At 33.0% G+C, this 957,697-nt stretch overlaps 3 protein-coding genes, 1 non-coding gene and 1 pseudogene across 8 annotated transcripts; 3 read left to right on the forward strand and 2 right to left on the reverse strand.

Annotated features, from left to right (window-relative positions):
* The first annotated feature begins 6,466 nt into the window (after nt 1-6,466).
* Nucleotides 6,467-30,669, forward strand: RNF149 (ring finger protein 149). Of its 5 annotated transcripts, none has more exons than XM_051984351.1 (10): nt 6,467-7,559; nt 13,892-14,142; nt 14,603-14,671; nt 16,373-16,455; nt 19,319-19,415; nt 21,089-21,278; nt 24,293-24,409; nt 26,422-26,484; nt 26,851-26,926; nt 28,051-30,669. In XM_051984351.1, coding segments are annotated over exons 1-8 (1,284 nt in total). In that variant the 5' UTR covers nt 6,467-7,084; the 3' UTR covers nt 26,424-26,484; nt 26,851-26,926; nt 28,051-30,669. The 5 variants fall into 5 exon arrangements, with proteins under 5 accessions (XP_051840311.1, XP_051840310.1, XP_051840309.1 ...); XM_051984354.1 differs by having other exon boundaries at nt 6,831-7,559; nt 24,289-24,409; XM_051984350.1 differs by lacking the exon at nt 26,422-26,484.
* Nucleotides 27,334-27,449, forward strand: LOC127558529 (small nucleolar RNA SNORD89). The gene has a single exon (XR_007952907.1). It is a non-coding gene; the product is annotated as a small nucleolar RNA SNORD89 (small nucleolar RNA).
* A 9,550-nt stretch (nt 30,670-40,219) lies between the features above and the next one.
* CNOT11 (CCR4-NOT transcription complex subunit 11) lies at nt 40,220-77,029 on the reverse strand. Its single transcript, XM_051984348.1, has 7 exons — nt 76,016-77,029; nt 71,512-71,676; nt 63,908-64,060; nt 57,823-58,025; nt 57,195-57,397; nt 41,975-42,071; nt 40,220-41,878 (listed from the first exon to the last, which is right to left on the reverse strand). The coding sequence occupies exons 1-7, from the start codon at nt 76,530-76,532 to the stop codon at nt 41,681-41,683; spliced, it is 1,536 nt and encodes a 511-aa protein (XP_051840308.1). The 5' UTR covers nt 76,533-77,029; the 3' UTR covers nt 40,220-41,680.
* Nucleotides 77,030-315,159: 238,130 nt separating this feature from the next.
* Nucleotides 315,160-951,809, forward strand: ROBO2 (roundabout guidance receptor 2). Its single transcript, XM_051990556.1, has 27 exons — nt 315,160-316,135; nt 394,534-394,860; nt 655,408-655,565; nt 657,414-657,534; nt 687,010-687,148; nt 753,890-754,017; nt 758,613-758,624; nt 804,075-804,199; nt 822,258-822,429; nt 826,776-826,981; nt 845,084-845,165; nt 848,151-848,313; nt 850,061-850,227; nt 853,740-853,861; nt 881,958-882,189; nt 889,472-889,596; nt 891,680-891,851; nt 904,415-904,597; nt 905,961-905,987; nt 908,044-908,103; nt 912,441-912,483; nt 913,922-914,049; nt 918,324-918,605; nt 941,092-941,248; nt 945,903-946,163; nt 950,633-950,865; nt 951,715-951,809. Exons 1-27 carry the CDS (start codon nt 316,075-316,077, stop codon nt 951,807-951,809), a joined length of 3,981 nt encoding a protein of 1,326 aa, XP_051846516.1. The 5' UTR covers nt 315,160-316,074.
* On the reverse strand, nt 495,672-501,944 carry LOC127553359 (60S ribosomal protein L4-like; annotated as a pseudogene).
* Nucleotides 951,810-957,697: the final 5,888 nt, after the last annotated feature.

Below are 957,697 nucleotides of genomic sequence, written 5' to 3' on the forward strand. Positions count from 1 at the left end.
TGGTATGGTTTTTAGATTTCTTTGGAAAAGTTTGACTGAAGGTAGAGAGGAGGATACCTCATTGTACTTTTTCCTGTCTATCAAAATTACTGAAACCAAATCCAAACAAGGAGCATATAGGAAATACAAATGACATCTGTCATATTTCATGTCCTGGAGTAGTCTGGCTATATCCCAAACTTGAAGTTTAGGATTTAAGGCAGTCAGAAAGATAGCTCAGAACCCTGAACTTGCCAAAAGCTTAGAGAATAGTACTGTGACCAAGTGCTCAAAGCCATCATCCTGGGAAGGAACGAGAGTGTAGAAGCAGCTTAGAAAGTGATTCTATAAAGGGTATAGCCACTGCTACTGAAATCCCCAAATAGAAAGTTCTTAACACCAAACTCCTCAGCACTGTCAAATGTCTCAATGTCAGAAACTGATATGATTTTATCTGTGGAAATGACCTTAAAGAAGAGGGATTATCATCTATTTGCTTTTTCTTTGTTTCTGCATTATAAGGACCATGGGATTTTTCCACTTAATTTGCAGCTAAAACTTCCATGTGATCAAACCTAAACATTAGAAAGATTACTTCCAAAGCATTCAAAAGAGCATTAGAAAGTTCTCTAGGCTAACAGTTAGGAAGATTAATCTTAGAATGTGAGGTTTTTTTAGAGCTCACATTTGTATTTTCAAAGCTTACTTTGCACATAGTAAGTACTTAATAAAAGCTTCATTCATTTATTAACAACCTAACATCTACTTTTCCATCTCTCCCTGTTTCTCTCTCTGTCTCTTGTCTGTCTGTCTGTCTCTTTCTCTCTCTTGTTCACCAGCCATAAGATATCAGGTCAAGAAACAGTACCAGCAATAACTTAAGGAACTAAAACTAAATTTACTGAGATTTCTTTTCATCTAATCCTTTACATTTTAAAGGTGACTTATTTATTCTTAAGGTGGTTATTATTATTTTTAAATCTGTTCTTGGTGGAAGGAGTATCTCTGATTTCATGGTACATACACGAGGACATCAATTATAGTTCCTTGCAAAGGGGCTATATTTATGAAATCTTGTGAATAGATTTCAAACACAGATTGCAAAGTTAGGGGGAGGAGAAGATCACATTGTTGCCAAACAATCCACATCACAATTACATTCCTTCCTTCTTTTACTTTAGTTGTTCTTTCCTTTTCACACAACTACCTCAGTGGATTCTTGAGACATTACTTAAAAACGTGTTTTAAAAATTCTTACTTTCTAGAAGTTTCACATTATTAATAAACAAATGTATTCCAGGTAACAAGTAAAAGGAAAGAGAGAAATTATTCACAATAATGCAGTATTACACTACTAAAGAAGTTCTATAAATACAAGCTATAATGATTGGGTGGTGTATACTGTCAAGATTGTGCTTAAAAGCTGATAAATAAATAAATAAAACTTATACCCATAGAATTTCAACTCACACATATTGTGCTAATAGTCTTTTTTTTTAGTATCCTTTTACAACTGTGTTTTATTAAATTGTGTACATTCCCAGATTATTCTACACAAATTGCTTAAATACCTTATTTAGTAATATGGTAAATAATGAAGCACATACAATTATTTGGTCATAGAATAAATAGCATTTTTCATCCAAAAGCTAAATTATTTGTGGATAGGATAGTAGTCAGATAAGGCTTTCAACTGATTCTATTCAGAGAAACTAGTCAATAGAAATCTTATTTAGCATCTTCAAAGTAATGAAACTTTTGATCAACAAAAATCCTGAGACTTCAGAATTGTGGCATATAAGAAATAAATTTATTCCCACTGAACGAGATAAAATGAGATCTTTCAAGACAGTTGTAAAAATCGAGTAAGGCTTCATCTATTTCAAAGTTTGAGTAGGCCTGAAGGACTTTAAGAAGTCAAGGGCATACTTAAAGTGTCTCCTCCCTGCTATTTTCCTAAGGGTATACTTAAAGTCTCCTCCTTGCTATCTTAAGGACATATTTAAAGTCTTCTCCCTCCTCTCCCCTCCCTGTTATCCCCCTAAGGGCATACTTAAGTCCCCTTCTTGTTATCCTCCCTATTTCAGCCAAATATGGGCACCTATGTACTTATTGGTCAAGTTCAATTTCTTGAATAGTTCCCGTTTAGAATGTAAGATCCTCCAATAAGGATGAGGGTCAGTGGTGGGAGGGGAATTTGTGTTAGGGATTAAAAGCGGCGACCCTGCCCCTTACGGTACTTCCTCCCTTCGATTTTCTGCTCAATGGGTGGGGCGCTGTTCTCGAGAAACGTATAATAAACTTTGCTTTGCTTCTAGAGATCTATCCAGTTGTTTTATTAATGGTTTCTGACCCACACACCACCTTGGGAATTTTAGAAAAGAGATCTTTTAAAACTATATGATATGTGAATATATTATCTCAGCCAACAAAAAAACAGCCTTTTTATTGACAATAACAATTGTTTCAGAAATACCCATTTGTCCTTGGCTCTTTTAATCACAGATGTTTTTTAATCAAAACATGTAACACATCCAATGAACCTGAGAGACTAGGAAAACAGAAAGGCAGGAACCACCTGGTAGTCTCTAAATTCTTGGCAATTACTAATTCTCTAATCTACTTGGTCAAAACGGGAGGCATTTAAATGGCTTATACAGCAATTGCTTATGGTTATTTCTGAAGTTATATGTTTCCTCCTCTCCTACCAGCACCATTCCTTGATGAGATCCAGAAGATGGACAATTTCCCCTTGGGAAATCAAGGGATCTTGTGTGTCTATTTTCTCTACCATCTCTTCCAAACTCTTTTCTTTATAAAGTCCAAATTAAAGGTTGATTCCCTCCTTTCAGCCATAGGTTAGCCACTACTCAATCAATCACACTCAAGGATAGAGAAGTATCATTAGAGGACAGTTTCTTCTTTATAACCTCTTCATAAAAGTCCCAAGCATGGCGTGGTAGAGTATTTATATATATATATATATATATAGATATTTATATAGATATAGATATTTATATAGATATAGATATTTATATCTATATCAAAACATCATCAACAGAAGTCTAATGGTTCCTGTTAACTTTGACCAGACTTTTTTTGATCACAACATATGTGTGTTTGTGTGTGTAAGATATATATCTCACAACATATATGTCAATATATGAAAAATATACCATAAAATAACATAACAATAACTATATGTATAGGTATATGTACATACATACATACACACACACATACACATACATCTATATATTGATATAAATTTCAAAAACAAGTCCTGAATGCTTATATTATTCAGAACTTTGGCTAGTTTGAAGACAAAAAGTCAGGACCAATGGTATAAAGTATCTTTAATGGTGGATGAAGTGGCAGTACTTTATCTTTTGGGTATTTCCTGTTTCCCTTTCTCTACTTAATATAATCAGCTATCCTATCTCTAGGAAGCAGTGAACTGACATATAAATGCAAATCCAGACTCAGACTAGCTTCAAGATTCTGGAGAAATTGCTTAATCTTGTCCTTCAGATTCTTTAACTGTGAAATGGAGATAATAATAGCATCTACCTAACCTGGTGAGGATTAAATAAGTTAATATTTTACAATCACTTAGCACAGCGCCTAGTACATAATAAGCACTAAATCAAGGCTTATTTCCTGCCTATCTTTCTTCCTTTTTGCCTGAACCATAGCTCTTAATTGATATAAATCTGAACATTAGACTTTAGGGCTTCTGCCTAATCCAATCCTTCCTATAATATTACATAATATAATGTAACACACACACACACACACACACACAAGTTCAAGTACATTCCCCCCACCCCAATACTTCCAGTGTTTATGCTATTAATAGGCAATCACAACATCACAAGCCTTATAAAAAGACCAGGCTTATGACAAGAGAAATAAAATGTGGAACCTAAAGAATTTACAATCCTTATAAAAGTTTGCATATTTATAAGAGTACAACAAAAGGAGGAGGAGAAAACAGGAAGGGACAGGAAGGGGGAGGGAAGACAAAACCACTTTCAAAGGGGAAGAGCAAGGTGATGTCAAAAGCTATATTTTCATCCCCTTATATGCAAAAGACTCTAGCTCCACAAGCAGCTTTCCAGTCTGGCAAATACTGGTTGATGCCTGACATCTCCCAAGGACACATTGGAAATCAATCCTGGGGGTGCAATCAACAAATTATGTCATCTGGGAGGAGGGCTTTGTCTTTTTATAGCAACTCAAAAAAGACAAGTTTAGGGAATACCTTAATATTGCATGTAGCAGATCAATATATTCTTGCTAGATTGGATTGAATGAAAGAATAGAATTTATCAGCTACCTCTGATGATGCTATGAAAGCGTCTATTTGGGCTTTATACAGAAGGGTGTCATATATTCTAAATCCTTAAAAGACAAGAATGAGAATGGCTTAACTTACACCAAATTTGAATATATGTGAATTCCAAAAAAAAGTTATAAATATTGTGTGAGATGGAAAAATGAAGAATTTACAAGATAAGTATTCTATGGATTCCCCCCCACCCCTTTTTGTTATTTCCCTGTGTCCTGCATATACAGTGCACATATTTACTTAACATTAGTCAATAACATTTACCAGTATTTGGCATTTATCGATATTTAGTTTATTAGCTTGACCACTGTTGGCTCAATTATCTAAAGCCTGAAGGCCTAAACCAGAAACCTTCCATTCCAATCTCTCCAGTTGGCAACAATCAATTAGGTGCCTCTTCCCCCCATGCTCTCTTACTTGTGATGTAATCTCTTGTAACAAAATCTATAAAAGCTGTGTATATTCACTGATTCTTCGGCTTTCCTGCTGTGAGTACTTTCATTTCCCTGTAGCTCTCATACCCGGACTGCCCGCCTTTCATGAGATGCTATAATAAACAAGTTTTCTACTTTCTACTTAAGAGTGTTCTCTGAGTAGTTACTTTGGGTAAGGGCCTTTTGCAGCCGGAACAATATGTATATGTAGTATTCTCTTCTTTTTTATAATATATAATGGTTCTCTCTGGGAGCAGGTTTCTTGGGGAAGTCTCTGGAGGCAGACTTAGTTTCAGTTCAGAGTAATATCCCCTCAAATGAAGACAGCTAATAAAATCCAAATGTTTATTTTCTCCTTCCAAATCTTGTCTCTTTCCTTGGGCCCAGTTAGCTTTTTTAGAGGTCTCTCTCCCTCCTCAGTTCTAAAAGCTCTTGCAGCTTGTCTTTTGTCACCTCCAGCTCCTTCTGAATCTTGGTTCTCCTCTTCACCACTGACTCCAGGAGCTCCTTATATATGATCTCTTAAAGGTGTGAACCCAAATGTTGACTCCTCCTCTTAGAGAGTGGGATTGTGGGTTTCTGACTTGTGAATCTTCTGAGCTTGTGAACTCTAATGTGTGAATTCTTAAAAGTGTACAATCAAGCATTGTTTCTATCAACTCTAATGACTTAACACTTTGTAAGGATTCTAACATATGTAAATGTGACCTCTCTCTCTCTCCCTCTCTTTGGTACTCTACGCCTATTGCTTAAAAGATACTTTCAGGAACCATCATGCTAGAATCACACTGGTCTTAAGTTGAGAGCATGGGAAATTCAACTGATTTTAAATTGCTTCTGTCAATTTATGTCATTATATAATCTAATCATCATTCAGACATTCACTAAACAATTTTTCTTTACTTCTATGATCCTTTATTTATGAAAATTGCCCATGCATATGCACAAAGCTGGGGATGATTCAGGGAGGAGGAGAAGGAGGCAGCAAGCAATACTACAAGGAGTAAGAATCAAATCAGAGCTGGTGTAGTATAGTAGAAAGAAATTGGATGCTTATTTCCTATATGACCTTGAGCGAGTTACTACTCTCTCTTGGTTGCAGTTTATTGTAAAAGAAGGGGTTAGACTAGATGGCTTCTAAGGTTTTCTCAACTTTTGATCAATGATAATTTGATGCAAATAAACTTGGGAAAAGTTGATACCTCTAGATTGAGAAATAATATGAGATGTTGATAAAGAAGATGTTCAGGATAAGTTTGATTGAGAGATGTTTTATTGAGTGAGTTTGGCTTCCTTTTAATTGTCACTATCACTTACTTTTTCACATGAAGTTCCTCTCAAAGTCATAACATATAAGCTCAATTTTTTTTTTTTTGTTCTTAAAATCTATTGATGTCTTTTGTTTTTACATGATCTAAATTTCTTCTTACATTTCATATTACAAAACATTTTTATAAGAAAAAGGGGAAGAAAAAGACCAGTTAAACTGAACAATACATAGAAAAAAAATGAAAATATACCCTCCTTGAACAAGGAAGTGATGAAGGCCAATTCCAAAAGACTTGTGATGAAGATCCATCTGCAAACAGAAAGAGGACTTATGAGGATTGAAAAGGAATCACAACATAGTATTTTCACCTTTTCTTGTTGTTTGCTTGCTTTCTTTTCTCCCCTCCCCCCCTTTTTGATCTGACTGTTGTTGTGCAGCATGATAAATGTGAAAATATGTATAGAATTGCACGTTTAACATATATTGGGTTACTTGTTATCTATGCGAGAGGAATGGGGGGAAGGGAGGGAGAAAAATTTGGAACAAAGTTTTTGCAAGGGTGAATATTTAAAACTATCTTTGCATGTATTTTGAAAAAAAAAGAACGACAAGTCTTGAATGAGAGACGAAAGAGAGAGAAGCAGGAGGAGAAAGGAAGAGAGGGAGGTAAGCAAAGAAAGCGAGAGGAGGTAGAAAAGCCGGAGGAAGGGAGAGGGAGATTTGAAACACACTTGCTCAAGCCCCGCCTATCCCCACGACTAGGAATCCCATCGGCCCCAAGCTCTGGGGGTTTGGCTCCACCCCCTGTCCCTTCGCCCTTTCCCTGCTTTTCCCACTCTGCTTAAGAGACCGTAGCCAGAGCCTTGGATGTATTGACGTTTCACCGCCCTCTCCTCCTCCCCCTTCCGCCTCTTTTGTGCGTGCGCTCTTCCTCCCGGATCTTGTATTCCAGGCGCTCTCCGTGGGGGTCATCTCCGTCCCCATTCTGTTCGCTTCCCTGCCGCCGCCGCCGCCGCGGCTCCTCCTTCCTCACTTCAGCGCAGCGCGGCCATGGGGCGGCGGCGGCGGCGGCGACGTCGCGATGGCGGCTATGTTAGGGGCACCATAGTTCTCCTGGTCTTAGCCTTGTGCGAGCTGCCGGGGGCCCGGGGCCGGGTGCTCGAATGGTACTCAGCCCTGGTGAGCACAGTGTACGTGGATCCGCTGACTAACGAGACGGTGCAAGGCGCCACCGGAAGCGGTCGCTACGGCGACAACTCGCCTAAGGAGAGTTTGCAGGGCCTGGTGGGCATACCTCGCGCTCCCGGCCGCGACCCGAAGGGCTGCGCTCCCAACACCCGCTACTATGTGCCCCCACTGGGGGGACGGGCGTCCGGAAGGCACGAGCCCTGGATTGCTCTGGTGGCCCGTGGGGACTGCACCTTCAAGGACAAGGTGCTCAATGCCGCCCGCAGAAACGCCTCGGCAGTGGTCATCTACAATGAGGAGCACTACGGCAACAGCACCAACTCCATGTCCCACCTGGGTGAGGGGAGCCTGGTCACGGTGGGGAAAGGAAATGGGGAGGGGGAGCGGTAGCACCATTTGCTTTGTAAGTGGGTGCTTCCCAAAACATGTCTCCGGGAAGTTGGCCCTTCTACCTCCCCCCTCTCCCCTTCCCCCGCCCAAAGCCTTGTATTACATTTGCCTGTTAAGGACCGTGGAAAGTTTCTGCCAATACATAAATATTTGTTACGCGCCTTTTTTTTTTGGTAGATTGTGGGGATACCTACATCGACACTTTACCTATTCTTTAAGAATTTTTTCTTCCTCATCTTCACTTTTCTTCTCTCACTTCTCCCCTTCCTTTACTCCCCTCTTCTTCACTTCCCCTCTGACTCCTTCCCTCTGTCCCATCCTCTCCCCCCCCCCACTCCTTTTCCTTTCCACTCCCTTCCCCTTCACTCCTCTCTCTTTTTTGTTTTCCTTCTCGTCTTCCTTCCCACTCTTCTGAGCACCCTTTTGTCTTTTTTTTTTTTTAATTTCATTTTAATTCCTGCACCAGGTGTTTAACACTTAGTAGAAATTTACCAAATGCTTGTTAATTTATCTGTGACAAGTGTATTCGAGAATAGGCCTTTGACACCAAACTTGTTGAATAATATAGGACTGATAATTCAAAATCTCTGTGTCCCTGCAACTCTTTTTAGATCTGAAGCAGTTTAAAGCAGTGCAGTAGATAGGACTGTATTGTAAAAGTCCAGAATCTTTTGGGACTCTGTGACAAATCCCACATGGTCCTCTTAACAACTGTGAGGTAGGTACTATTATCATTTTTCAAATGAGGAAACTGCTCCTTTTTTGTATCCTCAGTTTAGAGCTTGCCACAGAATTTGTACTTAACTAAATATTGATTGGGACAAATCACAATTTCTCTCAGCCTAGATTAGTCAATATTCAAAACAAATGTTCAGTCCTTTTAAAGTACATAGTACATTTAACATAGTAATAAAATCACTCTGCTTATGTGTCCCCTTCCAGATTTTTTGCTCTTAGGTATATTTTTTAATGTTTTGTTGATTTATTTTAAGAAGCTCTCTTTTGTATTGATAAAAGATCCTTTTCTCATTGAATTGTAATTCTTACAGGAGCTGGTTTTTGAACCTAGAATGACAAATTAAGTTTAGGTTCTATGTGCTTTGGTGTGTGAACTGGAAGCTGGTCTATACATGAAGTAGTAATAGTATTTATCTAAGGTAATGGAGATAGAAATTGAATGGGAAAGGGAAAAAAAGAATGAACAGGAATTAGTGTCATTTGAATGTATTTGTTAGATTAATATAGAACCTTATTTTTGAGACTGGATGAGTTGGAGAATGAAAAGTAGGAGAATCAGGAGGAAGAAATGGTTTGGGGAGAGGGATGGGACAAGAAGGTGATAATTACAGATATGTTGAATGATGCAGTGGTAAAAGAAGTGGAAATTGCCTTGTTGGAAATAAGGGAGTAGAATTTGGGGGGAGGGGAAAGAGAGAAGGGGAGACACACACACACACACACACACACACACACACACACACACACACACACGAGAGATTCCCAGTGATCCTATAGCTGCCTACCAAATTCTATTCAATTTTGTGGCCTTGTAGGAGAATTTAGATTTATTCTTTTAAATGCTTTTGATCAACTAGTGTGTGTGTGTGTGTGTGTGTGTGTGTATGCCATAATTCTAACTCTAGCAGGTGTTTTGTATCTCTATGCTTGGGCAAATCATATGACCTTTCTGAACATTTTTTTTTTTTTCCATCTGTAAAATATGGGGTTTGATTGGTTGATTTTCTAGGCCTCTTTCAGCTTTAAAGTTATGGTATGGGGGCAGCTAGATGATTCAGTGGATAGAGAACCAGCCCTGAAATCAAAAATTTTGATTTGAATTAGTTCAAATCTGTATGGTATAGTAACATAAAATTTCTGAAGCTTGCTTTTAAGAATTAAATTCCAAACTTCCATGTAAGGAGAGGGCTCAGCATAGTCATTTCCTGCTTTCCCACTTGGGTGTTCTTCTTGGGACTTCTCCAATGTGCCCTCTCTTTTTATGCTCCTCTCTCCCCCCCATTTTTATCTTCCTTTTGGGTGCTGTCTTCCCTATTAAATTAGAAGCTCCTTGAAGGCTAATTTTTTTTTTTTTTTTTGTATATGTAGCCACAGTGCAAAACATTGGGTCCTTAATGGTTATTGACTAGCAGAATTTGCAGACTGAAATATTCACATTGTTTTGAGTAGAAGGTGAATATAATTTTCTTTTTCTTTCTTTTCTTTTCTTTTTTTTTTTTTCTGAAGCATTTGGGGTTAAGTGACTTGCCCAAAATCACACAACTAGGAAGTGTTAAGTGTCTGAGACCAGATTTGAACTCTGGTCTTCCTGACCTCAGGGCTGGTGCTCTATCTACTGCGCCGTCTAGCCACTCTGAAAATAATTTTCCAATGTCTAGGCAGAAAGTTTTCCACACACCCCCAATTAAAAAGCACTTATTTTTTCTCTTTCATTTGTCCTCCCCCTCCCCGCCAAGGAAAAAATACTTCTAATATACATAAGCAAAATAAGTCCCCACATTGTCTCTATCCAAAAATATACTTTGTTCTTCATTTTAAATCCATTACCTTCTTTCTCAGAAAATGAGTACCATTTTTGAGTACCAAATGGTTACATACTCTGAGACAAGATTTCCTCCTTTAGTTCTTTACTGGGGTCCATGAATCTTAAAAAATATTTTGATAATTCTTCAGTCTAATATCCTTTATAATCTTACGTGTTTTATATTATGCATTTTCAAACATTATTCTAACAGTTTCCCATGACTGCTAAAAGGTTACACACACACACAAATGTTAATCCTTGGATTAGAACAATTTCCTGAGGGGCCATTTACCACTAATCTGTTATTCTATGAAGTCTGTATGTGGTGCTTTTCATACTCCTTTCCCTTCAATAGAGGTTATTGTTTTATGGCCATGGAGTCTGATATTTTAATTCTATTAAAATTCCTAATTTTCCAAGTTAAAACTCTTTCTGCCTCTTGTTTTACAAATGAAAAATGCTATACAATTTTCCATTTAGACAATATTAAAAAATATCCTAGTTTAATAGGATGGTTACTATTTATGTTTTTTTTATTATTATTATTATTTTACAGACCTCTTTTTTTCTTTTTTAAACATTTTGTTGATGTGCTTTAAAAAAAAAAAATCACTATCTAAAAAGTGATTCCCAGTCTACCAATAGAACAAGTAAAAATGTTTCTCTCTCTCCACACACACACACACATATATCTGAATGTATATGTTATTCCTGACTTGTTTAGAAGGTCTGTTTAGAAGGGAAATCTTACATTCTTTTCTTTACTTTAGGAGTTTATTAGCTTCTAGAAACAAGATGCAATATCTTAACTCTCTTTCTCACTGAACACTTAGTTTGGTTCTCAAACCCTAACTAAAACTGGCAGCCTTTCTGGTACAAATTTATGGTCTAGTTACTCATAGTCTTAATTATATCCATGAAATGCAGAAATAGGTCTTCAGTGAAGTAATGTCATTTTCAAGTCTGAAATGTTCAATAGCTACAATGATAACAGCTATCATTTATAGTATTTACTGTATGCCAGCCATTGTGTTAAGCACTTTACAAAGCTTGTCTTATTTGCTATTCACAGCAATCTTGGGAAGTAGGTACTGCTATTATCTGTACCTGGATATGTCTCTTGATGTCTTAAATTCAACATAACCAAAACAGGGTTTTCCAGTTTTTCCTCCAAATTCCATTCCTACCATTTCTGTCAGTGGTATTCATTCCATCTCTTGTTCATGACTTGAGTATTAACTTTGAATTTTCCTATCATCATATTCCCACATCTCATCTCAGTTATATAACTGGTGGATTCTGTTGCCACCATATCTCTTGCATTGCCTCATAAGCTCTGTTTTTATTGTCACTATACTAGTACAATACTTCACTACTGCTTTCCTGGTTTGTGGTCTTAGTCAAATTGAGACCTGTTGAAGACTTTAGCTTAAAAATGCCAAGGTCTCCCACTGTTCTTTACTTCTTTTAGCAGAAGGAGAAAATGAGATGAAAAAAAGAAAATTTTGAATTTAACCATTTTGAGAATTTCTGTTCTCCTTGGAGCTATTTTGAATTAGTTCTTAATAAATTGACTATGTTTTAGGTGTTCTGAGAACTACAACAATAGGAATATATCCAGAACCAATAAAACACCTGAAATTGGCAATAATAAGGCTTTTTTTTTTTTTTTTTTTTTTTTTTTACAACTTGATGTACTTTGCTTCTCCATCTGTATTAGTAGTACACCCAAATCCCAGATACACTTAACTACTTTTCTTGAATCTTTCTAGATTGTTTGAGATTCCTTTTAAGAATTGACCTTTAATTATAATTAATCTTAAAACCAACATGACCTTTTTTTCCCTTAAAGTTTATAATTTAAACTGGTTCCTAAAATTTCAATTTGGCTTCTAGATCCAAATTTAATCTGGCAAGATTTGGTCTAAGTGATAAATGCAATCATAAAATTTTAGAGACATTTGAGGTTATTTCTTTCAGTGGAGAATGGTCTTTTCTTTTTTAAGCATAAGAAAATTTTAGATATCCAAGAAATTTTGACCTCAAAACAAATCTATTAGTTTTAGATACTAAAACAATTTGGTACACGAGGGGATATAGTGTTGAACTTGGAGTCAAAAGACATGATATCTTTGTACTGTTACTAGGGGTGGGACTGTGGGCAAATCATAAAATTTTAATTTCTCACAGCCTCAGTTTTCTTATGTCATAGGATTTTTCAGCCAGCTAAGTGAGATTATATGTGTAAATCACTTTGCAAACCCTTATCTTCAGGTACCTCATTTAAAGTGACCCAAAGGAATAAAAGTATTATAAAATAAAATATGAATATGTCAATAGTAGATCAGATTTGTAAAATTTCCAGAATTTTTTTGGAATTGATGATGTACATATTTCCATCTTCCCCAAAATAACTACTATACTTTATTAGTTCTTTAAGGGCAAACATTTATGTTTAAATTAGTTTCTTATAAAATTATGTCTAATGTATTTAGAGGTTCAACAGCTGAGAAATGTGGAAAATATTGCAGAGAAAAATTCGGGGATTTTTTTTCCCCATGCCAGATATGTGGAAGAGTTACAGCTTTTATTTTAGGGGAGTGAACAGTATTTTCCTTCCATCTGACAGTTAGAGACAGAGTAGTATAATGTGGTTTAAACAAGCCTGCTTCTCTGGTAGTATATGAAATAGAACATAATGGTGGAAAAGAGATAAGATAAAAAAAAAAAAAAAAGATGAGGCAGAGATATGAGAATTGAATAGCTTGTACTTTTATGTTAAATCTTTTGAAAAACCAAGCCATCCGGCTGCTTTCTATGTTCTTTATATGTAACCATGTGTTATTGTAGTCTGCTTTATCAGAAAAAAAAAGATCACAGAATAGGCAGAGAATGGAAATGATTCAAAATCCTATATCGAGGGTGGAATATCATTCAGTTCCCCATTAGCACTTTCTATTCCTTGTTGTCAGTAGCATTTTCAGTATAACATTCATATCTCTATCAGATATTTTCATTGACTTCTAAATAGCATGTTGTTCAACCAAACTGGACTTGTTGCCTCTGTATCCTTCAATCTTTTCTTCCTTTCTACCTTAATGCATTCTGTTTTCATTTCTGGTATTCTCCCAACTAAACCATTCTGTTTTTTACATATATATTCTTCCCCCTTCTCCCCTGCAAATGTGATAGCATTTTGGGCTTTTCCTAGGTCCCTTATCACATTCTCCATTTTATATAATATTTTTCATAATTCTTATGCTCATATATTTGATTGTAAGCTCTTTGAGGTCAGGAATTGTCTTAGTCATCTTTGTAGTTCTCAAGATAGACCTATCCAATGACTGTGTTGAATTTTGAATAATTGTTATACATATAGAATTATTTTTCTATGCATATAGTAGATCTGTTTTGGGGTGCCATTATATGGGATGTCTGTAGATGGAATATTTTATACTTTTATATTTCTATTAAAGCATTTTAAATACATTTTTGTTTACTTTGACACCACTCTTATCATATAAGTTCCCATCTTTTATAGTGGTGAAGTGACTTATCCAAGGTCATCTGGGTAGTAAATGATGGAGAGCTAGAACAAAGGTTGTAACATCCTTTGTAGCATTGTTCATAGTCACTTAAATCCTTAAATCTTTGTTGAATTGAATTTAAGCCTAACTTATTCCATGTTTAATATTGATCCATGGTCTTTTGATTTTGTTTTTTTTTTTCCCCAACAGGAACAGGAAATACAGTGGTAATTATGGTTAGCTATCCAAAAGGAATAGAAATTTTGGGGCCAGTGCAAAGAGGAATTCCAGTTAAAATGACCATAGAAGTTGGTACACGTCAAGTGCAAGAGTTCATCAGTGGTCAATCTGTTGTGTTTGTAGCCATTGCTTTCATCACTATGATGATCATATCATTAGCTTGGTTAATATTTTACTACATACAGCGTTTCCTATATGCTGGTTCACAGTTTGGAAATCAGGTAATTATGAGGAATAAATTTTTTAAAAATTTAGTAAACAATATTTGGAAGTCTGAAAATCAAAATTATAATAATTTATCTTTTGGAAAAATATTTTTGAGTTGTTAATTTGGGTGTATTTAAGCTCAGCAAAGAGAAAAATTTCTGTTGTAATTACTCTTTAGTGGAAAATGAAATTATTTTTAGGTGTGGATCATAATTTCATCCTATTTTGATCATTTAATTTAGTTTGTACCTTGATGGTACATAACTGATCTTCAGTGCATTCTTTCTGTTCTGATCATTTCAAGGCATAAGACTAACATTAGAAATTACAGAAAGCTCTTTGATTTGTATTTATGGAAGAATTTTTATCACCCATAAATTTTATCACATTTAAATTCTTTAAAAATGTTTTAATAATGGTTTCTCTAAAGTTAATTTTAAGATGAAGTAATTATAAATATGTTCTTTTCTGAAGAATCATAGAAAAGAAACAAAGAAAGCTATTGGGCAACTTCAGCTTCATACTATAAAGCGTGAAGACAAGGTAATAATTAATACTTTAGGTTTATTTACATTTGTGTGTAAAAAATACATTTGAGGGTTTCAGCTCATTTTAATATCTCACTTTTAAAAAGGAGATGTGTGTGAAAGAAGTTAGGACAGACAAATAATTGCAAAAAGAAAAATGTAAGCATATAAAAACAAGTTTTAAGATTCTAGCAGCCTTCAAATACATCATACATACACACATTCACACTTACAAACACATACAAATACACACATTCCCCTTCCTTCCTTAATTTTGGGAAAGAAGTATTTGCATATGTATTCTTGGTGTTCTGTTTTGACATTTGAAATTTGAAAACACATTTTCATGAGCAGTCTAAATTCAAAGTGTGATAGGAGTTTTAACAATCTTTGAAACATGACATTCTGTGACCTCTCTTCTCTCTATTTCAGATTACTGGGGGATAATTTCTTTTAAAAGGTTAAAGGATTCCTGTGCACATTAAAAAAAAAAAGCCATGGCAGTATTTTTTGGTTTTGATACCTTCGTGTTATGTAAAAATCTCATTATATTCTATAGATTTATACAACACTAAATTTATTGTTGCAATGACTTTCTAGTTTTTTGTCTTGCAATAAGTTATTAAATATTGCTTTCCCTGCATCTCTTCCTATCTTTCCCTATATCAGAATAATTGAATCAGAGTAAGATTGCCTTAAAGAAGCATGCTTAGTAATTAATGGATCCTCTGCTGATCTGTTTAAAGGATTAAAGAATAATAGGAACTCAATAGGTAATGGTTGAGTGATGTGCTGAATTTATTTTTTCCAAATACATGTAAAGAATTTTCAACATGCAATCTGGTAGAGGTTAAATATGTGCAATTCTAAAATAAAAATGTTATAAAACAATTTTTAGTATTATTACTATTGATGGTTACTGCATAACTTTTTATAATAAAAATACATAATACTTACAATTTTCTCCGTTGTACTATTTGTAAGCAAATCTAAAAAAAAATCCAATTGATCAAGACATTTTTAGATGGCATGTAGTTCCCTTTTAGAAAACATTTTGTTGATATATTTATTTTTCTAAAAAAAAAATTTTTTTTTAAAGAATGACCATGTAAGTGTTCTTCCTGGCCTTAAGCTGACAGTATTTGTTTCTCAGTATTAAGTGGTCAAGGAAGACAGTTTAAGTTGTGTCTTAATATTCTAAAAATAATCTTAAATTGTTTGGGGGGTGTGGGTAGGAATTGATTAAAATAAAACTGTAATTTTGTGATATTTTTATCTTGTTTGGTTAAACAAGTAGATATAAAATTTTAAAGTAGATATAAAAATGTTAGCAGGTTAAACTTTGTCTTTAGAACATGAAAGTTGGTTAAATTCATAAAACTGGTGAATCTAATCAGAATTTTTACTTTTTACCTATTTATTTTTGCTGAGTCAGTTGAGGTTAAGTGACTTGCCCTCACACAAGTCACTTGTGTCACACAAGGCAAGTAGTAAGTGTCTGAGGCTGGATTTGAACTCAGATCCTCCTGATTTCAGGGCTGGCACTCTATCCACTTCGCCATCTAGCTGCCCCCTCATTTATTTTTTTGAAGGATAACTTTGTGATTAAAAAAAAGTGGCAAGTCTTTCATCTTTATTATTTTAGTTAATGTGTCATAAATTTGTGATTCATTGTTTTATAACAAATATATATATGTAATCACACTTCCTCCTATAGGGAATTGATATTGATGCCGAAAACTGTGCAGTGTGCATTGAAAATTATAAACCAAAGGATATTGTTAGAATTCTGCCATGCAAGTATGTTTCTTATTTTATTATCAGTTTTTTCTTCTAAGAATTACTACTTGACAAGTTTGTTTGCTAATAATTTTAATAAACTTAATTGCTTTATTAGAGAATTAATTTTTCTCACGTACTACTTTAGCTTATTTTAATCTTTAACTTGCAATATATTACTTTAAAAGTTTTTTGCTTAGCATGAAAATTAGTTATTAATATTTAAGTTCAGAATACAGTATAATATATAAATATTGTTATGATGTCCATTGGAACCTATTTAGAATTGTGTCAGTGATCAAATTTAGTCCATATACAGGTAATCATATATGTATGTATGTAATGTGTTTGAACTATTTCCAGTTCTCTCCTTTGATCTAAAGAAATATATCATCTAGAAATGTAGACATGTTGGGGACCATGACTATGGATCCTATTATCCTCAAAACCATACTGAACCTAATACTTTTAACACTACTGGTATAATAGACACCTTAATAAAAAGGGTGCCAAAAGAAATACAACAACAAGAATGAAGGTTATGAGAAACACAAAAAGCATGGATATAAGGAAAAGACAAGTTGTAGTGGTGCAGAACACTGCAAAATAATGAACCAAAAAGCCTGCTAATAATGAAACTTTGGGATCATTATGCTAGATTCTATATAGAGAATGAGTAAAATAAACAAAATTATTATTTTCCCCCTTATTATAAAATTCCTCGGTGGTTATACTTATAACAACTCACTGCTGGAAAGTCATGATGATTTGGAAAAAGAAGTGAATTATGCTCTTTTTAAAAAGAACTTTTTGTTCAGTGAAAGGTTTTTTTGGGGAAAGAAATTATAACTTCAAGTCTTCCTATTTAATTATACTTAATAGGCACATAGCAGGTTATTGCATAATTATATTTTACTTTGCATTCTCAAAGTGCTTCATTGTCATTTAATGAAATAAAGATTAAGCATCTTTGAGATGAAAGCAAGAATTATTAAAACCAAACTGAAGTATAGTTATTTGAATACAACTGAGATTAAATCTATGGTTTTTGATTTTATGTAGTAGTAGTTTTTGAATTAAATAAGTTTTTAGAGAGTAATAATCTGGAGGGCTACATGGATTGGGTTTTGTTTTGTTTTGTTTTGACAGGGGGAGCAAATAGAGTGGAAAAGGGGATACTGGGTCTTTAACTTTTTTGTCCAGTTTGGAAATACAGTATTTACTTAACAGGTCTCATCCTTGAATAGTGGAAGTTTTCATCTACTCTGTTTTTCTAGCCTGAGCTTGGGCATATTGATCACCCTTTCCTCTCAGAGGCTCACTGTATGAATGCTAGATCTATTTCTGATGCAATTTAGGATTTCCAGACTTGAGTGATCCACCAGCTTCAGTCTCCTTTGCGGCAAGTGACTACAAAAATGTATTGCCATTACCTACTAAAATTTTTCTTTGCATAAGATGGATTAAAGTGGTCCTTTTAGAAGGGAATGGGGAAAATCAAAATGATGTCTTAAAATTATTTTAAATCTATTTTCCAACTATAAAATATGAAATCAATTAAATATTTAGAAATAAGAGCAAGTTCTTGATTAGGGATTTGAATTAATTCCTAAAGTAGGCCTGTACTCAGTCTTTAAGTCATAACTTGTTTATAATACACATTCTTCTCTATTAAATTAATATGCCAGGTTATTTTTTTTCCTTAAACTTTCCTACTTTATCTTACTTAAGTCTTTTACAAAGTAATGAAATACATTAGAAAAATAAAATTGTTTTCTTATACTTAAATAATTTAATTATAAGGCACTTTAGTTTATTGCATTAAATTTTTTCATAGTTCATACAGAATTACATTTTCTGGAATTTTCCATTTAATACCATATACCTGAAATGAAGATAATATATTTATAGTAGAATTAATGGTATTTCTGACATGATATATAAATTGAATAGTAATATTAAATGACTTAACCTGTGTTCTTTTACAGATTATTTAATCCCATTATTTTCCATTATTAAATATTCCTTTTAATGTGTTTTGGGAATGGGAAAGATATCAAGAGCTAAACATGTTATAATTAAGTATATGTTGAATTGCTAGATCTTCTGAAATGACTTTTGAGAATTTTTTTTAAAATACAGATTTTATTAAATAAGGAAATTATTACAAAGAAAGGAATTAATTTAACCAATAACGGTAGGGAGGTGGAACTTTTTTTTTTTTCCTTTTTTTTTATTATCCCAAGTGGTAAGGTGGCATTAAGGTTTTTTTTCACTTTTAGTTTAATAGTTTATTTTTCCCCAGTTAAATATAGAGCAATATTTTACGTTTGTTTGTAAAACTTTTGAATTCTAGATTCTTTTTCTCCTTTCCCACCCCAGCCCCCATTGAAAAGGCATATATGAAGTTATGCATAACATTTCAATAAAAGTCACATTGCAAAAGAAAACAGATCTCTCCCCACCAAAAAAAAATTATCAAGAAAAATAAAAATTTTTTTAAAAGGTTGTTTTGATTTGTATCAGACTCAATCAGTTCTTTCTCGGGTTAACATTTTTCATTAATAAGTCCTTCAGAATAGTCTTGGAAGGTCATTCATAGCTGATCATCCCACAACATTGTTATTGTTTTGTATACTGTGTATATTTCACATTGCATCTGATTAAGTTTTTTGAACAAAATATCTTGTAATATGAAGGAGAACTTCCTTTTATTCCATATATCATACTTTTCTAACAGGTAACCTAGAAGATTTAGAATGGTTTAATAGGTTAACAATTGAATAAACAATAAGTAACTTTGATGATAAGCAAATAGCATAGCTTGCATTTACTTAAAAATGTTTTTCTTTTGAAATGTTAACACACACTTAATATTTTTTAGGCATATTTTTCATAGAACATGCATAGACCCCTGGCTTTTGGACCATCGAACTTGTCCAATGTGTAAACTTGATGTCATCAAAGCTCTAGGATACTGGGTTAGTTAAATTTTTATTTAAGCTTAATTTTTCTCCAATTATTACCTACTTTTGAAATCACTATGATTCTCATGAAAAAAGAGTATTTACATTCAAAATGTAAAGAAATTATTTTGGACAAGGGTAAGGGGTAACACTCAACTAGTATTATTTATAATCATCAAACAGTTCCCCAAGGATTTTTAGCTTTTCTGACTTAACAAGTATTTTACAATTCAGCAAGCATTCACTAAAGCATCCTGTGCAAAACATTGTCTAGGTAATAGGAATTCACTATGAATTACTTGTTTTCAAAAAGTTTAGCAGGCTTAAAAAAAGGGTAAGGCATACACACCTAGGTATGTTACAAAATATATAGTAACAAAGGTGATTAGGTAGGTAATTTAGTAAATGCTTACTAATTAATGTGCAAGGAACTGTCCTGGACCCTAGGGATACATTAAATTAATGGTTTATTTGCTTTTCTCAAAGAGTTACATTCAAACAAGGAAGACATCACAGTCATCTATAAGTATGTAGAGAATAAAAAAAAAATACAAAATCTGTCTTCAAGATTGCTATTTATTATATATATATATGTGAATATATACACACATATGTATCTATAAGAAAATTGGGCAAAAGGTGTTGGATGAGGGAAGATTTCATGTAAAACTTGATACTTGAACAGAATTTTGAAGAAGACCTGGGTTGCTCATGTGAGGAGGGAATGAATTCCGCTTGTGATTGATAGCCAGTGCAGAGACACAAAGATGAGATGAAATGTTTTACATGAGGAATATGAAGAAAGCTAGTTGGAGTAGATAGTGAAAAGGGGTCATTTATAGGATGTCCCAAAGTTTTAGTGCTCTTGTGAATTCAAGATTTAAAGCTACACTGGGAACTTTGCATATTTAACCTTGAAAAGTAAATTGGGAACAAGGTGAGAACTTTAAATGCCTAAGGAATTTCTAAACATAAATACCTAGAATTAATAGGGAGCCCCTACAGTTTAAGTTTAGAGAGTGATGTAGTCATATTTTATTTTACAAACTTGTTTATTATATAATTCCTTATAAATACTTATTTTTGGTTTATTAGCTAAAGTCATTGATTCTGCCACTGTCAGTAGTTTTCGGCAGAATTCATCTCAAGTGTCTCTTTTCATATAACCTTTTTTGATTTGCCCACTTTCTCCTCGTTTTTGAAGGCTACTCTTCCCCAAATGGTTTTATTTACATAATCATTTTCTATGTAGTTATACATATGTTCTCTCTTCAGTAAAATAAAAGCTTCATCCTTGAAAACTATCATCAGAATTCCTAAGTTTTAGTGTGTTCTATTTTTCATCTTGAGCAGTTATTTATTTCTATGATTTATTCATTGACCATTTATTACCTACTTTTTTCTATTGGTTCTTGTACTTCCATTTCCCATTTTTCTTCATTATTAGTAGTTTTTTTTTTTTAAGTTGCATTTACTAGCCTTTTATATTTATTATTCTTTTATATATGTCTTCTAGTAATGATGAATTTTTGAAAACTTACAGTGAGGTATTGAAAAATAAGTATTCTTTAATTTTTACAATTAGAAGTTGCATAATAAAAATAAAATTATGACACGCTTAATTACTTGTATTATGGGAGTTTTGTTTTTATGTTATTACTTAGGAAATTCATTTTATTTTAACTAAGGGAAATCTTGAGGATTTACAGGACATACCAGCTCCAGAATCCATACCTGGTAGTGTTTCAATTGTGAATTTGAATGTCACTTTGCAAGATGAAGATAGAAATGAAGTAAGCCATTTGCCATCATCTTCTACAAATGGATCTGGGTATAATAACTTTAAAGATGATACAGAGGAAAATACAGCATTACTAGGTAAGTAGTTATACTTTGTAAGATGCTACTGTATCATTGTGCGCCTTGAAAATATTAGAAATTCTTGTGGGGAAAGGGAACATGTTATTATGAAGAAAGAACATACAAAATTATACTAAGAAATATAAATAGGAATATGTATTTTATGATCTGTCATATAGAATTTCTAGTAAATTACATAAGAACTTACATGAGGAAAATACATAAATAAAAATATGCCAAATATTTAAGCCATTGTTGTGATAAAGAAAAATTACTATCTAATAAGTCTCAGAAGAGAAAAAGGAAGAAAATTTAAAAGATTATTTAGTTCAGCCTCTCCAGTCTCTACTTGAACAATTTCTGAGAGTTTTTAATGATTACTTTAGAGGTTTTTCCTTTATGATGAAAAAATGCAATCTGAAAATACAAGAATTAGAAGAGTTCATTTTAATTTATATTTAATTTTTTCTCAATTACATGTAAACAATAATTAACATTTTAAAAAAAAAATTGAGTTCATATCCCCTTTCTATTTCTTCTCCTTGAAAAGGCTAACAATTTGGTTTAGATATACACATGTGTAGTCATGCAAGACATTTCCATATTAGTCATCACATGACTGTAGTGTTCTTGTTGATTTTCTGGAGGTCTTGGAGCAGCCTTCCTTTCAGTAGAGTAATCACCACGAGAATAGCCAGGTGTTAAAAGTCCAAATTCTTTATTGTCTCCTTCACAGTCTAGTTTCCTTGCCTGGGGCCCGGACTAGCTTGCTTGCTTTCTTTTTTTTTAAATTGTTATAATAATGTTTTATTGACAGAACCCATGCCAGGGTAATTTTTTACAACATTATCCCTTGCACTCACTTCTGTTTTGATTTTTCCCTTCTTTTCCTCCACCCCCTCCCCCAGATGGCAAGCAGTCCCATATATGTTAAATATGTCGCAGTATATCCTAGATGTAATATATGTGTGCAGAACCGAACAGTTCTCTTGTTGTATAGGGAGAATTAGATTCAGAAGGTAGAAATGACCCAGGAAGAAAAACAAAAATGCAGACAGTTTATATTCATTTCCCAGTGTTCTTTCTTTGGGTGTAGCTGCTTCTGTCCATCATTTATCAGTTGAAACTGAGTTAGGTCTCTGTCAAAGAAATCCACTTCCATCAGAATACATCCTCATACAGTATCGTCATTAAAGTATATGATGATCTCCTGGTTCTGCTCATTTCACTTAGCATCAGTTCATGTAAGTCTCTCCAGGCCTCTCTGAAATCATCCTGCTGGTCATTTCTTACAGAACAATAATATTCCATAACATTCGTATATCACAATTTACCCAATCATTCTCCAATTGATGGGCATCCATTCATTTTCCAGTTTCTTAGCCACCACAAACAGGGCTGCCACAAACATTTTGGCACATACAGGTCCCTTTCCCTTCTTTAGTATCTCTTTGGGGTATAAGCCCAGTAGTAACACTGCTGGATCAAAAGGTATGCAGTTTGATAATATTGGGGGCATAATTCCAGATTGCTCTCCAGAATGGTTGGATTTGTTCACAACTCCACCAACAGTGCATCAGTGTCCCAGTTTTCCCAAATCCCCTCCACATTCATCATTTTTTCCTGCCGGACTAGCTTTCTTAACAGTCTTAGTTTCAGTGGAGAAGCTAAGTAGGACAGACCTACCTCCACAGTGGTGTGAGATGGAGTGAATGAATCTCTATAAGTCCGAAGGCTTACGCTTCAGCCTCCAACCCCCACAAAGGTGGACTATGGAATGAATCTGGCTCTGAATCTCCCTAGCTGAGTTTGTCCCAGCTTATATACTCTACACTAAGTATAAACCAATCATTTATGTCACTAGGAAACCATTATTTCTTGTAAGATTAAATCAATCATACTGAACTTAGAGAACTATTAATCACCATGCTAAACCACTATCTCATCAATTCCGCTGAGTTAGCACCTTGTAAGAATCCTTGTTTCAAGTTCAGAGTTGTGGCCCATAACAAATGACTTATTAACATGTACCCTTTGTGTTGTGTAGGTTTGTATATATGTAACAATTTGAAATACTTGTTACTTGTTAATTTATAAAATTTTCTATTTAAATGCTAAGGGTGAGATTTTATGGTTTTTTTTTTTTATGTATATACACACACACACATTTATTTATCTGTAATAGCTATAGATTTGAGGATACATATAGGATGATATAAGTAAAATAAGTCATTTTAAGAACTGTTAAGTAGATGACTCATCATTTAGTCTGACTTTATTTTGTAGAGAATTGAAGCCCAGAGAGGTTAAGTGACTTGATCTAGGGTTACATGTAGGTAGTAAGTAATAAAATTGAGATGTACATCAAAGTCTTCAACTTCCATATTTGTAATCCAGAATAAATCTCCTTTCACTTTTGAGGCCTCTGTTCTTTCAGCTTTACTACATTCAGTTGAATTTTTGATGTATGGTTATTTCCATGTCCATTGTTGGAATTCTTGTGTCTGTTGTTTTCTTGGTTCTATTCATTCTGCTTTCTTAATCAATTTTCCCTTATGTTTCCGGGATTCACTGTATGTGATAGCTTTTTTTTTTTTTTAATTTTATTTTATTTAATAATAACTTTGTATTGACAGAATCCATGCCAGGATAATTTTTACACGACATTATCCCTTGCAATCACTTATGTTTCGTTTTTTCCCCTCCCTCCCTCCTCCCCCCCCCCCCCCAAGATGGCAAGCAGTCCTATATATGTTAAATATGTTGCAGTATATATGTGATAGCTTTTAAAGGGTTAGATAATAGTATTTTGTGAGAATAAAATTTATTTTTAATGGAGTATATTTTTCTGATCTAATTTTTATAAACTTCCAAGAGTTGATATAGAAAATCTAACTTTGCTAATTTATTAATAAGTAGTCACCAAGTTCTTGAGACCAGTTAAGTCTGCTGGTGCTCATTTTTTAGGAAGTAGGGACTGATGTAATATTATGGACTGATCTGGTATTTTTTTTAAACTTTGTTTTAGAAAGAGATGGCAACGATACTCCACAGGAAGAGCCTATCTCCTAATGGACATTATCATTCAGTAGCTCCACAGCAGCTTTTTGAACTGCATCAGCACACACTTTATACATTGGAAAAATTATGTATGTTTGTTTATTTCTCAGACTTTTGTAGTTCTTAATATAAAAGAGCTAAGATATTTTGTTCAAAAAGGTTTTTGATAAAGGCTTCATATTTACTTGCTAAAAATACATTTGTTATTTGGAAGAATTTGTCATATCAGACTTACAGAAATTATAGCTTAAGAAAGAATCTGTAAAGTAAAATATTGGTGTCATTGTTTCTAAAAAATACCACAATAACTAAAGTATAAGAAATATTATTTTTCTGAAAGTTGATTTAAGAATAAGCACAATTTATTTTGATATATATCTTGATGGTGGCATTGTGTAATTAAATGTTTTCCCTGGAGGAAATATTTTAGAGGTTTAGGGAAACTTGTTCAAAGATAAGAATTTTATAACACTGTTGACTATGTGTCTTTATGTAAATAATTCAGAACTTAACTAGAAATATGTTCTTTGACTATTTGAAATTGTTAAAAAAAAAATGTATGTGTGGGTATATATGTATGTATGTATGTATGTTTTTTTCCTGTTCCTTGTGGCATCTTGCAGTGGGAAAAGAATATTGATAAATTTTTCTATAAATAAAAAGAAATCACTTTAGATTCTCTTCTACCTCACTACTGAGTTTTTCTGTGCTTCATTAAAGAAATTAAGCAAAACTATCATGTTGTTGCTTTTTGAAATTGGATTACTCATAAGGCACAGAAGCGTTAATCTATTATGGTTTTCTGATGTTAGCTGCTTCCTTTCCTCCTGCATCCATATTGGTCAGACTTGGTCTAATACTTAATAAGCTTTAGCCATCCTATAACTTAGAATTCCTGAACTCAAGAAATCTATTAGCCTTATCTTTCTAGCCACAGCAATTATCAGTGCTTGCCATCCTGTCCTTCCCATAAGTCTTATTGTAATCAAGATCTTCATAATTCTTGTACTATAGTTTACCTACATTTAAAACCAAGATGAACATGAGGACAAAGGGTTACCCTATTTGATATAATGGGAGCAGATTGAGGTAAAAGATGTCTGTGTGTATGTGAGTGAAAGAGAGAGATTTTTGAGGGGATGAGAGTGACAAAATATTACATAATTATCCTAGTTTTTTTTTAGTTATTAAATATCTTAATCTGTTTTTCTTAGTATAAAAGACAATTCTAGGTTAGAACTAGGCTTGTATTAATCTTCAAAGAACTCCTTTTGAATTCTTACTCGGAAGACAAGAGAGAATACAACAGATTTTATGTATCTACTTTGTTCCTACTTCCAGGTACTAGCATGTAAGGGTGCATGTGAAGAAGCATGCTAGTATTTTTTTTTTTTTTTTTTTGCTGAGACAATTGGGGTTTAGTGACTTGCCCAGGGTCACACAGCTAGGAAGTATTAAGTGTCTGAGGCCAGATTTGAACTTAGGTTATCCTGACTTCAGGGCTTGTGCTCTATCCACTGCACTATCTAGCTGCCCTGCATGCTAGTATTCTTTAGATAAAGAACACCTTCTAAATTGTTCCTTTATCACCTTATATGTCCTAAAGTATATAGTCCAAATTTGTGGAGATTGGCCAAGAAAAAACATTTTAAAACTAAAAATAAATTCCTATTTTCCTACAACAGCCAAGTTGTAGGGTTTTAAACAACCTAATTTAATAGTTAAGGAAATCTTCTGTGTGAAATAGATTTTGCTTCTTAATCTTGTGAATATAAAGAAAATTTGTGACTCTTGGTAAACATTAATACCTCACTTGGATTGATATAGCAATTCAGAATGCTGAGAGATGAGTGACGTTTTAATGGTTTAGTTTGCTTTAAATATTAACTAATGATCCTTTTTTAATGGAAAAATGTCATTCATTGGTTTTTTCTTTCTGTCATGATTATGACTTCTCAAAGAATTTTGTTAGGAAAATCTGAAGCAATACAGAAGAAAAAAAATTAATTTCTGGCAGCATTTGCCACCTATTTGACTCAAAAGTTTAAATGTGAAGCTTACAAATAAAAGGAGTATAGAATGATTGCAGGCCCTTTTCCAGAAACCCAAAGGTCTATGACAGCCATGAAGATTCAATAGAAGGCTGAGAAATGTGTCACATTTGGTAAGTGATGCTTTATAAAGTCATTGCAAATACTTAAGGAAAAAAGATATATCTTTTTCCTTTGTAGTATATGCTTTCATACAAAGAAGTAATCTGATAATAGACAAAATGCTACCAGTAAATTCTTACCATTACTTGAAATTTAAAAATTATTAGGAAAAGAAAGCAGATAATGAGCATTGTATTAAAAATTAAAATAAATAGGAGTATTGCCTGTAATAACTCACAATTTTTGTAGGGTTTTTGCCAGTTATCACCATGAAAGTCAAAAATAGCATAGACATTTATATACATAATCTCGTGTCCATGTGGCTTTTTATCTTAGGTTTAATAATCTAAATTGTTTTCCTTTGTTCCCATGTCTAGAATATATGGCTTTCCCACACCCAGAAAATGAGAAGAAATAATTGAAAAGACATAAGCTACATCACTTTATAGCAAGGTAACCATTTTTATCTAAGTTCTGTAATTTGGGAGATTGTGAACATTAGAAGAATTTGCTCATTTTTAATGCTAATATTTTTTATTATAAATGTAAAGAAATAGGTAACTCAGTTTATTGCTATTATTTAGCTACATTAATATTGCACTTCAGAATGCTTGACAGAAATTTTAATAATTTGGTTCTCTTTGGGTGAATCACAAATATTTTCAGGCTGAGATATCTTAAAATCTTTTTTATTGGTCTACTAGCCAATTTCTGCAAAATGAACATTTAAAAACAAAACAATTTATATGAAACCAATCCCAGTTTTCTTTGATAGTAGCCAACATATGAAACAGAATAACAAATTAGTAGAAAACTTTTAAATCGTAAAAAAATTTTTATCTAAAAAATGAGTTTCTGTAACTGAGGAATGATGACAGTAAAAGGCCGAATTGCAGTGCCATCCATAAGCAGTTTGCTCTCAGTATGGTGCACAATGACAAAGTCTCCAGAAGCGAACTACTAATCTGACCTCAGTTAGTAACCAATTGCAGGATGGTTATGTAAATGAATGTTTTCCTAAACTACAATATAAATAGATTTGCTAATTTTTAAAGTTTTTTTTTTTTAAAGTGAATTGTACAGTGATTTTGCTCATGCTTTACAATAAAATGTAGTATTGATAGGCAGGCTTACTTTGTAAATAGAGTAATAGACGTAATATCCTAAAGCAATTATATTGATTGATAGCAAGTAAAAGTGGATCCCATGTTTAGCAATGACAGGAACTAATTGACAGGGATTATTTAAAACTCAATAATTCCCTCCCATTTTCTAACCCTTCTCCCCCCCTTCCCCTCAGCCTCATTGAATATGAATTTAAAGCCCAAGGTCATAGTAAAATTAGGTCTCAAAATTTTCCATTACTTCACCAAGAAGTAGAAAAATAAGCTAACCTAGGAAAATGAATAGTACCAGGCAATAATTTACATCATTATTAGAACAATATAAAGAAAAGTAGTTTTTAAAGACTTGACTCTGATTAATGTAGCGATTAGAATTCATCTGTAAAAGGAGAGAGTTGAATTAAAAAACTTTGGATGTATTCATTTTGGATAACTATATGTTTTTCTTACTAGGACCTGCTTCTATGTGTCAGTTATGAATAGTAAGAAGAAAGGGCATCAGTTTTTTAAAACAGAATAAAGATTATTGCTGTCTTTTACTAAATTAAAGACATTCTGAATTTGTTATTCAAAGTTACTATTTTCTTCCTCCTATTCCCTTCCCAGCAATAAAATGATTATTGGTGAAATTATGTAAGAAATTTTCATAGCTACATTACAGAAACAAGAAAAATAAAGGAAGTGGGAAAAGTATACTTCACTTTGCACTCAAGAGTTCATCAAGTGAATGAACTGGAAGTGGATAGCACTTTTTTTTTTTATGAGTACTTTAGAATTGTATTGGATCAGTGAAGTGATAAGTGTGCCAAGTTGATTATCATAATATTGCTGTTACTCTGGATAATGATATAAGTTCTGCTCATTTTACTTTGTCTCAGCTCACATAAGTCTTGCAAACTTTTCTGAAATTAACCCCTTCATCATTTCTACTATCTCACACTAATAAGCCACAATTTGTTCAGTTATTCCTCAATTGATGAACATTTTTTCAATTTCCCAATCTTTATCACCACAAAAAGAGCTTGCTATAAATATTTTTATATATATAAGTCCTTTTTTTCTTTGATCTCTTTGGGTTTACAGGCTTAGTAGTGGTATTGCTGGATCAAAGGGTATGCACAATTTTAGAGCCCTTTGGCCATATTTACAAATTGTTTCCCAGAATGATTGGACCAGTTTATAACTCTTATCAACAGTTTCATTCAGTGTTCCTATTTTTCCCTCATGCCCTCCAGCATTTATATCATTTCTAAATTGTTTTAATTTGCATTTTTCTGATAGTGATTTAGAGCAGTTTTTTATATGACCACAGATAGCATTGATTTCTTCTGAAAACTACCCATTCATATCCTTTAACTATCAATTGGGGAATGGCTCTTATTTTTATGAATTTGACTCAATTCTCTACCTAGTATATATTTGAGAAATGAGATGTCTTAATCAGAGAAACTTTCTGCCAAAAAGAAAAAATCGATATTCATTGTCTATGGTATTTATTAGGTCTATTTTTGTTTTTGCCTTGAAATCATAATTGTTGCATTTTCCATTTTTTACTTAAGCTGATGCATATCTGATTCTGCTCCAGCCTTTAGATTCTGGTTTTTTAATTGATTATGCTGTCTGCTTCTGTATTATGGATGAGCTCATCCCAGTCACATTCAGTCAAGATTACATAGACCTTCTGTCTAATTATCTTGTTTCAACCCAAAGACCCCAGCTTTTGGGATAAGAATTCACTATTGGACAAAAACTGCTGGGAAAATTGGAAAATAGTATGGCAGAAACTAGGCATTGACCTACACATAATACTGATTACCAAGATAAGGTCAAAGTAGGTTCATGATCTAGGCATAAAGAATATTATAAATCAATTAGAAGAACATAGGATAGTTTGCCTCTCAGACCTGTAGAAGAGGAAGGAATTTGTGACCAAAGAAGAACTAAAGATTATTATTTATCACAAAATAGATAATTTTGAGTATATTAAGTTAAAAAGGTTTTGTACAAACAAAACTAATGCAGACAAAATTAGAAGGAAAACAATAAACTGGTAAGGCCTCATTTCTAAAATATATAGAGAATTGACTCATTTATAATAATAGTTCAAGCCATTCTCCATTTGATAAATGGTCAAAAAGTATGAACAGTTTTCAGATGAAGAAATGAAAACTATTTCAAGTCACATGAAAAGGTGCTCCAAATCACTATTGATCAGAGAAATGCAAATTAAGACAACTTTGAGATACCACTACATATCTTTCAGATTGGTTAGAATGAAGGGGAAAAATAATGATGAATATTGGAGGGGATGTGGGAAAACTGGGACACTGATACATTGTTGGTGGAACTGTGAACGAATCCAACTGTTCTGAAGAGCAATTTGGAACTGTGCTTAAAAGTTACCAAACTGTACATACCCTTTGACCCAGCAGTGACCCTTGTATTCCAAAGAGATCTTAAAGGAGGGAAAAGGACCCACATGTACAAAAATGTTTGTGGCAGCTAGAACTGTTTTGTAGTGGCTAGAACAGTTAACTGAATTGGATTCCCATTAATTAGAGAATGACTAAATAAATTATGTTATATGAATGTTATGGAATATTATTGTTCTGTAAGAAATAAGAAATGTAAGAAAAGAAGAAAAGAAAAAGATGATTTCAGAGAGGCCTGGAGAGACGTACATGAACTGATGCTAAGTGAAAGGAGGAGAACCATTATACATGGCAACAAGAAGACTATACGATGATCAATTCTGATGAAAGTGGTTCACTTCAACAATGAATTGATTCATATCAATTCCAATTGTTCAGTAATGAAAAGAGCCATCTACACCCAGGGAGAGGACTGTGGGAATTGGAGTGTCCACCACAACATAGCATTTTTACTCTTTCTGTTGTTTACTTGCATTTTTGTTTTCCTTCTCAGTTTTTTTTTTTTTTTTCCTTTTTCTTTCCAGATCTAGAGGAGGGGGTGTGGGAAGGAGGGGAAAATTTGGAACAGAAGGTTTTGCAAGAGTCATTGTTGAAAAATTATCCATGCATATGCTTTCTAAATAAAGAGCTATAATAATTATCTTGTTTCTTCCTTTGTCTCTTTTAAACTTACCTTCCTCAAAAGTCCTTACCTCTAACCACTGCCTCCTTTAATTTGCCCTCCCCTTTATTAATCCCTTTTGTCCTTTTCCCCTCCTATTGGGTATTGGGTAAATTAACATTTCTATACACAACTGGGTGTAACTATATATTACATATATATATATATTTACACACGCACACCAGTTCACATGAGTTTTAAACATTGCCTACCACCCCCTCTGCCCATTTTCCCCACCATTATAAAAACTTCTTTGTATGAGAAAATTTCTCCCCATTTTCCTCCTCATGCATTTCTCTTTTCCCTTTTTATTTTTCTTTGGGGGAGATCACCCCAATTTTATTGACTTACATCTTTGTCTTCTATGTAAACTCTTTAACTTTCTCAATAATGATAAAGTTCTTAGGAGTTAAGTTTTTCACATAGGAATGTTAAGTAGTTTAACTTATGATTACTTTTCTGTACCTTATGATTATTCTTTCATGTTTACATTTTTATGCTTCTTAGACCTTCTGGTCTTTTCACATGGAACACTTCTAAGTTCTCTATTTCATTACGTGTCGAATTTTTTTTCTTAAAGATTACACTTAGTTTTTCTAGATAGGTTCTTGGTTGCAGTCCAAGTTGCATAAGTTCTTTGCCTTTCAGTATATTACTCTCTGTTTCTTCAGTGTGGAAGCCACTAAGTACCAGTTTTTTCTCTATTCTTATCCTTTAACTTTTATTGGGAATTCTTGTTGTGCTTATGGTAGCATTTTTTTTTTTTCTTTTTGAGGCTTTGATCGTAGCTGTTTTCACATTATTGTTTCTGAGTTTATGACTTGGACTTATGTGACCATAGTAGCTTTTTTGTGGTCAGATTTTGTTTTATTGTTTGCTCATTTTCCAGTCACTTTTTTGTCTTTGAACTTTGTGTTGGGCTCTATTTGTTAGGTTTTGTACTTTGGGCTTTTTTGTGCTGTTTTCAATTAGTTCTGGGAGACTACAAGTTGTTAGTGCTTCTGTGTTGTCCTGGGAATGATAGGGTCATGGCTTTCTTTATCTGCACTCTGGTCTTAGTAGTGATTCTCTTTGCTTGGGCACTGTGACTGGGTTTCCTGTTTCTTTATAACTTCTTATAACTAAGCTCTTAGTGATCCTTTCCACCCAGGAAACTTACCCTGGACTCAGTGCCAACTGTACCTACTCCCAACAGAGGGTCCCCTGTAATCTCTCTTTGACTAGTTGTCCCATCTCCTCATTTTCCCTGGACTTAGAGCTTCCAAAGCTGCCACTTTATCACCACTGCAATTTGTGAACTTCAGACAGATCTTTATTATCTCTTAAGTTTTCCTAAGCTGGAAAAATATCTCATTCTGACATTTGATTAGCTCAGCCACTCCAAAATTTGATTTGAAGTGTTAAAAGTTGTGTGGAGGGCAATATTAGGAGAATTGAGTTAAGTGGCTGCCCCTAATCCACCATCTTCAAGATTTTATGAATTTTTGCTAAAAAAAAAAAAAGTTTTAATTTCTTATATTAAAATGTTTGAGGATTAAATTAATAAGAAAAAAAACCCTTTAAAACAGCTAAGCAATCATTAGGTTATTACCTCAGATTTAATTGGATCTGTGATTTTACTTATGTGGGCTTTCCATCTAAAGTATATTTTGCAGCCTATCTGCTCTCTGTTAGGAGTATGTTTCTTTCAATGAAAAATAATCTGAATGTGCAGTAGACTATTGAAAATCCAGGCAGGTCTTTTTGAATTTTGATTTTCAGGACTGGTCTTCTAAGAACCTACATACCTCCAAAAGTGTCTAATTTAATATTGGATAGGTTATCTTTATAACCTTTTAAACATCTGTCAGCAAAATGTACATGTCAGTAAACTGTTAAATGCTTTAAGATAAATAGCAAATAATAAAATAGTAAGTAAACTTTGTGTCATTAACTTACCACATAATAAGCTTTTAAAAATTTATGTATATTGTATTTTATAAAATATCACTGTGTGGTGATCTTTTTCTTCTCAAAACGCAGCCAGGTTATAAAAGTTCAGATCTTTTATTATCTCCAATATAGCCCGGTTAGCTTAGAGGCCTATCTCTCTGCTTGGTTCCAAGAGCTCTTGCCACTTTGTCCTTTGCTTCTGCCTCTGCTTTCTTCAGCCTCCAGAGCCAGCACCGCTCTTCATGTCATTCCGGTGAAATCTCGACTTGTAGCTTCTTCCTCTGAAGAACTTCTTTGACTGGCCCATTGAAGCTCTATTTATGCTAGTGCTCTCTGGCCCAAAGAGCTTCAAGGGAGGTGTGAACTCATTGAACTCCAATGAGTAAAGGTGTGAACACAAGCCTTGTATTAATTAGTTCTACTTAGTACCTTGTTTCAGGTTCTGCCCAAAACATCTTCTTGTAAGATTAGATCAACTCTAATTAGTTAGCAGTTAGTAAGGATTCCAACATCTCCCCCTTTCTTTTGTTAGATGAAAACTCCAAAGGAAATAGGAAATCAGATTAGTGGGTTTCTGAAGGGGTACACATAAATCCATCAATATGATATACATGGTATACATAAATCCATCAATATGGGAGGCATTATACATAATTTACATAAGCACATAGCAATATAACACAGGCTAGTAGTAATGTAACAACATGAATCAACCTGAAAATTTACACATGTCCATAAGTCCTAGAAATAGTCCATAAGCAATCCATTGTCCATTAGTTCATGTGCCAGGAATCTAATAATTCTTGTAAGCTCTGAAGTACTGCAAAAAGTCTCATCAACAATTTTTCATCTCAGGGAACCCAATGATTCTTGCTGGTTTTTCAGGAACTGAAATAGTTTCATCTTGTGTTAGGAAATCCAATGATTTCTGAAGATTTTAAGAGTCCTTTTGACAGTCTCATTGTCAGCCATCTGATTCTTTCTTCATCTGTGGAAATATAAGCAGATCCTCTTCCCCAAGCAGTTAACCTAATTCCCTTCTATTTACCAAATTTGGGATTTCTCCTCATCATCTGGTAATTACATTGGAGCTGTTTGCACTGGATACTGCCTTGTTGTCTTAAAAGGCCTGTATTCTTCCCAACTGTAATCCTGATTGCTTTTCTGTTGGTTGATGACATCAGAATCCTGAATTTCTAAAGTCTCTCTGGGTGTAACCTCAGCTGCTATCATGCCCCACCTGTCCTTTGATTGATACTTTGGAGCTGGATCCTGCCTCATTTCTCTGGGTCATCCTACATTCAGAGGCCCAGTGAAAGCCTCGGTTACATTTTGGACATGGGGTTTTGGGTTTTCTCTCACCCCGTCTTCTCACGCTATCTCTATATCTACAATGAGCTCTCAAATGTCCAACTTTTCCACATTGAAAACATCAACGAGTTTATAATTCCTTTGCCAAGAAGGACCTTGTCTTTCCATGTTCATCATAGTTTGGGCATAATAAGCATTTGTGCCCACTGTGGCACAGTGTCTTATGATCTCCTCCAAAGGAGCATCTTTGTCTAGCCCCCATATAATTCTTTTGCAAACCTCATTGGCATTTTCCTTAGCCAAATGTCTGGTCATTATTTCTGTTGCTGCATTATCTCCAATGGTTCTTATTACAGCTGTTTGTAAACGTCCCACAAAATCTGCAAAAGGTTCATTGGGACCTTGCTCTATTTTTGTGAAAGCATTATTTCCATCTTTCTGTCCAGGGAGAGAATTCCAAGCTTTTATTGCAGCCTTAGAAATTTGCTCATACACTGTTATGGGATAATAAATCTGTTCTGAGCTCTCTGCATACTGACCTTGACCAGCTAGTTGGTCAAAAGTGATTTGTCCTGTTTGCCTATTATGTTGGGCTTGAATCCTACATAATTCATGAAACTCTGAAAGACACAATAAATTTTGTCCCGGTTCTAGACATGTTTTAGCGATGGATTTCCAGTCATTCGGGGTTAAGATTTCATAAGACAAATTATCCAGTAACATCTTCACATAAGATGATGTAGCCCCATAAAGAGTGCAACCCTTTTTCAAATCTTTAATTTTTCCCAAATTAAAAGGAGTGTATTTTCTCTCTCTTTGACCTGAGGAGTTGAGCTCTTCAATCACAGGATATGCATTTATAAAATCAGATATATCTTCTCCTTCATTTTTTGCTTTAATTAATGCTTTTTCTAATCTTGTCAAATTCTGCTTTACAGGAGAAGCTGACTGTGTTTCTGTCTCTCTCCCTCCCCCTTGTTCCACCCATGAAGGGTTCATTGTGGGGGGAGGGTCATGAGATGTGGAATCACCTAATTCCTCCTGCTGTGAAGTATCATACTCAGAATTGTAATTAACTCCATTCTCATCTGATTAGTCCTCCTTTTCACCTAGTAAAGTTGGTACTTCTTTCTCCTGTACTTTCCTTTTCATCATTCTATCACTTAAATAACTTCTTATAGCCAATTGTATTACATTATATGTATTAATTATTGAGTTAGGCCCATTTTTATCATAGAATTGACAAAGATCCTCTCCAACCAATTTCCATTCATTTAGATCTAATTCCTTTTCAAGAGAGAAACAAGGACATATGTCCTTTACAGTTTGTAAAAATTCAGTGATTTGCTGTAAACTTATAATTAAACCTTGGCTTTCCATAATTTTGACAATGCTCTCTAAACATTTTCCTTGAACAGAAACAGGCTGTTTTCTAAATATCTGTCCCATCTTAGCTGAAATTCTACTTTAACTCTTCTAACAAAATTTCTTTGTTGCACTCACCCTAATTTCTGGGTTGAAGAGTCTTTTCCACTGCATCAGGATCAGAGGCTTTTCCACTTGAATCAGGATCGGAGCTTTTCCACTGAAATCCACTGAGGGGGTCTGCTAGCCCCACATTCAGGGAGCCAAAATGTTGTGATCTAGTTCAAGGATCTGAATCGGTCCCTGTTCGGGTGCCAAAATGTGATCTTTTTCTTCTCAAAACGCAGCCAGGTGATAAAAGTTCAGATCTTTTATTATCTCCAATATAGCCCGGTTAGCTTAGAGGCCTATCTCTCTGCTTGGTTCCAAGAGCTCTTGCCGCTTTGTCCTTTGCTTCTGCCTCTGCTTTCTTCAGCCTCCAGAGCCAGTACCAAGTTGAATCTGTCTTGCCTTGAAGAGAGGGCTTCTGGCGTAATTCTGCTGAAATCCCGACTTGTAGCTCCTTCACTCTGAAGAACTTCTTTGACTGGCCCATTGAAGCTCTATTTATGCTAGTGCTCTCTGGTCCAAAGAGCTTCAAGGGAGGTGTGAACTCATTGAACTCCAATGAGTAAAGGTGTGAACACAAGTCTTGTATTAATTAGTTCTACTTAGTACCTTGTTTCAGGTTCTGCCCAAAACATCTTCTTGTAAGATTAGATCAACTCTAATTAGTTAGCAGTTAGTAAGGATTCCAACATCACTGAAAGGATATTTTGTGTCCCTTAGCTCTTTTTTTTTGGATTGTGAACATTCTTTAGACTGGTATACTTATGTTTTTCACAGATGCACTGAAGAGCTGCATTGGGACTTTAAAAGACGTTGAAACTGTACAAATCTTTGCAAAGGTGATGAGCTATTAAATCACCACTGATTATAGAAATACAAATTAAAACAACTCTGAGGTACCACCTTATACCTATCAATCACATTAGCTAAGATGATAGGGAAATATAAGGGCAAATTTTGTAGGAGATGTGGAAAAACTGGGACACTATTATTAATGGGATAACAATTTGAAACTGCCCAAATGACTATAAACCTGTGCATATCCTTTGATACAGTGGTGCCACTATTGAGTCTATACCCCAAAGAGATCATAAAAGAAAGAGAAGAATCATATGTTTGTAGCAGCTCTTTTTATAGTGTAAGGACTTTGAAAATTGAGTGGATGCCTTTCAATTGGAGAGTGGCTAAGTTACAGCATGTGAAAGTAATGGAATATTACTCTTCTATAAGAAATGGTGAGCAGGCTTGATATTAGGAAAATCTGAAAAGACTTACATGAAAATCAGATGAGTGAAGTGAGCAGAATCAAGACAGCATCGAACACAGAAACATCAAGATTAAATCAGTTATGTCAGAAACACAAAGGGTTCAAGTGCCCATCAGTTGTAGAATGACTAAACAAATGTTTTGTATTATGTGTATATAATACATATGCTATTACTATGTCAAAATAAATACAAAGAATTGAAGCATAAGACAGTTTCGTTAGACCAAGAAAATAATACAGTGGCAACTATGTAAACAGAACAAAAAGCAACATGGTATAATTACCGAGGTGGACCTTAAGATTTGACAAAATATTACTTATTTATATTGGTAAAGTTGAGGGAAGAACTATGGATATACATGTGTTCATTAGTCTTACCTTAAAGCATTAAATGTAATAGGCTAAAAAAAAATAAGCAAACAGAAGAGATTCTGACCAAAAGTGACAAAAGTCACAATGCATACTTAGAAGATAGTTATATTTAGAGCTTCCAAGGAAAAATATTATGTATTATGTGAAAGAAGTGTTGTTAGAGAGATGGAGGAAAAATTCGGAAGAGAAATGAGTGATATAAGAAAATCATGAAAAATAAGTCAATAGGAGAAAAGGGAGAAAAATATTAAAGAAAATAGCACCTTAAAAAAAAAAAACCTTTAAAAAATGGCAAAGGAAACCAATGAGGGGAAGAATGCTTTAAAAAGTAGAAATGGTAGAGAATCTCGAAGAGATGGAATGAAACACTTCCATCTCAAGATTGCAAGAACTTGAAGGTCAGTCTTAGTGAACAGCTGTCTAGGAAAGCCAGTTGGGAGTTTTATAAAGTTGATTAGCAACTGGGACCTTCCCTTAGTCCTGACTTAATAATAACAGAGCAAAACAGACCAGGAGGGCAGCATAGAAAACCTGGCAACAAAGGTGGAACCACGTCGGGCCACCCCTTGTGTTGTGAGCAAGATACCAGAGACGAGGCCCTGTGCTCTAGACACTGCCAAGACTTAAAACTGCACAAGAAGACTGGGACAGCACCTCCTGTGCCCCAGGAGCAGAGCTCAACTTTAAAAGTCAAAATAGCAGGGGGCAGGAGGGGAGAGGGAAGAAAAAAAAAAAACTAGAAAATTTGTATGGTGATGGGAAAGATTAAGACAACAATTCAAAAGGACAAAATGATTACATCTGAAACCTCAAAGAGGGAACATGAATTAGTCTCAAGCCCAAAGAGCTTTCTTTGGAGAACTCGGAACAGCTTGGAAAAGGAACAATTGCTTAAGAAAATACAATTGATCAAATGCCAATAAAAAAAATTAAAAATGCACTGAAGAAATCAATTTCTTAAAGAATAAAGCTGGTCAGATGCAAAATAAAATACTGAAGAAAATGCCACCTTTAAAAGCAGAATTAATCAAATGGAAAAGAAAATGCAAAAGCTAACTAAAGAAAATCATATATTAAAAACTAGAACTGAGCAAATGGAAGCTGATGACTGTATCAAGAGAGGAAACTATGGAGACTGAGTGTGCATCAATATATAGTGACTTTTTTCTTACCCCTTTTTGATTTTTCTTTCCCATCATGACTCATATGGGAATATGTAAATAATGAATGCATATACCTAATCTCAAATAAAGAAGTGCAAAATCTCATTTAAGAGAATAATTTCTTTAAAAATGGAATTGAACAAATGCAAGCTAATGACATTAAAACCCAGAAAAATAAAGCAATACCAAAAGAATGAAAAAATAGAAGACAATCTAGAAAATAGATCCAGGAGATGTAATATAAAATTTACTGGACTACCTGAAAGCTATGATCAAAAAAGTCTAGGTACCATGTTTAAAGAAATTGTCACAGAAAACTGCCCCAACCTGATCCTCCTGAAAGAGATCCCAAATTGAAAACTTCTAGGAATAACCTTCTGGATCAAAGAGATAATATTGCAGGCAACCAGAAAAACAATTCAAGTACCTTGGAGGCATAGTCAGACAAGATTTAGCAGTTTCTACATTAAAAAGGATTGGAAGGTTCGAAATGATACTCTGGAGGACAAAGGAATTAAAATTATTAACAAGAATTACCTACCCAGCAAAAAATGGATAATTCAATAAAATGATTTTTTTCAAGTATTCTTGATGAAAAGAGAAATAGGAAATTTGGCTTTAAAATGAGATTCTAGAAAAGCATTAAAAAAATAGGAAAGGGAAATAAGGAACTTAAGATCAAATTTTTACATGGGAAGAATGACATCTGTAATTCATAAGAACTTTTTCATTATTAGGGCATATGTAGGCCGAAGGCAACGGTTGTTAGTTGAATGTGAAGGAATGATATCTAAAAAAATAAAGGTGTGAGGGGAATGTACTGAAAGGGAAAGGTAGGGGTGAAATATAGGTAAATTACATGTAAAAGAGGCAAGGAAGAACTTTTACAGGAAGAGAGGAAAGGTAACAAATTCTCATCAGAATTTGCTCAAAAAGGGGATTTACTATTGGGTGTAGAAATCTCTTACCATATAGGATATAAAAGGGAAAAAGAATGGGAGGGAGGGAGAATGACAGGAGGACAGATGAGGGAGGGGGTAGTCAGAAGCAAGAAGAAGAGAATTCTGAAGTACTACTACATGTCTGTTGGATTGGCCAGTGAGACAGAAAAGGAAAATGACAAAGTTGGGGAGGATGTGGGGAAAAAGAGATTGATGCACTGGACTTGTAAACTGGTTCAACCATTCTATAGTGCAATTTGGAATTATGTCCAAATAAAACTGTGCAAAAAACTCTTTGATCTAGCATGAACACTACTAGATCGGTAATCCTCCCAAAAGGGGTTTAATAAGAAAAGGAAAGAAAGCTATATGTGCAAAAAACATTTAAAACAACTCTTTTATGTGCAAAAAATTGGAAATTGAGGCAATGCCCAATGGGGAATGGTTGAATAAATTGTGACATATCATACTATTGTTACATAGTATAGTTGGAAAGATCTCCATGAGCAAAGTACATGAATCATACAAAGTAATATCAAAAAATGATTAGCTGTGAATGACATCTAACTATTCTCAGTAATACAATGATCTGAGAAAACTCTGAAGGACTTATGAATCCATATCCAGAGAAATAATTGATGTTGGAATGCAGATTGAAGAAAATTTTTTTTTCTTGGGTGTTTTCTTTCACAGATTATGCATGACTACATATAACCTATATTATATGTAATATTGCATTGTGTATATATGTATATATAAAACCTATACTGAGTTGCTTGCTTTCTCAATGAGGGAGGTGGGGAGGAAAGAAAGGAAAGAAGCTGGAACTCAAAAGTTTTAGAAATAAATGTTAATGTTAAAAATTGTTTTTACATATAATTGGGGAGAAATAAAATACTAGATAAAAATGAATTAAAAAATAATAAAGGAAAGCATAAAAGTATAAAGGAAAAAAGTTTTTAAAAAGAATGAAGCAGAATTCAATTTCATTGAACTGAAATTTTGCTGTTGAAGCAATACTAATATATAATATAGAAATAAATATAATAAAGTTGAGTCACACAAGCAAGTCTTAGTGATAATTTTATTAATTTGAGTTCTTCTCTATCCAGGGAAGAAAAGGAGCTGGGCTTCTGAGTTAAAAGGACAGGAACTCTATTTGAAAATATTAAGGAATCTACTAACATTTTCTCTTCCTCACCAAATTTTAATTTCCTTAATTTCAAATTTTCTCTTCACCCCCCTCTTCCCCTCCCTCACAAAAAAAGGGAAACCAAAATAGAAAGATGGAAGTAATTATTAGCCACGGTTAACACAAAAACCACAAGTCTTTATACCTGGATGTTATTAGTCTACAGGTTAAACCACAGGTTTAACACAGGTTAAAAAGATACTTAAAATCTTATTTCTTCCTCCAAGCAAAAATATTGTTAAGAAACTCATGAAGCTCCCATCTCATAAGAATAGGCAGTTTATTCAAGAAACCATATTCATATTCAACAAACCCTCCCCCCAATTAAGTTAATAGGAATGGAACAACATAGCTGCCTTGAGTTTGCTTTGATTTCCTTCTGATAAAGAAAAGGCAGGCAAGGTAGGATTTTCTAATAAAAGCACTATGTACTCTGCTGAAAAGAGATATACAAATCAAATTATATATGTAAAAATGATTTTTTTGAGGTAAGGCACTGTTGCCCAAAAGGTAAGAGATTATGCTTCCATTCTTTTCAAAGAGGAAAACTTGCTTTTCTCCAAAATTCTTAATAAAAATATGACATTAATGCAAGTTGAATAACCCTAAACACTTAGGAATTCTTTTTCTTAGGATATATTGTTCTTTCAAACCTAGTAATGGAAGTAGCCTTTGAGAGATAAAACATGAACAAAAAAATAGTTAAGTAAAATAGTCTAGAAAATGGGAACATTTTTATGAATATATCCACATTGGAAAGTCAGAATGGATAGTTACAAGAGCAGGTTAAAAGTCCAAGCAGCTTAAAGGATAAAAGATAAAAGTTTTTCTTTAACAAGTTCATAGTGTGCTTAATAAAGTTATAATTTTCCTTCAATTTGTGACTCTAGGAATGATTAAATCACAAATGCTGCTCCACTTAGAGAATGTGACTTAACAAGTTATTAATTCAGTTCATAAATTCTGTAGTCTTTTCCCATTTAAATAATTCCTTAAAAGTTTGCCTAAAATTTGGGAAGCCTGAATCATGATTTATCACAAGTAATTAGCTATTCTTATAAACAAAAGAGGAAGCTTGCTCTCTAGTGCTTGAGAGCTAGACTACTTGTGTAGTTCAGAATAGTAGCTTTTCCCATAGATCATTATCACCAAGGCAGCCAAAGATGAAACCCTCTATTTAATCCAGAAGATTCATTTAAAGGAAAATCGGTAGCAAAAAAAGGCAAAAGCAAAATTTTGCTTCAAATGGGAAAAAATTTTAAACTATTAGTCTAAGGCATCCATCCATTCAGAATTCTAACAGTTTTAAAAATTAAAACACTATAGAACTGATCAGGCCTTATTTTGAAGTCTTTGCCTCAGAAGGATTTTCCCCTGTATCCAGTGTCTTTAGTAATCGGAAAAGGCCTGCTGCTTCTCGTATCCGACTGAATTCAATACAGAATGCTTGTACTTCTATGAATAAGTCCTGTACATTGATTATTTTGTTGCGGATCAGAGACTGGAGAAAGACACATACAAGCCGCACCAAACGATTCTGAAACAGAAACAGAAAGTTTAGTGTTTTTTTTTTTTTTTTTTAAAGCAAGCACATCCTATTTGCCAGAAGTTTTTATAAATTTTGATTATGCACCTGCATATATTTGTCCTTAATCTGCTCACATGTAGAGATACAATTTGATATATAAAGGTGAATAAACTCAGGAGGTAAATCAACAGCAGTTGTAAGTCTGTCAGGAAAAAAAAATGTAAAGCAGGATTAAAGACAATTAGAATTTCTAACATACGATTAATTCATTTTAATTGAAAATTCAATTGGACTTGACATGTTTACCTAACATCTATTTGACTATTTAACTCTCTTGCATACTAGATCATTCATTTGTTTGTTCATTCATTCCAAAACTGTTCCTTTACTATTTTAAAACATTATACCTTTCTTTTAAACTTTTCAATAGCATTTTATCTTTCCAATTACATGTAGATAGTTTCCACCATTTCTGTAAGATTTTGAGCCCCCCCAATTTTTTTTCTCCCTCCTATACTTTCCCCTTCCCAAGGCAGCAAACAATTTGATCAGGTTGTGAGAGAGAAAACAAAAAAAAGTATGTTTTGATCTCCATTCAGTCGCCATAATTCTTTCTGTGGAGGCAGATGGCATTTTTTATTCCAAGTCTATTGAAATTGTCTTGGATCATTGTTGATCATCATATATTTCTGTGTATAATGTCATTAAGCATCAGATCATGTCTTTTCTGACATCAGTTGCTCATCATTTCTTATAGAACAGTAATATTCCATTACATTTATAACATATTTATGTAACAAATATATTATAACATATATTATAATAAATATAACACTACTACTTATTGCATTCCCCAACTGCTAGGCATCCATTCTGTTTCCAATTTATTGCCACTACAAAAAGAACTGCAACAAACATTTTTTGTACATGTGGGTGCATTTCCTTTTATGATTTCTTTGGTACAGGTTCCATCATAACATTGCTGGGGATAAAAGGAAATACACAACTTTATAGCCCTTTGGGCTCTCCAAAATAGTTGGATCAATTCACAGCTCCACCATTGTCCCAATTTTCCCACATCTGTAGAACTGACCAGGCCTTATTTTGACCAGTTTCATTTCCTTTGTTTGCTCTTAGCCTGTTATCTTAGCCAATCTGAACAATTCCGAGTTGTTTTTAATTTTCATAGAACATTTTTTTCCTATGACTGTAGATGAATATCTTCTTTATAGATAGTTTCTTCTAAAAACTGTTCATATTCATTTGACCATCTATCAATTGGGGAATGACTTGTATTCTTATAAATTTGAATCAATTCTCTATATATTTCAGAAACTCTGGCTATAAAAATTGTTCCCCACCTTTGTTTTCCTTTTAATCTTAGCTGCATGTTTGCACAAAACCTTTTAAATTTAATGTTATCAAATTTATCCATTTTGCATTTATTTGTTTGGTCATAAATTTTTCCCTTCTCCAAATAACTGACGGGTAAACTCTCCCTCACTCTCCCACCCTTTCTGTGTAAATAATGAACTCATTCTGACCTATCTTGGTATAGAGTGTGAGACCAACAAATATTAGCCATCTAGCATGTTAAATACAATACTGTAAGTGTCCTCATTCTAATAAAAAGATTTTATCTGAAAGAATTAGAAACATTTTGAATGGGGAAGGAATGAAGATGGAAATCATGGAAAGCAGCATGGCAAAGGTTATGTCTGAACTGGTTCATGAAGATTTCAATAAAGTTAGGTGAAAAGGGCAAACTCCAGGTTGAACAATGGCTAAGAACAGTGTCATTAGCAGAACTGTTATAACTCATCAATCTAAGATAAGGAAGAATCCTCTTCCTGGCTATGCTTTGTTCCAACAATGACCCATTTTTTATCATCCAACAAATATTTATTAAGGGGGAGAGAGGAGAAATAATCCTCCTATATAATTCTTATGGTAGGACCCGGCATTCCAACTTGTCTCTATTTCTTTGCATTGACCATTCTTTCATTGCTTCATTCAAGATGCAGCTCAAGCTGTACATTCTAACATGAAGACTTTTCTGATTCCTTCAGTTGCTTAATGCTTTCTCCTAGAATGCCTTGTGGCATTTTGCTTGTTTTCCCATCATTTTAGAACTTCCTGCTACCACAGTAATAAAGAGAAGAGAGGGAAAGGGAGAAAGAGATAGGCACATAGTTGTTTTCATGTTGTCTCACCCCATTAGAACCTGTAAGAATAGGGACTCCTTTTGTCTGTTTGTGTTCAGCACTTTAACACAATCCCTAGAACATAATACTTGTTGATCATTATGACTTTATTTTTATTCTGTTTATACATGTCTCCCAATAGCGTGTAAGCTACACAAAAATAGGGATTGTTTTGTTTCTTGCTTTTCCTAACAGAGCCTGACAAATAGTAGATGCTGAAAATAAATGCTTGCTGATTTACTGAGGGAATATATATACATAACCATCAAAAGCAAAAAGAGAGATCCAAAAAAAAAAATGAGTAATTTTAAGAAAAATTGGGAGAGAGGTGTAGTGAGGAGTGGTAGATTAAACTAGGTTCATTGGCAAGGAAATAATAATCTCTTAAAGGTCCCAAAGCATTCTGGAAGAACACTGATACTTATTCAAATTATAAGGGCAGATTTTGGGGAAAAGATACCCCCCCCCCAAAAAAAAAATGGTTTTAGTCATGGTTGCAGAATGAAGAGCAAACAAAGGAAATTAAACTGATCAAATATATAAATAGAACAAATAGTACAATGTCATAGAAGTCAAGAGACAAGAAATATAGTATTCAGTTTCAATTTATCCATATTTACTGGTTTCATCTACCTACCACCTCAGTCCTTCTCCTTCTCTGCAAACCCTTCTTTTGAAATACTATCTATACCTAATGTCTCAAATTCTCTCACAACTAATCTTTAAAACTAGGATTCTGTACCCACTTTTTAGGAGCTGCCTTTCAAAGTTATGGTAATTAGCAATTAAATTAATTGCTATTAATGTTATCAAATTTATCCATTTTGCATTTATTTGCAATTTTATCTTTCTCATTTTCCTCATTTCCTCATTTCCTGATAGATGCAGTCAATCCTTTTTACTCTTTCCTCCTTTGTTTTGTGAAATACTAAGCTTTTGTAACACCCCTTCAGCATGGTATAATGGATAGAGTGCTAAACATACCTCCATTCAAAACTTTGTTGGGTCACTTTTTTGTTGTGTTCCTGTGGACAAGTTATTTTAACCTTTAAAAAAAAGTTTCCTTACATAAAATAGCATCTTCACTTTATAGGGTTGTTTCAAAGATCTAATAAGCATCTAATCTTTGTAACCTTCAAGCCAGCTATTTTAATTTTTCAAACACCTACAGTTTAGTTTTCCTACAAGGTTCTATTTTTGGCCCTATCCTAACACTATCCTTGTACTTTGCAGTATCTCTGGCATTCCTTTGGCTTTCAGCCTCTGCAGAAACAAGTTCCAAATCTCTTTCTCTATACCTACATCCCTGACTGACTACATAAAAATCTTCATTTATATGTCTCAAGGTCTCAAACTCAACTTTATAACCTAAACCAAATATTGTTTCATCTAAAACTGTTCCTCTTTTTGACTTAACTATACAGTGGTATTACATTTTTACTTCGTCTCCTCATAGCCAAAAGCTTGGTCTTATTTTTTCACTCACTTATTTTTCAAAGTCAAAGGAGATTTTGCCCTATAGCTTAATTATTTACCAATATTGATAGTACTTCTAAAGCACCAAACATCTATCTTATTCCTATATATAATAGGAGTTGTCTCCATAAATTCAGAGTAGCAATTAGCAGAAGAACCAGATAAAATGGGATGTAACTGGTTCTGTACTGCTCAAGATTAGAAGAGAATTAAATAGGGTAAAAGTTAAGCTTTGGTTGGAGTGCTCATGTGTAATAAGCTCATAAATATTAACTTCTCTGGAGGAGCAAAGACTCAATTTAATGGTCATGCAATGTATGTGGTGAGAGGACGAACATACCTAGGGGTAAATGTGTACCCAGGAAGTTCTACATCCTGTTATCCCTATCCTATCCTATTGGGCAAATAGGGAAGAGACTTTGCTTGCTCTTGCTTTTGTAAGTGTATGCCTATTCAAAAGGACACTAGCTTTTGCAACTGTGACAAATGGAGCTTTTAACTTCACCCCTTCTGAGTACAAGAGGATTATTTCTCACAATTTCAGGGGCTCTTCTGGGTTCAAAGCATTGAGATAGGGAGGCAGTTATCACCAAAGGGCAAGGTGGCACACCCTGTAGATTTCAGAGGTCTCAAGGTTTGAAGGTGAGTCCTCCCACCGTCTATGGAGACCAGAGACTGAGAGAAAGAAAGGTGAATGGAAAGGTGTAAAATGGTCACAGAAATCACGGCCATTACTCACACAAGGGGCAAAGTAAGAAAATTGGACTTTAAGTATTGCTTTGTCAGTGGTAAAGAACATCCTACAAATTCTATGGTTGACTAAATGTCAGGGTGATCTGGGACCGCAGGAGTATGGAAGATATCCACATGGGAGGGCAGAAAGGATCTGTACAAGAACAAATAGGTATTAAATAGGATATTTAGAAGAAACTCTAGGGAGGAATATTAGAAAAATAAGGTGCCAGAAAAAGGAGAAGGGAGGTTCTCTAGAAACATTCTTCCAAACAGTCCTTAAAAAGGAGAATATGGGAATAGGTTTGTTGGGAATACTGGGAAGGTACACCCTGTTCTAGACAGAAAGATAAAGAATTTAAAATGTGAGCTTTTTCTTCTTGATATCTTTGTTGCATGTGTGTCCCTGTCTTTATGTTGCTCTGAACTTCTCTCCCTGTCAGCTAAATTACAAATGACAAGAAAGTTTAAGCATGTAGGAATGAAAGGGACATAAAAGTTGGGAAACTTGTAAAGTGACAGCATATTGGCCACTTTAAAAACTCCAGCAGCAAGCAGCCTATATTTGCAAGAGTCAAGAGTCAAGTTTGTGAGACAGTGCAGGTGAAAATTTAAAGGTGAAGGCCTGCATACTGAAGTAAAAACTGGCACCTAATCCTTTCCTGGCTCACCAAAAAAAAAAAAAAAAAAAAAAAAGACAGAGAAAGAAAAAATTAGTGTGAATTGGGAAACAGCCAAAAACAACCTGGCTATTACTTATGAATGTCTTAAGATTGTTAATAATAAAGCCTAAAACTGGTAATTAAAAGGTGTTAAGGCCCTGAAAAGGTGAGGTGGTATGAGTAAGATAATATCTTATTCCTATGGAAGATCACACTATCATGAGAAAGATTCCCTACCAGGGTAAATGGTTTAGTATTGTAAATTTAAGGATGCCTTTTGGGCCTGCCCCTAGAAAAGAGATTTGTTTTTTGGATGGAAAAATCTTTTACAGGAAGAAAAATCAATTTAGATGGACTGGAATTATGGAATCCCAAATTTATTTAAACAAATTTTAGAGTAATGTTAGAGAAATTCCCAGTTCCAAAAGAGATAACTTTACTACTAACTTTAAATGTACATAATCTATTGATATCAGGAGAAAAGAAAAATAAAGTAACAGAAGCAATAAATGCTCTCTTAAATTTTCTGGGGAATGGTCTTAAGAGTATGCAAAAGAAAATATGGTATGTGGGGAGCAAAATCAGGTAATTAAAGATCTCTCATTTCAGAAGGAAAGGAATTAACTGGTAAAACAGGTGCTGGCTAATTTTTTGTGGCCAAATGAAATTGTCATAGTATGTGAAGGGACACCAAAGAGGAGGTATCTGAGGTGGAAGGGAACAAATTAGCAGATTAAGAAGACTAAGAAGATAGTCTTATTCAGGGAACCTACAAGAATGCATATGTTAATTTCCCAAGTCCCTCATACAAGAGTGACCCCTGTGTTCATGGAAGTTAAAAAAAGAAAATTTGACTAAATGTGGAGCAACTGAAATTGAGCAAGATTATTACCAGATGATAGGGAAATTTTGTCAATTTTGTATCAGGGGAGTCATTGCAGAGTACAAACAATGGGTGACCTAGCTATAAGAAAACAGGGATGGATGGATACACACACACACACACACACACACACACACACACACACACACACAGTTGCTAAACAAATATGTGAAAGGTTTCCTTTATGAAGGAAAATAAAAGTTTTCAGAAAGCAAACTCAAGGAGGGAGAGAATCTAGCTTTCACCATTCCAAAATATAAAAATAGATTTCATAAAAAGGCTAAAAGTAGGGAGACTCAAGTATTTGTTATAGTTTTAATGGCTCATTTAACTGATGATTTTGCTTATCCTTTGCCATATATGGAGGCAGGAGTGTTTAGGATAAATCTAGAACATTTAATTCCATGGTATAGCTTAGTAGAAAATACACATTTGAACAATGGTAGCCATTTCACATCCTGAATTTTAGGTAATGGATTATTTGGAAATAAAATGGGAATCATATATTTCTTAGCACCCAGCACATCTGGGAGAGTGGTAATTATTGTTGTTTGATCTTCATTCTTGAAGAGGACCGTGACACCAGGGAAGTAATGTCATGACATGCAAGAGAATTGGATTTAAGTGAGGGACAGCTGTGCAAGGTCATCTGCCTCACTTTCCCCTTTAAAGCCATCTGTGTCCATTAGCAAGACAGAGATGGTCCTGGGAGAGTGGAAAGAATGGATAAAATTTTAAAGAAGCATATTTCCAAATTGATGTCAGAAACTAAATTTCCATAGACCAAGTGCTAGCCAATAGCTTTAATAAGGATTAGGACTTCACCTCAAAAAGATCATAGTATACCACTTGATGAGATGTTGTTTGGGTTATCTTATTCTGGGGGAATGAAAGAAACCTTCACTTTGAAATCAAAGAGATTTTTTTTTGGGGGGGGGGGTTGGGAAGGAGGAGGAACTATGTACTGGCAATATCTAATATCATTTCATATTTAAGGGAAATAGGACTTTTGGCCCATATCCCATCACTGGAATTCACAGTGTCTAAGTATAAACCAGAGAACTGGGTGCTGATTAAATCCTGGAAAGAACCCAAACTTCAGGCTGATGGAAGGACCCTACCAAGTGTTGCTGAAATTCAATCGGAATAGCAGTCCAGATAGCCAAGAAAGAATAGGCACATTACACCAGTCAAAGGACCAGTGGATGAACCCCATGAATGGACTATTAAAAGTGCTTTTAATCCCTTAAAAGTTACTTTGCATCGGGAAGGAAAGGAATGTCAGAAAATCTCAGATTGACTTTTATTTGTAAGTCACTGAAAAAACTATTCATTCATTATAAAAGTTAGGTATGGATGATAAGAGTAGGGCTCTTATATGCAGCATTAGGAATTGTAAGTTCAATAATACCAACAGTTATATTCCCTGAAAGAAGAATAGATCAAGGAAGAGTTAAGTCATTAGCCATGTTAGGAATTCCACTTTTGTAACCATTTTAATTGTATTGGGAATATTTGATGTAGGGTATACCACTTGGTGCTATGGGACACCTAAAGGAACCCAATTAACTAGGATAAGAAACATTAGAACATCCTGTGGAGAGGGGGACTGTTATTAGTGATGAACCTAGAACATAGCTATGGTAGTCTCCCTCTCTCCATTATAAAAGTGTGTGAGACTAAGGGGAAGGGCCATGCCCAGTTAATCATATGGATAAACATGACTGAAGAAGCTACTCCATCAAAAACTCAATTTGATGCCTCGCCAAATTATAGGATTTGGAGACTTGACTAGTCAAAGGCCATTAAATAGTTATGACAAATATTTACATTCGAGGGAGAGAGAATCTATAGGGGCCCCATGTCCAGATTGGAATGTTTATTTACTACAGCCTCCAGGGGGTGGACATCACAAGATATCAGAACTGATGTAAGGTTAAGTATGCTTAAAGGAAAGAACAAGCCTAATTGTCAAGAGCTGAAATGCACGTCTATAATTCTGATTATTCAAAATGGAAATTAAAGGGTAAATCGAATGTATGGCTTGGGAATAGATGTAACAAGTATAAATCCCTTAGAGAGATTTGGAATCAAGTTTTTGTAGTGAATAAGTGGGAGTCCTCAGATGGTTGTAAAAGTTAGCAACCTTAAGTATCTTAGACAGATGATGAAGACAGAAACAAGATACTCCAATGTGTGAGTAAAATGGGTAAAGTATACTATAAAAAGTTTGAATAAAAGTAATTGCTATGTTTGTACCACTGGCTACCCACTGCCCAAATGGTACTGGGCATGGAAAACCTTATGGCATGGAAAAATATGAGAATTAATTCAAGTACATGGTCCTCCTACTGTTCCAGAGTAATGTCTCTGAAAAGAGCTGCAGTGCTTTGTCCTTCCTATTCCCTTCTGTGAAAAAGATGACTAAGCTATACCAGCCTTCTCATTCAGGTTCAGGAAATCATTTGGTTTGTCCCTCATGGCAGGGTGAAGGATTCCAAGACCTGGAAACCTTATCTTCTTGTATTCAAAGTGGGAGTGTAAATAGCTCTGGAAATTTCTCAGAGATGAACATACCTCAAGCAGACCTTTGGTGGTATTAGGAGGAAACTTTCTAACCTGCTAGGCAAGCACCTGTACGCTGGTCCAATTGGCTAATCCTTTTACCCTGGTATTTGAGAAAGGGAGGTCAATTTGAGGGTCAAAAAATCAATTTCAGAAGGAATAAGAGAAGTCTGCCCTATGGATCATTTGACTAAAGAATCTATTTAGATAATAGAGAAGTTTCAAAGGGAGTACCAAATGAATAGCAAGAAATCAGACTGCTGCTAGGTTTGCATCATTCCTATTCTGATGGGACAATTATTAACAAAAATGTGGATTGGTCTAATTATATCTATTATAATTAACAAAGGATTATAAGTTATATTAAGGTTATAGTAAAGGGAATAGCAGAGCAGTTAGATGCTACTAGCAGAATGCTGTGGAAAAATAGAATGACTTTGGACATGATGTTAGCAGAGAAAAGGAGTGTGTCATGATTGGAAGCAATATACCTTCATTCCTAATAATACTGTTGCAGATGGAACAATAATCAAAGCCTTAGAGCAACTGACAGCTCTACCAGAAGAGCTAGCAGGGCATTTAGAGATTAATACCCTAGTAACTAGATGGTTAATGTCAAGGTGTGGAAAATAGAAAGGAATGGTTACTTTTACCTTAACATCCCTAATAGTAGTTGCCAACGTGTTCATGGATATTGGGTGTTGTACAAAGATTAGTTCACTTATTAAGCAGATGCCAGTACAATATAAACGGAAAAACTTGTATTTAGCAAAAGATAAAGGGAACCTTGTTCTAGCTATTGAAGAAGAGGAGTGTGTAGAGTTTCTCTGTAAATTCAAGGAAATAGTTAGGAAGGGAAATGAAAAATTACGGAAACAAAACCTATGTTAAACGAAAAAGGAGAAATTGAGACATAATGCAAATATCTGTCTTCATAAATTCAGAGTAGCAGTTGGTAGAAAAACCAGATAAAATGGGATGTAACTGGTTCTGTCTTGCTCAAGGTTAGGAAATAGTTTAGTAGGATAAAGACTAAGCATTGCTTGGAATGCTCATGCACAATCCTAACTTTTCCTCCTCTGAAGGAGCAAAGGCTTATTTTAAGTCATGCAATATATGTGGCAAGAGGGGGAACCTTTAGGGGTAAATATGTAATAGGTATACCAGGAAATTGTACACCCCACAGTCCCCAGCAAATGAGGAAACAGGAGAGGGACTTTGTGGTGGGGAATAGGGTTATAATGCTTGCTCTCACTTCTGTAAGTGTGTGTCTATTCAATAGGCTATTCAATTGTCTTAGCCTTGTCTTCAGTTACAGAAAACAAAAGATCTTTCACATTTGAACGGACTGAGTATTCTTTGTTTTCTTTATAAATACATCTAATTTCCTTCTCAAAGAGACCTCATGTTAGCGATGCATTTTGTTATTTTAACAAGTAAACTCAATTCATATGAAAAAACTTAGAGAGTAGCTGGAAAGGATAGTGTGAGACAAATATAGATAAGGCTATGCCCCCTCCCTCCAAAAAAACCCAAAACTATTGGAATAATGAACTACAATAGCAGATGTAGACGCGGGTTTTCTAATTCTAAATTATGTTTTCTCTAGAACAAGAATTCTATGCTTATATACTCTGTCCTGACCAGACCACTTTTAAAAATTGAGTTTATTTTGAATACACTTTAAAAAGTTGTTAAAGTGTCCAATAACACTAAGATCATAAAGTAGGGCTAAAAAAATGACATCATATAAGTTGGTTTATGGAATTGGGGGTGTTCAACCTGGAGAAGGGAAGACAAAAGGGAATGAAATAATTGATTTGAAGGGTTGTCACATAATGTCTTAAGCATACTCTGTTGGAGTCAGTCATTGAGATTTATAAATGAAGATGTTCAAGCAAAAGCTAGATTTCAGTGATTCTATAAAATGATAAAATTAAAAAAAATCATTTAAGATCCCTTCTAATTTTAATACAGTTCAATGAATATTAAGAACCAGTGTGCTAAAATATCCTATTTAGGCACTTTGGATCATCAAGACAATAATGAAAAACAGTTCCCGTCTAAATGGAGCCTGCATTCTTCTGGGGATATACAAGCTTAAAAGGCAGAGCTAAAATATGAACTTAAGCTTAGTCTTTCTAAAAATAAATTTATCTTTGCATGTATTTTGAAAATAAATAACTATTAATTACTTTTTAAAAATCAATGTTGAAATCATCTTTATATGTAATTGGGAGTTCAGAGTGCAAAACCAAGATGATGAAGTGAAACCAGAAAGCTTCTTAAGTTTTTCTAGTTTCCCTCGAAAACCACATGAAACCAAGCCTTTGAACATAGGCTGGAATGACAGAGCCTATGATTAGATGGAATGAAATTATTCTCCAATTTTAGCTAGACTCTAAGTATATTCAAGTCATTCTAACTAGATTGAAAGGGGCACTTAGCCCAGCTCAGAAGGTTTTCAGGAAAGCCAGTGAGGTCTTAATCACAACAGATCAGCAACCAAGACTCTCAGGCATAGCTCAGTAGCATAGCAGGCCAGTGCGACAACCTCCAGTCCTAGCACAAAAGGAAAATTGTCAATCTCAAGAAACTAAGCAATAAGAGGCGGGACTAGACATTAAACAGAAAGGGCCCCTGTGGTCAAAGCTCCACAAAAAATTTAGGACAGAGCCCTCTGTTACCCAAGAGCAGAGTATGACCTTTATGGAAGGGAAGGTGAGAGAGAGGGCATAAGGAAGGAAGAAAAGAAAGGAAGGATTTGACAGCTTCTACAATAAAGGATCAGAAAGCCTGAAATGTCATACTTTGGAAGGCAATATACCTGGAATTACAACCAAGAATCATCTACGTGATGAAACTTGAGCATCATTTTTCAGGGGAGGAGATCCATTTTCAATTAAGTAGAGAATTCTCAATCATTTATATAGAAAAGAACAGAACTAAATAGAAAATCTGATCTATAAACAAAAGATTCAAGAGAATCGCAGAAAAATAACCAAAAATATTAAAGGTAAAACAGGAGAGATAGAACCAAGATGATGGAGAACAGACATGTGAAGTCTTCAGATCAAGATCATATCAAGCCTCTGAACTGGTTTTAGAGTGACAGAACCCACAAATATTTGGAGTCTTAAGAAATTACCAGCAAAAGTTTTTTTTGGAAGAACTTCAGAAAAGGGCTGTTTCAATTGTGTGGGAGGGAGGAGGAGGAAGAGACAAAATGAAGGGAGCTGAGTAATCTACCAGGATACTCTTAGCCAAAATAAAGCAGCATTGGCTACTCTGTCCTGGTTCAGAAGACAGTGAATCAGCAGATTAGCTGTGAGACATCCAAAGTAAATACAAAAGGCAAATGGTGAGCCTCTGATCCCCAGAATAGTATGGGACCGGGACCATGACCATGACCACCCAGTCATCAGCATCAGCCCAGGGTACCATAAAGCTGTTGTCTGTAGAGGAATCTTGGGACAACCTCCCCTTTGAGCTAATAGCAGACTTCAGCCTTTAAAAATGAGCAAAAAAACTGATCATAGATAATTTTTATCGAGACAGAAAACAGACCTCAAACCCTGAGGATACTAAAGGCAAATTGTCTCCAGATGAAGGCCCAGTGGATAATATGAGTTGGTCCCCATATCATTAAGATTTTATGGAAGAGTTCAAAAAAGAATTCAAAAAAGATCTTAAAAGAAAGAAGAAAAATGGGAAAAGGAAATAAGAACTTTGTAAGAGGGCTTGGAAAAAGAAACAGAAATTATCTGAAGAAAATTCCTTGAAAAATAGATTTAGTGAAATGGAAAAATCACATAACTCCTTACAAAATAGATTTGAAAAAGAAACCAATGCATTGAAAAACAGATTTGTGAAATGGGAAAAAAAACCAATGAACAAAATACCTCATTTAAAAGTTTAATTGGTCAAATGCAAGAGGAGATAAAAAAACTAACTAAAGAAAATAATTCACTAAAAATTAGAATTGAATAAATGGAAGTGAATGACTTAATGAGACTTAAAGAATCCGTCAAACAAAACCAACAACAACAAAAAAAAGGAAAAAAAGAAAAAATAGAAGAAATATTCATTGGAAAAACTGATCGGGAAAATAAATCCATGAGAGACAATCTAAGAATTATTAGACTCCCTGAAAACCATGATGACAAAAAGAGGCTAGATATCACCTTTCAGAAAATCATTAAGGAAAACTGCTCTGATGTCCTAGAAACAGAGGGTAAAATAGCCATTGAAAGAATTCAATGATCACTTCCTGAAAGAGACCTCAAAATGAAAACTCCAAGAAATATTACAGTTAAATTTCAGAATTATCAGATCAAGGAGAAAATATTACAAGCAACTAGAAAGAAATAATTCAAATATCGAGGAGCCACAATCAAGATTATCAGTATTATTTTAAAGAATCAAAGGTCTTGGAATATGATATACTGAAAGGCAAAGAAAAGAACTTGGACTGCAGCCAAAAGTCAACTATCCAGTGAAATTAAGCATTATCTTTCAGGGAAAAAGATGGTCAGGTTCATTTATTTCTGATGAAAAGATGAGAGCTGAACAGAAAATCTGATCTTCAAATACAGAATTCAAGAGAAGCATAAAAAGATAACAAGGAAAGGAAAAAAAAACTTTTAAAAGTTAAAAAGTTTATATCCCTATATGGGAAGATGGTATGTTTAACTCTTGACAACTGTATCTCTGTTATGGTTATACTTAGAGGATGTAGGTATAACTTGATTTTATTGTGATAATATAAAAAAGAAACTAGAGGTGGAAAGGGGATTATATGGAAGAAGAAAATGGAGGTAAAATGGGGTAAATTATATCTCATGAAGAGGCAAAAAAAAGAGCTATTACAATTGAGGGAAAGAAGAGGGGAATGAGCATTGTGTGAACCTTACTCTCGCCTGATTTGGCTCGAAGAGAATATCAGACACATTTAGCTTCACAGAGAAACTTGTCTCACTCTACAGGGAAGTAGGAAGAGAAAGAGGATAGGGAAAGGTTAAAGGAAGGGAGAACAGAAGTAGAAGGAAAAAGGTATAAGAAAGGGGGAGGGGCTATAAAAGGGGAAGGCTATGTGAGATAGGTAGTAGTCAGAAGTAAACTACAGGGGATTAGGAAAAAGGTGAAAGGAAAGAGAAAATAAGATGGCAGGAAATAAAGAGTTAGTAATTTTAATTGTGAATGTGAATGGAATGAACTCTCCCATAAAAGAGAAGCAAATAGCAGACTGGATTAAAAGCCAGAATCCTACAATATGTTGTCCACAAGAAAACACATTAAAAGCAGAGTGATACAGATAGAATAAAAGGTTGGAGAAGAATTTGCTTCAGCTGAAGTAAAAAAAAAAAAAAAAAGAGGAGGTAGCGATCCTGATCTCAGATCAAGCAAAAGCAAAAAATAGATCTAATTAAAAGAGATAAGGAAGAAAACTACATCTTGTTAAAGAGTACCAAAAATAATGAAATAATATCAATACTAAAATGAATGCACCAAATAGTATAGCATCCAAATTCCTAGAGAATTTAAGAGAGCTGCAAGAAGGGTTATATAGCAAAACTATATTAGTGGGAGATCTCAACTTTGGTCTCTTAGAACTAGACAAATCAAACCACAAAATAAATAAGAAAGCAGTTAAAGAGGTAAACAAAATGTTAGAAAAGTTAGGCATGATAGGTCTTTGGAGAAAATTAAATGTAAACAGAAAGGAGCCTATATAAAAATTAACCATGTAATAAAAAATATCAATCAAATGCAGAAAGGCTTCTGAAACAGTGAATGCATCTTTTTCAGATCATGATGTAATAAAAATTACATGTAATAAGGGACTAGGGAAAAATAAACCAAAAATTAATTGGAAATTAAACAATCTGATCCTAAGGAATGAGTGGAATAATGAGACAACATAGAAAAATTTACGGGATGCAGCCAAAGCAGTTCTTAGGGGAAGTTTTATATCTCTAAATACTTGTATAAAACAGATTAAGAGAAGATCAATGAATTAATTGAGCATACAACTTAAAAAATTACTGAATTAATAAACAAAACTAAGGGTTTTACTAAAAAACCAACAAAACAGATAAACCTTTAGTTAATTTAAGTAGAAAAAGGAAAGAAGAAAATCACATTGTTAGTATCAAAAATGAAAAGATTGACTTTGTTTTTACTTTTTTGATTTTTTCTCTCAAAATGATTTATATGAAAATATGTAAAAATGAATATAAATGTAAAACCAAGGGGGGAAAAATGTTTTACATGTAACTGGGGAAAATAAAAAATGAATATTAAACACACACACACATATACACATATGTTTTAGTATGGAGGATATTGTCCTCACTGTAATTTCTTTTGAAATATGGAGCTTGACTGAAAAGAACTTTTTACTCTTATTTTCATTAACCAGAATATTTCATGCTTTGACCATGCTGAACATGAGTGTATTATATGTAGGTAAGGAAAGCCTATTAGCATATTCTTCAGCTAGAATACTATTTAACTTACTGTCAACTATTAATAAAACCGTTTTTTTTTTTTTTTAAAGAAATGATAAGGATAATTTCACACAAAACTTACAAATAGAATTTCCCCTTTAAATCTAAATATACATATTTATATTTGTAAACATAAATATGGAAATTTTAATTCTCCTATAAATTAACTATTTTCTTCAAAATTGTACTAGTTTTCCCATTCTAGATATAAAGGAAGTAGCTGCTGAAAAATATGAGTCACATACATATACACAGAAAATTTAAGCTCCAATTTAGTAACAAAGAAACACTTACCGATTTACAACTTCCATTGAATGTAAAGACATGTCCATGTTGACCAGGACTGAAAAATACTCTGTTATCTGGCTTGACTGCATTAATTTCAATAGCATTTCTATAGCAACTAGAGGATTATTTTCTACAAGGTCAGGCAGTTTGGCAGGAGAGAGGCCAATATGATAAACGAGCTTGGGATCTTTTTCCAACTCCCCAAGGAGCTACAACAGCCAAATATAAAAGAAAAGTCATACTTTAACCAATCTTCAAAATATCATTTTTACATACATAATCTAGACTTCTGTTACACTTCCCATAAAAGTTGGTTATTAACCAATCTAATTATGTCCTAATTCTTTTATTATTATTATATAACGTTATAGAGACCTCCCAGTGAGGAAACAATGTAGATGAAGTTAGTTTTTGAGAATTGCCATGTGGCTCTGAGAAATTACATGACTTGACAAGAGTTACATGAATAATATGTAAAAAAAAAAAAGACTTGAACCCAATTTTTCTTCCTAATGAGGCTAGCTCATTGACTTTTTTTTGCCACTAACTGATCCACCTCAGCTAAATCATTAGAACATGTATTTGAATCTTCAATATACTCAAATCCGAATTATCAAATCTGAAACACACTTACCTGTGTTTGTTGTGGAGAAGACAAGGGACTTTTAAAAGCTTTAGCCATTATACGTTTGATCTCAACACCAGTGCTATTTTTAATACACATGGATTTGTCCCACTGAATTGAATGATCAGGCTCTGTTGGGTTTAACCAAGCAAGTTCATCTTCACAAATATGTAGCGGAGGTGGTGGACGTATAAATTCTGGTCGAAAGTGACCTGTAACATGAAGACTTTTTTTTTTTTTAACTTCTGAATAAAGTATTAAGTTGGGCTCCTAAAAAAAAGTGCATTTATTCTAGCATTATATTTACACATGCAATTTAACACAGTAAAACCTTTTGTAATGAAGATATATTCCACTGACAGATTTATCAGAAACGTTATAATCAGAGATAGAAAAAGGAATTCACATTTTCCTCTAATAAATTTCTACTAGTCTGAGGACCACTAGTTCTTTTCGGCAGACATCTTTTTGAATCCTAATTAGGATCTATCCCAGTTCTAAATATTCTACAAATTTGGTAAATATGCCTCGTATCTCTATTCAATTAGTAAAATTACTGAATGGGCAACAGTTAAGAAAAGATGTCTGTGGCATGTCAGAGATTTTTCTTCAGGTTAATAGACATCAACCACATTCAGCATTCTTGGGGTCCAATCATTCAGCTAAAAAGTGACCTAATTATACTAATCTCAGTTATGTTCACAAGAATATTAAGAGAAAGTGCTGCCTGCCTTGCTAAAATCTAGGTATTACTATATCTATGCTATCTTCCTGAAACTTCCTGAAGTTAATTCAATATTATTTCTTACTGAAACTCATCCTGACTCTTAACAAAGAGTCCAAGTATTCACAAACTTTTTACTGAGCTGTTCAAGAATTTCCCTTTAGACTGATACCAAGTTGAGATTTCTGGGAATGTCTCTCCCCCTTCACAATACTTTTCAAAAAGAGAAATATATTACCTCTAGTAAATATACCTATTTACCTATTTAATACAATTCCTCAAAGATCACTAATAAGTCTTCTGCAATCAGATCTGCATGTGGGATGTAAGTCATCTGGATCTAGAGACTTTAACTCATTTTTATTTCTTTTTAAAATCATATTTCTTATATGCCTTTTCCACTTTGACAGAAAAATGAGATGCAATAGAGTAACTGATGAGAAAAGTTTTCTTATGTGAGACATTAATACATTGTTGGTGGAGTTGTGAACCTATCCAACCATTCTGAAGAGCAATTTGGAACTATTCCCAAAGGGCTATTAAACTGTGTATACCCTTTGATCCAACAATGTCTCTACTGGGTCTGTATCCCAAAGAGATTATAAAAAAGGGAAAAAGACACATGTTCAAAAATGTTTATAGCAGCAATTTTTGTAGAGACAAGGAAAAGGAAACTGAGTGGATGCCCAGTAACTGGAAAATGGCTAAATAAGTTATAGTATATGAATGTTATGGAATATTATTGTTCTAAGAAATGATCAGCATGATGATTTCAGAAAAGCCTGGAGTGACTTGCATGAATGAAATGAGTAGAACCAAAAGAATATTGTACATAACAACAACAAGATTACGTGATGATCAAGTCTGATGGATATGACTTTTTTCAACAGTGAGGTAATTCTGGCCAGTTGCAATAGACTTATGATGAAAAGAGCCATCTATGTCTATAAAGAGAACTGTGGTGACTGAATGTGGATCACTACACACATACGCACACACACACTATATTTTTTGTTGTTTGCTTGTTTTTTGTTTTCTTTCTCATTTCTTCCCCTTTTGATCTGGTTTTTATTGTATATCATTATAATAATGAAAAAATGTATAGAAGAATTATACATATTTAACATATATTGGATTGCTTGCTATTTAGGGGAGGGAGGTGGGAGAAAGGAGAGAGAAAAATTTGGTACATAGGGTTTTGCAGGGGTGAATGTTAAAATCTATTTTTGCAAGTGTTTTTTAAAATAAAAAGCTATTATTTAAAAAGAAAAAAGAAAAAATTCATTATAGATGCAAAAAAAAAAGTTTTCTTGTAGACAGTTAACATCTGTAGCCAGTGCTCTTATTCATGGTCTGAACACAACTTTAAAACAATAACCAGTCTTTACTGTCTTTAACTTTGTTCTATTGGACTACGCATTCTGGATTTTACCTTTCCTAACACTATTCATATTAACCTAGGCTACTCTTCTGGATTCAAGTAATCAATAATCCTCTGTGATATGCTCTTTGTTCCTTAAACAAATTTTTTTTTAATGGAGTTAACTGGACAGCAAATTGAAATTGCAACAGTACTTTAAGATGCCTCCTATCCTTTTTTGACTCGAGATTATAAATTACATAATTAGAATTTCACTTTTTAAAAAGGCTCTAAATCTTTTTTTTCTTTTAGAATTCTGGTCATGAAATCAGAAAGATCATGATATCTTTTTTCAGGATCTCCTGAAATGTACCTTCTTAAAGTCTAAGGCATATATCTGACAATCATGAGAGTTTGCCCAGGGAAGGAAGTGCCCCGTTAAAAAACAAAAGATGGGAACACTATAGGTTTCCTAATGTCATTCTCCCATTGAAAATGTGTTAAAACTTGACTATGACTATTGTTGTTTAGTGTTTAATTAAGTATAAGGAAATTAAATTCATTTACCTTAACAGACATTTTAATCACCTCTATATATGACAAAAACATTACCTGTGAATGATTCACTATTCAAGAAATTTGTTAATACATTCACTATTATCATATCATGTGAGAAAAATATTTACCCTCTTCCATGGCTATGATTATACCTTTAACCCCAATCAGAAAATGGATGTTGATGGTCACAAATGGGAAGGAATATGATTTGTGAACTAATCACCACAAATGTATATCACAACTAAAAAGATTACCCAAACTACCATACTTTTTTTTCTAACAGTACTAAGCACCTTCAAAACAAACCTCAGCATTTTAAGAGTCTCTTTCTACCAAAGAATAAAAACAAAACAAAACAAAATTTATGATTTCCCACCTTTTTTAAGTTAAAAAAAATTGATTTAACTATATAGTTTAACTGAAAGAAATTGTTGATTTTAGCCTATGCTAAAACTAATGTCTCTCTGTGTGTATGTATATATAAACAGAACCAATACTATTTGTTGAAAAACATATGCAACAGATGTTTTCACACATCCTTGTGTATTTAGTGATCAACATTTTTATCAGATGGTTTTGATAAATTTTTTGGTGTGACATCTGATACCAGGCACTTGTATATCACTCCTAGGGGGAAGGGCAAAAACTAGGTACATTTAATTGAAAGAAGTAACAGTTATTAGTGGTTTGGGAGAAGTATACAAAAAGGTTCCTAAAGCAAGGAACTCACATTAAAGGATTTTTATCAGCAATGCTGTCCTTTTGTAACATTATCTGTATTTAAAGAGAAACGTAAAAACTACTATGTTAAATATTTTAAATAAAACATTAAGCTTTTCAAAATGGACTGCTGGTGATAGTGATTAATAAAGTTATTTAGCAAACAAGGCTGGCAAAACAAAGGTTTAGAAGCTTAACTTCAAAATCCCATTTGGTCATAGTTTGCCCTTCTTGGAACATGTCAACAAACGAGACTTTTCTGCTACCTCTCTCTTAGAACAGCCAAGGCCCATATTAATTATGTATCTGTACAGTACTCTCAAATCTTCAATTTTCAGTTTTTTTGGTGGTAATATTTTTAATAGCTTTTTATTTACAAGTTATATGCATAATTTTACAGCATTGACAATTGCCAAACCTTTTGTTCCAATTTTTCCCCTCCTCCCCCCCCATCCCCTCTCCCCAATGGCAGATTGATCAATACATGTTAAGAATGTTAAATTATAAATTAAATACAATATAAGCATATATGTCCTAACAATTATTTTGCTGTACAAAAAGAATCAGAGTTTGAAATAGTGTACAATAAGCCTGTGAAGGAAATCAAAAATGCAGGTGGACAAAAATAGAGGGATTGGGAATTCTATGTAATGGTTCATAGTCATCTCCCAGAGTTCTTTTGCTGGGTGTGTAGCTGGTTCAATTCCTTACTGCTCTATTGGAGCTGATTTGGTTCATCTCATTGATGAAGAGGGCCATGTCCATCAGAATTGATCATCATATTGTTGTTGAAGCATATAATGATCTCCTGATCCTGCTCATTTCACTCAGCATAATTTTCAATTTTTTAGGATATTTTGGCCTAAACTGTACCATCTGAACACCCTAAAAATTCTATATTTTCTGGTGAATATGGGACTTTCCCTGCATTTTAAAATTTTGTTTTAATGTTTTCTCAAACAGTGTTTTAATGATTTTCTTCAAACATTTAAAACCACCAATGAATTTTTTCAGTCCTCATTCTCCTTTTATCTATTTGACAACATTAAGTATTTTCCTCTCTCATGAAAGTTAGTCATTTCCCTTGGATTCCCGGCTAATGTTTTATATATTCAGCCATTCACCAAACCTTTCTGCTCTCTTAATCTATTTTAATTATCACCTTTAAATAAGTAATTATATTTTTAGAATGTATTTTTCAACTGCCTAATAGGATCTCTCCATCTTAATGTCCTGCCATTCTCCTAGTTAGGATAACTCAAAATTTCAATCATCTTTTATTTCTCCTTTCCAATATAATTGTCAATTCTACTTCTGAAATGTTTTTTGCATCTGCCTCATTCTAGAATACAATATAGCACTGGCTCTCTTAAATCTGTTCTAAAGTACCTAACAGCATCCTTAGTGATATCCTGCTTCAAGTCTATTCTAATTACATTGCCACCAGAGTAAACTAGTGCCCTCTGGGAAAAACCCTGACACAGCAGAATTCCAGAATTGTTTCACACCAACACCAGGTAGTGTTTGAGCTCAGACAAATGATTGCAGTACCCAAGTTCTGGTCATGAAGTTCTCCTATGAATAGGACTTGTCTTATTGTGGCTCTTGTAAGAGTCACAGCTCACTATTTAGCCATTAATATAATGTTCTGAGATTTACCCACACTAAAGTAGGTCTCAGACTAGAGGTGGCCCTATGTCTAGTTTCCCTCCTCCAATCTCTATAAAGATTTTTGCTTTATGACTATTACTGTTAGCTTCTTGGTTTTATTTAAATTTTTCAGAATTAACTGTAGTTTTAAAAACCTGTGAGCTCTTTGGTATTCTTAGAATTAACAGTAGTTGTAAAATTTCTGTGTGTGGTCATTTGTTTTCAGGCTTGATGATACCTCTTTTCTTTAGGTAGTTACTAACAGTCACTATTCATTAGATCTTGTCATTCAACCAATTCTGAATGCATTTAATCTTATCATCTAACTCATTATCTAGCTAGTCAACAAGAATAATGAAAATATTGTCAAATGTCTAGCTGAAATTAATTTCTGATTCACTGATCATGCATGTATAGAAATCCTCTCAAAATAAAAATGAAGTTCGTTTGGAACAACCCGTTATTGAAAAATCTGTACTGGTTCATAGGAAGCTAAGTTCATGAATTTTCTGCTATGTTCCAGAATTTTGCAAAGAATTTAATATGTCTTCAACATACTTATAAAATGCATTGTGGGGAAAAAAAAATATCAAGATGAGAAGAAAATGCAATGTATCAAAAAGTGTAAAAAGAACTGACTATAATGCCAACATGAAACTCAAACCAAGATTGACTATAAGACTCGTGTAATACTATTTTATCAATGAAACAGCAATGGTATTAGATAAATACTGAAATTATGAATAAACATTTAAGAAACACCATATTTTAGTCTTGGCTATTATTAAAGCTGTGACTACTTATTAAGAGTTTATATACATCTTGTATAACAATTACAAGTATATGATAAATTGTATAAAATCCTTGTAGGCGAATATTTAATAATAATGGTACATCTGGGTTTATAAAACACTTATATAGTTGATCATATCTTATTTTTTTTTTTTTAACAAGATTGCTATAACAGCAGAGCAACTATATTCTCAAATTACAGTCATTAAAACATCTAAAGAAACATTGACATTTATATAACAGCATTATAAAATCTAACAAAATGAATATAATTTAATTTATATACATACTTTCAATAGGTGGTTTTGGTCCACTGACTAAAGCTTCTGTGATCTGTGAGGCAACAGAACTATCAAAACCAGAATTTGAAGAATCTGGATCTGGATCACTGAGAATGCTAGGGAAGCTAGCCTTGCTTTGTGTTGGTAATTCAGACTGCCGTTCTGGGGGGAAAAAAATGAGGCCTTTAAAATAACATAAAGTTAACAGTTTGTAATTATTGACAGGGTTGTCAGAGCACAGTCTAAGTTTGAGCAGGCAGAAATGAAACATTTATAGCCTTCCAAGGAAATGATGTTCCTCCTAGGGTACTGGCAAACAGGACAATGCTGTCCTAAAACAATTCTTAGTGACAAAATAAGAGGAAAGAAAAAACAAGTTAGCAAATCATGGACTAATTAAGTAGATAACAGGTATTTGACATAATTTCTAACAAAATCCAACCCATAAAATGAATATGGTTAGTGTCATGAGGAAAAAGATTTATCCTTCTGGGAGTACTACAACTTTTTATTTCTTCCAGTTTTTATGGAAAGAATTAAGAACACATGCATTGCACGATTCAAAAATAAAAGTAAATTGTATGTCAAATTTTTTGCCTACCAGCCTGGAAAATGTTGCTTGAAGCTAATCAATCCCACTGCAATACATCTGAATTTTAGAACTCCAGAGAGATGTTTTGTGTAGCTAGTTCCAAAGCAGACAGCTGCACTTTTTTGCACTTGTGAAAAAGAATGGATTGGGAAATCTTCAGTCTAGGTAAAGGAAGACTACAAGCTCAGTTACAGTACCTTGTCAAATTTCTCAATCTTTATTTAATTTCTAAATCATAAGATAATAGAAACTGTTTGGGATTTAATTTAATTTCCAGTCTACTGAACCTAATCATGAGAGACATTTATGAAGTGTAAGTGCCATGAGATAATTCACATTGTGATGTATTAATGCTCTTTTACTAGCTTTATTAAAGTAATATCAAAAAAATAAAAACAAAAAAAAAACCACATATATTTCCCTTTCCACAAAGTCTGTGTATATGTCAATATGCTGCTATGTGAATACACTAACTCACTCAGTCTCAAACTGTTCATAGAATCACTCTCCTATAACGATTAAAGGTATGCCTTCAGACGACATTTAATCTAGCATCCAAAATCAAAATAAAGTCGAAAAAATTAGAGAAAAGATTTCATTGAAGTGCTGATTCCTAAACCTTACTTATCAAAACAAATGAACAAAAATATAAAGAGCAACAATTTATTTAAAGATTATCAAAACTGTTTTACTGCAATATTGTATTAGTTTATTGGTAATATGTCCTGTTGGGGTTGTTCAGTTGTTTCTAATTCTTCATGACTTCATATGGAGTCATATGGAGCAAAGATAATGGAATAGTTTGTCATTTTCTTCTTCAACTCATTTCACAGATGAGGAAAATGAGGCAAACAGGGTTAAGGGACTTGCCCAGAATCACAAAACTACTAAGTGTTGGAGGCCATATTTGAACTCAGATCTTCCTGATTCCAGGCCTGACGCTCTTTTTCACTGTGGAACTAGCTGTCTGGTAATATCCTACAATCTATTATTCCTATATAATAAGGTCAACTTATATAAATATATAAAGGAAAGAATAAAAGTCTGAATCATCTGCCAAAAACAATTCCTTAAAGATATGGAACAATTTTATATCATTAAATAGGATTTTTCACTTAAATAATAAAAAACATATGTCCTGACCACAAAAAACAGACCTGCGAAGAGAAAAATACCAATTTTAAACAAAGTACTCCAGTTAATCTAAAAAATCATTCAGTAAACAAATACTGTGGAAAATGATACTATGGATTCTTTTTCTCACTCATAGGTCACTAAAGAAGTTGATGAACATACTAGTGAATGGCATAATCACCACTTATCTTTTGGTGTATCTAAAAAATAATAGTTTGTAATATATAGACAGGATAAATACAAGGACTTCTTTTGGTCACAGACACTCCTTTTTCTCCAAGGAAAACAGAAAATTTGGACAAATAAAGAAAAAAGCCAATATAGGTCATGAAAGGAATTTGAAAGATCATACAAAAAGCTAGCTGTCAGCTGAATATCTCACAATTCAATTATGGCCATGCTTTGCCAGATCACATATATATGGTTTTGGCTGTGGAAGAAGGGATGAAAGAATGTAAATGACCTGATATATTTTCTGTTAAATCTAACTGACAGCTGGTATTGGGCCTGTACTATATGCAGTCACCACTTTGTGCTCTGATCTGAATAAAGGTATCCAGAAGCATGTTACATTTAGGAGCCTATCCAGTATTATTTTAATTTTGAAGAGATTTAGTCAATAGCTTTTAGGCAGAAAGAATCGAAAAGGGGGAAAAAAAAGGACCACAAACATTTCAGGACCTTTCTTATATTTTCACAGTGTTATAGTTTTGATTATAAAAGGTTTCCTAGCTCCACAGGAAATATGAAAGTTGGGGTCAGAGATAACTTCTATTCTAAATGACTCTAGATTCTTAGACTGATTTTTGTTATTTTCTGCTGTGTTATGAATATATTTGCCTCTAGCTGTGTCTGACAGTGATATCAATGAAAATGTAGCTGATCAAGGTCACCAATGTATCATTAAAGTTAAATTAATTCAGTCAAGAAATATAATATGCCAAAACGTTTACAATAAAAAAAAAATTAAAAAATACTAAGTTTAAGTGCTAAAAATCTTCAGTTAGTTGGTGGGAAATTTCACTTAGAGAAACATCTTGTTTCCCAGTAATGGCAGATAAATTGATTTGAGGGAAGAGGGCTTTCACTAATAGAAGTAGTCAATTATATCAAAACACTGGCAAAATTGAAGCTGAAAAAGATGACATCTAGAACACTTTAAGATGAAGGTGGAAATGCCTAAATACTTTGGATAAAGAGAAGATAAAGAGGAGGAAAGAAAAACATTCTTATCTTGTGCTGCTGCTAATACACCAAAAAGGGTGATACTGGGGAAGGGGAGGGAACACAATCAGTTCTCTCTTGAACATGCTTTCTCTATCTTAAGCTATTCCTTATGATCAAATGCCCTGCTCTAATCATAACTCATCTATCAGCAGAGTCCTTCTTATTTGTTTGAATTTATTAGTTTCTGACATTTACTTTTCTAAAATTTTGATTTTTTTTTCTTCCTCTCACCCCTCATCTCTCTCCAAGACAGCAATCAATCTGATACAGGCAACTCACATACAATCAAATCAAATCAAATCAAATATTTTTCCACATTAGTAAACAAAAGGGAAAAACAAAAGGAAAAAAACTAAACAAAAAAGTGAAAATGGTATGATTCTAATTGCATTCAGACTCCAGTTCTTTCTCTGGATGTGGATAGCATTTTCCATCATAAGTTTTTTGGAACTGTCTTAGATCATTGTATTGCTGAGAAGAGCAAAGTCTATTAAAGCTGGTCATCTGCACAATGGTACTGTTACTGTTTATAATTTTCTCCTGATTCTGCTCCCTTCACTCAGCATGTGAGTTTTTCCCAGATTTATGTGAAATTCACTTGCTCATTATTTTGTATAGAACAACAGTATTCCATTACATTCATATGCCATAATTTGTTCAGCCATTCCCCAAACGATGGCGAGTTCCTATAAATATTTATATACATGTGGGTCCTTTTCCTTTTTTAATGTTCTCTTTAGGACATAGACTTAGGACTGATATTGCTGAATCAATGCCTTTTTGGCATAGTTCCAAATTGCTTTGCAGAATAGTTGGATCAGTTAACAACTGCACCAACAATAGTGTTCTAATGTTCCATATCCTCTTCAATATTTATCATTTTTCTTTCCTATCATCTTAAGCAATCTGATAGGTATGAGGTGGTATCTCAAAATTGTCTTAATTTTAAATTCTGTAATCAGTGGTGATTTAGAGCACTTTTTCATATGCTTATAGATGGTTTTAATTTCTTCATCTGAAAACTGCCTATTCATATCCTTTGTCCATTTATCAGTTGGGGAATGACTTGTATTCCTATAAATTCAATTTTCTATGTATTTTAGAAGTGAGGCCTTTATCAGAAATATTGGCTATAAAAATTGTTTCCCAGCTTTCTGCTTCTGTTCCAATCTTGGTTGCATTGGCTTTATTTGCGCAAAAACTTTTAAAAAATTTAATATAATTAAATGTATTAATCATATTGCATTTTATAATGTTTTCTACATTTTGTTTGGTCATAAATTCTCCCCTTCTCCATAGATCTGACAAGTAAGTTATTCCTTGCTCACCTGATTTACTTATGGTATCAACTTTTATGTCTCAGATTATGTACCCATCATGACCTTATCTTGGAATAAGGACTGAGATGTGGTTCTATGCCTACTTTCTGTCATACTATTTTCCAGTTTTCCAAGTAAGTTCTTATCCCAGACTCTGATCTTTGGATTTAACAAACAGAAGATTACTATAGTCATTAACTATTGTATCTTCTGTACCTAACTGATTCCACTGATCCATTATTCAATTTCTTAGCCAGTATCAACTAGTTGTGATATTTGCCACTTTATAATATAGTTTTGGATTTAGTATGGGTAGGCCCCCTTCCTTTGCATATTTTTTTTCATTGTATTCCTTGATGTTCTTGATCTTTTGTTTTTCCAGTTGAACTACTTTTTCTAGTTCTAAAAAGCATTATTTTGACAGTTTGATTGGTATAGCATGGAACAAGTCTAATTTAGATAGAATTGCCATTTTTATTATATTAGCTCAGCTTATCCAAGAGCAATTGGTATTTTTCCAATTGTTTAGATCTGACTTTTTTGGTGTGAAAAGTGTTATCTAACTGTATTCATGTAATTTCTGGGTTTGTCTTAGCAGGTAGACAACTCAAATATTTTGTCTATAGTCATTTTAAATGGAATTTCTCTATCTATTGGTGCTGGGCTTTGTTAGTAACATGCAGAAATGCCGATGATGTGTATGTGTGGGGTTATTTTATATCTGCAATTTTGCTAAAGTTGTTAACGGTTTCAAATAGATTTTTGGTTGATTCTCTAGGACTCTCTCAAAATACCATCATGTCAAGTGCAAAGAGTGATAGCTTTATTTCTTCATTGCCTAATTCTTATTCCTACAATTTCTTTTTTCTTCTCTTACTGCTAAAGCTAACATTTCTAGTACAATATTGAATAATAGTGATTATAATGGGCACCTTTGCTTCACCCCTGATCTTATTGAGAAGGCTTCTAGTTCCATTACATATAATATTTGATGGTTTTAGAAAGATACTTCTTATCATTTTAAGGAAAATTATAGTGCTTATCCCTATGCACTCTTGTATTTTTAATAGGAATGGGTGCTTTATTTTGTCAAAGGCTTTTTCTGCATCTATTGATTTATTAGTTTTGTTACTGATATGGTCAGTGATGCCAATAACTTTCCTAAATACTGAACCAGCCCTGCATTCCTACTATAAATCCCACTTGGTCATAGTATATTATTCTGTAATAAATTGCTCTAGTCTCTTTTCTAATATTAATTTAAAATTTTTGCAACAACATTTATTAGAGAGATTGGTCTATAATTTTATTTTCTCTATTTTAGCCCTCCCAAGTTTAGGTATCAACACTATATTGTAGGATTAGTTCTTCATCTATTTTTCCAAATTAATTATTCTTTAAAGTTTTGGCAGAATTCACATGTAAATCCAGCTGGCACTGGAGATTTTTTCCTAGGGAGTTCACTAATGGTTTCTTCAATTTCTTTTTCTAAAATGGGGTTATTTAAATATTTTATTTCCTTTTCTGTTAATCTGGGCAATTTATAATTTTGTAAATATTCATTCTTTGACTGAAATAGTCCTTCCTATTTTTTAAATAGTGAGGTTGTCAATAAAATATCTATCAGTTCCCTAAACCTCTAAATTAAAAGGAAGACATGAAGTAAGGGAAAGAGATCTGCTAAAATTCCACAGAGTGATGGTAATTATAAAAAAAAAAGTTTTTAAGAAAGTCTATCTTTGGTCAATATTTCTTTTGTGATAGGTTTATGTTATTTCACTTAATTATTTGCTTTCTGTATAGGAAAAAGTGAGAAGATAAATATGTCCCTTTACTGAGTTATTAACAACTCATTTATTTTCTTTATGAACATCTCATACTGTGATTCTTATTTTTTTCTCTCAGGAATAAAATCCCTTTAAACAGTACTGATCATTTTTAATCATATTCCAGGAAGAGTAATCGATTTAACTTAGTGAAAACTTTAGCAGAGAAGAGGTGGCAGAGTCCAAGGCAAGAGATCAAAATTGATCAAAGATCAATTCCTGGACCAGCTCTTTTCAGTACAATTTCATTATTTAGTTTGAGACAAATTTCCATATCAAACACAGCCATATTTAAAATTACATCTTACTGGCAGAATGATCCTGAACAGCTGCCTTGTCTTAATAAAAAAAAAAAAAAAAAAGGACCAATACTGTATTGTAATGTTCATAATTATCTGCAAAAAGCCCTACAAGAAATTAATCAGTTTTTGAAAAGAGAACAACATGACAGAGAAATCTACAAACTCCCCTGTTCCAATCAGCTGCCAAAATTATCTTCCCCCAAACAGTTATGACTATGGCATCTCCTGATGAAGTATTTTCAGTGACCTAACTTACGCTAGAGTAAACAAAGATTTCTTAGCTTGGCAATTATGTATCTTCTGTTGGTCCATGCCTTACTTTCTTGACATGTCAAACATGCTGAAATGTAAAGTGTGAAGGGAAGCAAACCTGAAATTGGCATTTATTCTCCAGTATACCATGCCTGGATAGATTTCTCTTATCCCTCCTTCTTAAATCCCTTACTTTCTTTCAGATGCCACTTTCTTGATGATGCCTTCTCTTATTACTATTTTCTCCTTATCACTCTAATTCCCTTCTTCTCAAATGATCTCATCTTAATTAACAGTGCCAATGTTTTAACATATGCCTTTCAATAGGTACTTTTCTTAATTCTATGGATGTATTGTCAACACCTAGCATAGTCCCCTCAGAAACAGTAAGTGCTTAATAAATATTTGTTGAGTTGAAGTAACCACCATTTATAGTGTATTTCACATAACTGGCTAGTGATTAGATTTTCATATTACAAACTCTGCTTAACAATTTAAGATTTTTAAGGCACTTTCTTGTATGTCACCTAAAGAAATATTATTTCTATGACAAACTATTACTGATTTCATTAAAGATATCAATTAATCTGTTTTAAAGAGAAAATAATTTTCTGCATTAGGAAACAAAGGTGAGATTTAAGTGTATATGTTTAATGCAAAATAACATGTTATGAGAATAAGAAGTTATTACCTTATAATTGAAGAATGTTCCTATTAGCAAAGAAAGCCTTTAAATTACATCCAGTATTCCTCTGAGGCAATTAAGAAAACAAATGATTTAGTCAAATTGTAAGATGGATTCATTCAATATATTGTTAAGATGGGAAAAACTTGAAAAAAATAAAGATTATAGGTATTGTGCTCCAAGTACACATTTACCTTGATCTTTGCTTTAAGGACAATATATAAATTCATCTTTTTAAGTTTCAAAGAAGTAATTATATACTGTTTATTTTCTTACCAGCTAATGCTAGCTGAAGCCCACTGATATCCACTGACTGGGCCATGTTTCCTACATCCATTAAGGCAATCTGTCGAGGTGTCTTTTTGAAGAGTTCTCTTGGTGGGGCCAGCATTAGCTGGGAAAGAAAAAACTTTTCTGGTGGAGTTATAGGAGGCAAAAATCCTGGGGGGGGAAAAAAAAGGCTTCAATAAAATTGCTAGGAAAAAACTCAAGTCTTTCAAAATTACCGATATACTCAAACATTTGGCAAAATGCTTAACATGTGTGAGATAAGTCTAATTAACAGGAATATAAATATAAATGAAAAACAGACTACTCTTGAAGAGTTTACAATCCAATGAGATGACATGTACATAAATATCCGAAATGGATAAAATACAAAGGGAAAGTCCAGGTAAAGTGCTATGAAAAATTTAAGGAGAAAGAAGTCATTTTCAGTTGGAGTATGGGAAATGGGACTTTGAGGAAGGCTTGAAAGGAAGTTGCCCTTAAACCTTTAAGAATAGCAGAATATTTGATAGGTGGAGATAGAGATAGGAAAAAAGCAGAAAAAGAATGGGGAAAAGTAAGTAGATAAGGCTAGAAAAGCAGCATAGAGCCAAACTGTGGAGAGCTCTGAATAAAGGTTGTAATATACTTTATCTGGCTAATCATAGAAGGTCATTGAGGTTTTTAAGCAGAAAAAGGTGATATAGTCAGGGAAGAGGGGTGGGAAGGGGAGGTGTATTAGGAAAATTACATAGGGAACACTATAAAGGATAGATTGGAGAAGGAATATCGTTAAGGTCAGACATCAAGGAAACCCACCACCTTCAAAGTTTGTTCCCAATTCAAAATTTAAAAAATGAATTCATGTTCTCATCTGTCCTTGCACATCCTGAATGAACTCAAAGTCTTGTCTTTCTTTAAAAATCTTAATGTTGAATTTAGGAACACAAATATTACTTCAGTGTCAACTGCAGGGTTTATATTTCTATTAAACTAGTGAAATAATTGTATAGTTGATTCAAAGCCCTTTATATAGATGTTTAATTCCCACAACAAAACTGATGTCACAGGTATATCACTCCCATTTTTACAAATTTAGAACCTCTTTAAGTTTAGTAAGATTAACTGACTTAGATATATAGTTCATAAGTGTCAGAGAAAGAATGTGAATCTAAACCCTACTGACTTCAGTCCACTAAACTATAATGCCTCTGATAATTCACATAGACTGGAGGGAAAAGGTACCACTCCTACCATCTCTCCTACAAGAGGATATTCTATTGGATCTATGGGCTTTTAATCCCATAAAAGTAATCTGTGAACTATAATTAGATCAATAAACCTCATAGATATCAAAGTCCTCCAAATCTTAAACAAGAGGCTCAAGTTTTAAACTTCTTTTCTAAAAGAACAAAACTGAACCTAGCTCCAGGTCATCAATCCCTACCTTTGCTGCATAGCTTTTCATTTTATATGTGGCATGTAGTAATCTATGTTAGAAAAAAATACATGGTTGTAACCTTGAGTATGATCCCTACTTTCTTATAATGTTTAAAATGAATGAAGATTTAAGACTACATATAATGAAGATGATTTCAAAATTTTATGTCAAATCATAAAACTTAACTCTTATAAAGAACTTGAGGTCTTAATATTTAGGGTTGGAAAGTATCTTGGAGGTCTCTTAGTTCAAATCATTTTGAAAAGTATTTGAAAATTGAGGTCCAAAATAATGAAGCAAGTTGCTCAAAGGTGCCAATATAGTTGATAAATAACAAATTTAATAACAAATTTAGATTAGAATACCAATCTCCTAATTCCTGATCAAGGACTACTTCCACTAGGACATACAACTAGAAGAGTACACTTTTAAACAAATTTTCCTAAAACTCTCTAATAATCTCTGCTTATCCACTCATCTTTGGGAATTAAGTTAGGGTAGAGCCAATTTGTTTCATGCTAACCCAAATAAAATTTACTCTTCATTCTAATCTTAACAATAAATTAGCTATGTTATAACCAAAAAAGTGAAATTTCTAAAATACAAGCCCGACGTCACTCCTTGGCTCAAAAAGCTCTAGTAGCCATTAGTTTTATAGTACCCTACTGTTTCTAACCTTCCGCAGCTAGCTTTGCAGATATTGTACATTACTCCCTTTTATGCATTAATTTTCCAGTCATACTGATCTCCTTACCTTTACTGGCCTTTGTACCCAGATCATCTGTCAATAGGTTTGGAATCCACCCTCCTCATTTCAATTCTTCTGTTAGAATCTCTAGTTTCTAAGTTCAGTTAAAGTGCCACTTCCCATAAGAAGACTTTCTTGATCTTTCTGATACTAGTATTTATTTTTTCAGAAATTAATTTATGTAACCTTTGAATTTAATTATATTTACACTTGTTAATTTTCTAAGCAGAATACAAGAACCCAGAAAGAGTAGTATTTAGTTTTTATCTTTGGATTCTCAGTGCCAAGCATAGTAAATGATAGTTAATCAATTCTTATTTATAGATAATTAACAAACAATATGTTTATAATAAATTCTTATTGACAAATCCTAAAATTATAAAGCAGTGTTTTCTTAGGCACGAATTTTCCTTGAAGATGAATCTTCAGTTAGAACATTCAGGTGAACCAATAAATTCACTTCAACAAGCAGGTATCAAGTGGTCACCACTGGGCAAAACACAGAATCAGGAGACTAGGATTGGATATAGAAATGTGAACGTGTCTGAGGCAGCTAGCTGGCAAAGTGCACCAGCCCTGAAGTCAGGAGGACTTGAGTTCAAATCCGGCCTCAGACCTTAACACTTCCTAGCTGTATAACCCTGGGCAAGTCACTTAATCCCAACTGCCTCAGCAAAACAAATAAATAAATAAATAATAGATAAAAGGGAAAGTCATCTGAATAGAGATAATGTTTAAGCTGGATAGGAACTCCTAAGATCACAAAGAGTAGAGATAGAAGAAAAGAGCCTCCAAGGCAGAGCCTTTGAAGAAAATAACAGAAAAAACCCCCATGGATGACAACTCAGCAAAAGACTGAAAAATTAATCCAAAACATCATACTGGAGGAAAATGCTTTAAAGTATTTACTTTTTCTATCTTTGCAGCTACGTTAACATTTCATCCCTTCATGTTTTACATGATTGCACATGTATAAATAATCTCTATAAGACTGCTCAGTGTCTTAGGGAAGGAGGGAGAAAAAGATAGAATTTGGAACTCAAAAAACTTAAAAATTTCACTCCTTCCCTAGCCCCATTCAACCCACCAAAAAAAAAATTAACTTTAAAAAATACTAAATGGATTGATGAAATATAAACAAAGACCTTATTTTTATTCCCCTCAAAAGTCTTATATCTATTCCAGTTTCCAGAAAGGAAAACTAGCTTTGAGTTCATGTTTTTCATAGTTTCTAATGAGTACTGTTCTCAAATTAAGTTTCAATTCCCATTTTAAGTACAACTCAAGATTTGGGAACATAGTAAAATTCACATTCCAAGGCAACTGGAACAGAAGAATCAATTTCCAGGAATAAGAGGGACTCAAATATTTGAGTCTGGAACAAGAACCCACTTTTGCCTTCATGTTAAGATATGGGAGGAAAAATAAAAGGCTTCCCAATGTCTTTGAAAAGACTGTTGAAAGATTTTAGTGTCTTATTTTTTCAAACTATATTCCCACTCCAGTTTTACTTCATGTTCTTGATATATAGAAGATGTGGGAAAATGCCAGATAATGATAATGCTTATCATGTTTTATTAAACTGAAATTCAATCCTCCAGGCATAAACCCACCTTCAAGATTAATTTGAGACATCTCTGCAAAGAATAGGTAATTTCTAAGTTGATTTTTATGGAAGTGGGGAGAAAGGGGAAGAAACTCCTCTAAAAGAAGTATGTCATCAGAGTCTTGATGCAAGATCATAAAAAAGAAGAGAAACAGAAGTAGGGCAGACCCCTACCAAACTTTTGCTAGTGAAAACATGTGGCCTCTAAATCATGTCTTCCCTCACAAATAGAAAAGTAGCGCCCCATCTACATGATAATAAAAAAAGGGCATTTTTTTATGGACTAAAGAGCTGTATTTGAGACTCTGAACTACTTTGTGGTCACAAAGCTAGAGATTCTTAAACTGGAATCTGAACTTTTAGTAATTGTATTTCAACATAATTGATTTCTTTTGTAATCTTAGATATTTTAATCTGTACATTTAAAGGCATCCTTCTTGATAAGAGGTTCATAAACTTCACGAGTCTGGCTAAAGATTTATGTCATACAAAAAAGGTTGAAAGCTTGTGATGTAGGACAACCTCCTCATTTGTGCAGATGAGGAAAGAGACCCAGTGGAGATAAAATGACAGATTCAAAGTCATTCATGGAGTAGAACCAAGATTATAATCAAAGAGATTAGAAATCCAGATCAGTCTCCCGCAAGACATACTTTCTCTCTTTGGGAGTGCTTCAGACCGGTGGGGGAGAAGGTGGGAAGCTGGTAGAGCTCCGTACCTGAGAGCGGGGGCCGATCCGGCTCCTGGCCCCCTCGGCCAGGGGACGCTGGGTTGAGCAGATGGGCGAAGCTGGCTGCAAAGGGGTTAGCTGCCAGGGGCTCAGTGCGGTACATCTCCCAGAGCAGATAGAGCGCGGTGAGGCGCTGCGCTGCGCTGGGCAGCAGGTCTGGCTGTTGGAGCAGCATCACCAGCACCGAGCCTAGGCGAAAATGGTCCGCCTTGCTGAAGTAGTGATGAAAGGCACTCGACAGGCCCTCGAAAGTACTGCCGCCCCCGGCCTCCTCTGAGATGATCCCCAGCAGGCTGGAGAGCTCTTTCGGAGAAAGACTCATCCTGCCCCCAGGGCCGCCGCTGTTGCTGTTACCGGCGCCGCCGGGACCGAGGCCCCCGACCCCGCCACAGGAGCTCCCGGGGCCGCCGGACCCGGGACCCGCCGCCGCTGCCTCCTCGCCCCCCCGCGACTCCGAGGCGGCCAGGAGACTGCAGGGCGCCGGGCTCCCCCCGCCACCGGGCATCAACCCCCCCGCCGCCTCCTCCTGCCCCGCGTCCTGGTCCCGGTCTCGGTCCCGGCCCCGGCCCCGGCCTGGCCTAATTGCCCGGATCCGTCGCCTCCGCCGCTTCCGCCCGGCGCCGCCACCGCCACTGACGCCCAAACTCCCGCTCCAGCTATCACGGCCACAGCCGTCCTGCCGGTTCTAGCTGTCGTAAAGACCCGCCGTTAGACGACAGTATCGTAAAGCACAACTCGTAGAGTTGGGAAGAGGAAGGAGACAGATCCTAGAATCAAGGATACTAAGTGGCGGAGCTGGGAGGAGAAGCCAGAAAAAAATTACATAATGAAAGGGGCGTGGTCAGAGGGAAGGAATGGAACCGAGAGGTTAATTGGGAAGAGAAAAAGTAGAGAATGGGGCGGGGCCTGAAAGAAAAAGCGGAGGATCTAGGAAGAGAGTGAAGAAGTGAGACTGAGGAAAAAAAAGGAAAGAGGATCTGATCCTGGGGGAGGAGTCTGGGGAAGAGGCGGGGCAAATAGAGACAGGTGGTACGACTACTTCTCCATTCTCGGGGGAACCCTTGGGTGAGAGCAGCTGCGCAATAACAGTAGCAGTAGAGTAGCGGTTGAGTATCTCTGTTGGCTGGAAGAATGATTTGTCACTTTTCCGTCTTTAGTCCATTCAATCGTGCCCTACTCTTCCCTAGCTCATTTTATAGATGAGGAAACTGAGGCCAATAAGGATTAAATTGCCCAGGTTTATACGATTAGTAAGTGTCAGAATCCAGATTGAACTCTAGAAGGTGAATCTTTCTGACTGGAGATCGGACGCTATCTACTATGCCACCTAGCTACTAGAGCTTAAACCTGCACTGATTTTCTTCTGTAATAAAAACTTCATATTTATTAGATAAGAGCATAGATTGTTTCCCTAGGAGTGAATAAAGTTTGGGCATCTCCTTTGTCTTAGGATCCTTTCTAGTTATCGGTACTCTCCTTTTAGCACTCTTTCTTTATCATGGTTTAATATATCACCTTTTGCATCCTCCCTGGTAACACAGTTTTCCCTTAAGCCAGTTTCATATCTGGCTTATTGTTGGCATCTTCTGGATTCTCACTTTCACTGCCTTTCTTTTCTGAATGTGATCCCAACTTAGGCTACAAGAGAAAAACTTGTTTTAGAATGGCATCCAGCTCCTTTTTACAGATGGGCAAAATGAAGACCACAGGAGGAAGGGAAATGATTTCCCAAAGTCATCCTATGATTCAATGCCAAATAAGTTTTCACTCCCAGGTCAGAGTTCTAACAGACTTCTCTCTTGGACAGCTTCTGCCTCAATTCATTTGTTTTTTAAAAATGAAGTGAATGGAGATTTAAATCAGTTTGGGAAAATTTTGGAGTAGAAACTCCTTTCAGTGCAAATCAATAATTTCCATCTTTGGAGTTGCTTTGGAGTTTCTTGGAAGCACTGAGAGACTGTGATTTGTTATCAGTTACTCAACTAATACAAGTTGGGCAAAATTTGAATCCAGTTGTTACTGGCTTCAAGGTCAGGTCTTTATACTCACTCTATGCCAAATTTTTCTTTCCTGAGATTTAATCACACCCCCTCAAGTTAATGTTAAGAGCTTTGGCCAAATGACATTACTGTCATTATTAATTTTAATCTTGGATGTGCTAATAGTTATAGTAAAAATGGGAAGTCACTTCCTCTTTCCTGAGCCAGATGACGTCTAAAGTTACTTCTAGCCCTAAAGATGTGGAAACATGGAAAAGTATAAAGAAAACTGCCTTCAATATGGAAATATATTTTAAAGGATTTAACCTATATTGGATTGCTTGCTGTTTTGGGGAAGCAGGAAAGGGAGAGAAAGGGAGGAATTTGGAACACAAAAGTTTTCCAGAAATAAGAGTTAAAGGCTATCTTTGTCTGTATTTGGAAAAATACTTTAAAAAAAGAAAATACTAGATGCTATGAGGAAAGAGATTCAAGGCTATTAAAGAAGCACAGAAGAAAAAAAAAATCATGCTTAAGAGAAATTTCATGAGTTTCCCTACAAAGGAGAGAAAAGGACAATCAACAATCAGAAGCTGCGAATTACCCTTTTACTATGTGTTCTCCAAACTTGAATTCTTTTCCCACCAGACTCTAAATTCCATAAAGTCCTAGAATGACAGCAGATATTTTGTATTTATTCTAGCTTTCCGTGCAATTATGTTCACTTGTAAGGAAACATTCTCTGCTTGTAAAGCTTTTGCCTCTCTTTAGAGGAAGGTGAGATCCACAACTCCCACTGATTTACATTGAGGCTGAGGAATCATTGGGCCCTATGAGTATGATACTAGATATCCAAAGACAGGCTTTCAAAACAGTTTGGGAAAGCGTTTAGAAAGATTCCTATATGATGTACTGAAACAAAAGAATGTCTTCATCACGTTCAAACATTCATTCATAAAGCAATTTGTGCTATAATCCCCGTACTTAAATACTGATTGCTTAGGATTCAGTTCTCTTACATTGACTGTGGTCATTCTAAAAAAAAGCTAAGATATTCAAATTTGATGATTCAAAATTCTTTCCATAAGAGGACAGAAACAAATAGAAAGACTAAGGATTCTTTCCAAGAGTATTTTCCAGACAGAATAAGGTAAAAATCATTGAATTTAAGATAGCATTTACAATGGACTGAGAAAAACATCCTGATGTTTCAGAATAGTGTTAGGTGCAAGAATGGTAGGAGACCTGTATCCTATATCAACTGGTGATAGTGAAACAAGAAATACCTATCTTCATTGCTACAAGAAGAACTCTTGGGAAAGATTATATTTCATCAGGACTTGTTTTATTTCATTGGATTCAATATAGACTATAGAATGTCTAGTCTTTGGGTTCTGTGAAAATTTTCCCCCTCAATTGGTTGGAAGGATTTTTTTTGAAAAACAGTTAATGAAAAAGTTTTTGAACCAAAAAAAAAAAAAAATCAGTTCTGGCTTTAAAGATTTGATTCAAAGAGAATTATGGTAAGCATTTAGGAAGTCAATGACTTTCCTGAATGACAACAGATGTTCTAGTTTTCTGTGTAGTTGTTACAATTCTAAATAAAAAAATTCTCCCATTCCAAAGCTTTTACCTAGCTTTACAACTAGGCAAAATCCTCAATTCCCATCAATTTATATAACTTCCCTGAATGAGAACAGATCCTTTCTGCTTCAAATGTGTTTCTTATAAATAATATAGTGTAGAATTCCAGCTTTTAATCTACTCTGCTATCCAGTTCTATTTTATAGGAGAGTTCATCCCATTCACATTGACAGTTAAAATGACTAATTTAAACATTCAAAATTCTTTCCCCAAGAGGACTGGAATAAATAGAAAAATGTTAAGAAAAAACATATTCTTTAAACAAATAAGCATGTTCCAGAGACAATAAGGCAAAAGGCATTGAATTTTATGTAGCTTTTGCAGTGGACTGAGGAACAACTTGATATTTCAGAAGTCATAGTAGTAAGAATGGTAGATAGTGTCCAATTTTTGTTCTATTTTTCATGGCCCTTTATTACATGTAATTTTTATTTCATCATGATCTGAAAAGGATGCACTTACTATTTCTGCTTTTCTGCATTTGATTGTGAGGATTTTATGCCCTAATAAGATAGTCCATTTTTGTGTATGTTCCATCTACCACTGAGAAAAAAGTATATTCTTTTCTATACCCATTCAGTTTTATACAAAGATCTATCACAACTAACTTTTCTGAAATTCTATTCACCTACTGTTTATTTTGTGGTTAAAATTATCTAGTTCTGATAGAGGGAGGTTCTTCCCCGACTAGTATAGTTTTTCTGTCTATTTCTTCCTGCAACTTACTTAGCTTCTCAAGGAATCTGAATGCTTTACCACTTAGTGCATATATGTTTAGTATTGATATTACTTCATTATCTATGGTACTCTTTAATAAAATGTAATTTCCTTCCTTATCTCTTAAAGAGATCTGTTAAAATTGAATTAGATTAAATTAAATTTATTGTTATTAAATTAGATCTATTTTTGGTTTTGCTTGATTTGAGATTAGGATTTCTATTCCTGTTTTTTTTTTTTTTTTTTTTTTTTTTTGTTTTGTTTTGTTTTTGTTTTTATTTTTTATTTTTTACTTCAGCTGAAGCTCCAGTCTTTTATTTTTTCTGTGTATGTGTCTTTCTGCTTCAAATGACTAACTCTGAATTTCTTGCCATCCTATGTTCCCTAAGTTATACTTTTCTTTCTCCTTTCACCCCTTTCTTCCTTTCCAGTGTTTGCTTCTGATCACCCCTTCCACAAATCTGCCCTCTCTTTGGTTAATTCCCTCCCCCTTTCTTATGTCTTTCCCCTTCCACTTCTGCCCTCCCTTCTATTTGACTCTTCCTTCTTTTTCCCCTTTTCCCTCCTACTTCCCTATAGGGTAAGACAAGTTTTTCTATGAAGCTAAATATGTCCAATATTCTCTTTTTGAGCTGAAGCTGATGAGAGTAAGATTCACACAATGTTCATACCCCTCCTTTCTTTGCCTCAATTGGAATAGACCTTTTGTACCTTTTCATGTGATGTAATTTACCCATTTTACCTCCTCTTTTCTCTTCTCCCAATACATTTCCTTTTCCATTCCTACTTTCTTTTTTATATCATTATATTAAAGGTAGCTTATATAACAAATACCCCTATGTATATCCCTTTTCAAAGATACAGTTCTCAAGAGTACATGTAGCATCTTCCCATGGAGGGATATAAGTATATTAACTTTTAAAAAGCAATATTTTTCCTTCTCTTTTTACCTTCTTATACTTCTCTTAAATCTTGTATTCGAAGATCAGATTTTCTGTTCATCTCTAGTCTATTCATGAAAAATGAATGAAAATCCCCTATTTCATTAAATGTCCATTTTCCCCCTGAAAGATAATACTTAGTTTTCCTGGGGAGTTGATTCTTGGTTGTAGTCCAAGCTCCTTTGCCTTTCAGAATATCATATTCCAGGCCCCTCAATCCTTTAAAGTGGTGACTACTAGGCCTAATTGTGGCTCCTTGGTATTTTAATTGTTTCTTTTCAGCTCCTTTCAGTATTTTTTTCCTTAGTTTGTTGATTCTAGAATTTAGCTGCAATATTTCTTGGAGTTTTCACTATTTCACTCTCTGATTCTAGGATATCAGGGCAGTTTTCCTTGATGATTTCTTGAAAGATGATGGCCAAGCTCTCCTTTTTCATCATAGCTTTCAGGTAATCTAATAATTATTAGATGGTCTCTTCTGGAGCTATTTCCATATCAATCATTTTTCCAGTGAGATATTTTACATTTTCCTCTATTTTTTCTTTTTTGGTTTTGTTTGACTGATGTTTCATTGAGGCATTCACTTCCATTTGTCCAATTCTAATTTTTAGTGAATTATTTTCTTCAGTTAGCTTTTTTTAAACCTTCTTTTTGCATTTGGTCAATCATACTTTTAAAGGAGTTGTTTTGTTCATTGTTTTTTTTCCTCCAAATTTCCAATTCTATTTTTCAAGGTATGTTCAGTAAATAATTGTGGTCATTTCTAAAGACTTTCTCCCATTGCAAAGCTTTTGTCTAGCTTTAGACAAAAAAGATTTCCCATTCATCTACATTGAGTTGGGGGTAACATTGGACTTTCTGAGCTCAATTAGATATCCAAAGACAGGCTTTCAAAACAGTTCTGGAAAACTTTCAAGAAGACCCCTATATGATGTACTGAGATAGTGTCTTCATTGACTTAAAATGTTCTTTCATAAAGGGATTGCTGTTCTCATCCTCATGATTCAAAATTAAGTGCTGAGAATTCAGCTCTCTTCCTTTGAATGTGGTCATTACAGAGAAAGACAAAAGATCTAAACTTGAACATTCAAAGTTTTCCCCAAAAGGAGAGAACTAAATAGAAAAACCTTTAAGAAAAAACAGACTATGGAAAAGAGAAGCCAAGTAATTACCTTTGTTCTCCCCAATTTCCCTCTGAAAGACTGTTAAATCGAGCCTTTAAAAGTATTCTGGAATCCACAAAAAGAGAGTGTAAAACATTTTTCCAGTCCAAGATAACTCAGAAAGACTCCAGTGAAGGTCTGTGTGATGACTGTGTATTTAAAATCAGCCAGAGTCAGGAATTCAGGTTAAGGGAAAAATATTCAATCTTTATTCTCAGTAGAAGTGAAGAAGGATTGTGATTGCAATATGGGCAGCTGTGTCAAGACACCAGCCAGCAGTCTCTCCTTCCACTTCCCTTTCTACTCCCTTGCCTCCACCCACCAAAAACGTCATTTCCTATACTACACATCAGGACTTGCACAAAGAGTGGATGGGGGCCATTCTTTCTCCAAGCATATAAATAGAGTATGGTCCAATTACTATTTAGCCTCACGTGCTTGGAACATCAGTGCATCAACTCAAACCTCAGCCCATTACATCTCCCACTTTCTTTTGTTTTAGATCACAGGTGGTCATGCCATCCCTGACTTCTCAGGGAGGTCAGAGCCCCCAAGGAGAGGTGATCACACCCTCCCTGACTTCTCAGGAAAGGAGGTGAAAGTACCGAAAAGGAGGTGATCACAACCCCCCTGACTTCTCAGGAAGGGAGGTGAAAGTACTAAAAAGGAGATAATCACGCTCTCCCTGACATCTCAGGAAGGGAGATGAAAAGCACCAAAGGGAAGTGGGGGTTGCTAGTGGGTTTCTGGGCTGAAGGGTCTTATTAGAAACAGGTATGCACAAACCTATCAGCATGGGAGATATTACACAAGCACACAGCAATAACACAGAGGCTATTAGTGATGACTCTCCCCACAGTCAGTGCAGGCTTGATGTGGTATAACAAACATGAATTGTACACGCAAGTAATGGTATAACAAACAATATAAATCAACATGGTATTGTAAAAGATTGCCAGAAGTCCTAGAAGGAGAGTATGTAAACAGCAGTCAGGGAATCCAATGATCCCCCCCAAGTTTTTGAAGTCCTGCAAAAGTCTTTTTTTGTGTGTTAGGGAATCCAATGATTCCATGAGATTTTGAAGTCCTGTAACAGTCTTATCATTTCTCAAAAAATCCAATGATTCCTGAGGGTTTTCAAGTCCTACAATAATCTTGTCTCAGAGAATCCAATGATTCCTGAGGGTTTTCAAGTCCTACAATAATCTTATCATGTCTCAGAGAATCCAATGATTCCTGAGGGTTTTCAAGTCCAACAATTTTCTATGTCCATGAGTCATACGCCATAATTGCCACGTTCTTTCAATGGTAAGCACAATCAACAACAGAACCACCCAATATTTCTTAGGTCTTCTCCGTTTCAAGAGTCTGCTCTGTCTCTCTGCGATTGATAAGGTGACTATGGCTCGTTGGCACCCCTCTGATTCCTTCTCCTTCTATAAAAATATAAGCAAACCCTCTTCCTCAAGTAGTTAACCTATCTAATTCCCTTCTATTTACCACTTTCTGGATCTCTCCACATCATCTGGTGATTATCTAAAGATAATGGAGCTGTTTGCACTGGACACTGCCCTGTTGTGTTAAAAGGCCTATAACTTCCCCAACTGTAACCCTGATTGCTTTTCTGTTGGTTGATGACATTAGAGTCCTGAATTTCTAAAGACTCTCTGGGTGTAACCTCAGTTGCTATCATATCCCACCTATCTTTTGATTGATACTTTGGAGCTGGGCCCTGCCTCTCATTTCTCTGGTTAATCTACATTCAGAGGCCCAGTGAAAGCCTGGGTTACATTTTGGACATGGGGTTTTGGGTTTTATTCTCTCATCCTGTCTTCTCATTCTATTTCCATATCTACAATGAGCTCTCAACTGTCCAACTTTTCCACACTGAAAGCATCGATGAGTCTCTCTGGAAGTCCCTTGCCAAAAAGGACCCTGTCTCCCTATGTTTGGATTTTGGGAAGTCTGCATCATAGCCTGGCTATAAAAGGCATTTGTGCCCACTGTGGCACAGCGTCTTATGAGTTCCTCTAAAAGAGCATCCTTGTACCATCCTAGTATAATTCTTCTGCAAACCTCATTAGCATTTTCCTTAGCAAGTTGCCTTATCAAAATGTCTGTTTTTTCCCCATTTGTTCTTGTGATAGCTATCTGCAAACATCCCATAAAGTCAGCAAAGGGTTCATTTGGCCCTCGTGTTATTTTTGTGAAGGCCCCACCCTTGTCAACTTTATTGTGGAGAGAAGTCCACGCTTTGATAGCTTTAGTAGCAATTTGCTCATATGCTGCTATAGAATAATTAATCTGTACTGTGACATCTGCATAGGAATCTACACTTGTTAGTAGATCATAGGTGATTGCAGCATGAACTCCACTTTGACTATTTTGTTGGGCTTGGATGCTGGGGGGGAGGTGCTGGTGCTGTCACTGCCCTCCATCCCCAGAGGGTGGAGTTGATGGAGGGGAGTCAATTACCTGCTCCTTAGGTGGGGCTGAACCTGCCTCAGATTCTCCTGACCCTTGAGCCTCACTTAAGTCTCCATGCCTTGTGGGAATATGGTCATTAATCTGTTCATTATCTTCCTCCTTTATCTCAGGCTTCCCCATTTGGCTATTCCTAGAGTATTTTCCTTTTCTTCTAGAACTTATACAGTTTCTTAAGGCCAACTGTATTATATTGTATAAATAGAATGTCTTGATGGAAATTGTATGAGGACCGTTTTTGTTGTAATATGCGGAGAGCTGTTGACCAATCAATGCCCAATTATCTGGAGAGATTTGCTCTTCCTCTAAAACCAAGGGGAGGTGCGTTTTAATGTACCAAGAAGTCTAGCTGTCTGTTCACAAGTTATAAGTAGCCCTTGATCTTCTATCAGCTTAAGCAGGCTTTCTATAGCCACTCCTGGGTGGGGTTGGGGGTAGGGAGGTTGGGGTGAGGGATGGAGAATCTTTAGCTAGCATCTGTCCCATTTCAGCCAAAAAAGGTTACTAGTTTAGTCTATTATACTCACCTAAGTTCCTGATCACTGGAGACTTCTTCAGTGAAAGTAGGGTCCTTGGTTCCCACACTTGGGCGCCAAATGTGATGACTGCATATTTAAAATCAGCCAGAATCAGGAATTCAGGTTAAGAGAAAAATCTTCAATCTTTATTCTCAGTAGAGAGAATTCTCAGTAGAGGTGAAGAAGGACTGCGATAGCAATATGGGCAGCTGTGTCAAGATGCCAGCCAGCAGTCTCTCCTTCCGCTTCCCTTTCCACTCCCTTGCCTCCACCCACCAAAAAAGTCATTTCCTATACAACACATCAAGACTTGCACAAAGATTGGGTGGGGACCATTTTTTCTCCAAGCATATATATTAATAGAATATGGTCCAATTACTATTTAGCCTCATGTGCTTGGGACCTCAGTGCATCAACTCAAGCTTCAGCCCATTACAGGTTTGGTTCATCTGAGCAAAAGCAGAGCCCAATACAAGTGGTGTCTAAACAAGCCAGGAGGAGACACTTAGGCACAGCCCAGATTAGCACCTGAGGCCCTGTAATCCTGGCTCAGCAGGCAAGAGGCTCAGCATCTAGTTGTGAAGCTCCAGCACCAGCATAGGCTCAATCACATAAGTCACTATAGTACAATGGGTAAGCTGCCAGTCTCCTAAAGTAGAAAGCTAATGACCAGGTCCCTCAATCTCAATGAAAGAAACTTCGCACAGTGTTCCCTGAACTCCAGGAGCAGAGGTCAACTTTTCAAAATGAGTAAAAAACAAAAAAGAGGGTTGAACACAAAAAGTTCATGTGGCAACAGGGAAGATTCAAATACAAACTCAGAAGAGGACAGCTATTTCCAAATGCCTACATGCTAAGCCTCAAAGGGGAATATTGACTTGGTCTCAAGCACAAAAAGTCCTCTTAGATATCAAATATCTAATAAAAGAGGTAAAAGGAAAAAACGGGAGAGTATGGAATAGAGAGAGATAAGGTGAAGAACTTACAGGAATGTATGAATTCCTTTTCTGTATTTTATTTTCATTATTTCTGTGTTTCCCCTATGACTTGTATAGTATGTGCAGGCTCATATTTACTTGAGCCTTGGGCAGTTAGAAACATATTTACTTAACATGAGCTGATGATATTTATTGGTATTTGACATTTATCAATATTTAGTCTATTAGCTGGACCACCGTCTGCTTGATTAAGTCTGAAGGCCTGACTTTCTGTTTCCTAGAAATCAGGAGATTTCGGGGAAACAGAAACCTTCCATTCCAGTCTCTCCAAATAGCAACAATCAATTAGATGCCTCCCCCTCCCCTTCTCAATGCTCTCTTACTCATGATGTAATTTCTTGTATAAAAGCTATGTATATTTACTACTTCTTTAGCTTTCCTACCCACGAGCTTTCTCTTTCTTATCTCCCGAGGTTTTCAATAAACAAATTTTCTGCCTTCTATTGAGTGATCTCTGAGTAGTCATTTTGGGTAAGGGTCTTCCTCATCCCTCAGAGGGGGAAATAAAGAGTTTTGCAAGAGCATTAGGAAAAGAGTCAACATCTTACCAAAAAAAAGACAAAAATTTAATCAAGATAACAAACCTTTATTGACCAAAGTTGTTGTTGTTGTTTTTTTTTTTTTTAAACCCATTAAAGAAAATAACTCCTTTAAAAGTAGAATTGGCTAAATGGAAAAGGAGGTACAAATAATTCCTTGAGCAATTTGGCAATTACTCTATGAGACATCAGGAATCAGTTCAACAAAATCAAGAGAACAAAAAAATAGGAGAAAATGTAAACTACCTCATTGAAAAACAACTGGCCTGCAAAATAGAAAAAAAAAGATAACTGAAGCATTATTGGAGTATCTGAAAGCCATGAGCAAAACATGATCTTGTACAGCATTTTTTAAGCAATTAATAAGGGAGATTTCTGGAAAGATGGCAGAGTAGATTGATAAATTTCAAACTCTCCTGATTTCCCCCACAAATAGAAAAAATTTACTCCTCAGAGCAGAAATAGAATGGGGAAAATCAAGAAGACTTGAAGTAGAATAGGGGTCTTCTTGATACAACCTGAGATCTGGAGAAAGACTGGAGAAGATCTGAAGAAAGATCCAGGATCAGGATTAACCTGTATGAAGTGCAAATACCTCCACGCTAGCTTTCCAGAAACAGCAAGTGGGGAGCCCTGGGGCTAGCTGGATGTGTCTGGAGCCTCAGCAGGAACCACAGAAACTTTCACCTCCCAAACTGTTTGTGAAATCTGGATCTAAGTCAGGGAAGACTAAGGGAACCTTGGCTGATTAGGAATTCCTGGCCTAACTGTGCTGTAGGATATGGTTAGGGAAGAAAGAACCAGCATATTCATGAGTGCAGAGACAGTGGGGCAGAAACAGTACTAGTTGAGGGCATTTGCTTGAGGGTGCAGTGCTTGGTTTGGAGTTTCTGGTCAGAGTAAAGGACTAAAGTGAAGCCAGAGACATCATACCCCCCAGCCCAGGATAGAAATACTTATACTAATACCTTTCTTTTTAATGGAGTTACTTTATTACAAACAATAATGAGAAATATTTAGTACTTTTTTCCTAATTTATTTTTATGTTATTATATATATATGCAGAAATATATGTTAAGTCCAATATATGCATATATATTTATACAATTATTGTGTCACACAAGAAAAATCAGATTAAACCAGTAAAAAGAAGAAGAAGAAGAAGAAGAAGAAGAAGAAGAAGAAGAAGAAGAAGAAGAAGAAGAAGAAGAAGAAGAAGAAGAAGAAGAAGAAGAAGAAGATAATGCAAGCAAGCAACAATGAAAAGACTGAAAATGCTATGTTGTGAACCACATTCAGTTCCCACAGTCTTCTCTCTGGGTATAGATGGCTCTCTTCATCACTGAACAACTGGAACTGGTTTGAATCATCTAATTGTTGAAGAGAGCCAAGTCTATCAGAATTTATCATCACATAATCTTGTTGTTGCCATGTATAATGATCTCCTAGTTCTGCTCATTTCACTTAGCAACAGGTTTTTTTTTTTTTTTAAGTCTCTCTAGGCCTCTCTGAAATCATCTTGCTGGCAACAAACATTTTTGCACATGTAGGTCCTTTTCCCTCCTTTAACATCTCTTTGGGAATATAAACTCAGTAGAAATATTGCTAGGTCAAAGGGTATGCACAGTTTGATAACTTTTTGAGCATAGTTCCAATTGCTCTCCAGAATGGTTGGATCTGTTCACAATTCTACCAACAATCTATCAGTGTCCCAGTTTTCCCACATCCCTCCAACATTTGTCATTATCATCTTAGCCAATCTGAGAGTTGTGTAGTGGTATCTCAGAGTTGTCTTAATTTGCACTTCTCTGATCAATAGTGATTTGGAACATCTTTTCATGTGACTAGAAATTACACTACTACCTCTTTAAAAAATGAATCGAGATTAAGATTACTATCCCTGCTTTTTTCACTTCAATTGAAACATAATATATTCTGCTCTGGCCTTTAATATTATAGTGTGTGTCTCTCTGCTTCAATGTGTGTCTTGTAAACAACATAGTTTAGCATTCTGCTTTTTAATCCATATTGCTGTCTGTTTCTATTTTATGGGAGAGTTCATCCCATTCAGATTCACAATGATGATTCCTAAAAATGTATTTTTTTCTATCCTATTCTTCTCTCACCAGTTTTTTGCTTCTGACCATTGCCTCCTTCAATGTGAGCTCACTTCTATCACCTCCCTCATTTTCTTTTCTCCTTGCCCTTTTACTTCCCTAGAGGGTAAAATAGATTTTTTTACCAAACTGATTGTGTATGTTATTTCTACTTTGAGCCAAAACAGAAAGTAAGATTCAAATAATGTTCAACCTCTCACTTCACTGTAATGGATAGTTCTTTCATGCCTCTTCATGTGATATAATTTATCCCATCCTGCCTTCCCCTTTACTCTTCTCCCAATAGTCTTTTTAAAAAAATCGCTTAATAATTTTTTTATCATCACTTCAAAATCAATTTATACCCATTCTCTCTGTCTAAGTATATGCCTTCTAACTGTTCTAATAGATACACAGTTCTTAAGAGTTACAAGTTTCATTTCTCATGTTGGAGATGTAAACAGTTTTTCCTTATTGGATACTATGTTTTTTTTCTTTTCTTTCCTATTTACTTTTTTATGCTTCTCTTGAGTTTTGTATTTGAAGATCAAATTTTCTGTTCAGTTTGGTCTATCAGGAATAATTGAAAGTCTTTTATTTCATCGAATAGTTATCTTGTACACTGGAAGATTATATTAAATTCTATTGGGTAGTTGAATCTTGGATGTAATCCAAACTTCTTTGCCTTCCACAATATAATATCACAAGTGCTTCAGTGCTTTAATGTAGAAACTGCTAAGTCCTCTATAATCTTGACTGTAGCTCCTTAACTCATGTATTGTTTCTTTCTGGCTGCTCATAGTATTTTCTCCTTGACATGGTTGTTCTGAAATGTGACTACATTATTCCTTGGAGTTTTCATTTTGGGATTTCTTTTAGGAGGTGATTAGTATATTTTTAATGACTATTTTACCCTGTAGTTTTATAATATCAGGATATTTTTCCTTAATAATTTCTTTTTTAATATTTTTTTCCCAAATTTATTTTATTTAAAGAAACAGAATAAGAAAAAGAAAAATAGAAAAGGAACATAAAACAAAATGAAACAGAATAAAAGAGAACATGTGCCAAGGAGAACAATAGGGAGGATTCAAAATATATATATAACAAATACCAGTACAAGAAAGTGTATGTATATGTGTGTGATGTGTGTGTATATATATATATATATATATATATATATATATATGTGTGTGTGTGTGTGTGTGTGTGTGTGTGTGTATGCACATATATATATATAAAAGAAATTATATTCATGAGTTTACTTTGCATCCTTGTAAATTGTTCTTTTGTTCTTTGTTGTGCATCTTTTTTACTTTATTACTTCCCTTCCCCTTTCATTTCCCCTCCCCCACTATCCCTAAGCAGGCTATAGTTAAGAAAGGATATATTTATATATATATATATATAGATATATACATACATATATACACACACACACATACCCCCGACATAGACACACACATATCGTTCCTATTTCTGCTAACACTTTGCTTTAATTCTGCTCCTAATTTGCTTATTACTTAACCTTCCCTCACCCATGGGTCCCTTCTTTGTTTTCTTCCCTTACCCTTTGCTTCCTTGTCTGCCCATCCCTTCTCATTTGTTTCTTTATAGATATTGGAGGGTGCTATACCCTTCATAATATATATGTAATGTTGTCTATTTAACCCATTCCTGATGTGAGTGGGTTTTCAGAACTATGAACCCTCCTTCCTCTCTACTGCCTCTTTGTCTAGTCTTCATTTGAATGACATAATTACTATTTTTACCTTAATTCTGCCCCAATATTTCCTTTGAGCTGTCATATTGTTGATGTCAATCTTAAACATATGCTAGAAATTTCCCATGTAAAAACAAAACAAAACAAAAAACAAACAAAAAAACCCATGAACAATTTATCCATGTTTAGTTCCTTGAAGTTGATCTTTGATAGTGGCTGTTATGTGTTAAATTTTCTATTAAGTTCGGGTTTGGTCAATAGAAAATCCTGAACATCTACAAATTCATTGAATATCCTTTTTTTCATTTGTTGTTATTGAAAATTTTGCTGGATATGACATTTTTGGTTGCAGGCCTAATTCTTTTTGTCAGTAGATATGATTCCAGGATCTGCAGTTTTTTATTGTGGCAGCTGATAAATCCTATACAATTCTAATTGTAGCTGAAATGTATTTGGATTTTTTTTCTTTTTTCTTTCAGAATGTTCTCTTTGATCTGGGAGTTTCAAAATTTGGCAATAATGCTCCAGAATGTGTTTTATTTCTACTTTCCCTTCATGTTCTATCACTCCAGGACAATTTTCTTTGATTATTTCTTGCATTATTATGTCAAGTTCCTTTTTTTTGGTCACAACTTTTAGGCAGTCCAACTATTCTTATATTTTTTCTTCTTGAGCAGTTTTCCAAATCTTTCATTTTTTTTATCTTTCACATTCTGTTCTATTTTTTTCATTCTTTAGAATTTGTTTTGTTATTTCTTGGTCTTTCATAGCTTCACCTTCCCCTTGTCCAATTCTAATTTTCAAAGAGTTATTTTCATCTTTGAGATTCTGTATTTCTTTTTCTAGTTGGTTAACTTTTTTTTCATAATTTTGTTTTTCTTGGATGGCTTTTATTTTATTTTTTACTATTTCCTCAATGTATGTCATTTGATTTTTAAATTATTTTTTGAGTTCTTCTACAAATTCTCTTTGGGTAAGGAGTCATTTCACATTACTCTTTGGGGTAGAATTTTTTTTTATTTCATTTGTACATACATTTATTTATTATTCCTCTGGAAATAAACCCTGGTCTTCCCTGTTCCCATAGTATGTTTCTATGGTGGGGTTCTTCTTTGTCAGTTCATTTTTTTAAAGAGGTAGTAGTGTAATTTCTAGTCATATGAAAAGGTGCTCCAAATCACTATTGATCAGAGAAATGCAAATTAAGGACATCCATATGGACATTCTATGAACTTTCCAAAACCAAATGTAATCTGTATGGTAAAAGACAGTTTTTAAATACAGAATGACATTAGATCCCTATTAATACTTGTTTTGTATCTTGCTTTTTTGTTTTCACTTAGAACAGAGATCATCAATTACAATATGTTTACTGGGGGATTCAATACAGCTATAATGGAAACCCCAAATGCATTGTCATTCTACTCTAAATTTCACATTCTTCTTTTTCAATGGAAAGTATCTAAACATAAATGATATAAACTGACTTTAAATAGTCCATATGCATTGTCATGTTTCACAGAATCCATGTACCTCAGGTACTGCATTCTGCTGATTGCAGGTAAAACCACTTGGTTCAACTTCATCTCATCACACAACAAAATCTACCTTCTCTCCTTATTGGAATGCTATGTTTCCAAGAATCCTATCCAATTCCATCAAATTCCAAAAAATTCTGATCCCTTCCTTGACTGTTTTTTTTTGGTGTAACAAAGCACTTTATATCAATTGGTGAAATAATGGGAACTTAGTGAATAGCAGGATGAGAGCTGGAAAGGAAACTGCATACAATATGGAAAAACTGTTGCACATCTCATTTTTCAATCAGGTTATGGACGTTCTGACAGTGGATGCTGTAATCAATTCCTATCCATCAAGTATATATGGCCAATTGCAGCTTTCTACTAACAATTGTAAAACATATGATAAAAGGCACTTTTTCCTATGGGGAATGACAAAGGTTCACTTTTTCCTATGGGGAATGACAAAGGTTCCCAATTAATATTTGTTCTTCTGTACTTTGTTTTTCTATGAAGGTAGGACAGAGATCTCCATGGAGTACATGTTTCCATAGCAATGCATCAGCAAAAAAATCCGCAACCCATTGAATTTCTACTCTATATTTCTTGGTCTTCTTTTCATCTTGTAATTCCCTTAGTTGGAATCATATAAACTAAGTTTCAATAGACCATTTGTGTTTTAAAGTTTAATTCTTTCGCAGAATTCATGTACCTCAGATTCCACATTCTGCTGATGCCAGAAAAGAGCAGTTGGTTTTGCTTCATCACTCTGTACAACAAAATTTATGTAATCTTGTTACTGGAAGTCTTTATTTCCACCAAATATATCCAATTCCCACAAAACTCCAATATCTTCTTAGATCCTTTTTTGGTTTAACAAAATACTTTATTAGAATTTGTGAAATAATGGCTATTTATTGAATAGCATGAAGAGAGAGGGGAAGGAAGCTGCACAGAATATGGATAGACTGCTGCACATATTATTTTTCAATCTGATTACACTGAGGCTTTTCAACCTTCCATTCCTTCCTTTGAATCTAATGAAAATGCTTGTGTCGAAGGCAAAAGTTCTGAATTGAGTGTGAACTCTGGAGCTTGTAGCTAATGGATTTTTGTGACAGAGTATTCCAAATGGATGCTACAATCAATTCTTATCCTTAGAGTAAATAGTCCATTCTGTGCAGTTTTTTACAAAGAAATGTTATCTCTATGTTTTTGTAAAAGGTGCTATTTCCTATACATAATAACAAAGGTTCCCTATTAATATATGTTCTTCTGTATCTTGCTATTCTATGAAGGCAGAACAGAGATCTTCAAGGAGAAGACATTTCCTGAGGATTTAATCCATCTGCAAAGAAATCCACAACCCATAGTCTTTCTACACTAAATTTTTCAGTCTTCTTTTAGTCTCAAAATTACCTTACTTGGAACCAAATTACCCAGGTTCCTTTTTTATTTTTTAAATGAAAGCCTTTTATTTTTCAAATATATGCATAGATAATTCTGCAACATTAGCCCTTGCAAAGTCTTGTGTTCCAGTTTTCCCCTCTTCTTGCACTCCCCTCCTCAAGATGGCAAGGAGTCCAATATGTTAAACATGGTAGAAATATATGTTAAATCCAATATATACATATATATTTATACAATTATCTTGCTGTCATTGTTGAAGAGAGTCATATACATCAGAATTGATCATCGTATAATGCTGTTGCCATGTACAATGATTTCCTGGTCCTGCTCATTTAACTTAGCATCAGTTCATGCAAGTCTCTCCATGTTTCATTGAAATAATCCTGCTTAACATTTCTGATAGAACAATAATATTCCATAGCATTCATATATCATAACTTATTCAACCATTCTCCAACTGATGGGCATTTGTTCAGTTTCCAGTTTCTTGCCACTACAAAGAGGGCCACCACAAACATTTTTGCACATGTGGGTTCCTTTCCCTCTTTTAAGATCAATTTGGGATATAAACCCAGTAGAAACACTGATGGGTCAAAGGGTATATGCAGTTTGATAACTCTTTGGGCAAAGTTCTGAATTGCTCTCCAGAATGGTTGGATCTGTTTACAATTCCACCAATAATGTATCAGTGTCCCAGTTTTCCCACATCCCTTCCAACATTTTTCAGCATTGACTCTTGTAAAACTTCTGTTCCAACTTTTCCCCTCCTTCCCCCACCTCCTCCTCTAGATGGCAGGTAGATCAATACATGTTAAATATGTTAAAGTATATGTTAAACACAATATATGTATACAGATCCATACAGTTATTTGACTGCACAAGAAAAATCAGACTTAGAAATAAGGTAAAAATAACCTGAGAAGGAAATCAAAAATGCAAGCAGACAAAAATAGAGGGAGTGGAAATGCTATGTTGTGGTTCATATTCATTTCCCAGAGTTCTTTTGCTGGGTGTTTGCTGGGTATTGAACAAATGGAACTTATTTGGTTCATCTCATTGTTGAAGAGAGCCATGATCAGAATTGATCATCATATAGTATTGTTGTTGAAGTATATAATGATCTCCTGGTCCTGCTCATTTCACTCAGCATCAGTTCATGTAAATCTCTCCAGACCTTTCTGAAATCATTCTGCTGGTCATTTCTTACAAAACAATAATATTCCATAACATTCATATACCACAATTTACTCAACCATTCTCCAATTTATAAGAATCCATTAAATTTTCAGTTTCTAGCCATTACAAAAGGGGCTGCTACAAACATTTTTGTACATACAGGTCCCTTTCCCTTCTTTAAGATCTCTTAGGGATACAAGTCCAGTTGTAACACTCCTGGATCAAAGGGTACACACAGTTTGATAACTTTTTGAGCATAGTTGCAAACCACTGGATGCATTTACAATTCCACTAACAATGTAGGAGTGTCCCTGTTTTCCACATCCCCTCCAACATTCAGCATTATCTTTTCCTGTCATCCTAGACAATCTGAGAGGTGTATAGTGGTATCTCAGAGTAGTCTTAATTTGCATTTCTCTGATTAATAATGATTTGCAGCATCTTTTCATATGGCCAGAAATAGTTCCATCTCTTCATCTGAAAATTGTCTGTTCATATCCTTTGACCACTTATCAATTGGAGAATGGCTACTAATTATATTTAGAAAAATACTTGTAGACACTATTTCAGGTTTGAAAGTCCTCACAAAATTGTTTGACTTGCAAATTAGCCTCATCATAATAAATGGTATTTGTTAAATATTTACATGTTCTTGATGCTATATGCCAATTTAGTTTAAAAAGTGATTTTGTCAGAGAAATATCTCTTGCTTAGTTGATTATTATAAACCAACTACATAAATAGAAAGAGAAAAATGGATGGAGCCCAGGAAAATGATAAACTGATTTATTTTTCACTTTTAATAGTGTACTTCCATCCCACGGCTTTTTTTTTGTATTCCTTTACATCTTAGATACCCACATCCTCTATAATACAATCTGTTCAGTAGATCAGAGTAATAATTTGCATTAATGAGTTATGTTTATTCTAGTTAGCTAATTAGGAAAATTCCTGAGGTAATATAATATCTTAATCTTCGTCAGTTGCATGTAGCACCAAAAGATCTCTAAAGAGTCAATATGCTGGTTTTTTTTTTTTTCCTTTGCTTTTTTTTTAAATTATAGCTTTTCATTTACAAGATATATGCATAGGTAATTTTTCAGCATTGACAGATGCAAGTCTTTTTGTTCCAACTTTTTCCCTCTTTCCCCCCACCCCTTCCCCCAGATGGCAGGTTGACCAATACATGTTAAAGATGTTAAAGTATAAGTTAAATACAATATATGTATACATGTCCAAACGATTATTTTCCTGTATAAAAAGAGTCAGACTTTTAAATAGTGTACAATTAACCTGTGAAGGAAATCAAAAATGCAGGCGGACAAAAATAGAGGGATTGGGAATTCTATGTAGTGGTTCATAGTCATCTCCCCGAGTTCTTTTCCTGGGTGTAGCTGATTCAGTTCATTACTGCTCTATTGGAACTGATTTGGTTCATCTCATTGTTGAAGAGAGCCATGATCAGAATTGATCATCATACAGTATTGCTGTTGAAGTATATAATGATCTGGTCCTGCTCATTTCACTCAGCATCAGTTCATGTAAGTCTCTCCAGGCCTTTCTGAAATCATCCTGCTGGTCATTTCTTACCGAACAATAATATTCCATAATATTCATATATCACAATTTATTCAGCCATTCTCCAACTGATGGACATCCACTCAGTTTGCAGTTTCTGGACACTACAAAGAGGGCTGGCACAAACATTCTTGCACATACAGTTCCCTTTCCCTTTTTTAAAGATCTCTTTGGGGTATAAGCCCAGGAGTAGCACTGCTGGGTCAAAGGGTATGCACAGTTTGATAGCTTTTTGAGCATAGTTCCAAATTGTTCTCCAGAATGGCTAGATGTATTCACAATTCCACCAACAATGTATTAGTGTCCCTGTTTTCCCACATCCCCTCCAACATTCCATATTATCTTTCCTTGTTATTCTAGCCAATCTGAGAGGTGCGTAGTGGTATCTCAGAGTTGTCTTAATTTGCATTTCTCTGATTAATAATGACTTGGAGCATTTTTTCATATGGCTAGAAATAGTTGCAATTTCTTCGTCTGAGAATTGTCTGTTCATATCCCTTGACCATTTATCAATTGGAGAATGGCTTGATTTCTTATAAATTAGAGTCAATTCTCTCTATATTTTGGAAATGAGGCCTTTATCAGAACCTTTGACTGTAAACATGTTTTCCCAGTTTAAGAGTCAATATACTGTTAAGAATTTCAGACCTGGGAGATCACTTAATCCCAAAATATTTAATCCAAAAAGGAACTACAAGATCTTTATGCTCAAACTTGATATTTTGTGCATGATTTAATAGGCCCAGAAAAATTAAAAGTTGCCTTATATCATACAGAAAAGATGGTGAGAAAAGATACTTAAGGAGACCATAATTTAAATACTTTTTTTTGGTACTAGTATCATTGGTATAATTTTATAAACTCTTGTTCAATCAATCTATTAATTAATCTATTAATCTGTATGGAGTCAGGGTAATAGAGTATAGTGATTCTATCTGCTTTTATAGTAATCTATACAGACACAATATACAGCCTATAATTCAGCCCTGATCTCTTTTCCTATGCCATCAACTAATTAATGGTTCATTTTGACATCATTTTGATACCGCGCCTATTGTTGTTAAGTTCAAATAAGAACATTGTAAAGCAATTTGTGAACTTTAAAAGGCTATATAACTGTTAGGTTGTATTGTTTATAATACTGACAAAATAATTTCCTTATCTAACCTAAAATATACATACTTCTTTAACTTATAGCTATAATGAGCATTGGAGAGGAGGTAACAAATTTTGATAAGTGATAGATCCTATTTCTCTAATGTTCATGAAGTTTCTTTCTTTTTTGTTGTTTCAATTTGAAGAAATTCATTCATTTGGTCAATTACCATTTGCCACTCTGATAAACCCTAAGGATATAAAGAAAAGAAAAAAGCAATCTATTCTTTTGAAAAACTTGTGAGCTAATCTAATGGGGCAGAAAACATGCAAATAACTTCAATAACCAAATTAACAAAAATCATATATCTCAATAGATGCAGAGAAAGCATTTGATAAAATCCAGAACCCATTCCTATTAAAAACACTAGAGAATATAGGAATAAATGGAGTTTTCCTTACAATGATCAGTAGCATCAATTTAAAACCATCAGCAAGCATCATATGTAATGGAGACAAACTAGAACCCTTCCCCATAAGATCAGGAGTGAAACAAGGTTGCCCTCTATCACCATTACTGTTTAATATTATATTAAAAATGTTAGCTTTGGCAAAAAGAGAAGAAAAAGAGAATCAGAGTAGGTAATGAGGAAGCCAAATTATCACTCTTTATAGATGATATGATGGTATACTTAGAGAACCCCAGAGAATCAACTAAAAAGCTGTTAGAAATAATCTACAACTTTAGCAAAATTGCAGCATACAAAATAAATCCACATAAATCATCAGCATTTTTATATATCACTAATAAAATCCAACAGCAAAGGAGACAAAGAGAAATTCTATTTAAAATAACTGTTGAAGGAAAAGATAATAATGAATATTGGAGGGGATGTCGGAAAACTGGGACACTAATGCATTGTTGGTGGAGTTGTATATGGATCCAACCATTCTGGAGAACAATTTGGAACTATACTCAAAAAGTTATCAAATTGCTCATGCCCTTTAACCTAGCAGTGTCACTACTGGGCTTATATCCCAAAGAGATCTTAAAGAAGGGATAGGAACCTGTATGTGCCAAAATGTTTGTGGTAGCCCTTTTTGTAGTAGCTAGAAACTGAAAATTGAATGGATGCCCATCAATTGGAGAATGGTTAGATAAATTGTGGTATATGGATGTTATGGAATATTATTGTACTGTAAGAAGTGACCAGTAGGAGTCTTGGAGAAACATTAACTGATGCTAAGTGAAATGAGCAGAACCAGGACATCACTATACACTTAAACAACAATACTACATGAGGATATATTCTTATGGAAGTGGATATCTTTGACAATGAGAAGATCCAATTCAGTTCCAATTGATTAATGATGGACAGAACCAGCTGCACCCAGAGAAAGAACACTGGGAAATGAATGTGGACTACTTGCATTTTTGTTTTTCTTCCCAAGTTATTTTTCTGAATCCAATTTTTCTTGTGCAACAAGAGAACAAGAGAACAAGAGAATGGATGCTTTAACATGCTTAACGTGTATGAGACTGCCTGCCATCTAGGGGAGGGAGCGGAGGGAGGGAAGGGTAAAGTTGGAACAGAAGTGATTGCAAGGGGCAATGTTGAAAAAATTACCCATGCATATGTTCTGTCAATAAAAAGTTATAATAAAAAAAATAAAATAACTGTTAATACTATAAAATATTTGGGAATCTATCTGCCAAGGGAAAGTCAGAAACTATATGAGCAAAACTACAAAACACTTTCCACACAAATAAAGTCAGATCTAAACAACTGGAAAAATATCAAGTGCTCTTGGAGAGGTTGAACAAATATAATAAAGATGGCAATACTACCTAAACCATATCTATTTATTTAGTGCTATACCAATCAAACTCCCAAGAAGTTATTTTACTGACCTAGAAAAAAAATAGCAAAATTTACGTGGAAGAACAAAAGGTCAAGAATTTCAAGGGGATTAATGAAAAAAAAAATCAAATGAAGGTGGCCTAGCTGTAGCAGATCTAAAATTATATTATAAAGCAGCAGCCATCAAAACTATTTGGTACTGGCTAAGAAAAAGAGTAGTTGATCAATGGAATAGCTTAGGTTCACAGTACAAAATAGTCAATAACTATAACAATCTAGTATTTGACAAACACAAAGACCCCAGCTTTTGGGATAAGAATTCACTGTTGGATAAAAACTGCTGGGAAAATGAAACTAGTATGGCAGAAACTATATGACCCACACTTAACATCATATACCAAGATAAGGTCAAAATGGGTTTATGACCTAAACATAAAGAATGATATAGAATGATATTATAAATAAATTAGAAAAACATAGGATAGTTTACCTCTCAGATCTGTGAAGAGGAAGGAATTTGTGACCAAAGAAGAACTAGAGATCATCATTGATAACAAAATAGATAATTTTGATTATATTAAGTTAAAAAGGTTTTCTACAAACAAAACGAATGCACACAAGATTAGAAGGGAAGCAATAAACTAGGAAAACATTTTTACATTCAATGGTTCTGATAAAGACCTTATTTCCAAAATATATAGAGAATTGACTCAAATTTATAAGAAATCAAGCCATTCTCTAATTGATAAATGGTCAAAGGATATGATCAGACAATTTTCAAATGAAGAAATTGAAATTATTTCTAATCATATGAAAAGGTGCTCCAAATTATTATTGATCAGAGAAATGCAAATTAAGACAACTCTGAAATACCACTATACACCTCTCATGTTGGCTATGATGACAGGAAAAGATAATGCTGAATGTTGGAGGGGATATGGGAAAACTGGGACACTGATACATTGTTGGTGGAACTGTGAATGAATCCAACCATTCTGGAGAGCAATTTGGAACTATGCTCAAAAAGTTATCAAGTTGTGCATGTCCTTTGACCCAGCAGTGTTACTAACTGGGGTTATATATCCCAAAGCAATCTTAAAGAAAGAAAAGAGTCCCACATGTGCAAAAATATTTGTGGCAGCCCTTTTTGTAGTGGCTAGAAACTGGAAATCGAATGGGTGCCCATCAATTGGAGAATTGTTGAATAAATTGTGGTATATGAATGTTTTGGAATATTATTGTTCTGTAAGAAATGACCAACAGGATGTTTTCAGAAAGGCCTTGGAGAGACTTACATGAACTGATGCTAAGTGAAATGAGCAGAACCAGGAGATCATTATACACACAACAACAAAATTATACAATGATCAACTGTGATAGTTGTGTCTCTCTTCAGCAACGAGATGAAACCAGTTCCAATTGTTCAGTAATGAAGAGAGTCATCTACACCCAAAGAGTGTATTATTATGGGAAATATAAAATTGGGAATTTATGGGAAATGGGTGTGGACCACCACATAGCATTTTCACTCTTTTTGTTATTGTTTGCTTGCTTTTCTGTTTTCCTTCTCAGGTTTTTTTCCTTTCTAGAGCTGATTTTTCTTATGCAGCAAGGTAACTGTATAAATATGTATACACATATTGGATTTAACATATATTTTAACATATTTCACATGAATTGGATTACTTGACATTTAGGGCTGGTGGGGGAAGGAAAGAAAGACTTGGCATGGAAGATTTTGAAAGAATGTTGAAAAATTACCCATGAATATGTTTTGTAAATAAAAAGCTATAATAATAACAAAAAAAAGAAAAAAAATGCAGTTAAAAAAAAAGAATTATACCATCACAAACTAGGATACATATTACTTTGAGGATGAATTTAATGTATAAGATATGGGTGTAGAGCAAGATTGCTAAATTCAGAGATGCATATGAAATTCAAAGTTAAATATTCAGGATTAATTTAGAAGGAATTTCAATTTCAATGCCCTAAAACATAAAAATCTATAAGTTGAATATTTTATTGCAAAAGGGATTTGGAAAAAAAAAAAGAATAGCATCATTAGTCCACTTGGTGGCACATGCGGTGTTCTTTTTTTCTTCTTTAAAATAATAATAATAATGATTCTCTCTGGGGGAGAGCAGGTTTCTCGGGGAGGTTTTCTGGAGGCAGCTTTAGTTTCAGTTCAGATCAATAATTACCCCAAATTCAGCCAGCTGGTAAAAATACAAATGTTTATTTCTCCTTTCATGTCTTGTCTCTTTCCTTGGGCCCGGATAGCTAAATTCTTAGAGGCTTATCTCTCTGCTTGGTTCCAAGAGCTCCCTCAGAATGTCTCCAAATCCAAAGGTCTTGTCCTTCAGCCTCTGCTTCTGCTTTCTTCAGTCTCCAGCCAGCACAAAGATGGAATGAATCTCTTGTCTCCTTCACTTGGGGCTCGGCTAGCTTTCTGGAGAGTCTTTCAGACCAGCTTGGTCTCAGTGGGGGAAGTGCAGGAGCCCAGCCACCACAGTGGTGTGAGATGAAGATGAATCTGGTTGTGCCTCTGAGAGAGCCTTCTCAATCTTCTGCTGAACTCTCGACTCATAGCTTCTTCCTCTGAAAACTCCTCTTCTGAAAACTTTTCTGACTGGCCCCTTTGAAGCTCTGTTTATTCGAGAGAGAGGAATTGTGGGATGCGAGAGAGAGGGATTATGGGTTTCTCCCATAGTGCTCTCTCGACCTAAGAGCTTCAAGGGAGGTGTGAATTCACAAAGTTACAAAGTTTACTTTGTGAAACTCCCATACTTGTGAACTCCAATGAGTAAAGGTGTGAACACAAGCATTGTATTAATTAGTTCTACTTAGTATCTTGTTTCAGGTTATGGCCCAAAACATCTTCTTGTCAAGATCAGATCAATAATCTATCAACTCTAATGAGTTAGCAGTTTGTAAAGATTCCAACAGCATGGAAGACATTCTACATTCTTCCAGTGGAAGATTTTTAAAAAAATTTTTATAAATTATAATAATTATTATTTCATGTTATAATTATATTATATATATAATTATATTATATTTTATATATATATAATTATATTATAATTTTAATTGTGTGGTAAAATATAAATCACCATGTTATTTCTTTCTAATTTGTATAACATAACATTATCAATTCCACATATGTAAAATACATTAATTAGTTTCTTAAGAGTACTCAACCTATATGCTAATCTAGGTCCTTTGGCTTATTAAGGTTTTAAATTAAAAAAAAATTATTTTAGTATTTTCAAAACCATTCAGAATAAGGATAATGAATTTTGCTGTGTTTTCAATGTCAGCAAACCCATCAACATAACTGTAAAATAGTAACAGTGCTTAATTTCTCCCCCAAAATTATTTATGACAAAGTATTTTATTGAAAAATGTGATTAGCAATATGCAATTGATGAAGCATTTTAGCTTGCTGTTAGCACGTAAATCTTAAAAATCTTTAGATTATCTAAGCTGCTTAACATCGAAGATTTTATACTAAATATTTGACGAGTCAGAAATATTAAAGTATTCATCTTTTCTACATTATTTATGAGCTTTTTTTCTTGTCATTGAAGTCTGCTAATGGGAAATGCAATCTGAATTTTTAAGAAGCATTGATATAGGTTATTTCAATCTAGAACAGACAATGACATTTAAGTGAGAAACCTCAAATATATTTCCTTAAATTCTCCATTTGGGTTTTCCCCCCCTACTTTGAATATTTGTATTCCATAAATTGAATAAAAAAGATGAATTCCTCCATCTATCCAACAAAATTTTATTAAGGCTTATTTGGTACAAAGCAATATATTGAATTCTGAGGGAGAAGGAAAAGGTTTAAGAAGTTTATAATTTAGTAGGAGAAAGAGATGATATATAAATAACCATAAATAACATACTTTAAAATAATAAAAAGTAGATGTTGGAAAAGGAAAAATACACTACAAAGTCTTAGGAGAGAAGAATAATTTCTAGCTTCAATGATCAGAAAAAGTATTTGAAATTAATATAAGGAATTCCATTACTTCTGGACTTTTAAATATCAATAAGTACCTTCCATGCCAAATATAAAAAAGAAAAGAATCTCTTCTTCTTCTTTCCCTCCCTTCTTTCCTCCCTCCCTCCCTCCTTCTCTTCCTCTCTCTGTCTCTGTTTCTTTCTCTGTCTCTGTCTCTGTCTCTCTCTGTCTCTCTCTCTCTGTCACACACACACACACACACACACACACACACACACACACACACACTCACTTTTCATAGAATGGCAACGAGAATTGAAGAATGAGTTGAAGGAGAAAAAAATCTAAAGGCTTTTATGAAAGAATAGGGGGAGCAAAAAAAAAAGGTGAACAATTGTAACATTAGCAATATTAAATTGACACTATTCCAAAAGAAGGAAAAATAGGATGACTTGAGGAAATGGTTTTGAATTGTATTTTGAATATGGAAAGAATTTTCAAATTACATCCTCTAAGGATAAAGGAATTAAAACTTTGTGTGTTTCTGGAAATAAAAATATCCAACTTATAATTATTTTGAAAGAAAACAAATTTAATTCTAACATAATATAAGAAATGAGTCTAAGTGATACAAAATACAAATGTGGGCATTTTCTGTCTTTAAAGAGTTTATATAACTGTGTGACTCTGGACAAATCATTTAATCCCAATTACTTCATCAAAAATAAGTTACACTCCACTAAGAAAATATATTATGTACACAAATATATAAGTATATGTAAGTTAAAACAAAATTTGAAGGATCAAACCTATGAGAAAGGAAGGTGCACAATATAGTCAGTAAGTGGGTAATGAATCCTTATACTACCGTCCTCATATTAAAAAAATTTTTTTTTAAATTAAGGGATAATTTCCACATTTGGGGGCAGAAGGATTCAAGAATTTCTAATAATTTTTGTCTGCTATTCAATGAAAATAATTTTTTATGGATCATTTGATAAACAGTAATGAAAACAAGGTCTTTCTAATAAAATTAAACCTTATGATAAATATTAGAAATCTGGACCTTAAGAGGTGGATTTTGTTTTGGTTTTCTTCCCCTTTAAATGTAAATTAAATTTAGACATATATATATATATATTTTTTTTTTTTTGGTTTACAGTGGTAAGAATATTATATTTGTAGTTGGAGAAAATGGGTTCAAATTTCAGCTCTCAATGTTGTTCTCACTGCATGAGTGATATTCAGCAAGTGACAAATAAAAGCCAACAAGAAATATTAACAAAGTCAAAGTGAAAATATTGAAAAGATAAAATAAAATGTAATTTACAATAGCAAAACAAGTAATCTGAAAAATTGATGGGGGAAAAAAGATTCATAAGACTACCTGAAAAGCATAACCATAACATGATATTTCAAGAAATCATACAGAGACTTCTGGGATGATGGTGGAGTAGGTCAGAAAATTCAAACAAAAAAAATAACATTTAAGGGAAAACGTGGAGTGGCAAAAACAAAGAAGAGTTGGGGCAGAACAGTAGTCTTTTTGGAAAAGAATAATATCTTTTTTTTTTTTTTTTTTTTTTAAGAGTGAAAGGCCTTGGATTCAAATTCTGCCTTTGGTACTACTTTTTTTTTTTTTTTTTAAATAACTTTTTATTGATAGAACGCATTCCAGGGTAATTTTTTACAGCATTATCCCTTGCATTCACTTCTGTTCCGATTTTTCCCCTCCCTCCCTCCACCCCTTCCCCCAGATGGCAAGCAGTCCTTTACATGTTGAATGGGTTGCAGTATATCCTAGATACAATATATGTGTGCAGAACCGAACGGTTTTCTTGTTGCACAGGGAGAATTGAATTCAGAAGGTATAAATGAAAAGAATAATATCTTAAGAAAGATACTAAGACTGAGCTCAGTTTGACCTCCACTTTAACTGCAAATAGTGATCCCTAGGGCTAGGTGTCTAGAGAGGTAAGCCCAGAAGGTCACAGGAAACAGGAATTTTCACCTTTTGGAAAAGCTTGGAAAGTCTAATACATAATGTAGAAAGTCTGGCACCTAAGTGAGGGGAGATTGGGAATAAGCTAAGGAGAAAACAATACATAAACATTTAGAAAAGTATAAAAGTCTTCCAAATTCAGAAAAAAAAAATAGAGGCTAAGGGGATGGAAAGAAGGGAGAGATTAAGGGAGGGATTTTTAGAGGCAACCCTACTTTTATACACACACACACACACACACACACACACACACATACATAATACACATCTAGACATTATATATATACACATAAAATCTTAAACATTTATATTCATGTGTATGTATCTAAACTTAATGACAGGCATGAAGGGGAAAGGGAGAAGAAAGAATGAAGTAAAAAGTGCACAGCAGAGAACAGCAGAAAATCTACAAGGAAGTAAAGAAAAGATGGGCAGCATTGAACAGAATATAAAATAAACAGTATTTATTATATAAGCATTTTGAAATGGAAATTTATTGCTTTATATTTTGAATTCGTTCATATTGCTGTGTACGTAGCAATGTTTTTTTTTTTTTCCTTTTTTTATTTTGTATTTAAGTTTGAAATGAATTAATTAAAAATAAAATGAGGTTATTTAAGTATTTTCTTTTCTGTTAATCTGAATTGTGTGTATGTGTATACATATATACATACATATTTAAAAATTTATTAAAGTTTTTTGTTTTCAAAACATATGCATGGATAATTTTTCAACAGTAACCCTTGCAATACCTTGTGTTTCATTTTTTTTCCCTCCTTCCCCTCATCCCCTCCCTAGATAGCAAGTAATCCAATATATGTTAAGCATGATAACAATATATTTTAAATTCAATATATGCATATGTATTCATATAATTATCTTGCTACATGAGAAAATCAAATCAAAAAGGAAAAAGAAATGAGAAAAAATTAAATGCAAGCAAACAACAACAAAAACAGTGAAAATACTATGTTGTGATCCATACTTAGTTCCCACAGTCCTCTCTCTGGGTATAGATGGCTCTCTTCATCATCAGATCATTGGAATTAGCCTGGATTATCTCATTGTTGAAAAGATCCACGTCCATCAGAATTGATCATTGTATAATCTTGTTGTTGTCATGTATAATGATTTCCTGGTTCTCTGTAAGTTTCTCCAGGCCTCTCTGTATTCATCCTGCTGGTCATTTCTTACAGAACAATAATATTCCATAACATTCATATACCATAACTTATTCAGCCATCCTCCAACTGATGGGCATCCACAGAATTTCCAATTTCTTGCTACTACAAAAAGGGCTACCAACATTTTTGCACATATGAGTCCCTTTCTCTCCCTTATGATCTCTTTGGGATATAAGACCAGTAGAAACATTGCTGGATCAAAGGGTATGTGTTATTTGATAGCCCTTTAGGCAGCTTTCCAAATTGCTCTCCAGAATGGTTAAATCAGTTCACAGTTCTACCAATAATGCATTAGTGTCCCAATTTTCCCATATTCCCTCCAACATTTGCATTTTTTTCCTGTTGTCTCAGTCAATCTGAGCGGTATGTAGTGGTACCTCAGAATTGTCTTATTTTGCATTTCTCTGGTCAATAATGATTTAGAGTACCTTTTCATATGACTAGAAATGGTTTCAATTTCTTCATCTGAAAATTGTCCATTTATCTTTTGATCATTTATCAATTGGAGAATGGCTTGAATTCTTATAAATTTGGATCAATTCTCTATATATTTTAGAAATGAAGCCTTTATGGGGCAGCAAGATGGCACAATGGATAGAGCACCAGCCCTGAAGTCAGGAGGACCAGAGTTCAAATCTAATTTCAGATACTTTATATGTCCCAGCTGTGTAATCCTGGGCAAGTCACTTAACCACAAGGGCCTCAACAAAAGAAAAAAAAAGAAAGGGAAAAAAAATGATACCTTTATGTAAAATTTTCCCCAGTTTATTGCTTCTGTTCTAATGTTGTTTGCATTAGTTTTGTTTGTACAAAATTTTTTTAACTTAATATAATCAAAATTATCTATTTTGCATTCAATAATGAATTCCAGATCTTTTTTGGCCATAAATTCCTTCCTTCTCCAGAGATCTGAGAGGTAAATTATCATTTGTTCTTCTAATTTGCTTGTAATATCACTCTTTATGTCTAAATCATAAAACCATTTTGACCTTATCTTGGTATAGGGTGTTAGGTGTAAGTCAATGCTTAGTTTCTGCCATACTAGTTTCTAATTTTCCTAGCAATTTTTGTTAAATAGTGAGTTTTTATCCCCAAATCTGGGGTTTTCGGATTTGTCAAACACTAGATTACTGTAGTCATTAACTCTTTTGTCTTGTGAACTTAACCTGTTCCATTGATTGACTACTCTATTTCTTAGCCCGTACCAAATGGTTTTGATGACTGCTGTTTTGTAATATAGTTTTAGGTCTGGCACAGCTAGGCCACCTTCATTTGCATTTTGTTTCATTTATTCCCTTGAAATTCTTGAACTTTTTTTCTTCCAGATGAACTTTGTTATTATTTTTTCTATATTTGTTAAATAATTTCTTGGGAATTTGATTTGTATGGCATTAAATAAGGAGATTAATTTAAGTTGTATTGTTATTTTTATTATATTTGCTCGACCTAAACAAGAGCACTTGATATTTTTCCAATTGTTTAGATCTGACTTTATTTCTGTGTAAAGTGTTTTGTAGTTGTGTTCATATAGTTCCTAAATTTGTCTTGGCAGGTAAACTCCCAAATAATTTTTATTATTAACAGTTATTTTAAATGGAATTTCTCTTTGCTGCTGAACTTTGTTGATAATATATAAAAATGCTGATGATTTATGTGAATTTATTTTGTATCCTGAAACTTTGCTAAAGTTATTAATTGTTTCTATTAGTTTTTTAATTGATTCTCTAAGACTCTTTATATATACCATCATATCATCTGCAAAGTGTGATAATATGATTTCCTCTTTATGAACTCTAATTCCTTTAATCTCTTTTTCTTCTCTTATTGCCAAAGGTACCATTTTAATACTGAATAGTAAGGGTGATAGTGGATATTTCACCTATGATCTTACTGTGAATGGTTCTTGTTTGTCCCCATTACATATGATGCTTGCTGATGTTTTTAAATAGATGTTAATGATCATTTTAAGGAAAACTTCCTTTATTTCCTATACTCTCTAGTGTTGTTTTTAATAGGAATGGGTGTTGGATTGTATGAAATGCTTTTTGTGCATCTATTGAAATAATCATATGATTTTTGTTAGTTTGATTAATGATAAAGTTAATTATATATAATACATGTTTATATATATAATATGTAAACATCCATTTCACTTAGATTTCCAAATGTACATACATACAATTGGACAAAATAGCTTTTATTTATTGCTTTAATATCTTTTTCATCGATGATGAATTCACCATTTTCATTTTGTTACTCGTAATTTGGTTTCTTCTTTTTCCAAATCAAATTAACAAAAGTTTATCTTTTTAAATAAAATCAAGTCTTTATTTATTTGGTCAATGTTTTGTTAATTTCAATTTTATTAATCTCTCCACTGCTTTCAATATTTCTGATTTTGTGTTTAAACACACACATATGTGTAATGACACTTAATTTTAGCCTTCTAAGTGATGGTGAGATGTAGGAAAGAGGGAAAAAGGAATGAAGTAAAAAGTGAATAGTTGAGGATTAAAAAAAAGCTACAAGGAAACAAAGAAAAGATGGACAATTCTGAACACAATGTATAGTATTTATTATATTCTTGAAAGGGAAAGTTCAATTATATTCTGAATTTTCCCTTACATTCTGCTGTGCAAATGGCAATGCTTTTAATTTTTTTCTATTTTGTTTTTAAGTTCCAAATAAATAAACAATTTTTTAAAGCTCATAAAAGAAAACTTCCCAGAATTATTAAAGATAATAGGCTAAGTAGAAGTAGAAAGACACTTTTTGCCCATCTACTGAGAGTTTTCAAATGAAAACATTATTTGAAAAATTTAGAGCTTCCAGGTCAAAGGGGAGAAAAAAGAGTTGCAAGAAACCAGACATCAAGAATTTATTTCCTGAGGAACTACAGTCATGGTCACATACTTAACATATTTAACAGTCACCACTTCCTATAGTGTACAGCTCAGAATAGTATATTCCAGGAAACAGAAGATAAAGATTTAACTAAACAATAACATTTATAACAAAGCAGAATATAATCCTGGGGTAGGAGAGGAGGGAGTAATGTTACTTTCAGGAAATTGAAGGTTTCTAAGAATTCGTGCTGAGATGACTTGAGCTATGAATATTTATTTTGTTTTTTAGTATAAACATCCTAGTTAAGAGAAACTTTATTTTTTTTATTTTTATTTTTATTTTTTATTTTTTTAATTTAAATTTTATTTTATTTAATAATAACTTTGTATTGACAGAATCCATGCCAGGGTAATTTTTTACAACATTATCCCTAGCACTCGCTTATGTTTCGTTTTTTCCCCTCCCTCTTTCCACCCCCTCTCCTCCTCCCCCAAGATGGCAAGCAATCCTATATATGTTAAATATGTTGCAGTATATCCTAGATACAATACATATTTGCAGAACCGAACAGTTCTCCTGTTGCACAGGGAGAATTGGATTCAGAAAGTAAAAATAACTCGGGAAGAAAATCAAAAATGCAAATAGTTCACATTCGTTTCCCAGTGTTCCTTCTTTGGGTGTAGCTGTTTCTGTCCATCATTTATCCATTGAAACTCAGTTAGGTCTCTTTGTCATAGAAATCCACTTCCATCAGAATACATCCTCATATAATATCATTGTCGAAGTGTATAATGATCTCCTGGTTCTGCTCATCTCACTTAGCATCAGTCCATGCAGGTCTTTCCAAGCCTCTCTGTATTCATCCTGCTGGTCATTCCTTACAGAGCAATAATATTCCATAACATTCATATACCACAATTTACCCAGCCATTCTCCAATTGATGGGCATCCATTCATTTTCCAGTTTCTAGCTACTACAAACATTTTGGCACATACAGGTCCTTTTCCCTTTTTTTAGTATCTCTTTTGGGTATAAGCCCAATAGAAACACTGCTGGATCAAAGGGTATGCACAGTTTGATAACTTTTTGGGCATAATTCCAGATTGCTCTCCAGAATGGTTGGATTCGTTCTCAACTCCACCAACAATGCATCAGTGTCCCCGTTTTCCCGCATACCCTCCAACATTCATCATTATTTTTTCCTGTCATCTTAGCCAATCTGACAGGTGTGTAGTGATATCTCAGAGTTGTCTTAATTTGCATTTCTCTGATCAATAGTGATTTGGAACACTCTTTCATGTGAGTGGTAATAGTTTCAATTTCATCATCTGAAAATTGTCTGTTCATATCCTTTGACCATTTATCAATTGGAGAATGGCTTGATTTTTTATAAATTTGAGTCAGTTCTCTATATATTTTGGAAATGAGGCCTTTATCAGAACCTTTAATTGTAAAGATGTTTTCCCAGTTTGTTGCTTCCCTACTAATCTTGTTTGCATTCGTTCTGTTTGTACAAAGGCTTTTTAATTTGATATAATCGAAATTTTCTATTTTGTGATCAGTAATGGTCTCTAGTTCATCTTTGGTCACAAATTTCTTTCTCCTCCACAAGTCTGAGAGATAAACTATCCTATGTTCCTCTAATTTATTTATAATCTTGTTCTTTATGCCTAGGTCATGGACCCATTTTGATCTTATCTTGGTATATGGGGTTAAGTGTGGGTCCTTGCCTAATTTCTGCCATACTAATTTCCAGTTATCCCAGCAGTTTTTATCAAATAATGAAATCTTATCCCAAAAGTTAGAATCTTTGGGTTTGTCAAACACTAGATTGCTATAGTTGACTATTCTGTCTTGTGAACCTAACCTTTTCCACTGATCAACTAATCTATTTCTTAGCCAATACCAAATGGTTTTGGTGACTGCTGCTTTATAATATAATTTTAGATCAGGTACAGCTAGACCACCTTCATTTGATTTTTTTTTTTATTAATTCCCTTGATATTCTCGACTTTTTATTGTTCCATATGAATTTTGTTGTTATTTTTTCTAAATCATTAAAATATTTTCTTGGAAGTCTGATTGGTATAGCACTAAATAAATAGATTAGTTTAGGGAGTATTGTCATCTTTATTATATTCGCTCGGCCTATCCAAGAGCACTTAATTTTTTCCAATTATTTAAGTCTGACTTTATTTATGTGGAAACTTTTTTGTAATTTTGCTCAAATAATTTCTGACTTTCCTTTGGTAGGTAGATTCCCAAATATTTTATGCTATCAACAGTTATTTTGAATGGAATTTCTCTTTGTATCTCTTGCTCTTGGATTTTGTTGGTGGTGTATAAAAATGCTGAGGATTTATGGGGATTTGTTTTGTATCCTGCTACTTTGCTAAAATTATGAATTATTTCTAATAGCTTTTTAGTAGAATCTCTGGGGTTCTCTAGGTATACCATCATATCATCTGCAAAGAGTGATAGTTTGGTTTCCTCATTGCCTACTCTAATTCCTTTAATCTCTTTCTCGACTCTTATTGCAGAGGCTAGTGTTTCTAATACAATATTGAATAATAATGGTGATAGTGGGCAACCTTGCTTCACTCCAGATATTACTGAGAAAGATTCCAGTTTTTCCCCATTGCATGTGATGCTTACTGAAGGTTTTAAATATATGCTCCTGACTATTTTAAGGAAAAGTCCTTTTATTCCTATGCTCTCAAGTGTTTTTATTAGGAATGGCTGTTGGATTTTATCAAATGCTTTTTCTGCATCTATTGAGATGATCATATGGTTTTTGTTTGGTTGGTTATTGATATAGTCAATTATGTTAATAGTTTTCCTAATATTGAACCAGCCCTGCATTCCTGGTATAAATCCTACTTGGTCATAGTGTATTATCCTGGGGATGATTTTCTGTAGTCTTTTTGCTAATATTTTATTTAAGATTTTAGCATCAATATTTATTAGGGAGATTGGTCTATAATTTTCTTTCTCTGTTTTCAGCCTACCTGGTTTAGGTATCAGTACCATGTCTGTGTCATAAAAGGAGTTTGGTAGGACTCCTTCAATCCCTACTTTTTCAAATAGTTTATTTAGCATTGGAGTTAATTGATCTTTAAATGTTTGATAGAATTCAGATGTAAATCCATCTGGTCCTGGGGATTTTTTCTTAGGGAGTTGATTGATAGTTTGTTCTATTTCTTTTTCTGAGATGGGAGTGTTTAGGATATTTACTTCTTCCTCTGTTAGTTTAGGCAAGCTATATTTTTGGAGGTATTCTTCTATTTCATTTAAGTTGTCGAATTTATTGGTGTAAAGTTGGGCAAAGTAGCTCCTAATTATTGCTCTAATTTCCTCTTCGTTAGTGGTGAGTTCTCCCTTTTCATTTTTAAGACTAACAATTTGATTTTCCTCTTTCCTTATTTTAATCAAATTTACTAAGGGTTTGTCTATTTTGTTGGTTTTTTCATAGAACCAACTCTTAGTTTAAGAGAAACTTTAAAAGGCAAACTCAAACAAGCATTGATAAAGGACTAAACAAGTATTAACAGTGTACCTTCCAATATGGGAAGAAAATAACATGTTCCTTTGAGTCCTGTATTTATCAAGGTCATATTGGGAATATTGTTAAACAGAGAGCTTGAGAGTGGTTTTGTTATATCTTGATTATTTTAAGAGAAGAATGGAAAGAGAGGGATAGAGATGTACAATGGAATGGTGTAATGGGCCAACACACACACACATGCACTCACACACACAGACTGTATATTCCCTCCTAATTTCTCTCTCTGATATTCAGTCTTGCATCTCTCACTTCCTTCCCATTGATTATCTTTTTTTTTAATGATTAAAAGTACAAAATAAACTAACAACAAAGTTATCAAGTCACCTATAATTTAATTTTCATAATTTGCATATCAAATCAGTGACCTGACTCCTCAGAATTCAGATTCAAAGAATGAATTACAGATATGGTTTTTATAACATAAATAAATAAAATTGGAAAAATTACAAAAACTTGTTTTGAAGATAATTCTGTTGGACAAAGCAGATCACTTTATTAGTTACCACCTTTCCAGTATTTTTACATTTCATTACCTACAACATACTTGTAATGTACTTTATTTTGTTTAAGTCCTACTACTTTGCACAGCACTAGCTTTCTGGAGGGCCTTTGGACCAGCCTTGGTCTCAGCAGAATAATCACCATGAGAATAATCAGGGATAAAGTCCAAAGTCTTTATTGTCTCCTTCAGTCTCCCAATCTGTGTCAGCAGTCTGTCAGTCAGCCAGTCAGTAGTCTGCACATCCAAATGTAATGTCCTGCTTTCTAGAGCCTCCATGTTGGGGTGACAAAACATACCGTTGCCTTCTAGAGTTCCCACACTGGGGTGGATTAAAATATAGTGTCCAGATTAGGTTTCTGGAGGATCTCGGGACCAGCCTGAGCCCTTGGTCTTAGTGGAGAAGTGATGAAGGCAGGAGAGCCAGCAGAGGCTGGTCAAGTCTTCTCTTCTGTGGCTAAGTTTGTCCCCAATTTATATACTCTATTACAATTAAATCAATTCATCATATTGAGTATAAGCCAATCATTATATCACTAGGGAACCATTATTTGTTGTAAGATTAAATCAATCATACTGAACTAGAGAACTATTAATCATCATGCTAAACTAGATAACCATTATCTTATCAATTCCACTGAGTTAACACCTTGTTGTAAGAATCCTTGTCTCAAGTATATTTCTCCAGAGTTCTGGCCCACTACATATACTCTATTATTTCAATGACATTTCCTTTTTGATTATTCCCTCATATGACATTTCATCTCCCAATTTGGAGCCTTTTCTTCAACTGTCTCCAGTTCCTACAATACTCCCTCTCTTCATTTTAACTCATGGTTTCATGGATCCCTTCAAACTCGGCTAAAATTTTACTTTCAGCAAGAAAAGTATATCCTGTCTATTCTATCCCATACTAATACCTTACTTCTAAGATCACCTACCTTTTGTCCTACATATGTTTTATATATACTTACTTATATTTTGTGTTCCCCATTAGAATTAAATTTCTTCTGGGCTTACTGAGGCATACTGTTAATCCAAGTTCTGAGGATGTTGAGGCTTTTTGGAATTTTTGAGCTTGGGCTTTCTAAGTATCAGTCAGCTAAATCCGGTCAGCCTCCCAAAATTGCCTTCCATAATTGAAGTGAAACCTGGGTGATTAAGGGACAAACTGATCCAAAATGGAAATGGAGAAGAATAGAAATGGAAAAGCTCCCATTGCTATAATGTGAATCTTATGAGGAAGATTAGTTTTTATAAAACAAAGCACAACACTAAAATAGAATATAAGTTTCTTAAGATCAAGGGTTCTTTTTGCCTTTATTTTGTTTAAGTCCCTACTTTGCACAGCACCTATAATATAGTAATCACATAATAAATGTTTGTTTACTGACAAATAAATTCAGGATATCAATTTAAAAAAATTTATTATTGGTGTTTTGTGCCCAGTGTTTTTTCTGGACTTTTATAAAAATTAGTCTGAGGCTAATATCCATTTTTAATAAACTCAACATAAGGGGTAACTAGGATTCCTCAAAGTTCTGACTAATTAATCCCCTTCCAATTGATGAGATTTGTGTGATTATCCTGAAATCTTTTTAATAGTAATATATATTGCCACAACCTCTGTAGTATTTTAATATAATTAAAATCCTAAAATTTTATCCTTTATACACCAATTAAATTCTTCAGGTTACTTTGAAGTACACTTACATCATCTTACACTAAAAAGCATTGTAAACAAGAAAAAATAGGTATTATTGAAAATCTAAATTTTACAAATTTCTATTGAAAAAACCCTTTTTTTATTGTAGGCACTAAAACATCTAATAGTGATCATCACAGAAAATGAGGTGACTTCAAGGGACATTTATAAGTGAAAATTAAAAATAACGTTTATGCTGAAACAGTTCCTTTATAACAGAAGATTAGGACACAGGGACCTTTCTTTATGTTTACTGACTGATGGTAATCCTTAAATTATTAGCAAGCCTCATTTGATCATTGTCTGGGTCCTGTTTTTTTTTTTTTGGGGGGGGGGTAGGTGAAAGAAGGGATTCTTTGTCTCAATTGCTATCTAATCTTAATCCCTGAATGGGTGTGACCTCAATCAAATTGAAAAGTGTTGGAAAATTTGGTTTAAAAAGACCAAGGTCTTTTGTTTCATCCAAGACCATCTACAAAATCAGGACCATCTTGATTTATATTTTGCCATTGGACCCAGATGCTTTGGAGAGGAAAGTGAGACAGGTGACCTTGCACAGCCCTCCCTCCCTTAAATCCAGTTCATGTGCATGTCATGTTATCACCTTCTTTGAGAAAGAAGCAAACAACAACAGCACTAATAGGAAATATCAAGTCAAATTTCTGTTGTAATATGCTAGCAAGTCATTTTTGATCAGGACATACCACTGCTTTACATGAGTAACAAATTCTTTAGAACATAGTTCAGGTATAGAGAATGACCTAAATTTAGATATTTATCTCCTTCATTTTTTTTACTTTGACTTTAGCTATTTATGAACATATTATATAATCTTATGCATATTTCAGTTAAAAACAAGAACAACAACAGTGGATTTTTTTCCAGAGTCTTTAAAAGCTGATAAAAAATGAAATCCTAATTATACCCAAACAAATATAAATGTGTGCATACTTGTTGATCCAGAAGTCTCACTACTGAATTTGTAGCCCAAAGAGATCATAAAAGGAGGAAAAGGACCCACATGTGCAAAGATGTTTGTAGCAGCCCTTTTTATAGTGCCAACAAAGTGGAAATTGTCCATCACAACTGAATGACTGAATGAAGGTAATGGAATATTATTGTTCTATAAGAGCAGGTTGATCTCAGAAAGCCCTGGAAAGACTTGCATGAACTGATGCTAAATGAAGTAAGACCAAGATAATATTGGACACAGTAAAAAACAGATTATGTAAAGATCAAGTATGATTAAGTTAGCTCTTTTCAACAATTTCATAGTTCAAGCCAATTCTAAAAGACTTGGAATGGAAAATGCCAATTGCTTCTAGAGAGAACTATGGAGACTTAATATGAATGAATCAAAGCATAATATTTTCACTTTTTTGATTTATTTTTCCCCTCATTTTTTTCCCCTTTTGGGCTGATTTTTCTTGCACAACATGACATATATAGAAATAAGTTGAAAAGAATTATACATATTTAACCTGTATCAGATTACTTGTTGTCTTGGTGAGGAGAGAGATAAGAGGATGAAAAAAATTTGGAACACAAAGTCTTGCAAAAATGATTGTTGAAAACTATTTTCACATGTATTTAGAAAGATAAAATATTGTTGAAAATTAAAAAAAAAAGAAAGTACTTTGTGAAAAAAGATATCCTAATGACTTTATTTTCTGAGCTAGAATAAAGAAAATTGTTTTTTAATAGCCTAGGATTCCATTATATAATGTACCAGGTTTCATAGGCAGCAGCAAATTGAACTTCCAGTTCTTTACAATGTTAATGACTAGTGATTACATACTCTATAGGACGTAATTAGCAGAAGATATAGTGATGTATTTGCTCACAGTATATTGTTGACACAGGAGCATGCTTCCTGTCTTTTCTAACCTTATGCTTATTCCTTCCCACTCACTGGTTGCTGTGCTGCAGATATGTTAATTAATGTGAAGTGTATTTGGAGAAAAAGATTAGAAGTAAACTCATTTTCTGTTTTCAAAAAAGCTACCCAATTTCACAAGCCCAGTAAGTGGCTCACTAAAATCAATGGGAGTTTATAAGCAAAAAAAGGACCAAAGAGCACAACAGAAAATGAAACTAAAATTTCCAAACTATTGAGAAAACAGCAAATTGATTTTAAAAATAGAATGTCAAGGCAAAAGAATGTCATTTATTAAGTAATGAAGTCACTAAAACCTTCAAGAACATGAGGAAATTTGTCATTCTTTTGTAGCGGATTCTTTTGTATAATACTTCCCTTTTAGATATTCTATTTGAGTTTATAAAGGAAAGTATTAAATAAACTTCCCAGGAAAACACATTTTTTTTTGAATTTCATATTCTTGAAATGGAAGTTTAAAGATGCTTATAAAATGCAAGTTATTTCTTCACAACTGGTTGAAAAGAAAAAAGTTATGAATTTTTAAATGAATAAGCATTTCTGTTCAATTTAAATGATAATAATAATAATTGATTCCACCAAAATTTACTCCTAGATAAAAATCACTTCAAAATTCTTCTGTTTTCTTCCTTCCTTCCTTCCTTCCTCTCTCTCTCTCTCTCTCTCTCTCTCTCTCTCTCTCTCTCTCTTTTTCTCCTCAATCTCTCTTCCAGATAAGTTGTTTTTCTAATGAGATATTTCATATTTTATTTTATTTTATTTCCTTGTGTCTTATAATCTCATTAGCTTCTCCTTGCCAAATTCTAGTTTTAAGAAGTTATTTTCTTAAGATTTTGGTTGGTCTTTTCATAATAGTCTTGATTTTTTTTTTTGATAACTTATTTTTTCTAATTTTTCCTTTATCTCTCTTATGAAATTTTAAAATTCCTTTAAATTTCTACAGATCTATGTTCATTGACATTGAAGAATTCTTCTGTCTTTTTCAGAAGGAACTTTGGAAATGCCAAAGTTTTCTGACTTATTCTGCCATCTTCCCAGAATCTTTTCAACTCTTCACTGCTTAGCCACCCTTTAATATCCCTACCTTCATAACTGATGTTTCATCCCCAGGGGATTATGATAATTTACCTAAATTCACTCCTCAATAATGTGCATTTTCTATTTCTGGTGGAGCTGTGAACTGAGCCAACCATTTTGGAATGGTTGAACATGTTGTGGTATGTGAATGTAATGAAAAATTATTGCTCCATAAGAAATGATGAGTAAATAGATTTTAAAAGGACCTGGAAAGACTTATATGAAATGATGTAGAGTGCAGTTAATATAACCAGAACAACTTTGCACAGAATAACAACAGCACCGGGCAATGATCAGTTATGATAGACTCAACTTTTCTCACAATGCTATGATCCAAGATAATTCTAAGGGACTCATGATGGAAAATACTGATCATATCCAGAGAGAGAACTGTGAAATTTGAATACAGATCAAAGCATATTATTTTCACTTTTTAATTGTGGCTGTTTTTCTTTCTTCTGCTTTTTTTACCTTTTGTTCTGAGTCATCTTTCACAACACGATTAATGTGGAAATATGTTTAGCATGATTGTACTTGCATAACCTATATAAGATTGTTTGTTGTCTCATGGAAGAGAAGAGAAGGAACAAGAAAAATTTGGAGCTCAAATTTTACAAAGATTAATATTGAAAATTATATTTACATGTAATTGGGGAAAATGCTATTTAGTTTTTTTTAAATGAGTATACTGTCTCTATCTCAATGATACTAATCACAAGTAGTCACTGTACATTGCCCATTCATTTATACTGACTTTCTTCAGCTCAACCATGACAAAATCTATTCAGATCCTCCCGTGTGTTCTCTAGAATGCCCAACCAAATTATTAACAACTTGTTTTCTTTGTTCACTCCTTTCATTTTCTTAGGCTCATTGAAACCTTTGAAATAAGATGGTATCTTTATACAACCTTTCCAGCACTGGTTGTAATTTCATTATGAACTTCAGACAGAAAGTACTTCCTTTATAATTAGGATTCAGAAAGGGAAACAGAAGGGCAGGGGAACAGAATCAAACTGAATTGAACCTGGTGCTGAGCATACTTGTTGCTCACTATCCTTTTCTTTGTTTTGCCTATGACTTCAATCTATCTTTTTTTTTTTATTTTTTCTTTTTTTTTTTTTTTTTTTTATTTTTTATTTAATGATTACTTTATAATGACTTCAATCTATCTTTCCTCTTGCTCTTCCCCTTTCCTTCCCTTTCCCCCAAATTCAGTGAAGTATATTTCTTATAAAATGTATGTATGTTTATTTGTATATATTTTATTCCTTTGACCAATTCATATGACCAATTTCATATGAAAATTTAAAAAACATAATCAACTGTTCCCTAATTTGCTCACTCCTTCCTCCTTGTTTATCTTTCATCTACTTGCTCATTCTAATTATGTGAGATAATTTCTCTTATCCCTTAAATAATTTTTTCTCTCCCTTTCTATTTTTAAAGGATCTTCAAAATATAATAAAATCACTCTGCCCTTTTTTTCTTTTTCTTTTCTTTTCTTTTCTTTTCTTTTTTTTTTTTTTTTCTTTTCTTTTCTTTTTTTTTTTTTTTTTTTGCTGAGGCAATTGTGGTTAAATGACTTGCCCAACTATTAAGTGTTAAGTGTCTGAGATCACATTTGAATTCAGGTCCTTCTGACTTCAGGGCTGGTGCTCTTTCCACTACACCACCTAGCTGCCCCATGTCCTTTTTTTCTTTATGACAAAATCACTCTTAGACCTTTTATTTTATTTGGATCTCTCTAAGACCTGGATTACATCAGGGTTCTGAGTGGACACTTATATCATCTCACAATAGAATGTAAACACTTCAATTTGCAAATGTTTTATTTTCTATATATTGCTTTACGACTGTGCTTGTATTTCAAAATTTCTACTTAATTCTGGTCTTTTCATCATGAATTTTTGGAAATTCTGCATTTCTTTAAAGGTTCATTTTCTCTAGTGACAGGGTACTAGAAACTAAGTGGATGCTCATCATTTGGAGAATGGCTGAATAAGGTATGTGAATGTTATGGAATATTATTGTTTTAAAAGCAGATCAGCCTCTTAGATTGATGGTAGCCCAATTTCAGCAAGGCCTGGAGAGACTTACATGAACTGATGCTAAGTGAAGTGAGTAGAACCAAGAGGACATTGTACACAGCAACAGGATTATACAATGATTAATTCTGATGGATGCAGCTCTTTTCAACAGTGAGGTGATTCAGGCCAGTTTCAATGGTCTTGTGATGAAGACAGCCATCTTCATTCAGAGAGAGGATTGTGGAGATTGAGTGTGGATCACTACATAGTATTTTCACTTTTTTGTTATTGTTTGCTTGCATTTTGTTTTCTTTCTCCTTTTTTAAAAATCTGATTTTTCTTGTGCAGCATGATAATTGTGGAAATATGTATGGAAAAATTTCACATGTTTAATTTATTATGTGCCATCAAGAGGTGGGGAAGGGAAGGATAAAAAAATTAGAACACAAGGTTTTGCAAGGGTGAATGTTGAAAATTATGCATATATTTTGAAAATAAAAAGCTTTAAATAAAAAAGGTTTATTTTCTTCCCATACGATTTATAGTCTGTTTTGTTGCTTAAATTGTTATTGTTCATTTGTCTATATCTTTTGCTTTTTGAAATATTGTATTCCAAGCTTTCCATCACTTTATATCAATGTTTATTAAATCTTCTGTGGATCTGACTGTGGGTATGAATTCTTTTTCTTTTCTTTTTTGGCTGTACACATAGTATTATTTTTTGGTTGAAGAGCTGATTTTAAGCTAAGATGTCTCTTTGGAGTATTCATTTTGGGGTTGTTTTCAGGAGATGACTTGCAGATCCTTTCTATTTTAATTTTTTGCTTTGATTCTGGGAAATCCAGGCAATCTTTTTGTGATTTCTTAGGTAAACACATACACAATTACATATATGTATATATGTGTATATATACATATATGTATATATATATAATTACATATATACATATCCACATATGTGTATATATGTTATGTGTGTATATTTTCTTGGTCATGGATTTAAAAAATCGAATATTTCTTAAATTATCTCTCCTTTCCAGGAAATTTAATATATGAGATATTTTATATATTATTTTATTTTTTTCAATCTTTTAGCCTTTTTTAAAAAAAATATTTCTCACTGTCTCATAGAATCTTTAATTCCTGTTTGGACCATTCTTCAAGTACTCTGTTGCCTGTGTAAGGTTTTGTATTGTCTATTAACTCTCTCTGTAAAGCTTTATTCTGGAGTTGCAATTTTTCTTTTTCATTTCTTAAAATTGCATTCACATCTCTTTTTAATTTATTTTTTGTTTCATTTTTCTAGAAATTGTAATTGAACTTGAATTAGATGATTTTTCTCTTTTTTAAATTAAAAAAAACTTTTAATGAAAAGATTGAAGATATTTTAGAGCCATCTTCTTATGGGATTCTGCTTTGGGCATTTGTTTTAGATCAGACCTTAAGGAAATTAGTCTATTACTGGGCTCTAGATAATAGAATTGATTACGCTTGACCACTAATTGACTTTCCTATGTACCAAGAAGTTCCAGGGTATCATATCTGAGCCTAGATTTGAATTCAAGTCTTCCTGACTTCAGGCCCAGAGTTCTATTCATTCCATCACCAAAGAATCACAAAATGACAATACATTAGAACTCACCGAAACCTAATGGATTTACTAGTAAGTACAACTTCATTTTCCAGATAGAACAAGTTAGTCAAAAAGAAGTAATACAGTAATAATACAGTAATAAAAAGTTGTCATGCTATAATAAAATGTAATATAATTATGGAACAATACAAACCTACTTCAAAATGGATATGCACTACCCTGTAATTTATGGATAATCTATTATAGCATCAATATAGTTGAAATTACTATTTTTATAAACAAACTAATTTGTGATACGTTTCATTTGTCATTTTAAAAGTTATAAATAGGAATTTAAAAATTTCATTTCATAATGAAGCTTTTAATTATTTTTAAGATTTGAAAAAAGAGGTAACTGTGAATATTCATACTTCTCTTGTTGGTCAAGCTTAAATTAGGAGTAATACATTAGAGTTCTGTACAAATATTATTTATTAAAAGGTTGCTTTTTTTTCTTCCTTGGAAAGCTAAAGCTAAAATCTTTAAGTCAAGCGAAAATTGCTACATTTCTACTTTTACTTTTCCTTGCATCATAAGATACTGCTACAAATTAATTATCATATTGCACTATTTTCAGTTCCAACTGTTGTTTGTCCTTGAAATTAACCTACACGAATATCTGAAGAGAAAAAAAATGAAAATTTCCACACTTTTGGTTCATTGAAATACCATTATGTATAAGATTCCTTATAGTCATATCCATTGCTAAGAACATTTATTAATGAGTGTTATTAACTACCTATTTTGAAGGCTTTTTAAGTAATTAAAATTTTTATAGCATCAAACTATTTCTTTAACTCATGAATGTACTGATTTATAAGAGAGGATTATTAAAGTATTTTCTAAGATATATTAAACACCTTTACACAGAAAAATGTTAATCCCGAATTTACATATATTTCCATTAAAAAAGGTTGGGAATTGTACAATAGGAAGGTTTAATTAAAATAGTAACAATATCACCATTTATCAATTATCAACATTCTTCAAATCTCTCTATTAAACCATAACCTATCATTCTATAATTTTGTATTTCTTTCCTTTTTTGATTTTGTTTTTGTTCTTAATGAAACTTTTCTCTCCACTTCTCAGTCACCTCAAAAGGGTATTTCTTATACCTATTCATCTATTTATACTCTAGTTTTAAGATGATTGTTAAATGTTCCAGAATTGAACAAAACAATCCAAATGGGCCCTATAGAACTATTTATTGCCAATAATCCAGTCTCTCTATACCTGTTGCTTATGACTAAAATTTTTTGCTTCCACAAAATCTTACTTCCATATTTAAAATGAAAACAATCTACTCAATTCACTGTATTCTTAACCAGGAATAATTAAGATCAAATCCAGAGTTAGACACTTCTTAGTAGTATGACCCTGGACAAATCACTAAACCTGTATTTCCTCAACTATAAAAGTGTAGTCATAATATCAATTTTCCAGAGTTGTTGCAAAGATCACATGAGATATTTGTTTTTTTTTTTTCCCCTAATAGCATTTTATTTTTCCAAATGCATGTAAAGGATAGCTTTCAACATTCCTTTTTGTAAGACCTCATTTTCCAAAAATTTTTCCTTCCCTTCCTTACCTTCTCCTTTCCTAAGACAGCAAGTAATCTGATATAGGTTAAATATGTGCAATTCTTTTAAACATATTTTCATATTTGTCATATTGTACAAGAAAAATCAGAGCCAAAGGGGAAAAATCATGAGCAAGAAAAAAACAAACAAGCAAAAAAAGTGAAATTAATAGCTTTGATCTACATTTAGTCACCATAGTTTTCTCTTTGGATGCAATTGTAGTATTTTCTATCCCAATTCTTTTGGAATTGCTTTGAATCATTTCAATGTTGAGAAAAGCCAAGTCCATCTCAACTGATCATTACATAATTATGCTGTAATTGTATACTATGTTTTCCTGGTAATCCTCACTTAACTCAACAGCAGTTCATGTAAGTCTTTCCAAGCTTTTCTGAAAACAATCTGCTCATCATTTTTTATAGAACAATAATATTCCATTATCTTCCAATATAGCGTAACTTATTCACCAATTCCCCAACTTAAGGGTATCCAATCAATTTCCAGTTCCTTGGCACTACTAAAAAGCTACTACAAACATTTTTTGCACATATTGGTTTTTGCCCCTTTTTATTATCTCTTTGGGATAAAGATGCAGTAGCAAAAGTGTTAGATCACAGGATATGCACAATTTTATAGCTCTTTGCATAGTAATCCAAATTGCTCTCTAGAACAGTTGAATCATTTCATAACTCTATCCACAATGCATGATTGTCCTAATTTTTCCACATCCCCTCCAACATTTATGATTAGCTTTTCCTGTAATCTTAGCCAATCTGAGAAGTGTGAGGTAATACCTCAGAGCTGTCTTGATTTGTACTTCTCTAATCAATAGTGATTTGGAGTATTAGAAATTGCTTTAATATCATCTGAAAATTATCTGTTTATATGCCTTAACCATTTATCAACTGAGGAATTTAACTTGTATTATTACAAGTTGGACTCACTTATCTATATATTTTGGAAATGAAGCCTTTATCACTGACTGTGAAAAAAAATTTCCCCAGCTTTGTGTTTTCTTTCTAATCTTGACTACATTGGACTTGTTTCTGTAAAAACTTTTAATTTAATGTAATCAAACTTATCCACTTTGCTTTTCATAATGTTCTCTAGTTCTTCTTTGGCCACAAATTCTTACTTTCTCCACAAATCTGACAGTTAGCCTAATAAGACATGTTTCACTTTGCAAACATTAAAATGACATTATTGTTTTTATTTATTATTACTTTAAAAGTCTATGGTAGTATGTTCTATCAGATTTTTCCAAATTGTGAAGCCTTTCTGTATGGTTGCAGAGACATATTAAGTCTGCTTTCCAGAAGATTTATTACCAATAAGCTGGCTATAAGATGATAATTTCTTCAGAATGATAATAAAATAAAGGAAAATGTAAAATGGGCAGAAATTTGTAGCCCCTTTATGTTCCTGCAGAGTGATGAAAAGGTGTTAAGAAGTTAGAAGATACTAACAACCCCAGTTTTTAGAACATATATAAACATTAATTTAACTGTACTTTAAAAATGAAATCCTTGTCAATTGTAAAAAAGAATTTATTCATTAATGATTCAACTACTTGAGGGACCAAAATGTCAAAATTGATATTTTCATGAAAGAAACTAATGTCATAAGGAAGCTCCAGCAAAATTAAAGGATGACTACTAAATTCTTAAAGAAACAAAAAAAAAGATAGAAAATTTATGTCATTTATACACTGGTAATGTTTGAGTTCATTTTATAGGATGGTTCACTACTTTAATCTTCAATATATATGATAAACATAAGTAAAAAGTTACCTTAAAGAATAACACTAACTTATGAGCCATTATCTATTGAAGAGGATTAAGTGATAGGTAAATTCTATAGATTATTTTAAAAGTTTCCACAGATAAAGTCAAAATATATATTGGTATTAGTTGATTACAATGTAAAAAGGGTATCAGGAGAGAAACAGGAAAAAAAAAAGTGTAAAATATGGCACAGGAATAATAAATTAAATTGTGCATAGACTACTCTGAATCTTTATAATTAAATGAATATTTCTTCATTAAGAAAATTCAAAGTAAGGTTCTAGATATGGTAAATAATAAACAGATAAAATAAAATTGAATGTAACAGAGAAGAGAAGTTTATTTACTGATATCATTTATAAATAAGTTGCCTATATATTGTTAGACCATTGATAAGTTAGAGCAATGAGAAAAATCAGTGCCAAATTAGAATAAATATCAGAGGAAGATACTGCATGCTTTGAATTAGTCAATTGAAATGAGTTACTAAAAATGAAAATGAAAATTGAATGTTGTAAAAGCATTGCTCCTGATAATCACTGTTTTTGCTAGAAGTTTAACTACCATGAAAGCAATTTTCATTAAGGGAAGCTCAATGAAAGAACCCAGAAACCAAACATAATCTCCTTGCCAAATTAAGAGACATGGAAAACAAGGACAAGAGGGCTTAAACATAAATTAACTTGCAAAACATTAAGAAGATAATAGAAGATTACAAAATAGCATTGCCTTGCAAATCTGTGAAAAGAAATGGAAGCAAAAATGAGTCAGCCAAAAGGAAGTCAAGCTCAAACACTCCAATCCAAACCAACCAAGATATAGTTAATACATTCTATGTACAAGGAACTGTGCTTAGTGCCTAAGAAAAATGAAAGCCAGTCACTACCTTTAAGAAACTCACATTCTCTTGGAAAAACTACAAAAGAAGTTGGATATAGGAGGAAGAAGTTCTACAAAAGTTGAATGCAGGGGGAAAAAAACATTTTTCAAAGAATTATTTTCTAAGAATAGTGTAATGAAAATAGGATCACTGCATTTGGACTCAGAACCAAAGGTTATTGGGAATGGCATGTGGGAGAAAAATAGGAAGAAAATCTGGACCAGGCTTAGGAATCCCAGAAAAAAATTTAAGCTAGAAACTGCTATAAATTATTTGTGAAGCTGTAGTCTCAATAGAGGAAGACATGGCTAGAGAAGCTCTCCTCCAAAAAGGTATCTCCAGTATACATACATTAAGACTATACAATTTTCTTTGATAGATTCAAAGATAGATACGACTTTGTTCAATGATGCTCTGATTATTTATATCAAATGAAAGATAAAAAAAGGATATTATATCTTCATTAAAGATATCCACACCTGTCATAGAGAATAATCTTCTCAGAATAAAAATGTTATCATATGAAATATTAAGATTCAGGAAGACATTCTACATATTGGATAGATCTAGTATCTAAGAGTGAAGGACAAAGAATATCTATTGACAACTTGTTATATGTAAGAGACTTTACTAGGTCATGGGAATGCAAACACAGATCAAGAAGCTAATCTATCAACAAATATTTCTTATGCATCTATTGCATGTCAGGCATTGTGCTAGGCATAGAGGAGAAAAAGTCAAAAAATAATTCAAACAATACCTATTCTTAAGAAGCTTATATTGCATTACAGAATACAATAAGTACCAATGTAAGTATATACAGAATGAATTTTAAAATATAGATTTAGAATTAGAAGGAACCCTCAGAATCATTAATTTCCAACTCTTCATTTTACAGATGACAGATATGGGCCCAAGAAAGATAAGTAATTGCCCAACTGTCACATAGTACTGTCACAAACCAGTAAATATACTAAGTGAAATTTGAACACTTCCCCCTTCCTGACTTCAATCCAAGTGCTATAACAATTATATCATGTAACATATGGTATTTAGGTAGGAAGTGAACAGAAAAGATTTCATGTAGAAGATAATATTTATCTTGAATGAAGTTAAGGACTTGTATGGGATGAAGGTGTGGGTAAGATTCTAGATATGAAGGACAGTCAATACTAAGTCACAGAGATGAGAAATGGAATATAACATGACAGAGAATGCTACTTTGACTGTGACTATGAGGAAAGGAGTATGGCATAATAAGACTGGAAAGTAAAATGGGGTTTTGCAGACTTTTAAAAATTAAAATTTTTATTTAAAAATTAAATAAAATAAAGAAAAACAGGAAAGTTTTCATTTCATCCTAGAGGCAATAAGCAGCCATTGAATTTTTTGAGTACAAGAGTGACATGGTCATATCAGTGTTAGATAAGACATAGATCCTGAAATTTTGAAATTTATTTAGGAAGAATTAATTTCTATCTTTAAACTATTTGAATTCATTTTTATGAAAGGTGGATAATTTGTTTATTAATAAGATACAAGTTACTTCCTTAATGTACTTTTAAAATCAATGATCTATCAGTTAATCAGTGTTAATCAGTGGTTCATTATTAAATAGAGATTCCATGATAAACTGAACAAGCTCATAGTTTTGAATAATTTACTCAGCAGACATCAGGATTTTGTTGTTGGTGGTGGTGTTTTTCAGAAAAGTTCCAATACATAAAATGTACAGTATTTTAAATTCAAGAAGGAGCTGTCATGATGCTATTAAAATACTTATGGAAAGATATTCAAATGTATATTTAGATTTAGTTAATTTGTAATGTCAGTGGTAAACATATACTACTTTTCTAAGCTACAGTGTATGGTTAGGCATTTTTTATATCCAAGAGAGATACTGGGCTAGGATTTTATCCACATAGTATCCACATAATATAATATTAAGTAAAATTTGAACACTACCTTTTCCTGATTCCTATTCTGTTCTCTAACCATTTTATTACATATTTTATATGGTAATTAGGTACAAAGGAATAAGAAAAGGCTTCATATACAAGATGACATTTTAAGATTTTAAGATAAAAAATAATGTGATTCAAAATTCAAAGTAATTCTGGCTTTAACTGGGAATGTAATATTTAGCTTACTTTTGGCCAATTTAGCTTCCTTACACCAAATACTTATTGCACAAAAGAAAAAGTGTGAAGACTGAGTTAGCACTCTGGATACTTTAGAATCAGCCAGAGTCAGGATAAGCAGAAGTCCTTGGTCTTTATTCTTGGTTTTTAGGGGTAGAAATGAATTGGATGGACGCAGGATCTCCACAACTCCTTTTTCTTTGTCTACTGCCAAAGTTACTCTAGCTTGTCTTACTCCATCCCCTAATCCTTCTCTGTATACACCAAAAGATTGAACCAGCACAGAATAATGGGAAGGCCATTTTCCAAGCATATGCTAATAGAGTCGTAATTAGCCTTAAGTGCTCGGTTGTCCTACCTCAGTACATCAACTCAGATTTTCAGTCCTTTACAAAAAAGTATAAATAACAAGGAAGTATAGTCATCAAAGGAATTAGCAAAACTAAAATCAAGTGGAAATTGTGCAGACTAATGTAGATGATAAAATAGACAAATTAAATGAGCTCTTCTATCTAAGAGAATGTACTATGCCACAAGCATGTGAAGACTTTCCCTGGCATAATGGGTAGAAAATAATATCTTCCACTGGCAATGAAGGCAGCTGTTACAGGCATTGTGGAGTACTTAGAAGCTAGTTAGACATTGAAGATAACAAAGTCATTCACTGCATCTTGTGCTACCACCAGTTGTCTTGATTTTTGTCTTTTCATTGGCCTTCAATGATTGGAAGAGAGAGTAAAGTTGACAACTTTGTATTATTCTGCTTCACTTAAATTCAATTTAATTGACAACATCTATACAGTTTAACAATTTTATCCTACTTTAAATCCTGTGGTCAGAAATAAGTAAAGAAGAAGCAGGTGTTCATACACTGGAAGCTGTATTCACAATGTGCACACTGGAGGTGTAGACCATGGACTAAAGCAGTAAGGGGATTCAGCAGCTCCTGGATATCTTAGTAGCCTTTTTCAAAGATCATACTGCTTAACTCCTGATAGAGAAAGAGCCCAAAAAGGTGTCCTAAAATTGCCTTCTTTATCCAACTCTGGTCTGCTTACCATGACAGGTATGGATCCTATCCTACAGTTAAAACATACATGAAATGTACAGAAATTTTCACAAAGATTATTCCATTTATCATTGGTACTTATAGAAAAGATGCAATCTAAAGGCCAAAAACATAAACAGCTCTTATTGCAAGAGAAGTCAGCAATTAACATATCCAAATAGCATACATGAGGGAAACAAGGCTGGCAATTGAAGGCCAGCTTACTGAAGTCAAAACTGGATATGTGTTTTTAGTTTTTCTGAAATGACTGCAATGAAGGGGAATGCCATGAAAGGGTGTAGATTTTACAAAGAAAAATAAGGTATCCTTTCTAAAGGAGCTGTATACCTGTTTAAAGGGGTGAATGATAGACATGATTAGGTAATGTTTTTGCCATTTGCAGAATACGAACATCATCAGTCTGTATACTCCCATTTTGACAGACCCTGATGAGGTAAAAAATGTTATCAAGACCTGATGACATTCACCATCTCCAAGGATAAGCTGATAATTCTTGTTTACTTTCATGAAAAGCAGGCACAGACTACCAGATGTGGCAGAGAGTTCTTGGGAGGAAGTGAATCTTATTGAAGACTTGTGCATCTCACAAACTTCTTATCAGCAACACTGTCTTCCATTTACCTAAAGGAATTAAAACTTCATGAATATACCCTAGAAGCAAACATTGAAATTTAATATACTTTGGCATTGTAAGAATAGCTGACAGGTTATGAGAGTGGACAAGGTGATGTGTGGTGTGGAATGTTGGATTGATCACAGATTTAAATCTTTTCTAAGCAAAATGTTCTACTTTAACAAAATCAGTAACCCCAAGGCAAGACAAAAAGTAGAATTCAATGTCAACAGAATAGAAAGTTTCTCCCAGATATAACAGTTGTTGCTAACCTGGAAGAAAAGCCAAAACACAAACACATTGGCAACAATGGAGCAGAAAAGGAGTGGGCAGCTTTCAGATATTTGGTGTACTACACAGTATCTGTGCCAGAGTAGTCACAGGCATTGAGATTGGTTTGACAAAAATGATGAGAAAATGTAAAAGCTGCTACACAAGCAAACAAACAAAAAATAACTCCACAGGGTCTATCAGTAGGATTCTTCTCTAAGAAGGCAGCATTTAACTCTATCAAATATAAAGTACAAATAAATCTTAGAAGAATACAGGCTACAGGATTCTTGGTTCAGTAAGAAGGCAGATGAAATTCAGTTTTGTGCTGACAATTCAGTTTAAGGCAATAACAACCCAAATCACCTTTTTTCAGGAGAAGGCTATTTACAGACCAAAGACCTGTGATACATCTTAATGATTCAGGACTATCACATTGATTAATGATAAAGACATGATCCTGGAGAGATGGAAGACACTTCCATAGTGTTTTCAATGATTGTCAACAATCAGTGCTGAAGCCACTGACCAAAAACTTTAATCTGAAGTCAATTCCTCTCTAGTTAAACTTCCAACTGAAGAAGACGTTTTGGATACCATCAGGCTCCACTCATCTGGCAAAGCTCCTACTCCTGATTCTATCATTGTTCATACAAAAGCTAACAAAAATCTTCCAGGTTATATAGCAGGAGGAGATTATTCCCAGAAGTTCACAGATGCTTCCATTTTTCATCTCTATAAAGATAAAGAAAATAGTGTGCCTTCAAAAAGGTTGGAGAAAAAGTTAATATGTTAGTGCTGCTTAACAGAGTTTGTTTGTCTTTCTTTCCCAAAGATGACCATGACATCAGGGAGGTAATGCCATGACATGCAAGTGAATTGGATTTGAGTGAAGCAGGAGAGTCACCTGTTTCACTTTCCCCTCCAGAGCCATCTGAGTCCAGTGCCTCACTTTCTCCTCCAGATCCATCTGAGTCCAATGGCAGATATAGATCAAAACAGGTGCAGATGGCCCTGGATGAAATGGGAGACATTGGTCTTTTTAACCTGAGGTCTTCAACAGGGCTAAGTTTGACTGGGGCCATCTCATTCAATGATTAAGGTTAGGTAGCAATTGAGGCAAAGAATCTCCTCTTTTACCTAGTCAAAAAAATTTAAATGAATAAATGAATGCATGTGAGAGGGGAAGATCTTCAGGGTTTCTGGATAAAGAAAAAATGATTGCTATGTAAATTAAATCTGAGTCAATCAGGACCCAAACTATTCCCAAATAGACCTTGGTTTAGGGCCTATTGCTGGCCAATGAAAATCAGAATGCATTGTCTTTAAGAAAGAAATCTAGCCAATAAACCCAAAGATATCTTGGGAGGATTCAGCAGTGCAAAATGAGAAAAAATGTTTTTAAGAGCATCTGTAGGTAAATGTATGGTATTCTATATTGAACAAAAAGGAAAGGAGGGGAGGTAGGAGGAAGAGAAAAAGAAAGAAAGGAAGGAAGGGAAGGAAGGAAGAAAAAAGGAAAGGAGCAAGGAAAGAAGGAAGGAAAGAAGAAAGGAAGGGGACTTCCAACTTTGTGAGCCAGCTTTATTCACAGTTGTCTTATAAGTTATTGCAGCAGAACACAAATTACTTTTTTTTCAGCTAATGAGCATTTATTTTCTCTTTGTCCTATCTCCACCTTCCCGTTGGAATGAGAAAGGAAAGAAATTCAAAATCCTTGTCATAAATGCAAGCACACCAAATTCTCAAGTTGCCCATGTCTAAAATATATTTCTCAATCTTTTTTTTTTTTGTTTCTATTACTTTTTTGACTTAAAAGTGTGCTTCATCAGTGATCCTCTGAAGATATATATGGTCTTTGAATAGATCAGAAGTCATAAGTGTTTTAAAATTGTTTATATTTACAATTATGCTATTATTGTGTACATTATAATTCATGATCCATATACTTCACTTCTTCCCAGTTCTGTCTGAAACTATCTTATGTTACAGTACTATATTAATACAATATATCATGATTTGTTCAACCTTTCCCTAATTGATAGTCACTTGTTCTCTTTCCATTACACAATACATCCTTGAGTAGATATTATTAAATGACCCTTTTGAAGAATAAAAGATATATTTTCACCAAATGAGAATGATAGAATGAAAGGCCAGTATCTAAATCCAAGATAAGTGACAAAATCTGTGGACAAGTGATTGATTTCACTAAATGTTTCAGCAAATTAAAGTATAAGTAAAGATGTTTAGGGTAAAATATTTTATAGAATAGAATTAAATGGTGAAGAATAATTTCAATGTTTACAAATTGAATGGAAATGAAAGAAGAGAAAGAATTGTAGATACAAGTTAGAGAAATATAAAAAAAAAGGTTAAATGAGTGGTTACCTCATTTAGAGAGAAAGTCTAATTCAATTTGACTGACATTTATTAAATACATATAGTATAATTGGAGATCACTGCATTATTGGCCTGGGGAAAATACAAAGTTTAGTTAAGATGCCCTCACAATCTAAAAACTGCATATGATACATAATTTGAATACAGGAAAAGATGAAATAAGGATGTAAGAAAAGAAAAATTGTGTCAAAGTGAATTCTTAAATTTGGTGAAAATAAAATCATGCAATTTATATAAAATTACCTAGACTGACAGAATCATTTAATCTAATAGTAATCTAATAGAGTTAAAGTTTTTACCAAATTGTAAATGAAAAAAAATCTTATTAAAAAATCAGAAGTGTCTGACTCTTCACTTTCTATTGATTGTTCCAAATAGGGTTTGTTTAGTGGGAAATTTAGTGGTTAATATTCATTTTCAGATGAGATAATACAAATAATAACTTTTGCCTCAGTGGGAAATTAAAATTTTGAAAACATCACTAAAATATCATTATTTAATAAATTATGTGTCAGAGAATTTGAACTAGTCAAATTGTGCACATACCTAAATGTACAACAAAAAGGCACCCAAGTAAATTGTTATTAAAGTATATGCATCACAAAGAAAAGAATTCAAATCAACTAGAGAGGTTTGCAATCTCCATTTAAAAGGTGCTAAAGGAGGATTCTGGGAAGATGGCAGAATAATTCAATAAATTTCAAGCTCTCCCAGTTTCTCTCATAAACAGAATAAATTTGCATGTCAGGGAAAACATAGACTGGTGAAACACAAAGAAGATTTGGAGCAGAACAAGAGTCCTCCTGGAACAACCTAAGAAGACCAGAAAAAAGAACCCAGCCTAGGGAATTAACCAGCATGAAGTTCAAATACCCTCAAGGCTAGCTCCACAGAAAGAGCAAATGGGGATACCTGGGGCAGCTGAGTTTGGCTGGAGCTTCAGGAGGAACCACAGAAATTTTCACCTTCAGAACTTAGAACCATGTCATGGTTCTAAATCTGGAAAGACTTTGGGAATCTCCTTTGATTAGGACTATCAGGCCCAGCTCTGCTGCAGAGACATAGCTCTAGACAAGAAGGAATTAGAACATACTGGTGAGTATGGAAGCAATGGGGCAGGGTCACTCTGACTGATGATATCTGTAGGAGGATGGAGCTTTTGCTTTGGGGTTATAGATCACAGGGGAGAGCTGAAATGAAGCTAGAGGCACCATTCCTTCACCTCATGAGTAAAATTGCTTACACTAATACTAAAAAAAAGAAAAAAAAGAATTAGCTAAGAAGAAAGAACCCAACCATAGAAACTTACTATGGGAGTAGAGAAGACTGGGGTTCATCTCCAGAGGAGGACAATGAAGTAAAAAAAAAAAAAAGCTTCTTCTACCCCAAAGAGTAACATTAAATGTCTCCCTGCCCAGAGAGAATTTATAGGAGAACTCAAAAAAGACTTTAAAAATCAAATGAGAGAGATTAAGGAAAAACTAAAAAAATAAATAAAAACCATCCAAGAAAAATAAGATTATGAAAAAAGCTATCCATCTAGAAACAGATAGAATCTTAAAGAAGAAAATCTTTAAAAATTAGAATTGGGCAAGGAGTAGCCAGTGAAGCTAAAAGACACCAAAAATAATAAAACAAAGTATAAAAAATGAAAAAAATAGAACAGAATGTGAAACATTTTATAAGAAAAACAGCAGATCTAGAGAAGAGATCAAGAAGAGAAAGCACAAGGATAATTGTACTACTTGAAAGCTGTGACCCAAAAAGAATCTTGACATAATAATGCAAGAAATAATCCAAGAAAATTGTCCTGGAGTGATAGAACATGAGGGAAAATTAGAAATAGAAAAAACACCACCTCAAAGAGATCCTTTGTGGAAAAATACATTGCCAGATATTGAAGCCCCCAGATCAAAGAGAAAATTTTGCAGGAAACAAGAAAAAGACAATTCAAATATGATAGAGCTATAGTTAGTATTGTATAGGACATATCAGCAGCCACAATAAAAGATTGTAGGTCCTGTAATCATCTATAGTGGCAATCAAAAAAAATAACATATCCAGCAAAATTGTCTATAATAGTGGATGAAAAATGCACATTCAATGAACTTACAAGTTTTCAGAACATTCAACTAAATTTGAATTTAATAGAAAAGAATCAATATCAAATATTAATTTTAAGGAACTTAACAAATTGTGATTTTTATAGGAAAATATATAGATTGATATCAGTAATTGGGTAGCTCAAAAGAAAGACTGGGGCAGAGTTGAGTATGATTTGACTCTAAAAAACAAAACCGCCTAGGAAAAAGTAAAAATAATAATGAAATACAGAGGAAGAATAGAAACAGAAGAAAAGACACAGTGGGAGGAGGGCTCATCATTCTGAAAACCTACATATCTGGAATGGTTTAAAGAGGCAACACTATATACATACAATGAAGCACCCTCCAAAAATTAAAATTAAAATCTAATAAAAAGTAATGGGGGAAGGATGAGAGAAAGGGGAAGGGCTGGGGGGAGGTGGCATGGAGAAGATTAGGGGAGAGATCCATAGGTAGGGGGAGGTTGAGTAATAGCAAGGCAAGTTAAAGAGCATAATTAAAACAGGAAAAGTTAACAGGGATAAGAAAGAAGAGATATTCACAAACCCTACAACAAAGATCAGTAGAATTTATTAGAAATAAAAGTAGGGCTAATAATCATTGATCTTAGAGTTAAAGATTCAACCAAGAGAGAAATCTACTTTATATGTTAGCAATACTTATATTGTTTTAGATGATGTTTATATGTGGGTACATGTGTATGTGTGTGTGTGTGTGTGTGTGTGTGTGTGTGTTTATTTATGTGTTTGAGTATATTGCAAGTATATATGCATGTAGCTCTGTGTATCCGTGTATATAGACATATGTATATATGTATGGGTCTGTGCATTGATGTATGTTTATATATGTGTATGTCTGTGTTATGTTTATATTTATAGAAACATATATCAATATATCTGTACTTAACTGTAGCTTGCTTGGAAGAAGTAAGGATGATAAAAGGAGAAAAAATAAAAAAAATAAAAAAAAGTGCACAACAGGAAACAAAAGGACAACCTACAAAGAAACAAAGAAAAAAATGGAGAATCATCAATATAATTTCTTCTATTATTATATGTTTTCTTGAAATTGAAATTTATTGTCACATATTTTGAATCCTCCCTGATGTCCTTCTGAGTACTTTTCAATATTCTGTTTTGCTTTGTTTTGTTTATATTTTTTTTTCTGTCTTCTATTTTTTCCTTATTTTGTATTTAGTGCAATAAAGAAATTTAAATTAAAAAAATGTGCTGGAGATGATTCCTGAAATAAGTGATTAAATGTCGGGACTATTTCACTTTGATTTCAGCTATTTTCCTGTTACAAAAAAGATTAGCAATTTTCACTATTTGTTATGTCTTTTTGATTTTCTTATTTTAAATAAACTTTCTTCTTAAGACTAAACAAAATAATCGATTTTCTCTGTAGTCAAATGTAAAACATTTCAGAGATGAAAGAAAAACTAATGAGGATGTCACATTAAAACATTAAACAAATAAATACCATTTTTTCTCTTCTTCATGATTCTGAAATCCTTTGATAATTAGTATTATGATCTATTTAGGCTTGACCCTATTGTTACCATTCTACAGTTACTTTTCAGCTATTTTCTATTCAAGTCTATACTTGAGGAAACTAAATTTTAATGTCTTTTCATATTTAAATTAAACGCATACACTTTTGGAGAAGAAATTAAATAGCCCCACTTTATTTCTTTGATGAAAGAAGGAAGAAAAGAAAGAAGCAAGGAAAGGAAAGAGGAAAGGGAAAGGCAAGAAGGGAGGAAAAGCATACTCACTGAGGGCAGACCATTGGTTGAAGCACTGGAGATACAAATAGAAAGACAAGATAGTTCCTATGCTCATGGAACACATGCTCTGAAAGGGCAAGACAAAATATATAGGCCCTTTCAGCTACAAATCAGACAGAAAGTCCTTAGAATGAAGTGACAAAAACACATGGTAATACATCTTTTTTGAATTTATTTCCATTAATAAAATTACATTAGTTTCTGACACTGCAACATTTTTAAGTACCAAGGACTTTGATGATAAGAACATTGTTTTCTAGGTCTTCAGTAACTTTGGATGCTGAGGAAGCAAGGAGTAAACTATTCACAGAGGATGTTGCCAGGTTCCATCCCCACAAGGTTTCCTTCCTTGGATTATTAGCTATTGAGAGTCATATTTCACAAAATATCAATGGGTTTTTCTAGAACCCTGGATAGTTAGTTTTAAATCTTGTTTTGCCTGTTTATTTAGCTCCATTTCTTTGCTTTTCCTCCTTATTTTGTGTTTATCTCATGGAAATGAAACAGGTTTTTTATGCAGTTGAACAATATTTCTCTAAAATAATTGGGCCTTAATGTTTACAGATCCAGAATTTTATTGTCAGTGGTACTCTATACATAAATGCTTCATGATGCCATATATTTACAAAAGAGACAAAAGGCCTTTCCAATTCTGGTTAATGTTTCAACGGAGTCTATAATCACTGTTAAGAAACTTTACTTAAATAACTATGATGAAGTAAGCCAAAGTATGTGAGTCTTCTTGTAATATTGGCCATAGATGTCAGGCGAAAGTCATGATATTAATCACATTTTGACATGATTTACATTCCTCTAAAACACATATTTTTCTATATTGCTAAACATTAATCTGTTTATAAACATTTGGAACAATTGCCACTATTCTAATTTATCTGTTCACAGTAAAGACAAGCATTCTGGACAAAGAATTTTTGCAGCTCCCCTTTTTTTAGTTAGGTGGCTAAGGTTAATTAAAATGACTTTGTTCTACAAAGCACATACTGTGATGAACTTGTCTAATTTTTGTGTTTTTTAGAGCAACAGTAGGAAAGTATGTTTTCTATTGTATATCAAATCAAGAGTCATGATCATTGAAACAAGACAATTACCAAAAACTCAAACTTTTGCTTTTAGGGTCATTCCCTCTTCCTACATATTTTATCACTATGGAAAATATATGTTCTCTGTTAATGAATCCATTTGCTAGCTATCATATTTCATTGAGTTAGTATATTTCCTTCATATATTTAGAACAAACACTCCAGATGACAGTAAGTTAGGCCAAGAGGAAGAAGAAAAAGAACAGGATTGATTATATTTGGGAAATTTCCCAGTTTTGTAATTTGTTGTAATTATTCTAATCTTCTCCCTGGTACAAAGATCCTTCTGAAAAACAATTGTTCTACCATGGTTTTTTTATGGTAGTGAATCTTGGAACACTATAATCACTAAGGAATAAAATCTGTGGATGACTCAAAAAACAATGAAGAGACAATGATAGGCACAAATAGATTGTTATATATTTGTAGTTATGACTGATGAAATAATGAGGTTAAATAAATAAATTATGACTAAAAAAGGTTAGGTGAACTAAATTTTTTGCTGAGACATAAGCCCATATTTCCTTCATGCTGCCTCCTGATCAGGCCATGCTCAAGTGCTTCTCTCCTTCCAATTTCCCTTTTGTTTATCTTCCCTGATTAGAATGTAAACTTTTTAAATTAAAGGGACTATTTTCTTTGTGAGGCAATTGCGGTTAAGTGACTTTCCTAGAGTTACAGAGTTAGTCAATGTTAAGTATCTGAGGTCATATTTGAATTTAAGTCTTCCTGACTTCAGGGCTGCTGCTGTATCTACTATACCATCTAGCTGCTCCAAGACAAGGACTCTTGCTTTTTTTGTGCATCTTCATTGATCAACACAGTTAGTATAGTGTTTGAGATCTAGAAAATTTTTAAAAAATGCTTTATGTGTCATCTATATCTATATTTCTTCTTTTCCTCCTTTCTTTCTCTTTTTGTACCTTTCCTCTTCCCTCTTTTTTTTCACTTATCTTCCTTTCTATCATATGTCTTTCAGCAGCTATTTCAAATATTGTTTTCTTTCTTCTGACTTCTCATAGCAACTCTACCCTGCCCTGCTTTCAGCCAACAACCTCACCTCCTGCTTTACTAACAAAAGAGAAATCATCTGTCAAGATTTCTTTGAGTATCAGGGGAAATTATTATTTACCTGTAAAAAAAAAAAAACTTACCATTTTTGGAAAGAATTCTTAATTACACAAGGGACATTGGAGATGACAAAAGGAAGACAGAAAATTTGGATTTTATAGATGTGACTGCAGAGATATTCAGTCAGGAAAACGCTAGATCCCTAGGCTCACAAGCACATGAATTCATATTGAGTTGGGCCTGTGCCCAAAATGCTTTCACCCCATTCCTTATGTGTTGCATAAAGTTCTTATTTGAAGCAGCTTCTCAACTATTAATTTCTATAAATTCTGAACCTAGGTCTTTGAACTCAAAGAAAGCAATGGGTATCTTGCTTAAGCTACTGTGCTTAATTTATTAATCTTAGAAATAATTAATTGCTTTTATTTTCTCACTTCTCATGCACTTACAATTCAGCCTCTGAATCTATTACTGTAACGAACTACTTTCTCCAAAGTTATTGACAATGTCATAAAATAAAAATTTGATGATGTTTTGTCAATTTTCATTGTATTTGACCTGTGGAACTTTTTTAATTATAAAAATTATGAACTCTACAAGCATAAACTAAAAAGTAATATTTTTATATACATGGTAGAGTAGAAAATGGAGAATTGTGCATGAAACTAAATACTATGTAGAAGTTGTTTATTGAACATATGATAAATTCAAAAATGTTATTTTCAAAGTTATACTCCTCATCCATGACTCTTGGCTTTCCTTCTCTCCTGCACATTAAATTTTTTAAAGCACTCTCATTTATCCCTCTTTTAAAAAATAATCTTATCCTTAGTTCCCCCTCCATGATTATTATCCACCTATTTAATTGACAATTAAAAAGAAAAACAAAATACTGGTACCAACTATGTCCTAGAATTAGAAGGTAAAATATCCATTGAAAGAATTCATTGATCACCTCTTGAAAGAGACCCCCAAATTAAATCCCCAAGGAGAATCATGGCTAAATTTCAGAATTATCTCACCAAGGAAAAGATATTGCAAACAATCAGAAAGAAACAATTTAAATACTGAGGAGCTATAATTAGGAAAGTCTTTCTTGTAAACAAAATATTGTAGGATTTTGGCTTTTAATCCAGTCTGCTATCCACTTCCATTTTATAGGAGAGTTCATCACATTCACATTCATAGCTAAAAAAACTAATTCTGTATTTCTTGCCATCTTATTCACCCTAAGTAATGTTTTTCTCTTTCCTTTCTCTCTTCCCTTCTCCCCAATATTTTGCTTTTGATGATTACCTCCCCAAACAACCCTCCCCTTTTAGAGCTCTTCCCTCTTTTTTACACCTTTCCCCTAGTACTTCTGCTCTCCCTTCTATGAGTCTTTTCCTTTCTTTCCCCCTTTTCCCTCCCACTTCTCTATAAAGTGAGACAAGTTTCTCTGTGAAACCAAATATGTGGGATATTCTCTCTTTTGAGCCAAATCTGATGAGAGTAAGATTCACACAACATGAATCCTCCTCCCTTCTTTCCCTCAATTATAATAGGTCTTTTTTGCCTCTTTATGAGATGTAATTTCTCTTATTTTACCTCTTTTCCCCCCTTTTTCCAGTATAATCCCCCTTTCACCCTTAATTTCTTTTTCATATTATCATAAGAAAATCAAATTATACCCGCATTCTTTAAATATACCCATAACAGAAATATAGTTCTCAAGAGTTCTTTCCTTTTTACCCTTTTATGTTTCTCTTGAGTTCTGTATTTGGAGACCAATTTTTTTGTTCAGTTCTGGCCTTTTCATTAGAAATAGGTGAAATTCACTTATATTATTGAATGTCCATCTTTTCCCCTGAAAGATAATGTTCATTTATTCTTGGCTGTAATCCAAATTCCTTTGCCTTTTGAATATTAAATTCTGGGCCCTTCAGTCCTTTAAGGTGGAAGCTGCTAAGTCCGTTTATTCCAAATTCTCTCAGCCTTATACACCCTAATACCCTTACATAACTATAGCACACTGTGCATGCACTAACTATATACTGCATATGCAGGACCACATAAACAACTTGCTATTACTATTGCTATAGGTGACTCTTTGCCACTTGGTATCACTCTGTTTTAATTACAACATAGGTTGTCACCTCCCCCTGACTTCTAAGGAAGGCCAAGAGCCCTTAGAGGAGATGGGAACCCCAAGCAATCATTTTCAATGTATGGTTCCCTCTGAGCTGAAGGGTCTTATATCTCACCCAGAGTTCCCCGACTATGTCATTCTCTATATCCTTTGACTATTTATCAATTGGTGAATGACTTTTTTTGTTTTGTTTGTTTTTTTCTTTAAGTGAAGCATGATATATTTTGCTCCAGCCCTTTATCTTTACTCTTTATCCCTGTTTCAAGTGTGTTTCTTGTAAACAACAAATTGTAGGATTCTGTTTTTAATTCACTTTGCTATCTTCTTCTGTTTTAAAGGATAGTTTATCCCATTCACAGTCACAGTCATAGTTATTACTGATATCTGTGTTTCCCTCCATGACATCCATCCAAGTTATACTTTTCTCTCTTCTTGCATCCTGTCCCTTCTCACCAGTGTTCTTCCTTCAACCTCTTCCTTCAATCCCCTTTATCAGCATCTCTTATTTTTCTTTCTTCTTTTCAGTACAATCCCTTACTGGTTTCATTTTTATATTATCATAACAAAGTCAAATTATATCTATACCATCTAAGTATACCTCTAACAAAGATATAGGTGTAAAGAGTTATATGTATTATCACCCCATGTAGGAATGTAAACATTTTAATTTTTGAAAAGCATAATATTTTCTTCCCTTTTTATGCATCTCTTGAGTTTTGTATTTGAAGATCAAATTTTCTGTCAAGTACTAGTCTTTTCATCAAAAATAATTGAAAATTCTCTATTTCATTGAGTGTTCATCTTTTTTTTTTTCCTTGAAAGATAATGCTTAGTTTTGTTGGTTAATTGATTCTTGGCTGCAGTCCAAGCTACTTTGCCCTACAGAATATCATATTCCAAGTCCTTTGATCAATTAAAGTGGAAACTGCTAGGTCTTGATTGTGGCTCCTTGATATCTGAATTGTTTCTTTCTCATTACTTGCAGTACTTTCTCCTTGATCTGATAATTCTGGAATTTAACTGCAATATTCCTTGAAGTTTTCATTTTGAAGTCTCTTTTAGTAGGTGATCAATGGATTCTTTCAATGGTTATTTTACCTTATGATTCTAGATATCAAGGCAATTTTCCTTCATGCTTTCTTGAAAGATGTTGTCCAGGCTCTTTTTTTGTCTTAAAGGGAAAATAATATAAATATCCACTATGGGTTTAGAATTCTATCTTGAATGTTAGAATGAATGTTACAGAAGATTGGGACACTAATCTTGGTCATAACAGAGTTTCTATAAGAAAATGCTTTCTAAGTTCCAAAGTAATTTTAAAATTAATTTTTAAAAATTAGGTTGGTGACTGACTTTGAACAGATCTAAAGAGTTTCCTTTTACATGTACACATATGCATACATATATTATTGGTCACTTAATAAGAATGTATTTAGTACTTCAATATGTTGTAAATATATAATATATAGTGAAGTCTAAAGATCTGTAACAAGGAAATAGAAAGTTCTCATTTTAGTTTTAGAGAAATAATTGGATCAGAACATAGGTGTGCTTAGAAATAAGATGGAGGCTTTACAAGCTTCATTGATATGATAAAATAATGAATTCTGATATGTTTTCTTTTGTTCAGCTCTAGAGCATTTTTTTAAAGCAAACAATTTAACTTTATTCTGTCTTTTCATGTCTTTAATGGAAAGTGAGAACTGTTCTTTTTTATTCCCTGTTTAAAAAAAAAACATTTTATTTAAAAGCTTTTATTGTCAAACTTTAAAATTTGTTTCTTCTAAATAGAAAATACCACCAATTTAATTATTTACCTGAATTGGATGAAATTATCTGTAACCTGAAATAAGATATAGATTTTATGTAAATTTTTAAAAAAATTCGAAAAGCAGTGATTGCTATTATTCTTCAGGAAAATTCTCTAATCTCTTCTACGATTATAAAAACAGACAATACTTTGAAATTTGAAGATGATAAATTTATTCTTTGAGAAGAGAGAGCATAAACCTGGTGATTTCTCTAATTTCCTTTCAGGAAGACATATGACTATGTACACCTTACCTACAGCTTTACATATACTTTTACTTTTTACATATATTTTTTAATTTTTTTTTCATTTTTTGGGGGAGACAATTGTGATTATTTGATGTGCCTAGCATCATACATTTAAAAAGTTCTTGATGAGGTTTTTGAACTCAGGTCCTTTTGATGTCAAGATTTATGTTCTCTCCAGATACTCTATACATACCCTGAACCACATAGCTGCCCCATACTTGAAATTTTAAAAGAGAGAGATAGGGAAGCAAAATTTTAACTTTGTTTCCATAACACTTTGTGTATTAATTGATAAATACCTGTTGGACTGGACTGGAGTAGACTTTCATTCAAGAAGACTTAGAAAGGGAAGCAGAACAAATATGATATTTGTTTTTTAGTTTCCTAAGATTTTGTTCTAAGTGCGAGGTGTTTCAGACAGGCTTATAATTATCCTTACTTTGAATTTTTACTTACTTGTCTTTGTTAGTGACTATTAATTCTATAATAAAAACGAATAAAATTAGCAGAAAAGGGGAAACTCAATTTCATATTAATTATTCTAATTCATCCTCTAGATTGTAAAAAATGATATTCATTTATATGTTTTAGCAAAAATGGTTTTAGGCATCTTAACGATTATAGAAGTGCAGAAATAATTGTCCTCTGAGTACAAATAGTCTTAAATTTCTTCAGATGGAAGTCTGGAATGAATTCAAACACAGCTTGTTTAAATGTACTCAAACTAAATGTTTGTATGGTGGGATCTTTCAAGAGGGCAGCACTAAAAAATGCTACCAGTTAAATTACAGCATTTCAAAACATGGAGGAGACTGCCTTTTTGTTTGTTTGCTCCTGTTCCTTTGTGATATTTCAACCACTTCAGTGTCAGAAAATCACAGAAGATTTAATTTAGGGTTAAGTTTTGCTTCATCTTTGAATCAGATGCATGGCTTTAGATTAGTTAATCTAGCTGAATTATTTAGTGAATTCTGAAACTTTCCCTTTGAAAGAACAATAGAGTTCAGCCAGGCTGTGCTATCTAACTAAAAATCATATGTCTTCCTGAAAGGAAATTAGAGAAATCACCAGGTTTATACTCTCTCTTCTCAAAGAATAAATTTATCATCTTCAAATTTCAAAGTATTGTCTGTTTTTATAATCGTAGAAGAGATTAGAGAATTTTCCTGAAGAATAATAGCAATCACTGCTTTTTGAATTTTTAAAAAAAATTTACATAAAATCTATATCTTATTTCAGGTTACAGATAATTTCATCCAATTCAGGTAAATAATTAAATTGGTGGTATTTTCTATTTAGAAGAAACAAATTTTAAAGTTTGACAATAAAAGCTTTTAAATAAAACGTATTTTTTTTTAAACAGGGAATAAAAAAGAACGGTTCTCACTTTCCATTAAAGACATGAAAAGACAGAATAAAGTTAAATTGTTTGTTTTAAAAAATGCTCTAGAGCTGAACAAAAGAAAACATATCAGAATTCATTATTTTATCATATCAATGAAGCTTGTAAAGCCTCCATCTTATTTCTAAGCACACCTATGTTCTGATCCAATTATTTCTCTAAAACTAAAATGAGAACTTTCTATTTCCTTATTACAGATCCTTAGAATTCACTATATATTATATATTTACAACATATTGAAGTACTAAATACATTCTTATTAAGTGACCAATAATATATATATGCATGTGTGTCGGTGTAAAAGGAAACTCTTTAGATCTGTTCAAAGTCAGTCACCAACCTAATTTTTAAAAATTAATTTTAAAATTACTTTGGAACTTAGAAAGCATTTTCTTATAGAAACTCTGTTATGATCAAGATTAGTTTCCCAATCTTCTGTAACATTCATTCTAACATTCAAGATTTAAAAGAAACAAGATGTGATGGAGGACAGAGTGTTGGACTTGAAGACAGGAAGACCATTTCCAATTCTGCATCTTGATATTTGTTAACCAGGACATCATAGAGAAATCAGTTCTTTTGAGACTGACACTTTTTGTTTGTTTGCTCCTATTAGATTCTTTAATGCTTTGAAATAATGGACCCCTTAGATAGTCTTAGTAAAGCCTATGGATTTCTTCTAAACAAAAAAAATGCATTAAATCATATGAAAAGAACATAAGGGAAACCCTATATATTGAAATGAAGATTTGCTTTGTTTTTTATTTTGAGTTTTTTCCCTATCAAAAGGGAGGAGGGGCAATATTATTGTCTTCCCTCTGAAATTACCTTCCACTGATTTTGTTTATTTCTTGTATGTACCTAATGATTTATATATTATCTCCTTGTAAGGAAGCAGGGAGCATTTTTGCCCTTCTTTGTGGAACCATCAATTAGCTTGGCACATCACATAGTAATATTTAATAACTGCTTCCTGAGTAACTGATATATCAAAATGAAGAAATAAGGATTTTATCCTCTAGTTAACAATTTAGGAGAGAACAAGGTGGCACAGTGTACTAGTTTTGGAGTCAGAAGTATCTAAATTCAAATCTAGCATGAAATACTTGCTACATGATCCTAAGCACATTACCCTATTTACCTCATGAGCTGGAGAAGGAAAAGTCAAATCACACTTTGTCAATACAATCCCAAATAGGGTCACAAATAGAAGGGCAAAACTAAATAACAACAAATACCATCTTTTTAATGGGTAGTTTATTCCCTCCATACTTAATGGAAGTTAAATTTATGTTTCACATGGAGAATACTGGAAGAAAAATAAAGACATACTCAAACACCTCTATAGAGCTTTTAGGAAGCCTTACTTGAGAAAAATTTCAAGATCATTCTTCTCACACCCGCTATATTCTTTATATGTGTCTCACAAATGCTAATGTTCCTTTGCTTTGTGTCTCCTCCAGTCAAGAGTCCATCTTCTTTACCCATTATTAATTTAATATGAGTGTACATCTGAGCCTATAGCTGCTGCAATCCTAGAAAAGACTCCTGTTCTCTAAATGTGATTAATAAAGAACAATACATTCATTAAGTTTCATCCTCTTCGACTATTGTGTTTAAAGATCCTAAGAATAGAACTAGATATAGTGATAGTAGAAAACATCTTGTTCTTCTCCATTCACCATCCTGAAACCCTCCTCCCCCAAATCTCACTAAAACAAGTCAAAACTTGAACTCCTACACAAAAAGAAAAACTTGGGAAGTTGTCTTTTCAATTGCCACTTGATGCCATTCTGAGGAATTGTCCTACAACTGCCCCCAATTTGGAAGACGAACTTGAAAGATGAAAGTATCTTATTCCTATTTCTAGATGAATGCTAATAATAGTAATAACTTTTAATAACTATCCTTTAGATATATGTTTAGTACATGAATTTTTATGATGACTCATTTAAAGTGATATTTGCTAATAAATAAAGAAATTAGAATAAGTAAGAAAAGTGATCATATTCATCTATTTTTCAAATTCCTTTAATGAAAGGAATCCTCCTTTTGAATTTCCTTAGTGAGAAGTCCTGATTGAGTCACACATTCTCTTTTTGCCTAAATCTAAGACTTATTTTTAATGACATACTGTAAATATTCATGTTTTCTTTAACCAACCAAGTATTATGTTTAGCTAAGTTAGGAACTTATTTCACACTAGTGTAAAAATGACTTCCTTTAATGAAGAAATCTGGATTAAAAAATTCTTGATTCCATTCCATCCCTCAAAGTTTTTAAATATTCGCAGTTGTTGAATGGGCATTTAAATAATGCAGTGGATAGAACATTGGGCTTGGATCTGGCCCCAGATACTTATGAGTTATATGAACCATGGCGATTTACTTAGCCTTGTTTGCCTTGTTTCCTATAAAATCTGTAAAATGAGCTAGAGAAGGAAAAGGCAAACCATTCCAATATTCTTACCAAGCAAACCCCAAAAGTGGTCAGGAGAAGTTGAACAGGACAAAAAATGATTAAATAATTAATAACTGTATTTAATATTTTATTCAAAATATCTATGTCTATTCTTTTAAAATATCCTGTAATTATTATGAATACTTTTTAACATCTGCAAGTAGAATTTCATTAATTCTCTATTTTCACAGTTTTATAGAAGGAAAACTTAGCGTATCTTGTAAACCAATAGTGTTAAATGCAAATAGAAATGGAGACCACTAGCTATATAAAAGAATACTTGAAGGTTGCATTTTGACAGTTTAAAAATTTTAATCTATGTACTTTTATTGCACATACATCTAAATATGTATTTTATTATTTTATTTTAATCCAGTTTGGGCTACATTCAGATATATTGCAGATCACATGCGCCATATGAGTTATATGATTGATATTTTTGAGTAATCAAATAATTCTAAGAATAAAATGAATGCAAATTAATTTATTTCAATATAATAAGGATATATTAAATGTCTGCAGTTACCTGAGTGCTGTGCTTTAGCAACTTTTAAGTTGGAAGTACAAAGAGTGCAGATGACACATTTCTTGGTTTTGAAAATTTTAGAAAGTAAACCAAGATGTGTACCTAAAAAAATTCTCATATCAGTAAAATGGGATGAGGGCAAAGAAGATATCTAGACAAAATATTGTGCATGTTTATTAAAAAAAACTTTTTCTTATAGATACACAATAAGTAGACTGCTTGTTTTTAGGTGCAAATATTTTATACTATATAAAATGCGATTATATGTTGCATATTTATATACATTAATAAAAGGGATATTTTTCTTTCAATGGAAAATGAAAAACTCATAGCAGTAATTTTCTAAAAGCAGAGAAGAAAATAAATCAGGATTGTACAATGAAGATTAGTCAATCAATTCTCTTCAGTACTTCAAGAATCTATATAGTCTCATATATGTTATATTATATATTTTTCTCTGAAACTATTTTGCTAGATAGTTGATTTCGGCTGCAATCCAAGTCCTTTGCCTTTTGGAATAGCAGATTCCATGTTCTTCGAGCCTTTAAAGTGGAAGCTGCTACATCCTGAGTAATCCTAACTGTGGCTATATATATTATCCATATAGTACTGTCAACTTCCTTATGATTCATTATAGTCATTCTTTCAAGTGTCTCTTGCCAGAAAAAAATTAATCACTTGTTGCCCTCAGAAAACAAATATATAGAGAGGTGGAGCCAAGATGGCAGAGTAAACACATCTTTACTGAACTCCTCCTAGTGTCCCTTATATAAACACCAGATCATGCCTTTGAACTGGTTTTGGAGTGACAGAACCCACAAATATTTGCAGTGTAAAAAATTTCAAGGAGAAGATACTTTAAAAGAACTTCAGAAAAGGTCTGTTTCAATTGGACAGAGGTGAGGGGAAAAGTAGCCAAGAACAGACTTGGCGAGAAAGGAGACAGGGTCTTGCAGCATGGTCTCAAAGGGCAATCTACTGGAGGGCTCTTACACTACTCTGTCCTAGTTAGGAGCTAGGAGTTAAGCAGATTATCTGTGAGACATATAAAACAAATACAAAAGACAATTAGTGAGCCTCTGAACCTGGCTATGCCTATTAAGAATCAGAAGATAATCAGCAGGACCGACCCGAGGGCAGCTTGAAGCAGGTGTCACCCATTGCTCTAAGAGCAGATCTCAATCTATTAAAAAAATGGACAAAAAAGCAAAAAGAACTGAGACCATAGATAGTTTAATGGAGAAAGAAAAGAACACATCTGAACCCTGAGGATCCTAAAGGCAAATCATCTTTAGATGAAGCCCCAAAAGGTGATTTGTGGTGGTCCACATTTCACAAGGCTCTTTTGGAACAATTCAAAAAGGATCTTGTGATGACCGCATATTTAAAATCATCCAGAGTCAGGAATTCAGGTTAAGGGAAAAGTCTTCAATCTTTATTCTCAGTAGAGGTGAGGGGGGATTGCAAAAACACTATGGGCAAGAAGGATTGCGATAGCAATATGGGCAGCTGCGACAGGAAGCCAGCTAGCAGAGGGGGATTGGAGATGAAAGGCCATCGCAATAGCAATGCGAGCAGCTGTATCAAGAACCAGCTAGCAGTCTCTCCTTCCACTTCCCTTCTCACTCCCTTGCCTCCACCCACCAAAAACATCATTTCCTATACAACACACCAGGACTTGCACAAAGAGTGGGCGGGGGCCATTCTTTCTCCAAGCATATATATATTAATAGAGTATGGTCCAATTACTATTTAACCTCACGTGTTTGGGACCTCAGTGCATCAACTCACGCCTCAGCCCATTACAGGATCTTAAAAGAGAATAAGAAAGAAAATAATCTACTAAAAATTAAAATTGGATAAATGAAAGAATCAGTCAAACAAAACCAAAATAAAAATAAAAGTAAATGTAAAAAAACCTCATTGAAAAAACAACTGACAAACTAAGAATTATTGGACTTCCTGAAAACTATAGATAAAAAAGAACCTAGACATTTTCTTTCAAGAAATGATTAAGAAAAACAGCCCTGATATTCTAGAACCAGAGGGTAAATTAGCCAGTGAAAGAATTCACCAATCACCTCCTGAAAGAGACCTCAAAATGAAAACTCTTAAGGAACAGCATAGCTAAATTATGTAATTTTCAGATCAAGGGGAAAATATTACAAGCAGCCAGAAAGAAACAATTCAAATATTGATGAGTCAAATGAATTTCATTTGTTTCTAATGAAAAGACAAGGATTGAATAGAAAATTTGATCTTCAAATATAGAACTCAAAAGAAGCATAAAAATATAAAAAGGAAAAAAATAACTTTCTTTTAAAAGTTAAAAAGCTTATATTGCTATATGGGAAGATAATATATTTAACTCTTGAGATCTGTATCTCTGTTATGGGTATACTTAGAGGTGCAGATATAATGTGATTATATTGTGATGATATAAAAAAAGAAACAAGAGGAGGAAAGGAAATTCTATGGGAAGAAAATGAAAATGGAGTTAAAATGGGGTTAATTACATCTCATGAAAAGGCAAAAAAGACCTATTACAATTTAGGGGAAAAAAGGATGGGGATGAGCATTTTGTGAATCTTATCAGATTTGGCTCAAAGAGAGAACATCAAACACATTTAGCTTCACAGAGAAGTTTGCTTCACACATAGGAAAGTAGGAAGGGAAGGGGGAAAGGAAAAGGGGAATTTAATAGAAGGGAGAATAGAAGTAGAAGGGGAAAGGGATAAAAAAGAGGGAAAAGTTGTAAAAGGGGAGGCTTTTAAGAGAGAGGGAGATCAGAAGCAAAGTACTAGGAAGGAGTGAAAGGGGGAGAGGAAAAAGAAAAGTATAACTGGAGGAAAACAAGATGGCAGGAAACACATTTAAATTATAATGTTAATGGGATGAACTCTCCCATAAAATTGAAATGAATAGCAGACTGGATTAAATTTGTTGTTTACAAGAAATACATTTAAAGCAGAGTGATACATTCAGAGTAAAGGTAAAACTCTGGAGTAGAATCTATTAGGCTTCAGTGAAAATAAAAAAATGCAGGGCCAGCAATCCTGATGTCACATTAAGCAAAAACAAAAATAGATTTAATTAAAAGAGATAAGGAAGAAAACTACATTCTGCTAAAAGTTACCATAGATAATGAAGTAATGTCAACACTAAACAGACATACTCCAAGCAATATAGCATCCAAATTCCTAGAGGAGAAGTTGAGAGCTGCAAGAAAAAGGAGACAGCAAACCTATAATAGTGGGGGATCTCGACCTTGCTCTTCCAGAACTAGATAAATTGAAAGACAATATAAATATAAGAAAAAAGTTAAGGAAGCATATAGAATTCTAGAAAAGTTAGGTATGATAGACCTTTGGAGAAAATTGAATGGAGACAGAAAAGGAATACATTTTTTGCTTGGCACTATATGGAATGTATACAAAAATTGACCATGAATTAGGACACAAAACCCTCAAAATCAAATACACAAAAGTATAAATTATAAATAATTTTTTTACAGATCATAATGGGTTGCAGCTATCTTTAAGAGCTCAAAGCTTATGAGCTCTTTGAACTTAGAGGCAAGATGAATGAGGTGGGAGATTCCTAGAGTATGAAAAGACCTTCAGTTTATTATGCCAATCAGCCTTGTCGATATATATTTTTGTAAGCATGATCAGTGCTTGAATAGTAGACAATCTCAAATCAACATTCAGAGAAACAGCTCATGGGCTTTGTGTATTCATGGTATCTTCCAAAGGGAGGAGAGTCAATCCAGCAATTCAGTAACTCATTCAAAGGTGACAGACCCTGTTCAAACAATCCTGCTTACATAGCCATTGGCTGTGACTCTCCAGCTTGCACTCATTCCCATGATTACAAATCATTGTTCCTTGCTCAACAAGGGCATTTTTGCAATGTGGCAGAAAACTTATTGTGCACCAAAGATAGAGGTGGCCTCTGTACTCCCTCTCAGTAGAATCGCATAACATAGCAATTCCTCCTTTTTATCTTTTTCTTGAGCTGCAATCTTTGAAAGGATGATGAGAAAGATCTATAAAAGCATCCTAATATTACAGGGCAACAACAAAGCAGTAACAACATGACAACACACAGGGTAATCTATGATTCTAATTTTAGCTACCATGAAGAGATATCATCAAACCAATGTTTGATTTTTTTCAGCAGTTTTATCTGGATTCAAATCTTCATGAGAAACTTTCTCTATATCAGATGCTAATTTATACAAACTTTCTATTTCACCTTCAATTGTTTTATTGAGAAATAAACCATTCAAATGCCTCTTGATATTGTTCCAATCATAATCTTGACCTGTATGGTTATACGGCAAAAGGATTACACAAGTAACCCTTGTATATCTGTAATCACATTGTAATTGAGCCTGGAGTTTCAATAACTCTACTTCTGCTCCTATTTCCAATGATATTCCCTTAAATCTTTTATCATCTGAATCAATTGTTCATCTATCTTAGCCTGTCAAGTATAACCCACTGAGACATTCCTAGCTAGTTCCTCTATATATGTAGCTTGTACTATACTATTTTGTACATTAGATATGGACATTGCAAGAAAGACCGATGAAACTATAAATGAAACCAACAGAGTGATACCTAGCATGACATAACTGATACATCTCTTTTTTTTCTAATGACATCTGTTTCCTTCTTTTCTATTATGTTATTGAACATATGATCAGTCTTAGTACAATACCATTTCTTATCTTTGACAGGAAACATTGATACATGAGCTCTAGTGATCACAAATATAGTCTGATTTTAAATTCAGTATACAATTCCCAAAAGTAACATTGTAAAAAAATCTAATATTTCTTTGATAACAGTTACAAAGTCTCCGCACATTAATGCATATTTCCCTCCCAGACAGACTTTAGTATAGAATTGGTATTCAATTCTCATGCCATTTGTCCTAGAACCAGGGCCTAAAATGTTTTTCCATGTGCCAAACTGCAGGCCCAATTCTTGAGTGACAAGAATATGTCCCATGGAGGCTTGTGAGGGGCCAACCTGATGATCCATTATGTAGACACACTGATGCAACCCTCCCACACGGATGAGGATGTATCTATGACAGGATGTCCCTTGCATACCCAGCATGTATCACATGATACCCTCTCTTCCCATGATACAATCCTAGGCCATGGTGGATCCATAGCCCAGATTTTGGCCTTTGTGGCCAGTCCTGATTGTGTGTAACACTAACCCATATATATATGTGGAAAGCATCTTGTTAGTGGTTTTGGGGGCACATCTTCTCCTTTTAGATAGCCTTCTCTTCTTCCTTCTTTTCCTCTTCAGTTCTACGGACAACTCTGAGATATCTGGTGGGAATCCACTGCTGATGGTTTTCTTCTGTAGAGACACAAGCATATCCTGGCCCTCACATTAGAAGTTATAGGATTTCTCCCATCCTTAGGAAGCCTTCTTAATGAAGATGGGGTGTTATCTTTGAGTGGTTCTCTGTCTATGTTCACCAAAGAATATTTCATAGCTGAACTTAAATCATTTGAATCAAATTTTAAGTAATTTATTGAGTACACTGCTTTATCTATATCTTTCTGAGTGACCCTATCTCCATCTTCCTCTTTTTGTTTTTTGATAAATTTCATGAGGGTCTGATTAGTCCATTCTACAATGGCCTGTCCTCTAGGGTTGTAAGGGGTCCCAAAAATATGATGTATAGAAAATTCCTGTGAGAATTGTTTTAATATAGTTAAGGTATAGGAGGGTCTATTATCAGTCTTAATGGTGTATGGGACACCCACAGAGGCAAAACAGTGAAATAGGTGATTTATTACACATGAAGCAGCTTCCCTTTGTTGAGAGAATGCAGATACAAAGCCTGAATAAGTGTCAACTGTAACATGAATGGATGTTATAGATATCCATTTGCCACATATCATTTGGCCTATCACCTCTGGGATTAGTCCACAGCCCTACAAATCTTTGAAAATATGGTACACAAACTACACATCTTTTTACTATGCTGGCTGCTTTTTGCTGGGACATCCCATACAATCTCTGGAGAGATGTGGCAGATAGATGCAGATATTCATGAACTTTTATTACTTGTTCTAGAGGACAGAGAAGAATATGTTGTGTAAATAGTCACAGTCCATCCATATGAGAGTGGATGTGCATTATATAAAAAGGATGGACTCTTATTAAAATCACCTCTTATACATCCTGAAACTATGAGAAGATAGGTTCTGTTTGAGCCTTTATATATGCTGTCTCTATTTTCTGGATCACCTCAACTGCAGAGTGACTATCTAAAATGATATTGATGCATTTGTCTATTTTCAATGATTATATAATGACATACAACTCATTTTGCTGTGTTGAGGTATAAGGTGTAGTAAATACATTAGAGATGCCCAATTGTGGGGAATATATGGCCACTTTATTTTGCTTGGTGGCATCAGTGAACACATTAGGGTCTTTAAGTGGATGTGTTTTTGTTTTTGTGGGAAATATCTCATTGCCACTGTTCATAGAATGGCAACTAGTTCAGAATTTTTCTTGCTCTTACTTCTCCTCACTCTAATAAAATAGTCTAGGTTTCCTAAGTAGATATTAAGTAATCCAACCTATCCTTGTCTATGTTAATCCATGTAATTCCTGTTTCTCCTGTTAATTGGATAATTCTGAGCAATGTTTTCCTTGCTATTTCAGCTGTCATGTCTTTTCTTTAAAACAAAAACAGGGGGCAGAGATTCCAAACATGGCTACCATGTGAGGATCCTCTGTCCACTGGACCCTCTGTCCAGTGCCCTCCTTATCTCTACCTTCGCCTATACTTTAGCTTTGCTTACCCAATAATAAGCCTCTTTTATCAATCTAAAAAAAACAAAAAAAACAAACAAAAAAAACAAATACAGGGGAGTTCCATGAGCTATTTGTTTCCTCAATGTGTTTTAATTCTAATTATTCTTGCACTAACTGATGAAAAGAAGCTATTTTTTTTCTTTGATCAGGGGTCATTGTTCCACACTATATTGGTGTGTTGATAATCCAAATCATTTTTGGAGTGGTGGAAGCTGCAGTAGCAATGACCCCTCCTAAAAATAGGTGGTGATTTTCATCCCCAATTGATGTAATATATCCCTACCCCATAAGTTAATATATAAGCCATCTATTATTAAAGGGAAAATGGTTCCTGTCTTTCCATCTTTTTGCCAATTTATCAGTTCAGCCAACATCAAAGCCTCCTTACTGCCTCCTATCCCAACCACTCTATTGTTAACTGACCACCAAGGGGGGCCACTGAGAAGCAGCCATCACAGTCCTGTCAGCTCCAGCATTTATTAATCTGTCAAACTGTTGGTTATTCAAAGTAAGAGTAAGTATAGGCTGAGTGAATATGATAGTCTTTGTAAAATATATTTGTACAACGGCCTCTGAATTTGGAGCCATCTGTGGGTCTAATTCACAATTATTATCTTCTGTTTTAATTGTAAGTTCAAATTATACATAAATATTAGTTATAATGTTTTTTATAGCCCTAGTTTCTACTTATAGTGAAATACTATACCAATTTTAAAGACTATTTTCCTACCTACAACTTTTAAATCTATTAAAATATTTTGACCTAATGCAAAGTAGCAAAATGACTTATTGAAGAATTATTTATAGATTGTTATTGTGGTTTTGAATGTTATGAATGTGTACATATACATACAAATACATATACACACACTCTTTTATACATATATACATGAACATATATGAAAAATAGAAGGAAATTTTAAATATTCCTAAATCCTCAAAGCAAGAAGGTCATTGAAAAAAGATTACAGGAAGAAATTTACTATCAACTTATGTCTGGCAGCTAGGTAAATCAGAAGCCAAGTTGTCTATTTACTGTAGCTGATGCCAATTAGAATCCAAGACACAGTTTGTAACAGCTGAAATCTGTCAACTTTGAGAACAGCATAAGGACAATATGATAGTCAAAACAGAATGAAACTAGAGTCTAAACAAAATGACACATGCATTTGTGCAATTAGCAGCATCAGCAAAAGGAAAGTAGTTTGAAATATTCTGTCAGTTGTCCAAAAATAGGAGAAAGCTTATTTTGTCATAGCAATTAAATCAGAATCTGGCTAAATGGAATTAAAGATATAGGATGGTGTGGGGAAGAACATTGGTAATATGAAAGGAATGGTAAGATTTCATTAATATCTATCTTATCATACATATCACATTCCCCAAATGTGAGTGTAATCATTTCATAAGCATCTAACTATTTATATAACCATCACAGAAATATAGAAATACATTTTTCTTTAGAATATTCATCAATAAATAAATGAAATTTAAGCTTGTTGATTAAATTACTTGGAGTATTACAGCTGCAGAACCTAAGGTGAGAAAACACGTATTTAGGAGAGCTTTACATGACCTTAGTTCCTTGGCCATCTGGCTTCTGAATCTGCCATCATCAATGCTCAAAATTGATCTCGTGATTCCCAAGTATGATGGTTGTTTATTAGTCTTCAACCCTCCTGATCTCTGTTGTATTTTATCTTATACACTTATTTCCCCTGGATATTCTCTTTTTTATGAGTTTTAGAGATACTTCTCTTTTCTGGTTTTCCTTCTATAAATCTGATCATGCCTTAATTTCTTTTACTAATTTGTCATCTATATCACATTCCTTAAATGTGGATGTTTCCAAGGCCCGATCGTTGATCATTTTCTCTTCTCTTTCTGCAATTTATGGTGTAACTACCTGTTCCCTTGCATTTACTTATAATCTTCATATTAATGACTCAGAAAAATATATCTATCCCCAAATCCCCCAAATCTCTCCCTTGAACTTCACATCTTTAAATCCCTGTTACACATTTCAAATTGGATATACAGGAGATATCTCAAATGCCTGAAACATAACTGAATATCTTTCCCCAGTCTACTTTCTTCCAAACATCTATATTTCTGTTAAAGGCACTATGATTTTTCCAGTTTCTAGGGATTTTAACCTTAATATTATTTTCAACTCATCACTTTCCCTTACTCCATGTACACAATCAGTTGCCAAATCTTGTCATTTCTATTTCCATAGCATTTATCTCATCAAACTTCTTGTCTTTACTCACATATCTACTACTTTAAGTCAGGCCCTGATTACCTCCTATTTAGACTACAAGTATCCACCTAAATGATCTCTTTATCTTAAGGTTTTCCCCATGACAGTCTTATTTTTATACATTTTCCCAAGTGATTTTTCTTTAAACAAAGATCTGTTATTTCCATACTAATTGTTCACTGATACCTTGTCTAATTTATAAAGCTTGTCAACACATCATCCTGATTTTTGTTTCCATTCTCATATATTATTTTCCTACCCATACTCTAAAATGTAGATTAACTAGTTTCTCTATTCCTCTGTTATGGATAACTCCAGTTCTCATTACTTTGAATAGCATCTCCCTCTAATTTCTCTAATGCCCTCTCTCTTCACCGTTACCTCATCTATGTTCTTTATTCATTGAAAAATTTACACATGCACCACCTTCTATATGAAGCTTTTTAAAATCCTTTAATGGCTAGTGCCCTCTACCAGTACTTTATAATTAATTACCTTGTATATATTTGCATTTTTTTTACATTTATTCTGCACAAATGAAAAAGATGACAGAAAAAAAGGAAGAAAAAAAGAAAGGAAGGAAGAAAAAAGAAAGAAAAATTTCTTTGAAATAATGTAAGCTCCCTTAGAATAGGACATTTCATTCTTTGTAGTTGTAGGTCAACCATCTGGCATAGAGTAGATGCTCTAAAAATCTTATTAATTGGTTGATGGATGGATTGATCTTACATGGATTGCTTATTCATAGGAAATATTGTCGTTCACATGACTACCACAGTTAAATAAAATTTACATTTTCATAGTCATATGTTTTTATTTTCATGATTAGGTATAATTAATCAAATGTCACTTGAAGAACCAATGAAATATAACATGCTTTTCAGATAAGTTCATTATAGATATGTACATTAAAGACACTCTAAAAACCCAAAACTATTTAATAATATTTAAAAGCATTTAGAGAATAAAGTCTAGTTTTAAGAAATTCTGATTGCTTTCTATAACAAAATCTATGAGTTATGGGTTGGAGAGAAGAATATGAGATGGACATCAATAGGGACAACTGGCACAATAAGCACAATTGACTCTGATACATTTCATTCTAAGAGTTCTAATTTTTCTTTTCAAGCAGCATTTCTAGAAATGAGATGCCTTTCCAACATTACAGGCTATCCCTAATGGTTCACCAACTCTTTCTCTCTGACGTCATGTAGAAGGGAAAAAAATGTCCTTAACAAATTGGATATTTGGTTTTTTAAAATAACTTTTACAATGCAGGATTATAGGAAGATGGTGTAGGTTGATCAATTTTAAGCTCTCCAGATTTCCCTCACAAACAGAACAAATTTTTGCCACAGGGCAACCATAGATTGGTGAAAAACCAAGAAGATTTAGAGCAGAACAGGGATCCTCCTGATATAACCCTAGAAGACCTGAAGAGAAACTGGGATTAGAGACTGGGATTAACCTTTGTCAAGTGCAAACAAATCAGGGTTAGTGCCACAGAAACACTCAGTAGGGAGTCCTGGGGCTAGCTGGGTGTAGCTAGAGCCTCAGCAAGAACTACAGAGACTTTCATCCTCAGACTGCTTGTGCAATCCTGGCCTGAGTCTGGAAAGACTGAGAGAATCTCGACTGATTAAGAATGCCAGGCCCAGCTGTGCTATGGTTTGTAGCCCTGGGCAAGAAGGAACCAGCACACCCATGAGAGTAGAGATTATGGAGCAGAGACACTGCAAATTGTGGGACCCTGCTGGGGGGTGGAACTCTTGGTTTGGGGTTGTGGTAAGAGTGGACAATTAAAGTGAATCGAGAGATACCATCCCCCCAACCCAGGATTAAGGTACTTACACTAATACCTTTTATTAAAAAAAAAAAAGAACTGGCAAAGAACAAAGAGCCCATTATAGAAACATACTAAGGAAACAGGGAAGACTGGGGTTAGCTTTAGAGAAGGACACTGAAGTAAAAAACAAAATAAAACAAAACAAAAAATTTCTACCCAAAGAGCAGCATGACATGGGCTCCTTGACCAGAGAGAATTCATAACAAGAACTTTAAAAGAATTTAAAAATCAAATTAGAACATTGAGAAAAATAAAATAAAAATAAAAGCCATGCAAGACAAAAAAATTTTATGAAAAAATTTAAACAACTAGGAGCAGCTAGGTGGCACAGTGAATAGAGCACCAGCCCTGAATTCAGGAGGACTCCTGAGTTCAAATTTAACCTCAGACACAACACTTCCTAGATGTGTGACCCTGGGCAAGTTACTTAACCCCAATTGACACAGAAAAGCAAAAAAAAAAAAGTTAAACAATTAGAAAAATAAATGCAGAATCTCAAAGATGAATATAACTCTCTGAAAATTAGAATTGGGCAAGGGGAAGCCAGTGAAGCTATGAAAGACTGAGAAATAACAAAAACAGTTCATAAAGAATGAAAAAAAACAGAATGTGAAACATTTTTAAAATGACATATTTGTTTTTTTTATCATCACAGATTCTTATTTATTTTTTATTTTTAATTAAAGTGTTTTATTTATAAAACATATGCATGGGTAGTTTTTCAACATTGACCCTTGCAAAACCTTCTGTTCCAAATTTTCCCTTCCCCCCCACTCCTTCCCCTAGGTGGCAGGTAGTCCAATACGTTAAATGTATTAAAATATATGTTATCTTGCTGTACAAGAAAAATCAGATCAAGAAGAAAGAAAAAAATGTGAAAGAATACAAAATGTAAGCAAACAACAACAGAAAGAGTGAGAATGCTATGATGTGGTCCACACTCAGTTTCCACCATCCTCTCTTTCTTGGTGTAAATGGCTCTCTTCATCACTGTGCAAGTGGAACTGGTTTGAATCATCTCATTGTTGAAGAAAGCCACATCTATTAGAATTGATCATCATATTGTCTTGTTGCTGTGTGTAGTGATTGCTTGGTTTTGCTCAATTCACTTAGCATCAGTTTATGTAAGTCTCTAAAGGCCTTTCTGAAATCATCCTGCTGGTCCTTTCTTACAGAACAATAATATTCCATAACATTCATATACCATATTTTATTCAGCCAAAAATTACATATTTGAAAAACAGATCAAGAAGAGAATAATTGGACTGACTGAAAGTTGTGACCAAAAAAAGGATCTTGACACAATAATGCAAGAGGATAATCCAAGAAAATTGTCCTGGAGTCATAGAACATAAGGGGAAAGTATAAATAGAAAAAATCCACCAATCACCACTTCAGTGAGATATTTTGTAGAAAACATATAAGAACAGTATTGCCAAATTTGAAATTCCAAATCAAAGATTATATTTTGCAAGAAACAAGAAAAAAAATTTAAATACACTGGAGCTACAATTAGAATTGGACAGGATTATCAACAGCCACAATAAAAGTCTACAGGTTCTAGAATCAAAAGAATTAGGCCTATAACCAAAAATATCATATCCAGCAAAATTATCTATAATATTGAATAAGAAAAAAGAGACATTCAGTGAACTTACAGATTTTCAGGACTTTCTATAAAGCAAACCCAAATTTAATAGAAAATGTAACATGTTTCTACTGGGCTTATATCTCTCAATGCCTATTTTACCTTCTGGTTCTATTACTTCTGGGCAGTTCTCTTTGATGATTTCCTCTAAAATAGTATCTAGACTCTTTTTTTCATCATAATTTTCGGGTAGTCCAATGATCCTCAGGTTATCTCTCCTAGATCTATTTTCCAGGTCTGTTGTTTTTCCAAGTAAATATTTGACATTTTTTTCCCAATCTTTCATTTTTTGGTTTTGCTTGACTGATTCTTGATGTCTCAATGAATCAGTCATTTCTATTTGTTCAGTTCTGATTTTTAATGAGTTATTTTCTTCATTAGCTTTTTTTACTTATTTTTGTATATGTCCAATTGAGTTTTTAAATGAGTTGTTTTGCTCTGTGGAATTTTTTTCCATTTCACAATTTTTTTTTTAAGTGAGTTATTTTCTTTTTCCAATTCACAAATTCTGTTTCCCTGCACTTCTTGGGAGTTTTTTACCTTTTCCAATTCACATTTCAGGAAGTTGTTGCTCTCTTGCATAGCTTCTCTTTCCTTTCCCCATTTTTCTTCTAGTTCTCTTTCAAGGTTTTTAATAGTTTCTTCTAGGAGAGCCTTTTGTATTGGGGACCAACAATTGTCTGGAGACTGTCTGCTATTAGTTTCTTCAGGGTTGAAAACCTGCTCTTTTTTTGTATAGAAACTATCAATCAGCCTTTTGATTTTTTTACTCATTTTGTTAAAGCCTGTAGAGTCTGTCTTCAGAGCCAGGAGGTTACCAACTTCCTCTCCAGAGCAGTGATAGGTGTATGGACGGATTGCTGTCCTGCCAGGCAGCTACAAAAAGCAGCAAGGTACTGCAGTGCTCTGGGAAAGAGTTCCCCACCTGGAAGTAACTCAGGCCTGCAGGGCAGAGCTGGGAAAGTGCCCCCAGCTGTGTGGGATAATGACTGCCCTGGGGCTAGATGCTGAGCATTTAGAGTTTCACTACCCCAAGCCAAAGCCTACCCTGGGGCTGTGGGTATTAGTGGCTGAGCAGTGAATGGCCCTGCAGGGACTGAAAGTGTCTCTGCCCCTGGAAGCACAGTCTGCTGGGGAAGTTCTATTGCCCTAGGCCGGGCCCCCCACTGTGTCGATTAGAGGCTGCCCAAGCTGTGCCCCCTTGCCATGCAGATTTGTAACTGCCCCCGCAAAAGCCCCAAACTGCTAGGCTGCAGGGCTGCATTAAAGTCTGCCTGAGTCACTTCCGGTTTTGAATGGTTGCAGCCAGATCTCATTAGGTTCTGGCGTTTTTTAGAGTTCCCTCTGTTTTAGGCTTTAATTTCTCTGCCAGTTTACTGCTTTGTAGTCAAGGCAGAGCAGTTAGCTTATAGCAGAGTTGCCTCTATAATTTCTCTAGCCACAGAGATCACCCCCGCCCCTGTTCTGCTCTGGATGCTAGCCTCTTGCTGCCTGGGCTAGTCTGTTCCTGGCTCCTCAGGACAAACCTTTCCTGACGAGCTTCCAGATTGACTTTGGCTGGTAAATTGTAGTGCTTCCAATCTTCATGAATTTAAGCAGTGAAGAACTATTTTTGAGGCTGAATTAAATAGTAGGTTATGAGGGGAATGAGAGGAGCTTAGAAAGTCGTGTGCCTTCTCTACCATCTTGGCTCCGCCTCCAGAAGCCCCTAGTCCCTACTACAATTCTCTGTATACACCAATTATTGAGTCAGCACAGGATAGTGGGAAGGGCCATTCCCCAAGCACATGCCCATAGAGTATTGTCCAATCGGTAGTTAGCCTCAAGTGTTTGAACCCACCTCAGTGCAACAGGACTCAGAGTTTCAGTCCTCTATAGCAGGTGACTATTTAATGTTACTCCTTAGGAAAGGAGAGCCTTTTTTTTGCTTCAGTATCCTCCTCTTAAGATGAATTTTAGAATTTTCTGATCTACTCTGTCATCTTCCCAGAAACCTCTCCCCTTTCATCCTAATTTTAAATCCAAATTCAGGGGTTCTGATATTAGAGCTGTGCCTCCCACAAAACTATTTTGGCTCTCCAGGAACAGGGCCATGGGCCACCATGAGGTCAGTGACCACGTCTTTCAAAAAGATGTAAGATGCTTGGTGATCACACTCTGCTCAACTGTTTTGGTGGACAGACTAAACCAGATTGAGAGGAACCAAGAGCTTTCAAATCCTTTAGTGAGTTGGGGGGCTACTCCAAGCATGTTAAGACTTCCTCTGGAAGAGAACAATTTGTTCTCATGGCCATGAAGGCAGAAAAAGCAGTTGTTGTGAAGTGCTTAGAGCTTGGTTAGAGCCTCAAATAACCAAGGTCATCCACTACATTTTGAGTCACCAGTTGTCTTGACTCTGTCTTTTCACTGAAAAGTGATGGCTCTAAAAGAGAGAATGGAGCCAATGATTTTATGCAACTCTGCCTTAAACCTAATTTACACATAAATCAAAAGACATCATCATATCATTTTACTATTTTTACCCTCAAACTCCTGTGGTAATGGGTGAGGAAGCAGAGTTTCAAAAACACAGGGACCTACAGTCACAACCCTATATACAAGGAGCCCAGGGTATAGGGTCATCTTTTCACTGGAAGTTGTAGGGGGATTCAGCAGCTGAGTAACCTTCAAGGATGGCACTTTTCACCTCCACATGTGAGGAAGGGGCTAGAAAACATGCCCTAAAATTGCTTACCCAATCCTGGTCCTATTACCGCAAGAGATGGGGAATCTCACCCTGTGATCAAAACGCTAAAAAACATACAAAATTTCTGAAAAGTTGATTCTGCTCACCATTGATACATGGACTGTGCACACACTATGAGAGAACTCAGCAGGTGTTGAATCCAAATACCAATGCTGAGTGAAACAAGACAGGAAAAAAAAGACCAGCTTACTGAATTTGGATCCTGAATGCTACTTTTTCTGAAATGGCCAGAGTGGAGAAGAGTGCTAATGAAGCTGATGTAGGTATTACAATTAAAATTAATCTAGTCAAGAAGCTTGTATGCCCAGCAAAAGGAATGAATAAAAGACTAATAATTACCACTTACAGGAAAAGTCCATGATATGCTCATCAGTGCTGATGCTCCTACAAAGATGAATCCTGATTAAATGAAAGAAAAAAATTATAAAGATCTGGAGACTCTTATCATCAATGTACTTATAGGGGCAAGATTATAATTCTAGGTGAGCTTAATGCTAGAGTAAACTCAGATTACCAGATATGACAGGAAAGCCTTCAAAGAAGTAGAATAAAAGCAATGGCTACTTACTACTGAAAACTTGTGTATATTATGACCTCATCACCAACTCTATATTCTATTTGCTTAAATGCAATAAAACTTCATAAATGCATCCTTGCAGCAAACATTTGCATTCAATAGACTATGTGATTGATTGTAAGGAGAAAAGATAGGCTGTGAGAATGACAAAGGCAATGTGTGATGCAGAGTGCTAGACTGATCATAGACTTACCCTCACCAAGCCGAATACATTGAATAAGAGTGATGACCCCAAGACAAAAAGACAACTAGAAAAATTAATGTCAAGAGAATAGAATACTTCTCTGAGAAGAAACATTTTGTTGCCAATTTGGAGGGTAAATTGAGCCAACATACAATTGACAATAATAAAGCAGAAAAGGAGTGATCAGCTTTCAGAGATTTGTTATATAGCACTGTGTTTGCTCATCTGAGTCAGAATGCTTGCAAACATCAAGACTAATTTGATATTCATGATGGGGAAGAAATACCTAAATGACAAATGAGAACATCACAAGGTGTACCATGAGGATGATTCATCTATCTCTCAGAAGGTAGCATTCAATTCCATCAAAAGTAAAGTACAATCAAAACTTAGAGAGATGAAGGATTCTTGTAAGTAGGTAAGGCAGATAAAATTCAGCTGATGGTAACAATGCAAAGAATTTTTATGATGCAATGAAGGCTATTTATAAGCCAAAGACCTATCTCAATTACTTAGTACTGATGGTACCATACTGATTAACAATAAGGACATCACCCTAGAGAGATGGCCTGTATACTTCTATAGTGTTCTCAGTATTGTCATCAATCAATGCTGACCATCAAGTTGAAATCAATCTCTCCCTTACTGAAATTTCAACAAAAAAAAGAGGTCTTAGATGTTATTAGGCTACTTTTATGTAGTAAATCACCAGGTGCTGATTTTATTCCTCCTGAGATTTACAAGGTGGGAGGTCCATTGCTCATACAAAAGCTGACTGAAACTTTCCAGACTATATAGCAAGAGGAGGTTATGCCCCAGGAGTTCAAAGATTCTTCCATTGTCTATCTTTATAAAGGTAAAGGGAATAGATTTTCCTGTGACAATCACAGGGAGTCTATCTCTGAGTCATTACTGGCAAGGCTCTTGCCAGAGTTCTCCTTAATAGGCTGACCCTACACATGAAAAAAAGTCAGCAAGTGTAGTTTCAGAAGGGTCTGAGAAACGGTCGATAATGATGTTTACTGCCCAACAACTCCAAGAGAAGTGGCAGGAACCAAACAGATCTGTTATGATGTTTGTCAGTCATCTTATCAAACTCCTTCAATGAGGACAAACATGGAATCAAAATCAATTACTGCACTGATGTTGAATTCTTTAATTGGAAAATGCTACATACCAAAACTAAAGTGGAGGAAGTGTTAGGGCATTATTTTTTTGTGTGCGGATGATTGTATATTCAATGCACTCTCCAAAGCTGAGATGCAATGTATGGATCAGTTTTCTGCTTCTTGTGCCTAACAATTAACACCAAGAAAACACAGGTGATTTATCAATCAGCATCATACCATCCATATGTGGAACCATTAGTTACAGCAATGGTGATGTTTTGAATGTTGTGAATTAGTTCACTTACATTGGCAGTATACTTTCTGAGTATGTCCACATTGATTATGAGATTGATACACACATTGACAGAGCTGGCTCAGTGGTTGAGAGGCTGTAAAGGTAAGTGTAGGAGAGAAGAGATATTAGACCAACTACCAAACTAAAGGTCTACAGAGCCATTGTGCTGACATCCTTATTATATGCCTGAGAACCTGGACAGAATTCCAATGCCATTCTAGGAAATTGAATCATTTCTATTTGAATTATCTTAAGAAGATTCTGAAGATCACTTGGCAGGATAAGATACCAGAAACTAAGATACTTTCTCAAACTAAACTGCCAAGCATTCCAATTCTTACTGTAGAGAGCATAACTCCATTGGACTGACCACATTGTTGAAAGATAAAATATTTAAGCAGATAAATAAATATAATTCTAAAAATAAAAAAGCATTAACAACTAAAGGAATCATTGGAGAATTGAGAATTCAGATAGGAATTTATTCTTAAAGATAAGTGTTCTTTTTTCTTTTAAATAGCACTTCATTTTTTCCAATTACATGTAAAGACAATTTTTAGTATTCATTTAAAAAAATTGAGTTCCAAATTTTTCCCTCTTCTTTCTTCCCAAGGAAGAATTTTCTCTCTCTCCTCCCTAAAATTCCTAATCAAATGTTTTCTCCTGCTTGAGTTTCAAAGCAAGTATTATAAACTTCTTTTCCTCAGATGACTTCAATCAGATAAAGTTTTTATTGACCTTAACTCCTCTCTAGAAGGCTTTGAAAATCTGTCTGCTAGTTTTAAAATAACCAAGCTTTTTTTTTCTTTTTTTGTTCCTTTTACTTACAAATTAGTACAACAGGTTAAAAAGACACAGACAGTTACAACATTAAATAAAACATTTAACATTCCCATTTCAATAGACACACTTAAACCCAAAGAGACAATAGACAAAAAAGTCTGGAACACAAAAGATAGACAATCCAGATGGAAAAACCAGGGCACTCCAATGGCATCCTGTAGAGACCAGTAAGGGGTACTGATACTTCATCCAGTGTAGCCAACCACTATCCCTGAATACTCACCCGAAATTGAACAGGTTCCCAGAATGCTTGAAGCCAATTGAGACAAATTAAATCTCACTTTCCTGGTCTGCAGAAGGAGGTTACAGAAGTCTGGGGCTGAGGAATGTCTTCTAGGTGGCCATCTCCTAGAGATGGTAACCCCCTTTGCCCACCAGAGAAAGGGACTAGCTGTCAGACAGAGCCAAAGGCTCTGCTTTTTCCCTCCTCTCCAACTAGAAAAGGATTCTACTGAAATACCAGGGCAAGAAAAAATACAGGACAGACAAAATATTGTAAATTTAAGAGTGTTTATTCCTGGCCAGTGACTGAGTCCCACCAGAACAAACCTAGGGGAGTCAGCCCTGAGCAGTTTCAGGGACACATATTTATAGGAGAAAACCACAAAAATGTTCTGAAACATTTATCACACTAAAATTCCATTCTCAGACAGGCAGCAAAGGGAAACAATATTTCTTTAAGTTTTATGCTTGTCAGGTTGTCAAGATCTTTAGTTATTGATAAGGTTAAGGTGGCACATCTGGGGGCCTGTGGTAGGAAATACCACCTGCATGAAGGAGTGAAGAGCTGGTGACATAGTTCTGACTGCAGACAGAGTTCAAACAGAGGTAATATTCTCATGGTCTCAGGAGTGCAGGACAGGGGACAGCGTCCGTCCATTTCAACACCACCTTGGAAGTACTGAAAACTTTCCAATCCCAAGAATTAGCTCTGAAGACAACATTGTGAGAAAGCCCAAAACCTGAAAGGTTGGTTTTCCTACACAATATTGGAAACAAAACCCAATGTTAACCAAAGGTTAAAGATCAAGAAATAGGGTGGAAAAATAAACAACCAACCAACAACAAAGAACCTGACCAAAAGGAAAAAATTACTGTGATAAACAGGAAATATCAAGTCACAAACTCAGAAGATGACAATAATGTCAAAAACAACTATAATCAAAGCCACAAAAAATGGATAAAAGTGAAAAAGAATTCCTGAAAAAGTTAAAATTTTATTTTCAAAATCATGTGAGAATAGGACAGAAAACTATAGATAAATGAAATCAAAGAAAGAAAATTATAAAAAAGAAAAGCTTAGTAAAAGAGTTTAAATATATTACATATATACATATGGATATTTATATATATATATATACATATATATATATATATATATATATATATATATATATATATATACTTACACACACATGTGTGTCTATATTACCCTTTAATGCAATTTAGATGTGAAGTTCAAACATTGCTCCCTCTCCTCCAATTTTCCCTCCACTTGAAAAATTCTTCCTTGTATACACAGTCTCCACCATTTTTCCTCTCTCAATCTTTCAGGGCATTCCTGTTTTATTGTCTGTTCACTTTTGACTCACTCTCAGACCATCTTTTAGAATTCTTCTAATTGCCCTAATAATGATTAAGTTCTTAGAATATACATTATCATCTTAGAAAAGGAGACAAGAAAAGATAAAATCTTGGTAAAATTTATATAGATGATGTTTATATATATATATATATATATATACTAATATACTAATACTATATACTATTACTAATACATATATACACACATACAGACATACTATATATTAGGGAATAAAAACCTCACAAACAAATGCAGAAAAACAGAAGTATTAGATGTACCCTTTTCAGATGATGTTATTAAAGGACCATAGAAGCACAGAATAAAAATACATTTGAAATTGATAAAAGAGATATAAAAATACTCCCCCCCCAAATTCTTTCACAGAATTGGCCAAATAGAAAAGAATGAAAGAAAAGTCACTATATAAAATAACTCCTTTAAAATTTGAATTGGTCAACTAGAAGTTAATGCCTTCATGAGAAAAGAAAAGAAAAAAAATCTAAAGTCAAAAGAATGGAGGGAAAAATTTAACATGAATTTCTTCATCACAAAAAACAAATAGCCTGGAAAATAAAAGAATTATTGGACTACATAAGAGACATAATCAAAGAAAGAGCCTAGACATCATATTGCAAGAAATTATCATGTAAATTTTCTTGGTGTTCTAAAACCAGAAAGTAAAATAAAAATTCAAAGAATCCCACAAAATATATTATGGGCAAATTTCAGAGATCGTAGTTCAAGAAACCAAAATGAAGTCAAAGTCAGCATTATACAAGATATAACAGTTTCTTTTTTTTTTAATAACTTTTTTTTTATTTTTTTAAATTTTTTTTATTTTTTATTTAATGATTACTTTATATTGACAACATTAACCCTTGCACTCGTTTCTTTTCCGATTTTTTTTCCCCTCCCTCCCTCCACCCCCTCCCCTAGATGGCAAGCAGTCCTTTATATGTTGGATATGTGGCAGTATATCCTAGATACAATATATGTTTGCAGAACCAAACAGTTCTCTTGTTGCACAGGGAGAATTGGATTCAGAAGGTATAAATAACCCGGGAAGAAAAACAAAAATGCAGATAGTTCACACTCGTTTCCCAGTGTTTGTTCTTTGGGTGTAGCTGCTTTTGTCCGTCATTTATCAATTGAAACTTAGTTAGGTCTCTTTGTCAAAGAAATCCACTTCCATCAAAATATGTCCTCATACAATATCGTTGTCGAAGTGTATAATGATCTCTTGGTTCTGCTCATTTCACTTAGCATCAGTTCATGTAAGTCTCGCCAGTCCTCTCTGTATTCATCCTGCTGGTCATTTCTTACAGAAAATAACTTTTTATTGATAGAACCCATGCCAGGGTAATTTTTTACAGCATTATCCCTTGCACTCACTTCTGTTCTGATTTTCCCTCTCCCTCCTTCCACCCCCTCCCCCAGATGGCAAGCAGTCCTTTACATATTGAATAGATTACAGTATATCCTAGATATAATATATGTGTGCAGAACGAACAGTTTTCTTGTTGCACAGGGAGAATTGGATTCAGAAAGTATAAATAACCTGGGAAGAAAAACAAAAATGCAAGCAGTTTATATTCATTTCCCAGTGTTCTTTCTTTGGGTGTAGCTGCTTCTGTCCAAGATATAACAGTTTCAATGTTAAGGGACCAAAGGGCTTAGAATTTACTCTATTTCATTAAATATTCATTTCCATTGAAGGATAGTATTCAGTTTTTCTGGGTAGTTTATTGTGTTTATAATCCCAAATCTTTCTCCTTCTGGAATATCAATAATGTGAAAAAAAATTAATAAGCAAGAAATAGAAGTATCCTGAGATATTGGGAAAGGCAGAGGAAAAAATATTTGTGCAAGGAAGTTTTTATGATGGAGGAAAAATTGGGAAGGTTTCAATGTTTTAACTTCACATTTAAATTGAATCAAAGAGGAATATAGATACATACTTGTGTTTATATGCACATATATATGTGAGAAAGCCTACGTGCTTGCACACACATGTGGTTTGTATGTATACACATATACATACATAAAACATACATACACACACGCGTATATACAATACATTAGGGGAGAAAATCCTCACAGACAAATGCAAAAAACCAGCAATATAAAATATACCCTTTTCAAATGATGATACAATAAAAAATAATAAAGAGTTATTAAAGCATAGATTAAAAAGAAATTAGAAAAATAGAAAGTAATCTAATATTATGCCATCTAATTTTTAGGTTACTTCTTATAATTTCCTTTTTACTTTTAGGTTATATATGTACATTAATTTTTTTCACATTTTCATATTATTCATGTTGGGAGAGAAAAATCAGAACATAAAGGAGAAAAAGAGAAAAAAAAGATGAAAATAGTATGTGCTGATCCATATCCAGTCTCCATAGTCATATCTCTGGATGCAGATGGAGATTTCCATTCAAAGTTTATTGAGATTGCCTGAGATCACTTAATTGGTAAAAAAAAGCAAGTCTGTCATAGTTAATTATCACATAGTCTTGTTGTTTCTATTTACAATGTTTTCCTGTTAGTGCTTGTTTCACTCAGCATCAGTTCATGTAAACCTTTACAGGCTTTTCTAAAATCAGCTTGTTCATTATTTTTTATGAAAGGATAATATTCCATTACTTTGATATACAATAACTTATATAGCCATTTCCCAAATGATGGGCATCTACTCATTTCCCACAACAAAAGTAGGTGCTACAAACATTTTTCCACAAATGGGTCCTTTTCCCACTTTTATGATATCTGGGTGCCAGTAATGGCACTTCTGAATCAAAGGTTATGGTCTGTTTGAAAGTCCTTTGAGCATAGTTTCAAATTACTGTCCAAAATGCTTGGTTCAGTTCACAACTTCATCAGCAATACATTCATGTTTTAGTTTTCCCATATCCCCTTCAATAGTTATCATTATTATTTTTTGGTCAATTTAGCCAATCTGATAGGTACAAAGTACCTCAGAGTTGTTTTAATTTACATTTCTCTAATCAATAATGATTTAAAACATTTTGCTCATATTACTACAGATGGCTTTAATTTCTTTATCTGAAAACTGCTCACATTTTTGATCATTTGTAAATTGCAGAAAGACTTGTATTTTTATAAATTTGACTCAGTATTCTATGTGTTCTAGAAATTAGGCCTTTATAAAAAATACTGGCTATAAAACCTGTTTTATATAACCTTTCTGCTTTTTCTGCTTTCTTCTAATCTTGGCTGCATTGGTTTTGTTTGTGAAAAAACTTTTTATTTTAATGTAATAAAAGTTCTCAAATTTGCATTTCATAATGCTCTCTATTTTTTACTTGGTTATAAATTCTTCCCTTCTGCAATGATTTAATAGGTAAACTACCATTTGCTTATAGTATCATCTCATGTGTAACTCATATATCCATTTAGATCTTATTTTGGTATGGAGTGTGAGATGTAAGTCTGTGCTGACTTTCTGACAAGCTATTTTTCAGTGTTGCCAACAATTTTTGACAAATACTGAGTTCTTATTCCAGATTCTGGAGTCTTTGGATTTATCACAGTAGGTTATTATAGTCATTGACAATTGTGTCTTGCATATCTAAACTATTCCATGTATATATTACTCTATTTCTTTGCCATTACAGGAAATTTTTCATGACTGCTGCTTTAAAATAGACATTGGATCTGGTTCTGCTAGGCCATTATCCTTTGAATTTTTAAAAAACTCCCTTCATAATTTTGATCTTTTTTTTTCCAGATGAATTTTGTTAGTATTTTTTCTAATTCTATAAAATAATGTTTGTCAGTTTGATTGGCGTGGCACTATTAAACTAATTTAGGTAGAAGTGCCATTTTTACTATATTAGCTCAGCTTACCAAGGAGCAATTGATATTTTCTAGTTGTCTGAATTTGCCTTTGTGTAAAAAGTGTTTGTAATTGTGCTCATATATTTCATGAATTTGTCTTGGCAGATAGACGCATAAACACTTTATTTTGTCTATAGAGGTTTTAACTGGAATTTCTATCTCTTGCTACTGGACTTTGTTAGTAACAAATAGATACGATGATAATTTATGTGGGTTTATGAAATATCCTGCAACTCTGCTAAAGTTAATTGGTTCAAGCAGTTTTTTTTTTTAGTACATTCTCTTTTTTTGCACATTTTTTTTTATTAAAGACTTTTAATTTTCAAAAGTTATGCATGGATAATTTTTCAACATTCACCCTTGCCAAACCATATGTTCCAATTTTTTTCCCCTTCTGCCCATAACCTCTCCCCCTCCCCCCCGCCTCGATGGCAAGTAATCTAATATATATTAAACATGATAAAAATATAGTTTAAATCCAATATATACACATATATTTATATAATTATCTTGCTAAACAAAAAAAATCAAATAAAAAATGAGAAAAAAATAAAATGCAAGCAAACAACAACAGAAAGAGTGAGAATGCTATGTTGTGATACACATTCAGTTCTCATAGTCCTCTCTCTGAATGTAGATGACTCTCAGCATCACAAGACCATTGGAACTGGTCTGAATCATCTCATTGTTGAGAATGTCACATCCATCAGAACTGATCATCATATAATATTGCTGTTGCCATGTTCATGTATCTCCGAGTGCTGCTCATGTTACTTAACATCAGTTCATTTAAGTCTCTCAAGCTTCTGAGAAATCATCCTGCTGATTGTTTCTTATAGAACAATAATATTCCACAACATTCATATATTATAAATTATTCAGCCATTCTCCAGCTGATGTGTAGACACTCAGCTGCCAGTTTCTTCTCACAACAAAAAGGGCCACCACAAACATTGTTACATATGTGGATCTAAGAGATAAACTATATTTTGTTTTTCTAATTTGCTCATAATATCACTCTTTATGTCTAGTGTGGGTCAATGCCTAATTGCTGCCATATTAGTTTCCAATATTCCTAGGAGTATTTGTCAAATAGTGAGTTTTTGATCTCAAAAAGTGGGGCTTGGAACTTGTCAAACACTAGATTCCTATTGTCATTGACTTTTTGTCTTGTAAACCTAATTTATTCCACTGATCAATTATTTTATTTCTTAGCCAGTACAAAATGATTTTGATGATTGTTACTTTGTAATACAGTTTTAGATCTGGCACCGCTAGGCCACCTTCATTTGCATTTTTTCCTGAATTCCAGATGAACTTTGTTATTATTTTTTCAAGATCTGTAAAATAATTTCTTGGGAGTTTGATTGGTATGGCACTAAATAAGTAGATTAATTTAGATAGCATTGTTATTCTTATTATATTTGCTCTGCCTACTCATGGGCACTTGATACTTTTTCAGTTGATGAGATCTGACTTTATTTGTGTGAAAAGTGTTTTATAGTTGTGTTCATAAAATTTCTGACTTTACCTTGGTAGGTACACTCCCAAATCTTTTATGTTATCCTCAGTTATTTTCAATGGAATTTCTCTTTGTATTTCTTCCTGTAGGGCTTTGTTGGTATTATGTAAAAATGTTGATGATTTATGTGGATTTATTTTGTATCCTGCAACTTTGCTAAAGTTGTGAATTCTTTCTAGTAATTTTTCAGTTGATTTTCTAGGGTTCTCTAAATATACCATCATATCATTTTCAAAGAGTGATATATTGGTTTCTTCATTACTTACTCTAATTCTTTTAATCTCATTTTCTTCTCTTATTGCCAAAGCTAATATAATATAATTGTTCTATAAAAAATGTTCAGCAGGATGATTTCAGAGAGACATGGAGAGACTTCCATGAAATGATGCTGAGTAAAGTGAGACGTGGTACACAGCAATAGCAAAATTATAAATGACCAATCTGATGGACTTGGCTCTTTTCAACACTGTGGTGATTCTGGCTTCTTCCAATGGCCTTGTGATGAAGATAGCCATCTGCACCCAAAGAAAGGATGATGGGGACTTATTGTGGATCACGATTCCATATTTTCACTTTTTTGCTGCTGTTTGCTTACATTTTGTTTTCCTTCTCATTTTTTTTTTTTGGTTATGATTTTTCTTGTGCAGCAGAATAATTGTGGGAAATATGTACAGATGAATTACACATGTTTAACATATATTTGATTATTCACCATCTAGGAAAGGATGTGAACAGGGAGGAAGGAAGAAAATAATTTGGAACACAAGGTTTTGCAAGGGTGAATGTTGAAAATTATCTATGCATATGTTTTGAAAATAAAAAGCTTTAATTAAAAATAAATTTTCAGTGATAGCACTTTTATCTTAAAAACAAATAAACAAAAAACCCCCAAATTAACATGAGATCAAATCAATTGTAAAGAGGAGTTAATTTGCCCAATTATGTGCCAATAAAGTTAACAATTTATGTGAAATTGAAAAATATGTACAAAAATATAAATTCCTAAATTAATAGTAGATGAAATAAAATATCTAAATAAAGGCGTTTTAGGAAAAAAGAAATGTAACTGGTCAAAAGGAACTTCCTAAGAGGAAAGAACCACACTAGATCAATTTACAAATGAATTCTACAGATGAACTAAAACATTAAATAAATTTATTGAAATCACAGGCAAAGGGCATCATACTGAATTTCCTTTATGAGACAAATACGATAATGATACCTAAACCAGGAATAGTAGAAATAGAGAAGAAATATATAGGCCAATCTATTGATAGATATGAATGTAAAAATTTAAATAAATCCTAGCTAAAATATTGTAACATCATACTATAAAGATTATATTTTATGACTAAATGGAGTTTATACCAGGAGTGCAGGGTTGATTATCATAAAAAACACTATTGAACTAATTTTTTCTATCAATCATAAAATTAGATACAGAAACAGCTTTTGATATGGCATGATACCTGTTTTCATTAAAAACTCTTGATATTGATATAAATGGTTTTTCCATAAGCACTTACCAAAACCCATCAACAAATAGTATTTGTAATGAGGCTAGAAGCCTTCCCAGTGAGATCATGTGTGAAATAAGGATATGCACTGCAATAAATCTTATTCAATATTGTACTGGGAATCCTAGCAATTGCAAATGGAGAGGAAAAAAGAAATAGAAGTTATCAGAAAAGGGAATGAGGTATTGCAACTTTCTCTTTTTGCTCATGATATGCTATTATACTTAGAAAATCTTAAATGCTTGACTAAAACTTTAATTGAAACAATAATTTTAGCAAAGTAGCAAGACATAAAGTTAATTCACATAAATCAGAGTAATCTTATATGCCACAAAGCCTTATAAGATGAGACAGTAAAAAAAAAATACTCCATTTAAAATAATTCTTGACAGAATAAAAACTCTGTGAACATACCTGCCAAAACATGCCAAGGCATCATTTGAACAAATTTTTTCAAATAAATGCAATTATCATATAAATGAAATCATATTTAAATCATTGGAGAGATTCTAATTGTCCATGAGTAGGCAGAATCAACATAATAGAAATGACAATTTTGTCTAAACTAACATATATATTCAATGTTATTTCAATTAAGTTACCAAAAATTATTTTACTGAGTTAGAAAAAAATAATAACAAAATTCTTGTGGAAGAACAAAAAGTCAAGAATATCAAAGAAACTAATGAAAAAAAATGTAAAAAAAGACAGATTAGTAATACTAGATCTTAAACCATATTATAAGGCATCAATCATTTTTCAAAAATACTTGTATGGCTAAGAAAGAAATAAATCAGTGAAGCAGAATAGATCTACAATTTACACAGCAAATTACTATAGTAACCTTATATGTGATAGGTGTAAAAACTTAAGCTTTGGGGATAAGAATTCATTAACCGGGGAAAATTGCTGGGAAAGCTAGAAAGCAGTCTGGCCCAAATTGGGCATAGACTAATTAATATCTTGCATGATTTGCCATGATGAAGTCAAAATGGATGCATCATTTAGATAAAAAGAGATATAAGAAAAATGTGAAGAATATGAAGCATATTACCTATGGAGCTTTGGACAGCCAAATAATTTGTAAATGAACAAGAGATAGAGAACAAATCTAGGTATAAGATGTATCATTACTATTACATTAAATTAAAAAGTTTGTACAATAATTTAAACATGGTTTGTATAAATAAAACAAATTCCATCAAGATTAAAAGGAAAGCAGAAGTTGAGGGGATTTTTATAGGCAGATAAAGGATTCGCATATCAAAGATATAAGGGACTTTTTCAAATCTATAAGAATATGTCATTCCTCTATTGATAGTTGACATGAACAACCAGTTTGTCAATTAATAAATCAAGATAGTTTTTAGTCATATTAAAAACTCTCTAAATTATTATTGATAAGAGAAATTCAAATTAAAACTATCACACTGGCTAAAATAGAAAGGAAAAGTACAAACATTGGAAGTGATGTTTAAAAATTGATACTAATTCACTTTTGGTGGAACTTTCAAGTAATCCGGTAATTTTGGAATTAGGTCCCAAGAGCTTTTTAATTGACTATGCCCTTTGAACAAGCAATACCACCATTATTTGTTTTTTAAAGATGATCAAAGGAAAAGGAAAAGAATTTATATTTTTAAAAATACTTATAGCAGCTCTCTTTATGGCAACAAATAATTGGAAATTGTGAAGATGCCTGTAAATTTGGTAATGGCTGTGTATATTATGCATATATTATTATATAATGATTTGTATATATTATTACAATGTAATACTACTATACATATGACAAAAGGTATTACCTGCATCTAGAAAAAGAACAGATAAATAGAATTATGCATAAGATGATTTTACATACATATGAATATATATATATATATGTGTGTGTGTATATAATATATATCTATATCTATCTATCCATATATTGTATGTAATGTAAGCCATATTGAGGGCAGGTGAAAGGTGGGAAGAACATGAAGAAAAAAAAAGAGTGTTAACTTTAATGTATATTTGAAAAAATAGCAAGTTGTATATAATGGATTTTCAGCAAAGAATGGAAAATTGAGAGCATGTCTATCAATTGGGGAGTGGCTAAACAAGTTGGGACATGTGATTATGATGTAAAACAACTATGCAATAAGAAATGGTTGGCAGGATGCTCTTAAAACAACTTGGAAAGACTTATATGAACTCATGTAAATTGAGGTGAGCAGAACCAAAAGTACATTTCACATAGTAACAACTATATTGTAAGGATTATCAAATGAAAAAGACTTAGATCTTCTGAATGCAGATCTAAGTCCATATATTTTTACTTTATATTTTTGTTTTATTTTTTCTTTGTGTTTTCTCTTGCCACAAAGCTACCATGGAAATATTTTTTGCATGACCTCAATATACAGACAATATTAAATTGATTGCCTTCACAAAAAGGGGAAAGGGATAAGAGAGAGAGAACTTGGAACTCAGAATTCTAAAAAGAATTGTAAAAAAAATTTACATGTTATTAGAAAACATTTAATGAAATAGTAAAAATATATTTAGTAAAAGAAATGAGAACTATACTCCATTCAGTTCACCACCTGATATGGTATCAAACTTGCAAAAAACACATTAGGTAAATGCAATGTTTCTTTTCATTTATCTTTTCTGTCAGGTTACCTGTGACTGAGGTTTTTTCAAAACCTGAGCACTTTTACTATTTTTAATACATGTGCTTATAATTAAAACAGAGGTTGTTATTGTAATTGTTTATCCTTCATTCTTGAAAAGGGCCATGACACCAGGGAGGTAATACTGTAATATACAAGTGAATTGGATTTAAGTGAGGGAGGGCTGTGCAAGGTCACTTGCCTCATTTTACCCACCAGGGTCATCTGGGTCCTGTGGCAAGACATAGATCAAGACAACTGGAGTTGGCCCTGGATGAAATTGGAGACTTTGGTCTTTCTAAGCTAGGGTCTTCAGAGTTCAGTTTGAGGCCAAACCCATTCAGTGACTAAAGGTAGGTAGCAATAATTAAAACACACATGCACACAAAAGAGTTTGCATCAAATGAAAAAATCAGTCAGTGAAATAAAGGTTAAACTCTCAATTCCATTTACATTTAAAAGCATAAGTAATTTTCTTAGGTTATTTCTGATTTCTCATTTGAAAAGTATATAAAAAGAGGAGTAAGAGAAGTCATTGTCTCTGCCCTTCTAAAGATTGCACTCTAAGTTCAGGAGGTTTCTAGTTTGGGTAAAGCAATGATGATACCATTAATATAAAATAACCAGGTAATAGTTGATTCTGTTGCTCGCAACAATAGTTGGGAGGAAGATATTAGTTTAGTTTTAAATATCTTTATTTTGAGATAAGTATAGGATATCTATAAAGAAATCTCCATTAGGTATTTGGATATGTTAGATTTGGAAGACAAAGGTGATAATTAAAGTTTTCAGTCTATAATGGCATATATTACAGATGTAAGAATGAGAATTATTTTATTTTCAGTGAACCAATCACCACTTACCAATTTAAGCAATTAACCTGATATTAAGTCAAGATGTTTGTCTCAGATGAGGACATGTCTATTCAATCAATCAAAGACATTAAATTTAGTATGCATAATGTAGTCAATCAAGTTAAGAAGATTTAGAATACTTACAGCTGCAGTATGAAATTAATGAAATAACAGTACACTAGATATGTATAATATTATCTAATAAGGCTGAGTCAAAATTGTATAGGTTTTGTATGAAATAGCAAGACAGTTTATAACTAGAGCATTCAAGTGACATAAAGTGTGACATATAGTGAGAAGATAGTCCAGCAAAGGCTCTATTATAGCTCTTTTAGTCTCAGAAAATGTAAAATCAAAAATGAAACAGTCCTATACTTATAGGTTTTGTATTTAATTAGAGGAGACAATATGCATATAAATATATACAAAATAAATGTAAGGTAATTTGGAGAAAAATAAATGACTAGCAGATGGCTTATGAAAATTGTTATGTAGGAAGTAGTAATTGAATTGAACTTAGAAACTTGGAATTCTAAGTAACAAAAATAAAGAGCTTTCCATGTAGGGGAAACAGGTAGGTAAAGCAGTGCTACAGAGTCCAGAGATGTACTGTAGTGTGTAAAGAACAGAAAGGTCAGCTATAGAACATAGATTAAATGAAGAGAATTAATGTACAAAGCTAGAAAATTAGATTGAAGCCAAACGTAAAAGATTTCAAATGCCAAAGAAACGAGTTTTTTATTACAATCCTTGAGGAAGCAAATTGAGATTGCTGGGTAGACTAGGGGAGTGATATGGTCAGATTTTAGTTTTAGAAAAAAATCATTTTAGTAATTCTGTGAAAGATGGTTTGGGAAGGGGAAAATTTTTTGTAGTAGAGAGAGAAATTAGGAGGCTCTTTCAACAGTCTCAACAAGAAGTGTCTGATCTACAGTAATAAAGTGAGTAAAATGATGTAATCATATAAAAGATCCTGGAAGAAGTATCTATAATATTTGGGCATTGATTTACACATAGGTTGAAGGACATTAGAGAGTTAAATTTGCCATAAATTTATAAATCTGAATGATTATTACATTGATACCTTTGATAGGAAAAGTTCATAAGTAGGATGAGCTTTGGGGAAATGATTTCAACATAGACATGTTGAATTTTAAATTCCTGAAGGAAATACATTTTTTGAATATCCAATAAACAATTGGTAAAATATATGACAAGAGTTCAAGAGAAAGTCTAAGGTTGAACACAAACAACTAGGAATCATCATCACAAAAGGAAATTAAAGTCATAAAAGCTATTAAGGGCACTAATATAATGTAGAAAGAAAAGATTCTAGGACAATTCTTTGGATATCAGGGAGTGAAACATGAATGATAATCCAACTAAGAAAAATGAGGTGTTGCTCCAGTGAGTAAAAAAACAAAAACAGGTAAGTGTTATAAAAATTCAAAACAAAAAATTTCCAGAGGGAGAGGATGATCAATTGTGACAAATGATGTACAGGGGTCAAGAAGTGTGAGTATTAAGAAAAGATTATTATTTTTATTTTATTGAGTCATAAGTTTTTGTTGAGCAATAAGATTGGTTGCCAGATTTCAAATAATTGAGAAATAAGTGAGAATAGAAAAAATGGAATCAGAGTAGATTCTATAGTTTTTCTTAGGAGTTTTCCTATGAAAACTAGGAATGATATAGGATGAAAATATGAAAAGATAATAGGGTTAAATATATATATATGTGCATATAAATATATATTCCTATTTGTACTAAAATTATTCTTTATTCTCACTAAGAACTCTTATCCTCTCACATCCTCATTATTTCCCCAGATCATCATCCTTGCTTTACCTCTACATTCATTTATAGACTATGTAAATATTCTATATATATATATATATATATAGAATAGATATAGATATACATATGCATATACATATACATATATATTTGATAATGATCTTCTGGTTCTGCTCATTTTACTTAGCATTCGTACATGTAAGTCTCTCCAGGCCTTTCTGAAATCATCCTGTCGGTCATTTCTTACAGGACAATAATATTCCATAACATTCATATACAATAATTTATTCAGCCATTCTTCAACTGATGGGCATCCACTCAGTTTTCAGTTTCTTGTCACTACAAAAAAGGCTGCTACAAACATTTTTGCACATGTGGGTCTCTTTCCCTTCTTTAAGATCTCTTTGGGATATAAGCCCAGTAGAAACTGCTGAATCATAGGGTATGCACAATTTGATAACTTTTTGATCACAGTTCCAAATTGCTCTCCAGAATGGCTGGATCCATTCACAAGTCCACCAACAATGTATTAGTGTCTCAGTTTTCCCACATTCCTCCAACATTCATTATTATCTTTTCCTGTTATATTAGCTAATCTGAGAGGTGTGTAGTAGTACCACAGAACTGTCTTAAATTTGCATTTCTTTGATCAATAGTGATTTGGAGCACATTTTAATATGACTAGAAATAGTTTCAATTTCTTCACTTGAAAATTGTCTGTTCATAGCCTTTGACCATTTATCATTTAGAAAATGGCTTGAATTCTTATATTGAGTCAATTTTCTATATATTTTAGAAATGAAGCCTTTATCAAAACCTTTAAATATCGAAAATGTTTTCCCAGTTTATTGCTTCCCTTCTAATCTTGTCAGCATTAGTTTTGTTTGTACAAAAACTTTTCAAAAATATAATCAAAATTATTTACTTTCTGATCAATGATGATCTCTACTTCTTCTTTGGTCACAAATTCCTTCCTCCACCACAGGTCTGAGAGGTAAACTATCCTATGTTCTTCTACTTTGTTTATAATATCATTCTTTATGTCTAGATCATGAATCCAACTTTTTCTTTAGGAATTTCCATGCTATAGCACTTGGTGCATATATGTTTAGTATTAATATTGCTTCATTATCTATGGTACCCTTTAACAAGATACAGTTTCCTTCTTTATCTCTTTTAATCAGATCAATTTTTGCTTTTGGTTGGTCTGAGATCAGAATGATTACACCTGCTTTTTTTTTTTTTTTTACTTTACCTGAAACATAATAGATTCTGCTTCAGCCCTTTACCTTTACTCTGTATGTATTGTTTTGCTTTAAATGTGTTTCTTGTAAACACTATATTGTAGGATTATGGCTTTTAATCCAGTCTGCTTTCTGCTTCTGCTTTATGAGGGAGTTCATCCCATTTACATTTACAGTTAAAACTACTAATTCTGTATTTCCTGCCATCTTATTAACCTCAAATTATACTTTTCTTTTTCCCTTTCCCATTTCCCTCCTCCCTAGTATTTTACTTATGAGCACCACTTACCTCAAGCAGGCCTCCCCCTTTAGAGTCCCTCATCCTTTCTTATACCTTTCCTCTACTATTTCTGTTTTGCTTTCTATTTAGCTTACCCCTTCCCTTTTTGCCTTTCCCCTCCCATCTTCCTATAAGGTGAGAGAAGTTTGTCTGTGAAACCAAATATGTCTAATATTTTCTCTTTGAACCAAATCTGAGGAAAAATTCACAAAATTTGTATCCCCCCTCCCTTCTTTCTCTCAATTATAATAGTTTTTCTTTGCCTCTTCTTGAGATGTAATTTTCCTCATTTTCTTTCCACTTTCCCCTTTTTCTGGTACCATCCCTTTTCCACCTCTAGTTTCTTTTTTATATTATAACAGTAAAATCAAATTATACATGCACTTTTTATGTATACCCATAACAAATACAGTTCTTAAAAAGTTCTTTTCTTTTTACCTTTTCATGGTTCTCTTGAGTTCTATATCTGGAGGTCTTTTTTTTTTTTTGTTTTGTTTTGTTTTTGTTTTGTTTAACTCTGGTCTTTTCATCATTAAAAGTTCATCTTCTTCCCTGAAAGAAAATTCTCAGTTTAGTGGGACAGTTTATTCTAGGCTGCATTCCAAGTTCCTTTGAAACATCATTTAAAAGATTGCAAAGATTTGAGGTTATGAGCAATTTTAACAGGAAATGTTATGGTGGATCGTAGAAATAATAGGGAATCATTGAAATTTATTGAATAGAGAGAGGTAACAAAATCAAGCCAATACTTTAGAACAATCATTTTGGCTACCATAATAGTACAGGCAAGATCTCATGTGTACTTGATCTAAGGTGGTAATTGTGAATATAAAAATAAAAGGATGCTCTCCTTTCTCATCTTCACCTCTTAGAAGTCCTGGCTTCCTTCAAGACTACACTCACACTGGCTTCTGAAAGAATTTGCTTCCATAGAACCATTAGATTCTAATGTATTAATTCTCTTATGGTATCTTCCATTTATTCTTTACATATGTCATATCTATCCATTTATGTTATGTTTTCTCCTTCATTAGCACATCAATTCCTTTTGGGAAAGAGCTGTTTGTGCTTTTTATTTGTATTTCCAGTGCTCATCACAATGTTTGGTACATAGGAATTCTTTAATAGGTATTTTTTACTTTATTGTTCAATTGATGAGAGCAACCAGTAGGCAACAAGGAATGAAAAAGTAGAAATCAAAAGATTAATGTCTCTGTCCTTTCTCTCCCACCCCAGACCTTAACATAACCTCTTGTTCATATAAGTACTTAATACACATATGTTAAAGGATAATTATCATAAACATAGCTCTGTACTCATCAGCCAGAGATATTCACCAAGATTTTAAATTTACCTTTATTATTATTTGATTTTTAAAAATATTTACTGGAATGTGGGGAGGGGCAGGGGAAAATAACTGGAATAATTAAACAAAATGAGGCCAACAGATGACTTTAGATTTCTTAACTATAGATCCTTTGTACTTTGTACATTAATTCTTAAAGTAGGAACCTTTTGCAATATGTTCTCATCATCCATTATTGCATTCTGACCTCTCTGATGAAACTAGGAATTTAGCCACTCTCTTCATTCCCCAATGATATATATTGAATTCTCCTTTCCCTCCTATCTTCTGAAGTATATCACTGTGCTGTGTCTATCAAAATAGGAGGAAAAGTTAATGACTGTTAAATAAAGTGTGGTTCTGAGATCAAATATTTAAGTTCTACTCTTAATTCTCTAGTAGCTGAACCTGTACTAAACCAATTTTCTGGGGAAAATCTTCTCAGAAAAAAAAATTGTGATTTTCTTAAAATAATGTCACTTCAAGAGTAATGAGTAATTGAGTGATTAAATAGCTATTTATTAAAAAAAAGATCAAAAAAAAGTAATACATTTCATGTTGTACACAAGTATTCTAAAGGAAAGTAGATGAGAATCTAAAATGATACTTACAAGAATTTGCCACATAATTGAATAGAAAATATTACATTAGAAGTTGAGGGACTTAGTTTCTAAATTCATCTCTGCTACTTATAATCTATATTATAAATAAATACAATAAATATAAATATAATAAATATTACAAATCTATGTTTTAAACTTACAAGTTCAAAAGCGAATTATATTTCCTTTGAGGCCTTCACCACTTCCAAACTTCCCTATCACTGTAGAGGTTAATCACCATCCTCTCAGTCTCCCAGGCTGAAAACCTAGATGTCATTCTCAATTACTTGCTCTTTCACTTCACAAACCCAGTCTGCTGCCAAGAACTATCCATGTCATTTTTGTAATATCTTTCAAATATACCTCCTTTTCTCTTCTTCTATTCCCACCACTCTGGTGCAGGCATGATCTACTCATATCTGGATTACTACAATACTAGCTTATAGGTCTTTCTGACACAATTCTCTACCCTCTTTGATCTATCTTCTACTAATTTTGCTAAAGCACAGGTCCAATAATGTCACTTATCAACTTAATAAACTCCATTGGCTCATTATTACCTTCAAAATTAAATGCAAAGTCCTCTTTTTAAAATCTATTCATAACTCATATTATGCCATCTTCTCGGTCTTTTTACATCTTGCTCTCTACTCTTTGATACAGTGAGACTAATTTCCTTCTACTTCAAAACTAGACATTCCACCTGCTGATTCCAGTTATTTTTCACTGGCTTCATGTCTAATGATGTTCTCCCTTCTCATCTCAGTCTCTGAGCTTCCTTAGTTTCCTTCAAGTCCCCACTGAAATCCCACTTTCTATATAAAACTTTTCTCAAACTCTCTTATTTTAGTGCTCTGTTGACTGCTTCCCATTTATCCTGCATATAGTTATTTTTCCCTGTATATAGTTGTTTGCTTATTGTTTCTTCTATTAGATAGTGATCTCTTTAAAGGCAAAGTTTGTCTTTTTTGCTATTCTTTGTATACCCAGTATTTATTTCAAAGCCTGGCACACAGTATGTACTTAATAAATATAACTGAAACAAATTGAAATTAATACTGTTTTACCAAATGAAATATACAAAAATAGCCAAGAAACACTCTAATATTGAGGGAAAGTCAAAATGAGACTAAAATTTTTATTGCAAAAAATCTAAAATGGATTTCAATTCAACAAACATCTTTTTGCTTTGCATATTGTAGTTTCAGAGTAAAAAATGCGATAGTCTCTACTTTTAAAGAGTTTCTAGTTTACAGGGACTATGTGCATTAGTATTTGTATTGCTAGCAGTTAACTCAATGCCAGGCATATAGAAGATCATTAATAAATTTTTGTTTATTGATTAATACTCAGAGCAATGAGTACAAGCAACCTATATCATTGAAAGATCATCAACAACTAAGGGGATAAGCCTTCAATAAAGATGCAACAAATAATCTGAACTTTAATAAGCATATAAGAATTCTGAGAGGTAAAGTTAAAAAGAGAGTTCAGTTGAAGTACAGGGATTCCCTTGTCAAAATAAACAGAAAAAAAAGGATATGAAGTCAAATTAACCGAAACAAATAGTACAATTTGGTGAAAATATAGAGTTTGTGAAATAAGAATATTTTATGTGAAAAATTGGAAAGTTATTTTAAGCCAGTATCATAATTATAGTGAACCTTAAATGCCAGTGTATAGGTTTATTTTTTAAATTCTAGAATACTAGGGAGCTACTGAGAATTTTCAAGCAGGGAAGTAACAGGACCTTGTGAAGACAATTTTTAGACCTGCATGTGAAGTGAAATAGAGGAAAAATTAGATGCAGGAAGAAAAAATGAAAACACTGACAATAGTCCAGGCAATACAGAGAAGGAATCAGATAAAATATGATATATGTTACCTAGTTAGAATCAAAAGCAAAGTATACAAGATGATATAGTGTAATAAATATAAAAATAGATATTGTATATGTACATAATATACATTTATATATTTATATATACATGTATGTGAATATGTATCAAAAGAGTAACTGTATAATAATTCCAACTGCTTTTGACTGTGTCTCTCTTCCTCCCTTTGTAGAAAGGAACTTAGGTTAACTAGTATGTTTTAGAAAATTAAAAGATATTCAAGAAATGATGGTACTCTGAAAATCATCATATATCTTTTTAATTGCTATTTAAACATATGTTATAATTTTATCACAGTTATTAGCACAGTTTTTCTGCATATATGGCCATGATTGGTATATTCTCATTATATGGAGATGGACTGTGGTTAATTATTTCAGTGAAAAATGCAATCAAAGTGTAGCTGCTCATCAGTCAGGGGATTGACTAAATAAATTGTGGTATAAACATTCTATACATAGTCTTCTCTCAAGACCATTAAATAGTTCTAAGAAAATATGGTGTTTGGCAAAAAAGTGTGTGAGGTGGTTGGGTAGGAGAGTTAATGACATAAGAAATATCAAATATGATATAAAGCAATGTAAGAATCAGGAAAACAGTTTAATCATTGACCATAGCAATATAAAACAAAATGACATACATACATAAATACATAAGGACCAAATTTGATCCTGGAGGAAGAGTCAAAAAAAAAATGTACCTTCACTACCATCTGTCTCACATATAGAGAACTGTAGGTGTACAATACTGAACATATTATCAAAGACAAAACATATGTTGATTAGCTTTCCTAGAGTTGTTTTCCCTCTTTCAATTTTAATTTTTATTACAACATATAGCTTATTGCTCAGGGTATGTGTGTATTTGACTAAATTTGTGTAATGTATACTTGGAAAGAAAGGTGATTTAAAAAACCAGTAAAAACCACTTTTAAAAGGAAAGGTAAAGTCAAAATACATCTACAGATATTCTTTCCAAGTGTATTAATTCATCTTTTGTATATAATCATTTGTTGTATGTATTATTTAATGTTTGTTATTTAGAATACGATTATTATAAGCATTATTGTTTGCTGTTTACTATATAATACAAAACATAGCAAAATAGTTTGAATAAATAATCTAATACTATAGTTTGGTCAAAGCAGCACAATTCAGTTTCTCTAGTAATATCATCTGATGGAAAAATGAGGCTGCGGTTTTCCTCAAGTGTTATAGTTGCAAAAGCTCCTAATACATTCAAAATCTTTTCTGAGCCAGTGATTTTATTTCTACATTATTCAATCAGTTATTATAGATATGTTCTCCAGAATTATTAGATTATGAATTAAAGGAAATTAAGAAAGCTAAATATGCCTACAATCCTTCATAAAAATCATTTTATTCTCTGATTTGAATTAAATTTTCTATGTTTGAAATTATTCAATGTGTGGGTCCTGTATTGTTTCTCTTTTTTGTTACTGCATCTTTAAATAAAACTGAAATGCTCCAGGAAACATTGTGTTTATGACATTTCAGTCTTGGTATAAGAAGAAAATATTGAATGCTTAAGGTAACTGAATTTTAATACTTAGTTAAAACTTACTTAAAATAAATAACTTAAAGCATTTGGACAAACATTTCACAGACATCCTTCCTTCAATATCATGAAATAGTTACAAGAAAAAATGTTGAGGATGGGGGAAGGCTATGAGGGAAGCTAGTGCTATAAAAACAATATTACAAATGGGAAACGGAGCCAGATTTCATGAGTTTATAGTGGAGTTAAGTTGTTTCATTTTATATATGATTTCAAAATTGATTGAGCCAATTTTATGTTACGAGTGTCTACATGTTATTTCCCACTCCTTAACCATCAAAGATAATGTGTTGCTGTAGGCTCTACATTTACTTTAAATTATATTATAATATTTCAATATCATATATGTTTTTCTCTCAGAGAAGAAAAATCATCATCTAGATAAAGAGTATTAAAAAAAAGAATTGCATAGGCATTTCACACAGATATCACACAGATGCCGTTAAAGCTAATTCTCTTCTGTGTTTCCAGTACAAGATAAAATCCTATATCATACAGTAAGGCCCAATAAAAGAAAATACTACTTGGATTTATTAAGTTAAAATATGAGATCTTTGTAATCTACATATAGAAAATAAATGTTTTCGCAATATAAAAAGTAAAACAGTTCTCTTCTGATAAAATTGAATTATTCCAAGCCCATCCATTCTTTGGTTGTTCTAATAGCTTTATTTTGCAACTTAATGTTTTCCGTTTTTTGTCTAACAGCAGGTGAAAGATTCATAAATCTGCCATGAACAGTTGCCAATGAATATTCATATAAGGAATGTCTGATTGCAATTATTTGGCATTTTTTATTTGATTTCCATCAAGAGTGGGAAAGCTTTGTTTCTCAATTCATAATATATTCCATTTGGTGTCTGCATTATATTACTTGTTAAATTATTGTAATTGACTGTATCAAACAAGTAATTTCAAAGATATGAATATTAGGAATACTTCAGAAAAATATTGTCTAATAATTAATAAACAACCCCATCAAATTTTGATAGAGCAGGATAATTTTAAGTTCTAATGGCAAAAGAATGCAAAAACAAAAGGAGCACAGACTGAACATCCTATGTTCTTATCTAGATATGTGACAAGAGTGATTTGATGAATGTTGTTGTCTCCCCACAAAAGCTATTTATCAAATCGTTCTAAACATAGCATCTGGGGGAAGAGAAGATTTAGTGGTATATATCTTAGTGTTAATTCTGATTCAAGCAAGAATATTTAAAATTCCATCCCAGACAGCATGGGCTTAAAATAATTTTCATGTTAGCTTCTATGTGTATATGTAATAAAATGCTAATCTTAGTAGCATCTATTAATGTAAATGGTAATTTTTATACTTCAAATTAATCTTCCAATGTAGTATATACAATTTCTCTGTAGAAATGAAATTGTACCAAATAACAATATAAATAAGTTTCTGTCTTAATTCAAGTGGTATTGAAACAATATTTCATTAATCAGAAAACCATGTTTATGGAGAACCATATAACCATATACTTTGCTACAAAAAGTGATTAAATCTATGAACTATGAATTTTGTTCCATGTATATCCTAAGGTTTGAGAAGAGAGCTTTCTCTAGAAGTTTCTTTAATTTCTCCATGTGCATATACATGAGTGTGTGTGTGTAAACAAACTATTAAATAAAAAGTAAAAAAAGCAACATGTCCTTAAGTTTGAAGAAAAGAGGGTGGAATTATATTATCATAATTACAAATAAGGGGACACTATTTCTAATAATATATTTATTTTTGAAAAAAGAAAAAACTTCCATCACTAAGAACCAACTTTTTTGTTGATAGACTTTATAAAGTTCTGCCATTGTTAACAATAATCACAAGAAGAATATGTTTCAAACATTTATCACTGTGGATATAATTAGGAGGAATTAGTTATACTGGAACCAAAAAAAATCCCAAACAAACAAATCAGTAAGTATACATAAAACATAAAAGTAAAAAAAATATAGAATAATATATGACTATATATAATTTTCTGTATAATTACATGGAGCCAACAATAAATGCATATGGGGGTTTTGGAATAAAGATATTATTTATGGAATACTATTATCTGTTTTTATTTGTTATTTTCATTTAAAAACAAGGGACCAGGGGCAGCTAGGTGATACAGTAGATAGAGCACCAGTCCTGAAGTCAGAAAGACCTGAGTTCAAATCTGGTCTCAGACATTTAACACTTCCTAGGGAAGTCACTTAATCCCAATTGCCTTAGCAATATATATAATAACAATAAAGGACCAGATCAGACAGGTTAAGTGACATACTGTAAATCACACAACAAGTAAATGCAATAGTCAAGATAAAAATCAAAGGACTTTAACTCCAAGTTTATTTTAGTTTTCACTATATCACATTGCTTTTCCCTCTTTATGGATAAATATGTCTCAACAGTTCAGCCTTAGAAAAAGGAGAAGAAAGAACAAAATTTTCTAGGTGACTTGAAAACAAAAAGAACAAGATCAGGAAGCAGGAATGGGTTATCAAACCTTGTATGATATATGTTAGAAGACTAGACAAACTGAACTGAAGGAGTTTGAACTAAATTATTTGTAAAGATCCTCCCAAGGAGTAGAGCCAAGATGGCAGAGAGTAGACAGAACAATATCTGATGTCTCCCTAGCTTCCCTCAGAATCAACACTAGATCAAATCTTTGAATGGATTTTGGAGTGATAGAACCCCCAAGTATTCGATGTGTAACTACTTTCCAACTTAATATGTCTTAGAAGGACTTCAGAAAAGCTCTGTCAAATTGGTCAGGAAGAATGTAGCCCAGCACAGATGTGGTATGGAGAGACCCCATGTGGGAAGACTCTGTGTGTAAAGGCTGGGAGGATTTTATCTAAAATACAGTAGCCTGGGTTACTCTGTCCTAGTTCAGAAGGTCAGTGTATCCATAGGCCTGGTGGAAGGCCTCCAGTGGAACTACAGAAGGCAATTTGTGAACCTCAATACTCCAGCATAACAGGTGGAACTTGGTCAGACCCACCCAGCACAGTGGGAAAATCTGCCACACCATCCATCCCAGCCCAGTCAGTAAGAATCCCCCGTCTCCCTGCAAAGGGGTGTGAGACAACATCCTCTGTGCTCCAGGAGCAGACCTCAACCTCTAAAAATGAGCAAAAAAGCAAAAAGAGCTCTTACCATAAATAGCTACTCTGAAGAATGGAAAGATCAGACACAAACACAGAAAGAATATCAAAGACACAATATCTTCAGATGAAGTCTCAGAGTGGAATATGAACTGGTCTTCAGATCAAAAGGCTATCTTAGAAGAGTTCAAAAAGGATCTTAAAAGATAGATACAAGAAAAATGGGGAAAAGAAGTAAGAACTATGCCAGAGAATTGTGAAAGTTTTTTTTTTTTTCTTTTTGGCGGCGGGGGGGGGGGGGGGGGGGAGGGGAGGGGAGGGAAGCCAACAGCATGGAAAAGGAAGCATGGAAATTGCCTTTAAAATAAACTTGGCAAAATGGAAATAGTGAAAAAAATTCTTAAAATAAATTTGGTGAGATTGAAAAAGAAAGCAACTCTTTGAAAAATAGAATTGGAGAAATGGAAAAAACAACTACTCAGAAAATAGAATTTGGGAAATGGTGGAGGTGGTATACACCAAACAAAACAACTTCTTTAAAAGTACAATTAGCCAAATGTGAAAAGAGACTTTTTTTCTTTTGCTTTTCTTTTTTATATGATGTGTGTAATTTCTTTTTTTTTTAAATTTTTTTTCAATTTTATTTAATAATAACTTTATATTGACAGAATCCATGCCAGGGTAATTTTTTACAACATTATCCCTTGCACTCACTTCTGTTCCGATTTTTCCCCTCCCTCCCTCCACCCCCACCCCCAGATGGCAAGCAGTCCTTTACATGTTGAATAGGTTACAGTATATCCTAGATATGTAGAGAGAGATTTTTTAAAAAGCTAACTGAAAAAAATAATTCACTAAAAATTGCAATCAGACAAATGAAAATGAATAACTCAAGGATTCATCAGAAATCAGTCCAATAAAAATTTTTAAAAAATGAGAAAAAAGAAGAAAATGTAAAATAACTAATTGGAAAAACAACTAACCTGGAAAACAGACCCAGGAGAGATAATCTAAAAATTTATTGGACTGCCTGAAACTGTGATGAAAAATAAACTTGTACAATATTCTTCAAAAATCATCAAAGAAAATTATGTTGATATCCTTGAACCAGAGGGTAAAATAGTCACTGAAAAATCCAATGATCACCTCCTGAAAGAGACTTCAAAATAAAAACTCCAAGGAATACAGTAGTTAAATTCCAGAATTATCAGATCAAGGAGAATAAGTAAGTGGGCAGAAAGAAATAATTCAAATATCAAGGAGCCACAATCAGGATTACCCAGAACCTAATAGTTTCCACATTTTGAAGGGACTGGACTATGATATTCTGGAAAGTAAAGGAGCTTAGACTATGACCAAAATCAATTACCTGGCAAAATTAAGCATTACCTTTTAGGGGAAAAGATGCATATTCAAGAAAATAGGTAATTTTCATCAACTAAGCTAGCAGCAAGAGAGAAAAAGAGAAATTCCATTTAAAATAACTATAGATAATATAAAATATGAAAATTAACTGCTAAGAAAAAGTCAGGAATTCTATGAACACAATTACAAAACACTTTCCACAAAAATAAAATTAGATCTGTTAATTTGAAAAAATATCAAGTGCTCATGGATGGGCTGAGCTAATATAATAAAAAATGACAATTCTACCTAAACTACTCTACTTATTCAGTGCCATATCAATCAAGTTTCCAAAAAATAACTTTATGGAGTAGAAAAAGTAATTTAAAAAATCCATCAGAAAGAACAAAAGGTCAAGAATTTCAAGAACAACAATAAAAGAATGGAAAGGAAGATGTACCAGACCTAAAACTATATTATAAAGCAGTGGTCATCAAAACCATTTAGTACTGGCTAAGAAATAAAGTAATGAATCAATGAAATAAGTAAGACTCACAAGACCCAATAATCAGTGACTATTTTAATCTAATGTTTGAGAAACCAAAGATTCCAGGTTTTGGGATAAGAAATCACTATTTGACAAAAGTTGCTGGGATAGCTGGAAAATAGTATGGCAAAAACCAGATATTGACCAATATCTAGGTTGAAAATAAGGTTGAACTGGATTCATAATTTAAACAAAAAGGCAATAAATACTTTAACCAAATTAGGAGAATAAGAGATAGTCTCAGATATGTAAAGAAGGGAAGAATTTATGGGTAAAGAAGAACTAGAAAATATTATGAAATGCAAAATCAACAATTTTAATTATATTAAATTAAAAAGGTTTGGGACAAACAAAACCAATGCAGTCCTGATTAAAAGGAAAGTAGAAAGATGGGGAAAAATTATAGCTAGTGTTTCTGATAAAGACTTCATTTAAAAAATATATAGAGAATTGATTGAAATTTATAAGAATATAAGCCCTTCCCCACTGACAAATGATTAAAGGATATGAACACAAAATTTTCAGATGAAGAAATTAAAATCATCTATGGTCATATGAAAACAATGCTTTAAATCACTATTGATTAGATAAATACAAATTTAAAACACTCTGAGTTATCACTTCACATCTCTCAGATTGACAAAGATGAGAGGAAGAGATAGTGAAAAAAGGTTGGAGGGTTTGTGAGCAAACTGAAACATCAAAAATGCATATTGGAGGGGTGGAGCCAAGATGGCAAAGAGCAGACATGACTTCCTGGGACCTCTCTGATCTTCTCTCAAATCAGCAGTAGATTAAACCACTAAACTGGTTTTAGACTGACAAATATCTGGAGTACAACTTATTCCCAGAAGAATATACCTTGGAAGAACGTCAGAACAAGTCTGTCTCAAATGGGCAGGGGGACAGTCTGCTGAGCCCAGATTGTGTAGCACAAGGAGCTCCGGGGCAAAGAGTAGGAGCTGGGAACCAGCATGTTGCAGCCATCATGAGGAAATCATCTGTAAGGCTCTTAGGCAACTCTGCCCTGGTTGTAAGAAGGCTTTAGCAGATTTACGGTAAAACACTCAAAAGTGAACACAAAAGGCAAATTGTAAGCTGCTGAGCCCCAAAGAACTCTGCATCTGGCCTGATTTCCCAGGCCCAGAAGTCAGTCAGAAACACCAGCTCAAGGGCAAACTAAAGCACCTGCCCTCCTTTGTCTTAAGAGCATAACTCAACACTTAAAAAAATGAACAAAAAAACAAAAAACAAAAAACAAAACCCTCTGACTGTAGAGGGCCAGAACTCTGGAAAAGTATACTTGAAGCAAAGATACTTACAACAGAGTATTAACTCAGTGTGATTAATGACATGATGGTGTTCTAGTTTACATATATTTAGTACTTAGTATGGTGATGTAATGGTTCTCTAGCTCACACATACTTAGTGTGCTGTAATGATGGAATTATACTGAAATATTTAAGGGCTGAGAGGACTGGAAATGAGACATTTCATCTTTGACCATTCTCCTACTTGGCTCTCCTGCCTCCTGCACTCCTCAACTAAGATCAAGGCTGGTCCCGAGATTTTCCAAAGAGATCCTTGAGAAAGCTAGCCCAGACATTACATTTTGGGTCTGAATGTGGGGTACGGAAAGAAGCCCACTATATTTTGAGACTCTGGAGGTAAGGATCTACACTCAGCATTCAACTGATGTGATCATAAACTCAGTGGAGAAGTCCCTATGCCCCAGAAATAGGATGAGTATAAAAATAGACAAATAGGAAACTTTGGTAAGGACTAAACTAGTCACTTTCATTTTTTTTTTTTTACTGAAATGGGGCAAATACAAAGAAAAGAGTCTTCCCCACCACAAGGGAAGTGTGTAGCATGCATAGTTAAGGTAATAAAGAAGCAAGGTTGTTGGTAACTTGGAAGGAGATCATTAAACTCTTAAATATATTACAGTGCACATCTCCTTGGCTCTCTAAGGAAGAAAAAATAGAGTCAGATATGTGGAAACAGGTGAGAGAGCAACAAATTGAATATTACAAAGCTAAGAATCTTGATTCAGTTCCTGAGGAAGCATATATAATTGGTTTTAAAATAAGGAAAAATTTTAATGTGGACAGCCAGACAAGGAAGTGTGAGGAGAAAGAGCAGGAGGGGGATGGTACTGACAAAGCAGCTGAAAAGCATGAAGAATTGGAAAAGAAAGGAGTTAAGTACAGTACTGATGAAATTAAAGAGTGTGGTGTTTTTCAGCAGGAGTCTTTGGGGCATTCCCCATCTCATGATCCTCCCCCCTCAATTTCACCTTCATGGGTGGAGGGAAGAGGAAGAATGGGAGGGGCTGTGACACCATCAGCACCACACATACAGCAGCTTTGTCCACACCCTATGACACGATTACAAAAGGCATTAATTAAAGCTAAAGATGAAGGACAGGATACGTGATTTAAGAATAGAAGCATACCTTGTGATTGAAGAGTTTGATTCTTCAGGTCAAGAAAGAAGAAGATACATTCCTTTTAATCTGGAAATTATCAAGGATATTAAAAAGGCTTGCACTCTTTATAGGTCCACATCATCTAAGGTGAAGAAGATATTAGAGAATTTGGCTTTTGAAATTTTAATCCCTAGTGATTGGAAATCTATAGCAAAGACATATTTAGAACCAGGACAAAACTTGTTGTGACTTTTTGAGTACAGTAGAATACAAGCCCAACAAAATAGGCAACCTGGAGTTAATACAGCAGTCACCTTTGAACAACTAGCAGGTTTAGGTCCTTATGGAGACACTTTAGAGCAGATTAATTACCCTATAGTAGCAGATGAGCAAATTAATGCTTTTGCTGCTATCAAAGCATGGAGCACTACACCAGAAAAACAAGATAGAGGGGAAACCTTCATGAAAATAGCGTGAGACCCAAATGAACACTTTGCTGATTTTGTGGGACGTCTGCAGACAGCTGTCATACTATGGTGAAAATGCAGCAACAGAAATCATGAAAAGAAAACTTGCTAGAGAAAATGCTAATGAGGTTTGTAGAAAAATTATACAAGGATACTCCTTTAGAGGAGATCACAAGACACTGTGCCACAGTGGGCACAAATACCTTTTATACCCAGGCTGTGATGCAGACTTTTCAAGATCTGAATATGGGAAGACAGGGTCTCTTTTGTCAAAGGACTTCCAGAGAGACTTGTCAATGTTTTCAATGTGGTAAAGTAGGGCATCTGAAAGCTCAATATTGGCATTGAAGACAGGTGGAAGAACAAGACACCAAACAGAGGCTTCCATTGAGCATCAAAATGTAGAGATTAACTCAGAGAAACGAAAGGTGGGGCTCAGCTCCAGGATCCCAGGCAAACAACACCTGGGGATTTTACATTCAGATGTGTATAGGTGATGTTACACCCAGAGAGTCTTTAGAAATTCAGTACTCAGACATGATCAATCAGCCAAGAAGCAACCTAATGGCAGAAAGGGATTACACTTGGGGAGAATAGAGTTGTATGCAGCTGGGACTACTGAGATATTCCCTGGAGAGGTAAAATCTGTCTCTCTCTCCATCCTATGGATCCCTTGCTTCCAGGCACAGTAGGCTTGACCATTTCATCTCTTGAGAGTGCTTACAAAACAGTGTCTATTCATACACTGATTTGGGAAACTGGGGAATGTGTTGCTAATATCCCAGGCACTAATATAGATAGATAATGTGTAACTTATCCATCAGGAGAAGTAGTAGCATCAGGTTTACTGATATACACTCCTGATAGGTAATCTGGTGATATTTATCCAGATTTTGATTCCCAACAACAGAATCCAGGAATATTCTGGACTGTAGCTGATACAGTTGACTATCCTATGCTCACTATCTATGTAAATGGAATACCATTGAAAGGGTTGGTAAATATACAAGTGCAGATTGTAGTCATTAGAGGTGCTAGTTGGATCAGTTATTGGCCAAAGATTAAGACAGACATCTATATGTCTGGCATAGGAAGATTAATAGCAGCTGAAGTTAGTGCTACCCCTTTGAGATGGATATTTGAAGATGAAACAGGAGGTTTTACTCCTTTTATAGTTGAAAAAATCCCCATCAATCTGTGGGGAAGAGACATCTTCCAACAGTTAGGATTATAATTGAGTACTTCAGCTTTTTAGGCAGGGCTGCTGTTGAAGGCCTGCCTGCACTCTCACCTGTTCCCATTCAATGGAAAACTGATACACCAGTGTGCGTAGAACAGTGGCCCTTAGCAAGTGATAAAATTCAGGCTTTATTAGATATAGTACAGGAGCAACTTGACAAAGGACATTTACACCTTTCTCTAAGTCTTTGGAATTCCCCCTGTATTTGTTGTAAGAAAAAAATCTGGAAAATGGAGGAAAATGATTTAAGAAAGGTAAATGAACAGATGGAAACTACGGGAACTCTTCAGCCTGGACTTCCATCTCCTACTCAATTGCCTAGAGAATGGCCTCTTTGGATTATAGACATTAAGAATTGTTTCTATTATATCCTTCTAGATAAGGAGGATACAAAAAGATTTGCCTTTTCAGTGGCCAGCATTAACTTAGCTGAGCCTTATAAAAGATATGAATGAACAGTTTTGCCACAGGGAATGAAAAACAGCCCTACTATGTGCTCAAACTATGTTGCTGCTGCTCTTTAATAAGAAAAACATTTCCAAATGTTATTACATTACATGGATGATATATTGGGATGTGCACCTGAAGAACAAATGTTAGAAGCATGTCTACAAAAGACCATAGAAACACTAAGGAACTACAAATTGCACATAGCTCCAGAAAAAATTCAAAGACATGCTCCTTTTTAATATTTAGGATATAAAGTATATCCTAAGGTGCTTACAGTACAAAAACTGTCCTTAAGAACAGAGAAGCTAAACACCTTAAATGACTTTCAGAAATTGATAGGAGATATCCAATGGATGTGACCAGTGTTAGGCTTGACTACCTATTAATCACAATCATTATAAAATATTTTAAAAGGAGACACTACACTAGCTTACAAAAGAAGCTCAACAAGCTTTGAGAGATGTTGAAATGGCTTTATCCATTGTGGTTGAAAGAGTCACTCAAAAACCCTTTGAAATATTGGTTTTTGCTACACAAGAGACACCCATAGCAGTCCTTCATCAAGGAGACAGTGTGATAGAGTGGGTGAACCTCCCAGCACAACCAGAACAAAGCCTTACTCCTTACCCAGTGCTTGTGGATAGAATTTTATTAAAGGCCATTAAGCAAACAGTACAATCTGGGATAAGATCTGACAAGATATACATCTTTTATACTAATACACAAATTAATGTGTGCTGTGAAACCATCCCAGAGTGGCAATTTTATTAGCCTTGGCTCCAAATTGTACACACAGGTCTCCATTAAAAATAACCAGACTATTACATAATTGGCGATGAATTCTTGAAGAAAAGGTTTCTAAAGTTCCTCTTAAAGGACCAACTATCTTTTCAGATGCATCCAAACATAATATTTGTGCTGTGTACTCTTCGTGATTTAACTATAAAGAGAATAGCCAGAACTCCTTTTCAGTCCACTCAGCAGAATGAATTGTATGCAATGATTCTAGCTCTTACTTATTATTCAGGAGATATAAATGTAATATCTGATTTGGCCTATTCACTAGGTATGGTACAAAGATTTGCCACAGCCCAAATAAAATTTGTAGCCTCTAATATATATCAGCTCTTTAAGGAACTTCAAGAGCAAGTGAGAAAGCAACCAGGTAAGATTTATATCTTGCAGGTCCTCTCTCATAGTGAACTTCCAGGTCCCATTTTTATAGTAATTCAAAGGCAGATAGCCTTCTAACTATGTTAGCCAATACTCCTTTATTTCAAGAAGCCCAGGAATCTCATTCTAAATATCATCAGGCTGCTCGAGCTTTATGTTTACAATTTGGAATAACAAGCTAGGAGCATAGTAAAAGCCTGTATAACTTGTCTTCCTTTCCATGCTCCTATACTGCCTCCAGGAAAGAACCCTCGTGGTTTGAGACCCAGTGAAATTTGTCAAATGGATATGACCCATTATAAATTTTTTGGTCATCTGTCTTTTATCCATACCTTTTAAAGATTAACTTTTACAATACCAGCAGCAAAAGAGACAGCTTGAGTGGTTACTGAATTCCTTATACGAACATTTGCAATTATGTGTGTTCCACAAGCAATAAAAACAGATAATGGATCTGCATATACTTCTAAATATTTTGCACACTTTTGTGCACGGTATAAGATTTTACACACCACTGGCATACCTTTTAATCCTCAAGGACAGGCAATAGTAGAGAGGAGAAACAGAGACATTAAGACACTCCTCCAAAAACAAAAGAAAGGAGGAGTCACAAGTAACCCTAGAGAACTTCTAAATCTAGCCCTTGATACTATTAACTTCTTGTGTTTTGACAAAGATGTCCTGGTTCTAGCAGACAGGTTTTATACCCATCAGAAGGGCAGTATCTGGTGTGAGCAGCTCCACTATCTTTGGATAATCGCCAGGTGATGTGGAGAGACCCAGGAAGTGGTGAATGGAAGGGACCAGATAGGCTAACTGCTTGAGGGAGAGGGTATATTTGTATCTCTACAGGTGGAGAAGGAATCAGATGGGTGCCAATGAGCCGTATTTGCCTTGTCCATTGAAGAGAGACTGTGCAGACCCTTGAAATGAAGGAGAAGACCCAAGAAACATTGGGTGGTTCCGTTGCTGACTATGCCCACCACTGAAAGAGCATGGCAGTTAAGGCATTTGAATCATGGACATCAAAAATTGTAGGACTTGAAAACCCTTGGGAATCATTGGATTCTCTGAGACATGATAAGAATGGTGTAGGACTTGAAAGCCCTCAGGAATCATTGGATTCCCTAACATATAAAAAGACTGTTGCGGGACTTCAAAAACTTGCAGGGATCATTGGATTCTCTGGCACATGAAGAAATGGACAATAGATTGGTTTTGGACTACCTCTTGGCTGCTGAAGAAGGCATATGTGTGACTGTTCTTTACATACCCTCCTTCTAGGACTTTTGGAAATTTCTTATAATACCATATTGATTTATATTGTTTGCTATACCACTACTTGCATGTACAATTCATGTTGTTACACCACATTGAGCCTGCACTAACTGTGGGGAGAGAAATCACTAGTAGCCTGTGCGTTATTGTTATGTGCTTGTATGCTGATGGGTTTGTGCATACCTGTTTCTAATAAGACCCTTCAGTCCAGAAACCCACTAGCAATCCCCACTTCCCTTTTGTGCTTTTCATCTCCCTTCCTGAGATGTCAGGGAGGGCATGATCATCTCCTTTTTAGTGCTTTTACCTCCCTTCCTGAGAAGTTGGGGGGGCATGTTCACATCCTTTTTGGTGTTTTCACCTCCTTTTCTGAGAAGTCAGGGAGGGGGTGATCACCTCCCCTTGAGGGCTCTCACCTCTCTGAGAGGTCAGGGATGGAGTGACCACCTGTGTTCTAAAACAAAAGAAAGCAGGACATGTAATGGGCTGAAACGGAGCAGATATACTGAGGTTTGGACAAGCAAGCACTTAAAACTAATTACCAATTGGACAATATTCTATTAGCATTTCTTTGGAAAATGGCCCACTCCACCATTCTGTGGGGGCTCAATCTGTTGATGTATAAAGAGATTGGGAGGAGGGATAAAAGGGGGAGTAAGAAAGCCAGAGTGACTCCTGACTGGATTTGTGTCACCATTCCTGTCATGCCCACAAAGTATAAAGATCAAGGACTTTTGCTTATCCTGACCGGCTAATTCTAAAGTATCCTGGGTGCTAATGTGGTCATCACAGATAAAGCCAGTTCAACTTCTCTCAAAGTCTCTTGAACTTCTTTTGTAAGCTGGCGTGGTGAATTTAAAGCACTGTCTCCCCTTAAAATGTTATATAATGGTTGCAATTGATAGATAGTCAAGCCTAACACTGGGCGCATCCATTGGATATTTCCTATTAATTTCTGAAATCATTTAAGATGTTTAGCTTCTCTGTGCTTAAGAAAAAAATTTGTACTATAAACACCTTAGGGTAGACTTCATATCCTAAATATTGAATTGAATGTCTTTGAATTTTTTCTGGAGCTATATGCAATTTGCAGTTCTTTAGTGTTTCTATGGTCTTTTGTAGAGATGCTTCTAATATTTGTTCCTCAGGTGCACATCCCACTATATCATCCATGTAATGTAAAAACATTACTTTTGGAAATGCTTTTCTTACTGGAGTAAGAACAGCAGCAATATACATTTGACACATAGTAGGGTTGTTTTTCATTCCCTGTAGTGAAATTGTCCATTCATATCTTTTATAAGGCTCAGTTAACACTGGGATTGAAAAGACAAATTTTTTCATATCCTCCTTATCTAGAGGGATAGAATAAAAACAGTCCTTAATGTCTATAATCCAAAGAGCCATTCTCTAGGCAATTGAGTAGGAGATGGAAGTCCAGGCTGGAGAATACCATAGTTTCCATCTGTTCATTTATTTTTCTTCAGTCAACATCTTCCATTTTCCAGATTTCTTTCTTACAACAAATACTGTGGAATTCCAAGGACTTAGAGAAGATTGTAAGTGTCTTTTGTCAAGTTGCTCCTGTACTATATCTAATAAGGCCTGAATTTTATCACTTGCTAAGGGCTACTGTTCTACCTACACTGGTGTATCAGTTTTCCATTGAATGGGAACAGGTGAGAGTGCAGGCAGGCCTTCAACAGCAGCCCTGCCTAAAAAGCCGAAGTACTCATTTGTAATCCTAATTGTTGTAAAATGTCTCTTCCCCACAGATTGATGGAGATTTTTTTTAGCTATAAAAGGAGTAAAAAACTCCTGTTTTGCCTTCAAAAGTCCATCTCAAAGGGACAGTACTAATTTCAACTGCTATGGATCCTCCTATGCCAGACATGTAAGTGTTTGCCTTAATCTTTGGCCAGTTACTGGGCCAGTTGGTACCTCTAATGACTGTACAATCTGCACCCGTGTTTACCAATCCTTCAAATGGTATACCATTTACATAGATAGTGAGCATAGGATGGTCAACTGTAACTGCTGGATTCTGTTGCTTGGAGTCAACTGGGCAACTATCACCAGATTGCTTATTAGGAGTCTGTGTCAGTAAAGCTGATGCTACTACTTCTCCTGGTTGATAACTCACACATTGCTTACCTATATTAGTGACTGTGATATTATCTACACATTCCCCAGTTTCCCACATCAGTGTATGGATGAACACTGTTTTGTAAGTACTCTCAGAAGGTAAAATGGTCAATCCTACTCTACCTGGAAGCAAGTGATCTATAGGTTGGAGATGTGGTGTTTTTCTTCTTTAAAATAATAATGGTTCTCTCTGGGAGCAGGTTTTTTGGGGAGGTTTTCTGGAGGCAGCCTTAGTTTCAGTTAAAATCAATAATCACCCAAAATTCAGCCAGCTGATAAAATCAAATGTTTATTTTCTCCTTCCAAAATAACCCGGTTAGTTTTCTTAGAGACCTCTCTCTCTCCTTACTTCTAAGAGCTCTTGCAGCTTTGTCCTTTGCTTCTGCTTCTGCTTTCTTCAGCCTCCTGCCAGCACCAAGGTAAAAGTTGTAATGAATCTTTCTTGCCTCCAAGACAGAGCTTGTGGGCTTCCTCCCAGAGTGCTCCTCTCCGACCCCTGGGAATGTTCTGAAGTAACTCCTTTGACTGGCTCCCTGAAGCTCTATTTATGCTCCTTTTCCAAGAGTGGGATTGTGGGATATGAGAGAGTGGGATTATGGGTTTCCCCCCAAAGTGCTCTCTGGCCCTAAGAGCTTCTTGCTTATATGAGTTCTCTAAAGGTGTGAACACAAGCATTATTGTCTATCAGTTCTATTTAGTACCTTGTTTCTTCTGGCCCATAACATCTCCTTGTAGGATCAATCATACTGAACCATGCTAAATTAGATAATTATTGTCTCTATCAACTCTAAACTTAACAGTTTGTAAAGATTTCAACATGGAGAAGAAAAGATTTCACTTCTCTAGGGGGCATCTCAATCAGCTGTATACAACTCTATTCTTGTCAATTGTAATCCCTTTCTCCCATCAGATTGCTTCTTGGCTGATTGGTCATGTCTGAGTTCTGAACTTCTATCTGGGTGTAACATCAGTTGCCATCATGCCCCAAATGTTTTTGGGGCCTGGGGCTGGGCCCCCCATCCCATTTCCCGGAATCATTTTACATTCTGATGCCCAATGGAAGCCTCTGTTGCATTTTGGACATAAGGTTTTGGGTCTTGTTCTCCCATCCTGTTTTCTCAGTCTGTCTTTATGCCAACATTGAGCTTTCAGATGCCCTACTTTACCACATTGAAAGCATTGACAAGTCTCTCTGGAAGTCCCTTGCCAAAAGGGACTCTGTCTTCCCATATTGAGATCTTGGGAAGTCTGCATTATAGCCTGGATATAACAGGTATTTGTGCCCACTGTAGCACAACATCTTATGATCTCCTTGTGTAGTCCTAGTATAATTCTTTTACAAACTTCATCAGCATTTTTTAGCAAGTTGCCTTATCATAATTTCTGTTGCTGCATTTTCACCAATAGTTTGTATGACAGCTGTCTGCAGACATCCCACAAAATCAGAAAAGGATTTATTTGGCCCTTGTCTTATTTTCGTGAAGGCCTCTTTTCTGTCCTGTTTACCTGGGATAAAACCCCATGCTTTGATAGCAACAGAAGCAATTTGCTCATATGCTACTATGAGGTAGTTCATTTGTGCTGAGGTGTCTGCATAAGAACCTACACATGTTAGTTGGTCACAGGTGATTGGAGTATTAACTACAATTTGCTTATTTCGTTGGGCTTGTATCCTACAGAGTTCACTATATTTAGAGAGCCACAACAAGTTTTGTTCAGGTTATAAGCATGTCCTTGCTATAGATTTCCAGTCACTAGGGGTTAAGACTTTATAAGCCAAATTCTGTAATAACATTTTAACATAAGATGACGTAGCCCCATAAAGAGTGCAATCCTTTTTTAGGTATTTGATGATTTCTAGATCAAAAGGAGTGTATCTTCTGCTTTCTTGACCTGAAGACTCAAGTGATAGAACAGCATACATTTCTATTCTCAAATCAGTTGTATTTTGCCCTTTCTCTTTGGCTTTAAGTAGTGCCTTTTGTAATCCAGTCATAGTAAGGGGTGATTGCTGGGGGGGGGGGGAAGTGCTGGTGATATCACTGCTTCTCCCACTCCTCTTCCTCCCTCCATCCAGGAAAGTGAAGTTGATGGGGGAGGGTCAAGCATCTGCTCAGGTGTAGGTGGAGTTGAAGCTGGACTGTGAGAGTGAGAATCAGTATGCCCTTCAAGTTCATTTAATTCCCCATGGCGATATTTCCATTAATCTCTCCTTTCTCTTCTTCTTTCTCCTCACATTTCCTCATCTGGCTGTTCTTAAAACTTTTCTATTTTCTATAACTTGCGGGATTCTTTAAGGACAATTGTATCAAGTTGTACATATAGAATTGTGGTCTTCTTTTCTAAAATATGATCGTTCTCTGGGAGCAGGTTTCTTGGAGGCTTCTGGAGGCAGCCTTAGGTTCAGTTCGATACAGCTGATTGAGATGCCCCCTAGAGAAGTGAAATCTTTTCTTCTCCATGTTGAAATCTTTACAAACTGTTAAGTTTAGAGTTGATAGAGACAAAAATGCAGCCAGCTGTTGAAATCCAAATTTTTATTTTCTCCTTCCAAGTCTTGTCTCTTTCCTTGGGCCCGGTTAGCTTTCTTAGAGGCCTATCTCTCCTTGGCTCCAAGAGCTCTTGTAGCTTGTCCTTTGTCTCTGCCAGCTTCAGCCTCCAGCTCTCTCTGAATCTTCAGTTCTTCTCGACTGAATCCTGTTTTTTCAATCTCACCCTCTCACTCCTTGCTGAGGCTCTTCCTTTTATATGCTCTTTTAGAGGTGTAAATTCAAAGGTTGAGAGAGGTGATCCCTCCTTTGATAGAGTGGGATTGTGGGTGCCTGACTTGTGAATCTCCCAGACTTGTGAACTCTAATGTGTGAGCTAATGTGTGAACTCTCAAAGATGTAAACCTAAGTACATAAGCATTGTTTCTATCAATTCTAGTGAGTTAACACTTTGTAAGGATTCTAACATAGAATGTTTCCTTAGAAATTGAATCAGGACCTTTATCATTATAGTATTCACATAGTTGATCTCCTACTAGTTCCCAATTATCTGCCTCTATTTCTTCTTCCTTGAAGGACCAAGGGGACATGCATTCTAATGTATTCCATGAGTCCATCAATCTGCTCCCAAGTTACAATCAAACCTTGCCTCTTAATTAATCTAAGTATTCATCCTGTAGATGGGTGAGGTTGTGGGTAGGGATAGGCTGGGGGTGGGGGAAAATCTTTTTCTAATATCTCCCCATTTCAGCTAGAAAATGAGTTACTAGTTTAACTCTTAACAAAGTCCCTGTTTATCTATTAAAATACTAACCCTATTTCTTGATCACCAGGACTTCTTCAGTGAAATTAGGGTCCTTGGTTCACACACTGGGTGCCAAAATGTTAAGTCTGGGCTAGGTCCCTGGAAGCCTCAGAATAAGTAAAAGTCCTTGGTATTTAGGGGGAGAATCAGATAAATTTTCCAGGTGTTTTGCAAAAGATCTTGTCTCAATTCTGGAGTCCAGAATCTCCACCTTTCTCCTCCTTGTCTCTTGCCTCTGTCACTCTACCTAATCCTTGCCTATGATTATCTTAACACCAAACATTGAGCCAGCACCAAACAGTGAAAAGGGCCATTTTCCCAAACCTATGCTAATAGAGTAATTGTTTTATATTGAATAGGTAATTAGCCTTAAGTGCTTGGTTTTCTGATTCAAGTACATCTTTTCATAGTTTCTGCCCTTTACAATGAATGGTATACTATCCTTTCATTATTACTTTCCTATGTAGCATCTTTCTTGAATTACAATAAGAAATAGGAGCCTACCTAATAAATTATGAGAAAAGCTGAGTATAGCTGTTTTTTTAATCCTATGTCAACCAAATGGACTCAGATCTATATTGATCAAATCATTACATAATTGCTTTGTTACTGTAAAGCTAACATTTTTATTACCCCTTGTCTGAAAATTCTGCTTGTAATAAAACATTTTGATTTTATTCATATCATTAACCTTAAAATAAACCAAACATCCATCTTAATAAAGTAAAATGAATGTTTTTTGTTTGTTGTTCAAAGTGTTTTTTTCTAAATAAAGATAAAATGGGAATCAATTTCACCTACTGTAACATTTGTTATTGCAAATGAAGCAAAATCTTTCCAAGTCAATGAATTATTCCCTGAGAATTATTTAGTTCATTGGTGGAGTAATACACTAAATGATACTTTTAATGAACAAATCAATTTATAATGCCCTTTTCTGAGATCAATTGTTTTACTTCCTAGAATCTGGTTTAAAATTTGATAAAACTTAACAAATTTAGCTTACAAGGAAACATGATTTCTTGTATTAACTATTTTTGGCTTGTTTTCTGCAGTCCATTCATCAGTAGTTTCTTTCAGTTTTAAATCTGCTTGTAAGTTGTTTTCATAATTCTAAACTATATTTTCTTGGTTTTATTATTCCAGTGAAATATTCAGCTTTGAATGAAATAAATTAGAATTGTATAATGTTCATCTTAAATTTCCTTGAATCCAGAATCACTGGTATTTTAATCAAAATTCTTTTATTTTGATCAATCATTGTATTATTCCAAAGGGAGGAAAAGCTTATGAAAACATCTCAGTCACTACCTTGCATAATTGTTCTTGAATTTTCATAGAATAGAAATTCTAAAAGCCATTTAAGATGTTATCTATTTCAAGTCCTCATTGAAAAATAAATCTCATCTGAATCATTTCCTATTCAATCTCTTCTTAAGTATCTCCATTGAGAGACAGTGCACAACTTCCAAGGTAATCTATTTCATTTAGCAATAGCTCTAAATATTCTGTTTTATTTTAAGATTTATTTACTTATATTGAGCTAAATGTATTACCCTAAAAATTTCAGTCATTTTTCCTTATTCCTTCCTCTACCCCAATTTAAGAAGATTTTTATGTTCTCTTCCACATGTCTTCCACATGACAACCTTAAAAAACATTTAAAGACATATGTTGTACTAGCATTAAAAAATCCCCAATATTTCTTATTATAGAATGATGACACACAAGTGTGAGTCCTCAAAGAATGCTGATGTAGAAATTTTCTGATCATCTGTGTATTTACATGGAATATAACACAATAAAACCACAGATTGCATCAAATTATGGGTTAAATAAGAAACAGAAAAAATACATTCTCAACATAAGAAATAACAAAAGTTATCCTAAGAGGTGATTGAAATTCTAGCTCCTCTGCAAAACTGTAAAGTTGTGTATTCAGACCATCACACTGGTGCAGATTTATGCCTGATATCATATTACTTAAAATAATGTATCACCTACCTATAGCCAAAAGTTGAGAACACATTACTCTTTCCAAATTAAATCCATTATTTTTTTATGCATGTATGCAAAGTATTTACAGATGGCATAATGAAATAAATAAATGTGTGTATGTATTTGTGTGCTCATATACACACTTAATAGAAAACATTGAGCTAGCTAAAGAAAAGAATGTCCCTAAATGTTAATGAGTTGGGAGGAGAAGATAAACAGCAATGTACTGAGAATATAATTCAGCAATTATTTAAGAAGTTTCCTGAAGCACATTAGAATTTAGACTGCCCTTGTTGATAAATCCTTAATCATGTCCTAGGATGCTACCCAAGTCAATTATTATTGCCACCTGTAATTCATTCCATTTTTCCTTCAAAAATTTAGATGCTGTAGCATCTGGTCCATGTAGGTTTAATGTTGCTATTGTTTCATTTTCCATACCTTTTATCACAATGCGGTTTCCCGGTTTATTACTTTTAATTAAATCTATTTTAGTTTCAACTTTGTCTGAGATCATTATTACCACTCTTTTTTGCCTTTAGTTGAAGTATAATTTCTACTCTAGCTCTTTATTTTTACTCTGTGTATCTCTGATTTTTAAATGTGTTTCTTAACATATAGGCAGATTCTTATTTTTAATCAATTATGCTGTTAATTTCTATTTCATGAACAATTTCATTTTGTCACATTCATATTAAAATTTTTAGTTGTTTATTTTCCTTCATCCTATTTTTCCTTACTTTGATCCTTTTCAACCTCTCTTTTTATTCTATCTCTCCTCACATATCCATTTTGCCTCTACTACTACATCCCTAATCATCACCATTTTAAAGAATTCTTCCCTTATCTTCTTCATCTATACTTCTACTTTTTGATCTATACACTTCTCTAAAAGTTTCTCCTTTTTCCTGTCTCCTCATGCACAAATTTATTTTTTACAATCATCCCATCACACTCAACCCAACTTCAAGCCTTCTATGTATGCTCTTTGAAACTACCTTCTATTTCCCAATATAAGAAGAAAATAGTTTGACTCTTATAATTGATTTTTAATGTTTCTCTTATGTTTCTCCTAGATCTTAAATATGAAAATTACCATTAAGTTGTGGTCTTTTTGTCAGAAATATTTGAAAATCTTTCAGTCCATTAAATTTTGTTTGTTTGTTTTTCCCATTCAAGATTATACTTGCTAAATAAACTCTTCTTCGTTGCAAACACAGATCCTCTTCTCTTCAAAATATAATATGCCAACTCTTTTCTTTTAAGGTAGCAGCTGCTAGAACTTGTTTTGTCCTGCCATGACAATGCTATAATATTTAAATTATTTTGTTGTTGTTGCTGCTGCTGCTTGTAGAATTTTCTCCTTAATTTGGGAATTTTGAATATTGGTTATGATTTTTCTGTGAATTTTTATCTTGGAATCTCTTTCAGGTAATGATCAATAGATTTTTTTTATTTCTACTTTGCCTTCTCATTCTAGAACATCAGGGAAATTTTCCTTAATAATTTCTTGTAATAGCATATCTATTTTCTTTTTAAAACCATAACTTTCAGTAGACTGGTGATCCTTATATTGTGTCTCTTCAATCTAGTCTCTAAATCAGTTGGTTTTTCCTAATGAAATGTTTCACATTCTCTTCTGTTTTTTCATTCTTTTCATTTTGTTTTATTACTTCTTAGTGTCTTATAATGTCTTTAGCTTCTAGTTGCCCGATTCTAGTTTGTAAAAAGTTATTTTCTTTCTTAAGTTTTTTTTTTCCTTAAGCTTTCTTTGGATCTCTTTTTCCAATTGGTTAGATTTTCCCCTAATTTTTTTCATTGGGGAGGGGTTGCAATTTTTCTCAATATCTCTTATTTATTTAAATATATATGCATGTGTATATATATATAATTTTTAGGTTATACACATACATTCATTTTTACATATTTTCATAAGAGTCATATTGGGGAAGAAAGTCTGAACAAAAGGAAAATAAAATACTAGAAAGGGAAAAAAATGAAAACAGTATTCCTCAATTCACATTCAGTCTCCATAGTTTTCTCCCTAGTTGTGGATGGAATTTCCATTCAAAGTTTATTGGAATTGCTTAGAATCATTGAATTGCTGAGAACTAAGTGTATCATAGTGCATCATCACACAGTCTTGCTGATGCTGTATACAATGTTTTCCTAGTTCTGGGTCACTTTACACAACATAAATTCATGTAAGTCTTACCAGGCTTTTCTGAAATCAGCTTGTTTATCATTTTTACATAATAATAATATTTCATTACTTTTATATACCATAGCTTATTTAGCCACTCCCCAATTGATGACCATCCATTCATTTTTCATTTATTTTCCACCACAAAAAGAGCTGCTATACACATTTTTGCACATATGCATCCTTTTCTTTCTTTTTTTTATGATCTCTTTGGAATATCGACCCAGTAGAGACACTGCTGAATGAAAGGGTATGCATAGTTTCTTGATGCAGTAGTAACTGTCTGGAGGTGTTTGTACTCCACTTGAGTCAAATGTTTGTCCATTTTAGGTTGAGTCTTTTCTAAGCCTCTCTCAAGTTATCTTAGGAATACAACTGTTTTACATCAATTTTGAATTGTTTATCCACTCAGTTAATTTTAAGACAAAATTTTGTCTTTGTGAGTAATTCATAATCTTTTTGATAAGTGTCGATTTGGCATTCAAACAATGTGGCCAGCTTAATGGAGTTTCCCTTTACAATGCTGCTTTCCACCTTTGGTGTTCATCTGATTCATCTAACTCTCACTTGGTGACTCCAAGAAGTTGTAGCATGCACAATGGCCACATTCTGGAAAATCATATTGGTGGATGGAGAATGACAGTTCTCAAAACCTATGGTGAGTTAATAGGGAATCTACTCTAAGCAAATAAAGATATGTCTTTGTGGAATGGGCAGATGAGAACAATTTGTTTCAATCGTCATGATGGCAGGTGAAGCAGGTATTGTGGGCCACTTAGAGCTTGCTTACTCATCAAAGACACCAAGGTCATCCACAACATTTCTAGTCGTCAACAGTCACCTTGACTCTGTCCTGCCACTGAATAGTGGTAGATCCAGAAGAGAATATGAGGTTGATGACTTCATGCAATTCTGCCTCACTTAAATCCAATTAATTCAGTGTTGGGAGGCTCTGAAGGAAAGTATGGGACAGGAAAGGTATTGTGTCAAAGGGTATTGACAATTTAATAACTCTTTGAGCATAATTCCAGATTGTTCTCCAAAAAGGTTGGGTCAGTTCACAATTCCACCAGAAATGACTTTCCCATTTTTCCCACATTCTCTCTAGTATTTGTCAGTATCACCTTCAATCAGTTTAGCAATTATAATAGGTATAAAATGATCTCAAAGTTGTTTTAATTTGTATTTATCTAATGAATGATGATTTAGAGCATTTTTTCTTATAACTATATTTTTTCATTAGAAAATTGCCTTTTATATCCTTTACCATTTATCAATTGATGCATGACTTCTATTATAAATTTCACAATGTTTTCTTTACATATTTGATATATGAGACCTTTATGTGAGAAACTGTCCTTAAAATTTCCCCTCAATTTTCTGCTTTATTTCTGATCTTGGAGACATTTGTTTTATTTGTATAGTAATTTTATAACTTAATGTAATTGAAATTATCCATTTTATACATAACTTGTTATCTCTTGTTTATTCATAAATTTTTCACCTGTCCATAAGTCTGATAATAATATGTTTCAAGGTAAACACTTCTGATATCTTTCTTTAAAGCTGTCATGTATGTATCCATGTTGACTTTATCTTAATAATGGTGTAAAATATCAGTCTATGTTCGGTTTCTGACATACTGCTTTCCAAAAATTTTAACCAAATAATGAATTTTTAATCCCAAAATCTTAATTATTTATACCTCTGTGTAAAAGTATATTGGCTGCTGCAAGCACATCTTGAGCGCTGAATCCACCTGACCACAATCATTCTGTGACAAGTAAGAATTGAAAGTTTACATTCAAATTAAAAATAAATTTATCTTTCCTCTTCATAAAGGGATATCAAAGTTGTTCATAATTGAGACTGCCGCATGCTAGTTCTTTCCTAAAACTCTCGCTTTTCCTCATTATAACCAAACTAGAATTCAGGGTCTTAAGTCAATTAAATATTATTTATTTGTATGATACCATTATGATACTTATTTAAAGTACTTTCATAGTTTGGATTTTTGTCCAGACATTTTGAAGTATTTACAACCTGGACCTACACAGCATAAGTCCCTCCCAATGAAGCTTAGGATTATAACATTTAGAGTTTGAACAGGATAAGACCCCCTTATTTTACAATAAGAAAAAAAAAACACAACAGCCTGGTACCCAAAGAGATTGAGTGATTTGCCCAAGATCACTCAAACAGTAAATGGCAAATCCAGGATTCAACCCAGATCCTTTAACTCCATAGGTCTTTCCATTCTACTATGTTGCCTTTCTTCAGGATTTAGAAAGAAAAACAATGAACTACTCCCCAAACCTACCCATATATGCAAGGATTTATGGTGGAATTAGCTTATGCCTTCTTTTATGATAATTCTGGCTCAGTTCCCCCCTGGAAACAGCCATAATTATATAGATATAGGACAAAGGTACCTAAAATCTGCATCTAGTAACACACCATCCAAAGGAAACTTAAACAGTACTGATTGCTACTGGACCACAAACTGCTGATGCAGCCTCAGAAAGGGGTTATATTAACAGATGTTTGGCTTAGTTAAATACTTCCAGAAATCAGTTGAGGATTTAAACTTAACAGCATTTGGAGGAGATATGACAAGTTTTATATGCAAATCATTGCAATCAAATGATTGAAGTTAGCAAAATCCTGCTTTTTCTTTTCTTTTTTTTTTTTTTTTTAGAGATTCTATAAACTAAAAACTAGAAAACTAACAACAGTAATATTTTAAGAATTTTACCCATGATGAATGACAGTGATTAATGACTATAATTATAAGAAATACTTTAATTTTAATGGAATCAAAATTATTAAAATTTTAATTACATTCTTCTATTAAGTTTATTGAAATTGAATATGTCAAGAAACCTCAACCCAAAAATTGTGTGAAATGATTTATATTCTCAACATCAAAGCAACAAACTGAATGTTAATGTACAAAAAGAAAAAAAAAGAGTCTTGCCTATTAGACTGGAAATAAAAATAAATTAATTTTGCATTCTATAATTAAGAAAATACAGAAATTCTGCAAGATCCAAACAGACAAATCGAGAAAGTACATAAAACTAAATGTTCTGTCGTTGTACTAGATTAGTAATAATTAATTAACTTATTATAGACTGTATTGCATAAAGATATCTTGGCACTCTTTCTTAAGGCAGGTTTTGTTATGCCTATTTATTTCCCTTAATAATACTCTACTGTTTAAGTGTAAATGAATTTTTTACATATTTTGTGCCTTTGTTCATGCCTTATTTACAATGTTCCTTCTTCCCTTTAAATCTAACTGCAAATTTTGCCTATCTTTAAAGTACTATACCATTCATAAATTCCTTCCTCTTAATTATTTTGTATTAATCATAATCTTCCTTACAGAATTATATAATTGTAAAATTTACAGCCAGAAGTGTCAGAAGTGTCACCAACATTTGAGTGACACTACTCCCACTCTGAAAAAAAATCAAAATATAAAAAAAGGTTAAATGATTCAGTAGAATGTGACAGAGTGAGAATTTGAATTCAGGTCCTCAAATTGCAAATGTAGTTCTTTCTCTTGCACCACATTGAATATTTACAGTCAAACATTATTTTTTAAAGTTTTTTTTGTGTTTTTATGTTAGCTTTACAATGAAATTGTAAGCTACTGTCTTAAAGGTCATTGTGTATTCAACAGTATTACACATGGAGTAGGTATTCAAAAATATTTATACTAATAATTATTCACTAAATGCATTTCATATTTCTTCATTTTGGAGACCTAAAAAGAGAAGAAAGAGTTGCAAAAAAGAGAAATTGGCCATAGAAACTCACCCTAAATTCATCACCCCTAAGTCAACCCAGTTATATACCTCTTTAAACTTAATTTGGGCCCTGGACAACAAATATATTATCAGTCACTGGGTTCACACTAAATATTTTTACTGTAGGCAGCATTTAGGCCTGATCTTGGAGTCAAGTAGAAGTAGGTGCCTCTGACATACTGGCTATGTGGCCAACTCACTTAATCTTTTAGTACTCTAGGTATCTAAGATGCTGCCATAAAGAAGGTAACAATCTGCAATCAGTAAACTGAGTTTTCTGATACCAATAAGTGTTAAGAGAGGGCTTGATGCCAAAACCATGTTAATTTTAGCATAATATTGGAACTTCATAAAAAAGGCAATCATAATCATTGTATGGCTAACAAAAGGTTTATTTTACTCTTGTATTTCGTGGTCAAGGTATAAAACAAGGATGGTGACACTTGGTCTACACAGAAGCAGTACCTTTCCTCTCCATATTGGAAAATGGTCTTAGCTTGGTATGCTGATTCATGTAGTCTTCAAATATTCCTACTTGAAAGATCCTTGATTCTATATCCATAGTGATTTTTATATCATTTTTCATATCTGGAAGTTTCATCAAGGGAAACAAGAGACAATCAGATCTCAGAAACAGATTTGTTGCTTTTAAGGGAAAAAAAAAAACACTTTCTTTTTTTGCATAACCAGGAATTCTGATTCTATTCTTAACAGATAGAGACTTTATGTCAGATTACTTGTTGCTTTGGGATAGGGGGAGGTAAGAGAGGAAGGAAGAAAAAAAATTGGAATGCAATGTCGTGCAAAAATGAATGTTGAAAACTATTTTATTATTTTGTTTTTGGAAAAATAAATAAAATACTATTGAGAGGGAAAAAAGCTACCTCCCTAGGTTGTTATAGTAAAGATTCTATACTATAGAATATGGGGTAAAATGAGAGAGAGAGATGGGGGAGGGAGGGAAAATTTATCAACTTTTCCTCTCATGTAATAACTAATGAGAAAAATATAGCTCCCTTTATAAAAAATTATCTTTTGATTTCTTGCTGGTATACCAAAGGCTTGGGGGAAAAGATTTCCTAAAATTGAGGTCTTTAATTAGGGCAAATGAGTTGCACCTCAAAGTGACATAAAGAAAGTGCTAGAGTCCCAAGGAAGGGATGGAGAATAAGGTATATATATAGGTTACTAAAATAGATGAAGGGTAATGGCCAAGTTGCAGGTGATAGAGGTATAAGGGTATCTCACACTTTCATACAGTAAGTTATTTTTCCATAACAAGCAAAAGTCCATAGAGAAAATTTGGGAATTTGTGGATTTGAGAGTTTGGAGCATTTATAAAGTTAGTGAGAGTCTGGGAGTCTGGTCAGACTTGGTAATTCATTGATTGGAAATTTTAGTCAAGTGACTTTGATACTGCTAAAGTTATTTATTTAAAATGAAAACTTCCAACTACATTTTTTTTTTTTTTTTGGTCTACTGAACACTAGAACTCTTACCAACTCTCCTTGCTTTTTATTTGGAAGGAAGACGGGATGGGAATATTTTGGCTTGCCTACTAATTCTTCTCCACATAGCCTGCAACAGTGGTAAATCCTGATATAGAAATAAAAAGAAAGTCAAATTTTAATGCCATAAAATCAATCTATTCCAAATTTTGACAACAATTTTTTTCTAATAACTGTAAACTACAAAATCTCAATTTGATTTTATTGCTTAAACTCATTTTAGTGATCCCCTTCATTCATTACCCACAGTTTGGGAGCTTACAGAGTTATTAAGAGAATTATGGTTTTGGAGAAAATTTGAGGGAGTAAGATTATACTTTTCAGGAAAAAGAGAAGGCTGAGTGCTAATAAACGTCAGTGATACACCAATAGAAGCACTCTGGGTAACCATTAAATATAAACAAAAAGGCCAATCTAGTAAAGGTGTAGACTAGATATGAATCTATAAGTACCTTTTTTTTTCTATTCTGTTTTAGATGCTATTTTGAATCTAAAATGATTTCCTATTTTGTGCAAACTAGGGTTAAATTGAGAGTTGGGATGGGAGGGGAGTGAGCAATTGAGAAGAACTTGAACTATCTTCCTCTAAGAAATAATTAAAATACCTATCTTTTTGAGAGTGAAATACATCTGAAAAAAGCCTATAAGATTATTCAAATTTAGTGAAAAGATTCTGTCATCAAAGATCTTAATCTATAATTTTGTAGACAAAAGATGACTACATTTATTACAAAACCTTCAAAGAATTATATTATGTTTTGGATTCCTGAATTAATCTGCAAACTACTGTGAAAAATTCCTGTTCTTTTTCTTAAAAATAATATTATAAAATTAAATTAATTTTAACCAATATTATTAAAAATAGCCACTGATCAGCACATTGTTAATGAACTATTTTTGAACAACTAAAGCTCAAACATAGAAATTATGATGTAGTATCTATTAAAAAAATTTTTTTTTGTTAAATCCTATGCAGAATACTTAGATTTCTATATTATTTTTAACCCAATAAGCAGCAAAATAAAACAGTGTTATAAGTGTCTATAGTAAATAGATGAATCTTGATGCTGGAATTAGAAGCTTAATTCTCATTTTTATGGGGCAAAACTTTTGATATGCTATTTTTCCACTCTTTCCCTTTGGGAGTTCTGGGCTTCTTAAAGGACCAGTTTCAGCTTTCTCTAGGGAGGAAAGAAATGCTTCTCTTTGTTGTTGTTCAGTAGTTTCAGTTTTATCTCACTCTATATGACCCATGTTGAGGTTTTCTTGGAACATCTACTGAAAGGGTTTGCCACTTTCAACTTCATCTCATTTTACAGATGAGGAAATTGAAGCAAAGAGGATTAAATGACTTGCCTAGGATAACACAACAAAGTGTCCAATGCCAGATTTAAACTCATCAAGATGAGTCTTCCTAATTCTGTACTCAGCAACCAAAACTGATCCACCTAGTTGACCAAAATTGCCTTAAACAGGGAATGAAGTGAAGGAAAAAAGGAACATGCATTTTTGTTGAGAAAGAGGATTTCTTCTCCAATACTTTAATAATATTGGTTACATTCTTTTTAATTTTTTAGATTATACATGCATATATATTTTTTACATATTTCCAAATAAGTCATGTTAGGAGAAAAAAACCAGAAAAAAAGGGGAAAATCATGAGAAAAAAAATTATGCTAACCTGCATTCATTCTCCATAGTTCTTTCTCTGGATGAAAATGACATTTTTCATCCAAATTTACGGGAATTGTCTTGGATCACTGAAATGATGAGAAGAGCTAAATCTATCATAGTGATCATCACACAATCTTGCTGCTGCTGCTGTGTATAATATTTTCCTAATTTTGTTTGCTTCACTCAGCATCAGTTCATGAAAATCTTTCTGGACTTTACTAAAATTAGCTTCATGTCTTATAGAATAATAATATTGCATTATTTTCATATACTATGACTTATTCATCTATTTCCCAATTGATGGGTATCCAACTCATTTTCCAATTCTTTGCCACCATGAAAAGAACTTCTACAAATATTTCTGAACATGTGGGTCCTTTTCCCTGTTTTATGATTTCTTTGGGATACAGACCCAAATCCAGCTTTGCTGGGTCAAAGAGTATGCACAATTTTATAGCATTTTGGGCATAGAGTAACAAAAATTTTTAAGTATCTACTATGTGCCAGGCATTGTGAACTTAACATGTATTTCATTTGATCCTTCATTTTCCACTTGAGGAAACTTATCCAGATGCTGGGCTATGGGATTGTGCCGAGAGGGAGTACCAAGGCCACCTTGACCTTTGGTGGACAATAAGTTTTCTGCCACATTGCAGAAACGCCTTTGTTGAGCAAGGAGTAATGATTTGTCATCACGGGAACAAGTAAGCCAGAGGTCACATCCAGTGGCTAGGTAAGCAGGGATGCCTGAATAGGGCTTTTCTCCTGTGAATTGCTGGATCTGTTCTCCTCCTATTGGCAGATACCATGCATATGCAAAGCCCATGAGCTGCTTCTCTGAATGGTGATTGAGAATTGCCTACTGTTCACGCATTGATCATGCTTGCAAAAAGGCATAAACAACAAGGCCATATGGCATAATAAACTGGAGCTCTTTTCACACCCTATGAGTTTCCTGCCTTATTCATATCACCTCCGAACTCAAAGGGCTCATATGCTTTGAGCTATTAAAGATGGCTACAACAACTGGCCCTGGAACAGGGACAGGAACTTTGAATGGTGCCAGAGTCACTTCACAATCAAGTACTGCTACGTGGTCAAGACAACCTCTACGAGCACTTTACTCTCTTAAGACAGGGAAGCATATGTCAGGACTATATATAAATGGATAAAAAAGCAGGGGTGCATAGTTTAATTAGGAAGCATTAGGAAATTCTTGGACATTGCTTTCAAAATTTCTCTATGGCTAACTGAGGAAGGCTGTTATAATTGTGAGAGATAGATTGTTTTTGGTAAACAGCTCACTGCTTATGATATGCAATGCCCAGGAGAAATAAAAAAAAAGTCATTTTACTATATATAATCTCATTAAATAAAGTCTGAAATCAGAACCAGAAACAGAGGTCAGGAAATTTACAGTTGGAGCACAGACAGGCTCATCTCTTAGCAGTAGATGCCCCTCTTCTGATCCTGAGCAGGATGATAACGAGTGGCTTCCCCCCCTCCACCACCTTCAGCCCTACCTTATTTTTGTGTCTATCCAGACCTACAGGCTTTCAAAGGCTCTCCTAATGCAAAGCCCAAAAATGAAATAAGAATTGAGGAAAAGCAGGATCAGAAATATCAAACAAAAACTGCAGAGACACTTAGTGGACAAAAAGCAAAAGGTAATCAATCAATTATATTCTTTATCTTCACTTCAAAAAGTTTTGTAACAGGCTTGAGATCAAGAAGACACGACGGGGTGAGGAGAATTATATCCTGTTATAGAGGAGGATGACCCTTTTAACCCAGGGCATAGAAGATGCAGACATGAACTGCTTCCCTTTAAAGTTCTAACCCAGCTTAAGGACTCAGTTCATAAATATGGGCCCATAGCACCTTTTGTTATATTACAAGTGGAAACAGTGTCATGGGCAATTTTTGCTTCAGAGATTGGAAGGCACTTGCATGGGCAGTGTTGGCTCAAGCCAAGTAGTGTTCTGGAGACAAACTTTTTAGAACAGACTCGATTGATGCCACTCAGGTTGCTCCAGGAGCAAGTGTGAAGTTACTTTGAGCAACTTAGTAGCACTGGAGCTCATGCAAACACCGGAGACCAAATTCATTTTACAAAAGAGACATATCTCTGGATAGCTCAATGTGCTAGAACAGCATGGAATAGGATTCCCATAGAAAAGGGTGAAAAGGAAAGCTTTACCCAAATAAGACAAAAAAACTGGGGAGCTGTTAACTAATTTTGTTGCTTAATTGGTAGCTGAACTGGTAAATTGGCAAAAAGATGGAAAGACAGGAACCATTTTTCCTTTAATAATAGATGACTTACATATTAACTTATAGAGTAGGGATATATTACATCCATTAGGGATGAAAATCACCACCTATTTTTAGAAGGGGTCATTGCTGCTGCAGCTTCCACCTCTCCAAAAGTGACTTGTATTATTAACACACTAATATGGGTGGAGCAATGGTCCCTGACCAAAGAAAAAAATAGCTGCTTTACATCAATTAATATAAGAACAATTAGAATTAGGACACGTGAGGAAACAAATAGCCCATGGAACTCCCCTGTATTTGTTATAAAGAAAAGACAGCTGAAATAGCAAGGAAAACATTGCTCACAATTATCTAATTTACTGGAGAAATAGGAATTATATGGATTAACATAGACAAGGATAAGTTAGATTGCTTAATATCTACTCAGGAAATCTGGACTATTTTGTTAGGGTGAGGAGAAGTAAGAGCAGGAAAAATCCTGACCCAGTTAACATTCTATGAATAGTGGCAATGGATATTTCCCATAAAAACAAAAATACATTCACTTAAAGGCCCTAATGTGTTCACTGATGCCACCAAGAAAAATGAAGTGACCATGTATCCCCCACAATTGGGCATCTCTAATGTATTTACTACACCTTACATCTTAACACAACAAGATGAGTTGTGTGCCATTATAGAAGCACTGAAATAGACAAACCCATTAATATCATTTTAGATAGTCACTATGCTGCTGGGGAGATCCAGAAAATAGAGACAGCATATATAAAAGCTCAAACAGGACTTATCTTCTCATTGTTTCAGGAGATATAAGAGGTAATTTTAATGAGAGTGCACTCTTTTTAATATAGTGCACATGTACACTCATACGGATGGGCTGGATCTTATATTTCAAGGGAACAAAGTAGTGGATGGTCTGCTTATACAATGTATTCTTTTCTGCCCTTAGAACAAGCAATAAAAGTTCATGAGCATCTGTGTCTGTCTGTCAGATCCCTCCAGAAATTGTATGGGTTGTCCTGGAAAGAAGCAGCAAACATAGCAAAAAAAATGTATAACTTGTATACCATATTTTCAAAGACTTGTAAGGCTGGAGACTAATTTCAGAGATGACAGGCCACATGATATATGGCAAATGGATGTTACACATATGGGAAAAACATGCATTCATATTACAGTTGACACTTATTTAGGCTTTGTACCTGCATCCTCTCAACAAAGGGAAGCTGCTTCATTTGTAATAAATCACTTATTTCACAGTTTTGCCTCTATGGGTATCCTACACATCATTGAGACTGATAATGGGCCCTCATATGCCTCAAAAAAATTTAAAACAATTTTAACAGGAATTCTCCATACACCTTATTTTTGGGATTCCTCACAACCCTACAGGACAGGCCATTATAGATAGGATTAATTACACCTCAACAGATTTGTCAAAAAACAAAAACAGCGAGATGGAGTTAGGGTCACTCAGATAAAGCAGTGTACTCAATAAATTACTTAAAATTTGATTCAAATGATTTAAGTTCAGCTATGAAATATTCTTTGGTGAACATAGACAGAGAATCACTTGAAGATAATACTCCATCTTCATTAAGAAGGCCCTCTAATAAAAATGAGACCATGGTAATGAAAACGGGTCCTGAAGGATGGAAGGGACCCTATAGGGTTCTAATGTGGAGGCCAGGATATGCTTGTATCTCCACAGGAAAAAACCTTCAGCAGCGAATTCCCACCAGACATCTCAGATTCGTCCATAGAACTGAAGAGGAAAAGAAGGAAGAAGAAATGGCTATCCAAAAGGAGAAGATGTGCCCCCAAACCACTAACAAGATGCTTTCTATATATATGAGTTTGTGTTACACATAATCAGGACTGGCCACAAAGGCCAAAAGATGGGCTATGGACCCATCATGGCCTAAGATCATCTCATGGGGAGACAGGGCATCATGTGATACATGCTGGGCATGCAAGGGATGCCCTATCATAGCTACAACCTCATCTTCATGGGAAGTTTGCATCAGTGTGTCTACATAATGGATCATAAGGTTGGCCCCTCACAAGCTTCCGTGAGACCCATTCTAGTCACTCAAGAATTGGGCCTGCAGTTTGGCACATAGAAAAACATCTTGGGTCCTGGCTCTTGGACAAATAGCATGAGCATTGAATACCAGTTCTATACTATAGCCTGGCTGGGAGGGAAAAATGCATTCATGGGAGACTCTGTAACTGTCACCAAAGAAACATTATATTTTTATAATGTTACTTGTTGGAATTGTACGGTCAGTGATTGTTTAGAGAATGAAATTGTAAATCAGACAATATTTGTGATCACTAGAGCTCATGAATCAATACTTCCTGTCAAAAGTGAGAAATGTTATCATAGTAAGACTGATCATAGCAGAAATAGAGTTATTGAAACTCCAGGCTCAATTACAATGTAATTATAGATATACAAAGGTTTGTGTAACCCTTTTGCTGTATAATCATACAGGTCAAGATTAAGATTGGGACAATATCAAGAAGCATGTGAATGGTTTATTTCTCAATAACACAATTGAAGGTGAAATAGAAAGTTTGTATAAATTAACGTCTGATATAGAGAAAGCTTCTCATGAAGATTTGAATCCACATTAAACTGCTGAAAAAAATTATACACTGGTTTAATAATACCTCTTTCATGGTGGTTAAAAATTAGACTCATGGGCTGTCCTGTGTGTTGTTATGTTATTAGTGCTTTAATTGTTGCCCTGTAATAATTTTAGGATGCTTTTATAGATCTTTCTCCACCCTTTCAGAAGATGCAGCTCAAGAAAGGACTTTTTTTTATCTAAAAGATGAAAAGGGAGAATTGGTGGGCTTGGGATTCTTCTGAAGGAGTACCAAGGCTATCTCAACCTTTGATGCACAATAAGTATTCTTCCATGTTGCAGAAATGCCCTTGTTGAGCAAGGAGCAAAGATTTATGATCATGGGAATGAGTAAGCTGGAGGGTCACAGCCAGTGGCTATGTAAGTAGGGATGCTTGAAACGGGCCTCTCGCTTGAGAATTAGTTGTTGAATTGCTGGATTGGCTCTCCTCCCATTGGCAGATACCATGCCTATGCAAAGCCCATGAACTGCTTCTCTGAATGGTGATTGGGGATTGCCTACTGTTCATGCGCAGATCACACTTGCAAAAATGTATATCAACAAGACTGTATAGCATAATAAACTGGAGCTCTTTTTATACTCTATGGGTCTCCTACCTCATTCATCTCTCCTCTGAGATCAAAGGGCTCATATGCTTTGAGTTGTTAAGACTGCCAAAATACACAGATAGAGGTTAAGTTACATACTTTGGATCACATAGCTACTAAGTGTCTGAAGCTAGATTTGAAGCCAGATCTTTCTGATTCCAGTCCCAGCAACTTCAACTTTCCTCATAGGAACCACTGGGTGAAATACTATTTTAGGAAAGGAGAAGTTTTTTTTATTTCCCAGTTCAAACTTCTTGGGTCCTTGAGGCTATTGCCTGACAAAGAGGATAGGTTGTTCTGTTATCTTGAGATGTTGTTCCCTTTCACCACTGAAAGAATGCAGACCTAAAAAATGTAGGTAGATTAAAAAAAAAAAAAGCATACTTTACTCAGAAAGCTCTGTCTCCCCATTTCCATGTCAGAATCTGGGGTAAACCTCTGACTATCCTACTGTAGCTTCACCTCTGTCTAGGCTTGGGGAAAACTCTCAAGTGCTTTTTCTATACATACTGTATTTGTTTTGATTCAGCATGTAAACAGATAGGTGGTTGGGAGGGTTATGTCAGACACAAATCTTATCTTATAGTTGGATCTGTTAAGACAATCTAAATTTGAATCTAAAATTCCCCACCCTTCCAAAAAGTTCATATACCATGTAATGTTTATTTTTTTAATGTTGCATGCAATGGATGTTCATCAAAGATACCATTGGCAACACTGATTAATGTGAGCATAAATTCCCTTACTTTCACTTTTGATATTCTTTTTCAACACCCAGTGACTGGGTGTGTTGAATCCCTTACAGGACAGTAACAGGCCTGTCCAACCTGAGGATACCAAACTGCTTTTGCATTAAGAAACTAGGAAACTATAATAACATTTGGTTTCTTGAACTGTCTCAAGAACAGATGCGATGTTTTTTTTTTTTAAGGAAAAAAAACTAGATTATGTCACAAGACATTCCAGTTCTACAATCATGAGTACCATCTGGTTTAATAGGATGTAATTTTCTTAGCACGTTAAAGTTTTAGTGATTTGAATATTTTTGCCTATTATTATGAAGCAATTTAGCATATGAATATATGCGTCCCTCACATAAGTAGAAAACAAGGAAAGTACTATATATATTTTGTTTGTGGATTCAAATCCCCTTGTAAAAGACATCAGCACTTGCAATTTCTATACCTAAAAATAACATTAGCGATTTTAGCACTTTATTTTTTAGCATCTATTACTTTACTGCATCATCATACTTGAGAAAAAATGTCGACACACACAAAAATAAAAACAGAAAAATACATAAGCTTCTGTTATAAATAAAATTGCTCTGTTATATATTCACATACAAGAAAATTCTATCATGAGTAAGTTCTAAAATTGTATCAAAATGCATAGACATGAAAAAGGGTTAAAAATGAGGAAACACATATTTTAAGAGAGGCAAATTTATTGAGTCCTTTCTGGTATGGGCCATAACTCTGAAACAAGGATTCTTATAAGGGGTTAAGTCAGTGGAATTGATGAGAACAATGGTTATCTAGTTTAGCATGTGATTAATAGTTCTCTAAGTTCAGTATGACTGATTTAATCTTACAACAAATAATGGTTTCCTAGTGATACAATGATTGGTTTATACTCAGTGTAGAGCATATAAGCTGGGACTCAGAACCAGAGAGAAACTCAGAGAGCTTGGAGATAGAGCCAGGGAAGACAAGCAGATTGGAGGTGGGAGTTCAAGCTCTTGGAGCCAAGGAGAGGCATTCATTCCATCCTTCACCTTTGTGGTGGCTGGAGGCTAAAGCTAAGCCCTCAGACTCACAGCCAGATTCATTTGTACCATCTCACAGCACCGTGGCAAGCCTGTCCTCCTTAGCTTCTCTATTGTAACCATGACTCCAGAAGGCCTCTAAGAAAGCTATCCCAGGCCCCAGGAAAGGAGACAAGATTGTGAAAGAGATAATAAAGGATTTGGACTTTAACACCTGGCTACTCTTGTGGTAATTACTCTACTGAAATGAAGCCTGATACAAAGACCTTCAGAAAACCCACAGAGAACATTACACCTTTCTATGTGCAATAAACCATCTAAGAGCTGGGTATGCAAAGAAAATCACTGTCTCCTAGGAGTTGGACTAATGTTACCTGTCTTTTCATATTTAATCTAAATATTTTAATAAAATTCATTCTTATCATAACTATATCTTTTCTGTTAAACCTTTTTATTTAAAAAATTCTGCATTTTTAATTTTCAATATTCACTTTTGCAAAACCTTGAGTTCCCAATTTTTTCCTCCCTTCCCCTCACCCTCTCCTCTAGAAGGTAAGTCACGCAATATATATTAAATATGTACAATTCTTCTATGCATATTTCCACGAGAAAATTCAGATCAAAGAGGAAAAAAATGAGAAAGAAAACAAAATGTGAACAAACAACAACAAAAAGAGTGAAAATACTATGTTATCCATTCTTAGTTCCCACAGTCCTTTCTCTGAGTGCAGATGACTGTCTTCATCACAACACTGTTGGAACTGGCCTGAATTATCTCATTGTTGAAAAGAACCATGTCCATAGAATTGATCTACTCACTTCATTTAACATCAGTTCACATAAGTCTCTCCAGGCCTCTCTGAAATCATCCTGTTGATGATTTCTTATAGCAAAATAATATTTTAAAGCATTCATATACCATAGCTTATTCAGTCATTCTCCACCTGATGGGCATACACTCAGTCTCCAGTTTCTTGCCACTACAAAAAGGGCTTCCATTTGTAATTATTTCTTATAGGATTGTTTGGTTTTCCCCAGCAAAGTTTCTAGTGAAGTGTTAAAAGTGCTTGAGATTTAGAGATATTGAATTATATGGACTCAGTAGGTGAATCAGCATACCTTTGATATGATCTCTGCGGACAATTTTAGAAGCAAACAGCAAAATCCTGTCAACAATCCTAGATTTATGGTAAAACTTAAGGCTGTGGAAACTTGCAGGAAGGTAACCCAGTAGAAAATGAGAAAGACACGCCAAGCACTTTTGTAATACATTGCAGTGTAACCTAATTTAGTGTTGTTTCATTGCCCCCTAAATATTTTTTTTAATTTTTATTTAATAATTACTTTATATTGACAGAATCCATGCCAGGGTAATTTTTTTTACAACATTTCTTGCACTCGTTTCTGTTCCGATTTTTCCCCTCCCTCCTTCTACCCCCTCCCCTAGATGGCAAGCAGTCCTATATATGTTAGATATGTTGCAGTATATCCTAGATACAATATATGTTTGCAGAACTGAACAGTTCTCTTGTTGCACAGGGAGAATTGGATTCAGAAGGTATAAATAACCCAGGAAGAAAAACAAAAATGCAGATAGTTCACATTCGTTTCCCAGTGTTCTTTCTTTGAGTGTAGCTGCTTCTGTGCGTCATTTATCAATTGAAACTCAGTTAGGTCTCTTTGTCAAAGAAATCCACTTCCATCAAAATATGTCCTCATACAATATCGTCGTCGAAGTGTATAATGATCTCCTGGTTCTGCTCATTTCACTTAGCATCAGTTCATGTAAGTCTCGCCAGTCCTCTCTGTATTCATCCTGCTGGTCATTTCTTATAGAACAATAATATTCCATAACATTCATATACCACAATTTACCCAGCCATTCTCCAATTGATGGGCATCCATTCATTTTCCAGTTTCTAGCCACTACAAACATTGCCCCCTAAATATTTTCACAGCATTGAGGGTTGTATGATTTCTATAATTATAAAAAAATTCAATTACCAATATGAACAAAGCTATCAATAAAATGTGGAAATACTTAGCTGATTAAATTTATCCTTATGTCACCTTATGTTGTGGAAGTAATTGTAGTCTCTTTGAGTTTAATCATTTGGAGAAGCTTTGTCTGCACCTTCCTTTTTCAGGTAACTATGTGGTTATGTGTGATAATATGGTTAGCTACATTCAATCTGGGAAAATGTCTTCTTTTTCCTATACAATATTATTTGTTGAACATGGCCCCTGTACATTTTTACTGCTTGTAAGTCCAAAGCATTTGTGGTCATGGCATCTATTATTCATTAACAACAAGACAAAGAAATGTTAAACCTATGTATTTACAAAAGGCTAAAGAGTCACTGATAAATTGAATTGCATATTCTGTTACTATTACCAAAGAACAGATTCACATTTTCCTTTAGATACTAAAAAACAATCCAACTTTATCTTTTATGCCTTTGACTTGGTCTTCATTAAAGAGATGCCATATCTGTAATCATGACTTTGAATTATATGGACTCAGTAGGTGAATCAGCATACCTTTGATATGATCTCTGCGGACAATTTTAGAAGCAAACAGCAAAATCCTGTCAACAATCCTAGATTTATGGTAAAACTTAAGGCTGTGGAAACTTGCAGGAAGGTAACCCAGTAGAAAATGAGAAAGACACGCCAAGCACTTTTGTAATACATTGCAGTGTAACCTAATTTAGTGTTGTTTCATTGCCCCCTAAATATTTTCACAGCATTGAGGGTTGTATGATTTCTATAATTATAAAAAAATTCAATTACCAATATGAACAAAGCTATCAATAAAATGTGGAAATACTTAGCTGATTAAAATTTATCCTTATGTCACCTTATGTTGTGGAAGTAATTGTAGTCTCTTTGAGTTTAATCATTTGGAGAAGCTTTGTCTGCACCTTCCTTTTTCAGGTAACTATGTGGTTATGTGTGATAATATGGTTAGCTACATTCAATCTGGGAAAATGTCTTCTTTTTCCTATACAATATTATTTGTTGAACATGGCCCCTGTACATTTTTACTGCTTGTAAGTCCAAAGCATTTGTGGTCATGGCATCTATTATTCATTAACAACAAGACAAAGAAATGTTAAACCTATGTATTTACAAAAGGCTAAAGAGTCACTGATAAATTGAATTGCATATTCTGTTACTATTACCAAAGAACAGATTCACATTTTCCTTTAGATACTAAAAAACAATCCAACTTTATCTTTTATGCCTTTGACTTGGTCTTCATTAAAGAGATGCCATATCTGTAATCATGACTTTGAAATATATAAACTTATGTCATTTATTAGATTTTGATATATTTTTGGTAGGAAAATGAATGTCTAATCATTAAAATGTAGCTATTGTCTATAAATTGTTGTCAAATGAGGCAATACATATTTAATGAATGAACTTTATTGTTATTTTTCTTATATTTTCCTATGTATTGTTGTAATGAGAAGGAGATAATTTAAGAAAATAACATATTTTCATCAGATGCTTACACAGCCACAGTAATTTGCTACTGTTATTTCTGGATTAATTATTTCTTGAACAATGAAAGAAGACTCTTAGAATAGTGAATGGAAGACTTTCTGTATGTTTTTTCTTTTTTTTTAATATTTTATTTTATTTTATTTAATAATGACTTTATATTGACAGAATCCATGCCAGGGTAATTTTTTTTTTTACAACATTATCCCTTGCACTCGTTTCTGTTCCGATTTTTCCCTTCCCTCCCTCCACCCCCTCCCCTAGATGGCAAGCAGTCCTATATATGTTAGATATGTTGCAGTATATCCTAGATACAATATATGTTTGCAGAACTGAGCAGTTCTCTTGTTGCACAGGGAGAATTGGATTCAGAAAATAACCCGGGAAAAGAAAAACAAAAATGCAGATAGTTCACATTCGTTTCCCAGTGTTCTTTCTTTGGGTATAGCTGCTTCTATGTTTTTTCTTTTATATTGACAGGCTTGAATTTTTTTTTATTCTATTTGAGTCCCAAAAGAGAGCAGGCATATATGGATGTAATTTTTTCCATTAAAAAGCAAACTTTGTATCTGAAAGTCTGCTAAACACCATAGCAAACAATGAGAATGAAAAGACAATATAAAACCATCTCTTTAACCAAGGAATTTATATTCTTGTTGAAGAAAAACATTTATATATAAATGTGTACAAAATAAATACAAAGTATTTTTATGGAGGATGAAGAAAGACTTATGTAGGAATTGATGCTTATGTTGAGATAAGAAAATTATATAGCATTTAGATAAAGAAAAGGAAGTACTATATTCCAAGTGATTAGTGTGTACAGAGACAGACACAGAATATGGAGGAAAATGTGAGAACAACAAAAAGATCAGTGTGAGCAAAGATACAGTTCATAAAGGATAATATAAAATGTTTTAATATAAAATAAGAGTAGAAAGGCAGACTGACTACAGATTGTAAAGAGCATTAAATGTCAGAGGAGAATTTATATTTCATCCTAAAAGTAACATAAAGCGATTAAAATTTATTAAGGAAATCAATTGGGGGCTAACCAAAGATGGTGGAAAGTAGACAAAGCTATATTTGACCTTCTCTGACCTTTTCTCAAACAGAGAGCAGATTAAGCCTCTAAACTGGTTTTAAAATGACAGAACCTACAAATATTTGGAGAACAACACATTTCCAGAAAAAGATACTGCGAAAGAATTTCAGAACAGGTCTATTTCAATCGGAGAGGCGGGGGAGGCTGACAAAGCCTAGATTGCAGCATAGGGAGCCTGGGGCAAGGAATTGGGCTGGGGAACCAGAATACTACAGAATCCTCACATTGTGGAATATTGTGTAAGGCTCTTAGGCTACTCTGTTCTGTTGCAGGTGAATGATTTGGCAGATTTGCTATACAATACCCAAAAGCAATTATAAAAGGCAAATTATAATCTCCTGGGCCCATGAAGGAAGCAGGACCCAGCACTAAAAGTCAGTCAACCGAACTACCTCAGGGCACACTAAAGCTACTCCTTCACATTAAGAGCAGACCTCAACCTTTAAAAAATGACCAAAAAACCCAAAACAAAACCCAAAGAGAACTCTGAGCATAGACAGCTCTTATGGAGACAGAACAGACCCCAAATCCTGAGTTTCCTAAAGGCAAATCAATTCTAGATGAAGCCCAAAGGGAGATATGAGCTGTTCCCCATTTTTACAAGGCTTTCTTGGAAGATTTCAAAAAGGATCTCCAAAGATTGTTAGAAGAAAAATGGGGAAAAGAAAAAAGATCTTTGCAAGAGGGTATGGAAAAGGAAAAACAGAATTTATCTGAAAAAAACTCTTAAAAATAGATATGATGAAAAGGGAAAAGCATATAACTCCTTACAAAATAGATATAAAAAAGGAACAATGCATTGAAACCAGTATTTCTGAAATTGGAAAAAAAAATGCAGTGATCAAAATACTCATTTAAAAATTCAACTGGCCAAATGCAAAAGGAGCTAAAAACGATAACTGGAGAAAATAATTCACTAAAAATCAAAATTGAATTATGAATGACTCAGTAAAACTTCAAAAATAAGTCAAACAAAACCAAATAATGAAAAAAATAAGAAAATGTAAATTAGAAAAACAACTGACCTGGAAAATACATCTAGGAGAGATAATCTAAATGGACTCCCTGAAAGCCATAATAAAAAAAAAAGTGTTTAGACATCATCCTTCAGGAAATAATCAAGGAAAACTGGCTAAATTTCAGAACTATAAGATCAAGGAAAAGATATTGCAGGCAGCCAAAAAGAAGAAATTCAAATATCAAGGAGCCATGATCCAGATTACCCACAACCTAGCAGCTTGTACCTTGAAGGATCAAGGGCCTGGAATCTGATATTCTAAAAGGCAATGGAATTTGGATTGCAGCCAAGAATAAACTACCTCACTAAAATGAATATTATCTTTCAGGGAAAAAGATGGACATTCAATGATACAGGTGAATTTCATTTATTTATGATGGAAAGACTGGAGCTGAACAAAAAAAAGTGATCTCCAAATACAGAACTCAAGGGAAGCATAAAAAGATAAAAAAGCAAAGGACTCTTGAGAACTGTATCTCTATAATGGGTATACTTAGAGAGTACGGATATAGTTTGATTTTATTGTAATAATATGAAAAAGAAACTAGAGGTAGAAAAGGGATTGTACTGGAAAAAGTAGAAAATACAATAAAATGAGGGAAATTACATCTCCTGAAGAGGCCAAGAAAATCCATTATAATTGAGAGAAAGAACGGAGGGACATGAACATTGTTTGTATCTTATTCTCATCAGACTTGGCTCAAAGAGAGAACATTTGGTTTCTCAGAAATATTTGGTTTCCCAGAGAAACTTGTCTTACCTTATAGGGAAGTGGGAGGTGAAAGGAGAAAGGAAAGGAGAAAGTGAAAACAGAAGTAGTAGGGAAAGTATAAGAAAGGAGAAGGAGCTGGAAAGGGGAGGGAGTTTTGAGGGAAGTGGTGATCAGAAGCAAAATACTGGGGAGGAGGAAAAGGGAAAAGGACAAAGAAAATCATAACTTGGAGTAAATAAGATGGCAGGAAAAATAAAATTAGTTGTTTTAACTGTGAATGTGAATGTGATGAACTCTCCCATAAAATGGAAGTGGATAGCAGAAGTGGATTTAAAGTCAGAATACTAAAATATGTTGTTTCCAAGAAACACATTTAAATCAGAGTGATACATCAGAGTGAAAGCAAAGGGCTGGCACAGAATCTATCATGTTTCAGGTGAAGTTAAAAAAAAAAGCAGAGATAGCCAAATTGATCTCAGATAAAGCAAAAGAGAAAATAGGCCTAATTAAAAGAGATAAGGAAGAAAACCATATCTTGCTAATAGGTACCATAGAAAATGAACCAATTTCAATACTAAACATATGTGCACCAAGTGAAATAGCACCTAAATTCCTAGAGAAAAAAATTAAGAGATCAACGATAGAAATAGAAAGCAAATCTATATTAGGGGAAGATCTCAACCTTGGTCTCTCAGAACTAGATAAATCAAATCACAAAACATATATATAAGAAAGAAGTTCAAGAAGGTAAATAGAATTTTAGAAAAGTTAGATATGATAGATCTTTAGAGCAAATTGAATGGAGACAGAAAGACGTTTAATTATTTTCTTTGGTAGTTCATGGGACGTATACAAAAATTGATCATGTATTAGGGCATAAAAATCTTAAAATCAAATTCAGAAAAGCAAAAATAGTAAATGCATCTTTAGATCATGACCTAATAAAATCACATGCAATAAAAAGCTAAGGGAAAATAGACCAAAAATTAATTGGAAAATAAATAACCTAATCCTAAAGAATGAGTGAGTGAAACAACAAATCATAGCCACAATCAATGACTTCATCCAAAAGAATGACAATGATGAGGCAACATATCAAAATTTGTGGAATGCTGCCAAAGCAGTAAGTAATAAGGGGAAATTTTATATCTCTAGATACTTATGTGCATAAAACAGAGAAAGAGAAGATCAGTAAATTGGGCTTACAACTAAAAAAGCTAGAAAAAGAACAAATTAAAAACCCTCAATTAAATACCAAATTTGAAATTCTGCAAAAAAGGGAAGATTAATAAAAATTAAAAAAATTAGAAAATTATTGAATTAATAAATAAAACTAAGAGTTGGTTTTATGAAAAAAAAAAAACAAAATAGATAAACCTCTAGTTAATTTGATTAGAAAAAGAAAAGAAGAAAATCAAATTGCTAGTCTCAAAAATGAAAAGGGAAAACTTTCCACCAATGAAGAGGAAATTAAAGCAATAATTAGGAGTTATTTATTTTATCTAACCATATATCAAAAATTTGATAATATAAGTGAAATTAAGGAATACCTACAAAATATAGATTGGCCAGGTTAACAGAAGAATTATCACACTTTAAACTTTGAACTTTAAATTATCTAAATAGTCACATTTTAGAAAAAGAAATAGAACAAGCTATTAATCAACTCCTTAAGAAAAAATCTCCAGGGCCAGATGGATTTACATGTAAATTCTACCCAGCATTTAAAGAACTATTAATTCCAACACTATATGAAATATTTGAAAAATAGAGAAAGAAGGAGTCCTACAAAATTCCCTTTATGACATGGATATGTACTGATACCTAAACCGGGAAGGATGAAAACAGAGAAAGAAAATCAACCAATTTCCCTAATAAATATTAATGCAGAAATCTTAAATAAAATTTTAGCAAAGAGATTACAGAAAGTCACTCCCAGGATAATTCACAATGACCAAGTACGATTTATACGAGGGATGCAGGGCTAGTTCAATATTAGGAAAACTATTAGCATAATTGGCTATATCAATACCCAAACTAAAGAAAAAAATCATATGATTATCTAAATAGATGTAGAAAAACCATTTGACAAAATCTAAAACCCATTCCTATTAAAAACACTAGAGAGTATAGGAATAAATGGTCTTTTCCTTAAAATGATCAGTATCATCTATTTAAAACCATCAGAAAACATCATATTTAATGGGGACAAATTAGAACCATTACCAGTAAGACCAGGAATGAAACAAAGTTGCCCACTATCACTATTACTATTTAATATTGTATTAGAAATGTTAGCTTTGGTAATAAGAGGAGAAAAAGAGATTAAAAAAATTAGAGTAGGCAATGAGGAAACCAAACTATCACTCTTTGTAGATGATATGATGATATACTTAGGGAACCCTCGAGAATGAACTAAAAAACTACTAGAAACAATTCACAACTTTAGCAAAGTTGCAGGACATAAAGTAAATCCACATAAATAATTTGCATTTTATATATTACCAACAAAATCCAGCAACAAGAGATACAAAGAGAAATTCCATTTAAAATAACTGTCAATAATATATAATATTTGTGGGTCTAATTGCCAAGACAAAGTCAGGAGCTATATGAGCACAACTACAAAATACTTTCCATACAAATAAAGTCAGATCTAATCAGTTGGAAAAAATCAAGTGCTCATAGGTAGGACAAGTGAAAAAATAAAAAGGATAAAACTACCTAAATTAACCTACTTATTTAGTGCCATACCAATCAAATTTCCAATAAAAAATAATTTTACAGATCTAGAAAAAATAATAAAAAGTTTATCTGGAAAGACAAAAGGCCAATAATTTCAAGTGAATTAATGGGGGAAAATACCAATGAAGACAGCCTAGCTGTGCCAGACCTAAAACTATATTATAAAGGAAAGGACATCAAAACCATTTGGTGCTAGCTAAGAAATAGAGTAGTCGATAAATGGAATATGTTATGAACAAAGGACAAAATAGTCAATAACTATAGCAATCTAGTGTTTGACAGACAAACCCAAAGACCTCAGATTTTGTGATAAGAACTCACTATTTGACAAACTGTTGGGAAAGTTAGAAACTAGTATGGCAGAAACTAGACACTGACCCACACCTAACACCATATACTAATACCACCATTAATGGGTTCATGATTTAGATATAAAAAGTGTTATTATAAGCAAATTAGAAGAACATGGAATAGTCTACTTCTTAGATATGTGGAGAGGGAAGGAATTTGTAAACAAAGAAAAACTGGAACTCATTATTGAACACCAAATTGTTAATTTTGATTATATTAAGTTAAAAAGTTTTTGTACAAACAAAACAAATGTAGACAAGATTAGAAGGGAAGCATTAAGTTGAGAAAACTTTTTTTTTACATTTAAGGATTCTTATTAAAGACTTCATTTCAAAAATATGTAGAGAATTAACTCAAATTTATAAGAAATTAAGCCATTCTCCATTTGAAAAATGGTCAAAGGATATGAACAGAAAATTTTCAGATGAAGAAATTTAAACCATTTCTAATCATATGAAAAGGTGCTCCAAATCACTATTGATCAGAGAAATGCAAATTAAGATAATTCTGAAATATCACTATACACCTGTCAGATTGGCTAAGTTGACAGAAAAAGATAATGATAAATGTTCGATGGGCTGTGGGAAAACTAGCACACTATTACATTATTGGTGGACTTGTGAACAGATCCAACCATTCTGGAGAGCAATTTGAAACTATGCCCAGAGAGTTTTCAAACTGTGCATACCCTTTGACTCCGCAGTGTTTCTATTGGGTTTATATCCCAAAGAGATCTTAAGAGAGGGAAAGGGACTCACATGTGCAAAAATGTTTGTGACAGTCCTTTTTGTAGTGGCAAAAAACTGGAAACTGAGAGCATACCTATCAATTCGAGAATGGCTGAATAAGTTATGGTATATGAATGTTATGGAATATTGTTCTGTAAGAAATGATAAGCAGGATGATTTCAGAGAGGTCTCTGAAGTCTCTGAAGTCTTTTTGGAAAGACTTACATGAACTGATGCTAAGTGAAATGAGCTGAACCAGGAGATCATTGTACACAACAACAAGACTATATCATGATCAATTCTGATGGACCTGGCTGTCTTCAATAGTGAGATGATTCAGATCATTTCCAATGGTCTTGTGACAAAGAGAGACAACTGCACCCAAAGAGAGGAATGTAGGAACTGAGTGTGTTTACAATATAGAATTTTTACTCTTTGTTGTTGTGTGTTTGCATTTTATTTTCTTTCTCATTTGTTTCCTGTTTGATCTGATTTTTCTTGTGCAGCAAGATAACTGCATAAATATGTGTGCATGTACTGAATGTAGCATATATTTCTTTTTATTATAAAGCTTTTTATTTTCAAACATATTCATGAATGATTTGACATTGACCCTTGCATAGCTTTATGTTCGAATTTTCTCCTTCTTCCCCCCATCCCCTTCCCTAGATAGCAAGCAATCCAATACATGTTAAATATGTTAAAATATATTAGCATGTATTTGTATCATATTTAACATATATTGGATTACTTGCCATCTAGGGAAAGGGGTTGGGAAAGGGTTTACGAAAGGGGAGGGAAAACTGGAAAGCAAGGTTTTGAAGGGGTCAATGTTGAAAAATTATTCATGCATATGTTTTGAAAATAGAAAGCTTTAATAAAAAATAATCATTATAAAAAACAAATAAATTAACCTGAATGAATTATACTGTAAGTTCTTTTAGGGCAAGTATTATTTTATTTTTTATTTTTTTGCATTCACATGGCCACTTTTTTTCACAGTGCCTAAAACATAGTAAACTTAAGAAATGCTTTTAAAAATTATTGAGAAGAAGAATATGATCAGTTCTATGCTTCAGGAATATCTCTTTGCCAGCTATATGGAAGATTCACTTGAAAAGGAAAGGATTTCTTATATATTAATTAGAAGAAGTTTTTAATAGTCAGAAGAAAGGTGATAAGCCTCTAAACTTGTGTGGTGATTATGAACAGAGAGCTTTTGCATAGATAAAATTACAGATTTATCTTGGGAAAAAAAAAAACCTATTAACCATTTCAATCAAAAAAAAAAGATAGCCATGTAGTTTGCATATATGATGATTATATTCTTCAAATAAATATAATTTTCATCACTTTGAATTTATTTTCTATTTTTTTCTATTTGGAAAAATATCAGTCACTTATTGAAGGAGGTTGTTGGTCACTGCCCTAAATTTCTATATTGATATCTATATAATTTCTATTTCTATATGTTAATGACTTGCTGGTGCTAATCAAGGCTACAAAAAAGTTTATCCAGCTTGCAAGTATACATTTATCTGGGATAGACTAAGGTTGTATGCTGTCTATCCTATTGAGTTCCTGCCCTTTTCACATCTATTCCTTATTAAAACTAACATCCAAACAATGGCTGGTAAGGAGCAATGTGAAGGGTAATAAACCCTACAAATATAAGGAACCAACAGGCCCCCTGGTCCCACAATGGATACTTATATTATTTACCTTCGGGGCTGCTCAGGACCCTTTTTCTAGTACAAATCATTGTTATTCCTAACATAAAGAAACCATTGTGCCTTAGCTACCTATATGTCAGGATGTGCATATAGTAATATCTCCAAATAAACACGTTTTGAATTTCTAGCTACATATGTAATACTCTATGAATGTCACTTTGAAATTTTGTCTACTCCCCAGAGAATGCTGCTTCCTTTCTAACATGCATAGGCTTAGTCAAAGCAAACCACATTTCACTCATTGATTGTATCATGGCAAATTTGTGATCCTTATCATCTATGATAATGTAGAAAACAGCCCTCTGCTATAAGATGCAAACAACATTCTGATTAATTCCAAAAATATCTGGTAAGATATTTTACTACAAATTGTTACAAATATTTCTGCTGCTACAATTAGGCCTGAAGACGTCATTAAAACAGGGATCCAAATTAATAGTCTTGTTATATAAATCTATAGATTTCCAACCTTTCTTTTATAATTTTTTTATTTTATTAAAGTTTTTTATTTACAAAACATATTCAGAGGTAATTTTTCAACATTGATCCTTGCAAAATCTAGTGTTTGAAATTTTCCCCTACTTCCCCCACCCTCTCCCCTAGATGACAGGTAGTTAAATACATGTTAAATATATTAAAGTACATATTAAATTCAATATATGTATACATATTTATACAATTATCTTGCTGCACAAGAAAAATCAGATCTAGAAAGAAAGAAAAAAATCTGAGAAGGAAAACAAAAAATGCAATAAACAGTAATAGAAAGAGTGGAAATGCTATGTTGTGGTCCACACTCATTTCCCATAGTTCTCTCTCTGGATATAGATTACTTTCTTCATTAGTGAACATTTGGAATTGGTTTGAATCATCTCATTGTTGAAGAGAGTCATGCCTATCAGAATTGATCTTCATATAGACTTCTTGTTGCTGTGTATAATGATGTCCTGATCCTGCTCGTTTCACTTAGCATCAATTAATGTAAGTCTCTCCAGGCCTCTCTGAAATCATTATGTTGATTATTTCTTACAGAACAATAATACTCCATAACATTCATATACCATAATTTATTCAGCCATTCTCCAACTGATGAAGAATTCAGTTTCCAGTTTCTTGCCACTACAAAAAGGGCTGCCACCAATATTTCTGTACATGTGGGTCCTTTTCCCTTCTTTGAGATCTCTTTGGAATATAAGACCAATAGTAATACTGCTGGATCAAAAGGTATGCACAGTTGGACAACTTTTTGAGTATACTTTCAAATTGCTCTCCAGGATGTTTGGATACATTCACAACTCCACCAACAATGTATTAGTGTCCCAGTTTTCCTGCATCTCCTGCAACATTCACCATTATTTTTTCCTGTCATCTTAGCCAATCTGACAGGTGTGTAGTGGTATATCAGAGTTGTCTTAATGTGTATTTCTCTGATCAATAACGATTTGGAACACCTTTTCATATGGGTAGAAATAGTTTCAATTTGTCTGTTCATATCCTTTGACCATTTATCAATTGGAGAATGGCTTGATTTCTTATAAATTTGAATCAATTCTCTATATATTTTGGAAATGAGGCCTTATCAGAACCTTTGACTGTAAAAAATATTTTCCCAATTTATTGCTTTCCTTCTAATCTTGACTGCAATAGTTTTGTTTGTACAAAAGTTTTTAAACTTGGTATAATCAAAATTTTCTATTTAGTGATCAATAATAATCTCTAGTTCTTTGGTCACAAATTCTTTCCTCCTCCACAGGTCTGAGAGGTAAACTATCCTATGTTCTTCTAATTTATTTATGATCTCATTCTTTATGTCAAGATCATGAACCTATTTTGATATTATCTTGGTGTACAGTGTTAAGTGTGGATCAATGCCTAGTTTTTGCCATCCTAATTTTGAATTTTCCCAGCAGTTTTTGTCAAATAGTGCTTTCTTATCCAAAAAGTTGGGGTCTTTGGGTTTGTCAAACACTAGATTGCTATAGTTATTGATTATTTTGTCCTGTGAACATAACCTATTCCACTGATCAACTAGTCTATTTCTTAGCCAATACCAAATGGTTTTGGTGACTGCTGCTTTATAATGTAGTTTTAGATCAGGTACAGCTAGGCCATCTTCATTTGATTTTATTTTTCATTAGTTCCCTTTAAATTCTTGATCTTTTGTTCTTCCAGATGAATTGTGTTATTATTTTTTTCTAGGTCAGTAAAATAGTTTCTTGGGAGTTTGATTGGCATAACACTAAATAAATAGATTAGGTAGTATTGTCATCTTTATTATATTCACCCTACTTATCCAAGAGCACTTGATATTTTCCCAATTGTTTAGATCTAATTGTATTTATTTGAAAATTGTTTTGTAGTTTAACTCATATAGTTTCTGACTTTCCCTTGGAAGATGGAGTCCCAAATATTTTATTCTATCAACAGTTATTTTACATGGAATTTCTCTTTGTATCTCTTGCAGCTAGATTTTGTTAAGTGATGTATAAAAATGCTCATGATTTATGTGGATATGTTTTGTATCCTGCAACTTTGCTAAAGTTGTGGATTGCTTCTAATAGTTTTTTAATTGATTCTCTAGGGTTCTCTAAGTATACTTTATCTGCAAGGAATGATAATTTGGTTTCCTCATTACTTACTCTAATTACTTTAATTTTTTTTTTATCTCTTATTGCCAAAGCTAGCATTTTTAATACCATATTGAATAGTAATGATGATAGTGGGCATCCTTATTTCACTCCTGATCTTATTGGGAATGGTTCCAATTTATCCCCATTACATATGATGCTTACTGATGGTTTTAAATAGATGCTACTGACTATTTTAAGGAAGAGTCCATTTATTCTAATATTCTCTAGTGTTTTTAATAAGAATGGGGGTTGAACTTTATAAAATGTTTTTTCTGCATTTAATGAGATGATCATATGGTTTTTGTTAATTTGGTTATTGATATAATCAATTATGTTAATAGTTTTCCTAATATTGAACCAGCCCTGTATTCCTGATATAAATCCTACTTGGTTATGGTGTATTATCCTGGGGATGATTTTCTGTAATCTATTTGCTAATGTTTTATTTAAGATTTTTGCATCAATATTCATTAGGGAGATTTATCTATAATTTTCTTTCTCTGTTTTCATCCTACCTGGTTTAGGTATCAGTACCATATCTCTCTCATAAAAGGAATTTGGTAGGAGTCCTTCATTCCCTATTCTTTCAAATAGTTTATATAGTATTGGAGTTAATTGTTCTTTAAATGTTTGATAGAATTCACATGTAAATCCATCTGGTCCTGGAATTTTTTCTTATATTCTTATGAGCTAAGAATAATAGCTTATTCTATTTCTTTTTCTAAAATGGCACTATTTAAGCAATTTACTTCCTCCTCTGTTAATCTGGGCAATCTATATTTTTGTAGGTATTTCTCCATTTCACTTAGATTATCAAATTTATTGGCATAAAGTTAGGCAAAGTAACTCCTAATTATTGCTCTAATCTCCTCTTCATTAGTGGAAAGTGCTCCCTTTTCATTTTTAGGACTAACAATTTGATTTTCCTCTTTCTTTTTTTCTAATCAAATTTACCAAAGATTTATCTATTTTGTTGGTTTTTTCATGTACCATAATTTATTCAGCCATTCTCCAATTGATGAAGAATTCAGTTTTCAGTTTCTTGCCACTACAAAAAGAGCTGCCACAAACATTTTTGCACATGTGGGTCCATTTCCCTTCTTTAAGATCTCTATGGGATATAAGCCCAGTAGTAATACTGCTGAATCAAAGAGTATGCACAGTTGGACAACTTTTTGAGTATAGTTTCAAATTGCTCTCCAAGATGTTTGGATACATTCACAACTCCATCAACAATGCATCAGTGTCCCAGTTTTCCTGCAACCCTGCAACATTCATCATTATTTGTTCCTGTCTTCTTAGCCAATCTGACAGGTATGTAGTGGTATATCAGAGTTTACTTTCAATTTTATTAATCTCTCCTTTTATTTTTAGAATTTCAAGTTTAATATTTGATTGGGGTTTTTCAATTAGCTCTTTTTTTTAGCATTTTAAATTGCAGTCCAATTCATTGATTTTCTCTTTCTCAGTTTTATTCAAGTAAGTCTCTAGAGATATACAATTTCCCCTTATTACCACTTTGGCTGCATGCCACAAATTTTGATATGTTGACTCATTATTGTCATTCTCTTGGATGAAATTATTAATTGTGTCTATGATTTGCTGTTTCACCCATTCATTCTTTAGGATGAGATTATTTAGTTTCCAATTACTTTTTGGTCTATTTCCCCCTAGCTTTTTATTGAATGTAAATTTTTTATTGCATTGTGATCTGAAAAAAATGCATTTACTATTTCTGCCTTCCCACATTTGATTTTGAGTTCTTTATGTCCAAATATATGGTACATTTTTGTATAGGTTCCATGCACTGCTGAGAAAAAAGCGTCTTTCTGTCCTTTCTGTCTCCATTCAATTTTCTCCAAAGATCTATCATACCTAACTTTTTTAGTATTCTATTTACTCTTTAACTTATTTCTTATTTATTTTGTGGTTTGATTTATCTAGTTCTGAGAGCTCAAGGTAAAGATCTTCCACTGTTATAGTTTTGCTGTCTATTTCTTTTTAACTTCTCATTTAGGAATTTCCATGCTACTATACTACTTGGGGTGTGTGTGTGTGTGTGTGTGTGTGTGTGTGTGTATTTAGTATTGATATTGCTTCATTATCTATGGTATCCTTCAGCAAGATATAGCTTCCTTATCTCTTTTAATTAAATCAATTTTTGCTTTTTCTTGATCTGAGATCAGGATGGCTACTACTGTTTTATTTATTTCACCTGAAGCACAATAGATTCTGCTCCAGTCTTATCATTCTGTTTTAAATGTGTTTTTTGTAAACAACATATTGTAGGATTCTGGCTTTTAATCCAGTCTGCTATCTGCTTCCATTTTATGGGAGAGTTCACCTAATTCACATTTAGGGTTAAAACTACTAATTCTGTATTTCCTGTCCTTTTATTATCCCCAGATTATACTTTTCTGTTTCTTTTTCCCCTTCCCCCCTTCCCAGTATTTAACTTATGGGCACCACTTGCCTCAAGCAGCCCTCCTCTATTAGAATCTCTCCACCTTTAGAGTCCCTCCCCCTTTCTTATATCTTTCCTTTACTGTAATGTCCAGGCTAGCTCTCTGGAGTCTGGAGGATCTCTCTGGAGTCTGGAGTCTGAGATCAAGCTCGAGCATACTCTCACTCGAGTCTCTCTAAAATCTGTTTATTTCAAGTCCTCCCAGCCCTCATATACCTTAGTACAATTACATCATTACAGCATACTGAGCATGTGCCAACTGTAGAATTATTACATTACCATAATAAGTACTAAATATATGTGAACTAGAAAACCATCACCTCATTAATCACACTGAGTTAACACCCTTCTCTAAGTATCTTTGCTTCAAGTATGCTTTTCTCAGAGATCCCCAATATCTTTGGTCCTCTACACCTCCTGCTCTCTTTTGTTTTAAAATACAGGTGGTCACCCTCCCTGACTTCTTAGAAGGGAGGTGAGAACACCAAAAATAGGTGATCACACCATCTCTCACTTCTCAGGAAGGGAGGTGGGCACCAAAGGGAAATGGAAAGTCAAACCAGATATTGTTAGCAAGTTTCCTCTGTGCTGAAGGGTAATTGAAACAGATATACATAAATCCATCAGCATGGGAGGTATTACACAAGCATATAGCAATATAACACAGGCTAGGAGTGATGTAACAAACAACATGAATCAACATGAGGAATTATACATTTCCATAAGTGTGATGACCACGTATTTAAAATCAGCTGGAGTCAGGAATTCAGGTGAAGGGGAAAATCTTCAATCTTTATTCTCAGTAGAGGTGAAGAAGGATTGTGATAGCAATATGGGCAGTGAAGAAGGATTGCGATAGCAATATGGGCAGCTGGATAGGAAACCAGCTAGCAGAGGGGGATCGGAAGTGAAGGGCAGTCGTGATAGCAATGCAAGCAGCTGTGACCAGACGCCAGCCAGCAATCTCTCTTTCTGCTTCCCTTTCCACTCCCCTGCCTCCACCCACGAAAATTGTCATTTCCTATACAAAACATCAGGACTTGCACAAAGAGTGGGTGGGGGCCATTCTTTCTCCAAGCATATATATTAATAGAGTATGGTCCAATTACTATTTTGCCTCACGTGCTTGGGACCTCAGTGCATCAACTCAAGCCTCAGCCCATTACATCTCCCGCTTTCTTTTGTTTTAGAACACAGGTGGTCATGCCATCCCTGACTCCTCAAGGGAGGTCAGACATAAGTCTTAGGAGGAGGGTATATAAATAGCATTCACACATAAACCTCATCCAGGAGCCAAGAGATAGTCCAAAACCAATCTATTGTTCACTTCTTTATGTGTCTGGGAATTCAATGATTCCTGGAGGTTTTAAAGTCCTGAAATCAGTCTCATCATGTATTCAGAGAATCCAATGATTCCTGCAGATTTTGAAGTACTGCAGCAGTCTCTTTGACATTTTTTTTTTTTTTTTGTAAGTGTGTGTTTGTTCACGAGTCAATTGCCATACACATTGAGTTAACAGACATGCTTTTTCAGTGGCACATATATTCAGAGATGGAACCATCTGGTGTTTCTTGGTTTTGTTTCCTTTCTTTCAAGGGTCTTCTCTTTTTCTGTCTCTCTTTGATGGACAAGGAGAATATGGTTTGTTGGCACCCATCTAATTCTGTCTTCATTTGTAGAGATAAAAGCAAACCCTCTCCCCCAAGCAGTTAACCTATCTGGTCCCTTCCATTCATCACTTTCTGGATCTTTCCATATCAGTTGGTGATTATCTAAAGATAGTGGAGCTGCTTGCACTGGACACTGCCTTTCTGGAGGGTTATAAAACCTGTCTGCTGCAACCAATGCATCTTTATCAAAATTAAAAAAAAAAAATTAGTTGATCCTTTAAGAGGAACATTAGAAACGTTTTCTTCAAGAATCTGTTGTCAATTATATAATAGCTGGGTTAGCTTTAATGGAGACCCATGTGTAAAGTTTGGAGATGTGGCCAATGAAAATTGCCACTCTGAGATGGTTTCATGGCATACATTAATTTGTGCATTGGAATAAATGGTGTACATCTTGTTAGGTCTTATCTCAGATTATTTAACTACTTGCTTAATGGCCTTTAATAAGATTTAGCCACAAGCAGTGGGTAAGGAGTAAGCCTTTGTTCTGATTGTGCTGGGAGGTTCACCCACTCTCTCAAACTGTCTCTTTGATGATTGCTTTGGGTGCCTATTTTGCAGCAAAAACGGATATTTCTAAAGGTTTTTGAGTGACTCTTACAACCACATTGGGTAAAGCCATTTCAACTTCTCTCAAAGCTTGTTGAGCTTCTTTTGTAAGCTGGTGTAGTGTCTCCCTTTAAAATATTTTATAATGATTGTGATTAATAGGTAGTTAAGCCTAACATTGACTACACCCATTGGATATCTCCTATCAATTTCTGAAAGTGATTTAAGATGTTCAACTTCTCTGTTCTTAAAGAAACTTTTTGTATTGTGAGCACCTTAGGACATACTTTATAACCTAAATATTGAAAAGGAGAATGCCTTTGAATTTTTTTTGGTGCTATATGCAATTTGTTCTTTTTATTTTTCTTTTTACTGTTTCCATGGTCTTTTGTAGACATGCTTCTAACATTTGCTCCTCAAGTGCACACCCCAAGATATCATCTGAAATGTAGCAACATAACTTTTGGAAATGCTTTTATTATTGGAGTAAGAGCAGCGCAATATCCATTTGACACATAGTAGGGCTATTTTTCATTCCCAGTGGCAAAAAAATGTCCATTCATATCTTTTATAAGGCTCAGCTAAATTAACACTGAGTACTGAACAGGCAAATCTTTTCATATCATCTTTATCCAGAGGGATAGAATAGAAACAATTCTTAATGTATATAAATAGCATTCACACATAAACCTCATCCAGGAGCCAAGAGATAGTCCAAAACCAATCTATTGTTCACTTCTTTATGTGTCTGGGAATTCAATGATTCCTGGAGGTTTTAAAGTCCTGAAATCAGTCTCATCATGTATTCAGAGAATCCAATGATTCCTGCAGATTTTGAAGTACTGCAGCAGTCTCTTTGACATTTTTTTTTTTTTTTTGTAAGTGTGTGTTTGTTCACGAGTCAATTGCCATACACATTGAGTTAACAGACATGCTTTTTCAGTGGCACATATATTCAGAGATGGAACCATCTGGTGTTTCTTGGTTTTGTTTCCTTTCTTTCAAGGGTCTTCTCTTTTTCTGTCTCTCTTTGATGGACAAGGAGAATATGGTTTGTTGGCACCCATCTAATTCTGTCTTCATTTGTAGAGATAAAAGCAAACCCTCTCCCCCAAGCAGTTAACCTATCTGGTCCCTTCCATTCATCACTTTCTGGATCTTTCCATATCAGTTGGTGATTATCTAAAGATAGTGGAGCTGCTTGCACTGGACACTGCCTTTCTGGAGGGTTATAAAACCTGTCTGCTGCAACCAATGCATCTTTATCAAAATTAAAAAAAAAAAATTAGTTGATCCTTTAAGAGGAACATTAGAAACGTTTTCTTCAAGAATCTGTTGTCAATTATATAATAGCTGGGTTAGCTTTAATGGAGACCCATGTGTAAAGTTTGGAGATGTGGCCAATGAAAATTGCCACTCTGAGATGGTTTCATGGCATACATTAATTTGTGCATTGGAATAAATGGTGTACATCTTGTTAGGTCTTATCTCAGATTATTTAACTACTTGCTTAATGGCCTTTAATAAGATTTAGCCACAAGCAGTGGGTAAGGAGTAAGCCTTTGTTCTGATTGTGCTGGGAGGTTCACCCACTCTCTCAAACTGTCTCTTTGATGATTGCTTTGGGTGCCTATTTTGCAGCAAAAACGGATATTTCTAAAGGTTTTTGAGTGACTCTTACAACCACATTGGGTAAAGCCATTTCAACTTCTCTCAAAGCTTGTTGAGCTTCTTTTGTAAGCTGGTGTAGTGTCTCCCTTTAAAATATTTTATAATGATTGTGATTAATAGGTAGTTAAGCCTAACATTGACTACACCCATTGGATATCTCCTATCAATTTCTGAAAGTGATTTAAGATGTTCAACTTCTCTGTTCTTAAAGAAACTTTTTGTATTGTGAGCACCTTAGGACATACTTTATAACCTAAATATTGAAAAGGAGAATGCCTTTGAATTTTTTTTGGTGCTATATGCAATTTGTTCTTTTTATTTTTCTTTTTACTGTTTCCATGGTCTTTTGTAGACATGCTTCTAACATTTGCTCCTCAAGTGCACACCCCAAGATATCATCTGAAATGTAGCAACATAACTTTTGGAAATGCTTTTATTATTGGAGTAAGAGCAGCAGCAATATCCATTTGACACATAGTAGGGCTATTTTTCATTCCCAGTGGCAAAAAAATGTCCATTCATATCTTTTATAAGGCTCAGCTAAATTAACACTGAGTACTGAACAGGCAAATCTTTTCATATCATCTTTATCCAGAGGGATAGAATAGAAACAATTCTTAATGTCTATAACCCAAAGAAGCCATTCTCTAAGCAACTGAGGAGATGGAAGTCCAGGCTGAAGAGTTCCCATAGTTTCCATCTGTTCTTTTACTTTTCTTAAATCAGTCAACACCCCCCATTTCCATTTTTTTTTTAAACAACAAATACAGGGGAATTCCAGGGACTTAGAGAAGTTTGTAAATATTCTTGGTCAAGTTGCTTCTTTACTATAACTAATAAGGCCTGAATTTTATCACTTGCTAAGGGCCACTGTTCTACCCACCCTGATATATCAGTTTTCCATTGAATGGGAACAGGTGAGAGTGCAGGCAGGCCTTCAATAGCAGCTCTGCCTAAAAAGCTGAAGTACTCAATTGTAATCCTAACTTGTAAGATGTTTCTTCCCCATAGATTGATGGGGATTTTTCTACTACAAAAGGAGTAAAAATGCCTGTTTCACCTTTAAATATCCATATCAAAAGAGTAGCACTAATTTCAGCTGCTATTGATCTTCCTATGCCAGACATATAAGTATCTGCCTTAATCTTTGGCCAATGACTGGGCCAACTAGCACCTCTAATGACTGTATAATCTGCACCTGTGTTTTCCAACCCTTTCAATGGTATGCCATTTACATGGATAGTGAACATAGTACAGTCAGCTGTAACAACTGCAATCTAGAATATGCCTGGATTCTGTTGTTGGGAGTCAAAATCTGGGCAAATATCATCAAATTGCCTATCAGAAATGTGTATCAGTAAACCTGATGCTACTACTTCTCCTGAGTGATAGATCACACATTGTCTACCTGTATTAGTGACTGGGATATTAGCTATACATTCCCCAGTTTCCCAAATTTGTTTTGTAAGCACTCTCAGGAGTTGAATTGGTCAAGCCTACTGTGTCTGGAGGCAAGGGATCTATTGCCCAGATAGGGACAGATTTCACCTCTCCAAGGGATATGTCAATAGTCACAGCTGCATACAACTCTATTCTCCCCAATTATAATCTCTTTCCCTCATCAGGTTGCTTCTCGGCTGATTGATCATGTCAGAGTACTGAACTTCTAAAGACTCTCTGGGTAAAATCAGCTGCCCTCATGTCTCAAGTGTTTTTTGGCTAGGGTCCTGGAGCTGAGCCCTGTCTCTCATTTCCCTGAGTTAACCTATATTCTGATACCCAATGGAAACCTCTGTTGCATTTTGGACATAGGGTTTTGTGTCTTGTTCTCCCACCCTGTCTTCTATGCCAACACTGAGCTTTCATATGCCCTACTTTGCCGTATTGAAAGCATTGACAAGTCTCTCTGGAAGTCCCTTGCCAAAAGGGACCCTGTTTTCCCATGATCAGATCTTGAGAAGTCTGCATCATAGACTAGGTATAAAAGGTATTTGTGCCCACTGTGACACAGCTTCTTATAATCTCTAAAGGAGCATCCTTGTGTAGTCCTAATATAATTCTTCTACAAACCTCATTAGCATTTTCTCTAGCAAGTCATCTTATCATAATTTCTGTTGCTGCATTTTCACCAATAGTTAGTATGATAGCTGTCTGCAGATGTCCCACGAAATCAGCAAAGGGTTCATTTGGACTTTGCGCTATTTTTGTGAAAGCTTCCCCTCTATCTTGTCTTCTTGAGATGGTGCCCCATGCTTTGATAGCAGTAGGAGCAATTTGCTTATATGCTGCTATAGGGTAATTAATCTTCTCTAAAGTGTCTGCATAAGGACCTAAACCTGCTAGTTGTTTAAAGGTGACTGCTGCATTAACTCCAGGTTGCCCATTTTGTTGGGCTTGTATTCTAGAGCTTACTATACTCAGAAAGCCACAACAAGTTTTGTCCAGGTTCTAAACCTGTCTTTGCTATAGATTTCCAATCACTAGGAGATAAAATTTCATAAGCCAAATTCTCTAATACCATCTTAACATAAGATTATGTAGATCTATAAAGAGTGCGAGCCTTTTTCAGATCTTTGATAATTTCCAGATTAAAAGGAGTGTAATTAATTATTAATTAATTGAGTTATAGGGGGTGGATAAAACTGCTTCATGGGTGGTGCTGATGATGTCACTGTCCCTTCTACTCTCTCTTCTCTATTGGGGGTCATAGTCCCAACTCCCAAGAGGAGCAGGCCTTATGTGACCAGCACTGCCTATTCATTTGAATGGTGAAGACTGTGAGTAATTAGGGGCAAGAGCCAAGGTGGGTAGGAGACTCCGTTTATTACAAAGACTGCAAGTACTTTTATCATTTTGGTATCTGCTTCTACTTCTTACAGAATATGTAAGCACATTCTAACCTATAGTAGATACATGATTCTCTATAAGAAGCTACACGTAGATATGATGTGTACATTTCTTTCCTAATTAGGATATTGAAAATATTCCCCTTCCAAGGTCTGGCATGCCTCTCCTGGGAATTGCCACATTGCTTCTTCAAGTGGAACCCCTTACTCCCATTGCCATCTTGTTTACCCTTACAAGGCTACCCTCAGATTACCTGAGCCATGCCTCATGTGATGTCCAAGGCTGGCAGGGGGTTGGCAAGTCTGCTTACAATTCCCCCTTTTTGTTTTTATGTAACAATTCTGCTACCTTGAATTTTTGAACACCAATAGCATATTGAATAGAGGTTAATATAGATCTAAAAATCATTGGTGATAAGCATAGGGTTAGTACAACTACTAATATAATTGCTCCTATAGTCATTCCAAGTTGTTTCCAGTGACCCCATGGATCAGCTTGCTGAAAGAATGAGATGATTTTGCCTGCAACATCACTGGGTCAATTTCTTTGATCTGCAACTTGATCAATATTATCTGCAATTTGAGCACAAGTCACATTTTCCAAACTTAATCCATGTAATTGAGCCCTAATTATTGAACCCATTGTATTTGGGTTTCATTATAAACTGCATCAGTTAGACAATATTGGTTGTATCTATAATCACATTGTAATTCTTGGTGTAATTCTAAATATTATACCTCTTCTCCTAAAAACTGAACTGCTTTTTGTAATCTGTGTATAGCTTTATAAAATTCCTCATCAACCTTTAGTTGTCTTTTAAATCCAGCTGACACGTTTCTCATTAAATCTTGTAAGTCCTGGGCTTCTGTTATATGATTTTGAGTGTTGGAAATACATAAAGCCAAAGCTGGGGAGGTTACAATAGCCTTAATCAATAAGGTTATACCTAATATGACACATGATATACATCTTTTTAGTGTGAGCACTTAATTCATACATTTTTTTCCTTATAAGGCCTCAAAAATATTATCACTACAGGTACGGTACTAAGAGTCTGCTTTTACAACAGTAAAAGCATAATAGGGATGAGTGACTATGAAATTTGGTCCAAGGCATGTTTCTACCTGACACTTAATACGTGTTACATTGAAGATTCCTTCTCTATATGTAGTGATTGCAGACATGTTGTCTTGGTCTACAAGAATTGAATATCCTTTACCCAGATAAACTCTGGCAGTCAGAGTGACATTGCTTATAACATTATTCCTAGGGCCAATTTGCACTAGTTTTAACTTCTCTTGTATTGTTTCTCCTCCTATAGCAGCTACTGCTTTCTCTAAACCTTTCATTTCTAACCCTGAATTATGAATGCATTTCAGTCTTGGATATTCTACTGCTCTGCCATCTTGTATGTACAAGGTGGTGTTATGACAAGAGACTAAAGATTCAGTATAATTGTCCTGCCTTAAGGTGGTCTATACACACTGATGTGTGACACACTCCTTAAAATGCTGTCTCTTATGGAGGGATGAGACCTGCCACATAAGAACCATCTGTAATAATGTTAGAAGGCTCATCAGTTTCTAAAGCCTTGATAACTGCCCACAATTCATTCTGTTGGGTGGTGAAGCAGGTTTGAATTTGTATAATAGTAACCTGCTGGGAATATTTGTGGCCCTATTATCTTTAATGGCATTAGTAAAGATGTTTATCCTTGTGATTGACACAGATACATATTTAGTGGCCCAAATCCAGGGCCATTTGGTCCATTGTCACTCAAACCTCAAAATATTCCTCTATTGTATGTTCAAATTTGCAATAATTTGCCATTCAATTGATGTTTGTATACATTCCTGAACTTGATCATAAATACATGGAAGGCAAATATGACCTCAGGATCCTATCATGTTAATTGAATTGTCCTTTTCCATAATTTTCTTATGGTTATGGCTATTAAAGTATGATAACTAGTGCATGACCTATTTTTAATTTTAGCTAGATGGACCCATTCTAAAATTCCTTCCTCTTGGTGAATAATTCCTGTGGCTTGATTCTCTGATTTTGGTTTTTAATTTGAGCATAAGCTTCTGCCTTCTTACTAGCCATGGATACTGTAGTCCTACGTCCTCACATCTTTGCATCATTTCACCTAATCCTGTATTTTTTCTAAGCCCTATCAGGGCTCTCTTACACTCACCATTGCAACTATTTCTGAGTATGTCTCTCATGACTATATGTTGACTGTAACTATGTGTTCCTTCCACATCTCCCATGATACGGGATATAGCTTCCTACACTCTAGCACAAAAGTCCACAAATGGTTTATCGTTTCTCTGTTTTAATGTGGTTAAAGAAACCTTTCCAGTTCCCTTTATTGGGCTCTTTCCATAAGTTGCTTCTACACAGATAGCTAATCTTTCATAAGTTTCTATTGGAAAATGTATTTGCTGTCCATCTATGGCAAAATCCCCTGATCCAAATAATTGGTCATAATATTGGATTGCATTCTGGGCATTGTTAGGGTTGTGCTTAATTGCCATCTTCCTACATTCTTCAGATAACAGGCTTAGAAAGACAACGCACTCTCCAGGTTTCAGGATAGCTTCAAAAACTAACTTCCAGTCATTTGCAGTGAGTACAAAGATTGCCAGATCTTTTAGGCATAGTTTAACATAGGGTGAATTAAGGCCATATTCTGTAATTGCCTTTTTTCAATTTTTTAATAGCATTAGGTGATACTGAAGTATGACTACACTGTGGAGGTCCCCCATTGACAGCAGTTTCTAAAACTGGGAAATAATCTAATCCAATTTCTGCCAGTGTATCATGATCTCCATGGCTTTCTAGTTCCCTTATCATTCTTTGTAGTGGGAACAACATTTCATCGCTAGGTGTCGCTGTTTACTGTTTCTAGAGTCCCGGTTTATTCTACTTTTTTGAACAATCCCTTGTTCCTCATCTCCAGAGCTTACATCACCGCTAAGGGGCGATCTCTCCTCACTTTTCGAGTCTTAAATTACGACCCTTTTGTTCCTGACTTGGCAGGCAATCCAGGTCCTGTCTCTTAGCAACCTTATCTATTCCCCTATCTTCTCCAGGCTTATCTAATGGTGGAATTCCTTCTCCCCCAATTTCCTTATTAATGTCCTTGAGTTTTCGCACTGCTGCTTTTCTCTCCTTAAACTCCTCACATCTTTTTTTCTGCCAGCCTAGTGCTAATTTTCTTTTGATCTTAACTATCTCTATTTAATCTCTATTTGTTTTACTTTGGCTCGCCATTTCTCTAATTCCTTTTCTAAATTAGGGTAAAGTGTGTCTGTCTCTGACTCATCTGTATTTTCCTCAAAATCCTTTGTAATTTGTGTATCTTCTGGCTACTTTCTAAGCTGATTTACTGCCTTCTCTTCTTCAGACTGGAATGCACTCTTAATGATGTTGTACAGAAAAAAAGTGTTGTCTCCCAATATTTCCGGATTAGTTGATTGATATTCAGTTAATTGTTCCCTCACTAAAATCCAGGATTGTAGTGAGACTGGAGGTCTCTCTATGGTCCATGGGCACACTTTCTGAATTATGTCAAACTCCTTAATATTCTTAATATGCATTATTATTCCTAGATCCTTTCCTTTTGTATAGATATTCTGGTGTAATCCTTTTGTTCTAACTTTTCTGAAAAAATTTTTTGCCCCATGATAGAAAGTTTCCTATCTCTCTTACAGCACATAAATTTTCTTCTGTCTCCCAGAGGCTGAGCACTTGTCCTCTGGTCCAATTCAGCAAGGAGTTCTCTAAGGAACTGTGGGAACATCTCTCACTTCCACAGCAAGCTTTATGTGGGCTTCCCAAATTGACCTTCCCACGGGATGATTGTAGTGGTTCCCTTTTAGGCATAAATTTCTGGGGTTCTAGCCACGTTTGGGTGCCAGACTGTTGGGGATTATGGCCTTAATTCCCGAGTGGAGCAGGCCTTATGTGACTAGCACTAGCTGTTCACTTGAACGGCTAAGACTGTGAGTAAGGAGGGGAGAGAGCCAAGTTGGTGTGAGACTCCGTTTATTACAAAGACTGCAAGTCCTTTTATCATCTTGGTACCTGCTTCTACTTCCTACATCATATGTAAGCACATTCTAATCTATAGTAGATACATGATTTTCTACAAGAAGCTACATGTAGATATGATATGTGCATTCCTTTCCTAATAGGGATATTCAAGGTACTCCCCTTCCAAGGTGCCTCTCCTGGGAATTTTCTCGTTGCTTCTTTGTGGTGGGACCCCTTCCTCCCATCGCCATCTTGTTCACCCTTACAAGGCAACTGTCAGATTACCTGAGCCTTGCCTGTGTGATGTCCAAGGCTGGCGGGGGTTGGCAAGTCCTCTTACACTTCTCCCTTTACCCATGAAGGCAAAATTGAGGGGGGAGGGTCAGGAGATGGGAAATGCCTTAAGGACTACTGCTGAGAAGCACCACATTCCTTAATTTCATCAACAATGCACTTAACTCCTTTCTTGTCCAATTCTTCATGCTTTTCAGCTGCTTTGTCAGTATCCTCCCCCTCCTGCTTTTTCTCCTCACATTTCCTTTTCTGGCTGTCCACATTAAATTTTTTCCTTATTTTAAAACTTATGGGATTCCTTAAAGCCAATTGTATTATATTGTATATATAGAATGTTTTCTCAGGAATTGAATCAGAAGCCTTAACTTTGTAATATTCAATTAGTTGCTCTCTCACTTGTTTTCACATATCTAGCTCTATTTTTTTCTTCCAAGGAGATGTGCTTAGAAAGCAAGGAGATTTAGAGTTCAATGATCTGCTTCCAAGTTACCAACCAAGTTACCAACAAAGTTGCTTCTTTATTAACCTAACTATGCATGCTACACACTTCCCTTGTGGTGGGGAAGGCTCTTTTCTTTGTTTTTGCCCCATTTCGGCTGAAAAAAAAATGAAAGTGACTAGTTTAGCCCTTACCAAATGTTCCTGCTTGTCTATTTTTGTACTCAGCTTATTTCTGGATCACAGGTTTTTCTCCACTGAGTTTATGATCATGTCAGTTGAACTGGGTTTCACTGAGTGTAGGTCCTTACATATAGAACCTCAAAATGTAGTGTGTTTCTTTCAGTGCCCCACATTGGGCACCAAAATATAATGTCTGGGCTTTTTGTCAAGGATCTCTTAGGAATCTGGAATCTGAGATCAAGCTCGAGCATACTCTCATTTGAGTCTCTCTTGAGTCTGCTTAGTTCAAGTCCTCCTAGCCTTTCTATACCTTAGTACAATTACATCACTACAGCATACTGAGCATGTGCCAATTCTAGAACTATTATATCACCATACTAAGTATTAAGTATATGTGAACTAAAAAACCATCATCCCATCAATCACACTGAGTTAATACCTTGGTGTAAGTATCTTTGCTTCAAGTACACTTTTCTCAGAGTTGCACAACATCTGTGGTTCTCTATACTCTACTATTTCTCTATTCCCTTCTATTTAGCCTACTCCTTCTCTTTTTACCTTTCCCCTCCTACTTTTAAATAAGGTAAGAGAAGTTTCTCTGTGAACCAAATATGTTTAATATTTTCCCTTTGAACCAAATTTGATGAGAGTAAGATTCATACAATGTTTATCCCCCTCCCTTCTTTACCTTAAATATAATAGATTTCCTTTGTCTCTTCATGAGATGTAATTTCCCTCTTTTTACCTCCACTTTTCCCTTTTACTGATATATTACCTTTTCCACTTCTAGCTCCTTTTTTATATTATAATAGTAAAATACAATTATATATGCACTCTCTATGTATATCTATAACAGGAATACAGTTCTCAAGAGTTCTTTTTACCTTTTTATACTTTTCTTGAGTCCTATATTTGGAGATCGAATTTTTTGTTTAGCTCTGTTCTTTTCATTAGAAATAAATGGAATTTACCTGTTTCACTGAATGCCCATCTTCTTCCCTGGAAGAAAATGCTCAGTTTAGGAGGGTAGTTTATTCTTGGCTGCATTCCAAGTTCCTTTGCCTTTTGGAATATCAGATTCCAGGCCCTTCAATCCTTTAATGTGGAAGCTGCTTGATCCTCAGTAATCCTTATTGTGGCTTCTCAGTGTGTGACTTTTTTTTTCTGTCTGTTTATAATATTTTTCCTTGGTCCAATAATTCTGAAATTTAGCCCCAATATTCCTTGGAGTTTTAATTTTGGGGTCTCTTTCAGGAGGTGTTTGGTGAATTCTCTCAATGGTTATTTTACCTTCTGATTCTATGATATCTGTGCAGTTCTCTCTGATGTTTTCCTAAAAAATAGTGTCTAGGCTCTTTGTTTCATTATGGTTTTCATATGGGAAATAGATCTAGAAGAGATAATCCAATAATCCTTAGATTATCTCTTCTAGATCTATTTTCCAGGTCAGTTGTTTTTCCAAATAGGTATTTTACATTTTTTTTCTATTTTTTCAATTTTTTGGTTTTGCTTGACTGATTACTCAATGAGACATAAAAATGTCTCATTGAGTCCTTTATATCCATTTGTTTACTTCTGATTTTGAGGGGAATTATTTCTTTCATTTACTTTTTTAAAACTTTTTTTTATATTTGTCTAATTGAATTTTAAATGAGTTGTTTTATTCTATGGGATTTTTTTCCATTTCACAAATTTTTTTAAGGAGTTATTTCCTTTTTCCATTTCACAAATTCTGTTTTACTGGGAGTTATTTACCTTTTTCATTTCACAAATTCTCTTTTCCTGGGAGTTCTTTACCTTTTCCATTTCACATATTCTGTTTCCAGGGAGTTGTTTTCTTTTTCCACTTTATCTAACCTCTTTTAATGAGTTATATGCCTTTTCCAAACCCTCTTGCAAAGTCTACCTTTCCTTTCCCCATTTTCTTCTAAGCTCTCTTTAAGATTCTTTTATTTCTTCTAGGAGAGCCTTGTGTGTGGGAACCAAGTTATATCCCACTTTGGGGCTTCATCTGGAAACAATCTGCTTTTAGTTTCCTCAGGGTTTGAAATCTGTTGTTCTCTTTCACCATAGAAGTGATCTATAGTTAAGCGTTTCCTTTGCTTTTTTACTCATTTAAAAAAAATGCAGGTTCTGCTTTTAGGAAAAGAAATGCTTTCCAAGCTTTCTCGACAGGCATTAGGAAGAGGCAGTGGAGTAGAAGCAAAGCAGCAGGGCTGTGCTGGGATTGCGCCGAGTCATTCCCGGTGCTGGGTAGGTGTGGCCATGTTCTGTGAGACTCCAGCACTTTGGGATTCACTCTTTATCTTTTATCTTTGTGTTGATTGTTTTATAAGTTCTCTGCTGATCTACTGGTTTGTAATCAAGGCAGAGTAGCCAACACTGTGGTAGAGACCCTTCTGTAGGTTCTCCATAGCATGGAGTCTGCACCACCCTGTGGAGACTGCACCCCACCCTCGGTCTTCACAGCATGCACTGGCCTCTATTCTCTGCCATCCTGCCTGCACTTGGCCACCTTCAGCACCATAACAGACCTTTTCTGGAAATCTTCAAAATTATCTTCTGTTGGTAATTTGCTACATTCCCAATATTCATGGATTCTGCCAGTCTAGCACTATTTCAGAGGCTGAATTTCATATTTAGTGTGTGGGTAGTAGATCTCAGAAAGAAACATGTGTCCTCTCTGCTATTGTGACTCCATTCTCCCATCTGATTTTTCTTGTGCAATCTGAAAAATGTGGAAATATGTGTAAAGGAATTGCATGTGTTTAACATATATTGGATTACTTTCTCTCTAGGAGAAGGAAGAAAAATTTGTAACACAAAGATTTGCATCTTTGAATACATTCTGAAAATAAAAGCTATTATAAAAAAATTGAGTATAATCTTTCAGGGGAAAAGATGGTCATTCAATGATATAGAGGATTTTCCAGCATTTGTGATGAAAAGACCAGCACTGAATAGGAAAATCTGATTTTCAAATACAGGACTCAGAAAAATAAAAGGGCATGACTGAGAAAGTGATATCATAAGTGACTTAATTTGCTTCATCTGCATACATTCCTACATGGAAAGATGATAATCATAACTTATTAGAACTTTCTCATTATTATGGCCCTTTGAAAGAATATATATACATATATATTCCTTCTAAATGCATTAACATATATCACTTGTAATATATATATATATGTATATACATATATATATATATATATATATAGAGAGAGAGAGAGAGAGAGAGAGAGAGAGAGAGAGAGAGAGAGAGAAAGAGAGAGAAATAGAGACAGAGAAAGAGAGAGACACACAGAGAGAAAGCACAGATTGACTTGAATATGAAAGGAAAATATGTAAAAACAATGATGAAATTAAAGGGAGAATAAAGAATGTACTGAAAGAAAGGGAATGGGAGAAATGGAATGGTGTAAATTATCTACCATAAAAAAGAGGGAACAAAAACTTTTGCAATGAAGTAGAGAATGGGGAGGAAAAGGTGAATGAGTAAACCTTACTCTCATCAGAACTGGTTCAAAGAGGAAATAAATACACACTCAATATGGGCATAGAAATCTATATTACCCTGCAGGAAAATAGGATGGGAATGGGATACGGAAAGAAAGAAGGAGGATAAAATAAAGGGCATATTGGGAGGAGTGGTCAGTTAAAAAACACTTTTAAGAATGGGCAGGGTGAAAGGAGAGAGATAATAGAATAAATGAGGGAAAATACAGTTAGCAATAGTAAATAAGAGTTATGCCCCAAATGATAAATGATCAAATGTGTGAGCTATGCCCAAAGGGCATATCCTTTGACCTAACAATACCATTATTAGGCATGAATTTCAAAAGAGATTTAAAAGGGGGTGGCAGAAAGCAAAAAGATCTATAACTACAAAAATATTTGCTTGTAGCATTCTGTGTCAGAGCAAAGAATTGGAAATTGAACAATGCCCTTTAGTTGGGGAATGGCTGAATAAGTCGTTGTATGTGATTTGTCATTGAATATCATTATTCTATAGGAAGTGATAAGCAGGATGTTCTTGGAACAAAATATGGAAAATCCTCCATGAACTTTAGCAAAGTATAACACACTATATATAATGTAATAGTGATTTTCTGAGATGATTGATTATAAATGACTGTTATTCTCAACAGTACAATGATCCACAACTACTCTGAAAAACTTATGATGTAAAATCCTAACGATACCCAGAAAAGAAACTGATTGTGTCTGAATACAAATTGAATCATATTCTATTTTTTTAAACTTAATTTTTCTTGAAGAGTTTTTTATTGAAGTGGAAGATCTATGTTTTCTTTCATAACACTTTTATGGAAATATTTTGCATAATTTTACATGTAGTTTCTTAATGGGGGTTGGGGGTGGGGACAAGGAAGAGAATCTGGAACACAAAAGTTTAAAAGAATATAAAGAATTGTTTGAAGTGTAACTGCAGAAAACATTAAGTAAATAAAGGAGGGAAAAAATCAGATCATACTCAACTCTGCCTCAATCTTTCAATCTTTCTTTTGAGCTACCCAATTACTGATGTCAATCTTAAAGATATGATTTTTTTTCTATGTATAAAACAATATAAAGGTAATATATTATAAAACTATAGATATGTGTGTGTGTATGTGTGTGTGTGTGTGTGTGTGTGTGTGTGTGTGTGTGTATCTTTGAGGTGGTGGGTGGTTGGTGGATGTTTTTCTATTTCTACTTTAACCTTGTATTTTATCCAGTACAGGACAGTTTTCTTGGATTATTTCTTGTATCAAGAAATTATTGTGTCAAGGCTCTTTTTTTGTTCACAGTTTTCAGGTATTCCAATTATTCTTATATTTTTTCTTCTTGATATATTTTCCAGACTGGTGTCCTTATACAATGTTTCATATTCTGTTTTTTTTTCATTTTTTTAGATTTTGTTTTGTTATTTCTTAGTCTTGTATAGCTTCACTGGCTTCCCCTTGCCCATTTCTAATTTTCAGAGAATTATTTTTTAAGACTCTCAATCTCTAGAAGGGAAGCAACAAACTGGGAAAACATCTTCACAGTTAAAGGTTCTGATAAAGGCCTCATTTCTAAAATATATAGAGAACTGACTCAAATTTATAAGAAATCAAGCCATTCTCCAATTGATAAATGGTCAAAGGATATGAACAGACAATTTTCAGAGGATGAAATTGAAACTATTACCACTCATATGAAAGAGTATTCCAAATCATTATTGATCAGAGAAATGCAAATTAAGACAACTTTGAGATACCACTACACACCTGTCAGATTGGCTAAGATGACAGGAAAAAATAATGATGAATGTTGGAGGGGATGCGGGAAAACTGGGACATTGATGCATTGTTGGTGGAGTTGTGAATGAATCCAACCATTCTGGAGAGCAATCTGGAATTATGCCCAAAAAGTTATCAAACTGTGCATACCCTTTGATCCAGCAGTGTTTCTATTGGGCTTATATCCCAAAGAAATACTAAAGAAGGGAAAGGGACCTGTATGTGCCAAAATGTTTGTAGCAGCCCTATTTGTAGTGGCTAGAAACTGGAAAATGAATGGATGCCCATCAATTGGAGAATGGCTGGGTAAATTGTGGTATATGAATGTTATGGAATATTATTGTTCTGTAAGAAATGACCAGCAGGATGAATACAGAGAGGACTGGCGAGAGTTACATGAACTGATGCTAAGTGAAATGAGCAGAACCAAGAGATCATTATACACTTCGACAACGATATTGTATGAGGACATATTTTGATGGAAGTGGATTTCTTTCACAAAGAGACCTAACTAAGTTTCAATTGATAAATGACGGATAAAAGCAGCTACACCCAAAGAACGAACACTAGGAAACGAATGTGAACTATCTGCATTTTTGTTTTTCTTACCGGGTTATTTATACCTTCTGAATCCAATTCTCCCTATGCAACAAGAGAACTGTTCGGTTTTGCAAACATATATTGTATCTAGGATATACTGCAACATATCCAACATATAAAGGACTGCTTGCCATCTAGGGGAGGGGGTGGAGGGAGGGAGGGAAAAAAAATCGGAAAAGAAACGAGTGCAAGGGATAATGTTGTCAATATAAAGTAATCATTAAATAAAAATTAAAAAAAAAGACTCTCAATCTCCTTTTTTAATTGTTACTTTTTATAATCTCATTTTTGAGGATGATTCTTAATTAGCCTTTTTTATATTTGTGGGGGAAAACTGGAGAATTTGAAATTTTCTGACCCATTCAGCCATCTTCCCAGAATCCTCCTCTCAATATTCCCTTTTTTAACTTTGGAAGAAAGAAAAATTATTGCAAACTGCACTAATCAAATTTTATTCAAATCTTTCCAAGTGTCATGTCAAAACATTAGACTAGTTTGGTAGAATTCATAGTTGAAGAACTCATTAACTCATAGGAATTATATCACTATTATCCCTAGAATATTAATTATGTTCTATTAGGATAGGTTCTTATCCTAATGATAGTTTTTCTATGAATATGAAAAATTGAAAGAAATGAATGCCACTTCCTTCCATAAAATGTATAAAACATAAAAATGTAGTTATATTTAAAGAATTATAAATAGGAATTACACATAAATGTACCATACATCTGCTGCGGGCCTCTTCTAAGTAATGAATGGAGATTATTTTGAATAAATTACAATCACCTGTTTAAATATTTATGCATCATGTAACTGATTAATTGCCTATATTGTGTATGTGTGTGTTTGTAAATATAATGACTATAGTGATTACTAGCAAGGGTGGTGGATATATAGACTTTTTTATGAACATGAAAGTCAAATGATACAAAATTATCTGATTTGTTTGGTAATATGGAAAATTTCTTGGTTATATGTGACTTACATATTTTTAAAAAATACATGGAATATTAAAATTAATATTTTCTACAGAGACTCTCACGTTAGTTCTTTGGTACATAAAAAGAGATCTCTCATAGAATCACTGTGGTTTGCTTAGATGATGATCAATGAGATTGGCATACAGAGCACAGAATTTTTTTTTCTGTATCATTGGGAAAATTATCATTTTCATTTATTTATTTATTATAGCTTTTTTATATACAAAGCATATGCAATGGGTAATTTTTCAACATTGACCTTAGCAAAAACGAGTACAGAATTCTAAAAGAACATCATACTGTTCTCAAAATAAAAAATCGTGACAGTTTATTGTGATTAGAATACAATGTGAAAGGTGATCTGAGCTTACCAAAGCACTTTTGAAAAAAATCTAAAGTCAGATGTAAATAATTAAGAGATATCTGTTGCTCATATTGGTCCATTTCACCATCATAAAAATGAGAATGATCTCTATTTTAATTTATGACTTCAGTGCCAAACCAATCAAATCACCAAAAATGTCCTTTATAGAACAAAAAGCAATTTCTTTGCAGCAACAAAGAATGATGGATCTCAAGAGAAATGAAAAGAGAATGGGGCTAAAGGGACCCAATAGTACTGTATTACAAATCAATAATCATAAATTTTATTTTTTTACTTATTTTTTAAAATTGTGAAAGTCAAATAAGATTAAATATTAAGGGCCCAGAAATAAATAGACATGGTAGCATCCCATTTAATAAAACCAAGAATTCCACTTTACTAGGTTAAGGATCTGCTATTTAACCAAAATTTCTTGGAAAATTGCAAAACAATCTGGCACAAATGAGTATTTGAGCAACATTTCAAACCATATGTTATATCAAGTTTTAAATGGCTTTATAACCTCAATATAAAAAGGAGACATCTTTTTTTAATATTTTATTTTATTTTATTTAATAATAACTTTATATTGACAGAATCCATGCCAGGGTAATTTTTTTTACAACATTATCCCTTGCACTCATTTCTGTTCTGATTTTTCCCCTCTCTCCCTCCACCTCCTCCCCTAGATGGCAAGCAGTCCTATATATGTTAGATATGTTGCAATATATCCTAGATACAATATATGTTTGCAGAACTGAACTGTTCTCTTGTTGCACAGGGAGAATTGGATTCAGAAGGTAAAAATAACCCGGGAAGAAAAACAAAAATGCAGATAGTTCACATTCATTTCCCAGTGTTCTTTCTTTGGGTGTAGCTGCTTCTGTCCATCATTTATCAATTGAACCTCAGTTAGGTCTCTTTGTCAAAGAAATCTACTTCCATCAGAATACATCCTCATACAATATCGTTGTCGAAGTGTATAATGATCTCCTGGTTCTGCTCATTTCACTTAGCATCAGTTCATGTAAGTCAAGGAGACATCTTTTACTATTGTAGAAAAAATTTGAAATTCTCTCTCTTAGGCATACCTTGCAAAATTTTGGTATGCCTAAGAGAGAGAATTTAGAATTTTTTATAATTTTAATTAATAAAGAAATTTTATTAATTAAAATTACAAAAATGCAGAGGGAGATGAAGGTGCTACTTTATTCTGAAAAGTCTTTCATTCACTTATTCTATTTTAGAATTGCAATTTATAAAAATCCCAGAAAATAAACAAAATACTATAGTCAAATTTGGGCAAGAGTGCCGAGAGTAAGTAAAAGTTTACTTCAGTAAACAGAACAATAGTTTCTTACCTTTTCACTCAGTCTTGGAAAATAAAAAAATACACATTCGTTATCAAAATTTTCTTTTCTAGCTGGCTAAAAGTAAATTCAAGAGATATACTTCAAGTAATTAGAATTATTCCTCTTTGTTCATTGCCTTAATCAGGTCAAGACATGGAGACTGATAATGATCTTAATTAGATAGATGCCAAATCCACTTCCCACCCATAATCTATTTTCCTGGGCCTTAGTTATCTTTCTTAATTTTTATATAGTTTCCTAAAGTAAAGTATTGTATTGTTGTATAACTGGACAGAGAATGAAGTGAGCAGAACTAGAGGAACAATTTATACAGGAATAATATTATTGTAAAGAGAAACGATTTTGAAAGACTTAGGAACTCTAATATAATCCAATAATTTTTAGCGGAACAAGCTACAGACAAAATAAGAGACGAAATGGGCACCAGGAGTGGCAAATATGAAATAGAATTAGGAGAACAAAAGGGTTACCAAAGAAAGGAATTTGGAAGAATTCATTAAATGAATATTCCATGGGACCTATACAAGTCTTTGATTGGCAGGTTATATTCATAAAGGAGTTTAACAGACTAACCAGAGTTAGTTAAAATAAGGAGAAAGAAGCCATTAAGTGGAAGGCATTATGAGGTGATGAGAAAGAGTGCCTCATAATGGGCTTACTCTTGAAAGAACTTAGCAAAGATCATCATGAGCAGATCTTTTATAGGAAAAATACAACCTTGATGTTTCTCATGGAATTCAGGGAAGTAAAGGCGGGAACTCAGAGGGAAGGATCAAGGAGTCAGATGGGATGCATATGGCAGACCAGATCCCAAACCTATCTAAAGTGATGTTAATTAGTATCTTAAAGGTTGCCTTAAAGACCTTGAGGCAAACATGGAAATGTTAGAACTATTTCTGGTTTATTTATGCATGTTGTTAGGAAGTCTTTTTACTTGTTTGTTTAAACATGTATAAATGTTGGGGGATAGACAATGTAGATTAGAAAAAGAGTTCCATCCTCACAATCTCTCTAAACCAACAGGACTGGTTGGGTTTCTTTCTGACAAGGGAAGAGAATAAATTCACATCACTTTGAGGACTAAAAGTACAAATATTTCCTGCTAACACCTTGAAGATACACTGTCCTCTGTTTCTGGATACAATGGAAACTCTTAGCACAATAACTATGTAGCCCTGGTCTCACAAAGTTCATGTACAAATGTGAAACAGCTACCTCATGAAGCTTCTTCTCAGACTTGAAATAACTCCATTGGAGTTGAGAGGGTGAAGTTAAAAATCTTCAGTTATACAACTGCAAAAATGAATATCCTAGAGAATAACAACACTTAGAATCAATAGACATATCTTTTTTTATACCAAAATTGCAAGTCCCTCCCCTGATTCCCTATTGACTGAGTACCACAGCCTATCCCACAAATTTAATTCCCCCAAAAGTGTGTGTGCATCTCCACCCTGATTAGTTTTTTCTTAGCATTCATCTTATTTGGACATAATTTAGTTCTTCCCCTGATTTCCTATTGACTAAGTACTTAAATGATTTCAACCAATGGAAAAATCTAATTCTCCCTACACTTGATAATGTCAGCTGCAAAACCTGGAATTCCAAGAGATTTATTCTCCTGATCTTTTGAAGTCATAAAGTCTAAATCTAATCTCTCATACATTGCTTGGCAAAAACTTAGGTCCCTTTTTATGAGGTCACAAGTCTCAGAGGGAAGAAGGAGAGTTATAAAGGGGAAATGGACCAGTCTCAGCTAATTGATATATAGTAGTTAAATATTATTGGGAATTAATGACTAATAGTGGGGGCTATGATAATACACTAACTATTGCTTACACATGTTACTTCATCTCTCATCATTGTCCCTTTGCACTGGCTGTCTTCTGGGCTTTTAATGTTCTAGAAATCATTTCTACTTAGTTTCCCTGTTTTTGTTTGTTTCTTAAAATTCAGCTCATATTTCAGCTTCTGCAAGAGGATTTAATGTCCCTCAAGCTGCTAATCCTCCCCAATTATTTTGTGCATATATTTTAAGTGCCTATTTATTTACTTGTTGTCTCTTTTACAAAGATTAAAAATATTTAGGAAAAAGTATTGGTTTTGGTTTTCTTTTTATCCCCAATGTTTATCACATTATTTATATATTAAATGCTTAATAAATTCTTATTGGTTGATGCTCAGTTCTTCCTCTTTTCATTATTCCTTTTAGTCAGCTTTTGCTTATAGTTTTTATCTAAATATTAATTAGGAAGCAGTACAATATTATGAAAAAAGGACATAGCCTAATTATGTAATCTGGAGGCCTTGATTCACATTTTAGCTCTATCACTTGTTACCTGCATAATCCTAATGTTTTAAATACTTTGAACTTTATTTGCATCATCTGCAAAAACTTTAAAATTCCCAGATTCTTCAGAGGAAAGAGTTTTCTTTATAAATATGAGTTTTTAATTATGTAAATTTATTTACAGGAAAGGTGAGAAATTTTCTAAGATGAGAAAGCCAAAAAAATCTCTCAGCTTTTATGTCAAATCATTTGCATAACACTAGGAGGTAGTTGTGCAAAGAAAAAAAATAAATCTCTCTTTTGAGAAAGAACTTATGACACACCTGACTCCCAATTTGTTTGTACAGAGCCTTTCATTTTGTAAATACCACTAAAATAGCTGATTTCTTTTTGTAGATTAATCCATTTTATAGTCTTAAGCATTAAGCATCTGCATAGTCTACATAGTGTTTTATGTAATTTCTCACTGAGGAAACTCACTAAAGAATAATGCACAAGGACTTATGCTAGTGTTCTTAAAAAATGAAGCTGAAATCTGCTCTTATTCAACATAGGGATATTTTGAAAGCTAAACTGAATTGAAAGGAGATGCATTTTTCAAAGGAGATATATTCTAAATTCTATTGTTTTTTGCACTATTAGTAAGTTATTCAATCAATAATCCTATTTTTTAAACCTAGGAATTTAGGGAGATTTATATATCTAGAAAGATGAGTGAAAGCTTATCCAAAAAAGTAGATTCTCTATTTTACTTCACAAATAAAAAATTTTAAAACTGGATAGGGAGGACAGAGATAATGAACTAATAAAAGTGTAATATATTTTAATTTTTATAAATAATGAGGAAATATAAGAATGAACCCAACTATTTATTTACTTACAATATGGGAAGAGAATTAATAAGCCTAAGACAAACTTAGATACTGGATAAAACAATAGGCTTGGACTCAAAAAAGACCTGAGGTCAAGAGTAGTGTTACTTATTCACTGTGTTAGTAGTAACTTCAATTTACCTCCATTTCCTTAATTCTGAAATGGGGCACAGTGATGAAGTCAGAATAGCAATTCATAAACATGTGACAAATTCACAATGGCCATTCTTTTTGTCAAAAGAAAGCTTTATTTAGGAGAAGAGATTACAAACAAAATGAAGAGGTAAAAAGGGAATCAGGAATGGAAAATATGAAATAGAATCTGGAGAATAATAGGGTTACTAAGGAAAAGAATTTGGAAAAATCTATTAAAGGAATATGCCATAAGGCCTGAGTATGCCATTGACTGGCAGGTTAGATCCATAGAGGAGTTTAGCAGACTAACCAGAGTTCAATGATAGTAAGCAGAAACATGCAAACTATAAGGAGAAGAGAGAATACCACAGAGTAGGCTTTGTTCTGGAAAGGGCTTAGCAAAGATCTTCATCATGGACACATTTTTTATTTTATTTTATTTTATTTAATAATAACTTTATATTGACAGAATCCATGCCAGGGTAATTTTTTTACAACATTATCCCTTGCACTCATTTCTGTTCCGATTTTCCCCCTCCCTTCCTCCATCCCCTCCCCTAGATGGCAAGCAGTCCTATATATGTTAGATATGTTGCAGTATATCCTAGATACAATATATGTTTGCAGAACTGAACAGTTCTCTTGTTGCACAGGGAGAATTGGATTCAGAAGGTAAAAATAACCCAGGAAGAAAAACAAAAATGCAGATAGTTCACATTCGTTTCCCAGTGTTCTTTCTTTGGGTGTAGCTGCTTCTGTCCATCATTTATCAATTGAGACTCAGGTCTCTTTGTCAAAGAAATCCACTTCCATCAGAATATATCCTCATACAATATCGTTGTTGAAGTATATAATGATCTTCTGGTTCTGCTCATTTCACTTAGCATCAGTTCATGTAAGTCTCGCCAAGCCTCTCTGTATTCATCCTGCTGGTCATTTCTTACAGAACAATAATATTCCATAACATTCATATACCACAATTTACCCAGCCATTCTCCAATTGATAGGCATCCATTCATTTTCCAGTTTCTAGCCACTACAAACAGGGCTGCCACAAACATTTTGGCACATGCAGGTCCTTTTCCCTTCTTTAGTATTTCTTTGGGATATAAGCCCAATAGAAACACTGCTGGATCAAAGGATATGCACAATTTGATAACTTTTTGGGCATAATTCCAGATTGCTCTCCAGAATGGTTGGATTCATTCACAACTCCACCAACAATGCATCAGTGTCCCATTTTTCCCGCATCTCCTCCAACATTCATCATTATTTTTTCCTGTCATCTTAGCCAATCTGACAGGTGTGTAGTGGTATTTCAGAGTTGTCTTAATTTGCATTTCTCTGATCAATAATGATTCAGAACACTCTTTCATATAAGTGGTAATAGTTTCAATTTCATCATCTGAAAATTGTCTGTTCATATCCTTTGACCATTTATCAATTGGAGAATGGCTTGATTTCTTATAAATTTGAGTCAGTTCTCTATATATTTTAGAAATGAGGCCTTTATCAGAACCTTTAACTGTGAAGATGTTTTCCCAGTTTGTTGCTTCCCTTCTAATCTTGTTTGCATTAGTTTTGTTTGTACAAAGGCTTTTTAATTTGATGCAATCAAAATTTTCTATTTTGTGATCAGTAATGGTCTCTAGTTCATCTTTGGGTGGACACATTTTTTTATAATCTTGTGGGTTTCTCAGGGGAGGACCAGGGAAGAATTTGGTAACTCAGAAGGAGGGATTAAAGAGGAGCCAGATAGAATACTCTTGGCAGACTAAATCCCACATCTGTCTAAAAATACGCTAACACATATCTCAAAGGTTGTTTAAAGATGCCTAGAAGTTTGATGAATAGACCATGGAGGTTGATAAAGGGTTTCATCTCATAATCACTCTATACAAACAGGATAGTCTAGGATTTAGTTATGCCTGATAATAGCTAGTTGGGCTTCTTCCTGACAAGAGAAAAGTATAAACTCAAAGTCTGCACACATCAATAACACTTACTACTTAGAGTTGTTATAAGGATAAAATGAGATAATATATCTAATGTGCTTAACACAGTACCAAACACAGGATAAGCACTATGTAAATACTAAATATGTAATCTTGATTTTTATTTGCAGGATTTATTTACATGGAATGTCAGGAAATTATGAAACCCCATTGCTATCCCAACAATAGTATCCTTTTGCCTCCTATTATATTTGAATAATCTTTTCAAGATGCAGTCAAGGCAGAAAAAATGTGACAAAGTGAAGTCAAGAACTGACCTGAACTCTCCTCATATTCCTTAAGAAATAACATTAAATCAGGTCACTCAACAGATTCTGTAGCAATAGAACTTTCAAAGAGATGGAGTGCAACAATTTTCCAGTTTAAGATGGCTTAGAAGGGCTTCAGAAAAGATCATTCTAATTTGGGTAGAAGTGGAGTGCAGCCTATCCCAGATTGTGTCCAGACAAGCCAGCAGGATGCTCTTAAGCAGAGCACAGATCATCTACCAAGACCCTTTCATTCTGAAAAAATAGGCCAGTGGCACAGAAGGCCAATGAGTGGACCCTCCAGTCACAAGACAAATTGCCAGCTCTAGTAACCAGGAGACAATTAGGCATAATTAAACCTGACTATCCCAGCACAAAAAATGAGTCACCAAAAACCCGGGGCCCCAATACTCAAAGCCCAGTAACCTTGCTTTTGACTTCAATACAAAAAGCTTATGTCCCATATAACTCAGGAGCAGAGGTCAACTTTAAAAGCCATGAGAAGATGTAGATGGGAGGGGGGAGGGAGAGCAAGATACAAAAATTAATATTGACCACAGAAAATCACTATGGTGACAGAGAATATTACAACATTAACTCAGAAAAAAACAAAATGCCTACATGTGAAACCCCAAAGGGGGATAAAAATTGGTTGCAAGACCAAAAATCTTCTTAGAAAAGCTCAAAATGTTTTTATAAGTCAAATAAGAGAAGAAAAATTGTGAAAAGAAATGCAAGAGAGGGTCAGCACCTGGGAAAAGAAAGGACAAGAATTAGCTAAAGAAAACAATTCCTTAAAAAATACATTGGTAGTCCAACTGATCTAAAAACCATGAGCCAATGAGATAAGTAGAAATTGATGGAAAGCAGGAGGAAGGAATTAGTATAGAAAGCAAATAAAATTCAAAATAAAAATTACAACAAAGCCTGATGTTTGAGCTGAAAAAAAGCAAAGGTTAAGAGCTAAACAAAAATTTCTTGTACTAAGTCTCAAAGGATCATATAAATTTTAAGTCAAAGGGCTGTAAGGCAAGGCTCTACCCTCTAACCCTAATCAAATTCCCTTGAGTTGAAAAACCCTTATCACTACCCTGCCTATATTAATAGGAATTTTGCAGAAAATTCCAACTATGGATAATCATGAGATATCTTCCAATTCTCAGATTCTGGGATTCTGCATATTATCTAAAAATGATGTCATTAATGTTAAAATTCTCAAACATAAGCAGTGAATGAGACTTCAAATTTATATGGCAACTATTTTCATATTTTAACTTTTTATCCAATTTCTAAAATCCTCTATGTGGTAACATGATAGTCACTGTTTTCATTATTGTTTAAAATTATGCATTGATTATATTAAAATAACTAAAAATCTGTTTTTGCTAGGCTTTCATGTTACCATTTTGTTTCCCAAAAGAAAGCACATATAAAATCTAATGGACAGAAAGTAGATAATCAGGGATGTACAAAAGCTTACAGTAGCTTACGGAGCTAATTATAAAAATTTCAGTTGACATCATTTACACTTCAGGTATCAACAAATACATAAATCAGGGCTTTATTTGTTGTTTTGCTGATTTCTAGACTGAAGAAAGTGATTCAGAAAGTGTTAATAAATGCTAATTAAACTTAAAAAAATACATTTGGTCAAATGCAAAAAAAAAAAAAAACTCCATTGAAGAAAACAACTGCCTTAAAATTCAAAAATCCCAAATGGAAAAGGAGGTACAAAAGTTAATTGAAGAAAACCATTATTTAAAATTAGAATTGGGCAAATTGAAGCAATTTGTCTATGAGACAAGAATCAATCAAACAAAATAACAAAGAATGAAAAAATAATAGGAAAGATAAAATACATCATTGGAAAAAGAAATGAAATGGAAAACAGACCCAGGAAAGAGAATTTAAGAATTATTGGCTTACCTGAAATCCATGATCTTTCATGGACAGCATCTTTCAAGAAATTATCAAATAAAACTTCCTGATATCCTAGAACCTGAATGTAAAATAGTCATTGATAGAAACTACCAATTACTTCCTGAAATTTCAAAATAGAAACTCCAAGGAATATTGCAACGAAATATCATAATTATCAGATCAACAATGAAAACACTGTAAGCAGTCAGAAAGAAACAATTCAAATATCATGAAGTTTCAATCAAGATTGCCAAGTACTTAGCAGAAGGTCTGGAATATGATTTTCTGAAAGGCAAAAGAGTATGGTCTACAACCAAAAATGAACTATCCAGCAAAATCAATATTTAGTGAAATAGAGGACTTTCAATCATTTTTGATAAAAAATGATTATACCTAATAAGAAAATCTTGTCTTTAAATGGAACATTAAAGAAAAGCATAAAAAGATAAATGGGAAAGGAAAAATACTAATCAAAAGTTAAACTTATAGAGGGAGATGATACATGTAATTCTTGAGAACTATATCTTTATTAGGTCTGTTAGAAGGGTTGTGGGTATGAGTTAACTCTGATGTGATGATATAAAAAAGAAGTTAAGGGATGGAACAAAGGATTGTACTGGGAGAAGAGGCAAAGGGAGAGTAAATGGGAGTAAATTACATTGCATGAGGAGCCACAAAAGACCTTTTATGATAGAGGGGGGAAAGGGAAGAGAAAAGAGAATTGTTTCAATTTTAATCTCATTGTATCTCATTCTATTTGGCTCAAAAAGGGAATAACATATGCATTTATTTTGGGATAGAAATTTATCTTAGCCTATAAAGAAGTAGAAGGAAAAAGGGAAAGAAAAGAACATGGTGTATTGAAGAAGACAGAAATTATAAAGTAAAGGGGAAAGAGGAAAGGAAAGGAAGGGTAAGCAGAGAGAGGGAGGGGATGATCAAAAGCAAAACACAAGTAAGGAAGGACAGGGTAAAAAGGGAAAAAAAGTAAAAATGGGGAAAATAAGATGGAGCGAAATAATTTATAGGTAATCATGACTGTAAATAGGAATGGGATGAATTCTCCCACAAAATAGAAACAGATAGTAGAATACATTAAAAATAAAAATCTTAAATTGTATTGTTTACAAGAAACACATTTGAAACAGAGAGATATACACAGAGTAAAAATAAAAGGCTGAAACAAAATATGTTCTGCTTCAGCAGAAGTTAAAAAACATAAAAATTGGGGTAACAAAGCTAATCTCAGACAAAGCAAAAGCAAGAATAAATCTAGTCAAAAGAGATAAGGGAGGAAACTACATCTTGTTAACAGGGACCATAAAAAGTGAATTAATAGCAATAGTAAACATATATGCAGTATGTGGTATAGTATCCATATTTTTAAAGGATTAAATGAGTTACATAAAGAGAGAGCAAAAATATACTAGTTGTTATCTCCCCTCTCTGAAGTAAATAAATCTTTTTTACAAAATGCACAAGAAAGGTAGTGAACACAATTTTAAGAAAGTTAGGTAGTCTAGGCCTCTTTAGAAAACTGAATGGGGATTAAAAAGGAATATACCTATCACTCAGGAATAAATGGCATCTAGACAAAAATTGACAAAAATCAGGACTAAAAACTTGAAGCCCAAATAACCCTTGAGGCCTCACCATTTATTGGTCCTCTTTCTACATAGGAAAATTTAGAAGTTATGAATTTTGAGAAATTTTGAAAATTTTGAGAATTTTGAAAAATAATGTAATTAAATGTGTAATGCAAATCAATAACCATATATGTTTATTCTGTCATACAAAATTCAAATAGAATGAGGTAAGTTTCTTAAGTTTCTACATTGCTGTGTTACAATTATTAGGTAATTGTTGAAGGAGAGTGTGAGAGTCCCAGGAAGGGAGATAGATTTAATTAATGGCACCTAAAATTAATGCTGCTTTGCATGTCTATGTAGTAATTAGGCTATAACTATTCTGGAGGGCTTAGAAATTGGGAAGGAGTGTTGAGAACTTAAACAACAAAGGGAGGGAACAGGAAAGGGAGTGTGACAAGATGAGAATAGGTTGTATTGGAAAAAAGACTCATGGTTGGCTATCTATGGCAAAAGGATAGAATGGGACTTCCCTTTCCACAATTTGATTAACTGACAACACATCTTAGGGACAGGCTATTCAAACCTCACTTTAAAAACTAGAGGACAATCAATATATAGATAACTGGTTAAAACTCTCAAACAAGATTATAGAGGAATTTTAAATGAGACTAGAATATGAATGTTGGGCTATGAGAAAAAAGAAATATAGAATTACTAGAAACCACAGCAAGAATAAATAACAACTTCAGGAAGACAATTAAAAGGATAAATGCCTGAAGTATAAGAATAGGAGATTGAAGTTAAAAAGAAAAATTTCAAAATTCTACCATAGTGGTGAATACTTGTGAGTTTATAGAGATAGTTAGATGGGACCTTAGAAGTCATTTCATCTTAAGACTCCAGTTGACAGAAGCAACAAGCAAGGCTCAGAGAAATTGTGGTTTGCCCTATCATACAAATATTAATGGCAAAAGAAGGTATCAAATCCATCTGACTTTGGATTAAGCACTTTCTCCACTGAACACATAGCCTTGGGAGTATGGCTAATTATATCATATGAATAATGTAGTCAAAAGAGCTCTACACTGTAAATCTGGAAATCAAATTCTAACATCACCTAGGACATTGTACTCATCATGTAGCTATGGACAAGTTATTTACCTTCTTTGGGCTCAGTATCTTCTATCTGTAAAAAAAAAAAAAATAAGACCTGAATTGTGGCCCTCTAAAGTATGTCCAAGGTCTAATATATATGATTTTTAGTGATTCTATAACATTTAGCTAGGAAATTTATACTTGAAGTCATTTTACTGCAATTATTTATTTTGAAGGCTGAACCATGCTGATATGATAATGAATCAGTCTTTTTAAAAAAATCTAAATTCAGAGTCAATCAGTTCCTTCTCTGGATATGGATAGTATTATTCATCATAAGTCTTTCAGAGTAATCATGGATGATTGTACTACTGAGAATAGCAAATTCATCCCAGAACATTGCCATTACTTTTTTATACAGTACATTTCAATTTGCTTGAGTTCATAGAGGACGTTTCAGATTTTTCTGAGAGCATCATGCTCATTATTTCCTATAGAAATGATTACATTTTTATCATGTTATATTATATTACATTATAATATTACATTACATTATAATCACATGCCATAATTTTATTTGAAAAGTCTTCAAGAAATTTATACAAATGTGAGAGAAGATAATCCCTTTAATTTCCATAACTTCATATCACCCATCTGCTATGCAACTAGTGATTCCATATTGATAAATCTTTTGAGAATGTGCTATGCACATCTTGGTGCCAAAAAAAAGTTCTACTTTGAACCAGAAGTCCTGAGTCCTGTCATAAGCTGATTATTTAACCTGTTAACCTGTTTGGGCATTATCAAACCTTTCTGGGCTTCAGTTTCCTTAGTAAGAGATTCAACTAGAAAGTTCTTAAAATCATTTTAAATTTTAATTCTATGTTTATGCTTCTCATCTAAAAATTCAGTCTTCTATAATAAGCCAAATTCAGATTTTTCAGTGAATAGAAATTGAGAAAAAAATAAGTCCTATTCTGTAGTGATATTTTGGTTGGGTTTTCTTGGGGTCTTTGGAAGCAGCCTTCATTTCAATTCAGTATAATCACCACAAGAACAGCCAGAGGTTAAAGTCCAAATCATTTATTATCTCCTTCCTGGGGCTGGGCAACTTTCTGGAGAGCCTTTCAGAACGACCTAGGTCTCAGTGGAGAAATGCAGAAGGAGAGCCTGCCACCAAGGTGGTGTGAGATAGGATGAATGAATCTAAGTCCAAGGGCTTGTGCTCCAGCCTCCTCCAGCCTTCTGTCTGCTTGTCTTCTCTGGCTCTCTAAATCTCTGAATCAACCTAAATGAGATTCCCAACTTATATGTTCCTCACTGAGTATAAACGAATCTTTATATCACTAGGAAACCATTATTTGTTGTAAGATCAAATCAATCATATTGAACCATACTAAACTAGATAACCATTTTCTCCCCAATTCCACTTAGTATCTTGTTTCAAGTTCTGACCCATAACACTATTCAAAATTTAAGTTGTGATTTTTATCTACTATTTCTTACTTCTTTTCCTTAATCTAGACAGGCACCAGATTGAATGTGAAAATACATAATTCAAATCCTGAGACAAATGATGTGATTTTGACAAAGTTTGGAATTACTTTGGAATGCTATGTAATTTTTTAGCCCTAAATCTTCTATTTGCAGCTATACTTCTATTATGCAATTTGAACTGTTAAAAGCTTTTTAGAGAGGCTTATTTAATACAACTTTTCAGGGTTGACCTCAATCTAGTCTTTACAGTTAACAAAGGCCAAAGTAAGACTTGCATTTTGGGGATGGTTTTAAAATTATAGTAAATAATCTATTGCTAGTTTTTATTCTAGGTAAATGAACAGATTTTTTTTCTAGTTGGCTGACTCTTGGGCATAAAAACAATATTAATACAATATGCAAGAATTATTAATAATATATGCAAGCAAATTCTATGAAATTAGCTTTGGAAAGCGTTCTTGTTTCTCTTGCCTCTTTGTTGCCGTTTTATTTACTGGCTTAGTTGATATTCTACCTTCCTAATTTAGTACATTTTATTGTCACCTCTCCTTCTAGATCAGAATTTTACCATGATCTCCATAGCAACATCCTTGCTATAATAGGAAGATATATCTTCTGAATGACTAGAAGTATAGTTTAACTGTTGGAATAAAGATTTTTTCATATTGTAAACATCTGGAATTTGCAAGTAGCAAAGCAGTCTAAATGTCTGCGCCTCTTTAATAACCACTCAAGGCTGAGCTTGCTTTATTAGAATTCATTTACAAACATCTTATTAACCAGCTAAGGAGCATATAAAACTAAGCTTTATTTTAACATCAAAAAAGTTCCATTTGTAAGTGAAGTTGCTTAGAAAGATTTAAATTACCCTTTGTGAAAAAAGATTTATGGTGGAGTTGGGTCAGAATACCAATATATTATTCAGTGCTTTAGTAATGCTATTTACTGGCTGATTATATCTTCTGACAAAATTCTTAACTATCCACTACTCTGGCACCAACTAATAAGTTTTCAAAATTAGTTATTGATTTTGGACCATTGTGGAAGCCCAATTTGTTGTCTAATTCATATATTAGCATAGTGAAAGGTAATAAAGTATTCAAAGGCAAATATTCAAATATGCCTTCTTGTTGTTGAGAGCTTACAAGTACAAGTGGTCTAAGACATATGAAAAGGCAATGTTTAAAATAGTACTCAATACCACATCCTACACCCACCTTCTGCCAGTTCCTCAGAGACTCAGATAATTCTGTAGCAGCAGTAAGACAACACTCTGAACCATGGGTACCCAGCCAGACAACAGAAGAACAAAGGAATTAGAATGGGCATTCCATCAATTTTGAGGGAAAGTACTCAGTACTAAACTAAGGTTAGTTCTGTCCACCCAAAAAAATCACTTGTGACAGAAAGAAAGACTAGTGAACTTTGACTTGTCCAATATGAGAAGAGGCTGAAGATCTTTGAAATTCAACTCCTAAAGAATTTATCATCAGAGGTGATTCACTCAGAAAGTGAATAAAAGAGGAAAATAAGAGGGAAAAAGATGAAATTATCAAGCATCTCAGAAAGGAGAAAATTCAAACACTTTTGAATATAAGCACATAAATCACAAGGAAAATAATTAAAAAGCAGAAAAAACCATGGCCTCTGATCAAATAAATTAATTCAGGCTCTATGAATAAATTATCTCAAATAAAGGAATCCAACACTTGAATGAGACAGAAAACACTGTGAAAGTTGAGCATGGAATTACAACACTGTTCCTTTTGGTCTACATACAAAAATAATGAATGATGCAGAAAAACTAGAATCTTCATTGATAAACCTCACAAAAGAAACAAGAGAGAACAATAAGCTTGAAATACAAATACACAGGAGTGAAAGACAATCTAGCAAAATAAAATTAATTTTAAAAAATAGGTATGCTCACTAGGCAAGCCAAACATAGGGTTCTTGAAAATGAGATGTGAAAATGAGAAATAACCTAATGATCCTAGATCTCTCAGAAGAAGACAAGACAAAAAATGTAAAAACATAAACCAGAAAATCAAAAAAAAATTGATGAGAATAGCCTAGAACATATGAATCTAAAAATGAAATATTAATGGAAAAAATTCACTGATAAACTCTGGGAAAATGTCTATTAAAAAGTTCTTCCTTGTAGATGCATAGGAATTAGGAGCTGAACAAAAAGGAGCACATAATTCAACCTTTTCTCTTTATAAATTAGATCATTTGGACCCATAGAGAGAATATGAAATTGAGGAAGAAATTCGGGATTGGGATCAATTTCTGATTCCATCAGTTATGTAGGGAAAATTAAGGACCAGCTGTGATTTCTTTGGCAGAAGAGAACTTTCAAGTGAGGAAACTTCTTATGCTAATGCAAGTCTGTAATTTCTTTACATTTTACATCAGAAATTCTCCTAAAGCATCAAGAGATTAAATGTAACCCAGGAAGAACTACATACAACATTCTCCTATAGCTAGGTGAACTTAGTCAAATCACTAAATTAATATCTGTGAAATGAGAATGTAATAACTTAAGTATCAATAACCTGACCGGGCAGATTAGATTAAAATAATGTAAATGAAATGTTGTGTAACTCTAAAATGCTATATCATTATGAATGACCATTGGCAATAATTTTAATAGTCTGTTTTAATAATTTATTCATCTGAAGTCATAAAATCTGAAATGAGAACTCAGGTCTGATGAGGACTAGTTCTTTTGCTATTTTATCCTCTTGCCTTCTTTATTTTTCAAGTTTAGAGTTGGAGCTTAAAATTATAATTATGTAAGTAAAGATGAAACTAGTCTTTATATAAAATTATATGATTTTTAAGGTGAAATAAATTACTAATGATCATAAGTTAAATGCATCCTGCTTTACATTTCTTCCTAAATTTCCTATCTTTTTTTGGTATATTAACTGGTTTATATGCTATTATTCACAATTTTCTTTTTTGTCTCTATGATTTTTCATAAGATTTTTGAATTTTTTTGATTCTTCCATTACAATAGTATCTATTGTGAGATTACATTGCAACTTGAGAGTGTACATGAAAGGGGGGGGGCAGGGATGTGATAGATTCAAATACAGGGCTAGGAATGAGAGAAAGATGACCTTTATCATCCCAAGAAGAGAAGAATCAATAGGAGAGTGCTCCATTCCCACTCCCAGAGGGATATCCCGTATGATAGATTTGCATTTCTCTTATTATTAATGACTTGGAACATTTTTATAGGTTTATGAATACTTTGCTGCTCTTTGGAGAACTGTTTGTTCATATCCTTTGATCATTAATATATTTGAGAATGTCTATCTATCTTAAACATATTTATTAATTGTGTATTTTGGATGTCAATCCCTTATCAGAGAAATTTGATAAAAATATTTCCCCCATTCAACTATTTTCTTATCCTAAATGCATTAATGTTGTCTGCACACAAGTTTTTCAACTTCAGGTAATCAAAGTTTCATTTTTTTTTTGCTTTGGAATTTCATTTTATAATTGTAACATCCTGCCTTTTTCAATTTTTCCTTTCTCCTCCCCACCACTCTCCATATGCTCTTTTCTTTTGAGACCACAGTCACCTTCCTCTCATTGCTAGCCAGTGATTTCATCAGGGTGCATCATATACTTCTCTCTAACCTCTGCTGTTCTTCATCTTCTTTCTACATCCTTCATTCCACAGTTCTTGGTGGCGAGTTATTTTTTAGTTGTATCCAACCCTTAGTGACCCCATTTAGAGTTTTCTTGGCAAAGATAATGGAGTAGTTTTCAGTTTTCTTCTCAAGCTACAGAAGAGAAATTGAAGCAAACAGGGGTAAATGATTTGCCTAGAGTTACATAGCTAGTAAGTATTTGAAATAAGATTTGAACTCACGAAGTTAAGTCTTCCTAATTTCAAGTCCAATGCTCTATCCACTTCGCTATTTGGCTATCCTCATAATTCTACAAAAGAAGCATTGATTCATTTGAACATAAAGTGTTGACAAATTCTGTCCATGTCCTCCTCTACACTGCTACAGTTTACCAGATTTTTTCTTTCCTCTTTCTCTCCTTGTGTACATTTAGAAAGAATCTCTTGCTATTGTATCCTTTACTGCTGCATTTATTATTTCCTACATTTCTATTGTTTTCCTTATTTAATTTTCTGACTCCCTCCCCTCTGATGGTATCTAAATATCCTTTCACATGAGGCATCAGACTGTCTCTGATTCAACTGACTTTTGATGGTCAAAACTGATACTAGCGGAATGCTGTCATCTTGCCTTAGAACTGGATAGACCCTGTTGTGTAGTGTTATGTCCTGGTGACCTAATTCCTTACATTTGTTTCTTTGTTGTTGGCCTGTCACTGGCAGTTCAAAATCTATTTTCTTTCACACAGATAGTTCAGAGCTTTAATAGCAATTGTGCTTCTAGTTTTTAGTTTCTGTCATGCATTTACTGCTGAAGAGCTATTGCCAAACTAGTTGTCATAGCCTAAGCAAAATTCTACAGTCAGGAGTCTGTTTCTATGGTACTGGAAAATGGGAGGGGTGAGGTTTGATATATGATCTCGAGAATTCTAGGGTTGTCTTTCTACCAATAACGAGATGTTGGGGAGGACTGTTGAGTGAATTCAGGGTAAAAGTGTGTGATAATTCCTATTTGTTGTTGTTGTTGTTTCAATCTTCTTTCAAGGGCAGAGCCTGGATGGCAGAGAGGATACAAATTTCTTTCTGACCTTCTCTTTCTACCCTCACACTAATCACTAAATTCAGGCTCTGAATTAGCTCTGGACTGGCAGAATCCATGAATATCGGGAGTGTAACAAATTAGTAGCAGAAGACAATTTTGAAGATCATCAAAAAAGATCTGTTTCAATTGGGCATGGAGGGAGTCAGGTCAAACGCAAGCAGGCTGAGCCCAGACCCTGAGCCCCGGTAACACAGAGTTTCAGGGTGGTGTGAGCTCTGTGCAGTGGACAATCTACAGAGAGGAATCTGCAGCAGTGTTGGCTACTCTAGCCTGGTTGTAAGCAGAAAAGTTACAAAACACCCAACACAACCACAAAAGGCAAATAGAGATTTCACAGGACCTGGCCATGTTCACCCAACGCCTGAAGTCAGTCAGCATAGACTCAGCACAACCACTGTCACTTGTAGAGGAAACTTGGACAACCTTCCTTGCCCTAAAAACAGATATCAACTTAAAAAAAAAAAACAATGAACAAAAAATTAAAAAGAACTCTGACAATAATAAATTTTATGGTGAAAGAGAACATATTTCAAATCCTGAGGAGACTAAAAGCATATTGTCTCCAAAATATTGCCTCCAGCCCCAAAATGTAATATAAATTGGTTCCTATCTCAAAAAGCTCTCTTACAAGAAAATATAAAAGATCTTTAAAACGATGGAAGAAAAATGGGGAAAGGAAATGAGAACTTTACAAGAGGTATTGGAAAAGGCAACACAGAAAATATCTGAAGAAAATTCACTAAAAATACTGAAATGGAAAAATTTGACAAAATGGAAAAAGAAAAAACTCCCCCCCCAAAAAAATTGTGAAATGGAAAAAAAATCATAGAACAAAACAACTCATTTAAAAATTCAATTGGACAAATACAAAAAGAAGCTAAAAAAGTAAATGAAGAAAACAATTCAATAAAAATCAGAACTGAACAAATGGAAACGAATGACTCAATGAAACAAAGAATCAATCAAGAAAAATCCCCCCAAAATGAAAAAAATAGAAAAAAATATAAAATACTTATTTGGGAAAATAACTGACCTGGAAAATAGACGTAGGAGAGAGAATCTAAGAATTATTGGACTCCCTGAAAACCATGTTGAAAATAAGAACCTACACACTATTTTCCAGGAAATCATCAAAGAAAACTGCCCTAATATCTTAGTATCAGGAGGTGCAATAGCCATTGAAAGAATTCACCAAACAGTTCCTGAAATAAAATTCCAAGGAACATCAAGGCTAAATTTCAGAACTATCAAACCAAGAAAAAAATATTCAAATACTGAGAAGCCAAAATAAGGATTACCCAGGATTTAGCAGCATCTAACTTAAAGGATCATAGGGCCTGGAATCTGATATTCCAAAAGGAAAAAGAACTTGAAAAGCAGCCAAGAATAAACTACCCCACTAAATTGAGCATTTTCTTTCAAGGAATAAGATGGACATTCAATGAAACAGATGAATTCCATTCATTTCTGAAGAAAAAGCCAGAGCTAAACAAAAATTTGATCTCCAAATATAGAATTCAAGAGAAACATAAAAACGTAAAAAGAAAAGAACTCTTGAGAACTGTATGTCTGTTATGGATATACACGGAGAGCACATGTGTAATTTGATTTTACTGTTATAATATAAAAAAGAAATTAGAGGTGAAAAGGCGATTATACCAGAAAAAGGGGAAAGTGGAGGTAAAATGAGGGGAATTACATCTCAAAAAGAGGCAAAGAAAACCTATTATAATTGAGGGAAAGAAAGGAGGGGGATAAACATTGTGTGAATCTTCTTATCAGATTTGGCTCAAAGAGGAAAATATTAGACATATTTGATTTCACAGAGAAACTTCACTCACCTTATAGAAAAGTGGGAGGGGAAAGGCAAAAAGGAAAGGGGTAGACTAAATAGAAAGGAAAACAGAAATAGAAAGGGAAAAATATAAGAAAAGGGGAGGGACAAGAAAGGGGGAAGCCTGCTTGAGGCAAGTGGTGCTCATAAGTAAAATACTGGGAAGGAAGGAAAGAGGAAAAAAGAAAGAGAAAATTATAATTTGGGGCTAATAAGATGTCAGGAAATACAAAATTAGTACTTTTAACTGTAAATGTGAATGAGATGAACTCCCCCATAAAGTGGAAGTAGACTAAATCAAAAGCCAAAATCTACAATATATTGTGTACAAGAAACACTTTTAAAGCAGAGAGATATATACAGAGTAAAGGTAAAAGGATGGATCAGAATCTATTATGCTTCAGGTGAAGTAAAAAAAAGCAGGAGTAACCATCCTGATCTCAGGTCAAGCAAAAGCAACAATTGATCTAATTAAAAGAGATAAGGAAGGGAACTATATATTGCTAAAGGGTACCACAAATAACAAAACAACATCAACACTAAATATATATGCACCAAGTGGTATAGAATTTTCATGCTATGTTAAGGATCATGCCTAAGTGAAGGGGTAGATCAATTCTCCTAGAGCCTCCACAGCTGTGCATCATAACACTTGAAAAAGGTACAAAGCCGCCTTTACTAGCGTGTGGATTGTGAATGAAATAAATTGGAGGGAAGAGGGAAGAGGGGAGAGATCAGACAATGAAACTGCCTCTCAGTCTCCTTGTATCAACATTATCTCTCACATGAAGAGATCCATTCTACAGGTCTGAGTTAGACCTCCAGCAGCCACTGGCAGGTGGTTCCCATATCACAACAAATTCCTAAAGAAGTTAAGAAAACTGCAAGAAGAAATAAACAGCAAAACTATAATAGTAAAAGGTCTCAACCTTGCTTTCTCAGGACTAGATAAATCAAACCACAAAATAACTAAGAAAGAAGTTAAAGAGGTAAATAGAACACAAGAAAAGTTAGGCATGATAGATCTTTGGAGAAAACTGAATGGAGATAGGAGTACATTTTCTTCTTGACAGTTCATGAAACCTATACAAAAATTGACCATATATTAGGACATAAAGACCTCAAAATCAAATGCAGAAAGGCAGAAATAGTAAATTTTTTTCAGACCACAATGCAATAAAAATTACATTCAATAAAAAACCAGGCGAAAAGAGACCAAAAAGTAATTGGAAACAAAATAATCTCATCCTAAAGAATGAATGGGTGAAATAGCAAATCATAGACACAATTAATAATTTCATCCAAAAGAATGACAATAATGAATGGCATACCAAAATTTGGTGGGATGCAGCCAAAGCAGTAATAAGGGGAAATTTTATATCTCTAGATACTTACTTGCATAAAATAGAGAAAGAGAAGATCAATGAATCAATGAATTGGGCTTGCAACTATAAAGCTAGAAAAAGTGCAAACTAAAAACCCCCAATCAAATACACACTTGAAATTCTAAAAGTAAAAGGAGAGATTAATAAAATTGAAAGTAAAAATTATTGAATTAATAAATAAAAGTAAGAGTTGGTTCCATGAAAAAACCAACAAAATGAATAAAGCTTTAGTTAATTTGATTAGAAAAAGGAAAGAGGAAAATCAAATTGTTAGTCTCAAAAATGAAAAAGGAGAAGTTTCCACCAATGAAAAGGAAATTAGAGCAATAATTAGGAGTTACTTTGCCCAACTTTCTGCCAATAAATTTGATAACCTAAGTGAAATGGAGAAATGCCTACAAAAAATATACATTGCCCAGATTAACAGAAGAGAAAGTAAACTGCTTAAATAGTATCATTTTAGAAAAATAAATAGAACAAATTAATAATCAGCTCCTAAGAAAAAATCCCCAGAACCAGATGGATTTAAATGTGAATTCTACCAAACATTTAAAGAACAATTAATTCCAATATTATACAAACTATTTGAAAAAAACAGGAAATGAAGGACTCTGACCAAATTCCTTTTATGATATAGACATGATACTAATACCTAAACCGGATAGGACACAAACAGAGAAAGAAAATTATAGACCAATCTCCCTAATGAATATTGATACAAAATCTTAAATAAAATATTAGCAAAGAGATTACAGAAAATCATCCCTTGGATAGGACCAAGTAGGATTTATGCCAGGACTGCAGGGCTAGTTCAATATTAGGAAAACTATTAGCTTAATTGACTATATCAATAGCCAAATTAACAAAAACTGTATGATTATCTCAATGGATGCAGAAAAAGCATTTGATAAAACCCAACACCCATTCCTTTTAAAAACACTAAAGAGTATAGGAATAAATGGAGTTTTCCTTAAAATGATCAGTGCATCTATTTAAAACCGTCAGTAAGCATCATATGTAATGAGGACAAATGGAACCACTCCCAATAAGATCAGGGGAGAAACAAGGTTGCTCATTGTCACTATTACTATTCAATATTGTTTTAGAAATGCTAGCTTTGGCAATAAAAGAAGAAAAAATGACTAAAGGAATTAGAGTAGGTAATGAGGAAACTAAATTATCACTCTTTGAAGATGATAAGATGGTATCCTTAAAGAACCTAAAGAATTAACTAAAATGATTAGAAGTAATCCACAACTTTAGCAAAGTTGCAGGATACAAAATAAATGCACATAAATGATCAGTATTCTTATACATCATTAACAAAATCCAACAGCAAGATATACAAAGAGAAATTTCATTAAAAATATCTGTCAATAGTAAAAACTATTTGGGTATCTATCTGCCAGAGAAAAATCAGGAACTGTATAAGTAAAACTACAAAACACAAATAAAGTCAGATCTAACAATTGGAAATATATGAAATGCTTTTGGATAGATCGAGCGAATATAATAAAGATGATAATACTACCTAAACTAATCTATTTATTCAGTGCTATACCAACCAAACTCCCAAGAAACTGTTTTACTGACCTAGAAAAAATAACGAACACAATTCATCCCAAAGAACAAAAGGTCAAGAATTTCAAGGCAATTAATGAAAAATAAAGCAAATGAAGGTGACCTCACTGTACCAGATTTAAAACTATATCATATAGCAGCTGTCATCAAAACCATTTGGTATTGGCTAAAAAATAGAGAAGTTGATCAGTGGAATAGGATAGGTTTACAGAATAAAATAGTTAATGTCTATAGCAATCTAGTATTTAACAAATCCAAATGCCCTAGCTTCCGGGTTAAGAGATCACTATCTGACAAAAACTGCTGGGAAAATTGGAAACTAGTATGGCAGAAAGTAGGTATCAACCCAAACCTAATACCGTATACCAATATCAGGTCGAAATGACATAATGAATGATATTATAAAATAATTAGAAGAACATAGGATAGTTTACCTCTCACATTTATGGAGGAGGCAGGAATTTGTGACCAAAAAGAATTAGAGATCATTATTGATCACAAAATAGACAATTTTGATTATATTAAGTTAAAAAGTTTTTGTAGAAACAAAACTAATGCAGACAAGATTAAAAGGGAAGCAATAAACTGGGAAAACACTTTTACAGTTAAAGGTTCTAATAAAAACCTCATTTTTAAAATACATAGAGAATTGACTCTAATTTATAAGAAATCAAGCCATTCTTCAATTGATAAATGGTCAAAGGATATGAATAGACAATTTTCAGATAAAGAAATTGAAACCATTTGTAGTCACATGAATAGGTGCTCCAAATCACTATTGATCAGAGGAATGCAAATTAAGACAACTCTGAGGTACTATTACATACCTGTGAGATTGGCTAAGATGACAGGAAATGATAATGACTGATATTGGAGGGGATGTGGGAAAACTAATACATTGTTGATGGAACTGTGAACAGATCCAAGTATTCTGGAGGGCAGTTTGGAACTATGGTCAAAAAGTTATCAAACTGTGCTTACCTTTTGATCCAGCAGTGTTTCTACTGGGATGATATCCTTTAGGAGGGAAAGAGACCTGAATGTGCAAAAATGTCTGTGGTCACTCTTTTTGTAGTGGTAAGAAACTGGAAACTGAATAGATGCCCATCAATTAGAGAATGGCTAAATAAATTATGATATATGAATGCTATGGAATATTATTGTTCTATAAAAAATGACCTGCAGTATAATTTCAGAGAGGCTTGGAGAGATCTACATGAATTGATGTTAAGTGAAATGAGTAGAGTCAGAAGATCACTATACGTGGCAACAACAATACCATTACAATGATCAGTTCTGATGGATGTGGCTCTCTTCAACAATGAGTTGATTCAAACCAGTCTCACTTGTTCAGTGATGAAGAGAGCCTCTATACCCAGAGAGAGAACCATGGGAACAGAATGTGGAACACAACATAGCATTCTCACTCTTTCTGTTGTCATTTGCTTGCATTTTGCTTTGTTTCTCAGTTTTTCTCTTTCTTCCTTCTTGATCTGATTGTACTTGTGCAGTGAGGTAACTGTATAAAAGTATATATACATATATTAAATTTAACATGTATTTTAATATATTTAACATGTATTGGACTACCTGCCATTTAGGGAGGGGGTACAGGGAAGGAGGAGAAAATTTGGACTAAAAGGTTTTGCAAGGGTCAATGTTGAAAAAATTACCTAAATGCATATGTTTTGAACATAAAAACTTTAATAACAAAAATAAATTTAAAAAATTAAAATTAAATAAAAAAATTAAAATTGGGAAAGTGGAAGTGCATGACAACAATCTCAACATTGCCATTTAGCTAATAAGGTTATTTTGAAATTTCTTACGTCCAATCATATTACAATTCTATATCAGAACAACTTCTCTGCCCCTCCTTCTTCACTTCAAATACACACAATCAATAAATTCCCATAAGATTAAATTCAAAGTGCTCTGTGGTATCAAGTCTTTGATAACATAGCTTCTTCTTATACCAATTTTCTTATACCTTACTTTCCCAAACTATCTCTTCAATATAATAATACTGCCTTCCTGTGAATAAGTCATTACATTTCTGGCTCTTTCTCCCCAGCTTTGACTACTGATTTTGGCTTTCTTTAAGTGCCTGTTAAAATCCCATATTGTACAGGAAGTTTTCTCAAAGGCCTCTTATTCCCTGTGCCTTCCACTGTTAAGTATGTCCTTTTTATCATCCATGTAGATTGTTATGTATATATTTTTGGTATATAGTTTCTCTCCATTAAACCGTGAATTCCTTGAGAGAGGAACTGTCTTTTGCCATTTTTATACCCCTAGTGCTAAAATCAGGGCCTGGTACATAGTAGGCACTTAATAAATGTGTACTGAAGTAATACCAAGATGGTATTTTACATATTTATCTTCAAGATGGTGATAAAAAGACAGGGACTCTCAGGAGCTCTCTCCCAAACCTTTCCAAATACCATTTGTTTAAAAATTTTTACTATTTTATTATATATTTTTCAAATAATAGCTTTTTATTTTCAAAATATATGCAAAGATAGTTATCAACATTCATTCTTGTAAAACTTTGTGTTCCAAATAAACATTTCCTCTTTTCCTCCCACTCCCTCCTGTAGAGGGCCAGAACTTAGGAGGAGTATACTTGAAATAAGAATACTTAACAATAAAGTGCTATCTCAGTGGAATTGATGAGATGATGGTTCTTTAGTATACATATACTTAGTACTTAGCATAGTTGTGTAATGGTTCTCTAGTTTACACATACATAGTATGCTGTATGATTACATCATTAAAAGGTATTTAAGGGCTGAGAAGGATTGGAAATGAGACTTTCCATTTTTGATCATTCTCCTGATGGTTCTCCTGCCTCCTGCACTCCTCCTTTAAGATCAAGACTGGATCAGTGACCAAGGCCCATCTGAAGGACTTCCAAAAAGCTAGCCCAAACATTACACCCTCCCTCAGACAGCAAGCATATGTCAAACATGTGCAATTATTCTATACATATTTCCACATTTTTCATGCTGCATAAGAAAATTATCAGATAAAAAACTCCAAATACCTTTAAACAACAATTCTAAACAAATCTAGAACAGCAGAACCCATGAAAAAGACAGACAGTTTTCTAGTCCAAGACAACTTAGAAGGTCAGCAGGAAAGTCTGTTGCACCAGGGGAGTGGGAGTACAACCAGTGCAGACCATATCAGTCCAGAGCAAGCCCCAGTAAATCAGGAGTAGATAGCGGAACAATTGAATCAGTATCAGCAGTAGCAATTTCCAGACCACTCAGCCCAGAAGACGCTAAAGACAAGTTAGAAGATCAGCAGGAAAAGTCTATCTTGTCTAGTTTAGAATTGTGCACAATTCAGCACAGGTCAAACCAATCCCACCGCAGCCCCAATAAACTAGCATCAGATCCCTTGAGAGTGAGCAGTGATAGTTGCTATTTTCCATAAGGGGGTTAAATAACTAGTCCGAGGGACAATACAAGGGTCTTTTTGCTAGCATTGATGCAGGATTCTGTAGGTTTGTCATACCTACATATGGCCATAGGGATATGGCCCTGGATTGCAGTACTAGGGAGAGGGGCATTGGCACACCAATGCCACAATGGACCAGGGACCTTCCTCACAGCTCCAGGGAAGAAAAGAGTTTGTAGTCAGTCATAGAACAGAGTACAGAGCAAAAGAGAAGTCAACAGACCTCTCTTTAGATGATATTCCCTTGGAAGAAATAAAAACTTACAGGTCCTTAGAAGTATCTCTGAAATTAGCTGTATACAATTCCTGAAATCTGGAACGATGCACTTTTTACCCTGGAAACAGTTCTATTTCAACAAAGAAATAAATAAAAAAATGAGTAAATAACAGAAAAAATTCTCACCATAGAAAGTAAATAGTGACAAGGAAGATAAAAACATACATTTAGAAGAAAACAACAAAATCAGAGTTCCTACATCCAAAGCCTTCAAGAAATTGATTCTCAAGTGAATTGATCTCAGTCCATGGAAGAACTCAAAAAGGATTTTGAAAATCAATAAAACAGGTAGAAGGAAAATCGTGAAGAGAAGTGTGAATGATGTAAGAAAAGCTTCCAAAAAAATGTCAACAACTTGGCAAAAGAAGCACCAAAAATATAAAAAGAAGACACAAAAAAATAAAAAAAAATCTTAAAAACATCATAAGGTCAAATGGTAAAAGAGGTACAAAGAACACAATTTGGCCAAAGGGAAAGGGAAGCAGAAAAATTCACTGAAGAAAATAATTCTTTAAAAAATTGAATTGATCAAATAGAAAAGGATGGGGGGAAATCTTCCTGAAGAAAGTAATACTTTTAAAATTAGAATTGAGCAAATGGAAGCTAATAATTATATGAGAAATGTAATAATAATACAAAAATTTTAAAAATAGAAGATAATGTGAAATATCTTGTTGGAAAAAAATAGCATTGCAAATAGTTTCAGGAGAGATGATTTAAAAATTATTGGATTACTTAAAATTCATGATTCTAAAAAAGAGCCTAGACATCATTTTTCAAGAAATTATCAACGAAAACTGCCCTGATATGCTAGAACCAAAGTGTAAAATAAAATAAAAACTGAAAGAAACCAATAATCACTTTCTGAAAGAAATTCCAAAATGAAAACTCCCAGAAATATTATAGACTAATTCCAGAGGTCCCAAGTAAAGAGAAAATATTTCAACTAGACAGAAAAAAAGAATTCAAGTATTTTGGAGCCACAGTCAGGATAATAAAAGAATTAGCAGCTTCTACATTAAAATATTGGAGACAAAAGAGTTAGGATTATAACTACATAGGAATACTAAAATGGATATTGAATGAATTAGATGATTTTACAGCATTTTTGATGAAAAGAGCAGAGTTGAATAGAAAGTTTGACTTTAAAATACAAGATTCAAACATAAAAAGGTAAAGAGGAAAGAGGAATAATAAGGGATTCAGTAAGATAAAACTGGGTACATTGTTATATGGAAAGATGATACTTATAACATTAGAATTTCTCATTATTTGAGCAGTTAGTAGACATCTATACATACAGGAGGCATAGTTGTGAGTTGGATATGAAGAAATAATATATAAAAAAGGGATGTACTGGGAGAAAGTGAAACGCATCTAATAGAATAAATAAATTATCTCACAAAAAAAGAGACAAGAAAAAGCTTTTACAATGAAGGGTAAAAGGGGGAAGCCAAGAAGGAGTGAGTGAACCTAATTCTCATCAGAATTTATCAATAAATCAAAGAGGGAATAATGTACACACTCAATTTAGTATAGAAATTTTTTCTTGTCCCAAAGGAAGATAGGAAGGGCAAGAGATAAAAGGGGGGGAGTGTTAAAAGAGATGGTCAATTCGGGGGAGAAGTCAGAAGCAAAACACTTTTTGTATCTTTTTTTTTAGTTTTTTATTTTATTTTGTTTTCAAAATTTACTTAAAAAAAAACAAATACTGTCATGTGCCCAGCAGAACATCAGAGAGAATTCAAAATATGTAACAATAAATTTCTATTTCAAGAAATATATAAGAAATTATATTCATGAGTGTTCATCTTTTCTTTGCTTCCTTGTAGGTTGTTCTTTTTTTCTTCTGTGCACTTAAAAATTTTACATCTTTTTCCTCTTTCAACATATACTTTTATAAGATAATGATTAACATTTTTTCCTATCTCTTTCCCTTCCTTTCCACCTCCCCAAGATTGCTAGCATTGTGATATAGTTTATACATGTAAAATCATAATATATGTATTTCCACATTAACGATGTTGTGAAAGAAGAATCACAACAAAAATGAAAAGCAGTGAGAAAGAAAAAAAAACAAAAAAGTGAAAATAGCATTCAGAGTCCATAGTTCTTTCACTAAAAATAGATGGCATTTTCCATCATGAGTCTTTTGGAATTGCTTTATATCATCATGTTGTCGAGGATAGCTAAATCAATTAAAGTTGATCACCACACAATATTCCTGTTGCTATGTACACATTTCTCTTGGTTCTGCTCAATTCACTCAGCATCATTTCATCTAAGTCTTTCCAGGTTTTGCTTAAATACAGTGGCTCATAATTTGTTATAGCACAATATATTACAGCATATTGCATTTATATGCCACAATCTGTTTAACCATTACCCAATCAATGGACGGCCACACAATTTCCAATTTTTTGCCACTACTAAAATAGTTGCTATAAATATTTTTGCATATATGGGTTCTTTCTTTTTTTTATGATCTTTTTTATGCTACAGATCTTGTAGTGGTATTGGTGAATGAAAGGGCATGTCCAGTTTTGTAGCTCTTTGAGCATAGTTTCAAATTGCTCTGCAGGATGAATAGATTAGTTCACAACTCCAGCAACCCATGCATTAGTGTTCGTGTTTTTCCACACCCTCTCCGACATCTATCATTTTCCTTTTCTATCATATTACACAATCTTATAGCTGTGACATGATACTTCAGAATTCTTTTATTTAGCATTTCTACAATCAATAATTATCTAATCAATTTAAAATATGATTAAAATAGTTTTAAATTTCTTCATCTGAAAACTGCTTGTTCATATCTATTGACTATTATTTGGGGAAAAACTTGTAGTCTTATGAGTTTGACCTAATTCTCTACATATTTTAAAAATATAGTCTTTATTAGACACACTGATTATAAAAATCATTTTCCAGCTTTCTATTTCTCTTCTAATCTTGGTTCCATTGCCTCTGTTTGTACATTAAAAAAAATTAATATAATCAAAATTATCCATTTTCCATTCCCTAATGTTCTCTACTTGTTGTTTGGTGATACATTCTTCCATTTTCCATAGATCTGAAAGGTAAACTATTCCTTGCTCTCCTAAATTGCTTATGGTATCATCCTTCATGGCTAAATTATGTACCCATTTCGATCTTCTCTTGGTGTAGGGTATGAGATGTTGGTCAAAGCTTAGTTTCTGCTATACTATTTTCCAGTGTTTCCAGAAGTTTTTGTCAAATAGTGAGTTCTTAATAAAAAATCTTGAGTTTAGGGGTTTACTAAACAGTACATTACTGTAGTCATTAACTATTGTGTCATATGTGCCTAATCTATTGCACTGATCCATAACTTTATTTCTCATCTGTTTTTGATAAATGCTGCTTTATCATACAGTTTTAGATTTGGTATGGCTTGGCCTATTTCCTTTAAATTATTTTTCACTAATTCCCTTTATATTTTTAACCTTCTGTTTTTCCAGATTAAAAAATATTATTTTGGGGGCAGCTAGGTGGCACAGCGGATAGAGCACCAGCTCTGAAGTTAGGATGACCTGAGTTCAAATCTGGTCTCAGACACTTAACACTTCCTAGCTGGGTGACCCTGGGCAAATCACATAATCCCAAATGCCTCAGCAAAAAAAAAAATTCTAGAGCTATAAAATAATTTGGGTATATATTTGTATGGGATTTAATAAGTAATTTAACTTAGAGTTGTCTTATTATATTAGCTTGACCTACCTATAAGCAATTAATGGGTTTTTAATTATTTAGATCTGACTTTATTTTGTGAAAAGTGTTTTGCAATTGTGATTATATATTTTTAAAATTTGTTTTGGCAGGTAGACTACCAAATATTTTATATTGACTATAATTATTTTAAATGTAATTTCTCTTTCTATCTCTTGCTTTCTTAGTAATATACAGAAATGTCAATGATTTATATGGCTTTCTTTTATATCCTACCACTTTGATGAAGTAGTTAATTATTTCCAACTAGTATTTTTAATTGATTCTCCATCAAATTATCTGGAAACAGTGATAGTTTTATTTCATTATTGTCTATTCTAATTCTTCAATTGCTTTTTATTCTTTTATTGCTAAAGTTAGTATTTGCAGTACTATGTTGAATGATACTGGTGATTGGGCATTCTTGCTTCATCTCTGATTTTATTGTGAAAGCTTCTAGGTTATTGTGGTGAGCTTTTTCTTCTCAAAGACGCCAGCTCCAGTCTTCATGTCATTCCGGTGAAATCTCGACTTGTAGCGTCTTCCTCTCTAGAACTCTCCGACTGGCCCATTGGCCTATTTATGCTCCTTCCAGAGAGAGGGATTATGGGTAGTTCTACTTAGTACCTTGTTTCAGGTTCTGGCCAAAACAACTTCTTGTAAGATTAGATCAACTCTAATTACTTAGCAGTTAGTAAGGATTCCAACATCTCCCCCTTTCTTTTGTTTTAAAACATAGGGGGTTTCTGAGGGGGTACACATAAATCCATCAATATGGGCCAGAACTTTGTAACAGATATACATGGTATACATAAACCCATCAATATGGGAGGCATTATACATAATTTACAAAAGCACACAGCAATATAACACAGGCTAGTGGTAATGTAACAAATAACATGAATCAACATGAAAATTTAACTACTGCAAAAGTCTCATCAACAATCTTTCATCTCAAGAAATCCAATGATTCTTGCAATTGCTTAAAATACATAAGCACATAGTAATATAACACAGGCTAGTAGTAATGTAACAACATAAATCGACCTGAAAATTTACAAATGTTCATAAGTCCTAGAAATAGTCCATAAGGAATCCATTGTTCATTAGTTCATGCACCAGGAATCTAATAATTCCTGTAAGCTCTGAAGTACTGCAAAAAGTCTCATCAACAATTTTTCATCTCAGGGAATCCAGTGATTCTTGCTGGTTTTTCAGGAACTGAAAGCTGAAGATTTTAAAGTTCTTTTGACAGTCTCATTGTTAGCCTTTTCCACCTGTGAAAATATAAGCAGATCCTCTTCCCCAAGCAATTAACCTATTTAATTCTCTTCTATTTACCAAGTTTGGGATTTCTCCTCATCATCTGGTAATTACATTGGAGTTGTTTGCATTGGATATTGTCTTGTTGTCTTAAAAAGCCTGTATTCTTCCCAACTGTAATCCTGATTGCTTTTCTGTTGGTTGATGACATCAGAGTCCTGAATTTCTAAAGTCTCTCTGGGTGTAACCTCAGCTGCTATCATGCCCCACCTGTCCTTTGATTGATACTTTGGAGCTGGGCCTTGCCTCTCATTCCTCTGGGTCAATATACATTTAGAGGCCCAATGAAAGCCTCGGTTACATTTTGTACATGGGGTTTGGGGTTTTCTCTCACCCTGTCTTCTCACTCTATCTCCATATCTACAATGAGCTCTCAAATGTCCAACTTTTCCGCAGTGAAAACATCGACGAGTTTCTCTAGAATTCCTCTGCCAAGAAGGACCTTGTCTTTCCATGTTCATCATAGTCTGGGCATAATAAGCATTTGTGCCTACTGTGGCACAGCGTCTAATGATTTCTTCTAAAGGAGCATTTTTGTCTAGCCCCCATATAATTCTCTTGCAAATCTCATTGGCATTTTCCTTAGCCAAATGTCTAGTCATTATTTCTGTTGCTGCATTGTCTCCAATGGTTCTTATTACAGCTGTTTGTAAACGTCCCACAAAATCTGCAAAAGGTTCATTGGGACCTTGCTCTATTTTGGTGAAAACATTATTTCCATCTTTCTGTCCAGGGAGAGAATTCCAAGCTTTTATTGCAGCCTTAGAAATTTGCTCATACATTGTTATGGGATAATAAATCTGTTCTGAACTCTCTGCATACTGACCTTCACCAGCTAGTTGGTCAAAAGTGATTTGTACAACAGCTCCTGTTTGCCTATTGCGTCCCAAATTAAAAGGAGTGTATTTTCTCTCTTTTTGACCTGAGGAGTTGAGCTCTTCAATCACAGGATATGCATTTATAAAATCAGATATATCTTCTCCTTCATTTTTTGCTTTAATTAATGCTTTTTCTAATCTTGTCAAATTCTGCTTTACAGGAGAAGTTGACTGTGTTTCTGTCTCCCTCCCTCCCCCTTGTTCCACCCATGAATGGTTAATTGCGGGGGGAGGGTCATGAGATGTGGAATCACTTAATTCCTCCTGCTGTGAAGTATCATACTCAGAATTGTAATTAACTCCATTCTCATCTGATTCGTCCTCCTTTTCACCTAGTAAAGTTGGCAATTCTTCCTCCTGTACTTTCCTTTTCATCATTCTATCACTTAAATAACTTCTTATAGCCAATTGTATTACATTATATGTATTAATTATTGAGTTAGGCCCATTTTTGTCATAGAATTGACAAAGATCCTCTCCAACCAATTTCCATTCATTTAGATCTAATTCCTTATCAAGAGAGAAACAAGGACATATGTCCTTTACAGTTTGTAAAAGTTCAGTGATTTGCTGTAAACTTATAATTAAACCTTGGCTTTCCATAACTTTGACAATGCTCTCTAAACATTTTCCTTGAACAGAAACAGGCTGTTTTCTAAATATCTGTCCCATCTTAGCTGAAATTCTACTTTAACTCTTTTAACAAAATTTCTTTGTTGTACTCACTCTAATTTCTGGGTTGAAGAGTCTTTTCCACTGGATCAGGATCAGAGGCTTTTCCACTTGAATCAGGATCGGAGCTTTTCCACTGAAATCCACTGAGGGGTCTGTTTGTCCCTGTTCGGGCACCAAAATGTGGTGAGCTTTTTCTTCTCAAAGACGCCAGCTCCAGTCTTCATGTCATTCCGGTGAAATCTCGACTTGTAGCGTCTTCCTCTCTAGAACTCTCCGACTGGCCCATTGGCCTATTTATGCTCCTTCCAGAGAGAGGGATTATGGGTAGTTCTACTTAGTACCTTGTTTCAGGTTCTGGCCAAAACAACTTCTTGTAAGATTAGATCAACTCTAATTACTTAGCAGTTAGTAAGGATTCCAACAGGTTATTATCATTACATATAAAGTTTCTAATGGCTTTAGATAGCTACTACTTAGCATTTTAAGGAAAACTCCATTTATGCACTCTAGTTTTCTTTAATAGGAATGGGTTCTGTATTTCGTCAAATGTTTTTTTTTTTTTTGCATTTATTAAAATAACCTTATGATTTCTATTAGTTTTGTTATTGATAAGGTCAACTACCCTGATAACATTTCTTAGTATTTTAGCAGCCCTGCATTCCTGGTATAAATCTCACCACGTCATATTATTCTGACAATAATTGTCTATAATCTCTGTTGATATTTTATTTAAAATTTTTGCTTCAATATTCATTAGGGATATTGGTTTATAATTTCATTTCTCTGTTTTGACTCTTTCTGATTTAAGTAGAAAGATTTGAAAGATTTGGTAGGACTCCTTCTTACCTATTTTTTTCAAAAATTTCAAAATTCTATGTAAACATAGAATTGGAATACATTTTTCTTTAAATGTTTGGAAGATTTCTCTGGTCAAATCTGATCCTGGAGATTTTTTCTCATGGAGTACATTGATATTTTTTTCAATTTATTTTCCTAAAATGGATTCAGATAAGTATTTTGTTCCCTTTTCCATTAATATAGACAATTTATATTTTAGTATATATTTATCCATTTCATTTAAATGGTCATATTTGTTGGCATACAGTTGGACAAAATAGCTCCTAATTATTTTTTTAATTTCTTTTTCTTTAGTTGTGAATTCATTCTTTTCATTTTTGATACTGGTAATTTAATTTGCTTCTTTCCTTATTCAAATTAACCAAAGGTTTAACTATTTTTTCATAAAACCAGCTTTTAGTTTTATTTATTACTTCAATGGCTTTCTTACTTTCAATTTGATTACTCTCTCTTTTGACTTTCACAATTTCTAATTCTGTTGTAAATTAGGGATCTTCAAGGAAAAGTCCAGTTATTCCTATATTTTCTAGTGTTTTTAATAGGATTGAATTTTGGATTTTATCAAATGCAGTTTCTGCATCTGTTGAGATAATCATATAATTTTTGTTAGTTTGGTTATTGAGATAGTCAATTATGCTAATAGTTTTTCTAATATCGAACCAGTCCTGCATTCCTGATATAAATTTTACTTGGTCATAGTGTATTATCCTGAGGATGACTTTCTGTAATCTCTTGCTAATATTTTATTTAAGATTTTTGCATAAATATTCATTAGGGAGATTGGTCTATAATTTTCTTTCTCTGTTTTCACCCTACCTGGTTAGGTATCAGTACCATATCTGTGTGATAAAAGGAATTTGGTAGGAGTCCTTCTTTCCCTATTTTTTCAAATAGTTTATATAGCACTGGAATTAATTGTTCTTTAAATGTTTGCTGGAATTCACATGAAAATCTAACAGGTACTGGAATTCTTTCCTTAGAGAGTTGATTAATAGCTTGTTTTATTTCTTTTTTTCTAAAATGGGAATATTTAAATAACATATCCTTTTCTGTTAACCTGGGCAATCTATATTTTTGTAGATATTCTTCAATTAGATTCAATTAGATTATCAAATTTATTGATATACAATTGGGTGAAATAACTCCTAATTATTGCTCTAATTTCTTTCTAATTAGTGGAAAGTTCTCCCTTTTCACTTTTGAGACTAACAATTTGATTTTGTTCTTTCCTTTTTCTAAGCAAATTAACTTAAAGGTTTATCTATTTTGCTGGGGTTTTTATAAGACCGACTCTTAGTTTTATTTATTATTTCAAGTTTTCTTTCAATTTTATAATCTCTCCTTTTATTTTCATAATTTCAAATTTGGTATTTAATTGAGGCTTTTTAATTAGTTCTTTTTCTAGCTTTTTTTAGTTGTAAACCCAAATCATTGATTTTCTCTCCCTATTTCATGCAAGTAAACATCTAGAGATATAAAATTTCCCCTGATAAGAGCTTTGGCTGCATCCCATAGATTCTGGTTTGTTGTTTCATTATTGCCATTCTCTTGGATGAAGTTATTGATTGTGTCTATGATTTGTGGTTTCACCCATTTATTCTTTGGGATGAGATTATTTAGTTTCCAATTAATTTTTGGTCTATTTTCTATTGGCTTTTTATTGCATGTGATTTTTATTGCAACATGATCTGAAAAAAATGCATTTATTAATTCTGCTCTCTGCATTTGAGTTTGAGGTTTTTATGTCATAATATGTGATCATTTTTTTGTATAGGTTCTATGAACTGCCGAGAAAAAAAGTATACTCTTTTTTGTCTCCATTCAATTTTCTCCAAAGATCTATCATACCTAGCTTTTCTAAAATTCTGCTTACCTCCTTAACTTCTTTCATATTTATTGTATAGTTTGATTTGTAGCTCTGAAAGAGCAAGGTTGAAATCCCTCACTAGTATAGTTTTGCTGTCTATTTCTTCTTGCAGCTCTTTTAACTTCTCCTCTAGGAATTTGGATGCTATACCACTTGGTGCATATATATTTAGTACTGATATTGCTTCATTATCTATAGTACCTTTAGCAAAATACAGTTTCCTTCCTTATCGCTTTTAATTAGATCTATTTTTGCTTTTGCTTATTCTGAAATCAGGATTACTGCTTTTTTACTTCACCTGAAACATAATAAATTCTGCTCCATCCTTTTACCTTTACTCTGTATGTATCACTTTGCTTTAAATGTATTTAAGCAGCATATTGTGGAATTTTGGTTTTTAATCCAGTCTGCTATCTGCTTTTGTCATATGGAAAAGTTCATCTCATTCATATTCACAGTTAAAATGACTAATTCTGTATTTCTTGCCATCTTATTTACCCCATATTAGGTTTTTCTCTTTCCCATCCCCCTTCTCTTCTTCCCAATATTTTGATTCTGACCATCACCTCCCTCAAACAATCCTCCCCTTTTAGAGTGTCTCCCCCTTTCTTATACCTTTCCCCTACCACTTCTATTTCCCTTCTATTAGCCTCTTTTTTCCCCCTTTCCTCTCCCACTTCCATATGAAGTAAGACAAGTTTCTCTGTGAAACTAAATGAATCTAATATTTTCTCTTTGAGCCAAATCTGATGAAAGTAAGATTCACACAGTGCTTACCTCTGTCCCTTTATTCCATCAATTATAATAAATCTTCTTTGCTTCTTCATGAGATGCAAGTTCCCTCCATTTTCCTCTTTTTCCAGGGTAAATTCCCTTTCTACCTTTTTATGCTTCTCTTGAGTTCTGTATTTGGAGAACAAATTTTTTTTTGTCCAGATCAGGTCTTTTCATCAGAAATAGATGGAATTCACCTATTTCATTGAATGTCCATCTTCTATTAAAAGATAATGCTGTTTAATTGGATACTTTCTTCTTAGCTGCATTCCAAGTTCCTTTGTCTTTTGGAACATCAGATTGCAAGTCACTCATTCCTTTAAGGTGGAAGCTGTTTGCAATATCTGTCCCTTGGTCCAATAGTTCTGAAATTTAGCTACAATATTCCTTGGGGTTTTCATTTTGGGATCTCTTTCAAGAGTTGATTTGTGAATTCTTTTAATGGATATTTTACCTTGTTATTCTATGACATCAGGGCAATTTTCTCTGATGATCTCCTGAAAAATAATGTGTAGGCTCTTTTTTTCATTGTGGCTTACAGGAAGTCCAATAATTGTTATGTTTCTCCTAGATCTATTTTCCAGGTCACTTGTTTTTCCAAGTAAATATTTTATATTTTCTTCAATTTTTACCTTTTTGTTTTCATTTTGATTGATTGATTCTTGATGTCTTATTTTATCATTCATTTATATTTGTTCGGTTCTGATTTTTAGTGAATTATTTTCTTCAGTTATTTTTTAAAGTTCTTTTTTTTTTTAGCCAATTGAATTTTTAAATGATTTGTTTTATTCTACAGATTTTTTTTCCCATTTCACAAATTCTGTTTTGCAAGGAATTGTTTTTTTTTTTCCATTTTGTCAAATCTACTTATAAAAGGAGTCATATAGTTTTTCCATTTCACTAAATCTATTTTCTAAGGAGTTTTCTTCAGATAATTTCTTTGTTTCCTTTTCCAAACCCTTTTGCAGAGTTCTCATTTCCTTTCCCCATTTTTCTGCTAGCTCTCTTTTAAGATCCTTTTTAAATTATTTCCAAGAAAGTGTTGTGAGATGGGGACCATTTTATATCACCCTTTGGGGCTCCATCTAGAGACTGTGTGTTTTTAGTGACCTCAGGGTTTGAAAGCTGTTCTTCTCTTTCACCATACAAGTGACAGTGGCTGAACTCAGTGCTGACTGACTTCCAATATTGGGTGTACATGGTCAGGTCCTGAAAAATTCTGGAATTTGGGGTTTCACTATTTGCTTTTTGTATTTGTGTTGAGTGTCATAACTAGTCGACTAATCTACTGGCTTACAACCAGGGCAGATTATCCAAAACTGCAGTAGATTCCTCTTAGTGCATCCTCTGATGGATGGAACCCACACCATCCTGGGACTTTGTGCTGTCTGCACTGGGTGTCTGTACCCACCTGCACATGGCCCACCACCCTTCATGCCCAATTGAAGCAGATCTTTTCTGGAGATCTTCCAAATTATCTTCTACTGGTACTTTGTTACATTCCTAATATTCATTAGTTCTGTCAATTCAAAACCAGTTCACAGACTAGATTTTCTGTTAGTGTGAGGGTCATAGGGAGAGTTCAGAAAAAGTCATGTCTCCTTTTGGCCATGTTAGCTCCACTCTCTCCTTTCCCTTAATTATAATAGCTCTTCTAAATTTCCCTTATTTTACCTCTATTTTCCTCTTTTTCCAGTACAATCACCTTTCCACATCTAGTGTCTTTTTCATATTATCATAATAAAATCAAATTATACCCACATTCTATAAGCATATTCATAACAGAAATATACTTCTCAAGAGTCCCTTCCTTTTTTTTTCCTTTTTATGTTTCTCTTGAGTTTTGTATTTGGAGATCACATTTTTTGTTCAGCTCTGGTCTTTTCATCAGAAATAAATTAAATTCACCTGTATCATTGAATGTCCATCTTCTTCCCTGAAAGATAATGATCAATTTAGCTGTTTAGTTTATTCGTGGCTGTAATCAAAGTTCCTCTCCCTTTTGGAATATCAGATTCCAGACTTTTAAAGTGGAATCCTGATTGTGGTTCATCAGTATTTGAATTGTTTCTGGCTTCTTGCAGTATTTTTTCCTTAGTTCAATAGTTCTGAAAATTATCCATGATGTTACTTGGAGTTTTCATTTTGGGATCTCCTTCAGGAGGTGATCAGTGAATTTTTTCAATGGCTATTTTACCTTCTGATTGTAGGACATCAAGACAGTTTTCCTTTATGATTTCCTGAAAGATAATGTCTAGGCTCTTTTTTTCATCATGGCTTTGAGGAAGTCCAATAATCCTTACATTGTCTCTCCTAGATCTATTTTCCAGGTCAGTTGTTTTCCTAGGAATATTTTCATTTCCTAGTTCATATTTTCTTCTATTTTTCCATATTTTTTATGGCATTTTTTGACAGATTTTTGAAGTTTTATTGAGTCAGTCACTTCCATTTGTTAAATTCTAATCTTAGTATATTATTTTCTTCAGTTACTTTTTTAGCTCCTTTTGTATTTAGTCAAGGGAATTTTTTTATTCATTGCATCTTTTTTCCCATTTCATAATTTCTGTTTTTTAACAAATTGGTAACTTTTTTTTTCATATCTACATGGTTGGGAATTATATGCTTTTCCCATTTCATCAAATCTATTTTTTAAGGAGTTTTCTTCAGATAATTTCTGTTTTTCCTTTTCCATACCATCCTGCAGAGATCTCATTTCCTTTCTACATTTTTCTTCTAACTCTCTTTTAAGATTCCTTTAAAAGTCTTCCAAGAAAGCCTTGTGAAATGGGGACCAGATTATATCTCCCTTTGGGGCTTGATGTGGAGTTGTTTTGCCTTTGGGAACCTCAGTATTTGAGGTCTGTTCTCTCTCTCCATAAAAGTTGTCTAGAGTCAGACTTCTTTTCTGCTTTTTTACTTATTTTAAAAAAAAAATATTGAGAGCTACTCTTAAAGCAAAAGGGTGACAGCTGTGTTAGTTTTTCCTGGGGCTGGTGTTTCTGATTGACTTCTAGTGCTGGGTAATCATAGTCAGGTCCCGAGTTCTTCCCAGGGCTCTGTGGCTTACAGTTTGCCTTTTGCTTTTGCTTTTGGGTGATGTTACAGCAAATCTGCTAAACCACCCACTTATACCTAGGACAGAGTAGTCTAAGAGCCATACATAAGATTCTCCAATGTGAGGAGGTCACAACATTCTGATTCCCCACCCCAGGTCCTTGCCCCAGGCTCCCTATTCTGTGATCTGGACTTGGTAGACTGTCCCTCTGCCCAGTTGAAACAGACCCATTTTGAAGTTCTTCCAAAGTATCTTCTTCTGGAAATGAGTTGTACTCAAAATATTTGTGGGTTCTGTTACTCCAAAACCAGTTCACAGGCTTAATTTGCTGTTGGTTTGAGAGAAGGTCAGAGGAAGTCACAGAAAACCTTGTCTGCTTTATGCCATCTTCGCTCTGCCCTCTGCAGGCTAAATCCCAATAGGTATTTAGTATCCTAAAAGAGTTAGCACAAGAAAAGATACCATAAGACTATTTAGCATTGGGGAAGTGAGACAGAGTGTCCTGGCTGACTGACCCAAAGGAGGTTCAGCAAAGATGGCATATGCCATAAGCAGATTTATAAGGAAAATTTAATCTCAGGGACATAACTGGGATTTGTGACAGGACATAGCAAGGTGACGCTGCCCATCACTCCCACATAGGGTGGGACCAATGGGCTTGATATAACTAAGATTTCTGACTATGCTCCATCCATGGAAGGAGGGAACATGGAGTTAAATTGATCTCTATCAGAGTCTTTCCCATTCCTGCCCCAGAGAACAATTCTATCAATGCTGCAGTTTCTCTCTGTCAACTACACCCAACCATTCAGGACCTTATCATAGGAATGATAACTTTGGGAATTTTTGGAATTTGAGGAGTTATTAAATAGAGAAAGAGAATTTTTTTTAAAGAGAGAGAGAGAGAGAGAGAGAGAGAGAGAGAGAGAGAGAGAGAGAGAGAGAGAGAAAGAGAGAGAGAGAGAGAGAAAAGAATAGGTTTTAGGAGAAATTTGAGGTACAGTAAGGGAGAGGTGAAAAATGACCTAGCAGAGGAAACTCAAAAAGAGAAGCCATATAGTAGAGGTTTAAGATTTATTATATTAATATTAATTTTATTTTTTATTCATCTACTTATTCAAAATTTGGATTATTAAAAGTCTTCAAAGTATTCAGAAATGATTTTCTAAACTATTACAGAAATGGATTTTCTTACTATTTATAAAATTTAAAAAAGCAAGCTTAAGAGTTTTCATTTTTTAAAAGTATAATGAACTTTTAATTAACTTCAAAAGTAGAATTTTAAGCTTAACATAACATTTTTTCTCTGAATATAAAAATTCAGGCTTGATAAATGTTGACTTGAAACCTGAATTAATTTAATGTATGTTAAAGAATTTAAAAAGCCAAATGTACTGAATATAAAGAAACAAGATAGTATCCTTTCAAATTCTGAAACACAATGTGAAATATTTTCTAAATATTCCAGAAAGGCTTGGAGTCTTTTAGAACATTAAGTCTATGTATTAACTTATAAGTTGAATTTCAGCATAAAAAAAAAGAAAGGACTATTTTATCTAGTTAAAATTGTTCCTGAATTCTTCAAATAATTGATTTTAATGGAATACATGTTACTATATTTATAATAATATGCTAAAATAATTATGTTTATATATACTATAGATTTAATTATATATATTAATATATATAAACATAATTATTTTAATTGTGATCTTCCCCACCTGCCATGATTCCCCAAACCCTTAAATTAATGTTTAATTGTAATTGACTTGTCAAATATAAATAAATGTAAATGAAAATTTGAATAGCAAACTTTTTAAATGAAACCTAGTGTCTTTTTATTATTTATATTTGGGGTGTCAAATATAATTTCATAGGATTGCATTGTACAAATGTTGAAAAGTATACTTCTTGTAGTCATTGCCAAATTTATGATATCTTGGCCACTTGTTGTTATTAGCTTTTTAAAATTAATTGTTTTTTCTAGTTATGCATTAATATTGACTTTTTAAATATACATTTAATCTTGTTTGTGTTTGCTTGTGCAAAACCTTTTTAATTTGATGTAATCAAAGTTATCCATTTTGCATTTCATAATCCTCTCTAATTATTCTTTGTTTACAAACTCCTCTTTTCTTCAAAAATGTGATAGGTAAATTATCCCTTGCTCTCCTATTTTGCTTATAGTATTACCCTTTTTGCCTAAATCATTTACTCATTTTGACCTTATTTTGGCATGGTGTAAAGGTCTGAAACTATTAAAAAGATGTACTTAAATCAGATAACTGAACACTTAAGGCTAATTACCTATTCAATGTGAGACAATGGCTCTATTAAGATATGTTTTGGATAAATGGCTCTTCTCACTGTTTGGTGCTTACTCAATGTTTGATGTTAAGATAATCATAGGCAAGGATTAGAGGGTGGGATGAGACAGCCAGAGTCACTTTGAGGCAGGACAAGGAGCAGAGAAGTTGGTGACTTTGGACCTGGATGAATCCAGGATACATCATTGACAAGACTTGTGGCAATTTGTATGTCTCCTTCAATTCTCCCCTTAAAGACCAAGGCTTTTCTTTATCCTGACTCTGGCTGTTCCTGAGGCCTCTAGGGAGCTAGCCTAGACTTCAATAGCATAGTGTGTGAGATGTAGGTCTATGCCAAATTTCTGACATTATTTTCCAGTTTTGCCAGCAATTTTTGTGAAATAGTAAATTCTGATCCCAGAAGCTGAAGTTTGGGGAGTTATCAAATACTGGGTCACTAAGTCACTGATTATTGTGTCATGTGTATCTAATCAATTTCACTGATCCACCAATCTATTTCTTAGCCAGTTATGATGATTGCTGCTTTAATAATAGATTTTAGGTTTGGGCCTAAAACTAGGCCACTAGTCTTTGTATTTCTTTTTTCATTAATTCCCTTGATATTCTTGCCCTTTTGTTTTTTCAGATGAATACTGTTATTTTTTTCCTAGGTCTTCAAAATAATTTTTTGGTAGTTTGATTAGTGTGCCATTGGACAAGTACACTAATTTAGGTAAAATTTACATTTTTATTATATTAACTCTACTCATGAGCAATTGATATTTTTTTAATTGTCTAAATCTGACTTTATTTATGTGAGAAATGTTTTGTAAATGTGTTCATACAGTTTGTGGGTTTGTCTTGACAAAGACACCCAAATATTTTGTTTACAATTATTTTCAATGGAATTTTTCTTCCTATCTCTTGCTGCTTGGCTTTGTTAGTAATATATAAAAATGCTAATGATTTGTGAGGGTTTATTTTATATCCTTGTTAAAGCTGTTAGTTGTTTCAAGTAGATTTTTGGATGATTTCCTAGCATTTCTAAGTATATCATCATATCTTCAAAGAGTGATACCTATATCCTCATTGCTTATTCTAATTCCTTTAACTTCTTTTTCTTTTCTTAGTACTAAAACCAACATTTCTTGTACAATATTGAATAATATGGTGATAATGGACACTCTTGTTTCAGCTCTGATTTTATGTGGAATGCATACAGTTTCTCTAGGCTACAAATAAGGATTACTGTTAGTTTTAAATAGATGATGCTTATTATTTTAAGGAAAACTTTTTATTCCTTTGCTTTCTAGTATTTTAATAGGAATGGGTGCTGTATTATGTCAAAAGCTTTTTCGTATCTATTAAGATTATCTTATGATTTCTGCTGGCTTTATTATTTATATGGTTGATTATGGCAATAGTTTTCCTGAACTTGAATGAGCACTGAATTCCTGGTATAAGATCTCATTTGATCATAGTGTAGTATCCTGCTGAGAAGTTGTATTCTCTTTGCTAATATTTTATTTTAAAATTTTACATCAATATTCCTTAGGGAAATTGGTCTGTAATTTTTTGTTATCTGTTATGAGTCTTCTTGTTTTAGGTATCAATACCATATTTTTGTCATAGAAGGAATTTGGCAGGACTCCTTCTTCTCCATTTTTCCAGTAGTTTACATAGTATTGGAATTAATTGTTTTTTAAATGTTTGGTACAATTCACTTATAAATAAATCCATTTGGTTCTAGTGATTTTTTTCTTAGGGAGTTCCTTGATGACTTGTTCATTTTCTTTTTCTAAAATGGAACTATTTAAGTAATTTATTTTCCCTTCTGTTAATCTGGGAAATTTATATTTTTGTAAATATTCATCCATTTTGATTAGATTTTCAGACTTGCTGGTATACAGTTGGGCAAAATAGCTCCTAATTATTGCTTTAATTTTTTTTTTATTGGTGGTGAATTCACCTTTTTCATTTGTGGTGCTGGTAATTTGTTTCTTTTTTCTTTCCTTTTTCTTATCAAATTAACCAAAAGTTAATTTGTTGTTTTTTCCCCATAAACCAGCTCTTAGTTTCATTCAATAGTTCAATCATTTTCTTAGTTTCAATTTTATTAATTTCTCCTTTGAGTTTCACAATTAATAATTTGGCACTTTATAGGGGGGGTTTAATTTGTTATTTTTCTAGCTTTTTTTAGTTGCATGCCCAATTCATTGCTCTTTTTCTCTATTTTATTCATGTAGTTATTTCAAAATATAAAATTTCTCCTAAAAACTGCTTTGGTTGTAAACCAATTGTTTTGGCATGTTGTCTCATTATTGTCATTCTCTTGGTTGAAATTATGAATTGTTTCTGTCATTTGTTGTTTGACCTACTCATTATTTAAAACTGGATTATTTAATTTATTATTGTTTTTTTGTCTATCTTTCCCTTGCCCTTTATTGAATATAATTTTTATTGTGTAGTAGTCTGAAAAGGAAGCATTTACTATTTCTCCCTTTCTGCATTTGATTGTCAGGGTTTAATGCCTTAATACATGGTCAAGTTCTGTCCCCATTCAATTTTCTTCAGAGATCCATCATATCTAATTTTTCTAGGATTCTTTTAGTCTCCCTAATTTCTTTTTTATGTCTTTTGTGGTTAGATTTGTCTAATTCTGAGAGGGGAAAGTTGAGGTTCCCACTAATATACATTTGCTACCTATTTATTTTCCCCCTGTTTAACTTTGTATGCTTTTCTTGAATCCTGTGTTTGAAGATCAAATTTTCCATTTAGTTATGGTTTTTCCAATAGAAGTGATTGAAAGCTTCTTACTTCTTTGAAGATCCATCTCCTCTCCTGAAAGATGATGCTCAGTCTCGTTGAGTAGTTAATTCTTGGTTGTAACCCCAGATCCATTGTCTTCCAGAATATGACATTCCAGACCCTCTGATCCTTTATTATAGATGCCATCATATCCTAGGCAATCCTGACTGTTGCTCCTTGATACTTGAATTGTTTTTTTTTTTTTCCTGGCTGCTTACAATATTTTTTCCTTCAGATTATAGTTTTGGAGTTTTGTAACAATGCTTCTTGTAATTTTCCTTGTGGGATCTTTTTCTGGAGGTGAATAATGGATTCTTTCAATAACTATTTCCCCTTTGGTTCTAGTATATCATGGCAATCTTCCTTGGTGATTTCTTGAAAAATGCTATCCATGCTTTTTTTTTTTTTTTTTTTTTGGTTATGACCTTCAGGTAGACTAATAATTTTTAAATTGTCTCTTCTGGATCTATTTTCTAGGTTGCCTGTTTTTCCAGTGACATATTATGTATTTTCTTCCATTTTTTCATTCTTTTCCATTTATTTGGTTGATTCTTGCTGCCTCATAGAGTTATTAGCTTCCATTTATTCTGTTCTGGTTTTTAATGTGTGATTTTCTTCAGCTAGCTTTTGTATTTCTTTTTCCATTTGATTAATCCTACTTTTCAAGGTGATGTTTTCCATACATACTGGATTTTTTTTTTTTTTTTTACATTTGGTCTATTGTATTTTTTATGGTATTGATTTTTTCAGTGAATTTATTTATTTTTATTTTTTGCGTTTGGGCTCTTGTATTTTTTTTAAGGAATTCCCTTCCTTTTCTAAGCTTTTGACTCTCTCTTGCATACTAGTTTCTTTTCTCATTTTTTTCTTCTATCTTTCTTGTTTGACTTTTAAAATCTTTTACAAGCACTTCCAAGAATGTTCTTTGGATTTAAGATCAATTCATATCACTCTTTGGGATTTTCTTTGTGGACATTTTGTCCTCATTTGAATTGGTATTTTGGTCTTCCCTGTCACCATAATAGTTTTCCATGGTCAAGGTTTTTTTCTGTTTCTAGCTCATTTTCTTTCTTTTTCTTTTTGTATATTCTCTATTGTGATTTTTATGGTTGATCTCTGCTTCTGGGGTAAGAATGGCACCATCCCAAATTTCCTTTGTAGCTCTGAGCCTTGGCTTTGAGCACAGGGGCCCATTGTATTTGGTATCTTGCTCACAGTAAGGGATAACTTTACCTACTCTTTCCAGAAAATAATCTGGTTTCCAGAGTTTGTCTTCTGAGCTGGGACTGGGAGTTGTCCCACTGGCCTGCTCTACTTTTGAGCCAAGACTAAGGGTCTCAGTTGCTAATCTGCTATATTTAAGACCATCTAAATGGCTTTTCCAGACTTCCTCTGAACTGGGCTGAACAAATGACCTTTTTTGAAGTCCTCCCAATCTATCTTGAGTTGGAGAATGGTTGCTTTTTTATTTTTTATTAAAGCTTTTTATTTTCAAAACATATGCATGGATAATTTTCAACACTCATCCTGGCAAAACCTTGTGTTTTAATGTTTTTTCTTCCTTTCTCCACCCCCTTCCCCTATATGACAAGTAACAAAATTAATGTTAAGCTTGCAATTCTTTTTTTTTTTTTTGCTTTTTATTTTTGCTTTTTAAAATTTATTTTTATTTTTTGATTAAAACTTTTTATTTATAATACATAAGCCTGAGTAATTTTTCAACATTGAACCTTGCAAAGCCTTCTGTTCCAAATTATTCCCTCCTTTCCCCACCCCCTCCCTTAGATGGCATGTGTTAAATATGTGTTAAATCCAATAAATGTATACATATTTATACAGTTATCTTGCTGTACAAAAAAAATTGAATCAAGAAGAAAAAAACTGGGAAAGAGAACAAAATGCAAGCAAATAACAACATAAAGATTGAGAATGGTATGTTATGCTCCACACTCAGCTCACATGGTCCTCTCTTTGGATGCAGATGGCTCTCTTCATCACTGAACAATTGCAATTGGTTTGAATCATCTCATTGTTGAAGAGAGCACATCCATCAGAATTGATCATCATATTGTCTTGTTGCAATGTATACATGATTTTCTGGTTCTGCTCATTTTACCTAGCATCAGTGCATATATGTCTCTTCAGGCCTTTCTGAAATCATTCTGCTGATCATTTCTTACAGAACAATAATATTCCATAACATTCATAAAACATAATTTATTCAGCCATTCTCCAATTGATGGACATTCATTCAGTTTCCAGTTTCTTGGCACTACAAAAAGGGCTGCCACAACATTTTTGCACATGTGGGTTTATTTCCCCCTTTAAGATCTCTTTGGGATATAGGCCCAGTAGAAACACTTCTCGGTCAAAGGTTAATATGCAATTCTTCTAAACATATTTTTACAATAATCATGCTACATAAGAAAATTCAGATCAAAAAGGAAAAAAATGAGAAAGAAAACAAAATTCAAGCAAACAACAACAAAAAGAGTGAGACTATTATGTTGGGATCCACACTTAGTTCCCACTATCCTCTCTCTGCATGTATATATCTCTCTTCGTCAAAGACCATTAGATCTGGCCTGATACATTCTTGCACAAAACCATGTTCATTAGAATTGATCATTGCATAATCTTGTTATTGCTATGTACAATGATCTCTTGGTTCTACTCACTTCACTTAGCATCAGCCAATGTAAGTCTCTTCAGGGCTCTCTGAAGTCATCCTATTGATCATTTCTTATAGAACAATTGTATTCCATAACATTCATATAATGCAAGTTATTCAGCTGTTCTCCAGTTTCCAGTTTCTTGCCGCTACAAAAAGGGCTGCCACAAACATTTTTGCACATGTGGGTCCCATTCCTTCCTTTATGAGCTCTTTGGGATACAAGCCCAGTAGAAACACTGCTGGATCAAAGGACATACACAAATTGATAGCCCTTTGGGCATAGTTCCAAATTGCTTGAAATGTGGTTTCGTTTCATCAGACTCTGTTCAGAGGCTTGGTTTCATGTGGTTTTTGAGGAAAACTGGGAGAGTTCCAGCAGCTTCCTGACTTCACTTCACCATTTTGGCTCTGTTCCCATCTATTAACTTTGAAAGTTTTATCCATAATTAGCGAGGTAGAGAGTCAATCTTGAAGCATGGAAAGCCCACCATTAACTTTAATCATTTTCATATTTTCATGAGATATTATTAAAATTAATTACACACATATTTTTATCTGTTTTCATTTATTTTTATCAACTTGTGAACTATTTAATAGATCATATTTCCTATGAATCCCTCTTAGACTTCTTTTTACATTGGGCCTTTTGTTTCAGTATTTGATGTTCAAGGATATATGTACACAATTAGCATCTCATATTTTGGTTTCTGTTATTTTCAAAGATGACTTCTCCATCTTTTCTAAAAGCCAAAAACCAAGATTAGACTGGCCTAAGCTGTTCTCTATAAAGTCATTCTAGCTTTCAATGATCACTGATTTTCTTACTATGTGTTTACATTATAGATCTTATCATGAAGCAAAGTGAAGTTCATTGGTTTGTAATTTCCAGACTCCTCTCACTATTCTTTTCTGAAAACTGGGATGTTTGATTTTGCCTTCTCTTGTGACATTATCTACAGTATAAAGAAAGGTTACTGACAACTACTCAGCAAGCATATCAAACACTTCTTTTAACACCACGGCGTGGGATAGTACATCTATTCTTAGTAATTGAATTAATAAAGTAAACTGGTGCTTTTATACCACCTATTTCACATGCTTACTCCTTATTAACTATTTTTTATTTCTCAGGCCAAGATTATTTTCTTTGGTATAGTAAATAGAATTGTTTTGCTATCTCACCAGTTGGTGAGTGAAAGGATGGTGATATCCTAAACCAGGGGTAGGAAACATTATTTTCTGCCAAGGGCTATTTGGATATTTATAAGATCATTTGTGGGCCATACAAAATTATCAACTTAAAAACTCAAGCAGTGGGAGGTTTTATATCTGGTTTTCAGTGCATCATTGCCTGTGGTTGCCTTGACAGGCCCAGACAAAATCATTTTTTGGGCCTTATATAGCTTATGGGTTGGATATTCTCCATTCTGTTTTAAACAAATATAGGAAAGTTTGGAGCAGGAATAAGGTGAGAAATGGAGGACAGATTATGAGTTCTATTTAGATATATTAAGTATGAGATGCTGAAGCAGATCAAAGTATGAAATCTACATGAAGATATTTTGTCATGTAAGATTAGAACTCTCTCCTACTTCTTCTCTACCTATTGCACTGCTTCTTCTCCATCTCCTTTGCTAGAACTTTATCCGGGTCACATATCCATGAGTGTCCCAGAGGACTGTTTTGATTCTACTTCTTTTTCCATTATATTTTATTCAATTATCACATTAGCCATAGATTCAGATATCATTTCAACATTGACAATTCTCAGATTTACTTAGCAGTAATCCCTCTGCTTCTCTCTAGTGTTATATCTCTAACTACTTATTTTATATTTCAAAGGTGTCTTATAGACATCTTTAACTCAACATATCTACATCTGACCTCATCATCTTTCCCCACCTCTTTGCTCCCCTTTTCTTTTTCTTCTATTCCTGTTCAAGATACTGCCTAGTTACCCAAGCTTATAATGTAGGTATTATTTTTCTTATATCCCATATCCAATCTATTGTCAAGATAGGTTAATGTATTTTATTCTGGTTCTCCAGACAACTCCCCTTGCTTTTTAGTAAGTATATTTAGTTTATAAGTAGCCAGTATAAAGTAATAATAGCAGGAAGTAAAGTTGCAAAGGGGTACCTAAAAGTCATGTATAGACTGCCCCAAAGATCAAAGGAGTATAATTTGCAAAATGCATTATATATTAATAAAAATCACATCTTGAGACTGTGTTTAAACAAGGGAAATCTATTTAGGCCTTGCTGTGATGAGGACCTTGGCCCTGTGATATGTAAACCTCAGATAAACTCCATAAACATCCATAGTTAGATAAGAAGAACACCAAATGGTGCCAATAACTTCAAGATGAAGTGGATTTTTCAACTTTGAATGTTTTTCTGACAACTTTGATAGGAAGTGGATGTACTAATGAACTATCCACAGGTCACATGGATAAGAGTTAGTCTATTCTCAATGTCTCTATTTTTTTCCCTGAGGCAACTGGGGTTAAGTGACTTGCCCAGGTTCACACAGCTATGGAGTGTTAAGTATCTAAGTCCAAATTTGAACTCGGGTCCTCCTGACTTCAGAGTTGGTGCTCTATCCACTGCACCACCTAGCTGCCCTGAGTTAGTCTATTCTCCACCAAAACTCTGTGAAAATGAGACCCCTAAACTCTTGACTCCCCAATATTGTAGTGTTCTGGTTTAGCTTTTTGGAGGTCTTAGGACCAGCCTTCATTTTAGCAGAGTAATCACCACTAGAATAGTCAGGGATAAAGTCCAAAATTTTTATTATCTCTTTCATAGTCTGTCTCCTTTGCCTGGGGCCCAGCTAGCTTTCTAGAGGCCTTCAGACAGGCCTTGGTCTCAGTGGAGAAATTAAGGTGGACAGGCCAGCCACCAAGATGGTTGGAAATGGAATGTCTCTCTCCTAGTCCTTTTTGGCTATGGAATGTCTCTCTCTTAGTCCTCTTTGGCTCTTATATATTCTATTCTAAGTACATCATCATAGATGTCAATCTTGTAGAACTATATTAAGTACTAAATACAAGTAATCTAGAGAATCATTATCTTAATTGCACTGAGTTAACACCTTGTTGTAAGATTAAATTAAGCATACTGAACTAGAGAACTATTAACCACCACGCTAAACTAGATAACCATTGTCTTATCAATTATACTTTCTTTCAAGTATACTTCAGAGTTCTGCCCTTTATACAATATCAATTTCATTTTCATTTGATTCCATGCCAAGGACTCTCAACTCAATCCTCACTTCTCAATGCTATTATGGTTTTCCTAGTATCCAAAGAACCAGGTGTGCCATAAATTAATTAGTAATTTAGAAGGTTTGTCACTTTTCCTTCATTACTTCTTTAAAATTCTTATCTTTGACACTGCCACCATACTAATACAGGCATTTATCACCTTCTGCCTGAACAATTATAGGAATAAGGATTGGTCTATCTGCCACATATCTTCCTACTCTAGGCCATCATTGTATTACCTATCAAAGTAAATCTTCCTAAAGTGCAGGTCTGATCACATCAGCCTGCCTGTCTTTGAGAAAGTGAGTCAGGAAGTATTTGCTATAATTATATATAAATTATTTTATTTTGCAGAATACTGGATTGTATTTGAAACCATATATGCTATGTTTTCAAGTACCTTACTACCTAAAACACTCATACAACTTCCAGAGAGCACTAATTTGTAATTATAGACTTTTAGTTACTAGAAAAATCTATGATCTTTTGCTTATAGGCATTGTAGCAAAATCCACATGGGATATGACATCAAAGTACCTGAATCTCAGCTCTTCTATTTCTTAGCTATGTGACTTGGATAAGTCACTGTGTTGAGGTTCCCCTTTCTCCACTATAGGATAAAACAGCTGGATAACATGGCATCAAATACCTTTTTTTTTTTTTTTTATGGTAACATTGTTACATGATTATCTGTTCTTAAATAATCTGATTTTTTGTATCTTATTTTAATGCTACTATTTTTTGAATGGATCATGATGAATTTCTCTCAGTTTATCTATATATAAGAAAAATTTTCTTAAGTTTCACCTAAAACAAATAATAAATTGAATAGACTGATACTTTACTTTTATGTGGAGTTTTTAATTATAGAATACAGAGTGTTAGGGATCAGGAATTTGGGATCTCTTTTATAAGGCTTTGGTTGGGGAATAGACAATCTTTTTTTTGTTACCTGGGGCCAGGTTATTAACACATTAGAACTTTACAAAATTACAAAAAAATGCAAAAAACAGTGTGTGGGATGCAAAGGACCCTTATCCAAAATGACTACTCAGAGATCACTCAAAGTAGAAAGCAGAAAATTGTTCATTATATAATCTCATGAGAAGGGGGCAGTCCAGCCGTGAGTGAAAAAGGGAAGTGAAAGTACTCACAGCAGGAGAGCCTACAAATCAGTGAATACACACAGTTTTTAAAGATTTTGTTACAAGAGATTACATCACAAGTCAGAGAGCATTGAGAGGCATGGGGCCATTTAATTGGTTGTTGATATTGAAAAGATTGGAATGGAAGGTTCCAGTTTCCCCCAAATCAGCTGATTTCTAGGAAACCAAAACTTAGGCCTTCAGGCTTTAGATAATCGAGAGGACAGTGGTCAAGCTAATAGCCTAAATATTGATAAATGTCAAATACCGATAAATGTCACTGACTAATGTTAGGAAGTATGTCTGCATATTTTGTACTTATGCAGGACAGAGGGAGATAAGAAAAACAAAGAGGGGAATTCATATAATACTTATCTTGTAAGTTCTTCATCCTTCCATCTCACACAACAGTATTCTAACTAAATAAATTCTTTGGTTCTTTAAAATATGATCCAATTTTAAAAAAATTAGATTTCTTTAATTCCTACTTTATTGACAGAGACATGCATTAAATTGTATAAAGAGATATTTATGAAAGAATACAATTAAAGTTACAAGGTAAAACAATGGTAAAATACTCCCCCCAAAATATCCCCAAATAAATTATAAGATAAAGTAAAACCTAAAACCTTAATCTTCATAAACAAGTTAACAACATACAAAAGAATTTTTTTAAATTAAAAAAATAATAGTATTTTATTTTTCTAATTACATATATAGTTTGTAATATTTATTTTTATGAGATTTTGATTTCCAAATTTCCTCTCTCTCTTTTTCTTCCTCCTTCTCCAAGAGAGCAAGATATCTGATATAGGTTACACATGTATTAAAAAAAAAAAAGGTGAAAGTGAAATTTTCTTGGATCACTGCTTTGCTGAACAGAGATAAATCAATCATAATTGATCATCACATAATTTTGCTATTACCATGTACAAAGTTAAAATTTTCTCCTTGTTTTGCCCATTTCACTTAGCATCACTTTATTAGACTATAGATGTTTTTAATTTCTTCATCCGAAAATTGTCTGTGTCCTTTGATCATTTATCAATGACTCAGTTCTCTATAAATTTTGGAAATGAGTCCTTTATCAAAAACACTGGTTGTAAAAATTATTTCCAGAGGCAGCTAGGTCATGCAGTGGATAGAGCACCAGCCTTGAAGTCAGGAGGATGTGAGTTCAAATCTGGATTCAGACACTTAACAGTTCCTAGCTGTGTGATCCTGAGCAAGTCACTTAACCCCAATTGCTTCAGTCCCCCCAAAAATATTTCCCAGCTTTCTGCTTCCCTTCTAATATTGCCTGCATTGGTTTTGTTTCTGAATCCCTTTTTAATTTAATGTAAAAAAAATGACTCATTTTGCATTTTATGATCTTCTTTTTCATGTTTCATTAAGAATCCCTCCTTTCTTCAAATCTTTGAAGATAACTAAACTATCTAAACTATATGCTTCTCCTGATTTGCTTATAGTATCAACCTTTATGTCTAAATCATGACTACATTTTGACCTTATCTTGGTACAGGGTGTGAGATGTTGATCTATGTCTAGTTTCTGCCATGCAGTTTTCCATTTTTCCTAACAATTATTTATCATAATAAAGTCTTTTCCTTGAAGCTGGAGTCTTTGGATTTATCAAAGTAATTTACGGATTACTATAATCATTGACTACTGGGTGTGGTGTACCAAAAAAAGGTCTTGTAAAAAATGATTATACATACAACTGTGATCTATTCCCTGACTGATGAAAAGACACAAAAACCATATAGGTTAACTTCAATCAGATAGTTTTACTGAGTCAAAGAAGTGTGAGTCAAAAATATATATATATATACGTTTGTAATTTTCAGGTACTTCCAAATGACTTTCCAACATGATCAAACAATTCACAGTTCCATCAACAGAGCATTCCATTGCCTGTTTTCTTATAACTCTTAAAATTGCTATTTTTCTTTTATCTTTTTTATTTTGAAAGGTAGGAAGCAGGGAATAGATAAGAGATATCTGAAAGTCAGGGAAACTGAGGTTCAAGTCCTTCAGATCCATACTTGATATGCAATACTACTTAAATCACTTATGTGACCACCCAGGATAAACCTCTAAGATAATAAGCTTCAGAGAAGACATTTATCTACAAATTTCCTTACCACAAGCTCCTTACCTTGATGAAATCAAAGTTCTAGGTTTGTTTTAGGTTAATGAGCATTTTTTTTTTGCATTCTGTATCAATTCATAAAAGTTTTGTTGTATTTTTTTTGCATTCTTTATAGTCATTATTGGCATTCAAGGTGTCACAGTATATTGTTAAGGCTGAAGTCAGAAAAACTCATCTAACTTCAGAAATTTACTAGATGTGTGATCTTGGACAAGTTGCTTAACTCTGCCTCAGTTTCTCATTTGTAAAATGAGCTGGGGAATGAAATGTCAAGCCACTCCAGTATCTTTGCTAAGAAAACTTTAAATGTAGTCACAAAGAGTTGGATATGACAAGAGAACAATATTTATCATTGCTCATATATGACAATTCCACAATTTTTGGTGATACGATCACTCGTGACCAGAATTATTAACACAATTTCAGTCTTCTCTACCACATCTTCATATTATATGACACAATTAAAAGTATTCCAGTTTCAAAATCATTATATGTGAATTGCATAAAAAGTTAACATTTCTTTTTATTTTTTTAAATAACGTTTTATTGATAGAACTCATGCCAGGGTAATTTTTTTACAACATTATCCCTTGCATTCACTTGTGTTCCGATTTTTCCCCTCTCTCCCTCTATCCCCTCTCCGAGATGGCAAGCAATCCTTTGCATGTTGAATAGGTTACAGTATATCCTGGATACAATATACTTGTGCAGAACCGAACAGTTTTCTTGTTGCACAGGGAGAATTGGATTCAGAAGGTATAAATAACCCGGGAAGAAAAACAAAAATGCAAGCAGTTTATATTCATCTCCCAGTGTTCTTTCTTTGGGTGTAGCTGCTTCTGCCCATCTTTGATCAATTGAAACTGAATTAGCTCTCTTTATTGAAGAGATCCACTTCCATCAGAATACATCCTCAAACAGTATCGTTGTTGAGGTATATAATGATCTCCTGGTTCTGCTCATTTCACTTAGCATCAGTTCATGTAAGTCTCGCCAGTCCTCTCTGTATTCATCCTGCTGGTCATTCCTTACAGAACAATAATATTCCATAATGTTCATATACCACAATTTACTCAACCATTCTCCAATTGATGGGCATCCATTCATTTTCCAGCTTCTAGCCACTACAAACAGGGCTGCCACAAACATTTTGGCACATACAGGTCCCTTTTCCTTCTTTAGTATCTCTTTGGGGTATAAGCCCAGTAGAAACACTGCTGGATCAAAGGGTATGCACAGTTTGATAACTTTTTAAGCATAGTTCCAAATTGCTCTCCAGAATGGCTGGATGTGTTCACAATTCCACCAACACTTAACATTTCTTTTTAGAGAGCTGTGGATCACAGTATTCATTATTTTTTAAATATTTTATGACAAAAAGAATTTGTCAGTCTTAAATTGCCTAGCTATTGTCCTTACTTCTGGCTGGTAATGCAGATGAATTTTGTAAATAAGGTGATGTGGAACTTAAAAATTAAGTTCAAATGGCAACACAAATACTGAAAGAAGAGATTTCCTTACATATAAAATATTTTTCTTACTTTACTCCAGCAGGGGGAAGTAAAGATACACTGTCTAATATTATACTTGGCTCAAAGACCTGTGTGTGTGTTCTTGTAAGCTACTGTCTAAACGTCAGCACAAGCATCAAACAGCTACCAGCTAGCCAGTGATCACACGTGTTCTCATACACATTATTTACACTAAAGACCCTGAGTATGCATGGATTTCTTTGATCTAAATCTGCTTTCTCTTGATCTTCAGTAGATCTACTGTTTGTTTTTTTTAAACTCCTTTTAATTACAGCTTCCATATCTCCCTCCCACCCCATTTTTGGTTTTCATTTGTTGTAACACTTAATGATTCAACGTGATTTTTAGTTTAACTTCATAGATTTTAGACTTTTTACAAATTTAATTTTGAGGTTTATATCTCAAGATAAAGAATATTTAGGTATCTTTCAACTTCTATATTTTTTCTTTTCTGGGATCTTTTTTTTTTCCCCTTAAAAAAAGCCTTTGGTTTACAGAGGTGAGCTCGCTTTAAACTAATTTTTTAAGTCATGAGGCAAATTCCAAACACAAAAGGGCCTATAAGCTTTTCATTTCCCGCCTACGTAAGAGGAGCAATGGATCTTATACTTGAATGTTTGCAGATTATTTTCTTAATGGGGGAAGGGAGAGATACTCTTTTACCAATCTCTGGAAAATAACACTTCCTTCTGAAGGGTTTTTGTTTTATCCTTTCGTATATTCATTTCTTTTAAAGATGAAGGGGGCGTCCCGCGCGCGCGTATTAGGCAGGTAGAAAGAATATAAATAATTAGGCAGTGCTTCCATGAAACCACTCACCAAGAAAATTACCTGCTCATTAAATGGGAAGCAGAGAGGAGCAGTCACGTAAATTCTACCTTTCTGAAACAGGAGAGGGGCGAGGTTTGGTGAAGAGAGGAAGGAATTTAGTATCTGCACCGCCAGTTTTCACCCTAGCATAGCTTTCCCTTTTCTTTATCCACTTACATCCCTTCCCTTCCCTTCTCTTCCCTCCCCCTTCCCAGCCAAGATCCCAGGGAGTGGGCATGTGGTAGAGTCTGGAAGTGGAAGGAGCTTAGTCCACGCCCTCATTTTCTCTTTTCCCCAGGCCCACTGACTAAGAGCTGTTTCTTCGCCTCTCCTCCCTCATTTCCTTCCTCCAGTCGGTCTAGCAGCAGCAGCAGGAGCAGCAGCAGCAGCAGCAGCAGCAGTTCCGAAGGGAGAAGGACGCCAAGTTCTGGGGCCTCCAGGCTGATCTGCAGCAAAAAGGGCGGCGGCAGCGACAGAGGCAGAGGCAGCAGAGACAGACGCAGCTGCATCGGCATCGGCATCGGCATCGGCATCGGCATCGGCAGCAACAACAACATCAACTACAGCAATAGCAACAGCAACAACAGCAAAAGCAGATACTGGATTGTGCTGCCCTGGGCTCTCTCCATCTTTTTACAAGGCGCACGCCCGCTCGAACACACAGACACATACACACATACACACACACACACACACACACACACACACACACACTCACACACACCCCATCCAGTTTAAGCTCCTTCAGTGAGCACTTACCATTCACAGTTTCATAGCAGCAGGAGCAGCGTCGGTGGCCGCTGCCGCGGGCAGCACCAGAAGCAACGGCGGCAGGGCACAGCCAGCCGTAGCCCTATCCTTGCCGTTCACTTTTTCTTTCCTTCCCTTTAACATCGCTATATTGAGAGTAACGATCTTAGTTTCTTTTTGAAATTTTTCTTCTGAATCTTCTTCTCATTCTTTTGGAAAAGGACAAAACAGTGAGGAAAAGGTTGCAGCAAGGAAAAAATAAAACACCACAAAACCAACTCCAAGTCAAACCCTCCTGCAAAAATTTTGGTTGCATTGTCACATTCTTATTATGGAAGTTAAGTGAAAAACAAGACAAAAACAAAAACAAATAAACAAAACAAAACCACAACAGCAAAACTGGACCTGGAACTAATGTGGATGAGAAAGAGAGAGGGTGGGAAGAAAAGAAGCGATCAAGCTCATGCCTTTTCGTCAGAATGATGGGTAATTTTTGGAACAATTTCTAGGAATTAGGTTCTTTTCTTCCTATTTCTTCTTGGCTTCTGAAGAAAGAACTTGGCTTTGGATTGAATGGAATCTAAAAACTGCGTTTTAGACTTGAATAATTCTTCTACCTGAGGTGGATTGGTGCGGATTTAGTAAGCAGAGTGTGGAAATCTAGCAGCCTTTGGAACTCCCTCTATTAATCTGGATGTATCTAAATGTGCCCTATTCGAGATCTTTTCAACATCTTTTGATCTTGAGATTTGCCCTTTAATTAGCTTCTAGGGAAATCTAAATTAAGACCTACATCTTTTTTTTTTTTTTTTTAAAGACACCCATCTTGTTTTCTGGGATTGGTATTTTAAGCAATCTGGATCATTTTTAGTATGTCAGAATGTGTCTACTAATGTTTACACAACTCCTCCTCTGTGGATTTGCGTATTTTCAGGTTAATGGTAAGTTTAAAACCTTAAGCCAAAATTCTTTTTTGTAGATTGGTTCTTCTTTGAGTCTAATTACAGACATATGTAAAATAACAAGAACATCTTAAATAGATTTGTTTTAATTAAAGCATGTTGTATGGTACAAGAGCTTTTGTGGGGGGCTGTTTAGGGGGAGCTTGTTTTTTCTTTTGTTTTTAAAAATGTTTAAAGTATCTTTGCAACAAGATTTTTTCCTATTTCAAAAAATGATAAAAAAAATGAATAGCAATTTATCAGTGTGATTAGGAAAAGGAAATGTCAAAGTGAATCTTTCATATATGACTATATGCCATTTTGATTTAATTTTCTGTGATTTAGTGGCTGAATTTTCGTTTAAAGTAGCAACTTATCAAATATAGTAATTGTCATTTTGGAAGATGATTCAATGAGTAGATTATCTTTTTTGACCTATGTTTTGGAGAATGCATTTATTCTATGAAATTAGCATGAAGAATTTAGAGTTTATGGACAAAACTGTCAAAAGTAGAGGGAGATCTTCTGTGGCTATGAAACAGGAAAGCAGTGATCTAACAGGAAAATATGCTTGCTAATAGGGAATGTTTAGCTGGGAGTGTTCAAAGACAATGGGGATTCTGAACAGGTGTAGGTGTCTCTAGATTGAGTCAGTCTGTCAAGGAGCTAATATTGCTTAGGTTTTTATGTCTTTTGTTCATATTTGGTTTTCTGAGCATTTTCCATAGGTTATGAGTTTCTTTTGGGTGAGGTGGAATTTAAAAATATTTGAAATGAAGAAACTAAAAGATAAGTTGATATTGATACAATTATTAGCAAAAAAGGATAAAGAAAAGAAAGGGTTAGGGATTGTTATGCTAAAAACTTGAATTCTATGTACTATAATTACCAGTGTTGCATAATATGAATTGTAATGTTTTACATCATTTAACATTCATGAAGAATAGCTGTGTCTAGGATTCATTGTAGTTTTAAACTCCTTATATTAATTCTCCTTTTTTGGTTTCAATTTAAACTTTGCATTAGTTTTTGTATTCTGACTTAATTCATTATCTGGGACACTTGTCATTTTTGCATTTCTTTAGGAGCAAACTTTGCTCCTAGAAGCTTCTATTTGAGGGAACCTTATGTGTCAGAAAAGGAGGCTTCCTTATAAACTGGAAGTGATACTGATAAGTTTACTTAATATAGACTGTATGTTTGCAGTAATGGGCAACTTATCTTTTGCTCTTATGACAAGAGATAATGCATACCTCTTATTGTTTCTGTTTTTTTGTTTTTCTTTTTCTAGGTGGAAACATTTTGGAACTCACTTTTTAAGGTTACATTATGGAAACTTTAATGTATTCCACATAGATCATGCTTTAATAAGTTTGGGTTCTTGAAATGGAGAAATATAGATTCTTCCTGTAGGCTATTTTAAAAAATTTATTGCTATACTTAGAAGGATTTAATATAGCCTTTAGGATAATTGATTTATTTTTCATATAAATTATGAGCTTATGATTAACAAAATCAGAAACATACATGTAAAATTTGTACAGTCTACAAAATTATCATCATGTTAAAAACAAACAAAAAAAGCCCCACCAAAAAAAAAAATGGTGTGTAACTAGAAGGAATACAATTAAAGTGTTCAGTGGAAGTGACAGTGAATCAGAAGAGCTTGGTATTACAGAATGTAATTAATATACCACGCTGTTTGGATATATATGAAACAAATGTAATTAACTAGCTTGCTAGAATTACAGTAGCAAGCCGTAATTTATTGTTTTCTTTTCTCCATGAGGACTATAACTAGAATTTTTGTTCTGATTTAGTATTTATAGGACAAGGTAGGAGGTCAAATGAATCAGATGACTAATACATTGCCTGCCTACTACTGTGTAGCAGATTCAAAATGAAATAAAGTAAAAATCTGCTGTGATTTATGGAGCAGAAATTGCAAGGTTTAAAAATGTCTTGTCAAAATGCTTTTTATAACCCTAGTATTATATAGTGTGGAAGCAAAGAAGTATATTTTAAAAGTTTTTATGGTCATGTTATGCAAATTACAAGTTTGATGTTAGCTCTGTATACATGTCACTGTGGGGTAATATGATGCTATTGGTTGAATTAGGAAAATGAGATTATAACTAAAACTAAGGGTAAGTGACTCAAAAACTATGGATTTTGGTAAAATGAACAGTTTGCTTTTTGCTCAACAAAGAATTATATAATTGGCTTGGCATTAAAGGAAATTCAACTAGGGAAATTGATGTTTTGATTGTTCATCTTTTTGGCCCTCGGTTTCCTCATTAAGCTTGATCTAATTTCTCTTCTAGCCCAAAGAGTCTATGATTCCTACTTCTTTATTATCCCAATGTGAAGAATAATCTTTTACATATTTTTTCTATGAATTTTGAGAAATGTCCACCATTTAAAAGTGTTGGTTTTATGTATTAAGATTAATCTTATTCAGTGATAAATTATATACATATATTTATATAGAAATTTTATAGCAGTTCTTTATATTGCATCTTGATTGTGTGACAATGGTAGAGTTTTACCAAATTGTAGATCATAAAACCTTTTAAAAAATTCAAAATCCCTTCATCATCCATCAAGAATAAGCAAGCAAGCATGATTTCCCCCCAGAAAACTGAAGTAAACAAACAAAACAAACAAACAAACAAACAAACTTTGCCTTCAACTTTTGGTGCTGCTCTGGAGGGAAAATAGAACATGGACCCTTCACAAAACAAGACCTAAATAGTATTTTAGAATTTTATAAGAATCTTTTTCTTTTTAGATTATCCTTTTACTTGCTATTTTTTTAAACTCAGGCATAGAACTTTTTAGCCTTTTTTTTTAAAAACAGAATTTATATATACAGTTTGTTATTTTTGTTATATTGCAGTGTTCCATATGCTGACATCTGTAATATGTAATCAGAAAAATCAGAATATTTATTAAATGAGGTTATATTTTTCTTATTTTGCATCCAATAATAAGAATAAAAACACATTTCATCTGTATACTTAGTTACTCTTAAATTACTATAGAATTATATCATGCCTATTCCCACCCTCCTCCTCCCCCATTTTTGTTGTTGTTGTTAGTTCCAGACTTCTTATTTCATTGGTGTAGGGAAATATAGGTTGAGGTATTTCCCTCAATCAGTGCAGATCAGATACTGGAAAATTTTGCAATTTAACATCTTAGAATGTTGCCCAAGACACTGAAAAATTAAGTACTTTGTCCAGGGTCAAACAGCCAGAATTAGTTAGAGTAGAATTTGAATGTTGAGCTTTTGGACTCTTAATAGGCTCCCTATGTAGCTTGCCTTGCTGACCTGCCAATCAAGGTGCTTGAATTTAGTGACTGACTGTGAAAAAAAACACTTTTTACTCATTATAAAACTCATAAAACTGAAATTTATTCTTAGAAGATGAAATGATTTCTCATTTGGATATGCTGAATATGATTAATCTTTAATGTACATGGAATATGAAAAAGTTGTCCAAATTTGCAAAATGGAGAAAGATCCCATAATCTAGAAGAATTTCTTAGCTACTAGAGATTTTTTTAATTAAGAAAAAATGAATTTATAAATATGGGAATGCTGCTTACTCTAATTCTGGAGCAATTCATTATATAATATATTAAAATCTCAAATATGAATATCTGAGGTAATAGTGTGTATAGTATATTATAAATCTTATCCTAAATATATTGTAATTTAAAATGGCACCTTGTTTAAACATATACTTATGCACATATTAGTTATTTTGTCAATCTTCAAGGTAGGACACATATAAAGGACAATCATATATAAATTATATCCTTATTGTTTTATCCTTAGAAGCACTTTAAAGGAGAAGAAATTTGGGAGAAATAATTGGGAAAAAAAAAAACCTGATACATTCTTGATATTTTTTTTTTGGTTCTTGATATATTTTTAAAAGCACCCTTTTTTTAGGAGTGTGTTCTCTAGCCTTGGTAAAAACCAAATTAGACTTTGCATTCATCTATTTCAGCAACATTTTATCTCCCTAGAAGCCTTTTGTTGCCTTTTGCTATACTTACTAGTATAGGCACAGAGAATTCTGGTGTGTTTGTAAAAATTAAACAAATTTATGGAATAACATTTTTGGAAGGAGTAAAGACTCGAATTTAGGGATGTTTGTTTAGGGATGTTTGTTTGAATAATAGGGATGTACATATACATTAGCCCCTTCCTTCTGAAAGAGACAAGAGACCAAGACAGAGAGAAAGAGAGAGAGAGACAGATTAATAGTAGATTTGTTTTCCAAAATATACAAATTAGTAAAATAATAGGCAATTATTGTAAGATGATTTGTATTTATGCTTATCTGGAGACATTCAGATGTACTAGCCCAGCATCCCCCCTCTAACTTCACCTTTTAAACTCTTTACTTTACTTCAAAGCTCAGCTCAGTTGACATCTCCTGTTTGAGGTTCTTTCTCATCTTTCTCATCTGCATTCAACACAGATTCTATAAATCTAGATCTAGAGAGATCTATATCTACATACACATATGTGTATATATGAGTGTGCATTGCACATATGTTTGTATATACATATGTGTGTAAATATATGTATATATCAAGATATGTGTAAATTCATATGAACATCACATATATATGTGCATTTATGCTTGTTGTTTATAATACACACAAAGCTAGAATGTGATATGACATGACATATGATATGATTTTATGCATGCCTAGTATATATAAATCATAATATGATTTTCAATTTTTGGTCTTTTTAGTGAGCCAAATATTTCTATAGACCTTCTATATCACATCTCCAGTTAATTGATGTGCTCACTGAAAATAACAGCACATTTTTCATGAGACAGTAGATATCCTATATAAGTCTATGAGTAAATGAATCTGTCCTAGATTTTCAAAATAAAAATATTTTCATATTGTAAACATGAATACTGTTAAAGTTCAGTCCCCAGATTACATGGCAGACATTGCAACCACTCATTAACAGCAGACTACTCTTTATGAACTGTTTGACTTTCTGCATTCCCATTGTAGACTGAAAGGTCCTAGACATTTCTGTCCCCATTTTTGGTTAAAAGGTATAGTATACTTTTCCAAAATAAGGTTCTAGCGCAGATATTAATATTTGAAAAACATAGGTTCTGAAATATTAGCTTCTAATAAAACTTGACATAGTCCTTTATGAGTTTTCTGGTTATTCTAAAATTATTTATGTTTAGTGAATTTATATCATCCTAACTTTCAAAAACATAAATTATTTTTTCTTATTCTTCCTCATTCTATAATCTCTGTGTCATCATGAAGCTTAGGAAGTCCTCAAGATCCCTTTCTTCCTCCTCATAAAGAAGACCAAAAAATTTTTTTTTAAAAAGATGCTTCATTTTTGAAGTACTTTGTTGTAGCTGACAAAGACATTGAGTATTGCTTAATTTTTCTGTTGTTTCTTGGAGGTGTTAGATACTTGTTGATTTAAATCTCGTTTGAACTGTCCTTTCCTTGAGGAAACTTCTTGAGGACAAGGATAATGATAGTGTCTTTCTTTATATTCCTAGCACTTAACATGCTTTTTGGTTGATTGCCAAAATGTGATGATAACCATTTTGTCATCTTGTGGAGACTTAAAACTATTTTCAACAGATTTTTTAGTTTGGATTCCAGGTCACAAGACCCTTGAGAGAATAGATTGGTACAGTAGTACTCCAAATAGTTGTAACCTGAAGAGTTGTCTAGCCTTTCCTGGCCTAATTCTTTTTTAAATATTCTGGACCTTACCATCAGTTAAGGTAGAGGGTAGAAGAAACTTTTAATTTCAGTTGGTGTTAGGTGGGAGTTATATGTAGAAAACTTACAAGAAGGCTACCAGAATAGCAGTCTAATAGGAAGGCAAGAGCAGAGTAGCAACACAAAGAATGAGCATGAATAAAATGATATCATTGGAAGAACTTCTTTCAATAAAGAACTCACAAAATATATATATATCAAAGTGCCAAAACAAATGGAACAAAAGAGACAAGTCTTTAATTTGTGGTATCAATTTGTAGTGTCCCCCTCCCCCCAGTGGTGCTAGACTTCCTTTATTGCCTCACCATGATCAAAGGAATAGACCCTTTCTATCTAATGAGTCACCCTCATAAAGTAAAGAATGTGTATATATATATATATATGTATATATATATATATATATATATATATATGACATTAATATTTTTATTGCAGACAATCATTTTTCCCCTCCTACAGAAAGGTGATAACTTGTGTTCCATCATTGGGAAATCATTACAAATGTTCCTTCTTCCCTAACAATTACATTTATCTAAACATCTACCACTTGGTTGCAAATATGAATCTTTTGACATGTGTCTCTGTTTTGGCTTTCAAAATTCAGTTTTCCACCAACCATTAGATATCTTATTGACTTTGAAATGTCACTTTTCTATCTGTTTACATCAGTTTCTAGAAAAGGGGGGAAGAGTCTTATTTTTCAAAAAAGAGAAAAAGTAAAGTTTTCAAATGAAAAGGCAATGAGCTTAGTTTTGCTTTAATTCCTTGGGATATTCTAAAACAAATTAGCTCAGAGGTGGATAATAAAAACATATGAAAAAATAGAAACAATGATTAGAAAGCCAGAATAGATTCATTAAGATGGATCCTATGAGATTAACCTTAATTTTTTTTTTTGACAGTGTTATCAAACTAGAATATCTAGGAGATGTTGTAGTTGTAGTTTGCCTAGGTATTTGTCAAGTATTTGACAAAATATTTAGTATTTTTGGTGGGAAATATGGACATATATTATTAGAAAATAATATAATTTTATGAATTTGAGACTTGTTGAAATCCTTAAAGAATAGTTATTAAACCATTGTTTAATCTCAACTTGGCAGGAGGTCTTTAATAGAGTGTCTAAAAATATGTTTCAGATTTGCTACTTAAAATTTTTATCAATGATTTGGATAAAGGGATGAGATATATAATCATAATATTTCCACTGCACACAAAACTGGGAAGGATGACAGCACAATGAATGAACAGAGACAGGGCCAAAAGTATCTCAAAAAACTAGGAGATTATGTTGATAAAAGAAGAAGAAATCTAATAGGAATACATGTAAAATTTTATTTTAAAAAAATTAACTTTTTATGAGATGGGGAAGTGTAGTGTCCAGATTAGCTCTCTGGAGGATCTTGGTACCAGCCCAAGTCCTTGATCTTAGGAGAGCGTTGAAGGGGTTGGACCCAAGTGTATGGTCAAACATGGAGTCCATTTATCTCAAGTTCTCTCAGCCTTAAATACCCTAATTCAATTACATCACTATAGCACACTGCTCATGTGCTTATTATACTAGGCATGCACCAAATATAGAATGCTGCTCATGTGGGGCCACATAACCATCTTGCTACTATTACATAGATGCATCCTTGCTATAAGTATCTCTACTTCAAATAGGACACATGTTGTCATGGCCCTTGCCTTCTCAGGAAGGCTGAGGTGTCCCCAAATGGAGATGAGAGCCAACATACCTCACCCAGAGTTCCCCCACTATCTGTGGCCCTCTACAGGGAAGGTAAGATCAGATAGTATTTTGTCTGAAAACAATTAGGGTTATTAGTAATTCTTTAGTTAAATATAATATAATATAAAGCCAGAAAACTTACAGTGTTTGGGGACTCTTTTGAGAAGCATACATTCAAGGAATAAAGAAATATTCATAATCAAACTGTATTCTTTCCCAGTAAGACAATATCTAGAGTTTTGTGTTCTGATTTTGGAATTACAGCTTAAGAACGATGTTGAAAGAAAGTTGAAAAGTACATACTTTGAATGAAGAAAGGCCTTAAGAGTTAACGTCACATAAGTGAGCTGAAGGAAATGCATATATTTAGTATGAAGAAAATCTCTGGGAATCTGATACTTTGGCCAGTAAAGCACAAATACACATGATGATAAAGAAAAGCTTCCTATGTCATTTAAGCAATTTTGAAAGAAAGCAGTATTTCTTTCTTTCTTTTTTTTTTTAATAACTTTTTATTGATAGGACCCATGCCAGGGGTAATTTTTTACAGCATTATCCCTTGCATTCACTTCTGTTCCGATTTTTCCCTCCCCCCCCCCCAGATGGCAAGCAGTCCTTTACATGTTGAATAGGTTACAGTATATCCTAGATACAATATATATGTGCAGAACTGAACAGTTTTCTTGTTGCACAGAGAGAATTGAATTCAGAAGGTATAAATAACCCGGGAAGAAAAAAAAATGCAAGCAGTTTATATTCATTTCCCAGTGTTCTTTCTTTGGGTGTATCTACTTCTGCTCATCTTTGATCAATTAAAGCTCTCTTTATCGAAGAGATCCACTTCCATCAGAATACATCCTCAAACAGTATCGTTGTTGAGGTATATAATGATCTCCTGGTTCTGCTCGTTTCACTTAGCATCAGTTCGTGTAAGTCTCGCCAGTACTCTCTGTATTCATCCTGCTGGTCATTACAGAAAGCAGGATTTTCAAAGCAAGGCAGAAGCTGGTGAAAAGTGTAAAAGATAAGACTCAAAAGGTTGAGGCAATTGAGGTACTAAATGTCAAATCAGAGAGGTTGTATTTTCTTCTATGATATTCTTCATTCTATGCAGAAATTTCCATTTGGCATACTAAATATAATGAATTTGCATTCAATTATTGCAATGCAATAATGTTATTGCATTAAAATTTCTGTTGATTCTTGAAGGGACACATTTGCTACTATACCTTTGAAACTATGATAATCATATTATGACATATATGACCTATTAATCAGTTACTGAATACAGAATAAATATGGTTCCCAAAATACTAATATCATGATAGAAAGGACTACATGTGAGACATATTACAAATAATATAGTATTAGCCATTGAAGCATGATCAGATACACTTGATTTTTGCATCAATTTTACATTTAAAAAACAGTTCCTATTGGCATATTATAGTACTCTATATTACATATAGTACTATATGAACATATTTTTTCTTTTATTATGAAGTCTACTAGGACTAAAAACCTGCAGTGAAGGGAAACTATCACTTTTTGAGGCAGCTCATTCCACTTTTAAACAACTTATATTTAGGAAAATTTTCTTAATATTAAGCCAAAATTTGTCTCTTTGAAACCTCTACATTTTTTTTCCCCCTTTGAAGCCAAACAGAACAAGTCTAATTCCTTTTCTAGATGACACCCCTTTATATGCTTGGAGACAGGTATCACATTAGCATTGTGTGTGTGTGTGTGTGTGTGTGTGTGTGTGTGTGTGTAGATATATACACACACACACACATATAAAATATAGTACTATATACCATATTATACTTTGGTAGTACAGTATAGTACTATACTATAGTTGCGCAGCACATATATATAAAATATATACTATTATATGTTCTATATATATACACATGTGCATAGATAGCACTATATGCATATATGCAATATGCATAACATATGCATGTAGTATGCATATGCATGTAGCATGTATATCCATATACATTTATGTAATATGTATATAGTACTATATGTAGTATATAAGTGTACACATAAGTATATGTTTATATACTTATGTGTACACATATATACTATATAGTACATATACATATGTATATTGTATACATATATACATGTGTATCTATATCTATATCTATATATGGTACATGCATTTAATAGCACAGACTATAATGATACATATAGTATTTTAGTATATATAGTACTATATTGTATATGTATTTAGTATTATGGGTCATTAGTAGACTTTACATGTTATAAAGGAGAAAGCCATTTTCATTAACCTTTAGTCATTGTTGATCTAATAAATATTTTTTATTTTGATTCAACCTTTCTGTATTATATATCTGATCTATTTATATTTTAATAGTTTTGTCTACCTTGATATTTAATTGTGATGGATTTTTTTTTTTAAAGAAAGGGAACAAATAATCTTTGATTTTTTTTTATTTTACTAGAACATAAAAGATTTCAAGTCATTGTGGTACTTTGGGATGTGAGAACTACAAGAGACTAGTTTCCTAAAACAAATAGGTCAGTTTAAATCTCTCGCTTTGCCATACCTTTTTTCCCCCCGTAAAATGTAGGGGAGAAAAGTATTGGTGTTAGAGAAATTTAGAACAATAAATATAATTCAGAACCAATTAAAATCATTGGTAATCTCCATATCCTGAACCCATGGTGTGGGCTGCATTAATATTGACCTAAGCCCATTTTCATTAATTAATAATCAACTGTGCTTTTGTTTTCTTTATAGGATAAATGGAATGTTTTAAAATTTAATGTTGAAAAAACAACAGGCCTGGGTGGAATTGCTCAGCTGGGTTACGGCCTGGAATGACGGTTTTATTACTATTGTAACTAGAACCTTATGCAAACTAAAAGTTTTGGTTCATGAAGGTTTAGAAAACAATTTAAAAAAAAATTCCACTGGTTCTGGTAACTTGGGACATCGGTACACAGCTTTTATGTTCAGGGTTTTGGAAGTAAGCTTGACAATTCAGCTTGAGAGTAGGATTCAGATTGTTTAATTATCTTATTTTCAAGTTGAAATCAGAATACCCACTTAAAATCAGGTTCTTTTTTGTGATTTGTTTAAAACTTTTACCTTGTTTGTAATAATTTAAAACACATAAAAGTAGAAAGGACTTTTGCTTATTTTAGAAAAAATATGTTACGTTAAGGAGATATGTCAAATATAAGCTTTTCATACAGTTATAATTTTAAATGTCTATTACCAAATAATAACCAGTTCCCAAAATAGAATTAATTATCCCAGATACATAGGTTTCCCCCCTTCCTCTCTCTACTTTTTAATCTCATTTATGATTTAACCATTCGAGGGAATTCTCTGTGAGGAACTTAGTGAACCAGTACATATTGGTAACATCTAGCATTCAGAAATTGGCTAAGGGATTATATGATTAATATTTTTGAGAAGTGAGACTTGAATCCATATTTTTCTGACCTAGAGGTCTGATCTCAATTTCCTAGTCTCAGTTATAATAGACGCAGAATAAAAATGTCAAAATAATGCTAAATGCAAGTCAACTCAGATTGAATTTAGTAATGTATAGTATATTCCATAAATAGTTGTGATATCAGAAATCATGTTGTACCATCCTTTTAAAATGTAACAGATTAACTACCCTGAAGAATGGCTGTTCAATTCTGACTGGGCTTACTAAACGCTACAATTCCTTAGGGAGACAGATAGGAGCTCAAATTTCTGAGTCCTTTTTCACTCTGGATTTATGTACAGTTTATATATTTGAATTTGAATATATTCACAATAATAACTCAAGTTCAGTTTTCCAATAATGTTATGAATCAGAACTTAATGCAAATTTAAAAGAAAAAAATGCAGCAAAAATTTTAAATGTTAGCAACAGGTTGTTAAATACAGAAATTTCTAAAGTTTCATTCTGTTAATCATGGACCATTGATAGGAAAAATAGCTATTATATCCATCAGCATTTTTCTCATGCAAACTGGCCATAAGCCCTTTATTTAAGAGTCTTAGAACTTTTAAAAAATGTTATGAAAAATAAAGAATTAGAACTAGGTATAAAAAGCACTTTCATAGTATTTTTCCAACAACTTCAGTTTTTTAGTTAGAATTGTACTATATCTTCAGGAAAGACATGGAAAACTTTGATGTGCATTTACACTGAACAATATATGTGGATGATTTTATGGTTAAATATGTTTTTATGTGTTTCAGTTTAGCCTTCATTTTAGGATATAAGATAATCTTTAATTCTGAAAGAAAAAATGTACAATACATATAGACAGTATTGTAACATATTTGCATATACATGACTTTAGAAGAGAAATGAATTTCTGAATAGACTTTTCAATTACAATTACTAACTTCTCTTTTTATAAAATATAATTTTTACAAAATGCATATAATTATTCTTTGTCATCATATTGCTTTCAAAACTTTAATCCCTGCAGTATTTATAGGATAGATTTTTAAGAAACAATCAACAAAAACTTTTTAGCCAGCCAATAGATGTATCTGTGTGAAAGTCTGAATAAAAAAATTGTTTAGCTTTTCCTTCTGTGAGCTTATTTTGATCTTCTTAACCAGTTAAACCTGGCATACATCTATGATGATATAAGCAATTTCTTTTTCAGTGTAAGTTCCAAAAAGATAAAATTCCTAGACTTTTAAATATGACTCATGAAAGGATAGCATATAGAATATAGAATCTATATTTATACTTGGAATTGATAATGGAATGAGGTTTGTGTAAGGATAATGGAATCTTTGATCTAGAGTTGCAAGTTATCTATTCCAAACATGTTATTTTACAGGTGAGGAAACTGAGGCATAAAGAGTTTGAGAGAGCTTCAGGAAAATAAGAAACTGAAAAACTTTGGCAAAAAATACTATTAGTGTTTGAATGGGGATTGAAATAGTTGTGAAAACCAAAATATCAGACTTTACGAACCAATACTTAGGGATGATAGACTGTTAACATTTATATAGAGCAGACTTGTTTAATTCTGAGGCTTTTTTTGGTGACAAATTATCAATTTGGAATCAGATGAAAAATTTTTATTTTAATCAATGATGTTTCCTTCCAACCATCCTTGATAGTTTTGGGAGGAGTGATGTTGAAGGGAGGTTGTCTATCAACTCTGAGAAGCAATAAAGTTTGAGTGTTATTCATATCTTAGTGAGAATGAATAACAAGTGAAAACGCATCAATCAGTTTCCTTTGAAATCTGATGATTAAGAGTTTTTGTTTTTGATGGAGAAGGGGAAAAGGTAGACAAAAAACCCCTTCTGGTTAGTTTGACTAGTTTCCAATCAGAGCTTTATGTGCCAGTGCTTCTTAAAGAATTGCTAATTTGATAATTTTCTATAGCACGTCTTATATTTTAATTATTGCATTTCCAGGTAAAAATGGAATGGAACAAAGGTATAAAATTTGCTATCATCTCAGTATTTCGCATAATTTGGCTAGATTTGAGACATCCATAAATCAGATTAATGAATTTATAGATCACATTCAGGATGGTGTCTAGGAAATATATTCGACAAAATTCATTCAGCATTTTTGTTTGTTTGATAAAGAAACTAATTACAACACTTGAGATTTCAGTGAAGCCTCTAAGGAGAAAGTTTTAAAAGGTGGCAGGTGTGAGTTTCCCCATGAGCATTTTAAAATAAGAAATATTTATGATTTACAAAGAAATTGCTGTTTTGTATATATGTACATGTGTCTAGATAGTGAAAGCTAAATTTAAGAGTGATTACATGTTGCAGATATTGATATGGTTCAAATCATAATATCTTTTGATTAGCTTTCTATAATTATAAATCAGCAGCAAAATTATTTTGCTTTAATTTATGTCAGTTATCTAAAATGCTAATTACACATACATATTACATATATGTTTTAAATGTGTATATATTTAGTGATACTTTGTTTTCTTGTAGATAAAATAACTATAACATATGTAATTATATGTAAGCTTTTAAATACAGTGCTGAATTACTATAAAGCACTGACATTTATTAAACATAAATAAAATATGATCTTTCAAGTTTTCTTTATCTGGATATAGTTATATTTGTATATGTATATATTCTATATTATATTCTATCTTCTATATTAATAATTGTAGCATATCTATGATGTCATAGGTGAGCTTTCCTTATTTATTTGTTTTTACATGCATTACAAACTCCTAATATTTATCCTGGAAAGAAGAGAACATGGAACATTTAAAAGAGAATTTGAGGTTTGCTGGGTTCTATTTTCACACTGTTGAAGTGAAATATCTTGTTAAGAAGTTGTAACACCCATGGGCAATCATAGATAGAAATGTAATGATTTTGTGAGATACCTAGAGAACACTTTAAGTATACTATGATTTAACATCTTTGTTAATGAGAAACAGAGGAATAAAGAAATGATGTAATGTAAATATAGAAAATGTCATAAATACCAAAAGGTTTGAAAATAATAACAATCAAAATAAGCAAAAAAAAAAAATACGTAGAACGAGAACTACTAGTTTATTTGAACTATCTATACAGATGAATTCTGTAGGGAAGTAATCAGAAATATTTAAGTAGGAGAAACCTCAAAAGCAATAATAATACAAAAAGGACCTTGGGGACAAGTAAGAAGAATAGAAGGTAATGAAGAAGAAAAACAAGTAATGATGAGTAGACAGCAAAATGGGATTCAGATTTCCAGTATTGTGTCACAGTATAAGGCTCAGTGTTATAATATATTTAGTAAGTAATTAATGATTGAAAAGGGAAACTATTTCTCAATGAATATTCTTTAGGTATAACTTAAATAAAACATTAAGTTTGAACTTGATTGCTGGACAAGAGAGAGAATCTGGAGAGATAGTTGAAGGAATAAAACCAAGAGAACAATTTATTGGAATGTGTCTGTTTATTTCTTTATGGGTAATGATATACAGGCAAGCCATATGTGGATTGTTGCCTACTTAAATGTGCAAACAATTACTAAGAACTTTAAAATATTTAAGAAAGCTAAACTTAATATTGAAAAAATCTGTTACAGAAGTGCTAGGCTCAGTCCAAACAGACTCCAATAGGCAAATATCTTAGAATAAGAGAAGAAATTGACATCACAACTATCAGCATTACCCTCTCCTTTTTGTTTCTCTAAAGGAGATAAAAGAACTGAATTTTTGGTTTAGAGTATGAGAATTATTTAAACCAAAGACATAGTTTCCTTAATTCCATCTTTTTCTTGATAGAAGGTTATTGGAAAAATGTTGCAACTACATGACATTTCTCATTTAGATTTCCTTATAAATAAATGCCCATATGTCTGAATATCTTGGCTACAGTGAGATGCATTTAATTATAAAATAATCTTTCCAGAAAGACTGCAAGAATAAATTATTTGAATAAATTTAACATTAAACTGTATTTCAGATGTGCATACTTCAAGCGTGCTCAAAGTATCAGAAAATATAGTTGTTAAAAGACAAGTCTTATTAGATGCATATTTGAGAAGAATCCAAAATATGATCATTTTCTTACCTTCACTATTAATGAAGACCTTATTAAATATGCATGTTCTCTCTGGGGCTTTGAGATTTTTTGTAAAATGTGAACAAAACTAAAAACAAAATTATAAGGTTGGAAACAATACTGTATTGGAAATATCCGATCTCAAATTCTGAATGAATTACTGGTTAAGTGGTAGATCCAAATCTTGTGATTCTCTCTTTAAAAAAAATTATCAAGCAGCAAAAATTTGCTCTTAACCCTTCACTGATAACTAAAGAAAAACAAAATTGATTGCAAAATGTAGAAAATGTAGTCAAACCAAACCTGTGACCATGTGGCCTTGTCCATTAAAAAAAAAAAAGACAAAATAACCCCCAACATTTGTCCCTTCTGAGTCCTTGATCTCTCTATCAGAAAATGGGTAGAATGTTTTATCGTCAGTTTTCTAGAATTATGACTGGTCATTCTATTGATAACTGTTTCTAATTCTTCCATAGTTGTTTGTTTTTTTACCATATTTTTGTCACTGTATAAATTTTTCTCCTGATTCAGTTCATTTCACTTTCCATCACTTCATATAAGTATTCTCAGACTTCTCTGAGCCATCTCCACCATTTCTTACTACTTAATAGTATTCCATCACATTATAGATCATAATTTGTTCATCTGTTCTCCAATTTATAAGCACTCCTCAGATTTCTATTTTTGTTACTTCAAAAAGAGTTATAAATATTTTTCTTTATTTTTAGAATTTGTTTTGCTTAAGACTAATGCTTCCCTTGATCTCTTCACTAATACCCCTACCTTCCTTCTTTTCTCCTTTCCTTTCTATCTTCTTACTGTGGATGTGTGTGTGCACACACATTCTTATTTTAAATAGTTCAGATGAAAATGAGGTTGTAGCATCAGCCTCTCCTTCCCCTTTCTCTCTTTATCCTCTTCTTTGTATAAATGTATCCTTTTGCACCTCATTATGTGAGATAATTTCCTCTAAGTTTCCTTTCCTTTTTCTTCTTTTCTCACCAGTGTTTTTCTCTTTTCCTCTCTTGCTATTTTTCTCTTATGATCATTATTGTAATGTTCTCTCTAAAATTTAATGTTCTCTGTTGGGGTTTTCTTGAGGTCTCTGGAGGCAGCCTTCGTTTCAGTTCAGTAATCACCACACGATTAGCCAGGGGTTAAAGTCCAAATCCTTTATTGTCTCCTTCAAAGTCTTGTTTCCTTCACTTGGGGCTTGGCTAGTTTTCTGGAGGCCTTCCAGATCTTGGTTTCAGTGGAGAAGCAAAGGAGGAGAGCCTGCCACCACTTCTCTGTCTTCCCTAGTTCTGGTTCTGGCTGAGTCTGTCTGAGATTATATGCTCTCTTATCATAGGTGTGAATCTTGTGGAACTATATTAAATACTAAGTACAGTTACTGAACTAGAGAACTGTTAAGCACCATGCTAAATAACCATTGTCTCTATCAATTCCACTGAATTAGCATCTTGTAAGAATCCTTGTTTCAAATTCAGAGTTCTGGCCCATAACACATTATGATATCACTCCTAGGCCTTGTCTGAATAGATTTCTTCTTTGATCCTTAATGATAGAGTTTGTAAGATACACATGTCCCCATATTTGAATGAAAGAAGTTTATCTTTTTTGTTTATTCTTCCAGTCTACTTTCTGGTTTCAGACTTAATGTTTGATCTGGGTTGCTTCTTATGTTGCTTTCTTAGGGTATTGGGTGTAGTCTTAGTCCAATTTGTGAATGTTCAATACCCCAAAATTCTTTGCCTGAGCCAAGGCAAAATCTGTTAAATCTGGTCACTAACTCCTCTACTCCATCCCTCCATCTCTGGAAATTCCTGACCTTGATTTCAGTTTTAGTAATTGTAACAGGCTGAAGCTTGAATTGATGCACTGAGGTCCCAAGCACATGAGGCTAAATAGCAATTGGACGATACTCTATTAATATATGCTTGGAGAAAGAATGGCCCTGCCCACTCTCTGTGCAAGTTTTGATGTGTTGTATAGGAAATGACATAGAGACGATTTTGGTGGGTGGAGAGAGAGAGGCAGAGAGAGGGTTGGTGAGTTCATGTGGCGACTGCTCTCACTTCCTATCGCCATCCCCCTTCACCTCTGCAAAGAATAGATCGAGGATTTTCCCTTAACTTGAATTCCTGACTCCAGCTGATTTTAAAATACGCTTTCATCACAATTAATAATAAAATGCTGCTGGATTCAGCTCCTATTAATTTGCTGGAAAGGTTTTTTGGTTCATTTAGATAACTGTAGGCTCCTCTTTTGGTCTGGTATTTCTGCCCTTACTATTCCTTTGTAGGTTAGGCTAGATTTTGGAACTGAGAATCTTCTCTGCTGGCATTTGAGCCCCAGGACTTTTGAATTTCCTGCTGGTACACTGTTGCAAGTCTCCCTAATGAGTAAAGACTCATTCTTCTACCAATTAATTGTCTGTACTAGTAATAGTGACCTGCTACAGTTATGGGAGTTGGGTTCCCGAAATCTAGAACCTCCTCTTGCCCTGGTGAACTGCCTTGGCTTGGACTCTGAAGTGCTTCTTGTGGCCTGCTCTGGGCTCAACCTTTCCCCCAATATCTATATAGATGTTGCTATGTGTGAATATGTTGACTTGTGCAGGATACTGACCTTTTTTTTTTTTTTTTTTTTTCTGTATTTCCCCATCAGGATTCAGACTGGTGCATTTGATAGTTCCGTTTGGAGTTTTAGGTCTAATATTACCTATTATTGGTTCTACCACTTTCTGTTACTATCCAGGTTCAAGTAAAATAACAATTCTTAAAATAGTCTAGATATCATATATATGTGTGTGTATATGTGTGTATATAGACTTAAAAATACTTAGTGTGTTTTAATATTCTCTTATTCAAGAGTTATTGGATATATATATATATATATATATATATATATATATATGTAAATGAGTACATAGGATTGTGCACAGGTAACTACTATTAATTATACCTATTTAGGTGGTCTAGTAAGATTGTAAAAGAATATTTTTACCTTTTCTAGTGTGAGTTATTTACTTTTAAGAGTTTAATTTAATGGAGGAGAAAGAAAGGGAAAGGGGAAATGTTATATTTTCCTATCTCCAGATTGTGTAGTTGTTTACTTTTTAACTCTGTGATCTCTTTAAAAAGTTACTTAAACTTCTTCATCCTAATTTTCCTCAACTGTAAAATGATGGAATTCATCTAGATGACCTTTAAACTCTCTGTAATGATGATGAATGTACATCAGAAAATTGAAACCTAGCGGTTAAATAATTTGAATAACATCAGGTGAATAGTGAGAGAGTTCTTCCTAAATTTCATAGAAACACACTTTTGATATAAATACACAATGTTTATACACACTGCTTTACCCATTTATCATATTATCAAATTCCCTTCTTTTAATGACTTCTGCCTTTTAACCATTAAAAGGATCTGGTCACAAATAAGACTAGCTTGCTATGAGGGACCTACCTGGGATCCATGTTTTAAATCTGTAATTGAAAATTATATATTAAATGGTCATTTAGGGAATTATAATATTATGCAAGTAAATAGGACACTGAATATATATGAAAATGATACAAATTACATATTTTCCCAATTTAGTATTGTATTTTGCCTAGTTACATGTAACAAAATTAACATTCATTTTTAAAACTTTGAGTTCCTCTCTTAACCCTCTCCCACTGAAAAGGCAAGCAATTCAATATAGGCTAAACATGTGTAGTTACACAAACATTTCCAGAATAGTCATATTGTAAAACAACATAGAACCCACAAAATCTCAAGAAAAATGAAGTTTAAAAACATATAATCAGACTATTAGTACTTTCTCTGTGTATTGATAACCATCCTACTCAATATTTCTTATAGTATAATAGTATTCCATCATATTTACACACCAGAATTTGTTCAATTATTTTCCGATCAATAGGCATCCCTTCAATTTCCAAAGATTCCCCCCCCCCCCCAGAAAAAAGTTGATAAAAATATTTTTGAATCTTTTGGTCCTTTTCCTTTTTGTTTTTTATCTGTTTTGGGATAGAGACCTAGTAGTGGGACTGCTAGGTCAAAGTGTATGCTTTATGCAAAACTGTATGCAAAGTTTATGCCCTTTGGGCATAGTTCCAAGTTGAGCTATAGAATGGCTGAATAAATTCAAAACTCTACCAATAGTTCATTAATGTCTCATTTTACCTACATCTCCTCCACTATTTGTTATTTTCCTTTTTTGTCCTATTTACCAATATAATAGGTATGAGATAGTATCAGATACTTGTTTTAATTTGCATTTCTCCAATTAATAGTGATTTAGAGCATATTTTCACATGGATATAGATAGTTTTGATTACTTCATTTTTTGATCATTTATCAATTTGGAAAAGGCTCATTTTAAAAATAAATTCGATACAATTCTTTATGTTTGTGAAATGAGGCCTTTGTCAGAGAAACTTGCTTCAAAATTTTTTTTTCACAGTTACTATTTTTAACTGTATTATCCTCTCTCCTATTTTTTGTTCTCTCTCCTTTCACTCTTTCCCTTTTCAAAAGTGTTTTCTTTCTGACTACCCCTTCCAAACCACCATCCCCTTCTTTTATTCCCTTCTTCTCCTATTTTTCTGTAGGGTAAGATAAATTTCTATACTCAATTGAATGTGTATGTTATTCCTTCTGTGAGTTAATTCTGATTAGAGTAAGATTCAATTACTCTTTCTTATTTTCCCCTTTTCTTCCTCCGTTGTAAAAGTTTTTCATTGTCTCTTTTATGTGAGTTAATTTACCCCTTTCTACTTGTTCCTTTCCCTTTCTCCCAGTACATTCCTCTCTTACTCCTTAGTTTCATTTTTTAAAAGATATTATCCCTTCATACTCAACTCACACCTATGTCTTCTGTTTATATATGCATTAATAATGAGAAAGTTCTTATGAGTTATAAGTACTATCTTCCTAAAGATAGATTCCTTAAGTCAAATTTTCTATTCAGCTCTGCTCTTTTCATTAAGAATGCTTGATTTCCTTTATTTCATTTAATAGCCATTTCTCCCCCCCCCCCCCCCCCCCCCCCCCGCAAAGGATTATATTCAGTTTTTTCTGAGTAGGCTTTCTTAATTGTAATTCTGTTTTTTCTGTTTTCTGGAAATAGCCTATTCCAAGCCCTTTGATTATTTAATGTGGAATTGCCTGACTGTAGCTTTGTGATGCTATATTCTCTCCTTTACCTGGGAACTCTGGAATATGGCTATAATACTTTAAGATAGTTATTATTGAATTCATTCAAATTCTGGTTTATAAATATCTTATTTGATCTTCACAATAGTACTGCGAGATAGGTGTTATATATATATATATATATATATATATGTGTATATATATATATATATATATATATATATATATATTACAGTTGAAGAAACTGAAACAGGCAGTGGTTAAATTAAAAGTGGTTCAATGATTAGTATCACATAGCCAGTTAGTATCTGAGACCTAGTTTAAATTCAGATCTTTATCATTCCAGGCCCAATTTTCTATCCATTGTTCTATCAGTTGTTTCTATTCTTCATTTATCAGTCCTCATAAATATATGGATGATTTATGGATGATACACAATGCTGTGAAGTGAATGTTATAGATTCCCAAAGGCATGATTTTGTGGAAAAAGGAAAAAAAATTTGTTCTCAAATGAAATCTAATTCAAAAGACATAAATTCTTTCCTATTCTATTCATTGACTTTAGAATATCACTTCATGAGTCATATAACTTAAAATTTCAATTAGTACATAAGACCCTTGTCCATAGCCCTAACATAGTGTATTAAATTTGGTAGACACTCAATAATGAACTGAATTCAATTTGCTAGAAAGAAGATTGGAAAGAAATATATCTGAAGAATTAATTTAAATGTACCTTGCACAAATTGATCTTAATTGGTATGAACCATCATTTGAGCAATTTTTCATCTTAAAATTCAAATCAGAATGCACATTGTAACTTTGTTACCCCTGATTTCTAAGGGATCTACTACTGTTTTACTATGGTAACAGTAAACAGTAAAACAGTAGTCTATTTATTGCTGTTTCTTCTTTTTTTAAACTTTTTTCCATTTAAGTGTAAGAGTTGTTAGTATTATCAGAAAATGTTGAAATGATTGCCTCTAACTCTCTTTCCCTTCATCAAACAAACAAATAACAAAGAAAAATTAAAAATTGAATAAATCATTAAACCTGTTTTTTAATCTTTAAAATGAGTGGGTTGAAATAAATAAGGTTAATTATAGCCCTGGAGTATAATCCATGTAATATTTGCTGTATATTTTATCTAATTTACCTACCTGTTATGATAAATAATTCACATTTATATAGTACTTCAAGTTATTATAAAACTGTATGGATTAGTGGCTAGAGTTGTGTTCATGGAGAAGGGAGAACTTGGAATCAGATTTTATTTCCATTCATAAAATGGTTGTTCTTGTGCAAATCACAAGGACTTAATAGATACATCATAAATTGGATTCTAGCATTTTTGGTGGAGAAAGTTTCCAAACTCTGATTTCCATATTATTAATATAATTTTTTAGAATTGCCTTATCCAAGTTAACAAATAAGCAGTGTCACAAAATCCAAAATATAAGGTATACAAATTGTTGCCAATTTCTAAGGCTCAAAAATTTGGAAAATCAGGAATAGATATTTTTCTTAAAAGAGAATTCTGTAGGTAATTCTTCTTGGTTGAGAGACTTTAGTTTACAGCTAATAGTCTGCATTTTGTGATTTTATTCATTAAAATCTACTCTCCTTATAAAAATTAAATTACTGGGGTTTAATTTGGTATTTGTTTTACAAAATGTTTCTAGATTTCTCCTTACTCCCCACCCCATATTTACTCTTACATTAAAAGGAATACTGCTCTCAATTCCTAATAGCTCATTTACAGAGAAAAATAATTATTTTTCTAGGAAATGAGATTTTTACTGTAAGATTTTTCAAAGACTTTTTACTAATTTCTCAAATTATACCTGGACATTGAATAAGAAATGAGTAAATATATTTGGGCTTAGATACTTTTAAGTTGATAGTAAACTGGCTTTATTCAATTACCTGGAAATAAATTTTTAAAAAATATATTAATATATAACCTGGAAAAATATATATATATATTCCAGGTAATTGAATAAAACCGTGTATATATATATATATATGTGTGTGTGTATACACACACACACACACACACACACACACACACACACACACACACAGATATATAGATAAATAGATGTTGACTTAGAAAGTAGGACCTTTGTGGGTTTCAAAGTTTTTTTTTTTAAGACCAGGGTTTTTAATTATTCATAAAGTAGGTCAGTGTGCCACATGTAATGTTTTGTTTAACTCTTTCTAAAGATCTGTAAACATGAAAAAAAATTAACTCTAGTAATAAAGAACCTCTTTAGTGATGTAAAATTATTGAGACTGAAAGAGTACTGAAAAGAGTACTACTGAAAGAGTAGGGCGAATAGTTCTTTTTGAACAAATCATTAATCCTTGCAAGTTTTTTGAATTATTAGTTAAATGGTTAAAAATCACATGATATTATTTCCTTCTAAAGCATTTTGTTTTGCATACGTGATGAAAATTACTCCCACAACTAGTAAATTTAGAGAAGAATTAATGGGGATTTTTGTTTCTTCAATTGATTTAAATTAGGGTAGTGGAGAACACTAAGACTGGGAAACAAGGAGACCTGTGTTCTGATTCTAGCTTTGTAACAAGCCAGTTGGGTGCCCTTATACAAATCATTTGACCTTTGTTTTTGCATTTGCAAGATGAGGCAATTGTTCATGTGGAACCACAGAAAGAACACTGGCTTTATAGTCAGAATACCTATATTTGTATTCTTCAAATCACTTTCATGGATCTAACTTTACTCAAACGTACAATGAGGGCAATTGGCCTAGAAAACCTCTGATATACCCTGTAGTTTTAAATCTGTGATCCCATGAACAGATAACCTATAGAGTTTCTTCTTTTTTGGAAAACTTGCTGATTCAATGAAATGATCTTTGGCTAAATGGTAAAAGAAAAAAAATTCTTTAATATAAAAAAGTTTAGAAATTAAATTATTTTCATTATATTATTTATTATTATATTATTTATTTTATTATAATATGCTCATTTTAAATTTTATTATAATTTTTATTTTATTTTATTATAATATGCTAATAAGCCCCATAAAACAGTTGCAGTAAAATAATGATTTGTTGTCCTGGAATGAATATTCAACCTTTTTTCTCTTTTTCTCTACCTTTATCTTTTGGTCTTTTATCTTTTCTTTTTGCCTTCACCTTTGCTTGCCTGTCTTGCCAAATAACATGTGGTCTTAAATATTTCTTGTGAACTCTGATATTATACTATTTGTAGCCACTTGTTCTCTTCTCAGCATCTCATTTTAAGTGTATAGAGGTGGAGTGATCACTCAGAGTCGATATAGAAACAATTTTTTCTGCTGCTTTTATTTAAACTTCTTTGAGTTTCACTTTTCTTTCATCACATTTTCTCTCTCTGTCTCTCTGGTTTATTCATACTTTTGAATCATTAAAAAACAAAACAAAACAAAACAAAAAAGCCTTTTCTTCCAAGCCTGCCTCCTCCATTCTCTTCTCTTTTATGTTTATTAGCCTGTTATACTTCTTGTTTTGTTTTTTTTTTGTATTCCACATGACCAGATGAGATTTTATCTCTACACTTCTGTCACCTTTGTCTCTTGCTCCATTCACACTTCCATTAACTTATGCTTTTTTTTTTTTTTTTTTAACATTCTGGACTTGTTTTTGATCTTTGTTTTCTATACCTTAAACTTTAGTGCTTGTTGAAATACACCTTACCTTCTCTCCCATGTTTTCTTACTTCCTTTCATCTTCTCGTATTCTATGACTCTATCCTTTCTTTACCACTTAATCTGTATCATCAGTTTTTTTGTTCTTTAAACTCTTAACTTTAAATACCATTTCTCACATGGCTTGACCCACGAGTTACAATTGATTTCATATCTTTTCTGTTGCCTCTTATCCTGTTTTTCCCTTTTCACTATCTATATTCCTGTGCTGTCCAATTATCTCTTATATGTTTGTTCCCATATTCTCTGAGTTTTGTCTTTTTACTTTATTTGGCCAGATTTCCCCCTCTTCATTTTGGACTCTGCTGGTTGCAGAATATTTCTTAGACTGGTATAACAAAAATAATTTGTATTTATGTAACATTTTTAAGGTTTTCAAAATGTTTTGCTTATCTTATCTAATATGATTCTCATAAAAATACATCTATATAGGTGCTGTTATCAGCTTCTTTTTATAAATTAGAAAACGAAGACTGAGGAAAATAAATTAATGGATCAATTTTATAAAACTATTAGGCATCTTAAGCAGGATTTGAAATCAATCTTCATGACTATCCAGTATTCAACCTACTTCATGTCTAATACCTTTATTTTATTGATAAAGTAAATATAATATATATATTTATTTTATATATAAGAGAGTTTCTCTCTCTCTCATAAACATATATAGATATCTATATTTCTGTATATATTGTAACATATGTTTGTATATGTAAATATAGAATATGCACACATACAGACAGACATACCAACATAGATAATGGTTAAGTTGTGTATTGCTATTTACATATTTTCAAAGATTAAGAATACATACTTTTTCTCAATGATTTTGGCATTTAACATCTAATAATATTAATCTGAAAAAAGAATATTCACATACTTTCTATTTAAATTCAGCTTAATTCTGGAGAAAAGATTTTTTGCATACATTGTTTTATGTTATCATTGCACTTTTTATTTTAAGATCATTCTGATAATAGAAGAAGGTGTAAAAGTGTGTCCATTATTTTTCTTTTCTGAGAAAAAACTTTTCATGTCCCAAGGTTAACACCTTTGGTAGTTAAATTATAAGAAATGAATGTTCAAGCAATATGAAGGATTAAATCAAACTGCATTATTCTATTTTTTCATTTATATATTTTACTTTAATACATTTTGAATGCATATTTCTGAAAAAATGTTTCTTAAAATCAGTAATAAAAATAGGCTCGGCACACTGAATGGAATGATGAACTTAGAGTCAGGAAGACTAAGTTGAAATTCTGCCTAGGCAAGTCTGTGTGTTCACCTCTCAGTGATTTAGTTTTCTTAACTACAAAAATTGCTATAATAATAGCAACTACCTGCAGGATAGTTATATTTATAAGATCAAATGAAAGCATACATAAAGCACATTGCAAAACTCAGTGCTTTATAAATAACACAAAAACGAATAAAACTATGCAATAATGGCAATAGAAATTGTTACTTATTTAATAGTTTTCTGAGTAAAAAAATTAGGAAAAGGAAAGATGGGTTAAATACTAAGGAAATTGTATATGTTATTTCATGTTTATACTTATTGCACAGAAACTGAATGAACATCATAGCAATTTGGAGGCAATAATTTCAGATCTTACTGTTGTTTCTGTTCAATAGAAAAAAAATTAGGCATTTTAAAAGTGACTGAAATTGGATTATTTGTAGTTTTCAGGGCAGTAGTTTAATTTCTTCAGTGCTTTAAGGTGAAGATGGGTTTTGTGTGTGAAATCCATTAAGAAATTATGTCACATTAAAGATCACACATGCACACACATATATATGTGTGTGTGTGTAAACTTTAGTATATATATTATATATGTGTGTGTATCTTAAAATATTTTATATTACTTTTTCACTGGAATCAAAGTATGTGTCAGTGTATAGTAATGCTTACACTCTTCCTGGAAGAACATATTTTAAAGTATTCATAATCTTTGAGATATATTTAAAAAATGATTAATTATTCATAGATTAACAAAATGGGGAAATAAATTCACTGTTATTCTATGCAAAATGAATTGCAATACATTTTTCAACAATTAATTATTAATGAATACAGAGTTTCAGCCCTCTACAGGCTGCCTTAAGTATGCTGATAGCTACCCAACAATGAGCTCCCTGGCTGAAAGGCTGAGAAGGAATTAACTCCTGGCAGCAGCCATAGAATACTAAGGAGTTACTGCTGGCAGAGGCCATAGAATGACAATCAAAAAAATAGGAAAGAAAATATTAGGAGCAAAAGTTCTCATCCTTGGAGTAAGAAAAAGTTAGGTAGAAGAGTGACAGTGATAGAAAGAAGGACGCAGATAATTTCACTCTTCTTTCTCCAGTGTGTTCATAGGAGTACTCTGAAATACCTGAGAAGTAAAAGCTGGACTATTTGTCTCTCTCCAAGGAGCTAGGTAGGTTACAAATATCTTGATGCCTCCAGAGCCTTCTCACTCCTGTAGGGAAAAACTTAGTGAAGGTGTTAACAAAACTGAAAGCTTTTTGAAACCCCCTGCTAGGAGGCATTTGTGAGAAGTTTGTGAGAAGTAACCTACAGGTCTGGGATCACCCAAGGTATGGCCCTGCCTTTCAGGACTGCAGATCAAGATAAGACTGCAGTTAAGGGCTCCAAATCTCTTAACTCTCTAACTAAAAATTTATACTTCACAAATTTCTCAATCCTGGAGAGATTTAGAAGCAGTATGAAAAGACCATCTGTAGATCTGAGAAGAGAAAATTGAGTCCCCAGTTTCACCATTAAATCATGCCCCAATAAGGGAGCAGGATAGGAGGGAATGATAACAAATGGGTGTTTAAATGACAGGTCACCAAGCTTGCAAGGCAGAAGAGAAGTCTCAAGGCAGTTTTTAAATTCCCCTGCAATCCCCACTCTATGGGGGGAAGGGTAAGAGAAACCAGGGTGCCAGAGCAAGAGTGAAGGGGAAGCCCCTCCCACAGCAAAAAGAAATTCAGTTGTTTTACAGGTCACCAGGTGTTGGGCAACAAGAAAAGACTTTACTTCATCCAGATTCTTGGGAGTTTCCCAGGAAGGATACCAAAATGATGAGGTACAAATGATGAAGCTAGTGGTGTGAGAATTGGGATGGGAATCTTCTCTGGTTGGCACAGGTCCAATACAAAGCATTTGCAAACCTGAAAAGTCTGTGGAAAAAGGAATTTTTATTGGCACTGAGAAGCCAGCTTTGTTAGGAAGACAGACTTATTAGTAGCAAAAGGTCCTGTCAGGGAAATAACAAAGGTTAACATTGAGAAGAGAATATCTTCACAGTGGGCAAGAGTCCTGGCAGAACAACTTTGCCAAGAAGAGAGCTTCCTTAGCAAGCATAATCCTGTTTCAGACTTATGCAAAGATTCGGAGTTCAGAGTTGTTTTTTACTTATTATCAGTCTGAGGCTTGGGCTTCAATGTCCCAGGTCTAGATTTCCAGTTGAAAAGAGAGTACTTATTTTGGAGTTTGGAGCCACTCAATAGGATTATCAAGCTGAGATCTCCAAATGAATGAGACCACTTAACTTGGGGAGGGTATTGTCTGGGAAAGGTATGCTTTTCCTAAGGGAGAGCCTGAGACCCCAAATCTCCCTTCTTTTACAGATTAAAGGGAACACAGTTTCAGGGGACATCATACACAGTTCTCCTTACATAGCATGGATAATTAATCCCTGAATTATTTCCTAATTCTTCTGAAAAGGCTGTACTATGACTGAAACTATCTCTAATTGTAACAGGTTTCCTCCTTTTTTGCCAATAACATTTCTAAGAGTCATTCTATTTCCCCATGTCATTCTGCTAATGGCATCTAAGTAGTCTGTATTACCTTCAGTGCCTCTCTAGTGTAACTTATTCAGTAATATTTACTCACTAGTGTAATAATGACCCAAATCCAGAACCAGATTCCTAGCCTTGAATTAAAAAATTACTATCCTTGACTTAATTCTTCCTGATTCAGTCTTACTTTCTTCATCAAATGTCAGGGTAAAAGTAACAGCCAAATTGGATCAATGCACAAGTGCCTCTCAGTTCCCATGCAAAGCAGTACTGCCTCCTTAATACTACCCAAGGTTTGCTTGGGTTATGCTCATCTCTGATAAATTTCCAGAGATATCCTCAGTTCCAGGTACATTCCACTACCATTTCCTGGATTTTGGAATCTTTCACCCTTCCACAAGAGACAAGCTAATTGATCTCCAGAGCTAAGTGGCTAGTACAAAGTCTTGGAATTCTTCCCAGAAATGTTATTTTGGGAACAGGAGGAATTCACTTTCATTTTTTTTCTATACCCACAGGAAATAGTATTTTCTGGGCATGGGGCAACCTGTAGCACAGGGCAACCTGCGCTAGGTTGTGTCCTAGCACAAACATAGAAATTGCTTTTTGTTCAGACTCTTTTACAGAGTTGTTTAGCAATTCTGCTCAGATATTGATGTATTGCTTGCCTTAAGTCCTTGATTCTAGATCTTCTTAAGAGCTCTATCTAAAGGTCATTATTCCAAATTAGTCAGGCAGTTCCATAAAATCCTTTCTCTAGCGGGACACAAATACCTATTGTAACTACTTGTCTATGCTTAGTCAAATATCTACATTCTATAATTTGATAGTATCAAACTGAATTGTTTATGAGGTATCCTTTTTCAGTAGTATTAACCCGAATATTATTCTGATATTCTCATCCTAAGTCCCAAATACTATTGCAACAGAAAAGTAACATTAGGCCTATATAAACTCCCCCTTCACGGAATTGATGGACTCCTAATTTTGGTCCATTTACTAACCAATTCCAATTCCTTTCCCCCAAAATGGGACCCAAAGTCTTTGGAAGCACAGGGTAGTGATGTCATCTTCTGAAACTACTTTCTTCTGTTGAGAATGAGTGTTGAGTTGGGTCATCCTACAGGGTATTATTAGGAGGGACTTAAGCTGATTGAAGATTCAGTGAATTGAGTCAGATCCCTTAAGCTGGTTAGTACATGGTCATTTGAAGGTAAATTGCTCAAATGCTAAAGGAAAACAAATATTGAAGAAAGAAGATGAGAGAACACTAACAGCAGAACTCTCATTCTTGGGAGGTGTACTTATACCTTCCCTGAAGATTCTGGAAATACCTAGTTAGGGATCATCTCTTTTAATAAAGACTACTTGTCTAGGAAAAAAAAACTAGCAGAAAGACTTTACATATGTCTCATGCAGAAGTCTGGGTTAATCTATCTTGATATCCTGTTTTTTGACTGTTAAGGAAGGATTTTGTCAATACCTCTGTTATTCTAATGGGATTCCTCCTTTTTTGAAAATTGCAATTGGGTTATAATGTAGTTTCTTTTGCCTCACTCAAATCCTCTTTTGCCATGATCTGTTGTAGGAACAGAAGGAACTTTCCCTTTCCATCATTATTTATCAAAACTCCCATCTATGCTCTTCCACTTTATTTCATATTTATCATTCCTAATATCTATCGTATCCCTCCATTTTGTATGTAATCTCTTCCTTAAATAAATCTATCTTTCGCCAAAGAGAATGGCCACTGTGAATTCTTTACAGGACTGAATTAGTGCCTATAATTATTTGGTGTCTATATAACTCATGTATTTTTTGGGTGCTTGAACCACTTCATTTGGTGCCAGCCCAATATTCTGCTTCTCTCTGTGTCTATGGCCAACATCCTGTTCTTTTTCTGCCAAACATCCCATTCTTCTCTGTGTGCCCAATATCTCATTTCTCCCTATGTGCCCAACATCCTAATCCACATCAATAGTACTCATCAATTTAGGTTTCAGTATTACACCACTAATCCCAAATAATGTAATTAGCAATCTCACAATTTCCAAAGGTGATAGACAAATAGACATAATATAGTCAATAGGAATTGCCTGTAATTTACAGTTAAATTTCCAATTTTAATATACACACCAATTGACAAAAGATATTTTAAAAATTAATATGATAACTTGTGAGATTCTAACTGGATATTCCATTCAAACTATCAATTGCTTTTGCAATTGCTTTTTTGTCCCTTGTTTTTAAAAGTACCTTTTTAAAAACTTTAACATTCACAATATAGATAATATCTAAATCATTTTGGATCAAATTTCATAAAACTTATACTTACGTACAGCAGAGCTGACAAAATTTTAAAGCATATCTCATTGCCCAATGTACAATTTAGAAAGCATTTCATCTAATGAGGAGATACAAACATGTGACCTCTTTAGGTAATTTACCAGAGAAGTTTGTTTTAATAACCATTTCTAACTTAAAATCAAATCAAATAAGATTTAAACTTCTGGTAGCAATATTTCAATATTAATACATCTCTAAAATCTTATTTCCAAATGCATCAATTAAAAGTAATTCTATCATATGAAATTTAAATTTAAAATCACAGTAATTTAAGTCACTTTTTGGGAGAAAACTCTTCTTCCACCTCAAAAACTCCATTTTTGTAGAATGCAAAATCTTTGAAATGGCAATAAACTATATGACATCTGAGATGGAGAAACAAGCCTTTGGGACCAAAATGACAATGGCTCTTATCTACCTCCTATATTTTGTGTACTCTTCCCTAAGTGGATCTCTGTATTGGGAAGGGAAAATTTAAATGTAATGTAATGTAAAATGTAAAATGGATTCCCCTAGATTTTCCCTACAAAGATATAGAATATCCTTTTACAAAATCCAGAGTCCCCTGAGAAGAGTTTTGGGGTTATGAGAGTTGGAGAACATAGGGACACTTCCAGACACTCTAAGGCTGACTCTAGGGTATGAAGTTTTGGGGGAGCCTACCATTATTTGGAGACGCTGGACTGGACACAACTCCACACTCAGTGGACCTGGTCATTTCCAGTCCCCTGTACGGAGAGAAACTTGAAAGCTAAAGAAAATTTCAGATTAGTATAGATTAAGATGCCTTACAGGGTGCTTAATTTATAAAGCTTTTTATTTTCAAACTATCTATGTGGAAAGTCTTCAATAATATTATTGGATTATTGGATGTAATATATATTAAACATGTGCAATTCTTCTGTACATACTTCCACAAATATGCTGCACAAGAAAAATAAGATCAAAAAAGAAAAAAAAATTAGAAAAAACACAAAATGAAAGTAAAAAACAGCAAAAAGAGTGAAAATACAATGTTGTGATCCATCCTTTGTTCCTGTAGTCCTCTCTCTGGGTGCAAATGGCTTTCTTCTTCACAAGACCTGAATCATCTTATTGTTTAAAAGAGCCACATCCATCAGAATTGATCATTGTATAATTTTGATGTTAGCATGTACAATGATCTCTTGTTTCTGATAACTTCACTTAGCATCACTTCATGTAAATCTCTCCATGACTCTCTGAAATCATACTGCTGACCATTTCTTCAAGAATAATAATATTACATAATATTTATATGATACAACTTATTCAGCCATTCTCCAATTAGGCATTTACCCAGCTTCTGGTTTCCATCACATAAATATTCTTGCACATAAGGGTCTCTTTCCCTCCTTTATGACCTCTTTGAGATACAAGCCCAGTAGAAACACTGCTGGATCAAAAGATATGCACAGTTTGATAACCTTTGGGGCATGATTCCAAATTGCTCTCCAGAATGGTTGAATCAGTTTACAACTCTACCAATAATGTATTAATGTTCCAGTTTTCCCACATCCATTCCATTATTCATCATTACCTTTCCCAGTCATCTTAACCAATTTGCTAGGTGTGTAGTGTGTAGTACCTCAGAGTTGTCTTAATGTGAATTTCTTTGATCAATAGTTCTTTAGAACACCTTTTCATACTACTAGAAATGGTTTTAAATTCTTCATCTGAAAATTGTCTGTTCATATCCTTTAACAATTTATAAATTGGAGAATGGCATGAATTTTTATAAATTTGCGTCAATTCATCAGAAACCTCACATGCAAATTTTTCCCCCAGTTTATTCCTTTCCTTTTAATCTTGTCTACATTGGTTTTGTTTGTACAAAACTTTTTAATTTACTAAAATCAAAATTATCCATTTTGTCTTCAGTTATGTACTCCAGTTCTTCTTTAGCCACAAATTCCTTTTGTCTCCTAAGATCTGAAAGGTAAAGTATCCTTTGTTCTTCTAATTTGCTTATAATAGCACTCTTTATGTCTAAATTATAAACCTGCTTAGTTTCTGCCATATTAATTTCCAATTTTCCCAGCAGTTTTTGTCAAATAGTGAATTCTTATCCCAAAAGCTGGAGTCTTTGGATTTGTCAAACACTAGATTACTATAGTCATTGACTATTTTGTCCTGTGAATCCCAGTGATTCTCAAAGTATGGTCCAGAGAATCCTGGGGGTCTCTGAGACCCTTTCAAAGAATCTACAAATTCAAAATTAGTTTTTATTCCTAATATGGTAAATATCTATAAATATAAACCACATAAACAAAAACTCTTTGGACAGATCCTCAATAATTTTTAATAGTATAAAGATACTGAGAACAAAAGTTTGAGAACCGCTGATCTAAGCTATTTCACTGATTGACTACTCTTTTTCTTGGCCAGTACCAATGGTTTTGAAAACAACTTCTTTATAATATAGTTTTAGGTCTGGTACAGGTAGGTCATTTGCATTTGCATTTTTTTCATTAATTCCCTTGAAATTCTTGATCTTTTGTTCCTCCAGATAAATTGTTATGTAAAGTAATTTCTTGGGAATTTGATTGGTATGGCACTGAAATAAGTAGATTAATTTAGGTAATATTGTTATTTTTATTATATTGGCTTTGTCTACCTATGAGCACTTGATATTTTTCCAATTGATTAGATCTGATTTTATTTGTGTGGAAAGTGTTTTGTAGTTCTGTTCATATAGTTCCTGACTTTCCCTTGGCAGATAGATTCCCAAATATTTTATATTATCAACAATTACTTTAAATGGAATTTCTCTTTGTATCTCTTGCTGCTAGACTTTGTTGGTAATATACATACATATATACATATATATGTGTGTGTGTGTAAATGCTGATGGTTTCTTTGGATTTATTTATATGCTGCAACTTTGCTAAAATTGTGAATTGTTTCTAGTAGTTTTGTTGTTTAATTCTTCTTGCAGCTGCTCTCTTAACTTCTCCTCTAGGAATCTGAATGCTATACCACTTGGTGATTACATATTTAGTATTGATATTGCTTCATTATCTATGGTATCCTTTAGCAAGATACAACTTCCTTCCTTATCTCTTTTAATTAGATCTATTTCTGCTTTTGGTTGATTTGAGATCAGGATTGCTACCTTTTCTACTTCAGCTGAAGCATAATAGATTCTGCTGTAGCCTTTTACCTTTACTCTGAATATATCATTAGTTGTGTTTCTTGTAACAGCAAATTTTAGTATTCTGGTTTTTAATTTAGTGTGCTAACTGCTTCCTTTTTTATGGGAGAGTCACATTCACAGTTAAAATTACTAACTTTGCATTTTCTGTCATGTTGTTTTCCCCAAGTTATAGTTTTCTTTTTCTTTTCTCCTTTTCCCTCCTCCCTAATATTTTGCTTCTGATTACTACCTCCTTCAAACAAGTTTCTCCTTTTACAGCCCTTACCTCTTCCTTATACCTTTACTCTACTTCTGTTGTCCTTTTTATTAGCCTCCCTCTTTCTCCTCCTATTTTTTTATATGGTGAGAAGAGTTTCTTTGTGAAGCTATATATGTCTGATATTCTCTCTGTGAACCAAATCTGATGAGAGTACGATTCACACAATCTTTCCTCCTCATGTCTTTCCCTCAATTGTAATAGGTATTTTTTTGACTCTTCATGACATGTAATTTACCCCATTTCCCCAATTTAACAACATTTTCCTCTTCTTCCAGTAGGATCCTCTTTCTTCCTCTAGTTTCTTTTTTATATCATCACAATAAAATCAAATTATATCTGCACCATCTAAGTATCCCAATAACAGAGACACAGATCTCAAGAGTTAAACATATTATCTTTCCATATAGGGATATACGCTTTTTAACTTTTAAAAGAAAGTTATTTTTTCCTTTTTACCTTTTTATGCTTTTCTTGAGTTCTGTATTTGAATATCAAATTTTCTCTTCAGTTCTGCTTTTTTTTTTCAGAAATGAGTGAAATTCTTGTGTTTCATTGAATGTTTATCTTTTCCCCTGAAAAATAATGCTTAATTTTGCTGGGTTGTTGATTCTTGGCTGCAATCTAAGTTCCTTTGCATTTGGGAATATCACATTATAGTCCCTTTGATCCTTTAAAGTGGAAGCTACTGGGTCCTGGGTAATCCTGATTGTGTCTCCTCAATATTTGAATTGTTTCTTTCTTGATGCTTGTAATATTTCCTCCTTGATCTGATAATTCTGAAATTTAGTCACAATGTTCCTTAGAGTTTTCATTTTGGGGTCTTTTTCAGGAGATAATAGGTGAATTCTTTCTATGGCTATTTTATCCTCTGGTTCTAAGACATCATAGTAGATTTCCTCAGTGATTTCCTGAAAAATGATATCTAGGCTCATTTTTTTTTCATTATGGTTATTAGGAAGTTCAAATTCTTAGATTATCTCTTCTAGATTTATTTTCCAGGTCAATTGTTACTCTAACATGGTATTTTACATTTTCTTCTATTTTTTCATGTTTTTGGTTTTGACTTGATTCTTGAAGTCTCATTGAGTGATTCACTTCCATTTGTCCAATTCTAATTTTTAGTGAATTATTTTCTTCAGTTAACTGTATTATCTTCTTTTGCATTTGGCCAATTGAACTTTCAAATGAAATGTTTTATTCATTGGATTTTTTCCCCCATTTTATAAATTCTGTTTTTCAAGGAGTTGTTTTCTTTTCCCAATTTGTTAAATCTCTTTTGTAAGGAGTTATATGCTTTTTCCATATCATCAAATCTATTTTTAAGGAGTTATATGCTTTCCCCCTTTTAATTACATCTATTTTAAGTAGTTTTGTTCAGATAATTTCTGTTTGCTTTTCAACGTCTTTTGCAAAGTTCTTGTTTTTTTTCTTATTTTTCTTCTATCATTCTTTTAAGATACTCTTTGAATTCTTTATAGAGGGCCTTGTGAGATGGGGCTCAACTCATATCATCTTTGGGGGCTTCATCTCAGATGATTTGCTTTAGATTCCCTGGCGTTTGAGGTCTGTTCCTCTCTTTCTCCAAAGCTATATTTGGTCAGAATTCTTTTTGCTTTTTTTGCTCATTTTTTTTAAAAGACTGAGTCTGCTTTTAAGGCAAAAGGGAGATTGTCCCAAGATTCCTCTACAGGCAGTGGCTGCCTGGGTCAGTGCTGCTGAATTCATTCCTGTGCTCGCTAGGTGTGGCTAGGTCCCATGTTATTCCGGGGTTCATAGGCTCATTATTTGCCTTCTGTATTTGTGTTGGATGTCTCATAACTAATCTGTTGCTCCACTAACTTGTATCCTTGACAGAGTTGCCACTGCTGCTGTATTTTAGCTAAAAGCCTCTGTGTAGATTCTCTCAGTGCATGGATGCCACACCACTCTGGGTCCCTGCATTGCACCAATGCTCAGCCACTGATTGAAACAGAACTTTTTTGAAGTTCTTTCAAAATATCTTTTGCTAGAAATTTGTTACTTTCCAAATATTTTGGGGTCCTATCATTCCAAAACCAGTTCAGTGGCTTGATCTAGTATTGAACTGAGGGACACCATGAGGAGTCCTAATAAATAGCTGCCTACTCTCTGTCACCTTGGCTCCACCCCTCTTATAAGTGCTTTGAAATTCCAAAATGGGTCATATTTTTTTTTCTTTGTCATTTAGTTGATTGAGAGAAACATAGAAGACAAAATATACTATTACACAAACAAATAGAAACCGCTTTTAAATACATTTTGTTAAGAATTTTCTTAAATTCCCTACTTCCTGGAAAAGAACCTGTTCTCTTCTGGAGCCCCAATTCTTTACTTCTCCCCTAGGGAATTACATCTTGTAAATACATCTCTTGTGCAGAACTTTCCTGCATCTCAGTGTGGAGATATCTATACTCCACTCATCCCAGTTCACTAATTTTTACTCAAGTCTAGATTTCCTGACATCTCCTCAATGGGATGTCTCCTTTGTGCTTCTACAAGGCCCCGCCCTGAACTCATAATGTTTGTGTCCCAGACAAGTCTCCATTTGTAAGAAACAAAATATCTTACTAAGAATTCTACTGAATCACAGATGAATGGAGGAAAAATTTATTTTACATTCTTGCAAGATAGGTGCCTAGGTGAATTGACACATCTTTGAAATGCCAAATGCAGCATTTTATTTTCTGTCCCAAAGCGTAAGTCCCTTCCCTGATTCCCCATTAATTGAATGTTACAGAAGTTACCTGCCAAAATTTCCACCCCTCATTACAAAGTCAGTCCCTACTCCCAAGCAGTTTACATTCTAAAAGGGGGTAGGTGATAGAGAAAGGCTAAGGGCAAAGAACAAACGATTCTTTTCAAATCTCAGGCTATCATCCCTGATTACAAAAATCAGTCCCTACCCCCAAGAAGCTTTATATTCTTTTGGAAAAAGATAACCTCCACATTTGATTATTTTTATGTCCTTGTTTTTTTTAGTTTTATAATTTGTTTCGTTTCTTCAATTTAATTTTCATAACTGAAAATATATATCTATTTTTCACAATAAGGAAGACAGCACCCATAGGATGACCCATAAGTAGATATCATAGGGAATGTTCAACCTCAGGTACCTGACTGAGATCTCTAATAGAGAATGACAAGGTGAGAATGACCAAGAACCCAGGCATTTGATACAATTTGGATTTCAGACTACCCAACCTCCCCAGGGGATGGGACCCGGAGCCAAACTGATCTCCATCAGAGCCCCTTCTCTGCCTCCCTCACAGACCAGTTCCTCCACCCACTACATCTAATCTTGAAGACTTCATCAGAACAATGTGACAAATATTAAATAAAAATAAATAAGTTATTTTATTATTTAATGCCAATGTTTTAGTATTTCTTATGAACCAACTAGTATAATAGCAACTGCTATTAACATATAACATAGAAACTCAGTTGAATCATCACAACCATATGTGATTAATTTATTTTATATTTTCAATCATGAATTTTAAGTGACATTTTATTTAGGACAAAATCAGCTTACTTTATTCTATTTTCTTGGGAATATAACCACACAGCCTTCATATTTGGTGGTAAGGAAAGGCAATGATAGGACAATCTCATAGTAGCCTATGAGATATTTTTAAATTCTTTAACATTAGTTGCCATTATATATAGTATGGGAGAACACTAAGCACCATTACTTTCCTCTCCTTTCCTACTTTTAGAAATTCTGAGAAGACATTTTTCTTAAAGTCCTAATGCTTATATTAAAATATTTGGACTAATTTAAAGAAGAAAACTTTAGTTGTGAAATTGCCCTGAATCTCAGATTTTTTTCATCCTCACCAAAGGTCTAATCACTTTCATAGAGGAAACTTGGGAGAAAAAAAAGTTCTAATAGGAATTTTATTCACTGTGGTAAGATGGAAGTGGTTTTTGCATAAAGAGTAAAGGATCCATGATTGATGTACCTAGGAGCTGTACTCTCCTTCCCATAACTGAATCAGATTAGGGTAACAATAAGATTGTATAAAAGTTTTAAACCTGGAGTCTCTGACCTTAAAATTGTGAGGGTTTTATTAATGACATTCCATTACATTTGGTTTTATTTTATTCATTTAAAAACATTATTCTGAGAAGTCTGTTGTTTTTACCAGCTTGCCAAAGGTCAGTTATTGTCACTCAACAAATTTTTAAAAATAATTAAACATCTATTTTTTATTAGTCACTTTGCTAAATTATGGAGTTGCAGAAAGAAGCAAAAAACAATATCTGCCTCAAAGAACTCAAGAGACTAATTGAAGAGACAAGCAAGTAACTGTGTATTAAAAACTATATTTACAAGATAAATGAGAAAAAATAAGGGAGAGATAAATTAAAATAACGGACACTAGAATATTGTTGTTTTGTCCTTCATTTTTGAAGAAGGCCGTAACATCAAGGAGGTGGTGCTCTGACATACAGTGAATTGGATTTAAATGAGAAAGGGCATTGCAAGGTCATCTGCTTCACTTTCTTCTCCAGAGCCATCTAGGTCCACTGGCAAGATATAGACCAAAATGGCTGGAGATTGCCCTTGATGAAATAGGAGACCTATGCCTTTTAAAGTTAAAAGTCTTCAACAGATCTCAATTTGACTGAAACAGCACCCATTCAGTGATTAAAGGTAGGTAGCAATCTCCTCTTTTACTAGTCCAAAAATATAACATAAACAAATGAATAAATGAATTAATCTGGGAAGGAATGACTCTCAGAGCTTCTTGCCAAAGCAGAAATAATTGCTATTTACATTCAGTCTGAGTCAATCAGGAGCCAAATAATGATGAAATGGGACTTAGTCTAGGACCTATGAGTATCCAATGATAATCAAATCGGTTTTGGTTTAAGGCATGGTCCTTATGAAATATATCTAGCCAGTAAGCCATAAGCAATCTTGGGAAGGTTCAGAAGGGCAAAAGGGAAAAAATGTTTTTAAGAGTATCTTTGTTAAGGGTATAATATTCTATGTGGAAAGAGGGAGGAGAGGAGAAAAGAAGAGAGAAAGGAAAGGAGGAAAGGATGAAAAGAGGGAGGGAGAGAGGGAAGGAAAAAAAGAAGAAAGGAAGGAGGAAAGAAGAAAGGAAGAAAGGAAAGACGGAAGGGAAAGAGAGAACTAAAGAACATAGCAAGGAAGAAGAGAGGGAAAGAGGGAAGAAGGAAGGAAGGAGTCTTCTAATTAGTCAGTTCCAGTTTGTGGACTAGCTTTAGTTTGTTCTTAATTTTCAATGCAGACCAAGAGGGGTTGTGAAAGAATTCTAATAGAAAATGGGATTTTAAGTTAGGACTTTGAAGGAAACTAAGACGGCAGTAGATAGAGATGAGAAAGGCGAGCTGTCTAGGCATGGGGGAAAGCCAGAGGAAGTGCCCAGAGCCAAGAGATAGAATATCTTTTTGAAATAGCCAGGAGGCTGGTGTCATTGGATGGAAGAGTATGTTTAAGAAATTAACTTGTGAGGAAATTGGGAGGTTATAAAGAGCTTTAAATGCCAAATAAAGGATTTTGTATTTGATCTTAGTAGTGGAGCCACTGGGATTTACTGAGTAGTGTAGTGATGACATGGTTGGATCTCTGCTTGAGGAAAATCACTTTGGTGGGTGAATGAAGGATCTTTTGAAGTGGGAAGAGATCCGAGTTAAAAATATTCTGTACTCTTCAGTTAGGCATAAAGCTTCTAGAGACAAAGATTCCTTAATTGACATTAAACTCATTCTAAACATTTTGTTTAGAGACAGAGGACCAAATATGGTAAAAATTGTCCCATCTCCAATGCAATCTCTTTTGGGGCTATAATTTAAATTAAACATGAATAAAGAAAAGTTCACAATACAATCCAGCCTTATGCCTAACTGAAAAATACAGAATATATTTTTTTCTACGTTAAAAACATAGCTTTGTGCTGGCACAAAGTGAAATACATATAAAAATTAGGAAGTTATTCATTTGAAATAAATATCATATTTCAAATTAATTGTAGAATATAGAAAGATTTTTTCTTCTACTTAAATTTAGCTATTATAGAGATATTGGATTACATGCATAACTACCTTTTTGAACTGTGTAGTGAACTTTATAATCTCAAAAATTTTGAAGGCTATATCACAATGGTTGTAGTATATCATGAATGTATATAGTGCTCTGCTGTTTCCCTAAGGTTGGATTTAATGTAATTTATTCATTACCTATTCTTTATGATTGTATGTGTATATACACATGTACACTTGCATGTGTGTGTGTATGCACATGCACATGCTCATGCATTTGGCTTAGAGTTAGGAAGATTCCACTTCATGAGTTCAAATCTGTGGAGTTTTTGTTTCTTAAAATAATAATATAAAAATGGTTCTCTCTGGGAGCGAGCAGGTTTCTTGGGGAGGTTTTCCTGGAGGCAGCCTTAGTTGCACTTGAAAGTAATAATCACCCAAAATGCAGCCAGCTGATACAATGCAAAGGTTTATTTTCTCCTTCCAGTATAGCCCAGTTACTTTTTCTAAGAGGCCTATCTCTCTGCTTGGTTGCAAGAGCTCCCTCTGAATGTCTCCAAATCCAAAGGATTGTCCTTCAGCCCAGCCAGCCAAGTGGAAAATGGAATGAATCTCTCTTGCCTCAGAGAGAGGGCTTCTAGCTCTCAATCTCCCAGAGTGCTCTGCGTCTGTCCCAGTGTTCATCTAATTCAGCTGAACTCCTGCAGCTTTGTCCTTTGCTTCTGCCTCTGCTTTCTTCAGCCTCCAATTCAGCTGAATTCTCTTGACTGGGCTTATATATGACTCTTCTGAGAGAATGGGATTATGGGTTTTCTCCCAGAGTGCTCTCTGGCCCTAAGAGCTTCAAGGGAGGTGTGAATTTGGATATCTCATACTAAACCCTGAAATCTTCCAAAGGTGTGAGCTCCAATGAATAAAGGTGTGAACACAAGCATTGTATCAATTACATTGAGTTAACATTAGGATTCTAATATCTCCCTTGAGTTATCACCTTGTTTCAAGTTGAATTAACACTAGGATTCCAACAAAATCTGACTTCATTATCAGGGTGACCCTGTTTGCCTCATTTTTCTCATCTGTAAAATGAAATAGAGAAGAAAAAAGCAAATCATTATAGTATCTTTATCAAGAAAACGTCAAATAAGGTTATGGAAATTCAGACATGACTGAAAAGCAACAAATGATAGAATGATTTTTAAACAGAGTTTTGAATTAATTTTTACATTTAGTAAATTTGACACATGCTCAAAGTCATAAAACTGAAATAAATTTATGTTTTTGTTTATATTGCTTAAGCACACAAGTTTGAAATATGTTTCCTTTGCTCTAAACTTATCTTTTGCATTTTTACACCAATTCATGATTGTTAGAATCTTTACACAGAAAATATAACTAAGGCTCTGACATTTCCTTGTTCTACTAGTCTACTTATTGTTTATTTTATTTATTTATTTTTTTTAAAGCATCCTGTCTCAGAAAACATACTTTGGTCATGTCTAATGTTAGTAAATAATCCGAAGGAGCTCAGATATGATTTATAAACTGGATTTAAAGTACTCCAAGTAGTCTTCCCTTGCTGCCTTCCAAAGAACTTAGAGCTACTCTCCAAAGTCAACTGACATTTATGTTTCCTTGATTACATAAACAAGATAGATGGCAGCAGAATAAAATAAAATAATTATTTTTTAGGGAACTTATCTTTTTAAAAAATTGATCTCTTTGGAAGCCAATAGCTGCCTACCAGCAATAGTCTTTCAGTGCTTATTTTTATTTCTAAATTATAATGCATATTACCACCTTGAATAATTTGTACAAATAATGAACACAAAAATATAGAGAAGAAATTCTATATTTTATCAACATATCATAATTATGAAAGGCTAGATTGAAAAGGTAAAACTATTGTAGATTTTACTGTGAAAATCTTAGGTTTTCCATTTTTAAATGTAAAATATTATTAGCTACTATCTTTTGTTTCTTCTATTCTTGAGAAAATTATAAAAATTTTACTCTCTTAGACTTTTCCATTTTTTAAAATTTGGTCTAACAAATTTAAATTTTCTTTCCTGTTATAAACTTAGATATTAATAAACACCAGCATTTCAATATACAGTGAAGATCAGAACAAGAGAATTATTTAGAAACTATGAATCTTTAAAGTTTTAAAGGTATTTATTAAACTTTACTCAAAAATGACACAATTTCCCTGCTAGCTCCTTTTCAGTGTTAAGTATTTTTTTCTATTCTGTTTTGCTGCATTATTATCACTATCTTTCCCTAAAAACAAAAGCTTTCCCTTATAACAAATAATACAATCAAGAAGACAAATATATACATAGGACACTTCTGAACATGGATTCTTCATCTGTAGTTCATTACCACTCCACCAAAATGTGAGAAGCATCCTTCTCTTCATCAGTCTTTTGAATTCTTGTTTGTTCATTTCACTTAATAAAAGTTCTTAAATCTTAAAGGTTCTTTTTTTCTTTAGAATGAGGTAACCATTATATACATTGTTATTTCTGGTTCTTCTAATTTCAATTTTTTATCACAAAACTTCATTTCTTAGAATAAAATAATGTTCTATTAGCTTGATATATCTTAATTTGTCCAGCTATTCTTCATCTGATGGGAATCCAGTTAATTTATGTTTTTTGCTCCAAATATACATACATACATATATATATATATATATATATATATATATGTAGTGTATGTGTGTGTGTGTGTGTGTGTGTGTGTGTGTGTGTGTGTGTGTACTAGATATAATTAGCATATGTATCTTTTTCATCTGCTATTGACCTGTTTAAGACTGCATGCCTAGTAGCCTAGTAAGTAGTGATATCTTTTGGTCCAAAGTAATCAGGGCATAGTTTCAAATTATATTCTAGAATGGTTGGGCCAGCTGACAGCTTTTGACAGATTTTGACAATAATTTATTAGTATGCATATCATCCCACAGTTTGGAAATAATTATTTGCTTATTTATTTTTAGATATAATGTTACATATATGCATATATAATACATATATACATATAGATATCTATATCTATATATAGTTTTATATATCTGTATCAATATCTTACCATTTTAACCTCTGTCTGCCACAATTTCCTCAGATGTAAATATGGGGATAAAATGTTTCTTACTTCATAAGTTTGTTTTTAGTACAGCATAATGCGTGCTACATTAGTAAATGCGTATTCCCTTCCCTTATTCTTATTTTGTACTCAGAAACATAATCTGGAAACACATCCATTTATGCTAGGTGGTACAGTAGATAAAATGCTGAGCCTGTAGTTAAGAGTTATCTTCCTGAGTTCAAATCTAGCTTCAGATATTTATTAGTTCTGTTATCCTGAGCAAGTCATTTGACTCTGTTTACTTCAGTTTCTTCATCTGTAAAATTAGCTGGAGAAAGAAATAGTAAAACACTCCAATATCTTTGCGAAGCAAGCCCCAAATGGAATGACTGAAAACAACTGAACAATTATTTTATAACAGATATTTTCCACTTTTGAAGTGTTAGTAATATTATGTTTAGGTCCATTTTCCTTAAATTAACTCATTTAATTGTTATAATGCTATGTTATAGTAAACTAATGGATTTGAAATAAGGAGTCTTTCAGTTGAATCCTAGTTTTTATATCCGTTAGGATATAAAAGGATATAGGATATAGGATATATCCCCATCTATAAAATGAGTTGATAATAAGTGACTGAATTTTCAGAACTAATATGAGGATATTCCTTAAGATGCTTAAAAATATACGTTATTTATTTTTTCTTAATACCTTATGTCAACCTGAGGAAAAATTTCTTATTTATAGTTTTAAAAATCAGTAACTTTGTGAATTTAATATTAATTTATAAATAATCATATATTGTGTAGGTGAATATGAATAATGAGATTGGCTCAAATCATATGAAAGCTAATTCTGAAATGACATTTATTCCACAGGTGGTGTTGCCTAGTTTGCTCATCAGGAAATTATTTAATTTGTGACATTATTTATGGCTTGTAATAGAATTTTCACAGTAATAAAAATAAGTGCTAGCCAGGTGCTATTTTATTACTATTAGCATATTACTGTGCTATATTGAATAAATCACTATGTAGGTATATTTATAAATTTGTTCCAAAAAACTGCAAGTGGAAACTAAAGTTATATCTCAACGTGAATTTGTGTTGATAAGCCAACAATTCTTCCAATTCTGTAGAATGCAAGAATTATTTTTTTAGACCTTGCTATATTTATTTATAGTCTAGTTACCCTTAACATTTATATTCATTGTCCTTAACAACTATTTTAGAACAAGACTTCTTAAAATTTTTTCCTCTTGCAACCCATTTTTGTCTAAGAAACTTCCTGTTTATATTTACGCTGTTTATATAGGTATATAAAATAGATATACAAATCAAACATTTAATAATAATACATAATTTCGAGACCCTTATAATCAGTTGCAATGTGGACCCACAGTTTAAGAAGTTTTGCTTTAGGGTATAAAAAGTACTTGACAAAAGATTACTTTTTCTGTCTTCCTGGTGGATTTCCTCTTTTTGTTTTTGTTTCTGATGTTTCCTCCCTACTAGTGTTATGCAAATTAACCAATTAATGACAGATAAAATGGTCTTCCTGCTTCAACATATTGGTAACTAGAAGGGCAACACTGTAAGTCACATCCCTATTCAGTGCATTCTATAGGCCACAGTTAGGGCTTGATTAGCTTGACTGTGAAAGACAATTGCAGAGGCATCTGCTCCGTTAATTTTTAGAGAAAATTTACCAGATGGAGGTTGAAGATTTAAGTGATTAGAAGGTGGTAGATTGGAATACAAATTGGATTAAAAGAAATTAGATTGATATAAATTGAACTGAGTCACAACAGTTTGTGTTGTTTGTACCAAAGGGCAGTGGATTATGGGAGAAGCAGATGCTCCAATGAGATAGGAATTAATGTGGCTTTGACAGTCCATCTGGGAAGCTCTGAATATCGAGTACATCCCTAATCTCTCTCTCCATTTATCAATGCCATAATGTTAATTAGTACTTCATTCATTAAGTTATTTACAGAAAAAAAAATCTTACCTCAAATGTCTCAGCTTGAGAAATTGTTATTCTGCCAAGAAATTGAAATCCCTCATTAGCTGAGCTAGCTATAGTTAACTTTTTTGGTAGATCTCTGTCATTTTTCTTAAGCAAGCTATTTTTGCCAAAGTAAAATGTTTTTCTTCCATTCTTTAAAATAAATTCTAAATCTAGTTGCAAGGTAATTTGAAATCTCTTCTTGATCCTTAGGTGAAAACATTCCATATGTGTGTGTAATTTTGTTATATTACCTGTATGATTAATAAATGAAAAATATTTATTAAACATTTACTATAAGTCTTAGCTGTATTCTAAGTGCTGATAATACAAATCCAAAGTTTAGACAGTTTCTATCTTTCAGGGACTTATATTGTAATATGAGAGTTGGCATATATAGGAGAGTGGGTGCCAGGAAAGGGATTTTTGGCTTGTGAAGGATAAGAATGGGAATAATTGAACAGTTTACTTTATGATCAAGATGGAACTGTGTTATTAATGATGAGTAGCAGAGTCTTCCTTGGAAGAGAAAAAATAAAGATAATTATATTTATGGTATCATTTTGTATACATTAGACATAGGGAAAACTACAAATTGCTGGCTTTATCAGTTTTTGGCTTCTGTATTTGATCATTTGTATTATTAAGATAATTGTATAGAAAAAAATACACATTAACCAATTAGCTCATTTTGAGAATTGTTATTCATGACAAAAATACAATTCTGTGTTTTGGTTTATCAGGTACAATCCAAAGGAATAAAATTGTTTCAGGACCAAAAGTACCTATTACAAAGTCATTTCACATATGAGGTAGTCTAACATCTAAGTCTTCAAGGATAGTGCTATAGACGAATTTTGACACATTAATGATTATTTAGACAAATGTAACCACTGAAGATTAGATGAGCAAATACAAGTAACATGCAAAAATCTGACTATTAAATCATAAAGCACTTGACAAACAAGGACTTAATGCCAACATACATGGAGAATAATTTCTTTTATGATAAAGATTTTTATGATAAGTGAACGTTTTGTCTATTATGCTGAAGAACATTATAAAATTGTCTCTGAATTAAAAACATTTGATTTAAATGTTGACCCATATCAGCTGTGAAAATTTTTGAAAAATATAGTTTTCTCAAGTGAAAGAAGAGGCTGAAGCAAAGTTAAGAATTCTGGAGCTATATGTAGCAGTGAAGAAACATACTGAAGGCTGTTTGCAAACAAAATGTCCCGAGTTAGAGGACTTCATATAATTATGAGTAATAGTGTTTTGTCTCCCTTGTTGATCCATTTAAGGAGTAATTTCCTTGCATAAGAAATAATGTTTGCCTGAATGAAGCTACTTGGGTTGCTGGGTCCTGGTGAATTTATCTATTTTTTATTTCCTTTTTCTTAGCTATGAAGAATCTGAGAGATCTTCCTCCTATTTTGGCAGAGCTTTTAAAAAAGGCAACTTGCTTTATTTATTTATTTATTTGTTTGTGATCTCCCTAGCTGAGGTTCTTTTAAAAAAAATGTGTTTGTTCCCCTTGACTTCTAGCACATTGGTACTTTAAATCAGAGTGTGTGAAAAGAAATTTTGCATTATACAGACCATAAACTATTTTTTATAGCTTTTTATTTACAAAACATAGGCATGGATAGTTTTTCAACATTGATCCTTACAAAACCTTCTGTTCCAACTTTTCCCCACTTCCCTCCACCCCTTTCCCTAGCAGGTAGTCCAATATATGTTAAATATGTTAAAGTATATATTAAATACAGTATATGTATATACATTTATACAGTTACCTTGCTGCTCAAGAAAGATGGGATCTAGAAAAAAGGTAAAAAAAACCTGAGAAGGAAAACAAAAATGCAAGCAAACAATAACAGAAAGAGTGAAAATGCTATGCTGTGGTCTACACTCATTTCTCATAGTTCTCTCTCTGGGTGTAGCTGATTCTCTTCCTTACTGAACAATTGGAACTGGTTTGGATCATCTCACTGTTAAAGAGAACCAAGTCCATCAGAATTGATCATTATAGACTATTGTTGAAGTATATAATGATTTCCTGGTTTTGCTCATTTTACTTAGCATCAGTTCATGTAAGTCTCTCCAGGCCTTTCTAAAATCATCCTACTGGTCATTTCTTATAGAATAATAATATTCCATAATATTCATTTACTATAATTTATTCAACCATTCTCCAATTGATGGGCATCCATTCAATTTCCGGTTTCTAGCCACTACAAAAAGGACTGCCATGAACAAACAAATGGGTTCCATTCTGTTTTTTAAGATCTCTTTGGGATATAAGACCAGTAGTAACTGCTGGATTAAAGAGTATACACAGTTTGATAACTTTTAACCATAAAGTATTTATTCCAGGACCACTATTCTAAGGGAAATTTCTTATATTGTTCCCAAATTAAAACAAAAATACTCAAAGCAAACCAAACCAAAAGAAATTTGGCTTAAGAATCACTGGTACATGTGATAGTCACTATTATTTCTCCACCATAACATTTCTGCTTGTCTCTTCTAAATGAATTCTGGAATTAGCCATATTAGGACTGCTACATAATAAAGTATCAAACTAAGGTTTGAACTGCCTCTTTCTCGTTGGGGAGTCATAGCATGAGAGGCACTTTCTCCTTCTATGCTCTAACTTGCTCTATTTGACCTTTCTCCCTATACCAGATATGATGGGAATCTTGCTACAACACCCCTAGACTTGCCTCTTTCATCATTTCTACCACCCATTTTAGTTTTTAACCACCTTTAGCTGCCAAAATACAAGCATTCCTTAAACTTCATTGTTTTCCATCTGAAGAATAGAGTAAGACCAAAATAAGACTATGTAAATAAACATAAGACTAATTATTGTGTTTTAAATGCCTCTAATATGAGGATAGTTAAAAATCAATTATCAATTTGTACATATGCTGAGACTAAGTAGTTAATTTGCACATTATTGAAGGGTATTAGTTGATGGACTTAAATTTTAGTATATATTGTACATAGATTTGTATATAGGATTCTTGGAGATGTTATCTGTGACAGGTTTTTACATAAATTACTAGCAATTTCTTAAAATTATAAAAAACAATCTTTTTTCCAAAGATAGGAAGCCTTTTTGTACCTCATTTTGGAAATTAAAACATCTTTGAGATAAACTTAAAAAGTTATACTTGGTATTTTCATAAAAAACATAGGAGGTACAGAAAGATTGCTTTCAGGCTTAAATATTTTACATGACATTCTACCTTGTTTACTAACAGCTTTTCTTCAAAATATCCTTGGCAAAATCAATAAATACTGGCTTATACATGTGCCAAAACGTTTTATGGTTAATCATAGAAGTGATGATTCATTACTAGGCTCATTACTAGGGGTAAGCTGCTTAATCCTGGCTATATCAGCTTCCAATTTGTAATTTAGCTGACCAATTAAACAGATTTATACTAGGTAAGTAGTGAGAATTGAGGATTCTTAATGAAATGTTGACGATTTCCTGTTGTAGGATAGTTTAAAAAAAATCAAATATTTGATTACTGTTTTGCTAACCACATTTTTACACGAGTGATCTCATTATATATGAATAGAATGAAAATAATAGTGTATATAATTTTTCTTTTCACAGATTATTGGAATATATAGTGAACTTATATTAGTATGCACTAAAACACCATTATATTTTAGATATGATGTTAGAATGAAATGAGACTCTGATAGATCGCTCAGTAATTAACAAAAGGAACTCAGCTACACCATTGAAAAGATATTCAACAATGATATAACAATTAGCATTGGTAGATGCCAAAGCATAATAATATTGATTCCCCATTGGAAGGTCTTTTAATACTATTGCATGATCAAGAAGCTATGTTGCAAAGCCCTAAGACCCATAACTTAGCCCCTGAGACCAATCAAGTTTTGGGGACAACTTTTTTACCTATCAGGACAAAGAACTAGCCTTATATGCATGACCAACCATGGAGGAGAGAGGGCTGGTCTACAAAATGTTTTTAATGTTAAAGAGAAACTTGGATAGCAGACACATTTCTTATTAATTGATCTAAGTTGGCTTAACTATCCTAGAATCACAGAACCATGTAGATTATCTAGTCCATTCTCTCCACACAAGATAGAAATTTCCTGTAAAATATAATAATTAGAGTGAGCATTTTTATAGTGCTTAAACTTTGCAAAGTGCTTCTCATTGTTGTTACTTACCCCGGGTCACACAACAGCTAAGATGCTGAGGCAGGATTTAAAATCAGGTCTTTCTGACTTCGAAGTTCATTATTCTTCCTACTGTGTCACCTAGTTTTTGGCAATAGCTGTGATGTAGTTTTCATTCAAAGTAAAATGCCTAGGTTTTCTCAATGCTATTAACTTAGCTTCGAGACTTAATCAAAAGACATTATTTTTATTTATATTAAATTAAAAACATTAATTTTGATATTTTATTTAGCATCTAGTGAAGTGAGATCTTTTTGAATGCTAATTTATTTTTCAACATGGTAACCCTATCACCAAGCTCTGAATATCTTAGATATCTGATTTGCATATCTTTTATATCTTCACATAATCATTATAAAAATATTCAAAAGACAGGGGCTAAGTGTAAACCCTGTGGAATACCAATAGAGACCTCCTTAAAAGTTTAAGAGAAAAAAATCTGTGGAATTGGCTGTTCATCTTCCCCAAATTCTCCATACGCAACCATTCAATCATTAATTAACAATTTTTTTTACTACTTGCCAAATATTGAGGAGATAAGAAATGCAAAAACATTTGAAGAGCTGTTGTCATTGAAGAGACAACATGCAGACAACTGTGTATAAACAAAATATATACAAATATATGTGTGTGTGTGTGTGTGTGTGTGTGTGTGTGTGTGTGTGTGTGTTGGGGAGGATTAGAAAAAGTCTCTTACAGAGGGTGGAACTAGTGCTGAGTCTTACAAGAAGTCATAGAAGCTAGAATGAGCATTCCAAGAGTGTGGCATAGGCAATTAAAAGACATGAAGTTGATAAGTGAAGTAACCCCACTGCTACAGGAGATTTCCAGTTGATCATAAAAAAGCTGCTGTAAACCAACACTGAGTCCATATAGTTCACTGGAAAGGATCTTTGCCTTCTCATTGTTGACATAGTGTTCTTCTAGGCAGAAGTTGATAGATAGACATATTTGTATACAAAATATTTGTAACAGTTTATTTACAAATTATTACCATGGATAACTATAATGTTCTTGATATTTCTGTCAATACATTTTATCAGAGAATAGATTTGGGCATAGTTCCCCTGAGATATAGTGAGAGATCTTGTCTTATCCTTACTGAAATCTATGATGTTTTGCTGATGTAAGTCTAATAGCTCCATTAAAATGGAAATGTGGTTAATTTGTCATGACTTATTTTTAATGAATTCATATTGACTCTTAGTGATTACATACATTTTTATTTTATGCTTTTTAAAAAATTATTCTGTTAAGGCAGTTATCATCTCTTAGAAGTTTAATGTTTGTTCATGTCTAGGCTATGTAACCTCTTACATACTCTATTATTCCTTAAAGATGATCAATACTGCATCCTTTATCCATCTGCAAAATCTTTCTATATTCCAAGATCAATTTGTCTGCTTCTAATGATCTCTACTCATTCAAAGAAAAGGAAGAAGAGGAGGGGAAGAGAATGTGTATTTTTATTAAGTACCTACATATTGTAAATATTATCTCACTGATTCTCACAGAAATTTTGGGAGATAGGTGCTATTATTATTCCCATTTTACAATTGAAGAAACTGAGGAATAAAGATTAAGTAACTTGATCAGGTTTGCACAACTAGAGAATGTTTGAGGCCAAATTTAGAATCATGCCTTTCTGTTCCCATATATTTTCACTGCACTGCCTAACTTATTACCTTTTAAATTGCCTTGCCCTTAATTTTTCTCAGCTATATTTTTTCCTTCATTTTCCAATTCTAAGACCATTTATTGAGTTCAGTTTTCCTTGTACTGATACTTTGGTTTCTTAAGATGAAAATGTGTTCTTTCTTAGCAATATTATTTGTAATTTTTTTTATTTTATATTTTGAGGCTTCAGTTTTGTTTCTGTTTAGAGCTTTTGTTAATTTTTAGCATTATACTAATTTCTATAAAACACTTTTTTTTTTCAGGGAATCTGTATTGCTAAAGTCTAGGTATATGTCTGTGACCAAGATATGAACTTTAAGGCAATACATTTAATTTCTCCCAAAGTTCAATATTTCCATTTCAAAAACCAGTTCTTTTTTGTTAGTCAGAAAGTCTTCTCATTGTTCTCATGTAGTGCTTTATCAATTGGTAAACAATTGATAAAGCATTCCTTTATTAAGGTTCCAGGAGCTGCTAATTGCTAGGGATACAAAAAGAAGCAAAAGGCATTCTCTGCCCTCAGTGAACTTACAATCTAATGGGAAAGACAACATCCTAAAATTATACAAAACAAGCGATCTACAGGATAAATAGAAGTTAATTAACAGAGAAAATGTACTGGCTTTGAAGAAGACTTCCTGTGAAAGTTGGGATTTTAGTTGTGACATAAAAGGAAGTCAAGGAAGTAAATAATCAGAACAGATGAGGGGATACATCAGGTATGGGGAATGAACAGAAAATTTCTGAAGCCCAGAGACATAGTGTCTATTTCTTGAAATAGTGGGATAGTGGGAGAGGAATAAGAAAAAAATATTGGAAAATTAGTTGGAGCTAGGTTATGATGACATTAAATACTAAATGGATCATTTGCTCCTGGAGGTAATAGAAAATCACTGGAATTTATTGAGTGAAGTGGAAGTTGACATAATTAGACATACACTTTTCCATTAGGAAAATCCCTTTACTGGTTGAATTGTGTGATAGTATGCAAGGGCTGAACCTCCAAAATATATGAGGGATTCTGGCCAGTGTTGTGAAGTTTAGAATTTGTAGATTTAGACGATATCCAAATCAAGAAGCAAAGATTTTATTATGCTGTTGGCAGCAGGCCAAGTTCTTAATGAACCAGAAGTTAACAAGGGGTGGGGGGGAGGAGGGCAGAGCCTTATATAGAAAAGAAGTAACTTCAGGGGTGGATAGCTATAGCTTGTCCTCCTGATTAGATATAGAACTTGTGAGATCAAGATTATCTTGTCTTCATCCCTCTGGTGATTATAGTATCAGAGAATATATGAGAAATATTACAAATGTGAAATTGATGGATTAGCATTGGCAAGAGATTCCTTATTGAGGTTGAAAGATAGTGAGGGATTTGGAATGTCTCCTAAATTATGAATCTGAGTGACTGATATGATGGTGTAGCTTTCTACAGTAATACGGAAGATAGGAGATGTAGAGGATTTATGGTAAAATTGTGAGTTTTGTTTTGAACATATTGAGGTTAAAATATCTACCAGAAACCCAGTTCAAGATGTTTGAAAGGGTCTAAGAGTGAGAGATTGAAGGTCAGAAGAGAAATTGGGGCACAATAGATAGATTTGAGAATCATTAACATAGAGATGATGATTAAGTCCATGGATCTGATGAGATTCCCTAGTGAGGTAGTATAGAGGGGGAAAAAAGAAGAGTTCATTCAGGACAGAACCCTGAAGGATATCTGTATTTAGAGGGCATGATATGGATAAGGATTCAGCAAAGGAAACAAAGGAGTGCTTCTCCTTAAGTAGAAAGGCTAGCTTGGAAAAGGATAAGAATAGTTCATTACATGAGACAAAGATGAAGGAAAAGAAAGTGGTAGAAAGCATAAGAGTAATAAGAAAGAGGGGGGAAGGAGTTCATAGCACATGGCTTGCATTTATTTCTGTAAAAAATATAAATAAGCAAACCATGGGGAAATCCAAAAAAGGTTGAAAAGATTTGGAAATGCTACATGGAGAATGAGGTGAATTGGTAAAGGAAATATAGAAGGATTTCCTCATAGCAGTGAGAGCCCATTTGAAGTTAACATAATAAATTTTTAGTGCACCCAGTTAGAATGGTTGCTTAATTTACGTCAACTTTATTTAGCAGCATATGTGTAGGAACAAAGAAGAAATGGTAGTAGTGCTCTAAGGCTGACACTTGGTTATTATATAATTATATATGTTATATCATACATAATTGTTGATATGATATTGGGACTAGAGATTTAAGGCAGGAGGACAGTATATTGTTGAATTGTTTCACCAAGGAGTCAACATGAGAAGTAAGAATGTTTAGTTATAGGGGAGATAGTCTCTGAAAGAATTAAGAGGTCAAGGAGTTGGGGATCATGGTGTACAGAAAGAGTAGCATTTTATAAAAGAAGGCAAAGAAAGAAGTTAAAAAAACATAACCCTTCCAATATGTTATGGTTGAGTTAAATGATTTCAAAATTCTTTAACATAAGAGGTGACATTTTGAGGGTGATGATAAGATTAAGCCTAATACTATCTTTGTGTATGTCTGAGGTTGAGTAGAGGAACAATTTGTGGGAAGTGATTAGATTGAGGAATTGAGTGGTTAGGATATTTGAGGGATAATCAATATGTAAGTTGAAATTCCCTAGTATGAGGAGAGGAGTTGGGGAGAAAAGAAAAATTGTGAACGAAGTATTCATTGAGGTAGAGAAGGAGTGGTGACCTGGCAGTCTGCAAATGAAAATTGCCAGCATTTTGATTGGGTGATAGATATGAATGTCATAGACTTCAAAGGAAGAGAGTTTGCTGAATGATGGAGAAATGGGAAGAAATTAGAAGAAGCAAATCAGTGAACTAAAGGCAATGAATGGTGTAGCCAGTATTGGAAAAGGTGCTCTCAGAAGCCATGTCATCAGAGAGAATCCTTATTTCAGTAAGAGCTAGTAGATTGAAGGAAAAGGCAAGCATGGAAGGGAGAGGCAAAGATTTAAGATGAAAGGAAATTTATTGTCTATAGAAAATGCATTCCAGAAAGCACAGTGAAAGGGCTGGATGGAGTTAGGTTAAAACTCTAGGGTGGGAGGGTTTTAAGGGATGGAAATGAGTAATTGAGTAGCAATGGGTTTGGAATGGGATTTGGATGATGATCTGTAGGAATTCAAATTCAGTGCAATGTGAAAAGTATAACCAAATGTGAGAATGGTACTATTCCTCTATTCTCAAAGGACAAATATAGCAGGAGATGGGAGGCCAGATGTCAAAGAAAGGATTCCTTTTTGCTTAGGAGATTCTTCATATCAGAGATGGAATATTGAAACTGATAGCAGGATATGGATATTGCATTATGATGATACAGATGGAAGTGTTTGTTTTAAGGGAGTTGAAGATGCCTGGCTGTTGTTTAGCAGTCTTTTCTCATGGGACACACTGTATCAATCAGGAGTCTCAAGGCACTAGATTGTGCCAGGTCTGAGGTCTTCTTACCTGAGGATGCTGACTGTCAAGTTATAGCAAGAAATAGTAAACTCTCTGTATAAATAGAAAATAACCAGCTCTGGCTGTTAGTAGCTTTTCCTCAGGGAACTTGCTGTGTCTAGCAAGAGATGGAAAGTTCAAAGATGCTAGTGGACAGCATAGTCAATTTTGTCTTTAGTATCTAATAAATAGTATCTGTTCTCCACATATTGGTATGTGGATTAATGTAGCAATGAAGAGATTATTTTTTGAATCCATCTTCCTTCCTATGCTCTTCAGCAAATTAATAGGAATCACCTCTTAATGCTTTTTCTATGACAAGATGATATTCTATTTTAAATTCTTTTGTCTTCTCTACTTTCTCTCAGAAAGAATGTTAATAAACCATATCAAATAATTTATGTCTAAAATTATTTTCTAAATGACTATTACTTGTTAATTTTTAAATTGTAAAACTACATGGCATTTTAGTTCATTTTACATGATTTTCATTCTCATTGTTTCCTTTAAAAAATCGAATTTCAATACCACATGAATTAATTGCTAAACTTTTAAAAATATTTTTGTTATTTAATAAGGATAAACAAAATTCTGAAGTTAATAAAACATCTTATATTAATTATATATATGTACATATATATAATACACATATATGTGTGTATAGAAGTAAGTTTTTTCCAATTCTAATTTCTTTCAGTTCTTTTTCCTTCAACATAACATACATTTCTATTTAATTTCAAATAGATATGTGAAAGTTAACCTGATGTCAGCAGTGTATTAATCCATGCAAATTTAAAGATTATTGTTTTCATTTGTTCCCCAAAGCTTTACAGTAAAAACAGTGAGAGCATTTTAAAATCACTAAGTTTTCTACATTTCACACATTTTTAAGACAAAAGGGTTTGATAACTATGTCACGTTTCTTCATTTGAAGCACTTATTTAAAGTGCTTCAAATGAAGAAATGTGACACTCTCTGGTCAGCAGAGAAAATAAAAACTACTTCCTTTGAAACTTTTAATTTAATTTAATTTAAATTTTATGTAATTTAATTTAAATTTTAACTATTTTTAGTTTAACATTTTTATTGCAGTGCATTTATCAGTTGTTACTTTATTCAGAAACAGAAATCACCTTTTAAGAGCAAATTTAAAATTTCATTAGACCATGATCTCATGAGAGTAGTTTTATTAGCTAGTGTATACGTGAGTAGACCAAAGCTAAATGGAAGCAATATTTTCCACTGAGATCAGTTTTTTTGTTACAAACACATGAAGTCTTTCAGTTAACCAAATATGTCTATTTAAAAAAAATTCCCATTCAAGATAATACTTAATTTTGCTCAGTAAATTACTCCTACATGCAACCCCAGTTATTTTCCTCTTCAAAATATCATGTTGCAAGTCTTAGAGTTTTTTTTTAGTGTAGAAGCTCAAATTCTGATGGTATATCTGTAATATTTAATTTGTTTTCTTGTTGCTTTCAATATTTTCTTCTTAACCTAGAAGTTTTGAAAGATTTTTGTCTTTTTTTGTGTGTGTGTGCATTGGGATAACTTTCAGGTAGTGAATGGTAGATTTTTTCCCTATTTTTATTTCTCTTTGTTGTTTTAGAACTTTAGGTGAATTTTTCTTAATAATTTCTTGTAATATTGTATCCATATTTTTAATCATACCTTTTAAGTTGCCTAATAATTCTTACTATTGGTTTATTCTCCAGATTAGTTATTTTTCTATCAGATATTTCACATTTTCTTCTAGTTTTATCATAGTTTTATTATTTCTTGGTGTCTTATAACATTATTTGATTGCTGTTATCCAGTTCTGGTTTTCAAGAAGTTATTTTCTTCCTCAAGATTTTGCATCTCTTTTTCTAATTGGTTAAATTTTTCATAATTTTTTTGGAATGCTTTTTTCTCCTTGATCTCTTTCATATTTGAGTTTTGAATTCCTTTTTAAGTTCTCTTAAGAACTCTTCTTAGTCAAACCTTATTATTTTCCTCTGAATGGGAACCCAAATCTTCTTTTACAGTAATGTAGCTATCTCTGGTCTTTTTCCTTTGATTACTCATTTTTATTTATTTTATTTTAGTGCTTTATCATTAGAATCATGTTTTAATAGCAAGTAGTGGTTAATATTGCCTCAGATTCTCCTTACTTTTATTTTCTGAATTCTTTCTAAGGAAAGTAACCACAGTGACTCCTCTTTCCACTCCTAAGTCAAAGTTTGGGCTTCTAGCCAAGGTATTCTAAAAATGTTTTGTTCCAAGTACTGCCACACTCACTAGACAAGTATGTGCCAGCTCCTCCTTAACCCACAGCCACAGCCTGAAGTCATGCCTTGTCAGCACTGCTAGGCTTGGCATCTGGAAATATCAAGATCTTTCAATCCCCTACTATTCAGCCTTCTGCTATGCCTTAGATAAAAGTTTGTGAGATAAACATTTATAAGGTGAAAGTTCCTGAGGTGAAATTTTTTGAGATTGAGATTGTGGTGAAATTTTCCAATGGAGCTGCCCTCAGGGGCTGCTGTTTGTTTAATTACATGAAGTCAGCCTAAGTGTCTACAATTCACTTGGGCCAAACATCAATTCCCAGAAGTCCTGGTTTTTCTGAGGTTCTCTCAAGTTTGTCTTAGGAGAACGATTGCTTTCTCCCTTTATTTTTGCAGCTCTACATTCATTTGTTAGCTATTTTCTGTCCTTATTTGTAGAGAAAATTTGGAGAGTCTGGAAATTTTTGATATACTCTGCCATCTTCCCATAATGTCCAGAATAGCACATAACTTTTTTCTTTTTAATCCATAATATAGTACATTAAAAATATGATTGTTCATGAGAATACAAATCTATTTTGCAAAACTTGCTATTACTTTCAAATAACAACAAAATTATCTTGTGACATTTTTTCTTTTCTTTTTTTTAAATAAAACTATTCATTTCAAAAATAGTTTATAACATTCACTTCTGAAAAATTTCCAAATTTTTTCTTACTCCCTCCCTTCCCCCACCCTTTCTCCTAGATGGCAAGTAATTCAATATATGTGTTAAACATGTGCAATTCTTCTATTCATATATCTACAATTATCATGTTTCACAAGAAAAATCAGATGAAAAAGGGAAAAATGAGACAGAAAACAAAATTCAAACAAACAAAAAAGTGAAAATATGTTGAGATTTATACTCAGTCCACAGTCCTCTCTGTGGGTATAGCTGGCTCTCTCCATCACAAGACCACTGGTACTAGCCTGGATCACCTCACTGTTGAAAAGAAACACATCCCTCAGAACTGATCATCATGCAATCTTGTTACTGTGTACAATGTTCTCTTAGTTCTACTGACTTCACTTAGAATGAGTTCATGTAAGGCTCTCCAGGTCTTTCTGAAATCATCCTGCTGATCATTTCTTATAGAAAAATAATATTCCATAACATTCATATACCATAACTTATTCAGCAATTCTTCAACTGATGAATATCCATTCAGTTTACAGTTCCTTGCCATTACATAAATGGCTGCTACTAAGATTTTTGCATATGTGGATACTTTTCCATTTTTAATGATCTCTTTGAAATATAGTTCTAGTAAAGACACTGCTAGATCAAAGGGTTTTTACAGTTTGGTAGCCCTTTGGTCATATTTCCATATTGTTCTACAGAATGTTTGGATCAGTTCACAACTCCACCACCAATGTCTCATCATTATCATTTCCTTCCTATCATTCATCATTATTTTTTCCTGATATCTTAGTCAGTTTGAGAAGTATGTAGTAGTACCTCTGAGTTATTTTAATTTACATTTCTCTGATCAATAGTGACAGAGCATTTTTTCAAATAACTAGAAATGGTTTTAATTTCTTCATCTGAAAATTGTCTGTTCGTATCCTTGGACTATTTATCAATTGGAGAATGGCTTGTAACATATTTTTTTTCCACCATGGTGTTCTCACCATATACCTCAAAACAATTATACTAAACCTTGGCTATGAAATTTTATCAGAAGAATTCAGGCTGCATGTTCTGAAATCATCTTAAGAAGATATGCTGGCAATACCTGTTGAGATGAGACCTTATGATTCTTTAAAATATATAATTTTTTGAACATAATTTGCTTTACAACTTTTTTTTTAACAAACAGAATAAAAGTAATGCTGGTAAAATTTGACATTCATCTGGTTATTTATGTCATTGTCATGCAATCTATTGAATGTCCTTAAAAATAAAAGGAAACATTATATTTCTTCTAGCCACTATAATAATTTCATGTCCAAGATATTAACCAATTAAACTTTGGTAGATATAAAAAGAGAATAAAATCTTTGTTTGTTATTAACTATGAAGAAGGAGGGGAGGAAGTATTTGTAAGTGAAAGATGCAGGGAACCTTACCTCATTTCAATGAAAATTTTATTTTGACATAACCTTTAATTATATAATATGATTTTCTAAAAAGTTAAGCAATGATGATTTAAATCTTCATGATATGTAGAGGTATACTATCTAATAAAACTGCATGGCTTGATGCTTCTGGAGTTGATATATCCTATAATTGAAATTTCCTATTAATTTGAGCCAGAACCAATATGTCCAGACTAAATCTCTACTTTACATTAGTGTCCAATTAATTTAAAGGATAATGAAAGCTAAAAATTTCTTCAACATTTATTAGATATTTAGAAAAAAGATGTTTTCCATAATATTTCTATTATATGTTTTTTCTTTCCTTCCTTCCTTCCTTCTTTCCTTCCTTTCTTCCTTCCTTTTTTCCTTCCTTCCTTCCTTCCTTCCTTCCTTCCTTCCTCCCTCCCTTCCTTCCTTTCTTCCTTCTTTCTTTCCTCCTCTTCCTTCTTTTTCTCCTCCTTCTTTTATCCTTTTCTTTAGGAATAGTTAATATCACAACAATATTTTGCATTCTTTTAGACAATTGTAGATATGGGTATGATTGGAATTATTTCTTAAGGATGCTTACCTTTAAATTTAAATTATATTAAATTTACATTTAATTTAAATTCATTTCTTTAATTCATTTTAAGGTTAAGTGAATCCATTTGAGAAAGTTTAAGAGAGTTTTATCAAAGATTAAATATCATTCTTTGCTTCCTTGTAGGTTTTCTTTTAGTGTGACTTTGTACATTGTTTTTTTTTTTTTTCTTTTCCCTCTCTCCCACTACCCAAGAAGGCTATGAATTAAGCATATATTATATATTTATATATATGTATACATAAATATCTATTAAGATACACATATGTATACATGTATTTTCATCACATATTTAAGACTGTACTATACTTATTTACCTGTTTCTCTGAAAATGGATCTTTCATCTTCTTTAATAAGTCCAAATCTTTCCATGTTTTTTAAAATCAACCAGCCCATCATTTTCTATACCAGAGCAATATGATATCGAATCATATTCTATTTGAGAAATTGACTGTGAAGACCCTCCCCCCACCTCCATTTTCTGCACTCCTCTTGGCTGCAGTTTTATTTTTGCAAGAAAAATTCATTTAAAATAATCAAAATTATCCATTTTATATTCCAACAATTCCAACCTTATAATATAGTTTAATGTCTAGTACTACTAAATCTGCTTTCTTCTCCGCCCCCCCACCCCGTTTCTTTAAAGTTCCTGAACTTTTGTTTTTCTAGTTGAACTTTGTTACTATTTTTTCTAACTCAATAAGATAATTTCCTGGTAATTGAATTAGATTAATCATGTAAAATTATTATTTTGTTATTATATTGGCTTTGCCTACCCATTAGCAATAAATATATTTTTCCCTTAAGGTTTTGATTCTCTATTTCAAATTGGTTAACTTTTTTTTTTTTTATAATTTTCTTGATTTTCTTGTTTTTTCCCCCCATCTATGATCTTATTCCTGTGGTCCCTCTGGTGGCTTTAGGCTATAGGTATCCTTTCTTCCCTGGAACTGAAACCAGGCACTCTCCTCTTTTGCAAGGCTCCACAGTCAGCTACTTCCCTGCAGCCTCATTTTCTACTGCATTTTTTCTCCCTAACAGTAGCAGTCCAGCCTAAGATATATCTGGTCAGCAAAACTGTGCTTGGTGTTCCTAGACAATGAAAGGTCCTACAGTCTTCTGCTCAATCTTCCAACTCTTACACTGCACTGAGATGACAATTTTTAAGATTAAGGATACCTCCAAACCCCAGCTGGCAGAGGTGGTTGTTGTGCTTGTTGATTCCACAGAATTGATCTTGGGGTATTTAAATTCACTCAAGTCTAACTTCTGTCTCTGGAGGTTAGTTATTTTATAGGGTCTTTTTAGGTTGTACTTCTCTTTTCTGATTTTTGTTTTTTTCTGCTACTCTACATTCCGTCTGAGACAATATTCTCTCTTTTTTTTTTTCTGTGGAGGATATTTGGAGAGTTGAAAGTTTTCTTATCTACACCATCTTCCCAGAATTCTTTCTGGCTAATTGCTTTCTCAATGCTAAACTATTCTTGTATCCATGCTATGAATCTCTATTAGTGGTAGCGCATATATATACATATTCCCCCCTCCAGGCTATCTTAAAAAATTAAGTTTTATTATAAATAACATTAAACTTAAATTCAAACAATTATAATTTATTTTATATATTAATTCATCTTAACATATGAATTGTTATGATAGTATTTCATTCCTTAAAGATTCTTCCTTCTCAGTTATTTTTGCTCATATGTCTATAATTAAGGTGTGTTGCTTCCTCCTCTCCTCTTCCATGATTTGATTGTTTTGTTTTAGTATTTTATAAAAGTGTTTCTAGATTTATATCAATTTTTATTCTTCTTAATTCTAGTGTAATATTCCACTACAATAATGTGTTTTTGGTTACTTCTAGATATGTGTGATTGCATTTATTATGGATATGAAAATTATATTTTTAAGAATGAAATTGAATCGAGTATGGTTATTTCTTAAAAGTTTTATAAGTTTTCAATTTCACTTTAATCCAATCTCTTTGCTAAGAATTGATTTAAAAATGCATCAGTCAATATTCAATAATGAAAATGACGGCACCAGCTCTGAAGTCAGGAGGACCTGAATTCAAATTTGGCTTCAGACATCCTGGGCGAGTCATTTAATCCCAATTGCTTCAGCAAAAAAGAAAGGAAGAAAGAGAAGAAGAAAGAAAAAAAAGAAAGAAAAGAAAAAATAAAGAAAGAAAGGAAGGAAGGAAGGAAGCAAGGAAAGAAGAAAAAGAAGGGAAATGATAATGATTTTTTATGTTTTATTTCTCTCTTGTTTCAGAACCAGAATTATATTTATCTTTTTTTAAAAGAGAACTTTGATAAAATAACTTTTTTTTTTGTCAATTAATCAGAATAATTTAATGGATAAATATTAATTCTTTGTATCCATTTGGTCAAATTTACTTGCAAATCTTCCTGGATCAAAATCTTTTCTCCTCACCCCTATTAGTAGTTGATTTATAGTTTACTTAATATTTTTCTTAAAATTTGGTTAAGAGTTATATTTTTTGTTTTCCTGATTTAAGAATTTATGCTTTTACATGTAAGCATCCATTGCCTTTAAATTCTTTATTCTGCTTTCATGTAATTATGTGTATTTGTGTATCACATATATTATGCATATATATGCATATATTTCTGTTAATTACCTTTATTTCATCCATTATAATTTTATGTGATGAATTTTATGAGATTTTAAAGGTAGTTAACTTATTTATATGCAAATTCTATTTTAAAAATGTTGGTTCAACATTTATATATTCAATTCTTTATTCTTTTACTTTCAATATTTTTCTAAAACCATTGCATCTCCAACAATCTGACATCTATAATACAAATAAGTGAGACAAAGCCAAATTTCAACAGATTAGTTGAAATAATTGAAACTAACAATATAAATATAAATATAAAACCTCCTCAGTTATTAATATAAGAATTTCAGATTGAAAAAGCTCCGAGGACTTGCCTTACATCCAACAAATTGGCAATAATGACAAAAATATTTAATAGTTAATATTGGAGGGGTTGTGGGAAGGCAGACACATTGATATTGCTAGAGCTATTAATCTGTCTTATCTTTTTGAAAGCAATTTGCAAGTATACAAGAATTAATTCTCTTACCCTATGATCACATTCTTCGGCATATATCTTCAATACACACACACATACATAAGCAAATACAAACACACACACACACACACACACCCCAAAAGTGCAAAACAGCAATTTTTGGTAGCAAAAGACTGGTTTCTAAGTATGAATGCACTGGTTATGTAAAGGCTAAACAGATTATGGCTTATTAATTAATGGAATATTACTGTTTTATAAGAAACAACAACTATGAAAAATCTGATAAAAACATGAGAAGCTTATGTGAAATGATACCTATTCATGAAAGAAAAGTTGGAGAACAAATTTACACACTAACTACAATAATGTAAAGAAAACAGCACTAAATGACAGCTAATAAACATATTACAATCTTGGTCTTAGAAGTCAGCTGATAAACCACTACCTTTTCATTGCAAGAGATGCTTAGGGCAATAAGTGCAAAATGTTATGAAACCTGTCTTAGGAGGTCACTAATTTTTTTAGTTTCATTTAGCAACTTTATCTTGTTTTTCAGTGAAATTCTAGGAGGAGAAAATTATAGAAAAAAATGAATATTGTAAAAAATAACGAATTTGTTTAAAATTTAGCAAAGTCACAGTCACATAATTTGAAAGTTTTAAGGCACCTCAGTGGGAATATAGTCCATCTTATAGATGAAGAACTTCCTAGTATAACATATGTAATAAATTGTCATATGGTTTATACTTGAAGTCTTCCAAAAGAACCCAAACTCCTTTGTGAAGCAAAGCAGTCATTTTTAGATTGTTAAAAAGTTGGGTTTATTTTATTTTATTTTTTTGTTTCATCATGCTAAAATTGTTCTGTGCTATTTCCACTCACTGCTACTGGTTCTGTTTTCTGGCAACAAACAGAATTGTTCTTTGTTCTTTTTAAAATAATAATAATAATAATGATAATAATAATAATAGCTTTTTATTTTTCAAAATACATGCAAACATATTTTCAACATTCATCTTTGCAAAACTTTGTGTTCCAAATTCTTCACCCTCCCTCTCCAACTCCCCCCTTTCCTAGATAGCAAGTAAGCCTATATAGGTTAAACGTATGCAAATCCTCTAAATAAATTTCCTCATTTATCATGGTATTCAAGAAAAATCAAATCAAATCAAAAGGAGGAAAATGAGAAATAATAAACAAACAACAGCAGAAAGGTGAAAATACTATACTTTGATCTACCTGCATCCTCTACAATCTTATTTGGGTCTTTCCATTGCAAGTCTATTGGAATTAATTTGAATCACCTCGTTGTTGAAAACAGTGAAGTGATGGACTTCATAATGTAATCTTGTTGCTGTGGTTCTACTCATTTCACTTAGCATCCGTTCATATAACTCTTTCCAGACTTTTCTGAAACCAGTCTGCTTATCATTACTTATAGAGCAGTAACATCCCATTATATTCATAAACCATAACTTACTCACTAATTCCTCAACTAATGGGTATTTAGCCAATTTCCACTTCCTTGCTACTACAAGAAAGGGCTGCTACAAACATTTTTACACATGTGGGTTCTTTTCTTTTTTTAATAATAATTTTTTATTTTTAAAATATATCCAAAGATAGTTTTCAACATTCACACTTGCAAATTCTTGTGTTCCAGATTTTTCTCCCTCCTTTCCCTCTGCCCCCTTCCCTAAATAACAAGCAATCCAAAAAATGTTAAACATGTCCAATTCTTCTATACACATTTCCACATTAATTGTGCAACACAAGAAAAATGAGATCAAAAAGGGAAAAAATGAGAAAGAAAACAAAAAGCAAGCAAACAACAACATAAAAAGGTGACAATACTATGTTGTGATCCACATTTAGATCCCATATTCCTCTTTCAGGATGCAGATGGCTCTTTTCAACACAAGTCTATTAGAGTTGGCCTGAATAAAGTCATTGTTGAAAAGCCCATCAGAGTTGATCATTGCATAATCTTGTTGCTGTGTACAATGTTCTCTTGGTTCTACTCACTTCACTTAGCATGAGTTCATGTAAGTCTCTCCAGGTCTTTCTGAAATCGTACTGCTGATTGTTTCTTATAGAACAATAATATTCTATAACATTCATATACCACAACTTATCCTGATTATAAATTGCTGTAATCTCTTTGCTAATATTTTATTTAAGATCTTTGTGTTAATTTTTATTGGGACATTGGTCTAAACTTTCTCTTTTTTTGGTCCTTCTTGGTTTAGGTATTAGTAACATATCTGTGTCATAAAAATAATTTGGTACTCCTTCCCCTGTTTTCCCAAATAATTTTTATAATGTAATTAATTCACTTGTAAATCCATCTGACCCTGGAGATTTTTTTTAAGGAGCTTATTAATAGGTTGTTTATTTTCTGTTTCTAAAATGGGACTATTTAAGTAATTTATTTCCTCTTCTGTTAAGCTGGGTATATATTTTTTCGTGAGTATTCACCATTTCAATTAGATTATTAGATATATTGTCAAACAATTGGACAAATAGCTTCTTATAATTCCTTTAATTTCCTCTTCATTGGTGGTAACTTCACCCTTTTCATTTTATTGCTTATTTGTTTTTCTTCTTTCCTTTTTAAAATCAAATTAACCAAAGGTCTACCTATTTTGTTGCTATTTTCATTAAGCCAACTCTTAGTTTTCTTTATTAGTTAAATAGTTTTCTTCCAATTTTATTAACATCTCCTTTGATTTTCAGAATTTCAAATTTCGCTATATAGAGTTGTTTAATATGTTCTTTTTATAGCTTTTTTAGTTGCATACCTAATTCATTGATGTTGCTTTCTCAAACTATGGTTTGTAGTTTCAGTCATTCATTCTTTAGGATTAGATTATTTAGTTTCAAATTAATTTTAGGTCTATTTTCCTACATCCTTTTATTACATATAATTTTTATTGTATCATGATCTAAAAAGAATGCATTCACTATTTCTGCTTTCTGCATTTGCTTCTGAGGGTTTTATGTCCTAACGCATTGTCATTTTTGGGGTACATACCATATACTATTGAGAAAAAAAACATATTCTTTTCTGTCCTCATTCAGTTATCTCCAAAGCACTATCATACTTAACTTTTCTAAAATTCTATTCACCCTTTTAAATTCTTTCTTGTTTACTTTATGATTAGATTTATCTAGTTCCCATAGAAGGAGATTGAGATCCCCCACTAATATAGTTTTGCTGTCTATTTCTTCCTTTTTTCCTCTTTTTAAAATTATTTTTTCTAGTTATATATGTATATTAACTTTTTAAGACATGTTTCTTTATGAGTCATGTTGGTTAAGAAATATCAGAACAAAAGGAAAAAACCACGAGAGAAAAATAATCAGAAAAAAAGTGAAAAAGTATATTTTTTTCTGTCCCTATTCACTTTTCTCCAGAAACGATCATATCTAATTTTTCTAGGGTTTTATTAATTTTATTAATTTCTTTCTTGTTTATTTTGGGGTTAAATTTGTCTAAGTCTGAGAGGGAAAGGTTGAGATCCTCCATCAATTTAGTATTGCTCTCTATTTCTTCCTGTAACTGGCTTAATAACTTCTTAAGAAATTGGATATCATATCACTTCGTGCATATGAATTTAGTATTGTTGCTTCTTCATTGTTTATGGTACCTTTTAATAAGATTCAATTTCCTTCTTTATCTCTTTTAATTAAATTCATTTTTACTTTTGCTTTTCTGAGATCAGAATTGCTACCCCTGTTTTTTTTTTTTTTTTTGCTTCAGCAGAAGCATAAAAATTTTTACTCCAGCCTTTTACCTTCTGTATGTATCTCTCTGTTTCAAATATGTTTCTTGTAAATAACATATTCTAGGATTTTGTTTTTTAATCTACTCTGCTATTCATTTGCATTTTATGGGAGAGTATTCACAGTTATGATTACCAACTCTGTATTTCCTTAAATCCTATTTTTCCTCTCTATATACTTTTGTTCTCTTTCCACCCAGTCCCTCCTTAGTAGTCCTCTACCTTCCCTAACTTCTATCATCCCTCCTCTTTTGTCCTAGTGTTTCTGTCCTCCCTTATATTCAGCCCCTCCCTTTTCTTTCCCCTTTCTCCTCCTACTTTTTTATAGGATAAGATAAATTTCTACACTCAACTGAATGTTTAAATTATTCCATATTCTTTGATCTAAAATTTATGAGATGAAGCTTCAGATAATGTTCATCCCCCTTCCTTCTTTTCCTCAACTGAAATAGGTCTTTTGTGCTTCTTTCAATGATATATTTTATTCCATTTTAACTCCCCTTTTCTTTACTCTAAGTACAATCTTCTGTCCACCCCTAATTTCTTGTTTATATCATCATATTAAAGTCAACTTTTACCTACACTCTCTAAGTATACCATTGACAAAGATACAATTCTGAAGCATTAGAAATATAATTTTCTCCTATAGGGATGTACACATTTAAATCTTTAATAAACAGTTTTCTTCTCTTTTTATCTTCTTATTCTTCCTTTGAGTTTTTTACCTGAAGATCAAATTTTCTATCCAGCGTTGTTCTTTTCATCAGAAATGATTGAAAATCCCTATTTCCTTGAATGCTCAGCTTTCCCCTGAAAAAAAAAATGCTCAGTTTTGCTGGGTAGTTGATTTTTGTTATAATCCAAGCTCCTTTGATTTCCATAATATCATATTCCAGGCCCTTCAATTCTTTAATATGTAAACTGCTAGATTGTGGGTCATCACTGCTCATAGCTCTTTAATATTTAATTTGTTTCTTTCTAGCTGCTTGCAATATTTTCTTCTTGATATGATAATTCTGGAATTTAGCTATAATATTGCATGGAGTTTTCATTTTGGGGTCTCTTTCAGGAGATGATTGATGTGATTCTTTCAATGACTATTTTACCTTCTGTTTCTAGGATATCAGGGCAATTTTCCTTGATGATTTCTTGAAAGAGCTTGTCCAGGTTTTTATTTCCCCAATCGAGGTGTTCTGGTAGTGCAATGATTCTTTGATTGTTTCTCCTGGATCAATTTTTCAGATCAGTTGTTTTTCCAATGAGGTATTTTACATTTTCTTTTCTTTTTTTCATTTTTTTTTGGGGGGGGTGTTGTTTGATTCTTGATGTCAATGAGGCATTCACTTCCATTTGTCTAATTCTATTTTTAGTAAATTATTTTCTTCAATTAGCTTTTTAAAAATCTCCTTTGACATTTGAGCAATTGTACTTTTAATGGAGTTGTTTTGTTCATTGGATTTTTTTTTTTTTCATTTCATCATTTGGTATTTTCTGTGGAGTTTTTAAATTCTACTTTTCATGGAGGTTTTTTTTTTCTGTATAGGTTTTTTTTCATTTCACTAAATGCATTTTAAGGACTTATTTTCTTTAGTCAATTTTTATGTTTCTTTTCCCAAACTCTTCTGCAAAGCTCATTTCTTTTTTTCCTCATATTTGTTCTGTCTGTTAAGATTCTTTTTAAACTCTTCCAAGATAGTCTTTTGAGCATGAGACTCTCTTATATCACATTTGAGGTTTTATATGGAGGCATTTGTTTTTGTAATTCTATTCTGGGCTTGTGTTCTGATCTTCCCTGTCTCCATCATAACTCTCTTTGGTCAGAGCTTCTTTTGACTTTTTTGCTCATTTTTAAAGTTGTGGTCTGTTCCTAGGGCACAGAGGAGATTGTCCCTAGCTTGCTCTACAGAGTTACAGGGACTTATCATTGCCTGTACTGGGTCTGGTGATGGTGTGGGCTTGCCCACTGCCTTGGGTGGGCTTGGCCAAGTCTTACCGATTATGCTGGAGTTCAGGGAAAAACTATTTTCCTTCTGTAGTTTCATTGGAGATCTCATAACTAGTCTGCTTATTCACTGGCTTTCTGAACCAGAATAGAGAAGCCAGTGTTACTGTGTTTTGGCTAAGAACCTCCCACTATATTCCCTGCATGGGGCCTCTTTACCATGGGCCTGTGAGTGCTGGATCTGTACTGGGTCACTCTGCACCCAGTTGAGATGGACCTTTTCTGAAGTCCTTTCAAGGTATCTAATGCCAGAAATTTATTACACTCCAAATATTTGTGGGTTCTTTCACTCCAAAATCTGTTCAGAGACTTGATAAGTATTGATTCTCAGGGAAGCCAGGAAGAATTCAGTCAAAGTTCTGTCTACTTTTTGCCATATTAGCTCTGTCCCACAAACAGAATTTTTCTAATTCTTTCTCTACAGGATAGTCCTTTTAGATATGGAACAAAAGTATCATAGCCCTTCAGAGTGTACTTTTCTCCATGGTAAAACCCATGAATCTGAAAACTGGATACAATACCCTAATTGAGATCTTCCAAAGAAAGATCATCATCCTGTTTTTGGAAGCGATGTCCCAAGATTGCTTTGGATTTTGAGCTTCCATGTTTCAATGTGGACTCATATTAAGCTTTAAATCCATTAATACTCACATATTGGTTTTTAGAACAAATGCTTTTTATCCATGCCTCCTACATCTCAAATTTGTGAAACAGAGCTTTTTTTGTCTCTAGATATCATCAATAACATCTTCTCTCCCCCCCCCAAGAATATGTTTAATTTGGGCCATAGTCCAATTACTCAAAGTCAGTGAAGTGTTCTCTTTCCTCTTTATTTATCTTGAGTGTCAGCTTGTTAATCATTTTCATTTTCATTTTATCATTTTCTGTATAAAGCTCATTCTCCTTTGTAGAGAAAACAAGCAAATTAAGAATTGAACCCTGCCTTCTCTCTTTTGCAATTTTATTTTCTTTGATACTATTCTTTTAAAATCCCAATATAAATTTAAAAAGATATTATTATTGTCCTTAATATCCTTTATCAACCTCATCTCACTTTGAGCTTGAGAAATTCTGAAAATATTGTTACTTGGCCATGCCATCTTCTGCTTTTATTCAACATCTCTTCCATTTTTTTCTTCATTTCTCTTTTAAATTTAAATAGGTTGCTGAATTCTCTGTAAATCCAAATTCATCTCTTTAGACAAAACAATTTATACTCCTTATTGAGATTATGTCTCTCAGCTTCATTATAATTTCATTCTTGATAACTTTACTTGTTGGTTCATCTACCTTTTGAAGGATTGAATTATCCCTTAGGCAAATCAAGAATTTATTTGGTTTTCTGATTTTGGCAGAGAGAGAATACCTCAGTAGATGTCTGGATAATTGCAATAATACAATATTCTGCCTTTGTATCATTCTTCCAAGTTGGTTTCCCCAATCCTCAATTATTTCTTCTTTTATTGGCCAGATAGTATGTTCCAACTTATAATAATCAGTTCTATTTCTCTCTCCTTAATGCCTTTATCCAAAGCTCTCCATTATGTTTTCCCATTTCCTAAATTTCCACACATACACACATCTCTCTACTTGCATATATAGATACATAACATTCATATATATATATGAATAACAGCCCCTAAAGTAATTTCATTTAAGTCATTTTAGAAGGACCTTACATCTATTTCCTGGCCAAACGTTATGTCTTGAATCCAAGAAGTCTGATACAGGTAGCAAATAAACGATGAAAAGAAAAAAAAATCATAGAACAAAAATGGCAGAAAGAAAATAGAACAATAAGACTCCCCACAATATCCTCATCCCACCAAAAATGACTGAATATGGGAAAATAAAAATCCGGCTTAACCTTCTCCTCTTTCCCAATCCTTTGAAAGGACCAAGTCCTGAGTCTAAATGATCATCTGATTCTATACCCTGTAGTGGGTTATGCTAAACCTTTGCAGTTCAACGTGAATCTTGATATAAAGTACGTATAAAGAGGAGAAACAGAAATCCTGGGCCATAGCAGAGATGATGTTATTTCCAGTCATCTATCCTCTAATACCTTGGTATCACCACTCTGGTCCACAAGCCAGAACCTCTTCTTACCTCCTTTGGAATTCCATAAGAGTTAGAAATAACAAAATATTTACATCATTAGAGGGCTCAGAGGGACTGCCCCCACTTTTGTGGGACTAGTTAAACAATCTTATTTTCCCCTTCTTACCAGAAAGTAAACCACTTCCTAGATACAATACATACTTTATATACATCATTCATACTTTATTCCTCCTAGCCCTCCCTGGGGAGTAATTGTACAATAGCCACCATGTGCTTTACTGGAAGCAATTAGTTGAATAGAAATTAGAAGTGGCCAATTAGTTCTGTATTACATTAAGCACTAGTCTACTTTGGGCCTATCTTTTGCCTCTGCCTATACTACTGTCTATTCTGTTGCCCCTGGGATGCTATTCCCACCAGAAACTGTCTCTGTATGACAGCTATCGCTACTCTTGTTGATCACATCTCTCCCTTTGAGCTGCTCCTCACATACACACATACCAAAAAAAGCCTTGCTGCCCACTCTGCTAAGGTTACCTACTACCATCAGAGATGGGATGCTTTCATGACTTGGACATGAGCTCTGATACAGTATTTTGGGACAGAATATTTTATAGGCCTACGTGCAATTTCTTGTTCATTGCTTTGGCTTGATTGTCTTTCTTGGCTGGTGTGATATCCAGCACATTTACATTGGTCTTTTTTTACTGAATGGTCGTATTCTTGCTGAATGAATTCTTACTGAATTTTCATGATTCTGGTATAACTCTTTAATCTTCGAGAATGAGAGTGTGTGATATTTTTTAGAAAACAACTGTCATCTCTTAAGGAGATAACCAAATGTACTACCAGAATCATGAAGGTCATTCCTGATTCATCTTCCTCAGCACTACCTGTTCTCTACTTCAAGATCATTCTGTTTGAATTTGGCAGGTTGAATCCAAATAAGATAAGTTGTAAGATAAAAGTTGGATGGGAACTTTGGGCATGGTTATAATTCTGCCTACAAACATAACCAAATGTATTTCCAGGATAGGCCTGAAAAGCTGAAGACCATGCTGCAAAGCTAGAAACTTTTCTTCTTTTTTTTGAAGTGAGGCTTCCTGTTTACTTTAAATCAGAAATAACTTTCCTTCTCATTGGTTCTCTATTAAAAAAATTGGAAACATGCTAGGTTTTTTTTGCTTTTATTTTATTTTGGAAAACTAATCTTAATTCATTTGAAGAGAAAATAAATTACCATGTGGAGTTGTTGAAACTGTTTTTAAGCATTTTTTCCTGTGTTTCTGATTTTAATGTATTTTCAGTAGAAAGGAGAAAACTGGCAATGCTTTGTATTAAGGTATAATGACTGTCTTGTAAATTTCTTTAGGCTGTTTTAAAATAGCAGTGGATATTGCCTTAGAATGCTTTAGTAGTATTCATTAAGCTAAAGTTGATTTGAGATGAAATAAATGCTTTATATTCCAAATGTTGATGTTCTTGCCTTATCCTAAATTACATCCCAAAACTTCAAATGAGTTTAGATAGAAACAATTTTCTTTTCATCTCTTTTCTTCTTCCCAAAGTAGGGGAAGTGTATTGAAACTCAGTCATTACAAAAAAATTGAGAATTGAAAAGATATGTACAAAACTTCATTTGTTTCATCCTAAATTAAGCATAGTTCCATTGATCAAAATGGACATAGTCCTTGTGGTCATACTGAATGAACTACATTCATTTAAGCTTAGAATACTTTGAGGCAACTACAATCTACCAGAATAACAAATAGAACTATTTTTGGAGCCTTTGAAATGTAATATAAATGCATATTAGTCTGACAAAACTTAATTTATCTTCGTAATCTTAGTATCTTAGTAAGACAGATGTAAGAATGACCCATGTAAAGTAAGGAAAAATAGTGCTATTTGAGCATTATTAAAGAATAGTTGTAGGTTTTTAAAATTAAAGTCACTGTTTTACGCAAAGCATTATATTCTACTACATAATATATATTTTTTCATATCACATAAGGCTTGACTTTTTGGACTTTGGGAATGAAAACTGTAGCTTATTTCATAAGTGTAAGAGAAATCAAAAACAACTTTGTAAAGAGAGGTTGGTGTTAAGCAGACATTGCCTTCTTTATTTGGTCAAACAGGCTGCCCTGTAAAACCATACATACTTCCTTCTCTGCCTTTTAGAATCTATAGTTTCCTTCAAAACCCAGCTCTGAAACTCCTTCAACATAAAGTCTTTCCTAATCTCCTCTCCAATCCCAACCCTCATTTGCTACTGCTTCTCTGCCCAAAATTAAATTGTGTTTATTTTGTAACACTCATATGTATACATGTTTCCCTTGATAGACTATAAACTTCTTAGAAGGAGAAGCCGTTTAATTTTTGACTTTGTATGCTTGGGATCTGAAAAAATGCCTAGGACCTCTGGATGATTTATTACATGTATTCCCATCTCTAGCAAGTCCCTCTTTTCCTCAGGACTCAATTACACAGTCATTAGGGAAACATAGCCTCTAATGAGAACATGGCTTGGCTTCCTTTGATTATAACTTCACCCTGACATTCTGAAGATGTTTTACTTTTAGGTTAAGTTTGGACTCAAATCTAGAATTCTCAAAAAAGGGAGGGAGTACTCAGCATTCAAAAGGAATTGATTGTAGCAGGACTTCTTAAACTTAACTTAAACTAAGTTCACTTAAGCTTAAACTAAACTTAAACTTAAAAAAAAACCAACAACAACTACTTTTTGCCTGAGAAATTTTTATGTTACCCAGGGCATATGGATATATAAAAAGGTAGGCAAATCAAACACTTTCTGATAAGAAATCATAATTTCATGACCCTCACATTCACTTACAAGACCTCATATGGGTCACAACTCACAGTTTAAGAAGCTGGTAGCTAAGGTGACTTATTTCCTGTCCATAAAAGAAATGTTAGAATATAAAAAAAGTCCATCACATATTTATTGATAGCAGCAATGCTAAACTTATATTTGTCTGAAGGTTACTACTTAAAACCATTTAAAAACAAAACTCATTTTGTGATAATTCTTATTATTTTACATTTTATGCTATTCTATACTATCTGAGATCCTAGTAAATTTCTTCTGGTAAAAAAGACCACACTTGGTTCAACTCTCTAGGTGGTTATCTTTCTAAGAGTATAACGCAGGGTACGCCTCCTTTTCCTGTTGAATAGCAGTTCTGAATAAAAGGAATCTAGCCATTCAGGACTTTGGGACTTCCTAAATTCATGGGATCTTCTCTAAATCTGAAATAAAGACATTTGTTTACTTAAGATTAGGAAGGAACAAACACAAATGCATAAAATGTGTCCATGGAACCAAATGCTAGTTGCTTCATTAAGTCTCTCTGGGCAAGGTTGCCATAATTTTTGGGGTTTGGGGAATGACTATCCCTAATCTTTTTTATCTCAACAATAGATGATGCTGCCTGACAAGTCCAAGAAAAATAGATCCAGCCAGAAGCTCTCTATCCTTTAAAATGACCATTATCCCAGTTCTCACTGCTACTGTCAAAGGATGAAGAAGAAACAAAACAGTATCGAAACAAAGTGCTAAATCCTTTCAGCTCTAGGTCACTATATAACTAGAAACAGTAAGGAAATTGGTTGTCTCCAGAAGGTCCAAGAACTGAATACCATGTTTTGAAATCTCCAGAAGTTTTTAGGGGAACTCTGGGCACATGTTCCCTGAAATGACCACTACATGCCAATTTAGTTTTTGTTAGAGATACTTAATATATATTTTTTTGAAAAATTGACTTAATCTTAAATAATTCAAGTACAAAGGACAAAATATATAAATCTATATATATATAGCTACTTCTTTATAAACCCATAAAATCCTATTTTGAAATGATTTAATTTTAGGATAATTAGTAAAGCATAGTTAAAAATGACTGTCAGAATATCTTAGTTCTACTCTTGGCTATGTGACTGGGAACTTAATTCACTTGGTTTATCTATAGAACTCATTATGTTAAGTCACATTATTTCTAATATCTTTTGTGGATATAAAATGTTAATCTATAGTTAACAATGGAAGAGTTTTAAAGAACAAAAGTTTTAATTGCTCTTAGTCATTACAATATTAAAATTGTAATTCTCAATATAAATATGATATAATAGAAAAAACATGAACTTTGTCACATATTCTGAGTTTAAATCTTGACTCCATCACTTACAAACTAACTGATTTTGGACAAATGACTTAACCTCTTTCAACCTCAGTCTCTGAAACACTGAAGAGTAAAGTCCAATGGCATGGTAACTTTTATATTTGTTTGGTCTTGAATTCCTTTTCTCCTCAAATATGAGCAGATAATTACATTTTTCTTAAAGTAAAAGCAATTTCATCATTTAAAGTGCTAAAAGCTTTCTCATTTTACAATGAAATTTGAATTAAACATTCTTGTTTATAATGCCTTTTTAAAAATCTGGTATTTTAGGTAGATTGTTTTTCTAAAACACTTCTAAACAATATCCTTCTCCATAATTTGAATTATTAATTTCAGATAGTTCTAACATATAATTTAGATTTATGTCATAAGAATAAATCACAGAATTATTTTGGTACACTGTTATATATACATGTTGCTTTCCATCATTAGAATATAAGCAGGCATAAACTGATTACTGTCTTATGCTTGATGAATTAAATTTGAAGTTACATTTGCACTTATAGGAATCAATTTTGTATTTCAAAATCTAAGCATTAATGTTAACATTTTAAAAATATACATTATAGGGCAACTAGGTAGCACAGTGGATAGAGCACAGCCCTGAAATCAGGAGGACCTAGTTCAAATCTGGCCTCAGACACTTAATACTTCCTTGCCGTGTGACTCTGGACAAGTCACTTAACCCAATTGCCTCAGCAAAAAGCAAAAATAAAAGATAAAAATAAATAAACATTATATTATTTGGAACTATTAGGAACATATTTCTTGATAAAAAGATAGTTGGTATGATTTATTTACTCTATTAATTACACATATATACATATTCATGTATACATACATATATACATATAAGATAATTGGAATTAAATTCCTTTCCCAGGGCCAGTCAACTACTAAGTAGTTAATTTGAACTCCTAATTTGAGCCTTCTGACTCCAGAGGTAGTGCTCTATCCATTGTATCACTTAGCTGCCCCATTTATTTTCTTAATTTGCAACTATTAATTACATATTCTGTGATAGACATATAATAATTCATTGATGTTTTTGTAAATAACCCTACTTGGTTATTAGATGATATTATTTATGGTGATTTTAAAAGAACTCCACAAATACAAACACTGCTCATGTTTTGTGCATAACTTTTTTTAAGGAGGAAAAGTGATATTGATCCATGATGACAGCATTTCTATGTTAGTTGATAAATTAATTCAGCATGGACTTTTTATTCTTTAATTTTAGCTTTAGAATAGAAAAAGGTGAAGAGGAGTTACTAAACACAGTTATAGAATCACCATATCTCTATTTATCTAGTAGCACTAACAAACTCAGATAGAAATGGATCCCTTGGCATATTGATTTGGAAAACCAAAAATTAACATTAATCATGTTGTACTTTATTTTTATTTATTTTGTTAATTTCCCTAAAATATTTTAATCTGCTTAGGAACACACTAAATTTTGTAGGCTTCTAGAGATCTGAGAATTTGATATCTCTGATACAGAATTTTGTCAAACCACATTCATATTTCTGTAGGTTTTTAAAAAGTATTTCCTCTTCTTTCCATATTCCTGAAGTTAGTATAGTTCACTGCTAAATATAAACTATTGGAGATTTAGAATCTTCCCATTTAGGATGTAAATCATTAAGTTAATTGTTTCACTCTTGCATATGCATTTGTAGTATTTAGCATAATATCTAATGCACAGAAAATGCTTGTTCATTGATCCAGATTTTTAAAAAGATCATACTGCTTATTGTGACATATACAGAGAATTATATATTGAACTGTTTACATTCTTATATAGGAAAACATTTAATGTTTTACTTCTGCAACCACCGCCAATCAATCTTCTTGTAAACCTGAGTCCTTCTTCCATCATCTTTCTCTCCCACTTTTCTATAGGGTAAGATAGATTTTTCTATACAAATGTATGTATGCTATTCCCTCTGTGCCAATTCCTATGAAAATAAGGTTCAAGTGCTACTCCCTATCTTACCTTATCTTTCCTTCCAGTGTAAAAGCTCCTTCACTTCTCTTTTATATGAGATAATTTATCCCATTTAATTTATTTCTTTCCTCTTCTCCCAGTGCATTCCTCTTTCATACCCATCAAATAATTAATTAATCATTTTAAACATCATCCCATCATATTCAACTTATACCATTTTATATGTCTATGCACTTCCTATTTGTCTTAATAATGATAAGGTTCTAAGGAATTATAAATATCATCTTCCTGTGTAAGAATGTAAGCAGTTTAATCTTATTAAATCCATTATTATATCTCTTTCCTATTTATCTTTTTATGCTTCTTTTCTTGAATTTACAAATCAAGTTTTCTATCCAACTCTGATCTTTTCATCAGGAATGCTTGAAAGTACTCTGTTTCATTGAATATTACATTCTGGGATATCCTATTTCAAGGGCTCTGATCCTTTTATGTAGAAGCTGCTAAATCTTATATTATTGACTGTGACCCTATGATATTTGAATTGTTTCTTTTTTAAATAACCTGGGAGCTCTGGATTTCGGCTTTAATATTCCTGGGAATTGTCATTTTGGGATTTTTTTCAGGAGAGAAAATTAGTATATCACTTTTTGGATCTAAGATTACAGGGCTATTTTTCTGAATAATTTCTTGGAATATAATGCCTAGGCTTCTTTTTTTTCATCACAGCTTCCAGATTTTTAAAACGTCTCCTCAATCTATTTTACAGGTCAGTTGTTTTTCTACTACCTGGGCCATAAGTGCAATAGATGGAGACAAAGAGAAATAGGACAGAGACAGAGACACAAATATAGAAAGAGAGAGGAAAAAGAAAGAGGAGGAAGAGGAAGTGGAGAGGAGAGGGAAGCAGGCATATTGGCTTAATGGTACATTGAGTAGTGTGCTAGAAGAGAGGAAGATGTGCGTGTTCAAAATTTGGCCTCTGACACATACTGCCTTTGAATTCATATGATAATTTAACCTTGGGCATCTTCTCTTAAGGATATAGATAATTAATCGGATATAGATGATTTGGCCTTTCTTTAATGGAAGAAGTCCAGGACTAAGGAAGAATCAGCATTTTAGATCTATTATGGGAAATAGAAGAATAAAATGAATTGCTCCAGGCTATTTATGTTAGTTATCATGATATACATGACATCAGTAGCCTGAGTCCCATATCTCTAAGATTGCTTAATTTAAATTGGTTAAACCTAGTACAGTAATCTCCATTTTTGATTATACAGAACACATTCAAAAATCTCATTTCAACCGATATTCTTTAAGTATAATATGTATATTAAAAGCTGTAAGAGATGCAAAAATAAGAGAATTCATTGTTTGTAATTTCATGCATCATCATATGTATGCCTAAATAACTTATATAAAATAAAACATAATAAGTACATAACAACAACAATAACTAACTAAATTCTGAAAAGCAGGAAAAGTTATTATCCTAATTGGGGGGATCAAGGAAATCTTTATGTGAGTTAGGCAATTAAGCTAGGCTATAAATTATACAGGAAATTTAAAGGTGTGAAAACTAGGGTGAACAGAGGTAGGAAAATATTAGGATTTATGTAAAGTAAATGAATAAGAATGAATGGGAAATAGAGTTGAAAATAATAAGGTGAGAGTTTGTAAAGAATCTTCTGTGGCAAGTCTATTTGGTAAATAATGAGTATACACTTAAGTGTTTTAAGCAGACCAGTGACATGAATCTTTCTCTACTTGAGGAAGATTAACATGGCTTGGGTTGAGTTGTGAATTTATTAATTTACAAGTACCAAAAATGTGTATAAGAAGAATTAGGCCCTATGTATCTTATATTATCTAAGTGGACAATAGATACTACAGAAATAGAGAGGAGAGGCTTTATGCCTCCTATGCAGACAAGATACCCTACCTGAAAGTTCTTTGAGGCAGTTCCCAGGTAAGAAATATCAAGGAGATGAAAAATAGATGTATATCTGGAACATTTATATGTAGCTTTATCAATAACAATAGGCAATTACATTGAAGAAGTAAAGTAAGTTTTGAATTAGATCAGTTATTTGAGATGTATGTCCTTTCATCTATTTTTCTGTAAGCCAAATTTTATATCCATATTAAGTGAGTTTATTGAGAGAATTAATAAATGAACAAAAGGATTAGATTCAATACATTATAATTATGGAAGAGAAACAGAACAATGACAAAAATAAAAAGGTAAAAATGTAAGATTTTTTTCTCACTATTTTGTATTTTTAGGATCACGTCTTCGACAGGAAGATTTTTCTCCCAGGATTGTTGAGCATCCTTCAGATGTTATTGTTTCTAAAGGAGAACCAACAACTTTGAACTGCAAAGCTGAGGGCAGGCCGACTCCTACTATAGAGTGGTATAAAGATGGTGAGAGGGTGGAAACTGACAAAGATGATCCCCGATCCCACCGCATGCTGCTGCCTAGCGGATCTTTATTTTTTTTGCGTATTGTCCATGGACGTAGAAGCAAGCCTGATGAAGGAAGCTATGTCTGTGTGGCAAGGAACTATCTTGGTGAGGCAATGAGTCACAATGCATCTCTGGAAGTGGCATGTAAGTAAAAGCAATTTCATGTGTTTATTTCTTTAGTAAACTTTTACTCAGCCATTTAAAAAATCACTACATCATATGATTTTAATTTTTAATTACCCTTACCTTTTTCACAGAAATCTTTTCAAAACAATCACTAGTGTTATAAAAATATATACCTGTGTTAAAGAGTAAATTGTACTAATGACAGTAACATTCAAAATATAATTTATTCTAAAGGAAAATATATGGTTGAGGATATTCCAAATGGGATGTGTGAAAATGCAAAGCTTTTAACGCTGTTCAAAATACTATTGTGTTAACTATACATACTTAAGTGGTGAACTGGAGTTTTTTTTTTTCCCCTCTAGTACTTATCTGAATAAAGATCTTAATATAGACTTTACTCTCTGGAACAGAATCTCCCTTTCAAACTTAGGCTGAAAATTAAAATGAATCCTTGAACATTAGCAAAAGCTAAAACTGTTCTTACACAAGGATCTCCCAAAATTGACTTGAATATATAATTTAGACAAATCTTTTAACTTTGGTTTTATTTATATAAAATCTGAGGTAGATTGCAACCTCTACCTGCATTCTTATACTTTAAAATTTTAAAAATCTATTTCTTTCTAAAAATGCTCCAAAAATAATTTATGACACTGAGGCTTATCTCTGGTTGTTTTCATATTTGAGGGATACTTGTATGTGAATAGGCTGTGCAGGATTTATTCCTTACTATATGACTTGGCTAAATAATACTGATGCTTTTCGTACTTTAGTTCTTATATGCAAGTGATGTTGGCAATATCCAAGAATGTACCTTTTTATCACCCATGGATAATCTCTAATTTTTAATCTTTAGTATTCAAAATGTTCTGTAATCTGCAATCATACTATATTATTGAAATAATATCAATGTTAATGATAATTTTGGTAATAGTGAACCTTTTGAAATCAATAAAAAGTATTTTGAGGACTTGAAATCATATTCTAATTTTTCTCTTATCCTATTTTTAGTCATTTGAACTATAAAAACAATTGATGCTCTTTTGATAAAATAGACCCCTTCCAACATATATCAAGACAAACCCTTTTGCAATATACAGCTTTTCTGAAAACAGTTAAGCAAACTTCCTTAAATCTAAAGGAATAACTATATTCTGCAAAAGTGGAATAGTTTTCTCATTTCTTAATAAGTAAAATTATAATTTTATTTAATAGAAACACATATTCAGTTATCTACTAGAGAGCTTTTGTGATATTATTCACTGTCACTGTTTTATTTACATTTTTTAATCACTAATACTAGTGCCAAATCTTTAAGTATATATATTATAGCAATACAATAATAATAATAATATAATTTTAAGACTTGAAAGAATATCAAATAACATATTACTATATTATGTATTTCAGGGAAATAATTTGTATTGATAGAAGAATATTCCTCTTTAGTGAGTTCCCTCTACCAAGGAAATCACGTGTTTAGTCTTTTCCATTTTTCTTTTGGAAGCATTTGTACAATTATCATTGTATTGCTAGAATAGCAGTCATTCACTGTACAATATTGTTGTTTCTGTGTACAATATTCTTAGATTCTGTTCACTTCATTTTGCATCAATTCATATAAATTTTCTAGCTTTTTCTGAAATCATACTGAAAAGTTTATATTCTTAAGAATATGCATTTCTTGGAAAATGATATTTTTCATTGACTTCTTAGTATAAATAATCTAATGGCATAAATTTTTGTGTTTTTATTTTAAAGAAGGCATTGGAAGCTGTCCTCTAAATCTTTAAAGTGTTTGTAGATACAATTGAATTGTTTGTATTATTATTCTCTTGATCCTTTAATTTTATATCAAGATGAGCCCAGCTCATTTTCTAATCATACATCTTTTATAGGATATTATTTAATCTATTTCTCATAAACCAGTCATCACTGGTAGTAATCTGTTAGGTTTATCATTTTCCTTTGGGTTTCCTATACTTGCGTAGATCCCTTTTGTTATTTTTTTAAGATACTTTAAACAAGAATAGAAAGGGATAAGAAAGATGGAGTCATTACTTACATCAATGAGAATATATATCCACTGATTTCTATTTAGTGATATGGAAAATGATAAAAGATGGAAGATAATTAGTCCTATATCAAGAGGATTGGGACCTAAGATAATTATGTTTTCTATGTCTTTTTTTCTTTTTTATTAAAAAAATAATAATAGCTTTTTATTTTAAAAATACAAAGTTAGTTTTCAACATTCACCCTTGCAAAACCTTGTTTTCCAAATTTTTTCTCCCTCTCTTCCCTTACCCCTTTCTTTAGAAAACAAGTTATCCAATATATGTTAAACATAGTCAGTTCTTCTATACACAATTCCACATTTATCATACTGCACAAGAAAAATCAGATCAAAAAGGAAAAAAATTTAAAAAAAAAACAAGCAAATAACAAAAAAGGTGAAAATACTATGTTGTGATCCACATTTAGTCCTCTCAGTCCTCACAATCCTTTTTCTGGATGCAGATGACTCTCTCCATCACAAGTCTATTGGGATTGACCTGAATCACCTGATTGTTGAAGAGCCACGTCCATCGTAGTTGATCATCACATTATCTTGTTATTGCTGTATACAATGTTTTCACTTCACTTAGCATCAGCTCATGTTAAGTCTTTCCAGACTTTTCAGAAAGGTCTTTCTGAAATCATGTTGCTGATTATTTCTTACAGAACAATAATATTCCATAACATTCATATACCATAAATTATTCAGCTATTCTCCAACTGATGGGCGTCTATTTAGTTTACAATTTCTTGCCACAACAAAAAAGGCTGCTAAAAACATTTTTGCGCATGTGTATCCCTTTCTCTTTTAAATTATGTCTTTGGGATACAGACTGAGTACAGACATTGTTGGATCTTCAGAACAGTTGGATCAGTTCACACCTTCATTAATAATATCTCAGTGTCCCAATTTTCCCACGTTTTCTTCAACATTTATCATTACCTTTTTTTTTTGTCATTTTAGCCAATCTGAGAGGTGTGTAATGGTACCTCAGAGATGTCTTAATTTGCATTTCTCTAGTCAATAATGATTTAGAGCTTTTTAAAAGATAATTATCTAACTCTCATCTTCTCTTTGATTTCTAATGCCTTTTAGAAATATTTAGCTGGATGTATGATAGCCATTTGAAACTCACCCTGTTCCAGATAAAGCTCATTATCTTTTCCTCTAATCTTACCTCTTTTCCTAACTAACTGGCTTTTGTCAAGGGTAACCAAAATTCACAAAGTCATTTACATTCATAACCTCAGAATCATTCTTGTCTTTTCACTCAATTAATTGGCACATCCCCAACACCTCTCATAACTATCTCTTCCTTTTTACTCATTCTATAATCACTCTATTACATGCACTCATTGCCTCTTTCATAGACTATTGTAGTACTGTCTTGATTGTCCTCTTAAATCTGTCCTTTCTCTAGTTCTTTGTACCAAATTGATATTTCTGAAGTGTACAATGGTACTATGGTGCTTACTTTCTCAAAAATTTCAGTAGTTTCTAAAAGACTTAAAGATAAAATAGGAATTTTTGTGAGCATTAAAAACCCTTCATCATTTGGTTCCAGCCTTGTTATAGACTTCAAATATCTGGAATACTTTTCTTCTCATTTTACCTATGAAGTGAAATAAAAAAGTACTTTTTTTAAATGCTTAATAACAAGCGGGGAAACAACTTATTTCTTTAATTGTTAATGACCATCTTCCCTTCCCTCTAAAAATTTTGTGTATTTTTATATACATTTTGCATTTATATATTATTATGTCTACAATATTTTCTCAGTAGAATGTAATCTATTTGGGAAGAAGGACTCTTGATTTCACTCTATTTTTCTGTCTGTCAGTCTTTCTTTCTCTCATTTTATTTTTTTATTTTTGAATATTCAGTATCTAACAAAATACCTAGAATTTGGTAATGTTTAATAAATGCTTTCTGATTCATATTTGTTAACTGATGTAATTTTTCATTCTAACTCATATTTTTACTTAAAATTAGCCCATATATTTCCTGATATGCACAATTCAAAAAAATAAGTTCATAGTTAAAATTTTAGAACCAAAGTTAACTTTAAATATTTCTTAGTTTTTCTCCTTCATTGACTGGGTCTGTGATCATGCGCTAGTTACTTGACTTCCTGAAGCTTATCTGTTAAATGAAAATAAAAGTATTTATACTAGTTGTTTGATGGTATTAGGTGAGATTGCAGTGTGTTAAAATATGTACGTACGCCATGTATGTAAAATTTTTTCCAAACTTTAAAATAATTTTTACTAATTAAGCTAATTAGTAAAATTTAATCAAATTTCACTAGTAAAGATTAAACTGATTTACTAAATTAAACTAATAATTTACTAATTAAGTAAAAACTACTGATTTTTACTAATTAAGAAATGGGTATTTATAGAGATTAAGTAACATGTCTGAATTAATATTGTCAGTTAATGGCAGAGCTTGATCTAAACATTCAATTATTAATTCTAATTCAAGAACTGTTTCCATTATTGCTTTTTAGAAGCATATGATAGAAATTTTTGAGAAATTTATAATTTGTTGTAATGCTCACATTTTTATATACCTTGATTATTTGATCGGTGAAGTAGCAATGTTATATAGGAAAAAATCATATAATACAATCTTTGAAGTACACAAAGTGCAGGGTCATGTGGTTAAAATGAGTTTGCTACAGGGCATTACAAATTAGGACTTAATTCTACTTGAGAAATGGTATAAACCAGAGATATTAAAACATGTGAGGGCTGCCAGAAAAAGATTTAAAATGTTACTGGGAAATATTTAAGAAAATAAATGAAAATGCAATAAACCATAGATAATGTTATTGTGTGATTTTCTATTTGCAAAACATTTTACATTGAATTATCTTATTTAATCCTTCCAACAATTTTGTGAGGTAATATTCTATTCTTCCTTATTTTGAGGAATAATCATATTGAGGAGGTAAACAAGAGAAGGCAATTCACAGGGTCTCTCATTCTACAGATGGTTCATTTTTAGAATCTTTCAAAATGTTTGCCTCTTCTATAGTTAGGACAGTTTTCTGGACAAAAGTCTATTTCTTTAAGTCAGTGTTTTGTCAGAGCTAACAATACTCTCTTTCCTATCTCCTTCCTCACAGTTTCAATAAATAATTTAGATTATAAATAGTTTAGATTATGAAAACTGTACTGTGGAGAAAAAATACTAAGAACCAAATGTCTAAATTGAAATTAAAATCACCGGTGTTCTTTTGAGCCTGATTAATTAGCTAAAATTTTCCTCAAGTATAACCATTACTTTTGCTAAAGAATATTTGACATTGCAGAATTCACTGGATGCTTTTTCCAATGGGACTATAAAAAGAAAGAGCTGCAGTCACTAATACGGATAGAATTTCAGTTTTTAGCACCAGGGTGCCACATGTAAAGAACAGAAAACGGAGGGGGATCCTCACATAGACTGAGGATGACTCTGATTAGGCTGAATCAGTGAGCCCCCAGAGATAGCAGCCATAGCCCCAGGTGTTAAATATATGACAGCAGCTTGATCTATCGACCACTCTAAGAGAGGGTTATGGAATAAATGAAAATTCATGAAAAATTGATGAAGTCCCCAGATTATTTTTTCCCCTCTTCCTTTTCTCAGCACTGTGCCAATGCAGTAAAGAGAGATTAAATGAGGTGTTGAATGCTTTAGTGGCAAGAAGACTGTGGTTCATAGGTCAAGGGGACATCCAGAAATGGATCTTTTCCCCCCTACTTTTCTTACTTCTAAAGCAAAGCACAGGGGCTTTTCAGATTATCTGGGATTTGCCATGGCTTTGATATCAAAATAGAAAGCATAAATGTTAAAAGTAGATTTTTGGGGCTACTGCAAAAGAATGAACAGCTTTTGGGTTATTATTCAGTTGGAGTACTAAGAATAGATTGAATTCCATGACTGTGGGATAATTTTTTTTCTCACCTCCATATTTCAGGGCTTATGGTTGAACTAAAGTCACTTAGAGAAAGAAAGTATCTTGCATTATTTATAGGTAGCAGATTGCTGGAACAGCAACACTTTGGAACACTCAGTAAACATAATGATCCTGTTTACTTTAAATCCCAAACTAAATTAATGTTTTTTTCTTTACCAGTAAAAGAGGTTACAGTGGAAGGTTGAATTTATTAGGGAACAGGTATTATTCAAATTGAGCCAAGGATAAAATATTTTATCCATATTATAAGTTAACAATTTGCATTTTCTGTAAATTTAAAATGCATAAATTGTCCTAAGTAGTTATCAATAATACTGAATGAACACAATGCCTCAAAGCACCTCTTTTCCACTGTGCCGTGTGTGTGTGTGTGTGTGTGTGTGTGTGTGTGTGTGTGTGTGTGTACGAGAGAGAGAGAGAGAGAGAGAGAGAGAGAGAGAGAGAGAGTGATTGTTGTGTCTTTTCTTCTAAAACTACTCTGGAATTTTAGAGCTTATTCCCTCTTAAAGGGACCAAGTAGGCCATCCAAAATTTTTCCTGAAAGATTTTTAAAGTATTAGTGGATAATGGATGGAATAGATAATGGATAGTGATTAGGGCTCAGAATCAAGAAGATCTCTAGCTAGATTCAAGATATACATTTGGTATTTATCAGGTACATGACTTTGGAACAGATCACTTAATTCCTTTTGCCCTATCAAGCTCTCTTAGATTAAAAAAAAAACCTCTTAGATTATAAAAGAGTTTCTGATATAAATCAGGATGAAATGCAGCTCTGTATCAAAAATGATGAAGAAATAGGCAAGATGTGTGTAGGGAAATCTTTTCTGGCTTAATAAATGGTTGATGATTATCTCTCATGTTTTTATTCTCTGCCTAACCCAATTTCTTTCTTTTTAATAAAAATTTAGATAATTTAAAAAATGTATCCTTGAACTTTTCCTGAAATTCTATGTACATAATTTTTTCAACTCATATTTTATTCAAATGTAATCATAAATTATCATAATTTTATAAAACAATTGTCTAAGTATATGATAAAATGACAAATATAGATATTTGCTTACAAAATGATTTGTAATTTTTGAATTTAAAAGTTATAAGATAACATGTATGATAACAAATTTAATTTAATGGATTTGGAGCTGGACATAAAAAGACATCTAAGCTAACTCCTTTATTTTGTAAATGAGGATATTTAAGGTCAAGATGCTAGCAAATAATTCTGTTCTTTAGCTATCTGTATAATTTTTTAAATGAACCTCTGGTAAATCACAGAGACCTTAGTGATTTCTGCATTTCTGAATTTTTAATGAATTACCTTAAAATCTTCACATGGTAGTAATTTTTTTTCTTTTTTGTCCAAAACAATACACATTTTTCTACACCTATGCATATTAGTAGGAAAGTGGTCCCATAATTCCAATTGCTTAAAATGAAATTATTTCATTTTTTGGGGAAAAATTCTCATTTTTCTTTATTAAAAACAATAAAAAGAGTGAAAAATGCTATATTGTGGTCTGTGGATTCCACCACTCAGTTCCCACAGTCCTCTCTCTAGGTATAGATGGCTCTCTTCATCACAAGATCATTGGAATTGGCTTCAATTATCTCATTGTTGTAGAGAGCCAGATCCATCAGAATTGATCATCATATAATCTTGTTGCCATATACAATGAACTCCTGGTTCTGCTTATTTCACTTAGCATCAGTCCATGTAAGTCTCTCCAGGCCTCTCTAAAATCATCCTGCAGATCATTTCTTATAGAACAATAATATTCCATAACATTCATATGCCATAATTTATTCCCATTCTCCAGCTGATGGGCATTCACTCAGTTTTCAATTTCTTGCCACTACAAAAAGGGTTGCCACAAACATTTTTGCGTATGTGGGTGCCTTCCCTCCTTTAAAATCTCTTTGGGATATAAGCCCAGTAGAAACACTGCTGGATCAAAGGGTATGCACAGTTTGATAACTTTTTGAGCATAGTTTCAAATTGCTCTCCAGAATGGTAATCTGTTCATAACTCCACCAACAATATATTAGTGCCCCAGTTTCCCGTATCCCCTCCAATATTCATCATTATTTTTTCCTGTCATTTTAAACAATGTGAGAGGTGTTGTAGTAGCATCATCTCAAATTTTCATTTCTCTGATCAATAGTGATTTAAAACACTTTTTCATATGACTAGAAATGATTTTAATTTCTTCATTTGAAAATTTTCTGTTCACATCTTTTGAACATTTATCAATGGGAGAATGTCTTGAATTCTTATAAATTTGAGCCAATTCTCTATATATTTTACAAATGAGGACTTTATTAGAATCCTGAAATGTAAAACAGCTTTTCCCAATTTATTGCTTTTCTTTAATCTTTTCTGGATTAGTTTTGTATGTACAATTTTTTTTTACTTAATATAACCAAAATTATCTATTTGGTGTTCAATGATGAGTTCTAGTTCTTCTTTGGTCACAAATTCCTTCCTTCTCCATAGATCTGTGAAGTAAACTATCTTATTTCTTTTAATTTGCTTATAATACCACTCCTTATGTGAAAATCATGAGGACATTTTTCCTTATCTTGGTATGTGGGTCAATGCCTCCTTTCTGCCATATTAGTTCCTAATTTTTCCAGCAGTTTTTGTCAAATAGTAAGTTTTTATCCCAAAAGCTGGGGTCTTTGGTTTTGTCAACCACTAGATTGCTATAGTTATTGATTATTTTGTCCTGTGAACCTGACCTATTCCACTGATCAGCTACTCCATTTCTTAGCCAGTACCAAATGGTTTTGAAGATCACTGTTTTAAAATATAGTTTTAGACCTGGCACAGCTAGGCGACCCACATTGGCATTATTTTTCATTAATTCTCTTAAAATTCTTGACTTTTTGTTCTTCCAGATAAACTTGTTTTTTTTTTTTGATCTATAAAACAATTTCTTGGGAGTTTGATTGTATGGCACTAAATAAGTAGATTAATTTAGATAGTATTTTCATTTTTATTATATTTACTCGGGCTATCCATGATATTTTTTCAAGTGATTAGATCTGACTTTATTTGGTGAAAAGTGTTTTGTAGTTGTGTTCATATAGTTCCTAATTTTCCCTTGGCAGATAGATTCCCAAATATTTTATATTATTGACAGTTATTTTGAATGGAACTTTTCTTTGTACCTTTTGCTGCTGGATTTTGTTGATAATATAAAACTGCTGATGATTTATGTAACTTTATTGTGTGTCCTACAACTTTGCTAAAGTTAAATTGTTCCTAATAGTTTTTAGTTGATTCTTTAGGGTTTTCTAAGAAAACCATCATATCATCTACAAAAACGGACAATTTGGTTTCCTCATTACCTACTCTAATTCCTTTCATCTCCTTTTCTACTCTTGCCAAAGCTAACATTTCTAATGCAATATTTTTTCTTTTTTTATTATAATTTTTTATTGATAGTACATATGCATGGGTAATTTTTTACAACATTATCCCTTGTACTCACTTCTGTTCTGATTTTTCCCTTCCCTCCCTCCATCCCCTTCCCTAAATGGCAGGCAGTCTTATACATACTAAATATGTTATAGTATATCCTAGATACAATATATGTGTGCAGAACCGAACAGTTCTCTTATTGCACAGGAAGAATTGGATTCAGAAGGTAAAAATAACCTGGAAAGAAAAACAAAAATGCAAACAGTTTACATTCATTTCCCAGTATTCCTTCACTGGGTGTAGCTGATTCTGTCCATCATTGCTCAATTGGAACTCATTGTCGAAGATATCCACTTCCATCAGAATACATCCTCATACAGTATAGTTGTTGAAGTGTATAATGATTTCCTGGTTCTGGTCATTTCATTCAGCTTCAGTTCACGTAAGTCTTTCCAAGCCTCTTTGTATTTATCCCACTGGTCATTTCTTACAGAACAATAATATTCCATAACATTCATATGCCACAATTTACCCAGCCTTTCTCCAATTGTTGGGCATTCATTCAATTTCCAGTTTCTAGCCACTACAAAAAGGGCTGCCACAAACATCCTTGCACATACAGGTAGGTCCCTTTCCCTTCTTTAGTATCTCTTTGGCATATAAGCTTAGTAGTGACACTGCTGGATCAAAGGGTATGCACAGTTTGATAACTTTTTAGGCATAATTCCAAATTGCTCTCCAAAATGGTTGGATTTGTTCACAACTCCACCAACAATGCATTAGTGTCCCAGTTTTCCTGCATCCGCTTTAACATTCATTATTATTTTTTCCTGTAATCTTAGCCTATCTGACAGGTGTGTGGTATCTCAGAGTTGTCTTAATTTGCATTTCTCTGATCAATAGTGCTTTGGAACACTTTCATATGAGTGGAGATACTTTCAATTTCATCATCTGAAAATTGTTTGTTCATAGTCTTTGATCATTTATCAAGTGGAGAATGGCTTGATTTCTTATAAATTAGAGTCAATTCTCTATATATTTTGGAAATGAGACTTTTATCAGAACCTTTAACTGTGAAAATGTTTTCCCAGTTTGTTCCTTTCCTTCTAATCTTGTTTGGATTAGTTTTGTTTGTACAAAGGCTTTTAATTTGATGGAATCAAAATTTTCTCTTTTGTGATCAATAATGATTTCTAGTTTTTCTTTGGTCACAAATTCCTTCTTCCTCCTCAAGTCTGAGAGATAAACTATCCTATATTCCTCTAATTTATTTATGATCTCATTCTTTATGCCTAAATCATGGACCCATTTTGATCTTATCTTGGTATATGGTGTTAAGTGTGGATCTATGTTTACTTTCTGCTATACTAATTTACAGTTTTCCCAGCAGTTTTTGTCAAATAATGTATTCTTTTCCCAAAAGTTGAGATCTTTGGGTTTGTCAAACACTAGATTGCTATAGTTATTGACTGTTTTGTTCTGTGAACCTAACCTATTCCACTTATCAACTAATCTATTTCTTAGCTAATAACAAATGGTTTTGGTGACTGCTGCTTTATAATATAGTTTTAGATCAGGTACAGCTAGGTCACCCTCATTTGATTTTTTTTCATTAATTCCCTTGAAATTCTCTACCTTTTGTTCTTCCATATGAATTTTGTTGTTATTTTTTCTACGTCATTAAAATGATTTCTTGAGAGTCTGACTGGTATAGCACTAAATAAATAGATTAGTTTAGAGAGTATTGTCATCTTTATTATATTCTCTTGGCCTATCCAAGAGCACTTAATATTTTTCCAATTATTTAAATCTGACTTTATTTATGTGGAAAATGTTTTGTAATTTTGCTCATACAATTATCTATGGCCTTTGTAACCATTTAACTTTTCAGTATGCTGTATATACAGACACATGTGGTTATGTGTGTGGGCACACACAACACACATGTGTAACATAAATATACATACATGTAAATATATGCATACAGGAACACATCTATATACATGAATATGGTATATTCATACTATCATACATGTAAGAAGACCATTATTTCGTTAGCATAGGTCTTCCATTAACCGATATAGATAGAATAGTTCCCTTCATTGTAGGACTTCATGATTTTGTATGGAAACAAAAAAATCCTGTCATCTTAAGATGGCCAACCTCGAGGTGATGAAACCTCTATCAACTTTGTTTACATCATTCTTGAATGATGAATATGGTCAGTTCATCGTAGGACCACATCTGAAGCTTTTTCAACTCACTGAGACCCAGCAAAATTTATACTTTGCATTTATGGAGTTTCAGTGCTGAGGTTCAGCTTTTATATTATAATGAAAGATTTTTGCAATATGATAAAAGTATAATTGTCATAATGTGATTACTGCTAATCTTTGTTCTTTTCGTCTCTAATGAAATCATCATGCAATATTGGCATTGTGTTTGTGTCCATCCCCATTTTATAAACTTGGTACTTCTCCTAATGTCTATCATGGTGCATAGTACCCATCAAACATTTCATAAATATTGTTAAATCTGTCAAACTGGAAATCTACAAACATTTTTCTAACAACCGTGTGGGAAAGATGGTGCAAATATTATTTCTATTTTATAGATGCAGAACAGTTGTCTTAGAGGTCAATTAATGTTAATATAAGTTCGGTTTTCTAAATTTTCTGCTCTTGGATTATGCCACTTAATTTCCCAGGAAAAAATTTAACTATATCCATATAATTTTTTTATTGCCTATTCATCAAATATTTTAAATCTGAACTGGCTTATTGGCTTGTAGTCATACAATATTTTTCTAAATGTTTTCTTCTGTTTTTTTTAGATATGCATTAATAAAAATGAATTAATCTTGTTAGTGAACTAAGCAAAACTTTTATAGGGAGGTAAATTTGAAAGTCTTAGGTTCATATGACAGATTTCAAAGACAAAGATAAATGCTTCTTGAATTATTTGCCTGTTTTGTTTATCCCTGCCCTTCATTATTTCCATTTAGCTATATTTTTATGTAGATAAATAAATGATGACTGAAATAATGCCTATCAGTACTCCATTGATTTTCAGTGTTTTAATAAAGATCTATTGAGAGTTTTCCAAAGATAGTAGCCAACTTTGACGAAATTCACATTTACAAATCTCAGGTCTAGACTTATTACATCTATCTTACAATGATGATAGAATAAAAAAATGAACATAATGACTGTCTCACCCAAAGATATTCTTCTAGATCTATTCCACATGTGGCATTATAGTAATATTGCAAGCACTGAACTATTAAATCAGTTTTGCCATATGTTCTTTTATTCTGACAGTTCAATGACATAATATTAACAAAGTGTATCTGATGAATTTTAGTTTATAGTGAATATCCTTACGCGAAAAAGGAGATTTTACACTTTGCATTCTATACAACTTTCCCAAGCAACTCTATACCCACCTCTGTTGGTATGTTATGGACTGAAATGATGGACTTTTTCGAAGAATAATATGATTTTATTATTAAAAATGATTGTAGAGGAATAAATAATAGAAAATCAAGTATTATCTTAAGATTCTAACATTCAGCAGTTTGGTATAGGGAATAATAAGTCTATTTGCATATAATAGAATAGTTTCAGAAGAATTTTAACTGATGTTTATAAGTGTCCATATTGTTTTTGGGGAAAAAAAACGGGGAAATTCAAAATGTAATAAATGTTGATTTTATCTTGGTTATATGGTTCTGTTGAAGAAAATAAATAATGAATAGAACAGGAACTTTTACGTAACACTCAAAAGTATTTTGCTGTTATGTTTTTATGCAACATCAAAAAATTTGGTTGATCTCTGGCTACCTAATTAATTTATGACATTTTTCTGTTAGATGACAATTATTGTTTTTGCAGAGACAATTTTAGACAGGCACACTAAAGTGATTCAATGAATCAATACCATTGCTTAATTCACTCCAAATTTACTATTGTTTTCTCCTTGAATCTTTATCTCTCTTTTGATGCTTAGATGAGGAATGACTATTTCTGCTCCCCCTTATTGGTAATGATTTCTCCCTTCTCAAAGAATCCTATATTTGCTTCTCTGTTTATACATTGAACATCCTAGAATTAAGCTCTTTAATTATTTTATTTATATATTTGTATGCCCAGGCTTAACACAGTGCTTTATACAGTATCTTTAATAAATGTTTGATGAATTGACTCAAATTAAATTTTATATATCATTTTAAAATAGTAAGAGAACATATATAAGAGATATGAGTTCTTGGGCTCATAATTTTGTGAGAAAAGAGAAAAAATGCTTATATAAGTTAACAGACAAGGAAGAATATGAAAACTGATATTAATTAATACTCCTATAGAAATTCAGGAGAAAGGATCACTCAAGATTGGAAAAGTTGGAAAAATTTCATGGAAGGTGAGATGAACTAAGGACTAAAGGACTGTTATGATTTAGATAGATAGAGGATAAGGTAATGATGGAAAAGCATAAACAAAGGCTTCAAATAAAGACTAAGCATGAATTTTTTTGTTGGGAGAGAAGGAGGGGAAAGGGAATGAACATTTATTAACTGTTATGTCAGACATTGTGCTAAGCACTTTATAAATATTATCTCATTTGATCCTCAAAAATCTTGTGAGACAGAGAGATGTCCCCATTTTACAGTTGAGGAAATTCAGACAGACAAGAGGTTAAATGATTTTGCTCAGATTATACAAACTTGTAAGAGTCTGAAACATGATTTGAACTCTGGTGTTTTTGACTCCAGTCCTCATGTTCTATTCATTGCATTACCTTTCTGTAAGATGAACCTTACAGTGGAGCAGTGGAGCAGAGAGCTTGTATTTGAGATGATAACAAAAGCTAGCAGTTACATAAAACTTCACAATTTGCAAAACATTTTACATATGTTATCTCTTTTGATAACAACAGTGACATAAAGTATTTATTGTTATCACCATTTTTGAAGAAACTAAGGCAAAGAGTTTGAGTGACTTTCTCAGACTTAGGTAGCTAAGCATCATAGACATGATCTGAAGTCAAATCTCTCTGCCTCCAATTTCATTATTGTACCAACTAGGCCATGTAACTGCCTCATGATGTGAGAGAGAAATGAGGTTGCAAAGATAAGGTATGGATGAAAGAAGTAAGAAATGTTGATTAAGGTGTTGGGATTTTATTCTATAGGTAGTAAACCACCCAATAGATGATTTAATTTTGTTTGTTTGTGATAGAGAAATTACATGATGATAGCTATCATCTTTCATTTGGACAGATTAACTCGGTACTAGTATAGGAGTTGGGCAAATAGAACACACACACACACACACACACACACACACACACACAAAATACAAAACATAGAAAAAGTAAAATGTATGAGACTACATTATTGAGTGATTGTAAATGTTACTTAAAAATAGAATATGATTTGAATGTAATTGCATCATTGACAATAACATTTGTGCATATAAATCTATTTAAGGCAATTAATATTATTTCTGAAAATATTGATAATTGACACTTTAAATTTCAATAGATATCCATTATTTATGGGTTTTAAGGAGGGAGGTTGTCTCACAGAAGATAAATTGTTACTCTGATCCTCAAACAATTAGTTGAAAAAGGAAATATCTATTCACCATTTAACAATCAGTTTTTTAAAATCTATCTATAACAATACTTTTTTTTCATGCAGTAGGTTTTCAAAAATGTGTGAATTAAATTATTTTTGTTTGAATGATGCTAAGCAAATGATGATGATAGGAATGATTGACAATGGGGTCTTAAACTTTGCAAAATATTTTGTTTTCATGTACAAGACATTCATCTGTTTTCTCTGGATATTTTCTGTCTGTTCTTCATGTCTAGAATGCTCTCTCTTTTCGTCTCCATTTATTGGCTTCCCTGTTCATTTTTTAAGTCCCAATTAAAATCCTATTTTCTTCAGGATGCTTTTCCCAACTCTTCTTAATTCCAGTGCCTTCCTTTTCTTAATTATGTCCTAGTTATCCTGAATATAGCTTGTTTATACATATTTGTTTCCTGTTATTAAATTGTGAGCTTCTTGAGGGCAGGGACTGATTGTTGACTCTTTTTTGTGTTTCTATCATTTTAACCCAATGCTTAACACTTAACACTTAATGAATAGTTTATTGATTGGTTGATTGATTGATTAATTTTAAGTTTTATTTAAAGGTTGAAGGCAATAACCAAAATATTAGCTATTTAAAAACATTTAGAAAAAGAAACATTTTAGTAGTAGCTGATTATATGTGCTCTGCCACTGATATATATATGTATTATATGTAGAATCACTGTCATAGTTGCTAATATCTCCAAATAATTAGTTTCAAGTGAGAATTATGATCTTAGAAGTTTTCATGTAGTTTCTGTACTATTATATTAATTCTTAGACATATTTAATAAAATAATTTAAACACATACATGTTTGACATATATTTCTACCTACTATTTTTATAGCATAGTTATACTATAATTTTAAATTTTATTTTGGTATGCACAGTATTTGATATGACATGTCTCTTCTGTGCAAACTCATAGGATGTGGATTTGTCCACTTGGTTCATGTCTCAAGAGTCAGCCCTTATTTTCTTTTTCCATAAATTGTTTCTGGGTTATTTGTGCCATTTATCACATGCTTCTGTATCTGGAGATTCTGTCATTACTACTTTCATCACTATCATACATCATGTCATATCAGAAAAAAAGTATTTGAATAAACAGTTTAAGTAATTGATAAGGAAAAAAATTGGTGACATGATATTAGAAAAGGCTATGTTTTCTTAATTAACATGGTTTCTTAATTAACAAAGAATTACAAGTTCTTTGATGATTTAATTTTAGTTTTCAAACCTAGGAAAATGAAAAATTAAATTTGCATTTAGTTTATTTCTTTTTATGTTCTTAATGTTACGTTTCTTAGATGATGATGATGATGATGATGATGATGATGGTAATGATGGTACTGGTGGTAGATACAGCTCCTATTGCACACATTTGATCTCAAGTGAAAAAGTAAATCAATTAAAAATATTGTGATAAGAAAATTATACTTTCTAATTGAAAGATTTGTGGCAATCAATTTGGTTGTTACCAAGATATTTGTGACAGACATAAAAAATAACCTCTTGGTAGTGTTATGATTTGTAGCTAATGAAAGAAATAAAAATTTAAGCAATTTTTAGTTCATTTCCAAAATGCATTCAGAAGATGATTTACAACAAAATATATGACCAGTACACATAAGTTGTAATTGGTTTTCTAGCAGCTTTATTATAGAAGCAATAAAGTTATAATATTTTTGGTTCCTAATTAATCTTTTTAAAAATTGTCAGATTCATATTCATATGTAAAACAAATGGGGAAACAAAATTTGTAGAAGTCCACACTCCTCTCCATTGATGTATCTGCTCTTATGATTATAATGGGACTTCAGTTTATATTTCAGTGTTCATAAAATTTTATCACTAAAAAGAGATCTTAGAGATCATCTAGTTTTATCTATTAATTTTAGAGTGAGGAAATTGAGGCCCAGAAAAATGATTTATTTTAGATAATGTATTTAAATGAAGCATAACCCACATTTCCCAACTTCCATTCTAAGTACTCTTTCTGCCATAAATAAATGTTCTGTTGGGGAAATGGAATTTGATGAAAGGAATGAAAATGAAACTTAAATGCTAGTACAATATGCTATTCTTTGAAAAGATATTTTGCTATTTGAAATAGATACTATTGCAAATTATATTTTCTAATTTTATTAATAAGTAATTGGATATGAATACCATTTTGGATAAATATAATATATCCTGTTCCATGATTATTAGATATGAAGGAAAATATGCACATTAGTAAATTGATTAGATTTTCTTTTCATCAAAAATGAACTTTTAAATTCAATAATAAAATTTCCATTTCTCTGGAATGAGATTTTATAAACACACACACACACACACACACATATATATATACATAAATATATTGCTGTTGATTATTCCCAAAATAAATAATTCATTTTAAACTGTGATATTATTTTTGTTGATTTGCAATAATTGTATTTATTGGAGAGAAATAATTTTTAGATGCCCTAGGACTGAATGATGATTAATAATGCTATAAATACAGCATAAAAATGTATTATAGTTTTAATTTATTTGAGCCAAGAGATAAAATATTTCAAAGCATTTTGGTGATTATTGACTGATAAACAATAAAATTGATTGAACGTAGGGCTCATTGGTAAACATTGTTCTTATACCACTTGATTAATATGGGTTCTTTTGGTGTACTGTGTCAGTTGTTGTCAGATTCAAATTTATCATCAACCTAGCTGTTGCAGATAAAGCTGTCACAAAAGAGCATTTTGGCTGAGCCATTATTGTGTTGAGAAGGCTTTTAGCACTAGAATAAACTTAGTGAAATTTAATCCTTTCTTGCTGATTGTTTAATCAAAGATATTTTGTAGATTGCAGAAGAAAATAATTCTTAAGCAAATCTTATACAGAATATATAGAGCACATATAGAGAAATTATAGAATTACATAGAAAATATAGAAATTTTGCTGTTTCCATTAGGAAAATGATAGGTTTTCCCCTCCCACTATTTCTGTTTTTATAATCATAACTTCAGAATAATCCCAATTTGCTTTGGATGCTGATGCCACAATAGATAATGGATGAAAGGTCAACTTGAAGAAAGGATAACTAAGTAATTATTTGGAGTTGGGAGGGGGGAAATATACATGCAGAGGAGTTTTGTTGGTTTATTTTTGTTTAAATGTACATATACAAGTTTGCACATTTCTATTGATTCATTTTTTTTTAAATAACAAAGTCCACTTCAGTATTGTTACTCTTTCAGGGTAGCATAGTGAGTATAGAAGATGAAAAGGGGGCTCAGATCTATGTTTTAGTAACTCCTTAGTTACTTGTTGCTTATTTGTGGGCAAGTCACTTGACTTTTCTGACCCTCAATTTCTCCTGTAAAATTGTAATAGTAGTAATATTTGTAGTATTAATCTCAAGATTTTTATAAAACTCAAATGATATATCTGTAAGAATCTTTGTAATTTTAAAACTTTATACAAATATCATTTTAAAAAGCTGTCATAAAATCTCAGTGAAATTTTTAAACTTTATAACCAAATATCAATTTTTGATTTTTAAAAAAATCTCCTTATTTATTCTTGCAGACTTCAGTAGGAGCATTCTTTCAAAAATAGCCCCCATTCTTCAACAACTTTCCATCCTTTCAAAATTTTTTTAAAAATGCAAAATTTGGCTATGAAGCCAAATTACAATGTAGAACAATTAAAATCTTTGCATACCTTTTCTGTAAGCCTACAAATGCTAAACCCAAGTTCTAGAAAAGAATTGCCAGGCAAAAGTTAGTTATTTTAAGAAGCTTTAGGCATTGGCAGTATATTGTGTTATTTCTTGGCACTTCTAAATTTAACTAAAGACTCTGTATTGGGAATATTGTGAATGTTCATATCGCAACTGTCAACCCTACCAAAAAGCCTTTTCATCACAGTGTATCTCAGAGTTCTTTCTGATCAAAGTATGACCTACTTACTAAGATAATAATTGAATAACAAATCCAGAAGTAGAAGATAAAGGAAAGGAAGCACAGGAAGCTGCAGCTAATTTCTCTCCTAACACAATCAAATAAATACAGCTATTCAGACAGGTCTCATAATCCTTAATAAATCACTCTACTATATTAAGAAGAATTGATTTTTCTCTACTTTGGATCATAATGATTATGATAACTATGGTATCTAGTGCTAACTGCTCCCACCTACCATTTCTGCCAGGATCCCTTTATTTGCAGGAATGGCAGGTAAACGAGCTAGAGAGACGACACAGCATCATTAACTGCAGTCAATATCAGCACTTTGACAGCTGTGGAATTTAATAGTTCCATACATTACCACAGAAGCCAATGACAGGGGTCTCACACAGCATTCACACTTTTCTGACAAGTGTAGTGACAGCCTTAAAGATGTGAAAGTGTAAGTTGCAATCTCAGCTACTAGGTGAGTGGACAAGAATTTGTAAAAAAAAAATCTAAATATAGATTAAACACATTTTAAAAGGAGAAAAATTAAAAGTAATACTCAAATAGCAGTGTTTCACGAGCAAAAGCCATCAATTGGGTGGGATCCTCTATAAAATCGGAATCTTAAGATGAGCACACTTAATTTAATGTAATTGTTTTGAATTGTCTAGAACTGATATTTGCAAGGTCTTAAAATAACAATTCTTTATAACAGAACTTTTTTGATTCCTCTTTGATCTTGTACTCAACAACATCAACAATAAGGAAGAAGCAATGTAACTTGACATCAGGTGACAAAGAATTGAATCTTGAGTCTCACATTACAAACTTTGTTGTTATGGGCATATCTTTTAACATTTCTTATTTCTGGGATTTTTTTTATTTACTCTCATATTTTAATCTAAAGGCAGAATGCTAAAATGTTAACATTGAAAATTATTAAGGTTTCTATTGAAGGCAAAAGTACATCAAATTAGTTGGTTCCAATATAATGTTGTGTTCCCTCTTCTGTGCAACTTGATTAACTGTATTAAAGTCAAAAAGCAAATTGTGAGTGGCATGGAAATGAGCATATCAACACTGAATAAAGGAACCAATACAACAATAATTTTTCAAAAATGCTTTTGTCATATATGATCTAGTTTGATAGAAGTTATTAGATCCAAAGTCACGAGGCAAGATGTGAAGTTTGTATTCTACTTGTTCTCTTCCTCCTCCTCTCCCTCTTCCTCTTCTTCCTCTTTGTCCTCTTCCTCCTCTTTCTCTTCTTCCTCTGCCTTCTTCTTATCCTTTTTGAGAAGTATCCTCCTTGTTTAACACTCAGGCTTAATTATGTCAACTATTTAGCAGCAACAATTTAATATGCTTGCTTTTGTGTTACTATCTGCCCTGTCATATTTTAAGGCAGCTAGAAGCAAAAACAATAGTAACAATTGCAGGGCTTAGGGAGATAGATCAATTATGGGGCATCCTGTGTCAGAGAAAAATAACTTGCATGAGAAAAAAGAATTACAGGTTCTGTATGATATGATAAATCAGTGATGGAAAGCTATTGTTCAGAAATTATCTATCTAGGTTGCTAAAATTCTTAAATATTAGTATTATATGAAAGAATGTAACTACTTCATCATACTTAAGAAAATCTCTTCTATGTTGGCTTCTCCATTAAAATGAAATCCTTGAGGTTTCTATTGTGTTTTTTACTTTCTTTATATCTACAGTGTTTGTCACACAATTGACTGCCTGACGAGTTGACAATAGCTAAATAATCATCATCCCCTATGTTATAAGTTCAGATTCAGGTTATAATGGTCACATCAATCTATCCTCTGAGGTTCCAGATTGTGTACAATCTATACATTCTAATGGAGAAACCAACATGTGATTAATTATGGACATATCATCCATATGCAAAATAGATGAAAGGGAAGGTACTAATCTTGCAAAAAAGCAACATTTAAATGAATTAAGGGAAGACATGGAGTGAAGGAATAGTGACAGAGATTTCCAGTTATTGAAGATGGTCAGATGGTTAGTACACAGGCATAGAGATGGAAGATAAATTTTAGTTACGAAAACTATCAAGTAGAATAGTGTAGCTAGATTGTAGATGAGGAAGGATATTAAGTATAAGAAGACTGAAAAAGTAGAAAGACTGGAAAAAATGTATACTATCACAACACCTCTCTCTCTCTCTCTCTCTCTCTCTCTCTCTCTTTCTCCATCTCCCTTCAAACAGAAGACTATATGTGATCCTGGAGGAAATCGAGTCATAAAATTTTATTAAGAGGATGATATGGTCAGAAAGATGTTAGTAAGCTCAGTAATCAGTTGGAAATGGAGAAATAAGAGGGTATGAAGAAATAGATAATTCTTTTTTGGACACTCAAAGTTTGCTATACATAGACTTCTCTTCAAGATATCTACAAATCAGTCAATGCTGCTGATGATGACTAGGGCATGGGAAAAACACTAGAGCTGGATATTTAGAATTGAGAAGTATGAGCCATAAATGACCTATTGAAGTTGATGAAAATCACCAAGGGGGATCCTATAGAAGCAAAAGAAATGATGTCTGAGAACAAAGATTTGAAATATACCCATAGTTAGAAAGGTAACTTACATGAACTTACAGAGTAAAGAAGACTGAGAAAGAGTAGTCAATTGGGTAAGAGGGAAACAAAGAAACAATTCGTGTCTTAGAAATCTAGAAAGGAAAGAATATTCAGAAGAATATGGTGATCAGCAGTGTCAAAGGCTGTAGAGAAGTGAAGAATGGGCAACCTATTGGGCTTTGGGATAATTGGTTGGGATTTCTACCTTGTAGCAAGCTTAAATTTGCCTCTTGCAATTCTGCCCATTAATTCTCATATTGTTTTCTGTGGTCAAGAAGAACAACTCTAAACCCTCCCCCACCAAACTCTTTAGATTGCAATGATAGAGGAATTTTAATGAGGAAAGGTTAAAAAACTCACAAGAATCTTTCAAAGAATTAGGATAAAATGAAGATATTTCTGGTTAATCTGATAATTATTCTTTGGAGCGATGACTATTGCTTATACCATCAAGAACAGAAAAGGTTACGTGCGATATTTGAGTAAAGCATAAAAATAATTAGCTTTTAATATAAAGTTTTCTTCTATAGAATTGTCATTGTTTCTATGTAATATTTTCTATAAAATCTAACTACATCAAACAAGGGATATTTATAGCAGGGTGCTTGTAGTTATCACTTACTCAGTGTGATAGATGAGATAATAGTTCTCTAGTTCTCACATACTTAGTGTATGTATTTCATGTACTGGAAACAGAGACTCCATCCTTGACCCTTCTCCTTCACTCCTCCACTAAGGTAAAGGTTGGTCCTGAGATACTCCAAAGAGCTAGTCCAGACATCACATTTTGACGCCCGAACAGGGACCTCCAGAAGGACATTACATTTAGGTGTCCAACGTGGAGCACTAAACATAGGGCACTAAATGTGGGGCCCTAGATGTGAGGCCCTATGCTCAGCAGCTCAACTGATGAGATTGTAAACTCAGTGGAGAAGTCCCTATAACTTGGAAATAGGGTGAGTACAAAAATAGACAAGCAGGACAATTTGGTAAGGGTTAAACTAGTCACTTTTGTTTTTTAGCTGAAATGGGTCAAATACTAAGAAAAGAGCCTCCCCAACCCTGAGAGGAATGTGTAGCATGGATAATTGGGTTAATAGGGAAGCGAGGTTTGTTGGTAACTTCGAAGCAAATCTTAAATATATTAGAGTGCATATCTCCTTGGCTCTCTAAGTAAGAAATATTAGAGCCAGATATGTTGGAAATAGTGAGAGACTAACTAATTGAATATTATGAAGCTATGGGTCTTGATTCAATTCATGAATTAAATGTACAATTCACATTGTGCATTCCTTATGTATAATATAATACAATTGGCTTAAAAGAATCCCATAAGTTCTAAAACAAGGAAAAATTTTAATGTGGCGCAGACAAGGAAGTGTGAGGAGAAAGAGCAGAAGGGGGATGGTACTGACAATGCAGCTGGAAGGTATGAAGAGTTAGGTAGGAAAAGAGGTAAGTACCTTAAGAACAGTACTGATGAGCTTAAAGAATGTTGTGCTTCTCACTTTCATAGCTTAATCACTTCTACCTACACCTGAGCAGGCATCCTTAGGGCATTCCCCATCTCCTGACCATACTTCCTCAACTTTGCCTTCATGGACAGATGGAGGAGGACCATCTTAATATACTATTTCAATAAATTCATTTCCCTAGAACAGGGTTGTTAAGGTGACAGAGTTCGTAATTGCATAAAGTTTAAGCCTTTACTATCAAAGGTTCAAATCCAGTGGGAGAGGCAGTGACATCATCAGCACCACCCATGAAGCAGTTTTACCCACCACCTATGTTACCATTATAAGAGGCATTAATTAAAGCTAAAGAGGAAAGCAAGATACAACTGGATTGAGAATAGAAGCATATTCTGTGATTGAAGAGCTTTACTCTTCTGGTCAAATCAGGAGAAGATACACTCCTTTTAATCTGGAAATTATCAAAGATCTGAAAAGGCTTGCACTCTTTATGGGTCTACATTGTCTTATGTTAAGATGCTATTAGAGAATTTGACTTTTGAAATTTTAACCCCTAATGATTGGAAATCTATAGCAAACACATATTTAGAACCTGGATAAAACTTGTGGCTTTCTGAGTATAGTGAACTCTGTAGAATACAAGCCCAATGAAATAGGCAACCTGGAATTAATATACTAGTCACCTTTGACCAACTAGCAGGTGTATGTCCTTATGCAGACACTTTAGGGCAGATAAATTACCCTTTGACAGCATATGAACAAATTGCTTCTGCTGCTATCAAAGCATGGGGCACCCTCCGAGGAAGACAAGATAGAGGGAAAGCTTCACAAAAATAGTGCAAGGTCCAAATGAACCCTTTGCTGATTTCATGCGATGTCTGCAGATAGCTGTCATATGAACTATTGGTGAAAATGAAGCAACAGAAATAATGATAAAACAACTGGCTAAGGAAAATGCTAATGAGGATTGTAGAAGAATTATACTAGGACTAAAAAAGAATGCCCCTTTACACAAGTACCTTTTATGCCCAGAATATGGCTTTTCAAGATCTGAATATGGGAAGATAGGGTCCCTTTTGGGAAGGGATTTCCAAAGACATTCATCAATGCTTTCAATATGGTAAGGCAGGGCATCTGCAGCACAATGTTGGCAAAAAGATAAAGTGAAAAAACAAGTTGGAAGAACAAGACCCCAAACCCCATGTCCAAAATGCAACAAGGGCTTCCACTGGGCATCAGAATGTAGATTGACTTGGGGAAATGGGAAGCAGGAATTGGCTCCAGGACCCCAGGCAAAAACAAACAAACAAACAAACAAACAAAAAAAAAACATTTGGGGCATGATGGCAGCCAATGTTACACCCAGAGAGTCTTTAAAACTCCAGCATGATCAGTCAACTGAGAAGTAACCTGATGAGGGAAAGGGATTGCAATTAGGGAGAATAGAGCTGTATGTGCTGGGACTACTGGGATATCCCCTGGAGAGGTGAAATCTGTCCCTGTCTGGCCTACAGATCTCTTCCCTCCAGGCACAATAGGCTTGGCCATTTCATCTCCTGAGAGTCCTTACAAAACAGTGTCCATCCATAAACTGATTTCAGAAACTGGGGAATGTGTAGCTAATATCCCAGTCATTAATACAGGTAGACAATGTGTGATCTATCACCTGGAGAAGTATTAGTATCAGGTTTACTGATACATACTCCTGATACACAATTTATCTAAAAATATCAGCTCTTTAAGGAATTTCAAGAGCTCAAGTGTGAAAGCATCTAGGTAAGATTTATATCTTGCATGCCCACTCTCATAGGGGACTTCCAGATCCTATTTTTGATGGAAATTCAAAGGCAGATAGCCTTCTACTCCTTTACTTCAGAAAGCCCAAGAATCTCATTCTGAATATCGTCAGGCTGCTCAAGCTTTACATTTGCAATTTGGGATAACAAAAGAGGAAGCTAGGAGCATAATAAAAGCCTGTACAGCTTGCCTTCCTTTCCATGCTTCTATGCGCCCTCAAGGGAAGAACCCTCATGGTTTGAGAACCAATAAAATTTGACAAATGGATATGACCCATTATAAATCTTTTGGTCATCTATCTTTTTATCCATGTTGTAAGTGGAAAACTTTTCAGGATTTACTTTTGCAATACCAGCAGCAAAACAGACAACTTGAGTGGTCACTGAAACAAGCATTTGCATTATGGGTGTGCCACAAGTAATAAAAACAGATAATGGACCTGCAAATACTTCTAAACATTTTGCATATTTTTGTGCACAGTATCAGATTTTACACACCACTAGTATACCTTTTTATCCTCAAGGATTGGCAATAGTACAGAGGAGAAACAGACATCATGACACTCCTCCAAAAACAAAAGAGGAAACGACAGATAACTCTAGAGAACTTTTAAACTTAGCTTTTTATAATTTTTTTGATTTTTGATGGAGATGCACTGGCTCCGGCAGACAGGTTTTAAAACCCACCAGAAGAGCAATGTCCAGTGCGAGCAGCTCCACTATCTTTAGATAATCATCAGGTGATGTGGAAAGATCCAGAAAGTGGTGAATGGAAGGGATCAGACAGGTTAATTGTTTGGGGGAGAGGGTTTTCTTGTCTCTTTACAGATGGAGAAAGAATCAGATGGTTGCCAGTGAGCTGTATTTGCCTTGTCCATTGGAGAAAGAAAAAGAGAAGACCCTTGAAACAAAGGAGAAGACCCCAGAAACATCAGATGGTTCCAACTCCGATTAGATGTGCCACTCAATAAGCATGGCTGTTAACCCAATGTTTATGGCAATTGACTGATGAACATCAAAAATTGTTGATAAGATTGTTGCAGGACTTAAAAACCTGCAGGAATCATTGGATTCCCTGACACCTGAAGTAATGGAAAATAGATTGATTTTGGATTACCTCTTGGCTGCTGAAGGAGGTGTATATGTGATTGTTATTTATATATACTCCTTCTAGGACTTATGGGCATGTATAATTCCTCATTTTAATTCATGCTGTTTGTAACATCACTGCTACCTGTGTTATATTACTATGTGCTTGTGTAATACCTCCCATGTTGATGGATTTATGTATACCTGTTTCAAGTAAAACAAAAGAAAGCGGGAGATGTAGAAGGCCCCTGATAGTGGGGGAACTCTGGGTAAGATATAAGATCCTTTAGCCCAGATGAAACCTGCTAACAATGTCTAGTTTGGCTCCCCATTTCCCTCTGGTGCCCCACCTCCCTTCCTGAGAAGTCAGGGAGAGCATGACCACCTGTGTTCTACTTGAAGCAAAGGATATTTACATTAGCGTGTTTATAGTTAGCACTTACTCAGAGTGATTGATGAGATAATGCTTCCCTAGTTCTCACATACTTAACATGCTGTAATGATGTGATACCTCTAAATATAAGAGAGAAAGACTGTGGCAAATACGTAGATATTTTGTCACTTTTTTTTTTTTAAGTCTCAATTATACATTATGTTAATGGTACTTGGTGAAGCATAATTTTTGAATTTATGACCCATTCTTGATAATTGTAAATCCAGACTGCATGTGTATCTTTGATAAGATTCTAATTGGGTAGTGGTGTTCTTTCTGAATGCATTCACAGAAGAAGATTAAAAAGCAGTCCAGAAAGTGGCAGATTTGGAACAGTAACATATGAATTCAGCTCTGCTGGCAGGCAAAAGATGTAAGCCATGATTTTTCATTTCTGCTACATCCTTGGGTTAAAAAACTTTTTTTGCATGAGAAATGACAGCAGGGCCACACTTTCCCTTTATAATGCATAGCTTATTTTTGTCTACAGATGTTTGCAATTCTTACAATTAATGTTGTTTTCCTATGGGTTCTAAAGATGGCATTTTCAACTAGGAGTGAGGATACCTATAGCAAAAGAGTCAGATTTAGTACAGGTCTTTATTTATTTTACAGCTAGGTCAGGAATAGGAAGAAAATTACTACTGATTATACAGGTTCCTTACTTTCTCTGCCCATATCACTCTTTGGCTATGTGTATGTGTATAAAACATATTCAGGAAAAAATTCTTGTGATTACATATGTTTATTCTTTGTTAGACACATTTGAAAATGGTTGCTATAAACTCTTCAATATTTTAGCAAAAATAAACAAGATTAAAACAGTGATGCTTTGAAATACCTTTCTAAATATTTTACAAATTCTGGGTATATTAACATATTTTGATGTAGAAAAAAAGAGCATTTGTCAAGAGATGTTGATTAACATTCTGACTATGAAGATGTTTAGTTTTGTGACATTGAGCAATGTTTTTGATCTTTAGCTTTTTTATTTCTTAAATGCTGGTGACAGTACATGGACTGCTTATATTGAGGGTTTGTGAGGAAGGAATTTTGTTTTTTCTCCGTAACATTTCTTTGCCTATTTTTCTATTAGTTTAGAGAGTATTAGAATTCATTGTTCTTTAAGTATTTGGTAGAATTAACTTGTTTTTTTTTTAAATTAAAGCTTTTTATTTTCAAAACATATGCATGAATAATTTTTCAACATTGACTACTGCAAAACCCTGTGTTCCAAATTTTTGTTTCCTTCTCCCCTAAACCTCCCTGAGACTGCAAATAATTTAATATATGTTATACATCTTAAAAGATATGTTACATCCAATATATGTAAAGATATTGATCTGATTATCTTGCTGCACAAGAAAAATCAGATCAAAAAGGAAGGAAAATGAATAAGAAAACAAAATGCAAGCAGAACAACAAAAAGAGTGAAAATGTTATGTTGTGATCCACACTTAGTTCCTATCGTCCTCTCTCTGGTGTAGATAGCTCTCTTTATAATAAGATTGTTGGAACTGGCCTCAGTTATCTCATTATTGGAAAGAGTCATGTCTATCAGAATTGATCGTCACACAATATTGATGTTGCTGTGTATATCTCCTGGTTCTGCTCATTTCACTTAGCAGCAGTTTATGTAAATCTCTCCAGGCCCCTCTAAAATCATCCTGTTTATCATTTCTTATAGACCAATAATTTCCATAACATTTGTATACCATAACTTATTCAGCTACTTTCCAATTTATAGGCATCCACTCAGTTTCAGTTTTTTGCAAATTCAAAAAGGGCTGCCACAAACATTTTTGCACATTTTCCTGCTTTAAAATCTCTTTGGGATATAGGCCCATTGTAAACAATGCTGGATCAAAGGGTATGATGAACAGTTTGAAAACATTTTGAGAATAGTTCCAAATTGATCTCCAGAATGGCTGGATCATTTCACAATTCCACCAATAATGTATTAGTGTCCCAGTTTTTCCATATCCCCTAGAACATTCATCATTATCTTTTCCTGTCATTTTAGCCAATCTGAGAGGCGTGTAATGGTGTCTCAGAGTTGTTATAAATTGCATTTCACTAATCAGTATTGATTTAGAGCACCTTTTCATATGACTAGTTTTAATTTCTTCATCTGAAAATTGCCTGTTCATATCCTTTGACCATTTATCAACTGGAAAATGGTTTGAATTCTTATACATTTTAGTCAGTTCTCTCTATATTTTAGAAATGAGGCTTTTACCAGAATCCTTGAATGTAAACATTGCTTCCCTTGTAATCTTGTCTGCATTTGTTGTGTTTATACAAAAACTTTTTAACTAGACCAAAATTATTTATTTGATGTTCAATAATGAGTTCCAGTTCTTCTTTAGTCACAAATTCCTTCTTTCTCCACAGAATGAAGAAGTAAACTAATCTATGTTCTTCTAATTTGCATATAATATCACTCTTTATATCTAAACCATGAACTCATTTAGATCTTATCTTAGTATATAATGTTAGAAGTTTGTCAGTGCCTAGCTTCTGCCATACTAGTTTGCAATTTTTCAAGCAGTGTTTGTTAAATAGTGAGTTCTTACTTCAAAAGCTGGGGTCTTTGGGTTTGTTGAATATTAGATTGTTATAGTTCTTGACTATTTTGCCTTGTAAACCTAACCTATTCCACTGACAACTAATTTATTTCTCAGCCAGTACAAAATGATTTTGATGACCACTGCTTTATAATATTGGTTTTAGGTCTGGCACAGCTAAGCTACCTCCAATGGTATTTTTTTTTTTTCACATATTCCCTTGAAATTCTTGACATTTTGTTCTTCCAGTTGAACTTTGTTATTTTTTTTTTCTAGATATGTAAAATAATTTCTTGCAAGTTTGTTTGTTTGGCACTAAATAAGTAGATTAATTTGGGTAATATTATCATTTTTATTATATTCACTTGGATTATTCATGAGCACTTGATATTTGTCCAACTAATTAGATATGACTTTATTTTTTGTGGAAAGTATCCATAGTTATGTTCATATAGTTCCTAACTTGACCTTGACATATAGATGTCCAAATATTTTATTCTATCAACAATTAATTTGAATGGTATTTCTCTTTGTGTCTCTTGCTGCTGGAGTTTATTGGTAGTAGGTAAATATACTGATGATTTCTATGGATTTATTTTGTATTCTACAACTTTGCTTAAATTGTGAATTATTTCTAGTAGTTTTTTTAATTGATTCTCTAGGATTCTCTAAAAACACTACCATATCATCTGCAAAGAGTGATAATTTGGTTTCCTCACTACCTACTCTAATTCCTTTAATCTCTTTTTCTTCTCTTATTACCAAAGCTTACATTTCTAATACAATATTGAATAGTAATGGTGATAGTGGGCAACTTTGTTTTACCCCTAATCTTATTGGAAATGGTTCCAATTTATCCTCATTACATATGATGCTTGCTGATGGTTTTGGTGTGTATTTCTTCTTTCATGTCTCTTAACTTCTCCTCTAAGAATTTGGATGTTATACCATTTGGTGCATATATGTTTAGTATTGATAATGCTTCATTATCTATTGTCACCTTTAATAAGATATAGTTTCCTTCTTTATTTTAATTAAATCTATTTTTGCTTTTACATGATCTAGGATCGGAATTGCTACCCCTGGTTTTTTTTTTTTTAATTTCACTTGAAGCATAATAAATTCCCCTCCAGTCTTTTACCTTTACTTTGTATGTATCACTCTGCTTTAAATGTGTTTCTTGTAAACAAGATATTGCAGGATTCTGGCTTTTAATTCACCTTGCTATCCACTTCAAATTCAAGGGAGAGTTCATCCCATTCCTATTCACAGTTAAAATAACTAATTCTTTATTCCTACTATCTTATTTACCCTAAGTTATTCTTTCCCCTTTCCCTCCTCCCATATATTTTGCTTCTGACCACCACCTCCCTCAAATAGTCCTCTCATGTTAGAACCCTTCCCCCTTTCTTACACCTTTCCCTTACCACTTCTGTTTTCCCGTCTATCAGCCTTCCCATTTCTTTTTCCCTTTCCCCCACCACGTCCCTGTAAGGTGAAACAAGTTTTGGTGTGAACCAAAATATGTCTGATATCCTCTCTTTGAGCCAAATCTGATGAGATTAAGATTCATACAGTGCCTATCCCCCTCCCTTTTCCCCCTCAATTATAATAGGTCTTCTTTGCCTCTTTGTGAGATGTAATTTTCCTTATTTTACCTCCTTTTCCTTCTTTTTCTTGTACAATTTCTACCTCTAGTTTCTTTTTCATATTATCATAAAAATCAAATTATACCCCTAAGTATATCCATAATAGAAATATAATGCTCATTTTAGCTGGATAATTTATTCTTGGCTGTAATTCAAATTCCTTTGCCTTTTGGAATATCAGATTCCAAGACCTTTGATCTTTTAAGGGGGAAGCTGCTAGGTCCTGGATAATCCTCATTGTGGCTTCTTGATATGTGAATTGTTTCTTTCTGGCTGCTTGCAATATTTTTCCTTGGTCTGATAGTTCTGAAATTTCTGATTTTTCATTTGGGGGTCTGTTTCAGGAGTTAATCAGTGAATTCTTTCAACAGTGACTTTACTTTCTGATTTTAGGACATCAGGTAGTTTTCCTTTATGATTTCCTATGAGATAATGTCTTGGTTCTTTTTTTCATTATGGCTTTGAGGAAGTCCAATAATCCTTAGATTGTCTCTTCTAGATTTATTTTCCAGGTCTATTTTTTTCCTAGGAGTTATTTCATATTTTCTTTTATTTTTTTCATTTTCTTTGTTTTGTTTGGCTGATTCTTGAAGTCTTACTGAGTCATTCACTTCCATTTGTTCAATTCCGATTTTTAGTGTATTATTTTCTTCAGTTACCTTTTTCAGTTCCTTTTATATTTAACCAATTGAATTTTTTTGTTCATTGCATTTTTTTCCATTTCACAAATTCTGTCTTTCATTTTATTGGTATCATTTTCATATCTGTTTTATAAGGAGTTATATACTTTTCCCATTCCTTCTTGCAAAGATCTCATTTTCTTTCCCCATTTTTCTTCGATCCTTTTTGAAATCTTCCAAGAAAGCCTTGTGAAATGGGGACCAGCTCAAATCTCCTTTAAGGGCTTCATCTGGAGTTGATTGGACTTTCAAAACCTCAGGATTTGAGGTCTTTTCTCCCTCTCCATAAAAGTTGTCTATAGTCAGAGTTCTTTTTGTTTATTTGCTGATTTTTTTAGAGTTGATATTTGTTCTTAAGGCAAAGGAGCTACAGTTGCTTTAGTTTGTGCTGCAAGCAGTGTTTCTGATTGACTTCTCTTGCTTGGTAATCATGGCCAGATGCAAAGTTCTTCCCAGGACACTTGGCTACAATTTGTTTTTTGTACTTGCTTTTGGGTGATTTTACAGCAAATCTGTTAACCATCCATTGCAACCAGGACAGAGTAACATAAGAGCCTCATAGAAGATTCCTTGGAGCATGGATGCTACAACAATCTGGCTCTCCACCCCAGCTTCTTTCCTCAGGCTCCCTGTGCTGGGGTCTGGGTGTGGCAGAGTGTCCCCCTGCCTATTTGAAATAACTGTTCTGATATTCTTCCAAGTTATCTTCTTCTGGAAATGTGTTGTACTATAAATATTTGTGGGTTCTATCACTCCAAAATCAGTTTAGAGGCTTAATCTACTGTTATTTTGAGTGAAGATCAGAGGAAGTTAGAGAAAGCTGTGTCTGCTCTCCGCCATTTTGGATCCCAAGCCAGAATTCACTTGTAAATCAGATGTCCCTGGAGATTTTTTCTTAGTTCATTGATAGTTTGTTCACTTCCTCACCTCCCCCTCAAAATTGGGTTATTTAAGTATTCTATTTCCTCCTATGTTAATCTGGGCAATTTATATTTTTTGTGGGTATTCATCCATTTTGATTAGGAATATCAAATTTGTTGGCATACAATTGGGCAAAATAGTTTCTAAGCATTTGCTTTAATTTTTTCTTTCATGGGACTAAGTTTTCCTTTTTCATTTTTGAGATGAACAATTTGATTTTCTTTATTCCTTTTTCTAATAAAATTAACTAAATGCTTTTGTTATTTTTTTCATAAAACCAACTTTTGCTTTTTTTTTTATTAGTTCAGAGTTTTTAATTTTGCCTTTTATTTTCAAAATTTCAAATTTGGTGTTTAATTGGGGTTTTAAATTTGTTCTTTTGCTATCTTTTTTAGTTGTATGCCCAATTCAGTGATTGTCTCTTTCTGTATTTTATTCATGTAAGCATTCAGAGATATCAAATTTCCCCTAAGAACTACTTTGGTTTCATCCTATAATTTTGGTATATTGTCTCAGTATTGTTACTTTCTTGAGTGAAATTATAGTTTCTCTTATTTGTTGATTGATCCATTCTTTTACAAAAATATTTATTTATTCAAACCTAAACATACAATAAGAAAAAAATAGAGAAATAGAAAATGAAAAGAAACAAATAAAACATTATCATGTGCCCACAGAATATCAGGGAGCATTCAAAATATGTAACAATAAATTCCCATTACAAGAAAGCACATATAATCATAGAAGCATATATATTCATGACTGTCCAACTTTGCTTTCTTGTAGATTATTCTTTTGTTCCCTGCTGTGCACTTTTTACTTTATTCTTTTTTTTCCTTTTGTCACTGACATTCTCTCCTAAAGAAGGCTACAGTTAAGCATGGGCATATTTATATGTAACTCATGTGCCTACACATATCTGTATATACACGTATATATTTATATACACACATACATTAATATATGCATATACATATATAATATGCATTTACAAATATGTAAAACTGCATCTAAGATAATATTAATATGACTGACATACAAGTAGTTTTCTCTGTTGATTGAATTGTTGACTTTGTCTGAAATCAATGTTTACTGGCTCTATTTTTTCCCCTAATAAATTAATATTCCTGATCCTTGTACTGTTTGTGTATATATCTTATTTTCTGTCCCTGCTAACTCTTCTATTTAATTTTATTTCTGAACTTGCCTTGCTATTACTTAAATTCCTCCTGCCCATGAATCCCTCCCTTATTTTCTCCTCCTTTCCTCCCTCTTTATTCCATTTTTTAAAATTAATCTACTTACCTTACCCACTTCCCTTTAAGCTAAACACCTTCATCTTATCCTAAGCTCCTCCCATTTCCCTCTCTCTTTATCCCTTTCTCATTGATCTATAGACTTTGTCTGATTTTTGTAAACCTATACAGCTTTCAATACTCCACCTTATCCTTTATCTCTTTGCCATATAGTCTGAGCCTTATCAGTGTAGACTTTTGCTATTGAAATACTGTCCTAATTGGTTTATTTGCTTCTATTACTTCCTGCTTCTAATTCATCTCATTGTTGTTTGTCTTTTTTTTTTTCTTCAAAGAAGACCATGATGCCAAGTTCCTAATACTATGACATGTAAATGAATTGGATTTAAGTGAGGGAGGTTTGTGCAAAGTCCACAAATTTACTTTCTTCTCCAGATTCTTCTGGGTCCAGTGGCAAAATATATATATATATATGTGTGTGTGTGTGTGTGTGTGTGTGTGTGTGTGTGTGTGTGTGTGAGAGTCTGGGAGGGGACAACTCTCAAGTCAAAACAGAAAGAGCCAATTTTTACATTTACTCTGATCCAATTAGGGCCCAACCAGTGACCTTAAGAAATAAATCTAAATTTTAAACACTGTAAGGAATTTACTTTAAAAATGTATTTATTCTAATACATATTGCTTTATGAATCATGTTGGGAGAGAAAAATCAGATCAAAAAGAAAAAAACATGGGAGAGAAAAAACAAAACAAAACAGAAAAAAGAAGTGAACATAGCATGTATTGATTTACATTCAGTCTCCATAATTTCTACTTGCAGATGGTATTTTCTGGCCAAAATCAATTGGGATTACTTTGTATCACTGATTTACTGAGATGAACCAAGTCTTTCATAGTTGATCATCACATATTCTTGCTGTTATTGTATATAATGTATTCTTGGTATTGCTTGTTTCATTCAGAATCAGCTTGTGTAAGTGTTTCCAGGTCTTTCTAAAACCAGCTTGTTCATCATTTTTATAGAACAATAATATTCCATTATCTTCATATACCACAATTTATTAAGCAATTTCCCAATTGATGGGAATCTACTCATTTTTCAATTCTTTACTACTACAAAATTTTTTGCACATATTAGTCTTTTCCCCTTCTTTATGAATTCCTTGGAATACAGACCCAGTAGATCAATCCAAACAGCTGATCAAAAGGTATGCATAATTTTATATCCCTTTGGGTGTAATTCCAGATTGTTCTCCAGAGTGGTTGGATCATTTCAAACTCCACCAACAATACTTTGTCCCAGTTTTCCCACATTCCCTCCAATATTTGTCATTATCTTTTCCTGTCATTTTAGCTACTCTGAGAAATGTGAGGTGGTTTCTCAGAATTATTGTAATATGCATCTCTAATCAGTGATTTAGAGCATTTTTCATAAGACTACAAATGGCTTTAATTTCATCATTTGAAAATTATTCATATCCTTTGACCATATCAATTGGGGAATGACTTGTATACTTGTAAATTTGACACAGTTCTTTATATATTTTAGAAATGAGATCTTTATCAGAGACACTGGTGATAAAGACTTTTTCCCAACTTTATACTTCCTTTTTAATCTTGTTTCTTTTGATTTTGTTTGCATAGAAGTTTTTTAATTAATTAATTATTTTTTTGGAACTCTTATAATAGTCTTTAATTTAAGGGCACCATAGTTGTAGGACATGGATAACTTGGATAACATTCCAAAGAGAGCTACCAGCATGGTCAAATGAAATCACAACCAGTCAAGAAGTCAAGAACTATAGTGAGCAATAGGGATGCAAAGAAAGGCAAAATAAAGTCCCTGATCTCAAAGAGCTCACAGCTTGATAGGGAAGACAACAGATGAACAGGTATGGACAAACAAGATATAGAAAGGATAAATTTAATCTAGAAGACAATGGGGAACAATGGGAATCAAGAAAGGCTAGAAAATGGAATTTTAACTGGTGCTTAAAGGAAGGCAGAGAAACACATGAGGAGGGAGAGAATTCTAGGCATGAGAGGGAGACAGTGGAAATGCCTGGAATCAGGAGATCAAATGTATTATAAGATGAATAGTAGGGAGGGCACTGTCTCTAGATTGAAAGTGTGGGATGGAAGGAGTCATGTGTGAGAAAAATGGAGCAATCAAGGGTTTTAAATTCTTTTTTAAAAGCTTTTAAAATTTCAAAACATATGCATGGATAATTTTTCAATATTGACCCATGCATAGTCTTCTGTTTCAGATTTTCTCCTCCTCCTCCACACCTCCTATCCTCCATGGCAAGCATTCCAAGATATGTTAAACATTTAAAAATATATGTTAAATCCAATTTGTGTAAACATATTTATACAATTCTCTTGTTGCACAAGATAAATCAGATGAAATAAAAAGAAATAAATAAGAAAACACAATGCAAGTGAACAACAAAAAGAGTGATGATGTTATGTTGGGATCCACATTCAGTTCCCACAGTCCTCTCTCTGGGTGTAGATGGCTGTCTTTATCACAAGATCATTAGCAATGGCATCATCTCACCGTTGGAAAGAGTCACATTCATTAGAATTGATGTTGCCGTGTACAATGATCTCCTGGTTCTGTTAATTTAACTTCCCATCAGTCATGTAAGCCTCTCTAAAATCATCTGCTGATCATTTCTTATAGAACAATAATATTCCATAACATTCATATACCATAACTTATTCAGCCATTCTCCAACTGATGGGCACACACTCAATTTCCAGTTTCTTATAAGCTTTTTAATTTAATGTAATCAAAGTTGTCCATTTTGCCTTTCATGTTCTCTGGTTCTTCTTTGATCATAAATTCATCCCTTTTCCAAAGATCTAATAAGCAAATTATCCTTTGGTCTCTTTTGTTTATGGTTATCATCCAATATGCCTAAATCTTGTACCTATTTTATCTTATTTTAGTATTGGGTATGAGATGTTGGCTTATGTTAAGTTTCTGACACATGATTTTCCATTTTTCTCAGTAATTTTTATCAAACAGTAAGTTCTTATTCCAGAAGCTGGAGTTTGGGGATTTATCAAATACTACATTACTATAGGCCTTGATTATTTTGTTGTGTGTATCTAATCTATTCCACTGAGTTACTACTCTGTTTCTAAGGCAGTGCAAAATATTTTTCATGACTGCTGAAATATAGTTTTAAAACATAGTTTTAGCTTTGGTATTGCTAAGCTACCATGCTTTATAATTTTTTTTCATTAACTACTTTGATACTCTTGATCTTTTATTCTTCCAGATAAGAGTATGATATTATTTTTTCTAGTTTCATAAAATGATTTTTGACAGTTTGATTGTAATGGCACTGAACAAGTAGATCAATTTAAGCAGAATTGCTATTTTTATTATATTACCTCAGATTACACATGAACAATTGATATTTTTTCAGTTGTTTAGATCTCACTTCATTTGTGTGAGAAGTGTTTTGTAATTGTTTTCATATAGTTCTTGGGTTTGTTTTGGCAGGTAGACCACATTTTATTTGTCTACAGTAATTTTAAATAGAATTTCTCTTTCTATTTCTTGCTGATGGGCTTTGTCAATAATATGTAGAAATGCTCACAATTTGTATGGGTTTATTTTATATCCTGCAACTTCGCTAAAGCTGTTAATCTGTTCAATTAGATTTTTGGATTATTTTCTAGGATTCTCTAAGTGTATCATCATATCATCTGCAAAAAGTGATAGTTTTGTTATCCAACCATTCTGGAGTGCAATTTGAAATTATGCTCAATAGCAATTAGCAAACTGTGCATACCCTTTGATCCAGCAGTGTTTGTACTGGGCTTATATCCCAAAGAGATATTGAAGCAGGAAAAAGGACCACATTTGCAAAAATATTTGTGGTAGCCTTTTTTGTAGTGGCAAGAAACTGGAAACTGAGTGGATGCCCACCAGTTTGAGAATGGCTAAATAAGTTATGGTATATGGATGTTATGGAATATTATTGTTCTATAAGAAATGATCAGCAGGATGATTTTGGAGAAGCCTGGAGAGACTTACATTAACCAATGCTAAGTAAAATAAGCAGAACAAGAGATCATTACACATGGCAACAGCAAGATTATGCAATGATCAATTCTGATGAAGGTGACTCTTCTCAACAATGAGATGATTCAAGCCAGTTCAATGATCTTGTGATTATGACAACCATCTATACCTAGAGAAAGAAATGTGGGTACTGAATGTGGATCACAACATAACGTTTTCACTTCTTTTGTTGTTGTTTGCTTGAATTTTATTTTCTTTCTCATTTTTTCCCTTTTTGATCTGATTTTTCATGTGCAGCAAGAAAATTGTATACATATTCATGCCTATATTGGATTTACATTTTTTTATACCATATTTAACTTATATTGGATTACTTGCCATTTATGGAAGGGAATAGGAGAAGAGGGAAAAAAAATTGGAATACAAGGTTTTGCAAGAGTCAGTGCTGAAAAATTATCCTTGCATATGTTTTGAAAATAAAAAGGCTCAATTAAAAAAAAAGCTTAAAAAAGTGATAGTTTTATTTCCTTATTGCCTATTCTAATTTCTTTAGTTTCTTTTCTTATTGTTAAAGCCAACATTTTTAGTATAATGTTGAATAATTAAATTGAATAATATTGCCACTTGATAATAATGAGCATCCTGTTTCATCCCTGATTTTATGGTAATGGGTCCAATTTCTATCCATTTCATATAATGCTTGCTGTTGGTTTTAGATAGATACTGCTTATTCTTTTAAGAAATCTTAGCTTCTTCCCTATGCTCTCTAGTTTTTTTTTTTTTTTTTTTTTTTTTTTTTTTTTTTACTAGAAATGGGTTATTTGTGTCATGGAAGGAATTTAGCAGGACTCCTTCTTTATCTATTTTTCCAAATAGTTTACATTGTGTTGGAATTAATTGTTCTTTAAATGTTGGGTAGAATTCACTTGTAAATCCATCTAGCTCTGGATAATTTTTTCTTAGAGAGTTCATTAGTGGATTGTTAAATTTCTTTTTCTAAAATAGGACTATTTGATCAATTTATTTCCTTTTGTGTTAATCTGGGAAATTTATATTTTTGTTAGTATTAATCAATTTTGGTTAGATTGTCAGGTCTAATGCCATACAGATAGGCAAAATATATTCTAATTAATACTTTAATTTCTTTTTCATTGATGGTAAGTTCATCCTTTCCCTTTTTCTTACTGAAAATCCTCTTTCTAGTAACAGATGCAGTTTTCAAGAGTTACAGATATCATTTTCCCATCTAGTGATGTAAATCCTAAAATAACATGTCTGCCCCTTTTTAACTTTGTATGCTTCTCTTGAGTCCTGTGTTGGTAGATTAAATTTTCAGTTTAGTTCTAGATTTTTCAGTGAAAACGATTGAAAGTCTCTTACTTTATTAAAGATCCATCACCTCCCCTGAAAGATGGTGCTGAGGCTTGCTAAATATTAATTCTTGGTTGTAACCCTACGTCCTTTGGCTTCCAGAATTTGATATTCCAGATCCTCCAATCCTTTATTGTACAAGCTACCAAAGCCTGGTTAATTCTGACTGTTGCTCCTTGATATTTGAATTGTTTTTGTCTGGCAGCTTATAGTACTTTTCTCTTGAGATTGGAGTTCTAGAATTTTGCAACAATGTTTTCTTTGTGGGTTTATTCCTCCCACGCCTGAAGATGACAGATGGATTCTTTCAATGAGTATTTCCCTCCTGTTTCTTGAATATCGGGCCATTTTTCCTTGATGATCTATTGAAAAATGCTATGCAGGATCTTTTTTTGGTCATGGTTATCAGGTAGACCAATACTTTTTAAATTGTCTCTTTTGGATCTATTTTCTAGTTTGACTATTTTTCTAATGAGGTATTTCACACTTTTTCATCCTTTTTAGTTTGTTTGACTAATTCTTGTTATCTCATAGAGTCATTAGCTTCCATTTGTCCTGTTCAAATTTTTAATGTGTGATTTTCGTCAGTTAGCTTTTGTATCTCTTTTTCTATTTGGTTAATTATACTTTTGATGGTATTTTCTTCAGTGGATGTATTTTTTTTTTTTTTTTTGCATTTGGCCAATTGTATTTTTAAGAAATTTCCTTCCTTTCCCAAGCTATTGATTCTTGCATACCTCTTATTTATTTTCTCATTTTTTTCTACCTCTCTTATTTGCCTTTTAAAGTGTTTTATGAGTACTTCTAAGAAGCCTCTTTCGGTTTAAAACCAATTCATATCACACTGAGATTTCCACTCTTCTGAGGTAGTGTTTTGCTCTTTCCTGTCACCATAGTTGTTTTCTATGTTTAAGATTCTTTTTTTGTTTCTTAGTCATTTTCTTTCTTTTTCTTTTTGTATTTCCTCTTTTATGGTCCAGCTCTGCTCCAAGGTTAAAGGAGGTAAGTGGAGTCTTCTTGTGCAGTTCTGAGTCTTGACTTTGAATACTTGGCTTTGAACCCTTGTCTTTTCAGGGATTAGCCTTGCCTGCTTTTTTCAGGAAAAAGCCTGGTTTCCAAGAATTTCTTTTGAGCTGGGATTGAAGGCTGCCCCACTGATCTGCTCTTCTATTGAGCCAGAAATAAGGGTCTCAATTGCTGATTTCTATGACTAAGACTCTCTCACTGACTTTCCCTGAGTCTTTCTGAGTTTGTCTGAACACATTTTCATACAAATAAAACTGACCTTTCTTGAAATTTTTCTAGTCTATCTTGAATTGGAGAGTGGTTTCATTCCCTCAGACTGTATTCAGAGTCATGGTTTCATGTGGTTTTAAGAGGAAACTGGGAGAACTCAAGCAGCTTCCTTGCTTTACTCTGCCATCTTGACTCCATCTTTAGTAATCCTGCCATTTACTTTTTTAAAAGGGTCTAAAGTCCTGTGAGGTTTCAGTAATCAAAACCCACATTCTTTTGGACAGTTAAAATTAAAACTCATCATGATTAGTGAAAGCTATAACAATCATCTACTGCTTGAGTTTTTAAGTTTATAATTAAGTTATAATTTTGTTTGTCCTGCAAATGATGTTATAAATATCTTAATGGTCCTTGGCAGAAAAATAGTTGCCTCCTCCCGCTCTAGGGCAACCATACTAGGGCAACTTAACAAGCGGACATACATAAATACATCAAGAATCTATGATTACTGAAGTTGTTAAGTCAACAAACATTTATCAAACACCTACTCTGTACTAGGCACTGTACTAAATTCTGGAATACAAAGAAAAATAAAATAATGAGTTTCTGCTTTCAAGGATATAAATCTAATGAAGAAGCACATAGTGATCCTTGATTTCATAAAACCTATGAAGACTTATCTATAAAGATATCTCTATACATATAAGTTAGTGTTTTGCCATGAATTGCTATGGCTAATAAAATTGATCTCAGTTATTATTCTGGTAATAAACTTTACCACACTTAGCTTGGCTTGTTCTAATATTACACAGTCTGTGTTCTTTGCTCTTCTAGTATATAAAGCCATTAATGCTTGGTAGTACCTTTGAGAATTTGTATATTGATGACATTGACTTTGAGAAGTCAAAGTCAGCCTGACTTCTGATACACCAAGATGAGGTAATGGAGCTTCACCATGCATCATGCTTATTGTGCATGCTGTGCATTCATCTTGCATCCATCTGTTTATTCCATCTTTAATCTTTAAGTTGCAATGTCAATTTTTATTTTAATTTTACTTTAAAAATTATATTGAAAATCATCATCAAATATCATTTCTTTCTTTTTTTTTTTTTTTTTTTTTTTGTTTTTTGCTGAGGCATTTGGGGTTAAGTGACTTACCCAAGGTCACACAGCAAGGAAGTGTTAAGTATCTGAGGTCGGGTTTGAACTCAGGTCCTCCTGACTTCTGGGCTGTTGCTTTATCCACTGCACCACCTAGCTGCCCCCATCAAATATCATTTCAATATGAAATTTGGAGAAATATATTTTCTTTATTTTTGAAACTCTGACTATACTTAATTAGATATAAACATTTATTATCACTGCCCAGGACTGATCCCCATCAGTACTGGAAGGGTCAGTGATGAATGGTCTCAGGGCCACACATTTATAGGACAGCAGTGCTGACTACTCCTTCCTAGTTGCAATCCAGTAGATCAGCAGATTAGTTGCGAGACATCCAACACAAATACAAAAAGGAAATAGTGATCCCCTGAACCTCAGAATGATATAGGACCTGGCCACATCCACCCAGCAATGGAAGTTAGCAACTCTCTTGGAAGAATCCAAAAAGCATCTTAAAAGAGAATTAGAAGAAAAATGGGGAAAGGAATGAGAACTTTGCAAGAGGGTTTGGAAAAGGAAACACAGAAATTATCTGAAGAAAATTCCTTAAAATAGATTTAGTAAAATGGAAAAGGCCTATAACTCCTTACAAAATAGATTTGATGAAACAGAAAAAGAAAATAACTCCTTAAAAAAAAAAAACAGAATTTGTGAAATGGAAAAAAAAATCATTGAACAAAACAACTCATTTAAAAATCTAATTGCCAAATATAAAATAAAAAAGATAATTGAATAAAATAATACACCAAAAATGAGAATTGAACAGATGGAATTGAATGACTCAATGAAACATGAAGAATCAGTCAAACAAAACAAAAAAAGATGAAAAAAATAGAAGAAAATATAAAATACATCATTGGAAAAAACAACTGACATGGAAAATAGATCTAGGAGAGACAATCTAAGAATTATTGATCTTCCCAAAAAACATGATGAAAAAAAAAGCCTAGACATCATTTGTCAGGAAATCATCAAGGAAAATTGTCCTGATGTCTTAGAACCAGAAGGCAAAATAGCCATTGAAAGATTTCACTGATCACCTTCTGAATGAGACTCCAAAATGAAAACTTCAAGGAATACTTGCTATTTCAGCTAAATTTCAGAATTATCAAATTAAGGAAAAATATTGAAACCTGCCAGAAAGAAACAATTCAAATATGTAGGAGCCACAATGAGGATTACCCAGGACCTAGCAGCTTCCACCTTAAAAGATCAAAGGGCCTAGAATCTGATATTTTGAAAGGCAACGTAACTTGGATTATAGCCAAAAATCAACTATGCAGCAAATTTAAGCATTATCTTTCAGGGAAGAAGATGGGCATTTAAGGATACAGGTGAATTTTATTTATTTCTGATGAAAAGACCAGAATGGAACAAAAAATGCGATCTCTAACTGAAGAACTCAAGAGAAGCTTAATAAGGTAAAAAGGAAAAAAAAATCTTAAGAACTATTACTCTGTTATGGAAATACTTAGAGAATGCAGGCATAATTTAATTTTATTTGGTTAATGTGAAAAAGAAACTAGAGGTGAAAAGGAGATTGTAGTGGGAAAAGAGGAAAATAGAGGTAAAAAGAAGGAAATTACATTTCATGAAGAGGCAAAGATGATTTATGATACTTGAGGAAAAAAAGGAAGGGGGATGAACATTGTGAGAATCTTATTCTTGTTAGATTTGGCTCCAAGAGTAAATATCAGACATATTTGGTTTCACAGAGAAACTTGTCTTACTTATAGGGAAGTGGGAGGGGAAAGGGAAAAGAAAGGGAAAGTCTAATAGAAGGGAAAACAGAAATAGTAGAGGAAAGGTATAAGAAAGGGGAAGGGGTTATAAAGGGTGAAGGGTATTGGAGAGAAGTGGTGGTCAGAAGCAAAATCCTGGAGAGGAGGGAAAGGGGAAAAGGCAAGAGAAAAGCATTACTTGGGTTAAATAAGAATTAAAAAAAATTTATGGGAAATACAGAATTAGTCATTTTAACTGTGAATGTGAATGGGATGAATTCTCCCATAAAACCGAAGCTGATAGCAGACAGAATTAAAAGCCAGAATCCTACAATATGTTGTTTACAAGAAACATATTTAAAGCAGCATGATACATACAGAATAACTGTAAAAGGCTGGAGCAGAATCTATTATGCTTCCCCTGACGTAACAAAAGTAGGGGAAGCAATCCTGATCTAAAATCAAGCAAAAACAAAAATAGATCTAATTAAAAGAGAATGGGAAAGAAACTATTTTAATTATCAGCACCATGACTGTGTCATAAAAAGAATTTAATAGGATTCCTTCTTTCCCCATTTTTCCAAATAGTTTGCATAGTATTGAAATTCTTTAAATGTTTGGTAGAATTCACATCCAAATCCATCTGGTCCTGGAGGTTTTTTTCTCAGGGAATTGATTAATAGCTTGTTCAATTTCTCTTTCTAAAATGATATTATTTAAGTAATTTGTTTCATCCTCTGTTAATCTGAGAAATTTATATTTATGTAGATATTCCTCCATTTCACTTAGATTATCATATTTATTGGCATACAGTTGGCCAAAATAGTTACTATTGTTCCAATTTCCTTTTCATTCACGGAAAATTCGTCCTTTTCTTTTTTTTAAATACTAATAATTTGATTTTATTCTTTCCTTTTTCTGATCAAATTAAAGGATTATTTATTTTGTTAATTTTTTCATAAAACCAGCTCTCAGTTTTATTTATTATTTCAATAGATTTTTAATTACAATTTTTAATCTCTTTTATTTTCAGAATTTCAAATTAGGTATTACTTGAGTAAGTTATTTGTTGTTTTTCTAGTTTTTTTTAGTTGTGTGGCCAGTTCATTGATGTTCTCTTTCTCCATTTTCTCAAGGAAGCCTCTAGAGATATAAAACTTTTCCTAAGAACTGCTTTGACTGCATCCCATAAATTTTGGTATGTTGTCTTGTTATTGTCATTCTCTTGGATGAAATTATCGATTGCCTCTGTGATTTGTTGTTGAACCTGCTCGTTCTTTAGGATCAGATTATTTAGTTTTCAATTGATTTTTGGTCTGTTTTTCCCTGACTCTTTATTACATGTAATATTTATTTCATTATGATATGAAAAAGATGCATTTATTATTTCTGGTTTTCTGCATTTGATTTTGAGGCTTTTATGCTCTTAAATTTCTTCAATTTTTGCATAGCTTCCATGAACCACTAAGAAAATTGCATACTCCTTTCTGTGTACATTTGATTTTCTCAAGATCTATCATATATATAACTTTTCTATAGTTATATTTACCTTCTTAACTTATTTCTTATTTATTTTGTGGTTCGATTTATCTAATTCTGAGAGAGAAAGATTGAGATCTCCCATTAATATAGTTTTACTGTCTATTTCTTCTTGTAACTCTCTTAACTTCTCTTTTAGGAAGTTAGAGGTTATACCACTTGGTGCATATATGTTTAATATTACTATTATTTCATTATCTATGGTACCCTTTAGTAAAATATAGTTTCCTTTCTTGCATGGAAAGTTGATATTTTGACTTGACAGCTAAAAGACTATGCAATGAAAAAGCATTTCATAAAATTCAACACCCATTCCTATTAAAAATACTAGAGAGCATAGGAATAAATTGAGTTTTCCCTAAATGATCAATAGTATCTAAAACCATCAGCAAGCATCAAATGTAATGAGCATCAATAAGATCAATAAAATCACTCCAGTAAGATCAGGGGTGAAAGAAGGTTGCCCACTATCACATTACTATTGAATATATTAGCTTTGGCAATAAGAGAATAAAAAGAGATTAAACATTAGCTTTGGCAATAAGAGAATAAAAAGAGATCAAAGGAATTAGAATAGGTAAGGGGGAAACCAAATTGTTACTCTTTGCAGATGATATGATGTTATAATTAGAAAATGAATTTAAAAACTACTAGAAGCAATTCACAACTTTAACAAAGTTGCAGGATATAAAATACACCCACAGAAATCATCAACATTTTTATATATTATCAATAAGATGCAGTAGCAAGAAATATAAAGCAAATTTCCATTTAAAATAACTGTAGAAAATATAAACAATTGGGAAGTTTACCTACCAAGGCAAAGTCAGGAAATATATGATAACAATTGCAAAATGCTTTCCACACAAATAAAGTCAGATATAATCTCTTGGGAAAAAATCAAGTGCTCATGGGTAGGCAAAGCTAATATAATAAAAATGATAATATTATCTACACTAATCTACTTATTCAGTGCCATACCAATCAAAATCACAAGAAATTACTTCACAAAACTAGAAAAAATAATAACAAAATTCATCTGGAAGAACAAAAAATCAAGAATTTCAGGGGAATTAATGAAACCAAATGCAAATGAAGGTGGTCTAGCTGTTCCAGATCTAAAACTATATTATAAAACAGTCATCATCAAAATCATTTGATACAAGATAAGAAATAGAGTAGTTGATCAGCAGAATAGGTTAGGTTCACAGAACAAAATAATCAAGAACCATAGCAATCTAGTGTTTTACAAACCCAAAGATCCCAGCTTTTGGGATAAGAACTCACTTTGACAAAAGCTCCTGGAAAAATTGGAAACTAGTATGGCAGAAAGTAGGCATTGACCCACACCTAATACAATATACCAAGATAAGGTCGAAATTGGTTCATGATTTAGACATAGTGATATTATATGCAAATTGTAACAACATAGGATAATTTACTTCACAGATATATGGAGAAGGAAAGAATTTGTGACCAAGAAGAACTGGAGATCATTATTGATCACAAAATGGATAATTTTGATCATATTAAGTTTAAAAGTTTTTGTGTAAACCAAACCAAAGTAGACAAAATTTAAAGGGAAATAATAAACTGGAAAAAATGTTTATATTCAAGGATTCTGATAAAGGCCTTATTTCTAAAATATATAGAGAATTGACTCAAATTCATAAGCATTCAGTTCATTCTTCAACTGACTGACAAATGGTCAAAGGATATGAACAGGCAAATTTCAGATGAAGAAATTAAAACCATTTTTAATCATATGAAATGGTGCTCTAAATCATTATTGATCAGAGAAATGCAAATTAAGACAACTCTAAGGTATTACTATATAACTCTCATATTGGCTAAAATTACAGGAAAAAAATAAAGAAAAATGTTGAAGGGGATAAGGAAAAACTGTTACAATAGTAACTATTGGTGGAATAGTGAACCGATTCAAATATTCTGGAAAGCATTTTGGAACTATGCCCAAAGGGCTACCAAATTATCCATACCCTTTGATCCAGCAGTGTTTTTACTGGGCTTGTATGCTAAAGAGATCATAAGGGAGGAAAAGGGACCACATGTACAAAAATAGTTGTGCTAGCCCTTTTTGTAGTAGCAAGAAACTGGAAATTGATTGGATATACATCAATTAGAGAATGGCTGAACAAGTTCTGGTATATGAATGTTATGGAATATTATTGTTCTATAAGAAATAATCAGTAAAATGATTTCAGAAAGTCCTGAAGAGACTTATATGAACTGATGGTAAGTGTAATGTGCAGATCAGATCATTATACACAGCAGCAGCAAGATTATACAATGATCAACTCTGATGGACATTGCTCTCATCAACAACGAGGTGATTCAGACCATTTCCAATGGTCTTGTGATGAGGAAAACTATCTGTATTCAGAGATACAGTGGAAAGTGAATATGAACCACAACATAGTATTTTCACTCTTCTTCTTGTTGTTTGCTTCCATTTTGCTTTCTTTTTCATCTTTTTTATCTGATTTTTTCTTCTGTAGCATGATATTTATGGAAATACGTACAGAGAAATTGCACACGTTTAACATATATTGAATCACTTGCCAACTGGGGCAGGAGTGACAGGAAAAAATTAGAAAATCAGATTTTGTAGGGGTGAATGCTGAAAATTATCCATGTATATATTTTGCCAACAAAAAGGTATAATTTTAAAAAAGAAAAGAAAATGTATTACATGCTCATAGTCTCTTTCATAGAAATTTTTTCTCTTTTTCATTCTTTTTTTTTTTTTTTTGCTTGAAAATTTGTATCAAGTGTTTTCTCCTTTCATTTTATTTTTGAAAGAAGAAAAAAAAAGAGCAGATAAAATAGAAAAGGAAAATTCAAAAGACAAAATAAACATAAAAATAATTTTAAAGTAGTCCTGATTGCAGCATAACATTAGCTGCAATTATATAAATTATAATTATATATATATGTATAAGTTAGAATTTTTAAGCTGATTTGAGTGTAGCTGAATATATTGGAAATAGACAACAAAATGGTCCTAAGATATTGGAAATCCAAAACAATCCAATTAAATGAAGTATACATTTTCATCATAATTAGTTTTTATATAAAATTATTATAAACACACAGACACATAGAATCATAGGATCACAGAATTAGATGTATTTTTATGTTATTTTAACAATGTTCATTTTTTCCAATTACATATAAATGTGGTCTTCAACATTCATTTTTATAAGATTTTGAGTTCCATTTTTCTTTTTCTCTCCCTCCCCAAGACAGCAGGCCATCTGATATAACTTATATATGTACAATCATTTTCACCATATTTTCATATGAGTTGTGTTGGGAAAGAAAAATCAGAACAAAAGGAAAAAATCAAGAGAAAAGGAAAAAAAATCAATTTTTCCCCCTTCTAAAAAACAAAACAAAACAAAACAAACAAACAAACAAAATGCTGAAAATAGCATGCTTCAATGTACATTCTTTCTATGAAGTTCTTTCTCTGGGTGTAGATGGCATTTTTCCATCTAAAGTCTATTGGAATTATTTTGAGTCACTGTACTGCTTGGAAGGGCTAAGTCTATCACAGTTAATCATCATACAATCTTGCTGTTACTGTCTACAATGATTTCCCTTTTTCTTTTTACTTTACTCAGCATAAGATCATGTAACTCTTTCCAGATTTTTCTGAAATTAACTGTTTACCATTTCTTATAGAACAATAGAGTTCCATTACATTCATATACCATAACTTATTCAACTCTTCCAGTTGATCGGCATTCCATTTTTTTTTTTTTTCCACAACATAAAGAGCTGCTCCAGACAGTTTTGCCCTTGTGGCTCACAGATTTAGGTCTAAAACGATGTCAGAGTATTGTCTGGTTCTAATAAGATAATAATTGAACCAACAGAAGCAGATCAAATCAGCAAAATAGAAAATATAAAGAGGGAAGAGAAGAGGGCCCAGGACTGGTCTTAAGTACTTATTAAACACCTAGTATGTCCCAAGAATTAACTCTGGAGATGCAAAAAATAAAACAGACAGTCCCTGTCTTCAGGGAGTTTACAGTTTACTGAGAGAAAAAAAAAAAGTAAAGAAGGAAACTGAATTTCTCAGAATGGGGAGGAGATAATCATGAGGTATGTTCTTAAGTGCATTCCAGTCAAACAAAGCTGCTGAAGGAAAATGGAGTTATTTAGGAAGCTTATGAATACTCTATAAAGAAAAGCTTTGTAAGGAATTCATTCCTTCACTCTCCTGCCCTCCAGTCATAGGGGAGAAATAATTAAGAGCAAAAATACTTAAATCTAATCTGAAAATGAATATTAAAATTTCATTAGAGTTCTAAAACTCTAATATATACAAGTAAGGATAAGTTTGTAGGGCATAGATTCAACATACCTGTACATACACAAGTAACAAATGATGTTTCACTTCAAGAACTAATAAAGGCCAGCTAATCACACCTGAGAGTAGTTTAATATCCTTAAGAAGTGGCCAAAAAGATTATGAATTTAATTCATTATAAAACAAATACATGAGTTGGAAGTTCTAAGGGTGATAAAAATGTAATATACTAGAATTTTTGACTATGAAAATACCCAAATAATCTACTATTTCATTGATGTGATTATTCCCTACATTGATGCAGGTCATAACTCATGCAGGCCTATTCATTATCCATCATCTTTATTCTTTTCCCCATTTTTTCATATCAAACCCATTACCAGTATATCATTGGAGCATGTCCATCTCTTATCTTGAACAGCTCATCCTTTTTAAAGGATTTTGTAACTGAAACCATAAAACATTAGCTACTTTTCTTAAATGAATCAAAGTTTTATATAATTTATCAGATGTATTTTACATATATATATGTGTGTATATATATATATATATATAATATAACAATGTACTGTTTAGAGTTTTCAAATTCTTTTACATAATTCTTTTAGTCCAAATATTTTTGTAATTGTAACTTAATGTCATGGTTGTTATTTCCCATATCCATGCCAATATGGACATGAAATTTTAGGATTAATATCAGCTCTTTCCTAGTATGAAAACATTTCCATTTTTGTCATCAAGCCATAGAAATCACAAAACCACCCATTGAACCTACTTGTTATCAGAGCATGTAATCTTCCATTAGTAGTGTGCCCCAGTTTTTTTTTTTTTTGGGTGGGGTACGCTATTGTTTCTTGCACCTACTTGCATATCTAATGGGAATGAAAAAAGAGTACAGAAACTTCTGTCAAAGAATTTAAAATGGAGTAACACTGTAGGTGTTCATTGAAATCTTGACAGAGAACACAAATGTAAAATAAGAATATACGTGGTAGTATCTTCATTAATAGAGGAAGGACTTCATATTTCAGAATAGTGTATCTATTTTACTTCAATTCAGCAAGTATTTAATAAGTACTTATCAGGTATAAAGAAGAGTGCTGAGGATATAAAGACCTATCCTCAGTAAGCTGCCAATTCTATTTGGACGAGCTACTTTTTGAGGATTCTTTAATATTGAGTTACAATTTTGCCACCTGTATGTAAACGATTTCTGCTGCATTAAAGAATGAATATTATTATTGTTGCCATAATCTCAGTTTTGTAATATCTGCCTACTAAAAGTAGAATAAGTTAATCACAATAAAAAATAAACATTACATTTTTACTCTTTAAACAAGTAATTGAAAATATGGGTTTAAATTTTAGCCTTATATATGTGTGTGTGTGTATATGCATATGTATATGTGTGTATACATGAGTGTATGTGTTTATTTATTTGTTGAATGTGCAACACAGATTTGTAGAATGAATGTGTACTTTATATTTAATACAAATTCAACAGTAAGCTAATATGGTAATATTTGTTAGATGTCCTGCTCTCTCACATATACTTTTTGGAAATTTGCATTGTTAACTAAAGATGACAAAAGTCAAAAGGTTTTTAAACTTTTTTTCCCCTTATAACATAAATTTAACTTAATGATTTGTAAATACAAATTTGAATGAACAATTCTAATATTATAGTAATGCCAAACCCTTCCCCATGTCAAAATCCTTCCATGAATTGTTTTCATGTCATAAAGTAATATATATTCTTTTTTCCCCCTGAGACAATTGCCATTAGGTGACTTGCCCAGGGTCACACACAGGAAGTCTCTGAGTCCAGATTTGAATTCAGGTCCTTCTGACTTCAGAGCTGGTGCTTTATTTACTACCAACTAACTGCCCCTAAAATGATATATTTTCAAAGAATCCTTCTATCTCAAAATGAATTCTTGTATACAATAATTTTTTTACTGGATAGTTAATTCAGTGTATGTGGAAAATTGCATACCACTAATAGCAAAAATAAAAGCCATGTTTCATTTTTTTTCTTTATTTTAAACTGCTGATGTAATAAAAGATGAAAGATATAAAAACTTTTTTAGGTAGTATTTCATCATGTATACTGAATATATTTTGATTCCAAATAGCCATTGAGGTTGAAGAGTTTGTGAATTTAGGTAATTTTTTACAATGCATAAAGCTATTACCATTTCTCTACCCCATGCAGATTGAGCAAATAGTAATCTTGAACTTTGTACCTAACAGTTACAGTGCCTGGGCAGAAGGTAGTACATCTGCAGCAACTTGCATGACTAATTTCTTGTCAGCAAGTGATTTTATTATCATTTAAATAAGAATTTATAATAATAGGAATATATTTGCCAGATGGCTATGAATTAGTAAATTTTAAAGCATATAAGTTTTAAATGTTTATATGCTTTAATTCCATTCTCTGCATTAAATTGCACTGTTTGCTACTTTTGTATGACTACTTTAAAATCCATCATCATAATTAAAATGATCTTAATAATAGATTACTATTTTGAATGCATTTTCTATAGCACTGGCTGTAATTCATATTTTGAATGAATAATTGTTTCCATTGTGATACTATTAACCACAATTATGAATATTAAATTTCTAGTAGTTTTTATTATTATTATTATTATTATTATTACCTAGCTGGTGTCACTACTCCTTGACTCTGAAATGACATCTAGATTACTTTGCTAGTGTTAGCCTGAGATGATATCCATCTTATTCAATTCATACTTGAACTTCCTCATCTACCAACATATTTGCTGAAGGGTTTATTTAAAAAAGAGATTATTGACTTGATTACATTCTGGCTTGTTCTTAACAAACATGATTTGTATTAAATGTTTTGCTTACTAGATGCTTCATATCTCATTTTCCTCATTCTCTTTGATTTTGTATTTATGCTGTTAATTTTTCTCATTAAAAGTTCTCTTCTTTACATTCATCTCTCATTTGAAATAATTGTGAACTGTGAAAAATACCAAAACAAAAGATGGATCCTCAGAAATTTGTTAGAATTAAATGATTATATTTTCTTTCCTGATTTTTTTCTTTGATCCTTCAATAAATGTATACTTACATCAGTGCTTTATTAATGTAAAACAAAATATAAATGAAGACAAATAGTAATGTAATGCTCTTTTAAAATGAACAATTTAACTAAGCTACTCTAAAGTTCCCTGCTGGGTTCAGGCAAGCTGAAATTAGTTCAAGATGGCAAACAAAAATTTTAAGCAGCTTGAGTAAAATTGACAGATAAGATGGCTCTCAGTTAAAATATCTTTTCATCACAAATGCATGTGTATTAGTCAAGGGATGTGACATAACTGTCCTGGGTGAGAGAAAATAAACCAGTGACTATTTGAATTGAGAAAAAATAAAATTTTTAAGAGTAAAATATGGAAAGGGGAATATAACTTGGTATTCCACATATATTGCTTCATATTGGAAACATTTTTTTCTGTTCTTTTTATCCCAAAAGACTTTTTATAAGTGACAAAAATCTATCTGAAACCTAAAGCATTTCATTCTGTCTACGCCATTCAAAATAAAAAAAATAGAAATGGACTGATGAAGTAACACCTACATGACAATATTTTTCCTCCTTGGGCACACAGTAACAAAAGAGTACCTATATGTAATTGTTACAAATTTTAAACATGAAATTGACTATATAAATACCTTCTAAGAATGAAATGCCTTAGCTTTATAATGTTGGAAGGATTATATTTTATTCACATAAAAGCTGAACCAGTTGTTTATTATGGCTTTGTGCATTTTATTGGATATCATATGAATAGAAAATATTTTAAAAATAATAACTTTATTTTCAAAGTATATGCAAAGATAGTTTTCAACATTCATCCTTGCAAAACCTTGTGTTCCAAATTTCTCTCCCTCTCTTCCTCCCACACCCTTCTCTAGATAGCAAGCAATCCAATATCAAAGATGCCATTTCTTTCCGCTCTATAGTTAATGATCCTCTTTCCATGGTTGCAGTATACTTGTAAGTATGTAAATTGTAATTAGTAAAAACCTCATTAAACAATCTTGATAAAACTTTTTTCTCAAGTGTTTTATTTTTCTAATTACATGTAAAGACAGTTTTTAACATTAACATTTTAACATTCATTTTTATAAGATTTTTAATTGCAATTTTTTTCTTCTTTTTTCCCTTCCCTCTTGGATCACCACATTGCTGAGAACTGTTAAGTCTATCAGAGTTGATCATCACACAATTTGGCTGTTACTATGTACAAATAGTTACAAATTGCTCTCCAGAATGGCTGGATCAATTTGTAACTCCAGGAGCAATGCATTAGTGACCTAGTTTCCCATATCTCCTCCAAAACCAACTTAATTTTTAACTATGAAAAAAATATCTAGCATAAAATAGGAAATATAAAAATAATAATCCATTACCAAATTATGCTCTTGAATTAAAATTATAACCTTAAAATAATTTCATTAATGTTTGCTATAACTAAATTGTATCCATTCTTTGAGAATTTTTATTCTTATTTCTAAATGGTTAATAGTATAAAAATAATTTTTAACACTAGAAAATTGGGACTCATTGGTATGAAAATGAATTTAAATTCATTTTAACATAGGATTATGATTTTTAATTTTTCAGTATTATTCGATGCAGCTTGTCAAGGAAAAAGTCAACAATTTTTATATAACACTTATATTTACATCTGATTTACCTGTTTGATTTAATTACTTAGTTCCATTAAAAATTAATCACATAAGGCAGGTAGATGGTGCAGTATATATAGAGCACCAGCCCTGAAGTCAGGAAGACCTGGGTTCTAATGTGACCTCAGACAATTAATACTTACTAGTTATGTGTCTCTGGGAAAGTCATTTAATCCCAATTTCCTTATCAAAAATAAAAATCAAGCTCCCAGTTTTTCAAAGTGTGAGGGAAGATATTTTCTCATATCTTTTTTGAGGCCAAAAATTGTTCCTTTATAATGGATATAAATGTATAATGGATAGAAATAGAATGTTTTTGAAACATTCATTTTGATTGTTTTAATAATTGCATATATTAGATTTTTTTCAATGTATTTCTTTGCTAATGTTTTTCTCTTCTTTCTCTTATTTTTTGAAAGTTCTTTATTATAAGGACTGTCTATAAATATAAAAGAAAGTGATGCGGGGAAATGTCAATAATATAAAAACAAAAACTTCCAAGAAAATCTATTGAATTAAACAGCTTGGAAATAAGTCAAGTTTGGTAATTTGATTATTTGTTGAATTGATTATTTGATGGAATCAGTCAAAACTTTTTTCATTGTATGAATCTATGAAGATAGGATCAGTGTTTTAATTCACCTAGATTTTTTCCTTTGCTTTTATATTGAAGTGAAATGTCTCCATAAAGAACTTTCAATATTCTATATAAAAAACCATTCAAAACTTCTTCATTCAATGGTAAGAGAGAAGAAAACAGTAGGAAGTTATAAAGATAAATGTAAATGTTTAGATATGGAATGAGCCTCTTCCTTACCATGAGAAAACCTCTATTTATATGACATCAAAATGTATGTTATAGTAAATATGCAAATAAACATACATTATTAATTTATAAATATTTACAGGTCAGTGAATGTTCCAAAACTAATTTGTTCATTTTCAAGTCCAGCATTGCTTTTGTGGGTGCTATAATGTACATCAATATTGGAAGATAATGGCAGTAATTACTTCCCTAAATATATGGATAAACACAAAATTTAATTCTCACACCAGAGAATAACTTAAAGGCATTTAGTCTAATGTAGATTTTTAAGTCAGAAAAGGAAATTAAGAAATGTGAATGATTTGACCAGAGCCATATAATAATATTTCAACACACATTTATGAAATACCTACTATGTCAAAGGCATTGTTTAAAATGCTGATATGATACTCACACAGAAGTGAAACAGTTCCTGGCCCCAATAAAATAGTAAGTGATGGAATTAGAATCTAAATCTTTTGGCTACAGCCCTCTTCCCATTATAAAATATCTTTGTTATTTGTCTCTCTCTCCTGCTTTTGATCCAGTTAAGGCCATGGAAATAATATATCAGTAATCAAATAACAATTCAGCATCTTGATGTTTTAACGATCAGGTTATTAATCATTCTAAATCTTGCTTTCCATATCTGTAAAATTAGAGTATTAGATTTGGTAATTCCCAAGGTTCTTTATGATTTTATTATTTGTTACTGCTTTCATGTTCTATCCTAGTTTAGGTCGTCTACTATTGTTTTGTACCACATTAACTTGCTTTTCATTGTCATTTTCCCATAATCTTCAACTATGCTACATTACTTTAAGCTCTTCTTCTGAATATATTTGTATTCTACTTTATGCTTCTAATTATTTTTTCCTAAATTGTTCAGAAATATTCTAGTGCTTCCTGTACTGAAAAGACACAATAAAACTGTTTTATAACCATTGATCATAGACTGATGGTAATTGAGATGCTACTGTTATCTAATAATGTAATATTAATTAAGCCTATAGATGCTACTGCTGAAAATGCTCAAGAATCAACTTGTATCTATGAATATAATTATATAGTATTTCAATTGTATAAAGAACTAAACACTAGCATAACTTTATATGGTTTTAATTTATTCAGGGATGTGATGGTTCACTGATGCTATTCTTGATTTTCTAGTCTTTTAAATGCTATTTTAGTTCTTTCTGCTTTGCCTATTTGTATATCATTAAAAAGTGTGTTGTATAGTTTAAATACTTGATAACTGGAGAGCTTGTGTGTGTGTATGTGATATAATATATTTCTATTCATTCATAGGGCTTACTTTTAAGTTAACATATGGCCCTCTTTTTTTATTGAACAAAGAGATAATCTAAAATAATGTTTCTGTCACTTTTGTTCACTGATATCTTACAAGAGATCTTGGGGCTTATGGGTTACAATTTTTTCTTTAGGACCATGCCTTAAACTCAAACCCTTAAACCCTGGATTTCATCAAGTGTCCAACAAGAGGTCCAGGCCAATTTCCCACTTAGTCTTTCTTTTTGGTTTCTGATTGACACAGAGTGAACATTGTTTTGACCAGAAACCCTCAACTTCTTTCCCTTCCAAATTAGTTTTTTTTTTTGACTAAGTAAAATAGTCTGTTCTCTGCCTTATTTCTTACTTAGCCTTAATCATTGATTAAGTTAAGCCAAGACCTATTAAATAGTCCAATGTGTATTACTGCATCCAGAGCCATTGCCAGTTGTCCTGATCCATATTTTGCCATTGGATTCAGAAGGCTCTGGAAGATAAAATGAGGCAGGTAAATGTGCACAGTGCTCCTTTACTGAAATTCAATTCACTTGCATGTCGTGGCAACGTGCATGTTGCATCTTCCTGACACCATGGTTCTCTTCTAGAATGTAGGACAAAACAACAAAAACATCATCATCATCAACAACAACAGTAACAATCATCACCACCATCTAATGCAGTCTGTATATGCTCATCAAATGTATATGTTATTAGGATTTTACATCTTTTAATTGATATCTCCTAGAGTAGTAATCTCCAAAGTGGAAGTTCTGGCTCCCTGAGGAGCCATAAAATAAGTTAAAGGGGGTATGTGATCACCAAACTAGGGATGTACATGTCTACTTTCTCACTGTAGCCCATTATGAAACTTGTTTCCTATACAATCTCACTTAGTATATAAATTCTTCCAATCTCCACACTATATATTTCCCTTTGCTATTCAAACTCCCAAATTGCTTCCTTCATAAACATATCTTACATAATATGCTCTGTTGGAAATATTAGATATTTCATCTAATCATATTGCATACTTTTGGCTACCTATAATTCTGGTAATAAATTGTTGGAATTGGTAATTGCTAATTTCAGTAATTCTTTTGAAAACATTATCATTTGATAAAGAAATTTTATGAATTTCAAGTCAATGCTTTTTCCTTTGAACCATTTCTGACATTTCAGTAGCAGCAGGTAAGATGAGATGTCCTATTGCCCAGTTTTGTAAGATGCAAGTAAATACTTTTCATTGACAGTAATAAATTTCTCAAAATGTTGTTGTTTTTTATTTGAATATTTTAAAAGTCATTCAAAGTATTTCTTTGGCTTATTGCAATAATCTACATGCTTGACATTAAGATGTTTAAATTTGTCTGATTTCATGCTCTCTGAAGCAAAAACTTCATTACAAATTACAAAAAAAAAGCAAAAAAGATTTTTCTGTATTGTCATCATTATTAGACATAAATCCATATTGCAAAAATCATTTGATATATTTTCCTTTTCATGTTAATTTAAGTGTACTACAATCTTGTAGCTAATACTCTGATACATTGTCATATAAATTTGGCCACTTACCCATAAGCAAAAGTATTTTTGCCCTAAAATATAAAAAGTGTTAATTATTTCTCAGATAAATACTAGTTTATGATATTACATTTTCTTGTACTTAATTAAAAATTATGTTTACGTACATATATATATATATATATATATATATATATATATATATATATATAATGGTGATGGTGGAGAAACATTGTTCAAGGGCTTTTATCTTTATTTTCAATTAACCACAAGTTTCTGTAAAAGGAGATAATTTAATTTAAAAAATTTAAAAATGTAAGCAATTAAAAAAAATCAAATATTCTAACACAATTCAATCCAAAGACTTACCAGTTTGATACTTGCTGAGGAATGATGGTAGAAAAATATGAAATATTTATTTTCTATAACTAAATTATTATTTTTCTGTAAGGGCAGTAAACTTTGTATGTACAGTAAAACCACTGTAATTCATAACACAATAGTCTCAAATCTGAGGTGAGATGTTTCTGGAAGTGTTTGTTGGCATTGTATGACATGATAGTATACACAGTGCAAAGTACATGTGTTATATGTTGAGAACCAAGGCTGTTATCATATTGCATATGCAATATGGGCAAGTGCTGCCAGAAACACCTCAAATTCATTATGTGTTTGATTTTGAATTAACTTATGGTTGTGGTACATTCAGAAATTTTTTACTGTTGCCAATTTTTTTGCAACCCCTACGTTCATTTACCTGACCTTACACAACCTATAAGTTTGTGACCTACAGTTTGAGATCTAGATCCACCTCCCTCAACAGGATTCTCTTTCTTGATATCCTTAGATGATCTCATTATTGGGAATTCACTACCTTACAAAGACACTTCATTATTTTATGTCCAATTGTTGGAAGAAAAAAAGGGAAGAAGGTGGGAATAGTTTACAAAGTGGCATTTTTTTCTTTTATTCCCATTTCTCAGTGGAATTACTTTTTCTTTTTCAGTCTTATGAGTGAACATTTAAGTGATAGTTTTAAATATCAGCATGCTAATTAATTACTGCATATTAGCACAAATAAAAAACATTAACCATTACATAGGAATTGTAACTCGGCATTCCTGAAAATTCTCTCTCTTCTTTCTCTAAAAAATGGTAAAGTTTTTAGAATTCAGCTAACAAATATATCATTAAAATAATTTCATCTAGATTTTTAAATAACTCAAATTGACTGAATAGGGACAGCAACCTGCTTGACTTAACTTGTCAATAGAGCAAATAATTAACAGATTCCATTTTAACAATGTCAAGGAAATTCAGCAAATTCAGATAATTCTTTCATTTCTTCAGTTCCAATTAACTGATGCTTAATCATTTAATCATACATCTACATTCACTGGCTGATGATACCTCTTTTTTACTGTGCTTCTTGACTTTCTTTGTGAATTACTCCACAAATTGCAGTGGAATAAATGGGAATTCTTGAGAGACTATTTGGATTAAGGGACCTGGTTTCCAATTACACATTCACAATCACACATTAATTTATCCTGGACATATCATTTAACCCTTCTAATTCTCAGTTTTCTTATCTATAAAACTGAAGATAATTATAACTCTTATTAGATTGTGTTTATGAGGGTCATTTGAGGAGTAAGTATGGATGGGCATTCTATAGTTTTTTAACAATTGGTTCTCTGAAAACAATAAAAACAGTTTGATCTCCATTGTTAACATTTTCTACATCACTTTCTTAATTCTAGATTGTTAACAAAACAATAAATCAACCCCTAACTTGCAAGGTTTGTAGGCATAAATTACTTATAATAAAAATTTAGAAATCTGTTCTTATGAGCTAGTTCAAGCTGTCATAGTATACCACTGTATGCTATGTGTAAATTTCTTTGTGAACTATAAATCTAATTGTTATGCTAGTAAAGTTGGAACTTTAATAGTATAATAATAATGTTTAGCACATATACAAATAGTCATATATTATAAGCTTTAAAATGGTATCAAGTATGATTATAATGATGATTATGATGATCTCAAATTCAACATACACTCTATGTATTTATGAATATATATAAAATATATTTTATTGTTGAATAATTTTTCAGTTGTGTTCAACTCCTTGTGATCTTATTTGGGATTTTCTTGGTAAAGAGCCATTCTCTTCTCCATTTCATTTCATAATTGAGGAACTGAGGTAAATGAGGTTAAATGACTTACCCATTATCCACCCAACTAGTAAATGTCTAAGATCAGATTTGAAGTCAAGAAAATGTTTTTTTCCTGACTCCAGGCCTGTCACTTCATCCATTGTGCCACTTAACTGTATCTGTACTTTATTTATTGTTTCACCTAGCTACCTCATGTGTATGTGTATGTATGTGTAATATACATTCATACATACATATATATATATATACACACACTTGTATATATATATATATATATATATATATATACACACTTGTATATACTCACAGACATATGCACAGACATTCATGGATACATGGATAGCTAGATAACATAGCAGAATGTCTATATATGTACATTTATATATTTATAAGAACACACATATTGTATGTATATAAATATATATCTATGTACTATTTATTTACATTTAATATTCTATGCATTGTTGTAAGGTGGATACAACTACTTATTTAGTTTAATAAAAGTATTAATATATTAACTTATCTTTTTCAGACTTACTACAAGATTCCTCAATATAATTCCAGTTCCAAATAGATTATGCACTTTTTCTAGTTCCCACATAATTTTAATTTTCTCTGTTAGATTTCTCTATTTTAAAGTTTTTAAAAATAAATTCCACATATCTTAGAAATTATGAATATTTTATATAGTGACATCTATTAAAACATTGTCTTTAATTTTATAATAGATTAGTATTATATCTGGGCAATTGTGGGCAAGATATTATTGTGCTATCTCAGAAACTACAACGTTGAATTGAATTGTGAGAAACATCAGTTAAATAATTACTATTAACATTAATAACAGATCTGTGATTTATTTGGCATAGGGAGTTCCTGCTGATGAATTTCCTCTTCCAGGACAGATTGATACTTGCTGTGCCACCCACAGAGTTATTCAGAGGAGCCGAGAGTTAAGCAATTTGCTTAGGGTTGCAGAACTAGAATATGGAAAAGGCTGGCCTTCATTTTAAGTCTTCCTTCAATGAAACCCAGTTTTCTATATGCATCATGTATTTCTGTTTCTTTGTTTTTTTCCCTTTCCTTCTCTTTCTTCCTTCTTTACCTTCTTGTTCTTCCTTTCCCTTCTTTCTCCATCATCATCATCATCATTGTTATAAAAATTTCTTTTTTAAATTTTATTTTTAAATTATGTAATAAAATAGGCATTTTCATAGCATAGAATTATAAAAATATGATTGCATATAAAACTAGATCTATTATGTAAAACTTGCTATTCCTTTCAGATAGATATTATTTATATATTTTTCTTCATTCCCTCCTGGCCCGGAGATGACCATCATCACACACACACACACACACACACACACATACACTCACACATGCACACATATGTACACATATGTTTGTGGAAATCTTATATATATATGCAAAGAGACACAGAAAAAGAGATTTTCTTTGAATACTTCTGTTTATCAGTCCATTCTTTGGATGCAGATAGCATGTTTCTTCATATGTCCTTTGTTCCTTTTTTAATTATTTTGGGTATTTATAATAGTAAAAATAATTTAGTTGTCTAAAATTGATCTTAAAATAATATTGCTATTACTGTATACAGTACTCTTGATTCTGCTCTTTTCACTCTTCATTATTTCATGCAAGTTTTTCTAAGTTACTGAGCTCATTATTTCTTATATCACAGTCGTATTCCAGGGTAATCATATATCACATGCTCTTCAGTAATTCATCAATTGATGATCATCACTACAACTTCCTGTTCTTAACATTTAAAATTTTTTAAAGTGAATATAAAATTAATCACTGACTTAATGATTGCTTTTATTTATTTTTATTTTCAGTTAATTTCCTCATTTATTACATAGAAATTCTATGAAATTTATTAAAGAATATGATTCTAATTCTCCTCTTATACACATATATGCACATGTATAAAATATGTATAAATAATTTTTTCATCAGTGTTTTATTTTTCCAATTACATGCAAAATAGTTTTCAACATTCATTTTTGTAAGATTTTGAGTTTCAATTTTTTTCTTCTGTCCTCCCAAGACAACAAAAAAATATGATGTAGATTATACATGTACAATCATTTTCAACATCTCAAAAGAAGGAAAATTCTTTTTTGTTGTTGTTGTTTTCTTTTATATCCTATAGGCCAGTGATCCCTTTTGATTATGCATCCCTATCAGTAAAATTTCTTTGAGCATGAATCCACTATATATGTATATTAATTTTATATACATGTGCTGTTACATAAATATATTATGATACTAATATAATATATAAGTAATATAATAATACTGATATTACATAGATATTTTATAAATATGCTACTGTACTAATGATTATGTTCAAAATGTAATTAAAAGAAAATATAAATTTTAAATGGGTGAATTATTTGTTTTGATGCACCTTTTCTTTATGGATCATGTTGAGAGAGAAAAATGAGAACAAAAAGGAAGAGGAAAAAAAAGTGAACACCACATGTGTTGATTTACATTCAATATCCATCATTTCTTTTCTGGATGCAGATGGCATTTTCTGTCCAAAGTCTATTGAGTTTGCTTTGGATCACTGAGCTACTGAAAAGAATCAAGTCTTTCATAGTTGATTATCGCAATTTCTTCCAGTTATTGTGTACAATGTATTCCTGTTTCTGCTTACTTTGCTCATAATCAGTTCATGTAAATCTTTCCAGGCCTTTCTAAAATCAGCTTCTTTATTATTTTTTATAAAACAAAAATATTCCATTCATTACCTTCATATGCCACTGCTTATTCAGTCACTCCCCAATTGATAGGTATCCACTCATTCTCCAATTCTTTGTTGCTACAAAAAGAACTGCTACAAACATTTTTGCACATATGGGTCCTTTTCCCTCCTTTAATATTTCCTTGGGATAGAGACTTAGTAAATGGCATTACTGGGTCAAAGAATAGGCACAATTTTATAGTCCTTTGAGTGTAGTTCAAGATTGTTCTCCAGAATGGTTGGATCATTTCACAGCTGCACCAACAATGCATTAGTGTCCCAGGTTTCCCACATCCCTTCCAACATTTACCATTATCTTTTCCTGTCATCTTAGCCAATATGAGAGGTATGAAATGATATCTCAGAATTGTTTTAATTTACATTTCTGTAATTGATAGAGATTTAGAGCATTTTTCATGACTATAAATACCTTTAATTTTGTTATTTGAAAATTGTTCATTTTATTTGACCATTTATCAATTGGGGAATGACTTGTATTCTTATAATGAGATGTTTATGAAAAACACTGGCTATAAAGGTTTTTTTTTCCCCATCTTTGTACTTCCCTTTTAATCTTGTCTGTGTTGGGTTTTATTTGTGCAAAATCTTTTTAATTTAATATAATCAAAGTTGTCCATTTTACCTTTCATAATCTTCTCTAGTTCTTCTTGGTCAAAAATTTCGCCCTTTTCCAAAAAATATGATAGGTAAATTATTTCTTCCTCTCCTAATTTGTTAATTAGATCATTCTTTATGCCCAAATCATGTACACAAAATGGGTGAATTAATGATGAAATTTTTAATCCTAGAATCAATGAGGAACCATTGAAGTTTATTGAATAGAAGAATGACATAATCAGATTTATAATTTAGGAAAATCACTTTACTAATTGTGTGGAGGATACATTGGAAAAGGAAGACAATGTTAATAGTCTGTTGGAATAACTCAGGTATGGTTTTTAAAGCTTGGACTGGAATGGTGCCTGAATGAGTACATGAAAGCTTTTTTAGGAGGTAAGATTTGGCAACTAAGCAGATATATGTGTGAGGGAAAATAAAGAATTGACAATGAAAAACTTAACTTGAATGATTAAAAGTTTGGTGCTATCAAATATAATAAGAAAGTTTAAGATAAATATTTTTCTTAAAAAATAGTGTAGTGAGGTGGAGCTAAGATGGTGGAAAAGACACATGCTTCATTCTAAGCTCCTCTTATACCCTCACTTTTAATTACCAAATTCAGCCTCAGAAATAGTGCTTGACTGGTAAAATCCATGAATACTGAGACTACAACAAATTACAAGCTGAAGATAATCTGCAATATTTCCAGAAAAGGTTTGTCCTGATCAGCAGGAGGAAGCCAGTGCAGTCAGGGAAGTAGAACACAGAGGCTAGCACACTGAATGGACCAGGGCAGAGCTGGTCTCCACGGGGGTGGAGATTTTACAGGGAGGACCCTACCACAGGTTGGCTGCTCTGCTTTGGTTGCAAAGCAGTAAATCACAGAGAAGTTACAAAAAGACCAAAGGTAGAATATATTCCAAAAAACGCCAGAATCTAACAAGATCTGGCTACACCTTCCCAACACCAGAAGTGAGTGACTCAGCACAGACTACAGCACAGTTGTATACCTGCATTCTGCAGGGGGTGGGGGTGTTTGCCCTGGGCAATCACACTTTTGATCACCAGGGGGCCGCTGCTCAGGGCAACCACAAATCTGCACAGGAGGCAGATAGCAGACTGGATCAAAAGCCTACAATATGTTGTTTACAGGAAACACATTTAAAGCAAGGAAATATATACAGAGTAAAGGTAAAAGGCTGGAGAAGAATCTATTATGCTTCAAGTAAAGTCAAAAAAGCAGGGGTAGCCATCTTTATCTCAGATCAAATAAAAGCAAAAATTGATCTAATTAAATGAGATAATGAAGGAAACTATATCTTGCTAAAGGGTAGCATATACAATGAAGCAATATCAATATTAAACATACATGCACCAAGTGGTGTAGCATCTAACTTCCTAAAAGATAAATTAAGAGAGTTGCAAGAAGAAATAGACAGCAAAACTATAATAATGGGAGATCTTAACCTTGTACTCTCAGAATTAGACAAATCAAACCATAAAACAAATAAGAAAGAAGTTAAAGAGGTAAATAAAATATTAGAAAAGTTAAGTATGATAGACCTTTGAAGAAAACTGAATGAAAACAAAAAGGCGTACACTTTCTTCTCAGCAGTTCATGGAACCTATACAAAAATTGATCATATATCAAGACATAAAGACCTCAAAATTAAATGCATAAAGGCAGAAATAGTAAATGCATTCTTTTCAGACCACAATGCAATTAAAAACTACATGAAACAAAAAATTAGGGGTAGATAGTCAAAAAGTAATTGGAAACTAAACAATCTCATCCTAAAGAATGATTGGGTGAAACAGCAAATCATAGACACAGTAATTTCACCCAAGAAAATGATAACAATGAGACATCATACTAAAATTTTGAGATGTAGTCAGAGTGGTAATAAGGGGGAATTTTATATTTTTAGAAGCTCACTTGAATAAAATAGAGAAAGAGAAGATTAATGAATTGGGCTTGCAACTTAAAAAGCTAGAAAAATACAAAATAACCCTCCCCCCCAATCAAATATTAAACTTGAAGTTCTAAAATTAAAAGTAAAAAAATATTGAATTAATAAATAAAACTAAGAGTTGGTTTTATGAAAAAACCCACAAAATAGTAAACCTTTGGTAAATCTGATTAGAAAAAGGAAAGAGGAAAATCAAATTGTTAATCTTAAAAACGAAAAGGAAGAACTTACCCCCAATGAAGAGGAAATTAGAGCAATAATAAGGAGTTACTTTGCCCATTTCCAGAATATATAGAGAATTGACTCTAATTTATAAGAAATCAAGCCATTCTACAATTGATAAATGTTCAAAGGATATGAACAGACAATTTTCAAATGAAGTAATTGAAACTATTTCTAGCCATATGAAAAGATGCTTCAAGTCATTATTAATCAGAGAAATGCAAATTAAGACAACTCTGAGATACCCCTACACACCTCTCAGATTGGCTAGGATGACAGGAAAAGATAATGCGGAATATTGGAGGAGATGTGGGAAAACTGGGACACTGATACATTATTGGTGGAATTGTGAATACATCCAGCCATTCTGGAGAGCGCTTTGAAACTATGCTCAAAAAGTTATCAAACTGTGCATACCCTTTGATCCAGCAGTGTTACTACTGGGCTTATATCCCAAAGAGATCTTAAAGAAGGGCAAGGGACCTGTATGTGCAAAAATGTTTGTGGCAGCCTTCTTTGTAGTGGCCAGAAACTGGAAACTGAGTAGATGCCCATCAATTGGAGAATGGCTAAATAAATTGTGGTACATGAATATTATGGAATATTATTGTTTCCTAAGAAATAACCAGCAGGATGATTTCAGAAAGGCTTGGAGAGATTTACATGAACTGATGCTGAGTGAAATGAATAGGATGAGGAGATCATTATATACTTTAACAAGAATATTATATGATGATCGATTCTGATGGACATGGCTCTCTTTAATAATGAGATGAACCAAATCAGCTCCATTTGTTCAATAATGAATAGAACCAGCTACATCCAGTGAAAGAATTATGGGAAATGAGTATGAACCACTACATAGTGTTTTAAATCCCTCTGTTTTTGTCCGCTTGCATTTTTTTTATTTCCTTCTTAGGTTATTTTTACCTTATGTCTAAGTCCGAATTTTTTTTGTGCAGCAAAATAATTGTATAGATATGTGTACATATATTGTATTTAACATATACTTTAACATGTTTAACATGTATTGATCTATCTGCCATCTGGGAAAGGAGTGGGAGGAAGGAGGGTAAAATTGGAACACCAGGTTTTGCAATTGTTAGTGTTGAAAAATTACCCATATATATATGTAAATAATAAGTTATAATTTAAAAAAAGACTCCTGGAAGCACTAAAAAATACTGTAGTGAGCTTCTCATATTGACTATGACAGGCAAAGATAATGACAAAATTTGGAGGGGATGTGCGAAAATGGGGATACTAATACATTGTTGGTGGAACTGTGAATGGATCTAGCCATTCTGGAGAGCAATTTACCCTTTGATCCAGCAGTGTTTCTATTGGGTCTATATCCCAATGAGATCTTAAAGGAAGAAAAGGGACTCATGTGTGCAAAAATGTTTGTGACAGCCTTTTTCATAGTGTCAAGAAACTGGAAATGGAATGGAGAATGGCTGAATAAATTATGGTATATAAATTTTATGGAATAGTATTGTTGTATAAGAAATTGTGGTGAGCTTTTTCTTCTCAAAATGCAGCCAGGTGATAAAAGTTCAGATCTTTTATTATATCCAATATAGCCCGGTTAGCTTAGAGACCTATCTCTCTGCTTGGTTCCAAGAGCTCTCTCCGAATGTCACCAAATCAAAAGGTCTGGTCCTTCAGCCTCTGCCTCTGCTTTCTTCAGCCTCCAGCCAGCTCCAGTCTTCATGTCATTCCGCTGAAATCTCGACTTGTAGCATCTTCCTCTCCCGAACTCTCCGACTGGCCCATTGGCCTATTTATGCTCCTTCCAGAGAGAGGGATTATGGGTAGTTCTACTTAGTACCTTGTTTCAGGTTCTGCCCAAAACATCTTCTTGTAAGATTAGATCAACTCTAATTACTTAGCAGTTAGTAAGGATTCCAACAAGAAATGATGAGGAGTATGACTTTAGACAGGCCTGGAGAGACTTACGTGAAGTGATGCTAAGTGAAATGAGCAGAACCAGGAGATCATTTTACATGGCAACATCAATATTATACAGTGATCATTTCTGATGAACATGACTTTTTCCAACAGTGAGATGAGTAATGCCAGTTCTAATGATCTTGTAATGAAGAGAGCCATCTACATACAAAGAAAGGACTGTAGGAATTCAATGTAGATCACAACATAAAATTCTCACTCTTTTTCTTGCTGTTCACTTGCATTTTGTATTCTTACTCATCTACTTTCCTTTTTGATCTCATTTTTCTTATGCAGCAAGAGAATTGTATAAATATGTTTACATATATTGTATTCAACATGTATTTTAACATGCATAACATATATTAGATTGCGTGCCATCTAGGAGAGGGAATGGGTGTAAGGAGGGGAAATCTGAAAAACAAGGTTATGCAAGGGTCAATGATGAAAGATTATTCATGCAATATTTTGAAGATAAAAAAAAATGTAGTGACATTGTCATGAAGACTAGAATTAGTCAATTCCTACTCATCTTGTTTCACACGCTCTATTTCATGGAAAATGAATAGTGGAGGTCTTAATAACCACTGCTCTGAAGTACAAGTCAATGGAGGGGTATCTTTTACAGCCACAAGGTAATCTGAAGGGGGAGGCTAGTTCATATATTTGAGAGAGTGTTATGAAATTTTCCTAATGGTATATGTTCTGTTATTGATGTATGTTACTTTTATCCTGAAAAGAATGGAAGAGCTTGCTCATTTAAGGGAGAGAAGCCCTTTGAATATGCTAGAGAACTCAATCCTAACTGTAATTGAGAATCATGATGAGAGTTGAATGGAACTTGCCTTTTGTGCTTCTAAGCTTTTCAGACCCTTTCCCCTCTACTATAATTTTCCTTAATATTGTAAAATAAAAATTAACACTTGAGCTTGTCATTTCCCATTGCTATGCACGTATGTCTTCCAGCCCTTTATCTAACATTCAGTAAACTTTCTTATTTTTGTTGTTTCTCTGAATTAGTATGGGTTCCTTGATAGCTGGAGCTTTCTAATTTTTTAATATTTGTATCCTAGCATTTTGAATGGAGCTTGATAATAGAGATACATAAAATTAATTTTTTTGATTGTGCATTCTTCAAGATTGTATTGTAGCATAACTAGGAACTGTGTCCACAAAATTAATCTATTAATAGAGCTTTTACAAAATACTTGGTGACACGACATGTAGTAATATCTCAAAAGAGATTAATTATTTGTAAAGCCAATGTAAGTTTTTATTCAGCTAATTTAACTTATGCACTCTGCCAATAATTTGTTCATTGAGCAAATAGAGGAAATGTCTTTACAAGAAGACAGTCTGTCCCCTTCTGACCATTCCCTTGAATTCATTGCAAGCCTAGTTCACATTAAGGTTAAATACTCAAAGTTTCATTGATTGTGACTTTGGGAAAGTACATGTAAGGGAAAACAAGGTAGAGTGGGAGAAACAAAAGAGTGAGATGAAAGAGAAAGGCATTGCAGTTGGTGCAGACACTTCAGACATGTTTCATAAATAGATTCTGAAAGGTATACAAAAAGGATAAGGATGAATCTAGCACTTATGAGAAGAAAAATAACCAGAGATTTAAAGCTCTTATTGGTTCCCTTACTCTAATGGTTACTTTGAACTTAAGTTATATGTGTCTTGCTTACGCTGCATGTTTGTACCCCCAAGAGTTAGCACAGTGCTTTCACTGATAGTTCATAATAAATGCTTATTTACTGACTGGTTGTTGTTGCTGTTTGTCTTTTATTCTTGAAGAGGACCATGACATCAAAGATGTGATACGGTGACACAAATGAATTTAATTTTTTTTAAGTTTCCCAAGGTTTTTAAAATTTATTTTAGAAATATTTTCCTCAGTTACATGTAAAACATTTTTTACATTTGTTTTTACAATTTTGAGTTATAGATTTATTTACTCCCTGATCCCCACTCCCATTCCTCATTAATAAAGCACAGGTGAAGAAAGAGGAGAGAGGAGAGAGAGAATTCTTCAATCTGTATTCAGATAAAATAAAATTTTCTCTGATTATGGATATGGTTTTTCATCATGAGTCCTTCAGAATAGTCTTAGAGCATTGTATTGCTGAGAATAGCAAAATCCTTCAGAGCAGATTATCTCAGAATATTGTTATTACTTTTTACACAGTACATTTCACTTTTATTTGATTTCATGGAGGACTTTCTAAGTTTTTCTGAGAGCATCATTTCCCAGAGCATAATAATATTCCATCATAATCACATACCACAGTTTATCTAGGTATTCCATTATTCCCCTAAGAAAAGATTTGCTATAAATATTTTTGCACATCTCTGGTATGGAGAGGAGTATAATCTTTGAGGAAGTGTTGTCTAGTGGAGAGTACTAGATTTGGTGTCAGAGATCCTATTCTCTACTGCTAGCTCTGCTGCATTTGATGGGCAAGTCACTGCATTTTGGGTTGCTCATCTGTGTAAGAATAGATGAACCCCTCAGGTTCTTTTTAGATCTAATCTATGATCTCTCTGAAGGAAATAGATTGACTGGATAATTTATTTGACTTATAGTTAATTCATTGTAACTAGGATACCAGTGGTATCTCACTTTTGTACAAGAAATGTCTTTGAATAGATAGGTAAAGTAAATCTGTACAGGAGATGTCTTTGAATAGATAGGTAAAGTAAATCAGTACAAGAGATGTCTTTGAATAGATAGGTAAAGTAAGTCAGTAAACACTTTTCTTGTTAAGATTTACCTTATCAAGATAATGTTCTGTGATGAGTGAAGGTTGACACTTAAGAGGAGCTATCCCAAGATGATTCAAAGGGCAGTAATGTGGTGTGTAATAAATCAGTACAGAAAATATGGAAATGTCTTTTTCAGTTCAACATTAGAGAAACTTGTTGCCAAGATGGTGGCAGATTTCTTTAGATAAATGAATTTTCTTAGCTGACTTAGATGCCCTCAGTCATTCTAGCTGTTTTTTCTCCCCTAGTTGTAAGATCTGTAAGTGGGTGCTTCTCAGGGAAAAAAGTTTTTTTTTCTGGCTAACAAACATCATTTCCACATCTTTCACACATGACTGCAGTGAAGTGGCTTTACTAATATTTAGAAGACAAAATCCAAAACACAACAGCCAGTTGGTATCAGAATAATACCAATTATATTGCTATTACAACTTTGAGTTATAGATTTACTCCCTGATCCCCACTCCCAGCAGGAAATAGCAGTAGTATGCAGTGGCAGAATCCAGGACCACTTTCTAGTGAATGCTTGGATAAGAAGATAGTTAAAATGAAGGTGCTGCACCAAAGAATCAGATATGAAATTTTTGCTTTATAAATGAGGTTTGACTTTCATTGGAACTTTGTATAACAGTTCATCTATACTAGAAATATATGTGATCTAAGATTTTTTTTTGTTACTTGGTTACTCTGTGTTATATATTTTTATTATTGATTAGAATAAGTCTTCAGGTCTTATCAGCTGTATATAACTAAGATTTAAGATGTACACCTATTTTTGTAGATGGTTTATTATAAATCCTTCACAGAAATTTTTTGGCCTAGAAAGTTTGTTTTATTTTAATTCTGGGCATACATTAATAAAACTGATTGTAAACTTTAAAAAACGTAAACAGAGTTTTTACCAGCATTATTTTCTTGATTTTAATCTTAGTTTCAATTTTTTTTATAAATTTTTTTTCAGGGATATGAACACTATTGTTAGCAAGTGCCTAAAAGATGTGAAACAGTTAACACATATCAACTGTAATAAAACTGTAACAAAATGGGCCATTTCCCCAAGAGGTTTATTTAAAGAAAGCCATATGTGATTGCTTTTAGCCATCTTGCTCTGCACATGTCAGGTTCTATTTCTGTACAGTTTGTCTATTTTCTTAGTGAAGTATTTTTCATATAAATAAAACCTTTTGCAATGGCATTTATTAAATTGAGCCTAAGAATGAAATCAATTGGAAACATATTCATAATGCATAATGGTGTTAATTCAAGAATGGTAAGCATACTAATTTCTATAATGATTTTTCTCTTTAATATTAAATTTATCTTAATTTGTGTTTATAACAAAAATATTTTTGTATGTATAGATTTTTTCCCTTTATTAAAAAAATCTCTTTTGTGTGAAGATCAATTCTGATGGAAGTGGATATCTTCAGCAATGAGAAGATCCAATTCAGTTCCAATTAATCAGTGATGAACAGAACCAGCTACACCCAGAGAAAAAGCACTGGGAAATGAATGTGGACTGTTGCATTTTTGTTTTACTTCCCAGGTTATTTTTATCTTTCTAAACCCCATTTTTCTTGTGCAATAAGAGAACTGCATAAATATGTACACATATATTGTATTTAAGATATACTTCAACATGTTTAACATGTATAAGATTGCCTGCCATCTAGGGGAGGGGGTGGAGGAAAGTAAGGGGAAAGTTGGAACAGAAGTGATTGCAAGGGACAATGTATATGTGTGTCAATAAAAAAAAGGGAATTAACTTCAAATAATAATCCAAACATCTCTTTTATTTATCTTTGGAATTTCCCCCCCAATCTGTGTACAAATGTGGGTCTTTCTGAACAGGGGATTCCTAATATAATAAAATCTTAACAATCTTGCATGCGCATGTGTACACACACACACATACACAGAGCAAGATAACTTTCTATATTCATATTGAGTGTGTATATTATTTCCTCTTTGAGCCACTTCTGATGAGAGTAAGGTTCATTTACTTTCCATTTCTTCTCCCTCTTCTCTTCCACTGTAAAGCTTTTTCTTGCTTCTTTTTATGATAGATAATTTACCTCTCTTCCTTTCCCTTTCTCTCGTACATTCTCTTCTCTCAGTACATTTCTTAATTGAATTAAAAAAACCTATTATCCCTTCATATTCAACTCACATCTATGCCTTCCTATCTTTATATATTCCTTCTAACTGCCATAGTAAAGAGAAAATTTCATCCTCCCATGTGGGAATGTAAATAGATAAGTCTTGTGATATTACTTTCCTGATTACCTCCTTATGCTTTTTTTTTTTTTTTGAGTTCTGTCCTTGACAATCAGATTTTTTATTCCCCCCCGCCCCTTTTAAAATCACAAGTGCTTGAAAGTCCTCTATATCATTGAATGTCTATCTTTTCTCCTAAAAATATATATACTCAGTTTTGCTGGGTAAGTGACTCTTAGTTTTAATCTTATCTCCAGTCCTCTCTGGAATATCATATTCCTAGCCTTCCAATTCTTTAATGTAGAAGCTGATAAATCTTGTGTCATCCTGCCTGTGACTTCATTGTACTTGAATTGTTTCTTTCTGGATTTTGGCTAATATTTTTTCTTGATTTGGAAGTTCTGGAATTTATAATATTCCTGACAATTTTCATCTTGGAATAGCTTTCAGGAGGTGATTAGTAGATTCTTTCAATTTCTATTTTATCCTTTGGTACTAGAATATCAGGACATTTCCTTTGATAATTTCTAGAAAGATAATATCCAGGCTCTTTTCTTAATGATGACTTTCAAGTAGACTAATAATTTTTAAATTATCTTTCTTGAATCTATTTTTAGGTCACTTGTTTTTCCAATGAGATATTTTACATTTTTCCCCCTACTGTTTTTTTTTTTTTTAATTTTTGGGTTTGTTAGATAGTTTTTGATTTTTCAAAAAGTCATTAGATTCTCTTTGCTCAATTCTAATTTTAAAGAATCTTTTTTTTTTCAGTGAGTGTTTGTACTTCCTTTGCCAATTGGCCAATTTTTCTTTTTAAGGCATTCTCATTAACTTTTTGCATTTCTTTTTGCAACACCCAATTCTCTTCCTAATTTTACCTCCTTTTACTTGATTTTCAAATGCTCTTCTACAGCTTGAGAGCAATTCTTTTTTTCTTGGAGGCTTTGAATATAAAAAAGCTTTAACTTTGTTTTCTTTTTCTGAATATGTGTTTTAGTCTTCCTTGTCACTTTCTATAAGAAACTTTTTCTGTTGTCTGTTCATTATCCTAGCCTATTATTTAGCTTGTAACTCTTTGTTAAAGTAGGGCTCTCTTTTCAGGATGGAGGGTATACTGCCCCAAACATCAGGGAATTTGTGTAGCTGTTTCCAAGCCTCGCTGTATTCATCCTGCTAGTCATTTCTTAGAGAACAATAATATTCCATAACATTCATATATCACAATTTATTTAGCCATTCTCCAATTGATGGGCATCCACTCAGTTTCCAGTTTCTACCCACTATAAAGAGGGCTGCCACAAACATTTTCGCATATACAGGTCCCTTTCCCTTCTTTAAGATCTCTTTGGGATATAAGCCCAGTAGTAACACTGCTGGATCAAAGGGTCTGCACAGTTTGATAACTTTTTGAGCATAGTTTCAAAGCGCTCTCCAGAATAGCTGGATGTATTCACAATTCCACCAACAATGTATCAGTGTCCCATTTTCCCACATCCCCTCCAATATTCCATATTATCTTTTCCTGTCATCCTAGCCAATCTGAGAGGTGTGTAGGGGTAGCTCAGAATTGTCTTCATTTGCATTTCTCTGATTAATAATGACTTGAAGCATCTTTTCATATGGCTAGAAATAGTTTCAATTTCTTCATCTGAAAATTGTCTGTTCATATTCTTTGAACATTTATCAATTGGAGAATGGCTTGATTTCTTATAAATTAGAGTCAATTCTCTATATATTTTGGAAATGGGCAAAGTAACTCCTTATTATTGCTCTAATTTCCTCTTCATTGGGGGTAAGTTCTCCCTTTTCATTTTTAAGATTAACAATTTGATTTTCCTCTTTCCTTTTTCTAATCAGATTTACCAAAGGTTTACTATTTTATGGGTTTTTTCATAAACCAACTCTTAGTTTTATTTATTAATTCAATATTTTTTTACTTTTAATTTTAGGACTTCACGTTTAATATTTGATTGGGGGGGAGGGTTATTTTGCATTTTTCTAGCTTTTTAAGTTGCAAGCCCAATTCATTAATCTTCTCTTTCTCTATTTTATTCAAGTGAGCTTCTAAAAATATAAAATCCCCCCTTATTACCACTCTGGCTATATCACAAAATTTTAGTATGATGTCTCATTGTTATCATTTTCTTGGGTGAAATTATTAATTATGTTTATGATTTGCTGTTTCACTCAATCATTCTTTAGGATGAGATTATTTAGTTTCCAATTACTTTTTGGTCTATTTACTCCTTTTTGTTGAATGTAATTTTTATTGCATCATGGTCTGTTCTGTTCTCCTCACATTTTCTTATTTGCCTGTGCTTATGGTACTCAAGATCTAATTCTCCATACCTTTCAGCTGCTTTATCAATACTCTCCCCTTCCTGCTCTTTCTTCTTTTATGTTATTCTAAAACTTATGTAATTCCTTAAAGCCAATTGTCTTATATTGTGTATATATAGAATGTTTCTTCAGGAATTGAATCAGGACCATTATTTTTATAATATTCAAATAGTTGCTCTCCCACTAGTTTCCACTTGTCTGGTTCTTCCTTTGAGAACCAAGAGGATGTGTACTTTAATGTTTCTAAAAGTCCAAGGATCTGATACCAAGTTGGCACTTTATTAACCTAACTATGTCTTCTTCACACTTCCCTTGGAATAAAGGGTATTCTTTTCTTGATATTTGCCCCATTTCAACTAATAAACAAAAGTTACTAGTTTAGCACTTAACAAAGTTTCCTACTTGTCTATTTTTATACTTACCTTCTTTTCAGGTCACAGAGACTTCTCCACTGAACTTACGATCTTGTAAGTTGAGTTGCATGCAGGTCCTTAGTCCCCATTAGGCATCAATATGTAATATCCAGGCTAGCTCTCTGGTGGGTATCAAGATCAGCCTGAGGCCTTGGGCTTCATGGAGGAGTAAAGTGAAGGAGGCAGGAGAAGCAGACATGTGGATGTTCACCGATGGAGCCAATTTTGGAGTCTGGAGTCTGAAGTCTTCTCTGTGGCTGAGAGCACCAAGGCCCAGAGAGGGAGAGTCCTTTGTGACTCCTTTAAATACTCTAGTACAATCACATCACTACCTCACACATAGCATGCCCAACTACACTTGAGCATGAACTAACTTGTCAGGAGAGCCATCACATCACTATATTACCTTAAGTATATGTACTTGACTAGAGTGAATACATCAGTAGCTAGAGAATCATTATCTCATCAACTATACTGAATTGTAAGTACACCTTTTCAGAGTTCCAGCCATCTAGAAAATGAATCTGTGATTGATATAGAGATATAGATTTTATCAGTACAAATTAGTTCCCTTCTCTGTCACTTTATAATAGAAGAGTTTCCAAGAGAATTAAGAGATTAGGTGATTTGCCCAGGGTCATGAAGATAGGATATAAACAGAAGCAAGCAATGCTTGAACCTAATTCTTCCTGGCCAGAGGCCAACTTTCTATCCAGCATGTGCTTCTAACTTTTCATATTATTGTTAATAGACTTAATTTCAATCTGATAAAAAGCATATATACCCATTAGATTAAATTAAATTACACTGTATTTTGCAGACGAATTAGTATTACAGCAAGAATAAATATTTTCTCTTATTTTTAAATAGTATTTTGTTCTTTTTTAATCTTTTTTTGGGGGGGGTGGGAGGAGAAATCATTCTTTTAAAGAAGTTCTTACATGGCTCTTAAAAATATTACTAGAATTTCAAATCTTATCTGTAATTGTTGACCAAGGAGGTGACATGATATCTCTTTGCTGCATTAACTTTATTGTTCCCTGTAAAACATTAACTGAGAAATAATATGAGCTTGTAAAAATGAAACATCTATCTTCATTTAGGCCAGAGAAATGAAATTTGTAATTCAAATGTGTAAAGTTAATGAACTTAGTACACAGACTGAAAAAAATGCTGCAATATGCCAATTAAAAGTACTAAACTTTTGTAAGACTGATTCCAAACATTTAGGTATTGATTGTGTCCATTTAACAAAATTAAGAGTACTTTGAACTTGTTTGACATACAACTATTAGTGCCAAGACTTTAAACAAGTAAAACCTCTAATCATATTACTTATTCCCTTAAAATATTTGACTGTAAGAGTAATGGCTAATTGTATAAGGTCATGATCAATCTTAACCTTTTTTCAATTTTTGGGAGTCATTATTTGTAATTCAACTGAGTGTATTTTGGATTCTTTATTAGGGATTTGTAGGGGTGATTTTACTGACATAATTTTCAAAATCTTCCTCTTAAAAATATTTACTCATTTGTGCAATGCAGAAGACAGTAATTTATTTTTAATATTAAAACTCTACTTCTTTCCATCTACTTCAGACTATTTGGGAATTGTGTTGTTAGAAAACCTAAGTGGATACTGTATTTTTCTGCCACTTTTGCATAGTTTGTTCATAGAAGCAGTATGGTAAACTTGAGATTGAAACCTAAGGACATTTTTCTTTGTTATGTGCTGGACACTCTATAGAAATAACTTATTCAAGGTCACATGCGAACTATGTGACAGAGCTATGATGTGAACTCATATCCTTAGACATGAGTTTAAAATATCTAATTTTTTTTTTCTATAATCCAAAGCTGTTGTTTCTGTTTGGGCCAGGAACCCTGAGGGTCTTCCCCTCCCAGATTTTGTTTTGTCTAGGTAAAAGAAGTCATTTTTTTCTCTCATTTTTTACAAAGTCTTAATAATTGATTAAGTATTGCTCCAGCACACTGAGACTGGGGAAAGACCTTAACTGAAAAAAAGGTCAAGGTACTGCATTTGAAACCATCTCTAGATAGTGGGTGACTTTGTATAGCTCTGCCTCACTTAAATCTAATTCACCTGCAACTCATAATATCTATTCCTGATGTTTTGATCTTCTTCAAGAACAAAGGACAAAAAATAATAATGAGTAACTTAAACCATAAACCTTTATGATCTTTATGATTCTAAATTGATTAGTTAGTTCAATAAAATTTTTAAAATAAATTGATTAGCAATCCTTTGTTGATTGTTTTTCCCTTCAAAAGCTGATTAATTTGGGGTAGCTAAGTAGCGCAGTGGATAGAGCACCAACCCTGACGTCAGGAGGACGTAAATTCAAATGTAGCCTCAGATACTTAATACTTCCTAGCTGTGAGGCCCTGGGCAAGTCACTTAACCCCAATTGCCTCAGCAAAAAAAAAAGAAAGAAAAAGAAAAAGAAAGAAGCTAATTTGCTGATTTTGGTATTTACAGTGATATTTAAAGTGTGTTTGTTTAAGAAGCATAAAAAGATTTAAAACAAAATTGCCAGAATCCATAACTTGAGAGATTTTGAAATAATATCCCTATAATGATGACATTTTCATGTTTGTTAGTAAATATAAGATGAATATAAGGTAATACAAGAAGAATATTACATAAATTATATACTTTAACTACTTTTGATTATCTGCTTGAAATGCCACAATTCTCTCCACCTCACCCCCTTTCCTCTCCCCCTCTCCCCCCCCCTTGCCCCCAACACACACTTTTCCAGTATTTTCATAAAAAGGTGATGTGGCCATCTGATGAAGTTCAGGAGAGCAAAAATGAAATGCAAAATCATGATGAGATGTTCTCCTTGCCAGAAGGCATTTTTATTAATGAGTGAAGTTCTCAGACAAAAGTCCAAGTGTGATTTTATGCCATACTTTTAGACGGGGCAATTTTTATAGACAGAAGGAAGGGAGAGAAACAAGCAATTTGGGGAGATATGGGGTATTTTGATAACCAGGAAAACTGGGGAGATGAGGGATGTTTTTGAAAACAGTTGGGGAGATTTTGCTCAAAAGGATATGATCAGGAAGGAGTGGAGGAGAATACTCGAAGGAAAAATCCGGAAGGATTAAGAAAGTACAAAATTAGGGAAGAATAGAGAAGAATGTTTGAAGAATAAGATCAGAAGGAGTTAGAGAGATAATTCATGAATAACAACAAAGTCAGAGGAAAGCTGGAAAAATATTTGAAAGACAAAGTCAGGAGAAATTTGGAGAAACAAAGTTAGAGAAGATTTGGGGAGATACTTTCAGAATGAAGTGAGGAATTTTGGTTTTAGGAATAGAGCAAGCTGTCTTGAGTTCCCATCAATGGAATTTAGCACTTAATATATACTTCTTTTCCAGAAATCTTGATGTTCTTTTCTTTATCTTCCTTCTTTGATTTCTCATTTTAAATGAAATAAGATGAAATACATGGGATAATGTCATGCCTGGGAGGATAATGTGTAAGCTAGAAGTGTTTCAAAAGACTAGTGTTGGAGCAGGTAGGTGATGTAGTGAAGAGAGTATCAGCCCTGAAGTCAGAAAGACCTGAGTTAAAATCTGGCCTCAGATACTTAACACTTCCTAGTGATCCTGGGCAAGTCAATTAACCTCAATTGCCTCAGGAAAAAAAAAAAAGAGTAGTGTTACAACGGACTCGAACTTTTCTTCAGGCAGGATATTTAATTTCGTCCATAGTCTTACAAGACTGATTCTCTACATGTTTGGGGATGGCCCTGTGATGTGAGATGATTTACTTTCCCTGCATGCGTTTTCTTTTTTCACCTAACTGGTTCACCAGTAGAGCAGCATGCTCTGTGTTAGCACTGTGGCTTACACCAAGGAAACTCCATAAATCAGCCAATCAAGTAACCATTTAGCCATTACCTTTTCCCCCAGAAAAGATATGTCACATTTTGAAAGTTTACATTATTTTTCAGAAACTATGAGTCATGATTTTCTATTCTAATATGAATATTATTGCTGATCCCTTATGGTATATGTATAATATTATCAGACCAAATAATTGCCCATACATTTTAGATACTACTATTATTGTATAATAAATATGAAGTCTATTGCTAAAAAATGTCAATCCTTTATGCAGGCATCAACTACAGTCAGTAGTGTAGCAAAAATCTAGCTTAAAAGGCCGATGGAATTTTTATATCTATGAGAATATGCATCATAATAGAAAAAATGATTATAGCAGTTTTTACTTGTATGTTATTTTAGCATAAATGCTTCCTTTTCCTGTTCTTATTCAATTAAAAAAATCCCCCTAGCAACCTAAAGTCTTCATAAGCAAAGATTTGCTTTGATAATATTCAGACCTTCTAGAGACAAGTAAAGTCATAAGCATGTCGTTATTTGCTACCTTAAAAAAAGAGAGATCCTTTATTTCCAGTTTTGTATCGCTTTCATTATGCTCTTAGATTAACTTAATGAGAGCTCAAATATGTTTATCTTTGTAAAATATAGAATTCTTAATAGTTTTCTCTTTAAGAGGTATCATTGAATCATAGGCAAGATGTGAATACTCAAATATACCTGAATAGAATTTATTAGGTAACTTTCAGATTTATTGATACTTTTATTAAAACTTTTGCATATAACTGAAATAATTCATATAGTGTAGTTTTTTATTATGTGGGAATAATTTTCATGATCATAGTAAATCAAATAGAAATCAGAAGCTATTTGGATTTTGTAATAATGAAGACAACTACCAATAGTAAACTTAAAAGGACAAGAGCAACTAAGTTGCTTATTGATTGATGAATGTGAGATAAATGTGTGGCTTTTGCCCTTAATGGAAGTTGATTGTTCAGGGATATGCTATAAATACTGGTCGATTTTTTAGCATTTTTTTTTACTAGGAAGGACAATATCAATTTTCCAGAGGGATGATTGGTGGGATGTCGAGACTGTCACCTTTTTCTTCTCATCACTAACAGGCGGGTGAGTGATATTTATGGTGATGGGACATTGTCAGCATTGGCATATACAGCAGGGGACACAATAGGCAAACAACAAAAATAGCAAAGGTAGTATTGATTTAGAAAGAGATATAATCAACAAGTCAGGACTTGTTACATATATGTCTAAATAACGAAGTTGTAGCATACTTCTTTTGCCACTGACTTGACTTATCTTGTTTAAAACATTATCTTGCTGTAATCCTCAAATAGCAAGGTTTCTAATTGAGAATTAAACTTTAGAGTTAAATGTTACCTGCGATCTTCTCCCTTTTATTCTTTCTTTGTCTTTTTTTAAAAATCATTTTTTTAAAAGCACAATTTAAAATGTCATTACACTCAGGTAAACTTTGGAAAACTAGTATTACTCTGTAGGCTTCTGGCTTCATCTCTAAAATGGACTTCAACTAAATGAGAACAAAAATGTCATTCAGTTCTAAAATTCCAGGATTCTGAGTTTATTAGCATATTTTGAAGTAAATGTAATGTGCTGTGGAAAAAAAATCTATATTCTTCATAAAATTTTATTATGTTGTAGAGAATTTTCATGAACTTATTTCTGGATTTATGTCAATGAAAAAAAAAAGAGAATGCATAACCAAGTGAATTTCAGTATGGTGCCAGAAAAAGAAGAGTAATCCCTACTTTGGAATTGAAATTAGTATTTATTGGCAAGTGAGAGAGTGACACATTAAAGCATTTTCTTATGAATGTTATTAAAGTAAAATAGCATATTTTATAAAAAACAGCATGTTGTGTATGATAACCATGAATGTCCCATGCTTTAGCAGTTTTCTTTTTTGTTCTTTTCAATTTTTTCCCCAGTCTAGTGTATAATGTTGTACAAATAGAAAACAAGGGGTAAAAAAAAAACAAAAACAAAAACAAAAACAAAACAACAAAAAAAAACCAAATAAAACCAGTCCTTGTATAAAATACTCCAACTTTGTTTCTAATGTTTTATGAACTAATGTGTGAATTGGGTAGATAAATTGGACAACTAGAATACTGTAGCTTTAATGTTTTCCCCATAGAGAGATTACTATTGTTATAATACAGAAAAAAGTAATTTTTTAAGTTAATGAGTAAATTTTTACTTATTAAAACAGGACATGACTATAGCCCATATCATATGATAATTGGCTAATAATAAATTACATACTATCATACTGAGAAGCAAATTTTTATTCATAACATCACAGTGAGGTATACAAATTCTCCTTGTATACATAGCTAATTTTTCCAGATTTGTACACAGATGTCTAATGTATATCACTTTAAGAAGAATCACATACAATGGAGATAAATATAACATGGCATAATATGCTAGCTGTATCTCAATTGAATAATCTTTAAAAATTACATTAGGCACATTTTTTATTTTAGGTTTTTTTTGAAGATAAGTTTTTTTTTTTTTTTATTAAAGCCTTTTATTTACAAAACATATATGGGTAATTTTTCAACATTGACTCTTAAAAACTTTCTGTTCCAAATTTTTCCCTTGTCTCCCATCCTCTCCCCAGATGGCAGGTAGTCCAACATAGGTTAAATATGTTAAAATCTATATTAAATCCTATATTAATCTAGAAAGATCTAGAAAGAAAAAAAAAACTAAGAAGAAAAACAAAATGCAAGCTAACATCAACAGAAGGCATGAAAATGCTATATATCAGTTCCCACAGGCCTCTCTTTGGGTAGATATGGCTGTCTTCCTCACTGAACAATTGGAACTGGTTTGAATCATCTTATTGTTGAAGAGAGAGCCATGTCCATCAGAATTGATCATCATATCAGAAGAGTAATAAGAAGAGTAATCCCTACTTTGGAATTGAAATTAGTATTTATTGGAAGGTGAGAGTGACACATAAATTAAAGTATTTTCTTGTCTTGTTGCTGTGTATCTCCTGGTTCTGCTCACTTCACTTAGCATCAGTTCATGTAAGTCTCTCCAGGCCTCTCCGAAATCATCCTGTTGGTCATTACATTCATATACCACAATTTATTCAGCCATTCTCCAATTGATGGGCATCCATCTAGTTTCCAGTTTAGTTTCCAGTTTCTTTCCACTACAAAAAGGGCTGCCACAAACATTTTTGCACATGTGGGTCCTTTTCCCTCCTTTAAGATCTCTTTGGGATATAAGCCCAGTAGAAACACTGCTGGATCAGTGGTTGATAATTTTTTGAGCAGTTGGATCTGTTCACAGTTCTACCAACCATGTATCAGTGTCCCAGTTTTTCCACATCCCCTCCAACATTTCTCATTATTGTGAGTGTGGTATCTCAGAATTGTCTTATTTGCATTTCTCTGATCACTAGTGATTTGAAGTACCTTTTCATATGACTAGAAATAGTTTCAATTTCTTCATCTGAAAATTGTCTACTCATATACTTTGTCATTTATCAATTGGAGAATGGCTTGAATTTTTAAAAATTTGAGTTAATTCGCTATACATTTTAGAAATGAAGTCTTTATCAGAATCTTTGAATGTAAAGATGTTTTCCCAGTTTATTGCTTCCCTTCTAATCTTGTTTGCATTAGATTTGTTTGTACAAAATCTTTTTACTTAATATAATCAAATTATCTGTTTTGTGATCAATAATGATCTCTATTTCTTCTTTGGTCACAAATTCCTTCCTCCTCCATAGATCTGAGAGGTAAATTATCCTATATTCTTCTAATTTGTTTACAATATCATTCTTTATGTCTAGATCATGAATCTATTTCTACTTTATCTTGGTATATGGTATTAGGTTTGGGTCATTGCTTAGTTTTTGCCATATTAGTTTCCAATTTTCCTACCAATTTTTGTCAAATAGTGAGTTCTTATTCCAAAAGTTTGAGCCTTTGGGTTTACCAAACATTAGATTACTATAGTCATTGACTGTTTTGTCTTATGAATCTAACCTATTCCACTGATCAACTATTCTTTCTTAGCCAGTACCAAATGGTTTTGATGACTGCTGCTTTATAATATAGTTTTAGATCTGGTATAGCTAGGCCACCTTCATTTGATTTTTTTTTCATTAATTCCCTAGAAATTCTTGGCCTTTGTTCTTCCAGATGAATTTTGTTGTTATTTTTTTCTAAGTCAGTAAAATAGTGTCTTGGGAGTTTGATTGGTTTATAACTAAATAAATAGATTAGTTTAGGTAGTATTGTCATCTTTATTATATTCCCTTGATCTATCCAAGAGCAATTGATATGTTTCCAGTTCTTTAGATCTGACTTTATTTGTGTGGAAAGTGTTTTGTAGGTTTGCTTAGATAGTTCCTAAGTTTCTATTGGCAGATAGATTCCCAAGTATTTTATACTACCAATAGTTATTTTAAATGGAATTTCTCTTTGTATCTCTTGCTGTTGGATTTTATTAGTAATGTATGAAAATGTTGATGATTTCTGTGGATTTATTTTGTATCCTGCAACTTTGCTAAAATTGCGGATTATTTCTAATAGTTTTTAGTTGATTCTCTAGGGTTCTCTAAGTATACTATCATATAATCTGTAAAGAGTGATAATTTGGTTTCTTCATTATATTACCTCATTCTTTTAATCTCTTTTTCTTCTCATATTGCCAAAGCTAGCATTTATAATATAATAATTGGATAGTAATGGTGATAATGGGCAACCTTGTTTCACTCCTGATCTTTTTGGGAATGATTCCAGTTTACCCTATTACTTATGATGCTTGCTGATGGTTTTAAATAGCTGCTACTGATTATTTTAAGGAAAAGTCAATTTATTCCTATACTCTCCAGCGTTTTAATAGGAATGGATGTTGGATTTTATTAAATGCTTTTTCTGCATCTATTGAGATAACTATATTGTGATCTTTTTGCTAATATTTTATTTAAGATTTCTGCATCAATGTTCATTAGAGAGATTGGTCTATAATTTTCTTATTCTGTTTTCATCCCACTTGGTTTAGGTATCAGTACCATATCTGTGCCATAAAAGGAATTTGGTAGGAGTCCTTCATTCCGTATTTTTTTTCAAATATTTTATATAGTATTGGAGTTAATTGTTCTTTAAATGTTTGGTAGAATTCACATGTAAATCCATCTGGTCCTAGGGATATTTTCTTAGTGAGTTGATTAATACCTTGTTTTATTTATTTTTCCCAGATGGGACTATTTAAACAATATATTTCCTCTTCTGTTAATCTGGGCATCTATATTTTGTGGGTATTCTGTTATGAGTTCAAATGTTGGAGTTCTTGTTCTTCTCAAAGCACAGCCGGTTTAGAAGCTTAGAGCCCTCCAAATATCTCCAAATCCAAAGGTTCTGTCCTTCAGCCTCTGCCTCTGCTTTCTTCAGCCTCCAACCAACACAGAGATGGAATGTCTCTCTTGTCTCCTTCTGGGGAGCCCAGCCACCAACTACAATGGTATGAGATGAAGATGAATCTGGTTGTCCACTGAACTCTCCACTTGTAGCTTTATCCTCTGAAAACCCTTTGTCTGCCACCAGAGTCTCTCCTCTCGAGTCCAGCTGAACTCTAATCTGCGACCAGCCAGCCAAGTGGAAAATATGTATTCTGTCTTAGATCCCTCATCGCTGGCCTTTTATCTGGCTGTTTTGAGAGAATGGGATTATGGGTTTTCTCCCATAGTGCTCTCTGGCCCAAAGAGCTTTAAGGGAGGTGTGAACTCCCTTGAAGTTAGAAAGTTTACTTTGTGAAGCTGGCATACTTATGAACTCCAATGAGTAAAGGTGTGAACACAAGCCTTGTATTAATTAGTTCTACTTACTACCTTGTTTCAGGTTCTGGCCAAAATCTTCTTGTAAGATTAGATCAACTCTAATTAGTTAGCAGTTAGTAAGGATTCCAACAGTATTCCTCTATTTCACTTAGGTTATTAAATTTATTGGCATAAAGTTGGGGAAAGTAACTCCTAATCATTGCTCTAATTTCCTCTTTTCTGGTGGAAAGTTCTCTCTTTTCATTTTCAAGACTAACAATTTGATTTTCCTCTTTCCTTTTTCTAATCAAATTAGCTAAATTAGCTATTTATCTGTTTTTTTTTTCATAAAATCCACTTTTAGTTTTATTTATTAATTTGATAGCTTTTTATTTTCAATTTCATTAATATTTCCTTTTACTTTTAGAATTTCAAGTTTGCTATCTTATTGGCATGTTTTAATTTGTTCTTTTTTCTTAATTGTTTAATTCCAAGCACAATTCATTAATTTCATCTTTCCCTAGTTTATGCAAGTAAGCATCTAGAAATATACATTTTCCTCTTATTACCATTTTTGCTGCATCCTACAAATTTTTGCATGTTTTGCAGAATATTTCCATAATTTAGGTGAGATATTATTAGGGGATAAACTAGGATGATTGTTGTGTAATTAAGAAGAGACTATATGAAAAATATTGTAAAAGTATAATAAAATTAGAGATGAAAGTTATTGTATATGAAAACTGAGGGGTATGGAGGATGATATATTCATATACATGACCTATGGATACACAAACCCTTATTGCTGTTTTACAGAAATAATCAGTTGCTTTTTATACTAAAGCAGGTAATAGCTATATTATGTACATTTCCTACTTTTGGATTGTATTGGAAAAATAGTTATCTACTCTGAAGGAAAGTATGAAATGGAGATTTTAAAACAGATTTCTTTGGAAAACAGAAATCCAAGAATCAAAGATTGTTAAGAATATTAAAATTTTGGGGCCACTAGGTGGCACAGTGGATAGAGCACCAACCCTGGAGTCAGGGGGGACCTGGGTTCAAATTTGGTCTCAGACACTGAACACTTTCTGTGTGACCCTGCACAAGTCACCTAACCCCAATTGCCTCAAAAAACATAAATAAATAATAAAAATTTTGCTTCTTGCCTATATTCTTATTATATATAAGTATAGATACATGTGCTTAAATTAGCAAATGCATCATAAGAAAAGGGTGTTATAAAAGGAAGTATTTTGAAATTTTAAATGAGAAAGTTTTTGGTTATTCAGCAAATAGAATTATTGTTTGAAATGATAAATATTAAATGTGTGAGTAGGCATTTGAACTCAGGTCCTCCTGACTTCAAGGGCAGTGCTCTATCCACTGTGCCATCTAGCTGTCCATACTATAAAGGGAAGTATTTTGAAATTTTAAATGTCTGAAAAAGACTAACTGAAGAAAATAATTCAGTAAAAATTAGAATTAGACAAATGGAAGTGAATGAGTTGATGAGACATCAAAAATAAATCAAACAAAACTAAAGACAATGGAAAAAATAGAGTATAAATGTGAAATACCTCATTGGAAAAACAACTGACTTGGAAAATAGATGAAGGAGAGGCAATCTAAGAATTATTCAATTACCTGAAAATCATGATGAAAAAAAGAGCCTTTTTAAGAAATCTTTTAAGAAATCATCAAGGAAAACTTCCCTGATATTATAGAGCCAGAGGGGAAAAATAACTATTGAAAGAATCCACTGATCACTTCCTGAAACAGACTCCAAAATCAACAAGGAATATTGAAACTAAATTCCATAATCATCAGATCAAGGAGAAGCAGGCAGAAAAAAACAATTCAAATATTGAGAAGCTAGGATTACTCAGGACCTAGTTGCTTCCACTTTAAAGGATCAAAGGGCCTGGAACATGATTTTCTATAGGGCAGAGAAACTTGTACTACAGTAAAGAATCAACTACCCAGCCAAACCAAGCATTTTTTAAAGGGGAAAAATGGATATTCAATGAAATAGGTAATTTTCAATTTTTTTAATGAAAATATCAGAGCAGAATAGAACATTTGATCTTCAAATACAGAACTAAAGAGAAGCATAAGAAAGTAAAAAGGGAATAAAATGAACTGTTATTTAAATGTTAAAATATTTACATTCCTACATGGGAAGTTGATATGTGTAACTCTTGAGAACTGCTTCTTTGTAAGGGATATACTTAGAGAGTGTAGGTACAAATTGACTTTACTGTGATGATATAAAAAGGAAACTAGAAAAGGGATGGTACTGGAAAAAGAGGAAAGAGTAGTTAAATGGTGAAAATTACATCACACAGAGAGGCAAAAAAGACCTATTACAATTGAGGAGTTGTAGTGAGAAAGAAGAACATTGTTTGAACATTAATCTCATCAGATTAGGTTCAAAGATGGAATATAGTACATACTTAATTTGGCATAAAAGTTGTCTCATCTTCTAAGTAAGTAGAAGGAGGAAAGGGAAAAGGAAAGAGGGAGCCTAATATAAGGAAGGGCAGAAATAGGAGAAAGGGATAATAAAGGAGGAGGGGCTGAAAGAAGGGAAGGGTAGATTGAGGAATGTAGTGGTCAGAAGTAAAATATTGATGAGGAGGAAAAGTAGGAAAAATGAGAGAAAAATAGGATGGCAGGAAATACTGTTACTTTTTATTGTGAATGTGAATGGGATGAACTATCTCATAAAATGGAAGCAGATAACAGATGGGATTAAAAGCCAGATTCCTAAAATATATTGTTTACAGGAAGTACATTTGAAGTAGAGCGATACATACAGAACAAAGATAAAAGGATAGAGGAGCTGAATTTAAAAAGAAAAAGGCAGGAATAGGGATCCTGATTTCAGATTAAGCAAAAGGATCCAATTAAAAGAGATAAGGAAGAAAAGTACGTCTTGGGAAAAGGTACTTTAGATAGGAACTTATAGCAATACTAAACACATGTGCACCAAGAAGTATATCATCCAAATTCCTAGAAAAGAAGTTAAGAGAGTTGCAAGAAGAAATAGCAAAATTATACTAATGGGGCATCTCAACTTCTCTCTATCAGAATTTGATAACCAAAACCACAAAATAAATCAGAAAGAAATTAAAGTGCTAAATAGAATTTTAGAAAAATTAGATATGGAAGACCTTTGAAGAAAATTAAATGGGGAAATAAAGGAATGTATTCTTTTTCTCAGCAATACTTGGAATTTGTATTAGGACATATAAACCTCAAAAATCAAATGCAGAAAGGCAGAAATAGTAAATCCATACTTTTCAGATCATGATGCAATAAAACTTGCATGTAATAAAGAGCTATGGAAAAAGAGACCAAAATTAATTGGAAACTAAATAATCTAATCCTAAAGAATGAATGGATGAAACAATAAACCATAGAAACTATCAATAATTTCATTTATGAAAATGAGACAATATATGATAATTTATGAGATGAAACCAAGGCAATTTTTAGGGGAAGTTTTATATCTCTCTAGATGCTTACAGGAATAAAATAGAGAAAGAAAAGATCAATGAAATGGACATGCAACTAAAAAAGCTAGAAGAACAAATTAAACCCTACCCCAATTAAGTACCAAATTTGAAATTCTGAAAATAAAAGATTAATAAAATTGAAAATAAGAAAACTAATTTATAAAGAAAGCTAACAGTTGTTTTATGAAAAAACAACAAAATAGATAAAATTATAGTTAATTTGATTAGAAAAAGGAAGGAAGAAGACCAAATTATCAATATCAAAAATGAAAGGGTGAACTTACCATCAATGAAGAGGAAATTAAAACAATAATCAGAAGCTATTTTGCTTAAATATATGCCTACAAATCTGATAATCTAAATGAAATGGCTGAATATTTACAAAACTATAGATTGCCCAAATTAACAGAAGAGGAAATTAATTGCCTAAATAATCCCATTTTAGAAAAAGAAATTGAACATGTTATTAATTTTCCTAAGAAAAAATCTCCAGGACTAGGTGAATTTACAAATAGATTCCACCAAACATTTAAAGAACAATTAATTCTAATATTATACAAACTATTTGGGGAAAAAAAGGGGAAAGAAGGTGTTCTACCAAATTCTTTTTATGACACAAATATGTTGCAGATAACAAAACCAGGAAGGGTCAAAACAGATAAAGAAAATTATAGACCAATTTCACCAATGAATAGTTGTAGTGTGCTTTCTAGAGCCCCCAAATTGAGGTGCCAACATATACTATGCTTTCTAGAGGCCCCATGCTCAGGTGCCAAAATATACCATCTGGACTAGTTCTCTGGAGGATCTTGGGACCAGACCAGGTCCTTGGTCTTTTTTTTTTTTTTTTAATAGCCTTTTATTTACAAGTTATATGTATGGGTAATTTTACAGCATTAACAACTGCAAAACCTTTTGTTCTAATTTTTCCCCTCCTTCTCCCCACCCCCTCCCCTAGATGGCAGGATGACCTGCAGATGTTAAATATATTAAAGTATAAATTAGATACACAATAAATATACATGATCAAACCATTATTTTGCTGTACAAAAAGAAGTGGACTCTGAAATATTGTACAATTAGCCTGTGAAGGAAATCCAAAATGCAGGCAGGCAAAAATACAAGGATTGGAAATTCAATGTAATGGTTCTTAGTCATCTCCCAGAGTTCTTTCACTGGGCGTAGCTGGTTCAGTTCATTATTGCTCCACTGGAACTGGTTTGGTTCATCTCATTACTGAGGACGGCCAGGTCCATCAGAATTGGTCATCATATAGTATTGTTGCTGAAGTATATAATGATCTCCTGGCCCTGCTCGTTTCACTCAGCATCAGTTCGTGTAAGTCTCTTCAGGCTTTTCTGAAATCATCCTGTTGGTCATTTCTTACCAAACAAAAATATTCCATAATATTCATATTCCACAATTTATTCAGCCATTCTTCAATTGATGGGCATCTACTCAGTTTCCAGTTTCTGGCCACTACAAAGAAGGCTGCCACAAACATTCGTGCACATACAGATCCCTTTCCCTTCTTTATGATCTCTTTGGGATATAAGCCCAGTAGTAACACTGCTGGATCAAAGGGTATGCACAGTTTGATAACTTTTTGAGCATAGTTCCTAATTGCTCTCCAGAATGGTTGGATATATTCACAATTCCATCAACAATGTATTAGTGTCCCTGTTTTCCCACATTCCCTCCAACATTCTGCATTATCTTTCCCTATCATTCTAGCCAGTGCTATAGGTGTGTAGTGGTATCTCAGAATTGTCTTAATTATCATTTCTCTGATTGATAATGACTTGGAGCATCTTTTCATATGGCTAGAGATAGTTTCAATTTCTTCATCTGAAAATTGTCTTTTCATATCCTTTGATCATTTATCAATTGGAGAATGGCTTGGTTTCTTATAAATTAGAGTCAATTCTCTATATATTTTGGAAATGAGGTCTTTATCAGAACCTTTGACTGTAAAAATATTTTCCCAGTTTATTGCTTCCCTTCTAATCTTATTTGCATTAATTTTGTTTATACAAAAACTTTTCAGTTTGATATAATCAAAATTTCCTATTTTGTGATCAATAAGGATCTCTAGTTCTTCTCTGGTCATAAATTCCTTCTTCTTCCACAGGTCTGAGAGGTAAACTATTCTGTGTTCCTCTAATTTATTTATAATCTCATTCTTTAGGCTTAGGTCATGAACTCAATTTGACCTTATCTTGGTGTATGGTGTTAAGTGTGGGTCAATGCCTAGTTTCTGCCATACCAGTTTCCAATTTTCCTAGCAATTTTTGTCCAACAGTGAGTTCTTATCCCAAAAGCTGGGATCTTTGGGTTTGTCAAACACTAGGTTGCTATAGTTATTGACTGTTTTGTCCTTTGAACCTCACCTATTCTACTGATCAACTAATCTATTCCTTAGCCAATACCAAATAGTTTTGGTAACTGCTGTTCTATAATATAATTTTAGATCTGGTATAGCTAAGCCACCTTCATTTGATTTTTTTTTTTTCATTAATTCCCTTGAAATTCTTGACCTTTTGTTTTTCCATATGAACTTTGCTGTTATTATTTCTAGGTCATCAAAATAGTTTTTTGGGAATCTGATTGGTATAGCGCTAACAAATAGAGTAGTTTAGGTAGTATTGTCATCTTTATTATATTTGCTTACCCTATCCAAGAGCATTTAATATTTTTCCAATTGGTTAGATCAGACTTAATTTGTGTGAAAAGTGTTTTGTAGTTTTGCTCATAAAGTTTCTGATTTTCCCTTGGCAGATAGATTCCTAAATATTTTATACTATCAGTAGTTACTTTAAATGGAATTTCTCTTTGTAACTCTGACTGTTGGATTTTGTTAGTGATATATAAGAATGCTGATGATTTATGTGGGTTTATTTTGTATCCTGCAACTGTGCTAAAGGTGTGGATTATTTCTAATACAAGTCCTTGGTTTTAGTGGAGGAGGGATGAAGGCAGGAGACCCATAAGGATGGTCAAATATGGAATCCATTTATTTCAAGTCCTCTCAGCCATTAAATATCTTAGTACGATTACGTCAATACACACACTGAGCATGTGTTAAGTATAAGCACTCTGCTATTGATATGTACATTCTTTTTACTGTAAGTATCCCTTACTTCAAGTAGAACACAGGTGGTCATGCCCTCCCTGACTTCTCAGTAAGGGTAAGAGCACCAAAGGAATATGGGAAGCCAAACCAGACATTGTCAGCAGGTTCCCTTTAGGCTGAAGGGTCTTATACCTTATACAGAGTTCTCCCATTATCTGCGGTCCTCTACATATATTGATGTAAAAATCTTAAATATTAGCAAAGAGATTACAGTAATTTTTCACCAGGATAATGCCTTATGACCAAGTAGGATTTATTCCAGGAATGTAGGGCTGCTTCAGTGTTCAAGTTCAAACAAACTACTAGCATAATTGATATCAATAATCAAATTAAGATCATACAATTAAATCAAAAGGTGTAGGAAAAAATTGAAAAAAAAATACAGTACTCATTCCTATTAAAAACACAGAGCGTAGGAAAAAAATGGCGTTTTTCTTAAAATGATAAGTAACATCTATTAAAAACCATCAGCAAGTATCAAATACAATAGGGATAAACTGGAAGCCTTCTCAATAATACTTCCAGTTTATCCCTCTTATAATTTGATGCTTGTGGATAATAAAATCAGGAGCAAAACAATATTGTACACTATTACCATTACTATTCAATATTGTATTAGAAATACCAGTGTTAGCAATAAGAACAACAACAACCACAAAAAAGAAATTGAAGGAGACTCCAGAAGTATTTGGGAAAATACTTCACCTCACTGAGAGACAGCATAATTTGTTGGTCAGAGAGCATACTGTGGAATCTGAAAGATATCTTCCAGTTATACCTTGGTCTTACTACTGACAAAATTCTATCCAGTACAGGAAATCTTCCCTAATTCCACTTAATTCCAATGCCTTCTCTCTTCTAATTATCTCCTATTTATTTTGCTTATAGCTTGCTTTGTATATATTTGTTTGCAGGTCATGTCCTATATTAGATTGGAAGCTGTTTAAACAGTCTTTTGCCTTTTTGTAACTTTGATGCTTAGTACAGTGCCTGGCATATAGTAACTGATTACTAAATACTTATTGTCTCTGATGTACTAGTTATATGATTTTAGGCAATTACTCGATCTTTTAGTATCTTGGGTAATTTTCTGAAATTATACATTTCAGATGCATTGACCACTGATGTTTGTCTTCTTTAAAAAAAAAATCTACATCCCAATATGCTGCTACATCTTTATATTTTTGTTGGTTTTAGATATTCTAAACATGATTCTCCAAAAGAAGGTTGAGAAAATCAGCCTTAGAAATTTGAAATACTTATATTTTACAATAAATTATTTTATTTTAGCCAAAAAAAGCAACAACTTTTAAAACTTTGGTGATTTTGTATTTTTAATAGGGATTAACTATTTAATATTTTCTATCTTAATTCTTAAAGCCTATTACATGAAATAAAATTAAGAAAAGTAAAGTAAGTGAAACACAATAATAAAAAGTCTATGTATCTTTTATTTAACTTAAAGGACATTTAATATTTAAAGAGAATTTCTAAATAATCATAACTTTTCAGATATTTTCTCTGCTTTAGAGAGCTAGAGTTTAGAAAATAAGTTTTTGAGTCTAATGTCATTCTAGTATATATTCTATGACTTCACCTTTTATAATATTCTTAAAAATAGTGCTTAAAAAAAGGTGCTGAAATGTGTAAGGACCTATGTCATTAGTAAAAACATCTTACATGTTTCTCTGTCTACAAGGCTTCATTAACTTAATCTTAAAGAGAACTCTTTCTCTTTGAGGCAAAGAAAGTATTGTCCTGTTGAATCAGGGGACAGATCACCAATTAGCACACCCATTGGATGATAAATGTCTAAGGGCTTCCAGGCTGACTACACATTTTTCATCATTAATCCAATCCATTTGTGAACTGGTCCATTCATATTAATTCAAACTAGGGGGCATTATCTGCTGTTAAAAAGGTGATGACTCACTATAAATGAAAGCCTGAAACTAATCAAATATAGTTAAACCCTATCCTGGCAGCTTCCTTTTGTAGGTTTAGTGTGTTAAAAGGAAAGCACTAGGTAGGTCCAGAGACACTCATCTTTTTTTTTTTTTTTTTTTTTGTCTGTAGGAGAGCCCTTTAAAATCCTTTTGGGCGATTACAAGTTCTCAAAACTGAATTGCAAATGATTACACATCCAAATTATCTTTAATTAAATGTTTTATGTCTTTAAAAATAAAATTTGAAATAATATAATACTGTCATTATAGGACAGCCATTTTATTTAGGTTGAAATTTTGAGAGGTAAATAATGATTTAAATATCTGATATTATGGCATGTTTAGTTTTACAAAATGATTTGCCTCATTAGATACTTGAAATAATCTTGTGAAGTGATTTAGACAAAGTAATCTTCAGTTTCCTCACTTGTAATATAGCACTTAAGAGTTGCTTTGAGGTTTAAACTAAGTAATCAAAGTTTTTTTTAAATGCTTAGCATAATAACTGTTACATATTAGACACATAAATGATTCCTTCTTTCCTTCCTTTCTTCCTCCTTTTCTTCCTTCCTCCTTTCTATCCTCCTTTTATTTATTCTTCCCTTCTTCCCTCCCTCCCTCTTTTTCTTCCTTCTTTCCTTCTTTCTTTCCTTCCTTCCTTCCTTCCTTCTTTCTTCTCTTCCCCATTTTCTTCCTTTCTTCTTCCTTTCCTTCCTTCTTTCTCTTGCTACCTTTGTTTCCTCCCTCCCTCCTTCTCTCTCTCCTTCCTTTCTTCCTTCCTTCCAGCCTTTATGAATCATGTTGGGAGAGAAAAATCAGAGTATAAGAGAAAAACTGTTGGAATCTTTATAAACTGCTAACTCATTACAGTTAATGTTTTGGGCCAGAACCTGAAACTAAGAGAACTAATTGATACACTGCTTGTGTTCACACCTTTACTCATTGGAGTTCCCAAGTATGGGAGTTTGATGTTGGAATCTTCACAAACAAAAACCATGGGAGACATTAAAAAAAAAAAAAAAAACAACAGAAAAAAAGAAGTGAACATAGCATGTATTGATTTACATTCAGGCTCCTTAGTTCTTTTTCTGGATGCAGATGGCATTTTCTGTCCAAAGTCTATTGGGTTTGCTTTGAATCACAGAACCACTGAGAAGAACCAAGTTTTTTTTTTCCTATTTGATCATCACACATTCTTGCCATTATTGTGTACAATGTGATCCTGGTTTTGCTTATTTTGCTCAGCATCAGTTCATGTAAATCTTTACAGGCTCTAAAATCAGCTTGGTTCATCATCATTTTTTGTAGAACAATAATATTCCATTACCTTCATATACTACAACTTGCTTAGCCATTCCTCAGTTGATGGGCATCTACTAATTTTCCAATTCTTTGCTACCACAAAAAGAGCTACTACAAACATTTTTGCACCTGTGGGTCCTTTTCCCTCCTTTTTGATTTCTTTGGGATACAGACCCAGTAGTGACACTGCTGTTCAAATGGATATGCATAGTTTTATAAGGCTTTGGGCATAATTGCAGATTGGTCTCTGGAATAGCTGGATCATTTCATAGCTCCACCAACAATACATTAATGTTCCAGTTTCCCCACATCCCCTCCAGTATTTATTAATCTTCCTAATCAGTATTCATGACAATATTGTTTACAGTAGCAGCAAAATTGTGTAAAGATCAAATATGATAGACTTTAACAATACAGTGATCCAAAACAATTCCAATAGATTTGGGTTGGAAAATGCCCTCCACTTCCAGAAAAAGAGGTATGGAGACTGAATGCAGATAAAATCATACTATTTTTATATATACCCAATTTATACTATTTTTTCTTGTATTTTTTCTTTTTCTTCTGATTTTTCTTTCACAACATGACTACTAAAGAAATCATTTTTTTTTTTTTTAAGATTAGCGCTTTAATGGAAGGTAGAATTTATTTGAGACAAAAAAATCCTGAATTTATATATGTACAGAATATGTCATTTACAGTAGCAATTGATTTCTAATTTGTAGAGGATGATTATATATTTAGACTCAGAATATGCAATAAGTAATTTAAAATAATTAATAAATAATTAAAGTAATTTAAAAATACATTTTACTGAATAGACAGTTGCAAACAAATATATCTGTTTGTCTCATTATAATAGGAACCAGAAACAAAAATCCTTTTGTTTGTGTTTGGGTAACATTCAACTAAGAAGCAAACAGATGTGCAATTAATCATTTATCAATTTGCTAGGCTAAGTTTCAAAGATAGTAATAGTAGGATTTTTGTAAAAATATATGTTGAAAAGTTAAGAATTTGATTTTTATTTATATATTCAAAAGTATTGATCATATATTTGTTTTATGCTGATCTTTAAAACAAAATTTGTGTTCTATTTGAATATTGTAATTTATTCATATTAATAGATTATTATATAGGATTTAAGATCCACAGTCATTCTATATGGCTGAATGGTGTGAATAATACTTCTTATAGAAAATGTCTTGTAGACTTGTAATTATGTTTAAATGTATAAAATTATTTTGTATTGATTTACTTGTATATAATAGTGTTTTACTGAGAAATGATGAGCCTAGAGAAGACTCAGACAAATGTGTGCAGAGTGAAGTATCTACAACCAGGAAAACAATATACAAGATACATAGTGTATCTATAATAGAAATAGAAAGAAAACAATAAAACACATAATTTTTAATGCAAATTTATAATGATTAATTTTTACTTTCAAGAGGAAATATTACAAAATGGGTCTTTTTCTCTCCCTTTTTTACAGAGCCGGGAAACTATAAATGCAAAATGCAATATACTATAGATTCAGTTAATATATTGATTAACTTTGGTGTTTGATTTGCTGTAATTTTTCCTCTTTTAAAAATTCTTTGTTACAAGGTTTGTCTTTGTGATTGGATATATGGAAAGATAATGGGTGATATAAAAATATTAATAAAACTTTAAAGTAAGAAATGTCTTCTATAAATTTCAAAGCTTTATGAAATGTCAGTTCTCAGCATTACAGATTTGAAAGTCAAAGAGCCTAATTTATAAATGAGGTAATTGAAGCATAGAAATGCTGGATATGTCAAAATGGAAAGATTTCATATGAAAGATTCACTTTCATGGGGACTGCTTTTGTAATTCATAGAATAGTTTGTGCTAAAAGGTCACTTCATCCAGTTTTTTGTTTGTTTGTTTCTGTGTTTAAAAATTAGGAAGCATGTAGTACAGAATGTGAATGACACACCATTTCAGAGAAAAAGGCAATGAAGGATTTATGACTATTTGAGAATAAGTTAAGACATGTAATTAATTATTACATTAATAGAAATCAATTTTCATATTTCTTTGGAACAGATTAATATATAACTAACAATATTCTACAGATTACAATACTGGTATTTAAAATGTGGACTTCAATTTTTAATCTGTGAATGAAATTCTAGAGATTTCATTTATTTTGGTTTTTTAAAAAGTCATATGTAATTATAAACTTGACTTATTTTCTACTTTAGCCTCATAATTACTTCTGTAATAGTTATTGTCTCCTCTCCATTTTCCTAAATATCAAAGCACAAGGTGACTCTTACATAGACATGAGTAAGTTTGGAGCAAATTCTGTGGCATCATGCCATATTTTGATTCCAATAAGATTTTTATTTAGGTCTCAATGTTCCTAAGATATTCATCAATTGTGATTGAAATGCTCAGGATGGGGCCATTCTGGGTAAAGTATACTTCTAGACATTGTGACAGCTGATTCACATGCTTTTGAATTTTCAGAATAGATTTTGTCAGAGAAACTATATATTAAAAAAAAAAGCTTCTCCTACAATACTTTAGCAAATATGGAAGTTTTCTAACTCCTGTTTGGGTGTACTTGTGCATTTGTGGTAGAATAAATTATAAGTAAAATAAGTCTCTGGGAGCCAAGATAGTAGAATAAGTAGTGAATTGCTATAATCATCCCATGTTCACTTCTGGCCAAGTATAAAATAGTGTCCAAAGACAGGTGCTGGAACAGTAGAAACTGCAAGGAGAGAGAATGAAACAACCTTTTAGGCCAGGAAACTTGGAAGATTGGCAGGAAAGGCCTATTTCAAGAAAAATTTGGAATTCATAATGTAATAAAAAATGAATACTTCTTTGACATATAATTGGAGAAAATAAATACTATTTAAAAAACAAAAATATGTAAGATGAGGCTTATTTATTACATTCTTACTTAAGGCTTATTATTATATTTCTTTCCAGACTTAAAAAGGTCAATATTAGTAAGTATCACAGGTTTTCAAATATGCAACATTAGTTTCCTTTAAGGAAATCAGACAAAAATCTCACACTTCTTAGTGTTATCTGTTCCTATTAGGGACTGATAAGAGCTGTTTCTTATTCCAGGGTCCTTTCTTGACCTATGTGACACATATACTGATTTCATAGCCATAGTACTCATTTTTTTCAATATCATATTTGGAATCATTCTCCAATCCTTGAAGTCCATTTCCAACAATGGAAATGTTGTTCCATTTGGAACAACTCCCAATCCTGCTATTATCTCTCCAGTAATATGTTTTATATCACTAGAACTTGTGTCCTTCTTTGCTTCTAGAACTCTAGTACTTATCAAAGTTTTAAATCAACCATTAGCTTTTGCTAACTATTTCCCATGGACAGTGATGGCAAAGGCAATGAAACAAGGTTCATTTACATTAATGGCATACTTTTTGATAAAAACCACAGATTCTCAACTACTTCCATTTGTTCCCCTGGTATCACATATAATATTCATTCCTTCCTTGGACTTTACCACAGTTTTGTTGCCATTTAACCATTGAGATTAAACAGCTGCATCTACAATTGTCTTCCTTGCTAAGTAGTTAGAATGGAACTTTAAGATCATTCTGGCACCTATTTAGAGGATGTGTAAACTAAGAGAATTTTTTTTATGTTTTTATTAATCTCCTTGATTTCTTTATTATTTCTTTTAAAATTTATTTATTTTTGATACTTTTCTTTAAGAATCATGTTGGGAGAGAAAAATCAGAGCAAAAACAAAACAAAACAAAACAAACAAACCCAAAAAAGAAGTGAACATAGCATGTGTTGATTTACATTGAGTCTCCTTAGTTCTTTTTCTTTGATGAAGATGGCATTTTCTATCCAATGTCCAATGGGATTGCTTTGGATCACTGAACCACTGGGAAGAACAAAGTCTTTTCTAATTGATCATCACACATTCTTGCCATTGTACATTACATATATAATGTATTCCTGGTTCTGCTTGTTTTATTCAGCATCAATTTATATAAATATTTCTGGCCTTTCTAAAGTCAGCATGTTCTTTTTTTTTTATAGTCAATATTTTATTACCTTCATATATCACAACTTGTCCAGCCATTCCCCTATTTAATGGGCATCTACACATTTTCCGATTCTTTGCTACCACAAAAAGAGCTGCTACAAATGTTTTTTGCACATGATTCCTTTATGTTTTCCTTAAACACAGACCAAGTAATGGTGCTGATGGGTCAAAGGGCCTTTGTAGCCTTTTGGGCATAGTTCCAAATTGTTCTCCAGTATGGTTAGATCATTTCACAACCCCCCCCCCCAAATATATTAGTTTTCCAGTTTTCCCACACCTATCATTATCTTCAGAGTCATTTTAATTTTAATTTCTTTAATCAATAGTGATTTAGAGCATTTTTTCATATGACAAAGATACTTTTAATTTCATCACGTGAAAATTATCTGTTCATATCCTTTGACAATTTATCAATCATATATCAATTGATTAAAAGACATATTCCTATAAATTTGGAACAGTTCTTTATATAATTTAGCAATGACACTTTTATCAGTATATATTATTTATACCAGTAATCCTGATAAAAGTGTCATTTCTATTACTGGCTGTAAAGATTTTTTTCCCAGCTTGTACTTCACTTTTAATTTTGTTTTTATGGTTTTGTCAAAAACTTTTTAGTTTAATGTAATCAAAGTTGTTGCCTTTCTTAATATTCTCTAGTTCTTTTTTGGTCATAAATTGCTCATTTCTCCAAAGATCTGATAGGTAAATTTTCCTTGTTCTCTTATTTTGTTTATGCCCAAATCATATACCCATTTTGAGCTTATTTTGGTATGGGGTGTGAGATATAGATCTATACCAAATTTCTGACACATTATTTTCCAGTTTTCCCAACAATTTTTGTCAAATAGTGAGTTTTTATATCAGAAGGGGAGGTTGGGGGTTTGTCAAATAATAGATTACTATTGCCATTGATTGTGTAGTATGTATCTAATCTATTCCACTGCTTCATGACTATTTCTTAGCCAGTACCAAATGATTTTGTTGACTGCTTTTTTATAATATAGCTTTAAGTTTGATACTGCTAAGCCATTTATCTTTGTATTTTTTTCATTAATTTCCTTGATATTCTTGTCTTTTTGTTCTCTCAGATGAATTTTGTTATTATTTTATCTAGTTTTATAATATAAATTTTTGGCAGTTTGTTATGGCACTGAATAAGTAGACCAATTTAGGCAGAATTGTCATTTCCATTATATTAACTTGGCCTGCCCATATTTTCTTTTTTTCCCCCTAAATCCACTTAGAATATTTATTTTTTAGAAATTCACAATATCCATATAATGTGAATGCCCCAATGGATAAACTGCTATGCTGAGTTTATGCAGCAGACTTCTTCTCAGCAGCAGTTTTTTTGTGTGTGGCAGGTTTCTTTTCTGCAGAGGGTTCCTTTTAAGCTGAAGGCTTCTTAACTGCTGCAGGTTTCTTTTCCCCAAGTTTCTTTTCTGCTGATTTCTTCTGCCCTGGAACCTTCTTTAATCCTGCAAACTTCTTTTTTTTTTTTTTTTTTTTTTTTTTATAACTTTTTTTTTTATTATTTTTTTTTATTTAATAATTACATTATATTGACACTCGTTTCTGTTCCGATTTTTTTCCCCCTCCCTCCCTCCACCCCCTCCCCTAGATGGCAAGCAGTCCTTTATATGTTGGATATGTTGCAGTATATCCTAGATACAATATATGTTTGCAGAACCGAACAGTTCTCTTGTTGCGTAGGGAGAATTGGATTCAGAAGGTATAAATAATCCGGGAAGAAAAACAAAAATGCAGATAGTTTACATTCGTTTCCCAGTGTTCTTTCTTTGGGTGTAGCTGCTTTTGTCCGTCATTTATCAATTGAAACTCAGGTCTCTTTGTCAAAGAAATCCACTTCCATCAAAATATGTCCTCATACAATATCGTTGTCGAAGTGTATAATGATCTCCTGGTTCTGCTCATTTCACTTAGCATCAGTTCATGTAAGTCTCGCCAGTCCTCTCTGTATTCATCCTGCTGGTCATTTCTTACAGAACAATAATATTCCATAACATTCATATACCACAATTTACCCAGCCATTCTCCAATTGATGGGCATCCATTCATTTTCCAGTTTCTAGCCACTACAAACAGGGCTGCTACAAACATTTTGGCACATACAGGTCCCTTTCCCTTCTTTAGTATTTCTTTGGGATATAAGCCCAATAGAAACACTGCTGGATCAAAGGGTATGCACAATTTGATAATTTTTTGGGCATAATTCCAGATTGCTCTCCAGAGTGGTTGGATTCGTTCACAACTCCACCAACAATCCTGCAAACTTCTTATTACCTGCAAGTTTCTTCTCCTCCTCCTCCTCCTCCTCCTCCTCCTCCTCCTCTTCTCCTCCTCCTCCTCCTCCTCCTCCTCCTCCTCCTCCTCCTCCTCCTCCTTCTTTTTCTTTTCATCAACTGCTTTCTTTGCCTCCATAATTTTCTTTATTGCAGCAGCTCTTTTATCTTCTCTGATTTTCCAACTCTTAGCCTGGCATAAAATTGTATTCCGGCACATTGTTTTGGCATATGGGTTTAGTTTCACCATGATTCTCGAGTTCTTCAGTGGGTTCTTCTTGAGTTCTCCTTGATGAATCTTTTTGTGTGACGCACAGATGGCTCTCTGGATCTTTGGGCTTTCCAAATCCTGGAAAGGTCTGTGTTGGTCATCTTGTGCATGAGAAGATTGTAGTGACTCTTCACGTAGCAGGCCGGTGCCACTTACCATACAGCTCATCCAACTTGTGGAAGTCACTTTCAGTCCAAATACAAAAATGTCCCACATGCCCACCAGGAGCTAGCCTCAAAAGATTTAATTTATTCACATGAAGTAAAGTAATGTCAGGAATATTTCTGAAGGCCTTGATGATACCATTGTCTTCATTATGGATGTCCCTTTTGCTGAATTCAACAATGGTTTCTCATTTTATCCTTACTAGCTCATATACTCTGAGAAGCATAAACCTTTTTGATGTCATTCCATGCCTTCAGTTTCTTTTTTTTTATTATAGCTTTTTATTTGCAAGTTATATGGATGGGTAATTTTACAGCATTGACAATTGCCAAACCTTTTGTTCCAATTTTTCCCCTCCTTCCTCCTACCCCTACCTCTGATGGCAGGTTGACCAATACATGTTAAATATGTTAAAGTATAAATTAAATACAATATTAGTATACATGTCCAAACAGTTATTTTGCTGTACAAAAAGAATTGGACTTTGAAATAGTATACAATTAATCTGTGAAGGAAATAAAAAATGCAGACGGAAAAAAATAGAGGGATTGGGAATTCTATGTAGTGGTTCATAGTCATCTGCAATAGTCAACTCGTTGTTGAAGAAGTTCAGGTCCATCAGAATTGATCATCATATAGTATTGTTGTTGAAGTGTATAATGATCTCCTGGTCGTGCTCATTTCACTCAGCATCAGTTCATATCTGTCTCTCCTGGCCTTTCTGAAATCCTCCTGCTGGTCATTTCTTACAGAACAATAATATTCCATAATATTTATATACCACAATTTATTCAGCCATTCTCCAATTGATGGGCATCTACTCAGTTTCCAGTTTCTGGCCACTACAAAGAAGCCTGCCACAAACATTCGTGCACATACATATCCCTTTCTCTTCTTTATGATCTCTTTGGGATATAAGCCCAGTAGTAACACTGCTGGATCAAAGGCTATGCACAGTTTGATAACTTTTTGAGCATAGTTCCTAATTGCTCTCCAGAATGGTTGGATATATTCACAATTCCACCAACAATGTATTAGTGTCCCTGTTTTCCCACATTCCCTCCAACATTCTGCATTATCTTTCCCTATCATTCTAGCCAGTGCTACAGGTGTGTAGTGGTATCTCAGAATTGTCTTAATTATCATTTCTCTGATTGATAATGACTTGGAGCATCTTTTCATATGGCTAGAGATAGTTTCAATTTCTTCATCTGAAAATTGTCTTTTCATATCCTTTGATCATTTATCAATTGGAGAATGGCTTGGTTTCTTATAAATTAGAGTCAATTCAATATATTTTGGAAATGAGGCCTTTATCAGAACCTTTGACTGTAAAAATGTTTTTCCAGTTTATTGCTTCCCTTCTAATCTTTTCTGCCTTAATTTTGTTTGTACAAAATCTTTTCAATTTGATATAATCACAATTTTCTATTTTGTGATCAATAATGATCTCTAGTTCTTCTTTGGTCATAAATTCATTTCTCTTCCACAGGTCTGAGAGGAAAACTATCCTATGTTCCTCTAATTTGTTTATAATCTCATTCTTTTTGCCTACGTCATGAACCCAATTTGAACTTATCTTGGTGTATGGTGTTAAATGTGGGTCAATGCCTAGTTTCTGCCATATTAATTTCCAATTTTCCCAGAAATTTTTGTCAAACAGTGAGTTCTTATCCCAAAAGCTGGGATCTTTGGGTTTGTCAAACACTAGATTGCTATAGTTATTGACTGTTTTGTCCTTTGAACCTAACCTATTCCACTGATCAATTAGTCTATTTCTTAGCCAATACCAAATGGTTTTGGTAACTGCTGGTTTATAATACAATTTTAGATCTGGTACAGCTAGGCCACCTTCATTTGATTTTTTTTTTTTTTTCATTAATACCTGTGATGACCATGTATTTAAAATTAGCCGGAGTCAGGAATTCAGGTTAAGGAAAAAATCTTCAATCTTTATCCTTTTTGAGGTGAAGGGGGACTGCAATAGCAATATGGGCAGCTGCAGAGCCAGCCAGCCAGCAGAGGTGAAGGGGGATTGTAGGTGAAAGGGGGATCAGAGGTGAAGGGGGGGGAATCGCGATAGCAATGTGAGCAGCTGTGACAAGATGCCAGCCAGCAGTCTCTCTTTCTGCTTCCCATTCCACTCCCCTGCCTCTACCCACCAAAATCATCATTTCTTATACAACACATCAGGACTTGCACAGAGAGTGGGCAGGACCATTCTTTCTCCAAGCATATATGTTACTAGAGTATGGTCCAATTATTGTTTAGAGTCACATGTTTGGGACCTCAGTGCATCAACTTGAGCTTCAGCCCATTACAAATTCCCTTGAAATTGTTGACCTTTTGTTTTTCCATATGAACTTTGTTGTTATTTTTTCTAGGTCATTAAAATAGTTCTTTGGGAGTCTGATTGGTAAAGCACTAAATAGATTAGTTTAGATAGTATTGTCATCTTTATTATATTTGCTCATCCTATTCAAGAGCATTTAATACTTTTCCAGTTGGTTAGATCAGACTTAATTTGTGTGGAAAGTGTTTTGTAGTTTTGCTCATAAAGTTTCTGATTTTCCCTTGGTAGGTAGATTCCCAAATATTTTGTACTATCGGTAGTTACTTTAAATGGAATTTCTCTTTGTAACTCTAACTGTTGGATTTTGTTAGTGATATCTAAGAATGCTGATGATTTATGTGGGTTTATTTTGTATCCTGCAACTTTGCTAAAGGTTTGGATTATTTCTAATAGCTTTTTAGTAGAATCTCTGGGGTTCTCTAAGTCTACCATCATATCATCAGCAAAGAGTGTTAATTTGGTTTCCTCAAAACCTATTCTAATTTCTTTAATCTTTTTCTCAACTCTTATTGCCAAAGCTAGCATTTCTATTACAATATTGAATAGTAAATTGTTGGAATCTTTTAAAACTGCTAACTCGTTAGAGTTGATAGATTATTGATCTGATCTTACAAGGAGATATTTTGGGCCAGAACCTGAAACAAAGTACTAAATAGAACTAATTGATACAATAGTTATGTTTACACCAGTACTCATTGGAGTTTCCAAGTATAGGAGAGTCACAAAGTAAACTTTGTAACTTTGTGAATTCACATCTCCCTTGAAGCTCTTAGGGCCAGAGAGCACTCTGGGAAGAAACCCATAATCCCTCTCTCTCCCATCCCACAATCTCTCTCTCGAAGGAGCATAAACAGAGCTTCAATGGGCCAGTCAAGGAAGTTTTCAGAGTGAAGAAGCTACGAGTCGGGAGTGGAGCTGAATTTAGATTGAGGGGAGCTTCAAGTGAGTTCAGCCAGAAGCCCTCTCTCAGAGGCAAGACAGATTCAACTTGGTTCTGGCTCTGGAGGCTGAAGAAAGCAGAGGCAGAAGCAAAGGACAAAGCTGCAAGAGCTCTTAGAACCAAGCAGAGAGATAGGCCTCAAATAACCGGGCTATTTTGGAAGGAGAAAATAAACATTTGCATTTTTACCAGCTGGCTGCCTTTTGGGTGATTATTACTTTCAACTGCAACTAAGGCTGCCTCCAGAAAACTTCCCGAGAAACCAACCTTCTCCCAGAGAGAACCATCATATTTAATATATTATTTTAAAGAAGAAAAAGGGAGTAATGGTGATAGTGGGCAACCTTGCTTTACTCCTGATCTTATTGGGAATGGCTGCAGTTTATCCCCATTACATATGATGCTTATGGTTTTAAATAGATGCTACTGATTATTTTAAGGAAAAGTCCATTTATTCCTATATTCTCAAGTGTTTTTAATAGGAATGGATGTTGGATTTTATCAAATGCTTTTTCTGCATCTATTGAGATGATCATATGATTTTTATTAACATGGCCAATTATACTGATAGTTTTCCTAATATTGAACCAGCCCTGCATTCCTGGTATAAATCCTACTTGATCATGGTGTATTATCCTGGGGATGATTTTCTGTAGTCTTTTTGCTAATATCTTATTTAAGATTTTAGCATCAATATTCATTAGGGAGATTGGTCTATAATTTTCTTTCTCTGTTTTCAACGCACCTGGTTTAGGTGTCAGTACTATGTCTGTGTCATAAAAGGAATTTGATAGGACTCCTTCATTCCCTATTTTTTCAAATAGTTTATATAGCATTGGGGCTAATTGTTCTTTAAATGTTTGGTAGAATTCACATGTAAATCTATCTGGTCCTGGGGATTTTTTCTTAGGGAGTTGATTAATAGCTTGCTCTGTTTCTTTTTCTGAAATGGGACTGTTTAAGTAATTTACTTCCTCCTCTGTTAATCTGGGAAGCCTATATTTTTGGAGGTAGTCATCCATTTCACTTAGGTTATCAAATTTATTGGCATAAAGTTGGGCAAAGTAACTCATTATTTCTCTAATTTCCTCTTCATTGGTGGAAAGTTCTCCCTTTTCATCTTTAAGATTAATAATTTGATTTTCCTCTCTCCTTTTTCTAATCAGATTTACCAAAGGTTTATCTACTTTATTTATTTATTTATTTATAAAACCAATGCTTAGTTTTATTTATTAATTTAATACCTTTTTTTTTTTTTACTTTCAATATTATTAATTTCTTCTTTTAATTTTAGAATTTCAAGTTTAGTATTTGATTGGGGGTTTTTAATTTGGCCTTTTTCTAGCTTTTTAAGTTGCAAGCCCAATTCATTGATCTTCTCTTTCTCAATTTTAATAAGCCTCTAAAGATATAAAATTTCTCCTTATTACCTGTTTGGCTTCATCCCACAAATTTTGGTATGATGTCTCATTGTTGTCATTATCTTGAGTGAAATTATTGATTGTGTCTATAATTTGCTGTTTCACACAAACATTCTTTAAGATGAGATTATTTAGTTTCCAATTACTTTTTGGTCTATTTACCCCTAACTTTTTGTTGAATGTAGTTTTTATTGCATTGTGATCTGAAAAGAAATCATTTACTATTTCTGCCTTCCTGCATTTAATTTTGAGGTCTTTATATCCTAATATATGGTCAATTTTTGTATAGGTTCCATGAACTGCTGAAAAGAAAGTATACTCCTTTCTGTCACCATTCAGTTTTCTCCAAAGATCTATCATACCTAACTTTTCTAATATTCTATTTACCTCTTTAACTTTGTTCTTATTTTTCTTTGGTGTGTATGTAGTTTAATTTATCTAATTCTGAGAGTGCAAGGTTGAGATCTCCCACTGATATAGGTTTGCTGTCTGTTTCTTCTTGCAACTCTCTTAACTTCTCCTTTAGGAAGTTAGATGCTATACCACTTGGTGCATATATTTTTATTATTGATATTGCTTCATTGCCTATGCTACCCTTTAGCAAGATATAGTTTCCTTCCTTATCTTTTAAAATTAGATCATTTTTTTCTCTTCATACCTTTAGCTTCTTAAGCAGCAAAACTGTTTCCTTGATCTTACACCCCTTGATTTTATCTTCAACCACTAGAGGAGGTTCTGGAACTTCTTCAATTCAATGACCATTTGACATGACAGTGCTGGCATAGCAGAGACAACCACTGCAGAGCAGATGGCATAACATTTTGTGCTGTGTTCACTCTGTGATGCCAACAACACCAAGTCTCAATAGAGCAAACATGCATCTCCTCGACACATTTTTCTGAAAGGACCCTGGCCAAGAGCAGTGAGTCCCTCCATCCCTCACGGGAGGAATTCGAGCAATAGCTCTGCCAGTGCCCCATGTTTAGTGACCTGTTAGTTCACTGATAGCATAAGGTTGCCGATTATTTTTTTCTCAAGTTGGTGTGAACAAAATTCACAATATCTGGATGAATAGGAGCCTTAAAGACAGCAGGCAAGGTAATTTTTTTTTGCCAGATACTTCCCCCTTTTCAGAGTACACAGATATTAAGGGATGTACACAAGCTATGGCAGGCACCAGAGAGTATGAGCCATGCTCCTCTACCTCCAATGGATCCCATGGAGTTTTCTTGCACCATAAACTGTACTACTTATTTTACAAATAACTTATTTGAATTTTACCGCAATCATCATAGGTCTTTTTTTGATTCCATTATTTTCATTTGTAACCAAGGTAGATAAAAGTTCAATAACTTGCTTAGGATAACACAATTAGTTAGTATCTGAGATAAAATTTAAACTTAAATTGTGTCCCTCTCTGGTTCCAAAACTTTATCTGTTTTACCACCTTGCTGCCACAACTTAAAGAATTTTAATATAATTAAAGAATTTTAATTTAATTAAATAAGATTGATCTAGCAACAATGGGAAGAATAAATTGGATCAGGGAAAAATTGTATGTGACAACATGTCTTAGAAGGTTTTTTGCAGTTGTTCAGTTTAATGATATTAAGTATTTGAAGCATGTGTGATTGGCAACAGAATTGAGACATGGGAGATGAGTCATTAAGATAATCAATATTTATTGAGCATCTACTATGGGACAGACATTGAAAATAAAAATAAGAGAATGAAACAACTTCTACTTTAAAATGAAATCTTCATTAAGAGTCAGTCTCATAACATAAAATTAGAAAAAAATTGAATGATGATATTTTGATATTGTTTTAGGGAGCTACTGGGAAAGTTGGGGAAGAGTTAGAGAGATAATAGGATGTATATACTCTGAATATGTATATACACATATACATATATATGTATATGTGTATATACATATATATATATAGTACATATGTATATACTACTACAGAGTAGTTGTAATTTACCATTATAAAAATCAGAAACTCCCAAAGAGCAGAAAAATATTTTACAGAAGCTTTATTTTATTGACAGGAAGGTTAAAAGAGTTTTTTGGTATGATTTTTGAAAAAGTCTCTATTGAATGATTTATATTTAGTCTATCCCAATATCTGATTGAATCTCTGCTGATCTAACCAGATACTTAGCTCACTCTGAAACTTAGTTGACTTTAATGTAGAGTCAAAGAATAGATTTTATAAATATCGATAGGTCCACAGTTATGTGTACACAGTATGTGTACTCTACATATTTTTGACCAAAAAAAAACCTAATTGTAAAAATCATAAATGTAATATTAGCACTTTCTGAAATTTCATCAATAGTTAAAATAAAATTAGTATATTCTTGATAGTATTTATAATCACTTGTTTTAAATCTTGCTTCTAATACTCAAAAATAATAAAGCAAAAAAATGAGATGAAGATGTTAGCTACCCATATATTATGTGACCTCTATTAATTATTACATACCATAATTGGTTAAAAAGATATATATGGAGTTCTAGTATTTAAAAGGATACAGTAATGAATATGAAACACACTAGATTTTTTGACCTAACTTTAAAAATCTTTGTACTTCCAACATTTCAAATATCTTGAATCCCATTGTGATTTTTTTTCTTTTGGTCATTGCTGCTTTTCATTTTTATTTATTGAAAAAAAAACCTTGAGTATTATTGCATATTATTTCTAGGGCATTCCATTGAAGTGCAGGAAATAATTAAAACAAGTCAAGAAGGTGAGAATTTTTTTTCTTAAAAGCAACTTTTAAAAACCCAAACCTCTGAAAACAGGCTCCTTTAGAAGATTTGTGAGTGAACCCTTATATTATTTGCAATAATCTCTGTTGGTTCATTCTATGTTCTTCTTATGTATATTTTTGGGATTTTTGGGATTTTTAAAAAATATATATTCCTATTATGTACTCTTGCCTCTTCACTAATGAATGTTCTTATACAATACAACCTCATTAGCTTTCACTTTATTAATCCATGAAGTCTATCATTCCTACCAGACACCTGGTAGTCACACTCCTCATTTCAGCAAAGATGTAATTTTAGAGGAGCTAAGTAAGGTTTCATATTACTTTCGCTACTACACATGGTAAGTATTTTATAAAACTGCTGTTAGTAATTAAGAACTAGCAAAACACTTGACAAATACACACTTGATAATCTGGAATTATTCTGGTGACCAGCTAACATCTGTGTTATTATGTAAAGGCATAGCATGCTATAAACAGACCGGTCACTATGCACTATGTCTTGTTAGAGAAATAGCAGTCTTCTCAAGACACAAAGGTCATGACAGACAGAATGAGGCAGAACAAACACAGCTTGGTGAATAATCTTTATTACTTAGTTGCTTCACAGAACAGGTGGGCGTTTAGAAACTCTTTTGAAATGAAGTGAAGATTTACATGGCAAGCTGTTGTAGGCAGATTTAGAGAATTCCCATATGGGAATATCTTAAGAGTTTAGTAGCATAACAAAAGAACAAGGAATGGAAATATTGATGAAACTTAAGAAAAGCTTGTTAGATACGAAAATAAAAAAAATAAACTTTGTTTTTGTGATAAATTTTTTTGATGGAAAAATTAAAGGGAGAAGATATGATATGTCCTTATCATGTAAAAGTGCTAGGTAAAGAAGAGTTTAATATCTTCTATAGTGTTAACCATGAATCAGAAAGACTATATGTCCAATATTATTCTACAGGTATTGCTTTCTAATACCTGTACTAAGATTTTCTGTGGATATATGTGAGAATAAACAAGTTTATATATATATATATATATATATATATGTACTACATTGTAAACAAAAAATTAGGTATTATAGATGATTCTTTCAACAGAATATGATATTGATAGCATTTTTTCAAGAATATATTATGTTATAAGAAAGCAGTACTCAGGAAGACTAGTCTGTAATGATACCTAGTAACATCTAAAAGCATTTTTCTAATAACACCTCCAAATATCATTAAATAGATATTAAATGAATAACTGCTTTAAACCTATTTTTTTTGCCACTGATGTAAATACTTTCTTTAATAGAGTCTGAGACAGAAATCTTATATAAAATTCTACTCCAGAATTAAGAATGACATATAACATATCTAGTATGTAACCAGTTGATTAATCATATTATTGTAAAGGAAAAGACAATAGCATTTAAAGTTGTGAAATCATATAGTGGAAAATATGTTTGTCAGGAAAATATAGTTTTTTTAATATGGAGAATTTAATGAGTTAGTCAAATCTAAAAGGTGAAGCAAAAATAGAAATTTAAGATTATATGAAAATAGAAATAATTCTTATTATTTAATTATAATGAAAGAAAGCTCCTGGAAAAATATAGAAAAGAACAAACCATTGCTGTCAGAATAGTTCAAGTTTCTATCATATAATTCACTTTGTGACAATGAAAATGCTCTACTTTTATTTCTTTAGTTTTCTCATCTTAAAATTAGGGAAATGCTAACTCTTTTCCATGGTTGAAAAACAAAACTTCAAATTCCAAATAACAATAGAATTAAATGTGATTTTATTTTGAAGTAGAAAAAAATTTTACATAACAATTTAAAACAGGAACACAGCACCAGTAACTGAAATTTATAGCTGAATTGGTGTCCTAATGAAGCAAATTATTTTACAATGAATTTATAAAAAAATATGGAGAATTTAATATGAAGTGAATAAAAGAAAGTTTTTGGAAGATTCTATATAGATTTTTTTAAACAAAAAACCTTCAAATTCTCAAAAATTCCTTGTCATTTCAACATATTTTTGACATAATAATTAAGTTGATTATTTAAATGTAATAGAAAAATATATAAAGGATTATAGGACAACTGAATGCTATTTCTGCTTGTTATGGAAATGGTTCAGATTGTTTCACTGTTTGACCTCAACATCTAAAAGATCTAATATCAGTACCACTATTTGTGGTTATATATGGGCTACATAGTTTATTTTTATAGTCTTTTGGATGTTTATACTATTGGATTTGCTAGCATGTCCCACTACCATTGGCATATGGAAATAAGGTCAAGTCATTTATGAGATCTTGCCATTTCAATTGCAATTTTCCACTGAATTACTCTCAAGTGAAAGCAACTTATTTCTTTTTTCTTTTTTTTTAATTAAAGCTTCTTATTTTCAAGACTTCTGACATTAACCCTTGCAACCTTGTGATCCATTTTTTGACATTTTGTTCTTCTAGAAGAACTTTGTTATTATTTGTCCTAGATCTGTAATATAATGTCTTAGGAGTTTGATTGGTATTGCACTTAAGTAGTATTGTCATTTTTATTATATTCTCTCAGCCTACCCAAGATCACATGATATTTTTCCAGTTCTTTAGATCTGACTTTATTTGTGTAGAAAATGTTTTATATTCTGTTCATATAGTTCCTGATTTTGCCTTGGCAGATAGACTCCTAAATATTTTACATTTTAAAAGGAATTTCTCTTTGTATCTCTTGCTGCTGGACTTAGTTGGTAATATATAAAAATGATGATAATTTCTGTTAATTTATTTTGAATCCTGCAACTTTGCTAAAATTGTGGATTGTTTCTAGAAGTTTTTCAGTTGATTCTCTAAGATTCTCTAAGTATACTATTATATCTTCTGCAAAGAATAATAATTTGGTTTCTTCATTACCTGCTCTAATTCCTTTACTCTCTTTTTTATTCTCTTATTGTCAAAGCTAACATTTCTAATGCAATATTGAATAGTAATGGTGATAGTGGACAACTTTGTTTCATCCCTGATCTTATGGAAAATGCTTCTAGTTTGGCCCCATTACATATGATACTTGCTGATGGTTTTAAAAAAAGATGCTACTGATCATTTTAAGGAAAATTTCATTTATTCCTATATTCTCTAGTCTTTTTAATAGGAATGGTTGTTGCATTTTATCAGATGCTTTTTCTGCATCTCTTGATGTTATGGGCCAGAACTCTGAAACAAGGATCCTTACAAGATCTTAAGTCAGTGGAATTGATAAAGACAATGATTACCTACTTTAGCATGGTACTTAATAGTTCTCTAGTTCAGTACATATACTTAGTACTTAATATAGTTCCACAAAATTCATACCTATGGTAATGGGAGTATATAAAAGACAGCAAGGACTGGAGGAGATTCATTCCACCTTCAGTCAGGCTCCTGGTGGCTCTCGTGGGGGACTGAGAGACAGATTTATTCACTCCATCTCACACCACCGTGGTGGCAGGCTCTCCTCCTTCACTTCTCCACTGAGACCAAGGTGGGTCTGAAAGGCTTTCCAGAAAGCTAAGAGGGCCCCAGGCAAGGAGACAATAAAGAATTTGGACTTTAGAATTTAACACCTGGCTATTCTTGTGGTAATTACTGAACTGAAAAGAAGGCTGCTCCAGAGACCGCCAGAAAACCAACTACAGAATTACATCTTGAGATATTCATATGGTTTTTGTTAATTTGATTATTGATATAATCAATCATGCTAATAGTTTTCCCAATATTGAACCAGCTCTGCATTCCTGTATAAATTCAACTTGGTCATGGTATATTATCTTGGGTATGACTTCCTTAATCTCTTGGTTAATATTTTATTTAAGATTTTTGCGTCAACATTTGTTAGGGAAATTGGTCTATAATTTTCTTTCTCTTCATAATTTGTGGTTTAGGTAGATATAGTTTGCTTCCTTATCTCATTTAATTAGATTTATTTTTGTTATTGCTTGATCTCAGTTTAGGATCACTACTCCTGCTTTTTATTTATTTATTTTTTACTTCACTTGAAGCATAGGGATCAGTACCATGTTTGTGTCATAAAATGAATTTATTTGGTAGGAGTTCTTCTTTCCCAATTTTTCAAATAGTTTATATAGTATTGGAATTAATTGATTTTTAAATATTTGGTAGAATTCACATGTAAATCCATCTGGCCCTGGAGATTTTTTTCCTAGGGAGTTGATTAATAGCTTGTCCTATTTCTTTTCTAAAATGGGACAATTTAAGTAATTTATTTCCTCTCCTGTTAATCTGGGAAATTTATATTTTTATAGGTATTTCTCTTTTTCACTTAGATTAGCAATTTATTGACATAAATTTTGGCAAAATAACTCCTAATTATTGCTCTAATTTCCTCTTCATTGATGGAAAGTTCTTCCTTTCATATTTGAGACTAACAATTTGATTTTCCTCTTTCCTTTTTCTAATCAAATTAACTGAAAGTTTATCTATTTTGTTGGTTTTTGATAAAACCAACTCTTAGTTTTATTTATTAATTCTAGAATTTTCCTACTTTCAATTTTATTAATCTCCTGTTTTATTTTTAGAATTTTAAATTTGGTATGTAATTGGGGGTTTTAATTTGTGTTTTTTTTCTAGCTTTTTTATGTGTAAGCCCAATTTATTGATTTTCTCTCTCTTATTTTGTGCAATTAACATATAGAGATATAAAATCTCCCTTGTGCTGCATCCCAAGATTTTTTTATGTTGTTTCATTATTGTCCTTCTCTTGGATGAAATTATTGATTGTTTCTATGCTTTGATGTTTCACTCATTCATTCTTTAGGATAAGATTATTTAGTTTTCAATTAATTTTTGGTCTATTTTCCCCTGACCTTTTTAAATGTAATTTTTGTTGTATCATGATCTAAAAAATATATTTACTATTTCTGCCTTTTTGCATTTGATTTTGAGATCTTTATGCCTTAATATATGGTCAGTGTTTGTATCGGTTCTATGAATTTTTTTTTTTTACTTCATACCTAATTATTTTAGCATTCTGTTTATCTCCTTAACTTCTTTTTCATTTATTTTGTGATTTGATTTATCTATTTCTGAGAAAGCAAGTTTGAGATTCCCCGCTAGCATAGTTTTGCTGTCTGTTTCCTTGTTCATCTCTCTGGTTTTCATTTTTTTTCTTTTTTCATTTTGTGGAATCTATTTTTAAGGAGTTATATGCTTTTTCCATTTCACTCAATCTATTTTGAAAGGAGTTTTCTTCAGATAATTTCTGTTTTTTCTTTTCCAAAACTTCTTGCAAAATTATCATACCCTTTCTCCATTTTTCTTCTTGTTTCTTTTTAAGATCCTTTTTAATTTCTTCCAAGAGAGCCTTGTGAGGTGGGGACCAATTTATATCACCCTTTGCAGCTTATTCAGGAGGCAATCTGTTTTTAATGACCTTGGGGTTTGAAATATGATTTTCTCCTTTGCCATAAAAACTATCTATGATTAGAATTCTTTTTGTTTGTTTGTTGGTTTGTTGGTTTGTTTTTTCTCATTAAAAAAAAAAAGTTGAAGTCTGCTTTTAAGGTAAAGAGATTATCCAAGCTTCCTCTATGGTCAGCAGTAGTTGTATAGGATCAGTACTGACTAACTTACGGAGCTGGTTGAGCATGGCCAGGTCCCATATAATTGTGGCATTTAGTGGCTCACTATTTTCCTTTGTATTTGTCTTGGATGTCTTATAAATAGTCTGCTGATATACTGGTAGGGCACAATAGCCAACATTAATGTAGATTTCTTCTGGTAGATTCTCTGTTGTATGAAGCCCTCACTGCATTGCACTCAGTGTCTGTTATTGGTTCACCTGTACTTAGTGCTCCCGTACTAGCTCTGCCTCCCTCCATGCCCAATTGAAGCAGACTTTTTCTGGAGATCTTCGAAATTATCTTCTGCTGGTAATTTGTTACACTACCAATATTCATGGATTCAGTCACTCCAAAACCATTTCAGAGGGGGATGAAGATTGTGTAAATCTTACTCTCATCAGATTTGGCTTAAAGAAAGAATATTAGACATATTTGGTTTCACAGAGAAACTTCTCTCACTTTATAGAAATGTGGAAGGGGAAAGGGGAAAAGGGAAAAGGGAAGGAATAGACTAAATAAAAGGGAAAACAGAAATAGTATAATAAAGGTATAAGAAAGGGGGAGGAACCCTTAAGAGGGAGATCTGCTTAAGAAAAGTGGTGCTCATAAGTAATATACTGGGGAGAAGGAAAAAGGGAAAAGGAAAGAGAAAAGTAAAATTTGGGGTAAATAATATGGCAGGAAATACAGAATTAGTATTTTTAACCATAAATGTGAATGGGGTAAACTCTCCCAAAAAGCTGAAGCAGATAGCAGACTGGATTAAAAGCCAGAATCTTACAATATGTTGTTTACAGAAACGCATTTAAAGCAGAGCGATACATACAGAGTAAAGGTAAAAAGCTGGACCAGAATTTATTGTACTTCAGGGAAGTAAAAAAGTAGGGGTAGCCATCCTGATATCAGATCAAACAAAAGCAAAAATTGATCTAGTTAAAAGAGACAAGGAAGGAAATTATATCTTGAAAAAGGGAACCATAAATAATGAAACAATAGAAATACTAAACATACATACACCAAGTGATATAGCATGGAAATTCCTAAAGGAGAAGTTAAAAGAGCTGCAAGAAGAAATAGACAACAAAATTATAATATTGGGAGATCTCAACCTTGCTAGATAACTAGATAAATCAATAAGATTTAATAAACAAGAAAGAAATTAAAGAGGTAAATAGAATACTAGAAAATAAGGTATGATAGACCTTTGGAGAAAATTGAATAGAGACAGAAGGATTACACTTTCTTCTTAGTAGTTCAAAGAGCTTATAAAAAAGTGATCATATATTAGGATATAAAGACCTCAAAATCAAATGCAGAAAGGCAGAAATAGTAAATGCATTTTTCAGATCATAATGCAACATAAATTACAATGGAATATAAACCAAAAAGTAAATGGAAACTAAAAAATTTCATCCTAAAGAATGATGGATAAAACAGCGAATCCTAAACACAATTAATAATTTCATCCAAGAAAATGACAGCAATTAGACAACATATCAAAATTTGTGTGATGCAGCCAAAGCAGCTCTAAGGGCAAATTTTATATCTCTAGATGCTTACTTGCATAAAACAGAGAAAGAGAAAATCAATGAATTGGTCTTGCAACTAAAAAAGCTAGAAAAAGAAGAAAACTCCAAATTCATTACCAAACTTGAAATTCTAAAAATAAAAAGAGAGAATAATAAAAGTGAAAATAAAAAACAATTGAATTAATAAATAAAAATAAGAGTTGGTTTTATGAAAAACCAACAAAATAGATAAATCTTTAGTTAAATTGATTAGAAAAAGGAAAGATGAAAATCAAATTGTTAGTCTCTAAAATGAAAAAAGAAAACTTTCCACCAATGATGAGGAAATTAGAGCAATAATTAGGAGTTATTTTGCCCAATTATATGCCAATAAATTTGATAACCTAAGTGAAATGGAGGAATACCTACAAAAATGCAGATTGACCAGATTTAGAGAAGAGTAAATAAATTACTATTTAAGTAATAAGAATAAGAATAAGAATTAGAACAAGCTATTAATCAACTACTTAAAAAAAATTTCCAGAGCCAGATGGATTTATATATGAATTTTACCAAACACTAAAGAAAAAATAACTTCAATACTATAGAAAGTAGGATTCCTATCATAATCCTTTTATAACACAGACATAGTACTGATACTGAAACCACATAGGATGAAAACAGAGAAAGAAAAATATAGACCATTTTCCCTAATGAATATTGATGCAAAAATCTTAAACAAAATATTAGCAAAGAGATTACAGAAAGTCATCCCCAGGATAATACACTATGACCAAATAGGATTTATATAAGGAATGCAGGGCTGGTTCAATAATAGGAAAATATTTGCATAATTGACTAAATCAATAATCAAATTAACAAAAGTCACATGATTATCTCAATATATGCAGAAAAAGCATTTGATAAAATCCAACATCCATTCCTATTAAAAATTCTGGAGAGTATAAGAATAAATTGACTTTTCCTTAAAATAGTGAGTAGCATCTATTTAAAACCATCAGCAAGCATCATATGTAATGGGAATTAACTGGAACCATTCCCAATAAAACTAGAGATGAAACAAGATTGCCCACTATCACTATTACTATTCAACGTTGGATTAAGAATGCTAGCTTTGGCAATAAAAGAAGAAATGAAATTAAAGGAATTAGAGTAGGTCATAAGGAAACCAAATTAGTACTCTTTGCAGATGATATGTTGGTATGCTTAGAGAACCCTAATGAATCAACTGAAAAAGGATTAGAAATAATACATAACTTTAGCAGATTTGCAGGATACAAAATAAATCCACATAAGTCACCAGTATTTTTATATATCTCTAACAAAATCCAACAGCAAGAGATACAAAGAGAAATTCCACTGAAAATAATTGTAGATATTATAAAATATTTGGGAATCTATCTGTCAAGGGAAAATCAGGAACTATATGTGCAAAACTACAAAACACTTTGCACACAAATAAAATCAGATCTAAAAAACTGGAAAAATATCAAATTATCAAAAATATCAATTTGCTCTTGGATGGGTCAAGCGAATATAATAAAAATGATAATACTAGCTAAACTAATTATTTATTTAGTGCTATACCAATCAAAATCCTAAGAAACTGTTTTACTGACCTAAAAAAACTAACAACAAAATTCATTTGGAAGAAGAAAAGGTCAAGAATTTCAAAGGAATTAAGGAAAAAAAAAAAGCAATGGAGGTAGTCTAACTGCACCAGATCTAAAACTAGATTATAAAGCAGCAACCATCAAAACCATTTGGTACTGGCTAAGAAATAGTGTAGTTAATTAGTGGAATAAATTAGATTCACGGGACAAAATAGTCAATGACTATAGTAATCTAGTATTTGAAAAGCCCAAAGACCCTAGCTTTTAGGATAAGAATCTAGTATTCAACAAAAATTCTAGGAAATTGCAAACTAGTATGGCAGAAACTAGGCATTCATCCACCCCTAACACCATATACCAAGATACCAAGATAAGGTTCAACAGGTTTTCATGATCTAGACATAAAGAATCATATTATAAACAAATTAGAAAAAACATAGGATAGTTTACCTCTCATATCTGTGGAGGAGGAAAGAATTTGTGACCAAAGAACTGAACTCATTATTAAACACAAAATAGGTAATTTTGATTATATTAAGTTTAAAAGTTTTTGTGTAAATAAAACTAATGCACACAAGATTAGAAGGGAAGCAATAAACTGGGAAAACATTTTTACATTCAAAGGTTCTAATAAAGGCCTCATTTCTAAAATATTTAGAGAATTGATTCAAATTTATAATAATTCAAGCCATTCTCCAATTGATAGTCAAAAGATATTAACAATTTTCAGATGAAGAAATTGAAACTATTTTTGAGTCATATGAAAAAGTGCTTTAAATCACTATTGATCAGAAAAATGCAAGTTAAGACAATTTTGAGATACCACTATATCCCTTTCAGATTGGCTAAGCAAAGACAATGACGAATGTTGGAGGGGATCTGGGAAAACTGGGTCACTAATACATTGTTGGTGGAACTGTGAACGAATCCAACCATTTTGGAGAGCAATTTGGAATTATGCTCAAAAAGTTATCAAACTCTGCATACCTTTTGATCTTGCAATGTTTCTACTGGGCTCATATCCCAAAGAGATATTAAAGGAGGGAAAGGGACCCACATGTGCAAAAATGTTTGTAGCAGTCCTTTTATTAGTTGGCAAGAAACTGGAAGCTGAATGGATGCCCATCAATTGGAGAATGGCTCAATAAATTATGGTATATGAGTGTTATGAAATATTATTTTTATTTAAGAAATTACCAGCAGGATGATTTCAGAGAGGCCTTGAAAAACCTACATGAAATGATGTTAAGTGAAATGAGCAGAACCAGATCATTATACATGGCAACAAGATTATACAATGATCAATTCTGATGGATGTGTCTCTGTTCAACAATGAGATGATTCAAACCAGTTCTAGTTATTCAGTGATGAAAGAACAATCTACACCCAGAGAGAGAGGACTATAGGAACTGAATGTGCTTCACAACATAGCATTTTCATTCTTTTCTATTGTTGCTTGTTTGCATTTTATTTTGCTTCTTCTTCTTCTTCTTCTTCTTCTTCTTCTTCTTCTTCTTCTTCTTCTTCTTCTTCTTCTTCTTCTTCTTCTTCTTCTTCTTCTTCTAGTTTGGTTTGTTTTTTCTTGTGCTGCTCAATAATTGTATAAATATGTATGCATACGTTAGATTTAACATATATTTCTGCTATGTTTAACATATATTTGACTACTTGGGAGAAGGGAGCAAAAATTGAAACACAAGGTTTTACAAGGACTAATGTTGAAGAATTGTCCATGTATGTTTTGAAAAATAAAAAGCTTAAAAAAAAGAGAGATAGCAATAGGAAAAATAAATAATATTTGTCTTTTTTAGTAGATACCTTTACTTCATTTTAACATCAATAGCTCATTTGACTGGATTAAGATGAAAATGTTCTAGTTGTTGACAGGGTCCTCTTCACATTTTTAGCCTTGTAATTTAGTGATGATTTTTATCTGCCCTCAACAATGTTTTAATTGTATACAGACTCTTAATTTTTATATTATATATTTAATACATAGTCATTTTTGTCTGTTTATGTTTTCTTTTTCTTTTTTTTTTTTTGGTTGAAGGTGCTGTTTGATTCTTGTTAATTGATGCCTTCTTTTATTTTTTAAAAAAATAGCTATAACATATTGATGTGAGATTTCCAAGTATTTGGAAGCAAAGAAGTCTTTGCTCATTTGTTTTTGTGCATGTTGTGCTCATTTTTAACCATATTTTTCATTATACTCTTCTTTATTGAAAATCTAAAATCACTAAGTAGTAGAGCATATATTGGATTCATTTAGATAATCTTGTCATATTCTTAGAATGCTTCTACTATTTCATCTTCTATAAGATATTGACACATAAATGTTAGTTATTGCCACAGAGATCTTTTCTATTCGCTTCCCAAAAAAGTTCTAGAAAACCATTTCTTCATGATTATTTAAGAAACAATGAAATTGATTTTACCAATTCTTGCCCTTAATCTGTTCTTGTTAATATATTTTGCAGTTGGAACACTGAACTTAATTTTTTATTATTAATAAAGTAGGGATGGTAATATAATTGTGAGAAAAATACTTTGAAAATTTTAATAATGATTTGTTATGGTAAGTATCATCATCATCATTACTGTTATGGTCTTTTGAATTACAAATACCTAGGTTATTTTCTCCCTTACTTTTCATAGTAGAAGATTTTTTGAGTGTCTACAATATTGAGGTACAGGTGACTCTTAGTTTTAATTTTCTAAACCCTATGTGTGACTACTTCAGTGGCTCATTCTTAATTCTAGTACCAAATTTAAACCCATCTTTTTTTTTATTTCAAATTCTATCCTTTCAGTCTTTTATGCTGTACTTTCCTTCCACATTTACTATGATTCAGCTGTGATGTTACTCAAAAAAATGATACTTCATCTGTCATTTCTTTACCTTAGTACAAATTGTGCACTAATTGGTATCATTTTTATCTGACATTAATTCCCTCCAGAATCTCTATAATCAACACTTGGCTACTTGCTTCTCCTCTTTTTATATCTATTTTTGCATCTTTGTACCTTTATACTAGGGCAGTAGGTGGTACAACTGATAGAGGACGAGGCCTGGTGTCAGGAATTTAATTCTTCCTGAATGCCAATCTGGCCTCAGAAACTTGCTAGCTGCATGTTTCTGGGCAAATAAGTTAACTTTGCCTCACCTCCTCAACTGTAAAATGAATTGGAAAAGGAAATGCTACTCCAGTATCTTTGCCAACAAAGATCCATATGGGCTTGTGAATAGTCAAACAAAATTGAAATGATTGAATAACAGCAAACTTTGTATTGGGAATGTTTGAGGTATACAGGAAGGATTAGCATCTCTTTTATGAGGGCTTGTCAAGCCCCCTTTCAGGCCTACTTTGGTGTTCACCTATTCCTCAACATTTAGCCTTGTCTCCAAAAAGCTGTAACATACACAGTGGTCACACCTAAAACCATTTTGTCAGATAGGTTAAACTAAGATGCGGGTAACTGACAGGACCACAAACCTATTAGTGATGTCTACTGCAAGAAAGAGGTCTACCCTGAGCATATAAAGATTTCCCTTGCTGAGAAAAATTTGTTTCAGTGGCCTTAAAGGTAGCTGAAGCAGGTGCAGTGGAGTGCTAAAAACCTGGTCAGATATTGAAGGTGGCAAGGTCATGTACTGGCATCTCAGGTCATGACCAATGACCCCCTTTTTTTTTGCCACTGGACTTTGATAATTCTAGAAGAAGAGTGAGGCTAGTGATTATGCAACTCTTCCTCATTCAAATTCAATTCATGTGCAAGGCAAAACATAGCAAAACATCTTCAGAACTGAGGGACCTTTAGCACTACCACCAATACCTTTGTCCCAAGCTGAAATGTCCTTCCTTTCATTTCTATCTCTGGGTTGTTCTGGCAATCTTTAATATTCTTTAGCTCAGATTTCACTTTCTACAGGAAGCCTTTCTCAGGCCTCTTTCCACCCCAATCTCTCCCTAACTGGTACTAATGACTTCTCAGACTGTCTTTCAGCTACTTCGTATGTAGTATGAAATGTCTATTAATTTTCATAGTCTTTCATTCATTAGAATAAAACCTTCTTGAGATAAGCACTGTGTACTTGCTACTGTTATAGATTTCTCTCAGTATTTTATATGATTCATTTCTTAAACATACAGACTATTTTCAATTGTTAGTGTCATAAGGATGATAGAATTAGGAGAGATCACAGATATTATCTAGTTCAACTCTTTTATATTTTGGTTCAGAAAACTGAGGTGTAGAGAGAGAAAAGAGTAAGTGCTTTATATAGAATCAATATACATGAAATAATAAAGATAAGGATTTGAACTTCAGCCCTTCCATGATTTTTTCAATTATAACACATTTCAAAACAATATTGACTGATATTTGATGTTCCTTTCATCGCCTTTATTTTATTCTGTCTCCTGTCCATTCTCACAGGTTTCTCATTTTTGTTGTTGGTGGTAAAAAGACAGGTACTTTAAATACATCATTAGTTACTAAAAGTATTCCTTTATTCCCCTGAGGTGTATGGGATAATCATTAAATTCAAAGATTATAATTTGGTTTCTTGAATTTATTTAGCTATGTTTATTATCTTTAGGGGACAATTATTTATTTTGCTTTATGCTGGAAGATTGCTCTGAGATAGATGATCTTGTATGCACAGTTTGATTATTCTAAAAGATCAGAAATATCAAATGTTTTTGTACCAATTAGTTTGTTTAAATTTAAATTAAATATTTTTTTCATATTCTTCATGTTTTAGATGTGTATTTCAAGGAGTTGTAACCTTGACATATTTTGTGAAGGCAGTAAGTTAGTTGTAAAGTTTACAGTTTTAGTGTTAACAGGAAAATAGCTAAACATTTAATGCTGCAGAATTTCAGTAACTGTTCATTAGCAAGCTATTATTCTAATTAGAGTAACTACAAAGCTGAAAAAGAGGGAAGAATACTGAGAGAAACAAGATAAAGTCGGGTAATGATATGGTACTTCTCAGAGTTCAATTTCTTACAGCTCTCCTACCTGATTCCTCTGCATGTCAATAACAATCCAAGTTATATGGCTTCAGACTGAAAAGAAAAAGATAATGCACTAAAGTATTAATGTTTCTATGTGATTATTATTGTATATCTTTGTGTGGAAAAGATAGACCAAAAATAACAGTGGGAGCAATCCCACTTTCTCATGTACAGCTTGTGTTATAGAAGAGTAGTAATTTATTGATGCAGATGGCTATGTAAAGTGCATGCAATTTGTGAGGGGGCTTGACCCTTGACTGATGGGCCATATGTTGTAAAGCCCCAGAGGCAGTGTTTGACTGGTCTCTCTCTTCCTCTCTCTGTCTCTTCACCTATGGTCTTTGTTCAATCATCACATATTGAACTATAGACTTACTAACTCCCCCAATAAATCTTCAACTAATGGCTCACAAAGGTCAAACTTAACCCTTTCTGTACAAAAGAGCATATTATTTTGTACCATGATCACATTCAGTGAAATAAAGAATAAATATTATATGATCTGACTAGAATAAAAAAGAGCAAGTTGTAAAATACCATTATCTTCTGCTTATCCATAGTATTTGGATACAGTGAAATTGTTTGAAATCACTGAATAACATTTTTTATTACTTACAATATTACAATTTTAATATACTGTAACAACAAAATAGCACAATTCTTAAAATCCATTAGTAAGTTACAATTGAGGGACCGTTAATATCTTGATTAGCAACTTTTCATTGACATTTATTTTTAATTTCAATAGAATTTAATGCCTATAATTCATGAATAAAGAATATTCTAGAGCTGACATAAAAGGGTTTTTTCAAAACTATATAAAGAGTGTGGAATAATATATTTTAATAGTAAAAAAAATCCTTTCAGTTTTGTTCTCCATATAGTTTTTAGATGTCAATGATAGGAATTTTTCATTACATAAACATTGTAATTTTCTCTGCCATCACATAGTCATTTGGAATCCTGGATGCTTCATTTTCATATTATATTGGAAGAATATTCTTCACAATGTATATACTTAATTGACATTACTTTCTCGAGTAGAATAGAGTATATGTGAAAGGAAACAAAACTGTTACTGTAATAGTTGAATTTTTGAGATCAGTCTAATTTCTACAAGGCAGGAATATCCTGCTCATCTTAGAGAAAAAAAAGGTGATTTTCTACAATCAATAAAACAGGAAAAATGTCACTAATAGTAATAAAGAAAACTAAAGTTAGGAATTACTTTACATATATTTACTTTTTGGTAATAACAAGTCACCAAGACGCCACTAATGGCTTTGTTCATTTTCTTCTGAACACACAAAAAGAAAAATGGAATATTTGACTTCCATCTCCTACTCAATTGCCTAGGGAATGGCCTCTTTGGATTGTAGACATTAAGGATTGTTTCTATTCTATCCCTCTAGATAAAGAGGATATGAAAAGATTTGCCTTTTCAGTGCCCAGCATTAATTTGGCTGAGCTTTATAAAAGATTCAAATGGACTGTTTTGCCACAGGGAATGAAAAATAGCTCTACTATATGTTAAATGTATGTTGTTGCTGCTCTTACTCCTGTAAGAAAAGGATTTCCAAAATTTATGTTATTACATTATATGGATGATATCTTGGGGTGTGTACCTGAGGAGCAAATGTTAGAAGCATAACTTTTGTACAAAAGACCATAGAAACACTAAGGAACTACCAATTGTATATAGCCCCAGAAAAAATTCAAAGGCACCCTCTTTTTCAATATTTAGGATGTGAAGTATATGCTAAGGTCCTTACAGTATAAAAACTTTCTTCAAGAACAGAGAAATTGAACACCTTAAATGACTTTCAGAAATTGATAGGAGATATCCAATGGATGCTTCCAGTGTTAGGTTTAACTACCTATCAATTGCAACCATTATATGACATTTTAAGGGGAGACACTGCTTTAGATTCAACCTGCCAGCTTATAAAAGAAGCTCAAGAGGCTTTGAGAGAAGTTGAATTGTCTTTATCCAAAGTTGTTGAAAGAGTCACTCAAAAACCCTTAGAAATACACTTTTTGCTACAAAAAAGGGCCTTATAGCAGTTCTTCATTAAGGAGACTGTGTGATCGAGTGGATGAACCTCCAAGCACAACCAGACATTATCAGCAGGTTCCCTCTGGGCTGAAGAGTCTCATACCTTACCCAGAGTTCCCCCACTATCTGTGGCCCTCTACATCATGTGATCTCTATGCAACTTCACTTCACAATTCTATCAGTTCCCATGTATTTATTTTTTCTATGTTGATGATTCTCAAATCTATCTTTCCTCCTTCCAATCTTTCTGATGTTATCTAATCTTCTTCCATCTCCAACTGTCTTTCAGCCATCTCAAAGTGGATGTCCAGGAAACATATCCCAAACTACTCATTATTTCCCCTTAAACCTCCATTCCCTCCTATTTTACCCCAAAGATGGTCCCTAAAAGATATCTTTTTATTCTCTCAGGCTTCCAACCTAGGAGACATCACTATATATTTGTCACTTTCTCTGACCGCTTATATCCACACTGTTGAATCTGTTTTTATTTTTTTTGGAAATGAAGTCTCATTCTTATATTTATATCTCTTTCCTATATATCTTGGTATTATCAAAGATTTGTTGTTGTTGTTATTGTAGTTATCCATTTCCCATTTGACTGTAACTGCATAAATTTGTTTCAGTAAAATCTTTTCAATTTTATGTAATCAAAATGATTCTGTTTTTGTGATTTTCACTGTCTCTTGATTAGTTGATTAAAAATTTTATCTATAGTTTGAAACATTTTTCCTTCCTTTATCTTTTGTTCATGACATAATTTTTATAACTAGGTAATATATCCAATTTGAAATTATTTTGATATATTGTAATGTAAGAAGTTTATCTCTTCATAATTTCTTCTATATTCTTTCTGGTTTTCCCCTAATAATTTTTTTTTCAAATAGGCCTAACTAGTTGGTGTCTTTGGAGTTATCAATATTATATTATTATCTATGTTTGATTACTTCCTCTGTCCATAATTGATTCTACTGATAAAATTTCATATTTTTCAGGTGGCCTCAATTAGGTTTTATGATTACCACTTTATGATATAGTTTCACCTCTTATACTTCTAGATCTCCTTCCCTACCATTACTTCCCATTACTTGATAGTATGAATTGACTGTTATTTTTCCCAGGTCAATAAAACAACTCTTTTGTAATTTAATAGATATGATATTGACTTTTAAAATTAATTCATTAATTATTTTTTATATTTTTACATTGGCATAGTCTAGCCATGAACAATTCATATTTCTTCAATTATGTAAGCATTCCTGTAAAGAGTGTTTTTCACTTCTGTTCATGTAGTTCTTATCTATAGCTTCACAAGTGGATTTCCATATATTTTACATAATTTTATTTTTCTCTGTTTTTTGAGTTTTATTGGTAATGAACAAAAAGATTTGTCAATTGGGGGTATACAAAAGGCTTAATCATTTCAATTATTCTTGCAGTTGAATCTCTAGAATTCTGTAAGAAAATAACATCTGCAAAAAAAAAATAGTTATTTTCTTTTTTTTCTTTGCTTTGCTTGTCCACTATTTTTTCTCATTATTATTACCATTTTAGAATCATATTGGTTATTAATGGTGAAAAAGCTTGGCTACTTGCTTTACTCCCCTGGTCTTATTAGATGAGTCTTTTTTTTTTTTCATTACAGACCATACTAGCTTTTAGCTTAAATATACTCTTTATCATATTAAGAAAAATCCATTTATTGCTATGTTGCAAAATATTTTGTAAGAACAAATTTCATCCATTGATATCAAGTGATTTTTATTGATTTTCTGTTATTAGCAGATCTATTATGTTTATTGTTTTCATAATAATGAATCAATCTTATATTCTTTATGTAAATCTAATCTTGTCATAATGGATAATTTTTTGATATGTTTCACTATATTCTTTGCTTGAATTTTATTAAATATCTGTGTATCAATTTTCACTGGAGAAAATCATTTTTAGTTTTATATCTATGTTTTGTCTCCTTCTGAATTAGGTATCATTAGAGTCATAATTCCATAAAAAGACATTGTTAGGATCCTTTCCTTATTCTTGTAAATCATTTATGTAATATTGGACTTAATCTACTGCTTGATAGATTTGACTTAAAAATTCACATGATTCTCGTAATATTATTTTGAATTTTTTCTATGATTTGTTTTATGTTTCCTTTTATTTGAGTTTGAATTCTTCCACTTATCTGGATAGTCAGAATCTATGTAAATATACAAGTAAGTGTTCATTTGTGGTATATATCCAGGAAAATTGCCTTTAATAATTTTTTTATTTGCATATCATGTATTGTAAGTTTTTTTGGGGGGTTTACATTGACCAATTTATTTTTTCTGTTTCATCAGATGAGGTAATTTGACTTTTATTATCTGTTTATGGATGAATTCATCCAATTCATTCATAATTTTGATTATTAGTTGTGTATGTGTGTGTGTGTGTGTGTGTGTGTGTGTGTACTTCCTACCATTATGTGTTCTTTTCCTTTTATCCTCATCTGTTTGCCACTGATCTTGATCTTTATATGGATTAGAATTATAAAAGATAAGGAATTTAATGTTCAATATCACTTCTACATAACTTGAACTGTTGTGTTTCCATTTCATCTCTTTACCACATCTGACCTATTTAATAAGTATTATGCTTTTCCTCATTTTAGTCATCACTTTATGACCCATATTACAATTTATCCTCTTTCAGAAATGTCTTTCCTTCTCTCCCTGTATGTTTCCGAAGTCATATGTGCATGTGTGTATATGTGTGTGTGCTTCAGCACACATGTAAAAAGAATATAGCAAAGTGGTATATTTGAAATTAGAAAGATCAGAATTTTTCATTCTGCTTCAATAGTTATTGGCTGTATGATCCTTAAATGAGGAAAAATAATATCATTTATCTCAAATGTTGTTGTGAGCATCAAAGGAGTTAAATGTAAAAGGATTCTGAAATTTTTAAAGCACTATTATATGAGTGAAAATTATTATTGTTTTATTGTGTACCTGTTTATTTCTCTTTAAGAGATATTAATAAATAAGTTCAAAAGATTCTCATTTCACCAACTCTTCAGTGTTTGTATATTTTTCATTCACTTCAATCATGATAAGTATTAAATTCTTTCCCTCATTTCTCATTTACTGTCTCCCCTTCTTCTCCCCTTTCTTTCTCTCATTATAACCAATGAAATGGGAGGAAACTGGACTCAGGTCCTACATTTTTTTTCTTCTTTCCCTTTTTACCCTGGGGAAATTTGAATTCTGGGGGTTCACAGGGCATACTTGTCTCTATCTCCTTGGATTAGATTTTACAGTTTGTATATTGCTTTTTCTAGTTGACTAATTATATTTGCCTTTGTTGTTTTCTCTTGTTTTCTGCATTTTCACTTCAAAAATTCTAACAGTTCCAATTTTTTCTTAATAATGTTCAAAGCCTTCTATTTAAAATCAATTTATCTCCCTTTAAGAATTGTATTCAATTTTTTCAGATAATTTATTTTTACTTGTAAATATTTATGTTTTAACTTTTAGAACACATTATAAGATATTCTCCCATTTAAGTTTTTTTTTTTTTTTTTGCAGCATTGTATCATATAATCTGCATAATTCCTCAGAACCTTTTCTGACAACTTGATTTTTTTTTTCTGGTGCTAAAAGATGTGGATTTTGGAGATGATTTTTTTTTTTACAAAAATTATTTATTTTTAGTGTTTTCATTATTTTGTTTGTTGCAATGGATGACATTTATATTTTTTGCTTTATCCTCTCATTCTAAGAGATTAGGCCATTTTAAAATTTCTTTAAATTTGACATCCAAGTTTTTGATTAGTTTTCCAATGGAAGCTCTCCAATCTGGAGTGGGCAATAGGACAGAGGAATGTTGTAGACTAGAATATAACCTTTATATGGTAAAGAAGTTAAGTGTCAAAAGAAGAATTGAAAAAAGTGCATATGTATTAATAATCTTTTATTTTTTCAGTCTGACCCAATTTTTTTAAAAAAAAAAAGCATTGAGACATATCAAAAGAAAGAGTACAAATTTAGTCCAAATCTGGACTCACAATCTTGGTTTTTCTATTTACTACTATGTTTTACCCTGAACAAAATACTTAACTTTTCTTTACCTTACTTTTTTTTAAATATGGAAATGAAGGTTGTACTCTTGATGGCAATTTTTTCTTTTTTCATAAAAGTAAATCTATGTAGAAATGAATTGTAATATTTTTCCAGTTGTAAATTTTTTTTTTTATATATTTGTTATTTATCCTCTACAAGTTAGATCTCTACTCTCATTTCAAAGTAGGCTTAGAAACTTTTAAGGTATTAAGATAGGAAGTAAATAAAAGTTTTAGAATATGTTTGATTTTTTAAAATATATTTTTATATAATGTGGTAGAGAAAACTGGGCTGTTATTCAGTGGTGACAGTTCAATTTCTCCCCCACTATATTCTGTTTATGTGTTCCTAGGAAATTTATTTAACTTCTTGATCCTCAGGGTAACTCTTAAACATTAATTTGCTGTTATTGATGTATTCTTCAATGTTAAATGTGATTAGCAGAGGAATTGATAAAAATTGATCCCCCAAACAAGCAGGAAAAAGGGTCTGAGAGATCATTTTAGCTCCTTGGTCCCACCTTTTGGGAAGGTGATCCAGTCTGAAATCCAAATTATGTCAAACTCCTGACACTCAACCTCTGTAGAAATCCCAGGCCTGTCCTTGAGGATCTAATTGTGGGTCATCCCATGTCTGTCCCCTTTCTTTGGGTCAACCCATCATGGAACTCTGACTTGCAGTATCTTTTCCCTTCTCCTATGCCACATAGTATTTCCTCTAACAACACTATGCTTCCTAATCTTACTTCTCCTCCTTATAACTAACTCTTTTAGGATGCTAAGTCCCTTTCAGGATTTAGCCTGCCAGGTAAGGGTAAGCCCCAAATTAATGAGGTGTTCCCCTTTCTGTTGAGTAATTGTGAGTTCCAATGAGGAACTTGCCTTTCATATGTTCTCCCAACTCTATTTCATTTTTGTCGTTCTCAATGTCTATTATATCCTTCCATTTTGTCTTTAAGTAAATGTAGCCAAAGAGAATGGCCTTTATGAATTCTTCACATCACCAAACCCCAACTTTTGATACCTGTCATCATTTGGTGTCAAATCTCTCATCACAGATTACATTAAACTCTATTTATAGTAGAATTTTCCTCATTTGGAATTTGCTTTGCCAATATTGTCATAGGTATAGATCTCTACTATGCCTCATTACATTGTTGTTGATGGCAATGTCTAAAACTGCACATTGCATGAAAATATTTTTAGATAAGAAATATAAATGATTTTACTTTCATTGTTCATTAATTCCAAACCTTATTTTTTAGGAATATATCTATAATATGTACTGTGGCATTTGTTTTGTATCTTTTCCATGTTATATGTACTATAAAGGCCTATTTTCAAATAATATTTACCAACCTTTTTATTGTTCAGCACTAGTAGATATGGTGCACTCCTGCATCAAATGGTAAAATAAATATATTGTAGAATATTTTAGTTAATCTATAAATAGATCATCTAAGAGAAATACTTTGTGTATATGTTATTTTCAGAACATGTTAACATATCTAAATAAAGGTGCATTTGCTGGGCATTATCCCACAGAGTAATTACAAGTAGAAACGTGGGCATTAGCCTGTGCAAAACACTGTGTTCCTCTTCCTTCCTCCCCCATGCCCTTCCCTAGATGGCAAGTAGTCCAATATATGTTAAATAGAAGAATTAGTGGTAAGGTATAAAAAGGTGGAGGGGCTTTAAAGGATGAGACTGTTTGAGGGAGTCATCCCTCATCAAAAACAAAATACTGGGGAGGAAGGAAGGCAGAAAATAAAGATAAAAAACATATCTTGGGATAAATAAGATGGCAGGAAATACAGAATTAGTTATTTTAACTAGGAATGTTAATGGGATGAACTCTCCTATAAAATGGAAGCAGATCAGACTGGATTAAAAGCCAGAATGCTACAATATGTTGTTTACAAGAAACATATTTAAGGAATGCTGATACATACAGAGTGGAGGTAAAGGGTTGGAACAGAATCTAATATACTTCAGGTGAAGAAAAAACAACAGGGGTAGCAATCCTGGTCTCAGATCAAGTCAAAGTAAAGATAGATCTAATTAAAAGAGATAAGGAAGGAAATGCTTTCTTACTAAAGAGTACCATAGATAATGAAGAAATATCAATACTAAACATATATGCACCAAATGATATAGCATGGAAATTCCTAGAGAAAAAGTTAAGAAGAAATAGACAGCAGAACTATACTAGTGTGGGATCTCAACCTTATGACTAGATAAACTGAATCACAAAAAAAGAAAGAAGTTAAGGAGGTAAACAAAATGTTAGAAAAGTTGGGTATGATAGATCTTTGGAGAAAATTAAATGGAGACAGAAAGAAATTTACATTTTTCTTGCCATTTCATGGAACCTATATAAAAATGACCGCATGTTAGGGCATAAAAACCTTAAAAGTCAAATGCAGAAAGGCAGAAATAGTAAACACATTTTTTTTTTTTCAGATCACAATACAGTAAGAATCATATGTAATAAAAAGTCAGGAAAATTATACCAAAAATTAATTGGAAACTAAATAATCTGATCCTAAATAATGAATGAATGAATGAATGAATGAATGAATGAAACAACAAATCATAGACATACTCAAAAATTTCATGCAAGGGAATGATAATAATGACACAACATACCAAAATTTATGGGATGCAGCTAAACAGTTCTTAGGGGTAGTTTTATATCTCTAGAGGGTTACTTACATAAAATACAGAAAGAAATGAATGAATTGGCCATGACACTAAAAAAATCTAGTAAAAGAACAAATTAAACACCCTCAATTAAATAGAAAATTTGAAATTCTGAAAATAAAAGGGGAGATTAATAAAATTGAAAATAAGAAAACAGATTAATAAATAAAACCAAGAGTTGATTTTATGGAAAAAATCCAATAAAATAGATACACTTTTAGTTACTTTGATTAGAAAAACAAAAGAAGAAAATCAAATTGTTAGTCTCACAAATGAAGAGAGAACTTTTCATTAATAAAGAGGAAATTAGAGCAATAATTAGGAATAATTAGGAATTATAAATTTGTTAATATAAATGAAATCGAGGAATATCTACAAAAATATAGATTGCCCAGGTTAACAGAAAAGGAAATAAATTATTTAAACAGTCCCATTTTAGAAAAAGAAATAGAACAAGCTATTAATAAGCTTTCTAAGAAAAAAATCTCCAGGGCCTGATGGATTTACATATGAATTCTAGCAAACACTCAAAGAAAAATTAATTCCAATACTATATAAACTATTTTTTTAAAAATAGGGAAAGATGGAGTCCTATCAAACTCCTTTTATAACACAGAGATTGTACTGATACCTAAACCAGGTAGGATAAAAACAGAGAAAGAAAATTATAGACCACTTTACCTAATGAATGTTGATACAAAAATCTTGACATATTAGCAAAGAGATTACAGAAAGTCATCCCCAGGATAATACACTATGACCAAGTAAATTTATACCAGGATTGCAGAGTTGATTCAATATTAAGAAAAACTATCAGCATAATCAACTATATCAATAACTAAACTAACAGAAATCATTAACATTTCAACAGATGCATAAAACGCATTTCATAAAATCCAACACCCATTTCTGTTAAAAACATTAGAGAGTACAGGAATAAATGGACTTTTCTTTGAAATGATCAGTAGCATCTATTTAAAACCATAAGCAAGCATCCTATGTAATGAGGACAAACTAGAACCATTCCCAATAATATCAGGAGAGAAACAAGGTTGCCCACTATCACTATTACTATTTAATATTGTATTAGAAATGTTAGCTTTGGCAATAAGAAAAGAAAAAGAGATTAAAGGAATTAGAATAGGTCATGAGGAAACCAAATTATAGATGATATGATGGTATACTTAGAGTACCCTAGAGAATCGATTAAAAAATTACTAGAAACAATTCACAACTTTAGCAAAGTTGTAGGATACAAAATAAATCGACATAAATCATCAGTATTTTTATGTCACCAACAAAGTCTAATAGCAAGAGATACAAAAAGAAATTCCTTTCAAAATAATTGTCTAGTATAAAATATTTGGGAATACATCTGCCAATGGAAACCAGGAACTATACGAACACAACGACAAAACACTCTTCACACAAATAAAGTCATACCTAATCAGTTGGAAAAATATCAAGTGCTCATGGGAAGTCTGAGCGAATATAATAAAAATGACAATGCTACCTAAATTAATCTACTTATTTAGTACCATACTAATCAAACTCCCAAGCAATTATTTTACAGATAAAGAAAAAATAGTAACAAAGTTCATCTGGAAGAACAAAAGGTCAAATATTTCAAGGAAATTAATGAAAAATGCTAATAAAGATGGCCTAGCTGTGCCAGACCTAAAGCTATATTATAAAGCAGCAGTCATCAAAACCATTTAGTACTGGCTAAGAAATAGAGTAGTCAATCAGTGGAATAAGTTAAGATCATAATACAAAATAGGTAATAACTATAGCAATCTAGTGTTTGACAAATCTAAAGACCCCAGCTTTTGGGATAAGAACTCAAAATTTTGACAAAAACTGCTGGGAAAATTGGAAACTAGCATGGAAGAAATTAGGGCTCCATCCATACCTAATATCACATACCAAGATAAGATCTAAATGGGTTCATGATTTAGACATAAAGAGTGACATTATAAACAAATTAGAGGAACATAGGACAGTTTACGTCACATCTGTGAAGAAGGAGGGAATTTGTTTCCATTGAAGAACTGGAACTCATAACTGAACACCAGATAGATAATTTTGATTATATTATTTTAAAAGTTTTTGTGCAAACAAAACTAATGCAGGCAGGATCAGAAGGGAAGCTATGAACTGGGAAATAATTTTTACTTTTAAGGGTTCTGATAAAGGCCTCATTTCTAAAATATATGGAGAATTGACCCAAATTTATAAGAATTCAAGACATTCTCCAGTTGATAAATGGTCAAAGGATATGAACAGACAATTTTCAGAGAAAGAAATTAAAACTATTTCTAATCATATGAGAAGGTGCCCTAAATCTCTATTGATCAGAGAAATGCAAATTAAGGCATCTCTTGAGGTGCCACTACACACCTCTCAGATCGGCTAAGATGACAGAAAAGATAAAAATGAATGTTGGAAGGGATGTGGGAAAACTAGGACCCTAATACATTGTTGGTGAACTTGTGAACAGATCCAGCCATTCTGGAGAACAATTTGGAACTATGCTCAAAAAGTTATCAGATTGTAATAACTTTTGAGCTTTTGATCCAGCAGTGTTTCTGTTGGGCCTATATCTCCAATAAATCTTAAAAGAAGGAAAGGGACCCACATGTATAAAAATGTTTGTGGCAGCCCTTTTCATAGTGGTAAGAAACTGGAAACTGAGTGCATTCTCACTCTTTTTATTATTGTTTGCTTGCATTTTTTTTCTTGCTCAATTGCTTCCTTTTTTTGATCTGATTTCTCTTATGCAACAAAAGAATTGTATAAATATGTTTATACATAATGGATTTAACATATGTTTTAACATGTTTAACATATATTGAATTGCTTGCCATCTAAGGGAAGGGATGGGGGAAAGGAGGTGAAAATCTGAAACACAAAGCTAAGTAAGGGACGATGTTGTTAAATTACCCATGCATATGTTTTGAAAATAAAAAGCTTTAGAAAAAAACATGGTGGAAATATATGTTAAAACCAATATGTGCATACATATTTATATAATTATCATGCTGCACAAGAAACAAAGTGAAACAAGATAAAATACAAGCAAACAAGAACAAAAAGAATGAAAATGCTATGTTATAAACCACACTCAGTTCCCACAGTCCTCTCTCTAGGTGTAGATGACTCTCTTCATTGCTCAACAATTTCAACTGGTTTGAATAACCTTTTTGTTGAAGAGAGCCACATCTATCAGAATTGATCATTGTGTAATCTTGTTGTTACCTTGTATGATGATCTCCTGGTTCTGCTCATTTCACTTAGCATCAGTTCATGTAAGTTTCTCCAGGCCTCTCTGAAATCATCCTTTCGATCATTTCTTATAGAACAATAATATTCCATAACATTCACATACCACAATTTATTCAGCCATTCTCCAATTTATGGGCATCCGTCCAGTTTCTAGTTTCTTTCTACTACAAAAAGGGCTGCCACAGACATTTTTGCACATGTGAATCCTTTTCCTTCCTTTAAGATCTCTTTGATATAAGCCCAATAGAAACACTGCTGGATCAAAGGGTATGCATAGGCTGATAATTTTGTGAGCATAATTCCAAATTGCTCTCCAGAATGGTTGGATCAGTTCATAGTTCCACCAACAATGTATTAGTGTCCCAGTTTTCCCACACCCCCTCCAAATTCATCATTATCTTTTCCTGTCATCTTAGCCAATCTGATAGATATGCAGTGGCATCTCAGAGTTATCATAATTTACATTTCTCTGATCAATTAGATATTTAGAGCACCTTTTCATATGACTAGAAGTAGTTTCAATTTCTTCATCTGAAAATTGTTCATATACTTTGACTATGAATTGGAGAATGGCTTGAATTATTAAAAATTTGAGTCAATTCGAGAGCAATAAAATGTTAAGAACCATGTATTTTAGAATGTAGGAGAACAATGATGGAATGTAATAGATCCAGTAGTAATTTATTGTCTTCAGTGTAATTCAATGAACCTCTAATAATCCTTGGGTTAATTATTCTTATTTATTTTAGAATAGTGGGATGACTCAGAAAAACAGTATCACTTTTGTTGTGTAATTGCAAATTAATATCAAAAATAGTGGACATAAATCTATCTTTTATTTGATAATTTTGTCTAGTAAGATATGAAATTCAGTTTCTTTTAATTCAATTTTCTTGCTCTTTATTAGTAAATGATTTTATGTGAGGTTTTTACAATCATATGTACATACATTTTGAATCATTCTCTTATTGAGACATTTGTTGGTCATGTACTCAAGTTAATTTCCTGTATATTTTAGATATTATACTTTTATCAGTGACAGGGGATGCACATATTTCTTACCATTTTACTCACCATCTTCTAATTCTTTTTTTGATTTTATTTATGAAAATCATTTTTCTTATTATTAATCTCATTAATATTTTATTGGAATTTATAATTGTATTCAGATGCATTGTGTGTCAAAGTACACACAAAAATCTTATAAATTTTTTCATTTTATAGTTAATTTTAATGGAATTTTTAATATAATTTTTTCACTAAATTTTATTTTTTTCAATTACATTTGAAAAGTTTTCAACATTCAACTTTATAAGATTTTGAGCTCGAAAGTTATATGTCTCCCTCCCTTCCCCTCTCTTTCCCCTCGTCAGTAAGCAGTACAATAAACTATGCATGTATGTTTGTGTGACATTTAGTTATATTGTGAAATAAGAATTAGAACAAAAGGGAAAACTATGAGAAAGGAAAACAAAAAGCAAGTTTTAAAAAAGTGGACATAATACATTTCAACTCTATTCAGACTTTACGTGAATGGCATTTTTCCATAGCAAGTCTTTGGAACTATTTTGGATCACTGCATTGCTGAGAGGAGGAAAATTTGTCATAGGCAATCATCACACAATGTTGCTGTTATGGTGTAGAAGATTCTCTGGTTCTTCTCACTTCACTTAGCATCAATTCATGTGATCTAATTTTTTTCCTAAATCTACCTGTTCACCATTTCTTATAGGACAATAGTTTTCCATCACATTTATATACCACAATTTATTCAGTCATTCTTCAAATGATGGGCATCCACTCAATTTCCAATTCTTTGCCACCACAAAAAAGAGCTACTACACACACACACACACATACACACACACACACACACATTTAAGATATAGATTTAGTAGTAGTATTGCTGCATCAAAGGGTGTACATAGTTTTGTTGCCTTTTGGACATAGTTCCAAATTGCTCTCCAGATTGGCTAGATTAATTCACAACTGTTATGGGCCAGAACTCTGAAACCAGGATTCTTGCAAGGTGTTAAGTCAGTGGAATTGATAATACAATGGTTATCTAGTTTAGCATGGTGATTAATAGTTCTCTAATTCAGTACATGTACTTAGTACTTAATATAGTTCTACAAGATTGACACCTATTCTACAAGATTCACACCTATGATAATGTAATTAGAATAGAGCATATAAGCCAGGGGAGACTGAGAGGCAGATTTATTCCATTGTCCACCTTTGTAGTGGCTGGAGGCTGAAGCACAAGCCCTCAGACTCAGAGCCAAATTCATTCACTTCATCTCACACCACCATGGTGGCTGGCTTCTTGCACTTTCCCCACTGAGACCAAGGCCCCTGTGAAAGGCTCTGTAGAAAGCTGGCCTGGGCCCCAGGCAAGGAAACTACATTGTGGAGGAGAAAATAAAGAATTTGGACTTTATCCTTGGCTATTCTTTTGGTGATTACTCTACTGCAATGGAGGCTGCTCCAAGACCTCCAGAAAACCAACAAGAATATTACACACAACTCCAACAACAGTGATTTAGTAACTCAGTTTTCCCACATCCCTTCCAACATTGATCTTTTTTTTTTTGTTCCATTAGCCAATTGTTTCAATTTGCATTTCTCTGATCAGTAGTGTTTTTGAGCATTTTTTTCATATACCCATAGATAGCTTTGATTTCTTCATCTGAAAACTGCTTGTTAATATCCTTTGACCATGCAATTGGGAAATGATTTTTATTCTTGTAAATTTGACTCAGTTCTCTATGTATATTTCAAAAATGAGGTCTTTATCAGAAACAGTGGCTATAAACATTGTTTCCCAGATTCCTGTTTCCCTCCTAATCTTTGTTGAATTAATTTTCTTTGTAAAAAAGCTTTTTTTTAAAATAATGTAATCAAAACTATTCATTTTGTATTTCATAAGGATTTTTGTTGATCAAAAATTCCTTTCTTCTCCAAAGGTCTGACAAGTAGACTATTTCCTAAGCTATTGATAGTATTTCCTTTTATGTCTAAACAGTGTACTCATTTTACTCATTTTGACTTAATCTTGGGATAGGGTATGAAATTTGGGGTTGTTCCTAGTTTCTGCCATGGATTTTATTAACACTATATAGAAATGACAATGGTTTTCAAGAATTCATTTTGTAGCCTGCTAGTTTTTTCCCCCCAAGTCTCTAGAATATTCTAAATATAGCAGCATGTAATCTGGAAATAGATATAAATCTTTGTTTCATCTTTACTACCATTTATACCTTGATTTTGTTCTCATATAATTGCTAATTCAGCAGTTCTATACTTAAAATAGTGTAATAAATAGTGGCAAGAAGATGAGGAAATTCAAACAATGCTGACTTGTAGTTTTAAATGATATGCTTTTTTTTTTTTTTTAGAATTTTGCTGTTAATGAACTCTGTATTATTTTAAGGCTTTTTCTGTATACATTTAATTAATCATATTTTTTTCCATCTAACTATCTTAATTGTTGAATCATACTTGGATTCTTGGAAGAGATCTAACGTGGTGAAGCTGAATGATTTCTAGAACAATTTTTTAAATTTTCCTATTAAAATTTTATTTAATTTTCTTTTCAGTTGATGTTCATTAATCATATTACACAATAGGTCTTAAGCTTTGAGTCTTACATGTCTGGGCATCAGGACATATTTCTCTCATAAAAAAAGATTTTAGAATATTGCCTGTTTCTATTTTTGAAATGACTGATAAATATAGTAGCACATATTTGCGTTCATCTCCTCTTTTAAATTAACACATTCTTTGCAGTGTGTTTTACTTACAATTATCTGAACCTCATAGTCTCTGCTTAACTAGCTTTTCTTACTTTTATATTACTTAATCTTAAGTGCCTTGATTTTATATAATTTTATATGTTTGGTTTTTTGTTTCTTTTTCCCATTTCAGATAGGTATTAATTGTTGGGCACTGACTCTTCAGTATTTAATTTTAGTAATATTAAATTATAGTGGACATTTTTATAGAAACTATCAACATACACACAAATAGAAGTTTTCTCATAGGTAATAAATGAGAGGTTTCTTTAAACTGTTTGATCATTATTATCATCATTTTTGTAAATTTAGTTGTATCAATGTAGTATTCAAAATCAATAAAATCTGTTTGTATGAGACAATGGCCAAATATGCTTTAGTAACCATTATAAAAGAAGCAGATTTCCCAGATTTCCATTACTGACATACGATCAAATATTTCTCCAGTGATGGTATGCAACAGAGAAGGAAAGAAAACAGGGAATTTCCAAAGGGGATGGTAATACAGGTTTATTTTTCTTCATGCTTTCTTTTCTCCCTCAATATTTTAACTCTATTCTAATATTCTAGAGTAGTAGGGAAGAGAAAGAGATACTACTTGCATTCTCATATAAGAGATAACTTGTTCTTTCAACTAATTAGGCAAAAACTAATTTCAGTAATCTGTTCTTTCACCTAATTAGGCAAAAGCAGATGCTTCCCTGAGACTAAGGAGAATATTTTAGCTATTCCATTCTCTGAGGGCATAAAATAATCACTAGAAGGAATTCCCCAAAACTTGGTCACTTATTAACAATGATCATAAATCTCCAGTGTTTGTTTGTGTTGTATCAGGGGCAAATACTGGATAGGTAGGTGAACAATAGCCTGAATTCAGTCTGCACTAATTAATTTGTCCTAGAGATAACATGACTTACATATGCAATAATATTCTAGTAGAACTACAATTTGGATTTAGAAACTTTATGCTCCCAATGGTTAAGAAAACAACATAGTAGAGACCCTGAAACAAATACAACCTTCTTTCTGATGGATGTTAAGAATCATTTACTTATTGCATAGGGACAGACTTTTGGGGACTAATAAAACCTTGTAAATCCTGATGTTCGACTTGATTACATAGAGTAAAACTCATTTAGACTTCCTGAAGAAATCTGGTTGAAAACAATTGATTAGAATCAGATGGGAATTAGTGTGAGCAAGAAAGGAGCAAAAAGCATTAGAAGATCAGGCATATCTAATATTACTCACTTGTCATAATATCAAAAATTGTAAAGGCTATATTAACTATGATTATTGAAGATAAATAAATTTTGTCATTGGCAAAATATGAATTTTACATGATGATTTAATTGGTATAAGGATGTCTTTGACTAAAATCATTGCTGGGTGAAGGAATATCTCCTTTTACTTGTCTTGAATAAATTATCAACTGAAGCAGCTAGGTGACACCTTGAATAAAGCACTGGCCTCGAGTAAGGAGGACCTGAGTTTATTGCCTTGGAGAGAGAAACAGAGTCAGAGACATAACTAATAGAAAGAAAGTACATTCCCAAATTTTATTTTTAACATAACAGAGCTTCCATTTTATCAAAGAGTTGAATCTGCAAAATCTTTTTGATTGTAAAATTCTGAGAAATAAAATATTTATGTATCATTAAAGTAGAGGTATATTGTTTGTACATATGTATGTATATGTATGAGTATTATAATTAAGGCAGCTATCAAGGTAGGAAAAGTAGAGTTAGATGTTATTGTGACATATAATTTCAATGGGAAGGCCCTTTCAGGTAAAGTCAAACCAGGAGAGTCAAAAAAGAGAAAAACATTTTCACTGAAACAAAAGGAGAAGGGAAAAAAAGGATATTTTATCATCTTTCCTTTAATGCTCATACCTTTTCTGATATGGTAAGGACTTGCAAGCAAAAATTTGAGGATTTATAAATTTATTTGCTTCATTATGAATTAGAAAAATTCCTGTATGCCAGATATAAGGTAGACATATGGGGCTCATAAAAGAGCATTGATGGGAAAAAGCAAAAGGACAAATGAATCTGTATTTTAGCAGAAAAACAGAAAATTCATTTCTTTTACAATTTGGAAATTTACATTGCAAAAACTTTATTTGTGTTGCTCTTATATAACAAATGTATTCCTTTTCTCTCTAATGCAACAATTTCAGGAATCAGAAAATTAAAATTGTTCATAAGATTTTTACATAATATTTTCTAATTAATCAATTTTATCAATTGTCCAGATCAAGAATTTAAAAAAAGGTGATTACAAATCAATAAGGTCCTTCAGTGTAGTTTCATTACTCAAAAAAAAAATCTGCATTATTTCTTAAATTGGCTCCATTTTAATTTAGGAGCTATCCCTTTATAAGTCTAAATTTCAAAATGTCCCCCAAATCACAAATATAGATAAAAGACAACATTTATGCCAGCATTCATGCAATCAACAAAACAGAAACAATATACAGAATGAAGTAAACTAGTTCTTCCAGGTTTCTTATTGCTGTGAACAAGAAGAAAATTCATTTTTCCATAGGCCAGTCTTTTTTCAATAATGACAGCACATCCTTGTTTACAAGAAGATTGTTATTGGGAAGAATGGTCTGACTTAAGAAAGTGCAAGATTTTTCATTCTGAATTTATGGGATCATTAAATTAAGCAGATTTCTCTACTTCTTGTTTTTTATATGAATGAGATGCTGCAATATTAATATAGACTACAAATGTAGTTTCCTAGGCAATAGGAACATTTTGAAACTCTTGAAAAATTGCTCTTTAAAGCCCTGCAAAAAAAGACCTTAAACACTATTGACAGTATTAAATATTCAAATTATGGATTGTCAGTTCTTGCTTGCTTTTTTTTTTTTGAAAAAAATTATTTATCTTATTCAGATTTAAGAAATAAAACAAGCATTTCTGTAGCATTGAAGAAGAAGAAAAATAGATGATTGCATATGCTATTCTTTTTATATATAATAAAGTTATGTAACTTTTCCCCCTTTATTCATCCCCCTCATCCTAGAGATGACTACCCTTATTCACAAATATGAATGTGTATGTTTGTAAAACATTCCATATATATGTATATGCTTTTATTTATCAGTTCTTTCTCTAGATACAGATAATGTCTTCATAGTTTTTTCACACTTAATTTGGGTATTTATAGTAGTCAAAATGATTTAGTCACTCAAAAGTCTTCTTAAAACACACATATTTGTACTACTTACATAAATTGTATAGCTAATAGTCATTGGTCCTAAACTGATGTCATATAAACATGAAGATCTTATTGTATATTTTTCCTTAAGTTACTAAGGTTATTGTACTTAAATTATTTATTATATGCTCACTGAACTACTCAGACCTTGATCAAAAGTATATATTTAAGAGTATCCTTATTTTTAGAATAAAATCACTTAGTGAGCTCATTTCATTATTATTTTTGTAGTATCTTGTTGTAATCTTTTTCTTCTCAAAAAGCATCCAGGTGATAAAAGTTCAGATCTTTTATTATCCCAATATAGCCCGGTTAGCTTAGAGGCCTATCTCTCTGCTTGGTTCCAAGAGCTCTCTCCAAATGTCTTTAAATCCAAAGGTCTGGTCCTTCAGCCTCTGATTCTGCTTTCTTCAGCCTCCCCAGCTCCAGTCTTCATGTCATTCCGGTGAAATCTCGACTTGTAGCGTCTTCCTCTCTCCAGAACACTTCTGCCACCAGCCAGCCAAGTGGAAAATATTCTGCCTTGCCTTGGAGAGAGGGCTTCTGGCGTAACTCTACTGAAATCTGACCGAGAGCTTCTGTCTGTTTCTTTTATCCAAGAGGGAGGAATTGTGGGATACAAGAGAGAGGGATTATGGGTTTTCTCCCATAGTGCTCTCTGGCCCAACGAGCTTCAAGGGAGGTGTGAACTCATTGAACTTAGTTCTACTTAGTACCTTGTTTCAGGTTCTGCCCAAAACATCTTCTTGTAAGATTAGATCAACTCTAATTAGTTAGCAGTTAGTAAGGATTCCAACATCTCCCCCTTTCTTTTGTTTTAAAACATAGGGGGTTTCTGAGGGGGTACACATAAATCCATCAATATGGGCCAGAACTTTGTAACAGATATACATGGTATACATAAATCCATCAATATGGGAGGCATTATACATAATTTACAAAAGCATACAGCAATATAACACAGGCTAGTGGTAATGTAACAAATAACATGAATCAACATGAAAATTTAACTACTGCAAAAGTCTCATCAACAATCTTTCATCTCAAGAAATCCAATGATTCTTGCAATTGCTTAAAATACATAAGCACATAGTAATATAACACAGGCAAGTAGTAATGTAACAACATAAATCGACCTGAAAATTTACAAATGTCCATAAGTCCTAGAAATAGTCCATAAGGAATCCATTGTCCATTAGTTCATGCGCCAGGAATCTAATAATTCCTGTAAGCTCTGAAGTACTGCAAAAGTCTCATCAACAATTTTTCATCTCAGGGAATCCAGTGATTCTTGCTGGTTTTTCAGGAACTGAAAGCTGAGGATTTTAAAGTTCTTTTGACAGTCTCATTGTTAGCCTTTTCCACCTGTGGAAATATAAGCAGATCCTCTTCCCCAAGCAATTAACCTAATTCCCTTCTATTTACCAAATTTGGGATTTCTTCTCATCATCTGGTAATTACATTGGAGTTGTTTGCATTGGATATTGTCTTGTTGTCTTAAAAGGCCTGTATTCTCCCCAACTGTAATCCTGATTGCTTTTCTGTTGGTTGATGACATCAGAGTACTGAATTTCTAAAGTCTCTCTGGGTGTAACCTCAGCTGCTATCATGCCCCACCTGTCCTTTGATTGATACTTTAGAGCTGGGCCCTGCCTCTCATTCCTCTGGGTCAATATACATTTAGAGACCCAGTGAAAGCCTCCGTTACATTTTGGACATGGGGTTTTGGGTTTTCTCTCACCCTGTCTTCTCATTGTATCTCTGTATCTACATTGGGCTCTTAGATGTCCAATTTTTCCACAATAAAAACATCGACGAGTTTCTCTAGAATTCCTCTGCCAAGAAGGACCTTGTCTTTCCATGTTCATCATAGTCTGGGCATAATAAGCATTTGGGCCCACTGTGGCACAGCGTCTTATGATTTCCTCTAAAGGAGAATCTTTGTCTAGCCCCCATATAATTCTTTTGCAAACCTCATTGGCATTTTCCTTAGCCAAATGTTTAGTCATTATTTCTGTTGCTGCATTGTCTCCAATGGTTCTTATTACAGCTGTTTGTAAACGTCCCACAAAATCTGCAAAAGTTTCATTGGGACCTTGCTCTATTTTTGTGAAAGCATTATTTCCATCTTTCTGTCCAGGGAGAGAATTCCAAGCTTTTATTGCAGCCTTAGAAATTTGCTCATAGACTGTTATGGGATAATAAATCTGTTCTGAACTCTCTGCATACTGACCTTCACCAGCTAGTTGGTCAAAAGTGATTTGTACAACAGCTCCTTTTTGCCTATTGCGTTGGGCTTGAATCCTACATAATTCATGAAACTCCGAAAGCCACAATAAATTTTGTCCCGGTTCTAGACAAGTTTTCGTTATGGATTTCCAGTCATTCGGGGTTAGGATTTCATTAGACAAATTATCCAGTAACATCTTCACATAAGATGATGTAGCCCCATAAAGAGTGCAACTCTTTTTCAAATCTTTAATTTTTTCCAAATTAAAAGGAGTGTATTTTCTCTCTTTTTGACCTGAGGAGTTGAGCTCTTCAATCACAGGATATGCATTTATAAAATCAGATATATCTTCTCCTTCATTTTTTGCTTTAATTAATGCTTTTTTTAATCTTGTCAAATTCTGCTTTACAGGAGAAGCTGACTGTGTTTCTGTCTCTCTCCCTCCCCCTTGTTCCACCCATGAAGGGTTAATTGCGGGGGGAGGGTCATGAGATGTGGAATCACCTAATTCCTCCTGCTGTGAAGTATCATACTCAGAATTGTAATTAACTCCATTCTCATCTGATTCGTCCTCCTTTTCACCTAGTAAAGTTGGCATTTCTTCCTTCTGTACTTTCCTTTTCATCATTCTATCACTTAAATAACTTCTTATAGCCAATTGTATTACATTATATGTATTAATTATTGAGTTAGACCCATTTTTGTCATAGAATTGACAAAGATCCTCTCCAACCAATTTCCATTCACTTAGATCTAATTCCTTATCAAGAGAGAAACAAGGACATATGTCCTTTACAGTTTGTAAAAATTCAGTGATTTGCTGTAAACTTATAATTAAACCTTGGCTTTCCATAACTTTAATAATGCTCTCTAAACATTTTCCTTGAACAGAAACAGATTGTTTTCTAAATATCTGTCCCATCTTAGGTGAAATTCTACTTTAACTCTTCTAACAAAATTTCTTTGTTGCACTCACCCTAATTTCTGGGTTGAAGTCTTTTCCACTGGATCAGGATCAGAGGCTTTTCCACTTGAATCAGGATCGTAGCTTTTCCACTGAAATCCACTGAGGGGGTCTGTTTGTCCCTGTTCGGGCGCCAAAATGTTGTAATCTTTTTCTTCTCAAAAAGCATCCAGGTGATAAAAGTTCAGATCTTTTATTATCCCAATATAGCCCGGTTAGCTTAGAGGCCTATCTCTCTGCTTGGTTCCAAGAGCTCTCTCCAAATGTCTTTAAATCCAAAGGTCTGGTCCTTCAGCCTCTGATTCTGCTTTCTTCAGCCTCCCCAGCTCCAGTCTTCATGTCATTCCGGTGAAATCTCGACTTGTAGCGTCTTCCTCTCTCCAGAACACTTCTGCCACCAGCCAGCCAAGTGGAAAATATTCTGCCTTGCCTTGGAGAGAGGGCTTCTGGCGTAACTCTACTGAAATCTGACCGAGAGCTTCTGTCTGTTTCTTTTATCCAAGAGGGAGGAATTGTGGGATACAAGAGAGAGGGATTATGGGTTTTCTCCCATAGTGCTCTCTGGCCCAACGAGCTTCAAGGGAGGTGTGAACTCATTGAACTTAGTTCTACTTAGTACCTTGTTTCAGGTTCTGCCCAAAACATCTTCTTGTAAGATTAGATCAACTCTAATTAGTTAGCAGTTAGTAAGGATTCCAACAGTATCTATATAGCCATGGCTTTGTTTTTCTTTTCTCTTGTTACAGCAAGAGCAAATATACACTGCAAAACTGACCAACCATGAAATTGTTTCTATAAATTGTGGGAATGAGTTCAGATGCCTATAAGCAGGTAAAATTGGATACTGGGGTAGTGGAATGATTGAATAAATGTGTTAAGAAAATAGCATATTATTATTTCAAAACAACAATAAAAACATTGCTCTAATAATTAGGCTTTTCTAGTATTTGAGTGTCAGCCCAATGTCTCAAATATAGTACCAGTTTTCTAAGGCCTTCATATCATTTATTCCATTTCTTCTTAATATAACCATTGGAAGACTGGTTACAGTTTTGTCTTATGGTAACTGCGACTGGCAAGCAATTAGAGTTCATTATAGTTGTTTTTCCTGCTATCATAATTAACATGCCTCTTAAGCTGGTTTTCATTGTTTGACCATGTGACAGCTCAAAGGTCTATGAACCAACAGCTGAGAATCACCTCAGCATAACAGATTTTGAACAAAATACATTTTAATAAAATGTTACTTTAATTTTCAAGAACAACTGCCATTAACTGAATGTGTTAGAGATGCTTACCAACTAGTGACTATCAATCGGGGTATTAAACTAAGTTAAAGAAAGATGCTTAAGATACAAAAATACCATGTGGACAAAAAATATAAAGATAAATCATTAACTAGCATTGTTATATTTTCATGGAGTTATGGATTATGCATGTTGACTCATGTGTGAAATCAGACTTTATCTTTAATGGTGATAAGTCACAGTATTATCAGCCAGAATGACTTCATAGTTTTAATGACAGAATATTTAAATATTTAGTTTTTGTTCTTATAATGTCTGAGCTAGCTCTCTGAAGGGCCTCAGGATCTGTCAGAGTCAGGATCAACCAAAGTTCTTGGTCAGTGGGGGAGAAATGAAGGAGTCAGGCAAGCTGCCACAAGGCTTGCCAAAGATGTATCCTGGATTCTGGAATCCGGAGTCAACAGCCTCTTTCCTCCTTGTCCTGCAGACAAGTGACTCTAACTTCTGTCCTTCAGCCTTCCAATACTTGCCTACGATTACCTCACTACCAATCATTCAGCAAGCACCAATGGTGAGGAGAGCCATCACATCACCATCTCATCTAAATATATGTATATAGAGCCATTATCTCACATTGAATAGGTAATTAGCCTTATGTGCTCTGCTATCTGATTCAAGTACACCTTTTCAGAGTTTTAGCCCTCTATAATTATTATTGAAGGCAGTGATGTTGTTTTATCTTTCATGTTCCTGAGGAACCAAGTGCAGTGTTGTTCACTTTTTAAAAATTGTTGCTGTTTGAGTGTTTTGGAATGGTGATGGAGAAAAGACACGGAAAAAGTTTTTCAATCTGATTTCATCAGTGTAGGAAATATATTTTCACCTCATCTGCAATATATAGAGTTTGAGAACTGGGTATGGTACTGAAAAATTTTAGCAGTTTGTCCATGGTGACAGTAAAGTCAGATAAGGCTTGAAACTAGATCTTCCTAAATACAAGATCATCTGTCCACCATTATCTTTAATAAATGTTAAATAAATTTAGTTAGTTAATTTTTTAACCTCTTAGATGTACTTCATGGTGGTTCATAACATTAGTAGTCTTTGCATTCATTTTGAAAAATAGGCTTTTCCCTCTTTACTTTTTACTTTCATACCCTATCCCATCTTCTTTGCAGAAAGAATCAGTTTTCATGTCTTTACTAAAATAACATTATAAAACAACTTTACCAAAGTAACATTAATCACCAAGTCCTTCTTCATAGGTTCTGTCATAATTTGAATAGGTTTATTTTGGAACATTGTTCTGTCTCCATGTTCTCCTGAGGTCTGCTCAGGTCAATAGAGACATTACAAATTATAACTTTATTATTTCTGCTTGAGAGAATCTGGGGGTAGATAAAACAATTCTGAAGAAAAGCAAATTTCTGTGTCAACCCTTTAAAACTTTTCTGAATTCTTTAAGGACATGGGGAATGCTATGGGTAAGATAATCCCAGGCTTTAAATAATAATAATAATAAATACTGATGATGATATATCAGATTAATATGGTACTTTGTAAATTATCAAGTTCCTAATACTATTATTAATTAGGTAGTAAAAGAATCATTATCATCATTTTTGACATAAGAAAATTAAAGTCTAAAAATGTAACATGACTTGTCAAACTCAAATAGAAATGGGATATTATGCTAGACATAAGGATCATAAAGATCCCTGTAGGTCACATATTGACTTAGAAAATCACATACTAACATGATCTATTGTTGTTTATTTTGTTAATTACTTCCCAATTACATTTTGGTTTGATTCAGAATCACTGGGAAGTGTTACACTCCACATTTTTCACAGGCTGTATTCATGTTGGATGTCTCTTGTCTTAGGTATATAAGATATACTATAAGAATTGGACTCAAATGTTTTCTTTCTAAGACTAGTAGTATACTTTAAAAAATTTATACCACATGATCTAGAGCATATGTACATTTCTACTCTAGTAAAATCCCAGAGTCTATCAATGTTTCTGAAATGCAGCAGTTTAAGTTCCTGCTAAAATCCTGCCTTCTAGAGGAGGCTTTCATCAACCTCTCATAATTTCATTGCCTTCATTTAAAAAAATATTTCCTCTTTGTTCACTTATGAGAAAATAAATAGGTTTTACTTTTCTTCTGCTTTAGATACAAATACATGGGTGGGGAATGGAGGTGGATGTGTATTTGTGATTTAGGAGAAACAAAGAGGAATAAAATAAAAGAATTGAGGAATGCTTTTGCAATGAATGTTATCAGAAAAAAATACACGAAGTTGGAAAAAGAAGGAATACTAATATCTGTGGGTATGTTAGGAAGATTGAAAAGCAGAAACAAGGTAGTTGTAAAAATGTTAACTAGGAAGTGTAAGAAACAAGGAAGCACATGAATGACTGTCAGTAGATTGGATAAAAATGTATGTGGGACTTATAGTTGTTTAGCAAAGAAGAATCTGATAAAATGATAAATGGTATGGGAATTTTCAAAGACCATTCATGCTTAGAGTCCATTGAAAGTGAAATGAAACATTTTTTTTGGTGGGAGGCACAGGGAGAAAGAATTCCAGGGAATATCAGAAAACTGTAACACAGATATGGAAAATCCTCAGAAAGAAATGACAAAAAGCAATATACATAATAAAAAGCAAAATAAATAATAAAAAATAATAAAATAAATAAAAAATTTTAATAGAATTTAGAGGGAAAATAGAAGTCCTTGAATTATTATCCAGAGATAGGAAGAACTAATCACATAAAATCTGAATTATAAATCAGAGGTGTTCTTATGTGCATATGTTTGTATGTGTGCTTGTATGTGTGCGCACACATGTACATATTTAAATAGGAGGATAATCGGTTTTTAAAATGTATTTTTACTTTTGTTAAGTATTTTCCAATTATATGTGAAAATTTTCAATAGTATTTTATTTTTTTAAATACAAATATAGTTTTCAACATTCATTTTTGTAAAACTTTATGTTCTAAATTTTTCTCCCTTTATTCTTCCTTCCCCCCTTTCCAAGAAGGGAGCAATCAGATTTAAGTTAAAAATGTGCAATCCTTTATCCTTTTAAACATATTTCCATGTTTGTCATGTTGTGGGAGAAAAATCATAACAAGAGAAAAAAAAGACAAGAAAGAAATTGATCGTCATTCAGTCTCCCTCATTCAGTCTCCGTAGTTCTCTGTGATTGGTGTTTTTTATTCCAAGTCTGTTGGAATATATGCAAAACTTGTTAAATATTTATTTTAAAATATTTAACTTCCAAATTTTTTCTCTTTGTCCCTTCTCTCCCCCTCCTTAAGAAATCAAACAATTTGATATAAGATATATCAGTTATAGACAAACTGAAATGAAAAAGACAATAACAAGAAAAATAAAAATTTTAAAAAATATGTTTTCATCTTCATGTAGAGTATCAGTTCTTACTCAAGTGGAGAGCATATTGTTGAGATTAATGAAATCTTTCACAATTAATCTTTGTACAATATTGCAGTAGAAATCAGTTGCCCAGTTTTTCTGTTGTACTAATTGTTTTTGAAGCAAACCCATATTCTAGACTCATAAATAATGATCTTTCCTGAAAGTTCTTCTCTTTCTTGTATATCAGGATATGGGTTCCTTTGAAAATAGTTGATAGGAATAGTACATTGTTTTTTTATCAATTACTGTGCATTTCCTTCTCAATGAGGCAGAAGCCAGGAGAAGAGTTTTTATTCTCTGGAACCTTATTGGAATCCATTTTCCCTGCTTTTCCCCTGCTATCACTTACTCATAGAATTTAAGAGGTGTTTAGCCTTTATTTTATTTTATTTTTATTTTAGCCTTTACTACATAGATCACCTAGTAAAAATTTTCATATTTAGGTGAAGAAACTGAAGTTCAGAGATGCCAAGTAATTTTTGACTAGATGATTTCAAGCAAACTGTTTTGAAGTTTTTAAAAAAGTGAGATAAAGTTGTATTTGGGAGGAGACTAGGAAACACTTCATCTAAAAATCTATTTTAATCTTTTAGTATTTTAAAATATTTGCTTCTCACTTAAAAATGTTGCATCTCTGTCCTCTCTTTCTAGTTATGGGTGCTCCTTCATATATGTACTGCCAATGCAGTGTCTGAGTTTTGGGCCACTCAACTACCACTTAAGTAGACAAGCCCTTTGTTATATATCATCAATCAACAGCCTTTATTCTTTTAAATTTACTCTACTTTTCTACATCACCTACAACATATCTGACGTTAGGCTATTTTGCCTCTTTTAGTTATTAGTTGAGTTACTGACTTTTATATAATTTTTTATATGAAGTGCTTTCATACTTAAACACTTTCACATACATGAAGGTGATGAAATGATGCACATGCACATTCTATACACATTGATTTCTCTTTTATACTGATCTCCATGTTAACTCTGCTATAGTTTCTTCAGAGAGATGGTCATATCTTCACTATTACACATAATTCCACTATGCCTCAAGAATCTTGAACTCCACAGTTCACATCTGTAATCAAAACTTTGTTAATAGGCTTCTCTCAGTGTGGCTTATTTATTAGAAAATTATTTTTGTTCTCATGTCAATTTTAATCCTATTTAGTAAACTTATTATTCTTGCTCTGGTTTAACTTTTTTTCTTTATAATTCTGACATTGTGTTTTACAAGTTCAACTATTCATTATCCTCCATCCTCAAATCCCTTACCTCCTTGTCCTATCACCATTTTTTTGACTTGCAAATTCCAAAACTTAGCTAATTCTATTTTCTCTGCTTCTCCTTACATTTTATTCTAATTCAAAATATTATTGCAGTAAACAGGTCCACCACAAATTTATATTTTATAATCTTTATTGGCATTCCCATGGCTCCTGAGCAAAAAATTTATTCTTCCCTGATTCAAGTAACCCAAATTTCTATCTTCAGGCGTCTTAGAGTACTCCCTTCCACATTCCTCTCACACTAATCTTTTCTGTTACTTTGCTCAGAAAACAGACCTTGCATCATAATCTCACATTTATTTCTTAATTTTGTACTTCAAAGCCTTTTTTCCTCATGTCTCTGAGGAAGAAGTGACCTTTTTCTTTATCAAGACCACACATTTTTCTTGGGCTGGTGTATAGAAAGCTCAGTCTTTTCATTGTAAGTATATACATAGAAATATTGATCAAATGCTATGAAATACAAAATGTAAATTTAATTAAAATCAAATCCATAATTCATTGATTAAAGAGTGAGTTATCAAAATGAAGGTAGGAGAGTTTATATCTGCCATACAAATAACTGCAGGAGTCCACAAAATATTCATATTTAGGTTACACATCCTTTTTGTGTAAAGCTGCTTAAGATCAAAAGAAAGATGTAAGTAATAAAGAGTTGAAATCTATTTCACATGCGCCCTCTAAATTTTAAGCTTATCAATACTACCTTCTGATGAAGTATCCAACTGAAAAATCTACGCAAAGCACCAAAATGATAGCTACTTCTTCTAGTAGGAAGAAGTTTAGCAGCCCTTTCCATCTGTTTGTTCTCATTTTAGAGTATATTTTAATAACAAGTTTTGGGATTTTTGATTCTGTTTTTACTAAGCTATAAAAAACTTTGTGACTTGTAGTGTGGAATAAAAAAATATGTTAGGCATGATTAGTAGGATATTTCATTTATTGAGTTCAAGAGAAGACAAAGAATTATGACTTTCTTGTCAGATATTAATTCTCAATTTTGTCATGTGTTTAAGCACTATTAAGTTGTAGTATGATTTAGGGACTAAAGGCTTATCTTTATAGTGAGGAAAACTTTACTTTTTATACAGATTTCCTGTGTGATCACGGCCAAGTGCCTTAGGCAACTTTCAAAGAATCTCAGATGTTACAAATACCCATCCATATTGGTAAAGGTAGTTTTGACACTGTATCAGGGGTCCTCAAACTATGGCCTGCGGGCCAGATGCGGCAGCTGAGGACATTTATCCTCCTCACCCAGGGCTATGAAGTTTCTTTATTTAAAGGCCCACAAAACAAAGTTTTTGTTTTTACTATAGTCCGGCCCTCCAACAGTCTGAGAGAAAGTGAACTGGCCCCCTATTTAAAAAGTTCGAGGACCCCTGCAGTGATTCTCCACATTTAATGAACTCTATTGTCCAACATAAAACAAAAAACATTTGATATCATTATGGTCACCATCATCATTGTTGTCATCATCATTATCATTATTATCCGCTACATTTCATAGTTTACAAAGAACTTTCCTTACAACTTGGCCAAATTAACAATTCAGATGTTGTTATACCTAATTACAGGTGTTTTACATATACATATATGTGGTAGAATGGAGGAAAGGACATACATTTATATTGCTTTCCTCCATATCTAATTAAGGTATTTTACATATACATATATGTGGTAGAATGGAGGAAAGCACATGCATTTATATTGTTTTGCCCTCATTCTGCCAAATTGCTTCCATATAAGTTTTTCAGTATCAAAATTAGAATAGTAATTATTTTATTCCATGATTCAGGAACTTGGTAATTTATTAGAATTAGATGAGAATTAGATAGCATCCAACCCAACACCATGGAGGAAACTGAGGTTTAAACAGTTTCTTAATTGACTTATCCAATGCAATAGCAGATCTTCAATTTGAATTCACTTTTTAATTCCAAATCTGATATCTTTTTGCTGCTTTGATATTAGATTTAGAATTAAAAAATGATGGAAAAGTAAAAATAAAATTAAAAGATGAAAAGTTTATTACTTTATCACTTTTATTTTTAAGGTTTTCATCACCTCCCATCTAAACCAGTCCTCTCTCCTCCACCCCCACAGAAATACACACATAGAGTCTTAGCACTGACCATTTACCATGCTATGTTATTTTATAATTTTGTAATATTCATTGATTCACATGCCAAATAAAGGAAAAAGAAAAGGTGAATAAGAAATATTTGCATAACCTTTACAACAGCATAGTTCCACTCTATTAGTTTAAACTGACTGGTAGCTTTTATCTATTAAATGAAAAATATATTAAATGCCCTCAAATTCTAAAAGAATTTGTTTTTGAGTTACTGAAAAAGATTCATTGAAATCTTCATTAAAAAGTAGTTAAACTTTTATTCGGAAAATGGCTTAGAGTATGTCCAAGAAAGTTTCAACATTGATAACCTGTTCTTAAACCAAAGTCTAAGATGCCTTTAAATGTTGGAGGAATGAAATTAACTTTAGGTACATACATACATTAAGTGTTAAGCCTCACATCTTAAACAACTAGAGCTACTTTTTTTTGGATCATCGTTTTATTCATTTTTCATAGTTTCTAAGGCAATCCAGGGGAAAAATATGTTTCTTATTAATATTATATCTATCATTGATTAGTCAATCAACTCTCAGCCCTACCCGAACTAATTAAACACCATTAAAATTAAATATTTAATAAGCTAAAGTAACATTCCTTCCACAAATCATTTCTACCTTGATACACCCAATCAGTTTAAATATTTATCAAGTTAAATGTGATTTATTGTGACAGTCATGCAATTTTTTAACAGAGACAAAAATAAAATATAGATATAAAGAGGTATTTATAATACAACTCTGAGGGAAAAAAAAAGCCTGAGTCACTTCTAACCATCTTTGTTGTTGGTGACTTATCAACACTGGCAACATCATCTTACCAATCAGCCTTCTCAGAAGCCAAATACAATTACTTCTCCAGAACTGTCTTCAAGTATTTCTTTGCAAAAAAAAAATGTCAAAACAGTTCTCTCACTAGGGAAATTCCCTAAATAATTTTTCTACAACCTAATTAGTCTCTAACCATCACAATTAATAAACTCTGAAACAAAAATTACATTACCATTTCCCAGCATTCCATTTCCTTTTAAAGATACAGTAGCATATCTTTACAGTTCTTTATGTGTGTGTGTGTGTGTATACACATATACATATACATATACATACATACATACATATATATATGTATGTATATATATATATATATATGAATAACATTTTTCTTCTTGGGTCCTTTGTACTTGCCTTGGGTTATTGTGTTGCTGAGAAGAACTGAGACATTCAGAATTGATCATCACACAATGATGTGCACACTGTTTTCCTGCTTCTATTCATTTCATTTAGCATCAGTTCTTACAAGTCTTTCCAGGTTTTTTTTTTTAAATCTGCCTGTTCATCATTTCTTATTGCACAATAGTATTCTATTTCATTCATTAGTATTCCATTGAATTAGTATTCCTTTTTATAGACAATATTTATTCAGTCATTCTCCAACTGATCTCCTCAGTTTCTAACATTTTGCTACCACAAAAAAGGCTGCTATGAAAATTTTTGCATATGTAGGTCTTTTTTCCTTTGTAATGGTATCTTTGATATACAAATCTAATGGTGATATGGCTAGACAAAAGGATATGCAAAATTTGGTTATCCTTTGGGTAATTGCTCTCCAGAATGGTTGGATCAGTTCACAACTTGAATGCCAAATGTACTCTTGTTAAAAGGATTATTTTATGGAAAACTCACATAGGACAAGCACACAAAAGATAAAAGGTGGTCAGAAAAAGTGATTCTGGGAAGATGGTTGAGTAGGATAGGAAATTTCAAGCTTTCCAGATTTCCTGTATAAATAAAAGAAATTTGTGCCTTGGGGTAAATATTAAGTGGTGAAAAATCAAGAAGATTTGAGGTAGCACAGGTGTACTCAACAAGATTTGAAGAAAGATGCCAGGCTGGGATTAACACACGTGAAGTGCAGTCCAGTTCTCTTTTAAGATCTTTTATAATTTCTTCTAGGAGAGTCTAGTGTGATAGACATCAATTCATATAAGCCTTTGGGGCTTCATCTGGACATGATCTGCTTTTAGTCTCCTTAGGATCTTCTCTTTCACCATAAAAACTATAAGGGGCAGCTAGGTGGTGCAGTGGATAGAACACCAGTCCTGGATTCAGGAGGACCTGAGCTCAGATCTGCTGTCAGACACTTAATACTTCCTAACTGTGTGAGCCTGGGCAAGTCATTTAACCCCAATTGCCTCAGCAAAAAACAAATAACAACAACACTGACAACCAAAAAAAATCCCACAAAACTATCTATGATCATAGTTCTTTTTGCTTTTATACTCATGTTTTTAAAAAGTTGAGATCTGCTTTTAGGATAAAGGAAATTTTCCAAGCTTCTCTACAAGTGGCAGCTGGTACACTGAGCCAATGTAAAATAACTTGTGGTGCTGGATGAGCATGGACAGGTCCCATGAAATTCTGGTGTTTCAGGTTCACTATTTAATTTTTGTGTTTGTATTGCATGTTTTAAAACTTCTCTGCTGATCTACTGGCTTGCATCCAGAGCAGAGTAGTCAACACTGCTCTAGATTCCTCCTTGTAGATTCTCCGGTATGGAGGCCACACCACCCCAGGTCTGTGCTTACCTTGCTTGTGCTGTGCCCATTGAAAGAAACCTTTTCTGGAGAGCTTCAAAATTATCTTCTGCTGGTAAATTGTTATACTCCCAATATTTGTGGATTCTTCCAGTCCAAAATTAAGTCAGAGGCTGTTTGCTAATTAGTCTGAGGGCTGTGGGAGAAGGTCAAAAGAGAGCTGGTATCCTCTCTGCCATCTTGGCTCTAAACACAAATAGTCCCATTTTAGAAAAAAAAAGTTAAGCCATTAATGAACATTCTAAGAAAATAACTCCAGGATCAGCTGGGTTCACAAGTGAATTTTACCAAACCTTTAAAGAACAATTATTTCCAATACTATATAAACTATTTGAAAAAATAGAGAAAGAAGGACTCTTACCAAATTCCTTTTATGACAGAGATATGGTACTGATTCCTAAGCCAGGTAGAGTGAAAACAGAGAAAGAAAACTATGGGCCAATTTTGCTAACAAATATTGATGCAAAAAATCTTAAATAAATATTAGCAAAGAGTTTACAGAAAGTCATCCCCGAGATAATACACCATGACCAAGTAGGATTTATTCCAGGAATGCTGGGCTGGTTCAATATAAGGAAAACTATTAGGATAATTGATTTTATCAATAACCAAACTAACAAAAATCATATGATTATCTCAATTGATGCAGAAAAAAAGCATTATTATTACTATTATATATACTATTAAAAATATATATACTATATACTACTAAAATAATTAAATTAAAAATGTATATTATATACAGAAAAAAGCATTATTATTACTATTATATATACTATTAAAAATATATATACTATATACTACTAAAATAATTAAATTAAAAATGTATATTATATACTATGTACTATTACTATTAAATATATGCTATATACTATTAAAAACACACGAGAGTATAGGAATAAATGGACTTTTCCTTAAAATGATCAATAGCTTCAATTTAAAACCATCAACAAGCATATATAATGAGGACAAACTGGAACCATTCCCAACAGATCAACAAGGGCAACAATGTTGCCCACTATCACCATTACTATTCAATATTGTATTGGAAGTGTAAGCTTTGGCAATAAGAGAATAACAGGAAATTAAAACAATTAAAGTAGGTAGTGAGGGAACCAAATTATCACAATTTGATATAATAGAATGATAGTATTCTTAGAGAATGCCCAGAGAATCAACTAAAAACTACTAGAAACAATTAACAACTTTAGCAAAGTTGCAGGATACAAAATATATCCACATAAATCATTAGTATTTTAATATATTACCAACAAAGTCCAGCAACAAGAGATGTGAAGAGAAATTCCATTTAAAATAACTATTGATAGTATAAAATATTTGTGAATCTATCTGCCATGGTAGTCATATATGAGTACTATATGAACAGAACTACAGAACATTTTCCACCAAAATAAAGTCCAATCTAATCAATTGGAAAAATCTTGAGTGCACATGGGTAGGTCAAGCAAATATAATAAAAATGACAATACTATCTTAGTTAATATATGTATTTCGTGCAATACCAATCAAATTCCCAAGAAATTATTTTATACATCTAGGAAAAAATTATAATAAAGTTTATCTGGAAGAATAAAAGACTAGAATTTCAAGGGAATTAATGGAAAAAATGCCAATTAAGGTGATATAGTTGTGCCAGACCTAAAACTATATATATATATATATATATATATATATATATATTTTTTTTTTTTTTGCTGAGGCAATTGGAGTTAAGTGACTTGCCCAGAGTCACACAGCTAGGCAGTGTTAAGTATTTGAGGCCAGATTTGAACTCAAGTCCTCCTTACTTCAGGGATGGTGCTCTATTCACTGCTCCACCTAGCTGCCCTCGACCTAAAACTATATTATAAAGCAGTGGTGATCAAAACCATTTGGTACTGGCTAAGAAACAGAGAAGCCAATTAGTGGAATAGGTTAGCCTCACAGGATAAAATAGTTAATGACTATAGTAATATAGTGTTTGACAAACCCAAAGACCCCAACTTTTGGAATAAGAACTCACAATTTGACAAAAACTTCTGGGAAAATTAGAAATTAGTATGGCAGAAACTAGGTATTGACCAATACTTGACACAATATAGCAAGATAAGATCGAAATGGTTTCATGGTGTACACATAAAGAGGGATATTATAAGCAAACTAGACGGATATAGGATAGTTTACCTCTCAGATCTGTGGAGAAAGAAGGAATTTGTGACCAAAGAAAAAATGGAACTCATAATTGAACACATAGATAATTTTGATTATATTAAGGTATAAAACTTTTGTACAAACAAAACTAATTCAGACAAGATTAGAAGGGAAGAAATAAATTGGGAAAACATTTTTACATTTAAGGGTTCTGATAAAAGCTTCATTTCTAAAATATGTAGAAAATTGACTCAAATTTATAAGAATTCAAGCCATTCTCCAACTGATATATGTCCAAAGGATATGAATTATTTTCAGATGAAGAAATTAAAACCATTTCTAGTCATATTAAAAGGTGCTGTAAACATTATTGATTAAAGAAATGAAAATGAAGACAACTCTGAGATACTACTACATATATCTCAGATTGGCTAAGATGACAGGAAAAGGTAATGACAAATGTTGGATAGGATGTGGGAAAACTGGGACGCCAATATATTCTTGGTGGAACTATGAACAGATCCAGCCATTCTGGAGACAATTTGGAATTATGCCCCTCCCTACACCCCCTACCCCCCAGAAAAAAAATTAAACTCTGCATTCCCATTGATCCAGCAGTGTTTCTATTGGGCTTATATCTCAAAGAGATCTTAAAGGAGGGAAAGGGACCTGTATGTGCAGAAATATTTGTGGCAACCCTTTTTGTAGTGTCAAAAAACTAGAAACTGAATGGATGCCCATCAGTTGGAGAATGGCTGAATAAGTTATGGTATATGAAAGCTAGATACAGAATAAAGGTAAAAGGCTGAAACAGAATTTATTATTCCTCAGCAGAAGGGAAAAAAGCAGGGGGTAGGCATTTTAATCTCAGATAAAGCAAAAGTAAAAAATATATCTTATTAAAAGAGATAAGGAAAGAGAGTACCTCTTTATAAAGAGTATCACAAACAATGAAGTAGTAATGATACTAAATGTATATGCATTAAAGGGTGGAGCAGCCAAATGCCTAGAGAAGATTTTCATCCAGCTATAGGAAGAAATAGATAACAAAACTATACTATTGGGGGACCTTAACCTTCGCCTCTTAAAATCAGACACTTATACAAAAATTGATTATATATTAGGGATAAAAACCTCACAATCAAATGCAAAGAGGCAAAAATAATAAATGCTTCCTTTTTAGGCTACAATGAAATAAAAATTATATCTAATAAAGGGCCAGGAAAGATAGACTAAAAAAAATTGGAAATTAAATAATTTAATACTAAAAAAAATTAGTGATTCAGATAACAATTCACAAAAACAATCTGTGGTTTCATCCAAGAAAATAACAATAATGAAACACCATACCAGAACCTATGTGATGCAGCTAAAGTAGTTCTTAGGAAAATTTTATATTTCTAAATAGCTACATGAATAAAATAGAGAAAGAAGAGATCAATGACTTGTGCTTACAACTAAAAAAGTTAGAAAAAGAACAAATTAAAACCCCTCAATTAAATATCAAATAAGAAATCCTGAAACTCAAAGGAGAGATTAATAAAATTGATCTAAGAAAATTATTTAATTAATAAATAAAACTAAGTTTTTTTTTTTTTTTAATGAAAATAGATAAACCTTTGGTTAATTTGATTAGAAAAAAAAAAAATCAAATCAACATCATCAAAAATGAAAAGGGTGCATTTTCTACTAGTGACAAAGAAATTAAAGCAATAATTAGAAGCTATTTTGCCCAAGTGTATGGTAGCAAATCTGACTATCAAAATGAAATGGATGAATGTTTGCAAAAATATAAATTGCCATATTAACCAGAAGAGGAAATAAATTACTTAGTCCCATTTTAGAAAAATATATTAAGCCATTAATGAACTCCCTAAGAAAAAATCTCTAGGGCTAGCTAGATTCATCTGGAAGAGCAAAAGATCAAGAATATCAAGGGAATTAATGAAAATAAAAATGCAAAGAATGGTGGGTTAGCAATCCTAAACCTAAAACTATATTACAAAACAGCAGTCATCAAAACTATTTGGTACTGGCTAAGAAATAGAGTGGTGGATCAGTGGAATAGATTAAACACACATAACACAATAGTGAAGGCCTCTAGTAATCTAGTATTTGATAAACTCCTGAACTTCTGGAAACCCCCAAACTCCTGAAAATCCATAAATGCCCTATTCTGGAATAAGAATTCTCTATTTCACAAAAATTTCTGGGAAAACTGGAAAATAATATATCAGAAATAGCATCTACTTACATTTCACACCCCATACCAAGATATGGTCAAAATGGATACATGATTTGGGCATAAAACATGATACCATAAACAAATTAGGAGAGCAAGGAATAATTTACCTGTCAGATTTTCTGAGAAGGGAGGAATATATGATCAAAGAAGTACTAGAGAACTTGATGAAAGGCAAAGTAGACAACTTTGATCACATTAAATTAAAATGTTTTTTGCATGAACAAAACCAACAGAAACAAACTTAAAAGTGAAGTACAAAACTGGGAAAACATCTTTACAGCCAGTGTTTCTGATAAAGATCTCATTTCTAAATACATGAAGAACTGTCAATTTTATAACAATATAAGTCATTCCCCAATTGATAAATGGTTAAAGAGTATAAACCAATAATTTTCAAATGATGAAATTAAAGCCATTTATAATCATATGAAAAAAATGCTCTAAGTCTCTATTGATTAAAGAAATGCAAATTAAGAAAACTTTGAAGTACCATCTCATACCTCTCAGATTGGCTAAGATGGCAGGAAAAGATAATAATAAATGTTGGAGGGGATGTGGGAAAATTGGAACACTAATGCATTGTGAAATAATTCCACCATTTTGGAGAATAATCTGAAATTATGCCCAAAAAACTATCAATGTGTGCATACCCTTTGACCCAGTGGTGCCACTATTGGGTCTGTACCCCAAGGAAATTATAAAGGAGGACAAAGGACCCACATGTACAAAATATAACTATCTATCTACATACCACACACACACACACACACACACACACACACTTTCTTGAACTAGAAATTAGTTGCTATATATTTTGAATCCTCCAAGATATTCTGCTGTGTACATATTCACTTTTGTTTTCTTTTGTTTTGTATTCCATTTTTGTTTTTGTTTTTTCACTTATTCTTTTTCTTTCAAATAAAATAAATTTTTACAAAAAAAGCTTTGCAAAGATACGTTCACAGTCTCTCTTAAGAAATTAAAATTGGTTGTACAACATAGGAGTCACTGGCTCAGAATTGCCCAGCATAATATGCCTCCATCAGAGAAAGTTTTGTGCTTTATGAACAAAACAGAATTGAACCTTAGAAAAAATTCAAGCTGCACAAAGTAGGAGAATTGACCCCAAATACTTATTTTTGTCCAATCTGTGGCAGAGCATTCTGAGATTGAATTGCTTAGCATACCCACAGTAGATCTGATAGATCACAGTAGAACACATTGACTTTACTCTCTCTCTTATTTGGTGATTAAATTCTTCCCTTCCATGTAGATCTCACATCTAGACTTTTCCTTGCTCTTCTTTTTCCCCTAATTTTCTTGGATCATTTCCTACATTATTGTGTCAAGGTTCTGTTTGTGGTTAATAACTTTATAGCAGTTCAATTATTCTTTTATTTTCTCTTGATCTGTTCTCCAGATCTGTCATTTTTCTTATATTTCACATTCTGTTCTATTTTTTCATTCTTTTTAATCTGTTTTGTTATTTCTTGGTCTCTCATAGCTTCATTGGTTTCCCCTTGCCCAATTCTAATTTTCAAAGATTTATTTTTATCTTTAAGACTATCTCCTTTTCTAGTTGGTTAACTTTTTTCTTCATAATCTTCTTGTTTTTATTGGATGGTTTTTATTATTTTAGTTTTTCCTCAGTGATTCTTACTTGATTTAAAAATTCTTTTTTTTTTTGAGTTCTTCTATAAATTCTCTCTTGGCAGGGAGCCATTTCACATTACACTTTGAAGTAGAAGCTTTTCTTTTTTACTTCTATATATGTGCCTTTTTTTTTTTTTTTGTTAAGTCCTGGTCTTCCCTGTCCCCATTGTAAGTTTCTGATAGGGTTCTTCCTTCTTTGTCAGTTCTTTTTTGTTATTGTTTCTTTGTTGTTGTTGTTGTTGTTGTTTTAAGAGGTATTAGTAAAAGCACCTCTACTTGTGGGATGGATGGATAGTGCTTCTAGGTTCATTTGAGCTCTCCCTAACCAAGAACTCCAGAAAGGAATATCTGCAACCAGCAGCATTTTCTGCCCTCCTGCCTCTGCACTTTGGGTGTGCTGGTTCCTTCTCATCCAAGACCATGTCCCTTCAGCACAGCTGCAGATGTTCCTAATTAGCTGGATTTTACTCAGTCTTCCTGGACTCAGACCCCACTTCACATGCTATATAAGAGGTTAAAGTTTCTGTGATTCCACCCATACTCAATGTATCCCAGGGCTTCCCACTTGATGTTTCTGCTGAGCCAAACTGGAGGTGTTTGCACTTCACAGGGGTTAATCCTTGACCCTTTCTTTCTTCAGTTCTTCTCAAATTGTTCCTGGAGTATCCCTGTTCTGCACCAAGTCTTGATTTTTCACCAGTGTATGTTCCCCTGAGGAGTAAATTTGTTCTATTTGTTGAGGAAATCTGGAGAGCTTGAAATTTATCAACCTACTTCACCATCTTCCCAGAATCCTATCTTATTCCTTGCTTTTCTAATTTGATTTCAATTTCATCCTTTATGTGTGAATTATGGAACAATTTTGACCTTATCTTGCCCATCAGTTGAGGAACCACAAATTATGTTATAGGAGATATGATTATGATGTAATATTATTGTACTATAACACATAATGAAGGAATGAGTTCAGGTGTTATTTATAGGAAAAGTATAAATAGAGAAAGCAGATATTTAAAAGATTACACATGAAAGTAGACTTTTTGTCTATTGCACATAAGCAGTTACCCTGTCTTGTTGGTGGTATAGTAGATAGAATTCCAGACCTGGAATCAGAAAGGCCCAAGTTCAAATCTAATATTAAATATTTACTATGTGACCCTGGCCAAGTCACTTTATCCTATTTGCATTAATTTCCTTTGTATTGTAAAATGAGCTGAAGAAGGAAATGCCAAAAGACTCTTTGCCAGGAAAACTCCAAGTGAAGTCATGAAGAGTTTGACATAATGGAAGCATGGGAACAACAATAATATAAAGTAGGCACTTCTTTAATACTTGTAGAATGAATAGGTGAATAGAAGTAACCAAATTCATGGTGAACAAATATGAGTATAACGTAAATTAGACATCCTAGCCAATTATGGTCTTTATAATAATTTCAAATGAATAGTTCAGAGACATATTCACATTTGTTATGTAAAGAGGATTCTTTGTGCCTCAAAAAACAATTTGACAATGAGATTTACTCTACTCCAATTGCTAAAATGACAAGTAAAATCTGACAAACAGATTCTTTAAGTCATCATCACATGGGGCAGTAATCTTACTGGGAGATTAGAAGTTTTTTTTTTTTATGTGACTTGCTAATAGTTGAAAATTTATGTTCCATTGATGGGAGCAATTTATACAAAAATAGCATACCCTTTTTTTAGTATTTCATGTTTTGAGTTCCACATATGCAGCAAATTTTGGTACTGAGGATTTCTGCCCCAGTGAAATTCAAATGTTAGTTGAAGAAAAATGAACTGATGAATCACTATTTATTCACATTCACTTTCCACTCAATAGTCTCTTGTGTTCTTAAAATTAGATCCATATAAATGCCATCTTATAAGACATAAGGACCTGTTTTGACATATTCCACTAGTGTCTGCTTTCTTTCAGAGGTTTAAGGTGATGATGATTTACAGAATCTGTTTATCAGATTTTACTTGTCATTTTAGCAATTGGAGTAGAGTAAATCTCATTGTCAAATTGTTTTTTGAGGCACAAAGAATCCTCTTTACATAACAAATGTGAATATTTTATAGTCTCCAAAAGAAAAAAAAAAGAAAGAAGGAAAGAAAGAAAGACCCAGAAGGTTGACTGATGATGACTCACCTCTAGCTCAATAATATTTGCCTCCAGGCACTTTCTTACTATCCTCATAATAAGGAACATTAGCAACCAGTGGCTCAGAAAGGCAGTCAAATAAGTCTCTTGGGAACTAATAGGCCACATGAAGTGTAAGCTATTAGACAAAGCAGTAAGATTACTGCCCCAGAAAGGGTTTACCACATATATTACCACATGAATTTTATAGGACTGCCAGTTCACTCAACTTACAAATGTCAAATATGATTTAAAAGGTTATTATATTATCAGGAGGGAAAGAGAATGATTTTCTGTCACTAAAATTTCAATTTCATTGTCACACAATATTGCATCTCCTAGTGTCCAATATAGCCCAATAATCCTATTTTTGTCTTTAAAAAGTATTTTATAGACATCAAATTAGAAAAAAATATTTGATTTGATCTCTTACCTTTCAATAACATTGTGATAAATATTATGTGTATATTTTTGTATTTTATTTAGATGATTGTTCTTACAAACTTAGAAAATCTATTAGTAATGTAGTGCCTTTTATGTAGTGCCTTTTATAAAGGCACTACATCTACACAAAATAATGTGGCTTTCTTTTGGATGAATTTCTACATCTGCAGTACTTCACAAATTAGAAAGGCCTAAGTATGACATATATTACACCAACTTATTTTTATATTATACTGTTATGCATTTTCAACAGAATTTATTTTATCAGTTCCTTGCCCTTTTTAGGTAATTTTAATGTGCTCAATAAGGATGTTTGCTGAGAATTATTTTAATATCATCCTATACCCAAATTTCAATTTAAGACCCTGAAAACATTTCAAAAAGAGTGTTAATTTTGTTTTTCCTGTTTCTAATAAAAGCTTACATTTTGTTTTTCAATGACCCAACACAAAATGCCAAACTATTCATTGATTTTAAAACTTCAGCTACTGATTTCATTCATTTTTTTGTGCAAAAGTGTTTTTTAAATTTTTAAATCAATTTATTTATTCAATTTAATATAAAATAGAAAAAGAAAAAAAATTCATGTGCACAGCAGAACATGAGAGGATTCAAAATATGAAACAATAAATTTCCATTTCAAGAAAGTCTAAATAATAAATATTAAGATCTATTCATCTTTTCTTTGCTTCCTTGTAGGTTTTCTTTTGTTGTCTTTTGTATCTGCTATGTACCTCAAGAACGCTACAATTCAGTATGGATATATTTATAAACCCTCACAAATATGTACACACATATTATACATACATATATACATGTACACATACATATAGATAAAAGCAAATCAATTAACACAGTCATATATACATTCATATACATTTATGGTAAAGCTTTAGCTTTCTTACACTTGTTTGTCCTCTATTTCTCTGAAACTGTGTGGCATCATTCTTCATAAGTGCATGTCTTTTCCTAAATGAACCAAATCATCATTTCCTTCACCAAAGCAATATTCCAAGCTTATACTATCTAGTTATTTTAAATAGTCAAAAGTATTGTGACTCACATATAGTGTAGTTTCCCTTTTTCTTTCTCTTTTGACTAAATCTGTTTTGTCTAGATTCAATAATTATGATCCCTGTCTTTTTTCGCTTATAATTTCTACTCCTGATTATTATTATTATTGTGTTTGTGTGGCTTATTTTCTACCCCTAGTCCTTAGTTCTAACATTACTCTTACCCCATTATTTTCACTCTATATCAACTCTGAATCATTAAATCTAGGCCTAAAATTAAACCAGATTCACCTGCATATTAAGTCAAATGATATAGCTAAAACATTTGTGAAAATGCCATTCCATTATAAATAATAGATCTTTATTACTTTTATATCATTTATTTATGCTTCTACAAATTTATGGTATTTTAAATACCATGTGGAACAAAGTATATCCAATTTTCATTTCATAGAAAGGCTATGTTGGAATTTTAATAATTATAAATATTTGTAATGATAGTATAATAAATATAACAATGATAGAATGGTGCAGATAGAAAGATTTGGTTTCCAGTTCTTACTTTAACACTATTTGTGTGAAGTTGAATAAGTCAATTAATCTCACCTAGGCCTCAGTTTCCTCATTTGTAAAATAAAGAATTTAATTTAGATGACCTGGGAAGTCCCTTCTAATTTTATTTGTATGATCTTATTATCCTATATTTCATATAATTTCATCTTTTTTTTATTAAAATAAAAAGAGCAAGTAACTATACACTTCCATTAAAGTTTTCTTCTCATGCTTCATTGTGATATGGAAGAGACCTTTGATTACCAAAGGATATATTAGGAGAACATTACTATGGCATATTCTACCAAAGTAAATTTAAATTCATGTTCTAACTCATTTAATTTATAAGAGATTATAATTTATATATTTATATAATATGTATTAACCATAAGAATTATATATTCTTATAATCATAATAAAATATAATATATGAAAGTATAGGTTATTATTATTGAATTATTCAGTGTTTTTATTCACTTCTAATTTCTTATTTACTTGATTGGCTCTGCCTACCATTTTGCCATTGAGTTTTTATTGATTTTTTGAATATTAGAGATAAGGATTTTAAGTAATTCTCTATTATTAAAACACATGGTAAAAAGGTATTAAGATACATTGTATCTGACTTTTCTAGTGCCTTTCACATTCATATTGGAACGTGTGGAAGATGCTTATCCAGATTATTTACATTTTTAATATTCTGATTATTTCTGGTGTATTCAATACCATTCTTCAGAATAAATATATTTTAAAAATGTTGCTCTGTTTTTATACACCATTTATCTTTACCTCACCCTCGCTAATTGAACATTTCTTTGCAATGACAACAAAAATTATACCACAATTATGCTTTCAATTATGATTTCAACTGTCAGTCTTTATTAAATTTCATATCTCTAGTCCCTTTACTCTGTTGTGAGGAGGGAAAGGTTTCCCTAGCACTAATCCAGGCTTGTTCACTACAAATCATCAGATTTAATAAATCAACAATTATTTATTGTCTATTGTATATTAGACACTATGTGAGGCATTAGGGATAACAAAATATTTCAGCAACAGATACAGAAAAGAAAGTTTCTTCACCAAAGTCCTTTGTCCTATGAATGATTTAACATTTTTTACAAAAATTTCATAAAGGGAGGTTTGGAGTTTGGCTTCCCCAATGCAAAGACAATAGACAAGAAAATACTGAATGATCTATTGTGAATAGACCATTCTTTTTTTTTCCTTAGCATCAATCAATTCATACATTTATCAATATGTGTACTTGCATTTATTCTAACTATATAGTGGATAAAAGGCCTTTATTTTCGATTTCTATATGTTGTACCATATAATCTCTAAAGATAAAAAAGATAATATAGCTAATCCATTGTTTATAGTGTGTAGCATGCATACATAACAAAAACAAATCAAAATACAGAACTTGTTTTATTTTTCAAATTAAATTTCTTATGAAATTACTCAAATTATCTTAGAAATGTGGTCATAAAATAATAGGAAGAATTCTTCAGTAATTGTTAGATTGAAAAGAAAATAAATTCTACATCTCTCATTCATTCATTCATGTTTTCATAATATTTGCAGAAAATCATCAGAATGCTATTCATCCTTTGATTCTCATACCCTCTCAAACTGTCCCCACTAGTTCACTTCTGCAAAAGAACCATGAAAATATCTTATCAAAATATTTTTGCAATGACTTAATGTAACAATTGTGAGCTTAAATGAAATATGTAGCAATCGAACAATTTAAGATTTATTATATGTAACACATATATCTTTTTCAAATAATAGTAGTATATTTGTAAAAGCATGGCATTGCAGTTCTGTGTAACACAATAATAAATTGATATGTTTCAAGATGGAGAATATCCCTAACGATTTCCCAAGGTCTTAATTTTGGTTTCTCTTTTCACCTTTCTTTTAATTCCATATATATGCTATTTTTCATATTCTTATGGTCTTTAGAGTAATAGAACTTTTTCTTCCCCTAATTTCCAATAATTGATGATTATTCTAGTTTATTTAGTTATTAAATTTTAATATTCAATTTTATGCAAGATTCTACTTTAATAGGTAGAAGTAATCATTAGGTTATTGTTTTTCTTCACCTAATCTTTGAACAATGTCAGCAATTAAGATAAATGGAGAAAGAATAGAATTGCACTGAGAACCTGTCTTTTTGTCTGTTTTTCTCCCTTTTATACATGCAAATGCTAAGTCTAAGCAAATTAGGCTTGTTGGTTTTATCTTTCATCTCTGAGTACTTTTAAGGAAAAATCTCAGTTTTTCACAGGAATAATCTCTATTATTTATTGATTATAAAAGCCTATTATAATAACAAGTGCTGACCCAGAATTTGGCCTTAAGGAAAAGAAAACAAGCTCTAATACTGGCAAACTGTTTATTGAAGTTTGAAAATAGCTGATCTCTAGTGGTTAAAGATGGAATTTCAGCTTAAACCTCGAGGATATACCCTCTTATCCCCTGAAAGCTTGGAATTGTTCTTAATAGCCATTTGATTTGTTCTGAGAACTTTACATTCCACATACATTAGTAAATTAAGATAATTAATTTCACTTATTTCAAAGCTGGGTTACATACTCCATAATGGAAAAAATGTAGAAAGATGGAATATTCAAAAATGATCCATATTTGGGATTAAGAAAAAAAAAGTTAAAAGTTAGACCACATAATGTGATTTAAATTTAAACATTTAAACACATATGATTTAAATACCATATTTAATGTTCTCTAAATACTTAAATAATTTTATAATTCTCTTTTTTAAGAGATTTCATTATCAGGAAATCTCATTGTTCATACAAATTCTGCTTTTTAATTTTTTTAATAAAAAGGACAAGATTTTTTTTAACCTTTCTTTATATCATCAGCACTTAGCACAATACTTGACACTTGAAAGGTATTTAATAAATGTTTATTAATTGGCAAAAGTCACTCATTAGACGAGTAACAATTAAATATTTGGTAGAAAAATACACATCTACACTAAAATATTTTAATTGTAATTTTCATAGTTTTGTTATCCATGACTTTCAGATGTTTTGTAAAAAAAAATAATGCTAATCTTTTAGTTAAAAAGCTCAATTTGGATTGTGGCTTTGTCCTGGAGTATTGCTATGACCTCAAGGAAGTTGCTTAACTTCAGTTTCTTTCTCTCTACCAAATATAGGCATTACTATACTTACTTATTTACTATACAGTGTTACTATAAGAATTGAATGAAATAATCTTAAGATTCATTGTAATTTTAAAATTGATGAATGAAAACCAATATTATTGTTGTTATTGCATTTCATTATTTTAGAATTTTAAAAGCAGATTTCCTTTATTTTTCTCTGTTTCTACCAACTGTCTTCTTTATCCAAACTCAGATTCAAAAGTCCCTTAGTTTATAACAATTTTCATCCTATAACCTTTAAGGATATAGACAAAATGAGGAAAAATTCTGTTAGAGAACGAGAATCTTCTCACCCACCTTAGTATTAATGTTATTTCATCAATGTAATTAAGGAATGTATTTTTTCCCTTATCCTTCAATCTATGCCATTTTTGGCTTTTTATATCATCCTATTAATACTTCATTTATGTATTCTTTTTCATTTTCTAATGCCTAAAATAGTATGTTGCACTTCAATAATTGACTATTTAATGATTGTATGAATTTCCCTTGTATAATTCTTGGCATACTGTTTGAAGGAAAGTTTAAAAGAAGATACATAAAGGAGAAAAAAGTCTTTGTTTTATTTCTTACCTTCCCCTTAAAGAAAGCACATCATTTGATGGAAAAAAAGAAAAATACAGTAGGAAAAATGTATGCTTTAATCTCCATTCAGACTTTATCAGTTATTTTCATGGATATGAACAAAGGCCTTGTTCAGTCATTCTGCAATTGAAAGGTATATCTTCAATTTCCACCACAAAAAGAACTATATATATATTTGTACATAGCTCCTTTACCTTTTTCTTTGATCTCTTTGGGGAAAAATACTTTTCCTTTTTGAAACAAATTGTTAAAATAGTTTCAATTAAAATAGTTTGTGGGAAAAGGCAGAATACCTCAAAAGCTGTAGTTTTATATGACTAAATTTTTATAAGTAATATTAATTTAATTAAAGATATAATTTTAATGGGTTTTGTTAAGGACACTCAGATACTCTGTTAATGTAAATTCTATTTATCCCTCAGTCTGTATCTGTTACTAATTAAAGATGATGATAGATTTGTGAATAGATATGAATTTACCAGATAATTATCTATTTCTTTAGTTTGCTTTGTAAAGGTATTATTTTTTATTAAAGCTTTTTATTTTTCAAAACACATGCATGGATAATTCTGTGAAATTAACTATTGCAAAATCTTGTATTCCAATTTTTCCCCCATCCCTAGATGGCAAATAGTCCAATATATGTTAGATGTGGTAGAAAAATATGTTAAATCAAATATAAGTATACATTTTTATACAATTATTTTGCTGCACAAGAAAAATCAGGTCAGACTGAAAAAAATGAGAAAAAAAGTAGAATGATAGCCAAAAACAACAAAAAGAGTGAAAATACTATGTTGTGAACAATACTCAGTTCTCACAGTCCTCTCTCTAATGCAAGTGGCTTTCTTCATCACAAGATCATTGGAATTAGCATCAGTCATCCCATTGTTGGAAAGAGACACATTCATCAGAATTGGTCATTGTTTAATATTGATGCTGCCATGCACAGTGATCTCCTGGTTCTGCTCATTTCACTTAGCTTCAGTTCATGTAAGTCTCTCCAAGCCTCTCTGAAATCATCCTGCTGGTCATTTCTTACAGAGCAATAATATTCCATAACATTCCTATACCACAACTTATTCAGCCATTCTTCAACTGATGGGCATCTACTCAGTTTCCAGTTTCTTGCTACTGCAAAAAGGGCTTTCACAAACATTTTTGCACATGTGGCTCCCTTTCCCTCCTTTAAGATCCTTTTGGGTATAAGTCCAGTAGAAACACTGCTGAATCAAAGGGTGTGCATAGTTTGACAACTCTTTGGGCATATCTCCAAATGACTCTTCAAAATAATTGGATCCATTCACAATTCCACCAACAACGTATTAGTATCCCAGTTTTCCCACATCCCCTCCAACATTCATTATTATCTTCTCCTGTCATTTTAGCCAATCTGAGAGGTATGTAGTGGTATCTCAGAGTTGTCTTAATTTACATTTCTTGATCAATAATGATTTGGAACATCTTTTCATATGGCTAGAAATGGTTTCAGTTTCTTCATCTGAAAATTGTCTGTTCATATCCTTTGACCATTTATCAAATGGGAAATGGCTTGAATTCTTATAAATTTGAGTCAATTCTCTACGTATTTTAAAAATGAGGCTATAAAGCTATTCTTTAAGATCATTTTAGATGACATTGATGAAAAAGTTGTAATTTCTTAATGCTTTAAAGAATTAAGCTCAGTTGAATCTTCTGAAAGTCCCAGAAGATTTGGAGGTGTGTGAGGTTTTCCAAACATTGTGAGCTATTTAAAAATTTTTTTGTTGAGTAGAATACCAAACATTTTTTCCCCAGGATGTTTTTTATTTTAATTTGTGTAGCCATATGAACTTTTAAGGAAATTCAAACCATATGTCTGTTTTTCTTTAGTATAAATTGAGATAGACTTACCTAACCAATTTAAGTACTTTACTCAACAGTCATGTATGAAAAGGTGATATATATATTTGCTGGTGAGGAAAGTTCATGCTGATATTGAAGATTCACAACCATATGCTATATTCCTAAACCCATTCCACCTTTAATTTCAGAATCTGCTTACAAAACTATCTGTAAGTATTTGGAAAAAGTCATAATACATTTTAGAAATATAATACATTGTTGCCCATGGGCACTATCTTCTACCCTCAAACCACAAATAGTCGAGATAGCCTTTTTATTTCATATGCATAAACTACTAAGTGTTGGAAAAGCAGAATTATTGACAGAGATTTAAAGAGCATTAAGTTAAAGAAGCCATTACAATGCTGCTGATGAGAGAAAAAAATTATATGATAACTCCAAATCTGGACTAAAGTTCGAATAATATTTTTGAAACAGGAAATTTTCCTATTAAATCTTTGAAATTGGAAGAAAAAAAAAGGAATACAATGCAAACAATGCAAAAAGTAGAAACAAAGAAAGAATCTAAGTCATGAAAATGATTAGATTGTTTCAATAGTACATATTGCCTATATCATAACACAGTGACAAAAATTACCATTTTAAATTAATTTACTTACTGTTCACTATAAAAGCAAGTATAATATTTGTTTAAAATGTCTAAATACTAAAAAAGGAGCATGGATAAAGAGAAGATAGGTAGAATTTCTCCATATTTAAAAATATAGTTTTCATACTTTTTGTCTGAAATCATCATTTATCACTGCTATTATTAAATAATATATACAACCTAATTGAATTCCATAAACTTACTTGTGTTTTACCTAATTCAAATAAACCTAAGACCACATTCACATATATAGTGAAATTTTATTATCTCACCAATATATTGTTTTATTTGATGCTTATTTATGAAGAAATTTATGCATGAAAGCACTAGTAGATAAAAAATATGGAATTAAAATTGACTGATAACTATTGGATTTTTCTTTTACATTCAGCTGATTTTCCACTAGTATCTACCGTAATTATGATCATCAGTTGAGTGGGTATGCAAATCCACACAAAAGGAATAGAACATACAAAAAGAAGAACAAAAATTGTGATTAATTGTATGTAGAAATGAGGCTTTCATCAGAAATCCTGGTTGTAGCTAGGGTTTCTGCTTCCTTTCCAATCTTGGCTATATTGATTTTGTTTGTGCAAAAACGTTTTAATTTAACGTAATCAAAGTTGTCCATTTTGTATTTTATAATGTTTTATAGTTCATCTTTGACCATAAATTCTTCCATTCTCCACAGATTTGACAGGTAGACCATCCTTTTGTCTCGTAATTTGTGTATAGTATCATCCTTTATGTCTAGAGCATGAATTCCTTTTGATCTTATCTTATACTATCCATATCTTTATCCAAGTTCTTAATGCAAATGCTTAATAATTGGTTAAAAAATCTCCAATGGAGACATTGAACCATTAAAAACTACTCTTTTGGATCCATAAAATTTTGAATCTAATTTCATATTTGCTTGATTTACATTTCTCTATCTTCTCCACAAGAATAGTCTGAGATATTTTATTAAAAACTTTGCTAAAAAGCTGTTTAAGTCACATCCACAGTATTCCCTTCATCTTCTAATTTAGCTACCAAATGCTACCAAAAAAGGACAGCAAAGGGAAAATGTGAGGTGCAAAAATTCCAGATGAAGTCACTGGGTTTCTTTGTAATCAGGGTTTTCTTTTCTGGATATTTATGAACAATTTCTTCACCTATCCATTCTAGAATTTTTCTAGGAATTAAAGTCAGGCTTTTCCATTAAAAATAATTAAAGCAGAATTTGCTCTTCTCCCATCTTCTAGTATATAAGTCTTCTATTTTCCATGATCTTAGAGATATATGCTAGGGTTTTTCAGTTCTCAAAAGCATATTTTATCTAGTTGAGGTGACTTGAATTAATTAAAAGCAATTTGTGAGTTTTATTTTCTTCTTATCTTGCCTATCAAAATCAGTATTAATTGTTTTTGTTTTTCCCAGTTCTCTTTTTCCTCCAGGTACAATTACAAGTAAATCATTTATCAGATGATATACCTGGCTTATAATCATTTTGTATCTCCCCTTTGTCATTTTATTCTCTTTTAATCCACATTTGAGGCTCTTTACATATGTTCCTATTTTAACTCCCTTGTTTAACTTGTTATATGTGCCTTTCGTGGAAAGATGTACTCTATATGTATGAGGTTGAAAATTGTTTTGCATATCATTAATATTCTATTTTATTAAATATAACTTTGAATTAATTATGCTAACAATCTAGAGAAAAAACAAATGTTTGGGGTTCATGAGCTATCATTTTTAGTGAATATGTCTATACCACATTTGAAATTCATTTTTTCATTAAATAATGATAACATATAAGTGATTAATTTAATCTTTTAGAAAAGCTAAGAAAGACATGTATCTTAGCATATTCTTCCCTCTTCAGTACAAGGGAGTAAGGACTATTTTGTATTTTTTCCTTTTTATTGGTCATCATGGCTAACATATAAAGCATCTAGTGTCTCATGGTTAATCAGTTATTAAGTGACAGAGGTAGGTATTGAATTCAGGTTTTGTCTGATTCCAAATCCAGAGCTCAATCCTTACACCATGCTGTTGATCTAAGTGAAGATGCATGTGTTCATACATCTGGTTATCCAATATATCAAAAGCAGTATAGTAAAGAGAGGTAAGAATAACAAATTGACTTGGATGATTTAGGAAGATGATTGAAATCTGGGCAGATTAACTACATTTCATATTTTGATGAATTTCTGGGAGAAGAGCAAATTACAGAAATTTGTTTGACACCATTTCCTAAGTTATTGGTTTTTTTTTTTTTTTTTTTTTTTAAGGATTGAGAATTCCAACAAATAAGAGTGATTATGTAATGGTGTTTCTAAATATTTGCGTGAAACAAAATTCATTTTAAAGAGAGCGTGACTCAAAAAGTCAATATTCTAAATAGTTCAGTCTGAAAAAAAAGTAAACTATATTTTCTGTCATGCTCAGATAAACATTCAAAACCTTGGGGCTTAGGGATTTATCTTTAAATCATTTTCCAAATAGTCAGTAGATATTTCAGATAGGAATGGGATTTTTTTTTGTTTTTATATTAATTTTAACTTCTATATACCAGTCCCAACTCACTTCAGTTCTTTGTAAATATGTTTTAAATTATAAATTTGTATTTAATCAAAAGATGTTAGGTATGTCTAAATGTGTAAATAACATCCTAAGAAGTAGTTAATTTTAGTTTATAGTCTTTTGCCTTAGGGAGCCTATTTAATGAGTTGATGTGAAACCTTTTACAGTTTATTAGTGATGACATTTTGAGGACACTTAGAGTTGGAAGAGTGGAGAATAATAAAACTAGATGTGGTTTGTATGCCTCACTATGTTGTACCAAAATTTTATTCACAAGCAGATTTCTTTTTAATATATTGTTGGGGATGAGGTAGAAAGAAAAGTGCTTGTTTTGAGGTTAGAGATACTTAAATTTCAGATATTTAAAGGAAGGAAAATTAAATGTTTACCAATTTGCAAACCTAATTTTCTTAGATTCAGAGACTTCTAAATTTTATTAAAATTAACTAAGAGTTACAGAACTTCCAACATCAGATGTGACATTACCATAGCAATCATATTCTTTGGGATGAACTACTTTATCTTGTAGTGATAAATATATTTTATATCAATTATTTATGTTTATATTAAGAAATGAAATTTATTTTATTTCTATTTATTATATTTATTTTTATATTCATATTTATATGTATTATTGTTTGTTATATTTATTATATTATATTTGTGTATATTAAGAAAAAAGAAATGAAAGAAAAAAAGAAAAAAATGATGGAAATTACCTTACCTTTATATAGTGAACACCTACAATGTGCCAGGTACTATTCTAGGCACTGGGGATGCGATACAAATAATGAAATAATACCTACTGCTAAGGAATTTATGTTCTAAACATTGGACATAAGAGATGGGGTGATGTGAGGGAGAAATAAATGGATGAAGGATTTGACTGGATTACAGAGTATATGAAGAGAAATTACACGCATGTACTTGAAGTAGACCAGAGTTAGTTTTATATTTCATTCTAGAAGCAAGAGAGAGACACAAGAAGATTTTGAGTAGAGAGTGGCATGCCATTTGCACTTTGGGAAAATCATTATGGCTCCTTCATTTTGGAAGAAAGACTACAATGTAGAAAGACTAGATGCAGGGAGACCAATTAAGAAGGTGGTGCAACAATCTATATGCTACATTTGCAGAAAGAAGCAATTAGACACAATAGTTATTAGGAAGTTTGAAACAGCAATACTTGATAATTGCTTTTTTATATGGAGTGAGGGAGAGTGAGAAATATAAAGAAAGAATGATAGTGTAGGAAATATTAGAATAATAGTGCAAAATGGTGGGGATGGACACTTGGAAAAGGGATGAGATTTGTGTCAAAGATAATAGGTTTAATTTTGGATTTAATCAGTTTATATATTTAATATTTCTTAGACACCCAGTGTCAAATGCCCCATTGGCAAATAAAGATGGGGCCTCTCTCTCTCTCTCTCCGTTCCTCCCTCTCTCGTCTCCTTTCCCATTTTTCCCTCTCCTTCTTCCTTCTCCTCCATTTTTCTTCCTTCTTCTGTCTTACTCTCTATCTTTCTCTCTCACATACATTTATCTTTTCCCTGTCTACCTCTATAGTAGCCATCTATACACATTTACATACAGTATGCATTCATATATGTGTGTCATTGCATAGAAATGATAATTTTTAAATGCTCAATGGGAAAGTATATATATGGAGCATTAATCTATTTTTCATCATCTTTTTATTTAGGAAAAAAATTCCTTATGCCACTGTACCCTATTTTGCCTTCATATTTCTGATTTAGGAATGACTTTCACATTAATAATGAGTTATTTCCAGTCTGGCAACTTATTTATTTTTCACCTCCAATATGATTTCATATCTAACACCTTCTGATTCTTTTCCCAAATAAAGAATTTATAATAAGACTTCTATTTAGCCTATGAGTTTTGGTCTCTTATTCCTTATTTCTGTCCCAAATCTTCATTGAGTGTGTGTGTGTGTGTGTGTGTGTGTGTTTGTGTGTTTATGCATGTTTGTATGTATCTCATTTTCAATTAGTCCTTTTTGCTTTAAAGTTTTCAAATAAAAATAAAAAAGAGATACAGTATGAAATTAAATGACTTTGACCTGACATTTTCAAACAAGTTACTAATGATGAAAAAGAGATTATGGATTTAAAATTTTTTAGAAATCAAAATATTTTCATATGGTATTTCAACTGATATAAACAATTTTCCAGAATGAGTCCATAAGTGCCTAAAAAAACTTTGTCTGCAAACACTATGTGAGAGACCCAACTAATCAAGCTCATAGCATTTTTTTTGATTCCCTATTTTATGAAGTTATACCACTCATAATCTTTTACCATCTTTCTATATAAGATTTTATAAGTAAGTGTGTAGTCTAAATTGGTGTTTCCAATTGGCTATAATTTCTCTTCACTTGGAAAATAAGTAAAATTTTTGCAGACAAAGTCATTTTAGGCACTCATGGGCTCATTCTATTGGTGAGAAGAGTTTTTTGTCAAATTCATAATCTTCCATATTTTTTCTATATAAGATTTTATAAATAAGTGTGTAGTCTAAATTGATGTTTCCAAACTCTTTTCACCAATAGAGAAAATAAAATCAAATTATTTTAATGTCATAGTTTTGAATGTATTTATAAAGGAGTTAGAAATGGCACTAAAGGGAACAGAAATAGGACAAATAGCTGGCTCAGGCTCCATGTATCTGGAAGAAATCTATGCAAGAGGAGATACAATTATTCAATAATATGGTATCTAAATCAATAGAAAATACAAAAGGTTCAAGAACAAAAGAAAAAATCCCTCATTAATTCTAAATTCCAAAAACAGTCAATCAAGAAAGTATATCCTTTTCCTGATGTACAGAGACACACATATGCAGAGACAATGTGTGCATAATTTCCTGTATATATGTTTGCATATGACATTTTTGATGCTGTATAATAGTAAAGATGTATCTTGAGTGGGTATTTGAATAATTCAGCTAGACTATGAGTTAGACCCAAGTTGAATTTCATTTAGGAAATGCCCTTCAACTTAATATCAATATTCTAATAGAAATGAATATGATTATAATATGAGTTGTGAAACATTATGGTCTCTGAAGAACTAAAATTGATTATTCACTAAGCAATTGAATGGACCATGGTGGATTCTAATTCAAACAAATATAGAAATTTAATTAATAACCAGAATAAAAGGTATCATCAAATAAAAAATCTAATACTTTTGATTATGGGTAAAAAACATACTTGAAAGATTTGTAATATTCACTTTGTAAAAGTGAAATATTTATAAAAATCACTTAGTATAGTACCTGACACTTATTAGGCATTTTATAAATATTTTTTCCTTCCCTTATTCCTCAATATTGGTGCCTTTCAGCGGAGAATTGGATCTGGTGGGTAAATGGATGTTGATATAATTGACTATTTGGCTGAAGAGAGAGAAGGATTCAGAAAAGGAGATAGGAGGATGGCAAAGACAAACCACCTCCAGAATGAATTAAGTATGATATATTCCAGGGTTATGGAAGGGGATGTGACCAGTATTTTTCTTGTATTACGCCAAAAGACATCTCACGTTCTAAATAACATATATGCTAGTTCCTAGCTTTAAGCATTGATTTTCTTTCTTCTTATAATTTGAGCCATTATGATTCAGTTCCTTTTTTAATGAAAAAAGAAATTCTGTTTTAGCTAGAATTTTACTGAATGATATTTTTTGGCATTTCACACAGTTGCAAAATCAGGCAACATGTCATAGTAGACAGAGCTATTCTGTGAAACAGGAACTTCAAGTCTAATTTCAAGTATATGGCTCTGTAAGTACAAGTCATTTAAGCTCTCAGAGCCATGGACCATTTTCAGAGATAGTGTGTTATAGAAAAGTTCTCTTTTGCATCAGTGAAATTATTATCTTCACCCAAGAAATGTATCTGCCAAAAAACTCTGTGGAAACTCTATAGATTGGTTTTGTTCTTCCTCTTCTTCTTCCTTACCTCACTACTTTCAGTTGTTTGATAGCTTTTTGTAATATAGCAGGTTTGTTGATGTTATACAGAATATTAGGTCATTAGTGGTATTCAAAGGAGTAACAGTTATTCTTAGGTGTGGCAGAAAGCATTGACATAAGCAATTTTTCCAGGAATTATTTTTGATGGATCTTGCCCTAGTGAGATACAGCAATAATGACACAAGTGGCAGTTACTTGCCCTTATAATTCAGGTATACTTAATTGGCCAGAAAATAATTTTATAACCCATATTTAAAAAAATCCTCATCAGGCATCATATACTAGCTAGATTTCTATTTTTAAGAGTCTCTTTTTTCATTATATTTGGCATTTTAAATTAGAATACTAGATGTTTATTGTACAAAACTGGGGAACAGACATTAACAGAGACATTAATCATATAGACACAAAGTAAATGTCTTAAAATTGAAATAACAAATGTTTATTTGCTTAAAATATTGTTGAAATAAATTGTTGTCAGCTTATATTTTGTATTATGAATATAACATAATTTGTCAATTTGTTTTTATGATCTGGAAAAGACAGGAAATTGACAGAAGTTCTCAGATTTGTTTTTTAATTAATAAGAAATTGAGAGTACAACAATCTAATGGTTTCATATGTTGCAGCATTTCTGCTTAATCTAGGTAACCTTTAGCAACAAAAATGTGATAACTTGGCACATTCAGAGCACTATTTCATCTTCTTTAGGTCTACTGTTCATCTTGCCTGAATTATTGGAGAAATGTCACTTTTTAAATGATTTACAGCTTTGTTAATTAAGGGTCTATATCAGTTAAAGAAAATAAAAGAGTTGATTTTGTGAATGAGACAGGAATAAGTTGTTCACTTTTTAAAAAGGGATATCAACATTTTTTAGCCACTAAAGTGTCAATTAGTCTTTTTTAAGCAGTAGGGTAAAAATAAAAGAACCACACTAAGTCTCTCAGTGTTTGTGTTTGTGTATGTGAAGTATTTACTCTTTATTTTTCTTTCACTCATATAACAAAATCTTATGTTTAGAGAAGATTATTTTAGTGAAAATGTCTCTGTATTAATTACTTTAGTGTTAATTCTAGCAAGTGGGCACTATTGTCAAAATGGTGGAGTGATTAGAAAACAGTCTTTGCTGTTACTTCATTCCTTGCATGCCCATTAATCACAGGTGAAACACTAAGAGTCTGTCCTGGACATCCTTCTCTTTTCCTTCTATATTTGGTCACTTCTTTGGATTCAGTTATTTCCATAAAGATTATTCTCAGATCTATTCACTCAGACGTAATTTTTCCACAGAGGTTTAACTTCCTCCTTCCGACGGCCTTCTGTTATATTAAACAGTATTCCGTGTAAGCATTTCAAACTAACAATTATCAAAATAGAGTTTACCTCACCCACTTTAAGCTTTGGCACCCTAAATCTTGACATAATTTTCATTCTCACTCACCCTACATATCAAATGGCCTTTATAATATTTCTCACATATGCCTTCCCTGTACTAACAGAACTATCATCTTAGTGTAGGCATTCATCACCTATCCCTTAGGGATAATAGCCTCCTAATTACTGAGTCTTCCTCAAATCTTTCTTTGTTTCTGTCAGTCCTCTACTCAGTTACAAGAGTGAGTTCACAGGCTCCCCTAATTTTTCCAAGTCAAGTAGGGGGATTCTGGTATTGGCATTTGTCTGCTCCACCATCCTGGAGTTCAGGATTTCCTGCTGATTTGCTGTGGGGGAGTAGGACTTACCGCTGGCTTTATGGGGAGCTTGGGGGGTTGAATTGGACCCCCTTCCCTTGACTAGAATGAGATGACCTATCATGTTAATCCTACAGGTTTCCTGGTCTAAAAGATTGTTTCAGTCTGTCTCCTTATTGGTTCCATTGATCCAGTCCTTGTCTTAGGGTGCTATTTTATAGTTGTCAGGAGGTGAGCATCAGAAGGTTACAGTGATTCACATCTTGCTTTGCTTTCTTGGCTTTTTAAAGTTGTTTAAACAAAGAAAATTGGCTATTTTCTTAAGCTAGTACTTCCTAAGTTTAGACTGGGTATTTTAAAAAGTGGCCAGACATTTCTGAATATGATTGGACAAAAAAATTACAAATTAAAGCAATTGTTCTAATACTTTAGAAAAATTCATACTGCGCATGTAACTGAGAAATGTCTCCAAAGCCTGATTTTTCCAATACCTTCCAACTTGATTCTTTTGATGTAGAGACCTCTTGAGTGCTTTAATCCTATTTTTTTTCCAGAATATAATTTTTGTAGAACTTGTGCATTAAAGATGAAATCTTATTTGATTATAGTGGATTGCATCTCCCATATGTGAAAAATATTGGAGAAGTTAAAAGTTTAAAATAATTACAATCAGTATATCAAGGAAGTATATTAAAATGAAAAAGAAAATGAAAGTCCTCAGTAGTTTTGTTTCTTCAGATAATTTTAAAATGGATGTCATGTCTAAATCTATAGAAAAGAGTCATTAATAATATGTCCTTTTCAGTATGTTTTCATGAAATGAAAATATATATTTATCAGAAATGATGACCTATGAATAATTTCTAGATTTAGGCATTGCAATATATACTGAAGTAATAGTTGGGGAAGCAAGTGAAACAATATGAGTACATTTGATGTATCTGGTATGCTCCCCACCTCATACCTCTTCATATACAGTCATTTATTGGAAAATTACTTATTTGTCTTAGTTCACCCAGCTGGCAAAAATTTTATGCCAGACAACTACAAGCTCTTTACATATGTTGCTTTACATCATGAATGATAGTTTTATTTAGTGGCAAATGAGATACCCTGGTTGTAAGCTTTTTATAAATAAATCTGAATTGTTCAACTTAATTTTCGTTGTATAATTTCCATTCCTGCCTATTGCCTGCTGATATTCAGAAAAAATAATTGAGTGAAGTCCTTTACAAAAATGTCATTTGCAAGTTGCCATCATAAGTGGCAAGATCACTCAATTCATATTTTAATATGAAAATAGTATATATATATATATATATATGTATGTATATGCTAGATATTTCTATAGTTATTCATTCATTAAGAGTGGGTCAACATATTCCCAGTTAGTTCCTCTATATTAGCAATAGAATATAATTATGATTTTATAATTGTCCAAAAATATTATACTAATTTACTATTTCTGTCTCTTTTTTATATCATCTAACATGGATTTGGGAAAACATTGCTACTTTTTGATCATAAATCACTTTGGTCACTTCATTTCTCCATTAGGTAAGTGAATATATATACATATATTTATATATCTACTTATGTATATGTGTGCAGTTGTTTATTTATTTTGATGGAGGGTAATCACTGAGAGGCATTAATTGTGTATTTAAAGTATTTTTATCTTTATTTATAATTTGAATCTTTGAGAATGTGTGTGTGTGTGTGAGAGAGAGAGAGAGAGAGAGAGAGAGAGAAGTTATTCATATGAACAAATAGTCATTTTCAGACTATTCCAGGCTATATTTCAGTGGAATAAATGCTATAATAATATAGCATTTAATATAGCATAATAATGCTAAAATAAATGAGAGTCCGTATACTTTGAAAAATCAGCAATGATGCACTAATTTGTTCTGTTGCCATACTAGTTATATTTGGTTTACTTGTTTTACCTCTTGTTTCAAAAAGTTTTATAATTATTTCAATAATGTTTCATAATAATAGAAGATAATAGCTGTCGATAAAATGCTAGTTAAATAACCTAGTTGTGAGAAAACAATTTTTTAGCCTATTAGCATAGGTCAAAAATATATTGACTCTCAATGTGAAAAGAGCAACAAGGCCTAGTTATCAAAAGTGATATTATAATTTTTTGGTGATCCCAGAGGCATATAGTATCAAAGAAATAATAAATCAAAAACAGAACCAGCTTTATATTTTGAGTATCCCTGGTGGTCAGCCATTTGGAAATCCCACTATGGTGGGTGAGGATGTGTGTGAAGGTTTATGAGCCCACAAACAGTGTCATTATTGACCTACTATTATAGGTTAGACATCTTTAAGATTGAAGGAAAGACTACATAAGTAAGCATTTTATAAAATCTTTTGCAAATTACATATTTAAATATTTTCTACTCATATAATATGAGCACATATTCTAATTAAATAAGTTTTTAGAAAGCCTTTATAGTTGTAGCCATTGAGTTACTTTCTTATTTTAATTAGAAACTCAAATCTTTGTAGTTTTATTGTTAATAACTGAGGACAGAAAGGTTGGAAAAAGACAAAGGATTTTCTCTGGTATATTGTGATAAGAAAGCTCTCACAGAATAACATAAAAATGGCAAGATGTTAAATGAATGTATTGTCTTTCGGGTTTAGACCATAAGATATATAAAGACAAGCAAAGAGAGAAAAAAAGGAAAATGTATTGTGGATTTTCTGATATAGTTCTCTTACCTTTTTCATGAAAATTTGACATTAGTGTACCTCAGATAGAAATAGTAGGAATCACCAGGGAAAGAACAGCTGTACACTTTATTAGGTTTTTATGTTGTACAAAAGCAGGCTATGTTTTCCATTGTCAGAGTATAAAGGAAAATGAAAGCCCTGGGCATCATTAAAGTCATGAAAGCCTAGGATGTTTCAACCCTGCCCTTTCAATACCTGGATATAAAACTCAGTACAAAACAAAAAAAAGTGAATAGCTTATGCTATAAATTTGATGTTTTAAAAAATAAATCTATAATTGTAGAAAAATGTTCTTTAGTACTTATATGGTTACATGTTCCAAAAGAACCATGTATTCTGGAATTATTTTTAATTAACTATTAAACTTGATGGTCTACTCTCCTTTTTCAGAGAGTAGTACAACAATATATTCTGGAAAACACATAAATGAGAAAATTCTATCTTCTCCTACCTGGGTAAGATGGCTAAGGGACTGGATTTTTCTTTTTCATCCAAATCCACTGAGGAGTGTGTCAATACCTAAGGTTTTTAAAGCAGCGGAGTCAATCCCCTACCTGGGCTTTGGTGTGCATCCAGATCACGACCGGTGTGGTTCCACAAAGAGAGTCACAAGCCAAAAGAGGTGAAATCAAGGTGCTCTTTATTAGAGGAGCTTTCCTCTGCCTTCCTCTGCCTTCCCTTACCCTCTTTACAATCTTTGGTCCCTTCTTATATCCCCTTTTCCACACCAACCTCAAGGAAGCAAGCTTATGCTGACACTAGTGATTTAGGAAAGGTCAGAGACCCTGACAAGGAACCTTATGCTGACGTGGATGAGTCAGGAAAGTCACGGAGCTCACATCCTGATGACAGAGCACTTGTTGGGACAAGCATGTTTTTGGGTCACTGTGACTTGCTCTTTGACCTGAACTATTGTCAGCAATCTTTGCAAGTCTCTGGTCTCATATCTGTCAGGGGTACTACAATGTAATACTTCCCTGTCTCCAAGCCAGCCCAGATTTCCTGCCTGGGCCCACAACCCCTGAGTCCTGTGTCAGCACAAACTTCTTGCTCGGGCCCTCTGGGCCCCAACGGGAGTACATTCCAATTATGCTACTTGTATGTCTAATTCATAGGACTTAATCATTTCTGACATAACGCCAGTAGTAAATCTGTTTTTAATAATAAATATAGGTATAATTTTCTTATTTGTGGAATTAATCTCTATTGCTCCTTTTCTATGATCTAAATGGATTTCAATTAAAGACATTCTTTGTTCTGTATTTTAATGCAGATATTTTAGTAATATTTAGCAAGTAAAATTAATATGCCACTAAAATATTATGAGCAAGAATATATTGATCTCACAAACAAATTAAATATCATAACAAATTTTATGCACATTTAATTATATTATGATTATTCAAAAATAAAAATACATATTGGATGTAGGACACTTATGCTAATTGTTTTCATTCTTAATTTCACACCATTTATGGTCACATCCTTTTTGACATTTTTAGCTAATGTAAATGACTCTTCTGTGTCTGCTTACTATTTCTTTTACCTTTTCTAAGAGATATACATTGTTAATTTATCTTTTCAAGGTATCTAATTAGGGGATTCCTAATTATTGGAAACATTATATCAGTAAGCCCTGTTAGTCAAATAGTAGGGTAACTATTTAGTTGGCCATAAGGTGTATATAATAGGTCATAAGGAGAGAATGTATAAGAGTAGAGAGATAATATATTGTGGTATAAAGAGCATGGGATTTGAGATCAAGAGAAATCTCCTATTCATAATTTTCTTGTATATTTTTAATAGTTTTGTGACCACCAGCAGAGATTTTAACTACTAAGAATCTGTTTCTCCATCTGTAAATGCTTTCTGTTTACCTCACAAGTTTGTTTTGAGGATCAAGTGAGTTACTATTTGTAAAATGCTTTGCATATTTTCAAGCAACGATGTTATTCTATGATAGTGACTATTTTCGAACGAGTTTATATTCATTCTTGATATGTAATATTCAAATAAAATTTCATTGCTTTTTTTTTTTTTTTTTTGCTAAAGCAATTGGGGTTAAGTGACTTGCTCTGGGTCACACAGCTAGGAAGTGGCCAGTTTTGAACTCAAGTCCTCCTGACTTTAGGGCTGGTGCTCTATATCCACTGTGCCATCTAGCTGCCCCTCTTCCATATATATTTCAGCAAATCTCATGTTACACAAGAAAAATCAGATCAAAAAGGAAAAAAAAAGAAAACATGCAAGCAAATAATAAAAAGAGTGAAAATACTATGTGATACACACTCAGTTCCCACAGTCCTCTCTCTGGGTGCAGAAGTTCTCTTCATAACAAAACCATTGGTACTGTCTTAAATCAATAGCATTGTTGAAGAGAATCACATCTATCAGAATTGATCCTCATATAGTCTTGTTGCTGTGTATAATGGTCTCCTGGTTCTGCTCATTTCATTTAGCATAAGTTCATGTAAGTCTCTCCAGGGCTCTCTAAAATCATCCTGCTGATCATTTCTTATATACCAAAATTTATTTAGCCATTCTCCAGCTACTGGGTATCCAATCAGTTTCCAGTTTCTTGCTATTACAAAAAGGGCTGCCATAAACATTTGTGCACATGTGGGTCCCTTTCCCTCCTTTATGAACACTTGGGGATACAAGCCCAGTAGAAATACTGCTGAATCAAAGGTTATGCACCTTTGAGCATAGTTCCAAATTGCTCTCCAGAATGGTTGAATGCTCTGCAGAATTGGTTGAATTCCACCCACAAAGTATTAGTGTCCCAGTTTTCCTACATTTCTTCCAACATTCATCATTCTTTTCCTGTCATTTTAGCTAATCTGAAATGTGTGTAGTGGTATCTCACAGTTGGCTTAATTTGCATTTCTCTGATCAATAGTGATTTATAGCCCCTTTTCATATGACTAGAAATGGTTTTAATTTCTTTATCTGAAAATTGTTTATTCATATCCTTTGACCATTTATCAACTGGAGAATTGTAATGGGCTGAGGCTTGAATTGATGCACTGAGGTCCCAAGCATGTGAGGCTAAATAGTAAATGGACCATACTCTATTGATATATATGCTTGGAGAAAGAATGGCCCCCGCCCACTCTTTGTGCAAATCCTGATGTGTTATATAGGAAATGATGTTTTTGGTGGGTGGAGGCAGGGGGGTGGAAAGGGGATTGGAAAGAGAGACTGCTGGCTGGCGTCTTGACACAGCTGCTCGCATTGCTATCAGGACCGCCCTTCACCTCTGATCCCCCTCTGCTAGCTGGCTTCCTGTCGCAGCTGCCTATATTGCTATCGCAATCCTTCTTCATCTCTACTGAGAATAAAGATTGAAGATTTTTCCCTTAACCTGAATTCCTGACTCTGGCTGATTTTAAATACCCGGTCATCACAGAAAATGGCTTGAATTCTTATAAATTTGAGTCAATTTTCTATATAATTTAGAAATGAGGCAGTCTTCAGAACCTTTGAATGTAAAAAGTTTTCCCCAGTTTATTGCATGCCGTTTAACCTTGTCTGCATTGGTTTTATTTGTACATTTTTTTTTTAACTTAATATAATCAAAATTATTCATTTTGTATTCAATAAGGTATCCAGTTCTTCTTTGACAAAAGTTCTTCATTCTCCATAAATCTGAGAAGCAAACTATCCTTTGTTCTTCAAATTTGTTTGTAATATCACTTTATGGCTAAATCATGAACTCATTTAGACCTTATCTTGATAGAGGGTGTCAGCTGTGTGTCAATGCCTAGTCTCTGCCATATTAATTTTCAGTTTTCCTAGCATGTTTTTGTTAAATAGCGAGTTCTTATCCCAAAAGCTAGGGTCATTAGGTTTGTCAAACACTAGATTACTATAGTCACTGACCATTTTGTCCTGTGAACATAACCTATTCCATTGATCGACTACTCTATTTCTTATGCAGTGCCAAATGGTTTTGATGACAGCTACTTTATAATGTGGTATGGCTAAGCCACCTTCATTTGCATTTTTTCCTTAATTTCCTTGAAATTCTTGACCTTTTGTTCTTCAGATGAACTTTAGTGTTATTTTGTCTAGGTCTGTAAAATAATATCTTGGGAGTTTGGTATGGCACTGAATAAATAAATTAATTTAAGTAGTATTGTTATTTTTATTATATTCTCTTGGCCTACTCATGAGGACTTGATATTTTCCCACCTCGTTAGATCTGACTTTACTTATGTGGAAAGTGTTCTGTATGTGATCATATAATTCCTGACTTTGCCATGGCAGATAGACTCCCAAATATTTTATGTAATCTATAGTTATTTTAAATGGAATTTCTCTTTGTATCTCTTGCTCCTGGGACTTAGTTGGTAATATATAAAAATGGTGATGATTTCTGTGGATTTGTTTTGTATCCTGCCACTTTGATACAGTTGTGAATTGTTACTAGAATCTTTTTTTAGTTGATTCTTTAGTATTCTCTAAGTATACCATTGAATCATTTGCAAAGAGTGATATTTTGGTTTCTTCATTACCTACTCTAATTCCTTCAATCTCCTTTTATTCTTTTATTGCCAAAGCTAACATTTCTAATGCAATATTGAATAATAATGGTAATAATGGGCAACCTTGTTGAACCTCTAATCTTTATTGGGAAAGGTTCTACTTTATCTCCATTGCTACTTGAAGATGGTTTTATTTTATTTTATTTTTTTGCTGGTAACAAATTTTTTTTAAATTTTTATTTAATAATTACTTTATATTGACAGAATCCATGCCAGGGTAATTTTTTTTTACAACATTATCCCTTGCACTCGTTTCTGTTCCGATTTTTTTTCCCCTCCCTCCCTCCACCCCCTCCCCTAGATGGCAAGCAGTCCTTTATATGTTGGATATGTTGCAGTATATCCTAGATACAATATATGTTTGCAGAACCGAACAGTTCTCTTGTTGCATAGGGAGAATTGGATTCAGAAGGTATAAATAGCCCGGGAAGAAAAACAAAAATGCAAATAGTTCACATTCGTTTCCCAGTGTTCTTTCTTTGGATGTAGCTGCTTTTGTCCGTCATTTATCAATTGAAACTCAGGTCTCTTTGTCAAAGAAATCCACTTCCATCAAAATATGTCCTCATACAGTGAAGATGGTTTTAAACAGATGTTACTAATCATTTTAAGGGGAAATCCATTTATTCCTATATTCTTTAATCCTTCCTATTAGGAAGGGGTTTGAATTTTGTCATTGCTTTTTCTGCACCTATTGAGATAATCATGTGATTTTTGTTAGTTTAGTTATTGATACAATCAATTATGCTATTGAACCAGCCCTGCATTTCTGGTATAAGTCCTACTTGGTCATGGTGTATTATTATGAGGATAACTTGCTATAATCTCTTTGCTAATATTTTATTTAAGATTTTTGCATCAATATTCATTAGAAAAATTGGTCTATAATTTTCTTTCTCTGTTTTGACCCTACTTGATTTAGGAATCAGTACCATATCTGTATCATAAAAGGAATTTGGTAGGACTCCTTTCCCTATTTTGCCAAATATTTTGCATAGTATTAGAATTAATTTGCCTTTAAATGTTTTATAGAACTCATATGTCAATCCATCTGGCCCTGCAGATTGTTTCTTAGGAAGTTGATTAATAGCTTGTTCAATTTCTTTTTCTAAAATGTGACTATTTAAGTCACTTATTTTCTCTTCTGTTAATCTGGGCAATCTATATTTTTGTAAATATTCTTCCACTTCACTTAGATGATCAGTCTATCATCTACTCTCATCAATTATTATTACTTATAGTTGAGCAAAATAACTCCTAATTATTGCTTTAATTTCCTCTTTATTTGTGGAAAATTCTCTCTTTTCATTTTTGAGACTAACAATGTGATTTTCCTATTTCCTTTTTCTAATCAAATTAACTAAAGGTTATCTGTTTTATTGTTTTTTTTTCAGAATTTCAAATTTAGTATTTAATTAGGGATTTTGTTTGTTCTTTTTTTAGCTTTTTTAGTTGCTTGCCCAATTCATAGATTATTTCTTTTTCTATTTTGTGCAAGTAAGCATCTAGAGATATAAAATTTCCCTTAAGAACTTCTTTGACTGCATCCCATAAATTTTGGTATGTTGTCTCATTATTATCATTTTCTTGGATGAAATTATCTATTTTTTCTATGATTTGTTATTTTACCCTCTCATTCTTTAGAATTAGATTGTTTAGTTTCCAATTAATTTTTGGTTTATTTTCCCCTGGCTTTTTATTGAATGTAATTTTTATTGTATCATGATCTGAAAAAGAGGCATTTACTTTTTTGGCTCTTATGCATTTGATTTTGAGGGTTTTTTTGTCCTAATACATGGTTAATTTTTGTAGAGGTTCCATGTATTGCCAAGAAAAAAAGTATATTTCTTTCTGTGTCCATTCCATTTTCTCCAAAGCTCTATCATACCTAACTTTTCTAAAATTGTATTTACCTTAAATTTTTTCTTATTTATTTGTGATTCAATTTATTTATTTATTGAGAGCAAGTTTGAGAATGCCCACTAGTATAGTTTTGCTGTCTAATTCTTCTTGCAGCTCTCTTAACTTGTCCTCTGGGAATGTGGATGCTATAACTCTTGGTGTCTATATGTTTAATATTGATATTACTTCATTAGCCCTTATCAAGATATAGTTTCCTTCCTTCTCTCTTTAAGTTAGATCTGTTTTTTCTTTTGCTTTATCTGAGATTAGGATTGCTATCTCTGCCTTTTTTAACTTCAGTGAAGAAAAAGAGATTCTGCTTCAGCTTATTACTTTACTCTGAAAGTATCACTCTGCTTTATATATTATAAACAATATATTGTAATTTATGTTTTTTAATCAATCTGCTATCTGCATCCATTTTATGGGAGAAATCATCCCATTCACATTCACAGTTAAAATTATTAACTCTGTATTTCCTACCATCTTATTTTTCCCAAATTATATTTTTCTTTTTCTTTTCCCCTTTTCCCTCCTCCCCTGTAATTTGCTTCTGAGTACTACTTCCCTCAAACATCCCTTCCCTTTTAAAACTTTAACTTTTTGCATCTTAATTTGCATTTACAAATACAAATTAAGACAACTCTGAGATGCCACTACACACCTTTCAAATTGGCTAAGATGATAGGAAAAGATAATGATGACTGTTGGAAGGGATGTGGGAAAACTGGAACACTGATACCTTGTTGATGAAACTGTGTGAATGGAGCCAACCATTCTGGAGAGCAATTTGGAACTATGTTCAAAAAGTTATCAAACTGTACATACCCTTTGATCCAGCAATATTTCTACTGGGCTTATTTCCCAAAGAGATCTTAAAGAAGGGAAAGGGACCCACATGTTTGCGGTAGCTCTTTTTGTAGTGGCAAGAAACTGGAAACTGAATGGATGCTCATTAATTGAAGAATGGCTGAATTAATTTTTGGTATATGGATGTTATGGAATATTATTGCTCCATAAGAAATTATCACCAGGATGATTTCAGAGACTTACATGAACTGATGGTAAGTGAAATGAGCAGAACCAGGAGATCATTATACACAGCAACAAAACTATATGATGATCAATTCTGATGGACATGGCTTTCTTCAACAATAAGATAATTCAAACTAATTCCAGTTCAGTGATGAAGAGAGCTATCTATCCTCAGAGAAAGGAAAGTGGGAACTGAATGTAGTTTATAACATAGCATTCTCACTCTTTTTATTGTTGTTTGCTTACATTTTCTTTTGCTTCACTTTTTTTTAAACTGGTTTGATTTGATTTTTCATGTGCAGCACAATAATTATATAAATATGTATGCATATATTAGATTTAACATATATTGGATTACTTGCCATCTAGGGGAGCCATGGGGCAAGGAGATAAAAGTAGAACACAAGGTTTTGCAAGGGCTAATGTTGAAGAATTGTCCATGCATATGTTTTGAAAAATAAAAAGCTTTAGTAAAAAAAAAAATCTATTGCTGGAAATCTGTTATACTCCAAATATTTGTGGGTTTTGTTGCTCCAAAATGAGTTCAGAGGCTTGATCTGGTGTTGATATGAGCAATGCTAGGGAAAGATTAGATAAAGATCTGTGCAAGTTCCACCATTTTGGCATCTCTGCCCTCTGTTTAGATAGTTCTAATTTCATATGGCCTTGGAAAAATAAATAATATTTAGGGGACTGTGAAATTTAAGAATAATAGGTAATATTTCCCCAAAATCATACTATATTTCCACTGATTAAAATAGAAACAAAGTAGAAACTCATCATTTGTGGAATCAAAAAACAAATTAGGTACCTGAATGCAATGCAATTTCATTGCACTATGATGCAAATGGAGAAAAGGAAAAGCTAAAGTGAACATTGAATAACTATAATGACCAAACATATTGCATAGAAGAGAGGCTAAAGACTCAGGAAAATCTGAGTTCAACATCTCCATTTAACACACACTTTCTATAATTTATTTTTGTTGACTTTGTTCTCTCTGTTTCTCAGCACATGATAGCACTCACCTGTAATCCTTTGAATTGGAGAAGGCTAAATCATTTGAATTTAGGAATTTTTAATTAAGATAGAGCTAAAGCCAAGTGAGTAGCAATACCCACTTGGTATGAGAGAGCAATTGTCTCTCATCAATATTATGAGTCCCTAGAAACAGAGGACTATCAAAGTACTTGAAGCTGTTTAGACCCAAGACTAAGTCAGAAATAGTACAAGTTAAAACTTCTATACTGCTTAGTGGTAGGACCATACCCATGATCTAGGCAAGCTAAGAAAGGAAGATCTAATCTCCATCCCTCCCTTTAAAATATATAATTTGCATTCCTCAGAATTTTTCCCTACTCTTTTTTTTTTTCTTTTTTGCTGAGGCAGTTGGGGTTAAGTGACTTGCCCAGGGTCACACAGCTAGAAAGTGTTAAGTGTCTGAGATCAAATTTGAACTTAGGTCCTCCTGACTTCAGGACTGGTGCCCCTTCCCTACTCTTTTTAAACTTTTTTTTTCTTAGATTAATAGCCATATTATTAGAAGTTACTAATTATATAAATATGATTTTGTCAGCATTATTTGAATTGTTTCAAGTGGATTATTTATGAATTACTAAAATTCATTGTATTCATCTCTGATTAGTTATCTCCCTGTCTCCCCATACCTTCTTCTATTGTGTCACATTTTCTTATGTCATTCCAGTGAATTGCTCATAGTATTAGCATTATTGAGGGTGACAGAATGTGTGCCAATACAACTCCAAAATGTCATCATGCCTCTCATTATTTATGAGTATTACTTTTCCTGCTGTAGGCAGTTTCTAATTCTGAAACTAATATAGTAATTTTCATACTTCTTTATTTTTCTGTATTATTCATTTTAAAACACGCCTTTTCCTTACTTCCATTGCTTGATTTAAAAATTTGTTATTTTAAAAATTGTGATAATGAGTATATTGTACACATTTTAATCACTTGCCAGTCTGCATTAGCTTTTTAATTATTAATAAAGGGAAATCCATTGATTTCCTCTAGTTGTTGGAACATGTGCCTGACCTAATCTTGCCATAGGCTTGAAAGGATATGAGGAGACTAGCGAATGTATGGGCTAAACAATAATTTTGTAGGATTTAAAGAGAGTAATTTTTTTTATTCCTAAAGAAGAACATTCTTTCATTTTTTTCCTTTTACTTTTGTGAGAAGCACTATGACTTTTTGAGGTCTAGTAACCTCAAAATTTTAAAATGCAAAACAACTGTCATGGATTAAAATAAACTTTGGAATGCAAGCAAAATCTAAACCCTTTTCTTCCTCATTTGACTCCCATAGATTATGTCCATATTTCAAAATCTGGCCATAATGCTAATAAAACTATTGCTTTGGGAGATTTCAAAATGGTATTTAAATCTAAGAGAAATATTATCTATTTGCACTGGATGTTCTTTATGGTATAGAAGAAATTTCTTTTTTCAGGCATTCAATTTTCATTTTTATATCTGCCTTAGATGTATGATTAATGAAATAATCTTGATTTTTGTTTGGTCTTATTTCTTTCTACCTAACAGAAATTAATATAATTTTATCTTTTTAATTTTTAAAATATATTTTGCTTTCTCCACATTCACAGTTTTATTTATTTATTTATTTAAACAATTTATATTTAAAAAAAATTTTGAGTTCCAAATTCTATTTCTTCCTCCTTCCCTCATATTTTCCTCCTGAGATGGATATAGGTCATATATGTGCAATCATGTAAAATGTTTACATAGTAGTTATAATTTTAGACTCTTTTAGTACTAATGCAATGAAAAAATACTATTTCCCTTCTTTACACACTTAATCAAGCTTTAGTATTTGTTGGATAAATTTTCAGGCTAGAGTTGTAACTAGCAACTTCTCATCAACTTATTCTGTTTAGTACCTTTCAGAGACATATGTGAAGCACAAAGAAAAACTTCTAAAAAGCTGCAGTAGATCTAAAATTGAAAGATTATTAATATCTTGTTCTCCAGCAATGATTTTTGTGAATTTTAAAATACATCAGTGATATACCTGCTGAAGCACAGAAGTAATGTGTAAGTTGACATTCCATGATAAAAATTCTATTGATAAAAAGATAAAAAAAGTCATTCACTGCTCACATCTACACATTGCTCTGTCACAAAAGGCAATCTGTTCACAAATACATAGGACATATTTTGATTTATACAGTCATATAAAGATTTGTGTCCTGTCTACTTATTATTAAATATACTGTGTGTTTTTTTTTCTCTTAGTTTCTGAAAAATCACAAAAACAAAATAATTGGAGGCAAAAGGCATTGGCAGGAAAGTTTTCTTATGGGGCTAATAAGTTAGATCTGATTATTCTTTACAATCATTTGTAGACCTCATTATATTTAGAGCTGATCTGAAAATTTATTGATAAAAACCAAGAAATGTTTTTTTTGTTTATGCTTTTTGACTAAGTAGTGAAAAACTAACTAATTTTTTCTTGTATATATAATCTTTCAATGAATAGAAGCCTTTCCATTACTGCTTATTTTTCATGGAATTAGAGACTTTGTTTACAATGGTTTATCTTCAGAAGAATCTATAATTATGATAGTTTCAAAGCAAGTTATATCAGAAGCGTGGCTTACCCAAAGGAAGATAACAGCCAACTTGTATATAGAGCAATAATGCTTTTCTGTGCTGCCACTTAAAACAGAGTCTTTGTTAGATGCTTTCATATGAAGAATATTTGACCCACTTCTAATTAGTGTTCAGGTTTACAAGACAATAATTTTTGGGGTTGGGGTTGCCATTTACAATCCACTTATCTGTTTCTGAAGAAAAAGAAAACTCTCAGTAGAATATATTAAGGATAATAAAATGGCAAAGAAGTTCCAAGTAAAAGATAGATTAAGTATAGGGTTTTTATTTAAAAAACAAAACAAAACAAAATAAATCACTAAGCTGTTGAATAGAAGAGACTTTGAGTTCAATGAAATAATTTATCTTGTCTTTTTTATGATTCAAAACGGATCTTCATTTACAGTTTCTTTTTCTTATATATATTTAGAAACTTGGATTTCAAGAAAGCTAGGTTCAATTAAAACTGGAAGGGATGTCACCTAAAGATTCATTGATTCTTTTCCATGTATATCCCTTATTTATCTTCTTGTTTGTTTTTTTCTATGGATATTATTAGCTTCCAAATATGTCTAAACTTAATTTTTTTCTTTTCAGTTATTTGCTTTATTAACTTTATGTGATTTTCATATGTTAAAGTCTTTTGTCATAGTATGTTATTTTTTTTAAATCAACATTTTCGAAATTCAACAAATGTAATGCTTTCAATTTGATAGTGACATTTATAATTAATTTTGTAATTATACTCTTATTTGGTTAGAAACTTGTTTTATATTCACTTACTATATCAAAGGATTTTCTTAAATGTTTCTGGATTACTGTTTTGTTGTTTTTAAAAAAAATATTCAGATATAATTCATCATGTATATCTTTCGATTTCATTCTAAAACTACTCCAACTATGTACTTTTAGTTTATAACAAAGTATATTCCATAATTCCATAACAATAACTCACAAATCAAATGAGATTAATGACTGTTAAAATTTTTATTAGCACAACTTAATTTCAAAGTAATTTAAAACTGTATAACAATAGATTGTGAGCATAATATTAAAATACCTTCACCTTAATTTCTCCTGCTTTGATCCTTTGAAAACTACAGTTGTTGGAAAGAAAAAAAAATCATGTTGAATAATTGCTTATTTTCCCTTTATCCCAGAACAGTGAAAGAATCCACAGGAAACATAGCCTTCTCCCCAAACCAGATGTTACTTTATTAAAAATTGAATACATTTGAAGGATACTTTAGATGATCAGTGAAATGGGAAGGAGTTTACAAAGACTGCAATTCTGAGTCAGTTTCAAAACTAGACTATATTATCTAGTCAGCATTTAATTTAAATGACATAAAATATTTTCATTACTTTGAGGGAAGTTCCAAAGAGCCATGAAAAAACACAAGAAATACTGCTTATACCATTTTTCTTTAAAAACTGTTGACACTAAGAAATGTACTATTATTGTAATATTAATTAAAATCTGTTTTTTCAAGTACCACTTCTTCAAAGAATATTTGTATTCCCCCACATTAGAAAGTACCTAACCCCACACACTTTCTAATGGTTATTGTTTTATCTTTGAACCAGAACATTAATTAATAGTAAAAAAAATGAAAGAAACTAAATCAAGATATCAACATCCATTTCTTGATATTAATTTTCCACTTTACCTTCTGTTTTGATGAGGAGGACCATAATAAAGATATGACAGTGTTCTTCAAACATTTGAAAGGTTGTGATATTCAAGAAATATAAAACCTGATCTAATTGGATCTATAAAACAGTGAATGGAAACTGCAGAAAGATAGAATTCTGTTCAGTTCAACATTAGAGGAAAAACTTTTTTAGAATTTGGACTCTCTAAAAGTGGGATGTCATTGGAGTCACTGGGTTCCCCAACACTGAATCATTGATCTCTGGAGTATATTAAGAAAAAAATGGATAACCACTTGTCAAGGATATTGTAGAAGGAATTCCTATTTAGATGTCAAATTGGCTTGTATGACGTTTTGGGTCCCAATCTTGAGTTTTTTTAGTTTTATTCCTGTTTTTAAATCCTTGAAAAATTGCTGGAAAAGATCTTTTATCAGAATCAAATGTGTCTCACTTTAGAGGGGAGGTGTGATGCAACTAACTCATAAGATTTATCCCATATCTTCAGTAGCTTTTTTTTGCACATGGATTCAAGTTCAGATTCCTTTGTCTGGATTTCAAAGTTCACTGAAACTGTGTCGTTTTTATTCCTGCATTACTACATATTACTCGTCTTTTTGTTTCTGTTTCTGGAATGTCTTTTCACCCTTTCATCTACTGAATTTTCCCCCAACTTTTTCCACCTCTTCCTTGAACCTTCTTCTAATCTCTTAATCAGTTTAACATATTAACATATCATTTAACAATTTTTTATAGCAAATAATATGTATTTATTTGTATTGTATTGTGTATGTATATTTAAATATAGTATGTCTCATATCTCCACTTTCATCTTTTTCCCACTAGACTATAAAACCCATGAGGACAAGACCTATGCTTCATTTAAATTATATATTCTCCCCCTTGCCTAATTTCTACCCAAAAGGTAATTAATGTTCATTGAATAGATTAAAAGGAAAAAGGACATCATTTATATCCTTGAGAACTCATTAACTCTTGAGAATTGTAAACTGTTCAGCATTGTTATTTAACATAATGTAAATCTATTTCCTATCAGATAGTAAATATCTCAAAGGGAAAGCTGGTATCTTATTTGTATCCCTCATGGTGCTTTGCTCTGAACAGTACTGAACAAATGGTTAGCAAATTTAATTCTAGATTTTTGTGATATAAAAAGGATGTGAGAAGATTTTTTTCCTGAAATATGGATAATATATCAAGCTCATGTTTACATCTCCACTGAATTTCTGTTGTGTCTAATTATTTTTAAAGCTAATATTTTTCAAGAATTTACTCACAGGACTTCCGGCCAAGATGGTGGAGAGGAGACACACTGCTGTGTAACATCCTTGTTTTTCTCTCACTATCCATTTCATTTCATGCCTCTGAATTAATGCTCGACTGAAAAAAAACATACAATTACTTACCAAGAGAAACCATCCTTGAGACTCGTCAAGAAAGGTCTGTTTTTCGCGAGGGCGGGGACGGTTATTAGATCGGAAGCAGACTGCGGGCAGCAGCTGCAGCAAGAGCACAGAAAGCAGCTCAGAGCCGAGCAGAGCGGAGAGGGGGTGGGGTGTGATTGCAGCCGTCTCTGAGGGGAGAGCTTTGCTACAGGATTAGATACTTTGCTCCGGCAGCAAGTCAGCAGCCCAGCAGAGAAGCTAAAAACACCGGGGGTGAAGAATACAACCCCAAACAGCTGGAGTCTCTCGGGACCTGGCCACCCCTCCCCCACAGTGTCTCAACACTCTCTCGGATCTCAGAGCGCAGGCGCCAGCACAATAGGACCCGTGCCTCAAGGCTACCCTGCCCCTCCCCCAAAGAAAGCAGCCTCCATTCAAGGGTTTTTTTCTTTCTGTTTCTTTGATAGTTTGTCTTTGATTATTAGACAGAATGAGCAAGAAACTGAAAAAGACTTTAACCCTTGACAGCTTCTATACAGATAAAGAGCAGACTCCAAATCCTGAGGAGACTAAAAACAAACAGTCCCCAGGTGAATCCCCCAAAGGAGGAGATCATCTGTTCCTCAGCACAGATGAATCTCATGGAGGAAATTAAAAAGGCTCTCACAAGGGAGCTAGAAGAAAAATGGGAAAAGGAGAGGGTGGCTTGGCAAAAGGAGAGGGAGGCTTTGCAAAAGGAGAGGGAGACTTGGCAAAAGGAGAGGGAGGCTTGGCAAAAGAGCCTGGAGAAGTCAGTTAAAGAGAGAGTGGATAAAGAAACCAAATCCTTGAAAAATAGGATTGGTGAACTGGAAAACAAAATTGGCGAAATGGAAAAAAATTCCACAGAACAAAAGATCTCAATTGGACAATTAGAAAAAGATCTTAAAAAAGTGAGTGAAGAAAATACTTCACTGAAAATCAGGGTCGAACAAATGGAATTGAATGACTCGAGGAGACAAGAAGAATCAGTCAAGCAAATCCAAAAAAATCAAACAATGGAAAAGAATGTGAAATACCTTCTGGGGAAGACAACAGACCTGGAAAACAGATCCAGGAGAGACAACCTGAGAATCATCGGACTCCCAGAAAAGTATGATGAAAAAAAGAGCCTGGACACTATTTTCCAGGAAATTATCAAAGAGAACTGCCCAGAAGTCATAGAAACAGAGGGTAAAATAGACATTGAAAGAACTCATCGATCCCCTACTGAAAGGGATCCTAAAATCAAAACACCAAGGAATATAGTGGCCAAATGCCAGAACCCTCAGGCGAAGGAAAAAAATAGTGCAAGCAGCTAGAAAAACCCAATTCAAGTATCAAGGAGCCACAATAAGGATCACCCAGGATCTGGCAGCATCCACATTAAAGGATCGAAGGGCCTGGAATATGATATTCCGAAAGGCTAAGGAACTTGGTATGCAACCAAAAATAACTTACCTAGCGAGAAAGAGCATCTTTTTCCAGGGAAGAAGATGGACATTCAACGAAGTAAGCGAATTTCACCTATTTTTGATGAAAAAGCCAGAACTTAACAAAAAATTTGATCAACAAGCACAGCACTCAAGAGAAATCTAAAAAGGTAAAGATTAATCTTGGGAACTATATTTCGGCTATAAAGATGTATAAAGAATACATGTATACCTTGTTCTAGAAACTAGATATGGAAAGGACATTGTACCAGAAAAAGGGGAAAGTGGGGTACTACATTTCATGAAGAGGCAAAGAAAACCTATTATATCTGAGAGAAAGAATGGAGAGGGATGAATATAGTGAGTATTTTACTGCTTTCAGAATTGGCATTAAGAGAAAAATTTTAGACATATTCAATCTATGGTGAAACTTCTCCCACCTCATTGAAAAGTGAGAAGGGAAAAGGGAAAAGGGAAGGAATAAGCTAAGTGGAAGGGAATACGGTAACTGGGAGGGAAAGGGGTAAATTAGGGGGAGGAACTCTAAGGGGGAGGAGGGATACTAAAAAAGGGAGGGCTGTGAGAAGCAAGTGGTGCTCACAAGCTTAATACTGGGAAGGGGGGTAAGGGAGTAAGAAGGGAGAAAAGCATAAACGGGGTTAACAAGATGGCAAGTAATACAGAATTGGTCATTTTAACCATAAATGTGAAGGGGTAAACTCCTCTATAAAGAGGAAGCGGTTAGCAGAATGGATTAAAAGCCAGAATCCTACAATATGTTGTTTACAGGAAACACACCTGAAGCGGGGAGATACATGCAGGTTAAAGGTAAAAGGTTGGAGCAAAATCTACTATGCTTCAGGTGAAGTCAAAAAAGCAGGGGTAGCCATCCTGATCTCAGATCAAGCTAAAGCAAAAATTGATCTAATCAAAAGAGATAAGGAAGGGCACTATATCTTGCTAAAGGGTAGAATGAATAATGAAGCAGTATCTATATTAAACATATATGCACCAAGTAGTGTAGCATCTAAATTCTTAAAAGAGAAATTAAGAAAGCTGCAAGAAGAAACAGACAGTAAAACTATAATAGTGGGAGATCTCAACCTTGCACTCTCAGAATTAAATAAATCAAACCACAAAATAAATAAGATAGAAGTCAAAGAGATAAATAGAATACTAGAAAAATTAGATATGATAGATCTCTGGAGAAAATGTAATGGGGACAGAAAGGAGTACACCTTCTTTTCAGCAGTTCATGGAACTTATACAAAAATTGACCATATATTAGGACATAAAAACCTTAAACTCAAATGCAGTAAGGCAGAAATAGTGAATGCATCCTTTTCAGACCATGATGCATTGAAAATTACATTCAACAAAAAGCCACAGGAAAGTAGACCAAAAAATAATTGGAAACTAAATAATCTCATACTAAAGAATGATTGGGTGAAACAGCAAATTATAGACATAATTAATAACTTCATCCAAGAAAACGATAATAATGAGACATCATACCAAAATGTATGGGATGCAGCCAAAGCGGTAATAAGGGGAAATCTCATATCTCTAGAGGCCTATTTGTATAAAATAGAGAAAGAGAAGGTCAATGAATTGGGCTTGCAACTAAAAATGCTAGAAAAGGAACAAATTAAAAACCCCCAATCAAACACTAAACTTGAAATTCAAAAAATAAAAGGAGAGATCAATAAAATTGAAAGTAAAAAAACTATTGAATTAATTAATAAAACTAAGAGTTGGTTCTATGAAAAAACCAACAAAATAGACACACCCTTAGTAAATCTGATTAAAAAAAGGAAAGAGGAAAATCAAATTGTTAGTCTTAAAAATGAAAAGGGAGAACTCACCACTAACGAAGAGGAAATTAGAGCAATAATTAGGAGTTACTTTGCCCAACTTTACGCCAATAAATTCGACAACTTAAATGAAATAGAAGAATACCTCCAAAAATATAGCTTGCCTAAACTAACAGAGGAAGAAGTAAATATCCTAAACACTCCTATCTCAGAAAAAGAAATAGAACAAACTATCAATCAACTCCCTAAGGAAAAAACCCCAGGACCAGATGGATTCACATCTGAATTCTATCAAACATTTAAAGATCAATTAACTCCAATGCTAAATAAACTATTTGAAGAAGTAGGGATTGAAGGAGTCCTACCAAACTCCTTTTATGACACAGATATGGTACTGATACCTAAACCAGGTAGGCTGAAAACAGAGAAAGAAAATTATAGACCAATCTCCCTAATGAATATTGATGCTAAAATCTTAAATAAAATATTAGCAAAAAGATTACAGAAAATCATCCCCAGGATAATACACTATGACCAAGTAGGATTTATACCAGGAATGGCTGGTTCAATATTAGGAAAACTATTAATATAATTGACTATATCAACAACCAACCAAACAAAAACCATATGAACATCTCAATAGATGCAGAAAAAGCATTTGATAAAATCCAACAGCCATTCCTAATAAAAACACTTGAGAGCATAGGAATAAAAGGATTTTTTCCTTAAAATAGTTAGGAGCATATATTTAAAACCTTCAGTAAGCATCATATGCAATGGGGAAAAACTGGAACCTTTCCCAGTAAGATCTGGAGTGAAGCAAGGTTGCCCACTATCACCATTATTATTCAATATCGTATTAGAAACACTAGCCTCTGCAATAAGAGTCGAGAAAGAGATTAAAGGAATTAGAGTAGGCAATGAGGAAACCAAACTATCACTCTTTGCAGATGATATGATGGTATACCTAGAAAACCCCAGAGATTCTACTAAAAAGCTATGAGAAATAATTCATAATTTTAGCAAAGTAGCAGGATACAAAATAAATCCCCATAAATCCTCAGCATTCTTATACACCATCAACAAAATCCAAGAGCAAGAGATACAAAGAGAAATTCCATTCAAAATAACTGTTGATAGCATAAAATATTTGGGAATCTACCTACCAAAGGAAAGTCAGGAATTATTTGAGCAAAATTACAAAAAAGTTTTCACACAAAGAAAGTCAGACTTAAATAATTGGAAAAATATTAAGTGCTCTTGGATAGGCCAAGTGAATATAATAAAGATGACAATACTCCCTAAACTAATCTATTTATTTAGTGCTATACCAATCAGACTTCCAAGAAAATATTTTAATGATCTAGAAAAAATAACAACAAAATTCATATGGAACAATAAAAAGTCGAGAATCTCAAGGGAATTAATGAAAAAAAAAATCAAATGAAGGTGGTCTAGCTGTACCTGATCTAAAATTATATTACAAAGCAGTAGTCACCAAAACCATTTGGTATTGGCTAAGAAATAGATTAGTTGATCAGTGGAAAAGGTTAGGTTCACAAGACAGAATAGTCAACTATAGCAATCTAGTGTTTGACAAACCCAAAGATTCTAAATTTTGGGATAAGATTTCATTATTTGATAAAAACTGCTGGGATAACTGGAAATTAGTATGGCAGAAATTAGGCAAGGACCCACACTTAACACCACATACCAAGATAAGATCAAAATGGGTCCATGACCTAGGCTTAAAGAACGAGATTATAAATAAATTAGAGGAACATAGGATAGTTTATCTCTCAGACTTGTGGAGGAGAAAGAAATTTGTGACCAAAGATGAACTAGAGACCATTATCGATCACAAAATAGAAAATTTTGATTATATCAAATTAAAAAGCCTTTGTACAAACAGAACGAATGCAAACAAGATTAGTAGGGAAGCAACAAACTGGGAAAACATCTTTACAATTAAAGGTTCTGATAAAGGCCTCATTTCCAAAATATATAGAGAACTGACTCAAATTTATAAGAAATCAAGCCATTCTCCAATTGATAAATGGTCAAAGGATATGAACAGACAATTTTCAGATGAAGAAATTGAAACTATTACCACTCACATGAAAGAGTGTTCCTAATCACTATTGATCAGAGAAATGCAAATTAAGACAACTCTGAGATATCACTACACACCTGTCAGATTGGCTAAGATGACAGGAAAAAATAATGATGAATGTTGGAGGGGATGCGGGAAAATGGGGACACTGATACATTGTTGGTGGAGTTGTGAACGAATCCAGCCATTCTGGAGAGCAATCTGGAATTATGCCCAAAAAATATCAAACTGTGCATACCCTTTGATCCAGCAGTGTTTCTATTGGGCTTATACCCCAAAGAGATACTAAAAAAGGGAAAGGGACCTGTATGTGCCAAAATGTTTGTAGCAGCCCTGTTTGTAGTGGCTAGAAACTGGAAAATGAATGGATGCCCATCAATTGGAGAATGGCTGGGTAAATTGTGGTATATGAATGTTATGGAATATTATTGCTCTGTAAGGAATGACCAGCAGGATGAATACAGAGAGGCTTGGAGAGACCTACATGGACTGATGCCAAGTGAGATGAGCAGAACCAGGAGATCGTTATACACTTCAACAATGATATTGTATGAGGATGTATTCTGACGGAAGTGGATTTCTATGACAAAGAGACTTAACTGAGTTTCAATGGATAAATGATGGACAGAAACAGCTACACCCAAAGAAGGAATACTGGGAAATGAATGTGAACTAATTGCATTTTTGATTTTCTTCCTGAGTTATTTTTACCTTCTGAATCCAATTCTCCCTGTGCAGCGGGAGAATTGTTTGGTTCTGCAAATATGTATTGTATCTAGGATATACTGCAACATATTTAACATATATAGGACTGCTTGCCATCTTGGGGGGGTGGAGGGAGGGAGGGGAAAAAAACGAAACATAAGCGATTGTAAGGGATAATGTTGTATAAAAATTATCCTGGCATGGATTCTGTCAATACAAAGTTATTATTAAATAAAATAAAATTAAAAAAAAAAGGAAAAAAAAAGAATTTACTCACAGGCAACATATTTTAGAAAACTTTAAAATAAAACAATATATATTTAAGGATCAAAAGATAAACTTGCAAATTAGATGTTTCTAAAAGAATGATTTTTTCCTTCATAAATTATCTTCTAAAAATTATCATGGAATCTTAAAAGGGTTGAAACTCTTAAAAAGTGTGCTTGAATCAGACAACTGAGCACTTAAGGCTACCTTTTCGATATGAGACAATAACTCTATTAGCGTATGTTTGGAAAAATAGTCCTTCTCATTGTTCATTGCTTACTCAATGTTTAGTGTAGACATTTAATAGGCAAGGATTAAAAGGTGGGATAAAACAAGCCAGACTTCATTTGACCACAGGAAGAGGAGGAAAGAGGTAGTGACTTTGGATTCCAAATGCAGGAGCCTCATGGCAGTTTTTGAATCCAAGATCCTCATGGCAGTTTTGTCCATCTCCTTCACTTCTCCCCCTAAAGACCAAGGATTTTTACTTATCCTGACTCCCGCTGTTCCTGAGGCCTCCAGGGAGCTAGCCCGCACTTCACAGAGGCCTATATAAAGAATTAAATGATGATACATGGTAGAAAAAAAGCTAGAAAGTTGTCTGTGTTCTCTGCAGTTTCCCTCTGAAATAACTTGAAATCAAGCCTCTGAACAGATTCTAAAGTGACAGAACCTACAAAGAGACTGAATGAAACTATTTTCTCACTCAAGATAGCTTCAGGAAAGGTCAGGCACACTTGTGTGAAAGGAGAGTAGTGTCCTCAGATAGTGTCCTGGCAAGGCAGTGGGAGAGTCTTAGCCAAAAGGCACGTGATCCGCTGAGACAGTAGCATAACACACCAGTAGAGGAGACTTCAGTTCCAGCACAGAGGCAAATGACAAAAGACAACAACAGGCAAGATTAGGTTAGGCACTGTTGAGCAAGTGATGAAACACCAGTGATACCAGCACTGAAAACCAATGCACAAGTGCCTCAAAGTTCAGAGCCATATAAGAAGCTTAAGATGGTATCCCCTATACCTGAGAAGCAGAGTTCAACTTTAAAAATCTTGAAAAAGGAAAAAAGAAAAGAAAAGAAAAAGAGAAATAAAATGATCAAGAAAAAAAAAAGAAAGACAGAAACTTGGTCATAGAAAGCTACTATGGTGACAGGGTGACAGGGAAAATCAAACACCAACTAAAAAGGATAAAATGTCTACATGTGAAAGCCTTTTTGGAAGAGCCCAGAAAGGATTTTAAAAAGTCAAATAAGAAAAACTAGGGAAAGAAATAAAAGATATGCAAGAGAGCATTGGCAAATTGGGAAAAGAAGGGGGCAAATTGCCTGAAAAAGATAATTCCTTAAAAAAAATGCAATGGGCCAAATTCAAGAAACATCTACTGAAGAAAACAAAACTTTTAGCCAAATGGAAAAGGAAGTACAAAAGTCAACTGAAGAATATCATATGTTAAAAATTAGCCAAATGACTATATAATCTAGAAGTAATAGGACAGATATAATCTAGAGGTAATAGTGCAGTTTAGGAAAACAAAATTTTCAATTAATACTGAATTAAAGCATTTATATTTGTCGCATTCAGTAATGATATATTCTAAATATTTATGATATGTTCATATTTGTTTTTTTTCTGTCATTTTCAGTTGTGATTGACTCTTTATGACCCCATTGAGGTTTTCTTGGCCAGAATACTGGAATACTTTGCCATTTCTTGTTCTGTTTCCTTTTATAAATGAAGAAAATGAGGTAAGCAGGGTTAAGTGACCTGTCCAATCTCATATATCTAGTAAATGTCTGAAACCATAGTTGAATTCAGAAAGATGAGTCTGCTTGACTCCAGGTCTGTCTCTTTTCCCCTTAATTGTTCCTATATCCATATATTCACTTTTTATCTCCCCCCTCCCAATAAAATTGGCATTAACTTAAAATATTAGGATCCTATTTTGTGCTTGTTTTTCCCTCTTTGGACAGAATATTTAAATAATTCCTTTATTTGTATGATATTTTCCCATTTATCAAGTAATTCCTTTAGTATAATCCTGAGGTTCAACTGCATAATTCTTAGTTTCATTTTACATATGAAGAATCTAATCCTCAAAACAATTTGTCAATGGTTAAAAAGCTAATAAATGAGGGGCAGCTAGGTGGTGCAGAGCCTACAGCATCAGCCCTGAAGTCAGGAAATCCTGAGTTCAAATCTGACCTCAAACACTCAGCAATTTCTAGCTGTGTGACCGTGGGCAAGTCCCTTAACCCCAACTGTCTCAGCAAAAACAAACAAACAAAAAACCCTAATAAATGCCAGAGCCAGGAATCCAAATCTTAACAATTTCCATATTCTTTCAACTGGTTAAGCAGTGATTCCAAAAATAGGACTATAACAATAAAAAATTCCAAAAGGCCAGAAATGATATAAAATGCACTATTATATTCACTTATTGAAATAATATTGATCCCCAAATCTGCTACTGAAAACATGTGACTTCTTAGGAGACTATGATTCAGAGTTTACCCTCTGATTGCAATAAAATACCAGAGCCACATGACATTCTTGTGGGGTCTTTGTGATTAATCAGTGTTTTTTTTTTTTTTTTAAGATAATTTTTGAATTAATATGTTTTATTGGAGAAAAAATGATTTGTTTTTTGATACAAATCTCTGGAACTCTTTCAAGTCCAAGCAACAATTATAACTATTTTCACTATTTAGTTTATTCTATGCTTTTTTACATCAACTTGGAATTCTGAGGAAAAAGCAGGTTATATCCATATACATACATATTTCTCTAAGTTTATTGTGTGGTACATTTTGCAAGAATAGAGAGAGACATTTCAAGGTAGAAAGCAAAATGATTTATCTCAAGAAAGGGTGACTACCTGAGACACAGAACAAGTACAATGTCCCAGAAATACCACTCTGAGTTGCAGAAAGCTCAAGAATTTATAGTCCCTAACTGCAATAAAACCCTACTCCTCTTGGCCCCTTTTCTCTGTCTCGAGTTTACAATCTCATGCAGAAATCTAAAATATGAGGTTAGGTAAATTTTTATGACCAAAAAGCTATTTCTTGCCATATAAGAAAGATGTCTTCAGGGGCTATCTGTTCTCTGGAGCATTCTGTAATTAGAATCTTCTGCATTCCTTTCTTCTCTTTGATCATGTAGAAGGTGAAGAATAATTCAGTAAATTTTCACTGCTGCCTATATTCTGAGAGGTCTTTATTCTATATCTCTCACATTTCAAATCCAGAAAAATGTTTGAACTTATATTTCATGTTGTGTTATAATGAGTGTCCAGTAATTATATTACTTTATGAACAAAAACATTTTGAAGTCACTGTTACTTATCTTTTGGGTTTATAGTTTTGGAGGTAGTTAAAGCATATATTACCATATTTACAAATGTAAAAAAAAATTGATGGCTGCAAAGGTATTAAAAATCATGGATTTGTTTTTGACACATGGAATGTATTTTTTATTCATATGTCTGCAGTGAAGACAAACTGAACACTCTCTTGTTTGTCATTCAGATCCTGATAAAACAGCTTTTATTAGATATTGTTTTCTTGGTGGATTGGGGAGGGATCTACTATATAACAAAATTGCAAGACAATTGGAAAGAATGCTATTTCTGATGTGATCTATGATGTGGGTTTTGTAACCAAATGATGGCAGACACCAAAAGTTGAGGTTCAGTCATGTGAAGAATTCACATTGGCCATTCTCTTTGACAGAAGATTTAGGAAAGAGGTGAATGCATACAATAGACACCAGAAATGGCAAATATGAAGTGAAGTGGGAGAGCATATGGAAGACAAGTTCCTCATTGGAATTCACAATTAACAGTAGAAAGGGAACACTCCATGAGGTTGAGACATGCCCTTAACTGGCAGTTTAAATCCTGAAAGGGACTTAGCACCCTAACAGAGTTAGTCAGCTATAAGGAGGAGAAGTGGGTTGAGAAGCATAGTGAAATTAGAGGAGATGGCATGGAGAAGTAAGGAGAAATCACTGCAAAGTAGAGTTCCTTGGTGGGCTGACCCAAAGGAAGGTAGCAGCAAAGTTATGGGCCATAATTTTTTTTATAAGGAAAATTTAACAGCAAGGACATGACTGGGATTTCTAAACAGGGTGGGAGTTTGGCATAGCTTGGATTTCAGATTGGACAACCTCCCCAAAGGATGGAAACATAGAGCTAAACTGATATAGAATCTCCTTGTGTTTGATCAATTCTTTAGTTTCTCTTGGTCCAAAACAGCATTCAGGATTTCATCAGTTTCTGTTCCAGTAAGAAAAATGAAAAATGACATTACTTCTCTTTAGCCTCCTTAGTTATCCTGAAGTATGTGTCTTTCAGCTGAGTTTTAAGAGGAATTAAGGAAAATTCAAAAAGGAGATTAACATGTATAAACAATGAGGTTTTAAATATTCTGCATACCAACCTAAAGTCTCTCCAAAAATTCTGCAGAATTTACCTTCTGTATCAATTAGTTAATTAAGGTGAAAAATAAGATAATTAGGGCTAAACCTAGAGTTTTCCATCTGGTCTTTTGCTTTTATCTAATCTATCTTCCACATCAAACCAGTTTATTAATTTAATATATATTTATGTGATCTAGAGTAACAGAAACTTAAAAGGTGACTATTACTTATACAGTAGACATAAAAAAAACTGTCCAGAGAAGATTGGAAAAAATAGCTTTTCAGTTTTTGTAGAGTAGAGAGAGAGATAGAAAAAAAAAGAAGGGAGTAGGGAAGGGGGGAGAGGGAGAAGGATAATATAGACAGCCCTTTGTTATACATGAAGAATTATGAGATTAAATTTGTTCTGTGCACTTGTTAAGAAAAGATTGTACAAAAGCTTTTATTATTCTAATTCTTTAAATTTGATGATGCAGAAAAGATATTCATGCCCCTGGAAAATTAGATTTCTTACATAAATCTGACAATGAAATATAAATGAAAAAGTGTGTAATAGTCCTTGAAAAAAATTCCATTGAACATCACAGGTGTTATTCTTGAGGAATCTTTTGACTTTGAAGCAGTAAACAGACATGCTGTGTAATAACAGATTTACTTTCTTTAGAATAAACATTTACTTTGGGTCCTAGTTGTAATAATGAGTTTATTTTGTTTAAAAAGAAAAGAGTAAAGTGATTTTCATTTCATCATGATATGATGATATCATGCTTCTCTGATAGCTATCAAAGCTTCTTCTTTTAACAACTATCAAAAAATGTGTACATTTGCCAAAATACATGTTATTAGTCTATTAAAGATTTTGAGTCTTATAACAATGACAAAACCTCTGCATCCAGAAAAAAAAAATTGCCTGCCACCAGCCATGGAATATTCAGAGCATATTTGAAGAAAAATCAAACTTGTTTTTCTGCCATTTTACCCTAAATTGTAAATAAGATATTATGGTAGCTAAAAAGTTCCAATTTTAGATGTGTCATAATTATTAATGCTCAGAATCGTTCTTTGATATATTTCAAAATATCCCTATTGAAAAAGCAAACAATGATATCCAATGTACATGTGAAATCATGTAAAATATTTTTTGTTTGCCATGATACAAGAAGAATGAGGTGGAGGAGAGACAGAGGAAGAGAGAGGAAGAGAGAAGGAAAAGGGGAGGAAGAGGCAGAAGAAGAAGCAGAGAAAGAGAGACAGAGAGGCGCACACACAGATAAATGGAGAGGTAGAGACAGAAAGAGAAACTAGACTTGATTCTGTACTCAGACTAGATCAGTTCTTTTTCTGGAGGTGGATAGCACTTTTCAACAAGAGTCTGATGAGGTTTAGGTTTGGGGGTTCCCTTTTGTAAGGAATTGTCTAGATTTAGGAACCAAAATGAGATTAGGGTTTCTGGTGATCAGAGAGTTAAATGATAAGGTCTAGTGTCAGGTTTGTGGTTCAGGGAACCAAATGGAGAGATTTGGCTCTCCTACATCCCTTGGGATTCAGCACAAGGGTAGGGAGTTTTAGGGAACCGCCTTCTGGCAGCCCAGAGATTCTCTGTAAGGGAATTTACAAATCTGAAAACCTAGATTGATGAAAGAGGTTTATTATAAGGATTGGGAAGTAAGGTTAAAAATCCTTACAGAGAGGTATAAAGTCTTATTAGGGAAATGGGTGAGGGTAAAGAGAGGGTAGCACTGGAAAAGAATATTGTTCCAGTGGGCAGAGGCTTCCTTGGCATAGCATGGCATAGCATGGCATGTTTAGAACCTCTGCAAAGAGAGGATTTTAAATTGGCTCTTTTATAATAGAAGCTTTGGCTACAAGCTGGGTTTCAGCTTGAGCTGAATTTGAATAGAATTGAATGAGTTTCTTTAGTTGAATAGGGTTGGAATCCTTTTAGCTCAGGACTGAACCAACCCCACCTAGATAACAGAATGAAGCTGTTTATCTTGTTTCCCTCAGGCTGGCAGGTTCTCTCACTGAGGCAGAATCCAAGGAGAATTTCTCCTTCAAGGATTTTTAGAGTTTCCCGGTCCCTTCTTCAAGTCATTTGGAACTGTCCTTTGTCTGTATTGATTTTTATTTATGGAAACCTTTTTCTCTCCACTTTTTAATGAGGTGAGAGAAGTTTCTTTGTAAAGTAAATATGTCTAATGTTTTCTCTTTGAGCCAAATCTGATGAAAGTAAGATTCACACAATGTTCCTCCTCCTTCCTAAATTCCCTCAAATGTGATAAGTTTCCTTTGGCTCTCCATGGGGTGTATTTTCCCTCTTTTTATCTCCCCCTTTCCCTTTTTCCTGATACAACCCCCTTTCCACTTCTACTTTCCTTTTTAAATAATATAACAATCAAATCAAATTATACATGCACTCTTTATGTATGCCCATTACAGAAATACAGTTCTCAAGAATTCATCTTCTCTTTTATGCTTCTCTTGAGTTTTATATTTGGAGATCAAATTTTTTGTTTAGCTCTGGCTTTTTCATCAGGAATAAATGGAATCCACCTGTTTCATTGAATGTCTATCTTCTTCTCTGGAATCTTATGCCCATTATAGAAATACAGTTCTCAAGAGTTCATCTTCTCTTTTATGCTTCTCTTGAGTTTTATATTTGGAGATCAAATTTTTTGTTTAGCTCTGGCTTTTTCATCAGGAATAAATGGAATTCACCTGTTTCATTGAATGTCTATCTTCTTCTCTGGAAGAAAATGCTCAGCTTATCTGATCCTGAGTGATCTTTATTGTGGCTCCTTGATATTTGAATTGTTTTTTTTATGTCTGCTTATAATATTTTTTTTCCCTTAGTCTGATAGTTCTGTAATTCAGCCACAATATTCCTTGGAGTTTTTATTTTGAGGTCTCTTTCAGAAGCTTTTCAATGAATTCTTTCAATGCCTATTTTACCTTCTGATTCTATTACATCTAGCAATTCTCTTTGATTATTTCCTGTAAAATAGCATGTAGGCTCTTTTTTTTCATCATAAATTTCAGGAAGTCCAGTAGTCCTCAGATTATCTCTCCTAGATCTATTTTCCAGGTTTGTTGATTTTCCAAGTAGATATTTGTTCAGTTCTGATTTTTAATGAGTTATTTTCTTCATTAGCTTTTTTTTTTTTTTACTTCTTTTTGTATATGTCCAATTGAGTTTTTAAATGAGTTGTTTTACTCTATGAGTTTTTTTTTCCATTTCACTAATTTTTTTAATGAATTATTTTCTTTTTCCAATTCACAAGTCCTATTTTCCTGGAAATTCTTTATCTTTTCCAGTTCACAAATTCTCTTTCCCTGGGAGTTCTTTACCTTTTCCAATTCACATTTCAGGAAGTTGTTTTCTTTTTCCACCTTATCAAATCTTTCTTTTAATGACTTATATGCCTTTTCCATATTCTCTTGCAGAGTTTCTCTTTCCTTTCCCCATTTTTCTTCTAGCTCTCTTTTAAGATCTTTTGTAATTTCTTCTAGGAGAGCCTTGTGTAATGGGGATCAGGTTATATTCCCCTTTGGGGTTTTATCTGGACACTGTCTGCTGTTAGTCTCCTCAGTGTTGGAAATCTGCTCTCTTTCTGTATAGAAGCTATCTATTCTTAGAGCTCGCTTTGCCTTTTACTCATTTTTTAAAAAGCCCTTGGGGGTCTGCCTTTAGAGTAAGGAGGTTCTCAGCTACAGAACAGGGACAGATGGACAGTAGCTGTCCTATGAATAGGCTGCAAAGAGCAGCCGAGCTGAGGAAGTGTGACTGCCCTGGGCAGAATGGGAAGAGCCCTGCTGTTCTGGAAGTGTGAGTGAGGGCTCTGGGCAGAGTTCCACTGTGTGGAACAGCCACTGCCCTGCTACAAATGGCTGAGCAGGGGAAGTGTCACTACCCTGGGCAAATCCCCGAGCTGTGGAATGCAGCCTCAAAGCTACTCTGTGGTTGTGCTGAGTCACTTCTGGTTTTGGATGGGTGTGGCCAGGTCTTGTTAAACTGTGGCATTTTGGGGTACACTCTACCTTTGGCGTTTGTGTAACTTCTCTGCTGATCTACTACTTTGCAACCAAAGCAGAGCAGCCAACCTGTGGTAGAGTCCTCCCTGCAAATTCTCTGTCTGAGGAGACTGTACCTCACCCCCAGTTCACTCAGTGTGGGCTAGCCTCCTCCCACTTGATCAGAACAAACCTTTTCTGACAATCTTCCAGATTGTCTTCGGCTGGTAATTTGTTGTACTTCTAATATTCATGGATTCTACCAGTCAAGCACTATTTCAGAGGCTGAATTTGATAATCAGTAAGTGAGGGTAGAAGAGAGCTCAGAATGAAATGTGTGTCCTCTCTGCCATCTTGGCTCCATCTCTCTATCTTCTCTCCTTGATCTGTTCCCCAGATATATCATTTTTCTTATAAGATGTTTAACTTTATGTTCTATTTTCTCATTCTTTATCATCTGTTTTGTTACTTCTTGGTCTCTCATAGCTTCACTGACTTCTCCTTGCCAAATTTTAATTTTCAAAGAATTATTTTCACCTTTGAGACTTTGGACTTACTTTTCTAGTTGGTTAAATTTTTATTCCTATAATTTTCTTGTTTTTCTTGGATGGTTTTTATTTTTCTTTTTAGTTTTTTCTCAATGTCTCTTATTTGATTTTTAAATTATTTTTTGAGTTCTTCCATAAATTATCTCTGGGCAGGGAACCATTTTATATTTCTCTTTGGGACAGAAGCCTCTTTTTTTTTTTTAACTAAAGTATCTTCCTCTGAATATGAACCCTGGTCTTCCCTGTTCCCATAATATGTTTCAGTGGTGAGGTTCTTCTTTGCCAATTCTTTTTTTTTTTTAAATAAAAAGTGTTAATGTAAGTACTTATAATTGTGGAGTGGGAGGATGGTGCCTCAAGCTTGCCTTTAGCTCTCCCTACCCCCCAACCAAGAGCCCCACCTTCCTACAAGTACCCTTAGACAACAGTACCCCTATCCTGCTATTTTAACACTCACTGACTTCTGATTCCTTCTCTTTCTCATTAGCACAGCTGGGCCTAGTGTTGCCAGTCAGCTCAGGTTTCCTCAGTTTTGCCTGTCTCAGACCCTGACTCCACAAACAGTCTGGGATGTGAAAGTCTGTGGTTCCTGCTGAGGCTCCAGCCATACCTATCTTGCCAGAGGGGTCCCCACTTGGTGTTTCTGTGGAGCTAATTCAGAAATGTTTGCATTTTAGACAGATTTATTCCCAGTCCAGGATCTTTCTTCAGATCTTCTTGGGTTCTATCTGGAGAACCCCAGTTCTGCCCCAAGTCTTCTTGATTTTTCATGTCTGTGTTTGACCTGAGGCATAAATTTGTACTATCTGTGGGGGGTATCAGGAGAGCTTAAATTTTATCAACCTATTCTGCTATCTTTCCACAATCCTCTTAGCAGTAGTAATTGTTAAAGGAATTTTAAAGTAGATTTCTCTGATGAAGCCTTCAGTTGTATAGGGAAATGAGTCTAATTTATTTAAAAAATTAATAATAATAATAAGAGCTATTCTCCAATTGATAAATGATCAAATTTGATAAATGATAAAAAAAAATGATCTGTGCTCAGAGCAGTATGGAATCATGTATACACTTTGACCTGATCATAATAGTAAATAAATTTGAATCAAATTTTTTTTTAAAAAGGAAAAGGACATATATGTATAAAAATATTTCTAGCAGTCCTTTTCTTTGACAAAGAATTGGAAATTAAGGGAATGTCCAAAAATTGGGGAATAGCTAAATAAATTGTGGCATGTGAGTATGATGGAATAATATTGTTCTATAAAGAATCATGGCAGGATCTTCTCAGGAAAACTTGGAAAGTCCACTTTGCCCATGCAAAGTGAAATGTACTGTCTACACAGTGATAGTAATGTTGTAGGATGATCAACTGTGAATGACTTTGTTATTCTCATCAATACAATGATCCGAATTTATTCTGAAGGACTCATTGTGAAAAATGCTGACCATGCCCAGAGAAAAGATTGGTTGTGTTTGAATTCAGATTGAAGTGTACTTTTTTTTTTAAACTTTATTTTTCCAGAGTGTTTTTTTTTTTCTTTTGTTGGAAGGGGTGGGGAGAGGGGGAAATCTGTTTTCTTTAATAACATGACTTTTATAGAAATGTTTTACATAACTTCACATGTGCCTTCTCAGTAGGGGAAATGGAGAGGGAGGAAGGAAAAAAAAAAGGGAAACTAAAAAGGTTTTTTTTTTTTTTAACCTGTTAAATAAGTTACAGTATATCCTAGATACAATATATATATGTGCAGTACTGAACAGTTCTCTTGTTGCACAGGAAGAATTGGATTCAGAAGGTATAAATAGTCCGGGAAGAAAAACAAAAATACAAGCAGTTTATATTCATTTCCCAGTGTTCTTTCTTTGGATATAGCTACTTCTGTTCATCCTTGATCAATTGAAACTGAATTAGATCTCTTTATCGAAGAGATCCACTTCCATCAGAATACATCCTCATACAGTATCATTGTTGAGGTATATAATGATCTCCTGGTTCTGCTCATTTCACTTAGCATCAGTTCATGTAATCTCGCCAGTCCTCTCTGTATTCATCCTGCTGGTCATTTCTTACAGAACAATAATATACCATAACGTTGATATGCCACAATTTACTCAATTTATCTCAGAGTTGTCTTAATTTGCATTTCTCTGATTAATAATGATTTGGAGCATATTTTCATATGTCTATAAATAGTTTTAATTTCTTCATCTGAGAATTGTCTATTCATATCCTTTGACCATTTATCAATTGGAGAATGGCTTGATTTCTTATAAGTTAGAGTCAATTCTCTATATATTTTGGACATGAGGCCTTAATCAGGATTGTACATTGTTAAACATGTTTTCCCAGTTTATCACTTCCCTTCTAATCTTGTCTGCATTAGTTTTGTTTGTACAAAAACTTTTCAATTTGATATAATCAAAATTTTCTATTTTGTGGTCAATAGTGATCTCTAGTTCTTCTTTGGTCATAAATTTCTTCCTCTTCCACAGGTCTGAGAGGTAAACTATCCTATGCTCTTCCAATTTATTTATAATCTCATTCTTTATGCCTAGGTCATGAACCCATTTTGACCTTATCTTGTTGTACGGTGTTAAGTGTGGGTCAATGCCTAGAAACTAAAAAGTTTTTAAAACAAATGTAAAAGAATGATTTACATGTAATTGGGGAAAATAAAATGTTAAAAATTAATCTCTGAGAATAAGGAAGAATGAAGAAAATTTATTGACATTTGTCCAAGCAGATATTGGCCAATATTAATGTTTAGTAGTTATAATGCTAAAGTTTAGTAGATATACAGAGTCAAGTATCATTGATATTGTACTTTTATTAATTTTCCCTCTTAAAAAAACTTTCAACATTTTATACCCAAGTGGTCTGCTTTGTATAAAGGCAAGTTAAGCTCTGAAGAAACAAGAATTTTTAAGTTAATATAATATCATCGATCATGTTGCAAGTATCAACATTATCCATATGCTGTTCATTATAATAACATACTACTACTATTATAGCATAATAGTATTCAAAAATATGTCCCATTGGACTATAAGTATAAATAGTAATTATTAAAGTATAATATTAATATAACTCTAGATTATTGATTACTGATAGCTTAGCATTTAATATATAGAGAATTAATGTGAAGTTTATATTGAATGTACTACAAAGCATAACTCCTGATTTTATTTTACTGATTGTGCCATGTACTGTTTTTAACTATTACATGCCATGTTTCTCATTACACTAAATCCAAATTAAATGAAAAAACAAACAAACAAACAAATGTTTGATGTGTCAGGTGAACTGAACACTGGAGGAACATTCTGTATGCTTGGGAAAACCCATAGAACATATTTTAAAAGAATATATTTTTACCCTTTCAAAAGGCAAAAATCAGTCCTTTTTTCTGTCTCTATCTCAAGCTTTGGGATAGTGAAAGTGAAAGAAATTTGCACTGTGCTATATTTCATTCGTGGAAAATGATTTTCCATTATGATAATTTTTAATCAATCAGAATACTTTCACGAGAAATAAACTTATCTTTACAGCTCTTCATAGTCAGAAATGTAAGAATTTTGCTGATATTTGCTGATATGACTGATATATCAGTCATAAAAGCATATTTTACCTTCATAGCATTTTCTGAGTCATATCCAGCAATTTTCATGATAGTAGACCCCAGAAGATTGTGTCAAATTGTCCAAACAATCATTACAATATGTCAAGTTAAAAATGATATGTATAGTAATATCTCTATTTACATAGGTTTTCTCCTACTCTCCATAGTAATTTATATATTCTGGAAGTGCAAATAACATTTATATAGTGATAAAAATATAGTTATTCTGAGAATTGTTGAAGAGGAAATATGAATTTAATTGTACTACATACTTCATTACTACTTGAATAAAATGTAAGTTCCTCTAAAGGAATCCAAACATCTTAACCTTATAGAGAAAAAAATAATTTTTAATATTAACATTGACTTTTTAATGAAGAAAAAGTAGCTTGTGTTGTGAACCAGTCCTGACTCAGAAAGATCTAGTGGTTCTGGTTTGATATTAGAATGAAATAAGACTTCACAGTCCAACCCACATTGAATAAAAAAGCTATTTACTTAACAATAATATGAAAAGCATTCTTAGCAACTGTAGCAGATTGGTTCTTATATTCACATTTCCCCTTTCCAACATTCAGAAATGCTACTGTTAAGAAGGAAGCTGATTTGCATGACAGTGAGGCATCTTCTGAATTTGAGAATCCATTTCTCAGTGCCTTTTAATACTCTTGGTGAAAATCTAAAAAACATAAAATCCATTATCATGGTAACTAATGAAATCCAGAAAATGCAGAAGGCTCAAGAATAAATTTTGAAATAAAATAACAAGGGTTATTTTTACCATGGATTTTGGCAGATAATTTCCTTTTTGTCATTAAAAGGGAAAGAACATTTTATTTATTCAATAACTATTAAATTAAAAAGTAGTTAACTTTTTTCCTAAAATTGCAGGCATCTAGATTTAAAAAACAGTTTATTGAAAAGCCTATTATTGAACTTTATCTGTTTTTTAAAAAAGATTGAATATAGTAAATTCAACACTTTAATTAAAAGTGATATAAATATATGCCATTTAAAAATTATTATGATTTTTCTTTTTTTTACTTAACAGTATTTTATTTTTCCAATTATATGTCAAGATAGTTTTCAGCATTCATTTTGTTAGATTTTGAGTTCCATATTTTTTCTTCCTCTTTCTCTTCTCTCTCCCTTTCCCAAACCAGAGAGGAATCTGATATGTGTTTGTACATGTATATATGTATATATGTACAATCATTTTAAACAAGTAATGTGATTTTTCCATTGTATTTTGTGTATATTTATATGAAGCTCTATCATTACAAGAGCAAAAATTGTTAGTATTCAGTTAGTATTGGAAAAATATGTACCATACTTCCTCTCCATTTCTGGTCTTTAGCATACCATGAAAACAAATCTTATTAGACTGATATGCTTAGATTTGAATTGGTCAAAATCCTATATATGTTTTTTTTACTCTTAAGACATAACATTATGTAACATGAGTTGGTAATAGCACTAGACTTAGAGTAAAAAGACTTGAGTTCAAATCCAGTCTAAGACACTTACAACTTAAAACACTTATCTATATATATAACAGTGGACAAGTTATTTACTCTTACTCAGGCTCAGTTGCTCAGTTTCTCAATAAAAGTAAGAATAATAATAGTATCTGCTTCTTAGACTCATACAAGGACTTCCCAGGCAATGTATTTCAAGTTCCAGGTACTCTGTGATTCTTTATCCATTTAAAAATATAACTCACAAATGTTCAAATATATTCAAGATCTTCATGGAACACTTTACATCTAACACACACACACACATACACACACACACACACACACACATAGTGAGAAGAGTAAATGCATATAGTCAGTAAATAAACTAAGTTGTATTAAAAATGCCTAAGTGTTATGGATAGGAAAAAAAATGCAAAAAAGTCCCTGCTCTCAAAAAACTCATTATCTTATTGGGAAAATGACAAGTAAATAGCTGAATGAATGAGATTTAAACAGGATAAACTGAAGGCAATTTCAGAGGGAAGGCATGAAGATTGTTAAAAAAAAAAAGTAATTAAAAACAAAAAAAGAAATTCAACAGAAGGTAAGACTTTGACCAAGATTTGAAGGAAATAAGAAAAATAAGAAAGCAAAAGGAAGAAAAAGAATGTTCCACATCTAGAAAACAAGCAATGAAACAGTCAAGAGTTGGAGTTTTCATTTTTCTGTGAGATACAAGGCAACTCAGTGTCACTGTATCATAATATGTAAATATAAATAAGGTAATTGAAAATTATTTTTCACATGGTTTTATCTTAGATTTGTTCAAAGAATTTGCCCCAAATAGTAATAATTGTTTTATATTACTATATAAGAATTCTCATTCATGTTTTAATTTATTTCTTCTTAAAGTTTCAAGAGGTAAAATGTTAGTTTCAGAAAAACAGAAAGAAATATGACCTATCTTTAAAAAGTTGTACTAATAAACATCAAAAAGGAAAAAACAATCTAAGATGATAGGAACTAGAAAGACAAAATGTAGGAATTGCCTGAAATTGTCTTTTAGTTTGTAGTTTGCAGTTAAAAGTATGCTTTTTAATATTGATTTTGGAAGTTTAAAAACTAAATAATTTATTCTTTATATCTGTTTCTAGCTATGTCTCTTTTTTTCTATGTTATCTATCTATATTTATATCTATATGTAGCTGAATAAGATAAGTCAGTTAGAAAATCTTGATATTTATCTCTGCAACTTTTGCTTGGGGTAGCCATTTTCCTTCAGACTGAACTGAAAGCGTTCTCTCTCTCTCTCTTTCTCTCTCTTTCTCCATTCAAAATACTGATCTTTAACATTATTTAATTTCAATTACCTTGGAGCTATTAGAATCATTGGTGGAGTATTCAATGAATTTACCAATCCATTTAAATATTTTGAATAATGTAGGTTGGAAATTAATGCTTTTTTTTCCCTCTTCCATTCATTTCTCCAATTGAAAATTGAGAGCAACCTAAAAAGGCATTAAAAAGTAGTATGTTGGAAGGAAGGAGGGAGAGAGGGAGGGAAAGAAGGAAGGGAAACAGGGAGGGAGGGAAAGAGGAGGAAAGAAGGAAAGAAGGGAGAAAAATGAAGGGAGGAAGGGAAGCAGGGAGAAAAGGAAGGAAGGAGGGAGAAAAGGTAGAGAAAGAAGAAATGTGACTGATTTATATTTTCCTGATATCTTTCACCAGTATTAGGCTTTACCCTAAACTTAAAGGAATTCATGGCTTAAGTAGCATTTGGATGAGTTGAACTTTAATGTCCTTTCAAATTTATGATACAATAATTTGATTTCACATTTATAATTGATATCACAGTTCTTGTTTTCACAATGGGTAGGAGAAGGATGGTGTAGAGAAAATTTAGAACTCTTTTTTTTTTTAACAAATGAATGGTAAAAATAATTTTGAAAGATGGGTTTTATTATTGCATAAAGTAAAATCTTTGATTAAAACTTAAAAATAAAAATTTATTAAAAAGTTGACTATTGATTGAAACAAGTTATCCAACAACAAACAAAGTTAACACTTAAAAAAAAGATAATTAAAAAAAGGAGCAGCTAGGTGTCATGATGGATAGAGCATCACACCCGAAGACCAGGCCCAAGTTCAAATCTGACCTCAGCTGTATGATCCTGGGAAAGTCACTTGACCCCAATAGCCTCAGGGAGAAAAAAGGTAATATAAACTTTGGTAAATTGAAAAAAAAATCACAATACAAATTATTTTTAAGATAATTTTTAAATGGAATCTAGAATCTCCATGTTATTACTCATAAAATATGAAAACTTATGCAAAATGTAACCTTTATTGGATGATATTTATTGCAGTGGAGCATGTAGATAATATAGTCTGGCTAGATTGCCAGGCAAGAAGTCATCTTCTTGAATTCAAATCTGGTCTCAGACATTTACAAACTGTATTACTCTAGGCAAATCATTTAACCCTACTTTCTCATCTACAAAATGAGCTGGATAAGGAAATAGCAAACCACTGAACAATCTTCACCAAGAAAACACCAAATAGGTTGATGAAGAGTTGGATATAATTAAAATGACTCAAGAAGAGCAAAATGAGTTGTATTAGAATTTAAAATCCTAAGATGTTAACTAATTTAAAAAACTAAAAATTAAAAATAAGTTTAATAATTTAAAAAAATATTCCAGGAATTTCAAAAATTTTAAAATCATTTTTATTTGAAATGCAAGTAAAATATATTTTAAGAGGAAAACATAGATTTTATAATTGTTGACTATAACATGTAGTAATGCATTCTATATCTCCTCACTCATCAGGTTTGTGTTTGAATAAACCTAGAGAAACAATTTGGAAGTATCCAAAAAGAGTAATTGAAATGTCTATATACTTTGATCTAAAGATTCCAGTGTTACGCATACATACAAAGTAGTTCAATGGCAAGATATAAAGGACCTATATACCAAAATATTTATAAGAGCTCTCTGTGTGTGTGTGTGTGTGTGTGTGTGTGTGTGTGTTTGAGCAATGAATTAGAAAGAGATGTATATTAATTTGGGAATGTCTAAACAATTGTGAAACATGAATATAATGGAATATCATGGGAGTTCATAGCATATTGACCTTGGAGCTCTGAATATTAGGTGTAGTTGGTTTGGAGAAAAACTGCATTCTTCTACCCTCTGACTGAATAACCACATCTCCCTTAGTGTCATGCCTTTAGTCCTCAGGTAGCCAGGCTTCCAGGTTGGGAACCACTGCTCTACAGATGTTTAATACCAAGAAGGGTTTTTCAATATGAGTTTTATCTCTAATACAATCACTACATCTATCCTTGAAATGCAACAATTCAACAATCTTTCTGCTCTATGCCTCCTACCTTTGTGGAAACTTTCAATTGACCCCTTTTGATTTTAGCAGTTATAATCTAAGTCTGACCAAGTTACCCATAGTAGGAGTTTCACAGATGTCATTAGGAAAAACTTCTCTGTGTGATAAATATAAAGGTAGCATTTCCCATTACCTCTTCATAAATGGGAAAGGGGGTGGGAATAGAAAGCTGAAAACTTGCTTGATTAAAGCAGGGAGAATTGGAAACTGTATTATAAAAAGCCCCAAAGGTAGCTATTTTGAGCATAAGGCTCTGGGACTCATATTCTCACCCACTAATTCCTTGACATCAGATCCTACTTGGAAGACCAATGCATAGGACCTACATGATACATTGAATTATTTGTTAATTTTGAGAAAATTTTATATTAATTTTTTTTTCTGTCACTTTAATGTTAACATAACTATCCTTTACACAAGTCATTCTTTTTAATGCCATATAATTGTTCATGAATCATATGTGAAAACAAAATTATATTGATTAAGGCCATAAAAAGAGAAAAGAAGGTTATGGGATATGTATACCATGTTAAGCTTGTTTTGGTATATTTATTGTTCAGATGTCTTTTTTCTGATATATTAGGCATAATTTATGTGCTACATTGGATATTTTGTTGCCTCATTCATTTAATAAAAGCTAAATAAGGAAAGTAAAGAATATACTATTCTCTAGTCCTATTGGTCTAGCCAACCCAGTAGGTTGGAGTCATGGGATTTTTAAAAGTTCTGCTAAATTAAGTTAAGGATGCTAATGGTTAGTCAACCAAAATACTGGACCACAGGCACAGATTTTTGTTGTTTTTGTTTTATTTTTAGTTTTATTTTACTATAGCAAATTATGATGACTACCTGCTAAATTGTGGAAAGATTGTTATTTCCATTTGTGAAGGAAAGCCATATGCCAAAAAATCATTTCCCTTTTTCTAATCCTTTTTAAAAGAAATCTTTCTTTTTGGAACTGATACCGAGTGATAGGAGCATTATCAGGAGCACAATTTATGCCAAATCAAAAACACTGTAAATAAAAACAACTTTGAAAGATTTAAAGCCAGGTCATCTGAGCACAGATCTATTATTCTTTTCACCACATCTTGATTTTGGTGCTGTTAGACTTCTATTATTACAGACATTACTGCTATTGGGACATAATTTTTTGAAGTGAACTATCTTTTTACAATTCCAATTAATAATCTCCTGATGGTAAAATGATGATGAGGATGCTCAACAAACTACTGTTTCATTTGGTCATCTATAAATCAGAAGTACAAAATAACTCCTAGATGGTTTTAAAGATTTCAATGGCCTTGAATGTTTCAGAGAATCAATTCATGAATTTTATATGGGAAGAAATCAATATGACCTGAGAAATTATTTTCTTGAATTTGACCAACTTATATAAAAAGTAAGACATTTATTAGATAAGCAAAGTGAAATGATAACAACAACAAAAACAATTTTTTTTTTAATATTTAAACTTTAATTGGTAATGTTAACTGATAAATGGGACAATGTAACTATAGTAAAGATAATTATAATGTCTCCTGAATATTCTTTGGAATCAAATATGATATAACATTATCCATTCTTATTAAATAATTTAAATATTATTAATATTTTTATATAATGGCTTTAAATTTGATAGCATGAAATTTTGTATTTATTAGAAAGTTGTCAGCTGTTGTCATAAAGATATGTTAAGAGAAAAAAATATAAACATGTTCAATACTTGTGATATTCATTTATCTCAAAGCCATTTCCCAATGGCTTTGAATTGTTAAAATATTTAGTAAGTAGGAAGAGATAAACATATTAAATATATTTTATTTTGTTGACATAGATTTACTATTTATGTGATCACAGGTATCAATATCTGACAGACATCCCCCAAACTTTTCAGAGCTATCTAAGTTACAATGAATTTTCAGTTGTCCTTAGTGAAAGATGCTTCCTTGCTTTCTTTTAGGGATTAAAACAAAGATTTAGATCTCCCATCCATCTCTAAAAAGTGGTTTTACAGTAAATAGGAGAAGAAAAATGCATACTAGTTTTAGATTTATGATTTAGAACTATACTTCTATCACATCACTTCTAACTTTTGCCTCCTTTTCATATTTTCCTTTTCCACCTTCTTTTTTCTTCACTTTCTTATCCTCTTCATACTCTTCCTTTTCTTCATCTTTTTCTTCCTTCTCATTTTGAGGACAGGTCCAAGTCAAAGCAATCTTTAAAAAAAATAGAAATCTTTATCATTCATTAAAACAAACCAATCACTATCTTTACATTACACAACTGAAAATTATTCAGAACCACGCTTTTATGCATTGGATGAAAGGTTTTGACAGCAATACTTCTGCAGTTTCTGCAGTGTGATAAATTTTAAACACTTATGCTATGTGTGTAAGTATATTGGTTTGGATTGTATATGCTTAGCTAGCAAAAATACAAATTCATTTGGACAAAGTTATTCAAATAATAGCAAGCACAGTTGCTATTTAAAAATAAAGATCACCAAAGGACTAGATATTATTTTGTCATAAAGATGAGATGTTCTAGTTCAACACAAGCTAGAAAAATCCTTCTTGGTATGTATGACAGCTTATTCTTATTGCCCAAATAAGAAAGCAAATGAATCCAAGGATTATTTGACTAAAATAATGTTCAGCTTGTAATATAGTTCTCTAGTAGAAATATATTTTTTTAAAGAATTTGGTAGTAGAAAGCAACAATTTAATTTTGAGCTCTTAGTATCTAGAGATTTTTCTTCAAAATGTTTCTTGAGTTTCAGTTATGTTTTCTAACTTGTTATCTAATATAGTGCCCCTTTATTATTTCTCACAAAAAAATAGGCAAGACAAAACAAAAGAAAATAAGTTTATAATAGATAGGTTTGTTCTCTGAGATCAGATTTTGTAAAACAATGAGACAATTCACTTTTTTTCAATTATTTATATATATTTTTAGTATACATTTTATTGCTAACTGGTATCTTGTCATTTGACCATCCATATATAATGTAGTTACTAAATTATATTTTTAAAAATTAGTTATTTTTCTGTCTTATCTACTTGAACAGATCACAATTTGTCCTTGTAATCCTTCATGACATTAAAGGAAACTAAAGGATTTTTTAAAAAATTTAACAATCAGGAAGCTTAATGAAAAGGAAAAAGCATACTGGGCTTGGAGTCAATTAAGACCCGAGTTGAAAACTTTTGTTGATATTTTCCATGTGTCTGGAGATATGATAGCCTCTCTGAGCCTGTTCCTTTACCTTTATAATAGCTTTAAGAATACTTGCAAGTCTTGTCTCATATGATTATTGTTATGATTTACTGGTTAATATAAGTGAAGTGCTTTGCTAGCTTTAAAGCACTTTAAATCTAAGCCATTAATGCCATATAAATGTTTTTTGGAAATATATGGAATTCTAAACTGGAAAAATAGAAATTAAATGGAGATAAAGAGTATTTTTTTAAAGAAATTAAAATATTTAACTAAATGTATTTATTACCAAATTATGTCCAAGCTAAAAGCTCTGCTGAATTTCACAGACATCACAATTTACTTTACCATATACAGTTTTATTCTTCTTTATCTTAACACTAATTCTTGACTCACAGAGATTATTCTAAGAAATGTTGAGAAAGTTGTTTTCTGTCCATATCAATTCTCTGTTTACTAAAAATTCCCAGTTCCTTGAAATTTTAAATCAACAATATTCATTTTGTGGTATGTATAATTTTTATTTAGTTTCTTTAATTTTACTGAACTTTAAAGATTATTTTAAAATGAACTTTAAGGAGCACCTAGATAACACAGTGGACAGAGCACCCACATTGAAGTCAAGAGCATTCCTATCTGTGCGATCCTGGGCAGATCACTCAACCATACTTGCTTAAGGAAAAAATGAACTTTGTAATTTTAAACTCAATTACAATGTTTTCATGAAAAAAATTCACCATTTTAATAGGAGAATGTCTTCAATGTCTTCCTTCTCATCATATTCTCTCTCATTCAGTTACTTTATTAGAATAATAAATTTTCTCCCTCTACTCCTCCAGAATTATATTCCCTACCTATATTTTTTTTATAATTTAATTCACCTGTAAAATAATGACAAAAAATATATTTTTTTCATTGACTAAGTTTGGAAAAGATTTTATTTGCCTTGTTCTTTGGAATGAGAATGGCCCTCTGTTTTTGATTTTAAAAATCCCTACTTTCATTTTTGCAGCTTTTATGCTTAGTTTGTACAATGGGCTCTGCCCCCTATTCTCCAGTGAACTCTTGATTGTTTGCCTCACTTTCTTAATTGCATATCATTTTTAGCTTGCATTTCCCTCTTCTTCTATATCCTCCATATGTCTTGTGATACCTATTTCTCATTTTAACTTGAGCTTGGGGAATAAGAGTTATACCAAAAAAACTCACAAATTCCAATTCAAAACTCAAACTTTGTTATCTAATATGATTATAATAATATAAAATTTTAGAGAACTTTAATATTTTCAGCTCTACAAAGGGAGAAGTGAATGCATTTATTATCTGCATACTGGGTACCAGTGGTTGAATAACCAGGCGTTTGGGGTTATAAGGAACATTCCAATTCAGATACAAGTTATATTTCAATCCAATCATTTTTCGATTGTTTCTGATTCTTCATTACCACATTTGGGATTTTTTTGGCAAAAATATTAAAGAAGCTTCCCATTGCCTTCTCCAGCTCATTTTATGAACTGAAGAAACTGAGGCCAATACTATTAAGTGACTTGGCTGAGACCAGATTTGTTCTAAGGAAGATCAGTCTTCTTTATTCCAGCACCAAGACTCTACTGTGTCACCTAGTAGCCCAAACTAGATTAGATTTCCTCACAAATATCAGTGACAAAATTTGTTTTGATTGTTCACATTACCTTTTTCTTCCATTAATGTATACAGTAGAATTATTTGTTATACATATACATATACATAATATATATATATATACATATATATATATATACATATTTGTTATGTATAAAGTCACATTTAATTGCACATAGGAAAATATGCAAAGGCACTTATATATAAATATATATGCAATAAAAATTATTTTCTGCATGGTCATTTTAGTAATCTTCCTTTTTCTTCTGAGATGACATTTAAGCCAATAAAATAGAATCCATTTTTTTATTTATAGGAACTACAAAATTTATTAGACTAAGTTTCCTACAAATTTAAAAATTACAACCTGCTACTGTACTCTTCTTCATAAGTTCTTGCCAGTATTAGGGCATTAAATATTCTCTTTATTATTATTTTTTTATTAAAGCTTTTTATTTACAAAATATATACATGGTAATTTTTCAACACTGACCCTTGCAAAACCTTCTGTTCCAACTTTTCCCTCCTTCCCTCCATCCCCTTCCCTAAATGGCAGGTAGTCCAATATATATTAATTATGTTAAAATATATGTTAAATCCCATATATGTATACATATTTATACAGTTATCTTGTTGCACAAGAAAAATCAGATGAAGAAAAAAAAACTGAAAAAGAAAACAAAATGCAAGCAAACAACAACAGAAAGAGTGAAAATGCTATGTTGTGGTCCACACTCAGTTCCCACAATCCACTCTCTGGATATAGATGGGGCTCTTCATACTGAACAATTGGAACTGGTTTGAATCATCTCATTGTTGAAGAGAGTAATGTCCATCAGAATTGATTATTATGTAGTTTTGTTGTTTCTGTGTATAATGATCTCCTGATTCCGCTCATTTCACTTAGCATCCGTTGGTGTAAGGCTTTCCAAGCCTCTCTTTATTCATCCTGTTGGTCGTTTCTTACAGAACAATGATATTCCATAACATTCATATACCATAATTTATTCAGCCATTCTCCAATTGATGGACATCCACTCAGTTTCCAGTTTCTTGCCACTATAATAAGGGCTGCCACAAACATTTTTGCACATGTGGGTCCCTTTCCCTCCTTTACGATCTTTTTTGGGATATAAGCCCATTAGAAACAATGCTGAATCAAAGAATATGCACAATGATAACTTTTTTAACATAGTTACAAATTGCTCTGCATGGTTGGATCCATTCACAGTTCCACCAACAATGTGTCCCAGTTTTCCCACATTCCCTCTAGCATTTGCTATTATCTTTTTCTGTCATCTTAGTGAATCTGAGAGGTGTGTAGTGGTATCTCAGAGTAGTCTTGCATTTCTCTGATCACTAGTGACTTGGATCACCTCTTCATATGACTAGTAATAGTTTCAATTTCTTCATCTGAAAATTGTCTGTTCATATTCTTTAACCATTTGGCATTAGATATTCTCAAAAGAACCATTTACCGTTTCCATAACATGTGTAACTATTATGGCTTCTTGAATGGTGGATTTCCTTTAAGTAAGATAAATATATTGTGTTGTTGCTCTTTTCTGTCCATCAGTAGATACGTCTGTATTTAATGCAAATTGAACGGTGATCAGATATGCTTTAAATCATAGTATTTGGATTCATAACATGAATGGTAAAGAATTGGGAATGAATAAATAAAGTATTTATTAAATATTTGTTAAATCCAAAGGATCAAATCCTAAATTCTGGGGATATGAATAACAAAGCAAAAAAAATAACCTCCTGTTTTCAAGGAGCTCATATTCTAATAAGGGAGGACCTGGAAAACACACATGGAAATTTTGGTTTCAAGTCAGACAGAAAAATTTCATTGCCCTTAGGATACATCCATAAAGCATATGATAATACACACTTATATGATTTCCTATGCAAATAATTTAATAGTAGCAAGCCATTTTTGGTAGCAAGAACTTTTACCCTGAATCATCTATAGCTGTGGCTATAGCACATACAAAAGTAGCTAGAAGCATTGTTTCCCAGGATGACAGCTTAGGGTGATTACTAGTTTGGAAGCATTGCGTTTTCAAGGCCCTTGGGTGCAGGAAAATGGTATATTTCCATTAAAGTCTGATGTGAGAGAGTGGTCAAGTGTTTTGTTAGTGTTTAGACTTTCCTGATACATATTGCCTCCTCTCTCTTCTTTTCTTCAGCTAGTCTAGTTTGCCTATCCTCTGTATGGCAGTTTTTTGGCAGTTGATGGAAATAGGTACCCTCTTTTTCACAGTTGTTATTTTCCTAGATGATGACAATGAAAATCTGAGTAGAAATAGGACTGGTAATGTGTGATTATATTGCCATTCCCATCTTTATCATTTTTTTTTGTTTTTATGAATGAAACAAATTGTTTATGTTGGCAATTATGTTTTCTCTGAAATTTAATCCCATTACCACAACCTACACCCACAACCTTGGCTTACTGTTTCACAATCACATAGAATAAATACCTAGGGAGTTTAAGTAAAAGTATCCAGAAAAGTGCAAATTCAGTATTTTCTTTAATAAAACAGTACAATAAACATATTTTATGGGTAGTACTAGTAAAGACATCTTTGTACATGATAAAGAAATTATAAAATTGATAATAAAATCAAAGATTACAAATATTCTTAAATAATAGATTAAATAAAATAGCAAGGTCAAGATGAAGCATAGTGTTGTCAAATGGTAAAAGCCCAAGATCAGTTGTTCTATATGCATGACTTCTGTTGAAAGTATATCCTTTGGCAGTAGAGAAATGATTAACCAGTTTCTCAGAAGTATATAAGAGGATTGAAAGTTTATGTTAAAAAATCATGGAACAATGTAGAACAAAGATGGTGGAGAGAAATTGAGAAGTTTCCTGAACTCTTCCCATTTTCCACACAGACAACATTAAATCAAGCCTATAAATGGATTCTGAAGTGACAGAATCTGCAAAAATTCAAAGGACATCAACCAAGATTTGTTTCACTTTAATACTTTGGGAGCAGCATAGTTCAGGAAATCTATCTGGAGGTACTTAGTGACAGCAAATCATCAGCAAAAACCCTTCAGTTCTGGCTCAGTTAGCCAATGGCTCAGAAAGAATCTTGGGAACCATGACCCAGCACTATTGGAACAGAACTCAGATTTTTAAAATGAACAAAAAAGCAAAGAGTCCTTATGGCAGAAACCTATTGTGGTGACAGGAAAAATCAGAACATAAACTCAGACAAGGACAGCAGCGGCAAGATGTCTACATGTGAAGCCTCATAGGGGAATATAAATTGGTCTCAACTCAAAAGGTTCAGTTTAAGGAAATCAAAAAGGATTGTAAAAATCAAGTAAAGAAGAGCAAAGAAAAATTCAGGAAAGAAATGAAATCTATACAGGAGAATTATGCAAAAAGGTATCACCTTGGAAAAGCAAGTACAAAACCATATTGAAGAAAACAACTCCTGAAAAAAAAATTAGATTTGGTCAAATGGAAAAGAAGTATGCTGAAGAAAACAATTCCTTAAAAATAGATTTGGCTAAATGAAAAAAAAAACAATTGAAGAAAACAACTTCTTAAATAGTAGAGCTCACCAAATGGAAAAGGAGATTTAAAAAAGCTAATTGAAAATAATTCATTAAAATTACAAGTGGACAAGTGGAAGCTAATGACTCAACAAGATAACAACCAATCAGACAATTTTTTAAATGATAAAAATGGAAGAAAATATAAAATGCCTCATTGGAGAAACAACTGACTTGGAAAAATAGATCTAAGAGGAGATTTCGTTGACTACGTGAAACCATGGTCCTAAGAGAGGCTGGATAATATCATTTAAGAAATCATCAAGATTAACTACCCTGATATCCTAAAACCAGAGGGTAACGTAATCATTGAAAAAATGCATTGATCACTTCCTGAGACACAAAACGAAAACTCCAAGGAATATTGTAGCTAAATTTCAGAATTTTCAGTTCAAGGGAAAAAATCCTACAAGCAGCCAGAAAGAAACAATTCAGATATTGAGGATTATGTAGGATTTAGAAGCTTCCACATTAAAGGATTTGAGGGCCTAAATATATATTCCAGAAGGCAAAGGGGCTTGGACTACAACCAAAAATCGACTACCTAGCATTATCTTTCAGGGAGGGAAATTGACATTCAGTGATATAGGGGATTTTCAATTATGTCCGATGAAAAGACCAGAACTGAATAGAAAAGTTGGTCTTCAAATATAAGACTCAAGAGAAACATAAAAATGTAAAGTAGAAAGGAAAAGAAGTATATTAAAGGTTAAACTGTTTACATCCCTGCAACGAAAAATTACATTTATTACTTTTAAAAAATTTGTTTCTCTGTTGGGCATATAGAAGGGAAGTGGGTAGAATTTGAATTTGATGTGATGGTATAAAAAAAGAAATTAAGTGATAGAAAAAAAGATTAAATTAGGAGAAAAGGAAAGGGGAGGGGTAAATTACATCATATAAAGAGACACAAAAACCCTATTACAATAGAGAGAAAGAAGGAACAAAGATAAGAATTTATTTTATGTTATTCAAAGGGGGAATAATTCAAAGGGAGGAAAGAAAATTGAATTAATAAAGTTGTTGGGCTAGAAATTTATGTTACTCTTTAGGGAAGTAGGGAAAGGAAAGGGGAAAGAAAAAAAGAAGGCAAGGCAAAAGTAGAAGTCAAAAGAGATAAGAAAAGGGAGGGATTAATTGAAGAGAGGGCAAATTGAAGTAGGGATCAGAAGCTAAAATACTTGTGAGGAAAGAAAATATAAAAGGATAGATAAAAATATGAATGGGGAAAAAGTAGGGCAGAAGGAAATACAGAGTTACTAATCATTACTGTGAATATGAATGGGATGAACAATGGAAGTGAACAGCAGTGTGGATTAAAAGCCAGAATCTTACAATATGTTGTTTACGAGAAACACATTTGAAGCAGAGATACACAGAATAAGGGTAAAAGGCTGAAGAAGAATCCATTTTGTTTCAACTGAGGTAAAAAAAAAAAAAAAAGCACAGGTAACGATCCTGATCTCAGACAAAGAAAAAGCAAAAAGAGATATAATTCAAAGACAAAAAGAAGGAAAGTGCATCTTGCTAAAGGGTACCAGAGATAATGAAGTCATATCAACACTAAAAATATATGCACCAAGTAAGATAGCATCCAAATTCTTAGAAGAAAAGGTAAGTGAGTTTTAGGAAGAAATAGACAGCAAAACTATGTGAAAGGGGGAGCTAAACCTTCCTCTCTCAGAAACTACTCACAAAATAAATAAGAAAGTACTTAAGGAGGTACATACAATTTTAAAAAACTTAGATATGATAGCTTTCTGAAGAAAACTGAATGATCATAGAAAGCAATATACTTTTTTTTAATGATATATGAAAGCTACACAAACATTGACTATATCATGTCATAAAAATTTCAGTACAGTGCAGAAAGGCAGAAATACTAAGTGCATCCTTTTTCAGATCATGATGCAATAAAAATTACATACAATAAAGAGGTCATGGAAAACTTGACCAAAAATTAATTGGAAAATAATCTAATCTGAAAGAATGAATGGGTCAAACAACAAATCATAGAAACAATCAATAATTTCATCCAAGAGAATGACAATAATGAGGCAACATGCCAAAACTTATGGGATGCAGCCAAAAAAGTTCTTAGGGAAATTTTTATATCTTTAGATGTTTACATGAATAAAATAAAGAAAGAAGAAATCAATGAATTGGGCATGCAACTTTAAAAACTAGAAAAAGAACAAATTAAAAACCCTAAATTAAAAAAAATTTGAAAAATAAAAGGAGGATTTAATAAGAATGAAAGAAAATTGAATTAATAAAGTTGTTAATTTTGTGGAAAAAATAAACCTGTAAACATTAATTTAATTGGAAAAAAGGAAGAAAACCAAATTAACCAATATCAAAAATGAAAAGAGTGAACTAATCACCAATGAAGAGGAAATTAAAGCAGTATTTGGGAACTGTTTTGCCCAACTATAAGGCAATAAATCTAACAATCTAATTGAAATGGATGAATATTTAAATTGCCCAGATAATTTTTATTTTTTCTAAAACTTTTTTATTTTTCAAAATGCATACAAAGATAGTTTTCAACTCCTTACAAAATTTTTGTTGCAATTTTTTTTTCTTCCTTCTTTTCCCCTTTCCCCTCCCCTAGACACCAAGTAATCTAATATAGGTTAAACATAAGCAATTCTTCTAAAGATATTTCCACATTTGTCATACTGCACATGAAACATCAGATCAAGAGGGAAAATATGAGAAAGAAAAAAAAAAACAAGCAATCAAACAACAATTTTTAAAAGGTGAAAATACTATGCTTTAATCCACATTCAGTCTCCACATTTCTCTCTCTAGATGACTCTTTTCATCACAAGTCTATTGGGATTGTCTTGAATCAACTCATTGTAGAAAAGAGCCAAGTCAGCCACAGTTGATCATCACATAGTCTTATTAAATAACTCTATTTTAGAAACAGGAATTGAACAACTATTAATGAACTCCCTAAAAAAAAATCTTGGGAGCCTGATTGATTTACAAGTGAATTCTAACAAATATTTAAATAAAAATTAATTACAGTACTATATAAACTATTTGAAAAAAAATAGGTGAAGTAGTTCTATTAAATTTCTTTTATGACACAAGTATGGTGCTGATGACTACATCAGAACGAGCTGAAACAGAGAAAGAAAATTATGAACCAAATTCCCTAGTGAATATTTTTTTGTTATTTTATATATTCATGTTTTCCCCAGTTACATGTAAAATAATTTTTACATTTCTTTTTATAACTTTGAGTTCTAGATTCTCTTTCTTTCTTCCTCCCACCCCACCCCGATTGAGAAGGCACATATGAAATTATGCTAAGAATTTCTATAAAAGCCATATTGTGAAAGAAAACATAGATTTCCTCCCCTTCCCTCCACCCCCCCCCCCACACACAAAAGAAAAATAAATAAAAAATTTTAATATTCAGACACAATCATCTTTCTCTGGTAATGAGTAGCACTTTTTATCATATGTCCAGAATGTTACTACTGGATCTGTACCCCCCAAAATTCATAAAAAATGGAAAAAAAATGTTTGCAGCAGCCCCCTTAGTAGCCAGAAACTCACAATTAAGTGGATGCCCATTAATTGGGAAATGTCATAGTAAATGAATGTAATGTAATGTTATTATTCTGTAAGAAAGGATGAGCAGGCTGATTTCAGAAAAGTCTTGAAAAACTTATAGGAACTGATGCTGGGAGTGAAATGAGTTCAACTAAATCGGGGACACTGTACATAGTTACAAGACTATATGATGATCAACTGTGATGGAGTTGTCTATTCTCAACAATGTGGTGTTTCAAGACAATTCCAAAGGACTTGAGATAAAAAATGTTATTTACAACAAGAAAAATAACTATGGGAAATGAATGTGGATTGAAGCATGATATTTTTACCTTTTTTCTGTTTGCTTATTTTTGTTTTTTTTTTGTTTTTTCATCTTTTTTTCCCTTGGTTTAATTTTTCTTGCACAATATGACAAATATGAAAATACATTTATTAGAATTATACATATTAAATTTATATCAAATTGCTTGCTATCTTGGAGAAGGGAGATGTTGGAATACACAAGAGCTGTTGAAATACAAGGGAGCCTCCTAACAGTGGCTGCTGGAGATCCAACCCCGACCTGCAGAATGGATCTCTTCTTGTGAGAGGATGATACATGGAGACTGAGAGGTAGTTGCTGTTCTCTGACCTCTCTGACTGAGAGGCCATGGTGTTATCTGATCTCTCTTCTCTTCCCTCTGCCTCCAATTGATCTCATCGCCAGTCTGCAACACCTGTGTCAGGAAAGGCTGCCTTGCAACTCCTTTAGATGTTATGATTCACAACTGATTCATAGAGAATTGGCCTGTCCCTTAAGAGGGAGAAGTAAGGAAGGGAGAAAAACTTGGAACATGAAGTCTCACAAAAATGTATGTTGAAAATTATCTTTACATGCAATTGAAAAAAAGGAAAATATTGAAATTTAAAATCTACATCTTTAATCTATAGATTGATTAATAGATAAATAGGGAGAGGGAGAAGGGAGGAGGAAAGAGAGAGAGAGAGAGAGAGAGAGAGAGAGAGGAGAGAGAGAGAGAGAGAGGGAGAGAGAGAGAGAGAGAGATCTCCTGGATTTATTTTTTGAGTCAATTGTTGTTCTAATGAGATGTTTCACAGTTTTCTATTTTTTCAAGCCTTTGCCTATTTTTTTGTTTCTTGGTTTCTCATAAAATTATTAGTTTCCATTTAATTTCAAATTTTAAGGAATTATTTTTAGTGGCCTTTTATACCTCTTTTTCCATTACACCAATTTTACTTTTTAAATTATTGTTCTCATTAACTTTTTGTATATCCTTTTGCATTACTCTCATTTCTCTTCCCTGTTTTTCCTCTACCTCTCTTACTTGTTTTTCAAAATCCCTTTTGAGCTCTTCCATGACCTGAGACCATTTTTTCCCATTTTCTTGGAGGCTTTGGATATATCTTTGTTATCTTCTTCTGAGTGTATGTTTTGATTCTCTGTGTTACTATAATGTTATTTTCAGATTCTTTTTCTGCTGTTTGCTTATTTCTTCAGCCTATTACTCAGCTTTTAATTCTTTATGTAGAGGTCTGTTTCCAGGATAGAAGATGTGATGTCCCTAGCTGCACAGATTTTTCCAACTGTTTTCAGTGATCTTTCTATAGCCCTATAATTTTTCAGTTCTTCCAAAGTGTTATGATCCAAGCAGTAGTGTTTTTTCCCCTGAGGCAATTGGGATTAAATGACTTGCCCAGGTCACACAGATAGAAGTGTTTAGTGTTCGAGGCCAACTTTGAACTCAGATCTTCCTGACTTCAGGGCTGGTATTTTATCCACTGAGCCACCTAGCTGCCCCACAGTAGTGTTTTTGAGGAAGTGTAATTATTCTTTTGTGCCTTAGAACTTTGAGGAGGGTCCCTACCGAACTGTTGTTGTATGTTCCAGTGTGATACACAACACAATCCATCTTCAGAGCTAGGAAAGAGACCTTCTTCTGACCAGTCCCATCCCCCTAATGTCTGTGGGTTGATGTAATGTTCTGTTTGGTTTTCTGGAGGTTTCTGGACCAGCCTTCTTTTTAACAGAATAATTACCATGAGAATAGCCAGGGATAAAGTCCAAATTCTTTACTGTCTCCTTGCCTTGGGCTGGGCTAGCTTTCTGGAGTTCCTCCAGAATGTGTCTTGATTTCTGTTGGGGAAGCAGGGAGACCTCCACTACAGTCTCTGTCTTGAAGCCTGCCTCAGTTGGAGAGCTTGTGCTGCAGCCTCCAGCCATCATAAAGGTGGGAGATGGAATGAATGTCTCTCTTTGACTCTCCCCTCTAGTCTCTGTCTTCTGTCTAGGACAAGTGTATCCTAGTCCATCTCTGAATCTCTCTCTGGCTGAGTTTATCCCAGTTTATATGCAGTATACTGCATATAAACCAATCATTATATCACTAGGGGACCATTATTTGTTTTAAGATTAAATCAATCATACTGAACGAGAGAACTATTAATCACTATGCTAAACTAAATAACCATTGTCTTATCAATTCCATTGAATTAACACCTTTTAAGACTCCTTGCTTCAAGTACAGAGTTCTGGCTCATTACAGGTTGAGGTTTCCAAAGGCTACCTCTTCCACAGCTGAGTCTCCAACCATGCTGGTTTGCTGGTTTTCCTAAGGCTCTCTCACCCTTGTAAGACAAACCTTCCCAGCCAATCTTCTGAATCATCTTGGTATTTCTGGATGGAGAAACCTAGTAACTGGTAATATCATCACTGATTCAGAGGCTCTAAGGTCTGCTCATAGTTTATTAGGGCTGGGCTGAGGCCAATACTGTGCTAGCACAGGCTGGGCCAAAGTTGTGCTGGATTCCTAACCAAGAGATTTTTCCCACTGATCTTCCAAATTGTCTTCAGCTGGAATTGTTCCATTGAATCTTTTTGTGGGTTCTGATCTACTCAATTTTATTTAGAATCATTATTTCAGGGAATTTGTAGGGCAGGGGTCCTCAAACTTTTAAAATAGGGAGGGCAGTTCAATGTCCCTCGGACTGTTGGAGGGCCGGACTATAGTAAAAACAAAAACTTTGTTTTGTGGGCCTTTAAATAAAGAAACTTTATAGCCCTGGTAAGGGGGATAAACATCCTCAGCTGCCGAATCTGGCCTGCTGGCCATAGTTTGAGGACCTCTCTTGTAGGGGTTTGGCTAAGTCCTTTCCTTTACCCCACCATCTTAGCTCTATCTCCCCCTGATGAATATAATGTAAAATTATAAATGAAATATTAGTAGAGAGATTACAGCAACTTATCACCAGGAAAACACTGTTATCAAATGGGATTTATACCAGGAATGTAGGGGTGCTTTAATATCAGAAAAACTATCAGTATTATCAATAATATCAATAACAAAACTGACAGAAGTTATATGATTATTTCAATAGATGTGGGGAAAGCATTTGAGAAAATACAACACCATTCCCTTTAAAAAAAAGTACTAGAGAGCATAGTAATGAATGGAGTTTTCCTTAAAATGATAAGAAGCACATATCTAAAACTATCAGCAAGTATTATATGTAATGGCAGTAAGCTAGAATCATTACCAATAACATCTGGTGTTAAACAAGGATACTCATCATCACCACTATTATTCAATATTATACAGAAATTTTAGTGTAAGAAAACAAAAGAAATGCAAGAACCTAGAGTAGGCAATGAGGAAACAAAACTATCATTTTTTGAAGATAATATGTTGCTATACTTAAAGAAACTTAAGTATACTTAAAGTATTATTTTTTCAATTAAAAAGCTACTTGAAATAATTAACAACTATAGCAAACTTGCAGGATATAAAATAAACCAACATTAATTATTAGTATTTCTATATATTAAACAACAAATTCCAGCAGCAAGAGATGGAAAGATAAATTAACTATTTGGGAGTGCCAAAGACAAGACAAACCCAAGAGCTTCATGAACATAGTTATGAAATACTTTTCACACAAAGTCACATTTCAACAACTGGAAAGATAAGAGAAAAATGAGAATTCTACCTAAATTAATCTACTTATTCAGGGTCATGATTAATCAAACTTCCAAAAAATTAACATATACATGTAAAATCAATAATAACAAAATTCATCTTAAAGAACAAAAGATCAAGAATATCAAGGGAATTAGTGAAAAACTGTAAAAGGGAAATGGCCTAATTAAATCAGAAATAACATTATATTATAAAATAGCAGTTACTAAAACTTTTTTTATTTTCAAAGAAGTAGAATGGTAAGATCAGTGGAATAAGTTAGGTATCCAAGACCCAATAGTTGATAACTGTATTAATCTATTTTTTGGATAAACCTCAAAATTCTAGAGAAAAATTCACTATTAGACAAAAATTTCTGGGAAAATTAGAACATAATCTGGCAGAAACTAGACATAGACCAACCTCTCACATTGAAATAGGTCCATGATTTAAGCATAAATGGTCATACAATAAGCAAATTAGGAGAGCAAGGGATAGTCTTCTTGGCAGATCTTTGAAGAAGAGGAAGAATTTATTACCAATTAGAGATCATTAGAAAATTCAAAATGGATAATTTTTATTACATTAAATTCACAAACAAAACCAATGCAGCCAAGATTAGGAGGGAAGCAAAAAGCTAGGAAAAATTGTTATTTGCCAGTATTTCTGAAAAAAAGGCCTTATTTGTAAAATAAATAGAGAATTGAGTTAAATTTATAAAAATAAAAGTTATTATTTGATTTGTAAATTTTCAGATGAAGAAATTAAAGCCATCTATAATCCTTGGGAAAATGCTCAAAATCACTATTGATTAGACCAGTGCAAATTACCACAGTTCTGAGGTACCATGTCATGCCTATCAGATTGCCTGTTATGATAGGAAAAAAAGTAATCATAAATGGAGGAGATGTGGAAAAATTAGAACACTAATGCATTGTTGGTGGAGTTGTGAACTTATCTAGCCATTCTGGAGAACAATTGGAACTCTGCCTAAACATAAAATTGTATATTCTTTGATCCAGCAGTATTGCATCTGTATCACAAAAACCTACTGGGTCTGTATCTTAAAGAGATCATAAAAGAGAGAAAAGGACCCACATGTGGAAAAATGTTTGTAGCATTTCTTTTTGTGGTGTCAAGAAATTAGAAAATGAGTGTATAGTCATCATCTGGGGAATGACTGAATAAGTTATGCTATATGAATGTAATTGAATATTATTGTTATATAAGAAACGAGCAGACTGATTTCAGAAAATCCTGTTAAGACTTAAATGAACTGACGCTGAGTGAAGTGAGCAAAACCAGGGAAACATTGTACATAGCAATCCTGATATTGTGATAATGAACTAATATAGACTTAGCTCTTCTTAGCAATATATTGATCAAAGTATAGCAAAGATTGGATTAAAAATGCCATCTGCATCTAGGGAAAGAATTATGGAGAATGAATGCAGACTGAAGGATACTGTTTTTACCTTTTTTGTTATTGTTTGCTTTTTCTTTCTCATGTTTTTTTTCCATTTTATTCTGCTTTTTCTTTCACAACATGGCTAACATCAAAATATGTTTTAAATGATTATACATGTATAACTTGCATCAGATTACTTGCTGTCTTATGGAGTGGGAGATAAGGAAGGGAAGAAGAAGGAAATTTGGAACTCAGAATCTTACAAAAATGAATGTAGAAATTGCTTAATACAACAGGAAAAGATCATGATAAATACTGGAGGAGATGCGGATAAATACTGGAGGAGATGCGGAAAAACTGGGAACTAACACATTATTGGTGAAGTTGTGAATTTATCCAACCATTTTGGAGAGCAATTTGCAACTATGCCCAAAGGGCTATCAAACTGTGCATATCCTTTGATCTAGAAGTGTCTCTAATGGGTCTGTATCCCAAAGAGATCATAAAAAAGAGAAAAGGACCCACCTGGATAAAAATGTTTGTAGCAGCCCTTTTTGTAGTGGCCAGGAACTAGAAATTGTGTGTATACCCATCAGTTGGAGTATGGCTGAATAACTTATGGTGTATAAGTGTTATGGAATATTATTGTATTATAAGAAAAGATCAGCAGAATGATTTCAGAAAGGTCTGGAGAGACTTGCATGAATTGATGCGAAGTGAAGTGAGTAGAACCAAGACAACATTGTACATAAGATTATGTAATGATCAATTCTCATGGATATGGCTCTTATCAATAATGAAGTAATTTGAGCAGTTCTAATAGACTTGTGATGGAGAAAGCCATCTGCATTCAGAAAGAGGACTTGGGGACTGAATGTGAATTATAATATTTTCATCTTTTTTGTTGTTGTTTGCTTGTTTTTTGTTTTCTTTGTCATTTTTTTTCTTTTTTGATCTGATTTTTCTTTTGCAACATGATAATTGTAGAAATATGTGTAGAAGAGTTGCACATGTTTAACATATATTGGATTACTTGCTGTCTAGGAGAGAGGGTGATGAAAAAGGAGGGAGAAAAATTTGAAATACAACGTTTTGCAAAGCTGAATGTTGAAAACTATCTTTGCATATTTGTAAAATAAAAAGCTATTACTTTTTAAAAAGAAAAAAGATAATATTAAAATTCTAGCTAAAATGAATATAGAAAACTATCTTGATGTGTAATTACAAAAATGAAATTCTATTTAATTAAAAAAATAAAAATAAAAATTGATTTTATAGATGTTTTATCATTTCATAATAAGCCTTCTTAAACTTTTTCACTTGCAACCCCTTTTCACCTGAAAAATTTCCTATATCCCCAGGTATATGTAATAATATACAAATCAAACATTAATGATAATAAATCACTATTTGTGATTGCCCACTCGGTTATATTACCCTATGGAGTCAGGAAACACTATTTAAGAAGCTTATTTCCTAAAAAGGCACATACTTACTTAAGAAGTACATGCCTTCCAAAAGAGAAAAACATAATAAGAGAACAAATTGAATAACCACAATGAACAGAGGTTAATTTTCTAATTGGAAATTTTACAAGTCCTTTGAATGATAGGCTTTTCTTTGCTACCTTACAAGAAAACATTGAACCTAAATAAGAGTAGAAGGAGAAAAACATTATTCAAATAAAAATAGTTTTTGAAAAAACATCTTTCACTTTTCTATGTGAAAATGCAGAGAAGATACACTTAACATATCCTGTATAGATAAAAGACAAAGTAATCAATATTTCTTAAAAGGCTGACTTTAGAATCAGTATGAATTGAGTTTTGGTCCTTCCAAGTGATTTTTTAATTAAAAAAATTATAAATCTTTCTGGGCCTTAAATGCAACAATTTCGGGTTAGGACCTGCTTTCACAAAAATGACCATTAATTATAAAAAGATTATTCAGCCCCAGCAATATTTTTCCCTATGCCACTGAAAGTTGCATTTTCTATCTCAGTTCAATGTCAAACTAACTGCATTCTAAATGTCAAGTAGAGTAAAATACTAAATATTTGAGCTTTGATTTTTCTTTTAATTTCATTACATGCTTTTCTTCTGTCTAAGAACATTGCTTAATAATTAAATGTTTTGTTTGGGTTTTTTTTTAACTATGTCTACATATTGAGTAAAAATTGTTCTTCTATTGTCCTTTTTTAAAGTCCAGTGCTTATCAGCAATGCCACATATGCTCAAATGGCAGGCACAATTAGCACTGCTTGGATAGTTCTTGATCACACTCTATATGTAGTCAATTAAAGATGTCAGGAGATAGGCTGAAATATTTTCTTTGAGTAACAATCACTTGGAAAGTGGAAGATGGACCTGCAGTAGTAGGTGGTTTTTATTTAAGGAAGAAATCTGTAGTGCCAATCCCCTTCAGATTGAAAGAGATGAAGGAAAGATAAAAACAGAGACAGAGACTGAGAATGGCAGAGACAGAAAGAAAAAGAATTTTACTTTTTCAATAGAGACTTTGTTCTTCCTTAGTTGTAAAAACATTTCCAATTTTAATTGTATTGTTGACAATCTAATGACTACTATATATAAATAGCAAAGTTTTAAAAATTAAAAATGTAAAGTTAATAGATAAATGTGTGCCATAAAAGAGATGGTTTCTTTTCAGAAATAGTCATATTAACATAGAGAAATAAAATTTTGTCAACAAAAAGTACCAGAAAAAATGGTATTTTTGGTAGGGTTTTTTTTTGTACCTGAAATCTTCAGTTATGCATTGCTTCTTTAAGATAATGAGTTTGTCTGTCCTATAGATACACTCTGGTTTTCAAATATTTAATTGAGATGAAAACATAATTTTTGTCAAATATATTTCATGACTTTTGACTTGAATTTTGATATTAGACATTTTTATTCTAGGTATATGGAAAAATATAGAATTTTAACACTGAAATTTAAAGGATAGTACTGAGACTGGGAAGAGATGTCACAACTATTAAGTTATATAACTTTAATCAGGTAGTTCCCCAAATTATTAAATTTAGTGGTTCAGTTTGTTCGGTTTCTGTAATATTCTTTCTAAAATGTAATGTTCTCTGTTTAGATTTTCTTGGGGTCTCTGGAATAGCCTTCATTTCAGTTCAATAATTGCCACAAGTACAGTCAGGTGTTACAGTCCAAATCCTTTATTGTCTCTTTCAAAGTCTTGTCTCCTTTCCTGGGGCCTGGTTAGCTTTCTTTGAGGCCTATCTCTTTCCTTGGTTCCATGGGCTTGAGCTTCTGCCTCCTTCTCTGCCCTTTGAATCTTTCTGAATGTCTCTGAATTCAAAAGTTTGTGTTTCAGCTTCCAGCCACCACAGAAGTGGAAGATGAAATTACTCTGTCTCAGCCTCTGAGAGCTTCTAGTGCGCTTGTCTCTTTTTTTGGCCCTGAGAGTTTCTTCCTTATATGCTGTACACTGAGTACAAATCAAATTGTTATATCACTAGGAAACCATTATTTGTTGTAGGATTAAATCAATGCTAAATAAATTTAACCAGTGTCTCCTCAATTCTGCTTAGTACCTTGTGTTAAGTTCTGGCCCATAACAAGTTTCATTAATTAAATTAATCTGGTAGTCATAAAATCTACATCAGAATATTTAATTTTGTCTTCAATTTGGATTATTTAATCCTTCACATTGGACATCAAAAAATAATTCATCCTATAAGATCTAAAATGAAATGAAATTTTATTAAAGAGAAGCTATTAAAATTAAATACTTAAAACTTATTTGGTACTCTAAAATCTTTCTTCTTCAGTAATAAAGGTGGTGAATTATACAGAATGCAAATCTCATTAATATCTTTAGTTGGAAAAAAAAAGAATCTGTTAAAATGAACTTTAGTGAAATGATATGAAAAAAGAATACAGATAGCTCTATTATCCATTAACTTAAAATCATAATTCTGTTATTCAGACCATTTTATTGGCCACTCATGTTGGACAACTGACCTATTATTTACTATTGGTACGCCCTTGAATTTGGCAATAGGAGGTTATGCAGTGTTTTCTTTTCTTATAATGTGACAAGTTTATGACTTGGCATACCATTGCAGTGTTCATTAAGTAGCCACCTTTATTTAATTTTATAATGTATATGCTAAATCTGTTCTCCTGATAATTAATTAAAGATTATCATATCTTATCAAGCAAGTTGTACTTTACTAGATAAGAAGAATATGGTAACTTGTATATATGGTTTCCCCAAAATAGAAGTAATAATTAGCTCTAGAATGGAGATTTCTTTTAAATTATTTTGGATGACCAATGTGATGATTTATCAAATTTTCTTTGCCAGCTAAATTTGAATTTGAATTAAGTTTAGAATATTATAAAGTAAATATGAGATCTTCACCTCATAGGACTAAGGAAAAAATTAATTATAAGAAACTTAGTCAGTAGACATTATTTTCTGAACACTTACTATATTTAAGATTATCCCCAATGTTAAATGTATTGTTTACTACTTTAGTTTGAAAATGATTTTCATTTGTCTCCTGACTCTTTTCCGTTTTACAATGTATCAGAGGAGTATTGTGATACATTGGATAGATTGTAGGTCATCTTATTTCACCAGTGTGACCTTGGACAAATCACCTGTTATTGACATAGCAGCTGGAGGAAAAGAAAGGGGGAATCAGGAAAAAGTTTGATATAGAAAACAGAACTTGAGTTTTGAAAGATACTAGGAATTTTATGAATCAAATTCTATTGCAAACCTTAAAGAATTAAACACATGCTACATGAATATATATTAGCTATTAACTTTTAAGATGAAGAAAAATGGTCTTTGCAAGACACAGAGCTGGGTAGAATGTTCTATATAAGTGAGTGTAACGTTAAAAAAAGGCTTATATGAATTACATTTAGCATCTTGGTTTAGCTTAAATGTATTATTCTACCAAGATATAGACATGGCTATTTTTTATAAATAAAAAGTAAAAAGTCAGGATTTTATAAGAGCAAATTTATTTTTAAAAAAGGCATTTTTAATTTCTGAACTACTTAGCCATTGTGAACTAGTAAAAATATAAGAGAGTCATTATTATGCAAATGTGCTATTATAGAAACAATTAAATGATAATGGAGCATTCTTTTTTCTTTTATATCATATTACACAAATGAAGCTGGTACCTCTCAGTATGCATCTTAATGACTTTTAAGTAACAGTTTAATAAGCTTGACAGCATAAACCCAAGGTTTAGACAAAATTGAATTTACAGTTAAAGGCAAAGGTTCATTAGGAGTTAATTATATTGTTTAAGATGAAATGTAATTCACTTTGTGATATGTCATCAAATTGAGTCCTTATCAGAAGGACTAATATAATAGATTTAATGTCATTCTGTTGAACAAGACACCTATAAATTTTTTTCTTACTTTAGCTTTGCTCATTTTAATGTCATTTGAAATGTTAAAAAATATTTTTTTCTGCATATTTATTTAGTGTGTCCATTCCATAGAGAAAGCAATAAAGTGACTTATCCATGGTCATATAGTTAGCAAATGACAGAAGCAGAATAAACAAGTTTCAATCCTACAACCCATTGATATGGACCTTTCTATTCATTGGTGGAGATGAATTCCCTGTCCTACATTAGTTTTTTTCTTTCTTTTTTTTTTCCCTGAGGCGATTGGGATTAAGTGATTTGCCCCAGGTTACATAGCTAGGAAGTGTTAAGAACCTGAACTCAAATTTGAATTCAGGTCCTCCTGACTTCAGGGCTGGTTCTCTATCCACTGAGTCACCTCAGTTTGAAGTAGAATTGGAGAGAGCTTCACTATCATCATTATTCTGAACTCTTCTAATTTCAAATCTTTTGGGGTATTACCCACTCTCTGCTTCCATTCTAATTAGCTGGCTGTACTATCCCCAGTTATAATCTTGGCTTCAAGAGCACTATGACTTAAATTCTCATTCCAGCGAACAGCACTCCTGGCACCTGACACTGAGGAGAAACAACACAAAACAAAACCAAATGTTTCCAATCTTATTTCTTGAAGCTGGTGTAAAAAACCCAAATTCCTTCCTTCTCACTCATTCAGTTAATCAATCATGCTGGTTGCAGCAATTTAAGATCATAGACAGAAAGGAGACCAAAGAAGAGAACCAATTATTCTCAGCAAATTTAAATACAATAGGCAATCAATAAAAGAATGTTGCCCCAGGTACCCAACATGGTAGAGCATACAACAGTATCTGTGTTAGGCAAATTCAATGTATTTAGTATTGGATTACCTGCCAATAAGGGGTGGAGGTGAAGGGAAGAAGAGGAAAATTTGTAAGAGAAGATTTTGCATGGATCATTGTTGAAAAATTACCTATGCATATGTTTTGCAAGTAATAAGCTTTACTAAAATAAAAAAAAGAAAAGAAAGAAAAAAAAATCTATCAGTCAGGAAATAACTAGACCTTGTAGAGAAATAAGGTCAAAATAAGTTATGATAGACAAATCTTCCTATCTCTGTAAAACTCAGTTTCATTGACTATAATGTGTATTTTGTGTATATGTGTGTTTAATTGTGTTGACAATATAAAGGAGTTTTTAGCTCATTTTCTCTTTATAAACAAAGAAACATAAAAATTACATGTTCTTTCTGGGGTTAAGCTAAGATAGTGAAGTAAAGTCAGGAAGCTGCTCAAGCTCACTCAGTTTCTCTCAAAAACCACATGAAACCAAGCCTCTGACAAGACTGTGACAAAATGAAACTACTCACCAGCTCAAGATAGATTGGAAAAACTCAAAGAAAATTAAGGCTCATTGAGGAGCAAAGAATCTTAAGGCAAGCTTAGATAGTCTCTGGAAAAACTGATGAAAGTGTTCTTAATCACAGAAAACAAGCACCTGAGATCCTTAGTCCTGGCTCAGTAGAGGAGTGGATCAGTGGGGAATCCTTAGGCTTAGTTCAGAAAGCATATTCTGGGAAACTAATTTGTTTCCTGAAAAGAGCAGGCAAAGCTACGTGCTGTAAGAACAAGAGTTCCCTGTGCTTAAAGCCAAAACACAGAACTGCACAGGAAGCTTGGGACAATATGCCTTTACTCCATGAGCAGAACTGGATCATGAAAGAAAAAAAAAGAGGAAATACCAAAGGAAAAGAAAGAAAATAAGCAAGAAACAAACAAACAAACAAGAACCTTGACTATAGAAAGCTACTATGGTGACAGGGAAGACAAAAACACCAACTCAGAGGACAAAATGTCCACAGAGGAAACATAAAGAATGGTACTAATTGATCTCAAGCCCAAAGAGGCTTATTGGATGTGCTCATAAAAGACTTTAAAAGACAAATAAGAAATGTACAAGAAAAAATGAGAAAAAAATGAGAGGTGTACAAGAAAGACTCAACAGCTTGGAAAATGGAAGGGAAAAAATGAAAAAAAAAAACTCCTTACAAAATACAGTTGGACAAATGGGAGAAAAATACACTCAAGAAAACAACACTTTCAAAAATAGAATTATATAAATGGAAAAAGAGACACGAAAGTTAATTGAAGAAAATCACATATTAAAAACTAGAATGGGACAAATGGAAGCTACTGATTCTATGAGACATGAAAAATCAGTCAAATAAACTAAAAAGAATGAAAAAGAAAAGAAAATGTGAAATAATTTATTGGAAAAACAGCCAACCTTGAAAATAGATAAGAAGAGACAATCCTATATATATATATATATATATGCTAGACCACTTGGTGTGTGTGTGTATATATATATATATATATATATATATATATATATATATATATATATATATATATATATATATATATATACACACACACACCAAGTGGTCTAGCAGCCAAATTCCTTTTTTTTTTTAATTAATTTTTTTATTTAATAATTACATTATATTTACACTCATTTCTGTTCCGATTTTTTTTTCCCCTCCCTCCCTCCACCCCCTCCCCTAGATGGCAAGCAGTCCTTTATATGTTGGATATGTTGCAGTATATCCTAGATACAATATATGTTTGCAGAACCGAACAGTTCTCTTGTTGCGTAGGGAGAATTGGATTCAGAAGGTATAAATAATCCGGGAAGAAAAACAAAAATGCAGATAGTTCACATTCGTTTCCCAGTGTTCTTTCTTTGGGTGTAGCTGCTTTTGTCCGTCATTTATCAATTGAAACTCAGGTCTCTTTGTCAAAGAAATCCACTTCCATCAAAATATGTCCTCATACAATATCGTTGTCGAAGTGTATAATGATCTCCTGGTTCTAGCAGCCAAATTCCTAGAGAAAAATTTAAACTAGTGACAGGAAGAAATAAAAAGAAAAACTATAATAGTGTGGATCCTCAACCTTTCCCTCTCAGAATTAGACATATCTAAACACAAAATAAACAAGAAGGAAACTAGGGAAGTTAATGGAATGCTAGAAAACCTAGGTAAGATAGACCTGTGGAGAAAATTGAATAGGGACAGAAAGAAATACACTTTTTTTCAGCAGTACATGGCACCCACATAGAAACTAACAATGCATTAGGGTACAAAAACTTTACAATAAAATGTAGAAAGGCCAAAATATTAAATCCTTCCTTTTCAGACTGCAATAAAGAGGTAGAAAAAGTTAGATTAAAATCCAAATGGAAATTTAATCTAATTCTAAAAATGAGTGGGTCAAACAACAAATCACAGAAATCATCCATAATTTCATCCAAGAGAATGACAATAATGAGACAACATTGCAAATCTATGAGATTTAGCCAAAACTGTCCTTTGGGAAAATTTTGTATCTCTAAATAGCAACATGAATAAAATAGAGAAAGAGATCAATGAATTGAGTAAGCAAAAAAAAAAAAAAAAAAAAAAGAAAAAAAAAAGAAAAAGAAAAAGAAAAAGAAAGAAAGAAGGAAAGAAAGCTAGAAAAAGAACAAATTAAAAAAAAAAACCTTAAATACCAAATTAGAAATTCTGAAACTCAAAGGAGAGAAAAATAAAACTGAAATTAAGAAAATTTTTGGACTAATTAATAAAATTAAGATTTGGTCTTATTAAAAAAAACTGACAAAATAGATAAACTTGTGGTTAATCTTATTAGGAAAAGGAAAGGAAAAAGAAAAAAAAAAACTAAATCACCAGTTTTATAAATGAAAAACTGAACTTTCCACTAAAGAAAAAGAAATTAAAGCAATAATTAGGAAATATTTTGCCCAATTTTATAGCAGCAAATCTGACAATCTAATGGAAATGAATAAATATTTACAAAAAATTTAAATGCCTGGATTAAGAAAAGAGTAATTAAATTAATTAAATAGTCCCATTTTAGAAAAAGAAATTGAACCAGCCATTAAAGAACTCCCTAAGAAGAAATCCCCAGGGCCTGATGGATTTACAAATGAATTGTCCCAAATTCCAATCCTGAGTCCTATCAAATTCCTTCTATGACACAAATATGATACTAATACCTAAACAGAAAGAGCTGAAACAGAGAAAGAAAATTATACAACATTCTTCCTAGTAAATATTGATGCAAAAAATTTAAATGAAAAATTATCAAAGAGATTACAGCAACTTGTCAACAGGATAATACACCATGAACAAGTAAGATTTATACCTGGAATGTAGCGCTGGTTCAATATCAGAAAAACTATAATCATAATTGACCATATCAATAACAAAATCAACATAAACATTGCAGTAATCTCAATGGATACAGAAAAAGCTTTTGACAAAATATAGCACCCATTCCTACCAAAAAACACAACAACAACAACAACAAAAATCAAAACCAAAACAAACAAACAAAAAAACTAAAGCATAAAGATAAAGGGAACTTTCCTTAAAATAATAAGCAATATATATCTAAAACCAACCGCAAATATTTGGAATGGAAAGAAATAGAATGTATTCTCAGTAAGATCAGGGGTGAAACAAGGATGCCTATTTTTGCCACTATTATTCAATAGTGGGCTAGAAATGTTAGCTTTAGCAATAAGAAAAAAAAGAAATTAAAGGAATTTAGAAAGTCAATGAGGAAATAAAACTATCACTCTTTGCAGATGTACTCAGAGAATACTAGAAAATCCTCCAGAAATCCAGTGGAAACAATTAGTAACTTTAGCAAAGTTACAGGATATAAAATAAGTCCACACAAATTATCAGCATTTCTATATATTACTGAAAAAAACCCCAGCAAGATATAAAAAGAGATTCCATTTAAAATAACTACACAAAATAAAATATTTGGGTGTCTACCTGCCAAAACAAACCTAAGAATTACATGAACACAATTACAAAACACTTTTCACACAAATAATCAGATCTAAACAATTGGGAAAATATCAGTTGCTTATGGATAGGCCAAATTAACATAAGAAAAATGACAATTCTTGAACACACCCAGCCATTCTAGAAAGCAATTTTGAACTATGCTCAAAAAGTTATCAAACTGTACATACCCTTTGATCCAGCAGTGTTTCTATTGGGCTTATACCCCAAAGAGATACTAAAGAAGACAAAGGGATCTGTATGTGCCAAAATGTTTGTGGCAGCCCTGTTTGTAGTGGCTAGAAGCTGGAAAATGAATGGATGCCCATCAATTGGAGAATGGTTGAGTAAATTGTGGTATATGGATGTCATGGAATATTATTGTTCTGTAAGAAATGATCAGCAGGATGAATACAGAGAGGATTGGTGAGAATAGGCGAGACTAACATGAACTGATGCTAAGTGAAATGAGCAGAACCAGGAGATCATTATATATCTCAACAACAATGAGGATGAATTCTGATGGAAGTAGATTTCTTCCACAAAGAGATCTAACTCAGTTTCAATTGATCAAGGATGGACAGAAGCAGCTACACCCAAAGAAAGAACACTGGGAAATGAATGTAAACTGCTTGCATTTTTGTTTTTCTTCCCAGGTTATTTATACCTTCTGAACCCAATTCTCCCTATGCAACAAGAGAACTGTTCGTTTCTGCACACATGTGTTGTATCTAGGATATACTATAACCTATTTAACATGTATAGGACTGCTTGCCATCTGGGGGACGGGGTGGAGGGAGGGAGGGGAAAAATCAGAACAGAAGTGAGTACAAGGGATAATGTTGTAAAAAATTACCCCGGCATGGGTTCTGTCAATAAAAAGTTATTAAAAAGAAAAAGAAAGAAAAATGACAATTCTGCTTAAAATGGTCTACTTGTTTAGTGAGTACCAATCAAACTGCCAAAAAAACTATTTTATAGAACTAGAAAAAAAGAATAACAAAATTAATCTGGAAGAACAATGAATAACAGCAATCAACACCATTTGCACTGGCTAAGAAATAGAGTGGTGAGGGGCAGCTAGGTGTTACAGTGGATAATGCACCAGCCCTGAAGTCAGGATGATCTGAGTTCAAATGTGATTATCTGGTCTCAGACATTTAACACTTCCTAGCTGTGTGACCATGGGCAAGTCACTTAACCCCACCTGCCTCAGGAAAAAAGAAAGAAAGAAATAGAATGGTGAATCAATGAAATAGATTCAGTACACACCACAAAATAATCAAGGCTTATAGTAATCTAGAATTTGATAGACCCCAAATACCAGCTTCAGAAATAAGAACTCACTATTTGACAAAAATTCCTGGGAAAACTGGATGATAACATGTCAGAAATTCCTACATCTCATACCCTATACCAAAATAAGTTCAAAATGGGTACATGATTTTGGTGTGAAGGATGATATCATAAACAAATCAGGAGAGCAAGGAACAATTTACCTATCAGATCTTTGGATAAAAGTGGAATTTATGACTAAAGAAGAACTAGAAATGAAAAGAAAAATGTACAATTTTGATTATATTGTCAAAACCTTTTTGCACAAACAAAACCCAACAAAAAAAAGAAGTAAAAAGTTGAGATATTTTTTAATAGCCAATGTGATAAAGGTTTCATTTCTAAAATATGTAAAGAACTGTGTCAAATCTATAAGAATACAAATCATTCCCTAACTGATAAATGGTCAAAGGACATGAACAGTTTTCAGATGACAAAATTAAAACCATCTATATTCATATGAAAAAATGCTCTGAAACACTGCTGATTAGAGAAATGCATATTAAAACAATTCTGATCTATCACCTCACACCTCTTAAAATGCCTAAGACGATAGGAAAAACTAATGATAAATGTTGGAGGGGATGTGGGAAAACTGGGACACTAATGCATTGATGGTGCAGTTGTGAAATGATCCAAACATTCTGAAGAGAATCTGGAATTATGCCCAAGAGGCTATTAAACTGATACTACTCTTTGACCCAGCAATGCCATTACTCTGTCTGTATTCCAAGGAAATCATAAAGAAAGGAAAAGAGACCCACATGTACAAAAATGTTTATAACATCTCTTTTTTGCAGTAGCAAAGAACTGGAAAATGATTAGATGCCCATCAACTGGGGAATGCCTTATAAATTATTGTATACAAAATAATGGAATATTATTGTTCTATAAAAATTATGAACAAACTGATTTTAGAAAGACCTGGAAAAATTTACATGAACTGATGCTGAGCAAAGATTGCAGAACCACAGGAATACATTATAAAGAATAACAGGGAGAATCTGTGATGATAAAAGTTGTTCTCAGTTGTTCAGAAATTCAAAGCAATTTCAATAGACTTTGAACAGAAAATACCATTTGCATCCAGAAAAAGAACTATTGAGATTGAATGTAAATCAACACATTCAATTCGTTTTTCTGTTTTTTTTTAACTCTTCCACTGTTTTTTTCTTTTGTTCTCATTTTCCTTTCCCAATGTAATTCATGAAGCAACATCAATTAAAAATAAAAATAAATTAAAAATAAACTTGACTACAAAAAGAAATGGCATGTAAGAACATGAAAAAAATACATCCTGTAGGCCTGTGAAGGGATGCAAAAGATATGATAAAGAAGAAATTTCTCCATTTCTCAAGGCTTAAGAAAAAAAATGATCAAACATTTATGAGACTGCTACTCCTATATACTTGCCATGTTTCATTTTTCATATTTATTGGACTTTATTACACATATTATGGTTCAAAACACATGAAAGTTCATCTGTTCTAACTCATACCTGAATAGGTATTCCTTCTGGAACATCCCTGACAATTGATCATCCAGCTTTTGCTTGACAATGACGAAGGAATTAATTAACATTATTTGAAAAGTTCTGACAGCATTAAGTATTTGGAGTTTTTTACTTTTATATTAAGCCTAAATCTACCTCTCTAAAACTTCTGCCCTGGTGAATATTCCAAATTCTCTTCTATGTGCTGGAATGTAACAAGTTTCTTTTGTCTGTGAAAGCCCGTCATATATTTTTATTCCTCTTGCCACACATCTAATGAAAAATTAGACCTTCCAAAAGGCTAATCCAGGATCATTGTTTTGGGAGCTCTCCTCTGGATACACTTTAATTTATTAAAATCTTTCCTAAAATATTCACTCTAAACAGTATTTTGTTGCCCCAGTTCAAGAATGATAGTGACAGTGTGCTATTATTTCCCCTTGGTCTGTCTTAAAATGCAGCCTAAAATTTCATTAATTTTCTTAGCTTCCAGATTGTGCTGGTGGCACAGAACTGGGAAATCACTAAAACCCTTAGACCTAATATCTTCTTTTTTTTCTGCCTCATACTTCTGATGTTTTTTCCATCTTTATTGTGACAAAAGAGGACAAGCTTATGATTTTAATTGACTTTAAAAACAGATTAAGCACAAATTGTCATATATGGCTGGGAGATATTGGGAGGAAGAGTCAGAAACAGCAACAACAGTGGTCACTTATTACTGAAGACTTGTGCATATCTTGACCTTCTTATTACCAACTGTCTTCTGTTTACCTAAACACAATAAAACTTGATAGATATATCTTTGCAGCAAACTTTGCCTTTCAATAGATCATGACACTGTAAGAGAGACTATGTGCTAGTGACAGAGGTGATATGTATTACAGAGTGCTAAAAAAAATCATAGACATATCATCTCCAAACTAAATATTCACACTTAATAAGAGTGGTAACCCCAAGTCAAAATGAACTTCAGAAAAGGTGATGACAACAGTTTAGAGCCTCTTCAAGTCTGAACAGTTCATTGCTAACATGGAAGGCAACCTGAGCTAACATATAATTGGCAACAGTGGAACAGAAAAGGAGTGGACTGCTTTCAGTGATTTGGCATATAGCATCACATTCATTCATTCCAGGAGTCCTCAAACTACGGCCCGCGGACCAGATGCAACAGCTTAGGATGTTCTTCCCCCTCACCCAGGGCTATGAAGTTTCTTTACTTAAAGGCCCACAAAACAAAGTTTTTGTTTTTACTATAGTCCAGCCCTCCAACAGTCTGAGGGACAGTGAACTGGCCCCCTATTTAAAAAGTTTGAGGACCCCTGAATTATTTTTTAACTTAATATAATCATCTATTTTGTGATCAATAATATCTCTAGTTCTTTTTTGCTCATAGATTCCTTCCTTCTCCACAGATCTGAGAGGTAAACTATCCTATGTTCTTCTAATTTGTTTGTAATATCATTCTTTATTTTGAGATCATGAACCCATTTAGACTTTATCTTGGTATGTAATGTTAGGTGTGGGTCAATGTCTAGTTTCTGTTACACTAGTTTCCAATTTTCCCATCAGTTTATGTCAAATAGTGAATTCTTATTCCAAAAGCAAGAGTCCTTGAGTTTGTCAAAAACTAGATTTCTATGGTCATTTACTATTTTTGTCCTATGAACCTATCCTATTCCACTGATTAACTTCTTGGCCAATACCAAATGGATTTGATGACTGTTGCTTTATAATATAGTTTTAGATCTGGTACAGCCAGGCTGTAGCTTTTTCCCCAATAATTCTCTAGAAATTCTTGACCTTTTGTTCTTCCAGATGATTTTTTTTTTAGGTCACAAAATAATTTCTAGGGAGTTTGATTGGTGTAGCACTAAATAAATAGATCAGTTTAGGTAGTATTGTCATCATTATTATTTTTTACTCAACCTATCCGAGAGCACATGATACAAACATCCAGTTGTTTAGATATGACTTTGTTTGTGTGGAAAGTGTTTTGTAATTTTGCTTATATAGTTCCTGACTTTTCCTTGGCAGATAGATTCCCAAATGTTTTATAGTATCGACAGGTATTTTAAATGGAATTTCTCTTTGTTTCTCTTGCGGTTGGATTTTGTTAGTGTGTATAGAAATGCTGAGGGTTTATGTGGATTTATTTTGCCTGCAACTTTGATAATGTTGTGGATTATTCCTAATAGTTTTTTTAATTGATTCTCTAAGTATACCATCATATCATCTGCAAAGAGTGATAATTTGGCTTCCTCATTACCTACTCTAATTCCTTTAATCTTTTTTTTCTTCTCTTATTGCCAAAGCTAGTATTTCTAATACAATATTGAATAGTAAAGGTGATAGTGGGCAACTTTGTTTCACCTCTGATCTTGTTATCCCCATTACATATGACACTTGCGGATGATTTTAAATAGATGCTACTGACTATTTTTTAGGAAAAGTCCATATACTCTCTAGTGTTTTTAATAGGAATGGATGTTGGATTTTATGAAATGCTTTTTATGTATCGATTGAGATAATTATATAGTTTTTCTTAATTTGGTTATTGATATAGACAATTATGCTAACAGTTTTTCCTAATATTGAACTAGGCATGCATTCCTGATATAAATCCTACTTAGTCATTATGTATTATCCTGGGGTTGATGTTCTATAATCTTTTGCTAATATTTTATTTAAGATATTTGCATCAATATTCATTAGGAAGATTGATTTATAATTTTCTTACTCTGTTTTCATCCTACCTGGTTTAGGTATCAGTACCATGTCTGTGTCATACTTTGTCATATTGGAGGTAGATGTTCTCTAAATGTTTGGTGGAATTCACATGTAAATTTGTCTGGCCCTAAAGATTTTTTCTTAGAGAATTGATTAATGATTCTTTTTCTAACATGGGACTATTGAAGTAATTTATTTTCTTTTCTATTAATCAGGGCAATCTTTACTTTTGTAGGTATCCCTATATTTCATTTAGGTTATCAAATTTATTGGCATAAAGTTGGGCATAATAACTCCTAATTATTGTTCTAATTTCCTCTTCATTGGTGGAAAATTATCCCTTTTCATTTTTGAGACTAACAACTTGATTTTCTTCTTTCCTTTTTCTAATCAAATTAATTAAAGGTTTATCTATTTTTTGGTTTTTTTCATAAAATTCATTCTTAGTTTTATTTATTAATTCAATTGTTTTTTAACTTTTGATTTTATTAATCTCTCCTTTTATTTTTAAAATTTCAAGATTGATATTTGATTGGGGATTTTTAATTTGCTCTTTATCTAGCTTTTGTAGTTGCAAGCCCAATTCATTGATTTTCTCTTTCTCTATTTTATGCAAGTAAGTATCTAGAGACATAAAATTTCCCCTTATTACTGCTTTGGCAGCATTCTACAAATTTTGGTATGTTGTCCCATTGTTGTCATTTTCTTGGATCTAATTATTAATTGTGTCTAGGATTTGCTGTTTTACCCATTCCTTCTTTAGGATGAGATAGTTTCCAATAACTTTTTGTTCTATTTTCCCCTGGCCTTTTATTGAATGTAATTTTTATAGCATCGTAATCTGAAAAAATAGATTTACTATTTCTGAGTTTCTGCAATTGATTTTGAGGTTCTAATATATTGCCAATTTTTGTACAGGTTCCATGAACTACTGAGAAGAAAGAGTACTCCGTTCTGTCTCCATTCAATTTTCTCCAAAGATCTATCATATCTAACTTTTCTAGTATTCTATTTACCTCTTTAACTTCTTTCTTATTTATTTTGTAATTTAATTTTTCTAGTTATGAGAAAGCATATTTGAGATCTTACACTATTGTAGTTTTATTGTCAAATAGACAACTTCTTGCAGTTCTCTTAACTTCTCCTTTAGGAATTCCCATGCTATACCATTTGGTGCATGTATGTTAAGTATTTATGTTGTTTCATTATCTATGGTACCCTTTAGCAAGATACAGTTTCCTTCCTTATCTTTTTTAATTAGATCAATTTTTGCTTTTGTTTGATCTGAGATCAGGATGGCGACCCCTTCTTTTTTAACTTCAGCATAATAGATTCTGCTCCAGCCTTTTACCTTTACTCTGTATGTATCACTCTGCTTTAAATGTGTTTCTTGTAAACATATTGTAGGATTCTGGCTTTTATTTCAGTCTGCTAACTGCTTTCGCTTTAGAGGCGAGTTCATCCCATTCACATTTATAGTTAACCCCAAATTACACTTTTTTCTTTCCTTTTCCCCTTTCCCTCTTCCCTAGTATTTTACTTATGAGCACCACTTGCTTCAAGCAGTACTTCCTCTTTAGAGTCCCTCCCCATTTCTTATAGCTTTCCCCTACTATTTCTGTTTTTCCTACCCTTTTGGCCTATCCTTTCCCTTTTCCTCTTTCGCCTCCCATTTTTTTCTATAATGTGAGAGAAGTTTTTCTGTGAAACCATATATGTTTAATATTTTTTTTCTTTGAGCCAAATCTGGTAAGTGTTAAGATTCACACAATATTCACCCCCCTCCCTTCTTTTCCTCAATTATAGTAGCTTTTCTTTGCTTCTTTCTGATATGTAATTTCCCTCATTTCACCTCCACTTTCCCCCTTTTCTAGTATAATCCCCTTTCCACCTCTAACTTCTTTTAAAAATCATTACAGTGAAATTAAATTTTGCATTCACTCTCTATGTATATGCATATCAGAATTACAGTTCATAAGAATTCTTTTCTTTTCACCTTTTCATACTCTCTTGAGTTCTATATTTGGAAGTTAAATTTTTTGTTTAGCTATGTCTTTTCATCAGAAATAAATGGAATTCACCTTTTTCTGTTTTCTTCCCTGAAAGAAAATTCTCAGTTTAATGGGATAGTTTGTTTTTGGCTGCATTCCAAGTTCCTTTGCTTTTCAGAATATTGTATCACAGGCATTATGATTCTTTAAGGTGGAAGTTGCTAGGTCCTGAGTAATCCTTATTGTGGCTCCTTGGTATTTGAACTGTTTTTTTTTTTTTCTGGCTGCTTTTAATATTTTTTCCTTGGTCCAATAGTTTTGAAATTTAGCCAAGGCATTCCTTGAAGTTTTAATTTTGGGGTATCTTTTAGGAGATGTTTTGTGAATTCTTTAAATGGCATTTGATTTTGTGACATCCTAGCAGTTCTCTTTGATGATTTCCTAAAAAATAGTGTCTACACTCTTTTTTTTTTTATCATAGTTTTCAGGAAGTTCTATATGTTTGTCATAGGTCAAGATTAAAAACATTCAAACAACTGTTTTTATCATAAAAGATTAAGGGAATCATGAATATGATTGAAAATATGCTTCTTTTGTGTTATTTCTATAAAGATTTTTCTATATTGTTTTTATATTCTATATTATTCTATAAAAGATCATTCTAATTCCTTTTATTTAATATATATTAGTCCTTCCCAGTAATGGGACCCTATTTAATGATATTCATTTGGGAGAAACTGTGAAAGAAAAGACAACATACAATGAGAAAACTGATCACAGCCTTTTGGTCCCAGTGACTCATTTTCTTTCATTTTGTTTTGCTTTATTCGTGACAAAACAGAATATTCTGAATATGAATACAAGCTCATAGAACAAGAAGGGTGCATTTAGTTCTATCATTATTTCATCTATGCACTGACACATAAAATGCCACAGGAAATATCCTGTGCATTACAATTGACTTATTCTTTTATCCTCATTTTAAAATTAATACATAGAGGTTTCCTGACATAGTTTATTCAGTACATAATAATGTGGGTTTTTAAAATAATGTAAAAGCATATGTTTCAATGCCTGGAGGAACTGTGTAAATTACGTAGTTCAACAAACCCATTTTATACATGCAAAAATGTGATAATTAATCCTCTAAGTCACTGCCCAAAAATGGCATTGGACTGAGTAAGAATAGTTCAATTAAAATCCAAATATTCTTTTAATTCAAATCTTTTAGCTCAATCTGCTGTATTTTCCTTGCTTTTTATACCTGGAATTAAATGTGTGTTATAAATGAATTTTAGATAAAAAACATTAAATTTAACTTATAATGAAATAATAAATTTATATGAAATTCACAAAAACACTTTGAAAATAATAAAAGTGATAATGCAAAGATGAGCATTTAATAGTGCTCAGCTGTGTCTTCTAGATGAATTTCAAGTTTATCCTTACCTAGCTGCCATCAGCAACCATTTATAAATGCTTATTATAGCCAGAGTGCCACACTAGCTATGAATGGTATCAAGATAAGAAAAAATCAATTGGCCTCTATCCTCAAGGCATTTGCAGGCTAACAGGACCATTCAGTGTGTGTATGTATGTATGTGTGTGTGTGTGTGTGTGTGTGTGTGTGCATGGGCACGTATTTTTGATGTGCCTAATCAAAGATCTTTTATATCTGCTAGAAATATGTCCTTTTTCAGGAACTTCAAGATGTTGATTGTGGTGAACAATTTGTTATCTACTACTAGTGACTGTTTGAGGAACATGAGAGGATCAGATGAATGAATAAATGAATGAATGCTAAAACTTTTATTAACATATGTTAATATGCCAAGCATGGTGCCAAATGATAGATATACAAGTAAAAGCAAACAAGAAATTCCCTGCCCTCAAAGAGTTTTAAGACACCCAATTTGAGATAGTTAAGAAAGTAGAGGACTGGGGACAAGGAAGGAAGAACAACTATAGCAGCATCTTTTCTAAATGACTGAAAAATTACTTAAAGTCCTCATTCTAGAGAACATAAAGCAAAACCTAACCTATTTATGCTCAAGGCAGTAATACAGTCTTAGGTTCTGGTGGGGTATAAAATTACAGAGACAAGACATAAAAAGTATTGAAGAAGTTCAAACTTAGTTTACCTGTCATATTCATGGCTGGCATCTTAGTTTGACATATAAGTTTGGTTAGTGTAAGAATATTTTTATATTAACATTTCCTAGAATCTTTTATTATTATAGCAATTTTAAATTAATGTTTTTAATTTGTCTATCTAAATGTATTTATTTGGGGTTTTGGTTTTCTAGATATTCTGAAATAAAGAGAATGATATGAAGAGATAAATAAAAGTAAATCTATAAAACTCATGCAAGTAACAGATTACTTTATACATTATAAATTATAAAAATGGTTGAATTATTATCTGTCATCTACTTCAAGGACAACTGGTCTGTAAGCATGAAATTATTATGGAGGTTGGGTTTCTTGGTTTAATTTGCAAATGGGAATCATTTTTTTCTGTAATTGTCACAAACATATGTTCTGTTGCTAAATGATAGCAACTCATGCCTTCCACCTTATTAGACTGCTATAGTTTTCTATGTTATTTGTTTTTATCTTTGTTTCCTAAGTCAAAGGATACTATTTTAAACAGTAATTTGTATTGTTGTGTTCTATATTGGATTATACATGAGAATGGTATGCATTAATTATTAGTAGCTTTTGATTTGCTTTTTGGCATTTTTGGCCTTTTTTTTTTTTGGCATTTGGCTAAAAAATTCTAAAGTTGGCTTCCATTTGTCAGATGTGCTATTTTGGAATAATTTGGGTCTTTGCCAAAATATTATTTATTGCCAATCTCAGCTATTGCAGGAGTACTCATCACCCTTTAAGCATGTTTTTATACTTTTTTGTTTATAGCATTGTATAAATAGGCAGCTGTTTGGATATTAGAATACAAATTAATTACCAAAACCTTAAGAATTTACCTGATAGAAGGTAACACATTATAACTCCTAGACATGCATACTTTTCACATGTAAGTGTACTCAATTCCTCAGTTCATCCAGAAGTGAATTTTTATGCATATAAGTCATATATTCTTTTCTAGAAGTTGAGAGGACAGAAAATAAGTATTTTTGAGTATTAAAACTTTAAGATATTTTATTCGTAGCAAAAGAAGTAGATTAATTTTATAATAGATTTATACAATGCAAAAGACCAATTTGAGCTGAAATTTTCTTGATTGTTTCTTCAGTGGGAAACCAGTTCTAATTATTCAAATGGTTATGACTTTATTAAGGTAGAAAACTGTTAAAAGATATGTAGCAAAAGGCAAGAAGGAGAAAGCTCTAAAATTCTCAGTTGTCTTGCTATAGATGAATATTCATTTATTGGGAGAATATCAATTAATTAACCCAGAGATTTATATCAATGAATGGGGCTTATAGTGGTTGAACATGATTATTGGACTCTAAAGGTCTAATTTTTTTTTTACCTAATTTACAGGAGTGTAATTTACTTTCTAAACTAGCTCTTTGTTAAGTTTTGGTTTTTATCTATCATGGATGCCTCTCTCCTTTCTTTATTCATTGGAATATCAAATTTGTCAAGTCACAAGAATATTAACAAATGAGGAAAACAGGTTATGGCATTAGAAATATCAGCTTGATTACCTTTCAAAACTGTTCACTTCAAATTTTAGATTCCTTTTAAAAATTACTACTTGTCTAATAAAATCCAGTAAGGTATGAAGAATTTCTCCAGAAGCAAAAAACAAAAATAAAACACACACACACACACACACACACACACACACACACACACAAAACAACTACAACAAGAACAACAAAAATTCCTGAAATGATATAGGTGACATTTGGAGAGTCAGGCATGCTAGCGTTTCAGAAGTTATAACTGAGGTCCAATTCTCCTTAATGAAAACAAATATCAGCCTGACAAAACTGCTATAAAGGATAACCTTCCATGATATCTCATGCTATCCAGATGTCACATAGCAAGTAGAATTACAAAATGGATGAAAATAAAAACCTATGTATGCCAATGCTAACATGTTAAAATGATAAAATTTCTCTATCTTAAGAAATTTAATGAAAATACCACATATCACATCTATATTCGTGTCATAAGAAAGAATCCTCATAGAAACCTCTTGCTTTTTGCCTCCACTCTTATCTCTAAAACATCCTTAAGTTGCTTTCCAGAGTTTTTTCCTCCTAATGTTAACAACTTAATTATTTGCCAACAATAATCACCTGGAAGATTTTACTGAAAGTAAATGAACATTTTGCTTATATTTCAAAATATGTAATCACTTCCACTGAGATTTTTTTAAAGTCATTTTCTTTTCTCAGTATTAAGAGATGACTTCCGGCAAAATCCCACCGATGTTGTTGTTGCAGCTGGAGAGCCTGCTATCTTAGAGTGCCAGCCTCCTCGAGGACATCCAGAGCCCACCATCTATTGGAAGAAAGACAAAGTTCGAATTGATGACAGGGAAGAGAGAATAAATGTGAGTCAAACTGAAATAACAGTTTACAGCCAATGTATATCAAAATTTTATAACGATAATTGTTTTATGCCCAAACTTACTTCTAACAAATTAATAACCTTTTATTATCTGTATAAAATGAACATAACTCTCCCTTTTAAATTTTCAATGGCAAATTGTTCAAAACTAATAAAATGTAAGAAATGTTTAAAAAGTATGTGAATTGAAAAAAATCATTAGAAAATTTTTTGTTTTAGTCTGGAGCTGTTCTTTTGAAAGAGTAGGGAGAATTTCAACTGAAAATTTTACTCTCTAATACAGATTAACAACTCATCTTTACAGTTGTAATGCATTACAAGGCCACTGAGACCTACACACAGTCACACAGCTTATATGTAGCAAAGACAATATTCATACCCAGGTCTTCTTTATTTCAAAATTGGCCTTTTCTCTATTAAATATACTATACCTTAATGATGTTACATTTATCATAAAGATAATTTTAATCATTTTTCTTAAATTTATTTTACCACATAAATTTTTGTGGCATTTTTATGAGAATATATTAAAATATAATATTTCAAAAATCTTTTTTAACTGCTTGGCTATTTTACTATTTTTGTCTGAGTTTTTTTTTTTTTAATGCATGAGAAAAATCCATATTAGTAAAGTGGTTGACCAGACCCAAAACATTTGTTTTATTGAACTGGCTCACCTGAAGATTTTCTGAAAACAATGTCATATGAAGCACTATTTAATATAATCCTCTTTCTTTAATATAGAATTTCACCTAATTTAACCACTCCCGTTGACTGAATTTTGAGATAAATGTAAGCAGTCAGCCATTTTACTGGGCCCATCTATAACTGTCTTTCATTTTTTAATAATTGGATTTTTCTCATACATATGCTAATATCATATGACCAAATCAGATTCAGGAAGCATAAAGATAATAAAACTTATTATTCCTATCTACATTGATGGAATTTTTATTGCTAAAGGAAGTTTGGTTTCCAATAAGTGTGGAATATAGAGTAAAAACAGTTCTTGATCATATATTGCTTATTAAAATATTCATCGATAATATTTCCTAGGAAATTATAGAATATGTATATCAGTATAGAGAAGATACTTTATGGCTTCTAGAGAATATGAGTAATTGCAAAAATTGATAGTAAAATTGAAGAATGGCTAGATGGCTAGGCAGAGAACTTTTCTAAGACACTTGAAGACAAATGAAAGATACACTTGGTAATGTTTTCCTTTGGTGTAATTCTAATGAATATTTTGAATTATTCCTGATTCATATGGAGACTAGGCACTGAAAGCTAGGATATCTCTGTTTCCCTACATATTTTATTAGGAGATCTACCCCACGGATCTTTATATAAAGGATCCTCTTGTTAAAACTAAGACTCAGGCCTCTCAAGAGTTCTCTGCCATTTTTAGTATATGCCTGATGCCTCCATATTTGGTCTCTAAATGGCCATTCTCATCCAGCAGGAGAGCTATGGAGCCTGAATGAATCAAAACAGTGTCTCACTTTTTTTTTTTTTTTTGGTTATTATTTGTTTGCTTTTTTTCCTTTCTTATATTTTTATTTGATTTTTCTTGCACAGCATGACAAATATGGAAATATGTTTAGAAAAATTGCATGTGTTTAACCTATATTGAGTTGTTTGCTGCCTGAAGAAGGAGAAAAAAAAGGGAGGCAAATTTGGAACATACAACATTGCAAAGATGAATGTTGAAAACTATCTTAGCATTTATTTAGAAAAATAAAAAGCTATTAAGTATGCTGCTAACGATTTGATTATGATTCAAGTATTTAACATATTTCTTTAAACTTGGATATTTTATTCAAAACAGATCCGTGGTGGGAAACTGATGATTTCAAACACTAGAAAGAGTGATGCAGGCATGTATACCTGTGTTGGTACAAACATGGTGGGAGAACGAGACAGTGATCCAGCAGAAGTGACCGTCTTTGGTAAAAAATCTCTTAAAATTATTTTTTTGTTATAGATTATAAATATTTAATCTATTAAAAACTATGGTTAGTTTGCAAATTAAAAGAAAATATCATGGATTTTATGCAATTTGAATGGCAAGTAAATTAACAAATTAGTATAATTATCCTGTTTTTTAATGTCCCTTGTGTTTCATATTTAATCTTAAATGCCTGATCAAAAGAACTTGAAACTTTAATAACCTGCATTATATTCTGTAAAATGTGCATTTATCATTTTTGGCCTATATGTTTATAACATATTTGAGAGAGCAGTTTTATTGGGTAGAAAGATTAGAGACAAACTAATCAATTCAATCTCAGCCTGTGTAATTGTGAACAAATCACACAATCTCCCTTGTGATCATTTTCTTCATTTCTGAAATGAAGGAGTTTATCTGTCAGGCTCCTACTTGTAATGAAATTTTATGATTTTATGCTCAGATTTTGTGTTTTTTTTGTTGATCATATTCTTTTAAATTTTGCATCAAGTACAGGAGAAATATAGGGATGAAAAATCTAAGGAAATTGCATATTGTTTATCTTTAGGAAAACAAAAAGATAAGGCATTTTCTTTTCATATTTAATTTAAATACAATATGAAGTTCTTACAACTATTTAGTTTTTCATATGCTGTAGTTAAATAGAAATTTACTTGTGTTCACAAAATACATTTTGACTTTTAAATTGTGAGGGCTTAATTAATTGATCAAAAACCAGACAATGATTCCTGTTTATGATTAGGAATCTGTGACTAATAACAAATCAAACAATTTTGAATTTTCCTAATTGAGTCTTGGGTAATGTGTAGTAATTCTATTTCAGCTTTTATTGAGGGATCATCATATGTAGAGATTAGAATTTAGGACCCAAAGTTCAGAATTCAGGTAACAGTTTCAAAGAGGCTAATTTAGAATTTATGTCAAGAAAAATAGGAAATGGAATGCTTAAAAAGGTCATCTACTTTGTCATCTTTCTGTCCCTACAGGTCTTCACAAACGCTAGATCAGCATTTGTTGGATATGTTTTAGTAGGTTGTGTGTGTGTGTGTGTGTGTGTGTGTGTGTGTGAATAAGTTGAACTCAGTTGCTTTGAGGTCTCTTCCAACTCACAGATTGTGCAATGATATTATTGTGACAGGGAGAGGAAGGGAAAGTTAGCTTTTGAAAGAGGGGAAATGTGGAGAAATGGAAGTAAAATGTTAGGGAGAAGAGAGAGAATTAAAGTGATTTGGAAAACTGAGAATATTTCCTCATAGTGGAAGTCAGTACCAAGAAATCTTGTTCAAGTCTCAGGGTGAATATATACATGAAGAAAAGCAACTTAACTATATAACAATTCTCATAGCACAGATAATGCATCTGTAACCTTCATAAATTTTAATTTTTCTGCTTCAAAATAATGATCATGGTTTTCAATAAAAGACATAAAAAGTACTTACTTCCTGATGAGACTACAAGATTTGCCACTGTGTGATTATAGAAGCCATATAGATACCTAAAGAAGCACAATCCCTGTTCCAAGGAATTGTGACATTGCTTGACTTAAGGATAGTACAGAAATCCTTAAAAGTTGTTTTATTATTCTTGACATATACATACAGAGGGTTAAGTTTATGAATATATAGAAGACACCAAGCACTTCTTTTCAGTCACTTTGAAAACTGAGTAATATCTGGTAATACTCCCTTTAAATATTTATCAGTTTGGGGTCCAAAATGTCAAAACACTGGGATAAAAAAAAAACTTAAAAGAAAATGAATAGTAAAAATATAGCTAATCAAAATCTATGTGTAATTTCCATCCTTGAGAGCTCTGAGATGTATTAATTTAGCTTTAAAATTCTTTAGTCAGCTATAATATCCTAAAAATAGTTTTTTTTAAAAGGACTAAAAATAGTCTTTAGTCTATAATTAGTAAAGTATAGCTTCTACTTCTATATAAAATTAGTGGTCAATAAAAGCTGACTTTGTGAGGCTGTATATTACATATCTTCTATTTAGAAGAATTTTCTACTTAGTATTATTCTAATGTCTTTAGGAATGCTACAATGTAGAAGTATCATTCAGTGCTAAAATGTAAATAAAAGAATGGGAATAATATTGCCACCAGTAAAACACTGAAGTGATTTAATATAATGTTATAATAGAATAAGAACTATAAGAAATGTAATTGAATTGGAATAACTTTCCTGTATATTCTTTTATAACACCATTAAAGAAATGCTTGGCCATAATTTTTTATTCCTGACATACAGAGGTAATGTAGACATATTCTACAATATCCCATTCATAGTTCCAACCCTCTTCGTATTTTCTCCTATAAGATTTCCCTTGAATGATTTCACTTGTTTTCATGGGTTTAATTATCATCTCTATTAAGACAAGTCATACATACATGCACACATGTATGTGTGTTTGTACATAAATAAATATAGACACATACAGATGCTCACATACACATACAGATGCTCACATACACATACACACAAATACACAATGTTTCTGTGGATCACTAATTTTATATCATGAACTCTCATCTATGAATTTCTGATAGATATATCAAACTCAATATCTCCAAAAAGAAATTGATTGTCTTTTCCTCCAAATCCTGAGACTACCAGCATGCCTAGGTTCATGATCTCAGTTTCATCCTCCACTCTTCACTCTCACCCTCCCATATATCTAATCAATTAATATATATTGTTGTTTCTACCTTTGCAATATTTTGTATACATCTCATTCCTATAGTCACACAGCTAAGCAACTTAGTTCATGCTCTAAACAACTTTGACCTTTATTGCAGCAACAGAATTCTGATTCATCTTTCTGCTTCTAGTTCTTCCTCACTCCAATGTATTCTTTACTCAAATGATGACAAAAGGATTTTCTTATAATGCATATTTGCATCATCTCCTAATCAGGGAATACAATGGCTTGCTATTATCTCCAGCACAAATTATCCTTCTTGTTTCTAATCTTAGACTTTCTTATTCTCCATACATCATAGGTTTGGCAGTACCAGATGTTAAACTATATTATAAAGCTATGATTCAACTACTTATATCTCCTTGTTCCTTGTGCATATCACTCCTTGTTTCCATCTCTTGGCAGTGATTTTCCTCTTTGTCTTGAAATCTCATCTCTCCTGTGCTTAGACCTTTCTAGTTCCATCAGTTGCTGGTGCCTTCCCCTATGAAAATACTTCCTATTAATTTTGTATATAACTTTTATGTGTCTACAGATTTCCATGTTTTCTTCCCTACTTAAATATGAGAGCTTTGAGGAAGAGGACTGTTTTTATCTTTCTTGGTATCCCCAGCATTTATCATAATTTTTGCATAGTGTTGATTTGTAAATGCTTAATAATTTTTAATTGGTTGCATATTTATGGAACTGATTTTAAAAGTTCTATAATGCTCATAGTGTAATAATTATTCATATTACAAATAATTATTCAAATAACAAATTTTATATAAATGAAAGCTATCAGTATTTACAGTTGCATCTTTCAATTTGACACCACTAAAAATGTTCCTTGACAATTATATTCATGGAAGATTACATCCATGTGTGTGATCACATATCCCTCTTTTAGGTCTTAGGTGATATTAATAATCAAAAGAGCCTCAAATAAAGTTATTTCTTCTATCTTATCAAGGAATTTTTTATCACCTTAACATATTGTATATATGAAGACTTATTATAAGGGAGCTTTTCATATCAAATATGTTCTTTAAAATCAGTTTATGAAACTACTGTATGTTTATTGGGATTTTATCTTTTCTGTACTATATTACATTATTCAAAACATGTATTGCACTATTTGTAGCATAAATGTAAAACTATTTGTAAACTTTTTTTTTCATGAATTATTTTCTTGATGTTCATTATTGTCCCCCTAATATAAATTGTGAAAATGATAAAGGTAGGCTTGTGGGTTGATAGTTTTTAACATTTCTTGTTCCCCTTTTTCAATTATAACAGTATCAAAAATTCCCCTTCCTCATGCATTATACTATTAAGCGTTCAAACATTCATTGTTATTGATGGGGGAAAATTGGCTATAAAATTTTGAAATATCATTTGCTATTTTCACTTTTCTGATGTCTTTCTTCAAGGTTCATTCTTAAATTATTTTTCATTATTTGGCTTACTTGAGCTTCATGCCATGGTTTCTTCAAACCTTGCTATTTATTGCACATCATATGCCAACTAAAATTTCTCACCATAATGTCAAGTGATATGGCTAACAATTTTTTTTCATTCTTCTCTGCAATATTTTTTTCCTAAAGAATTGTAAACTTACTCTAAAATAGTGTTGCATAAGAATTCTGTTTCTTCCCATTTGACAAGGCGATCTTGCATTGAGAGGTTTTCAAGATTCTTTTGGCACCTTTGTTGTGGCGATTACTTTATATTCAATTGATGATCCTTGGGAATTTTAAATATTCTAAGCTTGTATCATTTACCAGTTGTGTATATTTGGGTATAACTAGTTCATCTATTCTCTATCCTATCCCTTATTCCAAATCCTTTGTTCCTTTCTCCCATTGTTAACTATATCTTAAAACTTAAATTTTATTGCTTATGTCTGCTCCAGTTCACATATTACTGAATAGAATTGAAGTACAATTGAATCCACTAAAAATTTATATTATCTCACCTTACTGCATCAGGGAAGTCCTTTACCCCTCCCTAATTGATTTTCAACATACTCTACAAAGAGGTAATTCCAAACCTTGTGTTTCACTGGAATGGCTTTTGAGAACATAATTTAAAAAATCATGACAATTGAAAAAAAATTTAAATCAGCAAACATTTATTAAATATATGCTATGTGTCAGGAATTATGTTAAGAGCTGGGTATAAAAAGAATGACAAAAAAGCAATTAAAACTAAAATAGCTCATCCCTTAGGAAGCGATTTTCAGAGAGCTCACACTCTAATAGAGGAAATAATATGCAAATATCCATCTACAAACAAGACATATACAAGATTAAATATAAATAATCTCAAAGAGAAGATATTGGGATAAATGATAATAAAGTTGAACTTTAGATGAAATTTAAAGGAATCCAATAAGCTAGGATACAGAGATTCATCTCCAGAAGTGGTAGTTCCACAAATGGAGTAGGGCAAGTGAAAATTCCCAGAGTTTTGAGTTGGTATGTCATATGCAAGAAACAGTAAGGAAGCTAGTGACATTGGATTTCAGAATAAGTATAAGAAGCCTGGAAAGACAGGAAAGGGGCACAGGACTTTATATTTGTTTGAAAATGATAGGTAACTATTAGAATTTATTGAATAAAGGGATGGGGATAACATGGTAAAATCCACACTTCAGAAAAAATCATTTAAATAGTTAAATGGAGAATGGACTGGAAAGTGGAGATATTTGAGACAGGAAGGAAATCCAGTAGACTATTGCATTAATGTCAGGCATGAAGAGATGAGAGCCTATATTAAGATGATGACAGTGTCACACGAGAGAAGGGGATATATGCAAGAGAGTTTATGAAGGCAGAAACAACAGGACTTGGCAAGTGATCAGATAAAGTCTAGTGAATGAAGTGGAAAGGGAGAAAGAGAGACAGAGACAGAGAGACAGAGAGAAATTTAGTATGACATTAAGGTTGAGAGCTTGAATGTGTAGAAGAAGGGTAATATTCTCAACTATAATGGGTAGGTTAAGAAGAAGTTAGGATTTTGAGGAAAATATAGTGATTTCCATATTGGACTGGTTGAATTTAAGATGTATAATAATCTATATGAGATTGTAGGTCAGAGCAATAGTTAAGGTAGGACTAATAGATCTGAGAAGTAACTATAAAGAGATGATAATTGAATCCAAGGGAGCTGATGAGATCATCAAGTGAAATAGTATAGAGGTAAAAGAGAAAAGGTCTCCAGGAAAGAGCTTTGGAAAGTCTCCATAATTAGCAGATATGACTTGGATGAATGTCCAAAAAAAAAAAAAAAGGATACCAAGAAATAATAGTCAGACAACTAGAAAGAGAATCAGAAAAAAAAAAACAATGTATTGAAAACCTAAAAAAGTATTCGTAAGAGGATTTTCACAAGAAGAAACCCCCAAATATATAATAGTCTTAGAAAGAAATGTATTATACATTTGATGAAGAAGAGCAAGCCAGGGAGCAGATGCAGTTTCTTCTCCTCCAAACTCTAGAAAATTATGTTGTATAGGATTTAGACAAGTCAAATCAAACTATGGAATCACCCTTACCCTGTAAAACAATGACAGAGTCTAGAGTTGGAGGCATTTAGAATCAGAGGCTAGAACTGGAGACATTTAGGGTTAGGGTTAAGATTAAAGTTGTACCTGGGATAACTTAAAATTAATTGTAGCCATCCCCAGAGTTCCTGAAAGAGTTACAGATGACAGGTGATATTCTGGATACAATCTTTAATTACATAGGGTTGGATTTAAAGAGTACGTATTTTCCCAAAATAATATAATTATAAATCAAAATAATAGATACATAAATATAATAATTTTTTCCCTACAAGGTGAACAACAGTATCAAAGGCTCCAGAGGTTAAGAAGTTAAAAATATATAACACTTAAAAGTTTCATGGGTAATTTTGGAGAGAGTAGTTTAATTTGAGGCATGAGTATTTTGCACCTGTGTGTATTCATGTAGTTTTGTGATGTCTTTTTATTCAAATATAAGTGCAATGTTAACATTTAAAGTAATTTTTGTTGAAAAGGTGAAACTAAAAGTATTATATCCATTTTAGTTTATCTCCAATAATATTTTACCCATTTTAGTTTAAGTTCCATAAATTAGGAACTCCAATATTCTGAACCCTGCTATTACAAGCAACTTTTTGCTTGTTTCTTAATATCTTTTTGATTCAAATTTATTACCGAAAATATGACATGGATAAGGAAACTAGTATTAAATGCTAAATACCTTTATCATGTGTAAAACTGTTTGTAGCAGCTCTTTTTGTGGAGGCAAGGAAATGGAAATTGAGAGGATGCACATCAATTGAAGAATGGTTGAGTAAGTTATGGTATATGAATATAATGGAATACTATTGTCCTATAAGAAATGATGAACAGAATGATTTCAGAAAAGCTCGGAAAGTCTTACATAAACTGATGCTGAGTGAAGTGATCAGAACCAGAAAAACCTTGTGCATAGTAACAGCAATATTGTGTGATGGTCAATTATGATAGATTTAGCTCTTTTTGGCAATAACAATCCAAGACAATTCCAAGAAACTTTAGATGGAAAATGCCATCCACAACCAAAAAAAAGAACTTAGGAGACAGAATGTGGATCAAAGCATACTATTTTCACCAACCACTGTGTAGTTTTTGTTTTGTTTTGTTTTGTTTCTCTTTTTATTTTTCTTCACCAAAGTGACTCATATGGAAATATATTAGAAATTGATTGTACATGTATAACCTATGTCAATTTGCTTGCTTAGGTTAAAGGAAAGGAGGAAGTAAGGAAGAGAGGGTGAAAAAATTAGATCTCAAAATCATACAAAAATAAATGTTGAAAAATATCTTTACTTGTAATTGAAAAAATAATACACTATAAAAAAGTTTTTAAATGCTCATATAATTAAGGATGGTATAAAATGATGACTAAAAGTATCAGTGTTTTTTCCCTATATCTTCCTATAGTTACCCGTTTCTTCCATGAGTCATATTATTGAAGACATTAGAGTCCATTTCTCCATTTTTCATGAATCATTAAGTAATAATCACTGTTTCAGGATTGTCTAAGTTATTTATGATTTCAAGACTCTAACTCACTTCAAAATATAAGCAGTTTTATTTTTAAAACATCTCCATAGATAATTTTCTGTCAGGATTCTTACAAGGTGCTTACTAAATGGAATTGAGAAGACAGTGGTTAAATCTAGTTTAGCATTGATTTAATCCTACAACAAATAGTGGTTTCCTTGTGATATAATGATTGGTGTATACTCAGTGTGGAACATATAACTCAGTATCAGGGCCAAAAAGGACAAGCACACTAGAAACTCTTGGAGGTTGAGACAGATTCATTCCATCTTCCACCTTTGTTGTGGCTGGAGGCTGAAGTACAAACCCTTGGGAGTCAGGAGAACTAAGGAAGACAGAGAAGAAGTGGCAAGCTGTCCTGTGGAGAATGCTGAAACCAAGATCCAGCAGGCCTCCAGAAAACTAGCTGAGCCCCAAGTGAAGGAGATAAGACTTTGAAGGAGACAATAAAGGAATTGGACTTTAACTCCTGACTTCATTTGGGGTAATTACAGTGAATTGAAATGAAGGCTGCCTCAAGAAGCCCCCCAAGAAACCTGCTCCCAGAGAATATTACATTTTAGAGAAGAATATTACATTTTGGCTCCAGAACGTGAGACCAAGAACCTTCATCTGTGACCCAGAAATTAGGGTGAGTACAAGGAAACTTTGTTAAGGGCTAAGTAATATTTCATCTGAAATGGAACAAATGTTTAGAAAACAACCTTCTTTTCCAATTCAAGGAAAATGTGTAGACAACATCATCAGATTTATGAAAAGCCAAGGCTTGATTATACTTTGGGAGCACATCATTGAACTTTTAGAAACTGTACAGCACAGATCTCCTTGGTTCTCTATGGAAAAGAATTGAATCTAGAGGAATGGAAATTAGTAGGAGAGCAACTATGTCAATTCTACAATGAAAATGGACCTGACTCAATTTTCAAAACCATACTTAATACATATAATTTAATACAACTGGCTTTAGGAAATTATATGTTATAGAATAAGGAAAAAGAAGAAAGAGCAGGAGGGGGGCAAGAGTCAAATAAACTAGGTGAAAAGGATGAAAAATCAGATAAGAGTGGAGTTAAGTACAATTTTAAGTGTGGTGCTTCACAGCAGGAGAAATTAGGTCATTCCCCATCCCTTGAGCTACTTCCCTCAATTAACTCTTCATAGGTGGAGGGAGAAGGAGGAGGGAGACAGGCAGTAACACAATTAGCACCTCCTATGAAGCAGCCTATGACAAGATTACAAAAAGCACTGGTTAAGGCAAAGAATGAAGGACAGGATGTATCTGATTTAATAAATGCATATCTTGTGATTGAAGAACTTGACTCTTCAGGTAAAAAAAAATAAGAAGATAGACTCCTTTTGATCTGGTAAAAATTAAGGATTTGAAAAAGGGTTGCACTCTTTATGGGGCTACATCATCTTATAAGATGTCACTAGATAGTTTGGCTTATGAAATCTTAACCCCTTGTGATTGGAAATCCATAACAAGGACATGTTTAGAACCTGGACAAAACTTGTGGCTTTTGGAGTATCAAGAATTATGTAGAATTCAAGCCCAATACAATAAGCAAACTGGAGTTAATGTACAAATCACCTTTGACCAACTAGCCGGTGAAGGTCAATACGCAGAGAAATCAGCACAGATTAATTATTCCATATGAGCATATGAACAAATTGCTACTGCTGCAACAATAGCTTGGGGTACCGTTCCAAGGGAAGATTGAGGAGAAGTCTTCACAAAAATAGAGCAAGGTCTCAATGAACCCTTTGCAGATTTTGTGGGACATTTGCAAACAGCTGTCACAAGAACCATTGGAGAAAATGCAGTTACAGAAATAATGATAAGACAACTGGGTAAGGAAAATGCCAATGAGATTTGCAAAAGAATTATATGGGTAATACACAAAGATGCTCCTTTGGAGGAGATCATAAGATGCTGTGCCACAGTGGGCACAAGTGCTTATTGTTCAGACTATGATGAACATGGGAAGACAGGGTCCCTTTTGGCAAGGGACTTCTAGAGAAATTCTTTGATGTTTTCAGTGTGGAAAAATAGGACATCTGAGAGCCCAATGTAGATATGGAGATAGAGTGAGGAGACAGGGTGAGAGAAAACCTAAAACCCTATGTCCAAAATGCCACAAGAGCTTCTACTGGGCCTCAGAAGTATATTGACCCAGGGAAATGAGAGGCAGGGCCCAGCTCCAAGATATCATACAAAAGACAAGTGGGGCATGATGGTAGCTCAGTTTACACCCAGAGAGTTTTTTAGAATGTCAGGGCTCTGATTTGATCAATCAGCTGAAAAGCAATAACATGGCAGAAAGGGATTACATGATCTATCAGGCAAAAAGCAATCAGATGGCAGCAAGGGATTACATGATCAGTCAGAAGAAAAACAATCAAATGGGAGAAAGGGATTGCAATTGGGGAGAATACAGGCTTTTTTAACCCAATAAAAGGACAGTGTCCAGTGTGAGCAGCTCCAATGTAATTGCCAGATGATGAGAAGAAATTTAGAAAGTGGTAAATAGAAGGGACTAGATAGGTTAACTGCTTGGGAGAAAGGGTTTTGCTTGTATTTCTACAGATGGAGAAGAACTCAGAGGGTGCCAACAAGCACCTGGAAAGACAGAAAAAGAGAAAACCTCGAAACAAAGAAGACCTAAGAACAAAATCTGCAGGAATCATCAGATTCCCTAACACAAGATGAGATTATTGCAGGACTTCAAAACTTGCAGAAATTATTGGATTCCTGGCACATGTAGTAATGGATAATAGATTCCTTTTGGACTATTTTTAGGACTTATGGACATGTATAAATCCTCATGTTGATTCATGTTATTTGTTACATCACTACTAGCCTGTGCTATATTGCTATGTGCTTATGTAATTTATGTAATTATGTGTAATACCTCCCATATTGATGGATTTATGTATACCTGTTTTAAGAGTGAGCCTCTTCAGAAACCTGCCAATCTGATTTGATTTCCCATTTTCTTTGGTGTTTTCATCTCCCTTCCTGAGCAGTCATGGAGGGTGTGATCACCTCTTTTTATGATGTTTTCACCCCATTTTTGAGCAGGGAAGATGTGATCACCTTCTCTTTTTGAGGTTCTCACTTCCTTGAGAAATCAGGGAAGTCATGGCCACCTATGTTCTAAAAACAAAAGAAAGCAGGAGATGTTAGGATTCTTACAAGGTGCTAAGTAAGTGGAACCACTATCTCCTCAAGTTATGGCGTTTGACTCATGGACATAGAAAATCATTGGACTTCAAAACCCTGAGAAATCATTGGATTCTCTGAGACATTAGATTGTTGTAGGACTTTAAATCCCTCAGGAATCATCGGATTCTTTGAGACAAAAGACTTGAAAGTCCTCAGGAATCATTGGATTTTCTGAGAAATGTTAAGGCTGTTACAGGACTTCAAAATCCACTGCAATCATTGGATTCCCTAGGATATAAAAATACTTTTGCTGGACTTCAAAAACTTGGGGGGATGATTGGATTCCCTGATATATGAAGCAATGGACAATAGATTGGTTTTGGACTATCTCTTGGCTGCTGAAGAAGGTGTATGTGTTGACTACTATTTACATACTCTCCTTCTAGGACTTCTGGCAATCTTTTACAACACAATGTTGATTTATATTGTTTGTTATATATTGTGTGTATACTTCATGTTTGTTACACCACATCAAGCCTGCACTGACTGTGGGGAGAGTCATCACTAATAGCCTCTGCAATGTTGCTATGTGCTATGTGCTATGTGTTCCCATGCTGATGGGTTTGTGCATAATAAGACCCTTGAGCCCAGAAACCTGCTAGCAACCCCCACTTCCCTTTGGTGCTTTTCATCTCCCTTCCTGAGATGTCAGGGAGGGCGTGATTATCTCCTTTTTAGTGCTTTCACCTCACTTCCTGAGAAATCAGGGGGGTCGTGATCACCTCCTTTTCGGTGCTTTCACCTTCTTTCCTGAGAAGTCAGGGAGGGTGTGATCACCTCCCCTTGGGGGCTCTGACCTCCCTGAGGAGTCAGGGATGGCATGATCACCTGTGTTCTAAAACAAAAGAAAGTGGGAGATGTAATGGGCTGAGGCTTGAGTTGATGCACTGAGGTCCCAAGCACATGAGGCTAAATAGTAATTGGACCATACTCTATTAATATATAAGCTTGGAGAAAGAATAGCCCCTGCCTACTCTTTGTGCAAGTCCTGATGTGTTGTATAGGAAATGACGATTCTGGGAGGTCAGAGCCCCCAAGGGGAGGTGATCACATCCTTCCTGACTTCTCAGGAAAGGAGGTGAAAGCACCAAAAATCTAGTTTAGCATTGATTTAATCCTATCACAAATAATGGTTTCCTAGTGATATAATGATTAGTGTATATTCAGTGTGGAACATATAAGGAGGAGCTGTCAGGGCCAGAAAGGACAAAGCGCACTAGAAGCTCTTGGAGAACTGAGAAGATTCATTCCATCTTCCACCTTTATTGTTGCTGGAGGCTGAAATACAAACCCTTGGGAGTCGGGAGAACTAAGGAAGACAGAGAAGTTCTCCACAGGCTGTCCTGTGGAGAACACTGAAACCAAGATCTGGAAGGCCTCCAGAAAACTAGCTGAGCCCCAAGTGAAGGAGATAAGACTTTGACATTAAGGATTTGGACTTTAACTCCTGGCTTCATTTGGGGTGATTACACTGAACTGAAATGAAGGCTGCCTCCAGAAGCCCCCCCAAGAAGCCTGCTCCCAGAAAATATTATATTTTAGAGAAGAACATTACAATTTTTAACATTCACCCATGCAAAATCTTGTGTTCCAAGATTTTTTTCTCCTTCCCTTCCCATACTGCCTCCCTTAGATGGCAGGTAATCAAATATATGTGAAACATATGGAATTCTTCTACACTCATTTCCACAATTATCATGCTGCACAAGAAAAATCAGATCAAAAAGGAAAAAAAAAGGAAAGAAAACAAAATGCAAGCAAAAAGCAAAAAAAAAAAGTGAAAATACTATGTTGTGATCCAAACTTAGTCTTCACAGTCCTCTCTCTGAGTATAAATAGCTCTTTTTATCACAAGACCATTGGAACTGGCCTGAATCATCTTGCCATTGAAAAGAGCCAGGTCCATTAGAATGAATCATTGTATAATCTTGCTGTTGTTGTATACAGTGATCTTCTGGTTCTACTCATCTCACTTAGCATCAATTTATGGAAGTATTTCCAGACTTCTCTGAAATCATCCTGCTGATTGCTTCTTAAGGAACAATAATATTCCATAATATTCATGTACCATAACTTATTCAGCCATTCTCTAACTGATGGGCCTCCACTCGGTTTCTAGTTTTTTGCCAAGATGAAAAGGTCTGCCACAAAGATTTTTGCACATGTGAGACATAGTTCCATATTGCTCTCCAGAATGGTTGGATCAATTCACAACTCCTCACGAATGTATTAGTGTCCCAATGTTTCCACATTCCCTCCACTGTTCATCATTATCTTTTCCTGCCATTTTAGCCAAACTGAGAGGTGTGTAGTGGTATCTTATAATTACCTTAATTTGCACTGCTCTGATCAATAGTGATTTAGAGCATTTTTTCATGTTACTAGAGATGGTTTTGTTCAAGGATATGCAATTTTAAAAGGTATGAGCTGTATGCTACAGCCATATATATATACATATATGTATGTATATATATATATATATATATATTAAAAGAATGATAGATTAATTTACATTACTTATTCTCCCAAAATTTACATATTAAACATGGTTCTTGTTCATTCCAAGCATGACTAATCAACACATTAGGACCTCAAAGAGAGGACACCTTTGTGAATCAAAAAAGTATAAAAAAGAAAATGGCAGAACTAAAAAAAAAATCCATATTTCATAGCTGCCTAATTAAAACTTTTGAAGAAGGAGATTAGGGTTAGGGTGGGGAGGGGAGAATTTTTTAAGAATATTTAATTAATATTAAGTATATTTAAGAATGTTTAAGAATATTTATCAGATATTACTTATGCCAGTTGTAATCACTGGAGACATAAAGCTGATTTGGAAAAATTGTCATTAAAATTATGTAGCATTAAGAGATTATAATCCTAATTATCTTTAAGGATGGAAGCACTTCTGAATACACTTTATCTGTCAATGTTAGGAAATTGTGATACTTTGTTTCTTAATGCTATACTTTTCTTCCTAACTACAGCTTTAAAGTTAGGGAAATATTTCACTAAGTCTCTAGTTTTACATTTATTCTACCAGTTGAAGATGCCAGGCATTTTGTGATTTACATTGTTATCACTTTGCTTTTAAAATGGATTACTTTAATATATAATTTCAAGTTGCTTAGTTTATTTAACTCAAATTTTTTTAGCATTCTGGTAAAATCACATTTTAGCAAATGAATTTGAATTTCTTATGTATTCCTAAACTGTTCTACCTTTCTGATGAAGTTTTGGGAAAATATGTATATATTTATTAAGTAATATGATTTTATAAATATATTTATTATATTTATACATAATAAATCATTGATATAATAATATACAAAATTACACATTGTATAAATTATATAAAATGTATAACAATAAATAAAAATAAAATAAATAAATTTTTTGTACATAATATATATTTTCCTTCATAGTGTATGTGTGTGTGTGTGTGTGTGTGTGTGTGTGTGTGTGTGTGTATGTTTCCTGCTTTAGGGTTATTCTGTTTAGATAGTTATCTGTTGGAATCCTTACTAACTGCTAACTAATTAGAGTTGATCTAATCTTACAAGAAGATGTTTGGGGCAGAACTTGAAACAAGGTACTAAGTAGAACTAATTAATACAAGGCTTGTGTTCATACTTTACTCATTGGAGTTCAATGAGTTCACACCTCCCTTGAAGCTCGTTGGGCCAGAGAGCACTATGGGAGAAAACCCATGATCCCATTCTCTCAGAAGAGTCAGATAAAAGGCCAGCGATGAGGGCTCTATGGCAGAATACATTATTTCCTCTTGGCTGGCTGGTCGCAGAAGAAAGTTCAGCTGGACTCGAGAGGAGCGACTCTGGTGGCAGACGAAGGGTTTTCAGAGGATAAAGCTACGAGTGGAGAGTTCAGTGGACAACCAGATTCATCTTCATCTCACACCACTGTAGTTGGTGGCTGGGCTCCCCAGAAGGAGTCAAGAGAGACATTCCATCTCTGTGTTGGTTGGAGGCAGAAGAAAGCAGAGGAAGAGGCTGAAGGACAGAACCTTTGGATTTGGAGACATCCGAAGGGCTCTAAGCCTCTAAGCCCTGTGTTTTGAGAAGAACAAGAACTTCAATATTTGAACTCATAACAGTTATCAGAGACCACAAGACCATTGCAGTTTTAGGATGGCTCTTTCAAATTATGGTAATGTTGTGGTTTCTAATTTCAAGAGTTGTGGTTGGTAAAAAATATATTTCAAAAATTACATATTAATCTAAGTGTGTAGATGTAAAAGAAAGTTCTAGAAAATAATTATCTGTGTTATTCACAAAGGTTTTATTGCCTCAAGTATTAAAATTTGCAATGTTGAAAAATTAGCTAGAATGTTCTATAGCCATTCTGGTTCACTGAGAAAATTCTTTCTAAATATAGAATATTATAAGATCATAGTTCTGTCAGTAGAATGGACCTTAAAACCATCTAGTCCCACTCCCTCAGTTTTACATTTAGAAATTCTATCACAGAGAGATTAAGCAACATATCAAAAATTGATTTACATCTCTGGGCCTCAATTTCCTCAACTGTAAAAAAAAAGGATTGGACTAGATGATTTCCGGGGTTCCTTGAACTATAGGTCATTGATACTATGATTTTAAGGTTCTTCTCTGAAAATTTCCTGAAATCTTTAGGAAAATAGAAATTACTTTTGTCTTCTTTTTAGGAAAGTAGATATTAAAATTAAAAATTTATTTATCTAGACTTCAATGTGTGTTGTTTATTACATATAACATTCATGTATAGATGGGCACATCATTTTAAAAATAATTTATTTTTCATATGTACTTCAGAATTAGAACCTATACATTTATATGGAAAAGATGCTGTTTTATCAAAAGAGGACTGGGAGTTAGAATATCTGGTCATGAGTCTTAAATCATATAATTTCTCTAATCTTTTCCAAAATGGAGAAAATCATATTTTTATCCTTCCAACGTAATTCAGTTCTTGTGAAGATCAAATGAAATAATATTATATGTGGAAATGCCTTACAAATAATATTGTTTGAAATGCAAAGTGTTATTATTTGAAGCTACTTTCAGATATCAAATCATTAAGAGATTATATATATTATAAACAATAATATAAAAGCACCTATTGAATATTGAAGGGCTCTTAAAATCCATTTAAATGTAATTCAAATTTTATTGTATATAGAATTTTACCTCATTAGACAACATTCTTAACATAGAAATATCTTAAGGTAATTAAAACTTAATCACATTTAAACCACTAATACATGATAATTTCATCCTTTTGGAAAGACACATGGAGGCCAATAATTCACAATTAAAAACTATCACAGCCTTTCTAATTAAAAATGGACATTGTTAATACATGGACGATTAATCTTAAAAAAGGGAACAGTTAGTACCATGCCTAGTCTTTGGTCTTTTCCAGATGATGTTATTTCATTGAATAATAGTAACTGCTTGATAGATTCAAGTCTTTTCCATAACAGTAACTGCTAACAGATGCAAAGTCTAGCAGTTAAGTGATTATAGTTGTTTCTGGTTACTGACTGCCTTATTTACTTCATGGTGGCATATACATATAATATGTAACTTTGAAATGATGGGGTGACTATACTTTGAATTTATGAAAACTGTCAGTTTAAACACATTACATTTTACATGTTGTTGACAAAATTATAATGTTTTATTATGTCACTATATTTAGATACTTGATATTTTTAGCCTCAAAAGTTGCATTTTCCAAAGTTCCTAGTTGAAATTTTACAGAGATTTGACTGCTGAGAGCTGGTTGCGGTATGCAGGTGGTTCAAATACAGTTAATTTTATATAACGAACTGTAATTGAACTGGTGATGGCATTCTCTTTAATCATTCCCTCGTTGCATAATTAGAGATTATACTATTCAGAAGATATCCTTGCTGATACATGGGCAGAAAACTACATAAGAAATAAATTTCTTCTCAATTTATGTCACTTATGCTTCATAAAAAGGAACAACATGGATAAAATGTTGTCATAATTTTCACATACCTAATATTGTGCCTGAACCTTAATAATCCATTGTTTATCCCTTTTGCTTCTAGTTTGCAAAATTAGACACTAGATAATATAATATAGATTTTTCTTAAGGACATTTGTCCTTCATTGATTTGACCAATATATTTATTAGGAAGTTATCAGTGAGATTCTATTCACATGAAACAAAAGTATTTATGAGGTGCATCTTTCTTTATACTTATTGGCAACTATTTACTTAACATCTGTTTAATAGCCAATTTGCAGTTTTTTTTTTTAAATTTTATTTAATAATTACTTTATATTGACATTCGTTTCTGTTCCAATTTTTTTTCCCTCCCTCCCTCCACCCCCTCCCTAGATGGCAAGCAGTCCTTTATATGTTGGATATGTTGCAGTATATCCTAGATACAATATATGTTTGCAGAACCGAACAGTTCTCTTGTTGCATAGGGAGAATTGGATTCAGAAGGTATAAATAACCCGGGAAGAAAAACAAAAATGCAGATAGTTCACATTCGTTTCCCAGTGTTCTTTCTTTGGGTGTAGCTGCTTTTGTCCGTCATTTATCAATTGAAACTCAGGTCTCTTTGTCAAAGAAATCCCCTTCCATCAAAATATGTCCTCATACAATATCGTTGTTGAAGTGTATAATGATCTCCTGGTTCTGCTCATTTCACTTAGCATCAGTTCATGTAAGTCTCGCCAGTCCTCTCTGTATTCATCCTGCTGGTCATTTCTTACAGAACAATAATATTCCATAACATTCATATACCATAATTTACCCAGCCATTCTCCAATTGATGGGCATCCATTCATTTTCCAGTTTCTAGCCACTACAAACAGGGCTGCTACAAACATTTTGGCACATACAGGTCCCTTTCCCTTCTTTAGTATTTCTTTGGGATATAAGCCCAATAGAAACACTGCTGGATCAAAGGGTATGCACAATTTGATAATTTTTTGGGCATAATTCCAGATTGCTCTCCAGAATGGTTGGATTTGTTCACAACTCCACCAACAATGCAATAGTGTCCCAGTTTTCCCGCATCCCCTCCAACATTCATCATTATTTTTTCCTGTCATCTTAGCCAATCTGACAGGTGTGTAGTGGTATCTCAGAGTTGTCTTAATTTGCATTTCTCTGATCAATAATGATTTGGAACACTCTTTCATATGAGTGGTAATAGTTTCAATTTCATCCTCTGAAAATTGTCTGTTCATATCCTTTGACCATTTATCAATTGGAGAATGGCTTGATTTCTTATAAATTTGAGTCAGTTCTCTATATATTTTGGAAATGAGGCCTTTATCAGGACCTTTAACTGTGAAAATGTTTTCCCAGTTTGTTGCTTCCCTTCTAATCTTGTTTGCATTAGTTTTATTTGTACAAAGGCTTTTTAATTTGATGTAATCGAAATTTTCTATTTTGTGATCAGTAATGGTCTCTAGTTCATCTTTGGTCACAAATTTCTTTCTCCTCCACAAGTCTGAGAGATAAACTATTCTATGTTCCTCTAATTTATTTATAATCTCGTTCTTTATGCCTAGGTCATAGACCCATTTTGATCTTATCTTGGTATATGGTGTTAAGTGTGGGTCCATGCCTAATTTCTGCCATACTAATTTCCAATTATCCCAGCAGTTTTTATCAAATAATGAATTCTTTTCCCAGAAGTTAGGGGATTTGGGTTTGTCAAACACTAGATTGCTATAATTGACTATTCTGTTTTGTGAGCCTAGCCTTTTCCACTGATCCACTAATCTATTTCTTAGCCAATACCAAATGGTTTTGGTGACTGCTGCTTTATAATATAATTTTAGATCAGGTACAGCTAGGCCACCTTCATTTGATTTTTTTTTCATTAATTCCCTTGAGATTCTTGACTTTTTATTGTTCCATATGAATTTTGTTGTTATTTTTTCTAGATCAATAAAATATTTTCTTGGAAGTCTGATTGGTATAGCACTAAATAAATAGATTAGTTTAGGGAGTATTGTCATCTTTATTATGTTCGCTCGGCCTATCCAAGAGCACTTAATGTTTTTCCAATTATTTAAGTCTGACTTTATTTGTGTGGAGACTTTTTTATAATTTTGCTCATATAATTCCTGACTTTCCTTTGGTAGATAGATTCCCAAATATTTTATGGTATCAACAGTTATTCTGAATGGAATTTCTCTTTGTATCTCTTGCTGTTGGGTTTTGTTGGTGATGTATAAAAATGCTGAGGATTTATGGGGATTTATTTTGTAGCCAGCTACTTTGCTAAAATTATGAATTATTTCCAATAGCTTTTTAGTAGAATCTCTGGGGTTCTCTAGATATACCATCATATCATCTGCAAAGAGTGATAGTTTGGTTTCCTCATTGCCTACTCTAATTCCTTTAATTTCTTTCTCGACTCTTATTGCCGAGGCTAGTGTTTCTAATACGATATTAAATAATAATGGTGATAGTGGGCAACCTTGCTTCACTCCAGATCTTACTGGGAAAGGTTCCAGTTTTTCCCCATTGCATATGATGCTTACTGATGGTTTTAAATATATGCTCCTGACTATTTTAAGGAAAAGTCCATTTATTCCTATGCTCTCAAGTGTTTTTATTAGGAATGGATGTTGGATTTTATCAAATGCTTTTTCTGCATCTATTGAGATGATCATATGGTTTTTGTTTGTATGGTTATTGATATAGTCAATTATGCTAATAGTTTTCCTAATATTGAACCAGCCCTGCATTCCTGGTATAAATCCTACTTGGTCATAGTGTATTATCCTGGTGATGATTTTCTGTAATCTTTTTGCTAATATTTTATTTAAGATTTTAGCATCAATATTCATTAGGGAGATTGGTCTATAATTTTCTTTCTCTGTTTTCAGCCTACCTGGTTTAGGTATCAGTACCATGTCTGTGTCATAAAAGGAGTTTGGTAGGACTCCTTCAATCCCTATTTTTTCAAATAGTTTATATAACATTGGAGTTAATTGTTCTTTAAATGTTTGGTAGAATTCACATGTAAATCCATCTGGTCCTGGGGATTTTTTCTTAGGGAGTTGATTGATAGTTTGTTCTATTTCTTTTTCTGAGATGGGACTGTTTAGGATATTTACTTCTTCCTCTGTTAGTTTGGGCAAGCTATATTTTTGGAGGTATTTTTCTATTTCATTTAAGTTGTCGAATTTATTGGCATAAAGTTGGGCAAAGTAACTCCTAATTATTGCTCTAATTTCCTCTTCGTTAGTGGCGAGTTCTCCCTTTTCATTTTTAAGACTAACAATTTGATTTTCCTCTTTCCTTTTTTAAATCAGATTTACTAAGGGTTTGTCTATTTTGTTGGTTTTTTCATAAAACCAACTCTTAGTTTTATTAATCAATTCAATAGTTTTTTTACTTTCAATTTTATTGATCTCACCTTTTATTTTTAGAATTTCAAGTTTAGTGTTTGACTGGGGGTTTTTAATTTGTTCCTTTTCTAGCATTTTTAATTGCAAACCCAATTCATTGATCTTCTCTTTCTCTATTTTATACAAATAGGCCTCTAGAGATATGAAATTTCCCCTTATTACCGCTTTGGCTGCATCCCATACATTTTGGTATAATGTCTCATTATTATCATTTTCTTGGGTGAAGTTATTAATTATGTCTATGATTTGCTGTTTCACCCAATCATTCTTTAGTATGAGATTATTTAGTTTCCAATTATTTTTTGGTCTACTTCCCCTGGTTTTTTGTTGAATGTAATTTTCATTGCATCGTGGTCTGAAAAGGATGCATTTACTATTTCTGCCTTACTGCATTTGAGTTTGAGGTTTTTATGTCCTAATATATGGTCAATTTTTGTATAGGTTCCATGAACTGCTGAAAAGAAAGTGTATTCCTTTCTGTCTCCATTACATTTTCTCCAGAGATCTATCATATCTAACTTTTCTAGTATTCTATTTACCTCTTTGACTTCTTTCTTATTTATTTTGTGGTTTGATTTATCTAATTCTGAGAGTGCAAGGTTGAGATCTCCCACTATTATAGTTTTACTGTCTATTTCTTCTTGCAGCTCTCTTAGTTTCTCTTTTAAGAATTTAGATGCTACCCCACTTGGTGCATATATGTTTAATCTAGATAGTGCTTCATTATCCATGCTACCCTTTAGCAAGATATAGTGTCCTTCCTTATCTCTTTTAATTAGATCAATTTTTGCTTTAGCTTGATCTGAGATCAGGATGGCTACCCCTGCTTTTTTGACTTCACCTGAAGCATAGTAGATTTTGCTCCAACCTTTTACCTTTAACCTGCATGTATCTCCCCGCTTCAGGTGTGTTTCCTGTAAACAACATATTGTAGGATTCTGGCTTTTAATCCATTCTGCTAACCGCTTCCTCTTTATGGGGGAGTTTACCCCATTCACGTTTATGGTTAGAATGACCAATTCTGTATTACTTGCCATCTTGTTAACCCCGGTTTATGCTTTTCTCCCTTCTTTCCCCTTTCCCCCCCTTCCCAGTATTAAGCTTGTGAGCACCACTTGCTTCTCACAGCTCTCCCTTTTTAGTATCCCTCCCCCCACCTTAGAGTTCCTCCCCCTATCTTACCCCTTTCCCTCCCAGTTCCCGTATTCCCTTCCGCTTAGCTTATTCCTTCCCTTTTCACTTTTCCCTTCTCACTTTTCAATGAGGTGGGAGAAGTTTTACCATAGATTGAATATGTCTTAAGATTTTTCACTTAAAGCCAATTCTGAAGGCAGTAAGATACCCACTATATTCATCCCCCTCCATTCTTTCTCTCAGATATAATAGGTTTCCTATGCCTCTTCATGAGATGTACTACCCCCACTTTACCCTTTTTCTGATACAATGTTCTTTCCACATCAATTTCTAGAACAAGGTATACATGTATTCTTTATACATCTATATAGTCAAAATATAGTTCCCAAGATTAATCTTTACCTTTTTAGATTTCTCTTGAGTTCTATATTTGTAGATCAAACTTTTTGTTAAGTTCTGGTTTTTTCATCAGAAATAGATGAAATTCGCTTACTTCGTTGAATGTCCATCTTCTTCCCTGGAAAAAGATGCTCATTCTCACTGGTTAAGTTATTTTTGGTTGCATACCAAGTTCCTTAGCCTTTCGGAATATCATATTCCAGGCCCTTCGATCTTTTAATGTGGATGCTGCCACATCCTGGGTGATCCTTATTGTGGCTCCTTGATACTTGAATTGGGTTTTTCTAGCCGCTTGCAATATTTTTTCCTTCATCTGAGGGTTCTGGCATTTGGCCACTATATTCCTTGGTGTTTTGATTTTAGGATCCCTTTCAGTGGGTGATCGATGAATCCTTTCAATGTTTATTTTTTCCTCTGTTCCTATGACTTCTGGGCAGTTCTCTTTGATAATTTCCTGGAAGACAATGTCCAGGCTCTTTTTTTCATCATGTTTTTCTGGGAGTCCAAGGATTCTCAGATTGTCTCTCCTGGATCTGTTTTCCAGGTCTGTTGTCTTCCCCAGAAGGTATTTCACATTTTTCTCCATTGTTTGATTTTTTTGGATTTGCTTGACTGATTCTTCTTGTCTCCTCGAGTCATTCAATTCCACTTGTTCAAGTCTGATTTTCAGTGAAGTGTTCTCTTCACTCACTTTTTAAAAATCTTTTTCTAATTGTCCAATTGAGTTCTTTTGTTCTGTGGAATTTTTTTCCATTTCGCCAATTTTGTTTTTTAGAGAGCTGTTTTCTGTTTCCAGTTCACTAATCCTATTTTTCAAGTATTTTACTTCTTTATCCACTCTCTCTTTAACTTTCTCCAGGTTCTTTTGCCAAGCCTCCCTCTCCTTTTCCCAAGCTTCTCTCTCCTTTTGCCAAGCCTCACTCTGCTTTCCCCATTTTTCTTCTAGCTCCCTTGTGAGAGCCTTTTTAATCACTTCTATGAGGTTCATCTGTGCTGAGGAACAGATGGTCTCCTCCTTTGGGGAATCACCTGGGGACTGCCTGTTTTTAGTCTCCTCAGGATTTAGAGTCTGCTCTCTATCTGTGTAGAAGCTGTCAAGGGTTAAAGTCCTCTTCAGCTTCTTGCTCATTCTGTCTATTAATCAGAGACAAACTACCAAAGAAAAACAGAAAAAACTGGAGTCTTTCTTTGGGGGAGGGGTTGGGTATGTTATCGAGCTTCCTCTACAGACTTCAGGGGGCAGCAGTGAGGACTGTGCTGCGCCTGCGCTCTGAGATCCCAGAGCGTGCTGAGTCACTGTGGGGGGGGAAGGGGGGGGGGCGGCCAGGTCCCGAGAGACTCCAGCTGTTTGGGGTTGTGTTCTTCAGCCCCGGTGTTTTTAGCTTCTCTGCTGGGCTGCTGACTTGCTGCTGGAGTAAAGTATCAGTGAAGCTCTCCCCGCAGAGACGGCTGCGATCACTCCCCACCCCCTCTCAGCTCTGCTCCCGTGCTCTCACTGCCGCTGCCCTCAGCCTGTGCCCGATCTAAAACCGTCCCAGCCCTCCAGTAAAGACAGACCTTTCTTGGCGGATTTCAAGGATGGCTTCTCTTGGTAACTATATGTGGGTTTTTTTCAGTCAAGCATTGATTCAGAGGCTTGTAATGAAGTGGATAGTGAGAGAAAGCGCGGAGCTTATGCAACTGTGAGCCTCCTCTCCGCCATCTTAACCGGAAGTCCCAATTTGCAGTTTTTTAAAATTTTTCTATTTAACTCTTGTAGACTGTATTTTTTCATATGGTTGCATATACAAAGTATTTAAAATTAAAATGCATTTGCCTACATTTAGCCTCTTTAACTTAGACAAAACAATTCAAGGATTTTATAGAGATGATATATCACCACAGAAACAGCTGCACTTGTCAAAACATGAATATTTTCTTCCTAAAAGGTGACATTTCTTCATCCGAATTTTTAAAGTAAACTTTACATGCTTCATTGTATCACTTTGCTATAGTAAAGTCTTATTTCTTTCAATAGATGCAAAAGTTAAAATGCAGTTGCATTTCTCAAATTACATTTGAATATATCAATAGTGATTTGCATTTGGGTCATTATTTTATGCTGTCCATGGCTTTCTGAATATTTCAGTCAAAACTTTTTTCACCCAAGCAAAACTTTAATACTTCCAACTCCCTGGGTTATTTTCAATCCCTAAGCAAGACTCTCCTTTGAGCAGAAGAGGATAGAAAATGTCCATTACTAAGTTTCTGGTCCCAGTTTTACTGGTCACAACAATAACAAACCAATCTATTTCTTATTCCTCTTGAAATTGTGGCTCAAGTATCTTTAGGGGCATCAGCATAAAATTACTTGACTTGAAACAAAACATACTCACACATAATTTGCAAGGACATTTCAGTTGAGGGAAAAAGGACAGTTTGGAAAGTTTTCATTTGTAAAATGGGAATACTAATAATGTTTTTCTCCCACAGTAGTTATGATGATCAAATGAGATTTAAAAAATGGTGTAATATTTGTAAAGTGCTTTGCAAATCCTAAGGTGCCACACAAAGGGATAAAAAGAAATAATGACAGGAGATCAAATCATGGAATTGTACATTCCTATGTTATACCAGAAGATTTAGTTTCATTGAAAAGTCATTGAAATAAAATAATACTTTGAATTATCATTTATGGTAATTTAGTAATAAGATTCTAGTCCTCTTTCCTCATTTTTGCAGTAGTGGGACCTGATGTCCAGGGAGGTAAAATTCCATGCCCATGATTATGCAAAAAGTGAAGACCATAGTATACTTCATGAATTCATAAAATCAAAAGGAAAATTAAGTGGATATGCCTTTATCAAGATTAAGTATTAATCAAAAGTTATCATAAGAAAAAATTACTCATATAAAATATCAATCAATTCAAATGAAATATTTTAGATGTTACAGCTTTTAAAAAAAACATAGAACTATTATATTTGTGCAGCTATAAACCAATATAAATAAGAAGGCCTCATTATCTAAGGATAATATGTACAAGAAAATGCCCAATTAAAGAGAATTTAACACATTTAAAGTGAGGGTCAACATTTCTTTTAAAGAGCAAATAATATCAACATTTGTATGGTTCTTTAAATTTTGCAAAACAATTTACATATATATCTCATCTGATCTATACAACTATGTGACATGTAAATATTTGTAATTTTATAGTTGTGGAAATTAAATTGAGAAAGGCTTGTGACATGTCCATGGTTACACAGTTGGTAAGTATCTGGGGGATGATTTAAATTCATGTCTTCTAGATTCCAAATCTAGAAATCATTAACATACACTCTGTTCCTGCCTATAGAAAAGAAAAAAAAAAAGATTAAGTTGAATTTTATCTTGAAAAATGAAATTACAGGGGGATGATTCTGGGAAGATGGTGGAATAGGCTGGTAAAGTTCAACCTTTCCAGATTTCCCCCATAAATAGATCAAATATGCACCCCAAGGGGAACATAGACTGGTGAAAAAATCAAGAAGAGGTAGGGCAGAACCAAAGTCTTCCTGGAGACCTGGTGAAGATCCCAAGAAAGACTCCAGACTGGGGATTAATTCCTATGAAGTGCAAACACCTCTGGGATAGCTCCACAGAAACTTCAAATGGAGAGACCTGCACCTAACTGGGTGTGGCTGAAGCCTCAGCAGGAACCACAGAAACTTTTACTTTCTGGGCTGTTTGTGGAGTCTGGATCTGAGTCATGGAAGACTTGAGTAAACCTCAGCTGATTAGGAATGCCAGGGCCAGATGTGTTACATAGATTCCTGGTGGAAGAGAAGAAACCATGAGTATGGAAACAGTGAGTCAGGGACGCTGCTGGCTATGGTCATTTCCTGGTAGTGGAACTCTTGAGTTGGGGTTCCTTGTCAGAGAGGAGAGCTGAGATGAAACCAGAGGCATGATCTCCCCACTCTTTGATTAAAGATGCTTACACTATACATCTTATTTAAAAAAAAATAACCCACAAAGAAGAAAGAAGCCTGCCACAGAAACTTATTAAGGGAACAGGGATTATTATCTTCAGAAGAGGAAATTGAAGTAAAAAAAAAGCTTCTACCCTAAAGAGTAATGTGAAATGGCTCCCTTCCCAGAAAGAATTCATAGAAGAACTTTAAAAAGAATTTAAAAATCAAATGAGAGACATTAAGAAAAAACTGAAAAGAAAAAAATCAAAGATTATGAAAAAAGTTAAGCAATTAAAAAAGGACATACAGTCTCAAAGATGAAAATAACTCTTTGAAAATTAGAATTAGGCTAGGAGAAGCAAGTGAAGCTAGGAGTAACAAAGAAATAACAAAACAGATTATAAAAAATGAAAAAAAAAATAGAATGTGAAACATAAGATTTGTAGATCAGATCAAGAAAAGAAAATATAAGAATAATTGGACTGCCTGAAAGTTGTGACCAAACAAAGGATCTTGACACTATAATGCAAGAAATACTTCAAGAAAATTGTCCTGAAATGATGGAACATGAGGGGAAAGTTGAAATAGAAGAAAAAAAACCCATCTCAATGGGATCCTATGAGGAAAATTAACTCATAGGAACATTGTTGTTAAATTTCAAAACTCCCAAATCAAAGAGAAAATTTTGCAAGAAATGAGAAAACAATTTAAATATGCTGGAGCTACAATTAGAATTGTACAGGATTTATCCCCATCCACAATAAAAGACTGCAGGTCCTGGAATCATTCCTATCAATAATCAAAAGAACAAGGCCTGCTGCCAAAAATCATATCCAGCATAGTTATGTATAATATTGAATGAGAAAAAAAAATGAACATTCAATGAACTTGCAGATTTTCAGGACTTTCTATCAACCAAATCCTAACTTAATAAAAAATGTAATATATAAGAACAATAATAACATGGGCAAATTGTTGTTGTTGTTGTTTTTTTTTAATATGGGAAATGAATACCATATGTTTAAAATTGACATCAACGATAAGGTAGTTCAAAAGAAAGACTGGGGCAGATTTAAGTTAAAAATAGTAATTATGTCATATAAATGAAGTGCAGAGGAAGAATAGACACAGAGGCATTAGAGGGGAGAGAAGAGCCCATAGTTCTGAAAACCTCACATCAGAAATGGGTTAAATAAGCAATACTATATATATATATATATATATATATATATATATATATATATATATATATATATATATATATAATTATATATAGGAGGGCCAAAAAGCAAAGGGTGTGGGAAGAATGACAAAGTGGGGATCACTGGTTTGGGAGAAGTTAATAATTGTCAGGTAAATTAGGATCAGAATTAAGCAGAGTCAACCAGAATAGGAAAGACATGTGTGTGTGTGTGTGGGGGGCATATGTGTGTGTTTGTATATGTCTACATATGTCTACATAAATATGTTTTTTTAAACTATGACTGCTGAGGTGGTGGTGGTGGGATTTAAAAGGAGGAAAATAAAATAAAAAAGAAATCAAAAGAAATTTACAAATAAAGAAAAGATGGGCACTCATGAATTAATTTCTTATATATATATATATATGCTTTCTTGATCTGGTAATTTATTGTATATTTTAACTATCCCCTTGTGGAACACATCACAATGTTCTGGATACAGGACAATATTCTCTTTTGTTTTGTATTCCTTTTCTGTTTTTCTTTTTTCTCAGTGTTTTGAAATAAAATAATGATAAAAAAAGAAAAATGAAACTAATAATAATGTTTGAGTAGAGCATATTTTTAATCATTAATTTGTTAGTGAATGCTTTCATTTCTGAAAACTTTTGCTTTCTTATTCAACAAAAGGCAATATGTCATAAATGAATAGAGATTTGTTCTCAGAATCTGAAAGACCTCAGTTCTTGTCTCCCACACATATTGTCTATGAGACCTTTAGAAAATTGTTCAATCAGTCAATGAATCAGGCCCCTGTTTATAAGTTGCAGAGTAGTTATTGATTTGTTTCCATGGATGGGATTTTCTTACCAGGAGCTTTCCTATAGTAAATAAAACTCAACCTTGCAAATTCACTAACAAATTGGTAATTTGCTACCAATATAACAATTGGTATAATAAATATATTATTTATAATAATAAAAAAAATAAAAAAAATTAAATCATTGTTTTCTTATTTCTTACTTCTTTCCTTGCTTTTTCCCCATCCAAGATAGTCTTGGCCATTCTCCATTTCAAAAGAGAATAGTTTTAATCTTAAAGAACTAGGAAAAATTTAGTTCTGTACTTTTTGCTCCATTATATTTTATTACGTAGATTGTAATGGATGTGTTTATTTCCCTTTTCATATTTACTTACAATTCCAATTCTTTTAAAATCTAACATGACCAATTTTATTAATGTGGGATGATAACAAATGTCAAAGTTATTTGAAAATTTTGATATTTGTAATCATCCCATAATTATCCCACATTAATAAAAATCATACAATGTACATAGTATGGGACTAAAAGGAGACTCAATGAGAAAAACAAGTGGGTCAGAGAACAAATTATGGAAATAATACATGTTACTAAAATGAATCTATAGTCTAATAATTTAGGATGTTGCCTCCATTCATATTTGCCCATCATCTTTCTCTTAATCTGGTCTCCAAAGTGGCTTTACAGAGATCTCCATCCTATGTGCTATCAGACCTTTAAATAATCACACAAATTTCTTTCAGGAAATTCTTTTTTGCTAGGCAGTTGGGATTAAGTGACTTGCCCTGAGTCACATAGCTAGTAAATGTGAAATGTCTGAGGTCTGAATTTGAGTTCACTTCCTCCTGATTTCAGGATTAATCCTTATCCACCTCACCATCTAGCTGCCCTCAATGCATCAAAACTATTCAAAATTTCTAGGAAGTTATAGCAACTATTAAAGGGTACATTTTCAGTTTACCAAGGAAATGGAGATAAAATGATAATGGTGTAATGAGAAACAGCCAGTTAATTATCAAATAAATTAATCAATACTATTAAGAACTACAACAAAGTAGAAAGACAAAAATAAATACACTAAAATCATCAGCATGTATTTTCAATGCTAACAAAACATAAGAAGAGGGTATTCTTTAAAATAAAATCTGAGCAATCTGTTAGATTATAAAGAGAAGAGCAAGAGGAATATTGAATTACAATCTGAGAAAAGAGAGAGGGAGGTTTTTTAATAAAAAAAATAACACTAAGATTTTAAAACTTGATGACTTGGAGAATGGTGATATATTCAGGCTATCCAGAAGGAAACATAGCATGTAGAAATTCAGGCCTGTTGTTCTGAAAAGAGTTTGGCAACATCAGTACTGATGTGTAAGTCAATTGCCTGGAGATGTTTGTTGAATGATATTATAAATCAATGAGATTATCAAAGAGAAATACAGGATAAATAAAAAGGGTGTAGAAAAATATTTATATATACCTATATTGAGGAGAGGAGAAGTATAATAAACTATTTATACAAAACATTCACAATGCTTCACTTTCAAATCTTTTCCCCCCTAAGAGCGACCCACTTTCCTCAGACGGCCAATTAACCAAGTGATACTGGAAGAAGAAGCTGTTGAATTTCGATGTCAGGTCCAAGGAGATCCCCAACCAACTGTCAGATGGAAGAAGGATGATACAGACTTGTCAAGAGGAAGGTAAGAAAATTACAAAGTGAAAATTGGTTTGACTATTAGAGTTATATGTCTATAGTTAAAGAGTGATAGAACCCCAGAATATTACATCATTAAGAACAATGATCTCATTTCACGAATAAACAAACTGAGGATAACAAGAGGTTTATTCTCAATCAATCAATAAACATTAATAAGTATCTCATATATTCCAGGCATTGTAATGAGATCAAGGCAAACAAAGAAAAAATCTAAAATAATCCTTACTCTCAAAGAACTTACCTACTAGGAGAGCAAACATGAATACTTATAAATATTTATAGAATAGGTATAAAGTTAATACAAAGTAGTTAACTAAAAATAGTTAGGGATAGCCTGAAGAGATTATGAAAGGTTTCATGGAGAAGATAGTCCTTGAGCTACATTTGAAGAAAACTATAAATTCTTTTAAGTGTAGGTGAGAAGCCAGTGTATTGCAGAAATGGAGGATAGCCTATTGAGAGACTATGCCATAGTTAGCGTATATATAAAAATACAAATAAGTTTTTGGTGTAATGTGATGCTCTTTTATATATATAATAAAAAACAAAATACAAAAGTATAGTCCAGGAAAGACCTCTTCTTAATATGATTAAGTATATACATATGCATGCATGTTATTGTGTGTTTATACAGAAATTTTATATATATATATATATGCCAATCCCAAAGAAACAGGAAAGAAACTAATGAAAACAATAACTTCAACAAAATATAAGGAGGGAATACAAATCTCCAAAGAACCACTGGCATTTCTGTGCATTACCAAAAACAACAAAAAAAGTCAGTAATTAATCTATTAAGAATAAATACAAACTCAGTTCTTTATATATTTTAGAAATGAGACCTTCCTCAGAAACACTGGTTGTACAAATATTTCTCCAGCTTTCTGCTTCCCTTCTAATATTAGCTGTATTAGTTTAATCTGTATAAAAACTCTTTACATTACTGTAATCAGAATTATCTATTTTCCCTTTCATAATGTTCTCTAGATCTTCTCTGGCCATAAATTCCTCCCTTCTCCAAAGATTGGACAGGTAAACTATCCCTTGCTTTCCTAATTTGCTTATGGTATCATCTTTTATGCCAAAATCCTGTACTCATTTGACCTTATTTTGCATGGGTTGTAAGAACTAGGTCCATGCCGAGTTTCTGACATTATTTTCCAGAAATATTTGTCAGATATTGAGTTTTTATCCCAGAAGTTGGAGTATTTGAGTTTATCAAACAATAGTTTACTATAGTCATTGATTATTGTGTCATGTGCATCTAACCTATCCCATTGATCTACCATGATATTTGTTAGCCAGAACCAGATGGTTTTTGATGACTGCTGCTTTATATAAAGAATTTTAGATCTGGTAATGCTAGGCCACTGCCCTTTATATATATATATATATATATATATATATATATATATATATTTCATTAATTTTGTTGATATCCTTGACTTTTTCATCTTCCAAATGAATTTTGTTATTTTTTCATAATTCTATAAAATATTTTTTATCAGTTTGATTGGTATTCACTGAATAGGTAGATTAATTTAGATAGAATTTCCATTTTTATTTTATTAGCTCATTCTACACATAAGCAAATGATATTTTTCCAAATGTTTAGATCTGATTTTATTTGTGTGAAAAGTGTTTTGTAATTGTATGCATATGGTTCCTGAGTTTCTCTTGGTAGGTGGACACTCAGATATTTTATTTTGTCTACAATTTTTGTGGGGAGAATTTTTCTTTTATCTCTTGCCTGCTGAACTTTGTTAGTAAGATACAGAAATGCTGATTAATTGTGTGGTAATATTTTATATCCTGGAACTATGCTAAAGTTATTGTTTGAATAGTTTTTTGCTTGATCTCTAGGATTTTCTAAGTATACCATCATATCATCAGCAAAGAGTTATAGTTTTATTTCCTTATTGCCTGTTCAAATTCCTTCTATTTCTTTTTCTATTCTTATTGCTAGAACCAACATTTCTAGTACAATATCTTAATGGCAATGTAATAGCTTTTCCCATTACAAATAATGCTTTAGATAGATATTGCCTATCATTTTAAGGAAAACTCCATTATTCTTATGAATTCTAGGTTTTTTTTTAAAATAGAAATAGGGACTGTATTTTATCAAAAGATTTTTCTGCATCTATAGAGATTATAATATGATTTCTGTTAACTTTTTATTGATATGGTCAATTATGCCAATAGTTTTCCTTATATTGAACCAGACCTCCATTTCTGGTATAAATCCCACTTGATCATAGTAATAATTTTCATGCTCTTTTTTCACTCTTCTTGGTTTAGGTATCAACATCATATTTGTGTCATAGAAGGAATTTCACAAATCAACTTCTCTGCCTATTTTTCCCAAAATAATTTACATACTACTGTAATTCATTGATCTTTAAAGGATTGGTAGAATTCACTTGTAAATCCATCTAGTCTTGGGGATATTTTCTTAGTGAAGAAATTTTTTCTTTCTTCAATTTCTTTTTCTAAAATGGTACTATTTAAGTAATTTATTTTCTTTTCTATTAATCTAGGCAATTTATATTTTTGTAAATATTCATCCATTTCAGTTAGATTGTCAGACTTGCTGGCAAACAGTTGGGTAAAATAGTTTCTAATTATTGCTTTAATTTCTTCTTCATTTAAATTTTTCTTAATTTCTTTTCATTTTTAATGCTTTTAATTTTTTCTTTACTTTTTCTAATCAAATTAACCCAAGATTTATCTATTTTGCTGCTTTTTTATAAAACTAAATCTTTTTTTCTATTAATTCTTTTAGAACTATCTGTTCAACAGTTTTCTTATTTTCAATTTTATTGATCTATCTTTTGATTTTCATAATTTCTAATTTGGTATTTAAAAATTTTTTGTTTGTTCTTTTTCTTAGTTTTTTAGTTGCATGCCCAATTCATTGATCTCCTTCTCTATTGTATTCATGTATTTAGAGAGATAAAATTTCCTCTAAGAGGTTCCTTGGCTGCATCCCATAAGTTTTGGTGTGTTATTTCATTATTGTCTTTCTCTTGAATGAAATTATTGATTATTTCTATGATTTTTGTTTGTTTAAATAATTGAATTCTTTAATTTACAAATCGTTTTTAACCTGTCTTTCCCTGGACTTGTATTGAAAATAATTTTTTTATTGCACTGTGATCTGAAAAGGATGAATTTATTATTTCTGCCTTTCTGCATTTGATTGTGAGGTTTTTATATCCTAAGGTCAGTTTTTGTGTAGGTGCCATTTATCACTGAGAAAAAGACATATTTTTCCTATCCTTTTTCAATTTTCTCGAAAGGTCTATCATATCATATGATTCAACTTTATAAGAATACAAGCTTTCCCCACTAGATATTGGTCAATGAATATAAATAATTTTCAGATGAAGAAATTAAACATCTATAGTCAAATAAAAAAATGCTCTAAATCATATTGAGTAGAAAAATGTAAATTAAAACAACTCTGAAGTATCACCTCACATGGACTAAGATAACAGGAAAAGGTGATGATAAATAATAATTTAAGAAAAAAAATACAGGATAGATATCATATCTGAAAGTTAATCATACAAATACATGAACACAAACGCGATATAAATTTGACTAAAACCACTTACAGAACTAAAGGAAGACTAAGGAATATCCATTATTTATGTCTATGCTATGACAACGTAACAAAAATAATAATACATAAATTTAATTTTTACCAATCATATAACAGGATTTTTTTTCATAGAGTCAGGAAAATTATGCTTAGAAGAGGTCAGATGTTTGAAGAGTATTATCAATTATAATATTTACAAAGTAGGAATGAAGGAAAGGCATTTAGGTACTGAACATGGAGTCAGGGAATCCCGGGCAAATCACTTAACCCTGTTTGCTTCAGTTTAACTTCTGTGTAAAATGAGCTGGAGTGGAAAATGGCTAATCACATTAGTGTCTTTGCCAACGGTGAAACAAATGGGATCATAAAAGTCAGATGCAACTGAAACAACTGATTAGTAACAACAAGAAATGGAGGGGGTCTAATGTTTAACTCTAGAATTTTATTATGACAGTAATTAGTCAAAAGCATTTAGTACTGGTTAAAAATTTAAAAAGATAAAAGGGTAAAATAAATTGGATAAGACCTAGAAGCAAATCAACTACTTCAAATTTAGATACATTCCAGAATACAAAACCATTAAAGAAATATTTTTATTCAACAAAAGAATTTGAGAAAATCAAAAGGCAGCATGGTAGATTGGAGTGTTAGATCAGAATCTACTTCCTATAAAACAATAAGGTACAAATGGATAGTCAGTGTAAATATAAAAGACCATTCTCATTTAAAAATAAAAGAAGATAAAGGAAAGTTTTGTCTTACATACCTCTGGTTTGCAGAAGAATTCATAACAAGTAAAGAGATAATGATTACAAAAGACCAAACATAATTTCTATTAGACAAAAACTGTGCAAATAAAATCCTTACTTCAAATAGCTTCACTACAAGTCTAACATTCAAAATATATTTTTGGTCTTACATAAACAATGAATTATTACATAAAAGATGATTGGTCAAGAGACATAAAGAAATGATTTTCAAAAGAATTGCAAACCAACAATAATTATATAAAAACGCCCAAAATAAAATAAATTGCAATTCTGGCCAATTCTGAGATTTTATACCTACTGAATTAGTTAAGGAAGTAAAAATTGGAACAAGAAATGTTGGAATAATTGTAGGAAAATGCATATGCTAATATTGCTGTTAGAACTATAAATTGACCCAATTCTTCTGTATAAAAATTTTGAATGATATGAGAAATTTTAATAAACTACCATTATATTTGACCTAATAATTTTACTACTGAATTTACCATTGGAGCTTAATATTCTTTGAGATGGAAGTGAAGAGGAAATAAAGACAGTTTAAATTATATGACAATATAAGGAATGACATGGAGTTTGAATAGAATATGATAGGGAATAAAAGACACAGTGAAGAGAAATAAGGTAAAATAAATTTAAATATTAGGTTGGAGCCAGATGAAAACTTTTAAATGGCAAAAGGAAGAATTTATATTTTGTCTTAGGAATAAAATATAGAGACCCTGAGGTTACATGAATCAAGGGACTGAATTGATCAGAACAGAATATCAGTTTGACACTTGTCTTGAGGATGGATTGGAAAATGGAGAAATCTGAGATAATAAGACCAATTAGAGGCTACTGCAAAGTTCAAATAAAAGAATGTGTGAGCTTGACCTTAAGCAATGATAAGAGTTAAGTGAAATGTGGTGGTAGATCTGTCAAGAGCAGAAGACATACTAGACAATAGGACATGGGGGAAATTTAAGTTTTGAGACAAACTCTGACACAAATAATGTGGCTGACTGAAATGATTAAAACATGTTTGATAGATATATGGAATTAGGGGAGGATGGGAAGACCTATAACAAAAGATAATGAACTCTGTTTTGGACATGTTGGCTTTGAGGTGCATTTGGACATGTCTAATAGTCAGATGTGGGATTGTATCTCAAAATAGAAACTCAAGTTAGCTATATATTATATGTATAATAGTTGACATCTATTATATATATATGTATAATATGTATAATATATATGTATTATATATATATGTATAATAGTTGACATCTATGAAAATTCTGATCTAATTTTCATAAATATGCATGAAATTATTTGTTTCTTACCCCATATGGGTTTCTCATTTTAAATAATTTTAAGTCACTACATGCCAGTTCAGACATTTCTTGTGCATTTGGATAAAATTACTTACAATAGTTAAGTTTAAATTCCTTTTATTTATTTCATTTATCAAAGAAACTAGTCATGGGGAGTGCCATATGTTAGTTTTTATCTTTTTTAAAAAAGTGTGTCTGAGGAAACACAAACAAGTAGCAGAGGTTTGAATGTAATTTTTGAATGTATTATATACTTTATTTTTTATTTTTTTTAGAACTTTCCCTTTTGTAATTTTTAAAGCTATTTATTTTTAAAACATATGCATGGATAATTTGACAACACTGACCCTTGCATAGCCTTGTTTCAGATTTTTCTCCTCCTTCCTTCCACATCCTCCCCTAGATGGAAGCAATCCAATATATATTAAACATATTAAAATATACATTAAATCCAATATGTGTAAACATGTTTATACAATTCTCTTGCTGCAAAAGAAAAATCAGATCAAAAAAGAAAGTAAACTAGTAAGAAAGCCAAATGCAAGAAAACAACAACAACAAAAAAGAGTTATGTTGTGATTCACATTCAGTTCCCACAGTCCTCTCTCTGAGTGTAGATGGCTCTCTTCATCATAAGGTCATAGGAACTGGCATCAATCACCTCATTGTAGGAAAGAGTCACATTCATCAAAATTGATCATCATATAAATAAAAAGCTATTAAATTTTTTTAAAAATTGATCATCACATAATATTGATGTTGCCATGTACAATGATTTCTTGGTTCTGCTCATTTCACTTACCATGTTCATGTCTCTCTCGACCTCTCTAAAAAATCATCCTCCTGATCATTTCATATAGGACAGTAATATGCCATAGCATTCATATGTCAAAACTTATTCAGCCATTCTCTAACTGATGGGCATTCACTCAGTTTCCAGTTTCTTGCCACTATGAAGAAGGCTTCCACAAACATTTTTGCACATGTGGGTCCCTTTCCTTCCTGTAAGATCGCTTTGTGATATAGGCCCAGTAGAAACACTGCTGGATCAAAGGGTATGCATAGTTTGATAACATTTAAAACATTGGAATAATAGTTCCAAATTATTCTCCAGAATGGCTGGATCCATTCACACTTCTACCAACAATGTATGTGTCCCAGTTTTCTCACATTCCCTCCAACATTCTTCATTCTCTTTTCCTATCATCTTAGCCAATATAAGAGGTATGTAATGGTATCTCAGAGATGTCTTAATTTGCAATTCTCTGATCAATAGTGATTTAGAGCACTTTCTCATATGATTACAAATGTTTTTAATTTCTTCATTTAAAAATTGTCCATATCTTTTGACTATTAATCAATTAGAGAATAGCTTGGATTCTTATAAATTTGGGTCAATTCTTTCTATATTTTAGTAATGAGGCTTTTATCAGAATCCTTAAATGTAAATATGATTTCCTAATTTATTGTTTCTCTTCTGATTTTGTCTGCATTAATTTTGTTTGTATAAAACCTTTTTAACTTAATATAATCAAAATTATATATCTAGTATTCCATTATGAATTACATTTCTTTTTTGGACATAAATTTCTTCCTTCTCCACAGATCTGAGAGGTAAACTATCCTATGTTTTTCTACTTTGCTTATAATATCACTCTTTATGTCTAAATCATGAACCCATTTAGATCTTATCTTTGTATATGGTGTTAGGTGTTGGTCAAGCCCTAATTTTTTTCATACTAGTTTCCAATTTTCCCAGCAGTTTTTGTCAAATAGTGTGCTCTTATGCCAAAAGCTGGTATCTTTGGGTTTGTCAAACACTAAATTACTATAGTTATTGACTGTTTTGTCCTGTGATCCTAACCTACTCCACTGATCAAGTACTCTCTTTCTTAACCAGTATCAAATGGTTTTGATGACCACTGTTTTATGGTTTAGCACAGTTAGGCTACCTTATTAGCATTCTTTTTTGTTAATTCCCTTGAAAATTTTGACTTTTAGTTCTTCCAGATGGACTTTGTTATCATTTTTTTTTTTTAGATCTGTAAAATAATTTCTTGGGAGTTTGATTGATATGGCACTAAATAAGCAGATTAATTTATTTACTATTGTGTTGGAATCTTTACAAAGTGCTAATGTAGCATGGTACTTAGCAAGTCCTCTAGCTCACTAATGTATTTAAGTACTCATTGGAGTTCACACATTTGGGAGATTTCAGGGTTTAGTATGAGATATCCGAATTCACACCTCCCTTGAAGCTCTTAGGGCCAGAGAGCACTGTGGGAGGAAACTCATAATCCTACTCTCTCGTATCCCACAATCCCTCTCTCTCGAAGAAGCATAAATAGAGCTTCAGTGAGCCAATCAAGGGAGTTTCAGAGTGGAGGAGAGTCAGTTCAGAAGAAACCATGAGTTGGAGTTGAGCTAGAGACAGGAGTTTTACTTTGGAACATTCCCAAGGGTTGGAGAGGAGCACTCTGAGACAGACACAAAGCACTCTGGGAGATTGAGAGCCAGAGTCCTCTCTCAGAGGCAAGACAGATTCACCTTGCTGGTTGGAGGCTGAAGAAAATAGAGGCAAAGGACAGAGCTGCAAGAGCTTTTGGAATCAAGCAGAGAGATAGGCCTCTAAGCTAACCAGGCTATTTTGGAGGAAGCAATAAAAGATCTGAACTTTTAACACCTGGCTGCATTTTGGGTGATTATTATTCTTAACTGAAACCAAGGCTGCCTCCAGAAAACCTCCCCAAGAAACCTGCTCTCCCCCAGAGAAAACCATTATATATATTTTAAAGAATAAGAACACCACACTATTGTCATTTTTAATACATTTGTTGAGCCTATCCATGAGCACTTGATACTTTCCAACTGATTAGATCTCACTTTATCTATGAAGTGTTTTGTAGTTCTGTTCATATAGTTGCTGACCTTCCCTTGGCAGAGAGATTCCCAAACATTTTGTTCTATCAACAGTTATTTTAAATGGAAATTCTATTTGTATCTCTTACTGCTGGATTATGTTGATAATATGTAAAAATGCTGATGTATGTGAATTTATTTAGTATCCTGCAACTTTGCTAAAGTTGTGAATTGTTTCTAGTAGTTTTTTTGTTGAATTTGTAGGGTTCTCTAAATATACCATCATATGATCTGCAAAGAGTGATAATTTAGTTTCCTCAGGACTTATTCTAATTTTTTAAATCTCTTTTTTATTCTCTTATTGCCAAAGCTAACATTTCTCATACAATATTGAATAATAATGGTGATAGTGGGCCGCCTTCTTTCACTCCTGATCATATTGGGAATGGTCCTACTTTGTCCCCATTACATATGATGCTTGCTAATGGATTTAAATAGATGACACTGATCGTTTTAAAGGAAAATCCACTTATTCCTATGTTTTTTAATGTTTTTAATAGAAATAGGTAATGGAATTTATCAAATGCTTTTTCTGCATCTATTGATATCATCAAATTTTTTTTGTTAGTTTTCCTAATATTGAATTCCCTGAATTCCTGATATAAATCCTACTTGGTCATAGTGTATTATCCTGGATATGACTTTTAGTAACCTCCTTGCTAACATTTTATTTAAGATTTGTGCATCAATATCCATTAGGGAAAGTGGTCTATAATTTTCTTTCTCCGTTTTGACCCTACCTAGTTTAGTTAACAGCACCATATCTGTGTCATAAAAGGAATTTGGTAGGAATCCCTCTTTCCCTATATTTTCAAATAGTTTACATAGTATTGAAATTAATTGTTCTTTGAATTTTTGGTAGAGTTCAAATGTAAATCCATATGGCCATGGAGGTTTTGTCTTAGGGAGTTGTTTAATAGCTTTTTCTATTTCTTTTTCTAAAATGGAACTATTTAAATAATTTATTTCCTCTTCTGTTAACCTGGGTAATCTGCATTTTTGCAGATACTCCTCCATTTCATTTAGATTGTAAAATTTATTGGCACATAGTTGGGCAAAATAACTCCTAGTTATTGCTCTAATTTCCTCTTCATTGATGAAAAGTTTTCCCTTTTCATTTTTGAGGCAAACAATTTGATTTTCTTCTTTATTTTTTCTAATCAAATTAATTAAAGGTTACCTATTTTGTTGGTTTTTCCACAAAACCAACTCTTAGTTTTATTTATTAATTCAGTAGTTTTCTTAGTTTCCATTTTATTAATCTCCCCTTTTATTTTGAGAATTTCAAGTTTGATATTTGATTTGGAGGTTAATTTGTTCTTTATCTAGCTTTTTTAGTTGTCAGTTCAATTCATTGATCTTCTCTTTATTTTATGCAAAATAAAATTCCCCCTTATAAATGCTTTGGGTGCATTCCACAAATTTTGGTATATTGTCCCATTATTTTCATTCTCTTTGATGTAATTTTTGATTGTGTCAATGGTTTGCTGTTTCACCCATTCATTCTTTATGATTAGATTATTTAATTTCCAATTAACTTTTGCTCTATTTTCTACTGGCCTTATATTGCATGTGATTTTTATTGCATCATGATCTGAAAAAATGCATTTATTCTTTCTGCCTTTCTGCATTGGATTTTGAGGTTTGTATGCCCTATTACATAGTCAATTTTTGTATAAGTTCTATGCACCGAGTAAAAGTAAACTCCTTTCTGTCTCCATTCAATTTTCTCCCAAAATCTATCATACCTAACTTTTCTAACATTTTGTTTGCCTCCTTAATTTCTTTCTTATTTATTTTGTGGTTCATTGTTTTATCTAGTTTTGAGAAAGCAAGGCATATACAGTATATTATACATTAGTATAGTTTTGCTATCTATCTCTTCTTGCATCTCTTTTAATTTCTCCTCTAGGAATTTGAATGCTACACCACTTGGTACACACATGTTTAATATTGATATTGCTTCATTATTTATGGTCTCTTTAGTAAGATACAGTTTCCTTCCTTATCTCTTTTAACTAGATCTATGTTTGCTTTTATTTGATCTGAGATCAGGATGACTACCCCTGCCTTTTTTTTCCTCACCTGAAACATAGTATATTCTGCTCCAACCCTTTACCTTCACTATGTATGTATCACTATGCTTTAAATGTATTTCTTATAAACAATATATTGTAGGATTCTGGCTTTTAATCCAGTCTGCTTTCTGCTTCCATTTTATGGGCGAGTTCATCCCATTCACATTCACAATTACAAATAATTAATTCTGTATTTCCTGCCATCTTATTTACCCTAAGTCATGCTTTTCTCCTCCCCAGTATTTTGCTTTTGATGACCACCTCTGTAAAACAGCCCTCCTCTTTTAGAGCCCCTCCACCTTTTTACATATTTCCCCTAATACGTCTGTTTTCCCTTCTTTAGTCTTTCCCTTTATTTTCCCCCTTTCCCCTCCTACTTTCCTATAACATGAGACAAGTTCCTCTGTGAAACCAAATATGCCTGATATTCACTTAGAGCCAAATCTGATGGAAGATTCACACAATGCTCATCCCCCTCTCTTCTTTCCTTCAATTATAATAAGTTTTCTTTGCCTCTTCATGAGATGTAATTTTCCTTATTTTACTTTTTTTCCCTCTTTTCCCCATATGATCCCCTTTCCATCTCTAGTTTCTTTTTCATATTTTCTTAATAACATCAGATTATACCCTCATTCTCTAAGCATACCCATAACAGAAATATAGTTCTCAAGAATTCTTTCCATTTTATCTTTTTATGCTTCTCTTGAGTTCTCTGTTTGGAGATCACATTTTTTTTGTTCAATTCCAGTTGTTTCATTAGAAACAGGTGAAATTCATCTATATCATTGAATGTCCATCTTGTTCCCTGAAAGATAATTCTCATTTTAGTTTGGATAGCTTATTCTTGGCTGTAATACAAGTTCCTTTGCCTTTCAGAATATCAGATTCCAGCCTTTTGATCCTTTAAGGTGGAAGCTGCTAGGTCTGGGTAATCCTAATTGTGGCTCCTACGTATTTAAATTGTTTCTTTCTGCCTGCTTGCAATATCTTTTCCTTGATAGTTCTGAAATTTAGCCATGATATTCCTTTTTGTTATCATTTTGGGGACCCTTTCAGGAGATAATTGATGAATTCTTCTGATGGCTATTTTACCTTCTGATTCTGAGATATCAGGCCAATTTTCCTTTATAATTTTCTATTAGATAATGTCTGCATTCTTTTCTTCATTATGACTTTCAGGAAGTCCAATAATCCTTAGATTGTCTATACTGGATCTATTTTCCAAGTCACTTGTTTTTCTTGGGAGATATTTCATATTTTCTTCAATCTTTCATTTTTTTTTGTTTTTGTTTGAATGATTCTTAAAGCCTTATTGAGTCATTCACTTCCATTCATTCAATTCTAGTTTTTATTGTATTATTTTCTTCAGTTACCTTTTTTAGCTCCTTTTGCAATTTGCCAATTGATTTTTTTTGTTCATTGCATTCTTTTTATATTTCATAAATTTTATTTTTCAGCGAATTGGTGTCTTTTTTCATATCTTTTTTGTAGGGCATTATATGCTTTTTCTATTCCTTCTTGCAATGATCTCATTTTCTTTCCCCATTTTTCTTCTAACTCTTTTTTAAGATCCTTCATGCAATCTTATGAGAAAGTTTTGTGAAATGAGGACATGCTCATGTCTTTCTTTGGGGCTTCATGTGGAATTGCTGTGCCTTTAGGAACCTCAGCATTTAAGATCTGTTCTCTACATAAAAGCTGTCTATGGTGAGAGTTCCTTTTGGTTTTTTATTCATTTTTTCAAAGCTTGAGGTCTGCTCAATGCAAAGTAGCTACAGCTGCTTTAGTTTGCCCTGGGCAACTTAAATTGCCCTGATGATTGACTTCCCATGCTGGGTAACAGTGGATTCTTCCTGGGCTCAATGGTATATCATTTGACTTTTGAATCAAATCTACCAAACCACCAACCAGGACAGAGTAGCCTAAGAGTCACAGAAAATTCTCAGGTGGGTGGAAGCTGCAATGTTCTGACTCCCAGTCCTAGCTCCTTGCCCCATCTCCCTGTGCTGCAGTCTGGGCTCAGAAGACTGTCCCCCTGCTGTTTGACACATACCTGTTCTGAAGTTTTTCCAAGGTATGTTGTGGGAATGTGTTGTACTCCAAATATTTGTGGATACTTTGACTCCAAAACCAGTTTAGAGGCTAAATCTGCTGTTTGTTTGAAAGAAGGTCAGAACTTGTGTCTGATCTCCATCTTGGCTCTACACCCTCTCCTATTACAAAGGCAAAGTATACTTTATATATATTTTTGATTTCATGATCTTTTTCTGTTATATTTTGAATTTGAAATTGATTTTTGAGTATTTGTTAAATTCAGAATAAAAATCTAAATTTTAAAAAATGATTATGTTTGGATTTTCCTACTTCCATGACCTTTGGAAAGTCACAACACTTGTGATATTCAATTTCTCATCTATAAAACAAATGTTTAATAGTTGCCATGTTGAGGTATATTTTGATTTTTGAAAGAGTAGATAGACAAGCAGATAAAATTTTTAAAATTGTAAAGTAATATAAAATGAAATGTACTATTATTTTAAAAATGGTTTTTTAAAATGCTTTATTTTAATGGAAAATAGTGGTAAAAAGGAATAATGAGAAATGCATGGTGGGCATTGTAATGGGCTTTCTAGAGCCCCTACACTGGGGTGCCAAAATATGCCATCTGGGCTAGCTCTCCAGAGGACCTCGGGACCAGCCCAAGTCCTTGGTCTTAGTGGAGGAGTGATGAAGGCAGGAGACTCACGAGGATGGTCAAAGGTGGAGTCCATTTATTTCAAGTTCTCTCAGCCCTTAAATATCTTAGTAGGATTACATCACTACAGCACAGTGAGCATGTGTCAACTGTAGAACCATTATATCACCACAATACCATAGCACACTGCACAACTGCTAACTATGGTAGCATTACATCACTACAGCAAACTGTGCATGTGTTAACTAAAAGCACCTGCTATTGATTTGTAAATTCCTCTTACTGTTAACTATCTCTTGCTTCAAATAGAACACAGGTGGTCACACTTTCCCTGACTTCTCAGGAAGGGAGGTGGGCACCAAAGAGAAATGAAGAGCCAAATCACACATTGTCAGCAGGTTCCCTCTGGGCTGAAGGGTCTTGTATCTTATCCGGAGTTCCCCAATATCTCCATCCCTCTGCATTTCCCACTTTCTTTTGTTTTAGTTGAAACAGGTATACATAAATCCATCAGCATGGAAAGTATTATACAAGCAAGCAGTAATATAACACAGGCTAGTAGTGATGTAACAAACAACATGAATCAACATGATATTATAAAAGATTTCCATGAATTCTAGAAGGAATGTGTAGAAAATAACTGCCATTCACAACCCCACATATACCTCCTCCAGCAGCCAAAAGGTAGTCCAAAACCAATCTATTGTCCATCACTTCATGTGTCAGGGAATTCAATGATTCCTGTAAGTTTTGAAGTCCTGCAACAATCTCATCATGTGTCAGGGAATCCAATGATTCCTGCAGGTTTTGAAGTCCTACAGCAGTTGCATTAACAATTTTTGATGTTTATGAGTCAATTGGCATAAACATTGAGTTAATTGCCATGGTCTTTCAGTGGCTCACATAATCAGTGATGGAACCACCCGGTGTTTCTTGGGTCTTCTCTTTTTCCATCTCTCTGTGATGGACATGGCGGATACAGCTCATTGGCACCCATCTGATACCTTGTCCATCTGTAGAAATACAAGCAAATCCCTTTCCCCCAAGCAGTTAACCTGTCTGGTTCCTTCCATTCATCACCTTCTGGATCTCTCCACATCAGCTGGAGATTATCTAAAGATAGTGTAGCTGTTTGTACTGGACACTACCCTTCTGGTGGGTTATGAAACCTGTCTGCCAGAGCCAGTATATCTCCATCAAAAATCAAAAAAATTAATAGTATAAAGGGCTAAGATTAGACATTCTCTAGGATTACCTGTGTCTACCCCTTTCTTTTGTTTTTGGAAGAGTGTCTTGATGTCTCTGTTTCTTCTCTCTACTATTGCCTGTCCTTGAGAATTAAAAGGTATGCCAGTGGTGTGTAACATCTTATACTGTGCACAAAAGTGTGCACAATATTTAGAAGTACATGCAGGTCCATTATCTGTTTTAATTACTTCTGGCATACCCATAAGTGCAAAAGCTTGAATAAGGAATTCAGTGACCACTGGGGCTGTCTCTTTTGCTGCTAGTATTGCAAAAGTAAGTCCTGAAAAGGTGTCCACTACAACATGGATAAAAGACAGATGACCAAAAGATTTATAATGGGTCACATCCATTTGCCAAATTTCATTGGGTCTCAAACCATGAGGGTTCTTCCCTGGAGGGAGCATAGGAATGTGGAAAGGAAGGCAAGCTGCACAAGGTTTTACTATGCTCCTAGATTCCTCTTTTGTTATCCCAAATTGCAGACTTAAAGCTCAAGCAGCCTGATGATATTTAGAATGAGATTCTTGAGTTGCCTGAAATAAAGGAATATTGTTTAACATGGCCAGAAGGCTATATGCCTTTGAATTTCTATACAAAATAAGACCACTATGAGAGTGGACATGCAAGATATAATATTTACCTGGACATTTTCTCATTTGCTCTTGAAGTTCCTTAAAGAGCTGATATATATTAGAAGTTACAAATTTTATTTGGGCTGTGGCAATTCTTTGTACCATACCTACTGAATAAGCCGAATCAGATATTATATTTAAATGTCCTGGATAATAAGTAAGAGCTAGCATAATTGCTTACAACTCATTCTGCTGAGTGGGCTGAAAGGAAGTTCTGACTACTCTCTTTATAGTTAAATCATGACAATATACAGCACAAATGTTATGTTTGCCTGCATCGGTAAAGATAGTTGATCCTTTAAGAGGAATCTTAAATTTTCTTCAAAAATCCATTGCCAATTATGTAATAGCTGGGTTATCTTTAATGAAGACCTATGTATAAAGTTTGGAGCTGTGTTCAATAAAATTTACCACTCTGGAATGGTTTCACAGCATACATTAACTTGTGCATTGGAATAAATGGTGTATATCTTGTCAGATCTTATCCCAGATAATTTTATTACTTGTTTAATGGCTTTTAATAAGATTTTTAGGCACAAGCACTGGATAAGGAATAAGGCTTTGGTCTGGTTGTATTTGGAGGGTCACCCATGGATCACACTGTGTCCTTGATAAAGGACTGCTATGGGTGCCTCTTTTGTAGCAAAAACTGATATTTCCAAGGCTTTTTGAGTGACTATTTCAACCACATTGGATAAAGCCAGTTAAACATCTCTCAAACCCTCTTGAGCCTGTACAAAGTACAGCTTACAAAGTAAGCTGGCATGGTGAGTCTAAAGCAGTGCCTCCCTCCCCTTAAAATGTCATATATTTATTGTAATTGATAGGTAGTTAAGCCTAACACTGGACATCTATTGGATATCTCCTATCAATTTTTGAAAGTCATTTAAGGTGTTCAACTTCTCTGTTCTTAAAGAAAGTTTTTGTACTATAAGCACCTTAGGATATACTTCATCTCCTAAATACTGAAAAAGAGTATGCCTTTGAATTTTTTCTGGGGCTATATACAATCAGAAGTTCCTTAATGTTTCTATGGCCTTTGTAGACATATTTCTAACATTTGCTCCTCAGGTGCACAACCCAAGATATCATCCATGTAATGTAACAACATAACTTTTGGAAATACTTTTCTTACAGGAGTCAGAGCAGCAGCCACATACATTTGACACATAGTAGGACAATTTTTCATTCCCTGTTGTAAAGGGCAGTATGATTGATTTAATCTTAGAACAAGGTATTAACTCAGTGGAATTAAGATAATGATTCTCTAGTTTAAATGTACAAGTTGACACCTATTCCACAATATTGACACCTATGATGATGTACTTATAATAGAGTATATAAGAGCCAAGACATTGGCTCTATCTTTGATCAAGCTCCTGGTAGCTCTCCAAGGTGCAAAGCTTCCTGCACTTTGAGAGAGACTTGACCAGCCTCATGGTGCTCTCCTGCCTTCATCACTTCTCTACTAAAGACCAAGGACTCAGGGGTGGAACTGAGATCCTCCAGAGAACCAATCTGCACACTATATTTTAAACCACCTGGTGTCAGGGCTTTAGAAAGCAACAGTACATTTTGTTAATCCAACTTGGAGCCTCTAGAAAGAAGGACATTACATTGAGACGTGCAGACTGCTGACTGACTGACTGGCTGAGACTACTGACGAAGATTGGAAGACTGAAGGAGACAATAAAGACTTTGGACTTTATTCCTGACTGTTATTGTGCTGATTATTCTGCTGAAGCTAAGGCGGGCCCAAAGGTCCTCCAGAAAGCTAAACCAGACCATTACACCCTGTGGCAAAACTGTCCATTCAAATCTTTTATAAGGCTCAGCTAAATTAGCACTGTGCCCTGAAAAGGTAAATCTTTTCATATCTTCCTTATCCAGAGGGATAGAATAGAAACAATCTCTTTCCCACAGATTGATGAGGATTTTTTAGCTATAAAAGGAGTAAAAACTCCTGTCTTATCTTCAAATTTTCATTTCAAAGGGGTAGCTCTAATGTCAGTTACTAGTGGTCCTCCTATGACAGACATATGGGTGTTTGCCAGAACCTTTGGCCAGTGACTTGGCCAACTGGCACCTCTAATGACTGTTCAATCTGCACCATGTCAACAACCCATTTGATGATATGCCATTTACATATATAGAGAGCATAGGATGGTCAGCTGTAATAGCTGCAGTCCAGAATATTCCTGGATTCTCTTGTTGGGAGTCAAAATCTGGGTAAATATCACCAAACTTCATTTCAGGGGAGTGTACCAGGCCTCATGCTACTAATTCTCCTGGGTCATAAAACACATATTGCCTACCTATATTAGTTACTGGGATGTTAGCTACACATTCCCCAGTTTCCCAAATCTGTGTATGGATAGATACTGTTTTATAAGCACTCTTAGGAAGTGAAATGGTCAAGCTGACTGTGTGTAGAAACAAGGAGTCTATAGGATGGACAGGGAAAGGTTTCAGCTCTCCAGGGGATATCTCAGTAGCCCCATCTGGGTACAACTCTATTCTAACTAATTGTAATCCCTGTCCCCCCTCATGTTGCTTCTTGGCTGACTGATCATGTTGGAATACTGAACTTTTAATGACTCTCTGGATGTAACAGCCATTGCCATCAAGCCCAAAGTATTTTTTGCCTGGGGCTTTGGAGCTGAGTGCCACCTCTTGTAAGCAGGACATAGAGGGTGGGCAAAACTGCTTCATGGGTGGTGCTGATGGTGTCATTACCTCTCCCTGTCCTTCTCCTCCAGCTCATTCAGACAGAGTTGAAAGAGGAGGGTCAGGAGATTGAGAATACCATAAGTGTGCATGCTCAGTTGTAGACAGAATTGAAACCAATCTTTGAATGTGAAAAGCATCACACCCTTTCTCAACAGCAAGGTACTTAAAATACTTAATTCCTTTTCTGGCCAACTCATACTTAAGATATTTAACACTTTTCTCAACCAAATGGCAATGCCCTGAGATCTCCTAGAGCAGTAACAATAAAAAAAAATCAGTAAAATGGTTAAAAAAAAAAAAAGACTTCCTTAGCTCTGCCCCAGGTGCTATACTCTCAGGGGCTTTGGGTACCAACTTTCTGCTTGCTTTTCTCCTCATAGTTCCTTGTCTGACTGCCCAAGTTAAAATCTTTCCTAGTTTTAAAACTTGTAGGATTCCTTAAAAACAATTGTACTCCATTGTATTCAGTTAGTTTGCTGTTCTCCAATAAATTCCACATCTGTGCCTCCAAACTCACCTTCTTACAAAGCCAGGGAGACTGTGTACTTCTGAGTATCTGAGACTCAGTGATCTGCTTCTGAGTTACCAACAAACCTTGCTTCTCTTGTTAACCTAACTAACTATGCTTCATACTTCCCTGAGAAGGGAGGCTCATTTCTTACTATCTGCCTCATTTTGGCTGAAAAACAAAAGTGACTAGTTTAGCCTTTACCAAATCTTCCTACTTGCCTATTTTTATACTTACCCTATTTCTGGGTCATGGAAACTTCTCCACTGAACTCGGCTGATCCTATCTATTGAGCTGATTTGTGACCTGATTTTTAAGCACTTGTGTTTCTAGGGCTCCATGTTGAGTGCCAAATGTAATGTGCTTTCCGCAGCCTCCAAGTTGGGGTGACAAAATATATTATGCTTTCTAGAACCCCCATGCTGGGGTGCCAAAATATACCATTTGGACTAGCTCTCTGGAAGATCTCAGGACCAGTCCAAATCCTTGGTCTTAATGGAGGAGTGATGAAGGCAAGAAACTTGCAAGGATGGTCAAAGATGGAGTTCATTTATTTCAAGTCCTCTCAGCCCTTAAATACCTTAGTAGGATTACATTACTATATCCACTGTATAGATCATGTACCCATTGTAGAAACATCACATTATCACATCACCACAGCACACTGCACAAATGCTAACTATGGTAGCATTACATCCCCACAGCACACTGTGCATGTGTTAACTATAAGCATCCTGCTATTGATATGCAAATTCATCTTACTGTAAGTATCACTTGCTTCAAGTAGAATGTGGGCATGAACACCCTCCCTGACTTCTCAAGAATGGTGAGAGGCACCAATGAGAGATGGTCATGCCCTTCCTGACTTCTCAGGAAGGGAGGTGGGCACTAAAAGGAAATGGGGAGCCAAGTCAGATATTGTCAGTAGGTTCCCTCTGGGCTGAAGGGTCTTACACCTTATCCAGAGTTCCTCCACTATTTGTGGCCCTTTACAGAATATGAATGAGTTGTCTCATGATTCAAAAGAAGACATGTGCAAGAAAAATCACAAATTAACAAAAAAAATCTCAGAGAGTTCATGTCTAAAAGAAAAGATTGGCCTTTTAATGTTTGAGAACTAAAAACAATAATATTCCATTCATATATCACAATTTATTTAATTATTCCTCAATTGATGAATATATACTTATTTTCTAATTCTTTGCTAGCACAAAAAGATCTTCTATAATTTTTTTTTTACACCTGTGGTTCCTTTTCCCTTCTTTATGATTTCCTTGGGATATAGATCTGGTAATAGCACTGCTGTGTCAAAGAGTATGTATGCACAGTTTTCCAGTCCTTTGGCCATAATTCCAAACTACTCTCTAGAATGGTTGGATCATTTCACAGATTCATCAACAATGCATTAGTGTCCTAGTTTTCCCAGTCCCCTCCAACATTTATCATTATCTTTTCCTGTAACTTAGTCAATCTGAGAGGTGTGAAGTGGTACCTCAGGGTTGTTTTAATTTGCATTACTCTAACCAATAGTGATTTTGAGCATTTTTTCATATGACTATAGATGGCTTTAATTTCATCATCTGAAAATTGTCTATTCATGTCCTTTGGCAGTTTACTAATTGGAGCCTTTTATTTACTTTTTAATCCTACATTTTATCTTTTTACTTAATTATTCAACTGAAACTGCTCTCTCCAAAGTTCATAGCAAATCTAATTGGCTTTTCTGAATTTTCATCCTTCTTGAATTCTCTGAAGCTTTTGAAACTGTCAGTCAACCTTTTTTCTTTATACTCTTTTTTTCCCCCTAGGTTTTTGTGAACCTTCATTTTCTCCTACCCAAATGACTTCTCATTTCCATCTCCTTTGCTGGATCTTCATTGAATTCATGTTTTTCTACTGTGTCTTGTAGGACTCTCTCCTGGATGCTTTTCTCATTTCCTTCATATTGATTAACTTGAATTTCTCATTAATTTTCAATTATCACTTTTATGTTAATGGATTTCAAATCTGCTTGTCCATCCCAGAATTCTCTTGTAATTCTACTTTACTTATAAACTGCCCTAATATTAGCTACAAAGTTGTCTTACACATGTCCATGTTGTCCCAACTAATTCTATTGAGTAAAGGTCCTCTGTTTGGTTTTTAATTCCCTTCATAATCTGACCACACATTCTAGTGTTCTTATATCTTAAACACTCCTCTTTTTACATATTCTATGATTTAGTAACACTAGCATTCTTGTTCAACCTAAAATAAAGATACTCCAACTCCTGATAATTTTAATTGTCCCCTTATACCTGGATTGCTGTCCCTCCTCATTTCTTCTGTCTCTTGATGTCCTTGGCTTTTTTTCCAAGCCAGTGAAGTTATGAAAACACAAAAATAATAAAACAAAATTTTAATAAATGAAAAAAAAATAGAAGAGTCTGTGAATCATCTCATGATTCCTTATTCAATAAGGAATACAACATATCTGGGGAACAGATATGAGAAAACATAAAAATAATTGGTCTACTTGAAATCTATGACCAAAAACAGAAGAAGAACCTTGACACAATAATAAAAGGAGTAAAGAAAATTGTCCTGAAGTGATAGAATAAGAGGAGAAAGTAGAAAGAGAAAAAGAAAAAAAAGTCAATCACTACTTGATGATGTAAGGAAAGACCATCTTTCCTAAATTTCAAAAGTCCTAGATCAAAGAAAAAATTTACAAGCAACAACAACAAACAACAAACTAACAAAAAACAAGAGTTCAAATATGTTGGAGCTAAAATTGGAATTTCACAGGATTTAACAGAGGCTACAATTAAATACCACAAGTCTTAGAATATTATATGTTGACAATCAAAAGACCTGTTTCTGTGGTCAAAAATATTATATCCAGCAAAATTAAGTATAACATTGAATACAAAAAAGTGGACATTCAGTGAACTGTCAGATTTTAGGGTTTTGGCTGAAATAAATCAGAATTCAGTAGAAAAATCTGTCATATAAGAACCAACATCCAAGACTAATTTCAAGAGGCTTAATAAGGATAAACTTTTTTTTATTAAAACCTTTTGTTTTCAAAACATATGCATGAATCTACTCTTTGACAAACCCAATGACCCCAGCTTTTGGGATAAGAAATCATGATTTGACAAAAACTGCTGGGAAAATTGGAAACTAGTATTGACCCACACCTAATACCACATACCCAGATGAGGTTTCATTGGGTTCATGATTTAGACATAAAGAGTGATATTGTAATCAAATTAGAAGAACATAGGATAGTTTACCTCTCAGGTCTGTGGAAAAGGCAGGAATTTGTGTTCAAAGAAGAATTAGAACTCACAATTGAACACTGAATAGATAATTTTGATTATATTAAATTAAAAAGTGCTGTACAAATAAAACTAATGCAGACAAGATTAGAAGGGAAGCAATAAATTAGGAAAACATTTTTACCTTTAAGGGTTCTGATAAAGGCTTCATTTCTAAAATACTTAGATAATTGATTCAAATTTATAATAATTCAAGCCATTCTCCAACTGATAAATGGTCAAAAGATATGAATAGACAATTTTCAAATGAAGAAACTAAAAACATTTCTAATCATGTGAAAAGATGCTATAAATCACTATTGATCAGAAAAATGCAAATTAAGACAACTCTGAGACATGATTACATACCTCTCAGATTGGCTAAGATGAAAGGAAAAGATAAAGATGAATGCTGGAGGGGATGAGAGAAAACTAACACAAATACACTGTTGGTGGAAGTGTAAATGGATCCAGCCATTCTGGAGAGCAATTTGGAACTATGCTCGAAAAGTTATTAAACTGTGAATACCTTCTGATTTAGCAGTGTTTCTACTGGGCCTACATCACAAAGAGATCTTAAAGGAAGGAAAGGGACCCACATGTGCAAAAATGTTTGTGGCAGCCTTTTTCGTAATGGCAAGAAACTGGAAACTGAGTGGATGCCCATCAGTTGGAGAATGGCCTGTTCAGGTGCCAAAATGTAATATTCTTTGCTAAAGATGTAATCTTTTCTGGGAGCAGGTTTCCTTGGGGCTTCTGGAGTCAGTGCCCTGGAAAAAACTCCACACTGGAATTGTCTCTGCCTGGGAGGTGCAGTTGTGCTGAGAAAGTTCTAATGCTCTGGGCAGAGCCCTCCTGGTGTGCAGAACTGTGACTGCCCCGGGCAGTTTGTGCTGTGGTCTGTGCTGAGGCAGTTCCAGTGCTGGGTGGGTGTAGCCAGATCTTGTTAAATTCTGGCATTTTTTGCAATACACTCTACATTTGGCATTTGTGTAACTTCTACTGATCTACTTCTTTGCAACTAAAGTAGAGCAGCTGTAGAGAATTCCCTGCAAATTTTCCACTGGCAGAGATCGCCCCCACCCTGGGTCTGCTCAATATGCTAGCCTCTGTGTTCTGTCTTCCTGCCTGTGCTGGCCTGCTCCTGCTGATAAGGGCGAACCTTTTCTGGTGATCTTGGGCTGCTAATTTGTTGTACTCCCAATATTCGTGGATTTTACCAGTCAAGCACTATTTCTGAGGCTGAATTTGGTAGAAGAGGAGTTTAGAATGATGCATGTGTCTTCTCCACCATCTTGGCTCCACCCCCCACTACTTTATTTTTTAGCCAGTACCAAATGGTTTTGATGACCACTGCTTTATAATATAGTTTTTAGATTTATCACAGCTAGGTTACCTTCATTAGCATTCTTTTTAATTAATTTCCTTGAAATTCTTGACATTTTGTTCTGCCATATGAACTTTGTTATTATATTTTCTAGATTTATAAAACAATTTTTGGGAGTTTGATTGGTATGGCATTGAATAAACAGATTAATTTAGATTGTATTATCATTTTTATTATATTTTATTGGCCTATCAATGAGCACTTGATATTTTCCCAACTGATTAGATCTGACTTTATTTGTGTAAGATAGTGTTTTGTAGTTGTGTTCATATTGTTCCTGACTTTGACGTGGCAGGTAGACTCCCAAATATTTTATATCATCTCTAGTAAACTATTTATTTTTCATATTTATTTTTAATACAAAATGAAAGAAAAAAGACAGAAAAGGAAAATAAAAAGAAAAGAAAACCTTGTCAAGGGGTTACATAACTAAATGTGGGGATCATGAAATTATGATTTGTTATTAGTAAATACATGATTTGCATACTTATTTTATATATCATATATGGGGTCATGTAAACATTTTTTAGAAAAAAAAAGGGTCACAAATGGAACAAGCTTTAGAAACCCTGGTCCAGAGGAATTAGACAAGAGGGCCTATAACAGAAACCTGAGTAACTACTATAGTTAGATAGTGTGATCTCGATAAAGAGACTTGGTGAATATGAGATGATGAAAATGAGCTCTCAGACAATAACAATCAGTTGCTTTCTTTAAAATACAAAGCAAAGTTCTCAACTAAAAGGATTGGAAAAGGAGAAGTCATGAAGGTTTTGTGAGGGATGAAAAATTGTTGGAAGATTATCTGGAGAGTAGGATAATGAGTTGACCAGAGAAGTGTAGAATGATTGTGTAGCATCAGTGAGGGCCCATTGAGGTCTCTGGGTAATTTCTCTGGGGAAATTCAAGGATTGTCTGTCTAAAGGTGTTCTTTCATATCTTGAAGTAAAGAATCTTGAAGGGCAGAACCAAGATGGCAGAGAGGATACATGTTTCTTTCTAAAGTTTTCCCACAACCCTCAGACCAATTAGCAAATACAGCCTTTAAATTAGTTCTGGACTGACAGAATCCACGAATATTGAGTCCAACAAATTACCAGCAGAAGATAATTTCGAAGATTGCCAAAAAAAAAGTCTATTTCAATTGGGCACAGATGGAGGTGAGCCAAGCACAAGCATCCTCACAGATGCTGGGTCCAGGCAGTGCAAAGTCCTGGGATGGTGCACACCAGAGAATCTATACTGAGGAATCTACATCAGTGTTGGCTACTCTGCCCTGGCTGCAAGCCAGTAGAACAGCAGAGATGTTATAAAACATCCAACATAAACATAAAAGTTAAATAGTGAAAGCTGAAATGCCAGAAATTCACAGAACCTGATCATGCTACTTAGCACTGGAAGTGAATAAACACTGACCCAACACAGATGCTGCCTCTAGCAGAGGAAGCTTGGACAAATCACCCTTGCCCTAAAAAAAGATCTCAACTTTAAAAAATGAATAAAAATGCAAAAATAACCCTGACCATAGATAGCCTTTATGGTGGAAGAGAAGAACAGATTTCAAACCCAGAGGAGACTAAAAGCAAATCTTCTCCAAATGAAGCCTCAAAAGGTGAAATAAATTGGTCCCCATCACACAAAGCTCTCCTAGAAGAAATTAGAAAGGGTCTTTAAAAAGAGCTAGAAGAAAAACAGAGAAAGGAAATGAAAAATTTGCAAGAAGATTTCAAAAAGGCAAAACAAAATAGATTTAAGGAAATGGAAAAAGCATATAACCCATTAAATGATAGATTTGACAAAATGAAAGAAGAAAACAACTCCCAAAAAAACAGACTTTGCGAAACATAAAAAGAAAATAACTCCTTGTTATTTGTGAAATGGAAAAAAAATTCCATAGAACAAAACAACTCATTTAAAAATTCAATGGGACAAATGCAAAAAACATTTAAATAGCAAATGAAGAAAATAATTCACTAAAAATCAGAACTGAACAAATGAAAATGAATGACTGAATAAGACATCAAGAATCAGTCAAGCAAAACCAAAAAAAAAAAAAAAAAAAAAAAGAAAAAGAAAAAGAAAGAAAAAGAAAAAGAAAAAAATAGAAGAAAATGTAGTTGGGAAAACCACTGACCTGGGAAATAGATTTAGGAGAGACAATCTAAGTATTATTGGACTTTCTGAAGAACCATGATGAAAAAAAAGAGCCTAGATACTATTTTTCAGGAAATCATCAAAGTGAACTGCCCAAATGTCATAGAATCAGAAGGTAAAATAGCCATTGAAAGAATTCACCAAATATCTCTTGAAAGAAACCCCAAATTCAAAACCCCAAGGAATATTGTGGCTAAATTTCATAACTATCAGACCAAGGAAAAAATACTACAAGCAGCCAGAAAAAAAAAATCAAATACTGAGGAGCCATACTAAGGATTACCCAGGGCCTAGCTTCCACTTTAAAGGATTGATGGGCCTGGAATCTGATGTTCAAAAGGCAAAGGAACTTGGAATGCAGCCAAGAATAAATTACCCATCTAAACTGAGGATTTTCTTTCAGGGAATAAGATGGACATTAAATGAAACAAATGAATTCCATTTATTTCTGATGAAAAGACCAGAGCTAAACAAAAATTGTTGACCTCCAAATATAGAACTCAAGAAAAGCATAAAAAGGTAAAAAGAAAAGAACTCTTGAGAACTGCCTTTCTGTTATGGGTATATATAGTGAGTGCATGTATAATTTGATTTTACTGTTATAATATGACAAAAAAAAAACTAGAGGTTGAAAGGGGATTGTACTGGAAAAATGGGGAAAATGGAGGTTAAATGAGGGAAATTATATCTCAGGAACAGGCAAAGAAAATCTATTACAATTGAGGGGGAAAGGGAGGAGGATGAATATTTTATGAATCTTCATCTCATCAGATTTGGCTTAAAGAGAAAATATTAAATATATTTGGTTTCACTGAGAAACTTCTCTGACCTTATTGAAAAGGGAAGGAGTAGGCAAAATAGAAGGAAAAAACTGAAATAATAGGGGAAAGATATAAGAAAGGGGGTGGGACTTTAAAGGAAGAGGGCTGCTTGAGGCAAGGAGTGTTCATAAGTAAAATACTGGGGAGGAGGGAAAGGGGAAAAGGAAAGAAAAACGCATAATCTTGGGATAATAAGATGGCCAGAAATACAGAATTAGTAGTTTTAATCATAAATGTGAATGGGGTGAACTCTCCCATAAAGCATAAGTAGATAGCAGACTGGATTAAAAACCAGAATCTTACAATATGTTGTTTACAAGAAACACATTTAAAGCAGAGTGATACATACAGAGTCAAGCTAAAAGGCTGGAGCAGAAACTATTATGCTTCAGGTGAAGTAAAACAAACAAACAAACAAACAAACAGGGGTAGCCATCCTGATCTCAGATCAAACAAAAGCAAAAATTGATCTAATTAAAAGAGATAAGGAAAGAAACTTTATCTTGCTAAAGGATACCATAGATAAAGAAACAATATAAATATAAATCATATATGCATCAAGTGGATAGCATGGAAATTACTAAAGAAGTTAAGAGAGCTGCAAGAAGAAATAGACAACAAAATTAAAATAGTGAAAGATCTCAAACTTGCTCTCTCAGAACTAGAAAAATCAAACCACAAAATAAATAAGAAAGAAGTTAAAGAGGTAAATAGAATATTAGAAAATTAGGAGACAGAAAGGGATACACTTTTTTCTCATTAGTTCATTGAACTTATACAAAGATTGGCCATATAGTAGGACATAAAGACCTGAAAATCAAATATAAAAAGGCAGAAATAGGAAATGCATTTTTTAAGAATATGATGCAATAAAATTACATTCAATAAAAGACCAGGGGAAAATAGTGCAAAAAATAATTGGAAACTAAACAATCTCATTCTAAACAATGAATAGGTGAAACAAGAAATCACAGACACAATGAATAATTTCATCAAAGAGAATGACAATAATGATCCATTATACCAAAATGTTTGGGAGGCAGCCAAAGTGGTAATAAGAGGAAATTTTATATCTCTAGAGGCCTACTTGCATAAAATAGAGAAAGAAAAAAATCAATGAATTAGGCTTGCAAGTAAAAAAGCTATTAAAACAATGAATTATAAACCCTCAGTCAAATATATGACTTAAAATTCTAAAATTAAAGGAGAGATTAATAAAATTGAAAGTGAAAGAAACTATTGAATTAATAAATAAAACTGAGTTGGTTTTATTAAAAAAACAAAATAAATAAACCTTTAGTTAATGTGATTAGAAAAAGAAAAGAGAAAAATCAAATTATTGGTCTCAAAAATGAAAAAGGTGAACTTTCCACCAATGAAGAGGAAATTAGTGCAATAATTAGGAGTTATTTTGCCCAACTTTATGCCAATAAATTTGATAACTTAAGCAAAATGGAGGAATACCTAGAAAAATATAGATTTTCCAAATTAACAGAAGAGGAAATAAATTATTAAATAGTCTCATTTTAGAAAAAGAAATAGAACAAGCTATTAATCAACTTTCTAAGAAAAATTCCCCAGAAACAGATGGGTTTACATGTGAATTCTACCAAACATTTAAAAAGCAATTAACTCCAATATTATGTAAACTATTTGAAAAAATAGGGAATGAAGGACGCCACAAAATTCCTTTTATGACATGGCCATGGTAACAATACCTAAACCAGATAGTATGAAAACAGAAAGAAAATTATAGGCCAATCTCCCTAATGAATATTGATGAAAAAATCTTAAATAAAATATTAGCAGAGATTACAGAAAATCATCACCAGGATAATACACCATGACCAAGTAGGATTTATACCAGGAATGCAAGGCTGGTTCAATATTTAAAAAAAAAAAACAAACAAAAAAAACCTGTTAGATGTATAGATCATCTTGCCATCTAGGGGAGGGGGTGGAGGGAAGAAGGGGAAAAATTGGAACAAAATGTTTGGCAATTGTCAATGCTGTAAATTTACCCATCCATATAACTTGTAAATAAAAAGCTATTAAAAAAAGAGAGAGAAAAAAAAAAAACTGTTAGCACAATTGACTATATCAATAGCCAGATTAACAAAAAATATGATTATCTCAATAAATGTAGAAAAAGCATTTGATTAAATCAGACATCCATTCCTGTTAAAAACACTAGAAAATTTAGAAATAACTAAGCTTTTCCTTAAAATAGTCAGTAGCATCTATTTAAAAGCATCAGCAAGCATCATATGTAATGAGGATAAGCTGAAACCATTCCCAATGAGATCAGGGGTGAAACAACTTTGTCCACTATCACCATTACTATTCAATATTGTATTAGAAATGCTAGCTTTGGCAATATGAGAAGAAAGAGAGATTAAAAGAATTAGAGTAGGTAATGGGGAAACCAAATTATGACTCTTTGCATATTATATGTTGGTATACTTAGAGAACTCTAAAAATCTATTAGAAATAATCCCAATTTTAGCAGAGTTGCAGGATACAAAATAAATCCATATAAATCATTAGCATTTTTATACATCACTAACAAAATCCAACAGCAAGAGATACAAAGAGAAGTTCCACTTAAAATACCTGTTGATAGTATAACATATTTCGGAATCTCTTTGCCAAGGGAAAGTCAGGAATTATATGAGCAAAATTACAAAACACTTTCCATGCAAACAAAGTCAGACCTAAACAATTGGAAAAATATCAAATGTTCTTGGATAGGTCAAGTAAATATAATAAAGATGACAACCTAAACTAATCTATTTATTTAGTGCTATACCAATCAAACTCTTAAGAAACTATTGTACTGGCCTAGAAAATATGAAAAAGTCAAGAATTTCAAGGGAATTAATGAAAAGAAAAGCTAATGAAGGTGGCCTGGCTGTCCCAGATCTAAAACAGATCTAAAACAGCGATCATGGCTAAAAAATAAAAGAATTGATCAATGGAATAGTTTAGGTTCACAGAATAAAATAATAATTGATTATAGCAATCCAGTTTTTGATAAACCCCAAAACCCCAGCTTTTGGGATGAAAATTCATTATTTGACAAAAACTGCTAGGAAAATTGGAAAGTAGTATGGCAGAAACTAGGTATTGCCCTACACATAATACCATATACCAAGATAAGGTCGAAATGGATTTCATGATCTATAAAGAATGAGATTATAATTAAATTAGAACATAGGATAGTTTAAGTCTCAGACTTATGGAGGAAGAAGGAATTTGTTAGTAAAGAAGAACTAGAGATCATTATTGATCATAAAATCAATATTTTGATTATATTAAGTTTAAAACTTTTGTACAAACAAAAGTAATGCATACAAGATTAAAAAGGAAGAAACAAACTGAGAAAATATTTTTACATTCAAAGGTTCTGATAAAGGTCTCATTTCTAAAATATATAGAGAATTGACTCAAAGTAGTTCAAGCCATTTTCCAGTTGATAAATGATCAAAAGATATGAACAGAAATTATTTGTAGTCATATGAAAAGGTGTTCCTAATCACTATTGATCAGAGAAATACAAATGAGGACAACTCTGAGATACCAATACACACCTGTCAGATTGGCTAAAATGATAGGAAAAAATAACAATGAATTTTAGATATGATGTGGGAAAACTGGGACACTGATATGTTGTTGATGGAACTGTGAACAGATCCAATCATTCTGGAGAGCAATTTGAAACTATGCTCAAAAAGTTATCAAACTGTTCATACCCTTTGACCCAGCAGTGTTTCTACTAGAATTATATCTCAAAGAAAACTTAAAGGGAGGAGAAGGATCCATATGTGGGAAAATGTTTGTAACAGCCCTTTTTTAGTGGCAAGAAATTGGAAACTGAATGGATGCCATCATCAATTGGAGAATGGCTGAATAAATTGTGCTATATTAATGTTATGGAATATTATTGTTTTGTAAGAAATGACCAGCAGAATGATTTCAGAGAGGCCTGGAGAGACTTACATGAACTGATGCTAAGTGAAATGAGAAGGACTAGGAGATCATTATACAAGTCAATATGATGATCAAACAAGACTATATGATGATCAATTCTGATGGTCATGGCTATCTTCAACAATGAGATAATTTCATTCATAACAATGAGAACAAATTCCATTTGTTTGGTGATGAAGAGAACCATCTACACCCAGAGAGAGGCCCCTAGGAACTGAGTGTGGACCACAACATAGCATTGTCACTGTTCCTATTTTTGTTTCCTTGCATTTTGTTTTCTTTCTCAGTTTTTTTTTCTATCTTGATCAGATTTAAAAAAAAAAAAAACATATTTAACATGTATTGGGCGACCTGCTATCTAGGGGAGAGGGTAGGGAGGGGTAGGGATGAGGAGGGAAAAATTTGGATCAGTTGGCTTTGTAGGGGTCAATAACAATAGGATTCACCAAATTCAGCTGAATTCTGAATATGTATGATGTTTCTCAAAAAGGACTGACCACTCAGGGTCAATGAACTTAACCCTTCACATCCCAGATGAATATCCAAGATATACTTGCACAGTAGGGAGAATGTGTGAGTGAACTTAGGAGTCCTCCAGCTCCAAATAATGATAGCTATTTAACTCTCTTCAGGGCTCAAACATGTATAGCTCCTCTTCATCTCCATAAGTCACATGATCAGGAATATTTCCATCTGAACCAAGCTGCTCTAAAAGTGGTTGCTTCTTTTATTTCGGCTTGATCTGTTTTTCTTTTTGTTGCTGTTTTGTTTTGTTTGAAAAGAAATAAATCTAGAGGTATAATAATCATATATATATATATGTACATATATATATATGTACATATATATATATATGTTATTAATGGGAGGGAATTTCTCTTCATTACCCCCAACTACCAGTGGCTTTGGATATAACTCCCCCCAAAATGGTCACTTCAAAACTATCTATAATCATCACTTAACTTTCCTTATAAGCCAGAGAGTGTGAAGCTCATATTTGCTCTTAATCACTGATTTTTTTCTTTTCTTTTGCATTCTTTTCTTATTTTATCTTTTTTCCTTCTTTCCCTTGATTCTTACATTGTGCTTAAAGATAGGTCCCAATGAAGAATTGCTCTATCAAGCACACACGCTTCACCACTGATCTGTATTACATTTGTATCCCCATGGAGTCAAAGTGCCTAAGCCCAGTTCCAAGAGAGATACCCCAGTCCAGCAAATCAAATGTCACCCCTGTATATACACAGACAATATGAGGTACAGTAGTATGTGCAAGAGAGGAATATACAAATATGTATCTATTCCTAACTGAAAGATATTGAAACAATGTGATATAAGAGGAAAGTGCTGAATTCTGAGAGGACTAGATTCAAATCCCATGTCTGTTTTTAACTATGTCCCTTTAACCCTTCTGTGCCTTAGTTTCTTAATTTAATAAATGAAGATTTGGACTAGCTAATCTCTGAGATCCTTTCTACCATTAAATCTGTGATTTTATAATTTTTTTTTACTAGGAAGAGGGTATATTGTGGGAGCAAATGTTTAACAGACAGAGAAAATTAAACTTCTAATTTGTTTAGCAAAAATTACTTATACTCATTAGCTACTTAGCTTTTGAATTACTTCAAATCTTTTTAATAGTGTATTTAAGAGAGAATGAGCTATGTTGATAACTATTATAATTATTACAGAAAATAATTTTTCATCTTGTTCCATAAAGTTTAGATATAAATTATTCCATTTATTGATGTGTATAAAAACTACTTTTTGTACTTAATAAAAATATTAAGATATCCTATTATCTTTAAGGTCACTGAAAGCATCCAGGGTATAATAGCAGAGAGGATAACAGACATACATCCCTTGTCATGTTTCCACATAATTTTGTTCTCATGGTTAGAAACCTTTTTTTTATCCCGTGCCTCCCATTAATAGGCAAGACATTGGATAATGTGCTAATATTAGAGTCAGTAACATCTGAATTCAAGTTCTTTGAAAGCCTCAGATCTTTACTAGCTATGTAACTCTGGACAAGTCACTTAATTTCTGCCTTAATTTCCTCAACTGTAAAATTGGAACAATAATGTGACTTAAAGATTATGAGTATTTGGTATGATGACATATAATAAAAATATATCATGTTTTTATAAATTAATGCTATTGTTGATTATTGATTTCTTTTATTTTTACTTTGCTAATATTGTTATTTTTGTTACCATCTTATTCACATTTTCAAATGTAATTTAGATAAAAATGGCCCTAGAATAGACTATCCTACTGTTAATATTTTGTTGCACAGATTGGTAAAATCACTAGTTTTTGTAGTTGAATAAAAATAGGAGGGTACAAGCTTGTATTTTATGAACATACTCAAAGCATTCTTCTTTACCACTAGTAAATGACAACATAAGGATGATCTATACTTTTTGCTGTCTTCTCTTGACAATCCAAATATCAATTTAAAATCACTGGAGAAAGATTTCACATGTAGAAACAGGTGTTTAATGCATTTTCTGATGAAGCCACATAGCTTGGTAAATATCAAATGACTTGATGTTTTGTTTCAGATGCCCTGTGTAACTTGGAAATCAGTTAATTTTTAGAAGTGATAATGGATTTGAGCCTCAACTTAAATTTTCTTTCTGAATATTGCCAAAATTTATGTCAATTATTCCTCCTGTTACTGTTTTGGTGTTATTTTTAATAGAACAAAATTGCCCATGTGAATTTCAAATTCTCTACCATTCTTAATTTATACATTGATCTAGTTTGTATATTTGTAGCTCATGGACAAGCCATGAAGAGGAAATGAGTGAAAGATTTTCTGGTAATCAATAAACATTACAGCATTTTTGGAAAACTTGAAAAGTGATTAGTAGATCAATATTAAGTTTTTCTTTATATATTTGGGACTTTGTTGGCATGTCACTTTTATCTCCAATACATTCTTGTTTATATTTATAAATTTGTGTGTATATGATACAATTGGTAACAGTTTTGTTTAAAGTATATAATACTTAATTTCCCTATATTAGGGAAGATCTCTGGTCTTCTTTTGTCTTAGTAGACATGTTATTCCTTCTACTAATAGAAGTAGGATCAGGCTACTGTCAGAGAGAAAGATAAAAATTATTTTACTATTAATTTATAAAATACTTTGAAGCATTTGAGATAATGATTATGGATCTCATCTGACCCTGTTACTTATTACTTTACAAAAAAAAAAACTGGCTTCAGTCATCTTCCTTGAACATATTTGTTATATTACTAGTTGCCTCCCATTGCCCATCATATTTACTACTTTATAATCTTTCCAGTTTTTCAGTTGATTGTTATCATTTTCATTATGTTGGAATACTTGAGACCATATGGACAACATGAAAATTTCCATATCCTCTTTCTGTCTCCTATAACTTCTTCTTCTTTTTAAATATAACAGCACATGTAAAATGACTACTTCAGTGAGGGAGGTTTAAGCCCTTAAGCTGTTTGTCCTAATGGAAATCCTCTTAACTCTGTACCTATATGTATGTACAGTCTTCATTTAATAGTGGGGGAAGCAGGTCTCATGAAAAGGAAAGTCTAGTCCTTTTCCCTCAAACTTTCTGATTCTTGCATTGGAAATTCAATATGAGCATGCAGAATGGTTCTGTTGCTTTGTTGTAAACCAATGGGTTGTGTCATGTAGGACAATATTGCTAGAAGAAGCATATGGGTGGTGGTGGAGAAGGTACTGAATTAAACAACAATTCATGGAGTTTTTCATCCTCCTTCATTTTTGTTGTCCTAAAATCATGGATATGACTGGAATTTCTTTATTTTTGATACATAATTTAAATTTTGAACATCATAAGGATCAGAAAAATTATCTACTCCATCATATTGGTTATGTGAACCAGAAGTAACAGAGGATAGCTTATCCAAATCAACACCTACATTGCAATTACCTTTTTAATTTATGAAAATAATAGCATTTTATTTTACATATTACATATAATGATCATTTTCAAAATTCATTTTTCTAAGATTTAGAGTTACTTTTTTCCCCCTTCCTCCCTCCCTTATCTCATTCCTACTCAAAATAGCAAGCAATCTGATATAGGTTAAACATGAACAAACATTTTAACTTATTTCCATAATAGTCAAGTTGGGAAAAGGAAAAAAAAATCAGAACAAAAGGGAAAAACCACGGGAAATTGAAAACAGAACAAAATAAAACAAAAAGGTGAAAATAATATGATTCAATGCCCGTTAAGTCTCCATAGTACTTTCTCTGAATACAGATGACATTCCCTATCCCATCATTGGGAATTGTCTTAGATCACCATGTTTTTGAAAAGATTGTGATTATCACACAATATTACTGTTACTGTGTAGAATATTCTCCTGTTTCTACTCATTTCACTCAGCATTATTTCATGTAAGTCTTTTCAGGCTTTTCTGAAATCAGCCTGTTCACTATTTTTTATATAACAATATTATTCCATTACATTCATATGCAAAATTTATTCAGACTTTCTCCAATTAATGGGGGTCCACTCAGTTTCTATTTTGTTGCCACCACAAGGAGAACTGCTACCAAATTTTGTACATGTGGACCCTTTCCCCTCTTTTATGATCTCTTTACAGTACTTTACAGTACAGACCAAAAAGTGACACTGCTGGAACAAAGATTATGCCCAGGTTAATAGTCCTTTGGACATAGCTCCAAATCTAGAATGACTGGCTCAGTTCACCAGTCCACCAACGATGAATTAGTGTCCTGTTTTCCCACATACCCTTGAATATTTATCATTACCATTTTCTGTCATCTTAGCCAATCTGATAGGTGTGAAGTGGTACCTCAAAATTGTTTTAATTTGCCCTTTTTTAATCAGTAGTAATTTAGAGTATTTCATATGATTATAGATGGCATTAACTGCTCCATGTGAAAATTAACAGTTCACATCCTTTGCTTATTTATCAGTTGGAGAATGACTAATATTCTTATAAATTTGACTCAGTTCTCTATATTTTAGAAATGAGGCATTTATCAGAAACACTGGCTGTAAAAATTATTTCCCAGATTTATGCTTTCCTTTTAATCTTAATTTGTCTAAAACACTTAATCATTCAATGTAACCAGAATTATCCATTTTGAATTTTCATAATGTTTTCTAGTACCTTTTCCACCATCAATTCCTCCCTTCTTCAAAGATTGGACAAATTAACTATCTCTTGCTCTCCAAATTGGCTTATAATATTGTCCTTTTTGTCTAAATCATAAACCCATATCGATGTTATCTTGGCATAAGGTGAGATGTTAGTCTTTGCTTCATTTCTGCCATATAATTTTCCAGTTTTTCTGGTATTTTTTGTCTGATAATGAGTTCTTATCCCAGAAGATGGAGTCTTTGGATTTCCAAAATAGATTACTATAGTCATTGTGCATCATGTGTTATGTATCTATTTTATTGATCCACCAGTCTGTTTATTAGCCAGTACCAAAAAGGTACTGCCTAATAATAATATAATAAATAATTATATATTATATATATATATAATATATATAATAAATAATAAAGCTGCCACTTTATAATACAATTTTACGTCTGATACAGATAGTCACCTGCTTTTGCAATTTTTAACTACTTTCCTTGATATTCTTGATCTTTTGTTCTTCCAGATACAATTATTATTTTTTTTTTTAGCTCTTTGAAATAGTTTTGGTAGTTTTATTGGTATGTCACTGAATAAGTAAATTAATTTAGATGTAATTGTCATTTTCATTATATTTGTTCAGACTACAATCGATATTTTTCCATTTGTTTAGATATAACTTTAATTCTGTGAAAAGTATTTTGTAATTGTCTTCATATAGTTAAGGTGGACACCCAAATATTTTATATTATTTACAGATATTTTAACTGGAATTTCTTTTTTATCTCTTGTTCCTGGATTTTATTGTTATTGTATAAAAATCCTGATTTATGTGGGTGTATTTTATATGCTGCAACTTTGCTGAAATTGTTATTTGTTTCAAGTAATTTTTTTGTTGATTCTTTAGGAAATATATCATACCATCTCCAAAGAGTGATAGTTTTGTTTTCTCATGTTCTGCTCTAATTCCTTCAATTTTTGTTTCTCCTTTTCTTGCTAAAACTTATATTTCTTGTACCATATTGAATGGTGATGATAATGAACATCTTTATTTCATACCTGATCTTTTTAGGAATACTGCTAACTTATTCCCTTTACATATAATGCTTGGTGATGGTTTTTAGAAAGATGCTACTTATCATTTTAAGGAAAACTCCATTTATTTCTGTGCTCTGCTTTTAATAAAAGACAGGTGCTGTGTTTTGTCAAAAGTTTTTCCAAACCTATTGAGGTAATCATTTTATTTGTTAGTTGTTGTTGTTTTTTTTTAAATTGATAAGGTCCATTATTCCAACACACTTTGTGGTACTGAACCAACTCTACATTCCTAGTATATGTTCCACTTAGGCATATTTTATTTTCCTAGTGACACATTGATGTAATTTCTTTGCTAATGTTCTATTTTAAAATTTTGCATCAATATTCATTATGGAGATTGGCCTATAATCATATTTCTCTGTTTTGGTTCTTTCTGGTGTTATCAACACCATATTGAGTCATAAAAGGAATCTGACAATATTCCTTTGCTTATTTTCCAAATGGTTTATATAGTGTTATAATTAATTGTTCTTTAAATGTTATGTTGAATTCACTTTTAAATAAAATTGATCCTGGAGATTTTTTTTTCTTAGAAGGTTCCATTGATAGCCTGTTCAATTTATTTTTCTAAAATGAGGTTATTTAAGTATTTTATTTCCTCTTTTGTTAATTTGGACCATTTATAATTTTGTAGGTATTCATCTATTTTACTTAAATTTTCAGATTTATTAGCCTAAAGTTGGAAAAATTAGCTCCTATTTATTGCTTTAATTTCCTTTTCATTGGAAGTAACTTCATTCTATTAATTTTTGATACAATTTAGTTTTTAATTTTCTTTTTTCTAAACAAATTTACCAAAGCCTGTCTATTTTCTTTTTTTAAAAAACAAAGTGATTTTTTAGTTAAAAAATAGCTAGTTTTTATGTTAAAGACTGGAGCAAAACTATATTAATGGAGGGATTAATAAAACTGAAATTAAAAAAAATTACTCTGTCCATTTCTTCTTGTAATTTACTTAACTTTTCTACTAAGAATGTAGATGTTATACCTTAGTGCATATATATTTAGTGTTGATACTACTTCATTATTTATGGTAACTTTTAGCAAGATGTTTCCTTCCTTATCACTTTTAATTAGATCTATTTTTGCTTTTGCTGTGTCTGAGATAGGGATTGTTAATTCCCCCCCCTTTTTTTTGAATTTCAGATTAAATTTTACGCACTTTTTAAACTGCTCCAGCCTTTTATTTTACTTTCTATGTATCTCTGATATGTTTCTGATAAATAACACATTGTAGGATGCTGGTTTTTAATCAGCTTTGGTATCTGTTTCCATTTTAAGGGAGAATTCATCCCTTTCATACCGAAAGTCATTTTTACCAGCTGAGTAGTTTACCTTTTTTCTCTTTAATTTGTACTTCCTCCCCTCTCTTTTAGCTGCTTTTTTTTAAACCAATATTTTGCTTCTGACAACAATCTCCCCCTCAATCTGTCCTCTCTTCTCTCACCCCTCCTCCTTGCTCTTAATTCTTTCATCATGTCTGTCCTCTCTTCTATCCAGCCCCTCCTTTTTCTTTTTACTTTTTACTCCTATTCCTCTATAGGGTTAGAAACATTTCTATATCCAACTGTTGTGTATGTTATCCTCATTTTGAGCCAGAGGGGGAGCTGTCCTAAGCTTCTTGTGCAGTTTTGAGATTTGGATAGCTTTGAGTGCAGGCACTTCTGGTATTTGGTAATCTGACCCATTTCTGCATATTTCTGACTGATTCTTAGGGCTGACAAATTGCTTTCTGTGCTGAGTTATTGCTCTGTGGGGCTTTTATCCTGTTAAGCCAAAACTGAGTAGTCTCAGTTGCTGATCTGTGCTATAGCTAGGACCTTTCTGCAGGCTCACTCAGACACATCTCTGCTGGGCTGCCCTTTCACCCAAGTGAAACTGATCATTTCTGAAGTCCTTTCAAGTGAACTTCAGCAGGAAAAGCAAGTTTTCATTGCAAATTCTGTCACCACAGTATTTGTTTAGAGGCTTCTTTTCATGTTGTTTTCAACGGAAACTGAGGAGAGCTCAAGTTACTGCACCAACTTGGCTCCATCTTACAACACTTATTTTTCAAACTTCAGAAATAAATTTTAAAGCATTTTTTTTGCTACTTTCTCTTCTTGTATCACCTTACAATTTTTATTTTTATTTGTAACTGCTGATTAAAGGAATTCAGGACTTTAAATATATTTTTGTTTTCTGGATTCTATTTTACACTTCTTTTTTATTGCCTTTCATTGGGCAATGAAATTAATTGTGTATTCAAATTTTGTATTCTTCTTATAAGCTACATATGTATAACAAAGAGAGAAGAAATGATTTTCTACCATATTACTTGCAAATTTGAATAATAATGGTATTATTTCTGTACTGAGAATTGTCACCCTTCAAAGTTTTTATCCCTACATCCCTATTTCCAACTATACAATTCTGTATTAATGTACATTAATAAAATATAAAGTTCAGATGGGGGAAAAGCTATGCATGTGTTGCCCTTTGGATAATCATAATTTTCATTAGAAAAAATGTATATGTAGATACAAAATATACATATACATATATGAATAAAGTACTGTATATTGTACTTATTTGTCATTGTTCTTTTATATCTTATAAATCAATATTCTGTATCTTTCCCCCCTAAATGATCAATTTAGAATTCTGGAAGAAATTGTTCAATAAATTCAATTTTTAAAAGATTTATTAATCATTTAATAAGGCATTGTGCTCACTGTGCTACCTAGTGTTATATAGTGGACAGAGTGTTGAGTTTGGTGCCAGAAAGATATATGTTGAAATTCCATCTTTGATGAATGTTGGAGGGGATGCAGGAAAACTGAGACATTGATCCATTGTTTGGTGGAGTTGTGAATGAATCCAACCATTCTGGAGAGCAATCTGGAGTTATGCCCAAAAAGCTATCAAACTGTACATACCCTTTGATCCAGCAGTATCCCAAAGAAATACTAAAGAAGGGAAAGGGACCTGTATGTGCCAAAATGTTTGTGGCAGCCCTCTTTGTAGTGGCTAGAAACTGGAAATTGAATGGATGCCCATCAATTGGAGAATGGTTGTGTAAATTGTGGTATACGAATGTTATGGAATATTATTGTTCTGTAAGAAATGACCAGTAGTAGAAGGGAAACAATAAACTGGGAAAACATCTTTACAATCAAAGGTTCTGATAAAGGCCTCATTTCTAAAATATATAGAGAATTGACTCTAATCTATAAGAAATCAAACCATTCTCCAATTGATAAATGGTCAAAGGATATGAACAGACAATTCTCAGACGAAGAAATTGAAACTATTTATAGACATATAAAAATATGCTCCAAATCATTATTAATCAGAGAAATGCAAATTAAGACAACTCTGAGATACCACTACACACCTGTCAGATTGGCTAGAATGACAGGGAAAGATAATGGGGAATGTTGGAGGGGATGTGGGAAAACAGGAACACTGATACATTGTTGGTGGAATTGTGAACACATCCAGCCATTCTGGAGAGCAATTTGGAACTATGCTCAAAAAGTTAACAAACTGTGCATACCCTTTGATCCAGCAGTGTTTCTACTGGGCTTATACCCCAAAGAGATACTAAAGAAAGGAAAGGGACTTGTATGTGCCAAAATGTTTGTGGCAGCCCTGTTTGTAGTGGCTAAAAGCTGGAAAATGAAAGGATGTCCATCAATTGGAGAATGGCTGGGTAAATTGTGGTATATGAATGTTATGGAATATTATTGTTCTGTAAGGAATGACCAGCAGGATGAATACAGAGAGGACTGGCGAGACTTACATGAACTGATGCTGAGTGAAATGAGCAGAACCAAGAGATCATTATATACCTCAACAACAATACTGTTTGAGCATGTATTCTGATGGAAGTGGATCTCTTCGATAAAGAGAGCCTTAATTGATCAAAGATGGACAGAAGCAGCTACACCCAGAGAAAGAACACTGGAAATGAATATAAACTGCTTGCATTTTTGTTTTTCTTCCCGGGTTATTTTTACCTTCTGAATTCAATTCTCCCTGTGCAACAAGGAAACTGTTCGGTTCTGCACACATATATTGTATCTCGGATATACTGCAACCCATTCAACATGTAAAGGACTGCTTGCCATCTGGGAGAAGGGGTGGAGGGAGGGAGGGGAAAAATCGGAACAGAAGTGAATGCAAGGGATAATGCTGTAAAAAATTACCCTGGCATGCGTTCTATCAATAAAAACTTAATTAAAAAAAAAAAAGAAATGACCAGTAGGATGAATACAGAGAGGCTTGGAGAGACTTACATGAACTGATGCTAAGTGAAATGAGCAGAAGCAAGAGATCATTATATACCTCAACAACGATACTGTATGAGGATGTATTCTGATGGAAGTGGATTTCTTTGACAAAGAGACCAAACTCAGTTTCAACTGATCAATGATGGACAAAAGCAGCTACATCCAAAGAAAGAACACTGGGAAATGAATGTAAACTATTTGCATTTTTGTTTTTTTCCCGGGTTATTTTTACCTTTTGAATCCAATTCTCCCTGTGCAACAAGAGAACTGTTCGGTTGTACAAACATATATTGTATCTAGGATATACTGCAACATATTTAACATATACAGGACTGCTTGCCATCTAGGGGAAGGGGTGGAGGAAGGGAGGGGAAAATCGGCAAAGAAGTGAGTGCAAGGGATAATGTTGTAAAAAACATTACCCTGGCATGGGTTTTGTCAATAAAAAGTTATTATAAAAAAAAAAAAAGAAAGCCATCTTTGAACCTGGAGAAGTCAGTTAACCCATTTCGGTCTCATGAAACTCTTTAAAATTTATCTGCTAAATGTTTGATGGGTTAAAATGTGCCGATACACAAGGAGTATAACATTTTTCTCTGAAATTAATATTCTGATAAAAGGAATGTGATATGTATATAAGTAAGTATGACACAACATAAAAATGTTTTAGTGGCAAAGGAGAGAGCAGTACAAAATCTGTTAGAAAAATTTGGTGACACATCACTTTTAGTTAAAAAGGCTTTCAATGGGCAGAAATGAGTTGTGAGTTAATACCACGATGGGGGCAGGAGAACAACCCTCATGCATCCACAGCAACAGAAAATGTCAAGTTTAATTAGGAAAAGAGGTAATACACCATTTTTTTGCTAGAATGTAGTATGTGAAATGAGTTAGGATAAAATAAATTCGGTAGGGGTCAGTATGTAAAAAACCATCAGAATGACTTTGTTTTTTATTATATTGAAAACAATAAGCCACTAAATACATTCTGAGTAAGACAATCATAATCTACATTATTTTGGCAGCTATTTCAAAAATAAATTAGAAAGAAGAACACTTGGAAACCAGTTAATAATTTTTTTTACAATATCCAGAAAATTGTAATAATTACTAAACCATAAAGATAGGAGTATAGAAAAAAAAAGGATGAGAGAATTATAAAAGTATAATTGAATGGCAAATGATTATTTGTTAGGGAAATAGTCCTTGAAGTAATCCTTGAATGAAGGAAGAGTCAAAGGTGACTGAGATTTCAACACTGATATGTCAAAGGATATGTAGTTTTACAGCCCTTTGGGTATAGTTCCAAATTGCTCATTAGAATGGTTGGATCATTTTACAACTCCACCAACAATTCATTGTTTCCCCATTTTCCCACATCCCAGAATTTATCATTGTCTTTTCTTGTCATCTTAGCCAATCTGAGAGGTGTGAGCTCGTACCTCAGAGTTCTATAAATTTGCATTTCTTGAATTATAGTCATTTAAAGTATTTTTTTTTATGTAACTACAGATGGCTTTAATTTCATTATCTGAAAATTATCTGTTCATATACTTTGACCATTTATCATTTGGAGCTTATATTTCTGTAAATTTGTCACCGTTTTAAAATATTTTAGAAATGAGAGCTTTATCAGAAATCCTGGCTGTAAAAATTATTTCTAGCTTTTTACTGCCCTCTTAATCTTATTTCTGTTGGTGTATGCAAAACCTTTTTAATTTAATGTAATCAAAGTTGTCCACTTTTCTTTTCATAAAACTCTCTAGTTCTTCTTTGGTCATAAACTTCTCTTTTCTCCAAAGATCTGATAGGTAAAGTACTCTTGTTCTCTTAATTTGTTTATACTATCATCCTTTATTGCCCAGATCATTCACCCATTTTGACCTTATTTTGATATGAGGTGTGAGATATAGATCTATGTCCATTTCTGACATATTTTCTAGTTTCCATAGTAATTTTTTTTCAAATACTCTGAGTTCTTCCCAAAGCTAGAGTTTGGGAGTTTCTCAAAAACTATTTTGCTATAGGTCTTGATTATTATGTCATGTATATGTAAAATATTTCACTAATCTACCACTCTGTTTCTTAGTCAGTACTAAATGATTTTGATGAGTGTTGCTTTATAACATAATTTTAGGTTAGGTGCTGATAAGCCACTATTCTTTGTAATTATTTTCATTAATTCGCTTGATATTCTTGAACTTTTTCTCCAACAGATGAATTTTGTTATTATTTTTTCTAGTTTAATATTTTTGGCAATTTGAATGGTATGGCACTGAAAAAGTAGACCAATTTAGGCAGAATTATCATTTTATTATATTATCTTGGACTACACATGAGCAATTGATATTTTTTCAATTATTTATATTTGATTTTATTTGTGTGAAAAGTGTTTTGGAATTGTGTTCATGTAATTCTTAGGTCTGTCTTAGCAAGGAGACCAACAAGTATTTTGTTTTGTTTACAATAATTTTAAATGGAATTTCTCTTTCTCTCTTGCTTATGGACTTTGTCAGTAATATATACAAATGATGATGGTTTATGTGGGGTTTATTTTATATCCTGCAACTTTTCTACAGCTATTAATTGTTTCCAAAAGGTTTTTGGATGACTTTCTAGAATTATCTAACTATATCATTATATCATCTGCAAAGCGTGATAGTTTTTATTTCCTCATTGCTTGTTCTAATTCCTTTGATTTCTTTTTTCTTTTCTTATTGCTAAAAACATTTCTAATTGAATAATAGTGGTGATAATGGGCAACTACTATGCAGAACTAGGCATTGACCCAGATCTAACATTGCATACTAAGATAAGACTGAAATGGGTTCATGATCTAGACATAGAGAGTGATATTATAAGCAAATTAGGAGAACATAAGATAGTTTACCCCTCAAATCTGTATAGGAGGAAGGAATTTGTGACCTAAGAAGAACTGGAGATCATTATTTATAACAAAATAGATAATTTTGATTATATTGTCAAAACATTTTTGTACAAACAAAATTAATGCAGACAAGATTACAAGGGAAGCAATAAACTGGGAAAACATTTTTTACAGTCAAAGGTTCTGATAAAGGTTTCATTTCTAAAATATATAGAGAATTGACTGAAATTTATAAGAATCTTAGCCATTTTCCAACTGATAAATGGTCAAAGGATATGAACAATTTTCAGATGAAGAAATTGAAACCATTTCTAGTCATATGAAACGGTGCTGTACATCATTATTGATCAGAGAAATGTAAATTAAGACAACTCTTGAGATACCACTACACAACTATGAGATTGGCTAAGATGACAGGAAAAGATAATGACAAATATTGGAGGGGATGTTGAAAAACTGGGACACTAATACATTGTTGGTGGAATTGTGAATGGATCCAGCAATTTTGAAGAGAAATTTGTACTGCCCAAAGAATTATCGAACTGTGCACACCCTTTGATCTAGCAGTATTTCTACTGGGTTTAGGTCATAAAGAGATGTTAAAAGAAGGAACAGAACCCAAATGTGTAAAACTATTTAGCATTTTCACTCTTTTTGTTGTTGTTTGCTTTCATTTTATTTTCTTTCTATTTTTTTTTTTTGCTTTTTCTTGTGCAACATAATTGTGTGTGTGTGTGCACATATGGGCATTAATATATATATTGGACTACTTGTCATCTATGAGAGGGAGTGGGGGAAAGGGAGAAAAACTGGAACACAAGGTTTTACAAGGATTAATGTTGAAGAATTAACATATGTTTTGAAAAAACGAAAGCATGGCAGAACCTGCTCTTTCCATACAAAAAAGGTGAAATTTTACCAAATGATTCTCACTGAAGCCAGAAGCTAGAAGGAGAAAAAAGCTCTGTAACCATATATCAAATGGAGTTATCACCGGCAGCAACCACAGAGCCAATGAAGTAATGCTAAGCAATAGCCATGTTTAGAAAGTAGATTGCAATTCCCAGCAGAGATTAAATATCTAGGAGAGATATATCTAGGAGGGTCTTGAAGTCTTGAAGAGTCTTGAAGAGACACAATAAATATGAGAAATTCATGAAATAAGTCTTCTAGTAGTACAATGACATGATCCTAAGATATTATTGTCCTTTCAGCATAAAAAACTATAGGATACTATGATATTATCTGGCCAGGGATGTTTTGTTTCAAATGCATTCATCCCCCACTGATAGTATGCAGATTTATAGAAAAATGTACCCCAGGTTTATGAAAAGTATTTTATGCTGGCTACTTTTCATATTTCATTAATGCATTTTTATATTAAAGCAGTAAGATAAAATTATACATGCACGATCTATGTATACCCATTAACAGAGATACAGTTCCCAAGAGTTATTTTCTTTTTACCTTTTTATGCTTCTCTTGAGTTCTATAATTGGAGGTCAAATTTTCTGTTCAGCTCTGGTCTTTTTTTTTTATTATTATTATTATAAGCTTTTCATAGACAGAACATATGCAGGGGTGATTTTTGCAACATTATCTCTTGCAGTCACTTCTGTTTCAACTTTTCCCTTCCCTCCTTTTACCCCTTCCCTAGATGGGAGGTAGTCTTATACATGTTAAACATGTTAAAATATATCTTAGATACAATATATGTGTGCAGATTCATATATTTCTCTTGTTGCTCAAGAAAAATTGCATTCAGAAGATAAAAATAACTTGGAAAGAAAAACAAAAATGGAAGTAGAACACATTCATTTCCTAGTGTTCCTTTTCTGAGTGTAGCTGATTTTGTCCATCATTGATCAATTGGAATTGAATTGGATTTTCTCTATGTCGAAGATATCCACTTCCATCAGAATACATCCTCACACAGTATTATTGATGAAGTGTATAATGATCTCCTGGTTCTGCTAATTTCACTTAGCATCAGTTCAGGTAAATTTCTCCAAACCTCTCTATATTCATCCTGCTGATCATTTGTTTAGAGAACAATAATACTCCATAATATTCATATACCACAATTTATCCAACCATTCTCCAATTGATGGGCATCCATTTAACTTTCAGTTTCTAGCCACTACAAAAAGGGCTGCCATAAACATTTTGGCACTACAAGTCCCTTTCCCTTCTTTAATATCTCTTTGGGAGATAAGCCCAGTAGTAACACTCCTGGATCAAAGGATATATACAGTTGGATAGCTTTTAAAAAAATAATTATAACTTTTTATTGACAGAACCCATGCCAGGGTAATTTTTTGCAACACTATCCCTTGCATTCACTTCTGTTCCTATTTTTTCCCTTCCCTCCTTCCACCCACTCCCCCAGATGGCAAGAGTCCTATACATGTTAAATATGCCACAGTATATCCAAGATACAAGATGTGTGTGCAGTACCAAACAATTCTCTTGTTGCACAGGGAGAATTGGATTCAGAAGGCAAAAATAACATGGGAATAAAAAAAATGCAAACAGTTTACACTCATTTCCCAGTGTTCTTTCTTTGGATGCAGCTGCTTCTGTCCATCATTGATCAATTGAAACTGAGTTAGATCTTCTCTTTATCAAAGAAATCCACTTCCATCAGAATACATCCTCATACAGTATCGTTGTTGAAGTATATAATGATCTCTTGGTTCTGCTCGTTGCACTTAGCATCAGTTCATGTAAGTCTCTCCAAGTCTCTCTGTATTCATCCTGTTGGTCATTTCTTACAGGATAATAATACTCCATAACATTCATATACCACAATTTACCCAACCATTCTCCAATTGATGGACATCCATTCATTTTCCAGTTTCTAGCCACTACAAACAGGGCTGTCACAAACATTTTGGCACATACAGGTCCCTTTCCCTTCTTTAGTATCTCTTTGGGATATAAGCTGAATAATAGCACTGATGGATCAAAGGGTATATACAGTTTGATAACTTTTTGGGCATAATTCCAGATTGCTCTCCAGAATGGTTGGATTCATTCACAACTCCACCAACAATGCATCAGTGTCCCAGTTTTTCCACATCCCCTCCAACATTCATCATTTTTTTTCTTGTCATCTTAGCCAATCTGACAGGTGTGTAGTGGTATCTCAGAGTTGTCTTAATTTGCATTTCTCTGATCAATAGTGATTTGGAACACTCTTTCCTATGAGTGGAAATAGATTCAATATCATCATCTGAAAATTGTCTGTTCATATCCTTTGATCATTTATCATTTGGAGAATAGCTTGATTTTTTTATAAATTAGAGTCAATTCTCTATATATTTTGGAAATGAGGCCTTTATCAGAAACTTAACTGTGAAGATATTTTCCCAGTTTGTTACTTCCCTTCTAATCTTGTTTATATTAGTTTTGTTTGTACAAAGGCTTTTTAATTTGATGTAATCAAAATTTTCTATTTTGTGATCAATAATGGTCTTTAGTTCATCTTTGGTCACAAATTTCTTTCTCCTCCACAAGTCTGAGAGATAAACTATCCTAGGTTCCTCTAATTTATTTATAATCTTGTTCTTTATGCATAAATGTTGGACCCATTTTGATCTTATCTTGGTATACGGTGTTAAGTGTGGGTCCATGCCTAATTTCTGCCATACTACTTTCCAGTTACCCTAGCAGTTTTTGTCAAATAATGAATTCTTATCCCAAAAGTTAGGATCTTTGGGTTTGTCAAACACTAGATTGCTATAGTTGACTATTTTGTCTTGTGAACCTAAACTATTCCACGGATCAACTAATCTATTTCTTAGCCAATATCAAATGGTTTTGGTGGCTGCTGTTTTATAATATAGATTTAGATCAGGTACAGGTAGGCCACCTGCATTTGATTTTTTTTTTCATTAATTCCTTTGAGATTCTTGGCCTTTTGTTCTTCCATATGAATTTTGTTGTTATTTTTTCTAGAGCATTAAAATGTTTTCTTGGGACTCTGATTGGTATAGCACTAAATAAAGTAGATTAGTTTAGGGAGTATTGTTGTCTTTATTATATTTGCTCGGCCTATCCAAAAGCACTTAATATTTTTCCAATTATTTAAATCTGACTTTATTTGTGTGGAAAGTTTTTTGTAATTTTGCTCATATAATTCCTAACTTTCCTTTGGTAGATAGATTCCCAAATATTTTATGCTGTTGACAGTTATTTTGAATGGAATTTCTCTTTGTAGCTCTTGCTGTTGGATTTTGTTGGTGATGTATAAAAATGCTGAGGATTTATGGGGATTTATTTTGTATCCTGCAACTTTGCTAAAGTTATGAATTATTTCTAATAGCTTTTTAGTAGAATCTCTGAGTTTCTCTAAGTATACCATCATATCATCTGCAAAGAGTGATAGTTTGGTTTCCTCATTGCTTACTCTAATTCCTTTAATCTCTTTCTCGACTCTTATTGCCAAGGCTAGTATTTTTAAAACAATATTGACTAATAATGGTGATAGTGAGCAACCTTGCTTCACTCCAGATCTTACTGGGAAAGGTTCCAGTTTTTCCCCATTGCATATGATGCTTACTGACAGTGTTAAATATATGCTCCTGATTATTTTAGGGAAAAGTCCATTTATTCCTATCCTCTCAAGTGCTTTTATTAGTAATGGATGTTGGATTTTATCAAATGCTTTTTCTGCATCTATTGAGATGATCATATGGTTTTTGTTAATTTGATTACTAATATAGTCAATCATGTTGAATATTTTTCCTAATATTGAAGCAGCCCTGCATTCCTGGTATACATCCTACTTGGTCATAGTGTATTATCCTGGGGATGATTTTCTGTAATCTTTTTGCTAATATTTTATTTAAGATTTTAGCATCAATATTCATTAGGGAGATTGATCTATAATTTTCTTTCTCTGTTTTCAACCCACCTGGTTTAGGTAGGTATCAGTACCATGTCTGTGTGGTAAAAGGAATTTGGTAGGACTCCTTCAATCCCTATTTTTTCAAATAGTTTACATAGCATTGGCGTTAATTGTTCTTTAAATGTTTGGTAGAATTCACATGTAAATCCATCTGGTCCTGGGGATTTTTTCTTAGGGAGTTGGTTAATAGCTTGTTCTATTTCTTTTTCTAAAATGGGACTGTTTAGGATACTTACTTCTTCCTCTATTAATCTGGGCAAGCTATATTTTTGAAGGTATTCTTCCATTTCATTTAAGTTGTCGAATTTATTGGCATAAAGTTGGGCAGAGTAACTCCTAATTATTGCTCTAATTTCCTCTTTGTTAGTGGCAAGTTCTCCCTTTTTATTTTTAGACTAACAATTTGATCTTCCTTTTTCCTTTTTTTTAATGAGATTTACTAAAGGTTTGTCTATTTTGTTGTTTTTTCATAGAACCAACTCTGAGTTTTATTAATTAATTCAATAGTTTTTTTTTTATTTTATTTTCTATTCTATTGCTCTCTCCTTTTATTTTTAGAATTTCAAGTTTAGTGTTTGGCTGGGAGTTTTTAATTTGTTCCTTTTCTAGCATTTTTAGTTGCAAGCCCAATTCATTGACCTTCTCTTTCTCTATTTTATGCAAGTAGGCCTCTAGGGATATGAAATTTCCCCTTATTATTGCTTTGGCTGCATTCCACACATTTTGGTATGATGTCTCATTATTGTTATTTTCTTGGGTGAAGTTATTAATTATGTCTATGATTTGCTGTTTCACCCAATCATTCTTTAGTATGAGATTATTTAGTTTCTAATTATTTTTTGGTCTATTTTCCCCTGGCTTTTTGTTGAATGTAATTTTCACTGCATCATGATCTTAGAAGGATGCATTTACTATTTCTGCCTTACTGCATTTAAGTTTGAGGTTTTTATGTCCTAATATATGTTCAATTTTCGTATAGGTTCCATGAACTGCTGAGAAGAAAGTGTACTCCTTTCTGTCCCCATTACATTTTCTCCAGAGATCTATCATATCTAATTTTTCTAGTATTTTCTTTACCTCTTTGACTTTTTTCTTATTTATTGTGTGGTTTGATTTATCTAATTCTGAGAGTGCAAGGTTGGGATCTCCCACTATCATAGTTTTGCTGTCTATTTCTTCTTGCAGCTCTCTTAATTTCTCTTTTAAGAATTTAGATGCTACACCACTTGGTGCATATATGTTTAATATTGATATTGCTTCATTATCTATGCTACCCTTTAGCAAGATATAGTGCCCTTTCTTATCTCTTTAATTAGATCATTTTTTTTTTTTCTTTTGCTTGATCTGAGATCAGGATGGCTATTACTGCTTTTTTGACTTCACTTAAAGCATAGTAGATTCTGCTCCAGCCTTTTACCTTTACTCTGTATGTATCAACCTCCTTCAAGTGTGTTTCCTGTAAACAATATATTGTAGGATTCTGGCTTTTAATCTAGTCTGCTATCCGCTTCTGCTTTTTGGAGGAGTTTACCCCATTCACAGTTATGGTTAAAATTACTAATTCTGTATTACTTGGTATCTTGTTAACCCCTGTTTATGCTTTTCATCTTTCCTTCCCCCTTAACTCCTTCCCCAGTATTAAACTTGTGAGCACCACTTACTTCTCACATCCCTCACTTTTTAGGATCCCTGCCCCTACCTTAGAATTCTTTCCCTTTTCCTCACAATTTCTGTATTCCCTACTTGCATAAAATAGAGAAAGAGAAGGTCAATGAATTGGACTTGCAACTAAAAAAGGTAGAAAAGGGGCAAATTAAAAACACCCAGTCAAACACTAAACTTGAAATTCTAAAAATAGGAGAGATTAATAAAATTGAAAGTAAAAAACTATTGAATTAATTAATAAAATTAAGAATTGGTTCTATGAAAAGACCAACAAAATAGACAAACCCTTAGTAAATTTGATTAATAAAAGGAAAGAGGAAAATCAAATTATTAGTCTTAAAAATCAAAAGGGAGAACTCACCACTAATGAAGAGGAAATTAGAGCAATAATTAGGAGTTACTTTGCCCAACTCTATGCCAATAAATTCGACAACTTAAATGAAATGGAAGAATACCTTCAAAATATAGCTTGCCCAGATTAACAGAGGAAGAAATAAATTGATTAAACAATCCTATTTTAGAAAAAAGAAATAGAATAAGCTATTAATCAATTCCCTAAGAAAAAATCCCAGGACCAGATGGATTTACATATGAATTATACCAAACATTTAAAGAACAATTAATTCCAATGATATATAAATTATTTGAAAAATTAGGGAAAATATTTTTACAATCAAAGGTTCTGATAAAATCCTCATTTCTAAAATATATAGAGATAGAGAATTAATTCAAATTTATAAGAATTCAATCCATTCTCCAAATGATAAATGGTCCAAGGATACGAACAGACAATTTTCAGATGAAGAAATTGAAAATATTTTGAGTCATATGAAAAGGTGCTCCAAATCACTATTGATCAGAGAAAGGCAAATGAAGACAGCTCTGAAATACCTCTACACACCTGTCAGATTGGCTAAGATGACAGGAAAAGATAATGACAGATGTTAGAGGCCATGTGGGAAAGCTGGGACACTGATACATTGTTGCTGGAATTGTGAATGAATCCAGTCATTCTGGAGAGCAATTTAAAATTATGCTCAAAAAGTTATCAACCTGTGGATACCCTTTGATCCAGCAGTGTTACTATGGGGCTTATATCCCAACGAAATCATAAAGAAGGGAAAGGGATCTGTATGTGCACAAATGTTTGTGGCAGCCCTGTTTGTAATGTCTAGAAACTGGAAACTGAATGGATGCCCATGAATTGGAGAATGCCTGAATAAATTATGGTATATGAATGTTATGGAGTATTATTGTTCTGTAAGAAATGATCAACAGGATGATTTCAGAGATGCCTGGAGAGACTTATGTGAACTGATGCTAAGTGAAATGAGCAGAACCAGGATATCATTATACACAGCAACAACAAGCAATCTCTTCCTCCTTCTATAATTGAGGTTAAATGACTTATCCAGGGTCACACAGCTAGGAAGTGTTAAGTGTCTGAGACCACATTTGAACTCAGATCCTCCTGACTTCAAAGCTGGTGCTATATGCACTGTGCCACCTAAGTGCCCCTAGGTAAAACTGATTCTTGATTGTAATCCTAGATCCTTTTTCCTCCACAGTTTTCAATTCCAAGACCTCCAGTCCTTTAATGTACAAGATTGTAAACCATATCCTAATTGTAGCTCCACTCTATTTCAATTGTTTCTTCAAACTTGCAATATTTTCTTTTTGACTTGGGAATTTTGGAATTTGCCTATAATATTCCTGGGAGTTTTCATTTACTTCAGGAGGTGATCAGTAGATTCTTTTTTTTTTTTTTTTTTTTTTTTTAAATTTTTTATTTAATAATTACATTATATTTACACTCATTTCTGTTCCGATTTTTTTTTCCCCTCCCTCCCTCCACCCCCTCCCCTAGATGGCAAGCAGTCCTTTATATGTTGGATATGTTGCAGTATATCCTAGATACAATATATGTTTGCAGAACCGAACAGTTCTCTTGTTGCGTAGGGAGAATTGGATTCAGAAGGTATAAATAATCCGGGAAGAAAAACAAAAATGCAGATAGTTCACATTCGTTTCCCAGTGTTCTTTCTTTGGGTGTAGCTGCTTTTGTCCATCATTTATCAATTGAAACTCAGGTCTCTTTGTCAAAGAAATCCACTTCCATCAAAATATGTCCTCATACAATATCGTTGTCGAAGTGTATAATGATCTCCTGGTTCTGCTCATTTCACTTAGCATCAGTTCATGTAGGTCTCTCCAAGCCTCTCTGTATTCATCCTGCTGGTCATTTCTTACAGAACAATAATATTCCATAACATTCATATACCACAATTTACCCAGCCATTCTCCAATTGATGGGCATCCATTCATTTTCCAGTTTCTAGCCACTACAAACAGGGCTGCTACAAACATTTTGGCACATACAGGTCCCTTTCCCTTCTTTAGTATTTCTTTGGGATATAAGCCCAATAGAAACACTGCTGGATCAAAGGATATGCACATTTTGATAATTTTTTGGGCATAATTCCAGATTGCTCTCCAGAATGGTTGGATTCGTTCACAACTCCACCAACAATGCATTAGTGTCCCAGTTTTCCCGCATCCCCTCCAACATTCATCATTATTTTTTCCTGTCATCTTAGCCAATCTGACAGGTGTGTAGTGATATCTCAGAGTTGTCTTAATTTGCATTTCTCTGATCAATAATGATTTGGAACACTCTTTCATATGAGTGGTAATAGTTTCAATCTCATCCTCTGAAAATTGTCTGTTCATATCCTTTGACCATTTATCAATTGGAGAATGGCTTGATTTCTTATAAATTTGAGTCAGTTCTCTATATATTTTGGAAATGAGGCCTTTATCAGAACCTTTAACTGTGAAAATGTTTTCCCAGTTTGTTGCTTCCCTTCTAATCTTGTTTGCATTAGTTTTATTTGTACAAAGGCTTTTTAATTTGATGTAATCGAAATTTTCTATTCTGTGATCAGTAATGGTCTCTAGTTCATCTTTGGTCACAAATTTCTTTCTCCTCCACAAGTCTGAGAGATAAACTATTCTATGTTCCTCTAATTTATTTATAATCTCGTTCTTTATGCCTAGGTCATAGACCCATTTTGATCTTATCTTGGTATATGGTGTTAAGTGTGGGTCCATGCCTAATTTCTGCCATACTAATTTCCAATTATCCCAGCAGTTTTTATCAAATAATGAATTCTTTTCCCAGAAGTTAGGGGCTTTGGGTTTGTCAAACACTAGATTGCTATAATTGACTATTCTGTCTTGTGAGCCTAGCCTTTTCCACTGATCCACTAATCTATTTCTTAGCCAATACCAAATGGTTTTGGTGACTGCTGCTTTATAATATAATTTTAGATCAGGTACAGCTAGGCCACCTTCATTTGATTTTTTTTTCATTAGTTCCCTTGAGATTCTCGACTTTTTATTGTTCCATATGAATTTTGTTGTTATTTTTTCTAGATCAATAAAATATTTTCTTGGAAGTCTGATTGGTATAGCACTAAATAAATAGATTAGTTTAGGGAGTATTGTCATCTTTATTATGTTCGCTCGGCCAATCCAAGAGCACTTAATATTTTTCCAATTATTTAAGTCTGACTTTATTTGTGTGGAGACTTTTTTATAATTTTGCTCATATAATTCCTGACTTTCCTTTGGTAGATAGATTCCCAAATATTTTATGGTATCAACAGTTATTCTGAATGGAATTTCTCTTTGTATCTCTTGCTGTTGGGTTTTGTTGGTGATGTATAAAAATGCTGAGGATTTATGGGGATTTATTTTGTAGCCAGCTACTTTGCTAAAATTATGAATTATTTCCAATAGCTTTTTGGTAGAATCTCTGGGGTTCTCTAGGTATACCATCATATCATCTGCAAAGAGTGATAGTTTGGTTTCCTCATTGCCTACTCTAATTCCTTTTATATCTTTCTCGACTCTTATTGCCGAGGCTAGTGTTTCTAATACGATATTAAATAATAATGGTGATAGTGGGCAACCTTGCTTCACTCCAGATCTTACTGGGAAAGGTTCCAGTTTTTCCCCATTGCATATGATGCTTACTGATGGTTTTAAATATATGCTCCTGACTATTTTAAGGAAAAGTCCATTTATTCCTATGCTCTCAAGTGTTTTTATTAGGAATGGATGTTGGATTTTATCAAATGCTTTTTCTGCATCTATTGAGATGATCATGTGGTTTTTGTTTGTTTGGTTATTGATATAGTCAATTATGCTAATAGTTTTCCTAATATTGAACCAGCCCTGCATTCCTGGTATAAATCCTACTTGGTCATAGTGTATTATCCTGGTGACAATTTTCTGTAATCTTTTTGCTAATATTTTATTTAAGATTTTAGCATCAATATTCATTAGGGAGATTGGTCTATAATTTTCTTTCTCTGTTTTCAGCCTACCTGGTTTAGGTATCAGTACCATATCTGTGTCATAAAGGAGTTTGGTAGGACTCCTTCAATCCCTATTTTTTCAAATAGTTTATATAACATTGGAGTTAATTGTTCTTTAAATGTTTGGTAGAATTCACATGTAAATCCATCTGGTCCTGGGGATTTTTTCTTAGGGAGTTGATTGATAGTTTGTTCTATTTCTTTTTCTGAGATGGGACTGTTTAGGATATTTACTTCTTCCTCTGTTAGTTTGGGCAAGCTGTATTTTTGGAGGTATTTTTCTATTTCATTTAAGTTGTCGAATTTATTGGCATAAAGTTGGGCAAAGTAACTCCTAATTATTGCTCTAATTTCCTCTTCGTTAGTGGTGAGTTCTCCCTTTTCATTTTTAAGACTAACAATTTGATTTTCCTCTTTCCTTTTTTTAATCAGATTTACTAAGGGTTTGTCTATTTTGTTGGTTTTTTCATAGAACCAACTCTTAGTTTTATTAATCAATTCAATAGTTTTTTTACTTTCAATTTTATTGATCTCACCTTTTACTTTTAGAATTTCAAGTTTAGTGTTTGACTGGGGGTTTTTAATTTGTTCCTTTTCTAGCCTTTTTAATTGCAAACCCAATTCATTGACCTTCTCTTTCTCTATTTTATACAAATAGGCCTCTAGAGATATGAAATTTCCCCTTATTACCGCTTTGGCTGCATCCCATACATTTTGGTATGATGTCTCATTATTATCGTTTTCTTGGGTGAAGTTATTAATTATGTCTATGATTTGCTGTTTCACCCAATCATTCTTTAGTATGAGATTATTTAGTTTCCAATTATTTTTTGGTCTACTTCCCCCTGGTTTTTTGTTGAATGTAATTTTCATTGCATCGTGGTCTGAAAAGGATGCATTTACTATTTCTGCCTTACTGCATTTGAGTTTGAGGTTTTTATGCCCTAATATATGGTCAATTTTTGTATAGGTTCCATGAACTGCTGAAAAGAAAGTGTATTCCTTTCTGTCTCCATTACATTTTCTCCAGAGATCTATCATATCTAGCTTTTCTAGTATTCTGTTTACCTCTTTGACTTCTTTCTTATTTATTTTCTGGTTTGATTTATCTAATTCTGAGAGTGCAAGGTTAAGATCTCCCACTATTATAGTTTTAGTGTCTATTTCTTCTTGCAGCTCTCTTAGTTTCTCTTTTAAGAATTTAGATGCTACCCCACTTGGTGCATATATGTTTAATATAGATAGTGCTTCATTATCCATGCTACCCTTTAGCAAGATGTAGTGTCCTTCCTTATCTCTTTTAATTAGGTCAATTTTTGCTTTAGCTTGATCTGAGATCAGGATGGCTACCCCTGCTTTTTTGACTTCACCTGAAGCATAGTAAATTTTGCTCCAACCTTTTACCTTTAACCTGCATGTATCTCCCCGCTTCAGGTGTGTTTCCTGTAAACAACATATTGTAGGATTCTGGCTTTTAATCCATTCTGCTAACCGCTTCCTCTTTATGGGGGAGTTTACCCCGTTCACATTTATGGTTAGAATGACCAATTCTGTATTACTTGCCATCTTGTTAACCCCGATTTATGCTTTCCTCCCTTCTTTCCCCTTTCCCCCCTTCCAAGTATTAAGCTTGTGAGCACCCCTTGCTTCTCACAGCCCTCCCTTTTTAGTGTCCCTCCCCCCGCCTTAGAGTTCCTCCCCCTATCTTACCCCTTTCCCTCCCAGTTCCCGTATTCCCTTCCGCTTAGCTTATTCCTTCCCTTTCCACTTTTCCCTTCTCACTTTTCAATGAGATGGGAGAAGTTTCACCATAGATTGAATATGTCTTAAGATTTTTCACTTAAAGCCAATTCTGAAGGCAGTAAGATACCCACTATATTTATCCCCCTCCATTCTTTCTCTCAGATATAATAGGTTTCCTATGCCTCTTCATGTGATGTACTACCCCCACTTTACCCTTTTTCTGGTACAGTGTCCTTTCCACATCAATTTCTAGAACAAGGTATACATGTATTCTTTATACATCTATATAGTCAAAATATAGTTCCCAAGATTAATCTTTACCTTTTTAGATTTCTCTTGAGTTCTATATTTGTAGATCAAACTTTTTGTTAAGTTCTGGTTTTTTCATCAGAAATAGATGAAATTCGCTTACTTCGTTGAATGTCCATCTTCTTCCCTGGAAAAAGATGCTCATTCTCGCTGGGTAAGTTATTTTTGGTTGCATACCAAGTTCCTTAGCCTTTCGGAATATCATATTCCAGGCCCTTCGATCTTTTAATGTGGATGCTGCCAGATCCTGGGTGATCCTTATTGTGGCTCCTTGATACTTGAATTGGGTTTTTCTAGCCGCTTGCAATATTTTTTCTTTCATCTGAGGGTTCTGGCATTTGGCCACTATATTCCTTGGTGTTTTGATTTTAGGATCCCTTTCAGTGGGTGATCGATGAATCCTTTCAATGTTTATTTTTTCCTCTGTTCCTATGACTTCTGGGCAGTTCTCTTTGATAATTTCCTGGAAGACAATGTCCAGGCTCTTTTTTTCATCATGTTTTTCTGGGAGTCCAAGGATTCTCAGATTGTCTCTCCTGGATCTGTTTTCCAGGTCTGTTGTCTTCCCCAGAAGGTATTTCACATTTTTCTCCATTGTTTGATTTTTTTGGATTTGCTTGACTGATTCTTCTTGTCTCCTCGAGTCATTCAATTCCACTTGTTCAATTCTGATTTTCAGTGAAGTATTCTCTTCACTCACTTTTTTAAAATCTTTCTCTAATTGTCCAATTGAGTTCTTTTGTTCTGTGGAATTTTTTTCCATTTCGCCAATTTTGTTTTTTAGAGAGCTGTTTTCTGTTTCCAGTTCACTAATCCTATTTTTCAAGGATTTTACTTCTTTATCCACTCTCTCTTTAACTGACTTCTCCAGGCTCTTTTCCCACTTTTCTTCTAGCTCCCTTGTGAGAGCCTTTTTAATCACTTCTATGAGGTTCATCTGTGCTGAGGAACAGACGCTCTCCTCCTTTGGGGAATCACCTGGGGACTGTCTGTTTTTAGTCTCCTCAGGATTTAGAGTCTGCTCTCTATCTGTATAGAAGCTGTCAAGGGTTAAAGTCCTCTTCAGCTTCTTGCTCATTCTGTCTATTAATCAGAGACAAACTAGCAAAGAAAAACAGAAAAAACTGGAGTCTTTCTTTGGGGGGGGGCTGGGTGTATTATCGAGCTTCCTCTACAGACTGCAGGGGGCAGCAGTGAGGCACTAGCAGGACTGTGCTGCGCCTGCGCTCTGAGATCCCAGAGCGTGCTGAGTCACTGAGGGGGGGGAAGGGGGGGGCGGCCAGGTCCTGAGAGACTCCAGCTGTTTGCGGTTGTGTTCTTCAGCCCCAGTGTTTTTAGCTTCTCTGCTGGGCTGTTGACTTGCTGCAGGTTCCAAACCTGTAGCGAAGCTCTCCCCGCAGAGACGGCTACGATCACTCCCCACCCCCTCTCCAGTCTGCTCCCGTGCTCTCACTGCCGCTGCCCTCAGCCTGCGCCCGATCTAAAACCGCCCCAGCCCTCCAGTAAAGACAGACCTTTCTTGGCGGATCTCAAGGATGGCTTCTCTTGGTAACTATTTGTGGGTTTTTTTCAGTCAAGCATTGATTCAGAGGCTTGTAATGAAGTGGATAGTGAGAGAAAGCGCGGAGCTTATGCAACTGTGAGCCTCCTCTCCGCCATCTTAACCGGAAGTCCGATCAGTAGATTCTTTCGATTTCTAATTTACCTAGAATATCAAAGAAGTCTTGATTGATAATTGTTTCCAAGATGATGCAGGTTCTTTTTTGATCATAACTTTGAAGCAGAACAGTAATTTTAAAATTATTTCTCCTAGATCTATTTTTTAGTTCAGTTGTTTTTCCAATGAGATATTTCATAGTGTCTTCTACTGTTTCATTATTTTCATTTTATGTTATTGTTTCTTCAGCTTATGAAGTTATTAGTTTCATTTCTTCAATTTTAATTTTTAATGAATTATTTTCCTTATAAACTTTTGAACCTCCTTTTGCATTGGGCCAGTTCTACTCTTTTTTTTTTAAGAATCAGAAAGACCTGAATTTATTTATTTATCTATCTATCTATTTATTTATTTTTCAAAGAAATTATTATAGCTTTTTATTCACAAGTTATATGTGTGGATAATTTTACAGCATTGACAATTGCCAAACGTTTTGTTCCAATTTTTCTTCTCCTTCCCCCCACCCCCTCCCCCAGATGGCAGGATGACCAGTAGATGTTAAATATATTAAAGTATAAATTAGATACACAATAAGTATACATGACCAAACCATTATTTTGCTGTACAAAAAGAATCAGACTCTGAAGTATTGTACAAATAGCCTGTGAAAGAAATCCAAAATGCAGGCAGGCAAAAATATAGGAATGGGAATTCAATGTAATGGTTCTTAATCATCTCCTAGAGTTCTTTCGCTGGGTGTAGCTGGTTCAGTTCATTACTGCTCCATTGGAACTGATTTGGTTCTTCTCATTGCTGAAGATGGCCAGGCCCATCAGAACCTGATCATCATATAGTATTGTTGTTGAAGTATATAAGGATCTTCTGGCCCTGCTCATTTCACTCAGCATCAGTTCATGTAACTCTCTCCAGGCCTTTCTGAAATCATCCTGTTGGTCATTTCTTACCAAACAATAATATTCCATAATATTCATATGCCACAATTTATTCAGCCATTCTCCAATTCATGGACATTCATTCAGTTTCCAGTTTCTGGCCACTACAAAGAGGGCTGACACAAACATTCATGCACATACAGATCCCTTTCCCTTCCTTATGATCTCTTTGGGATATAAGCCCAGTAGTAACACTGCTGGATCAAAGAGTATGCACAGTTTGATAACTTTTTGACCATAGTTCCAAACTGCTCTCCAGAAGGGTTGGATATATTCACAATTCCACCAACAATGTATTAGTGTCCCTGTTTTCCCACATCCCCTCCAACATTCCACATTATCTTTCCCTGTCATTCTAGCCAGTCTAACAGGTATGTAGTGGTATCTCAGAGTTGTCTTAATTTGCATTTCTCTTATTAATAATGACTTGGAGTATCTTTTCATATGGCTAGAAATAGTTTCAATTTCTTCATCTGAGAATTGTCTGTTCATATCCTTTGACCATTTATCAATTGGAGAATGGCTTGATTTCTTATAAATTAGAGTCAATTCTCAATATATTTTGGAAATGAGGCCTTAATCAGGACTGTGAATTGTTAAAAATGTTTTCCCAGTTTGTCACTTCCCTTCTAATCTTGTCTGCATTAGTTTTGTTTGTACAAAACTTTTCAGTTTGATGTAATCAAAATTTTCTATTTTGTGATCAGTAATGATCTCTTTTTCTTCTTTGGTCATAAATTCCTTTTCCACAGGTCTGAGAGGTAAACTATCCTGTGTTCCTCTAATTTATTTATAATCTCATGCTTTATGCCTAGATCATGAACCCATTTTGACCTTATCTTGGTGCTAAGTGTGGGTCGATGCCTAGTTTCTGCCATACTAGTTTCCAATTTTCCCAGCAATTTTTGTCAAACAGTAAGTTCTTGTCCCAAAAATTGGGGTCACTTCTATTCTTAAAGAAGTTGTTTTCTTCAGTTGAGTTTTGTTGTTGTTTTTATTCTTTTGGCCAGTTCTGCTTTCTAAAGCATTCTTCTCCTTATTGGCATTTTATACTTCCTCTAGCATTTGTGCTAGTCCATTTCTTAAGGTGTTATTGACTTATCCAGGGTCACACAGCTAGGAAGTGTAAAGTGTCTGAGACCAGATTTGAACTCAGGTGCTCCTGACTTAAGGGCTGGTTATCTATCCACTTCACCACCTAACTGCCTCTTCAGTATAATTTAAGTCCTCTTTGCTAAACTATTGACTTGTTTTTCATGATTTTCTTGCCTCACTCTCATTTCTTTTCCCAATTTTTCTTTTGTCTCTCTTAAATTGATCTTCAAAATCCTTTTTGAGCTCTTCCATGGCCTAAGACCACAACATATTTTTCTTGTAAACTTTGGGTGTAGGAGCTTGGACTCTTTAAAAAATATCTTTTGAGTGTGTGTTTGATCTTCTTTGTTAGCAAAGTTGTTTTCTATGGGCAGAGTATTTTTTCTGTTGTTCACTCTTTCCCCCAACCTATTACTTGACTTTTAACTTTTTTGTTAAAGTAGGGCTCTGCTTCCATAATGGAGGATGCACTGTCCCGAGCTTGCAGGGTTTTGTGCAACAGTTTTCAGAAATACTTCTAGGGATCTGTAAATTTTCAGTTCTTCCAAAATGGTATGATTAAGGGGAAGTGTATTTAATACTCTCCTGGTGTGGGCTTAGGTATTTACAGTTATTTTAAATAAAATTTCTCTTTATATTTCTTGCTGCTGGACTTTATTGGTAAAATACAAAAATGCTGATGATTTATGTGGATTCATTTTGTATTCTGCAACTTTGCTAAAGTTGTGAATTCTTTATAGTTATTTTTTCATTGATTCTCTACGATTCTTTAGGTATCACTCTAGCAAAGAGTGATAATTTGGTTTCCTCATTACCTACTCTAACTCTTCTCTTATTGCCTAAACTAACATTTCTAATACAGTATTGAAAATTGGGAAACTTGTTTCACTCCTGATCTTTTTGTGATGATTCTAGTTTGACCCCATTACATATGATGCTTGTTGTTGCTTTTAAACAGATGCTACTAAAATTTTTGAGGAAAATTCCATTTATTCCTATACTCTCTAGTGTTTTTAATAGGAATGGGTGTTAGATTTTGTCAAATGCTTTTTTGTATCTATTGAGATAATCATACGTTTTTAGTATTGTTATTGATACAATCAATTTTACAAATAGTTTTCCTTATAATGAACTACTCTTAACTTCTTGGTATAAGCTCTTCTTGGTCATGGTGCATTATCCCTGGCATAACTTGCTACAATATTTTTGCTAATATTTATTTAAGATTTTTATATCAATATTCATTGGGGAAATTGGTCTATAATTTTCTTTCTCTGTTTTGAATCTACCTGGTTTAGGTATCAGCACCATATCTTTGTCATAAAAGAAATTTGGCAGGAGTTCTTCTTTTCTTATTTTTCCAAATAGTTTGCACAGTATTGGGATTAATTAGTTTTTAAATGTTTGGTAGAATTCACATGTAAATCCATCTGGTTCTGGATTTTTTTCTTATAAAGTAGTTGAGTAATAGCTTGTTCAATTTATTTTTTGAAAATGGAACTATTTAAGTAATTTATTTCCTCTTCTTTTATGTGGGCAATCTATACTGTTGTAAATATTTATCCATTTCACTTTGATTATTAGCTTAATGAACTTGTAGTCGGGCAAAATAGCTCTGAGTTATTGCTCTAAGTTCCTCTTCATTTGTGGAAAAGGTTCTCCCTTTTCATTTTTGATACTAACATTTTGATTGACTTCTTTCCTTTTTCTAATCAAATTGACTAAAGGTTTATCTAATTTTTTTTTTTTTTTTTTTTTTGCTGAAGCAATTGAAGTTAAGTGACTTGCCCAGGGTCACACAGCTAGGAAATGTTAAGTAGTTGAGTCCAGATTTTAACTCAGATCCTCCTGACTTCAGGGTTGGTGCTCTATCCATTGCTCCACCTAGCTGTCCCAAGGTTTATCTATTTTGTTGGGTAAAACATAAAATCAACACTTAATTTTGTTTATTAGTTCAATGATTTTCTTACTTTCAATTTTGTTAATCTCCCATTTTATTTCAGAATCTCAAATTTGATATTTAATTGGGGGGTTTAATGTGTTCTTTTACTAGCTTTTTTTAGTGGCATGGCTAATTCATTGCTCACTTTCTGTATTTTATGTAAGTAACCATCTAGAGATATAAAACTAAGAAGTGTTTGGCTGTATCCCATAAATTTTGGTATGTTTTTATTATTATTCATTATTATCATTCACTTGGATGAAATTATAGATTATATCTATGATTGGTTGTTTCACTCACTCATTATTTAGGGTCAGATTATTTTGTTTCCAATTAATTTTTGGTCTATTTTCCATGGCTCTTTATTATATATGATTTTTATTGTATCATGATCTGAAAAAGGTGCATTTATTATTTCTGTCTTTCTTCACTTGAGTTTGAGGTTTTATGCTCTAACACACAGTCAGTTTTTGTGTAGGTTCAATGAAATGCCAAGAAAAAAATTTCTGCCTCCATTCAGTTTTCTCTATTGATAGATCTATAGATAGATCTATAAAAATCTATCATACTTAACTTTTCTAAAATTCTATTTACCTCATTGACTTTGTTCTTGTTTATTTTGTGGTTCGATTTATCTAGTTCTGAGAGAGCAAGATTGAGATAGTCAACTAGTATAGTTTTGCTATGGATTTCTTCTTGCAGCTCTATTAACTTCTCTAGGAATTTGGATGCTATATCTCTTGATCCATGTATGTTTAGTATTGCTATTTCTTCATTATCTATAGTACTCTTTAGCAAGATATAGTTTCCTTCCTTATCTCTTTTAATTGCATTCTATTTTTGCTTTTGCTTGATATGAGATCAGGATCACTATACCTGCTTTTTTTTTTTTTTTTTTTTTTTTTTTTTTTTTTACTTCACTTGAAGCATAATAGATTTTGCTCTAGCCTTTTAGATATACCCTGTATGTATCACTCTGCTTTAAATGTGTTTCTTGTAAACAACATATTGTAGCATTCTGGCTTTTTATCTAGTCTGCTATCCACTTTTATTTTATGTGAGTGTTCATCCCATTCACATTTACAGTTAAAATGACTAATTCTGTATTTTTCACCATCTTCTTTACCCCAAGTTATGTTTTCACTTTCCTTTTCTCTTTTCCTTCCTCGCAAGTATTTTGTTTCTGGCTATCTCTTTTTATACCTTTCCCATACAACTTCTGTTTTCTCTCCTTCTTTCCTTTTCCCCTTTCTCTTCCCACTTCCCAACAAAGTGAGACAGATTTCTCTGTGGAGCCAAATATGTCTATTTTTCTCTTTTTGAGACAACTCTGATGAGAGTAATATTCATACAATGTTCATTCTCCTCCCCTTTCCCCCTCAACTATAAAAGGTTTTCTTTGCCTCATCATGAGATGTAATTTCCCTCACTTTACCTCCATTTTCTTCTTTTTCCAGTACAATCCCCTTTCCATACAATCCCTTTTCCATCTCTAATTTCTTTTTTTATATTATCACAATAAAATCAAATTATACTTACACTCTCTAAGTATACCCATAACAGAGACAATTCTCAAAAGTGCTTTCATTTTTACTTTTTTATGTTTCTCTTGATTTCTTTCTTTGGAGATCAGATTTTTTGTTCTGCTCTGGTCTTTTCATCAGAAATAAATGAAATCCACCTATATCTTTGAATCCATCCTTTTCCCTGAATGATACTGCTCAATTGTTGATTCTTGGATACAATCCAAGTTCCTTTGCTTTTCAGAATATCATATTCCAGTCTCTTCAGTCCTTTGAGGTGGAAGCTGCTAGATTCAGGGTAATCCTGATTGTGATTCCTTGATATTTGAATTTTTTTCTGTTTGTTTGCAATATTTTTCCCTTGATCTGTGGATTTTGAAATTTAGCTACATTATTCCTTGGACTTTTAATTTTTGGGTCTCATTAAGGAGGTGATTGGTGAATTATTTCAATGATTATTTTACCTTCTGGTTCTAGGACATCAGGGAAGTTTTCCATGATCATTTCCTGAAAAACAATGGTTAGACTTTTTTTTTTCGATCATGGTTTTCAGGAAGTCCAACAATGCTTAAATAGTCTCTCCTAGATCTATTTTTCAGGTCAGTTGTTTTTACAAGGAGACATTTTACATTTTCTTATTTTTTTTTCATTTTTTTGGTTTTGTTTGACTGATTTTTGATATCTGATTGAGTCATTCATTTCCATTTGTTCACTTCTAATTTTTAATGAATCATTTTCTTCATTTAGCTTTTTTATCCTCTTTTACAGTTGGACAATTGAACTTTTAAATGAGATTCTTTATTCATTGGATTTTTTTTCCATTTCACAAATTCTGTTTTTAAATGAGTTGGTTTCTTTTTCAAATCTATTTTGTAAGGGATTTCCCATTTCACTAAATCTGTTTTTTAAGTTTTCTTCAGATAATTTCTGTACTTTCTTTTCCAAATTCTTTTGCAAAGTTTTCATTTTGTGTGTGTGAGTGTATGTGTATTTATGAACTCTAGAAGCTGGGAAATACTACAAAATCTTACTTTTTTTGGTCATTGATTTTCTTTATTTTTCATTTTTTAAAAATTTTTGAAATACATGCAAAGATATTTTTTATTATTCACCCTTGCAAACCTTTGTGTTCCAGATTTTTCTCCCCCTCTACCCATTTTCTCTCTGATAGACAGCAAGTAATCCAACATAGGTTAAACATGTACAATTCTAAACATATTTCCACATTTATCATGCTGCACAATGAAAAAAAATGAGAAAACAAAAACATATAAGCAAAGAACAACAAAAGGTGAAAATATGTTGTGATTCACATTTAGTCCCTAAAGTTCTCTTTCTAGATGTAGTTGGCTCTCTCCATCACAAGTCAATTGGAACTGGCCTGAATGAATCCACTTCATTGTTGAAAAGAGCTGAGTCCATTCACAATTGATCACCACATGATTTTTGTTGCCACATGATGTTGATTTTGTTGTACAATGTTCTCTTAGTTCTACTCACTTCATTTAACATCAGTTCATATAAATCTCTCCAGACCTTTCTGAAATCATCCTAATGATTGTTTCTCATAGAACATTAGTATTCCATTACATTCCCAAGGTTTTTGCACATGTGGGTTATTTTCCCTTTTTATGATCTTATTGAGATACATAGATCAAAGGATATTCACAATTTAATAGTGCTTTGAGCATAGTTCAAAATTACTCTCCATAATGGTTGATTCAGTTCACTACTCCAACAACAATATATTAGTGTTCCACTTTCCCCCCATCCCCTCCTACATTTATCATTATTTTTTCTTGTCATCTTAGCCAACTTGAGATGTGAAGTGCTACCTCAGGTTTCTCTTAATTTTCACTTTCCTATTCAATAGTAGTTTAGAGCATTTTATATGACTAGTAATGGTTTTAATTTCTTTATCTGAAAATTGCCTATTCATATCCTTTAAGTATTTTTCAATTTATTCTTATAAATTCGAGTCAATTATATATTTTAGAAATTCAGACTTTATGAGCATCCTTAAATACAAAATTTTCCCCCAATTTTCTGCTTCCTTCTACTCGTAGTAGCATTAGTTTTACTTGTACAAAATCTTTTTAATTTAATGGAATCAAAATTATCCTTTTTACATTTCATAATTTTTTTTCTTTCTTCTTTGGCCAAAATTCCTTTTTTTCCATAGATCTGAGAGAAAAACTATTCCTTGTTCTCCCAATTTGCTGATGGTATCACCATTTATGTCTAAATCATGAACTCAATTCAACATTATTTTGGTATAGTGGATTAGGTGTTGGTCATTAACAAGTTTCTACCATACTGTTTTCCAATTTTCCTGTGCTGTTTATTTTTTAGATTTTTGGAAGAGATAAATGTAAATAGTGTATATTAAACTTAAAGATTACATTCTTTTTCTTTTACAAAGAACTGTCAATATTTATCAGCATATATACACATATATACATCATATGTATGCATTACATTATATTTAAAACACTATATTAAATAATATTAACGTACTTAAATGTATGATGATATCAATAGCTTAAAAGGATGTTAATTTATTTTGACATGTGTATTATTTCTATATACCACTTATCCTTATATATGAACATATGGTCTCCCCCATTTGGATTGTGAAACTTATTCAAATCAGATAATTTTTTTTTTTAAGTTTCTTCTTTATATTATAAATGATAAGTACCTTTCACACAGCCAGAATTAACTAAATGTGTCATGATTTATTAATTCATTTATAATGTTTTAATATGACATATATGTACCAAAACTAATTATATTTCTGTAAATATTTTTAACTACTGCATGACACAATGAAAATTCCATGACAATAACTAAGTGGTATCATCTAACTTTACATAATTAATCATTCAAAAATATATACTAGGTATAGTCTTGTTATACTATCCAAATGAGAAACTTTTGTGTCTTCAAACAGTTTCTAAATCACATACAATTATTATTCTGACTTAGAATCGACATCAAAGATGATTACACATTGAGGATTAAAAAGGCTATGAGTTCAGATGAGGGAACCTATATGTGTGTTGCTGAGAATCGGGTTGGAAGAGTGGAAGCATCTGCTACTCTCACTGTTAGAGGTAAGTGATTCAGGATTAAAAAAAAATAATCAGAACATTAATGAATAAATAATTTAGTAAATTTTAATATTATATAACTTTGTTATTATATGTATAAATTTGCTCCTTGACTTTTTGCTCATTTGATTAGAGTTAATTGTTCTAATGTTATTTTTCATTGAGATTCATTTAAAAAAGAATTCTTAGGTTTAGTTTATTTTTTTAATTTAAAAGAACATTCCTTCAAACTTTTTAGAGACATTTATTCTCATTTAATGTGTAACCTAATTTTGTTTAAAATAAAAATATTCAAAGTTAATAGGATATTCCACTAACTACTACTAATGCCAGTATTTCAACTAATTGCCATGATTCTTTCTAGTCTAGCACTTAGCATTGCTATTTTTTGTCATGGATCAATAGTTATGAAAATTTTTGCTTTTCTATTAATTTTACTAATTCATTGTAATTAATTTTGCTTCCCTCTTAATTAACTGTGTGTGAATTTGCACTATCATAAAAATTTTAATGATGAAAATCATGAATTTTTGCTATCATAGAATATATATATGTGTGTGTGTCAGTGAAAATACTTATGAAAGAGAGAAAACATTAACATAATGCTTGACCTTAAACTGTATTAGAATCACTTAACTGTCCCCTAGGTATACCCATTTGGTCCACATGGGAAAATATAAATATTTCAAGGCACCAAGTAAGTGTCATTTATACAGTTACAATAGATGCATTCACTTTCATATAATTTCACACAAAATTGCAAATATATTTCTATCTCCCAATCATTCTTTGAATTGGTGTCTTTTCCATTTATATTATTTCTTTTATATAAAAGAGTCATTTGAAAGGGAATGGATATTGCTTCATTGTTCAAACCTATGTTGTACTTCTTTCCCATCCACTAAATCAACAATCATAGTTGTATGAACACTTGCTTCTTTCTTGTGCATATTTGTAAGCTCAAAGCCCTCAAGAAAGTTAAAGTGAATATGGAGGTATCTCTTTTTTACAAGGTTTATAATAGTATATTCAGTACTAATACTCTGGATTTTTCAACGAATTGAAATGTGTTGTTTCTGTCTTTTTCTCTAAAACACATATAAGATCTTCTCTTCCTCTTTTAAAATATATTAAATAATATCATGCCATATTAGTCAATACTATTTTTATCCGTCCAATTATTTTCATCGCTTAGCACATTATAAATGCATTTTAATAAAATGATATTTTTCTTGGAGATATATTTATTTTGTGGGAACCTGATTGTTAAAAATAATTGAAGAGGTACATCCTTCATGCCAGTGCTTTTCTTTTGCCATACAAATAAAATAGGTATCAGAATTTCTGAGCTAGAAGACACCCTTTAGAAGTGATATAGTAACAAAATTTCCCTTCAAACATGAGGAAATTAATATCCTTGAAGTAAAGTAACTCTCATAAGGTTACATGACAGATAAAAGACTAGAATTTAGGCCTTCTGACTCTGAGTATTCCTAATATGTCCCATACTTTTTTTCTTTAAAATATCTAGTCAATGTTTACTGCTCTGGTCTGAAGATTATTTTTCTTTTTCTAGTCAGTCATAAATCAATATTCAAAAGCTTTGACAATACAATATGAATGTCATAATTGAACACAAAGTAATTTTTTCTTCTTTAAATTACTAAATAACAGAAAGATGAGTAATTTCCTATTTGGAAAATATTTGCCAATGAAATAAATATCAAGAAAATATGATCCATTTATTTCCTTAAATAAATGTTTAATACATAAACTGCTTGTGATGGAGCTCTGGAGCCAAATTGCATCTAATCACTTTTTATTTTTCATTGGAAAATTTTAGAATTAGTACTATCTTTTACAAAACATTTTTATTCATTTAGCTAAATTTTACCCTATACTATTAAACCATGAAAAAGGAGATTTTTATCTCTAGGGAAAAAAATCAAACTGTTTTGTTGTTATTTTGGTTGAAGTTTTTAATTAGCTCTCTAAAAATCTTTATCTCATCATTGTGAGTTTAATCTGAGTATAATGCTCATTCCCTTCCCCCTAGAATTCATTATTGACTGAGAGTTGCAAAATAGAAGTAAGACACTATTTTCCACAAATCTGTAGTTAAAACAGTGTTGATAACTACTCACATAAAGGGTATATTATTTTAAATGTGAAAAACAATATATTAAATATTAATAGTGTATTTTGATTGTTTTTGGTCTAACATTGAGAAAGATTAGCAAAGAAAAAAGTGTCATTATCATTGTTTCCCTTTTGATACACACAGTGCAATATTTGGTCTCTGTAGATTACAGAAATCAATTGACTGAGGAGGCCAATTTCTATCAATATTCACATATTTAATTCAGGAATGCCATACAATTTAATTAACTGATTTTTTAAAAAATGGCAATCAGCTACTTGTCTCTACAAAACAATGCAATGTAGCAAAGGTAAGTATTTTTTTTTTCATATAATCTATCTGCTAAAATATTATGATGAGGCTCATATTGGACAACATCACAAAGGTAGCTTAATATCCATAAGATAAGAATACCATTATTCTTTATGTGACTTTAAAAAAAATGAACATTTAACTAAAATTATTTATGCTTTTGCTCTTGCCAGAATTATAAACTTGCATTGTTTTAGGTTAGCATTACTCATGAGTCTCCTAGTTTTAATATTTTTATGAAATTGTAGTTTTCTTGGTATAGTTGCTTCTCTCTGACTTCAGTACACATAAATAATTTAATCAAAAATTTTATGTAGCAGTATATAAATGCAATTTGACTGAATTCCTCATTAATTCTATTGGATCCTTGGATCACAAATCAAGATTTAGAAGGGATAGCAGAGATCATCTAGTACAAACTCCTTATTTTGACATTTTGACTGAAGTCCTAAGAGATTAGGTCACTTGTACAAGGTCACAAAGGTAATAAGTATCACAAATGGGCTATGAATGCATATCCTCTGATTTCAGAGCCCATACATACTCTTTCCATTGGCTCATTCCTATATGTATATTATTTTCTCTAAAAATTAGTTTATTGCCTTAATCTACTAAAATCCTGTACTTTGAGAGCTTCCCTAAATTCAAGTGAAAAGAATTACTTTTATCTTTTTTAAGAGATTATTTTTTATTATTATTTTTTGCCTTCAAAGGGATAACATATTGGAATGCAAAGCATACAAGTGCTTATGAAGCACTAGAGTCACAAAAATGTTTAAAATTCACAGTGAAAGGATGTGAACTGACATTCATACTATACATTGGCAAAAAGATGGAGAAATCCCATTTCTAATTCTCACAACTTCATACTAGCTATTTATATCACAAGAGTAGTTATTTTAATTTGTTTTTAGGAATGAAAAGGTAAATAACAGAGTTTTAGGTGAGAACTGTCTTTTCTCCAAAATGTTTTCCTTTTTGTTAAAAATAACCAACCCACCATAGTCCATTGAATGAATTTATAAGTGTTTCAAAACACAGAACTTACACTTTGCTACTGGAATTGATGTTAATTATCCACAGTGAAAAATAGGGAACATAATCATGTGATTTTGAAATCTATACAATGCATGGGAAATGCTATCAAATTTTTATTTTGTATCAATATTTTTATTGTACATTTAGTGGATACCTAATATTATAAAAAGAAAAACCAAATAGAAACAAAATGCTCCCCAAGTTTTATTGTGGTAAAATCAATAGTACAGAGATAGTTTATTTTGGTCACATGTTGAGGTACATCAACATGGTATCATTAAGAGTATGCATTTTTCACACTTCAGAAAATAAATATACTTCCAAATTATAAATATTGCTAGGTACATGTTTTCTCTTTAGAAGAGAAAAATAATACAGTTGCATATTTTGTAATATTTGTCCAGAATTATAGCTATTGATTCATTGATCAGTCTAAATTTTACTTAAATCTTTTAAAACTTCTTGAGATTGAGATTCTCTTAATATTCTTTTTTTTTATGATAGTAGTATTCTAGCAATCATACTTCTTGCTGAAAAATATGAATCTTTCTTTTGCTGTAACTATCACAAAGTAAATTTTAACTAAATTGTAATTTGGAAGTTATTGAATTAAAATCTCTAAGGTTGCTTAAAACTATGATATTTTTTCATTAATTCTTTCAGTGAATAAAAAATTATGTGCTGTTATCAGCTAGTGAAAGTGGTGGCATAGGCTTTTTAAAAGTCCTTGCAACATGTTTGACTGGCTATATTTAAAATGCACTTGATTGGCAGTCTAATTTGAATAAATATTACCATAAGATACTATAATATTTTGTAGGACAGCATAGTCTCATTCTAAAGAGGTATTTACTGTGGTAATTAATCATGTCATATAAGTTTATCCAAAATATCTATCAATTTACTAAAACTGTTTCTAAGATAGCTCATGTATTTATTGTTTTTTTAAAGAAATAATCCAAAGATTTGATCACAATGAAATTTGTAAGTTTCAAATTCACTCTACTGTCCATTCTTAAATGTAACATTACTCATCATGCATTCTGACAATTTCCTTTTTTTTAAATTTCTTTTTTATGTTCTCACCACACCATTGTAATGTCTACAGCTCGCCCTGTTGGTAAGTAACCATCCTTCTATCCATTTAGCATGGCTTTATGCAGTGATATGCCATGCAAGCAATATTAGACTGAATGAACTATAATTGTTCACCCATATCATATTATATTTACATATTTAGTGAGAGTTTGGCCATCAAGAAACTTGAACTCTTTCATTATCTTATCATTTTGTATGAACTACATATAGCAACTTCTGCTATACAAGCAATTATTTGGTACCAAAATAAAGTGTGTGACTGAAATTTCTTAAAATAATACATAATAAATTTCCCTTTTTCTTCCATAGAGTATCTCTAAATCCCAATAATTGGTGTACCCTGTTCAGAGAATATTTATATTTGAGGTTTATGGAGGAATGCATTAGTTATCTGCCTCTATTAATTTTTAATTATTTTCAGTCACAGCTTTATTTTTTGATGGGGGAGGGATCATTTTTATTGATTTATGCTAACTGTCTGCATGCTTTGAAGTAAATGTATGTTAAATACTTTAGCAATCAAATTAACATCTTCATGCTATGGTACATAGTTACTTAATTGAAATAAGATGAGGCAGGACAGTTGGAACAACTATTACTTTTGACACAGAAAATTTATGTTTTGTGTTTTCTAAATATCTCATCAAACAAATTGCTTAAGCTATTTATAGCCAATGAGTTTATATTAGTAGATATTTCCTTGGTACTTTTAGTAACAATATGGAATCCTATTGGTTTAAATAATTAAACATACTTTATAAATATTTTATCATCCCTTATACATACTAATTAGCTAAAAAGTGTAGAGAACAATGTTAAGAAAATCATTTGATAATGTGATACCATTTATTTTACATTTTTTTTGCCCATTTAGATTCAATGTTTTGGAATGCTTATGGCCAATCTATTAAGTAGGTAAAATGGTAAAATTAAAAATAATAATACAAAGAAATGAATTTATTTAAGAATATAGATATTCCAGAGAGTTACATGCTAAATTACTGCTGCAATGAACAAAATGACTTACCAGTAACTGGCAAAACTTAATGCAGTTTTTAATGGTATTCACTTTTCTCCCAACCATATCTTAGAAATTGATGTAATATTTTTGAAATGAGTCTGCTTCTTTTCAAAATTATTCATATATAATGCTACAACATTTAGGTCAATAATTTTTATTTTCAGGATAATATCCATAAAATTTGATCTTTTGAATGTACATAATCAGAATTCTAAAATGTTAGATGTATAAACTACCCTGTTTATCTTCTACTTAACTTTCCTTATTTTGTAAGTAAAGAATCTTGATCCCTCTCCATTCTTAAGATGTAATGTATTAAATTCAGTTCATAGCTATTAAACACCTATTGTTGGCAAGATGAAAAATAATGCAATGTAATTCCTATGCTTTATGAATTTAAAATTTAACAAGATAAAAATTTTATCAGAATGATATAAGATAGAATGTAAACATTTATCTAAGGATATTTAAAGAGGGAGGAATAAGATTAAATCTAGGGAAATTAGAGAGGATTAAATCAAATAGCTAACATTTGCCTTGGATCTTAAAAGAAGAAAAGTTGTGATAGAATTTCTTTTAAATAATTGTTTTCACCTCCATCAGGAAATTCTTCCCAGATAAGAAAGTCTAAGGAAAGAATAGTGTCAAGTAATATAAATTAAGACAATATAAGACAGAATATGTCTCATATGAGAATATGGGACAGAAAATGTACTACTTTATTTTTATATTGTATATTAAAATACTTCCAAAAGGCATCAAAAGATCACTGAGCTAGAACAGCTCTTCAGTTTTTATCCCTTACCCAGTAAGCAATCTTTTTTCATATATCATTTTTTTATTTCTGCTATAAATTGGGGATTATTGTGAAATCCAGTTTTTAAATGAATAATAAAAATTGCAAAAAAGAAAAACTTTATAAACATCAGAATTTTCCTTTGGAACTGGGAACTTGTAAAATTAACATTAAATATTTAAGCATCTAACACATTTAAAAAACATTTCAATACAATATTTTGTACTTAGCTGTGTTTGCACTAGTTTAATGTAATAAATAGATTTTCTTATGTAAATACAATGAAAATGTAATTAATGTGCAAATATCTTAACACAATTGCACATGTATAGGAGATTTTCTTGGAAAGGAGGGATTGGAAGAATACACAAAAAGATAAGACTCAAAATCTTATAAAGTGAATGTTGAAAACATCTTTACATGTAATTGGAAAAATAAAATACTATTTATCTTCAAAATAAAATATAATTAAATAGGCCAACTTGTCTAAAGCAAGAGTAATGTTCTCAAGTACATACTTACAGTGTCTGTCAGACCTCATTATGAGAATGGCAATTTTCAAATAGTAAAAATTCTATTTTAAGTATAGTTCTCTATATAGCAGATGCTTTTTGCTGATAAATTATTATCATGCCACTTTGATTTATAATGTAACATAATTTCCTAAAACATAGACAAACTTTAGCAACAACGTCCATTACAGTTAAAACTTATAATAAATATATGTGTGCATAGTAAATTAGATAATCTGCTATATACTTAGGATTCACAATATGTATGACACTTCTAAATTCATTTTGATTTTTCAGTTCATTAAATCTGAAACTAATTCTTCAATTGCTAATTGACTGGGACTAAAGAGAAATACTTTGATATATTTTACTTCATTCTGAGAAATTCATGCATTTCAAAAACTTATATGACTTATGATGATGCAACAGAAAAATGAAAAATTTTCTTTATACTTCACACTTTATGTCTAAACCTTAAAATTGAATTGTAATAACAATGTGAAGACATTTCTATTGTGTGATCAAAGGACATATATTCAGATAATGAGATGTATGTTTTATATTTTCTTTCCTGCCCTGTATCAGCTTTTTCCATCATTGGCTGGTCTTTTTGTAGTTAAAATTGTTTCAAATCTTTTTAGCCCATCATTGTGAATACAATGATTTTACATATTGTATAATCAAGGATAAACCTCTTTTAGTGAAAACAATGTAGCTTTTTGTACTTAGTTGATTTTAGACTTATGAAATATAGAAATAGATTTTTAGAAAAGTGTATTTTACTCAAACAAAGGATTGTTGAATTTTTTGCAGGACTATAGTCAGTTTCTATGTTAGATATCAGTAAAAAAAAAGTTGAATTTTCAGTTGTATGATACAGCTACTTCTCACATTATACTTTTCTACTTACTAGATTCATTCTGATAATGTTATTAAGTCATAGCCGTTAAAAGCATTTGTAGAAACTTCAAAATTAAACCTAAAAATGAAAAAGCATCTTTCTTTAAAAACAGATTTAAAAGGATAATTTTCTTCATTTTACATGTAGAGTGGGTCATAGAAACCATGACAGAATGAGCCTTTTTCAAGAAAAACAAAATTATTCTGATTCCCCATTCATCAAATAGGGTATTAGACATTGTAGACATTGTTGGGAGATTAAGAAATTTGATAAGGTACCATGTATGGGATAGTCTATTTTTAAGAAAATCTGATTCCAGAATTTATATACTAAAATCAAGGCCTTTAATACAATTTGGAATAAAATTGGGAAATAATGCATATTCTATAGGATTGTTTCACAATCAGCTGTTGTACCAGTCTTAGGAGACAAATTGTTATATTTTGAACCACTCTGTCTTCAATAGAGTTTCATTTAGAGTCATCACTGAAACCAATAGTTTTATCAACAAAGATTACTATGATAGAAACTATAATTATGGAAATTATCTCAGTTCTCTGTGCAAACTACAGATTCAAAAAATGCTTTCCTGACTAGAGGTCTCACTTAATATTATAAGAACAATTTTTTTTGATTTAAGAGAATGCTAGTGCTGTAAATCCTAATAGTATAGGGAAAATTCTCCTACTCTATGTTGGAGATCCTATCTCTGGAATCCCTTTTTTCCACCTCATATCTCAATTAGAACATTTTGATCTAAATTCCATAAAGACTTCAAATAGTGCAAAAACTTATTGTCACTTTGGTCTAAGAAGGATTCATCTTCTCCGGTACCACCTCAATGTTGATTGAAGCTTTTTACTATTCTGAAAACATTATTTGTGCAAAAATTGAAAAAAACAAACAAACCCCCCACAATATAGCTAATTGATACTTTTGAAATATAAACTTGTTCATTTGTAAAAGTCATTTGATAAGGAAAAAAGCAGTAGATAGTTTAAATAGAGATAATATCTTGCTTCTTAAACCCATCTGTCTTATTTTTTACTGGGAATATTTCATCAGCTTATAAATAAAAAGGAACATCTATTTTGGAGATGGACAACACTTTTTTTTTTTTTACAAGCAGCAACTCAAAACACAATGACTAATTTGGAACAGAACTGTCAAATCCACCAGTTGCCTTACTTCTAACTTTAGCACTGTTTTACTCTGCATTTTTCATACTATATGCTGGGTATTAACTGCATCAAATATCACAAATAAAACCTGGACATTATGAGATGAAAATGGACTAAATCATGAAAGGCAAAGCAGTGATACATGACAATGAAAACTTTCAATTTTTTCATATGAATACACAATAAATAAATTTGATGCATAAAATTTCAAACTTTATCTTTATAGTTAAGGAAACTATGTCCTTTGAAAATATATTTTGATGACATGTCTTATCTACATGAATACATTTTTAATACACCATATATTAGTTATAAACACATTAAATGTTCATTTATATTGCCAAATAGGGCCTTGTTGAAATGGAGCTATTTTATAGCCACTTGATTGCCAAGTTAGAGATCTTTGCTTCTCTTCCTTGCATAAATGAGTTGTGTAGCATTCAAAGAACCTAGTTTTATTAAATTCTACTTGTATTGAGGTGCTATATAGAGATTCCAGTTGTGGACAAGCTGAAAGAAACAAATACTTGAAACATTTAAATGAAATACATACACACACACACATCACTGAAAGAAAGTTATAATTGTCATTCTCCTCTTTTTCCTCATATATCTCTTACCACTTTTTTCTGTTTCCTTTGTTGGATCCTCCTACTATACCTTCTAATTGTATGTGTCCCACAGGGATCTGTTCTGAGAACTCTTCTTCTTTTATATCACTTCACTTAATGATTTCAACAGCTCCTGTGCATTTAATTACATCTCTGTGCTGATGATTTTCAAATCTGCCTATCCTGTCCCAATCTCTAAAGTGATTTCCTGTTTTGAATCTCCAGTTGCCTTTCAGACTTCTTGAAAAAAAAGTCTAGTAGACATTTTAAATTCAACATGTCTGAAATTGAACTCACTCTTTCCTCCTAAAACTTCTATTCTTCCTACCTTCCCTATTGCCATAGAGGGCAACACCATTCTTTGAATCCCACAGATTTACAATCTAGGAGTAATATTTGTTACCTTGTTATCCCTCATGTATCTCTAGACAAAATGTTGCCAAGGTCTGTCAATACCGCCTTTGCAATATCTCTCAAATGTATTCCCTTCTCTCTTCTGAAATTAAAAGTCTCTCCCCACTCTCTCTACAAATCTTCCCTTAAGCAACTAAAGTGATTTTAATTAAATTGTAGTTCTACTCATGTCACCCTCCAACTCAGTAAATTCCAGTGGCTCCCTATTGCCTATAGATTAAAATTCAAAGTCCTCCATAACCTAACTTCTTTCTAACTTTACAATCTTCTTATACCTTGTTTCTTATTATGAACTTTTAAATCCAGTGATACCGATTTCTTTGCTGTTCCACAAGGAGAACACTCCATTTCTTGACTCAGGGCATCTTCTGTACTTGTTCCTCATACCTAGAATGCATGGCTTCCATGGCTATTTTCATTCCTCAATTAAATTCCACTTTCTATATTTTCCCAATTCCTCTTAACTTTAGTGTTTTCTGTCTTTTAAGTATTGTTTGTACACATTTACACACACACACACACACACATACAAACATACACACATATAAATATAAATACACATATGTACATACATATATACTTACATGTATACACATATTTGTTCATATTTACTGTCTCCACCATTTGATCATAAGCCACTTCAGTGCAAGGACTTTCTTGTCTTCTTTTTGTATCCCCTATGGCATAATGCCTAGCATTTAAGTTGGCATTCAATAAATGATTATTGGACTATTGAAACAGCAATATTTTGGCAATATATATAATATCAAAATATTGGAAATTCATGTGAAAGAAGTTATTCACAGATCTAGATCTGGAAAATAACTTAGAAATAACTTGAGTCCAACAGTTTCATTTTACAGATGAGAAAATCAAGGCTTATAAAGTTAAGTAAATTGGAAAAGAATTACTCATATTTAAAAACAACTCCAGAGACTGCTTTGCATATTTAACATATATTGAACTACCTGCCAGCTAAAGGAAAGGGGAACGAGGGGAAAATTTGGAACAAAAGGTTTTGCAAGAGTCAATATTGAAAAATTACCCATGCATATGTTTTGTAAATAAAAACCTTTAATAAAAAATATTATTTTGCACAACTCATCTTGGGAATCAAAATGATAGATGAACAATATTGGCTGTATAGAAGAAATGTAAAATATGGCATTCAGGAGGCAGAACCAAGATGGAGGAGAGGACATGTGTGTTTTTTTCTGAGCTCTTCTTTATCCTCAAACTATTTTTTACAAAACAGCCCCAGAATTAGTTCTTAACTGTCAAAACCCTCGAATATTGGGAGTACAACACATTACCAACAAAAGATAATCTCAAAACCTGCCAGAAAAGGTCTGTTTTTGTTTGTGTGGGGGGACAGAATGGGGCTGGGCCAGGCATAGAATCAGGCAGGTAGCCAATGAGAGCATGGAAAACAGCTTACAGTAAGCAGACTCGAGGGCGAGGGGGTGTGGTCATCACCAGCAAGCCAGTAGATCAGCAGAAAAGCTATAAACAAAAAGGGTAAAGACTACAACCCCAAAACGCTAGAGTCTCTAAGGACCTGGCCACATCTACCCACACCAGGAAAGACTCAGCACAGTGTCAGCATGCAAACACGAATCTCAGTACCGATGCTGATCCCAGAACACAGACTGATCTCAGCACAGCCATTGCTATCCCACTGCTGCTTCACTGATACTTCCTGTTGTTTGTTGAGGAAGCTCAGTAATCCCACATTGCCCCAAAAGCAGCCTGCAGCTTTTTAAAACTTTTTTTAAAACTTTTTTTGTTAAAATGAGTTAAAAAGCAAAGTGGGCTCTAACTATATATAGCTTCTGTATTGAAAGAGAGCAGATTTCAAACTTGGAGGAGATTAAAAACAATTTGTCTCCAGATGAAAGCTCAAAGATATGGGGACCAATGATCTGGTTCCCACTACAGAAGGCTCTCATAGAAGAAATTAAAAAGGCTCATAAAAGAGAGGTAGAAGGCAAATTGGGAAAGGGAAGGGAAGCTTTGCAAAATGGCCTGGATAAGACATGTAACTCATTAAAAGATAGAATGGAAAAAAGAAATCAACTCCCTGAAAAATAGAATTAGTGAATTGGAAAAAGAAACTAACTCCTTAAAAATAAAATTTGAGAAATGGAAAAAAATTCCATAGAAGAAAACAACTCATTTAAAAACTTAATTGGATAATTACAAAAAGATATAAAAAGTAAGTGAAGAAAATAATTCATTAAATATCAGAATTGAACAAATGGAAATGAATGACTCAAGGAAACACCAAAAATCAATCAAGCAAAACAAAACAAAACAAAACAAAAATTTAAAAATAGAAAAAGAAAACATGTTAAATATCTACTTGGGAAAACAGTAGACCTGGAAAATAGATCTAGGAGAGATAATGTAAAGATTATTGGACTCCCTGAAAATCATGTTGAAAAAAAGAACCTAGACACTATTTTCCAGGAAATCATCAAAGAGAATTGCCCAGATGTTATAGAAACAGAAGATAAAATAGACTTTGAAAGAATTCATTGATCATCTACTGAAAGAGACCCCAAAATCAAAACTCTAAGGAATATTGTGGCTAAATTCCAGAATTTTCAGACCAAGGAAAAAAATATTACAAGCAGACAGAAAAAAACAATTTAAATACAGAGAAGCCACAATAAGGATTACTCAGGTTCTAGCGGCATCTACATTAAAGGATCAAAAGGCCTGGAATCTGATATTCTGAAAGGCAAAGGAACTTTTAATGCAGCCAAGAATAACTTACCCAGCCAAACAGAGCATTTTTTTCCAGGGAAGAAGATGGGTATTCAGTGAAATAGATGAGTTCCATTCATTTCTGATGAAAAAGCCAGAGCTAAACAAAAACTTTGACCCCCAAATATAAGACTGAAGAGAAGCATAAAAGGTAAAAAGAACTCCTGAGAACTGTATTTCTGTTAGGAGTATACATGAAGGGTATATGTCTAATTTGGTGTGCTGTTATAATATAAAAAGAACCTAGAGCTAAAAAAGAAATTGTACCAGAAAAAGGGAAAACTGGAGGTACTACATCTCAGAAAGAGGCAAAGGAACACCTATTACATCTGAGGGAAAGAAAGGAGGGAGATGAACATATGTGAATCTTATTGTCATCAAAATTGGCTCAAAGAGAAAATATTAGACAATTTGGTTTACAGAGGAACTTATCCCACATCATTGAAAAGTGGGAGGGGAAAAGCAAAAAGGGAAGAAGTAGGCTAAATAGAAGGGAAGACAGAAATTGTAAAGGAAAGGTTTAAGAAAAGGGATCCTAAAAAGGGAGGGCTGCATGAGCCAAGTGGTGCTTATAAGTTTAATACTGGGGAGAGGGCAAAACGGGAAAAGAAAGAGAGAATCATAATCTGGTGTTAACAAGTTGGCAGGAAATATAGAATTAATAATTTTAACCATAAATATAAATGGGGTAAACTCCCCATAAAGTGGAGGTAGATAGCAGATTGGATTAAAAGCCAGAATCCTACAATATATTGTTTACAGGAAACACACCTGAAGCAGGGAGATACATATAGAGTAAAGATAAAAGGCTGGAGCAGAGCCTACTATGCTTCAGGTGAAGTCAAAAAAGCAGGAGTAGCCATCCTAATCTCAGATCAAGCAAAAGCAAAAATTGCTCTAATTAAAAGAAATAAGGAAGGGCACTGTATCTTGCTAAAGGGTAGCATAGATAATGAAGGAATATCAATATCAACATCAATATCTATATCTATATCTATATAAGCATCAAGTGGTATAACATCTAAATTCCTAAAAGAGAAGTTAAGAGAACTGCAAGAAGAAATAGACAGGAAAACTATAATAGTGGGAGATCTCAACCTTGCACTCTCAGAACAAGATAAATCAAACAACAAAATAAATAAGAAAGAAGTTAAAGAGGTAAATAGAACACAAGAAAAGTTAAGATATGATAGATCTTTGGGGAAAACTAAATGGAGACAGAAAGGAGTAAATTTTCTTCTCAGCAGTTTGTGGGAATTTAGGCAAAACTGACCATGTATTAGGATATAAAAACCTTAAATTCAAATGCAGAAAGGCAGAAATAGTAAACACATCCTTTTCAGATCATAATGCAATAAAAATTACATTCAATAAAAATAGCCAGGGGAAAATAGACCAAAAAGTATTTGGAAACTAAATAATCTCATCCTAAAGAATGAATGGATGAAACAGCAAATCAAAAACACAATTAATAATTTCATCCAAGAGAATGACAATCATGAGATGACATACCAAAATGTGTGGGATGCAGCCAAAGTGATAATAAGGGGAAAGTTTATATCTCTGGAGGCATACTTGCATAAAATTGAGAAAGAGAAAGCCTATGAATTAAGATTGCTAAAAAAAAAACTAAAAAAACTAAAAACTAAACTAAACTAAAAACTAAAAAAAAAAAAAAAAAAAAAAGCTAGAAAAAGAGCAAATTAAAAACCCCTAATCAAACACCAGAGTTGAAATTCTAAAAATAAAAGGAGAGATTAATAAAATTAAAAGTCAAAAATATTGAATTAATAAATAAAACTAACTGTTGTTTCTATGAAAAAACCAACAAAATAGATAAAACCTTGGTAAATTTGATTTAAAAAAGGAAAGAGGAAAATCAAATTGTAAGTCTTAAAAATGAAAAGGGATTACTTACCACTAATGAAGAAGAAATTGGAGCAATAATTAGGAGGTATTTTGCCCAACTTTATGCCAATAAAATTGATAACTTAAATGAAATGGATGAATACCTTCAAAAACCATGTTGCCCAGATTAACAGAGAAAGAAGTAAATTGGTTAAATAGTCCCATTCTAGAAAAAGACATAGTAATAGCTGTTCTATTTAACAGCTATATTAATAGCTATTAACTCCCTTAGAAAAAATCCCCAGGACCAGATGGATTTACATGCAAATTCTACTGAATATTTAAAGAACAATTAACTTCAATGCTATGTAAACTATTTGAAAAAAATGGGGATGGAAGGAGTCCTACCAAATTCCTTTTATGACACAGACATGTACTGATACCTAAACCAGATAGGATGAAAACGGAGGAAAAAAATTATAGACCAATCTCTGTAATGAACATTGATGAGAAATCTGAAATAAAATATTAGCAAAAAGATTGCAGAGAATCATCCCCAGGATAATACACCATGACCAAGTAGGATTTATACCAGAAATGCAAGGTTGGTTCAATATTAGGAAAACTATGAACATAATTGACTATATCAATAATTAAATTAACAATAACCATATGATCATCTCAATAGATGCAGAAAAAGCATTTGATAAAATAATAATAATATTTTAATGTTAATTAAATTTAATTAATTAATTAAAATTAATAAAATATTAAAAATAACTATCCATAAAAATGGATGTTGAACCATTCCTATTAAAAGCCCTTGAAAGTACAGGAATAAATGGACTTTTCCTTAAAATAATCAGTAACATCTATTTAAAACCATCAGTTAGCATCATACATAATAGTGATAAACTAGAACCATTCCCAGTAAGATCAGAAGTGAAACAAGATTGCACTCTATCACCATTACTATTCAATATTTTATTAAAAATGCTAGCTTCTTCAATAAGAGATGAAAAAGAGATTAAAGGAATTAGAGTAGATAATGAGGAAACCAACTTATCATACTTTGCAGATGATATGATAGTATACGTAGAGAACCCCAGAGAGTCTACTAAAAAGCTATTAGTAGTAATCCATAACTTTAGCAAAGTTGCAGGATACAAAATAAATTCACATAAATCCTTAGCATTTTTAAACATTGCTAACAAAATCCAACAGCAAGAGATACACAGAGAAATTCAATTTAAAATAACTGTTGATAGTATAAAATATTTGGGAATCTACCTGCCAGAGGAAAGTCAGGAATTATATAAGCAAAACTACAAAATACTTTCCACACAAATAAAATCAGATCTAAACAATTGGAAAAATATTATGTGCTCTTAGATAGGTTGAGTGAATATAATAAAGATGACAATACTACCAAAACTAATCTATTTATTTAGTGCTATACCAATCATATTCCCAAAAAACTATTTTAATGACCTAGAAAAAATAACAACAAAATTCATATGTGTTAGGATTCTTAAAGGTACTAAGACAGTGGAATTGATAGAGACAATAATTATTTAATTTAGCATGGTTCAGTATGATCGATCTGATCCTACATGGAGATGTTATGGGCCAGAACTTGAAACAAGGTAATAAGTGGAATTGAGGAGACAATGGTTAAATCTAGTTTAGCATTGATTTAATCCTACAGCAAATAATGGTTTCCTAGTGATATAATGATTGGTGTATACTCTGTGTAGGGCATATAAGGAGGCGATCTCAGGGCCAGAAAGGACAAGCCCACTACAAACTCTCAGAGCCTCAGCTAGGATTCAGTCGAGGAGATTCAGAAGCCAGAGATGGCAGCTTAACCTCTTGGAACCAAGGCTACAAGAAGGCCTCTAAGAAAAAGTAGCTGAGCCCCAAGTGAAGGAGGCAAGACTTTGAAGGAGACAATTAAGGATTTGGACTTTAACTCCTGGCTGCATTTGGGGAGATTACTGAACTGAAATGAAGGCTGCTCCCAGAAGCCCCCCAGGAAACCTGCTCCCAGAGAACATTACATTTTAAAGAACATTACACATATGGAAGAACAAATTGTCAAGAATTTCAAGGGAATGAATGAAAACAAAATCAAATAATTGATCTAGATGTACCTGATCTAAAACTATATTATAAAGCAGCGGTCACCAAAACCATTTGGTATTGGCTAAGAAATAGATCAGTTGATCTGTGGAATAGGTTAGGTTCATAGGACAAAATAATCAATTACTATAGCAATCTAGGGTTTCACAAACCCAAAGACCCCAACTTTTGAAATAAGAATTCACTATTTGACAAAAACTGCTTGGAAAAGTGGAAGTTAGTATGGCAGAAACTAGACATGAACCCACACTTAACAACATATACCAAGATAAGATCAAAATGGGTTCATGATCTAGGCATAAAGAATAAGATTATAAATAAATTAGAAGAACATAGGCTAGTTTACCTCTCAGACTTGTGGAGAAGGAAGGAATTTGTGCCCAAAGAAGAACTCAAGTTTATTATTGATCACCAAATAGAAAATTTTGATTATATCAAGTTAAAAAGCTTTTGTTCAAACAAAACTAATGCAGACAAGATTAAAAGGAAAGCAATAAACTGGGAAAACACGATTATAGTTAAAGGTTCTGATAAAGGCTTCATTTGCAAAATATATAGATAATTGACTAATTTATAAGAAATCAAGCCATTCTTCAATTGATAAATGGTCAAAGGATATGGACAATTTTTGGAGGATGAAATTGAAACTATTTCGAGTAATATGAAAAGGTGTTCCAAATCACTATTGATCAGAGAAATGCAAATAAAGACAACTCTGAAATACCACTACATACCTGTCAGATTGGCTAAGATGAAAGGAAATGATAATAATGGATGTTGAAGGGGATGTGGGAAAACTGGGACACTGGTGGAGTTGTGAATGGATCAAACCACTTTGGAGAGCAACTTGGAACTATATTAAAAAAGTTATCAAACTGTTCATAATCTTTGATCCAGAAGTGTTCTTACTGGGAGAGATACTAACGAAGGGAAAGGGACATGTATGTGCAAAAATATTTTTGGCAGCTTTTTTGGTAGTGGCTAGAAACTGGAAATTGAATGGATGCCCGTCAGTTGCAGAAAGGCTGAGTAAATTGTGGTTTATGAATGTTATGGAATAGTATTGTTCTACAAGAAATGACCAGCAGGATGAATACAGAGAGACTTGGAGAGACTTGCATGAACTGATGCTAAGTGAAATGAGCAGAACCAAGTTATTCACAATAATACTATATGAGGATCAATTCTGAAAGAAGTGGCTATCTTTGGCAATGAGATGATCCAATTCAGTTCCAGTTGATCAGTGATGAACAGAACCAGCTACACCCAATGCAAGAACACTGGGAAATGATTATGAACCATAACATAGCATTTGTACTCTTTCTGTTGTTGTTTACTTGCATTTTTGTTTTTCTTCCCAGGTTATTTTTACCTTCTTTCTAAATCCGATTTTTAAATATGGTATTCAGTATACCATTTGCATTATCATGGGCAGTTTTATATTCTCCCTCTAAACATAGGTAAATATGCTGGTGGCCATTTTGCAAAAAAGTTTACATTAATTACATTGCATATTCCAGAAGTTTCAGAAGTATTGTATGTCTTTTTTTTTTTTTTTTTTTTTTTTAGTTTAGAGATTTCAACTCTCATTCTTCTCAATGATTCTGGATACACCACATAATGAAACAAGATCATCTCATTTCTATATGCATTTAATGTTTTATGACACTTGGCACTAATTAGCTACTTTATATAAATTCTCATTTAGTAATTGTTAAATAATTCATTCTTCATTGCACAATATGTTTTGGTTAGATGATAGGTGAAGTTGATTAATTCCATTCTGAATTGACCTAATATTTTAAGCATGGGTTAACAGGAAATCAACTTCCTTTTTTATGTACCAATTTAAAAAATCGAACTATTTTTCTTGTACTTTTATTTCTTTATTGTTCATACTAATACTAATTGTGTCACTGTTATCCTAGAGATGAGACCATAGATACTATATATAAACATGCATACACCAAAATACAATATGCGTGACTGTATGTGTGTGATATATTTATGAATGGCCAACAGCAGATCATGGCTATTTTTTCATTATTTAATAAAACTCTATTTGCAGAATTTTATATTTGTTTTTCTAAATTAAATGACTTCATGTAAGATTTATTTTTATCTCATATTTATTTTTATTTCTGTTATTTTAACAAAAGTAATAGTATATACATTGTTCCTTTGTAGACAAAAATACTTTTAAAGTAAAAAAAGGAAATAATAAAATAATCAATTGTTCTATTTTTAAAATGTCATTTTTCAAAACAAATTATGTATAAAAGAAAAAATTATTTTTTTTTCTTAAAAAAATATATCTATACATGCACATATACAAATACATATAGACATGCAGACAGAAATATTTCTTTTGAGGAGTGGAGTTGCTATCCTTTCCTTTTCTTCATTTACTAGAAAGGGCACTAGATTGGGAATTAAGAAAACTTGAATGGGAATACTGCCTTAATCACTTACTAGGTTTTTGACTTTCGTGATTTGACCTCTCTCAAGTTTAATTTCATCTGTAAAATAATAATTAAGAAATCATCAATATAACCAGGCTGTTGGGAAGATCAAATTGGTTAAGCATTTTATTCACTTTAACATTATATGTATAAATATCATTAGTTTCATTATTATATTATATATTAAGGGGGGAAAGACAAATACAAACATTTTTAAATGTTTATTTTTTAATCTTAACTCTAAGAAAGACTTAGTGGTAAATTTTCATTTTAACTTCAAATTGAATAACTTCTAAAGTTAAAGCTGAATTTCAAAATTTAATTAGAATAAGAGATTTAATCTTAAAATTATCTCCTCAAATGATCATGTCTTGGAAAATTTTTGGCACTACATTTTTAAAATCTAGCCATTTAATAATGAAATCCATTTAAAAGTATAATCAAGGAAAATTTTCATAGCATTCAGTTTTGGTAATTTTTTAGCATAGAGTACATATTATATGTTGTTTCCAATTTAATAGGTCAAAACTTCACTGATTTTTTAAATATCCTGCTTCTATATTGTGTGTCTATAAAAACTGATTAAAGTTTGGGGTCTTAGCCTATTTATGGTGATCATTATCCTGACTCTAGGATAGTATCTTACTGTATGACCTAGGTATAGGCATACCTACATCCATAGGCTATATTTTCCCCTAAGCTTTTCTAGATTATAAGTATCAAACAAAATGAAAACCAAAGCCCAGAGAAAAATGAAAATACCAAGTTTAGAAGAAGAGCCCAGTATTCTAACAAAATCCTCAGACATCAAATCTACTGTGCAAAAGCAGTTTTTTTTTAAAGCAGTATTTCTTCTAAATTTAGTTTCACTTTATTTTAAGCAGCATTATTATTATCCTGATATAATGGTAGCAGACATATAATTTAAAGAAAAAAAAATCTTACTCATGAAATAAAATCTTTCCTTCAAAGCATATAATTGTTATTAAGAAATATTGAAATTTAAGTTAAAATACTAAGCTGAATAAAGAACCTTCTACATTACTAACTTTCTGGACTTCCTTCTTGTCTCATTGGTGTCAGAGGAAGATTTTTTTCCTATTACTTTCCCCAACTCTTGATTGACTGGTAATATGTGAAATTCCAGAAGTATTTTTTGGTGTGAGACTCAAATGATCCACATCACTTTAAAAATATTTGCAGAAAGAACTGGCAAGCCAACATAATAGCAATCAGATTGTAGCAACAATATAAATACCTCCACATTTAAATGGTAACATTTCAGTTCTCAGTCTAATATGTAGAGTAATAGAAAAACACTTAGTAAGAAAAAAACAGTGACTGGGATAAACTGAATACATGCTGAGGAAAGCACTGCTCAAATTTTGGAAACACTGAGCACTGAGATACAAAATCTTTAAAGAAGGAGAAAATGCAAAAAGAATGAGGAAAGCTCAAGACAAAGTTTATGCTCCAAAAAAGGAGATCAAGAGAACATTAATGACTTTTAAACCTTTTGCTTACTCACTTAACTTTACAAAAATCTTTGTGAGGAGAGGCTATATTTATAATAAGAATATCTACAATGAAAATATGAGAAATGTCAGTGAAAAGAAATAGAATTGGGAATAAATAAAAAATCCAGTTTGGATATAGCATAGAGTTTGATGCAAAGAGGAATAATGGGATAATAAGACTAAAAACCTAGATTTAGGCGATCATGAAGAGTTTTAAAAGACAAAGGAGTCTATATTTGATTGCATAGATTAGAAGAAAACTATACCATTTATTGAATAAATTGATGATATGGTCAGAAAAATCATTCTGTTAGATACTTGAAGCAGGGAGAAGAATTAAGGAGCTTGCAATAGTCTATATCATTCATATACTTAGTATAATATATATAGATATAGATAGATAGATAGCATATTATACATATACTTAGTATTATATATATATATATATATATATATATATATATATATATATATATATATGATACATATATATATATATATAGTATAAAAGATCTGAACTAGAGTGACAACTAACCAGAATAGAGTATTCTAGAGGAGAAGATCAACAGTGTAAGATACTATAAAGATTCAGTCAATTGTTCTTAGCATAGTGTCTGGTACATAGTAAACATTTAATTATTTTTTATGATTGCTTCATATTGGAATATTCATTAAGAAAAGTTTATCATTTTGACAAGAGATCATTATTAATTTTGTTTCATTTCAATTAAGTTGAGTGATGAAGTTGGAAGCCAGATTGCAATAGTTTAAAATGGGAGAAAAAGAAGTAAAGATAATATATATAAAAGATAATAGTATACGCCAGATTTTCTTAAACTTTTTCCATCTGCAAATTCTTTTCACCTGAAAAAATTTTATATGACCCTGGGCATATAGCTATATAAAATAGGTGTGAAAAAAAAATCATGACTTTGTTACCTCCATATTCAGTTACTTGACCCCATACAAGGGCACAACCCAAAGTTTATAAAGCTTTGCTGTAGAACATTAGTTTCAAATTCTAATAGAAACTGGGCCACTAGCCTATACATAAGGATCCCTGGAAAACACATAATAATTTAGTAAACCACATATTTTAAAAAATTTATTATAGCTTTTTATTGACAAAACATAAGCATGGGTAATTTTTCAAGATTGGCCCTTGCAAAAGCTTCTGTTCCAACTTTTCTCCTCCTTCCCTCCACCCCCTCCCCTAGATGGCAGGTAGTCACATACATGTTAAATATGTTAAAGTATATGTTAAATACAATATATGTATACATATTTATACAGTTGATTTGCTACACAAGAAAAATCAGATTTAGAAAGAAGGTAAAAATAACCTGGGAAGAAAAAAAAAAAGCAAGCAAACAAAGAGTATAAACGTTATGTTGTGGTCCACACTCATTTCCCAGTATTCTTTCCCTGAGTATAGCTAATTCTGTTTATTACTGATCAATTAGAACCGATTTGGATCCTCTCATTGCTGAAGATAGCCACTTCCATCAGAATTGATGCTCATATAGTACTGTTGTTGAAGTGTATAATGATCTCCTGTTTGTGCTCGTTTCACTTAGCATTAGTTCATGTATGTCTCTCCAAACCTCTCTGTCTTCATCCTGCTGGTCATTTTTTACAGAACAATAATATTCCATAACATTCATATACCACAATTTACTCAGCCATTCTCCAATTGATGGGCATCCATTCAATTTCTAGATAAATCACATATTTTTATTAATTTTATCATAATTTATTTTGTTAAATATTTCCCAGATATATCTTAACTTATTTTGAATAACACTCAGGTAATACATATTGGGGGAGAAGATGCTTGAAACTTCTGATCTAGAAAACATTTTCCAGAACTCTAAGATATCACCCTCATGCTGTCACTGTTCCTTTACAAGAAAAAAAGGACAAACAACAACAACAACAACAACAGCTGAGAAATGGAGAAGATATATAGTATAATAATATAAGAAATACAGTATAATAATTTGTGAGATTGGTAGTTCCAATTGAAGTTTTTTCAGTACTGGAAAAGATTTGATCTTCTAACATGTAAATTCCTTCACAACTTCATTCTGACTTATTTTCCAAGAGTTATTATATATTACTCTCTTTAATACAGTTTATGGGCTAGCTAAACTAGCCTGCTACCTATTCCTCCTATGTGTTATTTGTTTCTGAACTCCATGTCTTTGTAATAGCTGCTCTAAATTTCTAGAATATACTCTTTTCTTAAGTTCATCTCAGAAACCCTACTTTTATTCTAAGCTGAGCTCAAATACCACTTTCTTTGTAAATACATATACATTTTCTACATATATATTTGTACCTATATATGTGTTCAGTATTATATAAAAAAGGAACAATACCAATCCTCTCTCAACTCTTCTTATATGTGCTCCCCAAACTTATGTATAGTTATTAATACCATGAATATATTAATTTACTGCCTATGTAGTTGTTTCACAATATTATATGCAAATGTTTATATATATGAATATATATTATATATATTATATAATATGTATGAAAATTTGCATATAATCACACATACACATATGTATGCATATGTGTATGTGTGATTATATGCAAATGTTCATACATTATATATGTATACATATATGCACATAAATAATATATATGAAACAACATTAAAGAATGGTTGCAAAGACATTATATAAACAAGAGTACGTTGATATAATTATCCAGATAACATGAAAGAACATTATAGGGAAAAGGTTGATCTTTTTAGATTGGAGCTATGAAATAATGTGTACTAGCATCAGAAATACCTTTTTTCTTTCTTTCTTTCTTTCTTTCTTTCTTTCTTTCTTTCTTTCTTTCTTTCTTTCTTTCTTTTTTTTTTTTTGACAGGTAGCAGATAGTAGATATAAGCTGGATTTGTAATTAAGAAGACCTGAGTGAATCCTGTCTTAGTATCTGGAGATACTGTACCTGATTTTTCTACTTTGAGGGGTAGACTCATTGATCTCTAAAGCTTCTTTTATCATCCTATAATCTTATGGTTGAAAATGATTCATCTCACTGTTATCTATGAGATGGAAGAGATCAAAGATACCATATCTGAAGTTAATTCAGAAATCCAGTTAAAATGAGAACCATGAATATAAAAAAAGAAAATAAATTGATGTTGTGGAGGAAGAATTGACTTTTTGTTGTACAACTGAATAGCTATGTAGGAGTAAGAAAAGAAAAAAAAAACAATGACATTGTTTTTTGATATTTTACTATGCTTATAATATCATGGTATAAACCCACATTTCTAATATTATGTAAAACGTCCTCAATTTTTACTGTTCAGTACACAAAGAAAGTGATTTTTTTTTAACAACAGACATAGAATAGTGGAGCTAAATATTAGAATTTTAAAGGTGCTATAAGTCCATAAAAATGTTCTATAAAATTTTTGCTTTATTTTCTTCTTCAGATTTGTGATGACACAATTTCAGAACATTTTTCTTCATGTAACATGAACAATACATTCATTTAGGCATATATGCTCAACCAAAGAAATACCCCAATTTTATGCCACTATAACCATCTTGTATAACATACTAATGTTCCTAATGAAAACATTACTATCTTCACATAAATTCCTTCCAGAGAAAGCCATATTCACCTGTAAAACTGCTCTGAACATGATATGATTAACCTTTGGAGTCTGCCATTCTCTCATCTCAAAGCCTACCTTGTTTTTGGCCTATGCTTTCTATTCATATTCAACTATCTAATTTCCATATTGTCCTATTCACCCTTACAAGCTATTGTTAGCATAACAAAGCTTTTGCATGACATTGATTGAGGCCTTTCTTGGATGAGTGCAGTATCAAAGCATAATTTAATAGATATCAAATCTAATTTACAGTGTATCATATTAAAATTCTCATAATAATGTTTCAAAAGAAGTGTCCCAGACTTCTGATTTTAATTGTCCTTTTTATATTGTCCTGAAGTTTTTCAGAATTCATACTACATGTAATCATATTTTTTTCTTCTAGTTCTATTGTATTCAATTGGAAACATCTACTAAACAAATATTTTTCAGAAACTCTTTACTCCAGCTCATTTATAAAGCATATTTCAAATTTTGCAAAACTCATTATGTATAATATCATATTCAATTCTCACACAATCCTATGAGGTGAGTACTATAAGTATTATTATTTCCATTTTATAAATGAGAATGAGGACGAGAGGGATTGATTCACTTGAGTATGATCATACAGTGAGTGTCACAGGAATTGAACCCAAATCTCTATTCCTTGTAATAAATTGCCTTTCATTCCTTTCCAATTCTAAATTGGTGATCCCATGAACATATATTATAGATTAATTCATGAACTATAATCAGCTTACAATATAAAATAAATAGAATCAGTTGCATATCTATAACACATATGTCTAATATTCTCATTTTAGTTGATATTTAAATTTATGTAGATTTATTCCTTCATTATTTTCATGTCTTTCTCAACTGCTATAAAAAGCATTCTAGAACAGGAGCTAGAGTCAAGCCAGGAAGATATGGATTTGAATATTTTTTTCTGATACATTATTTGCTATATGATTCTAGGTATGTCATTTAATCTCTTAATGGTATCAAACTCAAATAGAAATGAGAGCCATTTAACTTCAAAGAAAGATTCCTGAGAACCACACATTGATTTTGAAAACACATATTATTAGTATCTATATTTTATAATTTTGTTTTATTTCATTTTACTTATTTTATATATTTGTGAAATATTCAATTACAATTTAATTTGTCTTGATGAAACTTAGAGATTCTGTGAACAGTAATTCATCTATTCTATCCTAGTGCTTGATACCATTGTTCTAGACAACTCTAAGTATAAATTGAAGAGAAGGCAATATCCTCCATTGATAGAGAAAGATTTTTCACAGGGAACTTCCCTAAACTGATGAAATCATGAGGACAATCCCTATACATATATTGCCAAATTTATACCTCATCTATTATAGTTCCTATTTATTTTTTTTAAATGTGTTTTGGAATGGTATCCTGTTGGAATCTTTACAAACTGTTAAGTCATTAAAGTTGATAGAAATGATAATTATCTAATTTTGCATGGTTCAGTATCATTGATCTGATCTTACAAGGAAATGTTTTGGGCCAGAACCTGAAACTAGGTACTAAGTAGAACTAATTGATACAATGCTTCTGTTCACACCTTTAGAGAGCTCATATAAGCAAGAAGTATTTAAGTACTCATTGGAGTTCACATCTATGAGAGTGTCACAAAGTAAACTTTGTAACTTTGGGAATTCACACCTCCCTTGAAGCTCTTAGGGCCAGAGAGCACTCTGGGAGAAAACCCATAATCCCATTCTGTCAGAAGAGATCATATATAAGCCCAGTCAAGGGAATTCAGCGAAATTAGATTGGAGAGGAGCCCTCTGGGACAGACACAGAGCACTCTGGGAGATTGAGAGCCAGAAGCCCTCTCTCGGAGGCAAGACAGATTCAACAGTGCTGGCTGGAGGCCAAAGAAAGCAGAGGCAGAAGCAAAGGACAAAGCTGCAAGAGCTCTTAGAACCAAGCAGAGATATAGGCCTCAACTAATGGGGCTATTTTGGAAGGAGAAAATAAACGTTTGCATTTTTAGCACTTGGCTGCATTTGGATGATTATTTTCAACTGAAACTAAGGCTGCCTCCAGAAAACCTCCCTGAGAAACCTGCCCAGAGAGAACCATTATATTATATTTTAAAGAAGAAAAACACCACAGCATCCTCTAGCACAAGCTTTTTTATGTTAATAAAATTTCTCATAAAATTAATTATATATGCTGAATTGTCATGTTGCTGTCTTCTTCCCATTGGTGCAAAAAAGAAAGCAATTTTTTTTGATGTTCCATTATATTTTTTTCTTTATTTGGTTAAATATTCCCCCTAATTTTGTTTAATATGGTTTAGCCACATTCAAGGCAACAATTCAAGTTGCCATAAAAAATCATTTTTAATATGAAAAAATAAAGCTAATTTCTTAAGAAAAGGATACAAATACTATAAATAAGATCTAAACATATTGATGCTAAGCCCATGTAACTTTTTTTATTATACCTTTCTATTTACAAGATATATGCATGGGTAATTTTTCAGCATTGACAATTGCAAAACCTCTTGTTCCAATTTTTCCCCTCATTTCCCCCATCCCTTCCCCCAGATGGCAGATAGACCAATACATATTAAATATGTTAAATATGATATATGTATACATATCCAAACATTTATTTTGATGCACAAGAAGAATTGGACTTTGAAATTGGACAATTAACCTGTGAAAGAAATAAAAAATGAAAAAGAAACTAAAAAAAAAAAAAGAAAGAAATAAAAAATGCAAGTGGACAAAACCAGAAAGATTGGAAATGCTATGTAGTGGTTCACATTCAATTCCCAGAGTTCTTTTGCTTGGTGTAGCTGGTTCTATTCATTATTGAACAAATGGAATTGATTTGGTCCATCTCATTGTTGAAGAGAGCCTTGTCCATCAGAATTGATCATCATATAGTATTGTTGTTGAAGTATATAATGATGTCTTGGTCCTGTTCATTTCACTCCTCATCAGTTCATTTAAGTCTCTCCGGGCCTTTCTGAAATCATTCTGTTGGTCATTTCTTACACAACAATAATATTCCATAACATTCATATACTGCAATGTATTCAGCCATTCTCCAATTGATGGGCATCCACTCAGTTTCCAGTTTCTAGCCACTACAAAGAGTGCTGCCACAAAAATTTTGGCACATACAGGTACTTTTCCCTTCTTTAAGATCTCTTTGGAATACAAACCCAGTAGGAACATTGCTGGATCAAAGGGTATGCACTGTTTGATAAGTTTTTTAGCATAGTTCCAAATCACAGTCCAGAATGGCTGGATGTGTTCACAAGTCAACCAACAATGTATAAATGTCCCAGTTTTCTCACAACCTCTTCAACATTCAGCATTATCTTTCGCTGTCATTCTAGCCAATCTGACAGGTGTGTAGTGGTATCTCAGAGTTGTCTTAATTTGCATTTCTCTGATTAATAATGACTTGGAGCATCTTTTCACATGGCTAGAAATAGTTTCAATTTCTTTGTCTGAAAATTGTCTCTTCATATCCTTTGACCATTTATCAATTGGAGAATGGCTTGATTTCTTATAAATTAGAGTCAATTTTTTAAAAATAATTTTTTATTGATAGAACGCATGCCAGGGTAATTTTTTTACAGCATTATCCCTTGCATTCATTTCTGTTTCGATTTTTCCCCTCCCTCCCTCCACCCCTTCCCCCAGATGGCAAGAGTCCTTTACATGCTGAATGGGTTGCAGTATATCCTAGATACAATATATGTGTGCAGAACCAAACAGTTTTCTTGTTGTACAGGGAGAATTGAATTCAGAAGGTATAAATAACCCGGGAGGAAAAACATAAATGCAAGCAGTTTATTTTCATTTCCAGTATTCTTTCTCTGGGTGTAGCTGCTTCTGTCCATCTTTGATCAATTAAGGCTTAGAGTCAATTATCTATATATTTTGGAAATGAGGCTTTTATCAGAATTTTTGAAAAATGTTTTCCCAGTTTATTGTTTCCCTTCTAATCTTGTCTGTATTAGTTTTGTTTGTACAAAAACTTTTCAATTTGATATAATCAAAATTTTCTATTTTGTGATCAATAATGATCTCTAGTTCTTTGGTCATGAATCCCTTCCTCCTCCACAGGTCTGAGAGGCAAACTATCCTATGTTCTTCTAATTTATTTATAATCTCATTCTTTATGCCTAGATCATGAACCCATTTTGACCTTATTGTGGTGTATGATGTTAAGTGTGGGTCCATGCCTAATTTCTGCCATACTAATTTCCAATTTTCCCAGCAGTTTTTGTCAAATAGTGAATTCTTATCCCAAAAGCTGCAGTCTTTCAATTTTTCAAACACTAAATTATTAAGTTATTGCCTATCTTGTCCTTTGAACCTAACCTAGTCCAGTGATCAACTAGACTATTTCTTAGCCTATCAAATGGTTTTGGTAACTGCTGCTTTATAATATAGTTTTAGGTCTGGCACAGGTAGACCACCTTCATTTGACTTTTTTTTTTTTTTCATTAGTTCCCTTGAAATTCTTGACCTTTTGTTCTTCCAAATGAATTTTGTTGTTATTTTTTCTAGGTCAGTAAAATAGTTTCTTAAGAGTTTGATTGGTACAGCACTAAATAAATAAATTAGTTTAGGGAGTATTGTTATCTTTATTATATTTGCTCAACCTATCCAAAAGCACTTGATAGTTTTCCAATTTCTTAGATCTGACTTTATTTGTGTAGAAAATGTTTTGAAGTTTTGCTCATATAGTGCCTGACTTTCTCTTGGCAGATAGACTCCCAAACATTTTATACTGTCGGCAATTATTTTAAATGGAATTTCTCTTTGTAACCCTAATTGTTGGATTTTGTTTTTGAAATATAAGAATGATGATGACTTATGTGGGTTTATTTTGTATTCTGCAATTTTGCTAAAAATGTGGTTTATTTCTAATAGCTTTTTAGTACAATCTCTAGGGTTCTCTAAGTATACCATTATATCATCAGCAAAGAATGACAATTTGTTTCCTCATTACCTACCCTAATTCTTTAATCACTTTTTCATCTCTTATTGCCTAGGCTAGCATTTCTAATACCATATTGAGTAGTAATGGTGATAGTGGGCAATCTTGCTTCACTCCTGATCTATTTGGGAATAGTTCCAGTTTATCCCCATTACATATGACGCTTACTGATGGTTTTAAATAGATACTACTGATTATTTTAAGGAAAAGTCAATTTATTCCTATGCTCTCTAGTGTTTTTACTCTTGAGATGGTGAATTTTATCAAATGTGTTTTCTGCATCTATTGAGATGATCATATAGTTTTTGTTAATTTGTTAATTTGGTTATTGATATCATTAATTTGTTAATTTGATTATTGATACAGTCGATTCTTGTAACAGTTTTCCTAATATTGAACCAGTCCTGCATTCCTGGTATAAATACCTACTTGGTCATGGTGTATTATCCTGGGGATGATTTGCTGTAATTTTTTGCTAATATTTTATTTAAGATTTTAGCATTAATATTGATTAGGGAGATTGGTCTATATTTTTTTCTCTATTTTCAACTTGTCTGGTTTAGGTATCAGAACCATATTTGTGTCTGAAAAGGAATTTGGTTGGTCATTCCTTCCCATTCCCATAACATTGGAGTTAATTGTTCTTTAAATGTTTGGTAGAATTCACATGTAAATCCATCTGGTTATGGGAATTTTTTTCTTAGGGAGCTAATTAATAGCTTGTTCTATTTCTTTTTCTAAAATGGGACTATTTAAGCAATTTACTTTCTCCTCTGTTAATCTAGGAAGCCTATATTTTTGAAGGTGGTCATCCATTTCACTTAGGTTATCAAATTTATTGGCATAAAGTTGGGCAAAGTAACTCCTTATTGTTGCTCTAATTCCCTCTTCATTGGTGGAAAGTTCTCCCTTTTCATTTTTAAGACTAACAATTTGATTTTCCTCTTTCCTTTTTCTAATCAATTTTACCAAAGGTTTATCCATTTTATTGGTTCTTTTCATAAAACCAACTCTTAGTTTTATTTATTAATTCAATAGTTGTTTTTTTACTTTCAATTTTATCAATTTCTCCTTTTAATTTTACAATTTAGAATTTAAATTTAGAATTCAAATTTGGGCTTTTTCTAGCTTTTTAAGTTGGAAACCCAATTTGTTGATCTTCTCTTTCTCTATTTTATTCAAGAAAGCCTCTAAAGAGGCTTACTGCTTTGGCTGCATCCCACAAATTTTGGTATGTTGTCTTATTGTTGTCATTTATTTGGGTGAAATTTTATATTAATTATGTCTATGATTTACTGTTTCACCCAATCATTCTTTAGGATGAGATTATTTAGTTTCCAGTTACTTTTTGGTCTGTTTACCCCTAGCTTTTGTTGAATGTAGTTTTTAATTGCATCATGATCTGAAAAGAATGTATTTACTATTTCTGCCTTTTTGCACTTAATTTTGAGGTCTTTATGTCCTACTATATGGACAATTTTTGTATAGATTCCATGAATGTGTGAGAAGAAAGTGTACTCATTTCTGTTTCTATTCAGTTTTCTCCAAAGATCTATCTCCACCTACTTTTTCTAATATGCTATTCATCTCTTTAGCTTCTTTCTTACTTGTTTTGTGGTTTGATTTATGTAATTCCGAGAGTGCAAGTTTGAGATCTCCACTATTATAGTTTTGCTGTCTATTTCTTCTTGCAACTCTATTAACTTCTCCTTCAGGAAGTTAGATGCTATACCTTTTGATGCATATATGTTTAATATTGATATTGCTTCATTCTCTTTGCTACCTGTTAGCAAGATATAGTTTCCTTCCTTATCTCTTTTAATTAGGTCAATTTTTGCTTTCCCTTGATCTGATATAAGGATGGCTACTCCTGCTTTTTTTACTTCACCTGAAGCATAATAGATTTTGCTCCAGCCTTTTACCTTTACTCAGCATGTATCTTCCTGCTTTAAATGTGTTTCCTGTAAACAACATATTATAGGGTTATGGCTTTTGATCCAGTCTGCTATCCACTTCCGCTTTATGGGAGAGTTTATTCCATTCACATTAATGGTTAAAAGTACTAATTTTCTATTTCCTGCCATCTTATTATCCTCAGATTATGCTTTTCTTTTTCTTACGCCCTTACTCCCCTCCCCAGTTTTAAACTTATGGGCACCACTTGCCTCACACAGCTCTCCCTCTTTATAACCCCTCCCACCCCTTTTGAATCCTTTCCCCTTTCTTATACCTTTCCCTTATTACTCTTTTCCTTTTCCCTTTTCCTCTGCCGCTATTTAATGAAGTGAGCAAAGTTTCTCTGTAAACCAAATATGTCAGGTTTTTTTCTCTTTGAGCCAAATCTGATGAGAGTAAGCTTTACACAATGTTCCCTCCTCTCCTTATATTCCCTCAGAAATCATAAGTTTTCTAAGCCTCTTCATGGGATGAAGTTTCTATTTTTTAATCTCTCCTTTTCCCTTTTTTCTGATACTATCCCCATTCCATTTCTACTTCTCCCCTTTTTAATATTATATCAGTTAAATCAAGTTATACATGCACTCTTTATGTGTGTCCATAACAGAAATACAGTTCTCAAGAGTTCTTTTTACTTTTTTGTGCTTCTCTTGAGTCTTATAGTTGGAGCTCAATTTTTTTGTTCAGCTCTTGTTTTTTCATTAGAAACAAATGAAATTCACCTGTTTCATTAAATTTCCATCTTCTTCCCTGGAAGAAAATGCTCAGCTTAGCTGGGTAGTTTATTTTTGGTTGCATTTCAAGTTTTTTTGCCTTTTGGAATATCAGATTCCAGGACCTTTGTTCCTTTAATGTAGAAATAGCTAGATCCCGAGTGATCCTTATTGTGGCTCCTTGTTATTTGAATTTTTTTTTCTGGCTGCTTATAATATTTTTTCCTTAGTCTGATAGTTCTGAAAATTAGCCACAATATTTCTTGGAGTTTTTATTTTGGGGTCTTTTTAAGAAGGTGTTCAATGGATTCTTTCAATGCCTATTTTACCTTCTGATTCTAATAGATCTGGGCAGTTCTCTTTGATGATTTCCTGTAAAATAGCATCTTGACTCTTTTTTTCAATCATAATTTTCAGGAAATCCAATAATCCTCAGATCTCTTTTCCAGGTCTGGTTTTTTTTCAAATAGATATTTGACATTTTTTTCTATTTTTTCATTTTCTTGGATTTTCTTGACTAATTCTTAATTTCTCAATGAATCATTCATTTCTATTTGTTCAGTTCTGATTTTTAATGAGTTATTTTCTTCATTATCTTTTTTCTTTTACTTTTTGTTATATGTCAATTGAGTTTTTAAATGAGTTGTTTTGCTCTATGAAATTTTTTTCCTTTACACTATTTTTTTTTTACTTAGTTATTTTCTTTTTCCAATTCACAAATCCTGTTTCCCTGCATTCCTTGGGAATTATTTACCTTTTCCAACTCACATTTCAGGAAGTTGTTTTCTTTTTCCACTTTATCAAATTTTTCTTTAAGTGAATTATATGTCTTTTACATACTCTCTTGCAGAGTTTCCCTTTCCTTTCCCCATTTTTCTTCTAGCTCTCTTTTAAGATCTTTTATAATTTCTTCTAGGAGAGTCTTGTCTGATGAGGATCAGGTTACATCCTCCTTTGGGGTTTTTTCAGTAGACTGTCTGCTATTAGTCTCCTCAGGGTTGAAGACTTGCTATCTTTCTGTTTAGAAGCTATAGGAGGGTAACATTAGCTTGTGTTTTTTTTTTTTTTAACTTATTTTTTAAAAGCCCTTAGGGTCTGCCTTCAGGGCAAGGAGGTTACCTGCAGAGCAGGGATAGATATATGGACAGTCACTACCCTACAAATGGGCTGCAAAGAGCAGCCAAGCTGTGGGAATGCTCTGGGAAGAGCCCCACACCAGAAGTGTCTCTGCCCTGGGAAGCACAACTATGCTTAGGAAGTTCTATTGCCCCAGTTAGAGCCCTCTTGCTATGCAGATTTGTGGCTGCCCAAGCAAAGTCCCCCCCACCCCCTGTGCAGATTTGTGGTTGCCCCAGGCGGAGCCCCTCTAACGTGCAGAAGTGTGACTGCCCTGGGCAAAAGCCCTGCTCTTCAGAATGGGGCCATACAGCTGTGTTGTGGTCTGTGCTGAGTCACTTCCTGTGTTAGGTGGGTGTAGCCAGATCCTATCAGATTCTGGTGTTTTTTGGAGTATACTCTACCTTTGACTTTAACTTCTCTGCTGATCTACTGCTTTGCAACTAATGCAGAGCAACCATCCTGTGATAGAATCCTCCCTGCAAATTTTCCACCCACGAGACTGCCCAGACCCCGGTCTGCTCAGTGTGCTAGCTTCTGGTTCTGCCTCCCTGTCTGCACTGGCTTGCTGATGCTGATCAGGACATACTTTTTCTGGTGATCTTCCAAATTATCATGAGCTGGTAATTTGTTGTACTCAAAGTATTCATGGATTTTACCAGTCAAACACTATTTCTGAGGCTGTATTTGCTAATTGTAGTGAACATAGAAGCGAAGCTCAGCATGACACGTGTATCTTCTCTGCCATCTTGGCTCTGCCCCCAAAATAATTTCTTCATAAACAATCTCATTCCTGACTTGCAACTTGAAGTACAGAAGCAAGAGGGGAATGGTAACCAATATTTTTTTTCAATCTCCTGGTGTTCAAAAATATTAGATACCTTTCTAAAGATGATTCTCACATAGGTGAGATTTGTTTGTTTTAGAGTCCCAAGTCTGGGTTATAATGGAGAAAGACACATCTTGCTTCACTACTTAATATTTTAAATGTCAGTTTTTAATTTGTTAAGAGACACTAGGATTAGAACCTACCAAGAGCAGTCTGATTTTAGCTTTGCTGGCAATAAACTCCTCAATAAATTCATTAAAAAAAAAAAAGTTAATCTTGTCATCTGATCTTGTGTATACATGATTATTGAATTTATCATTTTGAGCAAATTGAATTTTTAGGCATTATCTAATTACAACATAAGTCATATTATATAATAATTATCAGATCATCTAAAATAGTGCCATCATGACTGATTCACAATAGTACTACTAAGATTGAAAAAAGCAAGGCCTTATATATATGAGTATAACATCTCCTTTACTACATGTGAATTTTAGAATTAAATAATGGATACTAAATAAAAAAGAAAAAGCAAAATTTTTTCTGTCCCTTTGGATTTACATCCTTGTTAAATATGAAAAAAAGTTCTCACTTCAGTTCTCTACTTAAAAAAAAATTGCAATGTTTTGTGGCACTTATTTTCATTACTATCAAATAATTGTGACATTGATTTAAACAATATTTCTTGTTTTAAAAATCAGTGTATCTGTTGGTTCAGAATTGTGCAGGGATACTGCAGAGATTGGGGAAAAGCAAGTAATGTCCTGAAGATACAAGAAATATATACTAGACTTTGTTCAGATAGATCTGTAACATGCTCTCATAGCAGTTACTATTACCAGTCTCTCCTGATTCCTAGGCCCTCAGAGTATTTCTGGCTACTGATCTTTCCAGTGTCAACTAATTCTACCAACTCGCCTCCTCTGAGGCCTTCAGAAGGCTTTGGTCACGATTTCTTGAATTGTAATTTAATAACTGATACGGTACTCAAGAACAGCCAGCCAGGGGCAAACTTAAAGCCTTTATTATACCTACTCACATAATGCCCTGACTTGTTAACTCCCTAGTGAACACCTGGTCTGAAGACCCACATGTTCACTATCAACCTTCTTATCTCTCTTGGCTATCCATCCACTTGGATCAGCTACCCCAGGATAAAGAGAGTGACTTGCTCCCCCCAGTGGGTTTATAGAGGGTCTGTGAGGTTACACACACCTCCAATCAGAGAGAGAGCTTTCTCCTGTTAAGAAGCTATCTCTATATAGACAGAATTCTACCCAAAGGGCAGTGTTACCCCCGCAGAGATTACTTCTGGGCCACTCAAATCTCCTGTTGCACTGTCCTTACATAGATCCATAAATACAGTTCCTTCACACTGTAAGAACAAACTTTTGTAAATATTAGCTATAAAGGAAAATATTGGGACTTCTGGTTAAGATGGCGGAGAGGAGGCACATAGCTGTGTAGCTCCGCGCTTTCTCTCACTATCCATTTCATTACAAGCCTCTGAATTAATGCTTGACTGAAAAAAAAAACCCACAAATAGTTACCAAGAGAAGCCATCCTTGAGATTCACCAAGAAAGGTCTGTTTTTACTGAAGGGCTGGGACGGTTTTGGATCGGGCGCAGGTGGTGGGCAGCGGCAGTGAGAGCATGGGAGCAGACTGGAGAGGGGGTGGGGAGTGGTCGCAGCCGTCTCTGCGGGGAGAGCTTTGCTACAGGACTGGATACTTTGCCCTGGCAGCAAGTCAGCAGCCCAGCAGAGAAGCTAAAAACACCGGGGGTGAAGAATACAACCCCAAACAGCTGGAGTCTCTTGGGACCTGGACGCCCCTTCCCTCCCCCCGCACAGTGACTCAGCACACTCTGGGATCTCAGAGCGCAGGCGCAGCACAGTCTGGCTAGTGCCTCGCTGCTGCCCCTGCAGTCTGTAGAGGAAGCTCGGTAACACCACCCAGCCCCTCCCCCAAAGAAAGACTCCAGTTTTTTCTTCTTTTCTTTGCTAGTTTGTCTTTGATTATTAGACAGAATGAGCAAGAAACTGAAGAGGACTTTAACCCTTGACAGCTTCTATACAGATAGAGAGCAGACTCTAAATCCTGAGGAGACTAAAAACAGACAGTCTCCAGGTGAATCCCCAAAGGAGGAGATCATCTGTTCCTCAGCACAGATGAACCTCATGGAGGAAATTAAAAAGGCTCTCACAAGGGAGCTAGAAGAAAAATGGGAAAAGGAGAGGGAGGCTTGGCAAAAGGAGAGGGAGGCTTGGCAAAAGAGCCTGGAGAAGTCATCCCACTCAGTTAAAGAGCGAGTGGATAAAGAAATAAAATCCTTGAAAAATAGGATTGGCGAACTGGAAACAGAAAACAGCTCTCTAAAAAACAAAATTGGCAAAATGGAAAAAATTTCCACAGAACAAAAGAACTCAATTGGGACAATTAGAAAAAGATTTTAAAAGAGTGAGTGAAGAAAATACTTCACTGAAAATCAGAATCGAACAATTGGAATTGAATGACTCGAGGAGACAAGAAGAATCAGTCAAGCAAATCCAAAAAATTCAAACAATGGAAAAGAATGTGAAATATCTTCTGGGGAAGACAACAGACCTGGAAAACAGATCCAGGAGAGACAATCTGAGAATCATTGAACTCCCAGAACACTATTTTACAGGAAATTATCAAAGAGAACTGCCCAGAAGTCATAGGAAAATATTACAAAGTAGATCTATACTTTTAAGCTACATTTATGCCTTAATTTAAGATACACATGGAATCAAGATGATGGAAAGGAGACAGGTTTTTGTCTGTGGCTTCCCTTAAACCAACACGAGATTAAGTTTTTAAGCAGGTTTTAGAAGGACAGAACCCACAAATATTTTGAGTGTAACACATTTGCATTAGGTATTTTGGAAGAACTTCAGGAATGGTCTGTTTCAATCAGGCAATGAGAGACAGAGAGGTTTGCAGGCCAGCACAGTGCTAGGAGACTCAGGGTGGAGAGGCTTCCAAGTGCTGAGGGAATCTAATGAGGGAGGCTCATAGCCAAAATATAGCAGCATTTGCTACTCTGTCCTGGTTCAGAAGCCAATGGATCAGCAGATTAGCTGTGAGACCTTAGTGCAACTACAGAAGGTAAATGGTGAGCTCCTGAAGCCCAGCATAACACAAGATTTGGCCATGCATGTGGAAAAGAAGCCAGTAACTCCAGCTTCAATGTAGTCTGAAGCCACTGTCCTTGTAGAGGAAGCTTGGGAAAATCTCCCTTTTGCTCTAAGAGCAGACCTCAACCTTTAGAAATGAGTAAAACAGTAAAAAGAGCTCTGAATATAGATAGCTTTTATGGAGACAGGGGAAAAATAGACCTCCAACCCTGAGGACACTAAAGGCAAAACATCTCCAGATGAAGCCTTGAAGAGTGATATAAGTTAGTCTCCCTCTCACAAGGCTCTATTGAAAGAATTCAAAATGGACCTTGAAAGCAAGAAAAAGTAGAAAGGAAATGAGAGCTCAGGAATAAAAAACAGAAATATTCTGGAGAAAATCACCTAAAGAATAACTTTGGTGAAATGGAAAAAGCAAACAACTCCTTGAAAAACAGATTTCTGAAACAGAAAAAAAAAATTCCAATGAACAAAACAACTCATTTGAAAATATAATGGGCCAAATGCAAAAGGAAAAAAAAAAAAAGCTAACTGAAGAAAACAATTCACTAAAAATAGAATTGAACAATGGAAGCAAATAACTCACTGAGAAATTAAAAAAAATAGTCAAACAAAACAAAAAGGAAAAAATAGAAAAAAAGTGTACAGGAAATATAGAGTTAATCGTTTTAATTATCATTTTGAATGGGATGAACTCTCCCATAAAAAGCAAATGGATAGCAGACTGGATTAAAAGCCAGAAATACAATGCTTTGTTTGCAAGAAACACAATTAAAGCAGAGGGATACATATAGAGTAAAGGGAAAAGGCTGGAGCAGAAACTATTATGCATCAGCTAAAGTAAAAAAAAAAGTCAGTGGTAGTGATCCTGATCTCAGATAAAGCAAAAATAAAAATATATCTAATTAAAAGAGATAAGAAAGGGAACTATATTTTGCTACAGGGTATTATTGACAATGAAGTAATATCAATACTAAACATATATGTACCAAGTAGTATAGGATCCAAGTTCCTAGAAAAGAAATGAAGAGAACTACAAGAAGAAATAGACAGCAAAACTATACTAGTAGGGGATTTCAATCTTGCTCTACAAAATGAATAAAAAATAAGTTAAGAAGAAACATAGAATTTTAGAAAAGTTGGATATAATAGTCATTTAGTGAAAATTGAATGAGACAGGAGGGAATATACTTTTTTCTCAGTACTACATAGAACTTATGCAAAAATCAACTTCAAAATCAAATACAATAAGGCAAAAATAATGAAAGCAGCTTTTCAGATCATAATGCAATAAAAAATACATGTAATAAAGTACTGGGGAAAAATAGACCAAAAATTAATTGGAAGCTAAATAATCTAGTTTTAAAGAATGAGGGGGTGAAACAACAAACCAGAGACACAAATGATAATTTCATCCAAGAGAATAATATTAATTAGACAACATACCAAAATTTATGGGATGCATTCAAAGCAGTTCTTAAGAGAAGTTTTCTATCTCCAGATGCTTACTTACATAAAATAGAAAAAGAGAGGATCAGTAAATTGGGTATGCAATTAAAAGAGTTAAAGAACAGATTATAAATTCCCAATTAAATATCAAATTTGAAATTCTGAAAATAAAAGGGGAGATTAATAAATTGAAAGTAAGAAACTATTGAACTAATAAACAAAACTAAAAGTTGATTTTATTTTTAAAAAGTCAACAAAGAAGATAAAATTTAAATTTCATTAGAAAAAGGAAAGAAGAAAATCAAATTGTTAGTATCAAAAATGAAAAGAGTGAACTTTCTACCAATGAAAAAGAAAATAGAGCAATAATTAGGAGCTATTTTGTCCAATTGTATGTCAATAAATCTGTTAATCTAAGTGAAATGGATAAATACTTGGAAAAATATAGATTGCTCAGATTGAGAAAGAAGAAAATAAGTTACCTAAATGGCCCCTTTTTAGTTAAAAAAATAATAATAAACAAATGATTAATTGACTTCCTAAGAAAATCCCCAGGGCCAGATAGATTTACATGTGAATTCTACCAAAAAATTAAAGAACAATTAATTACAATGTGATCCAAAATATTGGGGAAAATAGGAAAAGAAGGAGTCCTACCAAATTCTTTTTATGACACAAATATGGTACTGATACCAAAACCAAGTAAGTCAAAACAGAAAAAGAAGATTATAGACCAATTTCCCTAATGAATATTGATATAAAAATCTTAACTAAAATGTTAGCAAAGAGATAACATCAAATTACCACTGGGGTAATACACCATGACCAGGTAGAATTTATACCAGGAATAAAAGGCTAGTTTAATATTAGGAAAATTATTAGCTTAATTGACTGTATCAGTAAGCAAACTAACAGAAACCATAATTATCTTAATAGATGCAAGAAAAACATTTGAAAAAATCCAATAGCCATCCTACTAAAAACACAAGAGATTGTAGTAATAAATGGAGTTTTCCTTAAAATGATTTGTAGTATCTATTTAAATTGTCAGCAAGCATTATATGTAATTGGGATAAGTGAGAACCATTCCCAATAAAATCAGGGGTGAAACAAGGTGGCCCATTATCATCATTAGTATTCAATATTTTATTGTAAATATTAACTTTAGCAATAAGAAAAGAAAAAGAAATTAAAGGAATTAGAGTAAGTAATGAGGAAAACAAATTATCACTCTTTGTAGATGATATGATTGTATACATAGAGAATCCTAAGGAATCAACTAAAAAACTACTAGAAACAATTCACAACTTTACCAAACTCGGATGATACAAAATAAATCTATATAAATCATCAACATTTATGTATGTTACCAAAAAAGTCCAGGAGCAAGAGATACAAAGAGAAACTCCACTTAAAATTACTGTAGAAAATATAAACATTTGGGAGTTTACCTGCCAAGACAAAGTCAGGAACCCTATGAACAGAATGACAAAACACTTTCTATTCAAAAAAGTGAGATCTAATCAATTGAAAGAATATCCAGTGCTCATAGGTAGTCCAAGCTAATATAATAAAAATGACAATTCTACCAAAATTAATACACTTATTCAAGGTCATACCAATAAAACTGCCAAGAAAGTATTTTACAGAGCTAGAAAAAATAATAACAAAGTTCAGCTGGAAGAACAAAGGGTCAAGATTTCAAGGGAATTAATGAAAAATGCAAATGAAGGTACCCTAGTTGTACTAAATCTAAAACTAAAGCAGCTGTTCTTAGAAATACTGGCTAAAATTTTGAGTAGTGAATCAGCAAAATAGGTCAGGTTTGCAAAACTATAGTAATCAACCTGTGAGTTAAAAACTGATAAAAAAAATACTGGGAAAATTGGAAATTAGTATGGCAGAAATTAGGCATTGACTTTAGATCTATTACTCTATACCAAGATAAAGTCGAAATGAGTTCATGATAAATGATACTATAAGCAAATTAGAAGAACAAATGATAGTCTACCTATCAGATCCGTTGAGAAGGAAGAAATTTGTGGTAAAAGAAGAACTACAGAACATTATGGGATGCAGAATGAATAATTTTGATTATATTAAGTAAAAATATTTTTGTTCAAACAAAGTTAATGCAGAAAAGATTAGAAGAGAAGCAGTAAACTGGGAGAAAATGTACATCCAAAGATTCTAATAAAAGCTTCATTTCTAAAATATATAGAGAAGTGACTCAAATTTATAAGAAGACAAGCTATTCTCTAATTGATAAATGATCAAAGGATATGAACAGACAATTTTCAGATGAAGAAATTAAAACCATATCTAGTCTTATGAAAAAATGCTCCATAACACTATTGATCAGAGAAATGTAAGTTAAGACAAATCTGAGGTACCATTGCACATCTGTCAGATTGGCTAAGATGACAGAAATAATAATGTTGAGTGTTGGAAGGGATCTGGGAAAACTGGGACACTAATACATTGTTGGTGGAGTTGTGAACTGACCCAACCATTTGGGAGAGAGCAATATGAAACTATCCCCAAAGGGCTATCAAATTGTGTATACTCTATGATCCAGCAGTGTCTCTATTGGTTCTGTATCCCAAAGAAATCATCAAAAAAAGAAAAGGACCCACAAGTGCAAAAATGTTTGTAGCAGCCCTTTTGTGGTGGCAAGTAACTAGAAACTGAGTGGATGCCCATCAGCTGGAGAATGACTGAATAACTTGTAGTATTTGATTATTATGGAATATTATTATTCTATAAGAAATGCTCAGTAAGATAATTTCAGAAAGGCCTGGAGAAATTTATATGAACTGATGCTAAGTGAAATGAATAGAACCAAGAGAACATGATACATGGCAAAAGATTTTATGTTGATCAATTCTGATGGACATGACTCTTTTCAACATAGAGGTTATTCTGTGTGATGGAAAGAGCCATCTACATCCAGAGGACTGTGGGGACTGAGTATGAATCACTAACATAGTATTTTCAGTTTTTTGTTATTTTCTTGCATTTTGTCTTCTGTCTTATTTCCCCCTTTTTCATCTGATTTTTCTTATGCAGCATGATAATTGTTAAAATATGTATAAAAGAATTGCACATGTTTAACACATACTGAATTATTTGCCATCTAGGCTAACAGGTAGGAGGAAAGAAAGGAGAAAAAAATTGAAATGCAAGGTTTTGTAAGGATGAGTGTTAAAAACTGTATATGTTTTAAAAATTTTAAAAAAACCTTTTTTTTAAAAGTACACTATAAGAGTCCATAATAATACCACTAGAAATCTCATCATGCTGTTTTAAATAAATATTGCTTCTTTTTCTATATTAGTACTGAGTTTGAGAATAGTTACTGAGTATATTTTTCGATCTGTACTAGATTTTTGCTGTATTTGGCTCTACACAAGTCAATTATGAAATCACTAAAGATTTATATCACAAACCATTATTAAATTTGAAGCTTTAGTTGCTTCAGAATATATTCAATTTCTAATTCTAAGAATCTTTGATATTACCAAATTCCATTTTAATAAAAAGTTTAGCTTCAAAAATCTTCTATATCTCATGCTTGTATTATGGAAAAAATCCAAGAATAACAAATTTGTCATCAGTTTTAGAAGGAAGACTTCATAAAGTCTTTTGATGCAAACTTTTTTGAGTGTCTGTCCAGAAAATTTTGATGATTTATCCAAGGTTGCATGGCCAGCAAGAAGGAATTTCACTAAGATTTGAAATCAAGTCCTTCATTCATCAAGCACTCAAAATGGCACTAGATTTGGAATGATTGACTTGGGTGATTGAATTATAACTTTGTTATTTCTACCTGTCTTAACATAGCCAAGACACTTAACATTTCCAAGCTTTAGTTTTTCATCTGGACTAATAAAAATAGGAACTAACATTTATAGAGACAATGTTTATAAAGCACTTAGCTTATTTTACTTCAATTACAGCAACTCTGGAAGATGGGTACTATTATTATCCACAATTTACTCATGAGGAACCTGAAGCACAAAGATGATAAACGACTTGTCCAGAGTTATATAGATATTTAGTATCTGAAGCAGGATTTTGACTCTTGACTCTTGACTCCAAGTCCAGTTTTCAACTTCATTGTGTAAAGGAGTTGGACTAGGCAACAGTCCCTTCTAGGTCTAAATCTCTGCTTCTCTGAACTCTAAATTCAGCGCCCTTTCCTTTCTTTTCTTTTCTTTTTTCTTTTTTTAATAATCTTTGTCCCTTCAAAAAAAGGTGTGGCATTTTTTTTTTACCAAGGAAATGAAACTCTCTTCCAATGTGACAGATTCAGATATGAAATCCTATTCTAAAGTAGGCACTTCAATAGTCTTTCGTTTTATGAATCTTTGTATTAAAGACTTGCTATATACCAGCTATACCAAGATACTGAAAGAATTGTAGTCATCTTGGAGAATGGGACAGGGAATTCAGGAAGGCAGAAGAGCATATGTACTGATTTTACATAGCTAAGTGGAAATATTCCATCAGCAAACAATAAAAACCAGTGACCTTTATTTCTCTCCTTAACAAAATTTTATAATTTATTATGAAAAGAATGGTTACGATTACTTAGAAAGAAGAGTAGCATCCTAGATTCATATCTCTCTTATCCATTTCTTTCTCTATCTACATAACCACCAAGTTCAAACCTTTCACCACTTCTACTTCAACTGTAGCTTACTAATTGGTCTCTCTGACTCAAATGCCTCTTTCATTATTATTAAAGCTTTTTATTTACAAAGCATATACATGGGTAATTTTTCCAATGTTGACTTTGCATAACCTTTTGTTCCAAATTTTCCCTCCTTTCCCTTACCTCTTCCCCTAGCTGGCAGGTAGTCTAATACATGTTAAATATGTTGAAATACATGTTAGATCCAATATATGTATACATATTTATAAGTTATCTTGTTGCACAAGAAAAATCAGATCAAGAAGGTAGAAAAAGACAAAATGAGAAAAAAAACAAAATGCAAGGAAATAACAATAGAAAGAGTGAGAATACTATGTTGTGTTCCACATTCTGTTCCGTGGTTCTCTCTAGGTGTAGATGGCTCTCTTCCTTACTGCACAAGTGGAACTGATTTAAAACATCTTGTTGTTGAAGACAGCCACACCCACCAGAATTGATTGTCTTATAGTCTTGTTGTTGCCATGTATAATGATCTCCTGGGTCTGCTCATTTCACTTAGCAGCATTTCATGTGGGTCTCTCTAAGCCTCTGAAATCATCCTGTTGGTCATTTCTTACAGAACAATAGTATTCCATAGCATTCATATACCATAAATTATTCAGCCATTCTCCAATTAATGGGCATCCACTCACTTTCCAGTTTCTTGCCACTACAAAGAGGGTGCCACAAACACTTTTGCACGTGTGGGTCCCTTTCCATCATGGAAGATCTCTTTGGGATATCATCCCAGTAGAAACACAGCTGGATCAAAGGGTATGCACAATTAGATAACTTTTAGAACATAGTTCCAAATTGCTTTCCAGAATGGTTGCATTTGTTCACAGTTCCACCAACAATGTATCAGTGTCCCAGTTTTCCCACATCCCCTCCAATATTCATCATTATCTTTTCCTGACATCTTAGTCAATTTGATAGGTATGTAGTTGTATCTCAGAGTGTTTTAATTTGTATTTCTCTCTTCAATAGTGATTTGGAGCACCTTTTCATGTGGCTAGAAATAGTTTCAATTTCTTCATCTGAAAATTGTTCCTATCCTTTGACCATTTTGATCCTTTGGATCCTTTGATCAATTGGAGAATGGCTTAAACTATTAAAAAATTTGAGTCAATTCTCTATATATTTTAGAAATGAGACCTTTAGGACCTGTATGTGCCAAAATGTTTGTGGCAGCCCTGTTTGTAGTGGCTAGAAACTGGAAAATGAATGGATGCCCATCAATTGGAGAATGGTTGGGTAAATTGTGGTATATGAATGTTATGGAATAGTATTGTTCTGTAAGAAATGACCGGCAGGATGAATACAAAGAGGCTTGGAGAGACTTGCATGACCTGATGCTAAATCAAATGAGCAGAACCAGGAGATCATTATATACTTCAACAACGATACTGTATTAGGATATACTCTGATGGAAGTGGATTTCTTCGACAAAGAGATCTAACTCAGTTTCAATTGATCAGTGATGGACAGACGTAGTTACACCCAAAGAAAGAACACTGGGAAATGAATGTAAACTGTTTGCATTTTTGTTTTTTTTCCCGGGTTATTTTTACCATCTGAATCCAATTCTTCCTGTGCAAGAAGAGAACTGTTTGGTTCTGCATAACATATATTGTATCTAAAATATACTGTGACATATTTAACATGTCTAGGGCTGCTTGCCATCTGGGGGAAGGGGTGGAGGAGGAAGGGGAAAAGTTGGAACAGAAGTGAGTGCAAGGGATAATGTAAAAAATTACCCTGGCATGGGTTCTGTCAATAAAAAGTTATAATTATGAAAAAAAAAAAGAAATGAGGCCTTTATCAGATCCTTTGGATGTAAATATGTGTTCCCAGTTTATTGTTTCCCTTCTAAACTTGTATGCATCAGTTTTGTTTGTACAAATCTTTTTAACTTAATATAATCAAAATTATCAATTTTATGATCAATAATAATCTCAAGTTCTTTTCTGGTCACAAATTCCTTCCTCCTCCACAAACTTGAGAGGTAAACTAACCTATATTCTTCTAATTTGTTTGTAATATCATTCTTTATGTCTAGGCCATGAATGCATTTCAACTTTATCTCGTTATATGGTGTTAGATATGGGTCTATCCCTACTTTATGCCATACTAGTTTCCAATTTTCCCAGAAGTTTTTGTTAAATAGTGAATTTTTATCTCAAAAGGTGGGGCCTTTGAGTTTGTGAAATATTAGGTTATTATAGTGATTGGCTATTTTGTTCTGTGAACCTACCCTATTCCACTGATCAATTTCTCTGTTTCTTAGCTAGTACCAAATGGTTTTGAGGAGGACTGCTTTATAATATAGTTTTAGATCTGGCCACCTTCATTTGATTTTCTCTTCATTAATTCCTTTGAAATTCTTGATATTTTATTCTTCCTTTTGTTGTTATTTTTTATCATTCAGCAAAATATTCTTGGGAGTTTGATTAGTATTGTCATCTTTATTATATTCACTCAACCTATCCAAGAGCACTAAAGATTTTTTCCAATTGCTTAGATCTCACTTTATTTGTGTGGAAAGTGTTTTGCAGTTGTGCTTACATAGTTCCTGACTTTCCCTTGGCAGATAAATTCTCAACTAAATATTATTAACAGTTATTTTAAATGGAATTTCTCTTTGTATCTCTTGTCATTGGATTTTGTTAGTGATGTATAAGAATGCTGATGATTTATGTGGATTTATTTTGCATGCCGTAATTTTGCTAAAGTTGTGGATTATTTCTAATAGCTTTTTAGTTGATTACCTGGGGTTCTCTAAGTATATCATCATATCATCAGCAAAAAATGATAATTTGGTTTCCTTATTATCTATTCTAATTCTTTAATCACTTTTTCTTCTCTAATTGCCTAGGCTAGCCTTTCTAATACAACATTGAAAGGCAATGGTGATACTGAGCAACCTTGTTTTACCCCTGATCTTATTGGAAATGGTTGTAGTTTATTCCCATAACATATGATGTTTGCTAATGGTTTTAAATTGATACTACTGACTATTTTAAGGAAAAGTCCATTTATTCTTATACTCTCTTATGTTTTTAATAGGAATGGGTCTTGGATTTTATCAAATGCCTTTTCTGCATCTATTGAGATAATCATATGGTTTTTGTTTATTTGGTTAATAATATAGACATTTATGATAATAGTCTTTCTAATATTGACCCAACCCTGCATTCCTGATATAAATCCTACTTGATCATGGTGCATTATCCTGGGAATGATTATCTGTAATCTCTTTGCTAATAGTTTATTTAAGATTTTTGCATCAATATTCATTAGGGAGATTGGACAATAATTTTCCTTCTCTGTTTTCGTCCTACCTGGTTTAGGTATCAGTACCATGTCTGTGTCATAAAAGGAATTTGGTAGGAGCCCTTCATTCCTTATTTTTTCAAATAGTTTATATAGGATTGGGGCTAATTATTCTTTAAATGTTTGGTAGAATTCACATGTAAATCCATCTTGTCTTGGGGATTTTTTTTTTCTTAGCAAGTTGATTAATAGCTTGTTCTATTTCTTTTTTAAAAATGGGACTATTTAAGTAATTTATTTCCTCTTCTGTTAATTTGGGCAATCTATATTTTTGTCAGTATTCCTCCATTTCACTTAGGTTGTCAAATTTATTGGCATAAAGTTGGGCAAAGTAACTCCTGATAATAGTTCTAGTTTCCCCTTCATTGGTGTATAGTTCTCCCTTTTCATTTTTGAGATTAACAATTTGATCTTCTTCTTTCATTTTTTAAATCAAATTAACTGAAGGTTTATCAATTTTGTTTTTTTATATATAATAAACTCTTAGTTTTATTTATTAATTAAATAGTTTTATTTTTTAGTTTCAATTTTTTTAATCTTTCCTTTTATTGTTAGAATTTCAAGTTTGGTGTTTGGGGATTTTTAATTTGTTCTTTTTTTAGCTTTTTTAGTTGCAAGTCCAATTTATTGATCTTCTCTTCATTTTATGCAAGTAAGCATCTATAGATATAAAATTTCCCCTTGTTACTGCTTTGGCTGTATCCCCAAAATTTTGATATATTGTCTCACTATTGTCATTTTCTTGGATGAAATTATTCATTGTGTCTATGATTTGCTGTTTCACCCATTCATTCTTTAGGATGACATTATTTAGTTTCTAATTTGTTTTGGTGTATTTTTCCCTAGCCTTTATGAAATGTAATTTTCATTGCATCCTGATCTAAAAAAATGCATTATTATTTCTGTCTTTTTGCCTTTGATTTTGAGTCCTTATGTCCTAATATATGGTCAATTTTTGTATAGGTTCCATGAACTGCTGAGAAGAAAGTGTCCTCTTTTCTGTTTCCATTCATTTTTTTCCAAAGATCTATAATATCTAGTTTATTTAGTATTCATCAGGATGGCTACCTCTGGTTTTTTTTTTTTTTTAACTTTACTTGAAGCATAACAGATCCTGCTCCAGTCTTTTACTTTTATTCTGTATGTATCAGTCTGCTTTAAATGTGTTTCTTGTAAACAACATATTTTAGGATTTTGGCATTAATCCAGCCTGCTATCTGCTTCTGCTTTATGGAAGAGTCCACCCTATTCACATTTATGATTAAAACTACTAATTCTGTATATCCTTTCATGTTATTTACTCCAAATTATATTTTTCTATTTCCTTTTCCCCGTTCCCTCCTCCCCAGGATTTTACTTATGAGCACCACTTGCTTCAAGCAATACTTCCCCTTTAGAGTCTCTCCCCTTTTCTTATACCTCCCCCCTCATTTCTGTTTTCCCTTCTATTTAGCCTACCCCTTACCTTTTCCCCCTTTTCCTCCCACTTTTCTATAAGATGAGAGATGTTTCTCGATGAAATCAAATATATCTATTACTTTGGGCCAAATATGATGAGAGTAAGATTCACACAATATTCATCACCCTCTTTTTCCCCTCAATTATAATATGTTTTCTTTGCCTTTTTCTGAGATAGAATTTCCCTCATTTTACCTCCAATTTTCCCTTTTTTCTTTTACAAACCCCTTTCTATCTCTTGTTTTTTTTTTTAATATTATAACAGTAAAATTAGATTATACATGTATTCTCAATGTATACACATAACAGAAATACAATTCTCAAGAGGTTTTTTTTTCCTTTTTTTTAAACCTTTTTTTATGCTTTTCTTGAGTTCTATATTTGGAGGCCAAATTTTTTGTTTAGCTCTGGTCTTTTCAACAAAAATAAATGGAATTCACCAGTGTCATTGAATGTCCATCTTCTTCCCTGAAAGAAAAGGCTGTGTTTTTCAGGTTAAGTTATTCTTGGCTGCATTCCAAGTTCCTTCAACTTTCAGTATATCAGATTCCAGGCCCTTCAATCCTGCTGCCCTGGATCAGTGCTGATTCACTCCCAGTGCTGGATGGGCATAGCCAAGTCCAGTTTGATTTAGGCTTTTGGGGGTTCACTATTGATCTTTTGTATTTGTGTTGGATGTTTTATAACTTCTCTACTGATCTATTGGCTTGCAACCATGGCAGAGTGGCCAACACTGCTGTAGAGTCCTGTATATTCCTCCCTGTAGATTCTCTGCCACATGGAGTCTGCACCACCCCACAGATTCTGCACTGCCCCAGGAGTCTGCACTGTCTGTGCTGGTCTTTGTACTCAGCTGTGCGTGCTTCACTGCCTCCTTCCCATTTCCAATTGAAACAGACCTTTTCTGGTCTGTTTCCTCCCTGTAGATTCTCTACCACATGGAGTCCACACCACCCGCGGAGACTGCACCTCCCTGGGACTCTGTGTTGGAGTTTGTACTCAGCTGCTTGAGCTGGCTGCCTCCTTCCCATTTCCAATTGAACCATACTTTTCTGGTGATCTTCGAAATTATCTTCTGCTGGCAATTTGTTGTACTTGCAATATTTGTGGATTCTACTGGTCCAGAACTAATTCAGAGGCTGGATTTCATAATTAGTGTGAGCATTGTAGAGAAGGTCAGAAAGAAATGTGTGTTCTCTCTGCCCCGTAAGTCTGAAATGTCTCTTTTCTGTAAACATTTGTCCATACAATTGCCGAAGTGATTTTCCTAAAGTACAGATCTGACTGAGAACAACAAATCTCTGTTCCAACCATATTCTACAAATCTATTTCCCTATTGATTTTGATTTTAGGATCAAATCCTATTTGATTTTTAACTTTTAAGTTTCTGTTTTTGTGTTTTATATTGTATTAGTACACTTATATGATTTAAATTATTATTTTGAGGATACATTTTTTAAACTGATATTGATGTGTAATCAATCAAATTTGGGGATCATTGTCCTAAATTGTCCACAAAATCTCATATTTTGTCCAAGTCAGTGATTTTTGCCCTTTCTTAAATTCATTTTGGGTTCTAGTACTAACTTCAGAAGAACTCTCTAGAAAAGAACCCTTCATATATTAGTAGGTAAGACTGGCCAATTATTTTTTTAAATCCTAAAAAATGAACTTTTATTGTAATATTTGTCTACAAAAAAACACCTGTGGGTCTTAGGAATCCATTATACAAAGGTTCTAAAATGTGAGTGGCAACAATTAATACAAAATGCAATTGGATTCATTTAACAAAATGTTACTTAACTCTGTTTTGGTAAAGGCATAAGAAATTTTTTTTAACTCCAGCATCTTGGCACCAAAAGCAATATATATTACTAAATTTGCTTTTTGGAGTAATTTCTGTTTTCTGTTTGATATTTATGCAGTTTTTCTCCTCTTATATTATAGCTCCTCCACAGTTTGTGGTTAGGCCAAGAGATCAGATTGTAGCTCAAGGTCGAACAATTACATTTCCCTGTGAAACTAAAGGAAACCCTCAGCCAGCTGTTTTTTGGCAGAAAGAAGGCAGCCAGGTGAGTATAAGGCTTCAATGCTTCTTTGAAATCTCTGGTCTCTAACCTCTTGTTCTCTTCAAAATTAATTTGATTCTTTCTGTTTTTTTTTTCATTGTGAATTCATTACATATTTAAAATATGATAGGAGAAAATTAACATAAATAGAATGTGTTCTGACATTACACTGTTCATTCAACAAATATTGAGCACAATATAAGCATTTTGTTAAGTTTTTGATTTGTATGCAACTAATTTTGATTACACATGTGTATTAATTTTTAAAAGCTGAGGTTATTCCAAATAAAACAAAACCAAAGTAAGTCATAGAAATTTAATTAGGTATTCATTCAAATCAAAGAAATCATCATCTCTGCATAAGTTTTGTGTGTGTTTTTTCAGATATGTGAGAGACCATTTTATCAGAGTAAAAAAGGAAAACAAAAAGCTTGAAGTCTTATTTACACCTTGACAAAATTTATCATCATTCTTTATTGATTTAAGTTTAAGGGAAAATTAATTTTATACCTCTACTTTTTCTATTAATACATTGAGTACTAATAATAGGAATAGATACGAGAAGACTACCATATGCCAAAAGCTTCCAAATCCCTTTTTTGGTGTTTTGTTACTGGTTATTTCCCTAGTTATTGTATCCAGATTTGAATCCTAGGTAGCTTATTGTCCCAGACTTTTAGGCATCATCCTCTTCCACAGCCTCTAATAAAAATTTCATGGTTAATTTGAGATATCATGATTTCAGTTCTTTAAACCTTGGGCTGAACCTGAAATTCCATAGGGGTGTCTCATGGATCCTCAGGGGGTCTCAGAATTCTGGAGCTATATGAAGGAAGATATTTTCCAATTCCTCAAGCCAGTCTAAAGAAATTTAGAATTTTTCTTCCGGTTAAGATGGCGGAGAGGAGGCTCACAGTTGCATAAGCTCCGCGCTTTCTCTCACTATCCACTTCATTACAAGCCTCTGAATCAATGCTTGACTGAAAAAAAACCCACAAATAGTTACCAAGAGAAGCCATCCTTGAGATCCGCCAAGAAAGGTCTGTCTTTACTGGAGGGCTGGGGCGGTTTTAGATCGGGCGCAGGCTGAGGGCAGCGGCAGTGAGAGCACGGGAGCAGACTGGAGAGGGGGTGGGGAGTGATCGTAGCCGTCTCTGCGGGGAGAGCTTCGCTACAGGTTGGGAACCTGCAGCAAGTCAACAGCCCAGCAGAGAAGCTAAAAACACCGGGGCTGAAGAGCACAACCGCAAACAGCTGGAGTCTCTCAGGACCTGGCCGCCCCCCCCTTCCCCCCCCTCAGTGACTCAGCACGCTCTGGGATCTCAGAGCGCAGGCGCAGCACAGTCCTGCTAGTGCCTCACTGCTGCCCCCTGCAGTCTGTAGAGGAAGCTCGATAACACACCCAGCCCCCCCCCAAAGAAAGACTCCAGTTTTTTCTGTTTTTCTTTGCTAGTTTGTCTCTGATTAATAGACAGAATGAGCAAGAAGCTGAAGAGGACTTTAACCCTTGACAGCTTCTATACAGATAGAGAGCAGACTCTAAATCCTGAGGAGACTAAAAACAGACAGTCCCCAGGTGATTCCCCAAAGGAGGAGAGCATCTGTTCCTCAGCACAGATGAACCTCATAGAAGTGATTAAAAAGGCTCTCACAAGGGAGCTAGAAGAAAAGTGGGAAAAGAGCCTGGAGAAGTCAGTTAAAGAGAGAGTGGATAAAGAAGTAAAATCCTTGAAAAATAGGATTAGTGAACTGGAAACAGAAAACAGCTCTCTAAAAAACAAAATTGGCGAAATGGAAAAAAATTCCACAGAACAAAAGAACTCAATTGGACAATTAGAGAAAGATTTTAAAAAAGTGAGTGAAGAGAATACTTCACTGAAAATCAGAATTGAACAAGTGGAATTGAATGACTCGAGGAGACAAGAACAATCAGTCAAGCAAATCCAAAAAAATCAAACAATGGAGAAAAATGTGAAATACCTTCTGGGGAAGACAACAGACCTGGAAAACAGATCCAGGAGAGACAATCTGAGAATCATTGGACTCCCAGAAAAACATGATGAAAAAAAGAGCCTGGACATTGTCTTCCAGGAAATTATCAAAGAGAACTGCCCAGAAGTCATAGGAACAGAGGAAAAAATAAACATTGAAAGGATTCATCGATCACCCACTGAAAGGGATCCTAAAATCAAAACACCAAGGAATATAGTGGCCAAATGCCAGAACCCTCAGATGAAAGAAAAAATATTGCAAGCGGCTAGAAAAACCCAATTCAAGTATCAAGGAGCCACGATAAGGATCACCCAGGATCTGGCAGCATCCACATTAAAAGATCGAAGGGCCTGGAATATGATATTCCGAAAGGCTAAGGAACTTGGTATGCAACCAAAAATAACTTACCCAGCGAGAATGAGCATCTTTTTCCAGGGAAGAAGATGGACATTCAACGAAGTAAGCGAATTTCATCTATTTCTGATGAAAAAACCAGAACTTAACAAAAAGTTTGATCTACAAATATAGAACTCAAGAGAAATCTAAAAAGGTAAAGATTAATCTTGGGAACTATATTTTGACTATATAGATGTATAAAGAATACATGTATACCTTGTTCTAGAAATTGATGTGGAAAGGACACTGTACCAGAAAAAGGGTAAAGTGGGGGTAGTACATCACATGAAGAGGCATAGGAAACCTATTATATCTGAGAGAAAGAATGGAGGGGGATGAATATAGTGGGTATCTTACTGCCTTCAGAATTGGCTTTAAGTGAAAAATCTTAAGACATATTCAATCTATGGTGAAACTTCTCCCATCTCATTGAAAAGTGAGAAGGGAAAAGTGGAAAGGGAAGGAATAAGCTAAGCGGAAGGGAATACGGGAACTGGGAGGGAAAGGGGTAAGATAGGGGGAGGAACTCTAAGGCGGGGGGAGGGACACTAAAAAGGGAGGGCTGTGAGAAGCAAGGGGTGCTCACAAGCTTAATACTTGGAAGGGGGGAAAGGGGAAAGAAGGGAGGAAAGCATAAATCGGGGTTAACAAGATGGCAAGTAATACAGAATTGGTCATTCTAACCATAAATGTGAACGGGGTAAACTCCCCCATAAAGAGGAAGCGGTTAGCAGAATGGATTAAAAGCCAGAATCCTACAATATGTTGTTTACAGGAAACACACCTGAAGCGGGGAGATACATGCAGGTTAAAGGTAAAAGGTTGGAGCAAAATTTACTATGCTTCAGGTGAAGTCAAAAAAGCAGGGGTAGCCATCCTGATCTCAGACCAAGCTAAAGCAAAAATTGACCTAATTAAAGCAGGGGTAGCCATCCTGATCTCAGACCAAGCTAAAGCAAAAATTGACCTAATTAAAAGAGATAAGGAAGGACACTACATCTTGCTAAAGGGTAGCATGGATAATGAAGCACTATCTATATTAAACATATATGCACCAAGTGGGGTAGCATCTAAATTCTTAAAAGAGAAACTAAGAGAGCTGCAAGAAGAAATAGACAGTAAAACTATAATAGTGGGAGATCTTAACCTTGCACTCTCAGAATTAGATAAATCAAACCAGAAAATAAATAAGAAAGAAGTCAAAGAGGTAAACAGAATACTAGAAAAGCTAGATATGATAGATCTCTGGAGAAAATGTAATGGAGACAGAAAGGAATACACTTTCTTTTCAGCAGTTCATGGAACCTATACAAAAATTGACCATATATTAGGACATAAAAACCTCAAACTCAAATGCAGTAAGGCAGAAATAGTAAATGCATCCTTTTCAGACCACGATGCAATGAAAATTACATTCAACAAAAAACCAGGGGGAAGTAGACCAAAAAATAATTGGAAACTAAATAATCTCATACTAAAGAATGATTGGGTAAAACAGCAAATCATAGACATAATTAATAACTTCACCCAAGAAAACGATAATAATGAGACATCATACCAAAATGTATGGGATGCAGCCAAAGCGGTAATAAGGGGAAATTTCATATCTCTAGAGGCCTATTTGTATAAAATAGAGAAAGAGAAGGTCAATGAATTGGGTTTGCAATTAAAAAGGCTAGAAAAGGAACAAATTAAAAACCCCCAGTCAAACACTAAACTTGAAATTCTAAAAGTAAAAGGTGAGATCAATAAAATTGAAAGTAAAAAAACTATTGAATTGATTAATAAAACTAAGAGTTGGTTCTATGAAAAAACCAACAAAATAGACAAACCCTTAGTAAATCTGATTAAAAAAAGGAAAGAGGAAAATCAAATTGTTAGTCTTAAAAATGAAAAGGGAGAACTCACCACTAACGAAGAGGAAATTAGAGCAATAATTAGGAGTTACTTTGCCCAACTTTATGCCAATAAATTCGACAACTTAAATGAAATAGAAAAATACCTCCAAAAATACAGCTTGCCCAAACTAACAGAGGAAGAAGTAAATATCCTAAACAGTCCCATCTCAGAAAAAGAAATAGAACAAACTATCAATCAACTCCCTAAGAAAAAATCCCCAGGACCAGATGGATTTACATGTGAATTCTACCAAACATTTAAAGAACAATTAACTCCAATGTTATATAAACTATTTGAAAAAATAGGGATTGAAGGAGTCCTACCAAACTCCTTTTATGACACAGATATGGTACTGATACCTAAACCAGGTAGGCTGAAAACAGAGAAAGAAAATTATAGACCAATCTCCCTAATGAATATTGATGCTAAAATCTTAAATAAAATATTAGCAAAAAGATTACAGAAAATTGTCACCAGGATAATACACTATGACCAAGTAGGATTTATACCAGGAATGCAGGGCTGGTTCAATATTAGGAAAACTATTAGCATAATTGACTATATCAATAACCAAACAAACAAAAACCACATGATCATCTCAATAGATGCAGAAAAAGCATTTGATAAAATCCAACATCCATTCCTAATAAAAACACTTGAGAGCATAGGAATAAATGGACTTTTCCTCAAAATAGTCAGGAGCATATATTTAAAACCATCAGTAAGCATCATATGCAATGGGGAAAAACTGGAACCTTTCCCAGTAAGATCTGGAGTGAAGCAAGGTTGCCCACTATCACCATTATTATTTAATATCGTATTAGAAACACTAGCCTCGGCAATAAGAGTCGAGAAAGATATAAAAGGAATTAGAGTAGGCAATGAGGAAACCAAACTATCACTCTTTGCAGATGATATGATGGTATACCTAGAGAACCCCAGAGATTCTACCAAAAAACTATTGGAAATAATTCATAATTTTAGCAAAGTAGCTGGCTACAAAATAAATCCCCATAAATCCTCAGCATTTTTATACATCACCAACAAAACCCAACAGCAAGAGATACAAAGAGAAATTCCATTCAGAATAACTGTTGATACCATAAAATATTTGGGAATCTATCTACCAAAGGAAAGTCAGGAATTATATGAGCAAAATTATAAAAAAGTCTCCACACAAATAAAGTCAGACTTAAATAATTGGAAAAATATTAAGTGCTCTTGGATTGGCCGAGCGAACATAATAAAGATGACAATACTCCCTAAACTAATCTATTTATTTAGTGCTATACCAATCAGACTTCCAAGAAAATATTTTATTGATCTAGAAAAAATAACAACAAAATTCATATGGAACAATAAAAAGTCGAGAATCTCAAGGGAACTAATGAAAAAAAAATCAAATGAAGGTGGCCTAGCTGTACCTGATCTAAAATTATATTATAAAGCAGCAGTCACCAAAACCATTTGGTATTGGCTAAGAAATAGATTAGTGGATCAGTGGAAAAGGCTAGGCTCACAAGACAGAATAGTCAATTATAGCAATCTAGTGTTTGACAAACCCAAAGCCCCTAACTTCTGGGAAAAGAATTCATTATTTGATAAAAACTGCTGGGATAATTGGAAATTAGTATGGCAGAAATTAGGCATGGACCCACACTTAACACCATATACCAAGATAAGATCAAAATGGGTCTATGACCTAGGCATAAAGAACGAGATTATAAATAAATTAGAGGAACATAGAATAGTTTATCTCTCAGACTTGTGGAGGAGAAAGAAATTTGTGACCAAAGATGAACTAGAGACCATTACTGATCACAGAATAGAAAATTTCGATTACATCAAATTAAAAAGCCTTTGTACAAATAAAACTAATGCAAACAAGATTAGAAGGGAAGCAACAAACTGGGAAAACATTTTCACAGTTAAAGGTTCTGATAAAGGCCTCATTTCCAAAATATATAGAGAACTGACTCAAATTTATAAGAAATCAAGCCATTCTCCAATTGATAAATGGTCAAAGGATATGAACAGACAATTTTCAGAGGATGAGATTGAAACTATTACCACTCATATGAAAGTGTTCCAAATCATTATTGATCAGAGAAATGCAAATTAAGACAACTCTGAGATATCACTACACACCTGTCAGATTGGCTAAGATGACAGGAAAAAATAATGATGAATGTTGGAGGGGATGCGGGAAAACTGGGACACTAATGCATTGTTGGTGGAGTTGTGAACGAATCCAACCATTCTGGAGAGCAATCTGGAATTATGCCCAAAAAATTATCAAAATGTGCATATCCTTTGATCCAGCAGTGTTTCTATTGGGCTTATATCCCAAAGAAATACTAAAGAAGGGAAAGGGACCTGTATGTGCCAAAATGTTTGTAGCAGCCCTGTTTGTAGTGGCTAGAAACTGGAAAATGAATGGATGCCCATCAATTGGAGAATGGCTGGGTAAATTGTGGTATATGAATGTTATGGAATATTATTGTTCTGTAAGAAATGACCAGCAGGATGAATACAGAGAGGCTTGGAGAGACCTACATGAACTGATGCTAAGTGAAATGAGCAGAACCAGGAGATCATTATACACTTCGACAACGATATTGTATGAGGACATATTTTGATGGAAGTGGATTTCTTTGACAAAGAGACCTGAGTTTCAATTGATAAATGATGGACAAAAGCAGCTACACCCAAAGAAAGAACACTGGGAAACGAATGTGAACTATCTGCATTTTTGTTTTTCTTCCCGGATTATTTATACCTTCTGAATCCAATTCTCCCTACGCAACAAGAGAACTGTTCGGTTCTGCAAACATATATTGTATCTAGGATATACTGCAACATATCCAACATATAAAGGACTGCTTGCCATCTAGGGGAGGGGGTGGAGGGAGGGAGGGGAAAAAAAATCGGAACAGAAATGAGTGTCAATATAATGTAATTATTAAATAAAAAATTTAAAAAAAAAAAAAAAAAAAGAAATTTAGAATTTTATTCTTTCTTGTATTCCTTCCTCTACCAAGGATCTTCTAAGTATCAATAAATACTCTAAGAGAAATAATAGTGGACATCTTGAAGCATGTTATGACACAGAGTTTGAGATATTGCTTAAGAAAAAAACTCTCCTAAAAGGTTGTTAGATTGAAAATACCTGAGTGATTTACATTGGTCCATAACAATAGTTGTTTTTCCTCGATCATTTCTTATCATACAGTAATTCACCTACTAATATAACTTCCTCTCTTGTCTTTGATGAAAACTTATTTTCACCCAGATGCTTTTCATGGAAAAATCCTGATATCATTACACTTATGCAATTATTCTTTATGTTTCTATTTCCCCCCCTCCTCATTTCTCTAGTCAAATAATTGTCTTTACTGTAATCAAATTCCATACCAAACAAGGGCTAGAATAAAATGGGAAAATGTCCATTAAACTACTGGTGAGTTATTTTCAGATGTGTATGTCTTTTCCTAGACCTAGATCATTCAATGCTTACTTTTTTTATTTTACTTTTCTCTGTAACTAAAAGGTGCTTAAGCTTTGTTTACTTTGCAATGCCATGGCATACTGGTTTAGTAATTGTTTTAAATATTTATATCAAGTCAATCTCATCATTGGACAAAACAAGTTTGCAACTTAAGAAAAATTTAGCCTGGATATTTGTCTATGATTTGCCCATTAGGCATTAAGAAGGTATTTCAACCAAGTTGGACTTTTAACTTTATTTGAGTTCTTTTCCTCTTCTTTTCTTTACTACATACACATGTTCACTCATGTACACCTCCCTCACAAGAAAGAAGGATTTGGTAAAATTTAATAATATTGAGTGGAATGAGGAAATCCTGAAAATTTTCCCACACATAATTTAGTTCAGATAGTGCATAAAATGGAGACAGTGCTCCAAAATTTAGCCAGGCCTACTTGAGTCTCAGCAGACAGGCCTAAGTTTCATATTCCTGTAAATCATGTGATCTAGGAAATTAGATGGTACCCCCTTTCTCCCCTCTCTTGTTGTACTAGCATCTCAATACTAGAACACTCCTATGAGGTAAATATGTGATTTTTGTGTTAGGATTGGGTAAGAGATATTTCTTTGTTCATGGCTAGAATGTGAGACCACCCACTTTGACCAATCAGAGTGGAGGTCCAGCCCCTGGGGTGGTTCTTAGATTCGTTTATGTTAGGGTATATAACCTTCTGCTTGCCTTCTGTACTTCACTTCTTGTCACTGCCAGTCTGTCCGCATGGTGGGAGATGCCTAGTTCTCATGAGACTTGATAAAATAAACACTTCTGTTTTCTACCTTGAAAAACCTCTATCCTTAATTGAATCAGTGGTCTTCTGACCCACACAGTGTTGGGTGCTTGTCCGGGATTGCCATTTGGTTGAGAAGGGGTCTCCTATGGAGAACAGAGTCCAGCTCACACCCAGATTATACTGGGGGACTCCAGGAATTCCATTCCAGGAATTTGGGAATTCTGCCTTCCTGAAGGAAGAATCCTGAAGAACAAGTTCTATGTGTAAAATCCAGAGGTAAGCTACTGGAAGTCTATGTTTTTTTTTTGTTTTGTTTTTTTTTTTTTTGTTGTTGTTGTTGTTGTTGTTGTTGTTGAGTCTAGGAGTTCTTCTCCCACTGCCTATGCTCTCTTTCCTTTATATCCCTCCCTAGTTTGGGGCTTCTTCCACTGTCCAGAATTGTTCAGTGTCCCTATCATAGTTTGGACAGTCTGCACCATGAGACAAGTTTTCTGATTTGCTTTTCATTATCTCTCCTCACATATACTTTGATGGCTTCTTCAAAGAGGTTTTCTAAAATCCTATTGTTTCATCTGTCAATCTTCTGAATCTTCTTTTTTTTTTTTTTAATATCTGGCCAGGCATTAGTTACAAAGTTTACCTTTAACATGAACTCAATGCCTGGGTAACATATCTAATCCTGAGTATTTATTAGCATTTTCTTGTAGCTCATTTAGAAAACTATTCTTTTTTCTCAATAACTTCAATAGCCTTTTTAATATTCTGGGGCTTGAGAGTTCTTAATTCCAGTAATATTTAATTCTCTCAGGTACTGCATGTGTGATCTATGAACCTCATTGTTATGGTTCCATCTAGGGTCAAGGTTTGAGTATTTTTCATCTGCCAGGACCAGCCCAGCCATAGGCGGATGTTTGTGTACTTACTCCATCATTTTTGTGACTCTCCTAATCATTCTTCTTTCTTCAAGAGAGAATAATCCATTTAGGATAAACACTACCTTATGCCAAATATAGATGTTAGGCCAGATATTAGTAAAAAAAAAAAAAGAAGAAGAAGAAGAAGAAGATTCAGAAGATTGACAGATGAAACAATAGGATTTTAGAAAACCTCTTTGAAGAAGCCATCAAAGTATATGTGAGGAGAGATAATGAAAAGCAAACCAGAAAACTTGTCTCATGGTGCAGACTGTCCAAACTATGATAGGGACACCGAACAATTCTGGACAGTGGAAGAAGCCCCAAACTAGGGAGGGATATAAAGGAAAGAGAGCATGGGCAGTGGGAGAAGAAAGCCAAAGGCAGCAATAAGAAAACAAGTAAAACTTTAACATGCTAGAGTTGTGGAAAGAAGAGGCATATAATGAGAGACTGTCCCCACAACAAATAGAGGAAAGAATGTGTTCTTTGGTGGAACTAGAGGACCAGAGGTGTCAGGGGTTCATTGAACAATCCTACCGGTAACCTTTGATAAATTTAAGGATGGAACCTGAGGAGAGGAAGTGCTGTTCTTGATAGATACTGGGCCTACCTGGTCTTCTGTAACTTGCCTCTTCTTCGGGACTAAATTATCATAAGAAATACTCATCATCTCAGAGTAAAAAGAGAAAATTTCCCAATCTCCCTTTCTGAAGTTTTAGAAGTCTGATACCAAGGGACCACTGGCTTAAACAGGGTGCTTCTGGTCCTGGAGATGGGATAAATTTGTTAGGAAGAGATCTAATTACTAAATTGGCTATCTACTTAATCACTAAAGGAACCCAAATTGTCCCACTTAAAATTTCATAAAAGATGAAGAAGGGCAAATTGATTCAGAAGTTTGGGCAGGCCCTACAAACAGGGGGAGAGTCTAGATTGATCCCTTTAAAAATTAGTGTTTTTAAGGATGCATTTTAAGCCTGTCCACTAAGATATTGAAAGCAAGGACATTTTTGCTTTTGAATGGGAAGACACTAACTCTGGGGGAAAACAACAATACAGATGGTGTGTCCTTCCTCAAAGATACAGTCACCAAATTTATTTAGACAGATCATTGAGAGAATTCTGAAGGGATTTAAAGCTCTCCTTGGAACTCAGGTACTATTGCAATATGGTGATGATTTATTAGTATTGGGAAGTAAGAAAAATGGAGTTAAGGAAGCCATTCTACTTAGCTAAACTACTTAGGATCAGAGGGCTTGAAAGTATCAAAGAATAAGTTATAATTTGTTGAAAGAAAGGTTAACTATTTAAGGCATTAGATTAGTGAGAGACAAAAGAAATTAGATCCAGAAAGAATCATAGGTATTCTCCAGGCTAGGAATAAAAGGGAACTCAGGAAGTTCCTGAGATTAATGGATTACTGTAGAAATTGGATTGACTCATATTCCACCATTATTAAATCTATGTATACGTTTTTTAGATAAAAAGCCAGACAAAATTGAGTGAGACTCAGAAAAGGAGGAAAGGTTCAGGAAATTAAAAGAGGTGCTCATTACCCCTTTTGTGCTGACCTTTCTGCCATTAGAAAGACTCTTCCATTTGTTTGTGAACAAGGACAAGGGCATGGCCTTAAGGGTGCTTGTCCAACTAAGAGGGAGCCAGAGAAAGCAATACCCTTCCTCTCTAAGATTCTAAACATTGTGGCAAGGGAATGACCTACTTGCATTCAAGCTATGGCAGCTGCCACAATATTGGTGGAAGAAAATAAGAAGGTTATGCTTGGGGAAAGCCTCATTGTAAGTGTCCCACATCAGATCTGAATCACTCTTAACCAGAGGGCAGGAAGATTGCCCAGCGACCTTACAATCCTAAAGTATGAAGCAATCCTTCTTGAGAAGGATGATTTGGTCCTAGAACAAGACAACAATTTGAATCCTGCCTTCTTCCTAGCTTGAGGGATAGGGGGAGAGAGGAGGACTGGACCAGTTTGGAACATTATTGTATTGATTTTATTGATCTCCAGACTAATGTTAGAGAAGATTTTCAAGAGTCCCCAATTCTGAAGGGAATGAATTTGTTCTGGATGGATCTTCTAGAGTGGTGGAGAGGAAAAGGATAAATGGATATGCTACAATAAATAGTGATAGCCTCTTCCTGACTGAAGGTGGTGGACTGCTCAATTCATGTGAACTGTATGTACTAAACCAGGCCCTAAAACTAGTAGAGGGAAAGCAAAGCCTTATCTATACTTTCTAAATATGCTCGGGGCATGGTTCACATTTTGTGGGGGAATGGTAAACAGCAAGAGGAGGGACCTGGCTCATGTTACTCTAGTCTCCCAAGTTTTCTAGCACTTGGAGCTACCAGAAAATATATCAATAATCCATGTGAATGGTCATCAAGCTGGACAATCCTTTGAAGCCAGGGGCAACTATCTTGTCAATGAGGAAGCAAAGGGAATGGGAGCTGTAGAATCTGAACAGCACAATTGTTCGTTGGTTCTAATTTCTTCTTTTACTCCCAGTCTTCCTTCCCCATCTTCTACAACAGAAGAGCAGGAAAAAGCTTTATCTTTGGGAGCACAGGAACAGGTCGGTGAATAATATCTCCCAAATAGCAGAAAGGTATTGACTAAATCAGATATGAGACAGATCCTTCAACATCTGCATCAGGGAAGTTAGTGATGTGGTATGTATCACCTGGTCTTTACATCCTAGTGAGACAGCTGCTGGATGGTTTTCTTGTGTGTTGAAGAATAAACAAGACTGCCTTGTGCTGAACTCCAAAAGGAGGGAAACCATCACATTTCTAGCCATTTCAGAATATACAAGTGGACTTTGCCAAACTGCCTCCAATAAGCCAACTCAAATATCTGTTGATTGTAATGGAGCATCTGACATCTTGAGTGGAGGCTTTCCCTCTGCAGTTGGCCACTACCGCTATGGTAGGCAAAATTCTGATGGAGCAAATAATCCTGTAGTATGGGATGGTGGAATGACTGACTCAGACTAAGGGACTTGTTTTATAGGTAAGATTCTGCAGCTCCTCATGCAAGCCTTGGATACTATCTCAAATTTCATACTCCTTGGCACCCTCCCTCATCAGGTAAGGGGAAGAGAATGAATCAAGAAATTAAGAAACAGATCACTCAATTGGTGCCAGAAACCCAATTATCCTGGATCAAGTGTCTCTATCTGGCCCTCAAGATACATACAAGACCCTGAAGAGCTATGGGGTCATCTCCTTTTAACTTCATTTTGCTCATCTCTACTTGAGAGGAAAGAGTTGGAATACTATTTATGAACAGAAAGACAGGTTTTTAAGAGAATATGTATCTACTTTGGCAAAACACCTTCATGTTTTGCAGACTAACGGGATAATTGCTCAAACTCCATCTCTGGGTTTCACTGTGCATCAATACCAGGTGGGAGACTGGATCCTGATCTGGACATGGAATGAAGAGAAGCTCATCCTGACCTGAGAAGAGCCTTTCTAGATTCTATTGATTTTGGTCACTGCAGTATGGACCAGAGAGTGGAGTTGGACTCATCACTCCCAGGTGAAGAAGTCTGCTGAGCCACCTTGTGAATGGACAATTGAGCCCTCTTCCAAACAGGACAAACTGAAAGTGCAACTGAGGTGCAAGCCTCCTAAAGTTTGGGTATATGAACCCTGAACCTTTACCTCAGTCTGTAAGACTATTGATCTTTCTTAGTATTGCAATTCCCCTTTTGCTTTTAATTGTATTTGTATTAGGTACCATCACCTGTCTTTCCACTACCCTGCATAGATATTTTGTTTTTAACTAAAGTGTGACACCATGGGGGTACCCTGGTTGTGGGCATTGATTCTAGTCCCTCTTATATGTACTCAGCCCAGTCCCTTGGCTCCCACATAGTAATAGTTTCCAAGCCATCATCCAGATGGCTAACCACCTTCAAATTTACCAGCTGCTGGATTTGTGGAGGACACCAGCAACTTGAGTCATGACTATGGATTCCAATTTTTTTGAAACCTGAATGGCTCCTTAGTAACCAGTTATTATTCTATAATGGGATGGAGTTCTGGAAGCCTCAGAAAGAGCATAGCTGGACCCTTACTGAAAAGTAGAAGGGTTTATATTGCTTAAAACACACAGTAAGAGATGGAAACTTGCTGGGGTAAAGTGAGTGTAACTGGACTTACTCCAAGTGGCACATGAAGAGAGAGATTGCACTAAAACTGTGGGACATTGGATGCTACTCATATTCAGTGCAGGGCCATTTGGGCACTATGCCACAGTGGACAGATGAACCAAAGTAATTATGAATACCTATTGGTGGGGGGGATACAAAATGTAAAAGTTGTAAAGGACCCCATAATATAGCTGTCTGTATTAGGAATAACTGTACCATGTTATTAAGACTCCCATATTATATATGGGCCTGGCATAATCAGGCCTGGTCAGGATATTTTCCACTTTCTAGAGTGTCATCCACAGAAATGGATTTTATATAAAGGTGGAGGTGTCAATACATCAAAACTGCTGAAATAGAGTATCTGGGTAGCCCCTTGGGAGACCAGGAGCTCCTGCAGTCTTTATTAGGACTCATATTTCCTCCTGGATAGAGATGGCTTTAAAAGACCACTATTGGACTTGTGGCTTAACCACTTATACGCACCTTCCTGGGAATTAGAATGGCAGCTGCTGTATTGGTTTGGCGTGACCCAAATTATTTTTTCTCTGGACAGGAAGAAAAGCATTTAGGAATCCAGTTATATGACAATATTTACAGGGAGAAGAATATAAACACTTGCATTACCCGGACAGAAGATGTAAATGGATAGGGAGACTCTTGGACATCTGAGGGGATCATAAGGACTTGTGGACCAGCCACTGGGTGCAAGATGGGATATATGTGTTGAATAAAATAATCATGTTACAGGCTGTAGTAGAAACAATTATTAATCAAACTGCAAAGGCTTTGAACCTGTTGGCCAATAGGTCATCCAAAAGAGATAAGCAATATTACAGCATAGATTAGTACTAGATTACTTCCTAGCTGAGGAATGTGGGGTTTGTAGGAAATTAAACTTGTCCAACTGTTGCATAAAAATGTACAATAATGGTAAATTAGTTAAATAAATCACTAAAGACATTAGAAAGCTTGCTCATGTCCCATTCCAAACCAGGTCCTCCCCATTCAACATATCTTGGTGATCTTGGTTTGAAGGAACTTGGTAGAAAAAGGCACTGTGGTTCTTTTGGATAGCTTTTAGTGCTATCATCCTCCTCCCTTCTTGTCTTTCTTGTTTGATGCAATTAATCACCAATATAGTCCAAAAATCTTTATCTAAAATGGTTAAATAGAAAAGCAGAAAGATCTGTTCAGTTGATGACTAAAGGGGCAAGGTTGGGAACCAGTTGCACAAGAGGATAGAAAGCATCCAAAGGGAAAGATGTATGAGTTGGACCCAGAAATTGAGGAAATATGCGATCATTGATATGAGAAACTCTCCATTATAAAATAAGAAGGGGGATCTGAGTGGAAGGAGGAAATTGTGAAAGCTTTCCTCTACATAATCTGGTTCAGATAGTGCAGAAAATGAAGACAGTGCTCCAAAATAAAGCCAGGCAGACTTGTTCCTCAGCAGACAGGCTTAAGTTTCATATTCCTATAAATCATGTGATCTAGGGAAATTAGGTAGTACCTCCCTCTTCCCCTCCTTTGTTTAACTAATAGCTATCTCAATACTAGATCTTCCATATAAGGTAACTATGATTTCTGTATTAGGATTGAGTAAGAGATGTTTCCTTGACTGACCAATCAGAGCAGGGGTTCAGCCCTTGGAGTGTTTCTTAGACTTGTTTATGTTAGGGTATATAATCTTCTGCTTACCTTCTCTACCCCACCTCTCATCACTGCCAGTCTGTCCTGGTGGAGGGAGGTGACCAATTCTTGCAAGATTTGATCAAATAAACACTTTCTACTTTGAGAAACTGTCTTTAATTGAGTCAGTGATCTTCTGACCCTCACAATGTCAATTCATGAACTGTGAAACTATTGATTTGATGTCCAATTTTTATCATGACATATGGCCACACATCAAACAAATGGTAAGATCACAAGTTTAATGGTCTATAATATCATTCACATGTGTTGATAATTCTATAATATTAATAGTTATCCAATTATTTTCAGGTAACAAAGGTACTGAGATACTAAGTTTTCTTGACTTTTAATCCACTTTTGCAAATGTCATAATAATAATAGAATGATGGGTTAGTTTATCTTTTAGGTGAGGTGTTATGATGTTGAAGAAGGAGATGTCTCAGAGAGTATTTAGATCATGTGATATAATAATATTACATCAATTAGTAGTCTAACATCTAATTGAATGAGAATTCTTGCTTTGAGTTATTGCATCAATTTCAAGTGGCTTTATGTGCCAATCTTTGAGACTGGTTTTGTTCAGCAACATATTTCTAGTCTATAGAATAATTATTTTATTCTAAAAATATCATCAATTTATCTGAAAGATTTATAACCTTTTAAAGTAACAAATTCTTTCTAGTAATGTTTTTTGTTTCAACAAGTAGAATTTATGTATTAGCAACGATCACTCCTTGTAGAAAGCTTTTAATAATATGGTAATGTTTATGTAAAGTGGACTTATAGTGACACACTTGAATGTAATAAAGTGGACATTCATCATGTTGCAATAAAGAGTGAAGCTTCTAATTAAAGTAGGACATCATTTGCTGGATTAAAGTCATTTAGCATAATTGAAAAGTGCTAATACCCTATTTTATCCTCTTCTATTAGTCTTACTCCAAGGGTAAAAACATTTTAAGGTGAAAATATGTCTTGTGTCTTTAATTGAATGTTATTACCTCCTGATTGTACTATTTTGGAACTGTTTAATTGCAAACCTGGAAAATGAATTACTATATTACGGAATTGATCCCAGAGGGTTAGAATTCCTTTTTTATGAGTAAAAATGACATAATTTATGAGTAAACATAACAGAAATGGTTATAGCTTAATTTATAATCAAACCTAGAAATGTACTATATTATAATAAGAAACAAATATTTTCTTTATTAGAGCTATAGTAAAGTAATAGTGTTGGGATTCAAGGGATACCCCAAAAAGATTGGGGTTCCATATCAGTGTTATGAGATGTCTCAAACGAATTTACAGGTTTGAACCCATCTTCAAGTCAAGGGGCAAAGTTTATTATAATTGAAATGCCAATTAAATCAGGCTAAGTTGCAAAAGAAGTTATCAAAGAATCAGGCGCAAGAAGATAAATTTGTAGGCACAATGAGAAACCAGGTGATTCATGTCACTGATATGCTAATTTTGTGGTTTAGAGGTGGTGTTGAATAGTGGTCTGATTCAGGCTTTATGCTCAGGTGCAGTTCCCATAATTCTCTGGATAGAGCTCAAGGAGGAAATCTGGAAGTGTGTTTTTTAGACCTGAAACATTGTTAGGTCTAGTGGCAGACACCCAATTTTATTCTGCACCTGTATCAACTTTAAGCACTTCATTATTGTTGCTCATTAATCTCAGAAACTCTGATATCACTAACCAATAGGCTGTTGACCAATAGTCAGCAATATTTATAGCCATAGCATCCTGATCATATACTGGGACAGGATAACTTATAGAAAGAAATATGTAATTTCCATCTATATTGCTCCCAATGCCAGGTGGCCTTAAGATTATTGCCACATCTTCTCTAGAAACTGCACCACATGAATAGTGGCTAATTAGATTATTACTTTCCTAATAAAAGAACTTTTGACATTTTGTAATGATAATCTGTCCATTTAAGATTAAGGGGGTTTATTTCCCTCTTCATTTAACTCAGTTCCCATCCTATGTGATAACTCAGGCTCTATCCTTATTTCTACTAAAAGGACAACAAGGTTTCAATGTTACAGATTTCTTAAAATTTTTATCTTGTAATTTTGAATTATATATGATTATTAACTTATTTTATCATTGTTAGAATGTTATTATTTGGTTGAAATGCCCATATTTTATTTTGAAAAAAAGCTTTAATTTCTTCTGTCTTGAGACACCTAGTGATATAATGTATGTATAGTGCCAAACATGGAGTCAGGAAGACCTGACTTCAAATCTTGCCTGAGACGCACTCACTATACTTACTACTTAATCCTTTGACATATCACTTAACCTCTTCCATCCTCAGTTCAACTCTCTGCAAATCAGAATAATAAAACTAATTCAAGAGATTTTATATGCGGCAAAAGAGATAATTTATATAAAGTGTTCTCTAAATTTTAAAGTGTTAAATAGTTACCAATAATTATGTTTTAGCATTGTTAATTCATAAAAGGAAAATCCGCTAATTTTTTCATGCTATACAATTATTTGGAAGCCTTTAAAATTTCATTTGACTCATCAGGAATTCTACAAAATTCACCATATATATATATATGAATTCACTTTATTCTATTTAAAATATAGGATTTGTTTTCTTCTTTATTACTATTCTCCCAAACAGATTAATCTTTTCTTTCTGAGAGATGAAAAGAATTTTAATGACATTTTATTTGCTTCCACAGAATCTGCTTTTCCCAAACCAACCTCTACAACCTAGCAGCAGATATACAGTGTCACCAACTGGAGATCTGACTATAACAAACATTCAGAAATCTGATGCAGGCTATTATATTTGTCAGGCCTTAACTGTTGCAGGAAGTATTTTAGCAAAGGCCCAGCTGGAAGTTACTGATGGTGAGAACCATTACTTGAATCCCTTTATGTAGTTAGTGATTGTTTTCTAGAAATTAAATATTTTATTTGTTTTTAAGGATCAAAATAATCCATGTAAGCTATTATTTGTTTATTTTTAAAATTGTGGTTAAAAAAAAAGAACATTGTTTGAAGAGTATGTAAGTGTTTTTAACAACATTTCTTCTACCAATGGGAAAAATAATTGTAAGACGCAAAAGAAAAAAAATAAATAAAAAAGCATAATTTTATTTTGAGAATATAATGGGTGGGTCTTACAAAATGACATAAAAATTTTCCTTTTTAAGATTTGATCTTTATTGAAAGTTTCATTTTAAGCCGTTGTTATTTATACAGATTAACTACAAACATAATGACATTCACAATAAAATTTGGAAAATATATTGAACCCTGAATAATCTGATTTTCCCAAGAAAATATTTATCATATCTTTATGATATGATAAAGAGAATTGTACCTTCTCAAATTTTTATAAGCCTTGTGTTTTTTCTTTTTTTTCTAATATTTTCTCTTTTTATTAAAGTTTTTTTTATTTTCAAAACATATCCATGGATACTTTTTCAACACTGACCCTTGCAAAACCTTGTGTTCCAAAAATTTCCCCCCTTCTTCCCACCTCCTCCCCTAGATGGGACATAATCCAATATATGTTAAACATGTTAAAATATATGTTAAATCCAATATATTTATATTTATACAATTATCTTATTGCACAAGAAAAATCAGATCAAAAAGGGAAAAATGAGAAAGTAAACAAAATGCAAGCAAACAACAACAAAAAGAGCGAAAATGCTATTTTGTGATCCACACTCAGTTCCCACAGTCCTCTCTTTGGATTGTAGATAAGCCTTATTTTCTTACATTGACTGCTGAAAGCCTAAACTCTAGTCTGTGATTTCTCCATTTCCTCTCTCTCTCTAAAAAATGATATGCCTTTATGTATAATCCAATCTAAAAATGTACTTTATTATGATTAGAAATAAATATTTTCTTTATTAGAGTGTTCTATTTTTCCTTCCCTCCTTCCTTTCCTCCTTCCCTCTTTCTCTCCTTTTTCCCCTTCCTTGCTTCTAACCTCCTTTCTTCCTTCCTTTTCTTTCTCCTCCCTCCCTCCCTCCCTCTCTCTGTTTCTCTCTCTCTCTCTCCCTCTCTCTCTCTCTCTCTCTCTCTCTGCATTCCCATACAATTTAAATTTACATGTAAATTGAAAGATCATTTAAAATTAATAGAAAACAGTATTTTTAAAAATATCTGCCCAAGGTACTGACTAATTCAATGTCATGTGTATGATTGGAATAAATAGAACAAACAAATATTGGCTGAAAGGATATCAAGCTGTTAATTGTTACACTTGCTGATGTTTTAGAGATTTATTTTTGTAGAGCCAAAAGGAGAAGTCAGGTTCAAGGATAACAGTGATGAGACATTCTTCCTTTAGACAGTCAGGGTTTTTTATTTTTTTACTGTACGTTTTTCTTCATAGGATGAAAAGACAATTTTTAATCTTTTAATTTATTTCTTTTAAATTTTGCCTAAAGGAATGCATATATCGTAGTTAATTATTTTAAGCTGTCATTCTAAATTAAGTCTATGGTATAAGTCTAATTTTAGCTTTGTTTTCTCTACTGAAATAGAGAGAGCAATAAAAAATGACTCTCAATAGTATAAATTTATGTTTGAAATAATTCAATATATTTTGGTGATATTGGATTAAATATTAATTGTTACATCGATTTTTATTTAAGAAAGCAATTAGAGAGTCAAAGTTCCTTTGGCAGTCAACACTGAATAGACATTATGAAAGTCATTGATTTTGAAAATAAAGAAATATAATTTTAAGATTTGAGAAATAAGATATAAAGTTTCACGTACTAAAGTAAACATTTTATTTAATACAGCAATTTTTTTCACTTTGATTAATAAGTAGACCACAGTTTTCATTTTAGTACATTTTTCTATATTCAGTGCAATTAAGATCCAATTGACATTAAGATGCAAAATGAAAACCATGCCAACTGATTAATTATGCTCTCTATAGCACTGCTTCTGTTGTTACATTTTTTTATACTTGTAGTTTTCTATAAACGTTTTCAATTCAAGTATTCATATGAGAAGATGATGCTACAGGGGCAGCTAGATGGCACAGTGGATAGAGCACCAGTCCTAAAATCCAGACGACCAGAGTTCAAACCTGACCTCAAACACTTAACACTTCCTAACTGTGTGACTCTGTGCAAGTCCCCAATTGCCTCAGCCAAAAAAAAAAAAAAAGTTGATGACACTATAATTGACATGATAAAATATGCTCAGTTAAGTGGCAATTTTCATGATTTTACTTTAATATATTTCTTTTTCTTTCATTTGAATCCATATGTTTCCTAAAAGGACTTCCATATAAATTCATTCTCATATAAGTTATATTATTAGGAAAGGGAAACATAAAACTAAACATTTTTTAAAATTGTGATTAATGTTCTTTCTGAGAACATAGAAGAAAATTATATTGTTTACTGATAATGAATTTCAGAAACATAACAATAAATTTTTGAGGACTTACAATGCATAGTATAGACCTTAGATTTATTTGCACATCACTGGAAACCCTAAATGTTCATTTAACCTTTGCCTTTAGTGTCATAGAAACCTGTAGTATTATTTCACCCATAGCATCCTTGAAAGTGAAAATTCTTTCTGACCAGGAGATTTTCAATTGCTTTATTGATCATTCTGTTCAAAAGTACTATGAGATATTCATTTGAACAGAGAAGGGGAAAATTAATTAGATGTCCTTGGCTAAATCTAAGGAATTTATGCATGCTAAAATAAAAGACGTTTGCTACAAAACATTTGAATTTATATTTTTATTCCAGGATTTCCTCAAATATTATAAATATTGCATGATGAGAATTGAACTTTTTACTCTTAAATATTATCTTGGTTATATTTAAGTAAGTAACACATTGCCACTTTTTTCCCATTACAAAGTGATTATTTTTGGACAAATAATGTCCTTAGCTTGTACTGACTGATATGTAATAAAAGGAAATAGATTCTAGTATCTTTTTGTAAAATTTAGTCCAGTTTTAGTTACTTTTTGATCATGTTATTTATTTTCGGCTTAAATTAATTCCTTTTTATAAGCCAATAAGGATATAGAAAGATATAATGCTCCCAATTTATTATTGTTATTAATGACAATTAAAAAGAATTGTCACACTGATAAAGTTCTGTGAAATTTATTTGACATTTATCATATGTTTTATAATCAACATTACAATAGAAAATCAAATTAATTAGAACCCTAAGGTTGTTAATAGATTAGGATTAGAAGATCAGTTGTTTGCATTCATGTTTGCTGATTCTGGTCATAGTTCCTGAATTTAAAATGAAATTTCAAAATATCTTAGTAACTAGGTTTTTTTTTTAAGATTACTATATTTTCTTTTTTTGTCATTTTTAATTTATAACCAAATACAAAATAAGAAAAGAAAAAAAAAAGAAATACAAGAAAAGAAATTTTTTTAAAAATTAAAAATTTGGGAGCAGCTACATGGCACAGTGGATAAAGCACCAATCATAAAGTCAGGAAGACCTGAGTTCAAATTTGAACTCATTAACATATGGTTTTAACTTACATGAACCTTATAGAAACTTAGTAGAACCGATATAGAAAAGCTAAATGTTTTATAGATCTGCAGTTGCATCAAATAACAACGAAGTCAAATAAATGAGTAAATATAAATAGCATTAACATGTTATGTAGCAGATAGTGGAATTGTTTTGTGAATAAATATTTTTAAGGACAATGGAAAATTGTATCTAAACACTGACTTAGATTCTTCTGTGAAATACATCAATCAAATGTAAAAATATGTATAGAAAAGATAGTTTTCACTTTAAACATGATAAAATTATTTAGTGAATCAATTAAGTAATCTGTGTAATTAGGAAACATTAAAAATAGTGGTAAACATGCCCATCCCAAGTTAAAGAAGATTAGGTAGGTGATGATTCAACTGCATATTATAAATAACTGTAAAATGAAAGTAAGGGAAAGTAGACAGGTAAAAAATTTTCCTTTAAGTAGTTTGAAATGAACTCAATAATTTAGAAATAATTTCTAAAAACAGCTTACATCATCATTTCAATATCAACAAGTAACTGCCGATCTGAATAATTATGAACACAGTAAATTATTGCTTTAAATATGAAAGCAAAATAACTATAAGTCTAGTAAATGTGCTTTTTAAAATCTCAACTTATATATTGTATAGCCTTATAAGAAAGTCCATTAAATAAAATGTCCTAAAATCTTCTTTATCATTTAGTTTTGACAGATAGACCTCCACCTATAATTCTACAAGGCCCAGCCAATCAGACATTAGCAGTAGATGATACAGCCTTGCTGAAATGTAAAACCACGGGTGATCCTCTTCCTGTTATTAGCTGGTTAAAGGAAGGATTCACTTTTCTGGGTAGAGATCCAAGAACATCTTTACAAGAGCAAGGAACGCTGCAGATTAAGAATTTACGTGTAAGTCATATTCTTGGCATGACCAGATTCTTCAAAACTATATTTTAATGATATTTTATGTATTAATGTTTACTATTCATGCTATAATTAATAATGATATTTTTCACCTGATGAATATTTCATTTAAGTCTACACAAGATTTCTATTCATTTTACATATAGATCATAATATTATATATCTTACAAATAAGGAACTAAAGTTCTTTAAAAAATGATTTGCAACTTCAGAATCAATAACTTTGGAAATATGAGATGTTTTTCTTTGACTCTGAGAAGCAATTTTACATAAACCAAACTGAAAATGTATATATTGAGGAATAAGGGGAGATGTTTAGATGAATAAGTAACTTTGGAGGTTGGAGAAGTTGCTAGAAGACCACAAAGAGAAAATGAGAAATTTAAATGGAAGCCAACAGGCAAATCTGAAGGGTTACACATCCTTTAATAGAAGAATGAAATAATGTAAAGAATGTTTTGGCAACCTTATGTTGTAATACATGTGTAAGTAATCATAAATGGAGAGACAAAATGAAGACCTCTTTGGAAACAATCATTCAGTTTTGGGTGATGTGGATCTGAATTCTAGTACTTGATTATGGAAGAGCAGAGAAAGGATGCATTTAAAATTTTTAGAAATGTGGGAAAAATTAGGAAAGATCATCAAAACTTTTTTATTATGAATGGAGGAAAAAAGAATTATCAAAAATCAGCCAAGCTATTGAACTTGAAGAACAAAGAGGATTAGTGGTATCAGTTGATTAGACAGAAGGGGAAAATTATTTTGAGAATAGATTAATGTTTCAGTATGCTAAATATCATGTCCTGTTAGGTTATACAAAGGTTAATATCTCATAGACAGTTAGAGATGTAAGACTTTAGAGATGGGAAGAGGTCAGAATATGCAACTAATTATATTTGTTTTGTGAAATAACATTTTCATCGTAAATATTTTATACATTTATAATTTGGGTTGTTTCATTGTTAGATTTTTATAGAATAAGTGAATGTTAATTATATGTACCAAAAACTAAATTTTTATTATTTCTTATATTATGTGTGCTGTTCTAAAAGGAAGTGCTTTGAGACCAACTATATTTCTAAGATGATCTTATATGTTCTACTTCTGTATGATTCAAGTTTATTTTACAGAAAATATAATAAAACATCTTTTAGCTTGAATAGTAGTAATGTAATAATCTAGCTCACTGATAACATAAATTTAAAACATTTTTCTTTCACTGTCTTATAACCAATCATAAATTGTTAACCTTCTTTCAATGAAATGGATTTGATTAAAAAATTAATGCTAGCTCTACTTGAGTAAACAATTAGCTTTTCTCTCTGGGTTAAAGGCAGGTTTGGGCCATGAAGGTTAATGCATTTTTCCTGTTAGATTAAAGGGTGCGCTTGAATAGTCAGGATTCCCAATAGTGTTGGAAAGCAGCAATTAAAGGTGGGAGCGTGATGATCTCAAACAAACCTTCCACACATTGATAGATTTCTGAGCAGTTTCTCTGAGATACAAGCTTTTGAGGTTTTCTCTGCAGCCAACTTTATAAACATAAGAATAGGTGATGGAGTGTGCCAGCACATTAATCACTTTGATTAAAGCACCTAGTCCATATATATATATATATATATATATATATATATATATATGAAAGGGCAAAAGAAAAAAAGTGAAGTATTAAGTGACCAACAAAAATGAAGATATTATTTAGAATATAAAATTAAGTTAAGTAAGAATGATGATATAAAAGTTATAATAATATGAGATATCTACGATATTTTTTTTCTTCATGTTTCAATTTTTCTTATAATTTATTTTCCATAATGTTATTAGTACAAAAACATCTGTGACAGACAAACTAAAGGATGAAGTAATATTATCTTTTACTAGTTAACTGATATCTGGAGGAGAGACTTGGTTTTGAGAGATAAAACAGATCCCATTTGAAGCAACAACAGCTTCAAGTGGTTAATTTCGTACTTGTATATCACCACAATAAAGGAGATGCAATATTCCATAGCATTGTAAATTTTTAAAAGTTGTGTGTTTCTCTTCAACAATTGTGATAAAAAATATGTTGCTTATTCGGAGAATATTTGTAGAAGAGAATTGTTACTTTTTTTTGGTTGTTTTTTTACTTTGGAAAGTATTTTACAGTTTTGTATGCTGTATTCATAAAATTAAAATCCAAAGGCTATTTATTAATTTGGCTTGTGAATAATACTTCCAAGAGAAGAACTACAATTTTAAAAAGTATTGGGATTACAACCATTCCTTTAGTAATATCAAGGAGAAACAATAAGGAGAATTTTCATTTCTCAAAGACATTATAATTCTGTGATGTGTTCATTACTAAAATGTCCACATTTTTATGCCTGAGTATTTTCATTCTTTTCACAGTACCATTTTAATGTGAAATAAAATATTTCTGAAATAAAATAGGTTAGTGAAGTGATGAAAATCATTTTATTTATAGATTTCCTCTCAAATAATAAAGTTGCAAAAATTGCAAATAATATAGTAAAAATATGTCAGTACAATTCAAACACGAATTAAAAATAAAGGAAAGTGAAAATAAATTAAAATGAGCATTTTATAAGCTCTAATAAAAGTCAAATATTTAAATATTTACCTAAATATAAATCCTTGAACTTTCAGTCTCAACATACTAAACGCATGAATAAATTATGCACAAGAAAAATCAGTATTTCATGTTTAATTACTCTCCTATCCATTAAAATATTTTTCCTTTCTGACTCTTCTCTTTACAGCATTTTGAACTTTAGTTGTTAGTCTATTCAACAGTTTAATTTTCAGTAATCATTTTCTGTACCAACCTAATTTGGGAGGGGGGTAGTATTTGGATGAATACTTGAAATTTTTTCCTGCTTTATAGTATTTTTTTCAATTACATTGTTAAGATAGTTTTCACCAGTCACTTTCAAAATATTTTGAGTTCCAAATTTCTCTCCACTGATAAAGATACATATACAGTCATATTAATCGTATTTCCACATTAGTCATGTTGTAAAAGAAAAATCAGAACAAAAGAGAAAAACCATGAGAAAGAGATAACAAAAACAAAGTGAAAATGGCATGCTTTAATCTGCATTCAGACTTCAAAGCATTTTCCATTACAAATCTTTTAGACTGGTGCTTCCGGCCAAGATGGCGGAGAGGAAATACACTTCTGTGTAATCTCCGTGTTTTTCTCTCACTATTCATTTCATTTCATGCCTCTGAATTAATGCTCGACTGAAAAAAAACCATACAATTACTTACCAAGAGAAACCATCCTTGAGACTCGTCAAGAAAGGTCTGTTTTTGCGCGAGGGCGGGGACGGTATTTGGAAGCAGTCTGCGGGCAGCAGCGGCAACCAAAGCACAGATAGCAGCTCAGAACCGGGTGGAGCGGAGTGGGGGTAGGACGCGATCGCAGCCGTGAGCTCTGCGGTGAGAGCTTTGCTATAGGAGCAAGTCAGCAGCCCAGCAGAGAAGCTAAAAACACCGGGGGTGAAGAATACAATCCCAAGCAGCTGGAGTTTCTCGGGACCTGGCCACCCCTCCCCCACAGTGTCTTAGCCCGCTCGGATCTCAGAGCGCTCGGATCTCAGTGCGCAGGCGCCATAGCACAGTAGGACCTGTGCCTCACGAATACCCTGCCCCTCCCCCAAAGAAAGCAGCCTCCATTCAAGGGGTTTTTTTTCCTTCTGTTTCTTTGATAGTTTGTCTTTGATAAATAGACAGAATGAGCAAGAAACTGAAAAAGAATTTAACCCTGGACAGCTTTTATACAGATAAAGAGCAGACTCCAAACCCTGAGGAGACTAAAAACAAACAGTCCCCAGGTGAATCCCCGAAGGAAGAGACCTTATGTCCCTCAGCACAGATAAATCTCATGGAGGAAATTAAAAAGGCTCTCACAAGGGAGCTAGAAGAAAAATGGGAAAAGGAGAGGGAGGCTCTGAAAAAGGAGAGGGAGGCTTGGCAAAAGAGCCTGGAGAAGTCAGTTAAAGAGAGAGTGGATAAAGAAACCAAATCCTTGAAAAATAGGATTAGTGAACTGGAAACAGAAAACAGCTCTCTAAAAAACAAAATTGGCGAAATGGAAAAAAATTCCACAGAACAAAAGAACTCAATTGGACAATTAGAAAAAGATCTTAAAAAAGTGAGTGAAGAAAATACCTCACTGAAAATCAGGGTCGAACAATTGGAATTGAATGACTCGAGGAGACAAGAAGATTCAGTCAAGCAAATCCAAAAAAATCAAACAATGGAAAAGGATGTGAAATACCTTCTGGGGAAGACAACAGACCTGGAAAACAGATCCAGGAGAGACAACCTGAGAATCATCGGTCTTCCAGAAAAGTATGATGAAAAAAAAAGCCTGAACACTATCTTCCAGGAAATTATCAAAGAGAACTGCCCAGAAGTCATAGAAACAGAAGGTAAAATAGACATTGAAAGAATTCATCGATCCCCTACTGAAAGGGATCCTAAAATCAAAACACCAAGGAATATAGTGGCCAAATGCCAGAACCCTCAGGCAAAGGAAAAAATACTGCAAGCGGCTAGAAAAACCCAATTCAAGTATCAAGGAGCCACAATAAGGATCACCCAGGATCTGGCAGCATCCACATTAAAGGATCGAAGGGCCTGGAATATGATATTCCGAAAGGCTAAGGAACTTGGTATGCAACCAAAAATAACTTACCCAGCGAGATTGAGCATCTTTTTCCAGGGAAGAAGATGGACATTCAACGAAATAAGCGAATTTCATCTATTTCTGATGAAAAAGCCAGAACTTAACAAAAAATTTGATCTACAAGCACAGAACTCAAGAGAAATCTAAAAAGGTAAAGATTAATCTTGGGAACTATATTTCGGCTGTAAAGATGTATAAAGAATACATGTATACCTTGTTCTAGAAACTAGTTGTGGAAAGGACATTGTACTAGAAAAAAGGGAAAGTGGGGGTACTACATTTCATGAAGAGGCAAAGAAAACCTAGTAAATCTGAGAGAAAGAATGGAGAGGAATGAAAATAGTGAGTATTTTACTGCTTTCAGAATTGGCAGTAAGAGAAGAATTTTAGACATATTCATTCTATGGTGAAACTTCTCCCACCTCATTGAAAAGTGAGAAGGGAAAAGTGAAAAAGGAAGGAATAAGCTAAGTGGAAGGGAATACGGTAACTGGGAGGGAAAGGGGTAAGTTGGGGGGGGGGGAACTCTAAGGGGGGGGAGGGATACTGAAAAAGGGAGGGCTGTGAGAAGCAAGGGGAGCTCACAAGCTTAATACTGGGAAGGGGGGTAAGGGAGGGGGTAAGGGAGTAAGAAGGGAGAAAAGCATAAACCGGGGTTAACAAGATGGCAAGTAATACAGAATTGGTCATTTTAACCATAAATGTGAACGGGGTAAACTCCTCTATAAAGAGGAAGCGGTTAGCAGAATGGATTAAAAGCCAGAATCCTACAATATGTTGTATACAGGAAACACACCTGAAGCGGGGTGATACATGCAGGTTAAAGGTAAAAGGTTGGAGCAAAATCTACTATGCTTCAGGTGAAGCCAAAAAAGCAGGGGTAGCCATCCTGATCTCAGATCAAGCTAAAGCAAAAATTGATCTAATCAAAAGAGATAAGGAAGGGCACTATATCTTGCTAAAGGGTAGAATGAATAATGAAGAACTATCTATATTAAATATATATGCACCAAGTAGTGTAGCATCTAAATTCCTAAAAGAGAAATTAAGAGAGCTGCAAGAAGAAATAGACAGTAAAACTTTAATAGTGGGAGATCTCAACCTTGCACTCTCAGAATTAGATAAATCAAACCACAAAATAAATAAGAAAGAAGTCAAAGAGATAAATAGAATACTAGAAAAATTAGATATGATAGATCTCTGGAGAAAATGTAATGGGGACAGAAAGGAGTACACCTTCTTTTCAGCAGTTCATGGAACTTATACAAAAATTGATCATATATTAGGACATAAAAACCTCAAACTCAAATGCAGTAAGGCAGAAATAGTGAATGCATCCTTTTCAGACCATGATGCATTGAAAATTACATTCAATAAAAAGCCACAGGAAAGTAGACCAAAAAATAATTGGAAACTAAATAATCTCATACTAAAGAATGATTGGGTGAAACAGCAAATTATAGACATAATTAATAACTTCATCCAAGAAAATGATAATAATGAGACATCATACCAAAATGTATGGGATGCAGCCAAAGCGGTAATAAGGGGAAATCTCATATCTCTAGAGGCCTATTTGTATAAAATAGAGAAAGAGAAGGTCAATGAATTGGGCTTGCAACTAAAAATGCTAGAAAAGGAACAAATTAAAAACCCCCAATCAAACACTAAACTTGAAATTCAAAAAATAAAAGGAGAGCTCAATAAAATTGAAAGTAAAAAAACTATTGAATTGATTAATAAAACTAAGAGTTGGTTCTATGAAAAAACCAACAAAATAGACAAACCCTTAGTAAATCTGATTAAAAAAAGGAAAGAGGAAAATCAAATTGTTAGTCTTAAAAATGAAAAGGGAGAACTCACCACTAACGAAGAGGAAATTAGAGCAATAATTAGGAGTTACTTTGCCCAACTTTACGCCAATAAATTCGACAACTTAAATGAAATAGAAGAATACCTCCAAAAATATAGCTTACCTAAACTAACAGAGGAAGAAGTAAATATCCTAAACACTCCTATCTCAGAAAAAGAAATAGAACAAACTATCAATCAACTCCCTAAGAAAAAAACCCCAGGACCAGATGGATTTACATCTGAATTCTATCAAACATTTAAAGATCAATTAACTCCAATGCTAAATAAACTATTTGAAGAAGTAGGGATTGAAGGAGTCCTACCAAACTCCTTTTATGACACAGATATGGTACTGATACCTAAACCAGGTAGGCTGAAAACAGAGAAAGAAAATTATAGACCAATCTCCCTAATGAATATTGATGCTAAAATCTTAAATAAAATATTAGCAAAAAGATTACAGAAAATCATCCCCAGGATAATACACTATGACCAAGTAGGATTTATACCAGGAATGCAGGGCTGGTTCAATATTAGGAAAACTATTAACATAATTGACTATATCAACAACCAACCAAACAAAAACCATATGATCATTTCAATAGATGCAGAAAAAGCATTTGATAAAATCCAACAGCCATTCCTAATAAAAACACTTGAGAGCATAGGAATAAAAGGACTTTTCCTTAAAATAGTTAGGAGCATATATTTTAAACCTTCAGTAAGCATCATATGCAATGGGGAAAAACTGGAACCTTTCCCGGTAAGATCTGGAGTGAAGCAAGGTTGCCCACTATCACCATTATTATTCAATATTGTATTAGAAACACTGGCCTCTGCAATAAGAGTCGAGAAAGAGATTAAAGGAATTAGAGTAGGCAATGAGGAAACCAAACTATCACTCTTTGCAGATGATATGATGGTATACCTAGAAAACCCCAGAGATTCTACTAAAAAGCTATTAGAAATAATTCATAATTTTAGCAAAGTAGCAGGATACAAAATAAATCCCCATAAATCCTCAGCATTCTTATACACCACCAACAAAATCCAAGAACAAGAGATACAAAGAGAAATTCCATTCAAAATAACTGTTGATAGCATAAAATATTTGGGAATCTACCTACCAAAGGAAAGTCAGGAATTATATGAGCAAAATTACAAAAAAGTTTTCACACAAATAAAGTCAGACTTAAATAATTGGAAAAATATTAAGTGCTCTTGGATAGGCCGAGCAAATATAATAAAGATGACAATACTCCCTAAACTAATCTATTTATTTAGTGCTATACCAATCAGACTTCCAAGAAAATATTTTAATGATTTAGAAAAAATAACAACAAAATTCATATGGAACAATAAAAAGTCGAGAATCTCAAGGGAATTAATGAAAAAAAAATCAAATGAAGGTGGTCTAGCTGTACCTGATCTAAAATTATATTATAAAGCAGCAGTCACCAAAACCATCTGGTATTGGCTTAGAAATAGATTAGTTGATCAGTGGAAAAGGTTAGGTTCACAAGACAGAATAGTCAACTATAGCAATCTAGTGTTTGACAAACCCAAAGATTCTAAATTTTGGGATAAGATTTCATTATTTGATAAAAACTGCTGGGATAACTGGAAATTAGTATGGCAGAAATTAGGCAAGGACCCACACTTAACACCACATACCAAGATAAAATCAAAATGGGTCCATGACCTAGGCATAAAGAACGAGATTATAAATAAATTAGAGGAACATAGGATAGTTTATCTCTCAGACTTGTGGAGGAGAAAGAAATTTGTGACCAAAGATGAACTAGAGACCATTACCAATCACAAAATAGAAAATTTTGATTATATCAAATTAAAAAGCCTTTGTACAAACAGAACGAATGCAAACAAGATTAGTAGGGAAGTAACTAACTGGGAAAACATCTTTACAATTAAAGGTTCTGATAAAGGCCTCATTTCCAAAATATATAGAGAACTGACTCAAATTTATAAAAAATCAAGCCATTCTCCAATTGATAAATGGTCAAAGGATATGAACAGACAATTTTCAGATGAAGAAATTGAAACTATTACCACTCACATGAAAGAGTGTTCCAAATCACTATTGATCAGAGAAATGCAAATTAAGACAACTCTGAGATATCACTACACTCCTGTCAGATTGGCTAAGATGACAGGAAAAAACAATGATGAATGTTGGAGGGGATGCGGGAAAACGGGGACATTGATGCATTGTTGGTGGAGTTGTGAACGAATCCAGCCATTCTGGAGAGCGATCTGGAATTATGCCCAAAAAGTTATCAAACTGTGCATACCCTTTGATCCAACAGTGTTTCTATTGGGCTTATACCCCAAAGAGATACTAAAAAAGGGAAGGGGACCTGTATGTGCCAAAATGTTTGTAGCAGCCCTGTTTGTAGTGGCTAGAAACTGGAAAATGAATGGATGCCCAACAATTGGAGAATGGCTGGGTAAATTGTGGTATATGAATGTTATGGAATATTATTGCTCTGTAAGGAATGACCAGCAGGATGAATACAGAGAGGCTTGGAGAGACCTACATGGACTGATGCTAAGTGAGATGAGCAGAACCAGGAGATCATTATACACTTCGACAACGATATTGTATGAGGATGTATTCTGATGGAAGTGGATTTCTCTGACAAAGAGACTTAACTGAGTTTCATTGGAGAAATGATGGACAGAAACAGCTACACCCAAAGAAGGAATACTGGGAAATGAATGTGAACTATTTGCATTTATGATTTTCTTCCCGAGTTATTTTTACCTTCTGAATCCAACTCTCCCTGTGCAACAAGAGAACTGTTTGGTTCTGCAAATATGTATTGTATCTAGGATATACTGCAACATGTTTAGCATATATAGGACTGCCTGCCATCCTGGGGGGGGGGGAGGAGGGAGGGAGGGGGAAAAAACGAAACATAAGTGATTGCAAGGGATAATGTCGTGTAGAAATTATCCTGGCATGGATTCTGTTAATGCGAAGTTATTATTAAATAAAATAAAATTTAAAAAAAAAAAAAAAAAAAAACAAATCTTTTAGACTTATCTTGGGTCACTATATTGCTGAGAACAGCTAGATCTATCATAGTTGATTGTTGTACAGTGTTGTTGTTACACTGTACAATGTTATCCTGATTCTACTCATTTCACTGTCAGTTCATGTAAGTCTTTCCAGATTTTGTGTAAATCCACCAGCTTATCATTTGTTATAGCACAGTAGTATTTAATTGCATTCTTATATTTCATATTGTTCAGCCATTCCCCAATTAATGGGCAACATCTCAATTTCCAATTCTTTACCACTATAAAAAGGACTGCTATAAATATGTTTGTACTTGTGGATCCTTCTTCCCTTTTATGATCTATTTGTGATATAGTCCTACTAATGCTATTGCTGGATCAAAGGGTTGCTCAGTTTTATAGCACATTGGGCATAGTTCCAAATTGCTTTCCAGAATGATTAAATCAGGTCACAATTCCACCACTGAGAGATTAATGTTCCACTTTTCCCACATCTTCTCCAACATTTATCATTTTCCTTTTCTACAATATTAGCTAATTTGAAAGGTATGAAGTAGTACTTCAGAGTTGTTTTCCATTTGTGTAATAAATGATTGGAGCATTTTTTCATATGTCTATAGTTAGTTTTAATATCTTCATCTGAAAACTGCTTGCTCATATTTTTGAGCAATAGGAGAATGACCTGTTACAAATTTGAGTCAGTTCTCTATCTCTTTGAGAAATGAGGCTTTTATCAAAGATACTGGTTTTAAAAATTGTTTTCCAGCTTTCTGCTTCCCTTCTAATCTTAGTTGCATTGACTTTGTGCAATTTTTTTTTAATGTACTGTAATCTAAATTATCCATTTTGTATTTCATAATGTTCTCTCTCTCCATAGGTCTGACAAGTAAACTATTCCTTGCTTTCCTAAACCTTTATGTCTAAATCATTTATCCATTTTAATCTTATCTTATTATATAGTGTGAGATATTGGTAGCTCCTAAGCCAAGCCTCATTTGATCATTGTGTGGGTCCTGAGTGACTCAGATTGAATGTAAATAGAAGTCATTTCTGCTTTGGCCAGAAACTCTTCTCCTCCCAAATTAATTTATTCATTCATTTAGATTTTTTGAACTAAGTAAAAGAGGAGATTCTTTACCTCAATTACTATCTAGTCTTAGTCACTGATGAGTATGACCTCAGTCAAACAAATCTGTTGAAGACCATACCTTAAGAAGGCCAACACTGCCCATTTCAGCCAAGGCCGTCTCCAGCTCTCTTGATCTCCATTTTTCCATGGGACAGAGATGGCTCTGGAGGGGAAAGTGAGGCAGATGACCTTGCCCAGTCCTCCCTCACTTAAATCCAATTCACTTGCTTGTCATGGTGACACCTCTCTGATGTGTGGTCCTCATTGAGAATGAAAGACAAACAACAACAATCTATGCCTAATTTCTACCATATTATTTTCCAGTTTTTCCAGCAATATATGTCAAATAGTTAGTTCTTATCTCAGAATCTGTAGTCTTTGCTTTTTCAAATAATAGATTACTACTGCTCTGTCTTGCATACCTAACCTATTTCATTGATCCACCATTCTATTTCTTTACTAATACCAAATAGTTTTTATGATTGCCACTTTATGATATAGTTTTAAATCTGGTATGATGAGGCTATCTTCCATTGCCTTCCCCCCATTAATTTATTTGATATACTTGACCTTTTCTCCTTCCATATGAATTATATTATTATTTTTTCTAGCTCACTGAAATGATTTTTGAAATTTTCATTGGTATGACACAGAATAAGTGAATTATTTTAGAAAGAATTGTAATGATCTTTTCCATTACGTCCGATCTTTCATTATGTGGCCAAAGTATTTAAGCTCCAACTTTAGTATTTGACTTTCCAAAGAATACTCTGAATTGATTTTCTTAAATATTGACTGATTTGATCTTCTTGCTAAAAGGACTCTCAAAAGTCTTCTAGAATCACAATTCTGAAGTGTCAATTCTGCAATGCTCCACTTTCCTTCAACTCTTATAACCATGCATTGCTAGTAGAAAAAACATAGCTTTAAATGCAAAAATCTTTGTTAGCAAGATTGTGTCTCTGCTTTTTAATATACTGTCCATATTTGCCATAATTTTTTTCCCAAGGAGTGTCTTAATTTTAGAGTGAAAGTCCTCATCTGTAGTAATGGTTGAGTGAAAGAATATAAAATTTGACACAGCTTTTCATTTTTTTCTCCCTCTGTTTGCCAGGAAGCAATAGAACCTATTTTTATTATCTTAGATATTTTTGGTATTATGTTTCAAACCAATTTTTATTCTCTCCTCTTTCACCCTCATCAACAGATTTATTAATTCTTTATTACTTTCTGTCATAGAAGTAGTCTTATTTACATATCTGAAATTGTTGCTCTCAGATGGCAACCTCAATTCTATTTTTTGATTCATCCAGCCTGGCACTTCATATGAGGTACTCTGCCTATAAGTTAAATAAAGTGACAACATACAGCCTTGTTGTACTCATTTTCCAATTTTAAACCAATCATTGTTTCATGTTCAGTTGTTTGAGCCTTGTATAGTTTCCTCAGAAGACAACTAATATAATCTAGCACTTCAATCTCTTTGAATATTTGCCATATTTATTGGGATTCACACAGTCAAAAGAATTAATGTAGTCAATGAAACAGAAATAGATTTTTTTTTCCTGAAATACCCAATCTTAACTACATAGTCCATGAATGTTGGCAATTTGATCTAGTTCTTCTCACATTTTGATAATCTGCATGCATAAATTTTCTGTTCACATAATTGTTTCTGAAACCTAGCTTGCTGAATTTTAAGCATTGACTTTGCTGGTATAGGAAATGAGTGCAATCACTTTGCAATGTAAATATTCTTGCCCTTTTTTGGGACTGTAATATTAATTGATTTTTTCCAATCCAGATCTTTTCACAATCCTTCCTAAGGCTCACTTGACTTCAGTTTTCAAGATGTCTGTCTCTTGATTACAACATCACACTGTCATGCTAATGATGATGCTAATATACTTATTGTATAGATATTCTTGTCAGCTCTTCTTAATGTCTTCTGATTTTAACATTTTTGAATTTTATCATGCCCACTTTTGCATGAAAAATTTCTGTGATATCTCTTTGTTGAAGAGATCTCTTGTCTTTACTATTCTATAGTTTTCTTCTATCTTTGCATGGCTCATGTGAGAAAAATCTTATCTCCTTGGTATTCTGGAATTTTACCTTTGAGTTGAATACATCTTTCCCTAGGTCCTTTCACTTTTCCTTTCTTTTCTCAGCCTTGTTTGCTTTGGCATATAAAATAAAACAACTAATAAATTTAAATTGAGCAAAGAATCTCTTAAAAGTAACACAACTAAAATTATGTGAAACAGTGAGAAAGTTTTTGTTTTTGTTTTTGTTCTTGAGAAATAACCACATATTCTTTTGAAGAATTTATCCTAGATAATCTCTAAGGTTATTTCAACTAAAAATTCTATAAATTTGTGTTGGTAGATGATATGTCTATTGTTATTTATTTCTATATGTTATTCATTTCTTCCATATAATTTCGAAGAGTTAAATGAATAGATATAGACAGATAAATAAAACCATGTCTTATCTATATATCTCAAAATATATGGCATAAATTGAATAAAAATATGTATATTATGTGTGTACTTATATGTTTTCATATATAGACATATGTACATTTATATGATTTTTGGTAGAAATCAATGGCATCTGTTTACCACATAGGTATATAATTATGCATAAAATAAAATCCCTAGACATTTATATGTTTATATGTATACATATTTGTCTATATTTGTGTGTGTGTATTCTTGAGTCAGAGTTCACTGCTACTTACCGACTCTCATATGTGTATATGAAGACATATACACACTTCATACATAAGCATACATATACATGCTTATATAATACAATTCTAATCTTGTAGCCTTTAAGGTCCCTCCCTGTCAAGGTGTGGAGGACTTTCTTGGATTTATGAGCTATATAGCTACCTCATTTGTTAATATACATCAACAACAAATCTTTATTAACCACCTACTATGGGCCAACCCACTACTGTGTGCTAAGGACACAGAGAAAGGCCAAAGGCATTTTCAAGTAGCTCAAATAGAAAGCTCAAGCTTTTTAGTAATCTATTGAGAGCTATAAACATGTAAACAACTGTATACAAAATGTATGCAAGATAAATTGGAGATAGTTTTAAAGGGAATGCAGTAAGATTTAGTAGAATAATGTATGGTTTCTTATGGAAGGTGTATTTGTAGTGATAATTTGTAATATTCTCTTCTCTGAAATATAAAATTCTCTGGGAACAGGTTTCTTGGGGGGTCTTCTAGGGACAGCCTTCATTTCAGTTCAAAGTAATAATTACCTCAAATGCAGCCAGGTGTTAAAGTCCAATCCTCTATTGTTTCCTTTCCAAGTCTTGTGTCTTCCTTGGGCCCAGTTAGCTTTCTTAGAGGCCTATCTCTCTCCTTGGTTTCGAGAGCTCTTGCCACTAGTCCTTTGTCTCTTCCAGCTTCAGCCTCAAACTCCCTCCAAATCCAAAGCCTCCAGCCAGCACAAAGGTGGAAATTGGAATGAATCTTGACTCCTCCTCCAAGAGTGGGTTTGTGGGCTTCCAACTTGTGAATCTCCCGAAGTCTCTAGTTTGCTTGTCCTTTAGTGGGCTCCTCATATATGCTCTCTTAAAGATGTGAACTCTAAAAGTGTGAAAGGTGTGAGCTCTCTTAAAGGTATGAACTTTAATGTGCGAACTCTTTTAAAGGTGTGAACTCTAAAGGTATGAACTAAGTACATAAGCATTGTCTCTATCAATTCCAGTGACTTAGCACCTTATTTCAAGTTCTGGCCCATAACAATAATTAAAGGCAAGAAGCAGGGATGAGGAGGAAGAGAGAATTCTAAGCACAAAGAACTATAAGTAAAAATGTCTACTAGAGTTGGGAGATATAGTATTGCATAGACAATGGACTGCAGAATACTTGGGGTTAGGAATATGAAAGAAAATTGGAAAGGCAGAAAGAGACCCAGTTTTGAAGGTTTTTAGAAGTTAAGCAAAGGGTTTTACATTTGTTTCTGAAGAGACTGGGAAACCATTAAAGTTATTGAATAAGAAGTGGCGTGTCATGATCATATTACATTTTAGAAAGAACATTTTGATAGCTGAATGGAATACTGCCTGGAGTAGAGAAAGACTTGAACCAGGGAGACTACCCGATTATATTGCACCAGTGCAATGAATTCAAGCTGTAGTGAAAATTGAAATCTGAAATGAATATGAGGAGGAATCACAAATTACATTCACATTTTGAGCCTAGATTATTGGGAGAACCATAATACCCTCAAGTAGTAATAGGCAAGTGAAGGCTTGGAGGGAAAGAAAATGAGATATGCTTTGGATATATTGAGTCAGAGATTCTTAAAGAATATCCATTTTGAGATATGTAAAAGGCTATTAGTTCTACAAAACTATAAGCCAGGAGAGAGATTAAAACAAGGCATATAGATTTGAAAATTGGATGTATAAAATAATTGAACACACAGAATCTGATAAGATTATTAAACAAGAGAAGAAGAAGATGGACTACGATGGAGCCGTGGGGAACATCTAACATTAGTGGGTGAGATATGGACAAAGATGTAGCAAAGGATTCTTAGAAAGCACAATCTTGGGGCACCTAGGTGGTGCTGTGGATAAACAATCAGCCCTAAAGTTCAAATCAGGATCTGAGTTCAAATCAGGACCCTGAAGTTCAAATCAGGACCTGAGTTCTAATCAGGACCTGAGTTCAAATATGGCATGAGACACTTAACTAGCTCCCTAGTGATTTGACCCCTGGGCAAATCACTTGACCTCAATTGCCTCAGGAAAAAAAAAAACAGTTAAACATGTAAGAGAAAAAAAATTAGGAGAAAGTAATGTCATAAAAACCTAGAGAAGAGAGAATATTCAGGAGAAAAGAGTAGTCAACAATGTCAAAGACTTCAGAAGAGAAGTAAAGAAATCTCATCTTCTAACTGAGAAAAGACAATTAAGTTGGCCCATCAAAAGATCATCAATGAGGCAGCTCGGTGGTGCAGTGAATAGAGCACTAGCCTTGAAGTCAGGAGGACCTGAGTTCATATCTGGGCTCAGACATTTAATGCTTCCTAGCTGTGTGACCCTGAGCATATCACTTGATCTGAATTGCCTCAGCAAAAAAATTTTAAAAAAAGATCATTTATGATTTTGGAGAGAAAGTTTTCATCAAATGATGAAGTCAAAAACCTGAGTGCATAATGTTTAGAAATGCTCGGAAAGAAAGTAGAGGCACTGAGTATAAAGGTTTTCAATGTTTCCTCAATCCAATTAAATTAATGAAATGTTTTTCAATGAGTTTAGGGTAGAAGATGATTAGAAATATAAGATAACAGCTAGCAGGAGTGATAGAATAAAGTGAGTTTTTTTTTTTTTTAAAGGAGGGAATTATGGTGGGTTTTTTTTTGGTAAATAACATGGAAAAGACTAACAATTAAAGGGAATCAAGATAATAGAGGTAATAATGTGATGTAAAAGATGGGAACAAATGTATGTAGAGGAGTTTATTTGTCAAAGGAGAATGTCTTCCTTCCTGAGGGAAAATGGAGAAGAAAGAACTAAAAGGGGAAAATAAGGAAGAAAGAAGAGGAAGGCCTCATCTGCTATCCTCAACTTTTCTGTAAGTCAAGGGTCATAGTTGAGGGGAGAAATAGACCTAAATGGCTTGAAGAGAATTGAAGAGATTTTGAATATTAATTTCCTACAGTTAAGGTAGAAGTCAAATAGGAGAAAAAAAAAAAAAACTGTGGACCTGGGAGTGAACATCGTATTACTTACCAAGGAACACAGTGCCTAGCACATAGTAGGTATATAAATATTTTTAAAAATTTATTGAGTAGAGTAATTTATTGAGAGTGAGTAATGGTGGTGGTAGAGAGAGACTGATCATAATAGTGAAATCTGACTCCTTTGACCTCAACCAGTGAATCACAGAAAAAACTGAAAATTAACCAGTACTAAAAAGATGAGCCTGTGTTGCAGTGTCTCATTAAGCTACAGAAGAGGGAATCTCTTAATCTAATTAAAAACCTATTCGATCCATTCAAGATCTTTTTGGAATCATTCATATGCCAGGCTGCCCATGAATAAGATGATGAGGGAGTATATAGGGCAAGTATAGTATTGGAATTAAGAAATTGTGAGATAAAACAAGTTATTAAATTATTGAGCAAGAATTCCAGAAAGGACAGTGGAAGAAATAATTAGATGTGTTTTGAGAAATTTAGTTTTGAAGAAGTTGGGAGGAAGGGTCTATGCAGTTATGGATGATAAAATTTAAACTTGACAAACCAAAGATTCAGGGTCAATGGGATAAAGAGATTATGAGAATATTGGAATGTGCTAATTATTGAGGAGCAAGTCCAAACAAATATTAGTGGCTGGAGAGAGCTACTTTAAGAGAGGTAATTTCAAGAAAATTCAGAAGGTCCATGACACAGTAGGCAAGACAATAATACAGACTAAAGAAGTACAATAATATAGAGTGAAGGAATAAAATTAAGAGACCAGAACTTGCAGTTCACTTTGAGCCAGATTCACAAAAGACTCCCAGAGCTGGAAAATATCTGGACTAAATAGGCCTGAGACAAGTTGCCTAGATTCAAGCTGACACATGAATCTCTGGGAAGCTTCTGGGAAGGTTCAGAGACAACAGTCAAATTTCCTGGATCTAGGATGAAGTTGAAATTCTTAAGATTTTTCAAGCAAAAGACTTGTCCTAATCTTCTCCCACGTGTCTTCTTTAATTCCATCTTCATGCATTTCCATTTGTTTAAAGAAAATAGAAAGTAACAAGAAAAAAAAAGTGATTTACCTATTTCATATATGCCAAAGTCTATCTCATTGTAATTTGTTTGAGGTATATTATTTTATTTACAGGTTTATTGAAATAACTTATGGCATCAGTTCATGTTCCTATTTTGAGAAAATATTATTCTGAATTTTTAAATGTTATAAGATGAATTATCTTTGCAAATTGCTATTAGGAGATGAAGATAATAATCATGTATAATGAGAAAGAAAAAAAATACAGATAGTTTAAAGACAGCAAGTAAACATACAAATATTCAAAATTATTATATAAATAGATATTATGTCATAGTTTAACAGAATATGTGGTGGGGTAAGGTGAAACATAATGTGGTTGTGTCATATTATTTTAAAAATCATTTGCAGAAATATGATGAAAACAAACTTTAAATTTTGATATCTGAAAATTTCTTTGTTCTTTTATCATATTATTTGTCTTGTTAACAGGCTGACAAATGTATATTATTTACTTTAAGGAATTAAAGGTTACCTTAATTGAAATGTAATATTTATCTAGAAAAGTTACATGTACTAGCCTTCCTCCCCCTTTTATTTTTTGCACTAAAGGTTTCTGATACTGGCACTTACACATGCGTGGCTACAAGTTCAAGTGGAGAGACATCATGGAGTGCTGTTTTAGATGTAACTGGTGAGTTTCTAGAGAAAGCCTTGACAGTAGCAAACTCAAAATCTGGGGTCATAAAAATTATTCCTGATTAAATAACTTTAATCAAATAGGGCTTCCATTAAAGTACTACTCTAATGTTCCAAAAACTTGAAGCTTTTCAAATTTCTGTTCTAATAGCTTCCATTAGATAGGATGAAGTATAGATTGTGATTTGTTGTCTAAATACCATCCTATTTACACGAAGAAAGCCTCATCACCAGAAGATTGACCTCAGTACATTGATATTTTAGAAGGGAGGGAGCAGAGAGGGATTGACAGACATTTTTTAAATTGTTAGAAATACAAAGTGATCCTGTGAGAAAGTTTAGAGAGGTCATGATCTGTGATTATGAAGAAAATACCGGAAATGATTTTATCAAAGTTCTGTCTTAATATTAATTAAGTAAAAATAAGTATCAGATATTATAAGTGCATTTAGGCCAAAGACCTCAGATTTCTTCTTTTTGTATTGCCATACTTTCCATCAAATTGTTTACCAAAGTAATTAATCAGAATCTGTATGTAACTATTTAAAAGATAGCACTTATAGAAATATCTATATATCTATATATTAAATATCACTGTGTTACGGAACACTGTCTTAGGCACTGGAAGTTGTCAAGTTAGTTTTTTTTAAGTCCAAAAGTTGTAGACCTACGGAAAATATAATATGTCAATGTGAGTTGATCTAAGAGAGCTAGTAGGTAGTACCCATGGACTGAAATGCTACAAGGAAGTCAGTCCAGGAGAGATAGGAGATGCTTAAGAAATTCTGAAGACAAAAATGAAATTTTATGAAGGGAGTGATATGAATACAAAGGGGATACAACAAACAAGCTTTTAGAAAGAAATTTACTGAAGATAGAAGAAAAGAATTAACTAAAAAGATTATAAGAGTGGCAACTTGGTGGCACAGTGGATAGAGTACCAACCCTGAATTCAGGAGGAACTGAGTTCAAATCTGGTGTCAGACAAACCTAGCTGTGTGACCCTGGGCAAGTCACTTAACCCCAATTGCTTCAGAAAAAAAAAAAAAGATTATAAAAGCTTGCCATGATCTAGTAAAACTGGTAGCAGGAATTCTCAAACTCAGAATGAGGGAATCTAAGGACAACAAAAAAGAATATTGGCCGGAGGAAGATGGATAGGACCTCTGATTGGAGTATGGCAATGTTAATTTACAAAAGGGAAATTGCAGAGGTGCTTAATTTGAGAACGACCTTTGCACAGGAAATGATAGAATGAAAAATGGATAATAGGTAGTTGGATTCCAAAATAAGCAAGGAGATAATAAGAGAGAATCTTGTTGCTCTTGCTTAGTTCATATCTTTGGGCTCAGAAAAACATCTTTTGGTACTAAAAGAATGGACAGAATTGATTTCTGAAAGATTATCATATTTGATATGATCCTATTACATATGGAAAATGGTAGTAGTAGCAATAAACTAAGGAAGAATAAATGTACTAATTTAAAAAATAAAAAGAAGAAATTTTTTTTTAAATATAGCACAGCTTGACTTGGGTTCCTGGAGAAATTCTAAAATGGATCACTAAGGAGATAATTAAAATTTGTAACAGAAAATGCTGCTTAGAAAGAGTCATCATAACTTTATCAACAACAGAACATGCTAGAGTAATTTCACTTCCTTCTTGACTGTAGTAATTAACTAGTAGATGGTCAAAATGTTTTGGATATAGTTTTGCAAAGCTTTTTATTTTAAAGAAAGTAACACTTTTATGGAGAACACAGAAAGATTATAAAATTAGATTATTCAAAATTGACTGGATAGTTTCAAACTCAAGGAGGACTCTAGTTGCTAATGATTCAGTATCAGAATGTCAGGAAATTTCCAGTGAAATACTAGAGCAATTGTGGTTGGCCTTATGCAGTTTAAATTTTTTATCAATGACTTGTATTAAGGCACTAGATATTATGCTTATCAAATTTATAGATAATCCCAAACTGTAAGATAGATAGCTAATATTAGATGACAAAATCAGTTACAGAAAAGATCACAACTGTAGAGCATTGTGCTTAATCTAAGATTCAAAAGAAATAAAATCAAATTATTTCATTTAAATAAAAACACAACCTCACCAAATTCAGACAGACATGGTTGTGTAGTGACTGATTAAAAAAAAAAGTTGGGGGAAGAGTTAGTAAAAGCAAGCTTAAAACCAGTAAGCTGTGTACTGTGTAAGTAAAAAAAAATATCAGCATGCTCTCTGCAATTATAAAAGAAAAAAAGGAAGGAAGGGAGAAAGGAAAGAGGAAAAGAAATGTGTCAAAAATGGCAGCTGAAAAAAGAAAAACACAAATTTCTTTATATCTTGTTAAAGAGCAAAGGTTTTGCAAATTAAAAGAATTACAATTGGTATATAATTGCTTGTTTTTGTAAATAGCTGTTATGTTTATTTTCTTTAAGGTTGTTATCCCTGCCCTCTATGAGTTTATATTCTAATGGAGCTGGGTGGAAGGATATGACAAAAAATAATTTTAATCCAAAAAAAAAACATAAGAGGAAGAGTTAATAACATGGTATATAGAAGAATCCTGGAGTCCGAGGACCTGGGTTAAAATACTATTTCTCATTTTTACTACCTGTTTCACTTTGAATAAGTCACTTAAACTCTGTTCTTCAATTGTATCATCTGTAAATGGCATATTTAGGGTAGATGCCCTTTGAAGCACCATCTAACTCTAAATCTATGATCCTATTATTCTGAGTATGATGAAAAGTATAGAGTTAGAGTTCAGAGAAAGAAAAGATTATTTACTACTTCAGTGAATAGGAAATGCCTCATGGAGGATCTATCCTTTGAGCAAAAGGAATGCACAGAACTAGAGGGGTTGGCAGATAATATCATAAACAGGATATAAGTGTGGGGAAGGCACATTGATATCTTTTAACAGCACTATGTAATAAACAAGTAAAAGTTAACTAATTTATATTTGACTCCTTACAGAATCTGAAGCAACAATCAGTAAAAAATATGATTTAAATGACCTACCTGGATCACCTTCCAAACCTCAGGTTACTGATGTCAGTAAAAATAGTGTCACCTTATCCTGGCAGCCAGGAAGTCCTGGAAGCCTACCAACTAATGCATATATCATTGAGGCCTTTAGGTATGTGAACAATTTTACTTTTTAATGTCCTTAAAAGAAAAAAAAAAACCTTTAAGTAATAATAACTATAGTAAATGTATATTTTTAGGCATAATAGTGATGTTATATGAAAAACTAATAATTTAACAAAATCATATAGAGATCTTATTTCTGATGATGTACAAGTCAAAAATGAGACTTTGTTCTTGTTTCCACTAACAAACTATTTATAAACAGGAAAGAAAATGAGCATTTGCCTGTGCCTTCAGGTTTGCAAGGATATAGTTGATTACCCATCAACACAATTGTTTTTTTTTTCTTCTTTAGTCTAATCATATAATATCTTAAGATTGCATTAGAACCAGTTAATTGGGAAAAAATAGTTGAAGATTAGGTACATTCTAGTATAGATAGGTAGACAAATAGATTAGATAGATAGATAGATAGATAGAACACATGTGTGTGTTACATCTATAAGCAGAAGAATCTGGTTTCTTGCTAAGAAACTAGTTACTAAGCAGATAGTAAAATAAAATAATGAAAATATATGAAATATTTATCTTCAAAAGCATACTTATAAAGTGCGTGGAAGTTTTAAAATGGTAGTTAAATTATATATACTTTTGGGGAATAGATAAAATTATTTTAAGTGTTCAGATTTAACCTGTTTATTTTCTATATCTATATAAAGAGTGATAGATGTGCATATCTATCTATGTGTTATTTTCTGAGACAAACTAGAAAACAAATACAATTTTCATTTTCATATTTCAAACCTTGAATTTTATGAATTTTCTTAGCTAAAACTTTTTGTCTCTACTTTTTTAGCATTTTCTTAATAACAAATAGATGCTTTTGAAAAATTGGAATTGCCTTTTAATAGTTTTAATATTTTGGTGTACCATGTCTTCTGAAAAACAAACATTTGGAAGCTATCTTTTTAAAGCAGATTCTTTCTTCTTTGTTAATAGAAAAACCTTTTAACATTGCATAAAGTGTTAAAATGACATGTGAATATTGTGGAATGGCTCTTTGCTCTTAAATTTAAAGCTATTTCACCATTCAGAGAGATCAAAATAAACTATGTAATGTATAATTTATTAAAAATATAAGTATGGAAAGCAATATTTACTCTCCACTCCCTTTCTTCTTTTACAGATGTATAGTTTTAGAAGGTTCTATTATAATGTTGCATGTGAATTTGATGCAAAGAGAACACAACTTATAACAGGAAAATATGTTTGCATAATTTACTCTGTAGTCCATGTATTAGTTCTACAGGTTAATTCTTTCAAAGGTATATATATATGTGTGTGTGTGTGTATGTGTGTTTGTGTGTGTGTGTAAAAATATTTATAAAATGCACACATCTTTGCATATATTTAAGAGGGTAATATTTCTTCAGAATTGATGTTGTGATTTTTAGTCCCTATCCCCACCCCTTTCCTTTTACAGGTGTTCATTTAGTGGCTGCAGAATATTTAACAAAGGCTGTCCCATCTCTTGGGTTGAGTTTATTTTATTTATTTATTTATTTATTTATTTTGTGCATGGTGCTTTTGTTAGATGGGCTTTGCTTTGTTGTGGAATTATCTGAATTCATTAGACCATTTCATTTACTAAGCTGAAAACTCCAAATGGTTTGTGTTTTATTATTTGTCATATTTTATTTTAATTTCCAACCATTAAACTTTATCATTGAAATCCAACCCCATTTTTTGTGCCTTTTTTTCTATGCTTGAAATGTAAATCTTCAATTTCATTTCAGCCAATCAGTGAGCAATAGCTGGCAAACTGTGGCAAACCATGTAAAGACGACATTGTACACTGTAAAAGGACTGCGACCCAATACAATCTACTTGTTCATGGTGAGAGCTATCAACTCTCAGGGTCTTAGTGACCCTAGCCCCATGTCAGATCCTGTGCGCACACAAGGTAATTTTGGAAACAGCAGACTTTATTCATGATGTTTAGAAAGATAAATTTTGCATGAATTTATAAATAAATCAGTTAAATATGGACCAAGGATAAATGAATATCTCATAGTTTTTAGTATTTATTCATTAGGCTTGACTCTATGATTAAGAAATAGACTTTATATTTTGGCACAGTATTTTGCCTCTCTCAGGCCTAGTTGCATAAACATTTGGTTTTACATTCTTTGGCCAGGATTCCGCAGAAAAAGGGAAGCCAAAGATGAAGACTTTTAGGAACAGAGGAAAGAAGAAATACTTACTCTATGCCATCTACCCCTCACTTATACATGATTACAATAAAGGAAATTTTTATCACCTAAGTTGCCCAGATAATGAATGGAAAAGCACTTATAAAACCCACCATTGTGTTATGTGCTGGAGACAAAAATATAAAAGTGGAAAAAGGTCCCTCCCCCAACAAGCATATATTCTTTTTTCAAGTTATTTGGTGTTAAGTGATTCACCCAGGATCACATAGCTTCATCAAGTGTTTAAGGTCTGATTGAACTCATGTATTGTCTGATTCCAGAGTGATTGCTCTAGCCATTGAGCCATCTAGCTGTATCTTGAGTTTATATTCTAATAGTGATGATCACATATATAAAGGAATTATAGTCAGACAAAGATATTTTTGTCTGGAAAGTTATACGGATGGAAAAATAGTAAAATAATATATATCTTTACTACTGGCAGCAATGTGGGGGGAAAGGAGAAAATTGTGTGAGAAGATGGGCTGAGAGTTATGAAACATTGCCGAAGCCACCTACATATTATGGAAAAAATGAAGCTTTTTCTTCCTTAATATACTACCTTGATATAGAATGGTATGAGAATAGGTTCTACTCCATTTTAATCAGAGATTTTGCCTTTACTGAGAAACTTGTGGTCCAGATGTCAAAACTTTCCTCCATTATTTTTATGACACATTTTATGATTTTACTTAATGAGTCCTTACTAGCCACAAAATGAATATATTTATTTAATATAAAGATGAGCTTATCACTTTTTATTGCATATATCTATTAAGAAGGGGTTGTTTTCTATTTGTAAAATTTTTTCTTGTTCTTTTACAGAATATAATGCAAAATGGCATTTTTATCCTCTGAAAAGCACCACACAAGCATAAGATATTATTATAATTATAGTGTTGCAATGATAGTAACTAGCATGCAATTATAAGGGATAATAGTTGCTTACAGTATTCAAGTAAAATAAATCATGTGATTTTTTAAAGTTACTGACATGAGGGTCAAAGGAGGGAAAAGTCATTTTCTATTATTCATTAAACAGGCATGTGATTAATTTTCTATAATTAAGAGCCTAGTTAGGTAGAAAGAAAAGGCACATCAAGGAATTTAAAGATGTGAATAATGGTAATATTTCATCTTTACCAGGATACACACCTAATTCCATATTACTGTCTTCAATGAGTAAATTAAATCATTGAACCTGAAATGTAAGAAAAGAAATTGACATCGTAACTTTGACAATTACAGTGTATTAAAGTATTTAATTTACTTGAATAAAAATGGCTATTTTATAGATTACATAATATAGATCATATGTATCACAGAAGATTGGAAATTTTGCATCAATGTTTATGTTTATGTGTTTGTATTTGTGATTTGAAAAAATTGCATATTTATGTTATATAATTAAATTGAGAAATATTTGTCAGGTTCTGCTTCAGTTCTGCTTTTTACTAAAGACACTTAAAGCTAGAATAACTTTTTAGTGAAAAGAGTTGAAACAAAGCTACCAAAAGTAGTTTTTGTTCTTGTGTGTTTTAATACAATGAAGATGCAAAGTAAATATACTTTTAATAAATCTCTAATAAGAAAATCCATGATTTTTGTCTGAATGCCAACTTTTTTTTTGAATTGTGTACATTGTATACAATTACACTGTAATCAAGGCACTGCTACAGTTGACACAAGATATGATTTGAGCATTAAAATACATTAAAAATGACCTTTTCATTTAATTGAATTTTCAAAAGTTACCCATAATGAGATCTAAACATCTCTTAGTTTTATTTCTATAAGAAACAAATACCTGGACTTCAGGTAAAAGCCAGCATTAGCATATGGGATGATGCACACTACAAAACATTAATATTAATTAACTAGAAGAAATGTGAATTGTTTTCACAGTTATCAAGTAAATTTAGATAGCTTTATTATTCATGCAAGCACAGGGAAATTAAAATCAGAAAAAAACTGCTATGCTATCTCCATAGTTGAGTGCAATCTATTTTTAATGAAATAACAAGATTCTAATTTTACAATATTATGAAGAATATAACAACGTGTAATATAAAAATAATATGAAAGCAAATAATTTGTATTTTCTTAAATACATTGTTTCCTAAAATACAATATCTAAAAACATATCATAAGATAATTTTAAGCTAAATTTCTATTGTAGAATAGTTGCAAATTTATATATTTAAAATTAATAATTGGGAAATCATTTTATATATATTTTTATTTTATATAATTTGCTTTGTTTTATAGGAGTTATTTTTTCTAACATGAAATCAAAAGTATATGCATACTTTTGATATATATTGATGTACAGTGTAGAAAAAAGTAATATAAATGGATAATAAACATGAATCTATGTGATGCAGAGGAGATCAATAATCAAACTCATTATCTCCATTTTTGTTGTTAATGTTTCCAGAGAACTATAATATTCTTAATTAAATCACTACTTCTGTTGGGACAAACCAGGTGCAGGGTGTCTCCACCAAACTTTTATTCCAACCCATCAACCTTTCCCCCACTTATATCCATATATGTGTGTGTGTGTGTGTGTGTGTATACACACACACACACATATGTATATGTATGTATATACATATGTGTGTGTGTATATCATAGACACACACACACTCACACATGCTCAGTGTGCACACAAACATACATTACATACCAATAAATTCAGATCAGCTATCTTTCCTTTTCATGTTATTTATTTTTTATATCATAGTTACAATATTTTTGAATTTATTAATGTGCTAAATAAACATCAATGGTTGCCTAAGGAATTAATTTACTTTTCCAAACTGCTATATTTATTAATAGGGAATAGCTTGTCCTTGAAATTCCAATTCGAGTAGAAATGACTTCTCAGTAAGCAAAATCCTCTCTACTGTTATGGGATAAATATTATTACAAAATATTTTAACTGGTATCTTGTTCATTTTTAAGAAAATATTTACCTCAATACCTCTGCTTAAAACATGTTTTTTCATTGTGGAAATTAAACCTTCTAATGAAAGTAAGGATGACTTTTATGTCAGCACATTGTCTAACAAGATATTATATGAAGATAAAGTTAAATATATTCAATAATCCATTTTATAATTCCAGGTTATATCAGATCTTTAAGCAAATATAGTGCTGTGAAACTGATTCTATAATTTACTGTAAAAAATACTCTTTGGGATTTTTTTTGTACCAACAGATATAAGCCCACCAGCACAAGGAGTAGATCACAGACAAGTACAGAAAGAATTGGGGGATATCATTGTACGTCTTCATAATCCTGTTGTGTTGACTCCTACCACAGTTCAAGTCACATGGACTGTAAGTGAACTATAACTACATAAATAATTCTTTTTTTTTGGTATTCCTCATCTTAATTTAATTGAAGCACCATACTAAAAGTAAATTATTTGGTAAATCAAAGAAAAGCTATCTAATGAAATAAAAATATTAATTTTATGGAAAAATATTAGTTTGGATGCCATGCATATTTTGTGCAATATGTTGAGTTTTTGAAATTTTATAGTAAATATGATGAGAAAATTCATCTTTTTGTTTTCTAATGTGTCAACTCAAGCAAAATATATCAGTAATTTTTTTAAAGTAGAAAAAATGCCTTTCTGAGCTCAGAATTACAATGACCAAAGCACAGCAACAAAAAACTCTAGCAAAATAACTTAACAAGAGAGTATGCAATGTTTTCTGACAAAGCTAATGCCAAATAAATATTCATTTCCAAATTCTTTTTCTGTTTTGTTGTTGTCCATTAGTTTCAGTTGTATCTGACTCTTCATGACCTCATTTGGAGTTTTGCCAGATATTGGAATGGTTTGCCATTTCCTTCTCCAGCTTATTTTACAGATGAGGAAACTGAGTCAAAAGGGTTACGTGACTTGCCCAGGACTATACAGCCTGTATAGTCTAAGACCAGAAGTGAATTTAGGTCTTCCTGACTCCTGGACCAGCCTTTTATCCACTATGCCACAGTGACATGCTTTTCCAACCTTATGTCCCCATATTTCCTTTTATACTCTTGAAGAAAAAAATAAAACAAAACATTAATGGTTGCTACATATGCCTACTTCTTAGATACAATATTTTCATGAGAAAAATCTACATGATATTTATCCAGAATTTTAATTTTTTTTAAGTTATGAGGAGGCAGGTTTATGCAAACTATGATTTGTGTAATTTCTTCTCATAGTTTCATAACTGACTAAAAAGCATGGTGCATAATATATTCTTCCTCCCTACATCAATTACTGGTTATTTTAAAAGCAAAATTTAATCAACACAAAATCTGGCCTTGAAGGCTTTCTTCCAACATAATGTAGACTTGGAGTCATATCTCTACATACCTCAAGCAAGCAATATTACCTGAAACCAAATAACAGACATAACTCTGTTCAGTGATCACCTGATTTATAAGTGAAACATAGAGCAAAGAGATATGTTTTCCAAAGATGTTCAACATTGTCACAGACAATATGAAATTCAGTGTAAAAGGTGAAGATCTCTAGATGCTTCTGATTTCCATAATAAAGTGTTAACTTTTTCCATGCTCAGACCTTTCTAAATGAGATTTATAATTATTCCAAAAAGTTTTGCCTAATAATCAACATAGGAAGAAAAAGTGAATGAAAAATTCATATTGTGTAAAGTATGATAAAAGTTATGACCAATACTACACATTCACAATAAATTTGCCTCATAATTAAAGAGAAAAAGAAAAATGAACTGGATCATAAGTGGGAAATTGTTAATTGCAATGATCATAGGTTTCTTTCTGAAACCAAGGTCCATCCTTTTAACAGTATTTTTTTTTTTTAGTAAAACTAATCTTTTTAAAAAAAGAATGGAACATTGTTTATGTTATAACCTAAAAATGCTCACCTATCAAAACTAATTCCTTTTTTACATTTTATTATGCCTTTTTATTGACAAAACATGTGTCTTGGAACCAAGCAGAGGATTCCAACACATATGCATGGGTAATTTTTCAACACTGACTTTTGTAAAAACATCTGTTCCAATTTTTCCCTTCCTTCCCCCAACACACTTCCCTACATGGCAGGTGGTCCCATACATGTAAAATATGTTAAAATGTATGTTGAATGCAACATATATGTATATATGTACATTTTTATGCACTTATCTTGTTGAACAAGAAAAATCAGATTTAGAAAGAAAGTAAAAATAACCTGAGAAGAATAACAAAAATTCAAGCAAACAATAATAGAAATAGTAGAAATGCTATGTTGTGGTCCAAACTCATTTCCTAGTATTAATTCACTGGGTGTAGCAAATTCTATTCATTACAGATCAATTGGAACTGATTTGGATCTTCTCGTTGTTGAAAATAGCCATTTCCATCATAATTGGTCCTCATATAGTATTTATTGTTGTTGAAGTGTATAACGATCTCCAGGTTCTGCTCATTCCACTTAGCATCAGTTCATATAAGTCTCTCCAGGCCTCTCTGTATTCATCCTGCTGGTCATTTCATACAGAACAATAATATTCCATAACATTCATATATCACAATTTACTCAGCCATTCTCCAATTGACAGGCATCCATTCAATTTCCATTTTCTAGCTACTGCAAAAAGGGTTACCCCAAACATTTTTGCACATACAGGTCCCTTTTCCTTCTGTAATATCTCTTTGGGATATAAGCCCAGAAGTAGCACTGCTGGATCAAAGGGTATGCACAGTTTGATAACTTTTTGAGTATAGTTCCAAATTGTTCTCCAGAATGTTTGGATCCATTCACAACTCCACCACCAATGCATCAGAAGTCCCAGTTTTCCCACATACCCTCCAACATTTATCATTACCTTTTCTTGTCATTTTAGCCAATCTGAGAGATATGTAGTGGTATCTCAGAGTTGTCTTATTATGCATTTCTCTAATCAATAATGATTTGGAACACTTTTTTATATGAGTAGAAATCATTTCAATTTCTTCATGTGACAATTGTCTGTTCATAACCTTTGACCATTTATCAATTAGAGAATGGCTTGATTTCTTATAAATTAGAGTCAATTCTCTATTTTAGAAATGAAGCTTTTATCATAGTCTTTAACTGTAAAAACATTTTTGCAGTTCAGTGCTTCCCTTCTAATCTTGTCTGCATTAGTTTTGTTTATACAAAAGCCTTTTAATTTGATATAGTCAAAATTTTCTATTTTGTGATCCATAATGATCTCTAGTTCTTCTTTGGTCACAAATTGCTTCCTCCTGCACAGGTCTGAGAGGCAAACTATTCTATGTTCTTCTAATTTATTTATAATCTCATTCTTTATGCCTAGATCATGAACGCATTTTGATCTTATCTTGGTGTATGATGTTAAGTGTGGGATAATGTCTTGTTCCTGCCATACTAATTTTCAATTTTCCCATCAGTTTTTGTCAAATAGTGAATTCTTATTACAAAATTTGGGGTCTTTGGATTTGTCAAAGACCAGATTGTTGTAGTTAATTGACTATTTTGTCTGTGAACTTAACCTATTCCACTGATCAACTAGTCTGTTTCTTAGCCACTACCAAATGGTTTTGGTGACCACTGCTTTATAATATAGTTTTAGATCAGGTACAACTAGGCCACCTTCCTTTGATTTTGTTTTCATTAGTTCCCTTGAAATTCTTGACCTTTTGTTCTTCTAGATGAATTTTGTTGTTATTTTTTCTAATTTTGTTTTCATTAGTTCCCTTGAAATTCTTGACCTTTTGTTCTTTTAAGATCTTTCTTCTATGAGAGCCTTATGTGGTGAGGGCCAGATCTTATCCATCTTTGGGTTTTTATCTAGAGACTGTTTTTAGTCTCCTCAAGGTTTGAAATCTGCTCTATCTATCATTAGAGTTGCTTTGCCTTTTTACTCATTTAAAAAACCAAAACCAAAATCAAAAAAATGCTACAGTCTTTTTTATGGGATAGTGAAGTAGTTCCAAGCTGCCTTTACAAACAACAAGAAGTAACAGTGAAGTTGCAGTGGAACAGCAGTGTTTGTGCTGGGATTAGTAATTAGACACTGAGATCGTGCTGAATCCCTCCTAGTGCTGAGTGGGTGTGGCCAGGTCCCAAGAGAGTTTGGTGGTTATAGTCATTACCCTCTGTGTTTATAGTGTCTCTGCTAATTTACTGGCTTGCTGCCAGGGCAGAGTAGCCAACACTGTGATAGAGTTCTCCCCCCAGATTTTCTGCAGATACCATCCCCCCACACTCTCCTATGATCTGCTCAGCATCAGCTGTTTTCCATGCTCTCACTGCCTATCTGCCTAAGTCTGTGCCTGGTTTAGCCCCATTCCATCCTCATGTGTGAGCAAAAACTGACTTTTTCTGGTGAATTTCAAGATTATCTTCTGTTGATAATGTGTTGTATTCCCAATATTTGTGGGTTCTGACAGTCAAGCACTAATTCAGAGGCTGAATTTCATAAAATAGTTTGAGGGTAGAGGAGAAAAATTTTATGTGTCCTCTCCTCCATCTTGGCTCCACCCCCTCAAAACTAACTCTTAAAATCCAGAATATCAGGTGTGGGGTGGGAGAGAGAGAAGAGCCTAGATGGTGTAGAGTAGACAGGTTTTTACTAGTAGACAGGTCTTTACCTAAGCTCTTTCTGACTTTCCTCAGCATCTACACCAGATCAAGCCTTTGAACATATTGTAGAATGACAGAATCCATCTATATTTGGAGTGTAACAAATTTCCAGCAGAAGATATCTTGAAAGGATTTCAGAAATGCTATTGGGCATGGAGGGAAGTAGCCCAGTGCAGGTGTGGCATAGGGAAATCCAGAGTGGAGAGGCCCCATAGATGAAAACTTTGGTGGGAGGCTTTGTGCAAAGTACAACAGCACTGGCTACTTAATTCTGATTCAGAAGTCAGCGGATCACAAGACTAATTGTGAGACATCCAGCACAACTATGGAAGGCCCTGAACTCCAGCTTAGAAAGTGGGACTTGTTCACACCCACCAAGCACAAAAAGGAAACTGAGGAATTGACCTCAGAGAGCTCAAAACCCTTGTTATCCTAAGAGGAAATTTGGGACAATCCCCCTTTGCTCTAGGAGCAGATCTCAACCTTCAACTTTGATCAAAAAAGCAAAAAGAGTTTTGAACTTAGATAGCTATTATGAAAACAGGAAAACACAGAAAAAAAAACCTGATGGTACCAAAGGCAAAATATCTCCAGATGAAGGCTCCACGAGTGATATGATATGGTCTCCAACTCAAAGACTCTTTTGGAAGAATTCAAAAGGACCTTAAAAGAGAGAAAAAAAGGAAAAAAAATAGATGAAATGAGTAATTTGGAAAGGAAACACAGAAATTGTCTGAAGAACACAACTTGAGAAACACAATTGGTGAAATGGAAAACTATATATTGAAGAAAGCCACTTCTTTAAAAATAGATGTGGAAAAATGGAAAAAAAAAACTCTCTAAAAAATAGAATTAGTGAAATGGAAAAAAAAATTCTAAAGAATAAAAGAGCTCATTTAAAAGTTCAATTTGCCAAATGCAAAAAGAGGCAAAAAAGCTAACTGAAGAAAATTATTCATCGAAAATTAGAACTGAACAAGTGGAAGTGAATGACTCAATGAGACATCAAGAACTAGTCAAACAAAAGCCTCAAAAAAATAAAAAAAAGAAGAAAATGTAAAATATCCTATTGTAAAAATAACTGACCTGGAAAATTGATCCAGGGGAGACAATCTAAGAATTATGGTACTGCTTGAAAACCATGATTAAAAAAAAAGAACCTAGACAAAAATCTTTCAAGAAATTGTCAAGGAAAACTGCTAACATTCTAGAACCAGAAGGTAAAATAACCATTAGAAAACACCACCAATTACCTCCTGAAAGAGACACCAAAATGCAAACTCCAAGGAATATTCTAGCTAAATTCCAGAATTATTAGAACAAGGAGAAAATACTGTAAGCAACCAGAAAGAAACAATTCAAATATCAAGGAGCCACCATCAGTATTACCCAGAACTTAGCAGCTTTCACTGTAAAGTATCAAAGGGCCTAGAATATAATATTCCAAAAAGGGCAAAGGAACTGTAGTCAAAAATCAACTATCCAGCAAATCTAGCATTACCTTTCAGGGAAACAAGATGGACATTCAATGAAATAGGGGATTTCAGTTATTTTTGATGAAAAGATCAAAGCTAAACAGAGAAATCTTCAAATATGAAATTCAAAAGAATAGAAGGTAAAAATGGAAGAGAAAGGTTTTAAAGAGTAAAATGTTTACATCTGTACATGCAAAGATGGCATGTGAAACTCTTGAGAGCTGTACCTTTCTTAGGGGTATAATTAGAAGGTGTAGGTGTAATTTGACTTAATTGTGGTGATATAAAAAAGAAACTAGGGTTGAAAATGGAATTGTACTGGAATAAGAAGAAAGAGGAGGTAAAAATAGTGTAAATTATGTCATATGAAGAGGTAAAAACCCTTGTTGCAGTTGCACAAAAGAAAGGAGGGGGATGAAGATTGAATCTTAATCTCATCAAATTCGGCACAAAGAAAAAATATCATATATATTTAGTTTGATATAGAAACTCTTCTCACCCTATAGGAAAGTAGGAAAAGAAAAGGGAAAGGAAAAGGGGAGGCTAATAGAAGGAAGAGCGGAAGTAGAAGAGGAAAGTATAAGAAAGGGGAAGAGGATAAAAAAGGGGAGGGAAAATTGAGAAAGGTGGTGGTCAGAAACAAAACAGTGGTGAGAAGGAAAGAAGAAAAAAAGAAAGAAAAGTATAACCTAGAAAAATAGGATGATGGGAAATACAGAGTTAGTATTTTTAACTGTGAATGTGAATGGTATGAATTCTCCCATGAAATGGAAGTGGAGAGCAGACTGTCTTAAAAGCTAGAATCTACAAGATGCTATTTATAAGAACACATTTGAAGCAGAGAGATACATACAGAGTAAAATCATGCTTCAGCTGAAGTAAAAAAAGCAAGAATACTTTAATCTCTGATCAAGTAGAAGCAAAAATAGATCTAATTAAAAGAGATAAGGAAGGAAACTTGATCTTGCTAAAGAATACCATAAATAATGAAGTAATATCAATATTAAACATATATGTACAAAGTAATATTGTTGTGTCTGGACTAATTCTCTAGAGGATCTTGGTACCAGTCTGAATTCTTAGTCTTAGGAGAGGAGTACTGAGGCAAAATCACATGGATGATCAAAACATGGTGTCCATTTATTCCAAATTCTCTCACCCATATATACTCTGATACCCTTATATAACCAAAGCAACATTGTGCGTGCACTAACTATTGAACATGCAGGACCATTAAACAACTTGTTATTGTGTATAGATGACTCTTTGCCACTTGGTATCACTCTGTTTCAACTACAACACACGTTGTCATCACCCTCTGACTTCCCAGGAAGGCTGAGAGCCCTTAGTGGAGATGGGGAGCTGAATCAGACATTGTTAGCAGGTTCCCTCTGGGCTGAAGGGTCTAATACCTGACCCAGAGCTTCCTCTACTATCTGTGGCCCTCTACATTTCTTTCTTTCTTTTGTTTTTATTGAAGCAAGTATACATCAGTAGTTAATTCCATCACCATAAGAGATATCACACAAGCAAGTAGTAATATAACAAACAATATGAATAAATAAGATACTATAAAAGACTTCTATGAGTCCCAGAAGGAACGTATAGCAACTATCAATTCACAACCACACATAAACCTCTATTCAAACAAAAAGAGATAGTCTGAAGTCAATCTATTTTCCATCACTTCATGCGTCAGGGAATTCAGTGATTACCGCAAGTTTTGACGTTCTGCATCAGTCTCATCATCATGTCTCAGGGAATCCAATGATTCTTGTAGGTTTTGAAATTCTGCATCATTTTCATTAAGACTTATTTTTATGGTCATGGTAATGTTCATGAGTCAATTGCCATACATGTAGGGTTAACTGCCATGCTCTTTCAGTGTTGTGCTGTGATGTTTCTTGTCTTCTCCATTTCAAGGATCTTCTCTTTTTCCATCTGTCTGATGGACAAGGTAGATACTGCTTATTGGCATCCATGAGATTCCTTCTCTATCTGTAGAGACAAATTCAAACCCTCTGTTCCATGCAGTTAACCTATTTGGTCCCTTCTATTCTCCACTCTCTGGATCTCTCCACATCACCTGGCAATTATCTAAAGATATCAGAGCTGCTCGCACTGGACACTGACCTTCCAGCAGTTTATGAAACCTATCTGCCAAAGCCAGGGCATCCTTATCAAAAATCAAAAAAAATTAATAGTATAAAGAGTTAAGTTTAGAAGTACTCTGGGGTTCCCCTTTCTTTTGTTTTTGGAGGAATGTCTTGATGTTTCTGTTTCTCCTCTCTATAATTGCCTGTCCTTGAGAATTTAAGGATATGTAAGTGGTATGTAAAATCTGATATTATGCACAAAAGTGTACAAAATGTTTAGAAGTATATGCAGGTACATTATCTGTTTTTATTGCTTGTGGCACATCCATAATTTCAAAAGTCTATGTAAGGAATTCAGTGATCATATGGGCTGTTTCTTTTGCTGCTGGTATTGGAAAAGTAAATCTTGAAAAGGAGTCCACTACAACATGAATAAAAGACAAATAACCAAAAGATTTGTAGTGAGTCACATCCATTTGCCAAATTTCATTGGGTCTCAAATCATGAAGGTTCTTCTTTGGAGGGAGCATAAGAGCCTGGAAAGGAGGCTTTTACTATGCTCCTAGCTTCCTCTTTTGTTATCTGAAATTGCAGATGAAAAGCTTGAGCAGCCTGATAATATTTAGAATGAGATTCTTGGGCTGTTTGAAATAAAGGAGTATTGGCTAACATGGTGAGAATGCAATCTGCTTTTGAATTTCCACAAAAAAATAGGACCTGGAAGTCCACTATGAGAATGGACATGGGAGATACAATATTTACCTGGATATTTTCCCACTTGCTCTTGAAGTTCCTTAAAGAGCTGATATATATTAGAAGCTGCATATTTTATTTGGGCTGTGGCAGTTCTTTGTACCACATCTACTGAATAGGCCAAGTCAGATATTATATTTACATCTCCAGGATCATAAGTATGAGCTAACATAATTGCATATGATTCATTCTGCTGAGTGGACTGAAAGGAAGTTGACTATTCTTTTTTATAGTTAAGTCATGAGAGCATACAACACAAATGTTATGTTTGGATGCATCTGTAAGATGGTTGGTCCTTTAAGAGAAACCTAATAAATCTTTTCTTCACAAATCCATTGCCAATTAGATAACACCCAGGTTATCTTTAAGGGATACTTGTGTGGAAAATTTGGAGCTATTGCCACTCTGGGAGGGTTTCACAGCATACATTAATTTGTGCATTGGTATAAAAGGTATATCCTATCCCAGATGGCCTTTAATAAGATTTTAGCCACAAGCATTGGATAAGGAATACGTCTTTGTTTGTGTTTGAAGTTGTGTTTGAAGGATCCCACTCTGTCACGCTGTCTCCTTGATGAAGGACTGATGTAAGTTCCTCTTTTGTAGCAAAAACTGATATTTTCAAGGGTTTTTGAATGACTCTTTCAACCATGTTGGATAACATCAGTTCAAACTTTCTCAAAACCTCTTAGGCTTCTTTTGTAAGCTGGTGGGGTGAATGTAAAGCAGTGTCTCCCCTTAAAATGTCATATAATGGTTGTAATAGATAAGTAGTTAAGCTTAACACTGGACATATCCATTGGATATCTCCTATCAATTTCTGAAAGTCATTTAAGATGTTCAACTTCTTTGTTCTAAATAAAGTTTTATTTTTAAACTGTAAAAACCTTGGGATATACTTCATATACTAAATATTGAAAAGGAGCGTACCTTTGAATTTTTTCTGGGGTAATATACAATTAGTAGTTCCTCATAATTTCTATGGTCTTTTGTAGACATGCTTTTAGCATTTGCTCTTCAGGCCCAAGATATCATCCATGTAATGTAATATCATAACTTTTGGAAATGCTTTTTTTACTGAAGTAAAAGAAGAAGCCATATACATTTGACACATGGGTAGCGCTATTTTTCACTCCCTATGGCAAAACTGTCCATTCAAATCTTTTATAAGGCTCAGCTAAATTAACACTGGGCACTAAAAAGGCAAATCTTTTCATATCTTCCTTATCTATTCTTCTGGATTCCAGAGGAATAGATTAGAAAGAATCCTTAATATTTATTACCCAAAGAGGCGATTCCCTTGGCAATTGAGTAGAAAATGGAAATCCAAGCTGAAAAGTTCCCATTATTTTCATCTGTTCATTTACTTTTCTCAAATCAGTCATCCTTCATTTTTCAGATTTCTTTTTTTACAGCAGGGAGTTCCAAGGACTTAGAGAAGACTATAAGTGTCCTTGGTCAAGTTACTCCTGTACTATATTTAATAAGGCCTGATTTTTTTCACTGGTTAAGGTTCACTTTTCAACTCACACTGGCAGTTTAATTTTCAATTGGCTTGATGATAAGTAGAAGGACTGGCAGGCCTTCAACAACAGCCCTGCCTAAAAAGTCAAAGTGCTCAATAGTAAACCTAACTGTAGTAAAAAGTCTCTTTTCTTTTACCTTGCCTTGAGACATAGGAGGACAAAACTGTGCTGGAGGGGTTGATGGTGCCACTGCCCCTCCCACTGCTCATCCTCCTGCCCAGGAAGATGGAATACAGGGAGGAAGATGGGAAGCAGAGGATACTCCCAAGGGCACATGCTCAGTCTTAGGGTAAAGTGAAGGTGGGAACAGAGAAACAAAGAAGCTGTCATGCCCCTCAAACCTCCCAGAGTAATCATTATCTTCCCTCTAGCCCAACTCTGTGGGCCCCTCAACCCTCCTAGAGCAGTAACAAACAATATCAATCAAACAAGATATTTAAAAAGACTTCCTTAGCTCTTTCCCACAGCTGTACCAAATGCTGGTCTACCAGCTCCAACACTCTGCTTGTTTTTCTCCTCATTCTTCCTTGTTTGGCCACTCAAATTAAAATCTTGTTTTAAAACTCATAGGATTCCTTAAAGCCAATTTATCCCATTGTATTCAGTTACTTGTTCTTCCACTACCTTCCACATCTCTGGCTCCAGCCTCTCCTACACAACATCTGAGAACTCAGTGATCTGCTTCTGAGTTACCAACAAACCTTGACTCTCTACTAACCTAACTAAACATACTTCATACTTTCCTCACGAGGGAGGCTCTGTTATTAGCCCTTGCCTTATTTCATCTAAAAAACAAGTGACTAGCTTAGCCCTTACTGAATCTTCTTGCTTTGCTTGTCTTTCTAAGGTCACAGGGACTCCTTCACTGAACTTGAGCTGCTATGTCTAGGGCCCTATGTTTAGGGCCCCACCTTGGGTGTCAAATGTCATGTCCGGAGTAGCTCTCTGGAGGATCTTGGCACTAGCCCAGAGTTCTTGGTTTTAGTGGAGGAGTGATGAGACAAGACTCATGTGGATGGTCAAAACATGTAGTCTATTTATTACAAATCCTCTCACCCTTACATACCCTTCTATAACCAAAGCAACATTGCACATGAGTTAACTATATGCTGAGAATGTGGGACCATATAAACAACTTATTATTGTTTGTAGACGACTCTTTGCCACTTGGTATCACTCTGCTTCAACTACAACACAGATTTTCACTGCCTCCTGACTTCTCAGGAAGGCAGAGAGCCCTTAGGGGTATGGGGAACCAAATCAAACGTGGTTAGTAGGTTCCCTTTGGGCTAAACAATCTTATATGTCATCTAGAGTTCCCCCACTATCTATGGACCTCTACATGGTATACAATCCAGATTCCTAAAGAAGCTAATTAAGAGAGTTGCAAGAAAAAATAAACAGTAAAAGCATATTAGTGGAGGATCTCAACCTCACTCAATCACAACTAGATAAATCGGAACAAGAAAATAAATATGATAGTAGTAAGAAGGTAAATAGAATTTTTTAAAAGTATGATATTTTGGAGAAAATTAATATACTTTTTTTCTCAGTGATAGATGGAACCTGCACAAAAATTGACCATGTATAAAGGCATAAAAGCCTCAAAGTCAAATGCAGAAAGGCAGAAATAGTAAATGCATCTTTTTCAGATTGTGATGGGTAATGGGCCAGAACCCTGAAACAAGGATTCTTACAAGGTGTTAACTCAGAAGAACTGATAATACAATGATTATCTAGTTTAGCATAGTGATTAATAGTTCTCTAGTTCAGTACATGCACTTAGTATTTAACATAGTTCTACAAGATTCACTTCTACAATAATGTAATTATAATGGAGTATATAAGGTACAACAAACTCAGCCAGAGATATGCATTCCATCTCTCACTTTTGTGGTAGCTGGAAACTTGAGCACAAGCCCTCAGACTCAAACATTCATCCCATTTCACACCATTGTGGTGGCTCTCCTCCTTTGCTTCTCCACTGAAACCAAGGTTCCAGAGGACCTCCAGAAAGCTAGCAGAGCCCTAGGTGAAGGAGAAAGACTTTGAAGGAGATAATATGGCCACAACAAAACTATACAATGATCAATTCTGATAGACATGGCTCTCTTAAATAATGAGATGATTCAAACCAGTTCCAATTGTTTATTGATGAATAAAGCTACACTCAGAGAAAGGCCTGTGGGAACTGAGTATGGACCACAACATAGCATTTTTTATGTTTTGTGGTAATATCCAGACTAGCTTCCTGGAGGGACCCCAGAAGGGCCTTCATTTCAGCTGGATAGATACCATGAGAATGGACAAGAATAGAGTCCAAAGTCTTTGTCTCTTACACTCTGCATCTATCATATTCTGACCCATTGTCCCTCAGAAGTCTAGCATTTTAACAGTCTGCCAGTCTGTCAATCTGCTAGTCTAACTTCTGTCTGACTTCCTGTCCCTTTCAGAGTTCTGGCTCATTACAGAATGTAATAAAGATTACATGTAATAAAAGGCTGGGTGAAAAAGACCAAAAATTAATTGCAAACTAAATAATCTAACACATAAAAGATGAGGGGGTAAAATAACAAATCATAAAAAAATGAATAATTTCATCCAAGAGAATGACAATAATGAGACAACATACCAAAATTTATGGAAGGCAGCCAACGCATTTCCTTGGGGAAATTTTATATCTCTAAATGCTTACTTGAATAAAATAGAGAATAAGAAGATCTTTCTGGGCATACAACCAAAAAGCTAAAAAAAGAACAAATTGAAACCTCCAATTAAATACCAAATTTGAAATTCTAAAATTGAATTGTAAGAAAACTATTGAACTAATAAATAAAACTAAAAGTGAGTTTTATTTAAAAAAATAAAAAAACAAAAACCTTCATGAATTTCATTTGAAAAGGGGAAAAAAAAGAAAATCTAATTGCCAGGATGATGAATGAAATGAAAAGGAAATTAGAGCAATAAATTGGAGTTATTTTGCACATGTATGCCAATAAATATGCTAATTTAAGTGAAATGGATGATTACTTTCAAAAAATATAGATTTCCCAGGTTAACAAAGGAGGAAATAGATTACTGAAATAGTTCCATTTTTGAGAAAATAAATTAAACAACCTATTAATGCATTCTCTAAGAAAAAATCTCCAGGGCCAGATGGATTTGCAAGTGAATTCTACCAAATATTTGAAGAAAAGTGAATTCTAATGCTAGGCAAACTATTTGGAAAAATAGGGAAAGAAGGAGCCATAGCAAACTCCTTTTCTAATATAGACATGGTTCTGTTACCTAAACTAAGCGGTCAAAACAGAGAAAGAAAATTGTAGACCAATTTCCCTAATGAATATTTAAGCAAAAATTTTAAATAATATATTAGCAAAGATATCACAGCAAGTTATCTCCAGGATAATAAGCCATGAGCTAATAGGATTTATATCCAGAATGCAAAGTTGATTCAATATTAGGAAAACTATTAGCATAATTGACTATCAATAATCAAAAAAAATATATATCATATGATTATCTCAATAGATGCAGAAAAAGCATTTGATAAAATCCAACAACCATTCCTATTAAAAATAATAGAGAGCACAGGAAAGATTGGAGTTTTCCTTAAAAAACATCAGTGGCATCTATCTAAAACCATCAGCAAGCATCATATGTAATGGGGATAAACTAGAACGATTCCCAGTAAGATGAGGAGTGAAACAAAATTGCCCACTATCACCATTACTATTCAATATTGTATTAAAAATGTTAGCTTTGGCAATAAGAGAAGAAAAAGTAATTAAAGGAATTAGAGTTAGTCAGAGTGCAGCAACAAGAGATACAAACAGAAACACCATTTAAAATAACTGTTAATAATGTAAAATATTTGGGTGTCTAATTGCCAAGACAGGAACTATGTGAACAAAATTTCAAAACACTTTCCATGCAAATAAGGTTAGATCTAAACAACTGGAAGAAAATCAAATGCTCATGGTTAGGCTGAGTTAATATAATAAAAATAAAAATTCTACATAAATCTATTTATTCAGTGACATACTAATGAAACTGCCAAGAAATCACTTTACAAAACTCCAAAAAATAGCAAAATTTATCTAAAAAAATAAAATATCAAGAATTTCAAGGAATTAATTTAAAAATTGCAAATGAAGGTGACCTAGCTGTAACAGACTTAAAGCCATATTACAAAGTAGTGGTCATCAAAACCATTTGGTATTGACTAAATAATAAATTGAAAAATGCAGTAGTTTAGGTTCACAAGACATAATAATCAATGACTATAATAATCTAATGATTGATAAGCTCAAAGACTCCAGCATCTGGGTTAAGGACTCATTATTTGACAAAATTGCTAAGAAATTTGGCAGAAACTAGGCATTGACCAAAATTTAACATACTATACCAAGATAAAGTCAAAATCAGTTCAGGATATAGATGTAAGGAGTGATACTGTAAGCAAATTAGGCAAACAAGGATAGTTTCTCTCTCAGATTTTTGGAGCAAAAAGGAATTTCTGGCCAAAGAAGAACTAGAGAACATTATGAAATGCAAAATAGATAATTTTGATTAAATTAGATAATATGTTTTTATACAAAGAAAACCAATGCAGACAGAAAATTAGAAGGGAAACAAAAATAGGAGGAATAGTTTAAAAATCTACAGGTTATCATAAAGGCCTCATTTTTAAAATATATAGAGAATTGATTCATATTTATAAGAATAAAAGCTATACTCCAATTGATAAATGATCATATAATATATGAACAGAAAATTTTCAGATGAAGAAATTAAAGCTATTTCTAGTCATGAGAAATACTCTAAATTACTATTAATCAGAGAAATACAAATTATGACAACTTTGAAGTAATATTACATGACTCTCAGATTGGCTAGGATGACAGGAAAAGATAACGATGAATACTGGAGGGGATGTAGAAAAATTGGGGCACTAATACATTGTTGATGGATTGTGGTCTGATTCAACCATTCTGGAAAGCAAATTGAATCTATGTCTAAAGGGGTATCAAATTGTACATCCCCTTTGATCTAGCAGTTATTCTACTGGTTCTATATCCCAAAAAGATTATTCTTTTTAAATTAAAGCTTTTTATTTACAAAACATATGCATGGGTAATTTTTCAACATTGACCCTTGCAAAATTTTCTATTCCAAATTTTTTCCTTCTTCCTCCCACCCCCTCTCTTAGATGGCAAGTAGTCCAATACATGTTAACTATGTTAAAATATATGTTAAATCCAATATATGTATACATATTTATACAGTTATCTTGCTGCACATCAAAAAAAAATGGATCTAGAAAGAAAAAAAAAAAAACCTGAGAAGGAAAACAGAATGCAAGGAAACATTAATAGAAAGTGTAGAAATCCAGAACTCTGAAGAAGTATACTTGAAAGAAGTATACTTGAAACAAGTTGTTAACTCAGAGGAATTTAGGAGACAATGGCTATCTAGTTTACATATACTTAGTACTTAGAAAGGTGATGTAATAGTTCTCTAATTCACACATATTGAGTATGCTGTAATGATGTAATTGTAATAGGGTATATAAGAACTAGGGACAGGAAGTCAAACAGAAGTCAGACTAGCAGATTGCTAGACTGCTGAGGGAGACTGGGTTAGACTATGACAGACCCAGACTGTAAAAGAGACAACAAAGATTTTGGATTCTATTCCTCTCTATCCAGCTGAGACCAAAGCCTTTCTGGGGGACTTCCAGAAAGCTAACCCGGACATTATAAGAAAGCATGAAAATGCTATGTTGTGGTCCATACCCAGTTCCTATAAGTCTTTCTTTGAGTGTATATGGCTTTATTTGTGTTCATCACTAAACAACTGGAACTGGTTTGAATTATCTTATTGTTTAAGAGAGCCACGTCTATCAGAACAGATCACTGTATAGTTTTGTTGTTGCCATATATGATGATCTCCTGGTTATGCTCATTTCACTTAGCATCAGTTCATGTTAGTCTCTCCAGGCCTCTCTGAAATCAGCTTGTTTGTCATATCTTATAGCACAATAATATTCCATAACATTCATATACCATAATTTATTCAGTCATTCTTCAGTTGATGGGCATCCATCCAGTTTCCAGTTGTTAGCTATTACATAAAGGCCTGTCACAAACATTTTCACACATGTGGGTCCCTTTCCCTCCTTTAAAATTTCTTTGGGATATAAGCTCAGTAGAAACACAGCTGGGTCAAAGGATACGCACAGTTTGATAACTTTTGAGCATAGTTCCAAATTGCTATCCAGAATGGTTGCATCTGTTCACAGTTCCACCAACAATGTATCAGTGATCCAGTTTTCCCATATCCCCTCCAACATTCATCATTATTTTTTCCTGTCATCTTAGCCAATCTGAGAAGTGTGTAGTGGTATCTCAGAGTTGTCTTACTTTGCATTTCTCTGACCTATAGTGATTTGGAGCACATTTTTATGTGACTGGAAATAGTTCCAGTTTCGTCATCTGAAAATTATCTATTCATATCCTTTGACCATTTATCAATTGGAGAATGGCTTGAATTATTATAAATTTGAGGTAATTATATATTTTAAAAGATGCCTTTATCACAACATTGGAATATAAAAATATTTTCCCAGTTTATTGCTTCCCTTGTTATCTTGTCTGCATTAGTTTTGCTTGTACAAAACTTTTGAATTTAATAAAATCAAAATTAGTTATTTTGTGATCGGTAATGATATCTAGTTCTTCTTTGGTCACAAATTCCTTCCTCTTCCACAGATCTGAGAGGGAAGCTATCCTATATTCTTCTAGTTTGTTTATAATATCATTCTTTATGTCTAGATCATAAACCCATTTTGGCCTTATCTTAGTATATAGTATTAGTGTAGTATTGTGTAGTATTTTGCCATATTAGTTTCCAATTTCCCCAGCAGTTTTTGTCGAATAGTGAGTTCATATCCCAAAAGGTAGGGTCTTTGGGTTTGTCAAACACTAGATTACTACAGTAATTGATTAGTTTGTCCTGTGAACCTAATCTATTCCACTGATCAATTACTCTGTTTCTTAGCCAGTAGCAAATTGCTTTGATGATTGCTTCTATATAGTATAGTTTTAGATCTGGTACAGCAACTAGACCACAATCATTTGCTTTTTTTTTTTTTTTTTTTTTTTTATGGAATCCCTTGAAATCCTTGATCTTTTATTCTTACCGATGAACTTTGTGTTTTTTTCCCTAGGTTAGTAAAATAGTTTCTTGGGAATTTGATTGGTATAGCACTAAATAAATAGATTAGTTTAGATAGTATTGTCATCTTTATTATATTCACTCGATCTATCCAAGAGCACTTGATATTTTACCAGTTGTTCAGATTTGACTTTTTGTGGAAAGTGGTTTGTAGTTTTGTTTATATAGTAACAGATTTTCCTTTGGCACATAAATTCCCAAACATTTTATACTATTGACAGTTATTTTAAATGGAATTTCTGTTTGTATCTCTTGCTTTATTAGACTTTATTAGTGATGTATAAAAATGCTGATGATTTATGTGGATTTATTTTATATCCTGCAACTTTGCCAACCTTGTGGATTACTTCTAAATAGTTTTTTAGTTGATTCTCTATGGTCTTCTAATTATGCCAACATATCATCTGCAAAGAGTGATAATTTGGTTTCCTCATGACATACTCTAATTCCATTAATCTCTTTTTCATCTCTTATCGCCAAAGCTGGCATTTCTAATACAACATTGAATAGTAAAGGTGAAGGGGGGCAACCTTGTTTCACCCCTGATCTTACTGGGAATGGTTCCAGTTTATTGCCATTACATATGATGTTTGCTGATGGTTTTAAATAGATGCTACTATTTTAAGGAAAAGTCCATTTATTCCTATTGTTTTTAATAGGAATGGGTTTTGTATTTTATCAAATGTTTTTCTACATTTATGGGGTAATGATGATTTTTGTTAACTTGGTTATTGATAAGTCAATTGCCTAGTATTGAACCATCCTTGCATACCTGGTATAAATCCTACTTGGTCATGGTGTATTTTCTTGGGAATTTGATATTCTGTAATCTCTTTGCTAATATTTTATTTAAGACTTTTGCATCAATGTTCATTAGGGAAATTGGTCTATAATTTTCTTTCTCTGTTTTTGTCCTACCTAGTTTAAGTAACAGCACCATGTCTATGTCATAAAAGGAATTTGGTAGGAGTCCCTTCATTCCCTATTATTTTCAAATAGTTTATATATTATTGGAGTTAATTGTTCTTTAAATGTTTGGTAGAATTCACATGTAAATCCATCTGGTCTGGGGATTTTTACTTAAGGAGTTGATTAATAGCTTGTTCTATTTCTTTTTCTAAAATGGAATTATTTAAGTAATTTATTTCCTCTACTGTTAATCTGGGCAATCTATATTTTTGTAGGTATCCCTCCATTTCACTTAGGTTGTCAAATTTATTGGCATAAAGTTGGGCAAAGTAACTTCCTAATTATACTTCTAATTTCCTCTTCATTGGTGGAAAGTTCTCCCTTTTCATTTTTGACACTAACAATTTGATTTTCCTCTTTCCTTTTTCTAATCAAATTAACTAAAAGTTTATCTATTTTGTTGGTTGTTTTCATAAAACTAACTTTTAGTTTTATTTATCAATTCAATTGTTTTTTATTTCAATTTTTCTCCTTTTCTTTTTAGAATTTCAAGTTTTATATTTGATTGGGGGTTTTAAATTTGTTCTTTTTCTAGCTGTTTTCATTGCAAGCCCAGTTCATTGATTTTTTTTTTTCTTTTGCTGTCTTATTTAAGCATCTAGAGATATAGAATTTCCCCTTATTATTGCTTTTGCTGCATCCCACAAATTTTGGTATGTTGTTTCATTATTGTCATTCTATTGGATGAAATTATTAATTGTGTCTATGATTTGCTGTTTCACCCATTCATTCTTTAGGATAAGATTATTTAGTTTCCATTTACTTTTTGGTTTATTTTCTCCAGCTTTATAGCATGTGATTTTTATTGCATCATGAACTAAAAAAAAATGTATTTACTATTTCTGCCTTTCTGCATTTGATTTTGAGATTCTTATGCCCTAACACATGGACAATTTTTGTATAAGTTCCATGAATTGCTGAGAAAAAAGTAAACTCCTTTCTGTCTCCATTTAATTTTCTCCAAGGATCTATCATACCTAATTTTTCTAACATTTTGATTACCTCCTCAACTTCTCATTTATTTTATGGTTCAATTTATCTAGTTCTGAGAGAACAAGATTGAGATCCCTCACTAGTATAGGTTGCTGTCTATTTCTTCTTGTAACTCTCTTAACTTTTCCTCTAGGAATTTTCATGTTATACCACTTGTTGCATATATGTTTAGTATTGATATTGCTTCATTTTCTATTATACCTTTTAGCAAATCATAGTTTTCTTTTTTATCTCTTTTAATTAGATCTATCTTTGCTTTTATTTTATCTGAGATCAGGATTGCTTCCCCTGCTTTTTTTTTTTCCTTCACCTGAAGCATAATATAGTCTATCCCAGCCCTTTATCTTTACTCTGTATGTATTACTATGCTTTAACTATGTTTCTTATACACAATATATTGTAGGATTCTGGCTTCTAATCCAGTCTGTTATCCACTTACATTTTATGAGGGAGTTCATCTCATTCACACTCACAGTTAAAATAAGTAGTTATGTTATTTCTTGCCATTTTATTTATCCATGATTATGCTTTTCTATTTCCTATCCCGCTTTTTCCTCTCTAGTATTTTGCTTTTGATTACCACCTCTCACAAACAGTCCTCCCTCTTTAGAGCTATTCCCCCTTTGTACACCTTTTCCCTAATTATTCTGTTTTCCCTTCTATTAGTCTTCTCCTTTCTTTCCCCCCTTTCCCTCCAACTTTCTTATAAGGTGAGACAATTTTCTTTGTGAAACCAAATAATTATGAAATTCTCTTTTAGAACCAAATATGATGAGAGTAAGATCCACACAGTACTCATCTCCCTCTCTTCTTTTCCTCAATTATAATAGGTTTTCTTTGCCTCTTCATGAGATGTAATTTCTGTTATTTTATGTGCTTTTTCCTCTTCTTCCAATATGATCCCCTTTCCACCTCTAGTTTTTTTTTAATTTTATCATATTAAAATCAAATTATACTCACATTCTCTAAGTATATCCACAACAGAAATATACCTTTTTATGATTCTCTTGAGTTCTGTGTTTGGAGATCAAATTTTTTGTTCAGTTCTAATCTTTTCATTAGAAATAGGTGAAATTCACCTATATCATTAAATGTCCACTTCTTCCCTGAAAGATAATGCTCATTTTAGTGGGATAGCTTATTCTTGGCTGTGGTTCCAGTTTCTTTCCTTTTTGGGGATATCAGAGTCCAGGCCCCTCAGTCCTTTAAGGTGGAAACTGCTAGGTCCTGGATAATCCTAATTTTGTTTCCTCAGTATTTATTTATTTTTTCTTTCTGACTACTTGCAATGTCTTTTCCTTGGTACTATAGTTCTGAAATTTAGCTATGATATTCTTTGGGGATTTAATTTTGGGGTCTCTCTCAGGAGGTGAGTGGTGGATTCTTTCAATGGCTATTTTACCTTCTGATTCTAAAATAACAGAGCAGTTTTCTTTTATGATTTCCTGTAAAATATTGTCTAGGTTCTTTTTTATTTCATCATGGCTTTCAGGAAACCCAACAAATCTTAGATTGTCTCTCCGAGATCTATTTTCCAGGTCAGTTGTTTTTCTTGGGAGATTTTTCATATTTTTTTTTCATTTTTGTTTGTTTTTGTTTGACTGATTCTTGAAAGCTTATTGAGTCATTCACTTCCATTTGTTCAAATCTAATTTTTAGTATATTGTTTTCTTCAGTTACATTTTTAGCTCCTTTTCCAATTGGTCAATTAATTTTTTGTTGTTCATTGCATTCTTTTCCCATTTTTCCATTCCTTTTTGCAATGATCTCATTTCATTTCCTCATTTTTCTGCTAACTCTCTTTTAAGATGCCTTATACAATCTTTGAAGAAAGCCTTGTTAAATGGGGACCAGCTTATGTCTCTCTTTGCGGCTTCTTCTGGAGTTCCTTTGCCTTTAGGGAATCTCAGGATTTGAGGCACGTTCTTCTCTCTCTTCATAAAAGTTGTCTATGGTGAGAGTTCTTTTTTGTTTTTTATTCATTTTTTTTAAGGCTTGAGTTCTGTTCAGTGCAAAGGAGTGAAAGCTTTTAATTTGCTCCGTCACAGTTCTGCTGATTGGTTACCAGTGCTGGGTAATCATAGCTAGATCTGGTGTTCTTCTGGGACTCAGTGATTTACAATTTGTCTTTTACAAAAGGCAAATCTGCCAAACCACCTGTTTGCAACCAGGACAGAGTGGCCTAAGAAAGTCACAGAAGATTCCCAGGTGTGTGTAAGCTACAGCACTCTGACTCTCTGTTCCAGTTTCTTGCTCTGGTCTCCCTATGCTCCAGTCCTGGTTCAGCAGACTGTCCCCCTGCCCGATTGAAATAAATCTGTTCTGAAGTTCTAACAAGGTATCTCCTAGAAATATATTGTACTCCAAATATTTGTGGATTTTTTGACTTCCAAAACCATTTTAGAGGCTTAATCTGCTGTTGATTTGAGAGAAGATTAGAGGAATGTTACAGAGAGTTGTGTCTGTTCTCTGCCATCATGGCTGCTCCCTCTGAAGTCTCTCCAAAAAAGATCATTCTTAAAGAGAAAAGGATCCATATATGCAAAAATATTTGTAGGAGCCCTTTCTGTAGTGGCAAGGAATTGGAAACTAAGTGATTGCCCATCTTTTGGAGAATGACTGTATAAGTTATGGTATATGAATGTTATGAAACATTATTGTTCTACAAGAAATGATTAGAAAGTTGATTTCAGAGAAGCCTAGAGAGACTTACATGAACTGATACTAAGTGAAGTAGGTAAAACCAAGATTACATTGTAGACAACAACAATAAGATAATATGATGATCAACTCTGATACATGTGGCTCTTTTCAACAATGAAGTGATTTAGGCCAATTTCAATAGACTTATAATGGGGAAAGCCATCTTCATCCAGAAAGAGGACTATGGGGACTGAATGTGGATCACAACAGAGTATTTTCATCTTTTTGTTGTTGTTTGCTTCCTTTTTTATCCTTTTTTTTTCTTTTTGATTTGATTTTTTGGGGCAGCATGAAAAATGTAGAAATAGGCATGGGAAAGTTGCACATGTTTAACATTTATTGGATTACTTGCTGTGGCAAGTGGGTGGGGGAAAGGAAGGAGAAAACTTGGCAATACAAAGTTTTGCAAGTGTGAATGTTTAAAACTACCTTTGCATGTATCTTGAAAATTTTTCTAAAAAGCTATTATTAAAATAATCTACATTATGGTCAGCATACACAGCAAAAACAGTAATTCTTTAATAGAATATATTTAGACATTTTGCTTTTTCTTCCTCCTGTATTATTTTTTATCCCTTTGATAAAAGTATGGCAGTTACTTAAATTTAAGCAAAAGTACCTGATTCTGGATTACTTAGTAAGTAGTGCTTTGGCTTAAAGAGAACTACAGTAAAGTGGCCAAAGTAACATTTTGTCATAAACAATAGGTTTACAAAGTATGTAAAGCTTTTAATTAATGAAAATCAAACATGGATAAAATAAATTTATCCTGATTTACAAACTCATCTGGAAATAGTTGCTTAATGCTCTTAAAAACACAGCTTGCTTCTTTCAATATTAACAAACTATTGTGAGTTATGCCTCTCTTTCTTTGCATAAATTCACTTAAAGTGAATGTGGAGAAGTTTATGAAATGCAAACATAACATGTTGCAAGGCTTCTTAACAGTGATAATTTTCATGAAAGACATCACTATTTGGCTTCATTAATTTAACTTTTTGCTTCTTGTTTGGTGGTTTTAATGCTATGACAACAAGCTGTTAAGCCCTGAAGACAGGAAGACCCAAGTTCAAATCTGGTCTTGGGACACTTAACATATCCTAGCTATGTGACTCTGGGCAAGTCACTTAACTCCAATTGCCTCAACAACAACAACAACAACTATATATATATATATATATATATATATATATATATATATATATACACACATATATATAATACACATACAAAGACGGATATATATATATATAGATAGATAGATAGATAGATATAATATATAGTCTTTAATGTATGTATATACATACTAAAGAAATAGCTTGGTTTATTTGATAACATTTTTTAAATTACTTAGCCTTTAGTTTAAGGCCCACACATTCTTAGTATATCTCCAAAGAAGTAAAATTCTAGGAAGTCTGTGATGCATTAAAGAATTGTCAAGAGGGTCAAAGAAATCCTTCTTATTCAGGCTCAGCTATAAAAATAGAACCAATCATCTAGCTATCTAAATAGAAAGGTTCACATATCTATCTCTGTGTTCTTGGTAGCTATGGAGTAATAAAAGTCCCAGACTGAAATATTTCAACCAAAATTTAGGTATAAATAATTTAAAACATCTAGCATTTGCTATTGTTACTTTTTCTGTTTTTATTATAAGAACAATGCTAGGCCTAAAAAAATTTGTCAAAATTTGGTAAATTAAGAAAAACTTAAAACAATGATCTGTGGATAGTTTTAAGAATTATGTTTGTATTCAAAACCATCCAAATAAGGCTGAAATAATAAAAGTATATCCCTAGTTTCAGCCCTCCCTCCAAAATAAATTCATGCCCTGTGACTAGATATTTTTTGGTAAGAGGCTTGAGGGAGATCAAAATGCATGAAATACAAACATATCTTGGAATATGCTTATTAAACTATGGCATGTAATTTTGATAGAGAAAATTTTAATGTTTTAAGTATTTCTATAGCAATACATTAAGTAGTCTTGTTCTTTAAATCACTGAGGACATAAAAAGAGATGTTAAATTATTAAAGGTTCCATTTTGTTCTGAAATTACAATAGCACTGACACAAACTTTACTCTGTAAAGAGAGGTAGTAATTTGCATTACACTCTCTTATTTTGTAATGGTGACTGATTATTTCATTTTCTTACAATTTTCAAGTGAAAGTATACTGAGGGCACAAAAAGTGCTATATGGAATCATAGTCTTCATGTTCAAAACCATGCCTCTTTGTTTATAAAGTATGTTTCTATACTATGAAGTTTATTGGGTAGCAAAAAAATAAAAAAATAAAAAAGTGGTAAAAATCCGTCAATTCTAAGCTTGCCTAGTATGACTAGTATGTCCTAGTATAGGACTCAAGTCTAGTATTAGTCTCCTGGAGTTCATAAAGTAAAAAAAAAAAAAAAAAAAAAAAAAAAAAAAGCTAATTAGCTAGTTCTACATTCTAGGCATTGAACTCTACACTGGAAATTATATGATTGGAGGATGAGCCTCTTTAAGCTTCACTCAAATAATTTTTGGCAAATAAACTTAACTGTTCTTTTCCAGACCTATACTTTGAGAATTTCCAAGGTGTAACTAATAGGTTTTGCATTTCATTGCTATAGTCTTTGGAAACCTGGGGTCAATTCTATGCCATGAAGAAGCAACAAAGTAGAACTTTAATGGCCACTCTAATTCTAATAGTAAATGTATATATATATGCTTGCATACACATGAATACATATACAAACACACATTATGCTAGAATGGAATAACACTTCTAGGTCATTCAGCAGTTAACATAAAAAACTATGTATTTATCCATAGCAAAATTATTCATCAAGGGCATCATACAAGTATACAATTATAAGTCGGGCAACTTATATATTAAATCCATCAAAAACTTGCTTGAATTTAAGTGACTCACCCACAGTCAGATAGGTAGGTGATGAGAGATTGTATCTTGAAATCTAACTTAAATGTCCTTTGGTATTAGAACATTTCAAGGTCATTTTGGTAGCATAGAATAAATTGATACTTAATTTAGATTAATAGAAGTATATTGTTAAGAGTAAATAAAAAGATTGTCCTGCTATATTCTGCTTTTATTAGACTACATCTTGAGTTAGATTTATCTGGCACATTTTATAAAGGCAACTACTTTTTTTCATCATTTTTTAATTTAATTTTATTTTTTTTAAAGCAATTGGGGTTAAATGACTTGCCCAGGATTACACAGTTAGGAAATATTAAAAGTTTGAGGCTTCATTTGAACTCAGGTACTCCTGACTCCAGAGCTGATGCTCTTTCCACTGCACCGTTTAACTGCATCCACATTTTATAAAGGGAATAAAGAAATTAGGTTGATTATTGTGACTGTTTATAGTTAGTCCTTGAAGAGGATCAAAATGACATCATAACTCAGAATCAATATAAACTCAGAAGGCTTTGCCACTGATCCAACACAAATAGTTCATTTGAACATTTGGAATGGATTTGTTTGTAGATTTGGACATCTCATATTTCTTTTGAGCTACTGCTATTTTACTTTGCTCCTAGAGCACTTTCTTTGATATGGGCATGCCATGCTGTGCAGTTCTGTTCTAGCATCTCCATGTCTCACAATCAATGATGTTAAAGTTTTTCAGGGAAACTTTGAGATTGTTTTCTATCTGTGCTAAATTGACTGTGATGAGTAATGACTAAAAACAATAGCATTAAAAAATCACTTAAAGGAACTGGTATTTACTCTGCAGAAAAGAAAGCTTAGCTGAGATATCACACCATTTTTTACATACAGAAAGGGAGAGAGGAAGAGGGAAAGAGAGAAAGTTTATTAAGCACAAACTATATGATAGGCACTGTGCTAAGTACGGAAGATACAAATCCTATAAGCAAGACAATTTTTTGTACTCAAAGGACTTTCAAATTAGAAAAATAAAAAGATAATCAGGTAATGGCATGGAGGACCATTTCTATTTTAGCTAAGATACAAAGAGTCATGATTATTGAAGTGGAGTAGGAAGTGGTAACAATGATTGCTGGAGTGAAGGCAATGTAATATGGAAGTGGCTGGGGAATTAAGAGGAATCTTGAATCATATTGGGACATAACCATTTCACAAAAAAGAAGATCATAATTGAAAAAGATTGTGGCACCCCCAGGATCATATAGTACTAAGTGTCTGAGATCAGATTTGAACTCATATCCATCATTCTCACTAAAGTGCCAACTAAGTGGTTCTGGTAAAGGTAAGATGAAAAGTCACCTATGAGAATACGAATATAATATTAGATATTTTACTTTCTGTTTTTCTCTTAAGAAAAGAAATTAGGTTTAGTGGGTGGAAGTTACAAGGGAATAAGGAAAAATAAACCTCATCATACCATTAGTTAGGAAATAAATAGGATAAAGTTCACCGTGAGACTAAACTGCCTTGCAGTTAGACACAAAATCATAGAATTATATTTTAGATCACAGTCAGGTAGAGGTGGAAGAAAAGGTATTTTCTCTCTCACAAAGGAATCCAATTTTCAGAGGAAATTCTCAAAGTATAGGTCTGGAAAAGAACAGTTATGTTTATTTGCCAAAAATTACTCCAGTGCAGAGTTCAATGCCTAGATTAGATTCAGTCCTAAAGAAATCAAACCTTCAAAAAACACCTCTTCCTCTTCTTATACTCCATTTCATTAATCAATCTCCCATCCCAGAGTAAAACTTGGGAAATCTATTCAACAAAGCTTAACTATGATTTCTGTCTCATTTGTGCCCCAAAGAGATTTACAGGGTACTTTCAAGAAAGGTAGTATATATATATATATATATATATATATATATATATATATATATATATATATATATATATATATAAAATTAATCAGGTACATGACAGTTATTTATTTTCTCCCCCTGCTCCTGTCACACATATGCAAAATGCTTAAAATAAAAAACAACAACTCAGAAGTTACTTTGACACATATTTAACATATTAAATAATAACCCCTAATTCTTATTTTACTTTCCCAGTCAGTTGATAGTTAAAATATTAAAACTGTTAAATACATACATTACTTTCATGTAAAATCTGTACTATTTAAATAACTTGCTCAAAGTCCCTATCTTCTGGGGAGCCACACTGAGTCTTAGTTTTTCTTAGTCCTTTCACTTAGTGAAATGAAAAAGTTGAATTTTAAAGTTTTTTCCAGTTCTAAATCTATGTGTAGCAGAAGGATTGATACCCCATGCTTGAAACCAGGAGCTCCTCATACTTTGGTACAAGTTTGCTAAGAACTGTGGAAACATCAATTACACAACTGTCATTTTGTCAGCTGTGCTCAGGAAAAGCAGAGAAAGAGAGAGAGAGAGAGAGAGAGAGAGAGAGAGAGAGAGAGAGAGAGATTGAGAGAGAGAGAGAGAGAGAGAGAGAGCATACAAATGGAGCCCTTTAATACACTACAGGCTAATTTAGATAGAGACTTTTTTTTTTTTTTGCCATTAGATTGCTGGACCAGGGACAGAAGGATGTTAGGGAAAGAATCACACTTAGCTTCCATTTCAGGAATTTAGAGGAACAGACTACAAAGAAGGCAAAAGTGAGTAACAGCAGAAATTTCTTGTACTTGAAAGATTACTGAATAGTTGGTTCCTCCTGGTTCAGTGGCCAATCATCTTTGATACAACTTTGACTCCATCACAGGAACTATGGGACCAGCTAAAAGCCTCATTATAAATTCATCCCATTAGCTCTAGGCCTGAGCACATATGTAGCCAGATATGTCCAGAGTGCATTCACAGAAAGTACCACAGGCAAAATGTGTCACTAAAAGTGGCTAGAATAAAAGTTTATCTTCTTATGCTTCATGGGATGGCCTACATAGTCCTATCCTAATACATGCTGCATGGGATATCCAACCTCCTTGTTACAAATATATTTAGACTTGGAAAGACATTAAAATTCAACCATTTCATTTTACCATTGAGAAAATTGAGGCATAGAAATTGTGTAAATGTCTTCCTAAGGTCGCAAAGGTATACCTTATTTCCATTTAATGCTATTTTCTGTACTTTTCAGGTTGATCGTCAGCCCCAATTTATACAAGGCTATCGAGTCTTGTATCGCCAGATATCAGGGCTCCCATCTCCATCAACATGGCAAAACTTAGATGCTAAAGTGCCTACAGAACGCAGTGCTGTTCTAGTTAATCTGAAAAAAGGAGTGACTTATGAAATTAAAGTTCGACCATATTTTAATGAGTTTCAAGGAATGGATAGTGATTCCAAGTCAGCCCGCACTACTGAAGAAGGTCAGTATTGAAATGTACTATAAAATCTTACTAAGATTATAATAAAATCAATTTTGGTTGTTTTGTTTTTCTTAATTTCCTTTTAATCATCTATACATAGGGGTAGGCCATTATTGTTTTTGTTTTTGTTTTTTTTCTGAGGCAATTGGGGTTAAGTGACTTGCCCAGGGTTATACAGCTAGGCAGTGTTAAGTGTCTGAGGCCAGATTTGGACTCATGTCCTCCTGACTCCAGGGCTGGGGCTCTATCCATTGTATCACCTAGCTGCTCCTATAGGCTATTATTGTTAAAAGTAAAAAAAAAATGGTAATCTGAAAAAAAAGAATTTTTGAATGTCCCTTTCTTCCATTTGCTTCGGTTTTTCTGAGAGCATCCTGCTCCTCATTTCTTACAACACAGTAGTATTCCATTACATAGAACAATTTGTTCATCCATTTTCCAATTGATAGACATCTCTTTACTTTCCATTTCTTTGCCACCACTGAAAGAGCTGCCATATATATTTTTGTACACAATTTTATTGTTCATGTCTTTGGGAGATAGACCAAGTAGTGGTATTGCTGAATCAAAGGATATGCAGAGTTTAATTGCCTTTGGATCATAGTTCCAAATTGCTCTACAGAATGAATGGATCAGTTCACAACTCCACCAACAATGCATCAGTTTTCCCACACCCACTCCAATATTTATTTGCCACATTAGCCAATCAGATAACTATATGTTGGTAACTTAGAGATGTTTAATTTGCATTTCTCTAATCAATAGTGATTTAGAGCATTTTGATATAACTATAGATAGCTTTGATTACTTCATCTGAAAATGGGGGAACAGCTCTTATTTCTACAAATTTGACTCAATTTTCTATATATTTGAGAAATTAAATATTTATTAGAGAAACTTGATATAATTTTTTCACATTAAAAATTAACATGTATTTTCTTTCATCCTATTTCCCAATTATTTATTCTACTCTTTCTTCTTTCACCCTGTTCATTCTCAAAAGCGTTGTTGCTTCTGATTTTTACCTCCATCAATCTATACTTTCTTGTCAGCACTCTCATCTCTTATCCCTTTCCCCTCCTATTTTCATGTATAATAGATTTCTACATACAAATGAAAGTGTATGCTATTTCCTGTTTAAGCCAATTCCAATGAGAGTAAGGTTCAAGTGTTCCTTCTTCCCCTCTCCCCCCCCCCCCGCCCCATTACACACACTTCTCCCATTTTCTCCTTCACTGTAAAAATCTCTTTTGGGCTTCTTTTAATACAGATAATTGACCCCATTCTACTTCTCCTTTTAACTTCTCTTAGTGAATTCTTTTTTTCTAGTCCATTGATTTTATTTTTTAGATAATCATACAATCACATTCCATTCACAACCATGCTTATGTGTGTGTGTGTGTGTGTGTGTGTGTGTATGTTTCTTCTACTGTCCTTAAAAAATGAGAATGCTTTTATGAATTCATAAGTATTATTTCCCCAAATAAGAATGTAAAGAATTTAACCTTGATGACCTTATGATTTCTCTTCTCTGTTTACCTTTTTATACTTCTTCTGAATCTTACATTTTAATGCTTCTTTTAAAAAATGTACTTATTAGTGTTCAAAATTTTCTTTTATAATATTTTGATTTCCGCTTTTTCCACCTGCTCTTCTTCCTCTCCAAAACAGCAATCAATATGATATAGATTACACACTGAGTCTTGTATTTGCAAGTCAGATTTTTTATTTTGCTCTGGTCTTTTCAACAGGTATGCATAAAAAAAATCCTCTATTTAATTGAATATTCTTTTTTTTTTTTCTGTCAGGAGGATTATAATTAGTTTTTATGGGCAAGTGATTCTTTGTTGTAATCCTAGCTATTTTGCTCTTATTTCAATCCCTCATCTTTTAACACAGAAACTGTTAGATCTTGTTCTATCCTGACTGAGCCTCCAGGAAATTTGAATTGTATCTTTTGGCTACTTATAATATTTTTTCCTTGACTAAAAGCTCTGGAATTTGATTATAATATTTCAAGGAGTTTTTATTTTGTGATCTCTTTCAGGAGGTGTTCAGCACATATTTTCAATGTCTATTTTACCTCCAGGATCTAAGATATCAGGGTACTTTTCCTTTATAATTTTGTGAAATATTTTAGGTAGGCTTTCAGGTAGCCTAATACTTTTTAAATTATCTCTCCTGAATCTATTTTCCTGGTCATTTATTTTTCCAAAGAATTATTTCACATTTTCTTCTGTTTTTTTTTTCATTCTTTGGACTTAGTTTAATTGTTTCTTGATGTTCTAAAAATTATTAGCTTTTACTTTCCCACTTTCAAGGAATTATATTCTTCAATGATCTTTTGTACCTACTTTCTCATTTAGCCAATTCTATTTATTTTGGTCATTTTAAAAAATATCTTTTTTCCATTTGGCCAATTCTGCTTTCCAAAATATTCTTTTCTTTATTAGAATTTTTTGCCTCTTTTACTTGGCCCTTTTTTAAGATTTTGTTTTCTTCTCTATATTTTTGTGCTCCCTTTGACAAGTTGTTGACGTTTTTGTTCATGATTTTCTTATATCATTCCTATTTCTCTTCCTCATTTTTCCTTTTTCTCTCTTATTTGATTTTTAAAATATTTTTTTTGAGTTTTCCCATGGCCTAAAACTAATTCAGATTTTTCTTTGAGACTCTGCATGTAGGAATTTTAACTTTGTTGTCTTATTCTAAATTTGTCTTTATCTTCCTTGTCACCATAGTAACTTTCTAAAGTCAGGATCTTATTCTGCTGTTTGCTCATTTTCCAGGCTATTTCTTGACTTTTGAATTCATACTGAGTGGGGATATGCTTGCAGAGTAGAGTGGGCACTGTCCTAAGCTTCAGGGTTGTTTGGTTCTGTTTTTTTTTTTTTTTTTGTGGGGGTGCAAGTTGGCAACTGTTTTTGGAGGGAATTATGAGAATCTGTAAATTTTCAGTTCTTCCTAGGTTGTATAATCTCCTGTTCTGTGCAATGGGCAATGACTGACCACAAGCAATCTTTTCCATACTGGAGCTATGACCAGGGTCCTTGCTTCCCTGCATCTACAAGTTCTGGTGTGCTAGCACTCCTCCTTGCCTTGGGACTGTGACCTAGGACCTCCCAGGTCCAATTCTGGTCAACATAACAAAGTCCTGCCCCTGGTTCCATAAAATGGATTCCTGTGATCTCCTTCTGACTAGTTGTTTGATCCCTTTACTATCTGTGCACTGAAATATCTGTAAACCGCTGCTGCTACCACTGATTCAGTAGACCTCAAGGCCTGTTCCTGGTTTCCTAGGTTGGGTCTATGCTGGTATAGCTTACAGTAAACTGTACTCTATTTCCATGCTACTGCAACAGACTTTTCCTACAATACAAATGCCTTTTTGTATTGGGATGGAAAATTGTTTCACTACATGTTTTTTGGTTCTGATACTCTAGAATTTGTTTGGGGCTATTCTTTAAGGTGTATGGGGAAGAGCTCAGATGAGTCCCTGCTTTTTCTCAACCATCTTGGCTCCGCCTCTTCAATTCTTGAAATATAGTAATATCTGTATGTTAAAATGTAGATAAGAATTAATTCTAATTATATTAATTAATACATATTAATTAATTAACTAATAATATAATTAATCATAATATTATATTAATATATAATAAGAATTAATTCTATTTATATAACCATTTTCTCTAAATCATGCAATTCTCCAATATTCCAAATATACCAGATATATTTACAGCCTACCCATTGGAGAATACATTACAGAAAAGATAGAAATCCTTATGAATTAACTCCAGAGAAAGTCCATCCTTAATATGCTCATTCAACCACTTTCCCCTTCCCCCCCCCCCAATATATCATCATGCTTTCAGTAGGAACAAATGTTAACTCAGAATTACATGCAAGCCATCATAATAGGGTTCTTGTTACTGATGACTGCATCTGACTTTGCCAGAATCATTTCCACCCATACTTCATTCTTCAAAGAATAGTAAGACTTCAAATATGCCCAGCTATATTCTGCCTTTTTACTGAGTCCTTACTCCCGATTAAGGATTTTCAAAGCTACAAAAATTCTTCCTGGAGCATGTTCTGCAACATTCCCCCACTCATAAACAAACAAACAAAAAACCCAGCAGACATTTACTCAACCTAATTTTGAGGGATAAAGAGACCCAAGAAAAGAGTTAAAGCTGAGTAGTAACCTAATTAAAAGAACCCAAATAAATATTTTAAAACAACGTGATGTCAGAAGAGGGAATCAAACTCCCTAAAGGGAACTACTAAAGGAGTCAAGGAAAACCCTAAATGATTTTTTAAGGAAAATTCTACCAAACTTTTAAAGAAAAATTAATGCTTCTATTATAAGATTATTCTCAAAAATCAAGAAATAAAGCTACTATTAAAGAACAATTAATACTGCTATTATACAGATTATTCTCAAAAATCAAGAAATAAAGCATACTATCAAACTCTCTTTACATAATACATACATTCTCAAGATGGACTACTGGGTGGCAAAATAGAGAAAGTCCCACTCCTGGAGGCAGAAGGATTGGACTTCAAACTTGGTCTCAGAGACTTACTAGCTATGTGATCTTGGGCAAATTGCCTAACCTTGTTTGCCTCCTTATCTGTGAAGGAGCTGAAGAAGGAAATGGCAAACTATACTCTAATATCATTACCATGAAAACCCCAAATGGGATCACAGTGTGTTGGATATGATGAAGCAACAACAATAACAACAAACAATCCCCCCCCCCCAAAAAAAAGAATAAAACAAAACAAAACAAAACTGAGAGGTAAGAATTGCAGGGATGCATTGAAAAATATATTTAGGAAAACAAAGAATAGCAATAAAAATATTTTGAAAAGAAAAAAGATTGTGTTTTACTTATAAAGGATAAATTTTTTTAAAAGCTAACAATAGAGTGTTATCATATATTCTTTTAAACAGTTTTGTGATTAAAGATATACTTTGCTTATTCCTTGATTATATTTTCCTCTAGGATATTCTCTATATGTGAGTTGCTCATTTTCAAAAATATTTTATAGTGCTGAAAAAGTATGTTTTGGAGTAGTTGGTTATTGTTGTCCTATTGGCACTCTTTAGACTCAATTCATATTCAAATGCTTTTGCTTAATAACAACAATTATTAAAATAGAAGATTAATAAAATGTTTGTTGAAGTGAAATTCAGGAGCCAGAAATAGGAGAAGGATTATGGACTATGGAGAATGTGGGCATCATCTTTTCCTTGCTAGTTTATTTATGTAGAGTACTAAGGAATAATATCTCTTTTTGTAGCATATAATTCAGCATGACCTGCCAAATGATTTCCTACATTAATGGAAATTTGATTTTATTCAATATTTCTCTCAGTGAATGTTGTTTGAAGTTCCCTTGAACTTAACTTTGAAGTTAAAGATAATTTATGGTCTGTGTTATTATACTTTTTAATGAGCGTTGTCAAATATTTTTTCTTCTTGTCATTTATTCATTTTTTAAAAACCTTCTTAAATATGACAAATGGGAAAATATTTTGTAAACCATTTCAACATGAAATGAGATGATTTGCTGTAAATAAATAATCATTGGATTTTTACCTTTCCCTAATTAAATAGCTTATATTTACTCAAACATTTCAAAATATTTTTATAAAAAATGTTAATTGTTAGAGGCAGACATTTTAGGAATAGTATTATTTTCTTCTGTGATTTGGAGTACATATATTTGAAGTACATATACAGATATGTGTATGCATATGTGTGAATGTGTGTGTATACTGACAGACTTTTTAGAAGGCAATAGTATCCTTTTAGATAATAGTAAGGTTTTTTTTTTAATATTTGGAAATAAAAATAATAGAAATACACAATAATGATAACATTTATCAAACTTCATTAGGCTTTGCAGTAAAGGGAGCTTGCTGGGCAGAGTTGAGGTGGGGAAAGGGAAACTAATCCTTTATATAGATTTAATTTAATATGCAATGTCACATTTGGGGACTATTCCAAAAATCAATTTCTCCTTAATTTGACTTATAGAGATAAGCATTTGTCACAATTCAGCATCTATTCATCTCCTACTTCTTTCACCTTTTGAAGGTATAAAATAAAATTCAGTAGACATATATCTGGAAAAAATGAGGAGTGATTTGGATTTCTTCTCACCCCTAAAGAGAAGTTTGAGCATTGTAATAACTGACTTGCCATAAGGCAGGCATAGTGTTCTTTACAAACAAATATAAGAAGAAATGAGAAACACTTTTTAAAAATATTTTTGTGGTAGTTTATGTAATAACTAAAGAAGTGTTAGAGAAGGTGTTGAATTTATAGCATAGTTCTAGATTTCTGAGAAAAAAATCTCACAAAGGGAAAAACAGAAAGCAGTATTGTATGACCCTATTAATTCATATGCCAGTAAGTATATGGCCATATCGGTCATATAATGTACTATCATATCATATTTTTCAAATATTTGGGTTCTATTGCCATGCTAGAAAAGAAAGTTTATAATAAATTCATCAAGATACTATCCTGATAAATATGGTACATATTTTTACATTAAGAAGAAACTTTTAAAGCAATATAAAAATATCAGTTTTATTTATGATTGTTATAGTTTTTAATTGACAAAATATTTTATGTAGCATTATACAGTATATACAAATGTAGCATTTGTATATTTGTTTTGGAAGATACCTGCCAGTAAAGATCACTTGTCAGCTAAGGGGGATTATCTCCTATCTTGTGTCCCAAGCTAAACATATACTGCTAATAAGTTTTTGTTTGTTTACTTGTGTGGTCTAAACCGTTAAGTCTGCAGTATATGATTTTAAGCAGTTCTCTGGGAGCTATGAAGAAACTGTTTATATTCATACATACATATATACAGATATATGTATGTGTGTTTAATTTTTTCTTTTTTATGCATTTATTTCAACTAGAATTTTTTTCTTTCTATACACACATACACACACATTTGACAAAATTTGATTAACAAACTTTAATTACTTTTTCTAACAGTAATTTCTAATATACTATCAGCAGAAAATATCTTCTCCAAATGTTTTTGTGTTGTGGAAGATATAGCAAAGTTTCCTTTATTGAAAATTTCCATGTCTACTACATTTACATTTAGGGCTATCACATTTTTTTAAAATCACTATACTAGAACTTTGAGTATGATTTTCTTACATTAGCACTATTTAAGTAAAAGTAATTCTTTGGCAACTAGATTCATAATGCTAGTTTATATTTTCCTTTTTTCTTTGCAGCTCCAAGTGCTCCCCCACAATCTGTCACAGTGTTGACAGTTGGAAACCACAACAGCACAAGTATCACTGTTTCCTGGGACCCTCCTCCTCCAGATCATCAAAATGGAATTATCCAGGAATACAAGGTATGGTCAGAGTACATAAGAACAAAAAAGTTACTAGATGCACTTTTTTCCCAAAACATTCTATTAGATACAGAAATTGTATAGTTTGGTAATTATATGTTTTTCCTACAAAATGATTTATTCTTTGTGAAATACAGTAGTGAAGAAAGATACTGCTGACAAACAGAACAGAGAAATTGTGACCTACAATTGCCCAACTAATATATGATGAAATTGAAATTAGAACACAGATACATAATAGAGATATATAATAAAGATTCAACTAGCCATTTCAGTTGTTAGTGAAAAAAATATTAAACACTAAATTTGTTGTTGCTTGGAAGAAAAGAAAAATAATTAATTTGCTGATTTTCCAATGAAGTGCTTTGATTTTATGCAGAAAGTTTATGCCCTATATTTTGCTGCCTTTTGTACTGTTTTCGTAGAATGAAGAAACATTCGGGAAAAAGAAACATAACCACTGGGATTTGAAAACCCCAAATTATCACTCCTAATACTTTAATTTGGGGCAACTAGAGTCAAGCCTAGAGTCAGGAAAAACCTGATTTCAAATATGATCTGGCCTCAGATACTTAAAGGCGTCACTAGAGGGAAGAGTTTAAGAAACCCTGATCTAAATGATCATATCTGTTATTATACTATGATAAAGAAAGATATGGGTCTTGTCAATCTCTCTATTCACTTAATTTACACATATTATTTAGGCTAACTGAAGTGCTTGTGTTGGCTTATTTTTAGCTGTTAGGGCTCATCTTTTATTTAAGATAACTCAAAGCTACTTAACTTTTTGTCTTGTTAATAATTCATTTAATCTTATGTTTATTGTATTCCCATAAAGATATCAGTAAATGATAACTATCAATAGAGCCTTACTGAGCCATTATTTTCTTTAATACCAAATCTATTTATGAGACTTCTTGCTTCCTTTAAGGATTTAGTATATTTTTGGTAATAAGTTGTATTTATATTTTTTTCTGGAAATACAACATTCCAAAACACATTTCTGATACTCAACTTTAAATAAGCCAGCAAGAATGAATTTTTTAATATCAGCTTTATTAGGAATTTTTGATAGTAATACATCCTTTATTTTTAAATTTATTTTATATTATTATTTATAAGATGTATGTATCTGTATAAATATATTATAGTAGAACTTATCTACTAGAGTTTACTATTGCAGTTTCAGCCATTCCATAATTCAAATTATATTCCTTGAAATGTAACAGCTTTTATGTTACTATGGTATTGTTAATTGGCAATACTTAGTTTGTCCTCCATGATACTATCAATTACATGTGAATATATCTACATAAAAATATATTTATATATAGTGTATAATATATATCCATGTAAAATATACATATCTGTTCATCAAATCTAATTTTGATATTTATATATCACTATATATATGTATTATGTTTGATATATAAAAATATATTATTGACATATAATTTTGATATATATTTAATATTTGCCTGAATGAAATATAGTGCAGAGATGATTATCTATTTATGTCGTTTTTTGATGAAGTGAATATCCTATTTATATATGATCAATAATATAAATTATATTTAAATTAATAAATGTCTTTAATCCACACACATTTTATGCAACAATATTCCATTTTCTACTGGGGTAAATATCCATAGTAATAAGAAAGCATTGTGCCTGCTACATTGTTGTTGTTGTTCAGTTGGTTTTTAGTTGTTTCTGACTCTTTGTGACCCCCATTTGTTTTTTTTGGGGAAGCAAAGACACTATAATATAAAGGCATTATATTCACTGTGCCATCCACTACCCCCCTCCATTACATTACCCATTACATATCCAATCATACTATGCTATTATATATTTTATATTAACATGTAGTTATAGATATATGCACACATTCTATAATATAATAAAATTTATTTTCTGTTTTGTTAATATTTGATTTTCCTTTAGAATATTAACAAAATTATATTAAAATATTTTTAAACATTAATGAGTTATCACTAAAATTTTATATCATTATAATAGTCTACTATTATAAGGCAGACATTTCCATTATGGTTTATTCTTTTTCTTTTATGCACTCTAGATCTGGTGTGTGGGAAATGAAACTCGGTTTCATATCAACAAAACTGTAGATGCATCAATTCGATCTGTGGTTATTGGTGGATTATTCCCAGGCATTCAGTATCAGGTAGAAGTTGCAGCAAGCACCAGTGCAGGGATTGGTGTGAAAAGTGATCCACAACCCATCATCATTGGTGAGTACATGCTCTGTGTCATCTCTATTTCAAAACAGAAATAAACCATTCTGTACCTCAACCTAAAACACTGACATTCTTTCCCCATAATTTCTTTTTTTTTTTTTTTTATTATTAAGTTTTTTTTATTTAATAATTACATTATATTGACACTCATTTCTGTTCCGATTTTTTTCCCCTCCCTCCCTCCACCCCCTCCCCTAGATGGCAAGCAGTCCTTTATATGTTGGATATGTTGCAGTATATCCTAGATACAATATATGTTTGCAGAACCGAACAGTTCTCTTGTTGCGTAGGGAGAATTGGATTCAGAAGGTATAAATAATCCGGGAAGAAAAACAAAAATGCAGATAGTTCACATTCGTTTCCCAGTGTTCTTTCTTTGGGTGTAGCTGCTTTTGTCCGTCATTTATCAATTGAAACTCAGGTCTCTATGTCAAAGAAATCCACTTCCATCAAAATATGTCCTCATACAATATCGTTGTCGAAGTGTATAATGATCTCCTGGTTCTGCTCATTTCACTTAGCATCAGTTCATGAAGGTCTCTCCAAGCCTCTCTGTATTCATCCTGCTGGTCATTTCTTACAGAACAATAATATTCCATAACATTCATATACCACAATTTACCCAGCCATTCTCCAATTGATGGGCATCCATTCATTTTCCAGTTTCTAGCCACTACAAACAGGGCTGCTACAAACATTTTGGCACATACAGGTCCCTTTCCCTTCTTTAGTATTTCTTTGGGATATAAGCCCAATAGAAACACTGCTGGATCAAAGGATATGCACATTTTGATAATTTTTTGGGCATAATTCCAGATTGCTCTCCAGAATGGTTGGATTCGTTCACAACTCCACCAACAATGCATTAGTGTCCCAGTTTTCCCGCATCCCCTCCAACATTCATCATTATTTTTTCCTGTCATCTTAGCCAATCTGACAGGTGTGTAGTGGTATCTCAGAGTTGTCTTAATTTGCATTTCTCTGATCAATAATGATTTGGAACACTCTTTCATATGAGTGGTAATAGTTTCAATCTCATCCTCTGAAAATTGTCTGTTCATATCCTTTGACCATTTATCAATTGGAGAATGGCTTGATTTCTTATAAATTTGAGTCAGTTCTCTATATATTTTGGAAATGAGGCCTTTATCAGAACCTTTAACTGTGAAAATGTTTTCCCAGTTTGTTGCTTCCCTTCTAATCTTGTTTGCATTAGTTTTATTTGTACAAAGGCTTTTTAATTTGATGTAATCGAAATTTTCTATTCTGTGATCAGTAATGGTCTCTAGTTCATCTTTGGTCACAAATTTCTTTCTCCTCCACAAGTCTGAGAGATAAACTATTCTATGTTCCTCTAATTTATTTATAGTCTCGTTCTTTATGCCTAGGTCATAGACCCATTTTGATCTTATCTTGGTATATGGTGTTAAGTGTGGGTCCATGCCTAATTTCTGCCATACTAATTTCCAATTATCCCAGCAGTTTTTATCAAATATTGAATTATTTTCCAGAAGTTAGGGGCTTTGGGTTTGTCAAACACTAGATTGCTATAATTGACTATTCTGTCTTGTGAGCCTAGCCTTTTCCACTGATCCACTAATCTATTTCTTAGCCAATACCAAATGGTTTTGGTGACTGCTGCTTTATAATATAATTTTAGATCAGGTACAGCTAGGCCACCTTCATTTGATTTTTTTTTCATTAGTTCCCTTGAGATTCTCGACTTTTTATTGTTCCATATGAATTTTGTTGTTATTTTTTCTAGATCAATAAAATATTTTCTTGGAAGTCTGATTGGTATAGCACTAAATAAATAGATTAGTTTAGGGAGTATTGTCATCTTTATTATGTTCGCTCGGCCAATCCAAGAGCACTTAATATTTTTCCAATTATTTAAGTCTGACTTTATTTGTGTGGAGACTTTTTTATAATTTTGCTCATATAATTCCTGACTTTCCTTTGGTAGATAGATTCCCAAATATTTTATGGTATCAACAGTTATTCTGAATGGAATTTCTCTTTGTATCTCTTGCTGTTGGGTTTTGTTGGTGATGTATAAAAATGCTGAGGATTTATGGGGATTTATTTTGTAGCCAGCTACTTTGCTAAAATTATGAATTATTTCCAATAGCTTTTTGGTAGAATCTCTGGGGTTCTCTAGGTATACCATCATATCATCTGCAAAGAGTGATAGTTTGGTTTCCTCATTGCCTACTCTAATTCCTTTTATATCTTTCTCGACTCTTATTGCCGAGGCTAGTGTTTCTAATACGATATTAAATAATAATGGTGATAGTGGGCAACCTTGCTTCACTCCAGATCTTACTGGGAAAGGTTCCAGTTTTTCCCCATTGCATATGATGCTTACTGATGGTTTTAAATATATGCTCCTGACTATTTTAAGGAAAAGTCCATTTATTCCTATGCTCTCAAGTGTTTTTATTAGGAATGGATGTTGGATTTTATCAAATGCTTTTTCTGCATCTATTGAGATGATCATGTGGTTTTTGTTTGTTTGGTTATTGATATAGTCAATTATGCTAATAGTTTTCCTAATATTGAACCAGCCCTGCATTCCTGGTATAAATCCTACTTGGTCATAGTGTATTATCCTGGTGACAATTTTCTGTAATCTTTTTGCTAATATTTTATTTAAGATTTTAGCATCAATATTCATTAGGGAGATTGGTCTATAATTTTCTTTCTCTGTTTTCAGCCTACCTGGTTTAGGTATCAGTACCATATCTGTGTCATAAAAGGAGTTTGGTAGGACTCCTTCAATCCCTATTTTTTCAAATAGTTTATATAACATTGGAGTTAATTGTTCTTTAAATGTTTGGTAGAATTCACATGTAAATCCATCTGGTCCTGGGGATTTTTTCTTAGGGAGTTGATTGATAGTTTGTTCTATCTCTTTTTCTGAGATGGGACTGTTTAGGATATTTACTTCTTCCTCTGTTAGTTTGGGCAAGCTGTATTTTTGGAGGTATTTTTCTATTTCATTTAAGTTGTCGAATTTATTGGCATAAAGTTGGGCAAAGTAACTCCTAATTATTGCTCTAATTTCCTCTTCGTTAGTGGTGAGTTCTCCCTTTTCATTTTTAAGACTAACAATTTGATTTTCCTCTTTCCTTTTTTTAATCAGATTTACTAAGGGTTTGTCTATTTTGTTGGTTTTTTCATAGAACCAACTCTTAGTTTTATTAATCAATTCAATAGTTTTTTTACTTTCAATTTTATTGATCTCACCTTTTACTTTTAGAATTTCAAGTTTAGTGTTTGACTGGGGGTTTTTAATTTGTTCCTTTTCTAGCATTTTTAATTGCAAACCCAATTCATTGACCTTCTCTTTCTCTATTTTATACAAATAGGCCTCTAGAGACATGAAATTTCCCCTTATTACCGCTTTGGCTGCATCCCATACATTTTGGTATGATGTCTCATTATTATCGTTTTCTTGGGTGAAGTTATTAATTATGTCTATGATTTGCTGTTTTACCCAATCATTCTTTAGTATGAGATTATTTAGTTTCCAATTATTTTTTGGTCTACTTCCCCCTGCTTTTTTGTTGAATGTAATTTTCATTGCATCGTGGTCTGAAAAGGATGCATTTACTATTTCTGCCTTACTACATTTGAGTTTGAGGTTTTTATGTCCTAATATATGGTCAATTTTTGTATAGGTTCCATGAACTGCTGAAAAGAAAGTGTATTCCTTTCTGTCTCCATTACATTTTCTCCAGAGATCTATCATATCTAGCTTTTCTAGTATTCTGTTTACCTCTTTAACTTCTTTCTTATTTATTTTCTGGTTTGATTTATCTAATTCTGAGAGTGCAAGGTTAAGATCTCCCACTATTATAGTTTTACTGTCTATTTCTTCTTGCAGCTCTCTTAGTTTCTCTTTTAAGAATTTAGATGCTACCCCACTTGGTGCATATATGTTTAATATAGATAGTGCTTCATTATCCATGCTACCCTTTAGCAAGATATAGTGTCCTTCCTTATCTCTTTTAATTAGATCAATTTTTGCGTTAGCTTGATCTGAGATCAGGATGGCTACCCCTGCTTTTTTGACTTCACCTGAAGCATAGTAGATTTTGCTCCAACCTTTTACCTTTAACCTGCATGTATCTCCCCGCTTCAGGTGTGTTTCCTGTAAACAACATATTGTAGGATTCTGGCTTTTAATCCATTCTGCTAACCGCTTCCTCTTTATGGGGGAGTTTACCCCGTTCACATTTATGGTTAGAATGACCAATTCTGTATTACTTGCCATCTTGTTAACCCCGGTTTATGCTTTCCTCCCTTCTTTCCCCTTTCCCCCCCTTCCAAGTATTAAGCTTGTGAGCACCCCTTGTTTCTCACAGCCCTCCCTTTTTAGTGTCCCTCCCCCCGCCTTAGAGTTCCTCCCCCTATCTTACCCCTTTCCCTCCCAGTTCCCGTATTCCCTTCCGCTTAGCTTATTCCTTCCCTTTCCACTTTTCCCTTCTCACTTTTCAATGAGATGGGAGAAGTTTCACCATAGATTGAATATGTCTTAAGATTTTTCACTTAAAGCCAATTCTGAAGGCAGTAAGATACCCACTATATTCATCCCCCTCCATTCTTTCTCTCAGATATAATAGGTTTCCTATGCCTCTTCATGAGATGTACTACCCCCACTTTACCCTTTTTCTGGTACAATGTCCTTTCCACATCAATTTCTAGAACAAGGTATACATGTATTCTTTATGCATCTATATAGTCAAAATATAGTTCCCAAGATTAATCTTTACCTTTTTAGATTTCTCTTGAGTTCTATATTTGTAGATCAAACTTTTTGTTAAGTTCTGGTTTTTTCATCAGAAATAGATGAAATTCGCTTACTTCGTTGAATGTCCATCTTCTTCCCTGGAAAAAGATGCTCATTCTCGCTGGGTAAGTTATTTTTGGTTGCATACCAAGTTCCTTAGCCTTTCGGAATATCATATTCCAGGCCCTTCGATCTTTTAATGTGGATGCTGCCAGATCCTGGGTGATCCTTATTGTGGCTCCTTGATACTTGAATTGGGTTTTTCTAGCCGCTTGCAATATTTTTTCTTTCATCTGAGGGTTCTGGCATTTGGCCACTATATTCCTTGGTGTTTTGATTTTAGGATCCCTTTCAGTGGGTGATCGATGAATCCTTTCAATGTTTATTTTTTCCTCTGTTCCTATGACTTCTGGGCAGTTCTCTTTGATAATTTCCTGGAAGACAGTGTCCAGGCTCTTTTTTTCATCATGTTTTTCTGGGAGTCCAATGATTCTCAGATTGTCTCTCCTGGATCTGTTTTCCAGGTCTGTTGTCTTCCCCAGAAGGTATTTCACATTTTTCTCCATTGTTTGATTTTTTTGGATTTGCTTGACTGATTCTTCTTGTCTCCTCGAGTCATTCAATTCCACTTGTTCAATTCTGATTTTCAGTGAAGTATTCTCTTCACTCACTTTTTTAAAATCTTTCTCTAATTGTCCAATTGAGTTCTTTTGTTCTGTGGAATTTTTTTCCATTTCGCCAATTTTGTTTTCCAGTTCACTAATCCTATTTTTCAAGGATTTTACTTCTTTATCCACTCTCTCTTTAACTGACTTCTCCAGGCTCTTTTGCCAAGCCTCCCTCTCCTTTTCCAAGCTTCCTTCTCCTTTTGCCAAGCCTCACTCTGCTTTCCCCATTTTTCTTCTAGCTCCCTTGTGAGAGCCTTTTTAATCACTTCTATGAGGTTCATCTGTGCTGAGGAACAGACGATCTCCTCCTTTGGGGAATCACCTGGGGACTGCCTGTTTTTAGTCTCCTCAGGATTTAGAGTCTGCTCTCTATCTGTGTAGAAGCTGTCTAGGGTTAAAGTCCTCTTCAGCTTCTTGCTCATTCTGTCTATTAATCAGAGACAAACTACCAAAGAAAAACAGAAAAAAACTGGAGTCTTTCTTTGGGGGGGGGCTGGGTGTGTTATCGAGCTTCCTCTACAGACTGCAGGTGGCAGCAGTGAGGCACTAGCAGGACTGTGCTGCGCCTGCGCTCTGAGATCCCAAAGCGTGCTGAGTCACTGAGGGGGGGGAAGGGGGGGCGGCCAGGTCCTGAGAGACTCCAGCTGTTTGCGGTTGTGTTCTTCAGCCCCGGTGTTTTTAGCTTCTCTGCTGGGCTGTTGACTTGCTGCAGGTTCCAAACCTGTAGCGAAGCTCTCCCGCAGAGACAGCTGCGATCACTCCCCACCCCCTCTCCAGTCTGCTCCCGTGCTCTCACTGCCGCTGCCCTCAGCCTGCGCCTGATCTAAAACCGCCCCAGCCCTCCAGTAAAGACAGACCTTTCTTGGCGGATCTCAAGGATGGCTTCTCTTGGTAACTATTTGTGGGTTTTTTTCAGTCAAGCATTGATTCAGAGGCTTGTAATGAAGTGGATAGTGAGAGAAAGCGCGGAGCTTATGCAACTGTGAGCCTCCTCTCCGCCATCTTAACCGGAAGTCCCCATAATTTCTTCCTGTGAGTTTACCCCACAAAGAATAGTCCATTCCAAACATTAATGCAAATCATTACAGTTTTACCTTATGTATAATTATCCAAAGTATACTTCCATGTCTAAAACGTTTCCCATACAATGCTTCTTCAAATATTTGAAGCCAGCTATTATATCATCACTAATTGGTATTGAAGTAGTAGAGAATCATTATCCAACTACTTGATACTATCTTAATTCAAATTCAGTTCTGGAAGGCATTGATTGAAGCAGTTCAATGAAATGAGGTCATTCAATAATTAATAAAAGGAAGTTTATTTAGCCATAACATAGAAGGAATTTTCAATAAGCTAACTCTTGCACTTAACTTGGATGAAAATGTCCTATCTCTGCCATGATCTTCATATGGAAATAGAGCTGGCTAGTTGGGCAAACTAATTCTTCATCCCTCTCTAGTATCCTTTTGCAAGAAATTTACCCAAGGAATGTCTAGGATATGATTAAAATAGCCCCCCCCCAAATCCAAAATATGTGGAATTATCTGCCTGAATTTCTTTTCAAAAATAATTTTGTGAGTTTTATCTTCTAAAACACATCAAGTACATAAGTTGATTGAATATTCATTGATTACCTACTACATTCTAGGCATTATGCTAAACTCTGGATATATAGAAAAAAGAGGCAAAAGACAATCTCTGCCTTTAAGAAGCTCACAATCTAATGAAGTAAACAACAAGCAAACAAATACATACAAACAGATATACATAGGATAAATAGGAAATAATTAAAATGAAATTAAGAGAGATTGGAAAGACTTCCTGAAGAAAATGGGATTTTAGTTGGCATTTAAGGAATCCAGAAAAACCTGTTGGCGAAGATGAAGAGAGAACATTCAAGGCATGGGAGATGGCCAGAGAAAATGCCATGAGACAAGATATGAAGTGTCTTGTTTATGGAATAGCAAGAAGGCTAGTGTCACTTGACATGTTATTCAGAGTACATGGAAAGAAGTAAAATATGACTGGAAAAATAGAAGGAGCTATGTTATAAAGAAATTTGAAGCCAAAAAGAGGATTTTTATATAATTATGGAGGCAGTAAAAAGCCACTGGAATTTATTGAGTAGAGATTTGACATATTCAGACCTATGGCTGAATGAACATTATGATACTTTGAAGTGGGAAGAGATTGGGCAGCCTATACCAGAAGGCTTTGTTGGAGGATTGAAGAGGACATATTTGAGAATTCACCAGGCCTTGATAACAAATTTGGTATGGAGAATGTGATAGATAGTGAAGAGTCTAAGATGACTCCTAAGCTTATGAGACAATTTCTTGCAATAATATTCGCTATTGGAAATTAGGGGGAAAAAACATTTCACATTTAGACTATAATGGTTATGTTAATGTTCTTGGCATAATGTGTCCAGATTTCTCCCACACTGTTACAACTACCAAGATACCAAACAAAATCACACAGGTTTAATGCTTGTTTTGTGTATTAGTTTGTTTCATGGTTTGCTATGCTTGAGAAGTTTACCAACAAGAGGCTAGCTTACTGATGAAGAAATGTTCTATACTTAACTCAGTTGGTCTTCAAAAAGAAGATACAATTTTGAAGTCTTTTCAACAGGATTAGAAGTTATCACATCCTACATTTCACTGGCATAGCTTCCATATAATAATTAGGTATTAGTAACTTCGTTATCATTATTGTTGTATAATTTTAATAATATCAATTTTATTTTAACTTTATTTCACTTTATTATTGTTGTTGTTGTTCTGAACAAGTTGTAAAATGCCTGCATAGTTAAATTAAAATAAAATTATATTAACTGTTAACAAAATTCTTATTAATTATAACAATAATTCCCATAAAGGAATAACCTCTCAATTTTGCTATTATTATTATCAGGAATGATAATAACACCTAGCATTTACATAGTGCTTTAAGATTTACACAGCACTTGAATATTATCTATTTTGGTCCTCATAACAACCCTGGGAAAGAGGTTATATTATTATCCCCTTTTCACAGATGAAAGAATTTAGGCTGAAAGAGCTTAAGGGACTTGCCCAAGGTCACACAGCTATTAAGTGCCTATAGTTCCATTTGAATTCAGATATTCCTAACTTCAGTTCCAGCATTCTGCCCACTGTATCTCCCCACTGCTTGGAATGATTGTTCTAAAACTCTGCCTTCATTCAGCATCTCTCTATTGGAATATGGACATGTTGACAGATTTTTAGAAGTATAAATTAAATCTGCCTTTTTACCTTGCTAAGATAATCATAATATTATTCTATTAAACTACTGCTGCCTAAGTCCAAAATCTAAAGATTTGTTAAAAATATAAAAACTGGTTCTCATTTATTCGCAGGAAATAGTTTCCAGGAATAGGTCCCTTTCCGCCAAATAGTAATTTTCTGAGTTTAAACAAGAGAAAAACTGATGAAAAAACTGTTTTTGAAATGTCTGTCTGTTCTTAATTAGTTATTTTTGGATGGAATTAATTCATAGATCTAAGGGAAAACTATAATTTTACCATTAAAAAAACATAAATTGAAAAGAGAAAAAGAATGCAGGCATACTTCAAAAAGGATAACTGAGATAAGTTAAATATATTTAGGGAAGATTGTCACATTTCTTTAAAATATATATTATATTCTATATAGAATATATTATATTCTAATCTTGAATCTTATTGTATCACACAGAAAGTATCTGATTACAAAATGGCTATTTAATGTCATTTAAGGTTTTTTCATATCATCCTCTAGTGACAGATGCACGTATCATGCATATGGTGGTTTTTCAGTATCTTCCCTCTCTACTTGAGTCAAAAGCATTTCAGAGCTTTTGCTCTTTATATGCAAATAAATTTACATTTATACAATAAAGTCAAATCCAGATCAATTATGTAATAAATTTGGGGAAATATGACAGCCAATTCAAATGAAAAAAAAGTTAGTAATGATGAATATACATTAAGCTTTTTATATAAGTAGTTAAAAAAAACAGTTTAAAATAATGAATTTACAAAAATCTCTGACTTCTAAATAAAATATGAACTATAAAGTTGTTTACTTCTCCTAGGATATAGTTAGGTTAACTTTAAATATTTTATCTGGACATTTTTTTTTTCCTATAGAAGTTTCTACATTCTACTTCTTCCTTTCTTAAGGGTGAATGGTACAGTGTCATGCTGTATCACCTTGCCTTTTTGGATCCTATAGCATAAAATGTTACTTTTTCCAATTTTCACAATAACTTACTCAGAAGCATTTATCTGAATAATTCAGAATGTCATATATCTAGATTATGTTTTATTCCAATGAATTTGAGTGTACAAAATTGTTATATTGTTGGATAATTAGCCTTAAGGAGTATATTTAAGCTTGTGTACTGTTCTTGGTACATGAAAAGTAACTTATTCTTCTTTTCATACAAATATACAATGCATATTTTAACAAAGTTCTAGTCATAATCTATTCATAATTGTGAGTATTAAATAATAATTTAAATTAATAAATTTGAATATTCAAATGGGTTTTTTTGTAAAAGAAAGTTAACTGTGTATCAGAAATGTAACTCTGAATTATTTATTTTCCTGAGAAATTTGAAATATCTCATAATATCTTTGGTAAGTCATAACCCTTCTCATATATCTAAAAGAGTTGTATGTCTTACCAAAGACATTTAGAATAAGAGAAATGTAACCACATTTTAAATAATAAAAACCTCTTATTCCTTGGAAATGTCTTTCTTTTTTAAAATACATTCAACATTTTACTGAAGAAGGGATTTTTCTTTAATAATCCCAAAATTACTACTATAATAAGCTTGTTTGGCAGCCTTATTTTATATATATATATATATCCTAATTATTTAATAAATAAAGAGTAACTTAATAAGGTCTAATCCCCATTTTCTTTTTAATTTTCACTTCACATATCCTCTGTTCCATTTCCCTTTAATTAGCTTCCTTATTAATCATTGTCATTGAGGAATCCCTTGATTAAAATTTTATAAACTTCAAAATATAACTAATTACCCATTATTACAAGAAATGAAAATCATTTAGTTCCCACTTTCCTTTCTTTGGTGATTTTTGCATAAGAAAATGAAATTATTTTTAATTGTTCTTTGTTTAATACAGAAATAAATATGATCATTTCTACTTGCATATATAAATACAATAAGTAAAATATGAGATGCTAGACAAGAGAATTCAAGTAGGATTTTTAAAAGTATTTTTGCCATTATATTGGTTAAGAATAGTTATTTTTCTCTAATAATTTAGTTTTTGAATGTTTATATTATATAGTTGGTATATAGAGCAGTTGTGTACTTACACAATAATAGATACAGTCAAGTATGATGTACCTAACTAATTTGGCATCCAACAAATTACTTTTGTTCTTTATTAAGCTCTAATGGGAAGAAGTCAATTTATTTCATTATATTTTTATCATCTGGAACGATGGGATGTTTCAAGTCACATATAGTCCTTGGTCTGTCCTTTAATTAGTTAAATTAACATCATTATTACAGAAACACCTTCAATAAATATATGAAACAAAAATGCTTTGGATTGCACATATCAGATTAAATACACGTTCTTTTTGCTAATTTTTCAAGTAATTTTCTTTCTTTTTGTGGCAAATTTGTTTTCTCCTTCCTAGGGCACTGTTTAGCTAAGAAAAACATTAGGTATGTATAATTTTTATAGCACATAAATAATGTTAATAATACACATAATATTTGATGACTGCAGACAAGTAGAAAAAACAGGCTAAATTATTGGTTGGCATCATCTATTCTAAGGAAACTTGAATTTGTTTTCTCAAGTTTACAAAAGAAAAGCTTCTAGGAAAAGGATATGCTTATTTCAGAAGCATTTATGACACCCATCTCTTGGACTTGTAGGGAAGACAAAATGAGATAAAAAACTTTGTAAAGTTCTTTGCTAACTTTATAGCATTACATAATACCAACTACTATTAATACCTCTGAAAATGAAATAATTCAAATTCTTGAAGCTGCTTTAATAATTCAGCAATCATTATGTTCTTTTAAATAATAAAACTTTACCAATCAATCCTTCAACAATTATTGTGCTAGAAATACAAATAAAAGGAAAAGGGGAGAGTGTTCTCAACCTTAAGAAGCTTATGTTAAAATACATGAAAAAAAGTGGAAAGGGAAATGAACAATGAAGGGACCCAGATCAGGGGCATGAAAGAGAAGTCTAGATGATACCTTTGTGAGTAATGAAGCCTCTCACTTATAGAACCTTAATCTATTCTTGCCTTAAATTTATTGGAAGAATTGGAATCTCTTTATATATTTTAGATATAAACTTTGAGAATATTTGAATTCCCTTCTCCAATCTATACTTTACTCAGTTGCCAAAGAAATTTTCCTAAAGTGTTAATCTGATTATATCAAAAACATCCCTACTCAAATTCTAGTGACTTCTTTTTACATACAGAATCGAATATAAATCTTTTGTTTGGCATTTGGAATATTTCTCAACCTAAACATTTCCTACTTTTCTGATCTTTTTCATACTTTATTCAACTCAATTTTATTATCTAGTGACACTGGCTATCTTGTTCTCACAGATTACTCTGTCACTTACTCCTTGTCTTTTCACTGGCTGTTCTATGACTTATTTCCAACAAAATATGTTTGATTTCACATTTTTTCAGCATCAGCTATAAAAAAAGGAAGAAACATGGTATCAAGTATAACCATAGATTTTAAATATATGAAATGGACAAAGTGAATAGCCAAATAAGCAGATGAAATATCTACACAGCTATTATCCTGTGATAAATTGCATTCTTCAGTATCTCTTCCTTGCTTTCATTGCTTTTAGAAATATTTTTTAGATTCTAATACATGTTTTGATATGAGTTTAATTATATATTAGTGTCAATTGCACAAAATATCAGTTATCAAATGGTCTTAAGCAAAAAATAAGTGTAACAAGAAACAAGAATTAATCTTAGGAGATTGTCTATGTGTTCATGGATATATTATTCTGTGGCATGATGTTTGTCTTTAACATTTTTCCCACTAAGGAGGACATAACGAAGTTGTCATCACTGAAAATAACAACAGCATAACTGAACAAATAACAGATGTTGTGAAGCAGCCAGCCTTTATAGCTGGGATTGGAGGTGCATGCTGGGTAATTCTGATGGGTTTCAGCATCTGGTTGTATTGGCGCAGAAAGAAGAGAAAGGGACTCAGCAATTATGCCGGTAAGGAGCTATTTCTCATTACAAATTGATGGTAAACTGGCAGAGAATCCCCAAACATAAGGATGTGAAAAGGAGAATTATTTAGGAATAGAATGAATGAATAATTTTGGTTTTATCTATTCTGAAAGCATGTTGGAAATGTAACTTTTGCTAGTGCTCTATTGCATTCATTATCTACCCACATCAAACCATTATCATTGGGCTGTGTCTTTACTCAGATTGGAAATAGATAATAAAAATTAACAAAGAACACAGTTATTTTTTCTCATTCATTTGTTCAGTGTAACAACTACAATGATGATAACAACCCTTCTGCATGTTCCTGAGTTCTTGCTCTGAGGGCTACCTTTGAAAAAGAATTCCTGAAACCCATCTGTTCTCTCTTTAAAATAAGGTTTCAAAATTTGTATAAATAACTGAAATATTTCCTATTTGGGAATAATAGCAATCCAAATTGATCCTGAAATAACTAGTTACAAAAATACTTTTCCCCTTAAATGAAAAAGAAGGGGAAGGAGATTTTGAAGGAGTTTAAGCAAGTTAAAAGTAATTGTCATAGGAAAAGTGTATAGAATGTTCATGGTCATTAACAATTTTGCAAAAAATACTCACTGATCTATTTTCTGTAGGACCCTGAGACTTTTATAATCATTTAAAAATTATATAAATGTTGATATAATATTTGACAGGACAGATGAAATATTTGCTCCTGTTGGCATTTGATTTAGTACGAATTCATAGAAGTTATAGAATTTTGGAAGTAAACACAACTATGGAGATAAAATGTGTCCAGAGTTACCCAAAAAATGATAGAGCTATTATCAAGAACTCATGAATGTTAACTTTCATTCTAGGACTTTGCACCACATCTCAATTTTAGTTTGGTAGCATAGACTAAATATTTACTATGTTAGTAAGACATTTTATCATCTGTGAATAAAATGTGTGTGTGAGTAGGCCATGTTCATTAAAAATTCAAGAAATAATCCATTGTTAAATGTATTCTTTATTGCACAGTTAACAACAATTCTTAACAAAATATTTGGAACATACCATTGCAAACATCCATTTGTAAAAAACAAAAACAAAAACAAATATTATGCTTGAATTTGTTCTGACATTTAAAATAAGTTAAAATTATAGCATATTACCAATAAACTAAGCACTGTAAAATTTAGCTCATCATTCTTCTGCCATTTTTGTTTTCATTGGCTACTTGATTGCTTATCTCATAAAGGTCCATTGTTTAAATTAGTTTTAGTAACACATAATAAATGGGGGATTTTTAAAGCAAGGAGTTCCCAAAAGTTAGTGATTGATGACAGAATCTGTAACTCATGATGTTTGCCTTCTTGTTTTGCAGTCCAGTCCTTTACCTTCACCCCAGCAGGTACTGTCCATCAGTCCATGTGTTTCTCAATCATATTCCATTTCATCCATTTGAGTTTACATTCCAATGAATTACTCAATAATAAGAAACACTTAGTTGTGGAAAATTTAGTTTTACTCCTCTTCATTGATGATAATGATAATGATGATGATGATGATAATCAGACATATACCAACTATATATGCCATTAATTAGACTCACATCATCTTAACCCTGTCATATTATTCATCTTTCAATTCATTCATTCACTCTAATCTTTAAAAAAAAACTTATTAGGCCATTGCTTTGGGTAAGCTAATAACCACAGAAAATAGATTGGATTTTGTTTGTTTGTTTGTTTTCTTTTTGCTTTGATTGGGGAGATCTTTTTGTTTTGTTTTACAAAGGGTCAAATTCCTCTCTTGTGATTTTCTGTAGAGTTAACTTGAATATATTGTGAATATTTTTCTATCATAAAGATAGTATGCCTGAACACAGGATTAAATATTCTAGTAATAGGAATTCCAAATCAAGAAGAATTTTTTTGTTTAATAAGTTTCAGACACTTCTTCCAATATCTCAGAAGTAGAACCCTGATAGGTAGAAGTCCCCCCAAAATATGATTCATTGATTATTTATTTTCACTATCCTAATTCTTCTCCAAAAAGTTTTACATTTTGCTTATAAGAACTAAAATTTTCTTTAAGACATGTTAATTTCCTCAAACCCTAAATCCCACAAAGGAATGATCTCCACAAGTACTCTGCACAGATGTCTGTATTTCTTCTACTATACAAATTAGTAATATAAAAAAATTAAAGAAACAAAAAGTTTCCATGATGTCCTAAATATAGTGTTACTCTTGCTGACAATTTGATTCACTTTGATGAATTTACATATGATTGGGGCAAGGCTTGTCTTCTGTGATATGAAACAAATATTTATGGAAAATCAGAATTTTTAGTGCTAGTCTCACTAAGATATTTTCTTAAGGAAAAACTTAAAAGCAAAACCAATTACATGTACATCCCTTCCAAATATTAGAAGCCTACAATTAAGTGAGCATTTCTATTTCTACATAATATGCAAAATGGAGATTTTGATGTTCCTTTTTCAAATAAAAATTTTAAAGTTTTTAATAAAAGGGTGTATAGTTGTATATAATCTTAACACTATACTTATATATTTTATTGATTAAAAACTATTTTACTATGGGATCAGCACATTAATTAATTAATTTTTTTTTTACTTTGAATTCACAGATTGGTTTTGTATATCAGTTTGTTATCCAAGATATTGTTTAAAGTTTTTTTTATTACTGTTAGGTCAAAATATCTTACATGATAATCTTGCTTGAAGAGTATAATTTTTGTCCCCTTTGCATTAAATGATGGTAAGCAATGTTTCATGTAAAGAAATATATGAAACAGGTTCATTCATACTTTAAAAACCCAAACCCATTTCTCTCTTTTGTTTTCCATTTTTAGGACCAGAGGCAAATAAATATATTTGATACCTTCCTGTAAAATACTCTTCAAATTGCTGGATTTTGGTAGTTCTTTATCTAAACACGAAACTCTAATTCTATTTTACAATAATTAAATTGTTTTTAATTGCACTAGAATTAAAACTAAAAAGCTTTTATTCAGTTTTGAGATTTTCTTTTTTAGGCATCAGGTATATGAAAATATATATATATATATATATATATATATATATATATATATATACACACATATATGACAGAATGACAATTGATTAAAACCTTGCTAATTTAAATTGCACTTGAATGAAAATTTAAAAGCTATTATTCAATTTTAAGATTTCCCTTTTTAGGTTTCAGAAAATTTAAAGATATATGTACTACACATGGCAAAATAGCAACTGATTAAAACTTTGGTACACAGGCAACTATCAAAATTCTTGTGCATAATTATGCATTGTGATGACCTGAGAGGAGAATTTTGCCCAAAAATGTTACATTTTTTAGCCACCCAAAGATAAGGGATTATCTGAAGGCTGCATTAAACACTAACATCCTGTTTTTTCATGTTCACCCTCTACTCAAATTCCTCAGATACAAATTTGCACGGCAGGTTTGCACGTGGCACAGAGAAGGGGAGCTCGAACAAAACAGGTATTGCTGCCTTCCCATAGAATATGGGGGCTCTTTCCATTTTCCCAGGACCATTAGGGTATGGGGTCTTGCTGTTACTCTTTTTTATTGAAAATTCAAGTTCTTTATATTAGGTTACTCACCTATGCAGAAATTAATATCCTTAGTAACTATTAGAGACATGGAATTATGGGAAGACACTGTAAAAATGAAGTCACTTTTTAAACAAAGGAGAAAATTTAATTACATATAATAAATAAAAATAGATAAATGCAACAAGAGAGGAGATTCTGGAATACATATAACTTTCATGTGGATTATGATGTTAACTAAATGATCATCACTTTAGGAAGTAAATTTATTTCTGTGAGCAAGTGAAAATTTATTTTGTGTTTTAATACTCTTAGAAATTATGGATTTTGTGAAACTGAATATAAGAAAGAAATTATAAAATTCTAAGCATTCTATGCACAGATCTTGAAACTGCTGAAGTGTAAATTATTTGACAAAATCATTCAAAAGCAGTCAAAAATTTGTTGAAATTTTTATACACTGTTTATTTAGTCTGAATTAATGCTTATTAAAAGAGGATTAATCTACATTCATATCTGAGAAACTGGGTGGCAACATTAAAGTTTTCATATGTGGTAGGAAAATGTGGTTTATTAGAGATAGGCACACAGAGAGCTTATTAGCCTTAAAATGTCAATTTATTATATATTTGTGTTTTTCCAGTTCTACTAGGCATGTGATCAGGATTAACCCTGTCAGATAATAATATGGGGGCTTCAAATATGTTATGAACTTTCAAAAGCTCTTCAACTTATATACCCCAGAGGAAAAAAAAATGCAGTAACTTCCTCATATTTAGTGCATTTAAAACATTTTGAATTATAACTTTGAGATTCTTATAGTTCTCATCATTTGGCATTTTATGAATTTTTTTCCTAAAAGTATTAAAATATTCACCTCCAAAATCCTTTTTTCATTCCAACTAAAGAACTGTTTTGCATTCTATTGGAGATGTACAAATTGTATACCACTCAAAAATAAAAATATATAAAGTAATACACCCTAATTTCAACAGGGAGAAAATAGTAACATTTTAGGACTCCTTCATGTAGGAAGATATCATACTTAGATGCAAACATTTAAGAATGCTATAAAATACTTTATGATTATTCCAAACTTTCCTGTATGAAATTCATGGTGATACAAGATGATCAGGATCATTCCTTTCTTCCTCCTTATTTTCTTTTCTTTTAACACTACAACTCTAAAGCATCTAATTGAAGTAAAAAGTACATAAGGAGAATGGTTCTGAGATATGCAAAAAGGTGTGAGTATGATTCAGTTTTTTCCTAGACAAGACTGTCCAAAGTTATGCTATTTTATTTTCTTCCACTTTATATCATTATGTGTAAAATGAAAGTAAATTGACATGAAGTTATTTTAAAGTCTAAGTGAGGTTTGGTCTATAACATATTCTTAGCTTTAAGCCTTTTAGTTAAAACAGAAAATAAGTAGAGAAGATTGGATTAAAATGTTTTTATCCTGCAACTGAATGCAGTTGTGCTGAAAAAAAAATATGCTTAATATCATGTACATATGAGATTTAGATATGGGAATGGGGAACGTATTACCCACTGATGTATCCACCCAGGCTTCCTCCCCCAAATATGTGAAGATACATTAATTCATCATTTCATATATTCCCTTTCCTTTATACACCTTATTAGTTTGTCTTCATATATTGCTAGAGCCAAAAAATTCATCATCCTCTTACCAACTTGATTATGAATTTTCTCTCCATTTAGCCAACCTTTTTCTGGCTACTGTTACATAGAGACAGACATAGATAAAAATAGTCTTGAAGGCTATGGCAGAAAAGTATATGCTTTGTCAGATTCTCCCCAGTTTGAAAGGATTAAAAGAAAGACATGGCAACACATTTTCTGTTTATTGTACAAGAGCCAATTGAGCTAAGTGTTTATGAATAATATCTTATCTTCCCTAAAGTTTTATATCCTTATTCATCACAAATAAATGAAAAAGATGCATTTTGTACAGCATTTACTGTTGGTTGCTTTTTAAAATGTAAATATAAATAATTAACAGATATTTGTAGCTCTATTTCATATTTACTTCTGTATTGCATATCGGTTGTTGCTTTGACAGTAAGAGAGTATTTGCTAAAGGGGGAAAAAAAAGCCTCTAGATTAATGGAAGTTACTTTCTACTCGTACATTTCACAATACCATGTTTTCAGACATTATCAGTCAACATCTATTTACATATTGTATCAGAGTGAAACAATTATTTGGTATTCAGCAACATAACTAGAAAGTATGCATCAAATAGAAAACTAATTATAGAGTATTCACATTTTGTGAGTTTTTTTTCTAGTCAGGAATTTAATATCTTCACTGCTCAATTTTTTCTTCATTAATTATTTAAGATAATTATTAGAGCACAGAGAAATGTGATCCAGTCATACCATTGACTCTTGGTTCCAAAGCAAATTCTGAAGTCAAATAGAAAATGAGGGGTTGCATCTTCCCAAGGTAGCAGGTCACCAGCAGTCCTGTTAGAAATAATTTTAATTAGTATTATTTTTCAATGAGTTCCTGAAACTACCTGAAAATTTGATAAGGTAGCATGATTTGAAGTATTAAAAATGTTTCTGATAGACCTGTTTGATAAATAAATATCATTGTCTTCACAAAGTCTTCACAAGTCTTAAGTTTTTCTTGTAATGTCTTGTTGCCAAGAGAGGTGATAGATATTGCTGAAGATAAACCACTTAATCAGCAAGAATTTCTTAAGTGACTATAGACCAGGCATTGATGGTACCAAAAAACAAAAAAGAACTTAAGCGTGAAAAAAAATTGAAACTTAAAAAATTAAGTTGTGATTCTAACAACTTGACATAAGAAAAAATATTTCTCTAAGAAAAAAAGTGATGATTTGATTACAAAGAGTATGGATTCTTTAAGAAGCTAAAATTAGAGCATCTAGGCAGCACAGTGGATAGAGCACCAGCCCTGAAGTCAGGAGGACCTGAGTTCAAATGTGACCTCAGACACTTAACACTTCCTAGCTGTGTTCTCTAGGAAAGTCACTTAACCCCAATTGCCTCAGCAAAAATTAAAAAAAAAAAAGAAAGAAAGAAAAAAAGAAGATAAAACCATTCAAACTTATTCCTTTTACAAAAGTGTTATCTGTCTCTAACATTCTTGTACATTAAGCAATATTCACTTGTAATTAGTTATTTTTATCTAATGTTACAACTTTGAGAAAGGACAAATACCTAGTTTCACATACGTAAAATGATATCGCCAATGAAATGACCACTTTCTTTCTGTATTATCTCTGCTTTAAACATTGATGTGTTTACTTTTGTACCCATACATGACAATTATTTATAGAGTGATGACTTTATATACTATTAACTTATCCATTAACCTGAATAGTTTTCACAGCTTGTAAATTCCATGGAATGCTCTTCCGTGTTGCTTTATTATCCTAAAAAATCATTATTAGAAAGAAAGGACTTGTATTCCATGATGTTGCTGAAATCAGTTATTGTTGAAACAAAATAATCCCATTTTAGAACATCTTAAGTTGTTAAACAGGACATTTGGCATCAACAAAAAACTTCAGACAAAGATTGAAAAGAGACTACATTTCCCTCTGATTTTGAATATTTCAAGTTGGCCAATACTGAATATCATCTAATAAATAGAGGAAAGTCATGTAATTTAGCCATAAGTATTGCCATTCATCTCTCTAGTTGCTAATCTACATCATCATGAGTTATCATACTGAGAGTTGCTTAAAGTGATGAAATCTCAGTTCTAGACTGCCTCAGCAATTCATTTTGAGGATGAGAAATATAATAGTTAACTTTTGTCCATCACCTGTCTGAAATGTTCTATTACAACTCCTATTGTAATGCCATGATGAATTTTTATATGCAGCATTACTATTCATTATCATTTAATGGTACCTTATTACACTCCAATTTTATCAGCATATCAATATAGTAATATAAGAATGAATTTTTACATCTTAAGTCATTTCAGCTCCTTGACTGAAATATATTTTTGCCTTGAAAGGACATATTATATCATTGAATATGTTATTATTAATAAACATTTTAAAAGAATATTATGTATCATATTGAAATGGCATGAATTGAAGCAAGTGAGGACCTTAGTGATACTCTTATTTGTTACTCTACATCTAATTATGTTTATTACATTTTTTTAAAGCTTCCAGCAGCTTTAGAACTATGGGTCAAAATGCACTTGTTACTGATAGTAATTTTTATCTATGATTTCCTTTTTTTTTAACAGTCACTTTTCAAAGAGGTGATGCAGGACTAATGAGCAATGGAAGGTATGCCAAAAAGCTTTTGTTTTAATTATGTTTTATTTCTAATCAGGAACAGAGAAATTATAGAAAAAGCTATTGTTATAATAAATGATTGCCAATAAGCTTGAGAATTCCTGAATGAGTTAAATGATTTAACCATAAGGTTTAATGCCATATCTGTTGTGCACTTTAGAGGAATCACATCCAGATGTTTCATATCTCCCAGATGCCCCAAAAGAAATTAGTAGTAAATATCACAAGGAATGTATTCATTTGTTAGCAGGATGTTTGTTGCATTAATTAGACATTAGCAAATGAAGTTGCTGTTGTTTAAGACTCCTTACTGGCTCTCACTAAATTGCTGTGAGTGAACAATTACATATAATCGATCACAAAATAAATGATTCATGAATGATGAATAGGTTGACTATTGATAGGCCTTGATTCCAAAACTTGAGTTACTTAATTGAAATTGATAAAATTTCACACACTGATACACACATATATCCTCATCTGTTTTCTTTTTTTCAATATGGAGACTGTAATTAGGCTGTGGTAATAACTTCCAATCTCCCATTTAATCAATATTTTAACAAAAAGATTAGGCCTAATGAGAGCTAGTGAATGCAGCAAAAAAGCTGTTGGATCCTCTTATTGCAGTTTCCATAGAAACACATGTTTCTCTTAGGGATTGTACTAGAAGGTGGTTATGGGAGGGAGGAAAGGAAGTACAATGATTATGGATGCTGCTATTTCTTTAGAAGTGTTTTAGTAAGTTGGGAAAAAAATCAGGGTTCTATTTTTATACTAAAAACATTTTTGGAATAGATATTTTGAAGACATTATGTTTGTCCATTTAAAAATATCTGCATCTTCACTTTGGTATTTTGCTGTTTGATATTTTGGCATTTCATTTGATATTTTGCAATTTAAAAACTTGAAAGTTTACTGTGGTTTTTTATAACAGTAAGCAACTTCCATTAATTCTTCTGCAACCTGTTTATCTCTAAAAGAATTGGGAAAGCTTCTGAAAGCAGTAACAAACTATAAATGAGAGACACAGGAAATAGTAGCCCAAAGTTCTGGAAATAGCTGATATTAAGCAGTCAGTTTGAATGTTCCTTGAGGAGGGAATTTATCATTCAATGATAGTTTAAGATCCTCTTAACCTTAACTTCCCACCTGTAGATATAGTTTGTTTAGATGCTAATAGGATCACATGATGCTTTCACTTTTCCTGGAGGAGGAAGGGGGAATGTTTATTTGTATATATTTCTAATGAATAATAAGAACTTTAATTTCTGAAAATCTAAACAATTTTAATTTCAAAGAAAATAAAATGTTGATTTTAACATTTCATAGTATAGAAAAAACTGATAAAACTGTTTTCAGTTAATGTTCACATCTCAAATATTTTATTGAACTTGAGTTTGTTTTTTTCCCCCCCTTCATTCTATTTCAGCCGACCAGGGTTACTAGATGCTGGTGACCCCAGTTATCCTTGGCTTGCAGACTCTTGGCCAGCTACCAATCTACCTGTGAACAATAGCAATAGTGGGCCAAATGACATTGGAAATTTTGGTCGTGGAGGTGAGTTAGGTTTTTCAAAGTTAAATTCTTTCTCTCTCTTTTAATTTGGCTTTCCAAAGATTTTTCTGACTTATTATCAAGATTATTATGTTGTTTATTAATTTTCCATTAGTTAATGATATTGCTGTCATAATAACTATATATAGAATTTGGCTATCAACTTATTAGCATTAATAACTTCAAAATCAGAAATTCTAAAGAGAAATCACTTAGGAGGTTATGAGGCAACTAAGTGGTGTAGTGCAAAGAATTCTGAGCCTGGAATCAAGATCTGAATTTGAATCCTACCCTCAAATACCTATTATGTGACCTTAGACAAATAACTTAAAGCCTGTTTGCTTTAGTTTCCTCAAATGTAAAATGAAGATAATACTAGAATCTACCTACCAGGTTTAGTTGTGAGGATCAAATGAAATAATTTTTCTAAAGCACTGAGCACTGAACTAGTTTGTTCATGAGAGAAGTACCTTAGTGATACCATTTCATATTCCTCAGGTTCTGCAAACATCATATTGGAACTTCCTTTACTCTTTTACAGAGCTAAATTGACTTGTGAAAGGAAGGAATGGAGAAAAGGAGAAAGGGAAGGAGGGAGGAATAAGTTTTCTTCTCAGAAAACTTATTAACTGAGATATTTCCTTTTTTCCCATTATATTAATAGTCCCTGGATTAAACTAGAATTACATTACCATCCTTATAGTCAATAAAAATAACTCAAATTTACATAGTACTTGAAATTTTCTTCTTCATGCCAATGATAAAAAAAATGCCTGACGATAGGAAAAACACTCAGAATGCCCCAGTTTAATTAAAATGCTGAAAAGTTATGTTGAGAGAAAAAAAAAATTTCCACTTTTCTTCAATCTTTTTTTCTATTGCGAAGTATTTCATTAGGGATAATTATGTGACTACAAAAAATATTTTTGCTGCATCTACTGTACCCTTAAAAATGTAGCTTTATTAGCCATTACTGGTTGATTAAAAGATCAATTCCATTCAGTTAGTATTTATGAAGTGAGAAGTGTGTGCAAGGCACTCTCCTAGGTATTGACTAATATAAGTCATGATTCCTAGCTTTCTTGACTATCCCTAACTCCCATCCAATTCCCTGTCAAAAAAGCAATTCAGAATTCTCTAATTCTTAGTTATTTATATCAACTAACACTCACAAGAGGCTGACATTCATAGTCTTACTTTATATTCCTTCCTCCTCCTCATAAATCTATGAACTTACATGATAGAAGAAAATGGAAGAGAACTCTTTAATCTATCAACAAGAAAACAAGATTAACTGAAATCCTATTGAACCACTTTCCAGCACTGGAAGACAAAAAATTACCCAAAGTTTGAAGAAAAGAGCTTTCTCTGCCTTCTTTTGATTTAAACAAATTTGCTAACAATATGAGTAAGAAACGCACATTACTTGTTTACTATTTTGAACTGGAAGAGCTCATTAGGCAGAGAGTGTTCCCAGCTATGGACTTTATCAGTTTGGAAGCTTAGGACAATCAATCCCCATCCATTATTCTTTGGAGGAGAATAGAGGGAAGGTGTGAAAGCAATGATTGGACTTATATGCATAACTGTATAAATTATGTTATCTTGAAAGGAACAATAAAAATTCTGTTTTTTTCATTAAACTGAAATGCCACTGCAATAAATAAAATGAGAAGGAAATAACAATTTGCAGCAATGAAATATAAATTGACCCCAAAGTTTGTTTTATGTAGATGATTATAGATTGAACTTATATATTTCTAACTGATTCTAATCTTCCCACCTGATACTGCATTACCAAAAAAAGTTATCAGTTACCACACACATATGGACATATGAATATATGTGTGTTATACTACATGTGTGCATATTATTTACCCAAATAGAAAAGTTTCCTTGGGAAGAAGAACTGTATTCGTTAATGTTTATCATTTGAATTCTCTCCCCCCTCCTCCCCCAATACAAGACCTGTAATATAGTAGATTCTTACTAAATGTTTGTTAATTGATACTTGGATGAACTATAAATTGTATTTCAAAATGCTACAATTCAATTATGTATTAATTTCGGATATATTTCTTTTCTGTCAAATATTCTCATTTATATAAGGTTAAAATACAGAATAACAGAATTAACAACAATTCACAATCAAATCCCCATTCCAAGAAAACATTTTTATAAAATGTTATCTAAAAATATATCTTTATTAAAATGTTTCATAGAAATTACATTTTAATACACATTTTTCATGTTTTCCTTATTTGAACTTAATATTATTTTAAAATTTATTCTGTTTAAATATATTATTGGTATTGGTATTTATAGAAAATAAATATATTATTTAAATAATTAAAATTGTTTTTTGCTTTAAAAATAATAGGGATAGAGATTATGCTTTCATTTGTATAAGGAACTCAGCAACTTACAGATCTAGAAAGTTATCTGATTAATTCAAAGATTTAAAAAATTTCTCAGGATCACACAGAATGTATTTGACAGAGATGAGATTTGTACTCCTTTTTTTCATGGATTTAAGATTTGCTTTCTAGTCACTACATATTTCTGCTTCTCACCACATTGCTAAAAATATTATATATTCAATAGTAATATCACATTGCTAAAATATTATTTATTCAATGCTAATATCTTCTTAATTTAAGTTTAGAACACTATTTTAGTTTAAAATCATAGCACTATTTTTTTTTTAATTTCTCTGGTCCATCAGCTTAGCAGATATCATTGTAGAATCCTACAAAAAAAAAAAAAAAAAAGGGGGGAGCTGCCAGGGCTGGAGTGTCTGGTGACATTTACCTATAATAGGTTCCTGGGACTAAAGAGGCAGAGACTCCTTGAGTTTGCTTGAGTTTGAGAGCTATGAGTTCTAATAGGGCAAAAGCTATTATCTTCACTATATCTAGAACTAATATGGTGAGGATCCAGAAGACAAGGGGCTACCAGCCTACCTAGCTAATGGAAAACTAGGCAAGATTAGACAAATGGAACAGATTAAAGCTTTCTTGCTGATAATTTTTTGGGATTGGTTTCATGAGTACCTGCCACATCTCCAGCCAGGGTGAGATAAAGAAGTTCTCTCTCCCACTCTCTCTCAAAAAAAAAAAAAAAAAGAGGGCTATAGAAATGAAAAACTCTAACCAAGAATAATTTTTCAGATTACATAGTATACCAATGTTTAGCAATTGCTTCTTGGATCCAAGAACTTTTCAAAGCTGCCTTAACTCTTTCTATGGTATAATCACCACAAGCAACCATGTTTATCTAGGCCCAGGGACTTTATTTTTATACATTTTATTAACATGATAAATTAAAATGTTAACAATTTTGAGTCAGTTTGAAATCTGAGACTACATTGCTTTGGGAAACAAATCATTTAAAATTTATTGATCACAAATTATTGAAAATTGTTCATAATTACTCTCACTCTGATGTCAATATTGTAGAATTGTAAATATATCATGCCATGTGTTTATTTCTTTAAATGCCTTTTCTTGAAAAATAAAAAGTTTCTGGAGAGGGGTGGCTTATCTGAATTACAAAATAATACTGTAAAAATGATTCAGGATACAGAAAATGATCAAAGTCAGTGATTGGTATTCAATGTTATTTCTGACGTTTGATTTTATTCTTAACTGTATTACAACTTGAAACTATAATTCTATAGTTCTAAGAATCAATAGTGTGAATTAACTGCTTGATCAGTGAGATTACTTTCTCTAATTAAATTGCTATAATATGAAATAATTTATTCATGAAAGCTTTCCTTTGTTGAAAAATGTTTGGCCACTATATTATCTATAAATATAAATATAGACAAAAGCTAGCTTCCCTTGGAAAGAAAGTAAAAGGAGATGTTTCATACTATAATTTGTAGATTCATTCATGTCATCCTTTTCATAAGATACCATCATTTTCATAAAGTCATAAGGTCTGACACAGAATTGAAAACATTTCTTCACTTGTGAAATATATCAAAGTTCATTCTCATAGTTGAAAGTAATAGCAGGGCAATGATAGAAGGGGATGGATGGGAGAGAGATGGTTTTAGGCAGTGAGATGTGAAGGACAAGGGGTAGCCCTGTCACAGTTGCTGATGACTTGGCAATAGTTGTACATCATCTTCCCTTCATTGGCCCATGAAGCCCATCTCAGCTGAAATGCACATATGCAGAATGACATGTTTATTTTTCATCTTAAATTCTCATAGCTTTAGACTCCTTGTGCATCATGGATTTGTTTCATTTCCCCCATGTTCATCACAGATGTGCTGCCACCAGTGCCAGGCCAAGGAGATAAAACAGCTACTATGCTTTCTGATGGAGCCATTTATAGCAGCATTGACTTCACCACCAAAACAACTTATAATAGTTCAAGCCAAATAACACAAGCAACACCATATGCTACCACACAGATCCTACACTCCAATAGCATTCATGAATTGGCTGTTGATCTGCCTGATCCTCAATGGAAAAGTTCAATTCAGCAGAAAACGGACTTGATTGGATTTGGTTATTCTCTTCCTGATCAAAATAAAGGTAACAATGGTGAGTCTAGGTCTTATTAACTTCCCAGGAGGTAATATCATATCATCTGTGCATGAGTTAGAAATTAGTCATTTGTGCTTTGACTAAGTGATTCATTACCAGATTAACTACCTAACAAAAAAGAAATAATTAAACTGGCATGTGTACAGTACTCCGTCCCATCACCATCACTGCCACCGTCACCATCACAAAGCACTTACATTTAGCCTTTCCATGTCTTTAGTTCTTTTTCATGTAATCAGCCACCCATCTGTATTTTTATTAGGACAAGATAGGTTAAACACACACACACACACACACACACACACACACACACACACACCATTTCTCCACCAAACCTTGACATTTGCTTCTAATTTGCTAACTGCATGATCTGCATGGGCTTGTGCTAAAAACTAATCACATGATGGTACTATGACCTTTGCCCTTTAACCCTTAGCCTTACTTTACATCCCTGACTACCGAATGGCTGAGGGATTGTCTAATAGAATGCCACACAACCAGTCACAGGATTTCAGCACTACCAGCTCCCACAACAGCTCAGAAAGAAGTGGCAGTCTCTCAGGTTGGTTTCATCATCTAAGGAAAAATGCATGCATGTTAGCAGCTTGTAACCTATATTGCTAATAATAATAAAGACGTTATACTGTTAACATAGTTAATTCTATAAATACACCAACTACACTTAATACCATTACCATATTCAGGCATTTATCCTTTAAAGCCACTATGATGATAACATTGTTACTCAGTACCAACATCTTGGTTTTGTTTTATTTTTTGATAATATCCTCATTTATATACAAATTGTACAAGGCTCTGACTTCAACACTTTGCCATATAGTTTGGGTTTGTTTTTAGACCCTATATAAAGGTTTTCAATGACCAAAAGATAACGAGGACTATGTATAAGATGCTGCCACAGTCTCTTGGCATGGATCCTAAAGAAAATCTCGTAGCAAGACTGCTGTGAATTAAATTTCAGGATTATTACAATTCCTATTTCAAGTGATTTCTAAATGGTTCTACTTATTTTCTATTCACTTTTATGTTTTAGTTTAAAGTGTTGTGCCTAGCCTCACAAGAAGTCTGATTTTTTAAAAAAAATAGAATCCAATTTTTATAAATAGCTATAATACAATTGGTTTTATATTAGCATTCCTCCTTTGCTTCTTACATACAGCTACTTATTCTAATTTTAAAATGTTTTATGGGTTTCAAAAATCTATAACAATTTCAAAAGATCAAAAAAACAATTTTTTCCAAGAAATGAAAGAAAGTTGATAATCTATAAGACTGTATTTTATTCTTCAATAGATCAGAAGAAGAGAGGAATCCAAATTTGAGTTGTTGGCAAGCAATCAGGTCTAAAATTTTGTATTAAACTTCTGAGAACATGATAAGGGAAGATGTGTAAATTTCAACAAAGAAGACCATGTAGATACAGAAAAGTTCAAAGAAAAGAGGGAATATCTACATTTAAATGGTGAGAGAATGACTGAAAACTAATAAAAGAAAGAAGAAGCAAAGTGGTTGAAAGAAAACCTCAAATTTATTATTATAGGAAGGGAGAGTAGCTGACCTGGGCTCCTCCAAAGAATGAAGATTCCAGGAAGAAATCACTAATGGGAAAGGTGGAACAGGCTTTATAAAGGATACAAGAGGGTGAGTAGGCAACATAGATAGTGAGTTGTTCCAGGGTGAAAAAAACTCCACATTCTGGGGAAAGTTCAAGCATGATTTTGAAGTCCAGAGAAAATCAGTAACAAGGCTGGGAAGGAAATGAAAGAAGCCAGAAGAAAAGTGTATAAAAAAGACCCAGTGGTCCTCAGTATAAAATCTCATGAAGAGATCAAAGAAAATTATGAACAAGAACAATTAAAAATATCTTTAATTAAGATTGAGGTCCTTATAAGAAGCTATTTGAGTTGAATGGTGAATATAGAAACTAGATTGAAAAAAATTAAAATCATGAGGAAGTAAAAGTATCAAATATAAATTATTTGTTCTAAATGTTTTGATAGTAAAGAGGAGAAATATATTACAGTTATCTTCAAGGAGCAAATGTCATAGGAAAGATGGAAGAGAAGAGAATTAAACATACAGTACAGAAGTTATTTTTAGCAAAAAATGCTGGCTACTTCTTCTTTTTCTATAAAAAGAAAGAAGGAGTCAACACAAAGACCTAGGGAATTATGAGAGAGTAGGAATTAAGGGAACATTCCCAGATCAGCTAATGTACAAAAAAAGTATTTAATTAATCAATGTGTCTATTAAAGGTCTACAACATACTCCTATGAAATTATCCTAACAATAGCAAATGAGAGTGGTGAAGTCCTAGGAGGAATAAAAACATAATGATGAGGTCTTCTGAAAAGAAGGTAGCAGCCAATTATAAAGGATAAATGACCAAATTGAGGTATATTTCTGGTATGACCTACAAACATCAAAAAACCAGAAGGGTTTTGGAAAAATGGACAATGTTAGGCTCAGAACAGCCATTATTTCTTATGCTTCAGAATTAGGGATCATATGGTTAAGGACCATGTCTAGGTGAAGGGGTAGGTCAATTCTCCAACAGCCCTCACAACTGTGAATCATAAACTTGAAGGAGCAGCCTTTAAGATGTGGATTGAGAATGAAATAAATTGAAGACAAGAGGGAAGAGGATAGAGGTCAGAGAACACAACTGCCTCTCAGTCTCTTTGTATCATCATCATCTTCTCACATGAAGACATACATTCTACAGGTCTGAGTTAGATCTCCAGCAGCCACTGGCAGGTGGCTTCCATATCACAACATCATATAGCTTCTGGTATCATCAGTGTTTCATTGGTAGTCTGTTGGAATCCTTACAAAGTTTTAAGTCATTAGAATTGATAGAGACAATAATTATCTAATTTAGCATGGTTTAATATGATTGATCTGATCCTAGAAGGAGATGTTATGGGCCAGAACGTGAAACAAGGTACGAAGTGGAATTGAGGAGACAATGTTTAAATCTAGTTTAGAATTGATTTAATCCTACAACAAATAACGGTTTCCCAGTGATATAATGATTGGTGTGTACTCAGTGTACAGCATATAAGCAAGAAGCTCTCAGGGCCAAAGAGCACTCTGGGAGATACAGAAGCCTACTCTCGGAGCGGAGTCAGATTCATTCCATATTTCATCTTTGTGCTGGCTAGAGACATTTGGAGGGAGCTAGGGGCTGAAGCTCAAGATTTTGAAGGACACAATAAAGGACTGGATTTTAACTCCTGGCTGCATTTGAAGTGATTATTACTTGGAACTAAAACTAAGGCTGCCTCCAGAAAACCTCCCCAAGAAACCTGCTCCCAGAGATTACCATTATATATTATACAAAAGAAGAGAACACTACATTTTGGCATCTGAACATGGGACTGACAGGATCCTGATTTCAGTGGAAAAGCTCCGATCCTGATTTCAGTGGAAAAACCTCTGATCCTGATCCAGTGGAAAAGTCTCCTCAACCCAGAAATTAGAATGAGTACAACAAAGAAATTTTGTTAAAAGAGTTAAAGTAGAATTTCAGATAAGATGGGACAGATGTTTAGAAAACAGCCTTCTGTTTCTGTTCAAGGAAAATGTTTAGAGAGCATTGTCAAGGTTATGAAAAGCCAAGGTTTGATTATAATTTTGGAGCAGATCACTGAACTTTTAGAAACTGTAAAGCACATATGTCCTTGGTTCTCTATGGAAAAAGAATTGGATCGAAATGAGTAGAAATTAGTAGGAGAGCAACTAGGTGAATACTACAATTCTAATGCAAATTCAATGGAGTGGAAATTAGTAGGAGAGGATCTTTGTCAATTCTGCAATAAAAATGAACCTCTCAATTTCCAAAGACACTTTTAATACATACAATTTAATACAACTGGCTATAGGAAACTATATGTGTTAGAATAAGAAAAAAGAAGAAAGAGCAGGAGGGTCAAGTGCCAATTAAACTAGATGAAAAGGAGGAAGAGTCAGATAAGAATGGAGTTAAGTACAATTTTGAGTGTGATACTTTACAACAGGAGAAATTAGATCATTCCATATCTCATGACCCTCCCCACCTCAATTAACCCTTCATGGGTAGAGGAAAAGGAGGAGGGGGAGAGGCAGAAAGGCAATCAGCATTTCCTGTGAAGCAGAATATGACAAGATTAGAAAAGTCATTGATTAAGGCAAAAAAATGAAGGAGAAGATATATCTGATTTTATAAATGCATGTAATTGAAGAGCTTGACTCTTCAGGTCAAAAAGGGAGAAGATACATTCCTTTTAATTTGGAAAAAATTAAGCATTTGAAAAAGGGTTGCATTCTTTCATAAAAGATGGGGCTACATCCTCTTATGTTAAAATGTTACTAGATAATTTGTCTTATGAAATCTTAACCCCGAATGATTGGAAATTCATAGTTAGGACATGTTTAGAACCTGGGCAAAATTTGTTGTGGCTTTTGGAGTTTCATGAATTATGTACAAATAGCTTTTTTTTTTTTTTTTGGTCAAAAGCTATTTTGATCAACTAGCTGGTGAAGGTCAGTATGGAGAGAATTCAGAACAGATTTATTATGCCATACCCATGAGCAAATTTCTAAGGCATTCTCTCGCTGGACAGAAAGATGGATGTAAAGCCTTCACAAAAATAGAGCAAGGTCCCAATAAACCTTTTGCAGATTTTGTGGGACATTTGCAAACAACTGTAACAAGAACCATTGGAGATAATGCAGCCACAGAAATAATGACCAGACATCTGGTTAAGGAAAATGCCAATGAGGTTTGCAAAAGAATTATATGGGGACTAGAGAAAGATGCTCTTTTAGAGGAGATCATAAGATGCTGTGCCACAGTGGGCACAAATGCTTATTATACTCAGACTATGATGAACATGGAAAGACAGGGTCCCTCTTGGCAAGGGACTTCTAGAGAAACTTGTAGATGCTTTCAGTGTAGAAAAATAGGACATCTAAGAGCTCAATGTAGATACAGAGATAGAATGAGAAGACAAGGTGAGAGAAAATCCAAAACCCCATGTCCAAAATGCAACCGAGGCTTTCACTGGGCCTCTGGATGTAGATTGACCCAGGGAAATGAGAGGCAGGGCCCCAGCTCCAAGATATCATACAAAAACCAGGTGAGGCATGATAGCAGCTGAGGTTACACCAGAGAGTCTTTAGGTCAGGATTCTGATGTGATCAACTAACAGAAAAGCAATCAGGATTATAGTTGGGGAGAATACAGGTTTTTTTACCCAACAGGGCAGTGTCCAGTGTAAACAGCTCCAATGTAATTGCCAGATGATGAGGAGAAATCCCAAAAATGGTAAATAGAAGGGAATTAGATAGGTTAACTGCCTGGGAGAGAGGGTTTGCTTGTATTTATACAGATGGAAAAGGAATCAGATGGGTGCCAATGAGCTGTATTTGCCTTGTCCATCAGAGAGAGACAAAAAGAAGAAAAATCTCAAAACAAAAGAGATTTAAGAAACATCTGACACTGAAAGAGTATGGCTGACAATGAGACTATTAAAAGAACTTGAGAATCTTCAGGAATCATTGGATTCCCTAACACAAGATGAGACTCTTTCAGTTCTTAAAAATCAGCAAGAATCATTGGATTCTTTGACATGAAAAATGGTTGATGAGACTATTGCAGTACTTCAAAGCTTGCAGAAATTATTATATTCCTGGCACATGAATTAATGGACAATGGATTCATTTTAGGCTATTTCTAGGACTTATGGACATGTGTAAATTCTCATGTTGATTCATGTTATTTGTTACATTACTACTAGCCTGAGTTATATTGCTATGTGCTTATGTAATTATGTGTAATACCTCCCATATTGATGGATTTATGTATACCTGTTTCAAGTGAGCACTTTCAGAAACCCGCTAATCTGATTTGATTTCCCATTTCCTTTGGTGTTTTCATCTCCCTTCCTGAAATGTCAGGGAGGATGTGACCACCTTCTTTTTATGGTGTTTTCACTTCTTTTTTGAGTAGTCAGGGAAGTGGTTGCCTTCTTTTGGGGGCCCTCACCTCCTTGAGAAGTTAGGGAGGTCATGACCATCTTATGTTCTAAATCAAAAGAAAGTGGAGATGTTGGAATCCTTACTAAGTGTTAAGTCATTAGAATTGATAGAGACAATAATTATCTAATTTGGCATGGTTCAGTATGATTGATCTTATCCTACAAGGAGATTTTATGGGCCAGAACTTGAAACAAGGTACGAAGTGGAATTGAGGAGACAATGTTTAAATCTAGTTTAGAATTGATTTAATCCTACAACAAATAATGGTTTCCCAGTGATATAATGATTGGTGTGTACTCAGTGTACAGCATATAAGCAAGAAGCTATAAGGGCCAAAGAACATTCTGGGAGATACAGAAGCCCACTCTCGGAGGTAGAGTCAGATTCATTCCATTTCCTATCTTTGTGCTGGCTGGAGGCTGAAGGACAAACTTTTGGATTTGGAGACATTCGGAGAGAGCTCTTAGAACCAAGGAACGAGATAGGTCTCTATTAAAGCTAACCGGGCCCAAGGAAAGAGACAAGACTTGGAAGGAGAAAATAAACGTTTGGATTTTATCAGCTGGCTGCATTTGAAGTGATTATTACTTTGAACTGAAACTAAGGCTGCCTTCAGGAAACCTCCCTGAGAAACCTGCTCCCCCAGAGAACGATTATATATTATACAAAAGAAGAAAACACCACAGTAGTCCATGAAGCAACTAGGCATAAAGCAGATTTATACTCTGAAGGAGAACCCAAATTGTTGAGTATAGGGAAGCTATACTAGATTTCATTTACTGGGGAGAATATGTGGGTTTCTCAGCAAGTTCACTAATCAGGTAAGTATGAGTAACAAAGGTGTTTGATGAACAGGATATGGGCATAAGGTTTTATAAAGAACATGTTTGGACAAAATCTTTTCTCAAATGATATTATATTATATTGTTCAGTGTCTTGCCTAACTTGTATAATGTGTTGCTTCAGGACACTTGGGAAACAGATATTAGTGAACACACAATATGGTCTTACTCAGGTGTGATAGCCCAACCTATACAATCTATCTTTTTAATACCTGTTAAAATTGTTTATTTGAGAGAATTCTGTAGAATCTCCTTCCATGGTCAATAGTATCTATCAATCTTAAGTTATCACTCACAAGATTAGCAAGCCTAGGGGAAGAAGTAAAAAAATGATTCATTCTGATGCACCTTATATTTCTAGGTGGCTCCTTCTTTAATTTAGTTTATTAAAATGTTTTATCTATCCAACAGTGTCAATCCAGTACTAGTACAAGGGATTGACCAGGGTATACACTCTGCTTTGACTAGCAAAAAAATAATCAAGCACTAGCCAGGTGAGAAGGATTTTGGAAGATAATGAGTTTGTGGTTGGCTAGTTTGCTAGCCTTTGCTGTCACATTAATAATGATTTCAGGTGTGGTAGACAGGTTATATAGAATATGAAATATCTGAATCTCTGGGAAAAGGAACCCTTAGTGGGCCTGTTTACCAAGTATTAGGCAGTCCTCAGGGGAGTCCCCTGAGTCCCTTTGTAGTCTTTCCTATATATTCAGTCCAATATATTCACCAAAAAAGGGTGATCTATGAACCCAAAAATATTCTTGATAGGATATTGGGGCAAGAAAAGTCCTGTTGCCACAAGTACACATGATATCTGGGGTCAATGGGGCCCTTCTATTACCACATTGTACATAATCTCACATGTTGCAAAACTTAAGATTTCTCACCCTTCCGGTGTCCATACTGCTCATTCATGCAGCAAATTGGATAGAGCTACACACCCATGCAGTGATGAATCCTTGTTTTAATGGGATCTTTCAGTCAATTCTAACATTTTGTGGGGTGGTGATTATATTCTGATTAGGAAGTAGATAGGTCCCCATGAATCACTTCAAATAAGCCCTTTACTTTACATTGGTATCAGAGATACTGTCGACCTTCAGTATCTGGGTCTACCTGGGTAGTACACTCAGCATGAAGTCTGATTCCCTGATTTAGTGAAAGTTTTCATGAACTTATGAAGACCATTACCCAGATATAGTCTGGTTTGGATTAATCTGAAAAATAGGGTTAGCAGAGTCACAAGGTATTAACAGATTATCATGCTAAATCAAACATCACAATTGGGATAATAATTACAGAATCAAACTCCAGAAGGCTAGCTTATAATGTGATAAACATATGATATTTATGACAATAATATAACAAAATGTTATTTATTTTCTCTCCCTTATATTTTCCTCCCCAATTAGTCTGGTCTACTTAAATACTGACTACATAGTAGCTAAGCTATCCATCTTCTAATATCTGAACAATGTTCCACTGCTTGCAGCTATGATCTCTATTGGGACCTATTATCACCTAAGTATAGTTTTCCTAGCAAAACTTCTGTTCCAAATACCATTTGGGGTATCAAAAGTTTAGTGGGTATCAGGTATATGCCTTTTTGGTATAGTTTTCTCATTTTCTAGCATATAATAACATAAAGGAACATAAGGACTTGTTTCTGTCTTTTAATAATGATAAGTATCAGGTGGTATGTGGGAATTGAGGATCATGTCTACCCTGTATTGACCACTTGAGACTGTGAATAAGACAACTAAAGATATATTGGAGGCCCTGACAGATAAAGCAAAGAATGATTTCTTTTACCTAATCAAAAAAAATCAAACTGGGAGGGGAAGATCTTTGGGATTTCTGGCCAAAACAGAAACAATTGCTATTATGAGCCATCAGAACCCAGACTATGGCCAAATGAGGCTCAAAGTGGAATCTATTGTTGGCCAATCAATGAGAGCATCCAATGAGAGCAGCACTTTCTGTAGTGTCAAGAAACTGAAAAGTGAATGTATATCCATCCATTGTAGAATGGCTGAATAAGTTATGGAATATGAATACAATAGAATATTTTTGTTCTATAAGAAATATGATGAGCAAGCTGACTTCAGAAAAGTCTGGACAGACTTACATAAACTGATGCTAAGTGAAATGAATAGAACCAAGAGGACATTATACACAGTAACAACAAGATTATATGATGGTCAGTTATGATGAACTTGGATCTTTTCAACAATGAGGTGATTCAAGGCAATTTGCAATAATCTTGTGATGGAAAATGCCATCTGCATCCAAGTAAAGAATGATGAAGACTAAATGTGGATCAAAACATAGTATTTTTACTTTTTTGTTGTTGTTTATTTGCTTGCATTTTTTTCCTTTTGATCTGATTTCCTTTTTGTTCAGCATAACAAATATGGAAATATGTTTAGAAGAACTGCACATATTTAACCTATATCAAATTGCTTTCTGGGAAAGAGAAGAGAGAAAAATTATTTTAAAAAAAACTGACCTCTAGGAAAAACCTAGCTTAGGCATAACTACAGGAAGAGTCTAATAAAAATAGTTGGAAAAAATTTTAAAGATCTAATAATATAAAAATCCTTATAAAGACCATTAAAATTCATGCAGTGAGGTGTGGGATAGAATTCAGGACTCGCGCCTTCTCCAAATAAAGTAAGTAGGCATTTTAATTGAGAATCATATAGCAAGAATGTGCTGTACTCCCCTTAGGAATGTGTCAGAAGTTAGCCACTCAAGAAATATATTCATGGAATCATATTACATCATAAGATATGTTGATTTTGAGATTACAGGAGGAGTTTGTTAAAGCCTTGATGGAACTATGCATGTAGTTATCCAGAATGCATACACAAAAATCCATAGGGTTGGGAGGGAGGGTATTAATGTATGATAATGATATTATGATTAATCTGACTTCAAAAGTTCACCCAAAAGACAGCATAGAAGGATGATGTGCAGGTGCCATATCTGGGAAAAGATTAAAGCTTTTGGTTTAATGTCCTGTGGGTACTACTTTCTTATTTGTTGATTTCTATGATATGTCTAGACTTAATGGATGATGGATGGAATTATGGACCATGGTGATCTGGACCTGTACCTATCAACAAGTGATTGAGTATTTCTGTGGGATTTGGGCTGGGGACAACAATCAGATCCCATCATCTCCCCTCAAAAAGCTGGGACCCAAATTTATTTGGGAGAGGGACAAAGGTCTCTGTTTCTGCAGCTTCTTCAGGCTGATGGAGGCCCAATGTTGAGAGACTGGAGATGGAGAAAAAGACTTGAGATGGAGAAAAAGCTGTATCAAGGGAATAAGAAGCCTCAACTACAGGCTTAAATGTCAGATGATTCCCATTCTGCAAAATCATTTAGAAATAGAAGCTAGTTTGGAAGAGCAAAACTGAGTTAAAAGATTTAGAAAACAAGGACTGTAAGTAAAAAGAAAGAAAATTATGAAACAGTCTGGGGGTAAGTATCCAGCCAGAGTGGAGGGAATGAGTAATGTTAAATTCCTCTGCCACAGTTTTTTTAAAATTATTTATGATGTGAAGGCTGAACTATTGTTGTTCTGTAAAGAGGTAGGCAGGCAGAATCCAGTTATGATCTCTTTAGTCTTGGGGACTATTAGAAAGCATATGAGACTTGGGAGCTAGGGGAGTAATGGTGCTGTGGTAATGGGGTAATCGTGCAGCAGATGGGGCAGGTTTCTGCAAGCCTGTTACCTCTGGCTTGGAAGAGATCCCCCTCTTTCAATATCCTTTATGAAATATAATAGAAAGTTCTCTAGATTCATAGACAGCTTGCAGTATTCTAAGATTTCCCTTGCATATTTAACAGGAAAATGTTTGGCTGTGAAAAATCTCCTTTTGTTCCATATAGCCCCATGAGCATGTAAAACATGAAAGGCATATATAGAACCAGTACAGAGGCTAACTCTCAGTCATTTATGCAATTTTAAAGTTCTAGTGAGGGCAATGAGTTTAGGCTTTTTCTACCAGATTGTGTAGTATCAGAATCAAGTTGATCATAAAAGTAAGCCACAGACCTGGGACCCAGTTCTAGGGACTGAGTTAAAATTCCTGAGTTTTGGTTCTGCTGTTCATCCATCAACATACAAAGTAAAAGGTTTTCCCAAATTAGGGATAATAGTAGGCAGTGGTTAATTTAGTTTTAAAGGTCTCAAAAGTCTTAAGAGGGTTAAGTCTCCAGTCTCCAGGAGTGAGTCAAGACCCTGAATAGAATCATGAAGAGGCTTTACAATAACCCCCAAAATGAGTATCCAGATTCTACAAAATTCATCCATACCTAGAAAGGTTCTCTGCTTTTTCTTTGATACTCCCTCAAAAAGTGACAAAATGACCAGTTTTCTCTCTGCTACAATCAAAATTACCCTGGATTTAGCTATTGATGGAGTTAGGGGAATTATGACCAAATCCAGAGCCCTGGCACTGCTGGTCCTGAGGAGACCTGAGTGCAAGATAATGAAAGGAGTCATTTTGACCTTCTTGTGGTCAGTATCTCGTCCAGTGTCCCTTCTTTTATGCAGACAGGGCATGGGCTTGGGGACTTTCTTCTAACTTGACATTGACCTTCACTGTACAGTCCTAAGACCAAGGGCCTTGCTTGTGACACTGGAAGCACAAATCCACTTAGGTCCTGGATATGGCAGCAGCCAAAATTTGAGCCTGTTCTCTATTCCTAGCTCTAGCCCTGCGTTCCTAATCCTCTGGCGCAGATCACTCCCATTTAAAAACCCTTAAAGCTGGGCTTGGGAAATTTGGGAACTCATGACTAATTTATGCAGCTTCCTCTAAATGTCTGGGTTAGATTGATTTAAAAAGTACATTCTGAGGACATTAGCCCTGTAGAAGTGGAGTCTAAGTTGGTATTCTTAAGAAACTTTTCAAGTCACACTTGAAAGGAGTTTTTCCTCAGCTTCCTGAGTAATTTTAGTTTTTCATAATTAATCTGTTTCTTAATCCCTTTCATACATTGTGAGGCAAAATCAGCATGTAATCTCTCCTTTATCTGTCTCTGTTACCCTCTTAGTAAATTTACCCTGGGTCTGCAAGTGGGATAGCATTAACTCCTGGGAGGTATGTATCTGAGGGGGGAAGACTCAGCCATATCATCACCAAATTTCTGGACTAAATCCTAGATTCTCCTTTTCTTCTAAATTGTGCAACTGGAGGAGGTAATTAATTATATTAACATATCTGCAAGCAAGCTCAAATTGGAGGGCAATAGCCTTGCCCTCAGTGAATTTAGTGGAGTCCTCAGAATATTGACCAAGTTTTTCCTTAACTTGGGAAAGATTAGATATTGAAAAAGGTATATGAACTTTGATTTTTCTTCCCTGTGAGTCTGCCACTTCTCACAGAGAGCAGTGTAATATAAAGGTATCTGAATTGAGATTTTGAAGAGGGAGGAAAAGGGCTCTGGTCTTTGTATGGGAGGGACTGAAGAGTGGGAATCATCAGAAAGTTGTAGAGTTCAGGTCATGGTGTAAGGGTCCAGAGTACCAGTGAAAAGGGCCTTTGGATGGATAAAGAGGTAGAAACAGTAGTAGACCAAGAACTTCCCAATAAAGATTATTGGAATCCTGTGGAGAGAGAACAGGAGCTTTGGGAAAGAAGTGGGTTATGAGGAGGAGATTGTCAAAAATATAAAATTGTTTCCTATCCCCTTTGTTTGGCATTCATTTGGCTGGAGCAAATTTGCCTGGGAACAATCTGCATTACATCCTATAGGACTACATCTTGATGAGTGCCATAAAGGCCCAGACCTATGAAACCTCAATCCATGTCCCTTTGTGCAGAGGGAAAAATAATCAAGCTAAAAAATGATGATATAATTAAGGGAGCCATTGGTAGGCCACCTTTCCTGGTCCTCTACATTATATTTGGGATAGACTCTTATAATTATATAAAATACATTTATATATATATATATATATATATATATATATGCATATGTGTATGTATCTGTATATATATATATATATATATATATATATATATATAATAACATTTTATAAGGTATCTCCTTGTTAAGTCTTGTAAACTGATATTATTCCCATTTCATAGGAGACAACCTAGAGAGAAATCTCACAGGAGAGCAAAAGATTGTCCTATTATGTCATAAGCTTGAAAAATTCTCATTTTAAGCCACTTGCCGTCACAAAAAGTCCTGCATGGAGTGAGAAAACTAGCACATGCAAAACTCCCAGAGTATCCTCTGTGAGAGGAAATTTGTTAGGCAGAGAAGCCCAAAAAGAACTGACAAGCTTCCTTAGGGGCTTGAGGAACACCAGCTAAAGTGAGTGAAAGGGGGATTTATTATGGATTTGAAAGAAAGTAAGTTGAAAACTTGGGCCCCATGTTGGACACCAGAAATATTGGGGACCCAGCAGATAATCTTTGAAATAATTCAGGAATCAGGCTATCTCCTAATCAAGTAAAGGCATTTATTAAGATTAATGAGAGTCATGCACTCAGAGTAAGCTGTGCTCCTGTTAGGAACCCACCACTAGTTAGGCACGCAATAAAGCAAGATAAAAATTACATCACAATATATGATGATGAGGTTACAAGAGAAGTTTGCTAACATGGGGTGGTCCTAAAGCCTTGGTGGAAATGTTGAGGTTTGGAGGGAGATCCCCAAAATTTGGGGTCATAGATAGGTATCAGGTCTCAAAAGAATTTGCAGGCTTAAACCTATCTCTTTACTCAAGGGTCAGATTTTATTGTAATTGTATCACTTTACAAGTGGACTGAATTCTAAGAGAACTCAGCAGAGAAACAGAAGCAAGGAGACCCATTTATCCAGCTTTCTGTCATTGACATGCTAATTTTATGATTTAGAAGTGGTCTCTAGAATTTGCTTATCACTGAAAAATTATCACTATTGTCTCAGGAATTTGGTCCCTGGAATTATCCTGAGGCCAGAAGCTATATGACAGTCAGCAATGAATGAACAGTGGTCTATTCAGAATCAGACAGTTGTTGTTCTTAGATTGGGAGTATGGGAAATCCCTGAGGCAGACTTCAAAATCAGAAGATTTAGGATTAATGATTTGTTTTTAGAACAGAAGCCTTCCTAAAATCAGGGGACCACAAAATCATATTACATCAGAAATGTGCATGTAGTTAACCAGAATTCTTATAAAAAAGCCCATTGTGGGTGGGGATGGTAGGATTAATGTATGGTAATGATATTACGATTAACCTGAGGTTTTTATAACTTCACTGAAAGGATAGCAAAGAAGGTTAGTACACAGATGCCATAGTAAGGGAAACATTAATTAAAGTTTGTGGTTTAATATTCTGGTCTATATCCTTTTAGTACTACCTTTTTATTCATTGATTTCTATGGTATATCTAGAATTGATAGATAATGGAATTATAGAACATGTAGACCTGCATTTGTACTTTTCAGCTTAAGGATTTTTGTGAGGTTTGGGCTGGGAACAGTTTGAACTGGAGATAATGATCAGAATCCCACTGATGTAGTGTGGATGCTCTCAATTCCTGTAATTAAGAGGTTAGTTGCAATAAGAGAGTTGTTAAATATCCCCTTTAAATCGGCTGCAGGAATAATTCATTCCCGAATTATTCGTTGCAAAATGAAAGTTTATTGTTGGATAGAAATCAGTTGACCAAAGTGTAAAGTTCTTTGTTTGGTTTTCCTAAAGTCTCTGGGAACAGCCTTCTTTTCAGTGCAGTAATCACCACCAGAGTAGCCAAGGGTTTAAGTCCAAATCCTTTATTATCTCCTTCAAAGTCTTGTCTCCTTTCCTGGGGCTCCATTGCTTTCTTAAAGGCCTTCTTGAGTCTTGCTTTCAGTGGAGAAGCTAAGGAGGAGAGCCTGCCACCACAGGGTGTGAGATGGGATGAATCTGTCTGAGTCCAAGGGCTTGTGCTTCAGCCTCTAGTCTGCTTGTCTTCTCTAGCTCTGTGCTTCTGAATCAATCTAGCTGAAGCTCCCAGCTTATATGCTCTACACTGAGTATAAACCAATCATTATATCACTAAGAAACCATTATTTGTTACAAGATTAACTCAATCATACTGAATTTAGAAAACTATTAATCACCATGCTAAACTAGATAACCACTGTCTCATCAATTCCACTTAGCACCCTGTAAGAATCCTTGTTTCAAGTTCAGAGTTCTGGCCCATAACACCAAGGGACTGACTTCTATAGTGCAAACATCTATTAAGGAGAATGCTCAGTGGACAGAGTCCTAGCAAAGTGCATGATCCATCTGCAATGACCTTACTTGAGAGAGGCTGTTATATTGGGTTTCTTGATGGGGGCTGGGACAGCCAGAGCTGATCAGACCAGGATTCCTCAATGGAATGAAAATTTAGAATTTCTATGGGAGTTGATTTATCCCTGAATTACTATTCATTGCTTCTCTTATCCTGAAAGGTTTGAGCTCTGTCTTGACTTCTTGGATCCTAGGAGAACCTGATCTCTGAGATCAGAAAAGGGGATACAATCTCAGAGTGATAATCTTAAAGGGAATAGTTCCCTTTCCCTTTCATCCCCCCATAAGCAGTTAAAACTTAAATTCATTCGGGGGAAAAAGGACAAAGATATCAACTTCATATAGCTACTTCAAGTTGATTAAGGTTGTAGAGATATTGGGGGATCCAAGCCAGAAGGAGATGGTGTGAGAATTGAAGACAGAAGCCAACATCTGATTGTGTGTCATGTATCCCAATCAGTAGGTTGGAAGGCAGTTGAAAATTCACAGCTTGAAGTCTAGAGAAAAAAATTCTCAGGAACAGATTAAAAGTAAGGTATTCTCCAGGATTGGGATGATGACATTTAGAAATTGGGCCTTTTGAAGAAAAATGCATAAAGTCCCATTTGTGGGCTGCCTTAAGAATGCTGATAGCCTATTGCAACATATCTAACATATATAGGACTGCTTGCCATCTAGGGGAGGGGGTGGAGGAAGGGAGAGGAAAAAATCGGAACAGAAGCGAGTCCAAGGGATAATGTTGTAAAAAAATTACCCTGGCATGGATTCTGTTAATATAAAGTTATTATAAAATAAAATTAAATTAAATTTTAAAAAATGCACAAGGGAAAGGGAAAAAAAAGAATGCTGATAGCCCACCTAACACTTCCCATAGAGCTCCCTACTAAAAATAGTTAAGGAGTTTACAAATAGTTTTGTCTCTCCCTCTGACTCTATGTGGTCCTGCTGCAGTCAGGGAATGAAAAGGGAAAGAAACTTTACTCTCTTAACTCTCTGCACGATTCTCCCCAATGTAATTGAATTGCTTTGGAATTTTACTCCTCAGCCATTATTCCCAATGGACTTTCCTAAAGTTGCAACTTTGGCCAAAGTTGGAGCCTACAGGAAAGCAGACCTTTAATTGCTGGCAGGGGTATGGAATGCCAATCAAGAAAAATAGGAGAGAACATTATGCTAGGAGCAAAAAATTCCCACCTTTAAAGTTAAGTAGGAGAGTGAGAGAAAGGACATAGCCTGCTTTCCTGGAGTGCTATTTTGAGAAGCTCCTTTCCACAAGGAGCTGAGGCAGATTTAAGCAAAGGGCTTAGCAAAAAAACAAACAAAAAAAGCAGTTTGGAATCCCCTTTCTTTCTAGACAGCCCTGTGAGCATGGAAAAGCATAGTTTTGAGACCTCTTCAGTTAAAAAGGCTGTGACAGTCACTGCTCTAAGGCAGGATGACTAAATCAGAGAAACCAGATCCGATTTTAAAATATATGGGACAAGCATGCTTCCAGAGAGAGCTAGAAGCTGCCACTTCTTTAAGAGACAAAGGGGTCTGGGGTGGGTATGGCTCTGCTTGTCTGGACATCCAATAAACTTCTGTTAATTTAAAATTTGGGTGAAAAATTTTTTCTGAAGATTTGAGAAGATAAGATTGAATCCCCAGTCTTCCCATTATATAGAACCCCAATAAGGAGACAGGGTAGGAGCATTTAAATGACATGTTACCAAGCTAGCAAGGACAGAGGAGAGGTCTGAAACAGGTCTTGAGTTTCTCTGTAATCCCCACTCTATGGGGTGGGGGTGGGAGGGAGGAGGGAGGAGAGACCCAAGTTGCAGAGTAAGAGTGAAGGAGAAATGTTCTTACCCTGACACTTCCCGAATAATGAAGGTTCCTCTGTTAATTCCATGTTGGCACTGGAGCAAGGGGGAGATCGACCAAACCTCAAACTTCTGCCTAAGAACAGGGCATTGGGGAGACAGCTTAACCCCTGTAGTTTTTGGGAGTAGCAGCCAAGGGTAGAGAGACATGTCTCCAAATCTCGCTTTAATTTCATGACCTATCTCCTTGGCTGAAGCTTGATTGCTGTCACTAAAAACTCCAGCAGTTGTATGTAACAACAGAGTGGGAGAAGCTTGAGGGCTCAAGCTTGGCTTCTCTAGGTTTCTCCATTTATCTCCCCAGGACAGATCAAAGAAAGTGCTGGACCTTGGACCCCTGAGAGAGTGGGGTCCCAGAGTAATGGCCAGGTTTCTCCTTAGTCTCTGAAAGAGACACTTCCTCTCGAGTGTCTCAGAGTTTCTGTTTGAGGGCAGAGCTTAAAATCAGAATCCTGGAAAATCTGGAAGGCCCAGGATTCAGGTCAGATGAGAGTAAAAGGAGTTTAGGAGTGCTTTGAGATGCAAAGGAAGGTTCCTTTGTATCTGGATTGGCTGGATAGAGGGAGTTCGATTCCCTTCCAGCAAAATCTAAGCATCTTAAGGGAAATGAGCAGAACCAGGAGATCATTATATACCTCAACAATGATACTGTTTGAGGATGTATTCTGATGGAAGTGGATCTCTTCGATAAAGAGAGCTAATTCAGTCTCAAATGATCAAAGATGGGCAGTAGCAGCTACACCCAAAGAAAGAACACTGGGAGATGAATATAAACTGCTTGCATTTTTGTGTTTCTTCCCGGATTATTTATACCTTCGAATTCAATTCTCCCTGTGCAACAAGAAAACTGTTCTGTTCTGCACACGTATATTGTATCCAGGATATACTGCAACCTATTCAACATGTAAAGGATTGCTTGCCATCTGGGGGAGGGAGGGAAAAAATCGTAACAGAAGTGAATGCAAGGGATAATGTTGTAAAAAATTACCCTGCCATGAGTTCTATCAATAAAAAGTTATTTAAAAAAATCTAAGCATCTTAAGCTTTCTATTTAGTGCATTCTTCTCAAGCCAGATGTCTCTTCTCAGGGAAGGATGTTTATTGAATGTAATTTTCATTGCATCGTGGTCTGAAAAGGATGCATTTACTATTTCTGCCTTACTGCATTTGAGTTTGAGGTTTTTATGTCCTACTATATGGTCAATTTTTGTATAGGTTCCATGAACTGCTGAAAAGAAAGTGTATTCCTTTCTGTCTGCATTACATTTTCTCCAGAGATCTATCATATCTAACTTTTCTAGTATTTTATTTACCTCTTTGACTTCTTTCTTATTTATTTTGTGGTTTGATTTATCTAATTCTGAGAGTGCAAGGTTAAGATCTCCCACTATTATAGTTTTACTGTCTATTTCTTCTTGCAGCTCTCTTAATTTCTCTTTTAAGAATTTAGATGCTACACCACTTGGTGCATATATGTTTAATATAGATAGTGCTTCATTATCCATGCTACCCTTTAGCAAGATATAGTGCCCTAGGGAAGGATGTTTAGAGGCAGAGGTATTTCATATCATTTTGGACAGGTAAAAGCTTTTAGTTTCTCCCCCAAATTCTTGCAGCACCTGTCGTGTGTCTAGACATCATAGAGCAAAGAGGCCTTTTGTCAGTCTACAGCAATTCCCATGAGGCATTTCCTGAGAATTGTGCTCGAGCCTGGGACTCTGACACAAAGCCCAAGCCTAACCTGGGTGATTGGGTGTCCACTACAGAATAGGAAAGAAAAAAAAAAGTTTTTTTTTTTTTTTTTTTTTTTTGTTGTTGTTACCTTATCCAGATTTTCAGAATTTCCCTTTCTCTATAGATAAGTGTGACAAATGGAGGCCTTTTGTCAGAGAATGCAGGTATTCTCCCTGGGAAAATGCTTCTTGAGCCAGAGGCTCCAACAGCCCAAAACCGAATGTGGTTCTGAGTATCCACATTTCTGAGTGAGGAGTCATGTTGGTTTTTGTTTGTTTGTTTGTTTGTTTTTAATCATTATAGGATGTTGTGATAGGTGATCTCTTCTAGGTGATATTTTTGGATCAAAGTGATTTTAGAAGCCACTCTTCCAAATCCCAAGTCCAGTTATAAGGCATATTTCTAGATTCAAATACTACATGCAAAGTACAGGAAGCACCCATAACTTGCCCTGTACACTTTTCCATAATAGAGACATTATCGATTAATAAGCATTTTGTTGAATCTAGAATCTAGAAGCCTAGGTTTGACTCCTGACATAGACACTGCTTGACCATAGGTGAGTCATTTGAATTCTTAGGATCCTGATTTTACTCATAATAAGAATTATTATTATATGCAAGATAGGTGTGGTATATATAGTTCATATACCATATAATTAGTATATGAACATTAACACTAACAAAATTAAGTATTTTCATTTTTAAAGGGAAAGTCTAAGGATTTCCCTTTAAAAGTGAATATACTTTATTAATTATACTTATAATTTACTGTAATTGTGTCTGTATTTTCATGAATTTCCATAGCATGTCAACATATTCTATAGAATAGAAGAGTAAGTTTGTAACTTTTCAACATAAAAGTAACAGTTCTTTCAAGATGGAAACTAGTTACTGGATCTACATTAGAGTTTGTAACTTAGACTCAATGAAATTTCTACTAAACAGTTAATAGAAATTACCTATTGAATGTAATAATGTTATTATTATCTATCAAATAAGATACCTTCTAAAATTATTCTGTCATTTTGTAAAGTAAAAATTGTCAGGAGAGTAGAAAAAAGTCAGGGAGGATTTTATCCATCATTCTATGTTACCTAGGAAGGTTCCCCTTACTATTAAACTATACTGACAGTTACATTTTCTCTCCTGATCCTTAGAACTTCTTTTCCTAAGATTCCAAAGATCAATACTGTTTTCAATAGTAACAGAAAGTCAAGGAAAAAAGATTAGTGACTATAGATATTCTCACATTATTCTCTATTATGCTGTTCAAGAACTAATTATGACATCTGCCATTTTTGTCTATAATGTGAGAATGTCTATATTATCTTGGAAGTAATGTTCTCACTATAATAAATGATGAGCACCGGCACTCTACTTACATTGAACTTGATTTTGATGTTCAAAATAATAAATAATACTTGATAATTTAAGATGCTCTCAAGACTTCTCTGAAATCATCCTGTTGATTGTTTCTTACAGAACAATAATATTCCATAACATTCATATACCATAACTTATTCAGCCATTCTCCAATTGATGAGCATCCATTCAGTTTCCCCTTTCTTGCCACTATAAAAAGGGCTTTCACAAATACTTTTGCGCATGTGGGTCCTTTCCCTCCTTTAAGATCTCTTTGAGATAAAGGGCCAGGAGGAAGACTGCTTGATCAAAGATATGCACAGTTTGATAACCCTTTGGATATAGTTCCAAATTGCTCTCCAGAATGGTTGAATTTGTTCCCAGTTCAACCAACAATGTATCAGTGTCCCAATTTTCTCACATGCTCTCCAATATTCGTCATTATCTTTTCCTGTCATCTTAGCTAATCTAAGAGATGTATAGTGGTACCTCAGAGTTATCTTTAATTTGCATTTCTCTGATCAATAGTGACTTACAGCACCTTTTCATATGACTAGAAATGGTTTCAATTTCTTCATCTGAAAATTATCTGACCATATCTTTTGATCATTTATCAATTGGAGAATGGTTTGAATTATTATAAATTTGAGTCAATTCTCTATATTTTAGAAATAAGTCCTTTATCAGAACCCTTGAATGTAAAAAATGTTTTCCCAGTTTATTGCTTCCTTTTTAATCTTGTCTGCATTACTTTTGTTTGCACAAAACCTTTTTAACTTAATATAATCAAAATTATTTATTTTGTGTTCAATAATGAATAATGATCTTCTTTGATCATAAATCCCTTCCTTCATAGATCTGAGAGGTAAACTATACTAGGTTCTTCTAATTTGTTTATAATATCATTCTTTATGCATAGATCATGAACCCATTTCAGTCTTAATCTTGTTATATGGTGTTAGGTGTGGGTCAATGCCTAGTTTCTAGTATACTAGTTTCCAATAATCCCAGCATTTTTTGTCACATAGTAAGTTTTTATCCACAAAGCCTTTTTAACCACAAATCTTTGGGTTTATCAAACACTAGATTACTATATTTGTTGACTGTTATGTCCTGTGAACCTAACCTATTTCACTGATCGACTACTTCATTTCTTAACCAATACCAAATGTTTTTGATGACTGCTGCTTTATAATATACTTTTAGATTTGGCACAGCTAGGCCACCTTCAATTGCATTTTTTCATTAATTATCTTGAAATTCTTGACCTTTTGTCCTTCCAGATCACTTTTGTTATTATTTTTCTATATCTGTAAAATAGTTTCTTGGGAGTTTGATTTTTGGGAATTACTATATGAGTAGATTAAGTAGTATTGTTGTTTTTATTATATTTGCTTGGTCTACCCATAAGCACTTGATATTTTTCCAACCTATTAGATCTGACTTTATTTGTGTGAAAAGTGTTTTGTAGTTGTGTTCATATAGTTTCTAACTTTGCCTTAGCAGATAGATTCCCAAATATTTAATATTATCTACAGTTATTTTAGATGGAATTTCTCTTTGTATTCTTGGTTTTGGGCTTTGTTGGTTATATATAAAAATGCTGATGATTTATGTGGACTTATTTAGCAGCCTGCAACTTTGCTAAAGTTGTGAATTCTTATAGTTTTTTATTTGATTCTCTAGGGTTCTCTAATTATCCCATCATATCATCTGCAAAGCATCATAATTTGATTTCTTCATTATCTACTCTAATTCCTTCAATCTCTTTTTTCTTCTCTTATTGCCAAAGCTAATATTTCTAATACAATATTGAATAGTAATGGTGATAGTAGGCAAACTTGTTTCACCCCTGAATAAGAAGCTATTATTAAAAAAAGAGTTCAAAAATAAAAATATTTCTGCTCTGGATTAATTTTATCAAGATGGTTTTATCAAGATGATAGTAAAGCATGGGATTGTGTCTTTAGATATTCCATTTTCCACAGAGGACTTATGCAAAAGATCATCGTATATGTACTAAAATCTGACATTTGAAAGAATTGTTATGGTTTATTATTTTTTTGAACAAGGAATGTATCATGCATGAATATATCAATAAATGTACTTTGAAAGTGCAAACATTTTAACCTATTCAGTTCTTAAGTGTTATAATGACTATGAAAAGGAAAATGTCATTTTGAGTGATTAGTATTTTTTCTTATATCACGTTACTGTCTATACTCCTAACAACAGAAACGCAGTGAGTCAAGGTGTTTTGAAAGCATAAGTAAATCTTATACAATTTATTTGGATTATTTTAAAATGCACTAATATTCAGTATTTCTAAACATTTGTTGCTTCTAGGTGGGAAAGGTGGGAAAAGGAAGAAAAATAAAAACTCTTCTAAATCCCAGAAAAACAATGGATCAACCTGGGCTAATGTCCCACTACCTCCTCCTCCAGTTCAACCCCTCCCTGGCTCAGAGTTAGAGCACTATGCAGCAGATCAGCAGGAAGCTGGGTAATATGCTTTTGTGTGTGTGTGTGTGTGTGTGTGTGTGTGTGTGTGTGTTTGTGTGTGTGTGCATGCCTGTGTGTATGTGTAATTTGTTTTATTTGTAATTTATGGAATATAACAAACATTTCCATAACATAGTACAATTGAAGTATAATTGCACAGGAAAGAGCATACAACTGGCTATTGCTTTTAAATATATAAACAGTTATCAGGAGAACTTTTTTTTTCTCCCTCACCATTCCTGCCCTAGAGATGGCTACCATTATAGCTGCCTTATATTTTGTTCTTATTCTGGGTCTCTGTCATCGTTCTATGCTTTGTGAAACTTATTTGTTTAATTTGAGCCTTCCTTATTGAAGAGATCTCTGAGAAAATGAACTGCCTCTGCCAATGAAAGATTATATCACAATGCAATAATACATTTTGTTTTTCCTTGTGTTCTCACTTCTTAGCACAGTGGCTGGAATAGAGTAAGCACTTAATAAATTCATGTTGACAATTTGAAACTGTTCAACTTATAATTATAGAACTATCTGGAATAATGACATCCTGGTAATTTTTTCAGGGTCACGAAGCTATTATGTGTCAGAGATGGGATTTGAAACTACATCTTTTCAATTCAAAGATACATTCTGTATCTGATAGGCCAGACTCTTTTTAATCTTTTTTTTTATGTTTGCTATACATTATTTTACTGACAAATGCAAGGTTTTTCATATACTGAGTATTGATTTTTAATCTGTCATTAAGAAGCCACTCTTAGAAAAGGCCAAAAAAAGAATAAAGTTCCTTAATCATTCTTTACAAGTTTTTAATGACTTGGTATCTAGAAATTAAATAAAATATCATCACAATAGGATAATTGATCAGATAACACCAACTATTGTTGTAGTAAGGGAATCATAGGTTTTTATGTAGGAAAAGTAAGAAAAGCTAAATATAGTTTTTGAATTAGAAAAGTCTCTTTGGTCATCTTTTGTTTTAGCCACAACTCTTTAAAAACATGACATGTATATTTTAATGAATTAAAACAAAACAGATCTCTATTTACTTTGCCTTGTCCCTCACATAGAGACAGAATATTGATCTTTATCAGGAAGGATAGAATCTCATACTACTGGGCTTTAAGACTTGGATTACAAATGTATATTTAAATATGTATTTAGCATATATATTTATTGTATATGTATTTAGTATTGTATAATATTACCCATTTTAGTCATCTGCACTTAGCACATTTATATTTCTTTCAGCACAATACAATGAAATAGTAATAGATTTGTATAAAGACATTGTCTTTATATTCCTAAATGTTTTATAAGAACTGACTAATATTAATACAGAAGTTTAAGATTTGCAAAACATTATGCATATGTTATTTAATACCTTATTTAATCTCATTTAATACACCTCTTTGAGCTAGATGCTGTTTACAGATGAAAAAAATTTGCATAACCTGACCATGATCATCAAACAGACAGTAAAGTGTATGAGGCAGAATTTTTGTCTCAGCTCTTCCTATTAAGTCAATTACTTTATTCCTGATTTAATCATTTATTCATTTATTTATTTGAATAAATTCTTATATTATTATTATTATTATTATTAAATAAGACAAAGAATTTATCTTAATTGCTACTCAGCTTTAATTACTGAATGGATACAACCTCAGCAAAACTGAGATTGCTGAAGACCTTAGCTTAAAAAAGCCAAGGTCTCCTATTCAATGAGGGCCTACTCCTATCATTTGGAACTGTGTGTTGCCACTTGACCCAGATGGCTCTGGAGGGGAAAGTGAGGCAGGTGGCTTTGCACAGTTCTCCTTCATTTAAATCCAATTCACTTGCATGTCATGTGTATGTCTTTGAAAATGAAGAACAAATAACATTTCACAATACCACCTCATAATATGAGTCAACCCTTGCCATGATGTTGGAATCACCAATTCCTCTTTGTGCTACATATGTTAAATATTGGATTTATTTATTTAACAAGTATATATCCAGAATATTTTGCCAAAATTTAATTTTTTTTATTTTTAATTTATGGAATAAAACAAACTTCCTTAACAGCACATAATAAAAGTATAATTTCACAGGAAAGGGCACAAATTATTTGAATTTTTTTTTAGTTTTCATAAATGTCAAAGTGATTTTTACGTAGTTCACATAGTGTTTTATATAGTCTCATCCCAACACCTCATCTTCCCTTCCTATTCATCTCAATAAACAAAGAACATCCTAACTTTTTCAATGGAATATCTACTCTGAGTTCTACAGAATAACATTCCAATCCAGAAATTGATGTATAATGCCAACTTGATCTTTTCTTGTTACAAATGCCCTCTGTTGCCTCCCTTTCATGTCATCTACCCTATATAGATGTTAATATGCAAAGTAAATTGATACAATTTTCCCCAGAAATTTCACATCTATAATAAAATACTAAAAGAACCATACTCCTCTTTTTGTGATAAAATGCAATGTGTTACTTTCTGTGATAAATGTTAAAGATACAAATACTGTTAAAGCTACAAACAATGTTAGATATTAGATAGGTTCTTAGAAAAGAGAATGCCCAAAGAGAGAAATTCAGGTTTTTGGCATTTCTGAAAGTAAGAGTGATTAGTGGCAACTAGGATTTATCTTAAATATGGGAGAAAGGGCAATTCTAAAATACAAACTTGTAAAGGAAAAATAATGTGATGGCTTTTCAACAAACCCAACAAGAATATGGAACTCCTCACCACCTCAGAGTCAACAAATCAAATTCAATAAAACATACTAATGTTTGCAAAGTACTCTCTCTGGTCCTTACAAATAAATCTAATCTGTCTTCTTGACCTTATCATATTCAGGAGAATTACAGATTTTTGCTATACATATGAACATATCTCCTATACATAAATATTTCCTATTTGTAAAAACTGAAACATATTTGCATAGTGTATTTGACATAAAGCTATATATTGAACTTAAGGTCTGAGAATCTGTTATCTATGTAACTTGGAAATATGTTGTTTTAATTGTATTATTACATAGCTAAAGTATAATCTATAGTTTCATATAGGCTATATTTACTATATTTCATTTGATATATAAGAATACTAAATTGATGTAGTTTTTTGTGACATGAGCTTAACTTTGTCTACAAACACATACACATATACATATATACATACACACATATGGATGGACAAAAACTCTCCGAGATTAATATAGAGTAAAGAGTTTCAGGTAAAGCATCCTTCAACAATAAAGTACAGATTTCATTGTTTTGCTGAATGTACCTTGCCTCAATAAATATTTATTAACTCTCTTACATGCTAAGTCCTGTTACTCCTGCCCCCTAGCCACTCCCCCCCCCCAAAAATTCCTGAGGTAATGGAAAAAAGTCAGAATCTGAATCTCTAAATTTCAAGAGTGACTTTTATTTTTAAATATAAAAGATAAACATTCTGGATAAATGTAAAATGAATGTACCAGAAAGTCATAAATAGATTAGAATGGAAGATACTACTGGAGGAAGATTAAAAGGAAGTTTGTATAGGCTCTATGTTTTAGAATGATCTAATATTTTTCACATCATAAGTAACAGAATTGATTTTATTTGTCTTCAATATATTAAAAATAAAAAAAATTGCATTGAATATTAAAAAAGTTCATAATGTATGAGTATATAAAACACATGAACATAATCACAAATTTTTATATTCTCTAATATTGCTCTTATATCAGCTCTTATCTGTTATTAATTATGACAATATATATCATGAGTGGTAGTGTCACTATTTGCTACTTTGTTAAGATATATAATAATAGGGACAGTTGGTGTAGGTGTTGGTGTAATAGGAGTTGGTATAGTGGATAGAGCACCAGCCCTGAAGTCAGGAGGACCTGAGTTCAAATTTGGCCTCAGATATTTAACACTTCTTGGCTGTGTGACCCTGTTCAATTCACTTAAACTCTAATTACCAGCAATACATATATATATATATATATATATATATATATATATATAAAATCTTTCTTCCTCAAAATTTCAAATTACTGATTTTTCTACTCAATTTTTCCATTATTAATACACAATCAATACATATTGATCTCTAATTGCTCAGAAGCTAGCTAAGAATTTCTAAGAATCCATTCTGTGTTAAAATTTTTACAATTCAAAAAAATGTGTAATATGGCTCCATTAGAAATAAATTTATTTTTGTTCTGAATACACAGCATCCCAGAATAATTGTTCTTAATACATCCTTTTGGATAATATACCACTTGGCAAAAGTATCCCAAACTATATTTCTCAGCATTCCCAATACTGAACATTTTTTAAACTGCTCATGACACTAGGTAAAAACCAGTATTTTGTTTTGTTGCAAAGGTATATTGACATGTCTTTGCTACTATTTCACTTCATTGTATTGCTATTACTAATTTGATTTTTATACTTGACCTTTAACAAGTTACTTCATAGGCAAAATTGATTTTTTTGTCATCCTTCTCAATATTCACTAGGCAAGATATATAGTACGATGCTTCTTTATTTAACTGACAAAGGGGCAATAGAACTAATTAAATTTGGTGACATAAAGTTTGCTTGTTGCTTAACTGTAAAGATAATTGTGGTTTTGTTTTTATTTTTTTGAAAATTTCAGTTATGATAGTGATGGCTGGTGTCCACCATTACCAGTTCAAACATATTTGCACCAAGGCATGGAGGATGAGCTAGAGGAAGATGATGACCGAGTCCCAACACCTCCTGTTCGAGGAGTGGCCTCTTCACCTGCTGTCTCATTTGGACAACAATCTACTGCAACTTTAACACCCTCCCCACATGAAGAAATGCAACCCATACTTCAGGCTCACCTTGATGAGCTGACCAGAGCCTATCAGTTTGATATAACAAAGCAAACATGGTAAATATCAAAACTGAAATAATGGAGATCTAAAAAGACCAGCATGTATATACAATATTGACTTCAAGTATATATAAGAATTCAGCAAGAAGATATTTTAGAGTTCACATAGACAAATTCCCATGTTTCATAATTGATAAACCAATTAGGATATTTAGTAATTGACAATTCTTCTAAATTGGGGTTGGAATACATATTTCTCTGACAATTCAATTAAACATATATTGTATATAGTTGACTTTCAAAAACCTGACACATAGTAAATGCTATATTAATATTTATTCCCATCCATTTCCCTCATTCATTCTCTGTTAAATTGAAATTGTATGTATGTATGTATACACACATAACATTTTTAGGTATGTGTAGTTTGTGTCTGTAATAAACTATGATTATTGACATTCAATTTTGGTTTCTTTCACAGAAACTTGTTTAGGTCACACACACACACACACACACATACACACACACACATTTACACATGCATATGCATATATTTTGCAAGAAAAAAATGTAATACATAAGAATCCAAATTTATTATGACAGCTATTTGTATATGACCCAGTGATTGGACTTAAGATGTCAGATAAGCCTAAATTTAATTCTGCCTCAGATACTTTTTTAGCTGTTTGACCTTAAGCAAGTCACTTAAATTCTCTCAACATCACTTTAGTCATTAGTAATATAGGGATAACAACAGTATTTACCTTACAATGTTGTAAGGTAAGTAAGTTGCAAACATCAAAACACTATATAAATGTTACTTATAATCATTATTATATAAAGAAAAAAAATTGATTGTAAACTCCAGGCTACTGTCTTTTTTTTTCTTCCAAATTATAAAATTATATTAGTTTTATAAATTGAAAAAGCCATGGGTGCCAAAATGTAGCAGTCTTTGCAGATGTTCCTTGTAAGATGTCATGGAGACAAATCAAACAGAGAAGAGGAGTACAGTCAGAACAGGCATTTACGTTTCTCATCAGTTTTCTGGCTCAGCCTTTTGATGTATTGGCCCATTTAATTACCTCCGACTAAAAAAGCTTACTGGGTCTCTTCTCTCTTTTCTTCCCCATGGGCTATTGAAGAACTTTGGGAGGATCCTGCTCAAAAACAGCTTTCAAGTGCTGCTGCTTTTTTGTTTCTTGTGTTTCTTATGCTCCCCGTTGGGTACCATATGTTGTTTTATGGGAACTGCCTGCCAGTGACTGCTGAAGGTCTAACTCAGACTTGTAGAATGAATAGATCTCTTCATGTGAGAGGATGATGATGATACAAGGAGCTGAGAGGCAGTTAATTGCACTGTCTGACCTCTCTCCTCTTCCCTCTGCCTCCAATTTATTTCATTCCCAATCCACAATCTTATAGATTGACCCCTTCTTTTAGATATTAGTAAACTGATCTCTACAGAGAAAAACTGACTTCCCTAAAGTTAGAGTGTATCCCTTGGTTACTTGGGAGCATATTGTTTATAGCACAGTCTTCTGAGAAGAAGCCGAACAATGACCTGAGGATGTAATAAGTGTTTTCCCTATAGCAAATTACCAAATCTAGCATAAAATCTGAAAGGGCAATACTCTTGGAAGGAAAAATGCTTTGTGTGTATAAATATTTATTATTATGTATCTTTACATATCTTGAGGAAGGGAGGGAGAGAGGAGAGAGGGGGAGAGAGAGAAGAAAGAGAGATAGAGAGAAAGAGAGAGAGGAGAGAGAGGGGGCGGGGAGAGAGAAGACAGGGAGAGAGAGAGGAGAGAAGAGGAGAGAGAGGAGAGAAGGAGACAGAGACGAAGAGAGAGACACGAAAAGACAGAGACAGAGAGAGAGAGAGAGAGAGAGAGAGAGAGAGAGAGAGAGGAAGGGAGGGAGGGAGAGAGGGAGATCTTTGAACCAGTTCTTTCTTTTCTTCTGGCTCTCAAGTATTCTCTAAGGCAGCCACAGTATTAGGGAATTGCTAAAGGAAAAACAATTAAGAAATTTGGAATCCAATTTAAATTGTAATTGATTGCTATTATAATTGATGTTATATTAAGATTAATAAGGCTGTCAAGATGGTAGAAAACCAAGACCCAACTTCTTTTTTTTCATGCTTTTTATTATTTTTTTATTATTTTAAATAACTTTTTTATTGGCAGGACCCATGTCAGGATAATTTTTTACATTATCCCTTCTACTCACTTCTGTTCCGATTTTTCCCCTCCCTTCCTCCACCCCCTCCCCCAGATGGCAAGCAGTCCTATACATGTTAAATAGGTTACGGTATGTCCTAGATACAATATATGTGTGCAGAACCAAACAGTTCTCTTGTTGCACAGGGAGAATTGGATTCAGAAGGTATAAGTAACCCGGGAAGAAAAATAAAAATGCAAACAGTTTATATTCATTTCCCAGTGTTCTTTCTTTGGGTATAGCTGCTTCTGTACATCCTTGATCAATTGAAACTGAGTTAGATCTCTTTGTCGAAGAAATCCACTTCCATCAGAATACATCCTCATATAGTATCATTGTTGAAGTATATAATGATTTTCTGGTTCTGCTCATTTCACTTAGCATCAGTTCATGTAAGTCTCGCCAGCAAGACCCAACTTCTTGAATAATATTGTTTTGTACTTTTTTTCTATTTTGTATTTTTTTCTATAGGCAAGATTAGAACTAGAGAGTGTTTTTGAACAAGCCTCAACTACTACATGATCAGGCAGGCCTTTGAATAACTGTACCCTTTGTAATTTTCATACTTTAAAACCCCACTTTAAAGAGTCTTCCTTCTCAGAAGGACTTTGGTATGCAAACCCATTTTCCTCACTTTGTAAATAAACTTGTGTTTGATTCCTAATTCTCCTGTTTCTAGCCTGACATCCACCAATAGAGACTGGTTGAAAAAAGGAAACTCAAAATTTCAGTTAAGTAGTCAATAAACATTTATTAAGTGGCTATTAAGTGTCAACCATCTTGCTAAATATTAGGAATTGTTTTAAAGGCAAAAGAACAGTCCTTGAGGCTAGCTATCTATTGGAGAAAGACAACAAATAAAGAGAAATTAAAAAAGAGATGGGGAGGGAGAAGAATAGTAAGAGGAGTGAAGAAATCCAGAGGATTAGAGCTGGATGGAAAATTATGAAATAACTGTCCTGAGCACCCTCCTTAAATAGAAGATGTGGAAGGAACTCTTCATTCTTTATCCTGCATCTTCTCAAATCAGAGGAGCCTCAGAGTCAAAGCATACTGTCAACATGTGAATTTTAGTATGGATAACCTTGCAAGAAGATTAGGTTCCTAGGGACGTAATGGCATCCAAAAGAGTGCCCCTGAGTTGGAAATGACCATCTTGGCCAATACATTCTCTATGCTCATTATATTTGTTGTCTTTTTGCATTTTCTGCTCTACTTATGATCCTATTAATCCAGCCTACTTCCACACTACAATAACAGATACTCTAATTATTTCCTGATATCCTTAAAATATCATCAAGGGACTATAATCATGTTCCTTCCCATTTTAATCTTCAAATCCACCTATTTTCCCTTTCATTCTTTCATCTGACCAAGTTCCCAATATGTTGCTACTGAAACACAGCAGCTGGAAGAAAGAATCATTTCAAGAAAAAAATAGATTTGGCTTGAGCATATAGAGTCTACTAAAGACACCTTAGACATGTTCAAGAAGCAATTGAAAAAATGTGCTTGTAGACTAGGGGAGAGATAGAAACCCAATACATTGATTTTAGTTATAGGTAATAATAAAACCATGGATGACAGCACTAACAGAGAGAATTTTAGACATGAAGGAGAGATCAAAGAGTGGAACATTTACAGGTATTTTGAGCCTTGACCAAAATTTGAGATCATATTGATTCTCTCATTTTAGATAAAATTAAGAGAACTAGATAACTACTTATTTAAATATAACTAGTTAGTGCATAATAAAACTAGAATTTATATCTCCTAACTCACTTCCACATGTACTTTTTACCATACTATACAATTTTAATATTATTAGGAGGCTCATGTATGGTGAGGTAGTAGTTTACTTTTGCATAAGGAATGAGAAAGGGAACAGGTATTAGGTAATTACTATATGCCAGACACTGCTAAACACTTTGCATATATTTTATCATTTATTCCTTGCAACAACCCTGAAAGGTAGGTACTATTGTTATCCCTATTTGACAACTAAGCAAATGAGGAAGAAACTTGATTAATTCATGCTGAATTTGAACTCAGGACTTACTTCATGACCAGAACTTTGTCAACTGTGCTACCTAGCCATCTATATAATATTTAAACTAAATGATAGGAACATAAATCTTTAAAATATGTATTCTTGAATGGAAATGGAAGGCATAGCTATTGAGACTTAAAAGATAAGCTATTTTCATAACTAAGCTATCATAATTAGAAAGACAGCCATTTTGGGTTTTACATATCTTAAATATGTGCTATGTAAAAGATGTCTTTCCTCTCTCTTATAGGCACATCCAAAGCAATACTAAACCTCCTCAGCCCCCAGTTCCACCATTAGGTTATGTTTCTGGGACCCTGATTTCAGATTTGGAGACAGATATTCAAGATGATGATGATGATGACAATGATGATGATGAGGAGGAGGAAGAGATGGAAGAAGCATTAGAAATTATCAGGCCCCTAAGATGTCAAGAGCAGACTCCAGGATCCAGTATGGATAATCTAGACAGTTCTCTGACAGGTAACAACCTATTTATATATTTAAATGTATCACAAATCATATATGTTTTAACAAGATTTATTCCATTCTATTTCTGTAGCATCTTAAATATATTAATACCAAACAAAATGTTAAAAGAGGGTTTGGAAATATTTATGCTTTGTTGCAAAAAATGATAAGAAAATTCATGAATTTTATAAAATATTAAAGACATGAAATAAAACTTAATTATGTTCAGAGCTTGTGAAAAGCTCATTTACCAAAGATGCATGTCTCTTACATTTTTTAATTGGCTTTTATAAATGATGTATTTTGTATATCAGAAGCAACATAAAATCTTAAAGTGTATCCTGATATTTTATTCTGTAAAGTATTCACTGATTAAAGAAAAAAAATAGTTCAGAACAAGATTCCTTTAAAGGACAGCACAAAGTATTATTTTAGAATGAAGAAAATGTATATTATATAAAATATATTTTTATACATTTGAGATTCATGGATTTAAAAATTTTATATTTTGAAAACAATAATTATTTATTCAATTTTCTCCTTAATGTCTTATTTCTGCCACAGTGCAAGAAGTTTCAACAAAGTTCATCAAAAATTGAACCCAGAATTAAAAGCTCTAAAGTTACTTTTGAAGCAGATAGAAAACATGTATGAATAAATAGTTTTTGTCCTTAAATAATGAACCCATTACTAAGCATGAAAAATATGCTCTACATATCTGTGATGATTTAGTTCACTGAGAAAAACAAATATTCATTACAAATGCTCAATCTTCATTAGGGTTCCACTAATTTCTGCATTTATTTTTAGGATATCCTTACTTTAAAAAGATCATTTAAATATTCTCTCACTTAATTTTAGTTTGCTTTTTAAGTTTTAAAGATTTTACACTCTTATCTGAGCATAGCAGCTCTGCAAATATATTGAAGCTCCTAGTGATGGACAGTGGAATGTGACAGTGATGAAGCATTGTTACTTATAATTTTCCTAGGCATCCCTTGTTAAATTGAACAGTGTGCAATGCTCTATCCCACTTTTCCATTTGTCTCCTTGGCCTCAGGCTAATCTGAATGCCAAGCTAATTAAGATCTAAAAACTGTAGCTCTACTGCTGTGATTTTCAAAACCAGCTTCAATTAAAGGTTGCAGAATTAAAGTTAAAATCTTAGAATTCAGGGAGGTGACTTATTAGTGTGCTAGTCCACTAAACTACTTTGATTGTTTAGCCAAATCACCTTCAGGTTATATTTTTGCACATTTTTGCATATCTCATTGATAGCTCTGAAGCTTTTCCCCTAGAAATGTAGCATGGGCTTTACAATGATAATACAAGAATAAATAAAATTTTAAAATCAGCTAAACTCATGTCTCTCTTTTGTGACATATCATTAATAGTAGAATTGATAATTATATCTGTAGATCAGGACACTGTCATTTTGAACATTTACATGTTAATCTATTAGCATCATGCAAGATATTCATATAGGACTAGGGTAAGGAAAAAGTGTCATATTTACCATAGTGAATTCACCTGAGTATTCATTCAATGAAGTTATTATAGCTAAGAAAACAAAACCTGCTTTCCAATAGAAAAAAATGAAATTAGCTATACAATTTCAAATATTTAGGTAGCAGACTATTCTTCCTCCCCCCTCCCCCCCTTCACCACTGGTTTCTACAATAAGTTTGCAAGGAAGGTATGCTTAAAGTCTTAATTGATGAGCTTAGAATTAACCTTGCTCGCAAATGTATCTTCTCACAAAGGAAAATAGAGCTTCTGGGTGCATATATTTTATACAATCTGAATGTTAGAAAGAATAGTGTGATAATGAGTAATGTGCTAAAGTGCTTCTGTTTCCTTCAGACCCTTAAGGGTTGGTTTAATTGAGCTAAATGAGGTAGATAATAAAAACACAAAATTACCATTTGCTTTCCAGTTCTTTTGAGATGTTAAGTGCCCACAAAGAAGATTTTTATCTTGGTCTAAGATAGCTTTAACTCTAAAGTTGTGGATAGTTTGAGATAATTGGGTAATTTATTTCAATTAAAATTCTGTACTATCTTTGTATTTTTGTTAATGAATATCCTTTTAAAACAGGATAATATTTAGAATGAATTCCCTGGAGCTCCCAAACCAATCAGAATCATAATCAAAACTTAACCAATACTGGCAGGGGTTAAAAAGCCTTTGTATGAAATTAAGCATAATTTTGCTTGCTTTTATTCCTTTCAGAAGCTTCCATGGTATCTAGGCTGTTTCCATTAATGTGTGTGTGTGTGTATATATATATATATATATATATATATATATATATATATATATATATATATATAAAATCACTATAAATATTTTTTTCTCTTAAACAAGTGATCCATAAAGGACCACTTCTTTGAAATGGTGGTTCATCAGAACAGCTATACCCATTGAAAGAACACTGGGAAATGAGTGTGAACCACAGCATAGCATTTACACTTGTTTGCTTGCATTTTTGTTTTTTCTTCCCAGGTTATTTTTACCTTCTTTCTAAAGCCAATTTTTCTTGTGTAGCAAGACAACTGTATAAATATGTATACATATATTGTATTTAATATATTTAACATGTATGGAAATACCTGCCATTTAGGAGAGTGGGTGGAGGGAATGAGGGGAAAAATTGGAACAGAAGTTTTTGCAAGGGTCAATATTGAAAAATTATCCATGAATATGTTTTGTCAGTAGAAAGCTATAATAAAAAAATATTTTGGACCCTCTAAAAAAAAGTGAAAAAACAATGGTGATTCATGAAGTAGGAAAAAGGCAAATCAAAAGGAGAAATATCAATTGCCCTTTTTCTAATAAACTCACTAAGAGACAATGGTAGCCACATTAAGATTATATGGCTAAATGCAGCTGTTTAAAAATGGCCATAGAAATCATTTAAAAATAATGTTTTAAAGTGTTAGCATCAAAAAAAAAATTGTTATCCCGGAGAAACTGAGGCAAGATAGAGATCAGAGAGTATTTAATATTTTATTTGAAAAGGAGAGATTTACTGGGACCAATGGATCCATGGTTTGGTCCCAGGGCTGAATGAGACTATTATCTCCAAAAATACAGCAAACAATCTGAGTTCTCAATGACATATATACATGTGGCTCAGACATTGACGGTAGACCGAAGCAAGGGCAGAGTGAGGGTGCTGAGAACGGTAATGGGACTCTGACAGGGTGAGATGAGCCATGGAAGATGGGGGGAGGGACCCTGGAGATGGGGAGAGGCATCTTGATAAGACAGTATCTGATATTCTAATAGCTTGGGATGGGGAGAGACATTCTGATATTCTAAAATATAAAATCTTTTATCCTTATCAAATATTCTGGTTAAGAGGGAGGGGTGGTTTTGCAGGATTGAGCAGAACAACTATAAATTGAGGCAGAACAATTAGGGAAACCAAGGCAGGACAATTTAGGGAAACTGAGTCAGTATAATTAGGGAATTTGAGTCAGGACAATAAAAGAAAACTGTGCATAACATCCTTATTTGTGCCTTCCTCTAGTTATCATTCTTTCACATTTATTTGCAAGATTTTCAAACTCAGTCTGCTATTTAATTAAATATATTTAAACATACAATGAAAATTAATGTATGCTATTTAATCAAGTTTATTTCCTTGCATTTCAATCATTCAAAATTTTTCAGTTTTCTAATTTCAGAAAAGTCAAATACTCCCAAATTTATATTCTGAAATTCTCAATTTTTTATGTAATATTACTAACTCATTCAACTATGAAACAAACAAGAAAAAAAATATTATTTCAATAATAGTTATTACCTGAACTGGTCAAAGGGAATCAAAGAGAGTTTTGCTGATCTCAGATTCAGTCATAGGTTCAATACTAGTGACCTCAGTTCAGGAATACATCTTAGCCCATCTCAATAGTTGGTCATAGGATTTTACTATAGCAATATATGGAATGTAGACTGAAAGTTCCCACCATATAAAGGAAACAAATAGAAATTCCTACTTAATTGTTAAAATTACACATGAATATAAAGTTGGATAGGTCCTTATTTTATTACTTTCACGGGTAAAACTCACTTTACCAAACAAATTATATGCAAAACCTTTGATAAAATCTGAAAGTTTTCCTTGAAGCTGAATACATAACTTTTAGTACCTTAGCTCCAAAAAATTATGACCTGAAGAATAGAAATTGCTACCAAAAAATGATTAGGGAAAAATTCAAGTAACAAAAATTCTGTATTATTGCTATCCTTGCCAAAATTAATTAAATATTTGTTTTCTAAAAAGACAGCAGCTTTAAAACTTATTCTATGTATAATTTTTTAATTTCCATAAATAAAGGAAGGAAAAAGGATTTTGATTGTATATTTTCATCTATGTAAATAAAGTTTAAAAGATCCTATTTTAAAAGATACCATTTAGGTATTTTTCACTCAATATGCATTATATATTCCATCTTCTGAATTAAATAATTAGAGGATGGGGGCATATGCAATGTGTTTTAACATAATAGAACTTCTGTAGATTAGACAAGATCAATTATTCAAGTCATCTATTGCCAAGGCAGAGATCAATATTTGGATTGATTTGCTCAGAGGTACATATTACTTACATTTTATTTTACATACAGGAAGATGGTTCATAGATTAAATATATGCTCAGAAAATGGGGAATTGCTAGTTTTTGTATCACATAAAAATAGTAATGTTACAATTAAGAAGGTCATATTATAAAGCACAGACTTTACTGAATCTTAATGGATCTAGGAATATGCATTCATCAGCAAGGAAGGATTTAGCATAAAATGACATGTAAATGAATTGATGACTGATCATAAATTAATTTTAGTGCTGAAAATGAAATAGAGAAACATCAAGATGCCACGTTTTCATAGTAATTTACTGCTCAGTAACATTTTAGCAACTACTCAACATTCCATATACTTTTTTCTTTAGCTGTCTGAGTGAATTTAATAATTTTAGCTTTTCAACAATTTGATTACTGAAAAATGTAAACAAAAATAAATTTGACTAAGTGCCATAAATTCATTTTCATTATATTTTTAAGTATGTATTAATAATACATTTACCTATATAGTGTCAAAAGGATATGGATTGTTTACAGTCTTTTATTTCATTGCTTGCTATATTTTATTTTCTAATGGTGCATTTTTTTTTAGCCACATAAATGTTTCTGTTCTAATTTTTCATAGAAAAGAACTTCTAATAAATGAATCATGGTGTTACTTTTCTTGTAGGAAGTATTCTTCCTAAACCATTTAACAATTTTGCTAAGATCTTAATATATAAGATTTAAAGGAAAAAGATGGAAACACTCACAATGCAAAGACAAGGAAGTGAAGTTTTTAACAGTAAAGAAGTAAGATAATATTGGTTTCAAAGATTTGTATTACATCAATAAGGCTAATGCCCTTCACTTATGTACACAGAAGCAACTCTTTCATTTAGTAAATTATGTACGGAGTTGCTTTGGCCAACAGTTAAGCTATTTATTGATCAAACTTCTAATGATAAACCTTTCTATACCTTAAGTTCAGTATTAGTTGATTATGGGAACTGTTTGGTGTTTTACTAATAAAAGCCTTTTCTACTTTTCATCTTTCCTCTCCCCTTTGTGGGGGTGGGGTGGGATGAGGCTTTTAGAAATTTAAAAATCCTAAATTTAGAAATTTAGAAACTAATTTCATTGGTTTAGAGAACTCCAAGTGAAGAAATTCCTTCTACTGATGTATAATAGTAATTTCTAGTTTATAATCTTAGAGAGTTGTCTTTGATCCTGAGAGCTTAAATGACTTTTTCCCCCTGCTAAGGCAATTAGGGTTAAGTGACTTGCCCAGGGTCACACAGATAGAAAGTATTAAGTGTCTGAGGCCAGATTTGAACTTAGGTCGTCCTGACTTCAGGGCTGGTGCTCTATCTACTGCAACACCTAGCTGGCCCAAGTTTAAGTAACTTTTGCAATTTAACAAAGCCCCTGCATTAGAAGTAGAACTGGAAAGCAATCTATCCTGATTATAAGACCAGCTATCTATTCAGTCTACACATTTCTTCTCAAAACTGATATTTAAAAGCATTTGCCTCAAAATGAATGCATGACCCCTGATTTAATTTATAGGTTGTTTTCTCTTTACCCTGTCTCTTGACCCTGAACTCCTTACTGACTTTTAGGGTGGGATACATTGAAAATTATAAAATAATTGTTTGCCCAGATATCATATGTGTCTTTGGGGAAAAAAATGAATGTTACAACTTGCTATATATTTATTTCTGATTGTTCTATCTATAAATATTTCTTAAAAGTTTATGTGCCAAATACTATTCTTGCACAAACAAACAGACAAAAAAGAAATACATCCTGCCCTCAAAGAACTTACAATGTAATAGTAGAAACAACATGTATTTATGTTGGTATATATAATATGCTTTATATGTATATACACATGTATACCTTTATTATGGCTATATCCAATTTTTAAAAAAATTGCCATTATCACCATCTGTATCTAGACTTCATTAGGAGCTAGCACCACCTTCAAATAATATGCTTTTTTGTTAGGTCCTCAGTGTACAAAGACAAAAATATCCCTGTTCTCAGACTTTGCATTGAAGGAGGCAACACAAATATATATAACAACATATCAAATAAATACTAAATAAATATAATTATGTGAAGGGAGGAAAGGAGGTCTGGTTGACAATCATTTTACATGTCATTGTACATTTGTCCATTATAATAATAGCTTCTGCTATTCCAGCAAACATATTAAAAACATATAAATAACAACAACAAATAACAAATATGAATGGGATTAGTTAAGGG

The sequence above is a fragment of the Antechinus flavipes genome, chromosome 3 (assembly GCF_016432865.1).
Source record: "Antechinus flavipes isolate AdamAnt ecotype Samford, QLD, Australia chromosome 3, AdamAnt_v2, whole genome shotgun sequence".
NCBI classification, from domain to species: Eukaryota; Metazoa; Chordata; class Mammalia; order Dasyuromorphia; family Dasyuridae; genus Antechinus; species Antechinus flavipes.

What these genes read in the sequence shown, in the direction of transcription:
- RNF149 (XM_051984349.1), top strand. Translation starts at nt 7,085, where the DNA reads ATGGGGCGGCGGCGGCGGCGGCGACGTCGCGATGGCGGCTATGTTAGG. An exon ending in CAACTCCATGTCCCACCTGG is followed by an intron (nt 7,560 to 13,891) that starts GTGAGGGGAGCC and finishes TTTCCCCAACAG; the next exon opens with GAACAGGAAATACAGTGGTA. An exon ending in GGAAAATACAGCATTACTAG is followed by an intron (nt 21,279 to 24,292) that starts GTAAGTAGTTAT and finishes TGTTTTAGAAAG; the next exon opens with AGATGGCAACGATACTCCAC.
- CNOT11 (XM_051984348.1), bottom strand. Translation starts at nt 76,532, where the DNA reads ATGCCCGGTGGCGGGGGGAGCCCGGCGCCCTGCAGTCTCCTGGCCGCC. An exon ending in ACCAAAACCACCTATTGAAA is followed by an intron (nt 58,026 to 63,907) that starts GTATGTATATAA and finishes TTCATGTTACAG; the next exon opens with GTCACTTTCGACCAGAATTT. An exon ending in TCAATGGAAGTTGTAAATCG is followed by an intron (nt 42,072 to 57,194) that starts GTAAGTGTTTCT and finishes TTTTCCTGACAG; the next exon opens with ACTTACAACTGCTGTTGATT.
- ROBO2 (XM_051990556.1), top strand. Translation starts at nt 316,075, where the DNA reads ATGTGTCTACTAATGTTTACACAACTCCTCCTCTGTGGATTTGCGTAT. An exon ending in ACAGACTTGTCAAGAGGAAG is followed by an intron (nt 687,149 to 753,889) that starts GTAAGAAAATTA and finishes ATTCTGACTTAG; the next exon opens with AATCGACATCAAAGATGATT. An exon ending in AGATCCTGTGCGCACACAAG is followed by an intron (nt 850,228 to 853,739) that starts GTAATTTTGGAA and finishes TTGTACCAACAG; the next exon opens with ATATAAGCCCACCAGCACAA.